General features: G+C 29.9%; 34 protein-coding genes, 2 long non-coding RNA genes, 1 other non-coding gene and 1 pseudogene across 49 annotated transcripts; 19 read left to right on the top strand and 19 right to left on the bottom strand.

Moving 5' to 3' along the window:
• Nucleotides 1-17,538: 17,538 nt before the first annotated feature.
• LOC136984001 (allatostatin-A receptor-like) lies at nt 17,539-33,632 on the bottom strand. Its single transcript, XM_067280899.1, has 6 exons — nt 33,590-33,632; nt 18,791-19,261; nt 18,601-18,724; nt 18,288-18,502; nt 17,987-18,110; nt 17,539-17,911 (listed from the first exon to the last, which is right to left on the bottom strand). Exons 2-6 carry the CDS (start codon nt 19,186-19,188, stop codon nt 17,540-17,542), a joined length of 1,233 nt encoding a protein of 410 aa, XP_067137000.1. The 5' UTR covers nt 19,189-19,261; nt 33,590-33,632; the 3' UTR covers nt 17,539.
• A 21,512-nt stretch (nt 33,633-55,144) lies between these two features.
• LOC136984025 (pre-mRNA-splicing factor 38A-like) lies at nt 55,145-63,763 on the bottom strand. 2 transcript variants are annotated; one of them, XM_067280939.1, is made up of 7 exons: nt 63,596-63,763; nt 57,862-58,021; nt 56,111-56,232; nt 55,941-56,026; nt 55,777-55,875; nt 55,423-55,708; nt 55,145-55,340 (listed from the first exon to the last, which is right to left on the bottom strand). In XM_067280939.1, exons 1-6 carry the CDS (start codon nt 63,723-63,725, stop codon nt 55,430-55,432), a joined length of 876 nt encoding a protein of 291 aa, XP_067137040.1. In that variant the 5' UTR covers nt 63,726-63,763; the 3' UTR covers nt 55,145-55,340; nt 55,423-55,429. The 2 variants fall into 2 exon arrangements, with proteins under 2 accessions (XP_067137040.1, XP_067137039.1); XM_067280938.1 differs by having other exon boundaries at nt 55,145-55,359; nt 55,441-55,708; nt 63,596-63,760.
• Nucleotides 63,764-67,522: 3,759 nt separating this feature from the next.
• CSN7 (COP9 signalosome subunit 7) lies at nt 67,523-68,573 on the top strand. Its single transcript, XM_067281010.1, has one exon. The coding sequence runs from the start codon at nt 67,709-67,711 to the stop codon at nt 68,498-68,500; it is 792 nt and encodes a 263-aa protein (XP_067137111.1). The 5' UTR covers nt 67,523-67,708; the 3' UTR covers nt 68,501-68,573.
• Nucleotides 68,574-78,149: 9,576 nt separating this feature from the next.
• On the bottom strand, nt 78,150-129,068 carry LOC136984034 (ubiquitin-protein ligase E3C). Its single transcript, XM_067280949.1, has 25 exons — nt 128,992-129,068; nt 115,518-115,596; nt 110,741-110,794; nt 110,251-110,325; nt 107,404-107,547; nt 105,620-105,732; nt 105,206-105,360; nt 98,606-98,750; nt 98,304-98,533; nt 93,499-93,638; nt 91,922-92,100; nt 91,752-91,838; nt 91,511-91,665; nt 91,223-91,446; nt 87,817-87,921; nt 82,276-82,372; nt 82,061-82,155; nt 81,414-81,552; nt 80,653-80,897; nt 80,451-80,575; nt 80,276-80,366; nt 80,101-80,199; nt 79,413-79,569; nt 78,698-78,828; nt 78,150-78,612 (listed from the first exon to the last, which is right to left on the bottom strand). Exons 2-25 carry the CDS (start codon nt 115,584-115,586, stop codon nt 78,442-78,444), a joined length of 3,225 nt encoding a protein of 1,074 aa, XP_067137050.1. The 5' UTR covers nt 115,587-115,596; nt 128,992-129,068; the 3' UTR covers nt 78,150-78,441.
• On the top strand, nt 111,753-112,086 carry LOC136984068 (uncharacterized). The gene is made up of 3 exons (XR_010882146.1): nt 111,753-111,789; nt 111,872-111,956; nt 112,032-112,086. It is a non-coding gene; the product is annotated as an uncharacterized lncRNA (long non-coding RNA).
• A 332-nt stretch (nt 129,069-129,400) lies between the features above and the next one.
• Nucleotides 129,401-132,447, bottom strand: LOC136984081 (uncharacterized). Its single transcript, XM_067281006.1, has 2 exons — nt 131,350-132,447; nt 129,401-129,568 (listed from the first exon to the last, which is right to left on the bottom strand). Exons 1-2 carry the CDS (start codon nt 132,445-132,447, stop codon nt 129,401-129,403), a joined length of 1,266 nt encoding a protein of 421 aa, XP_067137107.1.
• A 4,326-nt stretch (nt 132,448-136,773) lies between these two features.
• On the top strand, nt 136,774-139,795 carry LOC136983982 (pre-mRNA-splicing factor 38A-like). The gene is made up of 5 exons (XM_067280877.1): nt 136,774-136,897; nt 137,460-137,619; nt 139,284-139,405; nt 139,493-139,578; nt 139,662-139,795. Exons 1-5 carry the CDS (start codon nt 136,774-136,776, stop codon nt 139,746-139,748), a joined length of 579 nt encoding a protein of 192 aa, XP_067136978.1. The 3' UTR covers nt 139,749-139,795.
• A 27,425-nt stretch (nt 139,796-167,220) lies between these two features.
• alpha-Man-Ib (alpha-Mannosidase class I b) lies at nt 167,221-188,702 on the bottom strand. The gene is given in 12 exon segments (XM_067280997.1): nt 167,221-167,820; nt 167,896-168,090; nt 168,164-168,287; nt 168,361-168,548; nt 168,617-168,805; nt 168,900-169,015; nt 169,018-169,047; nt 169,121-169,306; nt 169,372-169,426; nt 169,502-169,738; nt 188,381-188,521; nt 188,612-188,702. Coding segments are annotated over 11 exon segments (1,794 nt in total). The 5' UTR covers nt 188,492-188,521; nt 188,612-188,702; the 3' UTR covers nt 167,221-167,457.
• Nucleotides 188,703-190,576: 1,874 nt separating this feature from the next.
• LOC136984095 (U6 spliceosomal RNA) lies at nt 190,577-190,666 on the top strand (annotated as a pseudogene).
• An 8,455-nt stretch (nt 190,667-199,121) lies between these two features.
• Nucleotides 199,122-209,519, top strand: LOC136984031 (acyl-CoA-binding domain-containing protein 6-like). The gene is made up of 8 exons (XM_067280945.1): nt 199,122-199,401; nt 201,179-201,243; nt 201,311-201,404; nt 203,728-203,784; nt 206,865-206,984; nt 207,061-207,150; nt 209,095-209,125; nt 209,281-209,519. The coding sequence occupies exons 1-8, from the start codon at nt 199,234-199,236 to the stop codon at nt 209,412-209,414; spliced, it is 759 nt and encodes a 252-aa protein (XP_067137046.1). The 5' UTR covers nt 199,122-199,233; the 3' UTR covers nt 209,415-209,519.
• Nucleotides 209,520-214,578: 5,059 nt separating this feature from the next.
• On the top strand, nt 214,579-225,557 carry LOC136983993 (acyl-CoA-binding domain-containing protein 6-like). The gene is made up of 7 exons (XM_067280886.1): nt 214,579-214,967; nt 215,098-215,156; nt 215,240-215,333; nt 220,845-220,964; nt 221,049-221,138; nt 225,230-225,260; nt 225,349-225,557. Exons 1-7 carry the CDS (start codon nt 214,788-214,790, stop codon nt 225,489-225,491), a joined length of 717 nt encoding a protein of 238 aa, XP_067136987.1. The 5' UTR covers nt 214,579-214,787; the 3' UTR covers nt 225,492-225,557.
• Nucleotides 225,558-229,466: 3,909 nt separating this feature from the next.
• On the bottom strand, nt 229,467-231,048 carry LOC136983992 (THAP domain-containing protein 1-like). The gene is made up of 4 exons (XM_067280885.1): nt 230,791-231,048; nt 230,316-230,484; nt 230,007-230,167; nt 229,467-229,836 (listed from the first exon to the last, which is right to left on the bottom strand). The coding sequence occupies exons 1-4, from the start codon at nt 230,941-230,943 to the stop codon at nt 229,528-229,530; spliced, it is 792 nt and encodes a 263-aa protein (XP_067136986.1). The 5' UTR covers nt 230,944-231,048; the 3' UTR covers nt 229,467-229,527.
• A 288-nt stretch (nt 231,049-231,336) lies between these two features.
• Nucleotides 231,337-232,267, top strand: LOC136984064 (large ribosomal subunit protein mL64-like). Its single transcript, XM_067280990.1, has one exon. It carries the CDS (start codon nt 231,391-231,393, stop codon nt 232,147-232,149), a length of 759 nt encoding a protein of 252 aa, XP_067137091.1. The 5' UTR covers nt 231,337-231,390; the 3' UTR covers nt 232,150-232,267.
• A 3,351-nt stretch (nt 232,268-235,618) lies between these two features.
• On the bottom strand, nt 235,619-238,874 carry LOC136983983 (microfibrillar-associated protein 1-like). Its single transcript, XM_067280878.1, has 3 exons — nt 237,996-238,874; nt 235,887-236,077; nt 235,619-235,798 (listed from the first exon to the last, which is right to left on the bottom strand). The coding sequence occupies exons 1-3, from the start codon at nt 238,707-238,709 to the stop codon at nt 235,633-235,635; spliced, it is 1,071 nt and encodes a 356-aa protein (XP_067136979.1). The 5' UTR covers nt 238,710-238,874; the 3' UTR covers nt 235,619-235,632.
• An 844-nt stretch (nt 238,875-239,718) lies between these two features.
• Nucleotides 239,719-241,260, bottom strand: PIG-C (phosphatidylinositol glycan anchor biosynthesis class C). The gene is made up of 7 exons (XM_067281014.1): nt 241,023-241,260; nt 240,853-240,922; nt 240,629-240,783; nt 240,383-240,554; nt 240,173-240,320; nt 239,929-240,095; nt 239,719-239,855 (listed from the first exon to the last, which is right to left on the bottom strand). Exons 1-7 carry the CDS (start codon nt 241,141-241,143, stop codon nt 239,810-239,812), a joined length of 879 nt encoding a protein of 292 aa, XP_067137115.1. The 5' UTR covers nt 241,144-241,260; the 3' UTR covers nt 239,719-239,809.
• Nucleotides 241,261-254,547: 13,287 nt separating this feature from the next.
• LOC136984029 (paired mesoderm homeobox protein 2-like) lies at nt 254,548-268,410 on the top strand. The gene is made up of 3 exons (XM_067280944.1): nt 254,548-254,844; nt 267,585-267,760; nt 267,978-268,410. Exons 1-3 carry the CDS (start codon nt 254,607-254,609, stop codon nt 268,329-268,331), a joined length of 768 nt encoding a protein of 255 aa, XP_067137045.1. The 5' UTR covers nt 254,548-254,606; the 3' UTR covers nt 268,332-268,410.
• Nucleotides 268,411-268,820: 410 nt separating this feature from the next.
• LOC136984021 (spliceosome-associated protein CWC27 homolog) lies at nt 268,821-278,891 on the bottom strand. Its single transcript, XM_067280932.1, has 11 exons — nt 278,744-278,891; nt 275,919-276,128; nt 272,037-272,180; nt 270,788-270,886; nt 270,609-270,703; nt 270,458-270,527; nt 270,077-270,312; nt 269,915-270,009; nt 269,732-269,835; nt 269,505-269,632; nt 268,821-269,402 (listed from the first exon to the last, which is right to left on the bottom strand). Exons 1-11 carry the CDS (start codon nt 278,783-278,785, stop codon nt 269,246-269,248), a joined length of 1,380 nt encoding a protein of 459 aa, XP_067137033.1. The 5' UTR covers nt 278,786-278,891; the 3' UTR covers nt 268,821-269,245.
• Nucleotides 278,892-282,107: 3,216 nt separating this feature from the next.
• Nucleotides 282,108-556,294, bottom strand: LOC136984026 (coiled-coil domain-containing protein 130 homolog). The gene is made up of 8 exons (XM_067280940.1): nt 556,283-556,294; nt 310,370-310,432; nt 307,459-307,592; nt 296,802-296,976; nt 293,960-294,044; nt 292,714-292,886; nt 287,166-287,304; nt 282,108-282,451 (listed from the first exon to the last, which is right to left on the bottom strand). Exons 2-8 carry the CDS (start codon nt 310,370-310,372, stop codon nt 282,165-282,167), a joined length of 996 nt encoding a protein of 331 aa, XP_067137041.1. The 5' UTR covers nt 310,373-310,432; nt 556,283-556,294; the 3' UTR covers nt 282,108-282,164.
• Nucleotides 315,886-352,196, top strand: LOC136984033 (glycogen debranching enzyme). The gene is made up of 28 exons (XM_067280947.1): nt 315,886-316,006; nt 330,820-330,938; nt 331,020-331,242; nt 331,305-331,647; nt 331,723-331,941; nt 332,027-332,135; nt 334,896-335,028; nt 335,099-335,311; nt 335,388-335,712; nt 337,520-337,643; nt 337,752-337,915; nt 337,989-338,090; nt 338,459-338,611; nt 338,698-338,848; nt 338,934-339,162; nt 342,328-342,590; nt 345,271-345,404; nt 345,490-345,623; nt 345,720-345,901; nt 346,214-346,316; nt 346,402-346,627; nt 346,880-346,991; nt 348,756-348,891; nt 351,061-351,173; nt 351,269-351,477; nt 351,558-351,655; nt 351,744-351,831; nt 351,909-352,196. The coding sequence occupies exons 2-28, from the start codon at nt 330,830-330,832 to the stop codon at nt 352,194-352,196; spliced, it is 4,683 nt and encodes a 1,560-aa protein (XP_067137048.1). The 5' UTR covers nt 315,886-316,006; nt 330,820-330,829.
• LOC136984032 (glutathione peroxidase-like) lies at nt 356,118-374,510 on the top strand. Its single transcript, XM_067280946.1, has 7 exons — nt 356,118-356,204; nt 360,830-360,879; nt 360,948-361,039; nt 373,572-373,719; nt 373,843-373,988; nt 374,054-374,138; nt 374,210-374,510. The coding sequence occupies exons 1-7, from the start codon at nt 356,186-356,188 to the stop codon at nt 374,240-374,242; spliced, it is 573 nt and encodes a 190-aa protein (XP_067137047.1). The 5' UTR covers nt 356,118-356,185; the 3' UTR covers nt 374,243-374,510.
• Nucleotides 375,858-383,590, top strand: LOC136984085 (phospholipid hydroperoxide glutathione peroxidase GPX4-like). Its single transcript, XM_067281011.1, has 7 exons — nt 375,858-376,013; nt 378,234-378,278; nt 378,346-378,437; nt 378,507-378,654; nt 382,914-383,050; nt 383,118-383,202; nt 383,272-383,590. The coding sequence occupies exons 2-7, from the start codon at nt 378,276-378,278 to the stop codon at nt 383,317-383,319; spliced, it is 513 nt and encodes a 170-aa protein (XP_067137112.1). The 5' UTR covers nt 375,858-376,013; nt 378,234-378,275; the 3' UTR covers nt 383,320-383,590.
• On the bottom strand, nt 383,368-390,509 carry LOC136984086 (nucleoredoxin-like protein 2). The gene is made up of 3 exons (XM_067281012.1): nt 390,411-390,509; nt 383,689-383,980; nt 383,368-383,606 (listed from the first exon to the last, which is right to left on the bottom strand). Exons 2-3 carry the CDS (start codon nt 383,976-383,978, stop codon nt 383,468-383,470), a joined length of 429 nt encoding a protein of 142 aa, XP_067137113.1. The 5' UTR covers nt 383,979-383,980; nt 390,411-390,509; the 3' UTR covers nt 383,368-383,467.
• Nucleotides 405,019-464,549, bottom strand: LOC136984080 (phospholipase D1-like). Its single transcript, XM_067281005.1, has 9 exons — nt 464,350-464,549; nt 454,415-454,706; nt 454,200-454,335; nt 438,339-441,279; nt 419,215-419,318; nt 416,838-416,911; nt 412,941-412,972; nt 405,365-405,656; nt 405,019-405,296 (listed from the first exon to the last, which is right to left on the bottom strand). Exons 2-9 carry the CDS (start codon nt 454,702-454,704, stop codon nt 405,158-405,160), a joined length of 4,008 nt encoding a protein of 1,335 aa, XP_067137106.1. The 5' UTR covers nt 454,705-454,706; nt 464,350-464,549; the 3' UTR covers nt 405,019-405,157.
• On the top strand, nt 486,899-502,927 carry LOC136983989 (tetratricopeptide repeat protein 39B-like). Its single transcript, XM_067280882.1, has 18 exons — nt 486,899-487,021; nt 492,950-492,981; nt 495,015-495,125; nt 495,372-495,447; nt 495,525-495,654; nt 495,733-495,865; nt 495,939-496,038; nt 496,113-496,178; nt 496,247-496,358; nt 496,427-496,494; nt 499,408-499,467; nt 499,554-499,645; nt 499,728-499,889; nt 499,980-500,097; nt 500,768-500,879; nt 502,323-502,443; nt 502,523-502,639; nt 502,710-502,927. Exons 1-18 carry the CDS (start codon nt 487,001-487,003, stop codon nt 502,924-502,926), a joined length of 1,848 nt encoding a protein of 615 aa, XP_067136983.1. The 5' UTR covers nt 486,899-487,000; the 3' UTR covers nt 502,927.
• On the top strand, nt 515,043-516,212 carry LOC136984078 (uncharacterized). The gene has a single exon (XM_067281004.1). The coding sequence runs from the start codon at nt 515,043-515,045 to the stop codon at nt 516,210-516,212; it is 1,170 nt and encodes a 389-aa protein (XP_067137105.1).
• Nucleotides 519,977-561,411, top strand: LOC136984023 (EF-hand calcium-binding domain-containing protein 14-like). The gene is made up of 9 exons (XM_067280934.1): nt 519,977-520,181; nt 534,303-534,487; nt 538,947-539,083; nt 541,130-541,228; nt 551,093-551,215; nt 554,678-554,821; nt 559,362-559,469; nt 559,549-559,660; nt 559,772-561,411. The coding sequence occupies exons 1-9, from the start codon at nt 520,075-520,077 to the stop codon at nt 559,828-559,830; spliced, it is 1,074 nt and encodes a 357-aa protein (XP_067137035.1). The 5' UTR covers nt 519,977-520,074; the 3' UTR covers nt 559,831-561,411.
• A 20,180-nt stretch (nt 561,412-581,591) lies between these two features.
• On the top strand, nt 581,592-603,185 carry LOC136984090 (E3 ubiquitin-protein ligase RNF220-like). Its single transcript, XM_067281015.1, is given in 17 exon segments — nt 581,592-582,012; nt 582,443-582,565; nt 587,742-587,978; nt 587,981-588,338; nt 593,181-593,307; nt 593,666-593,708; nt 594,164-594,223; nt 594,965-595,007; nt 595,973-596,088; nt 600,579-600,657; nt 600,726-600,807; nt 600,901-600,969; nt 601,089-601,135; nt 601,213-601,252; nt 602,535-602,622; nt 602,702-602,776; nt 602,997-603,185. Coding segments are annotated over 16 exon segments (1,611 nt in total). The 5' UTR covers nt 581,592-582,012; nt 582,443-582,490; the 3' UTR covers nt 603,069-603,185.
• Nucleotides 603,186-605,239: 2,054 nt separating this feature from the next.
• On the bottom strand, nt 605,240-613,125 carry Gcat (Glycine C-acetyltransferase). Its single transcript, XM_067280933.1, has 12 exons — nt 612,998-613,125; nt 612,673-612,896; nt 612,288-612,377; nt 611,986-612,205; nt 611,777-611,873; nt 609,008-609,094; nt 608,833-608,915; nt 607,435-607,544; nt 607,251-607,352; nt 607,098-607,173; nt 606,771-606,818; nt 605,240-606,587 (listed from the first exon to the last, which is right to left on the bottom strand). The coding sequence occupies exons 1-12, from the start codon at nt 613,008-613,010 to the stop codon at nt 606,481-606,483; spliced, it is 1,257 nt and encodes a 418-aa protein (XP_067137034.1). The 5' UTR covers nt 613,011-613,125; the 3' UTR covers nt 605,240-606,480.
• A 2,598-nt stretch (nt 613,126-615,723) lies between these two features.
• LOC136984077 (inactive hydroxysteroid dehydrogenase-like protein 1) lies at nt 615,724-616,680 on the bottom strand. Its single transcript, XM_067281003.1, has one exon. It carries the CDS (start codon nt 616,678-616,680, stop codon nt 615,724-615,726), a length of 957 nt encoding a protein of 318 aa, XP_067137104.1.
• Nucleotides 616,681-624,337: 7,657 nt separating this feature from the next.
• LOC136984019 (uncharacterized) lies at nt 624,338-668,882 on the bottom strand. The gene is made up of 12 exons (XM_067280929.1): nt 668,763-668,882; nt 662,171-662,531; nt 650,654-650,775; nt 650,274-650,322; nt 642,541-642,690; nt 639,766-639,848; nt 636,264-636,348; nt 631,592-631,675; nt 631,422-631,508; nt 629,389-629,545; nt 627,691-628,959; nt 624,338-625,676 (listed from the first exon to the last, which is right to left on the bottom strand). Exons 2-11 carry the CDS (start codon nt 662,456-662,458, stop codon nt 627,692-627,694), a joined length of 2,373 nt encoding a protein of 790 aa, XP_067137030.1. The 5' UTR covers nt 662,459-662,531; nt 668,763-668,882; the 3' UTR covers nt 624,338-625,676; nt 627,691.
• Nucleotides 668,883-674,572: 5,690 nt separating this feature from the next.
• On the top strand, nt 674,573-720,502 carry LOC136984076 (Fanconi anemia group D2 protein). The gene is made up of 42 exons (XM_067281002.1): nt 674,573-674,714; nt 674,808-674,930; nt 682,019-682,086; nt 683,091-683,143; nt 685,882-685,929; nt 686,120-686,180; nt 689,425-689,480; nt 690,057-690,150; nt 693,534-693,658; nt 694,717-694,804; nt 698,408-698,512; nt 698,584-698,663; nt 698,731-698,806; nt 698,869-698,904; nt 698,972-699,109; nt 699,194-699,328; nt 699,400-699,531; nt 699,609-699,716; nt 704,948-704,997; nt 705,116-705,175; nt 707,163-707,358; nt 707,430-707,503; nt 709,797-709,904; nt 709,980-710,202; nt 710,283-710,391; nt 711,130-711,241; nt 711,321-711,411; nt 711,482-711,540; nt 711,630-711,708; nt 711,778-711,879; nt 714,445-714,573; nt 714,644-714,762; nt 714,844-714,954; nt 715,024-715,248; nt 715,311-715,436; nt 715,508-715,598; nt 715,937-716,008; nt 716,078-716,116; nt 716,187-716,336; nt 716,402-716,548; nt 716,620-716,703; nt 720,404-720,502. The coding sequence occupies exons 1-42, from the start codon at nt 674,654-674,656 to the stop codon at nt 720,452-720,454; spliced, it is 4,194 nt and encodes a 1,397-aa protein (XP_067137103.1). The 5' UTR covers nt 674,573-674,653; the 3' UTR covers nt 720,455-720,502.
• LOC136984027 (serine/threonine-protein phosphatase 2A activator-like) lies at nt 720,439-739,770 on the bottom strand. Its single transcript, XM_067280941.1, has 10 exons — nt 739,648-739,770; nt 732,129-732,220; nt 731,971-732,057; nt 729,396-729,521; nt 727,683-727,800; nt 725,565-725,664; nt 723,589-723,713; nt 723,416-723,516; nt 720,702-720,809; nt 720,439-720,629 (listed from the first exon to the last, which is right to left on the bottom strand). Exons 1-10 carry the CDS (start codon nt 739,652-739,654, stop codon nt 720,552-720,554), a joined length of 942 nt encoding a protein of 313 aa, XP_067137042.1. The 5' UTR covers nt 739,655-739,770; the 3' UTR covers nt 720,439-720,551.
• Nucleotides 739,771-740,680: 910 nt separating this feature from the next.
• TRNAV-AAC (transfer RNA valine (anticodon AAC)) lies at nt 740,681-740,753 on the top strand. The gene has a single exon. It is a non-coding gene; the product is annotated as a tRNA-Val (tRNA).
• Nucleotides 740,754-793,232: 52,479 nt separating this feature from the next.
• On the bottom strand, nt 793,233-856,940 carry LOC136984003 (ELAV-like protein 3). Of its 5 annotated transcripts, none has more exons than XM_067280902.1 (7): nt 856,551-856,940; nt 851,969-852,033; nt 830,652-830,867; nt 815,972-816,075; nt 805,047-805,200; nt 800,462-800,717; nt 793,233-799,242 (listed from the first exon to the last, which is right to left on the bottom strand). In XM_067280902.1, exons 2-7 carry the CDS (start codon nt 852,006-852,008, stop codon nt 798,921-798,923), a joined length of 1,092 nt encoding a protein of 363 aa, XP_067137003.1. In that variant the 5' UTR covers nt 852,009-852,033; nt 856,551-856,940; the 3' UTR covers nt 793,233-798,920. The 5 variants fall into 5 exon arrangements, with proteins under 5 accessions (XP_067137003.1, XP_067137004.1, XP_067137006.1 ...); XM_067280903.1 differs by having other exon boundaries at nt 800,435-800,687; XM_067280905.1 differs by having other exon boundaries at nt 800,462-800,687.
• A 433-nt stretch (nt 856,941-857,373) lies between these two features.
• LOC136984002 (cytosolic carboxypeptidase 6-like) lies at nt 857,374-981,597 on the top strand. The gene is made up of 11 exons (XM_067280900.1): nt 857,374-857,526; nt 875,585-875,710; nt 885,939-886,063; nt 936,943-937,037; nt 964,042-964,258; nt 974,410-974,554; nt 974,650-974,764; nt 975,531-975,642; nt 977,861-978,063; nt 981,230-981,348; nt 981,446-981,597. Exons 1-11 carry the CDS (start codon nt 857,508-857,510, stop codon nt 981,595-981,597), a joined length of 1,428 nt encoding a protein of 475 aa, XP_067137001.1. The 5' UTR covers nt 857,374-857,507.
• LOC136984005 (uncharacterized) lies at nt 967,811-973,687 on the bottom strand. Its single transcript, XM_067280906.1, has 3 exons — nt 973,359-973,687; nt 972,288-972,420; nt 967,811-968,282 (listed from the first exon to the last, which is right to left on the bottom strand). The coding sequence occupies exons 1-3, from the start codon at nt 973,391-973,393 to the stop codon at nt 968,211-968,213; spliced, it is 240 nt and encodes a 79-aa protein (XP_067137007.1). The 5' UTR covers nt 973,394-973,687; the 3' UTR covers nt 967,811-968,210.
• A 492-nt stretch (nt 981,598-982,089) lies between the features above and the next one.
• Nucleotides 982,090-986,220, bottom strand: LOC136984006 (uncharacterized). 2 transcript variants are annotated; one of them, XR_010882135.1, is made up of 3 exons: nt 985,152-986,220; nt 983,637-983,804; nt 982,090-982,214 (listed from the first exon to the last, which is right to left on the bottom strand). It is a non-coding gene; the product is annotated as an uncharacterized lncRNA (long non-coding RNA). The 2 variants fall into 2 exon arrangements; XR_010882136.1 differs by having other exon boundaries at nt 985,859-986,214.
• Nucleotides 986,221-987,761: 1,541 nt separating this feature from the next.
• Nucleotides 987,762-990,252, top strand: LOC136983999 (proline-rich protein 5-like). 7 transcript variants are annotated; one of them, XM_067280892.1, is made up of 10 exons: nt 987,762-987,796; nt 988,464-988,571; nt 988,642-988,725; nt 988,802-988,850; nt 988,921-988,978; nt 989,054-989,145; nt 989,223-989,301; nt 989,419-989,483; nt 989,676-989,841; nt 989,916-990,252. In XM_067280892.1, exons 1-10 carry the CDS (start codon nt 987,789-987,791, stop codon nt 990,014-990,016), a joined length of 810 nt encoding a protein of 269 aa, XP_067136993.1. In that variant the 5' UTR covers nt 987,762-987,788; the 3' UTR covers nt 990,017-990,252. The 7 variants fall into 7 exon arrangements, with proteins under 7 accessions (XP_067136993.1, XP_067136994.1, XP_067136991.1 ...); XM_067280897.1 differs by lacking the exon at nt 987,762-987,796 and adding an exon at nt 988,329-988,393 and having other exon boundaries at nt 988,676-988,725; XM_067280896.1 differs by lacking the exon at nt 987,762-987,796 and adding an exon at nt 988,329-988,393 and having other exon boundaries at nt 988,673-988,725.
• The last annotated feature ends 2,128 nt before the right edge of the window (nt 990,253-992,380 follow it).

Below are 992,380 nucleotides of genomic sequence, written 5' to 3'. Positions count from 1 at the left end.
GACTACGGAACTCAATGGAATAGAGGAGGGTCGTGTGTCGTATCTCGAGTGGGGTCGGATTTGATGAAAATTTTACTCGTTATTAGAATTTACAATATTTTATAAAACTCCTCTTTATCCTCAAAATTAAACCGTTTTTGCCTTTTTATAATAATATTAATATAAAAGTTATTTTTTATAATAACGATTCATTATAAATGGCGTCACAAACAATTATCACTTTGAACTAGTGTCTACAGGGCCGGATTATCGAATAGGCAAAGTAGGCAAATGTCTAGGGCCCGTAATCCGGAGGGGCCCGGCTTCAGTGCAGAAGATTTTTCTGTTTCGATTTAGAAACTTGAATCGAAATTCGATAGGACAGAAAATGCTGTATTTAACAATTCCAACTAAGCTCCGTCCGACTAGCCATTACCCAAAAAAAAAAAAAAAAAAAAAAAAAATGTCAACAGCCACCCGCGCGTCAGAAGTAATGTATGCCACGAGATCTCTCGCGTCACCTACAAATATTCCTAGGGCCGCGTCTCGTGGTAGTACTGATGTATGGATGGTTATGATTTATTTTCTAAATCTACACTTATACGTCGCGACATCGCATATTCAATATAGCGTTCAAGTTGCTCGAGTGCGAAGATATTACAATTCAATAGTGTTTTATAAAAAAGTTAAAAAGTTATGGGTGACACCACGATATCCGCACCGGGTGTCACCCATGCTAGCTACACTAATGTCACATTATATAAGATTTGTTTAGATGCAACTTATTTAAATGGGGCCCCAATTTAAATTTTGTCTAGGGCCCGCTAGAGGCTTAATCCGGCGCTGAGTGTCTAAGTGTTTTTTTAAACTTAAATATTTTTTTAAATGGAGATTTTTTATCATAATTCAACAAAATTATTCCTTTTAATCTTTGTTATTACTGAACTTCTGCAGCTTAGTATAATTGAAGATTTTCGGACTTCTTAATGATCACCTCAAATTTCTGTTCGAGTGCCGGGAAAGACAAGCAAGAGCCTTTGCCAGCTTGTTTAAAGATAGGTTTGCTAAAATATTCATCTAACTCACGTGTCTCCTTTTCTGTTTCGACTTTCTTTGCCTTGGCTACAACTCTTTTCTTCCTGCTTCCTAAATATTTTCTTCCTATGTCTTTTAGTTTTTTATGCCCACTAACGGCAGAATGGACAAAACCACGAAACTCTGATCACGGATCTGCGTTGGCTACTTGAAGTTTTCGAGTTTCCTTCACGTTTGTAACACCAAATAGGGACCAGTTTCCTACAGAAAGTTTTCTCCTCGGAGATCGCCCACGTGTCACATTGCCGTAAACAAATAAACTAAACTAAACTTAGTCTTTTATCCATATATACAGAAACCACGATCTAAAAAAATACAACAAAATATTAGAAAATGGACTCATGGCATCATCGAACTGACAAAAAGCAAAGCATACTGTATTTAATATCTAATACCTCATATTTTCATAATAAAAATTCAGCAGACATCACATTCTGCACATTATACTATCAAAACAACAATTAAAAAACAAACTTGATTTGAATTAGGGTTTCTCCAACGGGATTCCGAGAAACCCGGGAAATCCCGCAAATTTCCTAAAAATTTACTTTTTCTTATTTTGTGTTAAAGTTGAGGAAATTTTACAACAGAAAGTACAGTAGACCTCCCTGTAACACGAGTTCATATAACACGGATTCGTATAACACGGCGAAAAAATTGCGATCGCATTCGTGTAACACGGTATAACGTCATCGCCAACTCGTGTCGCTACAGGATTGGTCGAATCTGGAGAATAGCGGATATTGTACAAACCGTTGAGTTTAAACGAGCCCTGGACCTACTAAAAAACATTTATTACTCAACGGCCATAAAAATTATATTTTTATTAATGGATGTCTCTAAAGTTAAGTTCTTTTTCTGCGAAAAATTCGCCGACCAGGAAACACGCGTCCGCCGTTCGACGAGCCGCTCCGCGACGAAAACAAGCTTAAGCAATGGCGTCGTCGAACGGTGCACACTCGGTAAGTAATCCTACAATTTTTTGTTTATAGCATAGTTTATATGGATTATTGTCAAAAATTATATGTGATTTGGAAATGTTGAGTCAAATTAGTCTAGAATCGATCAATTTTATGGAAGAAAACTTTTCAAACAGCCATAGCCCCTAAACTGCACACGTGCCGGGCTGTGATTGGCTCATGTATTTAAGTGACTCGTACAACACGGATTCGTATAACACGAAACGTATCTACCGTGTTATAGGGGGGTCTACTGTATAATTAACTCATAAACTGTCAGAATACATTTATATTTATTAATTTTAAGCCTGCTTATTAGTTTTTTTAAATTTTTGCTTATTATGGCATGTCACAAATTGTCTACGTAACTATTTGTGGCAGGATCCAAAAATTTCTTTACTTGTCAGAACCTGTAATATCTTGAATAATTGCGCTGATGCTATCTTAATTTTTAACCATGTTTTTTTTTTTTGTAACTCTTTCCGCCCAGTGGGCACTAAGAGGGCCTCTTATAGCAAGCCCATTATGGGTTCGGCCAGGCCCACAATGGGGCGGCCGGGTGGTGAGGGACGGGGACCGACATATCCGGACGGACCACCCCCCGAAAAATTCCTGGGGATTTTTCGACCCGTCCGGATTCGATCCCGGGTCCCCCAGGGCGGCAGGCTGCTAACCTTGACCGCTCGGCCATGTTCACTAACTTTAATAACTGCATTATGCCAGGTTGTGCAAATTGGGCAAGGATACAAACGAGTACAAAGTATGCAAGTATAAAGTTTTTCTTCATAAACCTGATTATTAAGGCCAAATGAACTGCCGAATTATCGGGCTGTAAGCTCGATGCCGCTATTAAAGCAGCCGAGGTACACAAATCAAGTTCATTTTTTTCTTTACATTTTCAACTCAATTCAAAGGCATTTCTTTTTGTAAGCAGTTTCCAACAAACTTGAATAAATTTTTTCTATTTGAAAATTTTGTGAAAAAAGTAATTTTTTATACATATTTTATACAGCATTATTAATATTATTTTGGACGCTACAGGACGTATTAAGTTACTCAAAAAATGAAAAATAATTATATCATTCGATTTTCAGATTTCTTTTATATTTTAAAAATAATTAATTATATCCCGGGAAATAGTTCACTTTTCTCTCGGAATCCCGGGAAAAGCAAAAGACTGGGAAATGAGAAACCCTAATTTGAATCATATCGAAATAAAGTAAAAGGAGACTATCATATCATTCTTTTGTTATAGGGCACTTCTAATCTTTCTAATTATCTGGATTAAAGTAAGTTAAACTTAAATACTTGAGTCTGGATTTAGGTCTACAATAAATTTTGTAATAGAGATGTGTATGTGGATATAGATGTAATATACAGTAGTAATTTTAATAATATGATACTGTTAAAATAAAAAAATTTACAGATTTCTAGTTATTTGAAAGCTGCTGCACACATCTGTATGTTTGTCTTTTTAACTTTTTCAGAGGAATAAATTCTTTTGATATTTTATAATTAATTAACATACTTATTATTTGAAGCACAGTAAAATTTTTTTAGATATATAAATTGTGTAAACCAGTATTTCCCAATTTTCTCGGACTACCGCACTCTTTTAGTACATATATTTCATTAGTTTCGTAAAATCGGTCAAAAATGATAAACCGAAAATTAAGTTTTAAGCATTTATTTTATAAACGAAAAAATAATTTTCTCAGTGACAAAGTACTTGAACAATTTATATAAAAGTAATTAATATGAAGGACGGTCCGATGCAAATGGACTAATTTTTTCACATTCTTCTCAATATATATATTTTTACTCTTTCCGCCCTGTGCGAACTAAGAGGACCTTTCTTAGCAAGTCTATTAGGGGCCTTCTTAGAGGGCCATAATGGGGCGGCTGGTGGTGACAGATGGAGTCCGACATATCTGAAATATTGCTGGGGAATTTTTGGACCGTCCGGATTCGATCCCGGGTTCTCCATAGCGGCAAGCTGTTACCTTGACCGCTCCGCCATCTGGCCATCTACCGCTCATATTAGTGAACAGCATCCTTAAATCATTCCTTTCGACTATTTTCAATCTGAGTACGATAACGAACTGTTAAACTTATCAAAATGAAAGAACAATGTTCCTCCTGCTTTAAGTAAAAACCTTAACATTGCCATCTTACCTATATCTTCCCCTATAAATTATTTTTATATTAATTATTAATAAGATCATGCTATCACTAAGCTTAAAGCGGTGAAAATTCTATGAGCTAATAATTTTATAATGAACTCTAATTTCTTCAATAGTTAATGCCAAAATTCTACGCAGAAAAAAGAAAATATACTTACGAAATATCTCGACGTGGATAAACTAGTAGTACGAATAAATATCAATACGTAATAAACTAGGTATTGAAGATACAGCTATTTAAAGAACACTTCTAGTGGAAATAGTAATGGCACTCTCACAATATCAAGGAGGTCTGCGTAATAAAACCGACCAACATGTACCGACTGATTAAAGGGTCTCTTGTGTGATCAGGGGCGGATCTACATAGGGACTAATAGGACTTAAGCCTTGTGTCAAGTGTCAAGAATCCACAAAAATTGAAATATTATCATACATTTTTAATAATTTTTCATTAACAATGAGAACTTATCGATATAAAGTTTGTCATCCAACACCATTTCATAAATAAATATATTTTAACTCTGATTTTGATGTTATTAACAATGGATTTTAAACCCCAATTTAAAGATTCTTAATCTTACAAAAAATGGGGCTCCATTGGATTTCAATAAGCCGAAAAACCTAGATCCGCCCCTGTGTGAGATTATACATATACTGGACAAGACTTGATAGAACGTGCATGAAAACTCTTCATATCGTACAAACATTGCACGTGTTTAGTTTACTTGATTCATACGATTGCGACTTGCGTATTTTCTCACGACGTTTACGAAGAGAAGCGCTATTTCTATTTCTCCTAGGCATAAAGTCGTATGTCTCAAAAATTGATTTTATAGTGTATCTGTTTGAAGTTAAATAGTAAAATTGGCTGTTTCAAAATGCATTATAATCCCATTGTCTTCCAACGTTCGCAGTCGGTAGCATCCACTTTGAGAATCACTAATGTAAACAAACAATATCAATACCAGAATTCAGAGGAAAATTAAAATTGTTTACAATTAAAAATATAATTAAAACATGCCAGGACAAAATTCATACATTACAATACTAAATGCGCAGAAGTAATCACAAAAAAATGTGTCTTCTTTTAAATCTTAACGTTCTTTTTACACTCGGGAAATAACTGTCTTTACGGCGGAGTCGACCTTCTTTTGTAGGCTGCTCTTCCGCCTCGATATGTAAAACACGGTGTGAAAAGGACGTTAAGATTTAAAAGAAGACACTTTTTTGTAATTACTTCTACGCATTTAGTATTGTAATGTATTAAAATTGTTGTTCTCTGTAAAATTTGCAGTGTAATATAGGCAGAGACGGGTTGCTTTCTGAAGGGTCCTGCAAAAAACCCCAACTTTACACTTTGGCATTGTTTATACAGGCTTTTTCAGTGGTATTAATGGCATACAGACTTTTTCTCGTAAGCACATTTATTCACACAACTAGTATCGGTTACAAAAGCTTTTGCAGAGGTTTTTAAAGTTATTTCTTCAATATCGGATCCATAAGCTTTTGTACACGTAATTTAAAAGGTATCCTCTGCGTATCGTAAGATAACGATTGTCACAACAGGGAGAGGAGTCAAAAATGATTCAAAAACTGTAAACATATTTAATTAATGGATGGCTCCCTTATTATTATTCTTTGAATGTTCAAAGTGAAGAAACAAGTAAAAACTAAAAATTTGCAGCATTAAAAATTTAATTTAAAACTTATTAGTTTTTATATAAAATTGAAAATATGATAAAAAATTTTATGATTATTAAATAATCACATTTACAAAAATATACAAATAACAAATACTAGCATAATAATACACGCTATTTATTTTCAAAAAATAATACATTTTGTAGTTATTTTTGGAAAACACTAACATCGTTTGTATTTTCTTCAATATCTATTTTGAAAATTAAGAGGCAATAGAATTTTAGAGTACAACGTACTAATAAAGTAAACAGAATAGAATTATCTTTGATTTAAAATATTTTATTTGCTCATACTGATTACACACAAGCAAATTTGCCAGTAATCACATGTTTAATTAATTATTATTTATTCTCCCTTCATGGTTTAAAATAATATTTCTCAAATCTTATTTTATTAACAGGACGTATTATACTGGTGACCTGGTTCAGCAAAATTTAAGAAAAACCAATCAGAAAAAAAAACACAGTCTTTATTTTTCACCTGTACTAATGTAGCTTATCAGAAAGGATTAGTAATTTGTGACGGAGTATTCAGAAATTCCGTGTGTGTCTATCTAATTTTTCTTTGTTCAACGCTTTTAAAATATCATCACAATAATATGCAGTTAAATTATGCATTTTATCAACAAAATTATCACGTATTACTTATAAAAAGTAATAATATTAATAAATAATAGTAATAATAAATTTAAAATGTATAAAATTATATTTTATGGACACGGAATTAAATTTGCATTTAGCATTTATATAAGTTATTTCATTGTGAGTACCTCGATTTCAGAATAAAGTATCATTTTTAAAAGCTCCCGTGATTATATTAAAATATCTTAGAAATAATTTAGTGTTTTGAACAATGTAAAAAAAATGACAGATGGGAATTGACAATATATTGATATTTCAGAACGCAAACGTAATTCAAAACAATATAAAATCTTTAAAAAATTTTTTAAAATGCTATCAATTTAAGGGATAAATATGAATTGTGTACGTCATTAGAGAAATCTTCCAACACTTGACTATTAGTTTATCATCCCTCAATAGATTTAACAATAGTTTTCTGTAATATGTATACATAAAGTGAAACCTATACAAAACGGAACCCGAATAAAAGGGAAACCTGCCTAAACGGAGAAAAAATTAGCGAGGTTGAGGCCGAAGTTTTCAACGCGAAAACGTGTACGTCGGACGTTCAGCGCCGCTTTCCTGTAAGCCTAGAAGTTTGACAATGGCGTTTGGAATGTCGAGCACGATTACACTGACTCTCCAAACGCCATTGTCAAACTTCTAGGCTTACAGGAAAGCGGCGTCGGACGTTCAGTCCGACGTACACGTTTTCGCGTTGAAAACTTCGGCCTCAACCTCGCTATTATTAAGTACTGAGCGATTTTCTAGGTTAAAAAAATCTGTTCAAAACGTAAACCTGTCAAACCGGAAAAAATATTATGTACCGTGCATTTCCGATTTATACAGATTTTACTGTATAAATTATAATGTTTTTTAACTTTCTATACATTTGTTTTTTGTGATTTTATATAAATTCTGACTAGCTGTTCTGATAACCACAATGAAAAGAATAGAAATACCCTGATCACATGTTATATAATATCAGTTAATCGGCATTCAATCGGATTATCTGTGAGATTTGATCTTATAGATAATCCAATTAGAGATCTGGACATGTAGCAATTGACACTTAGTAGTGCAAAGAATAAATATAAGAAATTGTTACTTATCTGCAATGAATATGCGTTGTTTGGATTTCTGTTTTTTTTTTTTTTTTTTTTTTTTTTCTTGCAATAAATATTCTGTATTTCTGATTAATATTATTACCTGATTTTTTGTTGTTTATTCGATTGATATGCAGTCAACGTAAGAAGTATTAAATTTTGCAAATAAAGTAGACGTATTCAGAATGACTTTTCTCTTTCTATAGTAGTTACAGCCCCGATTTTATTTTTAAACAGTAATTGTAATGAAGCATAAAAAAGACAGTAATTTGTGAAAGAACTCTGAAAATTTGAATATATTTTCAAGATTTTAGTTTAATTTCTTGAAAATATTATTCGTTATTTAAAGGATAACATTCGAAAATGTTTTAAACTTTTCAGCACCCGTAGGCTATCAGGTTCAAAAACATATTCAGTTTACTTTAAAGAAATTTGCCATTGCTATCATTCAAACTTATGTTGAAAGTGTCATTCAAAGTGTCACTTATTATTCTGATAAGATTTAATTTATGGAAATTTTCTTCACTATTGTGAGGCTGCGGATAGGAGCGTACGAAGTCAGAATGAACAGAAGGGTGGAGAGAGTCGTATTGAGTGAATGCGATCACTACTGAGATCTCGACGGTTACAACAAACCGTTTATTTCACACGAAATGAGCTTACAAGATTTCCGCGGTTTGGAAGTTAGGTTAATGTTACCTTAGGTGCCAAGTGACGGCTCGCCTCTGATTCCAGCAAGGAAACAGTGGAACGCACGTTCTAACCTAACCTATTCTAATAAATTACCATAATTATTAGCAACCAAATTATTAGAATAGGTTAGGTTAGGTTAGAACGTTCGTTCCACTGTTTCCTTGCTGGAATCAGAGACGAGCCGCCATCTTGGCACCTAACGGTAACATTAACCAGAAGGTATAACTCGGTGGTGTCTTCTAGATCTTCCTCTCATTTCCAAGATAGTCCTCTAATGAAGAAGTGTCCCTGGTTCGATGTCTCGCTCCGACTTTCGGTGATGGGAAGATGTCAATCCTAGGAAGGGAGACGAAGATAGGCACGAGACACACACAACAAATGACCCAACACATGGAAAATTCGGGAGAAAAAGCTATCGCGTCATTGAAATTGAGTTTTTATTATTTCCTGTTGTAGTTAGCCCATTCTGATTGGTCGCTTTTCCACGTTCTGGATTTTAAGTGGTCGTTAACTTGTTGCTAGCCTAAGCGTAACAAGATCTCGATTTAGATCGCGGGAGAGGTCAAAATCGACATTTAATCGATTCCAACCGGAGATGATTGATCTTACTACTTACATGTTTCTATTGTTTATACGTTTTCGTCACGTTTTTCATACTTCAAAGAAATTTCTTTTTTTTTTACTTTCAAAAATATTTTAACGGAAATTTTAGTGAAGACGTTCAGACCTGTCAGAAACCGCACGCTAATTAACTTGATCCTCGAGTTGGAACTTTAAAGAATTTATTTTTCTTTCATCAGCAGGATCGTTGGCTACTTTTATAAGATAGTGGAAAAATCTTCTAGTTTACATTTGTTGACTTACATGCAATATTAATAAGTGCTACTGTCATCCCGTTGAAAACTTTTTCGTAGGATAATACATTTCATTGAAAAGTAATAATATTTATCATCATAATTTAGTTTAAAAACTGTTTATTTTTATTTGTATTTTATTTATTTAAAATCTTTTTAATAGATTTGATAATAATTGAATTAATGTAGCATTTTACAATTATATGCCATACATTAATTAATTTAGGAAAGTTTGTTTATCTTCATTGTAAGAAAATAAATGTTACGTGGTAATAAAACAAATGTTTTAAAGTTTTTATTATATTATTCTAAGAAGAAACTTATCTTTAACGTTTTATTTATTTGTTTGTTTATTTATTTTCCTTATATATAAAACAAATTGGAAGAATAAAATGAAAATGTGCTGTCATACCTATATTCTTTTATTAATTTTAAATAATTGTTTTAATGAATAGTAAAAATAATTATTTATTTCTGATACATATAAGTTTCTTTTATCAAACTATTATATTTTTTTTCACTCAGAAATTATATTTGACGTAATAAAAATAAATTATGATTGACATTCACATAACATTTTCACGTGTTTATATCGATTTTAACGGACTTTCATAACTGCCGTATCAATTGATGCCCAATTTTCGGAGTGTGTTGGCCTTAAAAGAGCTTTTTATACCATAAATAGTTCTAAAAAGTTATTAGAAAATATTAGTTACGAATAGGTTAATTAAATATTTGTACTGTTGTATTATTTTCTTTTTTTCTTGTCTTGCTTAGTACTTTTTATGATTAATACATGTTTAGTATTCTCTTTTACTTTCGCGGTTGTTATAACACGGGAAAGTACAATATTGTAATCGTATCAACTTTTTACTTTCTTGTTACAGCGATGCCTCTTATTTCGAATTTAATTCGTTTCAGGAGGCTGTTCCAACTCTGAATTGTTTGAAGTCCGAATCAATTTTCTCCATTAGAAATAATGGAAAATAGATTAATCCGTTTTCAGGCTCTAAACGCTATTCATTTCGATAGACTTAAACAGTAAATATATAATTTAAGGTAAAAATAACATAATTAAATGTCCTAAATAATAAATTAAAACACGAAAACAATAAAATACGTAAATACGTGTTTAATAAAATGAAAATTGCATTTAGGCCTCATATTTTAGAGCAGGGATCTCAAACTCAAACGCAGCAAGGGACTAGCTAGTCAAATACACGTGTATCAGATGCAGGCCGTATTCATTATTATTCAGTAAACCAAAACACACTGTAATTTTAAAAAAAAGGCTCTAACAAACACCCTTTTGTTGCCAGGTCTATACAACTTTTGTAAACAGAAGTTTGAATTTTTTCTGTTTTAATCCCCGCAAGAGTATACCCTGTACATAAATTGTGAATACTAACATGTAGTCTATTTTAATTCTACAAAGCATTTTTTTTTTTTTTAATTTCTGTAATTAGAATTTAAGTTCAGCTTGTGGTTTAATGTAAATTAATATAATTTTAACTCTTAAGCATGCATTTCACGCACGAATAGCGTTATATTCTGGGGTCTTAATTTTACACTGGACACGTTACTGTTTGTTTTAGTTAGAGGCAGATTTTGTTGTTTAATTTAAAAGAAAAAAAGAGGAGGAGAAATATTTATATACGAATCACACGACATGCAAACAAGCAAAAGTGCTTTACTTTTCTGTTTTGTTTGTGATTGGATATCCAAAATTATAAATTGACAATTTGTATACGTCTATAAAAAATTAGTGAATACTTAAACAAAAACATAATAATCATAATTTAAAAATTTAAAAGAAAAAATACAAATTCTGAATGAGTGTTAGAATATCAACAACTCAAGGCCGAAAGAACATCAACAACAAAGTTACCATTGGAAAGGAAGGGTTAAAAAATGAAAATGGAGTTTCTGACTTAAGGTATCTTTTCATAGATTGAATCATATTTATCCATATAACTTATTGTACAGCTGCACCTCTACATTTCATTGTAAGAGAACAACACTAAGAATAGCTTTGTCTATAAAATTACTTTTAAAAATAAAATTAAAATTCTACTTTTTCCATCAAGAGGAGTGTTCCTGTATGATTTGTTCTCAATAGCAACTTTATGCTTAACTACAAAGAGCATACAACAATATGTACTTTTATTTCGTCGCAATAATGCATATGCCCGCATGGAGGCTAATTAGTCCAGAATTTCGATACGATTCCAATTTACATTAAAGCACAAACTATACAAAGTCCATCTTCAAGACAAAAGTTGACGATTTTGCTTTTGAAGCACTATTAAATGCAAAAATTTTATATTATTTATATTTTTAATTTACATACTAGGAGCATTCATATTTTTAGAATAGACTCTTACGCCATTTGACATCGTTTTTACATTTTTTTATAATATGTAAAATTTTATAAAGATCTAAACTGACTTATGATCTACACTATTCCGACGAAACGAAAGTACCAATTGTTTTCTTTAATGTTATTTAACAAATATTAATCTAATCTGAAATTCTTTCTGGTTTTGATCCCTCATTTCTCTAAGCAAAGTACACTACATAACGGCCGGATGACCGAGCGATTAAGGTGGCAGCCGATCGCTCTGAGGACCCGGGATTGAATCCGGACGGGTCGAAAAATCCCCAGAAATTTTTGGGGGGTGATCCGTTCGGATATGTTGGGCCTCATTCTTCACTACCCGGTCGCTCCATTGTGGGCCTGGCCGAACCCATAATGGGTTTGCTTTAAGATGCTCTCTTAGTGCCCACAGGGCGGAAAGTGTTAATAAAATGTTGTACATTTCTTTAAGCTTTACATCCTCTTAAACGCAATACTTAATATTTTTATATTAAAAAAAAAAAAAAACAACTTATGTATATACTATATACATTGCTAGATTATAGAAATCTAGCAATTCCATTTTTAGTTGCCGGGGACATTCGTGAAGATTAAGTTCTATTGATGCCTTATGCTCTTTCTCCAGCAACTACTCCTTCTACGAACTTCCTCTTTTTTTTAGTTCTTCCTATCCTTTTCAATTTGCATCGTCTTCTCCCGACCTTGCTTGTCTTTGATCTCTTCCTAGATGTTCTGTGTTTTCCAGTTATCCTGCTTCTTCTATTTTTTCTTAGTATATCGTTTCATATCTTTCTGCTGGTGTCCTTTAGACTCCGAAGCATTTTTCGATCGACATGAGTCACTTTATTTCATTGACAGGCTTGCGATTAGTTGCGATTAGTTATATCATTTTTGTTGTCATTCTTTGAAACAAAAGGGTTTAATTTCATCAACATTATTTAAAATGTTTATCACTAAGTTTTTAAAATATAATCTCTTAATGTTAAGAAATTCTCGTTAGGAACTTTAGTGATTTATAGTTTACATATTAAAAGAACAGAAAGTATCGACATGGTGAAATATTCTCTCTTCTAATCGATGGCAAATGCTTTTGTCCTATGGCCATTAACATTGTCACATTTTTTTAACTCTAAAATACTTCACGCGTCAATTCAAATCAATCAAACACAATCGACTTACTGTCGTTTTCTAAACTTTATAATTGAATTCAATACGAAATTAAACGCTTTTTTTCTCGCCAACTAAGATTTTAGTTGTTGGCCGGAAAAAAGCCTTAAATATTTAATTGAAAATCTTGTGTAGTTTAACGTTTTACTAATACAGTATATGTATGATTGACGGGGTAAGGCAAAGCGACGCATGGACAATTTGTCAACGATAGAAAGTGCTTGCCTTTTGGGAAGACTTTATATGAGAAACTGGTCTCTATCTAGGTGTTAGACACGTGAGGAAAACTCGGAAAACTCCACGTGGCCAGAAGTGAGTCCTCAGTCAACTAGTGTTTAGTGACTTAATGCACACGGTCACATGCTATTTTACTAATATATGGTCATCACACGTATGTATTAATATTTATGACTAACGTATTATCGTTAGATCAGGAATAAATCGTTATGACTGTTTTTTGATATGCAATCTTGTTAACAAAAAGACATCTTCAATTTTACTATGAGAAATTCTATTTATGTCAGATTTACGTAAAAATGTATATCTCGACCGATCGAATAAACATTTACAATATATTTACATGTATAAAGCAGTCTAGACACGTTTTGAATTTTAAAAAAATTACATTTTAAAGTAGAGGTCATTGACATTCGAAAAAACTAAATTTTTCTTCACCACCAAACAACGTTGTAAAATTTCATATTAATATATTAATTTTTTTTACTAATTCTCTCAGAAAGTTAGTATAAACAGAGAAAAGAGAAAAATAGAACAGTCCTTTCGTATAAAGGACATTATAAAAATATTACCGTATTTTCGCGGAATGACTCGTATGCCGGTCTATCCGGGAAGGCCACGAAATCAAATGATATTAGCAAGGTTGAGGCCGAAGTTTTCAACGCGAAAACGTGTACGTCGGACGTTCAGCGCCGCTTTCCTGTAAGCCTAGAAGTTTGACAATGGCGTTTGGAACGTCGAGCATGACTCCACTGACTTTCCAAACGCCATTGTCAAACTTCTAGGCTTACAGGAAGGCGGTGCTGAACGTCCGACGTACACGTTTTCGCGTTTAAAATTTCGGCCTCAACCTCGCTATATCCATTTGGTAAAAACCGGCACGCCAGCTTAAGCCCTGTACTCACGTGCGACAACTGACGACAAAAACCGTCGACGGAACGGCAAAATTTAGACCAATAGGAGGGCCGTTTAGCAATGTCGTCATAAAGATCACGCGTGACGATAGCATTCGAACTATGGCGGTCGGCGAGCTAAAATGCTTTAAAAATTTTTATTTTGAGATTTTTCAAAATTTTCTTTATACTTTTTTATATTTTAGTACCAATTTAATAAAACTTATACAAATTGATATATTTAATAAATATAAATGCTAACAAATGTTTGTAATAAGCTTATATACTGTATGTTGTATTGTTCGTTTTGGAATGGATATAATAACAATAAAAGTCAATTTACAAGTACCATTTTACTGCACAAAAAAAAAAAAAATTTATTTCGATTTTAACTTTCAACTTCGTAACCACTCTTTTGCCAATCGTTAATGTAATTTAAATGAAACTAACGGTACTTGATTTCATGAAATAATATAAGTAATAGGCCTACTAAATTAGAAAAAGTTGTCCTGGAACAAAACCATTTGAAAATAAAAATAATATTGAAAACGAAAATAGCTAATTAGCCTTGCTGTTTGACTCGATAGTTGCTCTTATCGAGTTAATTAGAACGTTGTAACAACTCTCCAGTACTTCATTTTATACAGAAATAATTAGATGGACTTACAGAAAAATTTATCGTATAAAAAAAAAACTTTTAACAATGATTTTACAGTATTTTTTTTCTTTAAATTTAATCTTAATCGTAGAAGCTACATTAAAATGCGATTGACATTCCGGTACAACTTTTATAATTAAAAAGAAAAAATTAAATTCGAAATTTATAATTGATATAAATTTGATTTTACAATTTTATTTTCTGAAAAAAAATTGTAATTATTTTCTCTAATATTAATTTGATAATTTTTTTTATATATATATACAATTAAATTAAGGTTTGCTCATATGTTTGAAACTCTAGATTATGTTTTAAGTTTTTTTAGTACAAAAAATAATTGCAATTTGTACTAAACAAAAATTTTTGTTTAGTACAAAATTGTACAAAATTTTTTGTTTAGTACAAAATTAAATAAAAAAAAATTTTTGTACTAAACAAATTTTTTTTGTTTAGTACAAAAAAATTAATTATTGAATAAAGATAAAAATGATTTTATATTTTTAATAGAAAATCATGTTTTTGAATTATTAATACAATTCGAATGGATTACTCGTTTTGAAATAATACAATTACAATATATAAGGAAAATATATGGGTTAGACAGAACAGTACCTGGATATGCCATACGACATGACACAAACCGTCTACAATTGGAGCCCTATTTGGTATCAAGAATACAAAAATTTTATAAAAGAATGATTAACAGTGATCAACCTTAGATTAAGACCATATTAAATAATCTGAAAAGTCTAACAGAAACAAAGAAAAATTATGTCAACAATTGGTTTACTAAATATAGTCAAATGCTGGCTAAATACGGAATTTCTCCTATTTTATTTGGAAATACAGAAGAAGACTGGCAATTTGGTAACCGTACATTAATAGAAAATTTGTTTAACAACTCTATCCATCAAGAAATACTTAAATTACAGAGTTCAAAATTTCATCCCTGGTATATGGAGAACTTAAACTTTCCTCCTTCAAATGAATACATCAATTTTCACCTACCGTTTATGATTAAAAAATTTTATATGCAGCTCCGATTAAACAGTTTTTATATATTAGTGGATCAGAATTATATAAGGATCAGGAGAGAAACATGTAAATTATGTCAGGAGCAAAATTCGATCTTCCATATAATATGTATTTGTAGAGGTTGTACAGAGATTAGGCAAAAATACGGTATTTCCACTTTATCTGAGAGTAAATCAACTAATGAATTCTATAAAAAGTTGTTTCAAATTAATCTACTGCATCTTATAATATATATATATATTCCTGTGCATAATGATGATAAATAAATATTTAAAAAAAATTCTTTATAAACTCTCATATTCAATAACATTTTAATAAAATTACAGTTTAAAAATGATAAATAAAATAGAATTTATTTTAAAAATAACCTTCGCAGATAACCGTCTTTAGAAATTTGGTAGAGCTGTCAGATTGTTAAATGTAAAATGCCATACTTTGCTATTGTTGAGTATATTATTCAATGATATCGCCACAGTAAAATGTCTTTCTTCATTTTTAGTATAACGTCGTACCGTTTTTCGATTCTAATATAGTCCTACATATACTTATGTAATGTTCATTGACAGAAGCCTATTGAACTGATTGAACTGGTTCAGTTCAATTTAACAATCTTTATTCATTTTTTAACGAATGCTAAAATAATAATTAGAAAAAAAATACTTAATTTTATAACTTAAAGAATCGATTAATTTTAAAATTTATTACCGATTAGTGTATTAATTAATAAAGTAAACTTCTGCACAATTTTAGTAGGAATATTTGGTATCTTTTTAAAGATAAATTTAAGAACGTGCTAGTGTAGATTGTTGCTCAGACTCTGTAGATTTAAATTCGTATTGTTATGGCAACAATATTTCAAACGTTAACGAAATGGAGCAGCTTAATGAAGAGGAAGGAAAAATTGTAGTTAGCGAATTTTTCAAATAGCATGAAGAAAGGAGTAGAAGTTTTATAGTTAAGCATTTTGTGGATATGGAAAAGGTGAGAAGGACAGTTTATACCATTATAGAAAGGCTGGAAAAACAAAATATACTCAGAAAGTGTTTGTTTAAAAAATATCTCAAGTATTCAAATCACCCTCTCACCTCTCCATTAACAAAGAAATGTGCATAAAGGAGTGAACTAGGATGAGGTTGATCCCATTCCTGAAGTGACACCACTCAGATGGCCCGTATGTCTTCTGGCCGGACCTCTCAGCTGCACATTACAGTTCTGGAGTCTTAAATCAGCAAAGAGAACAACGTTATAAATGTTCTTCAGCTGTGACCAATCGAACGATTATTGTACCAGCTAGACAAAAGATGTAAAAAATAAGCAGTCTTCCAAAAAATGAAACGGAACTGAAACAGTCAATACGGACCATGGACCATATAAAAATAAAGTAGTTTGTTTTTACTGCAGATTTTTTTGTTTACTCACCCTTATATTGGCATGTTTGGAGTTAGCTATGCAATCTTGTATGTAATGTTGTATACCAAGAAATTTAAGAATAATTTATAAAACATTCTGCTTTTTTTAAGTTGTTGTATATGTAATAATGTGTTTTAAAAACACGATTGATTGTTTTAAACTAACTCCGAGAAGTACATAGTAAATAATATCAAAAATCTTATAAACAGAGTGGTCTAAACGTTTATTGATTAAGTTAACAGATGTTTAGAAAGTCGGTTAACTGACTGTTTGGCCACCATACACGATTGTAGAAAATATATTAAAACGTAGACACCGAAAATTCCCGTTAGCCGAATTTTGTAGAGTTTGAATTTGTATTTATTTAATTTTTTTCATATTATTTCATTTTAAACAATGATATTTAATTTAGAAATTAAAGAACCATGAAGTGAAGACATTCCTCTTTAATTATTATAATTGTTAAAATTTAACAAATTGAATTAGATTCACTTTCCATTTCTATTTCCTTGTTATTAAGTCTATCGATATCATAATCAGTCCGGTTTTATATTTAATATAATTTTATAGTTTTATTTGTAACTAGACTTGGCATCCAAATCCACAGAAGTAATTTTACAGGAGTGTTCGCTGTTGGCTCGATTATTAAACCTGTAAATCTTACGTTTAGAAGGAATTCTGCTCTTTTCCTTCCTACATATCAGCTGGACAAATTTGGCAAAACACGAATGAAGCATTAAATGCCTAAAATTCGACGACATAAATCCATAAACGAAAGGGTTGAGCGACGATTGGATAAAAGGTAGAAGATAAAAGACAATACGAGCCGCATAAGCCGAATGGGTAAAGTTATCGAGTCCCTGTTTGATGGCAACATTCATCACTAGACGAGGACCCCAACACACCAGAAACAAGATAACTACAATCAGAAGCATTTTGATAATCTGCGAGAGAAATTAAATGGTGAATATTTATATCAGTTGTTGTTTTATATCACAAATCTTTCTTGATATACTTACTTGTTTTCTTCCTTTACTCACTTCTTTGCCATAATGATGGTGACAATGAGGCTTTCTCTGAACAGATGATGAGAATCGAACGTCGTTGGAATGCCTACTGTAATTTGCCACAACTTGTGCCTTGCTAGAGGTGAAAGAAACAGGCATTGATCGTTTTAAAATCAGCTTAGAATTATGTAGAATTTTATTCTGAACTAGAAAAGAAGCTCAAATTATAAAAGTGACGTTGTTTAGATCTGCCGTTTAGCAAAGAAAGTTATTAAAAATATTTTACTCAAAAAAATCCATTAGTCTAGATTACCTGGATACTTGAGTCATGACGGCGACGTTTCTGGTGCTACTCCATAATTCTCTTATCACCCAAAAATAACAAACGGACATGAAAAGTGCTGGCAATACAAACATTGTCACCAATTGATACACAGCCACATAGAAAGCTAAGAAATGATTGTTATCCCAACAATAATATAATGTTAAATTAGTGTTGTTATTGTAGTATGTTATTGGATATATTCTCTGGAGTAAAAAAAATTTAATAAGTAAAAATTGTATAAAAGTCACTATCCATTTAAAAATTTATTATTATTTTTAATATGAGAAATGAATTAGCTTACTTTAGTTGCAAGAACGGGACATGCTAGAAAAGTGGCAACTGTCCATACCGCTACCAAACCCTTTCGACAGTTACTCAAAGTGCAAAATCTTCTAGCTTGTATAGGAAAAACGATGACTAAAAATCTAGAAAGAAGCCATCAAAATGAAATCATATATCAATAAACAGGTTACTATAGCAGCAGTGCCTACCTCTCGCAGCTGACGGCTGTTAAATTAAGAATAGATGCCATTCCGGATAGCATTTCGATGTAAGATCGAATCTTGCAGGTAGCACCTCTGGCATCCCAGATAATGAGAAAATACTCCAGAGTTTCCAAGGGAACGCATACTAGTAGCTGGACCAAGTCTGCAACTGCAAGGCTGACCAAAAAAATACAGGTTGGAATTCTGGACGGACGAAGACCCGTCCAAGTGACCACAACCACGCTGTTTCCAATTACACCAACCACAAATGTGACGGAGTGTACGAGAATGATGGAAACAAAACTGGGATTGAGCGTCGAGGGATCTAACATATCAGTCGGATGTTCTAAATAGATCTGAGTTGGCTCTTCGCAGATAACTCCAGTACACGTGGTTGGATCCATTTTAGTTATATTCAAGTTTCTTTACTCAGTCTAAAGCAGATAAATAACAAAATCTTGACATCGTAGAAGTAGCCTGAAAACAAGGGAAAAGAAGCTTAATCATCATCTCTAGTTAAATTTAATCTAAAACTATTTACATTTAATTACTTTAACGTCTATAACAACTTACTATTACCACTAAGAGCAACAAATTTAAAGAATTTGAAGCTGTTTGAGGAGGTAAAAACGATAAAATTACATAAAAGGAATTAAGAGAACAAATAAGCTATGAGAGAAAAGGAAGCTAATTAAAAATTAATTGTGTTACAATTAAATTTTTGTTAATTAATGTTTTAACTCCTATTTCTTTCTCCAGAACCGCGTACGAAAATGTTGTTAAAACGAATTTACAGAGATTTAGGAGCTTGTACATTTTGAATAGTTTTATGAAATTAATTGCTATAAACATTGGATGTTTACCTAATCTCTAATAAATTATTAACAAGGGGAACTTCATTAAATATCCTTCAACACACGACGATGCTCCTGTTCCTAATATTCAAACTTTAATGAGTAGCAGTTATCTAATTCGACTAAGTTTGTGTAACTATGAAAAATGATCCAAAACACTAAGTTACTATAGTAACATTAATTGCGTTATTTAAGAAGTGACATTAAAATTATAAAACACTTTTTACTCGAGATAATTTATTTAAAAATTAATAAAAACTCTTAAAAAAAAACATTTTAAAAAATCTTTCGATCTCAATTAAATTTCTCGAAAGTTTAGACCAGAATAAATTAATTTTTGATAACGAATACGAACGAGAGAATTTGTAAAATTGCCTCTACAAGTGAAGAGAAATTAAAAGTGAAGAATTAAAAATAAATTTTTTTTTTTATTACCTTATCAGCGTTTTTTCCCCTTCAATACAAATTTAAAGTTGGCATTCTTGGATTGAAGAAGAATGCAAAAATTAAATTTTATGATAATTCTTCAGGCAATAAAATTTCAGTTTATAATTAATAAAATTAGAAATATATGCAGTGTGGCCTGAAAGTCTGTTAGTGGCATTGTAAAGACTAAATTATTTCCTTACTTAATCACGTTTCCACTAATTTTGTACAAGGAAAACACTTTTTTTTGGTTGACTTTTGGGCCTTCTTAACTTTCTGTAACTTATTAAAATTATTATTATTATTATTATTATTTTTTATTATAGAAAGCTATCAAATTTTGAATAATTAGTCACGAATCTCTTGCAATTAATCTCTTAATGGAAAAACTTGACTTAATCGCACCATAAAATGCATTGGAGAGTTATCGAACGTAGTTTTTATAAGGCAAAAATCGATTTTTCTTTGTTAATTAATCGTGTCCTCTTGTAAAGTGAAGTAATTAGAGTATAACCAAAGTCGTTATGTCGTATAATTATGACTAAAAAGTAAACAGAAAAGTGGTGAGAAAAGTCAATCTTGTTCACTAAATTAATTTATACGAATCGCGTGTTTGCTGTTGACTATAAAAGTTTCTTTCACTATTTACTGTAAGTGCTGCAATTTATTTTAAGTGTATAAAATGTATAGCTATGTGTTCAACTAATTGATTTTTATTTCATCATAAAAAGTAAGTTAATTAATAATTTTATAAATAAAAACATTATTGGGTTGCATTTTGACAAAAAATACTAGACCCATAAAACCCATCGTCGTTCGTCCGCTTGTCTGTCCTTCCTTAATCTCAAGAACGGCGTTAGATGAACGTCGAGACGAGATTTGGAAAGCTTGGGGACAAGATGCTCTAATTACCTATATACGAACTTCCGGGCTAAACCGGAAGTCGCGTGATTTCAATTCAAACATTTTCTCCAGAACAGAGTTGCATAGACTAGCATGGCTCTGTTGTTATCAGAAAAAGTGTGATATACAGGGAAAAGACACTACTAATTTGAGAACGAGAGCATATATTTTAAATTAAATAAAGTAAAAATATGATTAAAAATTGCAGTCCGGCATTAATTTTTGTGATTAATCCTGTATATATGCTGATGCTGATAAAAGAAGATCCCCCATATTAAACTACTCATGAATGCATTTATGATATGGGCCCAAGATGAATTTTGGAGTATTTGTAGATGTGTTTATATTCATACGCAAACAGAAAATCATACATTACATTGTATAATTTAAAGACACAAACGGACAGACATACGAAATATCTGATATATAATCTGATACAACCGATAATAATACAGTACATGCATATACAAATCACTTATTCGCTCAAAGTAGAAACAGTTAACAGATGTAAATATATACAATACATAAAAATGCATTTACACATGTAAATAATCAATTAATATTAATAAACATCGATACTTACATGCTGCACATAAACGCGTTAGAAGCAGAAATAGTTAACTAATAGACACACATACCGTACAGATATAAAATTTTTATGTTGTTACATTAAAAAATGCACTTTAATTTCCCGATACCGATTTACTATAGAATATAAATTATATGAACTGTTTAAAATCTCTTATAAAACAACATTTTAGATAATATTTTATATTCTTTTGAGACATTCGAAACGAAAAGCAAATGTTTTCGATCGAAAAAATGAAGCATTATCATTTACATTAAAATCTATTTTCGATTCAGACAAAACGTGAAGAGATTGGTAGATGTGCAAAAGGAAACAGCTTATACTTCCAGCTTTATCCGAGATTAAAGTTAGAAAAAAAACCACTCCAAAACTAGAAAAAAATAGAGGAGTTTTTCCTAAATATAAATTACTGTTAAAGCGTACGTAGTAAGGAAACGTTTGTTATTCCTTTCGTTTTAAAGAATAGCATCTGTCAGTTTATCGATCCTCATATCCAACTGTGTAATTTTTATGAATAAAGTATGCTTGCCTTGTCAAAAACATCTGTAAAACATTGAATTCAACAGAAAGATGAATTCCCACTTGATAATAAGCAGATGAACAAGTTAAAATTTTCACTGTATAATTTATTTATTATGTTTTTAGACATGCGAGATCCATTTATTATTTAAGAAAAGTTTACTGTACGATATCACTTTTAAGAAAATAGCGAAGTAAAAATACAGCAGAAAAACAAAATTTCGATACATTAGAAGATAACGATCAGTAAAATTTTGAAGTCTATTTTTATACGTTTCAAAAGAAAACAATTTTCTAAATAAATAAATGTTTTATTCTCTTAAAAGTTCTTTTCTAGTCCTAATAATATGCTTAATAATAGGCTATCTAATTATTTGCAAGGAATATTGTAGAATGGCATGGTAAAAAAAAAACTCTGACGTGATGTAGTGAAGAATATTTTACTCATTATTCTCAAGTAATCTGGTTTAAGAGGGATTAACCATAAAAGAATTCATTATTTTATGGAAAATAATAATATAAAAAGCTTTTTATCTAACGTTTTTAACGTTTATTTTGGTTAAGTAATTGTTTAATAATCATCTCGTTGAGGTGCACACTGAAACGTGTGTTAAATGTGGCGTTTATGTATTTAATGAACTCGAGATTGAAATAAATACTTTATATATAAGAAAGAAGAATTACAAATTGATTTTTCTTGGCCTGTTTCACTTCAAGTTCTTTATAAATGCTGTTTTTAAGTGTAGATAGAAACAAAAACAGATTATACTTAAACACGCGTGTGTTTATGTAAACACTTAGGTGCTTGTGTATATTACATGAGTGTTTACGTGAACGCATATATATGCATTAAATACGCATTTGCGTATTATGTATACATCCTCTGTGTTTATAACACAGTCTCATGCGTTTACGTTTTTACATATGAGCACATGTAACACACACGTGTTGACGTTTGTTATGAACTGTATACGAAACGTGTTCTTATGCGTTTCAAACTGATAAATTTAAATAAATAGCTTTGCAAGATTTGTATGCTTGCTTATATATAAAATCGATTTTCTATTCGTTTCATTGTAAATTGTTTACATGCCTTGTTTATTTAAGTCTTGTTCGCAAATGCGGATTACATGTAAACACATGTAAACACATCTATGTTTACTCTTTGCTAATTATTCATTTAAATAAAGATTTTACATATTTATATGTTTATAAAGTAGTTTCCTTTTCGGTGTTTGCTAGAATAACGTGTAATATTTATGTGTTCTGTACTGTTCAGCCAAGTGTACATGAATTGACAGGGAGGGATTTATAAAGATGCGATAGTAGGCGATCGTCCCAAGAGCTTTTATGGCTAACTCTGAAACAATATTTTTTATATGAGGGGCATGCAAGAAAAAATTGGGAACCCCTGCCTATAATAGATATTGGTTATTCCGTACTAACACTAAAAGTGAAGTAGTCGAAAATTGTAAAAATAGTGTTACGTAATTCTTTAAAAATGTTTTAGCTCGGTAAATTGGGGGTCAACCGGTCTGGGCCATAAGCCAGCACGCGACTGACCCAAAATTTCCTCCTTAAATTAATAAATATAAATTAAATTAAATTAAATATTAAATTAATAAAATTCTTAGTTTTCATTTTTGTATTGTTTATTTAGTGTATACCTACTTCAAAAATAAAAAAAAATTGCAGATACCTACAGAGTGTATACGCTTATATGTATATATATATATATATATATATATATATTAATTAATGCACCGAATCATAAGAGATCAGCGCTTTGCTTCAAAGGTCGATTCGTTGTGCAAACTACTTTCTATTGTCTGAGCGTGTTAACAACGTAAGTCTAAGTGTAAATAAGAATTAGTGATAGAGATTGAAAGCGCTTTGCGAGGAAAATGATTTGTTTATATAAGCCTACTAATTGTATCGAAAATACAGTAATGCTTCTTTTCTAACCATCAGAAATTAGAAAAGTATACCAGAAATAACATCATGGGATAAATTCGTTTTTATCCTTACTCTGTTTTTGTTTTATATCCACTATACAAGAAGTTAAGCACTGAATTTCTCAGAAAACTGTCACGGATAACAGAAATAATAAGCAAAAATGGATTTGGTGATGAGTTGTGAAACATTGCACAGTTATCAATTTAAACGCCCATAATTATTTTAAACATCAAAATACGACTTGATGTGATTTTATTAGCAAAACATCGAAATGTACCGAAAGATTATCGCCAAAACTAGGAAGGTTACAACCGAAAACGTTGAGAAAACAATTTCATTTAAGAAACTTTCAACTCCAAAGAAAAGAACACAAAAAAACTCCATTTACAGGTCTGGACTATTTCGGTTTGTCGGTTGTTCGTGCAAGTATTCCAGAAATGTTTAGAGAAGTGGTTATCGTACAATATTTTTCTATTAAAAGTTAAATAAAAATATTTCAACACAGCACTTCTAACAGAACTGCTGTATTGATATTCTCAAACTTACATGTAAGGACTACAAAGGAAAGAAGGATAGTTACAGTATCTCTTATCCATAGAGATTTCATTTATTATTTTTCTATTGCTATCTAATGAATATTTACTGTACTCATCACTATATTACATCTACTAGTAAAGAAATCTTTTTGTTTTTTTTTTGAAATTTTGACAAGAAATCAAATCATCATCGCTGAATTAGATTTGAACAAAAAAGCTTCAATTAAAATAATGGAAAATAGACGAAAGAAAGCTTTAGATCGAAAAATCGTATATTGTTGTATATAGACATAGTTACTTACGCCAAATAAAACAATGTAAGCAAAGATTACCAGATATTTTAGATGAAAAATGGGCAAATGAACATCATGGTATCATAGAAGTAAACAGTCAAATTTTGCTAGGAAAGGTTGATTTTAGTAGTGTCATGCCCTGTACTGTACATGATACTTGTTCATCATCCATACAATCATGCCGGTCATCTATCTAACTCCGTTCAGAAGAAAATTGTTGAATTAAAATTACGTAACTTTGGATTCAGATCGGAAGTTCATATATAGTTAATAGGGGCCTTCTTTCCCTTAAGATTTCCATATCTGGTCTGAATTTTTATACAGCTAACTCCATTCTCGAGATTAAGGAAGGATAGACAGATAAATGGATGCCAGTGGAAATTTATAAGTCTGCAATTTGAAAATTACAGTCCAATTACTGTTTCTGAAAATTTAAGGTTTCAATTTTATTAATACAGTAAATAAAACCTGTGTGAATAGGAATTGCACGGTACCGAAAATTTTTTTCGTTTATGCAGGTATCTCCGATTTATTCGGGTTCCGTTTTGGGCAGTATTAAATGTTTAACGATTTTACAAAATGTTATGTGAAAAGTCGACGTGTTTGTGATTTACTGTGGGATCGTCCATTAATTACTTAACGCTAATTTTATACTTTTTAACACTGTTGAACGTATCCATCCCCAAAATTACGTAACGTATATCTTCGATCAACCCCCGTACAAAGCACGAGGTACTGAATATTATATTATACTATTTATTGCGTACATAATGTACTGTAGAAAGCAGTGAGATAAATATCCAAACAATACTCGTGTTCAATATTTCGCGAATTAGACTACGAAAGTCGTAGCCAAATCTGAGAAGTCGTCGCCATTTGGAAAAATAGCTTAATCACTAGATATTTAACAAACAACATCAATCAGTTTAAAGATCCTAGCATTATGTAACGTTTTGTAAACACCTCCCTTGTAATGCAAAGTAATGGTTACCTGCACACAAACACACAATATCTGAGTTACGTAATTTATAGACAGCTTGCTGTAAGCTTGAAAATTCTCGTATCAATAACTAATCACTTATTAAAAACTGTCTTGAAAAGGTAATCTTTCGTCGGACAGACAGACGTACTGTACCTTCTGAATGTTTCGTGCATCCCCCGAAACAGATATAAAGACTAGGACGGATTTTAGTTTAAAAAGCATTGTTTTAACTAATTGTTAAAGCCGTAACGCTTTTATATATTATTTTATTTTATTACACGAATTAAAAATCGTCTCTCCTTAAGATTTATTGATAGATCCTCCTTTGATTTACGCGACAATATAAGAAATTTAATAAATTAAAAGTTTTGAAAAGAGTGTTTCTTAGCAATTAAACTAATTAATGTGCGTGCGTAGTTAATATGCGTAATTAATGTGCGTAACATACGCATATTAATTAACAGAACAGATTTAGCCTAATATAATATACGTTAAATGTGTTTTTCTTAATCTAAACTCTTTGAAATCAGATTTGAAATAAAATTAATTAAAGAAAACTTTTCGAAACTGGATAATTGAAAAAGTAATTATTATTATAATTTATTTATCTGTAATTATAATGTAAGATATAAATTTAATTATAAAATGTTTTTTTTTTCCAAACGAGATAAACATTCTTTTACTGTATTCAATGTTTTTTTTTTCTTAAATTACAATTCAGAGTTCATTAAAATAACACGTAACAAAGCTTGGTGCCTTCAGTTTTCTTTGTACTTTGACTTTTAGATAAAAGTGATTGGAGTAAATACAGTCACGTGTTTAAATTTTGAGGTCCATCCTGAGGTTCCATAATATAACGAAGCAAAATGTTCGCAGGACCTAAAAAACTACTAATTTGTTAATGATCCCGGTTTCGTTTGCTCTAATATATAATATAGTTTTAAGTATTTAGTGTAAAAAAGGAGTCGACCCTCCATTTTACGCACCCCGATATAACTGATTTCGGCAACAGTGGACCAAATCAGTCGTTCCAAGACATTTGTCAGAGTGGAATTACAGTTACCGAGAATATCGAATTGCTTCTGTTAGTGAGCTGAATGTTAACTAGATAGTGTGTTGACAGTAATTGTTGCATACCTGTTTGGAATTGTGATGCTTTCTTCGTATTTACTCAATACAAGCTGTTGACGGTTGGTTGGCCGAGACGGTTCAAGTGTCAGTCTACTACTAAGGGGATTAGGGATCGAATTTGACAAATTCCTGGCCAGTAGCCCCTCACCACCCGGCAATTCACATTGTATTGGCATGGCCGAACCCGTACGGAAAAAGGTTTTCTTAGTGCCCATTATAAAGCAAGGGTTAAAAAAAAAATAAAAAAAAAATTATATAACATATATGCTGTTTACGTGGTTTTTCATGTCTCATATATCATCGTTAAGTTCGTTTTGTAGGTCATGTGTTTTCGGATATAATATGCAATACAGACGGTATTATCGGACCATAATTTTCTCCATTAGCCCGTTATATTGAGGGTGAGCTGAAAAACGTTTTCTTAGTACCCTCTTATAAACTGAATGAAGTAAACATTATGCAAATATACATCAAATTTAACATCGAGAATTTTTATAATTTTTAGTTTTTTTTTTAAACTTTTGCTATTATTCCGACTACAATTTTCAAATTGAAGACCTGTAAATTCCACTTGCGTTTAGCTGTCTGTCCTTCCTTAACTCCGAGAATGAAGTTAGATGAAATTCGAGACCAGATATGGAAATCTTAGGGATAGAACGCTCCGATTAACTATAGAAGAATTTCTGGTCTAAATCAGAAGTCACATGATTTCAATTCAAAATTTTCCCCAGAACGGAGTTGCGTAGATGACCGGCATTACCTATTGTTATCAGGAAAAGTATGATGTACAGGGACAAGACACTCGAGAACATATATTTTAAATTTTAAATCGAAAACATATATTTTAAATTGAGAACACATATTTTAAATTTTAAATCGAGAACATATATTTTAAATTTTAAATCGAAAACACATATTTTAAATTGAGAACACATATTTTAAATTTTAAATCGAGAACATATATTTTAAATTTTAAATCGAAAACATATATTTTAAATTTTAAATCGAGAACGTATATTTTAAATCGAGAACATATATTTTAAATTTTAAAAATTAAAAATATGATTAAAAATTACAGCCCAGCATTGTGACGATTTCATACTAACTAATTGATTGATTTTTTTACTTTTAACCTAACTTTAACGTTTATGTGATGAACTGGTTTTCAGGTTTATTTAAAACTTAAAATTTTATTCGAAATTTTCATTTAATTTGCTAATAACCATAGTTCGAAATTTATTCTACCTATTCTAATAGGTAATAAGATTCCCAAAACAAAATATCGTATTGTAATGAAGCTTCAAATTACTACTAGAGGAAGACAGATTCAAAGTATTCACGATAACATACGAATATGAAAAGTTATAATTTAAATCTCTCACGGCAAATTAATCTCGGAAAATTTCTCTATCTGTTATGCAAATTTCCTAACGAGCGGCAATTAGCCAGATAACAAACGAAAAATGGCGAAACTATTACTTCCACGAATATCAAATCTTTCACTGGAACTATTAGGTAATCTGTTTTATGTAGATTTAAATGTATATAGCTGTATAAAAGTTAAAGTGTAAAGGAATTTTTAATAAAATAAGAACTGGTGCAAATAAGAGTTGCAGCAAAGGAGGACAATGGGGTTATGAATGAAAAAATTGTTGTTATTATCCTAACAGTGGACGAGCAAAAAATTATTGCGACGATTGTGTTGCCCTGTGTATATATAAACACAGGGCAACCCAAAATTTTGATAACCGTCTTCTTTTACAATCAATTGAGCAATTTTTGTAAAAAGTTAACAATTCCTACAAATGTTGAAGCATTGTAGATTACACTTTGTACAAGAAGGATCTTATTTTGAACAATTTTAAGAGTTTATAAGTAATAAAGTATTTGGATAAGGCAAAAAGTTTATATATATATAGCCTCCGGGTGCCGTAAATCCATGATACTCTTCTGTCGTAAAGTGTAATTTTAGATAACAATTAAGGACCATAAGTCTTATAGTAAGTTATTACGAAACTTCTATTTTAACTACACCCACATAAAATTGCATTATTCGCTTTTATCAGCGTACAAAAGCCAAATTTATCCAAACTTGTAATTATATACCATGCCTGAAAAGTTGTTTTCTTACTTACTTTGACGTTTAATCAATATCACTTTAGTGTATCAGTCCTCTTATTCTTAAGTTTTAAAAAATTTTACATAACAGGCGTCTATATAGAAAAAGATATTAGTAAGAGCAAAGTTGATGGTACTTTAATAGAAAGAAACGTGACGTAAATTAAACTTTTACTTGTTAGATCCATTTCTGAAAGTCGAAGTGGAAGTAGGAACTAAAAAAGAACACGGCTTTTTATCAAAATATTATATTAGATTTTTTTTTTAAATTTCAGTAATAACATAATAGTGGGCGAATAAACTTATAAACTAGTGTAAGATGAGATGAGTATTGCAAAATAGAATCATATAAGGCGAAAAATGTAATGATTTTTTCCTGTTTATTTTGCTTTTTCTAAAAATGTCTACAATATTACTTCTGTTTCTTTATTGATGGATTTCAACAAATAAAATTCTTCGGCTAGAGATAAGTATGTGCGCCTACTAAGATATGTTTAGTCTAAATAGTGCTCGTGTAGGCCCTAACGTAGGATAGTCTCAAAACACTACAGATTGTTCATTTCATTTCGTTTCTTGTGTATTAAGAAAAACTTTTATTCTTTCATCAAATTTTATTATTTAACAATTATAGGGTAAATCAGGGTTACATAGTGAACACATGTAATTACTGTATAAACTGTATTGTGTTAGTCGAAAGGTGTGATGTTTACGCGCAATTGTTGTAATTAAAGTAAACAAAAATTGATATGAGAGTTCAGTAAATGGATTAAATTCATAGAAGAATTTATTAAATAAAATATATAATATTTTACATTTTTATTTAAAAAAAAATTGTAAAATTGTATATATTTCAGGATTAGGAAGAGTGAATTTCTGCAATAATAAGCATACATTTGGCTATTATACATTTAGATTGGAGAGCCACAAAATACTTCATCAAATTTACATAATACTGTTTAGAACATATCACAAAACTATATTAAACTTATAGATTAATGCGTATACCTACGTTTATACGTATTATTAAATCAAAATAGCAAACATTTATCTACTCTCAATACCTTCATTTTAAATTCTGATTATAGGCCCACGTGTTTATCATTGTAACGATATATACAGTATATAATTTCATCTTCAACGTAGTAATAATGCACTTCTATTATAAATCTCGAAACTTGACACTTCCAGCTCAGTTTCATTCATAGTTGTGAATAAAACCGAGCTATAGGATTCTTCATTATAATCTTCCAGCTTTATCATATTTGATAGCATATAGGAGACAGTTTATCGTCTTTTTAATATCGGAAAATAATAGAATATTTATATATAAAATTTTAAGTATTTATCATATTTATATGTATTTTTGAGAGGGCTACAATCCCCATAAACTGTAACAATCTTCGAAACTTGTGATCTGACGATCTACTCCTGGTAACATTGTAAATGTATAGAACATTTACCTGGGTGAAAAAAACAACACCTATAAATCCTTTTCCTTCTTAGCGAACATTCCTTTTAGTGTTTTGTTTCCTCGTAAAATCGATTGTTTTCTCTATTTTTTCCCCGGTCGATTTTCGGATTCTCAAACTTTCAAAACAATGAATCAATAGAAACTACACTTGGTGCCGTGGGAAAGTACCTACTTATTAGTGTTTACTATATGAAAAAAGCCGTTACTATATCAAAAAGCCGTTATTAAAAACGAGAAAAGAAAATATACCACTCTAGAACAAAGAATATAGATCATACTTGAAAATACACACACATATATATATATAAAGTGAAAATCTTGATATACGGATAAGAAAATAATGCTTCTAATGATGACAATATAAAAATGATGTTGCACCAGAGTGGTTAGATTGCTGATGAGATACTGATATAATGGCAACTACTTATATCAGATTTATGCAGTTATTTCGGCATGACAGCTTATTATCGTCATCAATTTTTACATATTAATATGATATTTATTCACAAAAGGGTAGTAATTCACCGCTTCTAATTCGTGTAGGAAGGTAAAATACAAATGAGAAAAGAATTGAAAAAAAAAAATTAAATTGGCAAAAAAAGAAAAAAACAATAATAACCAGAATATAGCAATTATTTTTCCCAATTTGAGACATTAATTTTCAGTAGGCTAATCTTCTCTAATTAAAGTTAAAATTTATATATAGAAATAAGGTTAAGATTTTCTAATAAATAAATAAATAAAAAATTCTATAAGAAATACTATTTTTTTCGTTGCTGCTTTTAAATTATAATTATTTGTCATAATTATGACGATAGTTTCGTAGTAATGATGATAATAATAGTAAACATCATCATCAATTGTAACTTGTAACAAATCTTACAACCTTAATCATTTATAATAATGGAACAGAGATCGGTTACAGTAATGTGTTATCCATTTTGGAAATTAATTTCTTCACGAAAATTAGTTTTTTTCTTTCCTTTTTTCTTTTATTAAAGTAAACGATACCTTAGAAAATAGGATGAGAAAATCTAGAAATCGAACCCAATTCTTTGATTCTAAAAAGGTGAAGAATTAGATGATATTCGATAACACTTTCATCGTTTAATAACGCTATAAAAAGTAGAATAAAAGACAAATTCTTGCAGATAAAATACAAAGAAAGAATGTTTCTTTTATAAAAAAAAAATAAATTTAATGCTTTAGGGTTTTCAGCTTTTGGAAGTTATATAATGTAATAGGAACTTTAGCAATTATATTGAAGAGTTAAAAAAATTTTGTACGAAAGTTAAGAAGAAAAAAAAAAAAAAAAATAGAAAACTCACATTGTTAAATGCGGTAGAAAGTCTTTTCATCATTAACACGCTTTTAAAAGAGTTAAATACGTTTAACAAATTCAAAGAAGAGTGGCATGAAAAATTACGCAATTTTCTTTAATTGCCAAAATATATTCAAAAATATTTTCATCGTCTTAATCAGTAAAAATAATCCTTAATAGTCCTTAATTCGTTGCATTGTAATACATGATCTATACTTAATTATATAATAAATGTTTCAATCAAGTTTTTAACTTATTTAATTTAAAATATATGCTATCGATTTTAGTAGTATTGTCCCTGTACATCATACTTTTCCTGATAACAACAGAATCATGCTGATCATCTATCTAACTCCGTTCGGGAGAAAACTTTTTAATTGAAATCACATGACTTCTGATCAAGATCAGAAGTACGTATATACTTAATTGGGATCTCTTGTCTCTAAGCTTTCATTTTTGATCTCGACTTGCATATATCTAGTTCCGTTCTCGAGATTAAGGAAGGACAGACAAGTCTGTCTGTCCTTCCTTAATCTCGAGAACGGAACTAGTTAGACAACAGACAGACAGTAGGAATTTATAGGTCTGCAATTTGAAAATTGCAGCTCAATTACACATATACGTAATGGATAGTGTATAATAACAACAATAGAGATGTATTACTCAATACATAATCTCTGTTAAGCGCATCATATCAATAAATTATAGGCCTATATATTTTTAAATTTTCTAACAAATTTCAACTTAAACAAGTGTTTACCCGACTGAAGTTCCATTTACACATTCTAATTTAACAATCTATGGATAAGAATGGCAATTTTCAAGCAAATAAGTAGTTGTAAAGATATCATTAGATTCGTTATCTACAACATCTAATGTTTTTAGTAGTAAATAGGATCACACTAATATACGAGAAAATGATGTTTAAATCATCTCAATAACATTTAAATTACGACTTTTCACTCTTCTGTATTACTTAAATTAATTCTGGAGTATCTCTTAGCAACTGTTACTCTATAGTTATGTTGCCGGATAATGAGTTTGACAACCAATCCCAAATTGTATGAAAATTCGAAACAATCTATTCACTTACTCTGTTACAGACGAGCTATTTTGTATAAAAGTGAAATGTTTACCGAAACCATGACGCCTTCTTTAATTTCCAATTAATTCGACCGATAATGTTTCTTCTTTACACACGCTACTATTAGAAAGACAATACACGAATAAATTATTTATAATTTGTTTTCTATAATATTACGTAGATAAGAAGTCATAAAGAGATTTCGAATATTATATTGGGTAGTCCAGAAGTTAAGTTAACCACGTTTTATAGGTTTCAGGCACGCTTGTAAATATTAATTAAGGATAAATCGATTAAAAAATGCTACTTAATCCTAATAATCAACTTTTGTATATAATTTTAATGTAGAACATTGTTATAATTTATAAATTGAAACTTGTAAGCACAACCTGTTGATAGTTCTGGATGTAGATTAACGTTTAATATCCAAATTAATTCACGTATAACTTGTATTTAAACATCTAATAAACTTACCCAACGATTAATCTTTTAATCTAAGATCTCTATCGCATTATTTATATACAGAATAACGCGTGTATAATTTTAAAAATCTTCATAAATAAATAGTTTATTTAAATTTCTATCTCTTTAAACAGTAATCGAATTGTAAAATTGTACTTACTTGAATCAGACAGGCATCAATTCCGTGTTTTCTTGACCAATTCTAAGTTCCAACTGGATGTAGAAGCGCTGCCATCCTATAGAAACTGTTGGAAGCGTGACGTCACCGAATTCATCCCTCCATTTCCAAGCTAACAATTTAATATCTTTAAGGCAATTTTTTAACATTCTTTTAATTTTATTTTAAAAAAATACATAAAAGCTAGTAAATACAATATCAATATTACAGAATAAAATCTCATTAATACTATTTAAAAGCATCTATTACGTATTTTAATGACGTAACAATCACCTTATTCTCTAATTGGATGCGATGGAATTTTAAAAATTTAAAAATAACGACAAGCTTTTAGTTGATGAGTGGTTTTTTTTATTGTTCATTTTTTTAATTAAAGAGTAATTAAGGAGAATGGCTTAGTAGACAGGTGACTTTACGAATGGATTCGCTAGAAGAGTGCAACATCACTTTGACAGTTTAAGACATCAGACCTAATGGCTGTACTTGCTCTAGTAATTTATCTACAGAGATGACACTACATTAATTCCTTTATAGCGAAAGATCATCAGTGTCGCATTTTCATCGATGTCTACACTTTACTACTTTTCTTTTAAGCTTAACTTCACATCTGTTGCACTATAATAGATTTTTATCACCGATACTGTTCGAAATTTACCTTTAAAAAAGTGGCCAACAATAACAAATATCGATAAATATCTGCATTAGTAACGATAATAATATTTAACAAATCTCATTTTCTTGTTATTTTATTATTTACACACGTTTTAAAATTTCATTAAACATTTTATTTAATCCGTTCGAACAGAATTAACGGTCTTCGGAAGAGATTTTCCGTGTACATTGTACTGGCTCGCACATGTTTTATTATCAAATTTTGAAGTAGGATATTAAATTTAAGTATATAAAAAGAAAAATACACGATAGGAATCTATTTTGAGAAGGTAGAAAATAAAAAAAAAAGACACCACAAAAAGTTAGAATGTTTAAAATGTAACTTGATAAGTTTTCCACTTTCGAAACAATAAAAAAACTCGAGAAGTGTAATTTGCATATAAAGCACGCAACGTTAATTTCCTTAATAAATTATTAATTGATAAGGATATCGCATATTTTTCTTTCTTCGTCACCGTTTTTTTTTTCCTTTAACCTTAAAGAAAATAGTTAATTTTCCACTCGATGCCTTCCATTTAATTAGCCAAAGCGAAAACTTTAATCCCATATACCGTACACAATTTCATTCCGAAAATTTTCCGTACATCAATCATCACTTATTAAACTTTCCTATACACATATATATATATACATTTTACTGCCGGATTATCGATAATTAATATAATTCTGACTTAAATTTCTGAAGGAAACGTAATGATTGGTTGTAATTCCCGATTATAATTGTTCGACGTGAATTATTATCCGAAGTAAACGTGCCAGCACTAACTGAATACGAATCGATATCGAATACTTTTGCGCTTTATATTTGAATTTTTTACTTTTTCCTAACGTCGAATTAAGTTTTTTTTTGTTTTCTTCTTTTTTATAAAATTAATTTCGCATTCAATTTAATTATTGATATATTAAAACTGATTTAAAAAGTTTGCTTTTGTTTTTTACATTAGAAGGAGATTAAATACACTATATATTGTATTTTAAAATTCGGTTTTTATGTCTTTGATGAATTTTTAATGAAATTTTTTATTAAAAAATCCGTTTCGATCCATTCGATATATACTTATTTACAGTATAAACTGCAACGAATCTATTCAATATTAGTGGTGATTTTATGTTTCGCTTGACTCTTTTATGTAAGTTAGCGTAGTGTAAAACTTGTATCACTTGATGGTTGACGTGATACAAGGTTGAGGATCTTAACTAATATAGATTCTGAATATTAGATCAAGTCTTAGTATGGGAATTCATATATTTATGCGTGCTTGAAGCCTTTAAAAGTGTAAGGTTCTAGGCAAAAACCTAGACTGCGTAATAACTTACTGTAGCTTTTGTTTGGTGATAAAAAAAACTGTTTAATTATCAAAATTTAGTAAAGTTTCTCCGTTAATTTATTGTGGCATTTCTTTTTCCTCTTTTTTTTTTGGTAAAATTTAGATATTTAGATTAAATTATTTTAATTTTAACTCTTTTTCTCCCCGCAGGCAGTAAGAGAACTTTACTTACTTATTGTTGTTTATTCCACAAAATTATTAATAAATTTTGCAATGTCATATATTTTGAAATATTACTTTTAGTTGGAAATTTTTTTCATTATACAGCCGAACTTCCAATAACGAATCCTCTCTAAACGGCCGCCATTTTTTTGATAAAAAAAAAAATTTCCTTTGTGAAAAAGAATTTGAAAACATGGTTAATAAACTTGACTATAAACGTAAAAATTAAATTTTTCTTTAAAAATATCAAAGAATAATTACGTTTAACATTGTAAGCGCCACAAAAAGATTTTGTACAAACGTTCTCGGACCTCCTAGAAACACAACAGACGTTCTGCACGTTAAAGGTAATTGATTTCCTACAATGTCAGAGCTAAAAAATTAAGTTTTCTTCCAATTTAAGGTAGGAACACGCTAGAACTTTTTTTGCTCAATGACCTTTATAGCAGAAAAATACGTTTCAGTCACTCCTTTGTTTCCATTTCCTGCGCAGAGATACAACATCTTATTTTCCGCCCTATTGTTTGACTTATGTGACGTTCTCAAACGTTCGGTCTGATTGGCTCGCGTCATATTCAGAAACAAAGATGTCGAGCAGTGTTGAACGTTTTTCAGCTCTACTTCGGTCGTAAATATTTTCTTTTTCTGTTGTAAAATAGATTTTTCTGCTCAAAAAACAGGAATTTCAGAATATATATATATTTAAAAATATAACTATAAATTTAATTGTTGAATTGTGTTAAACTGAAACAAGATTCTACAGATATAGTTAATTCTAATTTCCTCAATAACATATGAATTTAGAATATGAATCTAAGTAGGAAGAACATATTCAATTCAACTTCCTCGAGTATATTTAAATTTTTTAAATGTATTCTCAACATTTGTCGTTCGTCCGGCTGTCTGTCTTTCCTTAATCTCGAGAATAGCGTTAGATAGATGACTCGTTTGACTCTAATACTAACGGAAAAGTATGATTTACAGGAGCAAACACTACTAATTTGAGATAGATAACATATGTTTTAAATTAAAAAAATTATTTAAAATATGATTAAAATTGCAGCCCGGCGTTGTGACGATGTCATAATAAATAATTGCCCATTTTTAAAAATAAAATCTCATAACAATTGGAAAAGTTACGCTACTCGTTGCTAGATTTTTTAATATTTTCATTAAAATTATTATTATTTTTTCAAAAATTATAAGCCTCCTTGCTATGACAGTAATGTAATTAAACACTTACAAATAATAGAAAACGAAGAAAAATATAATACTTTTTCGTCTATTTTTACGTATTATACTGTCAAATTAATCTAACAAGGAAAAATAAATCGATAAGTCAAAGTAACACAAGCATTTTTTTTTTTTTTTTTTTAAAGATGAAATTAATTTAACTTTGTTGTTAGAACAAGATCAAATAACTCGTATATAATTTTGTAATTCATAATTTTGTTTTCATTTTCATCGTCTTTCCTTTCTCTGTTTAGCATCAGAAAGTAATCATCTAGTGGTGTTGATGTGAAAGATTATTAAATAAGATTTTGCTAAACTTGATTACTGCTTGTTTATATGCTGGAAATCTCATTAATAAAGAAGTACTTAAGAAGTACTTGCTAAAGCCATTTTATTTTATATGGAGCTCAAAATAGAATTTAACCACAAGGAAGTTTATAATCAAAGGATAAAACGTGTTTTTTTAAAGAAACTTTTCATTGTTCTGGCATAAGTTTCAACTGAAAAGTTATATATTTAAAAAATAATTTACCCGTATATGAATACGAAAATCAATTTTAGATATTTTGTTTTCACGTTTGAAAATTCTACATTAAGTATTATAAAAGGATATATTATATTCTATACAGTCTATTTACAGAAGGAAGCCATTATTAATGTAATATCCGATAGACTTAATCCGTGTATAAAATAAGAGAATTTGTCGTAGAAAGTTTTTTAAGAAAATATTATACATAAAAATTAAATAGAATATTTTGTATGTTTTTATTATATAGAGTATATTTTGTTGAGAAGTGGCTTAAAGAGTAACAGTTTCCTCGTGTATCAAGCATGACTCAATTGAAATAATATCTCTTCTATTTTAAACCAGAAGTTCGTATATAGTTAATCGGGGTCTCCTGTTCCTAAGCTTTCATGTTTCGTCTCTACTTTTATCTATATAACTCCGTTCTTGAAGGACAGACAGAAAGACTGACGCCGTTTATAGATCTACAGTTTTTGAAAATTGCAGCCCAAAAATTATCCTTAATTTAAACACGAGTCAAAATATATAAAATTTTTTTTCTTTCTTTATTATTATTTTATTTCTTTTAGTTGAAGTCTCAACACTTAGCATCAATCGATTTAACGTCTATTATTCTACACAAAATAACAAATTGGCAGAAAATATTTAAAATACATATGATTAGAAGGTTAAAAACTATCGATAAGAAACCCATTAAACATGAAATGGATCAATAGTCAATGGAATTTTATCAAATAGCCTTCTCATTTAATAGATTATACAGTAAAACCGCGATTTAACGGACTAATTCGAGCCGAAAATACGTTTAAAATGGAGAGTTTTAGTTTTCACATATGTCATACGGATCGGTAACTTTGTCCGTTAAATCGAGGTTTTATTGTAATGATATTATTGTTTTTCAAACTAATGAGATTTAGATATGTTCGGATGAAAATTATATCCAAATTTTATATACCGTTAATTCATATTGTGCGAATGAAAGTTATGTATAGTCAGGTCCAGATGAAGGAAACGGTTAGGACTTTGTGGGTCGAGATCTTTGATAAAAGATCTCAAAATTTAAACTTTTGTATAAAAACCTGACCCAAAAGTGATATACAATAAAATTTCTTTTGATAATTAGTGCAAAATCTGTTTTATTTGCTCCCAAAGAAAGGGTACAAATTTTTCTGAAGCTCGTCGAGATCTTTGATAAAAGATCGGAATTTCGGATAGAGTTTTCTCTCACTTCTTTCAGGCTCTAAATATTATAATTTTAATTTTAGAAAATGTATTAAAAAATACTTTATTATAATGCAAAATTGTTCATAAACTTTTTCTGTTTTGCAGATTATTCTTTAAATTTGTGTCTTTGTATCATCAGTCTTAACATCAAATAAAGACGTAAGCAATACTTTTTGGGATGCAATTTAAAAAAATTATAGACCTATAAACTTCTACTGTCTGTCTGTCCTTCCTTAATCTCGAGAACGGTGTTAGATAGATGAAAGTCGAGATCAGATACGATAAGCTTAGGGGCAACACGCCCCGTTTAACTATATAATGAACTCCCGATCCGGATCAAAAGTCATAGTGATTTCAATTTAAAAACTTTACCCAGAACGGAGTTGCATAGATGACCGGGCACGATTCTGTTGTTATCAGGAAAACTTTGATGTACAGGGACAAGTTTCTACTAAAATCGAGAGCATATATTTTAAATTTATCGACAGCCCGGCATCGAACGATGTCACAATCGTTTTTGCTCGTTGAAAATATAATTTTCTTATATTTAAATAAATCTGCTTAATTAATAACTAATTTCCTCATTAATTTGAAAGATTTGATAAAGTATTTTTAATATATTCCCCTCATTATATTCTGTCACATGATCGATGCGAGAACAACACTCCATCGTGGCAGTGTAGAAAGGTATAAATTTGCATTCATTATACTTTTCTAGATAAGATATCACCGAGATACTAAAGAACATTTCTTTTGTTTATTTTTATAATTAAAAAAAAAAAAAAAAGAAATATCGAAATATAAGGAAAAGTTTAAAATTTATCAGTAACTTGAGTACAGTTTGAAATTTTGAAGAAAATATAGCTTTTATGCAATGAAGAATAAAAAACATCTGATATTTCTATTAAAAAAAAATATTTCTTAAGAAAACTTTTTCTTCGTCATATATGAATCAATACTTTATTTTTTAAGTAGTTAAATTATAATTTAAAAAAAATATAAAGGTTGAATATGTACAGGAAACGAAGTATGACATGTACAGGAATTCTCTCATCACTTCACGCAAATAAATGATATTTAAATATTTGTTTAGTCAAGGAGAATTTATTATTTAGAATTCAGCCTAAAGCCGTATCTTCTCCAGATGGCAAGTTTTAAATTTTATTGTTATTAACTGTCTAATTTTAAAGTCAGAATACACCAATATTGAATTAATTATTTAAAATTTCCTGTAGTTTTGCATATATAACACATTAATCAATTCATTTTTAAATGTATTTTATCCCTTTAAATTAAATTCAAATTAACAGTTAAAAAGATTTTCAAATTGTTTCGGAGAGGTATTTTATGTGAATGAATGGAACCTGTTTCTTTTACTGTGGTTTCAATAAGGATACGTCATTTGATATTGTTTCTACATGTATAAATTCTTAATTAAATTTTATCTCTTGTAAAATACTTTGCATTTTTAATATATTTACTGCAATCTATTCTGTTCCAATATATATTTCTGGCGGTTAATGTTACCCTAGGTATACAAAATGGCGGCTCGTCTCTGATCCCAGCAATCAGAAGACAGGGAACTGGGGACGCACGTTCTAACCTAACCTAACCTATTCTAATAAATTACTTGCATAATAATTATGGTAATTTATTAGAATAGGTTAGGTTAGGTTAGAACGTGCATCCCCAGTTCCCTGTCTTCTGATTGCTGGGATCAGAGACGAGCCGCCATTTTGTATACCTAGGGTAACATTAACCTTTCTGGCTATATTTGGGTCTTTTTTCGTTTCCATTAATACAGTAAAATGCATTTTGTAGCGGAATGAAATTCACAAATAAAAAAAATTTAGAAATTAAACAATATTTAACGACTAAATTATATAATATAGAAAATAAGAGAATCAACAAAAATGTTTACTTTTATACATTCATATTTTCTTCTTACTATTAATTATACAAAAATAGAATCCGCATTATAAAATATAATAAACTAAAAGCATAAAATGTCATGGTTTCAAATGTATTTACAAATATTGTTTGCTTTTATTAACAGCATAAAATTCCGATTATTAATTAATAATTTATTTCATCTGGCGAGACGACATTATGAAAATTGTTCTTTTAAGATTAGATTTCTCTTTTGTCAATATTGTCTTTTCATTAAACAAATATAAACTGCATTTACCCGTATTTAATAAACAACTATCGTAAGTTAAATACTTTCAATTGTCTAAACTCGGTCGGCAACCTACGAATATACGTGAGCTACTTTTCAAAATGATTATTCACTAACTTACCAAGGACCTACTAAGTAAAAATCGGATTTACAAATCAGCAATGTCGATTATACTTCGACCAGTGGATGGTTCGTGACGAGTAATGCCGAGGTGCTTTTGCTGGAGGGTGCGTTGCGCGCAACCATAATAGAATCGGTTTTATAGGCGCTACTACTGATAAAAACATTAATTTTAATCAAAACCACCCACGCCCTCCTGCGACGGTACCCCCTTATTAAACCTTGGAGATGCCCACCGGTGGCCGAGTGGATAAAACCACTGAACGCTAGTAGTTGGTTGTGGGTTTTGTGTCTGGCTGACGGGCTGGCCACGTGCAGTTTTCCGAGTTTTCTTCACGTTAGTAACACCTAAATAGGGTCCAGTTTCTTATAGAAAGTCTTCCCGGGAGGCACATCCTCGGCAGATCGCTCAGTTGTCGCGTTGCCGTAAACGAATAAAACCAAATCAAATCGTAGAGCTGTCACCGATTTCAAACATTATGCAAATGTGATGTGGTAATTTCCGAAGGCCTCAACAGGGAATATAAACTCTGGCTTCAATTCTGTATCTAGGAGTTTCGGCTGCGAGTTTAGTTTTAGCAAAATGGAATTTTTCATGTAGAAACATATATAGTAGAGGAGAAGGTGGTATTATGGAACCCATAGGTATTATGGGAACCCCTCCATTTCAGTGTGATAAATAGATGCGAACTCTAGCAAATTGTGGCTGAACTGCACTAGGCAGACGTCCATAGCCATTCCATATTACCACCCGGCTTCCCAAAAACTACTTTTTGACTTTTTTACAGAAGCCTTCAAAAACCATACTTATAGTTATGCTAACGAAAAATCCAATTAGTAACATTTAGTTTAATAGTTACTAGTATTTTTCGCACAAAAAAAATGTGGGCGTAGTTATGATATCTTGTTTACAATCCACTATAATGTAAATGAGAGTTCCATAATACCACCTTCTCGTATATTTTATTTTTAAGTGGTTGTTTATACTGTACTAACAAGGACTGGAGTGGTTGTTCTGTACTATAAACGAAACGTAACGAGTAAGCGTGGACCAATGATTAAACAATTATTTCTTGTAAACTATTGCTCGTTGGTACTAGTTATGTTACCGCGCATTTGCGGCCAAATAAACGACTCCAAATGTTTATTTGTCATTCTGTTCCCGTTTGCATTTTTAAATGATGTTGCCGGGAAAGTTAAGCAACTCGTTGCTGGATTACGGATCTGGAGCTACGATCTCAGCAACTCGTTGCTGAGATCGTAGCTGACAGATGCTCAGAAGTAATGGAGAATTCTTTCTTGACTAAGCGTACGTAGAAGCAGTACTCCATATTCCTGGTTTATTTCTTCAATAAGCGTTTTGAACTGTTTCTTTGAAAAGCATGGGCTTCTATCTAAGTTAACAATTTTCACTATAACCTTCACGACATTGTTGATACTTAAAAATTTACCAGGAGCAGCTTGTTAATGAATATAATATAATTTTAGAGAGAAAATACGTGATTTTTGAGGTAGAGTGCAATAAATCCTTACTGAATCCTTGTGAAAGCAGGAATTCCATCAGTTGTGCTGTCAACTAGTTTTGGACTTGGTGGATGTTTATGTAAATAAGATATTTCTTTTACAGAAAAGAATATATCTCTACTTCATGTACGCCTTGTAAATGAATAATTTTAAGAGCTCTCATTAAGAAATCATTAAAAACTATTCTCACCGCAGAGATCTAAGTGTGATGTGTCACGTATATCCGACGATTCATCAAACTGCATTGAGAAATTATATCTAACAGTGTTTCAAATCGTCTAATAGCCGTTCGTGCCGAAATTTGTGACAAACATTATCTCAGATTTATTTTTTAAATTATAAACTTTTTGCAGCTTTTATAAAACTTTATTTAATATACTACTCATCCTTAAAAGTCTTTTCTTTGTTTTGCAGTAACCTGAGATATTTTATATAAAAAACAAGAGTAGAAGCCTATTGTTTTTGTTTTTGTCAGTGTTCTTTGTAAACATAGATTTTTGGCTAATTAGTTGATTTTTAATGATTGTTTTCCCTTTCTTATGTTACTATTCGGAAGAAACTCAGCATTTACTTTCGAATAAATTGCATTAAAATGTCTTTCCATATTACTTTTCTTTGCAACAGCGATGCTGGCATGCAAAACAAACATACATCCTTTCTTCAGTAAAGTAATCATGTTTTCACTAAGAATGAAAGTAATGTTTTTATAGTCCAACCAATCACAAAATCTAGACTAAAACTAACACAAAATTTATAAACCTTGTCGTAGGTTGCCGCATAAACGACTACCGGTAATTAATTAAAGCGTCAAATTTAAAATGAATGTGGATCGAGTAACACAAGCTGCGCTCCTGTTACGAAATAAACACAAATCTTGCAAATATGACTCGTGGCCGAGCCACCGAAAATCAAAACATTATCAGTCGGTCGATCGTGATCGACAGTTGTCGACAGTTGGTTTAAATAAAAGAAATATTGATATGTATTTTTAATGTAACCTCATCCAACATTTTCACCATTATAGAAATATAGAATCTTAATTGTCAAGTAAATAGTTTTATTCTAGTTTTTATCTTGCCCCTGTATATCATACTTTTCCTGTTAACAACAGAATCATGCCAGCGATCTAATTCCTTTCTCGAGACTTTCATCTATTTAACTCCGTTCTAAGGAAGGACAGACAATAGAAGACGGATTCCAATGGGAATATATAGGTCTGCAATTTATAATTGCAGCCCAATAACTAATTAATTATTAATTGTATCAATTCTTGAAATTTTTAAACGTTTATTTGTAGCTTACAATAGATTCTTGTGATAAAGTACAGTAATTTTATTTTATTTTTTAAAAAATGGTATTATTCCACCTATTTAAATTTTTATTAATACGTAAAATATTGATATAGGATAAATTCAGCTTTCGTTAATAAATACATATGTAACCAGCTTCCAGAATGACTTTCTTTCTTTAACAATGTAACACTTCTATTTTAATTTACCGAAAGACAATTCCGATTGACACTTATAAATATTTGTTAGTTTCTTAATCCACTATCCTTTACTATTACATTAGAAATGCATAGATAAATAGAATAAATTACACACTTACGATTGGATTAGACTAGAGAAACTTGTTTTTATACCAAGTTCTGTAGGTTTAATCTGCTTATAAATTTAACCGGCTGCTATTTAATATAATACTAATCTGTTTAATTACACAATCCAAGAGTTTGTTTTCTACATTACTTTATCCAAGAGTTCGTTTTCTACATAATGAACTGTTAAAAATTATATAAGTACTGTACACGTTTACGGAAAATTAACTTAAAAAAATAAAAGTGCTTTACTTAATATATCATACGCGTGTATAAAAACTGTCTCCTGAAAGATGGATCATAGAATTTATAGAGGTTGAATTTGAGGTTATTTTGTGTAAGCAAGATAAAATTTAAACATTTTTCAGTCAGAGTAGAATTTATGATATTGCCAACACCTAAGTTACAATTTTTTCTACCCTAAACTATCAAAAATAACGTATAGTTACGCTACGATAAACAACAAAAGAGTAAATTAAATCTAACGTCATTTTCACGTGTTTGCTCAAGATAATCATTGTTTACAGATAATTTTCATTTAATTAATTAATTTTTAATATCTAAAATGTTAAAACGCTAGATTATATACAACACAAAACCAATCATGCAAGAATATATATATATATATTTTCAGAAATTTGAGCTACAAAAGTTAATGACTTAGTTGGGATTAAGCGCTTCATTTATTCATATAATCGAATTTTAGGCTTTAGGTTTCTCTTTGCTTAATCTTTTTTTCTCCCTTCTTCTTCTTCTTCATGCTCTTCTACAATTACAAAAGGGATACATTCGGACAGAAATATAATGCAATGAACGTATGCAGTTTTTTTAATGGTTTATTATTCTCTATATTAAAGAAATTGATATACATTTGATATAAATAACATAAAATGTAAGAATTTTGTTGAACTCTTGGATTTTAATAAACATATTAATATTGTAAAAGAGTGTAATTATCCTTCTAAGCCGAATAATACAGTAATAATCATAATGTCCTTCGCCGTAAAGTCCTAAGCTGTTGCTTGTTTAGCTTGTGTATATAAAATTTGTAACTTTTCCAAATATTCTATATTTAGGAAAGATTTTTATCCTCATTTATTAGGGGAATAAGTGAGAAATTTTAAGGAAAAACTATTTTAAATTTTATAAATGATAACGTTAAATAATAAGTAATGATAAGCAAAGTAAAGTAATGATAACGTTAATAAATACTGTAGGATTGTTAAGCTACTTCAAATGCGTTTATCGAAAATAAAATTAGAAATGTGATAACGTACTTAAATTAACTAAAAAATTTTTATTTATTCTAAAATTTAGCAGTTTAGCATCATTATTAAATAAGTAATTAATATTTAAAATATTGTTAATTTACGAGAGAGTATTTATTAAATTATTATTAAATTCTGATTTCTGTGATAACAAGAAGATAATTTTTATTTAAAAATAAATGATTTATTTGGATAATAAACTTACTCATTGAAGTAATTTCTATCATTTAAAAATTATAGAAATTAATTCAATGAGTAGTTTATTAAATATTAATAAATTGCACTTAAATTTGATAATAGTATAATTTATATAAATAATTTCAAAGTATTTGAATAATTCCAAGTATTTAACATAATTCACAGTATTGAAACTAATTTTCATTTTGAAATTTTGAATGTTTAAAACTTGTAGCTTACAATAGACTCCCCTATAACACGGTAGATAAATTCCATGTTATATGAATCCGTGTTGTACGAGTCACTTAAATACATGAGCCAATCACAGCCCGGCACACGGGCTGTGATTGGCATACAGTTATTTTGACATAACCATCAAATCTTTATTTAAAGTATAGTCTATAAGACGGAATCTACGAGAAGCGAACAGAAAACTGCGTTAACCAGAGTTAAGTATTTATTAAATACTTAACTCTGTCTTTGATGAAATGCTGATAAACAGTAGATAAATCTGCCCGACCGTGTTTAAAGTAAGCAAAAGAAATCATCGTCGAGTATGTATTTTACAAAATAATTCTTTCAAATAACAATTTTGCGTGCTTATTTTAAATATTATTAACTTTTAATTACTCAAAACAAGATAGTAACGTTTCGTTTCAATTTATATATGGCGTATTACAATAAACATATATATTTTAATAATAATTTGACTTAAAAATTATTACCGTCCGTCCGTCCGCCCGTCTGTCTTTCCTTAATCTCGAGAAGGAAATTAGGTAGTTAAAAGTCGAAATAGATATAGAAAGCATAAGGGAAGAAAGCTCCGATTAACTATATATTAACTTCCAACACAAACCGAACGTTATGTTATTTTAATTCAAAAATTTTTCTCCTGAAAGTAGTTAATAGATGGCCATCACGATTATTGCTAACAGGAAAAGTATAATGTACAGGGTCAAGACACTATTAATTTGAGATGAAACAGCATATACAGTAGAGCATCGATTATCCGACCCCCGATTAACCGACTTATCGGTTAACCGACCGCGTTCTAGTCGGCAAATTCAAATGTCCGCTAGTGATGTGGCGCTACAATATTTGGCTATGTCTTGGCTACTTTAATATTATTTTTGTTAAATTTTTGCATGTTTTAGCTGGCAGCACTGGCTCGACCGTGAAAGGGAGGCTAGTATTTAAACCAGGCCTAATACACTATACTAATAACGTATTTTTTCATACTTTTCGGTTATCCGACCAACCCCAGTCCCCAATTGAGTCGGATAATCGATGCTCTACTGTATTTTAAATTAACTAAATAAGTAAAAAATATGTCGAAAAATTGCAGCCCGGCATCATATTGTGACAACGTCAAAATAAGTAATTGCTCGTTTTCTTTACAAGAATATTTCCTAAATTTTCCAGTAAATATTTTTTCACAGAATAACACAAAATTTGTATTTGATAACAACACATTACTATCATATAAAATATTTTAATGTATTTAAATCTTTTTTTCACGTTCCCGATTTAGTCTCTTCAACAGAATCGTACATGAGAACCTGTCTGGTAAATTGAATGATATGCTTGGTAGAAAGTTTTCAGAACTTTATTATCTCCATACATCTTTTCTAATCTCACTTTTTACATCCTTTTGGAGTGTACTATAGATTACCACCTATGGAATTTCAGGACTTTGATTATATATTTGAACTCAGGGGACCGAGACGAGTTCAACGGTACCCTATTTTTGGACCGGAGACGAAAAATAAAAAAGTTATCATACTTTTTAAATTACCATACTTTTTTAATGCTCTCGTGCAGACGGCACCGTAGTTGCTAGTATTGCCATCTTACGGTAAAGTCTGCAAACCATGACGTCGGACTACGGTCATCTCCCGGAGGGTTAAACACGCGATACGAGAGCGGAGAGAGCGACGCGACTTCCGATCATCGCGCGATCGCCATTTCGGTTAATGTCACTTATGGCAGCGAACATGGCGGCCGTTCCCACTGTTCGTGCTCCCGACTGACCTCTCGAGGGGAGCCGCCGGCAGGCCCCCGTGTGCTAAACGTCACTAGTTATTGATTCACGGTAGTTCTTGAACAAAGTAAAAAAAGGGGGGAAACGTCTACTAAAGGCAATTTTAACGGCAAGCGACGCGACTCCCTATCATCGCGCGATCGCCGGAAAAAAGTATGATAACTCTTTTATTTTTCGTCACCGGTCCAAAAGTAGGGTATCGTTGAACTCGTCTCGGTCCCCTGAGTTCAGATATATACCGAAACACACGAAATTCCATAGATGGTAATCTATAGTATCCCCTAATTTTGTGATTTGATTCAATAATATTTTGTTATTAACCAATAAATAATTTGATTTATTACTGTTTGTTGTTTATAACAAGTGAAGAGAATTTTCCTTAAATGGCTTTAACGTTGTGAAATAGAGTGTACAGTACATTACATCCATTATTATTTCTTACAGACGAGAAAAAATTTTTTTACACAGTCTTGAATGAATAGCGTAGTCTTAAGAGACTTAACATTATGATTTGCATTTAGATCAGTCTAGATAAAAGTTTATTCAAGAAAAAACAAAGCTTTAATTTGGATTTTTTCTTACAGCTGTAGCAGTTGATTGTCGAACATCTTTCGTAACCTTCCTCCATAACAATTAAATTTATTGTTTTCACACTAAAAGTTTGGAAATATTTAAATAAAATATGAGTAGAAAATTATTACAGAAAATCCGATCTGATTGAAAGGATTTCCAAAATTTTTGAAGCCGCGACCCCCCCTCCTACTGCTTTGTCTTTTCTTTCCTATTTATATCCCTTTCTTTTCTATGATTTAGTTGTTTGTTTTAAATTAAGAACCCAGATGTTATAAGCTAGTTTCCGAAAAACAAGCACATGTTTTACACTAATTTATTGTTGTAAATACAAAATAGATGTATGTTAATAACATACATTTATTTTCGTTTTTGTTTTATTGTGAAATCTTTCCCGGGGGGTTTCACAGTAAAACAAAAACGGGATGTCGCGACTCATACTTTGGGAACAGCGGATCTAAAGCTCAGTTCACGCACAGGGCGATTCACTGGCGAGAAGTGTAAAGCGAAGTGAATCAGGGGTGACTTTTCGCTTTTGAGAATCGCGTTGGCATTTCAACATGTTGAACATTTTCTGTAGAGAACAACATTCGCATCAATAAAAAGCACGGATTTCTTAACTTAAGAGAGTTTCAAAATGGCAGCGAAGAACTTTTTACGTTCAAGCTACGATGTCGAAGCATTTTTAATAGAGATGAACCAAGCTTTATTTACGCTTGACAGGAAAGGAATACAGCTTAATATTGATATAAGGATCATTTAAAGGAAAACTTATAAAAATCGATGGCCAAACTCTGTCATATTATTATTTCAAGTAAGATTTTATACCTTTTTAAATTTATTATGTATGAACTGCTATTCGTAACTCGATATAATTCTTAAAGTTTATCAATAAAATCATTACAGAATGTATTATATCATACTTTTTCCTAAACAAAGATCAGAGATGTCTTGTATATATATGAATATATTTTAATTCAGGTATATATATCTCGCACATATACAATAACTAATATTAATTTTATTATTAGTGTATTTAAATAAATGCAAGAAGCTAACATTAACGTCAATTCGCTCAACGAGAAGAACAGAAAATATACCACAAATCGAACTTCCGCCTATTGCGCTATTTGCTGCAGCGGCATAAATTAGAACTAATGCTCGCTCGGGTCTAGACCAAGGCTGCCCAAATCCAGGCCCGCGGGCCACTTTGTGGCTTGCCAACGCATTTGTATTTGCCCGCCCACAGTAGCGGTCGGCTGTCACCATGCGCGATTCGTGCTACCAATAATACCAACCGCCACGTGATTGGTCGATTGGTCGAACGCGGAATGAACTATGACTTGATTCACCTCCAAACCGCTGTTAATACCTAACCTACGCGTTTATCACACTTGTTCTATTAGCTTTGAGTCGACTTTTGTGTATTAAAATTAAATTGTTGGGCGCTTCTTCACATTGTTGTTTGAATAGTTACGTATACATAAATTTATCTTTAAATAGGTAAGTGTTGAGTAATAATATTTATGCTACGATCGCATGCTACGAGTACTGAACACCTCAACATACTTAAGCTAAATCTGCAAGAAAAGGACTGTTCAATGCCAATGATGTTTAATTTGGTTCAAGGATTCAAAGCAAAACTGTACGTTTTTTGGCGAATTTGGCCAGAAACAATATTGAACATTTTTCCACGCTCGTAGATATGAGAGGAAAACTGGAAAACACATCGCTTGACATCTCAAAATACCAAACACAAATTCAATTGTTGTCGCAGGCTTTTGAAAACCAGATTTCAGGATTTTGAATCAGACCAAAAAAGTATTTTGCTTTTGATGACCCCATTCTCAATCACTTTTAATGAAATAATGGAATATCCAGGCAATACCCAGTTGGAAATTACAGAAATTCAAAACCACACTTCCTTGAAACAGATATTTACTGATAAATAGTATAAGTATTTTATTAGTATAAATGGAAGATTGTTCTCAAACGTTCACGTAGTCATTAAAATTGTATTATAGCAAATGTATAATATTTCATAATATACGTAAGCCTTTAATTTTTCCGACAAAGTGTGTTTTGAATGCTTCATACGTTATAAGTGTCACATGACCAAATAAATTGAAGAACATTGTTATGCAGTAATCCTTTGTTCCCAGCTTTTTAAATTTTGTTTTACACTTCTGTAATTGCAACAACTTTAATTATGAAAGTAGGGATGAGTTTTATAAAAGAAACAAATTGAAAATGCTATTAACGGAAAAGATATCTGCGGATGCATGTGGCATGCGAGTGCGAGAACACACGGGAAAATTACGCAACTCATTGTAGGAATTTCTTTCGGCTTTTCTGGGTTGAAATCGTCGAAACTGGCAAAAATCTAGGAAGGTCAAAGTTGATACGATTCCAATACTTTACCGCGTTATATACACAAGAAGCCGACAAAGTAAGTTGGAAGATTGGTTCAAGTTGCCTACAAACCAATAAAAATGAAAAGTTGAACCAATTAATACAACGGTTCCTAATGTTTTTCGTATATTGTCCCCTTTTAAAAAAGTATTTTTTCTGTCGATCCATTTAATGTTATGTTCTATAGACTAATATTATACAATATTTATATATTGTATAATATTAGCCTATAAGTTTTATATTATACAATATTATATTATATACATTATAACCTCCTATATAATTATTAAAAAACATTTATTTAAGAGCAAGAAAAATGTGTAAAATTTTAAATATTTGCAAATTCTTAGCTATTCCCGCACACTTTCATCGACCCCAGAAGGGTCAATACCGACCCCGTCAAGAAAGCCGGAGTTAATATAATAGAATGTATTCAACAAATTATTTCAGTTTTAGAATTAATAAATCACAGGAGGGACAATCGTAAATTACTTATCAGCAGTTTATAATAAATTTAAATTCGATTTTGCACTCGAATTTTTTAACGAAACACCAATACACTTTGGGTTTTCAACATCAAACGGCATAAGAAAGCTGCGCAGCTGCGGCGGAATGGACAAAAATGGAACAAGCAGCTCTTCGCCTGCCGTTCGTCATTACCAGACGAACGACAACCCAGAACTCACCACGTGGAGGTGGCTGCTTCAGAGTTCCACCAAGAGTTGGAAAGAATCCAGCTCCACAAGTGACCAACATCGCTTGTCGAGTCGAGTTCTTTCTAACTCGCACCATGAAAAATATTTATAATTACCTCTGAATACTCCAAATTCAGCTATTCGAAACTCACCGTATCATTACTATCTAAACTAAGGGATGCAATATTACAACAACTAGTAATAAAGAAAGACGGAAATCTATAAGTAGGGGAGAGCGGGGCTACAAGTTCCGTTTTTTAATCAACCTTATATTTTGTTAAGGAAACATAATTCTAGCATAAGTATTAAGAGATTAAAATTTAGTAATATATCTAACTTTGCTATAAATACAGTTTTTGGGGTTGATTTTTTGTAAGTTTTTTTTATAATTAATAATACAATACCTAAAGTCGGAAAGTAACAACTTACCCCGGTTCGGGGCTAGTTGTTAACAGGGTGGGGCAATTTGTTACAAGATCTATGGAAGGTGTAATATGTAAAAAAGCAATAATTTATTTAACTAAGTATGTATTTAAAGACTAATCAATAATATCTTATCAATAATTAGTTGTTTTTCTTAAATTTATTATAAAGAAAACATTTTTATGTTTCAACATTTATAACTTTTACTTAAAGAAAAGGGGAGAAAGGAACATCCTTTCCAAGTTCTTGTATAACACCAGAAGTTGCAGGCAAATTTACAACTCCCGATGACCCTGGCTGATCCAAGATTTGTCTTTCGTCAGTAAAGCTTACATTTAACAAATACTCTGCTAACTTGTTTTCCTGTTCTTCAATAAAGACCAATTTTACTTTTTTGTAGCCAATCGCAGCGTTTTCTACTCCAGATTTCAACTTCTTTACAAATCTATATAACGTCATATGACAAATATCTAATTCTCTGGCAACAGTTTTTATTTTTATTTTTTTACCATCTTTAATAACTGCATCTGCAGCTCTTTGCATCAACTCCTGAGATACAGAACCTCGTGTTGTTTTTCGAATATAAGTCCTCATACTGCAAAAGGAAAAAAAACATTATTTTTACTGCATTACCGGTACAGATGAACTGGGGCAAGTTGTTTCAAGGTCACAACATGCCCCGAAAGAAGGGAACATCTAGCCCCGATAGCACATGGGTTCAAAACAGCAGCTACTAGATTAGGTTACGAGACATATACAGTTTTAGCGTAGTATATCAAGATACTCGATATATTTTTGAATAAAAATACCAAACAACCAATCGCTAACTATTTAAATTCGCCAGATATACCAAAAATATCAAACACGAAAATATTTACTTATGTGGATCAGCGACGTACAGGCTCTCTTTCCAATGTACCGGACGTCACTGGCCTGATTAAGATAGCTGCCGTCGGTGCGCAGAAACGTTCGATTTCATGACATATTTACTAATTATATATATATTTTTTCCTTGTGGAGCTATTTCAATCGGAACAACTTACCCGGGAACTTTTAGCCCCGCCCTCCCCTACACTTGGTCGTAATAAAGTGCACGTTAGGGCCACAAAATTCAGTTTAATCTCATACCGAACTTCATTAACCAAAATCAAAACAAACAAAACAAAAAAAAAAAACAAATACTTCCCCTGCGCGGAATTTAATAAAGCGGGAGACAGAAAGCCCTCTCCATCTCCGATAGGCCTTTTCACTCGAGCGTGCCTTAAAAAAACGAAACACAGAGCGTCCTCTAAGCCTCACCGTCTTTTGTCTTCATCCCAGTGGGCTTAAAGATGCGGGACAGACACAGGGAGCCTTCTTCACCTCTCGTCGGCGTCTCCTGTCTTCGTCCGAGCGGGCCTAAAAGATGCGGGACATAGGGAGCCGTCTCCGTCTATCCTGTTCTCGTCCGAGCAAGCCATAAAGATGTGGGACAAAGCGAGCCCTCTCCGCCTCGGTGAAATTTCCTGTCTTTGTCCGAGCGGGCCTTAAAGATGCGGAATACGCGGAGCCTTCTTCACTTCTTGTCGGCGTCTCTTGTCTTCGTCCGAGCGGGCCTTAAAGATGCAGGACACAAAGAGTTAGTTTAAGTAAAAAGTAACTCGAGTTAAAAGGCTGACGGGAGATTCCATCTCTTTACTCCAGCGGGCCTACGAGAAAGGCGACACAGAGAGCCCTTTCTGCCTCCCATACATTACTGAAATTTATCTAATCGCAATTTTTTCGCGAAATCCGAAAGAACTTATGAACAAATTTTCGCTTAACAATAACCACCTACAATAGAAACCCCCAACAATACATTCTAACAATTCGTTGCGTATTGTTAGAATATATTGTTTAGAACGCGTGACGTATTGCTATCCCGTCATATTTTTACGTCACGTGTTACGTAAAAACATCAATCGGTTTGAAATATTTCAGAAAAGATCTTTTTATTAAAATAATATTCATTAGAAACAGGATTACTTAACTTAAAATAATGCTGTTTTTTTCTAATACTGTAAATAAAGTTACAGAAATGCCGAATCGTTCACTTATTCTAAAGTAATGTTTTCTATATTTTTGAAAATCCAAAGAGGAATTTGTAACGATTGTCGTCCTTTGCATCCCAGATAATGTTACTAGAATGTCTTAATTCACAAATTTTCGAGAAAGGTGCTTAAGCATCAAAGTGGGTGAACAAAATTTCTGAAATTTTGCAGGTTGGTTTGATTATCGGGTAATCGATGATATTAAATTTTGGCGGTTGAAAGTCGAGGGGTGGAAAGATAATCGGGGTCGTGTGAATCTCCGGTAGGGTGAGACTTAGTGACGATTTTACTCGTTATTAGCATTTACAATTTTTTTTTATAAAACTCGTCTGTATCCCAAAAATTAAGCTTTCTGCCATTTTATATTATTTAAAAATATAACGAATATTTTAATAAATTATGATAATAGATGGTGCCACCAAACTTTTTAATGTAGCCGAGAAATTAACCAACTGGTTGATGGTTTATTTTTAAATGAAGAAAGTTAATGAAATTAAAAGTATTAAAGAGGTTTCGTGCAATTTTAAATCGTGTTGTATAAACAGCATAAGTATTTTATTAGTATAAATGGAAGATTGTTCTCAAACGTTCACGTAGTCATTAAAATTGTATTATAGCAAATGTATATTATTTCATAATATACGTTGAACCAAATAGGTTGAAAAACACTGCTATGCATGCAGTGATCCTTTGTTCCTAGCTTTAAAGATGCGGAACACAGGGGCCCTTCTCCGTCTTTCATCAGTCTCTCTTGTTCTTGTCCCAGCGGTCCTTGCATTGATTCAAATATAATGAACATTTGAAAACTATATCAGACAATTATTTTAGTTTATTGTATAATAAGTATTCTAAATAGATTTTTAGGATCCTTCCTTTAGAAAAACTTTTCGCAACCAATTTATGTCCATTGTCTATAATCATAAAAGAAAACATATTTCTCTAAAAATTTTAATTGACAATCTTGGTGATATTTGCTTATAATTTTAGAAATATTCAAAATATTGACAATTAATAGAATTCTTTTGGTGCAGAATTATCAGTTTGTATATAATGGTAATTATTATAATTATTTTTTTAACGGTAAGATTAGAAAATATTCAAATTTCTAAATGATTTCCAATTGCTTGTTTAAATAATATACCGCATGGAAAATATATAAGCATAATTTGATAATCTCAAAATTAATTTATGTAATATTTGTATAACTGATATATGCTTTAAGAAATATTTAGTAAAAATGTTCTTAGTTAAGCATTTTAATTATAAAATTATAATTCCTGTACAACAAACTAACTAAAAATGAACAATATTTAAAAACAATTTTAAATGATCATTTGTCGGTTATGATTTATTTATTATGTTATATACAAAAATCTATGGTCGTAATGGAGGTAAGCCGAGTTTAGCGCGAAGTGCATTTGCTTCGGCAATCTCGTCGTCTCTACTTTCTCCTCTTCCTCGATCTCTTCGTTCTCTATCGCCTCGATCCTTTTCTTTTTCCCTTCGACTGTGTTTACTTGATTTTTTCTTATGTCCTAGATTATTGTTAATTTTAATATAGAATTATAGATTATATATTAGAATTATATATATTTTACATGTTTTTCAATTATTACCTGGTGATCTTGATCGATGTCTTCTGTCTTTATCACGGGTTTTCTCGCGATCTTTTCCTCTCTCTCTGTCCCTTTCTCTGGAACGACTTCGACGTCGGTGTCTTTCTCTGGATCTTGATCTTCTTCGCGGAGAATGTCCTCGTTTGTGAGGAGACCTACTTCGACTACGTCTGTGACGAAGCGGAGAAAGATTTCTCTTATTCTTATCGTCGTCTCTTTTCAAATGAAGTGGAAGACGTCTATCCGGCGTTAAGCTTCTTCTCAGGTCCTATGTGAATAATTCATTGATTATAACAACAATATTTAATTTTATAGTAGTATTTTTCATCTTTTTACCTTATCGTCATCGTCATCTGATTCAACATCATCAAGATCATCATCCAGAGCACTAATTCTAGGTTCTAAATCATTACACTCTTCCAAAACTTGTCTTTTCTGTATAAAAAATTAATATAGGGTGAAATGAAACTATCAAAATGACTTAAAACTCATCAACTTACCTGTATTCTTGGTAGAATAATATCACAAACTCTTTCTTCATGTAATAGTTCATCAATAAATTCATCCATATGAACTATTTCAAATGCTATAATATATATTAGCAGTTATATTAATATATTTTTTTAAAACTGATGAAGTTTTTAAAGAAAAAACAATTAATTTTACCTACCTCCTAATCTATTCTGTCTCCGAAGTTTTCTGTAGTCATTATACAATGGTTCTAAATACTTGTAGCAATCAAGAGAAGTTCCAACTAATCTCATATAGATTGCACCTAATGCTCGAACATATCTAATTTAAAATATGGTTTTCTAAAATCAGATATCATATAATACCTTTACTAAAAATCATTTAAATTTTCATTTATATAAGATAATTATGACTGCAAAATCAGTTGCAAAAAATGAAAGATTCAATAAGCAAATATCAAACATTATTAAACTTCATAATAACTTTAATAATTCTAAAACAAAAGAATTCTCATATTTTGCATTAGAAACATAATTCTTATTTATTAAAGACTATTATTTTTATGTTGCGAATGTCATGGTCAGTTGATACTGGTGCCAAGTGCAATGCCAGACTGAAGTCAAGGCATAGCTACCCAAACCTGTGTAACAAAACTCTGTGTTATTGGTATGTGTGTCAACATCTAGAGCCTTCCTAACAATGTGACATGTTCAATATTGCAGCTTTCTCTAGTGCCATGTTTTATTAAGGTTTAATGTTTCTAGACTTTTGTTTAGTGTATGTGGTATAACACCAGTAGAAGAGAGGACAACAGGTATAGTAAACACATTAGCCATCTTCTACATCTGTCGTATTTCTTGAGCAAGTGAAATATACTTGATTTTTTCAGAGTTATTTTTTATGTTACAAGTGTCTAAATGGAAATGTCTATTATATAAGCAATCTTACTGCATTTGTCAATGAAAGATGTGAGATCTATTGTGAGGAATGGTTTTATCTGTGATTATGCTATATTATAGTATATTTTGTGTCTTCTTTTCTAATACTGCCTTTGGAGTATATTTGTAGTATGGAACCTGGATGTTTAATAACCTGTGCTTCTGTACAAACTTTTGAAGTATTATATTTTCTACTTGATTATGCCTATATAAATAGTCTGTGCTAAGAGCTTGCAACCAGAAGTTATAATGTATTGTTTCTGGCAGAATGTGGCATTTTCTGCATGAGTCATTTGTGAGTGAGGTATCCTTCAGGATGTGTTTACTGTAGTTTTTACTGTTTATGACCTGGTCTTGAATGACAACCATAAAACCCACACTCTCTCCAAATGGGTAATCCCTAGACAGCCAGTAGTTTGATGCAGTTTTGTCAACATATTCCTGAGCTAGGTATTAGACATGCCTGCCATGAAGTGCCTTTTGGGCCCATGAATGCTTAGTGGTGTCTATGTGTTTTATGTGTTTAGCTATGTCAAGGTGCTCAGAGGTAAGTTTAAAGGTGTGTGGTTACTGTCTGCCAGAGTTATAGCTTATGTAATCTCGATGTTTGTTTTTTGTAAAAGAAAACTCCTACAGTATCTGACTTTATAGTGTAGGTTAACTATATTAGTACAACGGCCACCTTCACAAGGAAGAGTTAGCCTTTCTATGCATAATTTTGGGTGATATTGTTTATGCTTAGTAAGTGTTGTTCTTGTTTTCCTTTGAAGTTGCTTGAGATCTGTGCATGTCAAATGTATACCTCCAAAAGAATAAGTAAGTACAGGAACAACATAGGTATTAATAACATGTTTTGTATTTAGGTGTGTTTTTAGTACTGCATGTAATGTTCTGGTACTTGAGTGTTAAGCTTTGTTTTATTTGTGCATGTTGTAAGTTTGGCCTGTTGAAATCCTAATTATCATCATCATCATTATTATTATGATTATTAAAAAATGCATATATAACTTACTTAAAATCCTCTTGACGAATAAATTCTACAATAATATCCTTTTCGGGTTGAATTTGTAACATTTTTAGAATTAAACACAGAAAAGGGGTTGGTTTAATATTGCCTCCAAAAACACCACCAAGGAATTTTAATTCCATCGCTTTATCCACCAGCAGTTCGGCTATAAAATAAATGACTTCAATTAATATACTTAAAATATTTACTTTTAATTAATGTTAATTAAAACAGAGAAAGCATAAACATTGTCAAATACACTGAAAGGAAAAAAATAAATCAAGTCATGATTCCAATTCAGTTTCTTCCTAAAGAAATTCCAAGATAAAAAAACTTTCTGAAACAAAATAATAAATAAATAAGATTTAGTAGATCCAAGGATAAGCATATATTTCAATAGAAAGAGATACTGTTTGTCTTATTTCCTGTTTTTTATAGCATAGAAATGGCTATTTACTGTCAGCAATAGTGTAGCTTGATTGACTTATATTTCTACTAGTAATGTCGAGGAAAGGCGAATGGACAGCAAGAGTCAACACACACAAATATTTGGTAAAGCGACTTGAAAAAAATCAAATATATTATTGTTAAAAGAATTTTATATTAAATATACTGTAAGTAATAACAAATGTCAACTATATATTGCCTGTTATTTTACAAAAAAAAAATGTATTACTAAAATATTCATTTTGTGCATTAAACCAGTTTTTATTCTTAACTAGCAGACCCGGCCACGCGTTGCTGTGGCTCAAAATGTATCTATTATAAATGTATAACGCCTCCCCCGTGGGGGGAATTTCAAAAAATCCCTTCTTAGTGTACATTCTCTTGACGTACCCTATTAAAACGCAATCAAACAAGCATCTAAAATAGTATAATAAAAGTCGAGTTCTTCACAGTAAGCCTTAATCCTGTCCCTCTCCCCCGCAGGGAAATATCGAAAAATCCATTTTTAGTGTATATTCTGTTGACGTAACCTATTAAAACGCAATTAAAAACGCAAAAAACCTCATGCAAAATAGTATAAATAGAAGCCGAGTTCTTCACGGTAAGCCTTAATCCCGTCCATCTCCCCCCAGTAGGGGGAATTTAGACGTGTATATTATATACAAACACTTGCGTATTCGAATGCAACGTTGTGTCAAAATTCAAAAGGAATCGGTAGGAACAAACAAATGTTATATTTTATTTATATAGATAGATAGAAAATGATCTGCTTTAGTCCATTCTAACAGAAAAGCATAATGCCTCACAGAAAAGCCAACTTAGGTTGTCAGAAGTTAGCGCCATCTGTTGGACATGAAAGCCTTAATCCATATATAAATATATTTTTGAAAAGGGGGAAATAGTGGTCTTCACATATGCCACAAACCTTTGCGGGAGTGTATTAAACAACTTCCCAAAGTTTCATGGCAATCGGATAAATAGTGTGGTAATGCATGAAGGACAGACACACAGACACACACACAGACAGACATACATTCGTTTTTATATATATAGATTATGTTGGAAAAGCTATTCTGAAATTACATAATAATAATAATATATTATTATTAATATTAATGTATGTTAATATTTGTTACTTTTTATAATACATTTAATGAAAATTAAATTAATAGAATATTAAACTTTCAATAAATCAAATTAATTAGATAAATAAGTAAATAAATATATTTATCTATTTAATTTTGTCAAACTCTTGTAAAGATTCAAGATACACAGAACCAATAAGATTTAAAGTTTGGATTAATTGATTCAAATTAAATTTATAAATCTTTGTTCATAAATTTTGAATAAATATATCACATTTTTATTTAATTTCTATAATATTTCTTATATTCATAACTAAATTGCTAATGCTACAGTTGATAAGTGCACTACAAATATAAATTATATCACTGAAGCAAATTTAATTTACTATATATAATATATAATTGTGATTACATACAGATTAAGCATATAAATATAAAGTTATATTAAACATGAAAATTTCTTTTCCTGTAGGATTTGATCTAATTATTAACAACAATATTTCTTAAGTCAGACATGATTATATCTACTAGAATAAATTCAGTTAGGAACAAAAATACCCTTTATGAAATTAGTTCTTCTATAATATTCCCTGCCCACATTGACACACTTCTGCCACTGCTCCTTGATCTTCTGCAACCCAATTGTGTATTAGTCTGTAGCTTGAGCCTCAAACCAATGCTCTAATTCTTTAATAATATCAACGTAAAACCAATGCTCTAATTCTTTAATAATATTATCTTTAATACTGATGTAAAAATGCCTGCCCTGCAATGGCTTCTTCTTTTGGAGAAAGTTGCCGCTAAGTGTGAAATCAGGCAGATAGGGAAATTTGGTAAATTTCAAAGTCCAATTTGTGTCTTACCATAATTATGGCACGAGCAGAACAGACTGATGCTTTATCGTGCAAAACTTTCTTGAGTAATGCATGCCCTGTTTTCTTCAATTACTTCTAATTGAAAACTCAATCACATTTCATCTAAACCATCTACTTTTATGTTTAAAAAAGATGAAATCATGCTAAAAATACTTTTTTCCCTTCATTTCTTTTAATGATAAATTAACTCTGTTTTACTAATCATATTAAACAAATATAAATTAATTAAATATTGTAATTTGGCTTAAAAATAGACAATGGTGCAGCCATCTTGTATAAATAACTGAAAAATCTTTTAATTAATTAAAAACTAATACAACTAGTATAGTGTCAAATAATCTAATGGCTTGATTGGAGCTAGGAACAAGAGCAGTTATTTTTCTACGAAATATGTTGGATAGGAGCACTTATTCACTAAGGGCCAAAGCGGTCAGGCAGACTTGTATGTTTTCACCTCAAAAAAATAATCATGCTACATTTGTACTGACTTTTCAACATAATGGCTTAAGTCTATGTTAAAGTAATATGTAGGGGCTTTATATTTGAATCTCTTTGGTATATAATAAATATATTACTGGCAGTTTTCTTACATGGTGCAGCCATTTTTAAGTAGTTAAAACAACAATAATAATTTTGAAAAAATAACATTAGACTGTTGTTAGGTTGTCATCTCATTTTATTTAAGTTTTTTTACATTTATTATTTTATAAAATATCTTTATGTGCAAATATATTATTTATAGCTTATAAAAATGCAATGAAATATTCTCTAAAAGTCTAATTTTGTATACAGGAGCTTCCCTAGCTTACGAACATCCAATTTACAAACAATTTGACCATATGTCTAAAATTTAAATTACATGTAGATTGTAAAGGTCTCTTACCACTCACAGGGTGCCATTGAAATCAGTCTTTAATCAGTAATAAGTAATAAATTCTTTAAATAAGTAAGACAAAACCTTTCACACTACGTTTCTAGCAGTTTTAATCCATAACCAACGTTACTGTACCTGAAGAAGGCCATTCAAAATGGCCAGAAACATTTGTTCTTATGGATTAAAACTGCTAGAAACGTAGTGTGAAAGGTTTTGTCTTACTTATTTTAAGTAGTTCTAGCTTTTTGTGCATGGAAAAATAAATTCTTTAATAAATAATTTATGTAGATTTAATTCTATCACGTAACATTGTTATTCAATAAAGTAACTCTCTCTAATAAAAAAAAATATTAACATCCAATAGTTTGTATTCCAAAAGTATACAGATAGTAATTACAATTTTTGTCCAGTAAACAAAGAATTTTTTCAAAGACATACATGTACTTGTTTGTATATGCCTACTGAAATTAACAGATTGCCAAATATTTAGACAGATCTGCAACTGCAGTTGACAATTTTGTGTTCAAAAGTGATAAATGTAGCAATGCAAATCAATTGCCTGATTATTTATCAAGCTTTAACAAGGCTATTTTAATTTTTAATTTAAGTTAAAAATTAAATATATCATTAGACAGCAGCCAAACTGCCTACCTGTAGACAAACTACTTCATCTAACCATTCAATTAGCCTTGTGTATGTTATTATATGTATAGGTTAATATAGATAAAATATAGCACCAAAAGTCAACAGGACGGTCATTAAAGTTATCAGCAAGATAGAAATTTCGTTAATAATTGTACATTTCTAACAGTAGCCTACAAGTTTATCGTGTCCATACATTACATTAAGCATGTTAACTTTTTCACAAATTTTAGACTTCCAAACAATTACAGTGTAAGAAGAGAAAGATTCAGCCCACCTATATCTATTAAACAAACTATCGAATTGAATTAGGCCAAAGAAATGTCCTGGATGAGGAGATGGATGGCAACATATATAAATATACAGAAACAATTTTTTAGTCTACTTTACTACAAAACTTTTTTGATAAAAATGATTGAAACAAAAGGTTTTGATATTCATTTACTACACACATCAAAACAACTTGAATAATTCAATAACAGTTGCATTACACTGTTATTGTTTGATTCACAAACTTATTATGAATACTGAACTGGATTTTTAATACAAAGTACATGTAGACCATCAACCAGTGTATATACAGGCACTAACAAAGTTCCAATCTAAATACCAGTAATTCATTTGAAATCAAAAGAATCTAGAGTAAATTTAAAAACCAACTTTCATGAGACTTAAATTCAACTTTCATGAGAGATTTGGGTTTAAAATCCAAATTTTAAACCCAAATCTCTCATGAAAGTATATTCCTATTATGTATGAAATTCATTGTGATTATCTGTTTAAATTCAGCAGAATCCAACAATTTGAATTTGTAAAAAGTGGTTTTTTTTTCAGAACTTACTGCACAAAATATAAAGTTTTCTTTTATTATAAAAAGCAATCTTGTGATGAAATTCTAGTATAATGTTCAAAAGAGAATTCTAATGTAGCATGGTTGAAAACAATACAATTTGGAGAATTCCTTTTAAGAAGTAGCATCTTTACTTTGTTTGTTTACAGCAATCCAACAGTGGGCAACCTGCCAATGGGAATGCCTCCCGGAAGAACTTTTACAGGAAACTAGCCCCATAGAAGTAAAGAAAATCTGGAAAACTCTACCAGGCTAGCTGGGAGGACAGGCACAAACCTCAACCAACCACCAGCGTTCGTAGGTTTTATCCACTCGGCCAGCCACCAGCGAGCAAGAACTAGCATCAAAATGCTCCCCAAGAGCACACCATACATTTTTATTTAAGACTGCATAAAGTATTCATAGACAGACTGTTTGAGAATTACACGTTACTTGCAAAACCATTGTTTTATATATATATTTTTATATAAATAATCTGTATAAAGTATGCAAAAGAAACTATTGATGTTCTTCAAAACAAGATAAGATTAATTCAAAGAACATTCCAAATTTTAATCGTGAATACTTTCTAATAGATTCTAATCCATAACTAAAAAAGCCTAATCTATTTAAAAGTAAATTTATTTTGTGCACAAAAAAGGAATTACAAATGTAATTCTCATTACAAAGGGTGTATAAATATTGATGCCTAAAAAATGCAAGCTACAGAAATTAAAAAGGTTTGAAGTTTTATAATCAAACTATACTTATAGATGTATATAGTTTACATAAATAACAAGTGACAAGTTAGGTTAGGTTAGAATGCGCGTCCCCACTGTTTCCTTTCTTCTATTTGCTGGAATCAGAGACGAGCCGCCATTTTGGAACCATAGGTAACGTTAAACGTAAATTTTAATAATTAAACACAGGTATATAAGAAACATTGGTAATTGTGCATATTAAGGACACATTGACATTATAGACTTACCTGTGAGAGCAAAGCATTCTTCCTTCCAATACCTGGAATCATAGATCCTAGATCTAATGATCTTCTCTATCAGATATTGAGGATTCGTTCCTCTTATGGAGTGAGCATCTTTCACTGTTCTGTTTGCCATTTTTATAAATATATTTTAATAATATAATTCAAACTAAGCACATTACCAATTGGCGCTGGAGGTAGAAAATGGCAAGTGTTGCCAACTCTGTGTTTGTTATTCTCAAACACAGTATAGTATTTGTGATAATAATTAAATCATTTTAAAAAATTATTTACATTTATTTCACATATGTTACTACCTCATCGAAAAGAATTATATCTTAAAACTTTGAGTTTGGTTTCTTTATTTTCGCTCTTTCGCCCTGTGGGCACTAAGAAGGCCTTATTTTGTAAGTCCATTATAGATTCGGCCAGGTCCACAATGGGTCGGCCGGGTGGTGAAGGACTGAGCCCAACATAGGATGGACAACCCCCGAAAAATTCCTGGATACTTTTCGACCCGTCCGGATTTGATTTTGGGTCCCCCAGAGTTGTAGGCTGCCACCTTGACCGCTCGGCCATCCGGTCGAAGTCCGGATGATGAGGGATGGAACGCGACATCCCCAAACACCGTTATCTGGATTCGATCCTGGGTCTCTCAAAGCGAAGGCTGCCGTCTCAACCATTCGGCCATTTGGTCGTAACCCTGTGGCCACTAAGAGCGCGTTTCGAAATTCTAATCGGTAACATCGCGGTGGTGGTGACTGACGTCATCGGTCGTAGCCGGCTATTCCGGGCGATTAGCGCATTTTTAAACAAGCTGGTTATTTTGTGGTGTTCGACATGGCGGACATATTGTATCGTCACATTCGTCACATGATACAATATGTCCGCCATCTTGTAATTCAATAGAACCACTGTAACGGCTTTGTCACCGTGGTTACTTCGATAAGTACCGCAGAACAACCAGTGACGTCATAACCGTGATTTTTAATTAAACTCACATTCTTTCTTTCATACAATGGTTAATATGGAGTGTGCAACTCATATAAGCTATTTATTCCGAGAGACGAGAATATGGACACATGCGTCTGATTAGCCGGCCTTTAAATGGAATGGCCATACGCGCGCGGGAAAAATAATGCCTTCCGGAAGTCTTTTAAGCAAAACTGGCCCCTATTCAGGCGTTACAGACTTGGAGGAAACCCGAAAAACACCACGTGGTCAGCCCGTCCGAGCGAGACGAGAACCCACGACCGAACTTCCAGTGATCAGGGATGAAGACCGCTTGTCTACTGGTGGGCCGTGATTTTTAAACGCGGTTGGTTATTCAGGTTACATACACCTAATTGAGTTAGTATGGACTTTTATTACATCAAATAATAAACTAGATTAATTAAATAAGAATTAGAATAATATGTATTGATAAACTACAGTCATTTAATTAATATAACAAAGAAAAAACTTATTGTACGAAGTTCTGCGGTGTTCCTGCGCCACACCGAAAACGAAAGTTCCCAGATATGGCTCTAATTTTAAATTTCGATAGTCTTACTACAGTAATGAGTTCATAAAAAATTACTTTGGAACACCAGGCAATTGCTCATTTTGCCCATAGGATAATGCGCCACTGTTTTCCGATTCTGAGTTTTATAAGTAAGTGTATTCACCTAAATTAAACAGCGTATGGTAGAACCTGTCAAAAACAGAACCCGAATAAAAAGGAAACCAGCCTAAATAAAAAAATTCTTTGGAACGGAGCGATTTTCATGTTAAAAGACATACCTGTTCAAAACGGAAACCTGCTAAACCGAAAAAAATACTCAATACCCTGCAATTCCTGTTTATATAGGTTTTACTGTATATTTTATTTGGCCCAAGAAAAAAGAACTATGGAAGGAATGTTAAGAGAAGTTACCATATGCAATACACATTTTCATGCAACATGAATATTATCATTTAAACTATAATCCACAATTACAGAGAACTTATTGTATAGTAAATTATATCACATGGAAGCGCACAGTGCGAACTGCTCAATCATGTCTAACGATCAAGATTGAACTGTGATTGAAATTAATAAATATTTATAAAATATAAGATTTGTGTTATTGTCCTTATTTTTCATTTTTGTCTTTTAGAATAAATTATTAACGCTAGGATTTATCGGCCTGGCAAAGCAGATTTGAGCAGAACGAAAAAACAACTTTAGAATAAGGCTTGGAGCATATCGTAGAGTAAATGTTACTTGTGGCAAATCAGCTGGCTGCTCTAACGATTAGCAGAAATGAAGTAATGACATCATTACTCCTGTGGGCAAGAGACCCCAATAGTTTGGTACAAGTCACACGACTTTTTGTGTACAATTCAAATTATATTCGTTTTCACTTATTGCTAGTATAGTAATAAAACCGATAACTTCACCCTCTCTGCATTCATCCACACATTTCAGAAATCTTTCAAATTTTACGCAATTGCATTGTAGTAAATCAACAAAGTCTTTCTCGTCATTCAATGATGAATACCAAAATGTAATAATGACAACAAATAGTTTTTGCGTCGGGGAAAAACCTTATACCCGACACCCTGATTCAACGTTCATTACAAAAAGTTCTTTAAATCTATTATTTAAATTATTTAAATCTACAGACTCATTTTGGAGTCCCCTGGACGCCCGGGAAAGGACCCAACCTGGCCTCCTTCAATTATGCTTTTGAAAATCAGCACAAAAATTTGGAGCAGAATTTTTATAATTCTTCCGCAAATATTCGTTTTTGGGCGACGCCATATTAGAGCAAATGCTACTCTTGCTTTAAGGGCAAATCGGAGAGTCAGTGGCGCGTTATTCTATGGGCAAAAAGAAGGAGGCCTCCACTAGCAGAGGGTTTTAAACCAATCTGTTATAAGAAAATATTTTCCAAAAATCTTCCTTCGAAGAAAAATGTCTGAAGTCAACGCTATATGGAGCTTACTAATTCAAATTTGCCAGGAACCCCACGAAGCTATAACGCACCACTGGAAAGAGTACTTCGAATACAGTTACTCGAATAGAAAACAGACTACTCCGCCGCTCTATTCAAACCAGAAAGAAACATGCAGAAGGCTCTACGAATTCTTTAGAGCACTAACCGAATTCGCCAATAGAAATAGCAGGACAGCCATCCGTCTTGAATCAAAGATCAAAATCCAAGATGGCCATTCACTGAGGTCATAGTGCAGTTATAAGCAAATTAGCGAATAATTTATTTATTTCTGCAAACTCGAAGGTTTTTTTTTCTTTTTACGTTTTTATTACGGGTTTGCGCCCACCACTGGCCAAATGGATAAGACCATTGAACACTGGAACTAGAACTGTTCTGGAGATTGTATCGAATAATACAAATTTTCTTTTCGAGTTGTTGTGTCCCGGTTAAAATGATTTTTGACGCGTATATGTCGAGAAGTTTTATTATAAAATTAATAATGTGCATGCATATGCCTAAAAATCTTTGAAAAGCATCTATGTATTAAGACTGAAGAGAAGCTATTATGTCCGAAAAGCATATGGAAAAATGAATACATAGAAAAAATAATTGTGTCTGAAGGTCATTCTGCAAAATTATTAAAATGGAGGAAAATACATTAATAAAACATGTACTATTCATAAAATCAAAATATTTATTTAATTAAGAGACCTAATTTGATTTTTAAATGAATGACGATTATTTTTCTGTTTTTTACACAACTGAAAGCAGTCGAACATATAATGAAAATAACGTAACACGGAATTACAAACGAAAAAAACACTTGTATTTTCGATCAGGTTCTGGCAACACTTCAACGCTAACGAATCTCGACTAACCACGATTGCGACGAGATTGTTATCGTGTTTTAAAAACTTGTTTAAATTAAGGTAAATAATTTATTATTTGTTAACTAATTAAATTAATTTGTTAAATCCTGTTAATTAGGTAGTTAATCGTGCAGTTTAATTATTAAAAAAACTAAAATTACCGAGAAATTTCGTTAACTGAGATGCGCCCCCTGTAGGCGGATGAGAATATTTGCTATTTGGTTTTACTGTCTTAATGAATGGTAAAAGTAGTCCGTTGATTTCGTTTCTGTCGCTCCGAAGATAAAACGATGGCCGAAAAAGTGACGCCAACTAATCAGTCTGCGTTATTAGAACAATATTTGATGCTTGCAAAGTTAAAAGGATCATCCGCTGTCGAGTTGATACGTCAGGTATTGGAAGCGCCCTCCATATACGTGTTTGGAGAATTGCTCGATCTTCCATCCATTCAGGAGCTCAAAGGAGGACCCGATGATGCTTATTATCAGCTTCTAAACTTGTTTGCGTACGGAACTTACTCTAATTATCTAGAAAATGCCGCCCATCTTCCACCTCTCACTCCTTCTATGGTGGCCAAGTTGAGACACTTGACAATAGTGTCTCTTGCTACTAAATCTAAATGCATTCCTTACTCGACCCTTCTAAAAGAGCTAGACTTAAAAAATCTGCGCGAGTTGGAAGATCTGATCATCGAAGTCATCTACGCAGACGTGGTCAGCGGCAAATTAGACCAGAAGAACAATCAGCTGGAAATAGACTACACCATTGGAAGGGACATCCGCGCCGACGACATCGACTCGGTGGTGGCCGTATTGCAGGAGTGGTGCGACGGCTGCGAGATGGTGCTGAGCAACATCGAGACTCAGATAACGAAGGCCAACGCTCTGAAGGACGGGCACGTCAAGCTGAAGCAGCAGATCGAAACCGAAGTCACGAATATTAAGAAATCGTTAAAGGCGCAGGCTCAAGATAGCGAAGATCAAATGACCGGGGATATAAGAGATGGAAGTTTGTTGGATAAACCTAGTAGAAAGCAGGCAAAGAGTAAAATTAGAGGAACTGGAAAATTTTGGCAGAAATAAATATTTGTACATCTGTATTTAGCATTCAGATTGATAATTATTGCCTTATGTTAATAAAAAGATAATACTTTGATTTTGTGCACATGTTTATTAAATTGTATATAACGTGCAGCTGCCGTATATAATTTGATCAAAATTTTTTCAGTAATTTTGAACTTTAATTTTATAAATTTGTTACAGAGCTCCTTTTTAATTTGTATTGAATTTTATCCTGTTTCAAAAATAATTACTTATGATATTTTGTGATTTAATTCAAAATATAAACTTCTTTATTACAATAAATAATTTATTTAAAAGAAACTTGTGGATGATTGAGTAACAATTATCTTGAATTCATACTTTAAAAATCTTGCTTATATGAACATTAAAGGTTGTCTGTAGTATATAAGACAGAAAATATAAAGAAAAAATGATTTTATTGAGAAAATCAGAAAATTTTGAAATATAAAATCAAAAATTATATCAGAATAGTAGTAGTAGTGATAAATTTATACATTTTTTTCTTCAGGTGCAATCATGTCGGTCGGAATAGGTAAGATGAGACTGCGGAAGGAAAAGTCCGGGGAAGTTATCGCATACAGCGACGTGGCGGTGCGTCACAATGCCGCCATCCTCGAATACTGTCGGACCTCCATGTCCGCTCTCTCCGGTTGCACTGCCGGACTGCTGGGGCTGACTGCGCTCTACGGTTTCGTCTTTTATTTTGTTATGGCAATAGGATTGTGGTTAATGTTTCTAATGAAAGCCGGAATGGAATGGAAGAAATATTTTCGAAGCCGAAGTGCCTTGCTGAGCAGCGGTTTGTTTGGTGGCATATTCACATACATTTTGTTTTGGACATTTTTGTATGGAATGGTTCATGTTTATTGAAAATAAGACATTATTAAATTAATATAATTATTTAAAAAAGTAATTTTCACATTAAATAATTATTATACCTTCTATACATATGTCCATATGATAAGTTTTGTTGGTGAACACATTTAAAATTGGGACCTGAATTGTAAATGCCATCATAAACCATTTTCTTATAAATAAGGTTAATGTAGAAAATAAATTTTCGAAATTTGTCATTTATGAATTTTATTTACTTTTAAATATTTTTTAATTTAAGCACAATTGCACTTATTTTCATATAATTCAAATGTATTAAGATTTTGGAAATATTAAATTTCAAGTAGAAATAATGCAAAGTTAATTGAAATATAAATATATATACAGTATACAAAATTGTTAACAGTTTTAATCTCCTCGTGATTTAATTGTCTCGTTGCAGTAACATCTCTTATCGAGATTCCAATTTGAATCCGACGAAGAGCTCATAATTTACAGTGGGTAAACATGGAGCATTGCTTTCTGTTCATCATACTTATTGGCCTATAGCTTTAGTGTGTTAGTGTGTTGCTTAACTAATCAATAGACCATGTTTGTAAAAAACAAAAATAAAGTTTAATGTAAATCATTTTTTATTAACATTTTCTTACAGCAAGGATTATCCGAGCCAGCGATTAACTTTCCTTTGATTTATTTTCGTGAAAACAAAAATAGTCCATCCTTACTGTTTATCAGAATGAATTCAGAATCAATCATTATATAAAAACATAAGCATTGATCTCCTGCTACGTATTCGTGATAAAATTGAAATTTTAGAGGAGCTGTTGTACCGACAGAATAAACTGAATCAAACACTTTACAAAAATCAATAATAGTAATAAATGGAATGTCTATATTTTTCATTCTACTCTGTTTTATGTTACGTAATATGTTCTACAGTTATGTTTGGTTTAATTTATGCTTCTCATTAGCTCTTTTCATTAATTTCTGTTTATTATGTATGGAATAAATAAACTCAAAATTTTATAAAAAAATATAATATACAAAAACAATTACTCCCCAGTTGTTATAGTTCAAAAAGTTGCATTGTACTGGCCATAAATTATATAATGCAGATATGGATGGGTGGGTATGCAGGTATTACGAAGGTGTCAGAACGTTTACAAAAATGTTAGGTAATGCTAGGGTCTCGACCCTTAGAATGATTCATTTTTGTTTTTGAAGCATTGCATAATAAACTGTACTGTTTGTCACTGCTTTGTATTTTATACATGCAATGTTCCCTCTAATTTTTTTATAGCTATGCAGTGCAGAAATGCACCTGAGCAAAAAATTTTTGTACAAGATTGTAAAAATATTGTACAGTACATTTAAATTGTTTTAATTATAAGGACATTCATTATCAAAAAAAATGTTAACAATAAATTTACACTTGATAGTTATTTTCTTTGAAGTTTTCTCTTTGTGGAAGTCCATCCTTTGTAGACATCATCTACATTTACTGTCATACCATTAAATGCAGTTTGATTCTCATAAGGATACTTAAATGATTTAGTTGTCTATTTTGAATTTTCACATTAATTGAATTTATAGTGCCAAATCCTTGCTCTCAGTCTGCACTTGATGCTTGAAATATTCCCAACGTATCATTGAGAATGGGCATGTTAGAATAGAAAACTAAATTTGTAAATACAAAATTAAAAAGTTGCTGCAATTTTAAGTGATCCAGTTTTAATTTTTTCGGCAATTATAAATGTTAATTCCAAATATTTTTTTGATATTTTATACAGTTATTTGTGTATAGAAATTAGGGTGGCTGTAAATGTTTTGTACATAGACATCCTATTGTTGGTTGTGTGGGCAAGAAATAAAAGCACCTACACAACTTTACGGAAGTCTGTGTGCATCTGTGCAGCTTAGAGGGAATGTTATATACGCATAATTAATAAAGTAATATTTGGTACCCGTGCTGTGTATTATTCCTTGGTACAATTGTAGCCTACAAAGAATAAACAAGCCTTCCCTTTATTTCATTTTTTGTCATCACTTTTGTGATTTTTCTCCACTAGATGCACTGTGTACTCTCCTATTATCAATTTATCATTGTAGAGTTGTAAGTTTCATAAAATAGGAAAATTTCTATAAAATTATAGACTGCATTAAATACTTGCTGCAGAATGGATTGCACTATGTTCTAACAGGAAAATTCACTTTGGACGAAATAGAGAATTTCTTCAGTTCTTCGGCTTGCAGGTAGCAATGATCAGATAAATGCCACCAGCGTTATCCAATCAATACATAAAAGATTAACAACTGGCATCGTTAAGACTTTCCAAGCAGCCAACACCAGACCAACTTGTAGTATCTGGGTGTTAGCAAGCAGAACAAGCAGTTCACTCAACTGTACTGATAATACCACTATTAATAGCAATACAACTTCCACCCCTAGTTCATTTTCTACTAGACCAAGCCTAAGAATTTCTAGAGAAGGAGTTGAAGTATATAGAATGAGAACCTTCGGAATGTGCTCAAACAAGCATTACTACAGCTAGTAGAACATATACAATACATGTTCCTGGATATATTGTCAGAATTATTGAAGAAAAGGTCGACTGCGAAACATGCTTACGAACTACCTGCACCGAGTCTCTTTTACTGTCCCTCATCAATGGAAAAGTCTGAGCTGGATTAAGCTATCCAAAGTCAAAGTTTGTTCTTTTAAGAAGTGTTGAATATGCAACACGTGAAGCTACAGATCATTTACACTGCCCACAAATATTAAAAACATTATGAGATTTGTTTTTATCACACCTACAAAAAAATCAGTTTTGCAAGGCTGTGGTAATCATATCTGTACACTGGCCAGTCTAATACTGGAAAAATCTCTTTGGCCTTATATTCAAAATTACGTATTTAATCCGACAGATAAGCACGGCTGCGGGATTAAAATAAAAATAGCTGGAAAGGGTAAGCCTGTTAGCCAATCAAGAAAAATTATAAAAGTATGTAATTAAAGTAATATTAAATCATTATTATTGTAATGCATATAAACACAGAAATAAAGTGCAAATCGCTGTGTTAATATGTAATTTCCTTATTTTAATTTTTTGGAGTATGTCGTAAAAAAGAAGTTTGAATATAATGTTTAAACCGTAACTTTCTGAATTTAGTTGGTATCTTTCTCGGTACCTATAACGGGCAGGAAGTTTACACAAAAATTGGCCAAAATATATTTATTATTAAATCAAATCAATTAACATTGCAATAAGTTATTGTTTCGGGACTTCAAACATCACTTTTTTCATCATTATGGTGTTGTTTTCATGTTCATAAGTAATACCACTCTAGCAGCATTCTTCTGTGCTATAGTGATGACAAAAATTTCATAAGGAGAAAAATGGAAAAGCTTGTTTATTCTTCAATGGCTGTGGTATAATTAAGAATATGCATTATATAATTTCTTATATACAGCAGAGTAATAGGGAATGGGACGGTAGTTATAAAGTATAAAAATTGAATTATGTAATTTATGGACAGTGTGGTGGTGATTCCATTCTTAAGGATATGAGCTACTACTATTGATATTGATTTCTATGGAATAAGTATATTTCAGACAAAACAAATATCATAAATAAACTAGAACGATACTAACAAATTTAACACCTAAACACTCCTTCCAGCAGAAATAGACATTAAGCTCTGACGTTTTCGGCGTCATTTAGAGGCCTTCTTCAGGAACGTACAACCAAAAAACTGTTCTATCGTTTGAAACCGTCAAATATCGCGTTCCAATTTTTAAAAATATTTAACGATGTAAAACTATAATTTAAAATAAAGTTACAAATAAAATCCTTATCGTTATTACTATTATTATTATTATTAACAAACTAGTGCGTTGTAAACGATGTGGATGTTGTTTTATTTTACATATCAGAAAGACAAAAATTTAATTATTGCCCTTATGGCACTGTAAATAATATTTTCATGCTTGTGAAACCGGAATATAATCGGAGTTAATGCAGCATCCCTTTGTGCTCTCTATATAGATCTCAAGAACTTCCAACGAGCGTAAGTTGTTTCGGTCAAAGGACGAAGTGAATTACGAGATTCTATACATCAGTGGTTCGAACAAAATTTGCCTGTATTGTACTGTACATAAATTTTACTCCTCTTAAGAACTGCAGCCTTACGATTCACATCTCTCGCCTTTTCGTCTACGATAGAGCAGCATCTCCATATAGGATGGCATAGAGTACCTAGATATCAGAGTAACGACATACGAGTCATCGCCGCCATGTTCTGTCGACTGTCAACACGTGGTCTATGGGTTTACATTAAGAAATTACGATTTTTTTTAGTTTAATAAAGCATTTTTACCAATAAAATGCTTTATTTTAAAAAATTCGCCATTTCTTAATGTAAACCCATAGACCACGTGTTGACAGTTGACAGAACTTGGCGGCGATGACTCGTATGTCGTTACTCTAGGGTGGCACCTGCGATCCACGGCCACCTAACCTCCCATGTGTCGTTCACGTTGTCTTTTGGTGTCGGAAATCACAGTACATATCCTTGGTTATGACAAATTTAACACATTTAACACATTAAGAATTCACATTTTACACACTACTAACTCATTTACACACTATTAACACACTTTAAATACACTATTATTAGATTTAACACACATTAAACACATTAAGAACATGTTTAACAGGATATTTACCATTGACAAACTTTCCTCCTCAAAAACGTTAAAGACTTCGAGTAAATTGTAGAAATTTTAAAAAAACACACACCCCTTTAAACAATTAACAACGTGCATAATCCATCTACATCGTAACCAAAATTCGAAATTCACATTATTCCTAATGTTTCCAGAACGGAATTTTTTGATGGATATTTGCATAAGAAGGCATCATTACTATCAGCGCCATCTTCATTTATTTTCTAAAAATACTTGCCATCCAGGTTACCGGAAGCGCCGCCAATTTGTATACCTAGGTTCACATTAACCATTTTGTGTATCAAATAAATACAACTTTTAATAATCGTGTATCTCATCCATAATTACTTAAAATTTTTTATATTATATATTTTTTTAACTTTGCATTAATATTTTTAAGTTGTTTGGTTGTTTAAAACCAAACAACTTAAAAATACTAATGCAAAGTTAAGTTAATGAAAATTCTGCGTAAAAAGATATCGAATGCCATAAAATGGTTGAAAGTAAACAGTCTGCAATAATACAGTCAACTGTTCAGTAAGAATTAATAAGAAGATATCTCCTTTTCTTTTATTAATAACTTTAGAATAAATACACTTATTCCATAGAAATCAAAATATTAATAGTAGTAGATCATATCCTTAAGAATGGAATCACCACCACATTGTCCATAAATTACATAATTCAATTTTTATACTTTACAACTACCATCCAATTCCCTATTACTCTGCTGCATATAAGAAATTACATAATGCATATTCTTAATTATACCATAGCCATTAAAGAATAAACAAGCTTTTCCATTTTTCTCCTTATGAAATTTTTGTCATCACTATAGCACAGAAGAATGATGCTAGGGTGACATTACTTATGAACATGAAAACAACACCATAATGATGAAAAAATGATGTTTGAAGTCCCGAAACAATAACTTATTGCAATGTTAATTGATTTGATTTAATAATAAATATATTTTGGCCAATTTTTGTGTAAACTTCCTGCCCGTTATAGGTACCGAGAAAGATACCAACTAAATTCAGAAAGTTACGGTTTAAACATTATATTCAAACTTCTTTTTTACGACATACTCCAAAAAATTAAAATAAGGAAATTACATATTAACACAGCGATTTGCACTTTATTTCTGTGTTTATATGCATTACAATAATAATGATTTAATATTACTTTAATTACATACTTTTATAATTTTTCTTGATTGGCTAACAGGCTTACCCTTTCCAGCTATTTTTATTTTAATCCCGCAGCCGTGCTTATCTGTCGGATTAAATACGTAATTTTGAATATAAGGCCAAAGAGATTTTTCCAGTATTAGACTGGCCAGTGTACAGATATGATTACCACAGCCTTGCAAAACTGATTTTTTTGTAGGTGTGATAAAAACAAATCTCATAATGTTTTTAATATTTGTGGGCAGTGTAAATGATCTGTAGCTTCACGTGTTGCATATTCAACACTTCTTAAAAGAACAAACTTTGACTTTGGATAGCTTAATCCAGCTCAGACTTTTCCATTGATGAGGGACAGTAAAAGAGACTCGGTGCAGGTAGTTCGTAAGCATGTTTCGCAGTCGACCTTTTCTTCAATAATTCTGACAATATATCCAGGAACATGTATTGTATATGTTCTACTAGCTGTAGTAATGCTTGTTTGAGCACATTCCGAAGGTTCTCATTCTATATACTTCAACTCCTTCTCTAGAAATTCTTAGGCTTGGTCTAGTAGAAAATGAACTAGGGGTGGAAGTTGTATTGCTATTAATAGTGGTATTATCAGTACAGTTGAGTGAACTGCTTGTTCTGCTTGCTAACACCCAGATACTACAAGTTGGTCTGGTGTTGGCTGCTTGGAAAGTCTTAACGATGCCAGTTGTTAATCTTTTATGTATTGATTGGATAACGCTGGTGGCATTTATCTGATCATTGCTACCTGCAAGCCGAAGAACTGAAGAAATTCTCTATTTCGTCCAAAGTGAATTTTCCTGTTAGAACATAGTGCAATCCATTCTGCAGCAAGTATTTAATGCAGTCTATAATTTTATAGAAATTTTCCTATTTTATGAAACTTACAACTCTACAATGATAAATTGATAATAGGAGAGTACACAGTGCATCTAGTGGAGAAAAATCACAAAAGTGATGACAAAAAATGAAATAAAGGGAAGGCTTGTTTATTCTTTGTAGGCTACAATTGTACCAAGGAATAATACACAGCACGGGTACCAAATATTACTTTATTAATTATGCGTATATAACATTCCCTCTAAGCTGCACAGATGCACACAGACTTCCGTAAAGTTGTGTAGGTGCTTTTATTTCTTGCCCACACAACCAACAATAGGATGTCTATGTACAAAACATTTACAGCCACCCTAATTTCTATACACAAATAACTGTATAAAATATCAAAAAAATATTTGGAATTAACATTTATAATTGCCGAAAAAATTAAAACTGGATCACTTAAAATTGCAGCAACTTTTTAATTTTGTATTTACAAATTTAGTTTTCTATTCTAACATGCCCATTCTCAATGATACGTTGGGAATATTTCAAGCATCAAGTGCAGACTGAGAGCAAGGATTTGGCACTATAAATTCAATTAATGTGAAAATTCAAAATAGACAACTAAATCATTTAAGTATCCTTATGAGAATCAAACTGCATTTAATGGTATGACAGTAAATGTAGATGATGTCTACAAAGGATGGACTTCCACAAAGAGAAAACTTCAAAGAAAATAACTATCAAGTGTAAATTTATTGTTAACATTTTTTTTGATAATGAATGTCCTTATAATTAAAACAATTTAAATGTACTGTACAATATTTTTACAATCTTGTACAAAAATTTTTTGCTCAGGTGCATTTCTGCACTGCATAGCTATAAAAAAATTAGAGGGAACATTGCATGTATAAAATACAAAGCAGTGACAAACAGTACAGTTTATTATGCAATGCTTCAAAAACAAAAATGAATCATTCTAAGGGTCGAGACCCTAGCATTACCTAACATTTTTGTAAACGTTCTGACACCTTCGTAATACCTGCATACCCACCCATCCATATCTGCATTATATAATTTATGGCCAGTACAATGCAACTTTTTGAACTATAACAACTGGGGAGTAATTGTTTTTGTATATTATATTTTTTTATAAAATTTTGAGTTTATTTATTCCATACATAATAAACAGAAATTAATGAAAAGAGCTAATGAGAAGCATAAATTAAACCAAACATAACTGTAGAACATATTACATAACATAAAACAGAGTAGAATGAAAAATATAGACATTCCATTTATTACTATTATTGATTTTTGTAAAGTGTTTGATTCAGTTTATTCTGTCGGTACAACAGCTCCTCTAAAATTTCAATTTTATCACAAATACTTAGCAGGAGATCAATGCTTACGTTTTTATATAATGATTCTGAATTCATTCTGATAAACAGTAAGGATGGACTATTTTTGTTTTCACGAAAATGAATCAAAGGAAAGTTAATCGCTGGCTCGGATAATCCTTGCTGTAAGAAAATGTTACGTTGAAACTACTTTTACTAACGGAAATTAATGTCTAGTTGTTTTATTACAGTAGGAAAAAATTATTAAAAATTACAAAGTCCTATCTTAAAATTTTTCTTTTCACGGTTAAAGCTTCAAAAAGTATTTGTGAATATTCCAAAATTTAAAATGTTCCATTCTTATGTAATAAAATGCAAAGATGCTTGGAGCAATAACATCTGCAAATATCTTTTGAATAACTCAAAATATATATTTTTTAAAAAAGGTGAACTAATTTATTTAACTTTAATAATAAGTAAATACTAAGCAATTTGTTAAATATTAGAAAATATGCTTGGAATAATTGGTTATTCTACGTTAACATTGATATTCGATTGATCTAGTCTGAGTTATGACAATTTGATTCCGTGATGTCGTATCCCCGGGTGGCGGCGATTTACTTTTGCCGTGGACTGTACCCTTCACTTCCGATTGACTTTTATTACTCGCTGGAATAGTGAATATCTTAAATTTCTGGCGAAAGTTGACAAAAATTCTGGATTAGAGATTTTGCTGTTAAATACAATTTATTATCTATTTATAAAAGTACATTTAAACATTCTTTCCTCTTGTATATTTATATACATGACACACACATTTCAAATTTAATGACATCTTTGCGTAAGAGAAAGAATTTTGTTATTTTGTTTTAGGAATTGTTAGGTAAAACAAACTGAACTTCGATTTTCGAGGAATTTTTGTTTTTGTTTTTTTTTCTAATCCTTAGATCGAGACACGACTGCGACGTACGATACAAATATAAATTATGTACAATGTCGACGTGCTAATCCATTTAAACGTTAGCTCAGTTCGAATCCCGATCCCGACTCGATGGCGTACAACAACTTGGCACGAAGCATCTCTTCGTCTTTGAATTCGGGTAATTTTAGCAAGTTCATGCAAGTGGATGCCGTGGGTAGTCTGTCCGGTTCGTTTCCGGCATACTGGATACAAAATGCGGGCGAAAGATCCTTAATAAAATAAAATGTTCGTATTTATTTAAAATTTACGAAATTAAGAGAGGAAAAAATCTGTTTAATTATTTCTTTGTGTTACCTTGAATCCGAGTAATGGAGGTCTCGAACAACTGGTCACAAATTTTAGTAACTGCCGCTTTCTTTTTTCGTCAAAATTTTCTACTACTCTCCAAAATGCTTTGATTATTGGATGATCAATGGAATAGCCTCCTTCAAAAAAATCATGTAACAAATTATTCGTTTTTAAATAAATTATACTTGTTGAATATCTGACACAGTAATTTTATGTAACTGTATAAATATAAAATAAGTATTAGTCAATCTTTCTTTTCAGATTTATAATCATCATTGTAATGTAGCTGATAAAATTATGATCGGTGTTTCTTGTCTATTATTTTAAGTATTGTAGAAAAATGTTTACGAGAACCTTATTTCATTTAAGGACTTGTTACATGGAAGAGAAGAGTGCACAAAAACTAAAGGGTGACAATAGTTTTCAGGTATTTAATGTAACACAAATCCGTAAACTTTTTTCTACAATAGCTGATAAAAAAATTTCATTTATCATCAATAATTAACTTCGATGTGATTATTTATTTGTATCAATAAACTAATTTTCTCAACAGCAATATTTTTCTTCCATCTATATTATAGAAAATTTATGACATTTTTTTAAGCTGCTGTAGGCAAAAGAATTATTATAATAAACAAAGAATAGTTATTTTTTAAAGTAAAAAACATTAAAATTGAAATATTTGAGATATTAGACAGAGTTATTCTAAACGATATTTTACCTGCATAATTCGTGTGAATTTTAAGATCTTCCACATCCACGGGAGTATGAGCACCGGAAATCAGAATCTGCAGTTCGTTAGGATCGAACATTCTTAACCACTCCAAATTAATGACGTTAGCTAATCCTTCTTTAAAAGCTGCACATTGCACTCTTATCTGTAAATATTGATTTGGTGAATTATGAATGTTTCATTAATAATATCCATAACTAATGTTCAATAATTCTGATTTATCTTTAAAAAATTTTTAATTAAAAAATGTTTTTTTTTGGTAAATGAACAGCTAATTTAGTTTCAGAAATTAACAGCTAAATTAAATAAAATGGTAATATATATTCATAACAATAACAAAAGTAAAATAGTCTATTTTTATTACATATTTTAAGGAAAGATATTGAAATAAAAAATAAAATCTTTTGTTAAATTATATACGATGTTTTTATTATCAAATATGTATTCAGATTATGGCAAAATTTTAAATAAAAATGCATTTTAAGTATTTGAAATTTTTGATTAAATCTTGACAAATAATGAAATACCTCCAGTTTTCTGGGATGCAAAGTTAGAATTGTATGATTGGCAAAATGTAGACTATGTGAGATATTGATTCCGATTGTCAATATGTGACGTTTTTCAATACTTATATTTATTTAATAAATTTAATTAAAGAATAAGAAATTTCTCTTACTTGTTTGTTCAATTTATAGTCTGCCATTAAATGAATATACTCAATTCTATTGGAATTTGTGACAGGAATACTTGATCCATTTGATTTCAGATCTACCATCTGAGAAAATTCAAAGATAATAGAATTAAACAGAAATTTTCTATTTTTGAAAAATTTAATTAAACATTTAACATACTTGATTTTCTCCTAGTTCACTGTTTAAGACTGTGAAGTCTAAACCAATATCTGAGACATCTCCTGTATATGTTTTTAAATACAGCAAATTTCTATACGAAAAAATTAAGTAATTATGACAAAAATTAAGAATTGTATAATTAAAATTAGCTTACAGAATTTATTGCTTTACCTACTTGTACATTACAGGATCCAGAGATGCCAAGTGATGTATGTCTACGTCTGACGAGTACCTCGCTAATATTTTTGACAGAAAAAATCCAGCAAATGGCAATTCAACAAGCATGTTTTCATAAATTGCCTAAAATAAAATATTTTTGTCACAGTGATTTTTATCTGAGCAAGAAATAAAAAAAAAAGATAAAAATGCATCCTTACCTTTCCTAAAATCCGACCAATAAAAAAATAATGCTTTGTGAAATTGTCTACCAGTAGATGGACACTAGGATTAGGATACAGTAGTCGATCATGAGTAGTTTTGAAAAATCCTCTGTTTGGATCAAATGCAGTTTTTAATAATTCACTTAGAAATTCTCGAAATATGCCACCTCCATCTATTCCTGCCTCGTCTAATCCTACAGCATTTACTAATTGAACCCTCATCTTTAATTTCAGATTTGGTTCTGCAATTTTAAATAATACAAATTCATTTCTCCATTAAATATTTTAATTAAACAAAAGCAATCTTTCTTAATGTAGGCCAGGATTGGTTAATTTTACAACTTGACACACTATGTTGGTTAAGTGAAGACTCCATTGTAAGCATGATTATGAAGTTGTGTATACAGCCTTGAAAATCTCTTGTAGGTACAGTTTAATGTTTATTATAAATAATATATTATTGTTACTGCAAAATAAGTTTATGATTATTAATAGTATAGTAATCTATGCTTGCTGATTGGAATGATGAGGGACTATAAGTCCAATTTCAATATCAATAAAGCATATTTCCACATGACCTATGACTCCTTTTCAACACTAAACCTACTAGGTGTGGTAATTTTAAAATTAGCCAACCCTTGGTTGTGATAAGAATTACTCCAAACTAGAAGCAAGAAACTTTACAAGAAAAGCAATTTTATTTAAAATTTTAATTTTCGGCATTATAAATACTGTACATAAAAATTTAAACTAATTACCATTATCTATTGATAATTTATCAAAGGCATCTTCATAGATATAATTTCTTCTTACTTGTAAATTTATCAAACCAATCATAAAATTAACCATTTCTCCCTGATTTTCTCTCCTATCATTTGCTATTAATGACTGAAATATCTGGAATTATAAAATTTAAAATTAATCTTTTAACTTAGAAAGAGATAGAAAAGCTAAAGACATTTTGTGTCCAAAACTTTATTTTTCAAAATTTTAAATCAAAGTATTAATTTAAAAAAAAGCACAGTAAAGCATCAAAAATCTGGACCACATCCAATTTTCAAATATATATATATATGTAAATTAGCAGACTGTCAACTCCAAATACACTATAAATTAAATTTAGATGTTTTAAGTTCAAGCCAGTATTCCACAAGGAATATAGAAATACTTACAAAAATCAAAGTATAATTTACAGAATCACTATATTTAAACAAAATAATACACTAATAATAATTTCAAAATTAAAAATTTATAAATACTGAATGAATGTTATAATATAAACAATGCAAGGTTGAAAGAACAATAATAATGAAGTTAGCATGAAAGAAATTAATATCTATTTTTTGACAGCCAAATATTGATTTCTGATACTTCACTGTAATAAAAGTTAAAAATTTAAGTATACCTTTACTCTATCATGAAATGAAACGACAAAAGGAAGTTCTTTGAGTATTGTCATATGTCTAATTTCATTTGCTGTGAGAGGACATCCTTCTTTATCTAAATATCAGTGATCAAAACGTTAAAACAACAGTCACAATATGTAATACTAATAGCCATAGTATATTATTATAATTGATTTTCTCTTTTCGAATTTATATAATTTAAAAATCCACAAACCATTATTTTTGCCAATCTGTTCTCGAGTTAAGGAACGCATTCCTATGAATGGTCTGTAACTATGAATTCTTCGGCATCCAAACTGCAAATCTCTTGGCTAAAGTAAAATCATTAAACATTATCGGTTTTTACGACAAGAAAGACAATAAAATAATTTAATTTACTTGAACTTTTTAAAAATCTAAATATAATATATTTATTTATTTTATAATTATATATGAATTATTTTAATTCATTTACTATTATTTACTCTTTCTTACCCTATTTATGGGTATCTCAACTTGTGGTGCTAACCAATGGGTTTCTTCACAATATTGACGTCTAGCATCTCTACTGTATAACTGGCGAAGAAGTGTTACTGTAACCTGGATAACATAAAAATTAAGTGTTTTTAAATTCAAAAATGTGTGATTTACAGTATTCATACAATCGAAATCACGCGCGCTCGGTCAATTCGGCACCAATTTAAAAAATTAATTAATAAAAATTTAACATCGGAAAACGGGTATTTTTACTTTAATCCAGTTTACTAATATGTTTGTAATCGAATTCAGTCAAAAAAGTTTTAATTTCATCATAATTTATTGATGATTTTAATTTTTTAATATTAGAAGGTAATTAGCATAAATTACAAAGTGTCGTGTTTCATCTTCGCTCCCGTTCAAGTTTATTGCTCTAGGCACGCGCCGATGTTTGTTTTTAGTTCTACTGGTGATTAGGCTTTTATTTCAACCTCGTCCGTTTTGGTTACAGAAGATGGGGAGACGGGCGTCACGTGATCGCTTACCTCACATTTTACCACAGAAATTACCTTACCTTGAAAGTTTTATTTTTTTTCTCGATTTTAATTATTATTAACTATCTTTTTTTGATGGATTCTCATACTTATATGTGTTATGAAGTTGCAGATATTTTTTTTATTAAGTTTTACAAATTTATGTTTTTTTCTTCGATTTTTATATATAAAATATACGAAAATTCAAATATTTATTAAAATTTATCAGAAATGCTGAACTATAAGTACAGTGTGTTTTACAATACTATTGCGAACAGATATCGTCAATTATTTTATAAACATATTTATAATTTTAATTTTTATAAATTATTTAAATTGATGCAACGCGACGCGCTCAGAATCAATTAATTACTGTCGCGCGTTACTTAAGATGGCGATGGGACTCGATTCAATTACTTCTTCATTTCAGATGTTAATTAAAGAGTGTTATTTTAATATAATATTAAATAGTGTATGTTTATTATAATTAATAAATCTATATAGGAATAATATATATTAATTACTGATTGTATTTAAAAAATAAAAAAACGGAACAAAAATATAATAGAAAAAAAAATGTTTATACTACACGAAAATGTTTTTTACATCTATTCTATTAGATCTATAATAATCCTAACGATGGTGGACTTCACGCCGATCTCTGAATAAGCAAGAGACCAGATAATTGACATCCAGGCGTTAAGTGTCGCCTGGATGTCAATTATCTCGTCTCTTGCTTACATCTATTCTACTTTCAATACAAGAGTTATATAAATAATAATTAAGATAAACAGCATAAATTGGTAATACAAAAAAATTATATTATATATCATTTATTTATACATTTAAATATTATTCATTTCTATTATTCGTTTATACATTTTACATTATACAATGCTAAAATTTTATGTACATCTTGTATTGCAAGAATTATAATTAACGTATGCAAAAAAAGTTAATTTTTTATTTTCTGGGTTAGGCATAAGGGGTTGCTTTCAGTGACTTGCAAACAGGATTTTTTAGATGCAGTATTCAACAAATAAACAACTTTTATTGATATATATATCTATAAATATCGTTCATTTGTTGGACACTATTCAAAAGGTCCTGTTTGCAAGTCACTGAAAGCAACCCCTTATGCCTAACCCAGAAAATAAAAGAAATACAGAAAAATAGGTAATATAAAAAATGAATACGTTCATATAGTATTAACTTTCTAATTCTATTGTTCTTTCTGAACTTTCTATACATGACTTACATAAATTATGTGAGTGCTCACCACAAATGTATTTATTACATCGAAAACATTTATTTGTCGTCTTTCTGCCCTTTTTATAACCGCAATCAGAACAGGATGATCGCTTCCGTGATGTTGATGCTGCAGATGTGGATGCCGCAGATGTGGATGCTACTGATGTTGATGCCGGTGATGTCCCTGTTGATGCTGTTGTTGATTCTGATTCCGATTCTGATGTTTCATGTTGCAATTTAGAGAATTGAAGGGCTGCCGTTCTAATGTTTCTGGGTAAATTTTCTTTTTGTGCACGTAATTTTAATTGCGGAGTCATTAGTTCGATCGATAGCAGTTTCATGAAGTGTCTTCTGCGTTGATTTTGTGGAAGTTTATTATTCAGATAATAAATGACATGAGAATTTACGGCCGAAATATTTAGCAAACTATAAAAAATAACAAGGGGCCAGCGTCGGCAGTATCTTGCGCAATTATAACGTGACGCCAGTTTATCAACAACGTCGACGCCTCCCTTTGTAAGATTGTAAAACGTTACGATTTCGGGTTTGTTTTTTTCCTCGGTTGAAGAATCAATGCTATTGTTGTGGTGTAAAGTTGATAGTAAGAGAGTTACTTTATTTCTTTTGGGAGAATATGAAACTAAAGTACACTTTTTTTGGAATCCAAACATGCTACTGAATACAGTTCTGTTTCTCGAAGTAATGAACTCTGGCGGTATTTCTCTTTTATTTTTTTTTAAAGTACCGACTGACGTCAGCTTTATGTCTAATAATTTTAATGCAAGTTCGTAACTCGTAAACCAATTATCAAATGTTATATTCCTTCCAGAGCCTGCTACGGGTTTACATAATCTTAACACAACATCTTTAGGAGAATTACTTGTGAAATATTGGCCCTGCGGTTGCATTCCCGCATATACTTCTAAGTTGCTACTATAAAAAGTCCTTGAATCTGTCAAGGCAAAAATTTTTATCCCATATTTTGACGGCTTGCTTGGAATATATTGCCGGAATTGGCATCTGCCCTTAAATGCCTCCAACATCTCGTCTATAGTTAAATATTCCGATGGGCAATAATTCTTTTGGCAATTAGTAACAAATTTCTCAAAAAAATCTCGCACCGCAGCGAGTTTGTCAGTATTACGACGATCATTTCTAGTAGCTTTATCGTCAAATCTTAACGCTCTTATTAGAAAACTAAATCTTTTCTCTGACATCACAGGTTTTATAATTTCTATTCCGAAACCATCGGAGGTCCAAATATCTCGCAAATTTACTGTATTTAATTTCATCACCGCACATGCAAACAATATTCCTATAAAAGCTTTTATTTCACAAATATTTGTTGAGATGGCATCACGCTCGCGGCTAAATTTTTCTTTTATTCTCTCTATATACTTATTTGTATTTTCGACAATATGATTTAATATATCGTCATCAAAAAATAACTTCCAGCATTCCGAAGGTGTTTTGACGAACTTTGCTCTTCCATTTGGGCCAGGCAAATGAGTTATAATATTTTCTTTCTCTCTCCTCTGAGTTTGAAGGGGCATTTCCTTATTCCACCTAGTTACACGGTCTTTACCCATAAAAAATGAACCAGAAGTACTAACCTCGTCTAGGTCTGAACAAGATTGTTCAGATTCAGAGTCCGATTTTCGCTGCTCCAAAATATCATCCTCTTCCTCCGAAGAAAAAACATCATCATCATCTTCAATCATCTCTGTTATCTCCGAAGATGAAAGCAAGTAAAAATTACTTTTATCCATAGCGCTGTTTTAACACAATCGTAAAAAAGAAGAACTATACTCGAAACCAACAACAGCAACAAAAACAATGACGAGCTAATGCGAAAAAACTGCACTTATATAGTATCAGAGTAAAAAGTCACGTGACAGAGAAGGGAGAGGACTAAAATTTACCAAATATGGAAATATGTGAATAGGGTTCCTTATTTGGTAAATTTTTTGTAAGCTCCCTTTTCTGTCACGTGACTCAATAATTACTGCCCTAGACCAAGCCTAACCTTGTTTGGGAATCGAAGTTTTAATTCAAAAAAATACAATTTGACAGGAGATTGATTTATTTTATTTATTTGTAGTTTGGTATCATCTTACGAAGTTTTATGACAGTAGTTCCAATAAAATTTTTATTTATTTAAGTAATTATAATTATTATTTTACCTATCATTCAGTGTTTTTACGGCAAAAATTGAAAATTTTAAAACATTCCATTTCTGGATTCATCTGAAGACAGGTACTAAAGTTATACCATTTATTTGAAAGTTTATTTACATTCTTAGAACAATAATACATATTTGAAAAGACGGCAAACAAAAAAAAAACCCTCATAAAACCCATATGATCTATAAGTATTAAACCAACAGCAATAAAAGAATATTCCAATTCATGAAAGACAAAATATAGGGGAAAAAATGTATTTTATAAAACTTAACATTTTCGATGCTACATTTTTATGTGCATAGTTCATATGTATTTTACAAGCGATTTTTTATATCGTCTATTGAAATGTGTACTATTGTACATGTGAGATTCCAGACAGGGTCCAAATACCTCGCAAAACGTAAGAGAAATAGAAAAATTTCTCTAGAAAAAGGACTGTGTAACATCAATATGTCGTGAAGGTACGAAATAAACAACGTAAGTCGCAGGTGTGACTTGATCATAGGTGTTAAATGTCAAACAAAAAGATTGAACTTCGACTTGGACGCTTGTATCAACGACAAAATTTATATAAAACGCAAAAACAGCATGGCCGGGGAGAAGAAAAAACAATCGCGTGATGGTCATAAAAATGTCATTACATCCTCGATTTCTCTACTATCTAACAGAATAAAATACTCGTTGGTGTAATAAAAAATGAAATTTTTATTATATTTTCTGTAATTTGATTTGTAAATTCAAAAATTAAACTTAAAAAACATCAACTCACTATAAATAATTTTATTTATTGACATCAGATTTGTTAAATTTCACGAAATTGTATTATTTTTAACCTCAGAGTAGTAAAGCTTGTTTTTTCTAGCAAAAATAATAGACTCGCTAGTCCTCAACTGTCAAAAAGAAGAAACTACTAATCGCTTTATTACTTTGTTTTCAAAAACTCCCCTTTCTATCAGCTGATAGTAAAATGGCTAACAAATTGTTTACTTTCACTTAGAAAAATGTGATGATGTCATAAAACTTTATAAAAACATTTAAAAATACCAATGGAAAAATTTAAATTATTTCTGATCAAATTTCAGTTTATTAGAAGTAATTCACTTTAAAATAACGCCATTATAAACAAAGAAGCGCGCGCGCGCGCCACCGCTGCGGCTATTTTTAGTAACAACAACTGGCGGGAAATTTGAAAATTGAAATCCGAGATAACGCGCGCCATAGTGCCGATTTGGCACCAATAATTAATTAAAAATAACGGAACGCTTTAAGCAAAAAATGAATAGCGCATCATAAAATTGAAGAAAAATTAGACTATAATTTACTCTTTCTTACCCTATTTATGGGTATCTCAACTTGTGGTGCTAACCAATGGGTTTCTTCACAATATTGACGTCTAGCATCTCTACTGTATAACTGGCGAAGAAGTGTTACTGTAACCTGGATAACATAAAAATTAAGTGTTTTTAAATTCAAAAATGTGTGATTTTTACAGTATTCATACATATTGAATTTTGAATGTTTTCACTAGGCTTTGAATATTAGCTAAAAGGATCTTTTCTTCCTGACAAGATATATCCAAACAAAGCCATACATGCATGTTTTGTAGATACTAGAAAATAGGCACTTTTAAGTGCTATAAAAACATTATCTTTTCATTAATTTTTTTTTTTTTGGCCTACTTTGAGAATTCCTTGAAATTCGTATACTTTTTCACTATTCTCTAAGAGAATACCAATAGACCAATACTACTTTTTATTAGATTGGTATAAAGTAAGGTCTTATCACAGAGTAATTCTGTCTCAAAACTGAAAAGTGTATATAGAAAGGCTTATGTACTGCACACAGTTCAATACCTAAAGCCAGACTTTAAAGAATTCTTTTGTAAGCCTATGGAATCCAATATTTCACACCAAGCATGTAACAAACAATTCATATAAATGAAAGTTTCTTATTTCTACTTAGGCATTATCCTAGAACTAAAGGATGTCCATCTAGATTTTACACATTTATTTACACAATAGTGGTAATGTCTTAAGACAAGAAAACATATCATCCATATATAAAGATAATAAAAAACTGTTAAAATTAATAATAAACCAAATTGAAATGATACTGTTTTTAATCTTCAACCCTTGTAGCTACAGATCAAAATATTTATTTCTCTAATCCAGTGATGAATGCCATAAATCAAAAAAATTTATTTAGAGGTTGATTACTGATTGCATTTAAACAATATATTGAATGAGTGAACTATCATTTTATGATTAGTCTTCAATGATTTAGTGAAGGAATAAGTCTTCCACCCAAGAATCCATAATGCCAAAATTGTGGGTCCTTTGAATCCAGGTCAAGAATCTCAAGAACTTTTCATGGGTAATCTATCCAGATATAACTTTATACTCTCTGTCAGCAGCCATCCATTATAAGCCTGGTCAAACCCATGATGGGTATAGAATAAAGGTTCTCTTAGTGCCTTCAGTGTAGGGAGTGTCAAAATGAAGAGAGTGGTCTTAACTCTTTAAACACAAAATCAGCCGATTGAAAAGTTGTTAAACTATTTTTGTTATACAAGTTCTCCTGAGGGTAAAACAATTTAGCCATTATCAACAGAGATAAAGTAACTATACAGTGTTTAAAGAGTTAAATGTAGTGTCAATCAGATTTAATTTATACCAAAAAGGTAATCTTATGAAAAAGTAAATCTAAAATTGTTTTACGTATGACACTTTTCAGCATTAAAAAATGAATAAAGTTTTTGTACCATATTCCGATTGCAAACAGCAATTTACCGTTAAGCAAACAAAAAAATGATCTCAGAAAGGCTTTGTCATAACTCAAAACCTGAATGTTAAATCATTTGAACATTGGCTCACAAAGTAATTTAATTTTTTTAAATCAGTTTTCAAACTTTTTTGAGGTAAAATGATCATATTTTAATTAATTAAAAGAAGTACAAATATTAATCAGTCAGTGACTCAATGTAAATGCCTGTTTTTTTTTTTTAGATTGAAATTTTAGGTGCCTAAAAAGTATAAAAAAATTTTAATAAAACCACATAACAGATCCTTATCATCTATTATATAAATAATCTTGTGCGTAACTAAGTGAAAAAAGTTAAACTTTATTATATTAAATTATAACTTTAATTGTAGTGTTTTATTAATAATATTAAAACCATTCTGTACACTAACTTTCTTTGTAAAGGATGTCCCAGCTAAAACCTTTAATTTCAATATTTTGTTGATTGAAAATGCAATATAAAACATAAAAATTATAAAAACTAAACGAGTGTGAACATATATGGTTTTCTTCCATATGTTTGGCATCACAGGATGACCAACTGAAATGGTGGCAAAGGTATTAATGTTGGAGCAGTGTATAAATATACTTATATCACCATATACTTTAAGTACATTTATACATTGCTCCAACATTAATGCATTAGTGAAACACAAAGTCTTCTTGGAATACATAGGAAGTTTCATAAGGAATATAGAGAACAGGCAATATCTAAAAATGGGATAATAACCAACCTTTGTAAGAAGTTTAGGGAAACAAGTTCTGAAACGTATAAGAAATATGTTAGACCTAATGATGATCGTATGCTAAAGAATATTGAAGTTGTCTGCCAAAAAATTTAGTGAAGTCTATGTATGTTGATTAAACACCTTTCAGCTAAAATGAGTATTTCAAAATCCAACTTATAAATGATAAATTAGGAAAGAGCTGAATTTGTACCCATAAAAAATCCATGGTCTACAGAAATCATGTATGTGATTAACAAATGCCTAAATTTCATAAATAGGAGAGTGAATTTTTCAACATAACCCTATATTCTTTCTTTCTTTTGGCTTATTGACAAAGCCCACATTAATCTGTCAGGCTACACAAACTAGTAAAATCCTTGCATGCTTGTCATCTCCATTTTACATCCACAATATCTGACCATTTGGCGCAAAATACTGTCTCATGAAGTGATCAAATGTTTTCTATTTATGGAGAATGTTGACGATGAAAATTATTGTAATCTAAGGAGTAGTTTTTTACTCGTATTACAGGAGATACAGGTAAAAACATCTATAGTATGATTTATACAGGATAGTGCAACACCTCACTTGATGAATAATGTTCTGAATTAAGAAATTTTCCATCACATTTAACAATAGTCTTCTCAAACTTTTTTCCTGAATGTTGTGGAGAAGGATATCCATGGTTTCCATCTTTCTTGAATTTAAACCATAAGATAACATTGCATTTAGGTGAGAGTCTATATATATTGTTCCAGTTTACTGTTGTGATTTTGATGTAAGATAACATCACAGGAAATAATATCAAGGACTACATAAAGAAAAATCACAACTTCACATACTATATTTGGAAATATAGGTCCAAATCATTTAAAAGACTGTGATTCATGTGTCACCAAATTGTTGAAAACTTTATGGTTAGAATAAAGGAAGCTGTTACTCTTGGAGGAGAACACAAAGCCTTATCTAGCATAATCAAAGCAGAACTATATTAAAAAAAAACATCTTAAGACACATTTTCCATAATTGTGCTTTTAATGGTTACTGAACACATCACTGTTTTAGCTGGAACATCCTGTATTTGTCTTTATATATTTTATTTGTTTAACTTTAGATAAGTTTTCAGTAAAAATATTGAAAAAAGTTGCTTCTGTATGTTAATTTTTTTCTTAGGTTTTAAATAGAAAATGAAATTTGTAAAAATTACTTGCCTTAAATAATTGTAACCATTTTTTTACTTCTTGCATTTCTTCAGAAGAAATTTTCTCTGGAGGAGCACCTATACTTAACATAGCTCTCTGATATTCTTTATTAAAAGAGGGTCTAACATCAGGATATGCTAATTCAATTAAACCTAAACAAACATCTCGTAATGTAAGACTAATTGTTGCTAATTCTGATGTACTGAAAGGCATGGTAGATGGATTTGCAGGACCTAAAACAATTTTTAAAAATTTAACTAAAGTTTTATTCAGTTGTAATAATTATTTTATTCTTACCTGTTTCATCTCCATAAAATTCAACATCATATAATGTAGGTAGGAGATGACCCAAAAATGCACAAAATAAAGTTAACTGAGGAAGGAAGTTTTCCAAATCTGAAGATGACAAAGGAACACCTCTTGCTAATAATTGAAACAGTGATGTCTGTGAACTATAATGATGAAACATTTACCAATATTTTATTTAATAACTTTTAATTAAATGACTTGTGATTATATCCAGTACCAAAATACTTACTCGAAAACAGCTGATGTTGTAGACGAGACCACAGAATACCACAAATACCGAAGAAATTTTGGTTTAAAAGTCAGACTATACAGTAATCTATTTAAAATATATTGGCAATTTCAAATAAATATAAAATTTGTGCTTTAGTTGATAAATTAATAAATGAAAAATATCCATACCGATATCTATGAATAGCTAATTTATGATGCAATAATAATGTATGGCAGATACAGCACAGTGAAATTAATGTTTGACTATTTCCTTCTTCTGTTTCTACAGCTGATAAGAGAATATTAACATGTTGTTGGTTATTCAGCATTTCAATTGAAACTTCAGAAATTCTTTCTAATTCTTCATCCTACGCACAAAATTAATTAAACAAGAACTTATTATAATTAAATATTGATTTGATTTTTATAATTTTTATTTTTAATGTTCTTAAAGTCTAATTTTTTATTATATAGTTCTTCAGATATAAACATTTCAAACAATTCTATAGGTTTAGGTAGTGTAATTGGAAATTATTTATCCTTTTGCTTCTATTTCTTTTTCTTTTAAATTTCAATATGTAATCAGTTCAAACACCATTACTTTCTAGGAATTATCACATCCACAGACTCCAAAAATAATTGACAATGTAACCATATGATAAGCAGGCATTATTAAATTTAATAATTAGAATTAAGTTACTTAATTTAGAATATTCTGGAAGAAAAGATCAATCCAGAATGGGACTCAAATCTGCAATTGCATATTAAGCAAGAGTTGTGGATTGAGTCCCATTTCAATCAACCTTTTCTTCTTGAATATTCTAAACTAATTAATTTAATTCTAATTATTAAATTTAATACATGACAACAACTTAACCACTTAACTTTAGCCTAAATTACTTTATAACTATATATTTAATTACTAAAGTTATGATCTTCTGAATTTGATGTTATCATTTGATTAATTTACAATTTCAGGCTGTTTTTTAATGAAAAAAATTATGTAATAATATAAACACTACATATTTTTTATAGCAAAAAAATTATCATTATATAATATTATATACATACATACATACATTAAAAAATTTATAATTTTACCACTACAATTTTGAATACAGAACTAAAGAAGAATATCAAAATTTACTTTTAAAACTTAATTTGAAATTAATTCTATCTAATCTATAATTTAATATACAGCTGACCCTTGATAATCCAATGCTTTTGTAATCCGACATGCTCAATAGTCCGATGCGCTTCCCGTTACGTGTCTGCTTGCACAAAAGGATGTCGCAACATGAATCTCCCCACCCAATTCTTACACGATGACACACATTTCTTGTGTTTTCCGTGAGCAGTTCTGTACGTACTGTATTATTTATGCTTATACATACTGTATGTATACATTTATTAGCTTCCATATTTCTTTTAATAAACATGTTTTAGTTAACCTAAATGGGTGTTTCATTTCCATATTAACCTAGGCAGCATTTTACTCATAAAATGTAGGAATATTGTAGGCTACTGCTAGCAAAACAATGCCAAATATGTAATCACTTTTGGTAGTCCGGACACTTTTGGTAATCCGACACCCCTTTGGTCCCATACCTGTCAGATTATCAAGGGTCAGCTGTAATCTTAATCCTTTGGTATTAGATAATTTTCAATTCTGTAGTGCAAAAATATACATTATAACTATTACTTAGGATGATTATACGTAATGCTCAAACTGTATTTAAACTTAGCTCTTTAATTGTTAAAATTACCTGATCTTCGTCTTTCATATCTTCGTCTCTTTCGTCAGCTTCATTTAAGACATCAACATCTTCTGAAAATGCTGGAATAACTGTCACCAAATGTCTTAAAACATGTAAATAGTGAATAACTGTATCTCGTGACAAGATTTCTGCAAAAAATTATTTATGATTAGAAAAGATAAACTATTAATTATAAAACAGACAGGAAATAAAATTAAAGATAAGAAAACTAATAACCTTCTCCAAAAAGTGAACTTCTTTAGGAGGAGAACTAAAATAGTATTGGAATTAGAACTACATAGAATAAAAATTTCCAGTCTTTAATCTAATATTGGCAGAGTGAGTGAGAAACAAAGAATTTGAAATAAATGATGTATCAATTTAAAAAAGCATTAAAAAAAAGTATCTTATGTAAGAATTACATATAAGAAATAAACAAATAATGAGGTAGAAGAGAAAATAAATGGAAAAATATTGTTGAAATCAACTAAAATAATGCTAAACGGATGAAAACTATTAGGAATAAAATTGAAGCAAAAATTCATATTTTTAGTTTTTAAAATTTATGAAGCTTAATTCTTTATTATGTTAATTTTCATCCATAATTTTGATAGCAGTTTTGAAGTTCAAATGCCAGTATAAACTATAGTTAAAATCATTCAGAAACTTTCATACATTTCAGAACTGTTTAACAATTTCTTTAATACATGCCCAAATGATTAAATGTTTCTAATTTTTTCTTTGACACTATATTTAAAAACAAAATATTTATTTTTTGAATTTTACATTAAATAATAGATAACAAATTTTATTTTCTCTCAGAAGAAAATCTCCTGTAATATAATTACAAGATATTTCTATAAATAAGTTTCCTCCAAAAACAAGCTTTTATGTTTATTTCTTATTTTGGTGCCACAATTTCTGAGATGATAACTTCCTCCAAAATGAACAAGCATACGCTCTTTCCAAATTAGTTTATTATTACAGTAATAACAAATAGTTTAGCCCATTCTTAAAGATTGCAACATCTTGCATTAACATGCAATCATAAGGAAGGGATAGTGCTAAAAAATATCATACAATTATCTGACTTAAAAATGTTCTTTGGAATTATTTTGTTATAAATAGCATAAGCGACAATAAAAAACGAGTTTATGTTATTTGATTAATTTAATTTGGCTGCATATAAAATGGATTACAAGTGCCAGAACAGAAACTCAGTAGCTCAGATCAATGTTAGTTTAGTATTGGCAAACTGAAGATGGAAAACCAAAAAATAATGTAATTTTAATTAAGTTACAAAACTAAGTTTGAGCTTAGTTTTTATAATCATTATTTTTACACTAAAAGCTTTACTTTCCATATATAAACTATGGAAACTAAGCACTAAGCCCAAGCTTTATTTACAGAAATATTCAATATATTATAGAACAAATTCCAATATAAATTATTAAATTATTATTATTTTTTATATTAAAAAATTATCATATTAAAACCATTAGCTTCAATAACTATTATTTATATCGTAATTCTACAAAATAATGTATTAATAAAAAAATACAACATTAATATAAAATTCCAGTCTGGTAATTTAATCATTTCTAAAATTTATAAATAATCTTCATAAATTATTCATTAAATTAAAGTATAAATAATATTGATCATAATATAAAATTTTTTATTTTTAATATATATTCTGAATATAATAAATCTGAAAAAAATATAAAAATAAATTAAGCACAGGGTTCGAAATTAGCAGTTGTTCAGCTGTCCAAAGCAACCAAATGTATTGTACTTTTAAAGCTGTCCAGTGGGCATTTATTTATTCATTTGATTTCTTATTTTTTCTTAACTTTTTGTACTTTGTGCATATTTTATCCCATTAAATAGTAATAAGTTATTTTTATTTTTAGTAGTGGTAGAAACAAAACAACCAAAAGTTTGAGACATCAAATTGTCAAATTTCATTATGATGACAAATCCATATGGCCACCATAGAATATGAGAGCAGAAACCACCACAAGATGAGAAATTAAGCATTGACAACTGAAGGAAATATACTGACAACTCATGAAGTAATAGTCATTTGTATGAACTGTAGAACACTGTTATGTTTTAAAGACTTTAATTTATTATTATTATTATTATTATATTGTCTCATATTCATTAATTTTAAGAATGTTCTTTGGGATTTTGTTATTTGTTATAAATAGTATAAGATACAGTAAAAAACTAGTTTACGTTATTTGATTAATTTAATTTGGCTGCATAGAAAATGGAACCAAATTCAAGCCATTCAAGGCCATACCCAATTATACTTGGGTAAACCTAATGGCATCAGTTAGCCAAACCCGATATACTCATTTGCAATGTAGTACAGCTTTAAACTGATAGATTATGCTAAAATTTTGAAAAATCTGATATTATTATTTAACTGACCAGTTTATCTACCCTCTAAAACCATCTTCAAATTTCATTTTTGGGTGCATGATCGATTGGCATAAACCAATTTAAATCAAAACTTGTGGAAAGAGTTTATTAAAGAAAATGGAGATTTGAAAGATGAAAATGTTAATCTTCAATGAAAAATTGAAATTTTTATATTGATACAGATAAAATATTAATCAAATTTTTTTATTTAGTACAATAATTAATGAAAATTATCACACGACAGGTGACATCATGTTGTCTTTATTTAGTGAAGAAATCGTATATTGTTGCCAGATCAAAATGTAAAATAAACTTTATTATAAATAAAATAGTACACACACAAAAATAATGTATTATTATTATTTGTAAATGAGCCAAGAAAAATAACTTTTATAAATGACAGAATAATGTTAGACTTAACTCAGACAAAAACTTGGCGTGTGGCCAGCACATGTCAAAAAACTCAGCCTTGAATAGATTAAATTACAAATTTGATTCAAACCTATATAAAATATTTTCAGAAACATGTTACCAAATAAAAAATTCATCTGTAATATCTTGTAATATTAAATTAATTTAGTTTTCTGTTTTATACAAAATAAAATACATAAGAAAAGGCTTATTTTTGTCAGGACTGATAATTTTCCTGAAATAGACAAGTTTTTGTTTTATTCAAATTCTGAATTGAACAAGTTGTACTGTGTTTTAAACAGAAAAATCATATCGCACCTCAGCATGAAGTGACACAACTCAAAAATGCAGTATTTGAGAAAAACTTACTTAACGATTACTATAAAACTTAGTATAAGCTGCTTTTAAATTTCAGGTAAGTATTTATGGCAGTAAATTCTATTCTGTATTCTATTAGTAACTTATATTCTATAGCAGTGATTCTCAAAGTGGGGGTCGTGAAAAATATTTGGGGGGGTCGCTGAAAAATTGATGCCAGATCAATTTTTTTCAAATATTTTATAAATTTACTATGGATTCATGTTTAGAAATACTAGAAATAAAAAATATATAAAATAATTTTTACTTAAATAAATTGCACATATAAATAATAAAAATAATATAAATATTTAAATACGAGCCTAACCCCCTCCCTCCGGGATGTTTTTTCACACATACTTATTCTTCGGGGGTCCTTTGAAATTTTTAAGTGCAGAAGGGGGTCGCGGTCCAAAAAGTTTGAGAAACACTGTTCTATAGTATAGTAATTATATATCTGTAGCTCTGCTCTCGTCAAATGTGAGATGTTATCAGTTAAATATAGGTGAGGTTTTTGAGTTATGTCACTTTTCTTGCTTTTCTATAAACTTTGTTATTTTGCGAGATAGAGATGTGATGTTTGTTGTGAATGTTGGAGCACTTCATACATATTTTTCAATGACAATCTCAAAATTGCCATTTTTTGAGTTGTGTCACTTTCCTTGCTGGGGTGCAATATGTTTCATAAATAAGTTTTAATTTAATGATTAAATAATGGGTACCAACACTTGATTAATGAATTTTTTAATTCATTTCATGTGTTTATATTTTCATTTTATTTATATGTAGTGTTAAAGAATGAATTTTATTCACTATCCAATTAATCATTAGTTTGGTGTACCTATTAAAAGGAATTTTAACATATGATCATTAACATGATTTTTAATACTGTAACCAGTAGCAGATTATGTTTCTTTTGAGGCCCTAGGTACAATTTTGTTGTGAAGCCCTTATGTGTTTATATATATATATATATTAAAAACATAAAAAGACAATAAAATCATCAATTTATGAGTTACATCACTGTTCTTGCAAGGGAGCTAAATATACACTTTTTAAGCATTCACCAAACTTTTAAAGGCAAATTATCATTTTATGTAATTTTTCAGGCCCCTCCAGACAACAAGGCTCTAGTTGCATGTCTAGTGTACAGTACCTATTGAGTAATCCACCACTGACTGTAACCAATTAATGCTTTTTGTACATTTCTTTTTATCATAGAATTCTTAAGTTTTTAAATATAATTTTGCTTCATTAAATAATTTTCTTGACAAATTTTGAACACACCCAGTAAGAATTTATAGGCTTATTCAAATGTTTCAAAGTTGGCACCTATGGTAAGCTGCCCGAGATGGTCAAGATTTCTTTTTATGTTTACACCTAATGAAACACTGTGTGTGCAAACAATAAAAAAACTTTGTATTTTTATGTAGGTGTGGTAATTTTTGTATTAACTGGTACTTTCTTAAAACAGTATGCATCCTTCAGTTTGGATAACTGATTTCATTACAGGACAAGCAGACATCTAGAGCTGGTTGCACATTGGACAACTATCAGATATTCTTAATTTCTAATTCTGAAGCAATAATTTCACTTCATGATATTAAATGACATACCTGTCTGAGGAGAAATTAAAGCTAATACAGCATATAACAACCATGGTGAAGGAGATATTGTCAAGCACTTATAACGGTTAGAATCTTCCATTGGTAATAAAGCATCTAATATTTCAGAAGCTTTTATAATATCAGATCTAGATGCAAGGGAAGGCAATAAAAAGTTTATCACTTGTAACAGTAAAGGCCCTTGAAATACTTCCTGAAGCATATATTGGAGGACTTGTATCCTAAATAATAATAGTAAATATTTTACAATTTTTTATTTTAATAAATATAATTTTTATAATCCTCAAACTTACCTATACAATGAAGAACTTTCAATTAACAATGGTCCCACAAAAAGATCTAAGAGGGAAGAGGCTATTGGAGTTGGAGGATTTGGTGAATTTGAAATAGAATCTGGTACACGATTTTCCAATATAACAAGGAGATGTTTAAAATACCCTAAAATGTTAAAAGATAAATTAAAAATTATTGACAAAAATATTCATTTTTCTTTCATTATAATAAGGATTTTATGTTTAAGTTTAAATTAAATTCTAAACAGTAATAGTGTCAGGAGTCAAATATATCGGAAAGACATATACAGTATCTCTCAATGTATATTGAATATGCTTTTCAATAATACAGTAAAAGCTCTGTAATTGCACATTTTTCACATTCAGTTTGGTATTTGCAATAGTTTTTCATATTCAAAAAGTTAAAATTTGTTTATTCACAAAAGTATTAACAAAAATAATAAATGAACAGATGAAAAATTAAATAATTTTTAATACCAATTAAGAGAACAGCAAGCAATCAAGTATTAATTTTTATAATGCTTTTATCTTAATGTGTTCTACTAAAATTCATATGGTAATTAATCCATTAGACAACTGTTAGGCCACCACCTACAAGTATATCTCAGTTTCTTGTTATTTTAGCAAATGCACATATGTAAATAGTAAATGTGTTTATTAATACCTGTGAAATCCAGAATCTTAAAGATATTTTATTCCATTTTTAAGAAAATTTTTATATCACATCCATCCATATCCGTTGTGATTATTATTTAAACATCGCACAAGTTACAGATTGAATAACGCTTCCTATCAACCAATGGACAAGAATTTTAACAGTCAGCTGCTAAATGATAACATCCGATTGTGAAAGGAGAGGAAAGTAAGTGACACCATTGCATCAACGCAAGTCATTGCTTAACTAGCACCCATGAAATCAACCTTCGTTTCTAAACAACAGCCGATCACATGACCATTTTCCTAGGCTAAACGCAAAGGATGAGACACCAAGAGTTCCAGACGTTTGTCATAAGGAAGTCCCATGTTAACAATAAACCAGTAAAATTTGCCATGAATCCCAATCTGGACAACACATTGTCATCAAAAGAAATTGCTAATAAACTAAAAGGCAAAGCACCCATAAAATATGGGACAAAACAAAAGATAAAGAATGCAACCGGAAGCTCTATCCAGACCATTGGCATGGCGATGTCAGCATTTAAATTCCGAGGTCACAAAGCCATTTAAATTCTGAGGTCATGTAAGATAGTACAACCTGATATCACTGGTCCTTGTGGGGGAGTTATCAGCAAGAACCTCCTCAAGAATGAGAACTTGGTAGTCGATTTTGCAAGAGGACAAATTATTTTACCCAACACTAAAATTATTCATTTTTGTTCACCTTGCTCACCTCGCTCAAAACTGAGGCATAGATGGAAATGTCAGACCATATGGAAGAAGAGATGAATATACTAAGGATTGTGTCAACCTCCAGAAGCAACCAGAAATTGCAGAGGCTATGCTAATCCTAAAAGAAGAGCATTCATTTTGAAAGCTCCATAGAAGTAGGCATTCGCCAAAGGAAAATAGATATTAGTCCCAAGAAAGTAGCATTCGTCCATGGAAAAGTTGGAAGAAGCTCTATATACCTCTACCTCCATAAAACAGATCTGATCCCTGGAGAAGATACTCACCATTCCCTCGATAGAGAACTCTCCTAGATCAATGTTATATCAATGATCAACAAAGACCTGAGATATTGTGGATAGATAAGTGTAAACTCGTTCTCTGCATTCAAGAAATTAGGGATAGCCTCATGGCATAGGAATTAGAATAGTCGCCACCTTGTGTAATTTTATATTTAATAGCATTTAATCACCTACTGTAGAATACTTATGTATATCTTAGATTTAGAGTATATTAAACTTTTATTTGTTGAGTTAACACCTGTCTGCCTGTCTCATTCAGTACCTGGCACCTATTGGCTTACCCATCACAATCTCCTCACTCAATTTTAGCCCTCTTAGCCATCCCAAAGACAACATGAGTGGTTTTAGCCAAACCATGCCAAGTAAGTGGCAAAAAAGGAAACCCTCTTATTGCCCCCAGCTTCTCACAATACCCAATGTAAATGTCTGCAATATGCTCTATTTGAAGATTTTAATTATTTCTTTTATACAGATAAAAGTCATCTAAATAAAAAAGATTCCAGTAGCAAACTATCAAAAAGACCAAATTGATGTCCTTCAAAGATAAAATTAAACAGTGCTATTGTAAGGAGAAAACTCAGCAGCTTTGATTTATCATGCTTTAATTGTTAATAAATTTACTGTATGATACATTAAGAAAAAAAAAAAAGACGAACTAAAATGCAATAGAAAAATTTCTTAATATAAAAACATGTTATTTTCTAATGACAGGGCTCATAGTAGTAACAAGATTAAAAAACAAGTTACATAACTTGTTTTTTTTTGCCAGGAACAAGTTACATAACTTTCCTGGCAAAAAAATTTAAAATTGTGTGAGGCACCATCAGTTATAATACTTTATTAAAAACTTTTAGTTATTATTAATTATTCTAAAAGAGCAAAAAGCTTAATTTTGAGGATAGAGATGATTTTTATAATAAAAATTGTAAATGCTAATAACAAGTAAAACATTCATTAAGTTCAATCCCTCTCAAGATATCTCTTCAATCCCTCCCATAGAGGACATACCTCTATCTCTCCACCTCAACCTTTAACTACCAAAATTGAACAGCATCGATCTCTCTGCAAAATTTAAGAAATTTTTGACAAAAGGCACAAAAATTTAAGCTTCAAAGTAAATGAACAAAATTGTGCCACACAAATATCCATACATAAGAAAAACTGTCAAATACATTTTGCATTTCTCAACATTTCAAAATCTCATGTCCAAAAATATAAAAATCTTGGGAGGGATAATTTTTTGACTGATTGATATCTTTACCTCTGTTATATATGTATATTGTCACATGTCTATACATAATCAACATATATTATAATTAAAGTTCTGATTTCACAATATTCTGGAAAAAAAAAACCACTGGTAAGAATGACTTGACATTTTGCATGAATATTCATAAAGCAATAAAATTTTGTTTTGTGAAGAAAAATTTTAGTTCAACACTCTGCTAGTAGGGGGACAATTCATGCTTTGGCCACGTTTCTTTATGCAGTGCTCGAGAAGCACTTTACAGCAAACACTCTGAAACCCATGTTTAAATGCAGCGCTGCAATGTAGCGAACCGTTTGTAAATGTTTGTTTGCTGCAAGAGATAACTGCAGCAAAGATAAAGCAGCTTTTACGTCCGCTACACGTGTAAAGCAAAATGGACGCTTGTGTGTATAAAACGATATTATGAGGTAAAAATAAAAAAGTCAAAATGACTGTTGATAAAAATATTATGGAAAGATTAAGAAGGATTAAATTTTATAAAATGACTCTGAAAGTTGTCTAAAGAATAAGAAAATACTATATTTTAAATATAATTATACATCTATCTCTTTTCTTTGTTCACATTTTCGGAAAGAGAAATGCTCAATTCTTTATATCTCATTATTTAAGTATTGTAGTTTTGGCTTTAAAAAGCACTACTTTTGGCTGTAACTGGAATTAAAGGATAAATTACGGCAGCCGTGTTTTGCTCAAGCGGAAAGCATTTCTAAACTGTGATGCAGCAATGTGTAGCGATAGCTGCTTGTGACGTCATTTTTGATACACTCTCGCTTTATAAAGAAGCATGGCCTTTATTACAGTGGAAAGCAATACAAAAGTAAAAAAACATTTACAAGTGACATAACAAATGTTCAATATGCTATCCTTCACGTCCTAATGGATGTGAAGGATAGCATATTGAACAAGCTGAAATTACAAAATACCATGTTCAACAACAGATATGAATGTTTCTGTAGAGATGATGTGGATAGGATGCATGATGCTGGTTTTCGTTTCTAATAAATTTGTAATGTGTCCATTAAACACAACATTCTTTAAATGTCCCTAAAGCCAAAACTCACATGGGTTCGGGTCTGATGAACATGCTGGCCATATTACAGGAAAATGGTGGCTGATTAGTCTGTCATTTCCAAAATGCCCGCAAAGCAACTACTTCACTGATGTCAGTTATATCACAAATGTTTGTGATGTGTACGTGTCACATAAGTAATTTGCATCTTTTGATACTGCCAGTATACATCACAGATTCCCTTAGCAGCAAATTTTTGAATTAAATTTTTTCTTCACCAAATAAATCCATTGCTTCGTGGATATTCACACAAAATGTCAAGTCATTCTGACCAGTGATTCTTATTTCAGATCATAGTGAAATCAGAACTTTAATTATAATCACTCTGTATTATAGGCAGAAAAGTAAAAATGGCACCTTAAAAGCAACAAGAAGACAAAATGAAAAACCTTGTAGCTGATATAAATTTTGTCTAAAATAAAGTTATAACTTTTAAAATTTAATCCTGTTTAATTAATGATAACTAATAGACCATATATACAATGTAATCTCATTATTTTTGCTTTAACAATAATTTAAAATTATTAATAGAATCTTACTAACAAAAACTTTAAAAGTCAATGATTATGAGATAATTGTCAGATAATTATATACAATATCATCATAAAAAACACTGTAAAATATACATGGCATTTTATAAACAAATTTCCAAAATCTACCTGTTTTTCTGCCAGTGATTTCACTTATTGAATATTACTATATAAAACTGATAAACTGGGCAGTCTCTGTCACGGTATACCAAAAAAGGCCACTAAGGGCGCCCCTAGCTATTATTTAAATTAACAATAAATTCATTTTTGTAAATAAACAATAATGTAAATTTTGTAAATAATGTAATGTAAATTTTTTAAAATAATTTTGTAAATAATGTAACAATAAATTCAGTTTTTTGCGTAACAATATTAAAACAATAAATGCAGTTTTTTGCATTTTAGTAGGGTATGCCATGAGAATGCACATTAACCTTTTCCATGCAGTTAGCTACCGATCGGTATGTATCACGTGACTTCTTCATTTATCAGTGATGCGAAATGTACCAATCGGTAAAAATTAAAAAATTAATCAAAAAATTTGATTAATTTGCATTATATTCAAGTTTTCCAGCAATCTTTGCTTTGATTCGCTCCTCTTCTGTAGGTCGATTAACTTTGTTTAAGCCAATAAGTGTTTCGTTACCACCCCTTGGGCCATAAATATTTCAGTAAATACATTCCCCTACTATTCTACAGTAAATCTTTGCAGTTAACTACACAGTTGGCTGAAAACAATCAAAGGGAAACTCCTTCTAAGGTTTTATTGGGTATCTTCTGTCTTTGTTGACATTACTTTAACTAATCACAGACTTGTGAAAGGAAAAAATTGCCGCAAAAAGCCTTGCCTCCAACCTTTGAAGTAAAATATAAACAATCACAGTAAATTTGCTTTTTAAATCCATTTTTAGCTCTAATTAACTAATTTAATGCACTTAGACATTAAATTACCTAATTCGACAATATTTAGGCGAGAAAATATGTTTTTAAAACTATCTAGCACTAAATATTCCCGGGAAACTCCACCTTCCTATAGTAAGTCTATGGAAGATGTTCGTGCTGTTAATTTGCTTTAAAATTTTTGTCAAATAAATTCATATATATTTTGAATACATTTAATTATTTTACAAAAATAAGACAAAGCCGTGTCAGTCGTACAGCTGACTAATTGGTGTCGTTCACGATAACAATCGACTACTCTCCCAGCTAAGTAATCAGAGACATAGTATGAATAATGGCAATAACTTCTCGCCTGCTCCAGGTAGAGAGCTGCAGTTTGTTTTGTTTAAAAGAGGACAGATGTTTCTATCTAATAGATGTACAAAGTTCAGCAATTCCCTGTAAATGAATTTTTTTTTCTTTTGTTCATAAACTTATTATTTTAAATATGTATAAAACTAAAAATTAAACAATCGTAAACTGTAATATGTTTTTAATCAAACACAAAAAACAGATTGAATATAGCGCGATACTGAAACGAAATATCACAATTTAAAAAATTACCTAAAAAACGCAAAAATGCGCCGCGTAACAAATTCCACCTATTTACTTAATGCTAAAGGTTTTCAGCATGGAGTGGGTTAAGAAGGGATTTTTTAAAATTCCATGTGAGAGAGAGTTAAGGATTACCCTGAAGAGCTTGGCTTCTACTGTACTATTTTAGATGCGGTTTTTTATGTTTCTAACTGTGTTTTAGTAGGGTATGCCATGAGAAATTCAGTATATTTTTTATTTTTATTTGTAATATGAATTTATTATTTATACCAAGGAATGACACTGCTGCTGCTAGAACACCCAGTAGGGGGGGTGTCCCAGGCTACTCATGTTAAATAAATACAATGCAAGCAGACCAGACTGTTATAGTAAACAACATAAAAATGTAATATTGTATTTGGACAAATAGATGAAATAGTAAAAAAAAATTTTTACATTATTTGTTTATAGTTTTACTGTTGTTAGATACAAATTATCAATTATTTGAGCAATTCCATTAATAACTAAAATTTATCTATTAAATAAATAATAAACTTGATAATCACTAACCTCTTTTAATTAAAAAAGTCCATAGATTTCTCAATAAGTCCTGTATAGTTCTTGTTTCTTTAGAAAAATTATATGTATTTACAGATGTGAATACTTCAATAAGTCTCAATGGGACTGCTAATGGAATTGGATTTGAAACTTGCCCAACCAAATACCTGGAATGAGTCAAATTTAAGAATAAATTTAAAATAAAATTTTGCTTAATATTAAAATATTGTAACATGCTACAATATTTTATTACATTTTAACATAAAATATTACACATTAATGTGTAAATAATCAATATAATTTTAGAAAAATAAATTTACTCCTTTCACAACTTAAAATTACATGTTTTAAGAATATTTTTTAACATTTAACTAAAATTCCAAAATATTTTTTCTATTTAAAATTTTCAGGTTAACTAATTCTTACCTCAAATTTAGCATTAAGAGCTTCTGTATTCTTGTTTTCCAATGAATAGAATCATTTAGTAGCATACTTGCAATTAATGAACTGTTTTGAAGAGTTATTTGACTAATGCATGCCTAAATTTAAAAATTTATTATGTTAACATATTTGTTTTCTATTAAATCAAGTAATGTATTAATTACTTTGTTATAATCTTCATAAAAATTTGTCATATATTAAAAAATTACTAAAATATCAATTATTAATCATTAAAATACATTAAAATTTTAATTTATTACATAAATTAAATGTGACATTTGTAATATTAAAATTTCTAGTTTTTCATCTTGTCTAACAAAACTTTTTTCTACTTAAAAAAATTCTCTCTCATTGCCTATTAAGAGTAAGAATGAAAACAGTTTCATTTATGATACAATCTTAACTGAAAATATTTTTAGTCTTATCATACACAGGTTAAAAAATATAACTTTTTAACACAAACACCCTACAACATATATAAACCAAGATTAACATGCGGCATAAGCAAAAAGTAACTAATCCACAATTTAAAACCAAAGCACTAATGAGTGTAACTTCAATGGAGATAAATAGTAATGATACAGACTGATAATATTGAATATTTAGAATGACACAAGTGTCATAATTTTGAAAATGCTATGTCACATGGTTAGAGATGTGGTTTTGCAAAGAAATTCAGGTAGTTATTCAATTTTTGGGGTCAAAAAGGTTCATACCATCACATACTTTTTGCATTAAGAATTTAAATAAAAAATTTTAATTCCCACTATAGTAAACAATAGTAAAAATCCAGCTGGCAGGATTTTTTATCTGCTTAAACACTCACCAAAACAACAAAAATGTTAATATATTGATCTTGATAAAACTCACAAGAAATATAACAAACTAATGTTTGACACTGGCTGACTTTAAAGTGCACGGGTTCATTGACCTGCACAGGTATGATGCGGAAACAGATATAACTTTCTGAACAATCTTTTATATTTATGGGTTTTAATTCTTAAAAAAATCTCATCATCTTGTAAACATATACAAATAATGATATTTATGCAGGATGTCCAAGAGTTATGCACAGTAAAAAATTTACAATATTAAAGTTATATGTGCAGTATTGCATACGAGATCTGTGTATGCAATACCATAAGATCAATTGTTCAACTGGTAGCAAATGGAAAACTTACAGATCTTGTATGCATTATTCTACATATAACTTTAATGCCATTACAAATTTCTCACTGCACAATAACTTTTCAGACCCTGTAATATAAAAAGTTATAATTCATGACATTTGCATTACACACAAAACACTACAAAATAATATCAGATTGAAATTTCTCATTTTATATAAACTAAATGAATTTTTTTTATAGACTAGATAAAATATTTTATTTAATTATTGTATTAAACAATTATTATTATTGAAATACTTCAGCTAATGTTTAATTTTGAAATAATTTTTTTTATATGAATTATTCAAATTTTAATAATTCTCCCCCTCTTGAATTGTCATTTAGAAATTCTTAAATGACAATTAAAGCTTATCAAAAATTGTTTTCTGCATACAATTTAAATATATCTATAGAAGCTATAATATTTCGGTTTATATTAGTTTTTTATATTACATTTCGCTAAATTATATTTAGTTTAAATTTACTATTTTTAATATAGAATCTGTGCTTTGCTCATTTAGAAATTAATTTATTTTTTATATTTAAGAAACTAAAATAATAATTGAAAATAAATATAAAAAATTGTTTATATTAACTTACCAAACGTTGTGAATCACATTCTTCTGTATAAAAATAAATAAACTTTTGCAATAATTTACCTATTATTTTTATTTTTTCTGATGATGATGTAGTTACATTATAGTATTGTAGAGTATTATCAAATTGATTTCTTTCATTAATTTTCTGAAAAATAAACAACAAAAAAACTTATTATGAATAATTTTTATATAAAATTTTCTTAGTCTACATTTCTGTTTTAGTTATTCTCACTTGTTATTTTCATTTGATTATTTACAAATGTTTATACAGTAGAGAGTCGTTAATCGGATCGCTGGTAATTGGAACAATTTTCAGTCAGACTGTGTCGTGCTAAATTGAACGTTTTTTATACTAGATTTACTTCTAAAGTATAATTTTTATGTTTTTACATTCTTCAATATATTTATTTTGTTTGTACAAAATGAAGAAATAATTTTTAACGATACGATAGCCTCGATTATTATTATAAAAATTTTCGTTAGGCTTAAAATCGACGAAAATTCAACACGAAGCAACACGCAACGGAGAAAAATTTGAACATCGGACAGGTTAATATATTTTTTCATACATAATCGGTAATCGGAACAAATCACTAATCTGAACAACCCCAGTCCCCACTGATTCCGATTCTCGATTCTCTACTGTACTTTCAATATGATAAAATTAAAAGAACTTTTCTTTTGAATTTTCAATTTATATCTGATAAATTATTCAATATGTTTCTTCTTGTTTTCATCCAAGAAAACAAAGAAATGATAGAAATAAGAATATACAACTATTTTTAAATGTTGTTTGATCTAAAACAAGGCTGACATAATACAATATAAAGTTTATCTTAATAATATGATTGATACAGATATGTTTGAATTGTAATTATATTTTTAGAAGCATGAACAAGCGTGTATATTAATCATATTTCAAAGCATAACACTAAAATCTTAATAAATAAGAATGGTGGAGAAACTGTTGCCTACAGATCATTTGCATCCTGTATGATGATTTTCTGTGGGTTGTGAGCAATTATAAATTAATATTATTACCGACCACAACTGAAAAACTCCACTCAATTTCTTCAAATCTATTTCTTGCATTCTTGTTCATAAACCAAAATCTTTTAAAAATATGTACTTTAGTTTTTCAGATGAAATAAACACAAACTAAGTTACAGTAATACCTCGGTTTTTTTTTACTTTGGTTATCGTCAGTTTCAGTTTTTGTTGATTTTTTTCACGAAAAATTTGTCTCGGTTTTCGTCGACGTGCTTAAATGACCTCGCTGCTAATTTTTTAAAAATAAAGGGCGACCCATGCATTTTCTGACTCACCCTGCAACGGCCCACCATTGGTCAATGGTTCCGTTCCCCGAACACTGGGAGTTCGGTCGTGGGTTCACACTTTGTCAGGACGGGCTGGCCAAGTGAAGTTTTCCAGGTTTTCTCCATGTCTGTAATGCCTGAATAGGGGCCAGTTACCCTTAAACGGACCTCCTGGAAGGCATTATTCCCCACGATAAACACATACAACTACTATTACATGACATTTATGTCCCACTTTACCACGGGGCAATATAGGCTAGAAGCTCATGTCCAACTAGCTTCTACAAGACAAGACATTACCTCGCATGTCTAGTCAAACAATTCCATTGCTTTTATCTTAATGCTAATTATCTTATCTTTTATCTTTATGCTAATTATCTTATCTTTTATCTTTATGCTAATTAGTCTTTTATATTAATTTCTTATTGCTTTTAGTATTTAACGCTATATTAATTTTCTATAAAATGTATTTTTGGTGTGTATTTTGGAGTGTCTAGAACGAATTAATTGGATTTACATTGATTCATATGGAAATAATTGCCTCAGTTTTCATTGGTTTCAGATTTTGCCGATTGTTTTCAGATGGATTATCAACGAAAACCAAGGTATCACTGTATTTGAAAGTAAAATAAATTATGGGAATATTTTTTATTTATTAAAAGTTAATGATACTAAAAGACAAAAAAATAAGGTTTTTTTAAAAATTAATTTTGAATGCAGGAAATTTTATTAAAACAATGTTGAGTACATTTTTGAGACACTCTGTATAACTTTGTTTTAAAAACATCTAAACATTGTTTAAATAAAATTTCCTACATTCAAAATTAATTTAAAAAAAACTTATTTCTTTGTCTTTCAGTATTATTAACTGTAAATAAATAAATAAAACATTTATTCATTTATTTACGATGATTTTTCTGCATTTCTCAGAGCTAACAGCAACTTTCTTGATGGCCTGCAGAGAAAAAGTTCCCCCACCACTACTCTAATACATAGATGACAGGTAAAAAGTAACTGTATCAATAACAACAAGCTATTTTTACAATAAATGTAAAATGTTAATTTTGCATAATTATCAAGTTATATGTAGATTACTAATTGACATCTTTTAATAATTTTCAATAACTTTTTCCTAGCTACATCATACTTCATCTTATGTTTTTATTACTATAAATTATTTGTTTATTCATAAAACATATTAAGATACAGAAATATCTATTATCATAAAAAATTAAATTTTAATCTTTTCATAAAAAAGAAAAAAAATGAAAATAAACACACAGATTTAAAACTACTCTTGCGGATAAGTGAGCTTTCTGTTATGAATGTTTTCAGCCTACTTTTTCAGACAAAACCTTAGACCAGAACATTATAACCAGAAGGATTTGACTTTCAAACGGTTCACCTGAAGAAAGTCTTAGAAATAGACCGAAACTGTTTGTAACAGAAAGCTCACTTATCTGCAAGTCCAGTTTAACATTTGTGAGTTTATTATCAGTAAAAATTGACTTAAATGAATTACTTTCACTCACATTATGCTTTCTACTTAGACATCCTCTAACAAATGCCTGTATTTTAATAGTGGCAGAGATCTTCTTTCGAGTAATCTAAATAAATATCAAATTGAAAAACATAATAAACACTATACTATACAATTTAAAAAGCAATATAAAAATTTAAACCATTTCAGCCATTTAACACTGTCTTCACCTGGCATTAGCAAAAAACAAGTAAAAACAAACACAAAAATTAAATTAATTATTTTAAAAGAATTACTTAAAGATAATTTAATGTAAAAATTCTATTATTTTTTTCAAGATTTAAATATTTTTAATTTTTAAAATTTTTTCTTAGTTGAAAATAAAGGAAATTCCTTTAATAATTAAGTTAATTTAATATTTCCTCCTATTATTATAAACTTGTGTATCAGCTTAGATATTTAAAAGAGGTTTTATATACAATTTATCATATGCATACAATGGCATCTAATTTTTTGAAAGAATTTTTAACAAAAATGTTTACCTCTCTTTCTTGTCTTTCAAGTGCTGCTTTTCTTAATAATTCTTCTCGGGGAAGCTATTAATATATTAATAAAATATTTTTAAAATATTTAATACACAGATGAGATAATTTTTAGCAAAAAACAAGAAATTTATGATTCATATTAATTACTATATAAATGTGAATTTAATAAAACCTTAAAAAAAATCATAATTGTCATAACTTATTAAAATACATTTAAATTTTTCCCCATAGTCTTATGTAAACCGAATTTTAGTTTTAATAAATCTATAGTATGAATTCTTTAAATTCAATATAAACATAGAAATAGTTATAATTAAAATCTTATTAAAACTATTTTTCAAATAAACATGAGTATAAGTTCTGAAGAAACTGCAAATATAAATATAAAACTTCAACAATAAAAATTTTTAAAATTATAAAGGTTTAAATGAGTAAATTAAAAAATAGCTATTGCTTTTACTCAAAGTAAAAGTTATCATTCAAAATACAAATTATTATTATAACATATTACCACCACCTCCTTGAATATTGAATTTTGAGTTGCAAAGTCACTGCAATACTGTGTTTCCACGACCACTGCTTAATAAATAATTGTAATATTGATAAGGACAACACCAAAATTTTGTATAAAGAAAAAGACATATATAATAGAAAGTTTAAAGAAAGTTTTGCTATAATTAACTCAAAAAATTGTATAAACAAAAATACAAGTATAAATATTAATAAAAACTGGTTAAATATATTATAAATTTTAATATTAGTTAAAAATACAATAAATCTCAATATCTTACCAAAAATACCAGCTAGGGGGCTCACTTCGTTTCAACCCATGTAGTTATGCAAATTTTAAATGTCGCAAAACCTAAACAACGTTCAACAGAGGAAAGTTCAGACTAAAACTTATACCCAAAGTTGGTCTACAAATTTGTCTTTTAAAAAAATTTTCTGGATCCTGTCTCAACATAAACGAGCCAAAAGTGCTCGAACGACCTTTGAAAATGTACTGTGTATTAACCATCTACTAAGAAGTACAAGAGAACAACAAAGTAAGAACTTGTCCCAGTTTTATTCACAGTTAATGTAAATTTATTGTTATATTAAATAGTTGTACTTTTTAACTCAAAACAGATGTAAAAGAATTTTATAACTTTTATCCTCGAGTTTGTAATGTCCAAACTTACCGTGTACAAGTGCCATACTGGGGGAAGAACTGGTATGTTATATACGTTTAAATGTTTATATAACTTGTCGGTAAAAACGCTGTATACATTATTTTATATTATTTTAGTTGACTGATGAGGGGCATAAGGCCCGAAACGTGTACCGTATCAACTAAATAAAGGTGGAAAAAAGCCAAGTGGTTGTTATTAACACGAATTTGTGTTTGATACTTCGAAGAATAATACAACACGGTTTCACAAAAATCATACATGTTTATATTATCTTATTACACTGTATTTTATTATTTTCACTTTATTTTATTTCTGTTTCCTTTTGCTATTATCTTTGTTTTCTTATTGGTTAATGTTTTATTAAAAATTTACACACACAATCTATTTGCTTTTGAATCTTTATACCGGTACATTCAATTCAATTATCATGTTTTTCATATTCTAACTGAGGAAGATCCATTAACTCTAAGTCAAAACATTTTTATGTTATTAAAAATAGTTTGCAGGATTCACAAGATGTTTTCTTTTAGCATTACAAAATTTGTATTGTTATAAAGAATTTAATTTTCTGCTCGTTCCTTAACAACAATATTCAAAATAAACTCAACCTTACTTTAAAATGGCCTGTTTCTCTAGTTTGTGTCCTGTATTTTTATTTAATAACCATTAATCTAAATTAAATAAAATTTCTAAATATATTCTAGAAGAAAAATAAGAAATTTTTCATAAAAAGAACAAAATCACAATCTAGCATAAAAATATTTTTATTTGCTATGCATTTCTAAAAAGTATTTATCATCAGACTTTTATAACATATTAATTAATGAATAGCCTACATAACTACTTAAACAATAACCTTGTTAGAATATATAAAATAAAAATTATGCATATGAACTGTAAGGAGTCAAGTCCGAACTTCGTATTTATTTTTGGGGTTTTATTTACTTCTCATTAGTATTTGTTGTGGAAATGTTTTGCTTTCTTAATTAATTAATTAAAGGATAAAAGTTCCAGACCCAATCCAAATGAAAATTCAATTAAAATAAAAAACATTGTATAAAATGTAAAAAACAAAACAGTTAAAAGAAAGTCAACTTTTGTAAAATAAAATGTGTGTTAAAATTTTAAGTGTGAAATAAAATTTATTTTTCTGCTATTTCATTCTAAAAATGCAAAATAATACTTAACAATTAATATATGTTATTGTGTTATTCCTTCTCCAACTATTTTTATTTCCAATGTTAAATTATATTTGTAAAATTTAAAAAGTAATAATTAGTTTAAAAAAATTGATATTAGAATACAATACTGAGACATAATACAAAAAAGAAAAAAAAAACAGCAAGCACAATATAAATAGAAGAAAAAAAATATTAATCTTTTTAAGTTATGGAATAGTTTTAAACTTAATAATTTTATTTTTATAATTTCACAATTATAATTATCAGTATAACCATCATCTGGAACGTCTGAACACGTACTTTAAAAGTTAACTGTTTAAATCATTATCTGTTAGCAATATAGTAGTTTAAATTGTTAGCATTTCTTATTTCAATTTTATACTAGCTATTATTAATGACAATTTTGTTAAACTGAAAATAGCAAGCAAACAAAAACTAGCTAAATTATTATAATTAATAAACAATCAATTTATACATTTTCTAAAATTGTTTTAACATCTCCTTTTAATGTAAAATTCAATAAAACTACAAATAGAATCTTCACTAATTGTAGCCTTACTTATTTATACCATTATTGTATATTCAACTGTAGCATCCTAGGTTAATGTGAGCTTAGGTATACAAAATGGCGGCACTTCCGATAATCTCGAATGCAATGACTAAATGACTTACAAAGTAGAGGAAGCTGCTGACGATTGTGTCGTGTTATGCAAATTAATTTTTGAAATGCCCCTTGTGAGGAGACACGGTAGGAGAATTGTACATTTTGCGTTAATACTAAATTTGAGTTTTTTAAAACTCCTAATTTTTCAATTTAGTTATTTATTAATAGTAATTTGTTAAAAATGGGATCATTTAATATTAATTCCGAAGCATTTTGAGCTGAATGCACCTCTCAATCGTTTTTTCAATTGTTCGAGTCTGACTTTTCCAAATTGGGTATTGATACCCGAATTGATAAAGGTTTTAAATTAGCAGTAACGTTAGGAATACAGCATGTACGGGATGTGTGTAAAAAGTATTCTAATTTATGTAAAATAATCTATCGAATTGACAGAGAATCATGTGTTATGCGATGCCAAACATGTAGAAGCAATTCTTCAGCTTTTGAGGGAACGTTTAAAAAAAAATGCAGTAAAATCTCGTGAAATTGAATTTTTTTGTTTATGTGGCATTACATTGGATTAGACTGTTCTACTACAACTGCTGCCTTAGCGTCACGCATTTCTAATCGAGCTGGAATAGACTGGTCAAACCACATCCGTTTTGTAATGATGGTTGCTATGCATAATTTAACTACATTTAAAATTGGCGGGCCAAACAAAACTGTAGAAATAGACGAAACAGTCATATGCAAACGCAAATATGAAAAAGGACGGAAGTTGAAAAGTACGAAATGGGTTGTCGGTGGAATATGCAGAGAAGACAGGAACTGCTTTATTTGTCAAGTGAACGATCGCTCCGAAATCACTTTAAACTGGATAATTTCTAAATTTGTTAACTCAGGGAGTACAGTCCTGACCGACGAGTGGAAAGGCTATATGCATATAGACGATCTGCATGGAATCGATATTGAACATAGAACAGTCAACCATTCAGAAAATTTCGTTAATCCTACTACTGGTGATCACACCCAAAATATTGAAAGACTCTGGGGGTATTTAATAAATAAAAAAAATCTGCCGAAACATTATACCGACGATCTATCCGATTCGTACATGTATGCATTTATGTACAAGAAGTTTTTAGATCGGCCATGTAAGAAACCCGGCGAAAGGTTTTATATATTCTTACAACATTTAAGAAAGATCTTTCCGGGATCTGGCAGATTTCCCGAATGGAAAGAACCGGAGACTGTTCCTGCCGCTCCTGTTTGTATTAATAAGAAAAAAGTGAAAAAGGAAACATGCAAGAAATGTGATGTTACAAAAAAAAGCAAAAAAACCACTAAGAAGAAACGAAATCAGACCGGTCCGTCAGAATCAACTGTTGTAGAAAACAAGCGTCGGGGAAAAGAAGCATCTTAATGTAAGTAAATCTGTTTTTTCAATTTAATAATTACCTTTTTACATAAAATAGATTTAAAATAGGGATTTAGTGTTTAATAATCCGCGAGGCCTAATTTGCATAAACATTTTCGCCGATAGTTCGTAATCAAGATGGCGGCCAGAAGTGCCGCCATTTTGTTATACCTAAGCTCACATTAACCGCATCCTATTATATCGAAAACAACTGCATTCACTAAAATCTGTTTTGTAAACTAGACTTCATAAAATATATTAATAATAGTAAATTTTAAAACTTTTTATAACATAAAAACAGCATAAATTTTCCTATCTAATCAAAGAAAACAATCAAAAATTAGACAGCTTAATGAAACGACGTACAAAAGTTCAATAGTTCATAAAATAAATTACTTGCCTTTTTGCTTGCTCCACCCAATGATTGTTCTGGACGTTGACGAAATTCACCATCAAAACTATACATCATAAATTTAAATCTAAAATTGAAATAATTAAAATTAATGTTTATTTTCTATTTTAAATGGGTTTTAATAAGAATTTTAAATTTTTATATTTAAAAATTCTCCTTACATTTACTAAAGCTAAAAGAGACAATAAAGATCCAATGCATTTTAATTTTTATTCTAGACTCATTGTAGCAGGTTAAACCTTATTCTTACCTATAATGCGTAAACTGTAAATCAGTAAACACAACTACGGAATGATATCTTAGTATACTTAGTATTGATTTAGTGTTTTACCAATATTATAATGAACATAAATGATTAATATTGGTGAAACAATTGGTATAAGTTAAAAATAATTATATGTAAGCATAAAATAAAATATCATTACTGATGCATAATATTAAAAGAATCAAATTATTTTTTTAATTCATAATAGAGTATTTTATTATGAATGTTATTCAATTCAAAATCATATATTATGCAGATATTTTTCTATAAACATACTGTAAATGCAGGCATATAAATCAACCTCATACTTATATAAATACAATCAATACTTATCAAATTCAATCAATTATCTAAATATTGTGTCAGATTTTTCCAGTTTTATTTGTGCTGAAAATTTAGTCACTTATCAATGTAATTTGATAAAGAAATAGACAGTGACATTTTTGAATTTTTACCAAACCTAATAATTAACTGATTAAACTTCCAGAATTTCCAAAATCCAAAATTTTTACAATTGAAAATTCAATTAATTATCAATGCATTAAATTAGCAAGCATTACAGATTTTTTATTTCGGATAAGAGCTCTAAGAAAATCTGACAATGTCCGATTTGATTTTTCTCATAAATTTTATTTTGTAATATTTTTTATACCATTCTTATAATAACAATTATTCATTTGTTTTAATACTTAAGCAAAGCATTATTCACAAAGTACAAAGAATTATTCTTTTGCATACATTGCTTCACAATAATAGGATTTTTGAACAATAAAGCTCCTTGCAAAAATAAATTCAAATTTGCTGATTTGCTCTTAATCAAACTAAAATTAAAGAAATAAAAAATGCTTCCCTTAATCACTATCAAAACAGATGTTTATAATGAGGTCACTGGCTACTTTGACTTATTGTAAATTACTTATAACAAATATTTTTAAGGATCCTAAAAATACAGACCATAGAAAAATCATGAAAGGCTTCAGCTTATCCATGCTTGATTTAGACAATATTACAAATTAGCTAAGTAGAGCTCACAATTAGAGATACATTGACGGCCAGTTGCCGTTCTACAGGACCCAGGATCAAATCCAGGCAAAACACCCAGAAATTTTTCATGGCAGTCTGTCCCAGCTACATCAGAACCTGTCATTCACTACCTGGTTCCCTCCTATTACAGACCTGACTAAATCTTGGGTTTTCCCTCGTCTTTCTATCTGGTGGGCAATAAGAAGGCCCTTTTAATCAAATCCAACATAACAGGCCCCAAAATTCCGACAGTTTTTCAACCATCCAGAATTGATCCAGGTTCTCCCAGAAGAGTAGACTAAAACTTTACTGTTTTAATCATTGTACCAGCTACCCATGATGGGTATGACTAAAAGGCCTTATTGATCATCACAGGGTGGAAAGAAAAGAAAGAAAAAGTAGGCATCCATTATTAAATTCTTTTAATTATGAAAAAGTAATTATATAATTCATTTCCTAAGCTATCATTTATAAGCTGGTAATATCACAGACTTTCAGAAAAATTTTTCATTCTTATTATATTAATAGTAAATTAGATTTATTATCAATAGAAAAATTGTCATTTGTATTTAATGCTTTTAAGATACATATAAACAGTAGAGCATATTTATTGTAATTACTTTGGGACTCACCTATATTGATGATGATTAAACAAGATAAATAAATAAGACTACAATTAGTCTGATTTTTATTAAATATGACATTAAAAGGATATGTTAAATCAATTAAAAATGTATAACATGACAAATTATTAATTTCATTAATGCTTAATATACTTTGACTAGAGACCAAGAGCAGTGGCTATACGACAGATGTAATATAGTTCACGGTCAGAGTCAAGAGTCAGACGATTTGCACTATTATTTTTATCAATGCTACTATTATTATAATAATTATTAACTTATATGTTTTGGGATATTCTAATTCTGATAATATTAAATAACTGATTACAATAAGTAAATTCTACTGTTTATTAAACTTAATACAATAAATTTAAAGGTACACAATGGAAAAATAAATTAGTCACTAAAAAATCATGTTTAAAATTTCTGAAATTTCTTTTTAATGTTCAATCAATCAGAAAAAAGGCAATGTAATCACTTTTAAAATATTTTATAGAAAAGAATTAATTATTAAATAGGCAATATTTGCATAAATGTTTTTAATGCTTTGGTGTTTACAAAATATTTTAATAATTGGAAATTTAAAGATAAAAGCAGAATATTTTAAATAAAATGTAGCATATAATCGATGACATTAAGATCAGTGAGATAAAGATGCATGATAAATTCAAAAAAATAGTAATAAAAACTCTAGAAAGAATATGTTAGACATTCATGAATAATATATATCTAACTGCTGTTTTTGTAGTCAGCATTTTTAACATTTCAAAGTACTAAGTACTAAGTATACTACTTTACAAAGTATTCACTAAACATTGCTCTCAGATTTTCAACATAATGAGGCAAAAGTAACAAATTAACATTAATATTGTTTACTACTGCACATATTCTAAAAGCAGTAAATAAATATATAAACCATAAAATTAAATTTATTTTACATATTAATACAATTTTACAATTTTAGCAATATTTCAATGCTTAAGTTAACTCTAAATAAAGTATTGTTTATCAAATTATACGTAAACAGTTACCAATAAATTTTCAAAATATACAGTTGAATCCCATTTATATGTTTTTTGAAGAAACTCAGAAAAATACCATGTAAGTGAGAAAAACATACAATTAAAACTACTTTTGAATTGCTTTCAAAGTTATCAAAATTCGTCAAAAATGGCATCACATATTATAAATTAGTCACAATGCTTTTTTCATTTGCTGGTAATTCATTGTTGGTGTGGATTAATTTGAAGTGAATATATAATTTGCTTTTTCAGTATTTTAATAATCACCAAATTTTTTCATTTTAAAGTGAATAACACATAAGTAAGGAAAAAATGCTGCAGGATACTAAAAAATGTGACATATAAGCATAAAATCATATAAATGAAGTATTTTATAATGGAGAAAATGTTGCACAGAAAATATTTAATGTATATTTGAAAAAAAATGTATATACAGGGTCCAACTGTATACCATATAAAATCTGTATCAGAAATAATGGAAAATCTGGAATTTAAAGTCAGTAAAATAGTCCTAAAACATTTTAAAAAATTTTTAGTAATAATAATAATTTAAAATAAATTTTAAATTATTTCATGCAACAGACATCTACCGTATTTTACGGACTATAAGACGCACTTTTTTCTTCGAAAAATTGCTTCCAAAATTCAGGTGCGTCTTATAGTCCGTAGCATCTTATAGTCCATAAAATACGGTATATAAATTCTACAGTATAATAAATACAAAATCAGTCCAATTACAGAAATGAGGACTGACTAGCCTGATGGCTTTCCCATCTTGCCTTCCATGGCCTTAAATTATTGTGGGAGTCCGTTTGGGCATGGCGTTACCCATTACTGCTTTCGTCTATCCTTTCAAATGATCAGTATGCCTAGCACTGTAAGGCTCCCTTACTGTAGCCTTTGGCTGGAATAATTATATTTTACATTTGTTTATGTTACTCATGTTTAAAAAAACAATTGTACTGTCTTGTGTTTTCTTTTGTGTTTCTTGTCTTTGCATGTGTTATTTTACATTTGGTATTGGTGTCGGTAATTATATATCACGTAAGTCTTAGTGGTAGTATTTATCCTTCATGTATATAGGTTTAGATTTAGCTCTCTATTCATATCATGATTAGTATAATAAGCTATATGCAAATGGAATGCTCAGAGGATTAATGATACTTCAATCAATTTAATTTCAAAGTATAACTTGCTCTTTCCTGAAATTCTTCTACTTCACTATCTCTTCTTGGTATATATCAAGCTGTTGCCCCACAGCCTACCAAATGGGTAGCTTCCCTAAATATTGGAGTCATATTTGACAATTAAAATTACAATAAGAATATATCAAAGGTGTCTCTTCAGTAGTATCTTTTACCAATCCACTGCTGAAGAGTAACCTAAAAGTTAGCAGTTAACTATCTATCTAAGCCCACCAGTGGCCAAGCAGTTCTGTTCACCGAACACTGGGAGTTCGGGTCATGGGTTCGCATCTTGCCAGGATGGGCTAGCCACAGAGTTTTCTTCACATCTGTAATGCCTGAATAGGTGCCAGTTACCCTTTAAAAGACCTCCCAGAAGGCATCTCCCTAGGAAAATTGCCCAAGTGTTGCATTGCTGTAATTTAACAAACTAACAATCTAAACTTTCCTATCATCTTTACCTCCGACTGTTTAAATAGAATGCACCAGTCATTCTATAAAACCACCAATCGGAAACTCAGAAAACGTAAGTATAATTCTTTTCACCATACATACAATACATATATAACAGAACCACTAAAATTATAAACAAAATGGTATAGATTAACTATATGAGCCCACTGTGGGACAAGTTTACACTCTTCTATATACACTCTTGTAACTCTCTTAATGCTCTGCAAGCAGAAAGAGTGTGTCTTATTAACTGTCAACTTTTACAAAAAAAAACTAGCCTAATGCCTAAGACCAAAATCATCTTGCTAATACAAAGCTTAAATTGCTTTTCATAAATAAGTATCAACAACAGCTTAATGGATACTGTTAAAGTTGATTGCAGAGACAAGATCTTCACTAAATCAAGTTTAGAGTAAAAACAAGGTCTAACCCCATGGACTCATTAAACCATTGTTTAAACTTTGTTACAAAGGTACAAACTGGCAACCTTTGAATGCAGTCTAAATAAACTTCAAACAAATTTCAGCTATTAAGTTTACTGCTATTACCATCAGTTTTTAGATATGGTGAAATCAATCAGATGAGTGTTTTTGTTACATCACAAAAATGACAAAGAATGTAAACATGAAAAGTGTAGAATTTCACTAGAGAAGAAAAGTGTATTTTCAATGAATTGATTAGTAACTATCCAACCACTGAAGAAAAAGAATAGACATTTAAATATAATTTATAAATCAGAAACAGATTATACTTTATATTTTGTCAAATAGAAAATTTAAAAATAGGATCTGCAAACCAGAAACAATAGATTATTATCTAAATTTTGTTTTTATTCATACTTTGCATATAAAAAAGAAAAAAGTTAGTTCATACTTGCCTTATCATAAAAATCATGATTTAATCAATGACGACTCAGGTCATTTTTGTCATTGATATTTTATAAATAGAAGTTCTCTTTTATTCTTTTTTATGCTTGGTTTGATCCCTTTATTTATTGTTTGATTAGCTTAACCATCTGCACTTGATCTACTTTGACAAAAAGCAATACATTTGCAACTCAGTTAATTTTTATTACTCTTTAATAAAAGATATAAATAGTAAAATCAATGTTACTTTTAAAAAATAATTATTTTAAGGGTTTTTCAAAGGAAAAAAATTCTTATTCTAACTTTGGATTGTTTGGTTAATGTTACTTTAGGTAGCCAAGATGGCGGCTCGTCTCTAATTCCAGCAAGGAAACAGTGGTATGCACGTTCTAACCTAACCTAACCTAACCTATTCTAATAATTTGGTTGCTAATAATTATGGTAATTTATTAGAATAGGTTAGGTTAGGTTAAAACGTGCGTCCCACTGTTTCCTTGCTGGAATTAGAGATGAGCCGCCATCTTGATACCTAAGGTAACATTAACCAATTGTTTTAATTCCAATTTAAATTGTCAAACAATCAATAACTGTTGCTGTGCAGTTAACAATCAACCTTTTCCCTTAAATGTTTTAATTTTGTATCCACTTTGTTTCAAACTAAACAAGAATCCAGATTTAGAAATTTGATAAAATTTGAAACTCCTGATCAGATAATTCAAAAATATTATTTATATCTTGCATTATTCTTTCCTTTTGTAGTCATCCAGATGAATATCATCTTTCTATTGCATTAATAACATCTAAAACATGAATAATATGCAATCTTAATCAAATTTCTTGCAACAACAGAGAAAAAATAGTGAATTCCATTTGTGAAAGCCAGTCTAAACCTGTCACTGGCCAGGGCTAGAAATTGGTTTAAAAAGCAGTTTCCAATCATTGTCTAAACCAAGGGTCATCAAGAAATGTTTTTATAATATGCTTTTTCATCATCCCTGGTTTTAATAAGTTTTAAACCATGATGGAGATCTAGAATCTGTATCTGCAATTAACCCTTAAAATTGCTCTTTCTTGATTTATTTATTAGCTGTAATAAAACTTGCTGATTAGATCTTAGAGGTAAACTTCGTTTATTAAAATGCCAATATTCATGTTATATATTATGTAAAATATACATAAATTCACATTTTAAAAATTATATCTATTCTAAAATTCAATGTAGGAGTAAATTTTGAACACTGTTTAATTTCTAAATATTCATTTTTTAAACTGTCACATTATTTCTTTGTTCTTGTCATCAAAAATATCCAAAATGTGCAAAACCATTTGTAAATTGAAATGAATGAAAATTGTTTCTTTGGCTACATTGTCTAAATCACTATTCAACTACAGTAGAGCATCGATTATCCGACCCCCGATTAACCGAATTATCGGTTAACTGACCGCATTCTAGTCAGCAAATTCAAATGTCCGCTAGTGATGTGGCGCTACAATATTTGGTTATGTCTTGGCTACTTTAATATTATTTTTGTTAAATTTTTGCATGTTTTAGCTGGCAGCACTGGCTCGACCATGAAGGGAGGCTGGTATTTAAACCAGGCCTAATACACTATACTAATAATGTATTTTTTCATACTTTTCGGTTATCACTGACCAACCCCAGTCCCCAATTAAGTCGGATAATCGATGCTCTACTGTATTTGCACTACTTACACAAATTCAACTATTTGCACCACAATTTAGATTTGCATCAATCAGAGTCTAACCCAGTGATTCTCAGCCACTGTGCTGCGTAGTGTTACTACCCGTCTGGTTTTCACCCGGACAGTCCGGGAATTGACTCACTGTCCGGGTGAACTATTAATTTTGTCTGGGAATTTCGTAGAAATTGTGAAATTATGATGAACAAAGTTCTTGCAAATATTTTTATAAATTTACACCATCTTAACAGCAAAAGACCTCACACTCACTGAAACTCATCTGCCATTCCACTATGTTACGCTGTTTATGCTGACATGTGATGTGCAACCTGCCTCTCAACTTTTTTTTTTGCTTGTACGTCCGTACACGTCTTTTATAGAGCTAAATTATATGTTCTTTCTTTCTTAATTTAGGTTACATACGTTACTCCTACGCAAGTCCCTAGTCCCTAACTGTAATTGATTTAGAACCGGCATGCACATTATTCTTTGCATTGTAAAATGACATTGTGCATGCGTCAGGAACGTCTGTTTGAAGCTTTGAAGTATGTCCAAAAGACGGAGAAGTTTGGGGCCAAGAAAATCATTAAAATCATTAGCAACAGTAGGGTGGGTCTACACCAGATTCAATCACTGAACTGCAATCTCAAACCAATCAAAGACATTATTCACACAATTTCTTCACTGGCTACCAGAAACATTAAAATCACATATCAGCAGACTAGGGCCATGCAGGCGAGGCAGGAAACGACAGGGCCGACTTTTTGGCCAAAAAGGCCATTGGCAACTTAACCGAATTCTCCTTCTCGCTTGTTCCACACAGTTGGATAAAGGTTCAGCTCTACAAGTACACATTGGCAGGCCAGGTGGGCTACCAATTCAACAGGGAGGAACACATTTGACTTTTTCCCGTCTATAGCCAAGAGGAACAAGCTGAGTCACTACACTCCCGATTTCCACAGTACACAGTTCATCACAGGACATGGGGGCTTCAGGCAGTATCTGAAGTGCTTCTTAAGCAAAGGCAAGGGCAGGTGTGTTTGCAAGCAAGGTGAAGAGACTCCAGAGCACGTCCTTTTTCACTGCACGGCTCATTCCACTCACCAGATCCAGCTTAAGGATGCTATGTATTTGCAGGGCTTTCACTGGCCCTGCAGGTGCAAAGACTTTCTCTTCAACAGCAGGACATTTTCTGCCTTCAGAGACTTCATCCACAGCACTGGGATCATAGCACCAGCCTTTACTGCCAGTATGGATCAGGGTCCAGGCTGGCAGTCTTCTTCAGGGTCCGGCTCTCAATCTTCACACGTCTTTTTGTCTCCCTAAGCTGGCAGGCCACCGGCTTCCAGGGCTTCCCAAGGATGGGGAAATACTCTGTTGTAGTGTTAACTTCAGCTGTTTCTGATTGTCATGACTCTCACTGTTTTGTTGCTCTTGGTAGACGGAGTGCTTGTTTTGTTGGGCTAACGCTCCTCTCCGGATCGGAAGTTTCTGTATTCTACTATTGATGTCGCGCCCTTGTGCCAGTGGTCATTAGCATGTTAGGTCTTCATTCTCTCCAACCCGGAGAGCCATGTTTCTTGTATTGTTGCCGTGTTTTGTTATGTGTCTATTGTCAGGCCATTTTGTACTCTCCGAGTTGGAGATCACTATTGTTGTTGTAATTTACTGCACTGTATTTTCATTTACATTTCATGTATTGTCAATTGTTCTGTAACTCCAGAATGGAGTGTTTTCACTGTTTATGTTAGGCACTCGCCTACCCACTGTATTCTTTGATTTTGGATTTATAAACGGGACTCGGTGTTGGCTGCTCATAGATCTACTTTTCTGCTATCCTGTCATTCTTATCCCGTCTTCCCTCTTCCCCCCTTCAACTCTTCTTTCCTGATTTCCAAGGCTAAGCCAATGGTATGGCCTCCTAAACTTTCTTGACTGATTGTTCGAACAAACCTGACCTGCCATCCGGGTCAGCAATTTTGTAAAGGTGGCAACACTATTGCCACGGCACTTTAGTGTGTTACAAGATTTTTGAAGTGTGTTGCCACTGCGAATACCCATACATAAGCGACGTCAAACATGTAGTTCAATTAGTTCTACCTTCGTAGGGCATGTTTGGAAATTGTAACTGGTGTTACCTGTGACAGATACAATAGGGATGAGTTGGTACAGGAGATCAGAGGTTGGGTACTGAGGGCGAGGCATGCACGACAAGTTGCCCTGAGGTGGTCCAAGGACACATCGGGATCCCAGGCAACAAGTGCATCAACCAACTGGCCAATTGAGCCATTTGTAACAAGGACGGTGGAATCCTCGACTACATACATAAAAGGTACTCTACTGCAATAATTGATGACATACTGGCAAGAGCGCTGGAATCAAAGTACAGTAGTTAGGTCAACCTATGCCTTTGTGCTTAAAGTTGGCCATACTCCAGTGTGTTGTAATTGGCTTACAATGCAAATATTGACTGGACACAGGAGGTTTCCCCATTTCAAGTCCAAGTTCGGACAAGGAGATGGTAGCTGCTCCTGTGGGTGTCCTCATGGCAACGCGAGGCACTACATGCTTGACTGTTCTCTCACTGAGGTTTCCGCCGAGGGGCTGACCAAGTCAACTGGTTCAAGCCGCCTAAACAAGTACTAATTGATGGAAAAAGTAATAGGTCTTTTCAACCTATAAGTTCAGTTTTAGAAAAGGGGGCCCTGCCTAGATGCACTGGGCAGGGTCCCCTTTTCTAGGAGAGGGGACCCTGCTGTCCGTCATTGTGAGCAAGTCTTTCTTTGATAGAGAACTCAATGTGCAGTACAAGCTGCACTAATAAAACTTATGTCCAAGTAAGCAAGTTGGACTTGAGAGCGAGGAAGGCAATGAAGGTTGGTAGTCCCTTTTGGGTTACATCAGAACCAGAGCCCGAGCATTTATCTCAGGTTTGACTTAAAAGAGTCCAAGCCGCCCATTATTGCAGGGTGTCTGACTGCAACCAATGATTAAGACATAGTCTCTTTGTACTCTGTAGTGCTATTTGGCAGAGCAGAGAAAAATTACTTACATACCTAACATCAAATAAGTAACATTGGAACAATGTAATTCTATAATAAGAAATGTGATCATTGAAAGTAAAGATTAAATCACATCTCTCAAAGTTTACATGATATCATATTCACGCATCTGTAATGAATTCCCATAAATATAAAAATAATACTTTTTCAGTGGAGATAACTTATACATGATTGAAAATTTTAAAATATTACTTTAATATATGACAAAATATTAAATATGGAGATTTAACTATTACTATTCAGTAAAAATAACTGAAGAAGCAGGCTAATTAATTAAAAAACACAACTCTTCAGTTTTTAAATATTAAGATTTAACATAAAACAATCATCATATATTGTTAAAGTAATAACAAATTTAACTCAAGTACATTTCAAAAATCTATATTCAGTATTCATTAATACAAACAGCCAAATGTCAAGCAGTTAATAAATAACAAGCATTACTGGTAACACTTACATGCTACTGAAATATGACAAATTTGTACATCACTAAGAAACATCAACAATACATTTATAAAACTTTGGCTTTGTAACAGAAAAAAATAAAATCTTTTCACATTAAAAGCATACTAAAGGTTATGAATTTATAAAAAATTATAAATTATTTTACTTTATGAAAGATTAAACTTTTCATTTAAATACAATAGACTTGATAATCCAGCCATTCCTTGCACAGAAGGTGACAGATTACTCAATATATAGACATACAGACAATGAATGACATGACCTATCTCTTTTCAATACTGTTTCTTTTTTGAAGGCAGATAGACAAATAATATGGAGTGCTGAAATGCAATGCTAATTAATGATAAATTAAATACACAGAAATGAAACCCAAGTAAACAAGAAAACAGGATATGTGATATGACTAACATTTTCATGGAAACAGAAATGCATAGGCAATCACACTGAAGTTATGCTGAATAATTGAGAGGTCAGGTCAATGATAACCTATTGGGTTTATTTTTTAATGTTTTTTTTCTAAAGTTTGATAACATCTTTTAGAGAAAAAATTTTAAATTGTTCTAAATTAAATGAATACAAGAGAATGTATAGTTAGACTATAAATGATTATGTTTTTTTTTCAAGTTTTAAATCTCTAAAAACAAGTACTATAGTATTTGCAAAATTTAGATAATAAAAGACTTGTTTATAAAAAAAAGGATATACATATCTATTTATACATCTTAAAAATGGATGTATTAGGTATATATATATATATATTTATTAAATTCATTAATAGAACCAGCAATAAAAGTTTTTTTATAGACTCCATTATAGACTCATTTTGAAATCAACTGAATAATTAATTACCAATTTAAGGTTAAGTGGGATAATTGTAAATGTTGATATTGATTTCCCACCATTTATAATTTTTTGCAACTTAAGAAAGCACACTTGTTACTTCTTTTTCAATGGCTTTGCTGCCTTACTACCAGGATGTATTAGTAGAGATAATTAAAAAAAATCCACATTAAGATGGTTAAATGTAAATATTGTGAAGGTAACTGTAATTGTAAATTTCCAGTTTTTATGCTTAGGAAATGCCTGTATAGCAGGGAAAATTGTAAATGAACATGAATCTTTGAGATATGAAATGAAAAACTTTGGCAATTTCATTTCACCAAGCAGATGAAAAACATACAACAAATCTGCATTGATTTACATCAGAATATGCTCAAATGAAATAATTTGATACAAAACTTTTATTTTTATTCCATAGACTAACAAAGGAAGGCCACAAATTCCAAAATCGGTAATTTATTATGTAACTTATCACGTAGATCTGAGTGCTCTTTATAAGCAGGTAAAACAGTTCACATGAATAGACAATACACAACAAAAAACTTGAAAAGAAATATATCTGTAATTAATAAATAGTTTGCTGAAAAGCTTATGGTTAACACATACTTTCACACAAAAAGATAAAATAAAAACAAAGTAGCACATTGGATTTTAACTAGAGACAAACTTACATTTATAAGGGATTTATGTGTTTTTGAGGCATTCTAAAATAAAAGCCTGTATTAGGTGCTCACAGTTATACAGGCCTATTCTTTACTATACTACAAATACTGCAGATTTGTATTTATAAGTATCATTTACCATTACTCCTTTCTCTGCTTTTGGTGTGCAGTAATTGTAAATGCCAAAATTTTTCACTTTCTATGGTACAGAGCCAAAATAGGAGATAAAAATTCTACCTTAGTGTACTCTTTTATTAATTAACACGAAAATCTCACTAATGACAGCAGCACTCATTTGTAGACGACGACACCTAAAACCAAAAAAATTGACTTCTTGTTTTCAGTGAATGAAATAAAATATTAAATATAAGATCATGGATTACTTGTTTCATAAACCCTACACTTTTAAAGAATCTTCACCAGATTTTCAAATTCAAATACAACAATACAGCAAAAAACTTTACATTTACTTCAATCAAGCTTACTTTCATTATTATTTTTGATCTTCTAAAAGTACAGTTATAAATTTTAAAATGTTCAAAAATACTATTTAAAAAAATCATTTGGAATATTTAGATTTTTAACAGGCTGAATATATTTATTTATAAGAAACTGAATTTTTTAACTCATTCACTTGAAGATAAACACAATAAATTAATGTCGTGACCCAGTAGAAGTTACTTTTAGGTAATCTGTATATCTAAAAGTAACTTCTATCTTGACCCTTCTATATAAAATGTAAATGAGATGTAACTGCTAACCAAAGAGAGTAAATATATATATATATATATCATTATTTACTCTCTATAATATATATATATATATATATATATATTTTAATATATATCTCTAAGTATAATAAGAATTGTTAACTCTTATATATATGATATCAATCAAAGCCTTCAAAGTTGAAAATTTTTGGCATTTTTAGACTTTGAAGCTTCAGGGAAAAAAAATGAGCCAAAGTTAAATAGATTTTAATTAATATTAGAACGGTAGTAAAAGTAAATTCCAGACGTGTTTAATAATCGGATTTAAAATTCTAAATTGAATTTGAATAAAACGTGTTTCTAAAATTTCTGCGCGAAAGTGTGTGATGCGTTTAAATTTCTCAATTAAATGGCATTGTTTTCGTAATCATCGCCTCTAAACATTTACTAAGCCTAATTTTAAATCATTTCTCTTTCGTAATTTGAATCTGTCAATGTTCATTTGATGTACTATTAATACATTTTAAGCTCGTAATTCTCGATTTCTCGACAAATGCAAATTATTTAATATACCAAACCATCTTTACCTTTAATATATCCGCAGATATATCAAACTTTCTATTATTTATAAAACCGACTGACAGTCAGCGCCACCTGTTCGTTTCTACAATTATTTGTAAAAAAAAAAATTAAAAAATTAAATTAAATAAGTATAATTATATGTATACGTAACGTATTATAATTAATTTAAAATGATTTTTGTAATAGTATTCACATCTAAAATATTAATGTTGACAGTACGCGGGCTTGCGATTATATATGTTTATCTCTATAACTTCTTATTTTTTTCAGTAGAGCGTTTTGAATATTTCTGTGGTTTTTTAAAAGCTTTTTCTGGCCTGTGGTCATTAAGGGGACCTTTTTTTGCAAGCCCATTATGAATTCGGCCAGGCCCACAATAAAGCAGCCAGGTGTTGAGGGATGGGGCCCGACATATCAGGACTGACTACACCCCGAAAAATTCCTGGGGATTATTTCACTCTTCCGAGATTCGATCCTAGGTCCCTCAGAGCGGAAGGCTGCCATCTTGACCGATCGGTCATCCGGCCGTTGATATTTCTGTGGTTGTATTAATGCTACGTAAATAGTTTTCCTACTGAAGCACTACACAAAAAAAGTTAATACTTAAGGCACTACAGAATCAAAAATCAGTTTACAAACGTAGTTATGCAATGCATGGGAATAACTGAAATCGTCACAATTGAAAGGAATTGTCAATGTTGCGGGATGGTTCTGTGGATGTGAATGATTATGAGTCGAAGTTCAATGATCACTATAATATTGATTGACAAAATGTTACAAAAATGAACAAAACTCAACAAAAATTAAATAAAACTTTGCTGAGAAAAATTTTAATAAATAACAAACGTTTTCAGCCAAATCTGTTGGCCATCATCAGGTTAAACAAATTCGAATGCAAACACAAAATGGAACAAAAAATTTAAATACAAATAAATAAAATAACGGATAAAAATATACATATAAGAAAGTAAAAATTAAATATAAATAACAAAAATATATAAAAAATATGTATAGGTTAAATAATAAACTACACGAAACTCTAATAAATGCAAGAAGTGCATTTATCAATAAATTATACGAAATTCTGACAAATACAAGATATGCAGTGATAACAAAATCAAGGCATTAAATTAAGAGCTATCAAACCTCTTAATTAAATATTTCCATGCCGAAGGCAACCCTTCGGCATCCCTGGCATTAATGCAGGCATTATGTAATCTGCTCTTAAATATTTCAATTTTTTCGGCGCAAAACGCTAAAGTCGGTGAGTGTACAGGTTTAATGATGTCTGCTTCACCCCACTTGACTACCGAGCCTTCAACCTGTGCCATCTGAGATAGAATTGTGGCGTTAGATCTTTTGCTGATGTTGTATTTGTGCTCCCTCAATCTGATCCCTAAGCTTCTATTAGTAACTCCAATGTAGTTTTTATTAATGCCTAGTTCTTGGTTTTCATAAGGAATTTTGTACACTCCAGCCATTCTTTCTTTATCAATACGGTCTTTGTCGTTCCTTAATAATTTGTACAAGTTGGGAGCCCTCTTGAAAATTAACTTGGTATTTTTGCGAGCTGAGATTTCCTTCATGATAGCTTCTTTCTTTCTGTCATACGTGAACTTTGTGAATTTGCGGAAATCCCTTCCTTGAGCTTTTGTTTTGTTATTCTTGTAGTTTTTGATTAGTGTGGTTATCATATCCGCCCTGTACCCTAGAGTTCTAGCGATATGCGATATCCTGTAGATTTCTTTTTGTCTATCAACCACACTACTGCAGTAGAGAAAAGCCCTGCGAACAAGGGCACGGAAAGCAGCCATTTTGTATTGGTAAGGATCATTCGAACGCGATGGAATGTACAAAGGGCTATGCGTTGGTTTTACGTACACTTTAGTAATCAAATGTCCTTCCTTGAATTCGATGTCAATGTCTAAAAAATGTATCCGTGAGGAACACGTCTGTTCAATCTTTAGCATGAGGCCGTCATCGTTGTTGTTGATTCTATTAATAAATTCCTCGATTTTCCGGTCATTTTTCCATATTACAAGGACATCGTCTACGTATCTTTTAAAATACATAATGTCATTCATGAAGCCACAAATAACACTCTTTTCTAACCTTCTCAATACAAGTTCACACAACAATCCTGACATAGGACTTCCCATTGGGACTCCCCTTTTTTGTTTGTATTGACGGCCATTAAAAGCGAAAAAAGATTCATAGCAGACAAGGTTAGCTAGCTCTATCAAATCATTACTGTAATTTGCCAAACCTGGGCTTTTGCTGTGCATGAAATCCAAAAGCGCTACCTTGCATGACTCAATTTTTATAGAGGGGTATAAGCTCTCGTAGTCCATTACGGTTCCAACCTCATTATCCATTAAAATTAGATCTTGTATCTCATTAACCACATCCCTAGGATCCTTTGCCACATATACGTTATTCTCGAGCTGAGAGGTGAGAAACCTATGTAATCTCTTTTCAAGAAAAAAGGTTGGTCCTCTGCATCTTTCAACTATGGGTCTTACTTCCTTGCCCTCTTTATGGGTTTTGGCAAACGCAAATAATCTCGGCATACCTGGCCTAGGATTCCGACAATTTTTGAGAAAAGGTAATAAATTAGTGATTTTAGCTTTTTCAAGTTTCTTAACTCTTCTGTCGACGCTATCGATAATCTTTTCGTCAACACGCTCGCATTCGGTTTTCTTAATATAATCATCCAAAGCGTCATTATACGTTTGCCTTTTCATGATGACTAATGTTTTGCTCTTGTCCGCTCTAGTAGTAACCAAATCGTTTTCTCTAAGCCAGCATTTAGTAAGTTTGATGTATTTACCGGCATCACATCCTTTCCTCCAAGCCATCCGGTCTTTAATGACAGTTTTCCATCGGAGGTATTCTTTTTCTAAAGGATCTAGCCCAGATATTCCTCTTTCTATTTCTTGAATTGACGCGTCCCAAGAGTTTGAACTTTCAGGGACATAGTTCGGTCCCCACTTTAGAAACTCCATGATCTTCATCGGGACTTCTACCTTGTCCCATAATACGAATGTCGAAGGATTATCCTTAGTTGCTCTTGATGCCTGTTTTTTAAGGATCCATTTCATTTTCTTAATGTACTTATTCGTTAAATTCACATGTACCGCATCCGTTAACTTAACTATTCCTCGGTTGATATTTACCAACATTTCAGGATCCTCATTGTATATAACATTTTCTAGATTGATGAGCTCATGCAGGACACCATATTTCTTATTCCTAGCAATTCTAATGGACTTACGAAGGCACATAAGACAAAACTTAAATTTCAATGAAGCACATTCCTTAGGGATGCTGATCCTATAAATCGACATCGGAAATACCCTGCTTTTCAAACATTCTTTCAAAAACGTAAATTTGCATTCTGCCTTGACAAGTTTTAACGCAATCTTCCTATATTTCTTGTAATAATCCACCGGTGCCGCCATTTTAACATTGAAGTGAACTCACTCAGCAAAATTAAATCACAAACAACCAAACACCTTAAGTTGCTGAGAAAAATTTAATAAATAACAAACGTTTTCAGCCAAATCTGTTGGCCATCATCAGGTTAAAAAATTTAGTGCCAAATGACATTATGTATTTTAAAAGATACGTGACGATGTCCTTGTAATATGGAAAAATGACCGGAAAATCGAGGAATTTATTAATAGAATCAACAACAACGATGACGGCCTCATGCTAAAGATTGAACAGACGTGTTCCTCACGGATACATTTTTTAGACATTGACATCGAATTCAAGGAAGGACATTTGATTACTAAAGTGTACGTAAAACCAACGCATAGCCCTTTGTACATTCCATCGCGTTCGAATGATCCTTACCAATACAAAATGGCTGCTTTCTGTGCCCTTGTTCGCAGGGCTTTTCTCTACTGCAGTAGTGTGGTTGATAGACAAAAAGAAATCTACAGGATATCGCATATCGCTAGAACTCTAGGGTACAGGGCGGATATGATAACCACACTAATCAAAAACTACAAGAATAACAAAACAAAAGCTCAAGGAAGGGATTTCCGCAAATTCACAAAGTTCACGTATGACAGAAAGAAAGAAGCTATCATGAAGGAAATCTCAGCCCGCAAAAATACCAAGTTAATTTTCAAGAGGGCTCCCAACTTGTACAAATTATTAAGGAACGACAAAGACCGTATTGATAAAGAAAGAATGGCTGGAGTGTACAAAATTCCTTATGAAAACCAAGAACTAGGCATTAATAAAAACTACATTGGAGTTACTAATAGAAGCTTAGGGATCAGATTGAGAGAGCACAAATACAACATCAGCAAAAGATCTAACGCCACAATTCTATCTCAGATGGCACAGGTTGAAGGCTCGGTAGTCAAGTGGGGTGAAGCAGACATCATTAAACCTGTACACTCACCGACTTTAGCGTTTTGCGCCGAAAAAATTGAAATATTTAAGAGCAGATTACATAATGCCTGCATTAATGCCAGGGATGCCGAAGGGTTGCCTTCGGCATGGAAATATTTAATTAAGAGGTTTGATAGCTCTTAATTTAATGCCTTGATTTTGTTATCACTGCATATCTTGTATTTGTCAGAATTTCGTATAATTTATTGATAAATGCACTTCTTGCATTTATTAGAGTTTCGTGTAGTTTATTATTTAACCTATACATATTTTTTATATATTTTTTATATATTTTTGTTATTTATATTTAATTTTTACTTTCTTATATGTATATTTTATCCGTTATTTTATTTATTTGTATTTAAATTTTTTGTTCCATTTTGTGTTTGCATTCGAATTTGTTTAACCTGATGATGGCCAACAGATTTGGCTGAAAACGTTTGTTATTTATTAAAATTTTTCTCAGCAACTTAAGGTGTTTGGTTGTTTGTGATTTAATTTATGCTGAGTGATATTGATTGACAAAATGTTACAAAAATGAACAAAACTCAACAAAAATTAAATAAAACTTTCGTTTCTTAACGAATTCAGAAAAAAAACTGAAATTTTAATATTTTTTAATTATATATTCATAAACTTTCAATTATAGGCATATATTTGTGCAGAGATTTAAAATATAGGTCTATTGCATGTAGATACAGTATGTAGTAGGGTGCTTATACATTTGGAATCAAACTGATCCAAGATTACTCTGATCGTTCAAATCCTGTGTATAAACGAACTATAGCGATCTGATCAATCTCTATCCGCGTATACAAATGTCATCTAGGATCAACTGGATCGCGATCAATAATCCGAGTAGAAAGTAGGATCGTTGGGATCGGATAAAAACGATTAAAGATGGCAATCTCCATGGTTAAAGTCAAGCTGATAGTTGACAGCAAAGAAATATGTTTAACTGTCGACAATAAATGTATTTAAAACTTAATAAATGGTAAGTAAATACATTATTAAAATATTCGATAAGCTGACGTGAGATGAAAAAAGTATTATGAGAGTTTTGCGAGATTGTACGGTAAGAATGCATGGTGGGCACTCTCCCATTTTGTCATTATGTGAGCAGTTTTATTCATGGAGTTAATACGATTCGACCTTGCTTTTAGGTAGAAGCGGTCTGTATCACGTGACAAAGACTGATCCGATCTTATAGATCGATCCATCTGAAACGAAAAGTATATGCACCCATTGAGTGTATTAGCATATTAGCGCACCATTAGCTCGCGTCTGAAATCGGCGTAAAATCGAGTATGGAGCTAAACTTAAGAGTAATTGTTTTAAAAAAAATAACAATTATATATACTGTAGTATTCCGTTTTAATTTGAATAAGAAGAAACCCGAGTAAAAAGGCCAACGGGAGATTCCATCTCTTTATTCCAGCGGGCCTAAGAGAAAGGCGACACAGAGAGCCCTTTCTGCCTCCCGTACATTACAGAAGTTCATTTAATCACGAAATCTCAATGAAACGTGGAAGTTTCGAACAAATTTACTCTTAACAATAACCACCTACAACAGAAAAAGTCAACAATGCATTCTAACAATTCGTTATGTATTGTTAGAATATATTGTTCAGAACGCGTGACGTATTACGATCCCGTCATATTTTTACGTCACGTGTTACGTAAAAATACTAATCGGTTTGAAATATTTCAGAAAAGATCATTTTATTAAAATGATATTCATTAGAAACAGGATTACTTTCAGTTTTTTAAGTTGAAATAATGCTTTCTGTTTTCTAATAAATAAAATTATAGAAATAGCGAATCATTCATTTATTCTAAAGTAATGTTATCTGTATTTTTGAAAATCCAAAGAGGAATTTGTAATGATTGTGGTCTTTTGCACCCCCAGGGCCGGATTTTAGGCGATTGGAGCGATTGGTGCCAATCGGGCCCCGCGCTTGAAGGGGCCCCGCATCACGTCAAAATTTATATATTTAAAAATAGTACATGTTACAAAAATAAATATCTAGGTATATTATTATTAAAAATAAAACAACATATTTCAATATGTAAATTAACAGTTAATTAACTTTGTTATTTAAAGTTTGAGGGGCCCCGCAAAAAAAAATTCAATCGGGTCTCGCACCTATTGGATCCGGCGCTGTGCACCCCAGATAATGCTATCAGAATGTCATAATTCACAAATTTCAGAAATTTTCGACAAAAGGTGCTTAAGCTTCAAAATGAAGTGAACAAAAATTTCTGAAATTTTGCAGGGTGGTTTGATTATTAAAGTAATATATGATATTAAATTTTGGCGGTTAAAGGTCGAGGGGGTGGTAAGATAATGGGGGTCGTGTGAATAGCCGGTAGGGTCAGACTTGGCGATGATTTTACTCGATTAATATTTACCGTTTTTTATCTTAAATGCTGTCTCCCCATCTACAAAAACTTTAAATTTATTGTTTTCGATAATAAATTCGAATTCTTCCGCCATTTTGCTGTAGCAGAAAAACCTTCAAGCGCTGTAAAAATATCCTCGAACTCAAGCGTTTGCTTTACGTGAAGCGGTGTGCAGCCAGGAATTTAACAACGACCGGTTAGTTTGAATTATGGGTACGTTCGTTAAGTCGAACGAGTTAAACGCGTTAGTAACGAATCGTTCGAAAAGTAGTAGTCTTGCTCAGTGCGCATGCTCCGCGGTGATGACGTATCGAACGAAACTCCAACGAAGCTCACGAAGGAGTACTTCGTTAAGAAAATGGCGCCCGATGATTTCGATGTTTCTAGATCTACTCGAGTGTTTAAATTGTGAATTAAAAGGTGAAATGATTGAAATAACTGTCTATCCGAAGCAACCTAAGAAAAATATTTTGGATAAGGATGCACTAGCAACATTCATATCTTCGATTTTAGAAACAGCCATTTAGTTATAACGAATCGTTCGAAAAGTCTAACGAAACAAGAATAACGATGTCGTCATTCTCGTTTAACTCGTTTAACTTAACGAACGTACCCTATATTATTAAAATATACAGGGTGGGCCAACGAAAACGAAACGGCAGAGTGTTCGTGTTCGTCCAAGCAAATCGCTCGGACAGGTCGATTTTATTCTCGAGGGGACATCTTTTGCAATAAAGTTTTTGCGATTATGAATACAACAGACAACAAAAAATTTTAAAAACTCATTTATTTTGTATTAACTAAACAAACATTTATTTCGAAAAAAAATGTTTGTTTAGTTAATATTCAGATTCGCAAAAACTTTATTGCATAAGATGTCCCCTCGAGAATAAAATCGACCTGTCCGAGCGATTTGCTTGGACGAACACGAACACTTTGCCGTTTCGTTTTCGTTGGCCCACCCTGTATTTATACAAATGGCAAACAGAACAGATGCTCACTCCATAAGAGGAACGAATTCTCAATATCTGATAGACAAGATCATTAGATCTAGGATATATGATTCCAGGTATTGGAAGGAAGAATGCTTTGCTCTTACAGGTAAGTCTATAATGTCAACATGTCATAATAAACGCTTCGGTTATTAATGTTACTTTAGGTAGCCAAGATGGCGGCTCGTCTCTGACTCCAGCATACAGAAGCAAGGAAACAGTAGGGACGCACGTTTTTCTAAACCTAACCTATTCTAATAATTTGGTTGCTAAATAATTTACCATAATTATTTATGGTAATTTATTAGAATAGGTTAGGTTTAGAAAAACGTGCGTCCCTACTGTTTCCTTGCTTCTGTATGCTGGAGTCAGAGACGAGCCGCCATCTTGGCTACCTAAAGTAACATTACCATATTTTTAATTTCTGTAGCTTGCATTTTTCAGGAATCAATATTTACACATCCTTTGTAATCTTATTATTCATTATTCTGTTTCAAAAAGTTTTTTTTTTATCTTGGAATTTCTTTAGGAAGAAACTGAATTGGAATCATGACTTGATTTATTTTTTTCCTTTCAGTGTATTTGACAATGTTTATGCTTTCTCTGTTTTAATTAACATTAATTAAAAGTAAATATTTTAAGTATATTAATTGAAGTCATTTATTTTATAGCCGAACTGCTGGTGGATAAAGCGATGGAATTAAAATTCCTTGGCGGTGTTTTTGGAGGCAATATTAAACCAACTCCTTTTCTGTGTTTAATTCTAAAAATGTTACAAATTCAACCCGAAAAGGATATTATTGTAGAATTTATTCGTCAAGAGGATTTTAAGTAAGTTATATATGTATTTTTTAATAATCTTGATGATGATGATGATAATTAGGATTTCAACAGGCCAAACTTACAGAACATGCACAGATATATAACAAAGCTTAACACTCAAGTACCAGAACATTACATGCAGTACTAACAACACACCTAAATACAAAACACATTATTAATACCTATGTTGTTCCTGTACTTACTTATTCTTTTGGAGGTATACATTTGACATGCACAGATCTCAAGCAACTTCAAAGGAAAACAAGAACAACACTTACTAAGTATAAACAATATCACCCAAAATTATGCGTAGAAAGGCTATCTCTTCCTTGTGAAGGTGGCCGTTGTACTAATATAGTTAACCTACACTATAAAGTCAGATACTGTAGGAGTTTTTTTTTACAAAAAACAAACATCGAGATTACATAAGCTATAACTCTGGCAGACAGTAATCACACACCTTTAAACTTACCTCTGAGCACCTTGACATAGCTAAACACATAAAATACATAGACACCACTAAGCATTCATGGGCCCAAAAGGCACTTCATGGCAGGCATGTCTAATACCTAGCTCAGGAATATGTTGACAAAACTGCATCAAACTACTGGCTGTCTAGGGATTACCCATTTGGAGAGAGTGTGGGTTTTATGGTTGTCATTCAAGACCAGGTCATAAACAGTAAAAACTACAGTAAACACATCCTGAAGGATACCTCACTCACAAATGACTCATGCAGAAAATGCCACATTCTGCCAGAAAGAATACAATGTAACTTCTGGTTGCAAGCTCTTAACACAGACTATTTACATAGGCATAATCAAGTAGAAAATATAATACTTCAAGAGCTTGCACAGAAGCACAGGTTATTAAACATCCAGGTACCATACTACAGATATACTCCACAGGCAGTATTAAAAAATAACACACATAAAATATACTACAACAGAGCTTAATCACAGATAAAACAGTTCATCACAATAGATCTGACATCTTTCATTGACAAATGCAGTAAGATTGGAATGGAAATGTCTATTATATAAGCGAACTCTCATAACATAAAAAATGTTCACTCTGAAAAAATCAAGTACATTTCACTTGCTCAAGAAATATGACAGATGTAGAAGATGGATAATGTATTTAGTGTCCTCTCTTCTACTGGTGTTATACGACATACACTAAACAAAAGTCTAGAAACATTAAACCTTAATAAAACATGGCACTAGAGAAAGCTGCAATATTGAACATGCCACATTGTTAGGAAGGTTCTAGATGTTGACACACATACCAATAACATAGCTTTTTGTTACACTTGTTTGGGTAGCTATGTCTTGACTTCAGTCTGGCATAGCACTTGGCACCAGTATCAACTGAGCATGGCATTCGCGACATAATAATAATAGTCTTTTTAATAAATAAGAATTATATTTCTAATGCAAAATATTGAGAATTATTTTGTTTTTAATAAGTTAAGAATTATTAAGCCATTTTGAATAAAAAGAAAGCTAGAAATATTTTTAAAGTTTAATAATGTTTGATATTTGCTTATTGAATCTTTCATTTTTTTCAACTGATTTTGCAGTCATAATTATCTTATATAAATGAAAATTTAAATGATTTTTAGTAAATGTATTATATGATATGTGATTTTTAAAACCCATATTTCAAATTAGATATGTTCGAGCATTAGGTGCAGTATATTTGAGACTAACTGGAACATCTGTTGAATGTTACAAATATTTAGAACCATTGTATGATGACTATAGAAAACTTCGGAGACAAAACAGATTAGGAGGTAGGTAAAATTAATTTATGTTTTTTCTTTAAAAACTTTATCAGTTTAAAAAAAAAATATTAATATAACTGATAATATATATTATAGCATTTGAAGTTGTACATATGGATGAATTTATTGATGAACTACTTAATAAAGTTGTAGTTTGTGATATTATTTTACCAAGAATACAGGTAAGTTTTACATATAAAATGATAAATTTTTTAAAATCATTTTGATACAGTTTCATTACATTCTATGTTAACTTATTTTACAGAAAAGACGAATTCTAGAAGGAGGTAATGATTTACAAGCTAGAAAATCTGCTCTGGATGATCTTGATGATGTCAAATCAATGATGTAAAAATCTTGTGTAAAAAACAGAATAAATGTTGTTCATTTAAAAATCAAGTTAGGTGTCTTAGTTAGGAAAATTCTTTTATAAATAGTACATATATTAACCCTTTAGGGGTCGATGAAAGTTTGCAGGGATAGCTAAGACTTTGCAAATATTTAAAATTTTACACATTTTTCTGATCTATATGAATAAAAATGTAATGTTCGTTTGTTCCTAGCTGCTAATTTCCGAAAGTTCTTCACCGATTAATTTGAAATTTTGACACAATATTGCATTCGAATACGCGCGTGTTTTTATATAATATACATTTCGAAATCCCCCCCCACGGGGAGAAAGACAAAATTAAGGCTTACCGTGAAGAACTGAGCTTCTACTGTACTATTTTGCATGCGGTTTTTTGCGTTTTTCATTGCGTTTTAATAGAGAACGTCAAGAGAATGTACCTGTACAGTACACTAAGAAGGGATTTTTCGAAATTCCCCCCTCGCGGAGAAAGTGTTATACATTTATAATACATTTTGAGCCACAGTAACGCGTGGCTGAGTCCGCAAGTTTGTCTTTTAATAATTATATATATAAGGGTTATATTATATATAATATAATATTGTATAATATAAGACTTATATATATAGTAGATAACATTGAATGGGTCAACAGAAAAAATACTTTTTTAAAAGGGGACAATGCACGAAAAACATTAGGAACCGTTGTATTAATTGGTTCAACTTTTCATTTTTATTGGTTTGTAGGCAACCTGAACCAATCTTCCAACTTACTTTGTCGGCTTCTTGTGTATATAACGCGGTAAAGTATTGGAATCGTATCAACTTTGACCTTCCGAGATTTTTGCCAATTTCGACGATTTCAACCCAGAAAAGCCGAAAGAAATTCCTACAATGAGTTGCGTAATTTTCCCGTGTGTTCTCGCACTCGCATGCCACATGCATCCGCAGATATCTTTTCCGTTAATAGCATTTTCAATTTGTTTCTTTTATAAAACTCATCCCTACTTTCATAATTAAGGTTGTTGCAATTACAGAAGTGTAAAACAAAATTTAAAAAGCTAGGAACAAAGGATTACTGCATAACAATATTCTTCAATCTATTTGGTCATGTGACACTTATAACGTATGAAGCATTCAAAACACACTTTGTCGGAAAAATTAAAGGCTTACGTATATTATGAAATACAGCAGAGCATCGATTATCCGACCCCCGATTAACCGACTTATCGGTTAACCGACCGTGTTCTAGTCGGCAAATTCAAATGTCCGCTAGTGATGTGGCGCTACAATATTTGGTTATGTCTTGGCTACTTTAATATTATTTTTGTTAAATTTTTTGCATGTTTTAGCTGGCAGCACTGGCTCGACCATGAGAGGGAGGCCAGTATTTAAACCAGGCCTAATACACTATACTAATAATGTCTTTTTTCATACTTTTCGGTTATCCGACTTTTCAGTTATCCGACCAACCCCAGTTCCAATTAAGTCGGATAATCGATGCTCTACTGTAATATACATTTGCTATAATACAATTTTAATGACTACGTGAACGTTTGAGAACAATCTTCCATTTATACTAATAAAATACTTATACCATTTATACAACACGATTTAAAATTGCACGAAACCTCTTTAATACTTTTAATTTCATTAACTTTCTTCATTTAAAAATAAACCATCAACCAGTTGGTTAATTTCTCGGCTACATTAAAAAGTTTGGTGGCACCATCTATTATCATAATTTATTAAAATATTCGTTATATTTTCAAATAATATAAAATGGCAGAAGGCTTAATTTTGGGGACACAGACGAGTTTTATAAAAAAAAAAAAAAAATTGTAAATGCTAATAACGAGTAAAATCGTCACTAAGTCTGACCCTATCGGAGATTCACACGACCCCGATTATCTTTCCACCCCTCGACCCTTAACCGCCAAAATTTAATATCATCGATTACCCGATAATCAAACCAACCTGCAAAATTTCAGAAGTTTTGTTCACCCACTTTGATGCTTAAGCACCTTTTCTCGAAAATTTATGAATTAAGACATTCTAGTACAGCGCCGGATTAAGCCTCTAGCGGGCCCTAGACAAAATTTAAATTGGGGCCCCATTTAAATAAGTTGCTTCTAAACAAATCTTATATAATGTGACATTAGCGTAGCTAGCATGGCTGACACCCGGTGCGGATATCGTGGTGTCACCCCAAGTCACACCGTAGTGTCACCCTTTTTAACTCTTTTATAAAACACTATTGAATTGTAATATCTTCGCGCTCGAGCAACTCGAACGCTATATCGAATATGCGATGTCGCGACGTATAAGTTTAGATTTAGAAAATAAATCATAACCATACATCAGTACTACCACGAGAGGCGGCCCTTTTTTTTTTTTTTTTTTTTTTAACTCTTTCCGCCCTGTGGGCACTAAGAGGGCCTCTTTTAGTAGGCCCATTATGGGTTCGGCCAGGCCCACAATGGGGCGACCGGGTGGTGAGGGACGGGGCCCGACATATCCGAACGGACCACCCCCCGAAAAATTCCTGGGGATTATTCGACCCGTTCGGATTCGATCCCGGGTCCCCCAGAGCGGTAGGCTGCCACCTTTACCGCTCGGCCATCCGGCCTCGAGAGGCGGCCCTAGGAATATTTCTAGATGGTGCGAGAGATCTCGTGGCGCACACATTACTTCTGACGCACGGGTGGCTGTTGACTTTTTTTTTTTTTTTTTTTTTTTGGTAATGGCCAGTCGAGCGGAAGCTTGGTAGGAATTGTAAAATACAGCCTTTTCTGTCCTATCGAATTTCTTAAATAATTTTAAATTGTTTTGAAACAGAAGCTGGGCCCCTCCGGATTACGGGCCCTAGACATTTGTCTACTTTGCCTATTCGATAATCCGGCCCTGTTCTAGTAGCATTATCTGGGATGCAAAGGACGACAATCATTACAAATTCCTCTTTGGATTTTCAAAAATACAGAAAACATTACTTTAGAATAAGTGAACGATTCGCTATTTCTATAATTTTATTTATTAGAAAACAGAAAGCATTATTTTAACTTAAGTAATCCTCTTTCTAATGAATATTATTTTAATAAAAACATCTTTTCTGAAATATTTCAAACCGATTGATGTTTTTACGTAACACGTGACGTAAAAATATGACGGAATAGTAATACGTCATGCGTTCAAAACAATATATTCTAACAATACGTAACGAATTGTTAGAATGTATTGTTGGGGGTTTCTATTGTAGGTGGTTATTGTTAAGCGAAAATTTGTTCATAAGTTCTTTCGGATTTCGCGAAAAAATTGCGATTAGATAAATTTCAGTAATGTATGGGAGGCAGAAAGGGCTCTCTGTGTCGCCTTTCTCGTAGGCCCGCTGGAGTAAAGAGATGGAATCTCCCGTCGGCCTTTTAACTCGAGTTACTTTTTACTTAAACTAACTCTTTGTGTCCTGTATCTTTAAGGCCCGCTCGGACGAGAACAAGAGACACCGAAGAAAGGCGGAGAAAGCTCCCTGTGTCCCGCATCTTTATGGCCCACTCGGATGAAAACAGAAGACGCCGACAAGAGGTGAAGAAGGCTTCGCGTATTCCGCATCTTTAAGGCCCGCTCGGACAAAGACAGGAAATTTCACCGAGGCGGAGAGGGCTCGCTTTGTCCCACATCTTTATGGCTTGCTCGGACGAGAACAGGATAGACGGAGACGGCTCCCTATGTCCCGCATCTTTTAGACCCGCTCGGACGAAGACAGGAGACGCCGACGAGAGGTGAAGAAGGCTCCCTGTGTCTGTCCCGCATCTTTAAGCCCACTGGGATGAAGACAAAAGACGGTGAGGCTTAGAGGACTCTCTGTGTTTCGTTTTTTTAAGGCACGCTCGAGTGAAAAGGCCTATCGGAGATGGAGAGGGCTTTCTGTCTCCCGCTTTATTAAATTCCGCGCAGGGGGAGTATTTGTTTTTTTTTTTTGTTTTGTTTTTGTTTGTTGTTTTGATTTTGGTTAATTAAGTTCGGTATGAGATTAAACTGAATTTTCTGGCCCTAACGTGCACTTTATTACGACCAAGTGTACTTATAGATTTCCGTCTTTCTTTATTACTAGTTGTTGTAATATTGCATCCCTTTGTTTAGATAGTAATGATACGGTGAGTTTCGAATAGCTGAATTTGGAGTATTCAGAGGTAATTATAAATATTTTTCATGGTGCGAGTTAGAAAGAACTCGACTCGACGAGCGATGTTGGTCACTTGTGGAGCTGGATTCTTTCCAACTCTTGGTGGAACTCTGAAGCAGCCACCTCCACGTGGTGAGTTCTGGGTTGTCGTTCGTCTGGTAATGACGAACGGCAGGCGAAGAGCTGCTTGTTCCATTTTTATCCATTCGGCCGCAGCTGCGCAGCTTTCTTATGCCGTTTGATGTTGAAAACCCAAAGTGTATTGGTGTTTCGTTAAAAAATTCGAGTGCAAAATTGAATTTAAATTTATTATAAACTGCTGATAAGTAATTTACAATTGTCCCTCCTGTGATTTATTAATTCTAAAACTGAAATAATTTGTTGAATACATTCTATTATATTAACTCCGGCTTTCTTGACGGGGTCGGTATTGACCCTTCTGGGGTCGATGAAAGTGTGCGAGAATAGCTAAGACTGCAAATATCTAAAATTTTACATATTTTTCTTGCTCTTAAATAAATGTTTTTTAATAATTATATAGGAGGTTATAATGTATATAATATAATATTGTATAATATATAACCTATAGAACATAACATTGAATAGGTTAACAGAAAAAATACTTTTTTAAAAGGGGACAATATACGAGAAACATTAGGAACCCTTGTATTAATTGGTTCAACTTTTCATTTTTATTGGTTTGTAGGCAACCTGAACCAATCTTCCAACTTACTTTGTCGACTTCTTGTGTATATAACACGGTAAAGTGTTGGGATCGTATCAACTTTGACCTTTTGAGATTTTTGCCAATTTCGATTGTTTTGGTTACGGTTTGCGGTTTGAATGTGATTTGTGTAAAGTTCTCTATGGCAAAGTTCGTGAAAAGTCACCAGCACTATTGGACGTTACAAAGCGCCCCCCATTATACTATTATATAGTGTGACAGAACAAAAATACATTTGTCCTGTAATCTTTCTGATCCACATCAAAATGTAATTAATGGAAATCAAACAACTAAATAAATAAATTCTTTTCATTATAGCCCACCAGTGGCTAAATGAATAAAATCATTAAAACTGATAGTTGATTGTGATCACAGCTTATCAACAGGTTTGCTGTGTTATGTTTTTTGGGTTTTCTTCATGTATCTGACATTTACAGTACAGTACATGCATCTTTCTCTCCCTTCGTCTTCTCCTTTTCATTAAAAGTACGAGGAAGAGCATATATGTATAATTGTTGTCCGACATGTTTTCTCATCAATAGAGCAGAGTAGACTGACAATGTGATGGCAAAACAGAGTGTAGGCGGGAGTGGCCGCGCTGCCTGGTGGCCCAGCGTAATAGTCTCGGTATGACACAATGCCCCGACATGACTCTCCGCCATCTGTGGCTGCCAACATGGTCGCGGGGCACGGCAGCCAGTCAGCAACCAGTTTGTGGCGACGCCACCGGCTGCCCTAATCTAATAGGCTCCTTAACAATCAATGCCCAGTGACGAGCAGCGTCACCAGTGGCGCAGCCGGCTGCGCCGCCTGGCGGTCTAGTCTAATAAGGCCATTATTGTTATAAGACTAAAACTTTGATGATGCAGCTGCAGTTTAACTAATATACTGGATTTTTAAATGGATGTAGAATTAATGTAACACCTTGTTCTATCAATAATTATTCCTTTCACAATCTTTATTTTTGAAAATGTTAACAACCATTTGTTCATTTTTTGTGAATATACTGAACATTTAAAAAATAGTTTTTTGTAAAATGATTTCAATATTAATTCTTTATATAATCATAATTTAAGTTCTGTAACATTAATTTAAACTGTATAAATATTTTATTTAGTAAATATACTAAAATAGTTTTCTAAATTTAACTCATATATAACTATACTTGGATAATAATTATTATTATATTGTATGTATAGTACAGTAATTATGTTATCTTTAGTTTTTGCACCCCCTTTATAAATGATTGATTGATATCATATTATAATGAGTAACAGTGGCGTGCCTTGACATTTGATGACAGGGAAGCTGTGTTTCTGTAAGAAGCCGACTTCCAGAGGCAATCAGTTAATTGCGTGTCAGTGATGGTCTAGGGCAGGGATGGGCAACCTGCGGCCCGCATTCATATATTTTGCAGCCCGCGACGCATAAAATATGAAAAAATATATCAATTTCCCAGCTTAAAGAAGTATGCAGCAAAACTTCAAACGTTATTTTCTACAACTTAAGTATGTGAATAGTTTTTCCTAGAGTACCTAGATATCAGAGTAGCGACACACGAGTCACCGCCGCCATGTTCTGTCGACTGTCATCACGTAGTCTATGGGTTTATATTAAGAAATGACGATTTTTTTAGTTTAATAAAGCATTTTTACGAAAAAAATGCTTTATTAAACTTACTAAAAGAAAATTAAATCGTTCGTTTTGAGCAATACGCCCATCACTTTTCTCCATTTCCATACAAAAACAACTATAATATTTTGATTCCTTGGTGTAAAATACGTACACGATATTTTCTTTGGGGCAGGTAAATTTATAAAATTCGCTTATTTAATATATAAGTCACTTTAATTAACGTTTACGTAACTAAACTATAGCGACGGCCGGATGGCCGAGCGGTAAAGGTGGCAGCCTACCGCTCTGGGGGACCCGGGATCGAATCCGAACGGGTCGAATAATCCCCAGGAATTTTTCGGGGGGTGGTCCGTTCGGATATGTCGGGCCCCGTCCCTCACCACCCGGTCGCCCCATTGTGGGCCTGGCCGAACCCATAATGGGCCTTCTAAAAGAGGCCCTCTTAGTGCCCACAGGGCGGAAAGAGTTAAAAAAAAAAAAAAAAAAACTAAACTATAGCACGCATATTTCATATGACGTCAGGTAACCGCTTTTAAAATGGCGTCGGATAAACGAAATATTACGAAATTTAGTAAAACTTGCGCTGTCGGTCAATCGGAGAATACTGGACGAACGAGAGGAATGATTTGTTCTAGTTTTGGGGGTGGCGAGGTAAAGAAGACGTTCGATTGTAGAAAATCTTGCTTCTAACCCCTTGTGGAGAATGGAAACGGAAGGTGGAGGGTGGTAGGGAGTCTCTCGATCCCAATCCGTCGTCATTCGGGGATAGAAACGTAAAAAATGCAGATACTTAGCCTTAAAATTCAAAACTAATCCATTACGTCAATCGCATTCGAATTCGTTACGCGCTTTCTAATCTCCATAGAAACGGCAACAGTTGCCGTTTCTATGGAAACGCGTATTGTTGCAACACGATTTTGCGTCACTTTGCACGTTTTTCACTTGCCGAACGGACGTGTGCTCTCTTTGCTCTGGTTTTCGCTGTGTTTTTTGCCTTTTTCGGTGTTCCTTGCTGCCCGAACGAGGTTTTAAGAAGACTTTTGGACTCCGACATTACACCAAGTAAGATTTTAATTAGAATTTAGCTAGCTGTAAGATTTTATTTTCGTTTCGTTTAGTCCAACTTTCGGAGACGACATCGGCCGGCATATTTGCGTTTAAATTTGTGAATTACGATCCGAAACGACTTTTAAACGAACCGCCACATTGGAAAGTGACCGAAGCGCCAAAAACGGATTAAGTATTTGCTCATTGGTTTATTTTCGTAATTAATTCATTTATATTTTATAAACACGGTCAAAGAATAAGGATTATTTATAGAAATTCAATTAAAAATTATTTAATACTAACTTTAAATACGAATTCCATCGTAGTTTTAACTAAAATATGCTCTGGTAACATTGATGGACCGAGACCGTATTCCGAAGCATGGGATGTTCCTTGGACAGGTCAAAAATTTTGCCCTTTGACCTCCGACTTCTCCATGCAATTTATGTATTAGTTACAACGCTTTTCAATGGCTTATTTTACCAGAATTAAATTGTCTGCAAACACATCTAATACTAATACACTTAACAGTTATCTATACAGGCTGGACACAAAGAAATCTTTTCCTTAGGCTCTTTGTCTTTTCACAAAGTGATCTTTTCTGGGTGCAGTCGATCTTCCACACCTACGTAACCCTCTGCCAATGCTTTGTGCAGGAGGGTCTAATGATGTGTTCACTTGTTTATAATCGATCAGCGCAAATCGCAACCGTTAATCTCGTAACGGTCAAATCGTAACGGTCAACTCTTTGATAACAGGTGCGTGTCTGGGAATTGTAACGGATAAGTTACGGCGGCGCTGATCGATTATAAACAAGTGAACACATCATTAGACCCTCCTGTACACGTTAGGGTAAATTGCTCTAGAAGGAAACACTTGTTTCGACTTGGGCTCGAGTGCCTTTTCCTCGTGGCTACGTGCGGCGTGTCTTTAATTTACTTTCGTACAAATACAAATTACACATAAGAGAGTTTCTTCGTTCCGGGTCGGTCGTCTCTACTGCAAATACAGTCGGAACGTTCTAGCAATTTCCGGTAGGATCTAACGCGAGCTATCCGAATTCCGATTCGTCGTGCGTATAATCTTGAACTTTTTCTGCGTTCATATTACTTGGAGAATCTCGGCACGTCGTTCGATGGTCGGATTCGAATCTTTTAGATTTAATAGATTGGTAGATAAAAGGGGGGGTTACTATACTTCAAATCTATTCTTTTTTCGGTTCGAAGGATCATCATAAAGTCGAAATTTTTATTCACATTTATATAGACACGAAACACGAGAATATTAGCTTTTTGAATTCGTATTACTGTTAACACGAATGTATATCCCGTTTCACGTGACCCGGCAGAATTTTCTGCCGGGTCGTTTTCAAGTTGGTACACTCAGCCGGCAGAATTTTCTGCCGGGCTGACAACGAAGGCAATAACAACCATTTTTATTTGAACTATGCATCTTAGAAGTATGCAGTTTTCGCGATTATATTCTTCTGATCTTATTTTACATAGTAATATTTTTTTTGGATTTTATTTTTAAATAAATTTGTCATTTTTGATTTTTTAAATAAACTTACCACTTAGTCTATTCAAGGTCATGATAGTACTGAGGTAAATGATCGTTTTTCTCTCTGTTTCTTTAATTTTTTTGCTAGTTTTTGTGATATCACAAATTTATTAAGTTCATTACATATTTCTGTTATAGTTTTCATGATTTCTGATTCAAGTTTTTTTTTAATCGTATGTATGCGATGTATAGAAGTCACTTTTGTGGATTTTATAATAATTTTCTTAGTTTTTATACTAATTTATGCTCTTATATATTTGTTATACATCGCTTCTTGTAATTCTATACATTTTTATTCAATTCTGTTAAGTAATTTACAAAATATAATATTGAAAACAAAAACACGTGTTTCTGAAGGCCACGTCACAGGTCACGTGACCGTAGACACACCTGCAACAGATAAGGTGACGCCATTCTATTTCCTGTGACGATCCTATGACGTAGAAGCTAGCTAAGAAATTGAAATAATTTAAATGTTTTCCATTATTTAAAAGCATTATTTCAGTAAATAAATTCATTTCTGATTGTTTAGATATTTACCATTAATTAAATTTAAATATATTAAAATAATGAAATTATATTTACTATTATTATTATTATAAAATTTATCAAAGTTATCGTAATAAAAAATATAGATAATACATTCTAATTATTTTGTGTAATATTTAATAAGTTAAATGTTTTATTTTTGTAATACTGTATATTAAATATAAAATATTACTTTTGTATGTAGATAGTTAGTATTGTGAAATCCAGATGGCGTTAATGTAAGCTTGAAAACTCTCCTAGGCGTATTTTTTACGCCGGGGTTTTTAATTGTTGTAATTTCCAATTTTAATATAAAAATGGTTTTGGTAATAAAATAATTAAGACTTTCAAAAAGTTTATAATTTATAGTGATCATATCTACAATTCAGATTAATTTAAATCTTATATATAAAATTCTCGTGTCACAATGTTAGTTACCTTACTCCTCCGAAACGGCTTTACCGATTTTTACCAAATTTTATATGCATATTCAGTAGGTCTGAGAATCGGCTACTATCTATTTTTCATACCCCTAAGTGATAAGGGTTGTTGACCCTTAACCTTTTTTTTAATTTTTGGACAAAATTTTTTGTTTTTATTTTTCTATAATGTGGCATTAAAAAATACATACAACCCTAAATTTTTACCCTTTTATCACCAACCCCTATTTTTTAATAGCCATTTTAGTAATTTAATCATTTTTCATCCCGCTCGATAACTGATCAATTATCATCTTTTTTGTATTCAGTTTCCGATTAGATTGGCATTTGCAATGACTATCAACAAATCCCAAGGCCAAACGATGTCTATTTGTGGCTTAGATTTGAGCACGCCATGTTTTTCACACGGACAATTATACGTGGCATGCTCTCGAGTGGGTAAACCATCCAGTTTGTTTGTGTTAGCTAAAGATGGGCTAACAAAAAATATTGTTCACGCTATAGCATTAAGAAATTGATATTGTTTGTTAGTGTTGCTGTCGTAATTAATTAATGATATATAATTTTAAGGAATAAATTATAATAACTTAAAAATAATAATGTTTGGCATTTGTTATTTTTATATTCCCTCATCGTTCACAGCGCTCCATGCCTATTTCACGCATATACCACATCCTTACACACTTACAATAAGTTAGTTATTTTTTGTCTACACTAGAAATTACCTAGAAATAATTTATATGGCAAAACAACGTTTGCCGGGTCAGCTAGTATTTTATTTATGAAAATAAGCAATATACACACACATATATATATATCTATATTTTAATGGGTATTTGGAAGACACTTTGTTACACAGTAACAACTTCAGTTTTTTTTTCTCAATTTCATGTCTTTTTTTACAAAAAGAAGGTCCCAAGACAAGAGGTTATTTTCCCTCTTCAATTTGATGCTCTCATCAATATGTAGATTTAAAACATCAATTAAACTAATAATTAAATTTCTATAATAAAATTAAATTAAATAAATAAAAAATTTAATAAAATTCTTTAATAAAATTAAAAAAAAATGAAATCAATATGACAAATTTCTATGAGTAAAAAGTTGGTCACACTTCTTTGGTTTCCTCTAATCAGTAAAAAAGGTGGCATATCTCTGGTTAACATTTCTAACCATGCCATATACAAAGGTGCTGAACAGGTACTCTTACGAGGCATTGGAAGCGTCATCACAATGAGAGATGCTTCATTTGAATGCTGCAGAAGTAATTCTCTTAATCGCTTATCTCTTAATCTCTATATGCAAGCAATGATCCGCGAAAATCCGTCTCTTCGGCGACTGGGAGGCGCAAAAATCACGAAATTCGGTGAAAAGTCCAAACGTTTTACATTAAATTTCGTGGCCACGCAACAATAAATCTCCGACAATTTGTTGCGAGCGGTCTGATTTTCTGTTCGTGCGATTGCGATTAAAAGTGATTTATTTCAAGCGTTTTCTGAGTTTTGCATCATTTGCAGCGATTTCATCGATAAGTTCAGACCACGAACTTTCTAAATTTAGGTAATGTATTTTTGAACATTGTGAAATCGAATATCACAATTAGTGGCAATGATTTTCCGACAAAGCTCCATTTAGATAACAATTGATCGTTTTGGCACAGAGACGACGAATGGGCCTTTTCACTTATTTTGAGAGATACTTTTCACCCTTTTTACTGTTAAATTTCGTCCAATCGAATTGTTAAAGATTTGTAATTGTTAAAGCAAAATGGGAATTAATAAATATATTAAATTGTTATTCCCCGCTATGGTTCATATACACATTATATCCCGCACGGTTTTAATTTATAAGAATTTCTCTATTTTCACAAATATTTTGGGTTGTGGCAATGGACAGTATTGTATAATTTGTATGGACAGATTTTTTAAATTATATATCGAACATAAAAAGTCGTTGGAAACTTTTATTTTAATTAAAACGACCATTTTTTACAATCTTCTGTTATAAATCTTTACTTTTACATAATGGGTTCACTATGAAAACTTCCAAAATATTTCAAAATTAACACAAATTGTGAGCAAAACATTTATTTATCGTAATCATTCTACTAATTTGCAGAAGCAAGCTATCGACAACGTCGTAGACGACAATTAGTTACGAGCTTTTTCCTGATTGTTAACGAATCAACAATACAAATTCGATTGTAGTTCGTCGGAATCCAGACACCATTTTTATATCGCTGGCATTTTCCAAAAATACCGAAATTTTTGCTAGTTTTAGAAAGAAGCAGCCGAGAAATGGCAGAATAATTGTGGGAAAGACGGAAAAACCGAATTTCAGTAAAGGAAACGAAACTGAAATAAAATATTTGGAAGCCGACATTAGCCAAACTAACAAGAAATTACTACGGAAGGAAGACATTTTAAACGAATTCGTATTACCGGTAAGTCACTTCCAACGAACTAGAATATACTATAGAGTGGCTGTGTCTTTAGATACAACGCTCTTGGTATCGATGACGGGTAATATCGACTGCCATTTTACTTTAAGTCAAAACGTTGAAGTCTAAACCACGTGTTGGGCAGGATTGTCACTTTAGAATCTATTTCTCTCATCTAAATCTGGATTGTTTTGTTTGCTCCTAGATTTGACATTTAGGCAATAAAATAAGTGATATAAATCTAGATTGTTTCATCTCGAATTTAGCAATTTTGTAGATTTTATTTAATTATTATAAAGCAGGTAAGATCAGAGTTTTAAGTAGTAAATGTATAATAGTACTTAACCCCGAATATAACAATATTTTTATAATTTAAGTACGAGTTGAAGGGCTTTACTCTTAGCAATATGATTATTTATAATATACTCAGTTTTGGTTTCAACTTGTTATTATATTAATATAACACAGGATCGTAGTACTTACTGATAAAAAGAAAATTATGTTAACTTTCGAAGTACAGTAAGACCCCGCTTAACGCGGGGGATGCGTTCCTAGATGACAGAGCGCTAAACGAAACAGCGTTAAATGGGTCATCTTAACATGTAAATAATGGGGATACGTGAAACAGAACAGAGAATAGAGGTTTCAAGGTCGCATGTCATGTGATAAAACACACGTTTGCTCCGCCCATTCGCCATTTTTGTGGTAGTTTTCGCTCGCTTAGCTTGCACGTAGTCTGTTATTCGACGTCTTTTTTTAGTTTAAACGTACAAAAATACTGCAGTTCTATTATCATGGATTAAGTTTAAAAAGATTCTTTTCTTGCAAGCTATTCTAGCAGTCTAACAGGACGAGATGCAGCTCTGTACGAAGAGAAAATTTCGTTATGTCAAGGCGATCCATACGAAGCCAGTTTATCAGACTTCGTCGTATATCAAGAGTTGTGGCCGAAAGTAGAATTTGGTGACATTATAAACTATTTGGTTTTTACAACAAATTTCTACACCCTGTCACAAATGAAAGCTTATAAATCTTTAGAGGCCCATAACTATTTAACAAGTGGCTGGGTTTCTCCTGATATAAAAGTAAAAGTAATGAATAACAGCGAAGTAATATTGCTTGGAAAGATATGTTTTCTTTTATTTGTTTAAACTCGTGTTTTTACGTATTTCTTAAGTAAGAATTTTTGTCTGAAAGTAAAAGTCTAATTAAAAACAGCCGTGGAAATTTTTTAATTCAAATTGTTCAGTACCTTTATTTTCTAGTTGAAACTAGCATATAATAAGCCTACTTGCTTTTCGTTTTAACGTGTAATGTTTATAAGTTTGCACTAGCTAAAGCCTGAAATTACGTTAGTTATTCGTTTATAAATGCACTATACCTAACTAAATTAATATAAGCAAATCAGTAAACTCTTTTAGGTTTTAAAATATAACTTAGTGTTTATTAACGTAAATATTGAAATGAAATGTTTCTGACAAACTCTTGTATTGATATTCACTTTATTCGTAACGAAATTTTTCCGGTTAATTCTCGAGAGCCATGCAGTTTGCCTTCGTCGTGAAAGCTCCTCAGTTTGAGATCCTTGATGACAAATAATGCCGGGAATTTTAAAAAATGATGTTCCTTTGTTCTTGAGTGAACTAGCATTACACCCAATTACACAACAAATCACCATAGTGATATTCGCGACGAAAAAAAAACAACACAAGAACTCCAGTTAAAACGCACGTGAACACACACAAAACGTAAACAAGTCACAAAGATGGCGCTGGACAATTGCGCATGCTCATGACGTCACTCGTGATGTCAACATGAAACCTCTCTATAGGAAAATTTATCAGTTTTTTTTTTTTTTTTTTTTGTTTTATTTTGTAACATTTATTGTTAAATAGTTTTTATTACATTAATTATAGACTTATTTATTGCTAATATCGATATTTATTCATAAAACATTCGCGAAAATAAAAATAAAAAGTTCGAGTAAAGAAGTTATGTTTGTGATGAGGAAGGTTCTTCCTCATTTGACATCTTTTGTTTCTTTGTGAAGAAGTCATCTAACGTCGTTTGCCGTTTCCTGTTTCGTTCAGCAAGCAGTTGTCGATAGCAAGACATCGCATCCGCGACACTTCGTCTTGCCTTTGAACTTCTATCAAAATTGAAATCATTTTGTATAAACTGATCCATTATTTCCGTTATACTGGCTAAACTATTTTTAGAAAATCCGTCCTTTTGTTCCTCATCTTCAGAAACGCTAATTTCGTCATCTTCATGCACCTGTTGTTCTACTAATTCTTTAAGATCGTCGTTGGAAAAACTTTCTCCAGTTGTAACTTGCAATAATTCTTCAATATCCTGCGCATTTATATTATCCAACCCTGCTTCGTTAGCTAGCTTGACAATTTCGTCGACATCAACAATGGATTCTCTTGTGTCAACATCCTTGCTTAGCTCCGGCCATACTTTCTTCCATTCTCCTTTCAAAACATTTCTCGGTCACCTCATTCCAGGAAAGATTGATGTTGTCTACAGAATCCACGATATTATGGTTTTTCCAAAATTCTCTAATGGATTGTTTATCTGCTCCATCTGTTTTATCAATCAGTTGTCGGAATGTCCGCCGCAGATAATAAGCTTTAAAATTTGATATTACGCCCTGATCCCAACACTGCGTGCGATCTCAGGTAATTCCAATACTGCCGCGTAATACCGAAACAGCGTTAAGCGGGGTCTTACTGTAAAATATTTCAAATCGATTAATGTTTTGACGTAACGCGTGACGTATTTACCAAATGTTGAACGTTCGAAACAAGCTAATTGTTCGAATTTTCTATTGTTGGTCGCCATCTTTAAATGGAAATTTTCTCGTTTTTTCCTGCGTTTTATGAGATTTTCCAAAAGAATTTTCATTATAAATGAACTTCGGTAAGTAAGTAAATTGTTATTTATGATTTATAGGAAATCAAAATGGAATTATTGGCGATAAAATGTTAAATTTATAGTTTAAGATTTCGAATTTCATTTCAAACGTGAGATTTTTGGAAATTACTTTATCAGATTACGTATAAAATTTGATTGGGAATACTCATACATCAGTTTGAATGTTATAATAAATAAATTCAATACGTTCTATGTATGTTGAAGTTGTCTCCTGCTTCCTTATAATGTCGTTTTAACGCACAGTTAAACCTGGCTAAGACGAACTGCGTTAAGTCGAAGCTGTGTACAGCTTCCTGTCACACAATATGAGGATATTCCATAGTATCTCTGGACAGTAATTTTAATTAGGACCTATTTTCCCCAGCGCTCTCCATTCTTTCGTAGCTATATAATCTTCAATTTCTCCTAGATTCCGTGTATATGCAAACGTATAAACCTCTATATATTGAAACCAGTTTATCTCGAATTTACTTTCTTTCCTCGCAAGCTTCCGGATAGAAAAGTTCAAGTATACGAAGTTTTTCATATTCCAACATTAGCTGAATTTCTATGGCCAGACAGCAAATGATATATTTAGATTATAAAGCCTTTGTTTCGATACTTAGAATATTTTAAACAACTCGATTTTAAAATTTTCTTTTCTAACGAAATTTCCTTTACCCGATTCAAATTATAAAATATACGAAGCATTTATAAATGTCGAAAACAACTGAAAATAACAAATGATACTTCCAGGTAATGAGATGTAACGTGTTTACTTGATTCTAAAAAAATACCGATGCAGCCGTCAACCCCTTTATACAAAGCCCACGTAGGGAGAAGAGAAAACAGACTCTTCCGAGTCGAAGACAACCGTCTACCCCGCAAGATTAAAGGTCGCGTAGGGCGAAGACTGAAGACACTCTTGCGGGTCGAAGACGGCCGTCTACCCCGCCAAATTAAAGCCCGCGTAGGGCGAAGACTGAAGACACTCTTGCGGGTCGAAGACGGCCGTCTACCCCGCCAAATTAAAGCCCGCGTAGGGCGAAGACTGAAGACACTCTTGCGGGTCGAAGACGGCCGTCTACCCCGCCAAATTAAAGCCCGCGTATAGCGTAGACTGAAGACACTCTTGCGAATCGAAGACGGCCGTCTACCCCGCCAAATTAAAGCCCGCGTAGGGCGAAGACTGAAGACACTCTTGCGGGTCGAAGACGGCCGTCTACCCCGCCAAATTAAAGCCCGCGTAGGGCGAAGAATAAAGACACACTTGCGGGTCGAAAACGGCCGTCTACCGTGCAAGATTAAAGCCCGCGTAAGGCGAAGACTGAAGACACACTTGCGGGTCGAAGACGGCCGTCTACCCCGCAAGATTAAAGCCCGCGTAGGGCGAAGACTGAAGACAATCTTACGGATCGAACACGGTCGTCTACATAAATCTCTTATAATAAAAGCCATTTTATGTAAGACATATTAGAAGTAAATGACACGTGTGGCGGATATTATAATCAATGTAAAATGCTAAAAATAGTTCGTTAAATCGAGGTTTTACTGTAATTTGGGAGAGGGGTGTGTCCGTGAAAGTCGAAAGTCCGTTATGTAATAAAGTAGGTTTTACGACTGCGTGTGTTAAAAAATTGATAAATTCGTTAGTTTATTTTTTATTTAGGTAGATGCGTTTGCATAATTATAATTAATATAATTTTAAAAAGTCAAACAGGGTCAAAAAGAATGAGCAGTAATGCTCATACGTGACTTATGCTTACACGAGCTGAACAGTTGGCAAGTCCATTATTTTAAGCCCTGGTCACACTGCGATTTCCAGCCACGCGGGCGACTGCAACCGCGATGGCTGTTCCCGTTAGTTAGCGGAATGGTAAAAGCTGTTCGGATTACAAAGTATTCGGATTAGCACGACTATATTGTATAGCATTTTTCTTATCAACTACAGTATATACGTATGTATTTATACATTTTTAAAAATAAAACATGTAATTGGCATATACTTTTGTGATAATCCGACTTTTCCCATATTTCGATCTTCGATGTCGTCATACTTGCTCAGTGGTTGTTGTCATCTACTACCTGAGAGAATCTCCTCTTACACCCGACTCCTTTTACACTTTCTCGACGGCAAAACGACGCATTCCCGTGATCTGCTGATCTCTTGGCCGGACGATATCGCACTGATATCGAAATTGGCGGCCGAAGAGTCAGTCGTCGCCAGATCTCTGTCCTAAGCTCTGCAAGTCACCACCCTTTTCGGATACGTCTGCCCACGAACATCTGCAGGATACCCGATCCTAACCTTTCTTTCGTTCAACCAGAGCGTCCCAGACCAAGACCGTTCACAAGATCTTCTATAAGGGTGCGACTATGCAGACGCGGTCGCTGAGCGATCACCCTCCTGTCCTCCTGGAGTACAAGCGAATAGTATGTAGGGCAGAGGGCACTCAACAGCGTTACCATTCCGGATAGATATCCAATTCCATTCATTACAGATTGCAACCACATTCTACATACTATTAAGATCTTTTCATCGATAGACCTGGTACGCGCTTACCAGCAGATACCCGTACATGAACCCGACATTCCTAAAACCTCTATCATTACTCCCTTTGGCCTGTTCGAATTTCCCTTCATGACTTTTGGACTACGAAATGCAGCTCAAACCTTTCAGCGGTTCATGAACATGGTGCTCACCGGTCTTGACTTCATTTTCTGTTATCTAGACGACATTCTTGTCGCTTCGCCGGATGAAGAAACGCATCAACGACATCTTCGCACTCTCTTTAGCAGATTAAACGAGTACGGGCTGTGTATCAACCCTGCTAAGTGTACCTTTGGCGCCACATCTATACAATTCCTAGGATACATGATAACGCCAGAAGGTCTGCGTCCTCTACAATCGAAAGTGGACTGCATTCAAAATTTCCCTTGACCAGAGACAGCTACAGCACTGCGAAGATTCCTTGGAATGATAAACTTTCATCATAGGTTCATCCCAGGATGCGCTACGTTGCAGGTTTCTCTTAACGCCATGTTAATCGGCCATACCAAAAGCAGCACCAAACCTCTCGTCTGGTCGGAAGAAGCAAACAGCGCCTTCAACAACATGAAGGACGCCTTAAGCAGAGCCGCTCTTCTCGCTCACCCAGCACCGGAGGCCAGAATTTCCTTAACCACAGACGCATCAGATGTTGCCATGGGAGCCGTCTTACACCAAGAGCTCGACGGCGTTAAACAACCCATTAGTTTCTTCTCCAGAACCTTCACCAAGTCTCAAATGAAATACAGCGCATACGACCGAGAACTGCTAGCCATCTACTCTGCTGTCAAGCATTTTCGACACCTTGTGGAGGGGAGGCAATTCGTTATCTACACAGATCACAAACCCCTGACGTTCGCCTTCCTCCAAGATTTGGCCAAAGCGTCACTTCGTCAACTCCGTCAATTGGACTATATATCGCAGTTTTCAACCGACTTACACCATATATCCGGCAGGGACAACGTCGTAGCAGACTCTCTGTCCCGCATAAACACGATTGGCACACCATCTATAAACTACGACGCCATCGCAGACGCACAGCAGAACGATGAACTGTCCGAATTGCAACAAAACCCAAGTCTAAAAATAGTAACGATGCACCTCCCAAGCTCATCAAAACCCCTGTACTGCGACGTCTCTACCGGTCACTGTAGACCGTATATTCCCCCCTTCTTTCCGACGGGAAGTGTTTTCGGAAACTCACAACTTATCACACCCAGGAGCCCGTGCAACAGCCAAGCTGGTCACTCAGAGATACATCTGGCCAAATATGAACAAAGACTGTCAGACATGGGCACGATCTTGCATGGCCTGCCAAAAGGCGAAAATCCACCGACATACACGTGCACCTCTGTCGAAGTTTCTTGTTCCAAATTCACGATTCGAACACATCAACATCGACTTAGTCGGTCCGTTACCACTCAGAAGGATCGAGATACCTTCTCACTGCAGTCGACCGATTTTCTAGGTGGATGGAGGCAACACCCTTACCAGACCAGACGGCGGACACAGTCGCCAAGGCACTGATCCACACATGGTTTGCACGTTTCGGCGTCCCTACAACGATTATAACGGATCAGGGCAGACAATTTGAAAGCCAGTTGTTCAGATCACTAAGCAACTACCTAGGCTTCCAAATCAACCATACCACTGCCTACCACCCCCAGGCCAACGGGCTGATCGAGAGACAACATCGCACTCTGAAGGCAGCCCTGTCAGCGCATCTGCAACGGTCAACCACTTGGACGGCGGCCTTACTGCTCGTCTTCCTAGGCTTACACTCGGCCATCAAAGAGGATATTGGAGCATCCCCAGCCGAGCTGCTGTACGGCACTCCATTACGGCTGCCAGGCGAACTTCTGGTGGATTTCCCAGTGGTAGAGAAGACAGAATTCATGCGACAGCTGCAACAATTTCTCCGCACGCTAAGGCCGTTCCCAACATCTCAACATGGGAAGCAAACAACCTTTGTCTCTAAACGGCTATCAGACTGTTCGCATGTCTTTGTGCTCAATCCAGCTGCACACCTTTCGCTTCGTCCAGCCTATCTTGGCTCGCACCGTGTACGCCGCCGCTTCGAAAAGTTTTTCGATATCGACGTTGCGGGCTCGACATTATAAACAAAGTATTATCAGAACATTGTGATAAGTATGTCCCGCTTTGAAATGTTAATGCGAAACATTTATCACAGATGTGAAATAAAGTGTATTATTTTCTTACCATGGATTTCAGATTACGAAGAATTCTGGTCACAAGCGAACTCAGAAATATCAATACGAAATTCTAACGGTACGAAAAACACTTTTAATTATCGCAGAAAAAACGAAAAATGCATATTCAGACAAAAACAATAAGTGATTCAACTATGACAGTTGCATTAGTGGTGAAACCTCTATAGAATTAATAGATAAATATATATCTAAAATTCTCAACCTTTGTGCATTCTAGTAAGATTTACCAGTGTCTGAGACATGTGAGTCGTTGGTAGCAAATAGGTTAAGGTTGAGCATTATTTGCCTTTTCAGTACAGAAAAGAACCAAAGCGCGTAGCGTACAGAACGTGATGCACGAAGTAGCGCATACGATGCAAAGGCGCCATGCTTTACTTAACGACTGGCTAGAGCATCCAATAATGTAAAAATGTTTTATGAAATTAGAACGTAAAATATTACTAAAATACAAGCTTTTATACTACAGTACAGTCAAACCTGCTTTTATGCGGGGGATAGGGACCGCATTAAAAAAAACGCATAAAAAAAATCTCACGAAACTTCACGAATGGCTGTAAATAATAGTTTTCGCGACACAATTAAAAAATATTTTTTTATGCGGTCAACAGGGACCGCATAAAAAAAGTCTCACATAGAAAATAACTCAAAACCGTACGAAATAGAATTGATTGACAACAGATGTCAGCAGTTGACTGCATCGTCTGGTCTATCGTCTGTTTTACATATTTTTGTCCAGGTGGTGTTTTGTTGACTTAAAAAGTAAATTATTTCATTTTTCGCATATTCATGCAATAATATTACTATAATAAGTGCATTTATGCTATAATAAGTTTATTTAGCTATAATAAGTCAACGTAAGACATGACGAATCGCACGAGACTAGTCGCCAACTATACCGCACAAATTAAAAATTCGCATTAAAAAAATCGCACAAATAAAAATCGCACATAAAAAGAGCGCATAAAAACAGGTTTGACTGTAATTAGAATTGAAAAAACCTGATTATTACTTATTAAAATCCTTAAATTAAATATTACGATATTAAATGAAAAGAAGGTGTAGAAATTATGCTACTCATCCTGATTCTACTGTCTGGCGTCGGGAAGAAAAATGTCCAAGTAAAATTCCAAGTTGAACGTCGTTAACCTGAAAGTAATATTCTTGTGAACATTCGAAAAAAGTTCTATAAGACAAAAGATGATAACTTACACAATTAATTCTACTTAAATTATAAATCAATTGATGACACTGACCCTGGCCATAGTGTTCCTTTAACTGTTTTATTCCACTTCGATACTAAAATTAGACCTAACTGATTAGAACGTTCCTTATTTTATTTATATTTGACAGAATTTTGCTTCATGTATCGATTATATAATCAAGACGTTGCTACAGAAGACGCTTTCTTTTATTTTCTGTTTCGTATTTGATTAACAATACGAATGATTTAATTAACAATACGAACAATATGTTAATCAATACTTCGTATTGTTAATCAAACCCGAAATATAGCATAGAAGTCTCGGAATCAAACTACACTGCATAGAAAATTATAATGTACAGTACATAAAATATGTTAAGAGAACTAAGATTATTTTTTCAACTGATTTCTGTCTAAACTATTGCACATTTACCGCACCTTCATTTTAATAATTTGAGGGTAATTATCTCAATTTGAACGAAAAGAAGCTCGAGTCTAACAAAAATCTGTCTATAAATCAATCTCGCTAATTTAATTCAACAATAATTTGTATAAATATCTTAACTTGAAGACATAAATATGTTTCGGGTTGATGCTCTATTAGAATTTATACTCAATATTAATTACATAAAAAACAAAGGATTACTTACTTCCGTGAGACTTGCCGAAACAGAATTTTGCCGAAAAGTTTCTGAAAAGAAACAACAATGAAAATTATATTTATTTCGGCTACAAACAATATGTACAACAACAATTGTAAAGTATTGTTAGTCGAGTATTACGTCGCATCAAGCGCGTCACTTATTACGTCGAAATTTCTACGATAAATCATTTAAGTCATTACTACAAATATTCAATAAGCTTTCAATTTCGTATAATTCAGATACCAGGGATTATCTGTGCACGACATTTCAATTACTGTATGTTTACAGTTCGTAACGTCGTAAGGAATAGCGTAACGATAATTTTACGTCCCTTCTGTTAAAAACTTGTAGGGAATGCACCGGTCAAAGGCAATAAAAGCGTAATTTGTTTCAGAATGTTATCAAAAACGAAAAAAAAAAAAATTGTTGGCGTCGGACTGTTCGGAGTTCGAAAGTTTTCGGGAAATATGTCACTGTGACTAAGGTTTCGAAATAGCAGTGTGACAAAATGTCGTCCTGCAACACACGTCGTGGTACACATATTGTCCGATAGAAAGCATAAAGAGATTGTAATTGGAAGATAGTAATAAATTTGCGAAAAAATGTCAGTGTGAGTGGTGAATTCGTGGAAAATCGTATGCATTATAGAAAATTACAAAAATATCTATGAAATTTTGTTTCAAATATAAGTTACGTAGTTATATCGGAAGATAACTCAACGAGAGCGATGCGATGCACAGGACATTCGATAAGTCCCCGTAGCGAAAGGCAGTTAACAAACCTTAGACAAATCGCTATTCTATGCTCCACGTTAAGTGAGTTTCGCTACGGGTAGTCGGTCGAAATGCGTCTGGGTTCCATGCTATCGATAGCTATTACGCTTTAACCAATCACAGTTGCGGCCCGATGGCCGAGCGGTCAAGGTTAGCAGCCTGCCGCCCTGGGGGACCCGGGATCGAATCCGGACGGGTCGAAAAACCCCCAGGAATTTTTCGGGGGGTGGTCCGTTCGGATATGTCGGCCCCCGTCCCTCACCACTTGGCCGCCCCATTGTGGGCCTGGCCGAACCCATAATGGGCTTTCTATAAGAGGCCTTCTTAGTGCCCACTGGGCGGAAAGAGTTACAAAAAAAAAAAAACCAATCACAGTTTAGTTAACATTGTATTTTTGCTACGTGACTGGAACCCGCCATTTTCAAAGTTTTTAGTATTCTGTAGCCTAAGATTTTGTTAAAATGTCATCAAAGAAGGGATAACACAGCCAGCGAACTACAACTTGTCAGTTCGAGATATTAATTAAAGCACTTCGGTTCTAGCCAGGGTCGGATTTAGGTATTTCGAGGCTCTCGAAACCGTGTGAGGCCCCTTACCAACCCTTTACAATTTTAGAAGTCGATCACACAAAAAAAATAAACAACATAAACATATTAATTTTAATCACAAATGTTTTATTGTTAAAAAGTATTTGCAACATATTAGAAAATAAGATACAATCAAAAAGGAAAACACTAAAAATTTCGTTTTCGTCACTTTTCGATGACAAAAAAAGCTGCTAAAAGTTAAGAAAATTTACTTATAAAAATTAAATAAATTTTATATTAAAAAGATGGGATCACTAGAAATATAATATAAACAATATTGGTTATTAATATAATTAAATACTACACAAAATAAAAAGTAACGTATATTTTGTTGGTTTGTAAAAAACAAATTACAAAATTTGACTTCAATTTTCATTTTGTAGAAATTTTTGAGCTCCTTTGAAACTCGAGGTCCTAAGCTATAGCTTACATAGCTTACTTGTAAATTCGGCCCTAGCTCTAGTTTTTCGTAATCATGCATAATGTAATAGTAATGGCTTCGAAAAACGACAAAGTTTTTTTAAAGCTTGTATCATTCAGCCGAAAAGCATTATCTCGAAGATGAAAAACCAAGATTCGTGACGTCCAATGCTAATTTTCTCTATCTCCAATTGCTAGTGAAGTAATATCATCCTTACACCTAAAGTCGCCATGTTCTTTTTACTTTCGTTACGTTCCTAAAAACGGCACCTCGAGAGTAATCGATAAGAAGAGCTTAGTCATCGCACGTGGCTATAGGAACCGAAAACGAAACGTACGGTACGACTCAGAATAGCATTTTCACAGTTGATTAAATGCCAATCGCGTGGTTTCGATAGAAACTGGTTTTTATCGTATTCGTTGGTTTAACGATACAACTCAGAATAGGTCCCCTGGATAGAAACATTGGAAGCGTTATACGTGTGTAGCTTCCACCAGCTAAACCGTGTGAGGTTGGTGCTCTGTAAAGTGCATGGGCGAATGCGTATAATTTGGCTGCTTGGAAGCTGACCCGGTTTCGACAATACAGCGCTTCCATTCCACCACTGATATTCGAATATACAATAGCAATCTTATGTTTATTTCACATATAGTATAGAAATTTGTAATAAGATACGTAATGCAATTATAATAAAATATTAATTTTAATTAATTCAAACAACGTTAAAATATGAAAATTTATATTTTAGAAAATACAAGGGAAGCGCCGCTTCCACCGCTTCCAATGACGGCACGCCACTGATGAGTAACTCCTACTGGAAAGAAAAGAGGACTCTAATTTATCAAGTCTTATAAGATGGCCAAGGCAGTTAAGGTGTCAGCCTATACTGTTCTAGAATCAGAGATCTAGTTCAAAACAGGTATAAAGTTCAGTATTTATAATTTAATTAATACATTTCATTTCTCTATGTAGTCTCCTTCATGTTTGATACAGATATACCTATGTTTAATAAATTTTCAAATCTGTCTGTGTAGAAATCTTCAGATTGTTCTTGAAACCATTTCCTTGTGGCAGCTTGAAAATCTTTGTCACGTGTGAAATAAATTTCTTTGAACTGTCTCTTAATAGGAAACAACCAAAAGTCTGAGAGCACCAAATATGATCTGTAAGGAAAGTAGTCAAGAACTCAAACAGAATTTCTGTACAGCTGTGTAGGCTGTCATGTTACTTAATTATTAGCTTTGTCCACAGTTCCAGTACCATAAACTGCAATTAATCTTGCATGAATTTCTTTGAGAGAAACATTTTCATGAGTTAAAAGCTGTGTAACAAATCATTATTTGACAGATGCAGTTATGTTGTGCCCCATTTATTCCCACTTGCATCTAAGTCAAATCACCTATAAAAAAATTCTAACCAGACTCCAAACTGGATATGTAAAGCAGCAAGCTAGCACTTTTACCATTTCTGCACCATGCTGTCTATTGCTATTATTTTTAATCATATCTGTAATAATACAACCATTTTCTTGACGCGTAAACTCAAATAATTTGATCTCGTCGGTGGTATTTCTCTTTACTTTCAACTTCATTATGGCAATTCTTGTAAAGAAAGTATCAATCTTAGTACAAAGATATTTAACAGCTCCATAAAACTTTTATTTCAACATTAAAGTAATTACTCAAAGATTTTTTTTATATTCCCTTTTTTGACATACTTTAGTAATGTACTTTCAATTTTTAGCCTTTTTTCATTTTTGGTTGATTATTCTAAATAAATTTTCTTTTATAAATTAGCTATATGTTTCATAAATACAGAGAGCCTTAACACTTCTTTAAATAAAAGAATATATTCTCTTATTTTTTGTATTTTGTAATACATTTCTTTGTAAATTTTTGTTTAATATATTTGTTAATCTTAAAATTTAGCTCTCCCACCTGCTACAAAATATGGGAAAATAATTTAGGAAAATTATTTTTCATTTTTTGAATTCTCATATTAATATTCAGATAATTAAAAAAAAAAATCATCAAATTCATTATAAACAATCTGCTATTAATAAAGTGAGCAATTAAATTAAGTAAATAATGAATTCAGTTTTAATTGATGAAATAGTCTAAAATTCAAAATTTTGCATTATAATGTCGTTTTAAAGTTTAATTTTATAGAACCTAGAAAGAGACCTTCCTGAAAGAAAAAATAATTTTAAAAAACTATTGAAATATCAAAACAACTTTTAATAAAGTAAGATTTAATAAAGTAAAATTTTAAGGCCTTTTTGGAAAAATTCAATCTCAAAGTACTGTGGACCCCCGATATAACGCGCATGTCGGGCGGGAAACAACACCCGCGTTATACCGAGCGGCACGGTGTAACGCGGTTCACCTCTTTACTTTAGCAATAATGTCAAGCTTTTCTTTTACTCATCATGCATACAATAATTAAACACTATTCAAGATACACGCAGAAACTCAATACATACACAATTACTCAATATGCAGTAACAATAAAATGTGCTGCTCACTAATGCCGCACAGACCTGTATAAACGTGTTTGAGCTTATTGCGTTGCGAACGTCGCCCACCCAATAACCGAGTGCGTGGTATAGTGAGCAGCGCTATAGCAAAGGTCCACTGTATTGTGTTTAGACTGTATTAATAAATCTTATAAAATAATGGTATTCAAACTGATTATAAAAATATAATTTTACTTTCTACATTATAATGATTTTTCAATCAAAAATGTAAAGTGGAATTTTGTAGTTTATTCATTCATCTATTATTTATATAATTAATAAATATTTTTTTAATTAAAATAAGGACTGCATATTTTATCTATATATACATATATATTTATACAAAAATAAGGAAATTGACTATTTTCTCTTTTTCTTATTCATATGTAAGTTACATATTTCATTTATAATTAATTCGACGTATTCAAAATCTCATTAAAAATTTTTTAAAAAATACTTTTATATTTAAATAACAAAAAATTTCATGAAAACATGAAATCTTTTGTTAAATGTAATTGTCACAATATTTGTTAATCATATAAAAAAGTGTCTTGCTGTTTTTATTTGTTTTAAGATTAATTATTAAGAAATCAATACTTCTTAACAACAATTTATCATACATTTAACACATTAAAACATTTACAATATACATTAAATTGTATAAAATACATATCGTGTAAGAAATAAATTTACAATCTATATAAATGGCTACAATATTTTTAACATCAAATATAAACCGGAAACTTGCTTAAAAGGTGAAATTTAGTTATTTACTGTGATTAAAATAGTTTCAATGCCAATTTTTTTAAATATAATTTCTGTAAAATTTATCCTTATTTGTTCTTCAAAAACAACAAATTTTTATATTATTTTCACACTTGTTCATTTTTATAAATACCAAATTTTAAAACAACAAAATGAAACATTTTTCCTGAATTTTTAGCTGTCAAATAGGAACAATTTTCCATTACAACATGATTATAATTATGTATGAGATAGATCGTCACCACTTGTCGAACCAATTTAATGTGTAATGTTATATTTTTAAATAGTGAGGGTTGGAAAACAGTATCAAGACTGGAATTTTCAAAGAAGATAATGGCTTTTATTATTAATAAATGGGGTTTAACTCCATTTGTTTTTAGTTTTCATGTACACAAGGCACATTTATTTTTACATCATATACAGGTTGAATCTGTACATTTAAATCTTTATTGTCCAAACTTGACAGTTTCAAGTCTTCTTGACTTAGCACCACAATTCAGTCTGGATCACATAAACGGAATTTATATATATATTACATATATATAAACATTTTTTTTATAACTGAGATTGCAATGAATTTTTGTCATCATGGGAATAAATTGGAAGGGGGTGAGCTTCTGTATTGTAAACATATTTATCTAGAGAATATTGATTTTGATTGTCACTGAATAATAAATAAAAATATTTTAAAGTTTCCCCTAAGAAAAAACTTTCCATCATATCTCTAGGTTTTACCATAAGCGGATTGCGGACATCACTAATAGTTGTGTAGCCGCCATCTTTAACTTTTGTATATTTTTCAAAGGCTTGAAATATCTTCCATCCCCATTCTCTATATGTTTCATTGTGTGTGAAGTGATAGAGATACCAAAGACTTTCAACAGTTTCTGGACGTAAGAGATTATGTGCATCATTACTCTAAAATATACAAAAGTTCTAATATAAGAGTATTCCAGAAATAAATTTGAAATGGGGAAAAAAAAATAAACTTACCTTGATAATTATATCACTGCTTCCTTGTGGTTGTAAATTAAAATATACTATTTCTGGACTAAGAAATGTTGCAGTCTGTGCATACATTTGATAACATGTTTGCATGAGATCAAGAGCTAATTGGAAATGTGAAGAAGGCAACCCATAATGATATCCCAGTGCTAATGTTCCAGGTAAATAACATACCAGATGGTCCTAAAACAAACATTTGTCGCTTGTATGTAGCATTTAATTTAAATTCAAATTTATTTTATTATAGAAATTTTACCATTTTTGGACTAAAATTATGTCCATTTAATAATTCCCCAATGAATGCCAATCGATTTGGTTCTGAATAACGAAGTAAATGTTTACTAATTCCTCCAACTGCTTGCAAATAATCTTCTTTTAACCTAAAGTCATTTAATTAAATTTGATTCACCATTATACTGTACACACAAATGTTTTTAATCAAATTATGCATACCAATTTTCAGTTCTTCCTGTCTGGATCCATTGCTTAAGTAGATATTCATAGTAACTATCAGCTCGTGCACCTAACGTGAGGGTAGACAAACTTCGAAACTGTCCAGTTTCTGCATTAATGAACATTGGTACCAAGCCATCCTTTTTTGGTAATGTATGGAGTAATTTTGACACTTTAGATACTGGAACCTATTAAATATTTTCAATACTTATAGAGAATATATGATAAACATTATAAAATGTGAAAGGATGATTACCTCATATTTTGAATTTCCCACAATCCTGCTAAGATCCTTAAATTCTATCTGTATTGCTGAAACTTCAGAAACTGAACTATCTTGTCCCCAAGTAGGAGCATGTGCATGACCTGTCTTCAAATTAATATCTGAATATGGGATTCCGGAAGGAGAATTAAAACATGGAAGAAGTCTATCAGCAAGATCAATCTAATACAAAATTCAGTAGAAAAAAAAATCAATAATTGAAGTCTTCCTTATAACAAAAATTTTCCTAATGAATTTTATTCTTAGATATATTTACTGCTTTATCCAAAAATATCTTTTCCTTGCTTAAGTGATATGCACCGAGTAGACCACCAAAGATACGTATAGTTGTTTCAAACAAATTGACATCTTTGTTGATATTAAAATCTAATTTTCTTGGACCCACTGTTTGGCTTCTTCAAATTCTAAAATGGAAAAAAATTAATTTTTTATTCAAACTTTCATAACTATAATAATTAATCTTATAAAATTACTCACCTTCCTTTAGATCCATCATATACATCATATCTAATGAATCAATTAATGTTAAACCCACACCATACCAATTATGATAAGATTTGCTAATTGGTTTTAGATGATCTTGTCCCCAAGCATATTCTTTGTATGCTTTCCATGCATGTTTAAATGCTCTAACAACAGCTTTCTGTTTTTCATTTATCTGATCTATAATATAATTATCTTATTATAATATTTTAATGAAGTTTTGGAGTTGAATTTAGAATACTTACTTGATTCTCTAATATCTATAGGAGGAACAATTTGATTTATAGATTTCTCATCAATCTGTACAAACAAAATATAAAATGTCAGTAATTTTTAAATGTTAACAAAACTATTTTATGTTATAAATATTAATACCTGTACATTGACATTTTCTCTGTGTTCAATGGAAGGAATGAATATTTGGTTTCCCTTGGAATTCACCGATTGTTTATTTGAATTATGGGAAGGACTGTTTGGATCGTAAGGAATGGCTGAGTGCTTTTTTGAAGATATTTCCGACAACAATGGTAGAAAAACTAAGATTGACAATGATGTGAACAAAACAAAGATACAGATAACGTAACGTTGTAGACGAGACAATTGATTCCACCACTGAAAAAATAACTTGTTAAAATAATAATTTTAAATTATTTAACGCATTCAATTTTAAATAAATAACTTATGTACTGTACCATATAAAACAACTAATCTACATCTCTTACAGTAACACCAAAATAATACTGAAAAGTATCAGTCAAGGTTTCAGAACACTCACACTTATCAGAAATTAAAAAGATTGAAGTTGCAGTATAAATTACATTATCAATTTTGCAAAGTTTTCACTTTGCCACATCTTTGATTGTAGGAGTTTAATAAACAAACACTGTATAAAAACATCATTAGAATTCATAAAAAGTTTCAAAGTGACAAAAATAAGGTACTAAATTCATTAAATTTCTATAATCAAGGAAACAACAGGGTTAATTTACAATTTTTTACTTTTATGAAAGTTAACTGCATTAAGTTAATAGTTCTGACAGAAGTTTAGCTAAAGAAAAGATTAAAAATTCCAGGTTCTGGCAATAGTCTACAAGAAGAAATATGTTGAGAGTTTACTACATTTTACAATCTTCAAACGATTGTAAATATTCTTCAAATTTTAAACTTGTTTTCAGAAAACATGAATTTTTTAAATTCCTATAATCAGAAAACTACAATAATTAAATTATAAAGAATTAAATCTGAAGTTTAAATGAAATATTTAAGAGATTTAGATATATATTTATACTGAAGAATTTCTTTCATACTTTTGCAATAAGTGACCTTTCTTTTAAAAGGTTGGTTCTCTAAACAAAATGAGTGAAATCATACACAGCAATGTATCACAAGCTTCTTTATCTTTTTCATTATTAATGCTCTCAACAAAAAAGTTCTTTAATCTTAAGTATCATTTCTTTCTATTCATTACATCCTTATCTCTTAGTCCTGTTGTACTGTACATACTCTTCAGAATCTTCTCTCTTTATTTTACCATTGTCAACCTTTCCTTATGACCTTTGCTAACAAAATTCATAATCAGCTTTGTTATTCTCGCCTCCCTTGTTTTCTATACATAACCTTTTCAGACCTTTCTCTTTAACGACAGTCATGGTATATCCATTTTTTAGATAGAAAAATGATAAAATATTCTAAAAAAATATGATAAAATATTCATGTTTACAGTTCAAAACAGTGTTCTTTGAAAAAATATAAAATAAAATAAAGCATTTGAAAAAATTTCCTAAGAACCATATGCACAAAAATGCACAAAAGAATGGAATACAAAGATGAAAGTGTTGTGAAACAATAAAATATTATGCAAAAAAATTAGATTTTTATGAAATAAAATACAAGAGGACTGAATATATTGCTAAAAGTGAATATTATACATTTTAATAATAGCTGCTTTTTAAAGCAAGCAGCTCTCATATTGAAACAGATTTTTGATTATTATTGAGCTGCGATTTGAAAAAAGTTGTAGACCTATAAATTCCCACTGTTGTCCATCTATCTGTCTTTCCTTAATCTCAAGAACAGAGTTAGATGAAAGACGAGACCAGATATGGAAACCTTAGGGGCTTTGATTGACTAATACAAACTTCCAATGCAAACCGGAAGTCATATTATTTCAATTAAAAGATTTTTCCCTGAAAGGTGTTAGATAGATGGCTCTATTGTTAAAAGATATGATATACAGGAACAAACCACTACTAATTTGAGGTGGAGAGAATATATTTTAAATTAAATAAATTAAAAATAAGATTAAAAATTGCAACCCAGCATTGTGACGATGTCGCAATAATTAATTGCTCGTCTCTGTTATGGTTTCAATGTGATTGAATACCTACATGCAAGTTGGTTTGGGAAATTATCATTATAGAACTTAAACGCTAATTTCCAAACCACCTCACATATACAAAATTAATACATTTTAAGACTATACAATAACAAGTCTTTCGATGTCCTTTTTCACACCTCAGGAAAATAACAGTCTTACGGCAGAGTATAGTCTTACAATTATATTCTTGGCAATATATCAAATTATAGGTCTACAATTTTTTTCAAATTGTGGCCCAATAAACTTTAAAAAGAGATGAGCATTCAGAGAAATCTTTTTAATCAATCCAGTTAAAATAAATACTAGTAGTTCATATTATTTTCTACTACATTAACTAATTAACTGACATTTTATTATTCTTCAAATTGTTGCTAATGAATAAATATTTTATAGTTCAAAAATGTGTGTTTTATATATTAAAAGAAATTTTTTGACCAAAAAAACTAGCTTTAGGTGAAACAAAAAAATTTTTTTTAAATGATAAGGGTTAAATTGACTGGCGACAAAATTAAATACTTTGTGGAAGATCTCTTTTTCTAAATGTAAAATAATAAAAATGTATCGATACATATTTTTCTGTAAATGTTGCAAATCCCTAATAGAGACCCAAATGTTTTTATATTTATAAATAGGAACAGAAATCATTAGGTGACCTTTAAGTAAATAAGAAAGATATGCTAAAATACAGGAGAAAATGGAATGATTGTTCTCCATTAAATAATAAAACAAGGAATTTTTCATGAGGGGTGCAAAAATGCATTGTGGAAATTCAAGAGATGTGGACAGCAGAAAAGACCACTGTTCTAAATACAGGGTGTTCGGAAATTCCCATTACAAAATTCTAGGACTTGTAGAGGAGAGTGAGTACATAATATTTTGATTAGGAACCCGTGTCTGGAAACGTACCATTTCCATTCAATGACAATTTCAATTCAGATGTTTAACTCTTCCACTTCTGCCTGAGGAATTTGAATTAGCTATGACGCAGTGCAATTACTAGGAAATTTAATTATTCTACACGTCATCCTGTCTACCCTATTGCATACCAGGACAAGCAACTCTGAGACTTTTCTTTTTCCCCCAGCAGAAGTGGAAGAGTTAAACATCTGAATTGAAACCATCACGGAACGGAAACGGTACGTTTCCGGACATGGGTTCCTAACCAAAATATTATGTACTCACTCCCCTCTACAAGTCCTAGAAGTTTGTAATGGGAATTTCTGAACACCCTGTATATTAGCAATATATTTGTTCAAACAATACAATACAAATTACAGTATTCTTAAAGGTTTTAAGATAGTGAATTGCACAAAAAAAAATAAATAAATTTATTCTCCCACAACGATGTTTACTTGCTTTCATATCCAACAAATATAAATGAAACATTTCTGAATTCTAACAATAATAATAATATATAGTCTCACAAAATGTAGGCTACTATATCATAAATGATTTGAATTCAAAATACTTTAATGTTGGATGCAGCAAATTTAAAATAAGAAATGGACAGAGATATATACATTATTATGTGTGTTCATCTGCTTATTTCCAATCTAAATTTATAGCTCATATAATATACAGCTGGTTATATAAAAATAAAATTCATTTTATTTAGTCATTTTTTTACTTTGTTTACAATAAGACATTTTCTTTTTGTTTAATAGTTCTTGAAAATTATACTAACTCACCTAATTTCGTACATTTTTGCAATCAAATCTACACTATTTTTGCTACTACTATTACACTAAAAATAATCTACTAAAATTCTATAGGTGCAAATTTTGTTACATATAACAAAATCAGTATCTTTATTTCAGATTTTTATCAGATAATATCTATTCACATATTATAACTGTGATATATCATATAAAGTTTATCTGATTTTTAAATGATCTTTATGTCTTTCCTACAGATTTCTTATTCTTTTTATTTTATAAAATATATATAATATATATATTTATATAAAACATGTCACAGAAGTATTCTAAAGATCTAGTAATTTCTAGAGAATAAATAAATAAATAAATTCAGAAACAAAAATGTGTCAAAAATTAAATTGACAATGCTGAATTCGAACATCAATCAATCTAATAATCTTTCATAGTTTTTATAATTATTAAGTTTTAAAGGCAAAAATTATAAATCTGTAAAATTAATCACATATAAAACAAGTCTTGTTTTAAAATTACTACAGAATCTATAGAAGAACATCTATGGTAACTATTTACATTCTGTGGAAAACTCAAATGATGATGCACTATAATGCAGTTTCAAATGCCATACATCCTATCTCCTCACTGCATATAAAAACATAAAAAGAGTATTAAAACTTGATGCTTCCTAAAGACACATTATCCTGATATAGTACAAAAAAACATACCATAATTGCAATTATTTTAGATGAGAATGAAACTGAAGAAGGAATATATTGCAATACAATACATGCAAATAATGTTTACTACAAAAAAAAACAAGCTGGAATAAAATGAATACTACTGCAGATGCACACACATCTGTAGTTGTTTTCATTTTATTGTATACACATCACATGCATTGCTTTTAAACTGGCAGATAGTATCAGTAAGTTCATTTAAAGATATAGGAAGGAAAGGTTTTTCTCTGCTAACAGGCAAGGAAGTTATAAAAAAAATTAAATTTTTTAATATTCTCTTCAGTTGTTCCGCATTAGTTGAAGGTTAATAAAATATTCCCTTGCATTAAATTCTTTAGAACTGATGCCTATTCAATCTTTTGCCTTAATAATTGCAGATAGTAAGTTTAGTTAGTCAATTGTTTTTGTGATAAATATCATTTTCATTTTTGTAGTTGAAACAAGAATAGTTTTAGGAAAAAATAGTCCTGTTCTACAGTTTTATAATTTGAATTTTCTTTTTCTTTTCAATATTTAGTCTTCAAACCTAGATCTAGCTTTAATGGAATAGTCATTACTGAATTTTTAAAACTACTGATTTAATAAATAGAAACATTTCATTTATGAATTTATTTTACTGTAGTTATTGGATTCCAAAAAGGACTTATTACAAGATGTATTCAGAATGTAAATATACAAAGTCCAGAAAATATTTATAAAGCATTTAAATTTTAAATTGACTTTTAATACTTTTAGAATGTATGTTTGTTTATTTTTCAACATAGTCATCATGGATCTCAATGCATTTGGTAAGCCTAGAAATGAGTTTCTTAATGCCAACGTCATAGAAATCTGCTTGCTCTCAGTAACCATGTCATAAAACTTCTTTTCAGAGAGACATTCCTTCAACTTTGGAAACAAGTGATAATCATTGGTGCAAGACCATGGGCTGTGCAATGGATGTTCCAAAATTTTCACTTGAATGTCTGCAAAACCACATCTGCAAAAACAAAAGTTACAGCAAAACCAGAAAAAACTTAGTATGAAATTCTTGTTTGATGCTTGGGATGCAATAGCATTCCAAAACAATTTTGAATCATTAGAATTCATTTTGGAACTACAGTAAAACCTGTGTAAATTAGAAATCCATGGTACTGAATATTTTTTCTGGTTTGGCAGGTTCCCTTATGTTAAAGGAAAAAAATGCTCTGTTCTGAAGAAGTTTTCCTATTTAGACAAGTTTCCATTTCATTTAGATTTCATTTTGGACAAGTTTTTGCTGTAATTACATTCCAAAAATCAAACAAACAAATTTTATGTTAAGTTATGGACCTGATGTCGGTCTATGAATTAGGCTGAAAATGTCTATCACTATATTAATAACTTGCTAGAAAAAAGTGAAGGTTTTTATTTAGAACTATCCTCCAACTAATGCCGAATATTATAGGGGCTAGAAATTGCTATAATAATAATAATTTATAAGACAATTTGGTACTAGAGTCAGGTGTTAGGTGCCATCTCTTGATAAATTTAACAATTATAATTTTAATTAAATAATTTAGGAGAACTGGAAGAAAAGAATCGACCCGGAGTGGGACTTGAACCCGCAACTCCTGCTTACCATGCAAATGCGTTGCCAATTACGCTACCCAGACCTCCGGTTCGATCTCCTCATCTGGTATATATAAGCTTACATTATAACCATCGACAGTTATTACAATGCCAGTTGGGGATGCATCCAGTGCCCACGTCCTGTAAACATCTCCCAAGGTTTTTATTTACTTGTTGGAAAATATAATAATAAATTTCTTAATAAATATATGAAATTTTTTTAAACAATTCGAATTAATTACTGGCATTATCTTAACAGAAAATAAATCATGTAGAATACAAATATAATTAATTCTATTGACTTTAACATGTAGAAATTAAGATTATATAAATGACACTATCCCAGTCGGAGCATTAATTCTTTAACCCGTACGCTTGCTATTTTATTTTATTTTTCATTCATTTTTTTATGTTTACAATTATATTAACAGCTACATTTCTTTTCATTTTCTACTAAGTGACTTTTATATAATTTTGTTCTAGAGCCTGATGATGGGCTATTTAAGATGGCTAAAAATTGAGCATCAAACACAAGACCGTGTTATTTATTAAACACTTGGCACTTTTCCACTTCTATTAGTTGATAAATAACACGGTCTTGTGTTTGATGCTCAACATATAAGAAAACACGGTTTCAAGAATACCTAAATATGGCTAAAAATGTTAATTTCTTATAGATACTCTGCTGAATTATATTTGAATCTGTTTCTTATTATGACCGGATGATTATAGAATTATTATTGGTGATTAGTAGATCACTGTCATTCATTAATTCGTATTAGTGACAAGTTCATTTTGTCTTCACTATTTATACTTTGAAACGAAAAAAATTAAAAAATAAATTGCTAATTATTTTTAAAATTTGATTTTGGCTTTCTTTGCAATGATTTAATTACTATATTTGAAGATAAATATTGTAAATCTATAGTTTTGAATAGTTACAAACATTTAGATTCATGTAATTTAATACAGCCGAATTCAGACATTTTAAGAATTTGCATTTGAACCATTTATTTTATCTTTAATAAAATTTAAAAAGGAAAGGAAAAAAGTTTGTTCTTTTATTTGTAAATTTTAATTAATAATTAGTAGTGTAATAGAGTAAATTACAGAGTAAAATATAAAATATGTAACATAGAAAATTTATACCATTTTCACACTTTCCAGCGGTGTGAATTTTTTTTATGTTGTAGTTAGTTTCGGCTTACAAATTCAATATACATATAATGTAATTATATGACAAATATATTTATATGTATAGTAATTAATTAAAATTTATTCAAGTCAAAAACATTTTTAACAATAACGTATTTATAACAAACAATTATTAAGAAACAAATGATGATATCGTAATTTATTATGTTTAAACTTGAACTTTAAGTTGTTACTTATACAAAATAAGATATCCACAATGGAGTATAGTATTTAACTTACAGACTTATTTAAAGTTTCAAATACTTCAATATGTTATAATTATAAATATTTATTCAAAACTAGTTTTATGGCCTACTTTTACTAGTTTTTTTTTTGAAAAAATTATACTTTTTCAAAAAAATACACCAAAAGAATGAACAATCAGTAATATAAATAATTAATGTGTATCACTTATTTATATTCAAATTACAATATATATTTCTATGTCATTGCATCTTAGATAAAATTTACAGGATTCTTAATTATAATTTAAACTAGGTTTACGGATGGCAAATTGCCAGTTTGTACCTAATTAAATCAATTTTAGAAGGTAATGATGTTTATTAAATTGTACAAGGCAAACAGTATAAAAGAACTTTTGCTCATAATAATAATAATAGAGATTTCTAATTTATAAAAAAAAATCTAGCTGCATTCAAAATATTAATAAGAATAAATTTAAATATCATCATTAATAATGAAAGAAGAAAACAGTAATTACTGAGTGACGAATTCAAATGACTGAACATTGGATACAAGCCCGAAATTCTGCTAAATTAATTAATTTAATTAGCTATTGCTGGCAGTTTTCAATTATTTAAGCGATAACGTTAAAAGGATGCTACATGTAGCTTCCAATATTTTTGAAAATTATTTGATAACATTATAGCTAAATTCATCCAATGCATTATAGTATAATCAAAGAAGCCATTAAATACAACCGTTTAATCAAATTATATTTACTCATTTTTTCATGTAGTTTCTGATAAAAATCTATGAAATATTAGATAAGATATATTTCCAAATGTATTGAAATAACAGCAAAAGATAAATAATTAAGTTCCAGAGTCTATCAAAAAATTTGAAGCTATCTGAAATATGTTTCTTTCTAAAATATTCCTTATTAAATAAAAACGTTTAATAACAATTCTTAGACTTAACCAAATCAGAAATTAATAGAGAATATTAATATTCCAATACCAGTAATTTTTATTATTAATATTATAAATAATGACCCAAATGTGTGTTTAGCAGCATGGCTAAAATCCGTACGCAGCACATTTTGATGCTAGGCGGAATTAGTCTGGGTTTGATTCTATCTTGTCTGATGTCCACGTCAACCTCGACCACACGTCCTGCATCCTTTGTTTTGTCGGTGAGTATTAACCGAGACCCTGATCCGAGTGAATAATTTAGTTTATTTGTCACGGTTATGAGATATTTACAATAGTATTGAGTTACTGTACAAATATGAGATCAGCGATACTGTCAACTCTAAATGGTTAGCATAGAATGAAAAAGCATCTCTGTTCGTTGGAGTCCGAGAGCAAAGTGAGGTCAGAGGGCAAAGGTCACGTGGTGGCGTCCTCTGCCCTACATGTGTTTCAGGTTCATTAGTGAATATGAAACAAATTGAGTTTACAATATTGGTATAAACCCGATAAAAAATAAATTAACAACAACAACAAAAAAATACAACTGTAGTTAATTACAATTCAATCTTTACAACAATTAATTGACTTTTGGGCTACCCATATATATATATATATATATATATAACACACAGTACATTAAGTTTGTAATTAAGCAAATATTGAGAATCTAAACAAAATGGTCTATCCTTAGAAGAATGGCACACAATAATTGTACTTTTATAAAGGTTAATAAAATCTACAGGTCAAAATTAATAAGTCATATAAAATGTAAAATTTATAATTATAGTTTTCATGTCTTCAAATATATTGTGATTTACAAATTTATCAGGTTTTAAAATCAAAATATCTACACATGACAAAAATGAAAGTTATCATTAAATTATTTTTTTATCCTTTATATACTTATAAATTCTTAGATACGAATTAAACGATTCTTGAGATTCATATAACACACATGGCAACGTGCTTACTAGATTTGCACATTAAATTTTATTCTGGACTAAATTTAAGATTTAATTAAATAATTTAAAAAGATATTCCTAAATTAATTAAATGTATTTAATCATTAAGTTTATCTTCATATTACATTCATCAAATTAGTCACTAATTTAATAATTTAATTTTTTTAAATTATTTTGTTACCTGATTAATTTAGAAGTTTGATTCTTATTTTTTAAATATAGTTTAAGAGAATAAATCATAAATTTTTAATTTAAAATCTTATGAAAGTAAATTTTTTAATTAAGTATTTTATTAGTAAAATATTAAGTTTTCTCAATAACTTCAATGAGTGTTTACCAACATTTTATGATTTTATTTTTAAATATTTAAGAAAAAAAAAAAAAATCAATTTGTTACTTTTGTGTGTATACACAGAGTAAATGAAACTCCATTCCAACACTTTAGGATAGATTTCTGGGTAAAAATAAGCTTTAAAACCATCTTTAAATGTTTTTCAAAATCAACTTTGTTTTTGAGATCTGGGGCCATATTCTGGTCACCATCTCTGGTCTCTCGTCTCTCATAAGCCGGTTGCTGATTGGCTAATCATTTGGATTAGCCAATCAGCAACCGGCTTGTGAGAGACGAGAGACCAGAGACAGTGACCAGAATACGGCCCCTGATCTGTCAAAATACCATACTTTTCAAATTCCTTCCCAAAGCACTAACACCAGAGTTGTCAACTTTATAAAGTAATTTTGTTTTTTTTTTCTTAATGCTTCTATCAACAGCTACAGGTAAGTAATGTTTGCCCAAGGAAGCCATACTGTAATAAATGTACAATATAAAAAGCCTTATCCATTTTAAGATTTTGCAGTATCCATCCACTTTACAGTAAAAAAAAAAAAAATGTTGTAAAGTATGTTTTTCAATGTAAATTTACTATTTTTAACTTTTCTTATTTTACTTAAGTATTATTTTTTTTATACTGTACTTTTTGTGTGAAATCATCTTGTTTACTTGAACAATTTTTAAATCATCGTATGTAATATAAGAAATAATATCAAGAGAACTCATTTATCAATTACTTAATTAAATAAATAAAACAATTAATTAATCTTATTTCAGAAAGTCATCTCAAAATAAGATCATTTATTTCAATGATAAATAGTAACCAAGGATACATGAATAGCTTTATCAGTGTTAGAAATGTTATTAACTTTTTAAGTATATTAAAAAAAATTTCTACAAAATACAGAAAATAATCCATCCAAATGTTATTATACTGTACACAAGCCAATTCAAATACCAAGAACTAGTGTCTCACTCTGCCATTGGAAATTTTAATTTCATTTCAGTAATACAGAGACTAAGTTATTCCGTAATCTGACTTCTCAAAAAGTTTAATACTCCAATTAATTAATCATTTATTTCAATCTCAGTTTTCAACATGTTATGAAAGAAATTATTTTGTCACACAAGATTTTTATCAGATAAAAGTTTAAAATCACTGTCTTTTGGCATTAATAAAGCACTTTATTAATGCCGAAAGATAGTGATCTTAAACTTTTATCTGATAGCAACATGTTAATTGACTTGTTCTCACATATGCAGTACTAGTTAGTTACTAATTATATCTGGAGGCAAATTAGCAACATTGTGTTACCTTATTCTCATTGTTTTCATGTATTATATCAAAGTAAATCTCTTATCTTAAACCAGAATTTTTTGTATATTATATTTAACAAACACACCTTTACATATGTTTCCAGCACTTCTTTATAGTTCTAACAAACATTTTCAGCTTGATTTACAGGCCTTCTTCAGGTTAGAAGCCATTTCACAATTAGAAAAAGTTATGTTGTGTTCCAAAATCCCATTTTAACTTCATTCTATATTAGTTATGCAGGTTTCTGCTTACTTCTTTTTCTAGTTTAATTACTCTTGCATTTATTTTTGTGAGTAAGTTTGGTTCTTTGTTGTAAATTTCATTCAATAACTTTATAGTTTAAGAAGTTTGCCATAGACATATCTTTTGGATGATCAAATTGCTTTTTCAGAGGCATACAAAATGTACTTTTGGGAGAAGTGCTTCACATCCATGTGGTAGTTTAATTTGGTATATCGACATAGTGTATACCTCATTCAAATTTTTTAAAACACAGCATAACTTCTAATTAAAACAGCATCTAACCTCAAGAAGCCTGTAAATCAAGCTGAAAACATTCGTTAAAATTATAAAGTGCTGGAAACATATGTAAAGGTGTTTATTAAATATAATTTGTATTATATCATTTGTTGTTTGCTCTGAAGAACTTGATTCTCAGAAACCCATTTGATTCTTGAAAGTTCTCAATTCTGCTCTGGTTAATTCCAACAAAGACTAGTATTAACAAAGATATTGTGTCCCATTGTCCCCTCATCACATGATCTTTATTTCTCTGACAATGTTTGAAATCATTCTTGGAATACAATTTGTCCCGTTCTGTGATGACGACCATTATACGTAGAAGCAATTTAGCAATTTTACTTATTTGTTTACATGCAATGGAAAACTATGTTCTTGCTACCCAAATATCTCTTCCATTTCTACGTTGGACGAGTTTGTGGATTATAATAGAATTTAACCTAAAAAAAATTGCTCTGTTCTGAAGAATTTTTCCCATTTAAGAAGGTTTTCATTTTAGACAGGTTTTGGTATAATAAGATATTAAATAATTTTTTAATCTTCTTGCATAAGATAATTATTTTATTAAAAAAAACACACAGAAAACAGCACTTTTTCAAGCTTGTTAACCAAACATATATTATTGAAATAATCTAAATTTAACGTATGTGATCAATATACTATATATAAGAATGAATCAATAAAATTCATAAAAAATTTCTGACAAAAATGACAGTCATTCATGAAGGTTCGATAAGTTAAACTTGTTCGGAATAACTTAATCAAATTATTGAAATTTTATTAGTATCGATTTATTACTATCAATTTTTTCTTTCATGATTTCTTAGTGTTACAGGACAAGAAGAATTATCTACTAAATTTAAATTATGAAATTTATTTTAAAATTTTCTTCATTTTTTTGTTTTATATGTTAACGTTTCATTTCAATTTACTGTATGTAAAATAATTATATGTCTTTACTGCTCCATTAAAGCATTTTATAGTTATTTATAATGCTTCATGAATGTACTTAAAGTTTTATTATCTGTACATAGACCTACATTCTACTTCTTATAATTTTTTCATTTTCTATTTTTTATGAATAATATGAACAATAACAGTTTCAATTTTATAAACACATTTAAAATATTTCAAAAAATAAATTTTTAAAAAAAATTATATTTTTTGACAGAAATTGCATTCATTTATATTATAAATGTCATAAGGATTGCAGCGATTATTAAATATTAAATTTTTATTATGAAATAAACAAAAATAAATATTGATAAGCTCCAAATCAACGATAAAGATAAACATGTATTAAAATTGATATAAAAAATAGACTTAACATAAGAATTTAATGACATATAACAGGGGTGGGCAAGCAAGAGTTCAGTGGGAGCCGAAATGTAGGTTTTGCAAAATGCATGGGAGCCGCAGTTCCCATACTGTCGTGGCGGATAGTATGGTAAGGCGCGCAATTTTATTATATAATATAAATACAATATAAAACAAATATTGACATTTTTTAGTAAACATATTTTCACAAAATTATAAAAATAAAATTGTAAAAATAATAATAAAAAACAGAAATTAACACTTTCAGCAGAAGCCGCACGTAACTCAAAAAGAGCCGCATTTGCCCATGTCTGACATATAAAAATGCTTTTGAATCTAATGTTGATATGAAATCATCTAAATATTACGTATATTATAAAAGATCGAAAATAGATTAAAACTGAAAACTTCAGTTTCTTTTAAAAAGTAAGAATATTTACATTATTGATTGCATATTATTTTTTTTAAAGCTGTGTTTATTTAGTGTTTGGCTTTTCAAAAACATTTTCAAAATTTTACCAAAAATAAACTAAAACATTAAAATATACTCCAAAAAAATTAAAAAGTACAGTACTTTCGATAATTATAAAAAATAAATAAGCTATATTTTAGTAATACATTCAACTCTTATGATAAATGTTGATGGTTTAACTCATACCTGAACTAGTGAATTATCGCTAGACATTTTTCACTTATCTTAATATAAATATTAAATTTCCTAGTATTATATTGTGTAGTAAGTTCATTTATACTTTTTGATAACAACAAACTTTGCAATAAAAAAGAAAGAATTCCTTTCTTGATTTAAGTAACTGATTCTATATACAAATAATCAACCATCTACAATTTGACTTGTTTATACAAATCAGTTATCACAAGGTCTTCAGATAACACTGGTAAAAATGTATTTGTCATCAAATACAAATGAACTTGTTATCACCCTAATACATATACATCTAAAAAACTTATATGAATTTTCTTGTATTAATTTTACAAACGCTTTTAAAATGCTTTAATAAAACAAAATCTCACTCTTAATATAATTTATCATTTATAATGTTCATTTATCGTAATCACGAGTAACGATACATAAAATTAAATAAAGATAGAACTATTTGATAAAGCACTTACTTTAATTCATTGAAATTTTAGCTGCTATCTGTTATCAAATTTTTATACTTCAAGAAGCTTTATATGATTTAATTATTATTTTGTGTGAAATCAAATGTACAACACCTTTAACATATCCAGTATGAAGTTTTTAATAGCTTAAAAACATTTTCGGCTGCGTTAATCAGCCTTCGTCATTTAAACGAAGTTAACCCAGCCGAAAACATTTTTAAGCTATTAAAAACTTCATACTGGATATGTTAAAGGTGTTGTACGTTTGATTTCAGTTCCAGTAAACGTTTGTCATTTGTTTTATTTTGTGTGAGTATTGCTAATATTACCAATATATTTAAATCTGTTGAATTAACAATTTCCTAATTATTATTATCAGAAAAATGTTGTAAAATTCATAATTAAAACTTTGCTATGAAAAGACGATTTGTATTTGTTTCAATAAAAATTCAAGATCTAATATACAGTATATAAACAAAATTATCTCACGTAACATTATCATTTTAGAGCTCTCAGCCCATCCTTACTGGTATAAAAATTTCTTTAGGATAACAATTTAAACAATTGTAATATAGGGGAAAAAGTATTCATTTTTATTAAATACATTTTTAATATTTACATTTATTCTTTCAAATGTAAGTATAAATTAATATTTTTTTCCTTAACCTAATACAGGTAACCTTTATATAACATGATAGATATATTCCACAAAAATGTTGCATTATAAGAATCATGTTATGTGAGAAGTTTCACATCTTATATAAAAATTGGGGTTAGTTCCAAAACAATTTTTTTAAAATATAAATTACATCTATAATGTAAGAAAAAACAGTTTTATTTAATTCAGAATAAATCATTTGACAGAATAAAAAACTTATTAAAATTTGTAAATAAAACTTTGATCACTCAATGATTGATATGCATGTATGACTAACTAACCTGTTCACACTTATTTAATTAAATATTATTTTCAAGAATGCAAATGATAAAGAAAAAGAAAAATATAAGCAGTCTACAGCTTACACACAAACTACTAAAGGGAATTTCCAGTATATAAAATTATATACTTTTTAGCACAGAATAGTTTGTTTCTCTAATAAGATTTCCATAAAAAATGAAAGGTTTTCACCTCATAGCAGAAAGATAATCTACATTGGCAAACTATTTTATAACTGAGAGAACATTTACTAGAATAAAATAAACAGATGAATTCATATGAACTCTTATCAAAACTACATTGTATGCAAGTACTACATTATACAAAGATTACCTGCATATTCAAAATGCCGCATACTTTTATAAACATTACAAATTTAAAAGCAGAATGTAAATTTATTAAAACATTTTTGAAAATCTTTGTTTTATACAAATTTAATTAAAATAAGGTAGATAATTAAATTAGTAATCTTTGTTTGTTTTCAATATTCTCTAATTTTAATATTTATAATTCAAATGATCTGGCAACGTTTGGCACTAAAATATAAAAATCGAGTTAATCAATGTTTATATTTTTATAATTCAAACTTCAATAATCATTAAAGCAATTATAAAATGGCACATGTCTTGTTAAACAAATAAAAGCTTTGTAAATTTTTAAATAATATTAAGACTAAAATCTAAAGACAGAGTTTAATTTAAAATATGATTCAAAGCATATGAAAAGTGTAAATGTTTTTTTTGTAATCATTGACTCCATTATTTATGTACTTTGAATGCTCTCTATACAATTTGAGTCGAACACATTTTATTTTTGATTAAATGTTTTTTGAGACACTTCATATCTTACCATCAGATCAAATACTTAAACAATTTCAATCAAAACTGTTTAAGTATTTGATCTAGTGCAGGGGTGGCAAACCTATGGTGCGCATGCCCAAAGTGGCACGTAAGAGAAATCATCTGGCACGTAATGTATCATATGATTTCTGTCATTTTCAATCATCCTTTCTGTTTATCACCTGATCATCTTTTTTTCAATCAGATTTTTTACATTTATTCGAATTAAAGCGTATTCGTTTAATTTCTTTAAATATCATTATTCGAAGTCTAATACATTGGCACGCATTAAGATCTGTAAAGCTAAGTATGCTTACAATACGGCACTCGGACTCAAAAAGGTTCGCCATCCCTGATCTAGTGATACATCAAGTGTCTCAAAAAAATGCTTAATCAAAAATAAAATATGTTGTGTCAATTTATGTAGCAATCATTCAAAGTACTATACAGAAAAGTGTAAATATATTCTAAATAAAAATAATTTAACATAGATTTATTGCTTATAATTTTGTCTCTAAGCTTAAATTTTTTCAAAAATAGTTTAATTTTTTATTATTTTTTTTTTCATTCAATATATTGATATATATTGTTTTTGTTCCATTCACTGGAATTTGAAGCTATTTTTTGTGCTGTGCCTGAAGAAGACCCCATGGGGGTTGAAAACATTAGCTGTTGTAGAAACACCTACCACTGGATTACGAAGGTTTTTCGGGGAAGAAAGAATTATAATTTATCCAGTACGCAGTAAGAAGTATACTTGATATGTCAATATAAATAATTTATTATTTAAACTACTGTCTGATGTTAATTACTTCATTTTGGATTATTGAATAACACGTATTGATTCATATGGCTTTAATGAAGTGTGATCTTATTAATAACTATTATTATTATTATGTATCACATACTTTTACACTACTATTTAATGTTTTTAGTCTGTGATCCTAAACCATAATATTTATCATAGATTGTTTAAAGTAGATCCAAAGGTTCTACTCTGTATGAGATAAGAAATAGAAATTCTGAAATATATGTAACATGAAATTTTATTTATATATTTTTATTTTATTTATTGACATTTATTTTAGATCTTTCTTTGTGTAGAACTTAGTTAACTTTTACCGAAAATATAACAAATATGTTTTTGGTTATGAAATTTTGCATTTAAAAAACTATGAAATATATCGATTAAATGAACTATATATTTAAAAGCAAACAAAATCACTGTTTAGACATTTCCTATTGATCAAATTTGGTAAATGAGGTTTCAAATTAAAGCTCTTAAACTCTAGATGTATAGGAAATTACAAAAATTGGAATATTCGATTGAATTTTAAGTCAGTCACTTGACCTGTCATATTATCAAAAGTCTGAGCTGCAACTTTTGATAATACCAAAGGCTCAGTTCCAATAGCAATGGAACACTTATGTTGCATATTTAAAGTCACATCACTTGTAAATATATTGAATATTAGTCTCTTAGACACTTACATGCAGTTCGATGTTTGAATATGCAACGTAAACCTTCTGTTGATATCGGATACTGAACCTTTGATATCATTAATAGCAATGAAGACTTGGGCTCCATATTGTTATATGATCTATTAGTCTTTTCTGTTGCACAATAATCTTTATCTGAAATTAATCAGCTTAATGTGTATATTTCATAAAAAAAAATTATTACATGTTTTATTTTATTTGTTAAACTTATTTCATTGTTCATTAAAGTTTAACTACTGTAAAAAAGTCTGAAATGTCTACCAGTGCATATAGTCTACATTGACAACATGACAATCCAAGTGATTTAGTGCTTTGTTAAATATTTATTTTAAATTTTAGGTTAGTAAGTTATTACTTTCTTTGCTTTCAACAAATGTCCAGTAGACATCCAAAAAGATATCATCATCATCATCTTTCTTCTATATTAAGTTGCTATAATTTGGATAGGCTATTAACAAAACTAATTAGAATAATCAAAAAATCATTTATTTTAGCCAATACTAATTTTAATGAAATAAAAATTACATATGACAATAAAAGGATAATGTAACCCTTGGTGCCAAGATGGCGGTGCTTCCGGTAATCTCCAATCTGGGTGTCGTGAGGTAATAGCAATAGAGGGAGCTATCGTGTAATTTACTGACGTAATATGTAATGACGTTTAATGTGATGTAAAAAAAGAATGTGAAAGATTATGCAAATTTGTAAAAATGAATTTTCTCCAGGCATTTAAATAAAAGTAATTATAAACTAAAGAATAAAAATATGCGCACATATATAAAAGAATATATATGTGAATACACACTTCTTTTATATAATATATAACACATATTAAAAAGAGAATACTTTTTTCTTAATGTTGGAAGCTAAAACACAATTAGATCTCAAAATACATCTCTTGACAATATTCCAAATGTTTGGTACTGTACCTTTCAGTTGAATGTAAATAATGAAAATGAATCAATTCCAAAACAAAGCAACATAAACATTGTAATAAAAATTAAACTATTATAAAAAAAAGCATCTATTATTCAATAAAACAAAAATTATATTATATTAATTCTATATATATATACATATTTCATTTTAGATAGAGCACCACATCATAAAAATTAACAGGAAAATTTAATTAACAATATTTATTTCTAGTTTTTAAGTAAGTATATTTAGTATTTAGATTAATTTCAGAATAATTCTACATAAATAACCTTTAATTTATTTAAATTTAAAAAGAAAAAATCTCTTTAAATCTTTTAAAAATATCCGCTATATGTAAATTCATTTCTTATGTGCTTCTAACTGAAATTATTAGCATTAACTTAATTCCATAAAATATAACTTCTGTAGAGCAATGAACAAAATAAATTTATAATTTAATACACAAAATTATCTACACAGTCAATACTTTTAATCTTATTATACACAGTTTGGCAAGCTGACCAAGAATGTTAAACAAATTAAGTCTTTATTTTTTTGAAAAGATCAACAAACACATACTTTTGTATCACGTAAAAAAAATGAATCTCATTTAGAATTTGATTTTTACTTCAAAAAACATTAAAGATTTATCAATATCTATACACAAATTACATGTTTTTACATTAAAAAAAAGTTTTTTTCAGTATGTAAAGTTTGTTGCTCTTCACATTTTTAATATGTTAATCAGTAATATTTAATATCATAAAAACAAATGTATATTTACCCTCCATAAACTTCTCTTCTGTATTTTTGAATGTCTAATGTCATCATCTTGAGTAAGGAATGTGTGAGTGTAACCTTTCTCAACATCCTGATTCGAAGATGTTTTTCTCATATTAACAATTACAAATATATGTTATGTATCCTGATACGAGTTTTGATTGGTTAAAAATCACAAAAAGATCATTAAAAACTTCATTTATTTAAGTTAATCGTAGACGGGACATTACTTTACCTTTCGTTATCATCTACTCTTCGATGTCTTCATCTCTAACACTTTAACGTCTACGTTTCGATCGCAGCGCCATCTTTCAACTTAAATTTTACTGTTTTATTATTATTATTATTTATTTTTTATTTTTTGAAAAAATTCAGAATGACGATTTTAATTTTTAAGTATACATAATAATATGCGTCATGAATTTTATGAAAGTATGCGTTACTTATTTTTCGGTATTATTTTTAATTCTAATTTCGTATAACAAAATGTCCTCTGTGTTTTTATGTATCAGATGTAACAGATTCCGTAAAGAAGCGCGTCTACACATTAGCAATTCGTCGAATTCCGAGCAAACATTTAGCGAATATCGAGTAATATTCGCAGTTTCCCAATTTTTGTCGGTTCTTGCGTCGAATCAAAGGAGAAGAATATTTGCCTCCGGCTAAATCTGGTATTTTATTTTTAAATTTAGTTTTGTTTATAGTTTAAATATTTTGATTTTTTGTCTTCCGCCATTCTTTGTCACTTCACCCCGAAAATTAATGAACTTCTAAACCGGATTCGAACTCCGAGTCCCGCAGAGCCGCAGGCATTTTTAATTTAATTTTACTGTGTTTAATCGCTAACTGTTTCCGTCATTTCAAAATTGTAAAATATCTGCGTGTTTGCAGGTGGTTTATAGTGCCTCAGTCTGTATTAATCTTGGAAGTTTTAAAAGTCGTTGAATTGGATTCTGAAATGAAATGTTTAAATTTTCGCATTGCAAAATTGTATAAATAGAGCATCGATTATCCGATCCCCGATTAACCGACTTATCGGTTAACCGACCACGTTCTAGTCGGCAAATTCAAATGTCCGCTAGTGATGTGGCGCTACAATATTTGGTTGTCTTGGCTACTTTAATATTATTTTTGTTAAATTTTTGCATGTTTTAGCTGGCAGCACTGGCTCGACCATGAAAGGGAAGCCAGTATTTAAACCACGCTTAATTTTTTATTTTGTCTTAATTTTGTGGAAAATAAAGAAATAATTTTTCATGATACAATAGCTACGATTATTATTTTTTAAAAAAACTTTTTGTTAGGCTTATAATCGTTAAAAATTCAACGCAAAGCGACGCACAACGGAGAAAAATTTCAACATGGGGTAGGTTAATAGCGATATACTAATATACTATACTAATAATGTATTTTTTCATAGTTTTCGGTTATCCGACCAACCCCAGTCCCCAATTAAGTCGGATAATCGACGCTCTACTGTATTTAGTAATTTCGATACCAAAGAGTTTTCTGTTTAATATATGTAGGAAAATTTCGCTTTCCAAGATCAATAAAATTTCCTCAAAATTTTGGTTAATGCAATTTTTTAATGCGAAAAATTTTATATTTCCTTTGCACGGTTGACTTTCCGGTGTAAACAAACGTTGACAATTAACGAATTAATGTTTTTCATGCCTAAAAATGATTACAAAATAGAAATAAAACTATCAATTATATCCCGAAAAAGGAACAAATTCTAAAAATATTTTCGAGTGCTTCTGTCGAGTGAAGTTAGTTACAGAAAATGAAATTTCATTAGAAGCCACGGAACCATCGTCAAGGTCTCACTCTTCTCCGTGGGCTTTTTGTTTGTCCAGAAACCCCGTAATGACTAGACAGAATCGCCATTACGGTAAAAACTGGAATCGCGACAGTTTCCGATATAAACCGTTGCCAATACATTATGAATTTTGTTAAAAATTCTATATAATAATATATATAGAACATGCATTTGTAGTAGATAAATGAATTACAGAACAATGCGTCTAATTAGAAGGTATAACTGACATTTATCTACTACTTTCATTACACAGGGTGACTCGTAAGTCGATGACCAAAAGATAAAATTAGGATGACGTGTATTGTCAAAGCACTCTCAATTGGTTCGATACCTGAAATAAAGAATGTGAATAATCAATAGAATTATGAGTAATCAATTGGTACACCTTCGGTAGTTTATTCTAAAATCGGAACGATACAGCGTACCCTGTGCAAGGATGACACGTAAAATTGTCAAGTGTTCCCTATTATATCTTCCCTGGATCTTGCGATTTGCGGTGTAGTTGGATAGTACTAGGCCTACTTCTTATTGTTGAAAAAGCCATTATTTACAATAAAAGATTTATAACAAACGAAATTCGTTGTTGAATTTTTTAACTTATTTCAAACAACAACAAACACCTCATCATTCTATAAAATTAATTTAAAATGTTTTTCTAATTAATAATAGCCACGTTCTTTTCATTTAAAAAAAAATGTACACTCTAACGTCAATTTGACGTCATCTCCTCTGTTTTACAATGAACAAACCGAAAAATGACGTCAAATTGACGTCAAGGAGTACACTTTCTAGACGAAACAAACGAGTGTTACATATTCCACATGTTGTGATATTGGACTTACTCACTCCCTCCCTCCCTCAACACAGTACAGACGTATCAATTGGTTTGCGACTCTACAATGAAAGAAAAGGAAAAATCCGAGAATAATCTGTAGATTTTGTGGAACTAAAAGAATAAGATGCCTCATCAATCGCAGAAACAATTGACAATTTTATAGATAGTTATAATTTAAATAGCAACGTCATCGATGATTTCTGTCGTGACATCTAATGACGCCAGACGATCTCAGCGCCACTAACTTTTGAATCGATAATCTCGTCGTTGATTGGTCGGACCATCGACTTTCTTTAAAACGTAAAAGGTTTTTTTCAAGTCCGTCGGCTAGGTCGTAAGGGACAAACCCAGATCCCAGATCAGATCACCTCCGAAAAATTTCTTGGGTTGTTGGCCTGGATTCGATCCCAGGTTGCCTATGTGCTTTAATCAGAAGTGGTCCTTTAAAAGAGATATTGCTGCAGAACTGGACTTATCTATATATAAATGAGTATGTTTGTTTGTTTGTTCGCTACGCACGTCTAGGCCGTTCGACCAATTGCTACGAAACTCGGCAGTTATATTCAAATACTTCAAACTCGGATAATGTCGTGCATTCCAGCTTAAATCATCGATTGGATTGCTATATATTGATTAATTTCTGTCTACAGTCGATTGCTGGCTTTACATATAGCATCATCGATTGGAAAAAATTTAACAAAATATAATTTTAAAAAATTATATATTTTTTAAAAATATGTATTATATTTACCGAATCACTGCGACAATGATATAGCGCGAAATAGATGCGCCATTATGCCATCACTGCGACAGGTAGCACATAGCACTTGCCTGCATGGAGTGTAGTAGCGGTTTGCCCCTGTACATCATACATTTCCTGTTAGCAACAGAGTCATGCTGGTTATATATCTAACTCCGTTCAGGGGAACATTTTTGAATTGAAACAACATGAGTTGTAGTACAAAACGGAAGTTCATATATATTTAATCTGGTCTTCTTTCTCTTACGATTTCCATGTCTGGTCTCGACTTTTATCTATCTAATTTCGTTCTCGGGATTAAGAAAGGAGAGAGATGAACGGACGACAGTGAGAATTTATAGTTCTACAATTTTTTTTTAAGTTGCAGCCCAATAAGTACCGTCCGGGTAATCGAGTGAATAAAACCAGTAGTCGGTCGTGGGTTTGCACATTTCCAACGGACTGGCTACGTGGAGTTTTCTTTGCGTTAGTAACACCTAAATAGAGACCAGCTTTACATAAAAGCAGTGGTGATATTCGAAATATTTAACAAGGGGTTCGCTAGCAGAAAATTTTTCCCTGACAATCACCGACAAATGAAATGGAAGTTTTGAATAGAAATAAATACAATACCTTTTCTTGCAACCGTATATCGAACAATCAGTGGCGTACTTGGAACGTAACGAGCCATGGGTGAAGGGCAGGTAACGATAATATTTTAGGACTGTCGACCTTTTTTTTTTAGGCAGGGGTAATTTTTACCGCGAAATGGCGCTTCTGGAAATACACACGTGTCATCATCTCTCGAGATACATTATACTTTTTTTTTCGCTGTCCATAGCCCGACACGTGTTCGACAGCCATCTTGTATTATCTCGCGCGCGTGGCATTCTGGGATCTCTCTTATGACTGGATCAAGAACTCTCTTGAATCGATCGCGATTAATCCTCGATTGAAACGGTCGAGAGAGATCGCACCAAGACATACTCCCTGACCTTGCTCACAATCTAGATTGAAATGCTCGGTACGAACGGGGTATAAGGCTCTAGTTTAGTAGTATTACAGAGTATAATACGCATATTTTAATATATTTTAAAAAAAAACAAACCCACTGAGAAATGCTCCGTGTGTTTAACAAGGTTCGGAAAACTGAAAATTTTAACAACGGGTTCGGCCGAACCTGTGCGAACCCGCCGAATATCACCACTGCATAAAAGTCTTCCCGGAATGCATCCTCCTCGGCCGATCGCCTACGTGTCGCGATGCCGTAAGCAAATAAATCAAATCAATTCTAGTCATCTATATATATAATTGAGACAAGTTGATAATAATAATAATAATAATCAGCGCAGAGCCCAAACGGTTAGGAGTTGAAAGTTGAAATTTGGTTCACAGTTAGGGTACGTCACAAGAACGCACACTAAGAAGGGATTTTTCGAAATACCTCCCCACGGGGGAGAGGGACAGGATTAAGGTTTAACACTTCCATCAACAATGGAAGTGTCAAGTAACAATGGAAATGTCAACAATGGAATTGTTAAGAGAAAGCGACGTGCAAGACGCAGTTGCAGTTTTTTCGTTTTTGCGGGAAATCGAACATATTTTTAGACCCATCTAAAAATTCTGTAATTAATCTGGAAACGGGGGACCCAATTCTTGCATTCTGTGAAAACGGGTAAGGTTGACTATAACGTAATAATCTTAATTTTCGCTAAAACGGTTAGGAGTTGAAAGTTGAAATTTGGTACACAGATAGAGTACCAAATTTAAGTACCAAAGTGTTAAGTAATGATGATAGTGTGAAGTAACAATGGAGAACAAGAGAAAGCGACGTGCAAGATTTACGGGCTCTGGAAAAAAAAAAGGAAAAAAGAAAAAGAGTAATATGTTAGAACACATTCGATTTTCAAATTTAAACAGATTAGTTCAGTTTTTCTCGACCTTTCTTCTTTAGAACATTGGATGAAAATCGAAGGATATAACCAGAACACGTCGTGAAAATCGAACAATATTAGAACATTCGATTTTCAAATTCGACCTTTCTTTAGAAATACTTAGTTCGTTGATGAAATTACTCTTTTTCTTTTGTGACTATAACGTAATAATCTTAATCTTCGCTATCGTTACTTTTGCCCGGGCAACGCCGGGCCTACCTGCTAGTTTTTCTATAAACGTGATATTTACGAGGACATACATAACTACCACAAAACTTGGACACCTCACCCCTATCGATTTCATCTTTCCTCATTAACTCATATTGTTTAAAGATGTTCTAACCTTCAGCCAAATTAATTAATATATATGAAACGATTTTAAGGACAAAGTGGAGTTTGAAGTCTTTTTCTGTGCCGATGTTCATTTTTCCTATTTATTATCATGGCGACATTGCTTCATTCAAAATGTCCTATAGTTGTAGTCTGTGCAATGTGCACTTTATTCACATGTTGAGTCTTACTGTCAAATCTGCTTCCACTATTCCTATGCCACAACTTATATGAAGTCTTTCGAACATTAAGGTTAGCAACTTCGATCACATGCACAACCTGTCCAACACGGATCACTTTTCAAGTATTAATAGTACACCGGTATTAATTAATAGTCGTTGACCATTCTCTCTTCCGGGAGATCAACTACTACTTTTGGTCGAATTTACTTCAACTCTTACAAGGGTACCGTCGAGCACAAAATATGTTTTAAGTGGTTTTCCAGGGTGCCAAATTTAAATCTTTGGTCCGTTTTTCGCGAAATTTGATTGGTCGGCAGATTACCATTTCATATTCGGCTGTGAATGTAACAGTTTGTTAGATCTAACACTAGAAAAAATATATCTTAAAAAATTTAATATCAATACATCATATTTTTAATTACTGTGTACTTGACCAATGAAATTGTGCCATTTTGTACTGTACCATCCGAGTATCGCGATAAAAATGACAATGGTAGGCTGAAATAACAAAACTCTTTATATGGTTTCCGTTTTCATATTTGTTATATTATAGTACTTGATTCATATAACTACAAAGGTTATCATACGTAAGGGTTTATCACACCGAGTGCCCAATAACACATTTTAAAAATTCTTTAAATTGCAGTGGTGTGCCGTGACATTTGATGATAGGGAAGCTGTGTTTCTGTAAGAAGCCGACTTCCAGGGGCAATCAGTTAATTGCGCGTCAGTGATGGTCTAGGGTCCATTCGTACGTGCGTGGTGGCTGCAGAGACAAAGACGACAAGTATCTGACAAAAACCGTTTATTTTAACATAAAATAAACATACACTATGTACAAAATAGTTTGCTTTAGGACAGTCAGCCGTTCGGACGTCCCGGGCGTCGATGTGGTTCTTTGATCGTCGATCGAAGGTGGCCCCGGGACAGTGGCGTTGATAAGTCTGTAAGGCACGGGGAGACTTCGTCCGTTGGAGTCAAGGACACGGTCTAAGTCTGAAGTTACAGGTTGGCACAATAGCCTGGGTTACAGGTTGGCACAATAGACGAGAATTTGTTTTTTGTTTTTTTTTTGCGCGTTGACACGCGGCGTTTTGGTTATTCGGAACGTTAACCGAGTGCCAGGTGTCCTCGATTGTCGGAGATTATTATATCAATCTCCGTTCTTTCTTTCATCAATTTTGATTGGTCGTTCTCCCTCAATCATGCTACCCGAGTGGTTGGTCCCTGGTTACTAAACGTAACGAGTCTCTTACCTGGAGCGCGAGAAAAGTCAAAATCGAAGATGAATTCAATCTTCTACCGATCATAGAACGTCTTCCTTCCGCGATTTATAGTTTCTGCCTGGCAGTTTGATATAAACAATGGGTGTCCGACTACAAACGACTTTTACCTATGTTTTTTTAAACTAATTAAGTTTTCTCTAAATTAATCCCTTTTTGCGTCTTTGGTGACGGGTCAGACCTGTCCGGTACCTCACATTTCCATAACAGTTTTAAACAAATACTGGAAATGACATAAATAAACAATTTATGTATTTTAGTTCTAAAATACAAATAATACATACATAATACAAATTGACATGATACAAACAATAATAGAAAAACTTGTTTTTTTATTTTTTATAAACTAACTCTATTCGGCGATTTTTTTCGGCAAAGTCGTTAATTACTTTATCATAAAAGTCGCTGGTCGTCGACTCCATCAACGTATTTAAAAGCACTTTTTCTATCAAAAGCAACGCAGCTCCCTACCAGTGGCTAACTAAGGGATAGAATCGTTGAAAGCGTTATGGTGTGTAGCATCCACCGGCTAAACAGGCTGAGGTTGGTGCTCTGTAAAGCGCATGCGCCAATGTCCTCTGGCTGCTTTACACCATTCAGTTATTCTCGCCGTGAAAACTGTCTCGTAAGCTCTTCCATTCCGCCACTGATTATTCGAATATACAATAGCAATCTTATCGTTTTTTTCACATGTAGTATAGAAATTTGTAATAAGATACATAATGCAGTTATAATAAAATATTAATTTTAATTTATTCAAAGTACGTGAAAATTTATATTTTAGAAAATACAAGGGAAGGTTATTGGAAGGTGGAAGCGGCGCTTCCACAGCTTCCAATGACGGCACGCCACTGGTAAATGCTAATAACGATTAAAATCGTCACTAAGTCTGACCCTACCGGAGATTCACACGACCCCGATTATCTTTCCACCCCTCGACCTTTAACCGCCAAAATTTAATATCATCGATTACCCGATAATCACCACTCTGCAAAATTTCAGAAATTTTGTTTACCCACTTTGATGCTTAAGCACCTTTTCTCGAAAATTTGTGAATTAAGACCTTCTAGTAACATTATCTGGGATGCAAAGGACGACAATCATTACAAATTCCTCTTTGGATTTTCAAAAATACAGAAAACATTACTTTAGAATAAGTGAACGATTCGACATTTCTGTAATTTTATTTACAGTATTAGAAAAAACAGCATTATTTTTACTTAAGTAATCCTATTTCTAATGTATATTATTTTAATAAAAAGATATTTTCTGAAATATTTCAAACAGATTGATGTTTTTACGTAACACGTGACGTAAAAATATGACGGGATAGTAATACGTCACGCGTTCTAAACAATATATTCTAACAATACGTAACGAATTGTTAGAATGTATAGTTGGGGGTTTCTATTGTACGTAGGTGGTTATTGTTAAGCGAAAATTTGTTCATAAGTTCTTTTAGATTTCGCGAAAAAATTGCGATTAGATAAATTTCAGTAATGTATGGGAGGCAGAAAGGGCTTTTTGTGTCGCCTTTCTCGTAGGCCCGGTGGAGTAAAGAGATGGAATCTCCCGTCGGCCTTTTAACTCGAGTTACTTTTTACTTAAACTAACTCTTTGTGTCCTGCATCTTTAAGGCCCACTCGGACGAGAACAAGAGACACCGACGAAAGGCAGAGAAGGCTTCCTGTGTCCCGCATCTTTATGGCCCACTCGGACGAAGACAGGAGACGATGACAAGAGGTGAAGAAGGCTCCGCGTATTCCGCATCTTTAAGGCCTGCTCAAACAAAGACAGGAAATTTCACCGAGGCGGAGAGGGCTCGCTTTGTCCCACATCTTTATGGCTTGCTCGGACGAGAACAGGATAGACGGAGACGGCTCCCTATGTCCCGCATCTTTTAGGCCCGCTCGGACGAAGACAGGAGACGCCGACGAGAGGTGAAGAAGGCTCCCTGTATCTGTCCCGCATCTTTAAGCCCACTGGGATGAAGACAAAAGACGGTGAGGCTTAGAGGACGCTCTGTGTTTCGTTTTTTAAGGCACGCTCGAGTGAAAAGGCCTATCGGAGATGGAGAGGGCTTTCTGTCTCCCGCTTTATTAAATCCCGCGCAGGGGGAGTATTTGTTTTTGTTTTTTTTTTTTTTTTTTTTGTTTGTTTGTTTTGATTTTGGTTAATGAAGTTCGGTATGAGATTAAACTGAATTTTCTGGCCCTAACGTGCACTTTATTACGACCAGGTGTATCTTATAGATTTCCGTCTTTCTTTATTACTAGTTGTTGTAATATTGCATCCCTTAGTTTAGATAGTAATAATACGGTGAGTTTCGAATAGCTGAATTTGGAGTATTCAGAGGTAATTATAAATATTTTTCATGGTGCGAGTTAGAAAGAACTCGACTCGACAAGCGATGTTGGTCACTTGTGGAGCTGGATTCTTTCCAACTCTTGGTGGAACTCTGAAGCAGCCACCTCCACGTGGTGAGTTCTGGGTTGTCGTTCGTCTGGTAATGACGAACGGCAGGCGAAGAGCTGCTTGTTCCATTTTTGTCCATTCGGCCGCAGCTGCGCAGCTTTCTTATGCCGTTTGTTCATATGATTGTAGATATAAATAAATCTACTTTCTACCTCCATCGCTTTTTTAATGGACCAAAAAAATATCTTTTGTCTAGGACCTCGCAAATCCTACGGCCGTCTCTACACAAATTAATATTGCATTCGTTTAAAAAAATATATTGCAAAACTACAATACCTAAAGATATTTCCATAATTTCGCAGTTGTCTTGTTTCTGAAAGTGTATTTATATTCTCTTCAATAGGACTGGCCGTAGAAATTTTGAAGCACCGTGCAATAACATACCTCGCATTCCCAGCCCAATTTCAAATTAACGTTTGAAATTTTAAAAACTATTATGTTAAACAAGTTTTTTTCTGTCACCGAAGCTCGTCACTCCGTGCACTTGCACGGAGTGACGAGCACGTATTGCACAGTGGGTCTAGCCGGCTCTAGTCTTCACAAGCGACATATTAGTGATTTGTGAAAATTATGATCAATGATACTAAATCAATATTAGAGCTTGGAAGAAAAGTAGGGATAATTATAATTTAGTAAATAAAGATTGTCGATTAAAACACATCGCTTCGTCTTTTGTATTAAGTAACAATAAAAAATTTTTAGCGGTCAAGGTGGCAGCCTACTGCCTTGGGGGACCCGGGATCGAATCCGAACGGGTCGAATAATCCCCAGGAATTTTTCGGGGGTGGTCCGTTCGGATATGTCGGGCCCCGTCCCTCACCACCCGGTCGCCCCATTGTGGCCTGGCCGAACCCATAATGGGCCTACTAAAAGAGGCCCTCTTAGTGCCCACAGGGCGGAAAAACTTTATAAAAAAAAGTAACAATAAAATAGAAAATTTCATATAATAAAATTTTAAACAAAAATATTTTTACTTTATTTCTGTACATTTAATTTTTAAAGTCTTATATTAATAATTATTACTTTTATAAATCCGTTTCGGTTCTCATTTATAAAATTTCTGTAGTTAGAAAAATAAACTGATGTTCGCAGATGGCGTTCGAGCAATTTCATTTGAATAGATTTTTTTATAGGTATATACAGTATTATGGCGAATGCTATAGATATAATAATGTGTATATTTATAGTTTATCGCTGATATTAACGAAATTTACAGATCGAGAGTTGTTGTTCACGTATAAAATATTAACGACTCTTACAATGGCGGAATTAAAACCGTCTGGAAGTTTAGATGATCTTGAGTTAGAAGAATCAGAGTCTGTATCAGAATTAGAGAAAAAATTTCATAGAGCCTCATCTCATTTACCCAAAATAGCATGCAATCTTACTCCAGATCAACTTTTGCGTTGTTATGCTTTCTATAAGCAAGTAAGTGTTGTTTATATATATACATATTATTTTTTGTTAATGTTACCTATGGTTCCAAGATGGCGGCTCGTCTCTGATTCCAGAAAAAAAGAAGGGAAACAGTGGGGACGCACGTTCTAACCTAACCTAACCTATTTAATAAATTACCATAATTGTTACCAACAAAATTAGAATAGGTTAGATTAGCTTAGAATGTGCATCCCTATTGTTTCCTTGCTAGAATCAGACCAGCCGCCATCTTGGAACCATAGGTAACATTAACCTAATTTGGGGATACTATAGATTATCGCTTATGGAATTTCGAGACTTTGAGTATATATCTGAACTGAGGGGACCAAGACAAGTTTAACGATGTCCTACTTTTGGACCAGAGACGAAAAATAAGAAAGTTATCATACTTTTTTAATGCTTTCATGCAGACGGCACCGTAGTTCCTAGTGCTGTCATCTGACAGATAAAGTCTGCAAACAAATTTTAAAAAAGCACTCAGTGTGCTCATGGATCAACATCCGCCTTTGTTGAAGGTGCCGTATTTTACGGACTATAAGACTCACCTTAATTTTTAAGCAATTTTTTAAAAAAATACCTATAAGATGCTATGGACTATAAGACGCACCTGAATTTTGGAGGCAATTTTTCGAAGAAAAAAGTGCGTCTTATAGTCCGTAAAATATGGTATATATGGCCGATTGCCGGACTGCCTGTTAAACACGCAATAGGCTTAGTGGAGAGAGCGATGCGACTCCCGATCATCACGCGATTGCTGAAAAAAGAATGATAACTTTCTTATTTTTTGCCTCCAGCCCCAAAGTAGGGTACCATTGAACTCGTCTTAGTCCTCTGAGTTCAAATATATACCCGAAGTCCCGAAATTCCATAGGTGGTAATCTATAGTACACCTCCTAATTTTCATTATTGATTTGATGTTGCTGTTAAATATTTGAGCATCTTCAGTTCTGATTATGTTTCCAAAAGATCAGTTTGGTATTTTGAATTATGGTGCGATCTATCAGATGAAGAAATGATGGTTAGAGGCTGATTCATTGAATGATTTCAATTGTCGTATATTTTTAGCGAGGTTGCGGCCGAAGTTTTCATCTCTGAACGTCGAGCGCCACTACCTTGTAAGTGGCACTCGACGTTTGACGTTCACATTTTAGAAATGAAAACTTTGGCCACGACCTCGCTATTTTATTGTCGTGTGAGTGTTTTATATCATTTTATAAAAATAGTTCAATAGCTGTGACAAGTGTAGCGAGTCGAGTATTGGGTTGTCCGAAAAGTTTATAGCAATTTTTAAGAGAAAGACTGTTTTAAAACTAAAAACATATCTTTATTAGATTATGTAAGCACCATTTTTTTGTATGAAATGTTACCATCTGTGGGTAAGCTTTGTCATACCCTCTTTGTAGAACTTCCTACTTTTTCTGCAAAAAAACTGTTCCGTGTGGTTTTTGCCATCTTCCAAACTATCAAAATTTTTATCAAACTGAATTTTGTAGAGCTCGGAACAAATGGTGGTCCGACGGGCAAGGTTACGTGAATATGCGGAATGGGATAAAATGTCTTAGCCTAGTTCCAATAATTTTTGGCATGTTTGTAAAGAAATGGGTAGTCTGGCATTATCTTGATGAAACATAATGCCTATTTTGTTGGCTAATTCTGGACATTTTCTTTCAATTGCCATCTTTACTTGATCCAGTTGGGAATAATACTTATCATAATTATTCCTCATTTTATAGTTTGGTTGTAATTTATGTAATTTCTTTCATTTTAGGCAACACAAGGTCCTTGTAATACCCGAAAGCCTGGTTTATTTGATTTCCAAAATAAACAAAAATGGTATTTCATTTTCACATTAATTCATGTTTTTATTCATAATTTTTATGCGAGTTAAATTTATATTAAGGGCTGCATGGAATAATTTGGGAAGTATGTCAAAAGAAACTGCCATGTCTGAGTATGTTGCTGCTGTAAAATCGTGTGACCCTGACTGGAATGAGGTATGTCAATAAAATTTTGGATGATTGAAAGTAATTAGATAGGCTATAAGTGTGATCTGTTTACTGTTTGCATTAAGAATCTATAATAGGTTTAGAGTGATCTCTCGTAAATATGAAATTTTCATATATTGATGTTTTTGAAATGTACTTTAGGAATGAAAGAATATATGAAACTGTATAATTGATGGCTTTGTTATTAAATTAGTATTAGTTATGCAATTTAATTTTGATGTGTAAAATAAATTTAATAAACATACAGTAGACTCCCAATTTAATGGATCTCAATTAACAAACAAGAAATTTCTTATGCTGATTAATTGTTACTCATTCTTCTGATAGATCCTTTAGCGATAAGCATAAATTTTGCTGAAGAGAACAAATCATACAAGGAAAAGACCAGAAATTTTTTTCTTAAAGGAAAAATTTAAAACTTTTTTATTTGCAAATAGAGCATGCTAGAAGATTGAGCTGATGAATCAGCATTAATAATAAAAACACTTCATTAGTTATTGTATTATTTTTGATGAATAATTAAAACAAAGTTTAGTTCTTGTCATAAATTTATTTGTGTACTTTTAACAGATGTTTTAGTGAGTGTATAAATTACTCAATATATAGTATTATAATATTTTATTTATACTTAACATTATAACATTTTAATGATGAGGATCATTTTTAAAGTAAGAACCATTTTGTTAGAAATTAATAATTAGTATACAGTACTTCAAAACTTTTATTTTTACATCTAGTATACAGCTTTAAGTATATTATTTCTCCACATATCCTCATTGACACTCAAGCATTTTTCTGATCAAGAGATCATCTGTCTGCAACTGTTTTCTACCTAAAAACTTCTTCAATACAGTGAACAGATGAAAGTTGAACAGCACCAGGTCTGGACTGTAAGAAAGATTGTCCAGGATTTCCTATCTAAACTTCTACAGCAAAATTTTTTTTTCCAGCAACATGAGGACATGTGTTGTTGTGAATCAGACGTATTCCTTTTATTACAAGTTCCACCAATTGTTTTGGATAGCACATTGTCAAGATTTCACAATATTTTTGGCATTGATGGTTTTTCCTTGAGGAAGACCAAAACACCCATCAAAAAAATTGCTGTGACTTTCAAGAAGTTATTTGTTTGAATTTTCTTGATTTACTGTAGGGGTCACCAAACTTTTTCTCAGTGGGCCACATAACTGAGAGAATGAGGAGCACGGGCTGCCTAACAATTTTGTTCAATACAGTACACTGAATACACAAAAAATAAAGACAACCAACATATTTATTTACCAATATGCAAATTCGACTTTACATCCGCCACAAATATTGAAGTCATAATATCACTAGAAAAGTGTTCAAAGCACATTAAATCATATTAAAATATATACATTTACAGTAAATGTTAATATAATCATCATAAATCCTAGAGAACGAAACATGAAAACACCTGTGTTTCTGTGTTGTCGTCTTATTTATCAGTTTTTAAGTGCTCGTTATTGGCATTTTCCACTGTAGTTTTGACTTACGTTGTAACTACACAAGTAAATTCGACTTACGTTGCCTCTCCTAGAACCAGTTACTGATGTAAGGTGAGGTATACCTGTATTTGAAACATAAATTGGTGCAAATTCACTCATATGTATATTTTTTTAAATATCAAATATTTAGAGATTTATCAAAAAGTAACTTTGTGGAAATTTAAATACTTATTGATAGAAAAGATTAAATTTTATTGAAAGAACATTGTTACTCTGTTTTTTCTAGTTGTAAAAGTTTTTACTTGTCTGAAACTTTCCATTATCAATAAATTCCTTAGTTGCAACTAAATCGGGTCTCATCAGAGTCATCTTTAAGTGATTTGCCGCCTCCATTTTAAACTTGATATATCAATTAAATGTCATAATTCTAGAAGTAACAATATTACTAAATAGGGAATACAAAAAAAGTAGCTTATATATATATATATATATATATATATACATATAAAATCTTTAAATAATTATAAAACTTTGGTATGAAAATTCTATTTAGAAACACTGTATTGATTATGATAAATGAAGTGACTTATTCTGTTTCACATTATCTTCAAAAGAAAATCATCAGCTGGCTATAATGCATCATCTACTATAAATCTACTGTAAAATTGCTGTTTTGATATACTAGTTAATAAAGTTAGTACAGTAATTTTCATCTCCAAACTTCTTGAGTGAATTTTGTGTAATTTTAATTTAGTTTTTATTTAAAAAATTAATATTTAGAGACTTATAAAAATAATAATGTTTTGTATTTTTATAAATAATAAAGATTTGATTATTTTCAGAATGACAATATAAATAAAGAAATCTTTGGTCCAGTTTTTAGTACATTACCAAATACAGTAAGATTATTTGAATATTTATGTACTTTTAAGATTAAAAAATTATTTTTAAAATGCAGAGAATAAAATTTGAGTGAAAAATTTTATTTTAATTTTTTACCCGATTGTAAACTTATTTTAGATTTTATTTTTAAATTCCTACTATTAGTTCACACTCTCCCTATATATATTTATTTATATATCTTGTTCAAATTTTCAATCGTTAATAAAATACTTTTTATTCATCCACTCAAGTTCAAATACATTTTTTTAAACTTGTAGTGGATGACACTTGATGTTAATACAGTTTTTTCAAATATTAATTCATTAATTAAATTTAATTATTGGTTAATATTACCTGTGGTATCGAAGATGGCGACGGGGAATTTTTTCCCTAGATACTAGACGGCGACGGGGAAATTTTTTTCCCCTACATTCAAGATGGCCGCGTTTCCGGTAATCTCAAATCAGATTATCGAGTGATAATCTGGAAGCAGATTAACAATGGATAATCTCGAAGTAGAATACCGAGTGATCTAAACATTGGGGGGGGAGTACCTGTACTATCTGTCGCATTATGCAAATTAATAAATTTCCCCATCGCCGTCTAGTATTTAGGGAAAAATATTTCCCCATCGCCATCTTCGATACCACGGGTAACATTAACTTAATTATTAATACTTTAAATAGAGTTTTATCATTAAAAATTGCCGGGGCGATTTCATATTTAGAAAAGAAAATGTATTTCTTACTAGACTATACAATACATGAGTCCATTTCTATCCGTCCCTTCACACGCTTTCTTAGAGGCATTAACAAGTCTACGGTGGAACCGTCCTTTTATTTGAGGCTACTGTCTGCCAACAAATGTAAAAAAGTTAAAATTCCTCTAGCGGTATATGGACTCATGTATTGTATAGTTTAGTAAGAAATATATTTTCTTTTCTAAATATGAAATCGTCCTGGCAATTTTTAATGTAATAATTTTATTTTTAAAGAATTGTGTTTGCTACCGCTAGAGGAATTTTAACATTTTTACATTTGTTGGCGGACAGTAGCCTCAAATAAAAGGACGGTTCCGCCATAGACTTGTTAATGCCTCGAAGAAAGCATGGATGCTCCCTCTGTGAAGGGACGGATAGAAATGGACTCATGTATTGTATAGTCTAGTAAGAAATATATTTTCTTTTCTAAAATAGAGTTTTGAATGAAAATTGAAATCAACAGGCAGTAGCTCAATCGGTAAAATGCAAGGATTTCAGTATTTTTGACGTGAAGGTGAAGAATGCGAGTTCAATTCTTGTGAAAATCAATAATTTTTTGATAAACTTTTGAAAATTTTCGCTTTAAGTAGATGTTTTATCCAAATGATTTTCGAGAGTGAGTTAGCAGTTGTGGCTTAGTGGTTAGAATGAAGGATTTTTCTCGAAAAATAAAATTGAAGAAATTTTATGCTTTGGGTTCAATTCCGATTTCTCTTTCTATTTTGCCACTTAATATTGTGATTCTGTCATATGTATATACATATTTATATTATTTAATACAGTAGAGTGCCGATAAGTGGAACATTGGTAAGTGGAGTGGCCGGAAAGTGGAACGATTTTCAGTCGGACTGTGTCGTGCTGAATCGAATGTTTTTGATACTAAATTTACTTCTAAAGTATAATTTTCATGTTTTTTATATTCTTTAATATATTTATTTTGTTTGTACAAAATGCAGAAATAATTTTTAACGATACGATAGCCTCGATGATTATTATAAAAATTTTCGTTAGGCTTAAAATCGCCGAAAATTCAACACAAAGCGACATGCAACGGAGAAAAATTCAACAGGAAGCGATACGCAACGGAGAAAAATTTGAACATCGGACAGGTTAATGTATTTTTTCGTACAAAGACAGAAACTGGAACAAATCATTAACTGGAAGGACCCCAGTCCCCAGTTGGTTCCACTTTTCGACGCTCTACTGTATATTAATTGTAATTATTTAATAAAAAGTAACTAAAATAAAATTTTTCTTTGTTGACCTAAGTAGGAATTGACTTAAAAAAATTTTTTTTTATATTACTTGTTTATGTTAAAAATAAAACGTAAATATTAAATTTTGTAAGAGCACAATTACTAATATAAAAACTCTCATCTATGTGTGTGTATGTGTGTGTGAATTACTTATAACTCCTGCAATTTTTGTCCAATGAAGTTTCGGTTATATTCATTTTATGTTCTGACGGAAAGTACGGGCTACTTATTTTGCAGAAATATTAGCTATAGAATAATCGTTTTATCGATTTTGGATTGTTGATCACACTTATGTTACAGTGATGTCAGTGACCACATGATGCTTATGCTTGACAAGGGAATTTCCTTTTAGTTGCATTTTTAAATATTTTGGCAAATGATGTATTTTAAACTTACTTCATTAAATTTAAACTTTAAAAAAGATAGCCTCATCTTGTCACTTCTGTAACAAATTTTTAAAAAATCTTTCCATGGTGACCATGTGTTCTATTATCCGATCAGAAGTAATGATCTAATGGGTATGTTGTTTAAAATGTACTATTGCACATTAACTATACTTCAATGGGCAGTATAGACTACTTAATTTTTACAAATATTAGTTACTCTTCTTGAATTTCTTGAAATCTACTTTTCTCAATTCTTCAATCTCTACTTGCTCTTAGAAACTAGAGATTGAAAAATTGAGTACTCCAAATTCAGTACTTTCTAAGAGAAAGTAGTCCGCCGTGTTTGACAGGGAAATTTCGAGTACCGTATAAAATAAATAAATAAAGATTAAAAAATTAATATGCACATTCAGTTTTAGAATTACACCAAATCTAACTTTAGTTTTCATTTAATGAAAATATTTTTAGTTTCTCTGCATTTTTTCCTTCATAAAAAATATTAATAATATTATTCCTTGAAGATATATGTACAAAATTAGGATTAATTCTACATATTCTATTGTTGTTAATATTTTATAATAAATTATTTATTTATTTAAATAGTTTTTTTTCTAAATAATTGTTAATAGAATCATTTGTCTGGTTAAATAAAAATATAAGTTATAATTTTTTTATGTTGTTAATAACGTAAACAGGATGAATATATTAATGATGATGATAAAACCGCTTTTGATTGGGTAAAGGAGAACAACATACGCAAATTAAAGAACTGTATTCATGCAAAAAGTTATTTATTAAATGAACGAGATGAAATGGTAATTAGTCGTCTTGCTTTAAATTTCGTGTTTTGTTTGAATTTAATAAGTTAACATTTATGAATTTTTCTCTTAGCAAATGACATTACTGCATTGGGCATGTGATCGAGGTCATACTTCTATTGTTGAATATTTACTGGAAAATAATGCTGATATTAATGCTCAAGTAAGAACAGTCTTATTTTATTTTCCTCTTTGAATTGTATTGAGTTCGACAAGTGAACCATTTGGCATGGCGTGGCATGGCCTATCTGGCCCTTGCGCCAAAAAACATCAACCAACCAACCAACCATTTAACTGTTGTTATTTGATGATAATATGATTATATCTGTTAGAAACTTTAATTAATTCAAATCTATTAATAATAAAATAACCCAGTCATAATCTGATAATTTTTAGTAATTTTTGACACTTAATAAACTCTGTTTATTATAGTGCATGATAGTGTAATCATAGTTTTGTTATAGTTTTAGTCATCATTAAGTAAACAGTCATTTAGTACTATCTATCTCAGTATTTGCATTTTACTAGCCACATGTTAGTTTTAACCAGTGTTTTAAATGTTAATGTTAAGGCTGATGCTCACGAGTGGCAAAATCAAGGCAACGTTGAACGTCAGAAACTGCTGCCATCAGTCACTTCTTTTGACCTTAAATTAATTAAAATGATTGGTTGGTTGAAGTTGCCATTGAAATTCAATGTTGCCTTAATTTTGAATCTTTATTCATCCATCTTTAATCTATTTAATCATTATTTGTTTATAAACAGTACAGTTGTTTAAATTGCTATTGTTTATTTCAATTGTACACCAGCTATTATTAAAGATGGTACTGAGAGGTAAACAGCAGGTAAACAACACTACTATGAATGAATAATAATTTTAACTTTCAAGTTACACATTCTGATGTGAATAACATCGATGTTTGAGGGTCATTAGGCAAATTTATGTTATGGAAGTGCGTGAAGTTTTTCAGTCAGAGCACGTAACTTGCAACTTTACCCTTCAATAATAATGAAACTATTGATGTTAACACAAAGAAATCTATAAGTAAAATAAAGTACATTTAATTAGCTTTCATAACTTATTAAATATTGTAACAAAATACAGCACAAATAAATTTTATTTATTATAATAAAGCAGCTCCCTTCTTTCAAACTGTAAGTTAGATCTGGACATAGTGCTGACAAAAATATGGGCTTTCAGAATATATAATCAAATCTACTCCAATGTAAATAGTTTGGGTCATAATGCATAATTTTTGGAAATAAACAGCCTCTTGTGACTGCTAACAGTGTGGCATCATTGTTGTACTATGACAATTCAATCATCATTCCTATCATTCCTTAAGATAAAATAGCATATCTGATCTTATATGGTTACCTACAGTATAAATTAGAGATACTCACCCTGTTAAATTACATCTCTATTTATAGATAAGAAAACTATAAATACAAGTAAACTTTAAATAAATAAATCATTTTTCTTCAAATCCACTTTTCATACATAATAATCATAATAAAAGAAAAATTCTTCAAGATGGCCATGAAGAGCAACAGCCATCATGCAGATATGTCCTTGACAACATAAAGTAGTGGCATGATGATTACATATGGGAATCGTGTATTCACTGTACTATTAAAATTAGTATGAATCAGATATAATAATATTGTGGGAACAAACACTATGATAAAACAAGAACACAATTGTTAATCTAGCTTAAAGTATTAATAATGGCTATAACTAGGAACAAGCTACCATTTATTTCATTAGGATCATAATAGATGAAATCACTCACGAAATCAATAGGAATTCTTGAATGTTGTCACATTTTTGTTTTAACAAGTCAGTCAATAAAACCAGTTTTTCCATAAATTATAGTCTTGTTTAATGCTATTGATTTGTATTATTATCAGTATAAGTGCATTCCAAAGTGATAACAATAAATTATTCCATTGTGTTTACATTAACTTATTGATTTTATTCACACTTAATATTTGAAAAAGTACTGATTTGACAATTTATTATTAATGTAAATATGTGACATTTAATTTCTTCAGATTTTATCAGATTATGGTTCCTATATGTTTTTTTTTTATGTACTTTTTGTAGGATGAAGATGGCCAGACACCTCTACATTATGGTAAATAATAATTTTATCTCAGAAACCATTAAGATGATAATTTTTATATTATGATGAAAAGTATTTAAAAGGAAAATTACATTTAAAATTAACTCTTTTATATAAAATTAAATATGCATAGAAATTTATTTAATTTTTTAAAATTTTACTTGTAGCTAGTTCATGTGGATATCCAGAAATTGTAAAACTTCTTTTAAAGAAAGGAGCTAAAATACTAAAAGATGAGAATGGCTTATCACCAAAAGATGTAACTTTCAATGAAGAAATTTCATCTCTTTTCAATTCTTGATAATTCTCTTCAAACCGATGCCATTTGATGTTTCATGTCCCTATAGTTTTAAAAAATACATTTCATTCTTTGATTTTTATAATAAAATTTACTTTGTTTTTGTAATTGTATACAATTCTTTACAATTAACTTATTAACTAATCAAAAAACATTAATGCTCGTGCTAACTTTAACAATAAATATCCGAATAACAAATAACATCCCTTTTTTTGCCTTGATATAAATCAATTTCATTGCCTACCTTTTCCAATATTCTCTCTCTTTGACATACCTCTTTTCAATATCTATTGTTTACAAATTCTTTGTCATTTTGTCTGCTTTTGAAATTAACATTGTGATGATTCTTCCTGGAAAAAAAAAATACTACATCATGTAAAACATATAGCCGACAATGATTATCAATAATTTATTCATAATAGGAATTGTCATTTAAATATTAATAAAATTAATATTACTTTTACTCAAAAATCATTACTACTAAAATTAAACACAAAGTTTACTCTTATTTAAAATTCTCAATTTATTATGTTACAATAAATACTGGACAAATGGCTGAGGTGGTTAACACAGTCATGAGCAACCTGTGGCATGTGAGATCTTAAAATGGCCTTCCTGGGCATTGGGAATGTAATCTTATTTTCTGTTTTTTGCCACATTCCTGTTTTACATATCATTAGCATACACTATTTTAGTATCTAGTGTACTAGCAGTACTCATTAGGCTTAATACCTACAGCTCTGTAAGAAGAAATGCATGTAACCCATCAGAAGCTTAAGCAGTTTATTTGCATCCTGCAACCAGAAAAGATTGCTCGTCATTGGATTAAGCCATCACTCTGAGGATCTACGATCGGTGGAAATAAAAAAACCCGAAGAATTTTTTGGTGAGTGATCTTTCCTGCATATGTCAGCCCAGTTCTTCATTACCTGGCCACCCCTAATGGGCCTTAAAAAAATCCTTAGTGCCCACAGGACTCGAAGAGCCCTTAAAAAACCAACAGTCAGTAAGCAAAATGGATTTGGAAACAAATAAACACAACCTAGAAGTGAGAAATTTGTTACTTCTAATGCTAGAAATGGAAAAATGTAGAAAACAATTTCAGATATCTTTACTGTATATGAAGACCTACATAAATTTTCATTCCTTTTTTCTAAGAAATGTTAAACTTTTTTTATTAAATACTTTTTTAGTTTATTTTTTTGCAATATTCTTAACAGTATCATCATCATAATGGCAGATAGTATAAAAATTGAATATCAGAATTTAATTATTTTTCTCATAAAATAGTGAACTGTAAACAAAAATATATTTCATGACCTTATTAAGATAAAAAGCTGGATTTGGAAAATTTAATTCACTACAACGCCACAAGAAATAGAGGGCTGAATGGATAATTCTCTATCCACGTTTTAATTCTTCAGTTAATGAATGAACTATATTCCCGTCATACCTTGTAAAATAATAGGCTTTAATAAAATCAGCTTAGATTGATGATCATTTTTTTCATTTTCAATTAAACTTTACCAAATTGGGCTATTAAACATTGCTTTCTCAATTATTTGATGCTTAAAGTGCTTTGCTAATAAGGTAGATTCCATCAAAAGAACAATTCTTGCACTATTATTCAATAGTTTAATGTAGACCTTCAAATCTTCCTCTAGCTAAACTGTAAAGCACGAAGATAACATTACTATAAAAGTAAAATAGCCTATGGCAATTTTAAAAAGTTTGATATACATATATATATCATCATCATATTCTACCATTTCAAATTATGGTGTAGCCTCCCTTACATAATTGTCTGCCATTTGTGCCCATGTTTGCCTATCGTTTGCTTCTCTCCACCAAGTTGTGCCTGCTTGTTTTCCTTATGTCATAGTCCCATCTTAAGTATGGTTGTCCTTTGGGTCTCTTGATTCCCTATGGATACCACATTGTGATTCTCATGGACCATCTGTTGTCAGTCTTCTTTGCCAGATGTCCTGCCCATTGCCATTTGAGAGAATTAATTCTGTGGATCACATCAATTACCTGGGTTCTTTGTTTAATCCACTCTATTTTTTTATGATCTCTCTTGGTTATTCCTAGCATGCATTGCTCCATTGAAAAAATTGCAGTCTATAAGAGAATACCTATAAATTTCCATTATCAGTCCATCCATACATTCCTCCGTCTTTCCTTAATCTCAAGAACGGAATTAGATAGATGAAAGACAAGACCAGATAGCAAAACCTTAGGGACAGGAGGCCCGATTAACTATATATGAATTTCCGATGCAAACTGGAAGTTGATTCAAAACTTTCCGATGCAAACTAAGTCGATTTAAAACTTTCCCCGAAAGCAGTTAATAAATGACTGGCACGACTCTATTAAAGGAAAAGTATGATGTACTGGGTAATTTGCAATGGAGAGCATACATTTTAAATGAAATAAATTAGAAATTGCAGCCCAGCATTGTGACGATGCCACAATAAATAATTGCTCATTAACCAAAATAACTTTTTCTAATCTGGATCCATGAGCCATCATAGAAAATAGCAGAAAGATTGTTTAAATTTAGTTTGTAATGAAGGAATAGACTTGAGGGAACTCAGTTTATATATAAAAATGAAACAGGAACAAACAACCTGGTTCAAGCTTTGTTATAAATAACTCGTATAGATTACATTTTCATATATATATTTACTATAGGTTAGTTTCAATCCTGTTCTTAGAAGCAAACTATTAACAAGTTACATACAAAATATTTGCCATCTTGATATATCAAGATGATAAATTCAAAAAATGCAAGTCTTGCATGTAATATATAATTGTCATAAATACATTTATTGCAATATTTAATCTTTGTCCAATGTTTATTAATTTATTTTTCTTGGAATCATTTTAAATTACTATAATCAACCAGAGTTGATTAATATATCCTACAGGTCCTACATCATATTTTATAAATAGAAAGCCACATATTATCTCCGAACAACTTTAATAGTCGGGTATTGATTTTCTGAGTCAATATTTAGAAATGTAACTTCTGCTTCTTGGAAAAATAAGAGTATACAGTTATAAAGTATCCAATATATATACAATAGGATATATGTTTTGATTTAAATGTTGCTTTCCAATACTATTGTTATGAAGCAACAATTGTTAGTAGTATTGGTTCTGTGTAGTTAACTGATTTTCTACTTGCTTTTGCTCTGGGAATTAAATTTATATAAGAAATTAATATTGCCTCCCAACTCTATAAATGAAGCAAGTAGTTATCACATAAACTGCCATACAAAATTATTGTTTACACCCTCAATCTCGCAATATCAGTCCAAATTACTGTCAGATGATTATGATAAACAATGAGTCAAGACAATAGGTTTGACTAATTAGCAATTTATTCTTTATTCTTATTATTCTTCCAAGTTGGACTTCTCATATTAATAATAATAATAATAAAATAATTAAAAATTGAAATGATTGCAGCAAGAAAATATAAAATAATTGATAAAAATATTCCTGATTTTATAAAAATCTGTAAGGTTATTAAGCAGGCTATTTTGGATATTTCTTTGTTAAAGCAATGACTTCATGCATTGAGCTCACTGGCACAAAAAGTTAAAAACATGATACTTTTAAATCTGGTACATTGAATTCCAAGCTTCTAAAATTTCTAATTTCCTACTTATAATTATAAAATTGCTTAGTTAAGGTGGACAATACTTTTAACAAAAGGAAGCATTTTCAATCAAGTCTTGAATATTTAAATTTTGAAATTCTAAACATGAACTCCAATTGCATGCATTCAACATTTTTTACATCTATAAATGAGTTGTTCTAAACTAATCATCAGCTGGTTAATGTAACCCTTGGTGCCAAGATGGCGGCTCGTCTGATTCCAGCAAGGAAACAGTGAGACGAACGTTCTAACCTAACATAACCTATTCTAATAAATTACCATAATTATTAGCAACCAAATTATTAGAATGGGTTAGGTTAGGTTAGAACGTGCGTCCCACTGTTTCCTTGCTGGAATCAGACAAGCCGCCATCTTGGCACCAAGGGTTACGTTAACCCATCAGCTTTTTAACCAAAATGTCTCAAATATCAGTATATATAATTCTAAAGATTATGTTTAAAATTACTTATTGTTTTAAATCAGGAAAATTTTTAAAGTATGTCCAACTTCAGTTACAAGGAAGATCATTTTGTATTATGTTGCCTTCTGCAAACCGAGGTATAATTTTTATTGATTAATTTGAATCATTTAGTATATGATATCTAATCAAAATTTTAATTTTTTATAAGATTAAGTTTTTTTCATTTATCATTGGAGGAAAAACAAGAGATTAAAATAAACTGTGCTACTTTCTGTTAAACATCAACAAACAGAATCATGAGGATTTGACACGATTAAAAGTTGAAAACTACAAAAATTATCCTGTTTATTTTTTTTAATATAAATTGAGTTAAGTATTTTCTAGACATTATTTACATTAAAACTTTATCCAATTATCTTTAAAAGACATTTCTCTTCTAAATTTAAAAATTATTTTCACAGCATTTTATGGCAATGGAGTGAACGTTTGAGAAACTTTCGGTTCAAAAAATACAGAAAAACAAAAGTAAACAAGAGATAATCGCTTTGAAAGACATCATGGCAGTCTGGAAACAGCTAATGCCTACGTGACCCAATTTCTTACTTAAATCTTTTGAATTTTTAAAATAATAATTAGCCACACGCTATTTTGTCTCAACTTCGTTTCCCAAACGTGAACTTCTCATATAATTAATTATGAATCGGTGTCGTCGCAATCTTTCTTTAATTTGTTTATTCATACAGTATACACGCTTCCAGCTGCCGGTATATGGCACGTGATAGAGAAATTAACCAATCAGACGATAGTGGAATATCTGTTGGCGTTGACGTCAAGAAAAAAAAAAAAGTGGTTACGTAGAAGCAGAAAACATGGCGTTTAAAGGACGAAACAGTCAAAAATTATTTTATAAAAATACATTTTATACGATTTTGTCATAAAAAAAAGTCTGTTATAATTTTAAACTCTAAATATTATTTTCAATATAAATCTTAGGGAACGAGATTACGTGTTAAATATATTTAAAAAAATTTTCCGTAAATTTAATGAGTCGGTTGTTTTTACGTGCTGGAAATTCGGAAAAATTTTATTTTTTCCTCCTAACGAAACAAACGTATTAATAAATATTTTAAAAAATTATTCGCCTTTGTTAACTTATAAAAGCGATTGTTTATTTTAGCACGATATCTGTCACCGTACCGATATCCATCACGTGACTTCCCGTCACCATTTATCTCGAGGGAAAAAGTAGCAAACGCACGCTCAGAAGTACTAAGCTGGCATTGTCAAGATGGCCGAGAAAGGATCGTCCAATTCGGAACCCGTAACCACAACGTCAGAAAGTAATGTAGAAGAACGCCCGCTTACGGAATTAGAAAAAAATTTCGAGAAAGCAGCTGAGCGTTTACCGAACATCGTATCTAAACTCGATTCTAATCAATTGCTGTTTTGCTATGCCAGATATAAACAAGTAAGCATACAGTACATATAACTACTTTGACGTTTTGATGACCGACTTTTTTTTTGTGTGTGTGTGTTCTTAAAATAATGTGTTGTGAAGGAGCGTGTCATTTATATTGTTGGAAAACACTACTTTACAGGCAACACAAGGTGCGTGTAACATACCTAAACCAGATACTTTCGAAGAGACACAGAAATGGTAAATCATTAGCATTATCCCTGCATATTTTTGTGCACCTACACTATTAATTCTGACTTAATTATGATTTTTCTTTTTTTAAGGGCTGCTTGGAAAGGTTTAGGTGACATGTCACAAGAAACAGCAATGAAAGAATACATTGATGCAGTAAAATCAAATGATCCAAATTGGAATGAGGTATGTTAATTAATTTTTAATGATTATAAAAAAAAAATATGAGACGACTTAAGAAATATATTGTGACGTTTTGCAATTGTTTGTTTAAATTTCTGGTATTTTAAAAAATTATATGGAAAAGCACTTATATTAAAAAAAAAAGTTTAGTTCTAGCCATTTAAATATAATTTTTCGGTTATATTTATTGGGCCAAATGTCATAGTAATTTCTGACTGTGATCGAATGATTTTATACGGTAAATATAGGTGTTGTTTGCTTCGTGAATATTGATTTTGCACGCGCTTTATATGTATATAGTGCTGGAAGTAATTTTGATTTTCTTAACAATAGAATATTATGATGATGATGATTAATAATAATTTTTGTATAAAGTTTATGATTATGATTTGTTTATGTTTAAAGATGATGATTAATAATTTCTGTATTTAGTAAAATTCCATCTGTTGCATAAGGAATGTGATGACTTAAAATTGATTTGGACTAATAATAATAGTTATTGCAACAAATTCTTTAAAATTTCTTGATATTGGGAAATATGATGTTAAAGAATATGTTAGTGTTCTACTTTTATATATGTATATTTTTCATCTTACAAAAGTAAACATTTAATTCATGATATTTTATTTTTAGCATTTTTTTTTTTTGATTAAATTAATTATTTTTTTAATTTACGTAGCATAAAATGTGAAAAAATTATGCTTCGGTAAAATAGATACGTAGTCTTAATATTTAAAGAAAGAATTTTGGGTTAATGTTACCTTAGGTAGCCAAGATGGCAGCTCGTCTCTGATTCCAGCAAAGAAACAGTGGGGCGCACGGTCTAACCTTATCTAACCTATTCTAATAATTTGGTTGCTAATAATTATGGTAATTTATTAGAATAGATTAGGTTAGATTAAAACGTGCGTCCCACTGTTTCCTTGCTGGAATCAGAGATGAGCCACCATCTTGGCTACCTAAGGTAACATTAACCGAATTTTGTTTACTCTCACTTTTAGAAAAGATTCTATGTTGTTTCTGTTTGTTCTCATTGTTACGAATACAAAAATTGAATTTGATAGTGCTATGCAGATGATTGGCGGAAAAGGTTTACGAAGAAGAATTAAATTTTAAAACATTACAAAAAGATCGAAGAAACTCTTAAATTGTTGGTTTAATTGATAATCTTAGCTTAATTTTCTTAAAATTAAGATATTAAAAGAATGGGGAAAACATGATTTTATCAAATTTGTGTATTAATATTATTTTTCCTAATTGGATAATTTTGGCAATTATAACACGTGTGTACACACACACTAAATTTTTATGAACTTAATAACTATCAGAATAATTGAATTGGTTGAAAGTGTGTGTGTAGTCTTTATCAATTTAAGATTGGTTTTTTTTTTTTTTTTTTATTCTAAATATTCATAATTTTTATAATTTAATGATTTACTACGAATGAAATGTAAATCAAACTGCATTTTTTTCAATAAAAAAGATTAATATATTAAACTAAAAACTAATAATAATTGTATTTTAATATGTAATTACTACATTTAATATATTATTTAGTCTATAATTTGTTTATTAATTTCTTTATAAAACATTCATAATAATGTGTAGTTGATCATTTCTGTAGAAAATGAACAAAACTAGAAACATTATCTTATATAATATATAATTATTTTAGAAATATCTACAGTAATATTAGTGTTATTTTCTCAATATAAACTTTAATTTTGATTTATACCACTCTAATTTATAAAGAAGCTTTTATCTAAAAAATGGCTAAAATAGAACTTTTTTATAACGTAATAAGTAATTAAATAATTAAAATTTTATAATTACAGTAGAGCATCGATTATCCGACCCCCGATTAACCGACCGCGTTCTAGTCGGCAAATTCAAATGTCAGCTAGTGATGTGGCGCTACAATATTTGGTTATGTCTTGGCTACTTTAATATTATTTTTGTTAAATTTTTGCATGTTTTAGCTGGCAGCACTGGCTCGACCATGAAAGGGAGGCTAGTATTTAAACCAGGCCTAATACACTATTTTTTCATACTTTTCGGTTATCCGACCAACCCCAGTCCCCAATTAAGTCGGATAATCGATGCTCTACTGTAATTAAATTATGATTTTTTTTCTGTGAAACGAAACGGTTGACAGTAATTGTAATCCCAAAAGTAAATAACATTAAAACTAAGCAAAACACAAAGAAATTTCAAATTGAATTTTCTAATCATCCTTAAGTTCATTTTAAGCATTCAAGCATATTACTAATCATGTTACAAGATTTAAAACTTTGTTTTAATCTAATGCAATACTTATAGTGTGCTATATCAGAATTTGTAAAAAACAATATACAGAGTGTTTCGAAACTCATGGGCAAAAATTTAAGGGGTGATAGAAAACATCTAAACGAGCAATTTTCACCATACAATTAGAGGATTTGATCCCGGGATCCCGACCACTTTTTAGTCCCAAAATTTTCGGGATTAAGTTTTCCTGATCCAGAGATTTTCAGGATTGACATCATTTTAAAAAAGTTGCAAAATAGACTGCATGAAGCAAAACGTTCAGTGCGAGTGCTCTTAACAGAATTGCTTGCCTACCATTTTAATATAAAACTTCTTGTATTTTGAACTAAAATGATAGGCAAGCAGTTCTCACTGGGTTATCTGGTAATATACTTCATTTTGGAATTTTTGCGGGCACCAATCGATTTTGGCACAGTCGAGAGCACTTTTGGTTGGCTGTAGAGTTCTAACATGGCCCTTCAAACATTCTAATAAGTCATTTAATGGAGGAATATCATCACTCTTAAGTGAGTGCTCCCACCAGCCTCTGGTTGTTGCATCCAATTTAAATTGAATAATGAACATAAATAATATGCTCGAGAACTCATCTGTATTAAAATTTAGAGCTTTTAAGGATCAAATACACTCTGTAGTCGAATAAACAAAATTGTAACATGTGTCGGGTGTGTTTGTTATCTAGCATCGATGTACAGTCCACAGCTCTGTCACACGTGTGTATATATGTGTGACAGAGCATATATGCACAACAGCATATATCCGCATATATATATGTGCAACAAATTTAGAAGCAGACTTGGTAATGCGTTGTTATTTCTCAGATCATATTTTTGCAGTTCAAATTAGAATGTTCCTATTAGATTAGTTTTCTTTATATTTAAGAAAAATGTGACTGATTAATATTATTTTTAAATACTTTTTGCTAAGAAACTTATTTTACTACCTACTTACTAGATTGTTACACGAAAGTCGTCTATTTAGTCAATGTTAAGAGAGATATTTGTTAATTTTCAATGTTTATTTGCATAGTTTGTTACATAAGGGTTTTTTTCAATTTATGTAAGTTTAAAGAGATCTCACTGATGCTTGAAAAAGAATAACTTTAACATGAAGACTGAGTGATTTTAACTCTGGTTAGTCTGACTCTAAGTCTGATTGGTTAGAGTGATTAGATTAGCTAGGTGTATACCATAAAAACATTGATTTTTGTCAAAATTTTGATTTGTTGATTAAAGAGCTGATTTCTGTAAGATTTTTTTATTTTTTATTAAACCTCAATACCGAAATGATCCTGGGATTGACTAAGTATAATCCCGAAATCCCAGGATTAGAAATAAGGGCCGGGATCGAATTCCCTACATACAACGCATGAGCGGAGAGCAAGCGATGAACCACTAGGAGGTATCCATTACTGTCACATGAAAGAACAAAACACCAAATGGATAGAGGAGGTAGTAAATAATTTTATTGACAGCATGTGTGGCAAAATTACAGAAACTGCTCAAAAGAGCAACTGCCTGTGGTAATGCAGGTGTTACATCTGCGACGTAGCGAGCGATGCACTTTTTCAAACACACCCAGCATTTCTCAGACGGCACTGGCAGCAACAGAAATCCTGGCAACTAGGTTCTCATCGGAGTCGATGGGACTTTCATACACGAGACTTTTCAAATGGCCCCACAGGAAAAAGTCCAGACAGGAGAGATTGGGTGAGCGTGCCAACCAAGGTGTGAGCCCACCTCGACCAATCCATCACCCTGGGAATTTAGCATCTAAAGCGCTCTGCACATCCAAGCTGAAATGGGGTGGTGCTCTGTCATGCTGGAATATACAAGCACATATGTGCTGCTCCACGTGGTGTGCTTATATGTTGGCTGCAACAGGTTGAAGTAAGTCTGGCAATACCTGTTGTAAAATGTGAGGTATGTGCCTTCACATGTAAAGGTGCATTCATTCGTGAATAACACGTGTACCAAAATCAGGCTGCGCTGCTAGCTGTTGCAAAAACCAATGTGCAAACTCGACACGTGGCACATAATCTGCAGGTATCAAGGCTTGCACGTTCTGTGCGTGGTAGCGGTGTAATCCTTCGTCCCGTGGTACTTGCCAAACAATCGAGTGGGGCACATTTACGGCACAGGAAACCAATCGCATGCTAATAGCTGGAACTTCCACTCTTTGTGGAATGTCCTCTACAACTTGTGGCGTCTGTCACTCATGCCATGCCCTGTATCATGCATGCCGGTGACAAAGGATCCCATTTTGCACAGGCACCGATGCAATCGCTCAAACATTTTTTCGGTCTGGCACATGTCTTCTCGGGAAACACTGTCTGTACAGTCTTTCAGCTTCCACAGCATTCCCATTCACAAGACCATACATAAAATGCATGTCCGCCTTTTCCAATTTCAAGTTATAATTGGTGATAGTGCTACCTCGACTCCCGGACCTTCATACAGCAGACCCGATCCTGCTAAAGGAAGAAGACACGGGTTGGAAGATACCAAGGACTTCTACCGCTTCCATACACACACAATCATTGCATACTGCCCTCCATATTCGTCCTTAGAGGTATTTCGGGGTTGAACTTTGTAAACACACTCTGATATGCAGATTAGACACGTGACATAGTTCCAAGAGTAGTCACCATTTTGTGTAAGTAGTATAGCATAACCGCATCTAACCTTAGAATTTATATAGCCTCCTGTACTCTTTATTTAATTAATCAGTAAATGTTTAGTTATTTTGTTACACCTGTCTCCTGTCACTCCAAACCACCTGTTGACTTGCTCACCTCCCTCGCCACGTGATAAAGCCATCTGAAACGACAACTTGGGCAGTCTTTGCAGACTGTTGCCAAGTAAGTGGTCAGATGGGATTAACCCCTGGCCCACGGTTTCTCACAAATTGGTAGGTAAAATCTTCAGGATGGAATCATCTTTGAATAAAATTAATATTCAATTGAAGATTTCTAAGTTTACTCATATAATAAATAGAACATTTTAAATAATACAATCAATAATCAAAATAGGTTCAAAAACAACGAAGGCATCCATAGAAGTGACTAATTTAAATTTCTGAAAAAATAAGTGTACTATTGAATTATTTTACAATATTGTAATTGTAAATATTTTTATCAATATATAATTAGAAAACAAATATTTAATAATTTAAATTGAATTTATTTGACTATTTAATGAATTTTTACAGGATAAAAACATTACTATTAGATCAAAAGACGTTTTTGACTGGGTGAGGACAAATAACTTAGACAGTTTAGAACAGATCATTCGGACCAAAGATTTCCCAATAAATCAACGAGACGAATTGGTTAGTAGTCAACAATTTATGAATTGTGAAGTATAATGCATAAATTTCATCTAATTAAAATTTATTTTATTTTATTTGTAATAGAAAATGACATTATTGCATTGGGCATGTGATTTAGGATTTGCTTCTATTGCTGAAATTTTGCTTCAGAATAATATTGATATCAATGCTCAAGTAAGTATTATTGTTAATCAAATCATTTAACAGATCACTGATGATGTATAATGCATTAAATTTCATATTCATTGTCTAAAACTTTCTTGATTTTTCTATTAATTATAAATTTTAATTGATGCATAGAATGAATCGGTCAAAAAATAATTTAGTTTCAATAATTTTTTAATTCTACTAAAATTTTATATTAACTAACTCTAGTTTTCTATTTGATAATTATAGAAGTTTTTTTAAAAATTCAAGAAAACATTCCAGCTTTTTACAAATCCATAAAAGGAACTACATTATTGGAGTTAGAAATCAATATATACCCGTAATATCTCAAGTATTTTTGAACCATCTCCACATAACTTTAAAAAGTTTTTATTGGGTTCATCATCGCACGAACTTACTAATTGATCTGAAAGCTCTTCTATTTAAAAAGTTTTTGCTTAAAATTTGTAACATCGTTACATATATGAACAAAAACTGATATATAAAACTTTTCATATTCTGATAGTGAAAAACATTTCATATTTTTAATTACAAATATATTAAACATTATATATATAAAATAACTAACAGGTTAGTTGTATTTATTACAAATATCAAATGAACGACAGATTCTTTATTGATAATGTTATATCTAAAATTGTCTATACTGAATGAGTGATGTTATATCTAAAATTAGCCCTGGAAGCAAAGATTGTACCGAGGTTTGTATAGTGCAATTGGCAGTGCGTTTACATCGGTGGTTCTTAACCAGTGTTCTGCAAACCTATCTCGAGTGTTCCGCAAAAGAAAAGATGTTAGAGTTTTTATTCAAATTTATTCCCATTGTTATATTTGTAGACAATTCCATGTTTTTATTTTATTCAATATATTGAAGTTTATTAATTTATTGCTTTGCTTCATTGTTTCCTGAAAATAGTAAACATGTAATTGTGTAAAGTACTTCTTTTTTGTATCTTAGGAAACCGACACTAACTGCGGTCGGTAAACTTCCGTTAATCTAACGGGTACTTTACGCGGATTCGAGATTAGTTTGCCAGGCCTGGGCTTTTAAGCGTGCACCGAAAAATTAGTAATAATAACGATAAATATCAAGTCTAATCAAAAATTCAAATATATTTAATTAGTAACTAGAACGTACTACGTACAAATGTCAATAATCCAAACAAAATTTATTAACGAAAATCAACAAGTCAACCCGACAATAAACTCAGCTACTTAGCTTAACTTAATATTAATTCCCCTTTGAAAATTCGACAAATCAAATACTTAGAAACTATGAACAAAATCTCTTACTAATTAAACGTCTATCTGTCACCTCACTATACGAAGAACCTATTTCCTCAATCCTTTTGATATCGTCAATCGAATTTCTCTTTAACACCTTGGATCGTCCAATTATCAATCTGGACTTCTATCAGAAAATACTTCGCTTTTGAATTCACCTTGCTCTCAAAGTTGCCTCAATTTGGAAATCACCTCTCTCTTCTTCGGTTAACGTACGGGTTTTATACTGTGAGGTGATGTCACACTTCAGCTGAGCTACTCCCCTTATTTACATACTTAGTTGCTAACATTAATTTTCTTTTCTGGCAGCTTTAAGTTTCCGACAAAACTTATAAACCGTTTACAAAGTATTTATCATAATTTTCTGGGATGTTAAGACGGTTTATCAAGTATTTCTTTACTAGTGAGTGTGGGGACTCCCCCCTCCATTTTTTTTTCTGCGGACCGTTTACTTCCGCTGGGCAGCGCAAGTGCGCAAGATTTTTCCTACGGCGCTTATTTCTCCGTGAGTTGTTTTATCTTCTTTTTTTTTTTTCGTTACTAACAAGAGAGTGGTGGGGAACCTTCGTCCTAAATAAACATAAGCCCCAAACAAAATATAATAAAACGGAAAAATAATAATAAAATAAAAATAACGCTCAGAATCAGTTCCTTACAATTGCTTACAATTTTCATGATGAACTCAGGATATTTTCTTCAAATAAGAAGTTATACTCAAAAATTAAATATTTTTGTAAATAGTCTTAACTTCTTATTTGAAGAATTCTAATTTATGGAATTGCTTATCAATTTTTGAATATATTGATGCTAATGCTCCACGTAATAAAAAGTATATGAATGGTGTTCCGCAGCCTCATAAAGGTTGAGAACCACTGGTCTACGCGATAAGAGGGAGTCGCAGGTTCAAGTCCTGCTATGGGCTGATCTTTTTCTTCCAGAATATTCTAAATTTAAATTAATTTAAAATCATATCTAACAAGAGATGGTAGCCTACCTTCTGCTAAATTGCTTAATAATTATTTAGCTTTATATATAAAGCCTGATAAAGAATCTGGATATTTGTTTGGTAAATACATTGAATGAAATGATGATGGTATATTGACATATTTGATATATCAATATACCATCATTTCATTCAATGTAAATATTTTCTGCCATGTAGTTGCTCAATTTTTGTAAAATTTTAGAAATATGTTTGCTGTGAACTATGTTATTTTTTAATAAGAATTTCTTCATTATTTTCTGGACTAAAGAAACGTGAAGTGTTTTATGGTTGTTTGTTTATATGATTGAGCATATATGATGCCAATGTAACACATAATAGAATGCCTTTTCATCACATTTAGCAGAATAAAAGCAATATATATCAAAATTCAGCAAAAATTCTTACACGCACAGGGTGAGCAAAAAGTCTATAAAACTTTAAACATTCATAAAGAATGGAAGAATTATGGAATGAAATGTGGTTTGTGAGGTAAGTATTGTCAAGCGCAGGGTTTCCCTGTGCTGACAATACTTACCACACAAACTTTTGTTGACAAGAAAAAGTTAATTCCAAAAATCACCAATATATGGTGTTAACATACAAAAGAAAATGAATATTTGTGCAAACAGTGGGATTTCTGATTGCTAGGTTATTTTTTCCCGTCAACAAAAACACCTCATTCTTACAATATTTACCATGCAAACTACATTTCATTGATTAATTTTGCTTCTATATGTATTTATAAAAGCATTATATATATATATATGTTCACCCCATATGTCACATGAAAATTAGTTATTAAAAACTTTTTTCATAGTAATTTCATGTTTGTATTGGCTACATAAAGTTTTCTAAATAACAAATTAAAGTGTGCCATATTATCAAGAACTATAAAAATGCTTATATTTTTATTGTTGGGGTTTTTTAAACTATTTTTATAACATTATTATTGCATAAAAAAATGATCATGACTATAGCACAAAGACAAAAAGGCACATCCTGAAATTTGAATGATGATATAGCTATACAACATGATTCATAAACTTCAGGCTATCCTACACACTCACGCACATATATATTTCCAACCAAAATAGAAACACAGATGCTAAATATTTAGCAACATTTTGGAAATATGTGATCTGGACAGGGTCTGGCTAATGTTAATTTTTTTTAATAAAAAAGTACTTGACAATAAATAAGTAAACAATAAGTTATTAATAAAACAACTTATAAGCAACAAATAATGATTAATAATTGGTTTATTCTGCTCAGTTTTTAAGAAAAAAGGAATCAGAGATGATAAAATTCAATAAACACTTGACAAAAAAATGATCATTATTTATTGTTTTCTTTCACAGTCATTTTCAAAGCTCCAGTAGCTTTAAAAGAAAAAAGTTTTTTAAAGTTGATTCTCTTTCATTGTAATGTACACATTGTCTTTTAGCTTCTTCTGGGGCTTGATGCTGCTCTGATTTTTGACTTTTCTCAATATAAATGGTAAATGTGATAAGAATTCCTAAATATCTCTGAAGTGGTCATCTGTAAGGGGTTAATCTCCTCCAAAATGAGGGTGGGGGGTAAATAAAATGATGATTCAACATTACATTTTCAATGAGACAGATTCCATCACTTACGAAATTACAACTGAAAACTTGAGTAGAAAAGAAAATATTTTCAACTTTGTGTTTTGATTTATGGTTTCTGTTGTCATTTTCAGATAATTTAGAGCCCTAGGTTTTATTGTCATAAATGTTGTGATTTTACATTTGATTTATTCTTATTTCTGTACATTTTACTTTATATAAACTTTATTCTCTTCTTAATATAGGATGATTATGGGCAGACTGCTTTACATTTAGGTAATTATCAGTTTTAATTTTTGCTTTATATTCCAAAATGTAATTATCTAAATGATTTTTGATTTCCATTAAAAAAATTTATTTCCAGCAAGTTTTTGTGGATATCCCGATATCGTCCAGTTACTTTTGGAGAACGGAGCTAAAATGATCACGGATGACAACGGTTTGACAGCCAAAGACGTGGCATTTAACGAAGAAATTGCAAATCTTTTTCCTTCTTGTTATAATTGAATATGTATATGTAGTATGTTCATATGTTAAGATCTTGATTTATTAAAGACATGTAAATATTTTAAATTATGTTTTGAAAATATTGGTATTCAGATCTTTTTTATTTTTTTTTTTTTATAATAAATACTTGAGTTTATATATAGTCATTGTATGTCAATATTCTTTATTTATAAAAATTACAAAATTTTATTTTATAATGTTCATGATTGCTCTCAAATTTAAATTCTCAATGGTATGTTGTATAAATTAACTAACTAAAATTTTAGCTCAACCTTATATTTAATTATTATAAGGGTAGTGCAAAGGTTGGTTAATCAAGATTAATTACTCTTACCATTTGATTCAGTAACAGATTTTAACATGTAGCTTTATTCTAAATGTTAAAAACAGCATACTACAATCAACTGACTTTTGCAATTCAGATAAATATAGCAAAATTTTAACTAAACATTTCATTTAAAAAATTTTACAGAAAGACCAAGCTGTTTTAATCAGAAAATTTAGTTTTCAAAATGTATTGCCTTCAACAAGCACTAATTTTTTTCTAAACAAAATGAACTTGTTAGTCATGTTATTAGGACAGTTGAATCCAAGCTATAAGGGTTCAACTGGGAAAAATTCCTGGGGGAAAAACCCCAGGAATTTTTCCAAGATACCTTTGGACCCCATTGTAGGTCTGGTCAAACCCATGTTTGGCATAAAAATAGGAGCCCTATTAGTGCCCATAGTGCAGATTCAAAAAACATTTTTATTAATATGGTGAATGTTGAAAATATTTGTATTGTTACCAATATTTAAATCAAGAACCCCTTGGATAAGAATGAAAAAATACTGTAGATAGTCAGGTCTGTACTATTGTTTTTTGATACTAGACGCATGGCACAATCATACCACCCCGCTAATATATACATAGTCAGAAACATACCATCCACATTGAATTAAATTCCTTTTGTTTGTATTCGTTAGTTAAATAATGGTAAGTATCTTTACAAGTTAATATGGGATCGTCCATAAGGTTAGGTAATGCTGTTTTTACGTTTTTCAATCATCATCACCACCACCTGTAACACTAACTGCATTGCATATACCCCACCCTCAAAGTACGTAATGCATAAGATCTACCCTTAATTGTACTAAATACACAGCACGGAATAATGGAATACATTACATTAATTACGTACATAACGGTGACAAACAGTAGACTTCTCTAAGCAACTCTTTGGAAACAAAAACGAATCATTCTGTTACGCCAGGGTTGAGATATTAACATGACAATGTTTTCGTAGGCACCTTCATCTCGTAAGCATTGTAACGATTATCTGCATACCCCACCCGCCTATATGATCTGCGTTACGTAATTTTGGACAATTACCTTTATGAAACAAAAAATAATTTGAAATTGCATTGATTAGCTAGGCACGAGACTGATACTTGGGATTAAAAAAAAAATGTATGAGGAGTCACGGCAGTAACTCTCTTCCAAGTAAAGTTACTGATTGGCTGTATATACACAGGAATCAGTTGCCGATTTTCAGGGGTCAATTTCTCCATCCTCCAAACACCGGAAGTAATCTTATAATATAAATTGAGATGGGATGATGATGATGATGATGATGCTTTACACAGACACAATGTAGTGACAATATTCAAACACTAGGCAGATTATTCATCTTTTATTTAGTTGGATGATCTGCCTAGTGTTTGAAAATTGTCACTACATTGTGTCTGTGTAAAGCAAAGAAATATAAAACATGGTTTCATTATTATTATCATTTTTATTCCAATAATAAGTGCAGAGCCCAAATGGTTAGGAATTGAAAGTTGAAATTTGGTATAAGGTAATGAGAATGCACACTAAAAAAATTTTTGGAAATTTCTCCTGCGGGGGGGAGGGTTAAGGATTACCATGAAGAGCTCAGCTGTATTACAGATCAGATTTTTGTGTTTTTGCGGGAAATCGAACATATGTTTTAGACCCATCTGAAAATTTTCTAAATTAGCCTCATAAGAGGGGGACAATTCTTGCACCCGATGAAAACGGGTAAGATCAAACTTGAAGGAACATGCAATTTACTGCATGTACATAGCATGAAATCTATACTGTGACCTTGGAACTACGGACACAATATGGCAGCTCCGTAGGGAACATTGACCTTATGTTTATAGACCTTGCACAGTGTAAGTTTGGCTTGAGCATAGAGAGTGTCAGCTGTAAAAATTCGAAATTCTTTTAATATATGAATTTTCCTCATTTTCAACTCTGATATTGCTTTTGTCCTTTTTAAAGGACTGCTTATAAATACCATTTTAATTTGGTTTTGAACATTATTTATTCGTGAATGTCCTTAATATTTATATTTCTATTAACTGTCACTTTAATCAATTTAAAGTCTAAAATTGTGAGACTGTTTGTTTGTTGCTTATAATTTGTGTTCGTTTTAAAATATTTTTGGGAGTTTTTGTTAAGGGGAAGAAAACATCAAAAAATTTATAGTTAAGCCTGTACATACGTTATTAATATGGGATGTCTTCGGGATTCCTGAGAACACACTGAATCAGGAAGAAAAGGGGTCGACGATGTTATATACATTTAATTATGGAAATGTATAGAAATGTTAAACCATGTGTTAAGATGTGACAGATTTAAGGTGTTACAAGAAAGGAGATTTAGGATGGCTTTGGAGTTTATCAAGGTTAAGCCCATATTTTTTTTAGTTGAGTCACTCGCCAAATCAATTAAATCCATATAACAAAAAGTATAAAAATTGATAATGTAAATTATTTGTTTAAATTCCTTTTAAATGCATAGCTTTAATGTAACAATATATAAAATTAGTTACACAATAAATGTAAAATTAATAATGATTATATTACGGATTTACAAATGGAGTTAATCAATGTGGCCTGTATATGGCTCATTTATTAATAATAGGTAAATTATTGTAGTTTGCAGTGAGAAAGGAGCTATGATATTTGTTATTCACAATTTATATTGTGTTTATTAATGAGATGGATAGATTAAAGTTGAGCCAAAGAAGGTTAGGAACAGGTTAGAGAGGGGGGATTAAAAGTGAGTAGATTTAGTTCTTGGATTTCAAATATAGGCTGTTAGAGGAAAAAGACAACATATTCAACATATTTACGGACACATAATAAGTTAGAGGTAATTAGATGATGATGAGTTAGAGGTTGATAAATAAAATACGTAAATGTAGGATGGCAAGAGTTCAGACAGTATTATTAGATATTGATAGTGATAGTAATTAGTGATGACATGGAGTCTAAAAGAAAGACATGTTAGTGATGTTTTAGGCCTACATAAACAAAGGACAGGTTTAGTAGGCCATTAATAAATCTTCATTCATATTCTATTTTTGAAAGTGCAGAATATTATATAAATTATCATAAGAAAATGTAATTTCTTATGTCAAAAATACAAAACTATTTCGTCCTCACTGTACTGAATCAAGTAAAATTGTACAGCACACTTTATGTAGTATTTAAGTCAATAAATTATAGAAAAAATAGTTTGTCTTTATCTGGATTAAATTTTTATGGCTATTTAAATGTGTCAAAGGATAAGCTACGGTTTTCCTAATTATATTGTCATACATATGTAATAAAATAAAACAGTAAAATGCAAATTTATTTACTTATTTTACCATTACCTATGTATTGAACAGATATATTATACTCAGAATATTATGTACAAAAGTTTCACTCACAATATGTAGCAATATAACAGTTTTAAACAGATCTTTATTTAAAACCTGGATAAGTTAAATCAAAAATAATTATATTTTTGACTTATCCACATCCTCGTCTGTAATTTAAAATTAACATCTTATTAAATTTTTCTATAAACCAAATATACTTTTTCTTTCGTTATACATGATGTAAAATTTAAAAATGTAATTACGAATAAGATTCTTTTTGATAGAACAGTAGAAAAAAGTTACAAAAATGCTCGAAAACAATAAAAATACTACTAACCAAATGGATAAACCAACTTCTCACCGTAGTCTAATGCCAGCTATCAGCAACCCGACACATTAACTTTACTTGAGAGCAAGGTCCTGAGTAAACTAGTAGAATTTAATCTCCAGGATTTAATTCTTCTGTTAATTGTCCTCGACGACGGCAAAGGATACGCAATTTCTCTGAGGTATTCATAACCTCTATTACCTACAGCACGTTTTAATTGTAATGCATGCTTGATGGTTTCGTCAGTCCACGGATAGGGATTACTCTTGCTCACCCTCTGCATATACTGCACTTGGTCGGGCTTCAAAAATTTGCTAAGCTTTCTCTCCAATGCCTCTTGCCTCTCCATTAGTCTTTTTATCTGAAACGTACATACAAAATAATTTTAACATTATTAAAATCTAGTTGATTTTGGCATTTCATTTACAATTTCACAAAATATTCTGATGAAAAGAAAGTCTAACTTAATTTATTCTCAAAGCACAGATCCCTCCATCATGACAAAGTTGAATGTAATAACATTATTATTACCTCTCTTTTCAACATTTCATTTTCTTCAGCAAGTTTTTCATTACTACTATCATTTGTATCTACAGTTGCAGACTCTTCTGCTTCTTCTTTTTCATTACAACTATCATTTGTATCTATAACTGCAGGCTCTTCTGCTTCATCACAATCCACAGACGACGAAGCTGTAAATTAAATTTAATTGTTCAAGCAAAACTACAGATAATTTTACACATGGTCAATAGTTAAACTAAATGTACAAACATATATGTATGTGTTTGTACATTCAGTTCTATTATTGATAGTTTTATAGGATGTATAAAACTATCTTACCAAAGCTGCACTCATTTGGAAGTGGTTCTTTTTCTTTTGGTGCTTCTCTTCTTAATAGCAGACGGGGTGAAAAATTTGGAAGATCAAAAAGGGTCGGAATTGCATTCCATTTCAATAATTTTCTCCCATCTGCTCTTTTAAGTTCAAACTGTGACTCCTCAAAATGTATCTAAAAAATTTAGTTATATTACATTACAAAAGTTATTGTAAACACCTCGTAAATTTATCCTTTCGGTTTAATGTTACCTTAGGTAGCCAAGATGGCGGCTCGTCTCTAATTTCAGCAAGGAAACAGTGGGACGCACGTTCTAACCTAACCTAACCTATTCTAATAATTTGGTTGCTAATAATTATGGTAATTAATTAGAATAGGTTAGGTTAGAACGTGCGTCCCACTGTGGAATTAGAGACGAGCCGCCATCTTGGCTACCTAAGGTAACATTAACCTATTTTCGACATTATTTTATCCACTAACCTCACAAAGCCTCGAACTCGCAGTTGGTTTCCATTTTTCTCTTCTACAATATTGACGCCATTCAGCTTTCCTGGCTTTGTCAGTGGGAAATCGAAACAATCTTACACCTTTTTCTGTCGAATTTTTACAATTCGGTGCTGAACACCAAACCATTTTAAATATATATATATATATATATATATAAAACAAGAAATCAAATTAATTGAGATGTAAAGAAACAAACAATCAGCTTCGCTCTAGAAACACCAGGGACACCGCAAAAGACTCAATATGACGACTGCCGCGATGCATCACGGTATCGTGTCCTGACCTTGTGTTTATTGAGAGCATTGCTCAAGACTGCTTATATGAAAAACAACAAAGCCAATTTTTTAATATATATTTTGAATATTAAATGATGATATTATTATTTTAAAAAGTTTAACATGTACAGAGCATTAAATATAAAATGAATTTTAGTTTTCTAAATAAGCTTTTGATATCTGTGGTATATTAAATAATTTGGGATTTATAACTTTTTTTCGGTTATAGCATGGCAACACTTAACTTACCTCGACAATATGGCGGCCATGTATTGAACGTGTGTGAATTAGTGAAATAATGGATATTAACCTTAAATTATCGAGAAATATGTATAGATTATTCACTTCTAATACAAAAAATACTTTATTTCTTGATCTGAATTTATTAAAACGGTATAATTTTAAATTATGTTCGACAATAGCGAGTGATGAAGCTTCAGACAATAATGAAATAGACGAAATAGAGAAGAAACGTGATGTCTCACGTTTACCAGAAAGTGTTCGCCAGATATATATGAAAAAGCAAATGTTACCCTTGCAACATTTTCATCATTACAAATTGGCATATCTTCGTAAAAATTACGCGAGATTTGGTAAAAAGTCCGGAATAAATCCGGGTTTGATGTGGCCATCTAAAGAATATCTGAAAGAATTGAAAAAATATCAATCAATTGCTCATACACCTTTGAACGAGATGCTAGCAAAGGTGAGAGAAAAAGATCAGCAGGAGCTAGAATACAGGAGAGAACGAGAAGAAATGATTGAAAAGAATATGGCTAAAATAGATACCTGGATGAGAGAATTTGAAATTAGAAAACAGAAGAAAGAAGCAGAAGCAAAAGCTCAAAAATTACGTAAACAGAAGTTAATCGAAGACGTACAGGAATACATTGGTTATAAAATGGATCCTAAGGATGAGCGATTCCAGGAGGTGCTTCAGATGAAAGAGGAGGAGGAAAAGAAGGTAAAGAGAAAATTGAGGAAGCAAGAACGTGAACAAAAAATGCTTGCCACGTTATTAAGTGCAGCTGAAGAACAATCGCCCAAAAGCTCTTGAAAATTAAATATTAAATAACATTTATGTAAAGTTTATGATTGGATCATAAGTGTATGCTATTTTCTGTATATTGCCATTTTTTTGTTGCTTTTATAATAAAAAGTTTGAGTTAGACTAATCTTAGTCTTGAAAACTTTCAAATATGTTATTATTGATGATAATACCAATATTGTGTAATCTATTAAATATTTATTTAATACACTACACAATATTTTTCTATATTTTGCAATATTTTATTTCAATACAAAAAGTTCGGTTTAATATTTAAAATTCTCAAAGTATGTAAAATTTAAAAACATCTATTTGTTTTTAACTTTGATTCAAGAATATTGATAAACAAGTAATGTTTAAACAAACCTTCATATTCCAAAGAAAGTTATTTAAATTAATATTTGAATAATAGTTATATAATTCGTTGAAATAAATTATTAGAATGCTTAAATTAGTATGTACTATCAGAAAAGGTTAATGTTACCCTTGGTGCCAAGATGGCGGCTCGTCTCTGATTTCAACAAGGAAACAGTGGGACGCACATTCTAACCTAACCTAACCTATTCTAATAATTTGGTTGCTAATAATTATGGTAATTTATTAGAATAGGTTAGGTTAGAATGTGCGTCCCACTGTTTCCTTGCTGGAATCAGAGACGAGCCACCATCTTGGCACCAAGGGTAACATTAACCTCATAAAATTATGATTGAAATCAGTTAAGTATATAGTTCATCTACTAATAGTAATATACAAAAATAACTTCTAACAATATTTCAATTTTTATCATTAAAATTTTATTAAAATATGATATGTCATAAAAATATAATTTAATGCTGATTTGGATGAATGAAGGCCTGAGACTGGCAACAGTAATATGAACTAGTTAATATTACTGCTGCCAGATCACAGGCCTTCATTCATCCAAATTCAAGTCAGATGTCGTCAAATAATGTAGAACACACTGAATGTATTAATTATAATTTTGTGTCATCTGGATTAATCAAAAAGCATATCTGAACATTTTCAGATAATATTTGAGGTTCAATACCTAAACTATAATACTGTATTTTGTAGTTCACAAACTTGTAGACTCTGACTGCTTACCAAATGTCATTTGACAATGATGATTTGCATTTCCATCAAAAAAAGTGACAACAATGAGATACTTGCACCAATAATAATCCACCATTTTGTAAATATGGTAGATTGCCACATATGCAGCAGGCCCTTTCATTTTTTCAATCTTGCTCTATTAGAAGGATGTAAGGAGTGCAACCATGGCCCACTGGTATTTCCCTGTTAAGAGTTAAAAGAATCTGTTTCAAGGGCCAACAGGAAACATTGGTCAGTTCCTTCAGATAGGAAGCTTGTTCAATCCATGCTTAGCAGTGGCACACCCAGAGGGGGGCCAAGGGGCCTAGTACCTTCCAAAGAAAAAAGGAAAACAAACACTAGAAAATTTTCCAAAAGTCTTTTCCTAATTAAAATTCATTCTTTAATTTATATTGTGTCGTGGCTTCTATACTACTTATGAATTAGTGATCATATAAGGTGGGAATTTTATTGAATTGGCATTAAAAATGTTTTCTATCTGTTCAACTCTGCTCCCCCAAAATTAAATCCTGAGTGTGCCGCTGATGGTTATTGATATATTTTTAATAATAATTTGAATTGCATTTATGGATTAAAGAAGTTAAAAAGATACAAGTTAAAAAAAATCATTTAGATGAGACTGATAAAATTATATTGTCTGGCCTAAGTTTTAATTTATATTTATATTGTGGAATTTGAAAATCATAAGCAAAAACTATCATACTGCAATTAAAATTTGTGTTTAGCAATGATCACTCGTTATTTTGAAAAACAAATTTTGTTAATCTTTAATAAAACAAGCAATCATTTATTGTGACATTGTCACAATTCCGAGCTACAATTTTTAATAATATTTTAAATTTATTTAATTTAAAATATATGCTCTCCATCTCAAATTAGTACTGTAGTGTCTTGCTCCTACCACATTATAGTTTTCCTGATAACAGTAGTATCATGACTGTCATCTATGTAACTGCTCTGGGGAAAATTTTTGAATTGAAATAATGTGACTTTGATCTGTATGTGAAGTTTGTATATAGTTAACTGAGGCCTCCTGCACCTAATCTTTCCATATCTGGTCTTGACTTTCATCTATCTAATTCTGTTCTCAATATTAAGGAAGGAAAGACAGATGTACAACAGTGGGAATTTATAGGTCTACAATTTTTTCAAATTGCAGCGTGATTATAATGATTATAGAAAAACTGTTCAGTGATATTCTAGATATTTTCATGTATGGATATTTAGAGGTATGTGGATTATAAAAGTTAGAAACTGCTGATAATCCTTTAGCTTTCAATTGCAATCCTTCATGTTGTTTTCTTCAATGAATTATTCTGTAATATAAATGACTAGCAAATGAGCCTGGCATAGCTCGGGCAAACGATTTAAATGATTTGGTAAATATTGTACGTTTGGAAATTAAGTTATTACTATCAAAAACAAAAAAATCGCATCTAAAATAGTACAGTAGAAGCTGTCCTTCAGGTTAAGCCTTAATCCTCTCCATCTCCCCCACAGGGGGATATTTCGAAAAATCCCTTCTTAGTGTGCATTTTCGTGTTGTACCCTAACTGTGTACCAAATTTCACCTCTTTCGGTTCAGCAGTTTGCTCTGGGCGATGATGAATCAGTCAGTCAGTCAGTCAGGACATGTAATTTTATATATATAGATTATGTTTAACATGAAAGAGGAAAAAATAGTTAAACTAAGTTTAATTTAACAATATTACTAGAGGTCAACTAAAGATCATTATAACTTATAATTTTACATAAAATGTAAAGTAATATAATGATTTGTATATAGGATAACCAAAAAAAGACCAAATGCAAATTTTTACAGTTATAATTAACAAGTACTCAATACTGAAATTCTGTATAAGTTAATTCAATTTTCAAATAAGTTAGAAGGGAATAAAACAATATCTGACAACCAGAAAATCATTTAACTGTATTTGGGTTAATAATGTATACTTATATACAGGAAGATTTGAATAAAAAGGTACATCAATACGTATGTTTATAAACATATATATGACGTGTAAAGATTAAAAAAATTCTAATTGATATTACAATTTCATATTATTTTATAGAAATTAACAATCAGTTAAAGAATATCAGAAAACTGTAGCAACATATTTTGATAAACATGGAAATTTATATTATGAATTTCATGTAAAGAGTAATTTCTTATAAATAGTAATAAATTTAACTATAATGTTTAACCATAAAAATGGATAACTTTGGTTTTGAAATAATTTTATTAATTAAAAATTAAATAACTATTTAATAAATATTCCATGAACAATAATGGCATAATCTAAAATCATTTATAGTTTCTAAATATTTATATATTATGATATATAATATTTCTTTTATTTTATTTTATAGTTAAATATTTTATTCATAATGCAAAGCAAAAACTGCTGCAACAGCAAACAAACTATGATTTTCAAATTTATATGTTGCAAAATTATCAAAATTAGTATTCCATAAATTCCCATTAATCATGTGAAGAGACTGATCAGCTTTCTGACCAACGGTCACAACACTTATTATTTTATGTCTAGAATATAAAAAAAATTCAAATAAATAAACAATAGTTTTTATAACCACAATTAATTATTTATCTATTTTTTTTATGTAAAGTTTACCTTATATATTTGAGACTTTTCACTTCAATGAGTATATCATGGGATATATCTTTTGCCTTTTTACAAGCAATGTTGCACTCATATGTCTGTCCAGACAGAGCAGTAGTTAAGTGTTTCTCTAATATAGCAGTTACTTTCTCCACTTCAAATTTATAAGGTATATCAATTTGATACGAATTTTCATATTGTGGCTGAAATAAATATATTCATAAAAATTTTTTAAATATTAACTATTTAATAGAATTATAATTTAATTAAAAATGAATATGTTGATGTTCAAAAGTCAACATCTGGAAAATTATCATCTAACAACTTTGCAATATAGATGTAATGATAGTATCGATAAACAAATATGTATTATTAACAAAAAGAAAAAATTATTCAAAATGTTTTTGAATGATTTAAGTATCGTCTTTTTGTTAAATAATAGGCATAAGGAGTTCTATCAAGTCTGTGCATGCTATTTAGAAGTTAGCTTGAATGTTCCTCTCTATTTTCTATCTATATTTTATTGCATGTTCTTGCAAAGATCAGCTATGTTAAGGTTTGGAAATCACTAAAGCAATTTCTGATAGTTGTTTTTAGGTCTTCGACTGTTGTACAGTACATTTCTCAACTATGCCTTACACTTTCCTTTACAACAAAGCCATGTAACTACTATTGAGTTTACCCTTGTTAATATATTAATATGTTATGAAGAAAAACAACAAAATCAAAGATCTCTAAATTCTTATAAAGTATTTGTTTTGTTCTCTTTCACAATGTCCTGATTATAAATTACTATATGTTATTAAGCTTAGATTTCAAGACCTTATCAGATCCATAACCAATTCATTTTACACTAAATTCATCATTAAGACATTCTCTAACTACAACAGCAGACAATTCTTGTATAGGGACTTCTTTGTGGCCATTCTATATAATAAAACATATTGTTCATTGTTATCTAAGAATATTCTTAGTAATCTTTTCATATACAGGGTGTATCAGTACAGAGGTTACAAACTTTCAGGAGAGATAGAGTATGATGGGAAATCACATAGACAATGGGACAATGGGAAATCACATAGCAATGGGACCTAGATGATGGGAAATCACATAGCAATGCATGGTCAGAAATGCTTTCCTGGCGCAGTAGTGACGACACAAAACACAAGAAAAGAAGGACACGAACAGGGTGAGAAAACATGTTTATTATTCTTAGTACAGCAAAAATCAAAGAAGGTGTTCGAAATTACGACCCCGGGCCGTGATGCAGGCCTCACATTTCCAGCCAAAGACGTCCCAGCATTTTTGCTGTACTAATAATAATAAACATGTTTTCTCACCCTGTTCGTGTCCTTCCTTTCTTGTGTTTTGTGTCGTCACTACCGCGCCAGGAAAGCGTTTCCGACCATGCATTACTATGTGATTTCCCATCATCTAGGTGTACTCTATCTCTCCCAAAAGTTTGTAACTGCTGTACTGATACACCCTGTACATATACAGTAAACCCTCTGCTGACTTGGACAAATTTATAAAAAATGTATTTGAATCTTTATATTCTTTAATAATATTTTTACTAGAAAAAATATCTTAATAACTCATAAAAGAAAAACTATTAATAAATTATTAGATCTTTTCCAAACTATTTTGATACTTAATGAAATAACCAATACACCTTTAACAATGGGTTAGGTTGGAGGAATAACATTTTAACCCAGTTAATGGGCTATCTTCAAGTGTGAACAGAATAAGAGGACCTTTCCTCTTATATCTGTTCATGCCTGAATGAACAGATTAAATGGAAATTTAGTCTGTGTACTCAACTTCTCAGTTACCCATTTTCTTAAAATTTTATCTCAAAATCTTTGAATATCCTTAGAGTATGTTAAAAAACTAAATTTGGAAAGCACTGTTCTAAACTGAAAGCTGTATTACATTCTCTTATTTTAATATCTTTGTTATGCAAAAAAACAAGAGAATATATTTTATCCAGTCTGTCTTTTATACTTATCGATTCCATTTGTTATATAATAAAGTATGCTAAATAAATTAAGTAATTTAAAACAAAATAATTTAAGAATTAATTTTAGTAATAAAAGTGCTTTTAAAAAAATAAATTATTACTCTTTGTTTTCTTTCTAATAGCATTTCAACCATTATTTTAGGTTTGATACCAATAACATCAATCTTTCCAACGTCGGCATGTTCTAAATCTTTTTCCGATCGAAAACTCCAACTAAAACTTTTATCTAATTTACTTTTCGACAGCTGAAATTCCCGATCTAATTCTTTGTATGAAACAGTATCTTTATCGTCGTCTATAATTATTTCTTCCAAGGACTGACGAGGAATCACGAATCCCACTTTACGTTCTCCTTTATCATCGTGGTGCCCATCTGTCATTTGTACTTCAACTTTTATTATTTCTTCTTGTTCAGTCTTATCATTCTCTTTAAAGTCAGTTTCATCTATTTCCAGAAACAATTTTTCTTCTTCTTCTTCTTCAATTTTTATTTTGTCATCATCTTTTCTTCCAACTTCTTCTTGATTTTTCATTTGTATATTTGTTTCAGGATCTGTTTCTTGTTCTACTTTATCTATTTTCATTCCAGATTCAAGTTCCTTAATTTTTTCATCATCATCATTAATTTCTGCTTCTATCAATTTATGATTACTCTCATCATCATTGTCATTCATTTCAGCTTCTTCCAATTTATCATCCTCCTTCTCATTACTATTCAATTCAGTTTCTTCTTCGTGACTTTCAATTTTATTTTTTTCTGGTTTATCATAATCTCTTCGAACATCGTCATTTTCTGTAGTTGATAAATCATCCATATTTAGTAAGAATTTTTTGTTTCTATTTATTTTACTTTAAATTTAGATGAATTAATGTAGTGGCGCTTTAAAAATAAACAAACATTTAGTAGAAGCTCTTTATTTTAAAATATAAATCCGTATACATAAGTAAATATATACAGAACGAAACTCGAATAGAATGAGTTAGTTTTATCACCATGGAAACGTTACGAGCATTTAAAAATGGCGGGTTATGAATAAAAATATACTTTTAAATTTTAGACGAACTTATTATATTTTATTTTTAACACTTATACGATTTAAGATATTAATTCATGTGAGTAATGTTTAAAAACGTTTAATGAACACACTTCTAATATATAGTCTTGCGCATGACGTCACGCCCGAAATAGAACAGTACATAAACATGATACGGTGCAATGAATCGATTTCAGAATGAAAAGGAAAGGGCTCGAAATGATTGTATTGTTTCTTAACTCCCGAAATTCGTTAGAAAGCGTATGGCCGCATTTCTTTATGCAGCGTGTGTGTAGCGAAATGACGTCACGAGCAGTGTTGGCCAATTAGAAACCAGTGTCAGCGCGTTCGCTGTAAAGCGCTTCTCGAGTGCTGCATAAAGAAACGCGGCCTATTTAATATGCACGTTAAGGTGACATCAGTGCCAAATTTCGTCTTAGCGGCTAAATTCTGAAGTAATATTTGTACCCGAAATCGAAACCGCATACTAAAAACAGTATATATATATATCAAATTTAGCTGAGATTTGTCCAAAAGTTTTCTATAGAGAGTTCCGAACTCTTTAATTATGATCATTCAGTTTAAAAATTAAAGCTAGGACACCTAGGCACTAAATACTGTATCATATAACTTACACGATTTTTAGGGCATAGGTGTCCTAGTTCTAATAATAATAATGCATTAAAAAATTTAACTTAAATCTTTTATTTTTAAATTTTCATACAAAACATTCTCTTTTTTTTTGTATAGAAAACTATAAACTCTTTTTTGAAATATTGCTTCAATTGCAATTTTTCTTTCAGCATATTTACATTAGAACACTTTAATAAATATTAAATAATCAAATTTTGATGTAAAATTATTTGCAATGTTCATAAAAATCAGCTATCTTTAATAACAGCTTCATCCCAAGGGCCATAAATATTTCTAAAAACCAGAAAAATAAAATGTCACAAACTTTTTATATTAGTACTTGAATACAGTATGTAATACAACTTACTCTTTATATTTCTGGCAATAAATAAATCCAGCTGGACAAATAAAATTAATAAAAAATATTAATAATATAAAGAGAATGGCACAAATGTAAGAAATACTTCCTATTGCAATCAATGCAATAACTGTCAATACTATAGTCACTATTGTCTGCAACTTCAATGAAACTTTCTGAAAATAAAATAATAAAGTTTATGTATAATTTATATAGCATTTTGGAATGATTTTAAATTGAAATTATAAATAACCTGTATTGTTCTCCTCATGAAAGGAGCTAAAACAAATATTCCGGCAGCAGACGTTAAAAGCGTAAATGCGTGAGTTGTGCTGGGAAGTCTCGACGCTAAACAGACGGCTCCAAATATTGCCGCATTTAGGGATAGAGTACTAGAAACACTATTAAACAAAAAATTAATTTTTCACGTAATTAGAATATTATAATAAGTAATAAAACTTACATTGCTGCGTCAGCTCCGTAATCTTGAAAGACGATATGGGCAATCATCGTGCACGTAACCATAGCATAAATAGTATCGGTGCTTATTGTCTCTGTGAGTGTTTTTAAAATTGGCGATAAACCGTAGCCAAAAATGAGAAAAATCATAAAGCTTTTACATTCAGAGAAAATCTCTAAAAAAGTATAATATAACATTAGTAAATATAGATATTTACTCTTTATTTAAAAAGATAAAACATTTTCATACTACTAATAGTCTTGAATTTAAAACTTATTTTCCATTCTATAATGATATACAAGATGTATGACAAGAATGTAGTGATGCCAATTCCAGAGAGAGTTGTTAGAGGAGTAATTATCCCATAGTCCAAATAAACAAAGATCATTACAAAAATAAAAGTGCTAAATAGATGAAATATTACTTTTAAACTGTAATTCACATGAATAAATATCCAGAATGCAAGTTCTTACCAACTTATTTCTTGTGTTACTATTGTCATGGCTACAAGTGCTTCACTCAATGTATAACACCTGAGATTCACTTTAAATGAAAATTAGAATGTGTTATTTTATATAAAGTATCAATATTTATCAATTTGTAATACAAATGTATATTGATAATTTCTAAGAAAATGAATTACCATTCTTCCTCAATTCAGAAAGAAACGAATCATCTACATAATGATCAGCAACTCCTTGTTTCTCGTAAAGTACCTTTTTCCATTCTCTTTTTTGGTTCGTATTTGATTTTTTACGTCCCATGTCGTAATTTGTTTACATTTGAAATAACGTAAATTACCAAAACAACACACTTCCACTTCTCACGTGTTTCTATGTAAAGTTCTGATTCTTATCGCCAGATGGCGAAATTATCGTGTGAGAAATTTGAATTTGAACATTCGTCTGCCTAATAATATAGAATTGACGTCAAGTTTATAAATATTATTACTTTATATGTTATACTTTTCGTTAATATTAATTTTAAAAAATGTTTAAATAGAATTTATAAATTATTAAATTTATGTATAAGTGCTGTCAATCGAATATGTTTAGTTTTATATTTTATTAAATAAATAAAAATTTTCAAGAATTAAAATATCTTGCTGATTAATAATTATTTATCGGAAAGGCTTTTACAAGTGCTTTCTGTTTTCATTATTCCATTTTTATTCGGACATTTTTTTGTTCTTTTTATTTCGCGGACACTGACATGCCGCGTTCTTCCCATACCCAAAATGGGTTATGTCGGGCCCCGTCCCTCACCACCCGGTCGCCCCATTGTGGGCCTGGCCGAACCCATAATGGGCCTACTAAAAGAGGCCCTCTTAGTGCCCACAGGGTGGAAAGAGTTAAAAAAAAAAAAAAAAAAAAAAAAAAAAAAAAAAAAAAAAAAAAAAAAACCCAAAATGGGTTCGGCAAAGATCACAATTGGGACGGTCGGATAATGAGGATATATCCGAATTGTCTCACTCATGAAAATTTCTGAGCCGAACCGATCTCGAATCTGGAACAATTGTTACAACGGATCCTTCCGTAGTAATAATTGTTTTTTATTTATGGCATACCGACTAGTGCGGCTACATAAAAGGCATAGTGAGACCCTGTATATCTTAGACAGCCTGGCCATGAAGAATTTCTATGTGTTGCACGCCGAGAATTCCATAAATACTTCCTGGCGTTTCCGGATTCGATCCCAGATCTCCAGAGCGGTAGAATAACGCCTTTATCGGTATTAAGTAGCCTGAGAAAAGACAAAAGGACCAAATTCTTTATCTGGAATCAAAGAAAAAAAACAAAGGAGGTTAAGCTTTTTTAAATGTCGAATTCAAACGTATGAATTGATCAATGAATTTTTTTTAAAGTTATTCAGTCGACGAACTTATTTTAAAATATGTTTTTAACAATTATAATTTAAGAATCGATGTTTATTCGAAGATAGACAGATGGCCGACACGTGCCTTGTGGGGGGTTGGGTGAGTCATTACTTCAAACTTTAGCACGAAGCTATTGGACTGTATCTAATTTTAAATTACATTTTGTGGTCTTATTTTGAACATGGGGCACTAGCGGGAATTTATGTTAATCGATGATAAATATACACATATTCTTTAAAATATTAATATCATAAACAGTGCCGTAACTAGAGCGGTGCCCAGGCACAGGGCGTAAACCCTGAAGGGGCGTAGAAATGACCTGGACCAAGTTTTATATCATAGTTTTGGGGCGTAGTTACAGAAGCTCGCACAGGGCGCATAAAAGACTAGTTACGACGCTGATCATAAATTTATCAATTGACGTTCATTTTCCCCACACAAGATTTTTGAAAATCTGAAGATTCCCAAAATGTTTGTCAGGCACGCTAATGATGGCCGAGGCGATAAAGGCACCACCCAGCTTGCCATTCTGGAAACCCCAGTGTAGAAGTGCAGAAATTTTTACTGTTATGTTACGTTCTCGTGTCTCTATTGTGGACTTGGCCAAACTCACAATAGCCATGAAAAAGGCTTTCTTTGTTGACTATATACGGGGCGTCAGAGGGAGATGGAGATCCGGGAATTTTTTCTCGGACACATAGTGGTTCATGTCTCTATAAATTTAATGTTCATATAAACAAAAAAAAAGAAAAAAAAACACAGTCTTTAAGACTACTTTTTATTAACAAAGAAACATTTAATGTAATTCAATTCATTCAAAGAAAAAGCAGCAAAACGAGTCTGCTAAAGAGCAAAAGCGACCCGCTTTATCTTCGGACCCCATACAAGCGCTCGATAGACCTGTGTATACAGGGCCATCGTGCTCTTGTATGGAGTAAATTTCTCAACAGATAACGCATCTCAGAGACTAACCACTTCCAATTTCTGACTTTTTGCTGATGTTAATCAATGTTGTTGCGAGTTTGAATATTTCTAGAAATATTGCTTATGGTTTTTTGAGATAATGAGTGCAAATTTACATCCTAAACATAAATGAAGACAGTATGTCGTGTAGTGCATTGTGTTAATTTCTTAGGTTTTGTTTGTTTTATTAAGTTATGGCAAAGTTACGCTTGGGCGATCTGCCTAGGCGGATGCCTTCCGAGAGGTCTTTTACGGGTAGGTGAACCTACAGTTGTGAGGATATTTCGGGACTGGCTTAATTGTACTATTGTACCATTTAATTGTATATATTATACTAACGAATACAATTAAATGGCCACAAACGAATACAGTTAAAAAGACTTGCCAGATATTTTCAATGGCCCAATGTTTGAAAATATTAGGTGCATTATTGGCTAATTAAACCCTTTCAAACATTTATATGCTTTAAAAGCTTCTTTTGTTTAGGTAGGTATAGGCCTAGGTAGTTAGACAGTCTATACAGTATATACACACATTTGACCGTCGCTTTACGACTGGTATAAATTTTCTATTGCGTATGGTTATACGAAAAGCCATATTTAAATACCGTATTTTTCATTTGTCATTTCGATGTGGTGTTATACAGTTTAAGGTCTAAATTTATTTTATTAAGCCTGCGAAAAACTAAAGTTCGATTTACGACTACTGTCCACCAACTAATTAGTTCGTATAAACGGGGTCTTTCTCTATATCAGGGTTTCCCAACTTGATCACTAGCAATCCACGCAAGTCAGCCGATTTATCAGGAAGATTCGCTAAATTACTAGGGTCGTTTGGGGGTTGTAAGACAAATTTATTACATATAAAAATATAATAACAATTGATATATTTTTAGATTTTAGTGAACTATGCAATAAGGATTGGGATTGATAGGGTAAGGCAGCGCAACATACGGGCGATCTGCCAAGGGGTGTGCCTCTTTGAAGGACTTTCTATGGGAAACTGGCCCCTATTTAGGTATTACAAACGTGGAGAAAACTCGGAAGATTCATTGGCGCGTTATCCCATGGGAAAAATAGGCAATTGCCAATCGTTTATAAGAAAACATTTTCCAAAAAAATTCCTCCCGCAGAAAAATTTGTGCGAAGTCAATACTGTACATGAGGACTCTAATAAAAATTTTTCTGGTTACCATGAAGCTATTACACGCCACTGGAAAGACTCCACGTGGTCCAAGGTCCTAGAATTTTAGGATCTTGCACGTGGCCAACCGGTTGGTGAGGAACACCGTCAACTGGGCGCCGGCCAAAATAAGAGATGAACAACAGACAAAATACAAATTTTTATTGTTTTCTTAATAAAAATCACCATTCTTTTCTATTGATCCTACCCGGTAAATTTAAATAATAATTCTCAAGAAACGATTAACTCGTTTTCTAAAAAGTATTATTTGAATTTACGAGTTAAAAGAACGATTTAAAAAACATATATACTGTATACAGATTACATACCGTATTTATTTATTTATTTTTACAAGTAAATAGAAAAGTCTCGAAGAACAACTATATAAAAATAAAAATACATTATACATTAAATACAATATAAATTAAAACAAAAAAAAAAGAAGTATAAAAGTTCTTCGAAGGAATTTGTTTTCGAAGAACTGCTTTTCTTTCATGTCATTTGTTAACCGTTCTGATCTAAAATAATTAACGATGCTACGGTACTTTATTCGAAAACATTTCCTTTTCCTAAGTTGGAATTAACTCGTAACTGTATTTACTGTACGGCAGTGTTTCTCAATCGGAAAACCACAGAACATTTCAAGGAAGCCAGAGCAAACTCTAGAAGGCCACATTCAGAATAAAATATTAAAATGTCGGCTTATCGCCTGTATTAATAGATATATTAAGCTCAGAAGAGGCCAAAGGTCGAAAAAATTGAGAAACACTACTCTACAAGACAATCGAAAACTTGGCACGAACCAGGGAATAGAGAGGGCCGTTTTTGCCTTCTGTTTTCTGAACAAATGAAATGTGTAGAACATTTATTTATTAATTACTTTACTTTTTGTTAGTGAAAATAACATTAATTTATAGGAATAGGAACCACTCTAAGCCCCAAAATTTACTCCTAGCCTGGGAAAAATTCCCAGTTCCCCTGTATATATGTAGTCTATAGGCCTATATAAAATCAACGATTCTTGTCAAATCCATTCTTTATCAGGGAAATTTAGATAAACTTTTTTACTGTTATAAAAACAAAAGAAAATAAATGATTTTAAACAATATTATTTAAAACATAGAATTAGAATCAGAAATATAATAAATTTCATTATGATTATTTGCAGGTCCAAGTGGAGGATACTCGGAAGAGCGATTTGGCTCGAACTATGAACACAAAGCGGCCGTAAAATCTAACCTTTTATGTAATAAAAGTGATATAAATTAGTTGATTTCGTCAGTCCGAAAAGCCTATTTTTATTTATTTGATTGGTTTTATTTACACAGGCTATTTTTATGGCTTCCAAAGAAGGATGGGGCCCTCATTAGTTACTGGTCTTGACCCTACTTCATCTCTTTCAGGATTAGCTACGTGTTATTTTATATTAAAGTTAAAATTTTTAAGAGAATGAAGAAACTGTATATTTATCAGGTTATAAATACAGAATTTCTTTATTTATTTTCTTGAAAAGTTAAATGATAATTTCGTGAACGTCTATACATTTTTAATAAGATCTTGTATCCAATATATAACTTATTTATGCAGTTATTCGGCTGATATAATATTAACCCGTATAAACCGAATTGTTTTTTCCTCTTTGGCAGGTTTCCGTTTTGAACAGGTTTTTGAATATTTTTTTTATCTTTAAACACTACACCAGATAAATATAAATGTCGAACATTTATGTTTTTAAAGGAATTTTATTATTAGGCTAGATTCAAATTAATCCGAAGTGATTCCAACTGGGAGTATTCGAATTCATAAAAGCATTCGATTCTGCCCTGGTTAATTCAAAGGAAAGACTAATTTTAACAAAGTCGACCTTCGTTCTTTGACAAGGTTCGAAATCGTTCTGGGAATACATCTGTTCTGCCATTATCGTTATACACGGAGGAGATTTTACTAATTTGTCTACGAGCGAGGCCATTATAAAGCGAGTGCAGCTGTTCCCTGGCCCGAAGAAAACTTGGGAACACGTAATACTTTCTATCCCTATAAATTAATGTTATCTTTACTAACAAAAATGAAATCTTTAAGAATACTTTTTATTGATAAAGAAACGTTCTACTTAGTTCATTTGTTCAAAATAAATTGTCAAACGAGATGCCCTTAGTAGGTCTCTCCCACCCGCTTGTATATGGGGCCGTATACAAGCTCTCGACGGTCCTGTATACGATTGGAATCTTAAGATTCCACTTTATTCGGGTCAAGTTACATCTTTCGTACCCAAAAATCTCTTCCGTTTTATTCAGGTTTCGTTTTAGATAAGTTTTATTTTATTAAATTCTAATTAAGCTTATAACAGTTATCATCTCAGATATTGTAATTATAATATTCAAATCCATTATTAAAATGTTTTTCCACTACAGGGTGTACCATAAGTTTCCATATAAAGGAAAAAATAATACATGACCGCCATTGTGTTGAAAACACATTTCAATGCGTGTCCTCTACTGCTGAAGAACACGTTCAAGCAACAGCTAGAGTTAAGCTTGTAATGGCGTTAGTGATACGTCGCTTGAGATGATTTATGTTTTGTATCTTTTCCTGATACAACATGGCCTTCAAATGCCCCAAAATGCAAAAATCAAGTGGGGTAAGGTCTGGAGATCTGGAAGGCCACTCCATAGGCAGTCGCGTAGCAAACATAACTGGCGCCCGACACTTTATTGGCGCCCCTCTGCGAGCGGCGCCCGGGGCATGATATACCCCCTTGCACTCCCTCGCTACGCCACTGGTCATAGGACCACCCCGACCAATCCACGCACCTGGAAACTGATCTAAATATGTGTAGAAACTTATGGGATAGGGGACACCCTGTATAGAAGCGAATATAGAAAATATTATATGCGGTTGATTCTCGATATAGTGAACTCTCAAACCTAAATTAATCATTATATCAAGTGTTCACTACACCAATAGTCCGCTGTAAGCCGTCGCAAGCATGGTCTGGGGCCTACTCTTGTCTTTACTTTTGAACAAATGAAATTCCCACAGAATGTTTCTTTATTAATGAATACCGGTTTTATTTTTGTTAGTAAAACTAATATTAATTTATAGGGATAAGAACCACTAAGGGCTTCAGAGCACAGGGCCCTGGAAAAAGTTTCCAACCCCTCTCTCTCGAGGGCTCTGCATAAATTTTCAGCTCTCTCCTCTCTCTCTCTCTCTCTCTCGAGGGTCCTATTTATAATGTATGCAATAATAAATAATTTAATTAATTATTAGATCATACAAACTGCAACAATAAAGTTAAGCTTTGTACTTACTGTACTGTACATTTGTCTGTAGAACATGTAATTTTTTTATTTTTTTAAATAAAGTTTTGACATTATTTATGTACTACATTCAGTTTAAAAAATTAATGATCTAAAGTTTTATTTTTCCTTTCACTTATACGACATGAAAAATTATCTCTAAAAATAAACTACATTAATGAGGTGATTAGCCAAACAACTAGAGATTGCCCAAGTAACGTAAGGTAGGGTCGAGAACATTAATTATCTTCAATGATTCGGATCCGCTAGGAACTCCCAAAGGCTACAGGAAGATACTGGCTGGAAGTGCATTTCCTAAGAAGCAAAACTTCCTGAGTAAATCCTCGATATCTCGGCGTGATTTTAATTTACTTTCCTACCAGTTCTAAGAATGCTACTTAAAATTAGAACAAAGCTTTCATTTATAACCCGTCGAGAAGGCAGTAGATACACTAATAGTTTAACTATAACTCAGCAAAACTTGTATGATGACAAGAAAGGTTAGAATTTAAATAATTTAATTTTTATTTAAAAAAATTGATTAGAGTTTGATTAGTGATTCTATTTATATAAAAGTTTATATTGTTTTAAGGAGAAAAATATCCAAATTTTAAAAATAAACTGACGTTTAGCATGAGAACGGTGACAACAAAAGAGCGGTGCGGTGTAGAGAAAAGAGAAACTGTGCAACAGAAAACAGCTGTCGAAAGATGTAATACTCTAAGTTCAGCTGTTACTTTATGATCCCCCAAGAGACCTGCTCTTCTATGATACGTACCAGTATTTTACAGTAATGTTTGTCACCCTACAATAATATATACTTATAGGGAAGAAGGAAAAAAAAAACAGGTTAAGTTCAACTTTTTCTACCAGGAAATAAAAACTTACAATTTTTTTTTTCTTTGAAAATTACACGATAATTTCTCTTTAAATATGTACATTTTATGAGTAATCTTCAGTTGGAATTTAGCGAAGAAAGTAGAATTCTAGTAGAAGAAACAGTATCCGAAAAGTTTATCTTTAAAGTAAATGAGTTACGCCTCATTTAGAAAGGACATCGGTTGGTAAGTTACAGGTCAACGATACCTTAAAGAGGCAGTCATTACAGGGTGTTAAGTTTAGATCTTACCTTTCAACAGTTTTAAATGGATGGATTACTACTAATTTTCTTTTTTGTTTCGGTAGCTTCGTACATCTTTTCCATCCATTCATTTGTACTAATAAAGGACGACGTGTCGGAATTGTGTGAAAATTTAGAATTTACAGTGTACAAAAAAAAAATGATAAGGGTTTCTGTGCTTGTTTAAATTATAATAAATGAAAAAGTTTAATTTTGTAACATTTTAAAGTAAATAATAAATATTTCTTCTGACTCGTTGTAACGATTACTAAATGTAAATTTTGTAACCAAATTAATAATTAATTATAATTATTTTAATAAATTTTGTTTAGATGATAAGTACAGGTCGAGAGAAATTCTTAAAATTATTCTTAATTTACTCATAAATGACGTAAAGATAAAGAGCCAATTAGAAGTTTATAATTGAAATATACGTAATAAAATTAGAATACGAATAAATATTTTTGAGTGATAGTTATCAATAACAATTATTGTGAAAATATAATTTATATAATTAAATATCATAAACAAGAATTTTAATATCGAATTTATCGTTATTTAGCGTTTATTTCTTTAATTTAAAATTAATTAATTAAAATTTAATATATTAATTAAAAGACAATTAAAAAAAAAAGGTTTTTAAATATGTTTTCTTATAATTGTTCAGCCTAAGATTTTCTATTTGCGTAAAGTGTGTTCTCGTTTAGTAATACGAAATGTGTTTAATTAAAACGTTCAGAATCTCCCGCTGTTCTGAAAGAGTTAAAACTCCTTCATTTTGTCCGACAAATTACTGACCTCCAGATGTTTTATATTCTAAACCTGTTCTAAACAAACCTGCAAGACAAATTCCTAGAAAAATACTGATTAGAAATTGAAGTAGGTCACCCCCAGTAGAACTTTTAAAATTTAACCTATTAAGCAAGCCGATTATAAAAAGATTAAATTAAAAGTAATTGAGCAGTAAAAATATTTGCAGCAGCGTAAACAGGGAGGGCCCGAGCCCATTTACCTTTACCAGTAATTTATTAAGAGAAAACAAATGTTAATATGGCAAACATTAATACACGTATACTGTGCTGTAGTCTTCGGTAGTGGCTGTACGTGGTACAGGAATTTGCACGTTGTAATTCGGGCCCCTCCAAATATCGGTTCCAGTTAATCGACCGGATATTTGATTAGAAATTTTGGATTTCAACTGCTGTATTGGTTACTTAAATGGTTTTATTCTACTTCGAATTATTCTCAGATTGGCATATATAAATATGAAAAAAATTTATAAACGTTACTTAAGACTTACTAAGATTAATTTTAATATCGAATCTTGATAATTGAGCAGCTTCGTTATTAATAAATTAATTTTTTTAATAACTAATCTGCTCAATTTTGAAGATTTGATATCATTAAAATTATTTTCGAGTCCCTAAAGAATGCTGGTTTAGTTTATATTCGATACATACAGATTTTACATAAGAATATTCATTCTTCCTAATGGTCTGTACACCAGAATTTTATATTTGAACTTAATTTGTTACAAACACTTCGATTTAATGCTTCGCCTCTCAAATTGACGCTAAATCGAAGAACTTCAAATAATAAAAATTGCATACAGTAATGAGATCGACACAGAAGTTTGGATTTGTGTTTGAAATAACGTCGCTAATTAACACATAGATACTTCAGTATCTATGTTTTAATTAATATGTGTTATAGGGTTTTGTGTTTAAGGATTTATAGAAAAGTTCATCCGTTCAATTATTCATTAGCGCTTTACGGAGTGACCCTATTCGGGAGGGCACCATATAAAAGTTTAACTGAATATATAAATAGGGTATGCAAATACCCGCTATTTTCATTTACAAAATAAGTAGTTATCGTACGTTATTTGTGCACATATTTCTTGTGTGAATTTTAAACCCAAAGTTTATCAGTTTTATGCTTCCTTATTGGATGATACTTTTTTTCTTTTTAAGTTGGAGAAAAACAGCAGGTGGCCCGTTTAAATGGAACCGCCGTTCATTCGAGGGAAAGCGAAAGAAGCGATGCTTGGAGGTCAAAGGTTATCGGAAACTTCCACGATCTGAAAAGAAACTACTTCTGTTTTTATGTTCAATTAACTTTAACTCCGTGATCGCTTTCGTAAAGAGAAATAAGGTGTAAAGAGGGATTAGTAACGAGGGGGATGAAAATAGATAGAATGCTGTTTTTCTGTTTACTGCACTAGATGGCATTTCACTCGATTTTAATGTTTTTAAAGATATTTTCGAGTTATAGAATGTATTTATGTTTATATTTCTTTATTTTTGAGTTTTTCTTAAATAAATCGAAGTTACTAAGGGTAATATTATGTGGATGTAATGTGACCAGCACAGTAGGAATTCCTTCTATCGTATCTATCTAAGTTCGGCTGACGCCAGCAGGGTGAAGTGTTGACAAGCTGTCCTAAAACGAGTGTCTTAAATGACGGTACTTTACTTCGATGAGAAGATAGCTCCATTCGAGAGCCTTATGACAATTTGTAATTACTAGAATTTCCTTAATTCCCATAAAAATTAAATTCTAAAATAATAATAGTACTTTATTGAGCAAACAAGCTAATACGTTTAAATACAAAAATTGAAATTTTAAATTGAATCGTCATGCAAGAAAATGACGTTACGTTGACGTAAATAATCAATTTAAACGTATAATAACCAATCAGATTCGGATATAAAAATGCAGGTGTAACTCTTACGGAGAGAGCGACGATTGGTCGCGGGACGAGACGGCTCGACCAATCGTCATCGTGTAGAAATGGGTGGAGTTAATAAACCCCGCCTTTCATTTCAAAAAAAAAGAAAAAGAAAAAGAAGTGCGCTAATGATGTTAACATTTGAGGACAGTCGAGTCTGGTTATAAATAAAACAGTTTGAAACGAAGATATTCTTTATATAGAATGTTAACTTTTTTTACAAGTTTAAATAAATATGACCAACACCGAATAACGAACAGCTGTCCGGATCAATTTAAGGAAAAAATATTCAAAAAATAATAATAATTAATTAATTACTAAATAGTAATAAAGTTTTTTTTTCCTTGTTGCCGTGTAATATAGAATTTTGTTAACTAATCCGAGTTAAACCAACCCCCGTGATACAGGATCCTTTCGAAATGGCTACTGGACTTTAAAAATGATTGGCATTAAAATTTACACGATTGTCAAAGCCACTTAAAGCTAATTAAAACGATGATTAATTTTCTTCAGCTCGTATATAGAAACGAATGCACTTATTACTAAATATTTTTACAAATTATTTTGCTTATTTTACATGAATATAGCAATTTTTAATAATAATAAAGTAAAAAAAATCTCTTCTCTTTCAGTAAACTTTGAGCTGATTAGTGATTAATTTAAGCCATAGAAATTATTTTTATGGATGTATTTTTAATTTTATTCTATTGTTTGGGAATATAATTATACTTAAATTGACAAGTTGGTATGTTTTGTTAGATATTGTTGAAATTTAATATATTTTTGGATTAATAACATAAAATTTAACTTTATTCTTTTCTGATATATAGATTTATAAGAAATTATCTAGAATTTTTAAATTAATTATTTATTATTTGATGCAGAAAATATCTAACTTCCGTCTCGTTAAGATCTCCTTTTGTCTCTAAATTTTATTTATTTAAACACATCTAAGCCCTCATACATCGTATTCTCGACTTCTTTACTGTATATTTTATGCACCCAAAAGCATATATTTATATACTTTTGGGTGCATTTTTCTAAAATCAGACTGTATTTATGTAGAAGTTTTCAATTTCCACATTGGCTAAATAACTGGCCATTCTTAATGGTTAGTCATTTAGCCATTGTGGAAATAGTCATTTAGTCTTGGTTAAGTTATAACTAGGGCTAGGACATCTAGACACTAAAATCGCACAACTCATAACTTTATTAAAATTATATAACTTATATGATTTTAGTGCCTAGATGTCCTAGTTATAACCTAAGCTATAACCTATCACTTATATAGAGGCAAACACACGATTTTCAATGCCTTGTTTGACAAAAGTATTATGTTTTAGTTAAAATTCATCAGGAATTACCAAAATAACAACAAAATATTGTACCAGCTTCGGTTTTAGGCCAATTCAGGCTACATTTTGATGAGTGATTTCTAACAAGTTCACATCAATTTTAGGCTCACTCTACATTAAATTCCTACTTACGTTAAGATTTAGTAGCATTCATACATTAATTAATTAATACTTTAAAGAAGAAAAAGATCAAAAATACTTTTGCAGTTAAGTATATACTCCCCGTGTGACGAAAAATTAAATATTTGGAATTTTCTACTTTATCTTGGCGAGGAACACTTTGTCGGTGGTCCTTACTGACAATTATCGAATGTCAGATGATAAGTGATATACTTACACGTATTTCCCTCTAATCCCTGGACACGGTTTCTAACAAGACCAATGTACAGACGTTCGGTATGCGTCTGTTTGTCGTCTCAACCGGATATTCAGTTTTGAGATTTTTAACTGGCTTAACTTATGATGCACTTCAGCTTTAAATCATAAACAACGTAAGCTTAAGCTTAAGTTGGCTTTATATAATTATGTTGCTAAATGTCAATTATAATCGTTACTCGAACAGGGGAAAGAATTATTACACTTACAGGACGTTACGGGCGAATGGAAAAACAAGAAGAAATGACAATAAATAATAACAGTAGATATTTTACAATCTGTACATCTGTAAATGAGTGTTTTGTATTTATTTTAATGAAGGAATATTTTTAAATTTAATTGAACTTATACAGATTTAAACGGTAAACAATGTTAATAAATTTATTTTTAAAAAAAATAATAATCACAAACGTAATGAAGTTACGTAAACAGTAAATGAAGTCGCGGTGACTTTAATCGCTTTTGGTTTTTTTTTTTTTTAGTTGAGTAACAGAAACTTCCGACAGTCCCTTTTTAAGTACAACCGCCCAACACGAACAAACTAACACAGTCCAGAAGACTTAAAAATGAATGAAACTGCCATTCTGGGGGTGTCATTGCCTCCTTAATTATCCTGCCTGTTATCTCTGTCGGCCGGCTTTATAGGGGACTGACCCTGGTCCCGAGACAATTTTGGTTGTACCCCTGACAACCTCCATCCCTGACATCTGAACCCAGGGGTAGCCCGACACCCTGGCGACGTCCACCACATGCTACTCTTTCCCCCATTCCACTCCACGATATAGCAAAGACTCTCTCTACTCATTTGTTAATGAATTGTCACACACATCTTCCCCCCAAATCTAGATTCGTAGAAATCACGTGGCTTGATAGGGTTTTAATGGTTTAGATTTTAAATAGGGGCGAGGCCGTTCCGAGAAATTTATAAACCTCAAGAGATTAACAGAGTATTAATTATCGGTGTATCCGATAGATAGTTGTCGTAAATAGCTTGATTTTTTTTAAAAAAACTCCTCGCACTACTCCTGTATATTAGTAGAATTCAGCTCGGTTGCCACGATTGGGTTTTGTGGGAAGGAGATCTCGAAACGGACATCTGTGTTTAAAACGATATAAAAGTTAACATTAGCCGAAAAGGGCATTTGAAATTGTACCCTTGGGCATACGACACGAGTCGCTACACTAAGCTACTTCAGCTCAGTCGAAGTGTACCACAACATCCGGGAACGCGTATAGCTAGTCATAGATTGGTTCAGAACAGCAAGGGTGCATCCTACAGCTCGAACGTATAACGAGTCAACGAGGCACAATAATCATTTTGACAACATGGACTATGAGAGCATGAGTGTCATGAGTGTATCTACAAGAGACTTATGCAGGGGTATGATTTACGAAGACAGGACTAACAATTATAACAATTGTAGCCAAAATAATAAAGGTTTCATGGTTAGTCGTTTACTTAATTTAGAAGATATATCGGCCAATAACTGCGAGTTTAGTAAAATATCAAATTCTGAAGGACACAGTCCACAGGGACAGAGTTCTGATGGACAACGCAGCGAAGGTAAGTTTTCGTAATTATTACGTAACATATACTAAATTTGTTAAACGTATCCTATTCTATTCTTTTTCTTTTTTGAAATCTACATCTGTTGAAACACAAGTAGGGATCGAGTTAGTGTTGTCGGTTGGGGAAAAGTACAAGCTGAGTGAGACGATCTGAAAATACTATAAATCACCTCCTTCAACATCCACAACGCAGGATAGAGTAAATAATGTTAAAACAAGTGGAACAGTTCTATTTTTCATTTATTTTTTTCTATTTTTATTCCCTCAACAATATGTTTATCATACATTTACTAAGTTTACTTTTCTACCATAACAAGTACGAACGTGGGTAAACTTACAAAGATTTAAGTACTGAAGTCTTTCGAGAGCTCAACACTGGTAATTTTCTTAGTTTATACACATAAAAGGGTCATAATTCTACACTCTAAAGACTGTAGGTGAGACGAATTTCAATATTTTAATTATACTTTGTACAAATACCAAGACCACTTTTTATTTTTATTATTTCAATCGTCAAAAGTAAATTGAAGAACGGAGAATAAATAAATTGTGATTCTGAATTAAATAATTACAAAATTAAGATTTGCAATCTTTCATTTTTATGTGACAGACTCAATCTTTAGATTAATGCACGTGTCTAGAAGTGGTGTTTGATTTGGGACATACTATACACACATACGTGATTTTTAAAATGTAAAAATACAAGGTAGAATTGTTTAAATTTATATTTTCATCTAGATTTAATTGAGTTTCATTCTTACAATGATTACCATGCCGTTCTCAACTTTGAACTCTGTACCGTTCCTTTTATGAGGTCACATAGAGGTCTATAATAGATTAATAGATTATAAAAAATTGTTAAAGTTGTAAACCAATTTATTTTCTTTGAAGGGTGTTTGTAATCTTAGATTTTCTTCCATTTCTATCTACAGAATAACACGAATATTATTATTGCTGTTTGGGTGAGAAGTTGATAAATTCCAGTGAGATTTTTATATTTGTATCCAATAATACACGAATCATTTTGATATTTTAGACTTTTTCTCGTATTTAATTAATGTAGAAAATGATATTAATCACAAGATTCGGCTGGTTTCTTTATGAATCAAGGAGCGAAGTCTTGGTGTTAAGATCAATTAATTTCTTGGAAAGTATATTTAAATATCAAAATTTTAAATTGCGATTACTTAATTGAAAAGTTTATCCATAAAAATATCAAAATTTTTAAGGCAAAATCAAGATTTTTGACCCATTATCAATCCTGGAAAATGCCAAAATTTGAAATTTTAAGGCATAAAAATCGAAAAATAAATAAAATAAATAAATAAAACATCAGTTGGGTTAAGTTTTAAATTACATCTTGTACACTTTCTCATATTAGATAACGTATAATATTGAACATAAATTGCATTTCTTTTTATTTGTGTCCATTGTAATTACGATCCAACCGCAACGTCGAGTCGCAATGATTAAGTTTAAATGAAGTTCTCCCAATGGCCAATTATGATTTCTCGGAGGCAGTAACTTGATATTAGTATTTTCGCACCGGAAATTCTCACCTCTATATTTAGGCCTCATACACTTATAGGATCTAATGTAACAGGCACTAATGTTCGTCGAAATTCCAATAGTTAGGATTTATTTTCGTCCCATTGTCAATCAAAAACGAGAGCGAAAATTCAGAAAAAATCGCATTCTCCTTTATATATATATATATAAAAAATATCAATTTTTTTAAGTACTACAAGAGGGATAAGTTTTCTTAATTATACTTTATATAAAATTAAGGATAAATTATTAATATTTCAATGACTCCTTTCATTGTATAGATAAGAATTTCTTATCATTTTGAACCGAAGTTAAGTCTATTTCGTTGGTGATGAGAACCATCTGGGCCTATGCCACGTGTTGTCGTCACGGCTTTTTAACCTTTCCTAACAACCAGAATCTAAAAATTCTTGGATTTTGTAAAATATTCCAAAGATAATAACTTTTATAATCCTCTCCCCCCAATTAAGATTTAATTCCTAAGCGTATCAATATAAATTAATGGATAAAAACTACTTGTTAAATAGTTTATTAATTGTGTTGTAAGCATCGCTTTATGTAATTTATGACACTTTCAACAAAGATACGATACAGTCGATTGCTTTTACATTCTCTAAGCGCAATCGACTGTATCCTACTGTTATTGAAGTTCTAAAGATAACTGGGGTTGATGTTTGGCAACAAGAATTATCTCTACAAAACAGTTTATTTTAGAAAAATTTTATGTATTTATTTACTCGTTTAACTCTTTCGATACTCTAAATAAATTATATATATTTGTCGATTCAAATTAATAACCAGATTTTATATTATTTAAAACCTTTTAGCAATTTAATTATATATATATATATATATATATTTATATATTCTTCTGAGAATAAAGGAAAGTGAAACTTGTCAAACGAAGTGACAAGCGCCCGGTGACTTGACAACAAAAGACCCATTGAAAATGCATTTATTTTAAAGTGTAGAGTGAAGAATTGGTTGTCCCGGTGAATAATTACAACTATAGAATCGTTAAGAACTGTTTGAACAATAAAATCTAAAATGAGATTGTATTATATACTCTATAGATATTCTATAATGTGTTCTGTTCTGCAGCCTATTTCTTATAGGATATATTCTATATTCTACAGTGGAGTGTTATAGCTTCAAGAGGCCCAGGTGAATTTGAATTAGGGGGTCCCCATATGAAATATTTTCTTATAAAAGATTGGTTTGGAAGCCCTATTGGGTAGAGCACGGGAAAAAGAGCAATTGCCCTTTTTGGCCATAAGATAACACGCCGCTGACATTATATTCTGTATTATATATATTATTATATATTCTATATTCGTATATTCTACACGCCATATTCTATAGATTATTCTAAGTTAATATATTCTTATATTAGTTATTAACAGCTTGTAAATTTGTAGGTAATTTCATGTAATAAAGTTAATTACGAAAACGACAACACTTGAACTAAATTAGCTTTTAAAGCTAATTTAATTCAAGACATCATTAAATATGTTTAATTATCATTAAGTATTACATAAGAATTACCGTTAAATAATGAACATCATTAACTATACAATTAGATTTATTCATTTAATAATTATCGGATTAGCTTAATAATGATTAAGTTACTATTAAATAAATGACATTAAACTCAATTAAGATAATTAAATAATCAATATATTATTTTCAGGCCCTAATCATTTCAAACAAGCATTTAAGTCTATTAGATTACACGTATTTATTCTATTTGTACAGATATAACTTAAAAAGGATATATCTGTACAAATAGAACAGAGTTGATAGAATGTATTATTAGTACGAATATAATCTAAAAGATTATATCTGTACAAACAAAGTACAAATATTAGGCCTAATACAGTATTTGCACTTTAGTCTAATTTTATAGACTAATGATCACAGACACGTCTGCTGGTTAAACGCTCTGGCAGATAAATAATTACGAATTTGAAAGAAATTTTACTATTATTTTATTAAGAAATGAATATAAAAGAATTTAAGATAAGAAAATTTGTATTTCAGATCGTTATTTTATAGCGAGAAAGATAAAAATGGTAATCGCAAATGTACAGTACAGTACAGTAGAGCTGAACTAGACTTGTTGTGGCCTTAAGTTATAATATAAAACAGACCCTTCTCGTCTACCAAATACCGAAATGTGTGAAAATATAAGGCCCTAAGCCTGTAGACTCAACGCGAGGCCCTAAGGTAGAGGTTGTTTAGCTTATGTGTAAGACCAACCACACTTAAACCTTTAGGTTCGTGTCCAAGACGAAATTCCTCTATAATAATCAAATTTTTTGTAAGTTTATCAAAAGATAAAGGATTAATAGGCCCAAGGCCGGATTTACACACAGGTTTTGTGTTAATTTAGTACAGCTTAGGGCCTCGTTCTTATTATTTATGGCTGAATGCTTTTTTGTTAAATTAAACCTAAACTTTCCTTAAGAAGGTTCTTTAAACTTATTACTGTTTTAGTGAAGGATGAAGGGTCTCATATGTTATAGTTAGTGGCCTAAATTTCCCCCAAAGTATACCTTTAAGCAGCTAACGAAATATTTAATAAAATTATTTTAATTTTAAAGAAGAAAATTTAAACATTTGATATTAAAAAATCTTTATAGATTTATTAAGATTTTGGAAATGTAATCGACAAATCCGAAAAAATATAGGCCTACTTTGATACCGATGATTGTCCGGTTTATAATTTAAATCCTAGCTTAAAAACCATAGATTATTTACTATAGGATTTATTAAGTGATAATTAGATTCAATAAGCTAAAAGATAACTTAATTTACAAATTAAATTATGTATAAAGTAAATGAATAATTCAATTCATAAACTTGTACAAGTGTTTAATTACTATTTAACCACCATATTTAACAACCAGTTTGCATAGTTTTTAATGATATTTTTAGTGGAGTTTATCCTTTGAATTATGTAAAATCACTCTGTAAACACCACTTCGTAAGCTTATGTTTCTAAATTTAGATTATTTACATATTTATTCATGATATCAATATTATCTGAAAGGAAACTGTGGACTTTGTTTATCCACGTTTAAGCACAATATGGTCTCGATTATACGCATGAACAAGACGGCGCCAATTCTTTCTTCGCTACAAATTGAGCTCTAATTTTGATACAAAATATAAAAATTCGAACAAAACAATATTAATAAGTAGATTTTTAACTCGAAACTCCATTTTTAAGGCGTATCGAGGCTTATAAATAGGCGCTTACATAAAGGATTTACCTTAGAAATTTTATAGTTTATTATTAATATACTGTGATAATGGAGTATGTAATTGTGTAAAATATATTGTTATAATGTTATTAATTAAAATTAATTGAGTTTATTAACTTAATTAAATTTCTTGGTGAATTTTTAAAGCATTTTCAAATGATTCGTTCCGCTGTATTTCTTGTGTATTAAGAAGAAAGAAAAACGATATTTTTTTTGTCGAATTTTATTAATTTTAAAGCTGTTTTACCCCTTTTAAAAGTATACCGAGGAGGCCTCAAAAAGACAAATGGCTCGGGCCTCTCTCTACATCCGAAAAGTCCTGCTTCTACTCAACTGCTAAGAACAGTAGGGAAATTTGGTACATATTAATTAAATTTGAATTTTAGTAGCTTATATAAGTAAATTTAGATAGAAAGGCCCTTAAAATTTTGAGGCCTCCTAAATCTAGAGCTGTCTATTATGACACGAAAGTGATGAAGACGTTCATACGTGATTCGCCCGGGACCCATCTTGCTTCTCTCAGATCCTAAATATAAGCCTACAAATTTAATAATTTTAATTATTAATTATATAATAAAAGAAATTTTTTATTTTTTAAACTAAATTTCAAGTCGAAATTACTTTTATTTTATACGAATATCAGCTTATAAGCTGATAATCATATAAAATATAGGTTACAAGAAGCTTAAATGGTACTCTTAATTATATTTAAAGAGGCAATTAATAAAACAGTTAACATTCTTACACGAATAAATACATTTAAATAATTAAATCATGGATTTACTGTGTAAAATTATTAAATCTGTAGGCTTACATTCAGGATCTGAGAGAGGCGTGATGGGCCCTAGCGAAGTACAAATGAACGTCTTTATCACTTTCGTGTCATAATAAATTTAGGAGGCCTTAAAATTTTAAGGGCCTTTCTATCTAAATTTACTTATAAAGGCTACTTTTGTTAACAATAATAAAAGTATGCAGCTACTGTACATACAATAAGAGCCCTTACTGCGCTGTACCGGTGTAAGGGCTCTTACACCTTGTATATTTATTATACATAAATTTTCTTTTAAAGAGTTTATTCATTTAACATTATTAAATAATATTTTTCAATTTATATTCAAGCAATTAAAATATTTATACAAACTTTCTACGCTTATTTATATACAGTATCAGTCAATGTCAAAGATTGCCCGATATCGACACGAAGCATGGCGATTTTCCGTAAACATTTCAAGAATAATCGATTTATCGGGTTACGACTCCTCCTTTAAACTTAATTTGTCAATAGCCTGACAACTCAAGAAAGCCAAATTAATGGTTAAAAGGGAGTCGATCGTCGTCAATACAACCCGTTCTTCATCTTCCTCGTCTACTGAAATTTCCCCAAACCCATTTAAGTAGGATGAAGATAGGATTATCTTAAGATTTTTAACTTTTTCTTTGACCCACACGATACCCGACTTTGTGTAAGTCACACAAGGCGGCTTAATTGAAATAATATCTCATTTGTAAGTGCACGAGAGACATTTTAACTGCTCTATAAACTTTGACCTTAGAGAACCAAGGTTACTGTTCTGGCCAGTTAATAGAAAATGGATGCCGTTTTTAATAAGGGATATTCTTCTTTTTTTAATGATTTTTATACTTCAATTCTTATTTATTCCATTATTAATTGTAATTACAGAAAATAATAACGAAATTAAAGGCAATTCGGGTTTCCCGATTTGCCAAATATCTGACCGATAGGCCTCGATTTTTTGTGTCTAACCATTGTGAAATATCTTTATAATAAGTTCAAAATTCTTTATTTATATAAATTTAATAGTTATTTATTCAAAATTAGGGACAAAAATACACGAAAAACGTCATAAATACGCCTCAAAACTAGCGAAGCGAATACGATAAAAATGTCTTGGTAAACGTAGCTTTTATAGTTCAATTTTTTATAAAAACACTTTCATATCTATAAAATAATTCAATTTATTGACTAAAAACACATTTTTGTGCATAGGCCCGTACGTTCAGTTGAAAATTTCTTACAACAATCGTGGCTTCTCTCCAGTCACGAAACGTTAACATCAAACGTCAGCAACAATCTTAATAACTCAGTCGTTCAAGTAAAAACATCTTACCTTTCTCAATATTTTACTACTCCAATTATTCGCTTGGTAAGACACGACAGTCCTCTAAAATAGCCTTGATTTTTTCTCTTTTAAAAATCACCTATTTATAATTCATTATCGGAAAAGTGAGAAATCTTCAGAGAGAAAGGTTATCGATAGCCTTAACAATGCAAAATTTATGATTTCAACTCTAAAAATAATAACAGAGCACATATTAGTTACCATTAAAGGCCTAATTTAAATAAACCAATGCAAAATACATTCTCACAACGAAACTTCAGGGTCGGATTTGCACGCTAAACAAGCCGCAACTTTTAGGGCCTCGCGTTATGAATCTATAGATTAGGGCCTCACATTTTTAAATGTGACATTATATGATAAAGGAAAAGGGCCTGTTGTACGTTATAATTTAGGGCCGCAACGAGTCTACGTTCGGCACTAGAATCTCGAAAGGGTCTTTCTTGTATTTCTTCAATAAGCCAAATTCATCTTAATTATATTGTTGAATATTCAAAGAAATTCAAAATATATAATTAAATTTTATTAATCATATTGTGTTATTAGAATAGTACTGTATAAGATACTCATCATAATTGAATTAAAATATCAAGTTATCGTATAAATTTAAGGATATGAAATTAACTTTTCTATAATAAAACCTTCGTTTTCTCTTTGTAATTGACTTCTGGTAACGACGATTTAATAAAATAATCGATAATATATTATAATTTATTTAGAATAAACATAAAGGACGTCGGTAGAACACTTTGACCCGAATTTGAACACAAAAGCCCAAAATTTAATCTTTTATCTTAAAAAAATGGTATAAAAATGGTAAAAAACCTCTTTTTTATTTGCTTAATTCATATACTTTTATGGTTTTTAAAGAGGATGGGCTCCTTTCTGTGACTTTCTGGGTCCCACTTCATGTCATTCAGGCTCACAAGAGAACAATATTTAAGCAATTACGGTACTTCCATTCAATTATTTGAATGAAAGAACCTGCAATAACGGTCGACTGTAAAAGGCGGCCATTTTTTACGTTCTCGTCAGTTTCCGTTGTTCTACCTTAGTTTCAGTTTCTAGTCTTTTATTTACAGTTGTTATATGAATTAATCTCCAAATTAGATTAAAATATATTAATCTGAAAAAATACGTTAAAAATAAACATGTTTACGCTTGTAAGATAGATCGAGAATGAAAATATTCTGATAGTTTTTTTGAAAAATCTGAGTCTTTTATTGAGAATTTTAACTAAAAATCTACATGTATTTACAATTCACATTATAAACAGGGCCCGTTAAACAATTTTGAGGCCTCCTGACTATTTCTTTACAGGTATTACACGGATGCAGATACAGAATGAAAGTATTGGTGTAACGAACAATTAGGTGAGGTTCAAAGAATTCGAGACACCGGCAAAGGCCGGGGTTATGCCTCTTCGTTTATGAAGCCCCGTAATCTATAATCTACATTACATTACTTTTACATACAGTATACGTTATAGATGTAAGTGTACCGTACCGTACTTACTACGTACGGTCTTGAGAGCTAGAATCTTCCAAGATGGTAACTAATTTGGCTTACTAAAATCCATTTATAATGATGAAAATCAGTGAAAACACATACAAAATTGAACATTTATGTAGATTAACAATTATTGAATATATTTTAGAGATTCCTTGCAAGTTTGACTCGTGTCCAATTCAGAGGTTAATGTTTAAGTAATGCAATTTGTTTGTAGATCAGATAGGACAATTCCGAATATAAATATAACTCGAGAGTAAAACTAATAAACAGTTGATAGTATTTTTACAATTTTAAACTTAGAACGGGAATTTTAGTAAATAAAATAATATTTTGGGAAGTCAATGAGCCCGTTTTCGCATCGTCTCTTCAAGTAGTTAAGCTTCTAAACTTAGGAACCAACTCGAAATTTTAATGCTAAAAGTTCATCTTTAGGCCCACCAGTGGCCAATAAAACCGATGGTAGTTGGTCGTAGGTTCGCGCCTCATCAACGGGCTGGCCATATGGACTTTCCCGGGTCCTATTCACTTTTGTAACACCTAAATAGAGGCCAGTTTCCCATAGAAAGACCTCCCCGGAGGCATCGCCCACGTGTCGCGTTTCGTATACAAACAAACAGACTTATAATTTAGTTTAAAAGTGTAAAGTAGCGACACTCAATGGGGGTATATTCTCTTCCAGTTCAGATATATAGACTCAGTAAGGCAATTTACGTCGGTCCCCGACACGGAGAGGCCCCAAAATTTAGTGTTTTATATTAAAAAGATGATATAAAATAAAGTTATGAATACATTTTTTAAAATATTTATTTCATTCGTACATTTTTATGGCTTTCCGAGAGGAAGGCCCACCATCCTCCGAGTGGATAAAACTACTGAACACTGGTAGTTTGTGGAGGATTCGCGACCCGCTGACAGGCTGGGCACGGGTTTTCTTCGCGTGTCTAACACCTAAATAGGGGCCAATTTCCTGCAGACAACGCCTCTCGTTGCTAAATTGCCCAAGTGTTACACTGCCGTATCTCATAAACCGAGAGGGAGGCCTCACGTTTGCGAGTGATCTCACATCTCTCAGGCCCGATTTATAGATATTTATAATTATTTTCAATCCATTTCTTTACGATAATTTTTTCAATTCATTTTTAACAATTAATTAAAAACAACCGATGTACTGTACTTTCAAACTATACACAGGTATTGCAAGATAACTTAATTAAATGAAAATTTAATAAGGAAAAGAAGTATAAAATTCATAAAATATTAAATTCTTTATTCAAGGCCTTATATTACACATTTAAACGTAAATGTAGGGCATACTTACGTAACGATTAGACTAAAAGTTAATTGAATTAAACGTGTCGAAGGCCCGATTTTATTTGCCTCGTTAACACAAGTACTAAAGTTGGCAATAATTCGAAGACAGGATGATTACAGAGCTACATATCTTCTCTTCATTCTTAACATTTTCATTAATTTTAATAAATAATAAGGCTTTTTTTATGCACTTGTGAGGCCCCATCCCTATTCCTTTAGAGGCATTCATTATACTGATACAAAACAAAAACATTAGTAAAGAGCAGCGAAAATAGGCAGCTAAGAAGACGAGGCACTACCGTGGCTGAGCATGCAATAAGGCCTTTATACGAAAAACCATTAAAGTTTTTAAAAAAATAATATTTAGGCCTAATCTTTATTTCTTTATTATAAATCCATGAGAATTTTTCTAAACAGGATCTCCAGAGATCAAGTGCCACTTAACATTTTGAGGCCCGGTATACTAACAAAAAATTATTACTATTTTTTTTTTTTTTAAATAATAAAATTTGACAAAACACATAACGGGTGTTTTCTTCTTAAAAAACAAGAAATACAATGCAATAATTAATTTGTAGCAAATGTTGAGGCCTCGTAAATGTGAGGCTCGAGCCAAATTTCCTCCCTGTTATAGGGCCCTATTTCTGAGAACATAATTAGAGCTGAATATTCCGAACGATTTTTGTAAATGCAGCTCTCGAAATAACTACAAATGACTTTAAAAAGAAATGTGAAATCTCGTATCTTATGCAGAAAACTGATAGGCTACTAAGGGACTAGAAATTTCAATTTGTTTATTTGTTTTCTAATTTAATAAACATATTAACACACACTAATTGTTTTATTATTAAATACACATTTTTAAATGCAGAGGGAGCTTCAACAGTAATCAATTTAACGCTTTGTTATGCGGAATGGCTGCTTTTAAAATTTGGCTAAATAAACCGATTTTCGTTAATAAAACTAGTTTAATCCGACTTCTTTTTGTAGAAAATCGATGAAAATTTGTATAAAATTGTTATTCGCACCATTTTTTTTTTCAGTTGTTAATGGCAATTACTTCAAAACAACCGGCGCTAACATACGAAACGATGTTTTCCTCGTCAAGTTTTTGGCGCACTTCGTTGTAAATTAGCGAAATAACTTCATTATCATAATCTAAAATATTTTTCTATTAATTTTAATTAGTAATTCGTTTAAAAATCTAATTAAATCGGCCTTAATATAGGAGAAATTCCTGCGAGATTGACCGATAGTAAGCTAAGTTTTTCGTAGAACACTAACATATATCTACCTGACTCACAATTAATTAAGATGTCAGAGATAGCGAACATATGTAACGCTTTGAAACACTTCTCAGAATAAACTTCACGTCAATTGTCGGTTCGTTCTTTTCTTTAACGTAACGTCTTTCGCTTTTAATCTAGAACATAGAAGCCATTTTGCTACGACAGAATGACATTTCGACTGTTTGGATTCCCGGTTCTAAAATTGCTTTGGAGAAAGACATTTTCTTCGCAAATTTTGCACAGTCGTTAAAGCATTAACGACAGATTCGTTATCTACAATCAGAGACCATAGTAGATGGGAAATGACTTTCTGTCGCCCTCCTATTTCAGAGGATAGTACACACACACGCAGACCGTGACAGATTCAATCAGTCAACAATGTCGGAGATACGTACACCAGGTGGGACAGTTGCCTGAAAAAGTGCCCTTAAATAGTTATAAATGTTGCCAACCGTCATCTAGAACTTTACACCTACGATTCTAAAATTATTTTTAAGGTGTTTTTTTGTTTTGTTTCCTCCATCGGTTTAATTCGCGACTACCCGATTAGTAAACTATTATCGTACGGTTCCTGTATAATTTGCGCATTACATCACTATACAGAAATCATTTTAACAGATTAAACTACTTAAAAAATATTCCGATGTTGGCATTTGGCCACATATTCGCGCTAAAATTTGTATACTGTCAAAGCTCTTTTGTTTTTTTTCCTGCATCCCTATCCATCATACCAGGAGTAACGTCTTCATATTCTTGTTTTTCTAGGAAAATATGTAATGTTTAATAAATTCTTAAATACGTTACGCGCTCTAAATCTCGATATTATAATTTAGTAACGAGATATATTCTTTTTTTGAAAGAAAAATATTATTCTGAATAAGTATCTTCTTGCAAGAGATCCGCATCAGTTCTGTAAACAAGTGCCATATTTACCTAGTTATAAAATATATTTTAAGTAGTAAAAGAGCTATAAAATGAGGCTAAAAAAAGGCAAGATTTCGAAGGACATTTTTAGTGTAATTGCAATCTAACAAATTAACAGAGTAAATAAATCCGCACCTGCATCAGTTGCACAATTCGTCCATTAGCATCTCGCTACTCTAGTTGAGTTATGCATAACAGGTTCATTATTTTTATGAGTGCTTTAATTTATTTTTGTTTCTTTTTTAATAGAGAGAGTCGTATCTTTTTAAAGTTAGGCGCACATTTAATGGATCTATTCATCACTTTGGCATCTGAGCCATTTTGCATTGTTTGCCAGACATATTTTGGCAGGGATTAGAATTGCTTTGTCGTAAACTGTAAATAAGTTTTAATATTCCAAGGACTTTTATCTCTTTTCCAAACAGTTTTGTATCGAGAAGAATCGATTTAAATCGTTGCAATATGCCCGAATTTATCTACGTTTTAAGTTTACGGATGTTTCTTTATTAGTAGGTGTGTAGTAATCGGGAACTAGAGAGTAACACGTATGCAGGTAGTTTTAATCATAAAGCAGAGGTTTATGCTAAAAGTCTGTACTGTATTAAGAATTAAGCACGAAAAAGTTCGGTATATAGCAAATTAGAAAGCGTGAGGTAGGATCAATCAGTATTTCTTGCAGATATTTAAGATTAAAACCATTCTTTCCTAATTTTTGAAATAAAGTACATTTTTTTTAATTGTTAGACGAATCTATAGACGATGAAAATCAAAGAAGGAAGAAACCTAGACGAAACCGCACCACATTTACCGCCAATCAACTGAGTGCATTGGAGAGAGTTTTCGAAAAGACACACTACCCGGACGCATATGTGCGAGAGGAATTAGCTCGTAAAGTGAATCTCACAGAGGGCAGAGTTCAGGTAAGTGGGCGTTAAAACATCGAGTAACTATCATTGGCTAATGATCGTCCCTTGAAGTGTCACTGACTTCGGATGGCCATCTGATGTTGTTTGAAATGAGGCGTGCCTCTTTAACGGAAGAGCCAGTCTCCCGTTTCAATAATTAGTTTATTTTCTCTTCCAACGAAAAACGGCTTCTAACGGATGCATTTTTTCCTCTCTTTTTTTTTATTTAAAGGTATGGTTTCAAAATCGAAGAGCAAAATTCAGACGTAACGAACGAAGCATTCTCGCTCAAAGGAATCAAACGTATAGAAATCCTCAGGAGGCTCAGTTAATAGAACAGCCCATAGCTCCGAGACCCACAGCACCCAATAATAATCATTGTTTGAGCCCGTGGAAAGCAGTTCCTTCGTCGTACGGTGCTATGTTAGGATCACCCAGTGGTGCACAGGTGGGAAGTTACTCTCCGTGTTCTTCTATACCATCCAGCTGTAACGTCACAGTACCACCTGTTCAAGGACAGTATCAAGTGCGTTATCACCACCAGGATTATGGTTCGGCACAGAATCTTTACATGGGTACACAGTGATTTTATAAATAACTGAGATAAAACTTTTGGAGGTGGCCTAAAGGCGGATGCATACCTGAGACAAAATTACGACGACAATGACATCAATCCGCAATGATTGATTAATTCTGTCAACGCTTATTGTTGTCGTAATTTTGTCTCCGGTGTGCATCATCCTTGAAGCTGCAAATGAAGAGTTTACTATGACGACTGTGATCTATCAAAAAGTTTTTTTTTTAATTTTTAATGTCTCTGATCGATTCCATTTATTAGTACGAATACTAAATGGTGGTAATCGACGACAAATCAAAATGTGTCATGTAACTTATCCTACTTGACGTGCTGTGAATTAGGAATAAAGACTGTTAATTTCTTTCTATTTTTGATTTTACTTTTTTTAATATTGAAAAATAAACCTCTTTAACCGATTTGTTCTATTTAATTAATTTTAATTGTATAATTTAATAAACATTAATTATTCGATTGTTACGGTAAAACATTTTTTATACGTTTAAATTAAGATAAAACTTTATTCAAATACAACGTTCCTGTTTAAAATTACATGTTAACAATTAAGACACTTATATACATTAATATAACCTTTCATTATTTCTTTGCAATGCAATTTTAAGATGCTATGAATCAATAAAGGATGAACGTAATGATAATTTACAGTTATACGTAAACCTTTGACATATCTAGTAGTATCAAAATACTGTATATTGAAAGGTAACTTTAAATACTTACAAATATCCATTTTGTTACACGTACGGGGCTGCTCGGAAATCAGTCGACCGAGATCTATATATACTGTCTACAGGTAACCCCCGTATACAGGTAACCCTGCATATTAATATGAAATTTATACTAATATCCATAAGTAAAAAATGCTTGAAGTTTATGGATATTAGTAATAAATTTAAATATTTATAAAATTAATGATGTTTCTTCATTGCCTTTTTACTCGCTTCTCTTCTTCTTAGGTTAATTGGATTTCTGGGATCAAATATTTCGTATGTGTCTTCTGTTTTTATACTAGCATCTTTAGCTAAAACTGGTCCTTTGTCTTCAAAATATAGTTGATGACGTAGCCTTAAACCATAAAATAATTTTAAGTTTCATACCAAATGAAGGTTATTTTCAATTATATTTTTAGTGGAATTTTAATTTATGAATATTTTATGTATTACTAACCATCCGTCACCACCATCCTCGTCGTCGTCGTCATCTTCATTACCTCTTTCAACTTTATCGTCTTTGTCTGCATTTTCTTCCCTAGCACTTTTAAGTCTGGCTTGAAATTTAGCTAGTAATGCTAAAGTCTAATAATTAAAAAAATTTTTTAAATATATATTATTTTTAAGCTTTTCATTATTAAGCTAAACATTAATTAATAACATCGCAAAACGAAAATCTTGTACCGTTTCTTCCCGATTTCCTTGCTTTTGAATTTTCTTCATCTTTTTGCGTTTGTCTAATTCATTATGGTAAGCTTCCAAAAGTTCATTATCTGTAGGTTCTCTTTCTAAATTTAGTTAAAAAAAACTATGTAAATATCTAAAGATATATATAAATAAATTATATTAAAAAATTTCAAAACTTACTAACTGTATCCATTTCTTCATCTTCATTATCAACTTTTTTGTCTTCTTCCTTCAATTCTCTTTTTAATTTTTTAATTTCTCTCCTAATCTCTTTTCTATTATAAACTCATAACTGTTATATAAATACTAAATATCAAAAAATTTTATCAAACTGCACATTACCTCTTCTCGTATTCTTCATTTTCAGGCGTTTTTGGTCCATCATCTGTTGATTTAGGATTCACGGTTTTTTGAAGTTTCTTACGAATATTATCTAGTGAATTTATGTCTTTGTTTTTATCTGTGTTAGTATCGAGTTCAATGCTGTCATTTGAGGCATCATCGACTACTGCTGGCATTGAACTAAGATGAGGATCATTAGCAAGGTCATGACTACTTTTGCTTTTTCCACGAAATTCCTATGAAAAAAAAAATACAGCTAATGAAATTCATGTTTGGTCTCTTTATGCTAGTTTTTTCAATTACTATTTTAAATTTATCAAGCTTAAGTTTACTTTTATAACAAATAAAGTTTTCTGCTTTTTAATAATATAAAAATTTTACTTGTGCAACTAGATCATCCTCAGCTTCTTCTTCTTCTGCTTCTTCTCCAAATGATAATAAATTAAAATTCCTATAAATTTAAATATACTTTATATATTTTAATTTTTAGAGAAAAATTACCGATTTATTAAATCACGATAAAATATAATACTTTGAAGGTTTTGATTTAACCGGTTTTTCTTCAACTTCCAAAACAACTTGCGTCTTCTCTCTAGGAACAATGTCATTAAATGGATTTGATAAAATCTAAAACACAAAACAAACAATTAATAAAGATTATTATTTACACTTGTATTGTTCGAAAGTCTGTGCAAAATAAAAATTATTTACTTTTGTTTCAATAATTTTGTGAGGATAATATGGTCTTTCATTTTTATCCACAAGAGATTCTTCCAATTTTAACATATTATATAATGTTTTTCCAGTTACCTATTAAATAAATTTAGCAATATATTATTCTCATCTAAATATGAAAAAGTCTGAGATAATTATTCTTAATATTGTTTAAATAAGCTAAATTTCTTTTAACAAATTTAATGAAACAGAAATGCAAACAGATGCAATATATGATAAAATAATAATTAAAAATTTTTTACTGAAATGAGAAGTTATTATTTTCCAAATACGTGCGGTAATTTACAACAGTAAAAAATATTTCCTGTCAATTAATTAAAGTATTTTACATAAGAAAGATGTAAAGAAGCATTGATGATATAATCAACAGACCATCATAAAATTAGTTATTATAATTTATTATATGACAAGACAAGTGTTCAGTGTTTGATATTTAACCTTGCTATCTAATTAATCTAGTATTCTTTGCATTAAATACCTTAATAGTATTAAGCCTCACCGAAAATTTTAATTCGTAAATTACAATATATCAAATACAATAGAGCATCAATTATACGAATATCGATTAACCAAAAGCTTTCCAGTTGGCAAATTTAAATTTCCGCTAGTGCTGTGACACTGCAATCTTTGGCTATGTCTTGGGCTACTCCAATATTATTTGGTGTGCGTGTTTTAGCTGGCAGCACTGGCGCGACCATGAGAGGGTACTTAAGGATGTGCCAGGATTTGAACAAATTTCAACATGGGATAGGTCAATATATTTTTTTGTACATAATTGGTTATCCGAAAAATCGATTTTCCGAACAACCCCAGTCCCCAACTGATTCGGATAATTGATGCTCTACTGTATTATGTTTTGATTATGTGTATTTTCATATTCTGAGTCAGTCTGAAAATAAATTAAATGCCAATAGATAAACTATCTGATATGATTTCATTTTTCAATATTCACTCGCTCACTTATAAATAGGGACGTCCTGATACCATAAAAGTATCGATACAGGTCTCGCGAGTAGTTTTAATGTATAATTAAGAAATTGAGCAACATTATATATATTATTATTTTATATTATATTATAATATTGATATGCTCTAAACTTTACAAGAAAGAAAAAAAAATGACATTATAAATGATGTGAAAATGAATTTTACTTCAACTTTTCATATATATAGAAACTTTGTTATAAAAATTTTTAACATTTTAAATATAAATTGTTTTTCATACCTTTCCAAATATTGTATGCTTATTCTGTAATTCAGGGCAAGCTCCAAGAGTAAAAAAAAATTGACTTTCATTATCATTTGGTTGACTTGTGGCCATGGCAACCAGTCCTCGTCTCACAAACCGCAATCTTGAGTGAAACTCATCCTAAGAAATATTAAATAATTAAAACATTTAGCATATATTTTATGTAATTACTAGTAACATCCTACGTACGAGATGCAATTAAAATTATCTTAAAAACTGTTATTACACATAATGTCTTAAATTATACTGCATAGAAACATTAACCAGTATATAGTTATGTATATCAACAGATGAAGACATGTCTAATAATCAGTGTAATATCTTTTTATAAAAATTATGTAATTAATAAACTCATTATAACTATGTTTGGTTATAAATAAATATATTATTTTCTATGTAAATATTAAAGCTACACGTTAACAAATTCCAAACAATTGCCATAATTAATCGGGTTATTAATACGTTATAATTAATAAATTATAAACTAAGTAATTTGATACTAGAGGTAGATGTTAGGTACCATCTCTTATCTAAATGAATAATTTATTAAGTAGTTTAGAACATCCTGGACAAAAAGAACCAGCTTGACTTGAACCCGTAATCTCCATTTATTGTGCAGTGCACTTGCCAGTTATGCCATCCAGACCCCAAGCAAGCCTTCGTTTCCAGATGTATTTAAATTTAGATATAACCATTCATCTACCTCTAGTACCAAATTACTTAGTTTATAATTTATTAATTATAGCGTATTAATAGCCTGATTAATTATGGCAATTGTTTGGCTTAGTATCAATACATTGGGTTTTGGGAAATTGATATTTATGAAATTAAATGCCCAAAAGAATACAGCAACAAAAACAAATAAAATGTTGTGACATAATCATCAATATGCATCTAAAATAAAAGAATACGATTAAAAATATTAGTAAAATATAACAGAAAAATAATAAATATATTTAGATAAAAACTGTCAATATAAACACTTATTACTATATAATGTAGAAAATGAATCTGGTAATATTTTTATTGGATCACTCTTTAATAATTATACAGAATGATCAAACAAAAAGTTTATTTGCAAGGAACAGATTTGTTCATGATAGTAAGGAGTTTCAAATAATTATCTCTTGAGCCTGTAGTAAGTAAATGTTTAAAATTTCTCATGACATGTGGTAGAATAAGCATGTCTATCTCATTGTGTCAATAAGTATAACTACTTTACTTCTTGCGAGTATACTTTAATTGCTTGGTATTATACCGTAGGTAATACAATTCATCAAATTATAAAAAAAAGACTAGAATAGATTCAGAAATTTTTTGTAGATAGAAATAATAATTTTTGAATCGTATAAATATGCATATTTTCAATAAGATTTTACACGAGCTATTCACTTTTGTTAAATATTACTTAATTCAAATTCAGTAAAAACAAATGATACATAGAAAACAAAATATATATAGAAATGTAATTTTTAATTATAACTCTTAGTTCTTCTTGAACAAAATCCAAAAATGTGTTAGAATTACTTCCAATATCTTACACACAAATTTCTGAACTACAGAAGGTAGTTTTTTTCTTTTGATTTATATAATATTCTATAATTTTATTATCAATCACTAGGCAAATAGATTATAGTATTATAACAATTAATAGTTATTAATTTATGCAATCAGTGTCTAAATTTTAATAACCATTTCCGAGGAAACAATGTCAATAAAAATCTTTAAAAGTTGATAAAACTCCAAAGAATTTTGGGTTGAACAAATCATTTTCAAGAAGCATAAGTCTCCACTTTCGGAAAATAAATGCTTAGAATAGTATAAATTCTTAAATTACAAGTTATTTCAAATTTAACAACGTTGAAACATTAAATCACCAAATATACTTTAAGTTATAATGAATTTTGCAACAGAATAACTCTTAACAGGAATACAGTAGAATAATTATGGAAAAAGATAATACTTTATAAACTAGCAAAATTTTTTTCTATCTTTTGACACTTCAGAAATGATATATTATTTGTGTAAGAAGACATTGTAAGTAACTCTAAAAAATTGAAAATGAGCTACAGAAATGGTGTCTAGACACTGAAAACAGAGAAATAACATCATAATTTGACATTTGGAACTCTTAGACTGGACGTTACAAGGTAGCGAGACTAAACATGAATTACTGCTTCAGGAATTTATGTATTAATAATATATTCGGTAAATATTTTAAAAAATATAAGTTAAGTAATCTAGTTGTTTAAAGTGAAATGTATCATATAACAACTATTTGCTAATTTAAGATTTATATGCTCTTAAATGTAAAATTGCTTACAGTTTAAGAATTTGTGCTATTCTAAAATTTTTAATCCTTTAAAATTTTAAATCTAGAAGGTTATTCAATGCAAAATTGTTAAAATTTCTATCAATTTTAAAATTCTCACAAGCATTATTTCCAATTTTTTATTACTACTTATATGATGGGACTATTTAAAATATTATCAAAAGCTTATTCTTGTTAAATAATATATTTTTATTCATTAAACTGTTTTTTTTTAATATGCTCTTAATATTTTATTTTCATATTTAGTATTAACTGAAGAATAATTTGATAAAACATATTAAATAAAACATCTATAAAAATAACATCCGAAAATCAAAAACTGGAATAATTAATTTAATATTTCATTTCAAATAATAAACAACCAAATAAACTGGATGTAAGTGTCAAAAATCATCACAATAACCAAAAATCCATCAAAAAAATAAATACTTTAATCAATAAAATAACATTTTTAACTGATTTTATCAGCCATTGTCAGATTTATAACAAATATAAAACAGAATTTATAAAATATAACCTAAATGGAACACTTATTTAATTGGATGTTGCTGTGCACGTGATAGTTATGTATCATAGACGTCTTCTGTGCACTTAAAGACGAACCTTCACACACCATACAAACTGAGAAGACACTTTAAAAGAGCTAAAACATTTGGAGGACATAGCTATAAAGCATGCGTGTAGAAGAGACCCGATTCATAATTTAGCTTGTCTCTACTCCAACTGACACTCCTTACGCAACAACTCCAACAACCAAGATTTCAACAATGGTCAAACAACCCTAACTCCAGGTGCAAGTTGATAGAGTATGACCACTATTTACATACCTTATACAGAGAAATTGCTGAAAATACAGGTACCAAGTTGACATATAAGTGAGTTCCCACAGTGTATAAATTACTATGCAACAGAAAGAACAAGGCTGATAAACAGGGCTCCAGGGGTGTATGGTGTTCCTGTGAGGGACAACAGATTCCAAAGAAATATGGTATACATTGGGTCACTAAGTACTCCATACGTAAAAGATTGCAAGAACATTGTTACGATATTTTGGATAAAAGGCATACCACCTCCTTTTCCATTTATGCCACTGTGACCAACGTACAAGCCAATCTCCAGTGTCACATTAATTAAGCAATCATTTCAAACCAACCAAATTAGAGCTCTAGAAGCCTTGGATATATACAAGGCCAACCTGACTGGCAACTGTATTAACTTTAAAGATGGAAAAAGCATCTCGTATGCATGGTAATGCTTTTATGAAAAACCAGGAATTACTAACATAAATTAATTATTATTATTATTGTTTGAAACACAAACAAACCTTTTAACAAAAATATTAATAAACTTCCTAGAAAGTTAAATCTCAATTTCAAATAAAATACTTCACTTTAAAATTTAATTTTACTGAATAGAATTGAATATAAATATATTTTTTCTCCTAATATGTAAAACAAATATTTAGATAACAATATTTCAAAATAAAAAAATGAGTTACAATACTTTGAGTTTATGTTTAAATATACCTTAAATGGTTCTCCATATATAGATTCACCACCTTCACCTGTTCCTGTAGGATCACCTCCTTGGGCAAGAAATCCTTTAACAACTCTATGGAAAATAGTTCCATCATAGTATCCTTCCATACATAACTGTACAAAATTTCTACAAGCTTTAGGAGTTTCTTTAGCCCATAATTCTATATCAATGTCACCAACTGTTGTCTTTAGTAAAACCTAAAATAAACATACATACAGTATAATAATTCAATCAATTTAATTTTAGTAAAATTGTTTTTGTTGAAATGCAACATTCCTTATTGAATAATAAAGTAAAAATGTTATATTTTTTATTGTAGTACATGTGTTTTTCCAGTCTTGGTGAGACAAGATCCAATTCAGATAAATAAAAATCTGAATAATACAAAATTTATTTTTGTTGTTACATCAGGAATAAAATATTTCACAAAAGTTATAAATAACCAAAATTATTGCGCCTAATTTTAATAATTAAATAAACCGTAATTTGACTAGAGATAGATACCTATTTCTAGATTGTTTGATTAGTAGATTATTTGGCTTTAATTAAAATTCAGGTTTGAGAATGTTTATATATATATACATATATATAGGAAAGTAACAAGGCCTATATCACAAATATGAATAAATAAGCAATAATATTCTGTATGCAGTTGTTGCCATCAAATACAGACCAAACCATTTCAGAGAACAGCAAACATCTCTCAGTGTTAATCTTTAATTTTTTCAAATTAAATTACCGTATTTTTATCTAGATCTAAAGAAACCAAATTTTTCAATCTATCAAATGTTTGAATAACTTGACTAATTTAAAATTTTATTGTGATTAATATTATTGCTAAATAATAATAGAAAAATATAACTGTATAAAAACAATTCATACAATTTGTAAATACTACATTACATGATTTTATCTCTGCTAAGCATCATTTACCCTACTAGAGTTGTAAACCATTTCTATATGAACAAATTGAAAAGGAACTATGTGTTTGGGATGTCAAAATTGCTAACCATTTAGCTTAGTGTCCATCTTACTGTCCGTACATTTCTATATTCAACGGTTGACTCAACAGTGAATTTTCCTTTGAGTCCCTCCGTTGAATGATCTGACGTCATGTTTTGCAGAAAAAAGAAATGCTTTCGTTGAGAGGTTGCTTTTCAAGATGGCTGACTTAAGTAACGAGAAAGTGGCAATCGTCACTGTTTTGCTAAATAATTAAAGTAACTCGCTTAACCATTATTCGAATAAATCCTTTTATTCAAATGAACCCGTATCTGTATCATTTTCTTGTATACTGGGTCTTTCTTTAATAATTTTAATTAATTTATTGAATATTTATATCCTTAGGAAGAATTAAAGAGGCTAAATATCAGTCGTAATCAATTTTGGACAAATGAAAAAAAATCTTAATATTTCAATAATGACCAAATTATCCAACACAATTGTGCGGTCACATGTTTTATCATATACAGATCGTTCATTAATCTGTCCGCTATTATAGCATCCACAGCAGCAAATGGATAGTTTCTATAAGCGAAATTTACTTTTTCGTGGAAGCCACCATGTTAGTTTGTTGAATACTCAACGGTGAAACAGCGCTTACGTCACTAGTTTCAACGGAGAACTCGACGGTCGATTTAGAAACGTACAGTGTATAACAGGTTAATGTTACCTATGGTTTCAAAATGGTGGCACGTCTATGATTCCAGCAAATAGAAGAAAGGAAAGGGTGTACTATAGATTACTCCCTATGGAATTTCAGGACTTTGATTATATATTTGAACTCAGTGGACCGAGACGAGTTCAACGGTACCCTATTTTTGGACCGGAGACAAAAAATAAAAAAGTTATCACACTTTTTAAGTTACCATACTTTTTTAATGCTCTCATGCAGACGACACCGTAGTTGCTAGTATTGCCATCTTGCGGTAAAGTCTGCAAACCGTGACGTCGGACTACAGTCATCTCCCGGAGCGTTAAACATGCGATACAAGAGCGGAGAGAGCGACGCGACTTCCGATCATCGCACGATCGCCATTTCGGTTAATGTTACTTATGGCAACAAACATGGTGGCCCGACTGACCTCTCATATGGGCGCCACCACACGCCGCCATGTGCTAAACTAGTGATCGATTCACGGTAGTTCTTGAACAAAGTAAAAAAGGAGGAGAAACGTCTACTAAAGGCAATTTTAACGGCAAGCGACGGGACTCCCGATCGCGATAGCGAGGCCGACTTAGCGAAGAGCGATGCGACTCCCTATCATCACGCGATTGCCGGAAAAAAGTATGATAACTTTTTATTTTTCGTCTCCGGTCCAAAAGTAGAGTATCGTTGAACTCGTCTCGGTCCCTGAGTTCAGATATATACCCAAACACACGAAATTCCATAGGGAGTAATCTATAGTATACCCAAAGGAAACAGTGGGGACACACGTTCTAACCTAACCTAACCTATTCTAATAATTTTGTTGGTAATAATTATGGTAATTTATTAGAATTGGTTAGATTAGGTTAGAAAGTGTGTCCCCACTGTTTCCTTTCTTCTATTTGCTGGAATCAGAGACGAGCCGCCATTTTGGAACCATAGGTAACATTAACCGTATAACATGGATGTAAAAGAATTCAATTAAAAGACTGATAGTGCATATTTTATTATTACCAATGCTTACTATAATTTATTTAAATGAATATTTGTACATAGATATAAAGATGTAGATGATGATAAACTTTCAAATTATTCAAAACAGTTTTAACTTAGATAAACACAAGTAAATTGACTCAATTCTAACATTTTGATTTATTAACTTACTTTTCCAAGTGTTGGAGGTTCTTGAATATAAATATTACTCATTTTTCTTTTCTTTATTGAAAAATCACTAAAATTTCGTTGTTTCTGTTTATCTCAATTGTACTTTATAAATATAAAACGTTCAACTTTAATTAACGAAATTAACGAAAATAACACTACAACTCGAAAGCATGATCGAGTTTCAGCGCCATCTGAGAAATTCAAGCATTTTATATATTTACAAACATCGAATAATATACGGTAGTATATTGTACAATATGAGTATTATATTACATAAAAAGTTAATTATCGATAAAAAAAATATTGCAAAAATTAAAATACCTTAGTCTACGTATGGCGTATAGAATGTAATTTTGGCACGTAACTTTAGATTCAGAAAAAATTTTAAATCGGCCTTCTCCTATCAAAAAGCGGAAGATTTATCACTTTTTACAAAAAATTTAATGTTTTTTATAATTTAATCAGAAATTTAAATCTTCCATTTAAGTTATCATATGCGTACGGTACTGGTCAATTTTACCCTAGGTATACAAAATGGCGACTCGTCTCCGATTCCAGCAATCAGAAGACAGGGAACAGTGGGGACGCACGTTCTAACTTAACTTAATCTATTCTAATAAATTACCATAATTATTAGCAACCAAATTTTTAGAATAGGTTAGGTTAGGTTAGGTTAGAACGCGTCTCCACTGTTCCCTGTCTTCTGATTGCTGGAATCGGAGACGAGTCGCCATTTTGTATACCTAGGGTAACATTAACCGTTAAACTAAAAAAAAAATAATAAATAAATAAAACAATAGTAATGTTGGAGAGTAGACAATTTCTAAAAGAACAATACAAGCAAACTTGGAATTTTTAGTATTTCGCTTCTTTAGTTAGTTTAATCTATTTTCAATCCCTCGAATAATTAATTATACGAATGATCAGAAAAAAATCCAGCAACCAGTTGCTTAACTTTTCCGGCAACATATAAAACTGCGTGTGGTATCGTCTGTTAAAATAATTAAAAATGTAAAAGTTTTTTTAGATAAAATATTATAAGATAGCAAAAAGCTTAATTTTGTTGGTAGGAGCGAGTTTTATGAAAAAATTGCAAATGATAACAACTCGTTAAACAAATTGATTAGTAAACGAATTTAATTACCGATGCATTATTAAAGCTCTTAACCTATAATTAGTAAAATTACAGGGTTGGACACACAAGCTTGGATTTATAAATAACTACTTGAAAAATTTATGTTAAAAAATAGAAATTAAAATATGAGATGTTTAATAATAAATTGTAATTAATAAACGAATTTAATTAGATACACAAGACATACTTTTAAAAAAGAAAAAAAAACAAAAGCAAATGATGGCACTACACTTTGATGCTTTATAATTTACTAATTAAGCTTCAGATTAAAAAAGGTTCCCTTATGAAGCCTGTTAAATTTGGCCAAATGCTTCTGAAACACACTATATAATTTTTAATGCTATTATGTACATCACTTAATAAATTTAACTCATTATTATAAAAATAAATGATCATTGAACAATTACATACTAGTGTTTCTGTCACATCACTGGTTCTTAATTTTTTGCTTATCTATTGTCCTGCTCAATATTGTTTCTTCTAATAATTTCTAATTCTCCACACTCATGACCTGCCCAGACTCTACTCACCCATGCTATCATGGACCTATTCCCATCTCCTTCAAATGGGTCTTTTGAGTCAACTGAGAATAGTTTTTTGAACATCAAGTCTTAATGATAATGGTCTTTCAAGAATTTATTATAACAAAGTTTTAATTTATACAAAAGTTTAGCTATTAGCTATGTTAACTGAAGAAATTCAAAAATTCTGCTGTTTATATTTTTACACAGCAGGAACAGTTAACATTAGCAATTACTCTTTAATTTCTAGTTATATTCTATCATCATTGAAATACCAAAAAAAAAAAAAAAAAAGAGAGAGAAATATAAAATAAAATTATTTATCTGTATTAAATTATATGTATGTATATATATTTTCTAATATTGAATCAAAACTTCAAAGTTTAATCATTAAAATTTATTCAAAATAAATTAAGGTGAAAACAAACCATCCTAAGTTGGATTGGAAGATGGCAGTTGATAACCACCAATTAAATTTTTAACTGTATATACATGTTTGTAGCAATATTCCTTCTTCCATAAAAATTAAACTGCCTTATTTGTGTTGTGTAATGTCCATTATTCTTGATACATAAACATAACCACTGAACACCGGTAGCTGGTTGCAAGTTTGTGCATGACTAATGACTTGCCACATGTGAGTTTTCTGGATTTTCTTCACATGTTTAACATTGGAACAGAAGCCAATTTCCCATATAGTCTGCTCGGGAAGCATTTTCCTTGGCAGATCATCCATGTATTGCATTGCCACATCCCCTCAAGCCAAACCACTCTTCCTACATGTATGCATAATCCGCCGATGCACATATTTTCATATCTTTATAAATTTCATATCATTTCGTTTCTTTCTTTGGCACAGTTTTTTTAACCATAAATGTCTTATTTATATATTTAATTATTATTGTATATGAAATTAATATATGATTAATCACAATTTGTCTGTTCACAAATTTTAATTCTAATACCTATTTTAAAAACATCTCAAAACATTAACATTTTAAAATGCTAGTGCTTTAGTTCTGTGATACATTACTATTATTGCATAAATGTGTATTACTATTTTAAAAAAACAATAAAAGATTGCTTAATAAAGATAAAAAAAGTTGTGTTATTAAACACAACTTAATGAAAATTTTTGAGACTTGGCAATACTAGCAATAAAAATGTAATGTTTTTTCTTAAATATACAATACTTAGCTCACTCTTGACAACATATTATAATTTAATAAATATTAATCTTAAGATCTATTTTTTACAATAGAAACAGGAAACATTTTTGTAATGATTTGAAAATATTTAAACCTTCTGATTTTTGATTAAAATATTGTCATGAATTATTGGCATTTCCAGCAACATTTTATTGGTCACGTTCGGATCCGAGATAAAAAATGAGCGGTTACAAAATAGAAAATCTTGTATAAATTTAATTTAACGCACATCTACAATTAAATTAAATGATTAACTTAGGACTAATTATAAATAAACAAATATGAATATTAAAGATATTAAAGACTGATATTAAAATTTTAACTGGATAGCTGTAATTTCTGTTACATAAGTAGGCTAAACTGAGCATTCTGTATTATAGTACTTTATCTTGATAATTGAGACAGTGCTCACTCATTGTAACATATTATACATAAATATAATAATATACAGTATAATAATACTGCATTTTCTTAGTTATATGAAATCAAGTCAAACATAATTTAAAACAAAAATATTTATTTAATAATATGTACAATTATCTATAACAAATTTTATATTAGTCTCCTTCAGAATCGGTTCCTCCATAGTCGTTACACACAAGGAGTTTACAGGATCCTTCCGGAACAGGTGTCTCTTGAGCAGTCAAATTCCGCGGGGAACTCTTGTCTTTTATCACTATTCCCACCTCTTTTGCCGAGAGAGGCTTGCTCAGCATCTGCAACTTCTTCTGTTGTACGCTCGAAATAAGGTTATTTATATGTTCTGAAGAACTGTTGGGTTCCTTATCAAATACAGAACTCTTTTCGAAATTGAGTCGTTTTTGCTTTTCTTTGTCTTCGGCAGCTGAAAAAATTTTTAAAAATTTAATTTGAATTTTATTTCTAAAATTTTGCTATAAATGCAAATTTAAGACTTCTTTTTTATTTTTAAATAATTAAGACAATCCAGAAAAGTTTATTGTAATTTTCTTGCATGATATTAATAGTGATATGTCTGAATAAAAAAAAAAACAGAAAATAGCTTAATTTTATTTAGGTAAATATTTTCTTAAAAAGTCTTTTTAAATAAGAATTTATAACGTAAAAAATTATATTTTAGATAACACATTCATCAAACTAAAGAGAAGCTTCTTAAAGAAAAAAACATTGCAGTGAATTCATTTGGCTTAGATAGATCCAATTAAACAGTATATGTATATTGGTTATTAACGTTACTTATATTTCATCAATTCTCTCCATCCAAAATTCCAAAGTTATTTTCTGTACCTTTCTTTCTTCTCCTTGAGAATTTCATAAGATGCTAAGGCTTAAATTAAACTATTCCTTAGTAACTTTGTAAAAAGACTTGGACATTTAGATTCACTAATTTCTTTTCATTAGACGCAACTATTTTCATTATTTTTATGTTTTTATTATTAGAAAACAACTTCACTTTAAATGGTGAAATACCATGTGAACAATAAACACTTTGTTTATAATATTCTATTATTATTCTATTTTATAATAACATTTTATAAGAAAAGAACAATAAACACAAACTAACATTGTTTAAGATCACTATTAAAGCAAAGATGCAATTAATGCTATCACAAGGCAAGGAAAAAATATTTGCATTTAACAGTTGCAAACATTATTCTACACATTGTGGAAAAAATTATTTGAGATATTTTTGGGAAAATTTTGAAACCAGCATTATTATCGATTGGCCTAAATCAAACAAGCGTAAAATGAGAGCAGTCTGTATTATTGAATAAGTTTTTAAAAAAAATCTTTCACATATTCAAATATATTTACATTTTCACATTATTCAATCATTGTTTAAAATGAAAAATGTACTTATTGGGCTGCTATTTTCAAATTGCAGACCTATTTATTCCCAATTTTGCCCATCCATCCTTTGTTAATCTCAAGAACAGATTTAGATAGATGAAAATCAAGATCAGATATGGAAAGTTTAGGGGCTGGAGGTCTCGATTAACTATAAACAAACTTCTGGTTTGGACCAGAGTCATGTAATTTCAATTCAAAATTTACTTGAGAACAGAGCAAACAGAGTCAAAGCTGGTCATCTATCTATCAAAAGTATGATGTACAGGGGCAAAACACCACTAAAATCCAGGACATGGTCTCATAAAATATGACAGTATCTCTTCAATATTGTCAAGTTATCAGAAACTAATAATATTTTACATTTTATGTTCAAAAAACATGTAGCATTTACAGCAAAACAGAAGAAACTGGTAACAAGAATGTCATATGACATCAGTAGTGATCGTTTCAGTTTTAATACAGCCAATAGGAAGGCATTTCTTACTGATGTACTTTCAAAATTTTTCGTGTGATGTTTTTGCAATATCTGAAGAAAGATAACATTTTATTTCATTAGAATTAAAATGGGTAGAAGTTAAGAAATTACTTTTAGGTAAATTATTTTTATGTATAATAGACAGCACATAAAACTCACTTCTCATGAAAAATGTAACTTAGGAAATGGAATAAAATCTGCCCAAACTTGATATTGTGGTTATATTAATAGAAGTATTGAAAAAGTTTAAAAGAAATTAATAAAATTATTTTTTAAGCAAAGAACTATTATGTTAAATTATAATGAACGAGATTTTTTCATTTGACCTTCTGTAAACAGTTTTAATTCCATCATTTGTAAGATATTTGTAAGATTCAATAACATCTTACAAATATCAAATCAGAAATATTTAAAAGAAACAACTGAGAAAAACAATCAACTTTATTATTTATCAATAAAGCCAAATACTTGTAAACAATTGTACTGGAAAATGTGGTGTATAAGACCTCTTAGATACTGTAGTATTTACAAGACTTTAAAATATTGTATTTATGATGGATGTGCTTGGTAAATGTGGGACTTTGCATCTGGAAAGTTATGAGAAATTTTGTTGTAACTTATGATACAAAGTGTTATAAATCTGGGCCCAGATCATACATGAAAAGCCAGAGATCCCAATTACCTATATACAAACTTCCAGTTCAGACTGGAAGTTTGTATATAGTTAGGGGCCGCCCATAAATTACGTAAGGGCGATTTTGGCCATTCTAAACCCCCACCCATCCGTGTAAGAAACCGTAATATTTTCTTTGATCCTCCTCCCCTTCCCTATCTTATGTAATATTTAGGCATAATTTTATAGAAAGATTTTAACAAAAATACATTTTTTTAATGAAACCCTAAAAACTTTAGGTCCAAAATATATAATTATTAATTAATTAATATGTACTATTATTTATAAAAGACTATGTTAACAAATTTAAAAATATAAAAATTTAATGAATTCGAATGAACAATTTATTTTAAGAACTTTATTTTTTAATTATTAACAATCTTTTTATTATTATCATTGATCAACGTCATAATATTCATTTTTATATTAATTTTAACTTTCACAAAAGGACGCAAAAAACTTCGACAGATCGACCAGCTAGTGTACGTGTAAATAGAAACTTCATACAAAATAAAACAAGAGAGAATAGAAACCACATTCTCTTGCCATATTGGTTACATCTTGGCTAAGGCCAAGAAAATAAACTACATGCTACTAAAATGCACTAGGTGCACTGGGGGACTAAATCATAAAGCTTATAAAACTGTATATAATGGGGCAATACAACCAATGCTACTTTACGCGGCCTCTAGCTGGAATCATGTAACTAGTGAAAATTCAGTAGCAAGTAAATTACTCTCTCTTCAAAGACAGTTTGCCATCAGAATTTCAAAGTGCTGCAGAACTGTTTCTACTAATGCTTCTCTGATTCTAGCAGAGCTCCTTCCTTTGCCACTATGTATTGTATAAAAGGTTCTGAACTACTACATCAGAACTACAAACATCAAAGCTCAACAACAGTATCTACTCCTATCTACGGCTGTTCAAATGCTACCATATTGCAATTACCCTATCTCTGATCATCACCCTGTAAACAAGGTTATCCCCAGAGTACATTCCTCCATGGATAACCATGCAGACATTAATATCTACACAGATGGGTCCAAAAGTCCCCTTCCTGTCCGCTCAAGTATCTGTAGCTTCCTCCAAACTGACATATTTTGCCCAAAATATGTTAGAAGATACCCCCACATGTCAAGCTGAAGAAGAAGCTGTCTACCAAGCTGTTCAGTGGGCCACTTCACTACCAAACAAAACTATGTCTATCAACATTTACAGTGATTCTTAGTCCGTCCTAAAATTTGTAATAAATACCAATTTCAATAGCAATAAAATAACATATATCCAGCAACATATTAAAAATTTTGTAATAAGATAACTTTTATTTTCGTTCCTGGCCATACTGGCATCCTAGGAAATGAAAAAGCCGACTTTGAGGCTAAGTCAGCTGCAAAGGACACTGACTTGGACTACACTCACAACCCTCTCTCACACAGCAGTCTTAAAAATTATATTTATGACAATGCTATGCAAAAGTGGAATCAACAATAGTTGAGCAGTAAAACTGGTAGAATAAGATTATTTTCCTAGTGTTGAATGCAGGTTCTCGTCACCACTTAGAGATTTAACGTTTGCTACTGCTCAACTACTTACTGAGCATGTATAACCGGACAGAAACTGCCTCTTGCTTTTGCTCTACTGAAAACCTAGACACCATCGACCATATGATCTATCATTGTCCAATTTACGTCAAGATAGACTTATTTTGAAATTAGAAATCTTTACGCTTGGTTTCAGGTGGCCATATCCACTCGATAAGCTTGTTCAGTAGCCACTGTTTGATACTTTTTACAATTATGTTCAAAAAATATGGAAGATAAGATTATTTGTAATTTCTAATTTCTAGTTTTACATTTTAGTTTTCAATAAAATCAAATACTAATTTTATGTTTACTTTGTATCATGTATTTTGGTTTATGTATTCATAGTGTTATATACCCATAGGAGTGGTGCACTTATTCAAATAAAAAAAAAAAGTGAGAAACCTCCTACAAGGCCTTTCTCCCATGATAAAAAATGTGTAGAGAGTGAGTCTGCTAGCATTATTATTCTATCACGTTACATCTGATGGCGTCAGTACAACGAGCGTTCTTAATAGAAACCGCCAAATCAAAGCCAAATTCAAAACTCCACCACTCAACGAGATCAAAAAATAAAAACAATATATTAAGTAAGACGAGATATATTACCCCCTACCCGAGTAAGAAATCGTAAGAAATTCTTGACCCCCACCCACCCCAAAATACCTTACGTAATTTATAGATGGCCCCTTAATTGTGTCATGTGATTTTATTCTTTTTAAATTAAAATATGACTAAAAATTGCAGCCAAGCATTGTGATGATGTCACAATAAATAATTGCTCACTATGTAATTAAATCTTTTTAAATTAAATAATTAAAGACATGCCATCATCATAAATAAATTTAATCACATTAATTACACATAAACAAATGCAAACAAAAATCATATATTATAACAATACAAAATATTCCTTGTAGTATAATATAAAATGCAGAAAATGCAAAAATGTACTTTCTAAAGTTTTATTTTACGTTCTGTGAAAACAGTTAATACTTACTTTCTGTAGGCATAAGTTTTAATAAGACTGCAAGTCGAACATCATCTTTGTTCTCTGGTACTAGTGGAATGTCAAGGGAATATTTAGTTTGGAGTGACTTATCTATTTCTTCTGCAGCCTTCAATTCCTTTTTCTTTTCCTAAATTAATGTTTTTTATGATTACCAAATACATTTTAATTATCAACAAGTATTATATATTCAAAATCATTTGTCAATCAATCAAAATTATAGCAAAAACAATTGGTTTATAACATCATTCTAAATTTAGAATACTTCTCACTTTTACAAAGAAATTTCCAAGAAAAAAGATTAAAGAATTATAATAATAAGAATCATTTTAAGTATAATTAATTATACTTAAAATGAGATTCTACTATACTTTATTAAAAATACAGTAGAATCTCATTTTAATAGATCGCTTGGGCCAAAAATCAACTGTTGTTCTGAGGATCTGTTATATTGTGAACAACAGATTTCCCAACAATCCAGGAAAATATCTTTTATTTAACCTCCTTCATATAAGAAATACTTGGTACTTAAAATCATTCAGTCTCTTGGAATTTCTATTCCATAGAAACATGTATGTTACAAGATCGTATAACATGCTGGACATGTGTATGACAAAGCTGATCTGACAGAAACTGTAAATACTGTAAGCACAAAAACAGAGAAATTACATATGATCATTAGCACTTCACTTGACTTTGATTCTTTAAAAATTTGTTCATTGTTCATCTTGATTTTTTGATGCTGCTTTTCTGTCTATTGAATACAACAACTGCTTGATATTAGTAGTCATGTACACTATAGCCTGTTTGTTTATGCTGAAACTCGTCAGGAGAGTTTTCATGACTTGGAAAAACTCAATGGCCTCACTAAATTTCAGCACTACACTTGGACCAGCGTCAGACAGGCATGCCAGAAGGTTTTTGTTAAAAGTACTAAGTTTCAGAGTCGAAAAGTACCAAACTATTTTAAAAAGTACCGCATCATTAAAAATGTAAATAGAAGGGCTAAGAAAACATTTATAATAAAAAAAACTTTTTATGTATTTACATTCTAGAATGTTGCTTCCTGGTCATTTTCTTTCTTATATGTCTTTCTGCTTCAACATTTCAATTAAACTTTGAGCTGGGTCCCATTTTGTGCATTAGTTTCTTTGAGTAAACTTTTAGAGCATAAAAGTGCATTTATAGTGTCAGTTTTCAACATAGAACAATTCTTCATCTTTATAATATGTAATAGAGAGAATATTCTGTTGGCACAGCAGTGAAAGAAGGCTGAATATCACTTTTGACAATAAAGAATATCTGTATTCATCTCCACATTTTTCTTTTGAAATTGCAAATCAGAAATTTTCAGGCTCTGTTTCAGTAAACTGAGCTGTATCTTGTAGTGTAATTTCTCTCTACTGATTGTTTAAATTTTCAAAAATTTCTGGTATAATATTAGGAAATATCAGAGCTAGGGGAATAATTGAGCAAGATTTTCCTTCATTGACATCTGCAGGATCCATTGCTTCAAACAGCTGTAGATTTATAAATGTACAGGTACTCCTCACTTTACGACCTATCTGCTTAACGACCACTCGCACTTACGACAATCGAGTTTCGACCTGCGATTCGGGAAATCCCCTTTCTCAGCTTGAGTGTCGGTCAGTGGCAAATGGTGACATGCGCACTAAGCGTACTATAATAGTCTTATAGTACTATGATAGGCTAATAGCGTACTATAATAGTCTTTTTATGAATAAATTTAAAGTTTGTTGCATAATTTGGATAATTTTACAACGATCCTATATTCCCGGCGCAAGCTCCTCGCTTATCGACCAAATTCGCTTAACGACGTAGTCGTCAGAACGGAACTCGGTCGTAAAGTGAGAAGTACCTGTATTGCGTGTTAAGAACCAGTCAAACATCTCTTTGATCAGTTTCACAAAAAAATTTAATGTTGCAAATTAGAATTCATTAAGCTGTTTATCAGTTATTTTGGAGACATTTTCAATGTAAATACTTTCTACTTTGGCTCTATGATAAATATCATTTAGACAAATATAAACTGATGGTTTACTAATATTGATCTTGATCAGATCCTGATTCTTGATTACTTGTTTCTTGATAAAGTAATCAAGGATAACTTTAACACTGCTCTCAATTAAATGCCTTAGTTTGTGTATTCCAAAGCTCTCAACTTGAAATTCAATAATAAGGTTATTAACATTGGGCAAAATGAATGCAAAAAAGCACTGTACATCTTATTAACTGGGTTCTGTAATTCTTCTAATATTCTACTAGATAATTTATGTAACATTATCTTCTAATGCTGCTGAAGTATAGTGCGAGAGTTACCCATTTATCCAATATACTCTTGACCACTTCATGCGACAACCATCTAGTACAGTACAACTAATGTGCGAAATTTTGCATGGATCTGTATTGGTAAAGACTTGAAACTCCTTATACTCAGCCAAGCATTTTGGACTGTTTGAAAGTTATGAATGAATATTTCGAGCTAACTCTTCTAAATGATTTGGCAAAAATGAATAAGCCTTTGATGCACATAAATGCATTAAATGACATACACAACCTTGCACAAAAAGTGATGGGTTTTTTGTTTTAGCAATTGTTGAACACCACTTTTGCTGCCCATCATAATGTTTGCATTGCCACTTGCAAAACAAATGATATTTTCAAATGGTATTTCATATTTTTGAAAGAAGTTAGAGAATCAAAAATTCCTTTTAGTACTGCAATCTATTATCTCTAACAGAGTTAAGTATTTATCCACTGCTTTTTTAACATCACAGTCATAATATCTAGCTATCAAAACAAGTTATTTAACAGTAGATACATCAGTTGTTTCATCTAAAATTAATAAAAACCTCATTACCCTTAATTTTGCAATAATTTCATTCATATAGTATTTACCAATAACTAAATGAAACACACCAGTGCCCTTTGTTCATGCATATTTGAGAGACTTAGCAATAATAGAATCATGGAAAATATTAGCAATCAAATCTGTTAAGTGATCTAAAATTGCTATTGGTAGATTATGTTCTGCAACAAATGTACAAAGTTTTAGTTCTGCTGCTGCTGCTACTTGATTTTTATGAGATAAAGATGATCCATCTTCCAAAAATTTGATTACTTTTGAGTATTGGGTGACACAATGAATATTGTACATAGAAGCCCAGGATTATTTTGACTAATTTCATTATTGAAAATTAAGACTATACTAACAAAGTTTGAGTCCTTTTGCCTATTTATATCCTTTTTATTCCAGTCCCGGAACCACAAAACAGCCGGCGACTTGAAGTAAAACTTCTAAAAATAACAGACGAATACAATCAAAAAACTTACACACAATTAAAAATGATTTTGATGGCGACTCCTTTTTGTAGGCTACGACATCTACAAACATTAAAAATCATTAAAATTCTTCATGACAGCATTCATGTTATACAATCGCATTTAAGCTGAGAGTCCTCTGGTGGATTTTCAGACAGCCTAGAATTATTTACATAACTGTACATAAAAAAAGGGTCGACATCGGGATCATTTTTTATTGTGTGTAAGTTTTTTGATTGTATTCGTCTGTTATTTTTAGAAGTTTTACTTCAAGTCGCTGGCTGTTTTGTGGTTCCTGAACTGGAATAAAAAGGATATAAAATAGGCAAAAAAGACTCAAACTTTGTTTGTATAGTCTTAATTTTCAATAATGAAATTAACAATCAATATTCTTTTTATGTTTATCTGTCTTCATATGTCTTTCAATTTTTGTGATACTTTCAGCAATTTCTGTATTACAAACTTTACAAAGTGCTCTGTTCTCAATTTTTGTGCTGATCTCAATTCATGAAACAAATCTGTCATCACGCAGCCATACTCTTCTCGTTTTTCATTCATAAACTGTAGTTAGTTTTAACTTTTCTACTTCAGCAGTTTCATTTTGTTCATCATCACTACCTAAATACTGCTCATCTGTTTTTTCACTCATGATAAAGTTGGATTATTTATATAACAAAAATAAAAACTGCAATGACTCCCACAAACAAAACAAATCATGAGTCATAAAGCCTTGAAATACAAGTTACACAACTCCACAGCTGATCACTGATGACTCAGACTGATTGAACTGCTGAACGAGATTACATCATTATGAAAGTTGAGGCATTGCCACATTTATTAATTAGAATTGTCATATTTGGTTGTTGGATTAACTTTTGATTTAGAAAACATCATGTTATTAATAAATGCCAATAATTAAGTGATATATGATTAATTAAAAATCAACTAATTTTGTTAAAATAGTACCAACAGTACTAAAACATCCATTTTTTGAGCAAAAATACCAACTTTGTACTAAAGTACAAGTTCTGGCAGCCCTGGCATCAGAATGTTCACCAGATAGCTCCTTAATCGTATCAGCCTGCTGACTTTTCATACAATTCTTCAATTGTACATATCCCAGATGTAACAAGTGCATCATCAAACTTTACAAATTTCTGAAAACACCCAAATATTAACTAAACATTGAGAAAATGCAAAGTTTACAATAGATGAAACTAGAAAAAATATCTGTTATTCCCAGTTATAGATCTGCTAAAATGAGGTAAAATTACATTGGTTTGGAGGAACCTGGAAAAAAAACCCATTGTTCCACAATCTGTTAAAACGAGATTCTCCTCTATAAATATACTATAAAATTAATAAAAAATTTTAAACAAAATTTTGATTAATGTTTGTTGATAACAAAAAACAATTTTCTTATTTTTTTTTTAGTTAAAAATGTTACATCAGTTCTGTTTACTCAGTCGTATCTTTTCTAATTCATTTATTGAAGATATTGATAATCATAACCCAATAAATCCATCAACAAAGCTTGTTTTTTAATTTCTATTTTTTTATAAATTTCCTGATATAGAGCCATGCTTAATGCATATGGTATGAAGTTAATGCATAGTACAAAATGAGAAATTCCATCTCTTTAAACATGTAAAACATATGACAACATGACAAATATTATAGTAAAAGACTAAATTTTAAGTTTATGAATAAAAGAAATCATTTTAAAATAAAATACTAAAGAATGTTCTAAAATACTATGTGAAACTTAAAACTCTATTACACAAAATGAAATCTTTTCACATTTTTCAATTATATCAAACCAAAACCAAAACTAAACTTGTTCAAGTACTGTGTAAATAAAGGTCTAGGACAGGGGTGGCAAACCTATGGCATGCATGTCCAAAGTGGCACGTAAGGAGAAATCATCTGGCACGAAACATATCATACGATTTCAGTCTTTTTCAATCATCCTTTCGGTTTATCATCTGATCATCTTTTTTTTCAATCAGCTTTGTTACAGTTATTCTAATTAAAGCGTATTTGTTTAATTTCTTTAAATATTGTTATTCGAAGTCTGAAACTTTGGCATGCATTAACATCTTTAAAGCTAAGTATGCTTATAATATGGCACGTGAACACAAAAAAGTTCGCCATCCCTGGTCTAGGAGTAATTATAAAATGTAAAACATATACTTACTCTAAAATTTTTTCTTAAAATTTTATTCAATTCATAATCATTTTTCCACCTTTCTTGAAATTCTTCTAAATGTGCAATGGTTGGGGCAACTAATTTTTTTGTTTTTTCATCTTTTTTCCCATGTTCTAATTTGTACATAGCATCTGTTGCAAGCTTTTTACTAACTTCTGATTCTATAAAAAAAAATTATAAAATTAAACAAAAAAATTTAAATTATATTGCTTTTCAAAAAAAAATTTTAAATAATAAAAGTTAAATATTAACTTTTATTTCAGTAATATACTTTTTATCTAAACTGTAATTGTATTTTTGATATATTAGAATAAAATGTTTTTAAAATTACACCAATATGAAAAAAGTTATTGCTTTTGACCTTAATGTAACAAGCTACTTAAATAACTCATTAGAATTATATATGAAATGGTGATTTTCCTGCATTGTCAGGATGTTTTGAAATTTCAGCATATACAATATGTCCCATATAAGGACTGTTCATTAAAAAGTTTTTGTGTATTCTTAGCAAATACATTGATATTTTGCATTAAAAGAATGCTTTAACTTATCAGTTTAGTGTTGCATGGCAAATTGTATAATAGATCTACTTATAAGTACGATTTAATTTGAATTTTCCAAACTATTAATATGTAATAATAATAATTATTAATTGGTTCATAATTTATGGTTTTATTTCATGTGAAATAATTTTTGGGAAAATTTTGGGTGCTGAAAATATTCTGCATACCTTTTCATAAGTTGCATTATACCACATTACTTATTGCTGCCTGCAGACAGCTACACTTGGTCTACCTTATTGTGAGCAAAAAAAAATCAACAAGGCAGCCAATGAAAACAAATTCCCTGGCTTAAATTCCCTGATTTTCCATGACTTTTCAGATGCATAGGACAATATATATATATATATCTAGCTATAGTTAAGTATAATAAAAGTGTATATAAGCTGTTTATTTGTCTCTCTCCCATTTTGTTCACATGGGGGACTACAATATATTAGTGAACTAAAAATATGACTTAAAAGTATGAAAAATAATTAGTTTAGTTAACAGATTAATTTTGTACAAATATAAAAAAATTTTTTTAATATATTTAAAATGTTAAATAAAATTAGAATTTTTCAAATTCAACTGCATTCAAAATGTTAATAGAACTTTCATTACTAAAAATTTCTTATATGGAATTGTGTTCCCTGAATGATAGTTATTTACAAATATTGTATGTATGTCATTACCTTCTGGAGCAACTTGATCATTATTTTTTGGATCCCATCTTCTTTCTTGTCGTCTTGCACCACTTAAAATGACATAATCCAAATTCTGAAAAGTAAAGAAAAAATGTATAAATAAACATTGACATTTCATGCACAACTTCATTCAAAATGAAATTGTGATAATACATTACAATGTATGTAAAAAACAAAAAATTTTAATTCACATAACAACCAATGTTAAAAAATATAGATATACTGTAGTTGGTTATTGGGTTGGTTCATTTATGAATACATACTCCCTTGGGCTTCTTTTTACTTTGATAACGAGTTTGAGTGCATGTGGTTAATTTAATTAATCACATCAGCATTATTATCATCTATTAAATATTTACATTTATTAAAAATTCTTGATTACAAATTAAGAAAAATAAAAGACGTATCATCTTATCATTTCCCCTATAGGACGCTAAGATGAACCAACCCAACAGCCAACTCTGGTTGTGCTGACTATAACAAGTGTCACAAATATCATTCATTGCAACACTTAATTTCTTAAGTTAAAAGTCAAGTATACACTTCAGTGAAAAAAGTTACACACCCAGATAGGATTAGCCAATTACTGCAAAACAGCCTACAGCTACATCTCAAACAGGTATGTAAATGATTATAGTTGTGGTCCAATTTTATGCCAGTTAATGCCACTAGAATTCCTTAAAATTGTTACCCCAGTATACTATGAGAATGCTTGTAAAGGTTCATTGTGTTCAGACATTGTAAAGGTTCATTGTGTATCTAACAGTGTATGTGTTGTTTGAAGATCTTATCAGGCATGCCTGTATGATGCAGTCACAAACATTTTTTTAAACTCTTTCTGCCCTGTGAATACTAAGAGAACCTCTTATAAGAAGGAAAGCATATTATGGGTTTGGCTAGGTCCACAATGGGTGGCCTGGTGGTGATGGATGGAGCCTGACATATCCAGATGTACCACCTCCAAAAAATTCCTGGGGATTTTTCTACCTGTCTGGATTCGATCTCGGGTCCCCCAGAGTGGTAGGTTGCCACCTTGACCACTTGGCCATCCAGCCAATCAAACATTATGAACAACTGACAAGATTTGACAAAAGTTACATCTTTAGGCTGAGGAATACAAATTAGTTGTTTCACAACCACCAACAATCTACGCCATTTTGAGTCAATTGTGAGTAGATACATCAAAGCATACATATACAGTAGACAGGCTTTGGATACCCAGACAGATCACCAGAAGACATTTATCTAACTGTGAGACAATCATAAACAGTGGCAACAGCACCTTTGTCCACCATCCAGAGACATGTGGAAGCTTTGTTATGGACCTATCTCCTCCCATACCATTGGCAGGCAACTAGCAGAGGTAAATGTCATGCATTACAGTTAAAGCCATTCATTCACTAATACTGAATGAATGGCTTTAACTGCATAGCAGTACATTAAGGAAAGCAATGCACCCAATATGTATATTCCTTAATGTACTCTGTGTCCTGCACTCTCAGGTGCCCACACGTTTCTTGGCAACATTGCAACCACCTATTTTCCAGCAAGATAAAGCTTGTCCTCACACAGCTAGGGTCTCCCAGAAATATTACATTGCCACACTTCATTTGCCTGACCAGTCTCCAGATTTGTTGCCTATTGAGCATTTGTGAGACTAGATGAGACCTTAGCTTCAGCCATCTACGAATATGAGAGATCTGAAACAGCAGTTACAATATCTGTGACAGGATAATTGTTCAACTGAAAACTGTCCCTTTGCTTTAATACTATAATTACTTATTACTATCATCATTACATTTGCACTAATAAAGTTTTATTCAATTCCAATGCCTCCTCCTCAGTGCATAACTTTATATAATTTTTGTTTTTGCATGAACACAGAGTATGGGAAAAAAAATTATTTTAATTTTTATATACATAATAATTATTACCATATTACTTCAAAATCACATAATTAAGACAAGGGTTGAGCTTCAGTTGATGTTCACTTATTTCATTAAATTTTATACAGTTTATGCATTTTTATTATATTTATTTCAAAATTTCTTCTAAATTTTGTTTCTACTTATAGTATCTATCATTCATAAAGTGATAAGGGTTTTAAGAGGATTGCGTTTTGTTGGACATCTGAAGAGGGGAAGGGGTTAAGGAAACTTGGAAAAACTGGGACAGGAGGGGGGGAGTAAAAATTTCAAGAAAACTGTGGATGTAATTTATGGACAGCTCCCTACAGCTAGATAATTGTAGATGAAATTATTCCTGAAAGTAAAATCATTTGATTGTCACATTTATTAGCTTAATCAACTAACTATGACAAGATTATTTAACATCCCACATGTCCAAAAATTGTACAAAACATATAATTTCTATTCAGTAAGAAAACTGCTAGATGTACTGTATAGAGGATCCAAGAGGTAAAAAGAGAGAATCTGCACAATGATGCAGATTCTCTCTGTCTTAAAAGATCACAATGAAATTTTTGTCAGCTCTCAATTTCTTAAATAGTTTTTATTTAGCTTTTTCAATCTTAAAGTATACTTTACCATTGGATTTTTTTAGACTATTACTACTAATAATAATCATATTTCAAATACTTTATGAAATATAGTTAATTTTCCATAGTCCGTATTTAATTATTTATGATTTACTTACAAAACATTATAATAAAATATTAGTTTTTGATATGCTTCACTATGATGTCAGCTAATTAAATTGTTAAAGTTATTTCAATTTAAAAGACAAAATATTTTTTTGTCATTTCATAAGTTCAAAAAAATTCTCTAAACTGTGAAATTATACTTACATTAAATTTAAACATAGCACTTACTTTTGGATCTGTTTGTATTTCAAAATGATTATCACAAAGATGACATTTCATTCTAAATTTGTATATTGGTGTTGAATAATACATTCCAACTTTCGATTTTTCAGCATTATATCTGACACCCATTCCAATATGATTTTGGCAGCCTTCACACCAAATATTGTAAGGCATTTCAAACCTGCAAAATAACAGAAACCATTTAATACTTTATAGCTTTTGTAATCAAATTGTACATTACATTTATTTTTGCTCTTAAACAATTACAAACAAAACAAATTATGCTAAATGCAAACATTTTTATTATTGAAAAAGCCATATTTTTATACATTTGTTGTACAGCAATTCATTTTCTGATGTCAATACAAGCAAAAGATAAAAAATACTGGCTTGGACGTCGCCCGGATAAACAGGTCCTCGACACCGACCGAGCAATCAGGATTGGGCTGAAAAATTGGCTACCGAAAGAAAGAAAAGAAAGCTTCACCCAGCAACACGAGTCCCTTTCAGTAGGAACTTGAAATGTCAGAATGTTATGGTCACCTGGAAAACTAGAGCTTCTTCGGAAGGAAATGGAGAGATATCAATGCAATGTATTAGGTTAGCAGAGATGCACTGGACAGCATCGGAAGATCTGAATGGTGGTGAAGTTATCTGGTTGGGAAATGATACAAGGCATGAAGCTGGTGTTGGATTTCTGCTTAGTAAAGAGCACGAGCAGCATTGTTAGGATACAATCCAGTTAGTGCAAGATTGATGATGGTAAGATTTGAAGCAAAGCCATTTAATATATCAGTAATCCACGTATATGCAACTACCTCAAATAGCAGTGAAGAGGAGATTGGACTTTTCTATACAGAACTAAGCATGATAATAGAGAAAACACCACAGAGAGATATGATCATCCTTGGAGGTGACTGGAATGCTAAGATCGGAAATAATAATGAAGGTTGGGAAAGAGGGGTAAGTATTGATATGGAGCAAAGAATGAGCGAGGGGAAAGCTAGTTGAATTTGCCCTAGATCGAGATTTAATTCACCAAATTCCAGCAAAAGAACTGTAGAAAATGGACATGGAGGAGTTTGAATGCATGTGATTAACTAAATTAACCACATGCACTCAAACTCCTTATCAAGATAAAAAGAAGCCCAAGGGAGTATGTATTCATAAACAATTCTTTCACCCCTTAAAGATTCAAAAATGAACCAACCCAATAACCAACTATATCTATATTTTTTAACATTGGTTGTTATGTGAATTAAAATTTTTTGTTTTTTTGCATACATTGTAATGTATTATCACAATTTTATTTTAAATGAAGTTGTGCATGAAATGTCAATGTTTATTTATACATTTTTTCTTCACTTTTCAGAATTTGGATTATGTCATTTTAAGTGGTGCAAGACAACAAGAAAGAAGATGGGATCCAAAAAATAATGATCAAGTTGCTCCAGAAGTTAACAACAAGAAACATGATTGATATGATTTTGATCCAAAGGAGAAGGAAGCTGACATAGATTCTGATCACTGCTTAGTCACTGAAAACATAAAGATAAAACTGAAGAAGAAAGTTAATACACATTTCAAAAAGAAAAAAAGACATTTCAAAGCTAAAAGATGAGAAAATAGGGAGCATATATAGAAATACACTTGAGAAGATAACCCTAGACAAGATTGGAGACCTAGACACAACACTGGAAGAAATAACAAAGGCAATAAGAGAAGCAATTGAGCAAACCCTATCAGAAGAGGAAAAAATCAACAAGAAATGGATCACACAAGAGACCCTAAAGCTTGTCCAAGAGAAAAGAGCTCTTATACTTAGAAGAGACATTTCTGAAGAGTTGGAAAAACAATATAAGGTAAAGTGCAGTGAAATGAAAAAAGCAGTTAGGATGGATAAAGCAAAATGGCTAAAGGATCAGTGTAGAAATAGAAAAATATTATGGAGAATGTAAGACTAGAGAAGTATATAAGATGATCAGAAATGTCAACCAGAAATGGAAACCAAAGCAAATAACAATCAAAGATGAGAAGGGAGAGGTTTTAGTGGACAGGATGGAAGTCCTACAGAGGTGTGTCTGTTATAGCTCTGAACTATACAAGGAAACATTAGATACAGATGTATTAGAGAATCTAGTAGATGAATTACAGAAGATATCACCACCAAGTGTTGAAAATGAAAATGATATTATAAGGGAGAAAGTTGAAAGGGGAAGTAAAACAGTTAAAAGACTATAAGAGTCCAGGACATGTCGAAATCACAGAAGAAATGATTAAGCATGGAGGTGAAAGCTTTATTGATGAGATACACCAAGTGTGCAATGACATATGGAAACAAGGAAAGATACCTAAAGAATGAGCAAAATCAGTATTGGTGACAATACATAAGAAAGGCAGCATGCTAGAGTGCAAAAATTATAGAACAATTGCTTTAACAAGCCACATAGGAAATATTCTGATGATCTTAAAGGAGAGACAGTAGTTTGATGGAAGAACACTTAGCAGATGAACAGGCAGGTTTCAGGAAAGACAGAAGTACAATGCAGCAGATACTAACATCATGGCTATTAGCAGAAAAACATCTATTCCTGCTTTGTGGACTTTCAGAAGGCATTTGACAGCATAGACCAAAAAGCCACCTTGGCAGTGCTAAAACCTTATGGAGTAGATCATAAACTAATAAACCTGATAAGTTATATAAATGATAATGCAGAAGCAACTGTGAGATTGCGTGGGGAGCTAGGAAACTGGTTCAAACCAAAAAAAGGCACCAGACAGGGAAATCCTATATCCCCAACTATCTTCATAAGTCTCTTAGAAATAGTCATGGATAAGATGACGCAAGAGATGTAGGGAACATCAGTTCACGGTGTAAAATTCAATAACCTGAGATTTGCAGATGACATAGTTATCATTGAAGAAAGTGAAGAACAATTAGAGAAAACATTACATCTGCTTAATGAAGAAAGAAAAAGATATGGACTGACTGTCAATAGCGAAAAAACTAAGACAATGATATTTGGTGATAACAACATGACGAGAAATATCCTAGTAGATGGGAAAGAAATTGAAAATGTAGAGAGCTTTACATATTTAGGAAGCAACCTAACATATAATCTGGATTGCAAAAAAGAAATAGAGATTAGAATAGCCAAGGCAAAAACAAATTTGAAAGCAATGGACAAAATCTGGAAAAGTAAAGCCATTAGTTTGCAGACAAAATTAAAAGTATTGAACACCTTCATCTTATCCTGCATGCTGTATACCTGTGAGACAGGTAATAACAAAAGATATGGAAAGAAAAATATTAGCATTTGAAAGATACTGTTACAGAAAGATCTTGCAAATAGGATGGATGCAGAAAGTCACAAAGAGCTTTATAATATGATATATAGGAAAAAGAATCTCTTACAAAAAATTATACAACAAAAACTTCAACTGTTTGGACAAACCACAAGAATGAATGAAAACAGAAAAATTAAGACTATGGTCTACAAAAGTTAAATTAGTCTATGGTATTATGGATGGATCCAACAAAAGAGGCAGACCATATAGAGAATGGATTGATGACATGAAGAAGTGGTGTGGAGCAAATGTACAAATGTACAGGAATTGAGAAAATCAGCAATGGATAGAGAGAAATGGAAGAAAATAGTGGAAAAGGCACCAGACACCAACAGGCAATGAGCCCAGGGTTAATGATGATGATGATGATGAATTCATTTTCTAGCATTTTTACTATTTTATTTTTTTCTATTTAATTAACATATAACTTTAATTTCAAATGACTACTATAACAAATTTTGATATGTAAAACCATAATCCATTTTGCAGTTTTCCACTTATTGACAATTCCATTCTTTTAAATAAATTGTATATCTATCCATTTAATATAAATTTAATTGTGGAAAAATAAAAAGTTAATTTCTCTGCAATAAGTTCAAATGCATATCTACTCTAAAATACACCTATCCCTCGTTTTACACAGTACTTCTTTTACACGTTTTCGCTTTTACACGGTTTAAAAAATAAATGTAGAAAATAAACTGGCTATGATCAAAAGGAACAATTTTTAACTCTAATCTACATCTATATTCCAATCCACCTTAATTATATGTTATAGTTGATATTTAGGATACTAGGTGACAGTTTTATTTCAATCCGTCAAATAGTAACTGATATAGGGTACTCCCCCATACGCATGAAGTTGCATTCATTGCACATAGTTTTAAACCAGAAAATTTTAATTTTTCATATTCATAAGTAACAAACGATTACATTATTTTTAATTACATTTTTTACATTACATTACATTACACAATTACATTACATTTTTATGAATCTTTCAGATTTTATTTTTTGTTCCTTTGTACTTTGTATTTAATTAATAAAAGAATATATATATTTTTTTGCCTTTCAATATTTTTGTTTGATTTATGTATCTTTAAAAAATTGAAAAAAATTCATAATTAATAAACAACGAAATTATGCGTTTTTTGCATACTATTCGATTTACACGGTTTTACATTCAAAAAGATACAAATTCGATTTACACGTTTTTCTCAGGAACCTATCTTCCGTGTAAATCGAGGGATAGGTGTACTCATTATTAACAGTGATGTTAGCCAACCAGATAGCTGAAGCAGTTAAGATGTCAGATTTGATCCCTGATCACCAGAACAGTGAGCTAAGCAAGTTGAAAAACCCCTGGAATTTTTCTATAGTAGTCTGTCTTCAATATGTCAGGCCCTATTTCTCACCATCTAACTACCCCATTTGGGCCAGGCTAAACTCATGATGATCTTAAAAAGTCCCTCTTAGTGCCCACATGGTATAAATTAAAAAAAAAATTAGCAGTGATATCAGAAAAATAAAATAAAACTGTGTTGTAATATTATACAAAAGACTGATTAATAAAATTTACATAATCAAATAAAACTTTAAAAAATTTGAACTTCATAAATTATCATTATTATAATTTTTAAAAATATTTCTGCACCTCTTCTTCCAACCCATGCCATTATGAATTCATCCAGATGGTGAGAAATAGATCCAACGCATCCAAGACAGATTGCCCATGAAAGTTTCCTGAGATTCTGAGCCAAACTTAAACCTAAGTTCCCACTGAAGCAGGTCGAGGTCTTTACCATCTCAGCCATTCAGCTGTCTTCAAAAATTATTATAGAAATAATTTAAAATGTTACTATATATCTTATTATGTTGATATTATCATTAAAAAACCATATGCATAATACAGTGAAACCTCAATCTATCATTCCCACATCTATCTTTTTTTCCCCAATTCCAAATAAGGACCATAATGCTAATTTTTCCTGTATTCTTCATTCCCACATCATTCATTTTCCTGCAATGTTCATTCTGTATTTTAACTGAAAGAAAAATGTTATCCTGCATCAATCATTCTACCCACAATAGAGGGTGCTAAATTAAAGCACATCATATTTAAAAGTTAAACCCTAACATTTGCGTAGAAAACGGAACCAATTCCCCAAATAACCCCTCTTAATATACTGTATTTATCTAATATGATAATAAAATACAGTATTGTATTATAATATTGTAATCATACCAAAAAAGACAGATTATTGTCTTTTCGTGGATAATTTTTGCAACTATTTATGCAGTAATTAAAATGTATTTTATTTTATTGTACATATTGGGTGCATTTTCTAGTAAAACTGCTTAAAGTTGCTTTGTTAAAAGACAGTTAAACTATTTCTGCTTTTAGTTAGCCACTGCAGCACTACTGAAGTGAGATTCAGTGCTGAAAACAGAAGTTAAAATGGCTGTCATTATAAATTATATGCATATTACATACTTCAAATGAAGATTGTGACATACAAAAATGTATTTTGAACTGGTTACAGGAAAAATTACAAATGTGCTTTTCCACATAAACTTCTATTCCAATATAGATGTCTTCAGATTTATTGGTAATGGTGAATGCACACATTATATTGTTGTTGTTTACCATATTAGTAATTGTCTTTTTACACAATATCAAAATTTTCTGATCAGCTGCCTCCAATATATCAATAGGTATCATTAAGTATTCTTAACAAAAGAAAATAGAACAAATTACAGTATTCTTAACAATTGATGTGCGTTTATTCTACATTTAAAAAAACGTAGAATAAACGCACATCTGTGCACAAGTGCTATATCATTTAGTATTACAGAAAGTCATCATATATGCACATCACTGAAAAATACACATTACATACAAGATAAACAATAAAAACATTGATGTCATAAATTTTCCATGTCAATCATTTTCCTGCATGAGCCAATTTCTCTAAGTCCTGCCGAAAACAATAGATTGAGGTTTCACTGTAATTTTCTTTATGCTGTTTAAATCTTGATAAAATTTAAAAAACTTAAATCACACATAAATAGCAATAGCTACACCTAAATGAAAGGAAATTTTGCTTCTTTATTTTATTTATAAAATATTAATAAAATACGTAGTAGGTGTGGATGCTGTGTATACTAATCCTGTGTGTACCGTCTTTGTAAGCCAAGTAATGATACTGGTAGACGCTCAAACAGCAATGGTTAGGGAAACTTAGTTTATTTATTCAAGAAAAACTTAGTTTATTATTGAATAAATAAACTAAGTTTCCCTAACCATTGCTGTTTGAGCGTCTACCAGTATCATTACTTGGCTTACAAAGACGGTACACACAGGATTAATAAAATAGTTAAAATGCATAAAAATATACAGCGGAACCTCACTTAATGAGCATAATTTGTTCCAGAGTCTTACTTGTAATGTGAAACACTCGTTAAGCGAAACAATTTTTCCCATAGAAATTAATGTAAAATGCAATAATGCATTCCACGCCGAAAAAATGCTCAAATGTTTTATGTATAATGTTTATTCAAAAAAAAAATTGTACAATATACACTGTTAAAGAGTGTGAATCATCATCAACTTTTCTTCTAGCGTGGAATGAACCATTCTGGAATGAGAATTCAATTTGCAGAAACAAAAAAAAAAATCACAGCTAATATGTTTGATAAACACTCCAAACGATATGCCAAATTCTTGGGTTATGTAAAGGCTATAATTAAATATTAGAAATTAATTAATTTGACTAGAGGTAGGCAGTTATGTTTTGTAGCTGTATGCTATACCTTTTTATTGTAAATATAGATTTAAGTTTAGTTTAATATCTTTCTTTTCCCTATCCTTTGTCTCATCCCCTTCTAGAACTTTCTTGCTTGTCTTTCTGGTTCATTACCCCTTGGGTGGGATTGCCAATTCTGAGAAAAAAAGTACGTAAACAAAGGGTGAGGCAAGGCCCTGGAGCCGATGAACAAAGAGTGGAGACACTTCGGTCGGGACACTCAACGAGTACAGACGGACAGAAGGAAGGCTCGATATAGCTAGCACGCTAATCGGAGACCTCTGAGTTGCTGAAGGGAAAGTTGAACTCGAATCCCGGAGAATGAGGGCAGAATTTGGGTAGCCACTAGATCGAATTTTTAGAAGATCGAAAGTTACGTTCACCCCAAGGAACTAGTAAAGAAATTGAAGAGCTCCGACGCATAACATTGAGGTGTAATATTAACCCCGAGAAAAGAATCAGATTTGTCTCACCCAAGTCTTTAAGACCAGGAAAATCCCGGGTATTTCTATTTTTTCTCATTCTTCTATCTTCCATTTTCTCGTCTCTCTTTAGTTGTGGTTAGCATAAGTATTAGTTTGTAAGTTTCGGCCCGCGTATAATTGTCGCGCGCGTTGATCTTTTGTTCGTTAGAAAATATTGTAGTGTATGTGTGTATAGTCTATTACTTGTAGTTGTTGGGATCCAACGAACTTGTTTAGAGCGATAATAAATTACTTTGTCACATTAAGTAAACTAGTCATTTATTTGTACCTGTCGCCCTAAACTTCACAGTTTCCATCTCGTATTAAATTTAATAATTATAAATAGTTAATTTTTAATTCCGACATTTCTAAAATTTAATTTGGAATCGGTCATTAAATTTATTGACCCAAGAATTTGGCATATCGTTTGGCGTGTTTATTATATAAACGGGCTATGGTTGTTGATGTTTATAAGTTATATGTGTGAACACAGTTTGGAAAATGTGATCACAAGTGACACTAAGATGCTAGCGGAAGGAGTGCTAAACAGACTGATGAAGCATGCCGCATACGCACAATTTGGGACTTTCCCTCTCCTCATCACTCATTATGCGAAATATCGCTCGTTAAGCAAAGCAAATTTTTACAATTTGTTTTGCTCGTTATGCAAAATACTCGTTGTGTGAGGTGCTCGTTAAGCGAGGTTCCACTGTATATATATAATTTTTTGTACATTTTAACTTATAGTCTAGTCAATCAAAATTAATAATCAATTTTAAATATTAATAATAAAAAATAAAAATATATAAATTTACACGCATACCTGTAAATCATCTCTTAGTTTTTAAAACCCAAACTTCATAGAATGTGTGTTTCTAAATTCAATTTTTTTCAATCAAAATTTAAGTAAACAAATTTATAATTACAACCTTGCTTGCAATGAATTTCACCAATAAAAACTTAAAATAATTCATAGTACAATGCACAGATGTTTATTTTTGTAGCTAAAAGTAATTTATTATAAAGAAAAGCAATCACACAAACATATCAGAAGCTCAGATATCAGGAAAATATTTTGTTATTAAAATATGTAATTCATAATCTGTAGAGCCTTTGAACAAACTTCAAAGAAACATGTTGCAATGTGTTAAGATTTTGTGTTCATCATTGAATAGCATCATCTTTTTGTTTTATAAGAGTTGCAAGGCATTGAGACATGGAAGATACAAACTTATGCAGTAACTACATGGTAATTTTTTCGACATTCTTTGCTTAAATACATATATAATTGTTCTAATGTGCAAGGACTGCATTAAGCAATCTTTCTTTTCAAAAATCTCCATACATTTTGTATTGGAAACAAACTCAGGGCTTGATGCTAGCCAGGGGAGTACAAATATGATTAAATTACAGTCAGGGTTTGGTCTTCTAGCATTATGTGGACAGACATTGTTGCGCTGGAAAATACAGACTTGTCTTTGAAAAAGTTTACATTTTGATTCGCATAAATGTTACTGCAGGATTAGAATATGAGCTTCAGAGTTTAAAGCACCATCACTGAAATTCACTCATCCATCCCCAAACCATCAAAGACTGTGGCTCTGGACTTGAAGCTAATAATACAGTATATTATTCATCTTTAGTATGAATGACTTTCTTGTCTATATTTCCATGGATTACATTAGATGTTGATTCATCCAACCATAGTATTTTCTTCCAATCATCATATTGTCCACTTCAGATGAGTTCTTATCCAGCTAAACATCAGCACTTGCATGATTCATTTATGAAAAGTTTTCCCTTGGATTTCCACAGCTTGTAATTGAATCATTTGATATCTCCACACTGTGCTTTCAGATAATGAGATATTAGAGTATTTCCTTGCCAACTTTGTCAAATCTTCTATGGGAACTTGCCTGTTTTGGAAAATATAGTGTCAAATGGACATAGTTGTCTAGAACCGAGAGGAAGTTTTCTTCCTAAAGCTTTTATTGGACAAGTGTTTCCCCTTTCTTCAAAATATTCTATGAGTTCTTGGACTGTAGACAGATATCAGCACATCCTGCACAATGCTACTTTCAGAGACTCTTTCTTTATACTGCTGGATAATAATTTTCCCGATTGCTTCCAGTACTGTCTTAACTCTTGCCATTTTTCACAGATATTATGAACCACTACAGATGACTTGCCATTTATATGCTAGACTTAAAAAAAACTCAGAAATTGCAGAAAACTTTCCAAAAATCCTTTCTGAATGAACTTCATTGTAATGTGTTGCTAAGTAATTGCAATATTTGCATATTATATTTTAGCTACGTATTCCAAACTAATGAAATCCAAGGTAGTAAGTTATTGAAATAAATTTGTTTATTTACAAAAAAATTATTTACAACACTTGGTTTAATATTTACACAAATTCACACAAAGAATAACCTTGAAACAGCAAAAAAATTTACTAACTATAACGTTTTTGAACATCTTTAATGTTCTTCTTCCCGTAGAATACTAAATAGACTGCCAATTCAAATTTAACATCTGAATGTTAAGATGTTATCTTAACATTTTAGTTCACATCTATAAGAGCCTTCCACGCACTGAATATTGCATTGCCGTCTTTATAATTTTACTGTTTGCCCTGTCGAAGATGTTTTGTATATTTGCCACACTTCTGTGTATCTTATTATGTTTTTACTTTGCACTTTTTGGATTATTTTAGCCTGATCCCAGTCTACTGAGACTGACTCCAGGTCAGACATCACATAAGTTGCTAATAAGGTAAAAGGGTTAGTATTTCAGATGCTATCCTTGTGTTCTTTAATCCTCGATATTAATAATCGAGAGTAATCTTTTCAAAAGTTTGAATAAAATTATAAATAAATTTGAAAAATTTTATTTATACATACATGATAAGCTTGAAACATGTCTATTTGTTTTGTTTATAGTGAAATATTTATCATCATCATTAAATATATCTAAATTATTATTAAAAATTATCATTAATGATTAAACTAAAACTTTTAATAATTATAAAGTCATCAATGTTACCTAATGATAAGAATTCCCATATGTAATTTTCTAGCTCTTTCTCGCAAGGCATGAGTTCCTTGAAATTTGTTGATGCCTCCTTTCTCTGGTCTCCATTCCGGAGGATAATATTTGTTAACAGCTTTTCTTTCTGCCTATTAATTTAAAATAAAAAATATTTTTTTTTAATTTAGAAATTTTAGGTTTTAAAACTGAAAACAGAAATTTTAAGAAGTTTACAAGGTTACCCAATTAAAGTAACCTAATTGGAGTAATCTGATGAAAGTCTTTCGAGATGATTGAAAATGTTAATTAGTTGCGAACAAAATGCTTTGCTACGCTGGAATTTTAAGATATGAATTTAGTTAATACTTTATATCCAGTTTCATTGCACTCAAGAAAAAGAATCATTTAACTTTCTTTAGAAAGTGGAACGATCATCAATTAACATTATCAACTAATAAATTTTTCAATAAAAATGAACATAGCAATAATGTTTTAATTACTTTCTACTTGTATTTATTGTTTAAATCTATTTATTTGTTAATGAATTTATTTAAAGTACTCTACATAATTTATTTGTAAAAATTATTCTATTTAAACTAAGAAATTTGATTAATTTTAATATATACAAATACATTTTAATTTTAAATGAATAGAAATAAACTTTAAACCAGTAAAATTTATTGAAAAATGCAAGTCTTTCAAGTATTTGTTTTTAAATATTTTTTCTTGTTTTAGCAAAATTTAAATCATGAAAATGACTGTTTAATACAATTGAAAGCATTTGTTTTTATATTAATTCTGTAGGTTTGAAAGTTTATCCCTTTTCCGTTATTGAATTAAATTACCACGAAGAACTCGGCTTCTACTGTACTATTTTAGATGTGGTTTTTTGCATTTTTGCAGGAAATCAAACATATTTTTAAACCCATTTAAAAATTCTCTAATTAGCCTCAGAAGACAAGGGGACCTAATTCTTGTACCCAGTGAAATGGGTTAAATTGGCTATGTAAGATAACCTTTGTAGTTATATAAACAAAATTTTATAATATAACACAATAGAAGGGTTAGAAGTATGAAATTAGCTAATCTTAATGTTTGTTCTTATTTCTTGCCTGGACAATACTGGACTTACCTGCTAGTATATAATAATCCAAGACATTTAAAAACATATTTTTTAACAAATAAAACTGAAATAAAAAACGAGCAAAAATGGAGTAACCCTTTCCCTCTCCTCTGCAAGGAGATTTCAAAAATTCCCTTCTTAGGATCGATTTACACACAACAGTGACGTGCCGGCACAGTGCAGTAAGCATCGATAAATATCACACATAGCCAATCAGAATTTCATGTATGACACTTGTATGATTGACAGAATACAGATCACGTGTCGTAGATGAAACTCTGATTGGCTATGTGTGATATTTATCGATGTTTATGCACCAAACGGTCACTGTGCCGGCACGTCACTGTTGTGTGTAAATCAACCCTTAGTGTACATTCTCATGACGTACACTAACTGTGTACCAAATTTCAACACTCAACTCCTAACCATTTGGGCTCTGCACTTATCATTATCATTTTTATTGGGGTGTGCATTTGTCGTTAATGGTGCTGGCATGTTTTTTGAGGAGTGTACTATTCAAAGTTGTTGGATTTGGTGAACATTAAAATTTAGCATGATACTATTAGGAAAGTGGATGTTTATTAACAGGTTAACCTTGGTTTTGATTTCATCCTTGCTCATCATTGCAGGTATTGAAATAAATCCAGGGCCATTATCTCATTCGCCACAGCAAATCGGTGAGTCAGATATGCAAAGAAGGGAACGTGGCAGGCCTTGAAAGGATAATCCTAAAGTATTCAACAAAGTTAATCAACTAGAAGAAATACCTGGTGAAGATTACTACCTAGTTGAGCAAGAATATGATAAATTTGATTCAAATGGTGTGAGAAATACTAAAATACAGGATTAATTTGAAACTGAAGAACCTCAATATTCCTTAAAATCAATCTATGAGTTAATACAGGATAAATTTACTCAGTTGAATATACAACTGCAAACAATCAAGACAGAAGTCAATCTACCGAAAGAAGAAAATTGAGTTAGCCAAGGGGAAATTATGAAAATCATTCAAAAGTTAGAAGAAATGGATGTAGTAACTAAAGAATATTGTCTGGTTAAAGGTATGTTAGAATTTGAAATAGATCAACTAATAAACGAGAGAACTAATAAAAACATTGTAATTATAAATATTTTGTTCAAATCTACTGAGTTTTTAGGAGTCTCTAGTAAGTTGTAACAAAAAGCGTTCGAAACAGAAATTTTAGTTGTACTTGTGAAAATTTTCACTTTTAAATTTTACCCCATTTTTGAGGGTCTCGAAAAGTTCACATATAGTCATTTTGGGGGGCCTATATCTCGCAAAGGCGCGCTCATACACCCATGGTTCATTAGACTTTTTTTGTTCCTATCAGTATGCTCTACAGCTCTGTTAAAGTCCCAACCTCGTCATTCAAACCTAGAATTGTACCATTACGGTCTTTGAAGTAACTTAAAGAAACAAGAAATCAGGTATAAGTATGGTTACTCCACATTCTTGGCTTAATTAAGGCACTTTTAACAATGGTGGCATTTAAATAACGCAAATGTTTGTGTTATTTAAATGTCAATACTGTTATAGGTGAATTAATTAAGCTAATTAATTAATTAACTACATTAGCTAGATCATCCAAGTTCCTGACAAGAACTTCTAATATGTATTTATTATTTATATAGAATTTATTAAATATATTATATCATAATGTAAATTTCATAGCTAAAGTGTTTGATGACAAAGTGAAAATTTTGTTTTTTCAATATTTATAACATTGATAATATACTGTTAATGAATTTTGTTAATTATAACGTAAAATCTTAGTAATGTACCATTTTAAATCCTCTCGATTAAAATCTCTTCAAGTTAATTATTTACAAGTATTTCAACTTCTACTTCGATTAGACATAGCCTTTTAACTACGATTTTCTCACATCTGTGCTTTTATTTTTGCCGATAGAGGCGCTTTCTACTCTATTCTATTCTCGCAGGTTCGCCCTCTGGCGGTGAAGTTAAGCGTTAGCTACGTTGGCTATTTCGCCCCGTGTAGTTGTTTTTCCAGGTATGTGAGTGGAGTTGTTTGGAGAAACAGATGGCGATCGCAAGTTGATGTACTTGAAAGGTCTAGAAGAAACGTTTGACAAAATGGATTGGGGAAGGAAAGTCTAGGTTGAAATAGATTTGGTTATGAGTTGGAGTTGAGTGTTGCTCTTATTTTTTGTTTATTAGTCGTTTTGTCTTCCACCTCATGTTCCTTGCGTTCACGTCTTTTGGGCGGTCTTTTTTAGTCTATTTGTTTGTTGAGATTAGTATCGCGTCTTTTAGTGGTGTTATTATTGCGGTATTTGGTCGAGGGTTCATTTTTGGGGTTTGTTTTTTGCTCTTGGGTATGAGTAGCTTGGGAATTTTACTGTTCGTTAGAAATAGTTTTAGATGTGTTAATTTCGTCAGTTTGTTTATTTTCCGTGGTTTGGGCAAGAGGACGGTTAGTGCGTTGTTTGTCTTGGGAGTTTGGTCCTTTTTGGAGAGTTTGTAGGTGGGTTATCATTTGTTGTATTATTTCGTTTTGTGCCGTTAAGGCTTGTTTGATTTCAGTTAATTGTTCGAGCATAGAATCTTCGTTTTGTGTCCGTTGGGAAAGTTTTGTGTGGGTGAGTTGAGTCTCGCGTGTAAGTTAAATGTTGTTTATAAGTTTTGCACTGTAGGATTGACGATTAGTTGGGGCTGGCTGAAGTGCTTTGCGTGCTTCTAGGTTTGAGCAATTATGCTGACGTTGGTATTGTATAATGGTCTGGGCTTTAATGTAATCCGGGCATTTGGGGAAGTGAATGGATGGTCCCCGGAACAGTTAATGCAAATCCGCTTTTCAGCTTGGCATTCGTTTCCGTTGTGAGGAAGACCGCATTGTTTGCATCTTTTGTTTCCCTTGCAATATGGTTGGGGTGCTCAAATTTTGCACAATTGAGGCAAAGTCCGGGGCGTTCATGGTATTTTTCAGTGCGGTATGATGTGAAAAAGATGCGAAGTCTATCAGGAATGGAACTAGCAACAATGGTAATTTTGACGGTTTTGACGGTCCTGCTGTCTGCGTTTAAATCTTGTTACATTGACTGGCAGCCACATCTTTTAATTGGGTGTAAATTTCTTTTGCCTCATAGTCTGTGGGAACACCTTTGATGATAACGCTTTTTGTGTAAAATTTCTTGGTTAGAGTGTGTTTGACGAGGTTGCCGTTTATGTGTGTCATGGTTAGGATTTTGAAAAGGCACGGTTATTTGATAGTGAAGTAGATTTGTCTGGTCTTGGTGATGGTTATGTTTCTGATGATGTGCGGTTTCCTAATAGTGGTTTTGAAGTGTTTGTAGATTTTTGTACCTGTTAGGTTAGTTTCGGGTTGGTGTGTGAGGTTAATTTTGCATGTAGGGTTGTTCAAACAAATGGAGTGGTCCTGAATCCATTTGAGGAGTTCGTCAGAATCTGGTTCGTAATTCCATGACCAATAGTCTTTTGGAAAGGAAGTTTCGTTGTCAGCGTCGTTTGGGGTCGCTTCCATGACTTCCGGTGAGAATTGGTCGGTTGGAGGGGAAGGCCAAGCTTGTTTGCTTTGGCCGCGTTTCTTTATGCAGCGCTCGAGAAGCGCTTTACAGCGAACACACTGAAACTGGTTTCTAATTGGCCAACACTGCTCGTGACGTCATTTCGCTACGCTCGCTGCATAAAGAAACGCGGCCTTTCTCTCCGAAGTGCGCCGCCTAGCGGTTAAACGAAGCAGTCAGTTCGATGAACAAATCGCTCCTAGGTAGAGGCGCTTTTCGAATGTTGGAAAAGCCAATGATCAATTCACTGCTCTCTATAATCAAACTAGAAAAGAAAAATATATAAGTAGATATTTTAAAATGAAATTATAAGAAAATATTAAGAATTATAATAATATATAATTAAAATTAACGATAAATGATTTAATTTTTAAGTACGATTGAAAGCCGTATACTATAATGTGCTTCTAAATCATACACTTTTTATTACTTATAAAATAATATTATCAAAGGTTTTCTACATAGCATCTCAATCAAGTCTCTGTAGAATTTGTTTTGTGTGATTTTTTGTGTGCGGTATATGAATTTCAATCAAATTGGTATACCGCACAAAAATAATTGCACAAAACACATTGCACGTATAAAAAAATCGCACAAAAAAGACCGCATAAAAACAGGTTTGAGTGATATTATCAAAGGTTTTCTACATAGCATCTCAATCAAGTCTCTTCCTAGAATTTTGATTTTCAGATCCAGATTCCATACAAGTTTTAAACAAAATACGTCTTAATACAAAGATGCGTACAGATTTAACCGCGCATGGCGTAAGCACGTATACATTCCTCGTGCTCTAATTATGTGATTCAAAGACGCCTTTTTCGCTGATTTGTCGAAATCGCGCAGTTCCGAAAAGTGTATTGAAGCAATACTGGTAAGCGGCGTTGAAATCTTCCCGCTTAGCGATACGGTGTAGATCGCCTGTTAATTTCCGATGCAACTGAGTTTTTTGTAGCGGCAGAACCTATAAGTAGTTAGTTAAAAGGATGATTTAAAAAAAAAAACGCAACGACCAATTTCATCGGAATAGTTTTCGAAAATAGTCAGTTTTCACGATTTCGGTTAAGGTTATCGACGGATCTGTGGAGATGCCCTTTGCTCGATATTTCGTATACAGTCTAAACACATCCATGCACGGAATTGGCTAGTATCGTGTAAAAAACGAAAGCGTCGGCGCGCGGCACTTGTAAACAGTAAATAGCGCGAAAACCTGCGAGTCCGACTGCTCTTGAAAGCAGACATCAGGAAACAGTAGACGTTGACTTTTCGAACAAGTCCGGATCCGTACGTTGTCGGCAATATTCTCATTGCAAAGACACTTATTTATTTTTTTCGTTTCTCGAACGCAACCACAATTCGAAAATATCCAAGTTTCACACCAAGACCGCATCGCTTAGCTGAAAACACGAAGATAATCGATTGCAACTGTGAAAACGTTACTTGGCAGCAGATAATGAAAGAATACAAACGAGCGGTAAAGAGATTCTGAACGTCGGAGGCGTAGCTCAGATGGTAGAGCGCTGGTACAGTACATTGCTGCTACCGACTTTATATGGTTGGGGTACTTGCGTGTTGCTTCCGAAACGATATGAATTCAGGACACACATTCTTGCGAACCGAAAAGTTACAAAACGAAATTTTTTCGAGCCAGATGTACTATGGAGTGAATTTTTTTTAAATTTCAGAGATAATTATTTGATAACTTTAGCAAAATTCTGAAAAGTATTTCGAGAATTTGATCATATCGTTTATACATCTGATCGAATTCAAACTAGATGTATTGAGAACGGGTAGACGACTTTAGAAGAGGAATTTAAAATACGTAAAAAAAAAAAAAATGAATCTGAAGACTCCGAGTATCGATCTCTCGACTCCTTTGGCATAGCTAAGCGAGTGCTCTATCGTTTGAACTACGTCCCCAGCGACTAACTGGCTGAAATACCATCTGCAAATAGTTTACTCTATTAGGGATTTGTTAGGCGGTTGCGAACGAAGAACATCACAGGTACTAAAAGTAGGCTACTCGGTCTTTGCCATCGGCTGCAAGCTTCAATGAGAAACGCTTCGCGAACCCGTTTTTCTCGGACACTTTCACTACAGCTTTCAGCGACAGGTCGGATGTTTATAAAATTCGCAGGAGTCAATTTGCAAATAAGAAGTATTGTACACGACTATCGCACTCCGACTGTAATAAAGTGAAGTGTAAACCGATGCACAGATATCAGTCGCTGTACTCGTCGTTGGCATCTTTTAAAGTGCAGAACGAAAAGACGAATTACTTTTTGTGGTGCCAAAAAATTTATTCTTTGCATATGTTTGTAATAAAAATAACAGCGGCAGATGGAGACGCCGAGCATCAGTCTCGGTACCTCTCGCATGCGAAGCGAGCGCTCTGCCGATTGAGCTGCGTCGCCACTGCCCTGGACCACTTGAAATTTCTTCCACGTTCGAATTCACTGAGGTGCAAGTATAAAAACTAACATCCAGAATAAACAATTTGTTTGTTTTTTTTTAACGAGAATCGAAAATTATCAGCGTAATAAAATTCGGCGCCTACGGTTGAATAAAAGTTACTTTTGATAAATTCTTCTTTCAATATATCTTTTTGTTAAAGTTAATATAAAAATAAAAAGCTGCTCGGCAAACAAACAATAGGCGAAACATTTTTTTGCAACAATACGGTCGCAGTTTCCAACGCAAGAAATCACTCCTGTCTCAAATCCAATTCGGTTTGTTTGCGCGAATGAGGAAGTCTATATGCAAGCAGTTTTACGAAATTTGTACAGACGAAAATCATTTCGTTAAATATTTCTATGTATTTGCTTGAGACTTTATGGGAACACTTATTGACACGCACGCATATGTGTTCCCATTGCTCCATATTCGTTCGTGTGCGTTTCGATGAAAATGTCGGATACAATAATTATAGTTGTTGCTTTTCTAGTGATTAGTTCAGCAAAGAAGAAAAATCATGAAAGACTGTTCATTGGACCGGCCGGATGGCTGAGCGGTCAAGGTGGCAGCCTACCGCTCTGGGGAACCCGGGATCGAATCCGAACGGGTCGAATAATCCCCAGGAATTTTTCGGGGGGTGGTCCGTTCGGATATGTCGGTCCCCGTCCTTCACCACCCGGTCGCCCCATTGTGGGCCTAGCCGAACCCATAATGGGCCTACTAAAAGAGGCCCTCTTAGTGCCCACAGGGCGGAAAGAGCTAAAAAAAACTGTTCATTTTATTTGTGCAGTCGAATTTAATCGTTTCGCGATTTCACTCCATCGTCATGTTTTTCGTTCTTAGAAAAGTAATATGTATACAATTCAAAACATGCTATCCAATAACCTTTCAGTGTTAATTTGTTGAACCAAGGTCTTGGTTGAACGGTAAAAGTAGGTTAATGTTACCTTAGGTAGCCAAGATGGCGGCTCGTCTCTGATTCCAGCAAGGAAACAGTGGAACGCACGTTCTAACCTAACCTAACCTATTCTAATAATTTGGTTGCTAATAATTATGGTAATTAATTAGAATAGGTTAGGTTAGGTTAAAACGTGCGTTCCACTGTTTCCTTGCTGGAATCAGAGACGAGCCGCCATCTTGGCTACCTAAGGTAACATTAACCGAATTGTATTTTTATATGTTATATTTAAGTTGTAACTAAAGAGGTATTAATAAGTGACTATTAACATTTTCTAATTCGTTTTAAAAGTATTTTGTATAATTATAAGGATCAAGTGTCGGTAGACGTCGCTGTGACATCTATTAGTCTGGGGTGACCTTCAGATGATGAGCTCCAGCATTAAATGGAAACAGCTGCATAGATAATTGTATGTGGTTTATTACTTCACGACATAAAATTTAAGTTTCGGCTAACATTATCAGGTAATTTGAAGTGTAAAAATAAGTTTTATTTTTATCTTAAAATTACTAACGGAAGATTTTACCGAATGAACTCTTCATTTTCCGGTTTGTGACCCTTTGAAAGGTTGAAATTTGGAGGTTACATTATAATTGTTTTTTAAATGAAAATATATTAAATATTTAATTTAAAACAATTTTTCTCAGTAATCTGCTGTTAGATAAAGTCAAAATTATACTGAAAAATTCTAAACTATCGACAGTGTAATTAATAAATTACAAAATGGTTTTGAATTTAAATTCTTAAACTTAATGCATTGTAAATTAGGATGTGATTATCTGTATTTATTAGTCTGGAATATAGCAGATATTAAATCATGTTTTTCAACTGCCAGCCTATATTACACTGTTCCAAATAGAATCTTATGTCCTGTGATCATTTCTTTAGCTTCAAAAATCAAATCTATTCAATGAGAGGCAAAAAATTGCATTGTTGTTGTTGTTGTTGTTGTTGTTTGTTAAGTTATGGCAATGCAACACTTGGGCGATCTGCCAAGGGGGATGTCTTTTGGGAAGTCTTTTAAGGGAAACTGGGCCCCTATTTAGGTGTTACAGAGGTGGAGAAAACCTGGTAAACTTCACATCCGAGTGGGGCGTGAACTCTCAACTGAACTCCCAGTGTTCAGGGTACGAAGACCTCTTGGCCACTGGTGGGCCAAAATTGCATTGATTACTCCTTGTTTGTAGGTGTGATAAATTATTCATTTGAATTCCATTTTTATTCTGTTACTAAGTTAAGCTTTTAATTATCAAAATGAATGAAATAATGCGAAAAAGATATATCTGTATTTTTAACTATTCTTAGTTGAAAATTTGGAAAATGCACTTGTTCTGTAATATATTTGGTAGAGAACCAGTTTTGTAAATAGTTTGAAATAATTTTGTTTACTTTATGATTTATTGTATTATTGATTTTAATTTAGAAATATTTTAAAAATTGGATATAGCGATTGTAAATGCTCAATCTCGTGATGCTCTCAGATTTTTTTATAATAGATTGATTCACATTTTTGGCTATGGATTGGTTGACATTTTAATCTAGATAATATTAAAACGGAAATATTTATAATAGTATTATCTGCAGAAAATTTGTTTACTGTAAATTATCATAAATAGTATTATGAATTATTCATGTTAGTCATTAAGTTTTTTTTTCCAACAATTTGTTGTGGTGATGATTATGAAAGTTGGATATATCATTTGGATATATATTTAATTTTCACAAATTCAAAATTTAAAAAATATTTTTTTAATCATAAAAAAGAAAAAGCAAATGTATTTATACTTGCAAAAGAAGATGTTTTGTGTAGTCATAAAATAGTTGGTGAAATAAATTCAATGTTTTCCCATTTTTGACTTATATACTGGTGATTATGAAAGTAGTCTTTATGGTGTAAGATACATGGATAATGACTCAAAAGTACATTGATGAATCCTTGACAGAATATTAGATATAAAACTTCTTTTTACATAACCTAAATACTTTTTATATATAACTAGCTATTACCCGCAGCTTTGCTCGTGCGAATTTTGCAAGCAAACCCTATTTACATTCAATATTTCAACAACCATAGTAATTGTTATTTAACACCTGTCTTTAATTTGATAAATTTTCTGGAACATTTACAATCATTCTATAATTGAACCAATATGATTATAGAACGAAATTCGAATTTAAAATGGTTCAAACATTTGGTTAAAAAATCAAAATATATAAAAAATATTTATAACAATGTTTGAAATGTTATCAATTTAATACCCCTAAATACTGAATGAAGACTAAATGTAATTAAAAACAAAAAAATCTCATCTAAAATAGTACAGTAGAAGCCGTTCTTCAGGTTAAGACTTAATGCTCTCTTTCTCCCCCATGGGGAATTTCAAAAAATCCCTTCTTAGTGTGCATTTTCATGACATACCCGAACTGTGTAGCAAATTTTACCTCTAGGTTCTGGAACTGTCTAGAAAAAACTGGAACATTCTCATTGAAGCGTCACACATTTTTGAAGTCAACCACTTTCAACCCCCATATCTCCCACACCCTTATAGCTATCGAGACGCAACCATCATAGTGCACGATGGGAGACTCGGGGCTACTACCACACACAAACACCATTCATGTGCGATGTGTAGTTTTGGCTGCAGAGTGAAATACAGGCACAAACACGTACATTTATATATATAGATTATCTAAGATATTTTAATATATTAATGTAGATTACTTTTAATTTTGTTTGAATTTTCACTGATTTGGAGTTTTTGAAATTTTCATAAATTTAAATGCTATTTGATAAAATAATTGAAAAAAATACACTAAAGATGAAAATTAACATTTATTTTTAAATGTATAAATATTTGATGATATAATGTACAGAAAAAATATATTTAATATGTAAGAAAACTTTCTCATGCAATTTGTTTTATTACAAAATATATGAGAGATATCTTATGAATAAATTATGACATAGTGAAAAGTGTAATTGAACATACACCTAAGCACTAATTTTCCAGCAAATAAACGTAAACAAACTTACACTTCGAACATTTTTGGCCACAAATTTATGGCCAAAAACATTTGAAGTGTAAGTTTGTTTACGTTTATTTGCTGGAAAATTAGTGCTTAGGTGTATGTTCGAATCTATATATACTGTTCCAGTTTTTTGAGGAAGTTATATTCAGTGTAATTGAATGGAAAAATAATTTATCTTTAAATTTATATTATATAATTCTTGATAAGATGATAGTTATATATTAGTCCAACAAGAAAACTAATAAAAAAATATATATATATATTTTTTTTTTACTATAAAATGATCAATAATTTTTTAAATAATTAAAATTTGAATACAGTAATACCCCGAACTTATGCGATAGATGGAACCGAGCGATAACCGCGTAAGTCGGGGTATAATTTCGCATATAAATACATACAAATTATTTTTAACTGGAGCCGGAGAATAAAGAAAACAATAATTTAGAAAAAAATGTTTAATAAAATCTTAGATAATACATATGTATAACAAATTATATTATTAAAATCATAAACCAAAGTTATTTTGATATAGAAGGCTTCGTAAAATCTAACAAATTCGTCTGACGGCTCAAAGATTTTTTTTTTCCGCAAAATTTCTTCGTAGCATGCTAATAATTTTTTATTTCTCGTTTTGTAGAAGAAATGCACTCTTCATTGGAGTTTATATTTTCTAAAATTTGTAACCCCTTTTCAATTGAACTGAGGCCTTCTATCAAGTTTTCAGCTTTGAGAATTTTTTCTTTACCTTTTATAATTATTCTGATCATCGATTCCGGTAGATCAAACTTCTTTGCCAATTCAGAAATTTTCATTTTTGTATCGAAGTTTTTAATAATGTTAACTTTACATTCCAAAGATAAAGTTTTTCTCTTTTCTTGTTCGATGCAGAAGAATCAGTTCTACTTCGTTTGGATTACATCGTAAATTCTCTCAAGTCTCCGTAGATATAACAAACAGAAATAAATAACACAAAATAAATTGTAGCTATGCGTCGATTCCGCGCAACATGTCCAAACATGTGTGCTGAACAATAGTGTGGGGGGAGTGAATAATCAAGAGTTGCATGGCGCTCAAACAACAGACGAATCGACAAGATTTGAAAATCGCGTAAGTCGAGATATTACTGTATACTTTTTAATCAATTTTTTTATAATTGTAGAACTTAAAAATATTTATATAATACAAAATAGTTAAGTCATTTCCTGTTAACATAAATTTTATAAATAGGATTTAAAAAATTTGATTCAGTTTTACATGTTTAACTTAAAATTTCATAACTATTTGAAACAACTAAGGATATAAAGTTAATACTATTAAATAATTACAGTGGAATATTAATTTATATCAAAATCTTAAAAATTTGGTATTGGTTAATCTATTTAATTTTGAAATATAGACACGAAATTTCTAATTTCTTAGGGGAATTTTTGAAAACTTTCAATTTCTTCAAAAAAAAAAAAAAAGAAAGAATAAAACTGAATTATTTTGAAATGTTACTAAGAAACATTTTATAAATATTTAAAATTTTTGAAATTAGTGATTATTTCAAAATATTTTAGGTAGGTTCTTGTTTCTCAGAACTATTTCTTAAAAACTGTTGTTCAAAAGTTCACAAGGATATGACAAAAACAATGTTATATTTGTTTTGTATATTGTTTGTATAAAATACAATAGGTTAAGAAATAGTTTTTGAAGATTAATACTAACTTAACTGGTATGTAATGCATCCATTGCATACCAATTATTACCTCTCTCTAAATAATGTTGATATGTGACCCTTGTGCCAAAAAACACCAACCAACCAATCTAAATGATGTTGAACAGTTAATTTTCTTAAATGATGATTAACAATTTGTCATTAAAAAAAATTGTTTATCATCTTTTGCATTCATTGTATTGCCAAAAATTTTTATTGATAAACGAGTAAACAGCGAGGCAATGAACTATAGTTATTTTTAAATAAACATAAAAAATTTTTAATAGTAAGTATTTGATATTATATAGAGTAATTAAAACTTTTTTTTTCGTATACAGTACTATTAATTGCTATCAATCTGTTTTTTTTATAAGGCATACAAAATTTTTATTTTGAATTTAATAACATCAATCAAATTATACATAATTAAATAAATTTTGAATGATATTGTTTTATAAGAATGAAATAAAAGTAATTATTTATACTGATTTTACTTTTATATACTTAAAAATATCAAAATTAAAAACATGTACAAAAAAAATGTTAATTTTAAATTTATATATTATGTTTTATAAGAATGTTTATAAATAAATTTATTATTAACTTGTTTATTCTGTAAAATCCCCAAAGTAGCTTGTTTCTAGGAGCCAACATTTTGTTTACAAGCAATTACCGTATTTTACGGACTATAAGACGCACTTTTTTCTTCGAAAAATTGCCTCCAAAATTCAGGTGCGTCTTATAGTCCATAGCGTCTTATAGGTATTTTTTTTAAAAAAAATTGCTTAAAAATTAAGGTGCGTCTTATAGTCCGTAAAATACGGTAATCCCGAAAGCTCTTAATTAAAGAATTGCTTATTAAAAGAAATAAACAATTTTAGCAAAATTAGTTTAAATTGTGTAGATTAGAAGTGAAATATACAACAATTTTTCTTAAATATTTTCACTTTTTGAAAAAAGCTAGTTTCTTCTAAACTTGAAAATACACTAAAATTCAGTTCAAATTGTTTTTTTCAGATGAAAAACTTTAGGAAAATAGAGTTTTTTGCTGTATGCCAATCATCACTTTTGTCAACTTCCCATTCTAAGCAATTAGGAAAAGCATTTTCATTCCAAGAAAAGCAGTTTAAATATTTGATTTTATAAAAAAAAATATAGTTATTATGACTTTAACAAAAGAAAATTTCTGTTTATAACGTTATTTGAACAAATTAATCTTTAAATCTTTGATTTGTGCAAAATTTACCATAGTTATTTTATTTGGTTACCCGTTCAAACTCATCTAAATCATTTCGTTAACGACATGTCAGAGCGCGATGGATACATGGGAATGGAAAGCAATGTGCAGTGCAGTATGCGGGAAGATAACCCGCAACTACCATTATGACAACATATATGTACAGTATAGTGTTAAATTTTATTAATTTTAAATGTCTTAAATTAATCATTAAATTAATCCTGTTTTATCTAAAGCGGGTTCTTTCATGAATTATAATTTTTACAGCAAATCAAATTAAGAAGAAGGTAACATGATATCTAATGTAATTTTCAATCATCTGTTTAATGTTAGAAAACAGAAAAAATTGAAAACGTCATTCAAAATAAGAACTCGTGATTCTATTAAAATGAATTTCCATACGATCCTAATTTGTATTTGTTTAGGACGTGAAGTCACTTGAACTATTGTGGATCGTCATTGTTGTTATTCGGGAGGGAAAATAGTCAATTGTTTGGCAAATAACAACTGTGTACAGAAATTGTTGCCAACACTTTCGATTGTTGATGTGATAATGATGATTGGCTTTCCTGTTATTTTTCATTAGACTGAATAAATTACAATGCAATAATGGAAAAGTGCTTTAATGGAGAATTATTACTGATTTCATTTTATCTGCTAAGGTGTTTTAATTTTAATGAAATGATTTTAAAATGTAAAGGCTTAATGCATCATTTTTGTTTGAAAAGTTAATTTTCTAAACAATATAAATTTTTGTTTTTGAAATCATTATTAAATTAGATCCAACTGTTCAAAGAATAATGTTTTCAATAAATTCAACTTGTTTTTCAATATATTATATAATGTAAACACTTAACTAACTGCTCTGAAGCCTTGATATGACATTTAACTTGCCTAATGATTTTTCTAGATACTTATATTATTGTCATAACTTGTTATTTCTCTTATCATTTTTTCTTATTGATGCAATTTTGGCAAAGAACCAAGACTACTTACAGCTGAAGTAATTTCTCGAAATAAAACCTAAAGTGAAAATAACAAATAGTAATTTGTAGTTATATCATTTCAAATTATAAATTAAAAAATTACAATGTAAAAAAATTACTTTTGCTTATAAAATTTATTTAAAAATATTTCATTTATTGTCGTATAATAATTTTACATATTCATTCATTGTTTATCGAAGTTTCGTAATTTAGAAAGTCAGTAAAAATGGCAATTTGTTTTTAACTCATTATATAAATAATGAAAACAGTTTACTTATAATAATAATAATAATAATAAGTGAGTTGCAATTATTTTTTATTTAAATTACAGAAGTGTTGCAATAGAATTCTAGGAAAAGTTATGAATTGTTGCAAAACAATAAATATCTAGTTAATGCACACGAATATATTTTATTTATTAATAAGATATTAGTTTCTTGTTAAATAACAATTTAGAAACATAACTGCCGTGTCAGTAATCCAAAAATATTACTTTTGCGATTCGTTTTGACATCCTTATAACATTTTATCAGTTTTTTTACATAGCATTTTGAAATGTAAAATCATTGATGCAATTTAAATGTAAATTTTAAACATACCGAAAGTTTTTCTTTTATATTTTCTATGCTATAATATACACAGAAGTTTTAAGTGTTTGACTTGATAAGATTAAAAATCAAACTTAATTGTTTATATGAAAACAAACACGAAATTTTGATAAAAATCTCAGTTATCATGTACTTGTGAATTAGATAATAATTATCTAATGAGATAAGAGTTATTGACATTGACTGTCGGATGTTGAAAGTTGTTTCTAGGTCAGTGTAAGAATTTTTTTTTATTATAAGAGTTTCATATATAATTTTAAATGCGCTCTTTTAACGCCAAAATTAATAAACTTTCAAAAATTTTTATTAACTTAAACTTACTTTTAATTTAAAAAAAAATTAAATTTGTACTGTAGCATATTAGGCTAACTAGTTTCATTCACTATATAATAAACTGTTATTAATTTTTCTAGAAATATAATTATTTTTTAAAACTAATCATTATAGATACTTTAAATATCATTAAAATAAATAGCAATTTTTAAATATTTTTAATGTTTAGATTTAAAAACTGATTATATAGCTGTAATTATTCATTATTGATTTCATATATTGAATATTATATTTATATTCAACGATTGAAGTACATTATTCTTATGTCCTAAATGTTTAATCTAATGTAGATTTTTGGAAATATGGTTATATAGATTACATGCAGACTACTGCTAATAGGAAAAGTGTTAAATGAATTATCTCATTAAATAAACAAACAAACCAAATGAACATTGGACGATTTTTCAAAATTATATCATTTTATGTCATTATTATATTGAATGAAAATAAAATTATGAATATTTCTACACATTAATATTTTTATCTAATGCAAAAATGAGCTAAATTTACTTACGTATTTGATTATTATTTGATTAAACGTATTAATTAATTACTAATATATTTGAATTCTAAGCATTAACAAAATTTTATTAGAAGAAATATAAAATTAAACAAACAACTTTATATTCGTTTAGAAACTACTAAATTTAAAATTTAAAAACATTCAACATTCTTTATTCAATTTTTATCACTTTGATTTGCTCAAATAAATTATAATTCTGTTTACTTATAAATTAATGGCTTATTTTTTATGTATTTAAAAGTTCTGAAATGAAATGAAATGTAATTTGAATTTGATATTCCACTTTGTCATTGCAAGCTAAAATAAAATTTTGCTCTGTACAACTGTACAGAGCTATTTGTGAATTTTGTTCATGAAAAATGCATATTCAGATTTACAGTATATCTGTGAATTTTTTTTACAAGCATTCTGTTTTTATTATAAGATGTATTTTTTTTTATAGAGGGATATCTGTTGGTAGAATAATAATGAGACTCTGATCTTTTGTTCTATATTTTATTCTATAACATTGAGACTAACTTGACTATATACTCTTCAGTACACTACAGGACGAGATGAACACGTCTACACGTTAGATTTGTGGTTCTCAATTCGTGGTCTGCGGAACACGGGTGCTCCGTGAAGCCACTTCAAGTGTTCCACGAAAAATCAAATATACAATTAAAAATTGTTTCAAAAGAAATATTAATACAATGTAAAATAATTCTTGTACAGGAATGTAATCAGCAAATACCAATGTCATCGTCTACTAGACCGAGTGCGCTTGATTTCAAAAAGGTTTGCCACCCTGCTTTAAAGCTGATGTATTGTAAGTGTTCCACGGAAAAAAATTGAAAGTTTAGTGTTCCCCGACTTCAAAAAGATTGAGAACCACTGCATTAGACCACCCTTTTTCGTGTGTGACACCAACAGGTTTCTTTTGTCTCCTTAACCCTTTGTTTTAACATGGTGTTGCCACTTTATATTCTACACATAATATATTTATTTTATCTCTGCTAATAATATCATAAAATGTATATACAAATTTAATGCACATAGCATCTTGTTTAGAAATTTTGTTACTGGTTACAATGTGAATGAAATATGTAATGATAAAGATAAAATATAAACTTTAAAATGTTCAAAATAAATTTTAATTGTTTAATAAATAAAAATAATAATCATATTGATTTGTGTTAATTATATAACTAAGATTTGTATAAGAAGTGCCAATCAGCATGACTTAAATTATTGAAAAATTGAAGGTAATGAGATTCTTTTCACTTACAATACATTTTATTTGTAGTATTTTAGTTTCTAAGGTAAGAAATCTGTAAAAATGTAAGTAACTTAAGGTATACATAAAATTATAATTAAAGGACTAGAAATTATAAGAAATTTCTCTTCTGAAATCAAAAATTTTAGAAGATTAAGATAGAAATATAATAATAAGTGATAAAAACTATTATAATATAATACTTCATAAATTTTTCATTATTGGGCTGCAATTTGAAAAAATTGTAGACCTGTAAATTCTCATTGTTGTCTGTCTGTCTCCTTCCTTAGGGTGCGACTATGCAGATGCAAATTTACTAGTGAGCGAGAGGTTGCAAGCGACATAGTTCTAGCAAAGAAAAGCATGCACAAGCGAGAAATCTTGCTGGCATGAGCGAATTTCTGGTTCTCGCACATATCTGACAGAGTTTGATATTTATTGCATCTTGCCTCTTCTTGCCACGTATTCTCGCTTGCTCAGAAAATTCGCTCGCTTGCGTCTGCATAGTTGTACCCTAAGTCTTCAGAATGATGTTAGATAGTTGAAAGTTGAGACCAGATTTGGAAAGCTTAGCCCGATTAACTGTATACAAACTTCTGGTCTAGACTGAAAATCACGTGATTTCAATTCAAAAATTTTCATCTAAATAACTCCACTCTGGAGTTATTTAGATGACTGGTATGACTCCTTTGTTGTCAGGAAAAGTATGATGTACAGGGGCATGACACTAATAATTTGAGATACAGAGCATATATTTTAAATTAAATAAATTAAAAGCATTACTAAAAATTGTATCCTGGCCTTGTGGTGATGTTACAATAATTTTTGTTCTTGTGAATAAAACATTATTTAATAAATGTTTTCTTATTTAATGAATCCATTAGATAGATCAGCAATCTAAACATTGTTTTCAGAATTTATTTCTATTTTATTTTATAAATTAAAGATTAAAATATAGACTCTACTTTATTTATACCCAGTTTTCATGTATGTCGGGCTATAAATATATAGAAATAATAATAAATATTGTTAAATTATATTCTTAAGTTTTGCCAATATTCATGCAAAGTTTAACCTTATTACATTGTACAATGCTCTAAGCTTTTACATTTTTTAGAACATTGTACAATGTATTGTAATAGGGTTAAATTTTGCATGGATATTGACAAAAATCAAGAATATAATTTAACAATATTTATAGCCTACATACACATACATATGCACATTCATTTTTTTAAATAAAAAGTTATATATTTCCTTAAATAAAACAATATTTTAAAGTCATGCATGCTGAATTTTTAAATGTTTTTGAATCTAAAATGACAATCTTCAAACTTTTTTGTTTCAAAATTTTTACAAAAATCTGTTTTACTTTTAAAATACAGATCTATACTAATAATAATTTATGTACAGAGTGTATGTAATTAAGTAAACTACTTTAGACAACTTTAGAGACAAAACTGTTAGAGATTGATAAAATTTTGTAGAGACATTTATGTTGACTCAAATGCACTGTACTACGCACTGTATGTATGTAACAGTTAAAATTTTTGCTGCTAGGTGTTTATAATGACTGACATTGTTGTAAGAGCATCACATAACAATAATGCTGTAAAGCATTAGAAGATTTACATATAAAATAAATATAATTTTTTTTCAAATATATTCTTTACATCCTTTTTGCCGACCATCAGAAGTAACGGCAAAAACTGGCTCGAAGATGTAACTAAATCTTCGTTAAAAAGGTATTTATAGATTATTAAGAAATTACACAAGTTAAAAATGATCAAAACGCCAACCTTCTATTGTACATAAGGAATAGGAAAAAGGATGTAAAGAATAGACTCAAAAAAATTATATTTTTTATGTAAGTCTTCTAATGCTTCAAATGAAAATAATCCTGGGTTATGTTGTTTATGCAAATAATATATGAAAGTGCTGTAAAGACATGCTGCAAACTTTTGTCATCATAAACTACAACAGAGAGGTGTTTGAGTAACATCACATTTATGTATGATCCCACACTGCAGTTATTGTGAGAAACATACTATCTAACACATTTGGTGTGAAAGGGTGATCATTCATTCTTTTCCAATCCCTGTTCGTTCACCCAATCTTACATCTTAGGACTTCTGGTTATGACGCTATTTAAAAAGCAGTGTTTATAAAAGTGGAGTTACAAGTTTACGAGAACTAAAAAAGTGAATTAAAAGGGAAGCAAAAGTCATTAGTCTTGACAAGTTAAACTTGGCTATTTTTAATGTGATAACTTGTTTGCAATATGTGACTGATAGTGACAGAAAGCATATTGAACAGTTCTTTGAAGCTGCTGTGACAGTGGCACTATTATAAACCCCAGTGGTGGAAATTGTAATTATTTTTGAAACACTGTTCATAGTCTTTCTGTATCAACATAAATGTGCCTACAGTTTTGTCTTCAGAGTGGTCTAAAGTTGTATACTTTATGTTAAGCATTACAAATTATAGGGTGTTTATAAGTAAAAACATTCTATATATAGTCAGTTTCAAATACACACACCCAACATTTTTCAATAACAAAAACATTTACTGTAGTAATGTATTTATTATATTAGTATGTTGTTTACAATGTCAATTTAAACATTTTCTGAAATTTTTAGGGCAACCTGACAATTACGAAAAAAATTATCACAGATTTTCAGTTTTTGAGTGTTTCAAAAGTATAAACACAGGTGCATAAAATTAATATAATAATTTTTTAAATTAATTATTGGTTTAATTAGTTGTCACCAGAGGTGTGTATCACTCATTATTAAAAACGTGGTGCCAATTTTAAATGGTTTTTTGTAATTTAAAACAATACCTCATGGAAAAACACTAACAGAGTTGGAAATACGTGAAATTTACCAACTAAAAGGATCAGGACAATCTCTAAGAAAAATTTCGGCAGCTATAAATCGATCTACTTGTGCTGTGAGAAGTGTATTAACTCAGGGTGAAAATTATGGCAGAAATAAGCAATGTGGAAGGCCTAAACTCATTACTCCTAGAAACGAAAGAAAGATTTTTAGCTACTGATGGTCAACAAGTTGTCTGTCAGAGAAGCAGCATCAACATTGCCAATTGCAGTTTCACTGGCAACTGTATGGAGATGTATGCATAATCATAAAAATGCCAAATTTACAATAATGGCTGCCAAACCAAAATTAACACAATTGCACAAAACAGCTAGATTAAAATGGGCCAAAGACAAGATGACATGGAAAGAGGAGTGGAAACAAATAGTTTTTTTAGATGAAAAAAAGTGAAATGTGGATGGACCTGACGGTTGTAGTCACTACTGGCATGATTTGAGGAAGAACGAAGAAGTCAGAATGATAGCAAGGTGGAAGATCTGTGATAGTGTGGGCAGGATTTGGATGGGAAGGTAAAACAGATATTGTATTTATAGAAGGTAGAAGGAATTCAGAAAAGTATCAAGAACTGTTGTATCAAAATTTAATAACTTTTGGATCACTTATTGTGGGAGAAAACTGGCAATTCCAACAGGTTAATACTGCCATTCATACGTCAAAGTCAACTAAAAATTGGTTTGCCGAAAAAAATTAATGTAATTGATTGGCCCTCACGGAGCCTTGACACGAACCCGATAGAGAATGTTCAGGGCATTATGAGTCGTCTTGTTTATGGCCAAAACAGACAATACAGTACTGTAAATGAATTGAAATTAGCTATCATGGATTGTTGGGAAAATATCAAACAAGAACAACTTCAAAAACTAGTAAAATGTATGCATGATAGAGTATTTGAACTAATTAAATCAAATGGTGGACCTAGAAAATATTGAAACAATACATGCATTGAAAAAAATTTTTGTTTATATTATTATCGTTACTTGTTTTAAATAGTTCAGCAAAATAATATATATATAATGAAATTTTGTACACGTTAGAATTCAAGAATGAATTTTCATTATTTACCGATTAATCTTCCATTGAAATAACATATGAATTTCATGTTTTGTAATATGAATTTTTAGATTTTAAATATTTCGAAATGTTTTGAACAATATTAAATTTATTTTTGAAAATGACAATTGTAAATTTTATAAAAACTTACACCTTTATAAATCCAGCAACAAATTTAATGAAAATAAAAACATTTTCAATCAGTTTTGCTGATCTTCCTCAGTTACAAAATATAAAAATAAAAGAATGCACGTACAAATTTAAAAGAACAAGAATTTGAAATTAAGGACGTTATCTTAAAAGTAATAAAATACATGAATAAATAAATAAAATAAATAAATAACAAGTACAGTACATGCAAATTTATAAAAATAGATGAATAAATATCTGTTAATAAAGTGACAAAATAATTAAATTTTGTAAATGGACTGCCATTAAGACAGATTGTCTGCATCCTTATTGTTGATGCACTTGGATTTTTTTTATCAGCCTTATAAATTTCTATTTTTCTAGTTGTTCTATATCAGGGATGGGCAACCCGCTGCCCTCGGGTCGCATGCAGCCTGCATTAATACTTTTTGTGGCCCGCATTGCATAAAATATGAATAAATATATCAACTTTCCAGCTTAAGGAAGTGTGCAGCAAAAATTTAAATGTCATTTTCTACAACTTATATGTGTAAACAGTTTTTTCCACGATGAATTTAGTAAAAATTAAAACAAGAAACCGGCTAAACGGATTCAAATTAAAATTAATTTAAAACTAGCACTGACTAATATTTAACCAAATATTTTTGATATATTATGTTTACATCAGTTTGAGGAGCTAAATTAAGTATACTTTTGCTAATTTATAATAATTTATACATGAATAAATAATGGTGATTTATTGGCATTTTTTCCACTCTTTTCTGTTGTGTGGCCTGCGTCAGTTCAAAAATTTTGAAATGCAGCCCTTACATAGAGAAAGGTTGTCCATCCCTGTTCTATAGTATGTGTATTAGATGTGGATCTGATGATTTTTGCTTTCTCCCAGTTTATTTGTATGTTTTGATGTTGCGAGTAAGCTGCCAATGTTGTGTTATTGACTTTCTTCAAGTGCGTACTTATGTTCCCTGATTCATTGTTGAAAATTACATCTAGTGGCACCTACATAGACTAGTTTTGATTTGAAACATTGGTTGTCTATTGGGATGGAGTAAATTGATAGATGACCAATGTTTCAAGTCAAAACTGGTCTACCTAGATGCCACTGAACGTAATTTACAACAATGACTTAGGGAACATTGATACTTTTTTCAATTGTGTACTTATCATCAAGACATACGAGTAAACTGGGAGCAAGCGAAAATCATCAGATCCGCATCTAATATACATACAGGAACATCTAGAAAAATTAGAAATTTATAAGGCTCATAAAAAATCCAAGTGCATCAATCATAGGGATGCAGACGATCTGTCTAATGCATGGCAGTCCATTTACAAAATTTAATTATAATCATTCTTTTGTTTAGTTATATATACTTATTTTTAATGTATGTTCTTTGTAATAAACAGATTTTTAATCTATATTGTGGCATATTTTTATTTAAATTTTAAAGTTAAAAAATAATGTATGTATGGAATGTTTTGCATTTATTTATTTATTTATTTTTTTAGATTCTTTAATATGGCTGCATCTATGATGCCTGGTAATCATCCTCTTGCTCCACAAGTTCGGGTTCACCAGCTAAACGATAAAGAAAATTTAGAAACAACATTGTTTAGGTTAGAAAAAGGTATTTTTAAATTAATTAATTCAATTACGTTCTGCCAAATTACAAAAGTATGCAATAACATTATGAATACTAAATTTTTAGGTTGGACTCTTCATTTCACTCTTGGACCTTCATTGTTTGGGAAAAAAGTATCTATTTACATAAATTATCCAAAAGATGCTGCAGATGAATTTCAAAGAAATAAATATCAAAAACTCCCATTGAGATCACAAAGCATCAATAAATCTGATGACACAGCATTGTATGCAGAAATCACTTTTGAATTGACGGGTTCCTTTCATTATTATTTTACGTATGACAATAGGTAAGATTGCATTATACAAATAAAAAATCAATTATTATGTTAATTAATTATTTTGTTTCCAGTGCAACAAAAGGATCCAGTGGTTCTGGTTATTTATTAGTTGATCCAGTTTTGATGTATGGACCTGATAATGCTGAAGTGTTGCCATTAGATTGTATTCAATGTCACACATATTTATCGAAATGTTTAGGAAAATTTCCCGAATGGGAAAAAAGACTTTTAGTTTCAAAGGAAGCTGGTTACAATATGATTCATTTCACACCAATTCAAGAATTAGGAGCTTCATTGTCTTCATATTCCTTAGCGGATCAGCTTAAATTGAATCCCATGTTTAATACAAAAGATAAATTTTATACATTTGATCATGTGAGAGAATTAGTTCATAAAATGAGAGTAGAATGGAAGGTATAATAAATATTTTTATTATTTTCAACAGTTTAATTTTTATTCAGTGTAAAAGAATTTTTTTGGGTTTTGAAGATGCTGTCTATAACGGATATTGTTCTTAATCATACTGCAAATGAATCTCCTTGGCTTAAAGAGCATCCAGAGTGTGCTTATAACTGTCTTAATTCGCCACATTTACGACCAGCATACCTATTAGACAGATGCTTGTGGCATTTAACTGTAGAAATAGAAGAGGGAAAATGGGTTAACAAAGGTATTCCTAAAAGTATTACTGAAGAATGCCATCTAGATGTAAGTATATTTAGATATCATTAGTGCAATATTAATTGCAGTATTAACAAAAAAGTTATTTTAATAAAATTTATTTTTTCTAAAGGCAATTCGGAATGCTATGCATGGATATTATCTACCACAAGTGAAAATTCCAGAGTTGTTCTTAGTTGATGTTGATTCATTAACTAAAGAATTCATTAAAAAGGTAAAAGGTAATATCAAAATAGTTTACATAGAAATCTTAGTTAAAAAATTACTTTATAATTTCATTGTTAAATTATGTATAGTTTAATACATGTCTTCTGATTTTGAAAAATATTTCAAAAGTTTCTTTAATGCTTGAAGAACTTCAGAAATTAAATAAAAATAAAGTGAAAACTAATATTAATATATTTTCTTATTCCATGTTTAAAAATGAAAATTAAAAAGAATGATGTTTGACAATAAATTTAGAGTCTTGGAACTTAAAAGGAAATTGCATGTTAGAGTATGAAAGTTTTTAATATTGTTTAAAGTAATCTTTTCTAGATTAACCAATATTTAAATACCAATACCAATACCAATAAAAAACTTCTTGTTTATAGAACTGCTTGAATGAGGATGCTTTTTTAAAATTCATTAAATTGATTATTCTTTGTATGTTCTAATTGTTTTCTTTTGGAGATCGAGAAATGAGAAGTGTGACTTAGTTCTTTACTCTTTGCTGTAAATTATTTCTTTAGGAAAAGAACATTGACATGGTAAGTTTTGGTGTGGATTAATGTTCTTTTCTTAAAGAAATAATTTACAGCATAAGAACTACAGTACCATTTCAAAGTATGACCATCTGTAGTTTTTTAGTTTTTCTATTAACCCGTGATCACATGCAGTTTTTTAACATGTGAACATGAGTAACACTGATTTTTCCGTATATGATTACACTGCATATAATTGCCATTCCTTGAATTTGATGATTCTGAAAAATCCTATGATATGTCTTCTGCATATGCTAAATTTTAATGTCATACATTGTTTAGTTTACACAACAGTGCCCTTGATCAGGCTTCCTTCAAACTTTGCAGTAGTGTGGACTAATGCCAAACAGGTTCAGCCTGAAATAAATGATGGTAGGACTGAGGTGCTTCTCAGAACCTGAAATTGAGTTTTCTGTATTTTTTTGAGCACAAAATATAGCTATGAAAACATTTAAATTGTTCAAAGTTAGATTAAGAAGTACTCTGGACTGTTTTGCAATCTAATCTTCTCTTACAGACATAAGTTCAAGGTCATAACAAGTTGCAGATACATATTTTAGTATTTTATTTCACTGTTATGTTATGCATAACTGACAAACATCCATGATGCCATGACTACCTCTCACAGTGTATTATTCCTCAGTATAATTAAGGGTGTTGATTAATGATATGCATTATGTAATTTTGAGAGTGGGTATATGTATCACTGCATATACTGCCTTGGTAATGCTCCAAAACAGCAGCTATGGAGCATAACCAAGGATGGGGAAGGTAATTGAAGAGTATGAAAATAACATTATGCAATTTATAGATGATCCCTTAAACGTTCTTTAAACTTACATCATTATATTAATTTTAAAATATCAATTAGAACTGTGGATCTAAACATAATTAATTAATGAAAATATTGGAAAAGAATGCTAACTTAAGCCTGAAAAAATCTGGAAATTGTCTGGAAAACCCTAGAATTCTTAGAGAAATTTTTTTCCAACAAGATTGATTAGACACTTTAGTATAGTAGGAACCAAATCAAAAATCAGTATCTTATTTGGTGAATTTTTTAACCATATGTTGTTATGTATGTTAGAATTGTTTAGTCTTATCACTGTTGAGGAATGACATAATAGCATAGTACTTTTCTGCTGACATTTCCTATATACGTGTTAAAATTTTATAAATTTCTGAACTTCAAATAGATAGCTTCACTCATTAATCATTATTAGTTTTCATAATTAATTACAATGTTTGCTGGATAAAGAGGATTTGTAAAAAATAAAATGTCAGGGTGAATTTTAAAACAATATCTTCAAACCATATTAAAATATGAATTGAAAAATTATATTTGTGATAAATTAGGTTTATGTATTAAAAGTGTTAAATGCTCTTACATAAATAACAGAGTTAATTATGGTTTAAAATCTCAAAGGAAAAATATTAATTTTTCCAAACAATACCTGAAATGCTTGGTAACATATTGTTGCTGTTCACAGCATCACCCTTTTTGTAAATCTACAAACTAACAATAGCAGAATCAAAACATTCCAGACTATGGGTTTTTTCAAACCATATACTGTATTACCAGACTAAAATGTTTCAATCTCTATATTTATAAATTACATATTTTACTGAACTTTTATACTAAGCTTATTGTTTGTTCTTTTATATTATCAAATTGTTATCATTTTAAATTGACATTATTATACAAACCAAGTTTGGGAGAACAACAAATGATGTGGTATTTCACTTATAGAGTAGAGCAATCAGATTGGTTGATTGTCATGAACATATAATTTTGTGTGTTTTTTAATGGGCTTAGTCTTGAAACTTAACAAAATTTGAGACTAAATTGTTTATTTTAAGCATATATATTCAAAAGAATTTTTGTTTTATTGGAGAAAGCACTCCCATATAACACTTTCTAAAAATCTAAACTGTTAAAAAATTAATATTATTATTAAGCAATATGTAATTATGCATATTGTTTAATAATAACTCTCTTAATAAAGCACATTAGTGTATATTAATAATTTCAGAGTAATCAATTGCATTTTACATTTAATTAACTATATATTCATAAATTCATTTTAAAAAAGTAGAAAGCAGGTTTAGAATATAATAATTAATTAAAATGAAAGTAACTAGTCTAAAATAGATGTCACTAATTATTCATTTATCTTATTACAGAGTATTGTGAAATTAGACTTTTATTAAATAAATATGTATGAAATTCTTTTACAGAAAGTAAAATGTCATTGAATACTGAACCATCGAAGCAGTTAACAATTATTCAAGATCCCGAATATCATAGATTTGCTAGTCAAGTGGATATGGAAATTGCACTTAATCGTTTTAATATTTCAAGGTTAGGATTATTATATATATATATATAATATTATAATTTAAAACAAAAAAGAGACTTTATAAGATTTTGATTGTTAAACAGAAATACAGAAAATGAAGAAAGAAAGAATAAAAATTTGTGCTGATGAATTCAGAAAAGCATTAGAAGATTTAAATAACGAAAAGAGACATCTAATACAAATTCATCTATCATCTGGTGTTGAGAATGTTTTGTCAGGTGTGAGATATCAAAGGCTTGATCCAAATGGTCCAAAATTGACAAAAGTTACTAAAGCTAATCCTTTAGTTCCAAAGTAAGTATTATATATATATATTAAAAAATTTTATTTTAATTTTAGTTTAATAAATGATTTTTTTTTTTAATTTCAGATATTTTACTCACTTTTTCTCTGATTTAACTCTTGATAAAGAAGAGGAACTTATGTATAGTAAGGATTCCTGTTATTTAATGGCTCATAATGGTTGGGTTATGGGTGATGATCCCCTTAGAAATTTTGCAGAGAAAGAAAGTAATGTATATTTACGGAGAGAATTAATTGCTTGGGGCGATAGTTGTAAATTGAGGTATGGAGAAAAGCCAGAAGATTGTCCATATCTATGGAAACATATGACAGAATATGTAACACAAACTGCCAAAATGTTTCATGGAATAAGATTAGATAACTGCCATAGTACACCATTACATGTTGCTGAGGTAATTCAAAAGGTTTATTTATATACTGAAATGTTTGTTACATTAATGTTGATGATCTAAACTAATTGAAACTGAAAATGGATTTAGATTGTCAAACAAAGCATATTTTAGTATTTTATTTCACTGTTCTACCTCAGACACTGTTTACAAGTTTTACATGTATTACCCCCGTATTCACCAACACGAGTTAGAGTTAAAAGTTAACCAATGAGTGTTCACGTACTAAAAGTAAAGTAAACGGTGATTGGTTAACTCAAGATTTAACCCTAACTTTAACTCTAACTCGTGTTGGTGAATGCGGGGGTTATTAGAGTGTTAGAACAAAAATAGAACTACAGTAGAATGGACAGACAGTAAATAAAGAATAGTACTGAATATTTGTTCTAACATTCATTTTTATATTTTCTGATTCAAATCAAACAAAAATAAAATATTTATTATTCTATTCAATATTTGTAGCTATTCCATGTATGTTAAAGATCTTTTCAGATAATAGTTATTTGAATTACCTTATGTGCAATAAAAAAAACTTTCAAATTATAATATTTTGTTATATTCTGAATTATTTTGGTTCAAATAAATAATTTATCTACTTTTTGATTTTTATATATTTTTGAAATAAAACAGATCTTAAAAAATTCTTTTAAAACTACGGAATATCATTGTTTTGTGCGTAATTAAAGATAAATGGAATTTTGTTAACACTAGATGGATATTTTAATTTATTTTATTGTCATTTAGTTTATTATTTTTTCCAGATTCTGATTAAAGTTGAAACAATGAAACTTAAAGAACCAAAAATTAAATATTTTTTACATTTGTTTAGTTTTCTCACGTTAGATAAGACCAAAGAAATCAAAAGAAAAATACCAAAACTAAAGAAAAAAAATATACATAACTAGATTTGTAAAATAGTAAAAAAAATAAATCATATATATTTTGTCATACTGAATTTGAATATCAGAATGCAAAATATTCAGAAATATATTTACTCTGATTAGCAGATAAATGTCAGAAAAATATTAAAACTATGAATCATCAGACGTTTGTTTTACAAACTACTTTTTTCTAATTTCTTTTTTGAAATAACAAAATAAAATGTATGAGGTTTATCTTTTTTATTTTTAAATTATTATTGTATATTTGTTTTCTTTAGTAAAGGTAATCCGTATGGACCGTGAAAAATGAAATTTTATAAATAACTATTAAAAAAATGTACAAATTAAATCTTACTTGTTAGACGATAAATTGAATCATTTGTAACATAACACATGGAATAGATACCATAAACACTTATTGTATTTGCCTTAGATGAAGTATATTTACATTTATAATCTATGTAAAAGGTAAATGAAATGAAAAAGAAATTGTTTCACTCAAAGTTTTTGTTTTGGTTGATGAGTTTATCTTATTCAATTATTTAATCATTTAAATAAAAAATAATTGATTTTAATGAGCACTATGTCAACTATTTGACATATTGCTCATTCAGAATTTTAAGTTACCTGTAGATGTTGTTAAAAGAATTTTTAATAATAAACCTTAAATATAGTTTTTTTTATTCTCTTTTGATGATTGAAGCAGCTAATTTAACTAGGCAGCAATATATGATTTTTACATTAAATATTCATAATTCCAACAATTAAAAAAACAAAAAAGCTACATTTGATGATGATTATTCTTTTTACATATTTAATGTATTTGTGTTTTGTTATTGTGCTCTATGTAATGTGTACATTTTCACTTAATAATTACCATTTCAGTATTGTAAGTAATATTTGATAAATTTTTTAAAATGTTGATTCAGTATTTGATGGATATTGCAAGACGTGTTCGACCAAATTTATATGTTATTGCTGAATTATTTACCTCCAGTGAGTCCATCGACAATATCTTTGTTAATCGACTAGGTATATCTTCTTTAATTAGAGGTACGTGGCAGTTTTTTTTATTAAGTTTTAAAATTTATTGTTTATAATATATTAATATATTTAATAAAGATAATTATGTAATGATAATATTACTTTACCTGATTTCAGAGGCAATGAGTGCATTTGATTCACATGAACTTGGACGTTTAGTTTATCGCTATGGTGGTCAACCAGTAGGAGCTTTTATTCAACCTCCAGTTCGTCCCTTATGCCCTAGTATTGCTCATGCTATTTTCTTAGACTTAACTCATGACAATCCTTGTCCTATTCAAGTATGTGGTAAAAACTGGTAAAAACTATTATTGAAATTATTCAAAAATTAAAAAGATGTTTTCTTCTTTTTAGAAACGATCCATCTATGATCAGTTTTCAAGTACAGCATTGGTATCAATGGCATGTTGTGCTACTGGGAGTAATCGTGGTTATGATGAATTAGTACCATATCATGTAATTTTCCATACTTTTATAGAAATGAACACTTTTAAATAACTATAAAATATTTGAATCACATAAAGAACTTAAACTTTAAACTTAAGGCCGAAACTTTTATAAATTATAAATATTTTTCCTTTGTTTAAGACCAGTATTAATGATTTTTTAAAGTTTAAGTTAAAGTTTACATAATCAAGTTATAAAAATTGTTCACATTATTAGTTACAAATATTTATTTAATGATTTTTAAAGCTTTCATTTCTGTAATTTATTTTTAAATTCTGTCTAGAATTTTTCTGTTTAATTTTTTGTATAGTATGAACAACTATCTAATCAGAATTTTAAAAAATATATTATTATTTTAATTTTGATGTTTAAATCAGATTCATGTAGTTAATGAGAAAAGACCATATGCTATTTGGAATGATTCTTCTCAGCCAATAGAAGGAAGTGTTGGATTGAAATCTGCCATCATTGCTGGGAAGAGGGCTCTCAACACATTACATAAAGAATTGGGAGCTTGTGGTTTTTCTCAAGTAAATCATTAACTGTCCTTAAATAGTTTGGCTATTTGTTTTTTTTTTAAAATAATAATAATAATAATAATAATTTAATTCTTTAGGTTTATGTAGATCAAGTTGATGAAAATATAGTTTCTGTAACTCGGCATTGCCCGGCAACTCATCAGTCTGTAATATTGATTGCAAGAACATCTTTTAGTCAGCCACACAATCCAAAAGAAACAGGCTATATTCCTCCGTTATGTGTTCCTGGTAAATGCGCACTTTAAAATATTTACTACTATTGAAATATTTGTAATTATAAAATTACAAGACAAAACATTATCATGTTTTTCAGGTGTTGTAGAAGAAATAATCTTTGAAGCACGATTAATAGAGAAATCAAATAAACGACAATTTGAACAAGATCCAAAATTTATAAATGGTTTAGTAGACTATCAGCTTGATATTAGAGAACATATCCAGCTTTATGAAAGTGAAATGGTTGAATTAAGTGACAGTGGAGAAAAAATGGTCAAGGAAGTTGATTTTACTAGTTTTCCTCCAGGATCTGTTGTTGCTTTCAGGTATAAAATATATTTTATAATTATATAATGCATAGAATATATTTATCATTAAATAAAATTTATGTATTATATAACCTACTTCTATAAGCCCTTGTTAGTTAAATACTTAATTTTAGTGTAGAAGCAAAACACTTCTTAGAACTTTTTAAAACAGCATTTAAATATTACATTAAAAAAAAAATTATACAAAGTGTACAATAAAAAATGAATTATATGAACTCTTGTCATATAATTTTAAAATTTTGCTTTCCTTAGATTGCATTTTGATAGCGGAATTGATTTTTATCATTTACAATAATTGAATCATTAAATGAATTATCTCTCAAAAATTGATCAACTAATATTTTAAGATTTTAGTTACTAGCAATTTTGCAGTGAGAGTTATTTTTGATGAATTTTCTCATGTAGCAAATTGCTACACCAGTGCAACAAGTTATAAAGTTTTGTTCTATCTTTTGTAGTGTAAAGTATTTTGCTAACAAGGGAAACCTAGCAGTTTTTAATCACCAATTTTGACGAAATTTTGTGGATGTATAGTATTTATTTGTACTTAAATTCTACCAATATGCTCTACTCATATATATAATATAATTAAAATATTATATATTATAATAATATTTAAATATTGAATGTAAAATTTATAATAATAAATTTTACATTCAATAAGTAAATTTAAAAATGATAAAATTAAATTATTAAAAAAAAAAATACCTTGTATATGGACATCAAACCTAAAAACAAAATCTCCACCTGTAATGCCTTAAATGAAAAATCAAATCCTGATTAGTTATCACCCTACTTTTATAATATAAATAATTAAACTTGAATGATTATATCATTCAAACAGAACAAGAAACAAACTAATTACAAATGTCAAATTTGGGAAAGAAATGTAGTTTATGTCTAGGTCAGTGTTTTGGACTAAGCCATATGATTGCCAAATTATATCAGGCTATATCATTACTACTATTATTAATCGAATGCTAAGTAATTTGGCACTAGAGGCAGGCATTAAACATTATCTCTTGCTAAATTTAATAATTAAAATTACTTAACATTTAATTAATAATAGTAGTAGTAATACGGCCCAATATAATCTAGCAATTGTTTGGCTTTAATATATAACTATCAGGTTTGGATGTTTATATTTGTAGACCAATCCATTAATTGTTTATCTTTTTAAATAAAAATATTCTAAATTTAAACTAGATTGAGTTTTTGATCAAAATAAATTGTAAAGAAAATCTCTGATTTTATTATCTCAACTTTTTTTTGTTTATAGTTGTTATTACTATATTTGATTTCTAAGATATCAAATTTACTTTTAAGTAATTTGTTTTCTTATTTAACAGTAGTATATGTAGTATGATACAGTAGTATTAACAGTAGTATGATTCACTTTGGACTATATGGGTTTTAATATGTATGATACACTTTGGATTATATTTTCTATTTAAAAAGAATGTATATTAACTTTTAGTTTTAACAAGAGTTAATTTTTCACATTTAATAAGATAATTTATTTATAAACTTTAATCATTAATATTGTTTATATTTTGTAAGGAAAAAAACAAATCATATATTAGGCTATATCAATTTAGTTACTTTTGTATACATCTTATGTGCATATTTAAGAATATACAATAAATACATTTTATATATGGTTTTTAGTTTGGTGTATCAGTTTTGTTCTTAAGTCTTCTTATTTTATCTACCATATTATCAAGTTTTACAAATGTATGCAAGGATATGAAGTAGCAAACATTGGAAATTTTCAGTTAATTATTTCCAGTTTAATTTTTGATATATTAAAATAAAACACCAAGAAAGATTTTGAAAATTATCTATGAATTTTTTGTCTAGTATTTGATAGCAGAAAACTAAGTCCCAATGCAGATGACCTGTTAATTGATGTAAAGTTTCAATATTTAATCGTTGGTATTTTAAAACTTCTCATATCTAATTTATGTATAATAAATTAGATATGAGAATTAATGCTTTTAACACTTTATAAATTATCTGAAAGAATTTGAAATTGAGCTTTCTTATTCCAGTTAAGATATCTTGAAAAGTCATTTGTGAATGTTTCTTCTAATATTTGATATTCACAAATTGCATCCCATTTTACATATCTAATATGTTTTTCAATGAGTTAAGTAGGAAATATATGATTTTTCCATATAAATTCCTAATCTAATTTATCTGCAAATTCAGAAATGAAGTTATTAATTCGGTCAGTTTTTTGACTCTAGAAAATAAACAACACATGCTCATTGATTGGGAAAAATGTTTAAGTTTTCCAGTAGACAAAAACATTATCCAACATTTTAGAAATCAAGTTAACTGGGATAGTATACTCAGTTAATATACTTAAAACTTTTTCCCAATCAACAAGTATGTGTTGTTTATTTTCTATAAAGAAAAATAAAAATTATATATTAGGATATAACTTTTCTATTTTTTTATATTTATACAATTTACATGACTAAGGATAGATTTTTTATATATATAGTTACAAAATTATGATTACATGGTTTCAAAAAGAATTAGTCAATAGAGGTTACAACAATAATATGCAATAAAATTTCATTTGCATTATTTCATTTAGGTATACATAGAAAAGATTTTTCAATAAAAGCCAGATGTAAGATTTTATCAAATGTTATTTGTGCAATTGCAGTTCCAGCTTTTATAACATTGTCTTTTCCAAAATTATATATAAATACTTCAATATTTCCTCTGTAGTCACTGTCGATTATTCCAGTGTTTATTAAAGTATTATTTTTTAAAGATAACGAGGATTTTTAAGCTATTCTATCGTAGCAATTATTTGGCATTTTGATTGATAAATCTGTGAGTATTAATTATATATTGAAAGGAAAATTATTTACCCCGTCAATACAAGCATCGAAAGACTTGTATAGACAAGGAGAAACAGTATAAATTCTATTGTTGGGGTAAGTAATAACAAAACCATACATCTCCATGGCTGCAGTTAAATAAAACAAACATTCTTATGGTTAAAAGTGTATCATATGTATTAAAATCCATGTAATCCAAAGTGTATCATACGTATACAATTTTTAACAGATCTAAAATTTTAAATTCAAATTAATTTTTTATTTAAAGTATTAAAACTTGTTTAATTTTTTTTTTGATTTTTAGAGTATCTTTAAATGCAGTGGCTCGAGCAGCTATACTGAAAATAAGAACGTCAGTTGCTCAATTTGGATACCGGATGAGGTCGTACAGTGGTACTCATATTAGACCTCAAGGAGATGATTTTGAATCTGTAGTATCCAGATTATCTCTCGCTGATTTAAATAGAGTATTATTTAGATGTGATCCTGAAGAAAGAGATGATGGGAAAGGTGGAGGAACATACCATATTCCTAATTATGGGAATCTTATTTATTGTGGTTTGCAAGGTTTGTATATAAACTAAACATGTATTAATCTATATATATATATATTTTATTATAAAAATTAACTAACTATAAATAAGTGTTAATTGTTTAAAAATGCTGAAAATTTAATTTATTCCAACTAATACTGAAATATTTATATCCTTTTGTACTTACTAAGAATATATGTAAAGGATATTGAGTTATTTATATGAGTTATTAAATTTTTAACAAAATTTTTAAAGTAAAATCTTTCATTTTCCTATCTTTTCAGAATTAATCATTGTATTTTAAGCTATATCTACTTAACTCACTGGTTAATTTGAATCAATAAGGATTGACAAGCAATGCACAAAAATTTTATACTTTTTAAGTTGACTTATTAAAAATGTTAATATTGTAATATATTCCTTATGAACACATGGTCTTCCTTAGTTACATGTTTTATTAAAATAATTTTATTTGATTATAAAGAATTTAGATACTGATTTAAATTTTCTAAGTTGTTTAATCTGTCATATATTAAACACAATATTTTATTTAGATTTTGTGGTATGATACAAAAATATAACAATATATTGAGTTTCTGTCATTGATATATATGTATGCATTGATTCTATTAAGTAATGTTCTTATTTTAGTAAGCTTTTTGCACATAAACATTGTAAAAATCAATTATCTTAACATTTACTTAAATGATGATTTTAATTTCTTCTTAGTGGTGCTACTAGAATAATTGCATGCTACTTAGTTTAAAAATTTTATGTAGAAATGAAAAATATAAAGTGATTATTGTTTATAACAAATAAATTGCACTATAAACCTATTGTCTGATCTCGGCAATATGTACCTACATGAAGAGGCTCCTCCAGAATTCTGCTATGGGCTCCTCCAGAGTTCTGCTTCAGATGTTTCATTGGTATCATCGTTTCATTGATAGAACACAATCACAAGAAAATAAAAATTTGAGTGTCCATTAAAAATTGAATCAATTTAAAAAAGTGGAATGCCAATGTGTTCCGCTTTTTTGAATTGATTTGATTTTTAACAGACTGAGACTTTTAACAATGAGCACTTGCTTTAACAGTATGAAAAATAGAATAAAATGTCATGCATCAGTATGGGCATAATAGGGAAGAACTATTTTGATGTTTTTAGTCTCGATACAGTAGCTTGCCCTGAAATGTACCAAGAAATTCTATGCAAATGTTTAAACTTTTTGTCGAGATGTGATCAAATTCCAAGAACAAGAGAAAGCAATATTTTGACTTGCACAAGAGGTCCTACAACAACTAACAAACTACAACTCGGGTTCATACAGGGCCAGCTAAGCTGCAGATAGAACAATTCCACCTTGTGATTGATACACATGCTGTTTATGTTCTCTTTAAAAATTTCTAAAGCTTCTAAATATCTAAGCTGGTTAGTGCAGTACATTGTTGTTAGGATGCTAGTTTGTTGTAAGTTTGTCTCTGTATCTGGGTCAGCTGCATATATTGACACAGCTATAGAGAGCTTTGATTGCCGTAAGTTAGCGGTGTGTTCTTACAGCCACATTTTTACCAATCTTTTTGTGGAGCCAATATGCATGAGGTCCTTATGAAATCTGTATTTCAAAGGCACACAGTACATGACCAGAAGCTTATGGGTGGTTGATGGGTGCTTTGTATTGCTAAGGAGAATGAAAATAGTAAGATATCTCTTATAAGTAATACTTGTGTCCCTTTTTTTGGCTATTGTATTAAATACTGATCTCAGGTAGGAGTGAAAGGTCACCATACAATGCTCCCCTCTAATCTGGAGATCATTATGTAACCTGTTTAGCCTTTCTAGTGGTTTGGGAAGTCAAGAGCAACTTTAGCAGCTATCCTATGCACCAATGATGCATTATATCCATGGGTTACAGCTAGAGTTTCTACCTGTGCCAACTCAACATCATGTAACCGTGGGGAGGAAGAGTGAGTATATGCATATCTAATGGGGCACTATAAGCCACAATTTTATATGGGTAGGGATCACATGACCTAGCCAATATTTAGCATGGAATGAAAGTCGGTTTACAATAGATCAAGGTCACAAAACCCACCCCTTGTGCATGGATGTTGATATCCAAGAAATGTATTTTATCTTTGCTTACTTGGTCCAGCTCCAGTAGCAACCCAAAGTAGTTGCAATTGATAGAATCAAGAAATGCCCTTAAATCAGAGACTTCCTTCCATAAAATGAGGATATCATCCACATATCTCCTGTATAACAGAATGTTGGAGTGGAATGCTGGGAGGACCTTTTCTTCTAACTGGCAAATCACTATCTCACACAGGTCTTCCAAAATTGGGCTACCCATTATGACCCTGTGTTCCTGGAAATGTCATTTATGGACAGCCCTGTATTGCCCAAATTTCTATTACTATTACCTATGAAAATGACATATCAGATATTAAAAACTTTTTAAAAAAAAATGATTTATAATAATTCTGAAGATAATTGTTTTCAATATGAGAAAATGTGATTTTTAAGTGTTTGAATTAATATGCATTGTAATTGCAATTTTTAAAAAATTACTGAGTATTCTAAAATTAAGAAAAGTAATTTCTCAATAATTTTATCATATAAATAGAATGTAAATGGTTAATTACTAGTATTTTAATTTTTTGATTTAAGGTTCAATAAATATCCTACATTTTAAATAATAATAATAATTTAGGTATTATGAGTGAATTATCTACTATACATCTTCATAATGATCTTGGACATCCTTTCTGTGATAACTTAAGACAAGGTGATTGGTTACCATCTTATGTGGCTAATCGATTAATGCAACATCCTTCAACGAAAGAAGTAATGGAAATTTTTACATATTTTTTTTATATTTTTTACCAAGAAATCAATTATTATGTACTAACGTTTATAATGTTGTTTTCAGCTTGGAAAATGGTTTGAAAAAGTGTTTCATTTTCTTAGCCAAATACCCCGTTATTTAATTCCATCATACTTTGATACAATAGTAACTGGAGCATATAATGTCCTCCTTTCTGTCATCTGGAGAAATATGTCTGAGTACGTTAATTTAAATTTTCAATTCTTAGATTTTACAGTACAATAAAATTAATTTATTAAAAGTACACATACTTACTCTTAATTAAATCTTTGCAGGTTTATAGCTGAAGGATCAACTTTTGTAAAAGCTTTAGCATTAGCTTCAGTAATTTTGGGGGGTTGTGTTAAAAGTTCACCTTTACCACAATTATCTCCTTCTCTCTCACCACCACAACCACCATCAACTATTGATGAAGAGACAGGGCTCAAACAACAAAGTTGTGTTACGCTTGCTGCAGGTATCTATATATTAAATGTGAAAAACAAAAAACACAAAAAAAAATTATTTAATAAATTTCTTTAATTAATTCCTTATTATTTAAGGATTTTATTAAATTCTTAAATAAGAGGGAATTAATTTAGAAACTTTAAATAAAAATTGTTAACTCATTTCTCACTTAACATAATTTTTAAATGTAAAATTCACATGATAGTAGTAAATTAGTATTTAATTTAACATTCAGACTTTAATTACTTAGTGTTTAATGTATTTTTATAATTTTAATTCAGTATATTATTTAATGATTAATTTTAGTTTAAATACATTAAAGGACTACCTCATTTTTCAACTGGTTATGCAAGAAACTGGGGGCGTGATACTTTCATTGCACTTAGGGGTCTCTTTATAATTCCTGGAAGATTTCAAGAAGCAAGGTTATAAATCTTAATTTTTGCAATAAAAATAGATTCAGTTAATTATAGTTTTTTATATTAAAATTTTTAAAATCGTTTTTTTTAGATATATTATTTTAGCTTATGCTGGATGTCTTCGTCATGGTCTCATTCCAAATTTGCTTGATAGAGGAGTAAATGCAAGATTTAATTGTAGAGATGCTGTTTGGTGGTGGCTACAATGTATTCAGGAATATTGTAATATAGTACCAGATGGCTATAACATAATCAAAGACAAAGTTTGGAGATTATTTCCAACAGATGATGCTGTACCAAAGGAAGCAGGTTATGAAGTAATTATATTAAATTTTTTTTATAACAAAGAATTTCAAATATAAATAAACTTAACTTATTTATAACTTAAACTTAAACTTAACTTTATAAACATAACTTATTTATTTGCTTGTTGTAAAGGTAAAATTTTATCATTTTGATATAATTAAGTAGAAAATTTTAAATAGTTTACAGTTAGATGGATTTATTAAATTGAATAAAAACTTTTTAGTATAAAATTAAATTATATGTATTCATATACATTATTACAGGAACAGGAGTTACATATTATCATGCAAGAAGCTCTCCAAAGACATTTTGAGGGAGTAATATTTCGTGAACGAAATGCAGGTTATCAATTAGATATGCAAATGAAACACGAAGGTATGCTTTATTAAACTGTACATTTTTTTAATAAATATCTTAGCTTCTCATTAAAATCAAATCTTATGTAAAATTGCCGAGAATCTTTTATATGTTTGTTTCAAATTAGTTTGTTCGTATATGAGTTTTTGTGCAGTATAAATAAATATTTTATCATCATTTTTTATTTATTAAAGCTTTAATCTCTTTATACAAATTGGTGATTCAAAAATAAATTTGCTATTGAATAAATGAAAAATATTGATAACTGACATTCAAACTTAAAAATAATGAACTTATATAGCGACATAAAGTATAAAATATGTACTGGAACATGTGTTACTTGATTTTCATCATTTTCCTCACCTTGTTAGCATTTTCTCCATTCACATTGTGGGTTTGGCTAAGCCCACAGTAAGATGACAAGGCTTACATAAGTGGTACAGACCATTCATGAAAAACTCATGATTTGTTTGCGCAGATTCATTCTGGTGTTTTCCAAAATGGTAGGCAAACATCTTGATTACTTTGCCCATATGCCTGACTATTAGATCATTATAGTCATAAATTCATAATTATTGCATCATAAATAAATTCCCTTTTACTTTGAAAATTTTTTCTCATGATGGAACAGATTTTAGTTAAATAATTAAAAATAGCTATTGTCACATCTTTTGATAAATTAGTTGAATTTCTATTACTTGTTTAAGAATATTCAAATTCTTAAAATGTTTTTATTAAGGCTTGTTAGTTTGATATCAAATTTATTTAATTTTAAAATGCAGGTATGTCTTGTACAACATTGTACTTCTACAACACAGTTTCACTCTAATGCAGTTTTGGAAATTCTCTTTACAAAACTCTGCAATATTTAAGTGTAAACTTTATTTGATGGTTTTTTTTTATTCACGTAAGCACACATGTTGTTTCACATTTGCCCGGGGATTTTAGAATATTGAAATTTTCAAATTATTTTGTGCTTTTCATCAGGTATACTTTAATGAAAACTGATAGTGCAATTTTTTTCTTTCTTGTCCTAACTTTCCTATCAATCAGGTGGTGTTATTGTTGCTTTCAAACTTTAACCCTTAAGACTGTCACTGTATTTTCTTTTTATAGATTAATCTTTGTATTTAGTAAAGTTTATTTAAACATTTTTAGGTAAGTGTTATTAAACTTTTTTTAACCATAGGTGTTATTTACCCACAAATGATTACTTAATTCGTAAAAATGACGAACTGAATACGTCGGTATCTCGGTACTCTAACACATATTCTGGAAAAAAGTTGCTTGGTACTGGACTGAACAAATGTGACTCACTAAAACAAATTTTCAATTAATAACATATTTTTTATTTCGTCATCCATAGTAATAAAGAATATGAAAATGTTGCTGATACTTTTGATCAAGATCAACAAAACAGCTGAGACGACAATACTCTGTAAAAAGAAAACACCCTCATTTAACTAAAATTAATATTAATACATAATAGAGTAGCTTTAATAGTGATTGTTAATTAATTATTGATTGGAAATAAATTATCGATTGCTTTAATAAACATATTTCTCTTAGTATCAAAAAAGAATAGTATACTTTTGCTAACTTTTGGAATGTAACCCCATGTTTTGCATTAGTCCTTTGTTTCGTAAAGCACGGATTTGCATAACTACTGTGTTATACAAAGGAAACCTTTATTTGATGAAGTTATTAATAGAGTATTTGAACAATCAGTTATATTTTTATTTTTTCTTCTTCAGTAAATGTTTATTTTAAAATACATTTTAGGATTTGACAATAATATTGGTGTAAATCTTGAAACTGGTTTTGTTTACGGAGGAAACGAACACAACTGTGGTACATGGATGGATAAAATGGGCAGCTCTGAAAAAGCTGGAAATAAAGGAAAACCTGCTACTCCAAGGTAAATTCTCAACTTTTTCTTACATTTTTCATTTAATTATTAGTAAATAATAAAATTAATATTAGTTATAAATATACAATGCTTTAAATTTCATATACTTAAACGTTTGTAATATATCATGACTCAGAAAATTCAAGCATAGCATTGCAGCTCTTCTAGACCCTTAATTATGATTTCTTTTTATATATTTAGTGTGTTTTAGTTACATATATATAATACTTTGCAAGTTTTCTGACTATTATATAGTGTGATATACACATGGCTTATAAGCATAACTCACAATCTTGAAAAGGCAGCAGAAAGCAAATGATATGTTTGTAAAGTTGGAGTAAAATGAATGTTTACCTAGTCAGCCATAAAGCATCAGCAATGTAACAGCAACATTTACTAGAGAATGATAAGTATAATATATTTCTTTCTGGACTATACATACAAACAAATGAGTCCGACTCCTTCTGACGGACTCATTTGTATGTATAGTCCAGAAAGAAATATATATTTATTCTTAATGTGAATTTGTCCTGGCAATTTTTTAATGTGATAAGTATAATATTTTAATTAACTACAGTAGAACCAAATTATTTGAGGTGATGTGGACCAATTATACCTTGAATAACTGAAAACTTGGATAATACATTGTACAGCCATTTTGGATTAAAAATTACAAATAAAAAGTGATTTATATTACCAATATAAATCACTTTTAAGCCTCTTTTTATACTTTAGTGAATTTAATCATATATATTATATAAGAACAATAATTTTTATATCATTGATTATGTAGATAATATACATGCATATTTTTATTCTTAAAATTAATGTATCATTGTAATTACATTTTAATCAAAATGATTTATCTCACATTTAAGTTAAATGATAAAGGTGTGGGTACCGGGAGGTATGATGGCGTCGTACCTCCTTTTTTCTCGGTTTACAGGTCAGTAAAGCCTGCCCACTGTCAAGGATGGCAGTCCAGTCTGGAATTAATTGCTTGTCAGGTCGAGTGGAGGAGGAGGGTGGGGTCGTAGATAAGACAGAGGCGATATTCGAACAATTGACACCAGTTAAACAACAAACAGAATTTATTACTAGACAATAGAAAATGGTTACAAAGGCTAACATCAATAGGCCTTACATACTAATATGGGGGTTACTAACCCAAGAGAGAGCTTACAGAATATTGGTCATCATACTCGTCAAGGGATCGTCGGTGGATCGGATGGAGTGACGGACTGCGTTGAGATTCGACTTGTCGGCGGCGGAGTGACGTCGGAGGGACTCGTAGGCTTTCGAGTTCAGTTTGAGGCAGGAACCACGAACGACCCCTCTGTCCTTGCACTCCCTCCTTTTATTTCACCTTGTCACGTTACTTCTTTCGCCAATTAGCGAATTTTGTCTGTAGTTCCCCCTGACTCAGTTTCGAGGGGCGAGGAAATATAGTCATATTCCGGAGAACTTTCGACTTTTGGTTCTGAATTTGGTTTCTGATGTCGAAATTTGTACAAAAAACAAGAAAATGAATAAAATAAGAACATTTAAAATCTTTTGTTTTTTTTCGATCGATTCGGATCCCCACAAAGGTAACAGAAACAAATAACTTTGTAATACATGTTATTATTTTGAACTTTACTTTTCTTATATTGTAATTCAGAAATGAGTGTATTCACTTAAACACCCCTCAGATAATGCAGAACCATAGTTAATTGCAGTTCTGCCATTTATATAATATAAAATACTGTTCCAATAGGGAATATTGTGTATTTCTAATAGGCAATATGTGGCTCCTGTCATGACAAGGTTTGGCCAACCCTTTGTGTATAAGGTTTCTTCAAGCAAATAGTTAAGAAGAAGCTTTAAATATAGAATGATTTTGTGGGTGTTTCTGACTAAGTCCAAAAGAGAAAGCTGAAAAAAATATAGAATGAAAACTGTTGCTCTATGATTATTTAGTGCATTCTATTTAAATGTTTTGAATTTATATACATAATCATGAAAGATAAAAATCACAAAATTTATTATCTATTTAAATATAACTTTTTTAATGACATTAAAAATGAAGAAATTTTTTTTCTGTATTAATAATAATACAATTAACATTTTAACGTGGTTTCAAGATTAACAAATTTTTAAAATTAACATTAAATAAAATTTCAAATTACATATTTTTAGAAATGGCTCGGCGGTTGAGTTAATTGGTCTGTGTAAGTCAGCAATCTCGTGGTTACATGAAATGCATAAGAAAGGTCTTTATCCTTATAATAAAGTTTCAAAGAATGAAAATGGTATTTATATTTCGTATATTACTCTTTTTATATTGTTATGTATAATTTGTGATAAATATTTATAATATAAACATGTTTTTTTTTGTTGTTTTTAGGAAAAATAATTGAAATGACATTTCAACAATGGGGAGATTTAATACAAAAAAATTTTGAAAAATACTTTTGGATTCAAACCGAACCTAGTCCTGATGAAGCAAATCCCGAACTGATAAACCGAAGAGGAATATACAAAGATTCGCATTTTGCAGATCCTTACTGGAGTGATTATCAATTGAGACCAAATTTCTGTATTACTATGGTGGTGGTAAGGGATTTAAAATCTCTGATTTTCATTGTTTTAAATGTATAAAAATGAATAGAAAGATACATTTTTTTTTTAAACAGGCACCAGAATTATTTACACCTAAAAATGCATGGTGTGCATTAGAAAAAGCACAAAAATTTATACTTGGACCACTTGGAATGAAAACATTAGATCCTTGGTAAACTAAAACAATTGCTTTTGAAAGATTACATAAGATTACTATTCAGTTTACTGACGATGCAATTAATTTTTCTTTTATGCACCAGCGATTGGAGTTATTGTGGTTATTATAACAATAGCGATGATTCATTTGATCCTAAAGTTGCAAGAGGATTTAATTATCATCAAGGACCTGTATGTATATATAATAAATACAAAAAATAGTTTTATGACTGCGATTATAATTAATTAACTTTAAATTTTTATTTTAGGAATGGTTGTGGCCTATAGGATACTTTCTTAGAGCCAAACTACATTTTGCGAAAAAGATTGGAGGTGAAGAAGAACTGGAACGCACAGTTGCCTCTACAAAAGAATTACTCTCTAAGCATTATCAAGAAGTAATTACGTCGAAGTGGAAAGGCCTACCCGAACTAACCAATGCAAACGGGGCGTTCTGTCCCGACAGTTGCCCCATTCAAGCATGGAGTCACGCATCACTTCTCGAAGTTCTCTACGAACTAGATAAACTAGGCAGTTTGGCAACGAACGACGATTAAATTTCTTTTATAATAAATGTATTTTCATCTTCTGTATTGTCTTCATATGAACAAATGTGGGATTCTTGTTAGATTTGATGTGAAATTATATACAAGGAATTATTTAAAAAAAAAAAAATCAAGAATAATTTGTAATTAAAAATTTTAAATATATAGAATGATGCTAGTCAGAATTCAACAATCAAATGATGCAATTTTAATCAGCTTGTAAGAATCTAACAAAATCGGAAATATATACTATAAGGACTGTTATCGCCGTAATATCCGACATACAAATTTTATCTTTGTTTTTAGGATTGTTATTTTATTTATTATTGTGCCAAATACAACAGATATCTTTTAATTAGTCATTCCACAGTTTTACTTCAAATTGTGCAATCATACAGAAGTAGTCATTTGTTACAAGTTTATTGTTACCATCAATGTTATGAATTTTAAGTTGCATGATGTTTAAATGTTAAAAAAAATAATGTATGATGCAATAAACTGATGACTGTTTATAAGATTTATAGATAAAAAAAATCCTGTTTAATAGTATTCTCTTGAATGCTGTTGATATTTGTTTCGATTAAAATTATTTTGATACAATATTGTCTAATTTTTATTTAATTTAGAAAATATTTCCTTTACATCAAAATTCATTTTTGGAAAGATTAGAATTTAAAATAAATTTATATAAAACAGCAATTATAATCTGTTGTTAAATGGTATCTATTTTAGCATTTTTAAAGCACGAATTTCTTCGATTTTTGAATTTTAACAGTGAAAATATTCCGATACAGATGGCTGCTTTATTAACTGTAATTAAATTAATTTGATCTATTTTTAACAATGCAAGTCATATTGTTTTTACATCATGCTTCAATGCGTATAAAATATTCATATACAGCATATAAATTGTCTATAGTTTTTCACAAATGATTTGGAGAATCAATAACTTTATATTCTTACCTTCTGGTGTTTAAAAACAAAAGTATTTTATCTGGGTGGTTGGAATATGTATTGTAAGGAGTAAAGATGAATAGCAATAGGAAAAACAAAGCTTTTGAATTGAATTCCAAAATTACACGGGAGCCCGATATAAGTTTTAATTCATTCCCAAGTGAAAACAGGTGGTTATTTGGAAATCAGAATTCGAAGAAACTCGTAAGTGTAATCGACGAAGAGAGGATTCGACTGTTAAGAATAGGCAAAGAAGGTTCCGGATTGTCCAGCTTTACGTGAACAAATTATGTTGTCGATTTTACAAGATTTTTCCTTGAAGTTTAAAATGCCAGTCATTTTTGCGGGACGACAACGTGTGCATTTACGTGCATTTGATATTTTATTTGTTATTAAACGAAATAAATTTATTTTGATCTTTAATTTATTAATACAATTCTAAAGAAAATTAGAAGTCACACCACCTCTTACATGAGAGGTCGTCTTATATTCGAGTAAATACGGTATATAATGATTGCTTCTTGTTCTATGTTCTTTGGGAGAAAGTTGGTCATGTCCATAAGAGTACGGGTTTTCTAAAAAAGTCGAAATATGTAAGTCAAACAAGTACGATGATTCAAAATAATATGTTCATATTTGATAATTCAATAAAATTAATTAGAATTATTCATTCATTCTTGAAATGTAATGGATATCCAGCATTACACAGGTGTAACGCTGTGATATCCATCAAATTTTACCACAATGCTACGTCATTACAACGTCCCGATTTCTGGTTTTGAAATTTATTCTGATTTCTGGTGGTCCACCAGTGATCAAGCGGTCTACGTCCCCTGAACACTGGGAGTTCAATCGTGGGTTCGCGCCTCGCTCGGATGGGCTGACCACATAGAGTTTTCCGGGTTTTCTCCACGTCAGTAACGCCTAAATAGGGGCCAGTTTCCCTTTAAAGACCTCCCGGAAGGCATCCCCGTAGGCAGACCGCCCAAGTGTTGCATTGCTATAACTTAACTAAACAAATAAACAAACCGATTTTTGGTTTAATTGGGTTTCGGCAACACAAAGCACAAACAGTTTAAATGAATTAATAGTGAACTGCCGCGCTATCTAGATCTAGATTAAAGACGGTGAACTACATTAAAGAATGGTTAAAAAAAAGTAATTGATTGGTTAATTTTTGTTTAAGGCACTGCTAGAGTTTGATATTAATGTTAATAAAACGTATGATTAAAAGAAGTTTCATATTATATGTGTTAAGTTATAGTCGATTCCTATTTTAATGAACAATAATTTGAAATAATTCAATTTTGTGTCAGGCTGGCCTCCATAACAAAACCCTGGCTACGCCACTGCCCACATGTCTCCTTCCATCTTCATCTGACAGATACAGCTCAGGCTGATTCGTGTCTACTCTTTCGCTGCGCGGACTATAGTCATGTCCGTCGTAAGTCGGAGACTGACCGTATATGATCAATTAAGTCATTTCAAGGAACCAATCATCAAAGTTCATTGTTGCTTACTGCTAAAAAGGTGTTTTATATTTGTTATCCTTCAACATTTTTACTGATGCCATCTGTATTTTCTGAATGACATTATAGAATATTTTCATATTTACATTTCATTGATCGGATGCCTGGTAAATGCGTCATCTTACCGTTCCGAAGGAGTTGGGTTCATTTTCGGGTCGGATCTTCAGAAATAATGGTAATAATGCTCTGTCAACTTGTTGCTCGACCGTCTGTTTATAGCCAAATCGGAGATGAGTATGAAATAAAGGCCGCCTTGATATTGCAAGGCGTAAATACATCATCATCGCCCATTTTATATGGAAGTGAGATAGAAAGAATTAAAAGTTAACTTTATTTATCAGCTTTCTAGGCGAATGGTCAAGACGGCATAGGCATTAGCCTGCCGTTATAAAGAATTCAAGTACTATTTCGAATTGTCTCAAAATTTTTATGGACAAACTGACTAGGTATCAGACTGTCGCTTATTTTCCAGTCTTCTCCATTTTGGTCAGATCCAAAATGGAGCGGAATGGGCGTGGAAAAACATCGTCTTCCTGCTTTTTTTCTAATCACATTTCCGTTACAGATTAGCAAGGTTGAGGCGGAAGTTTTAAACGCGAAAACGTGTACGTCGGACGTTAAGCGTCGCTTTCCTGTAAGCCTAGAAGTTTGACAATGGCGTTTGAAATGTCGAGCAACGATTCCACTGACTTTTCAAACGCCATTGTCAAACTTCTAGGCTTACAGGAAAGCGACGCTGAACGTCCGACGTACAGGTTTTCGCGTTTAAAACTTCGGCCTCAACCTCGCTATTATCTTGAAGATTACTTGAAAACGTTAGGGAAATAAAAACTTACTCCGTATAAAAGTATAATTTATCCGATTAATTAAACATTTATTTTTTATACTTCGATCTATTTACATTATTTATTTCTTTAAAATATATATATTAATTAAAGAAATAAACGATGTATATATACACACCGCATATAAACGTTTTCCTTATTTCTTTTTTTTTTTTTTTTTTTTTTTTTTAAACTCTTTCCGCCCTGTGGGCACTAAGAGGGCCTCTTTTAGAAAGCCCATTATGGGTTCGGCCAGGCCCACAATGGGGCGACCGGGTGGTGAGGGACGGGGCCCGACATATTCGAACGGACCACCCCCCGAAAAATTCCTGGGGATATTCGACCCGCTCGGATTCGATCCCGGGTCCCCCAGAGCGGTAGGCTGCCACCTTGACCGCTCGGCCATCCGGCCGTCAAACGTTTTCCTTATTATACAGGATAATAGGATAATTATGGCAATTAAATATTTGATAAAAATTATATTGACCTTACATAAAATAATCTTTATTACAGATATTTTTAACTAATGTAATAATTTTTACATTAGTAATATATTTCGAATTAAATAAAAAGACAATAGAAAAATAAAATAAAATGAAATTTTAGTGATTAAATATTTTAGTCACCAGAGGCCGCTATTACTTATCACGCCGTGATTAATTAATCGATTTCTGCATTTCGTCATCTGTTGTTGATGTTGTTCGGTGTGGTTGGTAAGGTTTTATTTTTCTTCCTATTTTAATTTATAATAAATATCTTGTATCATTTACATTTATGCGCTATTGTAAGTAGAAATTTTTAGTTTTATTATATTTCAGAGTTGATATTTTGGTAATTACTTACAAGCTGTATGTTACGCATTTGAGACGTTTAGTTATAACCTCATGAGGCTCAGGCAGATTTCAATTTGGTCCCATACACGGTGTTGACTTTTTCTTATAAAGGATGAATTTGGGGCTCAATCAATTGCCCTTTTTGCACATAGAATAACGTGCTACTGACGTTTAGGCAATTTAATATATATATAAATATGTATCTTCTACCAAAATAATTGTCATATGAATAAATTTATGCTATGTCGCAGTTATGCAATTTTTCTTTTCAGCAATTCACTGATTGATTTCTACATTTTTGCAGTCAATGCAGTTCTTATAATAAAGTTTAGCAAAAGTTTTTTAACAGTAATTTTATTATAATTATTTGTGTTAATTGTGTATGTTAATTAATTTTTTGTAAATTTTGTAATTGTATTGATTGCAAATTTATGGAAGTTAAGTAATACATTTGCGTAATTGTTATAAAGTAAAAAGAAATTTGGCAAAAAATAAAGTTTATAAAATTTTATGACAATATATTTTTATATTTATTCGGTTTTTTGAATGGATAAAAATTTGTGTGTGTTAATGTTTAAATGTATATAAAATTGTTATTTATATGTTTTTTTTTTTTTAAAATTGTTTTAAAGTAGTTTCTACTCAATTGCTGTACAAAACAAATTGCTTGAATTTTTATATCTGGATGTGAACTTTATACATATACAATTGAATAATTTAAAATATTGAAATCTTTAAATCATTTCTTTGTCTGTTTAATAGTTGTAAAAATGTCTAGTTGCATTTATCATTAATACTGAAAATATTGATCTGTTCAGGAGAAAATATGGATTTTTACAAGTTATTGATTACTGAAATATTGATTTGGTTACATAAGTAAATGTTATAGAAGGAATTTATCTTAACTATTGCAATAATATAATTATTTAAGTCGTTTAAATTTATGCCAGAGAAATAAATTACGTTTTATACAGAATTTCTCATTTAATATATTAAGTTTTTTATTGATAGGTATGGCATTTATTTTAAAAAAAATTTGTTTAATGACAGTTTTGCAACAGTTTGAAAATGTCGTATAAAAATACAATGCTTGTTTGCTTTAGTTTTACTGCAAATCTATACAAGTGTGTAGGAAATTCCTGTTATATGTGTAGGAAATTCCTGTTATATGTGTAGGAAATTCCTGTTAATGTAAAATATATATACACATAAAGTATTTTTCATTTTATTTAATAATAATAATAATGATAATCAAATTTCTTTACAAGATAACATTCATTTCACCTCTTTAGATAAAACATCTTATCAATATTATTTAAGATGCATTGTGTTAGTAACTGTTTAACTTTATTTTGTCTGTGAAGGACCTAGATCTGATATTGAACAGAAAACAAATGCTATTTTTTATTTTACTACTAGCTCATGTATCTAGGAATGTCAGTTAAATATTAAGAAAAATTTTGAAAATAAGTCACAAAATTGTACATCATTAACAATTTGGTAACACACTGATGAAATAGTCACTAACCTAGGGAAAAGAAAATAGTTTTACAAAATAATTTTCATAATTTTATATTAATACAATATTACAAAAGAACCATTATAATTTCATTATTTCTTCCAAAACAAACAACTTTATCCCGATTCTCAACCAAACGATAGTCTTAATTAATCGGGCTATTAATGATTAAATTAATTCACTATTATTAATTTAATCGTTAATAATAGCAGATTTATAGCCCGATAAATTAAGGCGATTGTTTGGTTGAGTACTAATGTGTCGGGCTTCGGAAAGTTTAGTATTTATTTCTCCCGATTAATAAGAAATCTGAATATAGCCTGCATTCAGATCTTATAATAATTGTATCTATATATGTAATGAATGAATTGAACTGTTTTATTAATTTACTATTTCTAAAATTGAAATAACTGAACATAACATTAAATATGGCTTTTTTAATATTAAAAAAATTTTTTCTGTTAGATTGGTCTGTAAGCAGTGACTTCACGGAATTGTATGCTAAAATAAACTTTCGTGATCATTCAAACAGAATTTGTAAACGTTCATCATATTTTATAGAAAAATTCCCAAAGCAAGTTTAAGCAAAGTATTTAAAGAAAAATTAAGATAAAAGATGAAATTAAACATCGTGAATCCAAACACGTCTACAAATGTCTCACGCAGATAGAACTGTGCCACAAACAAAATTTCCCTATTATTTATAAGATTATAAAACATTTTAATTAAAAATGTCAGTTGGTGTACAATTGCATTGTATACAGATTAGGAAATCTCTATCTTTTGTCTATTTTCTTATTTGTGTTTAAATTATGAATAATCGTAATAAAAACATAAGTGAATAATTCTTTAATGTTTTAAACTATAGAATGCGAAAGGATTGTATTCCTGATAATTGCTGTTTTATCTAAAAATAACTAAATGCAAACAAATTGAATTGCTAGTGATTCATTATCATCCAAACTTACAATTAAGTTTCATTTAATTTTTAAAATTTTTACTTACTTTGATTTCCTATCATAATTGTAAATGTTAGTTTTAAAAATACAAAACGAGATATTTTAGTTTCATTAGTCAATGATGAGTTACGCAGTGTTTGTTTGCAAAGCTACATTGAATGTAGAATTTTTAATAGATGATTTTTCTTTAGTTTCTTCCATCTGGTTTTGAAATTCTCAACTTGCTTTCAAGTGGAAATGATTTAGAATCATCAAGATGCTAGTCATACTGTGTAAAGAACTGAGAACCAATATTTTCTAAGATATTTAGATATAAACATACAACATCTACCTCTAGACAATTAACATCTAATTATTATTATTCATTGATGATTAAAGTTTGACATTAAAAATGTTTTGTGCCAGATTCGTTTCTCTAGATTACTTGATAAAAGTAGCTTAGATGATTTTTAATGTTGTTGATACAAAATCTGTAGCATCATTATAACCTAACACCAATTTCATTTTTTATTTTGAAATTAACAAACTCTAATGATTGATTTCAGTATTATTAAGTATTTAAGTTTCAAAAACATTAATCAAAAATAATTTTTAAACATTTATCAGACTTCTTGATTATCAATAGCACTTGACCTAAATTATAAAACTTATTAGAATTTTCTTGATTTATCATATTATTGTGTTAAAATTAAATTACTATTACATTTTGTGTAATTCATTTCTGATAACTTCTAAATGATGTAATATCTGTAATGGATTGGTTAAGAGGTAAGAATAATTTAGTTGTTTGAAAAATTCAAGGTGTGGCTAACAAAGAATGATGTTTTGATAAATATCTTGATCTGCTATATAGTTTAAGGTTTGCTGTCAGATCATTGATAGTGGTAGTGTTCCGTATTATTCAGTAGATTTTAGTTTTCAGATTATTTGGGAAGTCTGCAATCGAGTGTGACATCGTGCAAATTTAATCACAAATGATACATAACAAGTAATACATTTCTTTTGATATATTAACATTAATATGCAAATTACTTTTTTCAAATGGGAAGTACTTAAGAACTACAATGTGGAAATCAATTTTGGGGATACTATAGATTGCACCCTATGGAATTTTGGGACTTTGAGTATATATTTGAACTCGGGACCGAGACGAGTTAAACGATACCCTACTTTTGGACCAGAGGGAAAAAATAAGAAAGTTATCATACTTTTTTAATGCTATCGTGCGGACAACACTGTAGTTGCTAGTACCTCCATCTTGCGGTAAAATCTGCAAACCACATTTAAAAAAGCACTGTGAAAGGCAAGAAATTGCACGAACGGTCGAACTCCGCTTCCTTTTCTTTCTTTTGTTTAAGAACTAACGTGAATCGGTAACTAGTGACGTTAAACACACTGCAGCCTGCCGGCGGCCCCCCTCTGGAGGTCCGTCGGGAGCACGAACAGTTGAACGGCACCTAGTGGAAAATTAAAATGGCATAGAATGCATTGTGAAAGGCAAGAAATTTTAAATATGATAACTTTCTTATTTTTCGTCTCCAGTCCAAAAGTAGAGTACTGTTGAACTCGTCTCGGTCCCGAGTTCAAATACATACTCAGTCCCAAAATTCCATAGGGTGCAATCTATAGTACAGCCTCAATTTTTATAAGAATAAAGATTTAAGAATCCAAAACAATATGAAATTTATAGAGAATTTTTAAAATGATTTTTACTACTTTTAAATTAAAATATTAATTTGTAATTTAATGTTAAACAATATGTAAATAAAAGATTAATAAGTAAAACATATAAACGTTACATTTATACTTTAAATTTATTCAAACTAACAGTATTGCTTTTAAATAAACAACTAACCCGTTATATATAAAGACCAACAACTGCCGAATTATCGGGCTAGCAAATGGCTATAGTAATATTAATAATTTAAGTTAATTTGGTACTAGAGTTTTGTTTATTCACTTTAAATAGTTTATTTGAAACTATTTTTTTTTTATATTTAGCCTATTTAATATTTTAACTTTTACAGAAACAAGATTAAGTAGAATTTTGAAAGTTTCTTGCTTTTTCTCCAGTATGGTATGTATAATAACAACAACACAATAATCAGTATGAAATTTAAAATTCTAAAATGTTTATTTTATCAGGCTGCTGCTAGTGATTGGAAAAATGCAAAGTCAATTTATGAATTCAATGCACTGGACATAGATGGAAATGATGTTTCGATGGAAAAATACAGGTTTAGTATTCAAATAATATAAATTTCCTAAGTTAGTTTTTGTAGAAATTTAAGTACAAATTTCGTAATTATTTTTCATATAATTCAATTTTTGTTCTCCTTTTTTAAGGATTTCACCAATTTAATAGCACCTGAAAAAATTGAGTTTCAGTTTATATTGTTAAGATACTTGTAAATTCAGTTAGAGCTAATTATAATTAATTTGAACTAGATATTATTGTGGGAACGCCAGGTGGTAGGACGGAGTCGTACCTCCTTTTTGTCGGCGAACAGGTAGGTAAGACCCACCCCACTGTCAAGGATGGCTAAATTTTTCACGATATCCCGACTTGTCGGGATCGGGTAATTAAATGTCAGGTCGAGTGGAGGAAGTGTGTGGGTTCGTCGATAAGTTCAAGGCGATATTCGAAGTAACGGAACCATGAGGAAAAAAAACGATTTATTTAGATGGTAAACAGATACAAAAGATCTAACGTGTTCCGTTTCTAATCGCGAGAGAGAGAGTTCACAAATGTGGGGGGATCATACCTCTTCCTAGGATTAGTCGAAGAATTAGCTGTAATCATAGGGTTAATCGTCTGTTCTCCGGTCGTGGAGGGAAGCGGGAGGATCGGTCGGGCAGCTCGTCGTCGGCAGGCTTCGGTGACGTTGTGTCTCGGCCCTCGCTTCTCGGGACGAATCCTATGGGTCGGGTATCTTGTGCGGACCTTCAGCGACCCCGTTCTTAGATATCTCCCCCCTATTTATACTCCCGATCGCGTCTGCTAAGATCACCAATTGCGACAGAGGGCGATGGTTCGGGCTCCGTGACGCAGAAGTCGAATCCGGAGAGGAGGGAAGCGGGTTTGACGGTGGAAGGCTGCACATCCTTTGACTTGTGATTGTTATCTTTGAGTTTGATTGTTATCTCCCGAGGGGATTTGAAACAAAGAAATTTTAAAATCGGACCGGCTTAAATCGGTCCTCACACTGCCTCGGACTTTCGAAATCGAACTTGGTCCTAAATGGGACTAGTTTGATTTTAATTTTATATTGGGGTGTACAGGGAGGGTTACTCTCTCTCATTTGTCAATACACACTACTATAAATAAGTATAGCTAGGTTATTTGCGACGCGTTACAATTGTCTAGATTAATTCAAAATAATTATCAAAGCAATGGAGTCAGAATTTATTTTTTAAAAATTTTACTTGTTAAAAGTATACGGAAAATTATTTCCTTTCTATTCCGACTTATGGATCTCAAATATAACTAAAAAATTTTTCTCAAAACATTTATAAAATGAACTTAAAAAATCTTGAAGTTAATAAAAAGTTAAAACGAAATTGATTCGCAGAGAAAAAATATCATTTATTACTTTAACAATGCTCCTAAATGCATTTCGCCTTTACCAGGCCTCTTCAGTAGGTTTAACATTACAAAGCTCATTTCTCGACAGTAACTCAGTGGAGAAAACCACTTAAATGATTTACAAAGACTTCCCAGCATTCCGCTGTTAACACTCCCGTATTCAAATTTACATTGTTACTTTGCATAATAATAGCAAAGTGTTCTTTAACTTTTCGTTTTACATTATTTTTCTCTCTAAATACAATTTTTAACTTATTAACATCTATATTACAATTATTAATATTACAATGTTGGAAGATAGGAGAATTACTAATTTTTAATCTTACAGCGGCTAGATGTTCCGACAATCTGATTTTTAATTTTCTTTTAGTTTCACCAACATAATAACTGGGGTTGTTACATGTGCATTCTAATCTGTAAACTACTCCATCTTCTTCCAATAAATCTTTTTTGTTGTTAGTACTTCTTACAATCATCAGTTCCGATAACCTATTATTTTGGGATGGAGCCAATCTAATTAATTTTTGATTAAAAAACTTATTATATTTTTCATAAATACCTTTGATGTATGGAAAGGATACATACTGCTTTATTTCTGGACGTTGTTTAACTTTAAATCTATTTTTAAGAAATCTATTGTACCATTTAGTTAATAATTTTCTCGGATATCCATTTAAGATGAATTTCCTATGTGTGTTTACAATCTCTTTATTCCTTTGGTCTATATTTGTTGTTCTAGAAAAAATCTTTGTTAATTCCATTAAATATACGTTATGTTTTTGGTTTAAAGGACAATATGATTTGAAATTAATTACTTTTTTCGTATTACATGGTTTTTCAAACTTACAATATTTCAAATGATCATCAAAACATTTAATTGTTATATCCAAATAATTTAACTGATTATTTAATTCATGCTCTTGAGTAAATTTAATATTTGGATTAATGTTATTAGCTTGTTCCAAGATTTGCAAATTTGTTGTTACAGCACTATTATATATAATCAGAATGTCATCAACGTACCTTGCAAAAAACTTTATGCCAGTTAATTTTGACAACATTTTATCTACGTCCAACATATAGATCTCGGCTAATTTTGGCCCTATTATTAGTATAGATTAACTTGATAGAATTGTATTGAACATCGTAATAAGATTGCAGCGTATTAAGATTGTATCGATTAATGCGTTACAAATGTATCTATTAAGAAACTATTAAAACAATACGATAAATTCGATAGCTAGGTGGACTGGTTACCGTACGTTCGATCTAACTTGTTGATCGGTTGTCAATCAGTTGATTGGTTGGTCGGGTTGGGTGTGAGAGTGGAAGTTCGTATTTTGAGGAAACACGTGGTTGTTAGATTTCCATTGTTCTTGGTAAGAAGTTGATTTGTTGGACGAAGTTACTCTGTTGGATTTTTGATGGTCGCAGATTATTTCGGTGCTCGGCGAATGGGTTTCATGGAAGTTCGTAATGTCCGGCGATGTGAAGTAGGAGGCAGGTATTATACTTGTTGAATGCATTGAGGCAAACGTCGGAAGTTCAATGTACGATCGAGCTGTGGGCGGCTATATTCTTCCGGCGGAATTGGAAAAAGTTACTGTCTTGATATTCAAAAACGTATTAACATAGAAAGTAATTGGATTAAAGTTCATTGGCATAGAGGATAGAGGTATGTAAACACATACATAGATCGGGATATTACTCTCTCTCAGAGAATTATAGCTAATTATGTAGATAACAAAATATAAACATTTCTCTAAACGCTAATATTCAAACTTCTAAAGGTAAAAATTAATAATCGAATACAATTTCCGATATTCCTATGAATATACGAAACTTTAATATTGTTAATTAGAAAGATATAAACTATGAATACGAGAAGTGCTAAAAATGTACATATAGGGATAATTGTTTGGGTTAGTGGGGTTATGAAGGAACCCTCAATGAGATTAACAATTATCGCAAAACTTTTGCTTTGGCTTTGACCTTGGTTTCCTTGCTACTAAATAGTGAATATTTACAGTTTTTCTGCAGCTCTCGTTGTATGGGGCAGTCTAATGAGCACATAGGGAAGTATGCGGTCTTACACGTAGTTAAGTCGTGACGTTGCCATAGCATATAGGACTGCCTGTCCCTAGATAGCGCGATACCTGGATGTTTAGTCTCGACTTGCAAAGATGCTTAAATTGACAGTTAGGGCTACCGCGATTGACTACCCTGGATAATATTTAACTAGCGAAACTGGATGTATAGGTTCGAACATCGCGTAACCTTCCGGGAGTTGGTGGATATATATTATGGTTAAGGCTCCGTTTAGAAAAGATCGTAATAACTGTATCGTAATAAATGAATTAGTCCCTCTTTGTTTTATGGCTTCTATCTCTGAATTTAAGGCTGATTGAGTTGACAAGATGTCGGGGGAGTAGAATATGGTCGCTTTGATAGGGCACTTCTCCCGAGTCAAATTCTTTCTTCCCTAAAATATGGGTATTAGCATTAACGTCTGTTTTCCTTTTGGGGAGTAATGGTTCTCCAATGGGAGAGATAGGTTATGATTGACTATATATATATAGAAGGGTTGTTTACTAGAATTCGATCGACCTTTTTCTACGCTCAGCATGCGATTAGTGTTATCAATAATTTCAATAGGCAATTTAAAGTTTAAGAAGAGGACGCTCGACTCGTGGCGGGAGAAATTAATCGAGGGATGCGGTTACGTCTAAGCATAACCCATGGTTGGTCTTCCACCGGGCCGCGACTTCGAAGGGCATATGGGGGTATGATTTTTTTGGTCCCCCGTCGTTTTCGCTTCACCCATTTCACTTTCTAGCTCGGATTCCTCTAACTCGCTTTCGCTTTCTGGTTCCGACGGTTCTTTCGGTAGTGGAGGAAGTACAGAGGCCAGAATAGTTTCATCCCAAGGGTCGGGTAGTTCGCTAGGTGGTGGCGTGGTCCTTAATGTGTCTTCTCCTTGTGATACCTCCGATTGATCGACGGTCATGTCAGCGTCATTCCGCTGTATTTTCGGTCGCTTAATCTTCCTATGGGCCGTACTTCTTTGTCGTTTCTTTTTCCAATTTGTTATAGCGTCCCTGGTGAAAGGCACTCGGAGCGTTCGTATTTGCCCTGGTTCGGGAGGACATTTCTCCTGACTCTTGGATCCCTTTATCTTCTGTTTTATGGGTTTGGAAGGTGAACAAAAGTGAACGGCCTTTCTATCCGGTAGAATCACCTGGCTATTATGGAAATCGAGATTCAATTGCACAGTTTCAAGAATGTCTCGCCCTATAATGCTGTCACATGGAGAGGTGATCTCTGCTCCAACGATTCTGCAAAACTGAGGGAACTTATGTCCCCTTACTTTAAATATGGGAACCGCCATGCCTACGGTCGGCACGGAATTTCCCTGTGAACCTGCTATCTTCCTTTTGATACCAAATTTAATGGGCGCTTTACCCTTCAAGTTGTTTGCTAGATTAGTTGATATAAGTGTGCCTTCAGCTCCGAAATCAACTTTCATCTTCACAGGAATATTATTAATGTAAACTAAAATGATAGGTTTAGGTCTGGAAGAGGTTCTCGTTAATCCGATCCTGCCTTTCCATTTCGTGTCGCTCTCCTCTCCTGTCGAATCGGTATAAGGGAGAGAAAAAGTTTTGCAGGAATCAGTATATCGTCGGTTCCGCTCAACTATAGGATTTCTTTTAGGTCTAATTCGAGGTCGTTGACCTTTGACACTTCGCACTTGGCCTCTCCAGTGATCTCGATCCTCTGCTGGAGACTGGGATCTGAATCGAACTCTATTTCTATCATTTCCTATGTCGTTATTGTTATTATATCGGTTTCGGTGTCGATTTTGGTCGCTCAGTCAGTCGGGTCTGCAGTTGGGATTGACATAGGTGGGATTCGCAAAACTTCCCTGACCGTCTCGTCTCCCGTATGGGGTCCTATAATCACGTGGAATTGTACCTCGAGTGAGCCCGTCCATTCTACTTTTAAGTTCTTCCAGCATCTCAGTTAACTGCGTTAAATCGTCTAACGGGGGATGATTGGTTGATTGCAGGTTAATTGTCCGCATGTTCCCGTGTAAACGCGCGGTGAGTTCTTCGATTGTTTCCTCATTAATTGAGGCATCTAGATCCTCATCAAAGGTTTTTGGGGCACGACTCATTACCCTTTGTTGAATCCTCGGCGTGATTCCGTTCAAGAATTGGACCTTTAGGCGTTCGTCTAATTCTTTTCTCTGCACTCGCTGAATGATAGTGGTTTCTGCCGCATCCGCACCGGGTTCCGGCGTGATTTCTATCTCCGTCGCTAGCGCTTGCAACCGGGCAGCATACACTTGGACATCTTCATCCCTTCTTTGCACGCAGGAATAAAATCGATTTAATCTAAAAGTAAGAGGCACTCGATCGAAACGCTGGAGCATGTCTTTTGAATTCATTGAAATCGTCAACTTCCTTAATTCGCTGATCCTTTCGTACGAATTCCCGGGCTATCCCCGCTAGTTTTAATTTCGCTACCACCAGCATTTGCGCTTTCGACCATGCGGTAACCTTCATGATATCCGCTAACGAATCGAAAAAGTCCGTTACACGGGGGCCTTGCGGGTCTCTGGAGAACACGGGCAGCAATGGAATTATTCCGCCAAGACCACCTAACGTAAGGGGGTTCGGTCCTGGATTCGCTGGGTTAGCAGGCCCTGCCGCGGGTTGAGGATTAGGTTCCATTATATCTACTAATTTAAAGCAGCTTGGGTATCCTTCCTATACTTGTCCTATGCCTCTACTTGTAATCAAGTCCCTAATTTGACTTAGATCAACCTAGTTACTCAAATATGGCCTTTGTTTTCTTATCGATAGTTCGAAGAAGTCGAACCCCACTCCTGTAAACCAATTTGTGGGAACGCCAGGTGGTAGGATGGAGTCGTACCTCCTTTTTGTCGGCGAACAGGTCGGTAAGACCTACCCCACTGTCAAGGATGGCTAAATTTTTCGCGATATCCCGACTTGTCGGGATCGGGTAATTAAATGTCAGGTCGAGTGGAGGAAGTGTGTGGGTTCGTCGATAAGTTCAAGGCGATATTCGAAGTAATGGAACCATGAGGAAAACAAATAACGATTTATTTAGATGGTAAACAGATACAAAAGATCTAACGCGTTCCGTTTCTAATCGCGAGAGAGAGAGTTCACAAATGTGGGGGGATCATACCTCTTCCTAGGATTAGTCGAAGAATTAGCTGTAATTATAGGGTTAATCGTCTGTTCTCCCGTCGTGGAGGGAAGCGGTAGGATCGGTCGGGCGGCTCGTTGTCGGCGGGCTTCGGTGACGTCGTGTCTCGGCCCTCGCTTCTCGGAACGGATCCTACAGGTCGGGTATCTTGTGCGGACCTTCAGCGACCCCGTTCTTAGATATCTCCCCCCTATTTATACTCCCGATCGCGTCTGCTAAGATCACCAATTGCGACAAAGGGCGATGGTTCGGGCTTCGTGACGCAGAAGTTGAATCCGGAGAGGAGGGAAGCGGGTTTGACGGCGGAAGGCTGCTCATCCTTTGACTTGTGATTGTTATCTTTGATTTTGATTGTTATCTCCCGAGGGAATTTGAAACAAAGAAATTTTAAAATAGGACCGGCTTAAATCGGTCCTCACATTATTGATAAAGATTGTCTTCAATTAATCTTCCTAAATCTACGTTAATTGACGACGACAAAATGCATTTAGTTTATTCTGGCAAATTTTTTCATTCTTCATTAATCTGATTTTCTACATATTATAATTTTTACAAAAAGTGTTTGATATTTAACGATATTCATTACATAAGCCAATTTCTACAACATTGGTTTCTAAATAAACATTTCAACAGAAGTAACTCAAAACAATAAATTTAAATTTCCATATTTTTTTTTTTTTTTTTTTTTTAAAGCTATTGCTGCAGTTTTATAAATTAACAAAAAAAAACATTGTGACATGTTTCACAGTAGGAATTTATCATCCATGTTACAATTTCAAATCAACTTTCTATGACATTTTCTTTTATAGTTAACATTAATTTACATTCTTAAATACAATTTTAATACTGTTTTTTAAAAAATTTTCTAAGCCATTTCTTTTCCCATTATTACTAATAAGGTTAATGTTACCTATGGTTCCAAAATGGCGGCTCATCTCTAATTCCAGCAAACAGAAGGGAAACAGTGGGGACGCACATTCTAACCTATTCTAATAATTTGGTTGGTAATAATTGTGGTAATTTACTTGAATAGGTTAGGTTAGAATGTGTGTCCCCACTGTTTCCCTTCTGTTTGCTGGAATTGGAGACGAGCTGCCATTTTGGAACCATAGGTAACATTAACCACTAATAATTATCAAATGATTGTCTTTTATACATATTCTAATTTTCCAAAAATTTATTATTAATAATAATAATTATTTCTACAGTGTACACAAACTTCTGGTCATCTAATTTAACCTAACTGCAGCTTTGTTCCTTAATACATTTTTTCCAATGTTCTATTTGTCTTACCAATTTAGATTTTTAATATACCCCACACACAACTAAATTTATATACAATGCCAGTAAACATGATGATCTATATTTAGTGTTAATAATTAAGCAATTTTTTATTTTTGGCACTAAAATTACATTTTTCAATTTAAATACTATAATCAGTGTTTCAAATAAAGATCTTACATCTGGCATTTATACATATTTAACATTAAATAATAGTTTGAAATTAATCCTATTTTTTATCCAATAATAATAACTGTTAATCAGATAATTATTTAAATCATTATTTCTTTTATACAGTATTTCAGTTTTTACATCCATAGTGTCGGTGGTAAAAGTCAAAACTTTTTATTTCCATACTAATAAATTAATTTTAACTTTCAAATATTTATACTTACTATTCATATTTAAGTATAAAATTTTTGAACCATTGAGCTATGTGTGAGAATACAGGGGTCATTACTGAGATCAAGTAACGCAACTAGCAAAACACGTTCACCCTGTCGGAATTTTCGAACCACTCACTGCGTCGAAGGATGGCTTTTTCGAGCTTGTGTAGATCAGGATTCGGGAAAATCAAGATCTTGTCAGGACTGACACCAGTTAGTCAATTTCGTGGACTAACATGCGTAAACTATTATTAAAAAGTAGAGCTATTTTTACAAGTGTTGCATGTGTGGTAATTAGTCAGAGCTCAAATAATGAGATGTCAAATAAACAGCACAACAAATATTTAATGAATAAATGAAACAAACTATATACATATCTCTAAATATGACATAAGATAACATTGGAAGATGCAATGAAATTTCAAACAAGCTTATATCTAACTATATCTATATTTCTATGCCTCGCATAAATACTATACCTGAGAGAGAGCTTACAAACGTTCTAATATTATACTACCTTCACTTGAGATTTGTTGTTCTTAAATATTGATGTATTGATAAGTATTTGGGAGAATGCAGAACAGGATGAATCAATCTCCTATGCGCTTGGTATACGTCATGGTTTATGCCTTCTATATGCGCTTATGCGGCAGTAGTAGTGGTTTGGGAAGCTTTGATCACAAAATTAATTTTCTAATTACAAATTTGAATTAAATTAATTTTATTTTAACTTTAAAACAAAGTTTCTGTATTAATTATTAAATGTTTAATTTATTAAATTAATTTATTTAACATAAGCAAATTTCTGTATTTTATTAATTTTAATATCGAGAAAATTAAAACATGACAATTGTATGAAATAATATAACACCAAAACTATTTTTGAAATTTTTTTTATTTTATTTAAGCTTTTCCAGTTTTTTCATTTACTTTATCTAAAACATGACACATTTCTGCAAGTAAGTGGAGTAATAAATTTTGGTGATTGTTGACAATATATTCCCGGTCTATTTTTTGATATTTTAAGATGTAATACCAAGAAAGTTCATTTTGGAAGTCGTCTATAAATTGCTGGTCAAGTATTTGGTAACGAGAAACATAATTCCAGTTTAGATAATCTTTTAATACGCGTAAAGTCATAGTTTTTAATCGTTGGTATTTTTAAAAGATTATCTAAACTGGAATTATGTTTCTCGTTACCAAATACTTGACCAGCAATTTATAGACGACTTCCAAAATGAACTTTCTTGGTATTACATCTTAAAATATCAAAAAATAGACCGGGAATATATTGTCAACAATCACCAAAATTTATTACTCCACTTACTTGCAGAAATGTGTCATGTTTTAGATAAAGTAAATGAAAAAACTGGAAAAGCTTAAATAAAATAAAAAAAATTTCAAAAATAGTTTTGGTGTTATATTATTTCATACAATTGTCATGTTTTAATTTTCTCAGATATTAAAACATTTAATAATTAATACAGAAACTTTGCATTATTGTTGAAATAAAATTAATTTATATAAATAAAAAAGACGTAGTCGTTTCCAAAACTTGGTCAATCACCGTTTATTTCGTTAAAATGTTCTAGAATAAAGATTCGGACGATCCGACCTTCCTTTTTAGGCTACATGATCGCCCAGAAAACAATTCCTTTAAAACATAGAAATAATCCAATTAAAAATATAAAATTTGTAAAAATTGGAATTGGTGACCTTACGACGCCTTTGAATTCATCCTTGACTTCCAGTCGGGAGTTCTGGATCCTTATATCCACGTGAAAAGTTGCGCTGTTTAATGTAGATTATCCTGATCCCTCTGGCGGCGATTTCTTTTAAAACTTTTTAATTTTAGCTTTTTCGCTGGATGAGAAATTTTTTATATAGATAAAAAGGCGTAGTCGTTTCCAAAACTTGGTCAATCACCGTTTATTTCGTTAAAATTTTCACGTGGATATAAGGATCCAGAACTCCCGACTGGAAGTCAAGGATGAATTCAAAGGCGTCGTAAGGTCACCAATTCCAATTTTTACAAATTTTATATTTTTAATTGGATTATTTCTATGTTTTAAAGGAATTGTTTTCTGGGCGATCATGTAGCCTAAAAAGGAAGGTCGGATCGTCCGAATCTTTATTCTAGAACATTTTAACGAAATAAACGGTGATTGACCAAGTTTTGGAAACGACTACGTCTTTTTTATTTATATAAAAAATTTCTCATCCAGCGAAAAAGCTAAAATTTAAAATAATTTAATTCAAATTTGTAATTAGAAAATTAATTTTGTGATCAAAGCTTCCCAAACCACTACTACTTGCGGCCAGTTTGGTCTTCTAAGAAACTGTGCTTGATTATATATGGCAACCTTCTTACGAAGATCTTCTGCTGCCTGGAATGGTGGGAAAACGCCCCTTTTTATAGGGATGGCTGGGTAACTGACTCAACATCATAGGACAGTGAGTAACTTTTAGTCAGAAAGAAAAGGAAGTTTGTTTCATTTCTTTCTTGGAAACGAAAGAATTGTACATCCTTTTTTTTTTTAAATTTTATCAAAGATATAAAAAAATTTATAATATCTTAAAATAATTAATCCCCTAATCCATGGATCTCACATATGTTTTACACGCAATAATATTTTATTAAGCATATAATACAAGATGTATTTTTTATTATTTATTTTTAATTCAAGTTTGAGTTTAATCAATTTTTGATTGTTCAAACAAATTTAATGTGATGAATATTTTACATGAATTAAAGTTGTAGATTCAGATTCATTGCATTTTACATTTGAAATATGGCTTCAGCATTTCATACACTATTCTTATTTTTAAATGAAAGTCTATACAGTTAATATGGAATGTGATATAAAATTAAATACACCAATAACAATCATTTTGTAATTCAGGAGATTTGAAATATATATAAAATATATTAAAATGAACTTCTAGAGCATTTTTAAAATTGAAAGCCTTTCTGGATAATTTATTGGATAGATTATGAATTATGAATTGATTCCTTAGTATGTTTTATATTGGATATATATAGTGAGTGATCAATTTTTATCAAGTTGTTTTCAAAATACAAAAAACAAATATGAACTGAAAAATTAGGATGTTATAGATCAGGGGTGGCAAACCTATGTCACACGTGCCCAAAGTAGCACGTAAGAGAAATCATCTGGCACGTAATTTATCATATGTTTTCTGTCTTTTTCAATCATCCTTTCTGTTTAAACCTGATCATCCTTTTTCAATCAGATTTTTAACATTTATTTGAATTAAAGGGTATTTGTTTAATTTCTTTAAATATCATTATTAGAAGTCTAAGACTTTGACACGCATTAACATTTTTAAAGCTAAGTATGCTTACAATATGGCACGCGGACTCGAAAAGGTCCACCATCCCCGTTAGAGATAATTTAAAATTTGTAAAAAAAAACATTTACTTAGTTTTTTCTTACAAATTTTGACAAATATTGAATTGTTTTGTGAAGTAAAAAAATTATTCATATATTAAATTTGGTACAATATCTTAAAAGTTGTATGGAAAATAAAATACATCTACCTTTCATCTATTAAAAATTTTTGATTGCTTTAGATATGTTTTCCAACTATTGTACATTCCAGCTTCATCTCATACAAGTTTTGGAATTAAATGTTGGAGTTACATAGGGTTCCAGATGTGTATGAAATTTAAAAATTATATAAAAAATTTCATCCAAAAATAAAATTTTTGATTTACTTCTTAAAAGTAACTCTAACTTTTAATTTTTCTGACATGCAACATAATTTTTTTTTAACAATTTATAAAAAATGTCTGACTTATAATCATTAATATACATAACTTTATATGTATTTTGGTTAATGTTACCTTAGGTAACCAAGATGGCGGCTCGTCTCTGATTCCAGCAAGGAAACAGTGGGACCCACGTTCTAACCTAACCTATTCTAATAAATTACCATAATTATTAGCAACCAAATTATTAGAATAGGTTAGGTTAGAACGTGCGTCCCACTGTTTCCTTGCTGGAATCGGAGACGAGCCGCCATCTTGGCTACCTAAGGTAACATTAACCGATTTAACTTGCTTATGATGCAAGACTTTCACATGATTTGTATTTTGTGTATTTCCTAATAATTTATTCATGTATAGTATATCATTTGAGTGTGTGTGTGCATGTGTGTATGTGTATATATATAATGATTTGTAAAGAAATAATGTATATAATAATGCTTAATATTTTAAACAAATGTCTTATTAATTCTAAAACATTTATTTAGAGGTCATGTTGTTTTGATTGTCAATGTTGCGTCCAAGTGAGGAATGACGGCCAAAAATTATGCGCAACTACAACAGCTACATGAGAAATACAGTGAATCTCATGGGTTGCGAATTTTGGGCTTTCCTTGTAATCAGTTTGGACATCAGGTAATTTTTTTCTTTGTATAAAAGTTTTAATAAATATGAAATATAAAAAAAACATATACAAATATTAAGAGCTTTTTAAGAAACTATTAATACTTTTAATAAAACAAATAAAAAAATTTACAGGAACCTGGTGATGAAGCTGCCATTAAAGAATTCGTAAAAGGTTATAATGTTCAGTTTGATATGTTCAGTAAAATTAATGTTAATGGTGATAATGCTCACCCTCTCTGGAAATATTTAAAATCAAAGCAGGGTGGTACTCTTGGCAGGTATGTTACGATTTCACTTTTACTTCATTCTCGTGCATATTAACTAAATATAAATATCTTTTCAGTTTTATTAAATGGAATTTCACTAAGTTTCTTGTCGATAAAGACGGGCAACCAGTTGCTCGTTATGCACCAAACCACGAACCTCTGGTAAGATATAATTGCTTGTAATTTTTATAAATGTATTATAACTGCCTTATTTTATGTAAATTTTTTTAAAGGCCATTGAACCAGATCTTCAGAAATATTTTTAATCAGGGATATAATTCATTTGATTTAAATCTCATTGTGTAGAAATATGATGGTTGACCAAAAAACCATTACTTATGGATAGGTGAACTGGATGACGATTCTAACAAATTGAATATTAATTCAAATGTTCAGCCATGATTATTTTTAATAAACTCATTGTGTAATGTTTTCATTTTTCTTTTTGAAAAGTATTAGTTAAATCAAATTTGAGCTGTAATTTTAGTGATTTGATTATTTAGTGAGAATAAATAATTTTCAATCTGTTTTGAATTTAACTGTATTTATTAAAAAAAAAAAAAAAATACACTTTTCAGTTTTATAAGATAAAGGCATTAGCGTAGCCAGGGTTTTGTTATGGGGGGCCTAGTAGAGGCTGTAATTTTCCAGGGAGGGGCACCAGGTTAACTGGGGGGCCGTGCCCACCCATTCCCCTTCCTGGCTATGCCCATGGATAAAGGTGCAAATAGTTGGTTAAATCTTAAAATCCCTAATATTAAATCTGACTGTGACGACTTTGGTTATTCTGCCTCCAGCAGATGATGATAAAAATATTATGCTTTTTATGAGAAAATCCTATTCCAAAAATTTTCAAAAAGAAAGCAGAGAACCAAACTGTTTTTTTTTTTTGTTTGTTTGTTTTTATTTGTTCATCAGAATGTTGCTTAATTCATTAAAGATTGCGCACGATGTTTAAAAATTCGTAGAAAATTATGAACCTTACGTTAATAGAAGAATTAAATAATTTTTGGAGTAGGATTTTCCATAGAAGAAATATTTTAACGCCATCTAATGGAGATCGCGTGCCTAACAAAAGGTTATAGTCAGCCTTACTGTTCCTATAGTTGATTAAGCTGTAAATGACCCCAAAAATTCAGTGGATAAAATTGATATTCTAGCTATGTAACTCGAACTGTATCAATATATTGATTTAAAAAAAAATCAAGTCAATATTCGCGCAACCAAATATTTGGCTTGCTGTTATAAACTTCTAATGAAGGATAAATCAATAAACCTGAAATTTATAATGCTTCTCTGACATCTTAAAATTACAACTCCACGCCAATCTCCGACCTAACAATAAACTTTTTCATTGCTAATAATAATTTAAATGTTAAAGAATTTTTTTTTTGGATTATCTATTAAAAATTGTGATGGGGGAGTTCAGTTTGAAATTCCGAAGTTGTCCCCTTCTCTACCGGAAAGGAAGAATGAGCCAGGCTACTTTTTTACTGCATTAAAAAAAGGCCTTTAGGAAATATTAAACTTTATTTTTATGAAATTTCCTATTAGAAACGTATTTTCCGAGTTATTGACTAGAAACACCACTGTAGTACCTGTATGTATAATTACCATGCAATGACTTTTCAATTTTTGACTACATAAAAAATGATTCCACTGTATTATAGGAAACTTATCAAATTACAGGATTATTTTTATAGTAATAATAACGCGATTAAAGTCTGTTTAGTCTTTACTAAAGAACAGCGATGATAATTGTAATAAATTAGATAATATATGACTCGTTAATTTTACTTTGTCGAACAAATCAAACTCGTCCAATCTGCATCGCGGTTATTTAATTTCCCGATCGACCAATCAAGCGTTCTCTTACTGACCTACCGGGTGTGAGCTATAAAAACGCGGAAGATATCATTTTAACTGTCGTTCTATGCGTATAATTTGTTAAAAGATAGTTTGGTGTTTATTCGTTAGATGGCGGGATTAAGTTACATCGTGATGTAGTAGTATAATGATACTGAAAACGCTGATACTGTATGTATACTGTTTACGGTAACGAACTTTATTTTTTATGTTGCTAAGTCTTACGTTTAAAGTATTATTAAGACGTTACTAAATGTAAGTAATATATTTATAACGTATTTCTTAAAATTCTGTTTAAAAAGATTGACGTGAAATGTCTGTAACCCGTATTAAGTGGTAATTTCGAATAAGTTTTTCGTAAGTTACATTGTTTTTGATGTATTGAGTTGCCCCAAGAATGTAATCAGCAAACTTTTTGAAATGCTTACAAAAAATTTTTGACTTTTATCGGAAGTTTAAACAAAGTCTACAGTACATTGATAAATGTACTTTTATAAACAAGATGATTATAAAAACCAGAGCTTTTAAATCTTTTTTTATATGTACTGTACAACTTAACTATAGATAGATATCAATCTTTGATCAATTTAATTATGTGGATTACATGAATACGACATTTTGTACGTCTAGTATTTAAGTGCCTTATACGGTGGGGAATAAAAAAATACAAGTACGGTAGATGGATAATGGATGTGTGCTAAGCGCAATTTTTGGGTATAAAACTGAAATGTCATTCGTATTACTGCAGATCAGCAGCGATGCTTGAACGTGCCTTTTTTTTTCTGAAACCGTTTAATGAAAATAATGCTGATGTTGGGGATGTGCTTCGAGAGAGACTACATTTTAAGAAATTAGCAGAGATTTCTTGGCCGCTCGCAGCGCATATTTCGTATCGGTGAGGTTTGGAACTAAATTTTTATCCCCGAGGAAATCACATATCCGGCCGAAACATCAGCATACGAAATTTGGCTGACCAGTGAGTTTGGACTGCTGCATTTATTCTCTAAACAGCGTTGTATAGCGATACTCTACCATCATCCTTCGATAACAAGTTTAAAATATCTTGAGTGAAAGGACCTTACATTGTATTTTTAAAGATAAGTTTATAATTTAATCGTATTTTAGAGAGTAAATGAGTTGATGCATTTTTTAATATTTATATTCAAAAAAATTAAATACAGATATCAACGTAACGAAGTAATAATTCTTTCTTAACATTTTCAAGAGAAACAGACAAATAATAATAATCCAGCAATGAGTTGCGTAACTTTCCCGATAAAATAGTTAAAATTGTGGCGCCATCTGTTACACTATGTTATTAAAAATCTTTTTATATAGTTAAAATTAGGCGTTTTGCCATTTTATAATAATTAAGGCTAGAGATAAGTTTTATAAAAAAAAAAAAAAATTGTAAATGCTAATAACGAGTGAAATCTTTATTAAGTCCACCAAACCACTCGAGATAGGAGACACGATTTTCCTCTATCTCCTATTCCCTCGACCCTTAACCACCAAAATAGCATCAATACTACTAATTCGTAAATCTTCCTGCAAAATTTCGGAAATTTTCGACAAAAGGCACGGGAGTTATTAAACTTTGAAGTAGGTGAACAAAAACGTACCCGGCGCGCACACTATAATCCATACGTAGAGAAAACACCCTCCAATTTTTTTTTGAGTTTCTCAACGTTTCGAGTTTCCAAGTCCAAAAATATAAAAACTTTGAGGGGCCATTTTTTGACCGATTACCATACTTTTTCTCTGTTGCTTATATAAATCAGCCGGAAAAGTAAAAATTAAGCTTTTTGTCATTTTATAATACAGTAATTAAAAATATAAGTTTTTATAATAAAATCTGATAACAGATGGCGCCACGTACAATTTTATTTTTGTTTAATAATATAAAAGGTTTTTTGAAGAGAAACTCATAACAGCCAGGAAAGTTACGCAACTCTCGTTGCTAGATTTTTCATATTATTTTCACCTATCAGTTTTAATAATGCAAATTATGCAACGAACTCAATGTATTGACAGAATGTATCTATGATTTTCTGAAAGACTGCTAACCTGTTTCATATATTGTCTATCAGAAATCTACACGATAAGATATTAGAGATCGAGTGGGGGATCCGAATTCGAACCTGATCGACGCGTCTATTTATTATCTATAGTATTATACGGAGTTCATTCTCCATCTATCCTCATTCTTATCGATATTGCAGCTTACTCCTACCCATACAAGGTGTAACTTGTTAGCTGTACAGCTGATGTACCTAATCGACTATTTTATTGTTTTTCGCGGGGAAAAACGTTAATATATTCTTAAATATTATTACAGAAAAATTACAATTATATGATAAATTAATTATGATTAATCTTGATAATTTTCAGAGAAGTTAATTTGGAATTTCAGAACTGTATTTATTCGTCATTATGGTACGTATTATAATGCTATTGTTTTAAGGTAAATTATGAAATATTTATCTAATGTATATTACACTAGGCTGCCGAGGATGATTGGAAAAATGCAAAATCAATATATGAATTTAGTGCTGTGGATATCAATGGAAATGAAGTTTTATTGGAAAAATATAGGTTTGCATGTTGTTTTAAGTATAAAATCTTTTTATATATCTCATTTTATTTTATCAATTTTTATTGTAGGGGACGTGTTGTTTTAGTTGTTAATTCTGCATCTAATTGCGCATTCACTCCCGCAAATTATATTCAACTGCAAGCATTGTACGAGAAATATAACAGAACTCACGGTCTGCAAATTTTGTGTTTCCCATGCAATCAGTTTGCAAATCAGGTAAAATAAAAGAATTGCCGTTATATTTTAAATATAATTATTATGTTTAAAATTTAACAATAATTCTTATATGCTTTTTTTTCTAATTTAACTTATGGCATTTACATACAAACAAATGATTAAGCGTTGTTAACAGAATAAAGCAAATAAATTGAGATTTTTAAGGAATATTTTATTTCAATTCTTAGCAATTCGTCAAGACATTTTACATTATACTTTTTCGGCTGTTATGCGCATATAATAAGGGAAAGTATTGGAATCGTGTCAAATTTTATCCTTCGACTCTTTTGCAAATCTTTGTTTTGGAAACTCTTGAACCCAAAAGATAAAAAAGAAAGAAAAAATTCCCTGTGTGTTTGTGTGTTGGGGGTCTATTTCGTTTAATATCTTTGGATGGGGTTAAGATTGAGAAATGAAATCTGGCACCACAGCTTATGTATGAGGGACTTGTGTATTGATGCTATTAAATTATGATGGTTAAAAGTCGAGGGGATGGGGAGATAGTGGGTAGTCACGTGTTATATTTTGTCTCGAGTGGGGTCGGACTTAATGAAAGTTTTATTCGTTAATGGCATTTACAGTGTTTTAAAACTGATCACTGTCAACAAAATGAAGCTTTTTGCTATTTATAATAATTAATAATATAAAAATGTTTTATAAGGGAATTTCATAATAAATAAAATTGTGTGTGGCGCCATCTATTATGTTTAATAATATAAAAGTTATTTTTTTAAAGTAAAATCTCATAACAGCCGGAAAGTTACTCAGTTCGTTGCTGGATTTTTAAAAATATTTTACATTTAAAAATACTCTGCGGCTTATATGTAAAGCTATTTAATAAAAAAAATAAAGAATATGATAATTAATGTCAGGCGTTATTACTTCAAAATAAAGGATAATGGCTACTGTATTTTAATTACTTAAATATGTAAACATGATTTTATTTAATCATGCTTAAATATATCAATTAGAAATATTGAAATTGACATTCCATTAAATACCCGTGTTGAATTTCTCTTCATTAATATAAAGTCAAACCTTAATTTAACGCCATCATTTGTTCGCTTCTGAAATTGGCACTAAACAGAAGGATCACAAACAATAAGAATTATGTATATTCTAATAATGAGACCTTCATAGTGTACAAGTTTGAAGTGAAATTTGGTGATGACAATATCATATATAGTGTGTATTTATTATACAGATGTATATGCGATGCAAAATCGTATATACTGTGTATAGTAATTTATAGATACTAAGGAATTCTCTATTTAATATTTATGAAGACGATCCATTTGCAAGTATTAGTTGGAACTTCACGAGTTTGGTGCTAATTAGGAGGACGCTATAATAGTTACACAAAGTTGACAATGCTGCTATTATTATTTTTGTTAAAACTGCACTTAAATAATAGTAAGTATATAATTTATTTAACTATTTATTTAACGGCCACTGACAGGAACGTAAAACATGATCATTGTTGGGATGTGATCATGTGGCTCCGCATGGCTAACTCGCAAATCCACGACCAAGACTACCAGTTTCAATGTGTTTATCCACTCGGTCACTGGTGAGCGTTTTTATGAAATAAACACCAGTAGAAATAAAACTGCAGGTTCTTACGGAAATGTAAGCATAAGTGATCTTTTAGGCATCTTTGAGGTTAAACGTGATTATATTCACAAGTACATTTGCTGTAAAGCTATAATTTCTATAATAGGTCATGTATAATTTATAAAAACAATAATGTTTCATATAAAAATGTGATAATATTAAATAAGTATCTTATATTTAATAGTTTAAACAGAATGTCAACTATGAAATTACTGATACACTCCTGCGACACAACGAAAGAATGCACGTAGCTATGTGAAAATTGCGGAACTGACAGAGGTGACAGAGATATGCAAATGATTAAGTTTGTGTACACATCGGGTCATGTGGTATCCAGTTTCGGACTATTGACCAGCAGCCGGCTCGGCCCGTAAATGTTATCAGCGACGATTCGCGGCAGCTGAACTTTCGAAGAAGCATAGAAAATGCCTCTTTGAAATTGAAGACTAAACTAAACTGAAGAATCATTAGCGAGATGAACTACCATCAAATATTTCTTTATGCTTAAATTTTTATATCTGTTTTGTTAAAGATATTGTCAAAACTGGGATGTTTTCGAAAGATATGTATTTTTCGAAAACATTCCAGCTTTGTAGAGAAGTCCGCAAGGTTCTCAGTTAGGACCGCTTTCGTTTATCATATATATATAAATGATCTTTTCTAGGCTGTTAGGCAAAGGCCGGATGGCCGAGCGGTCAAGGTTGCAGCCTACCGCTTTGGGGGACCCGGGATCGAATCCGAACGGGTCGAATAATCTCCAGGAATTTTTCGGGGGGTGGTCCGTTCGGATATGTCGGGCCCCGTCCCTCACCACCCGGTCGCCCCATTGTGGGCCTGGCCGAACCCATAATGGGCCTACTAAAAGAGGCCCTCTTAGTGCCCACAGGGCGGAAAGAGTTAAAAAAAAAAAAAGGCTGTTAGGCAGGTTGTATCTGTCTCAGCATATGCAGATGACTTAAAGTTATATAAAAAGATTACAACGAGGGTTCTTGATAGTTTAAATGACTGGCTGAAACTTCATTGTTGGAGTGTGAATCATAAGAAGTATAATGTAATGAGATTATCAAATTATATTCCCAAATTTTTTGCAGTTTACTACATACAAGGATACGAGGTATTCAGAGTTGAGAATATTAGAGACCTAAGTGTGTATTATGATACTAGATTTTCTTTAACAATGCATATGGAAAAGATAACTACAACGTTAGTCTCAAAAATCTAGAAATTATTCCTATGTCCGGAAATAAATGTACTAAAAAATTTGTATTTAGCTCTTGTTTATTCAAAGATTTTACTTGCGCTAGTGATTTGGAATACACAACTGATGACAATTAAACATAGAGTAGAAATAGTTAATAACCGTATTAGAAGATATTGTAGAAGGAAATTTATGTTAAATCAAGAAAATGCTGAGATGTATTTTCCACCTTTAATGCACTTTGTAATACTGCATCCAATGTTGATAGTTTTTAAGGTCTTTTTAACAATCTTAAATTGAAGCTTTGTTAGAACAATTACATCTGCAAGTGCCTATATCTATTAGGAACTATTTTAGATTTAAAATTTCTTGGTATAAATTTAATATCGCTCAGAATATATCTGTTCATAAACTTGCAGTACTTTATGGACGGCAATTAGATTTGTTCAGTTCTAAGCGACAGTTTTGGTAGTCACTGCTCAAGATATTTAATAATGAACGTTAAAGTTAATATGAAAATTGTCCTTACATGCTTAATATGTTTTTTCATTTTCAATTTTTATGTTTTGTTATGTATTAAATTCAAGTAAAATGTTTTGTATGCATGTATACGTTACCGGCAAAACCCGATTTTACGCCAAACTAGTTTTGTCTAGGCCAAACTAGTTTAGAATTATTATTCAAGTCTAGGCCAAACTAGTTTAGAATTATTATTCAAGTCTATTAATGGTTAAATATATTAATGATTAATTTAAGTTCATCATAAACACAAATAAGTTCATTTTTTATTTTAGTTTGATTTTAAAAGTTATTTTTATTATTTCGTTTGAATTTTTGAAAATATTTTCTAAAGTTAATTACCTTTAAAAGTGCATGGCTTAAAAAAAAAAAAAAATACAAACTGATAAGTACTGATTAGCTTATTTTTATTTTACAGTTTTGTACAACTTCTAATCAATACCGTTTTTGGTTAATGTTACTCTAGGTATCGAAGATGGCGGCTTGTCTCCGATTCCAGCGACCAGAAGGCAGGGAACAGTGAGGACGCACGTTCTAACCTAACCTAACCTATTCTAATAATTTGGTTGCTAATAATTATGGTAATTTATTAGAATAGGTTAGGTTAGAACGCGCGTTCCCGTCCCCACTGTTCCCTGTCTTCTGATTGCTGAAATCGGAGACGAGCCGCCACCTTCGATATCTAAGGTAACATTAACCCCATATTTAACCATTAATATACTTGAATAATAATTCTAAACTAGTTTGGCCTGACACGCTTACGCCAAACTAGTTTGGAGTAAAATCGGGTTTTGCCAGTAACATATACAATGTTATTATGTTTCAATTTTCATATTACTGTATACTCTTTGTATATTAAGCAAACCTGTAATTAGTAAATAAGTAAATAAAAATAAAACAAATAATTTACATTACGATTTATTTATAGGAACCAGAGAATGAATCATATATTAAAGAATTTATAAAAAAATATAATATCCAATTTGATATGTTTAGTAAGATTAATGTTAATGGAGACGATGCTCATCCTCTTTGGAAATATTTGAAGTTTAAACAGGGTATCAAGTAAGTAGGTCTTAAATACAGAAGCAATTGTTTAAAATAAGTTGTAATTTTATACATTCTTTTTCAGTTCTATTAAATGGAATTTTACAAAATTTCTGGTGGATAAAAATGGACAACCGGTTGCTCGTTATCCACCTAATTACCAACCATTGGTAAGAATTAATTACGATTGATAATAGTAGTAGTGATAAATATTTCGACTAATATTATGCTCTTTGTAGGATATCGAACCAGATATTTTGAAATACATTGAAAAGAGTAACTTATGACCTATTATGGATCTTAGGATATTTTTTATTGACAACATAATACACAGAGAATTTAAAAGTATTTTTATTAAACTGAAGGTATTGAAAGATAATATTTCTCGATTTATTTATGTAATTTATAATTTCCCTTTAATAAAGTTTACGATATTCATTTAATCCAGTCTTTATAAGCTTCTGCTCCTTTGGCTTCAATATCGTCTATGCCGTCGTCGTTTACTAAAGTTCCATCTTTGTTGACAATGATTAATGTTGGAATGCCTTCGATGTTAAATTGTATTTTTAATTTCCTACGTTTTGAGATAAATAATTAACGTTTCATTGTTTATATGGTATAGTCTATATATATATTTTACAAAAGAATTGACTTACTCGGTATCTGTAGAACCGTAGGGAAGAGCGTACCAATCACCGTGACTTTCTTTCATATAATCAAATAAAGATTCCTCGTTCTCGTCAAATGATACAAAAACGACTTCGAATTTATAGTTTAATTTTTTCATTTCTTCGTAAGCTGAAACCAGGAGGGGGGTGAACTCACGACAAGGTCCGCACCAATGAGCAGAAAAATAGAAACCTATTATTTCCGCATCTGCTAAAGCGTCATTTGCCTGAATTTGAGATTTGTCTCTCTTAACTAAGGATCCACTAACGATATTCATGACTGAAATTGTAAAAAAATAATAATAATTACGATTTACGTTTGTACGGTTTACAAGTAAAGATTAAGCGTATAGTGTAATATTTATCAATAATATTAAGTTGGGGCTGTATGGGCACCATTCAATACCGTCTCCGTTAACCGTTTCCAGTGCATCCGGAGCTATCAATCTGGGACCAACTATCATGTTTGTAGTTTTTGGTACATAAACAGGATTCCACTATCAAACTCTCAAATACAACTTGCTAAAAATTTAGTGCTTTTCCATCAGGACATAACGATACAACATGGAGCATATGTCATTAATAGTGTTCTGATATACTTACATTTTAGTTGCATTTTACTTAGATTTTATTGCATTTATTCGTTAGACTAATTTAGACTGATCTAAATCGCAATGAAAACATTGATGTAAACACAGATACGATTAAACGTATTAATCGTGAAATAAATCGGATTAGAATTGGAAATATGGCAACTTATTCAGCAAAAATAAGGCGACAGGTATCGTTTCTCATGTTATATACAAAATATACTTCCAAAAAGGGACATCCCGATACTTTCGATACCGATATCGATACTTTTCCTACAGTATCGGATCTGAGGTCTTTATTGTAACGAGTACAGTACACTGATACCTTCTTTTACGCGATTGATTTTTTTTACATGGGGAAAACAGTTTATTTGAAAATTTTGTAATTGTGTTATTGTTTTAAAAAGCTACTTGTTAAAACCAAGAGTTAATTTATCTTTATAAAGCACAGTACAGTACTCAATGTACGGTACGTCGGAGAATGTTGTATGTCGATTTTATGTTTCCTACACTACCTTGTGTTTACTATAGTTACGTACAAATAAGTTAACGTTTGTTTGTTTTATTAAGGCAACGCAGCACTTGGGCGATCTGCTTAGGGGGATGCCTTCCGGGAGGTCTTTAAGGGTAACTGGCCCCCATTCAGGCGTTACAAACGTGGAAAAAACCCGGAAAACTCCACGTGGCCAGTCTGTTCTGACCCACGACCGAACTCCCAGTGTTCAGGGAACGGAACTGCTTGGTCACTGGTGGGCCTAATGTTAACGATAAATGATAGAATAAACTAAGCTCGTGTTTCTTTTGTAAGTTGATTATTTTTTCGTTCTATAGAAGTTGTGTAGCTTTATCGAGCATTTTTCTGCAGGATGCATGTACTGTACTGTACATTACATCTTTAAAAAGAGTTTTTTACACTGTGTTCTTTAGAACGTATCCACCGCGCAAAAAGATGCACAGTATACCTTCTCAGCAGTAAAAACAACCGGAAGGTGACACAACAGAGTGAACAATGACATCCGGCAATATTTACAACCGAGCCGATACTGCCCGTATACTTTAATAAGAGGTGATGGATAAAAGCTATCGCAGATTGGGATACTTCCGTTTCTGCAAAGCTAGGGAAAGTAGAAGAGGAAAATTCTCCTCATTTCTCTTCAAATCTTACTCTTGCTGTATCTACTTATACCCTGTGCAAGAAACTTTTGTTTCCCTGTTTTGGAAAAATAAGAAAAAAATATGATAGAAATTATTAGTTAATTTTTAACTTTAAACCGAAAACGTTACGGAATCGGTCTACACGTCCGTAAAATTTAAAATCTAAAATCTGAAAATTAAAATATAATAGAGTAGACTCTCGCTAATCTGGCATCTCAATTATACGGCTTACCCTGCAGTATGATCGTCTATGTGCTTCTCTTTTCATGAAAGTGTTAGTCGTGTCACGTATCCTGTTTATTTTGCATAATATTCTGCGTCAACTATCATATTATTGCACGACTGCCTCTGAAAATAATCAGCATCAAAGATCACTGCTTTAGGTCCATACACTCTCGCTAATCTGGCGCCACTGTGCAAGAAATGGCCAGATTAACGAGAGTATACTATACTAATCATTTTTGCTCCCTTTTGTCCTGCGTATCCGTTGTGTGCCTAGTTATAGCACTGCTCGTTACCTCCAAACGAATACCGAATGCACAAGTATTGATATCTATCAGTTTTTTCAAAAATAACAGGTTTGCATTGTACATCATTAATTTATGATATAATTTCTTAATTTCTAAGAGATTCCCTGTTAGTACTTACAATGACATACACTATAAGTTAGTTTGAAATCAATATCATGCTTTCAGTTAAAATATATAGGCCTATATATAGGCTATATATTTGCTGACAGCAAATGACACAACTCTTTCACAATGTATGTTACTTTTCTGCAATACCTTTCTATATTATCTGCCATTCCCAGTTTCTTGGAATTGTCTTCTAATTTTGCAACCGATATTCTAAAAACCTTTCCCCTCCGAATTTTAGAAAACTTACATCACTGTATGGAATATTTTCATTATTTTTCTTAATATTTCTATTGAATAATGACTGATTATAAATAGCAAGCTTCTGAGTGGCTCAATGGCTTATTCCGTTTCATATGAAAACTTTTCTTTTGACATATTTTCTTGAGTGTCACTTATGATTTACTCTTCAACAGATACAACTTCCCTTTCAGATGTCTCAGTACCTATTTAAATATATATATTTAATGGCATATTGGTGTCATTAAAGAACATTTAGATAGTATTCCATCCTGCGAATACATCACTGATTCAGCCATGCAACCAAAAAATCACGTCCAACTTAAAAGACATACTGAGAAAGTGAAATTCAGAACCAGATGTGATAGTAAAGATGAACTGATATGGCTTCTACTGTTTACCATCCAGGCATTTGTATTTGAACAGTTGTGAATAGGACAAACATCTAGGATTTTTACTTTTTCTAGTCAGTAAGAATCTTTGTTTTTGTACTGTACTTGCATTACAAAGAATAGCGATAAGTTTTCTTTAATGATCTAAATCCTTTTTCACTTTCATTCTTAAATATACGAGTTGTCTCATAAGATTGGAACCATAGGAATTATATTGATCCTTGTTTACTCTTTTAAATGTAAAAGAAATTCTTTATTCTTTGCTTATTCTTTTACTTGTAAACCAAAGCTGAGTAAGGAGGAATCAATTCGAGTTATTTTGATGGTGTATCCTGCAGTCAGCGTAAATATGTCGAAGAGTTTAACTGGCTGCATCAAGACCTGTGAATGACAGTGTAAAGTCTGGATGCAGACTTTTGTATATTTACGTTGACGCACGGGTCCTCATTATCAAAATAGCTTGAATTTCTTCAGTGTAATTCACATTTTGTCTGTTATGTTTCAGATTACCTGTAAAATAAACAAAGATCAGCATAATTCCTATGGTTCCAAACTTATCGGACATCCTGTATAAGTAAGATCAAGGATTGGACGAAAATAAAGCGTTGTTGTGTCTGCATTTTAGACTTACCTCGATGAATATTCAGAAATAATTTTTGGTCTGCCATTTTGTCTCTATCAACAGTCAGCTGACGAGGAATTAGAACTTTTATCCTCACTAGGAGTGTGTCTGTACATGATGTTTTTTAGTTTTCTCCATCGGTTGAACCACTCAACGATTGCAATAAAATCTTTCTCATAATTTTAGCGAATTCTTTTGTTTCATAACACATTAGTGACTCATTAACAGATGCATTTTAACCTTATATTTACGAGAACCTCAACATCATTTGTTACAAATTATTAATTTCATTGCATTTTTTTTTTGCGATTAAGAACTATATATGTATATAGACTATACATAATTTTTAAACATTTGTGTTTAATATAGTAGCGGCCCTTAAAAAGATAATCTTGTCGTCTCAATCTCTGAGAAGGAATTACCATAGTGAGTGTGGAAAAGACACGTATCTAATAATACAGAATCAGATTATCCTATCATAAAATTTAAGTAGTGAATTTTAGGGATTGATAGGAAAAACCAAATTAGAGACAGTTTTCTTTGATGTATATACATTAATTATAAGTTTTTAAAATATCAAAATGTAACATTCAAAAAATTTAATAGGATTAAGGCAATGCAACACATGGCAGATGTGGTATGGGGGGACTCTCAGGAGGAACTACTTCGGAAATTTGATCTTTATTTAGGTGTTAGATGCGTGAAGAAAACCCGGAAAACTCTACGTGGTTTCCCGTTTGTGAAGCGCGAATCCGCGACTAACTACCATTCTTCAATGGTTTTATTCACTCGGCCACCGGTGGGCAAAATTTAATACGGTATTTCTTAAAAATGCTTATCAAAATAATATAAACCAAATTATCCCAGTAATCTTATTTTGATTTTGTTAAATTTCTCCCCTGTCATTACCTATCTGTGTAGCAATGATTTGTGTTATATAATCTTTGTATTTGTATTGTGTAGCAACACTTCGTATTATATAACCTTTGTATTATTTTTTCTAACAAATAAACGGCCGTGACGTGGCGTCTCTATCAAGCCCGCCACTTTTTGGTTCGGTATGACTTTGAAACGGACCAAAGTAGTCGTGTATGATTTTAAACTTATTTGTGAGGTATCCTACTCACTATCTGTGAACACATAACTTGCAACAGTGATATATTTAACAGACTTAATTAGTATTCTTTGTTACAAGAATGATGGAGGAGGCAGTTGAGGCGTCAACCTATAATAGTACAGTGACCGGAATCGAATCCAAACGTACAGCAACTTCCAAGAATATTTCATAGGAGATTTACTCGGAGGGAGGTTTGGGCCCATCCCTCACCACCATTCCCGTTGTGGACCTGGTCGAACCCCTGTCAGTGTATGGTAAAAAGCTTACAGGATGATAACGAGCTGTTTATGTTTATCTGTAACTGAATTTGGTAGTTAATTTTACGAAATTTTCGTGATAATTTTTGATGTTAATCTAAAATAATTTAAAAACGCAAAATTTTTATCCTTTATTCATAATTTAATGCCTATTATTATTCATTTAAGCATTTCAACTATTACAATTATTTAGGCTGTAAAAAGTCGTGTAATTTTTTTGAAACATTATTCGCGTTACTTCTGTTTTAAACAATAAACGATTTAAATTACAGATATTTAAATTAAATTGTGGCATATGTTTTATGGCTACATTATTTATAATAATAAATAAAACAACGATATTTGTATAAAATGCTCTACATTAATTTAAAATGTCACGCTCTTCATATTTCTTTTTACAAAAATAAAAAAAAAATATTTATTTAATTTAAACGAGAATTCTGTTAAAATTATAAAATTACGTGCAGAATTTATATTATACTTTTAAAAATAGGACTCTAAGTCCTATTTTTAAAACTAGGAGGACTGTAAAAACTAAAACTTTTTAGAGTCCTCCGAAACTTTTTGGTTTTCCCTTTTGGTTAATGTTACCCTAGGTATACAAAATGGCGGCTCGTCTCTGACTCCAGCATACAGAAGCGAGGAAACAGTGGGGACGCACGTTTTCTAAACCTAATCTAGTCTAATAGTTTAGTTGCTAATAATTATGGTAATTTATTAGAATAGGTTAGGTTTAGAAAACGTGCGTCCCCACTGTTTCCTCGCTTCCGTATGCTGGAGTCAGAGATGAGCCGCCATTTTGTATACCTAAGATAACATAAACCATCGAATCGGCCGATCGAAAACACCTCAGAAATTTTTCGGGGGTGGTCTCTCTCACCACACGATCGTTCCCCATTGTAGGCCTGGTAGATACGGTTAAAACGCGTCTGTGTCCACATAGCGGACAGTATTTAAATATATTCTGTAGCCTCAGAAGGATTCAGCCGTTCTCACTTGAAACAGATAACTGGAAAGTAGCCTGGATCCTTCCTACGACCAACCTGAAGTAATGTGCAGTACAAAGTTTCGTTGAAATAGAAACGGACAGACAGAAAGACAGGAAGGAATTCGATTGCATATATTGATAAAATTACACTTTAAACTTCCTCATCATTACTTCGTATTTTCACGATTCATAATACGAGTTAAATATACAGTATATAACTTATAAGGATATTTTTTAAAAAATATATAAGTTTAAATCACCAATTCTGAAGGTTTTATATATATTTTAAAGACTTCAAGTAGGCTCTATCTTGAAATTTATATGAGTTATTTATAGACAACAATTCAGTATCGTTTATGTTACTTCACTCAGTGACGTAACGAGCAGAAAATATTTGCGATGATGCATCACGAACATGCAGTTTCATCGCGTGCAGAATTTACTTCCTCTGAATATAATTTGTTTTAAATGACAAAAAGTTAGTTGTTTCCTGGATAAATTTCTGTTATAGACGAAGCAACCGCTTAATCGGGTGTTATTAATCTTTCAAACAATCAATATTACGACTCAAGTAAATTAGCTAACGGCATAATTCGTAAATGTTACGTCAAGAAGTTTCTTGAACTTCATTTAAACCTTAATTATTATTACATTTCATAATCATAAATTCTAATTACCACGTATTTATTTTTAATGATAAGGCGGAATAATTACCTGAGAATATTCCTTTCTGGCTGTGTTTGCTTGTCGACAACGAAACAACTACGTGTATTTTTCGTAGACAAACGTGATCGAATGTATTACGTCACGGAAGCCAGCTGCAACAAAACTGTAGTCACGGTAACCATATTTACGCTTGTTTCGTCACTCCTGATTTTCCAAAAAAATTAACCGATAAATCATTTATATTAAACGGTTAATTTTTTAACATAAAACATTTAAAATTATATTATTAAGTCGAACGTAACCGCAATTCTGACCAATAGAAAAGCGTTAATTTAGTCGTAACATATCACGTGCCTTTTGCTTTATAATTGTTTTACAAGGACAGATCGCTAGACGTAACGGCTTTTTCTCAACGATTAGATAAAGTTCTTATCTTAAGAAGTCTTTGAAAACTTTATTAAATTATTTCTTTAAACTTTTAGATTACTAAAATTTGCTTTTGAGGTCTTTTTATTCGGTAGATTAACTCGATACGTCTTGAAGTTATCTAAAAAGAGCCGTTTAATTTACTTTTTTTACAATGTTTTGATAAAATAAACGAGCAATTAGTTAATATAGCGCAGTAGTAAGCTGAAACTAACTATAAATTGTTATTAATAACATATCTGTTAATTCAGTGATAAGATTTCCTATCTAGAAATACTTATTCGTGTCTTAATAATAGCTAAACGGTTATAAGAATTATTACAGTTAGTGTTTACTGTATATAATGTATATTATCATATGCTACTATTATAAAGTACATGTATATTTTGCATAATCAGGAATTAAATTTGGTAGGAGCTACTTAAATTACAGTAATTTATACTTTGTATTTTATCAACAAACACGTTAAAACTATCAAAAATTTATTATGAGTATTATATTTAAATTTTTAATTAATAAGTAAGGAAATAATTTAAATTAAAATTATTATGTGACTAAAGTTTTCTCTCACACAGCCTCACCCACACACATATATTGGCTGTAATATAATACACACATACATATACACATACCAAGTGTGCTTGTATTATATTACAGCAAATTTAGGAGGTCGCCAGGGCCATTTGACCCGAATCCCAGGTGTACAGGAGTCCCAAATTTTAGTCTTTCATATGTTTATATGTACGCTCTTGTACGCTCAAGATATGAAAATAATCAGATTATTTTAAGTAAGGAAAAAACCACTGTTTTATTGATTTTACTCATACGCTTCTTTCATTTTCGAAGAGAATGGAGGCTCGTATTTGTGTCTGGCCTGGGCCTTATCACTTCTTTGGTTCTGATAACAAATACAACAAATATTTATGTTTCGCTGAGAATTATGGCTACGGATATAATAGAAAGATATGACATTTCTTACATACCAGCAGCGATAAGTTTTTTAAATGTTCTACATTTAATAATTTTTGTTATAAATTAATCTGAAGTTTGATACATTGAAATTAGAGAACTATAAACACGTGTAATTTTATAATTATGTGTTTTTTTTAATATGTTGGTGTTTATGATTTCTGAAATTAATTGTGAATATAAATAACAAAAAGTTAATTATCATTACTTATTATTCTATTCTAATATAATTTAGCGTTGAGAGAAAAGTTGCTTTGTAATCACATTACTTATTTCATAAGCCTGTTTGTACTGTACATCGAACTATAGAGGAAATATTTTGCCACATAATCTATTATATATTTTAAAAGTCATGATTACAATAACGTAACCTGTGTTGTGAAACTTATTAATTACATTTTCAGATTAAAAAGTTGTAAATTATATGCAGGGTTGGACTGGTTTAGTTCGGTAAGATATGGTAATGCAACACGTAGGTGATCTGCCATGAGGAAGTCCTTTCTATGAAAAGTTAGAAGTTACATAGGTAAAGAAAATCTGAAAAACTTCACATGGCCAACCTGTTGATAGGGCGCAAACCCAAGACTTTCAGTGGTTTTTATCCGTTCGGCCACTGGTGAGATATAAACAGGGACTTTAGAGTGCCGAGAGGATCTGGGCTATTATTTAAGGCTTAGATATAATAAAGATAAACGTTTGTTTGTTTTTTCTTAATACAAAAAAATACACGATAGATCCTGACCTCACATCTTCGGAGATGTCAAAAATATAACTAAGTTTGACCTAATAGCCGGGGATATTTAAGGCCTGACTATAAGTTCAATATTTTATTGAACTAATTCTAAAATATTGAAATGGCGAAAGATATTTTAAAGGTTTTAAAATTTAAATTTAATTAATATTTCAACGTTACCATAACTGAAAATATCAATTTATAAATAGCAACGACAAGCGAGGATATAATCGATACGATTCCAATCGTAAGTGCCGATCGATCGAAAGTACTAATATTTTTTAGTACGGAGCGTTAGCAAAGCCCCTTCTATGTAGCTTACAGAATTGTTTGTTTGTTTGTTTTCTTTTTCAAAATTTGATTGGCCGATTTTGATAAAATTTTACCATTATTCCGTTAGTTACGATGAGCAAGGGGCATAATGTCAGGCTGCAATTTTTAATCGTATTTTTAAATTTATTTAATTTAAAATATATTCTTTCCACCTTCAAATTAGTCGTGTCTTGTCCCTGTACATCATACTTTTTCTTTAGCAATTGAGTCGCGTGGGTCATCTAACTACTTTCAGGAGAGGGGGGAAATTTTTAAATTGAAATAACGTGACTTCCGGCTTGCATTGGATGTTCGTATACAGTTAATCGGAGGCTCCTGCCCCTGAGGTTTCCATATCTGGTCCTAGACTTTCATTTATCAAACACCTTTCTCGAGATTAAGGTATGACAGACGGACAATAGATCGACGACAGTGGGAATTTATAAGTACAGTTTTTTCAATTTGCAGCCTAATTACATAAATAAACGCAGAAAATAACTCGAGACTTGCTACATAAACAAAAAATTAAAAAATGTTCAATATTGTGGGGATTTATAGGCGTTAAATTCCTCTTCTATGCTTCTAATAAATAGTAGTAACTTAGTAAGCTTATCAACTGTCAATGTGTTATAGAAAATTTTGATTTGACCACTTTAATAAGAGGCAAATAGTGAAAATTACTTTTTAATTCTATAAAATTAGAATAGTGTTTAACCAAAAAATGATTTTGTACTGTTCTCATTATAAAGAGTTAGTATAATTATTATACAATTTTAATCTGGTGCTTTTTAAACTTCAGGATAAGTTTTATCTGACAGTTCAAGGTAATATTAATTAACGAACGTATGCGGATTTCGATGTAGTGGATGATCTAGTCTAAAGATTAACACGTTTACGTTGTCAGTAGATAAACGTTTTAAGCAGCTACTGTGCGTCTGTAAAGAATGATCCAGATTTATTTGCATCGAACGTGCGAAATTACTATGGGAAAAATGCCTGAATTCTCGATTTCAAATTTTAACTGAAGAAGATTAATTTTTATGCCTTAACAGATATTTATATTATGTGCTATTAAAATGAAGCCAAAATACTTAAATTATAATGAGATTACATCATGATTTCTAGAAAAACAAAGTTAATATTTTTGTTACAACAAAAAAAGTTAATGTTTTTTATTACGTAGTCATGCGAATAAACATTTCACGTAAATCAATGATTCTTTTATTCTAAATATGTCTTAATAAACCTATTATATATATATAATATATATATATATATATATATATATTAACATAATATTGGAATTATCTTTACAAGCCAGGTAGTGTTTTATTTTGGGGTCTCTGAGACCCCACCAAGCGCTCGGCGGAAATTTCTTCACCAGGCACCCCGAAGATTAAGTTTATTTTATAAAATTGCAGAACCAATCATATTTGATCTTTTACTGACGTCAATCATCGTCATCGTTAAGAACGGCCACATAAGAACTTGCTTGGTGTTTGTCGGCCACATTGTTTTTGCTTTCGTAGGTGTGTTTGCAATCTTGCTTTTAGTTAAGGTTACCAAACGTTCTACTTTGGGAGGAGATGTCCTACAATTTGACCTCCAGTCCTTCGTCCTCTGTCCTTTAAACAAAAACAGCAAATGTTCTACTTTTGGAGGAATGAACGTGGGGAACTACACCCACCCATCTACCCTACAAGTGGCACATGGGTCAAGTCACAAACGACTAGAGCCTTGGTAAATTTTAGTTCTAACTTATGCCGCTAAGGCGAACAGCACCAGTCGCGGGAACTGGATTTGTCAGTTTCGGGTCGTGGTTACACGTGAGTCTTGTCTTTGTTCAGTCTTCGTTAATAGTGGAATGCACTATATGCCAATTAAAATAAAAATATAAACAAAGTTTAAGCAAACATTTGAGAGAGAAGCATGAAAAGGATCATAGCAAGGATAAAAGTTTAAACATATGTATCCCCAAAATATTTAAATGTAGTTTGTGTTTAAGTGAATATCAGAAAAAAAAAAATAATGTCACATTTCGTCAAGATGCGTGACATTCTTATATTTAGTAATATTCAGACATATAATTCATTTAGTGATTTTAAGGAATGGAAACAGAAATATAAAATGAAAAAGCCGTTAAGTACAACATTATAATGAGTGGTTCAGAAAGGAACATTAAGCCTAATAGTTCTATATATTATAACTGTCATAGATCTGGTTATTTCTAAGTATCCATTCCAAAATAATATCCAGATAATATGATGGTTGCGTATGTCATGTAAGTAATGAATTTATAATTAATGCAAACAGTAATGTTTTTAGGCTATATATTTATGTGAGAACCGGGTTTAACCCGGCCCAAAATCTTTTTTTTGTTCAAACCCCCTCGTGGGAAATTGTAGAAAAGGTCGAAAGTCAAAGGATGTTCAGCCTTCCGCCGCCGGAAAGCACTTCCTTTCTCTCCGGATCCAAACTCTTAGTCACGGAGATCGAATCATCAGCAATCGCTGATGATTCGATCTCCGTGACTAAGCGATTGGTGATCGAAGACAACGTGACCTGTAGTATATAAGGGGGAAAAGGGCGATAACGGGATCGCTGAAGGTCCGAATAAGACGCACGTCCCGTCTGATCCGAATCGAGAATCGAGGACCGAACCCCGAGGACTCCGAAGCCCGCCACGACCGATCCTCCTGCCAACCTCCCCGACCGGAGAACGACCGATCCTCCTGCTTATCCATACGATTATTCCTACGATTACAGCCGATACATCCTAGGAAGAGGTATGACCCCTAAATTTGTAAAACTCTCTCTCTCCCCCGCGGTTAGGAACCGGACGCGTTAGAGTAGATCTATTTTCTGTATTTTCTTTATCTGTGTAAATAAATCGTTATTTGTTTTCATCATGGTTCCGTTATTTCGAATATCGCCTTAACTTATCGACGAACCCACACCCTTCCGCCACTCGACTTGACAAACAACTACCCAATCCCGACAAGTCGGGATATCATAAAAATTTAGCCATCCATGACAGTGGGGTGGGTCTTGCCGACCTGTTCGCCGAAAAAAAAGGTGGTACGACTCCGTCCTACCTCCCGGCGTTCCCACATTTATGCAAATTACAGAACGTTCAATTACTACTAATAATAGAGAGGTTGGGGCGCAAGTACAAACGTTAAACTTGTACGGCAAGCAGAAGTATACGTTTGACGTTTTAAGTCCAACTAAAAGACCTTGCAGGGCTCTTTCACAACATCACGTGACTCAGTGAACGTCGGGCATTGACTCACGGGAAATTTGTTGAAAAAATGGTCGATACATTTAACATCAAGGGTTACCAGCGAAGGTAAATAAACAAATTAAACTGTTTAAAAGTATTTATAGCATGTTTAATAACACTAAATAATTATTTTTAATTAGCGTCGTGTTTCCTACCATATGATAGGACTACCTCATACTTTTTTTGAGAGGAGTAGTGGCTTACGTAAATTCGAAAGCAGCTCGGAAAATTTTTAGAAAATTTACAAACATATTACGCTGTTGATGGTAGAAGATGCCGTGGAAGAACAAACCTACCTTAAGATAAACTATTATGAAGACAAATATATGTAAACTCTTTAGGCACTTCACATCACTTGCTAAAAAATTGAATAATTAAATAATTTCTGGATTAAAATTGTCCGTTTCTTTACAATATTATTCGTAAATGCTTAAATAATTATTATTTTAATAAAATAGGACATAATTTTAACCCCAAACACAAAAAAAAAGAAAAAATAGAAGTTTAAGCCGATCGTCTACTCGCCATTCTAGACGTAGCGAACGCCATTATCGACCGTATAGAATTGCCAGATGGCGACGCTCGTCCGTCCGCCGTTCACGTTTTGGGCTGAATAGTCGCTTAACATTCTTCATTGAAAAATAAACCAGCAACGAGTTGCTCAATTTCTCGGCTACATTAAAAAGTTTGGTGGCGCCATCTGTTATCATATTTTATAAAATATTGTTATATTTTTAACTATTATAAAATGGCAGAAATGAAGTTAATTTCGGGGGTACAGACGAGTTTTATATATATATAGATATATATATATAAACAACAAAACTGTAAATGTTAATAACGAGTAAAATCGTCACTAAGTCTGAACCCCTATGGGAGATTCACACGACCCCCGGTATCTTACCACCCCCTCGACCTTTAACCGCCAAAATTTAATCTCATCGATTACTTTAATAATCAAACCATCCTGCAAAATTTCAGAAATTTTGTTCACCCACTTTGAAGCTTAAGCACCTTTCGTCGAAAATTTCTGAAATTTGTGAATTATGACATTCTGGTAGCATTATCTGGGGTGCAAAGGGCCATAATCATTACAAATTCCTTTTTGGATTTTCAGAAATACAGATAACATTACTTTAGAATAAATAAATGTTTCGACGTTTCTATAATTTTATTTATTAGGAAACAGAAAGCATTATTTCAACTTAAAAAACTGAAAGTAATCTTGTTTCTAATGAATATTATTTTTGTCTCTTGAATTAGAATATTATTTTAATAAAATAATCCTTTCTGAAATATTTCAAACCGATTAATGTTTTTCCGTAACACGTGACGTAAAAATGTGACGGGATCGTAGTACGTCACGCGTTCTAAACAATATATTCTAACAATACGTAACGAATTGTTAGAATGTATTGTTTGCTTTTTCTACTGTAAATGGCCATTGTTAAGCGTAAATTCGTTCGAAAGTTCCAAGTTTCTTTGAGATTTTGAGAAAAAATTGTCATTAAGTAAATCGAAGTAATGTACGGGAAGCAGAAAAGGCTCTCTGTGTCGCCTTTCTCTTAGACCCGCTCGAGATGGAATCTCCCGTCAGCCTTTTTTACTTGAGTTACTCTTTACTCAAACTAACCCTTTGTGTCCTGCATCTTTAAGGCCCGATCTGACGAAGACAGGATATCCACGAAAGGTGGAGAAGGCTCCCTGTGTCTTGCATCTTTAAGGCCCGATCGGACGAAGAGAAGATCTACCAGAGGTGGAGAAGGCTCCCTGTGTTTCGTTTCTTTAAGGCTTGCTCGAGTGAAGAGGCCGTCCGGAGATGGAGAAGGCTTTCTGTGTCCCATTTTATTAAATCGGGCGCAGGGCGATTTGTTTTTATTTTCGGTTAATGAGGTTCGGTATGAGATTGAACTAAATTTTGTGTCCCTAACGTGCACTTTATTACGACCAGGTGTATTTATAGATTTCCGTCTTTCTTTATTACTAGTTGTTGCAATATTGCATCCCTTTGTTTAGATAGTAATAATGCGGTGAGTTTCGAATAGCTGAATTTGGAGTATTCAGAGGTAATCTATATATATAATCGAGACGAGTTGATAATAATAATAATAATAATAATAATAATAATAATAATAATATACAAACGATACAAAACATCACACTACGAAATATCAAACGATACAAAACATGTACACTACGAAAACAACAAAATAAATTATTTACAAACAATGAAAAACTCTTTTACAGACAAATTAATAACAAAGCAAACACTGATACACAGCACAGTGGCACACCAACAGAAGAAGAACTCACAACATATTGGTCTTCTCTTTGGTCCAGTGCTGTCACGCACAATGCTGATGCAGGTTGGATCGAGGAGGAGAACAGAAACTTGCACAACATACCAACTATGCCCTGTGTTGAAATAAACATACATGATTTCCAATACACTGTTAACAGAACACACAACTGGAAGACACCTGGTGTAGACAACATTCACAATTTCTGGTACAAAAAGTTTACATCACTGCACCAGGAACTAGCTAAACATCTAACACACATCATCATCAATCCACAAGACATGCCAAATTTTCTTACTCAGGGCATCACCTACATGAAACCTAAAAACAACAATACCACAGACCCCACACAATACAGACCAATTACATGTCTTCCAACACTCTACAAATTATTGACATCCTGTATCGCAAACAAAATATACAAACATGTTGAAGAACACGACATTCTAACAGAACAACAAAAAGGTTGTCGTAGAAACCACAGGGGATGCAAAGAACAGTTACTCATAGATTCAGTCATTCTACGGCAAGCACACAGACAACACAGAAACATACACATGGCATATATAGACTACAGAAAAGCATTCGACAGTGTTCCACACAGTTGGCTGCTACATATTCTACACATGTACAAAATACATCCATCACTCATTGCATTCTTTCAAAACACTATGCAGCACTGGAGAACAACACTACATCTCAGGGCCCATAACACTTCCATACAAACAAACCAAATTTTTATTAGGCGAGGAATTTTTCAAGGAGATTCCTTGAGTCCTCTCTGGTTCTGCCTAGCCCTGAATCCATTATCCAACATGTTAAACAACACGCAATATGGTTACAATATCAGACACGAAAAAACAACACAGTATACACTGTCACATCTCATGTACATGGATGACATAAAACTTTATGCATCCACACAAAAACAACTTCATACAACTCCTACAAATCACACATTCATACACCAAGGACATACAAATGGAATTTGGCCTAGATAAATGCAAAACACTTCACATAGAAAAAGGAATCCTGAAGAAAGAAGATTTTGCACTTGGAAATGGAGACATTATTGAATCCATGGAAGAGGGCGAGTTCTACAAGTATTTAGGATTCCAACAGGCCAAACTAACAGAACATACACAAATAAAGCAAAGATTAATTAAAGAATACCAAAGTAGGTTAAATGCTATTCTCAGAACACAATTAAATGCAAAACACACAGTTAAAGCAATAAACACATATGTCATCCCAGTACTCACATATTCTTTTGGAGTTATACATTGGACTCACACAGATCTTGAGCAACTCCAAAGGAAAACAAGAACTAACACTTACTAAGCATAAACAACATCATCCTAAATCTGCCACAGAAAGATTAACCCTTCCACGTAAAGATGGCGGACGTGGCCTGATTGACATAGTTAACCTTCACTACAAACAAATACAGTCACTGCGAGAGTTTTTCTACAAAAAAACAAGAAACATCACAATTACATAAAGCAGTAACTCTAGCAGACTCGAATAACACACCATTAAACTTACACTCACATCATATGGACACAATGCAACATATAAAAAGCATAGACACCATTAAGCAATCGTGGGCTCGAAAGGCACTCCATGGCAGGCATCCTTATGATCTGGCCCAGGATTTTGTTGACAAAACTGCGTCAAACAGCTGGTTAGCTCGGGGATGCCTCTTTGGGGAGACGGAAGGATTCATGATTGCCATACAGGATCAGGTCATAAATACTAAAAACTACAGAAAACACATACTCAAAGATGCAACACTCACAAATGACACATGCAGAAAATGTCACATCATGCCAGAAACTATACAACACATCACCTCTGGTTGCAAGCTCTTGGCACAGACAGATTATTTACACAGACATAACCAAGTAGCAAATATAATACACCAAGAGCTTGCAAAGAAACACAAATTAGTAGACATCCACGAACCATACTACAAATACATTCCACAGACAGTATTGGAAAACAACACGCACAAAATGTACTACGACAGAGCCATAATCACAGATAAAACAATTTACCACAACAGACCAGACATCACACTCATTGACAAACACAATAAAATCACATACATTATAGACATATCCATTCCAAACACTCACAATATACAAAACGCATGCACTGAAAAAATTAGCAAGTACACAGAACTTGCCCAGGAAATAAGGCATCTGTGGAGGATGGATAGGGTGCTTATTGTACCTGTTGTTCTCTCCTCTACAGGTGTCATACCACACACACTACACAAAAGCCTGGGCACATTAGAATTGAATAGAAACACATATATCACTCTACAGAAGGCCACTATATTGAATACATGTCATATTGTGAGAAAATTCCTGAATACAGACACACACACTGATACACTTCTTTAATTTCTGTTTTGGTTACTATGCCTTGACTTTGGTCCGGCATAGTACACAGCCACCGGTGTTAACCGAGTATATCTAACTTAACCCAACATAATAATAATAATCAGCGCAGAGCCCAAACGGTTAGGAGTTGAAAGTTGAAATTTGGTACACAGTTAGGGTACATCACGAAAACGCACACTAAGAAGGGATTTTTCGAAATTCTTCTCCACGGGGGAGAGGGACAGGATTAAAGCTTCTATATACATTATCGAGACGTGCCTAAACGGTTAGGAGTTGAAAGTTGAAATTTGGTACGCAGTTAGGGTACGTCACGAGAACGCACACTAAGAAGGGATTTTTCGAAATTCCTCCCCACGGGGGAGAGGGACAGGATTAAGTCTTAACACTTCCATCAACAATGGAAATGTTAAGTAACAATGGAAGTGTGAAGCAACAATGGAAGTATGAAGTAATAATGGAAGTGTCAACAATGGAAGTGTTAACAATGGAAGTGTTACGTAACAATGGAAATGTTAAGAGCCCAAACGGTTAAGAGTAGAAAGTTGAAATTTGGTACATAGTTATGGTACGTCACAAAAACGCACACTAAGAAGGGATTTTTCGAAATTTCTCCCCACGGGGAGAGGGACAGGATTAAGGCTTAACACTTCCATCAACAATGGAAATGTTAAGTAACAATGGAAGTGTGAAGCAACAATGGAAGTATGAAGTAATAATGGAAGTGTCAACAATGGAAGTGTTAACAATGGAAGTGTTACGTAACAATGGAAATGTTAAGAGCCCAAACGGTTAGGAGTAGAAAGTTGAAATTTAGTACATAGTTATGGTACGTCACAAAAACGCACACTAAGAAGGGATTTTTCGAAATTTCTCCCCACGGGGAGAGGGACAGGATTAAGGCTTAACACTTCCATCGACAATGGAAGTGTTAAGTATCAATAGAAGTGTTAAGTAACAATGGAGAACAAGAGAAGGCGACGTGCAAGATTTACGGGCGCTGGAGGAAAAAAAAAAAAAAAAGTAATATGTTAGAACATATTCGATTTTCAAATTTAAACAGATTAATTCGGTTTTTCTCGACTTTTCTTCTTTAGAACATTCGATGAAAATCGAACGATATAATCAGAACACGTCGTGAAAATCGAACAATATTACAATATTCGATTTTCAAATTCGACCTTTTATTAAAAATATTTAGTTTGTTGATGAAATTACTCTTTTTCTTCTGTGACTATAACGTAATAATCTTAATCTTCGCTATCATTACTTTTGCCCGAGCAACGCCGGGCCTATCTGCTAGTTATAAATATTTTTATGGTGAGAGTTAAGAAAAACTCGACTCGACGAGCGATGTTGGTCACTTGTGGAGTTGGATTCTTTCCAACTCTTGGTGGAACTCTGAAGCAGCCACCTCCACGTGGTGAGTTCTGGGTTGTCGATCGTCCGGAAATGACAAACGGCAGGCGAAGAGCCGCTTGTTCCATTTTATCCATTCGGCAGCTGTTGCGCATCTTTCTTATGCCGTTTGATGTTGAAAACTCGAAGTTTTTTGGTGTTTCGTTAAAAAAGTCGAGTACAAATCAAATTTTAATTTATTATAAACTGCTGATAAGTAATTTACAATTGTCCCTTTTGTGATTTATTAATTCTAAAATGGAAATATTTTGTTAAATACATTCTATTATATTAACTCCGGGTTTCTTGACGGAGTCGATGAAAGTTTGCGGGAATGGCTTAAACTTTGCAATATTTAAAATTTTACACGTTTTTCCTGCTCTTAAATAAATGTTTTTTAAAAATTATATAAGAGGTTATCTAAATATGTAAAATTACTTGTCCTGACTGACTGACTGGGTGACTGATTGATTCATCATCGCCCAGAGCAAACCGCTAAACCTAAAGAGGTGAAATTTGGTACACAGGGTACATCATGAAAACGCCCACTAAGAGGGGATTTTTCGAAATTCCCTCGTGGGGGGAGAGGGAGAGAATTAAGGTTTAACCTGAAGAACGGCTTCTACTGTACTATTTTAGATGCGAATTTTTGTTTTTAACTACGTTTAGTCTTCTTTGAGTACTTAGTTGTATTAAATTGATAACATTTATATATTTCGATATTTTAAACCAAATGTTCGAACCGTTTTAAATTCGAATTTGTTATTGCACATTGGTTCGATTATAGAACGATTGTAAACGTTCCAGAAAAATTGATCAAATTGAAAACAGTTCGTTTGATTCTCAGCAATTCTCATCGGTTAGGTTTATGGTTGTTGAAATACTGAATATAAATGGTGTTTGCTTGCAAAATCCGCACGGGTGAAGTCGCGTATTTTGCAAGCGAACTGCTTAGCAGAGTCAGCACACCAGAAAAATATGATTTCGTGCAGCAACCTTAATTAAAATGTGAACATTTAAGTTTTGAAAAGATGCTCGTATTCGTAAAAGTTTATACTTGAGAAGCATTCGTATTTGTAAAGGTTCAATAAAAGTTTTATTTATTTATTTTTTTTAATAATTGTCCTCCTATGACTCTTACTTTTTGACTTTTTCCTACAGGAATTGTCTTCCTTTCGCATTAGGTTATTTAGTTTTCGCCTGTTAATTATTTAATTATTAATGCGACGACATAATCTTCGATATCTCTAGGAGAAAAGAAAGCGATAGCTTCAATGGCATCTATGTTTGTTCTATTTTTACAACAATGGGAAGCGCAAACGCCATCTAACGTTATGTGTTTATAATGACCAGTAAATAGCGAGGTAGCGGCCGAAGTTTTCAACGCGAAAACGTGTACGTCGGACGTTCAGCGCCGCTTTCCCGTAAGCTTAGAAGTTTGACAATGGTGTTTGGAAAGTCAGTGGGATCATGCTCGATCGATAAATCGTGCGCAAACTTTGTATATATATATATATATATTGTATAAGTTACCTATAAAAAAATAAATATAAAAAATTATTTAATAAAATTTTACAGTTATTAGAAGATTGTAATTATTATAAACTTTTACTGCAGGTATAGGAATTTTATACTTACGATACAGTACAGTAAATTATAGTAAAATTAGCAGTAAAATACGAATTTTATGTTGTGTCTGTTATGAAAATTAAAGAAAGTAAACTTGGTATCTAACTAAAAAGAAAGATGCAGACCGATCTTTGGTAAATCTAGATAAATACTTGCAAATATTTGAATTAAAATTGCCTTTAATATCATAATAATAAAAAAAAACAATTATTTTCTTCAAACTTGCACTGAAGAATCACATATTTACCCAATGAAATAAGTAAATAACGGATGTTGCGTGACAAACTGACAAAATGATTGATCATAGCATTTATAAAATATTTTTTTCTTTATAGATGAATGTTTTGTCTTCTTTTAGCTATTATGTTTTTTATATTTTTAATAACTTTTTAGAGAAATATTCGAAATATTTTTAAAAATTTTTGATTCTAAATAATCGAAACACTGCAAAATAATTTCTTTTTAAAACTCTGTCTCGCTAATGGGTGTGTCTTTTTTTACATACATTATAAATTTTTAAAGATTTCTATCGATTCATTTTCACAATTACATCTAACAGGGCGTGGTGACAACTCCAGAATACGGTGATGACCTTTATCAGGAAGTCTAACATAAACAAATGAATGATAAAATGTTGTTTAATGATATAATTTGAGATAAAACTTTAATATAGGTCTATAAATAAATTGTTTTAATTAATATAATATTCGTTAATTGTCAAGTTTATATAACTTTTACAATACTTCTTAAATTATTATTTTATTAGAGAATCCAAAAATATAAAAAGTTAGGGGTTCGATTTGAAATTTCGAAGTTTCTTCTGCCCACACAGAAGAAACTGTATTTTTACGGCATTAAAAAGACTCCTCGGGAATATTCAACTTTTATTATTATCAATATTTTTTCAATTTAAAAGCATATTTTCCTCATTATTGACTTAAAACATCTTACATGAAATACCCTGTATATTATATTATTATGACATTCTGCAAAATAGTCCTTCAATATAATAAGTTAAAGTTCTTGTAAGAATTTCTGGGGGACTCGGACAGTGGCGACCGCAGACGTTAAAAAGGGGGCACGAGTCATAAAAAAGGGCATCGTGCATATATATATATATATAAGTATCCCTCGATTAACGCAGTTAATTAAAATCGTGATTTTAAAAATCTGTTCTCAATGCATTTAAATCTTTTTATTTATTTAACACGCCTTCTTTACATTCTTAACACAATTTAACATTTTAAAAAATTATATGAATGAAAATATAACATTTCATGAGTTAATATTAAGTTCAATTAACAATACTTTTTTTTTTATTAATATAAAATTAAAGAAAACTACTTAATCCATTTCGTATAAGCTTCCTGTCCTGAGGATTCTACATCGCAATCGCCATTTCTAGTCACCAAAGTTCCATCCTTCTTAAGAATGATCAAAGTTGGAATACCTTCGATGTTAAACGTTTCTTCCAATTTTCTAATTAATAAATAATAACGTTTTTTGATTTTTCTGCTTTTATAGATAATATAAACAAATTTACTTACGTGATTATTTCCGAATCATAGGGGAGAGCGTACCAATCACCATGACATTCGTTCATGTATTCATAGAAAGATTTCTCGTCCTCATCACACGATACGAAAACGATTTCGATTTTATAATTCATTTTTTTCATTTCTGCGTACGCTGCAGCGAGGATTGGAGTAAAAGCTCGACAGGGAGGACACCAATGTGCCGAAAAATATAAGCCTATTATCTCTGCATCTCCTAAGGCATCACTTGCCTGAACTTGCGAGGCATCTTTCTTCACTAATGTTCCAGTGATGATGTCCATGACTGAAAATTTTGCATTTTTAATTCTCCGACAAATATTTTCCATATATTCTATTTTGTTAATTTAATAATTCAATTTATATCTTATGATATACCCGAACAACCACATCGTTTCCTGTAAGTCTGGCGCTTTTCTTAATTTGATTTACAATTTTTTATGTATAAAATAGACTGAAAATTTATTGAAAAAAATCCATTAATTAATTTTATTTAATATTTATTGATTATAATTTGTCTTTCAATTTTTAATGAAGAAAGATCAGTTTAAAATTTCTAAAGTTCTTCAAAATTTAATATTAAAAATAATTTGAATTAGGTTGTTTTCGTTCTGTTAAATACAGTATGTAATTAAGCAGGAGACAGTTAATGCAGTTTTGAAGATTTGTTAATGATCTAAATTTACTTGTTTGTCTTCTAGATTATTGCTGACTGAGCTGAAAATTTTTGATGATGCGGTGTGACAAAAATCAATACGTGACAGTAATAGCGAGGTTGAGGCCGAAGTTTTAAACGCGAAAACGTGTACGTCGGACGTTCGGCGCCGCTTTCTTGTAAGCCTAGAAGTTTGATAATGGCGTTTGGAACGTCGAGCACGATTCCACTGACTTTCCAAACGCCATTGTCAAACTTCTAGGCTTACAGGAAAGCGGCGCTGAACGTCCGACGTACAGGTTTTCGCGTTTAAAACTTCGGCCTCAACTTCGCTATTAAAATGACTTTAATGTTCTACAGCAGATGAAAAAATTGTTATTGTTATTTGATACTTTTACTTGCCCGGTTGTTATAGAATATAACACACGAAAAAATTTTGAACCCAGCCGGTTTTTTGGATTTTGACATTCAAGGAATCCAAAAAAGGAGAACATCCCTTACAAAATTCTGTACATATGTGTGTCGGACAGTATTATATCCATGGGCGGATCTACATAGGGACTAATAGGGCTTAAGCCCTGGGCCCCCAAGTGTCAAGGGCTCACAAAAATTGATTTATCATAAATTTTTATTACTTTTTCATTAACAATAAGCACTTATCGTTTAGTAAAAAACAGTTAATATTAATAATATAAATAATAATAATGATAATTTATAGTATTATGTTTTATTGTAATCAATGTAATGTAATTGGTCAGTAATTAATCAATGTAAATATTTCTTTATTTTTTATGGTTTTTTTTATATTTTTTTTATATAAGATATAAAGTTTGTCATTCAACACCATTTCATAAATAAATATATTTCAACTCTGATTTTGATGTTATTAAAAATGAATTTTAAACCCCAATTTAAAGATTTTTAATCTAACAAAAACTGGGACCCCATTGGACTTCAATAAGCCCTAGACTCCCTAAACCTAGATCCGCACCTGATTACAGTTCAGGACTGGATGAACCAAAAATTTCGAAACTTGGCAAGATAATTTCTGTGGGGATGCTTAAGTTTGGTGGTTGAAGGGTCTAAGGAGTGGTGAAATAGAAGGGAGAATTCGAAAAAAATAAACTCAAATTTTATGAATTGAGTATTGTTTACAAACTAACAATTTACAAAAACAATCAGTTATAAAAAATTTCTGTAAGGTGCTTTAGAATAGAATAATTGTGATAAATATACCAGAAAATAAATGCGAAGTTTCCTATTTTAAACGTTAAAACAATTCATGAAAGTATAAAAATTCTAATTAAATTTTATCATCGAGTAAAATTCGAGAAAATATTAGGAATAAATCTGCCATTGGTGACACCAGGAATAGATTTATATTAAAAAAAAACTTTGATTGAGGAATGATTCTTTTATACAGCGAATGTTCCGCATCAATTGACAAACGGAATTTCGGCAAAAAGTTAAATCTGGATGTAAAAATTTATTATTAAGAATATTTTACACTACTTTGCAAATCTGATTAAATGCCAAATAAATATATTTAAATAATTAAGTAATAAATAAAAATCATTTCATCTATCATAATCATCATCATAAACAAACTTTGTAGGCTTATGCCTGTTACAAGAGGGTGGTATTATTATAACAAATTATTTGGAAAAAGAGTAAAATAAAAACAATTTGAGACAAATAGTCCAAAAGGACAATCGCTTACAATTTTCGTAAAAGAAGCATCAACATAAATATATTCATAGTTTTGTTTGGATTTAACAAAGAGACAATTACAAAGATATCATATTTGGTTGGCTATGGCAAAATACTTTCGTGCGTAGTTATATAGATATATTGTATTACTTTAGCTCTATGGAAGAAAAGATACATTATTCATGGAGCCCAATGCTTCGAGATTATAACGTTTACATAACTCTTGTGCCTTATTACAAGTACAAAATAAATGAATTTTAGACATGGGTACGTCACAACTTACACAGAATAATTTAGGAAATTGATAAATATTATTATTAATAATTATAATGTCTCTATTCAATCTCAATTGAATAAAGAATTTTTTAACATCGAAGGATAGATCCGTGCCCATATAGTTGCCAATGTTTGGATAATCTAAAATTATATTATAGCAAGCAGAATTAATACGATTTCTTTACGTCTTAAATGTCATGAGTTAGAGATATTTCGAAGGAGTTCTGAATTAATTGAGTACTGTATATTTCACATAAATCGGATTTATGTGTAAACGAGAAACCGAACATATTAAACAAAGTTGACAATTGACAAACCCAATTTTTTTTGACTTATCGACGGAAGATTTTTGATGTAGTATTCTCAACAGTAAGGCTGGAAGCACCTCATTATCTCTCAATTGACTAAAGAATTTAATGTATCCTTTAATAAAAAACGGACCCAATCTGTTCAATTCAAGACGAAGTGCCGCACCAGGAACCCTTTGCGTACAAATTTGTTTTGACTTATCTCTAGGTTATTAAAATTAGATAGGCTCCAAATGGGAGCAGCATACCCAAAAGCATTTAGGATAATGGAACAAACCAATCTAAATTGGACTCTGATATTACGTATTTTTAGTTTTGCAAATAATTTAACTAAATTGTTAATCAAATAGTAGACTTTGTCTTGACTTTCTTGAAATGCTTCTCAAAAGACAAAAGACGGAGTAAGCACTACACCCAAGAATTTTATCTCTGGGACTATTAAAAGCTTTACTTGGTTGAGATAGAAAGACACGTATTTTCTTGGCAATCTAGAATCGTTTTGGGAAATCATAATGAAGGATTTTTTTTTTTTTGGATTAATCTCTTCTTGTGATAACAATTCGTCGGATTTGAAAGCCAATTCTCTTAGAAATATTTGAATATTAAACTTTGCTCTCGGTCTATTCAAAGAATTTGAAGGGACATCAGACTGTTTCGTTAGGTTGGTTGTGTCCTTATCCCCTCTTAATACTAGATTTATAGGAAAGTGATCAGACATATCCATGCTTAGAACTTCCGTGGACAAACATTGGTCCGTCATAGATTGAGAACATATAATAAAATCTATAATAGATTTTCCCATGTGAGAAATGAAGGTAAATTCAGCCGTATAATCACCTTTGATTCTACCATTCAGTAGGATTAAATCATTTTCTTGTGCAAAGTTTAGCAGCATATAAGCATCTGTAGTTACGGATTTACTTGTATGGTCTTGTTCAAGGTATTTCTTATCTTCTTCACACAAATCATTAATCCAAGTTTCTGTAAAACCTACAATAGAATAATGTTTTATATATTCTCTTATATCTGCGTTTTGAAGTTTTCCTTGTAATCCTTGAATATTCCAAAAACCAAATAATAAATTATAATTGTCATTAGTATTTGCCTTGGTATAGGAATAGCCGTTAATGGATTTATCAGACTCAACCTGTATATCTGTATTAATATTTACCTCATTATTAAATGGCATTTTGACAGTATTGGAATTGAATAAAGCTTTTTCTGTATTTATCTTGTTTAATTCCAAGGATTTATTCAAGTTTATCCTAAAAAATTGTCCAATTGAATAACTGAATCTAGGTTGATATGATAGGTGAATATTTTCTTATCGTAAATGTAATAATCGTCTCTGATGACTGATTTACCTATAGCAGTCAAAATGGCGGCTCGTCTCTGATTCCAGCAAATAGAAGAAAGGAAACAGTGAAGACTCACGTTCTAACCTAACCTATTCTAATAATTATGGTAATTTATTAGAATAGGTTAGATTAGGTTAGAACGTGAGTCTCCACTGTTTCCTTTCTTCTGTTTGCTGGAATCAGAGACGAGCCGCCATTTTGACTACCATAGGTGAATTTAACCGATTTTACATATATCAGTAGTAAAAATCACTTTCCTATATCATCTATGGTTAAAATTAGCTCTTGATTTCCAAAATTTTTTTAGAATTAGAATTCTACTGTATTCGGAATCTACTATTATTTTGACCATAGAATTAGTAATTTTGTCATTTAATCTAATTAGACTTTCTAAGGAGCAGTTTTCTATTTCTAATATCTCTCTAATAAATTGATTAATTTTATTTGTATAATCCGTAGTAGAAAAAGGGTAGTTTATAACAATAATATTGTTTTTTGTTTTTTCATTAATCAATTTATCTAATTCAAACTCTAATGTACCTTTTAGTTGACTATTGTGCTTAACTAGTGTATCTAGCTTTTTCATTTCTTGAGATAATTTCTGCATTTCTTCTTGATATCTTTTATTCTCTTCTATCCTATGTTGTAGTTCATTCTTAATGCCTTGAATATCGTGGCTTAACTGAGAGAAATTGTTTGGATCAATTCATAAATTGATTTTAAGGAATATCGTGAGTCTGTTTGTAAATGAGGTTCCTTAGTAGATGAAGGTTCAAAGTATTCAGAGATTTTCGAAGGTTTGAAAGATCCTAAGATATATCCAATAGAATCCTCCTCCTGTTGTAAAAATTCCTCACTCAATATTTCTTCCTCTGGGTATTCTGTGTTTAATTCTTTAGCACTTTCTCTACGAGGCCGGCTTCGCCCCCTCTTTTGCATATCGGAACGGCACATTTCTTGAGAAGAACGGGGGAAAGGACTAAGATTGGGTTCCATTCCAGCCATTATTAGAAGACAAATAATTAATTTTAAGATTAAACAACTGGTAATTTTCCACATTATGATACTTATACAGAATCCACAGTAATTAAGTTCAAAAAATAGATTAAAAGACTATAGACAGGCTTCGTCAAAAAACGCGCCAGCAGCCTCGACAGTCAACGCCACCTTCCAATTTATCTATCTGGTGTAGTCAAGTTTTAAATTTCTACTCCACAATAAGGAAATTTGATTCTTTATTCGGTTATAGGATTGGCATTCAATTCAATTTCAGAAATTTTTCCATCGCATAAAAGGCTGGAAATTCGAAATCCTATTTTCGAATTGAGAAAAGAAATAGGTAAAAAAAACTAAAAATGCAGCAGAGAATTTATGTAAAGTAATAAAAGAATACTTTGGAGAGCAGAATTTTTACAAATTAAAATTGAAATTTCAGCAAGATCAAACATGTAAATAAAAATAATCTTAATGCCATTTTCTATTCTCAAAACGCGCTTTAATTTGCTGAGAATTTGGGATTTAGATTTCACGAAACTTTTATAAAATAATTCGCAATTTGACGAAAATTTAGGTTCGTTTTTTAATGGATACAGCAATACAACACTCGGTGATACGCTAAGAGGATGAATACTTTTCAGGAAGACTTTCTACAGGAAGGTGTTAGATTTAGGTGTAAGATAAATGAAGAAAACCCAGGAATCTGTTGGTCAGGCGCGAACCCTCTAATACTTTATGAATCATAGAATTATTATTAATCTCTTACAATGATAACTTGTATGTGGTGCTATGGAACATTTGGAAGCGGATTAAGAATTTCTTTTTAATACTTAACAATTACAAATGAATAAGAGAATAAAAAAATCTCCATAAAATATAAAATATAAAAATTTCTTATTATAAAAATAATAATAATTTGAAAAAAATACCATACTGTATTTTTAACTTTTAATTTGGTTAGACTCTACGCTCTCAGATCATTTTGTGTGGCATCGAATTCATCTTACTTCCAATAATCCGGCAATCTCCAATCCAATATATGTCGGATTATCGAGATTGTACTGTAATCGAAAAATAAATTGTGCAAAACATTACAATAAATAATTTACGGTCGTCATTCGTTCGTTTTCTTTTCGTTTCTATTTCTCGTGTATGCCTGATATGTGTCAAACGTTGATTTAACGAAAGAATAAATGAAAGCTTGTCTCGGTTTCTAAAATGGAAAACCTTTGAAATTTTGCTTAATTTAATATGATTTTGAAGTGACAGTTCGTGTTTCTTTATGCAAATATAAACGAATTTTAATTCGAGATATATATCATGTTTAGTTGCATAACAGTAAGATATGGATCGCGCTATTATGCAACAAGCAATTGTGGCTCAGCAATTCATCGCTGATTGATGGTTCTGATCTATCAATAATCTGACGTCATTTATCTTCTTCAGTTTTTAATTTAATGAATTTTTTTTTTAAATTAATTTTCAAAATTTTAAAATAAAACAATTTTTATTCAAAATTTTCAAACACGTGTAAAATATTTTGTATCGATCTAAGGGAAAATTTATTTTTAAACGGCTTTTTTCCCTATTGGCACTAAAACATCAATGATGAATGGAATAAGTGTTGTTGAGGAACGAGGCGCGACATATCCGGATCGAGCTACCCATCAAATTTTTTGTGGATCCGACTGCGATTCAAGTCTAAGATCCCATAGAGACAGGCTAATGCTTTAGTCCCATTAGTAATGAGGCCGTCTGAGAAAAATTATTAGGTTTTAGTTTTTTTTTTACGTCCTACGATCAATAAGAGGGGATGAAAACCATCAGAGCTTATACAGAGCTAACAGCTCACGCTATTAACTCGAATAGTTCAGATCAAAAATGTCATAATTGCGATTAAAATTCTCTAAATGACATTACTACGTTATTGGATGGGTGTTTCCTTTATGCTGTGTGACGTTATAATAGTTAGGACTTCTATGACAAAATTACCGTTGGCATCTTACAATTGAAAACGTATTAAATATTAAAAACGCAATATGATAGAAATTATACAGAAGAGTCGAAGAAAATAAAATAAAAGTAAATATATCTTTAAATAAATCAATGCGCGGTGTTTATTTTTAATCTGGTACAATTTCTGCATGGACAAAATAATAAAAATGATAAATTATAATATAATAAAACATAACTTTTCGAAACAAATGTTAAACATACTTTCGAATCTGGAACGGGATCCGAAATTACCCATTTCGATGTAAACTTACCAGGAACGTTCATCCAAACATCAATCAGAAACCTAAAATAGAATTTAACATCGTTAATACTCAATTAATTTTTTAAATTTTCAGTTTAAAAATTCCGAATAAAAATAATTAAATATATAAATATTTTATTTATTTATTTATTTTTAGAAAGATGAAATTATATTTTTAATAATAATGCTTTTTACATTTAATTATGAAACCTTTGGTAATAAATTTATGTAGCCACTGGCAAGAAAATAAACCGCGATATAATAGGTTAAATACATTTAATTAATGACAGTATTAATTAATTTACTTGAATTAATCTTTGTTTATTTACTGGATGAAGATAGCAACTTAGTAATATATCACAAGCGCTTTATATAACGGATTATGATGAATCTATGATGTAACATATCTTTTAATCTTCGTTCTAAAAATTTTGCTTTAAACTTAATTGAAAAAATTTCAATTGTTAATTTAATCAACTAAAATAAACGATTTTTATTCTATTTTTCTACGTATAATAATTGTAAATTGATATTTAATTACGGAATTTAGATGATAATTATTAAAGAAAAAAATCTCTATAAAAAATGAGACTTTCTCTTAATAAATTAATTTATAATCTATGAATATATTTAGTTATAGATTTCAAAATAATCGTTACAAAATTCAATTTTATTTGCGTGTTCTTTTAATTATGAAAATAAACAACTCTTCTTAAGAATATAATTAGAGCAGGAGCACTTTGCAGGAGCACTCTACGGTTTTCAAAAGTACACTTGTACTTGAAAAAAAGGACATTAATCCACTAATCGCAATTCATTTTTTGTATTATTTAATGGATTAGCATTTAAAAAGTGAATAAATATTTTGTTTTAAATGAAATCATGGCATTTCCCTTTCAAATTTCTGGTCTTTTTTTTTTTTTATTAGAGTGAAAAGTGATCGTTACATCTGTACAACGTATATTGCCATGTGAATAATTAGCTACGAAACATAAAACAGCCTAACTGATGTAAATTTGATCTGAATAAATGAATTTTGGTACCACGATAATGATCAGAATTGATATTAGATCGTATTCATTAGTTAATTCTCTTTGATGATTACAAAATACTTGGATGTTATTACCAGAAAACTATTATAATTCTGTAATATAACAATACTTCATTTATAATTCTATATCAAAATTCAAATTAGATTAAAATTAAACGACTCAGAAATCATATTAATCATTCAGAGATCGTAATTCGGAATTATAATTCTGTTATATGATTCTTTTATAATAGACTACGTGTTCCAAACAAATTCATCAGTGGCACATTATGCCGTAAGCAAAAAGTGAAATTGCCTGGGGCCCCACTAACAGGAGGCTTCAAACCAATCTTTTGTAAGAAACTATTTTCCCGAAACATTTCCCTGTACACCAGGCTCCCTAATTCAAATTCGCCTGGGCCCCATGAAGCTATAACGCGCCACTGAAATTTATATACGGTTGTTTTATCACATAGAAAGTCATTTCTAATAAAATTGCATTATAGAAGATTGGATATATTCATGATAATTACCATACAATGGAATACAGGATGGTCTCTTTTGACTGGGTCTATTGTAAGTCGGAAATTTTTGTCATTCTTTTTTGGAACCTCTGCAGTTAAATGTTTAAGATTTGATTTAATTGGCAAACATAATAAAATTATTTTCAATAAGAACTGATTTGAAAAAACGAATTCAAATAAATCGAAATGATGTTTTTTTTCTCGATAATTGCCATAAAATTACATTTAAAAAATCCAGCGACGAGTTGCGTAAAATCGTGCTCCCCTACACACTAACATCCGTACAAATAGAATAAAAAATTCCCAAATTTTTCGTATATTTCGATGTTTCAAGGTCCTCTTAGTCCGAAAATTTAAAAAATATTAAAGGTGAGTCATATTTTGACCGATCGCCATACTTTCTCTCTGTTATATAGTACACAACAGCCCGGAAAGTAGTAAAGTTTAGTGTATATTGCGATATTGACGAGTGAGACTGGATAAAAATACATTCTTGTAACATAGCTAATGAAAATATAAAATTATGAAAGCTAGGTTATAAAAAATAAAATTAAAATGAATGTAAATGCTATGAAAACCAGGTTTACAAAGTCTTCTATCCAAATATTTCAATATAAATAGCCGAAATTTTCTGTAGAAAGGTGAAAAAAAAAACTTCTAAATAGGAGGCCTGGAAATTATATTAATAGACAATATATAGATACTTAACGATCGATAATGCGATCGATAATGGATAGATATGACCGAAATTGATTATCAATTCAAGAAAAATACATCTTACAGAAATATTAAACTCTCTGTAAAATATTCCGGCAAAATTTCTATTGTTCAAGTCGATCTTTAATTAAATACTTACGATACAGCAATTAATAGTTTACAACGAATCCCCTAACTTCGCGATTCGTTTACTTTTTATCTAAGCTACGAAAACACAAACAATATAATTATATTGATCTAAAAATCTCAAAAACAAATAGATTTTTTTTAATACGTATTTAGATTTTCATAACAGAGAAAATCTTACTGCTGACCGTTTAAAGCAATAAACCAGACAAACATCTACATAAATATTTAGTCCTTCGCTGCTAATTAACAATTGTAGTTTATTCGTAACTTAATATTAACAAATATTGAGCTTAATACGTTGAAAGGAGAATCTCGTTCGAGAATATTTACGTATTTACGAGGGGGTCAAGTAATTTGGCAGATGTTACAGATCACTTCTTTAAATAAAAGTTATGATATTCTTAAATGAAAAACCGAAACATAAAATATTTCTGGGCACTAAAAAGGCCTTTTTTTTTTTCATGCTCATCATAAGTTCTGCCAGGCCAAAAATGGGGCCTTCCAGCTTGGTGTGCCATTTTTAGTCTGACACACACATTAATTTTAACATTAACAGTTCCCTTCTCAGCATCTATACTGCTTTAACATCAGTTTTAAAACTTATAATATTTTAATATATATTCATAAAGAAAGATTTAATAATTAACGCACTACTCAAACCGTCCATCTTATTAATGATGGATAAACATTCATGCGAGTATTAATAGCAGTAACTTATTTCAGCTGTTTAATGTTAAATTGTTAAATTAATAAATGACGGGGAGATTTTTAAAATTTGCTTGCATATAAATATTCATTTAATAAAAAAATTAGACCTTTTTAATTCTAAAAATAACTTGACCTCCTTTTTGAATAATCCATCATAAGCCTATACATTTCCTTTTAATATAGAGTTGACTTATATTTTACGACGTTTGCGGTGTTTTTGATGATTTTTTAAAATAAATATTTGTATATAATTTGCAGCTGTCACACGTTTAATCGTGATTTAAATATGTTTACTTAGATGCAGTCAAATTTCTGTCTTCCTGAGTATAATTCGTTATAACTCCATCCTTAAGAACCGCTTATATAAAGTTTACGCGGCAAATTTTTTAAAATTATAGTCTATACACTTTATCAAATTAAATAAGGTAATATTTAGATTGTTTTTCTATACGAATTAATTGATTTTATCATTTAAATATTTGCTTTTTTTTTTTTTTTTTTTTTTTTTAATCTGTGTTTTACAACTGACCTTCAGAAGTGTCACAAACAATATTCCTGGATAATGTCGAGCAAGCTTAAAGGAAAAGCTCAGGAAACACTGACTTAATCTATAAAGTATCAGAGATGAATATTACACTGGTAAGTTAATTGTTTCGACAGAGAATTTCTCACGATCGATTTCTCAACACTCGTAGTCGTCTACAGCCAAACTGTATTGATACCATTCAATACTCGAATCGTTAACGTGTTTATCCTATAAAATATAATAATTTTTCGATTTTTAAAACAAATTAATTACCTGAAGAGCCGTCTTCTTGTCTCCGTTGGCTGACAACACCCGACTTCTCGTTTGTTTCTCGCACGAAAACGAGACTAACCAATCATATTACGAACGTTATTCCAGTCATCCTATAGAAAAATGGGTGCGTGTTTCCTTTTTTTTTTTTTTTAAAATCTGCATTACTGCGCTTATTTTTTCTTTTAAATGTAATTGTTACGTAAAAAATAAGAAAACAAATGAGATATTTAGCGTGAAATTAAATTGATTTTAAAAAGCTTGAGGAAATCCATTTCCTCAGCTTTATACCCAAAGATTATCTTTATAGTGTAGAGAAGTTAGTTTAAGACAATTCTGGGACAGACTTAACGGCGCTTCTTCTTAATGATTTTTTTCCGTACATTTTGATCGATATTTATCGATTATCTACTTTAACTTGTGGATTATAATACTTTATTCATCTGAACTTTTGGATGTTGGAATGTTGTTATATAAAGAATATTCAGAAATTTCGTTTCTGAATATTTCCGCTTGCTTTAAAAAAAATAATAATCGAACAATTATGAAATTTAATTGAATAGTTAAATAAATAATTAATAATAGATCAATAGAAAACTTTAAAATGTGATGATTGATGACTAAAATATCGGAATTTTTCTTTGATTTCTATCAAGTTTTCGTTTTACTCTGTGATAATAATTCAAAATGTCATTGGAAATAAATTATGAATATGTTTTCATTTTCAGAAACAGTCATAATTTGAAAATAAAAATAATTTTTTCGATAATTTTGATGAATCACTCAATTTGCAGCATATTTCTATCATTTTTAAAAACAATTAATAAGCGGATTATTTGATTAGAAATCGAATAGTTAATAATTATAAATTTATATTTTCGGTTTTCATAAATTGTTATACAGTGGTACCTCGTACTTCGAACGATTCGGATTTCGAACGTTCTGGAGTGAATTAAATTCGAAGTACGAGGCACAGTACCACTGTATTCGAAATTTCTTATGTATATAGAAGTTATTCTGTGTCTAACAGTTATATTTATTAGCATAAAATAGAAAATAGTATTAACAAATGTTTAATTATATGAAATTTTTCTCTGTGTTTTTTCAATTTCGAATGTTTTACGAATATTTTTTAAAAAAGTCTTTGTCTTAGAAACTAGTTATTTTCATATCTTTTATAGATATTACAGGACTGGAGTTAGAAAGTGCAAACCTGCATTCTCCCCTATATCTAGGGTTGTCCCGATACCAAATATCATGAGTAGTTTTAAAGTATTGATACCAGCCAGTATCGGCATCGAGTATAAAAATATTGCCGGATGTCATTGTTCATTCTATCGTGTCGTCTTCCGGTTCTTTTTACTGCTGAGAAGGTACACCTGTGCCTCTTTTTGCACGGTGGATACGTTCCAAAGAACACCGTGTAAAAAAATCTCGTTAAAAGTATAGTACATGCATCTCGTAGGAAATGCTCGATAGAATACACAACTTCGATGAAACGAAAATATAATCAATTTACAAAAGAAACACGAGTTTTTTTTTTCTTTATTGTAACATCATTGTTTGTACGTAACTATAGTAAACACAAGGTAGCATAGGAAACATAAAATCAACATACAACACTCTCCGACGTACCGTACATTGAGTACAGTACTATACTTAGAGATAAATTACAAAAAAGGTTTTCACAAAAAAAGTAACTTTTTTAAACAATAACACAATTTTAACAAAAAATTAAATTTGAAAAATTTCAAATAAACTGTTTTTCCCGTTAAAAAAATCGATCGCGTAATAGAAAGATAGGTGTACTGTACCCGTTACAATGAAGGCTGAGTGGGCCCCAGAGCAACAATTTATATTTTGTTGCTAATATCTGGTTCAGAAGTCGGTGCGTTAGTCAGTACTTCAGTTTACACTCGCAAGATGCCTTATGTAGACAAAAGAAGCCCCAGATGTACAGTCCTGCTAATGGGCTCTGTGGGTACGACTATACGTGGGATAGGGATAAATAAGAAATCGTTGGTGTAAACGTAAAACAGTGTCTTTACATTGACAGTTCTTTATTGTATTCAAATTTTGCAAATATCGGTGAAAACAAGTATATACAAATTTTAGCTCATTTTAAATATCAATGGTGGTCCAAGTTGATTAACAAACGAAAGTACTGCATAATGTTAAACTAAATATTTCTTTATAAATAGTAATCAGGACTGTAAGCGTATATAGACTCTGGAAATGAAGTTTGACGTAGTACATTTATTGATTTTTGGTAGTTAAGAATTTTATATGTGTAGTTTATATGTGTAGTATGCGAAAATAATGTAAAATTCCATTTCGGTTTCTGTTTCGGCTGCAAAATCCGGTTCCGGTTGGAGCTTACCTGTTTTTGAAAAATGTAAAGATTCCACAGATACGATATCGGTTGTATCGAAACGTCCACTGTCCTACCTATACCACTGTTAATGTAGTCGCTAGCGTTGTAAACTAAGAGATATTTTTTAAAAATTGTGTATTCATGTGTATAAGAGAGTTGTTCAAATTCAAATCTTTTTCTTGTACTCATTTAATTTTTTCTTAGTTTATTTATGTACAAAAATTAGCAAGGCTTCCTGATTATGCTACTGGCAAGGAGGAAAAGAAAGGTTTATGCTCTCGACGCTAAATAAGAAAGAGAGTGGTGAATTCACTTAAGAAAGTTAAATATTACCCTAATATTAATATGAAAAGGTTTGAAACCGTATTTTATTTATTATCAGCACTACGCAATTAAGACATACATAATTATACTTAAAGTACGAGGGCAGTTTTTTCAAGCTCCGATGGTCCACAAAACAAAGACAAGCGTAAATAACAAAATTAATTTATTACCAAAAGTTAGGTACTTTTCGACATAATCACTGTGAAGATTGAAGCATTTGTCATATCTGTGGAGAGCTTTGCAATCTCCTTTTCATAAAATGTTGCCGCCAGTGAATTCAGATGGCCTTAACAACGTTGTTTTGAAGATCGTCATTAGTCTCAAACCTCTGCCCGGCTAGCCACGTCTTCAGTTCAAGAAAGAGGTGGAAGTCTTCACACATTAAAAAGTTTTAAGCTGGGTGGAAGTCTGAAAGATAAAAGTCTTCACCACGTTTAAACGCCCAGCGTATAGCCCCGAGTGACTTCCACCTCTTTCCTGAATAGGAAAAGTGACTAGGATAGCAGAGCAGAATAATGACGATCTTCAAAAAAACGTTAGGGCCCATCTCGAGTCATTGGCGGCAACATTTTATGAAAAGGGGATGGAAAAGCTCGTCCACAGATATGACAAATTCTTCAATCTTCACGGTGATTATGTCGAAAAGTAACCATGTTTGTACTTAACTTTTGGTAATAAATTCATTTTATGTACACTTGTCTTTGTTTTATGGACCATCGGAGCTTGAAAAGAAAAAAAAACAGCATACGTGTATGCATACACTAACTCATAAATAGCCTAAACATATCGATCATGTATTGATATGTTTAGGCTATTATATGCTTATATGCTTCTGGACAACGAAATGTTTCTAGTTTATAAATAAATACTGCATATATATTTTTTCGAACATTCGAATAGTATTGTTTAACACATCGAAAAAAATAAAACTGGAAATTGTACAGTACGTTATTGATAGGCGTAATCTTCAGCCTATCGTTCTGAGGGTAAAAAAATCTTCCATGATCAGGGTGAAAAAAATCCCTACTAATTGTTCATGGGTAATCTGTTACAGATATCTCTCCATTTCTCAATATTCGTCCATCCCCAATGTGAACCTGGCCGAAATCACAATTGGTATAATTTAAACAAGTTCTCTTGGTATCGTAGGACCAATAATATAACGCAGTATTAAAGTTGTATATCAATACTACGTCAGAAAAAGTATTTTATTTATTTATTTATTTCTAAGAATCATATTGCAGAATTTAATAGATGAATGGCTTAATGGGTAAGACAACGCAACATCTTAGCGATCTGTCTCTGGTAAACGAGTACCTATTTAGGCGTTACAACGAGTACGTGTTTAGGCGGAAAGAAAACCCAGAAAGGGGTTTCTTCCCGCCTGTAAAACTCCATATAGACCATTGATGAGACGCGAACCCACGCCAGGTTTTATCCACTCCGCTACTGGTGGACTGTAGAATTAATAACTTGGAAAAAAAACCCAGCAACGAGTTGCTTAACTTTCCCGGCAACTGCATTTGTTATGATATTTTATTATTAAAAGGTTTTTGTATTTTTAATTATAATAGCAAAGCTTTTATAATTACTGTGGTCATTATATCAGGGTATGGATGAGTCTAAAATTTAAAGTGCTAATAACGAGTAAAATTGTCATTAAGTCCGACCCTAGTCGAGATACAACACATGACTCCCTTTATCGCTCCATCACGTCGACTTTTAACCACCAAAATTTAACCAGAAATTTTCGACAAAAAGCACAGGATTAATTAAGCTTCAAACAAGGTAAATAAAATCGTGCCCCCCACATACTAACATCTACACATACAGAAAAAACCCGATTTCCCCCCCCATTTCTCGACGTTTCAAGGTCCTCTGAGTCCAGAGTAAATGTAGAAATCTTGAGGATCATTTTTTGATCGATCGCCATACTTTCCTTTTATTATATATAACGTAGCCGGGAAAGTAAAACAGATTATTTACAATTTTATCTACTTAATTGAGAAAATTCGAATAATTATGATACAATAATCCTGTTTACTTTAATTGTTAAATGACTAATCAGTTTAATTAAATGCTAAAAATAATGAGATTTCATATTAAAGTAAGTATACTGTTGCAATAACAAGTAAAATAATTATTTTTCTCTCAAGAATATTACCTAGAACATTTTCGATTTGAATGGCAATTATTCCAGTTACGAATACTTCCATAAAGAATTATTTTCACTATTTCACATCAATACTCACTCTTACTAGAGATTTATTACCTCCCTTTCTTTTTCATTATTCTTTTCCGACGCTGCAATTTATTATAACAATTTTCTTTTTCCTATCCAAGTCTTGTAACTTAGAATAAGTAGTTAAAATAAATAATCGAATTGCTTCGAAAATAATATAGAATACGAACGGATAGTCGGAAATAATTTATATTATGAAATGTTTCCCTGGAGAAGAAAAAAGTCTAAGTACTTTGTATCAATATCATCAGACATCATTTATTTAACTTTAATGAATGATTTGAGTAGCATCGTTTGAAAATGAGAATAATGTATTATAATAAATAAATTAACAATATAATAGGAATGAAAAACAATAAATAATAAACGTAATTATTGTGGCAAGCGCTTGATATCCCTGATACTACTACTTCGAAAACTTATTAGTTACTACTGTAATGTTTCTTAAGGTTATGTGATTTCGTATCACCTGAATGGAAATAACGATGCAATTGGGAAAAAGTTTTAGATTTATTGTATTTTTTTATACTTCGAGAAAATTTAGAAAACTACTCTATTCATCAACGCATTCGAATATCGACGCCATAAGCGTTTGTAAACTCTTCAAATATCCTTGAAGGCTATCAGGCATCACTTGAAATATGTCATGAATTAAATTTCAAAGTTATCAAACAAAATTAATAAAATTAATTTCTTTTTGTTTTTGTTTTTTTTTCTCTTTTGCTCTCTGGAAACTAAGAGGGCCTTTTTTCCTTACCCAACGTGGGTTCGTCCAAGCCAACAATGGAGTCTCTCACCATGATTGAATGACGAGGAAACCGACTTATCCAGCATGAAAGTGTGGCGATCGGGCAAAAAATAATCCCATCCCCAAGATTTTTATATTTTTGAACTCGGATACTTTGAAACGTCGAAAAGTGCTAACAAATTTGGGGTTTTGTTTGCATATATAGATGTTAGTGTGTGGGGTACCATTTTGCTCACCCATTTTGAAGTCTTGTTTTATTTTATTTATTTATTATTATTATTTTTTTTTTTTGGTCGAAAATTTCTGAAATTTTGCAGGGAGCAAATTTTTCAAAATTTTTTCTGAAATTGTGCATTATGGAGATTGATGCTATTAAATTTTGGTGATTAAAGGTCAAGGGGGTATGGAGGGGGACATTTGTCGTATCTCAAGAGGGATCGGACTTAATGAAGGTTTTACTTGTTATTAGCATTTGAAATTTTTTTTTTTTTTTTTATAAAACTCTTAACTACCCTCAAAATTAAGCTTTTTGATATTTTATAATAAATATTACTATTTGTTATAAAATATAAAAAGTATTTTAAAATAAAACCTTATAACAGATGACGACTTACGCAATTTTAAAATTTGGCCGTAAAAGTTACGCACCTCGTTATTGAATTTTTAAGTAATATTTTATACTTTCTGTAGTACCTTCTATACTGAAAACAATAGAACACTTTGCAGAAAACTCTTTTCTATCTCTCGATCAACATGCAACCATTACCTTTTAGCAAATGTCTTCCGTATGATTTATGAGGTTTTTCACGATTTTTTTTTTCTTTTTGCAAGGTATAAACTGTATATTTTTTTGCTAAATAAACGTAGATCTAGTTTGTATAAATGTAAAGGAAGATCTGACAATGATAAGACCCAGACAGAGAAGAGGCTTTCGAGTTGAATGACCTCTCTTCTATTGAAGGGCCCATCTAAATTAAATTTTTCATGTAAAACACATGATTAAAAAAAGTTTATTTGTGGCAAGCCTGTTTATTTTATGTTTTAATTATATTAAAATTATTTTTGAAATTATATTTTTAATTTGAATAAAATCTCTATTTTCCGAATTTGTTTTAATTTAACCATTCTGGTATACAATGAATGAAATTATATACAGTAATATCTATCATTCATTTGTTTATAAGCCTGTAATATTTACTTAGTTTTTTCACGTTAATATCCGATTTAATAACATTAATTTTGTAATAAAAATGTAAAATATAAAAGATTCATAAAACATAATAGAAGATATACAACATTGAAGCCTATTTTATTTAACTTTTAGGCCTACTTCCTTCAGGAGAAGGTCTGTGGCATTTGGATAAAAGTGCGTAAGTCTGTTTTTACTTAATTTTTAGATTTATACATTTAGGAAAATCAAAGTTTTTTGCTGTTAAATTGAGTAAAAGTATGAGAGTACTTAAAGCATTTTCCACTACACAAATTCTGATTTACAGAGATCATTTGAATGTTTAAAAAAAAGCTATTATTTTTATTATTTAACATTAAATCAAGTTTTCGAGCAAAACATTGCATTACTAAATAAGATTTTAATGTAAGTATTCCGTTACTATCGCTTTACAATAAGCTCTTTCACTGTCTTGGCAACTGGTTGAATTAATTTATAACTGCTGAGAAATAAAGTGTCATTGGAATATTTCTTGACGAGAGATATAAAATGTTACTAAGTAACGCCATTAGTTTTTGAAGCTTTGCCAACGAAGAAAAAACAATTAAGACCAACTATTTTGGCAAACGTTTCATCCTACAAAATGTAAAAGAATTTTTATGTCGTTGATAAGTGTCATCTGTAAATGATCTACTGTTACTTTTGAAATATGTCTAGGAATATTTCAAATATATTAAATTTTTAAATGTGTAAATTAGTCATTTTTCTCAGTTTTCTCATAGGGTACGACGAAAAAATCATCAATTATTTTATATATAAATAAGCTGTAGATTACAAATGAACTAAACACCACGCAAGAAACAAACCATGAAAAATTCAAAGATTAATTATAGTTGACATCATTTTGTACTACGATATTTTTTTAAAGAAGTTTTTATTTTATTTTATAATGAATCTGCTTATTTTTATTTTCCGTTACTTTTAATAATAATTTTTTTCAATTGTTGTATTAATAAATAATGACATTTCCAAAACTGATATTAATTTTTCAAGTAGAAATAGGAATTTAAAATTACTGTACAGTATACGCAATTTCATAATAATCGTTCATTAAAGCACGAGTTAAAATTTATAAATGATAAAATTTTAATGTTTTTTTTTTTTAAAATTACTTTGTTTTAAAAATCAAAATAAAAAAACAAAGTAATTTCCTGCGTATAACCCGCACTATAAACATAATGCCCCAAAAAATGTTCGAACTGCTTTTAAACTGACTTTAAAATACATGTTATAATCGGGTTATCTGTGTTTGCAATTTTGGTATTTGAAATACATTAAAAAGTTCTCTTTTGTGTGTGTGTTTCACCTCTGTTGGATATTCTTACATTATATAAAAATAAAGATACTGTAATTAAAATATAAAAACTAAGATTTAATTGTATATTTTTTATTGGATTCGGTTAATGTTACCTTAGGTAGTCAAGATGGCGGCTCGTCTCTAATTCCAGCAAGGAAACAGTGGGACGTACGGTCTAACCTAACCTAACCTATTTTAATAAATTACCATAATTATTAGCAACCAAATTATTAGAATAGATTAGGTTAGGTTAGAACGTGCGTCCCACTGTTTCCTTGCTGGAATTAGAGACGAGCCGCCATCTTGGCTACCTAAGGTAACATTAACCCTTCTGTTTGTTTAATTTCATTTTTATTTGTAATTTCATATTTTTGGACATGAATTTTTAAAATGATACAGTCTAATTAGATTTTCGATTTTGTATGATGATTAATTAAGATTTTTTAATTTTATTAAAGAATCTTAATTAATCATCATACAGTCTAATAATAATAATTTTATTCTTTCTGCCCTAAGGCAGTAAGAGGAACTTTTTAATCATACCCATCGTGGGTTCAACTAGGCCACAATGGGACGGCCAATTGGTAAGGGATGGAGCCCAAAATATCCGATCCACGAAAAACTCCTTGGATTTTTCGACCAGCCAGATTCGATCATAGATTCCCCAGAGCGATTATTGGCAACTTAATCGTCTCGGTTATTTGGCTGTAGTATTTAGTACGATACATTTGAACAATGTAGTCTTCCATTACATACAATTTTGTAAAATATGAAAAAATTTAAAACTCATATTTTCTCAACGATTAATTTTAAATTTTATTTTATTATAACAATAATACATTCAAACTTCGGGTTCAAACTTAACTTCGTTCCTAAAAGTTGTTCGAAAACCGATTTGTTCTCAAACCGAAACAAATTTTCCCATAAGAAACAATGTAAAATGGATTAATTGGTTCCTGACCCCCAAAACAAAGCCTTTTTCACCTTTTTAGCTGTATGTGACCATAGGGCCGGTATCTCTTTGATACCACGTCAGGATGACACCACTGTATCCTTAGATTGATACAGAAAATCAATTGCGCGAGCGGTTACGTATGGGTTAGACCCGGAATGAAGCGAGTGGAGAGGATGACGGAAAGAACGCACCCAGAGATTTATATATAAAAATATACCCGTTTATTTTCTCCATAGGACTAATTAGATACAAGCGATTACTTTACAGAGAAACACGTGATAAGGTACATGGCTCACGATCCGCGAACATAAATTCTACGCGGATTAGAGAGAGAGAGCTTACAAATATTCGCGTGTAGGATAAATACCTTAAGATATGTAGTCGGATGTCGATGTAATAATCGATGATATCCTTATAGACCGTTGTAGGCGTTCGGACTAAGAATAGATGATCTTGTAGTAGATCGTCGGTAATGACTCTGTCCACTAACAGGTAATAGTTGTTCAGATAGGAAGTGTAACGATGACAGTTCGGCTTGAATATAGATGATGAGGGAGGATCGGCGGCGACAGGTAACTATCCTTTTGAGCGCACAAACACACGGTCAGTAACAACTTCTTCGTCTTACTCATCGTACTCCCTTTTTATATGGGGAGGGAGTTTGCAGGCCCTTCTTTGATTTCGTCAGAAGAGATGATCTTCTTGGACCAATAAAATTATTGGTGACGTAGTCGTGTCACCGAAATTTGACTCATCTTAACAAGGAACTCAACTCGTGGGAATCGAGTTTAAACTGTTCTTATCAACAGAATTTATCAGTTGATTTCCCGTTTAACTAACCCTTTTTGGTCTATTTCGTTCCGTTTTTGTATAAAATATAGTTAAAAGATTATAAAGGTACATATAAATGATAAAGTTCACAATATCCCGATCGTCACACTGTATTTTATGTATAAAAATGCCTACAAATGTAATATATAATATATATATTAATTAATTTGATTTAAATTCAATTGCGATACGTTCCGAAAAACAGAAGTACAGTAGTATCCTACCCCATGCTTATCGAAATCTAATTTGAATAACAACGTCATCGATGGTTCGTGTCGTGACGATTAATGACGCCAGGTGATCTTGGCGCCACCAACTTCTGAATCGGTAGTCCCGTTGTTGATTGGTCGGGCCGTCAACTTTCTTTAACACAGGAAGTATATGGAATTGACAGTTTGTCTCTCTCTGATCTGTGGCCGGCTCTTGCCGAGTAGCTTGTTCGGCAACCGAGTTATCGTACGGCAACCGGGACAAATATGGCGTTCAAAATTTTATTGTTAAACCGAATTGTTCGAAGAACGAGGCGTTCGAAACCCGACGTTTAACTGTAAATAAACTTAGTTATTTGAAAATTTTAAAGTATTTACAAAGATTATACATTGTTTCAAATCTCTGATTCGATATTGCTATACAGAGTCTGATATCATAATAGAACCGACTCCAGCTGTCGCGGGTAGTCTAAGATCTTATTTAATTTCTGATTTGATTTTCTATAAACCGCGACTTTTCCAAAATTCTAGTAACAAAATGTATATGTACTGTACTATAATTAAAAATTGAAATAATCTATACTATGTAATTTTTATTTAATAATTTTTGCATATTTTTTTAAAAATTCTTATGCTAAAAAATATAAAACCCATTATTTTTTTTTCATTTACTTTGTTGATGAATGATTTTTCTCCTTGTTATTCAATCATTACAATTATTTTTTCAAGGTTTTGTTATATTTCCAGGAATCACTATTTTCCCAGAATGAATTTCAAATTTTATAGTCCTGATTTTTGTGAATATCTCTAAAAATCCATATTTTTACACGAGTAGTTCGACTATTTTTGGCTTATCGGTAACAAGTTTTTCCTTTTTTATATCGTTCAAGCATAAAATTAACTGTGCAAGACACTTAAAAAGGTAAAATTTTTCAAACTAGGAAAGTCTCACCATCATAATCCAAAATAATGAATATAATTACAGTATTATCGATAATAGACGGCCGGATGGCCGAGCGGTCAAGGTGGCAGCCTACCGCTCTGGGGGGTCGAATAATCCCCAGGAATTTTTCGGGGGGTAGTCCGTTCGGATATGTCGGGCCCCGTCCTTCACCACCCGGTCGCCCCATTGTGGGCCTGGCCGAACCCATAATGGGCCTTCTAAAAGAGGCCCTCTTAGTGCCCACAGGGCGGAAAGAGTTAAAAAAAAAGTATTATCGATAATTGAAAAAAATTAACTTAATAACAGCAACGAACATTCTTAAAATTTGGCAAATTATGTTTAAATAAATCATCAAGACAGGTTAATTTATACCAAACATTATTAGCTACATTGAAAACGGACTTTTTACATAAGAAGTTTGTTTTTTACCAGTACGATGTTTTATCTCTATTTTTTTGTGTTTGAAAGCTTTATGACAAGTTCTTCAACTAATGGATACCGATTAAATCTATTTCCTAAGGAAGAAGAAAGGTAAGTGATTTTGATCATACAGCAATTACTGTTGATTGTTGTTAAAACATATTTAGTTAAATTACAATTTATCATAACGTTGTTAAAATTTAGTTTATAAAGATATAAGGAAGTATTCGTGAACATTTTCGTACATATAATTAGACCAAACACATTTCTACAGTTAATTTAGTTTTTTTTTAAGTAAATTATTTACTTATGTTATAGACATGCAACATGTTGTAAATAAATTTAATTATAAATTTCAAAAGCTAATGTTTAATATTAAAAAATAAAATACAAATAAAAGCATTAAAAGTTTATAATACTAATTCAATTATTCAAGAATTTAATAGAAAATGTAATAATAATCACAAATTATAGATAAAAATATTGAGAAGAATTGTGTGTAAAATAATTGGAAATATTTCAATTAGGTAGTTTTATTTATCTGTAAATGAAATTAATATCCTAAATAATATCCTTAGAAATATATAAAATAACATATTTATTGATATGATTTTATATATAAACTATAATTATTTAATTATTTTTATTGAATGTTTTTTGACAGATGCGAACTTTGGATAAAGCTTGGAAAAATCCTAATAATTCCGCATTCCAGAATTTTAATTAATTGTAATTTCATTAATTGTATTAAACGAATGTACTGTACATAAGTTTAATTCTTAAATGAAATAATAATTTTAACTTTGCTATTCAGATATGCCTCTATTTTTGTTTAGGAAAGCGATATAATTGCTTTTCTAATGTTAAAAACGTTATTACATAGCCTGCAAACATAAAACAAACATATCCTCATTAGGATGCTATCGATTTAAAAAGTACATGTTAATAACGGTCAGTATAACCTGGTAATGAACGAATGTCTACATCGTTACTGGGGCGCTGATATTATTGAGCGATCAAATTAACAATGGAGTTTTATCGCTTACTATATACACGCTTTGATTTAGGTGTTCCTAACGTAAAGGAATCCGGAAAACTCCACCTGGACAGGCCATTGGCGAGGCGCAAACCCACAACCAACTGTGTTCAGTGGTTTTATCCATTCGGCCACTGGTAAGTTCGAGTCAGATGCCATGACGTTCTGAGTGTCGAGTGGAGAAGTTTGACATCTCATAACGTATAAAATCTTTACTTTATCAAAATTACAAATTTTTCTAAATAAATGATCTTTCTTTAATAAATGATACAGTCGAAAAGGGACTCCATCTTTTTCAGCTGAATCATTTCATCTTTTTGTAAAAAGTCTGCTTTTATTCAAACATTTCATGTTAGTGAGTACTGTACAGTGGGTGAGTGAAGTCAATATAGCTTTATTTATATATAAAAATGCTTAAGAATTCTTCAATTACAATTTTGCATGTTATGATTTACCCTCGATTAGACTAATTATGTTAGACATAGCATTCCTTCTAATATCCAAAGATATAAACATTGATATCTCAGCTACGTTCAGAAATTTCCATTGTTTATCATGAATGGCATATACACAGGCCGTAGCTCCGTAACCAAATCGAATAACATAATCAGTCAAATTGTATTTGACTTCGCATCGCCATATTCTACCACAGAGATATACAGCATGATATCCCTACTACTGTCAGAGATTTCCCTCACAGTTCTGATATTACTTATATACAAACAAAGCAATTGTATCGGCTATCACTACGTAAATTTTGAAGAGTTCCACGACAAATTAATACTGATTTAAAACCTCTCCTCACATACTAGATAATAAAGTGCATCTACCTTAGTGATTAATTTTTTACCTTTAAAACAATCTTTTTATTACCCGTTGTTTTTAATGAATTCTATCTAATAAACTATTTCACAAAAAGTACGATTAATAAGAATTTAAATTCTTTGTAGAAAACAAATATGCCATTACTCCGGGTAAGGTTTAAATCAAATATTACCTATGCGTAAGACAATTTTCTAAAACATTGCAATTCATAAGATAGAATTTTATACAATATGTATATTTACAACGTTACATTACAACTACAGTATTAACTTCATAAACATTCATTCATGATTTCACGAATGAACGTTGTCAGAAATTCATTCTGTTGCCTCGATGTTCTATCCTATTTTTAGTTCGGTTAAACTTAGTTACACGTAATTTTTCTCAGGGGATGGCATTTAAAGTGCTAAAAATGACTTACTTTTTGTATATTTGAATCGCTAGTAAGAATGATAACCCGAATTATGGATAAATTTTATGCATATCGCTGTCTTAAATGAATCTAAGGAGATCCACATACACTTTTACAAGGAATATAGTTTACATTTGGCGTTTTGTCAGTAGAGGTCACCTTATTTGTCACATGCTGATATGTTCCATCAGAGACATTCCCTACTCTTGACATTTCGTCAATGATAATAAAGTGCAACTAATTAAAAACGTAAATAATAAAATTTTAAAATTAAATTTATGTATCCTTCAACCATTATTTAGTTAAACCAAAATTGGTCTTCTGACAAACGAGTTTATCTTTATCCACAACACTCTTCACATAATATTGTAAGTGTAGCTTTTAAAAACGTCAAATTGAGTCATTTTTATACGATGTATATTCGCATGTTTAATGTTTTGGTATAATTTTTAAGAAAATAACAAACACCGTTTGACAATAATTATTTTAAAATTTCGAAAAATTTCTGTCGGGCGTTCTTAGTCTGTGGAAAATTTTATCTTTAAAACTTGGATAAAATGTTCACACATTAAGCCACAAAGCCACGTCGAGGCGACACCCATTTTGTGGTAGTTTTTTAGTTTCCAGAAACTGGCCCTGATTGCTTGACAGAGTAACAATCAGAGAATAAAACTAGATATTCGTTGCTATTTGATTTATTCAGTAAACTGGAATCATTCGCAAAACAAAATAGAATGTAAAAAATCAATGCTTGACATTGCAACCGATTATTCACATTATAATTCTCAGTACAAATTTTTCATCTAAAATTAAATATAGCAACGAACATAAGATTACTTTGAAAACGTAAATAATTCATAACAACATATTTTTATATTAAAAAATATATAATTATAAAATAGATTCTACATAAGTATAATATATAAATATATATCCATTTAATTATAAATTAAATATAATTTCTAATCATGATAACTAGGCCGATGTAGGACACATCAAGTTGCTGATTTATTTAGAAAGTATATGTGGAAGCAAAATAGGAAGAATTATGAAAATCAAAATTGCAAACAGGATGTAAGAAAATAGATTCAAATAGTATGTTGCATGTAGTTGTTTTCTTAATGTTTGACGTTACTTATGAAGAGCTTTTCGATGTAAATAAATGAACTACTAATTGTTTGTGTTACCGGTCAAGATGGAATGGCATCAAAAATTACAAATAATATTGCGGAATTCATAATAAAATGTTGTCTTCTTTAATAAATTTATCTTTTAAGACTGGTACTTATACATAATCCTACAGATAACATAAGATATATTATACTTTAAAGTGTAATATAACATATCCTATACAAAAAGAGCAACTTATATGCCAGTATTTTGGTTTCTTCTGTTTTTGAAAAATTATTAATAAAAAATTACTCGTTATATAGATTAATATAACATTTTAGAGAGTAGACAATATGGTTTCAGACAAGGAAGATAAACTCAACGTGCTATCAATGTATTCTAATAAAAGTTGATACCTGCATTGGAAAAGTCATACTTTGTTGTTGAGGCCTTTGTTATCGGCGTTTGATTACTATATTTGAATATTTTAAGTGAAAAATTATAGAAAATCGGTATACTGTATGCGGTGTTATGTACAATTTCCATCATATATAACCGGAAAAAAACTACAGCTAGTTAAAATTGGAGACTGTTTGTCAAAGACTGTTTTCATTTAATAAATATTTCAATGGCTTAATTGATTTTATGGACAACGTTCTATGTTACATTAGTTATGGAGATTATTGAAATTCAGTATACTAGTGAATAATATGAATTTCAAATTAGAATATTTATAAAAATATATCAGCAACTGTTCCAAAAATCGATTACACTTTACATAAAAATAATTATTAAAAACTACCGAACCGATAAAAATGAAATGATTTTTATATTAAAACAGCCGAAAACTGTTAAATCTTGGCATTATATTGGATAAAGTATTACACTGGATGAAATTATTAAAGTGGTTAGCATCAACAATTATATTCAAATAAAATAAAAATAACGAAAGGCGTATGCCTACATTTTCATGTCTAGTTTTTAATGACTTTAAAAATGTCAACTAATTATAAAATTAGCAGATATTTAGACTACGGTTACAGCGTTGAAAATTGTCTATGGGTCAATTGATACTTTAATTGATGACTCCAGGGCAGAACGATCGAAATATACTCTAATAAAAATCTAATCTAATTTTTTTTTTTAAAAATATACAAAAATCAATAAAATAAAAACATTTTTTTAAATTTTTATTTTTATTTGTGCTTTCTCCAGAGAGATTTATTTAATTTTTTACATTTGAAACGGACAAGTAACCTCAAATGAATGGCCGACTCGGCCGTGAAACCGTTAAGTTTTCCTGTACTGTACATGAAAAAGGACAGAAAAAAAAGACGCCTATATATTATCTACTTCGCTAAATTTATTTAAATTTTGTAAATTTTAAAAAATTTAATGGTCCCGGCAATTTTTATCAGATTGGATAAAAACTTTTTTTTTATTGTGTGACTTTCATCCACATTTTCAGTTTTAACAAGGTTTAAAGCATTTACTATAACGGGAAAAATCCATTCGTATGTAGACTTTGAGCTTGGCAAGTGTCAAACTTTAAAATTGCCAGTTTATAGTAAAAGTGGACTTTGATCGTTTTTTCCTGGAGCCCTTCAATTGTTTTTGAATAGACGAAAAAATAATATCAAGAAGAATTATTTTTATAATTCAAATAATGTCAGAGATATTTTTGCTTATAACTTTTTGATATAATTTTTTCGTTTTACTTGTAGGTGTTGGTTTTGTTTATGTTGATTTTTCTGTGTTTTGTGTCTGTGTTCTTTAAAACATTAAAAGAAAAATCACTGATCTAATATACTCTTTTATAAATAGTTGTATACATGAAAACACATTTAAATTTAAAAAGTGTTTATTATTAGATTATATATATATATATTTGTGTTTAGTTTTTATCTAGAGCTATAAAACGTATTTATAATTAACTTAAAAAATGAAACAAATACCATTTCTTTCAACCCATTTGCTGTAATTATTACGATTTTATCTATTCTGGAACTGCATGATTAGAGATGTAAACACTTTCATTATTCATTTATCGAGTTTATTCTTTGTTTCTTTCCTGTTCTCTTCAAACTTTCCAGTTTATACGTGTATCTCTCAGTCTGAAGTCATGATACATCAGTAGAAATATCTTTCATTCTTGTAACTTCGGCGGTCAATTATTACCCTTATTTGGCACAAAACAAAACTGTTGTAAACAAATATCTTTCAAAGCAATAGAAATTAAACTATAGAAAGACAATAAGAAGTAAACTATCGCGAAACAACCGAATATGAAATCAATGGTTGGTAGTAAATAGCAATTAGAAAAAAAATAATAAATTTCTAAATATTATTTTCAGTTATCCACAACTGTTCGTCTAATTTAGGTTACAATCGTGTATTTCGCAACTAAACTCGTTTCAGGTCGTTCCACCTTTCGAAAACTCATACACACGCTCGGACTCGGAGGCATTTGGCTCGAGAGATCGAAAGTTGCATGCTTAGTTTAGTGTCCGCATGATTTGGCCACGTTGAATTACCGTCTTAAGACTCCCGTGGCATTTTGTAGAGACAGCGAGGCCATTCGCCATTCCACCACGTCCTGACAGTAACACCTTCACCTAAAAATAAGGCTTATACCTGAGTATTATAAAAGGGAAAGTTTAATCTTGTGGATTTATATTCTAATTTTCGCTTTACAAACTTTTAATTTCTCCTTAAATGAATATTAAATGTATCGTATAAACTTGATATACTGAATGTATTGTTTACCTAGTAATTGCAACTGTAAGCGGAATATTTGTGTGATTATAAGTAAAATTATTTAGGTATACATATTAAATAAAACAGTGAATTTTAATTATATTAACAGCTAATCAAAGATTGTAACTGGTTTAGGTGAAAGTAATTCTTGCAGTAATAAAATTTCTTATCCGAAAAAATGGTTTTTATTCTATTCAGATTAAAGAACATCAGAAAAGACTTTTAAACTGGGTTCAAGAAAAATCCTCTAAATTTATTTTCATATCTTGGGTTATTTTTCTCATTTCCTAGTTTTTACAATTATCTCCACCTATTTAATCAAGCTCTCAAGTGCTTGAATATCTCAGTATTTACCTGTAAAATCTATTGTCTTTCTGCATATGAATATACTGTATACAGGTAGGCCTAAATGATATAATATATGCTTCTATCATTTTTAATATTATTAACTAATTTGTTTTATTTTTTATTAACTTTTTTTCCTTTCTGAATGTATAATAACAGTGAACACTATATAAAAATGATTTTAAACATTTGCTAATCAAAATTATTTGTATTTCACGCGTTTTGCTTCGTATGAAAGAAATTAATAATACTTTTACGTAGAGATTAATTCTTATAACTGAACATTTGGTAGAGTTTTTAATGAAAATATCTATGAAAAAGTGTAATTAAATAATCAGACATCTAACACAAAAAGTAATGTTTCTCAGTAGCGCGTTATAGCTTCATGGGACCCAGGAAAATTTGAATTAGGGGCCCCGTGTATAGTGAATGGTTGCTGGGGTCTCCAGTCAATTGCCCTTTTAGCCCATAGGATAACGCGCCACTGATATTTCTACCATAATAAAATATTATTTTTAAATGAAGCGACTGTTAAGGCATATTCTGAACTTGATACTTTCAATGAATTTCAAACTATTACATTATTTGAAATTCAAACATTTCTCCATATTTAATACAGGAAAATTTTGGAAAATCATTAATTTAAAAAAACTAAATTCGTTTTAAAAGTTAAGATATTTAGCAAAAATAACAAGTGGAATATTCAATGATAATTGAATAATTAAATAACTGCAATTAATTTGTTACAATGATGAAGTTCTAAATTTCAACTAAGAACCGCACTAGAAAAGATCAAACCTCTTCAAAATGATAAATGTATTCAATATACAAAAATCTGAGTAATTAATTAAGATATACTTTCATCTACGAAGACATAGACAATTAAAGAAGCGTATGGATAAGACTGAATTATAAATGTCTACCAGCCTTAAAAATCTAGTTAGTGTTTGTATAGTACTTGATTCAAATTATCTATTAACGTTCGAATTTCAAGAGAGGTTGCACGTCAGAAGATCAGAGAAATCAAAACTCAAAAGAATGGAAATACAGTACTTCTATCAGTGGCGTGCCGTGACATTTGATGACAGGGAAGCTGTGTTTCTGTAAGAAGCCGACTTCCAGGGGCAATCAGTTAATTGCGCCTTTTTTTTTTTTTTTTTTTTTTTAACTCTTTCCGCCCTGTGGGCACTAAGAGGGCCTCTTTTAGTAGGCCCATTATGGGTTCGGCCAGGCCCACAATGGCGCGACCGGGTGGTGAGGGACGGGGCCCGACATATCCGAACGGACCACTCCCCCAAAAAATCCTGGGGATTATTCGACCCGTTTGGATTCGATCCCGGGTCCCCCAGAGCGGTAGACTGCCACCTTTACCGCTCGGCCATCCGGCCGTCGTTAATTGCGCGTCAGTGATGGTCTAGGGCAGTGGTTCTTAACCTTTTTATACTCGCCGCCCACCAAATATTTCATAATTTTTTTGTGACCCCCATTTTTTAATAATAATTTATATTTGATAATTTGATAATTTACCTATAATAAATTGATTTTTTTATTATTGCTTTATTTTTTATATAATAAATGTAAATCATAATTTTATTATTTCATTATCTATTTAAATAACATTCAAACTTCACAATTAAACATGAAAACTCATTAATTTTAACAGAAAATAAAATAAGAAACATGTCGATAAATCGATCCAATGTCGATGCTAAAACTAAACTAAAATTAAAACGCCCACTTGTGGTAAGGATTTTGCATAACTTTTGCAAAAATATTTAAATTTTCAAAGCCTACTATTTTTCCTAATTATTTTTAAAATTCCAAGCATTAATAGTTTCTTAAAATTGCTTTGGAATAAAAGAAGTAAATACTGCGGTGTAAGTAGCATATTTACATTTATTTTCTTCTGTACTAACAAAGTTGTATGTAGGAAGAAATACAAAATAAATAAATAAAAACTAAATAGGAAAACTTTATCTTTCTTATTTCACTTTTCAATACGATATTCGGATTATACATCAATTTTCTTTTTATTATATTCTGAAGGAAATTTTGCATAATTTGGCGGCTCCCGGCAAACTTCTTATGGACCCCCAGGGGCCGCGGCCCCCTGTTAAGAATCACTGGTCTAGGGTCCATTCGTATTCATTTGTTCGATAAGCCAGTAAAAACTGGCTTCTCTAAATGTATTTTTAATATCACAATTACATTCCGAATCGCTACCCACGATATAAGGGCTAAAATTAAAAATAAATTATAAAAACTTACTCGGTGAAATAAAATGTGCGGTGGATATACATACCTGGTACAATGTATTGTTCGATTGTATTAATATACTTTTAAAGAAAATTATAATTAAAATATAGCTTTGTAAAGAAACGTACATAAAAATAACATAAAATATTCTTTACTTTTTAAATCTTAAAACAATCCACTTAGTCAAATATCTTGATACGAGTAGCTAATGGATGGAACTAGTGACGGTCCAGGTAGGTGTGTAGTGAGTGTGTGCGTGCCAAATCCCGAGGGTGCCGATACCGGTCAATGTCAAATGCCTCTTTTGTCGCATCACTAGTATATCTCAAAGGACGCCACAGGGCTGTTGTAAATTTTAAACGTTTCTCACCGTAGCTGTAAAAATCTAACTATGTTAAACTTAATAGTCATTCGTTTTCTAACTAATTCGTTTTAATACCAGGTGTACACGGAAATCAGTTTCCCACTGTACTGAGCGAGTGATTGGTTCTGTTAAGCTTTTGTTGAAGTAAAATTCTGGCTCTTTCAACAGGATTTTATTTATGTCCCCATTCCCTAATCTCTTAATTATTTAGTCACTTCTTAAGTAGAAATAAGTCGAAACCAGTTACTTTGTACCTGAATATCTGTAGTCTTGGGAAAACAGTGGAAAGACAAATTTTTATGACAACGGATATATAAATCGTAAATTTAAGGAAAATAAATTCTAGAGCTTTTTTTTGTACCATTGTATGTACTGTACGTCTCATTCATTAAATTTGGTTGTAAATGATGCTGCCAAAGTAACAGTTAATTTTTAACACTGTACTAGAATTGTACACGTTTTTTCTGCATCCCCTTACAGATGGGACATACTAAATCGTAATATCACCGGTTTTCAACCTGTATTCAACTTTTACGCTTCTGATTACTTTTTAATGACAGTATAGAAGCGTGTCCTGTTTGCACCAGAAGGGTCCTAGTTCGAATTCCGTGTGGTAGATACCTGCTCCGATTAATTAAACAAGCCTTAAATATCGAAATCGGTAATTTTTGAATTTATTATATTTAATTTTATGCAATTACATACTACTTTTACTGCTTTCAATAGAGTAAACACATAAGCAGTCGCGTAAAATTAATATACAAAGAAATTATGTATAAACGGAATTTGGCAACAGTCTTTGTATTTTCAACCCAGAAGGTTTCAAACTTTCTTTACTTAAAAAGTATAAAGGGAACAAAATAAGGTATCCTTTTATCTTCTTCAATAACATTTCTGCTAATTTTATATCGGTAACAGCAAGGCTTGGTCGATTTGTGTATTCCATTAGCTCCTTGTAAGTAGTAGTTTCGTTCGTGGGAACACAATGAAACACTTTTTCGTATAGAGCAGTGTTTGTGACAGCAGTCTTTAACCATACCTGTTTGTAGAAAAAATGTGATATAGGATCATTCAATAACGGGTCATTTTCTGGTAATCCGAGGTGTTCGGAGAATATTCTTTTTCTTAAACTAATGTTAAATCTTCCAGCTTTGTACTCGGCACCATTCATTGTTGAAGAAACTGTTTCATAATCATTGAAGACAACGGCAATTTCACTGTCTCTTCTACCAAGTAGGCTTCTGTCGTTAATGTTGGCCGAGCCAATGATTGCTGTGTTATCGTCGGCAATTAGCAGTTTGCTATGGACATATACCATTTCGGAAACATATTTTCCATTCATGAAACCGTAATTCCGAAGCGAAAAGAAATTGATGTACTCCGTTGGATCTGGTACCAATTCACATAACCTCTGAAGCAAAGACGTAGGACCCTTGCAGATAGATGAATATAAATTATCGGTTACGGAGCGTAAGATAATTGATTTCTCTGATCTTATGTCTCCTTCAAAGGCTGGCATCAATGGTATCATGACGTATATCCGAAAAGTTTGATTCTCAGACAGAGCTTGAAGTATCCTGTTGTATATTGCTTCCCAGATTCCATTGTAAATATAATTATCGCCGGGTGGATGAGTGATAAAAAATTGGTTTTCTATGTAAATATAATACTTCGCATTCGTTATGCAATATATGTAAGCATTTTGAATGGATTCTTCGCAGGTATTAATACCCGCCGACCATAAACTTGCACTACGACAGACTTGAGAATTCACTGAATATAGTTTAGGGCATTGAGGAAAGGGCTTAATTGTGGTTAAATCTACGTACGCTTTTGGTAGAAGCCACGGATATGCGTCGTTATTTCTTAATTTATCGTATTTAATGTTATTCCAACGTTGTATGAAGTGTCTAGCGATATCTCTGGCAGCACTTCCTGTTACAAGACAAGATACATCGTGCCATGGCATTCGAGGTATTATGTTTCTGTCTATCTGATCTTCAAATGGTTTATGTACTCTGTGCAAATCTTGATAGACAAAATTAGTGTAGTGTTTTCCTAACCAAAACTTCTTTGATTTTAAGTCTTGTAAGGGACATTTCTTATTAATTGGTTTCTTATGAAATGGTAATTCGAATCGTTTAACTCTCTGAGATTTAATATCCGTTTCTCCAATTTCCCATTTTGATGATTCTTTGCTTGCTATTTGATATTTCTTCCTGCAATCTGAAATTTCTGGAATTTTAGAATTTGATATTTCTTCTGGAAGAAAGGATTCTGCTACAGCTTTGGCCAGAGCCTTGTGACTGTCGCTATTTAAATATTTAGAAGACGCATCTTTCTTGTGTGAGACTGTATCAGTTCCAAAATCTGTTAATTTATGTTCTCTATTATCCCACCTACCATAACAAATATCCAAGCCTCCCGCAAAAGCATACAACTGATCAATGATGATGATCTTTTCGTGATGAGCCCATAGCCAAATATTCAAATCGCTGAGAGTTGGATGACGAAGAACCTTGATATTGCTGTGCAACTGCATCAAAACTGTTTCACTGTAGGCGCTACCAATACTTAAAGTACCTTCCACTTCTTTATACAAGAGAACAAATATTTTAATCCCCTGTTCAGCCTTCCTTTTCAACACATTATCAAGTCTCCACCATTCTGATTCATCAGAGGGACGTTTAAGATGGAATTCTGGAGAGACCCACCAACCAGCTATGAATATGTCTTCTGTAGCAGATTCTAGTGCATTGGCTACACAATCAAAGTAACTGGCACCATCCACAAACCAACAACTTTGGGTACAATATCGGATTGGTGCAAATGACTTGAACTTGTTTTTTTTTATGAAATCTTTTGCAGATCCATCCTTAATCTCTTGAAGGAAACCAATCCATTCTTTACACGTCCTCCTGTTTTCTAAATCTATCGCTAACCTCATGGACAAATTCTTAATGACAATATGAGAATGAAATCCCGTTCTAAAGAATCCGTAATGCACTTTGAACCTTGTATCGATTAGCATAACGTACGCTATTTTACCATTAAATGGATTTATCAAAGAAATAAAGTTCTCTCTGGCTATTATCCAGAACGTCCTCCATCTTGTGCAATGGCCCGCGATGTATCTTTCTAGTTGTAAGAAGGTGTTTTCTGAATAACCAATGCAATTAACACGGGATAAACATTCTTTACCTTGATGTCCTAACACATGTATGAAAGATAAAGGCGTAATTTGAAGAAACTCCATGGTATTTCTATGGTTTCTTAAGTTGGGATCATTCAAGATGGCTCTCATATATTGTTGAAGCTTTGCCCTTCTGGTTACAGGGTTTTCGTATCGAATTATCGAACTCTTCCTGGCTTGGAAACTAGGCATATTTGATGCACAATTACCCAAACTATATTTCTGTAAAGAATTGTACAACTTTTCGATTTCGTTGAAACTTCTTTTTACGATCCACTGGAAGTTACCGTGACGAACTCGTATTGAGAAAATGTCTCTATGCAAGAGATGAGTCTCAATTTCACGTTCCACGGTTAGAAATTTGATCTTGAGAGGATAATTCGGAAGAAGTAAATCCAGGTGAATGCCTGATAAGTTAAATGGCTGTTGATAAATTCGAATGTAAGAAAAATATGGCACTGTACTCGATTCTAATTCTTCATCAGAGCTAAGAAAAGAATCAAATTCTTTTTCCTTCGAATTTTTCAAATTATTTAAGTTATTTTCCCATTTCATTCCAAACATTCTGTTGAATATCTGAATCATTGATAGAAAATTTTATCAGATTGGAATTAAAATATAAGTGAAATCTTATCGAGAAAATTAAAATAAAACTCGAAATATTATTTATATTCAGAACTTTCCAATACTCTTAGTTAATACAAAGTTGCTCACTAATGACCGAATGGATAAAACCACTAAACACTGGTGACCAACAGACTAGCCAAGTGGAGTTTTCAGGATTTTCTTCTCGTGTCTAACACATAAATAGAGGCCAGTTCCCATAGAAAACCCTCTCTAGAGATACGCTTCGGAGATCGCAGGGCCAATCAGAAGAGGGACAGGAGGGGCAGCTGCCCCGGGCTTCGCAATATTAGAGGTCTCAACTTGGCAATTCAATATGTTAGACAAAAATATAGGCGAGGAAAAATATAGGAGAAGGCAAAGCGATGTCACGGCTCGTAGAACGGCCTTAATTTTACTGTTAAATTCTTCAAAAAAAATATTTGAGTAAAACTTTTCCAATTTTTAATACAGAAAACACTTTTTGCCTCAACTGTCCGTAGCTAAAGCAGGTAGAGAATTTATAAGCAAACTAAAAGACCCCTAGCTGGACAATAAAGCCTTTTCGGTGTCTGGCGCCAATAATACAATAACAGAATATATAGACCTTTCTGAAATCCCTCTGAAATCCTCTGAATGTAAAAAAATTGCAACCGAAAATGAAATCACTCCAGAATTTGAAATAAATTGTCGATTAAAAGACCAAAAGTCTGCTGAAGAATATTTTCATTTAAACGTTTTTAACAAAATTATCAATTCAATAATAGATGGACATACGCTTCAATTTCAAGCCATTTCTTCCATTTGCAATTTTTTTTAAAGTTTTATGGAAATGTAATGAAATGGATCAAGAGAATATAGTTTAGAAGGCAAAATTATTGCTAGAGAAATACAAAAATGAAATAAATGACGAAATTGTAGAAGAACTAATACTGCTGAAGCGTGTTTACAAATACAATTTTAAACTAAGCGCGAAACCGGCAGAATTACTTAAGGAAATTATCGAAATAGGATTTGTAAACATATTTCCCAATTTAACGATTGTGCTTAGAATATTTTTAACCTTGCCTGTGAGTGTAGCAGAAGGTGAGAGATCATTTAGTGTTATGAAAAGAATTAAAAACTACCTGCGATTGACAATGTGTCAGAAACGATTAAATGGACTAGCAACACTCAACATTAATTAACAGATAGCGCATATTTTAGACTATTCTGAAATATTCAGTGAATTTGCTAATGTTAAAGTGTGTCTGTAAAATTGAAATAATTAAATGTAATAATCGAAAAAATATTAAATACCATTGATTTTATTTTTTTTTGGTCCACAATTTTATTTTAAATTTTGAAGGGCCTCTAAAATATTAGTTGCCCCGGACCTCGCATTTTCTCTGAAAGGCCCCGCAGATCGCCCATCTGTCGCATTGCTTTATTCCATTAAATCTAATCCAATAATACAACATTTTAAATCTCAACTTATGAGTTTGATTTATTCTATAGATCTTAAAAATTGCAACTTTTAAAGTAATTATTTTATAAAATATTACAAGAAGTATTCAATATATCTCACTAATAGGCAGTTAAAGCCTGTCAGTGGGCTGCCTACAGCTCTGAGGAATGCGGAATCGAAATCGGAGGAACACTCTAAGAATTTTTGGAGTCTGTCTCGAATATGTCGGGCCCAGTCCCTCACCACCCAGTCAAACCTATAATAGGCGTGGTTAAAAAGGTCCCCTTAGAACCTAAATGGCGGTAAGAGCCAAATGAGAAAATATATATCAGTTGAATTCAAAAATTTAGATCAAACAAATCAAACTTATTTCGCAGAAACCACGCTATCGAATATAAATTATAATTTACATTAGAGTATGTTCGATTTAATCATTACACTAAGAATTAAAAAGAAACATCTATTGAAATACAGGATAAATATAAAACAAATTAATAAAACTTTTAAGCGTCTTACTTTTTACTTCGTTGAAAATCTTCGAAATTAACAATAGTCGCATCAATAATCGCAAATACTTTGTTACATGAAACAATATTTTGTCCATTGTTAACAATTATTGTTACCGTAGAAAGCTTTGACATTTATTCGAAAATACATAAAAATAGATTTAAAATCCTTTTTATCTATAAATAAATTATAATTACTTTATTTCAAAAATTACAAATAACATTTCGAAAACTTTTAAGAGTCATTCACTATAACAAATGAAATTTATAAAAACATTTAAATGCAAAATGTTTTAATGAGGTTTATGCGCCAAACTGCTGGATATACGCTCCTGGATCATCGTCGAAATGAGGATATTTTGGAGGAACTCCACATGAGACCATTAATTGAAAAACTCTCCACATATAGAGAAAAATGGCTTCAACATGTATCTCGAATGTCGCCGGATAGGATACCTCACGCAGTTTTACAGTATCAACCACGAGGACGACGACGACCTGGGGTGCATATACTTTTGGAATCAAACTGATCCGAGATCACTTCGATCGTTCAAATCGTGTATACAAAGGAACTACTGCAATCCGATCAATCTCTATTTGCGTATACAAACGCCATCTAGGATCAACTGGATCGCGATCAAACTAATCCTAGCGGAGGGTAGGATCGTTTGGATCGGATAAAATAGATTAAAGATGGCGGCCTCCATGGTAGAAGTTAAGCTTGTGGTAAATAACGAGGAAATACGTGTAATTGTTGACAGAGAAACGTATTTAAAACTTATAAATGGCAAGTAAAAACATTATTATTAAAATATCCGATAAACTTAATACGATTTAAAAATTCGTATGAATGAGCACAAACAATTTTGTCAAATAAACGATAATTCATAACAGCGTGTGTCGTTTAGTACCAACTACTGTTTTAATATCGAGGAATAAAATGGATTATTTTAATTTAATTAATTGATCCTTGTTAGTTAACATATACAGAGTTTTAAAGATATTATACGTATAATATTTTTAAAAATCAGCTATTATACGTATAATAATTTTAAAAAAAGCAGAGACTATTATTAACTAACAAATGTTTGTCGCCATCTTCGATCCTACTTGTATATTTTCTGCTATGACAGAAGCTATCTGTATCACGTGACAAGGGTTGATCCGATTTTACAGATCGATCCATACAAAACTAAAAGTATATGCACCCCTGGACGTCCACATAAACGACTCCTAGATCCTGTCTAGTTGAGACCGAAACGGGTCAACATGGCTTAAATTCGTGAATGGTTCATGATGATGATGATGTTTTAATCGTTAATAAACAGGATAATGGTCTGATGGCCAATCGATTAAAGTGATTGCTTACATATCCGGAAGACCCGGGGTAGATCCCGGACGGGTCGCAAAATCCCAGGAATTCATCGGGGGGGAGGGGGTCCGTCCGGATATGTTTGGTCCCATCCTTTACCACCCGGCCTGTGCCTGTTCCCATTATGAGCCTAGCCGAACCTATAATAGGCTTTTTTGAAAAAATAGTTAAAAACAAAACAAAGCTATGCAAAAACGAACATCGACGGAAACGTAAAATTACGTAACTTTTCATACAAAAAGCAAACCTCTGGACCTTATAAATGAAATTCCAGCATAGTTTAATGCAGATAAAATACGAACGTTTTCGATCTACATTTCTCAAATACTTAAAAATACTTTATGTATTTGAGAGTTTTCAAATAATTTTAAAATGTACCTTTCCTCGCATTCCATTTTGGAACACAATCTGAAGATCATCTATGTAGATCAAAAACGTTTGTATTTTATCTGCATTAAGCTATGCTGGAAGTTCATTTATAAGGTCCACGTAACTTTTATCATCAAAACCGACGAAAACGCAACAAAGTTGGAAACTACTTTTAACTTTTCCCATCTCGGAAAGAAAAACGGTAAAAATTACACCAATAGGAAGGCCGTTAAGTGAAGATATAATAATCATCACACGGAACGATAACATTTCAGCTAATTATAGCTTACCTAGTTCCAAGTATTTGAGAACAAGTTGATTAACATTGTTGGTAATTATGGAGGCTGAAGTAAACGATTAATTAGAGTGACGTCTTATAACGTGATGTTTAAATTTCTGAAGTTCTTATTCTGTTGTACGCTACTGCAGCTTTGTTGCTTAGCTACAGTGACGGAGTGATGCGCATTCAAGATCCAGTACATCGGCTCCATTCTTATTCTGAGAAATATTATAGCATCTCTTGCTTATATATACAGTAGAGCGTCGTTAATTGGAACGTCGGTAATTGAAATGGCCGGAAATTGGAACGATTTTCAGTCGGACTGTGTCGTGCTGAATCGAACGTTTTTGATACTAAATTTACTTCTAAAGTATAATTTTCATGTTTTTTTATATTCTTCAATATATTTATTTTGTTTGTACAAAATAAAGAAATAATTTTTAACGATACGATAGCCTCGATTATTATTATAAAAATTTTCGTTAGGCTTAAAATCGACGAAAATTCAACACGAAGCGACACGCAACGGAGAAAAATTCAACAGGAAGCGATACGCAACGGAGAAAAATTTGAACATCGGACAGGTTAATATATTTTTTCGTACAAAGTCGGAAATTGGAACAAATGACTAATTGGAACAACCCCAGTCCCCAATTGACGCCAATTTTCGACGCTCTACTGTATATACAGTTTTTGTAGCGGTGCCAATGACATTTTTAATACGCACTATGGACAGACGACGGCCAGATGTAACCATCGATCCTTTGTCGATGATTTCACAACCATCAATAATTTCGAAGCCATCACAAAACACTACGCAGGATCAACAGAGTACAATACATGTGCCTTATAAATTACTAAAGGTATATGCATGCGAGGACAGGTGATGTATGCAAGTACGATATTTTTGCAGATACAGTAGAGCGTCGATAAGTGGAACGTCGGTAAGTGGAATGGCCGGAAAGTGGAACGATTTTCAGTCGGACTGTGTCGTGCTGAATCGAATGTTTTTGATACTAAATTTACTTCTAAAGTATAATTTTCATGTTTTTTATATTCTTTAATATATTTATTTTGTTTGTACAAAATGCAGAAATAATTTTTAACGATACGATAGCCTCTATGATTATTATAAAAATTTTCGTTAGGCTTAAAATCGACGAAAATTCAACACGAAGCGACACGCAACGGAGAAAAATTCAACAGGAAGCGATACGCAACGGAGAAAAATTTGAACATCGGACAGGTTAATGTATTTTTTCGTACAAAGTCGGAAACTGGAACAAATCATTAACTGGAAGGACCCCAGTCCCCAATTGGTTCCACTTATCGACGCTCTACTGTACTTAACATCTGCAATTCCTATTTGACTGTTACAAATATTTTCGGGTTTCTGCTCTGTGAGCACTAAGAGTAATTTTTTAGCACGCTCAATATGGGTTCTGCCAGACCCACAATAGGTGCATCCTGGTGTTGCCACCTTTTCAAAATTTTTGACCCGGAGAGTCAGTCCCCTTTGAACGTTTGGAAAATTTCCTTTTTTTAATATAAATGCCCATAACTGTGAATTGTTTTTCTGCTTTTAACTTGTCCTCCAAGTTTCCTACTCTTTTTTTTATGTTCTGGTAAGGATTTTTCATTGTTAATACTATTTTCATGATCCAGATGTCCAGATTGTAGGATTACATTCTTCTTCTTGATTTATAAAATAAAGGGTAATAGCAGGCCAATTTTTCAGTAACCTATCAATAGCTTTATATAAGCTTACCCATCTAGTAGAAATATGCTTCAAGGTTTCATAGCATGACAGTTCCAGGCAGGGCCGGATTAACCCACTTTGGGGCCCTAGACATTTTCTTCTTACCGGACCCCTTCCCTCTCCCACAGGAAGAAACTTAACACATTTTCTTTAGATTTTAGAATTCACAATAACCATATAAAAAGCAATATATTTTTGTTTATTTTATACAGTTGTCCAACAGAAAAGTAAACTATCTTATTTAAAAATCTTTTCAAAATAGACAGTTTGACCGGGCCCTTAAAAAACTGGGCCCTAGATATTTGTCTCATTTGTCTATGCGATGATCCGGCCCTGGTTCCAGGAAATCGAAACAATTTCTTAATTCTTTGATGTTGCAGGCATTCGATGAAAATTCGTTGTAGACTTTTAATACTAAATTTTCCACAACATATTTCATTGTTTTTAATGCATATTTAGCGGTATTATGGAGAATATGACAGTTAGCTTTTATCAAATTATTGCTAATTGTTTTTCATTTCGTAAAAACCGAAGATTTACATCCAAAATTGATCGGTGCATTATCAGCTCCAAATGAAATGATATTTTCAATTGTTGATTTTATAGCATTAAAAATTTCTTCAGAAGTTTCACCCCATGTTTGTTTACAATCTATCAAAGCATGCACAATAGGTTGCTCGTCAACGAAATTAAAATAACGAATGGCGATTGGAAATATTTTTTTATTGCCTTTATTAGAAGCATCTGTGCGACATTAAATGGCAAATGCTTCTCAACCGATATAATTAATTCAAGAGCATATGGAGCTAATACGTTTTGCACAATAGATTCAATTTTTGTACGCCCAAGTCTTATATTTTTATAAACCATCGAGTCAGGAAATATGGAATTGCTAACTTTACTTTTACATTCTATGAATGAATAACTGTGATGTGACTTTACACCATGATAAACTTGTGTCAATTCTGCTGCTGTTACCTGATCATCAAATTTAAAACTTTTCTGTTGAAATAATTGGGTCAGATTGGAGTTATGAGCAAGATACTCTTTGCTTATGAGTATTTGCTTCCATGTAAGATTTCACAGCTTTTACACCATCCCACTTTACATTAAACGTAGTATTGCAAACACAACACAGCCATTTCATCAGATTTTCGAACAGGTCGTAACCATTTTTGAAATTCGTCGTGTCAGTCAATCTTTATTAAATTTGCAAGTTCGCTTCCTGTTTTCTGGGTTTTCAATTTCTTGAGTAGTCATATTAAATAATTAAAATAGAAATTATAAACTTGTAAACTGAAACTCACATTCGTTTTACAATAGATGTGTTCAAACACAAATACCCTGACTGATTGCGTACGAGGCGATTTTACAGCCAAGAACTGAACAATGCGCATGCCAGTTTTAAACCAGTTAGGGATTTGTGTTGAAACAAACCTAATATTTGCAAAATACAGTAGAGTGTCGTTTATCCGAATCAATTGGGGACTGGGGTTGTTCGGATAACCGATTATGTACGAAAAAATATATTAACCTGTCCGATGTTGAAATTTTTCTCCGTTGCGTGTCGCTTCGTGTTGAATTTTCGTCGATTTTAAGCCTAACGAAAATTTTTAATAATAATAATCGAGACTATTGTATCGTTAAAAATTATTTATTTATTTTGCACAAACAAAATAAATATATTGAAAAAATATAAAAATTATACTTTAGAAGTAAATCTAGTATCAAAAAAGTTCGATTCAGCACGACACAGTCCGACTGGAAAGCGTTTCGGATAACCGGTATTCGGGTAAACGACACTCTACTGTACTCGCAAATATTTTTATAAATTTATTTTTTGTCATAATTTCACAATTTCTACGAAAACCGGACAAATTAATAATTAATCTGGACCATGAATTTAAAACCGGCCTGATGGCAAAATTAGAGCATCCGGTGCTGAGAAACGGGATCGGACAAATTCAGATGGACCATCCCCGAAAAATTCCTAGTTTTGTCAATCCCTTAAAACCTTAACAATTATTATATATAATTTTTATAGTTTGTGGCTTTTTAGTTTATCACCAGACTCGATTTAGTGCCAATTTCAGAAGCGAAAAAATGACGACGTTAAATCGAGATTAACAGTATACATATTCAATGCTATTAAATCATCAAAAAATTATGCCTTATGAAATATGAAAGAGCTTATCCAAAGTTTTATAATCTTTTTTTTATAAGCAAGAATCTGTAATAATGTAATTAATTTCTAGAAGTTTGCGGAAATGTCTTTCGTTTTTACTCCTCTGATGAAATGATTCAAGCTGTTGAAAGCATGTTAATTTGTATAATCCGTATGTATCCATTATAATATAAATATTTCATTAGTGTAATATATTGGTTAATTTTAATGCTAATTTAAAAAAATTCAGTACGAGTTGCTTAACTTTCCTGCTTAAATTTAAAACTGCGTGTAGCGTCATCTGTTATGACATTTTATTTTAAAAACATTTTATATAATTAATTATTAAAGAATAACAAAAAGCTTAATTTTGAGGGTAGGAATAAGTTTCATTTCAAAAAAATATTCTAAATGCTAATAGCGAATATAATATCAAGTCGGACCCGACTCGAGATATGACACACGATCCTCCTCTATTTCCCCATTCCCTCGACATTTAACCACCAAAATTTAATATCATCAATTCCCCGAAAACATAAACCTGCAAATTTCAGAAATTTTTGACAAAAGACACGAAAGTCATTAAGCTTCAAATTGGACAAACAAAGGCATGTCCTCCAAACACTAACATTCTCACATACGGAAATAATCGTACTGTTTGTTTTTTGCATTTATCGACGTTTTAAGATCCCATTAATTCTTTTTTTAAAACTTTTCGCCCTGTGGGCACTAAGAGGACCTCTTTCAGAAGGCCCATTATGGGTTCGGCCAGGCCCACAAGGGGGCGACCGGGTAGCGAGGGACGGGGCCCGACATATACGAACGGACCCCCGAAAAATTCCTGGGGATTATTCGACCCGTTCGTATTCGATCCCGGGTCCCCCAGAGCGGTAGGCTGCCACCTTGACCGCTCGGCCATCCGGCCGTCGATCCCATTAATTCAAAAATGTTGGGGAATTATTTTTTGACCGATTGCCATACTTTCCCTCTTATATATAACAGAGCCTTCTATTGTGACAAGTTATCATGACAATTTATTAATACAGTTAGAGTAAAGTATGTTCGGGAAAACACGAGCAATAATCTTTTTACATAATAATCATACAATGAATCATTGTCACATTTTTGCGCAACAAATTTAAGTATAAATTTCCAAGACATTGCATGAAATAATACAACTTTCAGCAACAGTCATTTTCAATTACAGTACTGTAATTTTTTCTAATCAACAATAACTATTATTAAAGTATGAAATATTTTTGTTTTAGAATAATTTAAATTGAACATAAATATTTTAAATTACAATGAAGAATGTTGTTAAAGTTTTAAATAAATTGTTTATTTTAGTATGAATTCAAAAGAATGTCACATTTCTTTATCACTATGAATTATTTTTATTTAAACTTGTACATTAAAGAAATTTTAAATTTAACAAATTTTATACTTAATTTAATACTAAAGTGTAAAATTTGTTAAATCATATGAAATAAATATAAAGCAATAAGTAGTATGCAACTTTGATTTATTTTTTATTACTACGAGTGAAATGAAAGCGATGAATCTTCTCATAGGCGCTAAGAAAGCCGTTTTCAATACCCTTCGTGGGTTCGGTAAGGCTCACAAAGGAGGCGGTTGGATGGTGAAGGACGAGGCCCTATATTTCCGAAACAGACCGCGCACAAAAAATTCCTGGATTCGAATCGGGTCCAACAAAATGGCAGGCTGGCGCCTTTACCATCTCTATAATCCGACCGTGCTCAAATACTTATTGTATTATGCCAGTAAATAATTTCAGTATCTTATAGGTAAGTACTGTAACAGTTTAAGCATTTGCAATTGATTATCTTCTGTATAAATTCGGTTCATTATTTAAATTATATATTATATATATATATACACACACAATTTTAATCTTGATTTACAACTGTATCGCAAATTCGAGTTAGATTTTAACTTTTTATCGTACTAAAATTCATAAGTTAAAATTAATGTGTATAAATAAAAGCATTTATATAAAAGTAATAGTTATTTTATTAGAAAACAGACATTTATATTATTTTAAAAGCAATTTTTTTTTATTTCCTTTTAATTGATAGAGTGATTTTAATCTTGTTACTTTTATATATAACAGAGGGAAAGTACAGCGATCTGTCAAAAGATGACCTCTCCCCCGATTTTTATATTTTTGGACTCGGTACACCATAAAACATCGAGAAAATAAAAAAAAAATTCGGGTTCTTTCTTCTGTAGGTATGGGTATTAATATGAGGAGTAATTTTGTTCACCCTGTTTGAAGTTTTTTGTCGAAAACTTCTGAAATTTTGCAGGAAGGTTTGTTATGGTATTCATGCATTCAAATTTTGGTGGTTAAAAGGTCAAGGGGTGGGGAGATAAAAAGGGGTCGTGCATATCTCCTCCACTAAGGTCCGAGTGAATGACGAGTTTACTTATTAGAATTTACATTTCTTTATAAAACCTATCCCTACCCCCAAAACAAAGCCTGTTGCCATTTTATAATAGTTATAAAAAGTTTTTAAAATAAAATATGTTTTTAACAGATGGTGCCACCAAATGTTGCCGGGAAAGTCAAAAAATCCAGCAACGAGTTGCTTATTAGTCAACACGATTAGATTAATCATTAAATTGCAATTTTACGAATAGATTGTCCGTAAATGTAGTTAAACAAAATAGCGACATTAACTACTGTAAATCAATACAAAAACATTTTAAAATCCGGAGAACTGCTCTTTTTAACAATTAGAACCAAAAACAAAAACAGGAAATTCCAAAAAATTCATGATGTGGATCCTAAAAAAAAAATATAAATAAAATTTACTTGTATAAACTTAGTTGTAAATTTTCTTCTATTGTGAATGTTCATGGATCGCTTGTTCATTTGTAACTTTTGGCCATGAGCATCTTGAAAATACGAATTGAGTTCATTGTTTCAAACACCATTTAAAACAATGTATTCGAAGTATTTGTTTTTTTTTTTTTTTGCAAAAAAATCTATATGGTCTTAAATTTTAATTAAGATCGCCTGCTATAATTTAAGAGGATAAAATCTAATCTTATTCTTCAATAACTAATATATTAGGCCTTTTATATAATGTATATATTAAATTCCTTTGTATAAAGAGTTGTTTTTAATACTGAATTTGAATAATTTATTGGTATTGATTGTATTTTAACTCAAAATAGAAAGTCGATTTTTCCACCAGAATAAAATCATATGGAAAAATCGATTATTGCAACATGTTAGTAAGCTTTGTTATTACTAGAATAAAAACAATTTATATATATGTCAGTTCTATATTTATTATTGTAAATTTTGCTATCCAGTATATATATATATATACACTGGATAGCAAAATTTGGATAGTGTTTATATAATATATAATATATAAACACACAAAAATTAGAATTTACATCATAACTTTAAAATATTTTTCTTATGCAATCTCGTAAAAATTTTATTTTATTTTTGAATATTTAAAAATTTTATGGCTGTAGGTGTAATACAAACAATGGAGCTAATTTAAATGAGATTGTTTTTTAAAAAGGAAAGAAGTATTTCCCTGAATGATTACAATATAATTTCCTATTTGCATCATAATTATTTTCCTAAATTTCATGTCATGCATAATTGTATTTTAGAAAAATAAAATTTTTATTGCTGAGTGAGTTATGGAAAGGAAATTTAAAAACAAAAAAAAATTATTATATATATATAAATAGTAGGAATGACTATATATATATAAAATATGACACTGTTTGCGTTACTAAATATGCTGCTGTACATATAACATTAAAAACAATGATTTTACAAATTAATCTATACGAATCTGATAAGAAAATCAAACAAATAGAAATCGAATTAGATTTTAATAAAAACCTTTGTAATAATTTATAAAAGCACATTCGAATATTACTGTACGGCAAATATAAAAATTAAATTTATATTATTTTGTCATTAGTTTCCTATGTAGTTCAAATGTAATTTATTATAAACAAAAAATTTAGAAAATTATTCACTTTTCTCGTAAACAGAAGACATTACTCATTTTCAAAAACGTTCCTAGAAACCTGACTAATAAAAAGTTGAAGGTTGTTAGTACAAGGAACTGGCACCTTTATGTTTTAACTATACATCAAATAATGTTTTTATTGACATTAGTAACAGTTCTATTATTCCAAATTATATGTATATGAAAATAAAAAGAAAAAAAAATTTCAAAATATTATATTTAAATATTGTTAAACAGTTACTTAATTTACTATTGAGTTAAAATCGTAACTCGATAGTCAATTTATCATATGAACCTGCATAAGCATTATCTGCGACTAATATTTATCTAACAAAATGAACTCCTATATAAAATAATTATGTAAATACCCAATAAAACTTGAGCTGAATACTTATTTAGTTTGTTGGACTTAAATTTGAAAAACTGTACACTATAAATTCCCACTGTCGGCTGTCTGTGCGTCCTCCCTTAATTAATCTCGTAAAATAGAGTTAGATAGATGAAAGCCAAGACCAGATATGAAAAGCTTAGGGGCAGGAATTCCTGATTAATTATATATATAAACTTCTCGTGCAAACTGGAAGTCGTGCTATTTCAATTCAAAAATTCTCACTTGAAAGAAGTTAGACGACTGGCATGACTCAATTGCAATTCAACAGGGGAAAATATGATGTACAGGGGCAAGCTGCCACTAATGAGATGGAGAGCATATATTTTAAATTAAATAAATTTTAAAAATATGATTAAAATTTGCAGCATAGCATTGTGACAATGTCACAATAAATAATTGCTTGTTATTTATTAAATTTTATTTTTGACTCGTATCCAATTAAAGAAATCTATATCAATTAACAGGACATTATTTTATTTTGCCAACACCAACTTTTTAAATAATCAAAAAATAAGTTGAATTTCAACATTTCATATATTTTAAATCAAACTTAACAATTAGTTTTTAATTTTATTTATTTGGTCCACTCTGTATAAGCTTTAGCACCTTTATGCTGAATGTCAGCACGACCACTCACAGTTACTAATCTACCATCTTTTCTAATAACTACCAATGTTGGAATACCGGTGATGCTATACTTTGATTTCATTTCTCTGTTTCATAAAAAAAGAAAGAAAAACAATATGTTATTTAATATATCAAATAAAATAAGTAATTTAATTAATTACTTACTTAATTTTTTCTGAACCAAATGGAAGAGCATACCAGTCACCATGGCATTCCTTCATATAGTCAAATAATGCTTTCTCATCTCTGTCAGAGGATACGAAGACTACTTCAAATTTATAATTCAAATCTTTCATTTCTTCATAAGCATCAGCAAGTATAGGAGTAAAATTTCTGCAAGGTGGACACCAGTGAGCAGAAAAATACAAGCCAATAACCTCAGCTTCTTTCAATGCTTCACTACAAGAAACTTCAGAACCATCTTTCTTTACAAGTGTTCCAGTTAGTATTTCCATGACTAGAAATTTTAAAAACTAATTAACATAAAATTATATAAACATTATGTACGTACTTCACTAAATTTAATAAAATAAACTTAAATCTTTTATCTGAAGTACAAACATTAAGCAATTTTAATATATACTTTTTAAACCATAAACATTAATGTTAATAGTAGTATTAAAAGAAATCGTGAAAATTGTTTTTCAAGCTGCTATCTGACCAACACTAATCTAAACAATTAAATCACACGTTATTCCTACTAATCTATCTATATAGAATCATATATGTAATTTCTAAATACTATATTTCTTGCATATAAGACAATCTAGCATATAGGACGAGGTGCGACTTTAAAGATCAAAATAAAGAAAATTAGAATAAATAAATAATAAAACAATGGGATCGGTTACTCAAATATTAAAATTAATAAAGTACATGTACAGAACGGAAATACTATGTTGGAGAAACGGGAAGAAAATTGGAAGTGAGGCTGAAAGAGCATGAAGCGGCAATCAGATTAAATAGAACAGAATCCCCGTGGCAACAGCACTGCAGTATAACAAATTGTATTATTGACCAAAATAATATTAAAATATTGTATAAAGTAAAAAATCTTGTAAAAAGACATATTATAGAACATTATTGTATTAAAGGACATGTAAATTGTATAAATTTAAATACCGGCGCATGTATTGATGCATGCTGGGATAGCTTGATGGATTATAAAAGTACTGGCAATGTAACAGTGTAATATCCACTGAAGAGGCTGACAAGCGAAATATATATGGATAAAATAAAGTAAGAAATAGTGAAAGTAATTTACTGGTCTTTCTTCTGTTTTTAAACTCTGTCGAAATCGGAATTAAAAAAGTGAATTTCACTTGTAGTTCTTAGGGTTTTTTAAAGAGAAAAAATTCCTTAGAATTTATTAATTTTAAAGAAAATTAGATTTATTAATACAATTCCAATTTTATTTCGTTTAATCACAAATAAAATATCAAATGCAATTAAATGCACACATTGTCCAGTGAAAATTACTGGCATTTTAAACTTTAAGGAAAAAATCTTGTAAAATCGATATAATTTGTTCATGTAAAGCTGGACAATTGGAAACCTTTTTTTGCCAATTCTTAACAGTCAAATCCACTCTCCATCGATTGCACTTATGAGTTTCTCCAAATTCTGTTTTCTAAATAATCCTCTGTTTTCACATGGGAATGGATTAAAACTTATATAGTGCTCCTATGGGATTTTGGAATTTCAATTTGAATTAAATTCAAAAGCTTTGCTTTTCCTATTGCTATTCATCTTTACTCCTAATGACATGCAAGAATGATTCGAACAACCCAAATAAAATACTTTTGTTTTTAAACACCAGTGAGCATCTGGTAAAAAATGCAAATAAACAGTTCACAAAAATTATTGCAAAACACAAAGAATCCTTCGCTCGTGCATATAGGATGACCTAGGATTTTGAAACAGTGAAAATTGAATAAAAACCTTATCTTATATGCAAGTAAATACGGTATATCATCATTCTAAATTATATAAATTTGAATAATAAATTATTACATATATATTTATTTATATACGTTTGAAGTTCATTTTGCTAATCCATTGCCTTCTAAAAAGTAGTGAAATTGGTAGGAATTGTCTGATAATAGTCTGACATGGCACTATTTTCTGAATCAGAGTTGTTCATACATGTAGTCACAGTACATCTAACAGAATAAAAAATCAAGTTTCTCACATCCTGAGCAGGTATAGCTTTTGAAAATTGTATGCATACAGTATATGTCTGGAAATGAATGCATGCACATAGAAGAATTATTACAAAAATTATATGCATGAATCATCAGAAATGTTGATTCTGTTCAATAATGTCTTCATTGACATTTCTGTATGTTTTTAATCAATCAATCTTAATATAGTATAGTTCATACACTGTATTATTTTCAAACTGATTAAAGAGCATGCATAAGAAATTGCAAGTACTGTATACTGCAGTGTGTTTATACAAAATGTACAGCAATGTCTACAATATACAGATTGCATACAACTTATCAAATTTTGCAAAAATACAACTGAAAAGTTGCTTTATTCACAAAACTCACATACAAAATGATCAGACCATGTATAATAAGTCCTGTTAATTTATAATGTACTAGTATACATAGATAAATTTAAGCTATCATAAAGGACACAAAGGCATAATAATTGAATTAAAAATCACATACAAAATACTGATTAAAAAAAAGCAAGCACTTTTGGAAGTTATGCACAATCATCAGGTTTCTTCACTTACAAAATTCTTTACTAAACATCAAGTAATCTAACATTTTCAATAATACAACACAACTTCAGTTCCGCAGTTGCCAGATTAACAAAACTGCATAAAAATTTATAATATGAATTTCTTCTGTGATTATCAAATCTATTATAATAAAATATGTATCTAATTCCAGTTAACTTGCAGACAATGCACTATTGTTCAAAATCTCAAAATTTAATTTTTAATCTGTTCAATATTTATTTTGTTTGCATAATCCCAGTGTTCTTGTATGCTGACTCTAGAGTTAACACTGCAATTTCTCAGATGTATTAATTCATTATTAGTATACACTATATAGCCAAAAGTCATGGTACATCTAATTTTTTTTTTATTTGAAAGGTACAGACCATGTACTTAATAGGAGGTTGGGCATCCTTTCGCTGCTATAAGTGTTCACTCTTCTGAGTAGACTTTCCACCACCAAGTTTTGATACACTGCCGATAGAATTTGCCTCCATTTGTCCCTTAACACGATGAGAAGTTCAAGGGTGTTTTTTGGGCGAGTTGGTCTGGCAGGCAATCAGTGCTCTAGCTCAGCAGTCGGCAACTGGTGGTCCGTGGACCATTGATAGTCCGCGAGAAAATCTGGGTGGTCCGTGGAGAAATTTGATCAAATTTGAGGTTATGCCAAGTATTACATAAGAAATGCAAAATGCTTAGTTGCTTTTTTCACTCATTGAGGGATTTTTTTATTTGAATCTAAAACCAAATACGAAGTGACTTATCAATAAATAATGAACAATAAACAATTGTGAGTGAGATTGTAGTTCTTTGTGGAAAAGCGCTAAGAATCCATAAACTTATTTGAAACAAGCAGCAATAAACTTTAGGCTTGCATTAATTTGATATAATTAAACAAACGAGTTTCATATTAATATATTGGGTTGGCAACTAAGTGATTGCGGATTTTGTCAATAGGTGGCCTTAGCACATTTTTTTGCTTTATCATTGTGTTCAAAGCACCTAACCTATATTGTTTTCTTGTTGTTTGGACTTCCACCTTTAATTTAGTAAAAAAATTGTATCGATTAGTTATTTAGTTTCGTTTTTATCCTAATTTAGAAATGGAAGAACAAGACTTGCATTTCAGACATATTTTATTGTATTACTTCCGAAAAGGCAAGAACGCATCACAAGCACACAAGAAGTTATGTGCCGTATATGGGAATGAAGCCTTGAAAGAAAGGCAGTGTCAAAATTGGTTTGCCAAATTTCGTTCTGGTGATTTTTCACTGAAAAATGCTCAATGATCCGGTCGTCCAGTTGAAGTTGATGAGACCCATATCAAGGCCATTATCGATTCAGATCGTCATAGCACAACACATGAGATTGCAGAGAAGCTCAATGTATCGCATACATGCATTCAAAAAAAATTAAAACAGCTTGGCTATGTCAAGAAACTGGATTTATGGGTCCCTCATCAGCTTAAGGAAATTCGACTCAACGCATTAGCATCTGCAATTCGCTTCTGAAACGCAACAAAATTGATCCATTTCTGAAACGACTGATTACTAGGGACGAAAAGTGGATAGTTTATAACAACGTTAATCGGAAAAGATCGTGGGTAATGCAAGATGAACCAGCCCAGACGACACCAAGAACTGAGATTCACCAAAAAAAGATTATGCTGTCAGTTTGGTGGGATTATAAAGGAATTCTGTACTTTGAACTTTTACCAAGGAACCAAACGATTAATTCAAACGTGTATGTTCAACAACTCGCCAAACTGAGCAATGCAGTTCAAGAAAAGCGGCCAGAATTGGCAAATCGTAAGTGTGTTGTTTTCCAGCATGATAATGCAAAACTCCACACATCTTTGGTCACTTGCCAAAAATTATTGGAACTAGGTTGGGATGTGTTGTCACATCCACCATATAGCTCTGACCTTGCACCTTCAGATTACCATTTATTTCGTTCCATGCAGAACTCCTTAAATGGTAAAATTTTTAATGATGCTGATGATGTAAAATCACATTTAATTCAGTTTTTTGCTGGCAAAAATCAGAAGTTTTATGAACATGGAATTATGACACTGTCTGAAAGATGGCAAAAGGTCATCGACAAAAATGGACAATACCTAATTGAATAAAGTTATATTTTTAAGTAAAAATTTTGAATTTTCCTTCTTATTTAAAATCCGCAATCACTTCATGATAGTGGTCCATGAGGTCATAAAGGTTGCAGACCACTGCTCTAACTCATCCCAAAGATGTTTGATGGGTTGAGATCGGGACTTTGAGCAGGCAAGTCAAGCACACCCACATGATTTTCTTCAAACCATGTCATTATAGATCTTGCTTTATGGGCTGGAGCATTAGGGCTGGAACAGAAAAAGGCCAGCTTCAAACTGCTGCAACAATATGGGAAGCATGTTGTTATCAAGAATGTCTTGGTAAACACTGGCATTCACTGCATCCTTGATCAAAATCAGTGGCCCATATCCATACCAGGAAAAAACAACCCCAGACCACGATTGTAAGTTAGCCGACTTTTAGGGGAGGATTGTTTAATTCCAAGTCAGGATGAACCTAAGGGATGTTTGTGTGTGGGTGTGGCAGAGGAGACAAATGATGACAAGTATTTTACAAAAAGCTTGTTTATTTTAACAGGAAATAACTTATACTATGCACAAAGTTCTTTAAACAATTGAAGGTTCGAAAGTTCTAAGTGTTGAGGATGTTTTTTCTAATGTCGCTCAAAGGTGGGGCCTGGGGCAGCGGCAGATGAGGAGATTCGTCAGTTGGAGTCAGTGGCACTGTATGGACACAAGGGCGGAAAACTCCATCTTCTGTGCATTGACACAGCGTCTTTTTGTTTTGGTTTCCACTAACTGAGTGCATCGTGACCTTGACAAATCAGGGATTATATCAATCTCCATTCACCCCCTTTTGTCCATTCTGATTGGTTCCACGTTTCTTCTTCCCGCTCCCCGATTAGTCTCTTGTCAGTCCCTAAGTGAAAGACAAGACCTGTTCAGGTCACGAGAAGGGTCAGCTTCAGAGAATCTACCTACCATCTGTTAACTTTGGGCAGGTGTTGATGGGGCTTTGAACTTGCACTCATATTTTAGCTCATTGTTGTCTAGTGTTTGACATCTTAGAATTTTAACAGCCTGATGCAATGTCTCCTTTTATAATTAACCTTTTCCCTTTTCAAAATTTTCTATATTCTAATTGCTTGTATACAAGCGCCTTGTCAAATGTTCATCTCTACTGGGAGGACATTTGTTTACATTTATTGCATTTTACATTAATAGTATTTTTTTTCTTGTCTCTGTCTCATATGACTTGTACAACTAATCCAATCTTTGATCGGTTTTAACAATGGAAGTTTTTTCTAGTTTTGTTTTAATAAATTGTCTACAATTAAATGTTTAATTTCAACCCGTTTTTGGAACCTTGTATGATGCTGCTACCATCAAATTTTACAGTTTGCAGAACACACTGGTAAATGCCATTCACTTGACATCTGCAATTCCACATGCATCAATCCAAGTGCCAGATCATATAGAATGATTCATCACTCCACAGGATGTGTTTCCATTGCTTTACATTCCAATTAGTGTGTTACTTGCACCACTCCTAGAGACATCGTGCATTGGGACGTGTGGGCAGCAGCATGACCATGAAATCTGAGTCTTATCACTTCCCGGCAGATAGTTCTGTTACTGGCCTGTGTGCCTGACCTGTTCCAGAAATCCCCAGCAATTGTGGTTAAGACTGATTGGCGATTAGCTTGCACAACACATCTGTGTTTGGCAGTTCCATTCAGATAATATTTGGGGTCTACCATAACGAGGATCAGAGTCGGTGGTTTCCTTTCGTTTCCATTTCACTATCACATTGCTGACAGTGGACTTTCTAATCGTTGTAAAATCTCTGTTACAGAACATAGGAGCCCTGAAATTTGGACAATCATTCCTCTTGTGAATGCATCCAACTCACTCCTTTGCACCATGTTGGAGGAAAATATGCATATGATGCAACCATGTGTCTTAAATCGGCATGCCCTAATTTGCATACTATCACATTGTTTCAAGCAAGTTCTTTCTAATCAAAGGTGTTTTCCCATGTCTTGGCTATATGTGTGCCATCCTCAGCATGGAGATGCTAGTGAAGGGATAGACTGATATTAGTTAATAAGCAGGGAAGTGGGCTAGAGTGGCAGTAGGTGATGTGAAAGAATGAGGAAGTATTGCCAGTTCTGTCAACACCTGAAAATTAATAGTAATCATGACAAAAAAAAAAGCCAGTTCAATATAATATTTTGTTTATTTTGTATCTCAATAATTATTAATATTGAGATATAAAATCTGTAAAGCTCATCTGTAATAATTAATAATTACAGATGAGCTGCCAGAAAATTTCCTCCCATATGTAGCATGACAGAACAAATAAGCTGAATTAAAGTGAAGAAATAGAAATACAAGAATAAAAGATGTTATATATTTTTTAAATAATTGTTTAAAGTTTTCTTGTTTATTGATAATAAAAAGAATTCATCCTAAATTTTAGTATAAACTAGGAAAAATCAATCCAAAATACTGTGAAAGTTACAAACTTCAAAAACTTTTCATGTGTAAATACTAAAAATTAACAGTAAAATATACAAACTGCATTCATGAAAATATATGTCACGAAAATATATCCAAACTTAGAAAAATGTTTGATCGCAAATCAGAACTCAATGATAGAGCATTTAGCACGTTAGGATAAGTTTTGAATCAATATTGTCTTTTAATAGACTGACATTACATAATAAATCATATATAAATTCATCATCAGAATGCAAATTGATTTTTATTTGTAAATGCTTTTATGAAATTGCTCTCAGCTTCATAAATAATATGAAATCTCATTTAATTTACAGTCTACACACAACTAAATTTAGAACATCATAATGTACCATCTTCTGAATAATTCAAAGAATAAAAAAATTGATTGTTTGAATTATTCAATTATAAGGAAATTTTTATTAATGATTAAGATATGAGAGTCAAACACATTTTCTAACAACATTATCTAATCAAACAATTTGCATTCAATTATTAAACAGTCTAAACAGAAAGCATTTAAGAATTAAAATTTTGTACCAAAATTTTTATTAAGAATTTTTACATTAAATTTTAAGAGAGTTTATAAGGTTATTTTTTTTACTACTCAGACACCTTATACCTCTGAGAAATTATTAATTTAATAATGCAAACGTTTTCCACCTGTTCCACAGGTCATCTTCAAGCAATTTTTCGTTTGGAATGTTATCTCGTGCAGGATCGAATGTATATGCGCAAGATATTTCAAATTTTAAAAAACCGTTGGAACATTCCATGTAAAATATAAAATATAAACAATAATAAAATTAATTAAATAAACATATTGATCCACTAAATAATAAGGGATGTAAGCTGACATAATATATATTTATATTCTATACGGGATGAGGATATGCTGTATGCTTGATTAAATGGGGTGTTTGTCAATCATGAATTTCCATGCAGTTGGCAAATTCGTTGCGTCTTTATAGTTCAAACATCTACCTGTTGTCCCTGATCTGTATATTTCAAATTTTTCCATGGTTAATGCTAACGATGGTGAGCGTACTTGTTTGATAACTTTGGCTTCATTCCAATTAATTATTGATCCCTCCGTTTGTGCTATTCTTGATAAGATGGTAGTGCAGTGTCCTTTACTGATGTCATACATGTGTTCTTTTAGTCTTTTGTTTAAGCCTCTATTAGTGACCCCTATGTATTCTTTATTCAGGCCCAGTTGATCATTTTCGTATGGTATTTTATAGACCCCCGAGCATTCATCCGCTTTTGTGCTATCTTTATCGTTCCTGAGGGCACTGTAGATGGTGGGTGCCCGCTTATAAATCAGCTTTGCATTCTTACATTTGGCTATTTCCTTCATTATGGTGGACAATCCTTCTCTGTACGTGAATTTAGTTATTTCTCCGTTTGAAATCCCTTTTGGTTTCTTTCTATTAGGTGTTATGTAAGATTTTATTAGGTTACTCAATCTTCCTTACACACCGGTGATTCAATCAAAAAATACACTTACGTAAAACCAGAATATATTCGAATTTATTACTACTAAGCCTGAAGAAGAGCCTAGAAGAGGCTACGAAAACGTTTGCGACCCGAATACTAACCACTCCGGTTATCTGGTTTTACGTAAGTGTATTTTTTGATTTTATTAGGTTTTCGACTATTGACTTTTTAAATCCTAGGGTTGTCGCAACGGTTCTAATTCTATTCAACTCTAGTATTCTGTCATAAACGTTGGAGCAATAGACAAATGCTCTTCTAATAATGGCCCTAAATGCCGATAGTTTGTAAGTGGGCGGATCGTTTGACGTGGAGGGAATGTATAGTGGGTTTGACATTCAGTCTTTTATTTGTATTTTATACACTAAGTTATTTTTTATTTTTTCCAATTAAAATCAAATATATACTTGTAAAAAAATACTTCCAAATTTACATTATTCATATTAGAAAATTGGTAAGCTATATCTAAAATTAAAACAGACTAATCTATCAAAGCATTTAGAGAATTAATATCTTCAATTTCCATTAATTTATAATGGAATTAACAATAGGAAAATATTATAAAATTTTCCAAATAATTAAATAAATAAAATGCTCTTATCTTATTTCTAATATTTCCACTTAATTTGTAGCAAAACTTTTTCCATCCTGTATTAAATATCCAAGCATAGTATTTATCATTTCTAAAATTTCTAAGTAATTGTGAAATTTACACATAATTCAGGTGCCACAATATATACTTTCTACTGTATAATCGTTTAACATTACTCCATTAAAATTCAATTTTTTCCAAGTCGCTTGAGAAAGTTTCCATTTTATTATAAGTTTCTAATTTCACTATAATTAGAACGCTCAAATAACTAAAAAATGTCAATATCCGGTATATTTTAGCGCTTATCTGTGCCAAATAGTAAACCTATTATTGCGTACGATTTAACGCGACAAAAACAGGAAAGAAAAAAATGTTTTTGTCGTGTTAAATTGCTCTATAAAGTATAACCAATCTGCAATTAAAAAGCATGGGTTAGATTTTATTACAAACGCAATACACAATTCTCCCTTTCTGTTTAACCTATATTCAATAAAAATAAGACTGATCAATTATAAGTCGGAATAAACGAAGAAATGTTAATTAATTTAGCGATAATTCACACAGTTTTTCTCATTATCCATCTTTTGAAAAATCGTAAATAGGACGGTCAAGTTTTAGAGAACGTGTACCAAATACAATGGAAAATTATCTGTTTAATTTTACACATTAAAAAAAAATGTGCTTACCTGTTAATCGACGCTTCACAATTGCATAGAATATAATACTTTCCCGATCGAATTCCTCCAATTCTGTTATTACACGTCAGTTTATTATCGAGTGGATATTCCCGATTAAATGCATAAAACAACTAAACCTCCGGTATCTTTCGATAATAAGTCGGGAAATATCACGTGAAGTCCATAAATCAATCAATTACTTAAAAGATCAGAGGGCGCTTTTATCGCAAGGTTTGATCGCTATGCTATACGGCTGAATACGCATTTGTTTTATGTATACAGACAGTATTTAAAACAAGATAATGTTTTAGTATGATTATTTGATGGAAAATTTTTCATATAATAAAATTTTTAAGTTTATAAAATAAAAAATAATTTTTACATAAAGGAAAACGTAGGAAAATATTTTAGATTTTCTCATATATTTTATTAATAATAGTTTAATAAAATATTTATTAGGAACGATATTATTAAAATTATATATATTATATTTATGATTAGATAAAATGTAATTGTTTTCAACAATGCTTGTTTCTAAGTTGCGAGTACTAAGTAAGTAAACCAATGGAATACTTCGTTTCACACATACACCTGAGTTGTGTGTATGAAACGAATTACGCCATTTGTTTGCTTACTCAGTTGATCGTCACTTACAAACGCCTAATATGCGTATTTATTATTAAGAAATTAAATTTCTAAAATGTAATATCAAGCAGCAGCATTGAACTTAATAAATTATTAAAATAAAAAGTACACAAACGTTTATCAAAATCTTCCTTTCTTTATTTTATGAGTAATTCATAATCTCTTTTTCTTTACATCTATTTTAAAATTATCTCCTAGACGATTAATTTATCATCATCTAAAATTTAATTCGAAATTATCAATATAATAAGAAATAATATATAAAAATAATTTTTGTTTTATTTTTTGAATAAGACAGTTTAAATTAAACTAATATTCAAATTCTAATTTTATGAAAAACTTTTCAATATTAAGTAATTTTTTAAATTATTCTATGACAGAAAAATATTATTTCAAAATTAATAATAATCTTATTTATGTAGTAGATCCTCGATTTAAAACGGCCTAAAATAAACTAAAAACCGTCGTTAAGCAAGCCATAAGTAGAGCTCCGATCTATCATAGACTTAATATCAATTATTAAATCCCTACTTTCTGAAAATAAACTTTCAAATAATATACCACACTCAAATTACTAAAAAGAATATGGTACTTAAATGTGGAATTTCCTATAATAATGAAAATATACACCAGTCATAAAAGCGGGGTCTACTACGTTTTTAAAATTTTATCGATAATTGTTTTATTATTATTATTATTATTATTATTTTGGGTTAAGTGAGATATACTCGGTTAACACCGGTGGCTGTGTACTATGCCGGACCAAAGTCAAGGCATAGTAACCAAAACAGAAATTAAAGAAGTGTATCAGTGTATGTGTCTGTATTCAAGAATTTCCTAACAATGTGGCATGTATTCAATATAGTGGCCTTCTGTAGTGTGAAGTATGTATTTCTATTCAATTGTAATGTTCCCAGAGGCTTTTGTGTAGTGTGTGTGTTATCACACTGTAGAAGAGAGAACAACAGGTACAATAAGCACTCTATCCATCCTCCACAGATGCCTTATTTCCTGGGCAAGTTCTGTGTACTTGCTGACTTTTTCAGTGCATGTGTTTTGTATATTGTGAGTGTTTGGAATGGATATGTCTATAACGAATGTGATTTTATTGTGTTTGTCAATGAGTGTGATGTCTGGTCTGTTGTGTAAATTGTTTTATCTGTGATTATGGCTCTGTCGTAGTACATTTTGTGCGTGTTGTTTTCCAATACTGTCTGTGGAATGTATTTGTAGTATGGTTCGTGGATGTCTACTAATTTGTGTTTCTTTGCAAGCTCTTGGTGTATTATATTTCCTACTTGATTATGTCTGTGTAAATAATCTGTCTGTGCAAGCTCTTGAGCTTGCAACCAGAGGTGATGTGTTGTATAGTTTCTGGCATGATGTGACATTTTCTGCATGTGTCATTTGTGAGTGTTGCATCTTTGAGTATGTGTTTTCTGTAGTTTTTAGTATTTATGACCTGATCCTGTATGGCGATCATGAATCCTTCCGTCTCCCCAAAGAGGCATCCCCGAGCTAACCAGCTGTTTGACACAGTTTTATCAACAAAATCCTGGGCCAGATCATAAGGATGCCTGCCATGGAGTGCCTTTCGAGCCCACGATTGCTTAATGGTGTCTATGCTTTTTATACGTTGTGTTGTGTCCATATGATGTGAGTGTAAGTTTAATGGTGTGTTATTTGAGTCTGCTAGAGTTACTGCTTTATGTAATTGTGATGTTTCTTGTTTTTTGTAGAAAAACTCTCGCAGTGACTGTATTTGTTTGTAGTGAAGGTTAACTATGTCAGTCAGGCCACGTCCGCCATCTTTACGTGGAAGGGTTAATCTTTCTGTGGCAGATTTAGGATGATGTTGTTTATGCTTAGTAAGTGTTGTTCTTGTTTTCCTTTGGAGTTGCTCAAGATCTGTGTGAGTCCAATGTATAACTCCAAAAGAATATGTAAGTACTTTTTTTTTTTTTTAACCCTTTCCGCCCTGTGGGCACTAAGAGGGCCTCTTTTAGTAGGCCCATTATGGGTTCGGCCAGGCCCACAATGGGGCAACCGGGTGGTGAGGGACGGGGCCCGACATATCCGAACGGACCACCCCCCAAAAATTCCTGGGGATTAATCATGTGGAAGTACTTTTTTTTTTTTTTTTTTTTTTTTTTTTTTTTTTTTTTTTTTTTTTAACTCTTTCCGCCCTGTGGGCACTAAGAGGGCCTCTTTTAGAAAGCCCATTATGGGTTCGGCCAGGCCCACAATGGGGCGACCGGGTGGTGAGGGACGGGGCCCGACATATTCGAACGGACCACCCCCCGAAAAATTCCTGGGGATATTCGACCCGCTCGGATTCGATCCCGGGTCCCCCAGAGCGGTAGGCTGCCACCTTGACCGCTCGGCCATCCGGCCGTCAATATGTAAGTACTGGAATGACATATGTGTTTATTGCTTTAACTGTATGTTTTGCATTTAACTCTGTTCTGAGAATAGCATTTAATTATTATTATTATTATTACCAATTTTCAATTAATAATGTCTTATAAAAAATTAAAAATCTGTTAATTTTATAATTAAATATATTTACGTAACTTAATAAAATCTGAATTATTTCGTGGCTTAATGAATAGAGATATGTGGCGACATCTATTGGGCATTTCGGTAAATTGTGATTTTTCTATGTAGCCTACGAGATACGTAACCGGAAAATTAGGTGGTCATTCATATATGACGTCACCAATTTTAAGTATTTTTGACTACCCACTTCCTCTCTGTCACATTTTGTTGCCAATTTTGATGTCCCGCTTGATCTTCCATCCGATATTAAAATTAAGAATTTCGATAAAACAGATCTAGAGTATAGTATTGTACATTGATAATAAAAATTACAATTCTTAATTCAGAACAAAATAACATAACATAAAATACGTTTAAGTCATTCTACATATTGTATTTAAAAAAGTAAAAAACTCATAGTTTAGTTTGTTTCCACTAGGGTCGCAGTTTGACACCCATCCTTACAAGTTCTATATAAGGTCAGGACACGCGTACTGGAGCCGCCATTTTGGGTGTTTTTGAGTCGCATGTTTAAAACAAACTTGTACGAGCAGGCAGTTTTATACGACATTAATTTAACTAAAATTGCATAATTCAGTTAAATTAATGTCGTATAAAACTGACTGCTCGTACAAGTTTGTTTTAAACATGCGACTCAAAAAGACCCAAAATAGCGGCCCCAGTACGAGTGTCCTGGCCTTCTTATATAGAGCTTGATCCTTAATCTCCATTCAATACAGTATTGAACTGGTAATTAATTAAACCGTTTTTCTACAAGAAAACATTGAAAAAAATATTTTTTTTCCAAATTCATTCGATAGAATTGTATACAATACAAAATGTAAATGTACGAAAATTTAAAATTATTGATATTTTAATTAATAATTAATGCATTTCATTCTTTGACGTTCAATCTTTTATTTGTATTTTATACACTAATTTGTCACTAGTATTTTTTTGTTTTTTAAATCTTATTTCTTCTAGACCCAAAAAAGTTCCCTTTATGTAAATTATCATTATATTATCTACGTGAAAATATATTTTTTAAATGCATACAAATTAAAATAATAAATGTCCAAATTCTTATAACTGAGTATCGTAATTCTTAAGCATGTAATTTAATAAATGTATATAATTCCATTATTTAACAAATACTATTTTCTTAATCTTTATACCTTATAATATAGGACGTTAAAAAAAGCATTTATGCAAGGCTTTGCGTTTTCTTATGGAGTCGCGCTCACAAAATTTTCACATCTTTGAATTATTTTTCTCAGAAAAGTTGAGTTTTGACTTGCGTTTAGTAAGTCTATTTTACTCAATGTTTCTGGGAAAAATAATCCAAAGATGTGGAAATTTTGAGAGCGCGACTCCATAAGAAAATGCCAAGCGTAAGTGTTTAGGGAAGGAAGACATAGGGTAAACCTGTAAATACCGAAGTAAAGATTTGGCAAGACTATTTTCTCTTTTCACATGGTATGCGACACGCAGAGGTCAATATAAGTCAGATGTTATACTAATATACAACATTGTTAATATCTCAGAAACTTAAGTTGTCTATGTAATCTTACAGATGTCTTATCACTTACAAGTTAGTATAGAACGTACTATCTGCCATATAAATGCTGAATGCCTTTTTCAATAGTTTGCATATTACCTTCAAACATTTAAAAATTAAAAAGAATTTTTAACAATTAAGCATATCCAATCTTCAAATCATAATATCAAATGAACTTTTAGATATTAAATATTGATTTTAAATATATATATTTAATGTTACCATATGAGTTAATTTTTGTGAACGGAAGAAATTTTTGTAAATTAACGAACACTAACAATTTGTTTCCAAGATATCATATTACGTGATTCGCTTCATCACTTGAAAATATTTCATTAGTTCATTCAAATAGTTTCAAATCAATAAGTTGTAATGCGATATATGAGACCATATTGGCAAAATACGTGGACATACTATTTGGATGGTGACAGTGCAGCGAATACGATGGATGATAGAAGAGGATTTCATCATCTACTCGGCCTCCATGGAGAAATGCAGACATGGCGGAGTAATTAAGACAACAGACTAGAAATTCGAACTGCGCAATACTACTATTTATTTTATTTTTCTGTTCTTGCAAGTGCTCCCGGACAAAAGTCAATTATTGTACTCTATATCACAAATACAATCGGGTTCTACACGAACGCGTACTGTACATTTAATCGATTCACGATTACTATCCGAATGTTTGTTGTGTTGATATAATTGTGTTCGGGAAAAGAACGTGACAATTCGAAAATTACGACAGTATATCGCGATATTAAAATTGAAATGACAAACGCAAAATCCGTGCTGTGTACTACCTAAATATTCAATTCAGACAATATTGCATTCCGGTTCACTGGAAAATTTCATTATAACAAGAAAAGTCGTTCCGGCTATTTCACGAAATTTACGGATGTCGAAATACGTTTTTGCATTGGCGAAATTCGTAAGAACGTCCAAATCTTGAGAAATTCAACACTAAAGAACGGCAGAAACAATTTATATTTTGATAATACTAGGTTACTGCTATCTCATACCGAGCGGTGCTGACAAAATCCTGGGTAGTTCAGTCCGTAGAGCGTTAAGCTTTTAACTTAATGATCCGGGGTTCGAGTTCCTATTCAGACAATTCATTTTTATTTTTTCCCTCTCGTTCTCGTTTTTCCCATCACGGTTTGAAGTCTGAGCTTTTTTTAGACGAATTTTAAGTTCAAACTGTGATCGGGGAGAACGAGAAAAAGAAAAGTGAGTCGCCTAAACAGAGACTCGAATCCCAGATCGTTAGGTTAAAAGCTCTATCGACAGAGCTACCCAGGTTCCTGCTTATTGATGCTGCCCGATATAAGATAATAGTAGCTAACGTAGATAACATTCCTATTTCTATATTGTGCATAATCTGCATATGAGTATACGAATAACCGAAAGGCATAAAAAAGATATTATAAGAAAAAGATAATATTTTGTTCTTTTCCCGCATTTAAAATCTACTTTACTATATACTATATGCTTTTTAATTATTAAACGTTTGAGGGTAATATACAGTATCTTCCAAAATGAATTATACCATTGTAATTATGCTAATTATTATCCTGGAAATGTGGGATGTACACCAATCGATAGAGTAATTGCCCGAGTTTCATCTCCCATTTGCATTCAAATGTCTTATTGTCTACTACCTGTACGCCGTAAATAAAAATGTCGACTTCGCAATAGAGAAGGTGTTTTGTGTTCCGCAGTTCGTAAAGTCGGAATCACTCGTCATTGCTCAACGTGAGTAATCTGACGGCCGGATGGCCGAGCGGTAAAGATGGCAGCCTACCGCTCTGGGGGACCCGGGATCGAATCCGAACGGGTCGAATAATCCCCAGGAATTTTTCGGGGGTGGTCCGTTCGGATATGTCGGGCCCCGTCCCTCACCACCCGGTCGCCCCATTGTGGGCCTGGCCGAACCCATAATGGGCCTACTAAAAGAGGCCCTCTTAGTGCTCACAGGGCAGAAAGAGTTAAAAAAAAAAACGTGAGTAATCTGCAGGAGCTTTAGAAATATGGCTGCCATGAGAAGGATGACAACGGATATGCTGTAGCGCAGTGGCGCACTCGGGAATAAATCTTGGGAGAGCCGAGTTGAACAGATAGAAAAAATTTTTACGTAAATTCAATAAAATTCTTCTCTTATATGATGTGACCGCTAATTCACAAGTAGTATAGGAATAGAAAATACGACACAATACAAATAACAATATGAATTTTACTTAGGAAAAGATTTTTAGAAAATTTTTTAGTGCTTTTTTCCCCATTTTTGGGGGCTATGGTCCCTTGGCTCTCCCTCTGGGTGCGCTATTGCTGTAGCGAGAGTAGGAAGAATTTGAGTATTGGTTTGATGTGTGCCGTATGACACGAGGTGCACACATTAAGAAATTTTAACGGTTAAATGTAAAACTTGGGCAGTTTTCCAACGTTTTAATGTACATTACAACGTTCATAGATAACAATTAATATAATTACAATATTTTAAAGTGATATAATTATTTTTGGAAGACCCTGATATTCTTTTAAAGTTATTTTTTAAGTTTTTGTAATATATCATACTATTTCCTGTTTGTAAATGGGACTATTGTTTCTAAAATAAGATTGTTGATAAGAAAAGAAAATTTTAAAATTGTCATGGTTTGATCACTCAGAAAAAAGGGCCTATACCAGTATTTCTAATCTTTAAATATTTAACGATCTTCTATTCTGAGAAAATTCTTTTTTAATACGTAGTATTTAAATTTTGTAAATAGTTCATTTTATTTTAAGCAATATTTTAAAAGATTCCTGATATGTTTATAAAATTATAAATGAATAAATTAAAATGTAAAAATAGTAATATTTTAAGAATTAAAAATGGAAATTTAAAATATCCATTACACGAATTTATTAGATTTGAGAATAATAGATATTTTTGAAATCTGAAGACTTAAACAGGCCATTTAGAGGGAACCAGAAGACAATTTGGTACGAGTCTCATCTACAGAAAAGCCCTATAAACACCATATTATTATGATATAGACCTAATTCAAAACTTATTTCCATGAGTAATTAAAAATTCTGTTCTTATATTGGAATTTTTATTTTAATTGTTTACGTTTATGTCATTCCGAATAGGGTGAAGTCTACATTGTAACTATCAGGTCCCAATTCATTTTTCTCAGTCTCTGGTCTTAAAACTCAGTACAAATTAAAATTCATATTGGCGTTACATTCAGAACAAGTCTTTGCAAATATTACGGTAAGACCTTTAATTACCAGCAATGGAAATTTGTTATAAAAATTGTTATAATCTAACTGAAAATAAGTCATCCCTTCTTATACGATATCAGTATATATATATTTTTAAAATAACTGGCCAACTTTTTGATAAAGAGTAATTATGCTATTTCTCCAAGCTTCATAGGAAACACCACCTACTTAGAGGCGGATCCAGGAAATTTCTGTAAAAAGAAAAGGACTAATTTACATTTTTCTAAAAGAATATTAATGTGTTTTTTGTACCTAAGCAATATTTACAAGAATTTACTCGGGCATATTTTATAACATTTCAAAGTTATGAATTCAATTGCATAAATTTCTAAAAATGTTCATCTTTATTAAGGAAAGCACGAATTCAGTTTTTATAGTAAAATAGCACTCGATTAAACTTCATTTCAGTATTAATTAGAGAATTTTACAATTTCAGTTTTAGTAATTTTATTTTTTGAAAAGTCCAGTTATTTATTATTCATTCTGAGTAAACATTTATTCATGGATAAGTTACTAAATTTATCAATTAAAAATTATATTTGTTTCTCTAAATTATTGTTTTATGAATTTTATAATAGTTCTGATTCCCGTTTTACACTCTCATTTTATCATTTATTTATTAAGATTTAACATATCATGATTTAATATATCATGTAAAAATATTTATTACACAACAGAATACAAGTTTGTTAAGAGGCACCTGTGGGACCATAGTGATGCTCGATTATGCTGTAGATTTTGTCTGTATGCTTCCAGTTTGTTTACGTAAGGCCTTTTATTTGCCGAAGATGATACAGTGTATAACTATACTCTGCTAAAATTGATTGAAAACGTTAACGACATTCACAGTGATTCGTGTGCACACTTAATATCTATTTTTTAGACGTGTGCCGTATTTTCACCCTCCTCTTCAGTACACCATGTATCCAAACAAATTCCCATTCGCGGAATACTAGCGTGACAAGATTATTATTGGGCAATTTCGAATTATCGACTAGCGTCGGACTGGCAATTGGAAATTTCGGCCCGGGAATATATACCAAACATAGGCCCACATTTGTATATCGCCAGCGTGATGACGGAAGTAGTTAAGGCGTATGTCTACCGCTCCTGGGTGACCCAAAATCGAATCCAAGAACAAGCGGACAAAACACCAAGAATTTTTCGGAGGTGGTCTATCTCGGATATGCAACACCCTACCCCTCACCACCCGCCTTCTTTGTGGATAGGTTTAACTAAGACGTCAAGATTTATAGTACTCGGATGTAAGAATGAAAACAAAGTTAACTCGTGAATAGAACGATACTAGGGGCGAGCACATTAGGTTAGATTTCATTTTCATTTACAATGTTCTATTATATCAGACAAAAATTTTTAAAAAATATTTATAAAACTTCAAATCTAGAATTAAAATAACTGTTTAAATAATTGAAATAACAGATCCTGTCTCCGCTTGTAAAACATTTTGTTTTTAAATAGTTTAATTTACGAGTTTATTGATATATGAATCTGCTTTATTATAGATATCAAGTATATCATTTTAAATAATTAAAATTAAAAATATAAAAATTAAAGTTTATATCTGATACACACTAAAATTATCCATTTAATAGGACTATTTATATCTAATTGTTATAAATAAAATGCGTAATATTAATTTATAATATGTGTATATGTACTGTACTGTACGTTGAAAGAACTTTTGTTAGATGTAAACTTAATCTTTGTTTATTGTGTTGTTAGTAAGTTAATTCTGTTGTTTAATATGTATACAGTGAAAACTGCTTAGGCGACCACCTGCATTCGACGGGCACCTGCCAAAACGGGCACAAATTTCTGGCACGGAATAGTTTATACATAGAGTCTTCGTATAAGTTACCCGTATTAAACGACCACCCGTGTAACGCGACCGCGGGCATCGATTTTTGGTCCGAAACAACATACAACAATTGTAATAAGCGATCACTTCCGCGAATATATCTGGTCTAAACTATTGTTTGAACTCGTCTGAACAACGTTCCTAATATAGTGAATTAGTCTAAACTCTTGTTCGAACTCATCCTTGAAATTAGGTGCAAGTGTTAATAAATTAGTCAAACAACAAAAGAAATTCATTTCAGTTTGTTCGAAATTGTCCGAAAAACGAAAGAAATGCGAAGCGCTGTCGTTAGAAGATCGTGTTAAAGTTACCAGAGAAAGTGAAAATGGTTTATCACAACGGCAATTAGCCGCGAAGTTTAACTGTGGGACAGTGGCGTAGCGTGGCAATTATTGCATGCAATCATTATTAAATATTTAATTTCGCCGCCCCCTTATTTAGGTATCTCAATTCAAAAGACTAAAATATACAGTAATTCTAAAGAACTTTTCGGCAAAGAACAATCATCATTATTGTGTATTGTACTGGTGTATTGTGTATTGTGTATTTATTGTGAAATTTTGCCGCCCCCTAAAAGTGCCTCCCGGGACGGGCCACCCCTGCCGCCCCCACTACGCTACGCCACTGCTGTGGGAAAACGAAATTTATTTTACCGTACATCTACAGTATTTTCCTTAGGAGTATAAAATATTGTACACGATACAATTAATGGGCTGATCTCATCGTTTGATAAAATGTAATTAATTAATTTTTTTATGTTCATATACAGTACATGTGCGATAAATAGTTTATGTATCAACCTACTTATTTCCACGATATTTTTAAAAAAATAATATCCAAGTAATTTTCGCACGCAAAATATTCAAAAAACAATAAATTCATTAATGCAAAAATCACTTTTACAGGCAACCTCCCTTTTTCGATTCCGCCATTGTCATTGGTCAATCGCGGAATGTAAATCGTTTTATCATTAATTAATAATTTTTCTTATTGTACTTAAGAAAATATTAAATATTAAAAAATACAGTATTTTTAAAGTTATTTTTAAAAATACAAGTGTTTCTATAGTCTTTTCCAGAATAAGTCTACATACACGAAAGAAAATAGTTTCGTATTCATTACGAAGTGGCCTGGTAAAGCGGTTTTAATGCAGATGGAAAAGCAAACCAATGACGTAGCACGTTTCGATTTCATGTTTCATGAAACAGGCTACATCATTGGCTTGTTTATCCAGTTGTATTACAGCCGCATTTCCAAACAATACGCCTAATATACACAAAACATATACTGTATTAGAAAATTATAAGATACGTTTAAACTATCATAGTGCATTTGAAATTTCCGATATTTTTGCAAGTAATCTTGAGATTATTTTTAAAACACCAACCAATTGATGTCGTATGACACCATATTTGATTTTTCGAACTTTTTTTTTATGTTCCGCGCCGCCGTAGCTATTAGCGTGGTTGAGGCCAAAGTTTTAAACGCGAAAACGTGTACGTCGGACGTTCAGCGCCGCCTTTCTGTAAGCCTAGAAGTTTGATAATGGCGTTTGGAACGTCGAGCACGATTCCACTGACGTTCCAAACGCCATTGTCAAACTTCTAGGCTTACAGGAAGGCGGCGCTGAACGTCCGATGTACACGTTTTCGCGTTTAAAACTTCGGCCTCAACCTCGCTATTACTTAGCTACGGCGGCGGAGTGACACACATTCAAAATCCAGTACATCGGCTCCATTCTGTAACTGAATCTCGGAATATCTAACGTATTCTTTTCGATTCTTAATAAATTTAATATTATCTACTAGATACATCTAATACACCTTATTGCTGAGAACATACATTCTATTACGTATAACTAACGTTTTCGGCGGAGTGACACACATTCATAATCCAGTACATCGGCTCCATTCTGTAACCGAATCTCGGAATATCTAACGTATTCTTTTCGCTTTTTAATAAATTTAATATTATCGACAATTAATTTTGTTTGCCGTTTGTTATTTCCAGATAAAAAATTCTGAATATATTGTACAATACTTGCGTATGAAAACGTCTTATTTTATATATAAATTCAGTCGCACTATTTTCAATGCGTGAAAAAATATTTTATTATAAAACACTATTTTATAAATTAAAAATTATTATTAATTATACTTTATGGCATCATTTGAGTAACATAATGACGATTGATTCGAACATTATTCTGTATAGGTGACTCGTATGAGTAGTGTGTGCTGTACAGAATCATGTCCATACAGTGAATGCAAAATTCTATCTTTATCATCGTATTTATAGCAATAATAACTGTTTGTTACTGACTACTACTTTAGGTATTCTTGAAACCGTGTTTTCTTGATATGCAATTATTGCATGCAATCATTATGAAATATTTAAATAAATTTCTTATACAGTCAAACCTCTGAATAATGATTAATGACGGAAACATAAAAAATGGAGGTGGCAGTTATTGAAGGTTCGAGTTTAAATAATTTTAGTCAAAACTTAAATATAATTATCAGGAAAATGTTAATTGATTATGTTTTTGAATTAATAAGAGTGCTTTTTTACCTTTAATAGTGAAGAGCAAATAAAATAAAATATATAAAATATTAATCAATATACAAAATATATACGCAAATATGGAATTTTTCACAAAAGAAAAATTGGGAAAAACGTAATTAATTCTCTTTTTATAGTTTATTTATATAAATATTTTAATTACAGTAGAGCATCGATTATCCGACTTAATTGGGGACTGGGGTTGGTCGGATGACTGAAAAGTCGGATAACCGAAAAGTATGAAAAAATACATTATTAGTATAGTGTATTAGGCCTGGTTTAAATACCAGCCTCTCTTTCATGAACAGCTAGTGCTGCCAGCTAAAACATGCAAAAATTTAACAAAAATAATATTAAAGTAGCCAAGACATAACCAAATATTGTAGCGCCACATCACTAGCGGACATTTGAATTTGCCGACTAGAACGCGGTCGGTTAATCGGGGGTCGGATAATCGATGCTCTACTGTATTTAGAAATCAAATAGAATAATAAAGTGATTTCACTTCAGTTTCAAAGAATTAGAATTTGTTTCACTTATTACAAAGTTTATTCTTTTAACAAGACATAAGAAACAGAAAGCATAACCTGTTTCTTTGTTACACTTTTCATTTTTTTTCTGTCAATATAAATTGTACGTAAGAACTTTACAGTAAGTAGTGTTTAGTCATAACATTTAAATGGTTTTAGTTAAATATAACGTTACATATTTTCCTTTATGTTATATTGTTCGCATATTTATAACTAACTTCCTGTACATAAGTGTGAATATATATAGTCATGCATTATTATTTTATTTAGCGAAAAATATTAACTAGACAACTTTCCTGATAAATCTACTTACGAAGCGAGAATTCGTTTTTATATCACACGAAGAAGAATCATTAGCTTAAAAAATAAAAAGAAATTTCTTCCGTAATAATACAATTAAACAAAATAAAAATAAGAAGTACTTTAAATCAAATTGTGTATAAACTGATCCATAACTTTGAATTTTTTATCACCAGATTTTTAAGGTTTATCACATTTGAGATAGTTGTTATTGAACTAAACTATTGTGTACAACAAATAGCGAGGTTGAGGCCGAAGTTTCAAACGTGGAAACGTGTACGTCGGACGTTCGGCGCCGCTTTCCTGTAAGCCCAGAAATTTGACAATGGCGTTCGGAATGTCGAGCATGATTCCACTGACTATCTAAACGCCATTGTCAAACTTCTAGGCTCACAGGAAAGCGGCGCTGAACGTCCGACGTACACGTTTTTACGTTTAAAACTTCGGCCTCAACCTCGCTAATATCTTGGCATAGAACGTACGAAACTCGAAAATATAATCCATAAACAAGAGTAAAATATTCTTAAATGTATATTTTACTTAGAAAGAAACATTAAAAATGGTTTGGAATTTCTCAATGTGTCTTTCTATACCAGAACAAAACATAAACTGAGTCGACATTTCTTAGTGAGTTTTCCTCCTGCTAAAACTACATTAAATTGATTTTTTTATTCTTTCGATCATCGGAATCTCGAAAACTTGCTTATAATTTAAAAAATCAGGACGAAAAAGTACTTAAAAATAATCTTTTAAAAGCAATTTTATATTAGTTTCAGGAGAACTGACTAAGAAATATCGACGCTTTTCTTATGTTTGTGTTCTTATGATATGCAAAAGATGTACTAAGAACACACCAAATTATATTTGTTCGTCTTCAAACTAAGCTTACATTTAAATAATTTATTAAAATTGAATAATCTTTAATTTAAAACAATAATTATTTTAACTGTACAGAAAATTTTCCCTTCAGAAATCATATCCTCAAACATCTATTGATAAACATAGACAAAATATAAATCATAAACAACTTTTTAAAGTTTTAGCTACTGTTAATGATAATAATATTTATTTTCATAATACAGTAAAAATTTATATATAATAGTTTAAAATAATTAAAATTTTAATTCCTAATGCTTAAAATTAAAACAAATTGAAATACAATTTACTAACAGTCAAAGAGAGGAAATCTGATTATAAAATTAAGAGGGGATTAGAACTGTAATCTATTAATATGTACAGGATATAAAACAGAATGTCTATCTGTTCGTTTGTCTGTTCTCTTCTATTTACACTTCTAAATCCTTTAATCGATCAGAACTAAATTTTTCATAGTTACTCTCTGGATACTTGCATGAAAATTTAGACAATTATAAAACGTCAAAACCTCACCTTTCCACTGATTTAATCTCACTATTAACTTCTAAGTTCTTTGATCAACCTGCATTGAATTTTTTGATAGTTAGACAACAGAAAATATAGGCTTTTTCATGAAACCTCTTCTGGTTTCATTCTCTTGAAACTTCGTGATAAACGTAACTGTACTCTAAAGTTACCAAACTGTTAATATAGTTTTCATTTTAATGTTTGTCCTTATTACTTTTGGCCCGGCATATCTGCTAGTAATTTATAAAGAAAACAATATATTTTCAATATTTATAAGGATAAACTGATAGTCGAGGTTTACAACTATTAATTTAGCTTAAAACTTGACTGAAAAAATAATTTATTTCATAAATTGTTCTTAACTTTATAATGAAATCTCGGTTTGCAGAGTCAAAAATAGACTAAGATATTAAGTAAATTGGCTATTTACAATCAATAGAAAACAATGATGGAAACATTTAAAGAGTACATTATATAAATTATAGAAAATAACGAAATAAATTATATATTAATAGGCTAAAAGTAAAGTAAATGCATCTAGTTTTACTAATTTAACTATAGGATACAAAATAATATATTCATAAAATTGGTTTAAAATTATGTTAAATTATGAATTATTTAATTACTTAAATAAAAATAAAAATAAATTTTTATAATATTAAAAAGTTTTAGACGATACTTAATTGTTAATAACACGTCTTTGTCGTTTCGACCGTCAACAGCAGCTGTCATCAACTACTTGAATGATATAGATTATACATATAAATCATAACAGGAAATTCGATTGATATCTCTCAGGATATCTAAAATTCGATTTCTTTAAAATAACTTTTAAATAGATAATTAATTATAGAATCTTAAATAAATACATTATAATAGATACACTTATTGTATACTTAATGATATAATTTTCAGATTAAACAGAGATAAGATACTGCCATTTTAACACGTAAACTTTGTTTAAAAAATACAGTACTTTCAAAATTGTGAATTTTCTATCTGATTTTCGCTGTCCTAAATATGGGTCTATGATTAAGACAACGTGGTCATTTAAAAATTTCTAGGTCAAGTTTTCAACAGGTATTGTCACGATAGCCAGTTAACCCAATTTTATACATGCACACGCTCTTTGATGCTCCGCACTAAACATAGCTTGACATACAATAATGTCTTTGCTATCTAAAATTAGGTAAAATTAAAGTTTTACGATAATAGTTTTCAATAAATTTCTCGTGCCGTGATAAAAACAATATGTTGTTATTATTATTAGATAAGTGAACGTACAGTACATACTATACTTACAGAACCTGTGCCAATAAATAAGGAAACTCGTTAAAATTAAAATAATAATAATAACGTAATCGAGACTGTCTGCTCGTAGTATTAATTCATAATTTGTACGGTTAACATGTGTACAAATTATGAATTACTGTTGATAGTTTCAAATCATACTCAGCTTATGTGTAATAAAGTTATGCAGAGGAAGAAAGATGTTTGTGTGTTAGGTGATTGGTGCTATTCAATTTTAGTGTTTAATAAAGGTCGACGTGATGGGGAGATAAAGTGGGTCGTGTGTCGTATCTCGGCTAGGGTCGGACTTAATGACGATTTTACTCGTTATTAGCATTTACAATTTTGCTTTTATAAAACCCATCCCTACCCTCAAAATTAAGCTTTTTGCCATTTTATAATAGTTAAAAAAATAAAAAGTTTTTAATAATAAAATATCATAACAGATGACGCCACCGAACGTTGCCGGGAAAAGTTAAGTAACTCGTTAATGGATTTTTTATTGTTAAAATGTTTATTTACTAAACACACTTTCAGATTTTTCATGATTGTTTTTTCAATCTTCCATTACAATTGTTAGTCTTTATGGAAGAGAATTAATAACTGTGATTTATTTATAAAGAAGATTGTCGACAACAAAATAGAATGGCAACTTTAATTATAACATGAAGTTGTCATTTCAGTTTAAGTTGTTATATTATGTAATAATGGAATGGTAACTTTGGCATTTCATTATTAAAGCATAAATATTCTGGTAACAATCAGTGAGTAGTGGTCTGAGCAAAGGAGCAGAATGTGGTCTGAATCTTACTCTGCTGCTCTATACTCTGGCACATGTATCTTTATTAAACTTATTTATATCATTAATACGTAAACAGTAATAGAGTTCAGACGTTTCATCTTGTTTCTATGTGAATTTATATTGGAAAAATGTATTTCTAATTGTGTACCAGTCTTTTTCCTTTCCGAGCTTTCCTATACACTGTTATCATTTCCATAGTCCACCTGAGCACTAATTATCATGCATTATTATAAAATCCTTCCTATAATTCCGCGATATTTCTCAATGATTTCCCTTAACGAATTCAAAAAGTTATTTTTATGATGTATTTTATATCATTAGTAGAGCACACTCGCCTATTATAATCACTTGCGTACGATATCGTTGCTACCACTAATGTTCTTTTATTGATACGGATAAAGCAGATAATCCAATTCATTAACTCAAAGAAAATTATCGAAAATAGCAGGAAAAATCCTTAAAAAAACCCATTAAAAAACTTAAGGAAAACTTTGAATGGATTACAGAATTTTTAGAAAAATAAGAGAAAAGAGGGTAGCATATTTTAAGAGGACGAATTTTCGACAGGAAAAATAGAAATAAAAATAAATAAGTTAAATAAAATAATAACAAAAGTAAAAAATAAAGACTGTGCCAATATTAGAAACAAATTAAGATTTAAAGAATGAAAAAAAAAATGTAATTAATTAAATAGCTATGAGAAGAGGAAAAATATAAGACCAAGATAAACTTGATAAAAGAATGGAGATTATATTATAAAAAATTACTTGATGAGAACAGATGACTTTCAAGAAATAATATGGAAAGTTTAGTGAGAGAGATAGAAGAGAAAAGCATTACAACTCCATAGGGGTAGGAGGAATTAATTTAGAACTACTCAAATATGGAGGAAGTAATTAAACTGTTGACTATTCTAATCAATATCATCTGAAGTGATGATCCAAACACGATATGAGCTAAATGACTATTCTTCATTCCACTAACTCCATCATTAACTTATTCTTTACAAACCACAATAATATTTCAAACTGATGTTAACCGATTTCTATTAATATCACGCTGTCATATTTATAGTATATGTTTCTTACAACCCATTTATAAATCATATATTGGCACTTTATTGCATTTCTATTGATCGAGAAAATACTATATGCTTGTTTCGACCAACAATAAAAAAGCGAAATTCGAATGTAACGAAGGTAGGGGTAGATGACTAAACTACTGTTCTTCATCTGAAAATCTGGTTAACTACCATCAAATTTCCAATGTTCTTTTTAACCTCCGTTCTAAGTTCAGATTAATATTAATCACTTCATAATTGGGTAAACAAAAAATGGATAAACCATTTTTGTTTATCCAATTTACAAGACTTCTTCCTCATCTGTAACTTGCAGTGCTAATTATCTTTAACCTCACCTATACACAAATAAAAATAACAAATGAGTGCATCTAATTTCAATTTTTCTCTTTCTCCTTATATAACTTAAGTTTTTTCTTTATCAGGAAGAGGGAAAAGCATTTGAGGTTTTTGAAAATTGTCAAGGATAGGAGAAAGAAAAGAGGTGAAAAAATGAAAGAAGTAAATAAAAAGGCCTTCCTCTTCCTATTAAAAAAAAGAAGAAGAAACTTAGTTACACAAGAAGAAAGAAAAATAAAATAAAAATCTAATGTACTAATTTGTGACTTTTACTTGCTTATAAGTGAACTTTAAGAAAATTGGTACTGTGATTACAGCTGAGAAGGAACTCTTCTTCGAAATACATCTTATGTATTGATGCAGGGCCTGATTTTCACGTAAGCTAAACAAGTTGCGGCTTAGGATCTCGCATTACATCTTATGTATTGATGCAGGGCCTGATTTTCACGTAAGCTAAACAAGTTGCGGCTTAGGATCTCGCATTACATCTTAGGGCCTCACATTTTTACTTGGTAGAGGAAAAAGGCCTGTTATATGAGATATGTTATAGCTTAGAGCCACAACAAGTCTAAATCTAGCTCTGTATTGATGTAAGACCAAATGTCTGACTCCTTTAAGAGAGCTTGAATGTCCTCTCACAGAAGGGTGTAACAGGATTTCTATGAGAGAAGGTGGTTTATAAAAGAGAGAAGGTTAATAAAAGTAATTCATGCGTTATTTTTTTTTTAAATTATTTTTAAATTAATTTATCTGAAATCCAAATTCAATTCTATCTTAATAATGTATTTCTCTACTGATATAATTATCAGAGAGAGGGGAAACTGAGAACTTTTCCCTGGATCCAGGGAAAATTTACAAGCTCTTACTGATTCCTACCCCTAAAAATAAATGTTATTTTTAATAACAAAAATAAAATCTTAAAAATAAAGTTTTTTGGTCCTTGAACCTTTGTAAATATCTATCATAGGCATAAGGAAATCATAAAATTTTTAGAACTTTTTTTTTTTTTAGTTATACTTCTATTGTATAAGGATTTTTATAACAAAACAATTTCAATAATGGGTCAATCATACCATTGCATTCAATGCTACTCTATATATAAATATATAATTTATTAGTATATAAGTTCATCATCTTGTAATAATATAAAATTTTGAAATTTTAATATAAATCATTGCATCTCGACTTCAAAAATCATTTATGCTCGTGAGATTAAACCACATAAAACATTAATTTCGTGAAATTTTTCGAGCTTATCTTGATTTTTCACGCAAATTTTTATTCGAATTTCATCTTTTTGACTATTTATGAGGCTCTATTAGAAAAATTTCTGGAATTTCTTAGAAATTTTTTTATTATAATTTTCTTGGATAATTTTATAATCATTTGTTTAATGATTAATATATTATCAAAATGTATTTTTCCATATTCAAAATATTTAACTAACATTCATAACAATATGAAAATATTTAATTTAAAACACGTGAAGTAACTTCATATTTATATTAAAAAATAAAATAAAATAGGATCTTGAATATCACAAAGTATCAATTGCAAAGAGAGAAATTTTATTTTATAATTTATATTATAAAATTAAAGTATTTTAAAAGATAATGAAATTTAAATAGCCTCAATATTAAACCTGAATTTATAAGAATAAAAAAAAATTTTCTTTTAAATAAAATTACTTAAATATAAGTTACCAACATTAATTAAATTTAATATTTTTTTTAAATTTTATAATATAAATAAACTATTTTTTTTTTAAATTGCAAAACGAATGTTATATCATGGTTTTCTTTATTACAATTTACATTTTTTGATGTTCATGACCTCATTTTTGTAACCATGAAGTTACTTTTATGATAAACATTTAATGTTTATCATAAATACATATGAATGTAAAGAATACATAATTTTATAAGGAAAAATTAATAAAAAGAATTTGCTTACTATTTTTATGGAAAAATCACTTACAGTTTTCTTGTATAATTCTTTGGTTTTAATATTAAATGTAAATTTCTGTGTTTATCATAAAAAATAGATTGGAGAATGCAAAGAGGAAGATCCCGAATTACCTGAATGAATCCTTGCCCTTCAAAATGACCTTTTCTAGATTCTACAAAATGTAGACAGTAGCGATATTATGGGGGAGGGGGTTCGAATTAGGACGTGCAAACTTACTTTCACTCTTGAATCACCGTAGATGAAGAGTAAACTCTTAGATATTGTAAATACAGTAAGTGCATTCGTCACATTCTTTTTCGTGTACTGTACTTATTTATTTTTTCTTAATTTATTCGTAAAGCTAATGGATCCGTGCCTTTTGGACCACTCCCTGGTTACGCTACTGAATGTGGATAAATACACGAAACAGAAACTAATGGAAAACAGCGATCAATGAGAGACTCAACTCTTCCTTGGGCGGATGAGGAAGAAGGGGGGGAAATGGTTACTTTAAATAATAGTTAATATATTTTAAAATAAAAATAATAATAAGAAGAAAATAAATTCTCGAAATTTATAGACTTGGGGCGTTTGAGGTAATGTACAGTTTTGCGTCATTTTGATGCCATTTTTAAGTTCGTTCGTTGTAAAACCGGAGATGACGTCGAAATTTACGTTAAGGTGTACACTTTCTGGACGAAACGAACTAAACTTAGCAATTGCGGATCCAGAAGTAACCAAAGTGGGATAACATTTAATAAGAACCTTTTATTAGCACTTGCACGACGATTGAATTTTGGATGATCCCATAAACCATAATTTCCATAATAAAGCGTTCAAGATGAACGTTTTTAAGTGTTCAAACAAATAAATTTTAATGATTTTGTATCAGGTTCCTCTGGTAGCATTCACTTGATTCTTAATGCAAATCTATACATTTCAGGTAATAACCTGATGAAGATAAATCTTTATAATCCAATTATAATTTTAAAAATATCAATACAAGGGAAATTTCATTATAAATTTTTCCTGTAAAAAATGAAATATAAAAATTATAAATAACAACGCGTTTGTTTCAATCGATTATTTAAGTATGGATTTAAAGTGTAAGAAATAATACATTTATATAATAAAAAAAACAAAAAAACCATCGAATTTTAAATTTGTTTTAATTTAAGCGCCATTGTCTATTTCACTTTCCTCTTTCCTCTTATTATAAAAAAAAAATTTGCATAATAAGGCGATCAACCGTTTCAGTTTTCACATTGTTTTATGCATTTTAATTACCATAAAATAGATACACTGAATAAATTTACATTAAAGCAATATTAACTTAATTTAATAATATAATGATGATAAATTAATCAGACCTCGATTTAGCGCCTCCAAAATATTAATGTGACTTGTCGGTTATCACACCTAAACCTTTGTGTAAATTTCATTACTATATATCATTCTTGTTGTTTGAGATACTTCAATTTAACGCTCGATTTAATGCCAGTTTCAGAATTTCGAATCGAAGTTAGACAGTATACTGTAATAGCGAGGTTGAGGCCGAAGTTTTAAAAGCGAAAACGTGTACGTCGGACGTTGAGCGCCGCCTTCCTGTAAGCCTAGAAGTTTGACAATGGCGTCTGGAAAGTCAGTGGAATCGTGCTCGACATTCCAGACGCCATTGTCAAACTTCTAGGCTTACAGGAAGGCGGCGCTCAACGTCCGACGTACACGTTTTCGCGTTTAAAACTTCGGCCTCAACCTCGCTATTCAATAGAAAGAGCGTGAAAAAGTCAATTTAAAAACTTAAATCGACATAACTTATTAACGAGAAACTTGTTTTTATTTTTTATTTAAGATGTTTAATAGTACAACATTCTCATATGTGTGACGTAAAACAAAAAATCTAGCCATAGTTAAACACCTGAATAGTCACTGGAAACATAAAAGAATGGTTATTTTGTATGCATTTCAAACATGTCCTCCGTATACAGATTGCCGTGGTGTCATACCAGATTAAAATATTTTTCCCTGAAACATTTTTAAATTTATAAACCCTCTAATCTGTTAGATTAATTTACCTTGATAACGAAATACCGTCCATTTGCAGGAACGTTTCTATCTTTATAAAAATCATCGGGCATGAACAGTATAAGCATCTTCGATTTTCGGTTATTTATATTAATCTATTTTAAAGCTACACGGGTGGGTTCCCAACAAAACTATATACCTCTTAACTTCGGTTGAATTAGCCAATAAATTCAACGTGTAGTAGTAAGGCCTACGTCAATTTGTATCCATCCATCTGTTAGTATTGTATAGAAGATCGTTTCGATTCCTTATTTAAACACGGAAACGAAATCATAGACTTCAATTCTTGTTTATACACGTGACCCTGTCTCGGCTTATGTCAGATCTTCCTAGTTGCGTGCGCAGCGTACGTAGTGTCAAACACCTCCGATTTTCTATTGACCTACAAACTACCACAGAAGAGCTGCAGAAGCAAAGACAGTAGCAGTTGCATCTTTCCCAAATCAAATTTCTAGAGATGGATCTTGAAGAGAACGAGGTAACAATGCACTCTTCTTAAACATAGGTGTTTATACCTTTATAACCTTGGCCAGCTTACCTAATTAATTAATTAATATGGTAACTTTTATACCGTTTAAATAGTAATTAGCATTTTAAATTTACATTTAGGGATGCGATTTTATGACGTTTGCATGATTACAGTTAACTTAATTAATAATTAAATATTTTATTCAAATCACGATTTCAATTATGGACATTAATATTGCCCTATATTTAGTAATGTCGCTCCTTCAGTAGATTGTTAATTGAATGTGTTCAGGAAGTTTATTTTTCCTGTTAGCAGCATCTCTATCGGAAGGATCGTGTGTTGAGTGATCGTAGGATAGATTATCCTAACTCTTTCATCAATTATCTCTAAAAACTGAGTAATCTAATTTCTGATACATCATAAATTACGAACGAATCGTCACGTCCTATTTAGAACCATTGTTTTTTTAGGGTGTTGTTTAACTTTTTAAATCTTCAAAAATTCTAAATTTAGGTTTATAAGTGTTCATTTTCTTTGTAAAGGGGGCTTCAACTTAACTTTTTAAACACTTTGAATAAAAATAAAAGGGGTCGAGTTGTTTTTTTAAGAGAAAATTCTAGGTAGGTTTTATGGGCGCTTCTTTTCTGTCAAGTGACTTAAATTGATCATTCTCTTTTTACTTCGTAGTAAAATTTTAATGACTCTTTCATAAAAAGGTATAGTATCAATGTTATATTTTACTGAATCATTACTCTCAAGAGAGTAAAATCACATTTGTGACATTCCCAACAATGGGGTATATTTATAGATTCTATGAAGTCGCTCTCCTCTTACAATTATTTTTGATACATTGTAATAAAATTTTTCATTTTATTTCTTTATAACAATAAAAAAATTACAGTTTAATTTATATATAAATTTTATAAATTAGTATAAATACGATACAATTATATAAAATGTAGCCATTTAATGTTTCATTTTAAAGCACGATTTAAGACAGTTAGACAAGTAAGTAATTAAAATAGATAATATTTAAACAAAATAATATTTAAAAAACACATTATATTAGCATTATATTTATCATTAATTTTCATTTTTTTTATATATATTCTTTCAGTCATACACAATACTTATTGTTTACAGTAAATGATCATACATTTCCTCAATTAAATATTATATTATTATATTAGAAAGAATGTTACAATAATATTAAAATGTTGGTTTAAATATATATATGTATAAATATAGGATAAACTTTTTGAAATAATTTCCTTGTTTAAAAATAGATAAAAATTTATTGCTTTAAAATAAATTCCATATTATAACACTGTTCCTTTTAAAAATAGTCATTAGTGCCATGTATAAGAGTGAAAAAATAAATAAATAAAAGACTTCTTTTCATTATTTTTTTTCTTTTTTTTCTCGCTTTTAATATCGATAAAATCAAAATTAGGATTTATTCTCTTTCATTCTCTTTTCCCACGTTTTCTTAAACTTGTTACTCGAGTTAAAATTAGAATTATGTTAATTGGAATAGGTTTTTCTTGTATAAAAAAATAAAATTCTTTAAAATTTAATTCTGTATCTTGTTAAATTACACTTTCCTTTGTGAAGTTTTTATTTCTATTTTAATTAAGCTTAATTGTAGAATATGTATTTTTATTTATTTTATTCATTTATTTACATAATAGAGGGAATTTCATAAGGCGAGAAAAACCTCCCCCTTATACAGTAAAATTTGTTTAAAACGGAACCTGAATAAGCCGGAAATTTGCAAAAATGAGGAAAAATTCAATAAATTTCGATTCCGGTTTACACAGGTTTTCTGTATAATAATAATAATAACAATAATAATAAAATCTACTAAAAATTAAAAATAACAATAATTAAGAATATACTGTACCTTAATTAAACTGTGTAAACGGGAATTTGAATATTCAAATTCCGTTTTAGACAGGTTACGAACACTGCGATTAAAAAATATATATATTTATATTAATGTAATAAAAACCATTCAGCAATCATTTTTTAACATTTAAATTGTGGATAAAAATAAGTAAATAAATGAAACAAAGAAGAAGTAAGGCCAATATAACATCATTAAATATATTTAAATGCTCGAATTAATTTCTAGAATAATTAATAAACTTTATTTAATCATTTATAGAAACTTTCTGCTCTGTTTATATATATTTATTTACGACACCTTTAGCACTATTGAAGTATAAAAATTACGGACAAATCCATGTAGTAGGTCGAGCATGGAATAATGGATCATCTCTATTATAAAAATAACATTCGATTATTTTGGCATAATTTTTACATCGTTTAATATATAAAACATCGGATGTAATGTTAATTATATTGCGTGAAATTATGTATCCTTCCTATCATAGTACGAAAGGTGCATAGAGTAAGAAGTGGTACATGTATGGTGTGAGAGACAAGATCCTCCCCGAAAAATAAATAATTTTCGGGGATCAATTTGAATTTAAATATAAAACCGTTACGAATTTTTAATTGTTTTAACGTTGTATTAGTTACACAAGGTTAAAGTTCCTATCCTGTACTACATGGGCATTATTGTAAGTCAATTTTACAATTAAGGTGGAAAAAAATACAAATTTCTATATCTAAAAATGTGGCCATTGTGTTTAAGAGAATTTCCGTACCAGTTTTACTTATTTGTATATTTATAATAAAAACGTTAAGGAAAATCGTTATCAAAATGCAAATCTTTAACAAATAAACAGTCATAAAAAACAAATTTTTTATAATTGAGTTATTAAAATAATAGACAATATCATGGGAAGAACCTGCAGGACCTTCCCATGATAGGATATATTATTTAGCGTTATAAATATAGTATATTAAATATTATAATTTTAGTGTTTATACAAGTGTATGTATTATATAATACATAGGCTATATACACATACTGTATTTATAAAAGTTAATTGTTGTGTAGAGGTCTAACATGTCGAGGAATAGAGTATATTGTTTGATATAAATACTATTTTAATTAAATTCTAATGCATTTATTTATGTCATTAATAGATTTTTCTTACATTATTAAAATATTGACTGTATGTAGAATATCATAAAACATATATTTATTTAGAAATATTTTAAAATTTTAATAATTTTATGAATTATTTCAATGTTTCATATACAAATATTTTAGTTTGAACTATTTATAATCTTCGTAATGTACTGTATTTCTGTTAAACAAGGCGTGCAGAGTAAAAAAGATAAGATATTTTTGATTCCGTAGTGATAAATGATAAGAGACGAGTCCCGGAAATGGGTATTTTGTGATATATGCATACCTGATATGCATGCATGCATGCATGCCACAAAAAATGTAGTGATGTAACGTGTGCTATTGTTACGTAAATAATAGGCTTACGAATCTTGTAAGCCGAAAGGCGAAATGAATATTTAATTTTCCAGAATATAAGAATAATGGAATGTAAATTATATATACAAAACTTAAAACTTATTTTAAATAATTTTCTAAGAGGAATTCACGTTTATCAGGTCAATAAGTTACTGCCGTGTTTTGTATATATATATATATTTTTAATAGTTTTAATGCAATTTCTTACGCAATATTTCACTGTAAATAATTCATTTCTTCTGTAAAATATAAAAAGTAGCATTATTTATCTTAATACAGTAAAACCTGTTTAAAACGAATTTTCAGATTGGGCAAGTTTTCGTTCTATACAGATAGCCTATTATTATATTTTGTTTTAGTTCACTTACATATAGAATGTCGCTATCAACTTCCATCATAGTTTAACATTTAATTAATACCTCTTTGAATATATAAATATAAAACTCTGTCATAGTTTTAATTAATACCCGAAGAACAAAAAAATATACGAGTATCCAATTTTAAAACGTCTTATCATGAGGAAATAAAGACGTATTTAATATCAGATATATTTCGATCATGTATTTATGCTATATATATATATATTTCTATAACTTGAATCAAATAAAAAAGAAATTTAAACGATGAAAATAAGTTTTTCTGAGAGTAAATTGCTAAAGTAACCATACGCTTACCAATAAAAAAAAAAATTGCTTACTACATAACTATGATTAAAAAATGCATTTTGTAATACAGAACCTCCGATAGCGGCCACCTCTAAACAACGGCCACTCTTTCGGGAACGTTTATTTCGAACAAATAATTTATAAACAGCGGTTTCCCCCGAAAACGACTATCATCTTTTCATGTTCTTTGCCAGTGGCCGTTGTTCAGAGGTTCGATCGTAATGTATACTTATATTTAAAAGCCTGCAATAAATTTTTAACGAAACAATTTTTGTGTCTTTTTTGGTGAGTTTTGGATCTCAAATTCATAAAAATTGGAGCAAAATCATTCCTGCAAAGTAAGTTTAAAACTTTAAGAAGGAAGCATCGCTCGTTTCGTTTAGAAAGTGTTCTCTATGACGTTAATTTAACGTAATCGCATCAGTTTATAATGAGCAATTTTAAAAACTGACGTCAAATTGACGTAAAAGTGTGCACTATCTCGACAAAAACGAACATATTCGAGGACGTATCAACGGCATAATTTATCCAATTAGTTTTTACGAACACGTGGCATTTACGGTTGAAAAATCGCGCTCGGATCTAATTATTGTTATACAACTTTAAGAGAATTCATTTTAATGATGCCAAAAAATACAATGTAGAGTGGTACTAAATACTCGTCTAACACGTCTATTAACCTTGGTATTTTTAGCTGATTTAGCATCATGGTGTTAACTGAATAATCATTTAAATTTAAGTAAATAACAATAGTAATTTATTTAATTCCTCAGAAAAATTAATTAAATAAAGCATAAAAATTCCTCTTTTTTGTTGTTTATTAATTAATATATTAAATTTAACCTGATTATTTTCTGACGTTATCAAAATAGGTTTTTTTTTCCTCCTCAAAAAATCCATCCTTGCATTACGAGAACACTTATAACAATATTCAGATATATTATCAACATTAAAAATAATAATTATTTAATTTATTTTGCTCATTAAACTAAAGATATTCTTAATTTTTATCAAGAAAATAAATTAAATATACAGTATATCTACAATCCAACCTGCAATAATAACACCTTTAAGGAAGGCCGTTTTCCACGAAGGTTTATTTTTAAATAAATATAAAATAACTCTCAAATAATGGCCCGTCAATGTCCGTTTTTTTCGGAGGTTTGACTGTATTTTATAAATTTTTAAAACCGTTTTATATATTTTATTAAATTAAAATGAGGTTAGGAGGACGTTGGAATGAAATATACGGTTAAATGCCCTTGAAAACTTGATGTAACATAATTTTTTTGTATTGTTTTTATATCTCGTGTGAAGATCAGGAAAGCTTTTATTTTTTAAGATTTAAATTATTGTTTTATTTTAAAAAATAATTTAAATCGTTAAATCTGATTAGTTTTGATATATTTAGATCAATAAAGTCATAAAACACTGTTGAATTTATTTGTAATCGTGTAAGGAGTGTGACGATTTATGGCGCTTCGGGCAATATACAGTATATTTATATATTAATATTTAAGCGTGTTGCACGGCTTGCACCGATGATGAATTAAAAATAAAGATTTGTTAGTATTTTCAGTATTAATATTAGCATAATATTTAACCTTTTGTTTAAATTGATAATCTATTTAACACAAGCCATAGGTGCCTCATTTAACGGTAAAACCTGCGTAAACCGAATATGTTTTCCGTTCCTGTTTTATTCGGGTTCCGTTTTGGACAGGTTTTATTGTGCAAATCTCTTTCTACGCCTCTGAACTATTCGCATATTTTTCATTGTTTTCAATAATTTGAGTTCAAAAACCAATTAAATTTTCCAGCTATTTCATTTATATTGTTGGAGAGAATATAAAAATATGTTATTTTTTTCAGATGTTTGAAGATGCGTGCGAAAATTTACCAGAGTAAGTTTGTTTTATTTTATTAAATTTTACTTATACGAAAGAGTACAAAATAATAATTATAACTATACATAAGGTGTCGTCCATTAATCACGTGTACAGTTTTTGAATCACTTTTGACACTCTCCCTCCTTGTTGGGGTGAACTTTTGGTATGCACTTTTCCTTTAATTTCATACGCAACAATTGAAGAAATTACTTTAAAAAATTTTTCAAATATTTTCTAACGACGACAAACAGCAAAATTTGTCTATTTTTTACTAAAAAAAATAATATTTTATTTTTATTTCCATAAGGTATTATTAACGTTTTCTATCGCCTGATTTGCATTTGAATATTGTTCTGATAAGTGTTAACGTTCTTGTTCGAAATGGTGTTAGTAATACTATTTATATAATGTAAAAGGCTTGAGGTGACAAGCAACAACGGCAACCTTTTTAACAATCAAACAACACAAAAAACAATTATATCAACCCCATAAAACACTAACAATGTGTAACGGATGACGACAACGAAACAGAAAATTTATTTATTTAAAATAATTTATATGCTTGAAGCGTAACAAGGATAATAATTATGAATATTTGTCTTTAAATGGTAGTCAATTAAAATGATATAGGCCTATATATATATTATTTTAAATAATAATTTTGTCTTTAAATATCCTTTAAGACAAATAGTTACAATTATTACCCTTGTCTCGTTTCTAACTTGTCAATTATTTTAATATATTCTAGGAAAAGGAAAGCTCCGCGGCGTAGATTTTTCTGTTTCGGCTTGACACAGAAACACAAATGTGGTGATACGCTACTAACGTTCTGTCTAAAGCAGTTTAAAACCCGCAAGTACGGGCGCGTAATGTCTATCGTCATGGTCGACAAAAATTACAAGAAACGTTGAAAACAACCTACTAACTCCAGCGACCGGTTAAAACACGCACATCTGCTGTCGCAGGACACACGAGCGAGTGTTAAAAAATTAATTTCGTCACGACATTGTGCATGTTAAATGCCCGTCGCAAAGACTAAAATAAAAAGTTGTCAAAGATCAATGTAAATTAATAGTAATCGTGAGCTCGATTGGCGTATAGCACGCGACGTGCTTTTAACCGGGAACGGTCAATAGACTTTACGTGACGAAATATGACCTGGAATATTTCAGCCCATAGATCGAATTTCAAAATTCCGGCTTCGTCAAGAATTCGGCCTTGCTTAGTTGTACATATTTGCAAAAAATCATCTTTAATGGTCATGCGATTGCTTTGAATTTCGATGACAGATATAACGTTTTCTGACTTATGAAGAGCTTCGCTCAAAAGAATTTCTGTCTCCTCGTCGTGATCTCTTACATCGTCAGTTTTTTGGGTTGATAATTTATTCTCAAGGCTAGTAAGTATCCTTATAAAAGCAAATTCGTATACTACTAACACCATTAAAAAAGTACACGTAGACAGTGTCTCGATCAGTGGCGTAGCGAACATAACTGGCGCCCGGTGCACGACGCTTTATTGGCGCCCCCCTCCAGAAACACATATAGTTTGTCTTGGAGACCATTTGGGCGCCCCTCCCCCCAGAAACACATATAGTTTGTCTTGGAGACCATTTGGGCGCCCCTCTGCGAGTGGCGCCCGGTGCATGATACACCCCCTTGCACCCCCTCGCTACGCCACTGGCCTCGATTCCTTTCCTCCTCAAAGGGTTGCCAGATGTCCCGGTTTTCCGGATTTTTTCCAACTGTCATCTAGCGACAGGAAGCCTTTATTCTAAAAACTGTTCCTACAATAAAGTATCGTTTTCTTTTACCACATTTTAAATGTACGAGTATTTCTGTCACTGGCAGAGTAAAATACACATCCTGCATGTCCTTTTTTATTGAAGCGTTCCAGTATTTTTCGGGAAGAACACATTTCGTCCCGGATTTTATCCCTACCTCCCCACATATATAATGATGATGAGCCCCACTTAAACTGTACGTGTGACTAACGGACGGTTCCTAACTAGCAAATTAATTCTAAAATTATTTTATTTTACTTTTTAGAGAGACGGAACATGTTCCTTCTTTGGAGGATTCTGTAAAGGAAACTGTGGTGGCTCTGGATCTTTTTCTGAAAAATCATTTTAATCAAGCTTTGGATTTGATGAAACCATAGTAATTTGTAAAATAAAATAGAACACGTTGTAGAATATACATTTAATTTTTATTTTCAAAGCTTTTCTTGAATTTATTATTTGTTTATTATGCATAAATTTATTATAAATTGTTTCGAATAATTTAAATTTCAAATTGATATTCTGTACAACGAAACTGAAAATTATCGTTATATAGAGGCATCAAACTTTTAAAAAAACCTTTATTATTTATTATTAAATGTGTTGCTAATTATATTTTTTGCAGCGCAAATCGAAGCATATACCATTCTTTAGGGAAAGGTACAGTTTTGTTTATGCAAGCTGTACTCACCCTCGCTCCTGTAAGTGTTTATGAATGCTTAATTTATCATAATTTCTTAAATAAATTAATTTTTGAGTAATATAAATAAACATTTAGGCCGATATAGATGTAGCTTTGCAAACTTTAAATCAAGCAGTTGACGTTTGCAACAGAAAGAGGAAGAGAGGCGCCGTTCTGTACGTATCGAAAATGATAGGTCAAGTGGATTATAATTCGTATACGGAGGGTAATTTCAGGGTTATTCATCGTTTATTTTCGGCATTTCTGTAAACGATTTTAATCAAATTATTTTAAATTTCTGTAGAAGAAGTGCATGCCGAGCTTTGCTACGCAGAATGTTTATTGTTAACGGCCATATTAACATTTCTTGCTGACCAGAGCTTCGTGAGCTTTGTAAAAGGTGGTTTAAAAGTTAGAACCTGCTATCAATCATACAAGTAAGTTAAAAAAAAAATCAATTTTATACATCATAAATATCTATTTTTGACTTAAATCTTCATTATAATCTAGAGAATGCGTGCATATACTCGAAAACAGAAACTGGAAAAATAATAAGCATAGGCAACACTACGCTAGTGGTGTGAAAATGGGCATAGGAACATTTAATTTAGTAAATATCTTATTATTATTATTTTTAATATTTAATAATTTGAGGATAAAGTAATGAGAAGATTTGTATTTCAGATGATTTCTCAATTCCCGACAAGAATACTACGATTGTTAGAATTTATCGGTTTTTCGGGAAATAAGGTTATTTATTTATTATAAAATTTCGTCAAATTAGTTGTTTCCTATATTATAATTTAATTTATTATCAGAATATAGGTCTGAGGGAGCTTAAAGAAAGTTATGAAGAGACAAACGGCCTTCGATCTCCTTTAGCCGTGTTAATTCTTGTCGCTTATCATACTGTCATTTCTTACGTATTTGGTAAGCTAAGAATACTTCGATTTGTACATTAAAAAGGCACATTTTATAAAAATTTTAACGTTTTTCAGGTATGGGAGATGGAGATATTAAGCAATCAGAAGATATGTTAGAAGATATGTTAATTAGATATCCGAATGTAAGTAATTACGTTTATTTCATTAGTAAGCTGACAGTAACAATAAAAATACAGAAATAGTTTAAATTTTTAAATAAATTTTTTTCGACGGGCGAATGGCCGAGATGCCTAAGACGTGAGCTCTGGGATCCAGATTCGAATCCGTAGAAATTTTTATGGGCTATCTGTTTTGTCCCTAACCACTGTATGCCTGGCCAAACCCATGATGGTATGAAACAAAAGCCTCTTAGTATCCACAGGGCTGAAAGAGTCTACAATTAAACATAACGTTTTTTTTTTTTTTTTTTTTTACCTAGAATAACATATATTTTGCTGTTACATGGTATGAAATACATTACGTATATATACAGTACGTATATATTATGTTTTCGCTGTTTTTCAGTTTACTGCACACTAATGCGTGTGCAGTAAACTGAACAGATATGATATAACATCTATATATTCTAGTATCAAGATACAGTATTCAGGATTATCGATTCTATAGAATATCAATATCAGTTTGTCAATACATAATAATGGTTGTAGTGTTTATTTATTTATTTATTTTCATCCACAGACAATGCAATACGGTATATAGTAGCTACCTGTAAGGAAAAAATTAATTATATCCTAATAAAATAAACTTTATTTAATTCCAAACATATCCAAATGTTTCATTAGTTGAGAATTATAGATAATGATAGAGAACTTTTAAAAATACATAATTGTTTTGTTTATTATACAGTAAAAGTAAAGATATATTCATTTGAAAAAGCACATTAACCTGTATAAGGAGAGATTTAACGATTTAAAACACCAATTAAAATAATTTGATATTTTTGTTTCGTCTTCAGAATTTATAGATGTAGTGATATAAATCACTAAATTTTGCAATTATTTCCGAAGCTATAATTTATATTTATATAATTTATATTGTAATAATCCCGATCTTCTTAATATATGATTTAATATGAACTGACAATTGTTTCTCGAAAAATTATTTTATTAAATTCGTACTTGTAAGTGTCAAAAGTGCCAAATAAGTGTCAAATAGTAGCGAGTTTTAGTACTAATGTTTTTAATATAAATGTCACTATACAAGACTTGCTTGCATTTGGACTGCTAAATATCTTTCTAAAATAGCGTTAAATAGAGACATTTTTATTGAAATCACCCATAGGAATAGCAAAAAATCATTTTTATACTTTTAAATATTAATTAAAAAACTATAAATTTACAGAATTAAGATTCCAATTTATGATAAAACTATTCAGCAATTAGAAATTTATAATCTATACAGATCCAGATTAGACTCGCAGCCCCATACTGTAGGCCTATCTTTCCTCCTCTTCTAATTAATAATACATTAAAACCCGTGAAATCCGGAATTGCACGGGACTCTATAAACTTTCCGGCTTAAACAGAATGGAACAAGAAGTGGTCATTGCTTCAAAATGCGAACGTCCTTTTTACCAATTTGCAATCCGGATATAGTAATTGATTACATTCACTAAAACGACCTCAGAATAAAAGAAAAATGGCGTAGAAAATAAAATATGCATTTATATATATATATTCTGAAGTTTCTGCTGAAATCGAATACAAAATCAAGTTACTTTTTGCACGCTGAAAAAGTTTTCTATCGAAGTGTAGTCAATAGGAGAAGTCTTTCACGATGACGTTCACTCTAGTTACAAGGTCGAAAAATGGCGAATTTGAAAAACTGCAATGAACGTAATGCATTAAATCATATTAAAACTTGTTTTTAACAATTAATCTATTGCAATGAAACCGAACTTATTCGATTTTTATAATTCCTTTATGTAAAATAATTCGCAGAAAATGAAAACTTTTATATTGTAATTCGGACATTCTACGCTTTTTGCACTATTAGAAGTAATGTTGTTACTGATTCTATACTGTTCTTACTTCTATATTTATATTAAATAACTGTAAAACCGTAAAATTGCAGCCTAATCAGCCTGTAAACAGCCTATTGTAAGAGAACAAACTACATTTATACAGTACATATATATTTGTATTGTACTTTAAGGTTTTATTGTCAAAGCATGAACCTCTTTCCTCTGTGAAAGCACTAAGAGGTTCAATGTTGTGTACAGAAAATGTTTAACTTATCTCCTATAGGAGGCTTGTAATTATTAAATATGCTGTGTTCTCTGTATAAATTTAAATGTGCTTGTCAATATTATATCGTATTAGGAATCTATGCTTAAAATACTCACCAAGCGAGTTGATTTTTATGCCGAAAAGAAAAAAAATTTAAACACACGAACAAAGATAATGTATACGGAGTTAATTTTGACCCGTCCTAACCTATTTTTATTTTACACTAATACAGTCTTATTTTATTTTATTCCACTCTTTTTGCCCTATAGGCACTAAGAGAACCTTTTTTCAAAGCCAACGTGAGTTCGTCCACAATATGGTGGGGGACGGAGCCTCAAATAAATATTCCGTAAATAAGCCATCCTCATGTAACAAGTTGCAATGCATTTTTGGAGAAAATTTCGAATACCAAATTGTTTTAATGTAGATAAACGTGTTCAAACAATTCTAATTATTAAATATATTACGCGAAAAATGAATTTTTGGTTAATGTTACCCTAGGTATCGAAGATGGCGGCTCGTCTCCGATCCCAGCAATCAGAAGACGGAACAGTGGGGACACACGTTCTAACCTAACCTAACCTATTCTAATAATTTGGTTGCTAATAATTATGGTAATTTATTAGAATAGGTTAGGTTAGGTTAGAACGTGTTCTAACCTAACCTAACCTATCCCCTGTCTTCTGATTGCTGGGATCAGAGACGAGCCGCCATCTTCGATACTTAGGGTAACATTAATCGAATTTTTAAATGAAATAATAATCTATAATCTGTATAGTGATCTTATTATGATTTTAACATTTACAGGGCGCCTTATTTTTATTCTTTTATGGACGAGTGAAACAAATACAAGGAAAATTTAATGATGTAATCTTCAAGTATTTCTTTAATATATTAAAACTAAAGTCTCCATTAGTTGTTAACTAATGTCTATAAAATATATTTATTTCTAGTCGATAAGGATATACAAGCAATCTATCGATTCTCAAAAACTATGGAAACAATTTCACTATTTATGTTACTGGGAAATGATGTGGTGCTATTGGTTTGTTTCATCTTACAGTTTTCAGTTCTTTTTTTCTATATTTAATTATTATTTATAATAAATAAGTAAAATTTTAATTCAGTTCAAAATGTGAATGGGTCGAAGCTTCTAAATGCACCGAAATATTAAGGAAAGAATGTAGATGGTCTCCAGCTATATATACTTACGTACATGCAACGATATTGCATACAATTGCAGAAGAACAACGAACTACAATTTCAAATGAAATAATAGAATTAATGAGGTATTAAATGGATTTTAAAAAAATCTTTAATTACATCGAATTAGTGATAATAATTAATAATTTGTACTGAAATTGTTATTTGAATTGCAGAACAGTACCTGGGTTAAAACAGAAAGTTGCAGGGAAATCGTACCCTACAGAAAAATATGTGGTTGGAAAGTCGAATAAATTTTTTAATCAAAATTGTAGGTTGCTTTTGCCAATGATGGTAAGAAATTGTTTAAAAATTATTTTTTTTCTCTCGAAATTTTCTCATTATTCAGAGTCTCCTTAAGCAAAAAGGCCATTTAATCTTAGCTGACATTCTTCTCTATTCATTACTACGGGCGTAGCCAGGAAGGGGCATGGGTGGGCACTCCCCCCAGTTAACCTGGTGCCCCTCCCAGAAAATTACAGCCCGGCCCCACGCAGTTAACCTGGTGCCCCTCCCCAGAAAATTTCAGCTTCTACCAGGCCCCCCATAACAAAACCCTGACTACGCCAATGTTCATTACATCTTATCACTTAATTCTTTCCTTGTCTTTATCTTTCCATTCTATCCTTGCTTGCTTTTCTTATTTTATTCTATAGTTCTCATCCATAATTATTATTAATATTTCCTCTTCTTTCATTTTCTTTACATGGCCACGTCACTACTGTCTTTTCTCCTCAATAATGGTCATGTCTTCTCTCCTTATTTCTCTTTTTCTTTAATTTCTAAATTCGTTTTTTAAATTAAATTAAAAATGAATAGAATTGCTGGCAAAGAAGATGGATTTTTAAGATGATCAGCTCCAGTATGAAGATTGGGGGGGGGGGAAGAAAGTTTAACAATTAGCCTATATATAAAAATATGTGATTTCGGAGAAATAACTAAATAATTTCTAATTCTTTTACAGGAATTATTATATATATGGAATAATTTTCCCATGATAGCAAAATCTCCTATTTATTTGGATAAAATTTCTATTATTGTAAAAAAAGCACTGTTAACTTTGGAATCCAACAAAGGTAAATTGAATCTAGATATAAAGAATGAATTAATACATTTATTAGATAATTATAAACTTTAAAATATAGTAACAATATTATACATTATTCAATTAAAGTGCTTCTTGATTGAATACAGTTAAATTGCACTTAAAGTTTTGTAAAGATCATGAATTCATAATTTCATTTATTACTACATGAAAATACATTTTAATTTTTTGCTTTTATTGAATTTTTAATATAGATTTTTATGCGTGTTATATATGTTAATTTTATGATCTTAATATAGTATAATTACTTCATTTCTGGTGTTAGTCTCGAGTTATTGATGTGTTGAGGATGGCACGTGATAAATTCGTCCAGTAAGATCATCCACTGACCAAATTTGTAAATTTGATTGTCTCCACACATTCGTGTTGTTAAATAATTTAACAGAAAAATTAAATCTTAAAACTATAATTAAATTTTCATGTTTCTAATAATGGATCGGGCACTAATATGCCCCTATAAAACATGGTTAAAACATGGCATGAGAATCGTTGCTTTAGTCAAAGATTCCTTAATAAAAAATTATTTCATATAAATTTTTGGTTAATGTTACTTATGGTTCCAAGATGGCGGCTCGCCTCTGATTCCAGCAAATAGAAGAAGGGAAACAGTGGGGATGCACGTTCTAACCTAACCTAACCTAACCTATTCTAATAAATTACCATAATTATTACCAACAAAATTATTAGAATAGGTTAGGTTAGGTTAGGTTAGAACGTGCGTCCCCATTGTTTCCTTGCTGGAATCAGACGAGCCGCCATCTTGGAACCATAGGTAACATTAACCAAATTTTTTTCTAAATACTGTACTTTCTCTGAAAAATTGTTTTTCAAATCTGCACAATTAAAAATTGATATGACTAATAATATTAACTACATTACGTTACATTTATGAACAATGTTATCAACATTATTTATAAACTAAGCATTGTCTAATTAAATTAACTACAATTAATTCATTATTAATTATAATTATTTTTTTTATACATTAGCTTTGATAAATCAGATATTTTCTAAATTTTCCAGAGAAAAATGTACGTTTTAATGAAGAGTTTAATATATATTTTAAAGACAGATTACATGTATGATCTCCGAGAGAAGACAGCAAGTACAAATTACCTAGGTCAAAGGGGATTTAATGTAATACAATTTTTAACGATATAATAGAAACCTCAAAAAGATAAATGATCGGTGTTTCCCTCGATATATGACGTGCCATCGATGTCATTTTCTACTTCAGATAAAACAATTGAAGTGCTTTATAAGTAAAACATTTTACTGTTTTATTTCAGATGTCAAGTTATAATTTCTAAAACAATTTCTTCCAAGGAAGGATTTTTCTATCCGCATCCAGAATTACATAATATTATTTACATCTTTGATCGATGCAGATTTTACACGATTTTCTATATTTCAGATTCACTAGCAGATAAGGAAGTAGAAGATTACTGCTTACTCCTTTTGCTGCATGGTTCATGTTTAAAACTTTCTGGAAAATATAAACTCGCAGAAGAATGTTTTAAGAATGTTATCAATTTGTAAATTATCTTATATATTATTTTATTTAATGCATCTTATATGTATAAAATATTTCATAATACATTTTCTCTTTACTAGGGATAAAAATGTACACGAAGACTTACACATAGTTGCATTCGCTGCAACAGAATTAGGACTACTCGCAATGGAACAAGGCTGTTACAAAGAAGCGAAAGAATATTTGGAAAGAGCAATGTAATTATCTAAATTTAACATAGAATAATTGTTAAATATATACTTATTACAAGTGCTAATCTCTTTTCAGAAATAATTATCACGGATATCAAGTCGAAACAATTGTCCACTTCAGAGTGCACACTGCTCTTCGACAGTTGAAAGTAGTTTCCAATTCGGCATCCATGCTGGATCTATCTAAGCAGATGAGAGAATGCACATATCCCTCATCCAAAATACAGTGTGGAAGTTATCCCATGCTTCATAAAACCATATGTCAAGAAGAAAATGGATTAATAAAGACATAAATTGTTTTACATAAATATAAACAAGATAATATATAAAAGTACAAGTACTACGTATCTCAAAAAGTATTATAAATATGCAAATATGTTGGATTCAAATATGTTGTTTATATATATATATTATATGTATGTGTAGTTTTTAATTTTGTTAATTTTTATAGTACTTATCTTTTGTATAAATATAATATATATATCAATAGTAAAATATTAATGTTATTCATATGAAAAGTTTATTAAAATTTTACTTTTTAACATATACAGAGTAGTTGTATTTAATTGATATTTTCTGAATTTTTATGCTCGTATTTATCGCCTTTAATATGAATAAATTAGACAATAAGTCAACGTTTTATAAATTTCTTTCCAGACCAGTTCAAATTTTTGCACATATTTTGATATATATTAAATTAATAGTGTTATTATTGGCACTTCCAACTCTATTAACACTAAATATAATTATTTATGGCCATATTTTATCAAAATTATGAGATAAATATATAAAAAAATCAAAATTTATGTAACGTAGTGAAATCATTATTGGTGTTCTTCTTTTAAATTTATCTCTGTATATCTGATAAAGATATTCGAATAGTATACAGTATATATATGTAAAGTAGTTTAAAAGGTTATATACGATTTGCACTGTATAATGCAATAAAATGATTATATGTAAATATAGAAAAATATGCTTACTGTAGTGAATAACTTTAAACGAACAATTATTAATTGTTACATCGTCGCAATGCACTTAACTTTAGTAGTGTCTTATCCCTGTGCATCATATTTTACCTGTTGACAATGAAATCATGCCCGTCACGTATCTTTTTTTTTTTTTTTTTTTTTTTTTTAACTCTTTCGCCCTGTGGGCACTAAGAGGGCCTCCTTTAGTAGGCTCATTATGGGTTCGGCCAGGCCCACAATGGGGCGACCGGGTGGTAAGAGACGGGGCCCAACATATCCGAACGGACCACCCCCCGAAAAATTCCTGGGGATAATTGACCCGTTCGGATTCGATCCCGGGTCCCCCAGAGCGGTAGGCTGCCACCTTGACCGTTCGGCCATCCGGCCTGCCCGTCACGTATCTTTTTTTTTTTTTTTTTTTTTTTTTAACTCTTTCCGCCCTGTGGGCACTAAGAGGGCCTCTTTTCAGTAGGCCCATTATGGGTTCGGCCAGGCCCACAATGGGGCGACCGGGTGGTGAGGGACGGGGCCCGACGTATCCGAACGGACCACCCCCCGAAAAATTCCTGGGGATTATTCGACCCGTTCGGATTCGATCCCGGGTCCCCCAGAGCGGTAGGCTGCCACCTTGACCGCTCGGCCATCCGGCCATCGCCCGTCACGTATCTAACTCCGTTCAGTAGAAAATTTTCAGTTGAAATAACGTGACTTCCAGCCCAAAGCGTATGTTTGTGTATAGTTAATCGGGACCTCTTGTCCCTAAGCTTTCCATATCTGGTATTCACTTTCACCTATCTAACACCTTTCGAGAGATTAAAGAATGACAGACATTCAGACGGACGATAGTGGAAAATTATAGGTCTACAAGTTTTTTCAAAATTGCAGCCCAAAAATATGTAATAAAAATATTGTTTCATAATATTATATATTGTATCAATAATTAACAAATACATTTGCTTATTAGGCTGCAATTTGAAAAAATTGTAGAACTATAAATTTCTACTTTTATCAGTATGTCTGTGTCTTTCCTTAATCTCGAGAATGGAGTTAGATAGATAAAATCCGAGACCAGATATGAAAAGTTTAAGGGAAGGAGACCCGGATTAATTACGCATGAACTTCCGGTCTAAACCAGACATCACATGATTTCAATTCAAAAATTTCCCCTTGAATGGAATTACATAGAAAACGGCATGACTCTGTTGCTAATAGAAAAGTACAATATACATGAGCTTGCTAACAGGAAAAGTATTATATACATGAGCAAGACACTACTAATTTGAGATCGATAGCATAATTACATTTTAAATTAAATAAATTTTAAAAATATAATTAAAACTTACAGCCCGGCATTGTGACGATATCATAATAAATAATTGCGCGTTATTAATACAATATATTACAAAACAAATGCATTTTCTTTGTTTAATACAATGCGTCGCAAAATTTCAACTCCAACAACGGCAGGAACGTCACTCTGCAACTTCTGAGGCAACCATCAACGAATATGATGACTGTTATAAATGAATGCTAATTGATTTCCGCCATTCATTCTAGACATTTTCGAGCAATACACTATGAAACACATGATTCAATGCTCGCCCAGTGGCGTAGCGTGGGTGTCAGCCGCCCGGGGCGGAAGAAAATTTCGCCGCCCCCTTATTTAGGTATTTTTACAAGATATTATTTCTTGTGAAATTTTGCCGCCCGCTATAAGTGCCGCCCGGGGTGGGGAACTCCTGCCGCCCCCACTACGCTACCCACTAATTCTGAGCTCCTCCGATATAACTACGTAACTTATATTTGAAACAAAATTTCATAGATATTTTTGTAATTTTCTATAATGCACACGATTTTCCACGAATTCACCACTCACACTGACATTTTCTCGCAAATTTATTACTATCTTCCAATTACGATCTCTTTATGCTTTCTATCGGACAATATGTGTACCACGATGTGTGTTGCAGGATGACATTCCGTCACACTACTATTTCGAAACCTTTTTCACCTATTTCGGTACTTAGTCACAGTGTTGATTTGCGCCTGTAAACGGGCGCAAATCAACACTGTGACTAAGTACCGAAATAGTAGTGTGACCGAGGAAATAGTAGTGTGAACTTTACCCGTATTTCCCGAAAACTTTCGAACTCCGAACAGTCCGACGCCAATAATTTTTTCTTTCTTTTTTTTGTTTTCGGTGATTTCGTAACTTTCTGAAACAAAATTACGCTTTTATCGCCTTTGACCGGTGCATTCCCTACAAGTTTTTAACAGAAGGGACGTAAAATTATCGTTACGCTATTCCTTACGACGTTACGAACTGTAAACATAATTGAAATGTCGCGCACAGATAATCCCTCGTATCTGAATTATACGAAATTAAAAGCTTATTGAATATTTGTAGTAATGACTTAAATGGTTTATCTTAAAAATTTCGACATAATAAGTGACGCGCTTGATGCGAGGTAATACTCAACTAACAATACTTTACAATTGTTCTTTTTCATATTGTTTGTATTTAATTTTTATTGTTGTTTCTTTTCAGAAGGTTTTCAACTGAATTCTGTTTCGGCAAGTCTCACCGAAGTAAGTAATCCTTTGTTTTTGTTTATATAATTAATATTGAGTATAAATTCTAATAGAGCATCGACCCGAAACATATTTGTCTTCAAGTTGAGATATTTATACAAATTATTGCTGAATTAAATTAGCGAGATTGATTTATATACAGATTTTTGTTATATTCCAGCTTATTTTCGTTCAAATTAAGATGATAACTCTCAAATTATTAAAATGAAGGTGCGGTAAATGTGCAATAGTTTAGACAGGAATCAGTTGAATAAATAATCTTAGTTCTCTTAATATATTTTATGTACATTATAATTTTTTACGCAAAATACAAAAATTTTTACAAAAATATTACTTTCAGGTTAACGACTTTCAAATTAAAATTTAACTTGGACAATTTTCTTCCCGACACCAGACGGTAGAATCACGATAAGTAGCATGATTTTTACACCTTCTTTTAATTTAATATCGTAATATTTAATTTAAGGATTTTAATAAGTAATAACCAGGTTTTTTCTTATTCCGATTATTATATAAGCTGAAATTTTAGTAATATTTCACATTCTAATTTTATATAACATTCACTCGATATACTTTTTAAAAACTATACTAATACATAACATATATCTTAAATATTTGGCGTTATGATTACATGAAACATTCAATCGATACACAAGTTTATTTCTCTTTAAAACTATTCTCACAATAGATAGATAACACGTGTCTTAAATATTTGGCGCTATGATTACATGAAACATTCAATCGATACACAATAAATATCGTAATATTTTTCGTTCTAATTTATTTTTCTGTATAAAAACAGTTTCACTACACAAAAATTGGTAGCAAAGGGGTTTTAAGAAACAGCATCTTTGTTACAATATAATAACTTTTTAGTATATGTTTTATATGCAATTTTTATAATTTGTAGTTATTTATATTTTGAACGTAATTTTTTTATTCGTTGCTATATTGATTTTTATATGAAAAATCTGTATTGAAACTTCACATCCTTTAATAGGAAAGTTTGATGAAAATGACATAAAAATTAAATTTTCGTAGTTTATTTTAGTTTGCCGAATGAATCGAATAGCAACGAATATCCAGTTTTATTCCTCGATTGTTATTCTGTCGAGCAATCGGGGTCAGTTTCTGGAAATCAAAAAACTACCACAAAATGGGTGTCGCCTTGACGTGGCTTTGTGGCTTAATGTGTGAAAATTTTATCGAAGTTCTAAAGATAATTTTTTCCACAGACTAAGAACACCCGACAGAAATTTGAAATGTTTTTAAGTACAATTTTTTTCAAGCAGTTTTTTTGTCAATTACGCTAAAACACAAAGCAATAAATGTGTTGAATCCATTGCTTTATTCAGGTAAAAACAGAAACATAAAATGTATTGTATTAATTTGAGAAAGATCATGGTGGTATGATTAAGTAAACATTTTCCATTAAGTGGTGAGTAACCAAGGCTGCTCAGAATGCTGATGTCAAACTTCACAGCAGAAATTTATACGAATAAACGTTGCGTTGAACTACTTCCAAATCTAATGAAATTAAATGAATAGTGACGCATGAATGTGTTTTGATAATTTGGGTAACGTAGATATTCATGTTTTAACCAGTGGCGTAGCGTGGGTGTCAGCCGCCCGGGGCGGAGGAAAATTTCGCCGTCCCCTTATTTAGGTATTTTTACAAGATATTATTAATTATTGTGAAATTTTGCTGCCCCCTATAAGTGCCGCCCGGGGCGGGCCGCCTCTGCCGCCCCCACTACGCTACGCCACTGTGCTCGCCCGTAATAAAGGTGCGATTATGCAGACGTGAATCTAGTTGCGAGCGAGAGGTTGGGAGCGATATAGTGCTTGCAAAAGAAAACCATAAACAAGCGAGAAGCAAATATATGACAGGGTTTGATATTTATCACGTCTCGCCTCTTCTAGCTGAAACTGTTCATGCGCCTTGGCACGAGTAGACGATGGCTTCTCGTATCTATCGTCTCTGTATATATAAAAAGATTTTTTTAACTATAGATACACATGGTCATATAAATTCTGTTTTATTAACAAATTATAATAAAGTTCTTTATCCTTTTGCTGATTCCAGAGAAGAGAAACACAGTATTTTCGTTTTCTTTTTATTGTTTGTGTTCATTATGAAGTAATCCTAATAACAACAGTTTCTTTGCTAGTAACAAGCGTCGTAGTCGAACCATTTTGATTTTTGCTTCCATACAGTGCAATAATTCATGATTCTCTGTGACGAGTGACGTTACCATCTCCACTCCAATTTCCCCCTTTCGCTCGCGTCTGCACGATCGTACCCTAAGGTCCACCTAATCGAAGAAATTAAACGAACATGCTCTAATTAGAATAAATATAAAATAGCTGATTGAAAAAAGGATGGTTCAGGTTATAGACCAAAACGATAATAGAAAAACAGGCGACAAACAGAAATCGTATAATACATTACGTGCCATATGATTTTTCGGTTAATGTTACCTATGGTTCCAAAATGGCGGCTCGTCTCTTATTCTAGCCAACAGAAAGGAAACAGTGGGGACGCACGTTCTAACCTAACCTAACCTATTGTAATAAATTACCAGAATTATTACCAACCAAATTATTAGAATAGGTGAGGTTAGGTTAGAACGTGCGTCCCCACTGTTTCCTTTCTTCTGTTTGCTGGAATCAGAGATGAGCCGCCATTTTGAGACCATAGGTAACATTAACTGATTTTTCCTTATGTGCCACTTTGGACACGCGTGTCATAGGTTTGCCACCGCTGGCCTATACCATTAAAGCCAAAGTTTTAATTTTTAAAACATGATACGCATAGTGATATGTTATAAAATTTTTAAAACAGCTTAAATTTTTAATATTTTACAAAATACAAATATGCATTTTAAGATTTCATACAATTATTTTCTGAAAATTTCAATGGGCTGCAATTTGAAAAACTTGTAGACCTATAAATTCCCACTGTCACCCGTCCGTCTGTTAGTCCTTAATCTCGAGAACGGAGTTAGATAGATGAAAGCAGAGACCAGATATGAAAATATTGGAAGCAGGAGGCCCCGATTAACTATATGTGAACTTCCGACGCAAACCGGAAGTCGTTATTTCGATTCAAAACTTTTCCCCTGAAAGCAGTTAATAGATGACTGGCACGACCCTATCGCTAACGGAAAAATATGATGTCAGGAGCAAGCCACTACTAATAATTTGAGGTGGATAGCATTAAATTAAATAAATCAAAAACATGGTTAAAAATTGCAGCTCGGCATTGTGACGATGTCACAATAAATAACTACTGCAGGTTTCAATACTAAATACGAAATGCAGGTTTCAATACTAGCCTATCTTTTTTCTTATAACGTATTAATCGTTCTGACTATAATTTATTTCCCATAATTGATGATGCAATTGGGACACGATTCAGGAAACCTATTTGTATAACGTTGTATTAACAGGTAATGACTTGAAAACGCACTAAACCAATTAAGGTAGAGCAAGACACATTTTTAACAAACCAATGCGACAGTCAGCACAATTCCCTCTAAATTATCCCCCTTTACCGCATTCTTACCGATTTATCGTAGTCTTAGGATTGATTTACTCCGTACGCGTTTGTCCAGCAAAGCACGTTCCAACATAGTAAATGTAGACAGTGAAATATTTAGTTGCTCACATTACTACCGTATTATTATCTGTCTGGCGAAATAAATAGTTTACCCAACGAGGAAATGAGAAAGAAAAATGAAAAATTCGATCGAAAGTACTTAAAAACAGTTTTCATTTCTTTTGTTAGTTTTTCGAAACATTGTTTATTTAATATTTTATGATAATATTTCTTCAGTTTTCGGTTATTGGCATTGATTCTTTATCGCGGCATCCGAGACTTTGCAATGTAATTTTATTATTCTGCTCGTGAATAGTGCACGTCCCCTCAAGCTCCTAAGGAGGGGACACTCAGGATAAATTGCATGAAATGTACTGTACTTTCAACTATACAAGAAGCACGAGATGGCGTTACTTTTCATACAAAGAATATGTCAAGTCTAAGGATCGTGCCAAAGTATCGTACTATATATCTTTATAATGCGGTTGTAAAAATATCGTTCTGTAATTGTAAAATCTAAATATATCTCTTATTAAATTTACATTTAAGCAAAATTATGCTAAATAATAAAATGTCTGCCGGAACCCTATGAAGTCCACTTGCGACCGGCATCCAGAAAACTAGCTCATCACTACTTTATAGGCATTCCTTTTCTTTAACAAATGTTACCGAAGTCTCCTCGCTACTCGCCATATTTTCGAAAGCACTTCTTTACAACGGAGTTTCCGATTCGTTGCTGGATTAGTTGCGTATATCCGGCACACGTCTCGTTAATTGGTGACGTTTACCAAACATTGTTATCCTATTGGCTGATAGTTTGCGATAGTCGTCCAGCATAAACTAAAACGTTCGTACTATACATCGACTAAATAAAATAGGATGAGTATTTTTTATAAACAAATTCATTACTTAATTTGATAATATTATATATAACATGCAGAACTATATTGTTTTAACGTTAAACGATATTGCAATTTTAATGTGAATCTCAATTACTTCTTCTCCATTGATATAAACATACCAGTTATTTTAAGTAAGATTTAATGGTTTTAAAAAATATTGAGTAGAGGGCGTCGAGTTGCATCGTGTAACGGTTGTTTCATCTGCTCCATTTCAACTTGAATTTCTAATTCTTTGGGACAGTTTCAAGTAAGTTCTTTAACAGCATCTTTTAGCTGAAATACTTTGGTGTCTAGAACGGTTTGAATTTTGCCGATCTGTCCATTTTTTCGGGAGTTACTGCACTTTTTGTACAGTTGATCGGCGACCGTTATAACTGTCCGTTATAACGGTCATTTTGACTTAAATTAGACTTAAATTAGATTTTTCGGTTATGGGACAATAAAGCCATGGAACCGGAAGTAACCCACACTCCATTAGGGGAGGAAGACACGACAGAACAACAAACTCAACAGACAACAAATTTCCAACAAACAAAGGAATCAGAAGAGACAACAGAGAACACTCTAATTAAGGAGGCAGCTTTCTTACTGGGAAAAATAATGGACTTGTGCCCAGAGCACACATACTCGAATATTAAGGTCAATCAAAGACATGAAATAAGGGAACATGCTACTAAATTGTACGGATACTTACATGAAATGCATGGAATAGTTCGGGAAATGCGGAAAACAAAATTACCTATGCGGAATGATAGCCACAAACCAACTTATAGTGACATAGTCAAACGAAATACTAGGCCAAGCAACACAACAAGGAATATACAACGATCGATAGATGAAAAGATTAATAGTGAAGGAACGGGAGGATCACACGCAGTGATATTATACCCCAAGGACCAAGAAGACGGCTCAACGGTGGACATGAGGAAACTCACAGACAAGATACAACAAACAGTTGAACCACACAAGCTTAGAATAAAAATAAAAGCAGTCAGGAAAGTCGCTAACAATGGAATATGTATACGTGTTGGCAATAGGGAAGAGTGTGAAAAATTGGAAACGGAAATCCAGAACATACCAGAGATAAAACAAAAGATCCAATGTAAACGATCAGAGGGGAGAAGACCTCGAATTATACTTCTCAACGTCCCTCAATCAGTAGCTGATGAAAACATAATAACATGCATATACGACCAAAATGAGATCTGGAAGGAAATAACCAAAGAAGTATTTCAAAAAGAATGTAGAATCACGGCTACAATCACAAGAGGGAAAGTCAATGAAAACTGCAGACATGTGGTTATCACAACCTCCCCGAAAATCAGGAACTTCCTCATAACAGAAAAGAATATTTCAATTAGTTGGGTCACAGTAAGAGTGGACGATTTTATCCCTCTGTTGAGATGCTACAGATGCTGCAGAATAGGGCATATGGCGAAAACCTGCACAGGACAGCAACATTGCAGCCACTGTGGTAAAGAACACAAATTCGCCAACTGCGACAGACGCAAGGAACCACCTTGCTGTATAAACTGCCACAAAATAAACAAAGAATTGTCAAACAACAAGAAGCAGCCAACCAACCACGGAGCTTTCCATCCAGACTGCCCCGTAACTAGAAAAACAAAGGCAGCACAAATCAAAAAGATAGACTATGGCCTGTAATTCCTCACAAAGCATCACTCAGTCAACTCAAACTACACAGGCAATGCAAGCGAACAACAGTAATACCATCAAACTTCTCCAGATAAACCTACAGAGAAGTAGAGCAGCGAGCTCTCTTTTGATAAAAACCGCAAACGACCTGAACGTGGATATCATAACAATCCAAGAGCCATATACCATCAATAATAAAATAATCAGATTTCAAAACTGGAGAATTTTGACTAGTAACAAAAACACCAGGCCTAAAAGTGGCATCATAGTCCGAACAGACTCAACAGATATAGCTTTTGTCCCACATTTAAGTAATGAGAAAATCACTACAGCTATAATTAACCAAAAACAACCAATCTTTCTGATTGGTGTCTATTTTTCACCGTACGACGATGACGACGAATGTATGCAGGAATTAGCTGAAATTCTTTACCGGTTAAAAGGAAAAAACGTTATAGTTGCAGGTGATGTTAATGCGAAATCAGCAACATGGTACAACAAAAAGGAGGATAAGAGAGGGACCCTGCTTAACAACCTTATGGATGAGATGGACATGGTCTCGTCAAACATGTCAACAGAACCAACCTTCTATACAGGCTTCGCGGAGGGGTGGACCGATGTATTCATTAACACAACAAATTTAAGCCACATAATCTTAAACTGTGAAACGCAGCTGAGAACCTCCGCGAGCGACCACAGATACATCTTGACTTACCTCCAGTTAGACACCGTCACAAACTGCAACCAAACTACACTTCAAACCAGAATAAATTGGGACTTATTCAAACAAACCTTCGCAGAAATCTGGCGCACTTACCAATTCCCTCAGATAAAGACCAAACAAGACCTGGAAACATACGTGGAATTCATCACCAACACAATAAACAAAGCAAAAAGGATAGCAACAATCACAAGAAAAGAGAAATTCATCAATACGGTCTGGTGGACTAAAGAACTAACTAATAATAAAATGGAAATCAGAAAATTAAGAAAGCAAATACTCAAAAACAAAAATGAAAAGATCCAGGAGAGACTTAAAACAGAATACAATAAAAAACTCAAAAAATATAAAAAGAACATCAATAAACAACGCACGAGGGCATGGAGAAACTTCTGCAGCCAGGAGAATAAAAAAGACCCATGGGGAATACCCTTTCAAACTGTCTTTAAACGTAAGAAAAAAACGCATATCCCCGACATAACTGACAATAACCAAAATAAAATAGACATGGAAGATAACATACGGCAAATCCTAAACTATCACTTCCCAGACGACGACCAGCAAACAGACACGGCACTCCATAAGCAAATACGGGAATTATCAAATCTTCCCTCAACTGGGAGCAACGACAAACCTTTCACCTTCAGGGAAGTTCAGAGAGCCATCAGGACCATGGCAAATAGGAAATCACCAGGCTTGGATACTATTACGGCTGAAGCAATCAAGGCCATTCAAGAAGAAATCCCCTTAGCACTAGTCCATGTCTTCAACGAATGCCTAAGGATGAAAGTGTTTCCTACAGCTTGGAAACGAGCCAGCGTCAAATTTATCCCTAAAATGGAAAACCCTCAAAAACCTATGGATTACCGCCCAATAAGCCTGCTCCCTACAATGGGAAAGGTTTTAGATGGATTGCTCATAAACCGAATAAATTGGCACCTGCACAAGCACAACCTCAACAGTGATAAGCAGTTCGGCTTTAAGAAAGGAAAATCAACTACACAAGCAACATTAAAAGTTAAGGAATTCATCCTGAAGGCATGGGACAAAGGACAACACGCCTTATTGGTGAAAATTGACTTCCAGAAGGCCTTTGATTTTCTCTGGTGGCCAATCGTATTAAAAACGCTTAACGACATCAATTGCCCCCTGAATCTCAAGAAATTAACACAGGACTATCTTACAGACCGCCAGGCAGGCTTTTTCACTAAAAACATAAACATCATAAAGCGGATAACTAGAGGATGCCCACAGGGCTCCAGGGCCGGGCCAGGTCTCTGGAACCTAACGTTCAACAGTATACTACAGGAAATCCCAGAAACATCTGACGTCAAAATTCAGGCATATGCAGATGATGTCCTCCTAATGGTCGCACACAGAAACTGTAACCGCCTAAGAGATGAGACCAACAGGTTATTAAAAATAATTGAAAACTGGAGCTTTAACAATAAACAGCCAATAAATCACCAGAAATGTCAGGCCATGGTTTGCACACGAAGAAATAAAGGCAGTCATCTCAAAAAGTCAGTAGGGGTTAAAATCGGTAACAAAAGCATCAAGAACGTAGAAAATCTTAAATACCTCGGAATCCACTTCGACAGATCACTCAACTGGAAAACTCACATTCAAGAAATTTGCAAAAAAAACAACAGAAAGAGCAAACCTCATACAGCATATCAGCAGGAACACCTGGGGTTTAAGCAGCAGACACACGAGAATGATCTACAAGGGAGCCATCGAGCCTGCGGTGCTGTACGGGGTCCAGACGTGGGGAGAGGCGATCCATAAGGTGCATAACAAGAGAAGACTGCTAGCAATACAAAGGAAAGCAGCAATTCGGATATGTCGAGCATATCGGACAGCACCGACCGATGCCTTGCTGGTTTTGGCGAAATTGAAGCCCATATACTTGAAAGCTACTGAAATAATCTGGCAGGGGAACCTAAAGAAAGAACATATTGGAGAAATGACAGATACAGAGATAAATAAAGCAATAAACAGAGGGCAACTTCCAAACGATAAACAGCTCATAGACCTAATTAAGAAGAACGATACAGAGGAAGTGGACAAGACAACAACAATAGAAAATCCAGCACAAATGGAGACATACAGAGTAAACACAGATTATGAAGAAAATCCTAGAAGTAATAAGAGCCTAAAGGTTTTCACTGATGGCTCGAAAACACTATCAGGAACGGGTAGCGGTATAATAATTAAAGATCCAAACAACCGAACATGTTACCAGGCAGCCATCCGGCTGGCAGACTTCTGTACAATAACACAAGCAGAAATGTATGCCATTGTAAAAGCTCTCGATCATATTCAACAAAACAACTATCAAGAGAAACAAATCGAAATCTTTTCAGACAGTAGGGCAACACTTCACATCCTACAAAATAAGAAAATTGCCACAAAAATTGCACAGGACCTTATTGCAATCTCCGAAAGCACCAGCAAGAATCACAATCTAAGCTATAATTGGATACCAGCCCACAAGGGCCACGTGGGAAACGAACAGGCAGACAAACTGGCCAAATGGGCAACCAAAACCAACACGACAAAGGCATATGCCAGAATTCCACTCACTGAAATAAGAAGCCAAATAAACAAAATCACGCAAAATCTCTGGCAACAGGAGTGGGATAGCTCCGAAACAGGACGCTATTGCTACAAATTCTTTCCAACAATCCAAGATAGACTTCAAAACAAACACTTCACCGTGAACTTTGGTGTGACACAGTGCTTAACAAGGCACGGAAACTTCGGGGAATATCTACACCGCTTCTGCATCAGGAAAAGCAACCTCTGTGACGTCGATGACAGCAAGAAGGACGATGTGCAGCATTACCTATTTGAGTGCACGAAATTCACGACAGAACGGGAGAACTTTCAAATGAAAACACTCTACGCAGGATTCAACTGGCCCCCGGACGAAAAAGACATTGTGGGTAATAAAACCCTCTTTAGTGCTCTCAACCAATACATCAAAGACACAAAAATTCTCATCAACCCGTACCGGCAAGCAGCAAACCAAACTTCTCTCAACGACACACAAAAAAGCAGCAATCATAAGTACAGTGACGAAACAAGCGAGGAAGAAGACGCCGATCAAACATCCGAAGACGAAAACAAGTGATCTAGGCGCAAGATTCACATAATCTGTAGCTGACTGAGAAGACCATTGTAAATAATGTATATAAATGTAAATAGAGTATTACTGTTATTGTTTAAAAAAAAAAAAAAAAAATTGTTTTCTTGTTTCACACACTTTTACAATTCTTACTGTGCGAACCTTGATTTATTGTAAGGGACAAGTACTCCCATCAAAAGCAATTTTGTTTTGTATACTGATTACTTTTTCAAATGTATCTAAATGTGTTCTGCTTTTTAATTCAATAAAGGCCAGGCAGATGACCGTGGGGTCCCATGGGACCCTTTGGCAGCTTCTCTTCACACTCTCCTGTCTTGCTTTATTTCTTCTTCCCTCTTATTCCCTAACCTTCTTCCCTCTTCCTTCCTCTTCACACTCTAGGGCTAAGTCCTTCGATTCACAAGAAGGACAGCCCTCTCAACTCTTTTACCAAGAGATAGTCGTCCAGCGTAGCGAAAATGAGTTCTATGATCACGATTATATTATCCGGCACGTATAATATAGCATTGGTAATATAGCCAATAATTTCAAATGGTAAATTTGAACAGTTAATTCTCAAATAGTTTGATTATAATTATTATAACTAATACGTTTCGGCGTGTAACCGCTATTTAAAGTTATAAATTTATATTTATATATTTAATTATGTTTACATCTAACGTATATACAGAGTGGCCATTTGAACATCCATCCAGGGGCTGGATGTTCAAATGGCCACTCATGCATACACACACGAAATGCTGGAAAGATATATTTCCAGCATTTCGTGTGTGTATGCATGATAAAATAACCAAAGGGAATCAATTTAACAACATACAAATAATTTATAAAGGATAAAGATGAAAAGTGGGCTTTATTTTCTTAGAAAACATGTTCAAAACGACTGTCTTCACGGGAAATACAAAAATGTAGACAGTCGTGGCATTACGGATGGCACTAGCACTGTTTCACAGGCCTGTCGTGTACTCTTACCACGATCTCCCAACACCCCCCGTTCATCCTAGGTATACATCGTAAACAGGTGAATACATAAAAAAAATTCTACAGGGGTCAAGTCTAGGGAACGTAGTGTCCGTGGAACAGGGTCGTAGTCGTGTTGTCCTATCCAGTGGTTGCAAAACTGTTCTGCAATCCACCTATGCAAATGTGTCCCGAAATAAGGTGGCACTCCAGCGTGCTCTTATGAAACCTGCTGTACTTTCGCCAATGGCAAGTCATTATACTAATCGTCCACCGTCGTTTATAGGATATTCATATATCAGTCACTATTCATACAATGAATACGGGACCGAGAAACCGCTTCCCAACTTCCGCACCAAACATTGTTCCCAGCTTCCGCACCAAACTTTGTGTCGCGTATGTCGCGTGCATCGTGGAGCCCGCTCTGTCTAATGGAGCACATTGTGACAGTTATACTCCATTCCGTGAAAACAGTGCCTCGTCCGTCCTTAAACTGTGCTGAAGGAATTATGGTTCGTTATGTTATAAATTTAATATCATACTGCACCACTGCTGTGGGCAGTATGTTCGACAACTCTTTGTGGCATCTCCTGCATGTTGTGCTGGGTTGCAAATAACAGCGGAATAGGTGCATGTCACGGTTACGTAATATATGGTGTACTGTGTTCGCTGCAATCCAAACCCTAACTTAACCAATGCTGGAAATCTTTTTATGTTCCTGAATAGATGGACACTCTGTATATATAATTAAACATTTAATAAATTATTTTAAATTAAATTTAAAGATATATGTATTTTAAAAATTTAATAGACGTACCTAAAACCGAAAAAAAAACTTTTTGGGTCAAAGTTTGTAATAATTTCAAGTTATTTAAATTTTTCTAATAGCAAAATCCCATTTTTGTAAAATTAAACATTAAATTTCAATTAAATCTGATAAGAATTTCAAGAAATTCCTAAATATTTATTCTTTATTAACGAGATTTTTATATTTAAAAATTTCTTAATTTAAAACATTCGTAAGATTTTCATTTTTATTATTTTCTTTTCTTTTCGTTTAAAAAAATTTCCTGATAGAATTTAAAACCCAAAAACAGTGACATATTTTTAAATTATTGAAAGCTTTGATAAAATATTAAGTAACAAGATTTTTTATTGTGTAAAGGGTTACCAAGAAAATTGTTTTAATTTTAAACAATTAAAACAATTGTAAGACAAGCTATACAAACTTCCTCTTACTTTTTATTTGGACTTTGTTTCACGAGCGTGGTAATAGTCTCATTTTAAGATTTTACCTATTATAAAAAAATTAAATAAACAAATAAACCATTAGATTTTTTTAAAAAGATTTTTTAAAATCGTATCAATTATTTGCTTCCGGGAGAAATTATATTTTGCATAAATTTTTAATGAAAATTCCAGAAGGGAGTACAGATGTTTACGCCTAGATAGACACAGCTAAACTCATTTTTTTTCTTTATTTTCCATATAAGGGAACATTGAATATTATTTCTAGTTTGTTTAACTTATACAGCTATTTAGTTTAAATTGATACTTCGCACGACATGATTATTAAATCAGCAATATGTAGTTATGTAGAGCTTAAGGTTAATTTCTTCTGTGACCCATATAAAATAATTCGAACGATGTTTTTATCTATATAATACTGTTTAATTTTTCCAGTTACAATTAATCTATTCTGTGTATATGTACCTATAAAATTACTTGCTTTTTTATTAATATTTTAATTAACAAATCAGATTTTTTATAAAAATAAAGTTTTCCATTAAAATATTTAATGTGCCACAAAGTAATGGTATTCTCTTTAAATGGAGTTTAACACCATTTCGTCATAATAATTTTAATATACTCAATCAGAAGTTGGTTAATTAATAGCAAATTTCGAGAATAATTTTTGATTTATTATATAATTAATATAAATAATATGTAAAATTCAAATATAAACAACGATCGCATCTATTTTAAAAGCTTTTATATTGAAATATATCCATAAAAATTATTTCATAATATAAAACAATAATAAATTAGTTTATTTATTTATTTATTTTTGGAAAAAATTTCCTATAAATAATTGATTTTGATCTCAGATTACTATTCAAGTTAAAACTAATTATTCCTAGAATATAAATGATAATAATGCCCGGAGACATCTTCAAGGCCAATGTTTACCAGCTGATTGGAATACACGTGCATTAACACAGGGCGTAAACAAAATCAGGTTAACTTCCGCGTATTACTTTAGTATTATTATTATGAAATTGCCGTCGCTTGTTAATTACATTTTAACGGGGGTTAAACTTAATTATAAACGATGAGGAGGCATTTTATTTCGATCCAGTAATGCAATTAATGAATTAATTAATTGCCGAACCAATATGCAATTTTAAAATATTGATCGATGACAATAAATTATTTTACAATAAATATAGCCTACATTTTAATACACGTATTACGTGATTGTAATTATTATATTATTGCGTCATTTTGTCAGATTGTGTATTATTTGAATTTTATTTAGTGTAAAATGACGTCATAAAAATTATATCCAATTAAAAAAAAAAGTGTAATTTTAAATTAAGTATTTATAAACTCGGCTGTACTTTGTGTTAAAATACAATCTTTTATAATTTAAATTTTAAAATAGTTTTAAAAATTTAATTTTTAATAATTCTTAAATGTTTGACGTATATATATTTTTTTTCAATTCGTCGAATTTTAATTTAATTTATTTTTTTTTAATTGGGCTACATTTGTGCTATTGGTCGAAGGCGTCTATACGACTTCAGTAGAGACGGCAGTAAACAAAGATGGCGATTTTCGTTTCGATGTTTTCGAACGTTTGAATATTGACTGATGACGCGAGAAGATGCAGAACCATGCCGATGGACTTAAACTGTTAGAATTAACTAAGAGTGAATCCGATTCCGATTCCCCGCAGTTTTCTCTACCCAAACGAAAAGTTCGTTTTAAAAAGTTAGTCCGTATTTTTTTTTTATTATTATATTTAATAATAATTAGGTTATAATAATATATTTTAAATTAAATATATTTATTTTTAAAATTGGATACGTTTATTTAGGTAATTTAAAGCACGATTTAACTTTACCTTCGCGTTATCTCTGTTAAATTGTATGATTTGACAGTGAAGTATTTTAGGATTTAATAATGAAAGGTAAACAGTGTGATTACTTAGATTGAGGGAAACCATGGAAATAATCTGGAGAAAAATCAGTTTGTTAAATAAGTGTATTGCTAGACAGCTGTTTATTTGTTATGGTTGGTCTTACTTTACTTGAGAAACAATATGTTTGAATTAATTTCACATAAAATCATATTGCATCTGTTTACTGAAAAGAACACTCTTCCATCAGAATAGCTTGAGAAAATTTTAATGTGACAAAATGTGAATTTGAAGAAATAAATGGGATAAATGTTTGGTTCAGTAAGACAAACCTTATAAATGAAATGATTTTAGAACCATTTCGTAACATACGAAGAAATATTTGACGGAATAGATGGTTAAACCGGTCGTATAAATGGAAAAAAGTTTTATTAAAAGGTTTTCATAACTGTTCTCTTAACTGAGTGATTTAGCTTGTTTATTTATTAATCGGAATTATGCCGAGTTTCCTATAGAAAATTTGTTTCGTTGAAGCTACGATAGAACTTTGATTATTCAAACTAATTCATTTTGCAGGTGATTCGAATAATCAAAAATCCATATAAGGGGATTAACATGTAAAAAATGAAATTATATGGTATCAACACAACATTGTACGTATACTGTATCTACTTATTCATCAATGTGAAAGTAATATACTACTGATCACTTAGATATAAAATGTGATTTCTAGTATATTTGAATTGTGTATATTTATATAAATGTGCTTAATTATGAATTTTATGTTATTAAATTAACATATTTATATTCTTGAAACGTCTGTCTACGTGCAGTAGATACTAAATGGCTTTGAATAATTCCTGTTTACTGTTTACATTATTTATCACTTTTAACTATGCTATACATATTCTGCAGAGCATGCAATAACAAACAGAACAGTATGCAATGTAACGAAATTCAGGTGAAATCTGTAGAGATTTTAAAAATGCATTGTGCTTGTTTTAGCTATATTGAAACCTAGATTAATTAGAAGATAATGATTAAAGCTTTTTAAAAGATTTATTTAAAAAAAGACAAAACTTGGAAATACATAAAGTGAGAGGCATGGAACATTTTATAAAAAGTTTACAAAACTTGGCAACATCTACATCAATAAATACACACAAATTAAATTGACATAAAATTGCAGCTCTGAATGAGGTGGTTGGGACTTTTTTACAGCTGTAGACCATGCCCATAGAAGTAAAAAAAAGTCAAAGGAACCAATGTTCTGTCTACACGTGACCCTTTGCAAGATATAGCTCCTCCTGAAATCAGCCTATCTGAAACTTTGAAGACACTCAAAACTGGGGTAAAATTTAAAAGTGAAAAAATCCAGAGGTATTTCTCAAAACAATGATAAAAATCAACTGTATTTCACTTTACTCGAGATAGCTAAAAGCTTAAAATATGAGAAATGTTAGTGCACCAACCACTTCCAGGGTGCAATCAGAGTTGTGTTGCATACTTCATTAAGTCTATCATGTATTTATAGAACATTGGATTTGGGAGGCTTATCTTCAAAAGATCACATTTAGACTATCAGTTCCTTTGACATTTTTAGTCCTGTGGGCATGGTCTACAACTCTAATAAGGTCCCAATCACCTCATTCAGAGCTGAAATTTTACAAATCAAGCCACTGCTTATTTTATATTAACAATTTTTATTAAACAAAATAAATTTTTTGATTAAATACTTAACAATTCTCAGTTTAGAAACATCTATTTAATGATTTAGAATGATGAAGGAAGAATTCTTATATATAACAAAGTAGTTTTTATTTATTTGTACATTTGACAATTGAAAACAAAAATTAGTAACATACTGCATTATTTAAGTTCATAACTCTGCATTGATTAGAATAAGACTTGTAAATAGTCTTCCTTACAATATTCTGGAAACTAAAATGAATCTCAATCAATCATTTAAACTTTAAAAAACTGCATTGTAGTTTCAAATAATTTTAGTATGGTTATAAAGTTTCACAATAATTCAAAATAAAATTTAGCTTTTCTCTAATTTCATATGCTTTTCTTTAGAAAATTAATAGATTTTTATTGATATCATTGCAAACACCAATAATTTTATAACTATAGTTTTGATAAAAGTAATGTCTGATACTGGTTTTTAGTTTACAAGTTTTGATATCAACAAAGAAACAGTAGTTATTTACTTTTGCTCATTTACTACTATAGAATTTTCTTTTTTAATTTTAATATTTGTGTTTCTTTTACAACAATATTCCACATTTTAAACTTATACAAAATGCTTTCTTACCCTAAATTTTTTCTTTGATCCCCTTGACTTTCTCCATTGAGTTCTTTTCTTTTTCAAAATGTTTTTTTTATTATTCATGATAGTCATGATTAATTATTTTAAGTTTTCAAATTTATTTAAGTCCATTTTGTTCAGAATTATTTCATTGAGACTTATGAAATTATGATACACTCAAACCTGTTTTTGTGCGATTTTTTATATGTGCAATGTGTTTTGTGCAATTATTTTTGTGCAGTATACCAATTTGATTGAAATTCATATACCGCACACAAAAAATCACACAAAACAAATCGCACAAAAAAAGACCGCACAAAAACAGGTTTGAGTGTACTTTTAAATTAAATACTGTTTTTATTATAACAAAATTCTAAAATATGTATAGTCAGTAATAATTTCAAATAAGAAATTAAGGTTCTTTTCCATTAATGGGGGGTGCCAGTTGTAACTTTAATTCAATGCATGATACTGTAGTCCACATTGCTCCACTAAGACTATCACATTTAACTATTTATCCCACACAACTATGCCAGCTTCAAATAGCCCACTCGATTGTTCATGAAGTACTTGATGTATATAGTTGTAGGGGGTAAGTTCCCATACCCCTGAGAAGTGCACGACTACATGCGAAGCATGTAGAATAGGCAGTATACTGATACATGTTAAAAACTGATCTTTGGAAGCAAATGTCTCATGGAGGGTCAACAATTCAGGGGGTGGTGAGAAACCCCTCATTCAGAGCTTGAATCTTACCCATTGCTGTACCTATTCTCTGGTATCTCGTTAACAGAAAAGTATAAAAATTAATTCAAAATATATCTGCATATGTTATTTAGTCTTATAGAAAATTTGTTTCATTGAAGCTACAATAGAACTTTGATTATTTGAACTACCGTATTTTACGGACTATAAGACGCACTTTTTTCTTCGAAAAATTGCTTCCAAAATTCAGGTGCGTCTTATAGTCTGTAAAATACAGTAATTCATTTTGCAGGTGATTCGAATAATCAAAAATCCATATACCATATTTTACAGACTATAAGACGCATTTTTTTCGAAAAATTGCCTCCAAAATTCAGGTGCGTCTTATAGTCCGTAGCATCTTATATGTATTTTATATGTATTTAAAAAAAAAAAAAATGCTTAAAAATTAAAGTGCGTCTTATAGTCTGTAGCGTCTTATAGTCCGTAAAATACGGTAAGTGGATTAACATGTAAAAAATGAAATTATAGGGTAGCAACACAATATTGTACATATACTGTATTTACTTATTCATCAATGTGCAAGTAATATACTACTGATCACTTAGATTTGTCATAGTAAATAGGTGTCACTGTTCATGAAGTTGCATGACTTAAGAGAATTGTAGTGTGATGTCAGCGGGAGAGAGAAAGGAGGACAAGTAATGGTTCGGATAATCAGAGTTCTACCATATCTTCATATTTAAAATATCTAAAGTTGACCTGGGAAATTTGAAAATGTGCTAAAATATAATTTATTTTGTTTCTATATTTAATTCTGTTCCATGTTAATTTAAAAATGTTTTTCATCTTTCTATTAGAATAGCTTTGCATTCATCAATGTAGATAAAAAGATACTTTTTTAAAGTTGAGGATTTGACCAAATAATTTTGGAACCAATGCACTATTATTACTTTTTCTATAAGTGCTAAATAATATATGTAAGGATAGTAATGACTATTGTTGAGAATACAGTCAAACCTGTTTTTATGCGCTCTTTTTATGTGCGATTTTTATTTGTGCGATTTTTTTAATGCGAATTTTTAATTTGTGCGGTATAGTTGGCGACTAGTCTCGTGCGATTCGTCATGTCTTACGTTGACTTATTATAGCTAAATAAACTTATTATAGCATAAATGCACTTATTATAGTAATATTATTGCATGAATATGCGAAAAATGAAATAATTTATTTTTAAGTCAACAAAACACCACCTGGACAAAAATATGTAAAACAGACGATAGACCAGACGATGCAGTCAAGTGCTGACATCTGTTGTCAATAAATTCTATTTCGTACGGTTTTGAGTTATTTTCTATGTGAGACTTTTTTTTATGCGGTCCCTGTTGACCGCATAAAAAAAAAATATTTTTTAATTGTGTTGCGAAAACTATTATTTACAGCCATTCGTGAAGTTTCGTGAGATTTTTTTTAATGCGGTCCCTATCCCCCGCATAAAAACAGGTTTGACTGTATAGGTAGCTGAACAGGGAATAACTAAATTGTATTAAAATTGTGCCTTGCATTCTATTTTAGAATGGTTGGCATTAAATATGTGCACACTTTTTCTTAGTACTTTAATATTTACATAATTTCAAAAAATTGTTTGATTACAATTTTTAAGAGTGTCTAATAAAAATGCAAATAGATGACAAAATGAATACTCGATCATCTGTTTCATTTTGGAAATGATTGCAGTTTCAAAGGTGAAAATAACAGATCGATTTTATATCTCATATAATATAAAACTGTTGTTTTCACCGTTGGATGTACTGGAATGAACTACTTGCATATACTGTACATTTTATATGTAAAATCTATATTGATTATCTTTTTTTCTAATCTGTTTGAAAGGAAAAATTAATTGAAATGACTATAATTGAAATATATTGCTACAAATCAGTATACTTTTAACTAGTATGTAGCAATAAATTATTGGTTTATCAATTATTTTTATAATAGGTTTGATTTTTTTTTTACTCAATTTGTTATTAGGCCATTTTTTATTTGAAATTTTAAAAAAATTGTAGACTGAATATTTTTTTTTATCTTTTAAATAAATCTTTAAAATTTTACAGATTTCAGTTCCAATTTGTCTTGTAACAGAATATTCAAATAACAAAGTACCTTGACAAACTGTCACATTCTTTCATACTGTTTTATAATAAATTGTAGTACCGATGGACTATAATACTGATATAAATATTTCATTGTTTTCACCTCAATTGATGATGATATTCCTCTTCTTAAAGGAAAAATTATTGTTTAGCGTAGGTTAAATTAAATTGAAAAAGGTATTTAATTGATAGTTTATACAATTTTATGAATTAATATTTTAGGAAAATATACAAAAATTTACATTTAGTTTAGTTTTCTCTGTAAATAAACTTTGAATTATCAAATAAAAAGGAATTATTGTGTAAAATTAAGGATTTTTTATTTAAAAATTAAATTAATTAATTTTATTGTTTCAAAAAATAAATAATTTGTCATATAAATAAAACAAAATAGAACAAAAATTATTCAAAAGAAGCTGAATACGCATAGAGCTATGTAAACAGGCTATCTATAGAGCTTTTCATTCCTTTAAAAGAATGAACTGTACATATGACTGTCATGATAGTAATGAAAGATTTTAAAATATCAATGCAAATTTCATTTCGTATTTCATTTGTCAAAGTATAAGATTTAGGAGTTCTTGTACGCTTCAAAAATATTTTGCATGTTCAAATTAAAATTGCTAAAAATTAAATTCTTCGGCAGGACAATGTACTTAGTCATTGTGTGTTGCCTGAGTTTATGGCCCAAGTATTTTCCTGTACTTTCTCAATTGCTATATTCATAAGATTGTTTTACCAAGCAACTTTTTCTCTTAACAAAGATGAAGAATCTTCAAAATGTATCAGTACATTGTTTTTAAATTATTGAAAACAAGACATCCATCCAGAGACATAATATTCTTGCTTGCAGAAAAAAAAATTTCCAGGAAGTTTCCAAGAGTGGAAGGTCAATGAAGGAAATGTGTTGCTTATAAATGGAGCTAATTTTAACATTTAATTGTTTCTTTCAATAAAGTATCTTTAATATCTTATTTTGCTATCAGATTAATTTTAAAATTAATAAATCTTATATAATCTATCATAAAAATTAACAAAAAAATTACTAAATCTAAATTATTTACATAAGATAATGAAAACAAATTTTATAAAAACCCCAAACTATATGACATAACAAAGATAAGCTTTTATTAAATCTAACTTTGACTTCAATTTAAATCATTCTATGATTTGCATCCAAGTTTACTAAAATAATTTTGGCATATTTTAACAAAAGGTAATTGTATCACTGATTATATTGTGTGCTGTTTAAATCATTAGCATTTAAAATAGCACTAAAACTGCTTATAAATGACACACTTCAAATTAAAGAATTAAGTTTTATATGTTAAAATTATAGACAATTTTTCATATAAAATAAATTAGAAAAATTAATAGCTAAAATTGTTGTATTATATATTGAAATACATGAGGCATTTAAAACAAATTTTTGATATATAAAAATGAATTTGAATCGAGTTTTTTGATGTATTTTTGAAAAATATAAATGTAAAAGATAAGATTTATTATATTTTAAAAGTGATAGTAATACTTGTGAAACAGCTGTTACTTAAAATTAGTGTAGTTTTGCAACAAAGAAAGCCTTTGTCACATGTTTTAAACCTTGGTTGTTTATGCATAGAAACAAGACATGTAAATAGTAAATTGACTTTCTGCCAACTTTTAATTAATTCTTACAGCAGTTTCTAAGTATTATATTAAATAAACATGTTTATCAAAATATAACCAAATATCAAATAATTACTGTGGAAAATTAGACAAATTAAATACATAAAATATTTTAAACAGTTTTTAAAATTAATTTAGCTTTTCTAATGTTAAATATTTTGTAAATAGTATATAGATAATTAATATGGCTAATAAAATAAGTTTTACAAGTTAAATGATTAAATAGTGCAGTGTTTATCACATGCAATGATTACACTTAGATAACTTTTTATTTATACAAATATTATATTAGTTCCATAGAAGGGAATGGTACAGTAGATTAAAGATTATTACAACACAGTTTTCATAAACGTAGTTACCTTAAAAAAGTGGTGTAATTTGTTTTAATTCTTTAAATAGACAAAATTTCCTATTACATTAATGTATAGAATATTATTCTTATTATGTAAAATCAAGAGATTTAAAATAAGTGAAAGATGAGATAGTTAAAACAACTATTCATATTGTGTATTTTGAAGTGACCATAAGGATTTCTTAAATTATTAAAAAAATTTATTACAAAAATTATAATAAATGTTGTAGTCTACAAAATAACTTTTAACCCTTCATTTCCTATGTCAAAATTGATGAAGAAAATCTCATTTACATATACCTCCCAATGAAGCAGGATTCAAAACTGTGAGTTTAGCAGTGGAATACCATCATTGGAAGTGGTGGAAGCGCCACTTCCCTTGTATTTTCTAAAAAATAAATACATATTGTGCGATTATTTTCATATTTTAACGTATTTTGGATTAATTAAAATTAATATTTTATTATAACTGCATTATGTATCTTATTACAAATTTCTATACTACATGTGAAAAAAAAACGATAAGATCGCTATTGTATATTTGAATATCAGTGGCGGAATGGAAGCATTGTATTGTCGAAACTGGGTCAGCTTCCAAACAGCCAGATTATAGGCATTCGTGCATGTGCTTTACAGAGCACCAATCTCATGCAGTTTAACTGGTGGAAGCTACACACATGTAACGCTTCCAATGATTCTATCTCGGACTGGTTCTGGGCTGTTAGCCACCTGCCTGCTAGATATTTGGCTGCCCTTGCCTGATTATGTGAATCATAAATACATTTATAACTTAACCCAACTGGTAGGAGTTTACTGGTATGTTTTTATGATAGTTCTGTATAGTTGACAAAAGGGGTGTACTATAGATTACTCCCTATGGAATTTCAGGACTTTGATTATATATTTGAACTCAGGGGACCGAGACGAGTTCAACGGTACCCTATTTTTGGACCGGAGACGAAAAATAAAAAAGTTATCACACTTTTTAAGTTACCATACTTTTTTAATGCTCTCATGCAGACGGCACCGTAGTTGCTAGTATTGCCATCTTGCGGTAAAGTTTGCAAACCGTGACGTCGGACTACGGTCATCTCCCGGAGCATTAAACACGCGATGTGAGAGCGGAGAGAGCGACGCGACTTCCGATCATCGCGCGATTGCCATTTCGGTTAATGTTACTTATGGCAGCGAACATGGCGGCCCGACTGACCTCTCGTATGGGAGCCACCACATGCCGCCATGTGCTAAACTAGTGATCGATTCACGGTAGTTCTTGAACAAAGTAAAAAAAAGGGGGGGAAACGTCTACTAAAGGCAATTTTAACAGCAAGCACGCGACTCCCGATTGCGATAGCGAGGTCGACTTAGCGGAGAGCGACGCGACTCCCTATCATCGCGCGATCGCTGGAAAAAAGTATGATAACTGTTTTATTTTTCGTCTCCGGTCCAAAAGTAGAGTATCGTTGAACTCGTCTCTGTCCCCGAGTTCAGATATATACCCAAACACACGAAATTCCATAGGGAGTAATCTATAGTATACCCGACAAAAGTTTAAAAAAAATCCATTAAAATATTTGATATTTTTATTCTGCTCTCCCATCTTATATTACTTACGGATTTCAATGTTAAACCAGTGATATTATGATTTTGTATGTCCCATCTATAAGAGTATGTAGTAGTGATGTAACGAATATTCGGTTACTACCCGGTATTCGGCTGAATACCAAATATTTAATCACTATTCGGCCGAATACCGAATACCTGAAAACAGGAGTAAGAAATAACAAAAACACAGTAAATTAATCATTTTGATAACTTTTATTAATGCTGAACATTAAATTATAATTATTAAAGTTAATAAGAAATAGCATCTAACTCTAGTATTAAATTATTTCGTAATTGAATAATATTATAGTCTTTATCTAGCCTCTTTATCTTATGGCATTGATGGCGTGTAGGTTAGAATGTATCGGGCATTGATGTTATTGTTTAGTTAATTATGTTATATTCGTATTCGCGTATATTTTAATATTTATACGATATCTTAAAATGAGTTACGAAACGTTTTATTGAAACTTATCGTATTTAATGAAAGAATTATTTATCTATTTCTAGAAGATGAGTAACTAATATATAATTTATTTTATATATAAAGCAAACAATGAGCATTTTCATTATATACAAAAGATAACATTTGAAATCATGTTAATTTTAAAAATATTGACAAAAACAATAGCAACAAAATATCACAAAACTTCACAAATAGAAACTCCCCAATAATATATTTGAACTGTTCCACAACTGGGGAGAAACTAGACCATATTATGTCACCACTAAAGTATATCCTTAGGGTACTATTCAGTCTACAAATAGTAAAAACAAAATTTTAGTGTTTAATTAAAGAGTTAAAATGTTCGATTGCAAATAAAATAACTTATAAGTTATAACTTACATCTAAATACCAACAACTTTTGAATCATATCGGGCTATTAACGGCTATTACATAAATTATAAACCAATTTGGTACTAGAGGTAGACATTAGGCTCCATCTCATATTAAATTTAATAATTATAATTTAATTAATTAATTTAAATAATTTAGACGTAATGGAAGAAAAAATCGTAGTGACAGCGGGCCAATAGAGCACGGTGCGCGATCTTTGCCATAATGCGGTTTGCGCGCCAATTTTCGTACGTGCGTTAATCAAGCCGAATAGTTTGGCCGAATATTCGGTATTCGGCCACGCTCCTAGCCGAATATTCGGTATTCGGTTGAGGCCGAATATACTATTCGTTACATCACTAGTATGTAGAAAAAAAGTGTACAAATTCTTGTACAATGTTAAAAAATTAACTGTTACTTTGGCAGCATCATTTACAACCAAATTTAATGAATGATATGCACAAGTTACAAAAAAACTCCAGAATTTATTTTTTTTAAATTTACGATTTATATATCCATTGTCATAAAATTTGTCTTTCCACTGTTTTCCCAAGACTACAAATATTCAGGTACAAAGTAACTGGTTTCTACTTATTTTTACTTAAGAAGTAATTAAATAATTAAGAGATTAGGGAATTTGGGACATAAATAAAACCCTTCCGAAAGAACCAGAATTTTACTTAAACAAAAGCTTAACCAAACCAATCTCTAGCCCAGTACAGTGGGGACTAATTTCTTCGTAATATTAGATGATAATCACAGAAATTTTTCCAGTTCAATGAGAGTGACTAAAAACTTGTAAATTTTGGACACTGGTCCTAAAATGAATTAGTTAGAAAACAAATGATGGACAATCTACTTAGTATTAAGTTTAACATATTTACATTTTTACAGCTACGATGAGAAACGTTTAAAATTTACAACAACCCTGTCACGTTCTTTGAGGTACAGTACACTAGTGATGCAACAAGAGGCATTTGACATTGATCGGTATCGGCACCCTTGTGATTTGGCATGCGCACACTGCACACCTACCTGGACCATCTCTGATTCCATCCATTAGCCACTCATATTGAGCTATTTGACTAAGTGGATTGTTTTAAAATTTAAAAAGTAAAGAATATTTTATGTTATTTTTATGTACGTTTCTTTACAAAGCTACGCTTAATTATAATTTTCTTTAAAAGTATATTAATACAATTGAACAATATATTGTACCAGGTATGTGTATCCACCATACATTTTATTTCGCCAAGTAAGTTTTTATAATTTATTATTAATTTTAGCCCTTATATCATGGCTAGCGATTTAGAATGTAATTGTGATATTAAAAATACATTTAGAGAAGTGTACAGTTTTTACTGGCTTATCGAACAAATGAATACGAATGGACCCTAGACAATCACTGATGTGCAATTAACTGATTGTCCCTGAAAGTTGGCTTCTTACAGAAACAGCTTCCCTGTCATCAAATGTCATGGCATGCCACTGGAGTTTAGTGGTCCATGAAGTCAGAAAAGTTGGTGACTACTGTTATATAACACCTAGTAAGAGTTTTTTGCTTTTTCTCACTACTAGGTGCATTAATAGACACAAGGCATTTTTACTTTATCTTTATTCTCGATCCTCTATAGGTCGATATGTGTTTCAGGCAAAGGCCCCTCTTCTGTTGGCTGCACAATAAGATACATCATAAATTTCTCACATTACAATGTTTTATCATGACAAGTTACAACATACCATGACTTGTGGGATTTTCCTCGAGTGGTGTTGACACATCTCGCTTAAAAATTACTTATTTACAGGTAAAAAAAAATTTTTTTTAAATACCATTGCAGTTTAAAATGTATCCACAATTTTAAATTACTATTACAGTGACTCCATGGTTTAACGTGAAACATCAACTAGCATATACTCTTGACATCTCTGTTAGTGGAATCTTTTTTTTACCTGTAAATAAGTGTTTTGGGCCTTTGCCCAAAACACATATCGGCCTATAGAGGATCCAGAATAAAGATAAAGTAAAAATGCCTTGTGTCCATTAATACACCTAGTAGTGAAGGAAAAAAAAGCAATAAAAGGAAGACACGTCTCGGAGTACATAACTATAACCTAGTAAGAGTGATAGTGATAAGAAAATACAAATTATCTTTGACTAAACTTCTATTATTATAAGAAAAGGTTTAAGACTTACAACAAATTCCACAAATAATAGGTAATATTTCCAAACCTATACTACATTTCACAAACATTTTTTGGGGTGCATTCATAACAATATTCACTATTATTGCAAGCATTCTTTTATATGTGGTCAGTGGAGTGTCCACCAATATTTGGAATGTTTACCCTAATTGCAATGTCTTCATTATGGGGCCGTCCATAAATTATGTAAGGGCAATTTCAGCCATTCTAGACCCCACCCACCCCTGTGTAAGAAACCATAATATTTTCTTTGATCCTCCTCCCCTTCCGTATCTTACATAATATTTAGGCATGATTTTATAGAAAGATTTTAACAAAAAAAATTTTTTTATGAAGCCCTAAAAATCTTAGATCAAAAATATATAATTATTCATTAGTTAATTAGTATGTACTATTATTTATAAAAGGCTATGTGAACAAATTTAAAAATTTTAAAAATTTAATGAATTAAATTGTTCATTCTAATTCATAAATAAAGTTCTTAAAATGAATTTATTTTAAGAACTTTATTTTTAATTATAAACAATCTTTTTATTATTATTATTATCATTAATCAACATCATAATATTAATTTATATTAATTTTAATTTTCACAAAAGGATGTAAAAACTTTGACAGATCGACTAGCTAGTTCGTGTTTAAACAGAAATGTCATACAAAATAAAACAAGAGAGAATAGAGAGAAACCACATTCTGTTGCCATATTGATTATGTATTGGCTAAAGCCAAAAAAATAAACTACATGCTGCTAAAATGTCCTAGGTGCACCTTTTTTCTTCTTGGCAACAGGTTTTGATCTTCAATGAAGGTGGAGGTGAAGATCAAGATAGTAAAAAATTGGTATAAACTGGGGTTCTTGAGAACAAATATGCATATCATAAAGATATTTTTGAAATTATTTTTCTAATAAAATAGTTTGGACAACAATTTTCAAAGCTATTAAATATTTAAAATTTAAATTTATATTTTGTTATATTTTATTTCATTTTTATTCGTAAAACTTGTTCTTATATCTTACTCTTAATTTTTCATAATTTACTTTATTACTTTATCATTCTTTTATCCCCTATAAAATTCATTATATTTAACATTTTCAATTTATATTTATATTTGAATTTTAACATTTACAACTTTAAATATGTTTGTTTGGTTAAACCAGGGGTCACCAGCCTGCAAGGTCAGTTCATCCATTTGTGGTACAGCCTGTCGCTGCACTGTACCACAAATGAGCTAAACTATAAATATTTTTATAGAAATATCATAGATTGTAGATAAACTTATTTTAATTTTTTCTACATAGTGAGTGTAAGTAAAAATGCCAAAATTGGTCCAATCTGATTTTTGCATCTGACAGTAATATAAATTTTAGGAAAATCAGTGAAATGAAATTTTCAGCATTTTCAAACTGACATAAATGCTTATCACATAATGACATACTATTTTATTGACTATTCATTGGTTGCTATAAAACAGAAATACTATGCTGTGCTGAAGAAAAGTTAAACTTTTCTGTCTTTTCAGCCATGTTTCAGTCAACATTAACCAAAACAATTTTTCTGTTTTCAGTTTCAGTGCTCTTTGTATGCTTATAGAGTCACTGCTTAATACTCGTGTATTCTAAACGAAGCATTCATTTGCTCTCTGAACATCATTAGCTATAGTTTTCTATAGATGTCTTCTGACACAAATGAATCAGTGTAATTCTTTATTTAAAAGATAACAATTTTATTAAATTATTTTAACTTTTATAATCTTATTTAATTTATTGTAAACTTTCTTAATATTTTAATAATGCAATACATCATTATCAAGCATAATAATTATTGTTTCAAAAAATCGTAAACTATTTCTCACTACTAAGTGATATGCATTCAAATTTATTTTGTAATTTTTTCAAAATCTTTTTTATAATAATAGTTTGTCATATAATAAATAAATTAAAGAACATTGTGCACAATATTTTACTACATACAATATATTTTATTTTCATATTAAATAAATAGAAACTAACTAATAATCTTAATAAATTTCTTGAGACATACTATGACTGTGTTTATATCTAAATATTTAAAAAATATATATATATATATATATATATATTAATAATTACTTACATCAGTGTTTTTTTCCCCCTAGACGATTCCGTCCTAATTCTAAGGTAAAACAAGCCCCAGGAGGAGGAGAAGCATGTTCTTGTCAATGTGTTCAACATGCAAAAGTAGTATTAAATATTGTCATACTTATTATTGTGGCCCTGCTAATTTGGTTTATAACTAATCTGAATACTAGAGTGGAAGATTTACAAAAACTTGTTGATGAATGTAAGTTTAATAAAAACTACATTTTATTTTTATATAAAGATAGAATAAAAACACACTTGAACTTTTGGATATTTATTATTATGAGAGATGGAAGTGTCAGTTTCATTTAAGTCTAGTTCATCCTTGTGCCTAATCATCATGTGTAGTTTTTGTCTCTATCATAAGCAATGCAGTAGGAGCATTTTATAGGAATGTCAAAGAAAGTTGAGCAGAATATGGAGCAGTGAGCAAACATCAGATTCATTCCTGGAGATCACACTGTCAATAAAGAGTGTGTTGAAATTCTCAGTTATCTGATGGAATTCCTTAAAGACAACACAAAAATGGCTTCCAAAACTGCTTTTGACAACTCATAAAGATTCTGACAAAAGTGTGTAGCTTCTGAAAGAGCTTACTTTGAAGTTAGTATGATGTAAGAGTACTGCATTTGTGTTGTAAATAATAAAATATGCTAATAAGTTCAGTATATTTTTAACTCTACTTTCTACATAAGCTTGATATGCATGCAGTTGTGACATCTGAGTATATGAACATTAAGTATTTCCTAATATTTCATAAGTAAGAAAATATTATTTTATAATTCCAAATTCATTATTGCAAATGGAGTATTTGAAATTTTTATAACAAATAGACTAGATTTGTGTAATTTTCAATATGAACCTTTATTAAAACTAATATAAATAAAAGTTTATTTTTACCAAAAATAAATTATATTTTATATTGTCAAAAAAATTCATCATTTTTACTTTCCTGGCTGTTATATGTAACAAAGGGAGAATATGGAGAACGGTCATTTTTGACTAATCTCCATACTGGGTATATACTGAAATATGATATACATGGCTAAATATAAATTATGTACTGTCAATGTTGGATTATTAATCTCTTTAGCTATAATGATTATAAACAATATAAAAAGTAATTCCAATAAACCAATAGTCAAGTTAGTACTTTATTCAATATCTATAAATGGTGTTCACTTTAATATTTATCTAAGTACAAGAGAGATGTTTCCAGCATTGTACAAATTTTTATAAAATTAATTAATTCATTCAAAAAAAAGGGCATGTATAGACATTGTGTGGTAGATATATGAAAATATGTAAATTTTCCAAACATTGAAACAAGATGCAAATTAAAATTATTAGCATTGTGTATTGCCATATGGTCTGAACACTAATAATTCAATATTGACAACTTATAATGTTCAGACTATTTTAAAATATTAACAGAAAAACCAATACCATAATAAGGATTTGGTTTTAATTTTAGCAAAAGCACAAATTTAAAAAAGGGGTACCATTCGCATATAAGAATCAAATATATATTTGGAAAAGAGGAATACATTTTCCTCACCTTCATATACTAACAATAGGATTTTTTCTTACTACAAGAATGGATTGAAAAGTTTCTGGAATGTAATGAAAACAAAATAAATGATTTCCAAGTTATGCTTTTTTTTTTCCTTGAATCTTAACACCCTTGGTCCAACATTTCTCGAGCTTTTCAATTTCTTCCCAGAAGTGATTTTTTTCAAGGCCCCCAAAATAGCTGTTTACAGCTTCAATCACCTCTTCATCGGACCAAAATCTCTTTCCAGCTAGGAATGTTTTGCATTGCAGGAACTGATAGAAATCTGAGGGAGCTGAATCTGGTGAATATGGGGATATGGAAAAATTTTGAACTTAATTTCTGCTAGTTTTTGCTGAACAATTGCACTTGAATGTGCGGGTGCATTGTCATGGTAAAACAGCACTTTTTTTCTTGATCATATTCGAGCATTTTTTCTGGATTGTTGCTTTGAGCTTGTCCAAAAATGTTGCATAGTATTGGCCAGTGACATTTTTTCCTTTTTCAATATAGTCAATTAACAAATTCATTTAACATCCCAAAAAACTGATGTCATCACCTTGCAGCCAAGCGAATGGTCTTCGTTGTCTTTGGAATCTGCTCACCATTTCCAATCCATTGTTTTGATTGAATTTTTGTTTCTGGTGTGTAATTGTGAATCCAGGTCTCATCCATTGTCACAAGTTGTTGCTTGAAATCTGTTGGATTTCTCTTAAACAATTCCAAACTCTTGGCAGAAATTCAGGCTCAAATGTGCTTTTGCTCTGAACTGAGCAAATGTGACACTCATCTTGCAGACAGCTTTTTTATGCAAAATATGAACTACTCATTCATAGGAGATGCCCACAGCTTCCTCAATTTCACACACTTTGATTCAATTATCTTCTAACACCATGTCATGGATTTTATCCACAATTTCTGGAGTGGTAGCAGTTTTTGGATGACCTGAACATGGTTTGCCACTTCTGTGTGTGTGTGCGGCCACACTTGAATTCAAAAACCCAAAAACTTGCTGTGGAAAATGAAGGTTGGAGGGAAAAACCACAACAGAAATCAAATCCAGGTTGGACAATGTTCTTGGGAAAGACCGCAACGGAAATCAAGGAGTTGTCCAACCTGAATTTGATTTCCATTACAGTTTTTCCACCCAAATGGAAAAATTTGACAACAGCTCAAATTTCATTTTTCTCTTTGTACCATACAAACAGGCACACAGGCTCACTTCAATGCTTGTAAAAACATAACTATTGGCCAGATTGATGTGAAATTTAAAGTCAATACATACAAAAGATTTGCTAATGCATTGCAGGAAAAATATTTTCAAACAAAACACTCCCTAGTGGTGATTCTGGAAACTTTCCAATCTGCCATCATATTACAGTAATGCATTATTATAAGGAGTATTCAGTAACTATATTTATTTTATAAAAATTATTCATTTATATCTATTTAAAAAAAAATATACAGTGGTGCCTCATATAACGTACTTAATCCGTTCCAGGTGCACGTCCGTTAAGTGAAACGTCCGTTATACGAAACGCATTTTCCCATAGAAATACATGTTAAAACATCTAATTCGTTCCACAGCATAAAATAACCGTACTGTATCATAAAAAAATGAACATGGGGTGCGTTCTTTTATTCCTCCGCGTAACTCTGCGCGAGCGACATCTGTTTAAAAATTCCTGCGGAACGCGTTCCTAAATTCTGGTGGAAGTGCGCGTCGTCGAACGGCAAAAACGGCCGCTTGTAGCAGTAGTTTACGGTAAAAAGCAACATGGCGTCTTCCATGGCTCAGATAGTTTCGTTTCCGGGTCCATTATGTGGTTTTATGAATGAAAATTTAAAAATTGTGAAAGCGCAAGTTAGTGCACGCGGTGATGTAAGTGTCTTTACGAATTTTTTTCGAATGGTAGCCGGCATTCTAATTTTTTTCGTGGCTATTTTGAATGCTCTTTCAACAAATAATCTATTTTATGGTTAAATTTTACAATTGGGACTCTTCTTTTGCCTTTAAAAGCTCATATTTTAGAATTATAGATTTCTCCATCACGATACTATCGATAGTGCGAGCGCTGCCATCTTTCTTTCACCATCGTTCCTAAATGCCTACAAACAGCAGCGCACTCCCGTAGTAGTGGAGACGCAGAGCTCCGCTACTACGTCTCTGGTTACGTTTGTTTAGTATGTTAGGAAAACACTAACGCACCCATGGAGCAGTCGCCAATTATGCTGGAAAGTCCGTTGTTCGCAGCCAGTTCGTTGCTTGAGTCACGTAACGGCCAAACAGAAAGTCCGTTGTTTGCAGCGTACGTTATACGAGGCACCACTATATATATATTTTATTTTTTAACTTGGATAAAAAATTCTATCTTCAATTTATTTATTTATTTTGAGCAATAGCATTTTTTACATACAATGTGATTGTGATTTATGCATAGACACACACATGCACACAAATTTTTCAGTTTCATATGGATAAAATTAAGAGAGACCTTATAATTTACATAAGGAAAAATAATAGTTTGTAATTTATTGTATGAGAAAAATTTATTTATATATAAAACATTTGAAAGTTATCAGTATAATACAATCAGAAATACTGCTAAGCATATAAATATCACAAATTCCTCTCTTATCAAGTAATATGGGAAAAATTCTGTTACTAAGATGATTGATTTTCTTGAGTTGACAATCCAATTTATTACCTTATGTGTATATATAGCATGTTATTTTAAGTTTTACATATGTAGTATTATGTAAATAATATAAGTAGTAATAAATAAATATATGTGAATAATAGGAATAATGAAATCATAATAATTTCAAAATTATACAAAATAAGGTGGTGTAAATCACAACAGATATTGTAAATAGTTAAATATCTTTATTACATGTTTGTTTACTTGAAAAAATGTATCAGAATTAATAATTCTTAAAGTTCTTATCATTCTACTTACTTACAATACAGTTAATTATTTGATCCTTTTCAGTCATTTTTTTTTTCACTATCAATCTCTATGTATAAGTAATTCTTTAAAGTTAAATGCATTGATTTATTTATTTAAAATACTGTATATACTTATTTATTTATTTATTTTTTATTTAGTTAAAAATAGAAATAAGAATACACCTGAGACATTTCATAATATTCATACGGATATTAAAGTGCTAGAATCTAATGTAACTTTTTATGGACAAGAATTTAAGAAATTGTCAAATGAAATTGAAGCAATATCCAAAGAGGTTAGTCGCTGTAATTTTATTTTATAAACTTTGTATAAAATTATTATTTTATTTTAATGAAATATGCACATAGTCATTTCTCCTGTATGCTGTTTATAAAGTGTTTTTATGGTAAATTATTGAATATTTTATATTTTCATATAAAATTAAAGATTATTTTGAATTAAGTTTAAATTGTTCTTGTGAATATTTTAAAATAAAACATTGAAACATGATAACATTTAAAATTAATTAAATTTTATATAGCAAGTAATGAATTTAAATGTTTAAAAAGGAAATTTTAATCCTTATGCATTTTTACATGTAAAATAATTCTTATATTTTTATAAATAATAATGCGAAACATAAAACTTTTTTATTTAATTTTGTAGTTTCTAAGTGAGTACACTTAAAAGTACACATGCTTCAAATGAAACTTCATACAGTTAAATGAATAATTTCTAAAATAACATATTTATAACATTGTGCATACAACACTGAATTAATTTAAAATTTAATCAAAATATTTTCTACAATATTCACATTACTGAATAATATAAAAATGTATCTGAATAACATTTGTAATTACAGTGATTAACAAAAAATGTGATAGATATGTTACAGATGTAAAGTTTAGTGATACTTGCAATACATTTGTCAAACAATGAGATTAATTTGATAAGGTTATAAAGCTTGACAAAAATGGAGGTTATTCTTATTACCAAATTTTAACAAACAGATATTTTTTCAGAAAAAAGTCATACAATTAAGGTTATTGTTCAATGAATATATTTTATTCAAATAATAAATGTAAGTCAAACAAATTAGATTGTGTGCCTTTGCAAGTCAAGACAACACAAAATTCTAGCATTTTCCAATTGCTAGAAATCTCTTTTGATTTCACAACTGTCTAGCATTGCTAGCAAATATACTACCTCAACTGTTGAAATCTCTGTCATCTACTTGTATTAGTTGGTATAATTATATTACATGGTTACAAGCTATCTACCTCATTTACATTGGTATAGGACATGACACTAAATCTTTATTTCTGCCTTGTAATAATCTCAAGCAATGAATTGTTTAAGAATGCATTATAATATAGTTATAATTATTTAACATTTTCTTAATTGAATTTTTCAAATAGTTATTTTTGAATTATTATAGTCATATGATTAATATCATTATTGTTGAAAACAGCAAATGGTAGATAAGGACAATTTAATAAAAAGTAAAAAAACATTACAGATGGATACTAGTCCAATCTTCACTGCTTGCCATGTCCAATCACCAGGAACAACTATTTCCATTGCAGAGACAACTTTTCTTTAGAGGCTATGCCTCTGCACAAATATGCAAAACAGTTTAAAATGGACATGGCAAGCAGTGAAGATTGGACTAGTATCAATCTGTAATGTTTTTTTACTTTTTATTAAATTGTAATTCTGCCAGCCCTTTTTACAAAGGTAGCTAAGGACAATTTAAAATTTTTATGGCTGGGTTAAGTCTTTGCCTAATTTTAAATAAAATTTCCTTAAATAATGTAACAGAATAGAATATAATAAAACAACATAAAAGAAGTAGGGTTCATCTTCATACACAGAGATGTAGAATTGCTTGTCCAAAAATATTGTTATATTAAAGTCAAAAAGACATTAATATAAAAATATTTTTAGCTTCTTGAAACAAATTATTTTGAAATGTAGAAAGAAATATATATTTAACAATTATAGATATTTCAATTATTTATGAAGTAATTTCTTCCATCCTAGATAATTAGAAATTATGGTATTTTAATATGCATGATTTATTCTGATTAAAATTAAACTCATTTCTCTTATTTACAATAGTATTAAGTAAATTTTTATAATTCTCAAATTATTTGACTTTGTTTAGAGTTTTATTTATATTTCTATAGCCTTTTTTAATAGTTCTTTATTTTAAATTCTAATGTATTTTATATCATATAATTTTTCATGTACAGAAATAATTTTTAATTATATATAATTAATTTATTTGAATATTACTTAATACAATTAATCAATTATATTTTAAATTTATGAATAGGTAAAGGATTTAAAACTAATCACGGATAATTTAAAATTAAGTATTGTAGCAGTACCTGAAATTAAAAAATTACCACAGGATGTGAAATCATTATTGCAGGTATGATTAATAAGTTACTCTAATTAAAATATAAATTTTTTTATTTGTTAACTAGCTTACCCGTCGCGCGTTGCTGCGATTTCAGGAGAAAGGAAATTCAAGCAAACTCATTATGATAAAATTCAATTTACATTTTATTATTTTTACTGAAACTTATTATTATTATTATTAATTTTCATCGGGAAAACATTTCAAAGTGTCGTTTCAATTCTATTTATTTATTGGAGTGCTTGTGGATACACGATATTTTTTGTTTTTCTGTCTGGTGCGTACACGAATAAATCAGAAGGTTTTCCGACGCGTGAGCTGGCCACATACAGTTGTCCATGTGAGAAGCACGGATTCTCCAAATCTAGCCCACACACTTGCAACGATTGTCCCTGTGCTTTGTTGATGGTCATTGCAAAAGCGATTCGCACCGGAAACTGCAAACGTTTAAATTCAAATGGCATATCTGTTGGGATCATTGGAATACGTGGCAACAGTACATCTTTCCCCTTGAATTTCCCATTTAAAATTGTAGCTTCGATGACATTGTTCATCATCTTTTTCACCGAAAGTCTTGTACCGTTGCAAAGTTGTGGTGGATTGATGTTTCGAAGAAGAATGATAGGCACACCAATTTTCAATGTTAAAATATGCGGTGGCATTCCTGGCAAATCTAGTGAATTCAAGAATTCTGTTGGGTAATTGACAACTTCGTCTTGATTCATAACAGTGTCGATGGAGTTATACGTTGTCGCTTCGCCTGGTATTCTGTTTTGAATGCTGAAGTTGATGTCATTGACATCGTTGTTCTTAGCTGCTAATATAGCACGTGCACTGAGCCACTGATGATTTTTGTAATTCCGTGCGATATTTGGGAAAACCTTTTGAATCAATTTGTCTTTGGTTGATGTCATCTTACAAAAGTTTGTTGGCAATGTGATACATTGTGTAGTTCTGTCTATTGCCATCTTCCCATTCCCAATATCCAGCAATTGTTTTGCGAAACGTTCGGCGGATACATCATTTTGTAGTTCAACACGCATATTGGTTTTCAAAGTCAATTTCTTTACATGTCGCCATAGAACAGATGATTTGAGGCATGCATTAAGTTCATCGGCGGGTGTTGAACGTGGTATAACTGGCAGAGTTTGTCGAAAATCACCAGACAATAAAATGAGTGCTCCCCCGAAGGGCTGGTCATTTCCCCTCAAATCTTTCAGTGTACGATCAAGCGCTTCCAATGCTTTTTTGTGAGCCATTGTGCATTCGTCCCATATGATAAGTTTACATATTTGGAGAACTTTGCCCATTCCGGAATTTTTGGTGATATTGCATGTTGGCGTCTCAGTGGTTTGCAAATTCAATGGCAATTTCAGTGCTGAATGCGCTGTTCGACCACCATCCAATAGTGTTGCCGCAATTCCAGATGATGCAATTGCCAGTGCAATTTTATTCTGTGATCGAACGGTTGCCAAAATTAGTGAAATGAGAAAAGTTTTACCTGTACCTCCGGGCGCATCTATGAAGTACAATCCGCCCCTTTGATATGTAATTGCTTGCATTATTGTGTCATATACAACACGTTGTTCTGAAACCAACTTTGGGAGATTCGTTTCAACAAATGTACCCAAATCATCGACATCGAAGTGTGTTTCACGTTGCAAATCACGATCATAAGCGTCATTTACAGATCGATTCGGTGCACACATTCCCAACTGCCCCAATCCCTTGTTAGCGATTGCCAAACATTTATCCTCGATCGAAACCAACGCCTCATTATACACATGTGGTGTAAATTGCATGTCCGGATTCTGATTCGTTGCTCGCAAACGATGTAGGATGTCTTCACTCATGCAATCTTTGTATTTTTCCCAAAGATCTTTCGGATTGGATGGGAAACACGTTGTCAATATTATCGCAAATAACGTGCGTATTTGCTGTGGTTGAGCAGTGTTCGATGCATCAGCGAGTGTTGTGTCCCAATGTGCATCGTTTTCAAGAAGATTTAATTCTTGGCAAGCCTCTCGATAGGTCGCACATACTTCACCATTTACTGTTCTCAGTTCTTGGAAGGATTTCGGTCCACGTACGTTAACTAACAGTAATCGCAAGTAAAAACATTCTTGATTGTTTGGATGAACTGTATACAGACGGCCTAACGCGTCGGACGAATATAAATTCGTATGTCCTTCAACTGGTTTGCCCTGTTTACGACGTTGAAACTTTTTCGCTGATGCATTCCATGTGTAGTATTTTGGCACTTCTGAGTAAAGTAGCGTTTTTGCGAACAAATCATCCGTGCACAATGAGAAGAACGCAGTTAACATTGTTTTCGGTGGCGATAATGCTCTTGCATGTACATTTTCCGTTGTAAAATACACACGCTGTCCATTTTCAAGATGTACTGCCAAATGAACAACTGTTGGATGACGTTCATGAATTGGAAAGGAGAAAATACGCCAAACTGCTTCATTGCTACTAATGTAGCGTCCCAATTCATATTGATCGATTTCATTGATTGGTGCAGATGCATTTCCCACTCCAAAAACTGCCATATCACTTCCTTTGTTGACATATTTGCAAATATATTTGATCGATTTCACTGAATTACAATACTCGACATTGATGTGTGCTTTGAAAGTCTTTGAGAGTAATGGTGAATACGGCACAACCCAACGATTATCGACTTCAATGTCATTGTTGCGTACTTTTAGAGTGATGAATTTGCCACCATCTTCAGTTGATCGTCGACGATATTGTGGATATCCATCATTTCCAGTGATAGTTTCGGCGTGTAAGTCTCGTGGATAGCGTTTCGTGCATTTTCCATCCTTCATGCACGGAGAATTGTTGTTGATCGCGCCGCATGGACCATGAATCATGTTGTTGGTAACGACTTCGAATAAGCCTGGATCAATGTTGACATCTGGTATTTCTGCTGAGATGACTTCATCAATTTTGTCTGGTGTAATTTTGTCGATCAGCCAAATCAAAATGTGTGCATGAGGTAATCCTCTTTTCTGCCATTCAATGGAATACATCCAACAGCGTGTCTCTCCAAAAACATGATGTTTGACAATGAAATCCGTCATAGATTTCAACTTTTGTTTGAACACACGTGCAATGATGTCATGGCGATCCGAAGACGATTGTCCAGGCAACAGAAGATCTTTAATTTCTTCCCACGTAGGGTTGCATGTGAATGTTACGAATAAATCTGGACGGCCGTATGCGCGAACATAAGTCATTGCATCTTGTGCGTATTCATGCATGTGCCGTGGGCTTCCTGTGAATGTAGCTGGCAGTATGACCATTTTTCCCAGTTCGTTGAGATTGCCATCAGTAGCAATTGCATCGCGTAAATGAACATATTCTTCAGAGCGCAGCTTGGTTTGATTCAGTCGAATGAAAAGAAGTCGTTCAGTCTCGATTTTTGCATACATATCGACAACATATTGATGGAATAATTTCCGACATTTCAAAATGTGATTGTCTGTGTTCTCACGAATCATCAATCGATAAGAATAGTAATTCATGGCACTGACTTTCTTATTGGTCTCCCTATCTGTTTGTGGATTTCTCATTTTGATATTGAAATGATATCCATCTTCTCCTTGCCAGAATAAAATTGGATATTGCAATGCATCGTATGAGCGATGAGTTTCGGAGACTCGCTGAACATTACCATCTCTGCGATGAAGAACTATATCACGTGAGTTAAATTCTTCGCCAACTATGACGATCGCCACTTCATTAATTGTTGGTGCATTGTATTGTCTTTCGTGTTGGCCGGCTGGTGTTTTGTCAGCTCTAATGACAACTACATAATCATCAGCTGGCATTCGCTCGAGGGCCGTCCTGAACAGTCGAACTAATTCGTTATGTTCATCGAATAAATTTTGTAATGCAGCAACAATTTCTCGATTAGTGCCGGTATTGAATCGACAACGTTGATCAACTTGTTCATCAGTGGCTCCCATGAAATAAATTTGGAGAAATTTGTGATCTGCATCCGGCAGTGGTAGAAGTGATCCAGTACGATGATAAATTTGCCCTTGCACTTTGAACGTTGGCATGTAATTGTCACGTATGATTTCTGTTGCACCAAACGATGTCATTTGGAAACATGAATTGTACTTGCGTATGTTTGCCAAGAAATGTTTCGACTGGCTTGTGTCACCTGATACCAACGTTGATAATGGTTCGGGTGGTAAATGCAATTCTGGCAATTTCACTTTTCCACCTGCGCAGCACATTCCTGGAGTTTCATTTTTGAATTTCAAAGCATGGCAAAATTTGCATAATTTGTCCATTTTTTCAATAACGACACTTCGATGAAGACTGTAATCATAATCAGCATCGTAATTAAACGCAGCAAGATTCAAATCAGCGTGGAGTGTCCATCTGGATTGAACATTGCGTTCTCGATTCATTCCTAGTCTTGCTCCCCGTTGGTCAATTGTTTCCTTCGAGCGGGCTTGAGCAGTGCGTACTCGATCGGTTTCCAATCTCGATTCTCGTTGCTTGTTCGTTTGAGAAGAACGGGCTTGAGCAGTGTGTACTCGATTGGTTTTCAATCTCCATTCTCGTTGCTCGTTCGTTTGAGAAGAACGGGCTTGAGCAGTGTGTATTCGATTGGTTTCCAATCTCGATTCTCGTTGCTCGTTCGTTTGAGAAGAACGGGCTTGAGCAGTGTGTACTCGATTGGTTTTCAATCTCCATTCTCGTTGATCGTTCGTTTGAGAAGAACGGGCTTGAGCAGTGTGTATTCGATTGGTTTCCAATCTCGATTCTCGTTGCTCGTTCGTTTGAGAAGAACGGGCTTGAGCAGTGTGTACTCGATTGGTTTTCAATCTCCATTCTCGTTGCTCGTTCGTTTGAGAAGAACGGGCTTGAGCAGTGTGTACTCGATTGGTTTTCAATCTCCATTCTCGTTGCTCGTTCGTTTGAGAAGAACGGGCTTGAGCAGTGTGTACTCGAACGGCTTGTAATCTTGCTTTCTGTTCCTCGTCTGTTTCTGAAGCTCGTAATGCCTTTTTCTTTCGTGCTTGAGATGTAGATCGACCAATTGATTGACGTTTGGGGGGCATAACTGTCGGCGATGCTTGCAAATTCGCTGAGAAAAATGGGAAAAATCAGTATTCGAAAAAATTATTCAATTTCGAATTTATTCAAAGAATTATTCAATTTTTTAAATCGATTCAACTTACTATTAAATGTCTCTCTCTCACTGCTTCTCACTACTTTTCACTACTGCTTCTGGTCTACTCTCTTGTCTGACTTTTTCTTTCTGACCCTGAGACCTCTTGAGTCTTGTCTCTGACTTTCTATCTGACTCTTTGATCGGGTTGGAGCTCCCTTTTTAAACACTTCTAGCATGAGAAAGTTTGTCATCAGACGATGATTTATATGGTAGTGTCGTCATCGGGTGATGATTTATTGGCGGTTTCGTCATCGTAGCTGAGATGATTGTTTTATTTTGTTGTTTGATAATGACATCTAACTTTTATAGAGTCATAATCTTGTTGATGTGACTCATCTTTGTTTTGTGACAGCTCTCATCATTATTCATTGATTGCTTTGACTAAGTTCTTCGTTTAATGTGTAAACATTGTAGAAGTGACACTCGGTGCCGTGGAAGGGGGGTACGATGTTTCCACTTTTATATTTTTAATCCTTTACAAATTAATTTAATTACTTAATTGCTCCTTTCTGTTTTCCCTTGCATGTTGTCAGTTTTCTGATAGTTGGATAATAAACCGTTTCTACTCTAATTTGTCTCTTTAAACCATTTTAAGTTGATATTAAAATTTGGAAGCGGGAGTACCAAGATCGGTAAAATAGGCAAATTCCCTCATACAACTTCGATTGTTGTTTAAGATACAGTTAAGGTTTTAACAAAGGTCAAGTGAATACATAATTAGCAAAAATAAAGTGATTAAACAAAAATTATTACAAATAACAGTTCACAAATACATATATAAAGATATTTTTGGAAGGGGGGGAAATGTTGGTCTTCACATATGCCAGAAACCTTTGTGGGAGTGTATTAAACAACTTCCCAAAGTTTCATGGCAATCGGATAAATGGTGTAGTAATGCATGAAGGACAGACAGACAGACAGACAGACAGACAGACATATTCGTTTTTATATATATAGATAACACTTCCCCCGTGAGGGAAATTTCAAAAAATCCCTTCTTAGTGTACATTCTCTTGACGTACCCTATTAAAACGCAATCAAACGCGCGTCTAAAATAGTATAATAAAAGCCGAGTTCTTCACAGTAAGCCTTAATCCTGTCCCTCTCCCTCGCAAGGGAATATCGAAAAATCCCTTTTTAGTGTATATTCTGTTGACGTACCCTATTAAAACGCAATCAAACACACGTCTAAAATAGTATAATAAAAGCCGAGTTCTTCACAGTAAGCCTTAATCCTGTCCCTCTCCCCCGCAAGGAAATATCGAAAAATCTCTTTTTTAGTGTATATTCTGTTGACGTCACCTATTAAAACGCAATTAAAAACGCAAAAAACCGCATGTAAAATAGTATAAATAGAAGCCGAGTTCTTCACGGTAAGCCTTAATTCTGTCCCTTTCCCTGCTGGGGAATATCGAAAAATCCCTTTTTTAGTGTATATTCTGTTGACGTCACCTATTAAAACGCAATTAAAAACGCAAAAAAACCGCATGTAAAATAGTATAAATAGAAGCCGAGTTCTTCACGGTAAGCCTTAATTCTGTCCCTTTCCCTGCTGGGGAATATCGAAAAATCCCTTTTTTAGTGTATATTCTGTTGACGTCACCTATTAAAACGCAATTAAAAACGCAAAAAACCGCATGTAAAATAGTATAAATAGAAGCCGAGTTCTTCACGGTAAGCCTTAATTCTGTCCCTTTCCCCGCTGGGGAATATCGAAAAATCCCTTTTTTAGTGTATATTCTGTTGACGTCACTTATTAAAACGCAATTAAAAACGCAAAAAACCGCATGTAAAATAGTATAATAAAAGCCGAGTTCTTCACAGTAAGCCTTAATTCTGTCCCTCTCCTTCGCAAGGGAATATCGAAAAATACCTTTTTAGTGTATATTCTGTTGACGTACCCTATTAAAACGCAATCAAACACACGTCTAAAATAGTATAATAAAAGTTGAGTTCTTCACAGTAAGCCTTAATCCTGTCCCTCTCCCCCGCAAGGAAATATCGAAAAATCTCTTTTTAGTATATATTCTGTTGACGTAACCTATTAAAACGCAATTAAAAACGCAAAAAACGCATGCAAAATAGTATAAATAGAAGCCGAGTTCTTCACAGTAAGCGTTAATCCTGTCCCTCTCCCCCCAGTGGGGGAATTTCGACATGTGTATTATATAAAAACACGTGCGTATTCGAATGCAACGTAGTGTCAAAATTTCAAAGGAATCGGTAGGAACAAACGAACGTTATATTTTATTTATATAGATAGATAGAAAATGATCTGGTTTAGTCCGTTCTCACAGAAAAACAATGCCTCACAGAGAAGCAAACTTAGGTCGTCGGAAGTTAGCGCCATCTGTTGGACATAAAAGCCTTAATCCATATATAAATATATTTTTGAAGGGGGGGAAATGGTGGTCTTCACATATGCCAGAAACCTTTGTGGGAGTGTATTAAACAACTTCCCAAAGTTTCATGGCAATCGGATAAATGGTATGGTAATGCATGAAGGACAAACACACACACACACACACACACACACACACACAGACATACATTCATTTTTATATATATAGATTATATTCATGGAATACATTTTGATATACAGGGAGTGCAAAAGTAGTTATATAGTTGTGAATCTCTGATATACTGGTCTTTGGTTTCATCATTATTATTATTTTATATTTTATTATTTCTTATACCTTATGGTTTAATTAGTGCTAATATTTAAACTTAAAATTAACTTAATTATACTTAATTTTAATATAAAACTAATGAAAATGTTATATAGACAATGTATTTAAAGGGGGTGCAAAAGTAGGTATGCAGACGTTATTGTGGGAAGAAAATAAAAGAAAAACACATTTATGCATTAATTAAACCATAAATAAGGTATAAAAAATAATAAAATATAAAAAAAAAATAATAATAATGAACACCAAAGACCTGTATATTACAGATTCACAACTGTATACCTACTTTTGCACCCCCCTGTATATTGTACTTTTGATTATCTATACCAATAATTACCAAAGTCTTCTGCATCTTGAAGGTGGTAGAAGACTTGAGGGAATGCTGGGAGGTAAGGAGTGCTAGGGATGTTTGAAGACATAGGGGCCAAAAATTCATTTTAATACAAATATATATTTGTAAAATAGGGCTGGCGGAAATACAGTAAAAACACGTAAACAGATAATGAAAACCTTCTTTACTCGCCATGTCCAATCACCAGGAACAAACTATTCTCCACAGCAGAGACGACCTTTCTTTAGAGGCTACGCCTCTGCCAAATTATGTAAAACAGTCTAAAATGTCCACAGGTGACAATCCCTTCATAATTAAAAATATAAGATTTGTTCCTGGTGATTGGACATGGCGAGTAAAGATTTTCATTATCTGTTTACGTGTTTTTACAAATATATATATATATATATACACAAGAATGTGCATTAAAAGGGGGCAGTAGTCTGAAAAGTTTGTGAAACATTAATCTATACTAACAGTAGGGAGTCAATGTGTGTATAATCAAGTAATATAGACAATCCAGTGCATATACTATACTGCACTGTACTTTTTTGAGGAACTAATAAATCCTCTAGTAAAAACTTACTGACTGACCTTAAGTTTTAGAAATTTGCATGTTAGAAAATAATCAATTTTTCTCTGTCTCTCCAGTAGCTATAGTAGAAGATCTGTAAATATACACAACTGCTAAATTGAGGAATTGTTCAAACACATTATTTTTCATCTTCATCATCAACCATTAGCAATGCTTGATAGTGCACAAATAATCAAGAGTATACTGTATTTGTGTTGTAATTAATTTTTAATATGTATTTCTTTTACATAACTGACAGATATTCATTAGCAATACTATTTAAAAAGTGACTTTGAACAAAGATATGTTCTGTAGAATCCACTGATAAAATGTCATTATTAGTCATTTAATGTTGTCAGAATTAACACATTTCAAACATAAAGTTAAAATGCACTATAAAATACACTTATAAAACTTTGCTTATTGTAATCTGAGATTCATTTATAGTTATCATTATCTTAGTTTAAAAATATCAATTTAATGATATATCTTCTTATGTTATCAACTCCAATGATGCAATCAGTCTTAGCTAGTCCTTTAAACATTAATTATTTGCTCACGGTTGAAGAATTTAAATTGCTTGAATTTTTCTTAGTTCAATTATACACTAGCTGTTGTTAAAGACAGTAATTCATCCAATGTTTGCTGCTTTTTTTAGTACTATCAGTTAACTGTTGTTATAATTAAACAAATGTATTACTTTATTTATTAACTTCTTTAAATGTCCTTTTAAATTCAATGTAATATGGTAATTATCTACACAACACTAAAAATATAGGGGAAAAAAATCTTTAAATATTATATAGTTATAATAGTAGTAAAATAATTAGCTAAAATTAATTTATAAAATCTTAGTCAAGTAACAGTATTGTCAATACTGTTACAATCAATGTTCTGTCATGATTGTAACAGTATTTTAGATTTCTGTAATTTCTCTTGTTAATAAATGCATTGTTTAAACTGGGTAAAATATACTGAATAGCAAAAATTGTCAAATTCTATTAATATTTTTTACTAACTTAACTGTTTAATTAAATTTTAAAAATATAAGTGTGTTGTAATTTTTAACATTTTATTTTAGAATGTTGCTAATGTTGGTAGTAAAGTTACTGCAGTTGAATCAACTGTTACAGAATTGAAGCAACAACACGTTGATATAACAAAGATGGTTCAAGATTCTAAAAATGATGTTGATTTTGTGAAGGTAAATATTTATTTGTTTATAATTATTGTAATTAATGATTTATCTGAAGATTGATTACTGTTTTTGGATTTACAAATAAATTTATATATATATATATATATATATATATACATATACATATACATACTTATAAAGTAAATAAAAAATATATATATTTTTTTTAATTTACTTTTTATGAAAATCATTAAAGACAAAAACTGTAACAGCGCTATTCCTTACTTGAAAAATTTTTTAAAATTAAGTTGATAAATGCAGAATTTTGAAACTCTATATATTCACAAAAATAAACTATCATCAGAAATTTTTAGAATATAAATGAAGCATTATAGAAAGTATCCAAACTGTTAACACTTGTGGTGATTGTTTTCTACACCTAATATTCTATATATAATTGAAAAACTTTGAATTAATAGACAAATTTAAAAAAGAAAATTGTTTATTTACCGTTTGTTAATTTTTAAAAGTTATGATTAACAAAATTCAGAAAGTAACTTTTGGCTCATTCTGTATAGTGATTTATATGGGTAGAAAAGATGCATAAATGAAATGAGGAATGGAAAAATTTTTAAATCATATATATATACTGTATATTTTTTTAATGCATAAAAAGATTAAATTAATATATCCATTATACTGTTTTTATTGATTTCATAAAATTTAGTTTAATAAATCAGATGGTGACCTTTGGCTTATCTTGTATACAGATGAGCCAATGTATATCTTATATAAATGCAAAAGCAGAAAATGTAATGAATTTCAGAGACACAATTTAAAATGGTGTTAACATGTCTTTTAAATAGTTTGTCTAGATGGCAATGAGACAAGATTCTATCACTATGACAAATCTAAATCCTTGTAATTTTTTTCATGGATGTACTGTACATAACATTACATATAGAATTTATGATTACTTCAATCACATAATCACAGATTAGAGCATTATTCCCAACACTTGTAACTGAAGCTTATGCATGCATTGCTTTTTAGAGTATTTAGCTAAAATTGACTCATTAGATCCTAAATTTATCATCATATTTTTAAAAAGTAGTATCATCAAATTATATTTGATTGACTGTTGCATTTTTTTTCTTCTTTCACAATCTTTTGAGAGTTTAATTTGATCCTTTGGTAACACAATACTTTTTATTATTAATATTCTTTTTAGAAATTAGTATGTACTGTACATAACATTAACATATAGAATTTATGATTACTTCAATCACATAACATACTGTATATTTAACGGATAATTATTAATTATAATAAATGATGCTACCAATTTTATATGGACTACACTTATTTATTTTTATTTTCTTTTAAAACAAATTTTTTGTTAATGATTAAAAAGACCTAAATAAATTTTAATGAATTTTATAAAATTAAACTGAAAAATTATACAAATTTTATTTTATGAGTTACATATAGGAATTCAGAATTCTTGTTTTAAGAATTACAAATTAATATATTTCACTTTCTACTAATTAATATTCTAACATGAGAAATAGTAATTTGTGAGTTTAATTATAATATATTGTTAAATTATTTCTTGCTTATGATTTGTTATTTAGTTAAAGTCAAATAAAAATACATACAACTGAAATATTTTGTTAAAGTAATTGTGATATTAAATTGAATTATTAAATTGGGTTATTTTTATAAATGATCACTTATATCAGAATTTTTTAGATTTCTGTAATTTCCCTTATTAATAAATGCATTGTTTAAATGCACTGAGTAAAATATACTGAATACATACATTCATACAAAAAAGACATCGGCCATACATGAAGTGTTTAGCCGACAGAAAAGAGGGGAAAGGAAAGGGAGGAAGAAGAAGGGAGAGGAGATAGACAGTAGAGAAAGGTAAGATCCCTCTGAATGGCATACATGGCTACAGTACCCTCTGTTTGATGTTGGCGTGCAGTTTTTATGCTGCAAGGCCGTAGTCCCCCAAAGGGTCTAAAAGAAAACCTGAGTGTAGCAAACACCAATAATTGAGTGATGCCACAAATAACTAAGTTAGAAGTTAGTGCCAAGTGGCTGTTAGTAGAAAGACTTATATATACAGTCAAACCTGTTTTTATGCGGTCTTTTTTTGTGCGGTATAGTCGGCAACTAGTCTCATGCGTTTTGTCATGTCTCACGTCGACTTATTATAGCTAAATAAACTTATTATAGCATAAATGAACTTATTATAGCAATATTATTTCATGAATATGCAAAAAATGAAATAATTTATTTTTTAAGTCAACAAAACACCACCTGGACAAAAATATGTAAAACAGACGATAGACAAGACGATGCAGTCAAGTGCTGACATCTGTTGTCAATAAATTCTACGTCTGTTTTAATTACGTTAATTAAACCTTTAAAGTGCTTTCACATTCCTGGACCATTAAGATAAGATTCATTTCAAAGCGTAAATTGAAGGTAAATGTACTGTATTATTTACGTATTTTTAAATCAGATTCCAAAAAGTTTGGCGAGATTCCAAGTAGCTGCCAAGCCTCGTCATGATTTCATTTAAAAAAGCAATTCCTAGTTATTTCGTACGGTTTTGAGTTATTTTCTATGTGAGACTTTTTTTATGCGGTCCCTATCCACCGCATAAAAACAGGTTTGACTGTACTTAATATCAATAAAACTGAATGCAATTGCGAATCTTAATACTACTTAACAGCTAGACAGACAGCACAAAAAGGAAACGAACACAATGACAAACTAGATGAGACAAACAGGCAAGATCCCAAATTTTTATATTTATTTATTTATTTTTTAATTTGTTTTTAAACATTAACTTACTTTAACTTACTCACTAACTAAACTAACCTACCATAAACTAGGACAAACCTAACCAGACGACTAAAGCTAACAAACCCTAACGTATCATATCCTAACCAGAAACCAAGCTAAGAGTCCCTAATCTAGGACTTACAAGTAGGACTAACCAAATTTAGACTGAAAGAAAATATACTGAATAGCAAAAGTTGTTAAATTCTATTAATATTTTTTTAATAACTTACTGTTTAATTAAATTTTAAAAGTATAAGTTTGTTGTAAACTAAACGGTAACTTGAAGAATTGATAATTACAAATGGAGAATGAAAATTTGTGTGTGATTTTAATTTTCTATTAAATAAAGAAAATCAAAAGATTATCTGAATACAATTTGCACTTATCAGATGAAGTTTGTTTCAAATCCTATTCCAATATATTCTCTTCAAATAGCAATAGCAATACTGAAAATAATAATCAATTTATAACTTTATGTAACTAATTTATTTAGTGTTGCTTTCTTACTTTTACCAATTTTTTAAAAATGTTGTAAAAGGAATTTAAATTAAGTGATTTCATACATTGGATAAATAATATAAATTTTGTACTATTGAATTTAAACATACATTTAAATGAAATGTAATTTATTATAGTATATATTATTTTAATAAAAATATTTATTTTCAGAATTCATTGAAAATTCTCCAATCTTATATCAATGAAAATATGACTCTAAGACTGGAAAATTTAGAAGTAAACGAATACACAAAATATAGTCTGTTAGATGATGGTTTTATCAACAACACAATTCAGCATTTAATAAGTCAAATGGTAAGAAATGTTTTTAAAATATAGAATGTAAGGATTTTTAAAAAATTGATAAGTTTAAAAAACAGTTGAAATTATTTAGAAAAGGATACATTTTCCATTATATTCAATTTTTAAGTATGAATTTCAAAAATAAATATTATATCAATTTTAACAAATTTCTTGAATTGTTTTAAATAAATGAAACTGTTTAAATGAATTCCTGTTATTTTTAAATTCCTACTATTAGTTCACACACTCCCTATATATATTTATTTATATATCTTGTTCAAATTTTCAATCATTAATAAAATACTTTTTATTCATCCACTCAAGTTCAAATACATTTTTTAAAACTTGTAGTGGATGACACTTGATGTTAATACAGTTTTTTCAAGTATTAATTCATTAATTTAATTTTTTTCTCTCATATAAAACTCTCTTATATAAGATATTTAGCATATGTATATACATATTTATATTAATTGTAGTTATTTAATAAAAAGTAACTAAAATAAAATTTTTCTTTGGTGACCTAAGTAGGAATTGACTTTAAAAAAAAATTTTTTATATTACTTGTTTACTTGTCTATTAATATTCTCTTAATTAGGAAGTTTTTGAAACTCATTCAAAAGGCTGAATGATTGAGATGTCTAAATCATCAACCTGATGTCTTAGTCATTTTAGTTATCTAGACCAGTTATGTATGTTTCTCAAACTTTTTGGTCCGCAACCCCCTTTTGCACTTAAAAATTTCAAAGGACCCCCGAAGAATGAGTATGTGTAGAAAAACATCCTAAAGGTAGGGGGTCAATTTAAATTCAGGAGGAGTTAATTTCTTTTGTTTAATTAATCTATCTCATGTTGAAATTTCTCTCCGTTGCGTGTCACTTTGCATTGAATTTTTGTCAATGTTAAGACAATTAAAAAAAATTTTGTTAATTTCTTTATTTTTCACAAACAAAATAAATATATTAAGAAATATAAAATCAAAAACTGTTATATTTCGGAAGTTAATCTAGTCTCAAAACGTTCCAATTCAGCACAACACAGTCCTCAGAAAAACAAGCAAAACTTACCACTCATGATGGGAAAAAATTCTCGTTCAAATACTGGCACATCCTTAAGTACCCTCTCATGGTTGCACCATTGCTGCCAGCTAAAAACGCATATCAACTAAAATAATATCGGAGTATCCCAGGGCAGCCAAATATTGCAGCGCCACAGCACTAGCGGAAATTTGAATTTGCCGACTGAAACGCTTTCGGTTGATCGGTTTTCAGATAATTGACGCTCTACTGTATTTCTAACTCGACTTGCCTACAGACACAACGCTGCTAGCAAACACCGTTCCAAATTACAATGTTGTTCTACGATAGTTTAGACGGAGAGTGGAACTCGGGGATTCCCCAATAGTGCACAAATTTATGAATATTATATTTAGGCTCTTATTTAAATATTTTATATTATTTTTATTGTTTCCACATTCGCCTGACAGATGTAATTTAAGTCGAAAGTGCTTGCAATAAAAAGAAGAATCTACGTTAATGCTGAACTCAGTGCTAATTATCAGAAATAAAATATTTTTTAAAAAAAAGTGATCTGGAATCAATTTTTCACAACCCCCACTTTGAGAATCACTGATCTAGACTGTTCTCGATGCCAGATTATTAGAATCAGGAAGTTCCAATAATCTGATACTGTTCATACCATATTTGCCAGATTACTGAGATTGTACTGTATTTTCAGAATTTCCAGCCAAGCCTTGGTTTTCACATTTATTCTTCTCTATCACTTGTTTCTTGTGCTTGGTTCTTTACTTTGTCAAAGATGTCATCTTCAGATAAGTGTCTGTAGACAACTTGATCATTGACAATATTGATAAAATCTTTGAATAATACTTTTTTCATCACTTATTGCTGCAATAAAATTGGTTCAGTCATCTTCAACGTAGTCAATGGATTCTGATGAAAATTATGATTTATTCAGAGTCAACAAATCAACTAAAACTTTCTTTTGTAAGGCAGTTTGCAATGGTGCTTTGAAGAACTTTATTTATTCCAAGCTGTTTTAATCATTACCGTTGCAAATCTTTTGTATGATACAATACAGAAAGCTTATTTTAAATTTCTCAATGATTCTCTGATATGCACTGTAATTATCAATCAAAAGAATTTTACTTTTTTTACTAATTATGTGAATATGTAACTTTTTCAGCCAGTTAGAAAAAGCTCTGATGTCATATATGCTTTCTTTTTTGCAATATATGAGCTTTTTCTAACTGGCTGAAAAAGTTACATATTCATATATATATGTATATGTATAAAGACCAAAATTATAGAATGTCAATATTCTCTAGTGAATGTCAACACATACAAAATACATCAGTGAAAGACTGAATATTTGGTTATATTATTATACATTCGAATAATTGCCAGTGTATATTGACAAGCACAGATAAGCTTTGGTGGAGGTCAAAACAAAAAGCCACATCTATTTGTTATACTCTCAAACACTGCTGTTTGTCAGTCTTATGCAAGGTTTGTTGGTGCATGTAATGTTAGGTTAGGTTAGGTAAGATTTATCCCTGAGAGAAGCAGCTGCAACTAATTCAAGAAGTGGAAGGCAAGGCTATACAATTTGTAATTGCAAAAAGAAGTGTTCCACGAATAAATGCTGTTGTTAAAAGCAAGGGACTCTTGTGCAATTCAAAGTGCCATAACAGTTTAAGTTGTTGCAATAAATAAGATTGTATAATGATTTAGAATGTACTGTTTGTTTTAGATTCAACAGTTTATTTACTTGTGCTGTTACTTAAGCTTTCTCCTATTTTGACATATTAAAAAGTTGCATTTTTGTCTTAACATAATAAAAATATTTTTATTCAACATTCACCATCAGTGCATGCTGAATGTTGACATTTGCCGATGTAAGTGAGAAATAATGATATTTAGCAAATATTTCGTACATATACGAAACAACTGTGTGAATGCTGACATTCACCGGAGAATCTCAACATTTGCCAGATATTGATCTTTCACAGTAACATGTACAACAGCTATACAATATATATATATTTGCTGTCTTGATATCTGCAAAAGATTTTCCAATTAGGCAATGAAAAACTGCCATTGTTATTGTCATGTTTGCTCCCAAAACAGTTACATGTTTTTTGCTATTTTTATCTCTGATGTTTAAACACTATTGTTTTGTCTTGTAGACATTTAAAACATAAGCCCATATCATCTAGGATATAGTTTGTACAATTTGTGGTAAACTTTCAACCACTTTGTGCCATCCTCCTCTTACACTTCTGCACTTTCACCACAGATTTTATTGAAAATCATTTCATGCCTCTCTTTAAATTTATTTAGCTACCTGTGGCTTGCATTGAATTTGATATGATTCAACTGTTTTCTGAATTGTTCAGTTTTTTCAAAGAAGTTTTCCATTCATCTGTATAAAAACACTTGTATAAGCACAAACTTTTCAGTATTTGGATATTCATGTCTGTATGTTTTTCTGTTCTGTCTGATTCTTTTGTTCATTGAAGCTTTCTAAAATCCTCTTTTTGTTTTTCAAATATATTTAGAAAGAGTATTCAATGGAATGTCAAATTCTTTTAAAATTGTTTTCTTTTTTTTTCTCTTTGCTTTCCTCCATAGCCTTTGTGATTAGTTACTTTTTCTGTTATCAACAAAATAGTCATGTGATTAACTAATTACTATATCAGTAATGAAAATGTCAGCATGCAATTCAAACTTTACAATGAAAATTGTATGGTAAGAATATTAATTCCAAATAAGGAGATAAATAGATGAACTCATAAATTTGATTGGCCAATAACTCAGAAGTTGTCAAATTATAGATATGTTCATTACATTTAAAAAATTTTTTTTAAATCTAAATGTTTAAAAAATAATAATATTGATCTTAAAATGCTAAAATTTTATTGATCAATTTATGTTTAAGAATAAGATTGTTGCTTTAGGTGTGAAATATTGTTAAAATGTTGAATTTTATGTAATACAATATCAATCTTCAACTTCATGATAGTATTTAAGTAAAAATTACTACAAAATTACAAAAGAAAGCATACAAAATTAGGCATGAAATAAAATTTCTGAATTAAGTTTCAATATAGTGAATTGTGATTTCAAAACTACTTTGACTTATAGAACACAGAATACATGGGAGTTAGGTCAGGACAAAAATAAAATTTGAGTTAAGGAAGTTTGACTTATTGAGATTTTACTTTATTTATTAATTTAATTTTTCATGAAATATAATTATCGTATTAATATTTGATATCAATTATTTGTCTTTCTTTTATGTAAAATAATTTTAATGCCTAACTACATTTTATAATTCACTTATTTTTTGTTATATTTATACATGTTAATTTTTCAATTGTTTTATTGCACATTGTGGATAATTATTGTGAGGGGGTGGAAATCAACAGTTATGAGACTTTTCCAACTTCCTGAAAAAATTAAAATTTAAAAAAGAATTTAATTGTTGTTTTAATAATAATATTAGTGTATTATTTGTATTTTATTTATAGATGACTGAGTCTGAAAAAATGTTGTTCCTTAAAGAAAATTCTTTAACCTTCAATTCACTACTAAATTTGACTGTAACATATGTGATAAATAATTTTAATGAATATAAAGTAAGTATCTTGAGCATTTTAATATTTATTTGAAATAATTTAAGTGAAAAAAAGCTCAAATTTGAAAATATCATTACAGAATCTAAAACTTTCTGTTGAGAAACTAATAAAAGAATTTAGAGAATTTAATAGGACCAAGATTCAAACATCTTCAGAAAAATATCAAACTACTTCTGATGAATTTCATTTAGGTAATGAAAACCATCATATTTAATATGAAATTTCAGGATAAGATTGCATTAAGTTCTTTAAAATAAACATTATTTTCTGCTTTTAAAAAAATTATTTATGTAATTTTACAGATAGAAGTCATAACGACTCATCAGCATATCATCCAATAAAGAATATGACAGACAGCTGAAATATAGGTAGTTTAAGGATTTGCATCATCTTTTTTGCATTCAAACTTAAACATATAAATTCACTAGAAAAATTTAACCCAAAATTAAAACTTTTCATCCTGTAAAAATTAAAAAAATACTTTTTAATACTATAAATATTCCAACACAATTTTTAGATAATTATAATGAGTAAATGTAAATTATAGATGTAATTCTTATAACTATACAACCAAGCAGTATTTTAATAAGTACAAAATTCAAGAATATATATTGAGAAAGATTTAAATTTTAGAAGAAAATTTATATATTTTTGCTTCATATTTTCATATCTGTAAATATATATATATATATTGTTGCAGTAGTATATAGTTATATGGATTACTACTATCAATGTAAATAATTTCTGTTATTTTATAAACCATTATTTGCAGTAATAAATAAATAAATATTGTGATAATAGAAATATATATATATTTATATAGCTATATTACTTAGTAATATGCATTTATCAAAAATGTACAAAGGGGTAGAAGGGAGTTCATTTGGCAAAAATAATTAATTTCATTATAATTATAGACTGAAGAAAATAATAATCTAAAGTAGGAAAATTTGAGAAATAACTATAGCTGTGCATGGAAATTCTAATGTATTAATGATGATAAATAAACATATAGAGTTCTTTTTAAGACTGCTATAAATAAGCTACTTCCCTAAACATTCTGTAATAAGTATTCTTTAACAATAAATTTTAAAAACTTGTAAAATTGTAAAAGAATATTTAATTAGCAAAATTAAATGTAGGCAAGGTATTCCTTCAGAATAGGAAAACACAAAATTTTATTTGTATTAACTCTCTTTATTCTATTTGTATTATTTTTCTAATAAAATGATAAAGTTATTTTTTATCCTTGAAATTTATAAAAATACAATTATCCCTTGTGCATTTTTGATAGTCTGCATATTTATTTTGAATTTTAAAAGAATGTAAATATTTAAAACTTACATTAAAACAATTATGCAATCATGAATTGCAGTATATTTAAATTTAAAGTGAAAAATTTGTAATTAAGTATGGACATTTTAATTACTTTACCTATGTTTGAAGGGTTAATTCTGTGCTGTATATTTGTATTTTTGTTCAAATATATTTTATACACTAACAAATTGTGAATTTTAGTAAATGTAAAGAAACGATGTAGATATGTTACATTTACGGACACACTTAGCTAAAATGTAAAAAATATTCCTGACAATCTTTTATCTTAATATTTGAACATAATTTTCTGTTTGATAAATCTATAAATCTGTTTGGAATGTTGTGTTGATGCGTTAAAATTTTGTATATGTAAAATACAAAGTGAGTTTTAACATGTTTGTTTTAATATTATAATGTTTCTTGCCATAGAATCATGTAATTTCATATTTATACATATATATATTTTTTTATTGTTGGGAAAGTAAATACACTTACAATAAAGTGAAATATTAAACATGCTATTTAAAATAATATGCATCTTCATTAATAAAATTGCATATTTGCATCTTTATGGATTTTAATATGAAACACTTAAAAGCTAATAAAATGTTTATTTGCCATATGTTATATAGCTTTTCTAGTTCATATATAATTTTCATAGTCTGTACATAATTTTTTTATAATTGTTTTCCAATAAATCTATCATACATATTTAAAAAAGTATTAAAAAGATTTTATACATAGAAATTACTTAAATTTATTCATAATTTAACTATATCTACTGATTAAAAGAAATGTATAAATCTGTGTGTTATAAATTAAAACTTAAGAACCACAAATCCAGAAATTTAAAATACTGGTTTGGTAATAAGTTTATCTTTGAATTTTAAATGGTCAAAAACTTTTTAGATATTAAAATTATTAATATAATTAAAACAAAATAATAGAATTATTTTATCAATGTAAATGATTTTGTTAAAAATATGCATTATCTTCACTTTAATTTGAAATAAGAAAATAAAAATCAATTGAAGAGTTGTGAATTCCGATATTTAAATGTTTTTGACAATTTTTATTTTGTTTTAAATAAATGGATTTATTTTGTTATATTCTTGCAATGTTTTTTCATGTCTCCCAAAATTTATCCTATAAAACTTAGACTTAAATTTTATATAGAAAGTTTTTAGTAGCATTCTAAAATACAAATGTTTTTATTTAAAAAAAAAAAATGTTCTTCGAAATATTGCAAATTAGTTTAAAGTTTAAAATTCTCAAATATTAATTCCTAAATTCGGCTTACTTTAGATTAACGAATTTTATTATATAATAATTAGCATCAATCTTTCAATTAAAACTGATCTTGACATGAAATTATAATACATAACAATTATATATATTATATATATATATAATATATATATATATTTGTTAAATGTAATTGATGACCATGTTTTAAATTAAGTTCAATAAAATCTAAAGAAATTTTAATATATTTTTTTAAAACCGTTATCATGGTAACAATCTACAAATTTTGCTAAGAGATGGCTCTATGGTAGGAGTATGAATAGAAATATGTAATCCAGGCATATACGACTTGCTAAAACGAATAAGCTATACTAAAGTTGAATTATATACACAACTAGCAACATTAAAATTAAAATAATATATACTTTTTTAAATATTTAAATGAAAGTAAATACTTTTATTTAGGGCTTAAATATATCTTTAATTTAAAAATTGGTTGTTTATATAAAGTTTTGAATTGATAAATTTAATTTTTGCTCATATTGGAACTTCTATTATAATTACAATAAATTTATTGATATCAATTACAGAAATTTCTATTCGATGTTTCGGAAAATACCAGTGAAAACTTTACATAGTTCAATAACTATAGAATGATAGGAACAATTTTACAATGCGATATCAATAACAAACTTCTGATCTGAAGAGAGAGAAATTTGTTAATTTGACATCGCCTTTTATGTTACTTTAATGAAGTTCGAATTTGGGATACTGAACTGGCTACAGCTGAATCGGCCATTTAGTAAAGACGGATAAATAAATACAATCATTTCGAGGTCTAAAACGCCTGAATAAAACTTTTAACAAGCTTAAGAATCAGAAACAATCTCTGTAAATTGCTAAAAATATGAAAAAAAAACTTTTAAATATTTATACAGTATAAGTTTTAATACCTAGATTTATAAATATAAAATGCTTTATTATTTTAATGTTTCTCACTTTTATATAAAGTAATAGTGATTTATATAATTATACAACTGGGAATAAATTATATAACATCGTGTAGAACGGATATTTTCAATACTTAATCGTATGTAAAGATAGAATTTTCATCTTATATTTATCAAAAAACGTAAGTTTCGAATTTTAATAGATACTTATATATATTATTAAAAAGTTTTATAATTATTATTATTTTTCTTCACTTCAAAATTGTCATCGTTATTACAATTTAACAAACTATAATTCGCCAATTTTCCGGGATTCTCTTCGTAACAAAAGCACGCGCGAAGTTTTTGGTTGAATATAAATAGTACTACATGGGAATACTGACTACAGAGATGTAATTCTTTCCGATTCACCTCGCATTCATCACATTCCCCTAGGAAAATCGACTATTTAGACTCGAGTAAACCTATTTCAGGAAAAGCAAAATGTGCGCTTTCTTACAGAATATCGTTATATCATTCGAGTCTAATTCGAGAAATTTTGTCTATGTATTTACATTTACGAATAAAACATATTCTTGAAAGCTATACTTTTACATTTATAACAGTTTATATAAAATTAATTATGATTATTAGTTTATACTATAGTTAAATTAATTAACAATAAATATTCTTTATATTAGAATATTAGCGAATTAGTGTGTAAATTGGTTTACAGATCTATGTTAAAATTTTACAATGTCATATATAAATGCAAAGCTTCTGAATGGCACTAAAATCTAATTTTAGTTAAATAACTGATTAAAAATTATTTTTAAACTATAATTACGTTATATAGATATTACGTAATTATATATATATATGTATGTATATAGAGTCTGTGGCTTAACATTTATACAAACGTTCGCAGTTAAATATTTTCATTTTTTATATTTTAAAATTTGTTTTAACGTTTTTAAACATATGATTGGTTATATTATACAATTATCGTTAATTGTAAACTGGATACAACACATCATTTATAACTTGCAATATCAAGGCGGACAAAACCTTAATTTCCATTTGTGGTAATTAATTGTTCTGAAAATCTGTAGTCTTGGACAAATAAATAGGCTACAGTAAATTTTGACACGTCTTTGTCATTCTATTTCTATATATATAAATAGAAATCAGCTAAAAACTAGTCAACTATCGTTCCAGATATTTAAAACGTGTACACGAATATTCGTACAGTACACGAATCAAATCAACATCGATTTCTTTATCAAAATATACATTCACATATGCTACACATATATGAGAAATAGTAATTTAAATACGATATCCATATCTTATTTTTATTTGAAATTGTGATTGCATAAAATGTCCGAATTAAAATAATTTAGCACATAAAATATACTTTTTTCCTGAATTTGAATAGTTCAAAGAACTATTTAATGTATTTTCATTCATTAATAGTTATATTAGTATATGCATGGTGTTGCAAATGTATACATACAGTACAATATATATTATTAACATGCATTTAGATATATATATATATATATATTACATTTAGCATGTACTGTGTAAACAAAGAACTTTATAACAAAAGTTGCTATAAATTAAAATAACTATTTAATAAAACATATATTGTAGTAGCGTATAGTACGTATATCCTGTATATTACATACAGTATACCCAGTGGTATCGCATTTATAACATTCATAGAGTCTCACGTTATATCAAATATTCGTGGAAATGTAAAAGTAACTTTTAAGCATGAAAATAAATAAATTCAAAGCTATCTGCATTTACTGTACTTAATCATAATTTTTTACTTTTTTTTTATTTATTTCTATCTCGATTGTTGTTGACAACTTAGTTAAGTATGAACAAAAATGATGAAAGAAACTTCATTTTCATGCAGTAGTATTCAATAATAGTATTCAAAAAATAACTTTTGATTACTATTTATCACAGTTTATTACTTGCCAGATATCTTTAACTATTTCACAACTATTACATTTATTTTTCAGGACATTAAAAATTGATATTTAAACATTTTTTTCTTTTGCTTCTTCAGCTCATTAACCCTGTAAATAATATTCTATTTTGAATACTGATTAGGCCTGCATGTTTTATCATTTGTAATAAAATATTTGGTTTGAATATAGAAACAAATAACGATATTTTTTCTTATATTCAAACCAATTATAGACTAATATTTTATCATCACTATTTAATGATACAAGTATTATATAATAATATTTACTATAAAAACTATTCAGATAGATAATTGAGTTTTAATTAATAACATTCTTTAACGGATAGAAATGAAAACTGATTAAATCGCGATTCTTTGCATTGATCTTAAGTCAACACTTGTAGAATCAGTTCATTTTGTAAACTAAAAATAAATGGCAAGAGAACGCAAAATAAATAAACTGTCAATTTTTTCAATTAAAATGAATTCATTATTAGATTTCAACTGCTATCTATTAATTAATTTTAGTTCTTAATTTAGTTCTATAATATCTGGTTTAATGAAATAAAATCGAATAAATTTTATTTTAGTAAATCATAAAGTAAGCGCACAAAACTTCGAAGATGCTAATGGCATTGTTTGAAATCATTCCAATTAATTTTAGCTCAGGTGAAGCACGATTTTGTAAAATAATTATGATTTCATTCTTTTATAAAATCAAATTAAAAAACAACTCTCTGTACAAACTTTATATTATTCATTATTTTTTAAAATTTTTTCCGAGCAGTTTCAGATTGAGTCACAGATCTCTCCGCTCACAGAGCACTAAGAGATCTAGATAATTTTCTAGGTTAATGTTACCTTAGGTGCCAAGATGGCGGCTCGCTTCTGATTCCAGCAAGGAAACAGTGAGACGTTCGTTCTAACCTAACCTAACCCATCCTAATAAATTACCATAATTATTAGCAACCAAATTATTAGGATAGGTTGGGTTAGGTTAGAACGTGCGTCCCACTGTTTCCTTGCTGGAATCAGAGGCGAGCCGCCATCTTGGCATTTAAGGTAACATTAACCATTTTCTATTAAGAAAACTCACATCTTTACAATGTATAGACACGATATTCAGTAAATAATTGTATAACCGTAAGTCACTAAAAATTTTCTATCTTTAACCGTTACTTTAATTAAATTTTCATGTTTTCGAGTGCTATCTTATTCTCATTCTGAATTTTGGAACACAAAATAAATAATCTAAATGAATTAACTTCTTACAAGAATATATAAACCGAATCATCACTAGCTTTATCATTTATTTTATATGGATTAATTGTTGTAACTGATATATCTACTACAAGTTGATTAAATTACAAAATGGCTAGCATTCACTTTCTTAGAGAGCAAATAAAAACGCTCAGAACAGATAATTTTAAGTACTTTAACTTCTGTTTCTCTTACATCAATCAATGTAAAATTCATCTCATCTATAGAAACTTACAATTCCCATTTTGACCTGATACGTAATGAAATAATTATTGATTTACTTAATTAAATAATTGGATTATTTTATGGACAAATCTATTTTTAATTTTAATAAAAAATTATATAGCTTTATATATTTTGAGAGGCCGAAGGTTATTTCATTCAACTCTCCTCTAATGAATACTCTGTGAAAAATATATTTTGAATATAAAAATATTAAAAATTAATAATTTTATTTCAAAATAATGTATTGTTTATAATAATACATTATTTAAGTATTTAAGTTTAAGTATAGTGTAATTTTTTAATTTTAATATTTTTAATTTATTATTAGTAACATTATGCAACTAATAAGATTATTCATGAATAAAAAGATGTATAAACTATCGTTAATTAGAAAGCTATAAATAAATTAAATTAAAATATAAAAACACTAAATCAAATTTTAATTAAACTACTACTAATTTAAATCTTAAAAAGAAGGCAATAAAAGTACTATATTATCATTTAATTTTAAATATCTGGAAGTTCAATTAAATATTCATTTTGACAAATTACAGAACTTATTTGCGTAGACACTTTATTAACTTAGATTTTTAACTTCATTAAATTTCTGGTACGAGATATTGAGGGAATGTGTATGCTTTTACATACGTTCCTACATCAGCGCATAAATACCCATTAACAATGGTCTGTCAGTTTGTCTGGACAAGCTAGAATTAGCTAAAATGTTTTGATAAAATCTGATAAGAAAGTAACTGATAAAAAAAAGTTACAGATATATTTTAAAGTACTTTTTACACTGTACAATTACGGTTCAGCAAAGTTAAAATAAAAACATTTTGATAGCTAATTATACATCTTTCATAATTTAAACGTAATATTTAATATGTTTTACATGTATCGGATGTTAATTTATGTTCCTTTGAGCACCTAGGCGAATTTTTGTTTTAAGACTCTTTGTGTAAAAGTGTTTTTTTATATTAAAAAGACAATAAAATCCTTAAATAATAACAAGTCTTTTAAACGTTTCCTAAATTTCTAGTGACATTTTATCTCTTTGCTATGTAATTTTTGAGGCCCCTCGAGGCGACGAGGCCTTAGGCGCGCACCTATTAGGTAATCTGAATATTTGCAATTAATAAATTTAACTTTATAAACTAGAAAATAAATAAAAAATAATTCTTTATATAAAAAAGTTAACAGTCATCATGCGTGCAAATTTAATTTTGCGAGTTTTCTTAAACACTGTTTATTACTTATTAGATTATACAGCATATAATAAATGGAATGAATTTTCTTTTCTAATTTGTTACAAAATTCAGAATTTCAGTAATTTTGAATTTTTCTTATCAATAAAATAAAATTGTGACTAACGCGTATGAATGAAGTAATTCAGGACTAATTTATTTGTATTGGTTTAGTACAAATGGAACATGATCTGTAGAAATCAGTTCAATGTTACTATAGTATAACAATAGATGAGAAATAGGATTGATTAACTATTCTCAAATTGTACTTTCTTATACTAAATATATCTATTTTAATTGAAATCTTCAGGTTTGAATTAATATCGTTCTTTAACTTACAATTTTATTCGTGTTATTTTATTGTTTTTTAAAATTAGAATATAATTCTGAATTATTGAAATTGTTTTATCATTTATTTTATTATTTATGACGAACTTTAAGTATTTATTGTAATATTCCAATTCTGTTACAATTGCAACTAAACAATCGAAGTTTCTTAATACATAATGTAGACTTAAAAACAAATATATATTTTGTAAAATTTCATATGTTTTTTCTTGAAGTAATGATTATCAAATGCTATTAATTAGAAAATTTAATACATTTCACGTATGAACGATTAAGCCACAAAATACTACACGATATTCTTTTGTTCAAAATTACATCTTCCTACGAAAAACATTAATGTTCGTAATTGAAGCGAATTATTAAAATAAATTAAATAATATTTTAATATTTCTGTTTAGAATATAACACGAATAAATTTCATTAAAATGTATTTTATAGGACTGACATAAAATCGAGACCATAAATAAGCTATAAGATATATTAAAAAGAAGATATTCGGTGACACGTGAAGAGATTGGATGTGACAGCATCTGGTCGATGCTGTCATTCAGAGAGAGCAAGTAGCCTTCCCCCACATATTGTAAATCCTTCTTATCAGGTGCCTTGTCAACAATCCGTCCTGCATAGTTATTTTAAGTGAAAATGCAGGCGATAATTAAGTAGCCTACTTATATCTACAAAGATATTTGTACTTTTAAACTGCTTTCTATCTAAGCCTACTTTTCAAATTATAAATGATTTTTAAAATACTATATTGTATGACTTAAGTCTTTATGAATTAAAACATATTAATAATTATTTATAATAAAAAGCTGTGAAATATTGAATTTTTTTTAATAGTTTCTATACTAAAAATTCAATTGATAAATTTTAGTATCGAAAATAAAACCGACCGACAAAATATTCCAAAATTTTTAATTTAATCAAAATATATTTGATTAAGTTTACCCTGTGGCTGCAAAAAAAATGTTCATTATCATTTTCACTTGAATGACAATTATAAACTTTATAGATGTTTAATATCGATGCGGGATTCAATAAACATTTTTCTTAATTACGAAAACTCTTAGATTTTCAATTAAAAAATATATATATATTTTTCGTAATTTTTATTATATTGTTGATCCATTTTATTAAAGATGCATTAAAATGTCTTTTTACTTATTAGTATATTAGAATTCTAAATAACTTATTAGTAATAAAATTTTACACGTTATAATGATTAATAAAAATTAATGCTCATAGCAAAATTAATAACGATGTGTTCAATTAATTATATATTTTTATAATAACTTATTATATTCGAGATAAGATGAAAAATATTATACTGAAAACTTTTAATTACGCAAAAAAATAAAAAATAAACTTTAAATACTCTTTATTAACTTAATTATCATTAACGATTTTTAAAGTAGCATATCTTATTGTAAATATTTATCTTCCTTATCTTAAACTACAAAGAAAAATAAATTATATTAAATAAGTTTAGATTAAAAACAAATTTGTTAGAATATAGCACTTAAAGTATACGAATAAGAAATTTTGAGTAGAAACATAAAACAAATCTGACAAAGTTTACAATCCTGTGTTAGAAATGGTATCAGTGTGTGTGTCTGGTATAGAGCAAACGTACAGGACATTGATACATTCATAGGAATAGCAAGTACAATCCAATAGACCTGACTCTTGTATATTTGAAAGTTTCAAAACGATAGATCACATCACCCCGACCTGTGACCATTGAAATTCAACAAAACTCCGAAATACGTCGACCCACTTGGTGCAGTCTCCGCTGAAAATCTTTCGCATTTCCTTCACGTTCTGGCAATGCTTCTAAATCTCTCCCTGACACCATTCTAATGATGGTTTTCTCACCGTCCAAACACAACAGCTTTTTAATGGGCCTCAGTGTGTGTAGCAACTGTTGAACGTAAGCCTTAACAGCATTTTAAGTAGGGGGGAATAACACTGATGGCTGGTGATCTGATTTGAAAGTGAAAAGTCTTTTCCACCTGGTGGTGGTTTTTATCAGACCAAATTTGGTTGAAAGCAAAACTTTTCTTTCCTTATATTTATATTTTAAACTGTTTGGACGCAATTATAGCCTTTATTTTTTTTATACGTCTCAAGAATGCTCTTTCGTTACTAATTAAAATAATTTTTTAAATTAAATTCTTAAACTTTGTGACAGTAATTAAAAACGTTTACCAATATTAACTTTGTTAATTTTAACAGTATAGCTAAGTATATTAAAGAGTAATGAGTTACATAAACAGTATAGAGAATTATTTTTATCTTATAGAAACTTTTTATTTGCTTGAAATTTTAGATAAAATTTACATGCGAACAATTAATTGTTTTCATTTAGCACAGCATAATAATTAACCTGATGCAACATTTAACATATTTAATATTAATTCCTAGAGTGATAAAATTCACCTATAAAAGCGAAAGTAAATGTACACGAGATAATGACAGGAGTTAGACGGATAATCTCCTGGTTAGACAACAACTGGAGATTTTGAGACTAAAGCGTAAGATTGAGGTTGCGAGTAGATCTTAAGCATCCTCGGGAGGATTGAGAATGGCAGACAACAGTATGTACATTGAACACAAACTGGAGTTACAGATCCAATAAGAGCAAAAGGAGATTGAATGGCCTCACGCACCGTCCGAAAACCTATCCAGTTAATGTTATTTTGATCCTTTGACCAAAGACACAGAAACAGGACTCACCACCTGGCTCTCTTAACTCGAGAGACAACCTCGGATGACCACAACACACTGTTAAGTGGTCATCCTATATAAATTTTGTCCCACTGGGCCAGTAACTTCTTATCCAATCTAAATTTCTTCCTTCATTCCAATAAAATATCGATTTCTTATGTAAGCATATTATAAATAAAATATTAGGTATTCTTATGTTAATCAATTACTACAAATATCAAATTTATTCGAGAATATTTCGATTTTTCTTTTGAAAAATACAAATTACTTTTTATCAATAACACTTTTTTTTTAGATTAAAAGGAGCAAATATTTGACTCGCAAATGAAAAACGATAGAATGAATGGAATATCGATAATTTTTTTTTATGAATAGCAATAAGAATTTTAAAACTGGAGAAAAAATTCTTTTAAAATGTACAGTACATTTTTAACAATAACTTTAAAAGACGCTATTTAAAATTAAATTTATAATTAGAATAGTGCAGAAATTAGCTAAAATAAAAAATATGTATACATTATTATATATTTCACAGATAACTTACAAAAAGACAAGTCGATACTTAAGCTTGTAGCCAATATAACAGCCTTCGAAGTCGACTTACTTCGGTTATCATTCTGTCGACACCGACTACAGCTAATGGTAGATCGACAAAAACCGTTAGGTTCACGTGTGGCATCAGACCTCATCCAAATGTTGTTAGGATCGAAATATACTATACCGCTTGACAAAACTAGATGAATAAAGTCAAGTGTCAACCCTGCTGTTGACAGCTTCCATACCTGACACTTTTTCTTTTCAGACAAGCAACATCCACCATGTTTAAAAATTACTTACTGAAGAATAACTTCCATTATTTTAGTTAGTAATATATTTACAAACTTTTAAAACAGTATAAATTTAATAAAGAATCATCGAAAAAGTTTTTAATTTCATGATTACATTTTAAAACTATATATATATATATTTTAAGTTTTACAATATCATACCAGATATTTTTATCAACACGTGTTGCTAAAAATAAAATTTGAACTTTTTTTTTATAATGGAAACTGTAGTCTAAAAAATTATAGGGCCATTTTGTGATTGAAAAAATCTCTCCTACGATAATCCCAAATCGTTTGAAATATGCGAAAAAGGCAACTTTGGTTTCCATTAGTTTCTTCTCCTTTTTTCCCCTTCTTTTTTTTTAAAAAAAAAAAGTCTTATGTCCTAATGGCTTTTTATTGGAGTATTGCTTGTATACAAATTGGAGAAGCATACTTTAATGCGCCATATTTCTTTGTTATATCGTTGTCATCTTTCTTATTTAAAAAAAAAAAAAAACGGGAAAAAAAGAACTTTGTTGACATATAACTGATCTAAACGAATATTTTAGATTGACGACAAAACAGTTTTTTATGTTTGTCTGGAAAAAGAATGCCATTCAGATTAATATGAAGAATAGAAATGATTTTTGTCCTAAAACATTTTTTCAGAAGTCATGACATAAACATATTTTCAATTTAGAGAGATGATAAATGTTATGATATTTCTTATATCTAATATTAAATAAAAGTTTATAATAATTTCGATAAATAGAAAATAAATTTATAAATTGTTTTAAAGTATAATTTTAGTTGATATATAGTTTTAAAGAATTAAAACGTTTGAAATTAATAAATCTTAAATTTATTCCTTATTCATTAAAAATAGTTACTATTTTGTAGATTCAGTCGCTTCTGGGTTATTTTTAAAGCTGTAAAATATTTTACTAATTACAGAAAAACATAAAACATTAAACATATTTAGGTAACGTTAAAAATGTATAGAATTCTGTATATATGATCATATGAGTTACATAAATGATTTAAATAAGAAAATATGTTATTTGAAATATACAGGCCTATGTATATAGGCCTATATATTTTAAATCTTACCGAAATTTTTATAAATTTTATAAATTTATTTTTAAATATTTCTTAAAAGGCTATGCAATTAAATATTAGCATGATTTGGAGAAAGTTATGTAATTTTAATAGATTAATGGTATCTCAACAATATAATAATTTATCAATCGCGCTATTATATTGACGATATATGTGTAGTCATTTAATATAACGCTTAAACTATTACTGATAGTTCATAAATGTCATAAATGCTTTTTAAAATTATTTAATTACAATGAATGTAATGTTGACATGTTATATAATTTTTTTTAACATCATGTTTATTTTTATTTATTGCAAGGAAAAGTTAATACGTATATTAGTTTATTTATCTAATCAGTTAATTAAACTGTTTCTAGTTTATTTTTGAGAATTTCTATTTTCTTTAAGGTAACTACTAAGCTAATACTGTATAATTTTAGATATAGGCCTATTATTAATAGTTTCCTTCATCACAACTGTATGCCAGTTCAATCTTTTTATAACTTTATATTTTAAAAAATGTAGCAGAATTTTTAAATCCTGAAATCAATTCCAATTTATATACACATTTATAGGAGAAAAGCAAAATAATAATAATAATTATTATTATTAACTGTTTTTAAAAAATCAATATTAAGATGTAAGCACTTATTTTTTTTAATAATATATCTATTTAATTTTAAATGTTTTTAAAAAAATAAAAATTTTAAAATGTATTTATAAGTTTCTTTTTATTTAAATTTACATAGTGATAACATATATTAAGAGTTTATTTATTCATTTAAATGAAAGGTAGAGACTACAGTGATATATTTAAAAATTTATTATCTATTTTTTTCAGATAAAACAATTAAGACTTCCATCATAACTTTTTAATTTCTAAATATGTAACAGAGTAAAGTGAATTAAATTATTATCACATCAAAACTATTTTCACAAAATTCTCATTTTTAAAAAATAAACACTACCAAGGATATGATAAACTTTTAATGTTATGAAACTTAGAGTGCAATTATTTTATCTCTATCAAAAAAGAATATTTTGTTACCCGAAAACAAACGTCGTCATTCGCAAGAAATGATTTTTTAATACATTTTCATTCATTTTTTTCCCTCATTTCTTTTTTCTTATTAAACAAGAGTTAACAAATATACTACAGAGCTCCGGGAGGAGAGGTGAAAAAAAGACATTAAAATCAATGTGTAAAAGCATATTAATGGTGCATTTTAGGCGATAAAGTCAAAAAAACACAACAATTAAGACCAGTAAATGTGAAAAAAAGAGTTATTTTTTAAGTATTATTGATGAATGTTGACTTCATAGCTTATTGCATCGGAACACGAAACTAAACACAAGCGATTAGGACAAAAATGATTATTTAATAGGCGTTCTAAGTGCAATATTTTAAGTAAAAACTGCGTCAAATAACAATTTTATATGATAAAAATTTAAAATTTTTGCTTTATATATAAATTTACTGTCAAACTATACCTAATTAAGCACTTATTTGCAATTTAACACTGTTTTGTATATATAATATTGCACTTAGAAAATCTGAATGCAATATTTTATATAGAAGTTGCGTTCAATAATATATTTAAAAACGAAAAAAAAAGCTTAACTTGCGAACATAAGAACTTAGGTGCATTCATTTTGTGCACGCTGTTACGTCAAATTGACGTCATTACTACACTTTTTCATAAGAAAACCGTAATAATGACGTCAAATTGACGTAACGGAATACAGTATTCGGGCAAACCGAACGCACTTCGAGTTCGATAACTATAAATGAACTAAGCCTAATTATCACTTAATAACTAGGCTTAATCGAACGTTCATTCCTATTATCGTCTGGCGATTATAGATTATTTTCTTGTAAAATTTCGTTCGATTTATCTATTAAAAAGATTAAATCTAATTATATACAGAAATAAATTACCTTAAAAGATCTCTCATACACATAAATAATTCAATTTAGCTCGAGTTTTTTATTGTATTATACAAAAAAAAGGTTAAAATTTCCGTTACTTTAAAGAATGTAAATCCAGCGATTAATGGCGCCCTCTCGTTCGTCTGCTTTCTTTTTTTAAGCGTTATTTTTTTATTTTTTTTATTTTTGGACGATTTCGGCTGCGGGTGTGGATTAGTCGATAGTGTGAAAGGAAAAATCAACAAAGGGATTAAAATAACACCGGAATGGTTTAAAATGAAAGTGTGAGAAAAATCATTGAAATTCAACGGCCGAATCAACCCCTCGATCGATTGTAGCTGCTGGTTAGATGTTTTATGCGGTTTTTTTTTGTGAATATTAAAAAAAATTAAAGTTGGAAAACCTATCTTTCTCATTAAAAAAACAAAATACAATTTAAATAATGCACTTTTATAAATTTGATTTATTACTTTTATATGTATATATATATATATATATATATATATATATATATATAAACATGCCGAAGCCCGATATGCCAAAACGAATGCCGGATATTAAATCGCGCTATTTTTCTTTGTTATTAATAATTAAATTTGTTACTCGATGTAATCTAGTAACAAATTATTTAGAATTTAATTACTTATAACATTTTAAAAGTTTAAATGAAAGTTTAAAAATAGATGCGCGGCATGACTTGTATTGAGATTTAAATATAACATTCTTATCAAAATAGATATGAATGAATGATTTTCTACAAATGTTTTAAATCCGATCTGATTTGTAAGGGAGATTAACATGGAGCAGCGAGCGCATCAATTGTCTCCTCATTTTCCTGCTCCTACTTTTGATGTCGACACCTGTTCTTGTCGGAACTTATACTTCTTACTTTTTCTTTCCCATGATGTTCGCAGCTCCATCATTTTTCTGAATTTTAGAATTTCACTTTTATCGATAAACATAAATTTATTATAAATTCAAATAAAAATTTTTTAACCTTTATATATATAAAGGCGGCTTATATATATATATATATATATATATAAACATTAAAACTTTGTAAATAATTCTTTTTTAATTAATTTTACAACTTTAATGACTTTTATTATCTTACAATTCATTATTTAAATTTATTTTTAATTTATATTTTAAGGTTATTATTATAATTTATTCTATAACCGATTTTTTTTAATTCTTAAATAAATAAATAAATATATATATTACATTTTTTAAAAAACGAAATACTTCTATTTGGCTTGTCAAATATATTTTAAACTAAGAAATTCGGCTGATTTCAAAAATCCAAACGGGTATTACATCCTCAAAAGTCTTATGGGATCAAGCAAAACAAAAATAAAACACGTTCTGTGTCAGTAAATAATTACCATTGTGATAGATATAGGCCCTGGGCAGTATCCATCCAAGCTAATCCTTCAGCTCTTGGAAGCTGTGGTTGTTGGGCGATTTAAACGCCATTTATCAAGATTTCATCCCTGTACAGGTGGCAGACTTTACAATCACAGCCCAGGAATTTCAGAGACGAATGGGGGTAGTTAAGTAAAGATTTGTCACTCCACAACTAATATAGGTTTCTCTAACTGACATTCAGCTTCTTCTCTTGTTTTAACTGTCAGATATTCTGTTTTTTATTATGGTAAAACAAAATATATTATAAATTTTCTACACCTTTTATATCTAACTGTTTTTATATGTTAACAAGATTTTTTTTTAATTAAAAAAAAAATTAAATTTGAGATTTTTAAATACTAAAGTCGCGTTTTTACAAATATAATATAATATTTAAGTATAAAAAGTATTATATAAACATTTATCTCTGCTTTAATTTCATATTTTATTTTTAACTTTACACAACATTACTACTTATAAATAAATCATATTATTTATTATTTTAAGTGTAATTTATTATATTTAAGCTGTACTAAAAATAAAATATAAAAAATATTATTTTATTTTATATATTTTAGTAAATAAATATGAAAAAATAAATTCATAATTGCTTCATTTCTCGATTAAAGAGAATAAATTGATTTTATTTAATTAATAAATTGATTAATTTGCCTTCATTTTATTTAAATTAATAACGTGAAGTGATTATAATGATAAATTGTCTTTTAAAATGTATCAAATATTATATATAATAAATTCACGATACTTCGATTCAAGTTTAAACGTAACATTAATAAAGTTATGTTGAATTGTATAAACATGTAGCGCCTGTAAAGCTTGCTTCTCTGCATAGATACTTCTGTTCTGCGGGAAAGCTTACCTTACAGGTTAACAGAAAAATACATATATTTGTTTTAATATTAAACTTCTGTTTTAATGAATTTATTCATAGTAAAAGTAATTTAGAAAGCCATAATTAATTCAGAGAGTAGTGTTATGTACATTCACTTCATCAATGCAGATGTGTGAACAATTGTAACAATTAATTGCCATAATCGCCTCATTCAATTACACTCATAAAATAATTGGATGACAAGAGTCATAATAAACAGCTGTGTTAAATAGCACTTGTTAATGATGCACGCAATTGTATATATGCTATTAATCATCTAATTAGTCGGTCATTTTTGCTTTTAAAAATTCTGATTAAATTTGACAATAATTTTCATCATTTGCCTGCTTTTACATATGATAATTTGTGCTTTTTGAAATACTGAGAGAAGAAAAAAGAGTGGAGGGAGGAAAAAAAACGATAATTTTAAAAAACATCGATTGACAAACGTTTCTTTCAATTAAAAATGAAGTAAAAATTCAGTTGGTTTAAAAGCTTTCATGAATATAAATCAATACCTAATGGAAAAGATGGGAAGGTTCACATTTTCTGTTTCAGAATCTATATCCTAAGTTGTCACGTCCAATTTTTTCAGTTATTTTACGCTATCCGGATAAACGACTACTGAACGTGGAATTAATGTGAAAGGAAAATTAAGCAATAGTGAATTGTTGCAAACAATTAATTACATTTAATATTTAGAGGAAAAAAAAACTAAGCTAGATAATTACCATTATATGGTAAATTTACTGCTCTTTAATTATAACATTCATTTTTTATGCCTAATTAGCGTTTTAAAATTAATTCAAAATTAAATTTGACTGATATAATTAAATCATTTGCTATACTCCATCTCTTTAAATCATAATTAACAATTATGATCGGCTTCATTTAATTTGATTTCTTTTGTTAAATTATACAGTTTTAATCAGTCATACAACGAATATTATCTGCTTAAAATTTAAAAGCGGAATACATCGGAAAGTTATAATTTTCAATAGAAAATAAGTAAATTTAATCATCACAATGAACAGATAACTGTTAATTTAATATTATAACAGTTTTAAATGCATCGTACCACCTCGTGTTTAATTATTATAAAAATAAATTAAGTGTAAATAATTAAATTCTTTGAAATTTATTTATATTTAACCAATTACGTGAAGATTTGAAAACTATGGAAAAATTTCTTAAGTGAGAAAAGTCATCGAATATATAATAAGTTTCTTTCCCGTTTACATCCGAGGGGAAAAAAGGAAAAAATATTCAATATATTTTAGAAATGAGTAAATATGATAATCAGATAGGCAACTTCAAACTCTTTTCAATAAATATAGGAAGGAAAAAAAAAAATTCAATCTGAATTTAAAGTTTGTTTCAGTCAAAAGCGACTGGACTTTTTATTTGGATGAAAAAATGTAAGAAATTTTCATTATATTCATATGAAAATTCGATTTATTTGAAAATTTTTATACTCAAAAAAAACAAAAAAAATAGAAACTAACTTGAATAATAAATTTATTTCTACTAACAAAGCTTAATTAATTGAAACATTCAACCGAAACCATCGAAAGTTTATACTAGAAAACGGATTTAATGAAAGAAAACAAAAGAATGGACAAATTATTTCTTAATTCTATAAAATTAGAGATTTCTGGGATTTATTATAAAAATAAAGGATTTTTATTAAAGAATTTTGTAGTAAAATACCCATTGGAAATTTCATTAAAAATCTTAAAATATTAAATTTAAGATGATTGAAAAGATTACTTTCTCAAGCTGTTCGGATGAGAAGCTCTCCTCTTATAAGCGTATAATAAAAGAAAGAATGCATTTTATAACATAGAGAGACCAAAGTAAAAAAAAAAAGGAATGTTGGTAATTAGAGCAGATGTCATTGTTTGTATGAGAGGAGGTTCCTTCTTAGCTTGAAGGTACCTCTCCAAAAGACGGTTGAGTTACCACAATAACTTATCGGTGGCTGTCCACTAGGGTAGTTGTGGCTTCCTTATTGTTACAATACTGATGGACGTTGTCAGTGGAATGCGGAGAGTTTAATATCGGCGTTGGTACGCAGGATTTTAAAGGAATATTATTGAACAGGACAAGATACGAAAAAAGTAGTCATCTCCTGTATATCACGTGTTTTCCGTTGTTGTGGAAAGTCCACTTGACAGTAACTATGTCAGACTTTTTTTAATAATAATATTTATAAGTCAATATAGAGACGAGATGATTTGTTGCTTCTAGTTCCACATTGCACTTTTAAGCACTTTCAAATATCCCAATGTTGATTCTGTAAGAATATTTATCAAAAATTATACAAGGTATTTTCGTAATTATCCGTAATTTGAGCTCGACTGATTAATAAAATAGTTGCTCCTTCGGTAAAAGGGAGAAGTCTATCAGTAACAGACTGAACAGTATATGAATAGACCTAGTATCTACTCACTTGTTTCTTGATATCATCCTGTTCTTCTCTAAATCTTTATTATTTTAATGATTTTAAGTATTTATAAACATGAAAAATAATCTATTTATTAAGAAAAATTTACGTTTTTTATGTGAAAAAAAGAATAAACATTGATTATTACCAGTAAATAAAATAGATATTCTAATCAATTTAATATTTTATTAATTAAAAGTTCTCTTAAACAATAAAATAAAGTAAATATTAATTCTGAAATCGATTCAATGATATCCAGCAAATGTTTCCATAGCAATTGGTATGAATGAAAATTCTCTAGTCAATGATGTTATAATGTACTCTCCAAAAGCTGAATGGTTCCTATCGAGCGTAAGGGAAATCGCAGATGAGTTAAGTACCTATGCAATATTTAAGAACCGGATATATATCTTTATAATGACTAAAAAGAATGGGGGAGAATCTGTCCAATAGAAAGAGAAGAAACAATCCCTTTCCATAGGAAAAAAAAGGAAAGAACCAGACTCTTCAGTTTAGATCAATACAAAAATAGGATAGTTCGTTCCCCGAAGACGAATTTTACGATTGTTCACACATTGCTAGTCAATCGACGACTTCTATGGCTTTATAAAAGGTGCGATGTTATGAAAGGCATTGACGTGTTGTATTCTGACGTCCGTTGGGATAACGTAGTGCGGTGTTATAAGTCTCGAGTGGGCACTTGTGTCAAGTTGAACCGATCACAAACGATTTAAGTACACACGTGTCGATCGTACAGCGGCGTCTCTTCTTGATTTATATCTAGTGATTGTAAATGTTAAAATTTTTATACGATGACGGACGTTATATCACTTTACACTCGAAAAAATTGTCAAATATCTAACAAGTGCGAGATGCTGATTCCTCCTCCAGAAACCGAGCATTTAATGGGCACAAAAATAAAGAATTGTGATGAAATCGCTGCAAGGTATCGATTCTACACTAATATATGATTTAATAAATAACATGTATAGGGATATAAAGCGTTTAATTGGTAGGTTTTCCGGAGATTTCCGTAATAACAGACAACGCGCAGTTAGGATATCAAGAATGGAATGCGAAGATACGCTATTATTCAAATAGACATGTCACTGCGATTATGTCATCGTTATTAGATGACAAAACACGTTCAGTAGATAGGATTTTATTAATTTAACACATTATTCAACTCTCCTAGCGATTTTCCAAATGAAAAAAAAAAGTAAAAGGAAGACATCTCCGTAACAGGTAAACATCTACAGCTGCCAGATATATAAAAATTCTCAATCGAATTATCAATAATTATCCGAATTAAAGTAGAGAATGAATAATTGAAAATTAAATAATGGATTCTTCTTGGGATACGGGATAATTATCATATACAATCCTCACTCTTGTGAATTATTGATCTTTATTCTAATTACCGAGTGAAAAGTGCGAACCGGATAAAGGGGGAAAATATATCATTCAAAGAAAAGTGCCATTAATTCGTTTTTTCCCCTTCAAACATCGAAAAGGATAATTTAGTGTCCATTTTAATTAATCTCATCCGTTAAGATTAAATGGATGATACTTATAAAATTACGACTGTTAGAATCCTAAGTGTTTCTGATTGTAGCCAGACAACTTAGGAAATGATTTTGTCATTTGATATTAATTGAAGTTGCTTTACTGCATGTTAATGGCGAACATTTCCTTGTTTCACTTAAGATAACATCAATAAAATGCTGCCAGCGAAATACAACGTCAGAAAGGAGTAGACGTCGTATTTAAAGAGGTTTCTCTCATTAATCCTTTTGTTAATTAAGAGACACGTGTTGCTTGTTTAATTACTATTGTTTCGCCATTGAGTTATGACTTGTTTCACCGCTTACTTTTCTATTTAAAGTCATTGTTACCCCACTTATTAGTCCGAAAATCGTGTTTACAATTTTTAGAAAATGCAAAAAATTTGTCGACGAATACAAAATTAATTACGATTTGAATTTTTAAGCTGAAAATTTCGTATATTTCTATACTAAATTTTAAAATTTCTTAGTAATTAATTCAAAATTAACCTTTAAATTTCGTGAATAATACAAGTTTATAAGTGTATAACTAAACCGTCGCTGTTTTAAAGTAATAATTTAATAAATTTATTTTAATTTTATAAAATATAATTAAAGTATTTCTAAGAAATTATTTGATAATATATATAATTTTTTTCTTTCTTTCTTTCTTTCTTCTTCTTTTCTTTGTTTAAATCGTAGAAAGGAAAATCTGTAATAGAAGATACTATAGTCAATAAAAGCGGTAGGGGAAGAAAATAAAACTGAATATACAAGAATACGCAACTCAGGAGCTGTAGCGGGACATTCTGTGTTTGTGTCTCTTAATCGTTCCCCTAAAATTCTGTTTCCTTTTTGACTTTCCAACCGCCATTTGGACGTTGACAAAAGCCTAGTCTTGTCTGACACAGTTCCTCCAAAAGTTTACAATAATAGATGTCTTTCAATGGGACTACACAATAGGTGGTCGAACAGCCAATAGCCTTTCAGACAGAGATGTGGATTAAAACGAGGCTGCTGCCGATATTTTACGACATGTGCCGAGTTGGTCTACAGCGTGTTCGACTAGGGGGTAGTCACGTGGTGCGGATCGTCAAGTTACAACGAATATCATGCAATCAAGTGGACAATTGAGGTTAGACATCAGAACTTGTATTTAAATCTTACGTATTAAAATCACCCCGTTTTTACGTCACTTACGTAATAAGTTTTATTGTTTTCGATTATCTTTTAACGGTGTTTTTTCCCTTACGTTTCTCTCTATAGGCTATATATATATATTTTTTTAATGTCCCACAGTAATGAGGCGGAAAATATGCTTGTCATTATCTAATATTCTTTAATTTAATATCTTTCTAAACAATTAGAAAGTGTGTTTATCCCGTTTCCAGTTCTATTTTTATTATATTTTCTACACTTAATAAACAATTTTATACATTAATCAGCTTTAAAACTTAGTTTTTTACACGCTAAACCAGTATAAATGTATTCATTAATTAAGCAATAATTTAAAATTTAAAGGTGTGATTTATACTTTAACGGTTAGAAATTCTCAATTTTTTCAGAATTAATCATATAAACTCGACTTTAACTTAAGAAAAAAAAGGGAAACTATGTCGAGCCACGGAGATAGATTCAGGCCTAGGCCCGGGCTAATACCTGCTGCTTTTAAGTTTCCAACTTTTCAGGTAAGTTGATGGTTAATTTAGAAAATATTTAAATCTGTAATATAATTTTTTTGCCTTTTTACTTTTATAACTTATCAAAATTTAGACGATAAACAAGCAGATAATTTTCGTATAATGTGGATATAATGGTGTTAATATATGATGTTCCCTTGTTCCCGAGATGTAGTGTAAGCTTAATGTTTAGTATGCTAACTGATATAACAATTGAGAAAATTTCTAGGGTATCCATAGATTAAGATATGGTAATTGCCATGTACGAATTTGCAATGGTAATGATGATAAGAGACAGATGTGTAGGCAATTTCGCCTCGACCATCCCCAACCCGTGCTATTTTATGGCTCTTTGTGGATTCGATTCTCGGACATTAGTGACAAGGTGAAAACTGTTGTTGCATAAGATCCCCCTGACAGTTAATAAACTTTGACACAGCTGTTGATGTCCCGTATAGCTAGAAGTGTTTGATAGGTACCTTATTCTGCACCTATTTATACTTTCACTCCTATTTAATATATGTTTTAGGCCCTATACTGATTTTTAGGATTTAAGGAACGATTTTAAGAAGAATTACGAAAGTTTCCTCTGCAAAATTTCTTGAATAAGTTTATTATTTGCTTATTTTACTGAAGGAGGACACTTAACTTGTGGACTCTTCGTTTCTTGCAGTGTACAGAAGTTCTAGTCGCGTGTACATTGATGAAATCCCACCAATTTTTAGGTGTCTGTGCCTTAAAAAAATCTAAATTTTCTCAATTAATATCATTAAAATAGTTGAAGAAATAATAGATAATTAATATATGTTTCCTAATTTAAATTCTGTAATTAGAAATCGATAGGAGTTTACATTCGTAAAATTAAATATTAAATATCATTTTAAGTTTAAAATACATTTAAAAAAAATTTAAATTAAGTTATTCTTTAAGTTTTAATTCTAATTATAAGATTAATAAAAATTCCTTTTACTTAATTATAAAAATTTGAAGTATAAAACTTAATTAAAATAATTAGATTCTACTATTAGTAATTACAATAAAACTAAATAATTTTATATAAAAATAAATTCATTTTTAAGTTACTAATATTTAAAATTTAAGTTAAATATAAGCATATTTTTAATTATATTTAATTAAAGATATAAATATCTCTAATTAATTTATATACAAATCTGCAATACATTAATATTCTTTAAGTATAATTATGATATTTCATATGCAAATTATTTATTTTGCTTTATAACAATTAAGTTAAAACACTTTTAATTTGAGTAGATAATCATTAAACTTTGATAATAATAAAGCTAATTTGAATTAAATAATATAATTTATAAAGTTTTAATGACGATCTACACCGGAAATTATATAAATTAATTAGTTTTTTAAATGGTATAATATAAAATAAATGAGATTTAATTCGAAAATTTGGAAAAAAATAAGTGGATGAAACAACCCACTTTCATCACATTTCTTATTTAAAAGAAATTAATTTTTTCGGAATTACTCTTTTAAAAAGAACAAAAAATTAATGAAAAGAATATTTTTCTGTGTAAGAAACGAGAATTTTGCAAGAAATTTATACTTAAATTATTCACTTAATAAGTTCACAAGCTTAAAAATTATCCTTAATTAGGCAATAAGTAAAGATTCTCTTATGGGATGAGTGAAGTTCATTTTTAAAATTAATTTCCTTTAAAGAAACTGTTTAAACAATACAATGCTATCTAACGAAGAAACAAATTTAATTAAGACGTATTTGAAGGAGAATTTTGTAAAATTCAAGTTAATTTTCACCACTTTCTACTAATTATTATAAAAGAATGTCTTTTGTTTCTCCTTTTTAATCTAAGAAAGTCAAAGTCGAATACGTGTCGAGAATTTCTAAATGCTTTCTTTAATATTTTATATCGTTCTGTGTATTAACTTCTTTAAAAACATCTTGAAGGATAATTAAGTATATATATATATATATTTAATTTGACAAAAACGTTCTGATGCTTAAGAAAAAATAAAAAAATAAAAAATAAAAACCTCTTTCTTCTTCATCTTCCTCCTCTTTTTGTTTTATATTAATACCTTAATAGCATTGTTTCTTCGTTTTAAAATTACATATAAATGATAAGAAAATATATTTTAATGTTTTTTAAATCTTTATTTTAAAGTAGAAAGATGTTACTTTTTTATATTTTATATCTTTATTTATCTTACTTCATTAAGATTTTAAAATATATATATATATATAAGTATCAAGAAGGTAGTTATATTTAGTAAGCGATAATAAAACTCTTAATTATTTTAATTAATTTTATTAATTTTATACGAAGAAACTTGAGGAAAAATCTGTGAAATATAATTTATTTATTTATTTTTTTAAATTAATTTTAAACGAGTTTTAACTGTTGATTTTTCATTCTTAGTTCTGTTTTGTGTGAAAATCTTTTTATATTTTACACTAAAAATATCTCAGAAAAGTTTACTATAAATATAACTTTTATATATTTTAAATAATAAATAATAAATTAATTAACTTTATATTATAATATATATACATATATAATCCCATAATTTAAGAATTAAATAATTTAACAGTATATTTTATGTAAAAATTCTTACATTTCAAACCAAAAATGTCTCTGAAACATTGAATTACAAAGGTAATTTTTATGTATTTTTAATAATAAATAGATAAAAGTAATACAAGTGACTCTATATAGTACATTTGATAGTATATTTTAAGTTATATTTTTCACTTTACATCAAAAATCTGTCACAGAAGTGTTGAATATAAAGATAATAAGTGGCTAATTAACTCTATAGCTGTATTTTATGTGAAAATTCGTATATTTCACACCAAAAAAAAGCCCTATAAAAAGTGAATATATCGAATAATTTCTTATTTATTTTAAGTAATGAATGAATAAAAATAAGATAATTAACTCTATACTATTTATTTTCGATAGTTTTAATTTATAGTTTGACTTTTTCTGTAATCAGTAGAAGACTTAATGAAAGTGATAGGCCTACTGTCCACAAAGACATATGAACAATGATTATAAATTATCTGATAGGATTCATCTTTAATTTTTCAATCTTTGATTGCAAGACGTTCTAATGATGCCTTGTAAGAAATAATCAATTAATTAATTGAGTTAGCAACCTTGCTAAATATAATGGCCTGAAAGTCAATGAGTATCGACTTTCAGAAAAAAAGAAGCCATCATGTTTTATTACAGGACGATTTTGATTTTTTTATATGCCCAAAGACATTAGAAAAAGTCAAAAAATATCAATTAACTGATATTTTTTACAGTAATCGCCATTTCTTTATCTATAATAATCGTTTGATCCTTGGAAAAAACAAGCGAAAAGTAAGTTTATTTGTTAAAAACAATTTTAAGAAAAGTACAATTAAAACTGAAAGATTTTAAATTAAATAATCAATTGTGTGACGTTTACTTGTAATTATTACGTATTAATACGTCACACAATCGTTTACTCGTGTCCGAAAAGATGCATTATTGCGTTTTAATTACGTCACAATTACAATTAAAATTCGATATTGTTTAACAGATTATTACGTCATAGCGCGGCTTTGTGTTTAAGATTTATTTGTTACATCATAAATGAGATTTTCTCTTGTTATAACAATCAGAAATCGAAAATATAACAATATAAATGTTGCAGACGATTTAAATAAATATGTTGACGTAGATAACATCAAACATAATGTATATTGTCTTCTTTACACTAAACAATTGCAATTGTTTAGTGAAAAGAAGACAATTAAAGTAAGGTCTTGTTAAACGAAATTTTTATTTTAAGTACTTTTAACATTTTTAAATGTAATTAGATGATTGTTAATTAGTCTATGAATGCTAACACTTGCAGAGATTATAATAATACACAGAATAGAAAAATATTCATTTAAAATTTCATTTTAAACTGCACAAAGATCAGTCGTAAAATAATATCAGGATTAAGAGATTTTCTGATGCAATTTTTGATGCAAAAACTGTAATTATACCAATAATTATGATTTTTTTTATCTATGTAATTTCTTCATTTCCAGAAGAATCCTTTTCTTATCCTCTTCCTCTTATCCTTTCCTTAAGTAAATCAGGATGCTGATGATGATGATGATGATGCCTCAAATCTTGAAAAATTAATTTTTCTACTTATTGCATGTCAATAGTTTTATACATATTTAAAAATGTAGCATATTTTTCGTAAATAAATACCAAGATCCTTTGATTTGAACTGTATTGTCTTTTCTAATTACGTTTTCTGTTAGGAAACCTTAACACATTCACATCTTCGAATTATAAAAGCAAGATTTATAAAATTATTAACTTATTTAATAATAATAATTATAATAATTATTATTATTAATTTATTAAATTTAAAATTAATTTTTAAAAAATAAATGAATTTACAAGTATTAAAATGATCATTGAAACGCGTTTTTACCATTTTCCAACAGAAAAAAATTAACATTTTATCGTATAAAGATGAATAATATTATTTAATTTTAAGTAAAATTTTGTATTTTAAATTTAAAAAATTAAAAATTAAAGAAAATTATGCCTAAATTTAACATTTTGATATTTAAAAGGGTGTATTTAGTTACAGTATATGATGTGCCTACTGTAAATTATTAATTGTTTGGACTATATTTAGGAATAAATATACAGGGTGGCCCTACAGTTAACAGACTTTTTACTACGATTTTATACCAGAGAATACCGCTTAAGAACACTGTAAATTGTGCATTAAATATGAAAGATCTCATCTTAAACAATACAAAATTTGTTAGTAGAAACTATAATTAAGTTAGCTTTAAAATGATTAATTGATTTTCGAGCCACCCTTATTATTATTATTTTAAAAATTTATTTCTTATTTTTTCTAATTTATATAACTTGAAAGATTAAACGCGTATTAAAATCTATATAGATTATTTTTCCTAAAAATAAATTTAAAATATGTGTATATTTTAAATCAAAATAACCGTAAAATACTATAAATTTATATTAATTATTGAAAAACAACGAGTAAAAACATCAATATCTACGCTACAGAACCTGTTTTAGCTTAATAAAGTTAAATTATCTTGCCAATTTCCATTGATAATATGGTATTGTGACGTATAAATTTAGTAGGTAAATATAGAAATTTCTCTTTGCAGGGTCTATGCGTCGGTGGTTTAGATAGTTCCGCTTACTTAGCTAGTACCATGGCATCGCCAGCTTTAATGGTACTAGCATCAACAGCAGCGGATAACCAATGCCAAAGAACATATTCGGCGAGTCAAGTACTAGATAAAGAATCGCCATTTTCCACTACATCCTTCTCGGGCCGTCCAATGTTTAGTCAGACGGATAGTTATCCGGCACCACTTTTGCCCGTCCATTATCCTCACGGATTGGACAGACAAGTAGGATTCCTCAATCCTACACCAGGAGGGCCTTCAGGCCACTATCCATGTCGGACGATAGAGGTTTTCACGGTTCGGCCTTCGTCCCCACACAATGCCTGAAATTAGAGCAGGCCACCGAATCTCAACACCTTGCAATTAGTTCGTGTTACCACAACAGCGAGACTACTACCTTTTTAAGCCCCCCTAGTAGTATCGGAAACACTACTTCTACTATCTCCTCTTTGGGACACTCTAAGGGGGAGTGCGGGCAGGAGAAGGATGTACAGGATCGTTTAACGGATACTCCTCTATCCGAAGCAGAATCTAATGATGGATCCATCCTTGGAGACTTCTCTAGTCTTAAAAGTAAGTAGTTTCTATCTGCTTTGTACAAATTCCTATCTTCGGGAATCTAAAAAATGTACATAATGACGGATGATATATATATTTTTTTTTTTTGTTCCGGATGAGATGTCGAATCTTTGTATGGATCGTCGACATCTTTCTAATCTTTTTGTCAAGTTTATTGCTACTTTTAAGTTGTATTTTTTTAAAGAATCGGTGCTTAAATCAGTTAGAAATTGTTTATTATTTAGTTATAGAATTATTGTTTGTGGAGAGAAAATTAAGTTTTCTAAATTGTATAAAACAATGCATCCTTGTATATAATTTGATTACATTTTTAAATATCACAACGGGTTTCTCGTATTGAAAATTGAGCTGATCTAAAATTTTAATTTAATAAATTAATTAAAATTTCATTATACAATCGATTTATGTTTTATTTAAAATATAGAAAAGATTTGAATTTTTTTCTAGAATTTAATTATATCTATTCAGAGTTTATCTAGAATGGATTATTACTTCAAATAAAATAAGTTTCTTTAAGGATTTTAAAAAAGAATTTCAGCCTTTTCTGGAAATTCTAAACGAATTTTATAAGTTTATATATTTAAAAAAAATATTCGTAAAATATAAATTTTAATCCTGAAATTTTATAAGAGTCCAATTATATGCTATAATAGGCCTAGATTATATTTTATGCAGTGTTAATTGTATAAGGTTAACTACTTATCTTCTATGTTCTTCGCCCTGACGAGTGAGATGTTTAAGCTAAGATGCGTGAATCTACACCGCTTCACACAGAGAAACACGCGAAGCGGTTTAGATACCGTCACACTCTTAACATTAAAATAACCATTATGTATGGATGATGGATTTAAAAATTGGCAAAATACAATATGGCGAATTGAAGTCACGCCTGTTCCCTGGAGGCTCAAGATAAAAGTTTACACACGCGACAATACTTTGCTCAATTTGCGACAAGTCAAGCGATTGTAGAGTCCATCTTGCGTCGGGTAATAAACAACAACGTTTGAAAAACATCTCATTCATCACTAAGATTCGTAATACGGAGACTACAATGAAATGATCGGAATTTATTGTTTCCCAAATATCTCATCTGGAGCGTCAGAATGATTGATATCCTGGTATAGTAGGAGGAAATTTGTCAAGAATCTAGTGAGAGGGGAGATTTGGTCAGCGGCTGTTGTATAGCATTTCGTAAAATTCAAGCCACATATATTGGCGGTTTAGTTGTTGAGACCATTAGGATTTCTCTCAGCTTTAAGACCAAGTACAAATCACTATTTGATAAGGCCAACCTCCAGCAGCCATCTGCTTCAACAATAAGCATGCACAAGCGATAGCTAGGAGGCGGCTGGCGTTGATAGGGGAATGAAAAAAAGGGAAGTAATCTGTACAAGAGGCACTTACCTGGTACAAACATCGATGTGCCCGGATCAAGGTGTCTTATAGGCCAAGCTTGTTGTATCAGGTAATGACATATTGCTCGATATAAAACCGTGCCCAGAATGACTTACAACTTACACTGATAAATGACTATTACATATATACTTCTGTTGTTTTGTTTCCTTAAACCGCCCGAACGAGATGAGAATTTTAAAAGTTGCCTTATATATATATTTGGAATGTGTCATATTTTTTTTCATAAGTTTCCTTGATGCGCTAGATTTACAGGAATTTTACTTCTTCGTTTCTCGTCTCTTTAAATTACTTTAATTTTGATAAAGTTAAGTAGGACTTTATGCAGTTATTAAATTTTATTTAGGTTCTATATCAGTTTAACTTCACTTTTGTATTGGTTTATAACTGATTGATTCTAGGCTTTTTTTTTTTATCAACATGATTGATTACACGAAATCTTCTCTTCCATGTACTGAAACTTGTAACTAGTTTGTATCAGACATGGAAAGTAATCCAAACAGATTAACTTATCGAACTTATATGAGAAGTTTCTTCGTTTTATGTTAAATTAAACTTCGTTTTACATATTATTTTAAAACATATTTTAATCTGGAAACATTCTACACGCCAGCAAAGTGTATAATTACAAGAATTTAGTATCAAAACCGCTGTACTGTATTATAGTACGCACTCTACAAGATTAACTGGACAATCTTTATCAAATGATTTTCAAGTCATGTTAGTGGACAACAGAAGGTCTTTGACCTCAATGTACAATTGGTGGTTAGGGGAAACAGTGAGTAGGCTGGCTCAACACTTCTACTTGAATCGATTGATGATCCTGTTTGTCTTGATTACAAACCATAATGTACGATCCCACGCCACTTATCAATGGTTTGGTCACCAAATCAGATTGTACTCTTCCAAACTAAATCGCTTCTATTATCAAAACGAGTAGGGATTGTAAGACGACTTTTGGACTACTTCATTCTTTCAAGTTTCTTTTGCGATTCAAACGAATCCATTTGGTACGTGCCTTTCGAATGAAACATAAATTGTGGAGTGTTAACATTTACTTATAAACTACAAGCGATAATATTTAATTAAACGGGATTTTAACAGGTGTAGGTGTGGTAAAACTACGAGCTTTGTTTATGTATAAATGAATAGATACAGCTGCTTGTCAATTCGAATCTAAATCAAGTGATGACTTCTTATACAAGCAATTTGACCTTCTAGTAAAAAAAAAATCAAGGTTTTTTTTACTTAAAACGTCTTCATTTAAAGTTTTTTCCCTACTTTTCACTTCATAAATATGTGTAACTTGCTTTAAAAAACTCTAGAAACATTATAACGTATGGCAGTGAGAGATTTTTTTTAAATTCTCTTATTAAACACCGAAATAAAATCTGAGAAAAATGTCAAAGTATTAAATGTAATGAGACAGATAAGCAGATAAATATATATAAAAAAATTATTTCCTATCTTTTTTTTTACTTCTATACAAAGTGGTTGGGTTTTTAAAAAAGTAAAAACTGCTCTCATGGCATAATGCCCAGTTACATATCAAAAAGTACAAGTAGGCATCATTAAAAAAGAATTTATTTTTTAATTTTATATATATATATATATATATATATCTAATGTTCAAACAAATTACAGTCCAGATACTTTTCCTTTTCTATGCAGTGAAATGTGTTTTGTGACCTGTTTACAACGAAAAAAAGCCGTGGTTCCACACGCTACGTTCCAACTATCATTTATATCGAAAGATTTTATCGAAAATGTAAACATCCAAGAATGTACTAAGTTTGACACTTTTTCTGACTTTTTAGCCATGCGATATAAAAGGAAAATGATTATATTTATATACACACGATATATAAATATATTTATATACGATTTTCGCATCATTTTCCACGTCAGACACGATTTATTCTTTATTCCCTCTTCTTAAGAATACTTTTTTCGGATTTTTGCCAAAAAAATATATTTTCAAAAACTTATAAAATAAGTTGTGTAGTTGTGTATATACGAGAATTTGTCCCAGAAGTAAAGATAGATATTGGTTTCTTTTCGGAGGGAAGGGAATTTTATAAGAAAGGATGGAAAATGTACTTAAAATGGTTATCAATAAAAACGAATTGGAAGTGTGGAACAGGGCAGTTGGGCGATGACAGTGTGACAAGGCTATTAAGCGACACATATCAACAATAGGTGTAACCGGGGTGCTCATAGAAGTAGAACGTTTCCTCTCTCTAGGTGGTGGGACGGATCGCTAACCACTTTGATGCTGGCACTCACTTAGAAGTTAATATGTTTGGTACAGCAGATGTATGACGTCTAATACAATACGCATATATGGAGAAAAGTGTGGTGTGTACAGTCGCGAGGGTACAGTTAGTATATTACGTCGGTTATAATAGGCGTCGGTACAATGTTTGTCCTGGTCCTTCTCACAATAGCACCTTGTCGATAGTAGAGTCGATGATGGTTCTGGTGTTAGATTGATGGTGTCAAAACTCACTCAGACGTATCGGTCGACACAATCTCCGTTTTGTGGTGGAATTGGTGGAAAAAGTTAGGAGAACTACCACTCTCTCTCTCGCTCTCTCTCCCTTTGCCGATTGTAGACCAAGGTCGATCACAGATTTTAGTGATTCACGGATCACTGAATCGTTGCTAATATATCTTATTGAATGATCGTAATTCGTTTAATTGTTGTTAAAAGATATCTTCTTCCGGAATTTCTGTTTTTTAAATACATAAATCGCCAATAATTCCAACAGATTAGGCACTTTTGAAGAGTTTATCGTGGCGTAATTTTAAAATTTTTACTCGCGAATGGAAAAAGAAAGCCATTTGCATTATCGCATTTTCAAATAATAAAATTAAAAGCAATTATATTCATTTAAAAAACAGAAAGAAGAAAGGATAAAATGCTGGTGATTTTTTTCTTGCAAAAATGGAAAACCATTTGAAAATATAAGGGATTCAATTCTCGACCAATGGATCAAATGGAACGGGGGCAGAACACTTTTATCAGATGACTTTCCCTCCAAACTCCCGCTCGCAAGGCAAAACAGCCTAGCAGATACTATAATGGATTGAAATCTCCGAATCTAATGTCAGAGAAGACAGTTGGGCTATCATTTTCCCATTAGTGGACAGACAATTAATATAGGTCAAGTAGCCTGACCACCGAAGATCCCATTATTGTCATTTTGTCTTTTCTGTTTCTTCGGTTGTAGGATTTTTGGGTATTTAACTAAAACAACTTTCTTATCTTTCATCTAATCAAACACTACTCTTTTTTTTTTTCTTTCCTTTGACTCCTTTCTTTCTAAATTCCAACATCCACGATAATAAACCGGATCTCTGAATTAAATCCTATATAAATCGAAGTTGTCCTTACCGTATTCTTTATAATTTTGTTTTCAGAAATTAAGAGAAAGATTCTGGTCGATGGCCAAATTCCATTTTGTCCAGTTTGTGGAATAACGCTGAGGTTACCAGAGTTGTCGACTCACTTCCAATTTGAAGTAGAAAGATTAACAAAAATTAGCAAGTGAGTTAAACTCGTTTTTGTATTAAATATTCTTAGAAATGTATTTTATTTTTATCACTTTTATCTGAAAAGTAGTTACGTGTATACATAATTGGAGTTAATACAATTTGATGAGGTTGCGGTTATAAGCCATTGAAAAATATAGAATAAAAAGTATTTTTCATAAATAATTTAATGTTTTCTTAGGATTAAATAGATATATTTTCTATATTCATAAAAGTCTTGTTATGTTTAAAGCCATTATTTTAAAAGGGGGTGCATTGGGAATGCTTTAGACGTATTGTCTTTGAGCGTTATTTTTAATGCAAAATAATCCAATGGAATAAGTTTGTATACTTTTCCCTGTTTCTGTTAACAGAAATCTAAGTCAATCGTCTGAAGATGGATCTACATGCAATAGGGTAAGTCCTTCCCATCCATTAGTGAAATACAAAAAATTCCGGGAAAGGAAAAGTGTGGTTGGCCTTACCCAAACGTACTTGCAACTCCGCGTTAATCCTTTGGGCTGTTTTACGAAGTAATGGAAATGTCTGCATTGTATTGGTTGTTAATGTATGGTCCAAGTAAAGCCTTCGAACGTTTACTTCACTCTAAACACCATTTCCAATCTTCGAATGTTTTTGTGTATACTTTCCCTCTCGCTACTTCACCCCCATCTTCTGCCTTTCTCTCTCGAGTAATCCTCTTTTCCTGACCCGTTTAGTGATTTGAAACCATCACAATGGATATCGGGTGGCGAAAGTGGAACATTGATTTGATATTGCTTTTCCTTTCCTTCCTCTTTGGGCGTTTGTCACTCAAATGAAACTTAAACATATGATTAGACATCCGTAAAGTGTACTACTCTGATTTGTAGACGGGATCACCCGCTGTTTGTAGGAGGAAAGAGGATGAAAAACCAGAAACCAGATGGGAGGTAAGTTTTATTTTTACCTTAAAAAATAATCTTTTAAATTTTTCTTAAAAACTCTTAAAATTTTTTTTAAAAAAAGAATCCCAAATTAATGTTAACGAGTAAATAAGGCAACTATGAGGATCAATTTTGCTTATATTTAAACTTAAATATCATAAAGTGATAGGTTAAAGGCTCATTTAAAAGAGTCTCGTACATGCTAAGACGTTTATCTTCCTATATTTCACGAATTTATTGATCTATTTAAAAAATATATATATATATATTATAAATTTGCCAATTAAAGGAGATTAATTTAAATTTTCGCCCTTAAGAAATTGCTACATTTTAAAATGTCATAGAAAAAAATGAGGCAGATTATCTTTAAAAATGTTCCCGTGCATCCACATCGTTAAAAAAAACAACTATAAAACATTTTAAAGAGCTTAAAAGAAGGGTAATAACTAAATTTCTTGTGGAAAGAGAGAAAAAAATCTGACCAAAATCATTGAATGGAAAGGAGAAAAACAGTAATCGCTTTTCTCAATGAATCCCGGTAACGTTTTATTGAAACTGCATTAAGCTTGTTGCTAGTTTTTCTTCGTTGCTAAAAGGCACGGGTTAATTAAAGAATGAAGTGGCCTTAATACGATCTGCTGCAAATTCCGGCTGACATGACCGTACCTGTCAACAACACGCATATCAAATCTTTCTCATTCATTGCTCTTGCAAAAAGGGAAAAAATGTTCTCTTTCTCTTTTGCAGACATACCAACGAGTCAAGTCAAACAGACAGAACCGCTTGAGTGGTAAGTATTATTTCCATCACTTTGGTCTCCAATCTTCCGTATTTACATTCAAATTGATAGGAAACCGATGTGCCCCATCTTCCCCCCTACTTTTTTCCCTCCCTTATTATTTCTCTCTTTCTTTTTCCCTTCCCTTCCGCTGCAGTTAAACTGATGTAAATTGAATTCCTTTGGATGTTAATGTGTTAGCTGAACAGTGAATCTAAAATGAAAATGTTTATAGATTATACTCGAGAATAAATGAATTCAATCAAATAACTCATTATGTCATTTCTCCATAAAGGAAAAATTTGCTCTTCCAATCTTCGACCTTTTCTTCGCAACTTCTCTTTTTACTTTTAATTACAGAATTAAGTTCCAACAAATTTATTCCCTTTTTTAAATATAATTTATTCGATTTTCTTAATCTTTAATATAATTCTTAATTCACATTTTGCTTAATAAACAGGGAGTATCGTATCGAAATTCTTCCGTATTAATCCGCTGTAAGGTGCCGTATTAAAAATGAAAATAAAGCGTTGTGCTCTATATTTTAATTATTTTTTTATTGCGTATTAACGAAAAATTGTAGAATCGGTGCCAAATCCATGTGAAATCTATGACGAAATTTCTGATCTACGCTTGAATTTTACTAGAGTTGAACAGGATGTTATGGGATAAAATTAATAAATGCAACACAGAAAGACTGAGAAGCTTTAAAATTATTAAATATATGAAATATTTAAGATATAATCAACGTTTTTCAATACATAAAATTCTTAAAAGGAAGTTTAAAAAGCGAAAGTATGGCGAGTATCAGCTTCATGATCAGAAGAGTAATTCACATCCCTACCAATACATTGCTTAAATATTATCAAATTCTGATAAAATACCTCTTCGATTTGTTTCCTTATCTATTTACATAGGCCTAGTCAAATATTTATTATTTTAATTGTAAAAATGAGTATATTTTGTTTATATTTAAGCTCGAGCTTGCAATAATAAGAAAAAGAAGATGAACGAAGACGTACCGTGTCCAGTTTGCAATGTTCCTCGTTTGCCTATGGATATGTCCGAACATATGCCCATATGCAACCGCAAAGTAAGTATTTTTCTGTGTTTAAATCGACTTATTAACTGAAAAACTCCAAGATTTGTACCGTAATCGGTTAAAAGATGCAATTAAAATAAATGTCATTAAAGTTAACCAACATTTTCTTGTTATCTTTTTGTTTATTTAATTCATTTTCGTTTTTATTTGTTAAATTTGTTTAATGTGAACCTTAATACGAGAATTCTCTGAATGAAAAATCGAGAAGAAAATCTTTATAAATTTAAATATTATACCGTTTATTACCATTAACGAGCAAAATCAGGAGGATAAAGGGAGAAAATGTGCATGACGTGTTCCTTCTCCGCTTTCAAATGAATCAACATTTATTCAAATCGATTGAGTCGTTCCGGGGGAGCGTCGGTATAGCACCATACTGCTATTTAAGATCATAGGGCAACTGAAAACAACCTGCTACACGTGACCTTTTTTATGACTAATATGTAACCAAATTCAACTTTTCACAAACGTTCTACACATTCTACACTCTTCACAAGCCTAATAACTAGCTTAATTCACGATTAGCTGTTAAACTAGGACCGTATAAACGTAAAAATTTAATGGAAAACAATGCTAAAAAACGTGTAAAATGAGGTTTATACCTGTTATATATATATAAATTGTTTGAATCATGACATCCAATTGTATAAATGTTCTGTCCGGTAATCAGCCGAGCAGAACCGAATTGGAAAAGATGTCAGAAGACGTATGTTTCCATCGATAATACTCTTCACAACAAAACGATGCGGTCTCTGAACAAAATTGATTTATAGAGCACATCCTTGACATGTGCAAGAGGATGTCAATCTGTCGCCGAAGACATCCAGACATCGGCGACCACCTCCTTTATTCCTAACTTCCTGTAATGGCTTCCTTCTTCAGACAGATCATCGCTCAAAATATCTACGAACTCTGCCAAGGTAGAGTGGATATTGCACTCAACTTTTTTGAATAGAGAAAACTTCTCGATCATGCAGTGCCGCATTATAATGCGCATTTAAGCAAACAGTATAAATATTCCTTATAACTCGAATTTCAATGCGTATTTTTGATTTCCTAATCTACATATTTAGAGTAAGGATCGTCTTTCCTTTACATAGATGCAGGTCGCGATCTTCAATGACTGTCAGCTTAATAATCACACTTAAGTCGGATGACTGGATAATCCGACTTATGAACCGTGAGTAAGAAGGATAATAAGTTGGGGAGTGTTGCGCAAACGTATTTTCTATGTCAAAAGCTGTAAACTACAGTAAAATTATTCTGTTGATTGGTACCAGTAGCGTGTATTGTTAACCATTTCTTAATGTACGACGTGAATCAAGATAGTCGAGTGTGAAAGCATTAGTTCTGTTTCATTGTTTAAAATTATATTTTCCATATAGAAATGATTCGTTGTTAACTTACTATTGAAACTTACAATTCTAAAATCAATCAAGAAACTGTAGCGTATTTATTAACAATTATTGCAAACAAATCGTTTATACTTTACGGTATTCTAAGAAATGATAACGAAAACAATGCACTTTATATGTGTAGGCCTATATATTATCTATAGGCGTAATAATGCACTCTGTATCATAATACAGGGTGCTTCAAAAATATATTAGCACTTATGTGAAGAAGGTGCATTTTGGCAGGGAACTTCAAAATCGAGTCCCGACTTCTTGCACGTGATATAGAATCACACGCAGGATAATCTCGTAACAAGTTATGTCAACATTAGTGTTAACATCTCATAGACAAATCGTGTAATTTATACGTATTCATTGTTTTAATAAGGCCGAGCAATAAGACACGCTGCATTTAACTGATAGATGGCTATATTCAAGTACTGTATTACGTAATGTATTCATTTATTACATTAACATTCGTTCTGTTAATTAAATTATTTAGTTAATATAATAGGTCTAATGTTTATATGATACTATAGAGCTTATAAAAGGCCTTATTATAGGAATACTCATATAAAAAGTTTCCGACTACGGCCGTTATTCGCAACCAGAGTTAGAATTACAAATTAACCAATTACCATTTACTTTACTTTTAAAAGTACTTGATCTATAATATTGTAGTTAATCCGAAGATTTTTGTTTGTACAGTACGTTCATATAATTTGATAATATATCGAGTATATTTTGATACAAAATCGACTAGAAAAGCAAAATTTTAAATAATTTTTCATATTTTAAACCTCGTGGAGGGCCTACACGTTAATAAATACAGCCGAACCTCCAATAACGGCCATCTTTTACGTTCCGACAATCGTCTTTGTTTATAGATTCGACCGTATTTATTTTTAAAAATTAAATATTTTAAATATTTATCTAACTCTTACGTTTATTTTGAAGATATTTTTTTAAAAAATAAACTGTTAATGTTATATATTATAACAGAAAATATTTTTTAACGTTTATATAAAGCTCGTTAAACTTATTATAAACACAACACTATTCCATAAATTTAAATAAGATATTAATAAGAAATTATCAAAGATATGTTAATTATTTTATTATTTCGCTAATTCACTGTTTATTTTTTATGGGATTAAATGAATATTAACCTATAATTTATATAAAAATTATTAGGCCTACAAAGTTTTATTTAACTAGATGAAAACGGGAGCAAAGTCTATAACAAGATCGAGACTTAATTATAAATAAAGCGTATTAAGAGCCTTCATTTGTCTCAATTAGAATTAGAAAAGAAACAGAAATTGCTACGAAGAAACGGAATTTGTAGTCTTTTAAGTTATCCGATGTTATCAAATGGCTGACATTTAAAAATAGGCCCGTGTAACATTATCTAAAATTCAATTTTTAGACAGTTTTTGTTCCTAATTTGTATACAAATTACTAACTATAAACAATTTCCAACCATAAATTGTAGCTGTAATTTTATATTATTTTAATACACGTTTATATTTTCAGTAACAGAACTATAATTATTTATATTTTAATTAATCAAAACATAAATATTCAATTTGATAAGTAGTTATACATTTAAATATAGAGACTTACAAAACAAATTTATCCCGTTTAATACCTCACCCCAAATTTTTAAATTTATAATTATAGATAGGCCTATGAGATTTATATTGTTAAAATAAAATTAGAGAGTTAATGCTTAGAATTTATAATTTAAGCTTCTCACTCATATCTATAAGATTCAAAATTTAGTAAAACTATCGAAATCAATTAGGCTTGAATCAAATAAATAGCCTACTAAGCTTAAAAATCATGTGTTTAAGTCCAGCTCTGTTAATATAACAGACTCTTCTCTTCACCAAATAATACATTAAAAATGTGAGGTCCTAGATATACATTTATAACGCGTGGTCCTTCTTTAGTTTACGTATAAATTCGGCCTATAGATTGATATATATCTCCTTCCTAATGTTTATTAGTAAGAAAAATTATTTTAAAAAGTTTATATTTTATAGGCCTATAGATAATTGTATTTTTAATATAGTCTATATAATTTTATACATAATTTTGCAGCAAAATTTTGAAAATTTGATAGAACAACGTCCATTTTAGCGCATTCTTTGAATCGGTGGGAAGATTTCTCCGATAATAGTTTAGATGTAAGGGGACGTCATAAGGCCCAGAAGGATAAGGATAGGCTCAATAAAATCATAAATCTAACAGAAGTAAATTTGTAAATTAGCCATACATTAACGCGCTCGGTTTGTAAATTAGCCATACTTTGATTTTATAAAATGTAATGATGTAAATTTCAGGCCTTATCGCAAATGCATTAACAGGATCATTTATAGAAGGCTTCAGCAGTAAAGTATTCACTTCATTACACTTTTTATGTATTTATAAAACCTTTTATTTTCTTAAAATATAATACAATTATTAATGCTATTCTTTATATATACTGGGATCTTAAACGTGTAAGTTTATGGCCATCTAAGAGGCCCATGTATCTTTCTAAATAATGAATCTAATAAGCGAATATAATAAGCAATTTGGTGCTTATTTTTTCAAACTATATTCCACATAAACTGCGTTTTCTTTTAGAAGAATTTTAGGCTACAATACAATAAAATGAAATAGTTGAACGTTGATACATCCGATTCTAACGTTTACAATGCAAAACAATAGTTCTTAGTTTAAGAAGCAAGAACAATAATATCTAAAAATGCAAATATGTTCAATAAGGAGGAGAATTTCCATATTTCGTTTTATCGAAATAAAAAATTCGCCTTATTAAAATTTACTCTATACGTTTGGCATCTTTACCCAATGCATTCTCATAACAAATATGAGTTCTCGCCTATCAATATAAACAGGAAATATTTGCGAAAGAATTTCCTCTTCAAAAAAAAAAAAAAAAACAAAAAACAAAAAATTACTGCTAAAAATTGATTTTCTTTTGAATCGTGACATTAAATTTATTATATTTTCTATAATTTATAGAGAAATTTGAATATTACATTAAAATATTTACAGTATATTTATTTATTTATACAGAATGAAGAAAATATGGACGTGGAGAGCACCGATTACGATTGGTCTGATTCTAGACGCTTAAACATCACCGAAATGAACGGTAAAAAATTTTAAAATAATTTATACAGTATTTTTAAATTTTTAAAAATTTAAATTTTCGTGACGTAGATAAAGGACAAACCAATCAAGACGACGATAGCCAAGATTTAAACGTTGATTGCGACGATACCGCCACTTACGGTCAACCACAGCATCCTTTTATTATTATTATTTTTTAAAAAATATTTTAGAGAATATTTTTAAAATGAATTATATTATTTTAATTCTCCTTAATAATAGTTAGATATACGGAAGCCGACGTAGTATCGGCTGAAGGAGAAGAAGAAAGGGAAGTTAATAAAACGACTCAAAAGTAAGTTAAAAGACGATAGATGGAAGCACTATCACATTTAATTCGCCTTATATGAAAAATAATAATAATAATAATATATAAGTTACGTGTTTACTAAAGAAATAATTAAATGTTTACAGAAATGGCTCCACAACAAATGACTTGTCCACTTGGAATAATAACGAAGGTAGACTTATTATTAAATATATTTATATTATATAATAATTATTATTATATAATTCAATTGAATTTTCTTGTTTTTAGCTCAAGAAATAAGTAGTACGACCGCAGCTACCGACCAAAGGTAGGCCAAGTATAGTTATATAATACTTATCTTCTATAATATCATTTATATTCGAATGTTTATCCGTCGTTTATTCAAGTTTTTCTCCGTACTTAAGCTAATAATGTCAAGGAAAATCTTACGTGAGAGAAATCTTGTCGGGTAGATGAAAGAAATGAGATAGCGCCCGGGCCACACCTCCTCTAAAATCGTATAAAATATATGAATAAAATAAATAAAAACTGATTTTTTTTTACCTTATCAAAGTAACAATTCATTTATATAACAAAGTATAATTCGATTGTATATAAAAGTTTAATTTTGAGGGCCTCCGTTCCTTAAATGGCCCGTAAAAATTTAAAGAAATAATAAAAATCGGGCGGTGTTTTGGGCCCGATTTGTATTGTTTTTTTTTAATTTTTTATATAATTATGAGGAATTCTGGAAATTATCTTTTGATGGCACTTTTATCACTTTGTTTATGCATTAAATACTACGATAACTAAATTACTGTGCTTCTAGGAGGAAAAAAAAAAAGATTTTTACATCAGTTTTGGCTTAACATTTATTCATTTCTGTCTATATAATCACATAGGCCGATTCCAAACGGCATCACATACGAAAGATAACGCACGATATAAATGATATTATAAAAAAATCATTTTAAAATCTCCTACTTGTATCTTTATTTTTAGTTAATTCGTTTGTATTTATAATTGGAAATTGATACACAAATCTTACAGATGTGATAATTTCTCGTATATACATAATTTCTTTTATTTAACTTGTTTGAAAACTACTGTCATAAATTTCTTATCTAACTTTGTTTATATAATGTATTGTAGATACATGTAGAAACCTTTAATAGGCCTACACATTCAGCTTTGGAAAATATTTGTTGGCTTTTTACATAAAATTCTTTTGTCTGGCTGCCTACAACCGCTGATTGTAGGCCCGTTTAATAGGTCCATTTTAGGCTGTAGTATTGATTTTTATGCTTAATTTTGCTATAGATTAACATATTCTCCTTAATTTAAATTACTCCGTAGAGGAGAAAGTTAAAATTATTTTATTTAAAATACAATAAAAGTTTCTACGTGTAAATGGGACTCTTAAAGAATGATTCACGTTCCTTGTTTAACTGCTTAAGGATTTCTTATGCAATTTCCAATTTTCCAGTTTCTTAAGTTACTTAAGAAATTGAACTTGTAAAATGAAACTATCTCATTATTAAATTATCTCAGGATCAATTTTAAAACTGATAATATATAATCAGACGGAGTAAAAATGATTTTCCTTATAGAACTTCGGATTGCGAAGATATCAAAGTAAACTGTACAGAAATAGACCTTCAAAAGATTGACGAAACTCTAAGATGTTTCGTATGCATGGTAAGATATTTTAATATTATATGTAAACATTTCTAAATATAGTTTTTTTAACGATTAAATCGGATTATCTGTTTGTTAGGAAATGTATACCAAACCGGTGGTATCCGTTTGTTGTTGGCACGTCCACTGCGAAGAATGTTGGTTGAAAACTTTGGTAGGTGTAAATCGTTTATAAAATATAATTTTATATTTAAAATTTAATAATTTCGTCTGGGGAAAAATTTGATTGGAAGACGATTACGTTTTTCCTCTTAACGCGTGTTTATTATATTCAATTGGTAGAGTAGGCCTATTGTCCAGCTAGCTAACGATAAATTATTAAGTGACGAATTACGCTTCCAGATAAAGGGTTTGTCATTTTTTTACTTTATTAGGGTATGAAGAAACTGTGTCCGCAATGCAGTGGTATAACAGGTGTTAGAGACTTGCGCCGAATCTATCTTTAGTATTGTAACGTTCTCCTAACATAAAAAGTGATTGTATAGATTTGCGTCTTTGTACAGTTATGTAAATGGTGTTGATAATTTCAGGAATAAAGTTTAGAAAGATGTACAGTGACAAAACGAGTAGGAAAATAGTTGTTTTTCTTACCCCCGAAACGAATGTTACTTCGGAATTAGTGCTGTTGTTTACTTTCACTTAAACTTTATCCACCAGTTGAAAGTATCGCTCTCACTTCACATCGATGCTTATAAGTCGAGTTTTATCGTGGAATTTTCTTTCAAAATAAGCTTTCCGTATAAGTTTTTCCGGAATAGTAACTACCGCGTGGAATATCCAACAATCCCTACCATTAAAGCTCAATCATTCGTGAACAATTGTTCCACCTTTTTTCACGCATTGCGGAAAAAATCTGTAGATGGAGTTTATTGCGTAGTAAAATCAAAGCCGCGATTATATCGCCATTGAATTTCTCTTCAGTCTGCTACGATATTAAAATACTGTATTTCCTACACATTAAATAGCGACTTCTCAATCTTCTAGTCGGATCCCATCGTAGAGAAAGAAGAAGAAGAAGAAAAAAAAAACACATAAAAACCATGTCGTTTTATTATATAATAAAATATGTCGTTTCTGAAGTGCAGACTGAGCAGAAGGAAAAGTAGCGTTGATGTGAAAATATAGAAATCAAGGCAATTTTGTTTGTCACCGACTAAAAATTACCATCCTATAAAACACCTATTATTATCGAAAGCAAGGTTGGGAAGTGCAAACATAATCCGACCTGTCATGTCCCAATGTATTATCTGACTCAATACACCTTCCATTTTTACTCCCGAATGCGTTGAAGATTTTTTATGTCCCACGCTGTTTATTCGGCTATTTAAACAGCTTTCTTCCCCCTTCTCCATCTCTTCTGATGAGATAATACGCGTTAAACCTCCGACAATAATCTGCCTCTTGTAAATTATATAAACCGAGTAATTCTAATTTTTATTGAATTTTTTCAAGCGAAATTCGTAATCCTTAATAAGGTTTTACCGCGGCGTCGAATAAAAAGACCCCAGGGCCACATCCTTTTTTTTTTTAAACATTTCTAACCACACTCCAGAGATTTGCCATTTAAAAAACAATCTGTTTGATAACATCAAATGATAATTTTAATAAAATCGTTTATTTTGCAGTCGTAGAAAATTGTCTAAAGACTTATAATTTATATATTCTTATATTAAAATAATAATTTTTTTTTTAAAGTTAGAAACAATTATTGCATTAAATAAAAAAGTTATTATTTAATTTTATTAGTGAAGTAATTTAAATTTCATGCTATGAATTTAATATTTAAAGAATATTTAATAATAAAATTTGAGATTTTCATTAAAATTTCTGTAATTAAAAAAGCTGTTTTATCAATTTTTTCAAATTTTATTTAAATTTTATATTTTATTAGATATGTTGTAATATCTATCAGCATTTCAAATAGTTAATTTCAACGGATTTTTCTGAGTTAAATTTTTTAAAAAATTGGAATAAACTTAAGTATTTAGTCAAAAATCCATTGTTAAAATTTAAATTCCAGTTGAATGGAAACATAAAATAAATAAAAATTTTAATAATATCCAACAAGATTGGATTCTAAAGATCTTCAGTCTAAGCTGAGTACCTTGAACATAAATTTACGTTTATAAAACAAATACTATATTATAAACAATATTGTTTATGTATTCAACTTTGAATAATTTCCATTTATAGATTCAATTTATTATATTTTGATGCAAAAACGTGTATTAGTTTTTTCATGATGAAATTTATATTAATAACTCTTTAAAAATTAATTTTAAAATTTTTTTATTAACAATTCCATTACAAAAATAAATCCCCATATGAAAAATATATTTGATTATATTAACTCTTATATATTAATCTGGTAATATAACAACAACCATTCCTTTTTAAACAACGTAATATTTCTTAACACGACAATGAAAAATATACAAATTCCGCAATAAAAGTAATTCTTTAAACATGCAAATAAACAATCTTTGTTTATTCGTCAAGTATGCAATTTAGCATAATTACTGTATAAATAAATTTTAAAATTTTTATGACAAAAATAATTTGATAAACAAATTCCTGGAATTATACTTTTTTTTTCATTTTAAAATAGAAAACAGAATTAAAATAATTTAAGTTAAACATAAATTTAGCAGTGTACATTTTTGTATTGACATTTTCTTTTATTATGTGGATTTCAACACCTAACATTCTCTCGTGCTGACTAAGCTCTATACGCAGATATGTATCATTACAAAAATAAAACTCAAGCACATGAAAATTATATTTCCAAATAAAAACTCATTGAAATTTTGACATATCTTACAGTTTAGTTCATTTTGAGTGTACATGTAGAAACATACATATGCACTGAAGCAGGCAAATAAAATAGGTTATGTTAAAGTATGACAAATTTTGTTATAAATTGTTTTTATTGTTACACACTAACTCATAATATCTCCACAATTTTATGTAGAAACTATTTTTTCCATTGTATTTTAATATGTAATAACTCTTGTTTAACATATAAATATTTTGTTATTATTTTTAAAAATTTCAAATATAAATGTATATTTTGTGTTCTTTTAAGAAAATCACAGAAAATAAAAAACAAAATATATGTGACCTGGACTATGAAAAGGTGGTTAATGTAAAAAAACAACTTTATATGTGAGTTTATACATGAAGGCATTAGTCAAATTTAACTGATCTACTGTATTTTTCCTATTTTATTGTCCAAAGTTATTTCTATAAAAAAATATCACCTTGATTTTTCTTGTTGGAAACTTGAGATAGAGAAATATCTTGTATTTTTTTTTAATGGTTTTCCATTCATTCTTGTTAATTTTCATTTAATTTTTCAACTTTATTTTTATTCCCCATCATTAAAAATGTAAAAATTGCAATAGCTAGAGACCTGGAATTGGTTTCATTGAAAAGACTGATTTCATTGAAAATTTACCAAAACCTCAATATTGTCATCTCAACAAATTAACCACTTTTCATAGTCCAGTTTCAAAATAGCATCTAAAACGATCTACAGGTACTCCTCACTTTACGACCTATCTGCTTAACGACCACTCGCACTTACGACCAATCGAGTTTCGACCTGCAATTCGGGGAATTCCCTTTCTCAGCTTGAGTGTCGGTCAGTGGCGAATGGTGACATGCACACTAAGCGTACTATAATAGTCTTTTTATGAATAAATTTGAAGTTTGTTGCATAATTTGTATAATTTTACAACGATCCTATATTCCCGGCGCAAGTTTCTCGCTTATCGACCAATTCGCTTAACGACATAGTCGTCGAAATGGAACTTGGTCATAAAGTGAGGAGTACCTGTAAATTGTTGAGTGGAAAATTTACAAAACTTTTAATTTCTTTCCAACATCAACAAAAGCCTGCACTGTCCTTCTGATATCCTCTTCAGAATGAGCGGCAGAAATTTGAACTCTAATTCTTGCTTTTCCTATTAAAATAAATTTAGAAAAAGTTTAAAAATTATTTTTACATTCTTCCACTTGCAATTTAAAATTTATTTTAAATAAATGAAAATTACTTATTGATATCAAAATCATTTTATTAATACATCTTTAGCAATTTAATATCTAATTAATGTAAAAATAATAAAATAAAATATGAAAATAGCTACCTTTAGGAACTACAGGGTAACTAAATCCTATTACATATATTCCTTTATCTGAAATATGAATATTTATTTTTAAAAGTTATATTAATTTTAAACATTTTCATAAATAACTGATACAATTAATTTAATCAAATCAAATAAATTATTGGTCATTGACTTGAGAAGATTAATACAATATTTTTATCCAACTTAAGCAACTGAGTTTCTGCAACTGATTATGCAAGTTTCTGTAATGTTTCGTTTGTCCTTTGTTTTCAATAGGAAAATTACTATAATTTACTCGATTCTGGGATCAGTTTTACATTAGACACAGTCTAGTTCTATATTTACCTAACATTTCATCTGCAAATACAGAAGCTAATTTAGCATCTCCTAACATTACAGGACATATAGGATGATTATCTCCCTATAAAAAAAAATAAGAAACTGTGATTTTAGAGTTAAAAATAAATATGCATTAATAATTTAACTTTGATTCTATACAGCTATATTGAATCCACTTTTCTTCATCTCAGATCTAAACAGTTCTGTATTTCTTGAAACTTTCTCTGTTAGATCTGAACTGGTTAAAAGAATATCAAAGACCTAATAAAAGAAAATAAAAATACTTTTAATTTAAAAAATATCAAATTGTAATAAGTGAAAGTATCCAAAATTAAACTTTTACTTTACTAGCACAGGATACAACAGGTGGAGGCAAAGAATTAGAAAAAAGGTAAGGCCTAGATCTCTGACGAAGAAGATCAATTAGTTCTCTCTTTGCAGTTGTATAACCGCCTAAAAGCAACGGAAAACAATTAATGTGATATAATTATTAAAAATTTTACAGAAATAGAAAAATTAAAAAAACTTTCAAAAATAAATCGTAATCTAGAAAATTACAATTTATATCCGTAAATTACATTTAAATTTTTTAAATACAGTGGTGCCTCATATAACGTACTTAAACCGTTTCAGGTGAACATCCGTTAAGTGAAAAGTCTGTTATACGAAACGCATTTTCCCATAGAAATACATGTTAAAACATCTAATTCGTTCTGCAGCATAAAATAACCTTACTGTACCATAAAAAAATGAAAATGGAGCAGTCACCAATTATGCTGAGTAGTCAGATGTTGTGGAGGAGATGAAGGAACACTTTCTTCACACATTCATACAGACACACACTTTTTACACATTGCAGTGGGTCTCTTTTTATTGCTTTTTAATTGGAGTCAGATTCAGGAGAGGCTACCGGGGCTTGTAGGGTCAACTCCTCTTGTTCCATCCTTTGTTTTTTGGCAGCTGGCTTCTTGAAAAACGTGTCCAAGGTGGTCTGTTTCTCTCTCTTCTTCAACACCTGTTTTCCAAAATGCCTACATCAAGAAGCTATTCTGTAAAGCCAAGAAGGGGAAAACATCTAAAAATAGTAGATTGTCAAAGGCAATGGCAAAAGAGTGGAAAAATCATTCGCACTTGATCGCCTCATGTAACTGCCGAACAGAAAGTTCGTTGTTCGCAGCGTCCGTTATTCGAGGCGTACGTTATACGAGGCACCACTGTACACTAATTCTATTGCTAAATTATTTTGCATTTTTTTTTATATTAAAATGCTTTCTTAATTATATTAATGAATATTCAAAAGTACTAAGAAATGATTATTTTCAATAATAATTCTATTTTTGTATAATTTAAAATAAGCCACGTTTGTGATTTCTGAAATAAGCTTAAAATATAAATCTATTATTTGATTATAAAAAACGTGTATGTATTACTCTAATTATAATTTAACTTTTAAATAAATTCCCCTATAAATTATAACAATAACTAATATATTTCTTATATAAATTATACAAAAGCATTACATATCATACATATAGTGTATATATATGTTAATAACTAAAAATTACATAAATTTTAAATATCTTTTGTAATATCCACAAATAACCAATAGCACACTTCTTGATTATCATAGATAATACTTAAATGTCAAAATAATGTAGTTTTTACTGTTATTAATCTTTTAATTATTTAGTTATTTGTCAGTTTTTAAATTACATAATGGTATATTTAACTAATTTTTTACCTGCTGCTCCACCTAAGGCCTTTCCTAACGTTGAGTTAATTATATCAACACGTCCAAGAATTCCAAAATGTTCTTCTGTGCCTCTATTTTAAATCATTATTTGTGAACAAATATCAATTTTGTTGCTATTGATATATCCTCTTTTTTTTTTAAATTAAAAATATATAATTCTTACCTCCCAGTTTTCCCAAAAAACCCAGTTGCATGACATTCATCAACAAATACTAAAGCATTATATTTATCAGCTAAGTCACAAATCTGACTGTAAAACAATTTATTTCAATCATTATTTAATAATCATAACTTACCATTTATATAATTTAAATTTTAATATTGGTAATTCAAAAAAGAAAATAATGCAATATTTATAAATAAGGTAGAATAACAAATAATAAACAATAATATATTGTATACCTATCTCTAATAACATATATAAAAATGGTTGATTAGTTCTTTTAAATTTCTCTGAAGTTAAATAAAAATATTAAATGTTAATTAATTTTTAGTTTGCATCTCAAAACTAAAATAAAACTGTAATGGGATAATCTATAAATTAAATTGCATCTTTCGGAAACTTATTTTGAGAGTAAATCAGTAACAAATTACATAAACTGATATAAAATTCGTATTAAGTATTCAATGAAAAAAATTGAAACTAAATGTTACAATATATTTACTTTATATATTTTTAAATTAGTTTATAAAATACATGAAATATTCTAATAAAACTGACAGAAAAAAAAATGTATTATAGGGAATATAATTCAGAATCGTAGACAAATCTATTGTTTTTAATTACATTAAATGATGAATTTTGCATGTGCTTGTATGTGTGTATTTGTATGTGTAAATAAAATCCATCAGAAATAAAAACTGAATGAATTTAGTACATAAATCAGTAATCAATATATAAATAAGAAAATATTTTGATATCATTAAGATTGGTAACTTTCAAATACAGTTGATATACTATTGACAATTCACAAGAGGATTTTAAATATTGTGCTTTCACTTAACTAAATAAAGTATTCTGAAATTAAAACAATCAATAATTTCCACGAAAACTAAACAAAATTGTTATAAGTTCAGCTATCCAAAGACTAAACTATCCAGTTCAAAACTGCATACTTAACAAGGTTTTCCAGATTCTATAGTTACTAGATAAATTCCTACTTATATTTGAGTTTATTGTTTACAAACATTTATTTTGATTAGCTTTGATATTATACATTAAAAAAAAAAATAAAGTAATAAAATAATCTATAAATTTTTATATGAAACTTACAGTAAGTGACAAAAATAATCCACACAATAAATACATGCCAATAATTATTTTTGTAAAATACAGTGTACAAAAAATTCAACAAACCTCCATCAAGTAAAAAAAGTGTCAGGAGGCAAAGTTGCAATTTGCAAAAGACTATAGGCATAATCACAAACAAAAAGTTATTTCTTAGATAAAACTTATCTAAATGGTCAGCTGAATATTATTTTCACAATTTCTGCAAAAAAGATCCAATCTTATCTAAAAGACAGTAGCGTGATGGTTTGGGGAGCAATGCAATAAAATACAGCACAAATTGCAATTTAAATTCCCAAAGTTGTTTGTGCATTCTGCAACTATTTTTCCACATTTTAAGTAAAATTATGGCAGGAAATGGATGGATTTTCCAGCATGACAATACCCGTTTGTACAGATCGAGCAGTAAAGGAGTGATTGAGGACAAAATGATAGAAGTAATGAAATGGCCTACCCTCTGACTGGATTTAAATCCCATAGTGAATGTTTGGAAGATGTTAGCACACACTTGTTCACACTAGTCACCTAAATTATAGAGAGTATCAGAACTTAAAACTACTATCATAAATGCTTGGGAAAATTGCCATCAAAAAACATAGGACTTAATTCTTGGCATACCAACAGACTTTTGCAAGATAACATTGCTATAATTTCATAAAAATAAATTTTTATATTTTTTATTTCAAAATCCTATAGTGCAAAATTCTTCTAAATTCTTTTTATCACAGACTATATTTCCAGAATTAATCTATGCAATTCACATCTTGAAAGATGTTTAAACATGCTCTAAATCATAATTATATTTGTAAAATACAAAAATAAATTTTAAAAAATAATTGATAACAAAATGCATTTTGCTGTCAATATGGTAAAACAGAAGTAAATAAAAGAATTTCTGTTTCAAGCCCAGGATTTTTAACTTGTTTAAAAAATGAATAAACCAAAAGTATTATCATACGTCGACACAAGGAAATTAATCAGAAGACAGAATGCAAAAGTAAAAAAATAAACTATAGTTTTTAATACAGAAAAATTCGAGTTTGGTTTGCAAATAATTTTACATAGAGCTATAACTATTATTTATATTTTTATTATTTAACTGTTTACAAAGCAATTTATAATATTGCCTTTGAAATTTGAAATTTCCTGTTTTTAAAACAGGAAATTTAAGTGAAATGAAAGTGAAATCCTTCAGATACAATTTGTGTTTCATTTTCAAATGATGCAATATTGTTTCAAATGATAAGATTAAGATAAAATCATACTTTGATCTATTTAGTTTCTATTTAAATGCATATATTTCATTAAAAATTAAATATTTTATACTATTTTGTATTTAAAAGATTATAAAAACAAAATATTAATTATGTAATGATTTTTAATTTCAAATATATTAAAATTAAAAGTTAAACATAACAATCAAGAGAGAAAGTTGGATGGAGTCATATGAAATAGATAAAACATGTTCTTTACTATAATCAAAACTTGAAAATATAAAAATATAACATTGATCATAAAAATTCTTAAAAAGGTAATCTAATTTAATATCATAGACAAATATGTAATATGTATATTACAAAATAAACCAAAGAGAATAATATGTTTTCATTAAACGTTATTTAAATAAAAATAAATATATCTTACGACAATGGTGCAACAGTACCATCCATACTAAATACTCCATCAGTTGCAATTAGCCTTTTTCGTGCATCTTTACTTTCTATTAATTTTTGTTCGAGATCTACAAAAACGTTTCACAAAGGTTTTTGTAAAATCCTATATATATATATGCTCATACATCTTATTTTTAAATTTGATTTTTTGTCATTATTCATTTTAATAATAATACAAACCCGACATATCTCTATGCTTGTAGCGAAATTTCTTAGCCTTACAGAGTCGGATTCCGTCAATAATGGAAGCGTGGTTCAATTCGTCCGATAAAACTGCATCATTTTCGTTCAAAACGACTTCAAACAAACCAGCATTAGCATCAAAACAGCTCGCATACAATATTGTGTCTTCACGGTCATGAAATTTCGAAATCTTTCCCTCTAAGTTTTTGTGCAAATCCTTCAAAATTAATAAATATACATTATAATATCATTCAAATAAACTTTTGCAATTACATGATAACATCAGTATATTTGAATACCTGCGTTCCACATATAAACCTAACAGAGCTGAGTCCAGCTCCGTATTTATCCAGAGCATCTTTGCCCGCTCTGACAACATCGGGATGACTCTACAGAAAGAAATCATGGTTAATGTTACCCTTGGTGCCAAGATAGCGGCTCGTCTCTGATTCCAGCAAGGAAACAATGGGATGCACGTTCTAACCTAACATATTCTAATAATTTGGTTGCTGATAATTATGGTAATTTACTAGAATATGTTAGGTTAGGTTAGAACGTGCGTCCCACTGTTTCCTTGCTGAAATCAGAGACGAGTCGCCATCTTGGCACCAAGGGTAACATTAACCGAAATCATTCTAATGCTAATAAAAAGTAGGTTAATTAGGAAATATGTGCAAGTATTACCGAAAGTCCTAGGTAGTTATTTGCACAAAAGTTCAAAACTTTCTCCGTTCGGCCTTCTACTCCAATGGAACTATCCTGTCTGGTTGTAATAATCCTCTCAGCTTTCCACGTTCCGGCGTTTTTAATAGAAACGAGCTCGTCCGCGATAGCAGGCTGCACAGAAGACCACGTGCTGGTGAATGCAACTCTCACGTTGCAATTTAACAACAATATTCTTCTTATACCTGTAATTATTATAAACAGCATGCCTCAAAATTCACATATGTTATTAAATATTTCCACGTGTTGTCAATATCACGAATAATCGTTATTAATTAACAATTACCTGAAAATATCATCACGACTTAATACGAGATTCTCCTTTGGTCGATCGGAATAAAATGAAATTCGAAAGTGACAATCACACGCTACAATCTAACACACATCACCCCACAGGAAGTCCTCACGACACTTCCTCCTGGTAAGAAAGCAATGACCGAATAGTTACTGAAATAGTCAACAGATGGAAACTCTTGCGAACAAAAAAATTTTGAAGTATAAATAATTTTTTAAAATATTTCTTTAAGTGTGATGATAAATAATATATTAATGACTACATAATGAATTAATATTATACTTATAACAGTTAAAAATTTAATTAAAATTATTATTGCACTGAAGTAACGATCGACGGTCGGATGGCCGAGCGATTAAAATGGCTGCCTACCACTCCAGGGATCCGGACGGGTCAAAAAATCCTACAGCCCCCTGACCGGGGAGTAGTCCGTCCGAATATATCGAGTTCCGTTACTCTTTCACCTAGCCGAACCCATAATAGGCTTGCTAAAGAAAAAGTTTAGTAACTTAAGACGAAAGGTGTTTTTAAAAAAGCGTTACGATCATGGCAAGGCTGGTTTACACTGCGTATTTTTCCAGCCGCGACCTTCCATAACTTCCGAGACCGTGCCAAATTTACCTGTCGGTCTCATAAATATTTCCTCGAGTGCTTTCCCATTGGTTGTTGTGTCCGAACGGTTGGGATCTGTAAAATTGCGTAACGGCATTGCCACAGATTAAAGACATGCGGCACGGATTGACGATGTCATTGTAAAGAGCGGACGAACTTTTCTCAGCTGCGCTAATCTCAAAATTGAATGACTAAAAAAATACGATGGGAAGATGTCAACGTATGATATACGAGAATGTATTATTGTTTAAATAAAATAAAATACATAAAATTAAAATAATACTTATGTTAATGTCAAAATTTTTGTACAGTACATTAACATAAATTTAATGAAAGAAATTACTGTTTATTTGTATACGACAGCGCGATACGTGCCTCCCGGACTACTTTCTATGAGAAACTGAAATTTAAGTGTTACAAACATGAAGAAAATCCGGAAAACTCCACGTGTCTAGCCCGACGCACGAACCCACGACCAGTGTTCGGTGGTTTTAAAATACATTTTCTATTTTCTATATTTTTACTTTTTATTTAAAAAAACATTTCTATCAAACAAAAAAAAATTCTTTTTAAATTTGTCTGGCCAAAACAAATCTGCAATGGAATATATGCCCACAGTATCGACGTTTGATTTCTTAGTATTTGGAATTATAAGATATGGAGAACTTTATTAAAGAAGTCGACGATGGTTCGTTGTAAGAAAAGTTTGAATTTTGCTTACGAGGATTATGTGAAATTTTCAGAATTTTGAAGTTGTAATAAATGCATATCATTGATGAATATTTTCTGGCATATAAATTTAGAATTAACCGTTTTTATTTTTGAACCGAATATATATTTTTTCATGTTTTATAAGAAAGTTTTTAAAGTTTGACGACCAAGTAGCCTCAAATAAACGGACACGTATTCCGGAACATGAAAATGAATAAAAAAAAATGGCTGTTGGACAGACTTTGTCCTTAGTTTTAATTAATTGTTATAAAATATTTTAAATTAGATCAAACAATAGATAAGTGTAAAGTTATTTTATTAAAATTTTACATACATAAAAGTAAATAAAAATTACAGAAATTAATACAAATATTAAATATATGTAAAAATACAGTTATTGATTATTACACATATCTGCAGTGGAAAAACTGTTTGACTTTTTTTGTGTGATTCTTATACGCTTTTTTATTCTGAATTCAAAAATGTTACTAGTTTTTCTCTATCACGTAAGATTTTTCTACAAAACCATTTTTATTGGATAAATAGATGTTTTCTTCGCATATTAAATAGTAGAGAACTTGTTAATTAAGTATCACGAACTGGGCTGCAATATGAGCCTAAAGGTACACTTTCTGAACTCGAACTTGGATTACTTTCTTGAAAATGTAGGGGCTGTAAGTGAAGAACGAGACGAAAGGTTCCACCAGAACATTAAAGAGACGGAAAGGAAATAGCAGGGACGGTGGAATGTCAGTATGATGGCGGATTACTGTTGGATGATGCATAGGGACATTCCAGATGCAAAACCTAGAGAAGGTCCACGAAAAGCAGTTTTAGGGCAAACTGATAAGCACCAAAGCTAATGTAGTGGCTTATGTTGTATTTTTGTACCCATACATGTTTAATAATAAACTGAAATTGGTAATTTTTTCGCGTTAAAATAAATTAAAACACTATTATTTATATTTATATAATACGCTTTTATAAATTTTTGACAAAACTTTGTAAAGCCTTTGTATCAAAACTTTACGTGATGGAAACATTCAAGAGATCGTTTTTAGTTGTATCGATAGTTGTTAGTAAAAATTACATCTCAAAGTCCAAACAGTTTTTTATTAGTTGAAATTTGCAGACCTGTGTTATTAAACAGTAAACGTTATATCAAAATAGATATTTAAAATTACACGAGAAAATTATATTAAGCCTCGCATTATGTTCAAAGTTAATATTATTTATTTGATAAATGTTTATATTATAATTTTAAGGCTTATAAAAGTATTTTGCGAATAAAGAAATCATCTGAAATAATAATTGCAGAAAAATAACAATACTTTTAATGGCAAAAATCTTTTATAGAGAAGTCAATTTAATATTTACAGAAAATTTGTTATCAATTAATTAATTTCTTCATTAGTTTCATTACGGACTTCTTTTCTAAATTTTTCTGCATCTGAATATAATTTACCGATACTTAAATTCAATATAAAAGGACAAAAACGAATACAATAAGATAAAACCTCGTGCAACCAGTAACCGCTACAAGTATTGCTTATTCCTATACTTTTAGCCAAACTTTGACAAAAAGTCTCGGTCGACGGTATAAATGAGCTTAACTTCATTAAAAAAGGTTTACCGCTTAACATTCTACTATTAACAAAAAATGGCGTTACAGACTGTAAGGTTACGTCTGTTTCAGATAATTCCATCATTACGGCTTTACTGACGTCATCCATAAATTTTTTGCATGCGGAATAAGTAGCGAGATACGAAAGAGGAACGAAGGACGACATCGACGATATATTAACTATAACCCCTCTTTTCTTTTTTAAATAGTAATTACATAATCTATACATGGTATCGACCACAACATTCATATTTAAAGCGATAATTATCAGAATGTTTCTTTCAGTCTCTTTTAGAAAAAGACACGGTGACTTCCCGCAGATACCCGCGCAATTAATAAAAATCCCGACGTCTTTACCTTCAATTTTAGCCCATAAAGAGTCGTAAACTTCTTTCCCTCCTGTCAGATCGGCCATTACGTCACAACACTTCACACCGAATTCGGCTTGGATATTTTCTGCCGTCGTTCTTAATTCTTCTGACTCGTTGCTAACCAGTACCAAGTTCATGCCAGATTTTGCCAATTCTTGAGCCGTACACTTTCCTATACCTGAGCTTCCACCGGTGATTACGGCCCATTCGCCATACTTTTTAAAGTCGGGTGGAAAGAAAGTAGGAAGCAAGTACAAACGAATTCCACGGAAAACTTCTTTAATAATCGACAGCAAAAAGGAAAAAATGAAAATTAAACCTATAAATGCAAGAAAATTTTCGTAATCTCCGAACATTGCGTGTATCATCGAACAGAACAAAGAACATTTACTGACTTTATTCGATTGTTGTCTAAGTGATTGATGTCAAAAGACGTAATAAAGAGTGATGATTGGATGAAAAACTTCTGCGTGACAACCGATTGGATAAGTAGGTACTATGCTATACTATTGAACAGTGTAAAAGTACGCTCATGTATTGCAACTATTAATAAAATCAATATTAATTTATAGTTATGTACGCTGTAAAAATTATTAACTAAAAATACATATATATATATTTTTTTTTTATAAAAACATTTTGATAAGAAATTAAACATTTACTATAGTATTTTAGAATATAAAAATGATTTTCAGAGAGAATCAAAAGTAAAATATTGACAGGAAAATATTGTTTTTAAATAACTAAATTTAATAAATATTATTAAAGACATAATAGTTAAAATATTAAAAAAATTTTTAAATAAAATATCACAAGAAATGGCACTACCAAATGTTGCCGGGAAAGTTAAGCAACTCGATGCTGAATTTTTAAATTAGTCATTCGTTTTCAATATTAGATTTTTCATTTTTATGAATTGTGTATATGTAGTAATAATATATGAATCATTCTGAAAGCAACAGGTTTATTTGAAAAATAAGCTAACCAGAAATGCATATAATAAGGAATAACAAAAGGTTTAGTGAAGTTATAGTGGATACGATGATACGGTTAATGTGTTGTCCGTCTTTAACCATGCATACTTCGATACACTGTATAACGAATACTTTGCATTAATCATAAATAAAATAATAATATATTTCTTGATTATACGACTGACCTGTAAATAGAAAATACAAAGTTTATATTATCAGTTATATAGATAAAAATCGAGACCATTATATAGAAAATTTAGAGGTTAGAGGTCTTGGTTAACTATATATGAACTTCTAATCTAGACTGGAAGTCGCATGATTTCAATTCAAAATTTTCTCAGGAACAAAGTTCAAAAACAAATGACTGGCATGAGTTGATTGTTATCAGGAGAAGTATGATTTACAGGGGCAAGACACCACAAAAATCCAGACCATATATGGAAACCTTAGGAGCCAGAGACCCCTATTAACTATACAGTGATCGTGTGATTTCCAGTCCGGACTGGAAGTTACGTGATTTTTTTTAGATTAAAAGGTGATTAAAACTTGCAGCCTGGTATTGTGACAATGTCACAATAAATAACTGCTCATTGTTTTTTAAGTCACACTGTATTCGTGTGATTGTATTTTCGGAATTTAGTGCCGAAATCACCTCAACTAAAAGATTCTTTCTTGGAATTAATGCATCTTTAGAAAATAATGTACAATTTTTAATATATTTTAAAAAATATAATCCGCTAAAATATTCCGGAATCCCCTATTTGAATCCGGCGATCGAAAACCCTCAGGAATTTTTTTGGGGATGGTCTGTGTCCGGATATGTATATCCGACCCTCAGCAGCCAGGCCGAATGCCTGATGTGCTTGATAAAAGGACCTCTTATTCAGTGATGTAACAAAATATGGTAAAGTGGCCTGAATGCTTAGGATCTAACTCCTCCATATTCATGCTGGCATAAGAATTCAAACAAATTTGTTAAATTGCCAATTTTAACAACACGTACTGGAGCCGCCATCTTGGGACTTTTTGAGTCTCATGTTTAAAACAAACTTGTACGAGCAGTCAGTTTTATACGACATTAATTAAACTAAAATTGCATACAATTTTAGTTTAATTAATGTCGTATAAAACTGACTGCTCGTACAAGTTTGTTTTAAACATGAGACTCAAAAAGTCTCAAAATGTAGACCTATAAATTTTTTCAAATTGCAGCCCAATTACAGAAAAATGCCTAGTGCTGTAGCACTATCTTTTTTTATGTACAATATCGAAATTAAAGAAAGTCTCTTTTTCAGTAGCGAATTCAGAAGAACCCAAAATGGGTCTTTGAATAATTATTAAGGATCTTTTATTAACGCTTACACGTCGATTGTATTGTGGATGATTCAATAAATCAGTTACAATAATAAATGTTTTTAACAATGTTTTGAGGTTTGAACAAATAAATTTAATTATTATTATTTTAATTTTTGGCGTGTCAATGAAAGGGCTTAAGCTCCTGAAGATCTACCTCTGCTGGCGGAATATTGTTGATTAGAGGTGATTCTCGATCAATTTTAAATTTGAAATCATCGTTCTGATGATGTAACAGATACCAGTATAATTAATTTTCAATAATTATCTATTTGATGATTTAAATACTAAAATATACTACGAAATTTGCAAGGTCTTTTATTGAGCTGCAATTTAAAACACTGTAGAGCGATAAATACCCAGATAATAGTTAAATACCCATTGTCTGGGTATTTAACCATTATCTGGGTATTTAACTATTGTCTATATACCTCTACAGTTTTCGTCTGTCTTTCCTTAATATCGACAATGGAATTAAATGCAGAGAGTAGACACGGAAACATAGAGGGAGGAGACCACAACTAACTATATATAAATTTCCGACGAAAACCGGAAGTCATGTTATTTCAATTAAAAAATATTCATCTGAAAGGTGGTAGATCGATGACTGGCACGACTCTATTGCTAAAGAAAAAGCATGACGTACGTACAGGGACATGCCACTACTAATTTGAGGTGGAGAGCATATAAAATTTTAAATTAAATAAATTAAAAATATGATTAAAAATTGCAGCCTGGCATTGTGACGATATTACAATAAATAATTGCTCGTCAATTATAAATTCGAATCTTTTAAAATAATCTTTCTCGCTTTTTCATATTCTTATAACTTTGTGTGATTTTTTTAATGTTACTTACGCAATTTCATGATAAAATCTTACAGTCATTTTTGACATTAAATTGTTTAAATAACAATAGAACATCATGGTTGGATAATTTTCCTAACTCTCAAGTAGTTTCCAAGAAAAGTTCAACAAAAAAATGTAAATCGTTTGTATTGATATTTTATGATAAATGTTATTTCTTTTTAACTATTATTTTATGGATATTTGGCTCTGTTTTATGGCTTTTGTATAAACTTTGAATCTCCGTAAAAGTTTTAAGTAAGTAAGATCATGTTTATAAGTGAGGTGGAGAATTCGAAAGACTATTGATCTTCTGTGCGATAAAGAATCTTCTGTAGTCTTAAACGTGACCCTTCACTAGTTATTCGACCTAAAACTTTTAATTAAGTCACTTCCGGATAAACACTAAACCGATAGAAATTTAATTTAATTAGCTTATCTTGTAATTGGGCTACAATATATACATTCCCATTGTCATTCGTTCCTCCTTCCTTCGTTAATCTAGCAGTGATTCTCAAAGTGGGGGTCGCTGAAAAATTGATGCCAGATCAATTTTTTTTCAAATATTTTATAAATTTACTATGGATTCACATTTAGAAATAATAGAAATAAAAAATATATAAAATAATTTTTACTTAAATAAATTGCACATATAAATAATAAAAACAATATAAATATTTTAATACGAGCCTAATTTTCATAAATTTGTGCGCTATTGGGGAATCCTCCGAGTACCATTCTCCCCGCCTAAACTATGATAGAACAATGTAGTCATTTGGAACGGTGTTCACTAGCAGAGTTGCGTCTGTAGGCAAGTCGAGTTAGAAATAAGTAGAGCGTTGGTTATCCGAAAACCGATCAACCGAAAGCGTTTCATTCGGCAAATTCGAATTTCCGCTAGGGCTGTGGCGCTGCAATATTTGGCTATGTCTTGGGCTACTCCGATATTATTTTAGTTCAAGGTCCTTGAGCTTGGAGTGCTAGCTAGTTCGTTGTCGAGCTTTGCGCTAATTCAATATGGCTGCTCCCGTGAAAAAATTACTTTCTGTACAAAGCAGTGGCGTGCCGTGACATTTGATGATAGGGAAACTGTGTTTCTGTAAGAAGCCGACTTTCAGGGTCAATCAATTAATTGCGCGTCAGGGCCCGTTCGTATTCGTTTGTTCGATAAGCCAGTAAAAACCGTATACATCTTTAAATGTATTTTTAATAGATTACCCGACGTACTTAATAAATAAGAAAGTTCAATATAATTACCTCCGTTATTAGATTCAATAAATTCCCTACGCCCTCTAAATGCCAATTCTCGCTTTGAGAAAAAACATATAACATCTATTAATTTAGATATACCTATTAATCGTAATTATCTTGTTATAATTTTCAATATTTTATATTGTCTACCAATGTTAAATTCTATTCCGCTTTGATTTCCAAATTGCTTCACTTTTACGAAAGAATTGTCATTCGTCATATATTTTATCGTCAAAATGTCGAAAGTTTTTGACAATCCACTTAGTGAAATACTGTAGCTCTCTACGAGTGGCTAATGAATGGAATCAGAGACGGTCCAGGTAGATGTGCGCGTGCCAAATCCCGAGGGTGCCGATACCGGTCAATGTCAAATGCCTCTTTTGTCGCATCACTAGTATATATCAAAGGACGCGACGGGGTTGTTTTTAAACGTTTCTCACCATAGCTGTAAAAATCTAAATATGTTAAACTTAACAGATTGTCCGTCGTTCGTTTTCTAACTAATTCGTTTTAGAACCGAGTGTTCACGAAAATTTCCAAAATGTACAACTTTTCGGTCACTCTCGTTGAACTGGAAAAATTTCTGTCTTTATTACATCTAATATTACGAAGAGATCAGACCCCACTGTACTCGGCAAGAGATTGGTTCGGTTAAGCTTCTGTTTAAGTAAAATTTCGGCTCTTTCATCAGGGTTTTATTTATGTTTCTAATTCCCTAATCGCTTAATTATTTAACTACTTCTTAAGTAGAAATAACTCGAAACTAGTTACTTTGTACTTGGATATCTGTAGTCTTGGGAAAAGAAAATTTTTATGACAACCGATACATAAATCGTAAATTTAAGGAAAATAAATTCTAGAGCTTTTTCTGTACCATTGTACGTCTCATTCATTAAATTTGTTGTAAATGATCCTGCCAAAGTAACAGTTAATTTTTTAACACTACTAGAATTGTACACGTTGTTTTCTGCATTCCCTTACGGATGGGACGTACTAAATCGTAATATCATCGGTTTAACACTGAAATCCGTAAGTAATATAAGATGGGAGAGCGGAATAAACGCATATAAATATATCAAATATTTTAATGGATTTTTTTTAAAACTCCTGTCAACTATACAGAACTATCATAAAAACATGCCAGTAAATTCCTATCGGTTGGGTTAAGTTATAAATCTAGTCTAGGGTGGGCAACCTTTTTTATAACATGGGCCAGAATAAATTTTACGTTATTTCCGTGGGCCGTAGTAGTTAATTGACACCTTCTTGTGACTCATAATTTTTTATGTCTGCAAATATGAAATAAATAAATAAAAAGTTAATTACTACATTTATTTCTCTTATCGTTTTCGAAAATTACAAAGAATCGGAAAAATAACTATTAATTAGTTATTTTTCCAATTTAATAATCTATTAAAGATCTCGCGGGCCGGATAGAAACTTTTCGCGAGCCGTAGCTGGCCCGCGGGCCGGGGGTTGCCCGCCGTCGATCTAGTCTACTCGTGATTCACATAATCGGGCGAGGGCGGTCGAATATCTAGAGGCAGGCGGCTAACAGCCCACAATCGGTTCGGGATATAAAATTGGACGCTTTACGCATGTGTTGCTTCTACCGGCTAAACCGGGTGAGGTTGGTGCTCCGTAAACCGCATGTGCCAATGCCTATATAATCTGGCTGATTGGAAACTGACCGGTTTCGACACTCCTTCCGCCACCGAATTATTCGAATATACAATAGCAATCCTATCGTTTTTTTCACGTGTAGTATAGAAATTTGTAAAAGATACATAATGCAGTTATAATAAAATATTAATTTTAATTAATGCAAAGTACGTTAAAATATGAAAATTTATATTTTATTAAATACAAGGGAAGGTCATTGGAAGGTGGAATCGGCGCTTCCATCGCTTCCAATGACGGCACGGCACTGGTACAAAGTAAAGAAAATGGAATAATCTTTGGAAAAATAAACGACAGAAAGTATTTTTATTGGTAAATTTCAATTAATTGTTGTATAAAATGTTTACAATGATCTTTTTTTATTGTGTAAGGTTCAATAGCTTTAGATGACTTTTTTCATAAACAGAAGTGAAAAAAATTAAGTTTTACTCATTGTTTATGATTAAAAGTGAAGTTTACCTTATACGCGTTTGGAATCTTCAGAAATGTTATGTTCAGAGCATTAAATAAATCGTAAAGAAATGAACAGCATTAATAATAATCCAAAACTGAAGTTCGTATAAAGGAGACTTTCAAAAGATTCTCTTGTAAGTCTAAGTGCTGTTTAAAATCGGTTGGACTATAAAAAAGGTACAGTCTCTTCAATACAAATTTCTATCTTTTTTATTTGACCTTACTTTTCTTTTTTCTTTCATTTTTTCTACAATTATATCCACAATAAGATCATCCTCGTCTGATTCAGAATCAAGTAGTTTTATCTGTAACGCAACATTTAAAATAGCAGCTTTGACAATATTATTTGCAGGAAATCTCCATATTTCTTGTTAGCGTTTGCGTTTACTTTCGAACTGGACATGTAACCACGAATACACATGCTAATGACGTCACTTCCGGTGTTCAGAAGTAGCACTATTAGCTCAAAAGTAAACGCACCCACAGACACCCTTATTATATTAATATAACATTCTCTGACCTTTTTGTGTTCTCTGAGCAGTAAATTGCCTAAAACCATTAATAAAAAAAATAAAAAATAAAAGTATACTGTCATGTTCTAGGAATTCATCAACGCATCAGATACATTCAGAAAATGATAGCCAGCTGAATATAAATTTTCTTAAAGAACCTAAATGTTTCCAATCCATACTTACAGGAGTCAAAATGAGAATGAGATGATGGATCTGTCTCACTCAGTCACACAAGTTGTCCCCTTCAGCAAATAATGTTATATGTTTGGGAAGAATTTCGTTGGTACCAGTTTATCATCATTTATCAATGCTCGAGGTACCAAATTTATAATTTTTAAGATTCATATATCCATTTAGCACACAAACACAGTAGAGCAGGAGATGCAAACTGGTGGCCCACAGGCCAGAGAGACAGCCCGTTGAGGCTTAATATCTGGCCCGCAGCCTTGATTTCTTTTCTAAAAAATCAATATTTCCAACATCTGGTGAGAATTAAACAGAAAAAATTCAAACTTCTAATTGTTTATATAAGTTGTAAAGGCTTGGATATGGAAATTTTATTGATATTTAAAATATGAAAATTTTAATTTTTGAATATTTATAATTATAATGTATCAACTAATTCTTCTTTCCTTTCAATGATGATAATAATTGAAATATGTTACTGTATTTCCATTGACTGTTCAGAGGTAGGTAAGGCAGAGATTGATTCAAATGAATCTTCTGTAGATTATTTAAAACAAACTAATACACTAACTTCATTTTACATTCATGTATCCAAACTGCTTTAAAAATTTAATAATTATTTTTAGATTCATTAAAAGCATTTTGAACAAATCAATTCATTTAAAAACTTAAATTTATATTATATAATGTTACAAATGAAGGATTTTAATACAAACAAGACTGTTTTTCTGTTTATTTAACAAAAAAATTTCAGACAAATCATCATTTAATTCTTTATTAAGGAAAGATCCAATACAGAAAAAAATTTAGAAAGCTACAAAAGAAATTTATAAGAAGGAAAAATTTGTCACTCCAAATAACATTACTGGACATAATCTTTTTAGTCGTCATATTGTGAAATTTACTAACCGACAATCATTTATCATTAATTTATGTTGCAATTTTTCTTTATAATACATAAATTAGAAAGTAACATTTGAACAAAATCAGAATAAATTAATTTGGCTACAAAACTGACAAAATGTTTTTAAATCAAAAATATATTTAAAATTTTCTACAATTCTATTTAAAACAACATAATTGTAGTCAAAGATCAGTATTATACTACATAAATTTTCATAAAATACTAAAGATCTTACTGATAAAAATCAATGAATAAATTTTCACTATCATCAACTGTACAATATATAATACATTTTAAAACACAATTTGATTGTTTTTGATAATTATAGTACATAAAAAATTTAAAATTGTTTCTTTTTTTTTTCTTCTGTTATTTTGCTATTTTGCTCATTTCTTTTTAAATAATATTTACAATCTGCCTTTCTCATAAAATAATTTACAGTATCGGATGGGTTTAATACCCGAATCGGAAATGATTCGAGTGAAATATATAAGAATTATAGAAGCAGTTAATTTACATAATAAAAAATACAATTCAGAATTTGAGTATTATCTGTACAATCTTCAACGTTCTATATTTTCATTTTTTACATGTTTATATATGAACGAAATTATTTTGTTGATATAATTTTAATAAAAATTTTACTGTACTGTACATCTTAATTATGTGGAAATATACTTTGATATATTTTTAATACTGGCAACTTCTCAAATATTTCATTTGACAAAGATATAAACTTTTATCTGTACATTTGTATGTTATTTTTTTTCTTTTGTACATAAACTTGTACTTAATCTTTGGCCATTTGTTATATTTATTTATACTCTGAAAGGAGTTGACTAAAAAAAAAGTCTTTTTTTTCTAAATATCCAGAAGCAATTGTTAGAGCTTTAAAATGTATTTCCTGAGATATATGCCAGTGAATTTTGTATTATCTAAGATACGGTATATTTGAATATAAATTTTATAAATTCAAGATTCAAAATGACTTCGTGTAGCAAAAGTGAGCGACAACATCCATGATAAATCATGGCAAAAGACAAAGTTATAAAATACCATTTATTAATTTAGATTAAATTTAGAAGTAAGTTGGTTAAAATTATAAGATAGGAAAACAAAAAGAAAGAAAGATGAAAGAAGAATAAAGATATTTATGATCCACTGAATACAGCTCTTCATTTCTTGTCTGAATCACTATGGAGGGAAAAAAAATGTATGTTAGAAAAGTTAATTGTTATTCTATGTAAGAATTAATTAAATAATAATTTAAATAGTTCTATATATAACTGTACATTCAAATATAAAATATTTAATTTGTTCAAATTTCATAATCAAATAAATGAAATAATGATATTCAATTTATCCACACATTTTTCATCAAATTCTGTAATGATTATTGATAAAATTCTTAACTTCTGATTTAATAATATATTTACTTGTACATACATTTAGCCACAAGTTTTTTTTCGAAAGCGAAGTTAATGAAAACTAAATTTATCTTTAGGTTTTATATCGTGTAGCATTGTTCATATTGCTTCAGTTGTTAACAGTAAATTTAAAAAACATAACGTTAAATAAATTCTATTATATATGCTGAAAGATATGCCAGCAATGATATATACAAATACATAGGTGAAGACAATAACACAACACATTTTCTGATTTACAGAAAACATAAACCTATAAGTTGTTAATGTAAATAACAATTATTAAATATATGCAAACTGGAAATGTCTGTACACTAAGGCATAAATTTCCAAATTCAAAAATTATACAGATAATTGTACAACTCAAAAAAAATGATCTTTACAACATACTTTATTTAAATAAATCTGTGTTTTATTGATTTGTATCTTTTTTACCTCATTTACATTTTAAACATCTTTAGTCATTACAAAAATAAGAGTATTAATGTTCTAATTATCTTTTGAATATAATTAAATTTAAATGAGGCAAAGTATTTTATTAACTACTTGTTTTATACCCTCAATCCATTTTGTAAAGATCAATTTTTAAGAGAATATGTTTCAATGAGTTAAAAATTACTTTTATGAGCATGCTAATGACTAATCTAGTTTACAGAAATTAACAAATTTACATTTAATTGTTGGAGAAGCAGAAAATTCAAAGTACAGAGTCAAAGAGTGAATGTGAATGAGACCAATTATTAGATATAGTACTTATGAAAAAACTCTTACTTCAGATTTATAGATAAAGTTATTCTATTATTATTATTGACTCCATTTTAATTATACAAAAGCAATAAACTACTGTATTCTTAGAAAAGAAGTCCAACTTTTAATAATAGGCTTAGAAAGATAATACTAGATGAAAAATGATATGTTAGGTTCTAAAGACAAAAATGTCTTTAGAATCTAACATATCATCATTATCATCCAACTCAACTACATCAAAATTGAATTTATGTTCTAACCAGAGTTCTAGTACCATATTTTTTAAAACAGTCATATGCAAACTGCAGCCTATGATACTTGGTGCCAACACCACAATCTCTCTATTGTAACATTTAATTAAAATTTGAAAAGAAGTTTTACATATTTGAATTTAAATATGACTTCTCATTACTCTTCAATGATTAAATAACACAAAATTGATTGACTGTTAATTCTGAAATATATTCTTACATCTACAATTATCTTCAGTATATACAGATTCATATAATACATGCATGTAATAATTGGTTGAAATATGAACAGAACTCCCAATTGATTGCTATGCAATCTAACTTTCAAATACTATATTTGTAAATAAGAATATTTATCTTGCTATAAGTTGAACCTACACTAATGTGAACACTACTTAATCCAAATCAATTTTGTTTGTTTTTTGTTAAATGTTCCAGCTCAAAATAAAAATAAAATAAACCTTAAATGTATTAAAAATATAAAGAATTTATAAAATTAACAAATATTAACATTTTAATATCAACATATTGTATGTACCAAATACAGTATAGATTTTTTAGACATTTGTCTGTAGACCTTTCTGATCTCTCATTTATATCTAATTCTATTAATCCAAACTAGCAATAGTGCACTGTACTTCAAAAGTAACTAAAATTGTTATGTTGGCAATATAATTTTAGTAATCTTTCATATTGTTGCAAAATAATAAATAAGTTAAGTAGAAATATTTATTATAAATTATATAAATATTAAAATGTTTAAAAATATATTTCAAAAATTACCTCAAATTTCCACACTGTGGATATACTTTGTTGTCCTTTTTCTTTTCATGCAGCAATCTTGCAAACTTGTTGAAAGCTCTTCGTTATAAAAGGTATTTTGACTAGAATCTAATTCTTCTTGTTTTACAGTCTTTTTTATTTCTACAGATTCAACCTTTTTAGTTTCATTTTCACTTAAACATAAAGGAAAATCAACTCTAACTAAGCATTCAGAACCATCAAATTTTTTGGGTTCTGGTTCTTTAGTTTCTACCACAGAATTAGAATGGAAAGATAAGGTCAAACCACAACAACATCCAGGATCTTCAGAACAAAATAAAGGAAAACGTTTCTTATAGCTGCCAAAAGATTGTTGTGATTCTGGTGAATATTTATCATAGTCTCCAGAATCACAAATGTAGAGATTATCATCAGACAATGCATCGTCTTTATTTTCATTTTGCCATGACGATGGCGTATCACTTTGACAACAACATTCCAAATCACAAGTGCTGTTTCTATCTCCGACACTAAAAAATCCTGATTCTCCGGATGCACGACGTTGTTTGGCACTTGTTTTATTGCGATAAACTATAGCTTCTTCAGATAAATTTGGAGGCACTAATATGTTATTGACTTGAGCTTGTTCTTCTGGATGATAAATTTTCTGAATAGGAGATTTTGATTTATCACCTTTGGATTTATTCTGGACGGAACTAAAACTGAGTAAACTATCTTGATCTACTGGCGAAAGGGATGAAGATGGTGAATAAGGTTGGTCCAGAGAATACATCATCGGTTCATCTGATGGGTCAGGTAGTTCAAATAAAGCTTTGCATAATGTTGGTGAAGAAGGCAATGAATGTGAAAATTGATGATTAATTCCTTTATCTCTATTCTCAATTGATTTTCTCTTTGAATTCCTTGATTTTTGTTGATTTTCATCTTTAAATGAAGGAGAAGAAAACTGAAAGGAACAAGAATGAGCAAGTTCTTGATCTCCCTCATGATTACTAGTTTCTAAAATCTTTTTCCTGTTCCAAAATCGAGGTAGGGAAGCAAAAGGATTTTGTGAATTATTGTTAGGTTTATAATCAGGATCACGCAATGACATGACTTCTCCAATATGCTTTGGTGTAACTGGTTTCACCGATAGTTCATCAACTGGCTTTTTCATTATAGGAATTGTGCTGTAGGATCTAACACGCAATGGTAATTCATCTTTATCTTTACACAAATGATCAACAGTCAATGAAGGTACTGAAGCTCGATGTGTCCAACGATGGACAACTGTAAATACAATATTTATAACTTTAAAAAAAACTATTTTAGCATTAGCACTAGTCAAAATTCTCATGTCTAGTATAAAACATGTTAAGAATTTTTTAATTTAAATAATGGTGATCATCATGTGACCACTTATTTGTCCATTTGAGCTTAACTAAAGTTTGTTTAAATTATCTAATACTTCACATATTCATTGGAATTTTGTTAAACAATTTTAATTAATAATTTTTGAACAGTATAAAATTTTGATAGCTATGAAAAAATTTAATTTAAACCTCAAACTTTCCTTGTATAAGAATAAACTTAATTAACAATTCACACAAAAATTATGTTAATAATAAAATCTTAATTATTATTATTTCAAACTGTGTTAGAAAATATAATTTCTAACACAAAGTTAGAAAAATTGATTATAATTTATACATAGCTTACATATTGCTTGAACGCTATCAAAATTATCAGCTTCATCAGTTCCGGATGTGTATGATGATACCTGATTGACTAAACAATTTTGATGATATTGATTGAACATTAAAGCTTCTAACTGATTAACAATGTCTTTGAAAGAGGGACGGCTCCTTGGATCAATCTATAAGTAAATTATTAAAATTTACATTTTATTGCAATAAAATTTTACAGATTACAGATTTATAATATTATAACATTTTGTTTTGGATCTAAATGTATGCAATGATAAAAATCAAAGAACTTGTATCAAGTCATTGAAGAAATATGTACAGTGGGTGATCAGTTAACGAACATAATCCATTCCAAGACTTTGTTTGCTATCCGAATTGTTCATTAAACGATTATTGATTTACCATAGATTTTAATGAGAATTTGATTAATTCGTTCTGGAGACCCCAAAAAATAAAAACATACATACTTTCTTACTATGTTTATTTATATGTAATAATAAAAATACATATATACACAGTCTTGCATTTTTATTAGTCATGTTTTTTCCATTTGTGGGGGTTAAAGAATATGTCTAATGTCAATTGCTTTTCTCTCTTCAGAGTTTTTCAGAAGTAATTAATACCATTGTAATTGTAGAGATCCCTAAGCCTATTAACCTCAGCCTGGTTTGGAAACCATTCTAAGACCATTGTTCTGACATCCTCCCACTTCTTCAAAAGATCTTTAATAGCAGATATCAGCATTAATCCTCTTTTTCAGAAGAAAACATATCTTGCCAAGTTTCTTGGTGTTCTTCATTCAAGAGTTCTTGCCATTTTTCTGTTGTCAGATCAGTTTCAGGTTCCATTATGAGCTCTTCAATATTCTTTATTTCTCAGATGTGATTTTTGTTACTCCTTAAGCTGCTTGAGTCTTCTTGATTATACAGTATCTTTCTTAGATAAGATTGAACTGCAACCTACTGTAGACCTGTTCAAGCCATATTGCCCAGCAATATCAGACATCTTCTGCACACACTATACCTTTACTATTATACTCTCGCCTTTCAAAAATAAAAACACACTGTCGCAAATACTATAAAAGAATTGTTTCTGTCAGAAAAATAAAAGGCTGGGATTACAAGGGAGAGTTTCAAAGTTCAGAGGAATACTATCCAATCAGTATATACCAGGTTGAGTGTTGATGTCGACATCTCCTGCACTCCGAAAAGCTTCAAGTTGTTGCCTGAAGAAAAGGGAAGACCAATCGGTATTCATTATTTTAGTCTCTTCTTGTGTTTGTTCTGTGAGGTGTTCATTGTCCACAACATAAAAATCTTTCGTGAAAGTGTTTGTTATCTGATTTGTTCATTAACTGATCACCCACTGTATATGTATATACATATTTTTAATAGAAATATTAAAATTTATAATAAATTAGTGTTCCAATACAAATAACTTTGTCAATGTCTATATTGTAATAATATTTTTTAAAAATTAATTTTAAAGTACTACATTTTTAAACTAAATATCATCACCAAGTGTCTAGCAGCTAGTTCTATATAGCTTTTGTCAACAAAGAATAATTGGCACAATCATTCTTTGTTAATAAAATGTTACAATGAAAACAAAAGGAGTAATATCTTTTAACTGAATCTCCAAATTTTGACAGATACTATGCTTTAAACTTATAAGACAATCAATCATATGCATATGCTTTTACTTGTATTAAACAAACACTGTTTAATCTTAAAAGTGCATTTAAAATTAAAAAAAAAACACTATTTTGTTTGTTTTAATTGTAAAATGATGCAAATAAAAGAATTTCATATTTACTATTTTTAATAATACTTATATATTTGTTTTATTAAGTTACATCTACTGACAAGCGTATTTAATTATTACATTGGCTAACTAATGAATCAGATCTATGTTTTAGTCTTTTAAGTCACACAGATCTAAAAGACCAAAAATCTTGAAAATATCTGTATTATTGTTCACTATATCTATCTTTTATTATAAATATTCATTATACTATATAAAGAGAATCAAACATTTATATCTTACTCTGCAACAACTAAATGCTAATGTAAGAAAATTAGGAGGGCAATCTGGACACATTTCACTGAAGGCAACGTAATCTACTCCAAAATTCTGTAATATAAATTAAAAATGATTTAGATATAAATTTAGCATAATTAAACATGAAATCTGTTAGAATATATGACTAATTTTACCTCTGTACGTGGAAGTATATCTGGATCAGCTTCTATCCTAGCTATTATTTCACACAAAATAATTCCATATGAAAAAATATCTGCCTGGAAAATAAAAAAAAAGAAAACTTAATTATTATTTTAAATTGTTTAAAACAAATTATTCATATTTAAGTTATATTTTATTTAGTATAAACAGAAATTCAAACATCTATAAAAATTTTAGTATTTACGAAACCATGCCAGTACTTATTCTGCAACTTGAACAACTATATAGCGTATTCACTCGGACACACGGCAAATTTCATCACTAATTTTTATTCAGTTGATACGCGTATTAAGTGCTTGTACACATTTCAGGCTATTGACGCCCCTCTTCAGCCAACTTCAAACCACAGATCTTTGTAAACATAAAGCTGTTTTAAAACTTCTCTATACATTAATCAATTCTTGTTATCTAGTCAATCTTTTACATCGAAGCCAGAGATTCTATTGTACAAACCTGGTTTGTACAATAGAATCTCTGAAATTTTAAGAAGTTTTAAAACAGTTTTATGTTTACAAAGATCTGTGATTTGAAGTTGGCTGAAGAGGGGCGTCAATAGCCCGAAACGTGTACAAGCACTTAATACGCATATCAACTGAATAAAAATTAGTGATGAAATTTGCCATGTGTCCGAGTGAATACACCATATAGTTGGTGTTCAAGTTGCATCTATAAAAATGTAGAAATTTTTGTATTTTTTTTTTAATGAAAAATTAATCTATTAATTTGATATATTTAATTTATGTGAAAAAAAATCAATATTTTAAAAAATATTTAATGATAATTCCATAACAAATTCACACATTTTAAATGAAAAAATTATTATTATTTTATTAAAAAAGTGACTGTGTTTTAGAAGTTTTGATTCATATTCAATTAATAAACAATTTATTGCTACTATTTTAGATCACAAAAACAGTTTCAAAACTGTAATTTAAATTCTTATTTGAAACTTTTTATATTGTTTAGAATAAAATTTAACTCATAATTAAACTAAGTATGCAAGCTATTAACAATACAATATTAAAATTCAGAAATCGTCATATTTAAGTTCATTAAGAGTTCTTAATGAACTTAAATATCCATCTTCCAATGACCTTCCCTTGTATTTTATAAAATATAAATTTTCATATTTTAACGTACTTTGAATTAATTAAAATTAATATTTTCTTATAACTGCATTATGTATCTTTTACAAATTTCTATACTACACGTGAAAAAAAACGATAAGATTGCTATTGTATATTCGAATAATTCAGTGGCAGAAGGAGTGTCAAAACTGGATCAGTTTCCAATCAGCCAGATTATATAGGCATTGGCACATGCAGTTTACAGAGCACCAACCTCACCCAGTTTAGCCGGTAGAAGCAACACACGCATAAAGCATCCAACTTTATATCCTAGACCAGTTGTGGGCTGTTAGCTGCCTGCCTGCTAGATATTCGGCTGCCCTCGTCCGATTATGTGAATCACGAGTAGACTAGATCGACGGCGGGCAACCCCCGGCCCGCGGGCCAGCTACGGCTCGCGAAAAGTTTCTATCCGGCCCGCGAGATCTTTAATAGATTATTAAATTGGAAAAATAACTAATTAATAGTTATTTTTCCGATTCTTTGTAATTTTCGAAGATGATAAGAGAAATAAATGTAGTAATTAACTTTTTATTTATTTATTTCATATTTGCAGACTAAAAAAATTACAAGCCACAAGAAGGCGTCAATTAACTACTATGGCCCACGGAAAAAATGTAAAATTTATTCTGGCCTATGTTATAAAAAAGGTTGTCCACCCTAGACTAGATTTATAACTTAACCCAACCGATAGGAGTTTACTGGCATGTTTTTATGATAGTTCTGTATAGTTGACAGGAGTTAAAAAAATCCATTAAAATATTTGATATACAGTCAAACCTGTTTTTATGCGCTCTTTTTATGTGCGATTTTTATTTGTGCGATTTTTTTAATGCGAATTTTTAATTTGTGCGGTATAGTTGGCGACTAGTCTCGTGCGATTCGTCATGTCTCACGTTGACTTATTATAGCTAAATAAACTTATTATAGCATAAATGCACTTATTATAGTAATATTATTGCATGAATATGCGAAAAATGAAATAATTTACTTTTTAAGTCAACAAAACACCACCTGGACAAAAATATGTAAAACAGACGATAGACCAGACGATGCAGTCAAGTGCTGACATCTGTTGTCAATAAATTCTATTTCGTACGGTTTTGAGTTATTTTCTATGTGAGACTTTTTTTATGCGGTCCCTGTTGACCGCATAAAAAAATTATTTTTTTAATTGTGTTGCGAAAACTATCATTTACAGCCATTCGTGAAGTTTCGTGAGATTTTTTTTAATGCGTTTTTTTTAATGCGGTCCCTATCCCCCGCATAAAAACAGGTTTGACTGTATTTATTCTGCATTTATTCTGCTCTCCCATCTTATATTACTTATGGATTTCAATGTTAAACCGGTGATATTACGATTATAGTATGTCCCATCTGTAAGGGAATGCAGAAAAAACGTGTACAATTCTTGTATAATGTTAAAAAATTAACTGTTACTTTGGCAGCATCATTCACAACCAAATTTAATGAATGAGACGTACAAAGTACAAAAAAGCTCTAGAATTTATTTTTTTTAAATTTACGATTTATATATCCATTGTCATAAAATTTGTCTTTCCACTGTTTTCCCAAGACTACAAATATTCAGGTACAAAGTAACTGGTTTCTACTTATTTTTACTTAAGAAGTAATTAAATAATTAAGAGATTAGGGAATTTGGGACATAAATAAAACCCTTCCGAAAGAACCAGAATTTTACTTAAACAAAAGCTTAACCAAACCAATCTCTAGCCCAGTACAGTGGGGACTAATTTCTTCGTAATATTAGATGATAATCACAGAAATTTTTCCAGTTCAATGAGAGTGACTAAAAACTTGTAAATTTTGGACACTGGTCCTAAAATGAATTAGTTAGAAAACAAATGATGGACAATCTACTTAGTATTAAGTTTAACATATTTACATTTTTACAGCTACGATGAGAAACGTTTAAAATTTACAACAACCCTGTCACGTTCTTTGAGGTACAGTACACTAGTGATGCAACAAGAGGCATTTGACATTGACCGGTATCGGCACCTTTGTGATTTGGCATGCACACACTGCACACCTACCTGGACTGTCTCTCATTCCATCCATTAGCCACTCTTATCGAGCTATTTGACTAAGTGGATTGTTTAAAAATTTAAAAAGTAAAGAATATTTTATGTTATTTTTATGTACATTTCTTTACAAAGCTATATTTTAATTATAATTTTCTTTAAAAGTATATTAATACAATTGAACAATATATTGTACCAGGTATGTATATCCATTGCACATTTTATTTCACCGAGTAAGTTTTTATAATTTATTTTTAATTTTAGCCCTTATATCATGGCTAGCGATTCAAAATGTAATTGTGATATTAAAAATACATTTAGAGAAGTCTACAGTTTGTACTGGCTTATCAAATAAATGAATACGAATGGACCCTAGACCAGTGATTCTTAACGGGGGGCCGCGGCCCCTGGGGGTCCATAAGAAGTTTGCTGGGGGGCCGCCAAATTATGCAAAATTTCCTTCAGAATATAATAAAAAGAAAATTGATGTATAACCAAATATCATATTGAAAAGTGAAATACAAAAGATAAAGTTTTCCTATTTAGTTTTTTTTATTTATTTTTATTTCTTCCTACATACAACTTTGTTAGTACAGAAGAAATAAATGCAAATATGCTACTTACACCGCAGTATTTACTTCTTTTATTCCAAAGCAATTCTAAGAAACTATTAATGCTTGGAATTTTAAAAATAATAGGAAAAATAGTAGGCTTTGAAAGTTTAAATATTTTTGCAAAAGATATGCAAAATCCTTACGACAAGTGGGCGTTTTAGTTTTAGTTTAGTTTTAGCATCGACATTGGATCGATTTATCGACATGTTTCTTATTTTATTTTCTGTTAAAAATTAATGAGTTTTCATGTTTAATTGTGAAGTTTGAATGTTATTTAAATAGATAATGAAATAATAAAGTTATGATTTACATTTATTATATAAAAAATAAAGCAATAATAAAAAAAATCAATTTATTATAGATAAATTATCAAATATAAATTATTATTTAAAAAAAATGGGGGGTCACAAAAAATTATGAAATATGGGCCGCGAGTATAAAAAGCTTAAGAACCACTGCCCTAGACCATCACTGATGTGCAATTAACTGATTGCCCCTGGAAGTTGGCTTCTTACAGAAACACAGCTTCCCTGTCATCAAATGTCACAGCACGCCACTGTTAAATATATAAATAATATGCTAATTTTATTATAAAAATTAAACAAAACTTGAGATTTATTTATTTGAAACTTATATAAAAATAGCAGAACTGCTGTTCAGTACAGTTGATTTAACAGTTTTGAATATATTCCTATTGAAGTGTGTAATAAAAGTTCATGATGAAGAAAGAGAGTAATTTCGAATTAATTTCATAGAAGCTAATTATTTAATTTAAATAAAATTATTTATGACAGATTAGTCAATAAAATTTTTAAACAAAAAGTAGAAAAAAAAATTAGATAGTCATATTATACTTACCCTCTCATCATACCATTCTCCACGTAAACACTCTGGTGCCATCCAATAAGGTGAACCAACTATCGGAAGCCTTTGACTTCTCTCTCTTAATATAAATTTAAATTAAATTATTAATATTACACTAAATAAATATAAGTTTTTTTACAAAAAATTAATAATTTTATTATTAGGTATTGATGAATTCAGTAATTTTATATTGTAATATAAATATAATTTATATTTAGTAATTATTATAAAATACTTTAAAATAATTCATAATTTAAACTAATTCAAACACTTCAACATATTGATCAGTTTAAACATCAATATATGAATCCATAACTGTTGCCTATTTTGTGAAATAGGAAAAAATGTGCAAAATTTGTGAAATTAGCATACACTCAAACCTGTTTTTGTGCGATTTTTTATACGTGCAATGTGTTTTGTGCAATTATTTTTGTGCAGTATACCAATTTGATTGAAATTCATATACTGCACACAAAAAAAAATCACAAAACAAATCGCGCAAATAAGAAATCGTATTAACTTCTAATTTCGTGAATTATGCAGATTTTCTGTTGAATTCACAAAACAGGCAATTCAAAATTAGCCTATTTTGTGAAATCACCATTTTATATTTTCAATTAGATAGAGATACTTGTTTTGCTCATTGAATCAACTTAGAAAATTGGCTTCTTACTTAAAGATTACTTGATATTTCCTAATGGCATTTGTTTATATAAAATAGATTTATACAATCTAGGGTTTTAAAAATTTAAAAATCAAATATATAAGAATGGAAATGATGTCATATTTAGTTATTGTTTCATCAGAAAAATGACAGAAAGTAGAATTACAATATAAATGATTTTTAATCAATGATCATTTTATCACTTTTTAATTTTTATATTAATTATTACTGCAAATAATAAACAATTAACTTATCAATTACATAATTAATTATTGATTGTATAATTTTCTTAAATTAATGAAATATTCTATAACGAATAAAACTTAAGATTCAATACTGAATTGGATGTTTGTTAGAATTTTAAACAATTTTACATTAGTTAATCATTTAATTAACATTTATGTAATGCCTAAGACTTAAGCATATACTTTAGCAAAACTTCAAAATTAGAATTGCCAAAATAACAGTAAATGAAAATGAAACAAAATGAAAAACACTCCAAAATACACAAGTTCATAGATTTACTACAATGCTGTGATAGTGTCAGTTGGTGTAATTGCCAACTTTGTGAACTTGGCAAAAATATTGTCAAATTTGTGAAATTGGCACATCAACTGCCATTTCACAAATTCTGCAAATTTTTGCCTATTTAACAAAATAAGCAACATTGCTAGATTCAGTGTAACATTTATAAATGTTGAAATAAATATGTATGTGTTATTGATTTAAATGCTTTTATATTATGTTAATACTGAATATAGACATTTATTGATTGTTCATTGTCAATATAAGTGTCATATTTTACACTATAAATTACTTTCTACAAATTACAAAAGTGAATGTTTTATAATATCTGATTTCAGCAACACTTATTTATGTTAAAACTTTTTGAAATAATAAGTACGAAATTTTTCATATTATATATGCATATACAACGTGGAAAATTTGACAGTAGTTAGATCAGTTTTTCATACTATTTCCAATGAAAATGTAACAGTCATTATTTCTAAAATAAAGTAGTTTATAGAGATTAATTATAGAGAAAAATTATATCATTTTTAAAATTATTACATTACAAGTTATGTAAAATGCTGTTTTGAAACAAGCATCATGACAATACTGATTGTAAATTTATATTCCTGATCTTTGAGATAATGCAGGTTTAAAATAAAATAATCATTAGCATTTTCTTCTTAATGAAGGAAGTGAATGCATTCATTGAAAACATACAACAAATGTTACCATTATAGCTTTGATAATAAATATTACAACAATTTTACATTACTAGTTATATACCATTTAAAATTAATAATAATAAATGCTTCATGTAATAAAATAAATTGTATACGAGTGTAAAGATTAAATGATTAATAGCTTCTTAACCTAACAATAAAAGTAACTCTTATAGCATTTAATAGTCAATTTTAAATCTGACTATTATAAAAATTTATGCCTGATCACTTTCCAAATTATATTTCTGGTTAAAAAATAATATTTAAGATGTTAATTATCACTTATTGGTTTTATGTTTAATATAACTGAAGTCATTTACTTCAAATATCCAACTAAATTTGACTATTTTCTTATTTAAATTGATAATGTTTGATAAAATTGATAAACATTTTTATTTCAACAAACTTTAAACTCTGAAACAAAGTTATTTATTTAAATAATATTAATTTAAAGAAATGTTCTGTACTATAGATTCAGAAGAAATCATAATGCTAATTTTTTTAGATTTAATAATAATAAATTGGAAATTAATACTGCATATTTTTAAAATTGATAAATGCAAATGATAATTTCTAACTTAGTGCTAATTTCAGAATATCATTACTAAAATTCATAGTATTATTGGCACTTATGCAACACAAGATATGGAAACCCACAGACTGAACAAATTCCACTGTTATTTTCTGTATGATGATTCATAATATTCATCAACCTACTTATACAAAATAAAACTTGTTTAAAATAATTATTAATAGTGCTTGGTTAGATTTATTTTAAGAAAAGCAAAGAGGATGTTGGCAACAGTTTCTAAAATTATATATTTTCAAAAATAACTTATTTCTCTATGGAAAGAAAAACAAAATTTAAAAATCAATTTTGAAAAAACAAGAGAAAAACAAAACAGTTTCTTAACTTCATTTAATTATAAATCATCTTAAGTTTTAATTAAACATATCTTGAAGTGTAAAATATATTTCAAGACATGTTTTATATGATTTATTGTTAATATTTTTATAAAAATTCATATAAAACATTACATTAATGAAAAATAGTTAAAATGTTTAATGTAAAATTATCATTTATGTAAATGATAATTTTACATTAAACTAATTCTCAGAATAATAAATGTATTCAGCTTTTTTTACTTTTTTTGTTGTTGTTAAAAAAAAATATTAAAAATTATTAATTGTGTGCATTTAAATTTAAACAACAACCATTTTTAAAAAATCTTATATAACACTGTAAATTCCAAAATAGTAATCTGTTGAGTTTTATATTTTAAGATATACTGATTGAAATTAATATTTTCTTGTTATATATTGTAATCAATTTCCTTTTCTCATTATGTAACAAAAGCAATGATAATATCATCTACACTGTTCATGAAGACTTCAATAGAAAAGAGGATGTAACATACATTGTAAAATGTATCTAGTGTAATAATGTTCCTTCATTTATGAATGCAGCTTCTCCTTAATTCTGAAAATTAATTTTATTTCATATAATCCCATAAGTAATTTAGTTTGATCTTTTAGTTTTTTGTACAAATTAAAAATTTGAATTACTATTTAATCTTCAATATTTTAAAGTAACATTTACCTTGGATCAGGAATTTTTTCTGCTAAACCAAAATCACCTACAACTGCTATCATCTCTAAGCCTTCTTTTTTAATTAAGACATTCTGCAAAAATTATTTGTTTTAAAAATGTTTTTTTTAAAATGAAACTTTTAATATATATATTAATATAAATTTCACATATTTAAAACAATCATATATTATTATTATAAAGTTGCAATATCAGCAAATGGCTTTACTCTGTTAAGGATGTTGAGGAAATTGTTAATCATTAAAACAGAGAATATATTTAATTTTTCTTATAATTTCTTCTACATTTTAATAATTTTGTAGTCATGTTAACTGAAACAATTACTCCTGATGTCTGTATACAAACACATTAACATATCATTGTAACGAACTGAGTCCGAGCATTATTTTTATTTTATTATTATTTTTCGTTTTATTATATTTTGTTTGGGGCTTATGTTTAGTTAGGACGAAGGTTCCCCACCACTCTCTTATTAGTAACCAAACAAGAAGATAATAAACCAACTCACAAAAGAACGAGCACCGTAGGAAAAAAATCTCGCGCACTTGCGCTGCCCAGCGGAAATAAACAGTCCGCAGAAAAAAAATGGAAGGGGGAATCCCCACATTCACTAGCAAAGAAATACTTACTAAACAGTCATAAAACATCCCAGAAAATTGTGCTAAATACTTTGTAAACGGTTTGTAAGATTTTGTCGGAAAATTAAAGCTGCCAGAAAGAAACTTGATGTTAGAAAAACTGAGTATGTAAATAAGGGGAGTAACCTAGCTAAATTGTGACATCACCTCACAGCATAAAACCAGCACGCTAACCGAAGATGATCGAGGTGATTTCCAGAGCGAGGTGATTCCTGGTCGAAGTCCAGATTGAGAATTAGGCGATCCAAGGGTTTAAAGAGGAATTCGATTTGATGATAGCGAAAGGATTGAGGAAATAGGTTCCTAGTATAGTGAGGTGACGGATAGATGTTTAGTTCGTAAGAGATTTTGTTCATAGTTCTTAAGTATTTGATTTGTCGAATTTTCAAAGGGGAATTAGTCTTAAGTTAAGCTAAGTAGCTGAGTTTGATTGTCGGGTTGACTTGTTGATTTTCGTTACTAAATGTTGTTTTGGATTATAGACAATTGTACATAGTTAAATTCGATTTACTAATTAAATATATTTGAAACTTTTGCTTTGACTTGATATTTGTCATTATTCTTACTAATATTTTCGGTGCACGCGTAAAAGCCCAGGCCTGGCAAACTAATCTTGAATCCGCGTAAAGTACCCATTAGGTTAACGGAAGTTTTACCGGCCACAGTTAGTGTCAATTTCCTAAGATACTAAAAATAGTACTTTACATCATAATAAGTTTAAAGATTTGAATTAGTTCTCTTCTGTCTTTTGTCCTGTTCATTTTCAGTTCTATCAGAAACTGGAGTGAAATAATGCCAAGAAACATTTATATTTTTAATAAATTCTGTTATTTCTTAAATTATGCCACCCAAAAGAGCTGTAAAATGTTAAGACCACTTTGCCCTACAGACTTTCTCCAGTGGCAGACAAGATCTTCAAACATCTTTTTGAAGAATGTTGGAGGAAAAGTGCTCAGAAATCTGATCACTTCTTTCTTCAGTTCATCAAATGCTGAACAGTGTCATGCAGCCAGGTCATGCAGCCTTCAACTCTTAGAACAGAGCAAAGTCCCTAGGCATGAAATTAAGACTGTTTAGATGTGAGAGTTCTTAAAATTTTCAATGTTCAACTTTTACATTTGTGGCATGGCTAATGTGGATGTAAAGGAAAGTAATGGAAGCTGTCTCTGATTTTTTATGTAGTTTGCACACCTCACTTGTCAATTCCAAGTAGTAGTTCCTGTTCATTGTGTTACCTTTGTCAAGGAAATCAATCTTGATGACTCTGTGGTCTCAGAATACAATGAGCATGGATACTTACTTGTGACACATTCCACTTTGAAGTTTGAGATTGGGTTCATCTGAAAATCTCCACTCTGTAGAGGTCCACTTACTTTTGGAAACATATAAATTCAACAGTTGAGTCTTCAATACTTATGTTTTGTTGAATTCATAGCTATATTCATCAAGCAATTAAAATTTGGTGGAGCAACAGTAAAAATTATGTTCATATATTTTCATTGTGAAAAGCTTTGGAACAAAGTAGGAGTAGAGCTACCACATTTTCATTTCTTGCATAACAGCATGGGTTCCTTACTAATGTAAAGCAGGCAGATGGACAATTTTCTCCATATGTCTGCTGTAGCTTCTTGTGGATTTCTGCATTGTCTGTTTTCAACAGTACAAAAACTTTATGACACTAATATTCTATCTGCATCTCTATTTTTCAACTGAGACAAATTTTAAAACAATATTACTAGACTTATTGATTCAAGTATATAAAATTATTAAATATTTTTGCAATTTCATTTAATTTGTATAGTTTTAAATGTTTTAAAATACATATACTATACATTCAAATAGCAACCAAAAATTTTCTATACAACATTTTACCATCCAATAGTATTTTATACATCCCACATTAATCTTTTTTGTAGTTTCAAAACTCATATGATATATAATTTTGTTTTCAGAAAAATCACTAATTAGATAGGCCTATATTATTTTACATAATAAAAATTAAATGATTAGGGTCTTGAATAAATACTAATTAATAAATATCAAATTCTATATAATCTAAAATAAATTATTTAGTACAGATTAAATATTTTTTATACTAAATAAATGTTCAAATTGAATGATGCAATACCTTAGAAGTAAGATCACGATGAAATACTCCTCGAGAATGTAAATAACATAATCCCCTGGCAATGTCCAAAGCTAATCTGATACGCACGGACCATGGCAATTCTTCTTGTTTATTTAACAATAGTTGTTCTAAGCTGCCACCATTGATGTACTGAAATAAAGAAAAGCCTTCAATAATTTAGAAACTCATAAATAATGATCTAATTGTACAATAAAAATTTATAATTGTTTAATCCAATGAATATACTCTCCATAGTATTATTGTAATAGTGAATTATTAATTCTCTTATTTATTTAATTTTCCATGGTTTAATATATAAAAAAAAAAGGTTCATGGAAAATTCACAAAAACTATTTAGCTATGATTACAAATCTAAATATATAAGAAAAATAGGTGGGCAATAATATGTTTTGCATTTAGAATTACTTTTGCTTTTACTATTTGGAAGATAAATTTGCAGACAAATTAAGATTCTAACTAGGAACTTATTTTTGGCAAGAAGAATCAGTAATACTAATGACAAAACAGATATAATAGTGCCAACTTATCTGCTAGCATAATTCAAGCTATGTAATGAAACAATTGTATTTGTCTTTTTTTAGTCCACATAACATATTTCTTATAAGAATTATTAGAACAGCAGCATCTACAATCAACAGTTTGTCATATATACAAAGTAATTTATAAAGAAACTTTCTTCCAAAAATAATATTGTTAATATCAAATGAAGTTATAAATCAAAAATAATTATAACAAAATAAAAGAATTTCATTGCATAGCAAATTAATAGAGCAAAAATCCTGATGACAGTATCAAGAAAATTGTGAATGAAAATGAAGAGAGATTTTAAAAAAAAGAAAAAAAATGTGATGTTCTATCATTATAAAAATTTGAACATATGTAATCTAATTTGTCATTGATAAAATCATTATTTTCAGATCTGAATGTCAAGAATGTAAATACACACAAAAGAAATTTCATGATTCTATTAGATTTCAATCTATTATTTAACTAATTACATCCATATTCATAACTAAGAATCAAGAGTTGGAGTTAGAAATAAACCAACTACAATTTGCTTTACTTTTCATGGATGTTTATTGGTTAATTTCTAACTCTAACTCTCAATCCTTGATTGTGAATACAGACCTTAATAATGTACAAAATGTACACCAATTAGTAAATTGAGATTTATCATCTCTTGAATAAAAAGAATGTAAACAACAATTTTTATACATTTAAATATCATTTGCTATCTTCAGATATACAATATTGAAGTTTAAAATTGAAAATTATCTGTGTGCTTTTTATATTTCATTTTCCAAAAACATTTCTTTACTGACAAATAATTTTTTTTCTGGACTAGAATGAATTTGAAAAGTTTCCAGCTGATGATACTGCATGCATCAGATACATATACACATGTAGATAAGTTTGTTATTCCAATATGTAATTAAAAATGTTTATAGTTATAGTAAAATACTATTAATCAAATTATTAGAGAATTCTATAAATAGAAAGTTTTGAAATTATTTGCATATAAAGTTTAAAGTAAAGTTTCTGAGAAAAAGTTTTAGTATAAAAATTATGTAGTAATCCTTCCTTCCAGGATGTAATTCTGTGTTTATTTTGTTATTAGTAGCATGTTAATAGAACATGTATAATCTCAGTTGGGGAGGGAAATATTACTAAAACTATCCAATTGTTATCAGATATACAACATTAAATTCTAACTATTGGATACTTATTTATCTGAGTATTTGGAATGTAGCTATACTTAGGTAACCGAATACTTGAATACCTACAAGTACTCTTTAAAAAGTCCATATTATAATACAAAAATGTCAAAAAATACAGCAAAGAAAATTGTACATTACAAAATTATTAAATATTTACATTAAATTAATCTATATAGTTGTTTTTAATTGAACATACTTTCTAACAAATTCTTTTCAATTACTAAAAAAAAACCAGTTTTACAAATATAAACTTCAATCAAAAACTTTTTAAAACAACTGAACAAAAGTTTAATACAAGAATATAATATTATATAAAAAAATATATTTTCATAATTATAAACTACATCTAAAATTTTAATGGTTTTAAAAGAGGGAAAAGTATTTTTTTTTAATTACAAAGACAAAATCAAAATATTAATAATTCATACCTACTAAAATGCCTAGTTCCAAGGCTACTATGAATTTTCATGAAAAAAGATATTGCATAGTATTCGGGACTAAAATATGTAAACTGAAGGTAAAGAAAGCAATGAACAACAATTACCTTAACAAATAGCAAAAATAGTCTGTTTGACAGTATGCAAAATTATTTCTTACTGTAACAAGGAAAGACTGAAGGATTTCAGAATTATATAAAGTTCAATGTTGTGTTATTTAAAAATTTAAATTTTTTATTAAAAAAATTAAAATGATATACATAATGATGAGTGCACCCCTAGCGGACATTTCGCAAAATGTAACTTTTTTGACAGATAGAAAAAAAAGAAGAATTTTTAAGTGAAATAAAAAATATCAATAAAAATCAATATCTCGGGAACAAATGGATGAAACTTGATAAAATTTGATACCTAGGTTTGAAAAAAAAACAGCAGATGACAACAATAGTCATATTTTGTATGGATGATGAATATATCTTTAGTTTTTTAATCAAATGTGAATTAGGATAGAGAGAGTGTTCTAATTCCAATATAGTAAGGTTTGCTTTGTTAAGCCATTTGTTCCTTCACTCGCTTGATGGCTTGCCATTACTAAGCCTTATGACAGAAACAGAACAACTTTACTTCAGGCTGTGGTTTGAAACTTTAATATGGATCCCCCTTCTTCCAACCTCACACTCACTACAAAGAATGTGATTTGCATCCTCAAGAAAACCTTTAGCCCTTAACTGAAAGAATAACCTGACAAAACAATTGTTTTGATCATGGGTGTAGGTTGACAAGTTCAGTCCCTGGTTTGCCTAAACCAGTTTGCACCATTGTAAATGAAAGAAATCATTAAGGTTGTAGACAGAAGTAAATGTCAGAGGAAACAGCAAAACCAGAGAAATGGAGAACAAATATGTATCAGCAACTGGGATATGACAATACATTAAAACAGTGGTGTCCAAACTACGACCTTCAGGCCAAATTTGGCCCACAAACATATTTGACATATCAATTGTAAATGATAGAAATAAGCTTATATTAGGTATATATGAAATACAAAATATTGTGGCCCACCTACCTATAACTAACTTATGCACAATTTGCCTGCCAACTGTAAAGTTTGGGCACTACTGCATTAAAAGAGCAAGATACACCTGCTCTTGTGCCAAAAGAAAAACCACAATAAACAAAGGTCAACAAGCAGCAAAGATTGGTCTGAGATAGAAGTGTACAGAAACAGTTGGTGAAAGACTGAGGAAGCTTATTGTGGTTAGATGATTTTCACCTAGTATATTGTATGGTTGAAAAGTGATACAAATGCAGTTTAAAGATAGCTTCTCAAACTACTACTACTAACATGTAGTACAATAAATGGGCTATCTGTGAGTTGCTTTTCTACAAAGGAGTTTGCCAATTACATTTCTACACAAACTACACTACTATCATCAACACAAAAGACTACATTGAAATATTGAAACAGAATTTTCCCCAGTTCAGATCTATATTGTTCCATAGGGAGAAAGTCACTTTCCAACAAGACAATGCAAAGCCACATATGATGAAAATAACCAAAAAACTATTGATTTTTTTGCCTTAACCTGTGTACAGTGTGAATCTTAATCTGATCAAAAACAAAGATATCTAAAGTGAAGTCAATAAATGAAAATCAACAACATTGTTGCAGCTTAAACTATCTTGCTGAAAAAATGAAACAAAGTTCCCCCAGATCAAATTCAGTGACTAGTTGATTTAATGCCAGATGTATTGCTGAAGTGATCAGGCAGAGAGATGACTCAACCAAGCATTGAAATTTAGCACACTACACAAAACTTTGCATTCTGTATGAAATAAATTGATTTGGGTTGAAAAAACAAATCTGCAAATTCATTATTGAAAGTGTTGCATTTATTTTTATAATCAGTTTATATATTTCTTCACTTTCAATTATATCCAGAAGATTTACAGATTCCCTGAAACTGTCAATTTTGGAGAGATACAAACTATTTTGATTTTATTTTCAATGATAATAGAATAAAATAAATTATTTTGATAGTTATTTAGCAGAATCTAAATTATTTATATAATAAAGACTGAAAAACAATAATAAGATAATAAATGGTACAGTTTATATCTTTACAATCTTTACATTAAATTATAATTTCAGACTAAGCATTAATGAAAGACAAAAATAATAATATACTTAACTGACACTTTCATTAATACATGTACCTAATCTTTTACAATAATTACATTTCACAGCTGTGACTAAAAGTATATAAAGACACTAAACACACCTATTGATACACAACTGTGACTTAACTAAGTGACAGGTGATTAGCATCTGTTAAGAAAATAAAAATTATTTTGGAAACAAATTATCATTATTTAAAATCAAAAACTATAAATATGTAGAATAATTTAAATATAATAATCTAATTGTAGACTTTTTATTTTGCAGATTGGCTAATGTGTACTTAATCTTGATTAGGTACACATTAGTCAATCTGCGAAATAATTTGTCTGAACAAATACGAAGCCCTCGGAGACATAGTGCTAACCCACAATTTGTGGCATTCTGAGGTATTAAATTACAAATAATGCACCCTAGCATCAGTACAAATCCATATCAATTGGAGAAAAAGTACACTGGGACGGGACATTGCTGATTGCAAAAAATAATGCAAATGATATGTTCCTGATGAGATTGGTTTCTGAAACATACCAAGCTTTCTATAACCAGATCAATGCAGATGACATTGTTGTTGATATGGAAAACAGTGATGAATAACACCGAGAAAAATAAAATGTAAACAAAAATATTAAGTGGAAATAAAGACTTTTCTAGGTGATATTTTTTGATTTTCAATAAACAATGCTATGAGAATTACAAAAATTCTTGCAGATATACAATGCTATTCCACAATACCTTGATCCATAAAATCTTTTTTACGGGATTTTTTATCAGACAATTGTAGTCTTTTATGTTTAGAACATAAAATGACAGTCACATCTATAAACAAAGTTCAGAGAGCAAAAATGTTAATATATACCTATTCATATAGTTTTAGGATTTTTTTCAAACATTCAAACTCAATTACTTCAGAAATGTACTTCTGAAGGTTAGCACTACATGTCCCCGAGGGCTTCATATTTTAAATTCATTCGTTTTTTAAAATATTCTTAAAAGCTATAATTCTGTATGGTGAATTTCTAAAATGTGATTTTAACTGCTGTTTTTATAGAAAACAAGTTTGAGTTTATCTTAGACATTGTAGGCACGAACTGTAAATCACATTATCTTGTTGACACTAAGATTTTCATATGGAGAGAAGTTTTAAATTATGAAAATAATTATAGAATTAAAAACCAGAAAATAGTTTCCAAACTTAACCAAAAAAAAGATACATAGATTTATAGAATAAAGAAATTACAAAGCAAATGAGGATGTTCATTTTCAAAGGACTTAAAGCAAAAGACAAAGATTTGGCTAAAATAATTTACGAAAGAACGCAAAAAATTTATTACAGATATAACAGGCCATCTTAAGAAATAAAACAAATTTATAGATTTGCACCAGATTTTTTATTATCTATTTACAATTTCCAGTATCTGGATTAATAAAAAGTTGATAACAGTATCAGTTTCCCCATCATTCATTAGTAGAATGGATTATTCATTACTGAGTAGTTGGCAATTGTCTGAAACCTAAAAAATTATGAAAAACATACAAATAAAAAGCATATTTTTGTGCAAGAAACTGTGCATAAAACTGCATATTAGTTACATTTTTCTGCAATTTATCATTTGAAGAAGAGATGACATTTCTTTATTTGAAACCTAATTCAAAATTCTACTCAAAATCTCACTGAATCATTCACATGTTGTATAGTAGATAAATTATTTTAAAGCAGTTTTAATATTTTTAATTCAAATTAAATCATTATAATGCAGTTAAAAAAGCAAGAGGGAAAATGTCTAAAACTCTGAATCCTACATAGTGCTAAAGTAAAAGTTAAAAAATATTTTTAAAATTGTAAAAAATATTGTAAAACTAAAGGTGAAAGTGCTAAAAAAATTTTTTAAATTATTTAAAATAATATATTTATAAAATCATAAGACAAAAAAAGAACTTATTACTATTCTGTATAAATTCTGTTAAATTTTTCACTACTATAAATGAACTTTTTAATTCAAAATTTAAAAATAAATATTTCACTTAAATTCCTATATTAATTTGAAGAATTAAAAAAATCTTATAGTTGCTAAAACATTAAATTCTTTCAATTATCCTAGAGAATTTAGGAAAAACATTTTATCTAATAGTTTATAGTTACATTTACAAAACACAGCTCTTGAAATAAAAAAAAAAAACGTATGAATGTAATAATTTTAACCACAACAGGACATTTATAACATATAACTAACGAAAAGAAACACTTGCTAACATAAGTCATCGATATCTTTGAAATATGACCCAACTTTAAAAAAAAATGGTTCGATATTATAAAATTTTTATTACGGATTACGCAAAATCTCGTAAATGCTGTATATAAATTTAATATTAAAAAAAAATAATAATAATAATAAAATATTCTGTTAATAACTGGCGGCACCGCGATGTATTTTCAAGGTCATCCATCAACTACACACACACACACACACAGACAACAGTAAAACAATCGTTTTATTCATTTCCCGTACATCATCGATTCGTCGTTCTCCAAACAACTACCGTAATCAAGCATGAAATAAATCATTTTGTTCCACTTACGAAGCGGTATGAAAAATAAATTTACTTATAGATAACTAAAGCAATCCCCTGGGAAAGTTTTTAAAATAATACCGGGCACAGAATGGCGATAATTCTTTTTTAAAAACAAGATACAAAAACCGCGCGGGGTAAGTACATTCTACCCATTCAATGCCGCCTACTGATGTTCTTAAGATAACATTCACATTTCGAGTCTCACCTTTATCGCTTTATCCCGGTAACCCATTTTATCGAATCGACATAATCAGCGCGTGACTGAATCATTTTTACTTCGATGTTTCAAATATAGCGGTCAATCAAGATTACATTCACAAACTGATCAGAAGGAAATTCGTAGTTCTTCGATCCTGTGTAACAAAGCCTCGTAAATCTTTTTTACTTTTTTTTTTATAACATAAAAAAAAGAGCATCTTTCCCCGACGAGATTCTAGTTCTTCCAAATTTAACAGACCGATTCGCCCGAGAACACGTGGACGAAATCGGTTCGGAACATATCAGCCCGCATATTTTAATTGCGATAAATTCAAAAGGAGGAAAAAGAAGGAAATCGAAAGTTACGTAAACTAAGTTAAAGTGTTTCGTCACTTCCGCTTCGCTAAAAAATTTAGGGCGACGACCTCTCGGTTTTCGTATAACTTGCCAACACCCTCACGATTTATTTTGGAAAGTTTACTCACAGACAAAAGGAACAAACAAATTTTGTTCCTATTTTATCCCTTCTATTTCTAAGCTAAGTACGCCATCTTTTACTCTACATTTTTATCAAAATATAGAAAATATAAAAAGAAAAACACTCACTTCAGTCAGCGCATGTAACTGCCCTTTATGTACACACACACCCATCAACCTATAAGGAAAAAAAATAAAAATAAAAAGCATTTCTTTAAGCAGAAAAAAAAAAGAATATTTAAACTAATACATAATCAATTTTATTTTATATTTATAAATTTATCCAGCCGTTTAATATTTTTTTGCTTAATACAAATTTTATTTTATAGATAATTCAAGTTCTGTTCAGTACTTTGAACATCATACTCAATCATCTGACAATTATCGCAAGTCTCGTTCTTCATCCGAATCTGGTTCCTTAGGGAATTTAGTTTCATCACCAGTCACACGTCTTCTGAGCATATCGATATAAAAACATAAGAAAAAAAAAATGGCCATCAATAGCTCACCTAAGTATGTTTGCGTGAGATAATCTGTTCATTAACTGGACTTCCCGGAGCATATTAGGACGATTATTAAACGACGTATTCATTTTTAATACCATCACTTGACCGGTCGTTCGGTGTGTCACCTGTAATGAAATACTAATTGAAAAAAAAAAAAATACTGTCCAAAAAAATCTGTCGCGAATTCGTAGAATTAAGAAACGAAATCGGAACAGGCGTATCATATTTTTTATTTAAAAAAAACTTTTTAAAAAATAATCTTAATTATACCTATAAAACATCCAAAAGAATTTTAAAAGGTTAACAGCCTGTAAATATAAGCATTAGACTTTTTTTTTAATATATAAAATTTAAAACAAATCAATCGGATGAAGTAGCATCATCATCATCATTTACTGCAAAGAATAATTTATTTCTTTATTTAGCTTTTATATTTTAAAAAAAAAACTAATAAATTATTCTTACTGGATTAGTCCTTTAAAAAAAAGATTTAATTTATTCGTATAATTTAATTATATCAGATTTTGTACAGCTAACTTTAAAATCGCTACGCTCCCAATTTTAATTAATATAGACAAGAATGAAATTATATACTGCACTTCTAAATATCTAATTGCACTTCTAAAAAGATAAGCCAGAATACTAAAGTACTATACAGGATAGCCCAAAGATCAGTTAACCATTCTGAAGGCAACTTGTTGTAGTTTGTACTATAACAAAGTTTATAAAAACTATTTAAGATACGATCTTCCAAGTTCAATACACAATTTACAACGTATTTCTACAAGTTTTCTGATTTAAAAAAAGACCAAAACATTAAAAATCTATTAAACGAATTAAATTCTATAATTATATTAGCTCATCTACATCATAAAATCATTCGTTTTTCGTGATTTAATACGCTTAAATATTTATTTATTATTACTTTTTATCTGCACGATCGTAACTACCGCCGGATGACACCGCTGCGAAATCGAAGTTCATTATTCAAACCGTAGCAATTCATTATTAAAACTTTAAAATACATTTTTATTAAATTTTCCGCATTCTTTTAAGTAGGCGTAAGTTAACGTCTACTTAAATAGAATGCGGGCTACGATAAAACGAATCGTAGAAAAATCTCACTTTTGTTCAATAAAAATTTAAGATTAAATCTTAAAATTCCTGAACATACAATAAATCTGTCCAAAATGTATACGCGGTAGTAAACACTTATAAAATATATTTTTAAAATTATTAATTACTTCTTACGTGTAAACAGTTGATTTTAGGAAATTAAATAGACTCTTGACCGATCTATTTTTATATTTTACATCATTTCCAGACAAGTACATTAACAGGAAAACTTTTGAATATTTTTGAAAATCTTTCCTGAATTGAAGGTTTGTCTTCTAATAAGAAAATTGCAATTTTTCATTTTCAGTATTGCTAAACAATCATTGTAAATTTTATTAATATTTATTCAATGAAGTTCTTTCACATCTTTCACTTTAGACTTCAATCTTTGAAATATTTATCTAGTGTATAAAGGAATCTAATCTGATTTCATTTGTTAAACGATTAACATAATCGATTTACCTTGAAATTCGAGTAGAGTATTTTAAAAATCCCTTAATTTTGAAAAACTATATGAAAATCATGACTTTACTACGCTTACAAATAAACCAGTCTAATCAAAAAAAGAAAAAATTAGACTGCGTATGATAATGGTAAATTATATAAAAGAATTAGAACAATTTAAAATTTCACTGAAAATAATATATTGTTTATATGTGCAAGGTGTTTACAACTTTTTTCTGTAACCTTATTCCTTTAATTCGGTATTTATCAAATTTCATTTTTCAGTATCTTATCAAATTTTGATTTCACTCGACTGATAAAACCACACAAAACTAAGTTAGGAGCATAGAAAACACGGGTATTAAATTAATTTTTCAATAAAATATATACAAGGTTTATGTTAATCGAGCAGAAAATACTACAAGTTCATATAACGTTAATTTTTTTTTTTTTTTTTTAACAGAAACACTAATATTCCAGCGTACGTTCTGGAAAAACTAGTTCTTAACGTTCTATGACACATTCTTTTTTAGAAAAAAAAAATTATATATATAGGTCTTTCAAAAACTATTTTGGATCCATTTAAAAATACTGTGTTTTTAAGTTAGAATTAATAAATCAGATAAAAATTATCAATGCTTTAACCTTCCTTTTTTCCCGCCTACTTTAACGCCTACCGTTACACGAACTGGACGTTATCCAAAAGTGTAACGACATCTCATTAACATTGAACATCTTTATTTATTTCAACATTTATAGTACTTTCTAACATTATATCTAAAGAACCACGATGAAAATAATTTCGTCGAGAGATACGAAACAGCAGGAAAAAAAAAATTTTTTTTTCAGAAAGAGGAATTTGATCCTCGACTAATTTTATGAATACGTTTTCCATTTATAGTTAAATATTTTATACGCATCTTCAGATTTGATAAATTGTGCATGCAGCATGTTGCGAGATTCTGGCATCGGAACCGCACTAGGATTATTTATGGTGTATGACTAGGTGCGAACTTTTCTAACATGCATCTATGCGAAATCAAATATAACGTCTAAGTTTCGCAGGTATAACAATACAGGAACACTTCAAATGCCGAAATAAAGACGAAGATAATTAATACAGCATCAAATTTATCTCGAGATAAATTTTATTTTTGTACTTCATTAAAACACGATTAAGCAAGGATATTTTTTTTTAGTGATGACATCAAAAAACTGTTTTTATCCAGTTTTTTTTTAAGTGTTAATATTAAAAACTTGTAATGGAAGTCATAAAAAAATATTTTTTCAAACATTTGTATTTAAAAAAAAAAATCCATTAAGTTTAAAAATTCGAAATATTCCAGATAATTATTTCAGGTTATTGCATATTACTCTAAAGCAATAGTCGTCTAATTAAGTATTAACTTTAAAAAAAAAAAGTAAGAAACAATTTAAAAATTTAATTAGTTATCATAATAATAATATAAAAATGTGCATATTACATTTTCAAAAATTAAATTTATTTCTATAATTAACCTAAATAGAAAATCTGAAAACAAAATGGATCATTAAAAAATTTTAATTTAAACTCAGTTTTACATTACTTCTTAAATTGTATCACATTATATAAATATTTGCATTTTAAGACAGATTTTCAAATGGTAGAGACAATTCTTTAATTCCTATTAAAGTTTATTTATTTATTTTTTCCTTTCTTTCTTCCTTTGAATCGAGCCATAACACAAGTGGGCTATATACCTACATAACTTTTAGGTCTATGACGGAAATCTAAAGCAGATTTTGTTTTGCAGCTAGTTTCGAAAACTGGGAAACACGTTCGTTCTACTTTATCACATCTGGATATATTTAATGATCCGTGTATTTGACCCCTTTTAGTGTTTATTTTCCCTTTATAGTTAAAGCCTATCGGTTACATCATATGCCGACGCTTAATTTAATAAATAGGACTTTCACAATTTCACTATAGTATCATAATCCATTTCGGTCCTTTTAATTAAAATACGCACCTAACACACATCACGTGTAACCCGTGTAAAACTACTACAGCATTTTTGAAGTATGTCAAAAGAAAACTAAACACTTGCAACCAGTTTCAAAGTCGAAATTGGTCATCTAATTTAATTTCTTTAGCAGAAATTATAAGAGAAACTAAATTAGAAGTCAGTTTTAGGTAGATGGAAACGTAATTTAGTGTGCCTGTTTACTAAAAATGTATGTAAAAACCATCTGAACGTCGTTCGTAATCCATTAAAAATTGCAAGAAAGGGACACGTTATTATTAAAATAACGAAAACATCTCGCAGGACATCCAAGTGGAATAATCTGATGTTATCATCAGCGTAATTGTCATAACAATTGTAATGGTCATCTAACTTTAATTTTTAATTAAAGAGAATGATGAGATAACGAGGAGTACGTTGGCATCAGACGACTGTCCTTGTTCTCTTGCAATACTCCTTTAACAATGCCTGTCTTATATAACTTAAAAAAAAAAAAAATAATAATAATAATAAATGCATCCCTATCATTTTCGACTTTAAATTTTTATATACCTTTAAGAAAAAAAATTTATTAAATTTTTTTCTCTGTCAGATAAAATATTTATTTTAAAATTTTCCGATCTAATTCTGCACAACATTTTTATATGGTATCATGATTATCGGTGAATGAAAACACTTTATGAAACTTAGCGATGTGAAACCTTTCTATGGAAATGCATATTTGTCAAAATCACTATTGCATGTTATTTCTTTCCCTATTTGCATAATCGAATTCTGAAAAAGCATTCAAATATATACTAAACTTAAATTTACATCTGGTTAAATATTTTTCGATAATGTACGATTTTGTATGAAATTAATAATAGGAAACAAAGTAAAGATCATTAGTACTGTACAACGTCCTTGCTAGTATTCACTATCAACATACCGTGGGAGGAATTTCATAACTAGCCTAATTGTTACACAAGGTCTTAATTGAAAAATCAATCTATAGCAGAGTTTCCTAGTGTGTAGGGAGCGAGGTAATGACGTAAACTAGTAGATACTTTCCAAAATTTAACGAGACCCATGGTTTATAATCAGAAGGAAATTAAAATTTTGCTATCATTTGCAATATCACATTTGTGCCAAGCCGACTTTTCGGATGTAACAGTCATGATGGAAATTTGACTATTAGTGGAGATCGTTATTTAAAGTACTACTAGTGACAATGTCGTTAACGACATCTTATGTTGATAATTTTATTCGGAGAGGCAATTTTCGTTATACTAATAATAATTATTGTTTTCACTGTTGTCATTATTTCCCATTCTTCTTATGTCCATTCCTATGTATGTTAATAAAATCATAATTTTTAAATTTAATCGTGTAAAATACTTGCCACACAAATATTAATTTAGAATATTTTATGAGGTGACATCAAAAATATTTTCACAAGAAAGGAAGTGCTACCACAAAAACTCTGCAACAGATGATCCATAGGAAATTATAATCAGAGATTAGTAAAAATTTATATCTGCCATCAATGCAATTAGAATAATTCATTTCACAAAATACTTTAGTATGATGTACTATATGTTTTTTGCAAAAATCATGTGATCAGCTAATTTCAAAAGAACTGCAAACTAGTTTTACATAATGCAGGCATACTACCTGACTGATGTTTTTGAATAGCTATATAATAGAGAATAGAATTAACAAGTCTTTTGTTCAAAATTCTACAGCTAAAATTAGTACTGTATTACTGAATGTGACACATCTACACTTTTGGCTTTGCTTTCCAAAACATTCGTCCTTTTCTAACTACAGTTTTCCACATCTATCAAGTGTAAAGATGACCTACAGTCTTCATCAGTCAAAGTAAAACAATAAGCTATCAGAAAGAATACAACAAAGAGGACAATAAGTAGAACTAATACTTACTTTGTTTTCAAAATAGAACTTTTCATCATTTAAATAATTAAAATACTTTTGAGAACAAAATTGAATGATCAAATTGTAAACTATGTAGTTTAATATTATAATTTATTCTTTCTTTTCTATAATAATTATTCTGATTTGTTTTCAGATAGAATATAATATAAACTATATACAATAATACAATAGCATCAATTAAAAATATAAATTTTAATTATTTTCTTAATTCTTTAAGAATACTCTGTTGGAGATAAAAACATAACTATTCCATAAACAGGTTTAATGTAGTAAAATTCTATAAAAAAGTGCTGTTCAGTGAACATTTAAAAAATAATTTTTAGTGGAAAGATGTTTTAATTGATATTCGATATTGCTAGTTTAGTTTCTTTTTTTTAAGATAACAGTTTAGACTGGTTTTAAAATTTCTGTTGTAAATTCTAAAAGATAGCAGACATTTTATGATTTGTTTTAGATTGATCTTAATGTTAAAAACCAGTTAATACCATCATATATTTTATCCTTATTTATTAAATTGTCTTAAAATTATATAAAATTACATGATTAACTCATATCATGAATCAATACTCTTACTCAAATACTAAAAAACATTGGCTATAGAATATCAGTAACAAAATCTCTTTGTGTATACTCTGAAGTTTATAAAATTAATTAATTTAGAGAGCATATAATGTAATTTTATTTTATAAAGAAAAGTCATCATTTTACAAATAAATAATCTTAAAATTTATATTTACATAAATATAAAAGTAAAGTATGTTTTATTAATTAACTATATACTTATTCATTTAAAAAAATTTAAATTAAGCTAATTAAAACATAAATAACTTAATAAAATTTAAAACTGTTATTAAATACCAAATTTAAAAACTGCAGAATTTTATTAATAAGCAATTTTTATTATATTTTAAATACTGAATTAAAGTTTCATATAAATACATTAGCACATCAAATTATAAAACATTTTAGTTTAATCAGATTCAAGAAGCAAAACCATAAACTTTTTTTCAGATTTGTATTGATTAGAAAGATGATTTCACATTTTTGCTGATTCAATCATTTTCTTCTTACATCTGACTAATAAATTTTGTACTGAAACAGCATAAAAATCAATTCATTATAAGAAAAGTTAATTTATGCAGAAGAATTTTTTTTTTAAATCACACTAAAAATAGATTGAATTTCTGATAAATAACATCACTAATCTGAAGATATTCTAGATCATAAGATTAGATTAATTCATTAGTATTCAAAACAGATCTTAACAGCAAAACTAAATTCCTTTATTTATATATATATATATATGTGTGTGTGTGTGTGTGTGTGTGTGTCTGATCTATGTACAAACTCTAGCACATGAGCATGTGTAATCCAGTCCATGATCTATCATCAAATATAGTATATATAATAAAGAAAATATCTCAAATTTGTATTTAATTTTTTTTTTAAATAAAATCTGTTATAAGCCCAAGTAAAGATAAATATTAAGGTAAAAAATAAGGATGTTTATGATAATTTTTTTCATTCTATACTATTTTATTAATCCTGTAAACTGTGGAAAACTAAAAAAATTTGGCTTTTATATATACAGTATATATAAAAGCCAAATTTTATTATATTTCCATGAAATCTTACAGCATGTGGTATATATGTACTGTACAGATCAAAGCTGATAATACTGTCATTATAAACATGTTTATTCCTATCTTCATAGATTCAGTTCAGTTACATATTTTTTTTTTGTTTTTTGTTTTTTTTTAAGTTTTCAGTTAATGTATACATCAATAGCAATTTCAAATATATCACATCATTCTCTTGAAATTTAGTCACTTTTCTTACTAACTTTATTATTACATTTAAATAAATAGAACTTGATAAAATTTAAAAATAATGTTATTTAAAATAACAAACATGATTCTTATCAATACATAAATTATCACTTAATGTTATGAATTATAGAAAAAATGAATTTATTTTATAAAATAAACGTGGGAAAATAAAAACTAAATGTTAAGATGATAAACTTTAATATTAAATACAGATAAATCTCAGAACTTTACAACAATACACCATTGTCATTTTCTGCTAATACTTTAAACAAGTGAGATTATAGAACAAATGATTAAAGCATTCAGTTCAAGTAGAACTTTTGAAAATACTCAATGTAGCAATAAAATATTTTAATTTTTTCATTTGCTCATGATGATGATAACCTCCTGATTTATGTTTTGAAATCATACTATTGAAGAAGAAAAAAAAACCATCAAAAAACAGATTAAAGAATTTTATTCAGCTCCCAGGAAGAGGTATTAAAAATGAAATTTGTGAAAAATATTGAGATTTAACTTTAAGAAATAGATAATTTTACATATTTCAAACAGTAAAAACAAATATCTATCTTCAGATTCCTAACTTTTTACTTTAGTAGAAAAACAATAACAACAACAAATAATTCAAAAACCATTCATTAATTTAATTTTATTCATTATAATTGTAAAACTAAATTTAATATTATAGTTTTATAAATTTATTATGTTTTATGACAATTTCATTTTTAAAATATTTATGGTAATGCTATAAAATAAGAGAAAAGCATAATTAATATAGTTTAAATGAATTTTTAATTAAAGTGAAAGATGATGATCTTAAAAATTTTTATTAACAAGTTTTTTTGTATTCATTCTAGATTATCTAATTAATTCTTATTAATAAATAATAAAATTTCCAAGTTATATTCTAAAAAAATAACATTTTTTAATAAGAACAATTTAAATGCTTGTCTTCCAACTTTAATAATAAAGCTCATTAAATTTATGGATCCTTTCCAGTTGTTTAATTCCTATGTGTATATATTTTTTTATTATATGACAAAATTAAAACACACACACACAGATATATATCTTTAGCTTGACAAATAAATTATTGTTCTGCTTACTTCTATAATGTTTGTAACTTTTAAATGAAAATATTAAAATGTTCAGAAAAAAATTTTAAAAACAAACAATCCAAAAATACTTTAGACATTTATAAAAATTTCATTCGATTGATTTCAATAACTTTAAAAGTTATTTCAGACGAGAAAGCTAGCTACATTCATCAAAAAATAATTAGAAATGTGAAACGCAAGCTTAATATTTTAATAATTTTCTAGAATTTATAAATAACAATACGACATTAACCTTAAAAAAGTTAATAAAATATTGACTAAAACAAATCATTTTTATAAATATGCGATTAATTTATTTGTGTATTACTTTTGAATAAGAAAAAAAAAAAAATGTTGAAAAATATGAGTTCTTCCAAAAATTGCATTTTATGTACAGTAATAAAGCATAATAAATAACAACATATAATTTGAAATTCAATAGAATAATAAAATATAAACAAACTGTTCTATATTTTTAAAAATACACATAAATAACTTAGGAAGTAAATACTATTTTTTTTCTCAATTTTTTAAAAAGAAATATCCTTTTTTATATATATATTCTGAACATTATTTTTATATATTCTGTATTTCAATATTTTTTGTATACATAAACTTTTTATATTTTTATACCATATATAGCATATGATATAAAAATATTCCATTTTCTATATATTCTATACAAATCTGAGTGAATTTATAAAGGTTAAAACATTTAAACTAAAAATGTTTCTAGAAATTTATTTTCTGCATCAGACTAAGTTTTTATAAATAATTTAACTTAAAAGTTTTAAAAATTTTAAAAAACTAAATGGTGGGTTATAGATTTATTTAACAAAAAATACAAATTGAAAAAATTATTATTATTTAGAAATAATTGTAAGAAATTTAGTAATAAACTGATAAAGTAAATGGATGAATTAATTTTCCTAAACTGAAGTTTTGGTTTATTTTTGCTTAAATTTACATTTAGAATATGTTTAAATGTTTAGCTTAGGAGCTATTAAAAAAATTTATCGACATTAAAAAATAAAATCCAAAACTGTTTTTGTTTAAAAATTTCATGAGAAATTTGTTCCCAAATACAGATGATTTATACATTATATTTTTAAGAATTTCACTGATTTTAGAAATATGCTTTATAATTTTTTTCTTATAATTAAATTTCAGTATACAAAAAAATTAATTTATTGTAAGAATAATAAGTTCAATTGAAATTAATATTCCATGCAAAATTAAAATGCAATAATAAAATTTTATTCCTTAATAAATATGTATACAATAAATTCTTGTTAGTATCAACTTGTGAGATCACATATGTGTTGATGTTGATCAATAATTGAACTTAACAAGTATTACCGTATTTTACGGACTATAAGACGCACCTTAATTTTTAAGCAATTTTTAAAAAAAATACCTATAAGATGCTATGGACTATAAGACGCACCTGAATTTTGGAGGCAATTTTTCGAAAATGCGTCTTATAGTCCGTAAAATATGGTATATAATTTTGATCTCAAAAAAGGCTAAAATGCATAAATAAGATATTAAAAACTAATTAAACTAGACATTTTATCGTAAGACTGCAATTTCTATTTTTAAATAAATTTTTGTCAGTCACTTTTCAGATACTTTAAAACATGAAAAAACATCAGAACCTTCAATTATCTTTTGCTTGTTATCCAAAAGAATACTTATCAATTTATATTCTGCCACCTTAAAAATGAAAATTCCTGAAACAACCATAAAACACAGTAGGCCTAGTTCGATATTTTAAGCATGTAACCAAGATTTTAACTTTCTAACTTCTTAAACCTCCTAAAAACATCCTGAAATTCTGACCAAGAAACTAGGTAAATTTTTTGTACTTTGCTGAAACTTTATAAAAGTAATAATAATATTAATTTTGGCAGATAAGTGAAAGGGATGTTGATGTTAACTGATATTGTTTAGTACACTAAATATATACATTGGACTAGAAAAAGTTGACTAACAGTTAACTCCGCTTAAGGGAAACCCTGTTGGGTGCAGGCCTACACTAAATATAGGGTTTGTTTCTACTGGGGCATCAAAAACTGGTGATGCTAACCAATAGTTGACACTAAATGGTGTTGATGCTAATAAGAGTTCATTATATTTAAAGTTAATTCATCACTTAAAAAAAAATATTTAATATATACTGAAATCATCACAAAAAGTATAAATAATGTTTTTATAGCTTAAGCAATTATGTAGGACTTTTGCATAAACTGTAATATATTAATATATACATCACTTAATATTAATTTACTCAAATTATATCAAAATCTGTAAGATAACAGTATCATAAACATAGCAAATATTCAATTAAACTGATCCTTATCAAAGAGTATTTCTAAAAGATCATAATAATAAAATTAGCATTGTTTTCTATTTGTTTATTTAGAAAATTTTAAAATTGAGTATAAAATTTAAATAATATAATCTTAAATATGTTCATTATGCTTAGTACCTTGTTCAGTCATTTTCAAAATAAAATTAGAATAATTTTGAATAGTTTTAAAAAATACCATGATATTTTAAAAATAACTGTATTCTGTATTCATTTACTGTTCCAATTAGCAATATACAATGATCCTATTATTTACAACATCTTAACTGATAAAACATAATGACCGAATTAAAATTACATAAACTTGTAACAAGCATAAATACATTCACTTCACAATGTGAATTACTTTGCTCATAGCTAATCTATATTTTTTACAAAAAGATAGCCAGATGCCAACAAATTGGTGGGCTAATAATAGGGATGATGGTCATATGCCATGGTGATTCAATATCTAAAGTTTTGCAAGAAACATTGAGATAAATATCATTGGCAAGAGAGAACTAAAAATTTATTTTTTTGTATCTTTGTTAAAATTTTTCACTTATTACTACATAAGAAAAAATTATTATTACGTTATTCTTAATACTATAGAATGTACAGTACATAATACATCATTATAAGTAACATACAAAGAATAATGAAAATTCTTACAACTAAGATGTACAGCTAGTTAAAAACAAGTATATTTTATAAATGAATTATTATATGAAAAAAAAAACACTTACTTTAAATACTTCAGAGAAAAAACCAGAATCAATTTTTTCACAGTTGAAATCATCAAGACGATTAAGTGTAGAAACAGCATGACGTAAGGCTTGGCACGAAGACCCTGGCACCCATGAAGTTATAGGTGATGTCTTTGTTTGAGCATGATACAACATTGCGACATTATCAATATTATCAACTACATTATCAATATTCAATGTTTCACTTTGTGAATAATTTGTCATATTATGATGAGATTGTTCCAAAGAATGGCAGTTGTATACAAGGGCTTCACCACCAACAGACATTTTGCCATATTATTACAGAAATTTCAAAATGTTTAGGAGTATTATTCTATCTTCTAAATGATTCATTAAGAAACTGAAACAATAAAATAAAATTCTTATAAAATAAAAATATATCATGCATAATATTTCTGTAATAATAAAATCATAAATCATGTAAATGAAGCTATTTAAATTCCTTTCATCCACAGTTACTACCAGTAGTTTCTATTTTTCACTTTTATCTCTTTCTACTGTACAGGCACTAAGCAGTAACTGTCATTAAATTTTCATTAAATAAATATTTTTCAAATATTAAATTTTTTGAATAAGAAATTAATATTTGAAATACAGTACAGTAACTTATTTTTGGATAAATTTTTGTATAGTTTATTTTTAATAATTTTATTTAATGTTTATTACTAACATGAAAAAGCTTTTGTAAAGTTTTGAATAGCTAAACATGCCAAATATGAATAGAAAAAGATAACATATACCTGTACTACTGTCTGTCAGTGTTATGTATATTGCAAGTACTTTCGACAGTATATACAGGTAACCCCATATAACACGGGAGTTACATTCCAAAAAATTGCCGTGTTATGTGAATCTGTGTTATATGAAACAAAGAACTAGTATGAAAAGGGGGGTTATGTTCCAAAAATTAAAAAACACGCTATTATATTTTCATAATTAAGATAAATATCTTTATTAAAATTTTCTTAAATGATACATATTAATAAATTAAACAATGTTTCCTTCCTCATCACTAAGCACTATTAACAGAGGGCGTTTTTTTTTGGCAAGTTATCCTTATCCTCTGAGCATTTTTCTGCATTATCTTCAGATCCATGCTTTACCTTTTGCAAAAAGTATGTAATTTTAGATTGCTCGCTTTTAGTTAAAAGATCTTTATAAATTTCCTCATATGGTGCTAAGCACTTATGAAGAATAAAGCAAGTATGGAATAAAGGGAAAACATCTGTCAACATCAAAAGCAGAAGCATTGAGATCTGGCAACATTGGAAACAAGTTTCTAGAAGGACCATGTGTATCGATAGGTGGGAAAAGAAAATTTACATACTTAAGTACTAATAGTTCACGAAAATAATTTAAGTATGTAAAAATGTATTACATTTCATGTTGTACACGGGTTTTACCCAAATCTCGAACAGTGTCAGAGTGAATCTATGCTAAAGAAGTGCCATGTTATATGGGGGTTACCTGTATTTGAATTAAAATGTTTTGTTCCCTATGAACAATTCTGCCTGAAGAGGACAGTTTTGTACTGTCAAAAGTACTTGCAAAATAAATTATTTTTACATAACACCAACAGACAGTGGTATACATTATTTTTTTCCAGCTTTTTTCATAATTACACCAATTAGTAATGTCAGTTTCTTTCCAACAAAATTCTTCTGATGCTTTGTTTAGCCTTTACAGACTAAAATATTCAAATAAAAATTATTATATAGATTTCATCAAGCTATTTTTCAAAAAAAAAATAATAATAAACTTACATAACTATATTTATGAAGAAGCATTTGATAATTTTTCTTATGCAAAAATCAACTTAAAAATATGATGTGACAGAGAGATAAAACTATCATAAACAATTATTTTTGAATAATTTAGTTAGTCTAAATAAATAATAAATGATGAGAAAACTACTATTAAAATATATTTAATATATTCTAGTCAACTGTTCTTTTAAATTAGAAACATAATTAAAAATTTATTTGATATTCTAAAACTTTCTCCAAATGAATCATGTCTCAACATGTTATTACATTCTCCTAATATTAAAAATACAATGTGAAACTGAAAGAAACATTCTAACTTTTAATGTTAATATCTCAACATTATTAAAAAAAACATGTAAGAACTTTCCTACGTTGTCAGAGAAGCTGTGTTGAATCAGCAGTTACTTTTCATATGGGAATCAATATCTATTAATACTGAATTATAATTGACTCTAAACAGTGGTCCCCATCTTTTCTGACCTCATGAACCACTAAACTCACAATTTTCAAATCCTGCAGATCACTATCATAAATTTTTTTAAATAATACAAACATCTATAGAATAATCACTATAAAAGTTTCATTTTACTTTATTAATATGAAATGCACTTATTTAATTATAACAAATTAGTGCAAAGTTTGCTGCTGCTTGTTTGACATAAGTTTATGGATTCTTGGCTCTTCTCCACGAAGGACAACAATCGCACTTACAACATTATATATTGTTGATTATTCATTAATTTATTGACATTATTATTTATTGATAACAGTTATTTCGTGTTTAGTTTTAGATTTGAATAAAAAACTCCCAATGAGTGAGAAGAAGCAATCGAGCATCTTGCATTTCTTTCATAATATTTTGCATATCTTGAGTTGATCAATATCCAAATTTCTTCACAGTCCATCAGTGGTTCACAGACCACCATTGGCAACCACTGTTCTAGAACATCAAAGGGCCATTTACAAGATACTGTATTAATCTCTTATGTTGGGAACAGAGAAAAACTTTATACAACATACTGGTATATGTGCATCATTTTAACTTTAAACTGTAGTTATATGACTAATTTATTTTATTACAGGTTCTCTATTTTAGTTTCTTTAAATATTCATTTTGTATTCACCTTTTTCTAAGATTTCCTGCTTTAATTTTGAAACATCCTGTACATATATAAATCTTATCTGCTGAAGAAAATTATAGTATAACTAATCTAAAAATTAATTTAATTAACACTAAAGTTTCCTTTTTAGGAAACAAAACTACAATAAGATTTTTTACTTTACACACACATTCATCATCAATAAAATTATCTGAATTATTTATATTCAAAATTTGTCACTGAAAGTATTAAATTTAGAATTTAACAAATTTTAACTTGAAAAAATGAACAGGCTAATGACCCATCCAAATCACTGAAATATAATACAACATTCTTGAATTTATGTTACATTTATTATAGCATATAAAAACTAAAATTTATTATTTCTACAATGTTAATATACTATAGAAACAAATCCTAGTAAATTTTATTACTGGTATTACAAACAATTTTAAAAGTTATGTAAATGATGTTGTAATGATGATATGATTATCATTAAATAATTAACAATAAAATACCAAAATTTAATCTAGCAATTATATTATAAATATTTTATAATAGTCTTAATAAAAAAAAACAATATTTTGAAAGAAGTTAAATTTTATCATTCTGATAAATACATATGATAACAGAGAAGGAACATAGATAAATCAAGATAATAAATATAGCCTATAAGTTGCTAGTTCCCATTTTAAATGATTGAAAAATAATTTATAAATGTCGACTATCTTGTTTTAATTAAAAGGCAATTTTATTTGCTTTTGATTAAATGCCATCATATTAATCATTAGTATGCACTTAATAGAAAGAACAAGTATTTACGAGATTTGCCAACAAATGTTCCCTCAGTAAGCACTATCCAACTTGTGCTTATTAAATCTGAGTTTTCAAATTTACTATTCAACATATCTTCAGAAATTTTCACAAGTAAAAAGTTAAATTTATGATAGAGAAAAATTTCTACTATAAATACAAGTGTTGATCTTCCTTAATGTAAATTAAAACAAAAAGTAATATTAAAACAAACAAGGAAATGAGAGATGCAATTGAAATCATTTTAAATCATAAATATGCTACATTTTTTAATTTTTTAAGACTTAATTAACACTAAATATTACATCATATTAATTCATATAATAAACTATAAAGTTTGTATAAAATTACAACTACTGTAAGATTTTTTTTATAAAGAAAAGTATTTTTTTATATTCAATCTTTTTCTTAAAAGTACAAAAGTTTTTACACCATATAAAAATTCATAAAATGTAATTTATAATTATATTTTCCATTGTAAAAATAAAAAGGAATGTTAATGTCACTTTTTAAAAAGAAAAAAGATTTCTGTAATTCTTTTTAGTTTCAATTGAAAAGAACTAAAAAATTATAGAGATATAATATATAAAATAGATTGATTGTAGAGTAACAAAATACTAGCAAACAAAAATAATTTTGTATTATTCATAATTGATTTTAATAAAATTATGAATAATACAACTTTCAACACTTTTTCAAACATATAATTAGTTACAATCACAAAGTATTATAAATTTAATGTTTTATCAGTAAAAATTAAAATTTAGACATATTTCATAACTGAAAGATACTTTACGTAGTATATATCTTACCATATATTATTTTGTACAATGTAATTTTGAAAAATACTTTAAAATACACAATTAAATTGTATCAATAATTTCTCAATTTAAATGCTGATATCTAATAGTTCTATTCCTCTTTCTGAAAAATTTATCTAAACAGTCAAAAGAATATCAAATCATCTAAAAACTTTAGAGAACAAAAATGACAGCCAATCAAAAAATAAATATTTAAACTTTTTAACTTCTTATAAATTCCTGTTTTAATATGTTTTAAAGATGGGATGATTCAATATCTTAATTTCAAAATAGAACTGTTGAATTTTCTCAGTCGCACTTATTTTTGGTGAGTCATTACCAGAACCAACATTAATCTGTAGTTGATAAACATTCCTGGTTTCAAAGCAGTCATTTTCCTAATCTAAAAAATCTTTTTGTTCACAAGAATTTAAGACATCATATTAGACATACAAAATTACTTATTCAAGATATAACTATGATATATACTCGTAGCATGAGTGGCAAACTTGTGACACATTGAAAGTAGTCATCTGGTCCATAACATACCTAATTTTGATTTATCATATCAACATTTTTCAATTACCTTCTTTACATTTATTCTAATTAAAGCATATTTGTTTCGTTTATTTAAACAGTCATTATTAGCTTTGACATCATTATTTGAAGTGTACAACTTTGGCATGCATAAACATTTTTTAACATAATTACACTTGCTATGTGGCATGCAGACTCAATACAATTTACCATTCCTGATAAAAAGAACATAGATTTCATATGTTCTATATTGTCTGATTAAAAATATAAATTTGTGAGTACATATATTTGTACACATTAAAATATATAATATTTACTTACTATTAGATGACATTTTATATTATATAATATAAAATTTAACTATAATATGATATAGTAGATATATAATTTCATCTGATACGCACATAAAGAACCATACACCTATATTCACGGCTAATTTTTTACTAACATTATCTGATGCAATCTCTTTTTACAAGTTTATTGCCTTTATCAGTTATTAATTTCAACAATAGCTTTTATGATATAGATAACAATTCTTTCAATACAAAAAAAAACAAAAATATCTATATATCATACTGAATAAAAATTTCAATAATTACACTATATATTTTATATTAGAAACTGAATCATTATGATAAATATACATTGCAACTTATTATTCATACGTTTCAGTTTTAGTTAAATATATAAGAAACCAAACTACAATTATGAAACAAAATCATTACGATACAGAGTACAACATTGTGGTATTTTCAGTTCATATGAAATAATGCCAGTTAAATGAGGAAGAAAAAGGAATGTGAAATCCAAATCACTTGCAAATGATATTAAACAGTTAAAAAAGAATCATTTGTTTAGAAATAGATCAGCAAATGGAGGAAAATACGACTGATGCCGACCAAACTGTGGTCACGTCTATCCATTCAACATACGTCCAACTTTTTATTTAGTTCCAAAAGTTCTTTGAAGTGGCATTTTCCAATCACAGAATACAAGTTATTTAAAAATGAATTTTTCATAACTTTAAACTCTTTTCCTTTACAATCTGTAACTCTTTCTTCTCTTACAAACTAACTCTTACAGAATTATATGTAAACACACAGTTACAGTATAAAATGGGAAATGTACTTTATATATCAGTAGAGATTACTTTTAGGTAAATGATACACACAAGTATACATGCATATTGACTTAAAATTAACTTCTACCGATATTTGCCGATTGACACTTTCAGAGGATGACTTACAGATTAGAATTCTTTCTAAATGCGTCGTGATATTTTATATAAGTTTTAAATTCGTAAAATCCATATATTTTCCTGTAAATTTTAATTATAGAAAGTAAACTTATCGTCGTAATGTACGAAACTGAAAAGCTGACACTTCGGAATTACAAACCGGTAAAAAATCAGCTTAAGTATCTGACAGTCAAAATACTCGTGTAATACCCCGAAATTAATTTAACTGTTGTTATAGATTGAAATTATTAACCTAAAACACCAATTATTTACATAGATATACCATCTAAATTCAAAATGACATCGAAAATAGCTCACCTTAGTTCATCTCCACTTCTACTGTGTTAAAAGACGACCAGTTTCCTTTTGTATCTATATAGTTCCAATTACATACGCTAGGGGAGCTACTTATATCAACACTATCATAGAGTATTTTAAAGAAAAAAAATGTTTTATTATTATTTTTTTTTTATATTTTTATATAAAACGACAAGGCCACCAGTTCTAAATCAAGTAACGCCTAACGGAAAAATACAAATAATAATAATTTAAAAAATAAAACACTAAAGACGTAAAAATTAAAATTATAAATATTAAATTGCTAATTCTATATTTCGTTAGTGAATAATCTTTATTACTTCTGCGTATTTAAAATATAAGGATGTTAACTTCTATAATATATATATATATATATATATAAACCTATATTTTCCTCGATTTTATACGAAAATTCATTAATAATAAACGTAATATAAAAGATTTTTTCGACTCGTGACTTATCGCCGTAGGAGATAGACGTAAAGTTATTTTTTACTGTTTCTGTAATTACAAAATTTCGAATAGAAGACACTAAATTAAATTGATGACGCGAAAAAATGTTCGAAATTTCTGAGTTAATTAAAATTAAGAAGAATTTTATCGACAAAAGATAAAATGTTATATAATAATTAGCCTATTTTAAATGCATTGAGATAATTTTCTGTTAACTTTAACGTCAAAGGCGTTCTCCGTAAAATAGCTCGTAAAATTAGGACAATGGTAATATAAAACGCCCGATTAAAATATAGAAAGTGTTAAAAGGAATTCATATTTATTTAGGTTTCGCATATCTTATTTAACGTATCATTTAAAATGTTACGATTTTTTTATAATTTCAGAGAAAATATAGAAATTTTATACTATTGTAATTTTAATAGATGAAAGAAATTAATCTGTTAAAATATTTCTAAAGTTATATGTAAAAAATAATTAATTATATAAAATTATGTAAATCTTTTCTTAATTATAAATATATATATATATATATATATATATTAAATTTCATTTCTTAAAATTAATTACAAATAAAATGCTAATCTAATTTCATGACAAAAGTTAATATTTTATATAGAAGTAATTACAGTCGAACCTCTAATTATGGCCATTTCTAAACAGTGGTCATTTTTTCGGGATATTTTTTTAAAATAAAAATGTATACAAGATAACTTCTAAACAATAATAATTACAGTACTTCCGAACAACGGCCATCTTTTATGTTACTGTTAGTAGCCGTTTTCAGAGGTTTCACTGTAATTAAATTTTAAATAAAATAGCTGCTATTATATTACTAATTTTAAAATAATTTTTTAAAATATTTTGGTAATAGATTTTTATGGTACTAGTATCTAATATAAATTATGTAGACTAAATAGACATTTGAAGAATTAATTTGTTTTTATTCAAATCCCTCTTTAATGGAACCAGATAAAAGGTTGCCAGCAAGGCCATTTGGCCTGTGCACTGAAAAGAGGGGATTCCAAATTTAAAATTTTTATGTAAAAAAAAAAAATTATATGAAAATGATATACATTTTCTTTTGATAAATGGTAAAAAAAAATTTTATTTTATTCATATATTTTACAGCTTTTGCATAAGGTTGAGATCCTACATTTATAAATAGTTTCATCTTGCCTCTCTCAGACTCTGTTCTGTACTTATCTGTTTAATTCCTCTTTCTGTTCTTGTTAAACCTTAAAAGGAGCCTGAACTTGAGATTTAAAGAAAAAGTTCTGCCTTTATTTGGTAAATTTAAATATAAATTTTAAAATTTATAGTATTATTAAAAGAAACCGAGTTAAATTAATATTTATATATACAGAACGAAAACTCAATAATAATAACAATAATAAACTAGATTTAAAACATTTTCTTAAAACAAATTACGATAATTTAAATATTAATATAAAATTTTATTTTTCAAGGTAACATTATATTGCCTAATTATACAGTCAATGCAAAACTATACAGTATAAAAAAAGTAATAACAAAACTAATTAGCACCAATATAATTTTTAGATATTGATCGCTATTTTATCATAAAAATTATATTTAACTTTGACTATTTTTCTTTAAAATTCCAAATTAAATTAATTATATTATAGCGGTACTTAAAGCTTAAAATTTCCAAATATCTCATAATTTGTTTTACTTAACTCTAATTAAAATCCGATAACTACAGTATTAATAGTAATACATCTAATAAAAAGTTCCGAAATGACTCATAAAATTAAAAGATCAGTAGTTTGAATATTTGTGTTTCTTTGAGTGTACAATATTAACCTTACAAGAAATTAGTAAAAAATTAGAAAAACCTTTTTAAAATTTAAAAAATGGATAGAGATAATTTGACAAAAATCAGTTAATTATGTCTATACACTTTTAATTTTAAGTTTAACGTTAATTATAATAATAAATCCTAATTTCAAAGGCTAAATTAATTCATCTAAGTTTAAGATTAATTAATTAAATTTATCTGTGAAAATGGTTATTTGAATAGCGATGTGAAGTGTATTGTTTTACCATCAGAGATGCCGATTACATTTCTCTCAAGTACACTCCTCCCTTCTTCTTCCTGGGTGGTCGTTCTTAGAACTGAAAATAAGATTATCATATAATATAATATAATATCTGATATTTTTAATTTATTACAATTTATTTTTTCATTTTAGTTTGTTTTATCAAAATAAACATGCGCAAAAAGTGTGTGAGAGAATCAAATCTTTCGTCGAAAATGTTTACAAAAGAGTTTGAAATTCACTTTAATGTAAGCTATTTCCTTTATGAAATGCAAATTAAATAATTAGTATAAAAGCAAAGTAATATTTTAAGCAATTTCTTATAGAATTTTTCATATTTACATGATTTATTCCTATTTGTATTTACTATTATACCCTATAAATAAGATCTATTTGCAGTAGCGAATTATCTAATAAGCACGCACCTATGACCTCATCCTCTCGAGGAGCCTCAAAAATTACACAAGAAAAAAATATTATGCATCTAAAATTTAGTAAACGTTTAAAAAGTGTATATTATAAAAACAATTTATTATTTAAGGATTTTATTGTCTTTTTAATATAAAAAAGACACTTTTACATAAAGGGCCTTACAATAAAATCGCTCCTAGTGCCTCATAGGAATAAATCCGCTATTGCCTATCCTCTAAAAAATATATTAAATTTTTCATCTTGTTTTAAAATGACCCTTTCAAAATTCATCAAAATTTCATGTTTTATAAGATATAGTTATTTTTCTCACTTACTTCTTCCATATATCTACTTAAATAAATAGACAATAAAATAGAAGTTTACTTATTTATTTATTTTACTTGTTTTTCAGCGAATGGATATACAGTAATAATATAAACGAAATAAAAAAGTCATAAATGTTTTTTATAGTAATTAATAAATCATTATTACTATTTAATTAGTGCTTAATATTTCAGTTACATTTACTAAACTAAAAAAACTAGTTATATATTTATCTTTAAAATGCCTTTTTTCCTCCTCAATGAAATGGATTGATCGATTAAGATATTTTTTGTTATTGTTCCAAGTAATCTTCTCGATCATAATCGATGTTTTAAATGTATCAATTGATACACAATATGTTTTTATATATTTAAAATGTGATTTATATAGTCAAAAATAAATAATGGCAATTACATTATGTTTAATGTATCCTTTAAACTTACTTTAAAAAAAAAAAAAAAATACAACAAACATTAGTGATGATAAGATTTAAACACTGACTGTTAAATAAATAAGAATTTGACAAAAGTTAAAAATATGCTAATATTAGCATTGAAATGTTTTTAAAAATTTCTTTTATTCGACAATGTAGCCTACATATATGTAATTCTTCGGCGCGACAAATCTGCGTTACACCTCAGACCAATAATTCTCAATAAATTGAATTTTATAACTAAATTACTTATACGATTATTTTAATAAATATACAGTTTCATATTTAAAAGATTTATCATAAATAATTTTATCATTTAAAATAAAATACTTTCGTTTTTTCATTAAGTTTTATCATTTAAGAAATACTTTCAGTTTTCAATATCTGAATTATATAATATTTTCTTTGACCAAATTAAAATTTGTATAACTTTTAAATATTGATATTTCTGTTATTTCCATTCTTACTCAACATTGTCTAATAGAACAATTTTAAAAAATCAAGCAACGAGTTGCTTAACTTTCCCGGCAACATTTAAAATTGCGTGTGTTGTGCCATCTGTTATGATATTTTATTTTTAAAAAAATTTTATACTTTTAATTATTTTAAAATAACAAAAAGCTTAATTTTGTGGGTAGGGATGAGTGTTATAAAAACTTGTAAATACCAATCACGAGTAAAATCGTCATTAAGTCTGACCCTACTGGAGATACACGTGACATCCATTATCTTTCCACTTCGTCGACCTTTAATCACCAACATTTAATAGCATCGATCCCCCTAATGCATAAACCTCCCTGAAAAATTTCAGAAATCTTCGACAAAAAGCACAAGAATTATTAAGCTTCAAAGAAGCTGAACAAAATCGTTCCCCTCACACGCACGCTAACATCCATACATATAGGGGGAAAAAACCCGAATTTTTTGCATTTCTTGACTTTTCAAGGTCCCCCTGAATACAAAAATGTAGAAATCTGGGCGGGGTCATTTTTTAAATCGATCTCCATTCTTTCCCTCTGTTATATATAATAGGAACAGAAAAGTGAAAACTGAAATATTTGAAAGAAATCAATAATACAATAAATTATCGGCGGTTTTGTTATTAAAATATTGAAATATGTAACAGCTTGTTGTCTCTATCAAGAAGCCTAATTTTAATTTTTCGTCCTCGCTAATAATTTTTAAAAATAATTTAGTTCTGTATTTTGTCGCCTTGTAGTGAACGATATTTACACGGATGATAATATTTTTTTAAACTCCTTCCGCCCTTTGGGAACTAACCATGCTGATCAGCGTCCAAAAGGCAATTTTTCGTGCCATTATGCCCAGGCCCTATTGTAAGCTTAGACGAACCCATAATGAGGCCTGAATGGTAAAGAACGGACTTAACACATCCGAAACAGACCACCCATGAAAAATTTCTGAAGAGTTACTAACCCGATCGATCTGGGTCATCAGAACGGTAGGCTGATTGATACTCTTTATATGAAATATATATGACTATGATACTTTTGTTTAAACTTATGAAAGTGAAGATGAACAGCGACTGCCGCTAAGACGCTATTCAACGAGAGCGTCTTTCTAAGCAGGTATTCACCGCTCACACGGAATTATAATAATGAATTTTGGATATTACGTTGACTGTTCTTTGTTAATTTTTAAAACTTTTTCTGCTGAGGTTATTTACAATTTTTTTTTTTTTTTTTTTTTTTCTGTACTGAACACGAGTTCGGACAGATCTACATTGAGGCAGATCGCCTTTCTACTGCGTTTGCCATATCCCATCAATCCTCTAAGAAAGTATTCGCCTTCTTACCCCTTCCTGATTGCACCATTGACTGTTACCCATTTTTATATAGTTTTAACGAACTTTTTAAAATTCAGTTAATAAGATTTTAAATAATGAAATGAATTAAAAATTAAATACACTTTTTCAATTAAAAATATTTGTTATTGCTAATAAAAGTGTTTTAATAATCGTCATTTAAAATTACGATATAATTATTTTAAATATTTAAAATAAAATTTTATAGAATTTCTATAGAAAAAGTATACTTTTTCCTTTTTTTTTTTTTTTGGATAGATTATTATACCGACAGGTGGCGTAAGAAATTGTCAGAAGATAGTAGTAAATTGGCGCGAATTTTTAAATTGTATCATAACATTGAGAAGGGGGAGACGAGTCCAGACAAGAATTGTTTATAAAAATGGCGAGATCGAAGAGAAAATTAAATGAATCGTTTGATGATTCGGAACGAAAATTCAAAGGTAGCCATAGACCGACACTATTGATACTAAACATATATAAAAATATGGTATAATAAATTTTAATTAATTTTGTATTATAATTATAAAATTTAGAAAGAAAGAATGAACAGAAATCCAAAGAAACCAAAAAAGGTAACGAAGTTAATAATGTTTTTGGACAGATGCTTAAAAAGACTGGATTTATATTGAAAACTGGAAATGAACAAAATGAATTGGGTAAGTAGTTAAAGATTGTATTAAATGAATTATGAACAATTCTTCAGCATCTAGTTGTTTCCATGCATAGTTAATTATGAATTCTCTATACACAATTACAGACATTTAATTTATATGCAGTATGTCTGAAGGTGTAATTGTACTTTTGAGTACAATTACACCTAAAGTTCCAACCACCTCTGAACGAGATGGTTGGAACCTTATCAGTACTTATAGGAGTAAAAAAGTCAAAAGAACCATACCTTACATGACTTCACAAGATATAACTCCTTGAAATCAGCTACTTCCAGGTGCTGTAGGGAGTCTGCTGTTTGCTTTGCTAAGACTGTCATTTTTAACTATTTAGCCTGTGTGATTATGCTAGCTTTGAGTAGCCCACTTGATTGTGGAGTACTTGATGTTATTTAGTTTTAGGGGAGTGTGGGAGCTTGCCTCCAAATGGTACTTTGGTGTGAGCAATAGCAAGCACCGAAGTGCATGATTATATGCAGATTGTGGAGAATAGGCAGTGTACTAGTTATAGGTGAAAACTATTTTTGGTCAGTAGAAGTTAATACATTTATTATTTATGTCAAAGGCACTGGTTGCTGTTCCTTAAACATAATTTCCTTGTAAACATGATCTGCAAGCAAGATGATGACCGGAACTGCCACCATTGGGGTTCCCGCATTTGGAGGCAAACATCTTGCAAAGGGTTGTATGTCGGCTTTATTCTTTACCAATAAATATTGTTAGAATGTGTGACCACTGTGTTGGGCTATCTGTTAAACATGTGATAGGCTTAGCGGAATGTGCAGTGTGCATGGAAGTAAGCTGATTAAGTGGGGGTTTTATCCCACGAAGGCTTGCATATACATGCATGATTCCATTGACTTTTGCTTGTACAGGAAGTCTACAATTCTAGGGATGTAGAAAATCTCTCATTCAGAATTCACATCTTACCAGCCTTCATTTACACAAGGCTTCTACAGAGTCTCCTCTCTTCGTACATATATATATACATACAGGGTTTATCAGAATGACATTTTAAAAATTTGGGGGATTGTAGAGGATGAAATTTTGAATGTTTTGATATAAGGAACCCGTAGCCGGAAATGTGATATAAAGTTTCTACTGCGGTAGGAAGTGCTTGACCACCCTTCACTTTGATAGCTATCCTTCCATCCATTGATGTCATGTTATTGTTCTTGACTTTTTCCTCTGGGGTTATGTAAAGTCCCTTGTGTATGCAACACCTGTAGGACCAGTTTGTGAGCTTATGGAGTGCATCTTTACAGCATTTAATACCATCAGATGGGAGCTTGGCATCTTACAGAGTCAGATAAAACATGGTTTGTCATTGCACATGATGTAACGAAGTTGGTGGTTGTCACATTGAACATTTACTCTAAAGCAGTGCATCCACTGATTCGATGTACAGTTTGATTGTACTCTACTGTTTTGTCAATAAAACTTGTCATAAATACTGTATTCTGCTGTTTCATTCATCATACCGACCGCAAAGTGCAAAGTGCTGTAGAAACTTTATATCACATTTCCGGCTATGGGTTCCTTATATCAAAACATTCAAAATTTCATCCTCTACAATCCCCCAAATTTTTAAAATGTCATTCTGATACACCCTGTATATCACAGTGAAAATGGATTGTACATTGAATCTGGTCTATTACTAGTGGATACTTTCACTAAAGTATCAGTGAATGTGAAACAAATCATTCATTTTAAATAATAAATCTGTGTTTGCTAGCTATTGTATACTCTCTCTAGTGTGTTGTCTGTTTGTTAACCTTTACATGCTGAGGTTGTAAAAAGAAAATTTAAAATAAAAAGAAAAAAGTTTTTAATTTACATTTTTACTTTCCAGTTGTTATAACAGGGAAAGTATGGAAATCCAGCAAAAAATGACCTCCCCAGATTTTTACATTTTTGGGCTTAGGACACCTTGAAACATCAAGAAATGAAAAAAGATTTGGGGGGTAATTTCTGTATGTATGAATGTTTGCGTGTATGGCATGATTTTGTTCACCCTGTTTCAAGCTTAACAACTCTTGCGCTTTTTAAAAAATTTCTGAAATTTTGTAGGTAGGTTTGTTTATTAGGGAGACTGATACTATCAAACATTGATGGTTAGAAGTCAAGGGGGTGTGGAGATAATGGGGGTTGTATGTATCTCCAGTAGGGTTAGACTTTATGACAATTTTACTTGTTATTAGCATTTACAATTTTTTATAAAACTCATCCCTACCCTCAAAATTAAGCTTTCTGCTATTTTATAATAGTTAAAAATATAAGTTTTTTAATAAAATATGATAACAGATTGTGCCACCAAAATTTTAAATGATGCCAGGAATGTTGAGCAACTTGTTACTAGTTTATTATTTATTGAGGTAAATTGAAGAGTTATGACATTTAGAAGTGCATAAAGTGTCATTCTTTCATTTACACTTCATAGTCTGGCATTTCAAAGTGCAAGAACATTTAAAAAAGCTTTGTCCTGTACCACAAGATTGAACAGATGTAATTGTCCTTAAAGTAACAGTTTTGTCTGAAGAACTTCACATTCAGTGATCAATTTTTGAGAAGCCAAAAATTGAGATCTTTTGAACACTAGTACAGATTCACTGATTATTTTTGTGAAGGTGTACATTAACTGACCATTCACTTTCACTGTAACATATACATCAGAATGGCAGTACAATGGAAGTTATTGTAATGCTTTGTTTTTGTGTCATGCATTACATTTCTTTGGATTGCTTGTTCATTGTCAAAAACACTCCTTTAAGGCACAGTTTTATCCTTGTTGTGGTTTCAACAAAACCATGTCAAAAATTGGCACACCTTTCTTTCTGTTAAGAAATCAAAAAATGTAAGAAGTGGGCACAAATTTGTGCTTCAAAGTCTTGTATACTTGTGTCTTGACAATCTTAGATTTGTCCACAATTTGCTTCACAATTTCTCTTTCTCACAAGCTTTGTTAACTTTGACTTCATTGTTTAAAGAAGCTGTAGTGTTTTCCTCAAAGCCATGATGACCTCTTCCTTTATGAATTCTCTTAACTGACAAAATTGAAAATTTAAGAAATTTAGTGTTGTTTACAACAGTTTTCACATTTAAATTTCAAAATTTGTCTAATCATTGTTGAAAGCAGAATATATATAAACATCTATAAGCCTAAATGTTATATTAAAGCCAAACAATTGTCAGATTAAATTGGCTATATTTCTGTTACTGTTAATAATTAAATTTAGTACTAGATGTGTTAGGTGCCATCTCTTTGAAGCTCATAGGTGCTGGGTTGTCCCCATTCAGCATCGTGAGTAGCTAATATGGTTATATCTAAATTAAATATGTCTGGAAGTAAGGGATTGCACAGAGGTCTGGGTAGCATAATTGGCAACATACCTACATGATTAGCAACAGTTGCAGGTCGACTCTTCTAGAATTTTCTAAATTATTTAATAAATATTAATTTAATTATAATTATTAAATTTAATAAGCGATGAACCTAACACCTATCTCTAGTACCAAATTACTCACTATTTAATTATTAATAGTAGCAGTAATATAACCCAATTTAATCTGGCATTCATTTGGCTTAAAACCAGAATTAACTCACCCAATAGACAATTGAATTTGAAATTTGACTATCTATTGAATGAGTTAGCTCTGCTTTCCTACTGGCAGCAGCCACATATTAAAATATTCTATAAAGGTTTTACTTTTAAAAGCATAGCTTTAGAGCATTTTATGCAAGGCACAGAAAAACAATTTTCCAATTTTGGGTCATGGTCATTTCTGTTTCCATGTTAGATAGGTTCTGCTATACATAGGCTATTTTATATTGATTTTTGCAGAATATACAGGAGACTAAAGAAAATTTTTGGTAAGGACAGGTTTGTGCGATATGCAGGTTCTGTTACAAACAGGTTTGACTAGTAGGATGGAGAGTTCACTGAGTTTGACATTATAAGTGCTTTTTATTGCAAGTACTTTCAACAAATTTATAATTGTCGTCATCAGGCAAATAAATATTTCAAAGAACAAACAGAAATATTCTGAGAAGAACAGAACACATATTTTCAAATTAAAATATTTGTAAAGCCGTTAAGAACAAGTGACTAATTTTCAAACGTGTTTGGAGTTGTGCATGTGAAGCGGCACATATGTTGATGTAGGCTCACATTAGTAATGTGACAGCAGATGAGGATCGTTGTTTAACCACTTATACAGTGTGACCCATACATTGGGCAGGTTGAGAGTGGGAGTGTTGCAATCATCTGACATTGCCATGAGAAGGGACTCTCATATAAAGACAAGTTTTCAATTTTTTGCAACACTTGAGCATTGTTACTTGGGTCCTTAGCAGGTTGTAACCCTGCTCGAGCACCTTTTTTTTAAGCTCTGTGGTTTGCCTTCCCTTCACTACATCATCTTGGTATTCTGCTAGACAGCTGGCATGCATTCTTGTTGTGGCCCCAATGTACTTTGTATTTATTCCTGTTGCGAGATTCTCCAGTGGTACAGCATAGATCCCCGATTTTTCTAAAATGGAGAATTTATCCCGATCATTGCAGATTTATCTGTATTTTATAGAATATATCTATAGTATACAGGTTTGACTATAAATTTGTAACTTAAAAATATTTCTTATCTAGTATATTATATAAAATGAATGTATGTCTGTGTGTGTGTGTGTGTGTGTGTGTGTGTGTGTGTGTGTGTGTGTTTGTCCTTCATGCATTACCATACCATTTATCCGATTGCCATGAAACTTTGGGAAGTTGTTTAATACACTCCCACAAAGGTTTCTGGCATATGTGAAGACCACCATTTTCCCCCTTTCAAAAATATATTTATATATGGATTAAGGCTTTTATGTCCAACAGATGGCGCTAACTTCCGACGACCTAAGTTTGCTTCTCTGTGAGGCATTGTTTTTCTGTGAGAACGGACTAAACCAGATCATTTTCTATCTATCTATATAAATAAAATATAACGTTCGTTTGTTCCTACCGATTCCTTTGAAATTTTGACACCACGTTGCATTCGAATACGCACGTGTTTTTATATAATATACATGTCGAAATTCCCCCACTGGGGGGAGAGGGACAGGATTAAGGCTTACTGTGAAGAACTCGGCTTCTATTTATACTATTTTGCATGCGTTTTTGCGTTTTTAATTGCGTTTTAATAGGTTACGTCAACAGAATATACACTAAAAAGGGATTTTTCGATATTCCCTTGCGAGGGAGAGGGACAGGATTAAGGCTTACTGTGAAGAACTCGGCTTTTATTATACTATTTTAGACGTGTGTTTGATTGCGTTTTAATAGGGTACGTCAACAGAATATACACTAAAAAGGGATTTTTCGATATTCCCTTGCGAGGGAGAGGGACAGGATTAAGGCTTACTGTGAAGAACTCGGCTTTTATTATACTATTTTAGACGTGTGTTTGATTGCGTTTTAATAGGGTACGTCAACAGAATATACACTAAAAAGGGATTTTTCGATATTCCCTTGCGAGGGAGAGGGACAGGATTAAGGCTTACTGTGAAGAACTCGGCTTTTATTATACTATTTTAGACGTGTGTTTGATTGCGTTTTAATAGGGTACGTCAACAGAATATACACTAAAAAGGGATTTTTCGATATTCCCTTGCGAGGGAGAGGGACAGGATTAAGGCTTACTGTGAAGAACTCGGCTTTTATTATACTATTTTAGACGTGTGTTTGATTGCGTTTTAATAGGGTACGTCAACAGAATATACACTAAGAAGGGATTTTTTGAAATTTCCCTCACGGGGGAAGTGTTATCTATATATATAAAAACGAATATGTCTGTCTGTCTGTCTGTCTGTCCTTCATGCATTACTACACCATTTATCCGATTGCCATGAAACTTTGGGAAGTTGTTTAATACACTCCCACAAAGGTTTCTGGCATATGTGAAGACCAACATTTCCCCCCCTTCCAAAAATATCTTTATATATGTATTTGTGAACTGTTATCTATATATATAAAAATGAATGTATGTCTGTGTGTGTGTGTGTGTGTGTGTTGTCCTTCATGCACTACCATACCATTTATCCGATTGCCACGAAACTTCGGGAAGTTGTTTAATACACTCCCGCGAAGGTTTCTGGCACATGTAAAGACCACCATTTCCCCCCTTTCAAAAATATATTTATATATGGATTAAGGCTTTTATGTCCAACAGATGGCGCTAACTTCCGACGACCTAAGTTTGCTTTTCTGTGAGGCATTATGCTTCTCTGTGAGAATTAACTAAAGCAGATCATTTTCTATCTATCTATATAAATAAAATATAACGTTTGTTTGTTCCTACCGATTCCTTTGAAATTTTGACACAACGTTGCATTCAAATACACACGTGTTTTTATATAATATACATGTCGAAATCCCCCCTGGGGGGTGAGATGGACAGGATCATGGCTTACTGTGAAGAACTTGGCTTCTGTTATACTATTTTAGATGCGGTTTTTTGGGTTTTTAATTGCGTTTTAATAGGGTACGTCAATAGAATATACACTAAAAAGGAATTTTTCGATATTCCCCAGCAGGGAGAGGGACGGGATTAAGGCTTACTGTGAAGAACTCAGCTTCTATTTATACTATTTTACATGTGGTTTTTTGCATTTTAATTGCGTTTTAATACGGTACGTCAACAGAATATACACTAAAAAGGAATTTTTCGATATTCCCCAGCGGGGAGAGGGACAGGATTAAGGCTTACTGTGAAGAACTCTGCTTTTATTATACTATTTTAAACGCGTTTTTGATTGTGTTTTAATAGGGTATGTCAAGAGAATGTACTGTACAGTTTCAGTTCAGTTCAGTTTTATTAAAAGGTACAAATTAATGTACATCCTGGCTCCGAATGTACTGTACACTAAGAAGGGATTTTTTGAAATTCCCCCCACGGGGAAGTGTTACACATTTATAAAAGATACATTTTGAGCCACAACAACGCGTGGCCGGGTCAGCTAGTTAGTTTTATATTATATAAGTTGGAAATATTCTTTGCTAACTAAAGTAATTTTTACATAATATTTGTTAATTATGTAGGAGTGGATCAAGTATTATTTCAAAGAGATTTAACTAAAAACTTGAAGTTGCATAACAAATATCCTCAGGTATGTAACATATAATAACATATTTATGTAAAATAATGTATTTATCACTTTTAATTTGAACAAATATATACAGTATATAGGTAGAAAATGCTTAATATGCAAATTTTTTCAAAATTTTTTATAGTTTTAAACAAATTAGAAATATTAAACATGTACAAAATTCTTTTTATATATATATAGATATACATATCTAATCCTCCATTTACACAGTATTCAAATTGCACAATTTCATAAACCAAAACTATTGGAACATAGTTGGACATAATGTATTTGGAAAAAATATAACAAATTTTATTTGAGCAGTTTTCTTAGCTATAATGCATTAATTGCAAAAATTCTAAAATACATTTAAAGTAGAAAAATGTTTTGATGATATACCATAATAAAATAAATTTTAGCATGTTATAATATACATTTCCACAGAAAGTATAAAATAAAAATTCAATTTGCATGTATAAAAAAGCAAAAAAAGTAATAATTGAGTGAAAAGTAATGTTGAATTTATCATTATTATTAATTTAAATACAATGAATATAATATAGAAGACAACAAACTCAACTTGCTATTACTTCTTAGTTTTACTTAACATCTATATCTTAACTAAGTTAACTAATAATGATAGAAAAAGTCTTTCAATTTTATAAATTATAAATGTTTCAATTTAAAATAGCTGTAAATAATGCATTTTATTTCCTACTAATTTAAAGTACAATTTTAAATGCTTTTTAATTATGAGAAGAAAAATGTAATGTCAAACTAAATTAATTAAAGTTATTTAAATATTTACTACAAATTTTATTATAGATCATTATAATTTAATTTTATCTTCTTTCATCAAATAAAAATGTAATTAAACTTAAACTTTAAAATATTCATTATTCATTCTTAATTGTCAGAATTTATGGAACTGATAAGATATATTTAAGAAAAATCTAATACAATGAACTCTTTTAAAATATTTTAAAAATATATATTAATATTATTTCATCTTTACTTTTATTTAGATAGTCATGGATTTTTTAAATGCTGCCAAAGTTTATTTTGAAAATATAACAAGGTTGGTTTACAATAAATTTAATAATTTCAATGAATTTGATCACATTAATGAATAAATAATATAATGAATTCTATTATGTAATAATTACCGTATTTTACGGACTATAAGACGCACCTTAATTTTTAAGCAATGTTTTTAAAAAAAAATACCTATAAGACGCTATGGACTATAAGACGCCCCTGAATTTTGGAGGCAATTTTTCGAAGAAAAAAGTGCATATTGTAGTCCGTAAAATACAGTAAATGTTATTTAGTTATAACACTGTAAAATAGATGAAAACTTTACAATTTGACTTATTTGTTTTTTTCTGAATTTTATCGGTTTAATAATCAATTTAAATGTCTTGCTAATTACAGTCAGTGTATATGTATATATACTTATATCAGCAAACACTTTTTGATTTTTAAAGGATACATTGATCTCCATAGTTAAGGAACTGCTTCTGTAGTGTTATAGTTGGAAATTTGCATCAGGACATTGCTGTTAATGGCTCTGTTCTTGTATGAAACAAATTTGAAAAGAAAATCTAAATGTACATAAGCTCAATATAAATTTTGAAAATTTTATCTGACAATTATTTGTCGTTTATTTTTGCTTTAAACTATTTTGTAGAATATTAGCCTATTTTTCACAAAGAAATTGAGATTTTCCTATGTAAATTAGGATTATACAATGTTTGACAGTATAACATCTTCAAATATTAATATAAATCCATTAAATTAAAATATATGAAAAATATTATATAGTTATTATTAAATAAAGCAGTTTAATACAGCATTTCTCAAAGTGGGCAATAACGCTCCCTTGTGGGTGTTGGAGGCTTTCAGGAGGGCTGTAGAAGGATCAAAGAAAATTAGGGGGCGTTAAGGAAATCTAGAGGAGCGATGGCAGACAAATTCTATCTATAAAAATTTGACGGATTATATATAAAATGCTGACATTTTGTATATTTTTTATTTTTTATTGAAGGTCACAACTTGAATATTTCTAACATGTTGACTTATATTATAGCCGAATACACTTATTATAGCATGAATGAACTTGCATTCATGTCGGTTCTAAATCAGTTACAGTTAAGGACTAGGGACTTGTGTAAGAGTAACATATGTAACCTAAATTAAGAAAGAAAGAACAGATAGACAAAATTAATAGTTTAGCCGGACAGTGAGTCAATTCTCAGACTGTTCGGGTGAAAACTGGACGAGTGGTAATACTATTGGGGCACTTGTTTTTTTTTTTTTTTTTTTTTTTAAATCTCAAAGTGGGCGATGGTCGAAATAAGTTTGAGAACCAGTGGTTTAATATATTTGATTCTTCTGATAAAGTTTTAAGATTTCATACAACTGAACTTTAGTGCAAAATTTTATTTTCTATTTTTTAATATTTTTTTATATTAATAATAAATAGAGAAGAATTCAATTTATTTATGATTAAATTTCAGTTTCTGGTATATAATAATAAATTTTATTGAGTACTTTTAATTTTTTAAATAACTGAGTTAAATATTATTAATATTAGGCAAATATTATCCAGACATCAAATAATATATCATAAACAGATTCAATTTAATAAATTTTGCCAAGTGAAAAAAATATATTAAATTAAAGCTTGTTATTGATATGCTATTAAAATGAGGTTGTTATTTGAATTAATAACTAGAGTTATTTTTTTCTGAAGCATGAATTTAATTTTGAAAAATCAAAATAATGCATTGAAGTTATTTCTTCAAGCATCTGCAAATAGTCAAAAATACTATTTATTATTTTTTGCTATTTGGTAAATATAAATTTTAATTTGTATAATAAATTTTATCATTTCAATTTTTGGTTTCAGTTAAAAACATTATAAATAATACATCTTTGAAAAATTTTTAGACATTGTAGAAGTTTATGTAGAAAATAAATAGGTTTTAAAAATTATTTCTTGTTTATTTTTTAAATTTAAATTAAATTATTTTTCATAAATGAAAATAATTTAATTTTTATCTCAAATTAAATAACCAAATTTGTTAGATCTTTTTCAAACTATATTTACATTAAACTGAAATAATGATCCAAAATTTTGTCTCACACTTAGATTTTGATTTAGATTTATTGGCTTAAATAAATTTGATAATTAAATAATTTGATCTTAATTAAACTAATAGTTTAAAAATATCCATTTGGTATAAATGTAATCCTCAACCCCCAATTAGATGAACATGTTTCCAGTTATGTCATACTGTAGCTTAATGCAAGCTGATGGTATAATCAGATATGTATCAACTTAGTTTGAAAAAGTTTTTGACTCAAACTTTATTTCAAATAGATTTTTTTAAAGGATAATTTTGAATAATTTATTTAAATTAATTTTATTAAATTTATTAATAGATGATGAGTTTGCTTTCATGACAAATTCTATGTCTTTCATTAGTTTTAGGTAAAGCCAAAATGTAGTCCACAAAGTGTTTCTCATTCATATTTATGTTAAATATAAACAACCAAATTTGAACATTTATGATAATTCACTGTTAAAGAATCTGTTATATACTTACCATATTTTAAATACATTAACTAATTAATATTGTTTTACTATTCATTATTATTAAATAAATTTTTTTACATACTTAATTTTAAATATTACTTTTCAAAAAAATACTATGATGTGTGTTTTCATTATTAATTAATAAATTATGACTTACTTACATCTATGGAAATGTATAGCTATTTATAATAATCATCATGTTTTACTTTTAAAAGTCTAAAATGGAGCTTACTGCCAACTTTGTCTACTGAAGTTTGTAATACGTAAGTTGCTTAATGAATTTATTTTAAAATTATTATTATTTATAATAAATAATAAATAACGTCCACGTAGACGACTATAAATAATAATAAATGTTAAGGACAGTAAAGCTTATCTAATTACTTATTTTAAAATTATTTGGTATAAAAATATTAGTAATTCAAGATAATTTATTAAATTATAATTGTTCAGTGCTAGAGGTGCAGCTCAAGATAGTTTAATACATTTACTGTTGGGAATTGATATTCTTCAGGTAAATTTAATTATGATTTAATTTTAGAGTATTTGTTCATATTTTGTATATAAATGAAATAAAATATAAATTTATAATAATTTATCAGACTATTGTTAATATGTAAATAGAATTAATTATAATGTATATGTTGACTATCAAAAATTGATTAACTAAATCTTATTATATCTTACTTCAGAGTACTTATTCAAGAAATTATGAAGTTTTTACATAATTACAATTTTTTGCAATTTTCCACATGCTCACTATTGAGCTAATTTGTGTTAGTTAGATTTTATTTTTTATAATACAAATTGAAAAGTACGATTCATCACAGGCTTCTAATACATGAAATGGTTTACTATGCATAGACACAGACACATTTGATGCATTAGAAAGTGTTGACATGGTTATAGATGTAACACAAAGTAGATTTTTCAATTCTCATGACGATCAAGTAAAACCAGGAATTTATCATCATTAAAAAGGAAATCTGTGTAAAACAGCAAAATAAGTGACGTCTTTCAAAAAAAGTACTTTAATAAATAATTTTTATATGAGTTCTATAAGTAAATAACCAATAGTATCTGATAAAATTAATATTAATCTATTATTATGTGCTTTGAATTCAAAGTTTCATTGGTACATTGTAGATTGCAACGAAAGACTAGTGCTTGTTTCTTATTATAAATTGAGCAATTTTTATTATTATTGCTTGTTTATAAGTATTAAATGTTACTACAACCTTTTAAACTTTTTTACTGTTGTACTAGAATTAAAATTTATATTTTTATTTTAATTTATTTAAGGTATTTATCATTTTATTCTTTCCTACTGAATCTGATCAATTATCCAAAATTGCCTGCCTCACTTATTTCAGATAATTGATGCTCTATTGCATTGGTTTCCAAAGTGAGCACTATTGTGTGTGATGAGTAAACCTAGGGGGTGAAAAGAAGCAAGTGGGCAGCAGGGTATTTGAATGGTCTTAGGCAAAGGTTGGGGTCATTGGGGTCATTGACAACCTTTCACTTTCCTCTTTTAAAACAGATAAGAAGGTCCCCAGGGTGGTAAGCTGACAACCTAACCATCTTGGTCATCCAGCCATCATAAACTAGATTTATAATTTAAATATCTAATTTTTTTAATGTTATCATTACACAAACAACAACAAAATTGCCAAAAACTGTTTATATTTTGATTTAATTAATCTGTTTTAACAATGAGCAAACAGGAATTAAATATTCAAATGAAAAACTTTTTCAATGTGGAATTCTTGTTTTCTATAATCATAGATTTTTTTAATTTCTCACAATGAAGGGTTTATATTTGAAATTTTAATATTTTAAAATGATATAAATTACAAAAATGTACAACTTAAAAAATCTGCAATTATTCATTTTACAATAAATTAAAACAAATATAAAATATCTATTTTATAATTTATTTTCAGTGTCATTGCAAATTTTAACCAACTGATTTTAAAGATATTACATTTTGTTGTGTACTTAATGTTCTAATATCAATAATTTGTTTTTTTATTTAATATAATTGTTAAATAAAAAAGTTATACAAGGTAATAATCGAATTTATATTTATACAAGGTGCATCAAAAAAAATGTTAACACTATATGGAAGTGACCTGTTCACAGAAACAAAACTGATAACACAATGTATCATATTAACAAGGAGTATGTTTGTTTATCACCACTATCAACACATTCTTTGAATCTACTCTATATTTTCTCGGGGATCCCAAGACACATTTTTCTGGATATTTTTTTTTTAACAATAGACAATGGCCCTACACAAAGTATTTAGCCAGCAGAAGAAGGGAAGGGACAAAGGAGGGTGATGAGATAGATAGAAGAATAAGGAAGGATCCCTATGTACTGTACAGTACATATGGTTACCACCCCTTCTATGATTAATGTTGGTGTGCAACAAAGCCATGGGTCTAAAAGAAAACCTGAATTGTAGCATACACCAATAAGTAGTGCATCTACATAAAAGCTACATATAGAGTAAAGTGTAATGTTTAAAACTAAAGTAAAGGCTTCAAACTAATACTAAAATAATACAGAAACTAAGCTAGTAAGCTCTGTAAGAAGCAGAATAACCTAACTGAAACAACTAGGAGAGTGGGGTGGAGCACTATCCATCAGGAAGTATCCAGTATTCCAAATTTTTATTGGTGGTTGTTTTCTGCATAATTCATCATGTACAAAAAAGTCAATCCCTGATTGTGATTCTCAAAAAACTGCAGCTCTATTATCTTACTGCAATGACTGTGCATCAGAGATTCACTTTGAGACTGTTTTGTTAGTGTTCATGCATGATATGAGGATTCATGGTGCCCAAAATGACACAATTGTAATTTGTTCATGTGTCCACTTAAAGTGAAAAGTTGTCTTGTCAGTGAATGCTACTAACTAAACTATAAATGTGATGTTGAGTTCCAAAACTTTTGTTTTCAGGAAAATGTAAGCCTCAACTTGAGAAACTAATTCTAACAATTTACTTAGACATGTAATAGGCCAATAATTTGGTAATCATTTGTTTGAATTAACTTGTGGAGTTTTGTCTGTACCATTTAACATCTGTATGATTTGCAAATGATATGATAGCATTCCCAAATCGTTTTTTAAGATTCTCCACACAGTTGACCATGGAAAACAACTTTCTACACTCTGTTATCTGGTTTGTCTGTCTCACAAGACTGTGCAATAACATTTCATTCATTTCATTACAACTGCAATGTTTACAAGGAATTAGCCTGTTTGTAGTGAATCACTGTTCCTTTTTCATTCATCAGTCATTGAGCCACTTTTTACAAACAAGTAAATCCAATAAATGGTCAATCTTAATGATGAGTCCCAGTTAAAATTTTCTTCATATTTCCTGTAAACCACTGTGAGTGATTGGAATGCCTTTATCCATGCAATGATTTTTCTTTTTTGTTCCAAAGACAACCTTATTGACATTCTAATCAACTGCAAACAAAAGAAAACTTGTAACATGCACAATTTCTCTAAATATATGTTAACATATGTTAACATTTTTTTGAAACGCTCTATATATTAAATTATATATTTAAAATTTGGATTTAGTTCAAAGGAAATGTTATGTAAAATGAATTGGAGATAATCATTTTACGAAACAATTATTGTATTTAATACAACACTATTTTATATATATTTTTTCATTAACTTTAATCATTATTATTATTATTATTATTATTATATATCTAATCTGTTTCATATAGGAAAAACTTGCATTCTTCCTGTTAGAAAAAATGGCAGAATTGGCAACTTGTGATTGGTAAATAGATCATATATTCTTTTATTTTTATATTTTGAATTTTAATGTTTTATTTATGACCTTGTCTTTCAAATGGCTTATAAAGTAATAAGATGTTGTATTGTTCAAACACTATTGTAAATAGCTTTTATATACAGTTATTGTAAAAACTACCAGTTCATTTATATATTCATCTATACATTTGCTAAAAATTAACAAATTAATTCATTTCATCTCTTGATATTGAGATAATGACAAATCTATGAATGTTAAAGAATTAGTTAATGTAACTTTATCTTTGACTGGGTTTATGTATTAATTTATTATAGTATTAAAATATTTATTTTAGAATATTAAAGGAAAATAATATTACTATATATAACACTAGAAAATTGATAACAATAAATACAGATAAAATTTTTAATTTTATAATTATTAAGATTTTAATAGTATTAAAATTTAAAATAAACATAAAAGTAAATTAAACATTAACTAATAATGAAAGAAAAGTTTTACTATAATAATAAAATAAATGTTCAGATTTTTTTTAACTCTGCTTAATTCTATTATTTATACATATAATTGCAATATATTTAGGATGGGATTACTTGATAATAAAGAAGAAGACCTAAATCTTCCTCGTATGATACTCTGTCAGTTTCGATGGCTTGATACGTTGACATGTAGTAAGGTATAAGATATATTTTGTAAAATTTAAACAAATATATATTTGCTAAAAATTTTTACTTTGATTAGTAATGATTTATAAATTATGTTTGCTTTCTATTCTGAAAAATAGAATGTAATTTAATATCTTCATTTCAAAGTAACTAAGATAACTTTACATATGAAAGATTACTACTTTCTTATTTTATCACTATTCATATTTTTAAAAAAAATTAATTTTAACATATATTTTTGAATCAATTTTATATTTTAAGCTTTTAAATTTTATTACTTACATAATCAACAAAATTAAATAATTCATTTTAAACTAGTTTTGAATAAAGGAATTTTTCTAAGTCTAAAAATGAAGTTTAAACTTCCTGAATATATTGTTTTTGAAGATATATGCACATATACACACAAAACTTATATTTATTGTACAGTACATGTATGTAGCATAAAAAATTAATTTAAAAAATGTTTTATTTTTATGTCCCTAATTAATTAATTAATTATAATTAATTAGTCATTCTAACATTTTACTAAATTCCACAGTATTAATCATATAATCTTAGATTTATTGTAATCACATTAGCTTTTAGGAAAAGTTACATTGACATAACAAGATAGATCACTAATAGTTTATCCATTAGCATTTATTTACTTTCAGTAAATCTAGAACAAGTGCAATTTCTGTCACATTCTTTTCACTGTTTACTCATGTCTTAATCATTTATTCAAAATACTTTATTCTACTTTTTTATGACAATGTTGATAGTGTGTCATTTCATATACTATTTTGTTATTGATTGTTTTGTAGAATATTAATTTTACATTATCTTTTTGTTTTACTATACTTTTGTCTAATTATTTACTGCTCTATCATACAATGCTAGATATTTGGTTTAACAATTGTTTTCCACATCCAAGTTAAAAAAAAAGAGTATATTTGTTTTATAATAATCAATAAAATGAAGTTCTATCTTGAGGAAACCGTGTTTTGTATTTTCTTTCTTTCGAAGACACAATGTAGTGACGTAAACTTAAAAAACACTGGGCGAATTTTTCATCCTTTTTATTCGGTTGGAACGCTTTTATTACATTACGCATTTTGGGCCGATGCCCCTGGCTGAAGAGGGGCATCGGCCCAAAATGCGTAATGTAATAAAAGCGTTCCAACCGAATAAAAAGGATGAAAAATTCGCCCAGTGTTTTTTAAGTTTACATCACTACATTGTGTCTTCGAAAGAAAGAAAGCAATAAAATGAAATCAAAATTATGTAAGTTTTTTCAATCATATTTTTCTGCATTTCATTTTCTCTGCCAAAGTCAACCAACAAATGTTGTATTAAACTGATGTTATTTAGTTACTTGGCTTTTTGTATTTTTTTTACTATGAATTTCAAAAGAATGTATTTAACAGTATGACCATTTTCAGTAATTATTAATTAATTTTTATTTTACCCTAAAAATTTATTTGGCTAATTTAAAAACTTGTCTAATTGTATGTTTATTAGTTAATCAACAATAAAATCTAATAAAGTAATTCTATTGAAAAATTTTGTTTAATATGGTTTCTTATAAGTTTAAATTATATAATCATTTTTATGGAAATAATTTTATTTCCTACATAATTGGTTTTATAATTTTGGCTTGGCTTGTTAGCTAAGAACTGCATATTTAATGATTACAAAAAATTTATTGTTATTATTTGTCAGTATGACTATAAGCAGGACTATTTTAAGCACTTGCAATTCTTGGTCCAATTTATTCAGAGGTATTCTAGAGATAGAGATAGAGACCAAAAATAAACTGTGAAATGAGGTCTCTAAGAAAGCTAGGTTATGGCAGAATATACTCCTGTATTAATAGGGCCCTGACTAGAAGTGAATCCTTTCTATAAATATCAATGACAAGAAGCAGCATTATAAAAGTACACCCTATAAAATATCCTTAATTGAATAGTAAGTTATAAAACAAACATTCCTTGAATGAAGCTTATTTGCTTTGCAGAAGGTATTTATTTGGTATATGCAGTGGTGATATTCAGCGGGTTCTCACAGGTTTGGCCGAACCCGTTGTTAAAATTTTCAGTTTTTCGAACTTTGTTAAACACACGTAACATTTCTCAGTGGTTTTGTTTCTTTTAAAAAATATATTAAAATATACGTATTATACTCTGTAATACTACTAAATCAGAGCCTTACACCCCGTTCGCATCGAGCATTTCAATCTAGATTGTGAGCAAGGTCGAGGACTATGTCTTGGTGCGATCTCTCTCGACCGAAACGAGGTTTAATCGCGATCGATTCAAGAGAGTTCTTGAAACTAGATTCAGTCATAAGAGAGATCCCACAATCTCACGTGCATGAGATAATATAAGATGGCTGTGAAACACGTGTTGGACTTTGGACAGCGAAATAAAAAGGATATCGTATTACAAGAGATGATGACATCTGTCTACTATGAGTAGTGCCATTTGGGGCGAAAAATTTCTCTGTCTAAAAAAAAAAAAAAAAAAAGTGGTCGACAGCACTAATATAATATTGTTATCTGGTCTTCGCCCAGGGCTCGTTACGTTCCAAATACGCCACTGATTATTAGATATATCACAAGAAAAGGTATTGTATTTATTTCTAGCCAAAACTTCCATTTCGTTTGTCGGTGATTGTCAGGGAAAAATTTTCTGCTAGCGAACCCTTTGTTAAATATTTCGAATATCACCACTGGGTATATGTATATATAAGATGCAATCAAAAATTTCTGAGACTAGATGTATAAAAAAAACAAAACAACTTTATTTAACTTTGACATTCATCACTAGCCACCACAAAATATGCCATATTTTAAGTATATTCCACAAACTATCCTTGAGAACACAGCACACTGTTTTGACAGAGCAAGTATACAAGATGAAACTATCCATCACAATAGACCAAATATTATTCTCATTGACAAAGTGCACAAAACTATCTATATTATTGACATTGCTATACTAAATATACATAATTTACAAAATAGCTATACAGAAAAAATAAGTAAATATACTGAACTCAAGAAGTAAAATGTCTATCAAAAATGAATAAAGTTCATAGCATACCAATAGTTCTCTCTGCCACAGGAGTTATTCCACATTTGTTACATAAAACCCTGAAGACAATCACTTAAATTTATATCTATCTTTACAAAAAGCTACCCAAAATTGTCATGGAACGTGAAGCCAATTTTGTATCTTTGGTAAATTTTATTTATATATATTTTAATGTAAATACCATTGGCCAAGATTTATTTTTAATAATAATAATTTTTTAAATAAATCAGATGTATTAAATAAACTTTAATATCTAATTACTCAGTTACATTATTCATTGTAGACTAGATACATCATACAATAATACAATTTTTTAGGAAATAGCTGATAAAATGTTGGAGCTGTTGAATATTGCACCATTAGAAGTCCAAAAAGAAATAATTACATATTTGCCAGATATTATCAATGATGAAGATCATCCAGAAATTGCAAGAAAATTAAGGTTATTTCTTTATCATTCTTGATTCTATAATACTTTATATGACATATTTTAAATTTTTAATATTTAATAATACAGTTTTTTGTTTGTTGAAAGGAATTTAATTTGTTTTAAAAAACATGTTAAAATTTTAAAATAATTTAGAATAAAAAAATAAAAAATTTTTAACATTGTTGATAATTCAAGAAGAATCTTTTCATCTTTACAAGAACATCAATTCCTAGGAAAATATCAAATTTAAATCATATATATATATTTTATCTTAGAATCAGTTTTTAACTTGATTATATAATAATTGAATAATTATAGTACAGTGGTGCCTCATATAACGTACTTAATCCGTTTCAGGTGCACGTCCATTAAGTGAAAAGTCCATTATACGAAATGCATTTTCCCATAGAAATACATGTAAAACATCTAATTCGTTCCGCAGCATAAAATAACCATACTGTACCATTTAAAAAAAAATGAAAATGGAGCAGTCACCAATTATGCTGGGTAGTCAGATGTTGTGAGGAGGAGGTGAAGGAACACTTTCTTCACACATTCATACAAACACACACTTTTTACACATTGCAGTGGGTCTCTTTTTATTGTTTTTTAATTGGAGTCAGATTCAGGAGAGGCTACCGGGGCTTGCAGGGTCAACTCCTCTTGTTCCATCCTTTGTTTTTTGGCAGCTGGCTTCTTGAAAAACGTTTCCAACGTGGTCTGTTTCTATCTCTTCTTCAACACCTGTTTTCCAAAATACTTATATCAAGAGGCTATTCTGGGAAGCCAAGAAGGGGAAAACATCAAAAATAGTAGATTGTCAATGGCAACAGCAAAAGAGTGGAAAAATCATTCGCACTTGATTGCAGAAAGTCCGTTGATCGCCTCACGTAACTGCCAAACAGAAAGTCCATTGTTCGCAGCCAGTCCATTGCTCGAGTCACGTAACGGCCAAACAGAAAGTCAATTGTTTGCAGTGTCTGTTATTTGAGGCGTACATTATACGAGGCACCACTGTAATATCAAAATTATTTGTAACTATAAAAATTCTTTTAAATATATTTTTTTAGTGCTTTGTTGACAGAAACAAGAGAACTGAATGTTACTATTTTGGATACTTTGGGTAATCTTAACATTAAACCAGAAGAAACAGCAGAGGTAAGTTTTAATAAATTGACATTGATTGTACTCTAAGAAAATTTTTTACACAAGAAACAACATTGATCAAAATTATATGAAACAAAGGTTCTTACAGATGTAGGTGCACATTGTTAAATCTACAGAAAATAAACTTTAATACCTTATAAAATGCTTTATTCATATAATCAATGAAATAGTCATAGATTTCAAAGAAACTTTGGATTTTTCCCCAATTGATTTTGTCAAGTTAGTTGGCCAGATGACATTGTAATAAGATATTAGTTTTGTTATGGAGGATTTATTGAATTTGAACATAATTTATATTCTCATAATATGGATTAGATTCAAATCATGCTTTGGACAAGTGTTTTTTAACTCAAATTTTTTCATCATTAATCACTTAATTAATCTAGTTATAACTTAATGAATTTTGGCAATTTTTCACATTTACTTAGCTTGTATTCTTTTAGTTTTTTAGTTTTTTTTTGAAACAGATGAAACAGATTAATTTGATTGTTGGAAGCATAATTAACATGTTAACTGTTAATACTGCAATTGTATGTTCTGCCTAGTGATTGTATGATAGGCATATTGCACAAGTGCTTCCTTTACTGTTTTGAATTCAAATGCTTATTATTTTGTTATTGTTCATTAGTGATCATTAAAACTTTTGTAGTACTTAGGAACAGCCTTGTAATTTTTTATTATTTTAATCTTTAGGTTTTGTATATATGACTTATGGCTGATATTGATAGTTAAAAAAAGTATTTTTTACATTCTTGAAAATTGATGGATAAGATATGAGTGGATTCCTGGATGATTCAGATGAATTTTTTGTGATAAAGACTAGTTTTTTATTCAATTGTGATGATGATGAAAGTTTTGAAAATGAATTTTTTTTTTTTTTTTTTGGAAGATTGTTGTGGTGAAGATGCTAGCAACATATGTAGAAGTACTGGTAATTTAGTGTGGAAAGAAAAAACAAAATGAGTGAGATGCAGAGTATGCTCTGACAATAGAAAATGAAAAAATATAATTCTTATTTCATTGTTTTAATATATACCATAAACAGCCCTACATAATTCTATAAATTATTTTATATTACTTTTATATTGTAATAGTTTAATTAGAGATGATATACTGAGTTATGCTGATACAATTCAATCTGACACTGATAGATACCTGCTCCTATCCATACTCTACAATTATTTGTAATAAGTGAAAGCCTGAAAGTTTATTAGTTTAAAGAACATTCGCTTTGTTCACTAATCATTTAAATTTAAATAAAAAATAAAAGTTTACAAATTGATTTATTTCCTCCTTTCAGATCTGAGGCATAGGCAATTGTTAGTTTGCATAAGCCTGTGTCTGAATGCCTACCATAGCATACAATGTGAAGGATGTTTATTAAAAAACGAATTAATTCATTTTACAAACCAATAATCCAATCTTTTTTCGGATATATTAGTATCAGTTACATCTCTAATTTTAATTTCTCCTAAAAAGCATCATTATCTTTACTCGATCACTGTAATCACACAAGTGCATCATCAGATTTTGTTAATGCTAAGCACTTGTTTCCTAAAAATCATAAAACTTCTAAAAATGAAATAATGTAGAAAGTAGAAATTATTTTAAATAACAAGTATATTTACTTAAAATTCAAAATACACTGTCAAAAAATATAGTTTAATTTGTTCATAGTTATTGTGTTTTAAAAAATGAAAATTATATAATATTTATAAAAGGCAGTTTGAAAATATAAGAGTTTAATTTTATCAGAAATGGTTTTGTTCTATAATTTGTGTAGGGAACTTTTGTGTTTATTTGATATATACGTTACTGTGAATGACCGATATCTGGCGAATGTTGACATTCTTCACTGAATGCCAGCATTCACACAGTCGTCTTGTGTATGTATGAAATATTTGCCGAATATCATTATTTCTCACTTACACCGGCAAATGTCGACATTCAGCATGCATTGATGATGAATGTTGAATAAAAATATTTTTATTACATTAAGACAAAAATGCAACTTTTTAATATGTTAAAATAGGAGAAAGCTTAAGTAACAGCACATGTAAATAAACTGTCAAACCTAAAAAACGAACAGTACATTCTAAATCATTAAAGAAAATAAACTTGCACATAAATTATGTGATTAACATTATACAATCTTATTTATTGCAACAACTTAAACTGTTATGGCACTTTGAACTGCACAAGAGTTTCTTGCTTTTACAACTGCATTTATTCGTGGAACACTTCTTTTTGCAATGACAGCATGTATAGCCTTGCCTTCCACTTTTTGAATTAGCTGCAGCTGCTTCTCTCAGCGATATTTCTTGAGAAGAAATCGCATCTATGGAAAGTAACTTTTCTTTATAAATTACAAATTGATTATGGATATAAAGCTGACAAACCAATCCTGCCTCACGGGATCAAAAGAACAAAAATGCCATCCAGTGACTAAGTGGGCGGTTTCCACCAAACCATTGCCAGGAAAAGAGATAAGACCTTGTCCTACCTTCAGCTACCCACAAAGGATTTGGCAACAGATTGTCGCCTCTCTGTCGACATTGGCTCTGTCTCAGGTGTCGTTTCGACCTCCACCAAAGCTTATCTGTGCTTGTTGACATACACTGGTGATTGTTCGAATGTATAATAATATAACCAAATATTTGGTCTTTTATTGACATATATGTTACTGTGAAAGACCAAAATTTTGGTCTTTCACAGTAACATACATATATATATATGATTTGAAAGCAACTATGTATGCCATTAATTACATTGATCTCTATGACAACTTTTTATTTTGATCTTTACAATGGGCATTTAACATGCACAATGTGTCAAAATTACCTTTTGAAAACGACACATGCAGCTGCAAGATACACATGTGCATGTTTTAACCGGGCTCTGGAGTCAGTAGACTGCTGACTACAGAGGGGTGTCTTAAACAATTCACGTTTTGTCAGCTATGACAATGGACATGCACATCCCCTCTATGCCTACAGGTTTTAAACTGCTTTCGACAGAACATTAGAAGCCTATCACCATATCTGTGTTTTTGTATCAAGCCAAAATAGAAAAATCTATGCCACAGAGCTCAGTTTCATTTTCCTAGAAAATACCTAGTTAATATAATTACCAGGAACGAGAAATATTTCATAACTGAGAATTTGGTCAATGGAAAAATGAGTATTCCAGGATATCTGAAAACTTATTAAAATTATAATTGCTATTTTTTGAATATATTAAAAATTTATTAAATATTAAACTAGGGATGTAATATTATATCACTAGTTGTCTAATAGTCAACTTTATAATTTGTTATTAAAAGGATTCCAAAATTTTTAATCTGATATCATTTTTAACTTAATATTTTTCAGCATTTTGTTTATTAAAAAATTGTTTGCAAAGAGCTAAATTAAATTTAATATTTGTACAATTAAATTATTGGAACTAGAGTAAAACTGTGTAATAAACTGTATAGTAATTATTAAGTTAGGAGTTTTAATGCAATTTACACATAAAATAACTTAGAAATTACTTTAATTATTCTTAAGATATTATTTAAAAAATTGTGTTTAAAAGTTTATTTTTCTTTTAAAGATTAGACAAGTAGTTATCAAAACTCTTCCATCAGCTGATATTCAAGATCTTCCAATAATTACAAAGTTTATTTTACAAAGCATTGATGCTCAAGATGCTGCAGATGTAAATATTTTATACTACAAGTTAATTAGTATTATAATAGTTTAAATTCATATTCACTTAATTTAATATAGACCATATCAGAATTGCGCCATAATCTAGATTTTGCAAGTCTTCAACCAATATTGTCATCATTTTCAAAATCACGATCAAGGTATATATTCTAAAGTCTTGAATTAGAAAATAAATATTTTATTTTAAAAACATATAAATTTTTCAAGTTTGGACTTTGTACTCTTGGATGCAATTCGTTCTTCACTCCGATTTCAGAAGTTTATTAGCGATGCATGGATAAAAGTAAGATTGTAAATAAAGTATTAGAGTTATTTCATTGAAATGATTATTTTAAATTTCTTTAGGTAATTAACAATTTAAATGAAACAGAAAAATATAAGGTAAAATGTATTTTCTACTAAAAACCAAAGTATATTATAGTTACTTATTTGATTTGCATTTTATAAGGTTTTAGATTTTTTAGTGCTTTTGGTATTGCATTCATTAGCAATTCATAGAAAGCCTATTGAAAGTTTAATGAGAAACAAAATTAGAGCTGGTCTTTTTACTGAAGCCTTATTAGATGCATCCTTTGTCTATACTTCTGTGAGTATTTTCTTTACTTTTTTTTTATTATTAAAGTTACAGATTATTTTGTTACATTTATATATATTTTTTCTTATTATTTAGGCTGTTAGAGAATATCTTGGATCATTATTAATTCTTGCAGAGACATTTATAAGAAGTAATGATATAACTGTATCTCAGTTTGGATCTTCTTTGTATCAAAAAGCTTTTATTTCTTTTGATATGTATTGCAAACAGGTAAGATAATATAAAAGTCATAAATTTAAAGTGAACTAAATTCTTAGTACGAATTTCTTATAAATTTTCAGGAAGTCATTGGCAATTTAGTCAGTCATGTTGGCAGTGGAACGGCTAATGAAATTAATGTTTCACTTGACACACTTGTATATCTAGTTAAAGAATATACTGAAGATATGTCATCATTTGGGTGTTTTATAAAAGTATTTATGAAACATTCTTTCTTTCTTTGATTGATAATATCAATTTAAAATTAATTACCAATTTTTCATTTTAATAGAGTGTTTTGGATTATCTATGTAATCTCACATTGCAACAAATAAGAAAAGTTTACACGATACTTAGTATATTAGCTTATCAAGGAAATCAAGATGGAATGTTTCTTCAAGTAAGAATGACTTACATAATAATTTTATTGATTACTCATTTCATAAATGTTTATTTTTTTAATGTAATATGAAATCTGAAATGGCAAATTATTTATTTAAATAACCTTAATTGAATTAAAATTAAATAATGTTCTACTAAAGAATGCTACATTCTCTTATTTGAAACTTATATGAACTTTGACATTTGTTGTTTATGATATAACTATATTTTAATTAAGAAAAATAATATATTTTAAAGAAATTTTAATTTTTTAAATAAACATTTTAAGTAGAAAAATAGTGAATGCAATTTATTGGTTGCAAAAATTGGATGACTTCAACTACAATAATTAAATGAATAATAAAATAGAAAATTAAGTTTAAAAAATTCTAAAAAAGAAACATAATTTTAAAAAATTTTAAGGTTTAGATTCATGAATTAAGAGAATATTTGAGTATCACTATATGAGAATGCATAACACAATAACTCAAACTCCTTACTGGTTACATAAATAAATAAAATAAATTTTTCAAATGCAATTTATGGAAACCTAAATTAAAGATGCTGTTTTTGGCTAACAAGTCATAACAACAGCAGAAAAATTGTTGATCTCCAAAAGGAGCTTATCACAGAGTAATTAACATGTGTGATTCTGTGTCACTATCTGAAGCATGAGGATAGCTTGAATCAGTAAAATGTGACATCTGATTTCTGTATATGGGAGTTTAGTTTTGATTATACAGATTGATACCCTACACCAGCATTTCTCAACCTGGGGGTCGCGGTGATATTAAAGGAGGGGATTGCGAGACAATAATGAAATCATTTTATGAGAAAAAATCATTTATTATAAACTTATAAATGTTTTACTTACAATAAGTACACATGTAAAGAAAAGAAATTAATGTGATGGTTGCATTTGTTTTTCATTTAAAATTTTCTCCATACGTGGATCAAATTACAAAGGCACATACATACACATCAAGTTGGAATTTGCAAATTGCTCATGTATGTACACGTCATACAGGCATGTTCATACCAGTCATTATAAACGCAGCAACATAAAATAATAGAAATAGTTGTATTACACTGTCGGTATTTTCTTAATGTATAAAATTAGTGCAATGTGATTTATATAGTATTTTAAAAAATTTACATTTATAATTACAGTCAAAATTCAATTTGTAATAGTAAGGCTTACTGTTATTATTCCTTTGGATGGGGGTCGCAAAATATTAATTTTATTTATATTTACTATTTGAGGGGTCGTAGAGCTAAGAAGGTTGAGAATTGCTGCCCTACTTCATATGACCTCTGTTCCTATGATGATGGTGCTCAATCAAACTTTAAATTTTCAAAGTTTAAAATTATTCAAGTTCTTGATGACTGAAGATAGCTTGTTAGTCAAAAACTTTATCATCATTAATTTATTTTTCTTAGACTGCAAGTAAGCAATCATTTTGTTTTTGAAAATCATAATATATTGTGTAGCTTTTTAATCATGATATACTACTTTCCTCCAAATATTTTTATCCATTTGACAAATTTTATGTTAATTTTTGTTGTTACTGCTGATATTTTCTAATTTGTGTAATGTTCAGATACTACATTGTTTTTAAAAACAATTCATAAAGTTCTACATTATTACAATAATATGCTTCTGGGGACTGTCATATTCATATATATTTCTAATGAATAAAATCCAAATACAATGTTGACTATATTTCCAAAATTTTTTAAAACAGCAAATTTAATAAAACTTTTCTTTGACAATCTATGATCTTTAGTTAGTAGAAAAATTGAATATATTATATGACTTAATCTTTGTATATTTCTATACTGCTTTCATAAATTTAATTGATACTACTATGACTATCTTCCATTTTATATCTTCATATTCAACATGAGATTATTAGCTCTTATTCCATAAAAAAATAAGAGCATAATTTATTATAGCAATATCATGATTACTTTCAAAATTCTTAGAATTAGAATTTTTTCTTTAGTATTTATTGTGTACTATAATCAAGATATTTTTTATTTTGTTATTCTTTGTTTTCTATGTACGTAAAGTTATAACTTATTTCATGTTGGAAAACTTTCATATTTATAAAACTAGTCTGTAAAAATTAATAATCCTATTAAAGTTAAATTTACCTTTTCTTCAAAATTAATAATAGTTTTCCTGCAGACTTCTTTAACTCCAACTCAACTATTTTTGAATTTATTCTTAGTGAGTGAGTACTATTTGGTATATCTATATATATAAATGAGGATGTTTGTTTGTTCACTATGCATGCCTAGGCTGTTTGACCAATTGCTATGAAGTTATGTTCATATAGTTAATATGTCTTCATGTCCTTATCTTAATTTAAACTTATCTCATCTACTAGTACTTTATCAATTAACAGGACTTATTATACTGGATTTATGGATGCAGCAATTAGGTCTTACAGATCAGAAATAATATCGTTTATTTAAATTGCCTGAACACATTTACTTTAACATTGTGTTTTGGACCTGTTTGTCCCTCATCAGAAAGCATTTAAAAGACAAATTTTGTACAATTAAATTAAATTTTGTTACAATCATAAATAAACATAAAATTCCCGACAATAATACAATAAAATTCTTATGAATTCTGGGTTTTTAAACACATTCCTAATTCTGAGCATATTCAAAATCAATATTAATCAAATAATTCCATACATATTCCTGTTTTTTATAACATAAATAAATAAATTAAAGTAAATTTTTTTGGTTTAAAACTTACACCAAAAACTTAAGTCATTGATTGTTTTCTTTCAACCAATCCTTCCTTTTATTCGTCTCCCTCTCGAAGAGAGAGGGAGACGAATAAAAGCGGTATGATGGCATTCAATGATTCCATCAATGATTCCTCTCCATGATTGGTGTATCTCTCTTCCAGTATTGTTATTTATTCTATCTGTTTGTTTAATTATATTAATGTGTTCGTATAATTGTCTTTTATAATTATTTTCCTCTTTTTTTCCTTATTTTTACGGTATTCAAATCAATTTCGCAACTTTCTGAGTATAGTGTTCAGCCACTGCTGAATTTGCATATTTTCCTCTAATTGCTCAAATATGTTCACTTAATCTTATTTTTAATTTTCATTTTGTTTCACCAATATATGTTTTTTTCGGGTTACAATTACAATTAAATGAATACACTTGGTTTTACCAGTTTTTTTTTTATTTAAACAAATCTTATGCCAAGTCTTTCGTTAAGGTTAGCAACTTTCATCACATGTGGGGCCATCACAACCTATCCAACACAGATCACTTTTCAAATGTTAATAGTAAACCAGTATTAATTAGTAGTTGTTGACCATCTTCTCTTCCAAGAGGAGGACAACTACTACTTTTGATAGAATTACTTCAACCCCCTTCCACAACAGTCTCTTCTTTCTATCAGACCAGCGGTATGATGGCATTCAAATAGGAAATACACAGTTACCTGCAAACACAAAATAGTTTAGGTGATTTTTGAGGGTGCTGAGTTTAAATATTTGATCCATTTTTGTGAAATTTGATTTGTTGGCACATTACCATTTGATATTTGGCTGTAAATGGTGCAGTTTCTTAGAGTTAACATTTAAAAAAATTTAAGATATCATATTTTTTCAATTGTGTCTACTTGACCAATGAAATTGTGGCATTTTGTACTATTCAAGTATCGCAATAAATGTGACAATGGTAGGCTGAAATAAGCAAACTTTTTATATGGTTTTTGTTTCATTTAATGTTTGTTATATTATAGTATTTGATTTATATAACTACAAAAATTATCATACATAAGGGTTTATCACACCAAGTGACCAATCTAACACATTTTAAAGAATTTTTAAAATGTGTTAGATTGTTTGCTTGGTGTGATAAATTCTTACATAAGATAATCTTTATAGTTATATAAATCAAATACTATAATATAATAGAAGGATTAGAAGTATGAAATAATCTTAATGTTTGTTTTTATTTTTTGCCCAGGCAACATTCGGCTTACCTGATGCACTTTCAACAATTTAAAAAACTTTCCACTGTTGCCATTTTTATCTCCTTCTGTATCTCTGATTTAACAATATTGTAATTACTTACTTATATACCACATTGTAATTATTATTACTTTATTATTAATCGTATTTACATGCTATAATTAAAGTTTTTCTGTAAAATGCATCCCTTCTGTTTGCATTTTTTAAATTTTCCTAATTATTAATTAATTTCACTTATCTTTAATCAAATTGGAGACAAGTTTGCCCAAGAGGGACCACCATTTATTTTGCGTTTCAGACTAAAAACATACACATATGGCGACAGGCCTTCCTTTTTAGGCTTCATGTCGCCAGTAGTAAAAAAGTCCTTTAAAGAAAACACAAACATCCAGTTAAAACTAAAGGAGTCGGTGACATACAGACGTCTCTCTTTAACCATCCGGCCAGTGGGTGTTTCCACTTTTTATCTGCTGGAACTGGCGCTGGTAAATGCAAATTTTGAAGCTGCACCCTGGCGACGGTACTTTAAAATTTGTTTTTGTCGATTTTTCCGTCCGATGGCGAGATTATTATTAATCAAATTTTCAATTAATCAAAAAGAAATTTTAAAGTACCGTCGCCAGGAAGCAGCTTCAAAATTTGCATTTCCCAGCGCCAGTTCCAGCAGATAAAAAGTGGAAACACCCACTGGCTGGATGGTTGAAGAGAGACGTCTGTATGTCACCGACTCCTTTAGTTTTAACTGGATGTTTGTGTTTTCTTTAAAGGACTTTTTTACTACTGGCGACATGAAGCCTAAAAAGGAAGGCCTGTCGCCATATGTGTATGTTTTTAGTCTGAAACGCAAAATAAATGGTGGTCCCTCTTGGGCAGACTTGTCTCCAATTTGATTAATAATAATCTCGCCATCAAACGGAAAAATCGATTCACTTATCTTGTTAATATACAAAAATATTTGTCCTAGTTTCCAATCAAAATACAGAAAAAACTTTAAATTAGTTAAAATTATAATTATAAAATATAAATCAAGATAATTCAGGCTTTAATATATAACTAATATAATTGAAATAATAGAAACATTGCTCTTGTGAGAAATATAATAAATATAAATCTTATCTAACTTAAGGTTTAATTTAACCGAATCTAATTTTTTCTTTTTTCAAGAATCTAACTACTATAATTATCTTTATCTAAAAATGTATGTATTAATTAAATTTTTCCTCCAAAAATTTTAGGATGATTTACATATTGTCATTAGAAAACAATTATCAAATAATAATTCCAAGTGAGTATAAAATAGAATTATATAAAATCTAATTGTACATGTATATTAAATAAAATTTTTATAAAGCAATTTGAGATTGTAATTATTTGAAAACATGTTTTAATATTGACCTACACAGATATAGAAGAATGGGAATAATTGGAGCTCTAATGTGTGTTAAAGCAATGACAGTTTCTTCGTAAGAACAATTATTTTCTCTGCTGTTTAATTAAAGTTTTTAATAGTAATTAATTATTCTTTATTGTAACAAAATATTTCAGAAAATTAATATTATTTAAACTTACAATATATAAAAATATTAGAATTAGTCAATAAATAAATTTAAATAACCTTTATTTAAATGGTAAAAAATATTTAATTTTTAAACAGTTTCTAGAAATAGTGCAAATAGAAATAGTTTTTCCATCATTAAATTTTAATGATGGAAAAACTATTCTATTTGCAACGAAAGATAGAAAAGTTGAATTTTGAAATATCTAAAATCTAAGTAGATTGAAAGTGTGTGTATACCAGGTGATTCAGAAGTCCTTTGAAATAAAACCCATTTGTAAATAAATACATAAGCAAAACAAAACCACATACTAAATTAAAGGAAAATAACCCAGTTTGTTGTTGCATAAAAACAAAGAAAATTTTACATTCTTGGTACTACAAATGGCTGTTATGTCAAAGGACTTTTAGATCACTTGGTATATAGTGTGGTATGATACCAGGTTATTCAATAAGTTTTGTTGTTCAATAGGAGATGGCGCTATTAGGTTTGTCGTTTTATTACTCTAAAAATAGTACTACTTTTTTATAAACACGTGTGAAGTTTCATGCAGATCTGTCAACTCATTTCTATATTTGCAGCTGTTCAAAGTTGACGTGTCAGTGTATTTTTTTACAATGGAAAAAATTGAATATTGTGCAGTGATAAAATTCTTATTTTTGGAAGGTGTAGCACCAAAACAAATTCATGAACGTTTGGTAAAAGTGTATAAGGACTCTTCACCTTCAATTAGAACAGTAGAAAGATGGGTTGCTGAATTTAAACGTGGCCGTACAAGTCTTGAAGACGATCCATGTGAAGGACGTCCAAAAAGTGCATCAACACCAGAAATCGTAGCAAAAATACAGCATATGGTTTTGGAAGATCGTCGATTAACTGAGAGAGATTTAGTAGAAGCCCTAGGGATCTCATTAGGCAGTGTGAGCAATATTTTGGCTGATGGGTTACAGAAAGCTGTGTGCACAATGGGTGCCGCATTCGCTAACTATGGAGCAAAAACACATTCGAATGCAACTTTCTCAGCAACATTTGGAGCGTTTTAGAAAAAATAAAAAGGATTTTGTGCGTCGTTTCATTACTATGGATGAGACTTGGGTCTACCACCATGATCCTGAATTAAAACAAGAGACTAAGGAGTGGTGTGAACCCGGTACTTCGGCTCCGAAGCGAGTTAGGGTCCAGAAATCGGCCAAGAAGGTGTTAGCATCAGTTTTTTGGGATGCAAAAGGAATTTTGTTCGTGGATTATCTCCAAACTGGTAAAACAATCAACTCAGACTATTATTGTAATCTTTTGGACCAGCTGGATGTAAAAATTCATGAGAAAAGACCTGGTTTACAGAAGAAAAAAATCATTTTTCATCAAGATAACGCACCCTCTCATACAGCTCAAAAAACCATTGCGAAAATCAGCGAATTAAAATACGAATTGTTGCAACATCCTCCCTATTCGCCAGATTTAGCTCCCTCTGACTTCTGGCTGTTCTCACATCTTAAAAAATTCATGCGTGGGAAACGATTTTCATCGAACGAAGAGGTAATAGCAGCCGTGGAAGCGTATTTCGACAGTCTTCCGGATTCTCACTTCAGGGATGGAATCCATAAATTAGAAGATCACTGGAACAAGTGTATTGAAGTTCAGGGAAATTATATTGAATAATAAAATGTATTTCAAACCATAAAATTGTGTTTTTTTTATCGAACGACAAAACTTATTGAACAACCTGGTATGCATAATAAAAACACACATAATTAACAAGAGATCAATCAGTGCAGTCTTGTAAACTTTAATGTATTTTATTTTTACAGATTTTATTAGTTTCATTATATAAAATAAATTATATTTAAAAAAATTTAAATCAAAAATTGGATATTATTTTATTTTTCTCATAAAGTAATGAAGTATCTAGCAGTAGTAGTACAGATGTAGTGGATAGTGATTCAACTTTTACAACTGGAAAACAAAAACAAGCCATTAATTTGTTAGAATTAGTGCAAAAAAGTACATATAAATCACCAGAGGCATTTGCTTTGTTTTGTGATGAATTATCCAGAATTATACAAAAGGGTGAATTGGATAATCGAATAAAGGTAAAGAATGTGTGGTGTGTAAGTATCATTAAAAAATTTAGATAAAATTACATTTTGAGTTTTATTTTTAGCATTGGATTAGTAAATGTATCACTTCTGATTTCTATGAAAAATATACAGTTGATTTAGAAGATGTTCCATTAGAGTAAGTAAAATATAAAAAAGAAAAAGGATAATACATTGTTATATAATTATAAAGTCATTTCTGCATATATTATAATTGTCATTACTATTAATTGAATGACAATGTAAAAAATTTTTTTTTGTTATTAGTTTATAATTTTGGTAAATAAACAGATATAGTTTGATACAAATTATTTTCTAGAATTTATTATTTTATACTAAAGATTATCTGCATGCGATAATACAGATAACGTTTTAGTACATACTGTTAAACTGGAAATGAGAACAGACTTTTAAAAAGAAAATTAATTTTATTTGACTTCTATTATATATTTAATAGTAATGACACTGAAATTTTATATTTCTTAAATGAAACAAATGTTCCTCTTAACTGTTAATTTTATATCATAAATGTAATCTATAATGCTCTAAAAATTGTATCATTTGAAATTCCAAAAATACTTACTAAGTATTTATTTTATATGCATGTATAATTTTTTATTGATAAAATCTGGCATTGAGATTTAAAGTTAGTTTTACATAAATTTTCTTTTAATAATTAGCTATGATTTAAAATGTTACAATAGATACATTATAAAATTTCTTTACTGTATTTAACAATTAGTATAAAATAAAAGTGACAACATTACAAATTCAACTATAAATGTTATTTATTCTTGATACAAATGGTCTTGTCTTAATGACAATGTTATTTGTTAAAGTTATTTATTATTTAAATTTCAGTTTTCAGCATATAATTTTTATTTTATTTAAATTTTTAATGAGCTTAGAAATCAAAGTTAAATCCATTGCTCTGAGTCAAATATCTTCAATTTTCATCAATTCTATTCTTATACTTTAAATTTCAATTCGTACATAATTGCAAATACAGTAGAGCATCATTAATCCGAAAGCTCTCCAGTCGGACTGTGTCGTGCTGAATCGAATGTTTTTGATACTAGATTAACTTCTAACGTATAATTTTTTTGTTTTTTTATTTTTCAATATATTTATTTTGTTTGTACAAAATAAAGAAATAATTTTTAACGATACAATAGCCTCGATTATTATTATAAAAATTTTCGTTAGGCTTAAAATCTGCGAAAATCAACACGAAGCGACCTGCAATGGAGAAAAATTTCAACATCAGATAGATTAATATATTTTTTCATACATAATCAGTTATCCGAACAACCCCAGTCCCCAATTGATTTGGATAAACGACCATCTACTGTATTTAATTTATCTAAAAATTATCAGTTTTTATATAATCTATTGCTTTTAGCCCTTGATGATGATTTATTCAAAGTCTGCATTAATTATACATGTATATACATGAGAACTTATCACACCAGTGAATAGGTTAGATTACAAAATCTTTAACAATAATTTTTACAATCAAATACAGCTCTCTGACATATAACACACTGAACACTTAAAAGACATTTCGGACTATATGTCCTTCTTCTGTAATTGTAAATTTATATAAAATATAAAAACAAATTGTAAATAATAGTTGGCAATGTGTATAGGCATCAGTCAGAACAGCTAGTTCAAATAAAGTGCCATTTGTTCCCATTTGCTAAAGAAAAAGTAGAGAAAGTGATGTTCTTGGAAAATTTACATTTGTTAAACATCACCTCATTGTCATTTTTAAATCAGCTCTTTAATGTATATTTTTATTATTTACAATTTGTTGAACACTAACTGAAGAGAGACATATAGTCTGAAATGCATTGTAAGTGTTCAGTATGTTATATATTGTCATAGAGAGCTGTATGATATTGTAAACATTATCATTTAAGATTTTGTAATCTAACCTTATTTATTAAATAACTGCAAAACATAAAGTTATTTATATATTAAATTTCTATTGTGTATAATAATCAGTTTTAATAACTTTTAATTATCAAACTTTATAATAATAAATAGAGGTGGTTAAGGTGTCAGCTTACCACTCTGGAGGACCTGAGATCAAAGCCAGTAGTCAAAAAAACCCTAGTAGTTTTTCAGGGTGGTCTGTTAGGAAAATCACTACTTAACATGCAATTCTAGCACAACAAGCTACTTAAATAACCCATTACAGTCAAAGGCAGCAACTTTTTTTCTTGTTGAATTTCAGTATAATGTATTCATCGATTACAAACATGTATTCTTTATACCTTTGTAATATTTTGTGTGTGTGTGTGTGTGTGTGTGTGTGTGTGTGTGTGTGTGTATGATATGTTAACATTTTTTTGTGATTAAAAAGTTATTCTAAACTCTATTAAATTTCTCTATATGCACATCTCAATGTATTTTCAAAAATATTACAGATGTAATAATATGAATTTAGAACTTGGATATGGTATAAGTACAGAGACAAGCAATATTGCTTTGAATCTGATGCCTGTCATTTTAAATTCTAAGCAAAAAGAAAATAAGTAAGAAAATTTTTAAAATATAAATATATTAATGAAAATTTTGAAATTACTTTAATATATTTTATTTTTATCTAGTGCTTCAAATATTTCCCCAATTATAATAACACCATTATTTCGTTTACTTCAAATCTGTGAGCAAAGTCAGATTTCACACACTCTAAATGCATTGCGAGAATTATTAGGTTGTCCAGTTTCTTTGCCTCATCAAAATGAATTAAAGGAATTTTCTAAATTGTCTATAGAAATGAAGCATGCAGTCTGTGATGCTACCTTTTTTTGTCTAAATTGGTTTAGAGAAGTAAGATTATTAAAGAAATTTAATTATAATATAATAATATTAAGATTAATTTTAAAAATATAATTGCTTTTTTTTAATAGTTAGTAAATGCCTTTGCTGCAACTTCAAATACTCATTTAAGAAGTAAAGTAATAAAGAGACTGAAAGATATCATTAATTTACAGAATATACTTCAAAAACTGTTGTGTGGTATGTTTAATATTTCATTAGCATTATTACAATAATTGTTTATTTATAAATAAATTGCAAATATATTTTTTATAATTTTATTTTATACAAATATAAGGTTTGTCAGTTGGTATTAATTTAATGGCTGAAATATAAAAGTAGAAATAAACATGTTTACTACAATATAGAGAACATTGGACATTCCAAGCTATGTGCCAAAAAATGTTTTTTGGTTTAATTACTTATTATATGTATGGAGCAATAAACTGTGATAGATATCTCTGTAAATGACACAAACTTTCTACTTTCTACTACAGAAAGAACTTTCTGTATAGAAATAGCTATAAGGAGCATCCAATAGTTATGATACAAAAGCTATTTCATGCTCTCTTTCTCACTGGGTGCAGAGGCCAACTATTATATTATCAGGTGATGTACACAGGACACAATACACTCCACGTATTGTCCTACATGAAGTACATTGTGTAAAAATGTCAAAAAAAAAACTTTTTATTAAAAGTAAATAATGCAATTTTCTAAGAAATAAATGCAGAAAACTTTTATGATACTTATGAGAAGAGCTGACACATGCAATGTTGAAGACAAGTTTATTCATTGAAAGTGTTTGTAATGTATATTAAAATAATTTTTACTTTTATACACAGTATAAAAATTAACATATACTGAGTTTTTTCTTAGTCATTTTCTTTTATTTTGTTTGGTGTATGTCATCACAATATGCTGTTTTTTAATATTCAGAAACACCAGGATATATTCCTGTACAAGCTAATTTTGATCTAGATATCAATGAATTATCCCATAAAAATTTCTCATCTGGAAATATAAAAAAGAAGAAAACTGTTCCTAAAAAGTAAGTTTTAAATGAAAAGTTGTGCACATATACATTTATAATAATTAATTGTGCAATTCCCATGTTACACTTTTGAAAGGAAAGGAAAAGGTAAAGGTAAAAAACATGAAGTACAAGAAACTAAATCTCAAAATCTTCAAACACAGGATATTGAAGATTTGGATGAAAATGTAATTTCTTGTTTGTTTTATTTTGAATTTGTTATAATATATTACTAATTATAAACATTTAATGCTGTAGACGGAGGATAAAAGTAAAGATAACGTGAATAATTCATCTGCATATTCTATATTTTTTAGGTAAATTTCTCAATATATTGGAAAAATGTTTAATTCTAATGATGATTATAATTTCCATTTTAAATTTTATCCTTATTTTATTTTTATAGAGAATTAGACTTGGATATTTTCATTTTATTACAAAATGGTTTAGACATTAACAATGATTTAGAGTTGCATTCTGAAGAGGTATTTTTTATTCATTTTAATTTAAATACTGGTGAATAAAAATCATAATTCTATCAATTATTTTTACAGAATCTTAAACTTAATCCATCTGTACTTTGCTTTTTAATAGAAGATTTAAATCATAAATTAACACAAGTACTTCAACATTCGAGTCTATTAAATATATTTAAGGTAATATAGATTTATTCAGCATTTATCATAATATAATAATCATAATTTAAAATAAACCATTCATCTAAACATTTATTTTAAAATAACTTTAATAATAGAATCTTTATTATGGATGGCCAAATGACTGAGACAGTATACTACACAGGTGACTCAGAATTCAGTCCAGATGAGCAACTCCAATGAATTTTCATGTACAGATATGTTGGCCCCTATTTTTCACCACCTGGCTATTCCCATTGTGGGCCTAGCAGACTAAAATGTATAAATTTATAATGCATTTTTCCATTATAAATGCATATAATATTTTTGATGAAAATGCTGATTAAGGTGAATTAAACCCAATGTCGCAATAGGATCATCTATTAGGCATTTTTTAATTTTTAAATACTGGGATTATACAATGAAAGTCCTCTAATCTGATGCTTGTTAATCCAGAATGTCTGGTAATTAGGCTTGCATGAGGCTCTGAGTAGGGATTGTCATTGTGCAACCATGCAAGCACAGTACATTTACATTTGAAGCACCAAAGGAGAAAGTGCCTAAGTCACTTTCTCCTTTGAGTAAACTCAGTTTCAAGAAAAAAGTATCTACAACTCACTATAACACTTTATAGAAAAATGAAAACATACACTTTTGTTTCAGAAAGTGCCTGTGAGATCTGGCCATAGCATTTGAGCTACATGTCATGTAACTTTGACAAAATGTCTGGGTACATGTAAAAATACAAAAAGCTGCCCCTGCATCTATATTTTCTAATGGGTTATTATTAATTTTCAAGTATATTTTTAACACACCAACCACTGCCGAAAATCATGGGGTTATAATTTAGAATAAATAATTATAAATGAATTTGGCACTGGAGGGAGGCATTAGGCACCATCTCATATTAAAATTAATAATTATAATATTTAATTAAATAATTTAGATTAAACTGGAAGAAGAGAATCGACCAAAAGCAGGACTCAAACCCACAACTTTCGTTTACTGTGCAAATGTTTTACCAGTTACTCTGCCCAGACCTTCAGTCTGATCTGCACCCCCAGTTGGCACCGCAACGGCCGATGATGGCTATAGACTAACATTAAATATACTGGACGAGGAGATCGGATCAAAGGTCTGGGTAGCATAACTGGTAACGCATTTGCACGGTAAGTTGTGAGTTTGAGTCCTGCTTCGGGCCAATTCTTTTCTTCCAGTTTAATCTAAATTATTTAATTAAATATTATAATTATTAATTTTAATACGAGATGGTGCCTAACACCTCCCTCTACTGCCAAATTCATTTATAATTATTTATTCCAAATTATAGCCCGATGATTTACGGCAGTGGTTGGTGTGTTATTGTATTGCAGGTAGGGTTGTTTATAAGTACAGGTATACCTCGACTTACGTCCCTCTCGAGTTACGTTGTTCCCGATTTTATGTCGTTTGTTAAAAAAGTATATGGAAAAATAAAAATCAAGTTTAAGTCAGTTTATTCGACTTTAAATCCGTCCGCCATAAACATTGAAGTCGTAATATCACTAGAAAAGCGTTAAAAGCACATAAAATCATATTAAAATATGTACATTTACAGTAAATGTTAATACAATCATCATAAATCGTATAAAACGAAACATGAAAACATCTGTGTTTCTGTGTTGTCGTCTTATTTAGCGGTCTTTAAGTGCTCATTATTGGCGTTTAGTTACGATGTAAGTCGAAACTACGACGTACGTCGTGACTACACAAGTAAATTCGGCTTACATCGTTTTTCGACTTACGTCGCCTCTCCTGGAACCAATTACCAACGTAAGTTGAGGTATACCTGTATATTTTTGTTATGGAAGTTGAAGAGGATAATATTGATAACCCTCTAAATGTGGCAATGATTCATAAAAATAGAAAAAGGAAGAGAAACACTGCATAAGTTGTAACTACTCATGTAATTAGATTTCAATGAAACTGCTGTTAAAATATTTCACTGCTTACTATTCTTTTATACTGTTTCATAAAATGGGCTGAAATAAAAAATTAATTTTAACTAAACTTTATAAAAGAAAAATCATATTTGCAAATATATATACTACAAAATCTGAGTTTCGATGTTTCTTTTGTAACACTAAAAATTAACTAGTAATATGTTTTAATTCATAAAAACAATCTTTGTAAGCAAGAAGTGCCTAAGTCCAAAATACATAATGTGAATAACTTATCTCTACAAGAAATATTGCTTGGGAACAGAAACCATAGGTTTAAAATAGCAATCATAAATAGATTCAAAAAATGTAGCAAGAATTAAGTTATTTCAATAAATGTGATTTCACAGTAGCTTGAAACTTTTAGTACTAATATATCTTGGGCACTTTCTTGATTCACTACTTCATTTATTTTTATATCCCAGGAACATACTCTTGAACTTTGACAATATAATCCATTACAATGTTATGTGATTTGCATTTATTGCATATATGCACTAGATTTTGCAAAGATATGTAATAAATTTTTTTTATATTATTTAGCCAATAAATGAATTACTTTTTAAATTGAGTTATTAATATATTTTAAACTTTCCATTTTAAACAGGGAGTTAATGAAAAGAAAAGTAGCTTTTCTAATCTTAATATACGTACCCCAACAGAAATTGTAGAACATGTAATTGCACTATTACCAGCGATGTGTGATTTATTTGAGATAACCTGTGATTACTCTAAGGTAACCTTAACTAAATATATAGATTTATAAATACAATTATTTGTATACTTAATTCAAAATATAATTTTAGGATACCATAGAAAAGAATGACAGCATAATTGATGGGTTGGAGACGTTTACAGATGTTTCAATTATTATTGCACATTGCAGTGAACTGATCCTACAAACTATACATATAATTCTTTCTTGGTATTTTTACAATATATATATTTTTTATTAATATTTTGATTAATTTGGAAGCCGGTTAAGAAAATTTTTATATTTTGCTAGGAATGGTTTTTTGGGAAAAAACAAAACTCTATTACAAGAAATTCTGAAAGTATTTGCATCTAGAAATACTGAAATAAGTGTATCTTGTTTGGGATTACAAGATACAGCAAAGTATGATTAAATATTTAATTTATTTAACCTTCCAAAAAAATATTTTTTTCAAATTCTGTTTTATTTTAGACATGCATTTCAATATTTAGAAAAATTCTCCAGTAATCTCCCCACTCTAGAAGGTAGCACCATGCTTATTAAAGTGCTAGAGACAATTATTATTCACCTTGACGATGATGCAAAGAATACATTGGCATACAAAGCAGAAACATTTCTGAGGAAGGAATGGAATACGAAAAAGGGACAAAAATTTAAAAGTGCAAAAATAAATGATCATATAAGGACATTATTAAAGTATGTATATAACTTGTTTAGTTTTAAATTTAAATTGGCAGTTAATGAGACTATTTTTGCAGAACATATCTTAAATTCACATCGGATACAATGAAAGAATTGGAAATTTTATCCACCAAAGCTATTCCGCAACTTGTGGAATCTGAAAGTAAAGAAGTACACTCTACAGATTTTCCTACTTTAAATAAGTAAGCAGTATAATATTTTGACATAAAATTTGTTAATTACATTAATATTTAAATTTTAATAATTAAATCAGGTCAACATTTAATGTATATTATCAAATGATGTACTATTATCTCTGTGAGGATGTCAAAGATTATTTTTCAAAGAATAAGAATTCTAAAGAGGTAAGAAATTATATATAAAATAAAAGGAATGTGTACATTCCAAAGGAATTTTCCACACACATTTCTTTAAAAAATAAAATATATACACATTATAATTTAAATTAGGAAAAAAATTGATTTCATAATTTAAAATTTTTTTGTTAAAACATTTTTCGGGTCTTCTCCATCCCATCAACAGTGGGTCTGACAATAGGACAGAGAAGTCCCAAAAAATGTTTTAACAAATGGGGGGGAAATGCCACAATTATAGAAGTCAGTGTACTTTGAAACTTGTCATTATCTTGCTAAATTTATATTGGTTCAAAAAGAATTCCCCTAAAATACATATATTTATTTAGAATCAAGAATCCAATTTAAAACAATGGCTGGTTGCTGTAAGAATATTTCACGTCCTGGTAAATCTGCTAAAGGTAATTTTCTTTATTTTGTTAACATTTAACAAAGTAAATTTCTTTGTTTAATATAATTTTAATTATCAGGTATTTGATGGAAAATTAAATATAGCCTGTACATTAAAGGTAAATATAGGTTTCTTAAACAATATGATAATATTCCTTTCTTATATGAATAACAATAACTCTTCTATAGTATGGAAGACAATTTGTGGACATGTTTCTAAAACAAGGAATGCCTCTACTGGACGAAGTCTTCCGCAGTCACTGTGCCGAAGTGCAGAATCTTCTAAAAACTCTTCAGATGAGTAACCGTTTCTTACAGCACGTGTGTAGCCATTCCAAGGTATACAGTCATTTATTTTTGTTTACAAATTAATTTTTGGTGTTAACGAAGATGTAATTTTTTAGGTAACAAAAGATGTAGTCCTTACTAAACAAGTGCCTACCATGAAAAGGACTCTAGAATCATTTGTTTATAGAGTGAAAGCTATGTTAGCACTTAATAAATGTAAAGATGCATTCTGGTTGGGAAATTTAAAAAATAGAGATTTACAGGTAAAATTTTATTAAAATTAATACTTTTATAAATTTTTAAAATGTTTACTGAGAAAAACAATTACAAATAGGGAGTGGAAATTTTGTCACAGACAACACAGAATGACAGTGATGAAGATGTTAGTCAAATTATGGCAGATGATGAAAGTGATGTTGTAAGTAAAATTTAAATATTTGAGTTTTGAAACTATACACACTGTACACAGATCATTATTGCAATACAGGGTGGTACTCTCAGTACAGAGTATTAGTGTAAAGTGTGATCACCACTTAAGACAATCAACCACACAGGCAATTGCCATTCCCATTAATTAACAATCTCTGAATAACATGCAAGTTTAACTACGACTACAGAAATTTCAAGAATTTTGTTTTTAAGCTTTATCTAATTAGATTATAGTTGGTGATCCTAATAAGAAAGGAAAAAGTTTGTTGTTCTCATGCCAATTGAAACAACTATTAATAATGAATGCCTGTAAAATTACTTCATTAAAATTTGAACCTTTCTCTTTTTTATCAAAAGATATATAGGATAACCTAATCACATGTTGTCAAAGTTATCATTGGTTGGTTCATTTTTCTAAACTCTTGTAGATTTCTAGAATTTTGTTGTAGTTATATGTCAAATGTGTGCACTTACTAATCAACATGTAAAACTTAGTCATAGTCACAATTTGCAGCCATGCAGACAGTCACTTTAAGAGTCATATAATAAAAGTTTTTATTACACTGTTTTACATATATAAATCTATGATAGCAGTCATGTTTTACAATGACTCAGTCTAAAAAGGTTGAAATAATATTCGGTAATGAAAAAGTTTCTGGAATTTTCTAATACAGTATTTATTTCAAAAACAAAAAAAAAAATAGTTTATTCAAGAAAATAGTTGCCGCTGCATTCAAACACGTCAATTGGACAGGTCGTGGATTTTTGCTGAATAAAATCTGTGACTGTGATTGTCACCTCATCAGCAAACTGCTTTCCATCCAACAGATGGTACAACGTCTGGACTATGATCTTGGATATGAGGTGTGAGAAAGAACCTCCCAAATAGCTTCTGTTGGATCAATCTTGACATGTGTGGTCTCGCAGACCTTTCCAATTGCAGTTAAGTGATAAACTACAGTAGACTGATGATGACCAAGTGTCTTGCTCATTTCTTGCATGGTCAGGTAGGCCTTATCATATGAGTGGCTTTAAATTTACCGAACTAATTGTAGACTTGAAGACCACATTCTTGCCAAACAATTGCATCATATGGTGATAAGATTTAACTGCTTTCATACCGAATTGGTAATTATAAAACATTGACAAACTTGACATCACCACACAATATTTTTTCACTTGTACTACATTGCACAAGAAGCTTCTAGAAGCCATCTGTCAGAAAACAATTTAGAGCAGGGGTGGCCAACTTTATACTATGTTTATACACTGTGTTTCAGTACGAGGTGCACTCCTGCGGGCTATGGGTAGATAAGCAAAATATATGTTTCAAACTCTAAGTGATTTAAAAAGAAAATTTTAGATATATGGCTCATAAAAAAATTAATTTCCAGACCCAACTTTTGATATTTGCAGCTACGAGTTCATTCCATGTAAGCGGTACCTAAAAAAAAAAAACCTTTCAAGATAGATTTTTAGTAACTTATAATTTAATTTTTTTATCAATTGCATTATACATTTTAAGTTGTGGTACTGTGTGTTCGTAAATATGAAAAAGTTGTTATAAAAATGCACAGTATGGCTCATAATTTGATTTTTTTTGTGGGCCAGGAAAATTTAGCATGGAAGAATGATATTTGTTAATCTATCAAAATCTTATAAGTCTAAATCGCGGGAGTGCACGTCGTACTGAAACACCCTGTATGTCTACCTACGTAAAAAACACGAGTAATTAATAAATATTGTTAATAATTCAAATTAGCTACAGATAAAGACAGATTTGGAATTTATTTTATTACCTTAATAATAATGGGAGAAATAGTAATAATATTGTTAATACCCGTACTAAAGAAAAGAAGCTACCGTATGACAGTATCAAATATTCAAGCTAAATGGCCATGTTTTTCTATTAGTCGAGTCATAACTGCATGTTACGTTCAGGCGTTGCATTCAGTTACAAGTGTAACACAAAGTAAAGACATCACAAGTGATCAACCAAAATTGGCTTCGCAATCGACTTGTTGGCCACCCGATTCATAGTATTCTAGAAAATTCCAGAAACTTACTTGGATTATTTGCATCAGCCTATCTTTTGGTTACACTAATTCCAATATGCAGCTTCAGTTTGTGAAAATGCTTTGTCAATTTACAGAATCTGTTTGCTAAATAAACTATAAGAGAAATACAATAATAGGGATACATTTTATTTCTTAAGGGCACATGTAGACCTAAAACTGCATTGTAATAATGTATACAATATTAGAGAACTTGCCATCCTGTCTAAGTAGTTTTAAGCCAGTCCATTATCCAACTACATTTTAACAGCTGTGTGAAATGTAAAAAAACAAACATTTTTGTTGTTTGTATTAATTATAACCAACAAACAGCATTTAATATACGAATCAAGACTTGCAAAATAATTAGAAAAGGAATGCACCAAAGTGTTGTGCTTGGACACTTAAAAATGCATTGAACAATATAAAGTATTTTTCAGTATTTAAATAGACCTTTTACCTTAAAAAATATCATTGCAAACCATCATCTGATTTAGAAAATACACTGACTTTGAGACTGAGTTAAAGTACTTGTAAAATTTTTTTTAGACGGGAATTCATGTCTCAGGCAGAGGCAAGTGAAAGGGAACGTTTTCTGAAAAATTTTCCACATATTTCATTCATATTAACAGAATTTTGTTAATAATGCTTTCTTCCATTAGTGTCCTCCTTCAATTGAAAACGAATTGTTTTTGTAAGCTGCAGCAGTTGTGACTGGCAAGGTGCAAAGATGCTGGCTACCATTCTAAAACATTAAAATCTCAAGATCTGTAATATTTGCTGTCCTGTAAACTTCTCGCGTGCTATCATCAGGAATAAAAATTTGATTTTGGTACGTGTAATTTTGTTCACTTCTTACAGCAGGTAACTGCTGAGGTTCAAATGCTTTGAAAAACATCGTGTTGGAAGTTTCATCATTTAAGATGTTTCTTTCAGAAGAGTTAGTTTTTCTCACATTTGGAAATATCATTCGTCTAAAACAATAATCATGCAAATTTATACTGTATGTATTCATCCTTTAAGTACAAAATACTGTCTCTGTATTCTGAATTTCATGTCTCCCAAATGATTTCTTGGAGCTATGGAAAAAAAAAACAATTGTTGCTTAAGTTTTGCACACCAGTGTATATTTTATTATTTCAGTGTTGTGTAATGAAAAAGAATGATTTTCAAAACCATGTTAACTGTAGACAATTATAAATGCAGTTTCTTAATGAATAGTTCCTCATTTTTACAATTTGGTGAAAGTATTTCCAAAAATGTAATTTCAATTTTTTGGTATTGGGCTACTTAATAATTGCTGTCTTGTCTTCTAGAAAAGCTAACAAAAAAAAAAAAAAAATATATATGATACTGCATTTCACTCATAATTGTAGGGCAAGTGTTTGGTGACACCTAGCTCTTCTATACATTGCAAGCTGCATTTATCCAATTTCAGCCTTATAGTCTCTTGAGGTAAACATGAATAACCCTATCTTACAGGCACATTAGAAGCGAATGTTGCAACTTTGTGAGAACAATTTTCAGGTACGGATGATTCGAGATATTTTACACAATGGCTACTGTACTGAGAAGGTCCCCCTAATGCATTTTTAGAATTTTAATTGAATATTTTTTTTATTCTATTTTTTTCAGGAACTTGAGGAAAGACCACCTTCAGACACGGAATATAGTGTGTCATTTTAAATATTTAATTTTATTTTGTACAATAAAGTTTTTATTATTTAGAACAAATTCTTGACTTATGTACAATCTAATATTAAATAAGACAAACAGAAAACAATCACTGGCTCAGATGTGGTCGAAAAGGAAGAATGGAACCAAATACCACATGCTGCATTACTGGAAATTTTGATAACACCTAGGATAAAAAATTTCTATCAAATTGAAATCAGGTATTGAATAATGTCTAAAGACTGATCAAAAGTATTACCTCTGCTTTGTACATTTTAATGAGTCCCGAATTTACTTTTCCCCAACTTGCAGCTCCGCTAACATTCCACAATGTGTTGGAATGTTCATAAAAAGGACCAGTTTTCACCTTGAATAAAAATTGCACAATTCAAATATCAATTTCTTTTATTGTCCCCCAAAAGTCTGAATCCGTAGACAAAAATGTATTTTAAATGCTCAAATTGACCATCTTGTCCTTTAGTGCAACAATTGTCCTGGGCCTATTCCAATAGACTACTGACTTCAGTAGTCTATTGGAAAGAAAAACACTAATTGTTGTTAAGTCTGGATCTCACATGTTTGGAGTAGTTTGAACGTATATGCATTCTTCTTTATATGAAAATTTTTACATCAGTTTTGGGACACCTCGAAAATGTCGAAGATTAGCATCAATTCAGCTTGAAATCCCCATGAGTATTGTCTTTTGTTTTCAAAATTGGTCTTGTATAGATAGATATGAAATCTATACAAGGCCAACTTGCTTATTTCCAAATTTGAGTGCTTTATGTTCTATTATTTTAATATGATAAACATTTACATGTATGAATGCAATTTCTAGTAGTAGCAAATCAGTTTTTTTTTTTTTGTAATGTAAAACTAGAAATTAAATTTTCAGCTTGGCCCACATTTAAGAATTCCACTATATAAACTTGTTGAAAGCTTTAAACATCTACATTAATTACATGAACCTACCAATACACACTCAAACATGTTATACAATTTTGTTAGTGTGAAAATTAAATAATAAACCTTTTGCTGATTTTGTTATTAAAATAAATTTAAAAAAAAGACTTGAAATTCCTGTGTTTTAGGAACCCAAAGAACTGTTATAAGGACAAGCTTATAGAAGGATGTGAGGGTATAAAAATGAATTAATGTAGTTTAAGAGAACAACAGGATGGTTGAAGTGTATTAAGATTGCAACCTCGCAACATCAAGATAATGTTCTGTTTATCACGGCTGTGAAGTCGGTAGATTTTTACACGACTCCGACTCCGATCAGGGGGACTTGTTAACAGAGTAGGCCCGAAAATTCTGACGTCATCGTGTGACCTCAGAATATAAGCTTCAATAAATAGAGTTCTAATAAAGATAGTTTTGGAATAAAAAAGTTTCTACGTTCTAAAATACTCCTCTAAGTAATGACATAGTCAATATATAAATATGTATTCAATAATTTTCACTTTTCCGGCTGTTATATATAACAAGACAAAAAGTGATCCCACTCCAAACTTTTTGCATTTTTGGACTCGGGACACCTCGAAATGTCGAGATATGCGAAACATTCATACATATAGAAAAAAAAACCTGAATCTTAGACTATATGGGCGGCACGATCTTGAATCGGAGTTGGATGATTTAACACGGGAGTTATTAAACTTCAAAATGGTTGAACTAAATCAGTCGGTACACATTCTAACATCTGTGCATACAGAAAAACCCCGAATGCCTTTGCACTTCTCTACATTTCAAGGCTTCCCAAATATGTAAAAAACTGCATCTAAAATAGTACAGTAGAAATGGAGTTCTTCAGGGTGTAATCCTTAACAGTCTCCCTATCCCACCACGAGAGGAATTTTGAAATCCCTTCTTAGTGTACATTCTTATGACGTATCCTAACCGTTTAAACTCTGAGCTTATTAGCATTCACAATCTTATTATTATAACGAGTAAAATATCAAGTCCGACCACACTGGAGATACGACACACGGTCCCTTTTATGTCTCTACCCCGTCGACCTTTAATGCTATTAAATTTTGGTTCTTAATTAATGCCCTTTATACACATGCTACTGTGTTAAACTTTACTCATTCTAAGATACTGTTTAATATTTCAGAACAGAATAAAAAAATTAAACAAGTCAGATGTCAACATACACGCGTGTGTGCGCAAATTTTTCCCTTTATTTGACTTTTTTTTGTGTTCGAGACATCTCCAAACGTACAGATTCGCAAAAAACTCGGAGGGTCAAATGTGACAAGATTCAAATACTTTTTCGTTTTTATTTACATAACAAGTTGGTTAAGTAAAAAGGAGTTGGAGTTGGGGATTTTTGATGACTCCGACTCCACAGCCCTGGTTTATCATCTTCCACTGCTAATTGAAAACAATGAGTGTTTCACTGATCAAACAATTTCTAGTCAATGATTTAATTCATATAGCAATTTGTGATCCTAAAACAGCATAACATATTAAAAGCAATTCAACTTGGGTTACTGAAACCATACAGGGATGGAGACTTAACATGACAAATACAGAACTGTCACCCAGCCAATTATATGTACTATCAATACTTCAGTGCCATGTGTGACATTTCAAGCTGAACACATCGCATGATTTATGCAAAATTTAGCTATCTACTATACATACAAGATGCATTTTTCATTTGTTGGTTAATCAAAACCAACCCAAGCACATCAATTTGGGTAATGTGCATCAAATAAAGAATTGCATATTAAATGGAATAGCTTGATAGATTAATTTGAGCTTTTAGAACAAGTTCCCATTTCCAGTCTGGTCCCTAAACTTCTTAATATTTTTACAGCATTTCAAGCTCTGATCAATTAATGAATTACTTAAATTATGAATCTTAGGACAAAGTTTCTTCATTAACTTTAAATTCATTGTAACAGAAAATTTAAAATAATGCCTAAAATACTATTTTGATGTTATAAAGTTACAATTAAAGCATACCTTATTAATGAATTCTATACATCCCATAAACATGTATTCATCAGCATTTTCAGATGCTATCCTACTATCAGTAAATGATTTTGGTTCCAACTTTGGATGATCTAAGTTAATTTAAACAATTATGAAATTAAAATGTTTACAGTGTTTTAATTGAGTCATTTAAATATACATACTTATTAATTGTGAACTGCCCCAGATAAATGGTAGGAAATGATAATCGTCTAAACTCCAAACACCATGACTTCCAGCAGGTTCCATTCTGTAAGTTTGTTGTAGCTCTCTTACCAGAGATATATACCTATAAAAAATAGTATGAAATTTGAAAAATTTGATTTTACAAATTAGTCATATAAATTATATATGATGATAAATACTCTGTTGTGTACTATTTACCAAAAATATTGGTGAATAGTAACAGATAATAGTTATAAAAAAGTAAATTTTAGTTGTTTGTATTTTTAGAAACCTTGAACTATTAAATAATTCTTTTTTTAAAAATTACTCTGTATAACTCAAATACAGGATACAGGTATCCCTTGTACAGCATGGTTTCACTCTAATACGGTTCGAGAATTTTGGAAACCCTCCATACAAAGTTTCACAATTTTTAAGTGCAAACTCCATTATTCAATATTTATTATTATTCAAGTAAGGACACACATGGATTTTATAATATTGACATTTTTCTATTTGTTTTGTGCCTTTTGTCAGGTTTAACGAAAACTGACAGTGCGATTTTTTTTCTCGTCCTAGCCTTCCTATCGATCCGGTGTTGTCGTTGCTTTCAGATTTTAGCTTTTAAAACTGTTGTCGTGTTTTGTTTTTGTATCGTTTTTATCTTTGTATTTTGTAAAATCTATTTAAACGTTTATAGGTAAGTTTTATTAACCTTTTTTTAACCATAGGTAAGTAATCATTCATAAAAATGATGAACCAAGACAGTGATATCCTAGTACTCGAACAAGGTAAAAAAATTCTGGAAAAAATTGCTTCGGTTCTCAACTGAACAAATGCAACCCACTAGAACAAATTTTTGATTAATAACATATTTTTATTTTGTCATTTATATAAAAATTTTTTAAAAAATGATGATATTTCTGATCAAGAACAACAAAAAAAGCCAGATGATGTTGATACTTTGCAAAAAGAAAATGTCCTGGTTTAACTAAAATTAATATTAATGCATAATACAGTACTTTTAATTGTGACTGGTAGTTAATTATTGAATGGAAATATGTTTATTAAAGCACTCAATAATTTATTACTCTTAGTAACAAAAGAGAATAGTATATTTTTGTTAACTTTTGGAACCCCATGTTTTGCATTAGTCCTTTGATTCGTATAGCATGGATTTGTGTAACATGGCTTTTTTCAGAACATGACTACCATGTTATCATATGAGGGATACCTGTATTATAATTGTAGAAACTTAATATTTTTATCATACATGTAGAAGAAACACTAAAAAAATATAAAATAAGTGTCTTCATATTTTATCCTTCTTTATATCTTCAGGGTTTATACTCAGATTTATATTTTTATTTGTGTAGGAATGTAGAATTTAAACTTTTCATTTTGATATTTCATAGTTTGAATTACACATGCTGTAATCTTCATTCAGTTATTTACTTTTTAAGTTAAAAAAAAAAAAGGTTAATTATTATTGAAGTAGTTCTCAATTAAAACAATATAAGGAAACTACAATACTAAGAAATGAAAGTATTACAAAGCAATTTAAATAAAAACATGGCCTCAAATTTCATCCATTTTTAATTATGATAGAATTCTGGCTGAAACTTAACAATAAAATGCATCATCATATATTTAATTTAAGGGGTGATCCACCTCCATCATTATCCTCATTCTGACCCAGTAAATATAACCAAATGTAAAATTTAATCATGTGTATATGTAAATGCAATGCAGTAATGTGTATGGTAGGGGTGACTCCACTCCCATCCCTACCCCAACTCAAAAAATGGGATCAAAGAAAATGTTAAAAAAAATTCTTTTAATGTCTTAATTAATATATAATGATTCATTACATTAATCTTACTTAGCACAAAGTAGTATTTCTAACATTTTTAAACAAAATTTCATAATTTAAGTTAGGCAAATTTATTAGTTCTATTAATCATTCAATGTTTACCTGTTAAATATCTTCAGAATAACCAAAAGGGCATCAGACTGTTGAAATACTCCAATTTTAAAAAGACAATAAAGAAACATTGCAAAAGAAATTTCATGGCCTGTAGAAAAATATAAGATTATTTTAATGTGATTTTTACATAAATTGTAGATTTTTTTCAATTTGAAACTTAAATCTATGATTGTAACATGATTTTTACTATTCTTCTATCTTAAAATTTAATTTATTTTGTGCAAAAGTAGTTCCATTATGCTAACAATACTACTATATTCATAAGTTAATATTGAGTATCAGAGATGGTTGTATTATGCTTATCTTTACATTATATTGAAGTCAAAGCAATGTTAACAATATAAGCAAAGTCAAAAATAACTGAATAAATCAAATTTTGACCATACAAATAAACATGTCAGTATAAAATCCTTTTTAAATAATCCAACTAGAGTCAGATGGTTAACAACTTAAAAACTGACAAATCACATTAAAAAACACACATACAATATACAGTTGACACCAAAGGTTTGCAGATGGGTATAAATACAATTCATTGGTACCTGACTGATATTATGAAGAATTTTAATACAGTGGTGCCTCATATAACGTACTTAATCCATTCCAGGCGCACGTCTGTTAAGTGAAACGTCCGTTATACGAAACGCATTTTCCCATAGAAATACATGTTAAAACATCAATTCGTTCCGCAGCATAAAATAACCGTTCTGTATCATAAAAAATGAACATGGGGTGCGTTCTTTTATTCCTCCGCGTAACTCTGCAGGAATGACATCCGTTTAAAAATTCCTGCAGAACGCGTTCCTAAATTCCGGTGGGAGTGTGTGCAGTCGAACAGCAAAAACGGCCGCTTGTAGTAGTAGTTTACGGTGGAAAGCAACATGGCGTCCTCCATGGCTCAGATAGTTTCGTTTCCAGGTCCATTATGTGGATTTATGAATGAAAATTTAGAAATTGTGAAAGTGCGAGTTAGTGCACGCGGTGATGTAAGTGTCTTTACGAATTTTTTTCGAATGGTAGCCGGCATTCTAACTTTTTTCGTGGCTATTTTGAATGCTCTTTCAACAAATAATCCATTTTATGGTTAAATTTTACAATTAGGATCCTTCTTTTGCTTTTTAAAGCTCATATTTTAGAATTACAGATTCCTCCATCACGATACTGTCGATAGCGCGGGCGCCGTCATCTTTCTTTCTTTCACCGTCGTTCCTAAATACCTACAAACAGCAGCACACTCCCGTAGTAGCGGAGACGCAGAGTGACCGCTATTAAAGAACACACCCATGGAGCAGTCACCAATTATGCCGGAAAGTCTGTTGTTCGCAGCCAGTCTGTTGCTTGAGTCACCTAACAGCCAAACAGAAAGTTCGTTGTTCGCAGCGTCCGTTATTCGAGGCGTACGTTATACAAGGCACCACTGTACTGTGTTGTTGACGTCGGATCCTCCAAGAAAAGGTTGGTGTCAATTGTATATTGTATGTATGTTTTTTTAATGTCATTTGTTGGTTTTTAAGTTGTTAACCATTTGACTCTAGTTGGATTATTAAAAAAGGATTTTGTACTGACCCAAGTTTATTTGTATGGTCAAAATTTTATTTATTCAAGAATTTTATCCTTGGAACTTTGTCAATCATCAAAAAATAACTACTGAATAATTTTTGTTCCAAATGTTTATTTTATTCTCTCAAATATCAGATGTTCTTCAAAACTTTTAAATTTTAATAATATTTGTACAATATTTTTGAGATAAATATTTTAAGTGAATAAGAGTTCTTCGGTTAATCATGATAACAGATTTATAACATGATAACATAACAGAAATTAAATTAAATTCTATTATGTTCTGTTATAAACTTATCATGTTTATCTAAATTAAAATTCTAAGCATAAGCAATGTTTTTATAATGGAAATTATTTCTAAATTTTGAAATTACTTCTTTAATCAAGCTTGAACAATTATTTAAAACTATATTCAGGAAATTATCTAAGTTTTTTTTATAATGAATTGCTATTTTCTAAAAGCAGATATCTTTCATTCAAATACTAATTTAAACAATATATACTCTCTATATTCTCTATTCACATACAAGCAGTTGACAGTCTTACCTGTTCCATAATCTATCCTTGTTGAATTACCAAAACTTTCTTGCAAATAACTTGAAATTTCAATTATGGCTCCATGAAATTCTGGAGATAATGCTTCTTTTAATACATCTTCAACATTCTGAAAATAAAAATTAAAAACAGATTTGGTGCTTACTTTCATGTTTGAAAATTAATTAATACTTAAATACAATAATTATTGCTCCCAGGATGTAATATAATTAAGAATTATTATGTTTGATTTGTAAGAATTATACGTGGTACAATCCAAAAGTTCGGGGACTGCAGTAATCTATGATAACAAAAGCATGCATTTGAAGTTACAGCGTATGAAATGGATTCTACCAAACCACCTCTACGTGTTCAGGTTAATTTCACCCATGTCATGTGATTAAACCACGAGCGCTGCTGTTTTTTTCTGGAGATTATTACGTCGCAGAACAAAGGTAACTAAAGTGAAGTTTCAAGAAGAACCTCCAACATTTCGACTTTGCCATGGTAGAATCACCGTACACCTTTCTTAGCAATTTTAAAGTCTCCGTAGGCATTTTACCTAAACGCTGACAAAATTTAATGTTAGAGGTTCTTCTTGAAACTCCACTTTTATTATGTCGCAGAACAAAGGTAACTATCTCCAGAAAAAAACAGCAGCGCTCGCGGTTTAATCACATGATATGGGTGAAATTAACCTGAACACGTAGAGGTGGTTTGGTAGAATCCATTTCATACGCTGTAACTTCAAATGCATGCTTTTGTTGTCATAGATTACTGCAGTCCCCGAACTTTCGGATCGTACCATGTATGTTAGATTAAAAAATAATCAGAATTGATTTATTAGTGTTATTGTTGTGCTATACTCAATGTATGTGATTTTCTGTAATTATTAAATAAATAAATCAAAACAAAATATTTATTAATAGTCTTATTTGATGAAAATTAACAGGAAATCTGCACATACATTCTATGCATCCAACAAAGATGTAATACTTATATCCTGAACACCACTCTCATTGGACAGGTATGACAATGTGGTAACATCAGAACCCAGGAGGCACTAGAAGTTTTTAAGGCAGAAACAAAGGAGAAATGTATAAACTTTAGAGAAGAAAAACATATTTCCTATGTATGGCAGACATTTTTTCTATAGTATCCACCTAACCATTTCTTGTGAATGTGAGACATGATGGGATTGTGATTACAATTTACCTTTTGATCACTATGCATATGCTCCATCTAGTTTGTTTATTCAGAATTTAATAAGTTGTGTGAATATTCTACAAGAAGAATGCACATTACAATAATTTTGAATTTAAAAAATTTTGTTAAATATTTCATAAAAAGAATGTACATTCAGAAATTGTATTATACATTGTTTTGGATTCATAATCTTCCAAGAAAAACTGGACCTGAGGATCTTCTTCAGGTCCAGTTTCAATATATTCTGTACATAGAAACGGACCCTAACATTTTCGATCCTTCTGAAAAAGGAAAGATTGAAAATGTTAGTCCATTTCTACGTACACAATATTTTGAAGTTACATATTTTGAAGTTTCTCAAGTGTATATCATCAAGAGTAACTTTTATATATTGAAAAATTTTAAATACTTGAATACAACCTTTTACTGAAAAATATAAATTACAAAAACATAATTTTTTAATTTAATTTTTATTAGTTTAAAAATGATCAAATAAAAAAGGAAAAAAGAAAGACTTACATCTTTTAATTTATTGTACCATTGAGTAAATGCTTTATTTCCAAATCTCTGGGGTTGTTGAATAGGTGGTATTTCCACAATCCATGACTGCAGTTTTTCTAAAAGTGATATAATACCATCAACTGCCTATATTAAGAACAAAAAATTAAATCAAAAAGCATATAATTTAAATAAAAATTAAAGTATGACAGGTGTTTATATAATTCACATTTTATACATTCAAATTAATAAGTTATAAAAATGTTATTCACAATTAATTCAAAAACACAGACTTTGAAAGAATATACAGATCAAAACTTCTGATTCTTGGTTGAAAACTGATTTTGTACTTGAGCAACAAAGTTTATGAATAAGACCAAGACTAATGATTGGAATCTCACATAAGATTATTGTGAAACACACATTAATCACTGTTCACTGGAAGTTTATGCATTACACTCAGATTTTGTACAGTATTTGTAAGTGTCTATGTATGCACCATTAATGATGCAGTGACCATCATACCGAAATTTAATTTTAGGCCTTGCAAAATCAAGAATGTTTGGTTTAATGCTTGTAATTGTGTGTCCAATTTATAGAATCAGTAATGATATATTTTTGGAAAATACAATAACCCCACAACATCCCATCATATATTTTTGGAAACTCTACATTAGATTAATTTTTTCAATGTCTTGCCAATTTTTTATGCATGTTGGTGTAAAAATGTTTCAGCTTAAACTGAAATTTTCATTACATTAATATTCATTAATATAATAAAAACTTAACTTTTTTTTTATAAAGAGATCATTATAACAAAACCTGTGCATGTGTAAATCAGTCATCTTTCATTGTGAAAGGATGTTTCAACATTTATTTGGCAACACAAATTTTTGTCATAATTGCCAATTTAATTTGTATTGTAGTGTCATTACTATACAATTATCCAAAATGGTAATCTTGACTTCAACTAATATTGTAGAGGTTGATATTACCATTTCAAGTGCAACCAACATGTAAAAGCCTGTGTCATTTTCTGATAAAATTAAAAGATGTATAAAATAGTATATTGGAATGCTGTGACAGTTTACAAATTTATGGAGGATTTAACTACAAATATAATTGAACAATTGTACAATTGAAAATTAAAGACTTCTTTCAACAATAAATATTGGCTATTCTGGAGAGGAGCATGATTATCAGTGCCATCACTATTTTGTGTGTCAAGCTGTTGGTTCAAGACAGTGCTGACAAAAAACTTTAAGTTATATATGTAGATAGCCATATGGTCAAGGTGGTAAAAGTAATATCCTGTCACTCTGGAGCCAACCCAGACTGGTACCAGGTACCAGTCTGGGTTGGCTCAGAATTTTTCAACGCTTGATTAATTTGGATATGTCCTCACTAGCTGGCCACCCCATATTGTGGGCCTAGCCAAATTCATGATGGACATGATTAAAAGACCCTCTTCGGTCTGCAAGATAAAAAGAGCAAAAAAATAAAAAAAGCTAAACATAAAATGTGACATAAAATGACATGAAACATAAAATGTGACATGAAACATAAAATTGTTCTGGAACATCAGTGTAAATGGTGATCGTCTAATAAATTTTGGAGCGACTTGTCTCTTGTTTGTAAAAAATATATTTATCCATCCGACGAAAATTAAACATAAAATGTGAATTGACTAAAGTTTTTCACAAAATATAAAAGTGTAAAATTTACTCAAACTAGTAATACAGTTGTCCCTTGATAATCCGACAGGTATGGGACCAAAGGGGTGTCAGATTACCAAAAGTGTCTGGATTACCGAAAGTGATTACATATTTGGCATTGTTTTGCTAGCAGTAGCCTATAATATTCCTACATGTTATGAGTAAAACACTGCCTAGGTGAATATGGAAATGAAACACCCATTTTGGTTAACTAAAACATGTTTATTAAAAGAAATATGGAAACCAATAAACGTACATACAGTACGTATAGGCATAAATAATACAGTATGTACAATAATTTATAAACATTATAACTAAATGCTACAATGTAGGTAGATTAATTATGTACATACTGTGCTCACACTTTAAAGATGGGGACTATGGTGATCTTGATGGGAGATGCGTCGGACTACTGAGCATGTCGGATTACAAAACATCGGACTATCAAGAGACAACTGTACTAGAAAAAGCTGATTTTAAATAGTCCTTGCTCTCAACGTTTAAGATTTTTTCATTATTTAATAGTTTTTTTCAACATTCTGAAATTTTGACTACGTTTCAATATAATGAAATTTCACTATAACAACTTCTTTTGGTGACTTCGTGATTTCATTATTCCGACATATTACTGTCTATAATAAATATTCAAATTTTTGAATAGGATATTGTAAAATTGAACAGAGCACTATTTTGCATTTTAAAAATTTTGCTGAAAGATATAATGCATTTAAATAATATCAAATCTTTGGAGCAAAATCTTTCCATTACATAGTGTTTTTTCTGCAATATTGAAGTACTATCAAAGATAATTAATAATCATAAAACCTTAAAATAAACTGTTCTAAGAGAGATATTTAAATAAAAATTTCTAAAATACTAACTGGAGTAGTGTCTTTAGCATCAGATATTTTCTTCCCTTTCACTGCTTCATTCATTGCTAATATAAATCCCATATATTCTGAATATGCCTGAAAATTCATATAAAATAATTAGTTCAAATAATAATTTACATTTTTATTATAAATATACCTTAGTATACCTCTGATTTTTCCCACTTTGGCATGTCAGACATTGCCATAATCTTTCGTACAGGAGTAACATAATCTTTTGGCTCTTCACTCATATTTTCACCTAAAAATTAGAAAATTGAAATATTTATTACTATGAACATTCATAAATCTATGTGCACATAAATGAAAGCTGATTTTAAACATATTTTGTATATTTATTAAATATTACACACAACACACACACACAGAATCGGTGAAAAGTAACTACACATTGAGAAATTGCTTTAATTTCTATATTTCTAATGCAAATATGATGAAAATATCTAACATGTACTGTACCTTACTAAATGGAAATACAGATACATATCTTAAAATTCAATGTAGGCACCAGTGCCATCAACCAGTGATAAGTTTTCTTCAGATTGTGATGTGGATGGATGGCCACTCATCTGTGCATACACAACCAAACCTGTGGACCTGTGGTCATTTTAGCTTCAAATGACAAATCTTGATTGTTTCCAGATGGATTGTGGCATGATGCCCCTTCACTGTATGCCACCATCTCTGCACAGTAATTGGGGATTTCTACACCTCATAGCATGCAGCAGCTTGCACTCACTCTTGAACAGACAAGTAGCCAGCCATCTTTTTTTTTGCCATTGTGCATAATGCTTCTCTTGGTCACTTCCAACACCACCAATGCGGGAATTATAAAATTCTATTGATTAATGCATATGCACGCACACATTTTATTATGACTGCATTATTATTACAACAGTTATAGCCAAGCCAGACCTCCCATCAAAAGCTGGCTGGCCAATGCTTAATGCTGTTCATAACATGTAATTGTGAGTTGTAGTGCAACATAAAATCACTTGTCAGCTTACTTACTAGACCATTTATTTTTGATGGCCCTGTAAAATCTTCCAAGATTTGGACATACCCTTCCACTTTCATATTCGAATCCTTGAATGCCACCAGCACACCTTCACAGCAAAAGAAGAAAGATATCACTTTCCCCAGAAAAGCATAATTTTTTTTGAAGACATCAGATGCTTCTAATGTACAGTTGCTGTCATACTAACTGGTTCATATTGATAACAACAATGTTTCATCTTTAGCTACAAATTTTGTTAAAAAGGAATCATCCTTGTTGCCAGTTTCATTTTTCCAGAAACATGTTTATTATTTGTTGCTTCTTTTATGTTTATCATTACTCCATAACAGCACATATATTTTTGTAATTTTCCATCTTTATTTCCATATTCATATACATGTTTTGGGAGCTTTATCTCCCCTCATCAGTATGGTACATTCCTTTTTTTTTTTCAAAACATCCATATGCTTAAAGTTATTCACAAGTCTGGCTATTTGTACTGCCATTTCAGTGGCTAAGGGAAACTTTGCCACAGTTCTTTGGTTTGTGGCTAAATTGAATGTTCTTTGTAGTGTTCAGACCATTATAACTCATTTTTTGATTCTTTAGACTTGTTAAAAACTATTAAAAATTTTTGTTGGGCTGCAATTTGAAAAAATTGTAACCTATAAATTCCTATTGTCATTCATCTGTTGTCTGTCCTTCCTTAATTTCAAGAATAGTGTTAGATAGATGAAAGTCAAGATCAGATATGGAAATCTTAAGGAAAGGAGGCCCCGATTTACTATATAGAAGTCATGTTATTTCAATTAAAAATTTTTCTCCTGAACAGAGTTAGATACAGTCCAGCATGACTTCATTGTTAATAGGAAAAGTGGGATGTATAGGAGTAAGACACTACTGAACTTAAGTGTATTGTGACAAAAAATTGCAGCCCAGCATTGTGGCAATGTCACAACAAATAATTGCTTGTTTTTCTCATTCTTTTCTATCCTTCTTTTCACTCTATAGGGTAGAGTGGAACCACTAAAATGGCAGTACAAGCAGCTAACTTTGTGAACAATATTAAGCATATGGCTGTTTCAAAAAAGAAGAAAAATATTTCCTCTGTCTTTCCTCATCAGTATGTACCATACTGATGAGGAAAGACAGAGAGGAAATATTTTTCTTCTTTGTCTTTCCTCATCAGGATATGTGTCTTTCTCAACACACATATGGCTAAGAAAATGAAAGAAATAAAAAGACATGCATTATTATGGAATAATGATCCACATAAAAAGAAATAAAAAATGAATCACTTTCTCCTTTATACATCCTTTAAATACAGTATATATCTGTGTAAAACAAATTGTCATTTTTATATTAAGCATTGAATAACAAATCTAAAAAACCCCTCATACCCACTAAATAAATAAATACTTTTCATGAATTGCAACAAATTTGAAAAACTGATCATTTTTAGAATTTTTTAAATATGGTGGAATTTATTGCAGTTTATTTCACTATTACTTCACATCAAATGTTCTAGTGATTCTGTTAGTTAATTAGCGATCTGTTCTGATGACAGACTGCTAACTACATGACAGTGTCACTCTATGACATCAGCTATTTCTCTTATAGTTGTGTGTCAATTTTCTTGAATCAATGTACCCAATTGTTAAGCATTCTCCTCAATTGGTGAACATAGGATCTTTGATCAAACTGCATCTGATATGATCTGATGTCCATTGAGAAATTATCAATACCAGTCCTCCACTGTCATGTATGACATACAGATGATGCCTTTATATGATTTTCATCCATGCACAAACTTCCATCAGAGGAACTCCTTTCCTCATGCAAAACTGAATGACTTCTTGTTGGTCTTGTTTGGTCAAATTCAGCATTTGCTATGTCAAAACACAACTAATAAGAGATGTATCACACAAACTTTTAGACATTCAGAATGCCCAGCAACTTTATTTGATGTGCCAGATAATTTGTTAACACATTAAATATATAAAATTATGCTATAAATCGTGTGTGTGTGTGTATAAATTTCTTTTTCGGATCTACTTAATTAAATTTTATAATGATCTTGTATTTCTTAAATATTTTTGAAGTATCAAGAGACAGAAGCTTCATTTTTATAAATAACCTTCATTTTAAACTATGAATATTCATCACAATTTCATATACCTAATATGATAAAAAATTGTGTATGTATATATATATATATATATATAGTTGTCATCTGTAATACATAATACAAGTTACTGAATTAGAAGAAGAGATATTATGAAATTAATAATTTTTTTGTAAATCACTTTTATAATTTTCAATTGTAAAATCATTTTTAAGGTACCAATATTTTAAAACTAAGGTTGGGGACATATGAGCAAATTTGAGAAATTACATCTGTTAGAGCAAACAGTGCAGGTGTTGCCTGAACAGAATACAAGCAAATTCTTTCAAACAGCTTAAATTTCAAATTATATTCATGATAAGCTCTATTATTTATTGCTGGAATTTCACAACAAATATTTGTCACATCTAATGAAAAAATAAATTATTGATAACATTTAAATTCTCTCTAAATACTGTATCAGATAAAGTGTAATAAGTAATAGATATAAATACAGTGGACCCCCGATATAATGTGCATGTCGGGCTGGAAACAACACCCACGTTATAAGATGAACCGCGTTATACCGAACAGCGAGGTGTAATGCAGTTCACCTCTTTACTTTAGCAATAATGTCAAGCTTTTCTTTTACTCATCATGCATACAATAATTAAACACTATTCAAAATACATGCAGGAACTCAATACATACACAATTACTCAATACACAGTACAATAAAATGCGCTACTCACTATCGCCACACGGACCTGTATAAACGTGTTTGAGCTTATCACGTCATAAACATCGCCCACGCTATAACCGAGTGCACGGTATAGTGAGCAGCGCTATAACGAAGATCCACTGTATATAAAACAAGCAACACTTTAAATATATATTATCTTTTCCTGTTGAATCAATCAATTTTACCTTTAACAGTGGACAAAGTCAAAGGAACACTAAGTTTTCAACCTGTTAAGGGCCATTTTCAGGAATGGACAGATGACAGTGAAATGCCAATGAAATGTATTATTTAGGAATATGGGATTCTCAATTTTTCTTCCTAGTTAAGTTCATCTTTGTCATTTTCATAATAATTGGAAACTTTTATACTTTTATTACAAAGTTTCAAATAAGTTTTTTGATTCAGAACTGTTACTGTCTATAAGTGCTTTGTTCTATTATTCAAAATAACATTTATTTATTTTCTAATTTCAATTTTAAAAATGTCTTCACACCCTCACTCTTCATTTATTTCTAATTTATTAGTTATGTATTTCATTACATTTTAATTGTATTATTTGATGGTAATTATTTTATTTTAAGCAATATTTATTAAGTTTTCTTTTTGTCTAAAACTGTATTAAATGGCAATGCATAGTATTTAATTAAAAATAATTTTATTAATTTACTGTATATATTTAATTATTATTCCATTAACCTACAAAATTTGTAATACTGCAAAGGTTTTGAAGAAAATTTGATTTTGTGGAAATTTTAAGTTAAATTCTTTTTAATGTAATTGCTAATTTATTTTATTTTATTAAATGTAAGGTGTCTAAATTAATTGTAAACATTGTTTCTTAATGGTATCTATATACAAAAATACATAATAATATATTAATAAGAATTGAAAGAATCTAAACATATATTAAATGAAAATATATTGAATATAAAGAATACTTTTTTGATCAAAAATAATGCTAAACAATTGCTAGATTCCATCAGGCTATATTAATGTTATAATTAATAATTAAATATTAAGTAATTTGGCCTGTAGGTAGGCATTAGGTACCTCTTGATAAGTGTAATAATTATAACTATTATTACATTGCTACATGCCAAACTATTGCTAGATTATATTGGGCCTATAGCCCAATATAATCCAGCAATAGTTTGGCATTGATCTTTATATTTACAAAAATAATGCTACAAAGTGCCACAAAATCTTTATGTATGTGATTATGTCTTGGGTGTCCTAATTAAAATAAAAATTCTCAACAACAAATTTAAATAGATGATAGATTGTACAGCAGTGACAAACAACCTTTTTTGGATACAGACTAGACTTCTGCATGCATTTTTTCTTAGAATTAGAGAGAGACAAATAGCAGCATATTCCAAAACCACCAGTGCATTAATACTAAAATAATGTATACAGTCAAGTCCACATAAGGTGTCATAGATATAACTAGACACTGTCAGTTAAGTAGTCAGTTTTCTGTGGTCTCTGCCAACTTACATGGGCATTAATGTTAAAAAACTCTGGTTTACTTGACACCATTTAACTCGTCACCACTGGATAAATCGACATACTTTTTCTGTCCCACACTCATTTGGACATCAGATAAATCAACTCCCCTTCTGAAAAAAATGAGTTCACACCATGCAGTTTAATGTCACAACACAATCCGATTTTGCATTTTCTCACCAAGCATTCATGCATTATTTGCACCAAGTGTTTCACATTTCTGTTAGAAATGAGTATCCAAAACCTAACAAAGCTTATGCTGAAGGAAAAATACAAACTTGCATCTGAATTTGAATATAATGAAACTTTGTAAGCCGAATTTGCAAAACAAGAAAACCTTCCAAGAACAACATTGGTACAAATTCTGAAGAAAAAAAGAGGAAATTAAGAAACTTTTTCTTGGATTTTCGTCGCGGCTGTCTCGAAAATGCCAGAGAAAGTTGCCATACAAAGCTGTCGAAGATGATCTGGTACATTGGCTAAAGCAAATTCATTTATCAAATCTTCCTGTTTCATGGCCGATACTGACACAAAAAATGATGGAAATCACCGAGATACTTGTCGTAGAAACCAACTCTAGTGCCAGTGATGGATGAGCTATATTGCATGTTCCGTATAAAGCACTACTGTATTTTCCTAATTGTATTTTTGTGGTTTTTTTCAACATTGCTTTAGTCGTCATATCAGATAACTCGACACGTTTCCACTTTTCCTTGGGGAGTCGACTTATGCAGACTCAACTGTGGTTTATGCTCATTTTTTTACTAGTTGAGTTTAATTTGACAGTTCAACATAAATATCAGCTCAACTGGAGGTGCATAACAGCAAGTGGCAAAAAACAGGAAAATTACATGGCCAAACCCCTGGAGGCACACATTAAGACTTCACAGGCCACAGGTCGTTCTTCATGGCCACACAGGGATCAGATGCTGCACGACCTTAAAATTCACATACAGGACAATTTTCTTTGGATATTAAAAATTTTAAAAATTTCATTTTTGTTTTACAATACTTGATGACCCAAAATCAAGCTAAACTTTAATGACTGCAATTAGCATTTGTGCAGAAATGAAGCATATACAATAGATTCAACAGAAATTACTTTTAGGCAAGTCGTACATACTGTATACAAGGTAAAATTACACCTCCGAATGAGACGGTTGGGAATTTATCAGAGTTGTAGACCATACCTGCAGGAGCAAAAAAGTCAAAGAAACCACACCCGTACACGCAACCCTTTGCGAGATACAGCCCTCGAAATTGGCCACACATCATTGGGAGTCGTGCGTCGCGCTCCACCAAGACCATTGCATTTAACTATTTAGCCCAGGCAACTATGCAGCTTCAAATAGTCCGTTCACAGAGTAGGAGTACTCCACGTCGTAGTTTTAGGGAGCACAGGCGCTGGAACCAAGGCACACAACTACACGTGGAGCATCAGTCACAGCTTCTATCGCTCGCCTCAACCAACACCAAGGACCACAGAGAAAAGGCAGTACAGGTAGGCGTCCTACAACGCGGTAGATACGTTCCTTGAAAATACAGTGTTGTGGGAAATCGCGTTATAGGAGACACCAACTTAATACAAAAACTGGGATTCAGTTCTAAAAAGAGAAAAACTGCCTTTTATGGTGTAACATTTTCATCATTTTTTAAATTTATGTACATAAAAAGCTTAAATAAAATTCAAGATCATATAAAAACTAAAAAGATTATGATTTCAAGTCAAAATCAAAAAGAAACATAATGTTATGCTCAAATTCAGTCCTCATCGTCCCTTATTATAGTTGTTCGAGAACGTTTGACTGGCCTTATTTCAAGATCTGAGCTTGTTCCATCAAGTTCCACTGCACTTATGTGATCCCGTTGCGATTTTTCTGTTATGTGAAAGATAATTCGTTTCTAAATACCCTAAACCGCGTTGTAAAAGTACCGCGTTGTAAGAAAATTTCCGCATTTTTCCAACCGCGTTGGAGCGAAAACGCGTTGTAAAGGTACCGCGTTGTAGGAGGCCTACCTGTAGTACCGGTACAAGGTATAAACTTACTTTTTGAGGCGAATATCCGACAAATGGTTGCATATATGAGTATTGTTCCTTTGACTTTTTTGTTCCTACGCGTATGCTCTACAGCTCCGTTAAGGTCCCCAACGTATCATTCAGAGCTTAAATCGAGCTCTGAATGATACGTTTGCCGGAAACGTCAATGCAATTGTACAGACTCGTGTTTGTGTCGTTATTCGTAACAACAAAACTCTTCATACCAATATCCTACATTAAGATTAATTAATAATAATACAGTTTATCGACGGATGTATTACCTGACATGTTAGATAAGCTTTTCAGAATTTAAAAGGAAATTACAAATTAAATCAGAAGAGTCAACGATCGTCTGCAGATTTAACCCTAAAACAGAGAACGAGATTATACTATCGTGTAAAATATATTTTTAAAAAATACATTATTATTATATTATAAAATGTGACAATTAAAATTATAAGTAAAGTAATATTATTTTATTTTTTGTTATGATTTTAAAAAGTATAATATAATTAGTATCCAGTAACCGTATTAGTAACCGTATCTAAAAATTTGAATCGCTCCATAGAGAAAACACGAGAAGTTGCCGACATCCGGCCGTCTTTAAAATCTCTTGTTGAATTGATTGCTTTTTATAAAATGAAAATCTTTAATACTGGAAATATATATTAATACTTTAGTTAGAAAACGTAGATGAGAATTTTTTATCAGTAAATTTTCCTTATACACTTTGTTCATTAAAAGAATATGTTTTTACAAAGGGCGGAATCTATTTTGAAAGTAGTAAATTCGTCTTTCAAAGTTATTAACAAGGTTAAGGCCGAAGTTTTAAACGCGAACACGTGTACGTCGGACGTTCGGCGCCGCTTTCCTGTAAGCCTAGAAGTTTGACAATGGCGTTTGGAATGTCGAGCATGATTCCACTGACTTTCCAAACGCTATTGTCAAACTTCTAGATTTACAGGAAAGCGGCGCCAAACGTCCGACGTTTTCGCGTTTAAAACTTCGGCCTCAACCTCGTTAATATCTTAATTTTATCGGATATGTCATTAATTGTGTTTTTGATTAAATAATGAATTTTACATAATAAATAGAATCCGGTATGTCAACTTGCGGACATTAACAACAAATTTTTTCGCCAAATGCTGGAAGAGATCTCACAGTTCCTACATTTAAAAAATTATTCATTTAGATCTTAATTATCCTTAGAATAATGCTATTTTTTAAATTTAAACTTAAATTTATAATATAGACACTTATAATGATTGACTCTAAGATACGTTATTGATTAAATTTGAGCATTAATTTGAGTAAGTGCTTGTGGTGTAGTGGTTATCACATCCGCCTAACACGCGGAAGGTCCCAGGTTCGATCCCTGGCAGGCACAGCATAAATTTTTAGGCTAATGTCAGACGAGCGTGAAAACGCACAGACTTTTTTTCACGTGAAATACATGGACAGAAAGGTGGACAGACGAGCGCTATTTTTCACGGAGCGCGTTGGTAATGTTTCATTTCAGACCCGTGTATCTGTCAACATGGATCTCATAGATTGCGATGTGCTGTTTTTTTTATTACGTGCAGAAGTATTTAAAAATTAAAACAATTTCTGTTTTTATAAAGTTTCTCTCAATTTTGGCTCCTCAATACTTTGTACGATCATTTTACTAACACCCATGTTCATATTTTAGAATACGCGGGTACAGTTCACTCTTCGGCTGACCAGGCACTTCCTGAAAACAATGTTAACATGTCCGTAGTTTTTCACGTTAATCTGACATTAGCCGTACAGTGCTATTGATACTTATGGATTTTATATTAATTAGTGACGCAACGAATATTCGGTTACTATTCGATATTCGGCCTATTCGGCCTATTTTTCGCTATTCGACCGAATACCGAATATTTAATCACTGTTCGGCCGAATACCTAAAAACAGGAGTAAAAAATAACAAAAACACAGTGAATTAATCATTTTGGTATTTATATTTAACTAGCAGGTAGGCCCGGTGTTGCTCGGGCAAAAGTAACGGTAGCGAAGATTAAGATTATTACGTTATAGTCAACCTTACCCGTTTTCACAGAATGAAAGAATTAGGTCCCCCTGTTTCTAGACTAATTAGAGAATTGTTAGATGAATCTAAAAATATGTTCGATTTCCCACAAAAACGAAAAAAAACCGCATCTGCGTCTTGCACGTCGCTTTCTCTTAACAATTTCATTGTTACGTAACACTTCCATTGTTACTTCACTTTTCCATTATTACTTCACTCTTCCATTGTTACTTGACACTTCCATTGTTACGTAACACTTCCATTGTTGATGGAAGTGTTAAGACTTAATCCTGTCCCTCTCCCCCGTGGGGAGGAATTTCGAAAAATCCCTTCTTAGTGTGCGTTCTCGTGACGTACCCTTACTGTGTACCAAATTTCAACTTTCAACTCCTTACCGTTTGGGCTCAGCACTGATTATTATTATTATTATCATCATCATCATCATCATCATCATCATCATCAACAACTCGTCTCGATTATATATATAGATGTTATCGGGTTAGTGTTGTTTGTTTATATTTATTTATAACTTATAACCTGTACAAAACAGAAAACAAAATAATATTCACAATTTACAATTACAAAGATCAGCACACGTACACATCTATTCGTTCGAGAATCGTCGCACATCCGAGAGTCTGACCCTGCCTATCCTTTTTAAGCGCTTGTCTTTGCTCTTTCCTTTCTCTTTCCTCTATCGCTCTAGTCCATGTATGCCTTTGACGGCCGGATGGCCGAGCGGTCAAGGTGGCAGCTTAACGCTCTGGGGGTCCCGGGATCGAATCCGATCGGGTCGATTAATCCCCAGGAATTTTTCGGGGGGTGGTCCGTTCGGATATGTCGGGCCCCGTCCCTCACCACCCGGTCGCCCCATTGTGGGCCTGGCCGAACCCATAATGGGCCTTCTAAAAGAGGCCCTCTTAGTGCCCACAGGGCGGAAAGAGTTATAAAAAAAAAAAAAGTCCATGTATGCCTATGCATACATCATAATGTGCGCGCACGATACTTTCGATTCGTCACTTTTCTGCCGTAGATTTCCCATTTTACAATTACGTGACTCGTAGCCTGATGATCACAGAGAAAAAACAGAGATAGAACGTCGGTATAAGTCACAGTCATGATTTTACAGATTCGAGACAGCTTGGTAGCCTGAATGGCCACAGGCTTTCGCCCATGCACGCTAAGTGACTTTCATTACAAGCATTTAGTTTTCCGAAGTCTATGGGAACAATTATTTGGCATTGACGGCCACGAATTTCGCGCCAATAAGCTGCCACGACTTGCTCGATTATGTTATCGACTCAATTTCATATTTATTTTCACATTTTCACTTCGCGGTCCTTCTCTGTTCTTTTTCCGTTATTTACACGTGTAGGTCATTTCATTGTTATCCACATTTGATATTATCACTTATCACATACTGCCATGTTGCTCTCGTCTGTCCACTACAACTATCAAGAATTAACGCGATTGGCGAAGCGTAGTGACAGCGGGCTAATAGAAAGAAGGGTCCTTGCCATAACGCGGTTTGCGCGCCAATTTTCGTACGTGCATTAATCAAGCCGAATAGTTTGGTCGAATATTCGGCTATTCGGCCGCGCTCCTGGCCAAATATTCGATATTCGGCTACGCTCTTGGCCGAATATACTATTCGTTGCAACACTAATTATTAATACATTTTATTCTATATTTATTTAAATATAAGACAGGAAACGCTTTATATTCGAAGGATAAAACCAAAATCAATAAAAATTAACGAAATTAAGAAATTAGAATCTCTTCTAACAAGCTGTTAGTTAAAGGATGTTGCCGATAAGTTATGAATCTATTGCATTCACAAAGATGCTGAGGATAAATTTACGAATAGATAAAAACTATAGATTAAAAAACTAAAATTTATTATACTTAAAAAAATTGTAATTTATTATCACAACAATTATGTACAGTACTAAACAAACGAAAGAACCATTTTATTTTGCTAATTATCTTTTATAAACTTGAAACAAAAACGAAATGGAAACTTGCTATCTTGCACATACATTTAATTAAAAAGCATACTAATGTTCAGATTTATTTGCACTTTAAACTTAATTTTTAAAAATCATTAAAAAGTTCTTAATATACTGTGAATTTCATAAAGATAAGTGGTTCGAGTCTCTTTATCAATCACTGATAGGTGCCGTATATAATAGTATATACAGTATGTGCGCACTCATGGCCAAAAAATAATAAGCATAACTGTCCAATTCGCAGAGAAATATAACAAACGACGGAAATTTATGTGTATGTTTGTTTTGTTAAAGCAACACATCACTTGGGCGATCTTCCTGGTTACCCATATAACTCTTTCCGGGAGGTCTTTTATGGGTAACTGGCCCCTATTCAAGCGTTACAGACGGAGAAAACCCGGAACATTCCACGTGATTAGCCCGTCCTGACGAGGCGCGAACAACGACAGAACTCTCAAGTGTTCAAGCAACGTAACCACTTGACCACTGGTGGGCCTTATGAAAATGCTTCTAAATAGTAAAAATACCTAAAATGTAGACTAATTCATTAAAATGCACAAGTTTGCGCAAAATATTCAGGCTTCATAAATATGGCAGTAACGTTGCATTGTTTCCATTGTGGACCATCCAGAACGATGTTTGTTACTGTTTTACTATATTATACTGTCTGTATGATACTGACAATGATAATACCACGAAGATGCCACATAAATGCTTTTATGAAAGAAAGAATTATTGGTGGGCTAGAAATAGACCAGTCGCAGACAGACCCTGAATGTGCTGCAGAGCGTAATATTCACGTTTTGGGCCAGATTTCAAAGACAATTCTGAACATCAACCAGGAGCAGTCGTTCAAGAGTTATCGTCCCCTCAACGTAGTGGCTATTTGACGTTAACAGCACATCGTAAAAGAAAAATGTCTACAGAGCCGTCTATCGCTACATGTGTTAGGGTTTCATGAAGAACTGTCTACAGGAGGCTTCAAGCGAATAGTCTTTCTGCCAGACACTCGGTACGGTGTATTATATTGAACCTTGTGTACAGAAAATCACGTTTAAGATGGTGTTGAAGAACATCAACATGGAACTTTGAATGAAGGGAGTAATTCACTGAGAAGTCCGGTTACAGTCTACAGAATGATTTTCAACAAGTTAGAATCCGATACACTTTTATGAACATCATAGAAAGAGACAAGTTTGCAAGTGGTTGTGTCATGGTCTGGGGCGGCATTATACTTAAAGACAGCTCCACGCTTTTGCAAGGGATGCCATTACGACAAGAAAGTACAGAGACTGGGTTTTGGAACCTCGTGTGAGGTTTTAGCGAGGTGCTGTGGATGCGCATTTTATTTCCATGAACAATAATGCCCGTGTATAATAGGGCTGCATTCTTCAGTGACTTTCTTGACATCAAAGCATGGAATGGCCAGCATGAATTCTGAATCTAAAGTCCATAGAATATGTATGGAGTCCCTATGAAGACGAATTTAATATACTAAATTCAAACATAGCAGGCTAAAATTTTTACACATTTTTACAATTGAATGTGCAAGTAATTCAGTAATAAATTATTCTACAGAATTTATACCGCGAAATAAGTGTTTCCTAAACTTTGTTCAGAATAAATTAACTTGAATAGAATTGGTTTAGCCATTCATTTAATTATCATTAAATGATAGTTTTATATCGGAATATAAAAATTCATGAACGAAATTGTTCAAAACTATATGCCTCGTGATGATTCTTTCTAATTTCGTTCTAGAAATTTGAATTACAAATTATATAGAACTCTGATTATATAGAAATTATTTTTATTCTGATATATTCATATATAAATACAATTATACAAAATATGTAGGATCAAATAAACATTTATGATTTTAAACGTTATTAAGATCAATTTCTAATCTGATATTCAATTGTAACAGTGATAGAATTAAGGAAGAGAATCACCATCCATTTTTTAACTACAATTAAGAAAAGGCAATCCCGGGAAAATCTTTCATTGAAAATTGGATCTTATTGAAGTGTATCTTGCGGCCGTTCTCAGTATGATGCAAGTCTTCGAAATGCCGCCCTTAAACGCTGCTTATGCCGACCCCTTAACGTGCCGCCTGAAGCGGCCGCCTCTCTGCATCATAGCACGGCACGGCCCTGGTAAAGCCTCTACTTAGGTTAGACAAGTAAAGAGAACCCGGGAAATTGCATATAGCCAGCCCGTTGCTGAGATGTTTATGGGTCTTTATTTAGGTGTTAGACACGTGAAGAAAATCCGGGAAACTCCACTTAGACTAGCCCATTGGTGAGACGCGAACCCGCGACAAACTACCACTGTTCATTGGTTTTATTCACTCGATCACTGTAGGCGTCTTCTGAAAGGCCTTAATTACATTATTAACGTTGTTTAAATTATTTAATTTCGTCTTAAAAATATATATTGAAGCAGTGGCGCGTTACAGCTTCTTAGGGCCCAGGCAAATTTGAATTAGGGAGCCCCATGTACAGTTTCGACTTCAGACATTTTTCTTCAGAAATATTTACCTTTAAAAGATTGTTTTGGGGTCCCCTTTTCTTAAGATTGTTATATCAGATTAATCTTATATACAAAACAATATTTTTCTAAAATGTTTTCAACGTTTTATGTCACATTTTACTCAACTGTTAGAATTGAAAATTAAATAATGGCTTACTCATGAAAGGTTATTTCTCTATTCTGTCTCTCGAGGGATTTAAAAAATCCTTGAAAGGTAATTTCCAAAAAACAAATTTGAAGCGGGGCATAAATTCTGGGGTTATCACGTAAAATCTTTTCTCTTTTATAATGTAATGACAAAGCATAAGAAATTGTATAACATTAATAATAATTTTTATAATTAATTAAATTATTTTTTAAAATATTTTATAAAATTATTAACATGAAATGCTCATAATTTTAGACTATTCATGAGTAGACTTATGAGAAATTCACATTAATTCAGACAGATGTCAATTCGATTCAATATTTTAGATTTATATTAATTAAAAACGAAAAACTTTTTTCATAATAATAATAAAATAATAATAAATAAATAGCAAAATTTAGCGATAAATAGCTTCTTTATCCATTTACATAAAATTATACATATTTTTTCTAAGCATTGACGTGATGTTAATTTCCTTTAATTGAATTACTGCATAATATTTTAAAATTTAAGTAAATTAATATAACTCGATTAATTGCGCGATCCTTTAACTAATTATCTAATTTTAAAGCTATCGAAAAATATATATATTTTTTTATTTTTATTTTTTTTCAAAACAGATCGAATTTTCTAACGCTTCGCTTTTATAACACCAGATGGCAGAACGACTCCATCCCCTTGCAAAAGAATTTCCTTTCCACATCAACAAATTCCTTATCACAATCTCACGATTTTCTTTCATTTTATTGAAATATTTTTAAATTTATGTTATTAAATAAACGAAAAGATATGTATTTATATATTTTTTTTAATGTTATTAAATTAATTAAAAATTATCTTTCTATTTATTGTCTTTAAGTCAAGGACAACTCCATCCTTTCATGTAAACATTAATGTAGTTTTTATGTAGAGAAATGTCATCTTGTTCTTTTATAAATAAAAATTAACGACATTAATTAGAGAAAATTCCAATATTTTCATACAATTTTTTTTTATTCAACTGTATACGTTTATAAATATTTTATTTTTTTTCAATAAATATATAATGTAATTTTTTTATTGTTTATAAACTGTTAATTTTTTATTATTATATCATACACTTGTAATATTTTTAATATATATATATATATATATATTTTTTTATTTTTTAAGTCGGTACTTTTCTATTACAACTTTTTAAATTTAATATATTTTTTCTTCTTTTGAGGTAAGAATTCTCGAAAAAAAAAAAAATAGAATAAATAATAAATAATTTTAACTTAGTAATGTAACTACGTGCTCTGTATAAACAAGCAATAGGTAACTTTTGACTTTAGATTTTTGTCAGCATCATAACATCAATTCACTACCATCAAAGATACTCTAGACCATATATACTGTATATATACAGTATATATATAATTCAAGTTTAAATCTGTTTTTTTTTTTTATTTTATTTTTTATCAGAAAATAAAAATTTCATGTGTTATTCATTTGTTCGTCAATTTCTATATTATTTTCGAAATTTATTTCAATTTATTTTTTTAGAGTTATAAAGAAAAAATACACACACAGTTATAAAGAAAAAACACACACACACACACACACACACACATATATATATGTATTAAAAATGTCTTTTCTCCATTATTTAATGAAATTTTTAATGTGTTTTATAACCTAATAAAATATTAATAGTTGATCTTAATGTCAAGAGATGTCATTACCATCGTTTAATAATAACTTATATATATATATATATGCTCATATGAATATTAGTAACATTATTTCAGGATTAGTTCTTCTAACATTATCGGTCGTAATGAAAAAATCTTCGTTATCAGTAAGTACTTTTAGCTTCAATATGAAGCAGATTTTTTTTTCTTTTTTTCTTGTATATTTACTTTTTTCCGAATTTCGTTTCTTGTCCTTCCACTTCCGGTGATAGTGCCCGAGACTCCTGTTTTTCTCACTTGATTCTGATGAAAGATTTTATAACAGTTCGCATTGAAAAAGTGATGAAAAGATGCTTCATGCATATTAAAACTTCCAAGAATAAAAATGAATCGACTAATCTTATAACGAAAACGAATTTCGTGCGTCATTAAATCTGCTTCTAAATAACTTTTTTTCCTCACTCTTGCAAAATAAACTCCGTATTTTTGGCAGAATAACAAAGAGTAGCTGCCTTTTTTTCCTATACAAAGAGTTGGCCAAAAGGATGTTTAATGAATTTTAACTTAATTAAAAGGATTAGTAAACTTTGAAGTTTAAAGAATAATTGCTGCAAATTGACGAAAGATTTTTATTGCGTATATATTTTATCAACATCAATATACTCGTTTTTTTAAGTTATTTATTAAGCAGTAAAGAATTTTATTTACTTTCAAATAACTCGTACTGTTTAAACTGTCAGTGTCGAAATTAATAAAAGTATTTTTTAAATAACAATTTTAAAAACAAACGAATAAATAAATAATTTAAGCTGATAAAATATATAAACAAGCAACATAAAATATTTTATTTCTCCGTACATTTTTAATTAAAAAATTCTATAAATTATCTTAATGAAATTACTAAATGAAACCTCGTATACACTAAATTATGATGTTTAGGAGATACATTATTCGGCTATAAAATTTAATTTTTAAAATGACTAATTTATTTAAAATTGTTTCTATAATTTATATTTATCGTACTCAATGAAATTTAACCTTCATGATTTGAAATTATACATAATTATAACTCTTTTTCTGGCTTTTGAATCAGTATGCAGATGAAATTGTAGCGTACAATTTAAACATATTGAACTTACTACTTATTTAAATTATCTATAATTTACTATGACTATATTGCAGGTTGTGGAATTGTTAAATTTAACCCTTATTCATCTAAAAATATGTTTAAAACTAAAATTCACTTATTGATCTTGTGCATTTCTATGAATTCCTGCAGTAAAAGGTTAGCAAAATTAAAAATACAAAAAGAAAAAGAATCTATATAAATTAATAGAATAGGACATCCTGAGGATTTTGAAATAAGGAAAATCAGTTTTTGGATTCTTCCTCTCTCATTGTTTATTCGCGATTATATCTCTGTAGTATACCCTTGAGAATTATCCAAAGATGCAGAGAGTTTTATAAATTTTCAGTATCCCACTCTACGTAATAAAATCTAACTGAACTTCCTTGTCTCATCGAAACAAATGTACTGCTCCTGAGTGACAGGGAAGACCATTTTGACTCGTCTCTTGGGTATCTTCTGTTTAGTTTTATGTAGATACTTTTATCTATCTGCAATGTTTTTTCCCTTCTTATGTTGAATAAGTTAATGTTTGGCATCCTTACAAACACGAGTATTCTAGCAATAGGATGATTTACAAATAAATTTAATATTGATGTTTATAGATTGTGTATGTGATAAGCTGGAAAATGCCGTTTATCGAAACGTAATTTAAAATTTTTACGATTATGGTGAAGTTTTGTGAAAAATTTTCTACACGAAATGTTTATATTTTCACGGGATTTTTTTTCTCCATTTTATATTATTCTTCGAATAGTTTTATTGTTTTTTCCTCCCCTCAGCCGTGTGTTTCCTCACCCTCTCATTTTTTTTCCACTAGCAATTCCCACAAGAAACATATTATGTAGATTTATTACAAACTCTGAATCTTTTACTGAGAATTTTGCTTTAAAACAAAACCATTGTTGATAATAAAAATTTATTCTAAGTGTCTCCGTGTAATAATATACTATTTGCAAGTGGCATCGTTCTTTCTTTATTTATCTAGAGTTTACCCATCAAAATAATCCTCAGTAAAAACAAAAAAAAGCAAAGAATTTTCTAATAATGTTTATCTGAGAGTTTAGAGAAGCTGCGAAACTGAGATATTTTTCTGTTTAAATAAGGTTTTCTGTAAATATTTTAGGTCTATGCAAAGCATTATCATTTATGAAAAATTGGAAGCTACATCTTTAATACTTTGCGGTATCCTTTTAAACCAAGCCTTATCTGCAAAGTCCAGGAGTGCTGCTATGCAATAGAAATGTTTGCAAGAATAATATCTGAAAATTTGCTGTTTTGTATTTTAAAAATGTATTTTAAAAACATCATTTTCTTTGCTTTCTTCTGTATAAATTATTCGATTGGTCTTCGCATGGTCACGTGATCTGAATTCAAAATTTTGAAATTTTCGTATTCTAATCACGTGTTCTTTTTCAATTTAGAATCTATAAACAATACTTACAATCTATAGATTATAAAGTGGGAAAACACGTGATTAGGATTCAAATTTAAATAAATAAATATATATATATATTGAACTCAGATCATATTACTACACAAGTCCAATCAGAAAATTCATATAGAAATTACTATTGATTACAAGTGTATTTAAAACTAATAATTTTTTAAAAATTTCTTTCTGAGTTGTTGATTGGTCTTGTATACTCACGTGATTTAAGTTCAAACTTTTTAAAAATCCTAATTCTAATCACGTGTTGTTTTCCATATTGTATTCCCTAAACACTAACTATTGGTTCATTAAAAGTGTATTGAAAGCTGATTAGTCATATTTGACTGAACTAATTTTTAAAAAATTGCATGATAATATTTTTATTGGAAATTATAGCAATTAGATTACAAATTTTGTATAAGCCAATATCTAAGAACATTTATACTATAATATTAATTATATGTTGGTTTGAGACTGAATTATTTTAAAATATTTTTAAAATTTGTCACCAATTATCATTGGTTTATTTCAAACCAATGACAAATTTCATTGATTTTTTAAAAAAATTTATAAAAATAAATTAATTAATATTTTAATCGGAAAAAACTGACGAATAAATCAATATTTTTTTATTAAAATAAAAAAAATAATGTCCAAAAAAATTCCATCACAAAATCATGTAATATAAGCGACTGTTCAATACCAAATCATTTCAACAAACGCATTTTAAAAATTCAAAATACGTCGACGCGATTGGTTATTTTAAATATCAAAAAAGAGCACGATTGGTTTATTCCGATTTTCCTTCAATCTCAACATAACTATCAATTTTTATTATAAAATATAAAATTGAATTCTATCAAGATATAAAATAAAAGTTTCAGGAATGTAGAAAACAATAAAAAAAAAGAAAAAAAAAAAGAGCAATGCTCACTCTAACCTTTCTTCAGTCTATCATCTTATTATATACAAGTAAATGCTCTTTACATCCTGGAAAAAGTAGGATGAAAATAGGACGATTCCATGCTATTTTATCTCGAGTTTATATCGATATCCAATACTAGGAGAGTGTTTGTAAAGCTATTGTAAGTCTCTTACAAATAACCTTATCACTTACAATTTCGATACGTGATTTACTGTCTCTATTGGATAACAAGCTTATATGGATATTACCGTACCACCCAATTTAAAAAAATATATATATATACTTTTATATCCGTAACTTTGTAAAATCTTTTAAGATTTTTCTAGAGTTATTATTGTTATTATTTCTATTTTTTTCCAATTTAATATATAAGTTAATTGAGGTGTTTTTTTCTCTATTAGTTTTTCTAGATCGAGTTCTGTAAGAGGCTGGCAACGAGCCAGTGGATAAGAAGAAAGAAGAAAGCTTTTTTGTCGAATGTTGTACCACTATCAAATCAGGTTCGTTACTAGTTTTGACTTTATCACTTCCATATGTTTTTCATCTAATATATATATATATATATATATACTTCTTTTACTTGTTCATATATTTTACTATTTAAATTGATTTCCTTTGTAAAATTCTAAGAAACGTTCCTTTAATATTCTTACACAATTTTAAGAGTATATAATTTAAATGGTGTTTAATGTCATTCTTAACATAATTACTTTTAATCGTATTAGATGATTTTAATGTAATTAAAATTTTTATTTTAAAAATTTAAGTAATTGTTTAGAACTCGTATAATTAATTCATTGATTAAAATAGCATTGTTTTAAAATATATATTAGGAAATTTTGAATGTGTTGTAATTGTTAATGAGCCGAGTAATTTTATTTTTATTTAATTCTTTTTAAATTTAAATGAACTTACGTGATATTTAAATGTTTATATAATTGAATTATGATTTGTTATTTAAAATGCAAATTTATTTTATTGGCAAATTTTTAAGTTTAATTGAAAAATAACGAGCCGAAGTTTCTGTTTGTTCGTTTAAATTCAAGTGATTTAAAGTGAATTTTACATATTTTATAAGAATAAAATTATTTCATGGAAATGAATTTCTAAAATGTATCGCGTGTCTTTATTCGTTTGTTAAATTCATTTGATTAAACATGACAATTGGATCGTTTCGTTATTACATATTTAAATTACCCAATAGAAACATAAACTACCGTTTAAAATATATTCTAGTGTCTCCATTTGTTAATCAGATTCACGTGATTAAACGTAATAATTGTATTAATTCCATTATTACGCAAGCATTAAAATTATGGAAACGATTCGAAATTTTAAAAATCACACTTTCATTGGTTAATTACACGCCTTCTCTATTGGCTAGTTTAAATTCACGTGATTAAACGTAATAATTGAGTCCATTTTATAGTATAATTATGTTGTATATTTAAAAATTGAAACAATAAGTTTTGTTTTTATCATTTTCTCTGTGTTTTAAATAATAGAAATAATAAAAAAAATTATTGTTTTAATCTTAGAAAATAAAAATAAAAAATACAATTTTCTTTCGCCATTTCAGTAAATCCTTTGATGTGTATCATTTAAGATAGGAATTACTCCAGTTAGTTGTGAAAACAGCAGGGAAGATGATTGTATATAATAGATATACACGCGGGATGCAATTAGTTCTAACTGAAATACACTTGTTATAGTCTACTTTTACGACTTTCCTTTGTGTTAACCATTATCTTCCTCTAGTAATAAACCAAAAAATAAGAAATGATATTTAAGCATAAAAAAATTATATAGTTCTCTCTCTCACATCCACACAGACACACGCACATACAGTATATATATATATATATATATATATATATATATATATATATATATATAGTATATATATATATATATATATAAAGGCCTAACCTACAACATATATTTTTAATTAAATTTCTTAATATTAAATAGTAATTGTAAAATACGATTTTTATGATTAGTTATTTTAACAAATTAAAGAGATTAAGTTACGTTTTACCAGTTAATACACTAATGAATGTTTATCCTTAATTACCCTAATTAATCTGCTGGAAGATAGGCCTTACAACGTTAAGTCTATCGAGTTAGTTGGCTACGTATTAAAGGTTCTTTCTAAGTAATACCGGGTCCCAAGCTTAAAGAGAACGATTGTTGTTTTGTGTGACTTCTTGAGATGGTCAGAGGTTGGAATAATCAATCTGGCAAAATTCCAAGAGGGTATTGATTTCTCTACAAATAACCCACCGAAAAGACGGTTGTTTAAATCGCTAGTAATGTTTATTTTTCACAAAAGATGGAGATAAATGATAATAATAATAAGAAAGAATAAATAAATAAATATGTAAGTTATTAAGTATATTAAATAAGAAAAGAGAGAGAGAGTGATTTTTTTTTAAATTAACATAAATTTTATTGCAATTTTATAATTCTTTTTTAATGATATAAAATCAATTTTTATTGTTTTAAAATTGAGAGAGAAAGAAGTTATCTTAAAGGAAATTTAAAAAAAAAAATCGAAAAGAATTTTTGTTTTATTGCTTCGGATTTTTGTTTTATTAACGTTATTAAAAATTAATTTACTTTATAAAACAAAATATAAAAGTTATAAAGTAAATAAATCATTTTATAAGGATTAAATATATAAATTTATTTTTAAAGAATTTTTAAGCGTAGAAAAAAATTAAAATTAATTTAGTAACAGTGATAATCATTATCATAAATCTTACAAAAAAAAAAATAAATAAATAATAAATTTAATGTCTTGCACATTTATACATTTGATATTTATATAAATGAGGATTAGAACAACACTTTATAATTTTTGCTCGAGTTAGTTTTAAACTTAATTTTTAAATTTATTTGTTGCAATGCTGATGACGCTTTTCATTGAATCAACTTAATGGTCACATCCGGTGGCCTAGTTAACCACTTCCGCTTTATCGATTTGACGTCACATACCGTTTTGGTCATACTACCATCCAGATAGTTGAAATGATTTAGTATAATTACGTTTTACTCCCAATTAATCAAAAACTATTCGTTTAGCCCGTCATATGATCGATCAATTAATCTTTACGCACAATTCATTTCTTGGTTGATAATTAAATTAATTTATTCAACAATCGATTAACGGAATGCTACATATATATAACCCGTGTTTTTTTCTTATTAAAGGACCCTTTTTAGTTTTCAGAAACAATGAAGAATGATAAATATTTGTACTTTTTTCTTTTTTTTAAAAAAAAAAAAAAGAAGTTTTTCAATGCTTTTTTGGTTGAAGTAAATTGAATTTTTCTCCTTATTCACCGAGCTGCCTTGTTAGGAATTTTTTTTATACTGTCTTTTCCTATAAGTTTATACTAAAGGTGAGGATCAAAAATAAAAAACGTCGACTGGATATAGTGGTCAAAGGTCGTATAGCGAACGATTGAAAAGCATCGAGTGTGTTTTAGTGCTAGTGGGTAAAAGTGATATTTTGACAAGCTAAGATTGAGAATTGGGTTTTTCTTATGAGTTTTTTTTTTCTATTTCTTTTCCTTCCTCTTTTTTTTCCTGTAGGATCAACTTGAAATGACTTAACCGCCATCTGGTCCGGTAGTTTACTAAAGGTAAAAATTCTACGAGTAAATTTTGAGAATATAAGTGCTATTTTTTATTGAGAAAAATATGCCTGCATAAGAGTAGACGTCTATATATAGAATAGTTTTCAAAATAAAGCAATATAAACTTACACTGTATATATATATATATATATATATATATATATAAACACCGTCAAAAAGTCGAAACAAATTTTAAAAAAAGTATATATTCTATATTGTTTAACGTATAAGATTGAAAAATATAAAGGAACAAACTGGATTTTTCATATTGAAACTCTTATTTTACTTACTTTATATCAATACTTTTCCATATATTGCTGCTCTGAGTCTTAAATTATAATGGGATTCTAAATGTAAACCTTTATAGACTTATACTAATTATAAAGGATAGTTAGAATTTATGTTAATTATAAAGGATTAAATGGTTAATCATAACTATATGAGCTATCATATATACAACCATAACTTACCATTACAGGAAATATCAGTTTTAAAACTGTAGAATTTACAATAAAATAGTTTGCTTGTTATAATTATAATTTTAAAAATTGAAAGGTTATTATTTTTATAGAATTTTCAATAAATGAAGTTTGGCATTTACGATATCCTTCGTCATATTTTATTGAGATTAAATTGAAATATTTCTGATGATTTTACTTATATATATTCTGACACACCACTCTTTTATCTCGATAGATTCAAGATGCTTGTCAAATATATACAGATTATACAGATTTATACCCTAGAGAAAGATATTTGCTTTATCACCGGTGTGCTATCTCTATAAATGTCTCTTTCAATGATATTAGAAGCAAGACTTCTTTTTTGTCAAATTCCTTCGAAATCAGTACAAATCTGCAATAACTTTCAGGAGTAAACCTCGACTTACCAAAGAACAATATCTGCCTCCATAGATTCTAGATCCAGGTAGAATGAACTCTGAACGGTTTCTAACACAGCATCTTCTTGGTAAGAGATCAAGGAACATAAACCATTAGGCGCTTTACAGCCTCATACGTACTGTGCTACTTCCATCATTTGAAGTCATAAGATCTCTTCGCCGATTATTCATTTGCATATTTTCATCGCCGAAAGTCAGATTGTTTCTTTGGTTGTAAGGTTACTAATATCTCATTAAGAGAAATTTGTTTAATTTTATAGTGTAATTAATATTAACATTATCACTAATGGCAAACTAACTAACTACTTTAAGTGCACTCATCCAACACTCTTTAGCCATCGTACACGGTTAAGTAATTTAAAGAAAACTTCTTCTCCATCTTAAAATTCACAACAGAAACATTGCTAAATATTAAGTAATTAGTTCTATTCCGTTTGTCACAGATTGAATAATTATTAACGATCATTAATTTGATGAAGTTAATACAATAAACAGTCTAACTCTTTATTCAATTATCTACTGTTTCCTAATTCGAATCACATACATTGTTTCCTTATACATACTAAATATTTTCTGTAATTTTCGCATCTGAGATTATACATTATTTGTCGCTCGTCTCTCTTTAATTCATTCTACTTGATAATAGTTAAGAGATCGTGACGTTTCATATAATAACTTGTACATGATTCGATTAACAAACTAATAAATTAATCGAATTAAGCTATATATATGTATTATACTACCCTATGCATTTACTATATTTATGCCTATTAAGGACGAAAAATTGAATTTGTTCAGTCTAGATTTATTTTCGACAGTTTCTATTAATAAATATTTAATAAAATATTTTGATTTTTAAAATATGTTTTTAAAGAATATGGTAAAAACAAATTATAAACTTATTACATATATGTTTACAAAATCTATTTTTAACTAAACAAATTATAGAAGAGAGAAGAAATTTAATTATCTTTCAAAGAAGTTCCATAGAAAATCTTTCTTTAAACCAATTTTTGCTTTCTTTTGTTATTTGTTTAGCGGTTTTTTTATTCTTTACCGACATCGATATTAAATAATCTTAACTTGTAATCCCATCTCAGCAACCTCCTATTTACTTAAAACCAAGCAACTAGAAGTAACCTATAGTATCTCGAGCTTAGTAATTTTATCTGAACAGCAATTACCACGTACTAAAATTCTACTACATATATATTTTTTTACATATTTATCAAATATTCTGAAGGTTTTTAATTGAAAAATTGTATAGAAATTGATAATTTTCTAATATATTTAAGAGGATAGTCGAGAACGTGTTCTGCAGTTATCCACCCTCTTAAATGATATCCCACCGAAAATGTATCGTCGTCTAGAGGACCGTACGTCATTTAACCACCAGGTGAACATACTACCGGTCACTTTCTGTATTAGTTTGCCTTAGGATTAATGGCAGGGACTATATCTTGGACAACAGCTGCACGAAATGACCCCATTTGTGACGAACGGATATCATCGTCATTGCAATAAGAACAAAAGGAATGTCTGGTAAGAAAGTGATAACAACTGTTAATTGGTTGTTGCTGAATTTTTTCATTTGCTATAACTCATCTTCTAACACAACGTGCTGTAAGGATTACGTTCGAGTCAAGGCCATCACATCATCCTCGCTTTCTTCAAACACAGCTAATCCTTAATAAAGGAAAAAGCTGTTGACTTAACTTTAGTTACCTTGTATCCCTTTTTTCGATATATAAAAATAGAAAAATGCAACAACAACAAATTTTCAACAAGTCAATATCGAGCAATTTCCCATAAAGTATTTTAAAATTTACATAATTTTGTTTTTGTCTTGTGAATAATAAAGTAAATATATTTTAACACTTAAAAGATTTTAAAAATTTACGTTTTATTAAGTTTTCTCGTCTTTTATTTTCTAAATATTTAGATGAGAGTACTGTACATTATATTGCATTTTGTCTCAAGTTATCGCAAATCATGTCTCGCTGCGCTTCATGTGACATAAATTTTGCTAGTGAAGTGAAAATTCCCGTCTCTAACCTACAAAATTACTTTTTAATATCGAGACGTAATGGCCTTAGGTATAATATTGATTTTCCACATTACATATTCTGTATATACATATATATTTTTTCTTTTTTTTCAAATTTAACCCGGATTTATTCCTCTTACCTCAAAATCAAGGTCACGACTCCTTTCTAATTTATCACGAATATTAAATACGAAATATATATTTAAAAAATATATAGAAAAATATTACAAGGATTTATTAATATATTTACGACATTTCAACTGTTATTTTTTTATTTCTAAAACTATTTTTTTTTTTTTAAAATAAATTAAAGATTGAAATGTAATTTTCTTTTTTATGTTTGTAAAAAAAGCCTTATAATGATGCGCATTATGCATTGGATAGGACTATATAATTTAATAAAAAATGAATAAAATGAGTTCTATATATAGTAAGATGTTTGTTAAACAAGAAACAAAATAATTTATAAAAAATAAAATTTTTTATCAAGCATCACTATAGCAACGTCTGAAAAAAAATAAAAATAATAATAATAATAATCATGTGGATGAATAAATGTTTATATTTCATCATAAATCAACTTGTTTGTATTAGATTGACATTATTTGTCGTGTGACCGATTGTTCTGTACGTATACTATTTGTACAGTACAAGACCTACTCAAAATAAATTTTAATACTGATAATAAATAAATGAGATTTATATCCAATTTTTGGCATAAAATGTAGAAATTTTGTGTTATTTTTTTTAATCAACTTAAATAACCATTACAGGTGAAATATTTACACATTATAAAAATCTGAAGTGTGTATTATTTTTTACGAAAAAAAATTTATAACACAAAGTCTGGAAAAGATGAAAAGCAGATAACCTTGTTATCTCGAAGGCATAATGCCATAAAATAAGTTGAAAAATAACACGACTTCTCCTAGGCCCACATTATATCACATGCACGCACTATATTTACACCAAGCCACGTTATACTTTCAATGGCGGCTCGAACAAGGAATAAAGTCAGACTAAGGTAGGTAATAATGTCTAAAGCTTAAAAAAACACAAAAATGGCATTAAAATATTCATAGGAGATAGAAGAAACGCATTTCCTAGTATCGTTTAACGAGCATAATAGAGGATTATACATATGGTTTATATAATAAAAAAAAGGCATGCAGACGTAGACTTTTCCGATCTTGCTCCCCGAAAAATCTGAGTAGGCAATTCCATTAAATTCCCATTACAGTTGCAGCTTCTCTGCACTCACGTTCCCTTGTAATGGCAAAATCAATAAATACTGGGTCCCTTGAAGAATGTAAGCATTGTACCGACTTCGGATGTCAGAGAACAGGAATACACTCTGTACATTTACACTCTGCATTATTTTGAAGTATTCTCTTCGCAATTATCACCTAATTTATTTACCGTGCGAACGTATAAATTACTTATTGATTCTCTAACAAAATTTCAAATTTATTCAGCTGTTTATTTTACTATTTATACGTTTAAATAACTAAAAAGTTTTCTAAAGAAATTGTCGTAATTACGACGGGATACTTTTTTTTTAAACCATCAAATATACGAATAAATAATTCCTCTAGACTTTTGTTATGTATGACTTACATAAAGGTCAACATTAAGGATCTGCATCTTTTGTCCCAGTCAAAATTCTTCATAACAGAAGGATTTTCTCGAAAGAGGATGGAAAGATTTCACTCAATCATACATCATCTTATATCAGCGCAACACAAGAATGATTTGGATTTTCCTTTTTACGAGCCTTATGAGGATTCCATCGAATGAGATTGTTTTTCTTCTGACTTATCTATAGTGTTGCTTTAGATTAAAGATTGATTACGAGTTTTATACTTATGGTATCATTACGAAAAGAAATATAACTCTTTAGCCATTAAAAAAACTATAGCTATAACTAAATAACCATCAAAACAATCACTTATTAGTGATAAAAATTAAAATTTGCAGCCTTTACTTCAGACACGTTTCTGACTTTGTACTGTACCTATTTTTCAGTTTAAATTCGCCGGAATTTACACGGGAAAAAAAAACAAATAATGATACAGCTACTAGAACTAAACTGTACTGCGTTATCACAGATTGAATTATCAGTATTACGGTAACAATTATTTGCACGTCTGCTGATCGATCCTTATCACTTCCGTCACTTTCTGTTATCGTCAAAGGATTAGTACCAATTAGAGTAAAGGTGTCATATACTATATGTCATTATGACACAGGAGCTGTTTCACAAACATCTTTTACCTTGGCTAATTAGAGTAAGGACCGAATAAACCTCGAACGCTAACAGTCATCGCGTATTCTGTTACGGCATCTGTTAAAGAACTAAGGAAAAAAAAATCCCTGTAGATCCCTAGACCTAAATAAATAAGGAGAAAACTTGGTTAAATATTAAGTTCTTGGCAATAGCTATTCTTATTAACTAACTGACAAGAACAGAAACATCACAGATATTCATTTCACTTTGATTTCCGATATCTGGAGACAGTTACCATGGCAACTATTGGATATTTTTATGAATGGTTATAGTTTAGTTTCGAAGATATACTCTCGAGTGTCGACTTTATATATATAACAAAAAGCTAAAAAGTACGCTTATAAAATATGATTACTTTTTAAAAAAAGATTATATGATTCATAATATTGAAAATTTATATAAAATTTTACACGATTAACAAAATATATTAAGGAAATAGAAGATATTCTTCAAGTAAATTCCTGTACAGAGCTATCAGAAGACAATCATCTTTTTTAGATATATTAGAAATACATTAGAATATTTTATATTTATATATTATAATTCAAAATAGATTAAGAAATTCTAAAAGTTGACAAAAATTATTCTAAATTATTAATATGAATAAATATTAAAAATGCATTTAGTAAGATAAAGATAGAAAAATATGCAATTGAAGTATAAAAGAACATGACCTATATTTAAAAGTCGAAAACATGGTATAAAATCGAAATATAAATTATACATTGGGGATATTAATATATTAATGTTAATTTGTATGATTTCTCTCTGTTGTATGTACTCGATGACCTATAAATATTTAAAATTTCACTCGATTAACTAGATTCTCCGGCTGTATTCAGGACGATTAGCTTTATCGATTTTGCAATTTAATTTAATTCTTCTCGAACCGAAATTTGAATATATGGAATTCTCATTTCTCAAATGAATAATTTTTATTAAAAGTTTGAATATAAATTCATTTTGTTTTGCATATTAATCGCTTCTCGTATATAACGTTACACAGATCTAAAAGCATTCGTTTAAACGAATCTTTCTAGCGTAGAAAGACTTAAAACAAACAGCGTTTAAGATGCTTCTTTTATGTTTTTAATTCAATTCGAGAATGAATAAAAATCGACGATGATTTTTCCTATTTTAGTTTTTTACTTAAATTGATGATCGACAGAGTGAAAGAAAAGTCATTTAATGAAAGTAGTTTCTGGTAAAATTTACGATTAAAAATGCATCATAGGCACAAGTACCGCGCATTAAATTACGTCTTTAAAACAGGTTGCAATTTCAAACTACATCAAAACTATCCAACAAAATCAATTGAATTAATTCTTCTCATAACGGAAATAAGTCGGCGAAATCCACTGGAGTATCAAGCGTAGGAAATGAGGAAAGAGACCAAGCACATACACTTTCCTTGTTGTATAGGAGGCAGACTTTCCGAATCCAGCTTTAATTAACCGTGACGTGTTGTAATAATTAAATTCCTAATCCGGGCTACGTAATTTTCTTTCGCGCAATGGATCTTACTAATTGGAGAAGAAAGTTGGCTTCTATGCCAGGTTGGATATGAAGCCAAAAATTAGCAATTTTCTAAGTAAATGTGAGAGAAACTTTTGCTTGGTTGATCCCTCTTTGATTATCTATATAATCTCTACTTGTAACGTCTTCGTCATTTACAATTCTCTCCTTTTTTTTTCTTTATTCTTCTTCTCCCCTTCAAATATAATTAAATATAAATCGATAAATAAAGCAATGTCCATCGCATTATGCTTTAATTTACAGTATTGAAATTATTATTTTTAGTTTAGCCTATAATTAGATTTTACTAATTTGCAAAAATAAAATTAGCTTTTATGCTGAGTTGGTTATGATGCCTAAAATTAGCAATTATCTGTACGCATTTGCTCCGATAATTCCTTCTCTTATACATTTATAAATTTTTTAATTTTACGCCTTTAAAGTTTAATTTCTCATAAATTCATTTCTTAAATTAGATGTATAATAGTCTAAGCAATGAATAATTAAATTACGCTATTATCTATAGGACGAAAGAAATTGTCAGTTAAATATAAAACGTATTTTTAAATAATATTTTATGTAAATAATTAAAATTTCAATAAATTTATTAAATTTATCACGTGGTGTATAGTGCATGCTTTATTTTTCAGTCATATAAGTTCGTAGGCGAGTTTATACATAAACTAAACAAGCTACAGTTTAGGGCCTCACGCTTTTAAATTTATCATTATTTTGGTAGGGCCTCGTATACGTTACAGCTTACGGTTTCTATGTGTAGACCTATAATAAGTTTACACATAGAAACTAAGCACAATATACTTGTGTATTTAGAAACTAGGCATTTTATTATTTATTATATTTCTTGCAAAATTTAAATTTAAATTAATAATAACATTGCTATATTTTCAAAGATTAGCCTAAGTTAGATTTTAGAGAATTTTTATATCTTTATAAAATAATAATTGTTTTTGATAAATTAAATAAATATTTATTTTAGAAAATTATTTCATTGCAATTGTTCGGTTAAACTTATACAAAATGCCTTTATTTAAATATAATTTTTAAAATTTATATTGTTTCTTCTGTTTATAAAATATATTTTTTATTAATATATTTATTATTAAATTTAAATAAAATATAAACATTTTAATAATGTTATCGATATAATTGTTTATACACAATGCTTATATTTAAAAAAATAAAAAAATAATTTATAATTTATATAATTTGCACAGAAATTTATTTTAACAGTAAAATTTTTTGTAACCAAACAAATTAAATGATTTTGAATTCATTAAATATTCATTGTTATAACTTTTACAAAAAATTAAAAATGCATATAACTTAAAATTGATGTTACGTGTCCATTCTTCATTTATAAAATAAAATAATACAGACGTTTATACTACTAAATACAATATTATATAAATTTGTAGACACGGAAGCTCATTCAAAACCTACTTATAATTTGACAAAAAATTCATATCTACAGGGGATGAACTCGCAACTTGTCTGGATAAGTCGTGAGTTCTTTCCTTTTAGATATGAATTTTGAAAAAAAAAATATTTACAAACTCTATCTCCAGATTGATTCGAAGAGGATTCCAAATATTAAAAACTACAATTTTGGCTTTTGTGTCAAATTTAATTCGAAATATTTTTACTTTTCTTATCCACCAATGACCGAATGGATCATCCTGACCAACAGGCTGGCCGCGTGAAGTTTTCTGGTTTTCTTCACGTGTCTAACACTATTTATGTGTTAGGGGCTAGTTTCCTTTAGAAATTTCTCCAGGAGACATTCCCCTTGGCAAATCTCCCACGTGTTGAGTTGCCTCATACCATCAATCCAATCAACCTTATCATTTTTAAAAGTAAATTAATACATTTTAATCAATGATTTTCATATAAACCCATTGTAATATTTTAAAAATATATGTATTAATTTTATAAATTTTAGAGAAATATTTATTTCGAAGCGAAATAAATTCAAGTAATCGTATGATATAAATTATAAAATGTAATTTTGATTATAATTAAGGAGATTAAGTAAAAATGTATAAAAAAAACAGTTGAAAGATTTAGAAGAGAATAAGAAGAATACAGATGAAGAATATTTTTAAATTAAAAAAAAAGAAAAAAAAACTAAATTGAAGTTAGAGTTATCTTAATAATTGATTGAAGGAATAAAAATAATTAGAGAAATTTCTATTGCTCTTTACTTGTACTGTACAACGGTTCGTCGTCCAGACAACCATATCTCGAATCTTTGTTAAAATATTTTAAACTTCCTTATGTTTCACATTCTTATAAATATAGACAGAAAGACGCCTACGTTCATAAAATAATTCTATTTTCTGTATCATATCCCAAGTATCAATATTTATTTACGGTTCAACCTGTGTAGTGGTGTTTGCTCTGATTGTTTTGATATTTGTTTAACAAATTTCTATTATATAATGAAAACAAATGAATATTTAATATGAAACTAGTGTAACTTCGTTTAAAACATAATTAATAATTAGTCATATTATTGTGATATATTTTGTCTTATGATGAAGTATTTCTAAATTTCTATATAAATAGGCTTCTACTGTATATCAAATTGCTGTTTTTAGTATAAAAAATATCATTTTTAACGATATTTTTATTAATTAAATATGAAGAAAAGGGAAAAATTGGTCGAAATTTTTGATTATTCGGATATAATCTAACTTTTTTATAGAATCAGTTATATATGTTTTGCTGTGGATTTTTAATATTAAAGAGTGTTATTTTCAATTATTTTGTTATATTTTCTTAAAAATTAATATAAAAATTTAATGTTCTATGCTTCTTTATATTTAAAAAAAATTCCTAATTTCTTATAACTTTTACAACTTTAAACTATAGTTTGGAGTGTTAAACTATATTTATGATAATGTTATTATATACAAAAGCTGTTTAACTACCAAAATTATATTTTATATTAGACTATAGAAATTTTATTTTAAAAATTATATAGCCAGAAATATCTGCATTACATCTTTTAACCGTAACAAAATATGTAATTTTAAATATAAAAATATATTCGGTTTGCAACCTTTTCAGTCATAAAGATAAAAATTATGGTTATAGTCGGTTATCGCAATCACAAATGATTTACCCTGTTAAATTTAAATTAATATTCTACTTAAATGTTTTGATGTGTGAGTAGAATTTTTATATATTTTTTATGTATATAAGGAATAATATAAAACGAAGCGTATTAATGACTCGAAAGACAAAGACGTTTATATTAAAAATAATGATATAATTAAATGTCAAAATTCGAATGAAATTATTAATAAAGAATTCTTTTTTGTATAATTAACTTTGATTTAAGAATAGGAAAGTTCTTTGCTTTTTAGTGAAAGAAAAGAAGCTGAAGTGGTTTTTAAAAAAAAAAAAACGTTTTTATGATGACGACATTTCAGCAGTTTTCAAGTAAAAAAAAAAACAAAAAGTACTTCATAAATTTCATCTAATTTTATTTATATCCTCGTTCTTAGTATTATAATTAAGTCGATATTTAAAGTAATTTATTTCTTTTTTTGTTTAGTTTACTTATTAACTTTATCCCTAGGGAATAAGCTTATAACATCATTTTATTTTTGTTTTCTTTCTCTTAACTCTCACTTCAAGAAAGGAAAAAAAAAAATTGGGAGAAAAAACGTTTTAATAGTTTTTTATAGAAATTTTTCTAAAACTAAAAGGAACTCAGATTAACCGTAAACGAGATTAAAAATAAGAGATGCATTTAATGAGAATTTAAATTGATTCTTAGTCTTACATTGTCTGCTACATAAAAGAGAACAAAATAAAAGCTTTATTCACTTTTTCTACTTGATTTAAAACAATATCAATGAATTTTTTATACACGTAATTTATGTATAACCCTAGAGAATTATAAAATAATTAAATTAATACATAATTATTACTACTAAATTACAATCATTTGTCTTTCCTGTAGTAAACCAATTTGACTATCTCAGTTAACAAACGATTATGTTCAATGTAGGCTAACTTTTAATATCTTAAAAATACAAAAATACAAAATTATATATTATTAATTTTTAGTTAGAAAGGTTTAAAAATAACCTAGAATAGATTTAGTATATATATATATATAGAGAGAGAGAGAGTATATCAAATTCTGTTGCATTCTTATAACAGGATTTAAAAGATATGCAGCTTACCAGTTACGATATATTATACATTATAGAACATAAATCTAAAGGATTTTTGTTTCAGCTAAACAAATATTTTATAAAATGTTATATATTTGTTGATATCTTATAAAGAAATTATACTTTATAGTCTACTTATAATTTATAATTTTTGGAAACAAAACTTAATTATATTTTACTAAAATTAAGTTAGGTAATTCACAGAATACTAGAGAAAAATGTAATTCTACGTCTTGGTCTTATTCCGTGCACGATTATTAAATTATTATTTAAAATAAATTATGTGTATTATTTTAAACACTCATAAATTTTTAAAATTATATTGCTTTATATAATATAAAAATCAGAATTTCTGAGACGTGATATACCGGTTTAATTTACCTAATTTATTTAGGCAAAACACATCTGAATTTCATGTATTTTTGATTCTGTTAACATATAAAGAAAACAATAAAAGAAATACAATTTTCTATTCTTCATATTTCTTCAATCATTCTCTATTCTCAAAATTTCTTTCTTCCTGAATTATTTTTCTCTTTCTTGCTTCACTTTTACTTTTTTTTTTTCCCCTGCTTGAGTTTATTTCTTCTTTTTTTATTTCCCTACTCGAAATTATGCATCTTTTCCTTTTTTCCCCCTTCTCCTTCTTCTTCTTCTTCTCCTCCTCCAACTTAATTCATGCTCTATTTAAATTTTCACATTCTCTTTATATTCCTAATTTTTAAGAAGAATTGATATCCTTATACATGGTATACTTCTATCCTTTTACCATTAAAAACGCTGAATATTTTTACAATTTTGATAATCGAATAAAGATTCTAAAACTCGTAGAAAGATTTGAATTTTTATTAAAAAATATAATAATAAAGTATTTTCTTCAAATATTTTTTATTTAAGATATTTTCTCCTTTTTTAAAATCCTAATTACACGTTCGTGTTTTATTTTTATTTAAGTTTTACTGTGTTTTTGATAAGATTAAAGTTAACTTTTTTCCTTTTTATTTAAGGTGCAGTACGTATATATTTGTTTTTTTTTATCGCTAATTTTGATTTTATTCGCTTATTCGAGTTAAAAATGTCTAAAGCTTTACAAGATTTTTTTAATAAAAAATAATTATTTTAACATTTTTTTTCCTGTTTTGACATTAACCAGATGGTAATTCTTGCAAAAAATTTAAGAAAGAGAATCTTGTCTTCTACTTATTAATATTAATAACTATCAAATATTCAGATATATATATATACAGAATTTTATGTAATTTGTAAGTATCATTAAAGCGTTTATTTTTAGATATATTTTAAAAATGTTTAGTAATTAAATTTTAAAATTTTAAATTAAATAAAAATTAAAAATAGGAGCATTTTTAAGTTTTATAAATTATCTAATTACAATTCTTTTAAAAACACCTTTAATTAGATGTAATTGGTTAGAAAAAAAATAAGATGTAATCAATTTGACAATTTAAAAAGTCATGCGCAATAACTTTTTTTAGCCAATAATATTCTCCAAACTTAATTGGTTGTACAGAACTTTAAATGTTAATTATCGATGACGAATTCGATCGACCAATTAGATGCCGTTTCCAAAATTTCTATTTAGCCAATTAAAGTAGTTTTAAAGATTTATGCTTTCGTCTATTGGTCAAGCTTCATATAATTTAAAATATATTTAAATCACGTGATATATAATATCCAATTAGCTGAGATACATAATTTAAAATACGTTTAAATCATGTGATATATATTAACCAATTAAATGAGACATATAATTTAAAATACGTCGAAATCACGTGATTTATATTAGCCAATTAGCTGTTTTTTAAAGCGTAACGTATTTGTCTTCTTTTTTCTTTATTGGATGAAATAAATTTTCAAATTTAAGTTTTATAACGTAATCAAATTCATCCAACCATATGATTAATTTTTAAACTTTTCTTTAAAAAAATAATTTATTTTTAATCCGAGTAAATAAATTTTTAAAATAAAGATTTAAGTTCGTAATACGATATTGATTTAATAAAGTATAATTTTAGTATTTTTTTTTTATTTATTAAAAAAAATTAATAAAAATTAATCGCAGACATCTACAACGAAGCAAACGTTTATTTATTTATTTATTTTTTCCTATTCTTAAATTTATTATTTTTTAATATAAGAAATGTAAAAGAAATATGGACGAAAATAATAAAAATTTAAGTTAAAAAGAGGACACAATGTATAAATAGTGCAATATCCGCGATGAAAATAGTGAAGTATGGACAATTGAAAATTTCACTTTGAGAAATTCATCCCATTATAGTCTGTTAACTTCCATTTACCAAATGTGGCAAAGGGCTTAAGGCCAAAAAACTTCCAAAACCGAATGTCTACTTTACTATAATCCATCTGTCACTGTTGTTCATGTTAAGAATCCTATAGTAATTTGTTGTTCTTTAAACACTCGACGACTAGAAGCACACAGTAGACGACTTAGTGGACAGATGTTTTGACTTTACTTGTTTCGAATGGCTTGCATTGAACAATTGATGGCTATCCTCGGGCACAAACTTGATTGTGATTTATGAGACAACTTTTTGAATAAAACTTTAAAAACTTACTGAATAACTTTAAAGAAAAAATAATCGTTTTTATAGGTCCATATAATAGAGCCTTTTTTTATAACATAATTTAAATTCCTAAGGCTAAGAAAATATTTAGCGTTTAACCTATTAATATATAAACTACTGTAATATATATATATATATATACTTATATATTTTTGAATAAATAAATGTATATTTTTATATATAAAATGAAGATTATTAATTATTAAAAAAATCTTTTAAATTTATAAAAATTTTAAACTGTAGGCTGTAATATAAAAAAAAAATTGTAATAGTACTTGTAAAAATAATATATTCTATTAAATTCAGATATATTTAATCATTTTAATTTTTTAAAAAAATGTAGAGATATTAATTCAAAATTTTCTTATATAACTCGCAATTTAATTTAAAATTTTTTGCTTTTCTCCCCCAGTTTTAATTTTTTAATTCAAAAATGCAAAACTTTCTAGACCTAACCTATTTATTTTCTTCTGCTAAAAAATAATTTTTTTATAAAGATTTTCAATTAATCTACCATTTTTATCAGAAAACGTTTTATTTTCTTGTAAAATAAAAAAAAACAATAAAAAATAGAGAAAAAAATCTAAAATATCCAGTTAAAATGCTATTTAACATTTACTTAAAAAGGTTTCTTTGTAATCTGTTAAAGTTTCGATGTCAAAATTCAATCTGGTTTAATTCCAAAGCGAAAAATTCTTTTTTTTTTTTTTCTTATCCTGTAACATCGAACGGATTTCTTTTTTCTTTATTTTCCATCAAGAAAAGTTCGAAGACTTCGATTTCCGTTGTTGCAGCATTGCAATGACAACAACCCACAGCCAAATAACGAAAAAGAAATGAAAACGCCTTCTTTTGGTCTAGACAAGTCCTTCGTTCGATTTGAAGTACTTTCTTGCTAACCTCCTACAGAACTGTTAAGAGTCTATCGAGTTGTATTCTTTTTCCTTTCAGGTATCATTAAGATAATCTCTATTCTATTTACACTTGAAATATTTTCTGAATGGTATGATTTCTCCAACTATGTGAACGTGATAAGACATGACGGCTATTTAAACAACAGATATCTCCTGTACACAATGCTATTTTCAAGCGGGTCATATAGCATTGTGACCTGTTAGAAAATATCCAATAAAATAAATCGATCCTTTTCCGAATGAACAATCGGGATACTTATATAAATACAGCTTATATTTATTTTACGACATTTAAAATTTATTTGGCTTTTTCCCCTCCTGTTTAAGGTAACTTTTTATAACAATTTTTTTTATTTCATCTAAATTTTTTTAAAAATTTTCAATTAGTAAACTTGAACCATTTAATAATTATAATAATAAAGGATATATTGATTAATTTAAAGTGTGGATTAAAAAGTTTTATAAGCTCTAAAGGTGGTTAAAGTTAGAAAGAATGCTGATTATCCATTCTTTTGATACTAAGCAGATAGAAAAAAAAACTAACTCCTGACACAATCCAGTCTGTCTAGGTGTCTAGACAGATCTCCAACACCGTTTCTATTTTCCATTTTATGCTAGATAATCCAATATTTTTCACAGATGTTAAGAATACTTTTATAAAAAATATCTATCTATATATATAAAATGTAAGAAATTCTCACATATGTTTTTTATCATAGAAAAAAAAATAAGTGAGATATACCTCTGTAATTTCCGAAAACTCATACATGACGAAACAATTGAAATTATGAATGGATTTTGAAATAATAATAATGTAAACTTTTTTTTGTAAAAATTGAAGGTTTATAAAATAAACTTTTTGTTAGAATGTTCTTCGTTCGAGGAAAAAAGTGTAGTTTAGGATAAATCTTATTATTTCTTCTTTTAATCATCAAAATCTTTCCGATGCGAAAGTATTAAGATGTTCGACTTATTTCTGTGAACGGTTTCATTTAATTCGACAATAAATCATTCTTTTAATCATGGTAAGCATCGTTGCAATCACTTTTTCTCCTGCAAAAGAGCGTGTTTTGATCTAGGAAAAATCAATAATGGTGTTTTAATCACACATTCCTTTATTAGGGATGCTTATTTATCACTTTATAAGTCTATACATTCATCAGAATCTTTGATTTTTATAAACTTACAACATAAATATATATATATATATATAATACTGTTTGAATTTTTTTCATAATTTCAAAATAAATTATTGAAATTAAATGAAAATAAAATCAGTATCTGTCTTCTCATACAGGTAAAATTTAAATATCTCTAGAGAGGAAAAAAGATTAAAAAAAAATATAATAATGTAGCATCAGGTGCATCTACTCTCATTCTAAGCATGTAGAAGCTTACAATAATGAAGTGAACGGAAAATTGAAACTAAAGATCTTTACGTCAAAGAAGTAAATTGTTATTCTTAATCTACAGAAGATCCTGGATTTAATTTGATTTCAAATTTAAACTTATTTTGTGGAAGAAAAGAAAATTTAATCGGAATAAAAAGATTAAATTTCATTTGCATAAAGCTAGATTCATACAAAGAAGTTGAATTTAGATATTAACGAATTTTATGTTATTTTCTTTAAATAAATTAATTTTTTTTAAATAAAAACTTGTTACATTTATTTATTTTCTTACAATCACAAATTATTTGAATTCAAAAAGTAAAGCCCGATATATCGTTTACATATTAACATCTTCCATGTGCAGCGAGCAGAATATGACCCTTATAATAAATTTTAAATTAATTTATATTTTATAACCTATTTTTTATTATAATATATACAATTTTTCATTTAATAACAGAATAAACGAGGAAAAAAAAGCAAAGAAAATGAAATTAAAATTATCTTCATACTTTTAACACGCAATGAACTAAAATTAGTAAAAATATAAATGAAATTTATGCGCAATTTTCTCTAATATAATTCGTTGAGGTGGATGTTATTCCACTCAACTCAACTAATCAAAAAGAAACTTGCATAAAAATTCCATTTGAAATTTCACCTGCTCGATTTTCTTAACATAGAATATAAAATATTTTTCTTTAATTTTAAAAATATGTATATTTAAGATTATTTAAAAAAAAAAAAATAAATATTCGATCCATTATAACCGAGTCAACGTTTAATGAAGAGATGTAGTTAGAAAAATTCGACTTGATGAGCTTATCTGCAACATATTTTGACATTTTACTACAAGTGCGCGCTATTAAGGAAGAGATAAAGAGAATCAGAAGGGATTTGAAATCCCACACTCGAAATTTAAAACAAAATCAATAAGTGGGGCCTATATATATTCGACTTTTTATGTTTAGAACCTGCTACCGAACTCATTGATTTTTTTTACGCGACTATCTAAAAAACTTCTTCAAAACATTTGTAGCAATCAAATCAATCATACCTTATCAATATGATACTATTATCTTGATTTCTGCAACACACACGATTGCATTATACTCTAAGCTATCGTAATATGTTTTATCTGTCTCACTAAGTCTATATCGAACATGGGATTGCTACATCCGTCCTGAAAGATATTTCCCACATTGGTTGGCAAAGAATCAGCTCAATCAATTTTCTCCAATATACAGGGATGCTATATTCATTTATATAAAAACTTTTTTGGTTAAAATATGTAATTCCATCAATAAAAAAAAAAAAACTATAAGAGAATAAAAGAGGTAAATAGTATATTTAAAACAAGGTTTTCTTATCTCGATTATCAGATTTGTCAATCCAAAAGAATTTCCAAGAATGAATGTCAGTCTCGTGGGAATCAAACCGTTCAAATTTTTAATCAATTTGTCAATCACGTGAAGGATTTTGCTTTTCCCTAGCGTAAAGATATCTTAACTCTATAGCAGAGACATTCGACAACTCTGCTTGACAAGCAGCCAGTCACTCCAAGAAATTGTATGTAATGGGTTTAATACTTTTAGGAGATGGGAATCGTTGATGGAGTAGGTACTTTACTGTTGTTCTTGACTTCTAGAGAAAAATATAAAAAAAATAATAAAAAAGAAAAAGGAAGCCAGAAATTTATTACAATTTTTTTCTGTAGATGTTTTGCTTAAAAGTAGAAAGATATTAATTTTATGCATCTTTTTCTTTAATATAAATTCGCTGAGAATTAAAAATATTTCTTTCCTCTTTTCACGCGCCTTCATTTATTTAAACAGAATATTGGCTTTTTTTTCCTTCCCCTTCTTCTTCTTCTTCTTCTTCTTCTTTTTCCTTTTTTCTAAAGAAAATCGTAGCAAAAGCGAAATTCTAATGTTTTTCTTTAAAAATTTTTTACTAACATTGATAAATTTTATCGTTTAAATGATCGATAATACAGGGATATTTTCCATTTCTTTAATTTTCCTGATTAAATAAAGAAAACAATAATATATTCGTCTGTACATTACGTGTAAATTTTTCAGTTTTAATGTTAAAAAACCGAATAATAAATCATCAGAAATGATTTGAAAGCAAATTATATTTTTCTCTCCAAAGTTAACAATTTAAAAAATGAAGTTTTAAGCTACATAAGCTAAAAAGTTTTATCTGAAAATGAAGTTATAGGAGCAGTCACACGTGCCTAGACCCCATTTAAAATGCATTTAAATAAAAAGGCAAAACTTTAAGCTTCACAATTTTTAAAACTTAACTCGAGAAGAGAAGAGAAATTGCATTTAAAATTTGGAAAGTTTTCATATATATACATACATATATACATATAAAGGGGAAAAAAATGGAGGAAGAGAGAGAGTCAGAGAGATCTATTTAATGAAGTCACGTGGATTTTATAATCTAGTAAAAGCTAATTTTCGTTAAAAAAATAAATAAATAATATAGGTGAGGAGAAGATAAGAAAAAATTGGGAGAGTGGAAAAGAGGAGGGGGAGAAACTCGTGGAGGAAATGCTAGAAAATTTACATAACCCAAGTAGCATCCGTCTGCTAACGAGATTACGTTGGACTTCCGGAAGTGACGCTGGTATCTCTGAGATGTAAAGAACGTCACCTTAGCAATATCCCAATTATTTGAGTAAAAGAAAATAATTGAACATATTCATCGGTATGTAGACAATTAAATAATAATTCAATTTGACTTTAAATACAATTATCTACATTCACAAGAAATTAACGTTTAGTCGATTTATGTTAAAACTGTGCAATCTACCGGAATTTTTGAATATCTTGGGAGATTTCTGACGCTAAGAGTGAATACATTAATAAATCTTTTCATAAATAATCATTTAATAAAGGCGTTATTTTTTGTGGAAAAAAACTTAATTGTTAAATTGGATTCGTTATTTCTTTATAGCGATTTTTTTTAAAATAATCGGATTTTTGTTTTGAATATTTTAATCATAAATTAATTATCCTTTTTAAGATTTGAAAGTTAGGTAAATGCATTATCTGTCTCTCAATTGGTCAATTAAGTCATGTGATTAATAAATTATTCAATACGTTATAAATCACGCGATTTTATAACCAATCAAAACAATTCCGATTGTGGGACCTCTGGTGGATGAATTCGATATTTATACGTCATATAATTTTTTTGTGTTTTTTAAATATGAATTATATGATTTTTCACGGAGTATTTTTATAATAAATCAAAAGCCGTGTTCGTCTCATTCAGAGAATGTACACTTTTAACGTCAATTTGACGTCATCTCTTCAATGTTACAATGTACAAGTTCAAAAAATGACATCATACTGACGCACAATCTCTTCTTTGTTTACGGTTTCATACGAAATTATAGCCTTTGCGGGACGCACAATCTCAACCAAACGATGTCTTAAATATCTCCGATCGTAGGACCCCTAGCGGATGAACTAAATATTTGTGTCATATGTCATAATTTTTCTTTTTTAAATTTGAATCATGTGATTTTTACAACCAATCAAAACATTTCTGATATATTTGTATGTCACATATATATATATATATATTCCTTTAAAAAATGAATAAAAGACTTTAAAAATATTTAAAAACCTCAAAATTTTTCACGCAAAAACATATTCATATTCTGTTTATAACTTATCTATCAAAAGTTTTATTAAGATTAATAATGGACATTTCAAAAACCTCCCTTGTCAACTATTGTATTTGGCACATATAGAAAAGGATAGCTGTGAATATATCCGAATTTTGATATTTCACAGAATAAGAAACTGTCAAGACTTTGAATAAGAACTTGTCAAAACTTTGAACCAATCTTGTAACGTTCAATAAAAAGAGTTTTCTTTTATTTATTTATTTTATTTCTTAAAAATATGCCGGACTTTATTGATAGCCGAAAGTTGATTAACCGAAACTTCAAGTGTGCTTTTAATAAAGAATAAGATAAAAATGTTTTATGTATTTTGAAGAATTGTGCACCTGAAAGAAGAAGAGAAAAAAAACAATGTCAATATAGAAGTTTGTACGCTGTCATTGTTCTTTTTTTCTTCCATTACTCAATGTGCAAACAAAAAAAAAAATCGATTAAAATCTTATAAATATAGTTTAAAAAAAACTTATAACTTTAAATGCCAGATTAATTCTTTCGTTAATTATTTTCATATTTTTATAATAATTTTGATTAAAATTGATTAATTTAGCAATTAAAAAAGCGGCATTAATACGCTTCGAATACGATTCATACGCGAATATTTGTCTTCAAATAAAAAATCATTAAAATGTAAATATTAAATATTATTTATACTTTAGAAATAAATAATTTCCTTTAATAATAATAATAATAAATGCATTAGTCTATCAATTTAAAAATAAATTTTAACACTAATAATTCTTTTTTAAATTAAATGTTAAACCTCGGAGCTTATAATATTATTTTAAATGCATTTTTATATTATTATTTTTTTAAATAAATATTTATTTAGTAAAATTATAAATTTTTATAAAGAAATAGCAATTTTTTACAATATATTTTTAAAATTTTTGTGAAGTAAAATGACATTTTATTATTAATAATTTTTTTTTCTCCAATTAAAAATTAATAGCGGCGAATTTTAATTAATATATAAATAAAAGATAGAAGAGAGGAGAAAAAATGAATTGGAGAAGAGAAAAGTCAGAATCTGATGTTTACCATTAAGTGTTGAAGCTTGAAAATGGCGAATAAGCAAAGTTGTTGAAGCAGACACAAGTACGACAAAGAAAAGCCACTTGCAGATGCCAACTCTACTGCTTCTGACAGATGCATTCTTTCTTAATATATCTAACTCCTTTCATTGCCAAAATTAATTTATATCATTCGAAATTATTATTCAGAAAATAAATATGTATGATCCATTTAAGTCTGTAACGTGTACGTATATATTTATATAAAGACTAAATAAAAGAAAAATATTTATCAATTTATTAACAACTTTATAAATATTTATATTGTTACAAAATTTACAAAATTGCATTAAATTTAATGAATTATTCATTAAAAATTTAATTATTATATTAATTATTTAAAAAAAAGTCAAATTTTATATGAAATATAATAAAATTTATATAAGAATTTATAATACTAATAAAAGTCTCAGAAACGTTAAATAAATTCTCATTTTTAACGTTTTAAATAAAATCTTTATACATATATTTATGAAGCAAATAAAAATTATGCGTACGATAAATTAAAAAATATATATATACATATATTTTTTTAATGTTAAATAATAACATAAACGAGTGTATTCTTTCATAATAAATCTGGAAATTTTGATTTTTATATGTTTTATATGTACTGTACGTAGAGACTTTATGAAAAATTCAAAATAACGTCTATCTTAAATTACCGTTGAACAGATATTCTAATGATGAACGACATTGTTATGGAAGAGCAAGTAAACAATATTTTTTTGTACTAATTTTTTTATATTTTACAATAAACTGTTGATGATACAGACTAGACATGTTATTTCTCTCTCTCTCTCTCTCTCTCTCTCTCTCTCTCTCTCTGGCTGGAAGGAGTACGAAGAGCAAGAATGAAATATTTATGTGAACTGTTGATAGTTTGGTAACTTTATTCGATTATATTGAAAGGAATACATATATATTTGTTTTTTATATATAAATATATAAGGAAAAAAATAAAATAAAATTTTAGAAGAGACAAAATCAATTCAGTTATTTATCAAATTTGATATTTATTTATGAAAGTTTCTTAAAGAATATTTTTATATTATTTCGTATATGAATATATGTAAGTTATAAATATTTCATATAGATTTAAACTTAATAAATTAAATTAATTTTGTTTTTTTAAATTTTAATAATTAAAAGTTTTAAAAGAGTAAATTATATGGCTTATCTTTTCTTTCTTTTTTTTTCCCCAAGAAAAAGTTTAAAAAATTGCAGTGAATCATATCTTAAAAGTGAGAGGGATTTCGATTTTATTATAGTCTTCTTTCAAAAGAGACAGTTAAGTGAAGCAAGACGTGCTCTGAGTTACTCCTCACTCATTTCTGTTGACCCATGAAAGAATCAAGTCTCTTCAATCCAACTTTCAATTGAAAATTGGAGAATAGAAGCCATAACCGAACACAACAGCCCTTCTAGCAATTATATCAAGAGTTAAATTTTAATTATAACTCTATTAAACTCGAGCCCATTTACCATGTTAAATTTAAATTGAATAGAAAGATGTTATATATATATATATTCTTTGAAATAAACTAAGTTAAATTTATATAGAAATATTTATTTTCATAGAATATCTTGGAATGGAATTTAATCACAAATACGTATATAAAAACAAGAAAAGTGTAAATTATATTATTTACATTAATGAAAGAAACTGTTTAATGAACTAACTAATAAACTTCAAGAAGTTTGATTTGATTTGATTTTATTTATTTTTTTTCTACACAATTTTTATATGAAATTGAAAAAAATCAATTTAGCAAAAAAAAAAAAAATTGTAAAATTCATTGATCATTCTTTACTTTGTATAGAATAAAGAAATAAATTGAAGGAGAAAAAAACTGGAAAAACAAAAATTATTCGCGCTGAGATTTCACTTTGAAGAAATTTTCGACAAATCTCTGTTTTAAGAAGTAAAGTTTACTTTGTTTAAATTTTTTATTATGTAGGTACAGTATATATTCTGAGTAGTTCATGAATAAATTTTTAATATTTTATTTCACTGAAATATATGGATTCTGTAAATGTAATAAATTTTATCTTATTTAATATATATATTCAACAAGAAAAGTGAATTTATCTAAATTCTTGTAATAAAATTTTAAAGGTATATTATTTATATTTTATAATTTACAAACTTTTATTTTAAATGTAAAAAATTATCTATTTATTTTTAAATATATACATATATTTAAAAAAATTTAAATTTATTCTAATAGTTAGAAAATTCTTAATTTATTTTTACAAGATTCGTTCTGTTACAATATTTATTAAAGGGATATTTAATTAAAAATGAATTTATAATAACAACTTTGACCCAAAATTTAAAAAGTAAATGTAATAAATGAAATTTATTTTATAGTATTATTATTATTATTTTTTCCCCTTTAATTTATATAAAACAAGAATAAATAATTAAAATATTAGGAGAAGGCGCTTAAATGTTTGCTTTCTTGCACGATAACCGAATCTTGCAGGGAAGTATGATTTACAGGGGTTGTGAATTTATTTAATATTTCTTGCTAATGATGTTTATATTGATATATTTTATTATATTATTTAAATTTTATAATTTTTATATTATATCTTGCATATTTATTAAAACTAATTTTATTTGATTTCAATTTATTTAATTATCAAATATTATTCTCATGAAAATTTAATAAGATTTTTATCGAAATTATATTCTACGTGTTCAGATTATCTGCCAAGAATTTATTTTTATTAATAACTTAATTTATTACTTCTTAAAATTATAGAACCTTAAACAAGTATTATTTCATTAATAAACGATACAAATAGGCAAGTGATGACAGGAGAAATAAAGAAAAATTGTAGATTTTAGTAAGAGTTATATATATAAAGAGTTTTTTTTTAATCTCTTTTTCCTTCCAATTCGTTGTTTTATTTATATGTTATACGTGAAAAGAAGGTATTCATTGTTTTAAGGTATTTAGCATTGATCTCACGTTCAATCTACTGCAACATCGATCTGGCTCAGTCTTTCATGAACAGTAATATTTCCTAAGTTTATTGCTTTGTATGGACGTGGTTTCATTGGAGAATTACAGAAATGATTGGATCGATTTAATTCTTTTACTTAGATCAAATATCTGATTAAAATAAAAGATTAAGTCGCCATGTTTTTTTATATATAATATATATTTAACATGTGCTTGTACAGGATTTCTTTGGAAAATAACATATATTTGTTTCTTAAATAAAAGGACATCGATTCACCTTCACAGAACGATGAGAGAGAGGGGGAAAAATAAGGTTCATTTCATTAATTATATTAAAGATTTATGTCCTGTGCAGAACTTCAATATAGGGCAACTTATCCCGATATTCCTTTTCTGATAAAGATTTTCTTTACCTCTATTTATTTTTATTGACTCTAAGGTTATAAAAGTAGACAGGGAACAGAAACTCAGTTTCTGTTTTCTATAACATAAAATTCCCAAGATTATTTTTGTCACTTTTAAACAAAACATACGAGAGATTCTTTTTCGGATGACTTGCAATTGGAAACTTTAAAAAAAATAATAATAATAATTCCCGAATTTATTACCTTAAAGAAAGCACCGACTAACAAAAATGTAGTTTTTTTTTTCTTTTTTAAGAATTTCTACGCTTCAAGAGAATCGAAAAGCAAATCCGGATAAAGGGTTGCATTCCGAATTTACCACTTAAACAAGGACATAATGTGTAGCGAAAGACTATCGCGTCATATCCTTTTGGTATGAACGTAAATCACGGATGCAGAATGTCTCACTAACTAGTGATGTGAAGTCACTCAAAATAATATCTTACTTTGCTCCGTTAACTCGGTCTAGACATCGCAGCAAGGGGCGAAACTAAACTATTGTCCTCTTACGTTTGTTTTACTTGAGATGACGTAAAAATTTGTAGGAGTCATAAAACTCTTTTGACAATTTATTGTTTGAAGTATGAATATTTTATATTACGTTATATAGACTTGTTCGTTGCATAGTTTATTTTATATCCCCTCCAGTTATGATTCATGGGATAATTCTGAAAGAGCGCAGATTAAAGCAATTTTGATGGAGAGGAAAAGCTTCTCTCTCTATTTTTCCTGAAGGATAACTTACCAAACATTAGAAGATGAGAAAGCAAAGACTAATGCATGCATTGTCTTTTTTTTAAATTTTTATTTCGCAAATATTGCTTCCGGCTACTCGTTAAAATCCAAAACTTCTTCTTATACTAATAATAATATATAAAATAATCTAATTGTGTGATCTAATTTCCATTCTAAATGCTTACTCTAGTTAGTTAATGTTCTTTTTTTTAAATAAATAATCAGAGAGAAAAAAGAGATTGATTCACAAATTTATGCGAAAAATAACCTGATCCAGAATTTTCTCGACTGATTTTGGATCTGAAGAGCCAGCGAAGGGATTCGATCCACCAAGATGACTCCCTAAGGGAAGAATTTGGTCACTTCAGTAAGCCAGTAACTATAGAAACGGAATGGGAGTTTAGAAGAGGCGTGTTTGCTAAACTGTCACCAAAGCTCTCTAATTACTGTGTGCCAGACAGAAGCTTTATTTCGTTGACACCATCCACGACGCTTCTCATCCCTCCAGGACAGGCGATCCATTCTTTTATATTTTATTAAAAATTTATCCTGTAAATATAAAAAATACATATATATATATATATATATATATATTTTTTTATTTTTTAAATTTTCAATTTACATAAGAAATTCGTATGTTATATTATTGCTATTTTTCTTTTTCCAAGTTTCCTATCGATATCGAGCTGTTTATACCCTGATATTAATTACAGACTTGTCGCAATATAGTTTTCAATTCGTTAATATTGATTACTCGGCATCGATTAATTTTTTATTGCCATTGATATCCATGCTGTGCAATCCAATATTACACTATATGTAAAGATAGTGAGGAGGTTTTTCTTCCTGGAAAAATACAGCTTCGATCAATTTATACGGAACATTATTCATACAGAGATTTCGCTGTCAATTTTTTCATGACTGGCAAGAAGCAAAGAGGGGCATTTATCCATTCTCCAGATCGAGGCTCTTCTTAATCCCATAATTTTCTCAGTTCCCCAGTTATGGTTTAAAACAATCTCTATTGATACGATCCGACACAGTTCTAATTAACACGGTAGACGAGCTCCCAGGGGGATGCGGGGGAGAAGAGAAAGTGATAAGATGTGTTGCCATAGCAACATTGTTGGCTCGGTTCAATGAGATGAGGTGTTAGCTTATGGTTAATTAAAATTGGCACCACTTATAAGAATTCTTCAAAACCACACATGAAAATGTTTATATAGCATCTTTTTCTTTACTTCTCTCTTATAACCATTCCGTTTAACTCGAGTGCTTTACAGATAACGATTGTCTTATCGAGAGGATAATGAGGATATATTTATAATCTCGACTCTAAATTACGTTTTACGTTACGTTCTTTAATTTTTAACACAATTAAAGTTACTTCAGAAGAAAAAGAAATAAGAAAGAAACTGAAGATTTTCTGACAAACAATCACTGATTGTTTCCAACTTCTTTGTTTATTTTTCTTGGCCTAAATTTTACTTTAAATCAATACAGAGATAAAATTTTTTTTTCTAACATAATTTAGAATCTTTTAGCAAACTTTTGTTAGTTAAATTATCTTTCAGTTAGTTAACATAATAAGAAAATTAGCTCAATTCAAAACCAATCTATAGATTACAATAGGTGGATTTTAAGAGAAACAAGGGATGTAAATTTTCCCACACATTTTTCATAAGATAAACGCATAAACAAACAAACAAACATTCTAATATCATTAAGTGAAGATTAATAATTACGATCCTCATTAAACTTTATTAATATTGTAATACACAATGCTACTAAATCTCGCCAGTAATTAACGACATGCTGTAGTATGAATCATAACCACACGGAGTAATTTTAACCAGCTTATCTGACTAAAATTCGAAATTATTCTTATTTGTCTATCTTAATTAGAGAAAGTTTTCCAACTCCTACTTAGCAAAATCCTTGTTTAAATCGAGGCATTCAATATCGAAGCTAATCCTTTACATAATAAATAATTAATAATGTCTCCTTTGAGTTCATGTTGTGATGATGAATGATACCGAATTGTTTACATAACTCAAACGTGGGATAATAATTGTTTGGTTAGAGAATTCCGTGATTAATATATTGACTTTGCTTTAAAATATTTCATTTTACCTACCGATATTTTAAAATTTCCTTAAAAGGTACCCATAACTTTCACTTGGAGGAATCCGATGACGACTTAAACTTTTTAAGTACTTAGCAAAACGGCTGTAAATCGACAAGACCTTTTTTTCCTTTAAATAAAAATAATAGTAAACAAATAGGGGAACAATACCCGTAAGGGTTTCAAATAAATAATACTCATAGGCAACATCTGCTTCGATTTAAATATCAAGTTTTTCACGCTCGACATAAGACAAATCGAATATATCTTAAGCAGGAAACAGTGATATTCAGAGCAACAGACGTTTTCTTTGCATTAGAATGAATGGTACTTAAAAAATAACCTTTAGAAAGTCAAATCTTTTGATTTGTACCTACATCCACGTTGAGAAGTCGTTTAGTTTACGACCCGCTTGAAAACTATTAAAGTTTGAACTTTTGAAACATTCTTATGATTGCACTTAGAATCAGGAATCTATTTTTTCTCCTTCTTTCTCCTTTTGGCTTTATAAAAGTCTCGTGAAAAGAGACGCCCTTTTAAAGTCATTCCGCTACATTTAACATGTCTAACTTCCTGCACCGCCTTTTGTTCTTGCATCTAAAACTGCTCTATATAACGTGTCAATACTTCTCTTTCTTTATTGAACCTATATTTCTACTGCTCCCCTTTTTTACCATTCCTCATTCTGCCCATAAATTCCTTGAAATTTTCCAGTAAAATATATATATATAAGCAATAAGAAAAGTCGTATATATAGCTTGGATTCTTGTTTGTTTGGTTAAATTATCGCAAGATGGCGACACGTCCCCTGTAATATAAGTCGCTACGCCGAGCGGATCTACGTGAACCAGTTAAAAATGGCAACGAAACCTCAAAAAATAGGGAATAATGAAAAGTAAACGGATTGAAAAATGATGCGGGGGACTTAATACATGGCCAACGACAAAAGATAAAAGTGAAGATCGTAAATTGTAATGGAGTAAAACTACCAAAATACGTCTTATGATCCGACAACATCGATCTTCGAGTGACAGGTGGGACTTGGTCAGATCCCACATTCTCTTAATCCAAGCTGGCCACCCCTCTGTGGGTGTTAATATCCTACCACACAGTAGTCCTTTAATCCCGTCTTGATCCCATCAAAAGACATCCCCTTCAGCTTAACTGCAGCTGATCCCTTTCAGTTAACTTTTTTCCACTTTTTCTAACTGTTGATGCATCCTTCGGTTAACAAGATTCGATCACATTCACCTTCCATTATATATATTTAGAAACCTCGCTAAACGCACTTGGATGGACCCATTTAACATGATATAACTAATGAAAACTCCTAATTATTATGCTAGTTCCTGTTTCCATTCGAGCAGCTGCGAGTCATACAGTAATATCCTCCTGTATAATAGCGTGTCTGCATTTGTATACGGTATATATATATATATAAGTCTAAATATTCCATTAATTATGGTAACCTTAATAGTTCGGAGGAAGCACACACACAGATTCCACATTTACTAAACCACTCTCCATCCTTTCACTCTAGATAAATCCAATATAGTTTTGAAGAAAATACACTTTACTATACATCAAAAGTGACACAAATCAATCATTTTGAGCTGGCAGAAATATTTTTAGAAGAGAATTTTGGCTGGCTATCGATTGGTTTTTTTATTTTTTATTTTTTCCTCTTCGAACGATTCTCAAAAGAGAGATCTTGTGGTCTTCGACAGATTCACTTATCCGTTTTTATCGATTATACGGGGCTTTAAATGATACAGTTTGAGGATTCTCTTTCATATTTATAAACATTTTGACATATTAAGCTTACATGCTTTCGTGCAAATGGTACAGAGCTTGCAAGTGGTACAGTATAAGTTACGTTGATATGAACGTCAGTGTCATCCCAACGGACCGCTTTATTGTTAAATGTGTGTCCTTGTGAAATCGATAGAAGCTATTCCCAAGGAGCAATGTGGCATTAGGATACTACTATTGAAACTGCGTCACCGTTAAATACAATTAAACAGAACGAGACAACTTGGTATTCAATAGACACACGTGGGCATTTACACACTGATAGGACAATTCTCAAGTCAAACATTATTTGAATAGACATTCATGCTCACTGTTTATATAGCACTTCCACATCTTCGTATATTTTCTATGCTAGAGAATAAAAATTTTATTTTATTTTTTTATTTTTTACACGGTTAGATGACTTGTAAATGAATCTAAACTCTATTAAATTGTGTAGAGTTTCTCTCGTTATCGTATGATGGTAGCAAAGGATCTACTGATGATCATTTTGTAGAATTAACATTGAAATATTTCTCACGTCAGTTATAAAATCTTCATTAGGCCTTGGCGATAACTGACTTGTGCAGGTTGATATCGTGATATTTTTGGTCTTCCCTGCGCTATTTTTTCCACATTAACTATCTAAAACACTTTTTTTAAAAAAGGGAGCAAGGTCTAGAAATGTTATAAACAATCATCAGCTTGTATATTCTTGTAATACAAGCTTCTACTTATGTATTTTTACAAGTTTTTCTTACTAACAAAAGAAAAAAATCAAAAACTTGACTGAATTTTTCCAGGTTTTTTTTTTCTTGTGAATAAAATCGAAAATTTGAATCATTTCGAATTTTCAATTTTAAATTTGATACTCGGGTGATGATAAAACAAATTCCGAGCTAGTTTTCCAAATTTTGTATGCAAAATCCTCTTCTACACAACAGGAAAACAGCTTATAAGATGTAAGCAATCTACATACGATCTTCTCGAAAATTTACGTTTAATCATAATATATAATTACCTCAATATTAAATTATGATGATGATTAGGCAAAAGATTTGTTTCAGGTTATCATATAAAGACATTTTTTAAAAGAATTAAACTTTCAAGACGATATAAACAGCTCTGATCTTCATCTTATAGGATTAATATTAAGATAACTTTTTCTGCTTTACACTCTCTTCCGATGCATTTTTATTCGTTTTTTTTATAATGAAAGTTACTGTAGATTATTTTTTTACTAAAAAACATGTTCTAAATATGATTATCCTGCAGAACTTATAACGATATGGTAACTTTTTTTAAATAATAAAAACAGACTTTATTAAAGAGAGAGGGATGCTGCATTTTTTCCTCTTTAGTTATCTCGTTTCTAAACATTTTCTACTAGTTTAATTAATATTGAGATAATGCTAGAGATGATTACTTTTCAAATAAAAGGAACCTTATAAACTTGTATGATAATTGATGTTAGTATTAATATTTGTTGACTGCATTATTAATTACCTCTCGCGATCCGAAAAATCCTCGACTGCACGATTACTAATGGAAAATTCGATATTATGATTCGTCGAGTGGTTTATTTTCAGTTTTGTTACGAAAGAAAATGGGTATTATTTATATTAAAGTAACAAAAACGGAAGAAAGACGTATTAAATTTTCCTCTCTCTCTCTCTCTCATTCTTTGGTTTTCATCATCACAGAGAAGAAAAAAGAAGATGGAGAATTTCAAAGGAGACTAAAGAGAGGAAAATTAAACGATAAGAAAGAAAGAAAAATGCAATTTATCAATATAAGAAAACAAAAAAGAAGAAAAAATTGCCACTTGAAAGTGAAGAAGATAGTAAAACACACAATATAAATAAGATAAATGTAGTTTTGAAAGCATTAATGGCACACAACCGATACTTCTGCTTGGCCGGCTCTCTGCCAGCCACGAATCAATGATAGGTCCTATAAAGCAAACCAGGAATAACTAGTCGATTATGTGGACCATAGAGAAAGAGAAGTTAAGATCGTAATTACATTTTTTCCTCCCCCACTGCCGATATTTTCGTTGTTTCGTCAAGGAAACGCCAATACTTTAATAGTTTCCGTTTTCGGTTCGTCTTTTGCTTAGACTTCCGACTGCAACCTTTCTCTTTTTTCTCCTTCTCTTTTCTTTATATATATATATATATATATATATTTGTATCTATTTTTTTCTTGCAATCGAAGAAATAATCTGTGCCGCTTTTCTTTTTTCCTCTTTCTCTTATCAAAAGATTATTTTCCATATGGAAAGGAACACAATGCTCTATCTTTCTATATTTACTTTAAAAAAATAAACATTATCTTTCTGGACATTTTAGAAATTAGTTGCTTTATAGATATTTACTTAATGTATTTTTTTCCTCTTCTAAACCATTTTTTCTGTTTACCATTACTACAGTTTTCCCTATAGATCATTAGTTGCATTTCTAGAAAAATAACAGAGAGGAAGATGCAGTGGAAGATGCAGGAGAGAGAGAGAGAGAGAGAGAAAGGAGATTTTTATACAAGATTCTAGTATAAAAATTATAAAATGGAAAAGTAAATATTCATCTAAGAGCAGTTGTAAGTAAATTACTCTTTAAAATGGCTTACATAAATGTAAATTTTGTCTTCCACGATGCATTAGAAATGACTTTAAGCTAAAGGATAATTTTTGTTTCAAATAAAACTACCGGTGGAAAATTTATTATATACTTTAAAAGTAAGATAATACAGGGGAAAATATACATTTAATTTTATTTATTTTTTCTAAATAAATAAAAGTAAAAAGAAAAACAGTAAACGTAATTTTAGGTTTTAAAGAAACTGGTTTTTAAAATTGATGCTAAACAAGTTAGTCGTTCAATAATGCAGCAATGGAAGGGATGTTTTATATTCATTCTTATTACCTGTACTTACTGGTAGCTCTTTACACATTCAATATAGGTCGTTCATCGTGGAAATTTCAATTAGAATTACACAGCCGAGTGTATCTACGGATTTAAGACGTATACGAAGCGTGGTGGAAAACGGAGATTAAGATACTGATCCCAAAACAGACGTAACTGTCCCCTAGCATAATTGCTTCCTTTTCTCTTAATCTATACCATCGTTCTACATAGCTATATTCAGTCAGGTACCTCGTAAACGACTTTGGAGCATGTAATTACTGTGGAGAATCGCTGTAATGGGGTTACTCATGTAAACATCAACTGCTCTATACTATTCATTAACATTGTGTAATAGATACTTCAATTAATCAAGTTTAGATAAAATCTTTTGGTAATCTCATTGTTACTAGATAACATAATCTCATTGTGAGGAGGAAGATTCCAATTAAATGATGAAAACATTCGAAAAAGTTCCAAAATAACCCATTCGTCTCTTACGTGATGTAATTATGATTTATATTAAACTACCTTTTTAAAGTTTTTTACTTGATTAAACTGATTTAATACTTTATCTAATTGAGTAATCCGAATCAATTTATCTCTCTTTACAGCATTACTACATTCATCAAACTGTAACCCAGCGAATTAATACTGGAAGAATTATCTTCTTCCTTCTACACATCTACTGAAAATAACCGATTTCTATCAATAATTACATAGCTCAGAGAGTGAAAAATTCCTTCCATGACGAATTATTAATGCTCCTAATTTAAAACTACATCTTTACAAAAGTTACACGGCCACGTAATAGTTTTCTACGCGTTTTTATTTACGTCAATCTCCTCTTCTCTCATCCCTAAGGCAAACTGATTGGATTGATGTAATTCTTCATTACATATCCAAGTAATCCAATCTTTTCCTATATACATATGATTAAAGTACGTTAGAAATAATATTAATGCGTGCAGAACTTTGAAAAAAAGTTCCTCACAGAAGTAATAATATCTTCTAGAGAGAAATCGATAAAGGAAACCTTTGCACAAACTTCAGAATATTGTCATGTTTCTAATAAAGAAATCTTCAAAATTTGAACTCAACTCGAACTTTTATAAATAACCCCCCATATTTTTTTATTATTTTTTTATATTCGATTCAACCCGACTTAAGTTTTATGATGGAATGTTGAATAATTCAATATCTTTTAATAAATTCTGCGTTTTCCACTTTGAATAGATCTTTTAAGCAAAGTTTTTCTTAAGTATTCTAGCAAGTTGCTGGACTTAGCATCAGAAATCTCGGTTTTTTTTTCGCACTCATTAATAAACAAAAAATGTTTATAATCAATTCTGCATCATTTTTAAATTTTTTTCAACTTAAATTTTATTAAATTATATAAATCTACAAACTCAGTCTAGCAATAGAAGTTGCTCGAGTTGTTACCAGAAAGCTCTTTTCTGCACTCGTTAATAAGCAAAAATATATATTTATAAACAATTTTGCACCTTGTTTTAATCATTTTACTTAAATTTTATAAAATTATTTTATTATTAAAATGATTTTTCATAAGTCTACAACTCATTCGAGCAATAAAAGTTGCTCGACTTAGCACCAGAAATCTCTCCTGGAAAACTTTGAAGCACAAATCTCTTTTCTGTACTCATTAATAAGCAAAAAATAAATCTTTTAAATCAATTCTGCATCGATTTTTAAGCATTTAAACTTAAATATTATAAAATTATAACAGTTATTTTACTTTAAAAATGTCTTTGATAAGTCAACAACCCACCAACACCACGAAAAGCAAGAAAGAAAACTGGGATATTCGATAAATCGAAATTTCAAATTCTAGAAGCATCACCGCTTTTCTATTTTAGAAAGTTTACATTTAACTTCGGTACGGTTCGTCTACACGTTTTTTTTTTCCTTATAGCACTTAAAAAACCGAAAGTCTGGTTTGATCTATAATAGGAAAAAATTTCAAAAGTGGATCAAATAGGGTATTGGTTCGTTACCTCGTAACTTGCTGGCTGAAAATTCTAGATTTCATCTTGAATGTTTCAAAGTCTCCCAGAAGAGGAATTTTCAAATCTCAAAGGTAAAATTTGTTTTTTTTGGCATCTACTCGGACCAAACACGACTAAGAATATATATATATATATATATCAATGTGTATGTAAGTTTACCCTGCTAACTCGAGACAGTGTTACTATATATTTTATAAGAAATTTATTGTTGTAACGTTAAGAAAAAACCCTATACATAATTCTTCCGATAAAAGAATAATCCTGATTTTCAATTGTATAAAGACAGTAAAACCTGTCTAAAACGGAACGCGATAGAAGCCAGAATTTTTCGTTTTATACGGGGTTATGTTTTTATTAATGTTACGGTTCATATTTAGGGCTTGCTTAGTGATGTGTAACGCTTCTAAGACAGGTTGAAAGACACGAAAATATTCTGTAAAAATCCCTCGAAATCTCCCGCTTTACTCAAGTTATCATGCGCTTCGTGTCCGCGTTAGACAGGTTTCCGTCTCGTAGTAGTATTTTGTACAGGAAATCGTTCAGTTTAGAGATTTAGCATGTTTCCGTTTCGTGGGCGCGGTTCTTTTTACACAGGTTTCGGCGTATAAACTTATTTAAACGAATTAGTTCGCCTGCGCTTTACTATCTAAATCTGTTTACATTTTCAGATAAATGGATTTGATGCTTGGACTTGGAGTATTCATAAATATTTATAAAATGATTTATGATATCCGACTGCACGTTATAAACTGTAAATATAAGTTAGGAGAGACAAATTGGTCTTATTTATAAAGTATAAAAGACATATATTCGGTTTATATCTCCTCAAGAATTCAGGAGGTGAAGAGAATCTTCTTAAGAATAAAGAATTGTTCGACTTAGAGTTTATGTAACTTAACTACGGAATATTTTAACGTAAATAAAAGAAATCTTAATATATAATTAGTTAATTTGATATATTATTTGGGGATTTTTTTTTTAGGGAATTAAATGGAGTTGATAGCAGCTCGCAGAAGAGTCCCATAAGAAAACAATTGTTTGCAGTTTTCATAAAAATACAAAAATTAAGCAACAATATCGAACTGGTAGCTTACATCATTAAGATTAGAAAATCGCATTTGCATTTTAACAATGTCGAAACTAAAATTGTGTAAGATTAATATTAAAATATGCAAATGCTTAACTTTCTTTGATAACTGTTGTTGACAAGTCCATTTATGTTCTTTGATTTTCATAAACATGCATAAACTATACTTATGGGGAGGGCACGCACACACAATTGAATTTTTGAATATTTTTCTCCATATTAATGATACCATCTTAATGACTTTTGATAGGTGGAGTAAAGATATTCAAAATTGAAAATTTCACAGAAATTAATCTATCATAAGCAACCAATTAAGTAAGCGTATCGGTTGATTGAAACGAAGTCAGCTGTTGTCTCGATAATTTTCTGTTTCTCAAGTAAATAACTCAGTCATAAATCTCGTAAACTAATTTGCATAATAAAGTCGAAAGTGTCCAATTAAAATAAATAATAAATGGAGTAGGAAAAAAAAACAAAGGAAAATTATTTAAATAAAATCGTCAGATACATTGCTTCATCGATTTTACTCCTTGGAAAAGTGAAAAAAAAAATAAATAAAAAATTCATTAAAAATTTATAACTGTCGATAATACATAAAAAGAATTAATTAACGTTAAAATAACGTTTTAATTTTATAAAATTATAACTTTTATATTAATATAATTAACCATTATGATTATTTTTAAGCCATTCTATAACTAGTTTACCGATCGACTTTATCACTTTCGATGAAGTTAAAAGTGGGGAAAAAATTGTTTCTCTCCCTTTATAACGTCGTTATCACTAAATTTCTTTCCGTTTTTTTGTGAAAATGTTTTAAAATATTTAATTTAAAACCTTCCCTCTAATAATCTTTTCCTTTTAGTAAACGCATTTTTCTTGTTTACAAAATTTAATTAAAATTTTCCTTTTTAATTATATATTCTTTTAAAAACGGGTTAGTCTTGAATAGATGGCTAATAATCTTTTATAAAATAAAATAAGGATAATGTTTATATACCTCGTAAAAAGATTATAAAATTTATTAAAATTACTTAAGACGTAACGGGCGTAAGTAAATGAATTTAAAAAAATAATAATAATGCGTGCGCGTTATATACGGTTGACGGCTCCATAATACGTAAAATATGTTATGCGTACACTCGATCGTTATCGATATTATAGAATTAAGCACTAACCTATGTAGTGTTTCCATTAACTTATTTGATTTGTGTACAGTACATACCACTGGTCAACAATACAACAATGTTATATATTATATTTAATAATGGTTTAGATGGAGGAATATAAGAGTATATTCATTAAAATGCCAAAAATTAAACATATTTTTTAGTAAATTTTATATTTTCCCGCTTTTATCTTCATCTTAATCAGCGCGTATTATAATAAACAGATAGGATTACGTTTGGCAGCCGTGGTTTATAAGGGCTTAAAACATCTAATCGTTACTTATAATAGCGAAGGTTGATAGATAATACAAGCCATCTTCTCGTCTTCAAAATTTAATCATCAGTGCTTAAAAATTGTATGAGAAACAATCAGAAGTGTGTCAAGTAAATGGCAACATACATCCAACTTTGTCTTGATTTCTTTTGGGAAAAAAGTAACAGATTTTAATCATTATTTCGTGGAGTAATTTACACGTTTCCCACTAAAAAAAAAAAAACACTGGAATTATTATGTATTATCTCGCTTCTATTGAGTTAATATAGAAAGACTCCACGTGATGATACATTTAATCACATTGTTCGAGAGAATACAAACATTTCTATAAGTTGGTAAAAGTTTCTTCTGTACGAAAATGCAAATGATTTAATCTTATTTCTTCCTGCACAATAGTCAAAGCCATATCTTGTATACATTTGGTGTCCTGTGTATGTGTGCGTGTATGTTGTGAGTCTCTCTCTCTCTCTGTATGTGTGTGTGTGTGTGTGTGTGTGTGTAGGAGCAGGCTTGTGGAAGAGAATAATAGTTCTTCCCACCAAACACCAGATGCCTCGCGTTGCCTAGCAACTTCCACTTTCCTCTCCTCTTCTAGAATACGTGATCACTTGTTAAATGCGTCGGTTAAAGTCTGGAAGTAAGTGTAATCCCTTTGTCACGTGACTGCAGAACTAACCCCCCCGCCGAAAAATATATAATTTATGGAATAATTATTTAAAATTTTTCTTCATGAATAAATTTTAATGTGAAATTTTATAATAAATATTCCTTCACAAAAAAAAATGGAAAATTTATAAGTGAAACATTAAATTTTTATTTGTATTTTCCACTATTTTTTTTATTTTTTTTCATTCAAAAATTCATCGAAATTATGTTTAGAAAAGAAGGAGGAAAAAAAATCTTTAAATGCGTATCATTTAAAGAAAATTATATTTGTGAAATTTATTCGGAAAATCTTCATTAAAAAAATAATAACGTAACTATCAAGACATCATTATAAAATCATCGACTTGTATAACACCAAACTTAAGGTTAAAGCATCAAATTAATTACCATTTCTCCATCATTTAAACGATTATTAAGTTATAATAATTAATTTTTAGATAATTTTTTCGTTATTGATCACTCGACGCCATTTAAAAAAAACACATAAACGAAATTATATTAATTGTTTTAAATAATTTCCTTCTTTTTTTAATCACTCGTCCATTAACCATTTAAAAAATTAATATCTCGATGTTTTACACGCTACTATCTCTAATTTATTACAATTTATTATATATATATATTTTTTTTTAATTTTATTTTATAATGTTTAATATCATCGAAACAATTTTTTCTGTATGTTTACTCTATCATCTGAACAAAATTTTTATCATCTTTGTTAGAGATGTTTACGTTGCATCGTTTTAATATTAATTTTTAATGTAATAATGATCAATTTTCTACTTTAAAAACCTTCTTTTTATGTAGAATATGTCATTAATTTTCAAAATATCTTGATACAATTTGTATAACATCACCATCAATGCTTAGAAAAAGTCTTCTCTTTAAGCGTACACCACTTGAATAAATGTATGTATATATGCAGGGTGTTTCAAAATTATGTGTACACACTTTAAAAATTTATATTCCATGAACTATATAAACAATTTTTATAAACTGTTTTTTTTTATTTTAAAGCTTAAAAACGTGTAGTTTTTTTTACATTTATTGATTTTATATAAATATCTTTCAAGAAGAACGGAGGATACACAGATGTTCTCCATCATCCTCATCTTCCTCCGTCTCATCGTGAGAGAATGCTAATTTCTAAAACGTTACTAGTAATTTGCAAATGTCAATAAAATCAAGTTTACAATCATAAATTGTAAAAATTAAAGAAATTGTGAGTAATAATACAGTTCGAATCGCACAAACTCCAACCGAACTGTCGAGTGTGTCTCGTTTATCAGCGCTTGTGGAGAACATTTCCAACACCCTACTTAAGTTTAGTTTATTAATAAAAAATTCTACATTTTTAAACGTTAAAATAGAAAAAAGTTCATAAAAATCGAGCGCATGGTTCATAAATTATTAATTTTCAAAGTGTACATACATAATTTCGAAAGACATCTTCATATATATATATATATTTTTATTATTATTATTAATATAATTAATATATATATATAAAATTCTTATAAATTATACTAAATAAAACTATTTTCATCTTTAGGATAGTGGAAATTTATTAAATTTCAACATGGAAAAGTACAAATATTGCAGTACATTCAAACTACGCCCACCATCAATCCTCTTAAGTAGAGATTTTCAACCCCTTTGCGACTAGATTTTTTTTTTTTTTAATCATTTCAGGTAGCTCAATCTACATACATTGCAGCGAATGATAATACAGAATAATAATAATAATAATGATAATAATTTCATAATAATAATTATATAATAATAATTAATCTCATTATTTTAACTGGTAAGATATACATACAGTGTCCAGTTGTTGGAAGCGGGATAAATATAATAATTATAAATACCGATAATATATTAAGATAGAGGGCATAATCTCCAGGATGAATATTTTTATAAGAACAATAATTATATATATATAATATATATATATATATTTTTTATACACAAAAATTTTTTTAATTATTATCACTTGTTTCTTTTTAAATCTATATTCAAAAAAGGAATAAAGTAAAACGGAATGTTTACGAATTTGGCGATAAATTGGATGAATAACAACATGAATGATTCTTTTTTTTTAAATATATTTAAATTTTTTTTTTGTAAGAAAGGCCTTTCGTTAATTAGGGGAATAAACTTGGGCCATTCCAGTTAAAAAAAATGGCGGATAGAGTCAAGTATCGATTTTTTTTTTTCACATGATTTTTCCTCGTTTTAAATATGCGTGTACGTGAGTGTAATATTATAAATCAACATCATTTTCCGCGATATATAATAATAATAATAATTATAATAATAATAATTATAATATAATAATAATAATAATAATAATACAATTTTTTTTGGTCTTTAATTTGTAAAAGGGTTCCGATATTGTCTTTACCGCCACGTTTACCAACTTTAAGTATTATTTTCTATGTATAAAAAAAGATTTCCAATCACCCAATATAGAAAAGGATACGTGGGAAACTAATATATAAACGGTTACTCCACTTATCCTTATCTAATAAAACAGAAAATAATACGTAGAGCCGGTAATTTTTAAACACTAATTTAGTGTTTTTTGCATATTTTTTTGTATTTTTTTTTTTTGGTTTTTCCTGGGAAGTACAAGGTATTTTTTTTCTTTTTTTTTAAATATTTTTAACGTGTTATGGATGTTTCAATTTTTTGTATATTCGCCATACGATTGTTATAGAGTGGAAATGTATTATTATTTTTTTTAAAACTCCTCTGGAATGTAAATACGTTAGCAAAATATAAATATAGTGAATGAACTATACCAACAAACACCAAACAACTGAACACTCTACAATGATACACCTGACTTGGCAAAAATAACACACAACGCACAGCACATAAACTATGATTCTAGATACAAGAGAAAAAAGCTACTTAATTATTAATAATTATTTTCAACTATTCACATGCCGACCCAAGAATTATTATTATTTTTTTCGTTTTTCATTTTTTTTTCTTAAAATTACTACGTGAAATAGTATTTAAAGGTAAGGTAATTTATTATTAATTTTTTTCTTAACAATTAATCAATATTCGATAAGGTTTAAGCTATAATAATAATTATATATATATTTTGTTTAATAATTAAAGCAGGATGGTATTTTTTTTTAATAATTATTAATGATATTAATTTATTTTTTCTTACTTACTTTCTGGGGTATTGGAAGTAAAGAGGAAAAGATAGAGAAAGGAGAGATATTATATATATATATATGTATATATAGGGAGAGGAGGGACTTGGGGACAGTTTTTTTTTCCACAAGAAGGAGTTTTACGGGAGGATTTACTTATTTTTTTTCTTATTTTTGTTAACAAGAATGGCCGGCTCTGAGAATAAAGTGAAAAATATAACCTGTTAACAGGATTGTAAGTGTTTCTGTCTCGATTTATTTTTTCGTACATATATATATAATATATATTTTTCACTTAAACATACAAAATACTAATTTGCATTTAGTATTTTATTATATATATATATATTTTTTTTATTCTTTGGAGATTCGGTGACTAGTCAAAAATCGAGTATAAGAATTGAAAAATTTGAAAACGAATTGGTGTTAAGAGACAGCTATATAAGGAATGTCAATCACAACTACCGCATTTCTGCAGTATCTAAGATAATTATAATAAAATCTACCACGGTGTTAAGTTATATTTTTGTTAAATAATCTTACATACTCTCTTCTTAAAACACCATCATTCAAATATGCAACGATAAACGTCATGGACATCCCAACTAGAGAAATAGTCCTTTGGGTTTCATTTTCACAAACTATTCTGGTTTATCTTCAATATATATATATATATTTATACTTTTTTTTTTTTAAATGATAAACAAAATCCTTTTGGGGATCCGGTGTCACCAGAATATCGCTGCCATGTTACTTTATGAATATATATGTGTATATATATATATACGTATATAATTAATACATATAGATATATATATGCATGTTTATCGCGATAACAGTAAATACACAGCAGATTATTGCGTCAGAAAAGTTTTTTTAAACCGTTGATTTTTTCTTTTTTTTTCATTTTTTTTTCAAACATCACAAAGAAACAATCCCCGGATTAAGAGAAATATGGAATGATTTTATGCACCGTTGATGGTTTATGGAGTAGGTCTACATTGTGACCTGTTATGAACTATTCGAGAGGGGGTTATAATCTACAATAACTGTAGAAGAACCTTCTGGATATACGCCATCTAAGACAATATTATAGATGGTGTAAACCCAGATATTTAATAATTCTAGAGACACTAATCATTTGTAGACCGATCAAAAGAACGGCTAAGATGAACATAAAAAAGAAATCACCCGTTGACTGCTTTATATATATGGACAATTATTGAACAACCAAAATTATAAACTACATCTCATTCTGAATCATTCTTATTATTATATATTTTTTCTTTTTTTTTTTAAGAAACGTCACAGATGATCTAGAAAAACATTTCTTTGTCGATATACACCTTTTCCACAAATAGTGTCCCATTGAGCGCCAAGCAAACGGATGTTTTACAACGCGCACATGTATAAAATATTTTTTTTTTATTTTTATTTTTTTAAATGGAATATTTTTAAACCACTTTCTGACGTTGTGACCATTTTTTTTTATTATTTTATATAAACTCGATCAAAAGTTATATCTAAATATCTCGTGTCTTTCAACATAATTAGCCTTCAATCCACAATATTGCACATCATTCAAAAATCTATCCTCAAGCTAAAGGAAGCAACGGTTTGTGTGGGTTAGGCTGTTAAATTCGCGAATATTTAATCAATCACAATTATGTATGATGTATATATATATATATAATATGTATATATACTCTTCCCGTGAGTTGTTTATTTTTTATTTTATTTTTTTTAAACTTATATTACCTATTTTTCAAGCCATAATTTTTTTTTTTTTTAAATTTTCCTTTTGCAGGTGTTTACAAACATGGGAATGATCTAGAAATCGGAGAATTAGAAGAAAAAAATCCTATTCTCCGGCGGAAAATATATGTTCTCTAAAAAGTTTTTATTTACTATTTTTTTTAACAATAGCTTCGTTGTCCCAATTGTATATATATATGCTTTTTTTTTTATATCGAAATTTTTACTGTATTTAATGATAATATGTAAAATTCACAGGAATTTAACTGCGCTCTCGTATGAAATGGGTTCGTTTTCATATCATATCAAGCTATTATTATTATAATATGTACAATTAAATTGGTAAATACACATGTACCAACAGATATTTGTTGCATTTTTAATTATATCTCTTCGGTAATGGAAGAGAAAGAGCACCCCCGTAGTATCCTAAATCTCACTGTTTCCTATCATACTCCAGATGTTCGCTTCGTGTTTCTATGCGACTTTGGTTTATTTTAATTTATTAGTTTTATTTTATTTTATTTATTTTTATACAAAAATAGACTCCTCTTTTTTTATTTTTTTATTTTTTTTATCAGTTTTATTGATTGGAAAAAAGGTGAAATTTACTGTATGCGTGTATATCTGATTGGGTTGATGGGAATGAGTCTCTAGTGCCCTTCATTTTTTTCCTGGTGCTCTTTAACTCTTGAATTTATTTATTTTTTTTATATATATATATATTTTTTTTTACTTTTGGTTATAGGAGTGGGTAGGTTGCTGGGATCAATAGGCGGAATGCTTTGGAGTAAAAGTGAAAGTGAAAGAGATAGAAAGTGTATGTGAGAGAAAGAGAGAGAGGGGAAGTGCGCATGCTTACGAAATTCAAAAAAAACAACCCAAAATACATCGAATGGGTGGTGCGTGTACACATATCCTCCAACGATAAATAAAATGAAAGACAAACGAAACTGGACGGTATTTTACCCTACACACAAAGGGAAAAAAATCCTTAAAAATAATTGAAACACCATAACCTACACCTAGAATTATTATGTATGATTTTATTCGTTTACAACCCCCTATAAATCATAATAATATTATTATTAATATTATATTTCTTTTTTTTATATATTAAAAATTGTAAGGTGCATGCGTACGAATAAATTAAAAGTGGAAGCTTATATATATTTAGTTAATCTATAACTAAAATAATTATAAATGACAAAGTGACGAGACGAACTGACAATCTACAATATCTCACAATTATTTAAATATAATAATTTACAAATAAATAAATAGTGAATTGACGCGAAAGTGAGAAAGACCTAAGGTCAAATCCTCAAATAAATAAAGTTATTATTTTCTTGTTTTTTTTTTCTTAAATTGCTTATATAATAAATTAAGTAAATATGGCACTATCTAATTTTTTTAATTCTAAGATAATAATTTTAATAAGATGAATAGGATTAAATTTGCAATAAACTTGATTTTTTTATCATTTTTTAATCTTATTTTTTTCCTCTTTAAGATTTATGTGCTTGACTGGACTCGTTTTATCGACAGATGTGTGTGTATGTATGTTGTGAGTGAATGGGTACACATGAATCTCGCGTGATTTGAATAGAATGTGCTCGGATTCCTGTTACATCGTAACGATGGTAAGGGAAATCATTGCCATTCCTTTGTTTCTAGGGAGTGCTGTTTCTTAAACTTTTCTATTATGGCGGAGAGAAAAAATGATATTAAGTAGAAGGGATATTTTTCTTGCCAAAAACATTATAAATGACGCGCGGTTGACACCGAAGTGCTTCCCATATCCAACATATTTACCCGCCTGGCGGGTTTAAAGTTCAATACGGAACAAGTTTCCTTTTTTTGTCTTAACATCATTCTTTGTTCCATCTCTTTCCCCATTAAGAAAGAAAATTGTGATCACCTTTTTTCTTATATACACACACACACATATACTGTATATAATTTTATGGATTGTTTGGTTTCTTGAGGAAGTGGCAACTGGAGGACTTGGCATGTCGACCACAGCACCTATGACAGTTTTTTTCCCCTATTGGATGCAGGGGAATGTTATCAATCCATAAATCATCCAAGATGTACTTCCTGAGGAGCGAGGAGATTCCAATATCAAGCAGAGAAAAAGGACATCAACCCCGCTCCTCCTCTTCTTCTTTATGTCTCTTCTTCGTTATGACCCCAAAACATGGCGATTTTTGTCCCCTACACCCTCCCCACCCTATTACCCACCCCTCCCTTTATCCCCTCCCAAGTAGAGGAGCCATCAGGCATCGACCTTTCCCAATTACGCGTTTATGATTTGCACTTGTTGGTCTTGAAGGAGACCTGGAGCACCCGGTTACCCAGCGTATATCCATTGAGACTCTGGATGGCCACAACGGCTTCATCATAGTTAGTCATGGTGACAAAACCAAATCCCTTGCATTTATTGGTTTGAAGATCACGAATAACCTTGACACTCTGCACAGCACCAAATGGTCCGAAGAGTTGCCACAAGAGATTCTCTTCAGTATCCGGTGCCAAATTGTAGACAAATATACACCATCCTGAGCCATTCATAGCATTTCCCGCGAGCAGGGGATTGGCAAGAAGATCGCCAGCCAAGGGCGAGTACCTAAACACAGGAAAACACTCATTATTTTAAAAATTCCATTTCATCGACACTTTCAATTTTACTATTTAACTCATAAAAATCGACATTTACAATTACGTTTAAAATTCTCTTTTACATTTCAATGATTAATTTAAAAATTTTAATAACATATTTAACAATAATTTAATTAAGAAATTAATTCATTTAATTAATATTTTTAAAATTTTAAATCAAGTATATCACTTGGAAATGCATAAACAAATTTCATATATACACAATTTGTCATTCTAAGTTGGAATTTTCCTGTATTAAATGTAAATTTTTATGCAAACTGAATAAAAAATTCGGCACACAATCGATGTATATACATAAATTTGTCATTGCAAATCCATTAAAGATTGAAAAATAAATGTTTAAATAATTGAACATAATATAAAATGCAAACGATATAAAGGAACATAAAGAAAACTTAGCAAAATATAAAACCTCACTAACGTTATGGATTTTTAATAATATAGAAAATGTTAGAACATAATCGCAAATAGGAAACAGAAAAAAAATTTATATTGAATATAAATAATTTCGCAACTTCTAGAATTTTAAACAAATAGAAAATTGAAAGGAAAGAGAAGAAAGAAAATAGAAAAAAACAAGATGATAGATAAAAGTAAAATCAAATAGGAGGTCCAGGTGGCTGGGAAGTTAAAGTAAATAATCCACAGGGCTGTTGATAGGAAAGACAATTTTACAAAATTGAATGAATGGAAATTAAAGAATGGCGGTTTGGAAAAATAACACAGATTAGGAGAAAGGACAAATTAAAACAACACAAGAGTGCAGATAAATAATAAAAGAAAAAAGTTCTCCAAACAGAAGTAGAGTGAGAGTGTGTGTGAATGTGTGTGTGAGTGTGTAGGTGTGTGGTGTGGGGGTGCGTGTGTACTTGTGTGTGTTAATCCAAAGAAAACAAAAATTTGCTTTAATTTATACTTACAAGAATATATGACTCTTCCATATAAAAAATTTGTCGATAGAAAATGTAGAAGAATATTTTAAGTATTTAAAATTTTCCATAACCGTATAAAAACCTAGTTACAAAAAGAGAACGAGAAAAAAACAGAGCCAACCCAAATGAACCAAACAAAGAAGCATTGAACATCTTTTTTTTTGTCAAGAAATTGGAATAAGACTTCGATGATAACAAGACCCGTACCTTGATATGGGGGAGAGTGGAATGTACCTGAAGCGGTTTGCAGGATGGTGAATGGGACCAGGGAATCGCCTTTGAGGTGACAAATACGCTGCCAATGGTGCTATGGCTTTGGTATTGTTGCTCGGGTTGTTGGCGAACTTGACGGTGATAGGCTCTGTGGCACCCTCAGGAATGGTGTTGTGGAGATGTTTGATAGCTCTTTCGGCCTCGATCCGCTGGTCAAACCGAACGAAACCGACCCCCTTCGATAGACCTGCAGAAGAGTTGGGGGAACAATCCGATTCTGTAAATGATAACAGACAATCACAATAACTAATCATTTAAGTGACTTAGCCCGTTTTTGTTAGTTTTGTTTAGAAGAGGGGGTCCATCTCCGTTTACAGACCTTCTGCGTTAAGCCAAAAATTTCTCAATTTTGATCCGTCCGTGTTTCTCTTTTGTCTTCGAGGACTTCTCCTGATTTTGGAGATTTTTTAGCATTTAAATATATATATATTTTTTAATTAACGAAATTTAAGAGAACCATGGACAATGAAGCCAAAGAATCGAGCGATGTTTCGCGATGTTAGACTCGCTTAATTGATAAACTAACTGTTATATTTAAAAACTAACTTAAACTGTTTGATAGCATACTTACCGGACGTCGTCGTTTACTAAAACCAAATATCCAAAAATCTGAACAGGTTACAAGATGAGTCTGTTCGATTTTCTTGATAAATAAATCTTTATTCAGTATCATAAAAGTACGTACATTAAAACTGTATTCAATATTAGAGAACTCTTCGAAGGGAGGTAAGATCAGTGCAAATACATCGAAAAAGTCCGGAAAATAGTAAATTTGTAGCAATTTTTATCGATTTAATGCTTGAATAAAGCGGTTTTCTTCCTAATTGAACATAATATAAGTTTAATTATAATTCAATTTTTTATAAAATCTAGAAAACCAGAGACGAAGGAACGTTAGTGTGGGTGGCTTAAGCAACGAAACCACCAGCAGCACGTCTTATATAAAATTTATGTATGGACTATTTTGAGTGATGTTCGGCATTTTTACTTTGAAGCCACTTCAGTTATAAATACTTAAAAGCTTTCAGTAAGATTAAACATATATCTATATAACTTCATTTCGCATCTTAAAACATCTACCAAAAGTACAGTACATCTTACGATGTCTAGTTTGTATCTAATTTATCATTAGGGAGGAGGATTTTGTTAAAATAATTAATTATTGACTTAATTTAAACCACGGAAATCGTAAAAAATAATTAAAATAAATGATAGAAATAATTATTTAAAAAAAAAAGTAAATTATCTCGGGCAGATTTTAAAGGAGAAGCCATCATCCGTCCTGACATCATTTTTGCTTAGGAGAGGAAGAGACTGATTTCAAATCAAATAGCAATAAGGAGAGAAACAGGAGAAGACATTGTTCTGGAATTACATGAAATTCAGCAGCTTTAAGATTGCATCAAATTTGAAAGATGGTAGAAAGAAATTTGAAACGCAATCATTTCAAACTTTTCGCACCTGTTTAAATTTTGTTCTTCCTCTATTTATCGAATTTTATTCAATGGAAATGTGCTCTCCTTTTTTAAAATATATATATATATATATATATCTGCTTTCATTTATTCTGAGAGGAATCGAGATTAGAGAATTATTGTTAAAATTCCTCCATCGACGGAAAATGTCGCACGAAGTAGGCAAAATAAAAAAATTGTTTCGTGCTTAAAACTCCTTTAAAATAACCCTAAACCTTTCTTCTTTAATCAAAATATGCTTATGGGGTTAGATAATCATAAAAATTATTAATAATTTACACGTAAAATTCGTGTATTTCTCTTATGCAAATTCTAATTAAATGTCTACTCGTACAAATCGGCATTCCATTCATTGGCATATCAAAACATTTAAAAATTAATAAAAATTACCAACCTAATTAAAATTAAATAGTCATAAGTAATTTTAACGGATGAAAATTATATTTGTTAATTAAGTAAATAAAACGAAATTCGTAGAAGAACTTTCTAATACGACCAAGGCGGCTTTAAATTCAATCGGGTGGTCAAATTTTTAAAGATAAAACTGGAATTATTTTCTCATTAAAATTACCATGTAATCAGTAAATTTTTAAATTAAAAAAAAAAGTAACTTAAAGATTAGTCGATTAAAACATAGGAAAGAATAATACAGCGTAAGGCAAATGAGATTGGGATAAAATTTGCAGATGAACAGACTGACGTATCTTCTGCTGCTTTCTAGTTACTCAGATAATGTTTACCAGGCTTAAAGTGACAGTTCGGTTTATTAAGGTTTTATTTATTGCTCAATTGCTGCAGAAAATTTGTTCGATAAATTTCTCAGGAGATGAGTTGGATGAATAAAAAGATCATATTTTGTGCATTTATTACAATTTTTTTCTTTTCCTACTTGATTTTTTTAATTCACTAAACGAGAATCGAAGAAAATGAATCTCATTTCTAAAATTTATCAGCATAAAAAATAAAATAAAATAAAAATATACAAAATACTTTCTGGATATTTGATTAAATATTTAAAGTTAGAAACGATTTAAAATTTTATTAATGCCAAAGAAAATATATTTTATATGGCCCGATCGTGCGTGCCATTTTTTAAGTTTCTATGATAAAATATTATTTGAAATTGTTTGTAAAAGAGATTAACGTACTTTCAATTCAAAACATATTAAGAATGCATAAATCTCATCCAAATATAATATATATATATATATATATATATATATTCATATATCTTTAATGGTTAGGAGCGAAGAAAGAGCATACAAGAATATATAAAAATTAAATTTTGAATAGGGAATTCATTATTTTATTAATAAGTGTGATTAGTAATAAGGTTAAATATACGTTATCTGCTTGTTTAATAAATTTTTTTAAGGGAATTTAAGATGAAAATACAATTTTCATCCCATTACTGCATCCATCTCTATCTCTCTTATCAATTTATCCAACGCATCACTAATCTTCCTTGTGCCAATTCTCTTTATCCAGATATAATTCCTGCCTTGCTCAGTAATACTATCAAGAATCTTCTATTTTCAATAATTGAAATCCTCATCGGATGATGGACTGACACAAACAAGAATTTTTCTCGTCTTTCCTTTTATCACGTGTTTGTTATGGATTGTGTCAGTTAATTAAATTAACCTTGAGGGGGTTTGCTAGAGAATAATAAGTTCGGTCTTTATTTTATTTATAAAAGCGTTTGTAACTAATTAGAAAATTTCCGTCGAAATTCTAAACCGTTGCAAGAATTTCTTATAGAAAAATGTAAAAACGTAAGAAGAATTTGCATAGAGAAGAATACAAATGGCGCATCCTTTTCACCTATCAGAACCTAGATAACTGCAGGCATTTAATTGTATTTATAACGAGTTAAAAATTTTTGTGTAGAGTAGATAATTAATTAATCTTAAAAAGAAAAATTTTAAAATTCTCCGAATCGAGTTTTCATATTTTTAGTGTTAATTGATAATTAACGAATCGTTATATAAATTGTTAGCAAATTTTCGGTGCAATTTTTCTTTCGGTAATTTGTTGTTTCGCTTTATTATTTATAAAACGCAGACAAAAAAAAGGTCCACTTAAAATATGTTAATAATAATTAGAATTTTTTGACACTTTTTTGATATATACACACTGATTCTTAAAGTCCCAATTCATATTCTCCCAACGAATTTGCATCCGCAATGCTCGACCCACGAATGCTTTACATAAGATTATGTTAGTTTATACATATAAATTCTATTATAAATTCATTCTAGAGCTGAAGAATTGCATCTATATCTCTTCATTCTTGTTCGGGGAGCTTCTAAAATAATTTTAAGTAGGAAAAAAAATGATATATAACCTGTTATTAATTCAGTGATTTAATGTTTTCCGTTTGAAAAACTTTAATGTACAACATTTCTTCCCAAAAAGTGTTTGGCCTTAGAGATAATGCCAAACACCCCTTTCCTATACAAACATATCTAAACTGTATATTCAATCAGCTTTCCTTCAGTTATATCATCAATCACATGCCAGACTCTTCTAGAGAATCTTCAGGATGATAAATATTATTTTATTGTTTTTCATGGTATGGGTAATACAAAACTTTTCAAAAACAGGAAATTTTTAACATAAACTATAAATTTATTTTGATAGTTTTATAGTTCTTTATTTTTTCTCCTAAACTATTTCATCTTCCTTTCCAGCAAAAGAGGATAAAATAGTTTTCGGTACGGTAGAAAATGAAAAAAAAACAAAAATAAAAAAAATGGAGGAGAAGAAGAAGGGAGAAAAAAATAATAAAATCATCTTAAAAATCTCTAAGGAAAAAAAGTCAAATTTTTGCTAGAGATAAATATATTTATACGTAATTTATTTCTAGCTTTATAAAGTTGCATATGTTTGTTTATTCATAGAAAACATGTGCATCTTTATCTTCCAATCGAGATGTACATGCCATCTATACGCATAACATGTACATCCGATTAAAAATATATTAAAGAAATGAAGATAAAGAACTTAAATTAACAGAAAATCACGTAAAAAAAACAAAAAAAAGAACAACGTTATTCTCGGATAAGTACCTGTGATATTATCGCACAAAATGCGAGATGTAATTATCCTTCCAAATGGAGAAAACAGACCTTCCAAGTCCAATTGTGTCATGGACTTTGGTAGCCCACTAACATAGAGATTGGCACCCTTGATAGCTTCACTGCTCGGTCTGGCATATGACACCTGAAAAAATAAATTAAATAAAGAATAATAGAACCATTGTAACAAACAATAATCGCATACACACACCTAAGAGGTCGAGAGATTAAACATGCATCATTTTCTTTATTTATTTTAAGATAAAATAAATTTGAAAAGGATGAAGATCTTCAAATATTTACACATCTCAAGATATGCAAATAAGAGATTTTTAGATTTCTACATTGGATAAACTGGCTTATATTTCGTATATAAATATTAAAATCGAGTTGTAAGGGGGGGGGTCTTAAATATTTAACAAAAAAATAATAATAAATAAAATAAATGATCATTTTTTTCCTCTCCCTTCCCTTTAATTCCTTCACGTTTTTTTAGTTATTTAACGCTCTAACTCTGGAGTAGAAAATGACTATTTAAATAATAATAAAGGTGGAGTAAAAAATTCCTTATTGGAACATTTATTCTCTGCTGTTTAATATTCAAAGTATAATCTTAGAATCCATCCTCTGTATATAGATTTAGGGAAGGTTTCTGTGCTTCTTCTCCAAATGCGTTGGTTATATTCAATCCGTTTTCTTTGAGTTCTATCATCAATCACATGTCAGTCTTTCGTTATTCTACACAGTACACTTCAAGTAAGATAAGAAATATTGTTCCCCTGTTTTTGACAGTTTCACTAATACCAAACTCCAGAGAAAACTGGTGTTTCCACTAGTGGACTACTTCCTATTTTCTAAAGCACCACATCCACCTTTAATATATATATATATATATATATATATATATATATATATATATACTTTAAAAGAAAGAATAAAAATTATTAAAATTTTATAAAATAACAATTCGAATTTTAATACTTTTTAATTCATTTATAAATTTCGCCATTCTACGCCACAACTTTTAATGTAATTTAACCGTATTATGGATTCAAACCCCCGATATAGCGCTAGCAACTGTTCGACTCCCAACTCCCAAACTGGAACTAAATCGAGTGTGACGCTAAACCGAAGAATCACAAACACTAGAAATTATTCGTATTAACGAGATTTATACGCAAGTTTGAGGTTTTGGTGATAACAATGTCCTTTGCGATTAAAATAATTAAAAAATCCTACATTTGGTAATTCAGATAACGAATGATATTTCTATTTAATAACTATGAGGATTGGACGAGGGTGGTGTTATATAGGAGGGCGTTATATCGAGGTAAATTGTTATAGCGGTTATGATGAAGAAAGTTACACTTTAATTACTTTTTTCGGTTAAGAAAACTAAAAACATTAATTTTAATAAGTTACGTCCATTTAAAAATCTGGAAAAAAAAAAAAATCCTTCGATTTTCTGGTTTTTAAGCCTGGTAGAGTTGAGGGGAAAAATCAATATATGACATTAAAATACGAGTCATTTATATAGGAATTTTTGCTTATAAAGCCTCTTAACGATTTATTCACCTAAAAAATATATATATATATATTAATTTTAAAATCTTTTTTTTATTGTGAAAAAAAAATAATAATGGTTATTATTATTATTATTTAAATAAAAGAATCTTGACAAATTCCCTTAACATTTATTGAAATTTCGTAAGTAATAGCGAAGATGTAATCCTATTTTTGTTAGAAAACAGATGCTTATGAGAGAGGGAAAATGTAAGATTTAAGTCAACAAACAACATGAAAGACTAACTTTGCTATCTACCACGCAAGGTCGCAGTCAAACAAATAACTCGTATCGATCAACCTCTTATCTTTATTATTGAAACTGGAAAATTCCTCTTATCTTCATATAGCTTGGACATTCCTTTACGGTTCTCCAAATGATATTATTGGAATCCTTTTCATTATGCATTCTGATATTAAATACGTTAATATAGTTCAGCAATTATGTAATTTTATATGGAATTCTTTCTTGTATGACGTTAAATCTTCAAACAGAACAAACACACGTACGTAGAAGTGCATGTATTTTTTATATATATAAAAGCATAAAAGAGGATAACTGCCAGGGATGCATTTTTCTCGCGCCAATGTTAACCGCAATATACCCATTTTATATCCACGCTATCGCTAGAGATATATCTGTTATTGTACTATCGGTATCCAATTCTCTATTGCCAAAAAAATAGGAACAAAGGACTAGGAAAATGTCAAAGCTGTGTGGCTATACAACCGCTACATACTAGCGGAGTAGTGACCTATTATGGCCGAGTTAATGTTATCTCGTGAGATATTTATCCAGCGTATAAAAACACAAAAGAATAATATTTCTCTAACAAATATTATAAATTTACAGTAGAGGAACGTTATAAATGAAATTTTCGCTGCATTTCCCATACTCTGTCTAAAGTTAATGATGCAACTAGAAAGTGTATTGTCCCATCTGCCAGGAGAAATAAACTTTTTCTTATATATATATATATTTCTTTTTTTCTTCTTTTCGTGCTCGTCTTTAGCTTTCTTTACAGCAATAAGCGAACAATAGATGAAGAAAAACAAACATTCCACTGTACTTCATTTTCTCAATTCGAAATCTGAGGATTAAGTAGAGAGAATCTCATGGATTTCCCATACACCAGAATCAATAGTTGGAAAAGTGTGAAAAAGAACTTTGTTCTGTGTGCCTTTTTAGAAATAAGACTATGGATCCTTCTAAGAAATAGTTTCTTTTATTGCTCCAAAACTAAATTATTTTCTTCTTATAAATGAAGGAAGAAAAATCTTTGATTTTTTTCTCTGCTCCGTCTCCTTCTCCTCTTCTATCCACATCTTCCTTAGCGTGCCAACGATTTAAATTGGCACGTTACTAATTAAAAATTGAATATTATTTTAAAATTATTAATATCTAACGTAACTACAACTTTTATTGGCTTTGTTATATATTAATCTATGCGTTATTCTCTAGAGAGAATCGTAACTCGTGATACTTAAGGGCAATCAAAATAACTTTAAATTGGTGGTATTAATTTTCAAAAATCTAATCAAGCAGATAAAATTGTTTCAATTTGTTCAAACTCGATCGAATGGATAAATCTTTCTATTCGCTTCCCTTCAATATGTTTCTTAAATACCGAAGAAAGAAGCTCAAAACTGCTAATTTACATTTAAATTGCTTACAAGAGGGTATTCTGTGGATGAGATAGTTTCGTGTTACATCAGCCTTTAGTGAGTGACGCAACATCATTGTTTTATATGACAAACAGATACTTAAATAACAATTTTCCCTTTTTAAATTTGCTTTTTTTTAAATGTTTTATGGTACATTTAGACATGTTTTAAGGTTATTTTAATTCTATTTTTCTTGTTTGATATCGAAATTTATGAATGTCTCCACCAAGAGATTGCATATAAATAATAAAGGAATTGTTGTTCGTCTTGCAGTTTATTTCATTTAAATTCAATAAACTTGAAATAAATCCTTAAAAATAGATGAATATTTATCTGAAAATAAAGAAAATTCGAAAAAACAGACGTTTTTTCCCTAAATGCGTGGATGTTTTTGACAATTCTCCGAAGAGTTCTCTTAGACTTTCCTTCACTTAAACAAATTATTATTTTAAATAACATTAAAATTAAAATATTAATTTCTTATAATTGAAGAATTATAAATTGAGAATAAAGTTTTATAAATAGGATATTTGAAACTGTGCAAATATTTTGTACAGATTTTTCAGACTGATTTCCTCAATGTAAACGACAGCGTACACGTCTACAAAAGAACAAACATTCTGTTAAAAAAACATGAGAAAAAAATCCCTAAATGAACAAATATTTCCCTTAAAAAAACGAAGAATCTCCTCTAAATCGATAGATTTTCCTTCGTTCTTCCAGATGAATTTTTATATACAATAAAATTTATAGTCCTTAAACTCATTTTTCAGCTCGAATTATCTGGAAATGCTTAAAAGTAAATAAAATTTAAAGTCAGAGAGGGGGGGATAAAAAATTCTGCATGAATAAGTGCAAGGCCATTACTTCTTCTTATAGTTATCTGTAGTCAAACTTTAATTATTCGCACCTTAAATATTAAAGAGCCGAAGACGGGAGGATTATTTTACTAGTCAAAATTAATTCTTTACGATCCTCCAAAATTAAGTTCTTTATCGATTTTCTCATAATTACCTCTCTATCGATTGTGTTTGCACAATCATGTCCAAATACTTTGAATTTGCTCTGTTGGGAACATAATATATTATTTTCCTCCTTTAGAAAACGCTTGAAATTCTCTATTAATAGAAAATAAAACATTCAAGCTACCATTGTTTTAAAGTTTTAACAATAAATAACACTAATAAATTAAGATTTAACGTTAGAGAATGCATCAAAATCCGGGATGCGGCTTATATACTTTACACAGGAGAGAGAGAGAGGGAGAGAGAAGGAGAGAGAAGGGGGAAAATAACTTTTCAAAAATTGGATAAATCTGTTATATTGGATAAGAGCTGAATGAAATGCATATTTTTCTAGCAGAAGGAAGAGAGAATAAGGAAAAAACTTTAAGTAGTTGGCTACTTTGACAACTCGTTTCTAACTTGGAGACAGTAAATTGATTTCCTCCTTTCCTATCTCGTTTAATGTCATTTTATTGTTTGCCAAGTAGTATTTTAAACATGTATACATCCCGTTCACTGGCCTAGGTGAAGTTTTGTATTCTCAGCCATTCGATAACTGTAAAATTTTAAATAAAATTTAAAGAGTTCCTTACACTTTATCCATTTGAATGGAATGGAGTATCTTGAAAACATCGTTTCATCCTGCATCATTTCTAAGCATTATACTTCCCCTTTTTTTTACAAGAAAAAGAGAAGATACTCATGAATATTTACAACGTTTTTAAATAATTTTAATTTATTTAAATTGATTATTTCCTCACAAAAAATCCTCTAAAGCTTTAAACTCATCTTCGGGATGATATTTAGAACTGATCAATTTTAGATGATGCTGCGATTCGGATTTAGTACTCATCTTTAATTTGCGAATTAAATATTAAAGAGTTAAGGAGATATCATCTAGAAATTATAGAATTTCCATGTCAGAAGCATAAGACAAAGTAAATTTTAATGTATCCTGCGTAAAATACCCGCATATAACGAACGAAAAGTGATGATTTTATACTATTTTAACAGTTGAAAAACAATTTAAAAGTTGCTCATATAATCAAAAATTGAAGCTATTCATCCTCCTTCCGAATAGGCTCATAAATAAATAAATCATACAAAAAAACATTCAGCGGTATGGCGGCTTAAAGAAGGAATTCAATTATTTTGAATCACTTACTATAAAAATATTATTATTTTCCATTACTAAAACGTATTTTAGTTTAGAAAAAAACGGCACCGAATAATTTCGGTGTTGTATATTTTATATTTTAACAATGTTTTTTCGCGTTATTTCGTGAAGATATTTGCAAAAATTCCGTTAATAAAGTTTATTTAACGTAATAAAAATATATAAAACTGCATCGTTTCGGCATATTATAGTAATTCAATGCTCGGCGCCGAAGTTATATTCAAAGGTAAAAAATTCTGCTTGTGATTTTGTGACTTGAATCTAAATCAGGCAAACTTTTCACCTTTCAGAAGTTTTCAGAATATATTTTCCAACAGAAATATATATATATATATTAAATACGTTTGAAAATTTCTTTCTGTGTAATTCAGGGAATGGATTAGGTCGGTTAGGGTTTTTTCAGGAGTTTAAATTAGGTTGGATTAAGATTTTGTACTTAAAATTAGGTTACGAGTCTACGAATCGATAGGGAAAAAAATGATAAAATTTGGCTTACGAATGCAAAATTGTCGTCAAGGATGTAAAAAATTTAGAATAAAAGAGAGACGAGAGAGAATTTGAATTAATAAAAGTGTGTTTTGAATACACAAACACGTTCGACGTATTTAAAAAAAATACACAGAGAAGTACTACACAGAATTCTACTTACCATTTATAAAAATTTGAATTTTTAATCTCCCCTTTTTTTACTCCTTAATTTATTTGTAGTTAATAACGCAGAGACGTTTCTAGTACACGTTTCAACGATTTAAAAACGAATTTTCAGCATTTCTGTAAGTAACACAATTCTCATTTATAGAGAAACAAACCAGAACGATTAGAAGGGCAGCAACTGAAAGCAACTTGGAGGTTAGCGAAGCAGGTGAGTGACCTCCAATGCTTTCAGATCGATACTCCATGTCTGGAGGACACGTGTCTGTATATAATAGTGTCGGATGTGTTCTCTTCACTCCACGATTACTACTTTCTGTTATGAGTATTCCAATCGATACCTTGGATATATCTTAAACTTAATGCCCACCAAACATTACAAAAATATCTTATCTCTAATTTATCCAAGCAATTATAATGCTCTAACTTGGAGGTATGTCGACCCCGCTTGGATTAATAATGTATAAACATCCTTCGAAGAATAATAGAGCGAAGTTTATAAATAATTGTCGAGTAATTCGACTTGTATCCGCATGACCTTTGGATGCTGGAGGATGCGGAGGAATGATGCTTTAGATGAAACTAGAAAGATGTATTCTGTTCGATGCTCTTCTCTTCCTGTTTTAATTCGAATATATACCTTCAAATAATTTTATAAACATCCTAAAATATATAATTTTCAGTTTAGTGAAGAGGAGGAAGCTTTCAAGGGGCTAAATTTATAAATAATTGTCGAGTAATTCGACTTGTATCCGTACGAAGCCATAACCTATGGATGCTGGAGGATGCGGAGGAATGATGCGTTAGATGAAACTAGAAAGATGTATTCCGTTCGATGCTCTTCTCTTCCTGTTTTAATTCAAATATATATCTTTAAATAATTTTATAAACATCCTAAAATATATAATTTTCGGTTTAGCGAAGAGAAGGAAGCTTGCGTGGAAACGTAATTGGAGGAAATTAAAGAAAAAGCAGAGGAATAGAACTCATATATTTTTTGATATTTGATGATTTTCAATCGATTCGGCTGTAAATGGTACGTTTATTTTTCTTTAGGAAACAACCAACATCTCACAAATAAGGAAAAGATTCCCCAGAGACGTTCAGCATTGGTGCGTTCATTAAGGCTCTCGGTATTAATGAAATAAATTTGATTCTCTTACTGATTGTTTGGTCTATTGTGTATTTTTGTGCAGGATAAAGGATTTCCATGTTTGTCTCTGATGTATAATTGAATGATTTAATGCTCTTTCCTCTTCCAATCAAAACTATCTTTTGTGGCCCTCGATGCACGCTGATTATTTAAGAATTAAAACTTACTAAAACTGTAATTAATTAATTAATTTAAAGACTAATTTTTATATTTTCAAAATTTTTTAAAAAGAAAGAGGAGAGCAAACATTCATCTAAGTTTAGGTCGTCGCATTTTTATCATTATAAGGTAAAGGGAAATGGCCTGTTGTATCTTACGGCTTAAGTAGCATTTTCCAGTATATAAGAACTCGTATTTTAAGCGAATTATAAAGAATTAAAGCAGAATATTTAGATAGAAATGTAATTTAATATCCTCCAATTTTAGGTAATAAAGTTGTTTACAAATTCACATAATACACTTTTCTCGATGTAGAAATACGTTCTAACTCGTTGTACAGAGTAAGAATTCATTCGGTAATGTTTAAACATAAATAAACTTAAATTCAGGCCACTAGAAGCGCATATAATTTCATAACTAAAGCATTTTTCTTATTTTGAAAGTCAAATAAAGTATACAAGCATCCTTACAATAAAAAATCCTAGATTTAAGAAAAAATTTAGCTACTTAAATCCTTCATAATTATGTTTTTTATTTATTTTACTGTACAGAAATAATGACATATACTCCGTTTTTATTACTTTAAACAATGATTCTTATAGGGTTGTGCATGCCATTGAGTAGAAGCCTCTGCACAGAACTAACTTTACTGAAGACTTCATTACCCAACTCAGTTGCTGTATGGCAAACGTAGAAGAGGGAAAAAATATAAGAAAATAAGAAAAAAAAGGAGAAAAACATAACAATCTCCATGAATAGAAAACCGCAACTCCGTAATGTGTTCGAAACATCTTACAATGGGTTGTTTGGCTGAAGGCGATGTCGTCCATCAAGTACTCTTAGGGCTCATTACTACTTCTTCAACTTTATATCAGTTTCTTTAGTGTTTATTCATTTCTATCTTATATAGATTTAATGCTGGATGTATCACGGAATTCTCTACTTGAGTGTCATTCCATGTAAGGCCCATCCGAATTATCTTACTAGCAACAAGCATCTTTAATTAACTTGCAATATTTAGTCCTCTTTCTCCCCTCTTTTTTCCTTAACTGGAGAGATGAATATTCAAGAAACATTTAAGGAAATTGTGAGAAAAATGAAGAAAATGGACTCGTAAATTGATTTCTCTGATGGAAATTCTCTATCGGGACGTGCATTAATATTCCTTTACAAGAAGATGTAGAAAATTTTATAAAAATGGCCGAAAATCGTTAGAAATTTTAAGTGATATTGAGAATAAAACTTTAATAAATTTGCGCATTTTAAGATATTCTGACTAACGTGAAATTTTTAATACATTTCTTTAGATTTAAAGGAAAGAAATTTATTTATAATGAATGAAATTTGACTTCTTTTGTATAGAATTGTGTAGGAAAATTGGGAGAAAATTTATAAATATGACCGAAAAATGAAAAAAAAATTGCTAGAAATCTAAAATTAAATCACGGAAAAAACCTATTTAAAAATATTCTAATTGATATATCTTAAAATATATTTCTTTATAAGAAGCTGGAAAAAATTGATTTTATAACCAATGAAATTCATATAAAATTTTTAGGTTTATACAAGAAAATCGAAAGAAAAATATTTTAAAAAAATAATAGAAAATATGGGAAAAAACGTTAAACAATTTAACGTGAAAGTTTATATATTTCTTCAGATTTATAAGCAAAAATTGATTTTATAACGAATGAAATTCACCTGTATATAGTGAAAAACATCTCCGAAAATATTCAATTGTTAAAAACAAACTTATAGAATTCGGCGTTATTATCTTATCACTAAATATAATATTCAATACATTTTTTCCGATTTCTTTTCTACCTTCCGGCCAAGTGATCCTCCTCCTCCTCCCTTCTATCTTTCATATCTATATTTAAGCTTGGCTTCTTTTTAACATTCATGTCAATACGTTATAAAATTCTTCACTTTTAATATCACTCATTCATGATATTACTATTACAGATGCGTTTACAGGATAAGATTTTGCTGTTCGATAAAAAATACATTAATATTCAAAAAACTGAGATAAAGAGTTGCTAGTTTTCAATACATAACTAATTACGTGCCAGGGTTTTGGTTAGATAATTTGTTGCTGGCGATGTAAATAATATTTTTACGATAAATTTTGCTATTTTTATGCTAAATTCTATCGATTTCTAACCTCTTACGCCATTTAAAACAACCGTAATGTCGTAGGTTAAGCGCTGTAGGATAGTAAAAGTTATGGTAGTTGCGACTGCTTGGTGTAGGTATCTACGCTCTTAAAACTTTTTAAACTGAATAAAACAGGTATAAATACAAATAAATAAATAATTGAATGGTCTGTAAATTTGTTCCTTAAAGAGATACTAAAGTGCAGAGTTTATAAAAGTGCTGCACGAGTCTCAACAGTGCTGCAATCCAATAGCATCACTTGGCACAGTTATAACTGAAGATAAAATTCGAAAACTACGTTGAGGCTTCTTACATTAGATAAATAACTTCTTGCCACGTATTTTAGTAGATAAATATGCTTAAAATTTGTTTGTTTTGAATATTTCCAAGCTCTTAATGGCGCTTAACTCGCTTCTGTAGATGAAAGAATTTCGTAAGTTGTGCGCTACTTTTAATCTTCAACCAGTTAACATCTGCATTATACGAAATTACTTGATGATAAATAAATTCTGGAAAGTTTTCATAATAAAATTTCACAGATATTTCATGAAAATCGAGCAAAATAACGCTTCAGTTTCGACAAATCTTTTAAATTATATCTCAAAGTGTCTATTAAAAAATTTCATTTTCCTTAAATCTTCCATGCTAATTAACCCATTTTTAAAGAAGAATTTCCATCTTACAAATTTTAATAAATAGAAAAAGAAAAAAAAAAATTATATTTTGAGTGGAAGGAAGGAGGAGGAAAAGGGAGGAAGAAAAGAAGGAAAAAAACAGTATTATCCAGGCAATTCCGCTAGAAAATAAAAATATATTTTGTTTTCCATCCACGGTTTACTCAATATAAAGTTTCTATTAAGGTGCAAAAATCCTGACAAAACATTTCACGAGATCGTAGAAAACCGATTTGTTTGCAAGCTTTTCTTTAGCTTTGCAGACAATCCTATTTCGATCGAGAAAACCTCTCCTTTGCCTCCATCGTATTTACTAACCAAACAATGAAAACAATGACAAAGAGGAGCATGCAAAGCAACACAACGGGCGCATACAAAATAGCCTCGGAATTTACAATTAGCAGTAAGTTATTTCTGCAGATTTAATTTGCATTGTGAATAAAAGAGACTTACGACAGAATAAATCTTTTAAAGAATACTCAAAAAATTATAATAATAATAATAATAACAATAATAATAATAAGTGACCTACTTTTCCTTTGTCAATTACTAAATAATAATAAAACCCTTCGATAGCTTATTACTCCGGTAAATTAATTAATTAATTAATTAATTGTTTTTAATGAATATTCCACGACGTAAGACGAATTTCGCCGGTAAATTAAGTAAAAATACATAAACAAATTAAATTTTTTAAATTATAATTAACTTACCTTGATTGTTTTGTTTTGTAATCTTAAACCATTTAACGTGTTAATCGCTTTTTCTGCATCTTCGGGACGTAAATAGTTGACAAAACCGTATCCCAAACTCTGTCCTGTTAGATAAATATATTATTTATTAACTCTTTATGTGAAAAATCGAGTTTTATTATATACTAAACTTATATATAATGATATATATAGGCCTGTAATGTATATATAAGCCTATGAGCCTGAAACATCTAGATCAGGTGCCATATCTTTTACGCTGAATTTCTCTACTATTGCTATATATATCTATATATATATATATATATATATTCGTCTTTGTTCGTATCAATCACACTCGCTTTGAGACCGACTGACATTCCTACCTTTCTGACCAATATTAACATCCGCCATATCACGCAACCTGACACAGTACGCATCCGTTGAATAAAGACATTCCATTTTTGCCATCTTGATATCCTTAGACATGTCCAATTCGGTGAAAATAAATGCCATAGGCACTGGTAAAAATAACACGTGTACCCTATTGCCTAAGACTGTTTCCCTTCTTTCATATATTTACTGCATGATAAAGTGGATAAATATATAATATCGTCGAGATAAAGTAGAGATGGCAATATTTCTGCTGCTCGTAGGCGTTAACGATTAGAGTTTTAGAGAATTATCTGGCGTAGAAGGGGTGTTTAGAAGAGAGACATTCGGTAAATATAAAGACGAACTTAATGCGAAAATTTAGAGAGAGATGGACATTGCAATACGTTTCGTGTTTAGAGGTGTTAATAATTAAAGTTTTAAGGAATTATAAGGCTAGAGTAAGATATATCCGAGTTATTTAGAAAGGATACGTTCAGCTAAAGTGCCGAAGATACGTGTATAATTATAAAGATAAATTTAATGCGAAAATTTATAAAGGTAGGGATGCAATACGTTTTCTGGTAGCGTTAACGATTAGAGTCTTAACAAATTAGAAGGGTCTATACGCTAAGGTAACGCATCTCCGAGTTATTTAGGAGGGATAAATTCGACAAAAATACCGAAAATATAATTATAAAGATAAATTTAATGCGAAAATTTATATCGATTCGCACACATCATGAGAATTCTTATTGAATTACAAGAATAACGAAGAAGGGGGAAAAGTAGAATTTTTTTTACGACTCAAATTGGTAGAATATATTCATTTTTTTCTGGCATAACGTTTCCTTCTCATGATCATAAACTTGTTTAATTTATTACAGTCCGTAATGAATATTTAATATAATTGAATGTATGGTTAAAATATAATAATTAGACGTTTGAAGTGCCAAAGAAAGAAGTCTCGATAATGCAACGTCGTGACTAATTTAGTCAGGTAAAATGTAGGGACTTAAAAATGGAATAGACTTCCATTAAGAGGAAGATTTCTCTAATTAGACATACGCCCTTTTGGTTAATGATTAGACTGGCGTTAAGAACTATTCTTCCATCATCTGCGGTGGCTTAACATCCTTAATTGTTTGTTTTGCTGTGCAAGCGCAACGTGTAATTGCTAAAATACATATAAAAGTTTGAAGATAAATCGAAAAAAATACCCTCGTAGTATAGTACACGAAAAATCCAAAGAATTAAAATTCTAAACACAATACACGCTGAGTAATCTTGAGGTGCACACTGAAGAAGTTTGAGCACCCCTCAACTATCTATGGGTAGAATTTAATGCAGTTTCATAGTATTTAGAGGGAAATATAAAGTAACAGTAGTAAGAGCAGCATATGAAAGCAGTATCGAGTGCACCTCACCTATGGATAGAATTTAATGAATTTTCTTAATATTTAGAGAGAAATATAAAGTAACAGTAGTAAGAGCAGTATGTAATTTTTAGAAAAATATAATCAGAAACGATTTTCAATGAGCACCAACGGAGCAAAATGGAGGCATTATGCTCGAACGGAGAATAAAACGTCAACGTCAGACATGAAAGGAAACCAGCTGCTGATGATGGATGTTTGATTATCCATTGTTAAATGGCGATTGCATTTTTTATTAACTTTTCGTTAAGTTTCGGAAGAAACAATATGACATTAGAGAAGGAAAAATCTGCTAATGCATTTATTATCCATTCATATAATATTGATACCCGTGATTAGTACAACTTATCAATATTAATGTACTCGTGTGCGACAAACGGAGTGGTAAACCTAACTTATTTTAATTACAGAAATTTTATATTTTTGTTTGCTTCTACTCTAAAAATATTTATTCCGTCCGCATCCCTCCTCTTATTATCATAATCTACGCGTTTTGTTTGCATGACTCGCTCGTTTAACATAATTTATTCAATTTTTCTTTAACTCACGCCACATAATACGGGATTTTAAGTATACGTTGACATTTCGTAATTGTTTGTTTATTTATTTTTTCTATAAATTATCCATGATTTATCAGTGGTAAATCTCGAGTGCATTCGCCTTTTGTACGGATAATCAGTTAGGGAAATTTATAAGCAATTTTAATTACTTCTAAGCACTACTTAAGTAAATTATCCTGGAAAGTAATTTTAGAATCGAAACGACGACGACTTTTGAATTAAAACTCATCGGATTTTATCTTAATTATCATTATTTCGGCTTTAATCTATATTTTAAACCGATGATAATTATTTACGAATAATTATAATTAAAGAATTATCTATCCGTCTTACCTAAACAGATTATCATAAATTAAGTAAGTGGGGAGGAAATTTTTCAAGAAAACGGCTGTCTGTCTGTCCATTATTATTATTATTATTATCATCCAGATTTTAATCGTATTAAATTTATTTAATAAGATTGATCTCCTCGCCATACTCCAATAATTATCTTAATTATCATTGTCTGTGATTATGAGTGTAAATGACTGCAACGATTTCTCGATTACTATTACGAATAGAACCATCATCATACGAGAGATATTATGAAATGTCTCATTAATTATCGTATTATTTATATATCAACAACAAAACTACCTCATTATCACCACATTATAATCAATTATTTTTTAATTATCAATTCTAAAAACGTCGTCTCGAATTCTCTAGAGGATGATGATAAAACTTCTCCCCCTTTTTTTAAAGAATTAATAACTTATTTATGGATTATATAAGGCATTAAGAGCCGTATACTGATTATTAGTCCACTTACTCAACGTTGATACGTGACAACATTCCTATAAAAGGAAGAGAGAATTGAGAATTCCTACCATGTCTACATTTTTTTCTGCATTCTTCTCTTCATTTTCTTTAGGTCCATTGCTTGTGTCAAAGCATGTTTACCTTAGAGACAAGCATCTCTTTCGCTACTTCATTAGGAGGAATGTTGGTACCAAAGTGATAAGTTGTGACAAGATTTCTTTGCCCAACTCTTTCTACGTTTATATTCAATATGCTGTTTATGTGATGAGAAAGAACACGATCCAAATAAGAAAATAATAACAATAATAATCTGATATTATGTGTATATACAATACGTGATGTATATATGGGGCATAAAAATATTTTCAAAATTCTCTCAGATAATGATACTTTTATTTAATGCTGGAGAAATCTACTTTTGAAATTTATGTATCAAACATGCGAAGGAAGATATTATATTTTGGAATTTTATAAAGGATCTAATGTATAAATAAATTCCATTGTATTCTTCTTCCTAGAAATTTCCGGTTGTATTTTCTTTTCTGGAAATATTCTGTTGGTGGTTTTTATAAGCTGTATATATAAAAAAATAATCATTTTTTGGTGTGTGTGTGTGTGTGTGTGTGTGTGTGTGTATGTGTGTGTGTATATATATATATATATATATATACATACATACATACATACATACACACAAACACTATTCGTTCTATATTGCTGTACTGAATATTTAATAGTGTAAAAATACAATTTACGCTGAATATCATTTACATGATAATTATTATCTAAAACGCTCATGAAATGAATTAATGTTTCTATTATTTATATTTTCATTTGTAGGAGGAAGCTTGGTATAATGAATTTTTGAAAAATAATAATTTACTTTTGACTGTATACACTGGTAAAATTATATTTACACATTAATTGTGCTTAAATATAGGCGTAATATTCTACAAAATCATATTTATGCTTTAATTAAGCTTATAAAATATAAAATATAAGACAATTTTCTATAAAACTATATAAAATGTTTCGTATAACTCAACTTAAATTCTGTTTATTTGCATATTAATAATGTTGACAGATACTGGAGAGTAACAGAGAAGAATTAATTAGTAATTTCTGATACAGAACTATACTATTTAAGGACAATATATACATAAATATATATATTTATTTATTTATTTTACTAACTTAATTAATAAAGTAAAAAATTTAGCTATATAAAGAATTTAATTAATATATTCTAGAAAGAATATATTAATTAAATTCTTTAAAATCTTAGACCAAAATATCAGTTTTTTTCTTTATAAATTATATCTTTAATATTGATATTTTGATAGTATCAATGGATATTAAAGACTAACACTGCCGAGTTAATTAGAAATGTTGCTAAATTTATCACAAAATATTTAACATGAGAGGAAGAGAGCGATAATATAGTTACATATTAAAAAAATAATTTAATTTATAAAAAATATATATATAATAATTTGTCAATTTTCATCATTCTGTATGAATATTTTAATTGTCTAATTTAAATATTTTAATATCTTTAAAATTAATTATGAATTTTTCGTGCTACAATAAATAATTTTCTAAACATGTATGGGTTAAGAATGCCGACACGTAAATATTTATTCACATCAAATAAATAATTATCGAATTTTGAAGCAAATTTGCATAAATTGATATGAATACGACCATTTAGCGAATCTAAAATGGGGATTGGCGTGATAGTCCGTCTTTAAATTCGCCTAGAAATTCCGAAAATTAATATACGAGTCTACATCATTATTCATGACGTACAGATCACATTGTATTATGGAAAGGGGGAAGGAAATTCTCTTTCCCACGGCATGCTTTAACAAAATTAACCTTGGCTGACTATTTTACTGGTTAAAATTTGATCAAGGAATGTATTAAATATTACATAGGCTCGTCGATAATTTTTTTATTTTTCTATTTTTTTTTTCTTTCGTCATATAGAAGCAGCGCACACCAGAAAAGGGGAGGGTGGAAAAAGAATTAAATTAGTTGTCTTATACTACTGGCAAATGTACAGTACAATTTATACGGGATAAAGAAGAAAGATAAAGAATGATTTGTAAGTCAGCAATAATTGACTATCCTGTACTGAGATATAGTAGTTGTAAAATTTACTATGGCCATCATCCATTTTGAGTCGGTCGTAGAAAATGCGATAGAACTAGTAGTAGAAGCAAAAATAGTATATCAAAATGAGGCCCTGGCAAAGAGTAGAACAGAAAGAAAAGTAAGTCATTGTCTCCCTAGACACCTGGTAGAGATAGAAATGACATCGATCCGCTAGACAATTGCCAACAAGCGCTATCAGTAACATTCCCTGGCTTGGCTATTGTCGACCAGGCAACAAGCTTGTATGCTTCCTTTGCTGATAAAAATAAGTGTTTTGTGAAGTCTATCAACATTTAGATAGTCCTATAGTAAGTAGCTTGTTTAATACAATAATAGACGTGTTGACTTTTAACTTCGTTGGCGATAACGAGATTAGAAGGCGTAAAAATCTGGAAAAGATTTTTTTCCTCCTCCGCATCTTCTTATATCCCCCCTTCTGCTCTTGCAAACGTAAAGAAACCACATTATGGTATACTTGTGTACATAAATGATTCCCCAAAAAATCCGTTTAAAACATTAAAAAAAATCGTATATTTGTATAAATCAACAACAACGATCTTCTTACACCCCCTTTTCGCTCTTGCAAACGTATACCATAATGTATACCATATCTTGTAAACCATAATGTGGTTAACGAAACCACATTAAGGTATACTTGTGTACATAAATGATCCTCAAAATACCCGTTTAACACATTAAAAAACCGTAAATTTGTATAAATTAACAGTATAGTCGTTACGAACTCCAACGATTTATATCCATATTATTACCATTTTTATGTTAATTAGCAATGGAAGCGAATAAAAATCGATTAAATTTTATCTAAAATTCTCGAACGGATATTTAATTAAATTAAACGCTTGAAGAATTTTCGTAACCATGAATATATAAATTAAACAGGAGGAAAAAATTTTTACAGATATTAAAAAAAGTATAAAAAAGGCACACTTCGATAGAAACTACTCGTGTAAATTCTTCTTTAATTAATTAAGCATATCCATTTTCATTGCTTAACTTGAATCGCTTATAAGAGAAGACGTTATATACGAAGATCGGAGTATCTCCCCCTGTATAATGTCTTAATCCAAAATGGCAGAAAGACTTGTAAAGGATGAGGTAGCAGAACATAGAAGCTTTACATAACGCTCTTCTCATAAATTTGAAATTTATCATGGGGGTTATAAAGAGGAAACTCTTTATTAGTCTGGTTGAAACTAAGTTTACATTTATTAGTCGCTGAAAGAAAGAATTAATCTCAAAATAAGACTACTTACAGCAATAAAGAGAGATTTCATCTTTAATTTCCTCTACTCTTCTAATCACTCTTGCACATCTAACGAAAGTAATTACTATATTTCGTTTACCTTATCTCAGCTAAATAATAATAAACCGATGAAAAGTGATAACACTTCATCATCTTTTCTATTTAAACCAACAAAAATAAGAATTTTTAACAAAGGATCCTCCATCTAACTCATGTTAGAAAATATATCCTTTAAATTTATATTTATTTTTCGCTTATTGTAATTAGTTTTTCCACGTAATTATAGATAATACAAGTTAACTATTCATCATTTACGTCATATATATTCAAGATATTGCAGAGAAAAGTAATTCTTTTCTACCGGAAACGGTGGCGGAAGTGTCGACATTAAAGACCACCACACTTCCGTTTACGTAATATCTCGAATCGATTTAAATGCGTGCAGAGTGTGATTCAACTATAATTTCATACTTAATATTAATTATTAAATTTTCTTATAAAATTAAAATGATATTTAATGTAATTATAACCATCTCTTCATTTTCTAACTTGCTGTTGATATGTGTAATTGATTTTTTCCCTATCTTAACTGCAATTTTTCTACGATTTACTGTTGTGAGGTTGAGTTTAAATGCTAAATTGGACCATAACGAAGATTTTGGTGAGTTTTTATACAAGTTTTCACGTGTACAATCTCACTAAAATTCATTATTATTCGGAGAAAACGTTACTCTTATGCAAAGAGACTTGTGTGGAGTGTGTTAGGAAGCAACGAAATTTTTAAAAAACTAAATATTTTAAGACATTATTTAAGAGATTTTTACATTAAATAACCGTCATTTAAACAGTAGAAAGTGATAATACCACTATATTCTCAAGGCGAATCTTTATACAATAGAATTTTTATCAGGAATACTTTCGAAAATAGAAGAATTAAATATATAAGTTATACTGAAAGAACCATTGTTGGACTATTTTTATTGATAGAGCTGATAGAAATAGCTATTGAATAAGGTTACATACTTGATGGACTTCTATTGGGATGCCAACAGTGTTTAACGGATAACTTATAAAGGCTGTAGACAGAACATACAATCAAAAAACTAGCACTAGACTGAATATTAAAAAAAAAAGACTCTAGTAATATATCTGGCAAATATTTATCAAGTAGAAGTGAGTCTAAGTGTGGCAGAAGCTGCACACGAGTACCGTTATTTTTTTTGTACGAAAATAAAAGAAAGCGAGAACTTATAAGTTATTATAGTGTTTTAATACATCAGCTGACACTTAATGCAAGACTAAATTGCAGCTGTTGGCCACTCTATTGTTGCCTTAGCGGTTTTAATTCCAGATGTTTAGGAAAACTCGGCTGCCATATGTTACACCAGTTCCTTTTTCCTCTCCCCTGGGTAGGGGGAATATCCCTCCGGTCAGGCTTTCGTTAACGAATCGAAATGTTTCTCCTCCCATAAACCAGGTGAAAACTCTTACAATTAAGCAGATCAATGAAATTAATTCGCACACAAAAACAACTCCGAATGATCACGGCTTTATTAATAAATAGAAAATTAGATAGGGAAGCCCCCAGAGTGCATTCATAAGTAGGCTATTATCTCGATATTCATCTAGATAATCATCATTTTTGTTTATTTTATAAAGAAAAACACTATCTCCCGTAGCTGTTTAATTCGATAAATCTTCAATAGTTTCTATAAAAAAAATAATAATAAAAATTAAATTGTTAAAGTTGGCATCTCCTAACGTCAGCCATACTACCTTAGCGGAATGGTATAATTGAAATTTTTTTTAAAGTGAAACATTTATTTAAATTACTGGAGTGAAACGATTTTACCATTAAAACGATAATTTAAACTTTAATATAACAATAAAATCTCGATTGTAATAGGATAAGTTATAATTTAAATTTTCTGCCGAGTAAGATTTTGAACATAAAGCAACAACAAACGTGTACCGGACTAGAAGTATGTGGGCAGATAATTTCCTACAAAATACGGCATAAAATTCAATTATGATGTAGTAATTATTTGACTTAAACGTGACACATTCAAATGACGTAATTTAACTGAGTTACGACAAAATTAAATGCGATAATTTGACTCTTAATTTTTGTCGAATGTTTAGACGAATGATAAATTCCCTACGAATTGGAGGAAAGGGGGAAGGGAAGTAGAGGAAAAAAAAATTATGAATAAGACGTTTATCCTTTTAAAATGCTACCTAAACTTTCGCTTAGCATTATAATGTATGTTTTGAGGATATAATTGCGTGTGTTTGTCACATATATAACACAAATACGACCTCTCCATATCAACAAAGCTATCTATCTTAACTGAGATCCAGGTGTGTAGTGCACTTCATCACATCTGCTTTTTCACATAATGTTCACTAGATAACACACATTCTCTCCATCCAGTCAATTTTTAATTACCGTTTTGTAAAACGGCTTATTAACAATGGCCAAACCGCGCACACAAACAAATTAGAGAATTTTCTAACCCCCCCTTCTCTACATACATTCCAAATTTCGTATTGTGAGTATTTAAAGGATTAATACATTTCGTTAGGTTTTAATTAAAATGATGCTAGGATTAATAATAATTAGAGAAAGATTAGTTTCGGAAAAATATAATTAAAGTATCATTTAATTAAATTATAATTCTATATATATATATATATGTATGTACGTATATATATATATATATATATATGTGGAATGTTGCATTATAGTTTAGTCGGCTTTTATCTCATTAATTTTCGAGTTTCTCGATTGTTTCTAATAGAATTTTCGGGTTAGAAAAAATTGGAAAAAATTTAATTTAACAGGAAACAATGATATAATGTAGTTTTGAGCCTATAAACATTTCTTGTATAGGTCTAAAAGTAGTTAATACGCCTTAATTTGGCATTAAAATTGAATTTAATCATATTTAATTTTAATAATTTCCATTTTTGCACATTAAAATTAGTGCTGTAATACTAAGAACTGTATAAATTCCTATCTTTATATACTGACGTTAATCTTGAGGTATCAGCATTTCTGCAATTCAACATCATATACTGATACTGCTTATGATCAGCATTACTATACTGATCTTACTACAATTAACATTATGTATTTTTTTTAAAAAATTAATTTATAAAATTTACATTTTAAAATACAAAAAACATGATAAATTATTAAATATATCATTAAATAACTAGATAATAAAGAAGAGACAAGGATGATTTATTTTGAAGCAGACGTACTTAAACATCATCCGGATGATCCTTCATTATCCGGATGCTGAAGGAAAATATTTCATCTTCAACAAATGGAAGATATTTGGAACGGATTCTTAAAATAGTTATTTATGAAATTGTATAAAAATCAAAAGCTGAAATAAAAAAAATTGTACACAAAATAGCCATTTATTTGAACCGAAATTATATTCAGCTTGGGGTTATGATAATGAATGACAAAGATAAAGACGGCGAATGTTAAGTAAAGAAAATCTTTTGTTTTTATTTTGAAAAATTATGTATAAGCATACATATATCTAAGAGGAAAAATCAGAAAAATATATTTTATATGAAGAAAAAACAAAATTTTTTCAGGTTCTCACTCCTGAAGAGGCAGACGGATAATCGTTTATGAATGATATATGCAAGGAATTATTTAAGGTACACCTGCGATTTTCAATATAATTTATCTAGATAAAAACATGTATAAGTTATTTCCTATATATACGGCTTAAATTATACGCTCCTTTTTATTAAAATTAATTTCCTTGTTAAAAATTGCCTGCCGAGTAGAAGAAACAATTTCATAATTGCGAATCATTAAGTATTCAGAAGGAAATGGGAAAAAATTGCTTCTATATTCGATCGAAATTAGAATTTAATCGTATTTTTTTCATTTTTTTTTCTTAAAATATAATATCTCACGAATCCTTTGTACACTTTTAAAATCGTTACAGAAATCGTTTCTACTTCAATTTACCTTCGAGATTTTTCATCTTAAAACTAGAAATTCGTTCGGTAGAGATTCAGACTTATATATTTAAAAAAATAATATATTTTTTCCTGGAAAAATAATTTTATTTTCAACATATATTGAAGACGATAATATAAAAAAAAATTGTTATAATGTTTATACATATATACATATATATATATAGAAGGCGAAGAATATTGGTAGGAGTGAAAATTGAAATTCGTAACATTTCCGTGACCTTAGAAGTAGCGCAGATAAGGACCAAAGCATCACATTTCTGCAAATCAATTGAATATCGACCAGGTTTTGAGTGCAAACGTGCCGAAATATATATACACATATATTCCCAGATACGATGATAATAAGGAGGAGGATAATTAAGAATGTAAGAGGCATAGATACATCCACAGTTAATGGGACAAAGGAAAAGAAAAGAGAGAGAGAGAAAGGAATTTATGGAGGAAGATGCAACGATCTCTCGATGTTGAATTGGAGAAAATGGAAGGAAAGTAAATTGTTTCTTCTTACATCAACCACCAATAGAATAAAGAAGAGAAATGCGCTATAATGAAGTTGCAGTTGGAATGAATCCGAATGGAGGAGTGCTATTCATTTAAGGAAAAGAAATATAATTGTATTTACTTTTGACCAAGTTGATCCTACTCTTTATCGTTAACATCTTATAATTACTATGACCCACATAAAAGGGATAAAACTACTTATTGGTATAATGAATTTTCTGCAAACATAATACTTTTTATAAAATTTAATTTAACTAGGAAGCCTGTAAAAGTATATACTAGGCTCCCGATTTAACGCACAAACTGAGGTAGAGAGGTGTACGCCAATGCAGAAAAGTGCGTTAAATCGAATGTGCTTTAAAAACATATATTAATAACGAACTTACAGTGTATATCTGTGAATAATACACTACTAGAGTGCTGTATTCGCGAATTAAGAAAAAATTCTTAATGTTTCCCTTAAAAATATTCGTTAAATCGAGGTTCTGCCGTATCAGTTTCGGCTTAAAATTTACCTTAAAATTATTAATCAAAAGTTACGTGGATCTAACTATAATCGATACCCGACACGTTTAATTGTAATCCAATATTTGTTTAAATATAAAAATAATTATAATTAATTAAAATCGATCAAGAATGTTTTCTTTTAAGCTAATAAAAAATAAAATCCATATCAATAATGCTGCTGAAAATTAATCATAAGCACTTAAACTGATCATTAAGTTTATAGACAGACACGACGACTGGAGTTAAAGTTTTAACTTTATAATTTTAATAAGAAAATTTCTAGAATATTTTTATAAGTAGACGATTAAATGCGATTTTTTTATTAGTATCAAGAGAGGAAAAAAAAACAATTTTTAGTAGTATATAAAATAATATAAATTTAAGGAAAAAAAAAACTTTTTTAATTATCTGACGGTACTGAGTGGAGTTACATTATGGGTCTTGCTTCACGTTACCTGTAAACCATTAAAGATTTTAATATTTAAAGTATATAAGACTTGACGAAAATGAAAAATCTAATTTTATTATATTCGTTCTTCTTTTATAGAATACTTCATTAAATAAAATCCAATCAAGGCTTTACAAATAATATATCCTTTTTTTAAATATTTCAAAGACAAACGTTGCTAACGAAAATACATATAAAAAAAGCGACTGTCATCGATTTACATTCATTTATTTAAGAGCTTTATCTTTGGGGGAAGAATAAGAAAAAGATGAAGAAGAAGAAGAAGAAGGAAGAAGAAGAGGGGGAAAAAAATCAATAAAGTTTTGTATTGATTCCAGTTGATATCTTTAAATTATTTACAGAATATTCTGGTTTTAATTCATTGAAAAATTTAAAAAGAAATTATATATATAAAAGTCATAGAAAAGAAGGAAGTGAATATTCTAACTCTTTCCCCCTTTTTTCTAAGTAAATATTTAGAAAAAAGGGGAAAGAGTGTAGAAGGGGAGGGGTTAAAATTAGAAAAATTTCATTTCTTTTGTTATTTATTTCATAGAAGTTCATTCAATACTTTAGAGTTAAGGTTAATTAAATAGTAAGATATCTCCTTTTTAAAACGAAAATTTAATGTAAAAAAATTAGTGGATAAAGAATATAATTAATTCGAATAATAACAATAATAATAATAGAAAATAAAATTTTTCCATTTAACATGTAAAAGTAATAAGTGATAATAGAAAATGTCAGATGAAATAGTTGACAACTTGGATTAAGTCGCATGCAATTGTCAGAGAAGATTCAATAAAAAGAAAGCCGATTGTATGGCTCCGGGGATAAGAAGAGATGACAAATTAGATTGACATAGTCAAAGACACAAAGTTTAAAATTTAAAAATGTTGTCGGAAGGATGGTGAGACAGAAGATGAATTCGGTGGAATGTGGCCGAGGAATCTTCAAACAAATAAGATCAAAGAAAGGAAGAGAAAAATAAGATTACTAAAGGATAACAAGAGAAGCTTGTTATACCGAAATTAGCAATTTCAAAGGGTTAAAATATTTTTAATGTCTTCTGATTACGTCCATTATCTCTCGTAATAAAGAAATTTTTGATATAAAGATATTACGCGGCTTGTATCTAAGAAATGTTCTTCCTCCTCCCCCTCGAATTAAATTTTATTTCCATGCGCACCGTGCAACGAAGAAGAAGTCGAATTTCTTTATTTTTAATACTGAATTTATTATCCACTCGTTCGTGTTTCTTGGCTTTCTTTCTACTGAATATATTTCATTTCAATTCTGTGTAAACAAATTCTTCGAATTTATATTTTGTAATATGACGTATAGAACTTTGATAATAACAATAAAAAATAATAATAAGAAGGAATATATTAATATAATACAAAGAAGTCGTATGAAGAAATGATAATTTTATAACAAAGACTTGTTTTTATCGCAATTTTTCATTGTTGAAGGGCGAATTTCTTTGTTAAATGTTAAAGAAAGCGATTCTACTAGGAATAAACCAATTCTATTAAAAATAAACATATATAAATTTACTATAATATTATCTTAAAAAATAAGTTCAGATCATTCATAAATATGGATCAGGGAGTATTTTTTTGGCTTTCATAACACTCCTTCAAGTAGTTCAATGTAAATAAACTAACGTCAAGCTTACGTAATTATAAATTTAGAAAGAATGTAATTAATATAAATTTTAAAATTATTTAAAAAAAAGAGATTTAATATTATAAAACGAGGAGAATTTCAATTTAGCTTTTAGCAAATTTATATTATCGAATCATTATTATTTGCATTAATTTTCTAATAAACTAATTCTCGAATATATCAACGTCACACAAGATTTTACTTATTCAATTATTCTATAAACCAAACTTAAAATCTAAGTTTGAAAATGTTTACATTCAATACTAATTTCCTGCCAATGCAAATACCTTCAAAATTAAATCTCTCAAATAAAGAATAAAAAAATAAATTGAATTTTAAGTAATAATAAAAATATATTTAGGAATAATTTAACGTAATTAATCTAATTTTACTTTAAAAAATTCTGCTACTCCTTCCTTTAAATTACATATAGGGCCTATATAATAAAATTTTTGAAGTTTTTCTTTATATTATAGGCCTATATATAAAAGAAATAAGGAAAATAACTAAAAATTTTATATATTAATAAAAGAAGTGAACTTTTTAAATCTATTTAAAATATATTTATATAAAGGATTGGATCTTATAAGCGCATATAATAAATTAGAGTGATTGTCACTGATGATAACTGCTGTGAAAATTTCAAAAAAAAAAGAAAAAAATTAGGGAAAAACTTGTGAAAGGAATACATGAGAGCTTAATTAATCAACTCAGATAGCAAAAGAAGAGAGATTGAAAGCGAATGGCTGTGTCTTAATTACATATACTTCACTCAAATCAGCTCGAAATGAGGTTAATGGATACATTTGTGGGGAAAACAACAGTCGACATGTCATATCTCACAAAACCATCCCCCTTTATGTAAATATTTATCATTTCTGCAGTTTAAACTCGAACATTTTCTATGCTACAGAACTTATTTACTAAAAATTCGGTAGAAGGAACTGAGTAAACAAACAAACAGAAAAACCTTTACCTGTAACTTTATCTCTAATCAGTTTGCACGACTCGACCTCTCCAATACTCGAAAAAAGACTACGAATCTCTTCCTGAGTCATGGCTTGTGGTAAATAGTTGACAATAAGATTGGTCTTACTATCTTCGGCACTTGTACCTGTCTGTACAGAGTTATGTATAGTACCATTCTGTTGAGTCGGAACTACGTTTGTATCCATTCCATTCATTGAAGCAACTAGGAAAAAAAAAATTTAAATAAATAAATTGAAAATCATAAATAAATAACTTAAATCATAATCTTAAATAATTATTTATAATAAAAAGTAATTAATTTATTAGCAGAATCCGCAACTTAATACATTTTTAATCACGGCGACACTCAAGATGAGTTGGGATGATTGTTATTAATTATGAGTGGTAGTTATATGCGAATGAAAGGAATATATAAATATTCTAGACAAAATAATTAAATTGGATTAACTGACCTATTAGTTTTAAATTGATAATGAAATTGTTTGCTGGCTGAATTATTCACGGATGGATGAACCAGTAACCACAAAGATTTTATCGATTGTCTAGTAGTAGGAGTGATACAATCCTTTATTTGTAACGATTGTCTAGCTTTCAGACATTAACCATTGAACATTTTTGCATTAACTAAAGCATAGAAAATCGAGGAAAAAAAAAAATCGTTCCTTTCACGCATTTACTTCATTCGTTAACACATTTTTAACTCCAGCGTAATGAAAATTAATCTGTAATGATTCAGAAAATTCATCCTGATCCGAGCGAGATGGAGATGAAGGGGGAAAAAACTTGACTTTTTTTCAATCTGGAATACATACATATATATATATATTTGAGTATATTTTAATCTGTATTTTGTAGAACGTCGGTTGTGCGATATCCAACCAAGAAATAATGGATGTTTCCATTGTAAGTATTTGTCAATTCAGAATGGAAAATCATGCATCGTTGATTCCAACACTAATGGATTTAGTTTGCATGGCTGATCGATTTGTGCAGTCTTTTCATAATCTTAATCTTTAAACAATTAACTATAGAGTCTTTGAAAACTTTCCGACTGTTTGCAAATCGACCCCTTTATGGAGGAGGAAAAAAAATAAGCTGAAATAACCTATTGGAGAAGTTTTGAAGCAATTATAATTTCGGTGTTTTCTCAATGATTTATCTAAAGTGACAGAATTTCGGTTTGTGAAAGATTTATGTTTAGTACACTAAGACAATAATCGGCTTGAATAGGTTTGAGGAGAATCTATCAAAGGTGACACGAACATTTATATGTCTTCCTGCCTTCTCGGTAGTATGGCTTTTTTGTATTATAAATTGCTCATTTTTACTTTCTCAAACTATTCATCCATCTTATACATCTAATTACATCTCTAAAGCTATAATTATTGTATCTTTAACGGGAGCGAGTAAACAAAAACTTAATTTTATCATCGTAATTAATAAATTTTTGATTATATGACCTTATTTACAACAGAAAAGAGCAGATTATTATTTAAGAAAAGCGAAAATTTAGAGCCGAAATGCTTCTAAAAGTGGCCTGAACAGAAGTATTGCGCCAACTCAGAGGTTCGACCCCCTAATATTTTATGTGGTGCTAGCCCCTTTGATTAGAGTTGGTGCTTCCAAGTCTAAGAGAATTGTTGCTTAAATATTCATAGTTTTTAATTAAAGATATGAGTATAATCAGGAGACATAACAGAATTTATAAGGCAAAATTAAGTGTAGTAGCGCACGTAAGGAAGCGTATCTTGGTTTATCTGTAAGATTAATGGGTTATAGTCATCTCCAAACAGTAATTTTATTTAAAAAAAACTTAATTTTAAAGCAATTTTTATTTAAAATGACAATAAAATATAAGAACGTTTATGACCAGGCCGGATTCATATACGATTTAAACGGACAACAACGTAAGGCTTTACAATACGAAGCTACCGTTGAGGGCCTCGTATATTATAGCATAGGCCAGCTCTGTATATACTGCTACTATATTTTAAGTTTATTCGATTTTTTATAAATCTTTATAAGTAATTTTTAGAACGTTATTATCTATGCCACTGGATCTAAGATTCTTCCATCGATATAAACTCAAAAATTGCTATTCTCTTGGAAAAAATATTTTAAAAAAATGATAATAATAATAAGTAAAAATTCCATCTCCTTCACAATTTTATCAAGATTTTATATCATATAAAAATGTTTACTTTATATTTACATAATATTCGACTTCATCAAATAAACAACGTTGTAAGAATTACTTATAAAGATCGAGAAAAAACGTTAAGCCATTCAACAAAATGTTATTTATAAAATATACAAAAATAAAAGGGGGAAAAAAAACTTTCATTAGGAGAAAGGTGATTAAGAATCTTTGCATCGATTTAACTGTACTTTTAATACATCTTTCATCCTTATTTAATTTAAAATACAGCTTGATACGGTTTCATTTAACTTGGAGTGTTTAGCCTTACATTTAAAAGAAATCATTTTTAATGATTCTATATAAAATCATTTTGCCGTCAAATCTAAAGTAATTTCCCTTCGTACGACGTAGAAGAATATTAAAGAAAATCATAATTAAGAATCCCCCTTTTTTTTTCTTCTTTTTTCGGAGAAAAAATGCTGCTACTAATATTGCAGAATCACTCACTGCTACAGAATTTAGAAACTCGAGCGAGTAATAAAAGGCCGTATAATTTTTATTCCTTTCAAAAGACATAAATAAGACTAAGTTAAATTATTAGATAATAAAAAGTAATATCTTTAAATCCTAACGTTAAAAGAAATTAGTTGAATTGCATTTATTGTATACACACACATATATATATATATATATAATATATATATATATATACGACCTTCTTTTATGGTGTTAGAATGCTAAAAGAAAAAAAAAAGGTTTCTTACAGAAAGAATTTCACGCTTCTGCAGGGAAAAATACCTTACTAACAGGGATATTTTTAAAATTTCATCCCTATTAGGGAAGTACACCAAATAAGATAGAAGCGAAGAAATCGTTTCTATTGGGAAATTAAGTAAGAGATTTTTTACCCTATTTTACTATGAAATTTCCCTATTTTACCTTAAAATAAATGAATTCTCTTCCCTAAGAAACGTTCTAGACTCATAAATTCGGATCGTATATATAATAAAATATATTTTTTAAGACTTTTCTTTCCGTGGAAGTTGAGAGGGTCTTTTTCAGGCCCACAATGGAGCCGAGTAATAAAACATTTTAAAACAGAGATAAAAATTTTTTAAAAATAGAAAATGTCATTACTTTTTATTATCTAATAATTTAAATTTTACTATTATTTATTTAAAATACTTCTATAAATTAATTTATTAGATAAAAGTAATATCTTTAATTCTTAACGCTAAAAACATTAGTTGAATTACATGATACATGCGATTCCCTTTTATAGCGTTAGAACGTTAAAAATAGGTTTCTGAAAGGGAAATTTCACTTTTCTAGAGGGAAAAACTATTAATAGGGATAAATTTAGAAGTTTATCCCTATTTTTAAATATTTTATAATTATTCTCCTGTACAGAGAAGTGAAATTTTTACGATAGGATAGGAAAATAGGGATAATTATTTAAATTTTATCCCTATTAGGAACGCATTTTTTCTACGGAGGAGTGAAATTTACCTTTTTAACTTTCTTAATAGGGATAAATTTAAAAGATTATCCCTATTTTAAAATATTTTAGGATAGATACGATCCTCATTTATCGTGTTAGAATGTTATTTAAAAAAAAAAAACACACAAAATGCAACTGTTTATAGGGAAAATACGGTTCACAGGAAAAAAAAGACAATAAAATTATCCCTATTTGAAACACATTTTTACTATATTAAAATGCTTCTAAGAAGAAGGGAAATCGCGCTTTTCTGCAGGGAAAATAACTTTTTAATAGGGATAAATCTTTTAAAAAAAATTTTAACTAAAAAATTAGTTAATTGATTTAAAAGAAAAATAGAATTCGGATACGAAAATTCGTTTTATATTTACGATAAAAATTTTGATAAATAAAGGAAACTCGTTAAAAGATTAGAAGATCAAATAGCAGGAGAGGGGGCGATTTAAAAAAATAATAATAAAATAAAACAATAATAATATAACACAATTTGACGTTAGCTACTAAACTACAATCAATATTCAGATTAGTTCTGAGTTTTCAGATAAAGTTGATCTATAATTATCGATTTACGCCGGAAATTTGGATAGAGATGAATTAACGATAAAAATATTCAAATCGTAACAAAAATAAACCATTAGGAAACTCAAGGGGGGAGGACTATATATATATAACTATTTTTCCTTTAATTTAATATACAATAAAGATATTTATTCAACCAAAAAAAAGAGATATTAATAAATTTTTCAGGAACGTCCATTTTATCCTGTTACAGAAAAAATTCACTTGGAAAAAAGGAAGAGAGGGGGAAAGAAATAAATTCACTTGGAATAAAAGGAAAGGAGGGGGAAGAAAAAATCAACATGTGAAATATTGTAACATAACATTAAAAATTTATTCGATGGCATAAAAACTTTAATGATATGTTCAATTACTTTATTTATAATTTATAAAGTTTGCGTGTTTTTCTTCTTCTTCTTCCTCTTCTTCCCAATGGCAACTTGCCTTTCTCCATTTCTATTCAACACCTCCAGCAACATTTTGGCAGTCTCGGTGTACCTTCATGAATTCATTCAATACATCCAAACCATCAGAACACATTCGTAGCAATCCTATCAAATCTCACACTGTTCCATAAGTATTACTTTTCTAAATCATCATAATATTTATCATGATCAAGCCTAATCTTACCATATATCTTTCTTATAAAATTCATTTTTGTATTTGTCTTTTCTGTTCTTCTTATTCTTTATTTTTGTTGTTTCCCTCTCCTCCTCCTCCTCCTCCTCCCCCGTTTGCTTCTTTCATGTCGAAATTCCGCATCCAAACACGGGAAATCAAAATATTATACTGGACAGACCCATCTCAGTTATATATATTTTCAGCATTTTATATACGAATTCTCGTTACTTTCAGTTCGGCATTATTTTGGGTTGATACTTTACCATTTTCTAAGAAGGAAGGGGAAAGAAAAAAACAGAAATGATCTTTACCAAAAAAAAAAACACATACTTTAAAGATGAATCTGTCCTTTTGAATATTTTCTTCTGTCAATCTGAATATATATATATATATATATATATACCCCATTGAATATTTTTATTCTTTTCTCGAAAATTGAACTTACACAAACAAAATCCCATTATATATCCAAGGATACTCTCACTTTAATGACAAAACAACAGGGTTTGGAGAAAGAAAACGTGGAAAATGCGCACCGACCACGATTTAAGTGTACATTTTCATAATTAGATTTCTCCATTTCGGGATGTTGAAGAAGGATTTTTTTTTTTCCTCCCTGCGCTAAAAATTCTCCAAAAATTAGAAAACTTAATGATTTATCAAACTGTAATCTATTTATTACATTACAAAATTCGCAGTTTATGACAGAAGTTGTTTAAAAAAATATCCTTCTAGCATTTTATAAATCGATTTTTCTTCTACCAACCGATAATCATTGTCGGAAGTACATCCAATTATCATCATCGTATCTTTTTTTTTTTTTTTGGATATTATCTTATTTTCAATGTGATTATATTCGGCTAGGTAAGATGAATGGTTTACAATAAATTTTTTTACCCAAAATGAAAATGTGATTCCATACAATTTAAAAAAAAAAAAAAAAACGTATAGATTCACATGTATCAGGAAGGGAGGTAAAGGTGCACCGAGATGAAAATGCTTATCGACCGCTAGCAGTGGGCAGAGAAAGGAACCTAACCACATGTTTCGGGGACATACAGCAAAATACAGAATTTCGGCAGCCAATCATTCAACCAAAACTTGATGGAAGCGAACCACTTCGTAACTAGGTGCAGCTTTTCCATACAAATTCCTCCCTCGAGAACTCAAAACTGTACCGAGATCTGTCGTACTGTTTTAACGTTACCTCTACAAAGTAAACAATTTTATAGATGAATTTATGAATATAATGGTTTCTAGTCGAGTAAATGCATTAGAATTATTGGAGAATCATGCTCAAAGTAGCTTATATTCTACAAGGACTAAGTACCTTTATCCGAAGACTACATAACAGTCGTAACTCGTGACACTAAACACTAACCGAGTAGGATAATCCTTTAAGCTCCGTGCCATAACTATTGCATATGTTTATATATGTAAAATGAATGATAGTTTGAAACAATCTGTAGAGTTCTTTGAACCATTAATTAATATCGCGTACGATAAAATGACAAATTAAATTTTAATGGCCACTCCAACGAATTACGCGTAGAGGGATACTTCGAGTTCAAGCGAAATTTGACCTTTAAAGTTTTAAATATATAAAAATTATAATATTTGAATTAAAAAATTGAATTTCCTACGCAAGTAATTCGTTAAAATTTAATAGAAATCACTGTTTTTTTAAATGATAAATTATATATTACAAGCGAGTTTGATAGTTTATCCATTCAGACAGATGAAATCTGTAAAGATTTGCTAACTTGTTAACCCGAATTCTTTTAATATTTTTATTCATTCTTCGATAATAAAATTTATAAATCAAAATTTAGATCAATCCTAGAAGGAAAAAAGGGAAAAAAATGGAAAAAAATTTCACACTACTGTCGTTTCTTTCTATACAAAGTTCTACTGATGTATTATCACCATCATTTATTCTTGAATAGGTTTTAAAATATTTCTAAACTGACAGCGATCTATGGATTCGAATCAATAACACAGAATAATTTCTCTTCAATCTTACATCCATTAAACACATCAATAATCATTTTGAGAAGCATTTCTCTTCCTGATAAGTAGCTCACATAGCTGCATTGCTACATTTCTTCTCTATTCATCATTAAAATCTTTCATCTCTCCAAGAAAAGGAAACCTACTAAACTTTTAAAAAAATGTTCGAAATTTATGCTTTATTCCATCTACATCAACCTTTGTTAGAAAAAAGGTCTATTTTTATGACATAATTTATTCATCTATCCATTCAAAACCAAAATAAAAAAATTATATATATATTAAACAGAATATTGTATAATTGTAAAAATACAGGATAAATATGCGCTTTTATACAAAAAAAACATAATAAATTTTAAGTATAGAAGAATATAAAATGAGTTTTGCCTTAGGGCCTGCATATTAAAATACAAAGAGAAAGAATGAATTAAGCTCGTGTTATGCTATTGTAAACGCTTTTGTTATAGCTTATAAGTAAAATACAACAGTTTTTATTATATATAACTAAATTTAAGATGTTACAGGATAGTTTATAATATATTATATAGAGAGTATGCGGGTTATATGACGCGTTTATGTATAAAAAGCTTATACAGTAACCGCTTTAGGAGCATTTCTCTAACTTACACAGCATAATTAAGTCAAAAAAAAAAGACAGTAGAAATATTCATTTTTCTCATATTTCCTTCAGCATTTATGAACAATTCTAATTGTTTACGCTTAAACAGTAACGAGTGAATAAATTAAATTAAATTAAAGCAATATATTATACAATAGACGTATAAGTAAGCAAGATAAAGGCATACATCTAAGTTGTATTTTATTATTTAGTTAAATTATATGCATAAAATTATTAAATAAAATGTAGAAGAAGAAAAAAAATCCAGTTTAAAAACACGAAGGCGAAGAAAATTGGAAGCTGATTTGAATAAAAGAAAACATGGAAAGGAAGAGAGAGACAGAGGAAAAAAATAAAATAAAAAAAGTTTTAGAAATGATGTAGAATTAAGAATAAAATTTGATTTAGTCGACAAAAGAAGAATTTAATGAAAATACAAACATAAATAATTCTTTAACATATTTATGAAAACCTACAAACTCTAGAGCAAAGTCATTTCTACATCCTCGCAACTAAAGGATTTCTAGTTATTTTCTTCTTTCAAACAGACACAACCAATTTTCCGATTTTGTCCAAAAAAAGGAACATTCCTTACTTGTATCCATAGCAACAACAAAGAAATCCCAGAGTGGGATGTGGAGGTGACTGAATATGTTTTTTACACAAACAGATTGTGTGACTCGGGTCACAAAAACATTTCTCCAATCTCTCTCTCTCTCTCTCTCTCTCTCACTCTGCTTTATAGAATCTAGTAATGTATAAGGAATTAAGCAGAATAAAAACCGAAAGAAGAAAGAGAGGAGAAAAAATAAAATAAAAAAATAAATAAATTAAAAATCTCTTACACGACTTTAATGCATTTTTTAAAATTTTAATTACTTTCTTTACATCTTGGAAACTTTTATTAGAATTGAATTATATATAGTCTTTTTATATACCGAATGGAAAATTAAAATATAAAATTATTCTTTCTTTTTAAATAATAATATAAATTCGATACTGTTTTCTAGAACAACCATTGTTTGAGTCAAAATGCAAGGAAGATTTTCTTGAAAGATTTAAAGTTTAAATAGAAGATTCTGTGAATATTTTCCCACTTTAAAGCAATTTCCCTTAGGACACGCTGCATCCAATACATCCTTTGGGATATTTTGAAAGCGGTATGTCCTTTGGGATGAGTTTGTCCCAGAAAACTAAACATTCTTCTAATATTCTAGAATTTATACTCGATTTTTCTAGATAAAAATCTTCACTTTTTTCTCTCTCCCTCTACTTGTTTCTATATAGAAAAATAAAAAAAAAATTTACTTATTTGATTAATGTATTAATTATCCAGTACAATACCCTAAACAGTACTATAACCATATAATTACATCCTTGTATAATTATATAATTAATTATCCTTAGTGAACTTGGATGCTTACAAACTATAAACTAGCGTAAATTAGTCGCTGGTTATTAACAAAATTATGCTAATGAGTTCCTGTAAAATTGCATACATTTTTATTTACTTTTCTACAAACTCGTTTCGATTATTAAAAATACATTTTATTTGATTCGTACGTAAAAAAAAATTAGCAAATTTAATTACTAAAATAACACAAAGTCCTATTTTTCTACGTAAAGATTAATAAAAAATTTCATATTTTAAGCGATGAAATATGCCATTTCGAATTTCACTCATATAAACTGTTGACGTAGAGTTAAGAAAAAACTATCGGTTTAAAAATTTTATTGATATTACATAACGTGTCATATAGATTTTTTAAATTTAGGATCGTCGTATAAACATAAAAATTACAGAAATTCCTCGAAAACTTTACCATGAATTGTTTAATATTACGATATAAAATTCCTTTCTGGATGCTCAGGAAGGCTCTTTTAAATCAACTTTATTTATTCAGGAATTTTTCTGCTTTCAAATGTAGTCCATTTGTTTTATCAAAGCTGTTTTTTTATATATATACATTTTCTTTGTTATTATTGTTTTTCTTCTGTGCTGAACTCCCATCTCTCCAATTCTTTGCGTGTGTTTCATCATTATGTCACTTGACAGCCTTAAACACAGTTCTATACTCACCCACTCCTGCTTTTTTTTTTCTTTCTTACCTTTCTCCTCTTCTCCACCGACTACACTCCAAGATTCTATACTAATAAATAAAGCTTATAAAGTTTAAAAATCAGACTGATAAGTGGATAACAATATTGAGATGAGTTGCAGAAGAGATAAAGTAGAGCTTGTTGTTACTTAGAACAAATTTTTTTTGTTCCTTCCGATTCTTTTATAAGATGCTCTAACAAGATTCGACTGGAATTCTTTTCTTTGCAAAACTTCCATCCAAAGAAGAGGAGAAAGAAGGGAAAAAATAAGATAAATTCAGTGTCTACAAATAAATAAAAATAAGCAATTCCCAGTTCTATCGACTAACAACAAGGCTTCTTTTATTGGAATTAATTAAGAGTAATTTACTAAATTGTACACGATCATAAAGAGTAGCAGAATCCTTATTAATGTTGTTTAGACATATTTTATTATCTCTTACATAAGAATCCGTAGGAAAACTATCAAAACAAAATTTTAACATCATATGAAAATTTCTGCCACTTTCAAAACCAACTTTTAAGCTATAAATCATGTTTAACACATCAAAAATTAGCGTATACATTAAGTAATTCTTCTTGATATATACTAGAGATCCTTCTTGATACTTGTATTAAAAAGAATTAAACTCTAGATAGCCCTATAAATTGTAAAATTTGATATACAACAGATACCACGAATGCACATTTTACAGCTACTGTAAATAAATAAAAATTGCTTTTATCAAACGAACGTTCTGTTTAGTTAATAGGATCATTTTCCTACTCTAAAATAATTAAAATAGCAATTAATCGTTTCTGATAATTATCCTTAATGATAATTTAATTTTAAAAAAAAATGCGTGTACGTGTATGTGACAATGCTAGTTAAAGCATCCTGCTGTGGCATAATGTTCGTATTAGCGTGTGACTATTTCAAAAGTGCTTCAACCATTCCAACAATTATTGAATAAATCTTCCCTTTTTTCATCTGGAATATTTAATCATTTTAATGATGATTGTTTTTTAAACATTAGTACAAGTTTAAGAAAATTTTCTAGACGAATTTTAACTACATTTTTTTTTGTTTTTTTTAAAAAAACAACTGCGTTTTATACGCAGAAAGCGCATTAAAAGTTACTTTGTATTTACGCGATACTTTCTCTATGAAAAAATTAATTACCTTTTAATTAGTTTCTCTGTAGTCTACTCACGAAAAATCATAGTGATATCTAATCTTAGCAAACATCGTTAAAAATGTAATTTTTTAATAGAGAAAAACTATTAAAAAAAAAACAAAAATTACATTTTTCTCGCGTATAAAGCGCAGATACCCAGCGCGGTTTTAAGCCACTGTTTTATACACTTCCATTTAAAAAAAAAAATAATAATAATAATACATTTTTAATGGAATTTCTTACGCTAAATTTATGTATAAATATTTTGAAGCATTCAAAAATTTAATACAAATAGATATATATATATATATATATTTTTTTTTTAATGGAAAGATTTAGAATTATTATTATTGTTGTTAGGAACAATTGTTACATTGAAGGATGTTGGAAAAGGGAAAAAAATGCATATTATACAATCTTAATTAAGAATGTAATACGATCTAGCCTTGAGCGAACTAACTAAATATCGATTGTGTTAAACACTTTCTCTCTCCAATTACTCCAAGAATGCTATTTATGAAAGCGAAACAGAACAAGTCAAATGCGAACATTGGAAAAGAATTTGGTAAACACTCTAAAAGATTAAAATCCATGGATTTTATTTTTATAAAAAAAATAATATATATATATCTATATAAGCTTATGCAAAAATCAGAGAAGAAAAATTATTTTTGGGGGATTTTTTCCAATTTTTTTTTATCCGCTGGAAAAATCCTTTATGGATTTGAAGTAAAATACTATTTTTCATTTGAAATTTTCTAGGAATATTTTAAAATCAGTTCTTATCGCTGTAAAATGTGAAAATTGATGATGTAAAGATATTTTTTCGGATCTAAACATGCATATTTTAACGTTTTTTTTTTTTTTTTTTAAAGTGAAAATGTGTTAAATTTAATTTAGTAAGTCGGTTTTATGGTGACGAGATGCTGAAAACTGATGCTGTACGGACGCTTTTCGTATCAGGAGATGAAAGTGTAGCGCCTGTTAAGTAAAAATATTTAATTTAATTTAATTAATTAAAATTCAAATTTTCTGACGAAATAAAACAATTTAAACAAGTCAACAAATAGATCAGATGAAAATCGATGATAAAAAGATACTTTACGCATCAAAATATGTAAATATAAATGTTTCTTCAGTAAACATTTTAAGTAAATTTTAAAATTGCTTTTTTTTTTTCTTCCTAGAAATAGGCTAAATCATGATTTTGATTCGTATAACTTAAATAATTCAGCGTAAGGTTACAGATGTTATCATCATAGAAATTGTAATTTATCTAGCATTTTGTAGTGTTAATTCATCTGAAATTCAAGTAGGAATTTGTAATTTATCTGATATTTTGAATCAATAGAGCATCTAAAATGTTACTTTGAAACTCTAATCTAACAACACTTTGGAGCGTTGATTCATATAAAATTATACTTTGAAGCTTTAATTTATCTGGTATTTTCCAGCCGTAATTCATCTAGAAGCATTTCAGCTATTGATCTAAAATATCGTATATATAAATCACAGAGATTTATATAATATTCTAGAGCAATAGCTCATCTGAAATGGGAGTTTCGGAAACTTCGATTTATACGTTATTTCGAGGTCATTAATTCATTTAAAACATTTTTAAAAAATATATAATTTAATTAATATTTGATTTAATAATTTCTTCGAAATTCTATTATCCGGGGGGGTTTTCTCTATAAAATTAGATTTAAAAAAACAATACTTCTAAGCTTATTCTCTCTTCTCCAATTTATTCTTCGCTACACAAAGGCTACTCTGTGTAATTTGTGTTTATTGATTTTGATTCATTTGTGACCTCATAGCAGGGATATTAATCATATGAGTATAATAAAGGGAATATGACTCCAATGATCGTGTTCCATCCTGGCTCTCTCCACACACACACACACACACCAAAAAAAATCAATTATAAAAATTTCAACTGGCACAACCAAATCTCGAATGTAAAAACCGTAATTTTACTTAAAAATCTTTTCTATTTACATATATAATTAAGAAAAAAAACTCCCTAACATTTACGCAATTAATTTAGTTTATTAATTTATCAAATGCCGCCCACTGACGCTCTATTTTTACCGAAGTAGAATTAATTATAAATTCAATCGTTTATACACCTTTACCTTAAAAAAAAAATTGAAATTTATACAAAAATAAAGATAATTATTTAAAAAAAAAAAAAATACGTATATCGAAGCGAGAATAGAAATTTTCGTTGAATGAAACGTAACGTGCCGCTCGAGATAATCATATTCACCTCCAGCCTTTTATAATCACGAAAGTTTTTCAGCATGAATCACCTTGAGTCACAAAATTCTGCATAAAACCACCACGCAAGATAGAGAAGAAGAATTATAAAAAAATAAAAATAAAATAACATACTGGCATCATAATAAATTGAGAATTTGTCAAGATCCACTTGCCTCTAGAATCATCACGGTTAACTTTATCCATGGGGTTGATTTAAATCGTAGAACTAATTTAGAATGTAGAAAGTAACTTTATATATAAATATATATATTCTCCCCCTTGTCATGTTAGAAAATGGCCATTCCGAAACGACCGGGCATAGGGACTAGAGAATTCATCACATCTGCGATCGTAAAACTAGATGGCATCATAAAATTGACCCAACTGCGACGGGACGATTCCAGTCGCTGAAGCCAATACGACAGAAAATTACACTTTGGACTTCCAAAGAAAATGTAACTGGAAACTTGGACTTTCTGTACTATTCCCAGCAGTTGCAAAATTGACAATTCTTTTTATATATTTTATATATTTTTTTTCCCTTATTCTTCTTGGCCTTAAATAAAATTCGATAAAAGAATTTAAAAGCTTTAGATTCATCTGTTTTCTTTCCAGTTTTTGATCCTACCACCTTCTTATATCATTGTTAGAATTGAAGTCGTGATAAGAATTTTTGAAAAACCTTTTTTTACAGTACGAAAATAAGGAAACATCATTGATTCTATACGTCGATCTACACTTTTTCTCTTTTTGGAAATGGTTTCAACTTTAATATCAAACCGACATGAATTGCGAGTCGTATTCTTAAAATTTTATTTGAAACCCTTTCAACCTGAATATTATAAATTTATAAACTTAAATCAAACACGGGAAGGAAGGAAGAGGTGAAAAAACGCGATTTTTTTCCATCTAAAATAGGTAAAAAAAAGAAAAAAGCAGAGGGAGGATGCGGATGAAGAACTTATCTGTCTCTTCTAAAAATTCGATTTAATTTTTTATTTACTCCTTTAGAAAATTTTTGCTTATTTTGTGTTTAATTAAATCGATTGAAAAATCGATTTATTATGTTACTCATATAGGGTGAAAAACCCTACACACACACACATATATATATACATGTAATTTTTTTAGGGGTGGTAAACTAGTTTAATTTTTATTTTCTAGTTTAATTTCTCCGTTGATTAAAACTGAAAGGCAAGGATCGAAAAAACTTAATTTTTAATTTGAAGAATCTTTATAAGCAATTTACTCGAAAGAATAATGTTTTTTTTAAAGGAAAAAATTAAAAAAAAATAGATAAATCTGCGCTGTTACATTCTCCATCTTTCCACACTGATCCTTAAATCTACGAAAGGAAACTAAAGCAATTTATTTAAAACCTGGAAAAATAGTTGAGTCGTAATATAAAATAATTTATTTTTTTATTATTATTATTTTTTTCCCTTCTTCTTCTTTCGATGTTTAACACGCATTTCTCATAAGATCTTAACAAGTACGAAATTATCGATCTAGAGACACGCGCATCGATTTTCTACCCCCCTCTTGGCTACTCGAAGCCAAAAAAGGTTCAAATTTCAATTGCAGATATAAAAGAATTTTTCACTCCGCTTATATTACTGTGCATATTTAAGAGAAGGCAAGAACATACCCCGAGTGAAATTTCAAAAGATGTACTGAATTTTTTAACGTTTCTTATATTTATATATAGAAAACTGAAGGCAGAAAATTCCAGCTGTCGCCATCTTTAATCTTATTAATATAACCTTTAAATATTAATTATATAAAACGCGTTTAAAGATAGAGAAAAGTAATTTAAAAAAAAAGAAAAAAACATTTTATTTTCGTAGAATAAGACGACAAAATTCTATATATATATATATATAAATTTCTTGATCGGCTCGAAAACAAAATTCAATTTGCAAATTCAATTTTTCTTTATAGACAGACGTGCTGTTGAATGCGGTATGGTGGATGTATATATATATTTTTTTTAACGGATAAAATCGTTTGATAGCAGCAAGAGAAATTACGTATTGTGATACTCCACGTCGTAATGATGTTAATATAAATTGTTAAAGCTTTTTACGCTGTTTAAAATGTATCTAAATGTAATTATGTATGGTTGTGGATGATGATGAAACTGAGATGCAATCCGTATCACATGATGTGGATGATGATGATGTGATGCAGATCGCATTAAAGTTTCATCAGCGATAAAGGATTCGAATAGAAATTATCGTAGATATCTCCATAACTAATTTGAATTTATAAGCAAACACGGAATGGAACTTAGTGTTTGTTTGGCCCTAAGCTGTATCGTGTACGAGGTCGTTCCTTTCTATTAAATATCGACGAATTTTAAAGCTTTAAGACCTAAATTACGCTTGTTTAGATATAGTAGCGATACAGACTACAATCTCGATACAGTGCTATCCTCATAAAGGCGCGGATCTTCACGAACATTAACTGTGAATTATTAATATGTACGATTTTTGCATTGTAAACGTCATTGTTATCGCCGAATCATGTATGAAGAACTTATTGCTGGATATAAGCTAATTCTTATTGTTCGAGACACTTCAATTTAGCGCCGCATTCGAATAAGTGCCATTTTCAGAGGCAAACGAATGAAGGTGCTAGAATGCAAGTTACTTTAATACTTTCTGGTTATAACAATTTCCAGAAATCGATGAAAATTTAAGCATTAGGGTTTTATTTTTCCTTCTTTTTAAAGAATTGAAAATTGAGGAATAAAAAATGTGTTTAAAGAAAAAATTTTTGCATTGACGGAAGAAATGGAAAGCAAATTCGAGTTACATCTTTATGTATTTTTATTATTATTTCTTTTTTTTCCTGTTGAATTTAATGCGTTATTTATAAAATATAAAATAAAATATATTTAAGTTTTTAAAACCTTATATTTATAAAATGTTCAAAATTCAATATAAGAAAATGTTGAAGAATTTGTTTAAAGTTCTTTCGAGTATTTTTTTTTTGGGAGGAAAGATATTTTTCTTCCAAGATTTAATTATTGTTTTACCATAAAAATTTGTTTGAAAATTTCAGATTTAAAGTGAATTTATGAGAAAATTTTCAATTCTTAAAAAAAAAAATGTGTTTTTAAAATGAAATTTGTTACGAAATTTGCACGAATAACTGAGATTTTAACACGAAATTCGCGTAGAAATTTACGTATTAAATGAAATTTGTATTAAAATATATGTTTTTCGGGTAATTTAATGATGAAATTTACCTTAATTCTTAATATAAAAAACGAAATATTTAATCCAGATGAAGAGATTCATTCGAAAGTATTACTTGAATTCATACATATTTCTCGAGTAAAACCCATCTTAAGATGAAATTCACGTTGCAAACACTCTAGATATATCAAAAATTTAATTCGGAGATAAAATTCGCACTAAAATTCAGCCTTGAAAATAAAAATTCGCGCGCAAAAAATATATATTCAGATTTAAGATAAAAAGCGCACTAAAATTTAGCCTTAAGACGAAACTTACGCGAAAATTCAATTTTGGGATGAAATTTACGCGAAAATTCCGATCGTAAACAGAAATTCTTTACTATAAAACATCGCCGATGTTAAAAGAGAGCTCCAAAATTCAGCATCGAACCAATAAGTGTATAAATTTTGATTTATTTGCATTTTCACGGCAAACTCGTGGCAGCTTTGAGCAATACGAGCAGCCATGTAACAGGAAACTATGTAAGCCTACATATATGTATGTATGTATATATATATTTAGACTTTTATTACTCACATCCATTAACATAATAACTATATATCATGATTTTACTCGAAGCATAATGACTTATGGCTGTATCGTACTGCATTCTTTTTAAATTTAAACCAGTATCAAGTTACATCCGGCAATCCCCAATGAATCCTAATTTTACTTCGGATTATGGCGGTTTTTTGTTACAGATCATGTGACTTTTCTATTAGCTATAAACATCTAGAAAGAAGGAAAATGTTACGCCGAATATATATGTATAGACCACCATTCTACCATTACTTTAATTAGTTCTTTGTGAGTAAGCCTTCCTCGAAACAATAACCCATCCCTTACAAATTTTCCAAGGCTTGTATCCATTAAAATTTTGTATAATTAAAGAGATTTTAAGGGTAAATATTTAATCGACGGCACCTTAAAATTGTATAATGTTAAAATATTAGCTGAAAAGTAAACGCTGAAAATAAATTTTATTAACATAACATTAGCATAAATAAACCATTAAGTGAAAATATGTGCAATTTTGTAAAGAATAACAAACTTTCTTATCGGAATATTATCAAATTAATCTCTGTCGGGTTATCGAAATGTAACCTAAAGTAAGATTAGTTTGATAAGTTCATGCTTTGTTATGAATAATTTCTGATAAGTTGGCTTATTAAATCCTATTATATCGAGATTGTAACGTAACGCAGTAACGCTTTGGTTACGTAAGTTTGGGTAACTTATTCTCTAAGAACGATACAATCATTACCTACTCATTTTATCGTTCCAGACAAAACAATAATAGTACTTTTACATACGGCTATTAAGCAAAATGTTCTCGTTTTACATGCTATTTTATAGCCTATTTTTGTAAATATTACATAATTTAATTAATTATAAGTTACGTACATTGCCAGGAAAATTGTACAATGAAAAGGACTATGTTTACAGTTAAAATATGATGATAAACATGTGGAACAACAACACGATTACAGTTTTCCAAAGATTGTATTAATTAAATTTTATATAATCAAATATATTTTAACAATAATTATGTCATTTTAATAAATGAAATAGAAATTACAACAAAATTTAAAGTTTCTAAAACATAAGTCGTCCTCTGTGTAAGATGCGAGACGTTAAGCGTAAAAGATCTCAACGATTGGTTTGGAAATTGAATATCATCACGATGATTGGTTTGAAAATACAGTAACTACACGCTAATTGGTTAGGAATTTAAAATTATTCACAAGCGGAAGATAATACAGAATTTAGCACTTTCAAATTCGTTCTTTTCATACGATAGGAACAAAGTCAGAGAACGGAGTCTATCCTTTTCTATGGGCTCCCCACTGCCTAAAATATACAAAATTGTTTAAAAAGTCCTTTTTGGAAAGGCATAGCTTCAAGTATAATTAGTTTAAAAGTTAAATTTTGTTAGTTTCTGCTTGTGAATATATTTTTAAGTAAATTTCGTCCCAATTTTCTTATATATAAAACAACACAGTTATACACCAATGGTGTCTAATTAGTTAAGGACGATTGATCTTTGCAATTTTTTGCCGTTGACATCTCATGTACATTAAAGAGGACGAGTTATATTCGAAGAAAATTGTCTCCTCTCTATTATTGCATTTAATTACGAAGTATTCCATTTGCAGAGAAAGAAATGCCACACATAATAGAGGAAGCTGAAGGATATTTTATATACAGAAAAAAACTTATGAAAGGTTTGATATATAGCAAGAAAAATACATAATACATATATATATATAAATTAATATTAATTAAATATAATAATGGCTTATAAATATATTAAAGGAAGAAGTCAGAAATGTTTATATTCAGTCAGTAGAAGTTGAAAATATATAATTTATTATACATATAAATATAAGAAATAATATATATTTTAATTGAGAAAATTTAATTATTATCCTGAATTTTATTTAATATTAATTTATAAATCATATTTTAATTTATAAAAATCATAAATCTTTCTACATAATAAGAAAGGTTATAGGATAGCTTATATGATAATATATAAATTATATAGCCCTATATAATAAGTTACAAATTTTATATGCATTATATAGCGACAAAAAACTGAATTTTATATACAGCAAAGGAGAAAAAATAATTCAAATTTCATATACAGCGAGGTTACTCACAGGATATATTTCATATATAACATGACAAGTTCAATGTTTCGACATTTTATACCTAGAGAGAATGCTACAAGACACTTTAAGAATTTTATATTTTATCACAGTAAATAAAAATAAAATTAATTCTCGTATATAACGAAGAAGTGGCGTAATATAGAGGCTTAGATTTTTTTTTTAAAAAATATATAATTTTAGGATATTATAACGAGGACAAATGCTCATTACTAATCTGGGAATGACTTGGAGTTTGTGTTTTCAAGTCTGCTAAGGCATTAAACAAGTTTCCAATACACGAAATTATCCGAATTTCCTTTATAAATCTTCGTTGTAATGAAGTTACAGTTTGGAAAGTGTTCATTAGAAACGGAATCTAGATCCGTTTTCGGTTAATTGAGTATATAAAAAGGAAGGAGAAAAAAAAACCCGACGGTCGGATTTCAATTAAAATGGAAGAAGCCATTTTTGCGAGTGCGACTGTTAACGTACGAGGTGTTAGAGGCGATAAACAAGTAAGCCAATGTAAAAGAGCCGATTGTGAGACCAATAAATATAATAGAAGACATCCCTCGCAGGGGGATATTTCTGACCGGATGTCACGTGATGTCGTCCCGGTTTCGCTGACGCCAGCGTTACTATGACAACGAAAATCCCAAACATGACGCTTTGGTCGATAAGTTGGGAGCTGAGCACAGGACGACGTTGTCTAAGCCGAGCATAAAATACGATTATTCGTTCGAATAGATGTGCTGCTTCCTATTCACAATTTAAAAAAAAAGAGCCATCTCTCTTCATATATTCGTAGAAAAAAATTATACGTGTGTGTGTATGTCTGTCCGTTGTATATATATATATAAGAGCGCGCGTATAAGTATAAAAAAATAATAATCTACGAAAGCTAGAAGTTAAAATATTCGACGAATTTACCTATAAAATAACATTTTAGCGTTAATAAAAGCAGCTGCATCTTTATAAATCGAATTTTTCGTGTTTAGAAAGATATTTATATATATATTTTTCCCTTCCATTATTTGCGTGAAGGAAAGAGAAGTTATACGCCAACCATTTACTGATTCAACAAAATCCTAAGTCACTTCTAAAATGCTTACTGTTGGTGCATATATAGCGAAAACTGTGTAATAACTAGCTACATCTTGGAAACTTACGTACGAGAAAGCTCGAGTAAGAAGAAAAAATACCACTTTATCAGATCTGATAATATAACTTATATATATATATCAAAGTAAAAAAAAATATATATATATATAACGTATCTACAATCTCGTTTTATCTTATATTCTATAGAAATTTATCATAATGTAAAGAATTATTCCTGGAAAAAAAAGGTTGTAATATTTATTTAACTGTAAACAGAATATAATATATATATATATAACTTATATATTTTTAAACAATACAGTAAGTAAAAATTATTTTTAAATTTAATCGATAAAAAATATTCTTTTTTATGGTAAATATTTATCGATTAAACTAAATTTCAGATTAGTTATATAAAAAATTCATAGAGAAAATGACAAAAATGGCTTCGTATGACTCCTTTATCAATTATTAAACATTTATATTTCAAGTGAAATAACCGCTGTGCTGTAAACTCACTCACTCACCCTCCCTCCCCCTCACTCTCTCTTATTATGTAAAATACTTTCTAATATTATTATTTAATAAATTAAATACGATAATAATAATAATAATAATAATAATAATGTATAATAATTCATCAAGTTGAATTAGAAACAATCACCAAAAACGATTCTACTAAGGAAACAAATTGAAATTTGTATACAACTTCGCCATCCTCCAACGAAAAAGAAAAAAAAAATATATCATGGAAATTAATTTAGATCATTGTCCATTAATGAATTTCCCGTATTGCTATAACAATAATTGCTAAAATAGCTAATATATTAAGCATTACGTAAGCATAATTGTCATCATCCCTGCTGTAAGAGAAACGAAATCGGATGCCATTAAACTTACATAATGCTCAATATTAGCCTTTTTTAAACTCTAAACTAAAGAATAAAAATATATATATACATATTCGTAAGTTAGTAAATAAAATTTGTCCGTTTTAAGATAAAATACACTTATCGTATTTACGTCATTTTATCTAATAACCTTTAAATTTGAGCTCTTAACAGCAATTATTACATAAATATATCTTCTTGAAAAACATAAAATTCGAATTTAATTACATAACCAATAACGACACCTTCTCTATCTTAAATATATTTAATGGAAATTGCTGTTATTAACTTTAAACTTTAATTATTATTAACCTTTTTTAAATTTTATATAGGCATAAATATTCTTGGATAAGAAATAACTAAAGCAATTTATGTTTTTCTCCCTTCTCCCAATGATATAGATATTCCATCCTAAACATTATTTTTATTTTATAATACCCACCTGATCCAGATCCGGATAACTTGTTTAGTGTCTCAGGCATCACTCCGAGATAAATGTCCACTATCCTGTAAATATAATAAGATATCTACGTTGTCTACCTAGCTTTTATATATTATATATATATATATTTATATGTATACAAAACTATACTCTTTACATATATACAATATATAAATATAAATGTTTAATATAAAATTAATTATATAAATAGAACTATAATTTTCTTTAAAAAAGTAAGGAGAAAAAAAAAGGAAATTTAAATTTAAAAAACGATATACTTTTCAAGGCTTTATTCATATAAAAACATTACAATTTTTTTTTTTTAGTATTAAAGTATATCATCTTTTATATAATTTTACTGACTTTTAACTTTGAAAATAATATATATAGAAAAATATTTAGGAATAGAAAAATATATATATATATTTTCTTTTATTATTTTTTTTCTATAATAATGATATATTGTTTACTATTTCAAAATCAATCCTCTCGCTAAAATAAAATTTTCAGCACAAGAAATGATAGCTATTAAATTTTTAAGCTTGGAAAAAAATATATAAAACTTCTGCTAAACAATTACTATTTATATATTGGCAATATACCAATTCTTTTTTTTTTTTAAGGAATATAAAATAAATTAAATATGCTAAACAGATTTCAAATAAAGAAAGAATTAAAGAGAGATCTATAAATAAATATCGAGGATATATACATCAAATAATAAAAAAAAAGGGCAGAAAAAAGTCGATCAGTTGACGTCATCGTCGTCTTCCTTACTCGACTAGCACAAAACGACAACATCGGGATACCCTGTTCAGTTGATTATCCATCACATCCCGTGTGTTCAACGCGAAAAGCTCATTTACAGGCGCTACGCAATCTCGTTTATCTTCTCTACCATCCCACCCTATACTATTACACCCCTTCCCGACTTATCCATTGACGAAATTCGAGGGGTGGATGAGTGTACGAGGATAAGGGACGAATATAAGATCGTTAGCCAGTGTCTAAAGTAGGAAAAATATCGTAGGGGCGATGAGAAATACATATATATATATATATATATTTTTTTTTTTTTTTTCGGTCGAAGCTCTTTCCACCCCACTCTTTTCAATTACGTTGCAAACGTCGTGTACCTCACGTGTGATCTAATCTTCTATGATGTGACATCGACGCGAAAATTCTCAAGAGTCGGACACGTCTGACAAGCACTATATTACAAATTCGGTCATAAAACGTTATATATAATAAATATATCTGCTGGATCACGTAATGTTATATAGTTTAAAATACGTGATTTCTCTCGATATCCTTGAACTTAAAAATCCTTAATTGTAGTACATAAAACACAAAAGAAAAAGTTACAAAGAAAAATATGTAGGGGGAAAAACTCTTGAATGTTAGATGCTGTTGGTTGTTTTCAACAATATATCCTGTTTGTATCCCATGAGAAATTCATATCAGAAACGTCGATGTGAAGAATCTTGACACAAGTATATAAAAAAAAATATATATATATATATACACAGTGGCATATCCAACCAACTATTTCCAGTTATTCTAACTGTATTCAGTTTCATTCAGATATCCCACTCTTCTATCTTAGACTTACACGTGAACCGAGAATAAGAATCTTCGCTCCTTTTTTTTTATCACAGCTGTTCCATCTTCAAAACTAGAATATTGCATTTCGGGAAAGTTGGGAAAAGGACCAGCTGGTTGGACTCCTTTTCCTCTATCCTGAGGGCGCATGACAAGTGATTGCTTAAAGAATCGTAGAGGAATAAAGAAGTTTTTAGGAGACCTAAAGGCACAGTCCTGGAAACGATTTCTGTCCAAACTTTTCTCTTTTTTTATATAGGAATAAATATATATATATATATATATTCTTCGGGATCACAAGAGAATTTTCTTTTCCATCAGGGATAAACCGAGCGTAGAATATCAATAGAAAATTGTTTTCGATCGTCGAACAAATAACTCGTAAATAAAGATAATTAAAATTCTCTTTATATAAATACACAATTATTACGAAACTAATAGATATAAACTTATTAATAATAAGTCATTTAAACGTTATATACCGTTACCCCCCTTTATATAAATTTTCAGTTTATTAAAGGATTTTCTACACATTTACTAAACAAACAAACCCGAGATTTTGATTAGAAAATTGAATAAACAAGAATTTCTTTTAAAAAGTAACGAGATGAAGAAAACACAAATTCTTCTTTTAATCTAACCTTATCTTAGCGTTAAAATATAACAAATTTTTACAGAAAAACATAATAAGAGAAGAAAGAAACCGAGCGCTCTTTATCAGAAATCTCCTGTTTTTTCTTTCTTTTCTTTTTTTTTGTTTAATTTTCCTCCATAGAAAATATATTTATATCTAATTTTTAAAGTTTATAATATATTTAAAAATAATCGATTCTTATATTTTTAAATATTAAACTTCCAATTGAAACAACATTCGTGATTCTTTTAATGATTCATAACTCTGTGCCTTGTTGTTAGCTTTTGCATTGTTTCTACCTTCACAGAACATGGAGACTTGGATAAGACTGACGTAATTTAATAACCAGACAGAATTATTCGCTTCGGGCATCGAATTCTTCTTTCGAATGTCTATTAAAATTCTTATGAAAATGTCAACATGATACGAGGTGTAATATCTGTTTAAAATATGATAATTTTTATTAAAAACACAGTTTTAAAAAATAATAACAACAAGTATCGATTAATTCCGTGTAATTGAAACTAATGCCTCGTTAATTTGTTATTTTTATAATATATTTTTTTTTATACCCACGAAAATCGATTATTTATATTCTTTTACGCCTTCCCTTTGCAAGTAATTTTGCGTACGTATCAGAAATCTAATGGAAATATTCGAAAATAGATTTGTTTACTGTGGTGATATGTGGCTAGGAAATATATTTATTCGTCAGAAAATGACTAAAAATAAGTCAAAAAATTATGTCGTATCATAATTCTAAGCGACATAAATAATATCGTCTTAAGATAACATGTTTCGATCAAAATAGATAAAGCAACATCCTCATCATCTACTCATCCTATCAACTTTGGAAAGAGGAAGAAAAAAACGAATAATAATATTTATTAAATAAATTCTTTCCCGAGTTTAAAAATCCAATTTTTATACAAGAAAAATTATATATATATATAAATACAAAAATCATATAATAAATTAAAAATAAAATGGCTAATTATCATTAACACCTAAATTAGTATTAAATATAGATAATTTTTTCCCTAGCTAAAAAAAAAAGTTAATTAAATTGATTTAATCGTTTTTCTTCCGAGGAATAGAAAAAAAATTGTAAAAACGTTAATCAAATTGTCATTTTATACTCAGTTATTTTAATGCTTAATACTCACAATTAGTTTAGGTATCAAAGATATTTCCGTCGACACACAGTGACTTTTCTAAGTGATTAATTAATTAGGAACTTAACGATGTGGATCATAATGCCAAAGATATATTTTTGTTTTGATGATGGATTGTATGTCGCCATTAAATAAGTTATAAAAACGTTACAATAAATGACTAAAAGCTTTATTCGTAATTATGAAAACAAAATGTTGCAGGAAGAAAACAAGATGGATTCTCTCTCTCTCGCTCTCTCTCTCTCTCATTCGCTCTATGACAACATACAAAATCAAAAACAACAACAAGGGAATTATCTCGACGTTTGCGCATTTAAAAACTAGAATTTAATAGTTTTAAATGGAGGAAACGATTCTTCCAACACAATTATCCTTGCGGATAAAATCTATACATGCGGATCAATTAGTGACTAATGATAAAATACGCCAGACTAAGCCACATCATCACAGAAGAGTAGACATAATTCCTATCCATTTTATAAATTCCTCTTCCAAAAAAAATAATCTTCATAAAATATAACAAGGTAAGGATAATTCTATTTTTTACCTAACTTTACGGGGGAAAAAAATTAGAATTCTAACAAAGAAATGGTTGCATGTTCCAACAAAGTCAACGTCCCTGTGGGATTCCTTAATCTCTTCAAACGCATTATCTATAATGCATTAGTCGACCAAAGATTGGTTTATATGACGAGCCTGCAGGTGTGTGAGAAATTTGGCTTAAATTTTCATCCTCACCATAAAAAAACACATAGAGAAAAACCTCTACTACACGACCGGCGACACGAAAACTCCAATAAACTAATTACATTTACGGTATGAAATATAGCTTATTTTTTAGGATATATTAACAGCGGTAAGACACAGTAAAAAATAATAATAATTAGCTACATAACGGTAACGCGATCCTAACTAGAAATGATACAAAAATTAAGGTAGATATATAGATAAATATAGATAAAATCATGCAAAGATTAAAATTGATATATGCATATATCGGGAGGAGAAAAAAAAAACAAAATATTAGTTAGATAGATAGATAGACAAAGGAAAAGGCATTACAGCGCATATAGCAGACTTGACAGTAACCGTTAGATTAATGTTAATCCACAAACCCAAGTGGAAAGCGTCAGCCATTGTCTGTTAAAGAGGCAGACTCCGGCACACTCACCTTATTCGTTGTGGAAGTTAAAGCAGAACCCGTTTGTAAGTCGTCTTCGGCTTATCGATGTGGTGTCGTTCTATGTGCGTGATGATTGTATGGTTAAGTCCTTGGAAAGTGAAAACTAAGAATGTAATAGGAGAGAATACCGAAGCAGATTTTTCCTACGAATTTGTAATAACAAAGTAGGACGGCTACAGTTGACTTATTAAAGCAGATTTAGTAAAAAGATGTCGATTGTGTTGAAACAGAATGGAAAAACAGAAGAAAGAAACGATAGCAGCTCAACTTGTCTATAATATAACTCAACACAACCTTTCTTTCGCCACGTGTTGAACTAAATGTCGACCTAAGGTCTACAATAGATGCGATAAATCCGTCGCCACACCACAGCTCATTATGATCAAACGCATCCGCCGTCCCGTGCAATAAAACTAGTTGCTAGCCATACTAGTTATATACAGGGCGGAAATATATTCGAAACATCGTAAAATAACGTCCGATCTTTCGAAACTTTAATAATTACAACAAGTTTTAATCGTCTCGAATAAATTCGCTAACTGTAAGGGAACTACATCGGCGGCGGAACATATCGATTAAGGCGTGACGCGTCTGACCCAGAGGATCGGAGAAATGGCGTCTGCTAACAGTCGTTGTCATTTTGTAAACACTTAGTTAATTTTTAAGCCGATAACATTTAATTTTAAGCCAACTTCTTATTGTTATTTTCTTCTCGGTTCCTTATCGTTTTTTCTTAGTTTTTAAGATAGTGGGATTTTTAAAATAGGAAATGGCGTCCGGTAGGTGACAGCACCATTCGTCCAGGAGGGAAGGTATAATGGCGGACGAGAACTGGTAAGGTTCTCGCGTTATCTCGGTTCGGATGGAAAGAAAGCTTTAAGGGGAAAAGTATTTTAATGGTATTAAGTGAGAATTATTATATTTAACAAGCTTATCCGATTCGATATGGCTGATGAAGCGTCAGGTTAGTTTATCTAGAATTTTTCTAGGAGAAGAACTTCTCGAAATATTTTTCTAGATATTAAGATAATTAGTCTCATTTGACGTTTATATAATTACATATTGATGTTTAAAACTTGTTTAATTAAACGAAAAGCGGAAAATGTTCTCCCAGCATCCACCGTATCCCATTTCCACATTCGCACCGATTATAAAATACATTCAATTATAACAAACTACACTTATTGAAAAATTCGCCAGAAAATTACATCAACCCTTTCTATTCTCCTTACATTTTTTTCATTTATTTATTTACTATTATTTTACTAATAAAAAACGGGGAAAAAACTTTAAAAACTTTTATTTATTTTATACGTTTAAACGAGAAAATAAATATAACGGACATTATACTGAGTAATTTTTATAAACGGAAGTTTTTTCCGTTTATAATAAGCGAAGCGATGAATTGAATGAACATCGCTTGCCTGCTGTTTTTACCCATGACTACTTACAATGGCATGATCACGTGACATCTTTCACGGCCACACAAAGCATGATTTGAAAAAAAACACAAACACACACACACACACACACACACACACACACAAAATACATATAAAAAGTTTCCCCTTCTTCTCAATCTCATTCCCTGGTCCAGGTTATATTCTAGTTAACTTTATAGAATAATGAATGAAATTTCATTTGCATACATTTTCCTCGCTGCTTTTACAAGCACACAAACTTTACAATGTACACGAAATTTATGCTGATGCAGTTATTTGAATATGCCTTTATATAAAACTACACATATCTGAAAACACAGTTATAATTTATATAAAAACATAAGTAATATTAATAACAATGGATAAGTTTAACATATTTTTTGCGTTATGTATAAGATTTAACATTTTTTTTAACATTTAAGGGGTAAAAAATGGTAAAATATTACATAAACAAACACTAAATAAGCTCATTTTTTCAATATCTATTATTATACACACCTGCAGTAAGTGTTTGTATGTGTTATTCTATAAATTATACATACACAAATTTAACTTTTCCTTGTATTTTAGATTCTACATTTATTCATAATAGACTCCCCTTCAATGTTTTTAAATCATAGATTTCAATATATAACTCAACATCTTCTACCTCCGAATACAATATTTATATCGTTATACACGTTTACAATGCATACATTATATATAAATATATATTTAGGTTTTGTATTTAATCATAATAAACCTTTTTTTCGATGTTTTTATGCTTAATTATTTTTTTAAAAAATTGCACAAATTAAAAGAAAGATAAACGTGTGAAAAGCAATTTCTGATTGGTAAATTTACAACAAAGAGAAGATCGTAAAGGCTGAAATATTTCTGTCTATGTATTATTTTCACCAGACAATATATGTCGTTAACGTTGGCTCTTCTTTCAACAATGTTTAGTAACATTCACGCGAAAAAAACACTCCTCGTTAATTAAATTTGTTCCCACTCATAACGTGTGCATTTGTACATAATTTATATCAACATGTATATATAAACATATATACGAATCACTAAAAAAAACATTTAAATATATATATATATATATATTTTTTTTCTACATGGTTATGATTAATTTATATCTATTTGATAAAAATAACGAGTGGAAAAACTTTTAAAAATGTCTATTAATTGTGTACATGAATCTTAGATGTTAATCTCATGAATAATTTAGTACACGTGTACGATTATATAACCGCGAATCAATCATTTTTATAATTTTTTAAAAGTATTTTTTAACGTATAGAAAATTTATTTTCTATTATTTATTTATTTTTTAATATAATATAACCTCTGTGCTTATCCCCTTTTTTTATTAAAAAAAGAAGAAGCTGTAAAGTTCTTGCAGGAGAAGCGATTTTAATTTACGTTTAGCAAGAGATACAATTTTTCACGAAATTTTAGAGAGACAGGAGAAAGTTAACTAGCTTAAATTGATTATCTTACGCATCACCAACTAAATGAATAACAACACACTTATGAATAAGTAGTGAAAAATTTTCCAAAGGATTTGATGGAACATTGACTTGACTCCAACCAAAATTCCTACAATATTGACTCGAATCTTTGTCCAAAATAGGAACAAAAATTGAAGAGTAGCTCGGAGGCAGTAGCCCTCATACAAATGATGCCATTTCAAAGAAACTTTGCTAAGATATTCTCTGAACGACTTCTATTGAAAAGATGTCTCTATAAAGGATATTCAAATTGGGCTAAAAACTATAAAAAAAAAAAAAAAAATGGAAGGAAATAAACTTTATACACATTCACGTCGTTACATAACCTTAATACTAATGAAACTGTAATCAATATTCTGAAAAATTACTTATTTTCTTTTCCTTCTTACATCTCTCTCACCTTTATAAGAAATTAATAAAATTAATTTTATATCCGTAATAATTAAATTAATGTCGCACTTTGTAAGAATTTAACATAATTTTCTCCCTTTCTATTGCCACAATACGTTTATAAATTGATTAAAAACCTTTAATTAAAGCCTCGTTTGCATTCTCTATACCTTCGTTTATTTGAATAATAAATATATTTTTATAGGATTGGATAATTTTAGTCTTTATATATACATATACACGAGCTTTAACACAGGAATTAAATCCTTCAAATACGTATTTAAAAGATTAAAATACTCATTAAAAATTATAACATATATTAAAATATGTTTAAAAGATTTTTTAATTAATTAAAATATGTAGATATTTATTTATTTTAATATTTATTTAATTGATTATATCCTTCCTATAGATAATTAAAAATGCTTTAATGGATTTTCCTTAAAGTTTACTTTAAAAAAATATTCCTGAATTTTTAACTAATTAAATCCTGTAATATTTTTTTTATTAAAGTAATTAAAACTTTTTAATGTATCTTCTTTCAATATTTACATATAAAATTTATTATTTTACACGAAAATAAATTATGTAAATAATTAAATCCTTTGATACGTATACACAACCTTTTTATCCCCTCCACACTTGTTTAAACATTAGAAACCTTATTATTAATATGTTTCTTATAATATTTAAATAATGAATTTTTTTAAAAATATATATATATATTTAAAATTATTGCATTTATGCATATTTTCCTTAATTTTGAACAATTAAATTCTCAAGTATATTTTTTTTCGCGACTCGTGCAGGTGATTAAATTCATTAAGCTTATTGTTAGCAATGAGTATATTTACAATGCATTCGCAGAAAATTTTATTTTAAGCGTAAAATAAGTTTTAAACCTCAATATAATACTTCACTCGACGTTATAAGAGCAAAGCGTAAGAAATTGCACAATGAATAGTTCCTAGTTATGGAGTATACAACTTGAAGGATGGGGGGGATGAGGATGAGGAGGGAGTTTTCATCTGGAAACGATCTTTCATTTGTGTTTGAACTTGTGTTAAATTTGGAAATATCTTAAAGGAAAATATATATAAGAGCACTCCACTGCAAAATATAACTTGTCAAGTTGGCGATTAATTCGACTGTTATAAAAGGCATTGAAGTAAAACAATTTCGGACCGAGTTGCAATTTTATTTAATTGCTTCGGGGTCATTCTTCAAATTCTGTAAATAAGTTTATTAAAATATTATTATTATTATTATTATTATTATTATTACTTTTAAGTCATTTGTTATAATACAGATGTAAATTCCATATGCTTCTCTCATTTTGAGACTGTATTAAATTCATTTCATTTAATTAACAGTAGTGTTTTAAGCGGTTATAAATGGTGAAAATGTATATATTAACCTTAATAAATTATGCTTAATTTTTTTTTTAAATAATTTCTGAGTAATTTATTGTGTGGTTGTTTACGATTAATGTATGTATGAATCGTATACAGTTAAACCTTGATATTACGCCTTCCTGTATAGCGCCACTCTCGTATAACGTTTCCTCATAACAATTAAATGGTAAGTATCCTTGGTTATCTCTGAATTACCAAATGTAGGATTTTGCATTGTAAACGGCATTGTGTGACTTTTAAACTGTCAAACCTCAAATTTGTGTGTAGATCTCATTAACATAAGTCATTTTTTTATGTTTGGGATTCTTCGGTTTATCGCCACACTCGATTTAGTGACAATTTCAGTAACAAACAAAGCGCTATATCGAGGTTTAACTGTACGGATTTTTTTAAAATATGTAATATATGCGTATATTACTCCCAAAAATCTATAGATTTAGTAAAAATATTATAGATTCCGTATAAAATAAATAATATAATTAAATATATCTCTTCCGTATTTATATTTTAATGGTATAGCTTTGCTCATTATCAATATTTATCAATATAATTACAAGATACTTATTATCTAAATTTTATATTAAAAAAAATGACTAATCTTACAGATTTTATTAGACAAAAAAAGGAGAAATATTAAGAAAATATCTAAAAGATCAGCATACAAAAACTTCATTTGAGGATAAAATAAAAATAATAAATTAATCATTAAGTATACAGATTAGAGCGATAACTTTACCCTTTTTTTCTGGAAAAACTGTAATAAAAAAGGAATGAGACATTAAAAAAGTTTTTAAACCGATTAAACAACTATTTATATAACAAAATCTCTCGAGTAACAGCTAAGAAAACTTTAAAATTTAAAGTTTTTCACACTTTTTCCTCTGTTATTAACGAATATAACATGAAGTTACACGAGGATAATCTTTCTCAACGAGTTTTTAAATGATCGTAAAGCTCTTAAAGGGTAATAGAACACGTTTTAGATATGCAGAAACGGATACAAATTGGGCATGGCCTTTATTCATTCCAGTGACGATGAGTAGAAGCAAACGTAACAATCGACCAGTAACACACGAGATGATTCCCGTAATGGTGCGTGAGGTAATTTGCACCAAAAATACTCTGTTCAATCTAATTGTTATTGTTCTCTAGAAGACAGCGGATGTCTCGCAAACCTCAAATTTCCAAGTGTCTAAAGATCGTCGTACTCATGATCGGATCAAATTACTTAATGATTAATTCCATCCACTTGAAATCAGCAAAGATCCCTACTTAAATCGAATTTTTTTTTATCATTTAAACTATGTTAATTATCACAAAGAACTCGTGTACAGTTTCTTCTACCGATTTATAATTATGTAGATTTACTCATAAATGACGTCATCTGATACACGCGACGAAGCTTTATTTTAATCTGAAGTATTTATTTCTTTAATTTACAGTAGAAAAAGTGAAATAATCTCGAAAAATTATAACTTAGAAATCAAATAAATCAATAGATATTATGTAAAGTTGAGTAAATTTTTATATATTTGAAATTATAATTCTGAAAATGCGTTATTTTAATAACCATCTCGCCATTTGTAACTACGAAAATTTGGTAAGTTAGAGCCCTAGTTGAGTGTCGAGGGTGTCGTAATAAATTTCTATTAATTCCTGAACTAAATGATATTCATACTGGTAGGATAGTAATGCTGAAAACATTAAACATGAAGCTTTAGATACATTAAATACTTCGGATTATTTTACTGTTTTCTAAATAATGTAAACGTAAATTTCAATATCTTCCTTACATCATTGGAAAATTAGAATTTGTATTTATATATTTAAAAATAGTAACTTTAATTAATTATAGAAATTATTTATGATATATAGATGAATATTATTCATTAAAAATTACAGTAAAACAACTCAAGTTCTTACATTTGTATGCAAACATTGATCTACCTTTAAAGTCATATGCATAAGATGTATATTTAAAGAATTAAAAAACAAAATTTGAAATTAGCCAGTTCAATTATTTTTGTAAACTGATATAAAGTGAAAAATTTTTGGCCTCAAATCACTAATTTTAGAAATTTATATTTAAACTCTTACCTATACGCGTATAACGTGCTGTAAAATATTTGAAGATTGCTTGAAATTCTCAACTGTTTCCGTTCTTTTTGATATATTTTTTTAAAAAATATATATCAAGTTCTGTACTAAAAATATCTTCATTTATTAATTACACTGTTAATATCGATTTTAAAGTTATAGAAAGCTTGTTTATTGAACACATCACGTGTTAAGTTTACATTACATCAATGTAACTATATAAAATATTGTTATAATATGTTAAGATTGCTCGAATTTTTTATTAAAAAAATAACTAAAAGTATATTAAATATGTAAATAAATTATTTATTAGGCGTTATATTAATCTAATTATGTTAATTGTTCTGGTTAGAAGCTTATGGAAAGCTTATTAATTGAGCATCCTCCATGTGGAATTATCAACACTGTATCAATGTAGATATTGTAATAACGTTTGAAGAGCGTTTAATATAATCAATTTAATATAAATTTCGAAAAATATATTAAATTCTTTATGAAAAACTCTCTTTTATATTATATATGTATATATATTCAGCATTGTATCCATTTAATAACATAATTATACTGTTAAAATCGCTTCTAAAGCTTGTTTACTGAACACGTTCCGTGTGGAATTGTTAACGTCACACTGACGTAACTATATAAAATAATAATTATTACAGTTTAATTTTTAAAATATTATATATTTTTACGGATATTAAACAGTTAATATTGTTTATTCTGTGTAGAATTGTTAACACAATAAATTAAATTTATACTGATAGGAACGATCCATATCAATGAACCTATACGTACAGTACGATCCTATCAGTTATACAGTGATAAGGATCACATTATAAGGACTGTAATTTAATATTTAAAAAAGTTACACACGCTTTTATAGACATTTTTATTAGTTAAAGTTGCTAAATATATTTCTAGACGAGGCACTAATAAATTTTCGAATTAATTACACGTAAAATCTGATGACGTGGACGAGTAAAACAAACTTTTTCCATTATAACTCTTAACTAAAAATCAAAATGAGAATATTGATAAATCGAATCTAAAAATATAAATTCTATATAACAGTTATACATTAATTCGATTTATCAATATTTTCATATTTTTTAAAATGTATAAAAATAATTTCTCTAGCATCAAAGAGAGAGAAAGAGAGGGGGGAAGAGGGAGAGATTTTTCAATTTTTTCCCCTCTCTCCCCCTGTTAAATAATCAGAAACATGAAGTAAAGTAACATACGATTCATTAAATATTGAAAGAATAATTATAAAAAATAAAAAAATATGTAATTACCTTTTCGTTTGATGTTATCTTTTATGCAAATGTAGTCTAAGGATATTGTATTTTGACATCTTTTGAGGGGATATTCTAGAAGATTTTAAGACAAACTAAAAATACCATTTGTATTCAGACTTGAATTTTGTATGAGTATTTTTCTCCAGAATTTTTTTTTCTATTTTTTAGTAGGAGAATTTAGAGATATTCAGGATCTGGAAAGGACTTTACTTTACCGATTCGGATGATAAATGATCCGATATTAACAAGATTATTTATCAAGTTTACGAGGGAAAGTTAATATAGAATATAACGTAAGCGATAGAAAAATTTCTAGATTGTTTGTCAGACAACCAATTTACAAAATATTATAATAATTTCTACAAACAAAATTATAATAATGGCAAACGAGTTAAGTCCACTTGCAGTATTCATTTTTAATTTATATTTTTCTCTATAAACAACCCCCAACTTCGTGATAATGAATTAATTGAAAGCTTTAAATCTTATAAAATAAAATTTTATACAATATTTTGATTTATTTTCTTATAAATAAGTAGAAAATCTCATTGAATATTTAATAATTTACGTTAATTTTTACACAACGTATCAACGTATTCTCAGTAATCGTGATTAATAAGGTTTGTGTAAAGTTTAGGAAAATTTAAAAAAAAATAAAATAAAATGAAGTTAATTATAATTAAAAACATTTAATTGTAAATTTTATAGTAATAGAAGTTAATTAATGAAATTAAATTACTTTCAAGTGTAGTTTAGATAGAACGTAATACAATATTCGCGTGTTAAACGATGTGTAACTGTGTTTATAGTCTGATTTAATTTAGAATTATAAGGTTTTTGATGATAAAATAAATCAGTATCTTGTAATTAAGTGTTTAATATAAGTGTTAGACGTACTTTATTCTCAATCTCATGATATTTTTCCATCTAGATGCAAAACGATATCCCAAAGATAATCATAAGTTACATGCCTAAACTTAGCCACACACTGATGACACGGATTTAAGATAGCTTCCACATGATCACTCGACAATCTCCAAACCCGGATGTCACTCGGTCATCTGGATATCTCGCTAACTAAGTAAGCCTACCTCCATCCTCCCTGTGACTGTCTATCTCATTAAATCTTTGAAATCTGAAGACTTACAGAGCTAGGAATATAATTCAGTATTAGAAATTATAATTCTTCCTCCTAAAATAGTGAAATTTAGCGAAATTAAACGGTGTTTTCCGGACCACGAGGCGAGAAAAATGCCGAAATTCTGATGTTCTACAATGCTTTGTTTTCAATTTGGCATCGTTAAAATTGCATCATCTTTCGACAAATAGCATCTGCGTGAATGGGATAAAGAATTAAAGTAACATATACAATGTGTACCTAACTCGAGATAAGAGGCTCCATGATAGTTGTAATCAAATGTAACGCCTATAACAAAGAGAACTGATTTAATTAAGTTTAACACTTGTGTCATAAGTTAATGAATGTTGTTAATTGATATTAACTTTTATATTTTGTTATTTAAATTGGATTTTTTTCCCGTCTCTTCCCCCCTCTTCGAGAGATATCGCCCAATTTAATAGTGGCTAATTCAATAATAATATTTAATAATAGAAAAATTACGATTTTTACTACGTCTAATTAACATTATTAATCACTAAATGATAATAATTGTAACCCGTTTAAACGGAATTAAATTTGAAAAAATCCCCCTTTTATGTAAATATTGAATATTCTTTATATATTTGATATATATATATATATATTTAATTAAGTTTATTTCCTCTCTGTTCTATGTTAATGAATGCTGTTAATTGAAATTAACTGGGTTTTGTTAAATCATGCGTTTTTCCGAGAGATATTAGCTTTGTTTAAGAAGATTAATTAAATAAAATTGTTTGATGATAAACAGAAATAATGTTTAAAAAAATATATATATATATATATATATTAATGTTTTTGCTATTTAATTATTAAATTTATTTATAAATGTAATTAATATAAATTAGATTTTTTTTGGAATTTATAACTGATCTAAGAGTTGTGTCAATACATTATCTTAAATGCTTAATTAACACAATTGGAACCGCTAATAACGGCCACGGCTACCTCTAAACGGTGGCCATTTTTTAGAATTATTTTTCTTTTTTAGAACAGAATTTCATACAAAATAACCTCCGAACAACGGTCGTTCTTTATGTTCCTTTGAATTCCTTTTTTAAGCATTAAAATAAACGCATTTTGAGTGTCCGTCTGTCTTTCTATCCGAGAAATTTGCCGGAAACTTCAGATAGAGAATTAAACTCTTCTCCGTTTTTCCTATTTTTAATGTATTTAAATTTAATAATTATAATTTTCATTTGATAAAATTTTAATAAGTTAATGACACATTAAATATTGTTTAACTGTAATTATCATTTGAAAAGAAAAAAAAAATGTTGATTGATATTTAAAAAATTTATACATGTGTACCATAAGCCACTTATCGAGTAAATTAAGTGCAGGGTGGACCAAACTAGTTAACATTAGCTTTCACACTAAGCGATTCGCGAGTGTGTATTGTGTATTGTGAACACAAGAAGGACCTTGTATTCGACTACTTTTGTAGTTTATTAAGTGACAGAAATTCGGTCTTTAAAATAATTAACTTTGGAGGTTAATGAGTTAATTTTAAGTATATAATTCTTAAAAATAATTTAATAGAAGTCAATTTTGTCCTTCTATAGAAAAATCCATTTTAATCATTATAAAATATTTTCTTTGTGTGTGTGTGTGTGTCTGTCCGCGAAATTTCTAGTAAAATGTATTTAGAAAATCGAAATTTTCCATTTATACAAATTGTATAAATTTATTTTTTCTTCAGTAAATTTATTATATCTATTCTTGGGAATTTTTTTCCACCGTTTTAATGCTTATTTTTATCAATTATTCTCGCGTTTATATTAGTTTCTATGTTTAAGAGAAAAGGAATGATAGAGTATTTTTTCCCTGCTTTAAGAGACAGGAACGTCATTTTATGTAAAATATTTTAAGATTTTTGTACAGATGTTTAACGTAAGTTTTTAAAATATGGCATCGTAATTTAGATAGCATCTCCCTTATATTCCTCTTGTCCAATAGTTTTATATTATGAAATTGTTCGTGCTGGTAGCAATGTATCCTCGTATCTCTCTGCCGTTTCTGATTTGATTCTATGGTAATTTCATAATATTAATGGTATTTTTACAGTAACTTTTATAGTAATCTAAGCATTTTTGGTATGAAATTTGCAGGTATAATCATGATACTTTTGGTATGATATTTGTACAGTGCTTTATAGTGTTTTTTTATAGTAGATTTTACGATAATCTACGCATTTTCGTTCGGTATTTTAAAAGTAATTTATGCCATTTTTGGTATGGTATTTATGGTATTTTTAGTACAGTATTTATGGTATTTGTACAATACTTTATGATGTTTTTTATGTCAGATTTTATGGTAATTTTTAGTATTTTCGGTACGATGTTTACGGTGTTTGTATACTGTTTTTATGATATTTTATAATAGATTTGTATGGTAATTTATGGTATCTTTTTGATAATTTTTAAACAGATTTTCACGAAAATAATGACAATGAATAGATAATGAATTTGTAATCGTATATTATACAATGTTATAAATATATAAGAAATAAACTGAATGAATGTATAAAATTTCCCTTCTCCGTTCAAGAAATAATTATAAATTGAAAGTACATTAAGTAAATTTCGTATATATTAGTTTAATTTATTCAACATTTAAACACACTTACGTCACAATGTTATTGAATAACAGCAGGAATATTGTTGTATTATTATATAACAGTGTTTGTGAATTGATCAGCGTTAAATTTTATTTTCGATTTATTCTCTATAATTTCATGTATTAGAAAATGATGGTAAAAGTCGCAGTAAATAATTAAAATTGTAATTTTTTTTGTAATTAATAGCAATTTAATTATTGTTTAAATAATTTTCGATATAATTAAAACGAAAGTTTACATCGTTAACGTTACTACTTCATTCTACTTTTCATTTTATGGGGATTTTTCCCATAAAATTTCCTTCCTTATTTCTCTAAGATGATGATGAGAATGTTGTTTATTTGGTAATCAATCAATTTAACATCATCATCATCTTCTTCTTCTTCTTCTTAGTAAGATGATGTTTAATAGAGAAATATTACCTGAGAACGAACTCGAAATAACCAAAAATTCTTATAGTTTAAATCAATTTTTAAAATTTTAATTAAAATTACTCCCACTCTATAATATTTTTTGAAAATTTCACATTAAAAAAATACTTTCTAAACAATAATAAACATCGATGTTTTTTAATACAAAAACTAATTTTTAATGCTGAAAAGCTAAGTTTCTGCACAGAAAAACAAATATATATATATATGTGTGTGTGTTATATATGATTATTTATAACTCACCTTTATTAATATCGATTAGTTGGCTTCCTATTAAGTCAAAATACATAATATATAATGCGAGTACAAATTAAGTAGTTACATACCGTAAAGTGGTGAAACAAACACAGTTATTTATGGCATATGCCAATAGGTAAAATTAATTAATGTATAATTTATCTTTAGTATCTTTACAAGGCAAACAACCATGCCCATAAACTAGTGAATCTATGTGAATGCCACACTTAAACTATGTATATAGCTCTCTATAAGATCGTGTTTATTGCTCACAGCGGGATGAAGAAATGTTGTAAAGATATCAAAAAAAAAGGTGGATATATCAAGCTTTAAATAAATCCTCTACTTACTTATGCATTAGATAAGTCGGAGGGAAGGAATTTAACGTGTTTAGAAGCTGATGAAGGTAGGGAAAGGAGTTTAAAATTGATTGGTAAGATAATAAAAATTTAATTATTGATTTAAATATTAATAAAAATACACGGTCGATTTTTCATGAAATTGTATCTTTGTTAAATTGTCACGATCATGGTTAACTGCAATATTGTGTCAATATAATGATTTTATCAAATTGTTTGAAAAATATACTTGACTTAAACACGCGACTACATCCATTAAAAAATCATTATTTTCTGTCTTAAATCTTACAAAAAGAAGATGAATGCTTCGTACTGAAGTTGATAAATGTTTTCCTTATTTATTCCCGAATTATTATTTATTTATTTTTTTTAAAAAAATAAAATAATTATACAACCGAGCGAGTTTACATGTTGGTAGTAGCGAATTATATACTTTTGAGGCCTTAAGAGCACTTTTGTTATAAGGTCTTTATGTAAAACTGTTTATTTATTACTATTATTATTATTATTTTTAAATAAAAAGACAATAAAATCCTTAAATAATAGCAAGATGTTCTTTATAATATACACTTTTATAAAGGTATATTATTTTTTTTTCCGTGTAATTTTTGAGGCCTCTCCAGATGACGAGGCCCTAGGCGCGCTCCTATTAGGTAATTCTCCTATGCTTGTTAGAAATTGTTTACCGTTTAACTCCGGTTAAAATTAAATAAGAAAATTAACTAACAAATTTTTTTTTGTTTGTTTATAATAAAAACAAAGGGGGAAAAATAGAATGGAAATAATAGAGAAACGAACGATAAAAACTCTATAATTTCAATAAAGTCCATAGACCTGGCTTTGTTTATCTGAATAGAAATGTGTGTGTTGCTTGTTTTGTTTGTAACTTTGTTGCTAAGTTGCACTTAGCAACAATAATTTGATACTAACACATTGAAGTTTACGATATAATATATTAAGGAAGTGAAACATCAACAAACATTTTTATATAAGGAATATACTTTTTATTGTATAATAAACTCAAGGCGTAATTAACTTCTATATAAATAATGAATAGGCTTCTCTATAGATGATGCTTCTTTAAAGGTCACAAAAAAACAAAGAGAAAAGTCTGCTTCAATTTATTCCTTTTCTTATGTATAATATAACTAATCAGTAACTTGATATTTTGTATTTTTTTTTTTAAATTTGTGTAAAAATTAAGTTAAAAATATATTTTAAAATGTGCCTTAAAGCATAAATAAGTAGAAAAATATTTGTTTTTTAAAGTAAAAAAAATATAAAATTTTTCTAAAAGTAACTTCTAAAACACTTTAATTTAAATATATACAGTAAAACCTGTATAAAAAGGAGAGAAATGTGATTCCGTTTTACGCAGGTTTTAGTGTAAAACGGACTAAAACCCGTGTAAAATGGAATCGCATTTCTTTCTGTTTTACGCGGGTTTTACTGTATATACAAGTTTAATGAATATTTTTAAGTTTTGCTGCATTTTATATGAATTTTTATCATTATTTATATGCAGAATAACACGAATATTTAATTAATAAAACACGTGTTTACATCTGAAAATATTTCTTTATTATTTGTATTGATAATTTATATGAGAGTTAAAATTAAATTTTAAAAAATATATATATATATAAAATTAATGTATATATTATATTTAAAAATTTATATCGAAGATTTAATATAAATTTCTAAAGATCGTGGTTTATTTAAATGAAGTTTAAATGAATATTATAAATTTTAAAATTCTCTAGAGCTATTTAGAATGAAATGAAATTAAAATTCTTAAAAGATATTATTAAAATTTTAAACTTGCGTTAAATATAATGATTATTTCTTTTGATTAATTTATGAGACAAGGATTAAAATCGCTAAATTTATGCAAAGATCTCGATTTAGCGTAACCATATGAAATTGGCGCTAAACTGAAGTATTCTAAACAATAAGGGATGAGTCTGAGAGCTTGTGAACCACGTGCGTCAATGCAAATCGTACATTTAAGGCTAGAAATTGTATACTCTTACGTCGATTTGACGTCATTTTTTAAATTTGTTTATTGTAAAACTGAAGAGATGACGTGAAACTGACGTAAGACTACACATTCTGTACAAAACGAACAGGATTTTAATAATCCATAAATACTGTAAGGTTTTATAGGGAAGATCTACTCTTTGGCGTTATTTGGAGGGCGTTATATAGGGGATTAAGTGTGTATACGGGCTTATATATGTTTTTTTTTTACTTTTTTCTGTGTGATACAGTATATTTAAATTATATATATTGATTTATTTTGCTGAAATATACAATATGTATTCATATATACGAGTTTTAAATAATTTTTTTGAAATATAATAAGTAATTTAAATTCTTAAAAAAAAAAAAATTTATAAATTGCCGGACGTTATTTTAAAGTACATTTTGTCGGAAGTTTCGAGTTAAATTTAGTGGATAGCCAAATAATAAGTCGTACGAAGAGCACAGAGAAGATGCCCTGAATTTTTATTAATTTTGTTTGAAGGGAGAATGGATAAAAATAACAATTTAAACATTTTCATAGGGGGAAAACCTATAAATTTTTATATAAGAATATAGGATGGATATCTGGTTTCGAGAACCACTCTCGGTTCCTCTTACTGCACATTTCTTTATTGCTATCGAATCAAACTAAATTCTCTATCGTGCACCAGTCAATAAGAATTCTATAAAAGGCAATATTTTATTGGAATTGACCGAGTTGATGTATTTGAATGTAACCTATTTTCAAAATTCTTATGCAATAAGATCTGCAGAGAGAGAGAGAGAGAGAGAGAGAGAGAAAGAAAGAAATTTTTTAGCTAATTTCCAAAAAATATATAATCTTCAATGGATCGACCGTTTAGATGAAATATAGTAAGAAGAGAATCACTTCAAAGTTTTGACTACAGATATTTTTATTTTTACTTAGAATATTATTTTTTTCTAAAAGAAAAGAAGAAGAGGAAAGAGGATTGGAGTTGAAATTTCTGATTCCTCTTCCTGAATTATGTTCCCCCTCCTATATTTTTTTAAAAAATGGAATAAGTAATTTTTCGTTATGACATAATGCACATGTCAAAAATTGAACTAGCGGTGATCCATTTTAACATTTATTCTGTCGATATGATTCAATGTATAAATCCTTTTCTCTTAAAGTATCACCTGTTGTCTGTTTAGATTCGTAACGTTTACTAAGAATGTCGAGCCACTTGTTGTGATTACCCTCTTGCGTGACCAAATCTCTCGATGAGAGATTTTCGAAATAAGAATATGTCAATATTATAGATAACGTCATAAAATATCCTGTTTATACTTCACCTTTCATCCTCGTTACAACGAATATTTTAACTCATTTAGTTATATTTATTCGTCAAAAAATTTTATTTTCTACCTTTCAGGTTAAAAAATTAATATATATATATATAAAGTATTTTTTATTCTAGTTTTTGTTATTGTTGTTCATGCTGTGGCTATGCTACATGCAACATTCCATTCCCCCCCTTCGCATGCGTTCGGTGGCAGATGAATCATGCTTTATTTGTAAGCCATTGTGGCGTGATGTCTATTTTTATTTAATTTTTTTGTTCTCTTCTTCTATTCATTTTTGTATGGAGGTAAACTATATAAAATTCTGCATAAAATATGATTGGTGTAAGATACGATAAGCAAAATTACAATGGCCCTCTTACGGTTAGTAGGGGCGTAAATTTGTTTTAAAACTTAATGATCGATGAGTGTTTTCCTTCTGATAAACTGGATGGAGTTCCATTTGTATCATGTACAAAAGGCGTATTCATTTGGATAATTTAATTTTGTCTATGTTCAACATGTCCTAACTCAGCACATTTACTATCTTATCAATCACGTTCAGTATCTGATCGTACCGTATTTCCAATGTATCATCATTTCTCACATGGTGACACTTGATGCTACCACATACATTCCTTAGATAACATTACTGCCGTATAGCAATTACATGACATTTGTTTCGCCTGGCATGTTCAAATCTCAATTCTATGTATTTAACGCTACGCTAGGATAATTAATTGAATTAAAATTATTCAAAACATTTCTTAATTATATTTTTCTAACGGGGTTACATTTTTAATTTTTCTAAGTTAGGATTCTGTTATTTAGTTCGTTTTTTTTTTCTTTTGTAAGCTGCCGTTTATATGGAATTTTCCAAGCGGAAAAGCTTTCGATATTTCATATGTTGAAGGTAATCTATAATGGCAGTTTCCGTCTGGATGTTTTATGATTCGGGCATTCAGGTTAAATTAGATCTTACCTATCGTTCATCAGAAAAATATCAACTTCTTCACAACAATTCGTATAAATGGATTTTTTCATACATCGCAGCAGAGTAAAACTCTTAAGTGATTCCTCGAGTAAATCGAATTTATAAACTCTGCTCTTTATATATATATATATATATAACGAAATTATATAACGAAATTTTATCTTCTAAATTTCGTGTTAATTTATGTATATTTTCCTTAAGAAAGATTTAAAAATCCGCGTAATTATAGCTTTAAGCGAAGAGATAAACGGATTATACTTTATGGTAACTTAATGCATTTATATTCTTCTTCCTCTTCTTCTTCTTCTTTTTCTCTCTTTCAACAACGTAATTTTTTTATTATTATTATTATTTTATTTTTATAAAGAAAAATAAAAAAGAGGGAGGAATCGTAATCATATTTAACTATTAGAAGTTTAGAGCTAATTGCAGTTTTATGAGGCAAACATCACACTCTCCAGTTGTGTATCCTTCGGCATCCAATCAACTCTTCTAGCAGGATATTACACCATAAAGATTGGGATTGAAGCCAAGAATTCAGTTCAAATACCGGAGAAAAAGTAAGACATGAAAGTATTTTCTACAACAAATTTCATGCTCAGTTGCGATAGAAAATAGTCAATTAACTTTAAATGGGTCAAATATTTTATTTGCTTGCCTGTATAAGAAAAGATAAAAAAAAAAAATTAAAAAACTTGGCAACATAATATTATAAACATTAATCGCTGGGCTGTAAAAGAGAAATCATTACAAAGTATAATTATACGTGGAGTAAACCTTATCTTCAGGAAGCTCTCTGTAATGTAATTGCAATGGAAGACGGCAGCGTAAAGAAAATATTAAAGAAAAGAGCATAAGACTTTGGCGGCAAAATAGACCTATAGAAAACTATCTAGAGTTGTTTTTGGTTAATATAAAAAGAAATTTATATAATAAAAAAACCAATGAGTGGCTGATTATTGAATGATATGAGAAAGAAGATTCGGTATTATAAAGAGTCGGAAGAAACAGAAGAATCCTCCATCTTTTTTTTTCCTTCGGCTAATGGCACTAAATGCAAGGAGCAAAGAAGAAACACAGCAGAAAAAAGTCTTCCGGATGCATTAAAGAATGTTATTTCCGATATAACAAATGGAAGATAAATACAGGAAGAAAATGTCGAAAGATATTTAAAAAAAAATCTTCTGAATAAACGAGTTTCATGATATAGAACTCGTATAAAGCTACAACAAAACCGAGATTAAAATTAGATTTATTATCGAAAATTAATTGGAGAGTGAGTTAATTAAACTCTTAAAGAAGAAATGAATTACGGTGTGATGTTACAGTAGGGAAAAAACTATAGAAAATTGGTTACACGAAGCATAGATTAAGAAAAATCTTGTTAATCTTCGGTCAAGTTTTATATTTCGTTAGGATTTGGTTGGAAATTTTCAATGAAATTTCTTCGATAAAAAGCTTGCATTGTTTACAAGACAGAATGAAGACAAATTCCTCTTTTATTCTTACGATAAAAGATAACTTTTGTGGCAGTTCAGGACTGAGGTTTTAATTAATTTACTAAAGTTTGAATTACAGTTCCAGCGGAAGAAAACTGAAGCAAAAGAAGGATTTAAACCTTTAGTCTTTGGTTAAATCTACCCGTAATTACCTCTATCTCACTTTTAGAAGAGAATATATGTAGACTAAACATGCATTATTCATCTCTTACTATATATAAATTTCTCTATTTTCTTCTGTATTTTCAGATAGCAGCAGCGATAGTGAAAATACTGGAGAAGTGAAAAATGTGGCTCGATTGGTAATGAGACCTCCGGGTCATAGCGGTAAAGCTAAGAAGGGACATCTTGTTTTTGATGCTTCTTTCGAAGGAGGTAAATATCATAGTAAAATCCCTATGTTATAATAGAAAAGTTCGGAATACGAAATGTCAGAAACTTCTTAATGGCTTAATAATACATCAGTAAGATAGATCAGGGCTGTCGAGATCTTGTGTGGGGCCTGGTGTAGAGTGGGCCCTTTTTATCTTTTTTTTTTTCTTGAAAAAAATGTAAAAACAACCTTAAATATTTTATTTTCTGTTAGTAAAAATGTGAATTTACAGGGTAGAAACCACTTCATGCCTTTAAGTTTCCTCCGGGCCCTGAGAAGAATCCTTTGTTCCTCTCCTCTCGACGGCCCTGAGATAGGATTTTAAGTTAAAATTTTTGAATAAATATATAAAAATTGACAATGGAGTTTATTTATTATTATATATACAAACAGGAATTATACCTTACTCCTTTATTATTTTTCTTTTTTATGTCTATAGAAACCCATAAGTGTTTTAATGACATAAAAAAGCCATTGATTATATTTATATATCTACTTACTCCATTGTCTTCTTTTATAGATTTTTATATATAAATTTATATTAGCTTATAAATTAATATAGTATTAAATTTTTTTATATATTATAATATATATATATATGTATATATATATAATCTATAATCTAATGCCCACTCTTTTTAACTTTGAATTCATCTATGAGCTTAATTATTGAAATGTTTATATTATCGATGTTAAGGTATGGTTAAACGTTACTCAATGTGAAATTGGGCCCATAATGGGCCTTTATTTTTAAAATGACTTGAATGCTTATAAAGTAAGCATCTTTTATACACGGACCCCACGAGTTTCGAATGTGTAGGGCCCTTAAATCTCTTGATTCGATCCTGCGCAAATTTATTACAATAAAACCTCTGAATAACGGCCACTGACGAGAACATCAAAAAAAGTTGTTGTTGCCGTTATTTGGAGGATGTTTTGCATTCATTTTGCTAAAAATAAAACAAGATAACGAAGTTCCTAGAAAAAATGACCGCCATTTAGAGGTGGCCTTTGTTGGGAGTGTCAGGGCCGTATTTAGACATTTATCATCGGGGCGTGGAGGATGATTTTGTGGATTGATACCTATGGCTGATACTGATAGTTCATACAAAGTGCCAGTCAAGTAGGCTGGCTTTCCTTCCCCATTATCCCCATCTTTCACGCCCCTTTATTCTTCTGTTCTTTTCATAATTCCCCAAATATATATTATTATATTTTTATTTTCGGTGACATGCTCCACGAGCATACCTTCAAAGAAGTGGCGCGAGAAGACCCCCCAAGTAGCTCCCCCCGAGAAGATATCCATTATTGGATGCACGATTCAGTTTTTATAGTTTAGATTACTTAAAATAAATTAGCATTATTGGAAGAATAAAAATCCGATTTTAAAGAAGTCGAAGTTAGAGAAATAAAATGATTTATATCAATAAATCTTATCCCTTTCTAAGCATACTATAAATTTACAAATTAGGTTATTTAAGCTTCATATAATTTATGTTCTTTACAGAAACTCGCTTTGATATTGATTTGTTTCTGTTTTGAGTACAGTTTTTGCGAAAGAAAAGGACGGAATATTCTTTATTTATTTATTTTTATTTTATCCATTCATCTGAAAATATTTATGTTTTCCATCTATTACTACTGGAAGTAAAAGTTTTCAAATATTTTAATTATAATATATATTTATGAAAAAAACAAGCTTTAATATTAAATTTCGTTTCGTAAATAACCATTGATCAATTTCTTTTATCGATTTTCTTTTTAAAAATTTTAATAAATTTATTCAAATATCTAGCTTTATTACGTGTTTATGCACTAATCTATTTAATTTTTTATATTGACGTTAAATAAAAAGTTTTGAATACATTTGAATTGTTTATAAATAACATAAATTATATTATTTTACCGTAAATATTTATGCTTTTATCATTTTAAATTTACTAAAATTGCTTTTTTTTTTTAATGTAAACTTTATAATTGATAAACGAAACAAGCACGTCTGCATTTTCCATTCTCACTTGACCTGAAATTATGTTTATACACTATTTATGGACAATATAAACGAGCATAATTATGCCGGAATCATCTTTTAACTTAAAAATCACGTGAATTCTGGTCCAGATCGAAAGTTCGTACAGTTAGTCTGGGATATTCGGTCTCAATTTTTATCTGTCTAGCTCCGATCTCGAGGTAAATGAAGGGCAGACAGACGTTAGTATGAATGTATACGTTTGAAAATTGTAGCCTATAAATTCGTATAACAAATATAAATTAATTTAATACTCTTAACAGAATATGAAGGAGGATGTCAAGCGACAAATTTTTAAGAAAATTAAGCTGTTTATGGGTAAACCGATACATAAAAAATTTATAAAATTTAATGAAGAGCAGTTACGGTTACCCAATTGGTGTTAAAGTTAATGGGCGAAGTCATATCTGCTTTCTTCGTAAATTACCCATTGTTTAAATTGTTATATCTTATTCAGTTTTCTTTAAAATTATGTAAAACGTTTCACGCATTACGTTATGCGTGTTTGGCAGGGAGGAATAAATAAATTTATTTATGTGAGGCCCTGGGCACTCACAGTTATGGAGCCTCCTCTAGCAACAAACGCCCGTACAAATAAAAACTAAAGGCTATAAATTTAAAATATATAATTATATATAATATATTATAAAAATCTGTAAATAAATTTGATTATAGCATTCTCTATTTAAAATTTATACGGAATTTATAAGTGATAACATTTCCTGAATCATTCCTTATTGGGCTGCAATTTGAAAAAATTGCAGACTTATAAACTCTCACTGTCGTCCGTCTGTCTGTCCTTCCTTAATCTCGAGAATAGCATTAGATAGATGAAGGTTGAAACTAGATATGGAAAGCATCATGGCAAGAGGGTCCAATTAACTATATATAAACTTCCGATGAAAACCGAAAGTTACGTGATTTTAATTTATTTTCTCCAGAATTGAGTGACATAGATGACCGGCATGACTCTTTTCTTCTCAGAAAAAGTATGATGTACAGGGGCAAGACACTAATAATTTGAGATCGAGAAGATATATTTTAAATTAAATTAATTAAAAATTGCAACCCGGCATTGCGAAGATGTCACAATAATTTTTGTTTCTCTATTTTTTTTTTAAATTTTTTTTTATTATTTTCTTTTTACGGAGGCCCTTGCGCACGTGCCCAGTATGCATATCTATAAACCAGGCTCTACTCTTCAGTAAGACAAGTGTGGGTGCCTTCTACGTAATTTTACGACATCGTAAACTAATAACGTTCAACATAGAATTACTTATAAATTATGATACACGGTAAAATTGCTTTAATTTTTGAATTTAAGAGCCCGGGGCCCTAAGAATATGATATGTGAGACTCTATGGGCTCCTAGGCATGTGAGGCGATGCCTAACGGGCAATCTGGCACTGGATAAGGCCCACCTATCATCTTTTACTCTTAATCACAGAGGTTTTTGAAAGGGTATATTCAGTATAAACCCTTTAAAAAAAAATCGAACAAAATCGCTAAAATTATCACGATTTTTATTAAAAATACCGAGAATTATAAAAAAATATTTAAAAGTATATAAAAAAAAAATTCAGCCGTAAAGATGTATAATATTTTATAAAACCGAAGCCGTTTGAGTGTAAGGGTATTGCTATGCTATAAACGAAACAACGTCATATCTTCACGTAAAAGCTGTTATCGTCCACGACAAATTTGATTAGGGCATTTAATGTATTCTTATAAGGGCAATTTATATTCTCCATTAAGAAACTATTAGACAAAGTTATATTATTACAGTTGGATCCGCCAACCATACATGGTTAACCATGTTCTACATATTGGAATAAATACTTTTTGTAAGGCATGGGTGCATTTTCATTTATTACTATGCATCACACATACAACATTGCCTAGAGGTATATAAAGTTACGCATGTCAATGAGAAAGATTTTGACTTTCAAATCAGAATATCAAGGAGGGAGAAAGATTTCATAACGTGGGTGGTTAATATAAAAATTCAAAAGAAACTCTTCCTCCCCGGATAAGCAGCTTCTTTATATTACATTTCTGCTTGAATTTTTTTTTTTTTATATTAAATGTAATTTATGCATTCTTAAATGCGTTTAATATTTAAATTTAATTTATTAAGATAGATAAACTTTTTAAAAAACAATTTAAATAAAATTTTTTGAAGGGGGGATGTATAATAATCGCATAAAAAATTATAAAAAAAAATTGATTGATTGTAATGTTATAAATCTTCTTATAATGCTGAATTTCTATAGAATTTTATTTATTTATTTAAGAAAATATGTATATATACTGTGACATTTTAAATATTTTTTTTTATAAATTTCTTTAAATTAGGATTATTTTATTGCCATTTCTATTTTTTAATTTAAATTCGATATTGTATACAAGTTAACACTGCAAATAATGATTAAAAAAATGTTTTGAAATGATATATTATAACTATATTAAACTGAAATTATATAAAAATCTAAATACAATCGAACCCCTAATAAAGGCCACCCACCACCTCTAAACAGCGACCATTTCTTGAAAAACACCTCCAAACAACAGTCGATTTTTTTTATGTTTCAGTCAGTTCAGAGGTTTGACTGTACTTTTAAATTACTCATTAACTATTGAAAACTTGATACTCAATTAAAGTGGGCTTTAAGTGGACTAATTTTAATTATATTTTCTTTAAATTTCATTATATTTTATGTAAATAAGTTTAGTATATCGTATATAGAACCAGATAAGTTGTATACAAATTGCACTTTATCTGGTTTTGTGTACAAAATACAAATATTATTTATATAAGAATTGGGATAAATAATATTTAATATAAAATTTTCGTTATATATTCTCATTTTATATATAAAATAAGTTTAATATTTTGTAAACAAACCTTTACAAATTGCATCTAAATTACACTCTATCTACTTTTGGAAACTCGTTTTATCCTTCTAACTTTATTCTAAACTAAATATGTACACTTTAATGTACTTTATATTGCTAAATTCTATATATTAAGTAATCAAAACCATTATTACCCTTCATACTTTAAGTATTTTCTTCATAAAATGGCATTTATTGACCAAACCTTAATATAGAGATAACATTTATTTCAAGTGAATGTTACGATTTAAAGCAATTTATATTTATTATTATTATTATTATTATTATTATTTGTACTCTAAAAAATTCTAAGTTAAAATAAAATCCTGACATTTTACATGATGCTGAGTTAGCAAAAATATTAAATAAATAAATAAAATAATTATTTATTATCCATCACAATACAATGTTATAAAATGTATATCTATCCCCATATAGATTCACGCTGTATAATTTTATGTTTTTTATATCCAAAATTTATATTTTATGATTCTTACTTTGAATTTTATCGGGAAACATTAAAATATGAAACAGGCTAAACCAAACTATAAATAATTCTACTTTTTTTAGATAGTATGTCAGAGATTCACATTTATTTTCTCCCTCTTCCCCCCTCTCTCTCTCCCTCTCACTACCTTACACCTTTCATTACATATTTAACATTTTAAAAACTTCTATAAATATACAAGGTGAATCTTGGGCACCATTTAAATAATAAATAAAATTTATAAATTAAAATATATATATATGTGTGTGTGTGTAAAGAATAAGAATGAAAATTGAAAATCGCCATAAATCAATTTTTTATGCCCTCCCCCCTTCTTCTTCTATTTTTGTAGAAGATCTACAATGACCTAAATGTGAAATAGCATTAATAATGAGTATTGCGTGAGAGGTCATAAACTTATAACGGCGAGAATTTTCTCTCCCCCCTAAAAATGGGTAATATTTTAGCGAGTTTTAACAATTAACTATGAAGAAAATTATATAGTAAAGTTACCTTAAAGACGTCATATTTTATGCTACTTTTCACTAATAAAAATTGGAAAAACTTTTTTTTTAACGTAATATATTATCCTCTCGATTTAACACACCCCGATTTAACGGACAAAAAATTTAAAACATTTTTTTAATTTTTATTTTATTCGCGACCGTGCTAAAAGGTCGGATCGATGAGTCAGTCCGTATAATTTACAATATTACTTTAACCATATTTTTAAGTTCGCTATTAATGTACGTTTATAAAACAGACTCGATTTAACGCATCTTCTCCCTCGATAGCGCTCACCCCCTTCCCCAAATTACTCGTTAAATAGAGGGTCTACTGTAAAACGTCTGATTGAGCGTTTTACATCACGTAAAGGGATGGAGATTCATTATATGTACCTTTTTTTTTCTTCCCCTGTTAAAATTTCATTTAATTTTGATGAAATTGAGCTGTCAACTCTTTCGAATTTAACGTCTGGTTCTACTCGTAGAACAAAATAATTTTGTCCAGTTTGTAATTAAATTTCCTCTCGTGACAAACTTTAAACCTTTGTAGAAAATTATCAAGCCAAGTCATTTTGAAATCGTTTCATATAGGTTTAATACACGATAAAACATGTTTGTCTACAATAATTCGAAAGCAATATGACGTTATATAGTGTAGAGAGAAACTAAATAAAAATTCTCTCTCTCTCAACTAGTTGATCTATATTTCAACAGATCATAACTCTCCTCTTATTTGGTAATTTGTTCAATATTTACTGAACAAATTGTTCACATTTAATTAAGATTATTTATGGAAATATTATATGAGTAAATTAACTTTGACGTCCAGACAAGGCGACATCAAAGCTAAATCAAATTATTAAACAACCGATGCCAACACCAAACAAAATAATTGGAAATTTATTTAGCATCGGTAATGCAATTTACCTAATCACTTATATCTATAAAATATTCTTTATTATAAATATTTTCCATTTAAAAAATTGTATAACTTGCACTAATCATTTATTTTAGAAAAAAGACACGTGATTAAATAATCAATATTGTTCTCCTTCTGTACAACACACACACACACGCTGTGTTATGTATCTATGTATATACATTTTTCTATGATATCAATCGTAGAAACCATTATCTAACTAAACTTTTAGAACTATAGAAATCAAATATTTTAATATCCAACGATGTCATTAGCATTACTCGATACTTTTTTTGTATTAGAATCAAACCATTTGTAGACTGAATCATCCATTAGTCTGCTCTCTTTACTTTGTTATCATTAAGGTATAGTTCCTCTTTCTCTCCTTTGTTTCATTGCTTTCCCTTACTAAATCTCTACGTTATTATCGAATTTTCTGTGTGTTTTTCTCTCCAAGAGCAAAACTTATTTTAAAAATAATTAAATTTTTAAGCGTAAATATCCATTAATTACCGTTTAAGACGTTAGAAAATATTGTATACTAATAATAAAAAAAGGAGGAGGAATTGGAGTTTGAGTATAGAAAAGGGAGGAGGAAGAGAAAGAGGAAGAAATCTTTCGGAATCAATAACTGTAGTTGATTCAAAAGACAAATGGTTATTTTAAGTGTATGGATATAAATGATTCTTAAGCATAGATTTTGAATGCATAGGTACAGAATCTTAAATCCATAGGTACAGATGGTCTCTACTTCACTTTTGGCAGATGTTAAAGCAATTGAAGACTTGCGCTAACTGGACAATCTGGCTCCAACTGGAGCAGTAGACATCGAGTGAGAAATGAGGAGAAGCGCGTAGTGGATGCTTGGCACCATCTCTCTCATTGCTTTACTCATCCATCTTTCTTCTTTCTAACGTCATCGATTTTGTAATTTGTAGAAGTTGGGGTTTATCCAGGTCTTTCTAATAGCCAATCTGCATCGATCTGATCAAACGAACGCACCTGGTACGGAATTTATGTTCTCTCTAGTCTCTATTGGATCGAAAGGATTTGGATGAATACTTTCTTGTTCACAGATTCTCCGAATATTTATATATTTTTATTATATATATATATTAATAATGTAATCTTTCTTCTTCTTCTTTTTATACGGAATGATTTTGTTTTAGGTTAAAGATTACTTGAATAAATGCATGAAAAAATGTTTTTTGCCTTTAAAAAGTAAACTTGAAACATTAGAATTATTGCTGATGATGCTGTGAATATCATTTTTTTTTGCATGAATAAATTTTACTTTTTAAATAGAATATTCAATTATTTACTTACATTTTTCTTTAAGTTAAAAATAATATTTATACACGTTATTGTGTAGATTTTTTCTCTTAATATATAATAAAATTAATTAAATTATCGATTAATACGTAAAATAAATCATAATATTTAAAACATAATATTAAAAAAGAGATTTTTTATCGTTGATTTCTACACAGGATGGACCAAAATTAACCTTAGAACAAATAAATCTTGGTTAACCTGCGTATGTATATATATATATTAATACACCATTAAATATAATTAATCTATTGTACGTATTATAAAAACAGTACACAAAATTATATTATTTTCTATGGAAATTTTCTATATATAGAATCGAAAAAGGTTATTAAACTTACTGACAAGTTCTACACTTCCAAGCTTTTAAACTGGATCAAATTTTTAAATATGTCTACTATACCAGTTTAGCATTTACTTACCTAATAAATTATAGTCATAAGCTTGAAAATAAGGTTAATTAAATTTGTTTAATCAGTGAATTTTTAATGGTGAAGCCATTTTATAATTATATTCATCACAGGAGAAATCATTTTAAAAGATCGAATTTCCAGATAAGGAAGATGATAAGATGCGCTTTCTCTTTGCTTCTCATAAACTAAGCTTAATATAAAATAAACAATATAAGACATTATCATAATCATATGCAAGGAAAGCTTTTAGCCATTAACATCCATCGTCTCTTATTAAATAAGGAAGTAAACAGCATCAATCTCCCAGCATCCAAGAAAAATGCCTTTAAAGATGAGTAGAGATAAAGAATAAAGAGTAATTATTAAAAATAATAGCCCTTTAAAACAATCAAGATATTTCAAATTTTAAACTTTATTAAAGCTTTTTTTCCCCTTTCCTTTCATAATAAAATGCTTAATAAAGATTTCGAATTTTAAATCATTTTTTTAAAAATATATTTTATCATAAAAAATGATGTTTTTCAAAGATTTTAAGGAGATTTCTGTGTAACGAGATATTTCTTTTATAGAAATTTGCTGAAAGATTTTAAAAAAAATGCCACAAACATCCAAATTTATTTTTAACGATGTTCGGATTCTGCATTTTTGTGCGTTAGGTAAACGGATACGTTTGTTTGTCTGTTATCTAAATTCGAAAATGTAATGAAATTTTGTTGCCAAATTTCGACCCTAGATGGCGCTTTACGGTGATGACAATTTTTAAAAAGTTTGAAAAAAATTCAAAATTTTAACCTTACGTCAAATCCGTCTTCATGTCTAGATGATACGAAGGATTCTTTTACTCGTAAAGTTCTAGTAGGATATAAGTTAATTACTGTACACAAAAGCGAAATTTCATGCTTTAAAAATGTAAAAAATGCAAAAAGTAATTTAATTTTTTGTAATATTTAATGATAAATATAATATTTATCTTAGTAATGACGGTAATTACATATAAAATAACATGCAACTCCCGCCATTCCCGTTTTATAGCATCCCTGAGGATGGAAAGAGTTGCATCATCTTCAGGGATGCTAAGAGGTTGCATGTTATTTTATTATAATTTTATTTAAAAAATTACAAGTATTTTATATAAAGTAAGTGTTTTTAATCACTTTACATGTATTTTACATTTAATTACGGAAAGATTCGTAAGAATTTACTATATTTTCATATCTGGAAACACGTTTAATAGCAATTTTCCTGTATTGGGAGGATTTAAAACAGAAGTATTTTTGTACAGATACCAGAGAGATGTTCAATAAAATGCAAAAAAAAAAAAAAAAAAAATCGTATTTATCTTACTATTAACTGCAGAGGTTTGGGGAGAAAGGGGAAGAGAGAAAAACCTATCTAACATAGTCTCAGGAGACTACAAAGAACTTATTCCCCTATCTGTCGTGCCATTAGCATCAGTAATAGCTGAACGGAGAGGGGGGCCAAAGAAGGGACTACACAACTGTGTTATCTTCGATTCGGTAAAACTTTTATAAGCCTTATTACCAAAGTAGATCGAAGGATACATCACGGCACTCAATCCATCACTAACCTTAATTTTAATACTTAATTCGTTCTTTCAGAATTATAACCAGATGTATTTTTGATTATAGGAAACTTAGGAAAAGTGGACTACGTTTCGGAATTTGAATACGATCTTTACATCCGACCGGATTTAGCGAATCCCCGATATAGAGTATGGTTTAATTTCACCATAGAGAATGTCCGACTGGAACAGGTGAGAGATAATTATCGATTTTTTTTAAACAAAGAAAAAAAAAACGGAATATAAACTTCATATAACGTATTTATTACATAATAAACTCGAAATTATTGTAAAAATATACCTTTAATTCTAGGAAATAAGTCGTTTCTAGTGAAATTTAACGTTTCTTCGTAACTCGTAAATTGTATTTTTCATGAAATTTTTGTGTAGATTTTTTTAATCTTATTTTTTAATTCATCTCTTATTTATTTAGGAAGAAAAACTTATAATAAAATGAATTGTATAATAATATTCCTGTATAATAATAAAGTTTTGACAAGTTAAAAGTCTCGCCGAATGAATAAAATTGGAAAAACTTAATAAATGGGAAATTTTTATAAGTCAGAAACTTAGAAAAATGAATTATTTCTTTCAAAAATAGTTATTTTAAACAATAAATGTCACAGTGGCGTAAGTAGAACCGATATTACGAATTAGAACGTGCAAACCAGTGGCTCATTAACCTATGGGCAAAAAGGGCACCAAGCCACCAAGAGGGGATCCCAACCAGTCTTTTATAAACTCGTTACTGTATTAAGAATATCGAAATTTAAATTTGGGCTATATCTGAGGACCATAGATTGTCGGTATGGCACAGTCGCAGGGTTGACTGGGTTAAAAACGAACGAGGATACTGGAGGATTCCTCCCAAAATTCGCCGAACAAAAATGTCTGAAATCAACACCGTATATGCCCCCCCACGAATCTATAACGCTCCACTGGCAAACTTTCATTCCTTTACCACTATGGATGAAATCGCTAGCTCTGTAGATGAAGAATAAAGTCACATTTAAAAGGGGACCGGGCCAATCCTGGTTACGTTACAGAAACGTCTAATTGATAGTTATACTCAATTACTTCATCAACGATCAGACGGAGCGTGGCTTAAAACGAATTATAAATTGTTTTATAATATTTCTTAATCAATATTCTTAAATAATAATAAATTTTTAGTAAGTTAAAATATTCTACAAATAAATAAACTCGAAAAAAAGTAACTCTAAAAACCTTAAAAATGATTTTTCTAAGGTATATAAAAATTTTTATTCATGTTTATAAAGTTTGCAACGTTGTGATAAGTAAATTTTACTTGCAGTTTGTGCGATATTTATAGTAAAAAATTAATCTCCTCACTCTTCCTCTCTCTTCCTCCCTCTTCCCCCCGAAAAGGAGAGGAAGAAATTCATAGCAAACGTAAATTTTAATATATGTAGATAGCTTCATATTCGTGTGTTAGCTAATTATAAACGCTTCTTCATACGAATACTGATATGTCATATGAATAATGATGACAAATTAGTATTTATTAATACTATAAATACTTATGAACGTATAAATGCTTTATGGAGTACGAGCTTTTTTTAGGTAAATATATATATACGAGATAAGATAATTTAACTCAATACTTCGAATGATATTTATATATTTAAGAAAGTGTTAAATATTTTATTTTGTTTTAAATTTAATAATAATAGTAATTTTGTATATTTTTCTAGCTGTTTAAAGCTTAATTAACTGCTTTTTAATAATTGGAAATTATGCAAACGAGCGTAAATATGCTGCGAATTTTTATTCTCTCGATATTTAGTTGAGGAATAATCAATTTTGTTCGATATTTTTGAAGAATTTTAGAGTAAAATAAGCACTTTTTTCACCTCTCTAATTCTTTATTTCTTGCTCCTTTTACCTATCGAATTCTTTGTTGTTGTTTTTTATTTTTCTTTTTAGCTCTCTAATTCTCTTTTCTTTATTTTCTAAGAAGTTTACTACGATTTGCTTTTTATTACCTGTTATAAAACATCCATAAAATTATTATATAATTTTACTAATTCGTTCAGAACGATAAGAATTCTTGTATAGTAGAATGTAATTATTTTACTGCATTCGATCGAATATTTTTCTAGGTATTCATTAGTTTAAGCACGAAAAAAAAGAAGAAAAAAAAAAAGAAATAGAAAAAATTTGCTCGTGTTAAAGGAATTAAATCTTGTAGGACTTGTATATATAAACCCTACTAGACGTAATTTTCTAATAGTGTATGCATGTCAGCATTCAATTAGTTTAAGTATAAAAAAAAAAGTTTAAATAAAATCGTTGAGTTCGTATGTGCTTATATACACACATATATATATGAACCCTACTAAACGTAAGTTTTAGTAGTTTAGATATGTATTTAATTAGCTTAAGCATTAAAAAGTAGAGAAGAAATGCCCCAGGGGTAAAGAAAGTTAAATGTAGTAATGTTTGTATATAAATATATATATACACGAACCCTACTAAATAATTTTTGGTTAATGTTACCTATGGTGCCAAAATGGCGGCTCGTCTCTGATTCAAGGAAACAGAAGAAAAAACAGTGGGGACGTATGTTCTAACCTAACCTAACCTAACCTAACCTATTCTAAATAATTTGGTTGGTAATAATTATGGTAATTTATTAGAATAGGTTAGGTTAAGTTAGAACGTGGGTCCCCACTGTTTTCTTTCTTCTGTTTCCTTGAATCAGAGACGAGCCGCCATTTTGGCACCAAAGGTAACATTAACCCAATTTTTTAATAGTTGATGCATAGGAGAGTTTAATTAGTTTAAGTATGTAAAGAAGAGGACAAAAAAGCTCTCATGTCAAAGAAAATTAGGGGTTTACGCACGTATGTATAAACCCTATTAGATATAGTTTTCAACTAGTTTAAGCATGCAAGCATTTAATTAGCTTAAGCACGTAAAAAAAGGAAAAGAGGAAAAGTACTTTCGTGTAAAAGAAATGAACCCTGGTAGGGTTTGTATTTGCAGAGAGAGAGAGAGAGAGAGAGAGAGAGAGAGAGAGAGGAGAGAGAGAGAATTATTACAAGTAAAGTTTAACTACTATAAACCAGAAATAGTGGAAGTAGAGTTATTAGTATTAATTCTTTAGATACAGAAGGCTTTTTTTGTAAAAAATATACTGATGTATTTTTATGTAATAACATCGGTTAATGATTATCGAATGAATAAAGCAGGCTAAATGTCGTTTGTTTCGAGAGGAAATGAGAGGGGATGAAGAAATCGCGTGCAACTTTCATTTGGTCGATAAAAAAAAAGTCTGTTCTGTTTTTTAAAGAAATAGTCGACAATTGCTTTTGACGTTCTAGTTTCGTAGAATACTAAATTCTTAGAAGCGAACCTAACATTGTTGACATGTTATAACCTCTCCAATTCCACAAAAAAAAAAAAATTCATTTTTCCCCATTCTCTCCTTTATATTTTCGTATATTGATCCACTTTAATGGAATTTTTATTTATGGATAAAAAGAATTCTTTCTTTTTTTTAAATTAAATACATCCACACCGCTAGAAAGTATTAATAGAAATTAAAAATAATAAAAATTCTTCAATTTTCTAAGTGAATTTTGATTGTGATGTAACGTGGAAGATGCTGTTTTCGTTATATTTTGTAAATGTAAAGTTTTAACTTTTCTGTTCAGCGCTACCCCGGGGATGAGTTTAATCAAAAGGAAATCTATAATTAATTTGAAAGGAATTTTTATAAAAATGAATTGAAATTTCTCCTATCATTATCTCTTCCTCAAGGAGGCAATTATATTAATGTTTAAATGAATGCATTATATAGATAAGCCTTTACTTTTATCTTTTTATGCAATCGCTTCGTTTTACTGGAGATTTTACAGTTGCTCTTCGGTAATTATTTTATATAATTTCGTTATATTTAATCGAATTCATCGTTTTTTTTTATTACGATTATAAAATTGAAGCATTAGTTTTCTTATGTAATCTATAACATAGGTAGATGTTAATTATTTTTCTACGTCTAATCTATAAAATTTTACTGCTTTACACTCAATTTTTAGATTTTTAACACAGAAATATGCAAAATTATATCAAAATTTATAAGTTCTCTCGTTATATGCTTGATAATTAAGCTTATTTAATGAATTTAATTTAATAAATCCGTAAAATTTGATTGATTTATATTCAATTTATAATTGTATGAGCATAATTAAAGCTAAGCGTAAGCATAGTTAGCGACTACCCCTTTATTTTCTTACTAATTAAACTTATTTTTGAATTTTTAAAATGTTAATTTATAATTATTTTAATAAAATTATGAAAATTTTATTACTTTACATTCAATATTTGATTTTATAAGTATTTTACGGAGGGGGGGAGAATTTGTTTTCCTTTATCGATTTTCATATGTTGTTGGATTCGCCCCGTATAATGTAAATAACATCAAAATTTACAAAAAAAATATATATTTTTTCGTAGTCAAAACCGCGTAATTTATATAAAAATTAAAGTATTTTTAAGGCTTTAAATTCGAAAATTTCGAAGTAAAAATATAAATAAATCAAGCAATAATCTCTCATGCATAATTAACGAGTGTGTGTGTTTTTTTTATTTGATTGATACCGGAGTTATTCAGATATGAAGTAGACATATCTATCATATATAATATTCATGTAAAGCTGGAATTTTCATATAGATGTTCATAAATACATAAATTATTAATGACGCCATTCAGTCAGTCAGAATCAACTCGAACGGTAAGAAATTCAATGTAACACAAGACATATTTGTGGGTAGATAATCGAAATTTCCTTATAAATCTACTCTTGTATACTTGTATGAAGGAATAAATATGGATGCTAGACGATAAATATTTACATCCCAAACCTGAAAAATATATAGATATTAGTGTTTTAGAGTTATTATAAGGTTTGGGGGAATAATTTTACCGGATTTCTCCAGAGGTAGATGGAGTAAATCGTCAAACATTTATAACTCAAATTCTGATTATTGGTCCCTCATATTAATGGATTTTATAATAAATGTTGCCTGTACGACATCAGAAATGTCAATATTTTTGATAATGTTAACGTCGTTATTATTTTATGCTTAGTTATTACGTCTTTCTTTCGTGTGTTTCAACCTTTGATTATGATTCTGAGACGATGTTAGGGGGGTTTTTTTCCTCTTCCTCCCCGTTCTAACGTTATTGCATGTTGTGTTTCTGCAGCATAATTCTGTCAGAAATGATTTGAATCGATTTTTTCTCATTGAATCCATTCACAATAGCGAATAAGATTAAGTACAGGATGTTTTCTTCCCCCTTTCTTTATATACAGTGGAATGATTTTCCATTATTAAAAAGTGGCTTCATGCAAAATATAGTAGATAACGACCAGTTATAAATTTCTTTGTGTTCTTTTCAGTCTGACATGAAATTTTTCCAGTTTGGTAACTTTAGGAGTTTGCTCAATAAACGTCGAGTAAGAGACTAAACAGAATGTAATAACGAAAGATCTCGGATAAAATAAGTGTTACGTACGATTATTATATATTAAAACTGTGAGATTATAAACTTTACATTATATAATTTCACGTAAATGTTAATTTATAAGCATTAAAATACAGATCTAGTTCAAGAATCGCTTGCAAATTACTCGTTAGTAATCAACGATTAACGGATTTTTTTTAAAAAAAAAAAAAAAACGAATTTTAAGGAAATATTTTGCGATTTAATTCAAGAATTATCTGTAAATTTAATGTAGAAATCTCAAAATACGAAGCCGGAAGCAAATATTATTTTAAAAACGTGAATTTTGAGGCGAGAATCGCTTCCAAACATTAATTTGCAAGCGTCAGACTGTACGTTTCGAAACAAAATCATCCTCAAATTTAATTTCTAAACCTATTAAACCGTGAGTTTTGAGATCGAATCACTTGCAAATATTATTCTGCAAACGTTAATTAGAGGAATTGCCCGCAAACATTACACCGAGGTATATTATTAATTTGTAAGCACGAAATTGGAGGGAGAGATGGACGAGTTATAAGTGAACTTTTTTTATATTTAGTTCCAGGCTTTCTTCTACATCAAAAGGAGGAATAAGGAATCGATTTGCAATCATTATCTGCGATTATGCAATCAGAAATGGCCAGAGGCAGCGATATATTTTCTAGAACCGATTTTGGTAGATCTGCAGAAAGTTTCTGATGATACAGCATCGTGTTTATACACGGTGAAAGAAGAACATAAGCTGTTTGGTTCCAGCGGATTTAAATTTTAAAGTCGAGTAATGTCCCCTATTCGATTATTAACATCAATATCGATCGTTTGGGTAATGTTATAGGCAAAGCAAATCAAAGGTTTAGTTAGGCGGAACTTAAGAGGGAATATAATATTTGCAACTCTTATTTTCTCCAGTAACATTAGATTATATGCATTTATTCTCTCAGAAAATTGACTAAGGAAGTTCGAATTTCATAAAGAATAAATACGGTGGAACCTCGATTTAACGTATCCCCCAATTTAACGGATTAAAAAAAGTGTAGATCAATGAGTCAGTCTGTATGAATTACTAAATGTGCGCTATAATATTACAGTAGATCCTCGATTTAACGAATTAATTGGGGGGTGAAGAGGCGTCTGCGATGGCCGAAAGTCTGTTAAATCGAATGTCTTTTAATTAAAAACATATATTAATAACGAATTTAAAATGCGCAATATTATAAGTAAAGTACAATAGATCTTCGATGTAACGGACCCCGATTTAACGGACAAAAATTTCTACCCTCAAAGAAAAGTTTAAATCCTTTTTTATTCGCGAATAGACCCGTTTTCCTAATTAATTCGTTAAATCGAAGGTCTACTGTAATATTATAATGTACTGCACAGATTAACTCCAACGATTTAGCGCGGACAGAAGTCTTATTTCCGTTAAATCGGGGTGTGTTAAATCGAGGGTCTTCTGTGGATTAATTTTACATTTAATAAAAGAGTTCTCGAGTCATTCTGTACGTTGTCTGATGAATTACACGCGGTATAGGGTTCTTATTCTAATTCTATCAACGTAGTGAGGTTGTGAATTAATAAAATAAGAGTTAAATGTTCATTCTTGGAATAATTTTAAATTATGTAATTAAAAGTAAAGTATACAGCAACTAAAAACGTAGGGAATTGTTAATAGATGCTCTTGTCTCTGGTTGGTCGTTAACCTCTTTGTTCTCTCAATGATCTTTATCTTCTTGAAGAGTAAACACATTTTCCTTTAGTTTACTATTTAAACTTTCAGCTTCTACCCTTTGAAATTTTATAAATTTCTAAAATATAACTTTTAATTTACTTGACCTTTGTCCTCTTTGTGTATAAACTCGCGGCAATTTTTTAAAAAATGTAATGCTTTTTCTTGATCTCTACGACACGTAATTATTTTCTAGAATATTTCTATATTTTATAAAATACTTTTATAAAATTAATAAATATCCACAGTCGAAACTAGATCTAAACTAATTTAAGTTTGGATACGTGTTATTTACTAAGCTGGTATTTAATACAGTCGAACCTGTGAACGGCGGACACTGAAATAAAGTGGCCGTTGTTGGAGGTTCGATTGCATTATAATTTTTTATTATATTTCAAGCGAGGATTGCGATAAGTTCGTGTATAGGTTATATAATAATGTAATTTTTATTATGCTGTAAAACCTCGATATAACGCTTTCCGAAATAGCGCCACTTGTGAACGGTCTTACCCTTAAATATTAAAGAATACTTCTGTATCTGTGAATTACTATTAAATGTATACGATTTTGCATTCACAAATAACGTTCGATCAATTTGGCGTAACAATCAATCATTGTTATCGCCAAATCACGTGAACTTTCGAACTCGAGCTGGTGTGTATAATTCTTAATATTTTAGATACTTCGGTACAGCGCTACGCTCGATTTAGTGCCAAGAAATAATGGTTCGGATTCGAATTTCTCAAAAAATTAATTAAATAATTATAAAATAATTATGTATGTAACATTACACTAATTTGATTTTACGTAAACTGATTGATTAAATCGAAGGCAATTATTAATTTCGCATTTAAATATTATTTTTCTGGAGCATAAAATACGAGAAGAATTATTAATTTCGTGCGAGGAAAAAAAAAAACATTTTTTCTGGAGCGTAAAAGTCAAGAAAATTACAACAAAACGTAAAATTCTTCTACAATTTGGCAATTTTAGATGATTACATAGAAATTTTTTAATCGAAAATTTGAGAGAATATCTAAATTCCTCTTCTGAAATCCATGATTGATGCAAACATCAATTATGAAGACGGGGATCAAAGTTTTTGATACATTGCTACAATTTTCGGCCAAAATTTACAAAAAAAAATATATTTTTTAAGACGTAATCACTTTCACTTTTTTCCTCTCGAGAAGTTTATTCACTTATATATTTAAAAAATGCTTAATTTTCAATTTTTCTCGACGATTTAACTACTCATACACCCCATCAAACAAGCGTAATTTTGTATATCCGCGCGCTTAATATAATATGGAGGAGTTTAAAAATCAGTAATTATCTCGTATGCCGAGTTATATTTTATCACTTAGTCAAAACTCGGCATTTATATTTACGACATCCTTCTTATCGAGTTAGTCGAAGTTATTTCTCGTGTCCAACCGTCCTTGAATGTCGCCATCCCAGACATGACAATGTGGCGCCTTCCAGCGCTTCTTCCAAGAATTAATTCGTGGATACGGACTTGATTCGTCCTTACATGTTCAAGAATCGACCCCTTTATTCCGTTTTTATAATAATTCAGATCGAATTAAGATGAGGATTATTCGCATCTTCCTTATCGATCTTGGGTTGGGTAGGAGGTGAATGGAACCCCTTCTTAATTCGTTCGTTAATGGTAACGTCCCTTATTTAATTCGTTTGGCCTAGTTTACTTGTGTTTCTTAAATGATGATCTATCGTAATTTCTTTCTTTATTAACATTTACCCCTGAACTTTACTTCTCTTCTGGTACTTAAGCCATGCAGTGAAGAAGGAGGGGCGAGGCGCCGACTTACTAGTGGGTGTGCCCCGTTAGAACAAGGAGACCAACATTGGACCACGCCTTAGCGTGTGCGGGAAAGAAAACTCGCTGCAAAGACAAAGAGAATCATTAAAAAAGGAATATATTTTTTTAAATCTGCAGGTCCGAAACTCTGGCGCATGAAGGTGAAGCTTGTATGCAACTACAAAACGTGAACGTTGTCACGAGCTCAAGAATTAAAAAGTCGTGAACTTTGCGTGAAAATATTCACTTTATAGTTCGCTTCTCTTCGAGAAAAATTAACGCTTTACCACCCTTTCTAACACACGAAATTCTGTCATGCTACAAAATGCCAAAGAGTAAAAGATTTTTCAATAATTTAACTTCATTTATATACATTTTAACTCTTTGGAACATTATAAAAAAATCTCTTTTCCTGACTATTTACGTCTCTTAATTAATATAATTTTAATTCAGCATCAATCTCTGGACGTCTCTCAGAGAAACAAAGTAGAAAAAAAAATTTTACGTAGCTTTAATTTATCGATTATATCAAAGTGAAAGATTAAAGCCAAGCTGGTTAGTACCTTTATCAATAAATAAATAAATAATTGCACACAGGTAAAGCATGCTTATCAAAAATTAAAGCAAAGACATTTTTCTTCTTTCCACTTTTTTTTCTTCCTTTTCAGTCTTCGTTGGTTAAGAGAAGAAGAAGAAGAGGAGGAGGAGGGAGGAAAAAGAGAGAGAGAGAGAAAGAGAAAAAAAGATAAAAATTATATGAGAATAAACATTAATAAACTATCCATATTTAATTAATTCATTAGCAGTGAAGATAATTTAACACCCAAAAGAACATTTTTAAAAGAGGGAAGTATTTAAAATTCGATTTTCTTTAGAAAAACATTTGCATCCTACGTTAATTAATTTCTGCCCTACGTGAAACGCTTAATTAAGCAGGACATTATTCCTTTTACGTTTATATATTTCTGGTAAATATACTATATAAATGTATATAAAAATTAATTTTTATCTGCAACTTTTGATAAATTTTTTTTTAAATATTTTCCTCTCTCTTTTCTGTTTTCTTTTTTTTTCTAAAGGCTTACACATTTTTCATTATCTAAATGTAACTTTAGGATTCAGATGAAATCCAATCAACGATATAAATATCAGACTGTGATGCATGGAAAGTCAGTCTGAGCCACTTACACATAATTGAGTCGACGAATTGGCGTAACTCAGCCGATATCACCTGCCAGTGCATTGATCCCATTTAACTCCCAATTGGTGCGATTTGATCACGTGGAATGGGGCCAAAATGGCATTTAGAAATTTTTTATTTTTCATGAATTATAATAATTTAAATCTCTCTCTCTCTCTCTCCTATAATTATTACTTCGTAAAAATATATATATTTTTTATTTTTTAAAGATGTTTTTTAAAGAAAAAACTAATTATCTTCTTCCAAAGGATTATCCGAGATCTGTTTTTCTCTTATATTTTGGATTATATTTCCATTAGCTTCCATTTTCTGTGAGAGAGAATGCTTTGTCTAGAAAGCTTTCAGTAGTATATAAGAGTATATCTTTCAAAAAGTAACCTTTTTATATGTTAGTTTGTTAGTCGCTTTCTGTAAGAAGTAAAAGGAAAATACCTCTTAAATTACTAATATAACAAGCTCAGAATTAGTTGAAGAATCTAATTTTGTTTTCTCCTAGATTCCTAATTAAAGACTATTAGTTTCAGTCCTGGTATTTAACACGATTCTTTCTCTCTCTCTCTCTCTCTCTCCCTCCTCTCTCTTATCAGAACATTCCAGTTGGGATATGTTAATGGAGGAAACAACTCTATATTGCTAGTATAATTAAAAATATATGTAAGATATATTTATATCTACGGGTTTAATCTGTTAAGGATACGTTCTACGTCTTAGTATTTTGATTATATTCATTCAACTTCTGTGCTAATTTCCTCCTTTATAGATAGTATAAATACGAGGAAATCCGCCGGTTGTTTCATAATTAGAGGAAAAGCGGATGTGGGAGACAAAATAACACCAGTTGGCCTGACCATTTATCACGTAGGTCAGACATTGATGGGACAGTCGGTTGAGACTCGGTCAGACCTTCTGGATAAACATACAGACATGTGGTTAATGGCTAAAGTACTCTCCGAATGTCTTCGACACTGATTGGCTGGGTGAAGGTGATAATGAAGCCAATTTCCTTTATTTTTCTTTATTAAACATGCTATTTTTACTTAAACGCGTTTATATATTTGTATCTTTTGCCGTTTAAATGGCTTTAAAAGTATATACAGGACTTGCAATTCGCAGTTTAATACTAGGGATAGTTAAGAGTGTTCTCCACGAAATTCGTCACGTGCAATGTTAATTATGGGTGTGAAATTTGATGAATAAGTTTTATAGAATTTAAAAAAGTCTTATCTGAAAAGGGGGAATATATATCATTAGAAGTTATTGGTAATTTTTGTCGTGCGCTGCACGAATCTTTAAAACACTAAGATGAATTGTTTCGTTTAACAGCTGAAAGTAATTGGCAAGTGCAGTCGATGATTAGACGTCGCTAGCGACATCTGGCGAGTATTTCAAAAGACGAAATCAATGTTGAGAAAACGAAATCCGTTCGGTAGATTTCGTTCCACTTCACTCGCCATTAAACATGATTAAATTCTTAAAAGTTATTCGCTTTTTATGTGTTGAGTTATTTGCAATCTTTTCTTTTTTTCCTTAATTTCTCCCCTTTTTCTCTTCTAAAACGCATTTATTTCATTTTAGAAATTTTAAGAAATTAATTAATTAAATTAATTAATTAACAAGAAAGCCGAATTGGATTAGATACTGCAATATAAACGTTTGTTTAAATCGTTGAAGTGAGTGATTCGGATAACGTAATGTTTATTCTGAATTAGTCTATTAAACTTTAGAATTTTGAAGGTAAAAATATTTTAAAAAAGAGAGGAAATTTTTAATTTTATGAAAATAAATATAAAAGAAAAAAATGCTTCAATTTATTGGAATCGTTCTTATAAAGCGACTCTCCTTCGATGATTTATACGAAATTTATACTTTAAGAAGAAATATTATTCAGACATGACATTGAAACCGTTGTTTTTGTGTGAAAGGAACTTGTTTGAATTATAATTTATTCACTTGCAGCTGGCGATGATCGTATATACACATCATAGCATTTTCTTAATGCTTAAGTTTTAATCAAATGTACAGAACAATAAGAGTAAGATTTGGTTGGGTCGAACCAATTTAGAATTTAGTTAGAAGTCACGTTGTCCAATCTCTCAGCAGATCGAAACAAGGCCGTGTTTATATTGAAGTTATAAATCAAGCGTCCACTTTCCGATAGCCCTAATGTAACTCCCCCTATAGGAGACATAGTAATTTCTCTCCCTTTGATTTGTGGCACAAGTTTACCCTCTCCCCTACTCTTTCCCCATTTTCAGTTACAACTACTCCTGTAAATGTTTCTTCTCTTCAATGTCGTCTGTACTGCAAGAATGCAATTAAAATTTTTCTAAAGGGGATTTTTCTTTTCTGTTTTAATTTTTTTTAATTTTTATTTTAATTTTCCTTTCCTCCCTTCCTCCCTCCCTCTCTTCCTCTCTCTCTCTGTCTCTCTCTCTCTCTCATCGTCGAATCGAGTAACTTACATAAATGCTTTTGTATAATATAAAATATTTAATAAAACTCTTCTCTAATTTTTCTTGCATTTAATCTTTCTTTCTAATTACGATTTTTATTTTTATTTGCATTTTATTTAATTAAATAAACAGTATAAAAACATCATTGCATCTTTTATTCGCATGAAGGATAATAAATTAAGGAGGGAAAAAATAATACATTTTCTATTATTGTTTTTCGCTCGTATACATCTATCGAGTCATGTATTTACAATGAATTTTAAGTAGGTCATATATTGAGGAAAGGGAAAAAAAGGTATTTAAACGTTATTTTCGCATTAAAAATATTTTTAAAAGCTCATGTTTGTTTGGGTTTCGTTCGCAAAAAAAAAAAAAAATAATAACATAAAAGAAAAAATAAACTTTCGATTACTTCAATACATTTCAATTCAAACTGTTCTTTTTCAATTTATATCTACTTAAACTTTTTATCAGATAGTGCATTTCTTTGTTAAAAATAATCGCATTATCGAAATTCTTACTTTTATTTTCAGTTTTTAAAACGAGAAAACGATTTGGAAACGTTAAAAATTAAATTATCTCGTCTATCTAACTATTTATTCTTACTTAAATGAAAGCAAATACAATATTAACTTGAAAATTTATTTGTATATTTTTAAAATTATCAATTATTATATCGATTAAAAATATATATATATAGGATTTTAATCTAAGGAAACATTTTTTTTTCTTTAATTTTTTATTTTAGTAAATTCTGTAATGTCCTTCGATGACATTGTCTTGATAAAGACTGTCATCTCACTTAACTCCCTTCGATGGAAAGACGACAAACCGCGACTGATCACTTTATAATAGAGTGATTAATGTCTAACAAATTAGCTAACAGAGTACAGCATCTTTAAGTCTTTTCATCTCCACTCTATTAGATGCTTCATTTGATATTTTATTTTAAAAATATTCTGTAAAACAGAAAAAAAAGTTGTTTTAATAACATTGAAACTTACTTTTAATAAAATTCAAATTTTCGTCGCATAATTTTCGAATGTTACTTTGCGGGAGACTCGACCCCTGTAAATGTAGCTTCCCCTTATGTTTACTCTGTCGAGCGGGGAAGCCGACATCTAAGTTTCCAAGTATACGGATTGTGAATTTCGGGGTTTTAATGCAATATTTTACGGTTCGTTTATGTAAACATTAAAAATCTATTAGTTTAGATGCGTTTTATCAAATAGAAAAAAACATAAAAGAGCGCAAATTTATATATATATATATATATATATATTACGTCGATTGACTTTCTATAATAATAATATGCTTAAACCAGTCGACTTAACTAAATCTCGCGACTGATGTAGAATTTATCCAGCCGGTGCTATCTCATCATCGATCTGCCAATCTGGTCCGTCAGTCCGGCGCCGTCCATACCTACAGTTTTTAATCGGACCGCCCGTAAATAGGTGTTTTCCTGGAAGCGCCTGGCAAGCCGCCAGGTGTAGGAACAACGGACAAAAGGGAGTGTTTAGTTAATTCTTTTTTTATAACTTAGGACCAATTTCCACGTTTGAATTTATTCGATCTCCACCCAAAAGTATACTGGTGTCATTGATCCGGAAATTGCATCTGAATTTTGATGTCTATCCCGGGTTAAATGTTAGAAAATTGTTAATATATACTTTCCCTCTGAATATTTATCTTTATATTCTACGTTTCAAATGAAAAAAAAAATGAAGAATGGTTTTCGTCGAATGATGAAATTTCTACATCAAACGTCTCTTTGGTGCTATTATCGATTACAGGTCTATCAAGCTGTACTGTACAGGGAACTTCTACAGTATTATACAATGCAATTCGGAAGGTTATTCGTGAAAATTTATAATTAATTATACCGGTATTTCGGGTAGTGTTGATTTAAACGCTTAAATAGGAAATATAAATTTGGCTGATAAAATTCTCCAATGCGAAACTACGATTGTTAGAATGATATATTATAAGGAAGTTTGTATTTTATGAATGATTTATTGCCTAAATTATATACTTTTTTTCTTTTTTTAGAAACGAAATGCGATGTTTTCTTCGCTTAAATTTACATTTAAAAAAATTCTTAATTTATTAAATATTTAATTTTAATATATAAATAATTATTCCTTATATAAATAAATTAGAATTTTTATAGTTAAAGTTGCTGTTTTTTTTAATATATATTTTTTAATACGTCTTTCCAAATTTTGATTTTTATAAAATATATTATGGAATTAAATTTTCTGCAAGAAGTAAAATTCAACTTTTAACTGTTTTCTACTTAATGTCCTGGCACAGTTTGCCGTGTTTGTGTCTTTTTATGTTGTTGCCAGGAGACATAAGGCTTGACGAGTTTTCGTGTGGTTATTGGTAAAGAAAAGAAAAAAAATGCCAGTAGAGTATACAAAAGAATGCTAGAAAAGAAAAAAGAAAGAAAAAAACATAAAACTCGGAGCCAGGATTGTCGACTTGTCTGCAGTATTATTTTGTAATGCAGTGAAAGCACATTGACAGGTGCAACCTTCATCAATAGTATTGTCTGTTCTGTAAAAGCTGTGTCACTGGGAAAGTTCTAGACGATACGTTATTCTTGCTTGTGTCAGGACACATTGAAGAACTGTGTCACTTCCCCTCTTGGATATTGACAGGACAGTTACTTTGAAAATTTTTTTTCTTTTATTAACTTTGTGATTGTTGTTACTGCTAGCCAAATTTTATTCATTTTAATAAATTCTCCATAGATTTTACCTTATTTTTACGAGTGATAATCAGAAAAGTTTTTAACTTCACACCCAATTTATCTGATTTTTTTTTTAATTTATAAATTCCGTATTTAAGATAATGAAGTAAAGAAGTCTCAAAATTACGTTTAAAGCATAGAAAAGAGAGAAGTAAAAAAAAATTAATTAAATAACTGGAAAGAGAAAATGAGACAACAATGTTGACAGATTGATTCAAAAATAATCAAATGTCATACAACATATAAGAACTACTTGACTACTTGATTACCTCATCAGAACATCACTTTATTTAATTATGAAGAAGGTTTTTTTAAAAGTCTTTAACGCTTAAGGACAACTGATCATCACTATTGAGATGAAAAAAGAGAAAAAAGTTGTTAATTAGCGTTACAAAGAATAAAGTTGCCTCCGGTTACAACATAATTAAAACATTATTCTGTCTACAAAGCATCCTATAGATTAGGGATTTTATTTTTGTGAGAAGCATCCAGAAAAATATTGGAAATTTATTTTATATGTATTAAACAGAATTAGAAGTTTGCATCACTTTTCCGAAGTAAAGAACATCTCATACATCTTACTGTAAGCAGTTTTGTTTAAATCAATAACACTTCTAAACTGAGAAGTAAAGAAACTATTACTTTTAACTTCTCAATACAAAGATTTAAACTAAAAATGACGTAGAGAAACGATAGATACAGTTTAATGGCTAAGTTTTAGGATTGTCTTCCAGATTGAATTGAAACCGATACGAAAGATCTAATGGAGAGAGATGCTTCACTTTCAGCTGACCCAAATTTAACATTATAATTGTTTATCCTGTTTAAAGTAAGATGTATTATCTGATGTAAAAAATTGTTTATTCATTACGTAATTTTTAACACAGTGTATAACAATGTACTGTACAAGACTCAACGTGGATGCATTTATACTTTTAAGAGTAAAGTATAATTATAACAATGTATAAGATAGCATTAAAAAAAGAGAAAAATAGGAGGAAAAGTATAGAAATGAACTTTCTGTTCCGTCCATTAACGTACCATTCGGTCATTTCATTCTCCACTTTCTGCCGACTCAGAGAAAATTCCAATGGTGGGGATTGAAAAATCCAGTTGTATGTGCGGGAAAAAGAGAGAGTGGGGAAAGCAAATGATTGATTACCTAAGTCCCAGGGCATGTAATGGGACAACATACGTTTAGGGAATGCTTAATAAGGTATAGAATCGATAGAGAACATAGCGCCTCTTCCTTCTTTCCATATCATCTTTCTACATAAGACATTATTGAGAGACGTGTGGAGAAGCAGAATTTTGCTCTTTTACGGCTTCAAATATATCAAGACGCATGGACATGCGTGAGTTCTACGCGCTCAGGGCGTTGTTCTTATGCTGAATGCCAGATGAAGCGGTTAAATACGTTCTCTTAGTCATCACGTAATTTAGCGTGATAGGATATGGCTGGCTAAGAAGGCAGCGTTCTCTACAATAAAATAAGTACAGTAGAAATGCAAAATATACATACGTACAGTACATATATTAGCTTTAAAATTAATTTTTTTTTCAGATTTATTCCACGTAAATTTTTTTCCAGAGATGGGGTGAAGAGAATCGAAGAAAAATTTTACCCCAAATTCATTTATTCAAATGAGTTGAAATCTACTGAATTTTTGAATATATTAATGTTAGGAAATAAAATATAATTATTTGTTTTTTTTAAAAAAAGGAAAATTGTTATCGTTTATGGCAATTGTATATTCTCCAACGTAATAAAGATTTATTCGATAAATTTGCATGTTAAAGTGGGATCGAGTAAAATGATCAAGATGAACCTTTCTCCATTGCTTACCGTAATCCCAATTTTAAAATTTAAACAGAGAGAGAGAGGATGAAATTTAATAAATTATTTAAACTTAATTTATTGTTTTTATTTAATGATTAAAAATTTATGTACATTCCTCTCTTAGATTTAGCATACAGAACGTTTTAAATATGTGTGTTTTTTACTTTAAAAATATATTGAAAAATTTAAAACTACACAACAGGTTACTCGTATTTAATATTTAAACAGCTATAAATCTCGTTAATTAAATAATATAATGTATATAAATGAGAATTTGTAGGAAATAGTTTTTTAAATTTCTCCATAAAATTTTAATCGATTAATCGAAATTTTATCTAAGAGTGAAAGTGAAATCGAATCGGCTATCTCCGAATATCCGATATTTTATCATCTGCCATCAAATTAAGTCCTTCTCTATAAAAGTCAACGACAATTCATTAATCTCCAGAATAAAAATTCTTGTCATTTCTCCAGAACGTCACCATATTCTTCTTGATCATTTAAATGTCGCATCAATGCCATTTCAATGTCATTCAATGTCGTTTAAAATTTAATATAATACAGTAATCTGTTTAAAGTTGGATTCTTGTGTATTAAAAAGAAGAATTAAAATATTGATTGACCCGCATTTAATTATATATATATAATGTATATATGTATATACGTTATTTGTCTAGCGATTTTACTTTCATCGAAACGTAATTCATTCTTTGGCTACGATTTCAATGGGTGATTGGCATCCAGGATTATTGTGTGTGGCTTTGACTCTCCGCCCAAGAGATGTAATAATTAGATTAAGTTGTGGAATTTCTGCCAAACACGTGCCGAGCACAACTTTGTTGTTTGTAGAGCACTCGACATGTGCCTGGGACAGTTTGAGTTCCGTTTGTAAACCGCTAAAGGTGTTAAATTTCATGAATAATAAACTGTTTGGCAGTAGGGTATAGAGGCGAGCATTTATACGGATGGTTAGTAAGTGGAACGACAAACAAAAGAATGTCAAGTGCCCCCTCTTGTTGACATTTTCTCATCTGTTAAGCGTTTTCCTTTGCTAGACACCATCTGCTGTACTAAAACATATGTACGTTCTTGTTACCGAATTTATACATTTTTCTGTGACAGAATGAAAAAATATATACGTATATATATATATTCACTTTTATTTTTCTCTTAAGGAAGAAGTATCATTAAGTTTTCTAATATTCTAAAAGTATCATTAAGGTCTTAATGTAGAATACGCCATCGAAAATGAAACATTTAACATTCCTCTCTTGATCATTTATAAACTTATACCCGATCTTTGACTACAGATGTATATTTTAATACTTGAAAAATAATTTCAAAGTTTAATTCCATAATTAGAAAATGCCCGAAGACTTTGTAAAACTTTATATAAACAATTTAATCTGATTGCTATTCTAATCCTATTAAAATTAAAGGAGAGAGAGATAATCTATAGCTGAACTGGAGTATGAGAAAGATAAGAAAATTCCACACCATTTTAGAATAATGCAAAACATTGTTATAGCATTTATCAAAGCTCCAGGATTTAGTTTTTTTTATTTATTTTTTGTTTTATAAAGAGAAATATTAAGAATTTGCCCTTTTGGAATTTATCTAAGAGTGTTATGGAAAATATTTAAAAACATATAAGAGAAATAAAACAGGATTTTATTTTAAAGATTTCATTCAAAGACTGAAAATTATTCATGTTAATACCCCTTAGGCTACACTTGAAGCAAAACGTCTTAGATAAAACCTTATCGTGTCAGGTTTCCAAAGTTTTCCGGTCTATCCGGAACCTTTGCTCCTTATCTCATATCATTTCTTTTTTCGTTTTCAGTTTGTCACTTTCCACTTTACGCCTAGAATTTCTTTGTCTTTGCTCCTGGCCTTTTCCCTCCTTTTTTCTACTTGTTTTTCACTATATATTGTAATTCACGTGTTTAATAGCGCTCCAATTTCCTTCTCCTTAATTATTTGACAAACATCTAAATTTTTTCTCCACTCTAATTCTCGTTTTTTTCCTTCCTTGTCTCTTCAAATATTCCTTTAAATCAATCGATTCTTAATATAAAAAATTACGTTTGTCATCATCATTCAAGCCTCATTGTAGATGCGCATTATAAACGGATACGCAAACATCTCGTAAGAAATTTTAATTTTATTTACTAAATACTTTAATTTAAATAATTCTAGAATGTTAAACAGGGAATAAATTTATCATATCTATTAGAAAAATAAACAATTTTTTAAAAAAAATCAATTTTTATTGAATTTATGCAACTTAGAACACACCAGTTTTTTTATGGTTACAAGAATTTTGTCGGTATGAAGGTCCCTCGATAATATAACTACGTTATATCGCAAATCTATCGAAATACTTTCTAGAAACAGTAAAAAAAACCCGCTATAACGATTAGAAACTCATATAATAGCCATCCCACCAATTGTCGATCAGCACTCGTAAATTGACATATCATTTTAACAACTTAAATATTTTATTAAATTATCGATCCTGTAAGAGATCGAAAGCAGTTTATATTCCCTCATCTAATTAATAATCTCGTGGAGAGAGAGAGAGAGAAAAAAAATGGAGTTTCTTCCTTCCACGCTCTGTTTTCCAAACACGTTTAAGGATGTAAGAGGTGGGAAATTTATTAATGATAAAAGCTTAGCTAAACATATACATATACAGGATATATTTGGTTATATATTGTATTCATTTGTAGTTGTGTCGCCCAATAATTTTACTATATGAAGAAAACGTCTGCGTGATTTGACAGTAAACGGAAAAGTGTGGCGCCACTCAGACCGTTCAACTACATCTACCCTCTTGTATCATGGCTTGCATAGGATTTAGATTTTTTTTTTCCTATTAGGAAGATTGCTGTATAACCTACCTGATTCGTTCCACTTTCACGAGAATTCGATCTCAACTAGCTTTCAAATTTTCCTCTCTAATTTTACGTAGCATTAAAAAATGCACAAGAACACAATTCGAGTTAAATTATCTGGATTTTTTGGGTTTTATACATAAAAATATATATGCCAAGTTGGCGAAAATTGTACAAAGTCCACGTATAAGAAATTTTTTGGATCAAGGTTTCATAAAACATCTGGAAATTTTGTCATCCGTAATGGAATTCGCCATATCAATTTTGACACCCTAGATTTCATATGTTGTCAAAATTTCAATAGGAATGAAATATTATATCCTATATACCTATACATATATATAGATTCCTTGCTATCTGTTCGGCTTATATGTGTTAAGGAAGGTGAAAGTACAATTAAATAAAACAGCTACTGATCTTTTTTGATTTATGATGGTGAATGGGATTATCTGATATGAAGGAAGAATATTATCATCGTGATAGTTTGTGAGCTTCCAGGTTATATATTCTGCAGTTTTGTAGCGTATAATTCGTATTATTTAATAAATGTTAAAGAAATTTAACTAATTTAACGAACAAATTATAATAATGCATATTTTTTATACAGCTTTTTCTGTACTAAATATTCATTTTATAGTTAATAAACCTTTAAAGGTACGCTGTAAATAATAATAAGTGCGATTTATATAAGCGCAGATTTATTTTAAATAATTATAATTACAAACTTACTGAACAAAAATAGAAACTGTGATGATAAACAGGATCAAATGTTATGCGGCAGTTCGATACTCCAGCTTGTTACATTGTTTGCAATCTACATTTTTGTTGCTTGCAACCTTTGAGAACGTCAATAATGTGTTATAAACGTAGCTTAATTTTATTTATAAATGCATATAAATACAATTTTTTAAAATATAAAACTCGTTATACAGTTTAATTAAAGTTATCCTTTTTTTATTTTAAAATGACTATTTCCAGCGGATATTATTATAAATAATTTAATCTCTTTTTCTTCTTTACTTGGCAATTTCGTAACATTGTAGGCTTTAAAATGGGGTGGGCATTATTTTGCGTCACTAGATGTCACCACTAAATGATGCCATTATGATACAAAAGGCGTAATACAGTTATAATGGAACGAGGTGCATTTTTGTGAAATTTGAAAGAATGGAGAGAGAGAGAGAGGAAATTTTACTTGCAAATCATATTCATAATTATTTTTAAAAATATTATTTTTAAGTAATAAAACTGGAAGTTAGTTTTAAAAAAAATATAAAAAAATAAGTATATATCGTTTCCTTAATTAAAAATTGTACAAGGATCAAGAGGAGGAGGGATGAAAGATGCGAAGGGATGAGAAGGAAAAAGAAAAAAAAAACAGTTATTCTGTTTCTACTTAAAGTAGTACCGAATTTTATTTAAAACCATTTTTATTCGAAGTAAGGACCATAAAAGAGAGACATTTTTTCTTAGTAGGGCCCATCATCCTCATGCAGTATCGTGTTTTGGTGACACTAACCCTGTTAAATGGGCTATAATTGTAACTGTAATGTCGCAAGGGACATCAAGCCCTTAAATGAAACTAGACGAACGCTAATATGTTGGCGTATGGTCCGTAACTAAACAAATTTAACCGTCCTCTAGAGACTAATTTTCTTCAATTGTATCGATATTGCGAGAGGCCTCTGGTCTTCCGAGCATGAGCATCTTTTTTTTCCTCCTCTTCTTCTTCCTCCTCCTCCCCTCTCTGTTGGATTCACAACTGGTGGTTGTTTTATGGGTAGATACCGTAAATATTTTATACTGACGACGTCACGTGTGTAACAAATACTTATGACCGTGAAGTTCTAATGCAATAAAGAAACGACTAATATCAAATTCTGTTTACATGGGGCTATTACGTTGCGCAGCAGGTGTTACACATTCCCCTGCATTTTTCTAACATCTTCAACTAGAAATGATACTTCTGGATTCAATATGAGGCAAAACCCTTAAAGGAATATTTTGAATTAAACTGTTCTTCGCTGAATATGTTAAACGACAGTTGAGTGTTACTCAAATGATCCCCCCTCCAAAAAAAAAAAAAAAATAGAGGAGCGCACTTTAATTTTGTTGTGCTCGCTGCGTAACTTATTTAAATAATAATAATAATAATAATATTTGAAAATTCTAGTAAATAAAAATTGTTTTTACGTTTATTTTGCTGTTCTGTTTATGAATTTAATAATGTTATTTTCGCCAAGATTACATTATTATTTTTTTTAATATCGCAGATACACTTGAATTTTATTACGATAGCAACGCGACTTGCTTAAAAATTATAACTTATTATACAGTTTTATACGTTAAATTACATTTTATATAAATTTTTTAATATAAAAAACTCGAAAAAAATTCTTTAATTTTGTTGTATTTTATAACCTAACTTACTTATAACATATTTAAATATTCATAATTGTTAATAAACTCGACCCCTCCCCCCTTTCTAAATTTACGTTCGTAGATACACTAACATGAAGATTATACATTAAAATTTTTTTAAATATAATTTACTGAATTAATACGAATTCAAGACGTAATTTTTCACATAAATTCGAACTTAAAGTTGGGGGTGCGTGTTATATTCGATGCGCTTCTTAAATTCCGGGTATTTTCTGTCACACTTCAAATTTTCAATGCTACAGAATAGAATATTTCAGGAAATGCTATGAAATTTTCAATACATACATTATTGATTATATTGAAATTTTTCTATATATATATATTTGAAAATTTTATGGTATGTCCTGCTTATTTTACATTTTATGTTAATTATACCTCATTTTAAATGCTATTAAAAATTAAAAAAACTTTAGAAATTTTAAAAAATCTCATTTTATTGTAATTATCGTCCAATTTTTCACTGAAAAATTCATTTTTTAAACATCTGAGATCGTCCCAAATTCGTGGTATTTACAACACTTGAAATGAAATTTTATGATATTTTTTGTTTATTATCCTTTATTTTAAATACATTATTAACGTTTTAACTATTTAATAAATCTATTTAAATTATACTTCTTAATCATCATTTAGATTTTTTTTCTCTGGAAATCCATTTTTAAAAGTTAGCACGTGTTTAACCTTCAAAATGCAACGTACTTACACTTCAAAAGCAATGGAAATTTTATAATATTTCCTGTTTATTTTTATTTTACATTTTCTATTAATTATCAACTTGTTTACTCTTTAATAAAATTCCAAACATTATTTTCTTCTAATTAACGGCCAAATTTTTGCTGAAAATCGATTTTTTAAAAGTCGAGATGTGCTTTAAAATCGAGCATTTCTTACTTTTTAAAAGTCTGTACCCAATAAAAATCTATTGATAATTTTTATTAATTATAATTTACATTTTAACTCGTTAATAAATTGTTATAAATCATATTTACTTCTAATTATCATCCGATTTTTAACCTGAAAAATCCATTTTCAAATCGGAGCAGAAGGGTTTATAAACTAGATTTAATTATAGATCTGTAACAAGAAATTTATATTGTTTACAGTAATGTTATAGTCGAAAAAAAGGGCTTATTTCTTAAAAATCTCTCGAAAAAAGTCGCAGTATTTATGTTTATTACATACTTTTTTCCGTTATAAATTAAATAACGATGTTTTACAAAGATCATTTATTTTTCTATCCAGTAAGAAGAATATAATGATATATAATCTTCTCTTAATAAAGGCTTTCTAGTGTATATTACAGACAAATTTTCCAATAAAAAATATTCTTTTAAGAAGCTGTCTTATTACGAAATAAAGGATTTCTTAGTGTCATCCTCTTCTTTAAAATAACAAAAAAAAAAAAAAAAAAGAAAGAAGGAAAACAACAACGATAATACGTACGTTATAATAGGGAAGAACCCTTATAAAAGGAAAGAACAGACTATATAAATATATAGGTCCATGCAAGAATATATTTTTTGCTGTTGTTTTTTATTATTAAATTCGTAAATACGTTACGTCCTTTTCTAGAAACATTGTTCTTTTTACGATTCCTATAAAGGATGCCTTTATTACGAGTGTAAAATTTGAATTTTCTGACAGTAATATGTTTACTGTTATCAATTGTTTTTATATAAGAGGGATACAGCCTTTAAAAAAAAAAGCAATAAATGTAAGAAAGGCTGGCAATTTTTCATTTAAAAATTGAATTCTTTAAAATACGATAAATCTAAGTTTAACCTTTAACCTTTAGAGAAATTTGTTTTTGGTTTTCGGCTTAAGTGAATACAGAGACAAATGTGGCGTCCATACGATTGATGAGACCATGGTAACCGCCCAATGCTATCTAACAGTGATTGTCTGACTTCAATGTGTCCTTGTTGTCCTTTGATTCTTATAAAATCTATGACGCTTTTTATATTCCTCTAATGTCTCTTCCCTTTAAAGAAAATTTATAAAACATTCGTTGCTTCTTCTTTTATATTACTCTCTCCTCTTCTTTTTTCCTGCCCCACTTTAATGGATCACGTGATTGGCCGAGACGAATTTTCTCATCAAAATTGTCAATAAAGTCATCTAGAATTGTTTGACTGCATATTATAGTTTGCCTGTGGTAATTTTATGTTTATTATCGTGTTCGGAGCTACTAGAGTCATTTTTTCTTAAATTGCCTGACTCAATTTTTATCGTAATGTTTCGGGAATATTTTTTTCTTTTTTTTAGAAATTAGGTAAATTTACTTCTTGTATAAAGTTGTATTATTAGCCTATTTACACTTGCCATAAAATTAAAAAAAAATTGCTAAAAATTTTTCTTCACTGCTCGCTGTTTTATTATATGTTGATGTATTTACACTTTGAAGATAAATTTTGCTCTCGTGTGTTTTGTATCACAGTGAAATATGTCCCGTAACTTTCCACGTTATTGTAGAATTTATTGGGAAATTTCTTTAAACAATTCTTTTTTTATAAAGTAAAATATATATATATATATATATTAATAAATTTGTATGAATTTATTAACATATTTACAATATAAACGAGAAAAAATTATTGTTACATTTGTACACAATGCTAACTGCAATGTTTAATCATATTCTTAATTAATTTAATTTAAATAAAATATATGCTCTCGATCTAAAATTAGTGTCTTGCCCCTTTACATCGTACTTATCCTGATAACAAACGAGTTGTGCCGGTTATCTATGTTGAGAAAACGTTTGAATTGAAATCATGTGACTTCCAATTTAGAACGGAAGTTCATATATAGTTATTCGGGGCCTCCTGCCCCTAAGGTTTCGAAATTTGGTCTCATTTTTGATCTATCTAACACCATTCTCGAGATTAAGGAAGGACGGATAGAGAGACGAACAGTTGGATGACAGCGGGAATTTATAGATCTAGCTTTATTCAAATTGCAGCTCAATCACGTTTATATAAAAAAATAGAGTTATACTCTCTGTAGCAGTCTTATATACTGACGTAGAAATGTGTACACAAGTAATGTACAAAATACGGTACATTAAAAAGTGAAAAATATCAAAAATATATGCATTTCAAATACTTTCGCTTTTAATTATTTTAGATAATTGAAGTAGAAACTGCGCTTCGTTAACCGGAGTTCAATCAACCGGAGTGTTCATATTCAGGGTCGTTACCTAAACAGTTTAGTAATAAAGGATAAGAAAATGTCATTATGGATCGGTTTCATACAAAGAGAATGCGCACTGTTTCTATGAAAGAATACACTCTATCAAAGAATCTTCTATGAAAGAATGCTCATTCTATCAAAGAATTCTACGAAGGAGTATGCATTTTACAAAGAAATAGCAGAATTTTACCAAGGTTTACACAGAATTCTTTAAAGGCGTATGCATTCTACAAAGGTGTACGCATCCTATGAGGGAGTACACAGAATTCTGCGAAAGAGTATGTATTTTACAAAGGAGTATGTATAATTTTTAAAGGAGCATGCATCCTATGAGGGAGTGTGCATTTTATGAAGGTGTATGCATTCTACAAAGGAGTACGTACTGTACAATTTTATAAAAGTGCATGCATTCGATGAGGAAGTACAGTACGTATTATAGAAGGAGTATGCAGTCTAAGTAAGAGTGCAATTTTCCTTTTATAAAGTTTTATATGTAATTATTTTATTGTGTGAATTTTAATTTTCCTAGTCACGTTAATTATAACCTTGTGTTGTCAAATAAATGAAAATACAGTAGTGTAGCTACGAGTTCCATCATCCGCGGGTTTCGATTACCTGGGCACACCCGTCCGCATCATTACCCCGGTTAATGGAGTTTCTACTGTACACTACCTGAAATTTCTATCCTATATATTGTACATATACTTTACTTTTAATATATTCTGTATCGTCTAACTGTATATATTTTCACGTTAATATATCAAAAATTACATTGATACAAGTGAAGTAAATTTTCATTTTTGTCATTTATAAATAAATCTTTATTTGTTTTTAATAAAGAATTAAAGAGAAAGTCATATTTATTTTCTTTTTTTTTACTTTTTAAAAATATTTATTCATATTTGTATATAAATTTACATGCCTGCATTTACGCTTCTTCCATAATAAATGCACATAATTAAACTTACAGAATGAGTTTAAGCAAGATATAAAAATGTACATATTTAAAATATTAATATTTTTATTTGTAGATATAAATTTATTATCAAAGATTTTAAATTTTTTTATAAATTTTTCATATAAATATTTGTATTATGTAAATTTTATCGGGGGAATAAAATGCTTTTTTTTATAATACCTTTCTAACGCAATTTTCTATTGGCTGTAATTCACGTGATAAACATAAAACTTAAAGTAAAAATATATATATATAGAATTATAATTAAGAAAATAATAGAATTAATTGTATTTAAGCAGAAATTATCGCGTGATTTGATGTGATATGAAACTGATCTTAAATTTTGACTTATTACGTGTACAATAGCAAGTTTGTTTACCCAAAAAATATAGAATAAAATAAGGAAATAAGCGTATTTTTAATAAATTTTAAGTGAAATTATATATAAAAAATAGCGTACAGTGTATAAATTTATCTATCTACACACACGTACAAAGAATCAATAGAAACATCACATTAATCTTTTAATTATAGAAGTAGAATATAATTAAATTAAAAATAATGAATTAATTAATTTTTAAATTTATTTAATTATACTTTTCTCCCTGCAAGCTAAAATTCATGCAAGTTTAAACTGTAAAAATCTATTTAAAAAACTAGACAAAGCTCCCTGGATTGTAGACAGTCTGATCAAAATTTAATATATATATATTTTTTTCTTCCTTTTTCTAAATAAAACTTTGGCAAATGACTAGTAAACTTGTGCAATATAATATATCAAACTTGATAATAAAATTTAGAATTTTATAAAAAAAAACGAATGACAATTCAAAATCATATTATAACTTATTACGTCGAATATTGTGCCAAAAATAAATAATTTGGCTCGATTCTTCTTCGAAAATCTCCTCTTCCTTGCTCCGTTGTTTTGATACTTTGCACAATTTTACGCTCGAAATATCCTAGCAAACACAATTTACTATTTTACAAAATTAATATTAACAAAATCACATTTTGACTAGAAATTCTGATTTAAAGCCATCTCTTACTAAATAGCTTACCCGTCTACGGACATTAAATAATTAAATTTCGTTGGTAAAAGTTACTGTATAATTCATGTAATGTATTTAAAATGGATTATTAAAACGTTAAATTAGTTTAATTAATATATTCTGGCACAAATATGTTGTTTAATTTAATTATTTTTGAACGTAAAACAGTCTTTTTATTGGTTACACGGTTTCGTATATACCTTAATACAAAATTAAACGAAATAAATCTATATAAGAGGATCATTAGATGCTGTACCGAGTATCAATGTAACAAAATTATCCTATCAAGTCTGATAAATACGAGTAATTTCTCACATACTTCAAAATAATCGTAACTCTAATGAATTGGGACTAGTATCATTTATCTGGCTTCTATAGGGCCGAAAGAATAAAAATAATAAGACAAGAGAAAAGATGTAACTACTAGCCAGAAGTCTCTCTCTTTCTCTTCCCCTCCATCCAGTTAAAATAATGAAGAGGAGAGAGACACGTGATAGATTTTTACCAACCCAGAACAGAGTTTCCCCCCACTTACACGTAAAAAAAATTAAGCTTAACCTGTCTTAAACGACCTATACAAGTTTTAAAAATGGGGAGTTATAGTATCAAATGTGATATACGAATAAATTTGCATACTAATTCGAGCTTATTCGCGGTTTAATTTGCTGGAAGTGCAGAGGGCTGTTATGTATTGCGGTATACGTCATTTCATACGTGGCATTACTAACATTAACAGAGAAATAAATGAATTACACTAGTGTCCAGATGCTGCCTTCCTATATCAAATTAACACCCAGACTACAGAGAAGGGACAGCTCAAGTCGGCAATACAAGAAGATTAATAGCTGGAAGAGTCGAGACCTCTTGTTCAGCCGTCACCTTCTAGTTTGCTTGTAATGGAGAAAGTTTGTAAGGTTGACGAAAGCAACTTTTATTTACTGTTTTTTTACTTTTTCCCCCCTTATTTTATTTATGTACTCGCTGCTTTGTTTCGTTAATTAAAAGCTATATTTTACCTGACGATGTATGTATATTATGTATAAGCAGATTTAGGTGGCATTTTTCTTTACTTGTTAAAATCTAGAGGACAGATCCTAGGTGGATGTATAGCAGTTTTGATCGTGCACGGTTCTAATTTAATGAAACTTTAATCCAGAAAGTTCGCTGACCTCATCATCCTAACTGCGTTAATTACTTCATTCCACTGCGGGTTACGAATACTTTAATTGGCTTTGAACAAATACTCTACCATTTGTTGTATATCTGGAAAAACTGATGGAAAGTTATATTAAGAGGATTTTCATAAGTCCACCCGCTTAATGCCATTAAAACGTTAATGATAATTAATTCATAAATTTTTATATTTATTTAATTTTAATGGTTTAATCATTCAGAAGTTATGGTGTTTTCGTAAAATATTGCTTCTACACTTATTGGGCTGCAATTTAAAAAAACAATGTAGACATAAATTCCTATCGTCGTCCGTCTGTCTGTCCTTCCTTAATCTCGAGAACGGTGTTAGATAGATGAAAGTCGAGACCAGATATTGAAACCTTGAGGACAAGAGGCTCCCCAGTTAACTGTATACGTTTAGTTTTAGGTAAAAATTTTGAAGTAAAATTTTAAAATCACGTGACTTTAGATATAGTATGATGTACAGGAGCATGACATTACTAATTTGAGATCGAGAGCATATATTTTAAATTAAATAAATTAAAAATTGCAGCCCGACATTGTGACAATGTCATAATAATTTTTGCTCGTTTGAAGTTTATATATTAAAAAAAACAATTGAAATTTTAAATATTATAAGGTAGAAAGTCATTAATTTTAGTTTTAATCGTACCTTGAGATGGGAATTATTTACAGATTAATGCCATAATTTATCCCCACTTTCACTCTCCTGTATGGGAATTTGGCATTTAATTTGTTCAAGCAAAACTTCCCTCCTGAATAAATCCCCATAGCTCTCTTTAATTCGCATTTTTGACGCTTCATCACCTCGAAAGTGTCTTAATAAGTGGCAAGTTTTGCGGTTAACGAAATCATCCGAAATTGTTTCGTATACATAGCAAACATTAAGGAGATGTAAAACGTTAAAAGCCGCCAACCCCAATAATTCGATGAAACGACATTTAAGCTAAATTAAATGACTAAACTCTATTAGTACAAAATTAGTTATCGATTTTCAATCCCATAGACGAAACATCTGTGCCAAGGATAAGGGATTTTAACTAGAAATTCTGCTTCAAACCTTCCTTTCGAAAGCTCGAAACGTTTGACATTTCGGACGTTTAATTTGATGGTTTCTGCCATTTTGATCGGTATACACATTCATTATCGAAGACAATTTGTGTTTATTATGATATGAAAATGCAATTAAGTCGTCACAAAATGTTTATATTGAACAGCCAAGTGTGCAGAGACAGCAGTTTCGACTTACAGTAGTTATAGTTTTGCGTATACCAGTCTATCGGAATGTTGCACAAGATGGAAGAGATCGCCTCTAAATCTGGAAGTTTGTCACAGCAATCGATAAATAATAAGAAAGATCTATGTTCATACGTCTTCTAAAAGAATAAGTAATTCCTTTTTTTTATTTATTTACTTCCATCTCAGTTCGATAAATTGATCAGTTAGAATGTGATTATCATTCGGAGTACCATACGAGAGAGGTTAAAAATGAATCATATTTTAAGCAAAAATTTGATGAATTGCATAAATTATAACTGTTGATAAGTGTATCGAAAAGTTTTAATGAGATCTTTAATTTATTCATTGACTATCAAATCGATTTAATAAAAGTGTAAAGAAGAGCAAGAGCAAGAGAGAAAGAGAGATGATATATATTCTGCAATTTCAAAAATTTTTCTATATTAAAAAATAAAAAAATATGGAACTTTTATAATTAACTCTATGGTAAAAATATTCTCCATGTGTAATATTTTTATCACGATTTAGTTGTTAATGAATTACATCGAAAGGTTCATTCGTACAAAGCCATTAAGTCGATTAATTGATAATGGGGGAAGAAAGAAAGAGAGAGAGAGAGAGAGAGAGAGTGGGTAAAAAATTAAAATTCTTTAGCCAGATCGATGAACAAAATTATTATATATAATTAGAGCAAATTGTGTTATCCATTTATATTATCAACCATAACAGTGCAATTGCGAGTCATGTGATTCCATTGGAGCAAGAGAGCAGCAGTAATGTTGTAATTCAATAATCATTGATTAGTTTTGAAATAGTAGCTCGTGTGTCGTCTGTTTTCCAGCGACATACAAAAACACTTAGGGAATTAATGTAACAGTTAGAAACGGGCTGCCTCCCGGGTTTCTTCTACAAACCCGATTCTCTACACTCTACCAAATGATAAAATTGATTGGATTACGTAGCAATATTAGTGATCTACCAATGAACAAATAGTTCGTCTCAGTATTTTCCATTTGGTCTCTGGCTATTCTCTAGAGTCTATGTGAACGTTTCGATTGAAGGAGCAAGAAAGAGTATCTCTTTTCTCTTTCGCTTCGGTCACAATCATGGTTTCTAACCTCGACACTCTCCCATGTTTGACTTAATTCTTCCAAAAAAAAAACCTCGTCTCAGACTGAATAGAAGAGCTTAAAAAATGTTAAAAAGTTTGAAACTATTAGCCATTTATCAGATAAACTTTAGTAATTTTTTTATCACGGAATAACTTTTTAAATTTAATACATAATCACTCTTCTTTTTGTTCAATAAAACGGACAGGATTGCACAAAATCAATTTTCATTACACCCACAAATCCATCAATAAATTGGATTTAAAATAATAATAATTTAATAAATATATAATTAATAAGTTAAATTTTAATTCTATTCGTTAATTAAATAATTAATTATGTATCTAGTTGGTAAGATTTAACGACTTTTTTTATTTTTACTTGTTAAAACAGAATGACAAAGTTTCGCATTTACCGAGCTTTTATTGGATGATTTGAATTTTTAACACCTAATCAACTGATGTAAATCATTATTTATATAAATGATTAATATATGAGAGGTTTTATTGGATATTTTAAATATTAACTAGCCAATAAAACGTTAGATTTAAAAATTGTCAATTTTACTTTCCTTTAATTGGATAATTTAAATTTAAAACGACCAATCAGGTTAAAATAGTCGTTATTTTAATAGTGTAAGCAATTTTTGGTGTTTAGATGTGATTATCTTATACGTTAACCTCCGATTAACTAGCTAATCTATTGGTTTGTTAACAATGGAAGGACCGAAGCGAATAGCGAGATTAATAAATGCCGTTGTGACTTACACTCGTCTCTATTACTGTTAGAATCGTTAGAGTTAGTTGAAGTGGATTGTCATCTGTCATTCTTGCGATCGATGCATCCAATACACGACAGCCATGCAACGGAAATACGGTCGTTATTTACGCACTTCCTATCTACGTCGGAAATGGAAGTTCCAAGATGGCTGAAAAAGATCTTATCGTTATTCTTGGACCTCTATCCATCTAATTGATACGTACTTAATTTAATTATGTATTCAAATTGTAAAAAAAAAAAAAATTAACGATTGTCAGGCGTAATTTATAGAAACGACACCCGAAAATCCCTCCTTTCAGACCTAACCTCCATCTTGTGAATAACTTTTGCTGTCAATAAACTGGAAATTTAGAACCTCATAAAGTTATTTAAATTTGATTTTAGTTCCTGTCTGATTGGAAAAGGGGTACATTAAGAACTGTTTTCTACAAGATTCGATTATTTAAAGGGTCTCGTTTAGAAAATTCGATTATTACACGTCATCCATCTCCAAGGGTTAAAGCCCCCTTACTGACCTAAAGGTAGGAAGGGACTCGGCTCTTAACAGTTTAAACTAGAAAATGGGCCTTCCGGGCATCTTTTCTAGTTCAAACTCTCTAAATTAGCTCTTAATTTATACTGAAGTTATAAAATGGCGCATAGGTAAGCCCAATATGCGTACAGTACGTTAATAACTGAACTCGTCGACTATTTTATCGCATCGTTAAAATTTTAACATTATAACGAATTTACCAACGATTTTCAGTTTAAAATTCTGTTTAATTCGTAAAAAATTCGAAAATTCGAATATTTTCTAAACATTTTTGACGACTTCTATTATTGGACTTTTTAAAATAGGCGGATTCCAATTAGAGTTTATTATTTTAAAATTTAAATCGGACGAATGATTTTATTGGACAATTTAAATTCAAACGACTTTTACGAAGTAAGCAAAGAGTGGCTCGTTAGAAAGTAAAGTAGATCAATTTCTAACGGACGAAATTCAAGCATGGCATTTATATGGCGGAGTTTAACGTTGGATATGTGTTTATTAAAGGCGGGAATACAGGAAGAAGTAAGTGGAACTGTTCCGATCGTTGAACGCTGAACAGTATTGGCAGAGTTGACTATATGCCGAGATGGTTGGTTGCACGGTTGACTCCAATTACAATGTCGCCGTCGCCGACACAAATCCCAGGATCTTTCCGATGTACGATGATGTCCGGGGGTAGAAAGTAATTCCCCTTGCCAAGTAATTAACGAAAATCCTACCGAAATTGAGTTTCCGCTCGTCTGATTAGCGTGTCCAAGTTAGCCCGAAGGGACAACTATACTATTTACTATCATCTTTTTGTCATTTTATTCAAATTTGTCTCTTAATAGTACTAAATTGTTATTAAGTATAACATTATAAGACTGGAATTAAACGATTCAGAAATACTTTTCTGTCAAACGAACTCACTCCTCCTCCTCCTCTTCCTCCTCCTCATCCTCCTCCTCCTCCTCTTCTCCTTCCTCTTCCATAATCGAACTGTTCAAATAAGACGTTGAAAACTTGATAAAAATTGGATGTGTTCCACTTTTAAAATATCTCTTCTACTTTTTTTTTATCCTGATTAGTTGAAAAGACGTAGAATTGATCCGTCGAATGTGACGCAGTTATTTGTCAAGAATGTTCTCTAGAGTTGGAAGAATATTTCACTGGAGACATCGTATATCTTAGTTCTGGCGACAAATACTTTTGTAATAATGCCTCTTTCGATGTCTGAAATGCTTGACTTATTATTATTTTCAAAGTATTTTTTATATTATTATTATTATTATTATTATTATTTAGCCAGCTCGACCTTTTCGACGTTTAACTAAACACGTTACTGAAGAACCCTTAATTTGTAAATTAAATTATAAATACAATAACAAGAAAAGAAGTAAATAAAATTCCTTCCTTTATACAAATCATTCTACTTTTTTCCCAGCTTTTGTTATAATGAAATTCTGTTTTTACGACAGAAACCGGAGATATTTCACATCTCATCTGCCCAGATCACTTCTTGGAAGGAAAAGTCAAGCTAAAGAGACATTGCAACAGAACATAAAGGAATATATCAGTCTACATACCATTGGCGAGTTCTTTCATTTGTAAATGCTCCAGAGTCGAGATAGAAAGGAGAAAGAAAAAGTTAAAAAAATAAAAAATAAATATATAAGATAAGGAAAGCATATCTGGAAAATCCATGCAGAATTATTTAAATATAAATCAGGGAACGTTATAAATATTTACTAAGTTGATTTCTGTAGATTTTTATTAGGTTTATAGCTGTTAATGTAGCTATCATCCATCATAAAATTAGTTTTTTTAAAGAGAAAATTCGATGTTATGACTGAGTAAAAATAGAATTTTTATTTTTTTATTTTTAAACTTTTCCTCCATTTTTTAAATAAATAATTGCCGAATTTTGTGGCTATTCTTCTATTTCGAATCGGTAAAATTGTTTAAAATATATTTACGAAACTTTTAAAATGAGGGGAAAAAATCTGCATATGTGCCAAATTGTAACAATGTTCTTCTTAAAAACGTCTTCTCTTAATTAATCTTAAAAATGTTTTTAAACTTTACTCGAAAAAAATAATGTTTTACTAAAATGTTTACACTTTCTCTAACTGTAATTAGGTCTTTGTTAAAATAAATAACTGTAAAAAAAATGTTTCGTCACTTAAAGTAACGCTACGTTATTTTTAAAACACTTAATATTATATTGTGCAGTTAATAAATTAATATTATTTATTTTTAATCAATCTTCTGATACTTCTGTCATTGACATTGTTACAGACAGTTGAAGTGTCATTTATAAGTAGTTGCGTTAATAACTTGTGCTACGTTTACTTTATACATTAATAGTTACGTAAAAGTACCGTAAACTTTATAAGAAGAGGTAGAAAAGTATAAATTCACAACGTTTTATCGTTAGAAACTGCGTTAATTTTGTTTTACACAGTTATATTAACAACAAACTTTGATTTAGCTGTAGTGTGTGGCATTAAATAGAGGTACAGAAACAAAATGATTTCGTTACAGTGATGAGGTTTACATGAGATTTTGAGTTTGAAACCGCTCGAGTTTTCCTAGATTAGGCGCTGTTTAGGAGGGCGTTAAAACGAGGTTCGAATTTTCTTTGGTGAAATATTATTTTAAATGATATACAAGTACGTTTATTTATCGTTTAACACGAGTATATTAAAGTAATATAGTGGGATACTTTATCTAATGTTAGGTAAAGGTGAATTTTATAATGTAAAGTTTTCTTTTGGTAAAAAAAAATTTAATACAGGTTTATCTATTCAAAAAGTTTTCCGTTATTATAAAAACACCAATAAACGGTATGTTAAGAATTTTTTTTTTTTATAAAGGTAAAATTGTCCAAGTGAGCCTTTCACAGCTTCACATAAGCTTGTAGCAGTTCTTTGGACAACAAAGCATCTTTACTGCCAACTGGCAAACTTCTTTATGCCATCTTGGAAAAACTCTATAGCTGTGTTATGACACCACCGAAATACGACCATTTTACTTCCTGAATACTAGCGTAGTGATGGCCAGGCAGATAAGATGCCATCGTTCCTCTATGAAGGAAGTGCAAAGGGTCAAGTAAGCTTGATAGTAACCCAGTTCGGCATGCACAGGTTTTTGTGTAAGGCTGCAAACGCGATCATTCTTCGTGGATATATTTCTCTCAAATAATAGTCTTTACTCCCTGTAGGATAGATAATGGTTTCGACAGGGGGAAAAAATACAACAAAAATAACATTTGCCATATACCAAATTATACGGGGGTAAGCCATACAAAAGAAAACGTTCGATGTTTATATTGGTTTGCTTAAAATGATTATTGATTTATATATTGTAACAGAATATGTCACTGGTAGACTTATGAAAGGATAAAAACAGCGTATAGATTCTCATCAACGAGTAAAAAAGCTTAAAATATAAAAATGCAGTGTTTAGTTTGTGTTAATTAATCATCAACTATATTAAGTTACTGTCTTTTATAAACTTATTTTTTAGTTTTTTTATAGCATATTTATGAATTTGACACAAAAATCATTCATCAGTTGGGTTTTTTTTTTACAGAAAATGCCACAAAATGTAAGAGGTGACGTCAATAGTATGTTTTTGAAATATAAATAACAAACTGCACCATTAAGTCATCCGTATAAAACCAAAAAATTTTATGAATCAGAATTAAATTCCACGAATCGATGATAAAATGACGATGATTCAGACAATTTTTTCTAAAAATGGCGATTATTAACTGAAAAATCTTTTAGTTTTTATGTATAAAATTGTTAATTCGCTAAGTTTTCAGATTTTAAAACGTTCCATTCGAATGCATTTATGTAAGAAAATTCGATGTTTTTATGCTCGATTCGTCTAACTATAAAATCACTTTATTCTTTGATTAATCAGGGAATAAACAGCGTACAGTTCATAAGTCGACGATCGAAGTAAATAGTTTACAATGCTATATTTGCATTTTCTCCATTAACTCCATGTTTCGCAAGAGTACATCAATGAGAATTATTAGCATTTTACAACTATAATCGATTCTCCGACTGTCTAAAAGCGAAAATTTGTACAGTTTTACACTTTCCGAAACTCCAATCCCTTTTTAATTCGATAAAAATTCTGCTAATTAAAGTTTATCGTCAAGAATTTAGAAAAAAATTACACTCCTATAAATCGATGAGAGGACATTAAAAAAAAAAAAAAAGGAAACCAAAGTTTCTTTCAAGAATTGTTTATAATTTTATGCTCGTCTTACAAATTTATGGCCTAGATATGCTTTATTAACGGGTTAATTTATACCAGAAGCTTACTAAATATGATATGAAGGAGCCAGTAATAAGAAATTCTATAAGTAATTCGCGGTAGCCATTATACAGGAAAAATAACATTTGCGAAGACATTTGCCTGGAGAGAGACATCTCCAGAAGATTAAAGAGAATAGACGAGAAGACATATTCTACGAAATTAGGCTTAGGCAAGCTGAACTGCCAGTTTAATTCTCATCTCCTCTGCAGCTATTTGCCATCAACCATTAAGATAACTGTTATTGCAATGACATTCATCGGAGAAGGAAATAAAATCCATCTGGCGAGAAACAATCACGAGGAAAAAAAAAAAAAAAAAAAAAAAATCAAGAAAAAAATTTGGGGATTTTTAGAAGATGGATACACACAAACAACCTCCACTTTTTTCCCCTCTGTTAATTCAATTATACTACGTTATGAGGTCGAATTAGGATTAATAATTATGTATATTACATTATTAGAAAAGTGCTATTAGAGAATATTGGCGCGTTAAGTTTAAGAAGAAGAATTTCTCGAGGGGAAAAGTATATATAATAATAATAAAAAAATTTATTTTTGAATTTCCATTTTCCGTTTCGAAACGAACTCGTTGGCGGAAATTCCAAGAATGAGGAGGATTAAAGATGTTAATCATCATTCTTTATATGGAATGGAAAATTGCTTAGATGTTACTAAATAATCGAAGATTTTTATGGTTTCTTTGGAGGGAATTGTGAAGAATAATTTATATTTATCTAAATTGGTTTGTTTGTCTGCTTAATGTTTATATAGGGGAAGTTGTCATAACCGCATTAGCAACCGCATGGTTTGAGGCAGTTAGAGATCGAAGTAAATGGAATGGTTGGAAAGTTATCCTTGTTTATTTTTGTTTTATATAAATATAAGGTTTTGTGTAATTCAAGCAAGGGGTTTGGTTGGAGTGAAAGTCATTAATCACCTTTGGATTGATTATGACGAAATGCAAAAGTTCTCAGAAAATTATGCATTGTGTACATTGCGATTCATCTTAGTTGGACAATTGTAGTTAATGAAATTAGGATTTTCAAGCCATTTGTTCGACCTTCTCTTCTGCATGAAGAAGTAAAGTATCCATCCATTCTGCTCTGATGAAGTTCAGAAGGAAAGTTATAATACAAACTTCAAGGACAATTATCATCATAACTCAAGACTAAGTAATCGTATCAATGTCAAGCAAGGAGGAATTGCACTGTATATATAGACATGGCAATGCAAGACAAGTATTTCCGTTTGCTCGGTCTTCCAGTTGATGTCACAAGACAGGGTGTATTAACAGTTTTCCTAATTTCACACTGGAGACACCATGCGTCATTTCAGGTCACTTCAGTGTTGATGCACACACAAAGTCGACGACTCGGAAATCTCGATATTTAAATCTGATTAGTTACAAACATGTTGAATTATCGATCGTTAATGAGTATAAACTATGTCCAATTATAGTTAAATTAACTTTATAATATATAGTTTTTACATTAAATGCCTGACGTTATACGTTACATTCCTGCCTGCATTTATCATCTGTCATACATTAATTTCGCTAATTAAATAAAGGAATTGATTATTGTTTTGCTAGTAAATCATTTTTATTTATTTTTAATTGATTAAATTAAATAATCATGAATTTTTTCTTCTTGTGTATCATTCGATAATATCGTGTTTCATTACGATTTATAAACGTCACTGTGACTTCATAGCATTCGTGTTTCTGTGTCGTTGACTGTCATTACATCAATATAACTTATCCAGCTACGTAATAATAATAATGTATACAAGGTGGATTGTAAGTAGATCGAATACAACAACTTTGACAGATAATAAAAATTGAGTAAAAATTTCCTATAAATATAAGTCGTCCTTCGCTGCATACGTTTGATATAAAGCGTGAAAGATCTTTAATGAGGATCAATTGTTTCCTCAATAAATTATCCTTCAGGCCGATTGTCTTAATGGTGACTGGTTGTTAACAGAGAGAAACAAGCGTGTCTCCACCTATTTTTATTTCTTCAACCGAGCGTGGCCGTAGACATATGTCACATGTCTGAAATCATGCAACCATACGCTTAATTAATTTTTTCTAAAGTCTTTAACGTCTGATATCTTACATATGTCTCAGAGGACGAAGTATGTTATACGAACTGCTCTTTCTATCATCGTCTAAAATTGTTATATTTATCTACACTTTACACAATGTTATAAGAGCATCACCTGCAATATTTTAGTGTAATATCTTCTGGACATAAGCATTTTAGAAGCAAATATCCTTTTAATTTACTACATTGAGTGCTTGGAATGTTCTAAAAACTATTCCATTGATAAATATTATATATTTACATGTATAAAAGAACTTAATATTCTTTTAAGAGGTAAAGGAAGGGTGGTAAAACCGATATACACCCCTTGTTACAACCAAGTCGGTTGCTTATTTCGACAGCTATAATACATTTAACGCCTTTTATTCTTTCTCGACTTCGACATCTTTTATAACAACACCGAAAATTCCTCTTTGTGGAAAACTCGAGTAGTTTAATATATTCACCAGAATGAGAGTACAAGATCATATATCAGATATATATACAATCCCTCCAAGCTAGTGAGTATCACTCAAGTACGTACAGTATATCCTACCAATCAGCTTCTTTGAAGAAAGAAGAGGAACCATTATAACAACCATTTCTTGCAGCTACTATGTAGGATGCGATAAAAGTGGGAAACTTTACGATCTGATCACTCCTCCCTCCAGCGGTGAATTCGGATCACTTTTAATGGCGTTGACAGTACGTAAGGAAGCCATAAAAAAAGACGTTAAGCCTCACTGGACTGACGTTGTTTTTTATGTTGTTTCTTTACTAAAATCCTTCGCCCCCATTTTCTGAACGAAATCCCTATTTGTGAGCTATGGCACTTTCCAAGCCGCTGTTTGGATAGGGTATTATGCCTATCGTTTACTAACGATTGCAGGATGCTATTTGCATTGTAAATACGACAACTCTTCGTTTTAACGTGAAACGAGATAGTCAATTTACCTCCGTCTTTAGTAAAAATATCTATATTTTAATAAGCAATAAGCTCCTCTTATTCGTCTACTAAATGACCAAAAAATTAATTATATAAGTTGAGTATAGTTTCGATGAGATAAAGTTGCAAAGAGGGACATCTGTCAATGATATCCAATCTATTAAGAGTGCTAAATAACTAACAACTGTTTTATCTTGATGATTAAGTATCTCGTTCTAAACAAGTCAGGATATCCATCGTTACGTTATCTTGCCAGTCGAGTTTACTGGACAGATCAACACTTTTCTCCCCTTAGAGAACGTGGTTATCGGATGTTCAGGCCATTTCACGCTAGGAGATGGATAGACTGCTATAATCAACGACTGGACTCGACCGATACTATTTCCCTCTTAGACTAACGTGCTATCATTTCCTCGCAGTCATTTCTTATACCAATCACCTATCTTTCGATCTAGTATTAATATCTCCAATCATTAAAAATTTCTTCCAGTTTTAGATAAATTTTCAATTAATTAACTCGATAACCATCACACACACACACACACACACTCTCTCTCTCTCTTGCTCCTCTTTTTACGCTTGTTTAGGATGAGATGGAAAAAAGGAGATAAATTTACCGTATTTAAAATGACAATAAAACTTCAAAAATCTAATTAGGTGACGTCTTTCACCGTTGGAAAATCATACCTTTGATTACGTATTTACCACCTGTTGTGGGAATGTTTTAACTGAGATATAACAAGCTGTTTGACTGAATAACCTATGAGATGAATGACTCTTCATCACGCAAACGAACCATCTCAGCACTTTTTTATTTTACTTCTTCTCTGTTCGATTCGTATAATACTTTCTAAAGCGAGAAATGTAAACATGATTTGGATGTGTGACATTGCATTAAAGTGTATACAAATGCAAATTTCATTATAGAAATCGATACAATTTGACCGGTTGCAGTTCTTTACATTCGTCCACTCCATCATTTAATAATAATAATATTAATAATAATAAAATGTAAAAAATTTCTTAACTGCAAAAAAACGGCAAATTTATAACCTATAATTTCGAGAGTTAAATGTATTTTTATATAAATTACGACATGAATTTTATTACCTAAACCGCATCGTCATCGAATATGATGATAATTAATGCACCTTTTCTCGGCTGTTTCATTCATCTCTTATATATTTGGTTCCTTCATGCCAGTCAGAGGTATCATTCGTCTGGGCTCACCATACACTGTTATCACCAGATTGGACAAATAAATCAAGTTTATGGACGATCAGCAGGTCTAACAGCAGACGACGACATATAGCTATGCCGCACCCATAAGAAGACTGGTTCCATTGCTAGTTATCAGACAACCGAGCCGGAAGGAACCTCCTGGATGTTAAACGAAGCCGAAAGAAAATCATAAACCGAGACAAGGCAGAGAATTTCACCAGAAATATTTTGACAAATTCGCTCGACTAAACTACCCTTGTTTTAATTGCAGTACCGGCTAGCGAGAAGGTTGGAGGAGGAGGAAGGAGGAGGAGGAAAAAACAACTTTACAGGTGTAACAATACCGACTCGACTTATAGAATTTGATGAAAAATTTTGACATTAAACTCCAAACTGAAGATTTATTAGGGATTTTGTTCACCTTATTATTTCACTTTCATTTTTCTTTAGTTCACCATCTGTCGCTAGTTGTCTCCTCTTTAATTAATTTGCTTATTAATTAAAAATCTGCTTGTCCGATTAATTACAGTCAACTGTAAAATCGAATGTTACTTTACTAGGGGGTTCTCTTACATTTTTTGACAAAAGTCGAGTAAATAAATAGAAATTTTATACTTTTAAATAATTTAACGGCCGATAAAATATCACCGAATTTTCCTTTTTTAAAATTCGAGTCGGTTCGATTATTTTTTATTTTTATAAGTAGCTAACCTTAGAGCTAGTAAAAGTGCAGTTGTATTTATATCATCTTTCCTGTTATCCAATGGTTTTGCTTTGTTTGCCATAAATATCCGGACTTATTCATTCTACCCTTCTATTTTCTACAGTGAAGTCTCAAGAGGACGATCGTGCAACCCCCTTCATTTCGCCATCTTGTTTCACTTTCTAGAGTCAGCAAGCCATTTCATTTCAAGAGCAACATTTCTGGCATCCACGCACGCAAGAATTCTCCCCATCTCTCTCTCTAAATCCTATTTCATCCAACCATGTGCGTTATCGGGAAAGTATCTCTCTGATTACTTTGTTGGGGCCCTAAAAAGGGGGGAACGAGACAGAGGTGTGTTCCTCTATCTTTTCTCATTCGAACGTTCTTATCTCCAAACTGAGTTTCATCGAGTGTGAGTCAGTATTCGAAACGATAGAAATTCTAGCCGTGAGATTGCATTGTATGTGTATGTGCGCTACTATAATGGGATGTCTATGTCCGCCTGGGTTTAAAAAAAAGGGAAAAAAACTCCAACAAGTTCAAATTACTGTATAAATTATATTCCCTAATAAGAAAAAATAAAAAAACGGAACAACAACAACCACAGGAATTCTTTATAAAACTCAAGTTTTATCCCTGGAGAATAAATTGAATTTTCTGTCATCGAAATTTATATATTTTTTCATTCCTTTTTTTGGGTGAAGAGGAGCAGGTGCAGCATCTCTGTATACTTCATTTATATTTATTCAAATCTACAAATCTTTTGTTCTTTTCATCTGATCGATTGGTAGCTTGGATAACACTAAAAAAAAAAAAAAAGAACTTTACTAACTCTAAAGTTTTACATTTAAACATTTAAACAGTTTAAAAACGGTAGTAAGGAAATAAATATTTGTTCTTGTAAGAAAAAAGGAGCCCCAAATTTAATAATACTTCAGAAAAGTATCAAATGGAGCGACACATTTGGACATGGATCGAAAAAACTCTTCAGTGTGGTCAGTCTCTGCAAGGAATAAGGCTTAAGAAATGCTCTGAACGGATATTGATAAGACCAACTTGACCCCGTCCTTCTGACTTCTGACAGTTGGATGGACCATCGTAGGGGCCAGTTCTATCCTCCCTGCACAGGACATAAATCAAGTCCTCCTTTGCTCATGCGCACATTTTACAAGACCTCGTCCCTTTCCTTCATAAAAAATTACTTCTTACACCTCGCATTCTAAGAATAAATAACATTAATTGTTCCTATTAATTAATGTTTATTTTTTTACTTATTTAAAAAAATAGTCGAAAATTTAGTCACTTGAGGAAATTGTAATGAAGAGTCTGCTCTGGAATTTAATCTTTTCTGATTGCACAGTGGGTTAAGAGAAGGAGGAAAAAGCGCGCTGCATAATTTTTTTTTCTTTAAAGAAATAAAATAAAGACCGATGTAATTGTTTCTATTCACTTTATCTTTTGTTGGGTTTAAATTTAGTATTTAGAAAAAATAAATAAGAAAAATGGGTGCATCGTTTCTCTATCTGCAAGAAGTTTTATTTGATTAAATTGGGTTTTTATGTTTTCTCACTTTCTTCGTTTTCGTTCTATTTTCTTTCTGTTTTTTTATTACAAGTATTCAAAAGTTTTAAAAAATAATACACGCCAGAATTGAATTTTTTCCGCATTAAAACAATCGAGAAATTCGATAGAGTAGATGCTAGCGAGAAGGAAAGGTGATGAACAAGTTTCGCATCTGAGATTTAATGATTACCTAGCGATTAAGTTGGTAAAAGGCAATAGGTGAACATTTCCCATTTCGGTTTCAGGTCAATGAACATTTAGACAAGCATTTTCTGCCTTTTGAGGTTCACTCCTCTGCAACGAAAGCAGATAAAGCAGCTGTTGTGCCAGACTCAGATAGGAAGGACCATTGCGCCCACCGACGGATTATAGAACTTTATTTGTAGTTATTAATCCGAACCAAAGAGTAGAAATCCAACAAACATAATGACAAACGAGCGATTAAAAATGTTGACGGTATTTTAAATCCCGTTAATCCAATCAAAACTTACTCTGATAAGTGGTGCATTATCCCTCTTCTTATTCCTTGGTTGCTATAAATGATTGCAGGCATCCATCATGATAATATCACTCCCAGTTCTTATTTCTTGAATTAAATATTTAATAAATATTCTCTCATTTAATACCTCTTACATAATGTGTCAATACTCAGAGGACTTAGGATAGAAGGGCCGTCTACTTTGCCATAATAAATCAATCGTGTTACTAGTAATGCATGTATCATGACATAACCAAAGAAAAATTACAGTTTGAAGTAATGGAAGGACTTTTGAACTCTGTCCTCCGGGGAGAAGAATATTTTAAAGATGATTCCGACTTCTTTATATATATATATATATAATATATAGAGTTAAGAAAGAAGAGGAAAGATCAATTTCTACCACACACAAAAAATACATATACCGTAACAACATAACTTAATTATAACAGTATTATTTTTAATGCTATTATTTACACCGTATAAGTTATTTTCACCCTATTTAAACATTTTAAAATGCAAGTAAAACAGGATCTGGCAGAGTGCATGCTGCTTATGTTTCTAGGTTATTACGGTTCTCTCTTTAGAAATGACAAGGTAGCTTTATTAAAGGTCCAGTAATCAGCAGAGCGTAAAACTACTCTTGGCCTAAGCCAGTTTCAGTTGGAAACTTTACCACCATTCTAGAAAGATATATATGAAGTTGGCATCAGCTGTGTTAGTTACGGTAGACTAAACAAAAGTGAAATTAGAAAATAACCTAGCTGTTTTGTATTTAGTAGCTTCTCCGCTTTCCAATTACTATTCAGTTTGATATAAGAGCGCCTGTATCTTGCTTTTCTGTCTCTTCCCCTTCCTAATATTGCTATCCTCTTTTTTCCCTCTCCTTTTTTTTAATTTTTTTTGAGTAAATAATTTACGCTGGAGCATGAAAAAAACTCCATTTCCCCCTCTCTCTATATATGTATATATATATGTACATATCTGTATATATTACAATGAAGGAAAAATAATTAAAATGTATACAAATTAATTTAAAGGACATTTTAACGATTCACCTTTTATCTTTTTAAATGAATTCTTTACTTAATTACTTAAAGTAAAAATCTTTTAATAAATGTTCTCTTTATGCTCTCGAGATGAAAGAAGAAGAAAGTAAATTATTATTATTATTATTATTATTATTATATTTTTTAAAATTTATTAAATTACTTAGATGAAAATTCTTAAGCATAATTTGATCTTAAGTTACTGAAATTTATAAATAACAGGAAAAAAAAATTATGAAATCTTCTTCTTCTTCTATCTTACAACTTAATAAATTTATTAATGATGTTCTAATGGTGAATAAATTGTAATTTAGTGAAGATTTACATTTTAATACGAAATTCGATGCCTTGGAGAATGATTCTGTAAAATTTATTCTAAAAGTCTTTTATTATCCTCAGGATATACCAAAAACTTTTCAAAACATCCGCTTAAATTTCTAAGATTCGTTTAAAAATAAATTTACGACGATTAAATATCAAGAAATTCATTATAATAATCAACACAAATCAAAAATATTATCTAGAAATTTAATAATAATAATAATAATAATATTAATTTTTTTTCCAATTCGTTTAGGGATTTTCACTCGTATAAATTAAGGATTAATGTAAAATTGAAAAGAGGGAAAATCACTGGGGAACTATAAAAATCCCCCATTTATCAGAGGTATGCTTCTAGTTCGGTTTTTATAATAGAAAGCGAGGCGGTTGTCCAACTTAACTCCTACTATATGATGTTTAATAAAAGAGAATAAAATCGACATAGTAAAGTAAACTTTACGAAGGTTAAAGTAACAAAAATGATACAGTGTTTTAGTATTGCATTTTAGATAGCGATACTATCTACCCTTTGATAGATAGATGGGCAAAACGTGTTTTCCTATCTCTCGAGATTTCTCGTGCCACTCATGAATGATGAAGACAGTTCCAATAAATAATTTTTAAAACTTTTCCCAACCTCTCTGATGTATAGAATAAAGAATAATATATATATATATATATAAAATATATATATATATATATATTTTGAATTTTATAATTATTATTATTTTTACTTTTTGTTAATTCTTTGCTAAAAAAGTATTGTTTTTTTTACTTTAATGTAATTTTTTCCAGTTCTTCATTTAAAAAGGAAGGAAATAATAATAATAATGTATAAAAAATTTAAATAATTAAAGTTTAGATAGTGGCCTACTTAAGTATGCTTTATTTTCTTCTATCGTGTTAAAAAATTCCCTCGTAAAAAATCATTTTATATTCACTTTGATGTGTCATCCAATTAATTATAGTTAATCCGTTAGAATTAAAAATTTCCATTAATTAAACTTATTTTTTTCACATCTTCCTTCCAACGTAACAACCGAGTGATGATTAATAAAATTTTATGAATAATTAATTTTATTATTATTAATACTGAATTTTTTTAAAAATATATTTATTTATTTATATTAAAATTGTTTTTTTTTGTCATAAATAACGATAGATGGAGACACGCGGAAAATTCAAATTTGAAAACCATTTTAACCGTCATTCTTCAGGAAATCGAACCGAGGATCATATGTCTATTACAATTAACGTATTTTTTCTGTCGTATTGAGCTGGTTCATTCGATTTTAATTAATTTAATTCGCATAATAATATCAATATAATTATTAAAATAAATTAAATTATTAAATAATAATTGTTTTATCGGCATTCAATAGTTCTTTTTTAAAGAAGCATTAGCATTAATTTAAAAGTTTTGCACTTGTTCGTTAAAACATTAATCGTGTTTATTTGAATTAATTATTGATCAATTGTGTTGTTTTTTCCCCTTATTTATCCAATTAAAATTATTCGTATTTTTAACGCAATGACATATTTTGAACTGTGAGAACAATACCATTTGCAGAGATAATTAGTGAATTGCATTATATAAAAATTATATCTTGATTAATTTAAATTAATTTGGATCCGTTTTTGCAGCAATTTATCATAAAACTTTCTTCAAAGTTATCGCTTTTATAATCTTTTAATGTATTCACAGTATTTTTACAATAAAAATCATAAATATATATATATATAAATAAATAAATAAATAAATAAATATATATATATATATATATATATATATATATATATATTTATAGTTTATTAAATGGTTAATGTATATATTTATAAAAATTAATGTAAAAAAATACAAGGAGAATTAATTATTTTACAGTTATTTGTTTATATTGAACGTTAAAGTTTTGATATTTGTTCTGCTTTTGAAAATCAGCCAGTGGCGCGTTATAGCTTCATGGAGCCCAGGCGAATTTTAATTAGGGGCCCTCTTTACAATGTTGACTTCAGACATTTTTTATCGGGGAAATGTTTTGGGAGAAATATTTTCTTATTAAAGATTGGTATGGGCCCCCTATTGGTGGGGGCCCCAGGCAATTGGTCTTTTTGCACATTGGATAACGCGCCACCGAAATCAGCAGATGTACAGAACTGTACAGCCTTGGAATTTTAACACTCAATTTAAGTTTATGGGAAGAAATTTCTCCATTCGGAACAATTTTCTTTTATTTAAAAATCTTATTGAGCATCCACACTTAATTATCAGAAATAGCACTAATATTATTAAAATGACCTTGACCTTTCTTCTTGACCTGTATAAAGTTTAAAGCCCTCCTAAAAGGTGATTTCATTCTGGATGAAGTAGGGACTTTCAAATACCGAGAGAGAGATCCGAATCGCTTATCTTTAAGGCCCCCAGCATATAAAAAACGAAAAAATGATAAAAGATATTTTTATAATGTACAAGGAATGCAATTGTATGAATAATTAATAACAAATGTTTTTAAGGCCTTGAGTCAGGTGGCCTTGCTAGCGCTCTGTGATAAGCAGGGCCAGATTTGCACGTAAGCTAAATAAGCTGCAATTGAGACCCACGTGTTACGAGTCTATAACGTAGGGCCTCACAATTTACACGTATCATTAATTGGTGGAGGGGAAAAAGCCTGTTATATATTACAGCTTAGGCTACACAAGGCTAATTCCATCACTAGTGATAGAGCCCGATGTGTCTTTAAATTTAGTGTTTTTGTAGTGTTTTTAGCGAATTTTTCAAAGCGGTTTCTTACTCTGGAGGGATTGTCTTTTTTAATTTTTAAATTCAGTTCGTAGGTAACGTGTTTAATTGTTAAAAATTATAATAAAGTAAACAAAGATTTTTCGTTTTAAGATAATGAATTCGATAATTTAAAAATGTTTAATTTTTAATTAAAATTTTTCTTTATTTTTATTTTGATTCGATGTTGTTTAAATTTAATTTTCATATTTATTATTTCTGGAAAAATTCGAGGCAAATAACATAAGTATGAATAATTCAAGATAAAATTTATAAAAGAGGTTTTTGTTTATTTATTTAAATGATTTTTCGATTCTGAATGATTTCAGACGAACTATTAAGTAACATATGCTTTAATTTTTAAATTTATCATTATTTTTATTTTCTTTTTAAAGAAAAACAACTTTTATGGTTTATAAAATTAAATTAACTCGCAGAATAATTTTAAATTACTTGTTTGAGTTGACGCTAAGGATGCAGAGCACCTTGCAGCGATATTTATATATTTAGTGACTTTTTTTTTATTATAAAATCATATTTTTAATTTATTTAATTTATAATATATGCTCTCGATCTCAAATTAGTAGCGCGTCGCCCCTGTACATCATACTTTCCCTGATAACAACAGAGTCACGCAGGTCATCTATGTAATTCCGTGCCGGGGAAATTTTTTAAATTGAAATCACGTGACCTCTGGTCTATACCGGAAGTTCGTATGTAGTTAATCGGGGCCTCTCGCCCTTAAGCTTTCTAAATCTGCTCTCTGCTTCCATCTTTTTAACACCGTTCTCGAGATCACCGTTCACCGTTCACGGACAGACAGGCGGACGACACTTGGAATTTATAGGTGTAAAATTGCAGCCAATAATCAAAAATTTTACAGATAGATTTGCTAAATTAACGCGAAAATCTACCCTCTTACCTTTCATATAAGGCAGGATTTAGATTCGATGTGGCTGTTTTCTCCACCAATTAATAATAATAATAATAATAATAATTTTAAAAGCGTGAGGCCCTAAACTATATCCTTATAACGGAGGCCCTAAATTGTATCCGCGTAGTAAGGATCTCTAAGTTGTAGTTTGTTTAGTTTACATGTAAATCCATTCCTATATATACACATGCATTTTCATTTAACACATCTGATACTACATCAAGGGAAGAGAAAATTTACTTTATATAAAAATTTGTTAATGAAATTTACTAATTAAAAATTAAATTAAAATAATAATAATTAAATATTTATTAATTAAGAATTCTTAGATTTAACTAAGGAAATATACTGAAACGGGAGTTAGAAAGGCTTTGACATATGATAAACGATGGAAATAAATTAATATATACATATAAAAAACATACATCTAAAAATAATTTTTAATACATTTTATTATTATTAATTTTATAAGATGATTTAATTCGGGAAAAATTGACGTAAAAACTAAAATTATCGCTTAAATTTAATAATTTTTAAGCTTATTAATTCAGTTTTTTTTATGGATTTATCAATGAAAACATTTGTTTTAAATATGACAGAGCTAGATAAATTCTGGATTAAAAAGATTCCTAAAGAATGATAACTTTTATCTCTTTTTAATCCGGAAAAAAGCAGAGTAAACAATGAAAATCATGCTGATAAATTAACACATAAGTTAAAAAATTCCTATCATAACATTAAACATTTTAATAAAAAAAACGTCTTAAGATAATCTTAAGAAAGTTATTGTAGAAATATAATAAACTTACATACAAATTAAGTTCTTATTTAAAAAAATTTTCCTTTTAAAACTCTTGAAAAATGCAAAGATTTGGAAGTTGATAAGCGATTTATCTAAAGAAATTCGACTGTAAAAGAATTATAACAATTCATTTATCAATTTATAACAATTATTGGAGAAACTTTTCGGACATAAAATCCCCGCGTGTCCATTATTTTTATCAAAATAAGATACATCTTATTACAACTGTAATAAAAATATATGATGATTCCTTAACGAGAGGAAATATGATAATGTTACTCATATTTAAATTATATTTGAATTATCTGAATGTTTTATACGGAAAAATAAATGTATAAAAGAAAAGTTTGATCATAAAACAGGGATAATTTGTGTGTTTTCGTTGGTTTTAATGTTGCTCTTCTCCCCTCCCCCATCTTTTCCCTGTTTTTTTTTATGCTCCTAGTTTAGTTTACCATGTTAGCGAGTATGGAACTAATTTCCCCTTTTCCATTACTAATTAAACGTTGTTAAACGAGCTTCTCTTCTTTTAATATCGAGAGACGAGTTTATAATTATTTTCGCCAGACTAATAAATATTGAGGAGATGAATTAATCCGTATGTAAAAAAGGTTGATTGATTGTATATGATAATTTTAATTTAATCCAAAGTTATGGATAAGATTATCTTTAATCTTACTATACTTCATTAAGTGCCACATCATCCATAACTCTTTACGATCTTAAACTATTTTCAATTATAATTTTCTTCACTTTCTTTTAAAGCTCTGTTAATCACAATCATTGGGCTGCAATTTGAAAAAAATTGTAGGCCTATAAATTCCCACTGTCTGTCTGTCCTTCTTTAATCTTGAGAAAGGTGTTAGAACTATAAAAGTAGAGACCAGATATGAAAATAATAAGGGTAGGAGGCCCCGATTAACTATATAGTAATTTCCGGTTTAGACCGGAAGTCACGTGAATTTAATTAATTCAAAAATTTCACCAGAATGGAGTTACATGGATGACCTGCATGACTCTGTTGTTATCAGGAAAAGTATGATGTACAGGGGCAAGACAGAACTAATTTGAGATGGAAAACGTAGATTTTAAATTAAATAAATTAAAATTATGATCAAAATTTGCAGCTCGGAATTGTGATTAATAATTTAATTTCCTCTTCCAGAGAGTCGTCTTGACCATAGTAAACATAAGCAAAATCGTCTATCTCTTCCACGAAGGATTCACCCCCGTTGTAAGATCGACGAGTCGACCTAAATGGTAAATTTTATAAGATTTTTAAACGTATTTATATAATTAAATCAAGTGCTTTTATGTTGTTTTTTTATATATATAAACATCCAATAAAACTAGAAGAATTTCTTAATATAAATCCTGGAAGCGAAACGATTGTAGAGTATCAATGTGTCACCTCGAATATTTTAAGAATGTAAAGAATAAAATGTTTTCAAACAGCTTAACATCACACTGTGACAAGTTAGTAAACAGAAAGTAAAAAACAAGGTTTTCGTATCCAGAAAAAAAAAAGCCATTTTCCACTTTTATAGACGTTGTTAAACATATCTACTTAGCTTAATTCCTGGCTTAATTTTCGCTAAAATTTCGCGATAACAACAAAGATAAACACGTAAACATCACTCGGCTCAACAAAGGCATTTATTTTTTTAAAGTTAATTATCGAGTAAACTGTAATCCTTCGCGCATTCAATCTCGACCGGTTGGCCGTTCCAGTTGTTAAGTACTATAAGACATATCTCCTGTAAAGTATTTATAAATCAACAAATTTAAACCGGAATTTTATTTATGTGACATGCCCTTAAGGGTATAAAAGACCATAAGAAGAAATAAAACGACTTAGGATTTCTAAATCGATATTATAGTAAAAAAAAATCAACGTAATCAAGCGAAGAACGAATGCGAACGGGGTAATTAGACTTGCATGAACGGCTCCGACCGAGAATTTAATTTTCCTGCATGTTCTTAAAACTCTCCAGTAGTCTCCATGGAAACTCTCACTTCCAGACACATTGATACTCTCTATGGAGTTACAGGCGAAGAGTATATAATGACAGTCGACTCTTTCTTATCCTTTGCTACCTCATCCTTGAGGCGAGTCGTCATCCCCCTCTTTGTTTAATCTGCAGGGAAAAATTGTTGTTAAAGAAGTTATGCTTAATTTAGATGATGGTTTTTGGTCTTCCCTCTGATTGTTGAGTTCAATTAGAGAGTTTATTTTACCTTATCTTCACTTGGGAACGTTTTTTATGCATCACTCGTTTAATTCTCATTGTGTAATTTGCTTAAAACTGCACGGTTTTAAAAGGAGGATGCCGGATGATTTTTTTTCCTGCTTCTAAATTTGATGTTTACTTAAGTTCTTCTTGCTCTTTTACGTTATCGTGAGATAGAACACGGGACGATATGGAAGATCCGCCATCATAAATGATTTTTATCGTTCATCATAAAAAGCCACGTTCAATGTCAAAGTTGCCATTAAAGCGATCCACCCGGAATGATATTATTTATAGAACAACGATCGGTAATCTTTATTACTACTATATTATTGATAATAAGTTAATAATTTTAATGGGATCTTCCTAAATTACAAGCATTACCAGACTGGCAGTCAAAAGAAAATTCGAATAAGAAGATATGGCACTTGAGTTGGCTCGTAGATTTAAACTTTCTTTGACTCCAGCGAGAATATGTGAAAGACAAATGAGTTTTCTTTTCCATAAAAGGAATAAAAAAGAAGTAGAGGGTAACCATGTTCTCCAGGGTGTGACAATAAATCACTAGAGGAAATTTTCCTGTTATGCAGATGTCTTTCTGTTGTCGATCACCGATGTTACTTATATACGTTTCTCCGGAGAATATTAAAATATTTTCTTTGTACTAAAGATAAATTGTTATCAATGTTATGTTTTAGTTGATGATTCCCCCTTTTAAACGTTTCCTTTATTTAACAATCGAGTGAATAAAACATCGTTTATTTGTCTTTAAAATATACAGATTCTTTATTATTTTCTTTTTGACTTTTTCTCTTCTATTTTTTCCATTCTCTTTCTCTCTCTCTCTCGCTCTCGCTCTCTTATCATTCTCATTCTCTTTTTTACGATTTTATCCTCTCAGTTTTTCTCTCTCCGGATTTCCAAGTCTTCCTGTTCTTATGTATACTCTTTTTTCAATTTATTTCTTTTTACTTTCTCTCGATTTCTGTGTCTCATTCAGTTTATTTTCCTTTGTTTCTCTTTTTCTTAATCTTGTTCACTTTCTCTTCCTCCTTTTTTAGTTCTTCTTCTTTTTCTATTATTTGTTCTCTCCACTTTCATAACTTTCTTACGAAGATCTTCAAATTTTATTTCGAATATTTCCTGTTTGTTTCATTATAACAAACTTTTATGTTTCGTTTAGCTGATTTTTCTTCGTTCCTACAGCTATACATCACATGCTTTTTTCTTACAATTTTCCTCTTCTCGTCTCACAGAATTATAATTACTTTTCTAAACTCGATAGGCTTTACTTATTTTTTCTTATTAAAATTCAAACATTTCTGTATATTTTTTTTGGCGTGCAAAAGGTTAAACAAATGGGATAACTCTATTTTTTTATTTTTAATTTTATGCTTGATTAAAATTAATAATTTATTTATTTATTTTATCGCGATATTCTAGAAGAGAGAGAAGTGGCAAACGATGCTGAAAACATCATTCGAAGATGATCTTTAAATGACACAAAATGGTGATGACGAGCTTTCGTGATAGCGAAATTTTATGCAGAATATTTTCTCTTTTGTTTCTCTCACCTTTCTCTTTTCTCTTCTCTCATCTCTCGTTACGTTAATTAATCTCCAAACTTTCCTAATTATTATCATACTTCTGTTAATCGTTAAACATCATATAATTAATTATACAAACAGTCCATTGACGTTACGTCAGCAAAATAATAACTTAAAAAAGAAGAAGAAGAAGAAGAAGAAATTAAGAAATTCAAAAAGTATAAATAAGTAAATAAATAAACATACTTTAGAATCGAGTGATAATGCGGAGTAAACAATAAATAAATAAGTAAAAAGCAAATTAAATGAAAAAGAGAAGGCAAAAGCTGACTAAGCGACCAGTTGGCAAATCCGATTATTGTTTCAGTGGTCATTTTTTTTATTTTCTTCTTCTTTTTTTTTCCTCCAACGAAGAGCATCCTCTTAACGAGTCTAGACTTGGAGTGTTCCCTCTTCTCCCTTGGGGTTAAAGAAATGAAGTTTGTTGCAATCGTTTCCTTTTTTTCCTTCTTCTACTCCCCTCTTTGGCATGGGGGAATGTTTGTTGCTTCATTACAATCAACTTTTAAGTTCATCTAATGTGCAGCCTACTCTAAAAGCATCTTCAAGTAGTGGTTATTCAATTTTCTAATTTTTCTTCTCTCTCTCTCTGTCTTGCTTAAGAGAAAAATTTAAAAATTTCCAACTATCTTTCATTTAAGAGAACATTTTAAGTAAGATATTGGTGTGAATAAAGTAACCGTACGGCATTTTTCTTCATATATTTTTCAAGTAAAAGCAGAATTCGGTATGTAGATATCATTCAAATTTTTAATTTTGTAAAAAGCAAAATTTTAAGTTTAAATCATTTGAATGTTTATGTTTAAATGTTTTAAATTTATAATTAGAAATTAAAGTATTTGAATATTTTACTAGAAATTATATTTATTAATATTTATAAATGATAAATTGAGTTAAAAAATTCATGGACAAAAATAGCATCTCCTGTTCAAATTATCCTTCTGCTCTCTCCTGTAAAAAGCCTACATACAGTAGAATGAGCCAATAGGACCTTGTATTTATGAGGGCTTAGAAAACACGTACAATTGTCAAATTTTATTATTTAAAAAGCAATTTTTAATATATTGGAGGCCTCAAAGAGGTAAGCGGTTGGAGCATCTCTCCACACACACGAAAGGCTCTTATACTACGCAATATTCTATTTAAAATTAATAATAAACGAGTAAATTCTATCAAAAAATTATAAATTTATTCTAATTTCTGTTTAAAATTATCATATTCAAGCAGAAAAATCATCGTTTTATGCTTAAAATTTACTCCCTTCTATTTAAATCGTTATATTTAGTTCTATTATAATAATTTTAATCTGGTAACAGAAGGAAAATAATGATCATTTCCTCTTTTATACAGTCGAAAATTCTTGGAATTAAAATATATATATATATAAAAAAAATGTTAAAGGTCAAAGCGGTATTTAATTTTTTTAATTTCCGTCATGAAGAAAAGCAAGCCCCACCCTACCATAAAATAGCAATTCTAAATGCGGAATAAACTGCAGAAAACTTGTGCAAAAACTCTTTTATTTTATGTATCGAGAATGATAAATATTTCGAATTATTGTTCGCATTCGACTGCATTTTTCGAACGATTCACAGAGAAAAAAATAATGGAGGACATTTGTTTAATTATCTTTCGGTTCATAAAACTTCGTAAATCAATTATGAATAACTCATTTTGTCATTATAATTGCCCTTTTTTGAGCTAATATTCGTTCGTAGTTAGAAATATATTCACTAATTACCTTGTATATGGAACAATTCTTTAAAAGGAAAAAAAAATGCGCTATTTTAGCACACATTTTCGCGCAAATTTCTCTAATTTCGTGAAAATTTTCTCGTAAATTCACTGAATTATCATTTAAAACTTAAATACGATTAAATTTAATTCACTTTTTCAGCATTTAAACCACTAATATTAAGGAAAATCCATTAGTTACCACACTAAATCGACGCTGAAGTGCTAAAATTTAAGTTTATATAATAAATTTTAATATAAATTAAAGGTTAATGCGATTATTTTCTGTAATATTGTACGAAATAATTACTTTCCCTATTGGATATGAGACCAATTCACAACATAAGTTGCTTATATGCTCTTATATGCTATAGATCTACTGGCATCAATACTAATGTTGCCTTTGTGAAGCGAAAGAGAGAGAGGATTTGTCAGTCAGAAACAGGGATAAGGGCATAGAAGACAAGAATCCCCTCCTGACCTACGAAGTGACCAACAAGGAAAATCTTTCTAGCAGAGGTGCAGCATAGTATAGCAAACCTTTACACCATTTATCGATTATCTGACCTTCCATTCAACTCTAATTCGGTCTCACTTTGTAAGTTCGATATTGGCAATTTAATTTTTTTTAATATATATTTTTCAACTATAAAGTCCTTTCTTTCCCTTCTCTATTTTTAATTTTCCTGGCTCTGTTATATGTAACAGAGAAAAAGTATGGCAATCGGTCAAAAAATGACCCCCAAAATTTTTACATAATTCCTGTACTTTTTGTCGAAAATTTCTGAAACTTTGCAAGGAAGTCTGTGTATTAGGGGAATTGATGCCATTAAATTTTGGTAATTAAAGATGGACGGATTAGGGAGATAAAGGGGGTCATATACCGTATCTCGAATAGGATCGGACTTAATGGCGATTTTACTCGTTAATATCATTTACAAATTTTTAATAAAATTCATCTCCACCCTTAAGTTTTTTTTGCTATTTTATAATAATTAAAAATATAAAAAGTTTTCTAATAAAATATCATAACAGATGACGCCATACGCGGTTTTAAACGTTGCTGGGAAAGTTAAGCAACTCGTTGCTGGATTTTGATAATTTGAAAAGTTAAAGTATAATTTAATTTTTGATCTTTTACGGGTTTTAAGTGTATTTTTTTTTTCTTTTAGATATTAAGTGGGTTAAATTTCTAATTTTATTAAATGAAAACACTCAGATTTAGTGAGGAGAGAAGAATTCCTCTCTATTAATACAAATCCAATATTTATAGATATCGAAAGTGAATGGCGTGTATTCAGCTGGGCGAGGAGGCATAAACCTCATAAAAATGTTATAAAATCGTACGATTTTTTCTTATACGAAAGATTTCTTAATGCCGTTTTACGTATCACAAAAGAAGTGTAAAATTACACATTCTTTCCTTGCTCTCTATCGGAGGCGATAATACCATTTTTTGATAACTTTTTATCATTTCTGCTCCATTGGAAGTTTTCTAGAGTCGATATTTTCCCTTATTGCCCGGTATAATTGAGTGAACTTCTTGAAAAAAAAAATCCTTTAAAATCATCAGAGGGAGAGAAGAAGAAAGTAAATATTCATCTCTCCTGTTTTCTCTTATATTGCTGATCTTATTATGGAGGTACACTTTTACATAATCGATCATGTGTAAAGCCTTTCGTAGAGCTAAAAATTGGAAATCCTATTTGCTCTTTTAAAAAATTGATCATGAATATCAAATTTCTGTCCCCGTTTCGAAACCATGTATCATTTATGAAGTACAAGATTATCGTTGTAATTTATGATAATGCCATTGTTTCCCTTTATTTATCGATATTTATATCTACTTTAATCCTTAATAATTTAACAAAAATCCTCAATTTAAATCACCATATGAATAATTATTATCATCATTTTAGCTTTATTTTTAAACTACTACTTCATCATTATCTCTTTCAGCTATGGTAATTCTGAAAGAGGATTTTACACTTTAAAGCGTTATAACTTTATAAGATAAAATTTATTTAAGAGATTTTGAAAAAAAATGATGATTAAAACACCTGTTTAATCATCATTTCGGCTTTATTTTAACTGTTCTATCATCTTCGTCGTCTATATGAATATATAATGATTTGAATGAGAGTTTTACTCTTTAATGCCTTATAACTTTTTAAATCCCAAAATTGAGGCAAAACTAATAGTTTTATGAGGGAATTTGAAAAATATAACGATTAAAACATCTGCATAATCATCGTTTTGGTTTGTGATGATAATGATGGAGCAGTTTAAACTAAATAGTTTAAACTGCTCCATCATCATCATCATCATCATCATCATTGTCTTCTTCTTCTTCTATATGAAAATTTTGTGATTTTGAATGAGATTTTCACTCTCTAACTAACTATTTAATGCCTTAAACCTTTATAAATTTCAAAATTAAGCCGAAATTAACCAGGGAGTTTGAAAAAATAATAATTATAACACCCGCATAATCATAAGTTTGGCTTTATTTTTAAACAAATCCCATCATTATCTATATAAACTATGGTAATTTTAAAAGAGGATTTTACTCTCTAACTATTGCCATAACTCCTTCTTGCCTTATAATTCTACAAATTTCAAAACTACGATTAAATTAATAACATTTGCGTAATGTGAATTTAAAAAAAAAAAGAGAGAGAGAGAGAGAGAGAGAGATAATCATTACAACACCCGCATTTATTTCTTGTAGACGTATCTATGATAAGTTAATAAATTATCCGGCTTGAATTATTTATAGAACAAATTTCCAAAGAGCTTTCCTCTGTAACAAGACCGAAAACATTGCATATTCACGTGACTAATGAACACTTATAATTTTCTAAAATAGATCAAGGGTAATTCCAAAATTACTGACCTAATTTTTTTTTCTATTCATTATTTTTTACTTTTTTTCCTCTGCCTTTAATCCTTTGGAAAGTTAAAAGTTGATTATAATTTTGCGTGTTTTGTAAAACGAAAGGATAAAAAAAAATTTATACATATTATAAAAGATAGCGAACAATGTTTTAAATTATCGCTAAAAGACATGCAAAGGAGCGAGTAAAAATTTTTAATTACGTTGTAATTTTTTTATTATTTAACCAAAAATCACGATTTTCATCTAGCGTAGGACCTTTATATCTAAATTTAATATTTGACGAATAAGATAATCTACTCTTCAATTAATCCACCGAACTCGTGTAAGGTTAACGAAATTCTTTAATGGTGTTTTCTTTAATTAAAATTCTTTACACTTTCCAAACGTGGCTTTGATTAAGAAGCCGGAATCAAAATTTTAATCTTTCTAGTTTTAAAATTCGTGAAATTTTTTAAATTTTCAAAAAATACAACTGTAAAAAAAAAGAAAATTGCGACTCTCTTTGCAACTTTGGAAGATAGTTACAAGGAGGAAGTTTCCTCTTTTTTTTACTCCTAGATCTAGCGTTGTGATGCCTTTTTTTTTAAACGTTTCTTTTCTACTTACAAACTTTATTTATGAGTTTTAAGTCATCTTCAACCGAACGATATTAAGTGCATTCTTGAAATTTGCGTCTTATTATGCTTTTTTCTTCTTCTTTCTTTCTTTCCTCTTCTTCTTCTTCTTCTCTTCATTCCTCCCTCCTTCCTCTTGGAGAAATGTTTTTACCTTCGGAACAACTTCATTTCTTCCATCATATTTCACGTAGCTGTCACTTTAAAACCTATTTCTCAATCAGAAAAATTTCGCTATCAGAAAGAGCTTTTCTTCCAGTAATTGTTCTTGTGTCCCGTATTGCCACACCTCTCCTTATGTGAATAATTACCCCGGACTTTCCCTGACGTTGGCGCCATCTGCCGGAGACGACGCCATCTTGGAAATTAGTGACATCTGGCAGTGGGTGGTCCTACTCTGGGTGTGCCAGAAGTGAATAATCGATCATTTGTCACTTAAATAGTAAAGGAGAATAGTTGTATACTCTTGGTATAGTCAACAACAGACACGAGAATTGTTTTCCTCGCTTCTCTTCCTCCATTGTTTCCTCTCTTCTGCATCCCAAACATAACTTTAAATCATTTTTCTCTTCTTCTTCTTCTTCTTCTTTCATAGCTTACAGACAATATCGTTTTCTACTTTTGTTTTAATAGCATTTAATATTTTTTAAAAGGCAGTTATGTGATTCTCCTTCCGGTTTAAGTTGTCGTTTAGCTATTTATAAGCGAATAGCTTTAAAATACACTTTCATTGATTACCGGCTTTAATTGCTAATGGTCGAGCAATCGGAGAGGACATATACCATTTGTTGTAACCATAGAAACTGTAAGAGGTGCCATTTCATCCCCCAATAAATGGAGAAACATTATTCCTTCTCTATATCCCGTGCGGCTATCGTAATGGTTTAATAGTCAATAGTTGTAACGTCCATCTAGCTCCCAGGGCACGTAGACTCTCTCCTAGATTTATGTCTTAGAAAGCAGTTGTCCGTTTATCTTCTAAATGACTTTGGTCTGTCGTCGGATATTTTCCTAAAGTTTCACGTATCACAAATCCTTATTTTTCTCGAATATTGTTGCCTTAGCTTAAAATCCAAATCCGCTTTAATAACTGTTATTAAATCTCTGTCCTACGATACGTCTACATGAACCACTTCAATTCTTTCTTCCTTTCTTTCTCCAACTATGCCTGCTTTGAGTTGCCCAAATTAATTTTTGCAACTAAGATTTCACGTAGTTATGTATATATATTTATACAAAAAAAAAAAAAGAATATTTATAGCTAGCGAGTTTCTCTAGAGGACTAAAGATAATTACCAAAGCCAGCTGCAAACTCACAAACTGGAAAAAGGTCACTGTTGGGGTCAAAAGATACCCAGGCCAATTACTACGATATGTTGAGTTTAATTCTAGAAACGCTCGTTTCCTTCTTAAACTTTTAGTAACGAACCGTTTCTTTGTTGGTAAAAGGATTTTTCAGCTATCAAAACGACTTGTGGAGAACCAACTATCTTTTAAAAAAAGGCTGAATCATTCGATTGAACGGTGCTGAAAATACACAGGGACAGATAGAAAATTCCAAGCTTAATCATCACACTTAAGCGTCTAGGCAAAAAAAAAAAAAAAAAAAAATTGATGAAATGATTATACTGTTTAAAAAGTTCATCTTACTATATATATATATATATATCTGATAAATATTTATAATGAATGGAAAAATGAAGCTATCTGAGTTTTGCATTGATGATAGGAAGAAACGTCATGCACCACGACAGTTTTATTTCAAGTACGTGTAATATGAAGACAGATTATATAGATAAAGTCATATAAATTTTTCCATCCGATCTTTTTCGAAGTCAAAACCTGGTACTATATCGCGTAGGACAGTAACGTTCCTGTGCAGAATAACTTTTCTCGCTGTCCATCACAAGAATCTAAAGATACGATCGCAGGCGCCTGTAATGGTTTCTTCTCCGCAAGGCTTTGTTGCTGTACAAGGAAGATGAATATCAACTGTCTCCTGCAAGATAGAAAAGCGAAACCTGGACTAAAATCGATTGAAACTTTTCTCCTTCTGAATCTATGGGAACGCCCATATATTTCGTTTTTCGAATAGATTTTTGACAAACTCGTACGGCACCGCGATTTCCATTCAGGTATTTGCTCTTAAATTTAAACATCTTTCTTCCCTTTTATTATTATTATTATTATTATTCTTTCAGGAACTTTAGCATGTTGAATTTTAAAATAAAAATCATACATCAGCTATCTCGAAATTTCACATTTTATTTGATTTACAGATCTGTTTTCTCTGCAAACTAAATCTGCATGTAACCTATGTTTTATCGAGATATTTATTGTTTTAATATTTAAACTAGATACACACGATGAGCATAATAAAATATATCGTGTGTTTGCGTGTATGTGAGTGTGTTTATAATAATAATAAATAAATACAAAAGCAAGAAATATGGTTTTAAAGAAAGGAAAATAAATAAAATATATATAAAACTGGTTAGCATATCGTACGGATGGAACCAGATTCCAGAAGTTGTTGGATGTGGCGTTTTTCAATAACTTAAATTATGTCATGTTAGACATGATTGACGAGGATACATACGACAAATTGAGAGAATGACTGTGTTTTTACAGAAAAATGATATATGAGATTGCTCTCATTGAGTTGTATTCGTTTCAGAAGTATCTCCGCTTTAAAACTAGAAAAAAAATATTCCACACCCTGAAAAAATAACTGGAGAACATTAGAATATAAAGATAATAAAGTAAAATAATAATAAGTATAGTGCTATCAAAGAAAAAAGAATTTATTCTCTTACGATACGTAACATAACGTTTTATGTACTCCAGTTTGGACGGTGGCTTTAAAGATAATCAAAAGAGACAAGTGGCTCATTACTTATTTACATCGCTTTTAAAAATCTTATTAAAACTTGATTCTATTAAAAATATTCAACTTAGAAATCTCATCTATCATTAAATAAATTTCTTAAGCTCGTTTGGTCTTAAGAGAAGGGTATCAGCTTCTTCTTCTTTTTTTGTTATTATTACACAAAATGAGTGAGTTATCCAAGTTCAATCAATAAAAACTATAAATAGAATGGTTCCGCATCTCTAAGAGCACTTTAAGAAAAGAAAATATCCTATATTAGAGAAGAGATAGAATATGGTTATTGTATTCAGGATCATAACACTTCCCTATAAAGATATTCAGACATTTATGTATCTTTTATGTAACATTCTGCAAGGTTTTCTATTTAATGAAATTTTATGATGTTTTGTAATTTATTATAAGGAGATAAGGAGTGAAAGAGGAGCAAGAGTTGCCTTAGTAACGTCACGTTCTAGAATAGCATTACATTAGAAGGTGGAAGGAGGATTTTTGTTTGAATTTTATTCCAACTGCTGAACATGTTCCGGATAAAATGCCTTGCAATTCAAGATAATATTACTTTCGGTTTTACTCCCTCGAATAAAGTCTATTCCCGTTGTTAAATCATCTATATCATTCTGACAGATTAAAATTCTACCTGCACATGTGAGCTACCTATTTAAATAAGTGCTAATTTTATTCTCCAAACACAAAATGATGTAAAGGAGTGCTTTGTATTATAACTAACGAGTCAAATTCATTCATTAATTATTTATTCTCTCATCCTAAACCATTTATTCTTCTATTAATAATGGCAATTACTAACTAATTAATTAAAAATTTAACAATAATTCGTCGTGATTGATGCACTTCTGTTTGCACAATTGACAAGATCGTTTTGTTTTAGTAGATAAAAGCTGTAAACGTTCTAGATAAACAGGTTTGTTTTGATTCCTAACGTTAAAATTCTAAGGAAGAACTCAAACAATTCCACCTCTTAAGCTAACAATTTTCTTTATTTCTTTCTTTCTTATTCCAATAGCAAATCACAGTTTGTCAGGTTATCAAAGTTGTTAAGCTATCCTTAGTTAGTTCTATCAGATACAATTTTTATGTGAATGAAAGGAAGAAATAAAAAAAATTGTTGATAGAATAAGCATTGAAAGGTAGAACTCTTTATAGTATAGAAAGAAATCTATGATTTATTTTATGTCTAGTTCAGAAAATAAATAAAAAAATCGTAATTTAATTTTTATATATATAGCAGAACAGAAGTTTTGATAAGTTTTAGTACGAGTTCGCTTTAAGTCTTTCAATCCAATAGGAAATTTTGGTCCAGAGAGTGTGGACTTCCGCTTTTCTGCTTTGCCATCAACTTCATGTTGCCGTAACTTCCGGTTGAACATCAGAAAACTCAAACCATTCTTTCCTGTTTTTCTTTTTTTTCCTCTCCTTCTTTTTTGGTGAGATTGGTGATGTACGATTCTATAGGCAGCCATTTTATAGCTCTGGACTTTTTCCTTCGGACACGTTGCTAGCCAGTAGGGTTCGATTTACTATCCAAAGAAGTTGCAGATTCGGGTGAACACGGTAAGCCGTATTGGACAGCTCCCTTTGGGGAATAATGGTTGAATCTCGTAAAATTTAGGATGGGTTTTTCTCTAAGTTCCAGCTAAGTAAAGAGTGTTGTCTGAAGGTGTTTACTCTGTTCGACTATTAGGAAGGTATCCCGATAAAAAAATTGTTTTCCAAACTATTTCTGGGGGATTTTAAAACTCATTTCGTGCGAATTCATCTTCTTCGATCATTTCTAAATCAAAAATAAGTTATATAAACAAAATAAATTCATCACATCCCGAGTAATCTTCGCATTAAAAGCGTAACGAGCCATGAATGGCATATAATTAGCATCGCATCTGTGCAGTCTATAAAGTATTACAACTGGCTATAAACGGAACAATAAATATCAACTTTAAATTTTATATATATATATATATATTATATATATATATCGAAAGATTTCTCTCGTAAATTACTCAATTAGTTTCCTCAGAGAATTAAGGAAAAAACTTGGATATATTTATTACGCAATTAGTCCGAAGGATGTTTATTTTTAATTCTAATTGTCGAATGCCATTAATCTGACAAGAATCGTTAATTGTTTGGAATAGAACGGTTCGCCCATTAATTTCCTTTAAGGGATTGATCCTTGGGGCCATATTAGAGATCTTATACAACCGAATGGGATAAATTGTATCTCATTTAACCATATATTTTGATAAAGAATGTTACAATTCCCTCTAACCAACTGGGTATTGTCACATAAATATGTGAGGCATTTTTCTAACTGATTAAACTTTTTAAAATTTTTTACTAATATTTGATTTACTATATAAAATAATGCAGTAGAAAAATTTTACGCGATAAATAATAAAAATATTCTCCATAAATTTTATGATATTTTCCCTCCTCCTCCTCCTCCCCTTAAAGAACGTAAGGTATGAATATGTATTTAGATAATAAACAATGTATACAAGTGATATATTTTATTAACTATTCTACATAAAATTTTATGGGGCTATTTTTCCGCAAACTGAAAATTATATTATAAAATGTAAAAAGATGTAATAAAAAATATAAAATAAATATTTAACGTCGGAAATCAATTATTTAATTCTCTTATACACCATTCAGTCTATCGCAGGGAGGTTGATGCTCCTCTTCTTCTTCCTTTTCTAGAGTAGAAGATCCGTTTGAATTAATAAAAAATTGAAATTTTATGTTTAGTCGTATTGCCGAATTTTATGACGAAACTTGAGATTTTTTCCTTTTATTTTCTTAGATTTTTTGTTTATATACCTATGTGTATATATATTCAGTTATATATATATATGTATGTAGGGTAAGATCCCCTAAAGAACAACGAAATAACTTAACACAGTTTGAAAGTTGTATATTCAGCATGTTTAAATCTAAAAATGAATCTGAAAATCGATATTTCGTATAAGTCTTGCTTTCAAACGATAAACTTTATCGGGTTTGCAGATAAATCTTTCCTTTTTTTTCTGGTTTATTTCTATTCTCTACTGTTCTCTGCCTTTATTATATTTGTATTTTTATGTCAAGTATCAATTTAAATTAAAGAAATTACCGAGTATGCTGTACATCTTATAGATCTAAGGCTTGAATATTTACTTAACTGTATGTTTAGAGTGCGGCAAAGAAAATCGCTAATCATGTTCTAGAAGGACACTTAACTGGCATCTCTCGTCCTTTGCACTACCAGAGGGGAAAGTAGACCGCAAATGCGATTTAAGCTAGAGATATAACAACCACCTGATCCCTCTATCATATATAGAAATCCAATTTATAGAAGATAACGATTATCAAAACGTTAACGCTCCATGTTGAGTCATCTTTGTGGTCTTTGCACTTTTCCTCTCTTCTTTTTTCCTCTCCTATTATTTTCTCATTGGAAATACGTTTACAAATATTTTATATATAAATTCATTGAACTATTTTATATAGAGAATAATAAATAATTTTACATAATTTCCATGTAAATTTTTATTTCTGAAAAAAAAGTATAACGAGGACCACACCTACGCTTTAATTATAGTCAATATAAGTTCAATCTATTATTATCATTTTAATATTTAAATATGGTAGGACAAATTATCCCAAGAGGTAACAAAACCCGAAAATAGTCGGATTCGTAAGTCAAATTATGTATACACCCCTTACTTAGGTAAAAAGATAGAGAAGAGGAAAGAAAACGAGATCCACCCTGCTTGGAAGTATTCCAAATCTATAAAATGCCCTTTGACATTCGCTCAATTTTTCAAATAATAATAATAATAACATCAAAAACTCTCTTTTGTTAATGTTAAATTCTGTGCCGACGATCATCATCATCATAATTCATACTCAAAATCAACGCAAATTTACTCGTAACACGTTACATCGAACTTTATTTATCTAGTGCCTTAGGCATTTTTTTGTTAATTACATACGTCTAAAGACGTGCACAACGAACGTAGTAGGTCTAAATATATTGAAAAATATACCCGGAAGGCGTATCCGTATCGATATCAGTAGAATTTCTAGTATAAAATTTACTTTTTGTCGCCATATTTTTCTGCACAAGCGAGCCTCTTTAAAAAACGAAACACGTTATTTTCTTTTATACATAATAAAATTTTAATTGTTATTATTTTTGTTGATGCTGTCCAGCCGAGTAACTTAATCTTTCTACTAAACAAACTATAATTCTATTATTAAATAATAATCCTTCAGATGCTCTCTATTGATCCCTTCTCTTCTCTTTCCATTCTCCATCGCTTTTAAATTGATAATTAGGAAATGGTTTCAAATTACTCAGTGAAACAGATAAAAAAAAGGAATACAGGAAGACATTTTCTGAATTGTTACTAATGCATTAAACATATAAAGTTTAAAATGTAATGAGAGAAGCTAAGAGCGAGAGAAACTTTATACAGGAAAAAAGCTCTTATTGTTAGTAATATAATAATATCAAATACAAAGCTTATTATCATTATTATTATTATTTTCATAATCAATGAGTGTATATGTGTATATAAGAAGAAAATATATTGTAGGTTTTTCTATTCTAGAACCGGTTTCAACTGGTTTTCTAACATAAATCATATTCTCAGTCGATATTCTTGTTTTTATGCATCGTAAATCTTGGGCATTTGAAATTCAAAGTTGGATAAAGTATTTTAGACAATGTGACTAGATAAAGGAGATAGCAAAGATCTATAAATGCTTCTCCTATATTTATATATATATACATATATATAAACCAAACAGACTATTCGAAGAATATCTTGAATTATTCTACTTAATATTCCTTTATAAACACGTGATACTATGCATTAAGAACATGTTTTCTTTGACTGAAAAGAATATCGAAAACGTACTGTACAGGTACATCAACCTTTGATATATATATACAGTCAAAACCTGTTTTTATGCGGGGGATAGGGACCGCATTAAAAAAACGCATTAAAAAAATCTCACGAAACTTCACGAATGGCTGTAAATAATAGTTTTCGCAACACAATTAAAAAAATAATTTTTTTATGCGGTCAACAGGGACCGCATAAAAAAAGTCTCACATAGAAAATAACTCAAAACCGTACGAAATAGAATTTATTGACAACAGATGTCAGCACTTGACTGCATCGTCTGGTCTATCGTCTGTTTTACATATTTTTGTCCAGGTGGTGTTTTGTTGACTTAAAAAGTAAATTATTTCATTTTTCGCATATTCATGCAATATTATTACTATAATAAGTGCATTTATGCTATAATAAGTTTATTTAGCTATAATAAGTCAACGTGAGACATGACGAATCGCACGAGACTGGTCGCCAACTATACCGCACAAATTAAAAATTCGCATTAAAAAAATCGCACAAATAAAAATCGCACATAAAAAGAGCGCATAAAAACAGGTTTGACTGTATTTTGATTAATAAGCAGAAAGCGTGTACGTTTTTATCTTCTGTACAATGCATTTCTAGTAATTTTCGTGTATTTTTTACATCCGAAGAGTTCGGAAGATGCGGAAACAAACGAGAGATTTTTGGCTGCAATTCGAAAAAAACTGTAGACCTATAATTCCCACTGTCGTTCGTCTGTCTGTCTGTCCATCTTGAATCTCGAGAGTGGAGTTACATAGACGAAAGTCGAACTTTCAATCACGCGATTTTAATTAAAAAAATTGCCTCTGGAAGGAGTTAGATGACCGGCACGACTCTGTTGCTAGCAGGAAAAGTATGATGTACAGGGGCAAGACACTGATTTGAAATCGAGAGCATATATTTTAAATTTAAAAAAATGAAAAATATGATGAAAATTTGCACAATATGTCAGAATAATTTTGCTGGTTATATTAATTTCTAATAATTATTGAAGTTATATTTTCCTTGTTTATTCGTAAATAAAATAAAATTTAAAACTCGGCGAAAAGAATTAGATAAACTTGATTACCTTGGACTTGTTTGTTATTCAATTACATTGCATTTCTCAACTTATGCGTTTTTAGCAATTATCTAATGATATCAAAGTAGAAAGAGTTTTCGTGTCCAAAGTTTTTTACCTGTCTGTCATGCGATTTTCTGTACCTCCGTACGAATGAATTATGCAGGAATTCGTCTAGAGGGATTATGTTACGATGTTCCCTTATCAATGTTGTCCCACAGGTGAGGGAGTAAAGTGATAAGTCATGTTGTCGTCGAGTAGAAGTCAGCAGACAGCTAGAATCCTAATAGAGGTGAAAAGAAGAGTTTTATTGAAAAAAATCGCCATTTCGACAGATGACAGAAATCTTAGGATACCGTTTCATGTTCACTTATCATACTTCTAAAGTAACAAAATCAATGCTTCGAGATAGAACTATCTAGTGATGAAGTATTGACAGTAGAGGGACGTCTAGAGGGGTAAAAATGCAATATTTTAATCTTTTTCTTGTAGTTAAAGCATTATTTTATCTTTAAACAGGACTTTCCAGTCGGCAAAAATAAGGAAATAAATGAAATAAAGTAGAAGAAAAAATTTTTGCGATTCAATTCCTCACGGAAAAGTGATCAGTCTTTTCTTCTGAATGTATCCACCGAGTGAAGGAATATTTTTTTTTCTGTGTTCTTGGCTAAAGGTATGTCAACATAGCTTCTAACTTGACCATCTGGGATGCTTGTTTGTTCTCATTGTCTCAGTGGTTTCTTCCAATACTTCCTAAATGCGGTGTCAACAAAAAGAAACGAATTTCCGTACAGTTCAGCAATTTATATTTATTGCTAGTCAAACATTTTCAATTTTCTCTTCAATATTTGTCTTCCTATTTAAGGATAATGCTTCTAACTATTTACATTATATATATATACCCTTTTCTCCTCTATATTTATATATAGGTAACTTATATTAATACACTCTTACGTAGCATTATTGCATAATATTCTATAGAATGATTTATTTTAAACACTATATTTTTGAATTAATGTATTAAAAATAAATACATGAATTATTTTATAGGTATTTTTCTTCGATATTTTTCACTAAAATAGCTTTAATTTTTACATTTTTCCGTATAATCTCCTACTTTGTCCCTTATGATAGCTCGTAGGATGGGGAATTGTTAACATTTCAATCTAAATTTACACGTCAAAATATTGTAAAATCCACCAATTTTATATTCTATACAATTTCTACAGATAAAAATCTCAATATAATTCTTATATATATATTATTTTCAGCATCCTCCTCACGTACAACACAGAATTTTTAATATTGGATTCGAGATAAATTAACAATAAAAAACTGACGTTACAATCTTTAAAATATGTATAAACAATTTAAATTTACATAATTTCGAGTTTGACTAGTTTATAAATTGTATTAGTCACGCAATCTTATTTTTAATTTGAGGTTAAGTAGCGTTATAAAAGTAGAATATTATTATTATTATTATTAAAGGTAAAGGGTTATTTAGATAGTGGATAAATAATTCGATTGAATGGAAAGTCTTTGATAGAAGAACCTTTCAGAAGTTATTGTTTAATTTCGTGCGAATCAGTATTCAAAGCGAATGGCGGAGAGGATCTTTTATAATTGGTAATTCTTTTAATAAATTAGGTTTGTGAACTTTCGACGAGTAAAGATGCTGCACATAATAAGTGATATGTTTAATCAGCTAACAGCGAATATGAATCATACATAATAATGCCTTATTTAACCCCTATTAATCGTCAAATAGCCTCACATAACTATATCCGAGCACGTTTTAGCGTAAAGAAAACCCTTCTGTGACTAAGAGACTAATTGTAATTTTTCTCTCGATTGCACGAAATATTTTTTTTTGCCCCCATTCTTTGTTTCTTTTTTTATCTACGAAGAGTCACGAACATCATCGACGACGATCTATCAAAGTTTAGGCGGATATTTTATCTCGTGACTGGATTATTTTTCATTCTGTTTAGGTATTATAGTAATATATTATATTTCTAAATAAATGAGTTTAACGTTTTGCTCTTTGGCTCATCTACAGTACGTGCCCTTACGAATCTGATGAACTTGTAAGCCTATATATAACTGCCAGGAGATAAATGAGCTTGCATTAGGAGTATGATGAGCCTAGATGTGAGCTTAGTATAGATAAATGTGCTTTCTGAAATTGGTATATACACGGGATAGAAATTTCATTCAGTTTAATTTTTTTTTTAATTGTTACTACTGTTTAACGATAAAATTTAATCCTCCAAAACCTCGTGAAGTTAGGATCATTTTACTATTAAAACTAGGATGGTTGCATAAACTGCTGTAAAATTTTAAAAGGGGTAACAACTACATCGTTACCCCTTTTAATGTAGTTCATGAGGATTAAATCCTCATGAACTACATGGAGTTAGGATCATATTAAACTTCCTTCAAGTTCATAGAACAAATTTAAGATCAAAATTGATTAAAGTCAAAAGTAACTACAAGAGAAATAATTTGATACTCAACATTATCAAAGTATTTGATTTCTCTAAGTTGTCAAGCAGAATTTCGTCTTATAAACTGTCTAAAAGTTAGAAATCAATTCTTCGAACCTTTTAAAATAAGTTTTTCAACCATTTTTGATTTTAAATTTATTCTAAAAGCGTGGCATAAGTTTAACTCGCGAACCTCAGGATCACACTCGAGCGTACCCTACAAGAAAATTTGTTTAATTACTATCCTAATTTATAAAATTAAACCTTAACTTACGAGCGTACATTCTAAAATATGTTTTAAGGCTACGTTTAAAAAAAATAGGGATGAAAATTAAAATTTCTTTTTTTATAATTTAACGTCTATAGTTGCGTTGTTAAGATGTATTTGCATATAAATATTAATAGGAATGATATGCTTTTCAATTATTACGTGCCGGAAGTGATGTTGAGCCCTATGCGATCCCTGTTTAAATTACATTTCTAACTCAAATTTAATTTTCGGTACAGTTCGGTACTCAAATATTAATGTTTATGTTATAATAAAAGTAAGTTAAGAGCGGATCGTTATACTTTGAGTCTTGGGAGACTGAATAGATGCTTGCTGAACGAGGAACCAAACACATTTAAATTACGTTACAAACTGAAATTTAATTTAGGACAGCTTTGACGGTTATTATCGTATAAATGTGATATTACTGAAAGTAAGTTTAGAGCTTATTTTGATCTTGTTAGATTTTCAGTTTAAAGTCGTGTCTGTAAAGAGAATGATGATGCGGAACCAGCAACAAATTTTCGCCATTTTTTTTTTTTTCCTTTTTCTATAAATATCTCGTGATGAATATTTATAAAATATCTCTTTTATATCATCTTTTCAACAGATTTTTCTTCGGAGAATTAAGAAATTGGGTGTATTTTATCGTGGAATAAATATCGCATTTATCTTAAATTCAAATCTAAAGAGAATCGTTGTAAACTGTATTTTAGGCATAAATTTATAAGGATTAATTAATTTTTCTGAATGCTTTGAGACTTTTTAGAATAGTTTTGATCAATTATATATCGGAATTATTTATTTTTACGCTATTGAATGGGATACGTTTCGCCAATCAGACGTTTCCTAACATATTTATTGAGGTGACTTATGGTGCGATTATAAGGCCAATACGCCAAGAAAATAGAACAAATTCTGCCGAAGCAGAAAATCCCATAGGACAATAGCATAACGATTGACTGAGAACAGCCTGACTGTTTATTGTCTGTTTATATTAGAGCTTGAGTTGTCACATGACATTTGGAGCATCTCTCATTTAACCGGTATAATCTCGGATTTGGACTGAAATTGGAACAATTATCATAAAATTAGTTTAATTATCGTTATAAAAAGATTAGAAGAAGATTTTTATAACGGGCAATTATACCTGTTTTAAAGAATTTATGACTTGTTTAACAAGTCGGCTTCTCCTAAGACTGATGCGCTATGCGGTGAAGCCACCTTTAAAGACGCGCTCGTAAATATTCAATCGCTAATCCAATCTAGCTAACTGTTTTATCAGAAAATAACTTACTACCTAATGATATTTATGTTAGAATTTATATATTTAAATATCGAAAAGTAATTTTGTTTTAATTAAATAGCAATTTTTTTCCCCCTAAATTTAATCCCATTCATCTGGAAAGAGAAAAAGAAGAGCGCTTAAGAAAAATAAAAAATGGAAAATGTTTGTTTAAATATTCAACTAAACGTATAATAGAAAATTTTTAAATGGAACACACTTATAAATTATTAAAGATGCTAGAGAAAAACAAATATTCTGAAAAGTAATGCATCAAAATGGAGAGATGAGAGTTTAAATTAGGAAAGAACTAGCTTACAAATTACTGCATTAAATAGTTTCTACATTATTGTTGAAAAATATATTTTTTAATAATCGATATTACTTTATTTTTTATGAACAATTCACTTCTTTTTTTAACATATAAATTGTAAGAAACGGGAGTGAAGGAAAACAATAAAAAGTAAGGAAAAAAATTTTAAAGTTTCCTTCTTAAAAATGATGACTTAGAAAGTTTCTTAATCGACACTTCTCGATACAACAAACTTAAACCTGACAGGAGGATTTAAGGAAAAAAAGAGAAATATCGACTCTCTTTCTGCGACCAGGGATACGGGTTTGTGGAATGGGATAAGAAAAGTAAAATGATTTCCAGAGCAATGGTAACACGATGCTATCGAATAACCTTGCTTTCTTATAGCTTAAAGATATATAAAACGATGAGCATTTGTCTCTCACTTGTCACATCTGTGATTGTCCTCAGAAGAAATTAGAAATCATTTTGTTCAAGCGTAAATTAAATTCGATTTTCTCTACAATTCTTCTACAATGCCTTCTTCCCTCCACGCCATTTATTATTCAATAAATTCAACTTTATATAATTTGTATTATACAAATTTAAAAGGATTGAATTTAATTAATTCATAAAATTTTATATAGTAATTTCTATAATAATTCCGAAACTAAAAGTACGAATCCTGATATCCTCCGTGCTAATATATAAATATAATGATAATTAAATATTGCTCTCAAATTAAACAAAATTACATCTTAGATAACTAAATTATGCTAAAGTAATACAATTTAATTAAGAAAATATATAAAAAGCGCACACATTTTATCGATTAGCTAAGTTTTTACATATAATTTTCTCAAGATATTCAACTTTAAAGGATCTAGATGATGATGGAATGGATAATTTTTCTCCCAATTCTGCAAGATGATCCTCTGATGATCCTAACTTAATAAATAAACTAGATAGAAAAATTCTGTAATAATAATAATAATAATAATAATAAAGAATATTTAAAGTGTAAATATTAACTGTTTAACTATAATTTATAGAAAACATAATATAAAAATTTTCCAATCTCTCTAATGCATTAAGTATAGAATTTTAACGACTACAGTTAAGTTATTCTAGCGATTAAACTATCATATTATTGAAAAAATGCCTTATAATTCCATTTAAACAAGTCATAATTAATAAAACTTTCGTATAATCATCGCATATTTGTATAAAGAGCGAATTAATTCCGATCGAATTGTTTTTGTCTGTGGTATTAAATTCTAACGTGAATAAATGATTTTTAAATTAGATCATTTAAAATATTTTTGATAATAGATCAGAAAAGAGGAAAAATGGTTTAAAAAATTCTGTTAGAAATCCATATTTCATTCGAGAAAACATGAACGTGTATGAAATATGAAGGTAGATTTGCCAGCAGTTTCCTGTCATTTTGATTTTCTCTTGCACTGAAGAGTTGATGGATTGTCACGACCTAACTTAACTTTCTTTATTTTATTTTATTTTTTATTATTTTTATGTTCGAAACGTATAAGAGGGGGGCAAAATGTAAAAAAAAGGAGGAAACAATTTTTTATTACCGTTGCTGAACACATTATTCATTATTTATTTAATGTTTAAAATAAATTTTAAACAAGAGTAAGCTTGCTGTTTTTATCACACGTCGAGTGGAGCAGTAAAGATTCGATCATATTAAAACTTACCCGCATTTAACGACAGCGACTCGTTAAAGCGTTGCTCGCCTTAACGAGTTGTAACGGCGCTTTATAAAGATAAATATAGTTATAAATATAAAATATTATAGATTATAAGCTGTGTTTTTTTTATTGTGTAGTTAAATTAATTGGTGTAGTTCGCGATTCATCACGTATCGTTTATGTTAAATCCGTTTCTATGGAAAAAAAGGAGGCGAAGAACCGTCATGGTTGGATGCTCCGACCATTAATCAAATAGGAGAGCAAACCCATAATAAAAAAATGGTTCCATAACGTAGAATAGATTTTTATTATATTAATATTTTACTCGATTCATTCTATAATAAAGTATAAGTCTCGTAAATAAATGCGGGAAAGTTTTTCCCCCTCTCTTTTTATCTTTTTCCCCCTCTCCTTCCGCTTCTTCAATTAATGAATATTTATTTAATTTAATCTGGGAGATATTTTTAATTATTGGAAAACCGCTACATAATACATAATGAGAAGTTTGTACAGTTAAATCTGCACTTGTACCTAATAACCTCTAAAGGGATTAAATGCGATTATTTTACTGATTAATGGGGATTAACGACTAAATTCTACAACGTGATAATGTGTGTTTGCACGTTTCCATGCGTAAAATCGTTCATTGGTGCATGAATCTGCATTGATAAGTACCGTAATACACGAAAACTCTATTTATTTCTTAATTCGATATCGTGGAAAATTCGATAGAATGAAAAAATCCTTATACGTTAACGAGAAATTTCGAGTGGATACGAATGAGACTGTAAATAATTCTGTGTCTGTGTGTAAGCATCACTATGCCAAGAGTTGGAAGAAGTTCCTCCCCCCTTCTTCTTCTTCTTCTTCAAGTCAGAGAAAAAGTTCTTTTCTATTTGTTAGTCTTCGCCCGCTAGGGAGGTTTGGACGTGCGATGGACGTGACCATGGTGAATCACACGTCACGCACTGACGAAAAAACATCAGCCCGCTGCAAAACTTTGACACCAAAGTCGGCAAACTTCGTTTTCTGATGCTGTGTGCCACCACCGACACCGATCGCCCCAACATCGGGCTTAACTCTAAGCCCAAAGTCAGCAAGGTTGGCGGCAAACTAACAGTTTGGTGATTTAGAGGAGACGGTCGAATGTCTCCAGACGTGACTTGTGTAAAATCGTGCACCAAAGATGGTGTCGGATTCCGTTTAGATAGGTGAAAGACGAGAACGGTGATGTGATTCTCTTTAACTAACATATACCGGCTTTTCATCCCCCGCTCATCTCTCTCCTCCTCTTCCTCCCTCTTCTTCTTCTTCTTCTTCCTTATACTTATTTTTTATTCCCGTCTTCCGATAATAATTTGAACAAATTGGTAACAAAAGATATCACGGATTTCTCTAGTCGATTTTTCTGATCTCATTACTTCTATGTTCTTGTTATACATTTGCTTGTTATCTACCAATTTTTTTTTCCCCTCTTCCATATTGCTTATTATTGATATCGAGATTATTGGCTATTCTCGTGAAAATTTCTATCTTCTTCTTAATGAACTAAGCATTCTTTTTTAAATATTTGTAAGCTCCGTTCTTTTCTCCATTTTCTTAATGCTCCTTTTTATTAATTACGTTTAATTTTAAATTTTAAAATTAATAAAACATTCGTAAAATTTTCCTTAATTTATATATTTAAAAATTCTTTAGAGAAAATGTACTATAATTTACGCCTTTCTCTGGCCTGTTACTGATGCAACTAATTTAAATTTATTCGTATAAATTACATCTTATTCGTACACGTATAATCTTTATTTATCTTGTTTATATGTATGTATATAGCCTAATTTATAGCCTATATATTAGAATTTACATAAAATTCTCTTGTTCGGAAGCGACTAACAACTCTTAGTTTCTTCTTTATTAATTAAATAAGTATTAAAAAAACTTATTATAAATTAATTTTTATAAAGTTTCCGCCGACAAATTTCCACTTTTCGAATATTAATTTAGCTAAACACGTCTTTTAGTTTAATATTCTTGTCGCCAAACATGTAACGCATCTTAAACATTTTCATCCTTAATTTTATAGAATTCTTAATCCGTTCTGGAGATTTAATACTCTACAAGGAGATAAATTACAAATTATATATGAAAAAAACAACAATTTTTAATAATAATATTCATTTTTCTTTACTATAAACGTCATAAAATATGTTTCTGGTGTGTAGGAGTCTCCTATAAATCCTTCAGAACTTATAATTCATTCTAGTGATTTAATACTCTAAAAAAAGGATAAATTATACTTTATATATAAAAAGAAAATAATAATTTTAGAGGATTTCATGTAGAAGTTTCTTTTATAATCCTATAAATCTAAAAGACTTTATAATCTGTTCTAGAGATTTAATACTTCAACATCAGAAGTATCTAATAGTTTAGAATGTAAAAATTATACTTTGTATTCTGGATATTAACGTTAAGAATTACAATTAAAAATAATAATATTTATCATTTATACTTTAAACATAATAAATAATTACTATAAATCCTAAAGAATGCGTACTTTGTTAATGGTTATAAAGTAGCTAATCTATGTAAATGTAGGTGATTTAATCCTGTAGAAAGGTAAAAATTCTACTTTATATGTATAGAAAAATCAATATATAATAATAATATCCAATATTTATACTTTAAACATTATAAAGTAAGTAATTAGATTACTATAAACCCTAAAGAATAGTTACTTTATAACTATTAACGAAGTATACATTCTTTAGGGTTTATAGTAATTTATTTACTTGTTTTATAATGTTTAAAGTATAAATATTGGATATTATTATTATATATTGATTTTTCTATACATAAAGTAGAATTTTTACCTTTCTAGAGGATTAAAATCATTTACGGTTACGTAGATTAATTTCTTTATAACCATTAACGAAGTATACAATATATGTAACCGTATATGATTTAATCCTGTAGAAAGGTAAAAATTATACTTTATACATAGAAAAAAACATAATTTTTAATAATAATATCCGACATTTTTTACATTAAACATCACAAAATCAACTCCTATTATAAAAGATGTTCGTCCATAAAAATAACTATCGCGTATAACGAAATCCGATCACATATACGTAATACAAAACTTTGAAGAAAATATCGAATAACTTCCGAATAATATCTCGGAATATCTAAAATTTCGCCTAGTTGCAGAATTTATTATTATATATTTTCCCTCCGCTTTCCTCCCTCCAAAGATTATAAACATCAATCAATCAAAATGGAGGACGGGGGGAGCGAAAGGGGAAAAAGAAGAGGAAGATGGAGACTAACATGATTAAAATCTTGTAATGTTGAAAGCTTTTGCTGAATTCTTTCATGCATATACTCACATTCGAATGTAATTATATCTGACTCATTAATAAGATCATTTATACAATGATAATATCAATATTAATTCGCATGGATCGTATATGAATTTATACTAGCTGCTACAAATGACAAATGCCTAAGCGGATTATTAACATTAAGGAATATTATAATATACGAATGATGCATTTTCATTAAAGATTTTAATGTAGTGTTTCTCTTCATAAAAATTATTAAAATTTATTCCTTGAATATATTTAATGCTCCTTCTTAATGTTATTTATTATATTAAAAAGTCGCGACTTCTCTTTTTCTTATTTAGAAAATAATTCGCTTGTCGTCGCTTCATTTATTCTGATTTATGTAAAAATTTACACGGGAATATATTTTTCTTTCGGTTGTTTTAATTGGTGGAAAAATGCGAAAAAAAATTCATATTTTTCTATTAATTATGTTTCGATTAATCTGATTGGTAAGTGATGTGAAAAATGAGTGTGTTTATTGCTGGGAATCGGTTTAAATTATTCTGATTGGTAGATAGATATGTGATGATCTGTTTCGAGTGTCCTGATTCGTAGAAATGCATAATCTAAAAATACGTAAATTTGATTGGTAGAAAAGTATACAGAGAGATCCGATTCGATTACTCTGATTGGTAGAGACGCATAACGTAATAAAAATATATCCATTTCACGCGCTTTGATTAGCAGAATTAATTTAAATAGTTTAAAGAAGAATTATACGTGTATAAGCCGTTTTAATTGGAAGAAAGAGACGATAATATGTACAAAAACAAGGAACAAAGCGTAAAAATAAATATTCTAAATGATAAATATTTAAAATTAAGTTTTCCTATTTGATTTTCTTTATCTTTTTTACTTATTTTCAGGTATAAAATACCAGAAAAGCATGTCTACTACTACAAATGTCCCTATCACAGGAACAACTATGTCTTATCTTTCGCTTTTGCATTCGATAGAGAAGACGATGTTTACCAATTTGCATTTTCTTATCCTTACACATACTCACGCCTTCAGAAGTACTTAGAATATCTTGAGAAAATAAACATGCCTTTTCTGACTCGAGAAGAAATTGGAAAATCTGTTGTGAGTATTTGCACCCTTTTCTTTCTTTATTTATTTTTTCTTCGTCTTCTTCTTCTTCTTCAAGAGTAATTTAATCTTTACCGAAATTTGTGTTCCTTTAAGTTAGATTATAGTACGGTATCGAGGGAAAAGCTGAGTAGGTAGTTTAGTTTTGTGCTGTAATTAAATTAGTGTAAGTAACCTTCAAACGAAACTTTTAAGTTAATTGTAAGAACGACTATTGCGTTTCTACATCTATCAGGCGAGAGGAGTTCTCCTATGTGATGCGGAAAGGGGGGAAAAAATTCAAACATGTTAATCGAAATAGTTAAATCAGAGATAGTACTGTACACGGATCAAATTAAAGATAGAAATGAACAAAATATATCATTTTTGTACGCATAAAACTATCGAAAAGTAATGTTTTCTTATACAACAGATCGATACTTCAGTAGCCATTTGTTGTACTTTTATCAATTATCATTTATCAACCATAGATTCCTTGATATATTTAAGCTTAAATAAGGTATATAAATGAATAAAATATATAATTTTTAAACACATTAAACAATTGAAAATTAATGTTATCTCTTACTAAATAATACAATGAATGAAACAATAGATATTCCTGTAGCTATATTTTAAGTTATACTTCTGTTAATTATCATTTATCAACCATTGATTCCATTACTTATCTACATAATCTATGCTTAAATATACAAATTTTAATATTTTAAATGCATTAAAATGTGATAAATTGGTATGTTGATAAATGGTAATTAGTAGAAGTGTAATTAAAATGGCTACAAAAATATCGATTGTTGCTATGAATAACAATAAGATAACATTAATTTTTAATTGTTTAATATGTGTAAAAATTATATATTTTGTTAATTCATGTCTGATTTATCACTTGATTTAACCATGATTTAAATACAAATTTGTAAGGTTTATATCGCCATACAGAATGAATTAATTAAAATTTCTTATAATTTTTAATTAACTTTTTATATTTCATATATATATTTAGGAGCTTATAAAAGAGCTTGCATCAGATTTAATGATTAATTTCTGCATCAACGACTGGAATTAATGTTATCTGTTATAATCTATGACAATTACATGTAGAATTTAATTCTATATTAATATTTTTACATAATTATCATTAATTTTTCAATTTAATGATAATTATAAATTTGCATATTTATAGTTTAGTGTCAAGTTGTTATTTTTATGATCGATTTAAATTAACGAAGCTCGTTTAAGTAAATCGAAACATCGAAATTACTCAATTCTATTGTAATAAATATTCGTTTTCTCTAAATAGTTACGTCAATTTGTCGTCATTCTTCTAGTTTTCTTATGACGAAGCGTGACAACGACGTCAATTTGACGTAACTATTTAGTCAGAACGAATTAGTCATCTTTAATTATTGTCGTAATTTTTAATTAATTAATTAAAATTCTTTTCTATTTTATTAAAATTTACATATTTTGTTTTCTATTTAACATCGTTCCCACGTATTATCTTTGTTAAATCAACAGAAAAGTAAAGAAAAAGAAGAATTTTTATCTCAACAGAATCTTTAATTTGATTGAATTTCGCATTCAATTATTAAAATCGATTATAAAAATGGTTTTAAAAAAACGAAAAAATCCGAGAAGATTCGTCAACCATCGGACCTTAAACCAATTTTCTATATTTCAATCATTAAAAAAATATTTTTAAAAAAATGTATTTCTTTGGTAGAATAATTTAACTTCTCAAAGCGATTTTATTGGATATAAATTCTGAAAGCAATTAAACATTTTCCTTTTTGGAAAATCATTTAATCTTACGAAAGAGGAAAAAATCCAAAGGATAAATATTTTTAAGTATCATAGCTTTCTTTTAATACCATCTGCTATAGCGAATTCAGCAAATATAATGAAAATCAATCTATTTTCTTCTAAGCTGATAACACTGATTTTCCTCCTCCTCCTCCTCCTCCTCTTCCTTTTTTTTTATTTTAGGAAAATAATAAAAGGAAGGGTTCAATTATAATAACAAATCTTTGTTGGAGATGCTTAAAAACATCAAAAAAAGAAGCTTAATTTTTTTTTACTTATATTTATTTTAAATTCTCGACTAAGCCAAGTTGATATTGTGCTCTCTTTACAGATTTATTCTCGGCCATTTTTCAAGCCCTATCTTAAAGATACGTTTAGTAAGCAAACGTGATATTTTTAACCATTATTCCTTTCTTTTTTACAGTCTAAAGTAGCGATACTTCGATCAATTTTATCTGCTCCAATTCCTTATTCCACTCCAAGTGAAAGTTGTAAATCGTTCTATATCTGATGAGAAACGTGAAGAAGGAGAATGAGAACTTATTTAACCTAAACGCCATTTTTTTTTCTCACACGTGAAGAAGAGATTCTTTTTTTTTTATGTAACACTATTTAAATATTATTCGGCCACTTTACCGAATCGAAAAATTTGATGTGGCTTTTTATATAATACTAAAAGCTCTTAGAAAAATCCCTATGCGGTTTATTTAAGAGGAGAGGAGGAAGAGGAGGAGGAGAAAGAGTGAGAGAGGAAGAAAAAAAGATACCACAGATCGAGCAGTCTTGTATGATGTGTATATTTACCATCGAAATTTATGTAAGTCTCTAAAGTTATATGAATGGTTTGTTTGTATTTTGAAGAGCAGACAGATAACTCTCGGCTCTACTCAAACAACTGCGTGTGTTGACTCAGTTGAACCCATCCTAATTTGTTTCTTGTTTAATTTAAAGATCAGAAACAATTTTAGGATAAGTAGTAAGAATGTAAAGACGTTTTACCTAACGAGAAAGCTCTCCTTTTTTCCCTTTTTTTCTTTTTTTCCTCTCTCCTTTACTCGAGAGGCAATTTTCACACTAAGCTTATTATAAGATTAATTTTCGGTCATTAATGAAATTTGTTTATTTTTAGTTACGCTAAATTACATTGAGTGTAATAAATAGGTGTAAATTATGGTCTAACGCGTGCTCTCTCTCTTTGCTTTTAAAAGAATTTCCAACCTCGACACTATTTATAATTTAAATAAATGATAAATAATCTTCTCTCTGTTATCGTCAAAATGCAGGGATTAGTTTACGCACTTATAAGCCTAGAAAATAAACTGTTTTACGTGATGCCGCATTGGTCACTCTATTATATAGATTTCTGTATAGGTGCACACCACGCTCTTCTCTTTTCGTACATTACAATGTCCTAATTTAAATACGGGGCTTTAAAAAAAAAGTTTAACTTATAGCCAGGAACTAAGTTTCTCTCTACCAACGTCTCTTCATTATTTAAACCGATGATTTGGAGCCTTCATCGCAGGCTGTGCTGCTCTTTCTCGTTTAACAGAACTTGATAGGTCTTGATTTATGGCTCTTAGAAAGTGAAATTTGCCGTTCAGACCCGGGAAGAGTCCTGGTCGATTGGCTGAATTAGGTCAGAGTAGGTGGCACATTGAGTGACCTACTTCTGGTGCATCCAGTAGGAAGGATCTTTACGACCATTGGCAGACGGGTTATAAAACTAAATAAGCGAGGAAATTTATTAAAAAACAGCAATATTTATTGTCTTATAAAAGTACAAAAGTTTCCAAAAATCTATTGCACACACGCTCGCTCACACACACACACAACTAAATTATTAATCCTCCATTTTTTTTTTCTTCCTTACAGTACAATGGCATCTATTAATGAACAGGCAGTAAATTCTTTTTAATTACTATTCCAATAGAAGTAATTATATAAATTATTAAAATAATAATAATATTTGAAAAACTCGATTTACTTCCATTGGAATACTTAATTAATTAATTTGTACTATAAAATGTATGCACATGATGTATATAGGCATGTAAATATAATACATTTTACAGTTCTGTTTATATAAAAGGCTACAAGAAAAATACTTGGTCACGTAACAGGATTTATATCCAATCAGACGTCAGACATCTGTCTGGCTCTCTTTTTCTTTCTCTTCTTCTGCTGGCATGCTTGTAACTTTTTCTAAAGGAACCTAGAGTAGAATGAAATGAGAATTTTTTATATATATATATGTATATTCAGAATAGTGAAGAAAAAAAGGAAAGGCCTATCAATTTACGTAAAATTTTCTAAATAAAAATTCTCCATTAAAGGAAAATTCTGTTTAAAAATGTATATTTTATAACATTATAAATGCATAAATTTTAATGAAATTTATTTTTTTTTATTAGGCTATATATCATTTAAAAGGCGTACTTTAAGTTATAAAAAAACTGCTTTAGATTAAGATAAATTTTATGAAATAATTCTCCTTTTTTTCCTATGGAATTTTCTATTTCCAACGGAATTAGTTTTCTTTTTTTTTTTTTAGTCTTTAATTTCAAAAATCTTATTTATAGTGACTATTACTGTAAATTTTCTCGACTGAGTATCTTTATACTTCTTCTTTATTATAAAATACGTTTAATAAAACTTATTTTTAAACCCGTCGATATTTTTTTCTTGTAAGGAGAAAAAATAACTATCAAACTTTTATAAAATTTTATATAAAAATATTGAATAGATTTTTTTAAATAAAAATTTAATATATAAATTTTATATAAAATAAAATAATATATATATAATAAAATATATAATAAAAATATAAATCTTTATATCTTAGATTATTATGTTAGCCTATGTAAACATGATAGTTTATTTTATGTACATGACATGTAATTGGTCCTATCAGGCCCTACCAGACTCCACGAGGGTTAGGGGGCCCATTAGAGGAAAAAAAAACTAAAAACATTGTCCGTTTTCTGTGTAATAACTTTAGTTATGGACTAACATTTACACTAGATTATTTTTCACTTCTATATCATTATGTTATTTGTAAGGAGGCCCGACGGCTCTCCATGCTTTCGGGGGCCCCCGAGTCCTATAAACTTCTATTATGCATACAATCAAACTTCGATATAATACCATCCTCGTACACCGTCAATGAACATCCCCGAACAGATCTTCCTCATAAATATTAGATTATCCTACGTTATCTCTGAATTGCTAAATGTTGGATTTTTGCATTGCAAAGGACACTTTTATCACCAAATCACGCGACTTTCAAACTCTAAACTTGAGTGTAGATCTCATTATTTTAAATCGTTTTTATTGTTTGAGATCCTTTGGTTTACTTTCATTTTACTATTAATTTCAGAACTGAACAAATGCTGGCGCTATATGGAGGTTTCACCGTATATAAACATGCTAACAAAAAAAAAGTTATATGCAACATACTTTACATGGACATAATTTACTTATTCTTATATGTAACACTATTTACAGGATTAATAATTAGGGATATATTATTGACTATATAAAAACATGTGTGCATATTGTATACTTATTCACATGCCTAGCAACGTTTATAATATATTAATCGATCATTTTTATTATTAATTCTATAAATAGAGTGACGCTTTATGTACAGTACATTATGCTCATAGGATACATTCAATTATTCCTATACATAGCAAGTAAAATTTATGCACTAACTAATACAATAGTCCTATTTTAAATGTTGTATAAATAGACCTACTTTGACACTAATTGCTACTTAAATATTCAAGAATTTTAACAATACCAGAATTAACATGATCTGTTATTCTAATTAACAGAAGAATTTTCTTTTTCAAATAAATTTCGAATGAAATCTAAATATTTACATCCATTAATTAACTTAAAAATCTTTATTTTTAAGTTTATTCAATACTTTAGGATTCATAAATTGCCCATCGGTTGACCTTATTTTGTCTTGAACAGCTAAGAAACGGTTTCAAAGCATTACAATTTGCCTATTTAATACAATTTTTTCAAGGTTTGTAAGCAATAAAACATTTGATTAAGGCGAACAAAATGCGGTCTTCGTTACTATTGGGCCACCCTGTAGCCAATGGGTAATTTTGTAGAGTATGTAGCAATTGTGATTAAGTTTGTGAGAAACAATAGATTCCCCCTTAAAAAAAAAAAAATATATATATATATATAAAATCATTCATAAGCAATGTTAAATAAATTTCCTTATATGTGAAAAATTAATAGTCTAACGTTGCTTAGCAATTTTATGAATCGATCAGAATTTTCCAGTCCAAACAAAATTTATTCAACCTTTTAAATATCTATTTATAGTAACCGATATCCAATAAATTTTATAGAATACTAAATTAAAAATTTACCTGCCAAGCATCCTGGATTTATAGGCATTTATAATATATATCGATTGCCATCATAATTTAAGTTATGCACCACTTCTTCTATACTAAAAATGAACTTCTTAAAAACTAAGTAATGAATCTATACTCCATTAGAAATATCTTATTTACTGACTAACACCGCTAGCTCTTCAAACCATAAAGTCGAACAATAGATTAGATAGGCGCTATGAGTCAAATTGGTATTTTCTTTCTCGCCTCATAAATTCACATTTAAAGTTTTTTTTTTTCTTTATTTTTTCCTTAATTTTTTCCCCTTTTAATTTAGGATTATAAATTAGAAGAGCCAGACACTGTCTATCCGAGACGCCATTATACTACTCGATGCACAGAATCAATTTTCGGTTTTTAAATGGCCAATCTGTCGAGTCATTCAAATTGCTTAATGACTTGGAATATTCTAGAGGAAAAACTCAAGCAGATACTTTTTTTTTTTTTTTTTTCTTTTCCCTTCCTTCTATCGACTCAATTATTCTAAAGAATTTGGCTTTCAGATACTTCACGCTTAAATCTTTTATCAATTTAAGTTTAATGCGCTTTTCTTATTTTGAACATTGAACATTTTTAAATGCAAGATGTCTGAAAGGATTTTTCGCTAACGTTTAGGATATTTGTGCTCTTTGAAGCATTCTTAAAGTTATTTGCAAGATGCCGTATGTATATACTTTGTCTATTTTTAATCGTTTCTCTTCGATTTAGCATTTTATACACGTAAGAATTTTGTATATATCTTCTGGAAATTTAAGCTTTTAAAAAGCGAACGGTCTCTGAATAAAATGAGATTTCCCCCCTCCCCATTTTCCTTTTTTTTTTTTTTTTTTATAGAAATCTCCAACATATTTATCCATTAGAAATTGGCAAGATTTGTATTCCCTATCGATTTAGAAAAAGAATATTTTTACTAGTAAAGAGAAAAATTAGATTTTAAAAGTAGAAAGTAGGCTCAATAAAATAAGCTTGAAAGTTGCCTTTCTCATAAGTTGGATCGTGTGTTCTCTAAGGATTTAAGAATCTTCAAATTATAATTCAATGATACTGCCTTAGATTTAAACTAATTTTTAAAGCTTAAACTATTTATTAACAGCTTTAATATCAATAAATATAATTAGGTATATAAACGGGCCCTTTCACATTTCAATTTTTACAATGTTTTTTTTTTTTTTTTTTTTTTTAATGTAGGAGGCTTGAAAACAATAACAGGAGGGCCTCTGTTATGGTATATAGTATCAGAAAGGCCCTACTTAAAGTAGGATAAAAAATTATTCATCAAATTGCTAATTTCTTTCTATTGTTTAACTCCTCGAAAATATACAACACGTGAAAAAGATTTTAAGCATTTTCAGTTACTATAAACATATAACCTTGTATCTATAATAAAAAAATAATTATAATCAATAAAATGTAGAATGTCCAGCAGCGAAAGTCGCAACTGTTAGTATAAGGAACAGTTTTAAATTTAAGTTATAACTAGTTTTAAGAAATTATAGAGAAGATATCCGTTGGGAAAAGATGGCCAATATTTGATTAGCAATAAAAATTTCAAAATACTGCTGTAAATATTGTTACTGCAAGCTAGAAAATAAAATAAAAATTTATTTGCACACAAGCAGAATAACTTACAACCGATTTTTTGCATCACTTCTACGAGAATCTTTCACGTATTTATGCTAAAATTTTAATTAAATTTTCTTTATTTACAGTTAAAATAATCGTTATTGATAACTTCTATTTAAATTTAAATAATTAGGGAGAATTTTAAGTAAAAAAAAAAAAAAATTAATCATTACCTCCACATCATATACATCTTTACGTGATTTGGTTGATGGTCTTATGTATATTAAAGGTCTAACTCCTGGTGCAATGGGATAGAAACAAAACAATCCACAATATATCCCTTGAATGATGATAGCAGCTAAGATCCTGTACGGAAATACGAGAAACAAGCATTATTTCAATATACAAATCAGCAAGCAAAAAAAAAATCTGAGCGAAGAATCTCTTACGTATATATAACAATTATTAAGAAAAATAGGAAATTTTCTATATAAAAAAACGTTAAAAAAATGTTTAAAAAGTTGTTCCAACATCATTTAACATCTAGTTAATTGCATTTCGCTTTCAATCTTATCGACTCGGATGCTTCAGAAATCCTTCTGGAATTGCTTATCTGAATTTAAAATCTTCACTGTTTACTGACAAAAGACTTTGGTATAAAGTAAAATGCCAGGAGATAAATTTAACTCTAGGAGAGAGTAAATCGGTTTTAAAAAGTTTTTTTACGTCACAATTAGTCATTTTGATCCCTTAGGATGGTTCAAAACAGTTTAATTAAGTTGCACCATCTGATAGACAGATTTTAGGAAGGGGGGAAAAAAAGGGTATAGATGCTATCTTATTGTAAGGTTCACAATGTTATCTATCAAAATCTTGAAAGTAATTAAAGAAAAAAAAATATATATATATATATTACACTTTAAATCGATTAATAAACATATAAAATTTATAATTTACACTAGAATTTTAGTCAAAATTCTTATTTTTCAATGCGTTTGTGTAGTACACCATACAGAAGAGTTGAACCTTCCACACCTTTAAAATGCTGACATTAACAACATTTATACATCTATACAGCAGAAATTTGAACCGAATAAACAATTAAATTCCCCAGTCACATATAAATCGCTAACATAACGACAAATAACTGCAGGTTATTCGAAGAATTTCGCTCGTATAGGAAAAAATAACGTGAATAATTCAAGAACATGCGAGTTTGAAGGTACAAAAATCTTTATCAAAAAGAAACTTTCGTTACGATCGTTAGGAATAGCAAAAATAGGATAATGGAACAAAACACTTACATAACAGCTAACAGACACACGACGTACAGTTCCATTGCCTTATCCAAATTTTGAGAATTATCACAAGTAGTTGAAGCTTATCCAATTGTATGGAGCAATACCGAAGGCGATCACAAGCATCTACAGATGTTAGAAGGCTGATAAAAAGGAATATCCTGAAATAATACGGGCATGTAAACAACAGTACAGGTGTGGTCGACGACGAACAGGTAAAGGGGCTCTAGATGCGGTTATCGACGTGAGGCTCTCGAGTAGCGATCACGCTACGCTAAATCGCCACTTTTTTATTATTCATTTATTTTCCACACATGGTTAAAGAATTTAAAATTGCATTTTCCGTTCTACTAAATTAATATAATATTTAATTATTTACGAATGTAATATTTTAGATTTTGTTACAGCACACGTGGCGTTATTACATACGTCGACACCTGAAAGGCGTGGGATACGTTGTAAACATTCTTGTTGAATCATCGCATATTTTATATATTTATTTAAAATTAAATTTATAAAAGAGAGTGATGTCTGTGGCTTCTTCTTTTATATTTTTTTTGCAAATTTAATGGTTAAAAAATGTTTTTTTCCTCTTGAAACATCCAAATTATTTATAAATTGTCGTAATGGTCAATTGTGCAGTTAAAAAAAAAATAGTAATTGGCTTATTACCAAAATTATAAAGTATTTTTATCTAAAAAGATCTTTTTTGTTTAGTCGTAATAATCTCTTTTTAAATAATTTTTTTTTTTTTGGATGGTTTCGTATTACGTTTCTCTATCTTCTTCCATGTACAGTACTGTACTTCTATTGATTTCTGTACTTTTTCTTCGAAAATTCGATATAATGGAAAAGAGGCATTAAAAATATTATATTTTTTAAACGATTTATCAAACTTATATGGTTAATAATAATAAAAAAAATCGAATTTACGATGATACGCATGCATCGGTATGAAATTATACTAATGAACGAGGACGTGGGTTCGATTCCCAATCGTCGTGTGTATTTTTTAAATTACGATTATATATAAAGTTATATGTATTCGAATTTTCAGCAAGGAAGACGTCTCGATATGATCACCATTTTTGATAACAAACTACTAGAAGAAAGCAAATGGCCCGTGAAAAAGAAAAGGAAAATAGTGATCATCACTGCCCGTGTTCATCCGGGAGAAACTCCTTCATCTTTTGTTTGTCAAGGTTAGTTTTATTTTCCTTTCTACTAGAAAGCCTGTTGACTGCAAACACTGTGCAAATATTGAAATACATCATTAAGTTACTTTTTGCATTTTCAGGATTGATTGATTTCTTGGTAAGTGATCATCCCGTGGCTCATTGCTTGAGGGAAAGAGTGATGTTCAAGATAATCCCAATGCTCAACCCGGATGGAGTCTTCGTAGGTAATTATAGGTGAGTTTAAACTCTCATAAAATAGGTTTTCAATTACATTTTTCTTACTTTTTATTTGCCGTTTCGATATACTTTTCCATCAAAAATGGAAAAAGTCACAACCGAGACAGAATGAAACGTGATAAAAAAAATTAAGATTAATGGAAGCATTTACTGGCTTCTTTTCTTGATTGTTTTTGTTGTAGTCAAGAACAGATCGCTAGAGTATAAAAGCAAAGAGAGAATACGAAGAGGAAAAAAAAGATTTCTTATAAGATTTATTTTTTTCTCTGATGGAATCGAAAAAAAAAAAATCACCTCATCTTGGTAAAACTGCAATTTCTTATTCTTGCCAGAAAATCAATTACTTGGGAATTTGAAGAGATTCTTAAAGTAAATGGCTAATACATGAAAAGATTGCTTTAATTGTGCTACGATAATGTTCTTCTATCACCTAACCTGTTTTGAAAAATTACATATTTTTTCCCGTTCCATCAGAAAAAAAAACAGCAAAAAAATCTATAAAAGAAATCTTACATTATTCATTTTCCCACATTTATCTAATAACTTTCCATTAAATTAATTCAAATTTGTAAATTGTCTGGTACAAAGATTACAACTTGACTCCCAAAGCCTTTTAAAGAAGAGGAATCAGAAAGACAACAAAAGAGGAACAAAGAAGAAGAAAAAAAAAAAAATTCATTGTCACGTCTGACTGAACAAGTTCAGTGTCTGTGAAATAGATTTTTTTTTTTATAACTTGGCCCTATGTCTGTATCTTCTATAGAACCTCCCTTTTGGGCACAGATTTGAATCGATGTTGGCACGAAACATCTCCTCTGGCTCATCCGACGCTGCACGCCACAAAGAAGCTGGTAGATAGACTGATGATGAAAAAGGTAATATAATGGCTTTTCTATCTTCTACTACCTCTTGAAATTTAATACAATTTAATGAGAAGCTACTTAGGACCATTTAGAATTTCAGCTGTTACTGATTTAGTAGTCGAGTCAGTAACAGCTGCCAATGTTCATTTAAAGATTTCTCTCTCTCTCTCGCTCTCTCTCCTATTGCTAAATAGGTAAATGTAATTTTTCTCTTTTATTTTGTATTTTTGACACACATTATCCGGAAACCAATAGCTCGGACATAGTCGAAAATTTAATTTAGTTTCTAAGTAGCGCTTCGGAGCCATCGACATGACACTTAAAATACAGTTTCGCCCGTATAATCGATCGGTATTTAGCGTCACTTGTATATTAAAACACGTAAAACGTTTTAATCTCTTACGAATATTCATTATTAACGAAGAGAGGGGCGAGATTTTTAATCGAAAATATCTAAAACAAGATGGATTTTTATTAAAAAACTGGATTAGGGAATATCAGGAAGTGGATCAGAGTCATCAGTCATTCTTTGTAGAGTGTTGTTCGTATGCCTGTAAGTATCAGCCGGCAACAAAGCTGTGTTAAAACGATAATATTCCTTTTAAAACAAACTTTTTATTATAAATAATCGATTATTTGTAAAGATAAAAAGAGAGAAAAATACAAGAAGGGGGAGGAATAAAGGAAGATTATACGTTTGAGTATGTTAACGCCAAGAGATAGCTTGTTTGGGCAATGTCAAGATAAACGAGGTTGCTTTGAATAATGATTAATAATAGAACATTTTAAATCATTTATTATGAATCTTTCGCTTAATAAAATACAATACTTTGATAGCTTTTAAAAGTAAAGATGGATCGATTCGTAACGGTGGCTTTGTAAAGTTCAGATGTCATTTTAATAATAAGCTTTAAATGAAAAACTGCTTGTGCAAAGATCCGTTCATGAATAATGAAATCGTCTTAAATATTCTTCTAGTTTACTCACTTATACCAGAAGCACCATTATTTTGGGTGGTCCTGGCGATACTAAGTCACCAGATTCACTTTCTTCCATGTACCATAAGGTCTGAATATAGGAAATCGAAGAGATCGAAATACCGATTGCCAGAGCCATCGAGCCTAGAGTCAATATAGAATGGGGTTCGAACCCACTATAATTTAATCGTTATGCAAGAAAGATTTTCTTTAACCTTCAGATTTTTCTTTCTTGGCGGTAGTTTGCTCAAACATACGAAAAAAAAATCATTACTTTAGTTCAGATAATAAGTAATAAAACGCATCTTTTTTTCATTAAATCCTTCATACAATCGAATTTAAATTACACATGTAAAGAACACCAAACGTAATGTTTAGAGTTGGCATAAAAAATTATGAAGAACGTGTTCGAATGCAACATATTCATGAATTTAATGCCTTTTATCTTCTATGTAACGTTATTTTTACAGATTTTATATTAAAAATACCATGTTTTATGATTTCATTACGCTACCGGATTTATTCTTGATTGTCTTAGCATAGAAAAACGAATAGGAAATCGAAGAGATCGAAATACCGATTACTAAGATCATCGAGCCTAGAACCAAAATGGAGGAAGTTTGAGGGAGTCAGATTTTTATAATATATAAGGAAGTCAAAACACGTTGTTGGTGCAAAAATTTTATGGTCTTAAAAAATTACCATAATTTTCCATCTTTAACTTAGTTTTCGTGTTGGTTGGACACTGAATAAATATCGAAAATACGGATAATTTTCCGATATAAAATGCATAATCGATGGGTTCGAACTGCAATACGGTCATTGCATCATATATAATAACTTCTAAGTAAAAAATTGCTTCCTTTTCGTGGATTTTATGCAAAAACATTATTATTTTTTAAGGCTCTGTTACTATTAGGCTACTAGTTTCACTTATATTCACCATACCTTATAGATTATAGAAAATCGAAAGAATAAAAGAAAAAATAAAAGAATCGATTTCTGTAATACTTAAACCAAAAAAAAAAAAAAATAATAATAATAACGGTCCGAACCTTTTGCTGCATTTTATGTCCTAGATATTTTAAATAATAAAAGTGAAGAGTAATCCGTTTCTGCTAGCTTCACATTAATAATCACTTTATGCACTGTAAGTTTGCCAAAATGATTAGTTACAGTTATAAAATTTATCATTTTGACAAGCCAAGTTTACCGAAAGTAGGATATAATATATTTTCATGGTTTAATTACAGGATGACGAAGTGGACATGTATTTGGATCTTCACACTCACACTTCGTTGCTCGGCACATTTGTTTATGGTAGCACTTTCGACGATGTCTATCGTTTCCAACGTCATACACTTTTTCCAAAGCATCTAGGCAATTGGACTGACGATTTTTCGGTTCAGAATACCATCTATAACCGTGATCCTAGTAAATCCGGAACTTCGAGAAGGTAAAGTTTTAACTCATCAAAGTTCTCTTTAATGAGACTAGAGGTTTTTTTTTCTTTTTTTAGTTTGCGTTTTCGTAATAAATTTTTATAGCAGAGTGGAATTTAGAGTGCATTCTGCATTTTAACCGAGACGGTACTCTCAGAAAAACTATTGCAGACATCCTGTCTTCGTCTATAGGAGAAAAAATGGCGCCGATCGTCAGCAGAAAACGTCCGAGTTTTGAAAGTCACCCGGAACAAATCGAAGCATTGCCTTCCTGGCACCTCTATTAAGCACTTAACACGATCCATAACCACTGACGGATATCCGTGATTGAATTAGTTTGAACGATGTTATAATTAGGCAAATTTGCAGCAGTGTTTCTGTACATCGTTGACTGATGATGCACCATAGCTTATTATTACAGTTCATAATCGATTCCCGCTAATTATCTGGAGCGAATTAAAAATGGAAAATGGCAAAAGATTTTTCTACTTTAAAAATAAAAAAATCTTATCCACCTTATTTTCGATCGAAACATAAAGGAGAAGCGGAATGTGGGGCATTTTCATCGATACAAAAGTTAAACTGAAGAATGCGATCCGTCTGTAAGGTAGAGAGAGAGAGATGCTGATTGATGGATTAGCCATCTTTTTCTCTATGTTCTGTTTCCGGTCCATAGCAAATTGCACAGACTGCAGTCAAACACTTTTATGTTTCTTTTAAATAGTAACCAAGTTGGAATCAATTTCCGATAGAAAATGCCTGCTTTCTATTGGATTTTCCTTTTCCTTTTATTCTTGTTTATATCGAACCAAACATTCCGTAAGAGAATTTCTGCTTTTATATTAGAATTACAATCCAGCTACCGTACTAATAATCGCCTTCGTAAGGAAACCATAAAAATTATCGATTGAATGCTTAAATTGTCTTATTAAAAATTTAAATTTTGTCTGGAAGAGCTTTAGCCATTTGGAGTTAATCGTCTTTGCCAGGATGGAAAAGTCAAACAAGGCAAGAAGCTCCAACAAGATTATTCACGGTCCACAAGCCACATGGTCAAATAATGAGAAGAGGGAGTTGTAATGTCCACGTTTGTCCACACGAGAGAGGGAAGCTGTTTACTCATGGTTTCTGTCAACATCAATCTAAAAAGTTCTCATGATTAAGCTGGATCTATCAAATACTAAAAGGATACCATAAAAAATTATTTCTACTGTAAAGTAACCCCTGGACAATTTTCTAAATTTTGATCCCATCACACAATGCGCTCAATTTGCATATCTACATTATAATCTTCATCTTTTTTTTTCTTTTTTTTTTTAAATAAATCTTCTGCTCCTCCATATTAAATATTTTGATTAAATTGATACATTTCGTATCATTTATTATATCTATCTATTCATTAAAAAAAGAATACCTTCTTCTAAAATGCTTTCTAAAATTAATTCCAATAGTGATTTAATTATTGAAAGCTAAGAGTTCTGACAAAAATAATTCTACAGAAGATCGATTTTATTATTTTATGCCATTTATCACTTTAAATTCAATTTTCTTTGCATATAGATAGGGGAAGTTTGCAAAGTTGGATATGAAGGAATTGACATTAAACATATGCAGATGTTTATCAGTGATAAAATCCATCTAATATGCATTTGTAGAATGGTAAAATTTATTATAAGACGACATTTTTAATTGAAAAAAAAATTATATATATATATTTTGTTGTAAAAATGATTGTATGGTTACTATTATTGTGCATAAATCATTTGAGAAGAGATTTCAGTAGATAAAAAGAAAAAATTCTGAAGCTACTATGTTAACTTTAATTTCCTTTTGGAATTATTCAGACAAATTTAAGTGCTTGTCTTGAACAGAATTGGAAGGAAATTCTATTTCTAATTAAAAAGATAAGCAGCAAAACTACTTTTATTTAATTACTTGCAAGGAAACCTAAACAATTAATTCAATTTGATTGATTTTCATTTATTTAGATTTTTTTGGTGCTCTTTTGTTGCAGTAATTTTATCGCATATAGAAGATTATAATGGAGATAAATATTCTTAATTGAAAAGTTTGGAAATTGGTTTGCTTTAATGTTTAAAACTTGCTAATTATGAGAAATAAATTGTAGGTTTTTTTTACAAGCTGAATTTTGATTGTATCAAAGATAAACTTTTGAAGGGTTATCAAATGAGAAATTTAAAAGTCATGAAGCAGGAAGTGTCTTAACAGAAGTATGAATATTTATATTTGAGTCTTTTGGACTATTCAGAATTATTTAAAAGTCTCTAGTACGTATAAAAATCGATGAATAATATATTGGACTTATTTTTAAATCATTATTATTCTTTAAATGTTTTAATATATGTTCAAATCAGATTTATAACAACTTTAAAAATGATATATGAAGTACTCTTCAAGCTTAATTTTATATAAAATTAAGGTTGAGTGTGTTGAATAGCGTGTAAAAATTTTCTTATAATATTTTAAATAAATGCATGCTCTAAATAATCTATATAAAACTAAAACAAAATTCTTCAATTGCAAACATTTTCTTTTAATATTTTCTACATTTTAAAGTTAAATTATGCTATAACATTTGCTTATTTACATGAACAAGTGATGTAAGTAAGGTACCCTAAAGAGTAACCCTGAAAGGGATTTGAAAGAATGCGGTTAAAAATAGATTGAAGTTACTTTCTGATTTATATTTATTAGAAAGAAACAGGAACTTATTACTGGTTCTTTCTAGTAAAATGCAATTGTACTTTACTGTATATAAATTATTTATGAAGAAAAATTGCCTGAACTATTTATTTTCTGACTTAAATTAATAAATAGAATCGTTCTTTTATTCTATCGCTTAAAAGATTTAGTCAGTATTCAAGAAAATACATAAAATATTCTCACAAAATTCTATTAATTCTCGTTCTTTCATTATTATTATTATTTCAAAATGACTTTCTTTTAATTATTTTTAAAATTTAATTTAATTAATAAGGTGAACATTGAAGTATAAATTTTCATAAATGAGTTACAGAAAAAAAATTGTAGTATTGTTAAAACAGAATCAAATTAATTTTTAAGATTAAATAAAAATGATGAAATAAGAACAGAAAAGAAAAATTTGTAATGAAAGAGAGAGGGAGAAATATTAAATTCAATATTGATTTCGTTTTGTAGATTTTTTACAAATATGCTACCCAGCAAGGCCAATTGTTACACTCTAGAAGTAAGTTTTTATGGTTACAGAAGTAAACAAGATCCTTCTAAAGCTGTGACGGCTTACACGGAAGATAGCTGTATCCTACAGTATTATATTGAACAGAAAATAATTTTGTTTTTTTCTTTCTATTTTTTTTTTTAACCTTCTGATTCTTGCCTTAATATTAAAAACAGATATTAAATTAGGTGAAAATATTGCTTGGGCCCTATTGGATTATTACGTTGCAACTGGTTATATATCAAGTGGGTCTGTTCCTCCGGGCATCAAAGTAGGTAAGAGAGGTCTGGTGGTGGAAAGTTCTCGTAAAGTGCTTAACCGAAAATAACACTTCCACTTTTGTGCACAGATTTGAACATAAGCTACCGCCATTCTCACTAACAATCTACCATATGAGAGGTTATAAAATACGAGCAATAAATTTGACACCATAAACTTCTATAAAATTGTAATTGCAAATGTTATTTGTGTCTCAATTAAACTTTATTGACAATTTTGAGAAATTTTTTTTTATTGCAAACTTTCCACGAAAACTCTTTGTTGGGAACATATTTCGGATTGGGTATAAAATTTATTTGAATCTTGTTTTTTCGGAAATCGATTGTCAATTTAATATTTTTATATTAACTTATTATATATGTAATTTTATTTTATATATTTGATGATGCTATTTTATTATATGTCAACCAAATAAGCAATTTTTATAAAGATGACATTTTTGTCATTTATTGTTTTATAAATAATCTCACTTTGAAGAACAAAATGACAAAATGGATGTGCAAGGATACAGAACATGTTAACAAAATTTGAATATGAAACAAGTGGTATGTATAAATTATATTCTTTGAATGGAAATTTTCCATTTTGTTGCAAACTACTGTTGATTTATTCAAAGATTGATTCAAAAACTGTTACATGTTGACATTCTTTTGAAATGTTTCTTTCCTGCTTTGAAAAAAATAATAATAAAAATCTTTCCTGTGCACCAAGTTTATTCATTTATTTTCTTTTAAAATTGATAAATCATATAAAATAACTATAATGATTATTTATTTTCTCGTATCGTATTATAATAATAATAATAATCTTCTTTTAAAAAAAATATCATTAACAAGTGAAAATTTAATTGAAGAATAATCAGATTTGCATTAATAATGTAATTAAAAAAGATGAAAACATGAAAATTTTAAATTGTATAATAAAAAGTATGACAGAAGGTAAATAAAAAAACTTTTGTAAATCTTTACAAGAATCTAAACATCTTTTTCTTTATTTAAATGAATTTTTTTAATGATATGTTATAAAAAAAGTAATACAAAATGTTTTAGATTTTTGTTATTTTCATTTAAAATTAATATATTAATTATTTGTCTTCGAAAAGTTTAAAAATATTTGATTCTTGTAAAAAAAAAATTGAGAAATTAAATTTTCTGTACTGTTTTTATTTTATGAAAGGAAGCAAATTCCAAATGCATAAATAAACAGAACCAAATGTTAAATTGCATTATTAATTATTGATAAAAATTAATATAATAGATTATTATCTACTTAAATATAATTATCAATTCATGAAAATTTATAATTGTTGTGTATATGTTTATAATCATATTTAAGTATTTAAGATATATATTTATAAGAATATATATATATATAAGTAATCTAATTAAGCAACTTAACTAATTAATTATGATTTGTTATACTCAACAAAGAACAAACATAATACGAATTAACCTCAATAATAAATTTATAAATGTTTTATATTAATAAAAAAAAAATTGTTTTGATAATTTAATATGCTGAATGATGCCTAAAATGTTCAAGTTTTCTGCAACAACCTTTCCATGTAATTATCGATACGAGATAAAATTTATCCATAAATTTTATAAATATTAATAATAAAGTTATTAATTATGAAATGAATATCAAGTTTATATTCAATGTTAAAATTTAATAATTATATTAGTAATTATAATACATTAGTTCAATTTGTCAAAGGATGGCTGTACATTAGTGTGCAATATAATGCAAAAGTATGTTAAGTAATTCAGAAGAGAATTTATGTTGGTATATACATATGTTACAATCGTATTTTGCACTTTAACATGTAATTTTTTTAGTAAAATTGCAAGATTTATTAAAAAAAAAAAATAATAATAATAATAATTTTCTTAAATGGTATTATTTTGATACTAATTAAAAATATGTTATAGAAATTATTAACTTTGCATTTATTAATCTTTAAATAAAATCAATTTCAATACATTTTTACATGAAATACTTTTGTTTAAATATACTTCTAAATATTATAAATGCCATTAACATGATACAAATAATTTATTAAATAAATGCCTAAAATTTAAACCTTACCTTCATAATTATTACATTTGACAGAAATTATTAATTTAATGGTGTATCCCATCTTGAAAATAGATACGGTTCTCATCTCTCCAAAGTATTCCGGGAATAAAAGGCAATGCAATATCACGTGTCATTAACTTTGAGGAATCCGCAATACTCGTTCATCAATAGTTTTAGCTAGAAAAGTTAAAGTTCTAAGCAAAATAATAGAAAAGTTTATCAATGTTCTCTGATGAAACTTGGTATTTGATATATATATAAAAAAAATTTTTTTTAATTTTAATTGTTTTTATATTGATTATTGATCTTCAAACTATCCAAGAGACTTCAGTTATAAAATACTACTGACCAAAACATTGAATTAGTAATGTAAAAAACACATTATTTTATATATTATAATTATAAAAATAATTACTTATATACTAATTATATTTAAGTATTATATCTATATTTTTCACTTAATTTTAAATTAATCCATTCATTTTAATTAAAGTTATGTTAAAATTTGTGTAAAAGCATTTAAAAGTATTAAAAAAAAATTCTTAAATATTTTTTTGTTAAATACAATAGAAAAGAATTGAATTTTAAAACAGTATTTTTGATAAATTTCAATATTTAATCATTAAAATTGATCAAATTACTTTTAAAAATTTTTAGAGTTTCAATATTAATATCCTAAAGAAGAGAAAAAGAATTTTGAATCTATAAAGTTAGTAAACTGTAAAGAGAAAAATATTTTAAATACTCATAGTCATTAACATTACTGACAGATATTTGATTAATGTCTTCTTGTCTACACAACTAACATAATTAACAGGAAACCACTAGAGAAAGAGATAATACAAGCTCATATAGAATTAAAGTTTAATTTGAAATGAGAATTTTCAGTTGAAAGGAAACATTTTCTTTGGACTTTTTTAAATTTCAATGGAATAATTATACGAGCATATGTTTATACATGTATATTATATACCACAAAATAACCTTATGGTATACTTTGCCATGTTCCAAATTTAGAAATATATTCCCTTAAGAATAATGTAAATATTTGAATAAGTATCCAAATAATTGTCCAACAGGGCAAGGCGAAAATTATTGCAATGTGACCTATGGGAATTTTACTCGGCACAACAATACATAATCTATTTTAAATAAATTTATAATTGACTTTATTTCTCAAAGTGTGTCAGTGTGATTTACAATAGCATTTATTAAGCCAAAAGAAAAAACAATACTTAAGTTAAAATTTAAAAACTGAAAAAAAAAAAAAAAAGATTTATAACCTTTGATATTTTATAACATAAGTGACTATCTTTATTTTATTAAAAACATAATTTTAAATTTTGTTTATTATTTTTAATCAATAAAAATTAAAAGTTTTCAATTAAAGTTATAAAATAAATTTTAATAAATCTAATTAAGCACTAAATCTTTTTTATAACATTAATTTATAATAGGAAAAAAAATATTTATATATATATATATAAATGTATAAAGTAAATAAATGATAAAAATAGCTGGTACAATCAATACTGATAAACCCAATCAAGTTTGGACACTTCAATAACAAGTGTGAGATGCATGTTCATCACAGCTACTAACATTCTGGCAGTGACCGTGCCTGACAAATCTGCTCATTTTGTACACCTTGTTCTCTACGTGGTGGCTGTCGTCCGCATCTGTGTTCCGAGACGTCAATAAACTCGGCGACACGTGACGGCTGTTGCAAGGACCGAGCAGAAGCGGTTGCAGAGAACCTTTGCCGGACAAGACGTTTTGATTGCCCTTTCCAATGCAAGCGAGAGAATCTCCAGAGTACGGATGACAACTCCTAACGCCAAAGTTATCAAACTGACAGTGGAAGAAAAGAACTAGTGACAATGACAAAGGAGCAGAGTTTGCACCCACTAATAGGTGACTCTTGACATTTTTGGTGATGACACATCAAATGACAATGTCTACATCATAATCTCACTGATAACTTATTATTTAATTTTAAAATCACTGCTAAACTTTTTATGACAACCAAAGAGAAATTGAAAGGGGTGAAAAAAACAAAATATTTCAAAATAAATTTAATCTACTAAGTAATTCATGCTGCTGAAAGTCAACAAAGATTTATCCTGAAGTGGCTTAAACCTGCATTCTGAGATGTAAACAAAGCAAGGAAATTTTAAAATTTCTTAAAATTTAACCGAAATTATTAATATTACATGACAAATTAAGACTACATTTATATTCAATAACATTAAAAATGATGAGTTTTCCTTGAATTTTTTATATGACTGAAGGAAACATGAGAATTCATCCTCATTACGAACATCTCATTACTCCATTCCTCAACATGCCTCCCTTCAGTGCTTCCCTCTAGCGTCGATTTACTTTCTTCAAAATTAACTAGAAAAAAATTCTCTCTGTAAAATCCAAATTAATCCTCAAATTACAAATTAAATACTAAACAGGATTTATCGTAAACAATTTCAAAATTTCTTCTACATCGTCCTCTTCAATTAGCAAGCGTCACAATATAAAATTTAAATTATCTACAGGAATCTAATTTATTATGAGGATTATTTAATTGTTAATATCTTATTATAAGAATTAACCAAATTATTATTATTTGTGGCAACATTGATTAAATAATGTACGAGGATGTGCTGCCATCTAGCGTTTCATTCTCTTCATCGACATTAAAACAATTCCTATTTATGTATACACACAATTTTTTTTTTTTTTTAAATAAGAGAATTTTTGTTTATTATTTTTCAATTTAAAATTCTTAATTATGAAAAAAATATAATAATTTAATATATTAATTATTATTACGCAGTTTATAAGCATTGAATATAAGTTTTTAAGCGACGCGACGCGAAGTCGGCGTGTTCTAATACGAAACATAAAGCATGCACGTAAACAAATGAAATATTGATTTTAACCTTTGTAAAATCGCTTAAAATTGTTAATAATTAGGAAAAGTAAAAGGCAAATAGTTTATTAATAATAATATTTATCCTATTTTGGATTTATAAACGCAACGCGACGCGACATTCTCTCAAGCGATCGCGTGACGATAGATACAGAACACATTAAACGATTATCCATACGACTAATCTTTAATTATTGTGTTATTAGTTTAGAATAAAGCCTATTAACCAATTTTTCTTGGTTATAACGCTTATTTTTCACATAATCCTTCTGGTAGATCTAATCATCTTTATGTTTTTTTATTACGATTTGCGGTTTCGATTGTTCGATTCTACCTTTAATTTTCTCTTATAATAGGATTAATTGTTATCTGATCTTATTTTTTCCCTCCTTTCTTTCTAAGTCCATCTTCACAATATATCAATTAGAAGAATTGTTGCTTAGCCATTTAATACTCGTATCTAGAGTCATCTACGTAAAGAAACTACTTTTCAAATTAACAATTAGATATTAGTTTTATTAAAGTAAGACTATAAAAACATGAGCAATAATCGTTAAATCGGGGGATTTAGATTTTTAAGACGAATCTATCTAACTACGGTATTTATGTCTTTTCTTTTTATCACTTCTTACGAAGATGAGTATCCATTTGGAATATATTTTTCTTTCTTTCTTTTCCTTCTGTTTTTTAAAAATTTTCATAAATTTCTGTGAAAAAAGTAACTAAATTTAATTATTTTTTATGTTTAGTTAACGAAAACCAGTTATCGAAGTGGCCCTCTAAATATCGATTTGTTGAGATTCTTGCTGAATTGCACACAAATGAATCCATGTTTGAGTGCAGTTTTTTTCTTTCTATCGAATTTATTCTTCAAAATATTGCTATCTAGATAGATTTAATAATGAAAAAGTATCATTTATTTTTTTATATATGGCTTCAATATATATTTTCGTCGTATTTTCAAGCATTAAACAGAGTAAATTTACTGTTTAAGTGAAGTCAAAAACAACAAAAATAAAAGGTTTTTCCGTGTTAAAATTACGAATTAATACCTACACAGATAACATTAAATATACATATATATATATATTATTTATTATAGATTTAAATTAAATATCGAATATTGTTTTAAGAAATTTCTAAATGGCGACACTTTCGAGTTATAAAATAATAAAATAAAAAGTCATTTTATTGATAAGAGCAGATAAGTCACCAATTGTTTCTTAATCAAGAAAATGGATAGGTACTGTACGGCATGTTCTTTTATAATTTTATATAGAAATTTTTCTGTTACGCGTATATTTAGTTTTAATATATTTTATAAAAATATAATTAATTTGAAGCTAGACGAAACTAAACAATTATAAAACGGATTAGGAAATAAGGTGTAGATGATGTGTTTATGAAAGTATCATCATGTAAATTTACACCGGTTTATCCTATCTGACACGTCACGACCGAAGCTAGGAGTAAGGATGATTTGCAGCTGTTATTCACCAACTTTATCGTATATCGTACATTTAATACGTTCTAATGGGTTACAGAATAGTAGAAATATTTTAGAATTATCGGTTAATTAACTTCTCTTTCCAGTTTTATAAGCCGATAGTTTAAAAATAGTTTTAAAAGTAAGGAAAAATGGGCGAGGTATATAGTTGCATACCTCTTTAAACTTAACAAATGTATATATTTATTGTTATTATTCATAAAATATGGCAGAGTCGACGATAAGATAAGGGGGTTATCTAATAGGTGTAGTTTCTCTGATAAGAAGCAGAGAACATAAATATGAGAAGCGACTTTGTTAAACAACATTCTACTATGTCTTTGAAACGTTTAAGTATGAAATCTTCATCTGTGCATTCTATGCAACACGCTATAAATTCTCTATCTTCTCCTGCATTTCCTAGGACTTCCTCCCTTCTACAGCAAGTACCCGAATATGGGATAGTCACCTTAGACATTGCTTCGAGTTTAGACAGACAACACACCTTCAGAAAGAATCAAGATTGGAATAAGTAAATATTATTATCTCTTCTCTGGCTTTTAAAATGATTTTTCTTGTTAAATTTTAGTCAAATTTCGTAGTTTGTTGAAGAAAATTGTCAGTTTGTTTCAGCAGAAAGATGTCATGAACCCCGGTGAATTGTTTAGTCTCCATGAGAATATCAGGTAAACTGTTAACATGTATTTGTAATGAAATTTTGGATTTTTTTTTTTTTAAATATTATATTATTTTATTTTATAGAAATATTTTAGGATCAAAAACGGGACCATTTATCTTCGATTATTATAAGGTAAGTTGGTGACAAAAATTTTTTTGGGGTGATAAATGATGTTGAAATGAGTCGAATGTCTTCCCCTCAGCAAGAATTATTACCAAGAGGGATGATCATCTTGAGAGAGAATATAAGGCTAGAAGAAGGTATAAATTTGAAAATTAATATTAAAAAAATTTTTTAAATATTTATATAAAATATTATATTGATTTTCTATACAGGTGAAAAGTTATTAGTTATGCTGGAAGAAATTTGGAATTATTTTTTTAAGAAGATTTTACCTGCTTTAGAAGCAATATTGTATTTAATTAAGGTTAAATAATGTTGAATTATATAATATTTAGATCTTATATGACTAATTCTAATCGTATGATATGCAATTTTTAATAGACTAAAGAAATATTGACGGTTAGGCAAACAGCTCTTGTTAGTTTTCGCGATTTTATCTTACTAAAAATTAAAATTGAAGGTGAGTTTTATTATTATTATTATTAGTTATATTCTATAACAACAATTGAATAATATAGCAATACATTGGAATAAATTATTTAAATATTTTAAATATAATTTTTTTGTTTTAGTACAGAAGCTCTACAAAAAGTCAATTATAAAGTTTCCCCCGGAATTAAGCACATGTTCCTTATCTTGCAGGTAAATTCAAAAATCGATTTTTTTAAAAAAAAATAGATATAATCGAAAGATAAATGATCGATTATTTATCTGAATAGATGAATATCCTTGTATTTTGTCTGGCGAGTTTATCTTTCTCATATACTCGAAAAATAATTCAAAAAAACGATCTATTTTATGACCAATATCTCGAAATGTGGCAATTTCTTTCAGGGAGTCAATGATAGCTATCCTCCAAATAAAAATAAATTAAAGTTGGAGTCGATTTTGGCCAGAATCATAAACCCTTTTCTAGGATTTAGAGGTCTTTACCAAGGAGGTTCCGAGCCCGTTATCCTTTCAATGGAGCCAGCTATAGCTGCTAGAAGGAAGTCTGCAGGTAGGTGCACTTGTTAAACTTACTCTTTATGGCTCCACTACTCGTTATTTATTTAGATTAATTTTTTGTTCAAGATTGGAGGCGTATATCTCGTCCACTTAGCGTTCAACCTCAACAAGTGGAGACTCTAACCGAACTCTTTATCAATGCCCTCAGGAAACAAGAAAATTCGTAATTTCCATTAGATATTATCGAAATTATTAGAAGATAAATCTAATATGAGGCATAAGAAAGACTCGAAATAACCGATTGCTTCCATCACTAATAGTAAACGACAAGAAACAGATCCATAAAGATGCTGATGATTATAGCTTAGACTGCGAATGGCTTAAAAAAAGTAGTGATTACTGAGGAGAATGGAGTAAAAAAAATGCCAGAATGACGATGATAAATCTAAACCAATGTTACAAATTGTAAGCGAGGAAAGTAATTCAGTGATACGATACATGTAAGAGATATTTATGTAATTGAAAATAGGAAAACGATCATCACCAGTTAGTTTGTAAGATACTGCCATCTCTCGTCATCGAAGAGGATTAAAATATTTATAAATCTACCTTGGAACGTGGCCAAGTGGTATTATATACTTCACAGCATATAGTTATCGCTGATTACACTATCGATCTAACCTTATATCGAAGAGAATTACACATTTAGATTTGACGTATAATAATTATGAAGGAGCTATCAAATTGAGTGACGCTTCAAATTATCTTTGATGCATCATAAGTTTCCGGAGAATTTTTTTTTTACATTCTTAGAAGAAAAAAATTAAGTATTTACTTAATTTTAAAGCGAAACAAACCTCGGAATTTACCCAAAATTCGGTAGTTTTGTTTGGCATACAACTCTATCCAAAAATATACAAAATGTTCGATTTTCAAGGACAATCGCATCTTGATATACTTCAATATGTCTTTCTATATATAATATAAGTAACTTATACGCATATATATAACTAAATGAACGATATGTAGAAGGATAAACGGGCCTTTAATGTTGAAAAATTCGGAAAGTTTCAATTTACTAAGATGATTTAGACACGAAAATGTGGATCGTATCCGATGATGATAACGTGTAGGATGCAGAACGGATGGATGGAGAAATGTCGACTTTTAAATTAACAGCTTCTAGAGCCTCAAGACATATAAGGTACGACCACCTCTAAGATAGTATTACCAGTATCTAACATCAGCGTTTCTAGAATATTTTAAAGCAGAACGGTTATTTTTAGATCCCAATAGCATCATTCGTGTTCCTTAGGTAAGATAAATCTCGGTCGACGAATCTACTTCTTCATTACCCAAGTTATAGCAGCTATCGTTAACAACCTTTAAACACTCGTCAAAGATTAAAGATAAAAATTTCGGAAACGAATTAAAATCGATACCAATGAAAGGTTTAAGAACGTATTTTCTGTGTAAACAACTTCCGCATTCTATATAAGGATCGCTTACTAGTGTCTTAAACAAACATACCCCTCTCCTTTTTTTCTTTCTTCTGATTGTAGATTTGTCTTGTAAAGTTGTTTACATAACAACAAGCGGTTGTCACCAGAAAACATATTCTTCTTTACTGATTCTATTTTCATTTTCGACGAGTTAACACTCTTTATAAATAAGGATATAATTTTTGCAACTTTGTTATGCGCTCGCATCTTTCTTCCTCTTGATCTTCTTCTAATCTCGCGATAGTCATTGCAACGCTTTAGCATAGAGTAAATAAGTAAACAAAAAATGGAGTTTAATGCTTTTCTTTTCTATACTTCCTGTTATTTGTATCCCATTTATTCTTTTCTTATCGGTTCCTATCCTCGTTAATCTCCTGCTCTTTTTTTACCTTCGCTATCTTTTCTAAAGCTGTTTAAACTATCCTTCGTTTCTTATTCTGATCTATTCGCCACGTATTCTTTCCTAATCTCCTTATCCCCGTTTAATTTTCTCTTTTCGATTTTTGTTAAACCCTTTCCTTTCTTAATCTTGTTTTTAATCAAACTCTTCAATTCAGCTGTTATCTTGTCAATGTTGTCTTTAAGCTGGATGAATCGCCTCAACCTTTTATCTATTTAAAATTTCTCAAAAATATTTTTAAGAAGCATTTTTGATTTTAATTTTTCTATGCGCTTTTCTTTTGTTTCCAGTTTTGCAGACTTTTCTATGATTATTTTTTCCACTTTCTGTATTCTACCCTCTCTCTCTCTCTCTCTCTGACACTGATTCTTTTTCTTTTTTTCCCCTTTTTCTCAGCCTCTTTTTATCACCTTTTTTTCCCCCGTTTTGTTTCTCTTTCTTTTCAATATTTTTTCCCCGTTTTCACTTTCTTAACTTCTCAATTCTGGTTTTTTTTCCTAATTATTTTTTAGATTTTTATATTAATTTTTCATTGTTTAATTTTATTATAATTTTCCATATTTTCTTAATTTCTATTTCTTTATCTTATCTTAATCAGGTTCTTGATTATTATTATTATTATTATTATTATTATATTTTAAATTTTATATTACGATTTTGCTATCTTTAATTTTTATTTTTAATAATTT

Source organism: Centruroides vittatus, unplaced genomic scaffold (assembly GCF_030686945.1).
Source record: "Centruroides vittatus isolate TY-2023 unplaced genomic scaffold, ASM3068694v2 contig_900, whole genome shotgun sequence".
NCBI lineage: Eukaryota > Metazoa > Arthropoda > Arachnida > Scorpiones > Buthidae > Centruroides > Centruroides vittatus.
This window is presented reverse-complemented; position numbering and strand designations above follow the sequence as displayed.

Coding starts and splice junctions, on each gene's coding strand:
- PIG-C (XM_067281014.1), bottom strand. CDS start 241,143: ATGGGACGTAAAAAATCAAATACGAACCAAAAAAGAGAATGGAAAAAG. Junction 240,321..240,382: donor TACGGAGCTGACGCAGCAAT/GTAAGTTTTATT, acceptor TTTGTTTAATAG/TGTTTCTAGTACTCTATCCC. Junction 239,856..239,928: donor TATTGCCAGAAATATAAAGA/GTAAGTTGTATT, acceptor TCTGGTTTTTAG/AAATATTTATGGCCCTTGGG.
- LOC136984025 (XM_067280938.1), bottom strand. CDS start 63,725: ATGGCAAACAGAACAGTGAAAGATGCTCACTCCATAAGAGGAACGAAT. Junction 58,022..63,595: donor AGAATGCTTTGCTCTCACAG/GTAAGTCTATAA, acceptor TTTATTTTATAG/CCGAACTGCTGGTGGATAAA. Junction 55,360..55,440: donor ACATCGATCAAGATCACCAG/GTAATAATTGAA, acceptor ACAATAATCTAG/GACATAAGAAAAAATCAAGT.
- LOC136984077 (XM_067281003.1), bottom strand. CDS start 616,680: ATGTTCGGAGATTACGAAAATTTTCTTGCATTTATAGGTTTAATTTTC.
- LOC136983999 (XM_067280890.1), top strand. CDS start 988,342: ATGAGAAGCGACTTTGTTAAACAACATTCTACTATGTCTTTGAAACGT. Junction 988,726..988,801: donor AGTCTCCATGAGAATATCAG/GTAAACTGTTAA, acceptor TTTATTTTATAG/AAATATTTTAGGATCAAAAA. Junction 989,302..989,418: donor ACTAAAAATTAAAATTGAAG/GTGAGTTTTATT, acceptor GTTTTAGTACAG/AAGCTCTACAAAAAGTCAAT.
- LOC136984019 (XM_067280929.1), bottom strand. CDS start 662,458: ATGTCTGTTGGTGGTGAAGCCCTTGTATACAACTGCCATTCTTTGGAA. Junction 639,849..642,540: donor ATCGTGATCTTACTTCTAAG/GTATTGCATCAT, acceptor TAATTTTTGCAG/AATGTCTTAATTAAAAAAGA. Junction 628,960..629,388: donor TGATAGCGTTCAAGCAATAT/GTAAGCTATGTA, acceptor TTGTATTTACAG/TTGTCCATCGTTGGACACAT.
- LOC136984081 (XM_067281006.1), bottom strand. CDS start 132,447: ATGGCGGCACCGGTGGATTATTACAAGAAATATAGGAAGATTGCGTTA. Junction 129,569..131,349: donor TAATTTTAATGGATAATGAG/GTTGGAACCGTA, acceptor TTTTTTGTGTAG/TGCTTCAGTAGGAAAACTAT.
- LOC136983992 (XM_067280885.1), bottom strand. CDS start 230,943: ATGGTTTGGTGTTCAGCACCGAATTGTAAAAATTCGACAGAAAAAGGT. Junction 230,168..230,315: donor TCCAAATGAGTGCAGCTTTG/GTAAGATAGTTT, acceptor TTTAATTTACAG/CTTCGTCGTCTGTGGATTGT. Junction 229,837..230,006: donor ATGAAATGTTGAAAAGAGAG/GTAATAATAATG, acceptor TGTACGTTTCAG/ATAAAAAGACTAATGGAGAG.
- LOC136984080 (XM_067281005.1), bottom strand. CDS start 454,704: ATGGAAATACTAACTGGAACACTTGTAAAGAAAGATGGTTCTGAAGTT. Junction 416,912..419,214: donor TTTACATTTTTCAAAAACAG/GTAAGCTCCAAC, acceptor ATGATTGGTTAG/TCTCGTTTTCGTGCGAGAAA. Junction 405,297..405,364: donor TATGATTCGGAAATAATCAC/GTAAGTAAATTT, acceptor TTTATTAATTAG/AAAATTGGAAGAAACGTTTA.
- LOC136984027 (XM_067280941.1), bottom strand. Junction 723,517..723,588: donor GGGCAGTTCACAATTAATAA/GTATGTATATTT, acceptor AAATTAACTTAG/ATCATCCAAAGTTGGAACCA. Junction 720,810..723,415: donor GTATAGAATTCATTAATAAG/GTATGCTTTAAT, acceptor TTTTTATTCAAG/GTGAAAACTGGTCCTTTTTA.
- Gcat (XM_067280933.1), bottom strand. Junction 607,353..607,434: donor TTGTATCCTGTGCTAGTAAA/GTAAAAGTTTAA, acceptor TTCTTTTATTAG/GTCTTTGATATTCTTTTAAC. Junction 606,588..606,770: donor TTACCCTGTAGTTCCTAAAG/GTAGCTATTTTC, acceptor TTATTTTAATAG/GAAAAGCAAGAATTAGAGTT.
- LOC136984001 (XM_067280899.1), bottom strand. CDS start 19,188: ATGGATCCAACCACGTGTACTGGAGTTATCTGCGAAGAGCCAACTCAG. Junction 18,503..18,600: donor GTCCCGTTCTTGCAACTAAA/GTAAGCTAATTC, acceptor TTTTTACTCCAG/AGAATATATCCAATAACATA. Junction 17,912..17,986: donor TGAGTAAAGGAAGAAAACAA/GTAAGTATATCA, acceptor TTTCTCTCGCAG/ATTATCAAAATGCTTCTGAT.
- LOC136984023 (XM_067280934.1), top strand. CDS start 520,075: ATGCAGAACCATGCCGATGGACTTAAACTGTTAGAATTAACTAAGAGT. Junction 554,822..559,361: donor AGCATTTAATAAGTCAAATG/GTAAGAAATGTT, acceptor TTTTATTTATAG/ATGACTGAGTCTGAAAAAAT. Junction 559,470..559,548: donor ATAATTTTAATGAATATAAA/GTAAGTATCTTG, acceptor ATATCATTACAG/AATCTAAAACTTTCTGTTGA.
- LOC136984033 (XM_067280947.1), top strand. CDS start 330,830: ATGGCTGCATCTATGATGCCTGGTAATCATCCTCTTGCTCCACAAGTT. Junction 345,902..346,213: donor TTGTGTTACGCTTGCTGCAG/GTATCTATATAT, acceptor AATACATTAAAG/GACTACCTCATTTTTCAACT. Junction 351,832..351,908: donor TTAATTATCATCAAGGACCT/GTATGTATATAT, acceptor TTTTTATTTTAG/GAATGGTTGTGGCCTATAGG.
- LOC136984086 (XM_067281012.1), bottom strand. CDS start 383,978: ATGAATATCGTTAGTGGATCCTTAGTTAAGAGAGACAAATCTCAAATT. Junction 383,607..383,688: donor TACGGTTCTACAGATACCGA/GTAAGTCAATTC, acceptor CTCAAAACGTAG/GAAATTAAAAATACAATTTA.
- LOC136984076 (XM_067281002.1), top strand. CDS start 674,654: ATGGCGAGATCGAAGAGAAAATTAAATGAATCGTTTGATGATTCGGAA. Junction 714,574..714,643: donor TAACCTGTGATTACTCTAAG/GTAACCTTAACT, acceptor ATATAATTTTAG/GATACCATAGAAAAGAATGA. Junction 715,437..715,507: donor GATTTTCCTACTTTAAATAA/GTAAGCAGTATA, acceptor TAATTAAATCAG/GTCAACATTTAATGTATATT.
- LOC136984064 (XM_067280990.1), top strand. CDS start 231,391: ATGGATATTAACCTTAAATTATCGAGAAATATGTATAGATTATTCACT.
- LOC136983982 (XM_067280877.1), top strand. CDS start 136,774: ATGGCAAACAGAACAGATGCTCACTCCATAAGAGGAACGAATTCTCAA. Junction 139,406..139,492: donor GAGACAAAACAGATTAGGAG/GTAGGTAAAATT, acceptor TATATATTATAG/CATTTGAAGTTGTACATATG. Junction 139,579..139,661: donor TTATTTTACCAAGAATACAG/GTAAGTTTTACA, acceptor CTTATTTTACAG/AAAAGACGAATTCTAGAAGG.
- LOC136983989 (XM_067280882.1), top strand. CDS start 487,001: ATGGATCTTGAAGAGAACGAG. Junction 496,179..496,246: donor TCGGTTTTTCGGGAAATAAG/GTTATTTATTTA, acceptor ATTTATTATCAG/AATATAGGTCTGAGGGAGCT. Junction 502,444..502,522: donor TTTAAGAATGTTATCAATTT/GTAAATTATCTT, acceptor TCTCTTTACTAG/GGATAAAAATGTACACGAAG.
- LOC136984029 (XM_067280944.1), top strand. CDS start 254,607: ATGGACTATGAGAGCATGAGTGTCATGAGTGTATCTACAAGAGACTTA. Junction 254,845..267,584: donor TGATGGACAACGCAGCGAAG/GTAAGTTTTCGT, acceptor TTTAATTGTTAG/ACGAATCTATAGACGATGAA. Junction 267,761..267,977: donor TCACAGAGGGCAGAGTTCAG/GTAAGTGGGCGT, acceptor TTTTATTTAAAG/GTATGGTTTCAAAATCGAAG.
- LOC136983993 (XM_067280886.1), top strand. CDS start 214,788: ATGGCCGAGAAAGGATCGTCCAATTCGGAACCCGTAACCACAACGTCA. Junction 214,968..215,097: donor GCTATGCCAGATATAAACAA/GTAAGCATACAG, acceptor ACTACTTTACAG/GCAACACAAGGTGCGTGTAA. Junction 225,261..225,348: donor GCAGACTGCTTTACATTTAG/GTAATTATCAGT, acceptor ATTTATTTCCAG/CAAGTTTTTGTGGATATCCC.
- LOC136984003 (XM_067280901.1), bottom strand. CDS start 852,008: ATGCCTGAGACACTAAACAAGTTATCCGGATCTGGATCAG. Junction 830,868..851,968: donor GTTATCCGGATCTGGATCAG/GTGGGTATTATA, acceptor TTTTTTTCCTAG/TTGCTTCAATGAATGGAATG. Junction 799,243..800,434: donor CCACTCTCCCCCATATCAAG/GTACGGGTCTTG, acceptor TCCTGTGTTTAG/GTACTCGCCCTTGGCTGGCG.
- CSN7 (XM_067281010.1), top strand. CDS start 67,709: ATGGCCGAAAAAGTGACGCCAACTAATCAGTCTGCGTTATTAGAACAA.
- LOC136983983 (XM_067280878.1), bottom strand. CDS start 238,709: ATGGATGATTTATCAACTACAGAAAATGACGATGTTCGAAGAGATTAT. Junction 236,078..237,995: donor TATTAGAAAGAAAACAAAGA/GTAATAATTTAT, acceptor TATTTATTTCAG/CCACAATATGAAAATTCGTA. Junction 235,799..235,886: donor AAAAGTCTCAAATATATAAG/GTAAACTTTACA, acceptor TTTATATTCTAG/ACATAAAATAATAAGTGTTG.
- LOC136984021 (XM_067280932.1), bottom strand. CDS start 278,785: ATGAGTAATATTTATATTCAAGAACCTCCAACACTTGGAAAA. Junction 270,887..272,036: donor AGCATACAATATTTGGAAAG/GTATGAAAAACA, acceptor TTTATTTAATAG/GTAACTGGAAAAACATTATA. Junction 270,528..270,608: donor GTTAAATCAAAACCTTCAAA/GTATTATATTTT, acceptor TTAAATTTATAG/GAATTTTAATTTATTATCAT.
- LOC136984005 (XM_067280906.1), bottom strand. CDS start 973,393: ATGGAACTGTACGTCGTGTGTCTGTTAGCTGTTAT. Junction 972,421..973,358: donor GTGTGTCTGTTAGCTGTTAT/GTAAGTGTTTTG, acceptor ATTTCCGTACAG/GATCTTAGCTGCTATCATCA. Junction 968,283..972,287: donor AAGATGTATATGATGTGGAG/GTAATGATTAAT, acceptor ATTCTACTCTAG/GTTCCTTTAGAAAAAGTTAC.
- LOC136984031 (XM_067280945.1), top strand. CDS start 199,234: ATGGCGGAATTAAAACCGTCTGGAAGTTTAGATGATCTTGAGTTAGAA. Junction 199,402..201,178: donor GTTATGCTTTCTATAAGCAA/GTAAGTGTTGTT, acceptor CTTTCATTTTAG/GCAACACAAGGTCCTTGTAA. Junction 201,244..201,310: donor TTCCAAAATAAACAAAAATG/GTATTTCATTTT, acceptor ATTTATATTAAG/GGCTGCATGGAATAATTTGG.
- LOC136984034 (XM_067280949.1), bottom strand. CDS start 115,586: ATGATGTATAGTTTTGATGGTGAATTTCGTCAACGTCCAGAACAATCA. Junction 91,839..91,921: donor TTAGCTATTCATAGATATCG/GTATGGATATTT, acceptor TATTTTAAATAG/ATTACTGTATAGTCTGACTT. Junction 80,367..80,450: donor CTGGATCCTGTAATGTACAA/GTAGGTAAAGCA, acceptor TTTTTCGTATAG/AAATTTGCTGTATTTAAAAA.
- LOC136984002 (XM_067280900.1), top strand. Junction 964,259..974,409: donor AAGAAATTGGAAAATCTGTT/GTGAGTATTTGC, acceptor TCGAATTTTCAG/CAAGGAAGACGTCTCGATAT. Junction 981,349..981,445: donor GGCTTACACGGAAGATAGCT/GTATCCTACAGT, acceptor TATTAAAAACAG/ATATTAAATTAGGTGAAAAT.
- LOC136984078 (XM_067281004.1), top strand. CDS start 515,043: ATGACAGATACAGAGATAAATAAAGCAATAAACAGAGGGCAACTTCCA.
- LOC136984085 (XM_067281011.1), top strand. Junction 383,051..383,117: donor AAGTTTAAACAGGGTATCAA/GTAAGTAGGTCT, acceptor ATTCTTTTTCAG/TTCTATTAAATGGAATTTTA. Junction 383,203..383,271: donor CACCTAATTACCAACCATTG/GTAAGAATTAAT, acceptor TGCTCTTTGTAG/GATATCGAACCAGATATTTT.
- LOC136984026 (XM_067280940.1), bottom strand. Junction 294,045..296,801: donor AAATACAAACAGATCCAAAA/GTAAGTGCTATG, acceptor TTTACTTTTCAG/AATTTGGATTATGTCATTTT. Junction 282,452..287,165: donor AAAACTTATGCCTACAGAAA/GTAAGTATTAAC, acceptor AAATTTTTTCAG/CTGCCGAAGACAAAGAAAAG.